Here is a 1,153,433-nt window from a genome sequence, read left to right on the forward strand (position 1 = left end):
CAACTCCTACCACTGGTCCCAGACTAGTATCATTGATCCCAGATCAAAGATGGTCATCCTAGAATAGGGAGTACGATAGATACAACGATGTGTCCATCGGTACTACTATGGTCCCTATCCCCATTTCCTTGCTCATTGATCAGATGAGAGGTACTTCCCATGAGTCTCAGACTGCATGGGTAGGATGCCTCGACAGGAGAACTAATCAATCCTGTCCACAGGAGAGCGAATCAACCTGTACCACAAGAGAGAAATCATCTTGTCCCACAAGAGAGTGAATCATCTTGTTCACAGGAGAGCAAATCATCCTGTCCATAGGAGAGTGAATCATCCTTTCCACAATCGCCATGGAGAACACATCATCCAGGGCTCACAGGAGAACTAATCATCCTACTACACAATCATCATGGGGTGATACAAGGAAAGTTTTGATTCTTTTATCCTATCATCATATGTTGCTCCAAGAAGTACCGCACGACCCCCCGGAGCTCCCAGAGCTCAATATATCATACAGGACCCTCATCATAGGGTTTCTGAACGACACCAAAGTCAAAAATTTGACCTTTCCTAGGGGCTTTGTCAGAATGTCGGTGGCCTGTTCATTTGTTCCTATATGTTGGATCCTTATAGCTCCCCACTGCACCATATCTCGAATATAGTGGTAACTAATATCAATATGCTTGGAGCGATCATGAAATACAGGATTCTCTGACAAACAAATCCCAATCTGGTTGTCACATAGGATCACGGTGGTATCTAGTGTAAATCCAAATAGCTCATTGAAGAGCTTCCACAACCAGACTGCCACACAAGAGGCCATGCTAGCAGTAATATACTCTACCTCGACGGTGCTCAAAGCCACCAACTTCTTCTTCTTGATCATCTAGGATATCGAAGCAGATCCCAAGGAGAAACAACACCTAGATGTTCTCTTTTGGTCCACCACACTGCCTGCCCAATCAGCATTCGAATAATCATGCAGTTTCATATTTCCGATAATGTATCTCAATCCATGAGAGATTGTGCCCTAAAGACATATCAAAATATTCTTGGCATCAATCCAGTGAGGCTCAACCAAATATGAGCTCACCGTGCTAACTACAAAACATATGTCCAGATAGAGGTTCACAAAGAACATCAACATGAATGAGTTTATGGAACTCAGAGGCACTTCCCAAATCTAGTCCGACATCACTACCATATAACTTCCTAAAGCTAAGATCCTTGAGGTACTCACAGGCTTGCAGTCCATCATACCTAATATTTCCAATATCTTCACCACATATTTTCTATGAGATAGGAAAATTTCTCTTGGCTTTTTCTAGACTTCAAGTCCTAGGAAATAATGCATCAATTCTAGTTCCTTCATTTCAAATTTAGAAGCCAACTCCCTCTTACATTTGTGAATGAGAGGATCTGCACCTATTAGGAAGAGGTCATCCACATAAAACACTAGTATGAGAGGTTTGTCATATTAAACCTTGAAGTAGAGGTTAGGGCCGGCTTCACTCCTAGTGAATCCCAACTTCATCAAGTAGCTATTGATCCTCTCATACCATGCTCAGGGTGCTTGCATCAACCCATAGAGATCTTTCTTCAACCTGCATACATGAGCTTTTTTATCATGAATCTCAAATCCTTCGGGCTGCTCCACATAGACCTCTTATTTGATCGAACCATGCAAGAACATGGTCTTAACATCCATCTGATGTAGTTTCCATCCTTGTGAAGTTGCAAGGGCTATGATCAAGTAGATGGTGGTATAGTTGGCAACAAGTGCAAATATCTTTTTATACTCTTTTTCTTTCGATTCCCTAGTGTCAGCTTCTTGAGAGATCCTCACTGTAGGAAGATTGTTCATCTTGTTGAGATCCATATCTTCATCAAAGGTGACATCATGACTAATCATGACTTCCCTTTGACCGGCAACATAGATTCTATAGACCTTAGTATTTTCACCATAGCCCACGAAGATTCCTTTCTTTCCAGATGCACCCAATTTATTCCTTTTCTCTTTCGACACATGAAAATATACAGGGCTTCCAAAAATTATGAAATGAGATACGTCAGGTTTCTTACCAGTGAACATTTCTTCAGGACTCTTGGAACCCAATGCTTGATGAGGGTATCGGTTTTGTACATATACAGTGGTGTTTGCAGCTTCGGCCCATGGAAACTTCGGAAGTCTTTGATCATGGAGCATGGCACGGACAACTTCCACAATTGTACGGTTCTTCCTTTCTGCCACACCATTCTGTTCAGGAGTATATGGTGTAGTAGTCTCCCTCTTAATGCCAGCCTCTTTACAAAATTCATGAAACTCATTAGATTCATATTCAGTTCCATTATCAGTCCTTAAGATCTTGATCTTCTTTTCGGTTTGATTCTCGATCAAGGCTTGAGATGTGTCATAAGACATGACACCTAACGGACTTCCTCCGACCTAATATAATGAATCAACTCAAAACCCAAGACCGAAGGCATCTTTAATATTGTTTTTCCATGCATGTACCTTGCCATTGATGAAAGCCACCTTGTAGCCTTTGTCTTCCATTGCCGAAATGGACATCAGGTTCTTTTTTAGGTCAGGTACATATAATACATCCTATAAGTGGATCATATTACCTTGATTCAATTTAAGAGAGACATTGCCTACACCTTTCATGCCATATTTCATATTATCTCCAAGGACAATTTCCAGGCTAGTTCCTTTCTCTATCAAATTATGGAGAACTTCTTTGTAACCAGTGAAGTGGCTTGAGGCACCACTATCAATGAGCCAAATTCCCATTGAATCCAAAGGAGCAGAGGTAGATAAAGCAATCGGTAGATAATATTCATCCTACTTATTGTCAACAGTGTTAGATTCATACCTGGAATTTCTAGCCTTCTTGAATGATTGTCCTCTTCCTTGACTTCCAACACTCCCTTTACCTCTACTATTAGATTCATCATTCCTTTGATAGCCATGAGAGGGATTTTGATCATCGTCCCGATGTGAGTCCTTTCTATCAGGGCACTCCCTCGCATAGTGACCTGCTTTATCAAAAATGTAACATCGTCCTCTTCTTCCACCCTTAGGTCCAACCTTTCTTTTTAATTTAGTCCACGAATTTTTCCTTTTCTTAGCATGAGAAGAAAAAGTAGCAAGAGGACCTTTAGGCATGGGCATTTCTTGCTCTTCAACCCTTGTTTCTTCTTGAATGCATTCAGCCATTAATTCCTGGAAACCAAGAATTACATTATTGTTCAGAAGAGTAGTCCTGAACACGTACCAATTGGATGGTAATCGTCCAAGAATTGTGAGTGCCATTTCCCTATCAGTAATAGTATCCCCAATAGATAGGAGATCGTTCCTAATCTCAGTGATTCTTAAGAAGTATGCTTGCATACTCTCATCTTTGCCCTTCTTAATTTCCTTCAGCTTATTTCTAAGAAACAAAAGTTGATTTGCATGATTAACTTTAAATAAACTCACCAGTCTATCATAGATTTCCTTGGAGGTGTTCAAGTCAGAGATGTAGGCCACCAAGCACTTGTCGATAGAGTCCCAAATGATCCTCTTTGTTTTGACTTCATTGGTTTTCCATTTGTTCCTAGTAGCAGTGGGTGCATTTGATGGAGGCTCAACAATATTGCCTCTCACATGGTCCAACACTGCTTGATCTTCTAAGGATAAATCGATAGACATCTTCCATCCGTGATAGTCAACTTTCTTACAAATCTTGTCTTCAGAAGGGAAGAGTGTTGAGGACCCCATAGTTCTTTTAGGACAGCCTTGTGAATCCTTTCTCTGGTGATTTCTCTTGCTCTTTCTCGGGCTTTGTCTTCACCTCAGCTCTGATACCATGTTAAGTTATGGTATGTTCTATGCTTATAGCAGTTTACTTATCTTTCTTATTTTTAATAATTTGATTAGAAATCACATGTACATAAAGTAAAGTGCATATAAAACATTAAACGATCGATAGAAAACAAGCCAAGACAAGAGACACAAGATGTGGCTGCTAACCAGGGACAAACCCCAATATGGGGAAACCCTTTGATCAATTCCTCTTTTATCTTCAATAATTTTGGCAGAGAGAAATAGTACAAAAATATGATTTATATCGGCAGTAGCAAACCCTAGATCATTGACATCAACATCAGTGGCTTCATCATCAAAACTAGGGTAGTTGATATTTCGCAAACCGACTGTTGGATCGGCTTGATTCCACCACCAAAAATGTGGCCTTCAAAGGAGGTCAAGATGGACCTACATCGCAGTTCTGAGGAGGGGATATTGTGGTCAACGCTGGTCAAACTTTGGTTCTACAATTGCAACACTAATTTCTGTGTCCTTCATTCAACCTGTGTGAGAGAGAGTCACCTACTGCGCAGGAGAGAAGAGCCTCTTTAATGTCCTAGAGAGAGAGAGATGTGATGAGTTGAGTGAGTCCAAATGAGGAAAATTCCTCCTATATTTATACACATCTGATGATATTTGAATAGATGCAACTGTTGGGCTTCTGAGCCTACATGAGTTGTTGGTAGGCTTGATAATAATTCCATAATCAAAATAAATTCATATCTCCATAAATACTTATCAGAATTGGATGATCTTTAGATCAATCCTACACCTCTCAACGAGAGGATTCTAATAGAAATATAATCAGCCATGAATAGGATGACCCACATGGAGTTTGGCCCTAGTTGCCAATTTTAAGAATTTTGGTTTCTTTGGTTTTGTGAAAGTGAATTGTGATTTTTCAAGATTTGCCTTGCTTATTTGGAGGAAAATTTGTATTTGAAACTTGCATTCCCCTCAAACATTTAAATTGGCTTATTAAAAAGTTTTAAACAATTGCTTTCATCTCTTTTTAGAGTAATCTAGAATTTTGCATTATCCTGTACACCTTGCATTAGGGTAGTTTTTCATTATTAAAGCATCAATAGATTTTTAGTTTTTATGAGTGTAAAGTCTGCTATAAGAAAAGAAAAGGAAAATTTCTTTGCTTTATAGAAGTTTCTTAGAACCCAAGTGGAAGTTTCTTTTCATCGAAGAACAAACAAGTGCATTGCATATAAGTTATTTTTTCATTAATTTCTTTTGCGTCATAAAAACACCATCGGCTTCATTTCCATATTGTCCCTTGACTTAAAAGAACAGCCACTTAAAATCAAGCGCTTAATAAAATAAACTAAAACTTTTTATATTGTCAATCAGATACACCAACAAGTTTTAGGTTTATTTAGGGCCTTGGATTATGTGAGAGGAGAGTAAACTCTTCAAGGACATTCTAAATTGTAAAACATAGAAGTATGATTAAAGAGTGAAATCCAATAGCGTTAGGGAGACTGGGAAAGCTCGGTGACTGGGAGTTAAGCATGAGGGTTTGTGAAGATAAGGACGAGAGATACCCCCTCTCTTACCTGTCAGATATTACCTCATCACTGTTTTGCCTAGTTTCTGATACGAGTTGGTACCTTTAGTTGCCTATCCTAGGAATCTACACAAGTGGCTTCAGAGGGGAATCCCATGGCACCTGAGGTTGATGTTGCATCACGTTCAACGGTACTTTTGGAGGGTACCCTTGCGAAGCTTGGGGGCTTGCATCAGCAAAGGCTGTTGTCTGGAGATCAGCATAACTACCTCTGATACCTTCGCTAGTAGACCCGGGGCATAATTCTGCCAGTGTATTTTCGGAAGGCTCTTATTATTAACTTTATTGTATTTTGGTGTCTAGTCCTAATCACCCGGAGTGGAAATACTTGGAAGTTTTTTGATTGCTGAATTTTTTAGGGACATTTTTGGTGTGTGTTTTGTGCTCCTAGTTAGCCTAACTTTCAATTTTCTTGAGTCTTTAAGTAGATCTTATAAAAATAATTCAAATTGGTTGACTGACCACCTCGGCAGTCCCGTAGACTTCGTGGGCTTTCATCTGCGAGTCTATAGCCTTCTCCTAGAAGGCGTAGGAGAGATTGTTCTAGTGGTTTCCAACCAGTGGTAGCAGGTGCATCGGAGATTGATCCTCCACTTGGGGGCATTAGTTTGCAAGATAGACCCAGTACTACTACAAAGTTAGAGAGGAACACACTAGTTCTTTCTCAATTACTCTTCTAGTTGGAAGATAGTATTCAAGTGGAAGAGCTTTCGGAGTCGGTTGTAGCTCCAAATTCTCCTCTGCCTCCCAATCATCCAGACGTATTGTTATACGTTTGAACTCTTACTCACAGGCCTTCAAGCCTAGGTCCACACACATCTATCCCTTCGATGACCACTGCTGGAAGCATGGCATCCACCATGAGTGCTACGAGTATGCAGACTCCTATGTCAGTGCAAGGGGGAGGAACTATTTCCATCCCCTCTACATCCTTATTTGGGTCTATTGCTACCACATCCTTATTTGGGTCTACTTCCATTCCGTCGATGAGTGGAAGTTTTCAATCCAATGCATCCAGTTTTGGATTCTTCCCTTTTGGAATGCCCTCTCAAGGTATTCCTTTAGTTTCATCAAGTGTACCACTAACCACCTCCACATCCATGATGAGTGGATCGGCATCTTTTCAGGGTTTCCCATTTGGAAGTGGTCATATACCTCATTCCAATCCGACAGTGGGGTCTATGCCTTTTCCTATCATAGGTCAAGGTAGTAATCCCTTCTAGATGTGGACAAACCCTGCGGTTAGTGGGATAGGAACTGGGAATCATTCTTTTGGCCAGCAAGGGAATGTGACGTATTCCTCAGTTAATTCATTTCAAAGTTTTCCACCCTTAGCTAATGCTTGAAACCCTTACCAGGGGCTGTCAGCTCCTTATAATAAGTCGTTAGGGGGAAATTTGGCGGTTATGGGGTTTTCCGGCTGGAGTTGGTCAAACTCTAAGTTTTGTTGGACCACAAGGGTCACCTTTTGGTTTAGTAGGTTCTACCAGTCACTTTGAGCAACCTGGTGTCTTTCAAAATCTCAGTCATTCTTTTCAGAATTTTGGGAACCCCACTAAATCTTGGTGGAATCCCCAAGGTCCTCTAGGACTTCCTTTTCTAGCCACCCTTAATCTGCCAGACTTGACTAAGTTAACAAACGATCCAATTAGATACAATCTGACTTGGCCTCCGGTCCCAACCAAACTTCCATCGGATATTCCAAAATTCGAAGGGAAGAGTGGTGAAGACCTGGGGGACCATGTAACCATGTTCCATTTATGGTGCTCATCTAACTCCCTGATCGATGATTCGATTAGGTTGAGATTATTTCAACACACCTTAACTAGGAATGTGGCTAAGTGGTATATAGAGTTGCCAGGGGGCACCTTTACGTTTTTCGCCGATTTTTCTAACATTTTCTTAAGCCATTTTCAGTTGCATGTCTGTTACAAAGCCGAAACTGAACTTTTGGCCAATTTTCATCAGGACACTACCACTCACATTTCAGATCATATCCAAGAATGGAGATGGAGAAAGGGGCTCATCAAAGCCAAAATTCCACTTGAATTCCATCTCAAATGGTTTTTAAAATCATTACAACCTGAGATCTCCAAGGATGTTTCTATGTACAATGTTTATTCGGAAGAGCAGGCTATCTTTCGTGCCCAGAAGTTAGAACTGATATATTCTCAGCCTAGGACTCTTTAGAAAATCTTGCTTGATTCTCCTAGATCCACGGTTGATATAGCCAAACTGAAGCCAAGCCCTCATGCTGATGGTATTGTTGGATCGATTGATGCAAATGTGGTCAACATTTTGAGCCAATTGCAGTAATTGTCTCTACAAACTGCTTCTTCCAATCAGGTTGCACCGTCTACTCCTTCACCTTCCCAATTTCTTCCATAAATGTCATTCAGGCTTTAACCCCAAAGGAAATCAAAATTTCGATGGGAAGAAGAAGGGACGAGGTAAAAAGAAGAATTAGGATGGGAAGGATAATGCAACCAAGCCAGGTGATGGTGTTGATGATGGTAGAAATGAGTCTAAGAAGAAAGTTAAATTTCCATGCAAGTTATGCAGTGGAGATCATTTGACTCATCTCTACTTGAAAATTCATGATGCTCAGCGCTTGTTAGTGTAGCAAGGGTCTTATAGATCTCAAGTTTTCCTAACTAACCCTTCCCCTTGTTAGTGCCTAGATTTACCTCAGGCTAAAAAGGTAGGATCCAGGACCAACATCAAACCACACTCAGCCTGGTAGCTAGCCCTACCAGGTCAGGAGAGGGCTCTCTCCGTGTCAATCTCAGCAAATTATGATCGATGAGGGCTTGATATGACTGAAATATCTATTGATATTAGGCTAGGTATGAGTGCAAAAGGTTTGATTTGATAAAATGATGATTTTGTTGGCTCAGATGGAAAGATGGATTTTGGGTGCAGGGATTGAGGATCAGTTCTGCAGAGATCTCAATGGGGCAAGGTAGGCAATCGTTTTGGCACTTAAATTTGAGTGAGATGGAAGGAATAGATAGGTGAGGTGTTGAAGAGGGCAATAGCAATCATGGATCCTCCCCAAACAACTGAAAACATCAAATAACTAAAGCAAACTTCAAGTAGAGCACTGCACTTTCAATGGATTCTACTTACACTCTTGTTTGTTTAGTTCAGAAGAAATCAGAAAGAGAATGACATACATAACACATAAGGAAATTCACAATTACAAAGAAAAGCATTGCACCAAGACAAATTTCGACATGAATCCCAAAGAATGCTACAAATCCTCGTCTCAATTCCTTAGCCAAAAAATGAAATATGAGTGTACAATGAAGTTCTTTTCTTCCTCAAGAGTCCAACCATGCTAATCACTGAAAAACAACATAATATAGACAAACAAAGCTCATCATTACCTATAGGGGTCAAGCTCACATGTTTAGGAGCTGATCCAACTGATTCTAAACTGAGAACTGGAAACTAGGCAACATAACAGCATGCCTCTAGAAACAAGGGAACTCATTCATTCAGTTTCAAACAACCTTTAAATTGATCAATCTACCTCTACAAGTGAAATATAACATATTTACATCATGATCCATAAATATACATCAAATTACATCACAAATTTGTCATTAGGAAAGTAAAAAAGTCAAACTAGGCAAAGCTAGGTGAAAAACGGAGCAAAACATGGTCAAACCGGCAATTTTTCCTCTATGCGCCACACCTGATTCTCTATGTGTCGCGTCTGTTTGGACCCAATTTTTGAGGCCTTCCTGATGTCCAAATGAGCTCCAGGTGTGCTTGCTCAAAATTACTTCCTGTCTACTTTCTAACCGAAGTGGAATTTTTCATTTGGCCTCCATTTTCCCCTCCAAAAGTCCATTCTCCCAATACTGCTTCCTGTGTGTCAAAATAGGGGTAGTGAGGTCATTTTTTGAGTTTTTTTGACCTTTTTGAGGGCTCAAAACTTGCCCAAATTTCTTGGCCATAGGTAGGCAAGCATAATTTTCCATGAAAAATCTAAAAATTCTAAGTTTTTATGATTTGGAGGCCCCTAGAAAAAGCGAGCACCACATGGCGCGGTGCATAGGGCAGAAAAACCTGTTTTTTGTGCCAAAAATTTCCAAAATGAAAAAAATGCTCCAAATTTCTTGAAATTTGGGTTGAGTCTTCTTTATCAAGCATGATGTTGGGCCAAGGAAGCCTTAGCCAATATCTTAAGTCCTTCATCCTCTTTTTGCCTCCTTGATGCTCTCTTCAACTTTGCTTTCAAACTCTTGATTCTCGCTTGACACACCAAGTTCCGTGACAAGTAATGATATGACAGGTTTCTAAGCATATTCTTTTCATTGATGGCCTTCTCCAGCTTCCTCTCCAAGTGGATATTGACTCTTTCAAGCCATGACTCCCTATCGACATTCATCTCTTGCTCCAATGAAGTGAACTCCACCGTCCTCCTTTGGGCAACTTGGCAATTCTCTCGAATGTTTTGCAACTCCATAATCACCTGCTGGTCCTCAAGCTAATTATTCCTCTGCTCCAAGTACTGTATAGTCCATTAACCTCTATCCAAGCTGGTAGACAAGGTATCAATGTCCACCTACTGCTCCTTAATGATTTCTCTAAGATTTGTGCTTTGCAGGCCCATATCGGTATCATCACCCTCAATGAGGATGAAATCAGTCTCTCGCTCACCTGATGGTCCTTCCTCCTGTAGTGGCCTCTTGCCTCGGTCCTGAACCTGCTGTGTTGATGATGGAAGTAAGGCCCCTTCCACCCCAGGTGGAGATAACACTCACTTTGCTGTTGCAAACAACTGTCTAGTGCCCTTCTGATAGGTGATGAACACTGGCACACTAGCGGTCTGTGTCTCATGGCCCTCATGCTGATAGGAAGGTCCACCTGTCTCATGCCCAGCCTCTGAAGGTCCCTATGAAGCTCTGAAAAACTCATGAGAGATGAAGTCATCCCAAGTGATGCCCTGTAAACCAAGCTGATGAACGACCACAATTTTGATGTGAGCAAAATGATAAATACTGTTGAACTGTTGCTGAGGAGTATTGTGCTACACAAGGGTGGTCATCTTCTCTATGTTTTGGCACATGAAGTAAGGGATGTTCATCATCTGTACCTAGGTAAAATGCATCGGCAACCTGATATGATAAGCATATAAGCGGGAGAACCAACCCTCACAGCTGAAATACTTCATGATCAGTTTCATTAAAGGAGCATATTCATCTTTGAGGTACTGAAAAGGAAACACTCTCTTGAGTTGTCTCAAAAAGTCGGGCTTGATGTATGGTTCATAATGCTACCAGTCAATTTTTTGCCTCTTGTTCCATGGCTCTCTAATGTTAGGTATGTTGGTTGCTAAAGAAATGGATTCAGGTGTTAATGTGAAAGTGAGACCAGCTAGAGTGGCTTGATCACCATGTAAATGCAGTACAAACAAGCGGGCCAACTCATGATGAAACTGAATATTAGCAACCTTCTCACAAAATTCATAACATGACTGATGCTGGAAACAAAAGATGGCAAGAGGGCAGGCCTGTAATTTAGCAAGAGTGGTTGGTTCTTCTCTGATATGTTTGCCACCTCTATGAGGCCTCCTGGGTGCATGTCCCTCTATGGGTGAGTCACTTTGGGTCTCCTCTTCATAATCATATGAAGGATTAGATGCCATGTTTGCTAGTAAATAAACTGCCTTGGAGAAGTAGGTGCTGATATGTTAAAATGTCTTGAACTATTTTTGGTGATGTGTTTTACCTCTGCTCCCAAGGGAAAACAATGAAATGAGGGACTGTGGAGGGGTAATTTAGGGAAATAGGGAATTAGGGACTGTTGGGGCAGGGTTAGTTAAGGGAACAGGGATTTAGAGTGTAGTTTGGGAGTTTTTGTATATGACTAGGGTTTGGGTATTTACATTTGGGATTTTGGGAAAGGGAAATTGGGATAGGGGATTAGTGAATATAGGGGGTAGGGGAACTTAGGGAATAATGAAATCAATGCAAATATGGGTAAGGGGGTGGTGGAGGAATTAAAGGATTGACTTGGTAGCAAAACAGTGAATTAAAACCCTAGGCAGCAAGTTTCTTTGAGGAATTTCAAATGGTAGGGTTTGATCTCTTTAAACAATCACCATTCATCAACCACCATGATGCAAGCATCAAACATGGATAAAAAGAAATGATGGAGGCTCTACCTACTTGTAACAAGGCAAATCCATGCGTTTTTGGGTGATTTGAGAGAGTTCTGGAAGTTTTCAGGCTCTCTGGTTGTGTGCGCCGCGCATCCAGCCCAATGCACCGCACCTAGTGTATGTGTCGCGCCCTTGCAAAATAACACAGGAGTCTGAGGCCCAGTGCGCAGCGCCTGGTGAGTGCGCTGCGTCTCCTGCCCAGTGCGCCATGCTGAGCAACTTGGAGTGATTTTCATCCAAACTTGTCACTTGCTCACCAAAATCGCTTTGCCTTACTTCTCTTTGCTCTTAGAGTGCAAATGAGCTTTAAAAATTTGAAGAAATGATTTATACATGGAGCTTTTAAATTTTAATTTTTCCAAACCCATTCTCATAATGTTTTGTAAATGACTTTATTTTCAAACTCTGTTTTTTGGACTTTTTCACTTCATTTGAGTTTTGCGATGAACTAAATGACCTGAGCTTTGCTTGTTTTGTAGGTATTGGAGCTTCTGGGGCTAAGGAAAGAAACCAGGGTTGCAGATGGAGTGTTATGCAATGAAGAGAACAAAATTTCATGATTTATGTACAATAAACGCTAAATACTTTGTTTTTTCCTCAAAATAGAGTTTTGAGGAAAAACACATTTTCGAACACTTGATGATAAAATTTATTGATGTTGAAACCTCCTCATGGCCTGCTGGTAATTATTGGACACTTTGAAACATTTTTTGAAAAAACGCTGATGAAACCCTAGACCTAATTAACAATGAAACCCTAAAGACAACCTTTGCAATCTTAAGATAAAAAGAAGACTGTACATGCTTTTCTTTAATGAACAAACATGACCCAGCAGGTAGATAACATGAGGGAAACTGTAGGAATGCCACTACCATCAAATGATCCATGCGCTTAATGGAATGCAAATGACTAGGCGGGACACCTAATATGAAATGCAACAAGAGGATTTGATCTCTGATGGAGGGATGAAAATACCGACTCTAACATTAGCTCCAATGGGGATGGTGGCTCCTTGGAGATGCCAAGAACTATAGATCTCTGGGAAAGCAGGCAGTGCCTTCGTCCATTGGGCTAGGGAGTCAATAACTTCGACAAAACAAAACTGAACTCTTGACTGAAAGGCTCAATTTTAGGACTGAACGTGACTCAAATGGACTCATTTTCAAGACTAAAATTGACCGAAAGACTTGACTCTAACAAACTAAACCAAAACTGAAATCAAACCTCAGCTTTATAGCCTTCATCTCGGGCCCCAAATTGAAGAATGAAAACAACACACTCTGGAAATGGAATTTAAAAAATCCAGTATATACAATGATGAATAGGATAGCAGAAAATAGTTCACACAATATACCATTTGAGGATCCAACCATTGACCGCCCCGCTAGGATCGTCTTCGCCATTCAGCTCTTGCAAAAGGAAAGCATTCTGGCCCCAATGTGCAGCAATATTGTATGGTCCTTTCCAAAGATTTTCAAATTTTTCGTTCTTACCTTTCTCTTCATTCCTTGCATCCCATTTCAACACTATGTCTTTGATTTCCAACCTGTCTGCCTTTGCTTTCTGGTCATATATCCTCTTATTCCTGCAGCTTGGAAGTGTTCTGAAATACCTCCTCTCTAGTTTGCTACAAATGTATCATTTGATTGATCCTCCGCTGCAAACTATCATCCTTTCTGCCAGCTTCTTGCAATATTTTTACCACCGAGACTTCCAAAGAGGTCAGGAAGATTGTGTCCACACCGTACACAAGCTCAAAAGGAGACATGCTGATAGATTTCTTTTGACTTACCCTGTCTACCCAAAGTGAATTGACCAGCTTTTTGATGATGTTGACAAGAGATTTGTTTAAGGATTTTGCCAATCCATTGACATGTGGGTAATAGGAAGTCGAATGCCCCAAAGTGATTCGATACTTATGACAAAATTTTGGGTTAGATTTGTACATAAATAAGCTGCTCGAGGCAGCATTTCAGTGTTCGGTATTTGTTTATGTACATGTTGTAGTATGTATATGTTTTTGGATTGGTATGAGTTGTTTTGGGTTTGAAGTTGTTTGAATCCATGCCCAATGGATGAGGCACTTGGTCTACGATGTTCTTGAAACCTCCAAGGAGCTTCCATCCCCAATGGAGCCGATGTTAGTTCCAATCTTCGCAGCCTATCACCAAGAATCGACATGAGTTCTTAATATGTCTGGTTTTGTTAGATGTTTTGCACATGATGTTTAGCACAAAACATGTCACTAGTGTGTCCATCAAAAGAAGCTCAGAAAATATTTCCAACGTTATATCACACTCCCTAACCAGCTCCCAGATTAGAAGATATGATCGAAATGAATGAGTGATTCTTGGTTATGCATGTTTTGAGGTCAGTTGCTGCACACAATGACAAGTTTAGTACATAATCAATTTTTGAAATAATGGTAAGGAATTTTTCAAAAGTGAAAGAAATTTTTGTTCATCACATACCAAATAACAAAAACCTCCTTCAGTTTATGCACAGGTGCTACTATGTGGGAGATATACAATGATATTTGGAGCCTACACTAAAACAAAGCAAATTTTTCATATTTTTTACTGTTTTAGTCATTTTAGTACGGCGCCATTTTACAACAGATGGAAAGTAATTTTGCGAAACCCAAAAATTTTTTTGCTAAGCATGAGCGATATAACAAAAAAATCTTTCATTTTATTCATAGGTTTCATGGATTGGGATATGTGACTAGATCTTTACAGCTGATTTTCACAGATTTAAATTTTTAATGATTTTCTGTTTTAGAGATGATTTTGTGGAACATATTTCGAGCTACTGGAAATGAATTTCGCAAATTTGAGAGAGGCTTTTCTCCAACATGACCTTATCTACAATAACCGCTTTCCATTTTGTAACAAGTTCTATGGTTTAGGAGATACGAGTTCATATTCAACACCTATTTTTAGAAATGCGGCCCAAGTTTAATGTAACTAATTCTATTTTGAAGAAAATGGTTGAGCTCAATCCCTTAGTACAAGGATGAGAAAATGTATATATTTTATGAATTTCATAGTGTAGGGGTTGGATTTTGGTAGAAGGTTGGACTTTTTAGGAGGCCTTGAGCTTCATTGTACATTCATATCAGCATTTTGGCTAAGGAATTGAGATCAGGATTTGCCGCACTCTTTGGGATCCATGTGGCAATTTGTCTTGGCACAGTTCTTTCCTTTGTAATTGTGAATTTTCTTATGTGTTACGTATGCCATTCTCTATCTTGTTTCTTCTTAAATAAACAAACAAGAGTGTAAGTAGAATCCATTGAAATTGCAGTGCTCTACTTGAGGTTTGGTTTAGTTTGTTGATATTTTCAGCTGTTTGGGGAGGATCCATGATTTCTCTTGCCCTGCTCAACACCTCACCTATCTATTCCTTCTATCTCATTCAATTTTAAGTGCCAAAAACAATTGCCTACCTTGCCCCATTGAGACCTCTGCATGACTAAGCCTCAATCCCCGCACCCAAAATTTGTCTTTCCATCTGAGCCAACAAAATCATCATTTTATTCAACCAAACTCTCTTGCACATATACCTATCCTAAGATCAGAATATATTTCACTCATCTCAAGCCCTCATTGATCATAATTTGCTGAGATTGACCCGGAGAGAGCCCTCTCCTGACCTGGTGGGGCTAGCTACCAGGTTGAGCATGGTTTGATGTTGGCCTTGGATCCTACCTTTTCAGCCTAAGGTAAATCTAGGCTCTAACACATCCAAGCAAAACAGTTACTTGCTCAAGTGAACTCAAATCCTCGTACCTCTGCTGGGGGAAACTAGGAAGGGGACAATTCCTCAAATGTTTTCATGATGAGTTCTAATGTCAATGTGGCTACACGGTCATGAGATTATGGTGAAGTAGAAACATATAAGGATAAATCTGTTCTCGAAACTATCGATCCACTTCATATTGAGCAACCCTCTGTCGAGTTTATACCTCGGATACTAAAATGTTCTGCCAAGCACGCGACTATCAACCCTAATGCTCAGGTAGTCTAGAACTACTCCATTGTGGAAGATCTAGCTCAAAGTCCTTGTGCTATGTCTACTTAAGAAGTACTCCAGTCATGTCCTTCTCAAAGAAGTGTTTTTCTTTTAGCAATAAGGGCAGTAGATCTAGAAAATTCTTCAGCACTCACTTTTGATATGCTCAATGTCAAAAAGAGACTCCCTCATCATATGGCTTTCCAAATAAATTCTACTTACTGGAAAACCAAAAGTTTTTGGACATTTATAGATGAGGGAGCTTACACATGCATAATTTCTATGTCATGTTGGAAGGCAATTGGATCACCTTCAGCCATTCCTTCACCGACTCTCTTAACAACATTTGATGGTCATTCTCATAGGCCACATGGAATTATCTCGGCTTTTCCTATATATGTTGGATGAAAGGTTGTTAATGTTGAAGTAGAAATCATTGATACCAACCTCGATTACAATCTCCTCTCAGGACGAAATTGGATTTATGAAATGGATGCTGTAGTTTTGACTCTATTTCACATCCTTTGTTTTCCTCATGAGGGGAGAATTGTTAAAGTTGATCAATTGGATTATTCTCCAGTTGACCCTCATACAACTTCGGATTCTACTATTTTGTTGGTGGATAACCCCTGTCAACCTATCGAGAATCTAGGAGTTGGGATGTACTCTTCCTTGATGGGTGTATTTGATTTTCCCCCTCCTTCAGCTAGAATCAATATGATTTCATCCTCCAAGGAGCCTTTACGGAAAGAGTTTGTTCAAACTCATTATTTTTCAGATCCTGGAACCTCACCTTTATTTGCAACCACATCAGATAAGGGAAAGGTGGGTGGAATAGCATCTCCTATATTTGTAGTAGAACTTAGATATGAATTTATCAATAACTCTATAGACGACCATCCGACTCCTTTTTCAGAGGAGGAGGTAGATGGTGATGTGGCTCCTGCTTGGACGCTTGACTCTACTTCTACTATGGATTGCTTAGATACAGTTTTTCCATCTGACAAAGCAATTTTCGAAGCAATGACAATTGTAGATCAACCATTGGAAGATTTACATCATCATTCATATCTTCATCCTCCTTTGCAAGAAGTCTAATTTAGGTCCTCCAGTCTGCTTACTAGCGATGTTTGTATAGTGTCAAACCCTTTGGCTCCAACACATTTATCTGCCGAAGGTCATATTTTGATTGGTTCAAGAACTGTACCTATAAACATCTCTAGGAACCAGCCAGGGGAGCCGCCTGATGGGCTTTACCTCAAGAAGTACTTTTCTTAGGTTATGATTGAGAAATGGCTTCCTTGTATATTTTGTATTTTTGTACATATTTTATCAGGAGCTTTTGTGATATCAACACTTTTTTGATCTGCTTTGGTAGGTGTTGATGTATGACTTGGTCTATTTCGGTTTCGCCGATGGTGCTAGTTGGCACACTCGAAACTTTGCTTCCACGGCTTGGGTGATTTATTATCCAACTGGTCAGTAGATGGTGTCAAGGGGAGTATGTATTGGTTCTGTGTCAAATAATATTGCCAAATATATTGCCGTCATTAATTTACTATCCGAAGCTATTTCTTATGGAATTGATTCATTGGTAGTGTACCTTGAATCACGGCTGGTAATGTCACAATTTAATAACATTTATCATGTTCAGGATCCTTATTTATATCGCCAATTTTTGAGAGTGAGGGTGTTGCAAAGATCATTTATTTTTATTATTTATTTTCACATTCCACAATCTAACAATTCATTACCAAATTCTATCGCTAATAAAGCATTAGATTGACATATCATTCATTCATCAAGATAAAATCAAACATAAAAAATTTGGATATCTATCTATCTATATATATATATATATATATATATATATATATATATATATATATATATATATATATATATCTATATATATATATATAGATATATATATATATATCTATATATATATATATAGATATATATATATATATATATATATATATATATATATATATATATATATATATATATATATATATATATATATATATATATATATATATATATATAGATATATATATATATATATATATATATATATATATATATATATATATACATATATATATAGATATATATATCATAAAGCCACCTGTGTGTACATAAAGTGTTTCAAAAATAATATACAAAATCGGGACTAAATGCTCATAATCATGTCTAATATATCTATGACCCAGCTCAGGGTGAGTGGCTAAGAAGGTGACCACTACATTGGCCACACGCTGAAGAATGCGAACCCAGTCTCGTGGTACTCCTACCACGTGGTGCTGCATCTCCTCAGGTAGATCTTCTATGGCCAACATCGGTACCTGGTGAGTCAACCTCACCAAGTTTCTTTGGACTGCATATAAGACCCTCTCTATCTCAGCAACTGCCTCTTCTGCACCTCTTCCACGATGCCTGTGCCCTAGAAATCTGTCTGGTCGTATTGGACCTACATCTGGAACATGATCTTTATGTCAGTATTTTAATCCCATCAAAAATATGTTTAATTTCATTTTCATATTTAAAAAACACAAAAAAAAAAATCTTAAAATTGATAAAACTTAAAAAATGGTTACCTATCTCTCTCCATGCTGCATTTGGTGGCAACACCAAATCCGGATCTCCTCTAAAATCCATGCTAGCATAGGGATAGTTGTCCACAGCAATGATTTGTTGTTTCCACTAGGAGAAGAACTCATCATCAAAATCAATCCTTAGCATGTCCCCGCCTCCAAGGGATATCATCAGTTCATCCCACCTACCCATCTGAGGATCTTAGGGGCTACTGATAGAGATTGAGACTCTGGGGTGTAGCCCAAGAACCTTCTTGAAGAAGAAGGAGCACAAAATGGTCCCATATCCAAAAAATTTTGTCTGTCGTTTCTAAATGGAGGACAATTGGCTCTTCATATTGGTAAGAAGAGGTGTACACCAATCAAAAACAGTGGTGAGACACTCAACGGCCAAGCTCATGGATACTCATGATGCTTGGTGCAGTAAGGCTGATCCATTTATCCTTGCTATGGTGAACAGTAAGATCCTCAGGGACAAGCTCTCCACCTGTTTTATTAGAATCTAGCTTCCAATTTTCTCCAGATGCCCAAGACAATAAATATGTAGGTGGTCTTCCAATAAAAGACTATCTCATGTCCAACCAGTCGAATATATAACTTCTCCTCTCCGGGAGAGACCAGTGATAAAGTAAATATCCTCTACCTCTATCCTCGAAGGCATTTGATCAATCATAAATGCATCATCTTCGATACTCCAATAGTGGATTAACATTTCAAGCAAACGGGTGTTGGCCTTCATATTGGGCATTTTGAAAAATTTCAACAAGCCAGATCCCCTCAATGCATCTAAGACCTGCTGATCATTCGTAACTTCATTATCAATGGTAGTATGCTCCCTCTTTCTCCATGTGATTGTCATCCTGAAAGAAAATTTGATTTCAACCGTTAGATTTTTGTTTTGAAATTTCAAAACACATATACGCGGGTCTCTTTCACACACAGCCGCATGTAGGGCCTTCGTATACGCTGGTTTATAATATCCAATCTGCGTATATGCAACGTTGAAATTTTTAACATAAATTCCTACGGTCAAACCTCACTTAAAATTTCTAAAAAAATCATAAAGTAATGCAAGCTTGAATTGGGGGTTACCTGATGATTTTGATCCAATTTGAATAGTCCAATTCTTTGGGGGGCAAGTTTGCTCTTTTTTCTCCACAACTTTTGCTCTCAACACAAATGGTACAAATGGTGAGTCAAAAATTCATTCTATAAGCTTTGAAAATGTCAAATTTTTTCAAAACTTGATTTTTTCATCTCATGAATCTTTTAACATGTGAGCTTGGACTGTTGGGAATAGGTTGTTTTCTTAGGACATTTTGGATGCTTCTTTAGAAATTTCACATCGGTTTCATGACTACTAAGCCATCTGGCAGGTATCATTTGCTCACTAGCATATAGGTTAGGGAAACCATTTTTTCCATTGCATTTTGCATACTAGCCTCCATTTGCCGATACACTTGCCATAGGGTCGATCCCATCATGTTATGGTTAGCAAAACCATGTTCACTCACCGATTTTTAAATCACGACATGATGGTAAAGCCATCCTTTACATGGGCATCATAGTTAGCACCTCACTGACATTGGTTGCCCATGTTGTTTTATTGAGTAGGCTCGCGAGTCCTCTCTAGTCCCACCATAACTTGTGCATTGAAGAGTCATTCCTCTTTGCTTCTTCTCTTCGTTCTAGCCTTATACCCTAGAGGCTCCTTTGTGTTGAGTTGAACTACTGCATTGCATTTTGACCATTTGCACCTTTTGGCCTTGAGTCGGCGTCACTTGGACTCGTGTTTAAGCCACTTTTTGACCATGTCTTCTACAAACTCAAACCTGCAATCCCTTAGCTTCTGCAACATGAAACACCCTCAGACCCATGGAAGGAACATCCCTTTGAGTGTCCTTGACCAGCTTCACCTCCCTACATTAAGCATAGGATTGTTCCCATCCCAGGAACTAGATCATCTATTTCACTGACACTCGTTCTTTCCACTTTACTATAACATTCTTTTATTCTTTTTCCAGCTTAAAGAAAAAGACAAAAAAAATTATATATTCCAAAAAGAGTGGGAACGGGACAACATTTCCATACATTGTTGGCAGCTAGAGTCAATTATGTTGCCTTTGAACAAAGCACTCAAAATAAAGTCTCTGCTCCATTTGGGTGGGATTTAGTTTGACTTAGGTACGCTTAACCTTGTTATTAAGTCAGTTCTCCTTCGATTGGTTATCTCTTCCAATCATATGGAGAGTTTGTTTGTGACTCCTGCGTGATGAACTTATACAGAGTTATCATATGCTGCCACATAGTCATCATTGAGTCGTGCTTTTGTTCAAGGGAAGTAAGCCTGAGTCAGCCTCTCTGTGATGTCTCTTGAACTATTTTTCAGTCATCCATCCTTGGTTGTCAGTGTCTTCTTTGTCATTACATTAGTTAAATTGGTCCTTTACTCGTGCCAGTTTGAGAAGGTCTCCATTGACTTCTTGCTGGCAGGTCTTGTCCTTATCGATGACGACATATTGCTCTGAGGGTAGGCTTAGAGCTGCACCCTGGCCTTATTTTCATTATTGATAGGTCACCTTGTGCTCAGCATCGATTAGTATCATGCGTCTTTGATTGAGTGGTTTCCCTTGTGTTTTACATCAACTTTCATTATCACACATTGGGATTCATGCAGTTCCTCAGTTTCCATTTGACCCTATTGGTGGATACCTCGCCTCTGTGTCAGCTTTGATTATTGGTCAAATGGTTTCTATTGTGCGCTAGCTACATCTTGTGTATGCTGTAAATGTGCTTCGTTCGGGTTACTACATCTTGTTTCATCCGATTCCTTCCACATTATTGGCCTATGGGTTACACTCGCACTAGATTGATGAAGGATGCCTTAATTCCTTCCTTCTAGCAGATATTTTCCTATTGACTATGACTCATTACTCTAGGGAAAAGTTCTAGAATCCATTTGGTAGTACCCTAGGGTTTGCAGTCATCAGTGGTAGATCCTTCACTATCAATAGTCGGTAACCATCATTGTCCCCTGATTGGTATATTCTTCCAAGTGTTCGACATCAACTCATTTATTCCCACTTGTTAGATTGTACTAGGTACCTTGACTTTCATTATCATTATCTATGAGTAATCTCGTGTCTGTTAATAGTATACATCAATGATCGGTAATCAAACAATTTCTCACATGGTCAACATCAGATCATTTATTCCCATTGTGTAGAAATGTACCACGGCAGTTGGTGAAGACCTCGGGTTGCATCAACATTCTTTGGTTCACTTGTCAATTGCTCCTGTTGCTGCTAGTTGATGCCATTCCAAATTATATGTTGCAGTCCTTCATAGTGACATCTTATATGTTGGCATCAGAGTTGCGAAGTAGTGTCATCTTATTCCATCATGCTCATTTGGTACTATTGGGATCAAATTTTGACATCACTGATCAGCTTCATCTTCCAGCTTCATTGATCATCTTTTTCTATGTGATATTCAAACATGTACTTTGTTCAATCATGATCAGATGATCTGTTATGTACTTTCAGTTCTTTATACTTGTATACATAGTGGATCCACTTGTACTTGATATGTAGACATGCTTTACTTTCTCTAAGCATGGGTATGCCTGCCTCAGATAGTTGTTTCTTTCTGATCTTCTTTTTGATGGCTTGGCAAGCTTAAATCTAGTGAAGTCCTTCTCAATTTTTGACAGGTTTCCTTTCCATATACTTAATACATTGCAGCCATCATGTACCCCTTCTAACCTCATATAATAGGGGGCATATCTTATAGCTCCAAATATCACCCTTGGTATTTGTGATGCTTGGTTTATGGCCTAAGACAACCCTTCCTTCCAGAATTGGTCCAAATATTTTAAAAACAATGTTTTACTCCCTGTATGCTACTTTTCCCTGTGATAAAAGCATGTACACGCAGGTCAATATATACCCAACATGCGTATATGTGTTAAAACACTTAAAAAATTAAATTTCCTTAATTATGGGTGGATATCACAGGTCTTACCTATTGATTACCTCCTAGTGCCTGTGGCCCAACTATTCCCAACTATTTCCCAACTAAAAAACTAATTTGGGAGAAGTATAAAAAGACTTCAATGGGAAGGCCTTAGGGAGGAGAGAAATTGTTATAGCTCTGATACCACTTGTTATAGATCTAACCTAGAAATATTATGGATCTGATGTGAAAATATAAGACAATGAAAATAAACCCAGAAATAATATGAAATGATTCTTTATTGATCAAAACCCTTAAGGTAGGGAAACACCATACATTCACTCCTTAAGGAAGGAGAACACTCCACAAGCCATATGCCTGTTCATACAATAATCCTTGACAACTCTCCATGTGGAGTCTCTAGCCTCTATATAGGCCTCATACATACAATACCATGGGTCATTACCATGGTTCCCTCATACCATCAAACTAATACCATGGGCCCATTACCTTATTACTAACTACTTGTGGTCCCTTACATGATATGGGTTAACCACCTTATTTATTACTATGGCCCATCCCATTATTACATTATTACCTTGGGTACCTCCCTTGGTACCCCATATTATCCCCCCTAGGTATATAACAGTCTAACCCAGGATAGTTGCTTAGCCCAGAAATTGTGCAATCTTGGGATACAGTCACCAGTTCCTCTCAGAAATTACGTAATCCCTCTGGGACAACCATCTCTTCTTAGCCCAGAAACTTCACATATTTTCATCGTAGGCTCATAGATCGATGCATGTTCCTTCGAGTTGACTGGTTACCTCTGGGACCGAGCAAACTAATTTTAATTCATGGACTACTTCTCCCAAGGAAGTATGCAAAGGAATCCCTTGATTTAGGGATCTATTTTTAGCAGCTAGGGGTTACATGAAAGGATCATTTCAGAAACCTCCCACTAAGAGTCACTTTTCCTAGATTTGTGGCATGCATGTCAAAACCTTGATTTTATCAAAACTCATCAACCGAGTGTTGCAGAGCTCTTTCCTCACATCAACCTTGAAGATCTGACATCCCAGATTGCATCTAGGAGTCTTCGGCATATTCAGCTCAGTTGTTTTGGGGTAAGCCTGCTTTTCATGTCTTGCACTATGTTTCTATTGCTTTTTGTGTTTCACTTTGTGTGATTGTTGTCTGCTTGATTTCAGTGAGTGTTTGCTATTTTTTTAATGTATGTTATCTTGTAGAAGCATCATTTCAGTTTTCGTTTGCATCTCATTGTTGTCACATGCATGACATTAATTTTACACAAACAGTCACCAATGCAACGACTCTCTTCACACACATGCATGATTTCTCATTTTCTAAATGATTCCCTTTTTGTTTTCATGTATGATCATTCACTCTTGTTTACACTTATCTCATCATGCATTCAGACTTCTCATGTTTTCAGTGTCCCGTCCGCTCGTCTAGGCTGCATTGGACTAGACCGTGCCTTGTCCAGCTACCACTGCACGTTTCCGAAAGCGAAGGCTCTGCCTTCCCTCCAAAAATTGAGCATGGCTGGCCCAACACTGACCTCCAGGCTTTCATTATGAAATTCTTGGAGGAAATGTCCTGTTGGCCCCAGAAATTGCGCAATGCAGTTTGTTGGTTACATGTCACTACTGACTGAAATTATGCATTGCATAGCTTCAGTCCTCAGAAGGCCAGGCTGGACTATGGATTATGTAGTTTCCGTAGTCAGTCATCCTCCCGATAGCTCGAATTGTGCCTTACGCAGTTTTGGTAGTGAGTCTCTTAGCCTCCTAGTGGATATTGCATAATCTTCACAGACAGTCACACCAGTATGTTGCATGTCAATCCTCTAGATCATTTTGGTTTCCGACTAACAAATTACTTGTCAGGAGTGTTTTTATGTCTCGGGGTATCACAGGTGTTCGTCTGCCTCTCAGTAGCACAACTACAATGGATTTCTAGGAGAGTAGAGTCAAAGACATCGTTTAGAGCACACTTGGGGATGCAGTCGATCAAATGTTTATGAGCATGCCTATCTATGAAGACATCGAATTGTTCATGGAGAAGGATACCAAGATGAAATGGTAACAACACCACAGCAAGAAACACCATCAACAACAGTAGAAGGCCACACACCTACACCCAACAAATGCAAGAGGAAGGTTGTTGATAACACAGAGGCGGACCAAAGTTGCAAGCTCAAGCAGATCCATTTGTGATGAAAGAAATTTTGGATAATTAGGCTATGAGGTGACAACGCAACATGAATATCACATGAAGGGAGAGAGAGAAACAAAGAAGGAGTTGCATGTACTGAACTCCAGGAAGAATAGGAGTTGCACATATGAGAGAATGAGTTGTAGCAGTAACAGGTTGACTAGGGGGCAGAATATCTACATACGGATGAAATTTCACCCACACAAGTTATAGATCCATCCCAACAGTTGGCACAGAGTAGACAAGGTGAGAAACATTGTGGATCAAATGTAATGGAATTCAGCAGAATGCATGTCATTGTGCACATGCATGTGATCCCACCAATTTGGCGCACTTACCAAGGTGAAGACAAGAAGCAAGTCCGACTGGATCTCAACTTGTATTTTGGCAAGTTGATGTGCATGGTCACCAGCCCACACTAATAGATAAGCATAGACACTATGCATCAGTATGTTGCTGGCCTAGCTACATGATGAGCCCCAAATTTGGTAACATTTTGGGCTCATTTGGCCTAACTACCTTTGCTCAATCCTTCATTTTTCATAACTTATGCATCATTTTTTAGTATGTTTATGTCATTTGTACGAATAAGGGCAGTCACTATTCCTAGGTGGCTAACACATGCTCATTTCAGGTTTTTTGACACATGATTGGAACAAAACTGAGCAGATAAGGACCAGGAGACAGCCAAGATGGGGTTGAGGATTCGTAGGAGGGTTGTCCACAGCATTAAATGGCCTTCCTCGGGATCTTCACCCCCAACTCCGAGCTCCAACAACCACCACAACTGGATTAGAAGGCAGCCAAACGGATTTTGAGGAAGCAACAGTTCACTCCTAGTTTGGTCAGCCAAGTCCCACTGATTTAGGAGGCCAGCTTGGGGCCTCGTGATGTATAAATGATAAGGCTTTAGCCTTCGAAAAGGACTTTTGGAAACATTGTTGCACATTCTGCACTACGAGCTGCTAGCTTGGTTTTGCTCTTTTGTAGCCATCATTGGCATGCTATTTGACTTATGATTATTATTTTTTAATGGAAACCAGTCCGATTTGATCTCAGTTTTGAGCTTTTAAAGGAGCCATAGCTCTCGGGGTTGGGCCCAACCTGAGAGCCTAAGGCCTCCTTCTTCTGTATTGTTATCTTTTCTTTCAGCATTATGGTTTTCTTTACATGCATTTGAAACGCAGTTTGCTGAGTTAGATTTCTTAGTGTGGTTAAGTAGGTCATTGTTATAAAACAGAGTTGCTTCAGCTGTTTAGAATAGAGTGAAGAGATTGGAGTTGATAAAAGTTCCAGAAAAGGGTTGCCTGCACACTCATTTTCACCTCTTTCTAGGGGCTGGAATTGCAGATAGTGCTACCCACCAAAAACATTGGTTTACGTATTCATGCAATCTTTGGTGCAATGTTTTCGGTTGTAGAAGTTGTCCATGTGTTCAGACCTCTTGGAATGTTTCTTTGCTTCAGTACCATACATGGTTTTCTTTAGAAATAATGTTGTTGTTCATTGGTTCCATTAAACAGCTAGGACATATTAGGAATGTTTTGATTATGTGCAGGACGTGGATGATTTGATTCAGTTTACACTGTGCAGCGCTACTCCCTAACTCTCTTGTCCTTCTAAGCCTTGCCCAGGCCAACTGCTCATCTCCTAATTCGACCCCTTGTCTCTCAACTACTCTACTGCCCACGTTATCCTACCTTTTCGGCCTTCCATTCCCTCTACCCTCCTTCAGACAAACTAGCTTAGCACACCCCCTCATCATCTCATCTCTCGGTCACTAAGGCATTACAAACCCCTCTCCTACCTCCCTATCCACCCATGCAGCCTCTTCCACTCACCCATCACCCAAAATCCGATTGTAGAACATCCTATAGGAATTACTGAACATCCTGTAGAAATTCTGAAACATCCTGTAGAACCCCTGCAGACTTCCTGTAGAAGCTCATAAACGCGGTCTCTTGGTAGCCAAACTTTGTGAAACTCTCTGGAAGGGTGTTAGGGACCCCTTAGACCCTCTCTGAACTTTCCCAACCTTTCTCAAGCCTTTCTCCTCCTTGATCCACCTCTGCACAGCAAAAAGCTAGTTAAAAGCACATGCATGATAATTCTAATAATTGAAACAAAAATACAAAAAGTGTTTTCTTCAGATAGAGGTAGTCTAGACACATGCATTTTACCTTCATAGAAGTAATGGCATCTCTTTCAGTAGTTTGCATTCCCATCTCTGCATTAGTAAGACTAGCTGGTAGAATTAGGGATTGCTAGGGTTTGCGTTTCTTGTTGGCTTTCAGTTCCTTTCTGCAAATAGATTAGCTTCCTTTGAGTTAGCTTTCGTCCATCAGTTAAAAAGCTTCTTCTAAGAGCTCATAGAAGTTGGCTTGAGCCCCTAGTGGACTTTTGCGAGCTGACCAAGTGACAACTGCGGCAAGAGCTAGTACTTGTGCATACAGCACTGTCGCTTCCAAGTTTGTTACGAACTACCGGGTTGATAAAATTAAAGAAGGAAGTTCCAGGAGTTGTAGCATTATTGCTACAATACTGGAGCCCACCATCGTTTTGGTGCCGTTGCCGGGGAAGCGTCAGAGTATTGGTGATTGTTGCTTTTCTTCTACTTTCCTACTCTCGCCTTTTGCTAAGTAGTATTTCATTTCCATTCTGCAATTTCCTTTCTGCAAAAGTAGCATAGACATTTCCTGCTTTCATAGATTAACATTTCAATTCCGCCATTTCATTTCTGCAAGTGTAGATTAGCATTTCAATTCCGCAAGCGTAGCCTAGCATTTCATTCCTGCAATTTCATTTGAGCAAAATAGATTAGTCCTTTCATGCTTTCATTTCAATTCCGCATTTCCATTTCAGCAAGATAGTAGTTGCAGTTCAATCTATTTTAGTTTTGCAGGTACCAGAAAAAAACAACAAAAGCAATCAGAAGTCTTTTCATTTCATGCCTCGTAGAAATCGAGATAAAACAGGCAAATTCTTACCCAACACCCCCACCACATCACTGAGTCACCCTTCTCTCTTCTTTGGTGACAACGATCCAGAAGAACCTATAGGTGAACCTCCTGAGATATACGAAGATCCTATAGCAGAAGAAGAGTTAGAGAACACTCCATCTGAAGCTATGGCTGACAATAGGGGAGAAGATGAGAGAATTGAAGGTGCCTTCCCCATCCGAGAGACCAATGGAGACATGAAAATGAAGAACATCAGCCCCTCCGCTTTACCTCACTTCCATGGACTAACTACTGAAGACCCTGATACCTTCCTGTTTGAGTTTTCCGTCCTTTGTCGAACCTATGACTATACCGAAGATGAGCAAAAACTAAAACTCTTCCCCTCTACCCTTAAGGATGCAGCACTACACTGGTTCATGGGCTTACCTGGGAACAGTATCACCACTTGGGCCCAGATGCAGCAAGCTTTCAATACCAAATACCAGGACTACTGTAGGTCCAAGGAAACCAAGGGAGAAATTTTTCGGATGACCATGGGGAATGATGAGTCTTTAGAAGATTATGAGGAAAGGTTCCAACTTAGCTATAAACGGGCCAGGTGCACACTTGAACCTAAATCTCTTAAGTTGGTCCTGCTCCGAGAAGTCCCTGAAGACCTCCTAGATACCCTTCACATGCTAGCTGGAGGAGATATTTACCAACTGCCTTATGAGGACATAAAGACTGTGTTTAGAAACCACTCTAGGGCAGCCCGGAAAAGAGGTAGAGGAAACCTCCTCTCAGCTGGTATTCCTTTCTCCAAACATGAGTTTGCAAATCAATTAGAGGACCTCAAGAGTGAGGTGAGACAGACCATCGCCATGCAACTTGATACATTCTGAATCCAGCAGAAGAAAGAGGAAGCTGAGAGAGCTTTGGCTATCTTCTACCCTAGGTTTACAAGGAAACACCCTAAGAACGAGTGCCCATTACATTCAGTTGAGGTATGTTTTGTCTGTGAGGAGGACCACCCCACAAACCAGTGTCCAACCTTACTTGGGCTTAAAGCCATGTATCAAGGGATAGAAGCACCCACTGAACCTCTCTATTTCCTCAACCAAAGGAGGCCACATGGACCTAGACCTTACCAACAGGGGATGCAAGGGACATCCCAAGCTTATTACAGCCCCAACCAATCCGCTCCTATGCCTTCCTGGGGACCCCCTGTTCATCCTTCCTGGTCTATACCTCCTCCATGGTCTTACCCGCCTCAGTATCATACTCAGCCCACTACTCCTTCGTTTCACTCACATGCCCAGCCACCGCCTCAGTGGAATGCACCTCAATCGGGGTGGAGGCCCCAGTACAATACTCCTCCCGCCATTTTGCCTCCACCCCCAGCTCAACCACAACCATTACCTCCTGCTCCACCAAGGCAACCCCAAATGCCTGCTCAACCGAACCCGAACCCCAACAACCGACAGGCCCAGCAGGTATATACTGGGGAAACATCATGCCCTACCTATGCTGTGGAGATCCAAGAGATCAATCTGCGATCTGGAAAGACTCTTCCAGATCGCCAACCCCCTCCCCCAGAGGACGAGGAAGATAAACAGGAAAGTGAACCAAAGGCCATTCCACCCTTTCCTGAGAGACTAACGGCCACCACACAACCCAACCCAGAGGAGGATGAGCTTCTGGGAGAACTCAAATAGTTGTGTGTGAGAATACCACTTCTCCAAGCCATCAAAGATGTACCGATATACAACAAAATGGTTAAGGAAAAGTGTTTCAGACACCCAGGCAGGCAAAAAAGAGATGCTTCAACCATCAATGTCATAGGACAGCTGTCTGATCTTATGTTGGGGTAGGTCGTCTGCCCAAAGTATCTGGATCCTGGGAGTCCTGTAGTGGATGTCCACATCAATGGCACCATCATACCTCACACATTGATTGATCTGGGGGCTGCCATTAATGTGATGACCAAAGATACCATGCTCAAACTCAACCTTCAGGGTTCCTTGAGAAAGACCTCGATAGTCCTGCAACTAGCAGATCGCTCCACCGTGACTCCCGAAGAGATTGTAGAGGATGTCTTGGTCTCTGTTGACTCTTGGGAGTACCCTGCAGACTTCTTGGTTTTGCAACCAAAGGCAAAGCTTACTGGATACCCCCTTATTTTGGGAAGGCCTTGGTTAGCCACTGCAGATGCTTACATAAGCTGCCGTGCAGGAAACATGACCATCAAAAATGGTCCTATGTCCAAGCAGCTAGTCCTGTACCCTCCTGCCCAACCCTTATTAGAGCATGACTTACCACTTTGGTTGGAGGAAGGAGAAGAGGATGAGGTGTACTCAGCACCTTTGTGCACCCTAGACACCACTAGGGGAGGCCTCCCAACCGAGGATGATTTGATTGAGACCTTGATCCAGAATCCACCTCCCAGTGCATTGTCCTTAGAAGAATTGGTGGAGGATGCCCGAGCCAGCACCTTAGTGGACCTTTGTGTGACCAACCCTGTCACTCCCAGAGTCAAAAATGTGGAGTTCGGCCCTGAGAGAACGCTAAAGATCAGCTCCTCCTTATCTCCTTCCCAGGAAAAGGAGTTTTGTAGTCTGTTGGCCAGTCATCTAGATGCTTTTGCTTGGAGCTATAAGGAGATGAAAGGAGTCCATCCTTCAGTCTGTACCCATCACATCTACATCAAAGAAGACTGTAAACCGGTTAGGCAACCCCAAAGGAGAATGAATCCAGCCCTTAAGGACATCGTCAAGGAGGAATTACAAAAACTGTTGGATGCCGGATTCATTTACCCCATCTCGGATAGTGAATGGGTGTCCCCTTTGGTGTTGGTTCCCAAGAAAAACGGGAAGTGGAGAATCTGTGTGGACTATCGTGAACTGAACAAGGCCACCAAGAAAGACCATTTTCTGCTACCCTTCATAGATCAAGTGTTGGATGGCCTTGCAGGAAAGAAGTTTTTCTCTTTCCTAGATGGGTTTAGCGGGTATAACCAGATCCAAATCAGCCCGGAAGACCAAGATAAGACCACCTTCACTTGTCCTTGGGGTACCTTTGCCTACCGAGTTCTTCCCTTTGGACTATGCAATGCTCCTGCCACCTTCCAGAGAGCCGTCTTGAGCATCTTTTCTGAGCTGGTCCATGATTCGGTGGAAATCTATATGGATGACTTCACCCCTTATGGGTCCAACTTCCAGGAAGCATTGTCCAATCTGGGAAAAGTCCTAACCAAGTGCATTGAGATGAACCTGTCCCTTAGTCCTGAAAAGTGTGAATTCTTGATGACTGAAGGGACCGTGCTAGGCCATACCATTTCTTGCCAAGGGTTACAGTTGGATCCTAACAAAATTGCTCTCATCAAGAAGGTTCCACCTCCTCAGAAGGTAAGAGATGTTCGAAGTTTCTTAGGTTTAGCAGGGTATTATAGGAGATTCATTAAAGACTTCAGCAAGCTAGCCTCGCCATTGTTCAGCCTCTTGGCAAAAGATGTTGAGTTTAAATGGACTGACGATTGTCAGAAGGCTCTGAGTGAATTAAAGGACAAGTTGGTGTCTGCCCCAATCTTGAGAGGTCCAAACTGGGCCCTACCTTTCCACATCCACACTGATGCCTCGAACAAAGCCATAGGGGCAGCCTTAGGACAAGTTGAACAAAAACTTCCATACGCCATCTACTTTGTCAGCAAAAACTTATCCAAGGCAGAATTGAATTACACTGTAACTGAGAAAGAATTCTTGGCCGTGGTCCATGCACTAAACAAATTTCAACATTATATCACTGTATATCAAACATTTGTACATACTAATCATGCTGCAATTAGATATTTAATGAATAAATCGGATGTGAATGCTCGTATTATTAGATGGTTACTTTTGTTGCAGCAGTTTGATTTGACTATTGTTGACAAGCCAGGTAAAGAAAATGTTGTTGCTGACTTTTTGTCTAGATTGGATTTACCTGCAGGAGAGGATGGAACAGTGGATGACCAGATGCCAGATGAACATCTGTTTGCTATTTCAATACTCTCTCCATGGTTTGCTGATATAGCAAACTACCTTGTCTCAGCACAGTTTCCTCCGCACCTATCCTCCAGAGAGAAGAGCAGGATCATACGGAAGAGTGCCTCATTCACTTGGATCGGGGGCAACCTGTTCAAGCTTGGCCCTGATCAGATCTTAAGGCATTGTGTAAGGGAGGAGGAAGTCTTTGATATCCTCCTAACCTGTCATGACAGGCCTTGTGGAGGACATTTTGCAGCCAAAAGGACTGCCTTCAAAATCCTGCAGGCAGGCTACTATTGGCCCACGCTTCATCAAGATGTCAGAAGGTATATCAGCCAATGTGACCAATGCCAAAGAATGGGGAAACCGACTCCAAGGGATGAAATGCCTCTCCAACCTCAAGTGACTCTTGAGCCATTTGAGAAGTGGGGTATGGATTTTGTGGGTCCAATCAATCCTCCTTCGAGGCAAAGGTCTTACATCATTGTGTGCACAGACTACCTGACAAAGTGGGCAGAAACCAAGGCAATCAAAGCAGCGACAGAAGAAAAGGTGGCCGAGTTCTTAAGAGAGAACATCTTCTACAAATTTGGCTACCCAAGAGAGCTAGTCACCGATCAAGGAAGCCAGTTCACCTCCAACTTAATTGAAGACCTACTTGCTCATCACAAAATCAAGCATAGGACTTCCACCCCCTATCATCCTCAAGCAAATGGGTAGGTGGAAGTCACCAATAGAGCATTGGAAGGGATCTTGACTAAGGTGGTGAGCAGCAGTAGGAAAGATTGGACAGATCGCCTAGTTGAGGCCACGTGGGCTTAGAACACCACTTGGAAGACCACAACCGGCTTCACACCTTATGAGCTGGTCTATGGGAAGAGAGCTTTGCTGTCAATTGAGTTCGAATACAACACCTTGAGGATGGCAGCTCAGCTGGACCCGGATCTCAGCCATGCCCAACAAGAAAGGTTATTGCAGCTGAATGGATTAGACGAGCACCGAATGCAGGCCCTTCTCCACTCAGAAGTGGTTCAACTTCAGAGGAAGGTGTGGCATGACCAACACCTCAATGACAAGCAATTTCAGCTGGGAGATTAGGCGCTGTTGTATGATTCCAGGCATAAGGATTTCAAGGGGAAGCTGAGAACCAGATGGCTGGGACCATATGCGGTGGAAAAATGTAATGACAATGGATCTGTTCTTATTCAGACCATTGATGAGGAGGCCATCCCTATGCTTGTCAATGGGCATCGACTAAAGATCTACAGAAAACCTCTCTCAAGACAAGAATTCATCAAAACTGTGGAAAAATCAGTGCTGGTCATAGAGCAGGGTTCTGCCTCTATTTTGGGCATACCTTGAAGATCTTAAAAAAATAAAAATAAATAAATAAATAAAAAATAATAATAATAAAGATCCTTGGGTGAAAACCTTTCTGAGGCTCCCAAGGCAGATGGTAGGGGTGAAAACCTCATTGAGGCATCCCTGCTGTCTTTCTGAAAATGTTTGAAAAAGACCCTTGAGTGAAAACCTCTCTGAGGTGCTCAAGGCAGATGGTAAGGGTGAAAACCTCATGGAGGTGCCCCTGCTGTCTTTCAAAAAAAAAAAAAAAAAGAAGAAGAAGAAAAATAAACAAAAAAAAAAAAAACAAAAGAAGAAAAAAAAACAAAAAAAAAAAACAGGGAAAACAAGTTCAAGATGTGGCAATGCATGCAGGTTGCAGGTATTCCATGCAGGAAAAGAGGCCCCTCAACTTGATCACAAGGGTCCCTACTATGCTACCAAGTGACCTCACCAGCACTCCCTCCAGAAACACTCATCTCTTCCAAGGTCTGGGCATGATTTGATCACAGTTAGCCTTCTCCAGGAAGCTACAGGACTTTCTACAGGAAGTTCTGTATTTCTACAGGAAACTTCCTGTAGAAGCTTTGGACGGCCCAGAACCGACTGTGTGGGGAGATCTAACACCCGAGGTCTGACATGGAGGCATGCAAGCTAACATTTTCTCCATCACGCACTGCTGTCGCCTCCTTCTACCACCCCAGTTGCCATGCAATGGAAATACCTGCACAGTCAAATCAGAACATTTAATTATCAGAGGAAGTGATTCTCAAATGGGAAAAAAGGATGCAGAGACACCATGCACTGCTTATCAAAGCCATCCGAGGGCCCTGTGATCATGACCATGATGCCACCATCTCCACCATTTCAGCATGCACCCGAGGAGGAAAAACTGCTACAGGACATCCTACAGGAATCCCGTAGCAGTTCATCCAGCTAGAGTGCACACCATCAAGGCACCTGCAACACATAGAGCGGGCACATGTACCATCCGCAGCTAGGTAATAAGCGTCGCAACCAACAGTAGTCTGCGAGGAGGAACCCCTGTGCCTGTGCATGAAGCAGCAACAAGCAAATCCAATCACCCTCGTCCTGAAACCTGAAAATAACGTCGCGGCCGCACAGGTAAGTGCCTCACCCTTTTTTTGTCAAATTACATGAACTATGCTCTGAAATGTTTGCAAGTGTGGAAATGAATGGGCTGAGCAGTCGGGTAGCCATTCAACTTGCCACGATGACCAGTCAGATGGTCTCGTCAGATTTGGAAAGTGTTGGTCGTGGCAAGCAAAACGGGTAATGGAGACATGAGAAGCGTCCAGTCGGGGAGAAGCGGCGATATAATGGAAATGGCGGCGGCAGATCTGCAGGGAATGATGCGGCAGTCAGGGAGAATTGCAGTGAAATGAGTAGGTGACATCGTCCAACGGTCTGGCAGGGACAGCTCACCCCCGCGCCACGAGTTCGGCCGAGATTCAAATCCACCGGCTAGATCGTCACTCCACTCATTTATCACCAGCCGTTTTGCAGTCGAGTAAGCATCCGAATTTCTCTGAAGCTCGTTACTCCAAGTCCTCTGCTCGTTCAGATGTCTGGTGGTGGCACAAAAGGTGCAGAACCACTGCCGTGCTCTCCGGAACCTGTGCGCGACTTCTACAGGAAGCTGCGCTACAGGAAGCTAGCCACTACGGAGGAAAATCGGTCTATTCACGTCAAAGGTGGCGAATTGGAAAAGGTAAGCCTGAACCTGTTCCTCCCATGCAATTGGTTTGAAGGGTGGCGAAGTCGACGTCCTCAAAAATGTAAAACTACAGTCTGAGCATAAAATTGCAAGCATCGTCTTCCCTTTGCATGAAAATTTTCGTCGTAGTATATGTGGGGTTTTCTACAAGATTTGGTTCGTAATTAAGGCCCTGTCGAGGCTCATCTGTAGATAGCCAAGAATTCACGAATTGTGTGCGTGACAGAGGCGTAGTTCTGCACTCTGTCTCAAGCAATCCGAAAGGCCATCTTTTGATACGCACCCGCCACCTCCGGCTAACATAGCAGGCTTTCACCATGCAGGGTGGATTCATCAAAAAGGAACCGACAGACTCAAAGAAACTACGGGAAAACTCGGAGGTGGTAGAACTGTTCACTCGTGCGCGATGGATGTCGTTCTGCGACAAGCTTCAAGGTTATGATGATGAGGTGGCAGAGGAGTTCCTGCGAGCTTTGAAGCCAAAATCAAAAACACTGGCCGTTGTCAATTTCAGGGGTTTGAATCTCAGACTCACCTCACAATTCATCAGCAGGGTCACTGACCTCCCAATGGGGGTACCGTGGGACAAGGAGGAGAGGAAATTAGGCCAGAAGGCTAAAAAGGAGTTCTTCCCACCGGAGGAGCAATTCTCATAGGATAAGAACAGGGTTCGCAGAGCTATCCTACAGCCGCCTTGGAGTGAGGTCAGCCTCCAAATCATGAATTATATCACGTGCGAAGGATGATTCAGCATCGTATATGGGTACCATTTCCGGCTGCTCACAGAATTGAGGCACCAAATGGACCTACCTTCAGAAAACAAGCTAAGTATTCCTTACTTCCTCCTGCAGTCCATGACTGAATGTGCCACCAAATTACGAGAGGGCACGCCGGACTAGGTAGCCCATCATGGGCTCATTAAGCTCCTCGTGGAGGATGCACTCCACACCTACACAGTCCCTCTCTCGTGGGAAGCCTTCCGAAATTTGACTAAGGATGGCGATATCAAAATGTTGACCGAGGAGCTCACCTCCTCCAGCAGCGAGGAGAAGGAGTCTGTACGCACAGAGAAGAAAGGGAAAGGCCAAGAACCCGCGGCCAAAGCATCGAAGAAAGAACAAAAAGGGAGGCAAGAGAAACCTCAGGTTGCTGAAAAGGAGGGTGACAAATCCACATTGAAACCCAGAGAGGAAAGGCTACAGAGTAGGGTGGAAAGGACGGGACAAGTCCACGTCAGTAAAGGCACCTCGAAGGCAGCCTCAACCAAGTTAAAAAGCAAAGCACCCTCAGCCAAACAGGCTAAAATGGTGCCACCTGTTTCTACAGGAAAACCAAAAACGGCTTCTACAGGAAGCCAGAAATCAGCTGATACAGGGCCTTCTACAGGAAGCCCTGAGAAAGGGGAACCAAAAGAGAAGACAGCCAAAATTCTTGCAAGGGAGGCAGCAGCCATGTTGGCCACCCTTAGTACACCTCCTAAGCCGAAGGAAAAACGAAAGAGGGAGACCCCCCTGTATTTCAAAGCTAGGAGAAGTGTGAGAATCAAAACGGGCAGGCCCCAACCTCCATCCAGCAGTCCAATTACTGTAGAAGATACCCCTACCTCGCCAAGGGAGAGGTCCCCCTCAAAAATATTAGTCACTTATGAGCGGGGGAGCCCGAAGACAACTACTTGGAAGGAGAGAATGGACAGGTTGGCTTCAAAAGCCTGGCTACAAGATGCTGAGGCCGCTCTACAGGAAACATTAGCCCGGCTTAAGGAGACAGAGAGGATGGAGGGAGAGGCACCCTCATCACCACTTAGGGAAGACGAAGTAGAGCCACCGAGGGAAGAAGAGAAAGAGCATATTCTGGAACCTAGTCCCCATCCAAGCTTGAGCTCGTATTATAATTTTTTAGAGGCTGGGAAAATTATTCCACAAAAATTCACAGTACCACTTTTCTTTGCGTTGGAGGAAGAAAGAGTAAGAACCCGCACGTGGATGAAAATAGCTAAATCAAAAGGAGTGGCAGATATAGGCCCCTTGGAGGAACAACTCAAGGAGGCAAGAAAGGAATTAGCTATGGCCAAACACATGGCAAACTCCCAGTGGGTATTCCTACAGGAAGAGAACGAGAAACTTAAACTGCAGCTACAGGAACTGAAGAAGGAAAAGGGCACATCCTCAGGGGACACTACAACAGAACATCAAGGCAGAGAAGGACTGCAAGTTGGTCTTGGGGAGCCAACCTCGCATCTACAGGAAAGGGAACTACAAGCACAAATCGAGATACAAGATCTCAAACAGCAGTTGCAGCAAAAAGAGGCACAACTGGCTTGCATGGCCAGTTGGGTCATGGATGCTCTACAATGCAGACAGCCAGCCAAATCCTGTGGCCTGTACCTACGAGACCAATGGCTGCAATTTCATATTAATGCATTGGCACAGAGGGGTATCTCCCAACTCCAAGACCCCCAGCAGTTCACAGCATTATGCAATAGCAGTTCATCAGAGGATAAGGCCAAACTCTCGGAGTTCTATCTCCATAATTTGGCCCTTCCTAATGTGACTACATGGGATCCCAACACAGTTGTAGGGGATATGCAGTTGATGGAATTTGCCTCATGGTTGAACCATGAAGAAAAGAGGGCAGCAGAGGTCAAAGAGGTCATGGACCGAGAATTACATGAGCCACTGCTGATTAGAGCAGAGCCAGGGGATCCCACTGCATTGATATTGGCCCACCAACACTTAGCCACCAACCCTCAAACTTTATTAAAATACATGGATCAGCAGGCACAAGCTATAGCACATTTCGAGGATATGGAGCGACTATTAGGGGACAACTGTGTTCATGCTTGCACCCGCCGATGGAACACATTGTCCCACAGCCTTAAAATCAGAGAATATCATACTCCAACTCGAATGAGGGAAGCTCTAGCACGGGTGCCCCTCTACAAGAAGTCCATACAGAACCTCCAAGCCAGCGGGATTGGCCTCAAGCTAAGCCCACCTCTGCTGTTAGGATTGATGGAAGGCAGCATAGAAAAGGAAGAGCATAAGCAGTGGGAAGAGGTGGAAAGGAAGGCTGGGTTCCATGCCAGTGAGGAGGAGACCACTTCAAAAGCCTGGGATGTGAGGGTAGCGGTGAAAGCAATGAAGGACGAGGAGTTGGATTAGTTGCTCAGGGATGAGCAATCATTTTAGCTGGGGGGTGATGATAAGCCCCAAATTTGGTAACATTTTGGGCTCATTTGGCCTAACGAACTTTGTTCAATCCTTCATTTTTCATAACTTATGCATCATTTTTTAGTATGTTTATGTCATTTGTACGAATAAGAGCAATCACTATTCCTAGGTGGCTAACACGTGCTCATTTCAGGTTTTTTAACACATGATTGGAACAAAACTGAGCAGATAAGGACCAGGAGATAGCCAAGATGGGGTTGAGGATTCGTAGGAGGGTTGTCCATAGCATTAAATGGCCTTCCTCGGGATCTTCACCCCCAACTCCGAGCTCCAACAGCCACCACAACCGGATTAGAAGGCAGCCAAACGGATTTTGAGGAAGCAGCAGTTCACTCCTAGTTTGGTCAGCCAAGTCCCACTGATTTAGGAGGCCAGCTTGGGGCCTCGTGATGTATAAATGATAAGGCTTTAGCCTTCGAAAAGGACTTTTGGAAACATTGCTGCACATTCTGCACTACGAGCTGCTAGCTTGGTTTTGCTCTTTTGCAGCCATCATTGGCATGCTATTTGACTTATGATTATTATTTTTTAATGGAAAGCAGTCCGATTTGATCTCAGTTCTGAGCTTTTAAAGGAGCCATAGCTCTTGGGGTTGGGCCCAACCTGAGAGCCTAAGGCCTCCTTCTTCTGTATTGTTATCTTTTCTTTCAGCATTATGGTTTTCTTTACATGCATTTGAAACGCAGTTTGCTGAGTTAGATTTCTTGGTGTGGTTAAGTAGGTCATTGTTATAAAACAGAGTTGCTTCAGCTATTTAGAATAGAGTGAAGAGATTGGAGTTGATAAAAGTTCCAGAAAAGGGTTGCCTGCACACTCATTTTCACCTCTTTCTAGGGGCTGGAATTGCAGACAGTGCTACCCACCAAAAACATTGGTTTACATATTCATGCAATCTTTGGTGCAATATTTTCGGTTGTAGAAGTTGTCCATGCGTTCAGACCTCTTGGAATGTTTCTTTGCTTCAGTACCATACACGGTTTTCTTTAGAAATAATGTTGTTGTTCATTGGTTCCATTAAACAGTTAGGACAGATTAGGAATGTTTTGATTATGTGCAGGACGTGGATGATTTGATTCAGTTTACACTATGCAGCGCTACTCCCTCACTCTCTTGTCCTTCTAAGCCTTGCCCAGGCCAACTGCTCATCTCCCAATTCGACCCCTTGTCTCTCAACTACTCTACTGCCCATGTTATCCTACCCTTTCGGCCTTCCATTCCCTCTACCCTCCTTCAGACAAACTAGCTTAGCACACCCCCTCATCATCTCATCTCTTGGTCACTAAGGCATTACAAACCCCTCTCCTACCTTCCTATCCACCCATGCAGCCTCTTCCACTCACCCATCACCCAAAATCTGATTGTAGAACATCTTGTAGGAATTACTGAACATCGTGTAGAAATTCTAAAACATCCTGTAGAACCCCTGCAAACTTCCTGTAGAAGCTCATAAACGCGGTCTCTTGGTAGCCAAACTTTGTGAAACTCTCTGGAAGGGTGTTAGGGACCCCTTAGACCCTCTCTGAACTTTCCCAACCTTTCTCAAGCCTTTCTCCTCCTTGATCCACATCTGCACAGCAAAAAGCTAGTTAAAAGCACATGCATGATAATTCTAATAATTGAAACAAAAATACAAAAAGTGTTTTCTTCAGATAGAGGTAGTCTAGACACATGCATTTTACCTTCATAGAAGTAATGGCATTCTTTCAGTAGTTTTCATTCCCATCTCTGCATCAGTAAGACTAGCTGGTAGAATTAGGGATTGCTAGGGTTTGCGTTTCTTGTTGGCTTTCAGTTCCTTTCTGCAAATAGATTAGCTTCCTTTGAGTTAGCTTTCGTCCATCAGTTAAAAAGCTTCTTCTAAGAGATCATAGAAGTTGTCTTGAGCCCCTAGCGGACTTGTGCTAGCTGACCAAGTGACAGCTGCGGCAAGAGCTAGTACTTGTGCATACAGCACCGTCGCTTCCAAGTTTGTTACGAACTACCGGGTTGATAAAATTAAAGAAGGAAGTTCCAGGAGTTGTACCATTATTGCTACAATACTGGAGCCCACCACTACACTCAAGACAATGATGCACATGTTATCAGATGAGTTGGACAGAGGAGCCATATCAGTGTACCTAGATGTAATAGAGGCAAGGGTTCACTTTCAATAGGATGTCATCACTGAGTGCACGAACACCATCACAAACAACAAAGCTTGGCATCAATTCACGACCATTGACCAACACAAGGTTATCAAAGAGTTGGTCTCACCACAATGGTCCAAGTGTCAGTGATGTCTTGCATGGCTTGCTCAAGCCATTTTTTCTCTCATGAGTACATGTGAAGATTTTATGTAACGTCTTGTCAAGTGGAAGTTCAAGTGTCGATAGTTGAATGTAAGAGCCATAGAGTAGTTGAAGAGCCATGAAGGTAGAAGAATGGTCACAAAGGGAAATGTCAAGGGTCAACCCACCCTTTGCTATAAATAGTCCCTCATAACTCGTTGTATAGGCTTTTGGTCAGCCAAGCTTCCGATAGGAGTATCTTAGAGAGAGCTTGGATAATATTGTAACAAGACTTTGCTTCTCCACTATGAAGAGCTAGTATATCTCTTTGGAGGAGTAAGTGGAAGTGACTGTAATGTTCCACTGTCGGAACTAGTGGTTGGTCATGGTTGTATTGTATGACTGTAACTTACACTTCTTAACATAATAGAGCCAGCATGTTTCATGCATATGTCGTATTGTATTTCAGCTATCTTTTTTACTCTACTTGATATATGTATCTATTTTCTTACCCATGCATGTGTAGCTATTTTCTGTATATGTCTGTATGCACCTTATGGAAATGCGATGTTGGTTTAACCATCACTTTGGTTTGCTAGCTTAATTTCCTTCCATGTTGTGATGCATATTTACTCATGTGTTCCCTTCTTAACTACGTGATTTCACTGGTTTCCAAGGGGTGCACTCACCTCACCCTCTATGTGTTAGAACTGCTCATGCACCTTCCTTGACTTGCTGCATATGTCACACCTTTGCTGCCAACAGGGACATCTTACTTTCCTCTGTGTGAAACCACGGTCAAGGTGATACCGTACGACCCACTACTGGGACTCGTACACCAAACGGTTTGAGGTATAGTTGGGACTTCTTACGAAGGAGATACCTTGACATGTTGGCAGATCCAACACCATCAACACGATCCTACACCAAATGATGTGGGATCTAATTGTGACTTCACATCAGGGAGACCCCTTGGTTGAAAAATTTCCAACATCGTCAATAGAATTCTTATCCATTTACCAATCTAGGCTTGAGATCCACTCTTTATGGGAGGATGAGATCAAGGGATAAGAGGTGAAATCTACAAGGTATGATGAGATAGAATTCAAAGTTCTTATTCAAGGTAAATGGTTGTAACAACTCCTGGAAACTTCTAGAAGAGGAAGCTTCAGGATTATTTTTATTTTTCCTTAAATTCTAGAATCATTGCACCACCAACAAGGGACAACCTGCTCTGATTAGAGTAGGTGAATAATTAAGAAACTTTGTGCTGAACACAGGTCCCTAAATGGCCATGGTGCACTAGGCTTTGAAAGGAATATAATGAAGTAGTCAATGTCAGAAACTCAAGGATTTGGGAGAGTCACGCTTAGAGCTTTATGTAGGGATGATGACAAGGTGTTCATGGATGTTCATTGATCCAATTTGTAGGCCTATTTATCAGATGCAACAAAATGGCCTATAACAGATTCCCCCCCAAAAGGAAAAGCCAGAAATCACAATTGATGACTAAAGTGATTTACCTTATGAAAAGTTCAGATCAAGAACATATAGTTGGACCATTATCTGTTATAATACATTTACATCACAATATCTTTGCTAAAGGAGGAATACCCATGCTCATCACAAAACCTAATATTACATGTATAATGATTAAGCAGAAATGTACACTTATGACAAGGGGTGGACTGATGTTTGGATGACTCATTGTATGACCATAGCCATCATGCTTTGTAATATCGCATTAATCCTAAAATCACATTCCAAATGGATGGAACTAGATTCGGGGTCTTCTATCTCATTCACTCAATCGTCCAATGTACGAGTCTAACCATGTGAATAAAGGAGTTGGATTCGAACATGGAAGACACCATCTTATTACCCTCCAATGATGTAAGTCGTTAACAGATGCAAGAGAAAACACTAATGATGTTAATGGCTCTCAAGGTATTGCAATACGATTTGTATTGTGTGAATGAATGAGCTGAAGTCGAACAACACACAAAATTTGTTAGTTGAAGGTCAATGATGTAAATCTGTCACTGAAAGAAAGGAAATTTTACATTGATGTATGAAAGTACTAAGGTACTAAAGGAAGAGTTCCTAAGTCAAGTTACTAGATAATGAGTTGATGTCAACAGGAAGCGACCCGTCATAGGAGGGCCTTGATGTATCCCCCATCAACGACATGAAACAAGTATCATGATTTAAGATAGAATGACATCAATGTAGAGCTAGTTTAGAAATGACATACATTGAATGAAGTCTTAAGAGTATCATAGGAGATATCAACTGAATTACCTCTCTTGAACACAATGGTGACACTGAATGGAGTTGGAAGGATTGACCCAAAACCGAAAATGAAGGCTTCGAAATGGTGTGATGAACCAAACGACAGGCATATTTCCCAACCCAATATTCATAGAGATGAAGTGGAATAGTGTCATGTTCAAGAGATACTCACTATGATAATAGGTAGAATATCTCATTTTATCAATTTCACCAACCATTTCTCATCAATACCTATTTATTTTTTAACAAGCTTGAGGAGGGTAACATATGCTTGATATGTAAGTTTATCCTTCAGATGAATCCCTTGGAGTATGTCTAATGAACCTTGAGAAGGAGTGGTTTGGTCCCATCATGTTCGATGAGTCCACCATTGTTTTATGTTTTTACGAGTCCAGCAAAGGTCTAACTCAACTCCTTTTTCATATTTAGAGAGTTTGAAAATGAGGCAAAAAATAAAACTCCAAAGGTTCATTTTCATAAATAGTCTCTTGAGTTTGAAAAGTTAGAAAAAACAACTCAAGAGAACCTCTTAGTCATGTTTGACTAAGGCATTCCTTTCTTGTAGACAGTCTAGCTCAGTCTGGAAATGGGTTAAACTTATACTAAATAGACATCTTTTCATTTACTTTAACAAGTTCGAAAAGACAAGTGATACAAAATCTTTTCATATTTTGGGAGTCTAAAAAGAGATGAAACAGGACTCCTGGAGGAATGAGTGGTAATAAGGGTAGCAACTGATTCTGGTCATGATGGAACTACTCAAAAGATGAAAACGTTAAGAACTTGGCTAATAAGACCACTCACCACACTGGTTCTTTGGGAAACAGTTAAAAACCAACTGAAAGTGTATGATCAACCAAGTAGTTGGTGATGATGGAATGGTAAAATAAAGGCTCATCTGGTAGAATTAGGCTGATAAAAGTGGAAATCACAAGAATAGGATGAGAATGTTTGAATATGGTTTCAGTTTTTCACAAGATTGAAAGATGAGAAAAACTAGGCTTGAGAGTTATTTCTTTTTTACAAAAGATTGGGAAAGATAAAAACTATGCCTGAAATACATTTGAAAAAATAAGTTTGCATGCCCTTATCATAAGGACTCAAATCTAGGTACATGCCCCCCAAGCTTCATTTCATTCACCTAAGTATAGCACTGGTTACTAACAGGTGGTTGGAATGAAGGTTCATTTACGAGATTAAGTGAAATACTTGACTTGGAATTTATGATATCTAGTCAATGACTTAAATTGGAAGGGATACGTTTCATTTTTTAACGAGCTTGACATAGGAAAAGGACTATTCTCAAGGGACCTTGTTTTAGTTTTTAATGTCCTTGACAAAAGAAAAGGAAATTTGCTTTGGGAACCTTGATCAGGACTAGCAGAAGTCCATGGCTTCCAAGAGGTTCTCATCATATGGAAGAACAATTCTTTGGAAAGTTTCAAAGGAACCAATGGAAATATCAGACTCTAATGCCCCCAGTAAATGGTGCACTACATCGCCGACTAGATAATTAGTCAACACGGGTGTGGAACACATGGCAACATAATTAATCTGTGGAAGGGAAGATACCACTTCCATATAATGACCATTTAGGGAAGCAAGTTGATTGGGAGTCAAATTAGGACTAATGAATGAAAGTTGGTCGATGGTCATGATTCTTCCTTCACACAAGAAACACATCACATGAAAGAGACAAGAGACAAGAGGCTCCCATGTCATAGACATAGTCATGAACAATGAGTAAATTAAACTCCAAAGGGCCTTGGACTACCATCCCATATTTATAGACATTCTTTCCTCCCAAAGTACTAGGCAACTAAGGAAGTGTCCCTAATGGTTTATTGGTTTCTCTGTTAAAAGCCAACATTTTTTAGGTAACAAGCAGCAGCTACAGAGAACTGAAATCTTACCAAGTAGTTGATGACCAAATACTAAAAAATGTGCCTTTGTCTAGGATTGTGGCAATGACACGCATAATATAAGCTTGCACTATGATCTATAAGGGAAAATAAGGAGGAATAAAATAAACTATCAGATGAATCCAGTCAAAGGAAGGACCGTACTACTTGGACGGGGTGTTGTGGGAGAAGGATAACCCCCCCCTTATGCTATAGTAAAGGGAAAAATGATCACTTTTGTTGTAGGAATGAGGAAATTTCTCACATGTTCATTGGAATATGAAGAAATGAGAATAACCTAAGAAGTATAAGATTCACTCTCTACTGGAAAGGTATAATCAAAAAATAGTGGAATCGAGTCAACCATGTTCTCTTCCAATAGTTGGTCCAGAACGGACTCATGGGATTTACATTTAGAGAGAGAGAGATTGATTCGAGAGGGTTTTGATCAATCACTTAATCAAGTAGTGGAGGATTGGGAGAAAAATTCTGATAACCAGCTAGAAGTCGAGGCTAAGAAGCTGTAAGGTTTTCCAACACTTTTGATTCTTCGTCCATATAATGACAAAGGTGAATTAGATGATTCACTTCACATAACCTACAGGGGAAATTAACTTTACCCTTTTTCCCATGGAGCTTACTATCACTAGGTGATGGTTTATCACCAACATGATCTCCAGAAGATGACGACAAAGGTTGATGTGAGCCTATGGACTGCACTTATAATACCTTAGGAATACCATGACAATATCTAATAAGGTGGTCACCCTTACACAACTTGCAAGGGAATTTAACTTTGTGGGATTGATTATAATATTTGTTAATACTAGTTGCATTGGTAGCAATGGTTTCTTGGTTTCCACCCTACTTATTTTTCTTCTTCTTCTTAGCTTCCTGGTTACTAGAATCAAGAATTTCACCAGGTGAGAAAGAATAAAGGGATGAAGAAACCACAGGTGAATAAGGCAAAGTGTTAACTTTAGGATCAGCTTGAGGTTGATGTTTTCCAGGTGGAGGAGACCTTGGTTGAGAAGAAGTTTGGACATGTGGAACCATAGGGGTAGAAAATAACCAAACTAGAAAACCAATGGTAAATCCGGGAAGGGACAACATTTCCATATAAGGAGCACTAATATTCCCAAAAGAAGGAAATGGACTAGGATTCCCATCAGAGGATTTCCTTGATTGGTAGACTCGGGAAATGTTGCCATTAGTCTCAACCTAATATTCACTAAGGAGTTGTTCCACTGGGAGGATGTTGTTCTATAGTAAATTAATTGATATTAGAAATTAGAGACACAAAATAAAGATAAAAAGGGGTAAAATAGGAAAAAGGGTTTACTAGGTGATCGTGAACGGCAATATACCACCTTGGTAAACCAACGATTTATGTACATGCAAGAAATCCCCCCCGAATGTTGTGTTTAATGTATCATGGTGTAAAAGGCAGTCAACTTGGTTACCTATGGCGAGGATAGAAACCTATGGTGTGCTTCCAAAATATACTCGACAGTATGTGGAAGTGTAGCTCGTAGTACTGTTGTCTAATGCATAACTTTTTGATGAGAGCATTCCCATACACTTATCATGCGTGGAGTGCCATCTGATATATCTGAAGGTATGTGGAGAATGGTCCAACACACTTACATACAAGGAATGGGACATCACCCCCGAAATGTAGCACTGACAAGAAATTCCAACTCCTACATCTAAAGATGTTGGAACATGTCTCTAGCCTAGAACTCTATTTGTTTCATTGATTTTCAAATGCTCCTTAGCTTAATTGAGTGAATTTTAGATTTGATCTTGAATTATGTTTCGATTTCAAGGCTCACCATGAATTTCACCTTAATATCCTAAAATGAAACTAATACTACAAAATAACTCTTTTCATTTTCCTTTTAACAATGAAAGGCCTAACTAAGTAGGGGAAGAAGAAATCAATCAACAATGCAACAAAAAGTGATGCAAAAATTGATTTCCTAAACTTCATTATTCCAATAAAAAACAAAAGCCTATATGAAATTCATGATACATAAGATTTTTATTTTCAATTCCAATTAGTTTTCAGATGAAAACTAAGATATTTTCCTAATCACTGATAAAAGGAACTATTCAGAATCATGACTCAAGCACCAATTCCTTCAAGCAAGCCAGTGATCAAGAAATCAATTTATTAATGACCTAATGATAAGAAAAAACCAAAATCTAAAAAAAATCTTATCAAAGGCACTCAAATCCAAAAGCAAACAAGATGAAGGCTTATGAGAGAGCTAAACACACTCAAGGACAGAAGGAGGACCAACTAGAATCAAGTCAATCAGAGAGCAAAGCATGGAAATGAACTTTTTTTTCATGAAATATGGGTCAGCGTAGGTGCAAAGAGGCTACCATTATTCTACAACACAGGTACATAAAAGGCCAAGGTGTTTTTCAATGCTTTGTCGGCAGACCAGGGGGTGAGTTGATCAAGGAAAATGAACTTTTTGACACAAAAAATCAAATGAAACTCAACAAAAGGTCTTCCTAGGGTCAATTCCAGCTGAGTGAGACACTAGAGGTCTATTTAAGAGGTGTAACAAGGGAAAAATTCAAGGAAACCACTAAGGGAATGAATCAATCCAGAATGGAGTCGCCAATTTGTTATATGGAATCTATGATTGTGGATAGAAGTATCTTCCATAGACCTAGTGTTATGGTCTAGAACAGTATAAATCAAAGACTAAAGTTTTGTTTAAAGGATTTTTATAATATGCTTACTTGTGATCCATCGCAAGCTCTTCTCTTTTCTTCGATTGTGAGCTCCAATCGTAGCGCTAATCGCTATAATTAGAATCTTCACAAACAAACAAGACAAGCTAAAGATCTATGACATCTATGTAGAATTATCCAATCATTTTATTCAATGGATTAGCATAACATTAAAACAACTGTATATAAACATAACATAACACATGTGGGAAAATGTTATACTCTTTGTATTAATATGAAAGGGAGATAATTTACAGCCAAAAGTGGAAGCTAGTCTTGTAGAGATCATTCCAGGTTGACTTGTCCTTCCTTGCTACAATGTACACCTCAAAGTCACAGTAATGCATGGAAATTATAACTCTCTTATGATCAAAGCAACAACATAATGGTATGATTAGTTTCCAAAAGCCAACCCTGATGTTGTACATGGTTGTAGATATATAGGAGAGGATGGTACTTTAGGAATTCTTATCCATTTACCAATATAGGCTTGAGATCCACTCTTGATGGGAGGATGAGCTCCAAGGATAAGATGTGAAATATTCAAGGTAGGATGAGATAGGATTTGAAGTTATTATCAAAGGCAAATGGTTGTAACAACTTGTGGAACTATTCTTCATGATTCCATTTATTTTTCCCAAATTTCTAGAATCGGTGCAACCCCAACAAGGGATAACCTTCTCTTATCAGAGTAGGTGTAGAAATGAGAAACCTGTTGCTGAACACAAGTCCCTAAATGACTAGGGTGTGATGATCCTTAAAAGCACTATAATGAAGCAGCCAAGGTTAGAAACTTAGGGATTTGGGAGAGTCATGCTTAGGGCTTTGGGTAGGGATAATGACAACGTGTTCATTGATGTTGATTAATCCAATTTGTAGGCCTATTTATCAAATGCGACAAAATGGCCTATAACAAATTCCCCCCTAAAGCACAAAGTTAGAAATGGCAACTCATGACTGAAGTGCTTTACCTTGTGACATGTTTGGATCAAGAACAAATGGTTGGATCATTATATGTTACAATACAATTACATCATGATATCTTTGTTGAGGGAGGCATACCCGTTCTTAGCACATAAGCTAACATTACATGTACAATGATCAAGAAGACATGTCCACTGATGAAAAGTGGTGGATTAATGATAGGATGACTATCTGTATGGTCATAGTTGTCATGATTTGTAATCGCGTGTTAATCCTAAAATCACAGCGTCGATGGATGGAACTATATTTGAGGTCTTCTATCTTCTTCACTCAATTGTCCAATGTACTAATCTACCCATGCTGATAGAGGAGTTGGAATCAAAGATGGAAGACACCATCTAATTACCAGCCAATGATGTAAGTCATTAACAGATGTGAGAGAAACCACTAATGATGTTAATGTCTATAAAGGTATCATAGTACAATCCATATGGTGTGAATGAATGAGATGAATTCGAGCACCACACAGAATATCCTAGTCAAAGGCCAATGATGTAAACCTATCACAAAGAGTGAGGAAATTTTCCATTGATTTATGCAAGTACCAAGGTATTGTAGGAAGAGTTCCTAAGTCAACTTCATGGACAATAAGTTGATGTTGACAGGAAGCGACCCGTCACAAGATGGCCCTGATGTAACCCCCATCAATGACACGAAATGAGTAACATATTTGAGACAGAATGGCATTGATGTAGAACTGGTCCAAGAATGAAAGGCATGGAATGAAGGCTTAAGAGTATTGTAGCAAATATCAACTGAATGACTTCTCTTGAACACAATGTCAACACTGAATGGGGTTCGAAGCATTGACCCAAAACCAAAAATAAAGGCTTTGAAATGGTGTGATGAACCAAAATACAAGAATATTTCCCAACCCAACATCCACAGAGATGAAGTGGAAGAGTTTCATGTTCAAGAGCAACTCACTACCATAATAGGTAGAATATCCCATTTTTATAATTTCCCCAACCATTATTGGTTAGTACCTCTTTATTTTTTAACAATCTTGAGGAGGATAACATATACTTGATTTGTAAGTTCATCCTTCACACAAATCCCTCCGAGTATGTTTAACGAACCCTGAGAAGGACTGGTTTGGTCCCAACATGTTCAATGAGTCCATCGTTGTTTGATGTTTTTACGAGTCTGACGAAGCTCCAACTCAGCTCCTTTTTCATGTTTAGAGAGTTTGAAAAAGGGGCAAAAAAGAAAAATCCAAAGGTTCCTTTTCATAAATAGTCTCTTGAATCAAAAAATGTATAAAACAAAACTCAGGAGAACCTCTTGACCATGTTCGACTAAGGTATTCCTTTTTCGTAGATAGTCTAACTCAGTCTGGAAAAGGGTTAAGATTATTCTAAGTAGACATCTTTTCACTTACTATAGTGAGTTCAAAAAGAAAACTTATCAACAAAATTATCATATTTTGAGAGTTTGAAAAGAGCTAAAAGAGGACTCCTCCTAGAGGAACAAGTGATAAAAATGGTAGAAACTGGTTCCGGTCATGATGGAACTACTCAAAACATGTAAACATAAAGAGGTTGGCTAATAAGACCAGTCACTGTAGCATTTCCTCAGGAAAGGGTAACAAACCATGTGAAAGAGTATGATTGAACAAGCATGTGGTGATGATGGAATGATAAAAGCAAGGCTCATCTGGTAGAATCAGGCTGATAAAAATTGTAATCACAAGAATATGATGAGAATGGTTTCACTTTTACACAATCTTGAAACATGTAGAAACTATGCTTGAGAATGCTTGAAGATGGTTTCATTTCTTCACAAGCTTAAAACATGAGAAAAATTATGCTTGAGAGTGCTTTCAATTTTACACAAGCTTGAAATAGAGAAAAACTATGCCTGAAATAAATTTAAAGAAATAAGTTTGCATGCCCCCATCATAATGACTCAAATCTAGGTACATGCCCCCCAAGCTTCATTTCATTCACCTAATTAGACTATTGGTTAATAAAAGGCGAATGGAATGAAGGTTCATTTATGACATCAAGTGAAAGATTTGATTGTGAATTTACGAGATCTAATCAAATACTCGAATTGGAAGGGATTTGTTTCATTTTTTAACGAGCTTGACACAATAAAAGGAAATGTTCTTTGGGAACCTTGATCATGACCTACAGAAGGCCATGGCTTCCAAAATGTTCTCATAAGATGGAATAACAATGCTATGGAAGGTTTCAAAGGATCCAATGTAAATATCAGATTGTAATTCCCTGAGTGAATGATGCACTATATCACCAACTAGATCATCAGTTGACGTGGGCATGGAATAGATGGCCACATAATTATGGGGAAGATAACACTTACATATAAGGATCATATAAGGAAGTTTTTTGATTGGGAGTCAAATTACGACTAACAAATGAAAGTTGTTCAACGGTCACAATTCTTCATTCATGCACGAAACACATCACACAAAATAGAGAAGAGACAAGAGGTTCCCATGTTGTAAACATAGACATGCGCAAGGGGTAAATTAAAATCAAAAGGGCCTTGGACTACCATCACATATTTATAGACAGTATTTCTTCCCAAAGTAATAGGCTAGTAAGGAAGGATCCCTGAAGTTTGATTGTTTCTTCTCTTAAAAGCCAACATATTATGGGTAATGGGCACAAACTACGAAGAACCGAAAGATTTCCAAGTATTTAATGAAAAAATACTAACATATACCCCTTCGTTTTTTTATTGTGCTAGGTACACGCATATTATAATCCTATACTATGATTTGGAAGGGCACATAGGGAGGAAGACTCTATCCTGTCAATTGATTCCAATAAAAGGAAGTGACCATACTACTTAGAGGGGGTGTCGTGGGAATGGGAGAACTTCCCCCTTTTGCTATAGGAATGGGAGAACTGCTCCCCTATGCTATAGGAATGGGAATATTGCCCCCTTGTTCATTGGAATATGAGGAAATGATAAGAACCTGAGTAGTATGAGACTCATTCTCTATGGGAAAGGTATAATCAACAAACAATGGAATCGGGTCAACCATGTTCTCTTCCAATGGTTGGTCGAGAACATATTCATGGGATTTACGTTCAGAGAGAGTGGGATTGACTAGAGACAAATTATGATCAATCACTTCATCAACTAGTAGCAGATTGGCAGAAATCTTCTGATAACTAGTTAGAAGACGAGGTTGATAAGTTGTATAGCTTTCCAACACTTTTGAGGCTTAATCCATATAAGGAAAAAGGTGAATAGGATGATTCCCTTAACATAACTTTACCTTTTTTCTCATGGACCTTACTATCAGTAGGTGATGGTTTGTCACCAACATGATCTCCAGAATCTGATGGCAAAGTCTGATGTGTGCCTATGGACCACACTTATAATACCTTGGGAATACTGGGAAAATATATAAGAAGGTGGTCACCCTTACACAAATTGCAAGGGAATTTAACTTTATGGGGTAATTGGAAGATTTTTCCGTACTAGTTGCATCCATAGCAATGGTTTCTTGGTTCCCCCTCCTTATTGTTATTTTTCTTTTTCATCCTTTTCTTATTCTTCTTAGCTTCATGGTTACTAGAATCAATACTTTAACCAGGAAAGGAGAAAGAAAGGGAAGAAGAAACAATATGTGAAGAAGGAAAAGGGTCAACTTTGGGATCAACCTTAACATTCATGTTGTTTAGGAGGAGGAGAACTTGGTTGAAAAGATGTTAGGACATGAGGAACCATAGGGGTTGGAAAAAACCAAACTAGAAAACCAATGGTAAATCTGGGAAGGGATAACGTTTCCATATAAGGAACGTGCTTAGCTTCATTTTGGACCCTCCCTACCAACCATCCTTAGCAGCATGTCTTGCACTGAGTAAGTACATAGGCTTCAACTAAGTTTCGATGGCCTGCCAGCCTTTGCATGTTAACTTGTATGTCTCCCACCACAGGTTGTCATTCTAGACTTAGGCATTTTTCTGGCTGAGATGCTCCCCCTAAAAATTGGAACCAGCCTTCCCTTCAAAAATTACACAATCCTATTGGGCTACCTACTGGGCTCCAGAAATGCATAATTCATCCAAGCAGCCTTCACTTTGAAAAATGCGCTATCTATCCCAACACTGGGCTTCAGCTCAAAAATTGCACAGTTATGACTGATAGCCAGGGCTTCAGTCTAGAAATTGCACAATGCATGAGGGACAACCAGCTCTGCTCAGCCTAGAAACTGTGCAAATTCATTTCCCAGGCTTGCAGACTGCTACATGTACCTTCAAGTTGACCTGTTCCCTATGGGATATAGAAATCCTGATTTGCATGCTTGGGTTGCTTTTCCCAAAATAGAAAAATGCAACATGCAAAAAAGCATCCCTAAATTTTAGGGATCTATTTTTAGCAGTTGGAGGTTACATGCAAAGATCGTTTCAGAAACTTCCCTCCAAGTGTCACTTTTTCCTAGATTTGTGGCATGCGGGTCATAAGCCTCAAACTTATTTATTCAACACTGCGAATCTCATTCGTCACAGCAATCTTAGAGCTCTGACATCCGACAACACATCTAGGAGCCTTCAGCACATTCAACTCAACTTTTTCCAGGTAAGTCTGCTTTTCATGTCATTTCCTACTTTTCTGTGGTTTTTTGTATTTTGCTTTGTATGAATGTTGCTTTCTTGGTTTTGTTGAACTCCTGTTGTCATTTTAATCTATATTAGCTTGTAGAAGCATTGTTTCAATTTTTATTTGCATCTCACTGTTGTCGCATGCATGACACTATTTTGTACTGATGGTCGTCATTGTGGCGAATCATTTCACACACATGCATCCATTCCCATTTTCTAAATCTTGTATTTATTGTTTTCATGCATAATCATTGACTCTTTCTTACACTCAGTCTCGCCATGCATCTAAACCTTTCCATGTTTTCAGTCACCCGTTGGCGGGTCTAGGCTACCTTGGCCCAGACCTTGCCTTGCCCAAATAGAAATGTGCATTTTTATAAGCGAAGGCTCTGCCTTCCCTCCAGAAATAGTGCAAACCTGGCCAACGCTGACCTCCAGGCTTGCATTGTGAAATTCTAGGAGATAGTGCCCTGCTGACCTAGAAAATTGTGTAATGCAGTCTCTGGGCTTGCATGCCCTTTCTAACAAAAGCCATGCATTGCACAATTTCATCCCTCAGTAGGTAGGCTAGACTATGTATTGTGCATTTCCAACTGTTAGTCAGCCTCCTGACAACCCGAACTATGCCTTGTGTAGTTTTGGTAGTCAGTCTCCCAGCCTCTCGATGAAAATTGTGTAATCTTTATTGCTAGTCACCCAGGTATGTTGCATGTCAGTCCTCAAATTTGTTTTGGTTTTCAGTTGATAGATTTTTTGCAATGAGTGTTTCTATGTCTACAGGTATAGCAGGTGTTCATCCATCTCTCAACAATATAGGTATAATGGCCTCCAAGAGAGCAAGGTCAAAGGACACCGTTGGAAGTGAAACTAGAGATGAAGTTGAACAAGTGTCTATGAGCTTGCCCATTTACGGAGACACCAAGCTGGTCATAGACATAGACATCAAGATGAAATGATAGGACATCAATGATACATTCTCAGGCACATTTGAGGAATATCTGGAAGACTGCGAGGTCTATGTCAACATCCACAAATATGAATTGTATCAGATTGCATGTAGGTATCCCATGTTTCCATGCATGGACATGATACATTGGATTGTCTTGCACAATGATCATGAGACAATCATGTTGAGCAGTGTCAGCAGGATAGAGCTTACTACCTTCAGGGCGAAGGATTGTCAGGAGATGTATCACTTGCCATAGTTGTTGATCACAATGGAGAAACCCTTTAACACACGCAACAACACAAACTCCAAAGGTATCTTGAAGAGTTGGGTGAAAGAGCCAACCAAGTTTAGGACAACACCCAGTCTAGTTTACAAGATGAAGATACTGTGGAAAGCATATCAGTAATTGGTAATATTTTCATGGCACTTATACGTCCAAGAGAGCATAGAGATCTTCCCACAGAGCTGGGTGATTACTTTGGACCAATTGGCCAGTGAAGGAAGGCCATGCAATTGGTCCGACATGTTGGCTCTCAAGTTGAAGGAATAGGTAACAGAAGCCAAAAATCTACCCAAAGGTTAGCAAGCAAAGATATACATGTCTTCTTATATTCAGGATGCAATCTGTTCTTGTCAACAGTTCCTAGGCTTGAAGTAGGCATGGACATCTTCAGAACCCTTTGTGCACACTTATTGTAGATTGTTCTCCAAATGCAGCTTCCGCGAAGTAATCACATAGTTTTCAGACCACTTTGTCACCACGGTGTAAAAAATGATATTTGAGCAGGATCTGCCTTGCATGTCACAAGTAACAATGGAGGCATTGATTGACCTAGAAAATTGGTATGCCTCACCTCTTGGCACCTTCATACAGATGTACAACGTGGAGAAGCCTCTGCATGTTTTACCGAAGTTTTCCATGGACAAGCTCGTCATACAAGAAGTGCCGTATCACATCTCGACATGGTTGTCATCTAGATTGTAGAGGAAGAAGAAGGCACCTTGGCCCACTCTTCCTTTGCAGATCAGGTTGTACGTGATACAGAATCTAAAGAATGCTAATGTTGAGATGGAAGAGTTCAAAATATTCACTTTTGGCACTAGAAGTTTCAATCCATGTGACCCACATTGCTTTATAAAGGACCACTGTGCAGGAATGTAATTTCCCGGGATCCATGGGGCTTGTCATTGGCCTGAGGAAGACCCATGGAGGTATTGTCACAACTTCTCTAGGCTAAATGAACGGGTCAGCATAGTTGTGGAATGGTTAGCGAAGCAACATTTCAAAGAGTACCATCATCAACAAAAGAAAAAGGTAATAGACCTGTGTATGAAAAAGGAAAGAGAAAGGTTGTCAACAATGTAGAGGCAGAAAAAAGCCGCAAGTTCAAAGAATATCCACTCGTGATGAAATCAGCTTCAGAGATTAAGGCTAAGAGGTGAAAGCGTGACAAGAGAAACACGCAAAGGCAAAGAGATAAATAGAGGATGGAGGAAACAAAAAAATAGCTGCAAGAGTTGAAGCAGCAACTCCAAGAAGAACAGGAGCTGCGTAGAAGAGAGATGGAAGTGAAATAAGGACAAACACAGCAAGAGGCCCAACATGCACATATTGTTGAAACTTCCCCATACAAGTTATAGACTCATCTGAGTAGGTGACATAGAGCAGATAGAGTGAGTAGTCATAGGAGCAACACTTAGCTCAAGAGAATGAATAGATGCTAGAGGAGATTGATATGGATGTGGTGCAGCTAGAGTCTAAACACGACATTGACCTCATGCCTCATAACCGAGAGGTCACCCCACCGACTTCACTAGATCCAGAAGAAGAGCAAGTCCCAAGCGATCAAGGAGACATAGAGATCCTTGAAGACAATCTAGAGGAACATATGCACAACATATCTTTCAATGCGTCGCAACACAGAATTGTGCAGTTGTGTAGAGTGCCTACTCCGTATGTCCACACATCTTCTATGTAGTTTGAAGAATGAGAGATTGTACCTGATGTGTGCAAGCATCCAGCAACATTGGACAATGCTACTAGAGAATATGTCGAGGCCACCAGCTTGAGTGTTTGATTATTAATAGCAGAGAACAAGCGCATGGACAAGGAGTTGCAAGAGGCCAAGCAAGGAGGAGAATATGTTACATCATCCGCCAAAGAAGAGTTGAAGAGAGTGATACTGGATGAAGTATCGTCCCTCGAAACAGTCATGCGGATGTTGTATTCCAGATTTGGCACCATGCATAAGGTAGTTTTCGATCTCAATGGTTGGTAGCAGTGTTGTGCTAGGAGAGCACAAATCTTGTCAAATCTGCACACTGTTGTGGATGACATGCAAACATGGACAATGAGGTACAAAAGAGCCCCATTTCACTTTCCAAATATGATGAAGACCAAGGTGGAAGAATTGAAGGCACACATCTAGAGTCAAATCTAAAACTATGAGGAACTCCTGCAGCTCATTACTAGTTTGCAGGCTTCACATGGACAAGTGTTGAAAAACATGGATGTCATTATGTGCATGCACTCAATCCCATCTATTTGCACACTCACAGAGGTGAAGTAAAAAAACCAAGTCCGAATGTAGCTGGACATGTACTTTGACAACTTGATGCGTGTAGCCACCAATGCAGACTTAGATATCAGTGTAAACACTATGCATTAGTATGTTGCTAGTCTGACTGCACTCAAGAATATGATGCACATGTTATCAGATGAGTCAGATAGAGGTGCTAGATGAATGTACCCAGATGCAACAGAGGTGAGATTTCACTTTCGGTAGGATGCCACCATTGAGCATGCAAACACCATCATGGACTACCAAGCTTGGCATTAGTTCACCACCGTCGACCATCAAGAGGATGTCGAAGAGTTGGTCTTCCCACAGTTGTCTGAGTTTTAGTACTATTTTGCATGGCTTGCTTAAGCCTATTTTGTCTTACATGGGTACATGTGTAGATTGTAATGTAACATCTTGTAAAAGTGAAAGACCAAGTGTCGATGATTGAATGTAACAATCATGTAGTAGTTGAAGAGTCATGAGGGTAGGTGAAGAGTCACAAAGGTGAATGTCATGGCTCACCCCACCCTTTGCTATTTATAGAACCTCATAACTCATTGTACAAGCTTTTTGGGAGTCAAGCTTCCAATAGGTGTATCTTATATAAAGCTGGGACTGTATTGTAATGAGCCTTGGCTTCACCATAGTGTAGAGCTAGTAGATCTCTTTGGAGGAGCAGGCAGTAGTGATTGTAACGTTCCACTGTTGGAACTAGTTGTTGGTCATGGTTGTACTGTATGATTGGATATTTTACTCTTAATATAACAGAGCAAGCATGTTTCATGTATACGTTATTATTCTATTTTAGTTTTCTTGGTTAGTCTAATGATATATGTAGTTGTTTTCTTACGCATGTATTTATGGACTCTTTCTATATATGTATACATGAACCTTATTGAGATGTGTTGTTGGTTTAACCATCACTTTGGATCATTGGTTCACTTGCCTTCCAGCTTGTGATGTATATTTTCTCATGTCCTCCCTTCCAAGACACGTATTTCCATAGGTTTCCAAGGGGCACACTTGTTCCACTTTTCATGTGTTAGAACCCTTCATGAACCTTCCTTGGCTTGGTGTATTGGTCATACCCTAGATACCAACAAGGAGACCCTACTTTCCTCTATGTGAAAACATGTTCAAGGCAATAACGTACAACCCATTGCTGGCACTCCTACTCCAAATGGTGTGAGGTCTAGTTGGGACTTCTTACCAGGGAGATCCCTTGAAATGTTAGTGGGCCTAGCACTATCAATAGAGCACCAATATTCCCAAAAAAGGAAACGGAACAAAATTCCTATTAGAGGGGTTTCATTGATCAGTAGAATAGAGAACTATTTCCATTAGTCTCAACCTAACATCCATTAAGGAATTGTTCCATGGGGAGAATTTTCTTCCATGGTAAATTAATTGATTTTAGAAATTAAAGACATAAACTAAAGATAAAAAGCAGTAAACTAGGGAAAATGGATTACCAAGTCACTGTGAACTGCAATACACCACCTTGGTGAACCAAGGATTTACGTACATGCAAGAAATCTCCCTGAATGATGTGTTTGGTGTATCACAATGTATAAGGCCTCTGACTCAACTACCTATCATGAAGATAGCATCCTATGTTGGACTTCCAAAATACACTCGACATACGTGGAAGATCATTCTATAGTTGTGTTTTATAATGTGTAACTATTCAATGAGAGTGTTCCCATATACTTATTGTGTGTGGAGTGCCATCCGATATAACCAAAGCTACATGGAGAATGTTCTTATATACTTATGTACATGGAATGAGTTATCACCCTCAAAATGTAACTGTAACACCCTCCTCCCACATCTCTCACCAACCTGGGTAAACATGTGATGAGGAGCTACTACGATGGGATTAAACCTCCTAGGTGACCTCAAGGAAGTGGAATCGATGAAATCACGCGTTAAAGACATTCCACATCAGCAATAGAACTCCCAAGAGCTATCCAAACCACTCAAGTAGTCAGCCCCTAAGACCAACTAAAGTTTTATACCATTTAACCACCAAATGCTCCCTTCATATGGGCATGCATGCATCTAGGAGGCTTTGGATTCTCCCACAACATAGGTATGGTAGCATCAAGGTACTTTTATGCCCAATGTTGTGCCTACATCCCCAAGATTTGAGCCACATTTTTAGGTCACTGGCCAGATCTAAATGACACCTTATGAACATAAAAATAATAATGGAATAATGATAAAAATGATATCACTTGAAGAAGAGATGATTGGATCCCTACTAGCCATGATAGGCATTTTGTCAAACATGTCACAAATATGTAATCTACAGGCTTAATCAACATATCTAAGCATATCTGTTATAGACATTTTTGTGCCTTACAGCTCTAAGCATGAAATGTCCATAAACCAGGGGCTCCTAAGTCCTTAAAAGTGTTGTTCTAACTCCTAAAGGAACAAGGTCAACAAATTATAGCTTCTCCCAGAAGTTCTCCACCAGAAACTACTCAGAATCAGTCAAATCAGGATCATTTCAGCTGCTCCACTAGCTAGCTGCGTTGCAAAGCACCCAAATACACTAGCTAGGTGCGTTGCAACACACTTAAATGCACTACCAGGGTGTGTTGAGCAGGAAATGACAAGTGGCAGAGTCATTCCATGAGGTGGAGAGACAATGGAAGCTTCCAGAATCTTCTCCAATGACACTTGCCTCACTGAATTCGACCAGTGATGAGTAAGAGGCTCTCAGTCTCCAAGTGGAAGAAAGAACTGACAGAGAGAAGCCACTAATCAATTCATGAGCTGACGCATCCTCTTTGCATACATCTATAAATGGATCCCTCATCCAAGAGATCCAGAGGCTGGAATTTTGTACATTGCAGAGAATTGCTGTTGGTTTTGAGATAGATATCAGAGTATTGGGTGATTTATGCTTTGTTGGAGGTGAAGAGGGGATTCTATGCTGGGAGGTTGATGCTGGATCAGGAATCATCGGTTGTAAATCCTCCTGGATCTTCTTGTTTTATCAATAAAACTATTTGAGTTTCTCCTACATGCTTGTGTATCATTGATGTTTGTTACATTTGTGTGTTTAGCTTAAATCTGATCCTAAGCTATTTATGAATATAAATCCATGTCTTTGTGTAGTTTATTTCTTCTGTGATCTTGCAGGAACTTGGTGACGCTGGGCAAGTAAGGGAGCAAGTAGTTGGAAGCCGTCAAAGAGGAGAGAGATTGGATCAAAGGACTAGCGCAAGACACAGGTTGGCTCATCCTATTCCTCTTCATTTATAGTTCATAAAGAAGGATACGAAAGTAGTTTTCCTTGTTTGTTTCTGAGGTCACTGTCACACCTCAGTGGGATAGGGTCGTTCTGAATAGACACTTTTCCTGTTAACAAAATGGTGACTCCACTGGGGAACGTGTCTAGTTAGTTTGTTTGTGTTTCTCTTGTTGTTTGTTTCATAAACTTAGAAGTAGCGAATCGAATAGCATTTGCCATTAACAAATGCAAAGTAGACATTTGCTACTTCAATCCATTCACTGGATCTGTTTATGATTTGAACAGCTGATTCACAAATGATCTGATTACCCTTTGTGATAGCTCTTAAACCTATTTTAAATCAACCCTCTGATTGTGCATTACTGATTGCTTTTACTCGGCCAAAAACCATAGATTAAACTGCAAACCGTGACCTAGAACCCAGAGAGAATTCTCGTTTCTGAAGAGTTCCTGCATTTCAACGCAGTTCCCGAGAGGGCTACCTGCGTTGCAATCCAGTTTCTCTGTGTAGCAGGTGCGTTGATTAGCCTAGCCTTGTGCAGCTGAGGTTCTTTGCTCAATTTTTTCAGTTTTGTCTCTGATTTTTGCAGCCTGTGATCAGTGTGTGTGTCTGTTTAAAAGCCCCTTTTCTTTGCCTTAATTCTGCCTCAATTGTATAAAAGAAACTGTATATGTTTTTGTGTGTTTGTTACGTCATTTACAGTTTCCCATTGCAAAAGTAGAATAGTCATACTGTCGTCCTTTGATTTAGATATGTCGTAAGTGTCGATTTTGATCATAGGAGAAGGTTAATTTGCTGTTGACAGTTGATTATGCTTTTACTTTTGCCTTTGGCTTGAATTTGTGACTTTCTAGTGTCGAAACGAGTGTTTATTTCAAAACCATAAAGTGTCGTAATCGTCTCTACCTTTTTGATTTCGAAAAGAAGCTTGTTTGTGTTTCTCACTTGAAAGCAAATTCAGATTTGTACAACCACTTTCTTTTTAGCAATCAATATTAAGAAAGTGAAAAATAAAACACATGCATGTGCATTTGCATATTGACGGTCTATTTGGCTTGATTTAGGAAAAGTGCATTTACAGTGTGCTCTTTGCTCTTTGCGAAAAGATTGTGTCTTTCTTTTCCCTTGTAGCTAGGATTTTCATTGCTGAAAAGAGATAAAAGCTTGCTTATCATCTTTAGATTGTATTTTAGGAATTACATATACATCTCGTGGTGATCCCAAAAGGAAAACTTCATAAGAAAGATCAACCTAAAATAAATTCAATGAACTTAACAACGCTTTGTAACTTAACGCACAACATTTAGAGGTCTAGGCTAGAGACGTATTCCAGCGTCGTAAAGCCTGGTAACTGTTGTTCTCACTGATGGTTGGGTGATTCCTCCACTTTGAGACGATAAGTGCCCGTACAAACTTGTGCTCCCATGTACCGTCGAGTATATATTGGGAGACCCCTATAGGCTTAAAACCTTTTATCCATAGGAAGCTGTGTCGGCCGCCCTACTGATCGCAATGCACCGAACACAGCATTCGGGAAGATCGACTGCCGTACCGTAAAAAGTATTCTGTAGTTTTGCGATTGGTTTGGTACTCCCTCTACCTAGACCTCCAAAGCAGTCCCTTTCGTTCCTTTTCAGACTCCTTTACGGAAAAGGTCCATCTGAGCACTTGTCACTTCAGGCTCATTAAAAATTGAAGGAGACTAGAGTCATCTTTTGTTTTTTCTCGACTCTTTAAAACTGAAAAAACAAGTTGTGTCAAAGCGTGTTAAAATTTATTTTAAACGAAATATTCATCCCCTTTTCCTACGTTGATCTTTGGGTTGAGAAAATGGAGCCTACCAACCAAGGAATTCCCCTTGGTGGAAATCCTAGTCCCTTCTCCTCTTGGGGAGATGTTGGTGCGCCCCATATGGCCACATTGTCGCTTCCAGGACTGACAATTGGTTTGCCAGTATGGCTCTTCTCAACCAATGTTGTTCAGAACACCACTATTCCTGAATAATCGAATCAGCAATTAGACAAGTCCAGAGTTACCCACCAGCCTTCTACTTCCTCTAATTCTTCCTCTCCTCCTTCTTCTTCGCTTGATGGAACTGGTAAAGCTAAAAGCCAAGTTCCTAAGGAGAAGAAGGGAAAGAGGAAGAAAGAGAAAAAGAAGAAGGAGCCAAAGGCGGATGGGGGAAAACGAGTGTCGTCTAACGAAAATCCACACACAGCACCGACCAGGCCTAAATCACCATGTGTCATTTGCAAAGGAGACCACTTTCACAGAGATTTTCCTTGCATCCCCCGGATACTAAGGGACTGGTCTCCTCGTTTGCACAATCCGGTGTCATCAACCTCTGGAGATCATGTTGAAAGAACACCGTCAACTAGTGAAAGTGAAGCCCCAGGACAAAAAGGGAAAGCTAGATTTCCTTGTAAACTGTGCGAAGGCGACCATGCCCTCCACCGTTGTCCCTTCTTAGACGAAGCTAAAAGAGTTTTGGATGATCGTCCGGTCTCACCGTTACGACTTCCTCCTGGATATAAAAAACTCTTGCCGAGTCCATCACTAGTTGAGAATCCAGCTGGCCCACTCAAGTGGTTGGCTGAAGCGTCTATCATTGAGGATAAACCAACTAAATCCATACCAGACGAAAGTCAAAAGGTCGAGGCGGCAGTAGACCCGGTCTTGCCTTCAGAGGTTTTATCTTCGGATGATACAGTCAATGTAGAGAACAAGGATCACACCGTCCAAATTCTCTTCATCAACACAGACTCCGACGAACATGGGGGCAATCTACCCATTCCTTTACCGCAGGAAGGAAGTCCGTCAGAGCCATACCCGGCCGTCTACTCGGTCCCACCTCCAAGCAACCTAGTTGTCTCCTTTGACTGGAATCAACTAGGCAGACCCCGTTTGCCAGCAAGCATACCATTCCGAATTATCGTTCAAATATATAGAATGGTCATGGCTGGTACCATCATAGATGAGGGGGCTTCTGTGACTATCCTTTCCTCTATTGCTTGGAAAGCACTTGGTTCACCATCGCTTTTGCCTGAAATGAGAAATCTGACAGGCTTTGATAAAGGAACCAGTCGACCTTTAGGGATCCTTCCCGATGTGCCCATAACATTGAGAGGGAAGACAATTCGCATGAACGTCATGGTCGTTCAAGGACCCTTGGATTATGACCTACTCCTTGGACGAGACTATATTTATTGCATGGGACCCATCATCTCCTCACTCTTTAGAGTAATGTGTTTTCCGCATGAAGGAAGAGTGGTCAAGCTCGTGGACCAGCTTTCATTTCCCGGATCACGCATAGCAAATAGTCATATACCATCCCTAAATGGTCTTTTCACGCAAGAAATGTCTCAATCCCCAGTCCATCCTCCCGATAAGTGCGAGTAATTCAGAGGGATATGACTGAAACCCAGGGGGCATGCGTCCTGGTCTGCTTCGGCAGGAAAACTTCGGGTATAGGGTAGGTTTCCGCGGGAGAATATGACTAGTCTGTACCCCGTCCGTCGATGGAAGAGGGGTTAGTCGAGAATAAGATTCTCTTGTCAAAGTTATGTGAGTTGGCAGAACTGAGTCACTCACCTTTTTTTATTTCGGTAGACATCGTCGAAGAAATGTCTTGTTTACGCCGTAAATAGAACAATCTTTGGGTAACCTGTAAGAGGTAGGCCTCTCCCGGGAAAACAAATGTTTTAACGGACTGAAGTAGAGGTAACTTTGAAACTCTGTTTTATACCTGGGGGCATGCAAACCTTTTGGAGTGCAAGCAAAGGGCGACTATTTATTTTTTTAAATTTTTAGGTCCTCTCTTTAAACCCGTAGGCTAACCCTTTAAACTCGTAGGATTAGTCGTCACCAAACTTGCATAAAGAAAGGATATGGGGCAAAAATCTAAGAGTTTCTGTTTTTATATGAGACATTCTTATCATATGACTGGATTAATCGAGCAGTTTTAGCGCATAGTTCAAGCTCGTTAAAAAATAAACATAAGACCGAGCAAATGTTTCCACCCGCATTTAAGCTCGTTAAAAAATGAACTATCCCCCGGTAAATAACCACCATGAATGAAGCATTTTCAACCATTAAAGCCTTGGTCGCGTTTGCACCGTCACCTCCACTTTTCCATTGGTCGATCATTCACCTCCATTTGATTGTTTACCCATTTTGAGGAACAACTGCGAAGAGTGATTTCACTAGCCATCCTTGTGACACTGCCGTGATTGGAAAATTCCAAACCTTACCTGGAATCAGCTGCTACCTTTTTTATCACTCGTTCCTCAAAAGACGAGTCTTCTTTAAGCTCTTTTCAACTGACTCGTAAAATATGAAAAGATTGCCGAGTTTTGGCCTTCCAGCTCATTAAAGCGACAGGAAGTGCTATCCCTCCTCTAGATTTTAATCTTTTTGGACCTGAGGGATTATTGCACAAAAAGATCGAGCGCTTGTTTTGTTCGGCTCGTTAAAACTATTGAAAACTCATCCCTTCTGTATTTTTTTATACTTTTTCGGACTTAAGGGATTAGATGACGAAAAAGGAACTTCGGAGTTACCTTTACGTACCTTTTCAGACTCTCTAAAAATGAAAAGGACCGAGTTATCTTTGTCGTTAGACTCATTAAAAAGATTAATAGCGACAAACTTGTCTTTAGGCGAGAACGAGTTTCACTATCGCTACGCTCGTTAAAACATAGCGATGGGTTTGCCCGAAGGGAAAATTATAGAACAAGCATATGTTATCCTCCTCAAGCTTGACAAAAATAAAGAGGTACTGGTCAGCAATGACTGGGGAAAAATTGGGAAGAAAACTCAAAGAAACTTTATTGGTAGCAAGTCACTCTTGAACATGACACTTCCACTCCATGCCTGAGTTGGGTTGGGTTGTTTCATTCACCGGTCACATCACCATGGTCATGCCACACCATCCATATTTGGGGTAAATGCTACCAATCCATCACATAAGTGTCGCCGACATGTTCAAGAGAAGTCATCCAGAGAAGTCACCTGTGTCCCATCCACTACCATACATTATACTTCATTCTTTCATGACCACCACCTTGAACCATATATCATCAGATCGTTTTCACCTCCATCAAAATCATTTGCTCCATTCCGTGTCATTGATGTGGGATTCATTAAGGCCCTCCTTTGACGGATCGCTTCTTGTCGACATCAGCTCATTATCCAAGAAGTTGATCTAGGAACACCCCATTCAGTACTTTGAAGCTTGCATGCCTCAATGGCAAGTTTCTCACTTCCGGCGACAGGTATACATCAATGACCTTTGACCGAAAGATTTTGCGTGGTGTTCGACGCCAAGTCCTCTATTCACACCACGTGAATTGTACTGCAGTACCTTGAGGGTCATTATCATTATCAGTGATTCCTCTCGCGCTTGTTAACAGTTTACATCATTGACTGGTAATCAAGCGATGTCTTTCCATGTTCGACTTCAAAACATTTCTCGCATGGATCGACTTGTACTTAGAGTGAAAATTGGATGAGATTGAAGACCCCGGATCTAGTTTCATCCATCTGGGCTGCGATATATATTCAGGAAAAATAAAGACATTGAAATGTACAGCATTGCAGCACAGATAATCATCCTACCAAAAGGATGATGACTCCATCAGAATCATCAGTCTACCATCAGACGATTATCTGTCCTATGTACATGAAAATGAATTTATAAAGCTGAGCATGGGAATGCCCGCCTCAGCATGATCATGAAAACAGTATGAAGATAATGTATTGTATTGTATCTTATTACAGGTCTCCTCCCAGCATTGAAAGAACTTCGGATCCTCCTAATAAAGCATTTCACCCGATAAATGGCCTCATACTTTAGGGGGCAACTTTTATAGACATTTTTGTGCCTTACAGCTCTAAGCATGAAATTTCCGTAAACCAAGGGCTCCTAAGTCCTTAAAAGTGTTGTTCTAACTCCTAAAGGAACAAGGTCAACAAATTACAGCTTCTCCCAGAAGTTCTCCACCAGAAACTGCTCAGAATCAGTCAAATCAGGATCATTTCAGCTGCTCCACTAGCTAGCTGCATTGCAATGCACTTAAATGCACTACCACGGTGCGTTGAGCGGGAAATGACAAGTGGCAGAGTCATTCCACGAGGTGGAGAGACAATGGAAGCTTCCAGAATCTTCTCCAATGACACTTGCCTCACTGAATTCGACCAGTGATGAGTAAGAGGCTCTCAGTCTCCAAGTGGAACCAAGAACTGACAGAGAGAAGCCACTAATCAATTCATGAGCTGACTCATCCTCTTTGCATACATCTATAAATGGATCCCTCATCCAAGAGATCCAGAGGCTGGAATTTTGTACATTGTAGAGAATTGCTGTTGGTTTTGAGATAGATATCAGAGTATTGGGTGATTTATGCTTTGTTGGAGGTGAAGAGGGGATTCTATGCTGGGAGGTTGATGCTGGATCAGGAATCATCGGTTGTAACTCCTCCTGGATCTTCTTATTTTATCAATAAAACTATTTGAGTTTCTCCTACATGCTTGTGTATCATTGATGTTTGTTACATTTGTGTGTTTAGCTTAAATCTGATCCTAAGCTATTTATGAATATAAATCCATGTCTTTGTGTAGTTTCTTTCTTCTGTGATCTTGCAGGAACTTGGTGACGCTGGGCAAGTAAGGGAGCAGGTAGTTGGAAGCTATCAAAGAGGAGAGAGATTGGATCAAAGGACTAGCGCAAGACACAGGTTGGTTCATCCTATTCCTCTTCGTTTATAGTTCATAAAGAAGGATATGAAAGTAGTTTTCCTTGTTTGTTTCTGAGGTCACTGTCACACCTCAGTGGGATAGGGTCGTTCTGAATAGACACTTTTCCCGTTAACAATATGGGACTCATACTTATCTGAGAATCACTAAGAAGTAATGTTCCCTTATATCATTTGTTACATTATCATCTATTAGTTCATAAATACATTATTCATTCATTTACAAATAAAAACATGAGGATAGCCATACATCATCGTTTTCATAAAACATGCTTATAACCAACATAATAACAACAAAATTATCAAGGATAGATTAGTCATAGAAGCCACAAATACATTTACACATAACATTTCAAGGAAATAACCTCTTATTAATGAATGAAAAATCTAATGCGGGATGGGATTACCACATCCTACCCAAACATAGAATGGTTGAGCTAATTCTCTCTACAACGATTCACACCTGTGCTATATTCCAAGCATGAATGTAGGACTCAAACCAAAAGAACGAACCAAATCTTCTCAGGCTAAACCACTTCACCCTAATCAATAGAAACCAAGATTTAATGTAATCCATCTCAAATCACTAGGCCAACATAATAAACATGTAATAACTTTCTTTACCATGATCTACACCAAATCACTAGGCCAACATAATAAACATGTAATAACATGCTTTACCATGATCTACACCAAATCACTAGGCCAAAACAAGCATTGATGCCACTGGATTTCTCCACCTACACCATGAGGAATTTTGTTGTCTCCTAGACTCGCAGGCTTTACCGCAACCCATAGTCCGATCCAGGGGTCACTAGTCCCTAAACTAACACTCCACCCTCTAGGCTTTATGTTATCACCAAAATCGTTGATCATCTAGCCTAATTTACTAGATGGATCGAAGTACACCATGTAAGGCCAATTTTACGATAGTAAAATTGCTTTCACTATGAGAAATTACTTAATAAACCACCTTTGTTAAGTAAATTATAATTAACCCATGAAGAATAATTAAATAAATCACTATTTATTTAATTTTATTCTATGAATAATTAATTAAACCATTGTTAAATTATTATTCCTTGTCATATTTGACCCAATTATGAAAAATGAATAGATAAATTATTAATTATCTTATTTTTCTCTAGGAATAATTAATTAATTATTATTCCTTGTCAAATTTGACTAAATCCCTTAGGAATAATTAAATAAATCATTATTTGTTTATTATTCCTTAACCAATTTCTTGAGATGATAAATAAATCTTTTTAATGGTTTGTAGATTTCTGTGGTGTGGTTTTTGAGAAACTAAATTAGGATATTCCACTGTCTTCATCTTTAATTCGTCGACGTTTCGATTCTAGACTAAGTTATTTATTTATTATTTCTAAATAAAAAGTTAAATAATTTTTCCCTCCTAAGCAAATATAATAAAATATTCAAGTGGTTATTCCAAGAATGGGGTTAATATTATTTTATTATTGCTCATTATTCGATGATAACTCAATATTTTGTTATAAATAGAAAGGTTTTCCATTCATTATTCACTTTTGATTATTTTCATTGTTGCACTCACTACTGTAACTCTGATTATTTTCATTGTCCACCATCAATTTTCTTCCATTTTAGTTCTCATTGAGCTCAAACATTTTATTTGCTAGGTTTACACATTATAGAGGAGAGAGACTCAACATAAGCTGAAGACGTTTGAGGATAGCCAAGAAACCATCCCATAAAGGGGGACTGGTAACATTTATTTGTTCCCTTCGCAGGTGTTATAATTAAATATATTCATTGTATATCTAGTTTCCATTGGATGATTGGAGTTATTACTGTTTCTCTTTGTTGTTTAACTATGATTGTAGCATAGATTAGGACTTTGACAAGTTTTGTTTCTATCAGTTGTTGTAGATCTACAATGTTTAGCAGCCATTTATATTCTCGAGGTTGTTTTTCATCCATGGTCTTAAGTGGGTTCCTTTCATACATCTTCGAGAAGAAAACATTACAACAAAATTGGCGACTCCATTGGGGATTTTTTGATTATTGCCAATACAAAATTGGCGACTTCGCTGGGTTTTATACTTCAAATCCAAAGACCTGGGTGACCTTCAATTTTTAGCTTTGGGTTTCTTCTTTTTTTAGTCTCTTAATGTTTCCTAGCTTTTTAACCCTAGATCTATTAAATTTCTAACTTTTGCAAGTTTTCTGGTCTTTTCTGTAGGTCACAGGAACCAGCCGCGATAAAGACAATAGTTTTTTTCGGGATTTGCATACAGAGAATCAAGGAGCAAAAATCACACTTTTTAGCCCAAAAGGTGTTATTTCGAGTTCGGAGTGCACCTTTCAACCCAAAATGTGTGATCCCCTGTAAAAACAGGTCAGTACCTGTGATTTTAGGGTTTTTGAGTTTTTATCAGATCTGTTTCTGGATTTTTGCCAAGATTTGTCTACTAGTCTGACCTCTGTTTCATCTCACTTAGTCCTTGATCTACTTTGATTTACTCACCAAAGTGGAATTTAACCCCTTAGGGCTTCTAGTATGCTTCCACCTTTATAGGAGGAGTTTAGCTGAGTAGTCTGAGTTTCTGCAACACTTTCAGCCATATTTTCTAGATTTGTTCCCTTACATTTTAGATCCATAAAGAAAGGTTGTCACCATCCATAGTTTCATATAAAAACATGTTTGGTAATTGACCTTAGGGTCTCATCCGTTGCGCTAGGTTATTCACCCATCTCCCTATAGTTTTGCATCAATCTACCGCTCTGGTTTTTTGTTGTTGTTGCACCACTTTCCAGTAACCTAGTGTCATTTGATCCTAGTCACACCGATAATTAGATCTCTTGACCTTTTTTGTGTGGTTTCTAGTCAATTTAGCCACCAACCAGCACAATGTTTTCAAACCTAGTTTGGGTGGGGTTTAGTTAATTGTTTTGTTATTCATTTCCTGTTGTTAATTTCAGTTAATTTCAGCAAGATTTTTTCTTTCTTTTTTTACAAACACGATCTTGGCTTAGTCAATAAATACACTTTCACACACAAGAAGACCTTAAGCGAAGGGTGCTTAGTTTACACTGCTAAGCCAAGACTTAACATAATAAATTTATCTCCCCTCATCGAGACAAAAGCATATTATTGATCTCCCTTCACCATTTCTGTGTCACGTGTGTCTAACCACCATTGTGCCACTACGACATTTGTCGTGGAGACTATTAGGCCTTCACCCCTAGTTTCTTCTTGGGAATATTACCCCTCCCCATTAGGTTTGAGTTCATAGCCCTCCAAGTCCCCATATTGACTCTTCTCCTAGTTCATCTAATTCCACATCTGATTTTGAGCCTCCTTCATTGCATATCGTCACCATGTTTAGAGACAAAGCTGGTGCAAGGACCCAACCTAGTGTTGGCTTCGGTTCTACCTCGGTGGTCACATCAAGTGGAACAGTCTCGGGAACCATTCTGGTAGCCCTTATGCACCCTTTTATGGCTGGATTAAGTTTACCAGATTTTAGCCAGTTGATAAATGACCCTTGTTATCGGGAAATCTAGTGTCCACTCGGAGCTACTAGTCCCACTAAGACTGGTAGCTATCTTAGAAACAAACAAATTAAAACTACTTTTGTTTTCCTTTATGAGAAGTAGATAAGAGGGGAACAAAGGACACTGTTACACTAAAAATTGTCACCATGACTATTTGCAGTTAGTATGACTCCATCAACTATCATACTATCCTCCTTGGCAAGTCTCATACCTCTGCTCTCCATGTCAAACTCCAAGAATGAGAGAAAGTCTTTTAAAATCTATATATCTCTGGGTACGCAGTTTCTCTTAGCCTTACCTGCGTGTACACAACCCAAGTTCACAATACCTGCGTACTTGTACGCTCTGTCTGTAAAGCAATGGGTGCGTACTCCTGTAAAGGTAAAAAGGCCCAAGTTTCACTCCAAAAAAGTTACTTGTGGTCATTTCTAGAGCATTCTAGAAGCTTGTTTGATGTGCATGGAGCGCCTCCAGATGGTTCATGTATCCCTATGAAAGAGGAACTTATCCCATCAAGAGGGGAGCTAACCCATCCAAAGAGGGGCTTATCCCATTGATGGTGGACCTGAATAACTTCCTCTAGAGCACTATAAATACAGGCATTGGGCCAGAGGGAGGGGAGGTTGAAAGCTGAACATTCCTAAGGGTAGATGCTGCTGGAATTAGGACTCCCTTGTAAAGCTTGAGAGGAGAGATTCCCATCCTTTCCTAGCCTTATTTGAGAGTGGGTGAGCTGATCAAAGTAAAGGAAAACTCTTGCTGGACCCTAGGAGGGACCTACACAACACCAAGGCTCAGGTTGTAATGGTTTCTTTTGTTTCCACTTAATACAAATGAACTCATTTTTCTCAACAGATTGTTATTCATGATTTGTTTCATATACTCCTTGGTCTGTATGATGGATATGTATTACTTTATGAGTTTATCAGGTGCTATTTAATCTTTTGGCTTGTTAGTGAATGCAGGTTTCGAGGAGAAGGAGGAGCTCATCCGGATCAGCGAGGTTGGACTACTACAAAGCGTTGGACTAAAGGTATGTTAAAATCACCTGATTACTTGTATTCTAAATACATGTTTAGAGAAAGGTAGTGTTTATTTGTCTTGTTTGTCACTAGAAAGCCTTTGCTTCTAGGGAGGTCGGTTTTGTCCGCATTATCGACTCTTTCCGGATGACAAAATGGCGACTCCACTGGGGACTCCATTGATGTGAATGATTTTTCCTTTGTATGAAAATTTGGTCTAAGAAAAGTTGTTTGTTTTCTGGTTTTTGGCTGTCTGACTGTGTGTTTGGGTGGGCTAGCTTAGGGTTAAATTAGATTTTAGTTTTTCTTAGTTTTGCTAGAAGTACGCAACCTCTGCGTTGAGCACAGTGCGTACCTGTACGCACTGCAGCTTTGTGCACAGAGCGTACACGCACCTGTGCAAACAGGTCGCCTGCGTACCCTGTCAAAATTGAGAAAATTTCAATTTTCTCCTTTTTTGCCTTTTAGATTTTAGTTTTAATTTGTTTTTTCTACCCAGATCCACTGGTTTTCTGCCATAAATCTTCACCTAAGCTTGTTTCGTCAGTGTCGAGAGTTTTAGTGAAATTCATAGAGATTTTGCCTTAGGGTTTGATTTTTGCACTGGTCCTGTAGTGACTTTGGCTTTAGAGGTCGTCAAACTTTGGATCTCCCTGGTTTTGTTCAGTCCTCTTAGGAGTCGGGCCTTTCATAGAATTCACCCTTGTGAGAAACCTACCTTTATGTCCTCTCTTTGCCGAATCTCGAAAAAGTTTGTTGATTGAACTTTGAATTTTATTCTTGTGAAAAAGAACAAAAGATTTTGATTTTTGTTTTTGACTGGTTTTTGGTTCTGCATTAACTAGTCCTTAGTTACATTTTGACTGAGTAAAACATCCCGGAATCATCTTTAGTAGGCTTTTGCCTCGTTCGTTTTAGTTTATAGGTGCATTTCTCTTGGATTTGTTTTTGAGTGAAATTGAGTTGATTTGATTGTCATAGCTTTTTTAACTTTGATTTTTGTTAAAGTAAGTTTTACATGCTTTGTTAATTAGGGAAAAATACAAAAAATATCTTTTGAAGGAAAGTTTGCTTTGGTAGCATTTGAGTCTTTGAAAGAAAAAGGAATTTTTGTGAAGTAATTAGTGGTCATGTGTTGTATGTTTTGAAAAGATAAAGAGTTTGTTTCTTTGATTTTCATTGCCAAGAAAGTTGTCTTTATATCAATTTTGCATTCTCCAACTCTCTTAGCTAGGGAATTCATTGAAAAAGGAAATTTAGTATAAATCATCCTAAGTGCATCTTTTTAGTGGTTTGAGTCGAGTCTACACACCATCAGTTTCATCTCCGCTACCTTTTGTCTTAAAGAAAAGCCATAAAAAATTAACGCTTAAAGTAAAATCAACTTGGTAACTTTTTATTTACTAGGGCTCTGAAACACCAATATAGATCAGGCTAGTGTCTTGGAGTAGGAGAGTAATTAACTCTCCAAGACAATAAAACCAAACAAGTAGCTCATCTTGTGGTAGGATAAATCCAATTGTTTCATTTGTACTCTAGGAAGGCTCCTCTTAAAGGAGAAGCACGAGACCGTGTCCGAACCAGTGAGGGGATCAATCCTCCTTCATTGGGAAAGACGCCAGATACGCACGTACTATAAATGGTAAACCTCGGATTATTGTCGAGGAGCCTGGGGTCACTTGTCGATAAACCTTGGATTATTGTCAAGGAGCCGGCAAGGGGATTGAGCTTGTTACTCTGCGCTTGCGTGCTATCGGGTCGTAGACTGTTCCCCCAGGTATATTTGTTGCTGTTGGTAACCTTAGTTACCATTATCTTTAGGATTCTACCGAGGTGACGGTGGAGGGAAGATCCCACTGTACCTGGAGCAGACGTCGGCTAGACTCACTTGGATTTTCCGGGGGGTTCACTTCACTCGAGATGGTTAAAGTGGAGGAACTTGTGCCGGTCTATTCATTAAGCAGGTTGCCGGGGTAACTGTTCCACCCACCACTTCTGTACTGAATTCGGCGATGTTGGGCTTCATCACCAACTAGTGTTTTCGGTCTGGAAGGCTACTGTTTGTGTATGGTTTGACGCCCTAGATTCTTTAGGCGTGTGATTCAAATTTGTTTGGTTCTTTAGAGACTTTAGGTGGCTTGCTTTGAGATTTTACTTTTTTTGTGTGTGCAGTGGTTAAAAGTTTTTAACTGTGGCGGAATTACCGAGACAGTCCCGTAGACTTCGGGGCTAGTCTCCTGAGATTGTTACCGTGGCCGATTTGTTGAGGAAGTCCCGTAGACTTCGGGGTGAACCTCCTGAAGACGTCCTGGGTCATTACGAAGGTTTGAAAGTCCTTGTAACTCCTCCTAGTGGTAGTAAAGTAGGTTCACCTGAAGAAGGAGAATCTTCGTTGGTAGTCCATCCAGATTACCAAAGTCTAGAAACAGGTTATAATCCTGAAGCTGTTGTAGTTTCCGAGCTTGCTGGTAGTTTTTCATCTACTAGTGATATAGGCGAAGAACCTGAAATATCTGAACCTGTTACTCCAACTTCTAGTGCTCCTGATTCACCTAGGGTAGAAAGAGTCATCACCGAAAATCTTCCTGCTGGTTTGATAACTATTGAAGAACTTGCTCCAGAAGAAGAAATAGGCGTCTCTATCCTTGAAGATCAACCTACTATTGATCTAAGGGAGCGTGAATCTATCTTTTACAGTCCTCCTAGAAGTACTACTTGGTACCTTTCGTTAACCAATTATTTAGACAACTCAGGGATAAGTTTTTCTCCACCTCGTACTCCTTTTCCACCTGGAGGTATTTATACTCCTGTAAATATGTTTGGTCAGTCGTCCGTGTTCACTCAATCTCCTAAATCTTTCTTGTACGGCGGCCCTTCTGTTCCCTTTGGGTATCAGTCACTTTCTGGTACTCTTGCGGGAGCATCTCCTCAACCCATTGAACATGGGTTATCAGCTGGAAACAATGGTAATAAACCGTTAGGTGTAGGAGACATTTATATGATGTCAGGTTCAGTTCCTGGTTCTCAACCTCAAGGTGGCCAATTACCGCCTGGGGGGCAGCCTCAATTAACGCCTGGGGGGCAACCTCAAGGACAGTATGTACCCATAGTACAATACATTCCTCAAGGTCAACCCCAACCTCAATATGTACCCCAAGGTCAACCTCAGTATCAATTTATGCCTCAAGGTCAACCCCAGTATTAGTACGTGCCTCAAGGATATCAACCCCAGGGTCAGTACTTGAGTCAAGGTTATCAACCACCTCAAGGTCAATCTTATGTTCAAGGTACGGGAACTGTGCCTTTCAATTATCAATCCTACCCTCAATCCGGTTATGGATCTCAATATCCTCAACCTGTCATGGGTCAATACCCCGGAATGAACATAGTGTGGGATCCATCGCAAGTTCAACAGGTATTGCAGCCAAGCGTACAGTTGTCATCTCAATCTGGACAACCCTTAGTTGCTGGTTCACCCCAACAACCAGTCCAATCTAATGTCCAAACTTCTGTACCTTCGGTAGTTACTTAGTCGCCCATTGCACCTAGTACTCCATCTCAAACGACTACTGCAACTACCGCAACATCTGTTCCTTCCACCACACTTACTTCCGGAGTATCGACAGCTCCAGTTTCTACTGTCTCTGCAACTACTCCTCAGACATCTTTACCATTGTCTGGATCTACGATTCAAACTACGGTTCAGATGCCTGTAGGACAACCTGGTTTAAGTACGGTTGCCACTAGTCAACCACAATTCGCTTATCAACCGTACCAGGGACAGTACCAATACAGGCCTGCTGTCCAACAACCAGTTTACCAGTATCAACCGTATCCTGGCTACACTTATCAACAACCACAACAACCCCAGTACGGTCCGGTTAATCCTGGTTTTCCAGGAGGATATAATATCCCAAATGCGATACCTATTCCAAGTTATCCTCGATATCCTCCTCCTAGGACTACTCTTGTGACCCAGAGTTTTAGGGATCCTAATCGGCAATTACCATTTATAGCAACTTTGGATTTACCAGACTTGTCGCGCCTAATGAACGATCCAATAAATTATCTTCCGTTCTGGCCGCCAATGCCAAATAAGTTGCCCAGTGATATTCCCAAGTTCGAAGGTAAGTCTGGAGAGGATCCGCCCAATCATGTGATGACTTACCACCTCTGGTGTGCTTCAAATTCCATCTCGGATGATTCGATCCGCTTACGGCTTTTCCAGCGTACGCTCATTGGTCTCGCGGCCAAGTGGTACATTGAGTTACCACGGGCCTCTTTTTACAATTTTAGTCAGTTAGCTACCTCGTTCCTAACTTATTTTCAGTTGCCGGTCAGATATGATAATGGCACGGAGCTACTAACTTCATTAAAACAGTCAACGTCCACTTATATTTCCGATCATATACATGAATGGAGACGTCGACGGCGATTAGTGAAAGTTTTTATCCCGGACCAAATCTTAGCTGAATGGTTTGTTAAATCATTATTACCGAAGATTACTGAAGACGTAGCTAAGGCTGGAGTAGTTACTGAGGAGCAAGTAATTGCTCAAGCGCAGTACCTTGACTTAGTTTACACTCAGTCAGGTACGTTACACGAAAAGATCCCAGATCTTCCAAAGTCAAATCAAATCGCTGCTACTCCTTCGGGATCTCATGTTGCTGATGGCATGATTGGTACGGTAAATACTAAAAGTAAGAAGAAGTCTTCAAAGAATTCTTCGCCCATTATAACCTTACCAGATTCCCTGACAGGAGAATCTTCTCCTGAAATTTCCGTTGATATTCACGCTGTAGAGTCATCTACGGCTAAATCCAAAAACGGTGGGAAGAAGAAAGGTAAGAAGAAGAGTAAGGCAGACAAGACTCCAAAGGAGAAAACAAAAAAGTCGGAAACCAGTGACAAAAAGCGCAAACCTCGATATCCTTGTCTTATTTGTGAAGAGGATCATTTTACAAGAGATTGCCCACATCGGGCCGAGGTTGTAAAAATCGTCAAAGGTTCCCCAACTCCTGTTGTTTTGAAAGATCCATTTCCAAAGCAGGAGAGTAAGATGATAGGTTCTTCCTCGAATGCCAGTGAAGAACCCATATTGATGATGTCTCATGTAAGGATTGCGACTCGATCGCAAGATTATGGTAGTAAAAGTCCTGTTGATGGATCGAAAGAAGCAGAATTTTCTCATTCAAATCCATCAACCTCAGCTCCCGGTTCCGATCCACTACAGCTCGAGAAACCTAACCCTGACTTAGTAATTAAATCGCCCGCCAAGGGTGTACTTCGAATGTCTGCTTTCAATCCACATGCGAGAGCGGCCAAGAATTACAACATTGTTGAGGATTTAGCTGTTTCACCCTCAGCAATGTCGGCTTTAGAAGTGCTGCAATCAATCCCAGCACAACGAAAATTACTTTTGTCGGCTATAGGAGCTGTTGACGTTCAGGACCCGAACCTAATAATCTTTGATCTAGAAAATAGTACACCACGTTTACCTCATCAGATGGCTTTCCAGATTCCAGTGATAGTAAAAAATAGGCCTATTCATCGGACTGTAATTGATGAGGGAGCTTCCACGTGTATTATGTCGATACAGTGTTGGAGGTCGCTTGGTTCTCCATCACTAAATCAATCCCCAACAATTCTTAAGGCCTTTGATGGCCGTGGGTTCCATCTGTTTGGCATTCTACAGGATTTGCCTATAGGGGTTGAAGGAAAAACCGTTAGTCTGGATGTGGAAGTGGTTGATGCCCCTCTAGACTACAACCTTCTCTTGGGTCGAAGTTGGTCTTACGCTATGACAGCGGTCGTTTCATCAGTCTTCAGAGTAATAAAATTTCCACATAATGGCAAGATCATGACCATAGACCAGCTGGCTTATTTTTCATCTGACCCAGCCTCTTCAGAGAGTATCCAGCATGTCGGTAAAACGACTATCCCTTATAAGGATGTTGGCGTAGGACTAGTTAAAGATTCCGGTTTACTGGGAACTTTTCCTTTTCCTCCAATCAACGCAGACCCTTCATTTGCATTTATTCATATGATTACATCAGACACCATTATTTACGATGATCCTTGGATTGTCCCATCTGAATCTGAGATAGACTCATTCGGTGATGCTATGCCTTTGAGTCCATATGAAATTGCCTATGAAGCTGTGCAGTCTTTTACCGACCTGAGTTCAACCCAAATCGACCAAATGAATGTGGTCCGTGAGGAGTCACTTTTCACTTCAACCTCGGAGTTAATAGCATTTCCCGAAGTTCTGTCATCTGACGAACAACTTTGTGAAGTCCTGTGTGTAGACGATTTACCATGGGAAGATCTCCATCATAGATCTTCGTTTTTGCCCGAGGATGATCGTTTTGAAAATGATTTCTCATCAGTTTTTACAGCTGAATATGTCAAGGAAGCTCAGAGTCCAATGAAACATCCTGATTCAGAGCTGAATTTGGGAAACATCTCTCGCACTGTTCCCATTGACATTTCAGTCAAGCCCGGAATCATTGAAAACATTCATATAGGTGCCTCGTGTTCAGATGATGAGATTCAGACATACAAGGCCCTATTTCAAGAATTCCGCGACGTGTTTGCCTGGTCCTATGAGGAAATGCCAGGAATTGATCCCGCAATTGTTGTCCATGAGATTAAGACTTACCCGGACGCTAAACCCGTCTGGCAACGTTTGCGTCAGATTCACCCACGAAAAGCGGCTGCGATTAAAGCAGAAGTTGAGAAGCTGTTGAAAGTAGGTTTCATTTATCCGATCCCGTTAACGGATTGGGTATCGAATATTGTTCCGATTAACAAAAAACAAGGAACAATAAGAATATGTATCGACTATAGGGATATCAATCGTGCTTGTCCCAAGGACAACTATCCAACACCATATATCGATCAAATAATTGATGATTGTGCCGACAGTGAAATATTTTCCTTTATGGATGGTTTTTCCGGTTACAACCAAATCAATATTCTAGCCGCCGATCAACCAAAAACGGCTTTCATTTGTCCATGGGGGACATTTTCTTATTGCAAATTACCTTTTGGGCTTAAGAATGCCGGAGCCACTTTTCAAAGGGCGATGTCTTATGCATTTCATGACATCAAGCAGATTGTGCAACCGTATCTCGATGATTTGCCCGCTCACTCCTTACATCGAGTTGATCACCTTGTCCATTTACGCGCAATCTTCATGAGGTGTAGGCATTATCGTATACATTTGAACCCACACAAATGTGTCTTCTGTATAGAAGTGGGACGATTGCTGGGGTTTGTAGTTTCAAAAGCCGGCATTCACGTCGATCCCTCGAAGGTAGAAGTTATCATCAAGTTGCCTCCTCCTTCGAGTATTCGCCAACTCCAAAGTTTGCAGGGGAAAGCAAACTTTCTACGCTGATTCATTCCTAACTATGCCAAGGTTACAAAAGGTTTTCCACGGTTGTTGAAACAAAATGCTCAATTCTCTTGGGATGAGATCGCTCAGAAATCTTTTGATGCGCTAAAACACGCGTTGACCCATGCACCGTTGCTGCATCCTCCCAACTACAACCAAGACTACTTTTTGTACCTCGCTGCCTCTCATTCCACTATTGGAATGGTGTTAGTTTAGGAAGACGAATTCGCAACGGAACATGTGATATATTATCTTAGTCAGACGTTAAATCCCACTGAGCTAAGATATTCGCATGTGGAGAAATTGGCCCTGGCAGCCGTTCAGGCTGTCCAACGTTTTCGTCATTACATTCTTCTCCGTAAAACTACAATCATTTTATATTGCAACCCTATGATCTACATTTTGACTAAACAATTGCTAGGGGGCAAGTACTCTAAATGGATCGTTATCCTACAAGAGTTCAACTTGGAATTTGAAAAGTCTAAGTCTAAGAAATCTTTAGTTTTTGCAGAGTTGATGTGTGATTTCCCGCGTGCTGACACGGAAACTGTGGCAGAGGAACCAATTGCGGACGAATCTCTGTTTCTCATCAGCACTTTAGATCCGTGGTATGGAGATATAATTGTCTATCTCCAAACCCAATCCTTTCGGCCCGAAGCTTCAAAGTCGGAACGTCAGAAAATTCGATTCCAGTCCCAACAGTACAAAATTATTGGAGATACTCTTTATCGTCGTGGGGCAGACTTGGTTTTCCAACGTTGCTTAACTCACGAAGAGGCAGAAAGGGTTTTGAATGACTGTCACTCTGGGGCGTGTGGCGGTCATATGTCTGGGTATGCCACAGCTCAGAAGGTGTTGCGTGCTGGCTACTTCTGGCCGTCCATGTTTAAAGATTGTATCATTGCGGTCCGGAAATGCCACAACTATCAAGTGTTTGATCGCAAGATGCGCACACCACCTGCTCCTCTCCACCCTATAATTGTCGTTGGTCCTTTTGCCAAATGGGGTATCGATTTTATTACATGTAACCCTCACTCGGCCGGGGGGCATGCGTATATCATCCTTGCGGTTGATTATTTTACTAAGTGGGCCGAGGCGATGCCTACATTCGAGGCAGACGGCAAGACAGCTACAATTTTCGTGTTCAATCACATTATTGCTAGGTTTGGTGTCCCACAAGCGATAATCACTGACCATGGGCGCCATTTTCGAAACATTATGATGACAGAACTGACAGGCCAACTTGGTTTGCGTCATGATAGCTCAACTCCTTATTATCCACAAGCCAATGGTTTGGTTGAGTCCATCAACAAAGTTTTGGTTATCATGATCCGACAAATCATTGGGATTCATCGGTCGAATTGGCACAACATGTTATTTTCCACGCTTTGGGCATACCGAACTTCAGTGAAAACATCAACAGGGTTCACTCCTTTCCAACTAGTTTATGGTTTGGAAGCCATGCTTCCCATTGAATGTGAAATCCCATCACTTCAAATGGATGTCGAATTACTTCCAGCTACTTCCGAAGAGGAGAAGCATTTATTATACTTAGCTCAATTAGATGAGACTCGACGCGATGCTGCACTGGCAATCGAGACTCATGCAAAACGAATGAAAGCTCAGTATGATCGAAATGTGACCCCTCGAAATTTTTCGGAAGGAGACCTAGTGCTATTATATGATCAAGCTAATGATAAATTAGGTGCTGGAAAATTCGTTCCTATGTGGCATGGGCCCTACATTGTCAAGTGAAAGCTAGCAAAAGGGGCCTATGAGCTAGTAGATTTTGATGGGGACTCTTTGGGTAAGCCCAGAAATGGACTTTACCTAAAGAGGTATTATGCTTAAATGATGGGTATGGAGATTTAGTTAGGTTAGTTTTTCTTTCTAGCTGGTGTGTTTGTTAGTATAGACAGTGTGCTTAGCTTAGAGAGTGTGTTTTCGTCGTTATTCTGGCTTATCTTGGTTTTACTCTTGATATTGCAGATGTCGATGCCTCTCCAAACGTACATTGGATTCGCTGATGGTGCTTGTCATAGTACATGGAATATCTCTTCCGCAGCTTGGGTTATCTATTCGCCCTCTGACGAGTTAGTTTCTATGCATGGGGTGAGCCTCGGTCAAACAACAAACAACATTGCAGAATACAGTGCAGTGATTGAGTTATTGTTTGAATCTATTTTGTTTGGGATTCGGAGTTTGATAGTGAGGTTAGATTCTGAACTCGTTGTATTACAGCTTAATAGAGTTTATGCCATTAGAAATCCAATGTTATTAAGGTTATTTTTGAGAGTGCGCCTCTTGGAACGTGAATTTGATTACATTGAATATCAGCATATTCCAAGGTCTTTAAATACATTAGCAAATGCAATTGCTTCTCGAATGTTAGACATACATTTGCGATAATCATACATGTAAATTTAAAAACATTTCATCACACATGTTTAGCAAGATAAGCTGGTAATAATGATATATATAGATAGGAGTGTGTCAAAATATACATCGTCTTCGATCATAGGTTGAAAAACACCTTATGATCGGCAAAAATGATAAGTACAAAAAACCAAAATGTCACATGTGTCTACAAAAGTGACTAGCTAATCACTGGTGGTGCTCTCTATACGACACCACTGCATGCGCTACCCTACACAAGAACCTCCTAAAAGGTCCTGGGACTGCGGCCACATAACACTGAAGTCTGATAGGAATATCATCTATAGTCGTCTCTGGTATGTCTGTCGTAAGACGCTCTAGGTCTTGTTCCAACTCAGCTAAGGTCTTTGCGGCCGCGTCCTGTGAGGCCGGTGCCGGTGCAACTGGTACTCTCCTCTCGAAAGGCCGGAGATTGGCCGGACGCTGTGGACCTACATCTGCATTTTGAAAATTGTCACTGTCAGTTTTGGGACGATATAAAAACAAAAAAAAAAGTAAATAATTTAAAAAAAAAACTTGTGGAAAATGAAGTACCTGTGTCATCCCACTGTTCTCCCGCTGGAAGAATCATGTCCGGATCTCAGCAAAAATCAGCTCTGGCATACAGAAAATCCTGAATCGAGAAGACCTGGTTCTCTAACCAGTGAAAATACTCCGGTCTAAATCGGACAACCTCCATGCCCTCGTCAGGATGACGGGCCATCACCGCAACCCATCGCATCAACTTAGGCTCTCGGGGAAGCCCAGCCTCAACAGTGAGCTGCTGCGGGATCAACATCGGAACCCTCTCTAGAGCAAAACTCACAACTGAAGGCCCATAACCAAAAGTCTTCAGTTGCCCGTTTTTGCCCTAGTCAGTTGGCCCTTTAAATTGGCCAACACAGCATCACACCAGTTGAAAATGGTGCCCCGATAGCAGTCAATTGCCATCCGCATTTGGGACCCGGTGGCAATGTGCAAAGCGGCAGCGCCGCAAAGTCTGGTAACTGTAAAGGCAATTACCATAAGTTTAGGTCGGGATATCTTTTTGATCTCTATCCCCTTCTCCTGGTTCTGGTTATTGCACCACTCTAGTCGGAGACTAGCAATGGACTGGCCACCTGGCCTAGTCCCAGACAGAGTCAATTGTTCACCCCTCTTGGGAAAACCAGTGAGAAAGTATATGTCTGAGGGCTCTATCTCGAGCTGGTGCCCTCCGATTTAAAAGCACTAATCCTGAACGTTCCACCTTTCGACCAGCCACTCTAGAAAGCGCACCTGGGCCCTCATGCCAGGTATGGCCCAGTATTTGTAAAGACCGCATGCCTTCAAAGCATCAATGGAAGGTTGATGATTAATCACGGCCAAATCAACATTTTCGTGCTCCCTCTCGCGCCAATCAAGCATGGTGGGCAATCTACACAACATAAAACATCTGTTAGAGTCCATAAAAATGAAAGTTTTTGGTTCATTTTGGAGAATTTGGAGGTTAAAAATCCACTCCGCGGTGTACGCAGCCCGCCTTTAGAAAAAGGGCGTATGTACGCACCTGCTCTTAAGGCAAGCTGCGTACTCCCGGCATTTTCCCAATGGAGAAAATGTTGGGGTACGCAGGTCTCCCATGGGGCACCTGTGTACCCCGAAAAGCGGACCTTGAAACCCCCAAGGCCTCCAAAAACTAAATCTAAAGCCTAAAAACAAATTCTAAACAGATGGAAATGCAAGGGAGGATGTTGTGGAATACCTGATGAGACGGCGTTCAATTCTGACGGTCGGATTCTCCGCAATGACCACGGGAAGTTTCTTGCCAAAAGCCCTTTTTCTCTCCTCAACAGTGAAATGGTAAAAATGAAATGGTAAAAGCCCTTTTATAGGTTTTTTGAGTAAATGAATGTTAAATTTGTTTATTTTCCACCATGAAAAGGTATTTTTCAAAGTATTTTTATCTATATTAAACAGGTATGAGTAATGTGTTGGTTTTTGTGCAGGATAAAAGGATTTTCAGGGAAAATTGTCATTTTTCACATACAAAAACATCAGAGTCATCTTTTAAGCCCTTTTCTGACTCCTAAAACATGAAAAGATTGCCGAGCGTTTCTTTTACACTCATAAAACGAAATTAAAAGACGGTCCCCTTATAGCCCTTTTCTGACCGTAAAAACAGGAAAAGATTGTCGGATTTTTGTCGTTTCAAATTTGATACTGGAAATAAAACGACGTGTCCTTGATCGCTTTTTACTTTTCAGGTCAAAGACACTAATCATTAAAGTACTCCTTGGTCGCAAGATCAAGCGGTTCTCTCAAGTATTATTTTATACTTTTTCGGGCTTGGGAGACACAACTTTACGAAAAAGTTCAACCCTGGAGTCTTCTTAAGTTTTTCAGACTCTCTAAAATTGAAAAACGCCGAGTTTCTCCTATACTGGACTCGTTAAAATTTCACAGTAAAGGACCTGTTCGATTACAAACAGGAACGGACCACTCCTTCTTAGGGTTCGAATCAAAAATAATTTGGACTCATCCGAAGGATGAGCTTATAATCAAGCATATGTTATCCTCCTCAAGCTTGTAAAAAATAAAGAGGTACTTGCCAGAAATGGTGGGGGAAAAGAGAGAAAAATGAGCCTATTTGTCTCAGAAGAAGCCTTATCACCACTCTTGAACACGACACTTTCCATTCACCTGGGTTGGGAAATCCTTTGCCTCACAGTTGATCAAACCACATTGAAAGTCTTCAGCCGGGTATTAACTTTGGGTCAAATGTCACCAAGCCATCTTTTGTGTCGTTATGTGTTCAAGAGGTCTCTGCATATTAACCATTCATCTACAAAATACCCGTCATCCATCTCGACCATCCCTGAGTCAGTCCTTACAGCTATATTTCTTCAACTTGATCTATGATTTCGTGTTGTGGGCTTGCCTGCAACAGGTTGCTTGCTATCGACATCAGCACATTATCTAGAAAGATGACCTAGAAATCGTCAGTACCTTGAAATCTGCATGCATCAATGGCAGGTCTCTCGCCTTTGACGACAATTTACATCATTGACTTGCGATCAAAGGATTCCGTGAAATGTTCGACATCAACTCATTCATTCACATCTCATGGATTGTACTGGGTACTTTGAGAACCATTGACATCACTGGTGGTCTCTCTCACACTTGTTAACAGTTTACATCATTGACTGGTAATCAAGTGGTTTCTACCATGTTCGACATCAACTCATTTATTCGCATGGATAGAATCGTACTATTTCGGGAAGTAGAAATGAAGACCCTGGATCTAGTTTCCACCATCCAGGCTGTGAGGAGTTTTGTATTCATTATACAGTAGACTAATCATAAACAGATGGCTGTTTCCATACTGTGTCTACACGAGTCTATGATTATGATGTATTGCAAAATCATTCCTGTATCAGAGCAGTAGTTAGTTTGCTAGTTAAAGTTTTTGATCTGAGTATGGGAATGCCTACCTCAGCGATGATATGATCTTATATATGTATTTTGTGTTGAATACTTGCAGGTTCCGACTGGGCTCTCCACAAGATAATCCTTGAAATGATAAAGTACTTCACCCTTCCTAGATGATATGAAACCCTAATCTACTACAGGCTTCGCACTTTAGGGGGCAATCTGTTACACTAAAAATTGTCACCATGACTATTTGCAGTTAGTATGACTCCATCAACTGTCATACTATCCTCCTTGGCAAGTCTCATACCTCTGCTCTCCATGTCAAACTCCAAGAATGAGAGAAAGTCTTTTAAAATCTATATATCTCTGGGTACGCAGTTTCTCTTAGCCTTACCTGCATGTACGCAACCCAAGTTCACAATACCTGCGTACTTGTACGCTCTGTCTGTAAAGCAATGGGTGCATACTCCTATAAAGGTCAAAAGGCGCAAGTTTCGCTCCAAAAAAGTTACTTGTGGTCATTTCTAGAGCATTCTAGAAGCTTGTTTAACGTGTATGGAGCGCCTCCAAATGGTTCATGTATCCCTATGAAAGAGGAACTTATCCCATCAAGAGGGGAGCTAACCCATCCAAAGAGGGGCTTATCCCATTGATGGTGGACCTAAATAACTTCCTCTAGAGCACTATAAATACAGGCATTGGGCCAGAGGGAGGGGAGGTTGAAAGCTGAACATTCCTAAGGGTAGATGTTGCTGGAATTAGGACTCCCTTGTAAAGCTTGAGAGGAGAGATTCCCATCCTTTCCTAGCCTTATTTGAGAGTGGGTGAGCTGATCAAAGTAAAGGAAAACTCTTGCTGGACCCTAGGAGGGACCTGTACAACACCAAGGCTCAGGTTGTAATGGTTTCTTTTGTTTCCACTTAATACAAATGAACTCATTTTTCTCAACAGATTGTTATTCATGATTTGTTTCATATACTCCTTGGTCTGTATGATGGATATGTATTACTTTATGAGTTTATTAGGTGCTATTTAATCTTTTGGCTTGTTAGTGAATGCAGGTTTCGAGGAGAAGGAGGAGCTCATCCGGATCGGCGACACTGGACTACTACAAAGCGTTGGACTAAAGGTATGTTAAAATCACCTGATTACTTGTATTCTAAATGCATATTTAGAGAAAGGTAGTGTTTATTTGTCTTGTTTGTCACTAGAAAGCCTTTGCTTCTAGGGAGGTCAGTTTTGTCCGCATTATCGACTCTTTCCGCATGACAGACACCAACCTTAGTCTTGCGCTTAGTTCCTTGCTTAGTTTCTCTCCCTTCTGACAGATCCTTGCTGCCTTTTCTTCATCTACCCAGCTTCAAAGAGCACTTGTGGGATCAAAGTAGCATAATACTATCAAAGAACAGAGATCTACAATCATAAACAATATAGGACCAGATATATATTGACCACACAAATGCATATATCATCAAACATACAAGAATGTGGAGGAAAAATTGAATAGCTTTATTAATTTAGATATCATTTTTGGGATTCAACTGCGTTAAGTAAGTCATTCAAACGTATGACCATTTCCATGAGAGGTAGTCGTAACTGACTAATTTCTCATGATTTTTGAATAGTTCACTTAGCACTCATTGCATCGGGTGATGCTCACAGGGGTGAAGAAGTGGGATTGAAACTAGTGAAATGTGGAGAACGAATCACATAGCATCAATCATCACTTCCGGGGCTTGCACCCGGTAACCAAGACTTCCCAGGAGGTCACCCATCCCAGAACTCCTCTGGCTCAAGCGCGCTTAACTGTGGAGCTTTTCCCCACAATCAAGCCCACTTAGCTTGCTACCCCATTTGCAAAACCTTAGCAAGTATTGTGCCTCATGAACCATTCAAGTAGAGATCCCTTGACTCTTTTTTTTGAATTTAAGTATGGGGGATTTACGCAGTGCATTATATTAGATATCATTTTTGGGATTCAACTGCGTTAAGTAAGTCATTCAAACGTATGACCATTTCCATGAGAGGTAGTCGTAACTGACTAATTTCTCATGATTTTTGAATAGTTCACTTAGCACTCATTGCATCGGGTGATGCTCACAGGGGTGAAGAAGTGGGATTGAAACTAGTGAAATGTGGAGAACGAATCACATAGCATCAATCATCACTTCCGGGGCTTGCACCCGGTAACTAGGACTTCCCAGGAGGTCACCCATCCCAGAACTCCTCTGGCTCAAGCACGCTTAACTGTGGAGTTTTTCCCCACAATCAAGCCCACTTAGCTTGCTACCCCATTTGCAAAACCTTAGCAAGTATTGTGCCTCATGAACCATTCAAGTAGAGATCCCTTGACTCTTTTTTTTGAATTTAAGTATGGGGGATTTACGCAGTGCATTATATTAGATATCATTTTTGGGATTCAACTGCGTTAAGTAAGTCATTCAAACGTATGACCATTTCCATGAGAGGTAGTCGTAACTGACTAATTTCTCATGATTTTTGAATAGTTCACTTAGCACTCATTGCATCGGGTGATGCTCACAGGGGTGAAGAAGTGGGATTGAAACTAGTGAAATGTGGAGAACGAATCACATAGCATCAATCATCACTTCCGGGGCTTGCACCCGGTAACCAGGACTTCCCAGGAGGTCACCCATCCCAGAACTCCTCTGGCTCAAGCGCGCTTAACTGTGGAGTTTTTCCCCACAATCAAGCCCACTTAGCTTGCTACCCCATTTGCAAAACCTTAGCAAGTATTGTGCCTCATGAACCATTCAAGTAGAGATCCCTTGACTCTTTTTTTTGAATTTAAGTATGGGGGATTTACGTAGTGCATTATATTAGATATCATTTTTGGGATTCAACTGCGTTAAGTAAGTCATTCAAACGTATGACCATTTCCATGAGAGGTAGTCGTAACTGACTAATTTCTCATGATTTTTGAATAGTTCACTTAGCACTCATTGCATCGGGTGATGCTCACAGGGGTGAAGAAGTGGGATTGAAACTAGTGAAATGTGGAGAACGAATCACATAGCATCAATCATCACTTCCGGGGCTTGCACCCGGTAACCAGGACTTCCCAGGAGGTCACCCATCCCAGAACTCCTCTGGCTCAAGCGTGCTTAACTGTGGAGTTTTTCCCCACAATCAAGCCCACTTAGCTTGCTACCCCATTTGCAAAACCTTAGCAAATATTGTGCCTCATGAACCATTCAAGTAGAGATCCCTTGACTCTTTTTTTTGAATTTAAGTATGGGGGATTTACGCAGTGCATATCAAGAATAGAAAAGAGGATTACAACCAACTGTTGTAACCCAGCGTCATCCTCCTAGCATGAAATCCCTTCTTCACCTCATGAAAAGCTTAGATCACCCAACACTATGATCTTACACTAAGAAACCAACAACACTTCCTTACAAGATACAAAATTCCAGCCTCTGGATCTCTAGGATGAGGGATCCATATATAGATGATTGCAGGGGGTGAGTTAGCTTCTGGGATTTTGATTAGTGTACTCTCTCTGATAGTTCTTGATTCCACTTGGAGATTGATGATCTCTTACTCATCACTGGTCAAATTCAGAGAAGCAAGTGTCACAGGAGAAGTTTCTGGAAGATTCCATGATGATCCACCTTGCAAACTATCTCTACCATTTGTCTACTCTCGCCCATCGCACCCTACAGAAGGGATTTCCAGTATGCATTGCACCCTTTTCACTGAGTAGGTGAGATTCATCACACCTTCTGCACTAGGCAGTTTGTATGGTCCAGCTTTGACCAGTTCTGAGCAGGTTTCTATGAAGAACTTATGGGAGATTGTTGGGTATACGACCAAGTCCCACATTGACTAGAGGTGGGGACGATCATGGGTATATAAGGATGGACAAATATCTCCATTGGTATGAGGCCTTTTGGGGTAAGTCCAAAAGCAAATCCATGAGGGCTTAGGCCCAAATTGGACAATATCATACCATTGTGGAGAAATGTGGTGTCCAGAGTCCTTACAAGTGGTATCGGAGCCATGCCCCGAAGTTAGCCAAGTGGATGAATCCTCGAAGTTAGCCAAGTGGACGAGTCCTTGGAATACCGAACAAAGGTGGTGGGCCCCGGTAATATCACGATGGGATCCATGGATGAGCTCGGTTAGATAGGCGGTGTGCTCCAGATTCTTCATGGACGTGTCCTAGTCCCAACACGGTGAAGAGGAGTTGACATGGGATAGAGCAAGCTCTCAAGGCAGGTGGTGCTCCATGTAAGGCATGTGCTTCCAACGCATTGGAGTGAAGAATCCTCGGTGGTAGAGAGTGGACGGATGGATAATCATTTGAGGGGAGGCTCGATGGTCCTTTGTTCGAGGGGAGGATTGTTGGGTATACGACGAAAGTCCCACATTGACTAGAGGTGGGGAGGATCATGGGTATATAAGGATGGACAAATATCTCCATTGGTATGAGGCCTTTTGGGGTAAGTCCAAAAGCAAATCCATGAGGGCTTAGGCCCAAAGTGGACAATATCATACCATTGTGGAGATATGTGGTGTCCAGAGTCCTTACAGAGATGATGTAATCAACTGAACTTGTTCCTTTAGGGTGTGAAGCAACACTTTTAGGGACTTAGGAGCCCTTGGTTTATGGACATGTATGATTGGGGTTGCAGTGCCCAAAAATGTCTATAACAGTTGCCCCTTAAAGCATGAGGTCGTTAATATTTTGATGTTGGGTGAAATGCTTTATCATGAGGATCCAAAGTTTTTTTGAGCTGGAAGGCGACCTGTAATAAGATACAATACAATACATTATCTTCATAATACTTTTCATGATCTAGCTAAGGCGGGCATTCCCATGCTCAGATTTATAAATTCATTTTCATGTACATATGATAGACAACCGTCTATGTGGTAGACTAATGATTCTGATAGAGTCATCATCCTTTGACTCAGATGATCATCTATGCAGCAATGATGTACATTTGATGTCTTTGTTTTCCTGAATATATCACAGCCCGGATGGATGAAACTAGATCCGGGGTCTTCAAACTCATCCAATCTTCACTCAGAGTACAAGTCAAACCATGTGAAAGATATTCTGGAGTTGAACATGGAAAGACATCACTTGATTACTAGCCAATGATGTAAGCTTTTAACAAGTGCGAGAGGAATCACCGATAATGATGATGATCCTCAAGGTACTATAGTACAGTTCGCATGGTGTGAAAAGGGACTTGGCGTTGAACAACAAACGAAATCTTTCGGTTGAAGGCCATTGATGTAAACATGTCACTAGAAGTGAGAAACTTGCCATTGAGGCATGCAAGCTTCAAAGTACTGAAAGGGTTGTTCCTAAGTCGACTTCTTGGATAATGAGCTGATGTTGACAAGAAGAAACCCATCATAGGAGGGCCTTAATGAATCCCATATCTATGACAAGGAACGGAGTAAATGATTTCGAAGATGAAAACAATCTGATGATATAGGGTTCAGGGTGGCCGTCATGAAAGAATGGAGTGTGAATGTATTACAGCAGATGAGACATAGGTGAATTCTCTAAGTGACTTCTCTTGAACATATCGGCAACATTGACATGGATTGGTAGCATTAACACAAAATATGGATGGTACGATGGACCAATGGTGATATGACCAGTGAACGGAATAACCCAACCCGACTCGGATGTGGAGTGAAAGTGTCATGTTCAAGAGCGACTTGCTACCAATAAAGTTTCTTCAAGTTTTCTTCCCAATTTTTCCCCTGTCATTGCTGACCAGTACCTCTTTATTTTTGTCAAGCTTGAGGAGGATAACATATGCTTGTTCTATAATTTTCCCTTTGGACAAACCTGTCACTAGGTTTTAACGAGCCTAGCGATAGTGAAACTCGTTCTTGTCTATATGGACAAGTTTGTCACTATTTGGTTTTGACAAGTTTAATGACAAAGATAACTTGGTCCTTTTCCATTTTAGAGAGTCTGAAAGGGACATAAAGGAAACTCCAATAATCCTTTTTCGTCATATAATCCCTTAAGTCCAAAAAAGTATAAACTAATACGAAAGGGATGAATTTTCGGTAATTTTAATGAGCTAAAAAAAACAAGCGCTCGATATTTTTGTGTAATAATCCTTCAGGTCCAAAAAGATTAAAATCTAGAGGAGGGATAGCACTCCCGATAGCTTTAATGAGCTGGAGAGGTGAATTTCTCGGAAATCGTTTCATATTTTATGAGTTAGATGAAAAGAACTTAAAGGAGACTCGTTTTTTTTAGGAATGAGTGATAATTTCAGGTAGCAGCTAATTCCAGGTAAGGTTTGGAATTTTCCAATCATGGCAGTGTCACAAGGATGGCTAACAGGATCACTCTTCATAGCTATTCCTCAAAAGGGGTAAACAATCAAATGAATGTGAATGATCAGCTAAAACATAGTGGAGTTGATGGTAAGAACACGACGAGGGCTCAAAAGCTGATGATAATGCATTCACAATGGTTATTTACCGAGGATTGGTTCATTTTTTAATGAGCCTAAACTCTAGGGGAACATTTGCTCATTGATAAGGTTTTATTTTTAATGAGCTTGAACTTCACATAAAAACTGCTCGTGCCAGTCATATAATAAGGATGTCTTATCGATAGGTTCAATTTAAAGGGAGCTTGTACCATTCGAAACTTTGCTCCGGATCCTTTCATTATGCAAGCTAGGAACGACCAATCCTAAGAGTTTAAAGGGTTGAGAAACTACAAAATGAGAAAATAAATGGTCACTCTTTACTTTCAGGAAAAAAGGTTTGCATGCCCCCAGGTATAGTGAAGTAAAGTTTCTAGGTTACCATCTAGAAGTTCTCGCGTTCGCAACATAGTTTCCATCTGTACAGTAGACAGAAACACTTCCTCGACTTAGTCCATCTGGAGAAAGGCTCCAATCACCTAACCTTGATGAAAGAATCTTATCCTAGTCTAACTCCCTCTTGCTATACGGACGGGCGTCGGGGTAGTATTAAATCCTTCACGGAAACTTACCCTATACCCAAGGTTTTCCTGCCGAAATAAACCAGGGTGCATGCCCTGTGGGTTTCAGTCATGTCCTCCCAAATAAATCGCGCTCTTTAGGTGGAGGGACTGGAGATTGATGAGACATTACTTGCATGAAAAGACCATTTAGGCATGGCATTTAACTATTAGCTATGTGTGAGCCAAGGAACGAAAGCTGGTCTACGAGCTGGACCACTCAGCCTTCATGCGGAAAACACATTACTCTAAAGAGTGAGGAGACAATGGCCCCCATGCTATAAATATAGTCTCGCCCAAGGAGTAGATTATAATCTAGAGGTCCTTGGACTACCATTACGTTCATATAATCGGTTTTCCTTCTCAACGTTATGGGCACATTGGGAAGGATCCCTAACGGTCGACTAGTTCCTTTGTCGAAGCCTGTCAGATTTCTCATCTCAGGCAGAAGCGATGGCGAACCAAGCACTTCCCAAGCAATTGAGGAAAGGATACTCACAGAAGCCCCTTCATCTATGATGGAACTGATCATGATCATTTTGTAGGTTTGTACAATGATTCAGAATGGTACATTAACCGGTAAACGGGGTCTGCCTAGTAGATTCCAATTGAAGGAAACGACTAGGTTGCTTGGAGGTGGGACCAAATAGACGGCCGGATATGACTCTGATGAACTTCCTTCCTGCGGTAAAGGAACGGGTAGATTGCCCCCATATTCAGTGGAGTCTATGTTTACGAAAACAATTTGAACAGTGTTGTTCTTATTCTCTTCGGTGATTGTATCATTTGAGGATGGACCTTCCGAAGACAAGACCGGGTCGACTTCCGCCTCAACCTTTTGACTTTCATCTGGTATGGATTCAGCGGGTTTATCTTCAATGACAGATGCTTTGACCGACCATAATGGCATGTCGGTCGGATTTTCAACTAGCGATTGACTCGGCAAGAGTTTCTTGTATCCAGGAGGAAGCCGTAGCGGTGAAGCAGGACAGTCATCCAAGACTCTTTTAGCTTCATCTAGGAAGGGACAACGGTGGACGATGTGATCGCCTTCACACAGTTTACAAGGGAATTTACATTTCTTTTTATATCCAAATGCTTCACTTTCACTAGTTGATGGTTTAGTTTCAACATGATCTTTAGAGGTTGATGACACTAGATTATGCAAACGAGGAGACCAGTCCCTTACGATTTAAGGGATGCAAGGACAATCTCGATGATAGTGGTCTCCTTTGAAAATGACACATGGAGATTTAGGATTGGACGGTGCAGTGTCTGGATTTTCACTAGACGATGCTCGGTTACCCCTTTTCACCTTTGGATCCTTCTTCTTCTTCTCTTTCTTCTCCTTCCCCATTTTCTCCTTCTTAGTTACTTGACCTTTGGCTTTACCAGCTTTATCAAGCGAAGAGGAAGGAGGAGAGGGAGAATCGGATGAAGTAGAAGGTTTGGGGGTAACTTTAGTATCAGCTAGTTGCTGACTTGATTGTTCAGGAATTACAGTGTTCTGAATGATGGAGGTCGAGAAGAGCCATATTGGCAAGCCAATCGTCAATCCTGGAAGTGACAATGTGGCCATATGTGGTGCACCAACATCTCCCCAAGAGGAGAAAGGACTAGGATTTCCTCCAAGGGGAAATCCTTGGTTGGTGAACTCCATTTTTCTAAACCTAAGACCAACGCGAGAATGGTGATAGTATTCTGATTGAAATAAATTTTAGACGCTTTGACACAACTTGTTTTTTCAATTTTTAAGAGTCAGAAAAAACAAAAGATGACTCTAGTCGCCTTCGATTTTTAATGAGCTTGAAGTGACAAGTGCTCAGATGTACTTTTTCCTTTAAGGAGTCCGAAAAGGAATGAAAGAGACTAATCTAGAAATCTAGATAGAGGGATTACCAAACTAATCACAAAACTATAGAATACTTTTTATGGTACGGCAGTCAATCTTCCCGAACGTTGTGTTTAGTGCATTGCGATCGATAGGGCGGCAGACACGGCTTCCTATGGATAAAGGATATAGCCTATTGTGGTCTCCCAATATATACTTGATGGTACATGGGAGCACAAGTCCGTACTGGCACTTGTCGTCTCAAAGAGGAGGAATCACCCAACCAACAGTGAAAGTGACAGTTACTAGGCTTTACGACACCAGAATACGTCTCTAGCCTAGACTTCTAGATGTTGTGCATTAGGTTCCAAAGCGTTTTTATGTTCATTAAATTTATTTTATAGTTGATCTTTCTTAAGAAATTTGTCTTTCAGGTTCACCGCATGATGTAGATATACAATTCCTAAAATGCAATCTAAGATGATAAAAAATCGTTTAATCTTCTTTTTGCAATGAAAATCCTAGCTACTAAAGAAAGAGAGATGATATTCTTTCAACATAGAGTAGAGAGCACACACTAGATGCATTGTCCTAAATCAAACCAACAAGCAGTCTAAATGCAAATGCACATGCATGTATTTGTTTTCAGCTTTCTTAATGTGTGAATGACAAGAAGAATGCTAAGTACAAATCTGAATTATCTTTTCAAAACGATAATACTAACAAATTTCTCTTCAAAAATGAAAGGAAGATAATGAAGTCACTTGGCTATTTTGAATTGAAAACTGCTTTTGACACTTGAAAAACTACTAATTCAAATCAAATACAAGAGTAACTGTATAATCGACCATTAGGAACAATAGAATCCTTTTCTTTGACTGAAAACGACACTTGCGACACTTTCAAATCAAAATATGACAGTTTGATTATGCTACTTTTTGTAAAAGAGAACTGTAAATGGCGTACAATACATAAAAAAATTCAAAATTATTTGTACTATGGAGGTGGAATCATGCAAAGGAAGGGAGTTTCCACGGTGGTATACTGATCACAGACAACAAAACTACTAAATAAAGCTGAAGAGAGTGAACACAAAAACCAAAAATTGAGAGCAGAAGAGGTCTTGTGTGATCAATGCACCTGCAACACAGGGAAAGTATGATGCAGCACACCTACTACACACGAGAGGTGCGATGCATCTAGGTTCACAAGAGGAGAAAGTGTGAATGTCCAGGGAGAAGACTTCAACTTGGTTCCAGGTCACAGTTTGCAGCTTAGTTCAGGGATTTAGGCCGAGCTAATGATAGTCAGTAAATAGAAATCACAGGGGATGATGTAATGAGGTTACTAAAGCCACCACTAGGGCAATTAGAAGGTTTTCAAATCGATTGTTTAGTTTATAAACAAAACCCGTAGATAGACTGAAGCAACATTGATGTACTTTGCACTTGCATAGCAAATGCAGTTCGAAGGCTAGCTAGCTTGACTTCAGGCTCCGTCTGTAAGTTTATAAAACAAACAAATATAGACAAGAAAAAAATCTATTCCCTCCCCAGTGGAGTCGCCATTTTGTTATCGGGAAATCTAGTGTCCACTCGGAGCTACTAGTCCAACTAAGACTAGTAGCTATCTTAGAAACAAACAAATTAAAACTACTTTCATTTTCCTTTATGAGAAGTAGATAAGAGGGGAACAAAGGACACCAACCTCAGTCTTGTGCTTAGTTCCTTGCTTAGTTCCTCTCCCTTTTGACAAATCCTTGCCGCCTTTCCTTCATCTACCCAGCTTCAAAGAGCACCTGTGGGATCAAAGCAGCATAATACTATCGAAGAACAGAGATCTACAATCATAAACAATATAGGACCAAATATATATTGACCACACAAATGCATATATCATCAAACATACAAGAATGTGGAGGAAAACTTGAATAGCTTTATTAATATCAAGAATAGCAAAGAGGATTACAACCAACTGTTCTGACCCAGCGTCATCCTCCTAGCATGAAATCCCTTCTTCACCTCATGAAAAGCTTATATCACCCAACACTATGATCTTGCACTGAGTAGCCAACAACACTTCCTTACAAGATACAAAATTCCAGCCTCTAGATCTCTACGATGAGGGATCCATATATAGATGATTGCAGGGGGGTGAGTTAGCTTCTGGGATTTTGATTAGTGTCCTCTCTCTGATAGTTCTTGATTCCACTTGGAGATTGATGATCTCTTACTCATCCCTGGGCAAATTCAGAGAGGCAAGTATCACAGGAGAAGTTTCTGGAAGATTCCATGACGATCCACCTTGCAAAATGTCTCTGCCATTTGTCTACTCTCACCCATCTCACCCTACAGAAGGGCTTTCCAAAATGCATTGCACCCTTTTCACTGAGCAGGTGAGATGCATCGCACCCTCTGCACTGGGCAGTCTGTATGGTCCAGCTTTCACTAGTTCTGAGCAGCTTTCTGTGGAGAACTTCTGGGAGATGATGTAATCTGCTGACCTTGTTCCTTTAGGGTGTGAAGCAACACTTTTACGGACTTAGGAGCCCTTGGTTTATGGACATGTATGATTGGGGTTGCAGTGCCCAAAAATGTCTATAATAGTTTCCCCCTAAAGCATAAGGTCGTTAATCTTTGGATGTCAGGTGAAATGCTTTATCATGAGGATCCGAAGTTTTTTCGAGCTGGAAGGCGACCTGTAATAAGATACAATACAACACATTATCTTCATAATATTTTTCATGATCTAGATGAGGTGGGCATTCCCATGCTCAAATTTATAAATTCATTTTCATGTACATATGATAGACAAATGTCTGTGTGGTAGAATGATGATTATGATAGAGTCATCATCTTTTGATTCGTATGATCATCTGTGCAGCAATGATGTACATTTGATTTGTTTATTTTCCTAAATATATCGCAGCCTGGATGGATGAAACTAGATCCGAGGTCTTCAAACTCATCCAATCTTCACTCGGAGTACAAGTCGATCCATGTGAAAGATGTTCTGTAGTCAAACATGGAAAGATATTTCCTGATTACCAGCCAATGATGTAAGCTGTTAACAAGCGCGAGAGGAATCACTAATGATGACAATGATCCTCAAGGTACTATAGTACAGTTCACGTGGTGTGAAAAGGGACTTGGCGTTGAACACCATGCGAAATCTTTTGGTCGAAGGCCATTGATGTAAACCTGTCGCCGGAAATGAGAAACTTGCCATTGAGGCACGCAAGTTTCAAAGTGCTGAAAGGGTTGCTCCTAAGTCGACTTGTTGGATAACTAGCTGACGTCAACAAGAAGCGACCCATCGTAGGAGGGCATTAATGAATCCCACATCTACGACACAAAATGAAGTAAATGATTTCAGAGATGAAAACTATCTGATGATACAGGGTTCAAGGTGGCAGTCATGAAAGAATGGAGCATGAATGTATTGCAGTGGATGAGGCACAGGTGAATTCTCTGAGCGAATTCTCTTGAACATACTGACGACACTGACATGGATTGGTAGCGTTAACCCCAAATATGGATGGTGTGATGGACCAATGGTGATATGACCAGTGAATGGAATAACCCAACCCGACTCAGATGTGGAGTGAAAGTGTCATGTTCAAGAGCGACTTGCTACCAATAAAGTTTCTTCAAGTTGCCTTCACATTTTTTCCCCAGTCATTGCTGACCAGTACCTCTTTATTTTTGTCAAGCTTGAGGAGGATAACATATGCTTGTTCTATAATTTGCCCTTCGAGAAAACCCGTCGCTCTGTTTTAACGAGGCTAGCGACAGTGAAACTCATTCTTGTCTATATGGACAAGTTTGTCGCTATTTGGTTTTAATGAGTTTAACGACAAAGATAACTCGGTTGTTTTCAATTTTAGAGAGTCTGAAAGGGACGTAAAGGAAACTCCAATAATCCTTTTTCATCATATAATCCCTTAAGTCCGAAAAAGTATAAAATAATATGAAAGGGATGAATTTTCGGTAATTTTAACGAGCCGAACAAAAAAAGCGCTCGATATTTTTGTGTAATAACCCCTCAAGTCCAAAAAAATTAAAATCTAGAGGAGGGATAGCACTCCCAGTAGCTCTAATGAGCTGGAGAGGCGAATTGCTCGGCAATATTTTCATATTTTACGAGTCAGATGAAAAGAGCTTAAAGGAGACTCGTTTTTTGAGGAACGAGTGATAATTTCAGGTAGCCGCTGATTCCAAGTAAGGTTTGGAATTTTCCAATCATGGTAGTGTCACAAGGATGGCTAATAGGATCACTCTTTGCATCTGTTCCTCAAAAGGGGCAGACAATCAAATGGAGGTGAATGATTGGCTAAAAAAGAGTGGAGGTGATGGTAAGAACACGACCAGGGCTCAAAAGCTAATGATAATGCATTCACAATGGTTATTTACCGGGGATTGGTACATTTTTTAATGAGCATAAACTCTGGGGAATGTTTTCTCATTGCTAAGGTTTAATTTTTAACAAGCTTGAACTTCGCATACAAACTGCTCATTCCAGTCGTATAATAAGGATGTCTTATCGATAGGTTCAATTTTTAGGGAGCTTGCACCATTCGAAACTTTGCTCCGGATCCTTTCATTATGCAAGCTAGGAATGACCAATCCTATGAGTGTAAAGGGTTGAGAAACTACAAATTAAGAAAATAAATGGTCGCTATTTACTTTCAGGAAAAAAGATTTGCATGCCCCCAGGTATAGTGAAGTAAAGTTTCTAGGTTACCATCTAGAAGTTCTTGCGTTCGCAAGATAGTTTCCATCTGCACAGCAGACAGAAACACTTCCTCGACTTAGTCCATCTAGACAAAGGCTCCAATCACCTAACCTTGATGAAAGAATATTATCTCGGTCTAACTCCCTCTTCCTATACAAATGGGCATCGGACTAGTCTTAAATCCTTCACGGAAACTTACCCTATACCCAAGGTTTTCCTGCCGAAACAGACTAGGGTGCATGCCCCCTCAGTTTTAGTCATGTCCTCCCGATTCATTCGCGCTCCTCAGGTGGATGGACTGGAGATTGATGAGACATTCCTTGTGTGAAAAGACCATTTAGGGATGCCATTTAAATATTAGCTATGTGTGAGTCAGGGAACGAAAGCTTGTCTACGAGCTGGACCACTCAGCCTTCATGCGGAAAACACATTACTCTAAAGAGTGAGGAGACAATGGCTCCCATGCTATAAATATAGTCTCGCCCAAGGAATAGATTATAATCTAGAGGTCCTTGGACTACCATTACGTTCATATAAGCAGTTTTCCTTCTCAACATTATGGTCACATTGGGAAGGATCCCTAACGGTTGACTAGTTCCTTTGTCGAAGCTTGTCAGATTTCTCATCTCAGGCAAAAGCGATGGCGAACCAAGCGCTTCCCAAGCAGTTTAGGAAAGCATACTCATAGAAGCCCCTTCATCTATGATGGTATTAACCACGATCATTTTGTAGGCTTGTACAATGATTCAGAATGGTACATTAGCTAGTAAACGGGGTCTACCTAGTAGATTCCAATCGAAGGAAACGACTAGGTTGGAGGTGGGACCAAATAGACAGCCGGATATGACTCTAACAAACTTCCTTCTTGTGGTAAAGGAACGGGTAGATTTCCCCCATATTCATTGGAGTCTATGTTTACGAAAAGAATTTGAATGGTGTTGTTATCATTCTCTTCAGTGATTGTATCATCTGAAGATGGACCTTCCGAGGACAAGACCGAGTCGACTGCCACCTCAACCTTTTGACTTTTGCCTGGTATGGATTTAGTGGGTTTATCTTCATTGTGTTACATGCCAAGAGGGTGGGAGAAGTGTCCATCCCAAGAATGCAACATGATGGTGGATGGGGACAACTCAGGTGACTTGAGTTGTTTCAAAATGGTAGTAGAAATCACATAGGTGGATGCGCCTTCGTTGATAATGCATCAGGAGATGATGGCATTATGGACTCAGATTGGTATCTAGAAAGAAATTGATGAAGGTAATGGGGGATGTTCTAATGTATCAATGGGGAAGACAATCAAACGATCTTCAGACTGATCTACTTCACCTAAAGCAATTAGTAGAGCTTTATTTTGATATGGGCATGACTGGAGTACTTCCAACATCAACATGGAGGCCTTTGATTGTGCTAAGTTGTCTACTATATTGTATGTATGGGAAATTCAGTTAGAAGCCTCATTATGGTGTAATGGTCCCTTTGGGATCTTGGGAATGGCCTCAACTTTGGGTTGACGGGTCTGTAACAGATAATTTGATGTCGTAAGAGGCTTAGTAGATGCTTTGGTTTTGGACTCAGTGGCAGACGAAGTCGATGGCTTTTCATATTAACATGACTGAGTTTGCAGGTTGATATCACAGGGATTAACCTCATTAGAATTCATCATAAGGATCTGGTAGTCACCATGACCAGAAGGTTGGGGGGGATGGGCTAATTGACTTGGTTGAGGTTGAGCAACAACAAATCCTTACTGAGGGAAAGGATTTGTAAGCACTGTTGGTTGAGATGGCGTAGGATTCTGAGGCGATTGTTGACCTCTGGAAGCTGCTTGAGATTCCCACATTTGGTGCATCTGGGATAAGAGAGGACTCTCATGTGTATAATGGCCATATACAGCACAACATGCGGAAGGCTTGTTCATACAAATATCCTTGTTTTGCTTGGGCTAACTGCCCTATTGCTGGATGTTAGTGTTAGGCTAGTTCCCCTGGGGTTCACTAGGTTGATTACCTTGATTACCCTTGTTACCCTTCCCCTTATTCTTTTTCTTCGAATTCTTGGTATTGGTCACACTCTCCTGTGCAAACACGACCTTGAGGAGGTGGTCGCTTTTGGGGCTGAGGATGCATGGGAGGCTGCGGTGCTAATGCTTGAGGGGATGGAGTGGTTGGCTGTGCATAAGGAAGAGCAACACTTTGGTAGACAGGTTGGGGCCCTGAAAACATGTTGCTAGTAGGAGGGGAATGAGTGTTATAGGAACTGGCCCCCCCTGTGGATAGCCATAACTTTGTCAAGCATATGGTGAACGCTGTGAAAGGGTTCCAATGATACTATCAGTAGCATGAGATTCCCCTAGTGCAGTGGGACTTTCGGGACGAGAAAGGTATGGAATGACGATATAGACATAACCTCATTGCACATAAATTAGGTCATATCTCAGAGCGGTTTAGAGAGATTCTTCCTTAGTCTGAGGAAAATGGGACGTGACATCTTTTCCAATGGGTACTAAAAGGCTCCTAAGAAACCAATCTAGATAGAGACGGTCTTCAGAAGGCAGGGCACGACATGTGCTCCTCCTACGATGCCACTCTTCAACATGGTCAGATAGGCGAGTGGTGGAGGATGGAATGATGTCAATAGATCTGTACAGTGTCGTACTAAAGAGGTAACTATAAATATGAGTGGAATGCCTTACCAAGCATCACGAAAATGGAATGAGATTCTAATGTTGGTCTACATACCATTTTGTAGTGTCTACAGTGAGCATTCATTGGAACAACTGAAGATAGGTAGAGTCATCGATAATGGAGTTCGATGAACACCACATGTGGAACAATCAGACATGATTAGTAGGGTCCTCTCGAGAATTACCCTCAAACTTTGTGATGTCTGAGGAAAGCTTAGTCGGCATAAGGGGCCAACCAACATTGTGGTGTATAGGGTTGTTATAGACATTTTTGGGCACTGCAACCCCAATCATACATGTCCATAAACCAAGGGCTCCTAAGTCCGTAAAAGTGTTGCTTCACACCCTAAAGGAACAAGGTCAACTGATTACATCATCTCCGAGGAGTTCTCCATAGAAAACTGCTCAGAACTAGTCAAAGATGGACCATACAGATTGCCCAGTGCAGAGGGTGCGATGCATCTCACCTGATCAGTGAAAAGGGTGCGATGCATACTGGAAAGCCCTTCTATAGGGTGTGATGGGTGAGAGTAGACAAATGGCAGAGACAGTTTGCAAGGTGGATCATCATGGAATCTTCCAGAAACTTCTCCTGTGACACTTGCCTCTCTGAATTCACCCAGGGATGAGTAAGAGATCATCAATCTCCAAGTGGAATCAGGAACTATTAGAGAGAGGACACTAATAAAAATCCCAGAAGCTGACTCAACCCCCCTGCAATCATCTATATATGGATCCCTCATCCTAGAGATCTAGAGGCTAGAATTTTGTATCTTGTAAGGAAGTGTTGTTGGTTTGTTGGTGCAACATCATAGTGTTGGGTGATCTAAGCTTTTCATGAGGTGAAGAAGGGCTTTCATGCTAGGAGGATGATGCTGGGTCAGAACAGTTGGTTGTAATCCTCTTTGCTATTCTTGATATTAATAAAGCTATTCAAGTTTTCCTCCACATTCTTGTATGTTTGATGATATATGCATTTGTGTGGTCAATATATATCTGGTCCTATATTGTCTATGATTGTAGATCTCTGTTCTTCTATAGTATTATGCTACTTTGATCCCACGGGTGGTCTTTGAAGCTGGGTAAATGAAGGAAAGGCGGCAAGGATCTGTCAGAAGGGAGAGGAACTAAGAAAGGAACTAAGCGCAAGACCAAGGTTGGTGTCCTTTGTTCCCCTCTTATCTACTTCTCATAAAGGAAAGCAAAAGTAGTTTTAATTTGTTTGTTTCTAAGATAGCTACCAATCTTAGTGGGACTAGCAGCTCCGAGTGGACACTAGTTTCCCGATAACAAAATGGCGACTCCACTGGGGAGAGAATCGATTGTTTGCTTATCTATATTTGTTTTTTTTATAAACTTACAGACAGAGCCTGAAGTTAAGCCAACTAGCCTTCGAACTGCATTTGCTATGCAAGTGCAAAGTATATCAATGCTGCTTCAGTCTATCTTTAGGTTTTTTTTATAAATTGAACAATCGATTTGCAAACCTTCTAATTGCCCTAGTGGTGGCTCTAGTAACCTCATTATATCATCCCCTATGATTTCTATTTAGTGAATATCATTAGCTCGACCTAAATCCTTGAACTAAGCTGCAAACTGTGACTCGGAACCAAGTTGAAGTCTCATCCCTGGACCATCGCACTTTCTCCTCTTGGGACACTGGATGCATTGCACCTTCCATGTGCAATAGGTGCGTTGCATCGCACTTTCCCTGTGTTGCAGGTGCGCTGATCAGACAAGACCTCTTCTCCTCTCAGATTTTGGTTTCTGTGTTCACTCTCTTTAGCTTTATTCAGGAATTTTGCTGTCTGTGATCAGTATACCACTGTTGAAACTCCCTTCCTTTGCATGATTTCACCTCCATAGTACAAATAATTATGAATGTTTTTATGTATTGTGCGCCATTTACAGTTCTCTTTTACAAAAAAGTAGCATAATCAAACTGTCATCTTTTGATTTGAAAGTGTCGCAAGTGTCGTTTTCAGTCAAAGAAAAGGATTCTATTGTTCTTGATGGTCGATTATACAATTACTCTTGTATTTGATTTGGATTAGTAGTTTTTCAAGTGTCTAAAGTAGTTTTCAATTCAAAATAGCAAAGTGTCATCACTATCTTCCTTTCGTTTTTGAAGAGAAATTTGTTAGTACTGTCACTTTGAAAAGATAATTCATATTTGTACTTAGCATTCTTCTTGTCATTCACACATTAAGAAACCTGAAAAAAATACATGCATGTGCATTTGCATTTAGACTGCTTGTTGGTTTGATTTAGGACATTGCATCTAGTGTGTGCTCTCTGCTCTATGTTGAAAGAATATCGTCTCTTTTTCTTTAGTGGCTAGGATTTTCATTGCAGAAAGAAGATTAAATGATTGTTTATCATCTTAGATTGCATTTTAGGAATTGTATATCTACATCACGCAATGAACCTGAAAGACAAATTTCTTAAAAAAGATGAACTGTAAAATAAATTTAATGAACATAAAAACGCTTTGGAACCTGACGCACAACATCTAGAAGTCTAGGCTAGAGACATATTCTGGCGTCGTAAAGCCTGGTAACTGTCGCTTTCACTGTTGGTTGGGTGATTCCTCCTCTTTGAGATGACAAGTGCCAGTACGGACTTGTGCTCCCACGTACTATCGAGTATATATTGGGAGACAAAAATAGGCTATATCCTTTATCCATAGGAAGCCATGTTTGTCGCCCTATCGATCGCAATGCGCTGAACACAACATTCGGGAAGATTGACTGTCGTACTATAAAAAGTGTTCTACAGTTTTGCGATTGGTTTGGTAATCCCTATGTCTAGATTTCCAGAGTAGTCTCTTTCATTCCTTTTCAGACTCCTTAAAAGAAAAGGTCCATCTGAGCACTTGTCACTTCAGGCTCATTAAAAATCGAAGGCGACTAGAGTCATCTTTTGTTTTTTCTCGACTCTTAAAAATTGATAAAACAAGTTGTGTCAAAGCGTCTAAAGTTTATTTTAATCGGAATACTATCACCATTCCTGCGTTGGTCTTAGGTTGAGAAAAATGGAGTCCACCAACCAAGGATTTCCCCTTGGAGGAAATCCTAGTCCTTTCTCCTCTTAGGGAGATGTTGGTGCACCTCATATGGCCACATTGTCACTTCTAGGATTGACGATTGGCTTGCCAATATGGCTCTTCTTGACCTTCGTCGTTTGGAACACCATGATTCCTGAACAATCAAGTCAGCAACTAAATGATACTAAAGTTACCCCCCAACCTTCTGCTTCGCCCGATTCTCCATTTCTTCCTTCCTCTTTGCTTGATAAAGCTGGTAAATCCAAAGGTCAAGTAGCTAAGAAGGAGAAGAAGGGGAAGGACAAGAAAGAGAAGAAGAAGAAGGAGCCAAAGGCAAAAAGGGGTAACCAAGCATCGTCTAGTGAAAATCCGCACACTGCACCATCCAAGCCTAAATCTCCATGTGTCATTTGCAAAGGAGAACACTATCATCGAGATTTTCCTTGCATCCCTCAGATCTTAAGGGACTGGTCTCCTCGTTTGCACAATCCGGTGTCATTAACCTTTGAAGATCAAGTTGAAGGTACACCATCAACTAGTGAAAGCGAAGCATTTGGACAGAAAAAGAAATGTAAATTTCCTTGTAAACTGTGTGAAGGCGATCACGTTGTCCACCATTGTCCCTTCCTAGATGAAGCTAAAAGAGTCTTGGATAACTATCCTACTTCACCACTACGGCTTCCTCCTGGATACAAGAAACTCTTGCCGAGTCCATCGCTAGTTGAAAATCTGACAGACATGCCATTATGGTCGCTCGAAGCATCTTTCATTAGTCCAGTGACCCTTACGAGAAACATTGTCCATGTCGACATTGAGGTTATTAATCCCCCTTTAGATTACAACATTCTCTTATGTTGCAATTACACACATGCTATGTCAGTCATTGTATATGCGGTGTTCCGTAATATGTTCTTCCCCCATGAAGGGACGATCATTACCATATATCAGTTGACTTACTATGAGCTGGCATCTGTGACCTCTCCCGAGTCCATTATCTCATCAATGTCATATAAGAAGTCTTCAACTCCTCTCACTGGTGTTTCACCTAGAGTCTACAAATATTCCTCATTGTTGGGTGCTTTCTGTGGTCCTCCCCCATAATCTCAGAGCCTAACTCTATGAGTGTTTTCATGTTACAAGTGTCACAAGCTACCCTCAAGTAGTTTGGTACGTCTAATCTACAACCAGCTCCTGAGCCCCCTGTGGTTACAATCCTAGTTGAGCCATATGAATCCACCCCCCAGGACCTCCTCCATTTGTGGGTGCTTCTCCTATGCTCCCACCGGGAATTGTTCCTCCAGGTCTCAACCATCCCAGAGCTATTCCGTTGCGATATTACCCTACAGGCCATATACCTTTCTTATTTACTTTGGGGATCCTAGTATGGTACAATGATCACCCTGCAGGCATTCCACCTAGTCAGCTGAGACCTTATCATGCTTTGACCCTAGTTCAACTAGTCCCTACAGCCCTTGCCACTACTTCAGTTCCATCAAAACCACAATAGGAACCCACACCTATTGCAAAATTATCTGGAAAGGGGGTAAAGTTAAGAGGAAAGAACTTAAGGACAAGGCTCGCAAAACTCCTCCATCTCCCAAGGCCCCAAAGCTGTCACCTATGTGTGCTTTGTGTAAAGTTGTTGGGAAAACCACCAATAATTGTCCTGAGCTTCCTCATCTCAAACCTTTGGTTCATGAAATATTTCCTGTGTCAAATATCCCTGAAGTCCATGTTAACTTACCGGGTCCACCCAAGAAACTCAGAACATTACACACAAATCACCCTTATGCCTCGTGTGATCATCACAATCACTATTCCCATTGTTTCCCTCGTCTCAATGAATTTTGTGATTTCCTTGAGGTGCTTCATGAATACGAGGCCACTCGTAGTGGATTACCTAGTCCTCTACCCGTGGATTCCGGTACTACTAGTAAAACATAAAAGGGGGACTCTAGTCCCACCATCATGATCCCCCCCCGATGTCGAGATGGTGGACACCACAAGCCATATCCTTTACCTATCATCATCCTTGAGTTCCTTACAGACAAACCTTTCTGAGGTTTCTACATGTGATTCTACTAAACTTCTTTCGATAGAATCCTAGGTCTCAACATCTATAGATCCTTCGTCTACCAGCTTTTTGTCTACCATTCCAGATGATGTGTATGTGAGCCTTCTCTCTCAGGTTCATGCACTAGGTATTACCGCCGCATCATGTAGTTAGTCTTCCTCCCATCTACCCATCTTCCGTTCTAATGAGGACATCATGGAGGTTATGTATACCCCTGATTACCCTTGCACTTAGGTAAGGGGGCATATTTTTTATAGGATTTTGAAGGCCATTTCCTTCCTAATTCTCCCAGTGCACTCTACCTAAAGAATTTTTTCTCATAGCATATCCATTTGATTTCCATATCTTTATTTCTATCATGAAGTTAGGTAGGCTGCATCATCTCATCTGTTGTCTTTTGCACCTTTCAGATGGATTGATCATCCACAACATATATTGATCATGCCGACGGTGCGAGTCACTTCTCTAGGAATCTAGCCTCGGTATCCTAGCCTATTTTTACCCCCTTGCATATGTTAGTCCTTTCAAACGATGTGTGGATTGGATTTGCCACCAATAACCAGGCTGAATATGATGTAGTGATAGGTTTTTTAGTCGATGCCCTCACTCATTTCATCCTTCATATTCATGGTCATTTATATTCCTTGGCGCTTGTCATGCAATTCAATCGTGTGTATCATGTGCATAACCAAGTGCTATTTTGAAAATATCTATGAGTTAAGTTGTTGGTATGTGAATTTGAAACAATCACTTTCAGTCATGTTCCTGGAGCCCAAAATAACTATGTAGATACCATTGCAAATAACATTCTATATTGGCATTTATCACATGTATACCATAGAAGACAACCATAAAAAAAGCACATGGTGAACCGTCATCATCATATAAAAATGCATAATCATATTATGTATCACATAAAACATATAACTGTCTGGAGCCCATAGATTTAAATACATCTTGTACACCCATATCATACTAGGGGAACATAGGCCCCTACATCTCATTATCATCTTGAGGAGGATCTGATGCCAAGTTGTGTTGAGATGCTTGAATCCCTTTTTCAAGCACTCAAAACACAATGGCGCTCCAAAAACCCCTCCTACTAAGGGGCATCATCCCCACCTTTGCATACCAGATCAGTCACCTCCATCACATATGTTTGCAGGTAGTATCCCATGCTTGGGGGTGTGATAGTTTTCCTCTGGGCATCTTCTTAATTGCTTAACATATGTCTCGGCCTAGATCCCACCGAATCTAGGTATATGGTCGATTAACCTCCCATTCCTTGATAGTTTTCCCTACCGGCCTCTCCGGCGAGCCATATGCACATCACATATATTAGACATTTGATACCATATCTTCAAATATTCTACTCTATGTCCACATAGTCCCCATGTTTGACTTAGTAGATGAGGATGATTCTAGATCTCCTCTAGTAGTTCATTCTCGTTTTCCTCTTCCCTTAGTTCTTCACTAGCAACCATCGTTCCAAGAAGAATTAAGGCCATCTTTAGAGAAGTAAGGCCACTTGCCTCAAAGTTGCAGATCCTGATTCCTATGTTCGATTTGTCCGCTATGATCTCCACAAGATATAGGGCCTTCTCCTCCTCTCAAATTGGAAGGAAAACACCCTTTTATAGAAAAACCCACAATTTTTCTATTGCACATTGCCACCAAACCATAGCTTAGTTTGAGGAACCATCAGCACCATTGGAAATATCTCATCGAGTACTATAATGGGTCTCTCTTAGTTTTTGATGATTTGAAACTTCACCGGGATGTTATTTTTCCAAGAAGGTTCACTTCGTCACCTCTCAAAATCGAATTTCTTCATATACAATGTGTGTACCTTAAGGACCACCTTCCCCTAATTATTTTCATCTCACATGTCGATTTTTGTTATGAGTACCCATTATTCGCTCATGTATTCATGGTCCCCACAGCAGTTATTCTGTGTGGCAGCGTCATCGAGTCACCCTTGTTAAGAGCATCCATTATGAGTCGCCTTTGCATCCCTGGAGTCTGTTTCATGTCCCATTATATCATGTCACAATATTCCATCCATCTTTGCATACCATTAATATCTAAAGAGTGCGCGAAAGGGGGGTGTGTTTCCCATTTTGGCCTTGAGTCATACTGTCCCCCATCCCCTTCAGAGTCGAGTTAGTCACTACCAAGTCAACCATGCACTTTATGCTCTAACGAGGGAAGTCATTTGTTTCTCCCTCAGTCCCATTTTTTCCATTGTCCTGGGTGGCATTCCATTAGTCACATTACTATTTTCCCTCATGCCTATCTTGAGGATCCTCATTGCCTCACCTATCGTGAGTCCTATTCTATTGACACCATCTCATTTATTCTAGAAGAATGACCTAGAGGGAGGTGTATCTTGGTTCCAGCTTCCATTTTTGTTCAGTGCCTCAGATCAAGCAAAGGGACTCATTATTTCCCTTTGACTTGGCTGTTTCATGTTCCTAATTCATACACTTGTTGGTCCAGTGATGCAACAGATTGTGCCATTGATTTCCCGGTGTGTGTGAGATGTTTCAAACCTCATGAGGGGGTGGGCCTTCAGGTAGCCCCCCACATGCTTACACCCTCAGATGTAGTTCCGCAGAGGTTATGGTTTTGGTTCCTACTGTTATCAGGAAATCTAGTGTCCACTCAGAGTTGCTAGTCCCACTAAGACTCGTAGCTATCTTAGAAACAAACAAATTAAACCTACTTTGGCTTTCCTTTATGAGAAGTAGATAAGAGGGGAACAAAGGACACCAACCTCAGTCTTGCGCTTAGTTCCTTGCTTAGTTCCTCTCCCTTCTAACAGATCCTTGCCGCCTTTCCTTGTCTACCCAGCTTCAAAGAGCACCTGTGGGATCAAAGTAGCATAATACTATCGAAGAATAGAGATCTACAATCATAAAAAATATAGGACCAGATATATATTGACCACACAAATGCATATATCATCAAACATACAAGAATGTGAAGGAAAAATTGAATAGCTTTATTAATATCAAGAATAGCAAAGAGGATTACAACCAACTGTTCTGACCTAGCATCATCCTCCTAGCATGAAAGCCCTTCTTCACCTCATGAAAAGCTTAGATCACCCAACACTATGATGTTGCACCAAGAAACCAACAACACTTCCTTACAAGATACAAAATTTCAGCCTCTGGATCTCTAGGATGAGGGATCCATATATAGATGATTGCACGGGGGTGAGTCAGCTTTTGGGATTTTGATTAGTGTCCTCTCTCTGATAGTTCTTGATTCCATTTGGATATTGATGATCTCTTACTCATCCCTGGGCGAATTCAGAGAGGCAAGTGTCACAGGAGAAGTTTCTAGAAGAGTCCATGACGCTCCACCTTGCAAACTGTCTCTGCCATTTGTCTACTCTCACCCATCGTACCCTATAGAAGGCCTTTCCAGTATGAATCACACCCTTTTCACTGAGCAGGTGAGATGCATCGCACCCTCTGCACTGGGCAGTCTGTATGGTCCAGCTTTGACCAGTTCTGAGCAGTTTTCTGTGGAGAACTTCTGGGAGATGATGTAATCAGCTGACCTTGTTTCTTTAGGGTGTGAAGCAACACTTTTAGGGGCTTAGGAGCCCTTGGTTTATGGACATGTATGATTGTGGTGGCAGTGCCCAAAAATGCCTATAACAGTTTCCCCCTAAAGCATGACGTCATTAATCTTTTGATGTCAGGTGAAATGCTTTATCATGAGAATCCAAAGTTTTTTTGAGCTGGAAGGTGACCTGTAATAAGATACAATACAATACATTGTCTTCATAATATTTTTCATGATCTAGCTGAGGCGGGCATTCCCATGCTCAGCTTTATAAATTCATTTTAATGTACATATGATAGACAACCATCTGTGTGGTAGACTAATGATTTTGATAGAGTCATCATCCTTTGATTTGGATGATCATCTGTGCAGCAATGATGTACATTTGATGTCTTTGTTTTCCTGAATATATCGCAGCCTCGATGGATGAAACTAGATCCGAGGTTTTCAAACTCGTCCAATCTTCACTCAGAGTACAAGTCGATCCATGTGAAAGATGTTTTGGAGTCGAACATGGAAAGACATCGCCTGATTACCAGGCAATGATGTAAGTTGTTAACAAGCGCGAGAGGAATCACTGATAATGATGATGATTCTCAAGGTACTACAGTACAGTTCACATGGTGTGAAAAAGGACTTGGCATTGAACAGCATGCAAAATCTTTCGGTCGAAGGCCATTGATGTAAACCTGTCGCCGGAAGTGAGAAACTTGCCATTGAGGCATGCAAGCTTCAAAGTACTGAAGGGGTTGTTCCTAAGTCGACTTCTTGGATAATGAGCTGATGTCGACAAGAAGCGACCCATCGTAGGAGGGCCTTAATGAATCCCACATCTACGACACGGAACGGAGTAAATGATTTCAGAGATGAAAACTATCTGATGATAGAGGGTTCACGATGGTGGTCATGAAAGAATGGAGCGTGAATGTATTGCAGCGGATGAGACACTGGTGAATTCTCTGAGCGACTTCCCTTGAACATACCGGCGACACTGACATGGATTGGTAGCGTTAACCCCAAATATGGATGGTGCGATGGATGAATGGTGATATGACCGGTGAACGGAATAACCCAACGTGACTCGGATGTGGAGTCAAAGTGTCATGTTCAAAAGGAACTTGCTACCAATAAAGTTTCTTGAAGTTTTCCTGCCAATTTTTCCCCAGTCATTACTGACCAGTACCTCTTTATTTTTGTCAAGCTTGAGGAGGATAACATATGCTTGTTCTATAATTTTCCCTTTGGGCAAACCCGTCGCTATGTTTTAACGAGCCTAGTGACAGTGAAACTCGTTCTTGTCTATATGGACAAGTTTTTCGCTATTTAGTTTTAACGAGTTTAACGACAAAGATAACTCGGTCCTTTTCAATTTTAGAGAGACTGAAAGGGATGTAAAGGAAACTCCAATAATCCTTTTTCGTCATATAATCCCTTAAGTCCAGAAAAGTATAAAATAATACCAAAGGGATTAATTTTTGGTAATTTTAACGAGCCGAACAAAACAAGCGCTCGATCTTTTTGTGTAATAATCCCTCAGGTCCGAAAAGATTAAAATCTGGAGGAAGGATAACACTCCCGATAGCTTTAATGAGCTGGAGAGACCAATTGCTCAGCAATATTTTCATATTTTATGAGTCAGATGAAAAGAGCTTAAAGGAGACTCGTTTTTTGAGGAATAAGTGATAATTTCAGGTAGCAGTTGATTCCAGGTAAGATTTGGAATTTTCCGATCACGGTAGTGTCACAAGGATGGCTAACGGGATCACTCTTCGCAGCTGTTCCTCAAAAGGGGTAAACAATCAAATGGAGGTGAATGATTGGCTTAAACAGAGTGGAGGTGATGGTAAGAACACAACCAGGGCTCAAAAGCTGATGATAATGCATTCACAATGGTTATTTACTGGGGATTGGTTCACTTTTTAATGAGATTAAACTCTGGGGGAAACATTTGCTCATTGCTAAGGTTTAATTTTTAACGAGCTTGGACATCGCATAAAAACTACTCGTGCCAGTCATATAACAAGGATGTCTTATCGATAGGTTCAATTTTTAGGGAGCTTGCGCCATTCAAAACTTTGCTCCGGATCCTTTCATTATGCAAGCTAAGAACGACCAATCTTACAAGTTTAAAGGGTTGAGAATCTAAAAACTAAGAAAATAAATGGTCGCTCTTTAATTTCAGGAAAAAAGGTTTGCATGCCCCCAGGTATAGTGAAGTAAGGTTTCCAGGTTACCATCTAGAAGTTCTCGCATTCGCAAGATAGTTTCCATCCGCACAGCAGACAGAAACACTTCCTCGGCTTAGTCCATCTGGACAAAGGCTCCAATCACCTAACCTTGATGAAAGAATCTTATCCCGGTCTAACTCTCACTTCTTATATGGATGGGCGTCAGATTAGTCTTAAATCCTTCACGGAAACTTACCCTATACCCAAGGTTTTCCTACCAAAATAGATCAGGGGTCATGCCCCCTGGGTTTCAGTCATGTCCTCCCGAATCACTCGTGCTCTTCAGGTGGATAGAATGGAGATTAATGAGACATTCCTTGTGTGCAAAGACCATTTAGGGATGGAATTTGACTATTAGCTATGTGTGAGCTGGGGAACAAAAGCTGGTCTATGAGCTGGACCACTCGACCTTCATGCGAAAAACACATTACTCTAAAGAGTGAGGCGACAATGGCTCCCATGCTATAAATATAGTCTCGCCCAAGGAGTAGATTATAATATAGAGGTCCTTGGACTACCATTACGTTCATATAAGTGGTTTTCCTTGTGAACGTTATGGGCACACTGGGCAGGATCCCTAACGGTCGACTGGTTCCTTTGTCGAAGCCTGTCAGATTTCTCATCTCAGGCAGAAGCGATGGTGAACCAAGCGCTTCCGAAGCAGTTGAGGAAAGGATACTCACAGAAGTCCCTTCATCTATGATGGTATTAACCATGATCATTTTGTAGGCTTGTACAATGATTCAGAATGGTACATTAGCTGGTAAACGGGGTCTGCCTAGTAGATTCCAATCGAAGGAAATGACTAGGTTGCTTGGAGGTGGGACTGAATAGACGGCTGGATATGACTCTAACGAACTTCCTTCCTGCGGTAAAGGAATGGGGAGATTGCCCCCATATTCATTGGAGTCTGTGTTTACAAAAAGAATTTGAACGATGTCATTCTCATTCTCTTCGGTGATTGTATCATCTAAAGATGGACCTTCTGAAGACAAGACCAGGTCGACTGCTGCCTCAACCTTTTGACTTTCGTCTGGTATGGATTGAGCGGGTTTATATTCAATGACAGATGCTTCGAAGGACCACAATGGTGTGTCGGTCAGCTTTTCAACTAGCGATGGACTCGGCAAGAGTTTCTTCTATCCAGGAGGAAGCCATAGCAGTGAAGCAGGATGGTCGTCCAAGACTCTTTTAGCTTCATCTAGGAAGGGACAACGGTGGACGACGTGATCGCCTTCACACAGTTTACAAGGAAATTTACATTTCTTTTGCTGTCCAAATGCTTCTCTTTCACTAGTTTATGGTGTACTTTCAACATGATCTTCAGAGGTTGACAACACCGGATTGTGCAAAGAAGGAGACAAGTCCCTTAAGATCCAAGGGATGCAAGGAAAATCTCGATGATAGTGGTCTCCTTTGCAAATGACACATGGAGATTTAGGCTTGGATGGTGCAGTGTGCAAATTTTCACTAGACGATGTCTGGTTACCCCTTTTCGCCTTTTGCTCCTTCTTCTTCTTCTCTTCCTTCTCTTTCCCCTTCTTCTCCTTCTTATTTACTTGACTTTTGGCTTTACCAGCTTTATCAAGTGAAGAGAAAGGAGGAGAGGGATAATCAGATGAGGTAGAAGGTTGGGGGGTAAATTTAGTATCATCTAGTTGCTGACTCGATTGTTTAGGAATCACGGTGTTCTGAAAGACAGAGGTCGAGAAGAGACATATTGGCAAGCCAATCTTCAAACCTGGAAGTGACAATGTGGCCATATGAGGTGCACCAACATCTCCCCAAGAGGAGAAAGGACTAGGATTTCCTCCAAGGGGAAATCCTTGGTTGGTGGACTCCATTTTTCTCAACCTAAGACCAACGCAGGAATGGTGATAGTATTCCGATTAAAATAAATTTTAGACACTTTGACACAACTTATTTTTTTAATTTTTAAGAGTCGAGAAAAAACAAAAGATGACTCTAGTTGCCTTTCATTTTTAATGAGCCTGAAGTGACAAGTGCTCAGATGGACCTTTTCCTTTAAGGAGTCTGAAAAGGAATGAAAGAGACTACTCTGGAAATCTAGAAAGAGGGATTACCAAACCAATCGCAAAACTGCAGAATACTTTTTACGGTACGACAGTCAATCTTCCCGAATGTTGTGTTTAGTGCATTGCGATCAATAGGGCGGCAGACACAGCTTCCTATGGATAAAGGATATAGCCTATTGTGGTCTCCCAATATATACTCGACGATACGCGGGAGCACAAGTTCATACTGGCACTTGTTGTCTCAAGGAGGAGGAATCACCCAACCAACAGTGAAAGCGACAGTTACCAGGCTTTACGATGCCAGAATACGTCTCTAGCCTAGACTTCTAGATGTTGTGCGTTAGGTTCCAAAGCATTTTTTGTTCATTAAATTTATTTTACAGTTGATCTTTCTTAAGAAATTTTCCTTTCAAGTTCACCATGTGATGTAGATATACAATTCATAAAATGAAATCTAAGATGATAAACAATCGTTTAATCTTCTTTTTGCAATGAATATCCTAGCTACTAAAGAAAGAGAGACGATATTCTTTCAACATAGAGCAGAGAGCACACACTAGATGCACTGTCCTAAATCAAACCAACAAGAAGTCTAAATGCAAATGCACATGCATGTATTTTTTTTTAGCTTTCTTAATGTGTGAATGACAAGAAGAATGCTAAGTACAAATGTGAATTATCTTTTCAAAGCGACAGTACTAACAAATTTCTCTTCAAAAATGAAAGGAAGATAATGACGACACTTTGCTATTTTGAATTGAAAACTGCTTTCGACACTTGAAAAAATACTAATTCAAATTGAATACAATAGTAACTATATAATTGACCATCAAGAACAATAGAATCCTTTTCTTTGACTGAAAACGACACTTGCGACACTTTCAAATCAAAAGACGACAGTTTGATTATCTTACTTTTTTGTAAAAGAGAACTGTAAATGGCACACAATACATAAAAACATTCACAATTCTTTGTACTATGGAGGCAGAATCATGCAAAGGAAGGGAGTTTCCACAATTGTATACTGATCACAGACAGCAAAACTCCTGAATAAAGCTGAAGAGAGTGAACACAGAAACCAAAATCTAAGAGCAGAAGAGGTCTTGTCTGATCAGTACACCTGCAAAACAGGGAAAGTGCGATGCAGTGCACCTACTGCACATGGGAGGTGTGATGCATCCAGGTTCCCAAGAGGAGAAAGTGCGATGGTCTAGGGACGAGACTTCAACTTGGTTCCGGGTCACAGTTTGCAACGTAGTTCAGGGATTTAGGCCGACCTAATGATATTCAGTAAATAGAAATCACGGGGGCTGATCAGGTTACTAGAGCCACCACTATGGCAATTAGAAGGTTTGTAAATCGATTGTTCAATTTATAAACAAAACCTGGAGATAGACTGAAGCAGCACTGATCTACTTTGCACTTGCATAGCAAATCCAGTTCGAAGGCTAGCTAGCTTGACTTCAGGCTCCGTCTGTAAGTTTATAAAACAAACTAATATAGACAAGCAAACAATCTAATCGCTCCCCAGTGGAGTCGCCAATTTTTTATCGGGAAATCTAGTGCCCACTCGGAGCTGCTAGTCCCACTAAGACTGGTAGCTATGTTAGAAACAAACAAATTAAAACTACTTTCTCTTTCCTTTATGAGACGTAGATAAGAGGGGAAGACAGGACACCAACCTCAGTCTTGTGCTTAGTTCCTTGCTTAGTTCTTCTCCCTTCTGACAGATCCTTGCCGCCTTTCCTTCATCTACCCAGCTTCAGAGAGAACCTGTGGGATCAAAGCAACATAATACTATCGAAGAACAGAGATCTACAATCATAAACAATATAGGAATAGACATATATTGACCACACAAATGCATATATCATCAAACATACAAGAATGTGGAGGAAAACTTGAATAGCTTTATTAATATCAAGAATAGCAAAGAGGATTACAACCAACTGTTCTGACCCAGCGTCATCCTCCTAGCATGAAAGCCCTTCTTCACCTCATGAAAAGCTTAGATCACCCAACACTATGATGTTGCACCAAGAAACCAGCAACACTTCCTTACAAGATACAAAATTCTAGCCTCTGGATCTCTAGGATGAGGGATCCATATATAGATGATTGCAGGGGGGTGAGTTAGCTTTTGGGATTTTGATTAGTGTCCTCTCTCTGATAGTTCTTGATTCCACTTGGAGATTGATGATCTCTTACCCATCCCTGGGTGAATTCAGAGAGGCAAGTGTTATATGAGAAGTTTCTGGAAGATTCCAAGATGATCCACCTTGCAAACTGTCTCTGCCATTTGTCTACTCTTTCCTGTCGCACCCTACAGAAGGGCTTTCCAGTATGCATCACACCCTTTTTGCTGAGCAAGTGAGATGCATCACACCCTCTGCACTGGGTAGTCTGTATGGTCTAGCTTTGACCAATTCTGAGCAATTTTTTGTGGAGAACTTCTGGGAGATGATGTAATCAACGGACCTTGTTCCTTTAGGGTGTGAAGCAACACTTTTAGGGACTTAGGAGCCCTTGGTTTATGGACATGTATGATTGGGGTTGTAGTGCCCAAAAATGACCATAACACCTACCAAGCGCGATAGCATGCACATCTCCTTCAGATGATCAATTCAGTTTTGCAGAGCCCTTCCCTATTTAGCAGGGCTTCTTTGGTTGTTCTACCCTCCCTCCCACCCATTTTTTGAGGGAAGGGCCATTATATCTCATGTACTCAGATATTATTGTATTCAGGCCTAGCTCATATTTTTCCAGTTGAATTACATATATGGGACACATTGTGTTATTTCCTAGCTCTGTTATGCCAGTGTGTCATATACCATTCGACATGTACTTCATTGTTTAATTTTATGTTGTTGGGCACATCATTATTTTTGTACTAAGTTATCTCGGTGGGTATAGGTATGCCTCCCCCACCTCATTGAGGTCTAGTACCACAACAAAAAAGGAAACTTGCATTGGCCTCGCCCCCTCTGTCCCTTTCCTCTTTCACTTCAGCTCCATTGGTCTCTCTCTCTTTCTCTCTCTATCTCTCTCCGACTCCACTTTGTTGTCTAGTGATTGTGTCTTTACAATGTACTTTGGTCATACGCTTTTCTCCTAACACTCGTATGTTGGGGGGGAATCTGTTATTACCAAAAGATTGATCACCTAGCCTAATTTACTAGATGGATCGAAGTACACCATGTAAGGCCAATTTTACCATAGTAAAATTGCTTTCACTCTGAGAAATTACTTAATAAACCACCTTTTTTAAGTAATTTATAATTAAACCCATGAAGAATAATTAAATAAATCACTATTTATTTAATTTTCTTCTAGGAATAATTAATTAAACCATTGTTCAATTATTATTCCTTGTCATATTTGACCCAATTATTAAAAATCAACAGATAAATCATTATTTATCTTATTTTTCTCTAGGAATAATGAATTAATCACTAATTGATTATTATTCCTTGTCAAATCTCACTAAATCCCTTAAGAATAATTAAATAAATCATTATTTGTTTATTATTCCTTAAGCAGTTTCTTGAGATAATAAATAAATTAGTTATTTATTTATTATTTCTAAGTAAAAGTTAAAATACTTTTTCCCTCCTAACCAAATATAATAAAATATTCCAAGTGGTTATTCCAAGAATGGGGTTAATAATATTATTTCTCATTATTCAAAGATAACTCAATATTTTGTTATAAATAGAATGGTTTTCCATTCATTATTCACTCTTGACTATTTTCAATATTGCACTCACTGTTGCAACTCTGATTATTTTCATTCTCCACCACCATTTTTCTTCCATTTGAGTTCTCATTGAGCCCAAACATTTTATTTGTTGGGTTTACACATTATAGAGGAGAGAGACTCTACACAAGTTGAAGACATTTGAGGATAGCCAAGAACCCATCCCATAGAGGGGGCCTGGTAATATTAATTTGTTCCCTTCACATGTGTTATAATAAAATCTATTCTTTGTATATCTAGTTTCCATTGGATGAGTGGAGTTATAACTGTTTCATTTTGTTTAACTATGATTGTAGCATAAATTAGGACTTTAGCAGGTTTTGTTTCCATCAGTTGCTATAGATATACAATTTTTAGTAGTGATTTATGTTGTTGAGACTATTTGTCATCCACAAGCTTAAGTGGGTTCGTTTTGTACATCTTTGAGAAGAAAACACTACAACACTTTACCATATATCCCACCATTCACCGGTAAGGATTCCTAGGCCCATTGAGGCACACAATACCTGACTTTATCGCAACCCATAGTCTTGTTTAGGGATCACTAGGCTAGTGGCTTTACCACAATCCACAGTCCAGTTCAGGGATCACTAGGCCATGTGTTCTTTCTTTTGGAGATCCACCTCACTCAGCTTCAAATCCATCTAGAAATCCATCTCAACCAAAACAATGAGAACCCCATCACACCATGGCTATTCGAAAAGGGAAAAGGTAGGTTGAAAAACATTGTTACACCTAGAAAGCCAAGGCCATAACAACAAAGAACTGTGTGTAATACCATGCATGCCAAATCTAGTAATAAAAGAACACATGCAAATTGATACTTGCAAAGAATCCTACTATAGTTTCTTGATCCCACTCTTCATTTCTTGCAACTTCCTTCACATTTCCTTCTTTTCCTTTCTTGATCCAATTCCAAAGTGCTCCAAGAAAACTCGAAGTGCGCAAGAGTGAGAGACAGAGAATAATCAGAGAGCTCCAAAACTAAACTGACAAAAGGTTACAAACTGATCTGCGGAAGCCTTTTTATCAATTAGGCCTCTATTTTCTTCAGTTTTCATTATTTTCCTTCATTTTCCTCCTCACATGCAATATGTGACCTTTCACCTTCCTTTTCTCCTAATTTCCATTATTTTCATAAATAAATGTGCCAAAAATGTCATTTACCTTTCCAAAGCCTTAGCCATTGCCTTTGCCAATTTCCTTAGCCATAATAAACCAAATGAACACCAACACTAGGACGTTTTGCCCAACATTCAACATGGAATAAGTTTCTCATCAACCGTCATTATTATTTTTCCTTTATTAACTTTTATTACATGGAATTTTTACCATGACTGCTACAGTAATTCTGGCAAGAAACAACAGCTCCTACGTTTAAAGAAGTTGGAACACATCTCTAGCCTAGACCTCTATGTGTGTCGTTAGGTTTGAAATTCTCCTTAGGTTAATTGAGTGAATTTAAGAGTTGATATTGAATTATGTTTTGATTTCAAGGCTCACCACAAATTTCACCTGAATATCCTAAAACACAACTAATATGACAAATAAATCTTTTCATTTTCCTTTTAACAATGAAAGGCCTAATTAGGGGAAGAAGAAATCAATAAAAAATGCAACAAACAAGTGACACAACAACTGATTTCCTCAACTTCGTTATTCCAATCAAAATCAAATCCCTATATGTAATGCATGATGCATAAGATTTTTTTTTTCAATTCCGCTTAATTTTTAGATGAAAACTAAGATATTCACCTAATCATTGATAAAAGAAACTATTCATAATGATGGGTAAAACACAAATCCCTTCAATAGACCCAATGATCAAGAAATTAGTTTTATAATGACCTAATCGCAAGAGCAAAGCAAAATCTAAACAAATTCTTATAAAAAGCCATTCAAAACCAAAAGCAAACAAGATGAAGGCTTCTGAGAGAGCTAAACAAACTCAAGGACAGAAGGAGGACCAACTGGAATCAAGTAAATCAGAGAGAAAAGTATGGAAAGGAATTTTTTTGCATGAAATAAGGGTCAGTATAGGTGAAAAGAGGCTACCAGTGCTATGGAACATAGGTACAAAGAAGGCTAGGGTGCTTTGCAACACTTTTCCAGCAAACAAGGGGGTGCGATGATAAAGGAAAAGGGATTTTCCGATGAAAAAGATCAAATGCAAATCAATGAAAGGTCTTCCTAGGGTCAATTCAAGCTAAGTGGGACACTGGAGATCTGTTCAAGAGGTGTAACAAGGGAGAAAGTCAAGGAAACCACTGAGGGAATGAAATGATCCTCACTAGAGTAGAAAATTTGTTATATGGAATCTATGATTGCAGATAAAAGCATATTCCATAGACCTAGTGGTATGGTCTAGAACAATAGAAATCAAAGACTATAAATTTCTCCTTAGAGGAATTGGAGAATGGAAAGATGCTTACTTGTGATCCATTGCAAGCTCTTCTCCTCTTTTGACTTTTCAGTGCCAACCGTAGCTTTGATCTCTATAATTAGAACCTGCACAAACAAACAACACAAGCCAAAGACGTGTCACATCTATGTAGCATTATCCAATCACTATATTCAATGGATAAACATGGAATTTAAACACATGTATATAAACATAACATATTAAATGTAGAAAAATGATATAATATTTGTATTAATATGAAAGGGACAGAATTTACAACCAAAAGTGGAAGATGGCCTTGTAGAGATCCCCCCAATTTGAATTTTCCTTCCTTGCCACAATGTACACCTCAAGGTCACCCTAATGGATGGGAATGCTAAATTTCTTATGATCAAAGAAGCAACATAAGGGATGATTAGTCTCCAAAATCTAACCTTCATGTCGGAGATGGTTGTAGATATATAGGAGAGGATGGTATTTTAGGAATTCCTATCCATTTACTAATATAGGCTTGAGATACACTCTTGATGGGAGGTTGAGCTCAAGGGATAAGAGGTGAAATCTCCAAGGTAGGATGAGATAGGATTCAAAGTTCTTATCTAGGGTAAATGGTTGTAACAACTCCTGGAAGCTTAGAGAAGAGGAAACTTCGTGATTTTTTTTCTCAAATTTCTAGAATCAGCGCACCCCAATCAAGGAAAACTTGCTCTAATCAGAGCAGGTGCCTCATTGAGCAACATATTGCCGAATGTAGGTCCTGAAAGGGAAAGGGTTCGCTAGGCCTTAAAAGTAGTAGAATGAAGAATTCAAGTTCATAAACTCATGGATTTTAGAGAGTCATGCTTAGGGATTTGTGTAGGAATGATGACAAAGTGTTCATGGATGTTGATTGATCTAGTTTGTAGGCCTATTTATCATATGTGATAAAATGGTATATAACAAGGATAGGTCGAGCAAAGTCACCCAAGAAAGTCTTTATACCATTTTTATTCAATAGAAAAAGGAGATATGAAAGAGAAATAGAACATAAAATAGAATTAGTTACAATGATTGAGACAAAATTCAAACTTTTAGGTAATAAAATATTAGGGTTTCAGATTGAGCTATACATAATGGAAGACAGGATACAAAAAATTGAAAAGGAACAATCAATAATTAAAGAAAATTATACTTTGAGAAATGAGATTAAAGAGTTAAAAGAAAAAATGAGTAAAAATACTGCCTTAATTAGTATCGATAATAAATTTGACATCAAACCCTTCAAAGAGAAAATGAACAAGATAATTGAGCTAGATCATGAGGGAAATAAAAAAAGCCTTGAATCTTATAATTGTTGGTTTAATAGACAAAAAATATCAGGACACCTTCGAAATAGTAAAATAAGAACTAAAAAAAATTCGTAAATTGAAAGAACATATCTCATAGAGGCTAGAAGGTTGGAAATGATACTCAATCATAAACATAAACATAAATCGATCCATGTTAGGATAAGCTATAGTGACATGTTGTAGCGTCTAAAAATCCCCCCCAAAATTTTCAAACTCTAAAATTTGGTGGCCCCTTTATCTTGAAATCCTCAGAAGGTGCATTACAATGGTTATCCTAAGCCTTCCTATCCATAACATTCTTACAAGAATTCTTTCACTTCAATTCTTCACAAAGTATCCTTGTCACAAAATTTTGTGATGAGATGCATCGCATAGTTGCACTGTAGAAATGCAATAACTTCAAAATTGAAAACCCTTTATCACAATGTGTCATAGAAGAGCATGAATATCCTTAGTCGCACATCGCATTTATAGTTCACAACAGAATTTATCACATTCTGCAATAGCAAGGTGTGACTAAGGGAGCCTCCCACCATTCAAACTTGCACAATCACATTCTATGTTGTGACCTTGCAACCAAGAAAATCCCATCATGTCCCCTCACTCCACCCCACATATTTATTTGTGATCACACATTTAAAGCACCAATTCCCTTACATATGTGATCAAATTATGTATAAAGCGGTCACCCCCAATTCATTTTCTGCATTATATTTTTGTCTGGACCCATGAGTACGTATCACACTGAAGCTCCTCAAATCGCGGTCTGCCTCTATAGTCTATGATAGCGACTAGTGATAGGACATAGGCTAGTATCACCATTTTCTCATGTCATATATGATTGTTATTGTTGTCTTTTCATTCTCAGTAGTTTGAGTTACCTCGTTGTTTCGACTTCCCAACACTTTTCCTCCCTTGGGCCCCTAACTATATTAATATAATTAGCCTCTAGACTTAGCCATAAGCCATCTCACTCTCCAACAATGGTGGAAATTTCATGAGCTCACTCGGCACACTCTTTTAATGGAATAAAAAAAGACCTTGAACCTTCCCTTTCCCGGCAGGTGCCTAAAGTCTCAAGAATTAGAATTTTTCCTATCCCTTCCTTATTGAATCAATAGAGACTAGGGAGATATCCTCACCCCTTGTTCACCTAATATTTCCTCCACTAATAACATCATTTTATGTACTGCATCACATTTTGTTTCTAGGATTTGCAATTGCACAACTATCGCTTATTGCAAGTCATTATCACAGTGCATAATTGAACCCCACTAGCTCTATATCCTTATGATCTACAACTAGAACCCATTCACAATCTATCCTTGGGATCTATGACTAGAACCTATATTCCTCCTATATTTGTGATATGTGACTAAGCCCCTTTCTATATGCTTTCCCGATCTGTGACTAAGCTAATCACAGTCTATATTTCAATCCCGCAACTACCCTTATTACAATTTTCTTTCTCAATCTATGACCAAATCCTATTGCACTCTAACATCACAACTTATGACTTAACTTTAAACAATAATTTATCTTGCGGCTTTCCTAACATTTTCAGTTTCCATGAACACATTTGAAACGTTAGGTGCCATTGATCTTGATTATTTTATTATTTTATCATCTACTGACGAAATGGCTCTAACAATTAGAAAGAAGTCCAAAAAAAGATACCGGTAAGCAGTTTGGAGGGAGTTATCGAAAGTCCCCTCAACAAAGTACCTATATGTACAGTAACTTCCTGGTATATAGACATAACAATGAAGATAACCTAGTTAGAATTATATCGATTGTTTTCCAGAAAGGAGGTACCACAGGGTGAAGAAGATCGTTAAGTGGACATCAATGTTAAGAAGTCATGGTTCCACAAGGTCACAACATATCCGACTATTTTTCCATGTGAAAAGACAGTTGATTGGATCATCCAACAGATAGATGAAATTGACACAATAGTCAAGAATGATCTTGGTGAACTAGTAGCAACTTACACAACATCCAATATAACCAAATATTATAGATAGACCAAACATAATGAAATCCTTAATACAAAATAGTTTCTAGCTCCACCAAACCAATACACGATATCTTCAAATCTTTGTGGCAGGAGCCAAGATTTACAAAGGGATAACTAGGTAGAAAGCTAACGACATTTACAAGACCAAGTCACTAAGAAAGGTATGCCAAACACTAGAAACGATGTGTTGTAGAATGTATGGAATACCAGACCCAGAGAATTTTAGGGAAAGTTGGGTTCCCAAGATCTACACTTGTGCTACAGATGGAACCATTTTTTATAGGGAATATATATTGGCTTCATATATTCAATCAAATATTAAAATGGAAAAAAACACCTCCGAAAGAGAGTAATTATAATTTTACATGGCATCATACTTGATGGATTCCCTATGTGCTAGATGTGAGTTCTAAGTGGTGGGATGGAGGTGGAGTTTTGATTAGGACATTCCACCTATACATATCTATTGTACAAATTTTGGTACATAGGATATAGAATTACTCAACATTTTATTTCAACAATATATCAAAATATTTTTAACACAAATCCTTCCTATATGTCAGATAGGCCAAGGACATCCTTGCATGATATTGCTGATTAGTTTACTCCCAGAGATTCTACATACATTAGGGTATTTGGTGCTTACAATCCCCCTCATCAATTACCTATGTTTTTCAGTGACAAAGTGGTACTATAAGAAGTGGCATATCAACTTACTATAGGGTTGACAAGGTCATTGGTGAAATACAGGAAAAATCCATGGCCTATGGTTCCTTTGTATATGGGGCCAATTGTATTAAGCATCTCAAGGATGCAGAAGTAGAAGTTCAACATTTACAACACTTCATTTTTGGTGAGATAAGTTATCCTAGGTGTGATTCGAAAGGCATTGCCACCAAGAATTGTGAAGTAATCAATTATAATTGGACATATGCTTCACTTTTTGATGAACATAAGGAGAAAGTAAAGAATTTTTTCAATTCTACCAAAGCCTTGGAAGCATCTCAAGGTATTGGTACTTACCAACCATTAGATAACCCTGAACGCTCAGATGGAGACTCACATTAGAGCATGAATTTAGAGGAGAGGAGAGATGGACTAAAGATAAAATAAGAACAAGTGACCAAGAAGGAAATATTGAAGAAGCAAAGGGCCAAACATGAAGCCAACAAAAAAGCTGAAGAGGAAGCTAAGAAACTGCAAGCCAAGGAGAAAATGATAAAGAAGAAAGCCAAAGAAGAAGTGAGGAAAAGGAAAGAGAAATAGGAGCTAAATAAAAAAGAAGAAGAAAAAAGACAAAAGCAAGAAGTGCTAAATAACAAAAGGCAAGAAGCAAAAAATAGGAAGAAAGAGGAAGCATTCAAAAAGAAAAGAGAAGAAGAAGAGAAGACAAAGAAGGAAGAGGAAATTAATAGAAAAGAAGAAGAAGAAGCAAAGAAGAGAGATGAAGAGTTGGCCAAGCAGATTGAATGGGAATTAATTGGAAAAGAACTAACGAAGGAAGAAGAAGAAGTGACCAGGTCATATAACTTGCAGATTGAGGAAATTATACCCTCTATGGTTGTCAAGTCTCACACACTTATTAATGGAGGAAACTTTCCAATTGATGAAATGGACATTACCTTTGAAGAAGAAGACTGATTACTGAATCTCTTTCACTCCATATCCAATCAATTAAAAAAGAAGATATATCAAGAGAGGCAAAAACACTTAGAAAGAGATCTGAAGAAGCCCACATCAATTACCACAAAGAAGGTTATAGTGATCAACAATACAGTCAATCTAGTTGCCATAGCTTCTGCAGGATCTGCATTTTCTTTTCCTATGTACAAAATGTAAAACTTTTGGTAGATGAAGTAAGGAAGTTAAAAGAGAAATGGCAAGGACCAAGGACACATAAATATTTTATTTATAGCTGAGAGACACATTGAAATATTTTGATCACATTTGTAATATCAACAATGAAAGGAACTAGCATAGTGAGAATGAGATTATTCACATTTTATAATACTTTTAATTAAAACTAACCAAATATGTATATTGGTTTTTGTTTCTTACAGTATTATTTTTCTTATTTATTTAAAGAATATTGTATCTTTATTTTAAAAGAGACATGTCTCAACTTGATGTTAAGCACAAAAGGAATTACACATCTTGGTTATATTTCGTTATCTTAGATTGTATAAATGTATATTAATTTTTTTTTAAATATTATATAAATATAACAATAATATTGAAAAGTATTAAGAGTTTTAATTTATGGTTTATTTTGATATTTTCTACTCAATATAATTTAAATATAAATATAAACAAATCAAAATTAATTAAAAAAACAACTTATAAAATTTACAAATTAAAATATTATTTAGAAATTTATAATAAAATTTATATTAAAATAATAAAGATAATAATAATATTAAAAATATTATTACATTAAAATTTAACCAAAAAGTATGATGAAAAAGTATACTACAAATTAGCTTTTTAAAATTGTATATAACTTATAAATCTTACATAAAATTAATATTGGCCAATATCGCCAAAGTTAATTATGTTTTAAAAAATTAAATTATATGCTCGATATTGTTGAATAAAATAGAAATAAAAATAGCAAAATTTTACTAAATTAGAAATAAAATTAAGAACAAAAAATAAAAAATAGTAGCTTCCCCTCTCGTTTGAGTAGATAAAGAAAGTATAAACAGACAGGTACCAAGTATCCTAGGCGCGTGCTATCGATCGCTTAAGAAGGTTCTGCAGTGGAAGTAACCCTCTTCCGCCTCCTTCAGCGAGGAGATCACCAAATATTTTCATTTGGCGGTCTCCTGCAGATCTCACTGCCCATGTCCATAGGTTATAAGGCGGTAGTTTATATTCTAAATAGATAGCAGAATTTTCTTATCGCTCGCTGATTGTTGATTGGTTGATGATTTTTTTTTAATAGCAGAAAATTTATCATAATTTAGTTGTCGAATTAATAGATAGGAGGACATCACCTAGAATGATTTTTTGTTGTCAGTAAAGGAGAGATTTTCACTCCTGTCACATATGTTTGGGTTTTGAGCCTTTGACATGTTTTCTTATGTTCGAGGAAGACTGGCTCTTAATCAAATAGATGCAGTTTTGAAGAACCCAACCTAATAACCTAGTAGCTAAATAAGTTGTAGTTAGGTGCTTTTTATATTATTAAGAAATTTGTTTTTCGTCACACATATTTATATTTATTTTTCAAAGGATTTTTTGGACATTTTCTGATTAAATATCTGAAATTTTGTAAAAATTTGTTAGAAATACAAGTTTGATATGTGAGCTCTATAGAATCAGAGTGTCTCAAGATTTTTTCTCACCTGGGGAATCCATCAATACATTTGAAAACCAATTTTAAAAACCAAAAGATATAATGTGACAAAAAAATGTTTAAGGGATAAAATCTTTTGATTTTTTTAATTCTTCATTTGAAATTTTATTATTTAAAAATATATATTATAACATAATTTTGTAGAATAAAATTGGGCTTATAGTATGTACTAAAACAGGTAGTGTTTAGCTAAGTTTGAGTAAGAGCTAGTTATTCTGCAACCAATATTTAATAGGTCATAGGCCCATTAATGTGGTCAGGCTGTATATGCTTGACAGTTAGATTTAAACAAGTATAAATCTAATGGTGGGCATATACAGCATGACCAAATTAATGACTGTATAGACTGGACGTTAGCCTAGCCTTTCTAGAAAATCAAGAAACCTAAAAACATAAAAAAAATAAAATAAAATGAAAAATTACTCCCTGAAATTATGCTGAATAATAATAATGACTCAACTAACATTTTGAGATAATAACAATTAATTACTATTCTCACTGAGAGTTTGAGATTTTGGAGATTCCGGTGACGGAATCCGGCGGGAAAAATTGAGGTTAAATCTTGATTTGTATTATTTAAAATGGTTTTTTAACTACATATTTGGATTCAGCACCCTGAAAAACCCCTGGGACTCTTTGATTGTGCAGAAACTAGCTATCAAATTTGTGATTCCAATAAATTACTGCCGAATTTTAACCAGAAAAACCCACTGAAAAGCTTTTAAAAAATCGCATTATAGACCACTGCGTTTGAGATTCCCCGGGGTAAAAAAAATTATAAAATAAAAATGGGTATTTATGAAGTTATATGAACTACGCTTAGAAGGTAAAAAGATCCATCATTGTAGAAGACATCATGAAAATTATACGTATACGAAAAGTGAGGATAAGTTGAGTATTTATTCCGAAAGAAGATAAGGTTGAGTGTTATTTTCTGAAAGGTGGCGTCATTTCCTGGCTGGATTTCGCCTTTCTGCAGAAAGGCATGCCAATGGCGATGATGACAGACGCGCTGCATTCGGCATTAAATGCCAAAAGTGTTTTTGGAGAAGTCTGTCCATCTGTGGTCGGCGTCGTGTTCGCTACGAATCTCTGGTGCAGTCCCCACTTATGAAAAAAATGTAACCAGGCGTTTTATATGGGATCTTTTCTAGGGTATGATTGACGCTAACGTAATAGTTTTTTTGTCGTTCTCTACTTTGACTGGTGACGCCATAGAGTTCTCTACTTTGAAATGAAGTGAAATGCAATAGTTCAATTAGATCGTTTATTGGTGCTTTGCTTCCTTTTAATTGCTGCTTCCCAGGAATACTGGAGATATTTTTTTTAAGCAATTTAATAATATAGATTTAGTATTATATAGTAGGTCAATGATCGGTGAATTATTATTTTTTATTTTATTTATTAAATGTTATATTATTTTGACTTAATGTTTAGGTAATAAATAAGGGAGTTGTTTTTTTGGAGTTTCTGTTATCCGAATTTTGTAGAAAAAATGGAAATGAAATTTTGATTTATGGATTCACCACTTTAAAAAAATTTGAGGGCATTTGGATTGGATTGTGTAGGGGTTACCAATCAAGCTTGTGATTTCAATATATTACTGCCAGATTTTAGAGTTTTCGGAATTTTGTAGAAAAAATGGAGATGAAATCTTGATTTATGGATTGAGCACTCGGAAAAATTCTTAGGGCACTTGGATTGTGCAGGGGTTACCAATCAAGCTTGTGATTTCAATAAATTACTGCCAGATTTTAGAGAAATTACTATGGAAAAACCCAGCAAAAAGCTTCCAAAAAGTCTCACTAAAAACAACTACATAATAAGAGTAGCATAGTACTTGTTAAGCAAATTTGCAAAAAGATACTTGAGAAATGATAGAATATCTTGACATTTGTTAGAGGCTTGGCTTCACTAGGTTTAATAAAACATAAATTTCCATAATTAAGAATCTTCTTCTATATATTCAAATTATATATTAATTATTTTTATAAATAAATATTATTTTTGTATTCAAGCTTATGTGATCCATAATGAATTAAGCAAATTCTTTAAGTAGAAATCACATAAGAGAAATTAGTCAATCTTATTTTATGTTTTTCTATATTGAAATTATATATTAATTGTTTTTATAATTAAATATTAATAATTTGAAATAAAATTATAATTTAATTAATTTTAATTTTTTAACCCCATTAAAAATATATATATATTTTCTAAAAGTTGAACATTAAAGAATATATTAGTAAATGGTCAATTAACGAATATATTAGTAAATGGTAAATTAATAAATAGGGAAAAGAAAAGGAACTAATAAAAATCAATCTCCATGATTAAAAATAAATAATTTTTATAATTATTTTAATCTTAACACTATGACATATATAATAAATAATTATTTTTTATATTTACTATGGATTGACATTTAATACTAATCATTTAATTTATGTTATTGTACTAATATTATTTTTATCTTAAGCTGAACAAAATTTCTATTTTAAATACGCAAAGCAAATAATAATACAAAGCACCACTTCCAATAATGTTAAATTTCTATTTTAAATACAGAGCCAATAGTGATACAGAAGTGTCATATAGCCTAGACACACTCCAATATGATTCCCGACATTGCTTCTAATAATCTTAAGAATTTTGAGTTGATGTGTGTGTGACTGTAATCATTGTATATATATTATGCTATTACTCCTTGTATATATATTATGCTATTAGTCCTGTCACAACAGGAAATATAAAAATGTATAGTTAATTGTAATTGATAAATGTATTGGATTTTTTTAATAATAGTTTTAAATTGATTTTATGGTGGAGATTTTTTAGAAATAGAAATGGTAAATTTCAAAATTTAGTTAACCAAATATTGAAATTTTTTTTTGAGTAATCAATCAATATATTTATATTATAATGATTTCATTAAAAAATATTGTATACATTTATATTGATTTTACTAAAAACAAAATGTATTAACGGTCAATAGTATAGAAATCATGTAAGAGTTAATTTGGGAGTTCATTTTTGTTTACACAATACCTTAAACTAGTCATTGCAGTCAAAGGTGCAAAGGAATCTAAATAGGAGGAGTGGGAATGTGGGAAGTAATAATGAAGAAAAATATATGAATAATGAATACAATCTAAAGTTGAGTTTCTATATATCTTCTAAAGCATGTAATAGGAGTTTAAATTTAAGAAGAAAGTTCACTAACATAATTGTCCTAGAACAATGGCAACAATGTACTAACAACTGATTTGCACTCCTTTATCTCGAAGACCACGATTCTATAGAAGATAGTGTGGTGGTTGGTTCCCATAACTAACCCATCAAGCTTCTACTGAACAATGAAGTTATTTTATTCAGCAACATTATATACTTCAAAAGCTTAAAAAAAGATGTAATTTTGCATAAAGTGCTTAACTATTTTACATCTATGAAAAACCACATAGCATCATTTGTAATGCCAATGCATGGTTAGCATATTCATGAATGTTAAAGCGCTAGGTAGAACCAACAACCCTTTTGTAGACTTAAGATGATAGTGGAATTCTTAAGCCCTGGATACACCAACACCTTCTAATCAATCATATAGTTTAAAGAAAATTTATGAAAATTAAAAAAGAGGTTAAGTTTCATCATATTAATCACTCTTCAAAATGAAATGCCCAAAATTTCATATATTCCTTAAGAAAAATAATCCTCAAGATTCTTTCAGAAATTTTGAAATCCCCAGGTATCACATCCATAAAATCAAATGCTTAGAATAGGGTATATCAGGATGCACAATCCTCAAAATTCTTTCAGGAATCATGAAATCCTAAAACATCAAAACCCTAAGGCCGAGAATAGGGAATCAACTACATTTTCAAGTATAAATATTTATGGTTTCTCATAAGTATAGACCAACTTGCATTTATCATTTACCATTTTCATATACAAAATTGATTGTCACAAATTAAACACTAGTAATCAGAAGATATCATGTTGTTGCAGTTATTTAAATCATCATATGATGTGTTGGATACTTCATAGTGCCATGAAATTTGCGCATAAACATAAAAAACAATAGAAAGGAAAAAGAAACATAGTTAGAATACAATGAATATGAATTTGGAATTTAAAAACACGTCTATCAATTAAGAATCACCACATTTGATTACCACCCCATTTCATTGGCCCGATTGTAACTGAGGGTATATAGTTACAACCTACACCCCTTATTTCCCCAAGTGAAACATTGGTTGTTCAATAGAGTCCAAGGGTTTTCCAACTATGCAAAAAATATCTTATACCCTATTCCAAAAATTCTAAGTATTTTCATTTGTATCCTAAATATTTACATGATGACCATCTAATTAGATTCTTTGCAATGCAAGAATAACTCTTACAACAACATGGATTTCCTTTGGACACCTATAGACGAACATACAAATGTATGTGATCCACTTAAGAAGCTAGGGGAAATATTCAACCTTCCATAAAAGAATGACTCCAAGTTATGAAGAAATTCCATGTCAAAACCTCTATCATAGACCAAGTGGAAAGTCCAAAGATCAATGAATGCCCTTGGTTTTAAAATAATAAGCATTAAATTGTTCTCATAAACAAATTCATCATCAAAGAATCTAGCCCTCTTTAGTATATATTAGCACGTGGAACTCCACCCAATGCAACAAGCACAACAAAAATTGAATGAAGCCCATGCCTACTCAATGCAGACATAGGTGAGTATGGGCATGGGCTTACAATATTCCATGCCTATTCAATGCAAAAAAAAGCGGCTTAGGCATACCAATGCAAGACGTGAGCTTAATATTAGATGTAAGGAGTTGGGATTGGGACAGAGGCAAGGACAAAGATCAAGAGGAGTTTGCATGGGATTTGGAATTGATTAGGTACATGTTAGGGTTCAATTGTTCCATGTGTCAATTTTTAATTCGAAGGAGGAAAATGAAAATGAGGCTCTGTGATTGTTTGGGGTGAACAATGCCTTCCCACCCCAACCCTCGAGAGAAATGTCTATCAACATAAATATATTATACTCATTTTTTCCCAAAATACCGTTTAAATTTACTTCATACTTCCCATCTTTTCCAGGAAAAATAGGTGATATTCCCTGTGTACCACCTCTTCCAATACATATGTCATCATGGTTTTATCTTTCCATACAAATTGCATGCCAAACAAAGACATAATGAGGGCATTGTATATGGGGGCATTCATATGGCCTCGCTTTCAAAGTGGCACCTTAAATTTGTTGAACTAGAAATAGTTGAATTTGTATTCTTCGTTGTTGAACTTGTCCTGACGATGAACCACACTTGTTGGTTCGAAACGCGTCAACAAATTATTTATCCTGTGATTTACGCCGAAGAATTTCTCATAAACCTGATATGGATCACAGAAGCCTCAATTCAACAATATAATATATTTCAAAATTATAGTTTTGGATATGGACTTTCATACAAAGAAGGTTGAATGACTATATTTTCTTCTATACTGAAAGTCATATTTAATAACTGGTTCATTTCTAATGTAAATTGAATTTGAGTAGTTGAAAAACTAATTTTATATATATATATATAATAAATGTATTTAATGATTTTATTATATAAATCTATATTATATTAAATTTTAAAAATATACATAATAAAAATATAATTTGTTAAAATAATTTAAAATTATTTCTTGTTAAAATTATGATTTTAATAATTTGAATGAATTTAGAACTTTCATTAGATTTTGAAATTACAATTTTGGATGTGTATTTTCTATTGGGTGCAGAGCTTGATTATCTTCTTTATTTAGAGGTATTTCTGCATTGGACTCCATTTCGTAATGTGGCGGCAATGCCGCTTGTTTATGCAAGCCATCAAGGGGGTCCACAGGGGGGGGGCATCAATGATTCTTTAGAGGCCCTCCCCTGGCGAGGGATCGGGGGTAGCGCCCTCGAAGCTAAAAGTGGATGTAAAATTTCCTTGTAAAAGGTTGTAATTTCATAGTCAATTTGGGTCGTTCATTAGGCAGAAATTTGACAGTAAAGTTATGTTTAATTTAGGGTTTTTTTTCCCTAGAACGCAACCCCTCGTTATATATGAGGGAATTGTATTGTGGCTATGTAGATGTGTATTCTGAGCGAGAAAAAGAGAGGAGATTGTGAGAGAAAAGAGGGAATTACAACGGATCTATTGTAGGTTGTATCTCTTCATTTTGTTGGATAATATAAAAGGAAGGACTGGCTATTTCTCTGTGGACATAGCCCAAATTGTGTGAACCACGAATATCTGTGTCTCTCTTGTTTTATGCATTTTCTATGATTATATTTCTGCAATATTTTATGTGTTTGATTTCTCTATAGTATATAATTTTCTAACATTTTCACACAAATAAGGCCAGCTATACCTTATCCCATATTCAAAGTGAATAAATTCATTATTTTATTTAATACTTAGTTTATTTCTCCTTTCATTTAGTTTGATTGGTTCAAAAATAGTTCACTATATTCTCTACTAAATTTCAATTCATCATAACAAAATTAATAATAAGAATAATTAATTCATTTCACAATTTCATTATAAAAACCTTAAGATGAAATTAAAGTTTATAATAAAGGGTTTAGAATTTTCTTCATATTTCACACTCCTCATCCCTAATATTATTCCAGTGAAAATAACCTAACATGGAATTAGAATCAGATCAAGTGGAAAGACTCTGGATTTTGATCACTGTATTAAAGTTGGAAAAACTATCGAGCAAAGCAGGCAGATCCCATGATGCACTTCTCATTTCTTCTTTTCCTTTGATATTGAGATTATATACATGTCATTCCTACAGATCACCAGGTCACATGGCATAGGGAAAAATGACTGTGTTCCTCTATTTCAGCACCTTCATCAACTTTAAATGGGGAAATAAAGAAACAGATCCCTTGTCCAATCCAAGTTGTTAACTAGATGCTAAGCAATGGCGTAGTTATTTACAAAGAGGGAAAAATCTTCCACTTCATTCATCGCTAAGGACCACAATGCCTTTTTCCTCTAGTCCTTTGTTTACACACCAATTACTCCCTTGATAGCAACCTCAACAAAGATGAAACCAGGGGCATATTGTAGTAGTAGGTGGAGACTACTAGAGGACCTAAAATAGGTTTGTTTGTCCACCTTTCCCCATGGCACTATCATGAATCCATCTATGACCAAACCTTATGCTACAATGAGTATTACCTCGATTTTCTGCAAGAGCTGCTCACCAAGTAAGTTCACTTTAGCTCTGTCAATAAAAGAAAGCCCTCATTGGGGAGTCCAACCCATGGCCTTTGGTTTTTGACATTTCAGTACAGTGAGCATTGCCTAAATAGTTATGGAACAATAGAAGAGGTGTGGTTGGACAATGGAATGGACACAAATTTGGTGAAGTCCTATTTTGATGAATGGCGCAATTTGATTCGTGAGCAACTCATGGCTTTTATTTCTTGGATTCTAAGCACAATTCCAAATGGGTTAGTGAAAAGTGTAGGGTGGAATATTCCATTTACTGATCAATGTTTAATAGCAATGATGTCAACACATGAAACATAGATGATCAATAATAGTTTTTGACCTTTCTTGTTTAATTTTGGAAGTATTCTATTGTGCCTAAATAGATCTAAGTTTAAAGAAATTCATGTTTGGACTTCCATTCACTCCCTATACTATTGGTGAATTGAGTCATATAATCATCATTTTTAGTTATTATATCATAATTAATAACTCCATGCCTATGATACTCTCTTCGTAGATGCTCATCCTATTATCCTAATGAAAGTGAATTGACAAAATTAAGCACAACCATAACAACAACTGCAAGAACTTCAACTTTCATATGTCATTCTTTAATTTATGGAACAAGTGATAATGAAACTAACCATGACAAAAATAAATTCACTCATTAACATACTTTGCAAAATAGATTTTCTAGAAAATTAAACTTTGATTTGTCTTTAACTCAATGAAACTCTACAACATATGAAGAATATGATGATTTATAGCAACACATAAAAAACCAACTATCAAGCAAGCAACTGACTACCACCAAAATGTTTACAATATTAAAATCATGTCTGAATATTATATGAAGGGAATAAGAGTCAAATAATTTCATGTATGTTTATATTCTGTAAATTACATAATTGTATAAAAATTTGGAGAAGAGAAAAATACAATGATAAGGAATCAATATGTTGTGATTGTTGGACTTTTAATTGTAAATTTTCACTGAGTGGTCAATTTGTGCCAACACACCTCTATGCCAAAAGTAATGCAACAAGGGACCAAAGAGGATACTAAAAATTATAAAACCTTGTAGAGCTATGGTTTCTACCCACGAGGGAAACATGAGTATGATGCATCACATTTCCTTTGTAGTCAAAAATTATTTTTATTCTAAGCTACTCCAAATTCTTACCTCATTCCTCAAGGCATTGATCAATACATGAGACCATTCAACGAAGAAAATTGAACGTGATTCAAAATAAAATAGTAAGAAAAACATACACATTATTGTGAGCAGAAGTGAGGAGATGTATGGTTTGCACCACCATCGTTTTTATTCTCCACAAACTACTCAAAAACCCTTAAATGGTGACAACTGCACAAAAATAATCTCCTCAAACTTCAAAAATGACAAATGCAATTTGGTAAAGATAAGCCTTGATAACCTTCTATGATTAATTCACCCAACTTCTTCATGTGCCTGATGCTCTCCTAGAAGAACATCCTCTACAACATCATCTTTATTTGTATCTGCATCATGCACGTATCTTAATTACAAAACTCTCATGTCTGACCATGGACCCAATCTACCTACTTCAATTTCTTCCTTTACCATTTCTCATAGCTCCATTAGATTTGACAAATTTTCAAGATCCTCTGCTCTAATTGCATACCTTGATTTTGATGGTAAGGAAAATGTTTTCGAAGAAGTGAGTTGAAAAATACCATGTGGAAATGTCTCTAAGCTTTCACACCCTTCTAGTTTGAGATGCTTAAGATTTTTCAATGGCTCCCCCAACCTCTTCCGTTGGTCTTGAAACTTGTTGCAAATATTGTTCAACTTTTACCGCACAGTGCTCAAGTTAGTTTAACGAATTTCATGGTTTTCCTCCAACCTATTGATATCTTCCATATTTTGGAAATCGTAGAAAAAATGTTCCCAGTTACCTTGTTTGCTTCTTCCGTAATAAATCATTCTGCTATACCTAATAGAGATACTACCACTGCTAATAGAAAATGGAAAGAAAAAATGGGAGTTACTGGAATGAAGGTAAGGGATCAAAAAATGTGAAGGGTGTTGTGCAAAATCATGTCATCAGAATCGAATAAGTTACATCATCGAAAACGAATAAGTCATTGTGTCGGGATTTGATTGAAAGAAGCACAACAAAAATGAAGCACTCTTATTGGCTGGGGTTAATAGTGTCTACTCACCCCAACTTGGTAGAGGAAACACTTATCGATGTAATTAAATGACTATTAAATGGGGTGGTTGTATATTCATTGTGGATGTGATTTATGTTTTATTGTATTTTTTGAACATATGGTAATGTTAGGGTCGAAAGAGATGATAGAACCTCATACGATGCTTTTATAACTATAACTGAATCCTACTTACCGTTGGGTTTAATGGGAACCCCGATTTTAGTGACCTAATCAGATTTTTCAAACATTTTATATATCTCCAAAATAAAGCACACAAGACACTTAACTGCCTAACATTAATTGAAAGTACACAAAACCAATATAATGGTTGTTATTGCAAACAAGGAATCCAGAAGTTTCATAAACACAAATATATATATATATATATATATATATATATATATATATATATTAGTTAGTTAGTTTAATTGTGTTTCCTTAAGCTATTATAATTCAAGAAACACGAAAATGAAGGGAGAATAATTCAAGAAATATAGGAAAAAGGAAGGAGAAGCCTACTAGAAGTCCCTTGAACAATGTTTTCAAAGCATTGTTTTCACATGCAGTCAGATGAGTATATTGTATGTTTATACATGCCAATAGAATAAGAAGACTAATCATGGTAAATGATTCCTGCAACTTCACCAAAGAGAAGAAAACCAAATGCAATGTTTGTGACTATAATGTTCCAATAATGGTTGTACTCACATAAAAACACCATTATGCATCATTCGGTTCACGAATCACAACAAAAGGAAGACCATAACCAAGGGAACCATCCATATATCCATACATCCTGTCCTTTTTAGAGGCCAGCACTTTCTCAACATTTGACATTGCTAATTCACATAAGATAATCAAAGGCAACATGGATATGCTTTACAAGACTCTGAAACAGATCATATCATGTCATTAGTTTTTAAACAAGGGTAATAACAGGATTCTTGCTTCTCTATATGCTCATAGGGAACCAATAGAACATAACTAAAAAACAATTACATTAATGAAGTTAATGATTATTTCGTTATGCTCCATTGCACGTGTCATGAAGGTGGAAATAAGATGTTCAAAATTTGAACCAATTGGACGATCACAAATTGATTTTTTTAATAATGTTAAAAAATAAATATATAATTTATAAAGCTAAACATTAGAGAATATCGTGATCAAATCTCAACTAATGAGTAGTCAAAAGAAAATCAATTGCTAGAGTCGTGCCTTAGCAAGGACTAATAATAAGATAAAATAACTATAAGACAATAATTCACATACCGCATAATGTTTAATATTTATAATAAATACAAAAACAACATATTTCCATTATGATATAATTAGTACATATGTATCTTAACTTCGGAGAATCTATTAAGAGTTGAGGAATCAAATTAATGATGCAAACTAATTTTTCAATGTAAATCTCGAAAAAAGATTTGTACCTCCATAAATTTGATTAGCACTAGGTAGATCCAAAATTAAAATAAATCTATACTAGTTGTTAATAATATTATTTATATTTATATATACAAATTTCAGTGTAAACATTGAGTTTTTATATATTATTAATTATATGATTTTAAGTATATGGTTATTTATTTTAATATGATATTATTAATATAATTTTTTTGGAAAAATATTTATAACTTTATTAATAATGTTTTTTTTTTATAATATATTGAATTGAATTGATTTATTATTAAGAGAGATTTTTCGACGTAAATCACAAGATAATTCATTTGTCGACGCGTTTCGAACCAACAAGTGTGGTTCATCGTTAGGACAAGTTGAATGAGCAGATCACGGCTTGCATGTTAAATAGATAGAGAAGAAACTCCAATGGCTATATTGACAACGGCTAGATTTGACTGGATAAGGGGAAAACCTTTATTTAATTAAAAATTAACATGGTTAGTTAAATTATTATTAAAACAAGAGTAAATGTACCCTTCTTAACCACTTATAAATATAATTAATTAATATTAACAAAGTTGTTATATCTAAAAAGTTAGAGTAATTAATAAAAATATATAAAAATACATAAATATATAAGTCAAAGGGATTGTTCCATATCCTAATAAATATTAAATTAATTATAAAATAAAACAATTCTAAATAATAGTTAAACAAATATATAAATAATAGAGCAATAGAGTAATTTAAATTATAATTATGATATTATATATATATATATATATATATATATATATATATATATAGTAAGTTATTCAAGTTATTAAAACTAAATATTTAGAGTAGTTAGTTATAAAAATATTAGGGTAATAGTAAGCTAAAATAATATTTATGTTTGTAATATTAAAATTAAATTAACAAATTAAATTTTAATTCAATGGTTATTTATAAAAGCTAGTTAAATATAAATATTAGAGTAAATTAAGGGCTACAAAGCAAATTTTAATATTTAAAAATTAAAGGTTAAAATAATCAAAGATTAATTTTAAGCTTATTTTCTTTACGTTAAAAAAGAAAAAGAAAAATGGGGCAACTACAAAACCTCAGACTAAAAAATCTCAAGGAACAAAGGCCCCAAGAAATAGGAAACCAGGGGCAAAAAATCCTAAAAGACAACCGGAAAACCAAAACAAAGGGAAGGGAAGGCAGGAAGACTATGACTAGGAGGAGAGGGCTGAGACCCAACAACTACTGATCTTCCAGCCATCCTCTCTATTGAGATTGTTTGGCCTTTTTTTGATCTCAAGCGCTTCCCCAAATTTCCGGTGATGGAACTGGGACACTCTAGCAATCACACTAGCCTCCTCGATACAGACATGATGATTGGTTTTCTCCACATGCTCTGCTAAAACAGAAGATTTGGCCCTTCTTTGTTTAAGATTAGCTGCGTGCTCACTAATCCTTTGATTAATGGAGTGTCCAGTATCACCAATGTAGGGAGTTCCACATGAACAAGGAATAATATAAACCCCTTTCATGTCCTTGGGGTTGATAGGATCTTTCACCGATTTGAGGGATCTGTGAATGGTATTGAGAGGTCTAAAAGTCGAGGGGACATTATGCTCCTTAAGAATCCTCGCAATCCTATCTGTAGTCCCCTGAACAAACGGAAGATGGACCCCGGGAATCCTCTCCCTCTTATCTCTTTTAGTGACCGATTTCTAGCAAAATTGTTATATTATTATTATTATTATTGTTATTTAATTTTATTATTATACCTTTTTAGCAAAATTGTTGCTTATTATTATTATTGTTATTGAATTTTATTATTATATTTTTTTCGCAAAATTGTTGCTAGTGAATTAGTTGTCTTGCGGGAGTGCCAACCATGATAGATCACTGTTGTAGTCTAAACATAGATAGAATAGACAATAGGAGGGTTGAATCGCATGTTTCGTCCAATAGGAGGCTTGCATCTCATGTTTCATCCTGCCTCTTTATATATCTATATATATATATATATAACCATAGTTCTCTTCTCACCCAGGCATACTTGAACCTGTGACCTGGGGGACCAACGTCTTCACTCATTGATAAATACCAATTAGGCTACCTCACTAGGCTACTTCATCGTGCCTCTTGCTTTCAATTAGAAATTGAAGGTAGGGTAGTAGATTGTTTCATGTTATTCTTCCTTTCAATGGTTGCTTCCAAGGAATAATGGGAGAAGGATTCTTTGTTGGCTATTTAAAATATTAATTTTTATGTAATATTTTAATGATTGGTTAACTATTTTTTTCATATTATTTATTAAATATTATAGTATTTTTTATCCAATATACAAATCAAAGGTTGACAATCATTTCCAAATTAGTTATGTCATTTTTTCCCTTTTAATTAAATTGACCAATTAACAAAAATGTAATATGAACAAATCTTAAAGTGACTTATCATTTTTTTGGGTATGTGTATTAATAACCCATGGTATTGTAACAAAGCCTCTCCATGGTAAAGTGAGGCTTAACTCTTTATGGTTTAAAATAGTGTTTTATGTTTTTTAAATGTATATATGTTTAAATTATATATTAATTATTTTCGTAATTAATAATAATATAACTTAAAATTAAATTAAATTATATTACTTTTATTGATTTTTATTTTTTATTTTTTATTTTAGCAATGTAAGATTGTAATATGCATTCACATGCATAAATTTATTTTTAAATATACCTAACACTACATGCAAACTTTGAGTCCAACAATAAACATGATAATATAATTAGTTAAACTCTATATTCAATCTACATAGTGGGAAGCTTTTGATGGTTAAAGTATATTACACCATAATGTTAAGGCTTAACTAAGTGGTAGACAACATTGATAAACTCATGGTAAATGTTTAGATAGTCGATTATATTTATTTTCTCGTCCCAAGGTTATGGTATTGATTCTTCCCATACCCTAGGTTATACATTTCGAAGTTTCTCGTTGGCCTATAACATTACTTCAATGTGACTCACCACATCCACTTTGGAGGACACCTGGGTTGCAGAAATTTGTAGATCTTTCATTGCCTCATCCAACGGTAGAGATCGATGGTTCAATTTACTATGTAACCACCTACCCCACACCCTCTTGACTTTCTCATTCATTTCAACACTCATTGGTTGGGGTTTCATTGGTGTGGAGTTTGATTCCAGCATCTAGGGTTTCTTTCTCTGGTAGTTGCATGTAACCTCCACAACCCACATTCATTCACTCTCAAATCTGTTACATGTTTATATTACTCGTTTCGTGCATGGTTATATCGATAGGTCTCTATCGTCGAAGGTATGCTAAGGTTGTTCACAATTTATTTGAGGCCCATGGAAATGAATTACTCGACTACCAGGTCAGTCACAAACCTCTCTTTACGACATCTTGGTTTGTAACTCCCTTGTGCTACTAGCTAACAAAATGACTGGTTAACCTAGGCTTGCGAGGAATGTAGGCCTGATTTTTCCTTCAACTCAGGGAAGGAGTCTCCGACCTTCCTAGGCATAGTTTCCATTGTCCGCTGAAGGTCAAAATTATTTTTACCATGAAGTAACTTCTCTATCCATTTTTGTTGGTTGTAGGTTTTCTTCTTGGTATATTTTCAAGACTTTTACTTTTAAATAATCATAGTGAAGGTTCATGGTTGTCATGGCTTTCTCTAACCTTGGTGTTTCTTACTATAAGTTGGTCCTTCACTTCCCCTTTCTTTGGGTTTTCTATCAAATGTTTCCTCTAGCCCTCGTAAAGGGTTCTTCCATGTGGTTAAGAGAGAGTTCGATGGTTCTTGAAAGGTTTACTAAATTATGGATTATTATATAAGTCTCAATGGTTGCCCAACAATTGCCATTAATGACCAAGCTTTTATTATAGTTGTATATCTATCACCACCTCATACAACGGTGGAGATCGATGGTTAAATTTCCTGTGTAACCACCTACCTTGCACCCTCTTATCTTGATCGGTAATTTTGACACTCATTGGTTGAGGTTTCATCAATGTGGAGTTTGATTACAGCATCTAGGGTTTCTTCCTCTAGCAGTTGCAGGTAACCTCCACAAGCCACATTCATTCATTCTCATATGTGTTCCAGGTTTAGCTTACTCGTTTCATTCATGGTTATATTGACAAGACTTTCTTGTCACATGTGTGTCAGGGTTGTTCACAGTTTATTTAAGGCCCATGGAGATGAATTACTTAACTACCAGGTCAGTCATAAGCCTCTCTTTACAACATCTCAATTTGTAACTCCCTCATGCTATGTTGTAGTGGCTACAGTCACCATCCAAATTTTTTCCTAAGCTTTGTTTTGGAGCCTCCCTACTAAAATCCCAACAACATATCTCGCACTGACCTAGGTAGTTGCATTTTGATTTAGTTTTATCTTTTTCTTTATAGCTTTCGTTTTCTTAATTTCATTGTTATCTAACCACAAGTTGACCTCTTCACTTGGTTGCAATCTGGCTCTGGCACTGCTTTGGTGATCTGCACAATCCTAGAGGGAAACAAATCTTGCTCTCAGGAAATGCATAGTTCAAGCCCAGAGTGAGCTCTGGCTCTAGAATTGCGTAGACTCACCTGATAGCCTTCCTTCAACTGGGAAGGTACGTAAAGCATGAGAGGTAGCTAGAGCCACTCATCTTAGGAATTGCACAGAAGCATTCGTTCAGTAGCTGCCCGATGCATGTTCTAGTGAGTTGCCTAGTTCTCTTGGAACTATGCTCTGTGCATGCATGGTAGCCTTTCATGAAAAATCATCCCTAAAATAAAGGGATCTATTTTTAATAGTCAAAGTAACACTTGAGTTAGTTTTGAAATTGCAACCATGTGTCACTTTTTCCTAGATTTTTTGCCTTTGCGTCATAAACCCTAAATCAATCAAATCTATCTAATGGAAATCATGAGAGCTCATTTTTAGATTTGATCTTGGAGCTCTGGCATTTCCGAGGAGATCTAGGAACCTTCGACACAGTCGGTGCAACTTTTCCGGGTAAGTCTTGCCCTTCTAGTCTTTGCTTCTTTCCCTATCGCTTTTGTTTCCTTGCCTTGTGAGAGTGTTGTTTTACCCATTTTATTCAACAACCATTGGCATTTTGATTTTTTTAGCTTGTAGAAGTGTTTTTTTAAGTTTTTCATTTCCTTTCCTCAATGTTGCATGCATAACCTAGTTTTTGCACTAACAATTTTTTTTGGGGTGAATCTCTCCATAAGCTTCATTTTTCTTCTGTTTGATAGATTCCCACACTTGCTTTGATTCAATGCATCACCATTAACTCATATTTTCATCAAAAATCACTTACACTTTAATATCTACTCATTTTAATGTTGTGCTTGGGAAAATGTGGGCTTCCTTGGCGCGAATCTAGCTCTTCTCGGCATGCACTGTGCATTTCTGTATGTCAAGGCTCTGCCTTAGCTCAAGGAATTGTGTAGAAGCTACCAATTACTAGATCCAAATGTGCATTGCATAGTTCCGGGAGCCAGTCCCAGAGCCTTAGTCACTGGGATTGTACAATGTGTAGTCCTAACCAACACAAGATACACTGAAATTCACATTTTGAAGTTCCATTCAGCATCACCTCCTCACTAACAGTTGGGACTACACAATCCGTAGATCCAACTGATAGTCCCTCACCTATGAAACCCATAATTGCATAATATTGCCCAATAGTTGCCTAGTTTGTTGCTTGGTATGTCTTGAAGTTCTTTTTGTTTCAAGATAACATTTTCATGCAATGATTGTCCTTTTTGTCTCTTGGTACAATAGTCGTTAAGAAGCTTTTCAATAGCACAAGTAATATGGCTTCCAAGAGAGCTACATCAAACAATATTTTCGAGAGAAGAACTAGGGATGTAATTGAACAGGTTTCAATGAACCTGCCAATCTATGTAGACACACAACGGTTCATAAAGAAGGACATGAAGATAACATGGCAAGAAGTTAAGGATATCTTCGTAGGAAGCTTCAAGAAAGATCTATAAGATCTTCAGGTCTATGTCAACATCCACATGTTAGGATTATATAAGGTTGCATGCAGGTACTCCGCCTTCCAATGTGCTAACATCATTCACTCGATTGTATCACATACCGATCCCAATTTGATGACATTGATCAGTGCCAGTGGAACACATCTTGCTACATTCAAGGCGGAAAACTATCATTAGATGTGTCACTTACCATAGCCGGTGAACCACATGGATGTAATTTTCTATACCCCTAACCACAATGTGAACACTAGAGACATTGTGAAGCATTGGGTGAAAGAGTCTCCAAAGTTCAGTTCAACATCCAATCATGTTTAAAAGACTAAGTCACTCAGAAATTCCTACCAACTCTTGATCATATTTTCATTCCACTTGTATGGTCAAGAAATCCGAAGACCATTCTAAAGAATTAGGTGGTTGTGTTGGAATAGTTGGCAAATGAAGGAGGGAAATTCAACTCATCGGATCTATTGGCTCTTCAGCTGAAAGTGCATGTGAGTAATGCCTGGAATCTGCCAAAGGATGAGAAAGAGAGATTCTATCTATCTGTGTACCTACTTGATGCAATCTTTTCCCAACATCAGTTTCCTAGCATGGCTTGTACATGGACACCATCAGAGAATGTTAGGAACATTAATTGCAAGTTACTTTTTTAGTGCAACTACCATGGAGTTATGGTGAGGCTATCTAATCATTTCATCATCCTGTTTTACAAGTTCATCTTTGAGTAGGATCCTCCTTGCATGTCCTAAGAAGCAATGCAGGCATTACTTAACATAAAAGATTGGTATGCCTTGTTGAAAATTGGCGACAAGAAATTGTAAAAATAGAAGTGGTAAAAATAGAACTACTAAAAATGGCAGTTTGGGAATCAGTGCTGGATTGGGCAACAGGGAATGAAAAATGGAAGTGCTAAAAATAGAAGTTCTACTTTTAGTAGTGCAGGTTGGATTCCTATTTTTAGGCAGTCCCTGGTCTAAAATAGGAAGTAAAATTCGAATTTTGTCTTACCAGTAGTTTGAATATTAATTAATTAATTTAGTTTGAGTTAATTAGTAAGGAAAATCAAACTTGAAGTCTTTGTGAGAACATGCAATAATTTCTCCACTGATTGGGGAATGTGTCCTTGATTTGCGCCACTGATTGAGGAATTAAGGATGAGTTCTATATTGAGAGGATCAGTTGACTTAGTTTAACTTAGTCAGGTCCGGTTAGATTAATTTAACAGTTTGTCAAATTAATGAGATTTAGTTTGTTGATGCTTGCATGCATGTGACAACTGGTATTTTCAGATAACTAAGTATTCACTCCTGGATAACTAATGCATGGCAGTTCAGATAGATACCTAGTGGAGATCAGATAAGGGACAGTGTACTATTAGTTTCTAGGATATTCTTAGTGAATATTACTTGCATGAGGAAGGAATATTATTCTTTCTAGTACTGCGTAGTTGGACCTGAGGTGACTGCAGGTATGATTTGGTCAATTCACACATGTTATGTAATTGGACCCCAATCAACACTACGCAAGGAAATAGGGGCTTGGAGGACTTGTGGAACCTATATATACAGACCCAGATATTCCATGATCTACATCATCAGAGTATAGAGAGAGTAGGATAGCTTTTGAGTTGATTCTTTTTGTATCTTGTTGAGGATTTCCACTAGATTGATTATACAGAGATGGGGTTTTAGGCTGGCACTGTTCCTAGATAAATTCTTCTGTGTTATGGGTGATTGATTCCTTCTTATCAGTTATATGTGTTCATGCTTCATGATGCTCATGGTTGATTAGCTTCCGCAAAGTTTATGATAGATGTAGATCTAGTATTATGCTTTAGTACATTGCATATATTAGTTTGATCTGCGGGTGAAATTTCTACATGATATCAGTAAGCTAACTGATTTGTAGAGAAAATTCTACATGGTATCAGAGCACAGGTGATCAAGGAAGAACAATATATGAGAAGGAAGAAGTTTTTGGTTTCTAGATATAGATATCGAGTTCTCATCACATTTCAGATTTCATCAATGGCATTCTATGGTTTGAGGCTTGAGTATGCCCTGAATGGCAGCTCAAACTATATAGCCTGGAAGGATTGCATGGAGGCAGTATTAGAGGATAATGAGGTGAAGGAATTCATTGATGAAGAAGTCCCCAAGCCCTCAAGATCTAATGCCAAAGAGTTGGCGGAATGGAGGAAGTGTGTGGCTAGAGTTAGGAGAATCATCCTACAGGGAGTTCGAGATCACATAGTCTCGAGCCTCCATGGGAAGGAGACTCCATTTTCGATGTGGAAAACATTGAAAGATATTTATCAAAATAGTAGTGATTAGAGGAAGCTGGCACTGAAGGAAAAACTTTGAAACATCAAGTGTGAAAAGGGCGACACGATCTCTATGTATCTGACCAATCTCACCACATGCAAGGATGAGCTTTCAAGTGTAGGGGTCATGAAGGTTGATGATGACATGGTGAGTCTTGCAATCCTCGGACTTCCTAAGAGCTGGCATAGCTTCCAGGACTCATTTAATGGAAGGGAGAAACTGCTAGATTGGGAACAACTATGGTCAAATTTGATGCAGGAGGAGATTAGACAGAGCACCAGAGATGGTTCTTCATCCATGGACGATGAAGAGAACTATGCCTTAGAAAGTAAGGCAAAGAAGGGGAAGGAGAAGGTTTCTCTTTCTGAATCCAGTTCTCCCCATGGTGGGAAAAAGGTTGAAAAATCGAAAGTGCCATGCTTTTGTTGTCATGAGGTGGGCCATTTTGTTACAAATTGTCCACAGAGGAAATCCAAGAAGGGATCCGAGGAAGGATCTCAAGGTGAGGCACTTGCTTCATAGTTCAAGTTGGATTTCACACTCTTCGCATGCATGGTTTCATCCATGGTGGGAAGTGGTTGGTTTCTTCATAGTGGAGCTTCTTTCCACTTGACCAATGATAAGAGTTTGTTTAGTACTTTGGAGGAGAAAGATCTCTAGATACTCATAGTGATGGGTAATGATGAAAAGTATAGTGTCTCAGGTGTAGGCATGGTTATTCTTCAGAGGGAGCATGGAGGTCGCCTTACCTTGACTAATGTCAAGTATTTACCAGGACTGAAGAGAAACTTGGTGTCGATCACGATGCTGGAAGATAGAGGCTATGATGTAGTCTTCAGTAAGGGAAAGGTTTTCCTTAGACTCATCATCACTAGAAAGGTGAAGCATATTGGTTCATGGGTCAAGAACCTATATGCTATTGAGGTTCAAGATGAATGCAAAGCCTTGAGTAGCAAGGCAACTGATGGAGACTTGGTGGTTGAGAGGGAGAGTATATTACCTCTCAACATGCAGTGCCAGAAGAAGTCTCAGACGATTGTGGAGCAGCCACAACAGGGGAAGCTGAGTGGAGATCGAGTAGAGACATCTACTCATGCAGAAACCTCTAGTAGGGGGAAACTTCAAGCCAGGTGGGTAGAGGGATCACATGCAGCCATACCTCCAGGTAGGAGGTCAGGTGATGTGGAGTGATCATCCCAAGGAGAAGGGGCAGGATCCTTGAGGTACCCAACCGCTTTGATTCAACTTTTCCACAGGAGCCCTGATGCGGAGTAGTAGGAACTAACTAATTGTGTAGAGTCAGATGCAGATGGAGTGGCAGAGAGAGCTACAGTGTATGGAATCCCAGGACAACGCAGAGCATGCAAGCTGCAACAATGCAAGAGGCACAAGTGTGTTGCACAGTGCAGGGTAGCACAGAGAAGGGTGCAACGGTGCAAGATGCATGGAGATATTGTAGTAGCGTAGAGGTTAGGGAGGCAACACTTGTCAGTAGTAGGTAGAGTTTCAGCATCAGAGTATGTTTCTAGCCCAACAGAGAGGTCAGTTGGGAGTTTTTTTTGTTTCGAGAGTTGCTAGAGCAACCACACTTGGTAGATGTGTTGCATGCAAAAGATTCTAGACGTAGAGGATCGGGTTCAAAAGGAAGCCTTTCTTGTTGAGAGGGTGTGTTAAAAATTGGCAACAAGAAATCGCTAAAAATAAAAGTGCTAAAAATAGCACTGCTAAAAATAGCAGTCTAGGCATCAGTGTTGGATTGGTCAACAGGGAATAAAAAAGTAAGTGCTAAAAATAGAAGTTCTATTTTTAGCAGTGCAGGTTGGATTCCTATTTTTAGGTAGTCCTTGGTCTAAAATAGGAAGTAAAATTAGAATTTGGTCTTACCAACAGTTTGAATATTAATTAATTAATTCAGTTTGAGTTAATTAGTTAAGGAAAATCAAACTTGAAGTATTTGTGAGAACATGCAATAATTTCTCCACTGATTGGGGAATGTGTCCTTGATTTGCTCCACTGATTAAGGAATTAAGGATGACTTCTATATTGAGAGGATCAGTTGACTTACTTTAACTTAGTCAAGTCCAGTTAGATTAATTTAACAGTTTGTTAAATTAATGAGATTCAGTATGTTGATGCTTGTATGCATGTGACAACTGGTATTTTCAGATAACTGAGTATTCACTCATGGATAACGGATGCATGGCAGTTTAAACAGAGACCCAGTTGAGGTTAGATGAGGGACAATGTACTATCAGTTGCTAGGATATTCCTAGTGAATATTCCTTGCATGAGGAAGGAATATTATTCCTTCTAGTACTGCGTAGTTGGACCTGAGGTGACAAGAAGTATGATTTGGCCAATTCACACATGTTATGTAATTGGACCCCAATCAAAACTGCGCAAGGAAATAGGGGCTTGGAGGACATGTGGAGCCCATATATACAAGCCTAGACAGTCCATGAGCTACATTATCATAGTACAGAGAGAGAAGGATAGATTTTGAGCTGATTCTTTTTGTATGTTGTTGAGGATTTCCACTTGATTGATAATACAGAGATGGGGTTTTAGGCTGGTACTTTTCTTGGATAAATTCTTTTGTGTTATGTGTGATTGATTCCTTCTTATCGGTTATATGTGTTCATGCTTGATGTTTCTCATGGTTGATTAGCTTCCAGAAAGTTTATGATAGATGTAGATCTAGTATTATGCTTTAGTACATTGCATATATCAGTTTGATCTGCAGGTGAAATTTATACATGATATCAGTAAACTAACTGATTTGTAGAGAAAATTCTACATGCCTTACCCAGTGGCACCATCATCAGGATGTTTGGAAAAGAGAAGCCTCTACAAGTGCTACCAAGGTTTTCCATGGATAATTTAGTCATGCAAGAGGTTGCATATCACATATCAATAGGGTTATCAACAAGACTGCACAGGAGGGAGAATTCACCATGGCCTGCTCTTCCTTTGCGGATTGGATTGTATGAGATCCCTAGCTTGAAGGATGTGGATGTCTAGGATAAGGACTTAGAAAAGTTTGATTTCGACACCAAGGAATACAATCTGTATGATCCCTACTACATATGAAAGAACCACTATGTGAAGGTGTATTACCCATGGATCCACAATACATTTCATTGGGAAGAGGAATATCCTTGGAGGTACTATTACAACTCCTCCAAGCTCAATCAACCAATCAACATGGCTATAGAATGGAAAGCTTCTTTGTAGGCAACAACACCACAGGAAGTAGCAACAATAGAAATAGTGAGTAGAAAACTGACGCAGGATAAAAGCAAGAGGAACATTGCCGAGAACCCAGAGGTTGAGAAAATCTACAAGTTTAGAGAAGATCCTCTCATTGAGAGTAGCTTTGGAAGTGGGGGAGAATAGGAACAACACATAAAGAGAGTAGAATGGAGGAAGAGAGAGAAGCAAAGGTTTTAGGATGCAAAAAGGAAGGTGTAGGAAACATGGAAGAAGGTGAAATAATAGCAGGAGATAAGAAGGAGAGATAGGGAAGAGAAGCAAAAACAGGTAAAGGAAGAAAGACAAGGTGCAACGATGGAGAAGAATACACTCATATAGGTTGAAGAATTAGAACAACCAACAAACGAAGAAGAGGGTAAGCAGGTGCAAGTTCAGGAACTTTCTCAACATATTAGGAAAATGGTTGAAGCAATGGACACGGAGTTGGAATAGGAGCCATAGGACCAAGATACCAACCTCATGTCGAGAAAATCCAAGGTTGCCCCTCATTCTCCACCACCTCTAGAATCAGAATCAGTATCGAGTGATCAAGGAGAGGTTATTCTTCTTGATGACGATCTAGTGATGGATGTGTTTAATCTATAATTTGTCAAGTCACAACACAGGATTGTATAGGTGTGAACAAAGCATATCCTAAATCATCACGCGTCACCTACCCATATGGCGGAAAGGGTGATTGTATAAGATGTTAGAAGACATCTAGCTACCATGGTCGATACCTCTAAGGCTTATGCAGAGGCCATGAGCTCAATTGTCAATTTCTTGTTAGAAGAGAATGATCAGATGGAAAAGGACCTACAAGAGACTAGGCAGAGGGCACAAATATGTGTAGGATCCGCTAGGGCAGAAATGAGGTAAGTGATAATTTCTAAAGTATCGATTCTAGAGACCATCATGTGGAAAATTTATGATGGATTTGTCACCATGCATAAGGCATTCATCCATTTGTATGGTTTTTAGCAGCAGTGCATGAAGATTTCCCAAACTCTCAAAGACATACATGGTGTTATTGCACCTGTACAAGAATGGACAATGAAGTACAAGGAAGGCCCACTTTACTTGCACAAGATAATTAAGTCATAGGCAGAGCTAGACAAAGAACAGATGCATATGTTTATCCGGAACTATGAGCATCTCCCTCTGCTCATCGCTAGATTTGAGGCTTCATATGCACTATTTTTCCAGAGTATAGATGTCATGGTGAGGACACACAAGATCCCTTCAATCAGTTCCCTCACCAAAGCCATTGAGAAGAACCATGTCCAGCTAGAGGTCAATAGGTACATGGAGTAGATGATGAGAGAGGCCACCAACAATGACTTGCATCTGAGTGTAGAAAACATGCAGAGGTACATCCATGGTCTAGCCACACTCACGACAATGACACGCATGCTTGAAGATGATTTGGGAAATGGTTTTAGGACCATATACCTAGAAACCATGGACAAAAGAGTTTATTTCCAGAGGTACATCACCAAACAATATGGGGACACCAAAATGTAGTACCAGGCTTGGTATCAGTTCGTCATTGAACACCATCAAGAGGATGTTACTAATTTGGTCTTTCCCCAAGATTTTGAGTGATGAAGTTTGTCTTGTTAGGCTAAATCAAGCCTATTTTTTACCACATGGGTATATGTGGAAATTTTATTATTATTTGTAAATATATTGTAAGTAAAATTCCCAGTGTCATTGTTCAATAATCCTTGGTTAATGCCCGATGCTCTATAACATGAGGAAAACTTGAAGTTGGCACCAGTTTTTGTTTTAGGGTTTCATGGTGGGTTGTGCACGAGGGAGCGCTACTCCCTCCTACAGTCAAGCCATCACGGAGGGAGGCAGGGAGGCAGGAGGAAAACAGTTCAAAATACCTATGGAAAAGATTGCAGAAACACGAGGAAAGGAAATAGTGGGATGCAATGAGATTCCAAATCAAGAAGAAGAACAATAAGACTCAAGTCTAGAAAGGGAGAAGGGAGGCAGTAGCAAGAAAAGGCCTCAAATGAAAACTACGGGAGAATGCAAGCCCAAATCGAGCATCATCCCCAGGGTCATATTAAATGATCCAATAATTCAAGCACATAGGGACCATATGAGAGAACATGCAATCAACTGCAAGTTTAGGGGAATATGGCCAATGGAGAGAGCTTTACACATCTGGATCAAGAACCACTAGAAGCCCAAAGGAGAGATAAATTCACATCTAGGTTCAAAGGGCTTCTTCATGATTGTGTTTGCGAGCCTAGAGGACAAGGATAGAGTGTTTGAAGGGGGACCATACTTCTATGATGCAGCAAGACTTTATAGGCGGCCATGGATAATGAACTTTGTCTCGGAACGAGAAACATTCACATCTGTACCAGTTTGGATCAGACTATACTCACTACCTCTGGACTACTGGAAACCAGAGTCACTGAAAACCATAGGCAACAAGCTGGGGCATTTTGTAAAAATATCAGAAGAAACTCTCAAAGGTAAATATACCTCACTAGAATATGTGTGGAAATGGATCTATCTGGAGCCCTCATGAATGCAATAATCTTAGAATTATATGATGAGTAATGGATGCAAATGGTAGACTATGAGCACATACCTTTCAGATGTCGGAAATGTCATGAACATGGCCATCTATTCAGAGATTTCCCCACAAACTATATGGAAAATAGTCGAAAGACCCCTATGGACAAAGATCATGAGGGTTTTCCCAAGGTTGGAGGCAAAGGGAAAGGGGGAAAAAGATCAAATAGGAAGACAAGTGAAGACAAATAGACAAGATAGAATAGCTTCAAAATCCTCGAGGAAGTGGAGAAGAACATGGAAACAGACCCAATCAAAGATAACATCCCTAAGGAACAGGATATGGAAGCTGAAATGGAGGATATCCTAGTAAACGATTGGAAAATAAAGGGACTGTTACACAGTAATTTGTCACTGCCTTCCTGTCAGTCACCCTGCTGTGCCAATCACTAAGTTCATGCCTTCTGAACTGGCCCAAAAACCCATTTTTCTAAAGTTTTATTCATCAGCGCGTCTGTTTGTCTAATACCCGCGATGACTGGCGCTCTATAGTGTATTCCGTGCGCTGCTAGCTCGGAAGGACATCACTTTTCCGCGCTGGTCACCAGCGCGCCTTTCCAGTGTTCTTCCACGCTAACGTGACTTTCCCAGTTATTGAGGCGCGACATCAGCGCGTCAGTTGCCTTATAATCCGCGCTGATCCTGTTTGGGCGAATTTGTTCCAACAGCCAGCCTTCCAGATCACTCCAGGTTTGGTTGTTGGCTTTGTGAGTATCGACTCCCTTCTATGGCATGTCTATTCGACTCTTTGCAACCACTTCCCTCAAGGATAAGCTCATCCTTCCACCCTTTTAGGGGGCTCCTTCTCCTATATAAACTTCCACCATTACCATGAGCAGCTAGTTTTGGATAGTTTAGACATAGCTTGGATTGTATAGAGCTTATAGTGCTCAGATTGCTGCTACTATAGGTATTTGGTGTGCTAGGTGTGGAAGTGATTAATAGCTTAGGGAAGGTTGTTTTGTTTCGCTTGTGTGTGAGAGAGAGTTGCTTGTCTTGGGAGAGTCATCCTCAAAGGTGAATGCTTGAGATACATGCTGACCGGCCCCTCCTGAGAAGGTTACCGACGTCAGAACATTTGGTTGTACTCTTCTCTATTTTGATTAATAATAGATGACTGCTATTATTGTTCCATTCTCATTTGTACTTGCAATGGTTAAATGTGAATTACATCTTTTCTGACCGATGTATGGTTGCTTTTACTAGATTTCACGCTTGCGTTTGTTTCCTCTTCGTGTGTGCAGGTATCTATTCGTGGAGATCGCGAGGGATCGTGACCATCTGAAGCGAAGGAGCGAAGGCAGCATCCCTTCGTCAAACGACAGCGCTGGAATCCAAGTAGGTGCTCTCTACCTCTTGTTTAATTGTAATTAGGAACATGGATAGCAGCATTGTTTGATTGTTGCTAGACCCTTGCTGGGCTAGTAGGGATCGCCTCTATCCGTAGAGGGGATTTACCTCTCCAACAATTTGGCGACTCCACTGGGGAGGCAGCCTTTTTGTCTTTTGAGTCCACTTTTGTGTTTGACTTTGATTGGTCTCTCTTTCCGAGATTCTGGGATTGTCTCTCTGCTTATAAACTTTCTGGGTACATCTGGGAAGTGTCTTGATTGTTAGAAGGCTCTTGCCTTTGGTTTGGGAAGTTTTTACTTTGGCTTTGCTTGTTTTTCATCCTCAGCGCGTTTTAATTCAGAACAGTCGCGCTGACATCGCGCCCCTGTTCCTTTGGTATCCTTTTCATCGCCCCTTTACGTCTAACAGTCGCGCTGACCTCGTTTTTAGAGACAACGCGCTTTATTCGTGTCCTTCCGCGCTGGCATCGCGACCCTGCTTCTTTGTGATCTGTGTCATCGCGTCTGTGTGGTTTCTTTCCGCGCTGACCTCGTTTTTCTGAGACAGCGCGCTTTATCCTTGTCCTTCCACGCTGACGTCGCAAAGTTGCTACAGGCCCCCTCCTGTCAGCGCCGAGTTGCTGAAGGCTACCCGCGCTGGTCCTGTAAAGTTCATTTTTGACCAAATTAGCCTCCTGAACCTCTTGCTTTGACTATCCCTTCTTCTCTCCACCTGTTTTGCGACTTGCTTTTCACTCTCTGAACCCTGAACTGCTTGATTGCGGAGTCTGGATCCATAGGGTTCCATTTTCGCTTAGTTTTTGGTTCTGCGAATACCTTCCCTTTTGCTTTCGCTGCTTGGTTTGTGTTTACGCCGTCACTTTTTCGATTGCTGAATGGTTTTGAGTCTCTAATTGACTGGTTGTAACTCTCATCCCTCGGGTGTTTGCCCTTTTCTGTTGATTCTGCACTCTAGCCCTAGGGTATCTAGTGGTCGTGTGTGTGTCAAGCCTTCCGTAGGGACCTTGTTTGCTTGTTTGACCAACCAACTTCAGATTTGTTTATGCACTTGTTCAGTGATTGTTGAAGTGCTTTTGGTTGTGTTTCCGAGTGTTTTTCGCTTTCTCCTTGCTTGCAATCCTTGCTTGACTTGTCGAGCTTAGATCACATAGCTCGTGCAGAACTTAGTTTTCCTTTTGATTTGGAAATCTTCGTTGAAGTGTTTTGGGAACTTTGTGTGCTTTCATTAGGCAATTGCATTTTGCTTGGTGTTCTAGTTCCTCCAAATTATTTTAGATGCTTTGTGTCACTGAAAGAAAATCAAACTAGTGGCTTTACTTTTAAAAATTGAAAAGGAAAAGAATGTTTCATTGATTTGCATTTTCAAAAGAAAAAGTTTCCTTTCCTCGCTTTTAGTTGCATTAGGCTGCTTGATTGATTGTGTTCGTTTTGTTTGATTGAAATCTCTTTACTCTTCCATAGCTAGAATTCATCGAACAAAATGATTCTCTTTGGCATATAGTTTGCATCTAGGTAATTGTGAGAGAACATACGATAGGACCTGAAATCGAAACTTAAACTCAAGATCAACTATAAAATGAACCGAATGAATCTAAAAACGCATTGGAACTAAACGCAAACATCTAAAGGTCTAGGTTAGAGACGTGTTCCAGCGTCTTTAAACATAGTCACTGTTGTTTCACATTACGGTTGGGTGATTCCTCCTTCTGTGACCCGATAGTGGTCTAACACGGACTGTGCTCCCACGTACCGTCGCGTATATAGGGAGACCCCACTAGGCTTTTATCCTTGATCCATAGGAAGCCGAGTCTGCCGCCTTACGATTCGCAATGCAGTGAACACATCATTCATGAAGATTGACCACCCGTACCCTAAAAAGTATTCTGTGGTTTTGCGAAAAGTCTGGCATACCTTTTTACCTAGAATCTCCAGAGCAGTCACTTTTGATCCTTTTTGGACTCCCTAAATGAAAAGGTGTAAGTGAGCGTCTTGTCACTTCGTGCTCATTAAACATTTGAAGGAGACTGGAGTCATCTTTTCGTCCTTTTCTCGACTCTTGAAACATGAAAAGGTCAAATCTAATTCCAATGTCTTAAAAAATTTATTCGGCCACGATAACATTTCCTGTTAGGTCTTGTGTGTGCTAGCTTGAGTAGGTTTCGTGTTCGTTTGCTATGGCAACTTTTCTGGGATTCACTAACCCAGGTTCCCCCTCTGGTGGGAATCCAGGACAATTCCCTCCTCTTGGGAATGTTGGTGCTCCGTATATGGCGACGTTGTCCCTCCCAGGGTTAACTGTCGGGTTGCCTGTGTGGTTGTTTCCAACCTCTTTGGTCCCTACCGTATCGGCTGTTAGTCCATCAGTCCCTCCACCTGAACAACATCATGTTGATCCTAAGGTGGATCTCTCCCCTTCGACGCCTATTTCTACGTCGTCCTCTTGTACTTCGCCTGGTGAAAGTCTCGATTCACATAACCAGGCGGCTAAGAAGAAGAAGAAGAAGACCAAGAAGAAGAAGTCCCCTAAGGGAGAGCCTACACACACAGTCCCCCCCTCAAGTCCAGCTATCCCCTCCGGTACACCTGAAGTCGGGTCACCTTCTGCTCCTCCGCGGAAGGTTAAGTTTCCTTGTCGATTATGCAGGGAGGACCATCTGCTTCGTGATTGTCCTGGCATCCCCAGGGTATTAGAAGTTTGGTCTCACAATCCGACCCGCCCTCCATCGTCCACTGATGATCATGGCGATGCTACCTCATCAATTGGGAATGGTAAGGAGAAAGGGAAGCTTCAAATCCCCTGTCGATTTTGTGAAGGCAAACATCCCCTTCACCTTTGTCCACTCATGGATAAAGCCTCTACTGTGTTGGAAAGTCTTGCTGCTCCTCCGAATCCTTTTCCCGCTGGTTATCAACGTATTTCTACAGCTGTAGATCGCGCCCCTGTTCACAAAGAAATCGCTTCAGATTCCCCTTTTGTCCAGGCCTCTCTTCCCGAACCTGGCTGTTCCCAGCCTGTTCCAGACCCGCCGTTGGTCGGAAAGGGTGTTGATTCGAGTTCACCTCCTCTCAACCACTCTGTTTCGGAAGAGAAAAATTCTCATGTTCTTCTCGTCTCCTCGGATACTCCTGAGCTTGATAAAGGTTCTCCTGAAACCTCTCCGGAGAATTTAGATTCGGTTCTTTCCGAGCAGGGGGGCAACCATATGGTTACCCCACCAAGTAGTTCGGTCATCTCCTTTGATTGGAGTCGTTTGACTGCCCCTCCCCTTCCGTCCCATGTGCCTTTCTGGGTCACCGCCTATGCTTGCAATAAGGCGCTGCCTGGCACTGTGTTAGATGAAGGAGCATCGGTTAGTCTTATGCCCGTTACTACTTGGCAAGCTTTGGGTTCCCCATCGCTTGTACCTGTCGCACCGCATCTCACCGCATTTGACGGAGGAACGAGTCAGCCATTAGGGATCCTTCCAAAGTTTCCTATTACTTTGGGGGGCAAGACTGTCTACATAGACATCTCAGTTACCCGAGGTTCTCTAGACTTCAGTCTTCTCCTTGGTCGTGATTATGTGTATGCCATGGGAGCCCTTGTTTCTTCACTTTTCCGTGTGGTCTGCTTCCCACACGACGGAAGAATCGTGACGTTCGATCAATTATCGTTCGTTCGTCCACAAGCCCCTCCGGCGCACTCGTCCTTCCCTCCTGGCTTTCATCCACAAGTTGCATCTGCCTCACCGCAAATCAACTACGTGGCCGCCCACCCCGTGCCCGTACCCAGTGATGACACCATCGTCCATAGTGTCTTGGGGGCATTAGGTCCTGATTTCCGAGATGTTGGCCTTCCTTCCGGAGCCACTTTCTTGGAGGTCTCCACTTCCCGTTCATTATGATGAAGTCTGCATGGAGCATAGTTCCTTGTCTTGTGCCAAGCTCGTTAAAAAATGAAACACGACACCCCGAGGATAGTTCTGCTAATGTGTCAACCTCGTTAAAACAATGCAACATGAGCTCGTGCAATTCGAGCACAGTAACCATTTTGTCAACCTTCAACCCATTTTCAATGGCTTGAAGCTTGGGGGGCATGTACCTCGAATTGAGACACGATGCTGGGGGGCATGCCCGTTCCTTTCCCATCAAGCATAGTTTGCATGTATATACGTGCCTTTAAGCTTGCATCAAAAATAAAATCCATTGTTCAAAGCATAGTTTGCATACGTGATTATCATGTGTGTTTTCAAGCTTTCATAAAAATAAAATATGTGCATATTTCACGATGGGTCGCTTGTCATGCAAGTAGATACATCAGATCACATGTGTGTCGAACAGTCGCATGGCATATAAAACACATCATCATATGTAAAAGATCCATCTAAGAATAAGCATACGTTAAGTTTCTCAAGCATAGTTTACATGCGTGCTGTGTGTGCTTTTAAGCGTGCATTAAAAACATTAAAATATATGGGTCATGTGTCGTGCAAATTCATACATAAGATCACAGTTGTACTGAACAATTGCATAACATAAACAAAACATAATCACATGTAACCATGATCCATCCAAAAAGCCGGTATGTATATATATATATATATATCGTGTGGCGCACTAAGGCACTCAAAAATAAGTGTATATGTCCAAAATCAGTGCATCTGAGTCATGTGTCTCAAAATAACAGTGGAAATAAAGCCTAGGCGACTATTGATCCGGGTGGTGCTCTCTGTAGTACATAGCCGCTCGTGCTACCCGCCTCAGAAGGCGGTGCACCCTGGGTTCCACCCCCACTGTATGGATCTGGTGCCCTAAAGGGACCTCCTCGACCCCCTGGTAGTCAGGCACTCCCTCCAGCAACCCCTCAAGGTTGCGAGCTACAGTCTCTGACGTGTCAACCCCTAGAGGGACTAAGGCCAGGGCTCCAGCTCCCTGTCCCTCTCTCCGTGCCTCGGCAGCCAGGCCAATCGGTCTAGTGGGCCCCACATCTGCACACCATGACATTTATTAGGACATGTACATGAAAAATTCAAAACATTACAAAACTCAAAAAGTCAAGGGTTATACCTGCATCATCCCACTGTTCCCCTGGGGGCAGCACCATATCAAGGTCATTGCGGAAATCCATACCCGCGTATGGCCAGTCCTCCACGAAGATAACCTGCTGATCCAGCCAGTCCCGGAAGAATGCTCCCCAGGAGTGCGGCCGGCCACCGCCTCCGCGTGGCATGATGCGAGCCCATCGTGTGGCCCTCGTCTCCCGAGGATCCGTAGGGGCATCCACGGCAATCGTCTGCAGCCACATGGCTGGCACTCGCTCTAGGATAAGCGGGACTAAGATAGACCCGTAGCCGAACTGCTTCGTCTCTCCGCGACGACAGTTGCTGAGCTACCTCTTCATGTTGTTGGTCACCGCTGTGGCCCAATCGAACACAGTAGGCTCAAGGCAATCAAGAGCTAGCATAAGGTGAGTCTTCGAGGCCTCGTGGTTGGCCATGCTTCCCGCTGCCCGGGTCACCATAAACAGGATGGTGCGAAGGACTATGTTTCTCACCGTCGGGATTGCCACTTTCCCACTCCGCGTCTTCTCGGCTTCTGGACATACTCGAGCCATGAGATCGTCTAGAGGACCGCCGCCAGGTCGTTGTCCCTCTATGATGGGCCTTGCACCCCAGCATGACAACCCAGTCAGAAAGAAAATGTCCATATGGTCGAATTCAATGTCTTGACCTCGGATGGTGAATTTCCCATCCACCGGGTTCCATGCCCTGATCAGTAGCTCGAGGAGATCATGCTGGGCCCTTAGGCGTGGTGTGAGGAAGAACTTCATGAACCCGCATGCCCGCATGGCATTGCAGCAATCCACACTTGCAAAAGCGGCTATATCCTCAACTTCGTGAACCCTTTCCTGCCACTGGAAAGCCATTGCGCCCTGCATAAGCAATGCAAAAAATTAGAAGTGCTGGCATTGGAATTTTTACGTTCAGAAATTGAAAAAACAAATCTTTCCGCGCCAGCGCGGCTGTTTTAAAAACAGCCGCGCTGGCCGTGGCAGCCCTTTGTTATTTTTCAAGGTCAGCGCGGAAGAACACGGGTTTTCCGCGCTGACCCGAAGTTGGGCGCGTTTTGTCCTAATTCGGCCAGCGCGGACCCGCGCGGGAAATCCGCGCTGACCGAGAGCGCATCCATGCTCATGAAATTCGCCCAATTGAGCGTATTCCACCGTTAAAAACTTGCTGAACATAATCAAAATGCAGGGCAAGGAGAGGAGAACCTACCTGGAAGAAACGGTTTGAAGAATGGTGTCCATACGAGCTGGAAATCACTCCGTCAACTTTCTGGCTTCTCCACGTCCTTCACGTCCCAAAATGGTAAAATGGTAAAAATGATTTTTCATCCCCCCCTATTTATAGTAAAAACTCATAAATGGCCATATTTTAGGGTTTCTACCATCTTTTTGCCATGGATTTAGCCCTAGCCTTATTGAATGCATGTTTAATATGTTTTTTTACACATATCGAATGGATTTATGTGGGTAGTGTTCTTGTGCAGGTTCGAATAGACGGTGAAAATCATCATGGTCCTGAAATCACTTGGTCCCAACAATGTCGTCTTTGAGCTCTTTTCCGACATAAAACAAGAAAAGATGGCCGAGCCTCCTTTCAGCTCGTTAAAGGGAACGAGAGGTGGTCATTTTAAGCTCTTTTTCCGACCGTATAACTTAAAAAGATTGTCGGGTGTTTGTCGTTTCGCACTCGTTATCGGCTCTAAAACGACGTGTTTTCGACCGCTTTTTCACTTTTTCGGGTCAAAAACACTATTTACGAAAAGTACTCCTCGATCGTAATGGTCGGGCGGTTCTTTCGAGCATTGTTTTATACTTTTTCGAGCTCGAGAGACACAACTGTACGAAAAAGGACCCCCCTGGAGTCTTCTTTTCTGCTATCTTTTCAGACTCTCTAAACAAGAAAAGACGCCGAGTTTTTCCTTTGTCAGGCTCGTTAAACACTTGATGACATCGGATATTGTCGAAATGACATTCTTCAAGCATATGTTATCCCCGTCAAGCTTGTCATCCAAAAATAACCGGGGTACCTGCCAGAAATGGTGGGGAAAATGGAACTGTAATCATAGTCGTGTCGGTAGTATGTCGCTCTTGAACATGGCACTCTTCTGCTTCGTGTCTGGGTGGGACCATCTCATCTTGTTTTTCGCTAGCCTCCATGGGTTTGGGTTATCCTATTCGACCTCTCATCTGCTCATTGCCATCATTACTATACCCTCTACTCATTTGATGTCAAATACTGCCAAACCCGCTACAGTGCCGCCGATATGTTCAAGAGAAGTTGACCTCTGCAATAATACAACCTCATCTGCTATCTCACACAAACCATCTTTCCTCTGTCTCGCGTCGATGATGTGGGAAAAATTATGGCCCACCATCGATCAAGGTCACTTCCTGTCGACTTCAGCTCATTATCCGGGAAGGTGACTTAGAGACTCCCTTCAGGTGCCTTAGAGCCTGCATGCCTCAATGGCAGGTTCTTCATGTTCGACGAGAGGTTTTCATCATTGGCCTCCGATCGAATGATTCTGTGGGTGTTCGACGCCAGCTCATTGATTCACATGCCGCGGATTGTACCTATAGTACCTTGAGGGCCATTGTCATTATTGGTGGTACCTCTCGCGTCTGTTAACAGTTTTCATCATTGACTGGTAATCAGACGATGTTCATGCGTGTTTGACTTCAACTCATATATTCACATGCTTGAACTTGTACTTTGTTCGGATCGGGACGGAGCGCAAGACCCTGGATCCCTGTCTGTTATGGTCCAGGTTGCGATTTGTGGATAATCATTACATGACTCATTGATGGATGGCTGCGCCCATACCTGAGTCTTCATGGATGGCTGCGACCATACCTTGTCAATATTATGGTCTTTTCAGCTGGGTGGCTGCGTCCATTCCACAGATCTTTTCGCATGTCTTTTTGGATGGCTGCGCCCATGCCTAGACTGCATGTACTTGATTGTCAGAGGTTTTCAGTCCTTCCTGGTGGTGTTCCAGTTCGGCGTGTGTTGTAAAGCATTTCACCCCTCCCACTCTCTCGGTCTTCATGCTTTAGGGGGCATCTGTTACACAGTAATTTGTCACTGCCTTCTTGTCAGTCACCCTGCTGTGCCAATCACTAAGTTCATGCCTTCTGAACTGGCCCAAAAACCCATTTTTCTAAAGTTTTATTCATCAGCGCGTCTGTTTGTCTAATACCCGCGATGACTGGCGCTCTATAGTGTATTCCGTGCGCTGCCAGCTCGGAAGGACATCACCTTTCCACGCTGGTCGCCAGCGCGCCTTTCCAGTGTTCTTCCGCGCTGACGTGACTTTCCCAGTTATCGAGGCGCGACGTCAGCGCGTCAGTTGCCTTATAATCCGCGTTGATCCTGTTTGGGCGAATTTGTTCCAACAGCCAGCCTTCCAGATCACTCCAGGTTTGGTTGTTGGCTTTGTGAGTATCGACTCCCTTCTATGGCATGTCTGTTCGACTCTTTGCAACCACTTCCCTCAAGGATAAGCTCATCCTTCCACCTTTTTAGGAGGCTCTTTCTCCTATATAAACTCCCACCATTACCATGAGCAGCTAGTTTTGGATAGTTAGACATAGCTTGGATTGTATAGAGCTTATAGTGCTCAGATTGCTGCTACTATAGGTATTTGGTGTGCTAGGTGTGGAAGTGATTGATTGCTTAGGGAAGGTTGTTTTGTTTCGCTTGTGTGTGAGAGAGAGTTGATTGTCTTGGGAGAGTCATCCTCAAATGTGAATGCTTGAGATACATGCTGACCGGCCCCTCCTGAGAAGGTTACTGACGTCAGAACATTTGGTTGTACTCTTCTCTATTCTGATTAATAATAGATGACTGCTATTATTGTTCCATTCTCATTTGTACTTGCAATGGTTAAATGTGAATTACATCTTTTCTAACCGATGTATGGTTGCTTTTACTAGATTTCACGATTGCGTTTGTTTCCTCTTCATGTGTGCAGGTATCTATTCGCAGAGATCGCGAGGGATCGTGACCAGCTGAAGCGAAGGAGCGAAGGCAGCATCCCTTCATCAAACGACAGCGCTGGAATCCAAGTAGGTGCTCTCTACCTCTTGTTTAATTGTAATTAGGAACATGCATAGCAGCATTGTTTGATTGTTGCTAGACCCTTGCTGGGCTAGTAGGGATCGCCTCTATCCGTAGAGGGGATTTACCTCTCCAACAGGGACTACAAAGCTCCATGGAGATCATCAAGGACCAGGAAATGACCCCAAGTGAGGCAGGCACGGAGGATCATGAACTGCAGGAGATACTAGATAGAGAAAATCTAGATCTAGAGCAATTTTTGGAAGAGGGGAAGAACAAAGGGGTGGACTCACTACCTAAAGAAGATTATGATCAAGTCAAATAACTATATCTATGGAGGGTGCAATCAAAGGGAACTAGAGTCAAAAGAAACTACGAAATCCAAGAACAGAGTGGGGTCAAAGTGATGGAGAACCCGCAAACATCATCTCCAAAAATTTCAGGAAGGAAAAGACAGAATGAGCTGCTAACAAAGTGTGGGAAACTGATGATTAGCTCAGATAAGATGAAAGATCTTACCAGCTACTCTTTTACTAACCTTTCTTATTGAAGCTCACAACTTGGAATATTAGAGGGTTAGAGAGTAGAAGAAAATAGAGAAATCTTAGCAATAGATTAAAAGAGGAAAAACCAGACATGGTATTTATTCAAGAAACAAAATTCTCAATGGAAAAAATAAGAGAAATCCATAATAAATGGTTAATTAATTATGATTATTTAGAGGTGAAAGCCATTAACTCTGCAGGAGGGATTCTCATGCTATGGGATCCATAGAAGCTGGGAATACTGGATGCTGAAGCGTCTATCTTTCTCTGGTGTGCTAGCCTATAGGGGATAAGGAGACCTACATGATAACTAGTCTGTATGGCCGTCAACAGCATGTAGAGAAACTTAAACTTCTTAACTCCTTGGAAGGTCTCAGAGCACGTTATCCCAACATACCCTGGCTACTAGCAGGTGATTTCAACATGATAAGATTTCTCTCAGAGAAAAAAGGAGGTACCAGACAACTTGGCAGAGACTTTGAATCCTTCCAATATTTCCTCATGAACATGGGACTAGCGGACACTGAAACTACAAATGGTACATTCACTCGGAATAGCAAAAGAGGTGGAGTATCCCAAGTGGCATCAAAACTAGATAGGTTTATCATATTTGAGGATCTCATCCTCACAAGAGTAGCCATATCAGTGTCCATTCTCCCCTTTGGTGGCTTGGATCATTAGTCTATATAGCTAGAAGCTTCCTTTATGGGCATGTTATCACCCCAAGAAACTCACCTAGGTTGTATGTCAGTGATGGTTGGGAACATTACAAACTCAACAAAAATGTTGGATGAATGGTGGATGAATGAGAGAAATGCTTCGTATTCAAGCCAGATAACCACTTCTACTATGATTGACCCTAGACATGGGTGAACACCCCCAGACTACAAGGATTTTAACCACCCATTACTCACAGTTTGAGGAATAAGGTGATAATGGAGAAGACTGACCACACCAGCAGATGCACAGGACCCTGCGATGGCTGGATGCAACCAGTTATAAGGTCTGTAAATCTGTTTTCTAATACACAGATAGGATGACAGCTCTCTAGCACTAGAACAACAAAAACTTGCATAAAGATTCAATAATACTAGCTAGAACCTAACACAAAGGTGGGATGACAGCCCCTCTAATGCTAAATGTCTACATTAAATGAAAATGCATGACAGACACAACTTGGAACATAGAAGAAGTGAAAATGAGCAATTGACAGCAAAAGAAGCTTGTATTAGCTGAAAATGAAGACTAGAAACTACAGGTCTCACAGTAGTTACAATATCCAGGAGTTGAAGTTTACAACAGACTAACACTCATCTAACACTCATCAACCTGATTACATTGTTTTTCTGGGTATATATGGAATCTGCTACCAAAATGGCTCTGCTAAGCTATGCATGGGGGTGTCTTAATGGACTACCAACCACATTTACAAACTATTATGGGCCTTCTGCTATAATCTGAATGTTTTAATGAACAAAATGGCTCTTTTTGTACTTTGATGTACTCCTGAATAGGTAAAATATGATTTGAATGCATTTCCATAATTTCTGTAGTCCTTTATCTGCTAGAGGTGGTACTTTCACGTCCTTGACCATGCTATTATTTAACTGTGGTTGGTGAAGCCTTAACGCACAGAGAGCAAGTAGATCATCCCCTTCATCCTTCGGATGAATAATCACAGATTACGGGAAATAACAGAATGGCGGAAACTTGAGCAGAAAGCGAAAACAAATACTGGCCATCAGATCATAAAACTCATCGGCCGAGATTGCATAGGAGTAACTATCGGGAGCAAGAAGGGACGACAGCCATTAGATCTGCTCACAGCAAATGCAATGGTTATCGTACGGTGGAGAAACACACATGTTAATGGGCGAGAGAATGGCGGTATAGCAGACGGGTGATTTTCCCGCACCCCCTTTGGGCTGTGGGTGGTTTCCATAATGGGTAGTGTGATACAGTAATATGGCACCATGTGTCTGACGGGATGGCGGGGAAACCACTTTTCCCGCTGCCTAACGGACGAGAAGTTAATGGGGCAAGGGCTTGCAAATAGCGTTGGATTAACGAGCGGAGGATCGAGCGGTCAGAATTTAACGCACATATCTCGGGGTGATGTGACATGTACGGGGCGGGCCTGGCTATGATTTTTATTTTTATTATATGCATGTGTTATAATGGTTAAGTGTTACAGGGAAAAGTGTCTACACAGAACTGCTTATCCCACTAAGGTGTGGTAGCTACCTTAGAAACAAACAAAGTAAAGCTACTTTTGTTTTTCCTTTATGAAATATAGATGAGAGAAGAACAAAGGAGACCAACCTCTGTCTTGCGCTTATCTCCTAGTTCAATTCCTCTCTCTCCTGATAGTCCTTCGCTACTTGCTTCCTTGTACGCCCAGCTTCACAGAGTACCTGTAGGATCAAAGTAGCATAACAATATACAAGAACATGGATCTATAATCATAAACAATCTAGGATCAGATGTAAATTTACCATACAAATGCATAAAACATAAATGACACAAGAGTATGGAGGAAAACTTGAATAGCTTTTATTGATAATCAAGACAGAGCCAAGGGAGTTACAACCAGTTGTTCTGACCCAGCATCATCCTCTCAGCAAGTAAGCCCTTCTTCACCTCATACAAAGCTTATATCACCCAACACTATGATGTTGTCTCAAGAAACCAACATCAATTCCTTACAAGATGCAAAATTCCAGCCTCTGGATCTCTGGGATGAGGAATCCATATATAGATATCTGTAAGGGAGATGAGTCAGATTGTGATTTGATTAGTGTCTTCCCTCTGATAGTTCTTGCTTCCACTTGGAGATTGATGATCTCTTACTCATCCTTGGTCGAATTCAGAGAGGCAAGTGTCACAGGAGAAGTTTCTGGAAGATTCCATGCCTCTCCACCTCGCGGATTGACACTGCCATTTGTCACTTATCACCCATCGCACCCCATAGAAGGGCTTTTTGAAATGAAATGCACCCACAGAGTGTACTTAGGTGAGATGCAACGCACTTTGCCTATGGAGCAGCTGAAATGATCTTGTTTTGACCAGTTGAGCAGTTTTTCATGGAGAACTTCTGGGAGAAGTTGTAATTAGTTGACCTTGTTCCTTTAGGGGTTAGAACAACACTTTTAGTGACTTAGGAGCCCTTGGTTTATGGAAATTTTATGCTTGGGGTTGCAGTGCCCAAAAATGTCTATAACATTAAGACTATATTGTCAATGTAGAACAAATGATAAGTTTATATATGGTGTTTAATGACATTAAAACAAAAGCACCCAGGAGTCATGAAACATAGGTTGATGCGAGGCCTTTTTGAAGTATTTAGAGCAAAATGCACAGGCACTAGGAAAAGGGTATAAAGGGGTTTTGTGTAGAGATTAAGTGGGAAACAAAGGAAAAGGGAGCCATAAGGGAGCAATCAAAGTTTTATTAAATATAGGTTTATACAGGGTTTAAGAAGAAAACAGGGATTAAGGGGCAATGAGGGAAAGTAACGAGAATGAAGGGGAAGAACAAGTCCACTGCTACGAACCTCTTGAAAGCATAAGCAACACTATCAAACCTACTTTTTGCCCATCAAAAGCTGCAGAATGTAGCAGAGCTAACACTGGCTCCTTTTGGGGATGACATCCTCCCTGTGAGGTCTCAAGAACCTGCAGACCACTACCTTTCCAATTGAAAAAAAACTAGCCAAAATTCCTAGTGTTCCATTGGGCATGGAGTCTACTTTGCCTGCACAAAACTGATAATCACAAAATATTTACAACCTTTAAGGCCAAAGGCCTTAAACAACATAAATTTTCAAAAACTGCTCATTAACTGGGCCATCAAAAACTGTCTCTCCTCCCATACTTTTCAGTATGAAGGTGTTGTTCCCTTGAATCTGCGAAATAATGAAAGGCCCTGTCCAAAAAGCATCAAATTTCCCATGATTGCCTTTCTTCTCCTTTAGTGCATCCCATTTCAACACCAAATCACCAATCTGAAAATTATTTGTTTTTTCCTTCTTATCAAAGGCTTCCTTGATCTCTTTGATGTGCTACAGCTCTTTCAACCAACTTTTCTCTAATCTGATGTAACTCTGTCAAATCAGTGATTCTTCCTGCCATGTTTTCTTCCTCATCCTACTCTTCTTGAAGGAATTTTTCCACAGGGAGAGTTAGCTGGATTAGAAATACAGCCTCAGTGCCATATACCAATTTGAATGAGGGATTTGTTGATGGATACTCTATCAGCCCACAGTGCATACTTGAGCTTAGCATCCCAATTCTTTTTATTATCCTCTAACAGTTTTTTAATTATCCTGATTAGACTTTTATTAGAGGATTCTTCTAGACCATTTCCCTGTGGATAATATGAGGTGGAATGAACAAGTTTAATGCCCATTGAATCACACATTTCCACCAACTCCCTGGCCCTGAAGGCTGCTGCATTATATGTGATTAATTTGTGTGGACACCCAAATCTACTGAAGATATTTTATGTCAAGAACTTCATGACCACATTATGATCAGCCTTCCTTGTAGGGACTACTTCACTCCACTTTGTGAAATAATCAGTGGCTACCAATATCCATCTATGCTAGCCACTAGAATGTGGATTGATTTCACCAATGAAATCCAAACTCCACTGCTGAAAAGGTCCTTTTGCCTAAATTGGTTTTAGGGGCAGGGATTTCAATTGCTGCTTTCCTTCAAATCTTTGGCACCTGTCACAAGATTTAACAAAAACAAATACATCAGAAACTAAAGTGGGCCAATAGTACCCAACTCTGAGAATTTTATGGGCTATGGTTTTCCAATAATGATGCCTTCCACACATGCTAGAATGAAACTACTGCATCACTTCTATTGACTGTTCTTTGTCCAGACACCTTAGAAATATTCCAGATGGATCCCTCCAGTAGAGCAGATTTTCCATAATGCAATACTTTGCTGCTGTAAGTTTTAAAGTTCTTGTTTGGCTTTAAGTAAATTCTGAAGGGATTTCTAGCTTCAACAAAAAATTAATTATTACAGCTACCAGTTACATGAAGCTAGGTTCTCGGCCACTAACTGTTCTTTCATTGTTTCAGTTGTTTTTTTCCTCTTCTTCTGCCTGACCATTTTCTGCATTTGCATATAGGAAATCAACGTCTAGAGACATGCAATTTTCTTCAGCCAATAGCTTGGAGATCCCCTGACCTCTGACCAACTTGGTGGGCTTTAGTTCTATATTAAATTTTATCATTTTAGAAATCCATTTTGCCCTCCTTCGATCAACATCAGGTTGTGTTAGGACATCTTTTATTGCAGCAGAAGGCACATATGCAATTATTTTTGAATGCAAGATATAAAATCTAAAAGCCTTTAAGGATTTAATAAGAGAATATGCATGTTTCTCTATAATATCATACCTCGGTTCAACATCCCTCAAATTCTTGCTGAAAAATGCTATTGGATGTGCTAAAACTTCTTCATCTTGCTACAATAAAACAGCTGCAATGGTATCTTCAGAGGCAAAAGAAAATATATGGAACTCCTTATTGTAGTCAAGACTGATTAATGTGGGAGCCTTCATAATAGCTTTCTTAATTGACTAAAATGATTTCCTTGCTGTATCAGTCCATCTTACCTATGCTCCCTTCTTTAACATGGAGGTCACATGCTTAACCAACTCAGCAAAATTTGGAATAAACCTCCTTACAAAATTTATCTTACCCAGAAAGGACTGGATATCCTTCTTTGATCTAGGGACAGACAAAGACTGTATTGCTTTTACTCTTTCTAGGTCAATCTGAACACCTGCAATAGACACAACATGTCCTAACAGCTTGCCTTCATTCAAAGCAAATTGTGATTTTTTGGGATTGATTGATATTCAAAACCTTCTGCACTTCAAAAACACTTTTTTCAAATGTTGTAAATGATTTTTATGGCTGCTGGAAAAAACTGTTATATCATCAAGGTAGATGAGGACAAATTTTTCCTTCTCTCCCACAAATGTTATATCCATATCTCTCTGAAAGGTGGCTCCAGCATTCATCAATCCAAATGGCATTTTAGCATACATGAAAGTTCCCCAAGGAGTGGTGAATATAGTCTTTTCTTGATCCTCTTGGTGCACAACAATCTGATTGAAGCCTAAAAATCCATTCAAAAATGACATCACTTTAGCTCCTGAGACCTTCTACAACAAATGCTCCATCTTTGGAAGAGGATAGTTATCTTTCTTTGAGCATTTGTTTAAATTTCTGAAATCTACAAAGTCTGATTTCTCCACTCTTCTTCCTCATGACCACCAAATTAGCTACGCATTTAGAATATCTGAGAGGCACTATTATCTTGACGGCCAACAAATTTTTTATTTCTTTTTCAATCAATGGAAGAAGCATCAGATTCATTGGTCTCAATTTCTGTTTGAAAGGAATGGTGTCTTTCTCCAGAGGGATTTTATGTTGAATTATGTTCTTGTCATATGTTTTCAGATCACTGTATTCCTAGGAAAACACATCTGCAAACTCCCTCATTAACTTGCAGCATCAACACTTTGATCAACATACAAATGAGTGGACAAATTCACATACCTAGGTTGACCTAGACTTCCTATATCATGCTTACAGACTGCGGATTGGTCTTCTTTTTTGGCAGCCTTGTAAGGCACATCATTTTGGTCAAACAGTCTTTCAAGAGGAATTAGGCCCTTAGGAATATGGTTACTAGGAAGCTAAAGAATGTTGTTTTTACCAATTTTATTTCTAAGCTGGGACTGGTGATTTTCAAACAAGGCTTTGTTTTCTTGGTCAATTTGCATCTTAGAAAATTCATCAATGAATTGAAGGAACCTATTTATCTCATCATCATCATTAAAAACTTTCCAATGCGGGACATTGTCAGGCAAGGAAGGTCTATATTTCACTTGCACTTCATACACTAGTCTGGGAGGCATTTGAGGTATAAATAGACTAGCAGACACAGCAAGGGAATCAGCAAGTTGATTTTGGGCTCTAGGAATGTATGAAATACAGAAAAAATCAAAATAGTCTCTGATTCTCCATACCTCATCTCTGTATGCTTTTAACCTTGGGTGCTTTACTTGAAATGTCTTATTTACTTGCTGGATAATCAGATCAGCATCTCCAAATACCTTCAAATTCTTGATTCTTTTGTCTTTTGCTGTATTAAGTCCCAACAGCAAAGCTTCATATTCTGCTATGTTGTTTGTGACTTGAAAAATCAGCTTAAAAGACAGCTGAATGCTTTCTTGTTGTGGAGATACTAGCACCACCCCTGCTCCTGCAGTCTCCCTGGAAAATGCTCCATCAAAGAACATCTCCCAAATCTGACTTCCTTACTCTTTCTCAACCTGAACTATTGGTTTCCTGATCTGCATTTCAGCCTTCTGAGATTCTTCTATTTGTAGAATGCACGCTCCAAAATCAGTGTCCACTGCATATATAGGATGATTTGTAGGATTCTTCTCATCACTAATGACGTATGCCAACTGTGCTTCTCTGTACAGTTGCCTGCTTTCTCCTCCAAAAACTGAGATAGTGGCATAAGATAAATCATTATGTAATGTCCCACCTAGTCTCTTAATCCACCTTCTGGACAACAGCATGCCAAACTTGGGAGGCACATCTGCTACCACAATATCCATCATCATACTCTTCATGGGCAGTTGAGTTAAGGTAATGGCCAGATATTTAATCAATCCAACACATTTCACCTTCCTTGAATCAAAAGAAAATAAATCATGGTAGGGTCTAGTGATATCAAGGCCTAACTCTTCCATGACGGCTTTAGGCATTAAATTGTGGCTGGCCCCTGTGTCTAGCAGGCAATTGTGGAGGATTTTGTCATGAATGGTCAATGAGACATAGAAAGATGGAGGGTTATTATCAGCAGGCTCAATCATAGGGATGAGCACAATGGCAAGCTTGTCATCTTGCAAATTTACAGAGTTAGTGGAGGTTTGTTTGGTTTCTAGCTCAAGGGCTTCAAAGATAGGCTTTCTAAATACTCCACTCTTCACCAAATCAACTAGAGGCACAGATATTTTCAATTTCTGAACTTCTGATTCAAAGCTGAAAGAAGAAGGTGACTTATCAGAACTCTTTACCTCTTGAACTTGAGCTTTGAAGATGACTGGATCAGCTGCTGGTCTTCTCTGCTTGCCATTTTGAGGTTCTGTTTGGACAATAGCTCTTTGTGTAGGATTTTCTTTGACATTCTTTGCATTGGATCTCAGATTATATCTCTGCTGGTCACCGGTTTGTAGAATAGCTCCTCTGTCACACTCTTGACTATTTTTTTCTTGCAGCAATGATTGTTCATACTCAACCAATGTCAAAAATGCAGCGCTGCCTTTATCTTCCATGCAGTGAATTTCATCCTCATCCTCTTTAAATTGTTCCTCCTCCATGACTACATTTTGAAAAGGAGCCTTAACTTTCTAATCTTCTTTTGAATCTTCACCCCTCTGCATTATTTGTAACTACTCATTTGCTCTTCTGAAAGGATTTGGGTTTCTTGAAGCAAATGTGTTTCGCTGCCTTGTTTTTCCTTAATTCTGTTCCAATTTCAGTTTAGAAATTTCAGCAGCCAATGACTCTATCATCTTGTTCATTTTATCTAATTTAGGCTCTGAAGATGACGCAGAAGAAGTAGAAGCCTGATTTCTCTACCTCCTCCTATCAGCTTGAATTTTAAGCTTCTCTGTAGCCATGATATTAGATTCTACCTCTAGAGCTACATCCTGCATGTCTGCCAGTGTAGCACATCTTCCTTCTCTCAGTAGCAGGCAAAAATCAGAGTCAAAAGCATTAGCATAAGTGAGTTTGGTAGAGGTAGGAGTAGGCTTCACTTCAACTGGAATCTTACTATACATTTGATTGAATCTTTTATTAAAATCAGGAATTGATTCCCCATTTTCCCTCTTCAGATTACCAAACTCAGTATGATAATACAGAAAGTCCTTTTTATCTCCCCATTGCTTCAAAAATGCATCATCTAATGCTTCAATATCTGTTATAGACCTCTGGGGTAATTCTCTGAACCACTTCCTAGCCTCTCCATCAAGGCTCTATACAAAAACTCTCATCCACACATCATTTTCACTTATATCTAGATTATCAGCATAACTGTAAAAAGCTTCAAGGTGTTCTTCTACTGTTACTCCCTCTGTACCAGTGAATTTAGGCATATATTTTTGATATTCTCCCATAGGCATAGGTTTTAAAGGCACAGGCAACACCAATGGTCCATATCTAGCAACAACAATTCTTTCTATCCTTGTAGGTGCTTGCTATCCTGCCATGATTGGAATATTTGGAAGAATACTAGCAGATTGTATGGTGGGGAGTAATGTGATGGATGGCAAAGATAAATGGATGTTTTGGACTGAATGGGAAGCTTTCTTTGGACTGAAATTCAAAGAGGAACTAACTGTACAAGGGGCTGAACTGATCTCTGAAGGTTTTTCCTTATTAACAATGTTGGACTCTAAGTCTTCAAACTGTAAATCTTCAGCTACAACTTTATATTTCAGAGATGAATGAGATTTCTTAGGCTTACCTGATCCTGATGCCCCTTTCTGTGAAGCTTTCTTTGATTTAACAGTCCTCTTAGGTCCAAGCACTGGTTCAGCAAGATATTTCTGAGGATTTCTTCGAGTGTGTCTCATAAACTGAGCCAGAACTTCAATGTGGAGTCACCAAAGGATGGTCTTCCACCAGTGGAGTCGCCAGACAAATGATTACAACCAAAATATTTATTCAAACATTGTCTGTCATCAAAGCTTGAAGCTGTGTCATTCTCCCAGGGAAGCTGAGCTTCAATTCTCCTCTCCCTGGCAACGACGCCAATTAATGTTATCACCCCAAGAAACTCACCTAGGTTGTATGTCAGTGATGGTCGGGAACATTACAAACTCAACAAAAATGTTGGATAAATGGTGGATGAATGAGAGAAATGCTGCATATTCAAGCCAGATAACCACTTCTACTATGATTAACCCCAGACATGGCTGAACACCCCCAGACTACAAGGCTTTTAACCACCAATTACTCACAGTTTGAGGAATAAGGTGATAATGGAGAAGACTGACCACACCAGCAGATGCACAGGACCCTGTGATGGCCAGATGCAACCAATTATAAGGTCTGTAAATATGTTTTCTAATACACAGATAGGATGATAGCTCTCTGGAACTAGAAAAACAGAAACCTGCATACAAATTCAATAATACTAGCTAGAACCTAACACAAAGGTGGGATGATAGCCCCTCTAATGCTAAATATCTATAGTAAATGAAAAATGCATGAAAAGCATAGCCTGGAACATAGAAGAAGTGAAAATGAGCAATTGACAACAAAAGAAGCTTGTATTAGCTGAAAATGAAGACCAGAAGCTACAGGTCTCACAGTAGTTACAGTCTCCAGAAGTTGAAGTTTACAACAGACTAACACTCATCTAACACTCTTCAACCTGATTAAATTGTTTTTCTAGGTATATATAGAATCTGTTACCAAAATGGCTTTGCTGAGATATGCGTGGGGGTGTCTTAATGGACTACCAACCACATTTACAAACTATTATGGGCCTTCTGCTACAATTTAAATGTTTTAATGAACAGAATGGCTCTTTCTGTACTTTGATGTACTCCTGAATAGGTAAAATATGATTTGAATGCATTCCCATAATTTCTGCAGTCCTTTATCTACTCAAGGTCTTAATTTCTTGTCCTTGACCGTGCTATTCTTTCACTGCGATTGGTGAAGCCTTAACGCACAGAAAGCAAGTAGATCATCCACTTCATCCTTCGAATGAATAATCAGAGATTACGGGCAATAACAGAATGGTAGAAACATGAGCAGAAAGCGAAAACAAATACTGGTCGCCGAATCATAAAACTCATCATCCAAGATGGCAGAGGAGTAACTATCGGGAGTAGGAAGGGATGACAGCCGTCAGATCTGCTCGCAGCAGATCCAACGGTTATCACATGGCGAAGAAACACACATGTTAATGGGTGAGAGAATGGCGGTATAGCGGACGGCCGGTTTTCCCGCATTGCCTTTGGGCTGTCGGTGGTCTCCGTAATGGGCAGTGTGATACAGTAATATGGTGCCACGTGTCCAACGGGATGGCATGGAAACCACTTTTTCCACTACCTAAAGGATGAGCGGTTAACGGATGAGGGCTTGCAAATAGCATTGGATTATTAGCGGAGGATCAGGCGGTCATAATTTAATGCACATATCTCGGGGTGATGTGACATGTATGGGGTGGGCCCGACTATGATTTTTATTTTTATTATATGCGTGTGTTATAAGGGTTAAGACTATAGTGTCTAGGTAGAATGAATGATAAGTTTATATATGGGGTTTAATGACATTAAAACAAAATCACCTAGGAGTCATGAAACATAGGTTGTTGTAAGGCCTTTTTGAAGTATTTAGAGCAAAATGCACGGGCACTGGGAATAGGGGATAAAGGGGTTTTGTGTAGAGATTAAGTGGGAAACAAAGGAAAAGGGAGCCATAAGGGAGCAATCGAAGTTTGATTAAATATAGGTTTATACAGGGTTTAAGAAGAAAACAAGGATTAAGGGGTAATGAGGGAAAATAACAAGAATGAAGGGGAAGAACAAATCCACTGCTACGAACCTCTTGAAAGCACAAGCAGCACTGACAAACCTGCTTTTTTCCCATCAAAAGCTACAAACTGTAGCAGAGCTAACAGGGCACACCAAGGAATAGGCCTTTTATATTTGAAAATGCTTGGCTCTCTAACCCCAACTTCACCAAAAACATTTCCAATTGGTGGAAGGAGGATTTGAACATCCAGGGTACTAAGATGTACATGCTCCAGCACAGATTAAAATACATTAAATCCAAACTCAAGGATTGGAACAAAAAAGAATTTGGTGATATCATCAAGAGCAGAATGAGTACGAAACAGAAGCTCCAGGAGGTCAATATGATCAATATCACAAAGGGCTTCAATGAGGAAAGACAGAAACTGACTGATTCTCTGTAGGAAGAATGGGAGAAATGTTGTCTACAAGAGGAAACTTTTTGGAGACAGAAATCCCAGATCCAGTGGATCAAAGAGGGAGAAAGGAACACTAAGTTCTTTCACAAATCTACTATGGCTCACAGGGCACATAACAGAATAAACAAGCTAAAGGACTCTCAAGGTTCTGAGCTTGTCACTCAAAAGGACATGGAGATGACTCTAGTACAACACTTCTCAGACATTGCAAAGGAGCTAATGGAAGATAGATCCAGGTTCATTACAAAGATCACTCAGTACATTCCTAGGTTGATCACCCATGAGGACAACCACAATATCAACAGGCCAATCTCAGAAGAAGAGGTTAGTGAGGCAATCAAGGAAATGAAAAATGGAAAAGCACTAGGACTAGATGGCTTCAATGTCGATTTCTTCAAAGCGTGTTGGGATACAGTCAAACAGAACATACTTGAGGTAGTTGAAGACTCAAGGCAACACAAAAAGGTTCTAAAAGCACTAAATGCAACCTTTATAGATTTAATCCCCAAAAAGGAAAATGCTCTCACCCCGGATGGGTTTAGATCCATAGCCTTATGTAATGTGGTTTACAAAATCATCTCCAAAGTGATAGCCAATAGACTCAAGCCACTGCTACCTTTGCTCATATCTGAGGAGAAAACATGCTATGTGGAGGGAAGGCAGATTCTTAACAACATTATCCAAGCCCATGAGGTGGTACACTCTCTCAACCACAGCAAGAAAGTAGGTATGATCATCCAATTAGACCTTACGATGGCCTATGACAAACTCAGCTGGTCTTATATCAGAGCCATTCTTAAAGCCTATGGTTTTAACCAAGACTGGATAAGATGGGTTATGGCTTTAGTCACCTTGACCAGCTTCTCCATTCTGCTTAATGGAGCTCCCTCCAATACTTTTACACCTTCTAGGGGTCTCAGACAAGGTGATCCACTCTCTCCCTTCCTCTTTGTACTCATGATGGAAGGGCTTGGTAGAGCAATCAAAATGGCAAATGCTAAAGGTAGAATTCAGGGAATCAAGCTCACCCCTAATGGAGAGGCCAACACTCATCAACAATTTTTGGATGACATGATGTTACAAGGTGTACCCACAGTTAGGGAGGTAAAAGCAATCAAAGATATCTTAGATGACTTCACTATGGTAGTAGGCACAAAGGTAAGCCAAAGAAAGTCCAAGGTTTTTTCTTTAACACTAATATTGCAATACAGAGAAATATCACCAGAATTCTGGGTTTTCAAAGGGAATAGTTACCTTCCAAATATCTAGGCGTTCCTCTTACTGACAAACCCCTGTGTAAGCATATATGGGAACCAATTTTAAACAAGCTTCAGGACAAAATCAGCAATTGGACATACAGAGCTTTAAACTTTGCAGGGCATCTGGTGCTCACCAAGGCGGTATTGCAGGCCATTCCCATTTTTATGTTTGTAGCTATCCCGGCTCCTCATGGCATAAAGTAACAAATAAGAAACATTCAAAGGAATTTTCTTTGGGGCAGAGGGGAAAAGAAAAATAAGTGGGCTCTAGTTTCCTGGGACAAGCTCTGCAAACCCAAAAGCCATGGTGGTTTGGGTCTGGAAGATCTGGAGACTCTGAGTCAGGCTTCGGGAGCCAAGCTATGGTGGCGATGGATCAAGGAGTCAAGAGCACCATGGGCCAAGCTTTGGACTCAAAAGTACGCCAAGCACTGGCAAGAACAGGATCACAATAGAATGACAGGACAAATCAGGGGCTCATACATTTGGAACCTTGCATGGGAGAACAAAATAATTGTCCAAAAGAACTGTTTTTGGGAAATTAGAGCTGGGGACCGGGATCGCTTTTGGGAGGACAGTTGGCAACAGGAACCCATCCTGAACAAGAATGAACTAGTAGACCTCAAAAGGGACATAGACAAGAAAGGTGTCTTATTAGTAAAAGACTTCTGAGATCAAGGGAGGAACAAGGATAAATGGAGGAAATGGAAGAATCTAAGTTACAATGAAGAAAGCCCTTTGAAGGGCATGGTAGAGGCTCTTGCTAAGGATGTAGAGCAAAGAAGGATTCTAGCCTCCTCTTCTCTTGACCAATTAAGATGGGGCAAGAAAAATGAAGGTAACTACAATCTCAGAGAGGCTAAACAGGAAATCACTAGATTTAACTTGGTTAAAGCTGAGAAAGTTTGGCAGGAGCTATGGCAGACCTCTCAATGGATGAAAATAAAATTATTTATTTGGCTTGTTCATCAAAGGAAAATCCTAACTTGGGAAAACCTTATGAAGAAAGGTTTCATTGGCCCCTCTAAATGTCAGCTTTGCAGCTTGTAGGAGGAAATGATTAAACACCTGCTTAAGCTGTGTTCCTTTTCTGCCAAAATTTGGGATTGGGTGGCGTCAAACATCAGATAGAACAACAAGGATAGGCTCAGCATATCCAATACATTATCAGAATGGAGGAAAAACTTCTCACAAAATGAAATCATCAACAAAGCCTAGATGCTAACTCAAGGCTTTGTCATCTGGAATATTTGGAAAGAAAGAAACAAAAGAATCTTCAAAAACAAAGCCATAGAAACCCAGCTTATCATCAATCAAATTTTGAAATAGCTCAATGAAACAGTCAGAAGCATTCTGAGAACGAAACCAATGAATCCTCCTCTGCCTCAGGAGATATAAATTCTTCTTAATCTAGATCTTCAAGCCATCAACCCTCAGGGTGTGAAGAAGGATCTAAGAACCATAACCACAGGGGAGAGGGGTTGGAAGCCCTCTCCTCAGGGCTTTTTCAAAGTCAAAATTGATGGAGTCTCCAAGGGAAACCCCGGGGAAGTTAGCTTTGGTGGAGCCATCAGGGATCCTGAGGGACATATAAAATACATCTTCCATGGACTCTTGGAAAAGGGCACCAACAACATGGTGGAACTTTTGGCATTAGATCAATGTATGGAGATCCTAGTGGAGGCAAGTTCACAGAATGTCATAATCAAAGCTGACTCAGAATTGGTCGTCAAATCTACCAAGAAGATTCAAAATGGAACCTCGCTAGACAAAGTGTCAAATCACTGGAGGCTATTGTAGGTGTTTCACCGTGTCCAATTACACTTAAAAATCCTTAAAATAATAAGATTTGTGCATGTTAGAAGAAAGGAAAACATGCTTGCAGACAGGCTGGCCAATGAAGGGGTGGTCAACAAGGACAGGGATTCTCAGCAACCATGGGAGTTTCTTCTTGCCAGGCAGCTACAAGAGGATTGTTCCACTCTAGCAAATGCAGACTGGGATTCATGGTTGAATAGTGCTAATACTGGAAACAGAGATGGGTAGGACAGTGCCCAATTTGTCATTGGTCTTTGTTCATAAACTCTCATCTCTTTTCCCTGGGCATTAGAATGACAGAGGAAGGTTTCAAGGTGAGCGATAACACAGATTGGATGGCTGAGACTCTCTTGGATTAGTGGGTTTTTGTCAGAAACTCCTGCGGGCTATCTCAAAAAGGAAGGAGGCAGATAGATAGGAAGGCTCGGATGGACGGTCTCCACCCAGTGATACCATGGATGCAAAACCACAAGTGGTATATCGCGCGGGCTTCGGTTGCTTTCAGACTTAATGGAAGACCACACGATTCCATTCAATAGATGACGCATGGCATAGAGATGAGAGAGAAAACCACTTTCATCACATGGTTAACCTCTGTGCATGTCGGCCGCACGATATCTCTGTGGGGCATTGGATAGGGGCGTTTCTTTCAATGGTTGAGATCAAATGTGCTATTCACTTAAAGGTTAAAGACCTGACTTATTCAAGTGGACCCCATCTTGATAAGATTATGGGCAGGTCCACCAAGAGCCACATGGCCCTTAGTGGGACCATCTGGGGGCTCGACACCCCACAAGACCAGGTTCACAGATCGTATAGGTTTAATTGGTTTTTGAGTGCACCAAGGTGGGTTCCACAAAACCCAAAAACCACAAGTGGTTTATCATGTGGGACACAGGTGGTATCAGGTTTTGGAGCAATTGCACGTGATTCCATATAGAAGGCAACACGTGGCAAGGAGAGGTGGTGGAAAACCGCTCTCATCGCATGGTTAACCCCCTTTCTTCTTGTCTACGTGATATCCAGGATGGTCATCGGATTGGGACTCTGATTTCAACGGCTTGGATTGATCGATCTTATTGCTTATTGGAAAATAGTTTGGGGCTTATACTAATCGACAATATGTGGTTCTTGCCAGTTATCTAAGGGCTTCATCCCTGTTTTGTTTAGGATATATTGTTGTTGTAGGAGGGTCAATTTATGGTCTTGAATTGTCTGGCAGCTGTTAGCCGTGTTTATTGGCTGTTTTGCCCCTACTATCTAGGGCTCTATGTAAATTATGTGATTTATTCTGATTAATAGAAGGTTTGTCTCTTACTTATAAAAAAAAAGAAATTCCAAGTGTCATTAGCGGAATGTGAACAGTCACTGCGTAATGTGAAGAGTTATTTAGAAAAGAGTTGAAGATTCCTGAGGGTAGTTAAAGAGTCAAAGGGGAATGTCAAAGGTCAACGCACCCTTTGTTATATATAAAACCTCATAACTCATAGTCTAGACTTTTGGGAGCCAAGATTTTGGCTTAGAGAAGGCTTGGAGAGTATTGTGATGAGCCTTGGCTTCTCCACAATGTAGAGAAAGTATACTTCTTTGGAGGAGTAGGTCGTGTTGACTGTAATGTTCCACTATTGGGGCTAGTGGCTATCAATGGTGTATGTATGGATGGAAATTTCACTTAAAAATATAACTGAGCCAACGTGTTCTCATGCATATATTGTTATTGTACTTGGAATATTATGGTTGCTTTAGCAATATATGTTGTTTAACTTACACATATGTGTATGAACTATTTTGTATGCAATTGTATGAATCTTGTTGAAAGCATGTTGTTGGATTAAGCCATCACTTTGGTTTGTGGACTATTCTGATTCCATCTTGTGATGTCATTTCATTCATGTGTTCCTTTCAGGCTATGTATTATTACAGGCTTCTAAGGGGCACACTTCCTTTCACCTCTATTTCTTAGAACCCTCGTGCATCTCACTTCACTCACTGCAAGGTCACTCGCTTCCAAATAAAGCTATCATACTTACCTCTATGTGATACCGCGATCAAGGCAGTACATTACCACCCATTGTTGGGGCTCCTACTCGAAATGGTTTGAGTTCTAGTTGGGACTTCTTACCAGGGAGGTCGCCTTGACATCTTGGTGGGTCCAACACCATTAACATTTATGGTGCTAGAAGTAGATCCAGATGACCAGATGAACCGCAAAAGTATTTTCTGAATCTTTGCACAACATTCATTACTTACATAAAAATCTCAACTCCAACATGTTTTTCTCATGCACATGATTTCGAAGTGTCAGAGGATGTCATCAATGACTTTTCATGACTCAAATACGGTGGTGAAGGTGGAATAGCCCTGTTAAGACACAGAGTTTCATTTTTTGGCTTCTATGAGAGGAATGGAGTCCCCTCGGACGACATTGCCTGTGAGTTGTTCACTTACACATTTGAAAGGCGCATTAAGAAATGGTGTCTCACATTGCCCGCAACCTCTATTCACTTTTTTAATCACATGATCGGAGAGTTAGGTAATGATTTTTTTCATTATGACCGTAAATCACTTAACAAAAAATTACGAAGTTATGAAAAGCACCTAATGAATCTACTGTGAAATTTTGGTAACAATTTTGTAATCTTGCTTTTCAAATCCTTGAAGATCAAGTTGATTAGAACTTTCTAAGAGAAATATTTTAGTATATTCTTCATGTATCTAAAAATCGACATGATTTATAATCATTTGAACCCCTCCCATCATACGTCAGTGTTAGAGCTTCGAAATCTAAGATAGACAAGGTCACTATCACGAGTGACTCTCCATCCTCTTCTCATAAAAAAACTCTAGCTCCACAGGATGAGGTGGGAGAAGTTGTGAACCAGTCTATTGAAATTTCACCTCATCCCACCCCACTTGCTTTGGATATATGCACATATTTGGACTACAAATCTGATGGTTGTCATGTGATCTCCTTCTCTCAACCTTTATCCTTTGGTTCCTATGATCCTCCAGATTTTACTATGTTGCGTTCATCTATTCCGGACTCCAGATTTTTTGTTCATGAGGATCAAGTTTTCGACAGATTTGGTGTTGAGCAGGCAACCTGCGCTATCATTTTTTATGAGTATGTGTGGGAATCTGAAGAATAACCTATGGTGAAGGATGACCTCCTTCTGCCCACACCTCATTTGCTTTATCCTCAGATCTTCTATGAATCTGTTACTTCTAAATTTTCTTGTGAAAAATCATACCTGGATATCTCTGTGTATATTTGTTCATGTGTTATGCTCTTGCAATTGTCTATTTTGTATTTTTAGAATTCAGATGTAGGTAATTTCTATATGGGGTTAAAACATACAATTTTGAAGGAAATTATCATGCAGATCAAGTTTGGTATTAGAGTAGGTTTGATAGGATTTGTAGGTTGAAGAACAAGATGCAAAAGGACAACCATGGGTAAAGCATTGAAGTGAGAACGAATTTAGGAGCTTAAGGAGATTAACCAATAGGTTCAAGAAGTGAATTTTGAATTGAGAAGGTTTTTATATGTCTCATAAGATGAGAAGAAAAAATTGGAGCTTTGATTACAAGCCAAGGACAAATCTTATCCAAATCTTTAGAAAGTTGAAAGAGAGGAGAAAGAAGAAGTATCTACCATGCCAATGGGACTGTATTATACCATATATTCACAATATGTTAAAAAGGTATGTAGTGAAACTGAGTGGTCATCTTCTTTTTCTTCCCAACAGAAGGAAGATGCTTCTTTGGGTACATTTGAGAAGCACACTCATGGAACTAATTTTAAGCTACTAACCAAAATGGGTTATGATGGAAAGGGTCATGGAAGAAATGGTAAAGGTATGATTAATCCCATAGAGGTTATTGAAATACCTTGTTGTGCAAGTTTGGGATATGCAAAAGGAGAAGTTGAAGAATGCTCCAAGGTCACTAAAGAAATAGATGCTTCAAGAGAAGATCCTAAGCCATTAAAAAAGCAACTCAAGCAATGTGATGGCACAACACTTCATGAGAGTTAAAAAGAATGCAAGGAATCTGAAAAAGGAGGTTACATCCAAAAGGAGTGAAGATAGTTTGCCCTCGGTAGACTTGGAACATGAACTATCATGAAAGGTATAATAAACCTAATTATTCCAATGTGTTATTTGACTATAAGAAAAATAATGATATAAATAGTTTATAGTATGCATATCCAGGTATGATTTATGGATTACACAACCATTGTGTTTCTAAGTGTTAGAAGAGAAATTCATTGTATAGGAATGTTATGTATACCATGAAGGAGAAGAAATAAAGATGACTCTCGAAGAGTGAATGTGGAGAATGACAAGAAGGACTTGCGGTCAAACATTCATTACACTCATTGCAATAGGAATCAAAATTTGATTGAGAGATGTTGGAAACTTCATCCGCAACTTCAAACAAGGTAGGAAAAGAATGATGTGTGCACATTTGTCAAGAAATAGGTAGAAAATGAAATATTTGGTTAAACATGAACAATCCAATAGGATAAATCTAAAAGGGAGAATTTATTAGGCGGGTTTGGTAAGAAATGGGTAAGACATCTCCCTAGTTGTTTTCTTCCATTGTTGTAAACCTCACTTGTTGTGTATGGGACCCATTGAAAGGAAAAATTATGCAAGCGATGACCTATTATAATAACACCAGTTATATGCAACATAGTGCTTTTATGCCCTTGAGAGTGTAAAAATCAAAGAGACAATTCAAGCCATGTATGTATACATTTGGTGAAAAGAAAAATGTGGTGAGATTCATCTAGGAGGATCTCTAAAACCAAATAAAATTGATGGTATCAAATTCTTATGTAAACATACTCATGTTGAAGAGCACATCAGGATATTTCAAACCATTGCCTTATGAAAAATTTTCCAAATAGGAAAAAACATGTGTAGGTGGGACACATGGCATCACTATAGGCTAAGACATGGTCATATGGATGTTGACAAGCATGTTGCTATGGTTATATTGAAGGATGATGTGGCATGACAATTGGACCAACTAGAACTTGACATGTGGAAGGAGAATGATTTGATGATATTATGCCATTGACATGGTGATGCCATCGTGTTGTTATGGTGGTTGAATATATGTATATATGACTGGCATGGGGACCAACCAGAGGCTTCCACGTGGTAACCTATGATTCACCAAGTTGGTCGAGGTTGAAATATAAGGTTGAATGAAAACTTATATTTAGTTTTTGAAAGGTAAAGTGAGTGTTTTGAACCCTTGACCTCATCAGAACCAACCTAATAAATTACCATTGGGACAACAATCATATTTTCCGTACAATGGTGGGGAGTTTTTATATAAACCATACATATTATCCAATGGCTAAAATTGGTTGGCCCACAAGTTCCACCCAAAACCTTCACCAATAGTTCAACAGATTAACTGATGTGCCAATGGCTTCATGTGGAAGTATGGGCCAATAATATATATTTAAACTTTCTAGAATATCTACTGCCCAAAATTGGACTGGCCATGGATTCTACCCCACAGCCTCCACATCAATAATCAAATGACTTAACTAGCATGCCACACTATTGCTTTGTATAAAAAAATTGGTAGTATTATAATTACATTAGAACTTGTCCCTAAGCCTAAAGAATCACCAATGGTATGTGGTTTTGACCCCACGATATTTCTATATAAAATAGTGTTTTAACCATTGTGCTAGAGGTATGGGTTGTGACAAATTGCTCAAGAAATATCATTTTTTTTCTAAACAAAAAATATGTAGAATGGAAGAATGAGGCTTTTGAAGGAAATTTTCATGTAGATCAAGTGCGAAAGGAGCCTCATTTTAGTGCAACAGTCTCCCTTTAGTGGGTAAATACATTTTTATTAAAGAAAAAACTATATGTTGACATAGTGTGCAAGCCATTTAGTTTTGTTTTGAGACATAAGATGTGTAGAATGGAAAACTAAGGAATTTGGAAAAACAATTCATGCAAATTGAGAACGTGAAGAGAAGTACAAAAACATTATAACCTTTCTAGATATGTGAAGACATATTATTGTAGGTTGGAGTTTCATAGTGATGTAATAAATCATTTGAAGTGATTTTCATTATAATAATGGAGTAGTTGTGTAGTTGAAGTGGACCTCGAGGCATACCCCAAATTGGGAGAACTTTGGTATCAATCTATGTATCTTTGTCTCTTATCATTCTTTTTTCATTTCTTAAATTATATCTTTCAATTTCTAATTAATTTGTTAGATTTACGATATGTCCATTCACACTTTAAGTTATTGCAAATTAGATAGCGTAATTTGAGCTCGTGCCTACACAAGGTTTGCTAGCGAATTTTTCCTTCACAAGGTTTGTTTCTCCCAACACTTGTTGTTGTTGGCGTCTTTGCAAGAGTGAAATTTTACAAAATATGACATACCAATTTTTTAATATATGATTATGATTTTTTTCCTAAGTAAATTTTATATTTCTCTTAAAATCTATAGAAATTTCATAGTCTGCAAATTCATAGAAAAGAAGTTACATCAAAATTCCAAGGTGGCCTTGTTTGAAACTGATTTTGAGATCATCCAAAAACCCTAAATTTCACAAGATATATATCGAAAATATAGTGAAGCAAGGTATAAAATTTTCACCATAAGTACCTAGAGGTATCCTCTTTTTCTTCTCTATATTTCATAGTTCAAAACATATTAGAAGTTAAGTTATAGTGAAAATTCCAAAGTGACATGTTTGAAGCTAATCTTAGGATTGGTCATAAACCATAAATTCCATAGGCAATTTCTATGAAACCATAATGAACTAAAGGTTAAATTTTTATCATAGGAACCTACACATCTCGCCTTTGTCTCATCAAGATTTCATAGTTTGAGACATTTCAAAGAATGACTTTTAATGTAAATTCTAAATTGACTTGTTTGAACAAGATTTTAGGAGCATCCAAAAACCCTAAATTCCTAAGAGAATATATTCAAAAGTATAGCATACCTATGCTTGAAATTTTTATCACATTTACAAAACTATCTCACCTATATCTTCTCAAAATTTTATGATTTGAAATGTCCTAGATGAAATTTAAAGTGAAAATGCTAAGATGACTTGTTCAATCCACACAAAAAAAAAAAATTCTCCACCTTTAAAACCCCACAAGTATTCCCCAAATTCTATAACACAGCTCATATATCTTGTTTCTTGGATGGTCTCCAAATTCACTCATTGATCATATACTTATAGTGTTTTTTTGTTCAGTCATGGGGTAGACTTATAAAACTAGTTGGGCTAACCTATACTTTTTGGCTAGGCCAACCAAACAAAATATTTCATTTCACCTCATTCCTATGGAGTTAGAGGTAGTGACATAAACTCTTTGAAAACTATCCTATTCTCCCATTTGAGCTAGGCATTGAGAATAAAAGGGCCTTCAAGTATAAGTTATTCAAAAGTGGTATTTAGAAAATTTTGCATTCGAACAATATTTCCAACGATCTTCATCTTACAATCTTTATCTTAGATATTTGTAGCCTTTCCCTATCTTTGAAATCAATGAGAATAATATTTCTAGTAATCTCCTCCTTTGTCATTGATGGTAACCTGTAGTCAATTTTGGAACAATATTGGAGTAATCCCTCTACTTGTAACTCTCCATGTATTTGTGATTCCTCCTCTGTTGACAAGTTCTTCCCCTTTGACATCAATGGAAAAGGGATTCTTCCTTGAGCTTGTGCTTTCCTTTCCTAAAGAGATGATAAGGATATCACTTTAAGATTTTTTATGAGATACTCAAATGTTTCTCTTGAAATGGGTTTGGTAAAAATATTTGCAACACATTCCTTGGTGGCAACGTATTCCATCTTGACACTTTGGTCAACTACCTAATCTCTCAGGAAGTGGTATTGGATGGGAATATACTTCATATTTGATTTAATAACATGACTCTTTGAAATATTGATTATATTTGTATTCTCATAGATGATTGAGATTGGAGGATCATATTATACCTTGACATCCTTTAGTGTCTTCTTCATCTAGATAACTTGTGTGTAACATGTTGTTGTTTTAATATATTCAACCTTTGTTATGGATAGAGAGATTTATGTTTTCTTCTTTCTCAACCATGATACTATGTAGTTTCCTAGAAAGAATGCTCTTACAATTGTACATTTCTTGTCATCAATACTTCATACTAAATTTTCATCTATATATGCTGTTAGAGCGAAGTACTTATAGATTTAATAAAAAAACCAAAGTCCAATGTGCCCTTTAGATATTTGGATATTCTTTTTACTACTTGCACATATGTCTCCTTTAGTGAAGATTGAAATCTTGTAACCAATCCTACTTCTTGCATGATGTATGGCCTTGATGTTGTCACATATAGTAGGCTACCAATAATTAAACTATATAATGTTTAATTTGCTTCTAGGGAATCATCATATTTGCTCAATTTACATAATGTGATCATGGGTGTACAAGTAGGTACAAAATCTTCCATTTCAAATTTCTTCAACATTTCCTTGATGTATTTGGTATGAAAAATGAATATGATTTTGTTGTATTAAGAAATATGCAAACAATGAAAAAATGAAATTATCCAAGCATGGACATCTAAATTACTTTTGAATTTATTTTGTAAACATTGTGTGTAAGTGTTTTCATTGATGTCAAAGATGAAAATCTAATGGAAAATATTAGAAATATGTTGTCATTGATATGTCATCAAGTTGTATAGATTAGTTGGTTGAAGGGAGGTCAAACAGGTGTTTATAGACAATTATCTTCAGATCAATTTTTAATATAGAAGATTACCTCAAATGCATCCAGAAACTTCTCGTATGGATAGAAAATGAAAAATATTTTCCAACAATGTGTGGAAGTTGGAAAATGACCTCCTAGATAAAAAGTTATGCAAAGTCAAAGTTTGAAGATGAAGAATTTAAAGAATAGGAGAAATTTGGTGTTATTTTGGAGCTCTCCAAATATGATTGTAGTTTGGAGTTTCCTCAAACTTAACAGAAGAGGAACATGGTTATGAGAATATTGGTTTTTCTACAAGTCAAATAATAGGCCCCCCATCGTTAAACATCAAACGCATAGGGGGGTTCGGGTTTAAATATCAGCTATTTATTTGGTTTATCAATAATATACTAATGATGATGATCTGTTGCCATATGAGGATGGTGCAAGGGGATTAAAATAAACTACATGAAAATTAGTAGATTCCCCTCTAAACATCGACCATTGGGGTGGCTGTGGGGGGGCATCCAAATTTTGATCATATCCATCTAATCAACCTTCATTTAAACAACTAATGGTGTAGGTCTATGTTCCTGGCTGAACATGCACATATCTAGGAGCATACACATGAAACAATATGATTGATAGGTCTAGAAAATGTCAGCATACCCTGTTCGCCTGATGTCAGCTGTTCTAATGAGTCCACTACCTGTATGGGCATTGTTTCATTTGTCTACACAAGATGCACCCCCTGCTCTACCTGTTCTTGTTGCACTTCCTTCTCCTATATGCATAGCTCCTGCTCCTTCCCGAGTTGCTCCTTCAACTCATGCAACTCCTCTATTTCATCCATTTTTCATTTCTCTCTCTGCCTTTGCTCGTTTCTCTTATCGCGATGTTGCCTCCTCGCCTTTGTAGACATAGATGCTTTCTCCACAAGTAGATCTACTCATATCTTACAACTTTTCTCTTCCTCCATGTGATCTACAATCTTCATCTTGCCCTTGTCGCGCACTAGTATGTTCACCTTCGTTGTTGTTGTTGCTTTAGGTGCTCTCCAGGATGTTGCTTTACGTTGCTTCGCTAAACATTCCATAGTGAATCCGACCAGTTCATTGAGTCTGGAGGAGTTGTAACAATATCTCCATGGGTCCTCCTCTACCCAATGACATGCCTCATGGATCCAGTTGAACTGTACTCTCATGCAGTGATATTTCATAAGACAATGTAGGTAATATAGATTGTAACTTCAGAGGTCAAATGGATACTTCTTCATCTGCTTTGCTTCGACATGCACATGCTTGAAACTCCAGATGTTGTATAACCAAATGCGCATCGGAAGACCTAGCCAAGGTGCCCTCTTCTTCGAGTGTAGCCTAGTTGCCAATCCTACCGAGATGTGACATGATACTTCTTGCATGACGATTATGTCCAAGGAAAAGTTTGGTAGAACATGCGAAGGCTTCTCTGCATTATACATCCATATGAAGGTGTCGGACGATGACGCATACCAATAAGAAATTTCTATCAGTGCCTCCATTGTTGCCTTCAACATGTAGGGTGGATCTTGTCCAAATATCATCTTCTAATCCAAGGTGACAAAATCATTGGATAGCCATGTGATAACTCTTCTGAAGATGCATTTAGGAAACATCTTACAATAAGTGTTCACAACAGTCTCCGTCGATGACCATGCCCACTTCAAGCCTAGGAACTCTTGTTAGGGATAGATTGCATCCATGATGTAGGTGAAGATGTAGATATTTTCTTGCATACCATTGGGTGGCTGTCGAGCACTTGTTACCTAGTATTCCTTCAACTGATGAGCCAACATGTTGGACCAGTTACATGCTTTTCCCTCTCTGGCGAGCTGGTCCAGTGAAATCACCCAACTCTATGGGAAGCTTTCCATGCTTTCTTGGCCATACAGTCGACATGAAAATATGACCAAGTATTGATATGCCTTCCACAGTATCTTTGTCTTGTAGACCTGGTTGGGGGTCATCCTCAATTTAGCCAGATCCTTCACCCAATTCTTCAAAATGTCTCTAGATTTGGCATTGGTGCTAGGAAAGCTGAAGGGTGTATCCATGATGGTCATGGGATCCATCATCTGATACATATTATCATAATCCTGTGCCCTAAAGGGAGCAATATTCGTCCCGCTGACACTACTCAATGTCATCATCTTAGGATCAGTGTGCTAGACGATCCAATGTATCGTGTCCTCGCATGGGAGCATGGGATACCCGCATGCAATATGGTAGAAGCTGACTTGTGGATGTTCTCACACACCTGGTGGTCTTTGAAGTCTTCCCCAAATGTGCCTACAAATGCATTGTTGACCTCTTTCCATTTGAGCTTGATTTCCTTATCTAGAAATAGCTTGGTATCTTCATAGATCGATAGACTTGTAGACACTTGCTCAGCTGCTTCTCCAGTTGCACATACATCAGTGTATTTTGATCCTACCCTCTTGGAGGCCATTTATCCTGAACTACAAAGAGGAAGATGAACACCTACTACATCTGGAGACAAAGTGACCTGCATGGAAAGAAATCTGTTAGCGAAAAACAAAGCAAACTTGAGGAATGACATGCAACATACCTGGGGATTGATAGGAAAGGATTGCACAATTTCTTCTGGAGGGCTAGATGACTGGCTGCCATAGCTGCACAAAAGGTAGTTTGGGCTATATGGGGAGGCTGAATCACTGGTGGAATTGCACAATGTGAAATTCAGGCTGGCCATATGGCTGTTGTTATTATGTAATACATAATTTCAACTGGCAATGGTTGTAGGCTCAGTGACTGCATTGCATAATTTTCTGGGCCAACAGTCACTATTCCTCATATTTATGCAATGCAAGCCTAGAGGACATCTCCTGGTCGGAAATGTGCATTTCCTGAGAGAAAGATAGAGCCTTCCTTCTCAAGATTGTGCAATGTTGTCTTGGTGAGGCAAAGTCTGGGCCAAGACTAGCAAGACTTGCCGACGAGAAACTGAAAGAAAATGTGAAAGTGAATGCATGGAGGTACTCAGTGTAAATAGAAGAAAATGATCGTGCACGGAAATAATGAATGAATGATTCAAAAAATAGAACAACATGCATATGGGTGAAGCGGTTCACCAAATCGGTGACTGTTCGTGCAAAACAGTTTCATGCATGTGACAATAATGAGATGCTAATGAAAACTGAAACTGTGCTAGTACAAGCTAGTATGGATGTAAATGAAAACAAGCATTCAAAGAAATCAAGCAATCAACACTCACTCAAGTGAAAACAGAAAAAGTGACAAAAATGCTGCAAAAGACAAGTTGAGACCACTTACCCTTGAATAGATGAGTTGGATGTGTTGAAGAGTCCTGGCTATGCTGTGGGATGTCAGAGATCCAAGATCAATGTGAAGAAATGAGCTCTAATGAATCGAATAAATAAGTTTGAAGCTCATGATGCACATGCCACAAATCTAGGAAAAAGCGACACTTGGAGGAAAGATTCTAAAACGATCTTTGCATGTAACCTACAACTACTAAAAATAGCTCCCTAAAATCTAGGGATGCATTTTCAATGTTTATTTCTCTATTCCAGGAAGAAGCAACCCATGCATGCAAGTCAAGTTTTCTTGGTCCCGGGTGGAACCAGTCAAACCAACTGCACATGCAAGAGCCTACTCAACTGTTGGGAAAAAAATGCACATTTCTAGGAGGGAGATGAGTTGGTTTCCTAGGAGATTTGTGCAATTTTTGGGCAAATCAGCTGACTTCTACCTAGGATTGCACAATTCCTGGACTGAGCAGCCCTACTAGGAGGAATTGTGCAATTTTATGGATGAAACTTGACTGGCAAATTTGATCAATTCTAGAGCCCAGTAGGCTGCCAGATAGAATTGCGTAATCTTTGGAGGGAAGGCTAGTTTCCTCCAGAATTACACAATTTCTTGAAGGAGTTTCTCAACCGATAGCTGGACCAAGTCTGAAGAAATAACCTGTGAGGAGAATGCAACAAGCTTTGATGGATAGGTGGATAGGTTGTCTTTCTGCAAGAAAATCACTGAATCTTATGTACTTAATGAAGCAAGACATGCTATTGTGAAAGGTTGGTAGGAACGCTCCAAAACGAAGCTAAGGGAAAAATTTGGTGGGTGGTTGTAAACACTACAATAGTACCCCACCATCTAGTAGGTGTAGCCCTTAGGGCTATATCCAGAGCTAACAATCTTTGACACTCTGATACCTTTTATTCATATTCTTCAAGAAAAGTATTTATATCACCCAAACCATCATAAAAAGGTAAGTCACATACCACATATTTCATACATCGAACTTCTTTAGTAACTCTTGCACATTGCCTCGTAGATACTTCATGTAACGTGTGTTTCCAATTTTCCAATTCTTCTTCTGAATATGAAGCACACAAACTGTCATGTTCCTAACTCAACTTGCCTTCAGTAGGGTTAACACAGTCTTGTTCTATTCTTGTCATCTGATAGATGTTATCTATATCAATTGCATTGTACTCCTCCTTAACTGGTGCAATATACCTTGCTCCTTCTGATGGATCTAAGGAAATGATCACTCGCATATTTTTTCTTTCAAATATAATTTGCCTCTTCTTTAATTTGATTATAACCATGTTGAGAAATTCCCAATCTAGTCTAAGTAATGCAGGATAGGGGTTATTTTCATCCACAATTTCATTTACTTCAAAATCCGTAGTAGTGCACACCCCTTCAATTTCCATTGTGTAATGCCTAATAATCTTCCTACAGGAACAATCTTTTGTTGATTCGCCATTCTTAGGTGAAAAGGTGACCATTGCAATTTCGATTTACCCATTAACTCTCATGTTTGTTTTGTCAGGACATTAACTTCATATACCAAATCTAAAATAACTTGGTCGATATCATATTATCGTATTTGTGCACTAAGCCTCATTTCCTTTCTAGTTCTCTTCTATCTATGAAAGTTGTTAACTTCGCACATTTCAATCCGTGATACTTCTTTAGATGCTTAGGAATTTATCAATTCTTCAAGTCCTTCTACAATTGTTTGATCTTACAATAATTTCATACAATTTTGAAGAAAATATTTTAAAGTATCTACCTTATATGTTGCATCATTTTCCTATATTATCAGAGCTTGGCCTTGTGTTGAAGATGATACACCGCAACTATTCTTTTGATTATGCTATGCGTTAGATGTCAAAGCTCTTGTATCCATAAAGCTTCAATTCACTTCCATAAAGTCTTATTTTCCTTCTAAACATCAAAGGAAGGTTATTTCTCCACAATATTTCCTATCGATGTGGCTTCGGCTTCCTTTATTCCATCTACTTTATCAACTTCAACTGCAACTCCACTCCTTGTTACAATATTAATGCAAGGTTCATCAGTCCCTGGCTCTGTAGTCATCATTTTGATGTTTTTTGTCGGCTGTTGATTTTTATTTTCTTGCATTTTTCCATAAGTACCAGACACTCCTCAATTACAATGATCAAATGATTTGCAATACTTACGTGTCATAGTAGGATTCTAGAAATCTCTTGCAAAGTGACCTACCTGGCTACAGTTGTAACAAATAATCTATCTATGACCTTGACCAACTCCACTACCTCGACCATCGCATTGTCCACTTCCTTCCTATCCATGTTCTTCAACTCGCATTATATAAGCATTAGTACTACACTCTATCATCAATTCATAAGCTCGATAATTTTTCTCATCATGCCCTACTAATTTGCAGAATTTGCAATATAAGTTTATTTGCATATGAACATACTTCTGCAATAGGTAGCAATATTTTGCACTATGTTCACCTCTATTTTTACATATCTCACACCATAAGCTATATCTGACATTCAAAGGGTTCATAGCTCCACTAACCATGTAATTTCTGAAGAGAGGGCATTGTTCCTTAAAGTGGCCTTTTGATTTTCACTTTGTACACCACACTTCTTCTCTGACTTCTTTACTTTTCTTCATATCATGTATTGCAGATTCAAATTTTCCATCTGACTCTAGATCTGCAACATAACTACGTTGTTATTCCTTATAGGTGAAGATTCTAATTTCATCACAAGTTCTAAAGCTTCGGCTTGAGTTTCTATCTTCTGTTGTGACAAAGGAAATCTTATATGTTGAAGCAGTGCACCTATAAACCATTATTTATGTTGTTGTAGAGCTATTTCAAACCTCACTTGATCCAATAATATCTTGAATCATCGATAAAATTCTCAAATAGATTTAGTAGACTTCTGTTTGATTTCTTTTAACTCTGTGATACGCTGGGACTCAGACTTTCACTTTTTGAATTCTTTTACCATCATTGTTTTAATGTCTGCAAATGATCTAGTATAATTGCTCGAATAATTCATGTACCATTTCAGCACTCTATCTCAGATTGTTGTGACAAGATGTCCTTTCTTTATAGTTTCATCATGGACCTGCTTCATTGTCCATACTTCTTTGCATAAAAACTAGAACTACTATAGATCCTCTGATCCAGTCCCTTTAAGGATAGGTCGCTTAATATCATCGACCATAGTTCTTCATAGAGGGGGAGGGGGATTGGGATTTTTAAAGGGAGGGGGATGGGGAAACCCCAAAGCACCCTGATTACTACTTAATTTAGGCTTTGATGAAATTTCAAGCTAGAAGGGTGAATACTACGAAGTTACTTTAGGGTTATTAGAGTGGTTTTATTCACTTTCAAATTCACTTAAAACGGGGCTATAGTCAGTTTCTATAAAAGTCTTTGGATCTTGGCCATGAGATCTCTTCCTAGTGTCTACTCTATATCTTTTTCCACTTCGCATAGTTCTAGTTTCTTCTTCGGATCTTCTTCCAAGCATAAGGAACTAATAATATGATTGCATTCTTACAATCTCTTTTCGTACAAAAGCATCTTAATCCAAATCTCTAGGTATATTAAAAACTTACATCACAGTCCTTTGAAATTTTTTTGTTCTTCTTCGCTATAAGACACAATGGAGTCTACCGTGAACTCAATAATGTATTCCCCCCAAGATGTTATCAATCCTTAAATCAATAGCTCTTGAGATCCTATTGTCAGTGTTCTTGAGTCGTTGTATCAGTTCAAAAGTCTACTCCTTAGGTTCATCTCCTTCAAAACAGTCTTTTATCTCAGTCAACCTTGAAATCCACTCTTATAGCTCAACATGAAATGGACCAAAGACTATTTGATATTGATAGTCGAAAATATGCTTCTCCAATCACCTTCTAGTTGATAGAGGAGGGTTTCTATTCTCTTTTTCTGCAAATTCTCATTCCTTCTGTTCTACACACTCTTGGATTTCTTTCTTTGATGGATGCCATGTAAACATGTCCCTCAAATAGATCATGGTCCTAACAACGAAATTATTTTTTGGCTTTGTTTGGCATGAGCTAGGTTCAGACTTTACATCGCACCAACAAAACCCTCATTCACTAGCCCTTTTGGAAATGACCTGCAAGAAAGCCATAGTCTCACCCGAAGTGACTATGGGAGGTTACATAACCAGGTTTCTGCGACCTTGAGGGATACTACAATGTGGAAATTTTGTATTTTCTTGTTCTTTAAAATGTTTAAATTACTTCACATTCATAAACTACATCGCACTTATATATTACTTCGCAGAATTACATTCATCACTTAAACATCTTATAAACATCCATAAACTTCACAGTACTGAAATAAAGTGGAGATAATAGGCCAAACACACGAAGACATAGATTTTACTACGGTTCATCCTAATGTGGGACTACATCCACAAGAACTATTGCTTATAATAGATGATTTGGTACAACGAACAATTCTTCACCTACGCACACAGTTGCAGGTTGTCTGCGCACTAAGCTATAGACCTAGGCCTCTGTGCACTTAGCTGTAGAGCCTCACTTCTTTCTCCAAAGTATAGATGACAAAGATACAACCATAAACACAGATCTGGATCCAATCACAGATAGATGCATTCCTTCCTTATTATTCATCCCTATAAATACTATTACATTGACGGATTGCATCACTACATTACCATGGATCCAATACCATGGTTTCCAAAATACAAGGGACTATGCTCCAAAACCATTCAACTTTTACAACAATATATGCTTTTACAAAAAGTGAGGGGCTTTGTCGTGAATCCCTTATACTTCGCAATGAGTTTGTTGGGCGGTATTCGTTGTGCCCTACTGCTCTTTTGCATGGTCCACTTCACACTATGTGACATCCTTTGTACTGTGCACTCCACAAAATTTAGAATCCTATCCAAAATCCGGCCAAGTTGGTCTGCGCCCAACATCATGTGCCATGTCATACACATTCTAACCCATCTGAGCTTGAGGAATGGCCTATCCAAATTGTTGTGATTTTAAGTTACCTTAGAGAGGTTGGGTATACATGGGTTGCAATGCACCATATATCGGTGCAATGGGTTGAGTTACAGATACAACCTGTAAAGGTTGGCTCACACTCATTTGTGTTTGGACAGGTTGAGTCATGGGTTGGTGAATAGAAATCTGAGGGGTAGATGGAATAGGTTGAGAGGCTAAAGATGAAGCTGCAACTGAACCAGGTTGAATAGGAAAATTAGGTTTCCAAACACTATCAGTCATTCTTGAATAAGGAGGACTCCTTTTAGGGCAAGCACTAATTTGAGGAGATGAAAATGAACCTACAATAGGTTTCCCCTGCCGAAAGAGGAGGGTAATATAGAGGCAACTGCCCCCCCAAGTGGAGGGTTCCCAATAGGATATGTATTGGGTTGTTGTTGTAAATAAAAATGTCCATTAACATAAGGGCCAAACTACTACTAAATTATAAGAGTAGATGGAGGAATATGAGCCGTCTGTGTAGTTCTCATTAACAAAGTTCCATACAGAATCCTATATGTAGATGTGATGGGGCAGGTCCATGGATTGGTTGCTGCATCAGAAAAGGTAGCAAACAAGGGTTGTTAACTAGGCAGGATGAACAGGCCACCATATAAATGTGCCTCTGGTTTGGTTACAAACATGAATGAGGTGGGTTTTCTCAGCCATGGTAGAAGATAGAAGCTAGGAAACCAAAGTAGACTCAGTCATGGTTAATCCCTAAGATGATTTCCAAGAGAAACTCAGAGGTGAGTTGAAAGAAAAAGAATCAAGCAATGGAGCTTGAAATGGAGTATGAGGAAGAAGAAAAGGATGGGCTTGATAAATATGAGTTCCTATTCGAATGGGAGAGGAGGGTTGAGGCTCTTCCTATGGAAACTCTTTGATACTCATAAGACCAATTGCAAGGGGTTCACTGTCAGGTAAAAAATATATAGTTTGGGGTTGTGGCTAGGACAGTGGAAGAGAATTAAAAGGTCCTGAAGTGATAGGTGAAGATGACTGAGGTACCTCAAGCTAAGTTATCTCTGACTTGGTAAAGTCAAGTTTAAAAACCTCAGGTAAGGAGATTTCAGGTGGTTCAATATCGACTGTGTCAAATTCACCAACCATTGGGAAGGTGATATCGTGCTCCATACTGACAATAAAATATTATTTTGGTGAATCTATCTCAGATGGAGGACTAGAAGTAATAGCCCCTAAAGTACTAGATTTGGTAATTTGCATTTTCTTATGCTTCTGATGATGGCCAGGAGTTTCATCTAGAGGAAGAGGAGGCTTATTCTGCATTTTGCATGAATGATGAGGTAAAGGGTCTTGTTCTTCCATGGTGGATTAATAAATTTTAACATTTAAAACAAAAAATAAATCAAAGAGGGTAAACTACACATAAAGGTTTACCAAGAAACTATGAATTGAAATTTACAACCTTGGAGAACTAAGGATTTACGTATGGGTGGGCATTCTCCCCAAGTGTTGTGTTCGGTGTATCATAATGTATAAGGCGGATGACTTGGTTACCTATGGCAATGATAGAAACCTATGGTGTACTTCCAAAATATACCTGATGGTACATGGAAGTGGAGTCTGTGATAGTGTTGTCTGATGCATAACCATATGATGAGAATGTGTTATCGGAAATCTAGTGTCTATGCAGAGCTTCTAGTCCCACTAAGACGGGTAGCTATATTAGAAACAAACATATTAAAGTTACTTTCGTTTTCCTTTATGAGAAGTAGATAAGAGAAGATCAAAGACTACCAACATCGATCTTGCGCTTGGTTCTTTGCTTGTTCCTTCTCCTCACCGACAGGTCTTTGCCGCCTCTCCCTTGACCACTCCGCTTCAAAGAGTACCTATAAATTCAAAGCAACATAATACCTTCAAAGTGCAGAGATCTACAATCATAAACAATATAGAACCAGATATATATTGACCACACAAATGCATATACTATCAGACATACAAGAATGTGGAGGAAAACTTGAATAGATTTATTGATATAAAGATTAGAAGAGAGGATTACAACCCATTGATCTGACCTAGTGTCATCCTCCTAGCATGAAAGCCCTTCTTCACCTCATGAAAAGCTTAGGTCACCCAACAATATGATATTCCACCAAGAAACCAATAGCACTTCCTTACAAGATACAAAATTCCAACCTCCGGATCTCTGGGATTAGGGATCCATATATAGATGATTGTAGGGAGGGGAGTCAGCTTATGGGATTTTGATTAGTGTTTTCTCTCTGATAGTTCTTGATTCCACTTGGATATTGATGATCTCTTACTCATCCCTGGGCGAATTCAGAGAGGCAAGTGTCACAGAAGAAGTTTCTAGAAGATTCCGTGATCATCCACCTTGCAAACTGTCTCTGCCATTTGTCCATTCTCACCCATCGCACCCTATAGAAGGGCTTTTCAGTATGCATCACACTGTTTGCACTGGGCAGGTGAGATGCATCACACCCTTAGCACTGAGTAGCCTGTATGGTCCATTTTTGGCCAGTTCTGAGCAGTTTCCTGTGGAGAACTTCTGGGAGATGATGTAATCAACTGAAATTGTTTCTTTAGCGCATGAAACAACACTTTTAGGGACTCAGAAGCCCTTGGTTTATGGACATATATGATTGGGGTTGTAGTTCCCAAAAATTTCTATAACAGTTGCCCCCTAAAGCATGAGGTCGTTAATCTTTTGATGTCGGGTGAAATGCTTTATCATGAGGATCTGAGGTTTTTCAAACTGGAAGGCGAGCTGTAATAGGATACAATACAATAAAATACATTATCTCCATAATATTTTCATGATCTAGTCGAGGCGGGCATTCCCATGCTCAGCTTTATAAATTCATTTTCATGTACATAGGACAGACAACCATCTGTGTGGCAGACTGATGATTCTGATAGAGCCATCATCCTTTGATTCGGATGATCATCTGTGCAGCAATGATGTACATTTGATGTCTTTATTTTCTTGAATATATCACAGCCCGGATGGATGAAACTAGATCCGGGGTCTTCAAACTCGTCCAATCTTCGCCCGAAGTACAAGTCGATCCATGTGAAAAATGTTCTGGAGTCGAACATGGAAAGACATCGCCTGATTACCAGCCAATGATGTAAGTTGTTAACAGGCGCGAGAGGAATCACCGATAATGATGATGACCCTCAAGGTACAGCAATACAATTTTCGTTGTGTGAGAATGGGTCTTGGCGTTGAACACCACGCAAAATCTCTCAGTCGAAGGCCATTGATGTAAACCTGTCGCCGAAAGTGAGAGACTTGCCATTGAGGCACGCAAGCTTCAAAGTATTGAAAGGGTTGTCCCTATGTCGACTTCTTAGATAATGAGCTGATGTCGACAAGAAGTGACCCATCGTAGGAGGGCCTTAATGAATCCCACATCTATGACACGGAATGGAGCAAATGACTTTTGGAGGTGAAAATGATCTGATGAAACAGGGTTTAGGGTGGTGGTCATGAAAGAATGAGGCGTAAAGGTATTGCAGTGGATGAGACACAAGATGGGTTGGTGAATTCTCTGATCGACTTCTCTTGAACATATCGACGACACTTGAAATGGATTGGTAGTGTTGGATGGTATGATGGACCAATGGTAATATGTCCGGTGAACGGAATAACCCAACCCGACTCAGACATGGAGTGAAAGTGTCATGTTCAAGAGCAACTTTGCTACCAATAAATTTTCTTCAAGTTTTATTCCCAATTTTTCCCCAGTCATTACTGACCAGTACCTCTTTATCTTTATCAAGCTTGAGGAGGATAACATATGCTTGTTCTATAATTTGCCCTTCGGGCAAACCCGTCGCTATGTTTTAACGAGCCTAGCGACAGTGAAACTTGTTCTTGTCTATATGGACAAGTTTGTCGCTATTGGTTTTAATGAGTGTAAAGACAAAGATAACTCAATCCTTTTCAATTTTAGAGAGTCTGAAAGGGACGTAAAGGAAACTCCAATAATCCTTTTTCATCATATAATCCCTTAAGTCCGAAAAAGTATAAAATAATACGAAAGGGATGAATTTTTGATAATTTTAACTAGCCGAATAGAACAAGAGCTCGATCTTTTTGTGTAATAATCCCTCAGGTCCAAAAAGATTAAAATCTAGAGGAGGGATAGCACTCCTGGTAGATTTAACGAGCTGGAGAGGCCAACTGCTCGACAATATTTTCATATTTTACGAGTCAAATGAAAAGAGCTTAAATGAGACTCATTTTTTTGAGGAAAGAGTGATAATTTCAGGTAGCAGCTGATTGCAGGTAAGGTTTGGAATTTTCCAATCATGGCAGTGTCACAATGATGGCTAACAGGATCACTCTTTTTAGGTGTTCCTCAAAAAGGGTTAAACAATCAAATGGGGGTGAATGATCGGCTAAAATAGAGTGGAGGTGATGATGAGAACACGACCAAGGCTCAGGAGCTGATGATAATGCATTCACAATGGTTATTTACCGGAGATTGATTCATTTTTTAATGAGCTTAAACTCTAGGGAAACATTTTTTCATTGCTTAGGCCTAATTTTTAACGAGCTTGAACTTCACATAAAAACTGCTCGTGCCAGTCGTATAATAAGGATGTCTCATCGATAGATTCCATTTTTATGGAGCTTGCACCTTTCGAAGCTTTGCTCCATATCCTTCCTTTATGTAAGCTAGGAATGACCAATCCTACGAGTTTGAAGGGTTTGAGAACCTACAAACTAAGAAAATAAATCGTCACTCTTCACTTGTACACAAAAGGTTTGCATGGCCCCAAGTATAGTGAAGTAGAGTTTCGAGGTTACCCTTCAATTTCCAAACAAAACATTTGCTTCGTCAGGAAAGGCCTACCTTTTATAGGTTACCCCTCAATTTGCAAACAAAACATTTGTTCTATCAGGAAAGGCATACCTTCTAACGGAGGTATCTTATCTGGTCTAATCCCATTTTCCTATATGGACGGGTGTTGGACCAGTCATATATCCTTCGTTGAAACCTACTCTGTACCCAGAGTGTTCCGGCCGGAGTAGACCAGGGCACATGCCCCCTGGGTTTCAATCACAACCCTCCGAACTACTCATGTTCTTCAGGTGGACGAACTGGAGTTTGATGAGACATTCCTTGCATGAAAAGACCATTTAGGGAAGGAATTTGACTGTTAGCTATGTGTGAGTCGGGGAAAGAAAGCTGGTCTACGAGCTGGACCACTCGGCCTTCATACAGAAAACACATTACTCGAAAGAGTGAGGAGACAATGGCTCCCATGTAATAAATATAGTCATGCCTAAGGAGTAGATTATAGTCTAGAGGTCCTTGGACTACCATTACATTCATATAAATGGTTTTCCTTCTCAACGTTATAGGCACATTGGGGAGGATCCCTAATGGTCAACTGGTTCCTTTGTCGAAGCCTGTTAGATTTCTCATCTCAGGCAGAAGTGATGGCGAACCAAGCACTTTCCAAGCAGTTGAGGAAAGGATACCCACAAAATCCCCTTCATCTATGATGGTATCGACCATGACAATTTTGTAAGCTTGTACAATGATTCAGAATGGTACATTAGCCAGTAAATGGGGTTTGCCTAGTAGATTCCAATCAAAGGAAACGACTAGGTTGCTTTGAGGTGGGATCGAATAGACAACCGGATATGACTCTAATGAACTTCCTTCCTACGGTAAAGGAATGGGTAGATTTTCCCCATGTTCATCGGAGTCTGTGTTTATGAAAAGAATTTGAACGGTGTCGTTCTCATTCCTTTCGGTGATTGTATCATCTGAAGATGGACCTTCTGAAGACAAGACCGGGTCGACTGCCGCCTCAACCTTTTGACTTTCGTCTGGTATGGATTCAGTGGGTTTATCTTCAATGATAGATACTTCAACTGACCACAATGGCGTGTCAGTTGGATTTTTAACTAGTGATGGACTCGGCAAGAGTTTCTTGTATCTAGGAGGAAGTCGTAGCGGTGAAGCAGGGCGGTTATCCAAGACTCTTTTAGCTTCGTCTAGGAAGGGACAATGGTGGATGACATGATCGCCTTCACACAGTTTACAAGGAAATTTACATTTCCTTTTCTATCCAAATACTTCAATTTCACTAGTTGATGGTGTACTTTCAACATGATCTTCAGAGGTTGATGACACCAGATTGTGCAAACGAGGAGACTAGTCCCTTAAGATCTGAGGGATGCAAGGACAATCTCGATGATAGTGGTCTCCTTTGTGAATGACACATGGAGATTTAGGCTTGGATGGTGCAGTGTGTGGATTTTCACTAGACGATGCCTGGTTACCCCTTTTTGCCTTTGGCTGCTTCTTCTTCTTCTCTTTCTTCTCTTTCCCCTTCTTCTCCTTCTTAGTTACTTGATTTTTGGCTTTACCAGCTTCATCAAGCGAAGAGGAAGGAGGAGAGGGAGAATCAGACGAAGTAGAAGGTTGGGGGTTAACTTTAGTATCATCTAGTTGCTGACTTGATTGTTCAGGAATCACGGTGTTCTGAACGATGGAGGTCGAGAAGAGCCATATTGGCAAGCCAATTTTCAATCCTGGAAGTTACAATGTGGGCATATGAGCTACACCAACATCTCCCCAAGAGGAGAAAGGACTAGGATTTCCTCCAAGGGGAAATCCTTGGTTGGTGGACTCCATTTTCCTCAACCTAAGACCAACGTGGGAATAGTGATATTATTCCGATTAAAATAAATTTTAGATGCTTTGACACAACTTATTTTTTCAATTTTTAAGAGTCGAGAAAAAACAAGAAATGACTTTAGTCACGTTCGATTTTTAATGAGCCTAAAGTGACAAGTGCTCAGATGGACCTTTTCCTTTAAGGGGTCTGAAAAGGAACGAAAGAGACTACTCTGGAAATCTAGACAGAGGGATTACCAAACCAATTGCAAAACTGCAGAATACTTTTAAACGTACAGCAGTCAATCTTCCCGAGTGTTGTGTTCAGTGCATTGCGATCGAGAGGGTGGTAGACACGGCTTCCTATGGACAAAGGATATAGCCTATTGTGGTCTCCCAATATATACTCGACGGTACGTGGGAGCACAAGTCTGTACTGGCACTTGTCATCTCAAAGAGCAGGAATCACCCAACCAACAATGAAAGCGATAGTTACCAGGCTTTATGACGCCGGAATACATCTCTAGCCTAGACTTCTAGATGTTGTGCGTTAGGTTCCAAAGTGATTTTATGTTCATTGAATTTATTTTACAGTTGATCTTTCGTAATAAATTTTCCTTTCAGGTTCACCGCGTGATGTAGATATACAATTCCTAAAATGCAATCTAAGATGATAAACAATCGTTTAATCTTCTTTTTGCAATGAAAATCCTAGCTACTAAAGAAAGAGAGACGATATTCTTTCAACATAGAGCAGAGAGCACACACTAGATGCACTGTCCTAAATCAAACCAACAAGAAGTCTAAATGAAAATGCACATGCATGTATTTGTTTTCAGCTTTCTTAATGTGTGAATGAGAAGAAGAATGCTAAGTACAAATCTAAATTATCTTTTCAAAGCGACAGTACGAACAAATTTCTCTTCAAAACGAAAGGAAGATAATGATGACACTTTGCGACTTTGAATTGAAAACTGCTTTTGACACTCGAAAAACTACTAATCCAAATCAAATACAAAAGTAACTGTATAATCGACCATCAAGAACAATAGAATTCTTTTCTTTGACTGAAAATGACACTTGCGACACTTCCAAATCAAAAGACGACAGTTTGAGTACGCTACTTTTTGTAAAAGAGAACTGTAAATGGCGCACGATACATAAAAACATTCACAATTCTTTTTACTATGGAGGTGGAATCATGCAAAGGAAGGGAGTTTCCACAGTGGTATGCTGATCACAAACAGCAAAACTCCTGAATAAAGCTGAAGAGAGTGAACACAGAAACCATAATCTGAGAGTAGAAGAGGTCTTATCTGATCAGCGCACCTGCAACACAGGGAAAGTGCGATGCAACGCACCTACTGCACACGGGAGGTGTGATGCATCCAGATTCCCAAGAGGAGAAGGTGTGATGGTCCAGGGATGAGGCTTCAACTTGGTTCTTGGTCACAGTTTGTAGCTTTGCTTAGGGATTTAGGTTGACCTAATGATATCCAGTAAATAGAAATCACAGGGGCTGATCTAATAAGGTTACTAGAGCCACCACTAGTGCAATTAGGATGTTTGCAAATTGATTGTTCAGTTTATAAACAAAACCCAGAGATAGACTGAAGCAACATTGATATACTTTGCACTTGCATAGCAAATGTAGTTTGAAGGCTAGCTGGCTTAACTTCAGGCTCCGTCTGTAAGTTTATAAAGCAAATAAATATAGATAAGAAAACAATCTATTTGCTCCCCAGTGGAGTCGCCATTTTGTTATCGGGAAATCTAGTGTCTACGCAGAGCAACTAGTCCCACTAAGACGGGTAGCTATCTTAGAAAAAAACAGATTAAAGTTACTTGCCTTTTCCTTTATGAGAAGTAGATAGGAGAGGATCAAAGAATACCAACCTCGATCTTTCACTCGATTCTTTGCTTGTCCCTTCTCCTCACCAATAGGTCTTTGCTGCTTCTCCCTTGACCACTCTGCTTCAAAGAGTACCTGTAAAGTCAAAGCAGCATAATACCTTCAAAGTGCAGAGATCTACAATCATAAACAATATAGGACCAGATATATATTGACCACACAAACGCATATACTATCAGACATACAATAATGTGGAGGAAAACTTGAATAGCTTTATTGATATAAAGATTAGAAGAGAGGATTACAACCCATTGATCTGACCCAGTGTCATCCTCCCAGCATGAAGGCCCTTCTTCACCTCATGAAAAGCTTAGATCACTCAACACTATGATATTCCACCAAGAAACCAACAACACTTCCTTACAAGATACAAAATTCCAGTCTCCGGATCTCTGGGATGAGGGATCCATATATAGATGACTGCAGGGAGGTGAGTCAGCTTTTGGGATTTTGATTAGTGTCTTCTCTCTCATAGTTCTTGATTCCACTTAGAGATTGACGATCTCTTACTCATCCTTGGGCGAATTCAGAGAGGCAAGTGTCACAGGAGAAGTTTCTGGAAGATTCCATGATCATCCACCTTGCAAACTGTCTCTGCCATTTGTCCATTCTCGCCCATCGCACCCTACAGAAGGGCTTTTCAATATGCATCTCACTTTTTGCACTGGGCAGATGAGATGCATCACACCCTTAGCACTGAGCAGCCTGTATGGTCCAGTTTTGGCCAGTTCTGAGTAGTTTCCTGTGGAAAACTTCTAGGAGATGATGTAATCAGCTGGCCTTGTTTCTTTAGGGCATGAAACAAGATCTTTAGGGACTCAGAAGCACTTGGTTTATGGACATATACGATTGGGGTTGTAGTGCCCAAAAATTTCTATAACAGAATGTTCGCATATACTCTTCATGCATGGAGCGCCATCTAATATACCCAGAGGTATGTGGAGAATGGTCTGATATACTTACATACGTGGAATAGGATATCACCCCCAGAATGCAATTCTCACAAAAATGAAAGCTCTTGTGTTTAAATACATTTGAACACGTCTCTAGCCTAGACCTCTAAATGTTTGTGTTAATGTTACAAATGCTCCTTAGGTTGATTCAATAAATTATAAGGTTTATATTGATTTAAGTTTCAATTTTCAAGGCTCACCACGAATTTCACATGAATATCCTAAAAATAAAAATAGCATGATAAAATGAAGATTTTCATTAAAATGGAAATCTATATATGGGAGGAAAGCGAATAAAGAATACGTAGCATACAAGATGAAACAAACAAGATTTGTCAAGCAATTCCCCTAATGAAACTGTTTCTAACTACAATTTTTACTCACAAAACCCTATATGCAATGGAAAATGCATAAGATTTTTCTTTTCAATTCCACTTAATTTTCAGATGAAAACTAACATATTTGCCTAATCATTGATAAAAAAAACTTGTCAGAATGATGCCTAAAACAGCAATTCTTTCAAGCAATCAAATGATTAAGCAATTAGCATGCTAATGACTTAATGATAAGAAGAAAGTAAAATCCAAACAAATTTGGATGAAATTCACACAAAAGCAAAATCAAACCAGATAAATGATTCTGAGAGGGCTAAACACACTCAAGGACACAAGGAGGACCAATTGGAATGAATTCAATTAGAGAGAAAATAATAAAAAGATAATTTTTGCGTGAAATAGGGATCAACGGAGATGCAAAGAGGCTACCAGTGCTCTGCAATGCAGGCACAGAGAAGGCCAGGGTGCTCTACAACACTTTGTCTATAGACTAGGGGGTGCGTTGATAAGGGAAAAATACTTTTGTGACACAACAACTCAAATGAAGTTTAATGAAAGATCTTAATAGGGTTAATTCAAGCTAGGTGAGACACTGAAGGTCTTATGAATAGGTGTAACAAGGGAAAAAGTGAAGGAGAATACTAAGGGAATGAGCTGATCCCCAGTATGGTAGCTAATTTGTTATACGAAATATACAGTTGTAGGCAGAGGTATCTTCCCTAGACCTAGTGGCTTGGTCTAGAACAACAGAGATCAAAGACTATAATTTTTTCCTTAGAAGAATTGGAGAATGGAAAGATGACTTACTTGCGATCTGTCACAATCCCTTCTCTCCTCTTCACTTCTGAGCTCCAACTATAGCTCTAATTGCTATAATTAGATCCCGCACAAAAAAACAATACAAGCCAAATATCTATGACATCTATGTAGCATTATCCAAGCATTCTATTTAATGGAGCAACATGGAAATGAAACACATGTACATAAACATAACATAACACATGTAGGAAAATGGTATACTCCTTGTATTAAAATGGAAGGGAAAGATTTTACAGCCAAAAATGGAAGTTGATCTTGTAGAGAACCTCCCAAGTTGACTTGTCCTTCCTTTCCACAATGTACACCTCAAAGACACCCTAATGTGTGGGAGTGATGGCTCGCTTCTGATCAAATAAACAACATAAGGGTATGATTAATCTCCAAAATCCAACCTCTAGCTAGTGGATGGCAATAAATTTATAAGAGAGGATGGTAGTTTAGGAATTCTTATCCATTTACTAATCTAGGCTTCAAATCCACTCTTAATGGGAGGATGAGCTCAAGGGATAAGAAAGTGAAAGATCTAAGGTAGGGGGGACAGGATTTGAAGTTCTTATCCAAGATAAATGACTGTAACAACTACAGGAAGCTTTTGGAAGATGAAGCTTCAGGATTCTTCTTATTTTTCCTGAATTTTATTGATTAGTGCATCCCCAACAAAGGAAAACCTACTCTAATCAGATCATGTGCAAAAATGAGCAACCTGCAACTCAAAGAGGGTCCCTAAGGGGCCAAGGTTCATTGTGCCTTAAAAGCATTGAAATGAAAGTATAAAGGTCAGAAAATAAATTATTTAAGAGAGTCATGCTTAGGGATTTATGTAGGGATCATGACAAGGTGTCCATGGATGTTGATGGATCCAATTTGTAGGCCTATTGACTACATGTGACAAAATATCCTATAACACTAGCTAGAAGACTCCTTAAAATTGTGAAATTCATTTAACATACCATTCAATGACAACAAGGATTATATATATACTCTTTCACTTATTTGCATCACATAATAAAGTCGTTCTCCATTTCTTTTAATTGACAGTAGGTTGCTTTCAAAAACAATGTCGTAGCCTTATTCTTGTCTCAATAAAAAATATGACAACATCTAATGTGTAAAATTCACTCACAATCTAGGTAGTAGTCCTCCCTTTATCCCTCATTTCTTCCAATCTGTTGCCAATTTTAGATATGCAAAACATGGATGTGTTCCACTTACCATTCATAGATCTTAAACTTCCAACCTTTCGTCAACTTATCTGTTCTGTTCATCAGTTATGGTGTTTAGATATGCAAGATGTCTTTATTCTCTTTACCATTTTTCCAGCATTTAAAACTTTAATCCAACTCTGAATCTTCAAATTCCAACTACAGTAAACATTATTTTATTGTTCCATACTACAATTTCATATATATATATATATATATATATATATATATATATATATATATATATATATATATATATATACCACTTTGAGAAGTGCTTAGCCTAGTATGGGAGATGCTCAGTCTATTATGAGAAAGATGATGTAGTGTCCTAAACATTTAAAAAATTTCGGTCTAATATGAGAGATGTTATAGTGTCGTTAAATGAGTGAGAAATGTTTTAGTGTTCAAGATAAACATTTGACTTTAGAACATATTTTAGTGTTAATCCTAATATAAATTTATCAAAAAATAATAAGAAAAGACATAATGCTTGTTTAATAAAAAAATAATAACACGTAAAAGGTAATAAAACAATGCAATTTTATTTTTATCTATCAAATTACAAATAATTTTAATCATAATATCCATCACATTAAAAAAAATTCTAAAACATATGAAAGAAAAATATGACATGTATATATATAATATTACATATATATATAACTATATATATTAAAACAATTTTAACAAAATAAAAAATAAAAATATTTTTATATATAAAAGTGTGAAAATTATATACATATAAAAATATTATACAAAAATAAATCTATTTTAATTTTAAATTTATTAAATATTAAAAAAATATACTGATTAATACAAAACATAACATAAATTATATCTACAGATTTCCCTAACACGCCCCTTAAAATCTCAATGGCCATCGGAGCTTATCAAACCTCATTACACAACTAACCTCTATAAAGCTCAATTTCAACTTCACTATGACACTATGCAAATGCAAATAAAGTACGTTGGATAAAACACAAAAGTGAAAGCGTTAAATGTTATGTTACACTGCATAAATATTTATATCTAAACTAAATTTATTTTATATTTTATCTTTATTTCTTCTAGTTTTTTGTTTTGTTTTTGTTTTTTTTTTTATTTAATAGATAAATTGATGGGATGTAGTGGTTTATTTTTAAGTAGATTAATTATTTGTATCTAAATTAAATTAATTTTAAATTTTATTTTTTTTCTTCTCCTATCACATTTTACTTTTATTTAATAGATAAATTGATGGGGATGTAGCGGTTTATTTTGAAGTAGATTAATTCTTATGGAATGTGTTTATGCTTTTTGGTTGTTTTTTTTTTCAAGTTTTATGGTTTTTTTTTGGTTTATTGTTGTGGTTTGGAGATATTTGTATTAATTTAGATTTCTTTTAATGCAGTTAAATTTCAGACTTTCATAAATTTATATTTTGATTTTTTTTACATAATAAATATATAATTTTTCCCTTTATAAATAAAATGGTATTTCTTTTATATTGATCTTATAAATATTTTTGTAAATTTATATTTTTGACCAATCAATATAATTTATTAACAATAATAGTGTATGTAATTGATCTTATAAACATTTTTGTAAATTTATATTTTTGACCAATAAATGTAATCTATTAACAATAATGATATATGTTAGAAATCTAAATCTAAACGTAAAAAAATATGAATGAAATAGAGACTGGAGCATCATGTCACCCTAACCCTCATAGTAAAAGTCTCAAATGATCTTAAACATTCTACAATGAAATGACCTTAAATATTATACTATTAAAGTAAATTTTGAAAGTGTTCATTCTATTATAGTACAATTAAAATATATCTAATCCTTTGACCATTAAGATCTATTTAATCTTTTCACCATTGAGAATTGATATAGTTGTGGTTTAATCCTTTCACCATTGAGAATTGATATGGATGTGCTCTCATTTCAGTAAATACAATAATGTTTTTTTTTTAATTTTATGATAATTAATTGACACTTAAGTTTTTGGTGGATTTTTATTTAAAATTTGATTATTAGAAAAATTTTAATTTGATGATTGTTCATAAAAGGGTGGGTATATCTGTTCAGAAAGGGAATTTAAAATTTTCAAATTGGAGATTGAAAATGATGCAGTTGATGGGCTAGTTTTTGTTACCATATTAGTATAATCATTAGGATTTATGATTGTGCTGGAAGTAAGGAGAAAGAATGTTAACCAGTAAACCATTAAACAATCATTAACATTAAAATTACCTCTTTATAGATTGACATCATTATCTATTGATGAATTGTCATTATGTTAATACTTAAACAAAAATTAACATAATGAAAAATGAAAATATAAATTAGCTGAAATTATATATTTATATTTTCATTTATGTTTAAAGAAACTATTTATCCAACATAGATATAACTAAAGTTACTTCTTTTATTTTATTTTTTTATTACACATAAAACCAAGATTGTGCTACACATTAGAGAGTGTAATAAGATAGCAAAAAAACAATTTAAGCCTTCCATCTATATCTTTATAAATCTCTATAACCACATAAATCATAACAAAAAAAAACAATTTCTACCATGCATCTATATCTTTAAAAATACCTATAACCACATAGATCACAACTACAAAGCCACTTTATGTTCTTTTACTACACATATAGTGGAGAAATGGATTTTCTTGCACTAAAGCTAATGTACTTTTTTAGCATAACCTACCTAATTGTCTTAGGCCAAAATACAAAGCTTTCATTTTATTATTTCTAAATTTTTTTGGACACAAGCCATGGTTTGAAGTATATTTCCTTTATCAAGTTAGGTGCAGGTGTTGCCCAATTAACAATTATCATAATAATGAAATGTTATGTTTTGAGATATTAGATGTTAGGTGATGCAATTAACAATTATCATGGTAATAAATGTTAGGTACCAAAAGACTAGATGTTTCAATTTTCAAGCTTAAAGAAAATACTGTAGACAACTGAAATGCTAATGTGTTTTTTCAATATAGCCTACCTTATTTGTTTGAGGCTAAAATACAAAACTTTCATTTTATTATTTTGAAAATATTTTGGACAACAACCATGGTTTTAACTATTTTTCCTTTATCAAGTTAGGTGTTGCTCAACAATTATCATGATATTGAAATGTTATTTTCTAAAATATTAGAGATTAGGTGATGCAGAATTAACAATTATCATGGTAATAAATGTTATGTACCAATATATTAGATGTTTCAATTTTCAAACTTAATGAAAATATTGTAGACACCTCAAATGGTAAAGTGTTTTTTTAATATAACTTACCTTAATTGTTCTAGTCCAAAATACAAAGATTTCATTTTATTATTTTGAATTTTTTTTTGGGTAACAGCTATGGTTTTAACTATTTTTCCTTTATCAAGTTAGGTGTTGCACAATTAACAATTATCATGATAATGAAATCTTATGTTCTAAGATAATAAATGTTAGGTGATGAAAAATTAACAATTATCATGGTAATAAATGTTATGTACCAAGATATTATATGTTTCAATTTTCAAACTTAAGGAAAAACAGTATGTTAATGGGTTTTTTTAATATAACCTATCTTAATTGTTTTGGGCCAAAATACAAAGCTTTCATTGAGTCAAGAGGCTCATTCTACAACTCAGTATGAGGAGACGTGTAAGTTTGCGAGATGTGTAAGTTTGTCTTTCTACACTTTAAAATAAAAATAAAAAATAAAAACTATGTTTTAAATAGAAAAATAATATCGGCTATAAAAAAAATGAAGATGTTGTGAATGAATTAGAAGTAAAAAATATGTGTGAATTAGATGTTTAAGAGGCTCATTCTACAACTCAGTATGAGGAGACGTGTAAGTTTGCGAGATGTGTAAGTTTGTCTTTCTACCCTTTAAAATAAAAATAAAAAATAAAAACTATGTTTTAAATAGAAAAATAATATCGGCTATGAAAAAATGAAGATGTGGTGAAGGAATTAGAAGTAAAAAATATGTGTGAATTAGATGTTTAAATCTTATACTTTAGCCAGAGATTCAAATAAACTATTTGATGATCTATGTTAACTAATTGATGTTTTTATGATTAAAATTTTTATTTGGTTTATATATAGTCTATTTAACATTCAAAAATACAATTTCAACAATGAAAAATAGCACATTGTATTTTACACTCTAAAAATGTTTGCACATGAAAAAAGTTGAACTCTCAAGGCTCATGTTAAATCAGTGTTTAAGATGATCTACCCTGATTTTATTATTTTGAAAAGTTTTTGGACATGGACCAAAATTTTAACTATTTTACCTTAATCAAATTAGATATTGCGCAAATAACAATTATGCTAATAATGAAAAATTATGTACCAAGATATTCTATATTTCAATTTTCAAACTCAAAAAAAATACTACCAGAAATTTGATCCCTCGTAACTCATGTTCAATCAGTATTTAAGATGATTTACGCTGATTTTATTATTTCGAAAAAAATTTAAACATAGAGCAAAATGTTAACTATTTTACCTCAATCAAATTAGGTATTGCTCCAATAACCATTATCATAATAATAATAGGAAGTTATGTCCCAAGATATTCTATATTTCAATTTTCAAACTCAAAAAAAATACTACCGGAAAGTCGAAACAGTTGCACATTCCTCCGGTGACAAAAAAATAAAACTATTTTGCGTTTATCACCAGCGTGCTGGGGCATATCATGATTGAATGCGACGATAAGAAGAAACATATTCTCCACATGGGACGAGTCTGGTACATTGATGAACATGCCGAGCACGAAAGGTCCAGTTTCTTGTATTCTTTATATTAAAGAAAAGATCATGTCATCCCTGTAGCAAGATTCGTCTGCGGGTTTAATGGACGACAGCAGTCCACGATAAGCAACAAAACCAGACCTTTTTCAAATACCAACTTTACAAGACGCTCTAAAGTGCCTCCTCTTTTACTGTCTGTATCTAACTTTTACAGAGAAGGAATCAATTAAAGAGGTAGAGATAATGACACAGCACCAGAAGCTCTGAGGCATTAAACGCTGCAGTAGGCTAAACTCTTACATGAATCCCTGTCCACAGAAACCATGTTCCCTAGAAATGTAGAACTGAAATAAACTTTCTGACATTAACATATAATGGAACTGCGCCCATGTTTCTGACCAGTCAGTCCATGTGGCGCCCATGTTTCTGACATTAGATATTGCTTCTGTACTCTTTTCATGAAGGCCAAGCAGTTCAGTTATTTTACCGTTTGTTTTAAGAATCCTGTTATACGGAGAGGGGAAGCTAGCACCAACGCTAAAGGCTTGGGAAGAGAAAGGATATTTAAAGTGGAACGGAGTCTTATTATAGGATATGTCAAATTTGTCCTAAGAGGTTGAGAAAGTATTAAAGTGGATAATGTCTTATGAGATTGTAAGATCATGTTGGATAATGTCATATGAGATCATGTTTGAGTTATGCTGGTTTTCACAAACCATTATATTTAATATAGGTTTTTAACTCCTGACACACTATTATTTTGAAAAAAGTCATCATTTTCATATAAAAATGTTAAATTAATTTTAATAAAAAATAAAAATGAAAATGTTTATGATAGGAGTAGTTTATGGAGGATGAGGAATTGTTAGAATGACTAAAAATAACTGGAATTCGGGGAATAATATTTTAAAATTTTTATAAAGGCATTGTTTGAATCATGTTTTTGATAGTGGAAATAGATTCAGCACCATCAAAAACTTATGGGGCGCCTAAGATTATGATGTTTGAGAATTTTTACTTGGATTCACAAAAATCCCTAACGGATTTTTTAAAATATGGCCAAAATTTCCATAACTTTTTGGACAAAAAGCATAATCGTTTTACTACGGCACAAATATTAAATATATTTAATTTAAAATTAAAATTAATTTCATAAAAAAAATAAAAGTAATGATTAAGTCACACTATACTTATGGGAGCCTATGACTTGTTCTCCTTTATATTTGGATCACCGATTCAAAATTATTTATTTTCTGTTCATTATATTTTTTCATTAATTTATACATAGTAGTATTGAATGACATCTTTAGCACCGATATTCTTACAATTAAATTTTCAGTGATATATTTAAACATTATAAATTGTGATCTTAGATTATGGTTTCGTTACTACACAATTTGTTAATATGTATTATGGTTTCATTAATACACAAATTGTTGATATATGTTACGATGTTAAAAATTGTGGAATAAAGTTTTATTTGATCACATGAAAGTAGAGATGAGTTCCTCCTTAGTATGAAGAAGTTACATGTGCTTAACCAAATGATGGATGAACTCATGCATAGAATGGAAGAGCTGCAACCTCCCATGGACCCTATGCACACTCTAGTTTCATTATGTTTATGTGGTATGATGCCACTTGTGGTCTATATAATATTTATTATATGTGTATACTATTCTTGGTTTACGTCATTTTCATGGTTTCTAAAGTCAATTTTTCTAATATTTGTAAATATAAACCTTAACTATAACCAATTCTCTATATCTATTTCTATTTTGAAAAACTAAATATTAAACTTTAATTATTGCATATAGTTAGATTTGGACTAAAATTAATCCAAGTATCACCCCACAATCTATATTCTACCTACTTTCTTATATATTATAAGGTTTTGAATATTAAAAAAATATATTAAACCACATTTTTATATGATATAACACATATATAACTTATGATATGTTTAGATATATTATTTATAATTTTAAATAATTTTTTTTATTTATATAAAAACAAAAATATTAAAATTAAATATATTATTATAAAATTTTAATTAAATAAATATTTTTATTATAAACCATAAGTAACATAGCTTTGTAAATTTTAAATAGCAATCAAACAATTATCATTGAGTGATTTCAATTAAGTTCCAAAGATAAATATATAAAGTTTATTATTTATAAATACAACTTTTTTTAATATAATAATTTTAAATCATTTAATTTCCTATGATGTATGAGTTCCTATATATTAAATAATAAAAATTTATATTTTAAAAATTTGATCTCTTAATATTAAATAATATTTATATAATAATGTGTAAGGTATACCTATATGATTATACTCAATACAATTACGATACTTTTCTTAATACTAAATTATGAAATTTCATAAAATTTTATTTCTTAACTATATTTATTTTGTATTTATTTTGTAATGATAATTATAATAATCATATAATATGACCCATCTCAGCGACGAGAAATGTTAAAATGCTTTTTAAACCTAACGAATTTTGATTATTAAGTTAAAAGATCATAAATTATAAACAAAATTTGATTATGAAGATAAAAGATCATAGATTATGAGTTGTAATGTGTAATTATATTAGTACATTTGTATTTTGTTTCATGATAGCTATTAAGAATTTCCAAAATGATCATGCAAAAAAGGAATGTGAAAATTTACTTAGTAAATATTTATTTAGTAAATTAAAATTTATTTAGTAAATTACTACTTTTTTTAACAGTGAGACATTATTAGTTATGAATGTATATTTTGTTTCCGGATAGTTATTAAGAATTTCCAAAATGATTATGCAAAAATTTAATGTGAAAATTTATCATAATATTTGTTTCGCTAGTTATTAAATAGCTGTGAAACAAAAATCTAATGTGAAAATTTATCATAATATTTGTTTCACTAGTTGTTAAATAACTGTGAAACAGTTATTATTCAATATTAGTGGTGAATACAGGTTGTCTCAACAATATTATTCAACTAAAACCAAACAACCTTATAAAATATTATTCAACTAAAACCAAATAACCTGAAATTCTTCTTATTCACTGCAATCCTTAAAAGAACAAAGTTTAACTCTGCTAAGGGATTAACCAATTTCCTTATATCTCAAAATATTATTCAACTAAAACCAAACAACCTGAAATTATATCTCAAAATATTATTCAACTAAAACCAAACAACCTGAAATTATTCACTGTAATCCTTAAAAGAACAAAGTTTAACTCTGCAAAAAGGGATTAACCAATTTCCTTATATCTCAAAATATTATTCAACTAAAACCAAACAACCTGAAATTATTCACTGTAATCCTTAAAAGAACAAAGTTGAACTCTGCTAAGGGATTAACCAATTTCCTTATATCTTTATTCAACTAAAACCAAACAACCTGAACAAAGTTTAACTCTGCTAAGGGATTAACCAATTTCCTTATATCTTTATTCAACTATAACTAAAACCAAACAACCTGAACAAAGTTTAACTCTGCTAAGGGATTAACCAAACCAACTAAAACCAAACAACCTGAAATTAACTAAAACCAAACAAACTATAACTAAAACCAAACAACCTGAACAAAGTTTAACTCTGCTAAGGGATTAACCAAACCAACTAAAACCAAACAACCTGAACAAAGTTTAACTCTGCTAACCAAACAACCTGAACAAAGTTTAACTCTGCTAAGGGATTAACCAAACCAACTAAAACCAAACAACCTGAACATAGTTTAACTCTGCTAAGGGATTAACCAAACCAACTAAAACCAAACAACCTGAAATTAACTAAACCAAACAACCTGAAATTATTCACTGTAATCCTTAAAAGAACAAAATTTCCTTATATCTCAAGACCGAACAAAGTTTAACTGTAATCCTTAAAAGGACTGTAATCCTTAAAAGAACAAAGTTTAACTCTGCTAAGGGATTAACCAATTTCCTTATATCTCAAGACCGAACAAAGTTTAACTCTGCTAAGGGATTAACCAATTTCCTTATATCTCAAGACCGAACAAAGTTTAACTCTGCTAAGGGATTAACCAATTTCCTTATATCTCAAGACCATCTCTGGGCCAGCATACTCCAATCCCAAAGTCATCACTAATTATGTCAAAGTAAAAACTTTTATAGAATGTTCTAGGATTTAAGGGCATCCGTGCAGCCATACAAATTTTATTTCCTATATTTAATAGTATTTCCGTTCCGTTAAAATTTGCTGCATGTATGTGGGACTAAATGACGTCTTACATTTTGATTGTGGCGACAAAGCAAAGTGATTTGCAGCACAGATGTCCCGCTCTAACCGTGTGCTTTCCTGTGAAGTAACATTGGTATACAGAGACAGGGACAGTCTCTGCATGGACCACGTAATTATTTTTGAGAGTCTGCAATTTTACCGGTCTCTTTCTCTTTGTTTTCATGTCAATTTATTGCCCTTCAACGATAGCCAGGCAACCCTGTTCAGATTGTTAGCAACGTCTTCAAATTCCTCACCTACCCACGTTCAAATCATCAACGCACTCTGAAAACTTTTTCGCGACCTGTCACTAGCCAAACTATAAATATTCCTACTTCATTAACTACTAAAAGGAATACACTCATTATTGCACCTTCTCTTCATGGTGATCAATGAATTCATAATTCCTTTTTCTCAATAAGAGAACCACTTTTCTTGGTTGGAGAGAGTTGAACATACAAGATGGGACTTCAGTTCCGTTCTGACTTTGCAACTTCAATTACTAACAAACAATTGCTGGAGTACATTCCAATACACTCATAATAGCTTGAAAGTCAGCAATGATTTTGCCAACATTCAAATCTTCAACCAATTTTGCAACTTTTTTTTGGGGTGTTGTCGCTGTTCAATGTATAAATTTTTTGAACTTCAATAACAAATAAAAGTTTCAGTTTATCCTTTCAGAGAATGTGCATTGAATTCCCTTCCCTGGACCATTGTGTGCCTGCAACAATCAAGGACTAACTATCATAAACTGACTCTAGGGAAGATGCATTGAGACCATATTTGTTTTGGCAACTTACATTGAATCTTATCTAAATATCATACAATCTTATCTAAATATCATAAATTTGGTATGGGGTGATGTTTTGGGACCATGTATGGAGACCAATATTTGTTATGGTAACATTACGCACATTGAATCTTATCGAAATATCATAAATTCAGCGAGCATATATGATATGTTATGGGGACCATATTTCTTAGTTATGGTAACATTATTTCCATAAAACCTTATCTAGGTATCATAAATACTACTCTTGAGTATTGAATAGATGTTCTCGGGACCATTCATATATATAAAACGTTATGAAGTTCAAAGAAAATTCCTTTGTTATTGTTATGTTAGAGATATGATTTTACCTTTTTTTTAAATGCTATATAGAATGATAAAATTGATAAAAACTAGTGTTTGATTCGAGATAAGTATGTGAGCCTCATTAATTTGTGAAAATAAGTGTGATAATATAAACCAATAATTTTTATATTTTTCTTATTTACAAGTTTTGAAAAGAAAGATATTTCAAATACATTCTCGAACCTTAATCTCTTCCAAGAGAGAATTTAGAAACACATTGTGTCATATTTGTTTACTTTTTACTATATTTATTATGATAATGCGACCTACATCATATTAGAATGTCACCCAAAATCACAACGAAAGGATTGGACTTTCACATAAATACACTGCGGAAGTTAGTAGTTATGATTGGTTCTTTACTTCAACCATCTTCTTATTTTCTTTATAAAATTTTTTTGAAACATTTCAAATTGTGAAATTTGGAGTAGACATAGGCGAGATCTTGGGATACACATGACCAAAATTTTAGAGATTGGTTCGTTGTACTTCTTGAGATATGCTATATGGAAGTCGATGATGTTGAATGCTCCCTAAACTGAGTTTAGATTGTCTAATTTGGAATTCCGGTATAACTTATTTTTTGTAATGTTTCAACCTATGAAATTTTAAGGAAACAAAGGTGAGATCTCTAGGTACATGTGATCAAAATTTAGAAATTGGTTCTTTATACTTTCCTAGATATGCCCTATGGACATTATGGTTCTTGAATGCTCATGAAATTAGCTTCAAATAAGTCAGTTATGCATTATCACGATAACTTATGTTATGTGACGTTTGAGACTATGAAATTTTAAGGAGACAGGGATGAGATACTTTGGAACCCGTCATCAAATTTAAATAATTTTTCATTATACTTTCAAAGATGCTGGGAAACTAGGATAAACCAAGGTTTTGAGATAAGCCAACAAAGCCTCCTTAGAAATTGGAATTTTTCAGCACTTGTGAAGAGTTGAGGTCTCACCTAAGGTATGCTTATGGATTTGCAAGAACCTTTGAAGGCTTTGTATGGGAAAAGGGAAGCTAAGATTGTTATAGACAATTTTGTGCCTTGCAGCATCAAGCATGAATTGTCAATAATCCAAGGGATCCAAAGTCCCTAAACATGATGTTCCTACCCCTAGAGGAACAAGGTCAGCAAACCAACAGCTCTCAGATCAGTTCTCCACCTGAAAACACTCAAAAACAAGCAATCCTGAAATCAAAGCAGGTGCTCCACTAGGCTTCTGCGCTGAAACTCAACTCCTCCATGGTGTACCTGCGTTGCAAAGCAGGTAGAACAAAGGCCACCTGCGCTGAGCGAGATGGGACAAGTGGCACACTGAGTCATTGCTCTGGAATCTTCCAAAAATGACACTTGGATCAGGGATTTCGCCTTGTGATGAGTCAGAGGCTCTGTTTCTCCAAGTGGAAGCAAGGTTCTCCAAGTGGACTCAAGAACTGAAGATCAACTGAAGAGAGAGGGGACACAAGGCAGCTACACATCAGTTGCAAGCTGACTCATCCTTTCTCAATTCATCTATATATTGAGCTCTCTCCTATGAGCTCAGGAGGCTGGAATTTTGTGCAAAGTAATGATATGCTGTTGGTTTCACTATAGAACTATTGGGTGATTGCTTGAAGGAGGTGAAGAGGAGAAATTCTTTCTGCTGGGAGGTGTTGCTGGATTGGGGCCTTCAATGGTTGTAACCTTCTCAGAACTTTACTTCTTCCATTAATAAAAGCTATTGAGGTTCTTCTATATGCACTTGTTTCAATGATGTATTGTGATGATTGTATATTTGATTTATGCTAATCCTTGAATCAGTTATGATTGCATGCTTCTTGTAGTTTCCTTCTTTGTTATTTTGCAGGATCTCATTGTAGCTGGGCCAGCAAAAGAGCAAAGAGCTAGGAGCAAGCAGCAAAGAGAAGAGATTGGAGCAAATATTAAGCGCAAGGCAACGGTTAGTGCATTTCTTCATTCTCTCTTTCTTTCATAAAGAAGTAAACCTTAAGTAGTTTTATTTACAGTTGTTGCTGAGGTACTATCACCCTTAGAGTGGGATAGGGTCATCCGAATCGGATACTTTTCCCTACAACAAACTGGCGACTCCGCTGGGGATCGTATCTGTTTGATTGTTTGTAGTATTTTGCTATTCATTTCCTGAACAAAAGAGTACCAAATCGAAAAGCTTTTGACTATATCAAAAGCGAAGTAGAGGGCAGCTACTCTAGCTCATTTCTGAGCATGTTCATGATTTGAAGAGCTGATCTACAAGGATCCTTGTAAGCTCTTAGTGATAGCTTTTCATCTTCCTTGTCATCCCTTAGTGTGTGCTTGACTGATAGCTTCTGATTTGAGCAAAAACTGTGAATTTTTGAGAAAATTGTGACCCGGAAACTGAGAAAACGCAACTTTCGTTTTCCAAAGCAGGTAGTACACAGGCTACCTGCTTTGCAACGCAGGTCCCGAAGGGGCTACCTGCACTGAGAGCCAGACTGGCTGTGCAGCACCTGCGTTGGCCCAATTTTGCCTTGTGCATTTGGGGTTTCCTCCCTTTTTCTTGCCTGTTTTCACTATAGATTTTGCAGCCAGTTACCAGTCTTGTACCTATTCTGAAACCAACCTTACTTGCCATCATTCCGCCTCTGTTATATAAAGAAATTGTACTTGTTCTTTTGTATTTCTTCCATCATTTACAATTTCCCATAACGAAAGTGAACTAGTCTTGCTTTGGCCTCTTAGATCTGAACCTGTGTTAGGCATTTTGCTGGTCTAAAGAGTTAGCTTGTTTTCTGTCCATAGCTGATTAGTCTTTTTACTTTCGTCATTATGGTTTGATTTCATGTATTTCCAGTGATTAAACAAGTAAATCTTAAGGTGTCTTTTGATTTTGGACTAGCTTGTTTACTTTCGCTTTAAATCGAAATCAAAGTTATATAACAACTTTCTTTTTGTAATACATCAACATTAAGAAAGGGAAAAGAAAATACATGCATTGTGCATTTTGCATTTGACTGCTTGCATGACGATTTAGGAAATTTTGCATTAGTGTGTGCTCTATGATCTGTGTGAAAAGATTTGCCTTTCTTCTCCTCAGTAGTTAAGATTTTCAAAGTTGAAAGATTGAAAAGTTTGCTTCTCATCTTAGACTGCATTCAGGAATTTGTTACATACATCTCGTGGTGATCCTTAAAGGCAAACTGCTAAGCAAGATCAACATTAAAATAAATCCAATTTACTTAACAACGCTTTGAAACATAACGCAAACACATAGAGGTCTAGGTAGAGACGTGTTCCGGCGTCGTTAAACGTAGTGACTGTCGATCTCTACAAAGGTGGGTGATTCCTCCTAAGAGTCGGTGGCACTAATACGGACTTGTGCTCCCATGTACCGTCGCGTATATATTGGGAGACCCCTATAGGAACAAAGCCTTTATCCATAGGAAGCCGTGTCGGCCGCCCTACTGATCGCGATGCAGTGAACACAGCATTCACGAAGATCGACCACCCGTACCGTAAAACGTATTCTGTGGTTTCGCGAAAAGTTTGGCACACCCTCTGCCTAGAACTCCAGAGTAGTTTCTTTTGGCCTTTTTCAAACTCTATAACTGAAAAAGTCCATCCGAGCATTTGTCACTTCGGGCTCGTTAAAACATCGAAGGAGACTAGAGTCATCTTTAGCTTTTTCTCGACTCTTAAAACATGAAAAAGCAAAGTTGTGTCTAAAGCGTCGTTAATAAAATTTATTTTAAACGGAACATAATCACCTATTATTACCGCGTTGATCTTTCAGTTGAAAAGTATGGAGCCCACCAACCAAGGAAGTCACCTTGGTGGAAGTCCCAGTCCCTTCTCCTCTTGGGGAGATGTTGGTGCGCCCCATATGGCCACATTGTCACTTCCAGGATTGACAATTGGCCTACCTGTATGGCTCTTTTCAACTAATGTAGTTCAGACCACCACAAATCCTGAGCAGTCGAATCAACAGTCAGACCAGTCTAGAGCTACCCACCAGCCTTCCACTTCTTACAATTCTTCCTCTGATCCTTCATCTTCGCAAGGTAGAGCCGGCAAAAGTCAGCCTCCCATGGAGAAGAAGGAAAAGAAGAAGAGAGAAAAGAAGCAGAAGGGGCCTATGGCGAAGGCGACTGGGGGCAAGCAAAAGACATCTGACAAAAATCCACACACTGCACCGACCGGGCCTAAATCGCCATGTGTCATTTGCAAAGGGACCCACTTCCACCGTGATTGTCCTTGTATTCCCCGGATACTAAGGGACTGGTCCCCCAGGTTGCACAATCCGGTAGCATCAACCTCTGATAGACATGTTAATTGCATTCCGTCAACTAGCGAGAGTGAAGAACAAAGAGGGAGACCAAGATCACCCTGCAGACTGTGTGAAGGCGATCACGCCATCCACCGATGTCCATTCTTAGATGAGGCGAAGAGAGTTTTGGAAGATCGTCCGGTATCACCGTTACGACTTCCTCCTGGATACCAAAAACTCGTGCCTAATCCCTCGATAGTTGAAAATCCAGCTGGCCCGCTCAAGTGGTCAGCTGAAGTGTCGGTCATTGAGAATGAACCTACTGAATCCAGACCAGACGAAAGTCTAAAGGTCGAAACAGCAGTTGACCCGGTTCTTCCTTCAGAGGTTTCATCCTCAAATGACACCGTCGTTGAAGATTCATCTTCAAATGACACCCTCACTGAAGAGAATAAGGATGGCACCATCCAGATTCTTTTCATCAACACAGACTCTGATGAGCATCAGGGCAATGCGCCCATTCCTTTATCGCAGGAAGGAACATCGTCAGGGTCGTATCCGGCCGTGTATTCGGTCCCACCACCAAGCAACCTAGTTGTATCCTTTGATTGGAATCATCTAGGCAGACCCCGGTTACCAGCCAGTATACCATTCAGAATCATTGTCCAAATCTATAGAATGGTAATGGCTGGAACCATCATTGATGAAGGGGCATCTGTGAGTATACTTTCCTCTATTGCTTGGAAAGCACTGAGTTCCCCGGCGCTTTTACCTGAGATGAGAAATCTATCAGGTTTTGATAAAGGAACCAGTCGCCCTTTAGGGATTCTCCCCAATGTTCCCATTACATTGAAGGGGAAGACAGTTCATATGAACGTCATGGTCGTCCAGGGACCCTTGGTTTATAAATTACTCCTTGGACGAGACTATATATATTGCATGGAGGCAATAGTGTCCTCACTCTTCAGAGTTATGTGTTTTCCGCATGAAGGAAGAATGGTCAAGCTCGTCGACCAACTTTCATTTACAGGATCACGCATCGCAAATAGTCAAATACCATCCCTTAACGGTTTATTCACTCAAGGAATGCCTCCACCCCCGGTTCTACTTCCCGATGAATGCGAGTGATTCGGAAAGATGTAACTGGGACCCAGGGGGCATGCACCCTGGCCTGCCTTGGGCAGAGGAAACCTTGGGTATAAAGTTAATTTCCGCAGAAGAATATGACTAGTCCGTACCCCGTCCGAAAGAAGGAAGAGAGGGTTGTTCTAGAATAAGATTCTTTTGTCAAAGTTATGAGAGTGGGATAATCTGTTTCTCGCTCCCCTTGTCTAGATAATTAGGATACCGAGGAAGGGGACCATTTGCGGCAGCAAGCAGTAACCATCTTTGAAGGCAAGCCTCACCCATTAAAACATATGTTTTGAAGGATAAGTAGGGGTAGCCTCCAAAGAAAGAGATTCTATTGCTGCAACAAGTGGCCACCGTCTTTAGTAACCTAGTGATAGACATCGCCGGGAAAAAGAGTTTAGTTTGCGGCAGCGAACAGAACCATTTTTTCGGATAGTAAGAAAGAGGCAGCGCCTTGAAATTATACTTTATACCTTGGGGCATGCGAACCTTTTGGAGTGCAAGCACGGGACGACTATTTATTTTTTAAATTTTTAGGTCCTCCCTTTAAACCTGTAGGTCTAACCCTTTAAACTCGTAGGATTAGCCATTTCCAGCTTGCACAAAGAAAGGATGTGGGGCAAAAGTTAAAACTTGCCAAATAGGAGCATAGCTTCGTGAGATAAAGCTCCTTAAAAAATAGCTATCTCACCTGAGGCGTTTCTTGTATTATGACTGGTATATCGAGCAGTTTTAGCACACAGTTCATGCTCGTTAAAAAATAAACGCAAGATCCGAGCAGTTTTAGCACATAGTTCATGCTCGTTAAAAAATAAACATAAGTTGTGAGCAATCTTCCCCTAGAGTTCAAGCTCACCCAGAAAAAATGAACCGGTAAATAACCTTGGTAAATGTAACCTTTGACAGCCATATTAAAAGCCATTGGTCGCGTTTATATGCCATCACCTCCATCCGTTCATTTGGCCAATCGTTCATCTCCATATGTTTGTTTACCCTTTTTGAGGAACAGCTGCAAAGAGTGATTTCACTTAGCCATCCTTGTGACACTGCCGTGATTGGAAAATTCCAACCTGTACCTGGAATCTGTTGCTATCCCTGTTTATCACTCATTCCTCAAAAGACGAGTCTTCTTTGAGCTCTTTTCTCCTGACTCGTAGAATATGAAAAGTTTGCCGAGTTTTGGCCTTCCAGCTCGTTAAACGACCGGAAGAGCTATCCCTCCTCTAGATTTTAATCTTTTTGGACCTGAGGGATTATTGCACAAAAAGATCGAGCGCTTGTTTTGTTCGGCTCGTTAAAAGTACCGAAACTCATCCCTTCTGTATTGTTTTATACTTTTTCGGACTTAAGGGATTAAATGACGAAAAAGGAATTCTGGAGTTGACTTTACGCACCTTTTCAGACTCTCTAAAAATGAAAAGGACCGAGTTATCCTTGTCATTAGACTCGTTAAATTCATTAAATAGCGACAAACTTGTCTTTAGACGAGAACGAGTTTCCCTATCGCTAGGCTCGTTAAAACATAGCGATGGGCTTGCCCGAAGGGCAGGTTATAGAACAAGCATATGTTATCCTCCTCAAGCTTGACAAAAATAAAGAGGTACTGGTCAGCAATGACTGGGGAAAAATTGGGAGAACCTCACAGCTTTAATGGTAGCAAGTCGCTCTTGAACATGACACTTTGTCCTCCGTATCACATCGGGTTGGGTTGTTTCATTCACCGGTCTCATCACCATGGTCCTCGCCACACCATCCATAGTTAGGGTAATGCTACCGATCCATCACATCAGTGTCGTTATATGTTCAAGAGATGTCGTTCTGCAAAGAGTCAACCGTGTCCCATCCACTGCCATACATTGTCCTTCATCCATTTCATGACCGCCACCCTGAATCATACATCACAGTTTGTTTTCACCTCATCACAATCACTAGCTCCGTTCCGTGTCACTGATGTGGGATTCATTAAGGCCCTCCTTTGACGGATCGCTCCTTGTCGACATCAGCTCATTATCCAAGGAGTTGATCTAGGAACAACCCCTTCAGTACTTTGAAGCTTGCATGCCTCAATGGCAAGTTTCTCACTTCCGGCGACAGGTATACATCAATGACCTTCGACCAGAGGATTTTGCATAGTGGTCGACGCCAAGTCCTTTATTCCCACCATGTGAATTGTACTGCTGTACCTTGAGGGTCATCATCCTTATCGGTGATTCCTCTCACGCTTGTTAACGGTTTACATCATTGACCGGTAATCAAGCGATGTCTTTCCATGTTCGACTTCAAGAAATTCTCACATGGATCGACTTGTACATCGAGTGAAGATCGGAAGAGATTGAAGACCCCGGATCTAGTTTCATCCATCCGGGCTGCGATATATATTCAGGATATAAAGACATTTGATATGTACATCATTGCAGCAGATGATCATCCTTCTCAAAGGATGATAATTTCAGCAGAGAATTATCAGTCTATCATCAGACGATCGTCTGTGCTATGTACCAAAATGAATTTATAAAGCTGAGCATGGGAATGCCCGCCTCAGCTAGATCATGAAAAAGAATGAAAAATAATGTATTGTATTGTATCTTATTATAGGACACTTCTCAGCAGATTGAATGAACTTCGGATCCTCCTAATAAAGCATTTCACCCGATAAATGACCTCATACTTTAGGGGGCATCTGTTATAGACAATTTTGTGCCTTGCAGCATCAAGCATGAATTGTCAATAATCCAAGGGATCCAAAGTCCCTAAACATGATGTTCCTACCCCTAGAGGAACAAGGTCAGCAAACCAACAGCTCTCAGATCAGTTCTCCACCTGAAAACACTCAAAAACAAGCAATCCTGAAATCAAAGCAGGTGCTCCACTAGGCTTCTGCGTTGAAACTCAACTCCTCCATGGTGTACCTGCGTTGCAAAGCAGGTAGAACAAAGGCCACCTGCGCTGAGCGAGATGGGACAAGTGGCACACTGAGTCATTACTCTGGAATCTTCCAAAAATGACACTTGGATCAGGGATTTCGCCTTGTGATGAGTCAGAGGCTCTGTTTCTCCAAGTGGAAGCAAGGTTCTCCAAGTGGACTCAAGAAATGAAGATCAACTAAAGAGAGAGGGGACACAAGGCAGCTACACATCAGTTGCGAGCTGACTCATCCTTTCTCAATTCATCTATATATTGAGCTCTCTCCTATGAGCTCAGGAGGCTGGAATTTTGTGCAAAGTAATGATATGCTGTTGGTTTCACTATAGAACTATTGGGTGATTGCTTGAAGGAGGTGAAGAGGATAAATTCTTTCTGCTGGGAGGTGTTGCTGGATTGGGGCCTTCAATGGTTGTAACCTTCTCAGAACTTTACTTCTTCCATTAATAAAAGCTATTGAGGTTCTTCTATATGCACTTGTTTCAATGATGTATTGTGATGATTGTATATTTGATTTATGCTAATCCTTGAATCAGTTATGATTGCATGCTTCTTGTAGTTTCCTTCTTTGTTATTTTGCAGGATCTCATTGTAGCTGGGCCAGCAAAAGAGCAAAGAGCTAGGAGCAAGCAGCAAAGAGAAGAGATTGGAGCAAATATTAAGCGCAAGGCAACGGTTAGTGCATTTCTTCATTCTCTCTTGCTTTCATAAAGAAGTAAACCTTAAGTAGTTTTATTTACAGTTGTTGCTGAGGTACTATCATCCTTAGAGTGGGATAGGGTCATCCGAATCGGATACTTTTCCCTACAACAAAGATGACTTCAGTTCCAAATGATCAATCTCAAACTATGATATTCACGATACATTGCAAATATAACCACTTAAAAGGGACTACACTCAAAAACATTCACAACACATGTTATAATATTACTAATGGGCTACAATGCACATTGATTAAGTCTAGAAACAAAGCATAATCACTAAAGTAAACATTTAACGGGACTTCAATATGATAGCACATAAATAACTCTCACACAAAACAATGGAACATAGTTTCATTCATAGACTAATACTATTATTGGAATTATGCCTCAACTATAAAATATCAACAGCACACATTTAGCACAAGCTCTGCAATGACTCAATATAATTTCATTTATTTATCCAAACCTTTATACAAAATGTATGTATAGTACAACCATGGAAAACTAACATAGAATCCCCATATATTTCATATTAGGAACAAAGATCAGTGATACATATTACAAAGGATATCCCCAAATGGGAAATGTTAGACTGTTATGGTAGACCATCACAATTCATTTCATAATATCCATCTAATCCTCAATATAATTAGTAGAATAAGAATTAAAATAGAACCAAGACAAATTCAGAAAAGCATCAGGCAAGAAAATCATCGAAAAGAATCTAATAGAAGCAACATCAACTCTTTATATAACTCGATCTCTAACATCACACTGCTCAGAAACTTTAGCGAGCTCATCCTGGTGAGATGTCCACTCTCATGACGAATCACATCTAACTACTTTACCATAACATGCCAAACTGTAGCCAACTAATTGACCATAACTAACTAAACCATACTATTGGGGATTTCAATGTTGAGAGCCACATCTTTTTGTTACATCATCGTCTTCATTGCTTCCAGTGCACATCTATGTCATGTGCCAAACATATACATAGCATATCTATCTACCTTTGTGCTGTGTGATATTTTTTGTTTCCTCCTTACTGTGTGGTTTTTCCGTAAATAGCGAAAATCTCAAAAAAATCACCTTTTTCACCTTGGCCACAACAGGCCCCCAACACTATTCATGCCTCATCACCAAGCCACTTTTATCTATTTATGCACCAAGCAAAGGGAGTTCCTTTGTGATTTTCATTAGAAATCGGTCAAATGTTTGTTTGGTAGTGAATACTATAGTAATTGATGCCTCTACCCAACTAATAATACATTGTCCTACCTCAACATGCATAGGAAAAACAAGGAACAAAGCTGGGTTGTATGAAACTACCTAATGTGTTGTGGTCTATATTGTAGTAATATCATCAATGATTAGCATTGTTTCGTCTTGCAAATACACAACTCTCTGGGCAAGCTTCTAATATTATTCTCTCCACTAATTAATTTCATTACCCAACATCTCACTTTCTACCATCATTACTTAACATTATGATGCTAGTAGGGTGATTAGTCTACCACATATAGATTCAGTTTTTTACTCTATAGTCTGAATTTTGGCATTTATCTCCTTAAGTTCGACACTATCCTACAACTTATTCCAAACATCTAAGTTGACTTCATGTAACTTAGTGCATTCATGCTCAAGACCACATGCAATATCAAAGGAGTAAAAGGTTATTTGTATCGTTCCTCATCTATATACTTCCTCCGATGAGGTAACATGCTTTATCTGTAGCTGCAGTTCCTTGAATTTTTTCTTCAGACCTTGTATTATTTCGTCAATCTTCAACAACTTCTCCTTTGCATGAATGCCAATTCTATGACAACACCCAAAAGTTTGTTTTTCACCTCCTCAACTACATGTATCAATGTCTATTCCCTTTATTTATCTTTTTGTCATGTTTCCACCAGTGATGTGTGTTCTTCCTGAAAATTCTCGTGTTCATTGGTGAGTTAAACCATTTCTAACAATGTTGCTTATGCACAAAACTCTACCTGCTATACTATACTTTGTTGCGACTAATGTAAAATATTCAAAGAAATCTATGACAAAATAAGGTCTAACTTTGGTAAATCCTCGAGTCACCCTTGAAATGTTAGAGTCTACAAAATACAATGCAATAGATGTAAAACATAGGGTACAATGTTGTTGTTGGCATTATGGTATTATGGACATGTGTTGAACTTGATGGCAACCCTCTCACAGACAGACATTTCTCTTGATGGGGACAAGAAGAGCCAAAAGGAGAGAAGAGGGGCCATTTACATATGCTTATTGGAACCTTTGAGCCATTGTGAGCTTATCGGAGCAATAGAGGCTCTTTCACATATATATAAAGAGCTTATCGGGAGTGATCAGGCCTCATATGCATGTATTAGTGCTATTGGGAGATGTTTGGGCGCTTAAAACCAATATATGTATGCATTATCACTATCGGGAGCTATCGGGCTTATTAAAACCCATATATGCATGCATTTATATTGTCGGGAGTTGGTTCGGTGTGTAAAACCCATATATGTGCATTATATCCCCTTTTCGGTGGTTACATGAATAATATCATTGCGGCATCGAAGTTTCGGCATATCGCATAACAATTATATATATAAATGTTTCGGCATATCGGCACATTGGGGTTTCGGCTGTGTAACCCGGAAGCATATCGCAATAGACCCGATGGTGGCATTAACTCTGGCTTATAATAATATCGCATCCGCAGTTCGGCATATATGCGCGTCGGACTTCGTCGAAACCTCCGATTGCGGTAGGACCAGATGGAGGCATCAAACACGGTTTATAATATATCACGTCCGTAGTATATCGGATACATAAAGGGTCACCCACCCCAATCCTCCGATTGCAAGCAGACCCGATAGTGGCATCAAACATGGCTTATAATAATATCGCATCCGGCTATGTGACTTTGGTGAAATCCTCCGATTGCGATAAGAGGGGTCGGACCCGATGAAGGAACTAAAAGCATTTCATATTAAATCACATCCGTGGTGTTCGCCCATAAGCCTCCCACTTCAAATCGCCGATAGTGATGAAAGGAGCAGACCCGATATATAAATAAAGGCTGGTTAATGGGGCATGTTGCATCCGATCCATCAGATCGGACGTCAGGAATAAACCATGAGATGGGCAGGCGCCGATAGCAATAAGGATTGGACCCGATATATTATTAGTTTGGATGCATTAAGTTAAAAAGCTCGCCTTTTGTGGTTTTGGACCGCTATCATAGTTTTCCCGCTTAAGCCTTCTCTTAAGAGAATTGGTCAAAACAGTTGCGCCTCAGGTTTTCGGATCCTATGGTTTCGATTCATGGTTTTATCAAATGCGTGATTATATAAAGAGAAAGGGGATCCGGTGGCAAAGTATCGATTATGAATTGAAGATCTTAAGGAAACTGTGCAGCCGCAGACACGCAAAAGACAGAAGTCTCTTCGGGTGTGGAGAATCGCTATTCAGGAGGTGATGTGGGAGCGGTCACCCACAGGTTCTTTTTAACAAAGCTGCAATCATTTCTTATATATGCTCTAGCCGCTTCTGCTGTTTACTAAAGGGTTCTAAGTGCGCAATATTAAGTTTTTTCTTGTTTAGCCTCCGGGTGTGCAGCAGTATGTAAATCCTCTATTTGGGTCTTAATATCAGCCTTTGTTGACTAAATCGGGTGATAACTGTCATGTATATGGATCTGATGCTTGGGTAACTAGATCTGATTGCGATCATACATACTATCCTTGTAAAGTGTATTGATCTGGTGATTGGGTGATTCAAAAGAATTATGTGCTTCAATGATATTAAAGGGACCAGTATGAAAATTGGATGAAACGTGGCCTTTCAAATTATGTATTGTGCTTCAAGTGTATCCAGTCTGAAAATGTATGAAACGTGGTACCTGGAGGAGAGAAGATTGTAGGTTGGCGCCTACGTACTAGTATCTAAGCTAGTACAAGAGCAAAGGGGGTTGTAGCTCCCGTACTGGTATAAGATTGCACCAGTACTAATATTGTAAAAGGATTATCTTATTAAGAAGAAGATTGAGATGACTTGCAGCAGATGGTTTTCTCCCACATTAGGTTTCCACCTTATATCATGGTGTTCATGTGTGTGACTTATGTGTGATGATCTGTTCTACTTTACTGCACGAGTTTACTGTTAATATGGTTGATAATGTTCTAATGCACTCATTAAGGATCAACTAACTAAATCATAAGAAGTTGTGGAAGTAGCATATATGAATCTGAATATGGAAATGAAAAAGTTTTATTAATGTGATAATACTGATTCACCCCCCCCTCTCAGTATTATTTCCAACAATTGGTATCAGAGCGGGTCCTTCAGAGAAGCTTGATCGCTTGAAGGAAGATCGTTCATTATGAGCAACTACGAGAGGGAAGCATCAATCAGGCCATCGATTTTTGATGGGACAAACTTCAATTATTGGAAGGTAAGAGTTACTGCCTATCTTCAATCTCTTGGTACGGAAGTTTGGGATATCATAGAGACAGGCTACACTTTTCCTTCAGCTACTCCTATAGATTCGGCCGAGAAAAAGAAATATGAAACAAATGCTAAAGCAGTCAATACTCAGTTGGGATGCTTATCTCAATCAGAATTCGTAAAGGTTATGCAATATAAATCCGCAAAAGAAATATGGGACAAGATTGTCTTGAGCTACGAAGGAGATGAACAGGTGAAGCGTGCTAAACTTCAAACCCTCAGGATTCAGTATGAGAATCTCAGAATGTATAATGATGAAAGTGTGGCTAGCTATTTCTTTAGGGTAGATGAGATTGTTAACTGCATGAAAAACTTGGGTGAAGAAATAAAAGAGGCTATTGTGGTTGAAAAAGTTCTAAGATCCTTGTCCACCAAGTTTGAATCTAAAGTGTCTGCCATAGAAGAAAAGGAGAATCTACGAACTCTCACCATGTCACAGCTGCATGGAATTCTAACTGCTTATGAAATGAGAAAAGGAGGTCCTTCAGATAGGAGAGAAGCTGCCCTCAAGGCTTCAGGCAAAGGAGAGTACCTTGAATCAAGTCATGTGTCAGAAGAAGAAGAAGAATCAAATTTTGTCAGAAATCTTCAACGAGGTACTGGCAGATTCATAGGTAAGTTACCCTTCAAATGTTTTTCTTGTGGAAGAGTAGGTCACTATGCTGCCAAATGTCCTCATAATGATAAGATTGACAAGGGAAAGGAACCTGTTAGATGGAACAAGAAACAGAATGCAAATAAGATGAGCTATTACACCCATGAAGACAGTGATGGTCTATCAAATAGCGATGAAGATGAACGAGGTAATCCCTATAAACTTTTAATGGCTTTTGAAGATGATGATTACATGGATGCTCTAGATATAGATAGCTATTATGAGGAGATGTTTAGACTCAAGACATGCTTAGAAGAAAAGAATGTGATCATTGAGACTGTGCAAATCCAACTTGATGAAAAGGAACAATCTCTTGAAAAGTTAGAATGTGAAATTGTTGGGCTTCGAAAAGAAATTGAGAAAACAAAGGCTCTCAATCTTAAATTTGTTAAAGGATCTGAAACTCTGGATGAGATCATCAATGTACAACGCTCTCCTCTAATTAAGACAAGTCTGGGGTATAATGGAGAAACATCTCAAGCATCCACCTCGAAGAGTTATCTCGATGCTGCAAGAAGATATGAGCAAAAGCCAAACAGAGATCACCAGGTAAAACAGGGACAAATTTCATCAAGAATAAACAAAGACTACCAAAAAAATCAGGGAAAATTCACCTTAAGAATGAACAAAAGCTACAATCAGCCAAGATCCTCTCAATTTACCTCAAGAATGGTTGAAAATAGAAATCACAATCATATGACTGGTAAATTTGATAATCGCAGAAGTTTCTTCAATGGCCAATGTTTCTCTTGCCATAACTTTGGTCACAAAGTAGCTCAATGTGTTGCCTACAAAACAATCATGGCTAGAGAAGCTCAAAAGCAAAGAAGTATGACTGGGATTACAAAAAGGACCTATAACAACTTCTCGGCTCTTGAAAATGAAATTGAATGCTCTATCTGTAATAACTTTGGTCATGAAGACTCTGAATGCAGGAGTAGGTTTCAACAAACAAAGGAACAAGATTCAAGCACCAGAACATGGAGAATAAAGGAACCTCGACCAGAAAGATGTGGGATAGCATTTTATGTAGAAGGACAAGAAAATCAATGGTACATCGACAGCGGATGTTCGAAGCATATGACAGGTGATAAAGAAAAACTTGAATCATACACTGCTTTAGAAAAAGGAAAGAAAGTTTCATTTTGGAATGATACTCCTGCTGCCATAAAAGGAAAAGGTATTGCTCAATTGAAAGAAAAGGTCAAAGTAGGAAATGTTTTGTACATTGATGGATTGAAACATAATTTTCTAAGTGTCAGTCAGATGTGCGATCAAGGAACCAAGGTAAGATTTAGATCAAATGGATGTCGTGTTCGTGATCTTGATACAGGTGAAACAGTGATCAAAGGCAAACGAACTCCAAACAATCTACACATATTTGAAGAAGGACAACAAAAATGCTATATGAGCAAGGATTATGAGCACTAGTTATGGCACCGGAGGTTGGGGCATCTAAGTTTTTCACAAATAAGGAAAGCATGCAAGTATCAGGCAGTTTGTGATCTTCCAGATATCAAAATTCCAGAGAATACAATATGCAAATCATGTCAGTTTGGTAAACAAACCAGGACTAACTTCCCTGAGAAGGAAGGATCAGCTAGCAAACCTCTCGAACTTATTCATACAGATGTATGTGGTCCATTTAGGACAAGGACACCTCGAGGAGAGGAATACCTTATATTATTCATTGACGACTTCTCCAGGTTTGTTTGGTTAGGACTTATGAAACACAAAGACGAAGCATTTGAAAAATTCAAATCCTTCAAAGCCTTGGTCGAAAATGAATCAGATCACAAAATTAAGTGTCTCAGGTCTGATAGAGGTGGGGAATTTACCTCAAATGAATTTTTCGATTTCTGTGAAGAGCATGGAATAAAAAGGGAATTCTCTACAGCAAGGACTCCTCAGCAAAATGGAATGGTGGAAAGGATGAATAGAACAGTCCAGCAAATGGCCCGTGCCATGCTTGATGAATCTGGAACTCCTGCAACCTTATGGGGTGAAGCTGCATATGCCGCGGTTGTTATTCTCAACAAAACAAATGTCTGAGTAAACAACACTCAAACTCCTCATGAGCTCTAGTATGGTAAGACTCCTTCGGTAAAGCATTTTAAAATTTTTGGAAGCAAATGCTATATTAAGAATACTGATGAACAGCTTGGCAAACTTGAGCCTAGAGCAGATGAAGGCATTCTCCTTGGTTATTCTCCTTATGGAAAAGCATATAAGTGTTACAATAAAAGACTTGGAAGAATTGTTGACAGCATTGATGTAGTGGTTGATGAAAAAGGATACATCCCTAGGCAAGTAAATCATGAAGATATCAAAGAGGATGAAGACTACCCTTCAAATCAGATTGATAATGAAGAAGAAGAACCTCAAGAGGCTCCAGAGGAACAGATAAGGATAGAAGAAAAGAATCCATCCAGGCATGTTCAAAAGAATCATCCAGAATCTCAGATTTTGGGGCAGAAAGAGGCAGGTGTACAAACAAGAAGAACAATAGCAGAAGCCTCAAGCTACTTGGCATTGCTCTCCTCCACTGAGCCACAAAGTGTAAAAGAAGCATGCAGAGATGAATGTTGGGTCAAGGCTATGGATGAAGAACTTGAGCAGATCGAAAAGAACAACACTTGGGAATTAGTTCCTAGACCAAAAGATAAGAATGTCATAGGGACAAAATGGATCTTCAAAAATAAGTTGAATGAAAATGGGGAAGTAGTTAGAAACAAGGCAAGACTGGTTTGTAAGGGATATGCTCAACAAGAAGGAATAGACTTTGAAGAAACCTTTGCTCCTGTTGCTAGACTTGAAGCTATCCGAATGTTCCTTGCTCTCTCAAGCTTTCAAAAATTCAAAGTATTTCAAATGGATGTGAAATCAGCTTTTCTGAATGGAGATTTAGAAGAAGAAGTATACATTGAGCAACCAGATGGGTTCATTCTTTGGAATGATCCAAACCTTGTATGTAGACTGAAAAAGGCTCTCTATGGTCTTAAACAAGTTCGAAGGGCTTGGTACTACCATTTGGACAAATATCTTCATCAACAAGGTTTTTCAAAAGGATCAGCAGATAGCAATCTTTATATAAAAATTGAAAATGACAAGTTGCTAATACTTGTTGTGTATGTATATGATATTATTTTTGGCAGCAATGAAGAAGTTATGAGTCAAAAGTTTGCCTCGGTAATGCAGAAAGAATTCGAAATTCCCCTGCTAGGTGAACTGACATACTTTCTTGGATTGCAAATCCAACAAAATAAAGACGGTATCTTCTTGTCTCAAACCGAGTACCTCAAGCAGATTTTTAAGAAGTATGGCATGGAAGATTCAAAACCAGTATGTACTCCCATGGTTACAGGATGCAGTCTTAGTGCGAATGATGAATCGGCTGCAGTTCATCAACCAACATATAGATCTATGATTGGAAGTCTACTTTATTTGACAGGTATCCGACCAGACATCATGCATGTAGTTGGAATAGTTGGAAGATTTCAGGCAAATCCAAAGGAAACTCATCTTCAGGCAGTAAAGAGAATCTTCAAATATCTTCAAGGAACTCAAAACTTTGGCTTATGGTATCCTAGAGATACAGATCTCACACTTCATGCTTACACATATGAAGATTGGGCTGGAAGTGTGGATGACAGGAAAAGCACAAGTGGTGGTGCTTTCTTTATGGGTTTCAGACTAGTATCGTGGTTCAGCAAGAAACAAAGTTCGATTGCTTTATCTACAGTTGAAGCAGAATATGTGGCTACTGCATCTTGTTGCACCCAACTTCTTTGGATGATGCAGACTTTACAGGATTTCCAAATCACTTGTACTCCACCTATCCCCATCTTATGTGATAATACAAGTGAAATCAACATTTCAAAGAACCCATTCATGCATTCAAAAACCAAGCACATATCGATCAAGTATCATTTTCTCAGAGAACAAGTGCTTGAACAAAAGGTCAAGTTGGAATACATTTCTTCTAAGGAACAAGTGGCTGATATATTTACCAAACCATTGCCTAGGGAGAATTTTGAATACCTCAGGCAGAAGCTGGGGGTTGTCAACCCATCATCCTGCTATTAATTCTAAGATTGATGCTTGTACGCAAGGTTCGTATGGGGTATACGCGTACAAGGCTCAAGGGGAGCATATCTAATCCATTGTTGGCATTATAGTACTGCACCATATTTGATCTCAGTAGGAGCAAACAGGGTGGATGGCGGTCCTCGGTAAGTTCTTGATTAAAGGTGCCGAGTTCGATCAGTGGCACGAGCATAAGGGAAAACAGGGCGGTCTCTATATTATAAGTAGCCAGTAGCTGTGGAGTGGAATGGTTACTCGAAAAATCTGAAGTTGATGTCACTTTCAGCATCCGGTTCATAATCAGGCAGAACAGGTCCTCATGGGGAGAAATAGTCAGGACACGCAGATATCCGCCCTTTGCCCTTGATGTCAAAGGGGGAGAGTGCTTTTTGGTCGGTGTTGTTGCCATCAAGTCCAAAGGGGGAGATTGTTGGCATTATGGCATTATGGACATGTGTTGAACTTGATGGCAACCCTCTCACAGACAAACATTTCTCTTGATGGGGACAAGAAGAGCCAAAAGGAGAGAAGAGGGGCCATTTACATATGCTTATTGGAAACTTTGAGCCATTGCGAGCTTATCGGAGCAATAGAGGCTCTTTCTCATATATATAAAGAGCTTATCGGGAGTGATCAGGCCTCATATGCATGTATTAGTGCTATCGGGAGATTTTTGGGCGCTTAAAACCCATATATGTATGCATTATCACTATCGGGAGCTATCGGGCTTATTAAAACCCATATATGCATGCATTTATATTGTCGGGAGTTGGTTGGGTGCGTAAAACCCATATATATGCATTATATCCCCTTTTCGGCGATTACATGAGTAATATCATTGCGGCATCGAAGTTTCGGCATATCGCATAACAATTATATATATAAATGTTTCGGCATATCGGCGCATTGGGGTTTCGGCTATGTAACCCCGGAAGCATATCGCAATAGACTCGATGGTGGCATTAACTCTGGCTTATAATAATATCGCATCCGCAGTTCGGCATATATGCGCGTTGGACTTCGTTGAAACCTCCGATTGCGGTCAGACCCGATGGAGGCATCAAACACGGTTTATAATATATCGCGTCCGCAGTATATCGGAATACATAAAGGGTCACCCACCCCAATCATCCGATTGCAAGCAGACCCGATAGTGGCATCAAACATGGCTTATAATAATATCGCATCGGCTATGTGACTTTGGTGAAATCCTCCGATTGCGATAAGAGGGGTCGGACCCGATGAAGGAACTAAAAGCATTTCATATTAAATCGCATCCGCGGTGTTCACCCATAAGCCTCCCACTTCAAATCGCCGATAGCGATGAAAGGAGCGGACCCGATATATAAATAAAGGCTGGTTAATGGGGCATGTCGCATCCGATCCATCAGATCGGACGTTAGGAATAAACCATGAGATGGGCAGGCGCCGATAGCAATAAGGATTGGACCCGATATATTATTAGTTTGGATGCATTAAGTTAACAAGCCCGCCTTTTGTTGTTTTGGACCGCTATCATAATTTTCCCGCTTAAGCCTTCTCTTAAGAGAATTGGTCAAAACAGTTGTGCCTCAGGTTTTCGGATCCTATGGTTTCGATTCATGGTTTTATCAAATGCGTGATTATATAAAGAGAAAGGGGATCCGGTGGCAAAGTATCGATTATGAATTGAAGATCTTAAGGAAACTGTGCAGCCGCAGACACGCAAAAGACAGAAGTCTCTTCGGGTGTGGAGAATCGCTATTCAGGAGGTGATGTGGGAGCGGTCACCCATAGGTTCTTTTTAACAAAGCTGCAATCATTTCTTATATATGCTCTAGTCGCTTCTGCTGTTTACTAAAGGGTTCTAAGTGCGCAATATTAAGTTTTTTCTTGTTTAGCCTCCGAGTGTGCAGCAGTATGTAAATCCTCTGTTTGGGTCTTAATATCAGCCTCTGTTGACTAAATCGGGTGATAACTGTCATGTATATGGATCTGATGCTTGGGTAACTAGATCTGATTGTGATCATACATACTATCCTTGTAAAGTGTATTGATCTGGTGATTGGGTGATTCAAAAGAATTATGTGCTTCAATGATATTAAAGGGACCAGTATGAAAATTGGATGAAACGTGGCCTTTCAGATTATGTATTGTGCTTCAGGTTTATCCAGTCTGAAAATGTATGAAACGTGGTACTTGGAGGAGAGAAGATTGTAGGCTGGCGCCTACGTACTAGTATCTAAGCTAGTACAAGAGCAAAGGGGGTTGTAGCTCTTGTACTGGTATAAGACTGCACCAGTACTAATATTGTAAAAGGATTTTCTTATTAAGAAGAAGATTGAGATGACTTGCGGGAGGTGGTTTTCTCCCACATTGGGTTTCCACCTTATATCATGGTGTTCATGTGTGTGACTTATGTGTGATGATCTGTTCTACTTTACTGCACCAGTTTACTGTTAATATATTTGATAATGTTCTAATGCACTCATTAAGGATCAACTAACTGAATCATAAGAAGTTGTGGAAGTAGCATATATGAATCTAAATATGGAAATAAAAAGTTTTATTAATGTGATAATACTGATTCACCCCCCCCCTCTCAGTATTATTTCCAACAGTTGTGTTGAGAATGTAGAAGGTTATAATTGTTATGGACAAAATTTCTAGCATAGGTGGTGCACTCGACGCCTTCATCATAGTAGTGTTCTTTGTTTCACTCAATAGAGAAGTTACCATCCTAGATTATTCAAATAGAAGATGAAGTTGTCCCATTTGTTGCTACATCCAATCCTACAAGTATTTATGTTCTTTTTCCACTTTTTGAATAGTAGTAACGAGAGGGGCAGTTCCCTACATAGTCACCTCTTTTATCTACTCAATAAATTTCTATAATTCCTCATTTGGTAAAGAAGATGTCTGTGGGATATTCGACTTCCTAGCCTTTCAGATATTCCTTGCCCATTTTTTTTGACTTTTTAATGGTCTCTTGTCACTTACTAGTGTTGTTTCTTCTTCTCCATAGTCGCACTAAGGTGTGTTAATATTCTCTTCTTCATCCTTCTATTGTTGTTGCTTGAGATGTTCTTTTGTGGGTTGATTTTATGGTTGTGGATGTTGGAACTCATCCTCATCGCCACTGTCAATGTTCTATGCATGTGGCTATTGTTCAATAGGAAGAATATGCCATTCTTCTGGCCATTTGTTAATAATATGTGACATACTTTTCTTGTTGATATTGTATGTGCAATTCAACCATTACTTTAGTGGGTCTACATGGCCTTTTATATACATATGGTGTGATGTGGCATGGAATGTTACCACTGTCTTGTAAGCCTCAACAATGTGTACCAAAATTACTAGTAGATTTAGTATAAAATAGTTAATGACCTATTTCCAATTGTAAACTTTAATATTGGTATTTGCTTGGTGCTTCTTTAAGGTATGCTAGAGTGACCCAAATCTTGTTGTGCCAAATTCTTACCTATCTAGTGCTAGAAAGTGAGTGTCCTCAGGGAGTTGTCTTGGTGTTAGAGCTATAAGGATCAACAACCATGCATAGTGGAACTCCATGTTTATTTCTTAGGCTTCCAAGCAATCTTGCATAAACTAGTTCAGGAAGAAGTCTCCCCATTTCATTTGTATGCCCTTCATTATTGTGACTACTGCTCCTATGGGACACTGATATTTTATGAATTTTCTATGTAGCTTTCATGCCATTAGCTACATGTTAAACTACACATGCTCATCGTTTATGGATGAGATTAAGACTCCCTGCTATTTGTGATTCATTTGATAGTTTTCTGCCATTTACTTTGTAAATACCTTTTAATTTTTCTTGTCAAAGAGAGGCTCTAGATCCTCTCCAGTCGTTGGCAACCCTATAATTCTAGATATAAGGTGGGAAGAGATTTTTATGGGCTCATCTAGCCACAAAAATCCACCATGTATGCAACTCAACAATAGTTTCGACCAAAGTGTGGGTTGTCTAGTAAATTTAGAATACCTGATTTCTTGAAGCCTGTGGCCCATTATTTAGGCTCATAAACTTGCAAATGTCTTTGTTGCACTATAATGTTCATGTAATTTTCTGTGCAAATTGATGGAACTTGGTATGGTTTGTGACATCATGGTCATTATACTTTAATTTTTTTACCATGTAGAGCATATTTCCTTCCTTGAGGACCTCTAGTGGAATTGGGGTTATTTACAATCTATATTTCATCTCCTTTAGAAGTTTGGCTACAAGTATTATAGGTTGTGATCGGGTGTCGCGACACCAACTTTCCTTGTTTTGGGTTTCTTTAGTTTTGAGGAAGAATCCATGGCATATGTATCTGGTAGCTTGATATGCTCCTACAATGCCTACTCTTCTAGTCTCTAGTCTACTCTCAAACTTCAACCCAACAATTACAATTAGAAAAAAAATAATGTTGAAATAGAAGAAGTAGTAATTACTTGTGTGCCTTATGTGCCTTTCTAAATTTAATAACTTTGGGGGATTTTGTCATATAATCCCATAATAAATTTTCCAACCTTGGATGGTAGGGTTTTCTTTATGGGAAGTACTTTTTATACACCTAGCTGTTGGGCCACTAATTTGTCACTATTAAAATCACTTTTTAACATCTATTTCATCCATTTCTACCATCCTTTATCACGTCATTTATCATAATTGATAATATAATTCCATTTTATAATTATTTATGCTCTTATGGATAAATACTATTTTTCTCCTTTATTTTTCATATATTGAAGATTATTATGCATGATTTTTGTCAATGATGGTTTATTAATGAATTTGTTATAACATCACTCACTATTTTAGCCTCCAAGATATTTTCTAGATTGTAAATATGATCTCCAACTCATAATTAAATATTCCAACTCAGAAATTCACTGGAATAAGAAGTGACAATTTTGAATTGGACGTTTCAGACAAATGAAGGAGAATATTGAAAATCTGGAACATGTGTTTTGTCCAGAACGGACCAAACTAGTTTTGAAATTTGTAGTTTTCCAAAATTCGGTCTGTATTAATTGAAATGTAAGGTTCTTCGAAGGTGATTTTCTCAGATTTGTTGTTGCAACTGTTTTCCAAATTCTCCCAATTGTAATACCAGATTCGACTTGTTCCAACTCAATCATGATGGGAAGACATTTCAGATCTGATATTTTTTATTAATATTATGCAATCAATCCAAAATTGTAATGGAAATAATTTTGTAATCAACTTTGTTGCAACTTCCCTTTGCTCTCTGTGTATTTAAATGAAAATAAAGATCAAAGAGAGGGGGATAATTGGGAGATAATTGGGAGATAGGAGATGGACAATTATTAGATAGGATGTAGGAGATGAGATAAGAGATGAGAGATGGGAGATGAACAATTTTTGAATTGGAGGAAAAGCTAAGAAATTCAATTTTATGTAATTATTTCTCTCATATTTTTTAATCAAGGAAGCTATCCATTGAGTTCTACATTTGTTATCTGTAATATGATCTAAGTTATTTCTTAAGGCGGAACTGAGTCTTGGGTAGTTGGGCCCACTACCTTGGATGAGGTGCTTCCTTGAGCATATAAAGTAGTTTAACTAAGTGTTCGTTCCTTTGAATTTCAATTCTTATTACTTAAAGTAAATTTCCTTTTTAATCAAGTAATTTGTTGGCTATTGCATTTTCCAGATTTATTGTTTCCTCCAATTTCTAGATTTCATTTAATTTACTACTCTAGATTAGCATTTGAATTATGCAATGTGTGGTTTAATTTAGAAATGATTCAAGTTGTTTGATCAACATAATTATTTTCCCTGTCATTTACTTTCTGCTTTTTAAATTAGTTTTATTATTCAAGTCTTACATTTTATTTCTTGTTGAATGAGATTGATAGTATAGAACACAATCATATAGAACCGGTGTTAGCTATTGGTGTATGTTATGCATATATTTCTCCAATTGTCTTGAAATAAAAATACGCTCCTCAGGTTGATAATTAATCTCTAGGTAATTCTTTGTTTTTATTAAAAAATTAATTTTCCCCAACATTAGCCACATTGGAGTTAATGCTAGCTTCCTTTTACTTAGAGACCCTAATATGGAATAGATTTTTCCTTTAATAGCTTTAATTTTTCTTTTAATAAAGGTTCATAGTGACTATTCCATGTGTGTGGCACTTTCTTTTTTTACTTCCTTTATCTGCATTATTGTGGTTCCTCTTGTTATCACTAATTACTAATTATATTCCACCTTCTTGGTTATTTATGGCATTGTATGCTCCATTCAGTTTTCTATTCATGTGGCCAAGTAGATATCTTAGTGCACGATGTGTCAATTATTCACCATGATGTGGAAGCTCTATTTTGTCATACCTAGCACGTTGTTCTCCACAGTCATAAATTCTTCGTGGTTTTCTTCTTATTAACTTCTACCTACAAACAAAAAGAAAGTATTTTTTCTTTCTTTCACCAAAAGAAATCATCTTTGAGAGGTCAGTTGACTATCTGTGCATAACTTTAGTTGACTCCCATTGACAAGTCCCTTGAGCGGCTCATTCAATTTCTCTAGCTAGACAACTATTATCAACCCATTTTCCCTCATTATAGTCAATTGTAGTAATTTTAATGCTATTGACCTCTTTGCATAACTTGAGCCCTTGATTTTGAGCTTTTTGGAGAATGGATGTTGGTTTTTCATATGCAATATGCCGCCTCCCCTGGTTTTCAATGCACAATATAGGTTGCAAGCATCAAATTTTCCTCTTCTAATTAACAACCATAACTTTTTCTAAAAAAATATATTCCCTAAGAGATCTGATTGATACCTTATCTTTATGACTTGGCTAGGGATGAACTGTTATAGAGTTTTCTTAACTTATATTCCCCCTAAGTGTCTAGATTCATTCTCTCATGGAGGCCAAAAGGCTTATTTATACATGTCATGCCAAGGGGTCGGGTTATTTTTGGAGTTAGAATCTTGAGAATCTGAGCTATATTGTCAATATTATATTCAGAGAATTCTGTAATTTTGAGAATCTAAGGAGGCGAGGTTGTTAGGTTGGAAGAGAGGTTACTTGAGGTATACCATATGTATCTCTTTTTTATTATCAATATAAGTGCTTGGTTCCCATTGCATTCATATGTTATTATGGTTTTTATGTTCAGGTTTTTATTTTACATAAGCTAATATGCCCTCTACAGAAGGTAAAGTTTCCTTTTTAGTGGTGATTGTGTGCATGGTTAAGGACAATGAATGCTTGGAGAGAGATCCTCGTGTAGGGGAAAGATCCCTATTTTTGCAACAGATCCAATACTCATCATCAATTTGTGAGGGTTCAGGTTTTACTTCTCCATCCATTTGTTTGAGAAGAAATGAATGACTACTTGAAACACATGTATGGTTATAATTTGCCTTTTTTTATTCCACTCCCACACACTTTTCTGTGCGGTGATCCCAGGGAAAGGATCATAAAGTAATAGCTCATTCTGGTTGTACGTTTATAACTATAGAAACAACTCTTGCATTTGTTATATACTTAATAATATATGGTCGCAACCAATGCATTTGAAATTCATTAGGGTGCTTTAGAAACTTACTTTGATAAAATAGAATGAGATCACCAACCTAGATTTTTTTCTACTTAATATGATGATGATGCCATGTCCTTTCCCTCATTTTTTACATGATATTGTGGAAAATTGCTATGAACCTATCTTCTTCTAGCTGTAATAATTTTGTGAGTCTCTATTCTAATGCATTGGAATTTATCAGCTTTGTCATGGCAATAATATGAAGATTGGGGATTATGAATCCATGGGCATTAATACCTCCTACCAATATACTAAACAAAATGGTGTGTAGCTTATAAGTTTCTTTGACGTAGTTTGGTATGCCCTAAGTACTACAGGAATTTTGAAGTCCTTATCATCCCTCTTCAGACTATAGACCTTTGTTAATGTGTTCTCCAAAATTTTATTCAAGGCTTTTATTATGCCATTTTCCTATGGATGGTATGAATTTATTTTTTCTTGATGGTGAACCTAGAAAACATGGAACTCCTCCATCAATACTTCGATGGTTCTATTTAGAAAGTGAGTTCCATGGTAACTCAGTAAAATATTTGAACAAACAAAACATGGGACAACATTTTTAAATAATAACTACTTGTAGTCTCTACACTATAGTCTTTCACAAGTGCTACATCATCCCATCAGGATAAATAATCCATCGTGGTTATATTATGATGCATCTCTCTCCTTTTTTCATCGGGTTAACTGACCTAATGAAATCCACTACCCACTTGTCAAATGGTTGTATAGTCACTTGCATATGTAGTGACAATTCATCTTAATGCGATGGTTTTCCCACTCTATAACAAACATCACAACTAGGACAAAATTATTTTTCACTGTGGTGAACTACCAACCACCAAAGACACGTGTGTAAGATCTTCATGTGGTAGATTTCTCCACATAGTGGAATCCTTCTACCCCATCATCTGCCTCAATTAATGTAATTGGTATTTCATGTTCTAATACACAACCATGTGACATGGAGTATACCATATGCACCCAAATTATACAAATAACTTGTAATGAACTAATAATCCACTACCTTACCTAATAGTCATTTCTTCTGTGTGACCATATCAGCTTGTAGTGTTTTTCCCATGGTAAGGAATTGAATAATCTTTGAAAAGTGATAATCTACCATCCTGAAGCTAAATAGTTATGCATTAGGTAAAATATATCCCATGTTCCTTGCATATTCCCTATAAAGTATCTAGATTATTACTCTGGCCTTGCATTCAACTTACCCAACTTCATTATAACCTCAAATTCACATTCCTAGAACAAAAAGAGACATAGATATATATATTCTCCCTAAAAATAATAACTTGTTGATGAGATATCATAATTCAATATGATCAGTGTATAACTTGAAATTTATCCTAGTAGGTAGTTCCTAAACCTTTTCAAAGCATAAACAATTGTTAGTCATTTTCCCTCTGCCATGGTGTAATCTATCTTTTTCAAGGATAACTGTTGGCTTAGGGGTTCCTGACCCAAGTTCAGAGTTAGTTGCACCAACCATGAAAACTCTATGTTGCTAGCCCTTTCAAAAACAACCCACATAGCGTAGGCTATAGTCTCACCTGAAACAGTAATGGGGGATGCAAGAACCAAGTTTCTGCATCTAGAGACTAGTGTGATGTCTTCCAGTGCCTTAGATCTACCTCCACACAGATCAATAGAATTCTAAGGTTCATTACTGTAACTCAGTTAAAGCGGCCTTTAGGCCTTCGCGAAGGTCTGGATCAGTCCTTGTGGATCTTAAACAATCATTTTACCTACTTATGTGCATCAAAAAGTAACCCTAGATTTGAGTTTGCAGAGATCTCCTTAATTCATTAGAAACATAAGAGAAATGGCCTGTAACTTTGCAGAAGTGGCTAAGCATTCATTTCATACATCATTAAGATAGATTCAGTAAATTCGTGTAGCATTCAATCATTATTCCATAAAACATATCACTAATTGGCAACATACAACATGAAAAGATACAAACGAAAATACTCAGAAATTATTCAAAAGACTATCTTTGTTGATCTTCAATTTATTGATTACAGACTCTTCTTACCCTACTGTTGTAGCAGCAATAACCACCCTCCAGAATTTTTCCTTAGTTTCATTTTGGAGCCTTCCTACCGACCATCCTCAACAACATGTCTTACACTATCAAGCACATCAACTTCAACTATTTCATAGAGTCTTGGCTGTGTGTGCATGCAAGTTTGTTCCACCTCCTTCACAAGTTGATTTCCAAACTTAGTGATAGTTGTTGGTTGAGCAGCTCCCTCTGGGAATTGTGCAATTATGGAGAGGAACCAACCTTCCCTCCAGAAAATTCACAAACCCAGCTAGACAACCAGCTAGGCTCCAGAATTATGCAATTCTTCTTGACAATCTTCCTCTCAAAAATTACGCAATTCATCCCAGGACAGTTGCTCAACATAGAAATTACGCAATTATGGGCAGCACTCACCTTTTTCTCCCAGAAATTACACAATCCCTTTGGGACAGCCAACCCTGTAGCTAGAAGAGATTGCACAAATTAGCTAAGCAACCTACTAGGCTCAGAAATTGCACAATGCAATCAAATAGGCTTCCTTGAGAAAATTGCACAATCTGACTTAGTACCACTGCTCAGCCCAGAAATTGCACAATCCTAGGAGACAACCACCTATTCCTCTGAGGAATTATGCAATCCCTTTGGGACATCTAGATCTATTCAGCCCACAAACAACACAGATTTTCATCCCAGGCTCGCAGATCAATGCATGTGCCTTCAGGTTCATCGGCTCCCTCTAGTACCGAGAAAAATTAATTTGCATGCATGGACTAGTTTTCCCAAGGCATCATGCAAAGGCATCCCTAGATTTAGGGATCTATTTTTAGCAACTGGAGGTTACATGCAAGGATCATTTTAGAAACCTCCCGCCAGGTGTCACTTTTCCTAGATTTATGGCATGCGCGTCTTAACCTCGATCTTATCAAAACTCATCAATTGGATGCTACAGAGCTCATTCCTCACATTGACCTTGTAGCTATGACATCCCATATTGAATCTAGGAGTCGCTGGCATGTTCAACTTAGTTGTTTTTGGGTAAGCCCGCTTCGCATGTCTTGCACTGCAATTCTGTCACTTTTTGTGTTTCAGTTTGTGTGAATGTTGTCTTCTTGATTTCTATGAATGCTTGTTGTCTTTTGCATGCATGTTAGTCTGTACAAGCACCATTTTAGTTTTCGTTCGCATCTCACCGTTGTTACATCCATGATATTGTTTTTGCACCGACGGTCATCGTCGTGGCGACCCACTTCACACACATGCATGCATCCCATTTTATGAATCCTGCACTTACTATTTACATGCATAATCATTCACTCTTGTTTGCACTCATCTCATCATGCATTCAGACTTCTCATGTTTTTAGTCATCCATCAGCTAGTCTAGGCTTCATTGGCCCGGACAGTGCCTTTTCTGGCTAGCACTACACATTTCTGAAAGTGATGGCTCTACCTTCACTCCAGAAATTGCACTAGTCTGGCCCAGCACTGACCTCTAGGCTTACATTGCACAATTCTTGGAGGCAGTGCCTTGCTAGCCCTAGAAACTGCATAATGCAGTTTGCTGGTTGCATGTCACTCCTGACTGAAATTGCGCATTGCATAGTTTCATTCCTCAGTAGACCAGGCTGGACTGTGCACTGCGTAGTTCCAACAATAATTCAGCCTCCCGATAACATAGAATGTGCCTGATGCTATTTTGGTAGTCAATCTCCCAACCTCCTAATGAAAATAGTGCAATCTTGACAGACAGTCACACACATATGTTGCATGTCAATCCTGTAGTTTGTTTTGGTTTTCTACAGACAAATTTCTTGTCATGAGTGTTGCTATGTCTGTAGGTATCACAGGTGTTCATCTGCCTCTCAGCAACACAGGTAGAATGGCTTCCAGGAGAGCAGAGTCGAAAACACCGTTCAGAGAAAACTTGGGTATGTAGTTGATCAAGTGTCTATGAACTTTCCTATTTATGAAGACATTAAGTTGTTGATGGACAAGGATATCAAGATGAAATGGAAACATCGTCATAGCGAGAAACACCATAGACAACAACAGAAGGTAGCACACCTGCACACGATGAATGCAAGAGGAAGGTTGTTGACAAAGGAGAGGTGGAGGAAAGATGTGAGTTCAAAGCAAATCCACTCATGACGAAAGCAGCTTTGGATATTGAAGCTATTAGGTGACGGTGTGACATGAAGATCGCGTAAAGAAACAGAGAGAAATAGAGAAGTAGTTGCATGTGCTGAAACGACAATTGAAGGAAGAACAAAAGCTGGATAGATGAGAGAATGAGATGCAGAAGGAGCAGGTACAACTAGGGGTGCAACATGCATGGACAGATGAAACTGCACGCACAAAAGTTATAGACCCATCCCAATAGTTGTCATGGAGTAGACAAGTTGAGCAGTGATGTTGATCACATGTAAGGGAATTCAGCAGCATGCATGTCACTATGTGCACACATGCAATCCCACCCATTTGGCACACTCACTAAGGCGAAGACAAGAAGCAAGTTTGACTGGAGTTGAACATGTACTTCGACAAGTTGATGTGCATGGTCACCAACACACACTTGGAGATAAGCACAGACACTATGCATCAGTACTTTTATGATCCAATCACACTCAAGATGATGATTTGCATGCTATTAAAAGAATTCGACAAAGGGGCCATATCAGTGTACCTGGATGCAACAAAGGCAAGAGTTCGCTTTCAGCAGGATGTCACCATTGAGCGTGTGGACACCATCAAGGATGAGTAAGCTTGGCATCAGATCACCACCATCGACCATCACAATGATGTCAAAGAGTTAGTCTTACCACAACGATCCAACTGTCGATGATGTCTTGCTCAAGCCATTTTGTCTCACATGGGTACATGTGTAGTGTTGGGTTGTGTTATATTCTTTCCACGACTAGTCAATGTTGTTTACCGGGGGGTTAGAGGGGGGGAAAAGCCCCCCTTTGTTGCACCGACTACGTAGTGGGGGGGTCACAGGGCAGTTTGAGGGGGGCCATTAGTCCCCATCTGTGGGATTTGAGGCAGTGCCCCGAGGAAATTTTTTTGGACCCTATATTAGGTTGGGAGAACCTAGCTATGGTTTTGTGCATGGTTTTTGCACATGGTTTTGGACGCTATGGTTTTCAGTCCATGGTATTGGATGCTTCGGCATGTATAAATATGTATTGTAACATTGAAAGGAATATAATGAAAAATCAAGCTAGTTGTCATGGTTTTGGGATTTAGGGGAAAATATCTGTGTATATGTTTTTTATGTGTTATGCTCTCACATTGTTTATTTTCTTTGTTTTAGAATTTGTATGCAGGTAATTTCTGTATAGAGTTAAAACCTACATTTGGTATCGGAGTTGTTTTAGTTTCAAGGGGATGCCTTTATTGCTGAGGGGTTTCACTCGGGCCTGTCGTAGACCCTGTTCAGTGGGAGATATATGGGATCAATTCTGGTGATGAAAGAAGATGTCGAGTAGTGGAAAGATAGAGATAAAGAAATTTAATGGTCAGAGTTTTGAGTTATGGAATCTCAAGATGGAGGATCTGTTGGTGGATAAATATTAGTGAATCATAGTAGATTCAGGTACTAAACCAATGGGAGTGCTCGATGAAGAATGGAAGAAGTTTGATCAGAAGGCTAGGAGAAAAATACATTTGTATGTCTCAGATTTAGTATTAATGAATGTATCAGGGGAAGCTACGATGAAGGCTTTGTGGAACAAGATAGGGACTTTGTACCAATCTAAGTCTCTAGTGAATAAAATGTTCCTACGAAAAAAATTGTATAACCTAAGGATGAAAGATGGAGACTCGGTGACAGAGCATCTGAATGCATTTAATATTGTGGTGTGTCAGTTATTGTTTGTTGATATTAAAATTTTAGACGAAGATAAGTGCATCAGTTTGTTTTGTTCTCTACCAGATTCATGGTATAGTCTAGTTATTGCAATAGGTAGCAATGCAACTACCTTGAAATTTGAGGAAATAGTCTCATCCTTGCTGATGAAGGAGATGAGACAGAAAAATATGGAGAGCCAGAATGGTGATGCGTTGTCTATATGAGGACAGTCCCAGAATAGAAACAAAACTAAGTCATTGAGTGGGAGATCTAAATCTAGAGGGAGATCTAAATCTCCAGGAAAACCTGTAAAGGTGGCATGCTAGAAATGTGAAAAGGAAGGGCACTACAAAAGGTATTGTAAATTTAAAGCTCCTGACAAAGGAAATGGATTTGATGATGCTCCTTCTGCAGAGGTGAAAACCACCTCAGATGAAGGTAGGGATGTGTACTTGGCTTCTTCAAGTACACATGTAGATCATGAGGCGTGGTTTATTGACTCAGGTGCATCTTTTCACTTCACTCACCATAGAGAGTGGTTCTGTGAGTATGAGAAATATGAGGTGGTGATGTCTTCTTGGGGGATGATAGGAAGGCTAAAATCGTTACTCATGGAAAAGTAAAATTTAATTTGCAAGGTGGAAGCGTTAGAACACTTCTGAGTGTTTTGTATATTTCTGCATTAGCCAGAAATATGATTTCTTTAAGCAAGCTATATGATGTAGGTGTAAAAACAGTCTTTGAGAAGGATACTTGCAAGATGGTTCAAGGAGCACTAGTATTGATGTAGGGAGTTCGGAATGGAACTTTGTACAAGCTGCAAGGTAGCACTGTTATTGATGCGTGCAACAGTTCTCTGGTTGCTGAAAGTGGAGTAGAAAATCTAGTGTTCTTAGAGAAAAGACCATGCTATGGAATCAAAGGCGTGGACATATTGAAGAGAAGGGCCTTTGAATACATCATGTTAAAGGATTGGTAGAAGGTATGACTAATATTTCTTTGCATTTTTATTTATGTGAAAATTGTGTATATGGGAAGAAGAAACAAGTGAGTTTCCCCTCTGGTGGTAAGAGGGCGAAACAGATACTAGAACTTGTGCACAATGATGTGTTTGGACCTGTGAAGGTTCCATCATTGGGTAAGTCTGTGTACTATGTATCATTTATAGGTGACTTCTCAAAAAATACATGGATATATTTCCTCAAGAGGAAATCTAAAGTCTTTGATAGGTTTAAGAAGTGTAGTATAGCACAGAAGAAGACTAAACCATACACACTTGAGCAAAATGGAGTTGTAGAAAGAATGAACAAGATGCTGATGGAAAGGGAAAGAAGCATGCTCAGTGGCGCTAGGTTAGGACATGAATTCTGGGTAGAGGCAGTGGAGATAGAATGTCACCTGGTCAATAGATCACCTTCATCATCATATGAGGATAAGACTCCACAAGAGGTATGGACTGGTAAGAAACACTCTCTTTCACATCTGAGGGTATTTGGATGTGATGCATATATACATGTTCCAAAGGAGAAAAGAACCAAGTTGGACAACAAATCTAAAAAGTGCATCTTTATTGGGTGTAAGGATGGTTTAAACGGTTATAAGCTTTGGAACCAATTAACAAGGAAGGTTGTGTATAGTCGAGATCTTGTGTTCAGAGTGGTGAAAGATGTTATCAAACATGAAGTCCCATCAAAGGAACTTGAGAAGATAGAGTTTGAGTTAAAGGAGGAAGAATTAGACTCTACAACAGAAGAGGAATCAGAAGATGAATAGCCACAAAATCCGGTTGTAACAAGATTAGTTCGAGAAAGAAGGCAACCAAAAAGGTATAGTCCATCTGCTTTCTGGCCAAATTTTGCTTTATCTATTACTAAGATGATTCCAGAAATGTGAAGGAAGTGGTAGATTCAGAGGATGGAAAACTCTGGAAAGAGGCCACGGTTGATGAAATGGCATCTTTGCACAAAAATGAGGCTTTGGATCTGGTGGAGTTGCCAGCTGGAAGGAAACCCATTGGCAAAAAATGGGTGTTCAAGAAGAAGACAAATGCAGAAGGAAAGGTGGAGAAATACAAAGCTCGGTTGGTAGCAAAAGGTTATTCCCAGGTGCCGAGAATTGATTTTGGTGATATTTTTTCTCCTGTTTCCAAGGTAGCTTCTATTAGATTACTTTTATCTGTTGTTGTTTCTTTTGATTTTGAGGTAGAATAGATGGATGTGAAGACAACATTTCTTCATGGGGATCTGGAAGAAGAGATCTACATGAAGCAACTTGAAGGCTTTGTGGTGAAAGGTAAGAAATAATTGGTACGCAAGTTAAAAAAGTCTTTGTATGGGTAAAACAGTCACCAAGGATGTGGTATCATAAATTTGATACATTTATATGGGGACTTGGCTTCACTAGAAGCAAAGAATATCACTGTGTGTATTTTAAATAATTGGTGACCGTGTTATTTATCTGGTCTTGTGTTTGGAAGATATGTTGCTGGTTGGAAATGACAAAGTAATTATCTAGGATTTGAAGACCCAATTGTCCTCCAAATTTGACATGAAAGATCTTGGTTCTGCAAACTATATTTTGGGAATGGAAATTTAAAGAGATTGGGAAAAGAGGAAGCTCTGGTTAATCTAGAGGAAGTATGTCAAGACAATACTGCAAAGGTTTAATATGCAAGATAGTAAACTGGTGAAGGTTCGTATTCTTGTAGGTGTGACGTTATCTATTGAACATTGTCCTAAGACACAAGAAGAGGCAGAGGACATGTCTCATGTTTCATATGCAAGTGTAGTTAGTAGCCTGATGTATGCGATGGTCTGTACTAGACCATACATTTCACATGCAGTGGGAGTATTGAGTAGGTTTATGTCAAAACCAAGGAAGGAGCACTGGACAACAGTGAAGCGGGTTTTCAAGTATTTGCATGGCACTAGTGATTATGGTTTGTGCTACCAAGGAAGACCAGGATTGGAGAGTGTTGGATATTCATGGCTTTGTTGATGCAGACTAGGCTGGAGATCTGGATCAGAGAAGATCTACAAGTGGGTATGTGTTTAGCCTATTTGGAGGTGCAGTCAATTGAATGAGTAAGAAACAATTTGTAGTGACACTATCAACTATAGAGGCAGAATACATGGCAGCCACTCATGCAAGAAAGGAAGCAGTTTGGTTGCAGATATTTTGTTCAAGTATGGGGTTAGTATAGGGAGTGTTGTTGGGAAAAGTATCCAATACGGAATGACCCTATCCCACTCTAAGGGTGATAGTTCCTTAGCAACAATCAAAGCAAAGCTATCTAAGATTACTTCTTTATGAGATGTAAAAGAGAGGAGAAAGAGATCCACTAACCGATGTCTTTCGCTAATGATTGATCCAATCTTCTCTCCTTGCTGCTTGCCCTCAGCTCCTTGCTCTTTCACTAGCCCAGCTACACCAAGATCCTGCAAAATGGCAAGAGAGGGAAACTACAAGAAGCATACATTCATAATTGATTCAAGGATTAGAATAAATCAAATACACAAGTATAACAATACACTATTGAGACACATGCATATAGAAGAACCTCAAATGCTTTATTAATGGAAGAAGTAAGGTTCAGGAAGTGATACAACCATAAGAGGCCCAATCCAGCATCACCTTCCCAGCAGAGAGAAATCTCCTCTTCACCTCCTTCAAAGCAAATCACCCAATAGTTCTAAACTCAAACCAACAACAATTCTTTACATTCACAAGATTCCAGCCTCCCTAGACCTCATGAGAGGGATCTATATATAGGAGTTTTGGAGAAAGGATGAGTCAGCTTGAGGCTGGCATGAAGCTGACTAGTGTCCTCTCTCACTTCAGTTATTCTTCAGTTCTTGAGTCCACTTGGAGGTTCTTGCTTCCACTTGGAGATCTAGAACCTCTTACTCATCACCAGTCGAATTCCTTGATCCAAGTATCATTTTGGAAGCTTCCTGGGCATTGACACCTTGAGGAATGACTGTGCCACATGTCCAAACTCGCCCAGCGCAGGTAGCCTTCTTTGCAGTTGACATTCAACGCAGGTAGACAGTGGAGCAGTTGACATTCAGCGCAGATGCTCAGTGGAGCAGTTGACATGATCCAGAATTGCCTTGTTTTTTAGTGTTTTTAGGTGGAGAACTGTTATTCAGTGCTATGGTTTGCTGGCCTTGTTCCTCTAGGGGTAGGAACAACATGTTTAGGGACTTTGGATCCCTTAGATTATGGACATTTCATGCTTCATGCTGTAAGGCACAAAAATGTCTATAACAGTTGCCCCCTAAAGTATGAGGTCGTTTATCGGGTGAAATGCTTTATCAGGAGGAACCGAAGTTCATTCAATCGCTGAGAGGTGACCTGTAATAAGATACAATACAATACATTATTTTTCATACTGCTTTCATGATCTAGCTGAGGTGGGCATTCCCATGCTCAGCTTTATAAATACATTTTTTTGCACATAGAACAGACGATCGTCTGATGGTAGACTGATAATTCTCTGCTGAAATTATCATCCTTTGAGTAGGATGATAATCTGCTGCACATGTCAATGTCTTTATTTCCTGAATATATATCGCAGCCCGGATGGATGAAACTAGATCCGGGGTCTTCAAACTCGTCCGATCTTCACTCTAAGTACAAGTCGATCCATGTGAGAATTGCGCTGAAGTCGAACATGGAAAGACATCGATTGATTACCGGTCAATGACGTAAACCGTTAACAAGCGTGAGAGGAGTCACCGATAATGATAATGACCCTCAAGGTACTGCAGTACAATTCACGTGGTGTGAATAAAGGACTTGGCATCGAACACCACGCAAAATCTTCTGGTCAAAGGTCATTGATGTATACCTGTCGCCAGAAGTGAGAAACTTGCCATTGAGGCATGCAAGCTTCAAAGTACTGAAGGGGTTGTTCCTAGATCAACTTCTTGGATAATGAGCTGAAGTCGACAAGAAGCGATCCGTCAAAGGAGGGCCTTAATGAATCCCACATCAGTGACACGGAATGGAGCTAATGATTGTGATGAAGGTGAAAACGATCTGTGAAATATGATTCAGGGTGGCGGTCATGAAAGGATGAAAGATGATGTATGGTAGTGGATGGGACACGGTTGACTCTTTCTGAACAACATCTCTTGAACATATAACGACACTGATGCGATGGATCGGTAGCATTACCCCAAATGTGGATGGTTTGGCGAGACCATGGTGATGAGACCGGTGAATGAAACAACCCAACCCGATGTGGTACGGAGGAAAAGTGTCATGTTCAAGAGCGACTTGCTACCATTAAAGCTTTGAGATTCTCCCAATTTTTCCCCAGTCATTTCTGACCAATACCTCTTTATTTTTGTCAAGCTTGAGGAGGATAACATATGCTTGTTCTATAACCTGCCCTTCGGGCAAGCCCATCGCTATGTTTTAACGAGCCTAGCGATAGGGAAACTCGTTCTCGTCTAAAGACAAGTTTGTCGCTATTTAATCATTTTAACGAGTCTAACGACAAGGAAAACTTGGTCCTTTTCATTTTTAGAGAGTCTGAAAACGTACATAAAGTTAACTCCATAATTCCTTTTTCGTCATCTAATCCCTTAATTCCGAAAAAGTATAAAACAATACAGAAGGGACGAGTCTTCGATATCTTTAACGAGCCGAACAAAACAAGCGCTCAATCTTTTTGTGCAATAATCCCTCAGGTCCAAAAAGATTAAAATCTAGAGGAGGGATAGCTCTTCCGGTCCTTTAACGAGCTGGAAGGCCAAAACTCGTCAATCTTTTCATATTTTACGAGTCAGTTGAAAAGAGCTTAAAGAAGACTCGTCTTTTGAGGAACGAGTGATAAACAGGGATAGCAACTGATTCTAGGTACAGGTTGGAATTTTCCAATCACAGCAGTGTCACAAGGATGGCTAGGTGAAATCACTCTTCACAGCTGTTCCTCAAAATGGGTAAACAATCATATGGAGGTGAACGATCGGCCAAATGAAAGTGGAGGTGGCAGGTGCAAACACGACCAAGGCTTTTTATGGCTGATAAATTTACGATCACAGTGGTTATTTACCGGGATAGGTTCATTTTTTATTTAAAAATGAGCTTAAACTCTGGAGGAAACATTGCTCACTGCTTATATTTATTTTTTAAAGAGCATGAAGACCGCGTTAAAACTGCTCGGATCTTGCGTTTATTTTTTAACGAGCATGAACTTTATGCTAAAACTGCTCGATGATAAGTTTGCATGCCCCCAGCATAATAACGCAAATCGAGGTGCAAGCCCCCCAAGCTTCATTGCATTCAACTCGGTGGTTGGAATGAAGGTTTACCTTTGAGAAAGGGGATTTGTTTCATTTTTTAATGAGGTTGACACAAGATAAGAACCGTCCTCGGCGTCCAAATCCATTAGATGTAGAAGGTTTCATATTCCACTGTGGCGACTTCTGCCAGATTACTCAGAGGCGGTAGGGAAAAAGTACCCATTAAGGCAGGGTCTTTTAGGAGACCTACTCCATTATTTTGAAGCGAATGATTGCTTTCATGGATCATTGGAATGCTTCCCGTAACTTGTGAACTGTCGGGGAGGAAAGTTTGTTGGTCGACGACTGTAATTCCTCCTTGAAAGGGAAATGAAATCTTCCTGAAGTAGGTCGACACAACTGCGGCCATGGCATATATCCAGGGCCTTCCCAGTAGGATGTTGTAATCGAGGTTTCCATCGATTACTTCAACATCAACTTCTACTGTTTTGCCCCCCAGTTCAACTTGCAAGTTACTTAAAATCCCGTATGGAGTGTATGATCGTCCATCAAATGCTTTTAACGTCGTTGACGATTTCAACAAGGGTGGTGAGCCTAAATTTTTCCAGCAACTCATCGACATAAGACATGTAGATGCCCCCTCATCAATAATTGTTCTATGAACAGTTTTGTTGAGGGCTTTCACTTGAATAAGGAAAGCTAGTTGAGCTGGTAACTGAGGGTCATATCCTTTATGATCAAAGGCCATAAGATTGGAATCCATTGGGCCAATCCCACCTATTGCTGATAATAAAGCTTGCTCTTGTGAGGGGTAATTTTGTGGTACCTCAAGTGTCGACATAGTGGACGGCGATTGGGCCAGGTCCTCTACTATATTATAATTCTATGCTCCTTTGGCACGAGGATTAAATGTCTATTTGTGTACTACTCCCTTTGGCGACTTTATCATTGGCTCAGGAACGATGGGTGGCACAACTTGGGTCAAAGTTGTTGTTGAACTATTAGGTCGTTCATTAACCTTGTTGTTCGACAGCTTTGGATTCCCGTAATCTTTATTCTTCGTCAAAGCATTATTTTGTTGCTTTGATACAGACAACATAAGCACTTGGGATCGGGAAGCATTTTCATTAGCAACCAGATTTTGACCTGGATTAGGAAACGGATCAGTCAATACTGCTGGGGTTTTTGAACTCTTAAAGAGTTTCTTAACTTCAGCTATATGTGGACAATCTTTCGTCCAATGATCCTCATCGCATATATGACACCCTGCTGGGGGTTTCCTTTTTCTCCCTTTCTTTTTCTTCTTGCCCCCTGGTTGCTTCAGTTGTTTGCCCTTGTCGGTCGACATGGCATTTACTTCTGAGGCAAGAAGTTCCTCATTTGCATTTTGACTAGAAATTTTGTGTTTGCCAAACACGCCATCGCCGTCGCGAGAGTCATTGTTTGATTTAGGAGGAGGAATTGAGAATTCCGGTCTAGGGGCGTCAGGTATTTTGTCGTAGAGCGTGCCGGACTGAGTATAGACCAAGTCCAGATATTGCGCACGAGAGATAACCTGCTCTTCCGTTACAACTCCCCCCTTTGCCACATCTTCCGTGATGGCAGGAAGTAATGACTTGATAAACCATTCAGCTAATAGCTGATCGGGAACGTACGTTTTTACCATCCTACGACGACGTCGCCACTCATGTATATGATTAGATATGTGGGTGGCAGTCGTCTGTTTGAAGTTGGTAAGGAGTTCTGTTCCCGTTTCATACCTTATTGGTAATTGAAAATGGGTTAAAAAGGTTGTGGCTAAGGTACTGAAGTTGTCGAACGAAGCTCTAGGCAATTCAATGTACCATTTTGCCACTGGACCCGTTAACGTGCTCTGAAAAAGGCGAAGTCTTATCGAATCATCATTCAGGGTGTTCGATGAACACCATAGATGGAATTTCATCACATGATTCGATGGGTCTTCACCCGGATTTCCATTAAATTTAGGAATATCTGACGGAAGTTTATGTGGAATCGCTGGCCACCAAGGGGCATAAGAAATTGGATCATTCGTCAGCCAGTTTAGTTCTGGTAATTCTAGAGTTGCTACAAAGGGAAACTGTTGATTCAGGTTAGGTGAAGCATACCCAGGATAAGATGGGATCGCCTGAGCAATGGGTCTTTGCAAACCAGCATAATGCTGGCAACTTTGACAAGGTTGATGGGCATAACCATTATAGTATGGTTGCCCATTACTTACAAAGACTTGTTGCTCAGGTCCTTGATATGATTGCTGGAATGGCAGTTGTTGAGATTGAACCAGCTTTGGTTGTTGGACCATTTGCTGTTGACCAATACTGGATGATTGACCAGGATGAGGAGTCACAGTACTTGTTTGAGCCTGAGTCGCTCCAGATAAGGAGGCACTACCCTGAGATTGTGATTGAGTCATTGAGACAAGAGGTTGTTGTATTGCAACCTGAGAAACTTGGGGTTGACATACAACAGGTGGAGTTTGTACTTGCGACACATTCACTATAGCAGGTATTGTGGGAATATTCGACACAGGGTGTACTGGTTGCATTGAATATACAACCCCTGGTTGTTGAGGCAGTATTGGTACCCAACCGCTGGATGTAATTCCAGTTTGACCTGAACTTTGTTGTAAACTCCCATATGGTTGTTCTCTGGGAGGGAACAATGAAAGAGCATACTGCCCTCCATATGGTGGAAATCCAGTACTTAAAGGGTAAATTGGCCTTTGAAGACACATTGGATCAATTTGTTGAGTTTCAACATAAGATATACCAGATGATAATCCGGATGAAGAAATAGGAACTAACCATGTCGTCGTCCCTGATTGGACTCCGGCTTGTTGTTGACAATTTGCCGGGACAGATGGTATACCAGCGAACATCGTTGGAGTAGCAGCAGGAGGCTCTGCTGCTACTGTGTCGGACGACACAGTCCTAGATGTCGACGGTTGTTCAGACATATCTAGTCTATCCAAAAGATTTCTTAGCGATTCTACAAGAACTTACGATGCCAAAAGACTAACTTCGAAGATCAATGAGGGAATGGTGATGATTATCCCGTTTAAAATAAATTTTAACGACGCTTTAGACACAACTTGCTTTTTCAGTTTTAAAGAGTCGAGAAAAAGCTAAAGATGACTCTAGTCTCCTTCGATGTTTTAACAAGCCCGAAGTGACAAATGCTCGGATGGACTTTTTCAGTTATAGAGTTTGAAAAAGGCCAAAAGAAACTGCTCTGGAGATCTAGGCAGAGGGTGTGCCAAACTTTTCGCAAAACCACAGAATACGTTTTACGGTACGGGTGGTCGATCTTCGTGAATGCTGTGTTTACTGCATTGCGATCAGTAGGGCGGCCGACACGGCTTCCTATGGATAAAGGCTTTTTTCCTATAGGGGTCTCCCAATATATACGCGACGGTACGTGGGAGCACAAGTCTGTATTGATACTTATCGCTTCACCGTGGAGGAATCACCCAACCACTCAACGCTAAGATATCACGTTTAACGACGCCGGAACACATCTCTAGCTTAGACCTCTATGTGTTTGCGTTATGTTTCAAAGCGTTTTTATGTAAATTCAATTTATTTTAGGTTGATCTTGTTTAGCAGTTTGCCTTTATGGATCACCACGAGATGTATTGTACAACTCCTAAATGCAGTCTAAAGATGAGAAGCAAGCTTTTTCAATCTTTTCAACTTATGAAAATCTTAACTACTGAGGGAAAAGAAGGACATCATCTTTTCACACAGATCATAGAGCACACACTAATGCACTTTTTCCTAAATCAACATGCAAGCTGTCAAAATGCACATGCACAATGCAGGTATTTCTTTTCTCTTTCTTAATGTTGGTGTACTACAAGAAAGAAAGCTGTTGTATAACTTTGAATTCAATTTCAAGTGAAAGCAAACAAGCTTTGTCCAAAATCAAAAGACACCTTAAGATTTACTTGTTTCAACACTAGAAATACATAAATTCAAACCATATGACGAAAGCAAAAGCTCAATTAGCTATGAACAGCAAACAAACTAACTCTTAAGATCAAAACGACACTTATCAACGGGTCTAGATCTAAGAGGCCACAGCGAGACTAGTTCACTTTCGTTATGGGAAACTGCAAATGATATAAGAAATACACAAAGAACAAATATAGTTTCTTTATACAACTGAGGCAGAATAGTGGCAAAGAAAGGTGGTTTCAGATAGGTACATTGACTGATAACAGACTGCAAAAACAGGGATGAAAACAGGGCAATAGAAAGCAGAGAACCCCAGTTGCACAAGGCCACACTGGTTCAGCGCAGGTAGAACACTGTCAGTTTGACATTCAGCGCAGGTAGCCCCTTCGGGACCTGCGATGAAATGCAGACTGCCTTCACAGTGCCTGCAATGAAGAGAGAAACTCTCGTTTCTCTTGGTTTCCGGGTTACAGATTGCTAAAAAATCAACAGTTTTTGGCCAAATCAAAGCTACCAATCAAGTACACATTAAAGGATGATTCAAAGCTCAAAGGAGGATGAAAAGCTATCACTAAGAGCTATTCAGAGTCCTTGTGGATCATCTTTTCAAATCATAAACATGCCCAGAAACTGAGTTAGAGTAGCTGCCCTCTACTTTGCATTTGAAAGATCCAAATGCAGTTCGATTCGGTACTCCCTGTGTTTAGGAAATGAATAGCAAAAAACACAAACAACCAACAAGATACGGTCCCCAGCGGAGTCGCCAATTTTTTGTTGGGAAAAGTATCCAATACGGAATGACCCTATCCCACTCTAAGGGTGATAGTTCCTTAGCAACAATCAAAGCAAAGCTATCTAAGATTACTTCTTTATGAGATGTAAAAGAGAGGATAAAGAGATCCACTAACCGATGTCTTTCGCTAATGATTGATCCAATCTTCTCTCCTTGCTGCTTGCCCTCAGCTCCTTGCTCTTTCACTGGCCCAGCTACACTAAGATCCTGCAAAATGGCAAGAGAAGGAAACTACAAGAAGCATACATTCATAATTGATTCAAGGATTAGAATAAATCAAATACACAAGTATAACAATACACTATTGAGACACATGCATATAGAAGAACCTCAAATGCTTTATTAATGGAAGAAGTAAGGTTCAGGAAGTGATACAACCATAAGAGGCCCAATCCAGCATCACCTTCCCAGCAGAGAGAAATCTCCTCTTCACCTCCTTCAAAGCAAATCACCCAATAGTTCTAAACTCAAACCAACAACAATTCTTTACATTCACAAGATTCCAGCCTCCCTAGACCTCATGAGAGGGATCTATATATAGGAGTTTTGGAGAAAGGATGAGTCAGCTTGAGGCTGGCATGAAGCTGACTAGTGTCCTCTCTCACTTCAGTTATTCTTCAGTTCTTGAGTCCACTTGGAGGTTCTTGCTTCCACTTGGAGATCTAGAACCTCTTACTCATCACCAGTCGAATTCCTTGATCCAAGTATCATTTTGGAAGCTTCCTGGGCATTGACACCTTGAGGAATGACTGTGCCACATGTCCAAACTCGCCCAGCGCAGGTAGCCTTCTTTGCAGTTGACATTCAACGCAGGTAGACAGTGGAGCAGTTGACATTCAGCGCAGATGCTCAGTGGAGCAGTTGACATGATCCAGAATTGCCTTGTTTTTGAGTGTTTTCAGGTGGAGAACTGTTATTCAGTGCTGTGGTTTGCTGGCCTTGTTCCTCTAGGGGTAGGAACAACATGTTTAGGGACTTTGGATCCCTTAGATTATGGACATTTCATGCTTCATGCTGTAAGGCACAAAAATGTCTATAACAGGGAGCTATAAGGATAGACTGTGACAGCCAAAGTGCAATTTTCTTTGCAAAGAACCCTTCTTATCATTCAAAGACAAAGCACATTGATGTTTAGTACCACTTTGTGAGAGATATGAATAAAGAAAAAAAGGTGTTGCTAGTAAAGGTGGACACTTTGAAGAATACTGTAGATGCATTGAAAAAATCTATGAGCTCTAAGAAGTTCTCTTGGTGTAGAGAAATAATGGGCGTTTCAGTGCTAGATAAATGACTAAGCTCTCCTGTGGCCCCCTGTGGAAAGAAGACAAGTGGGAGAATGTTGGTTGTGTTATATTCTTTCCATGACTAGCCCACATAGTTTACAGGGGGGGTTAGAGAGGGGGTGGAGCCCCCCCTTCGTTGCGTCAACTACGCAGCGGGGGGGTCACAGGGGGTTTGAGGGGCCCCGAGGAAATTTTTTTTGGACCCTATATTAGGTTGGGTGAACCTACCTATGGTTTTGTGCATGGTTTTCCCACATGGTTTTGGACATAATGGTTTTCGGTCCATGGTATTGGATCCTTCAGCATGTATAAATATGTATTGTAACATTGAAAGGGATATAACGAAAAATCAAGCTGGTAGTCCTAGTTTTGGGATCTAGGGGAAAACCTGTGCGTATATGTGTTTTATGTGTTATGCTCTTGCATTGTTTATTTTCTGTGTTTTAGAATTCGTATGTAGGTAATTTTTGTATGGAGTTAAACCCTACATGCAAATTGTATGTGATGTCTTATCAAGTGGAAGTTCAAGTGTTGATAGTTGAATGTAACAATCATAGAGTAGTTGAAGAGTCACGAGGGTAGATGAATGGTTAGAAAGGGGGATGTCTAGGGTCACCCCACCCTTTGCTATAAATAGTCCCTGATAACTAAGTGAAAAGGCATTTGGTTAGCCAAGCTTCCAATAGGAGTATCTCAGAGAAATCTTGGACAGTATTGTAATGAGCCATGGCTTCTCCACTGTGTAGACCTAGTATATCTCTTTGGAGGAGCAGGCAACAATGACTGTAACGTTTCATTGTCGGAACTAGTGGTTGGTCATGGCTGTATTGTATGACAGGAGCTTTCACTTCTTAATATAACAGAGCCAACCATATGCACCCAAATTATACAAATAACTTGTAATCAACTAATAATCCACTACCTTACCTAATAGTCATTTCTTCTGTGTGACCATATCAGCTTGTAGTGTTTTTCCCATGCTAAGGAATTGAATAATCTTTGAAAAGTGATAATCTACCATCCTGAAGCTAAATAGTTATGCATTAGGTAAAATATATCCCATGTTCCTTGCATCTTCCCTATAAAGTATCTAGATTATTACTCTGGCCTTGCATTCAACTTACCCGACTTCATTATTACCTCAAATTCATATTCCTAGAACAAAAAGAGCCATCTATATATTCTCCCTAAAAATAATAACTTGTTGATGAGATATCATAATTCAATATGATCAGTGTATAACTTGAAATTTATCCTAGTAGGTAGTTCCTAAACTTTTTCAAAGCATAAACAATTGTTAGTCATTTTCTCTCTGCCATGGTGTAATCTATCTTTGTCAAGGATAACTGTTGGCTTAGGGGTTCCTGACCCAAGTTCAGAGTTAGTTGCACCAACCATGAAAACTCTATGTTGCTAGCCCTTTCAAAAACAACCCACATAGCGTAGGCTATAGTATCACCTGAAACAGTATTGGGGGATGAAAGAACCAAGTTTCTGCATCTAGAGACTAGTGTGATGTCTTCCAGTGCCTTAGATCTACCTCCGTACAGATCGATAGAATTCTAAGGTTCATTACTGTAACTCAGTTAAAGCGGCCTTTAGGCCTTCGTGAAGGTCTGGATCAGTCCTTGTGGATCTTAAACAGTCAGTTTACCTACTTATGTGCATCAAAAGGTAACCCTAGATTTGAGTTTGCAGAGATCTCCTTAATTCATTAGAAACATAAGAGAAATGGCCTGTAACTTTGCAGAAGTGGCTAAGCATTCATTTCATACACCATTAAGATAGATTCAGTAAATTCGTGTAGCATTCAATCATTATTCCATAAAACATATCACTAATTGGCAACATACAACATGAAAAGATACAAACGAAAATACTCAGAAATTCTTCAAAAGACTGTCTTTGTTGATCTTCAATTTATTGATTACAGACTCTTCTTACCCTACTGTTGTAGCAGCAATAACCACCCTCCAGAATTTTTCCTTAGTTTCATTTTGGAGCCTTCCTACCGACCATCCTCAATAACATGTCTTACACTATCAAGCACATCAACTTCAATTATTTCATAGAGTCTTGGCTGTGTGTGCATGCAAGTTTGTTCCACCTCCTTCACAAGTTGATTTCCAAACTTAGTGATAGTTGTTGGTTGAGCAGCTCCCTCTGGGAATTGCTCAATTATGGAGAGGAACCAACCTTCCCTCCAGAAAATGCACAAACCCAGCGGGACAACCAGCTAGGCTCCAGAATTATGCAATTCTTCTTGACAATCTTCCTCTCAAAAATTACGCAATTCATCCCAGGACAGTTGCTCAACATAGAAATTACGCAATTATGGGCAGCACTCACCTTTTTCTCCTAGAAATTACACAATCCCTTTGGGACAGCCAACCCTGTAGCTATAAGAGATTGCACAAATTAGCTAAGCAACCTACTAGGCTCAGAAATTGCACAATGCAATAAAACAGGCTTCCTTGAGAAAATTTCACAATCTGACTTAGTACCACTGCTCAGCCCAGAAATTGCACAATCCTAGGAGACAACCACCTATTCCTCTGAGGAATTATGCAATCCCTTTGGGACAACCAGATCTATTCAGCCCACGAACAACACAGATTTTCATCCCAGGCTCGCATATCAATGCATGTGCCTTCAGGTTCATCGGCTCCCTCTAGGACCGAGAAAAATTAATTTGCATGCATGGACTACTTTTCCCAAGGCATTATGCAAAGGCATCCCTATATTTAGGGATCTATTTTTAGCAACTGGAGGTTACATGCAAGGATCATTTTAGAAACCTCCCGCCAGGTGTCACTTTTCCTAGATTTATGGCATGCGCGTCTTAACCTCGATCTTATCAAAACTCATCAATTGGATGTTTCAGAGCTCATTCCTCACATTGACCTTGTAGCTATGACATCCCATATTGAATCTAGGAGTCACTGGCATGTTCAACTTAGTTGTTTTTGGGTAAGCCCGCTTCACATGTCTTGCACTGCAATTCTGTCACTTTTTGTGTTTCAGTTTGTGTGAATGTTGTCTTCTTGATTTCTATGAATGCTTGTTGTCTTTTGCATGCATGTTAGTATGTACAAGCACCATTTTAGTTTTCGTTCGCATCTCACCATTGTTACATCCATGATATTGTTTTTGCACCGACGGTCATCGTCGTGGCGACCCACTTCACACACATGCATGCATCCCACTTTATGAATCCTGCACTTACTATTTACATGCATAATCATTCACTCTTGTTTGCACTCATCTCATCATGCATTCAGACTTCTCATGTTTTTAGTCATCCATCAGCTAGTCTAGGCTTCATTGGCCTGGATAGTGCCTTTTCTGGCTAGCACTACAGATTTCTGAAAGTGAAGGCTCTACCTTCACTCCAGAAATTGCACTAGTCTGGCCCAACACTGACCTCTAGGCTTACATTACACAATTCTTGGAGGCAGTGCCTTGCTAGCCCTAGAAACTGCATAATGCAGTTTGCTGGTTGCATGTCACTCCTGACTGAAATTGCGCATTGCATAGTTTCATTCCTCAGTAGACCAGGCTGGACTGTGCACTGCGTAGTTCCAACAATAATTCAGCCTCCCGATAACATAGAATGTGCCTTATGCTATTTTGGTAGTCAATCTCCCAACCTCCTAATGAAAGTAGTGCAATCTTCACAAACAGTCACACACATATGTTGCATGTCAATCCTGTAGTTTGTTTTGGTTTTCTACAGACAAATTTCTTGTCATGAGTGTTGCTATGTCTGTAGGTATCACAGGTGTTCATCTACCTCTCAGCAACATAGGTAGAATGGCTTCCAGGAGAGCAGAGTCGAAAACACCGTTCAGAGAAAACTTGGGTATGCAGTTGATCAAGTGTCTATGAACTTTCCTATTTATGAAGACATTAAGTTGTTGATGGACAAGGATATCAAGATGAAATGGAAACATCGTCATAGCGAGAAACACCATAGACAACAACAGAAGGTAGCACACCTGCACACGATGAATGCAAGAGGAAGGTTGTTGACAAAGGAGAGGTGGAGGAAAGATGTGAGTTCAAAGAAAATCCACTCATGACGAAAGCAGCTTTGGATATTGAAGCTATTAGGTGATGGCGTGACATGAAGATTGCATAAAGAAAGAGAGAGAAATAGATAAGTAGTTGCATGTGCTGAAACGACAATTGAAGGAAGAACAAAAGCTGGATAGATGAGAGAATGAGTTGCAGCAGGAGCAGGTACAACTAGGGGTGCAACATGCATGGACAGATGAAACTGCATGCACAAAAGTTATAGATCCATCCCAATAGCTGTCATGGAGTAGACAAGTTGAGCAGTGATGTTGATCACTTGTAAGGGAATTCAGCAGCATGCATGTCATTGTGTGCACACATGCAATCCCACCCATTTGGCACACTCACCAAGGCGAAGACAAGAAGCAAGTCCGACTGGAGTTGAACATGTACTTCGACAAGTTGATGTGCATGGTCACCAACACACACTTGGAGATAAGCACAGACACTATGCATCAGTACTTTTATGATCCAATCACACTCAAGATGATGATTTGCATGCTATTAAAAGAATTCGACAAAGGGGCCATATCAGTGTACCTGGATGCAACAAAGGTAAGAGTTCGCTTTCAGCAGGATGTCACCATTGAGCGTGTGGACACCATCAAGGATGAGTAAGCCTGGAATTAGTTCACCACCATCGACCATCACAATGATTTCAAAGAGTTAGTCTTACCACAACGATCCAACTGTCGATGATGTCTTGCTCAAGCCATTTTCTCTCACATGGGTACATGTGTAGTGTTGGGTTGTGTTATATTCTTTCCACAACTAGTCAATGTTGTTTACCGGGGGGTTAGAGGGGGGGAAAAGCCCCCCCTTGTTGCACCGACTACGTAGTGGGGGGGTCACAGGGCAGTTTGATGGGGGCCATTAGCCCCCATCTGCGGGATTTGAGGCAGTGCCCCGAGGAAATTTTTTTGGACCCTATATTAGGTTGGGAGAACCTAGCTATGGTTTTGTGCATGGTTTTTGCACATGGTTTTGGACGCGATGGTTTTCAGTCCATGGTATTGGATGCTTCGGCATGTATAAATATGTATTGTAACATTGAAAGGAATATAATGAAAAATCAAGCTAGTTGTCATGGTTTTGGGATTTAGGGGAAAATCTTTGTGTATATGTTTTTTATGTGTTATGCTCTCACATTGTTTATTTTCTTTGTTTTAGAATTTGTATGCAGGTAATTTCTGTACAGAGTTAAAACCTACATTTGGTATCGGATTTGTTTTAGCTTCAAGGGGATGCCTTTATTGCTGAGGGGTTTCACTCGGGCCTATCGTAGACCCTGTTCAGTGGGAGATATATGGGATCAATTCTGGTGATGAAAGAAGATGTCGAGTAGTGGAAAGATAGAGATCAAGAAATTTAATGGTCAGAGTTTTGAGTTATGGAATCTCAAGATGGAGGATCTGTTGGTGGATAAATATTAGTGAATCATAGTAGATTCAGGTACTAAACCAATGGGAGTGTTCGATGAAGAATGGAAGAAGTTTGATCAGAAGGCTAGGAGCAAAATACATTTGTATGTCTCAGATTTAGTATTACTGAATGTATCAGGGGAAGCTACGATGAAGGCTTTGTGGAAAAAGATAGGGACTTTGTACCAATCTAAGTCTCTAGTGAATAAAATGTTCCTATGAAAAAAATTGTATAACCTAAGGATGAAAGATGGAGACTCGGTGACAGAGCATCTGAATGCATTTAATATTGTGGTGTGTCAGTTATTGTTTGTTGATATTAAAATTTTAGACGAAGATAAGTGCATCAGTTTGTTGTGTTCTCTACCAGATTCATGGTATAGTCTAGTTATTGCAATAGGTAGTAATGCAACTACCTTGAAATTTGAGGAAATAGTCTCATCCTTGCTGACGAAGGAGATGAGACAGAAAAATATGGAGAGCCAGAATGGTGATGCCTTGTCTATATGAGGACAGTCCCAGAATAGAAACAAAACTAAGTCATCGAGTGGGAGATCTAAATCTAGAGGGAGATCTAAATCTCCAGGAAAACCTGTAAAGGTGGCATGCTAGAAATGCGAAAAGGAAGGGCACTACAAATGGTATTGTAAATTTAAATCTCCTGACAAAGGAAATGGATTTGATGATGCTCCTTCTGCAGAGGTGAAAACCACCTTAGATGAAGGTAGGGATGTGTACTTGGCTTCTTCAAGTACACATGTAGATCATGAGGCGTGGTTTATTGACTCAGGTGCATCTTTTCACTTCACTCACCATAGAGAGTGGTTCTGTGAGTATGAGAAATATGAGGTGGTGATGTCTTCTTGGGGGATGATAGGAAGGCTAAAATCGTTCGTCATGGAAAAGTAAAATTTAATTTGCAAGGTGGAAGTGTTAGAACACTTCTGAGTGTTCTGTATATTTCTGCATTAGCCAGAAATATGATTTATTTAAGCAAGCTATATGATGCAGGTGTAAAAACAGTCTTCGAGAAGGATACCTGCAAGATGGTTCGAGGAGCACTAGTATTGATGTAGGGAGTTCGGAATGGAACTTTGTACAAGCTGCAAGGTAGCACTGTTATTGATGGGTGCAACAGTTCTCTGGTTGCTGAAAGTGGAGTAGAAAATCTAGTGTTCTTAGAGAAAAGACCATGCTATGGAATCAAAGGCGTGGACATATTGAAGAGAAGGGCCTTTGAATACTTCATGGTAAAGGATTGGTAGAAGGTATGACTAATATTTCTTTGCATTTTTATTTATGTGAAAATTGTGTATATGGGAAGCAGAAACGAGTGAGTTTCCCCTCTGGTGGTAAGAGGGCGAAACAGATACTAGAACTTGTGCACAATGATGTGTTTGGACCTGTGAAGGTTCCATCATTGGGTAAGTCTGTGTACTATGTATCATTTATAGGTGACTTCTCAAAAAATACATGGATATATTTCCTCAAGAGGAATCTAAAGTCTTTGATAGGTTTAAGAAGTGTAGTATAGCACAGAAGAAGACTAAACCATACACACTTGAGAAAAATGGAGTTGCAGAAAGAATGAACAAGATGCTGATGGAAAGGGAAATAAGCATGCTTAGTGGCGCTAGGTTAGGACAGGAATTCTGGGTAGAGGCAGTGGAGATAGCATGTCACCTGGTCAATAGATCACCTTCATCATCATAGGAGGATAAGACTCCACAAGAGGTATGGACTGGTAAGAAACACTCTCTTTCACATATGAGGGTATTTGGATGTGATGCATATATACATGTTCCAAAGGAGAAAAGAACCAAGTTGGACAACAAATCTAAAAAGTGCATCTTTATTGGGTGTAAGGATGGTTTAAAGGGTTATAAGCTTTGGAACCAATGGTATAGTCGAGATGTTGTGTTCAGAGTGGTGAAAGATGTTATCAAACATGAAGTCCCATCAAAGGAACTTGAGAAGATAGAGTTTGAGTTAAAGGAGGAAGAATTAGACTCTACAACAGAAGAGGAATCAGAAGATGAATAGCCACAAAATCCGGTTGTAACAAGATCAGTTCGAGAAAGAAGGCAACCAAAAAGGTATAGTCCATCTGCTTTCTGGCCAAATTTTGCTTTATCTATTACTAAGATGATTCCAGAAATGTGAAGGAAGTGGTAGATTCAGAGGATGGCAAACTCTGGAAAGAGTCCACGGTTGATGAAATTGCATCTTTGCACAAAAATGAGGCTTTGGATCTGGTGGAGTTGCCAGCTGGAAGGAAACCCATTGGCAGAAAATGGGTGTTCAAGAAGAAGACAAATGCAGAAGGAAAGGTGGAGAAATACAAAGCTCGGTTGGTAGCAAAATTTTATTCCCAGGTGCCGAGAATTGATTTTGGTGATATTTTTTCTCTTGTTGCCAAGGTAGCTTCTATTAGATTACTTTTATCTGTTGTTGTTGCTTTTGATTTTGAGGTAGAATAGATGGATGTGAAGAAAACATTTCTTCATGGGGATCCGAAAGAAGAGATCTACATGAAGCAACTTGAAGGCTTTGTGGTGAAAGGTAAGAAATAATTGGTATGCAAGTTAAAAAAGTCTTTGTATGGGTAAAACAGTCACCAACGATGTGGTATCATAAATTTGATACATTTATATGGGGACTTGGCTTCACTAGAAGCAAAGAATATCACTGTGTGTATTTTAAATAATTGGTGACCGTGTTATTTATCTGGTCTTGTGTGTGGATGATATGTTGCTGGTTGGAAATGACAAAGTAATTATCTAGGATTTGAAGACCCAATTGTCCTCCAAATTTGACATGAAAGATCTTGGTTCTGCAAACTATATTTTGGGAATGGAAATTTAAAGAGATTGGGCAAAGAGGAAGCTCTGGTTAATCTAGAGGAAGTATGTCGAGACAATACTGCAAAGGTTTAATATGTAGGATAGTAAACTGGTGAAGGTTCATATTCTTGTAGGTGTGACGTTATCTATTGAACATTGTCCTAAGACACAAGAAGAGGCAGAGGACATGTCTCATGTTTCATATGCAAGTGTAGTTAGTAGCCTGATGTATGCGATGGTCTGTACTAGACCAGACATTTCACATGCAGTGGGAGTATTGAGTAGGTTTATGTCAAAACCAAGGAAGGAGAACTGGACAGCAGTGAAGCGGGTTTTCAGGTATTTGCATGGCACTAGTGATTATGGTTTGTGCTACCAAGGAAGACCAGGATTGGAGAGTGTTGGATATTCATGGCTTTGTTGATGCAGACTAGGCTGGAGATCTGGATCAGAGAAGATCTACAAGTGGGTATGTGTTTAGCCTATTTGGAGGTGCAGTCAATTGAATGAGTAAGAAACAATTTGTAGTGACACTATCAACTATAGAGGCAGAATACATGGCAGCCACTCATGCAAGAAAGGAAGCAGTCTGGTTGCAAATATTTTGTTCAAGTATGGGGTTAGTATAGGGAGCTATAAGGATAGACTGTGACAGCCAAAGTGCAATTTTCTTGGCAAAGAACCCTTCTTATCATTCAAAGACAAAGCACATTGATGTTTAGTATCACTTTGTGAGAGATATGAATAAAGAAAAAAAGGTGTTGCTAGTAAAGGTGGACACTTTGAAGAATACTGTAGATGCATTGAAAAAATCTATGAGCTCTAAGAAGTTCTCTTGGTGTAGAGAAATAATGGGCGTTTCAGTGCTAGATAAATGACTAAGCTCTCCTGTGGCCCCCTGTGGAATGAAGACAAGTGGGAGAATGTTGGTTGTGTTATATTCTTTCCATGACTAGCCCACGTAGTTTACAGGGGGGGTTAGAGAGGGGGTGGAGCCCCCCCTTCGTTGTGTCAACTACACAGCGGGGGGGTCACAGGGGGTTTTAGGGGCCCCGAGGAAATTTTTTTTGGACCCTATATTAGGTTGGGTGAGCCTACCTATGGTTTTGTGCATGGTTTTCCCACATGGTTTTGGACACAATGGTTTTCGATCCATGGTATTGGATCCTTCAGCATGTATAAATATGTATTGTAACATTGAAAGGGATATAACGAAAAATCAAGCTGGTAGCCCTAGTTTTGGGATCTAGGGGAAAACCTGTGCGTATATGTGTTTTATGTGTTATGCTCTTGCATTGTTTATTTTCTGTGTTTTAGAATTCGTATGCAGGTAATTTTTGTATGGAGTTAAACCCTACATGCAGATTGTATGTGATGTCTTATCAAGTGGAAGTTCAAGTGTTGATAGTTGAATGTAACAATCATAGAGTAGTTGAAGAGTCACGAGGGTAGATGAATGGTTACAAAGGGGGATGTCTAGGGTCACCCCACCCTTTGCTATAAATAGTCCCTCATAACTCATTGAAAAGGCATTTGGTTAGCCAAGCTTCCAATAGGAGTATCTCAGAGAAATATTGGACAGTATTGTAATGAGCCATGGCTTCTCCACTGTGTAGACCTAGTATATCTCTTTGGAGGAGCAGGCAACAATGACTGTAACGTTTCACTGTCGGAACTAGTGGTTGGTCATGGCTATATTGTATGACAGGAGCTTTCACTTCTTAATATAACAGAGCCAACACGTTTCATGCATATGTTGTTATTTTATTTTAGCTAACTTGTCTACTCTAATAATATATGCATTTGTTTTCTTACACATACATGTATGGATTTCCTATATAAGTATGTATGAATCTTACTGAAATGTGATGTTGGTTTAACCATCACTTTGGATTTCTATCTCACTTGCTTTCTAGTTTGTGATGCATATTTTCATGTGTGTTCCCTTCTTAACTCCATGCTTTCACATGTTTCCAAGGGTTGCACTCACCTCACCCCCCATGTGTTAGAATCGTTCATGCACCTTCCTTGACTTACTGCATATTTCACACCCTTGCTACCAACAGGGACATCTTACTTGCCTCTGCACACCATCACAGTCAAGGCAATACCATATGACCTAGTACTAGGACTCCTACACCAAACGGTCTGAGGTCTACTTGGGAATTCTTACTGGGAAGATCCCCTGACATGTTGGTGGGTCCAGCACCATCAACATTTTGGCACTAGAAGGAGTGCCAGATGACAAGCTGGGTCCTCACATCTATTTTGAATCTCTGCATATCCATCATGACTAACTATAGAGTTTCTTTTCTAGAGTGTATTTATTAAGGAAACAACTTTGAAATATTGAAAGAGCTCTCAGATAACTTGTCACATAAAACATATGATGGTGGAGGCTATGTAGCCTTGGTTAGGCACATGGTCAATGTTGCAGGCTCATGTGAAAGACATGGAATCTTTGAAGAATACATGAATTGTGCGTTGTTCATCTACATGTTTCAAGGGAACCCATTGCACTGGTGTGCCACGTTGCTTGAAAAATCTATTCATTCTCTTGCCCATCTCGTCGCAGAGACAGACTATGGTTTCAATCAATTTAACCATAAAGCACTCGATAAAGAAATTCTAAAACAATGAAAATCACCTGATGAATCTGTTGAATAGTTTCACACATGCTTTTGTAATCTTTCATACCGATTTCCCGAAGATGAAATTGATTGGGAATTTCTCGATGGAGGATTTGAGTATCTTATTTACATATCAAAAAATCCATAATTATTGAAATCATTTTGATCCCACTCAGCATACCTCGATGATGGAGCTGCGCAATCAGGCACAATTGTTGTCACAAGTGAGTGTCAGATTTCACCTCATCAAATAGCTCCACCACTGCAGAGTGATGTGGGAGAACATGCGCACACATCTGTTGAACACTCACATCCTTCCACCCACTTTCTCTTGATATCTGCACAGATTTGGCTTGCAAGCCTGTTGGTTTTCATGTGTATTCATTCCCTCAACCTTTGTCCCTACGTTCTGTTGATCCTCTGGATTGTACTTTCTTGTTCTCTTCCATTTCGGGCTCCTCACCTGCTGTGAACAAGGATCAAGTTGTCGACAAAGTTGGTACTATGCAGCCAACCTGCAGCATCATTCATGGTGAGTGTGTGTGGGAATCTAAAGAAAAACCCACGGTTAAGGATGACTCCCTTCCATCTGCGCCTCACCCACTCTATCCTAACATCCCTTGTGAGTCTGCCACTATGGATTTCCCCTGCGAAAACTCATTTCGGATGTTTCTACTTTCGATTGTTCATAGGGCACATCGGATGTCAGTCTATCATTACATTTTGGAGAGAACACATCTTCCTCCGAAAATCTATCTAATCTGTCATCTATCATTTCTAAAAACACACAGGGTGAACATCCTTGTTTCTCATCTACCCATATTTCCGATTCATGAAATCGTGAGGATGATGCCAAACATCTTGAATTTTTTTATTTTGGTTGTTGCGATCTCTCTACTTCTTCATCTGATCACAATGTTGATTCAATCATTGTTAATCTGTCTAAGACACTGATATGTGACGATGTATCTATCGATGAATTCGAAACCCCACAGACTGTCGAGGCACTTCAGCCTGAGCTGATGGTTATGTCAGGTTCTCGTTGTCTTGAGGTTGGTTTCACTTCTGATCAGGAAATTGTTGAAACATGCAAGGCACCACATCACTCTCTTCTTTGCATTGAAGATCAATCTAACACTTAGATTTCACTTCCTCCACTCTAGCTACTCAATCCCATCGATCATCCATTGGAGGAATCTTACATAGCAAGCACACTTGCACAATGTAAGTGGTATACCTTTCTCACATTTTCTTACATGTCATGGTCAAGAGAATGCATACACTCGACATCTATATGCAGTGTAGCATAACACCATGGCATGTCCACAGAGTGCATGTCATGCGCTTTCACTCGTTTTTGTTGTATGGATGATTGTAAGCACGAAGTGTGTATGTATTCATTGTTATATCTTTCATGCTTGTTGTTTTGTGCAACTATAATGTTCGTGAACCATTCCTTCACCAACATGGGTCAGCTAATGTACTAGTGGCTGCATTAGAAGTATCACTTCTCATGAGATGAACCATGCACTGTTAGCTTATGAGTAGGAGTAGTATCTGCTTTGAGTTGTTTTCTTGCATGCATGTTTTCTTATTTATTTGTGTGTTTTTTTTCTTGCTTGTTTTCTTGCTTACTCACTTTGCATACACATTTGCTTCTGCTTCTTGCTTTGCATTTTGTTTTGCTTGCTTGTTTTCATTCATTGGTTAGTTTCGCATGGACCATGTGTGATTCTTGAAACAAGCCTGCGTAAAGTATAAGAGGACTTGTACAACTATTAACATTTGCTTGTTTGTTGTCCACTCTCTCATGAAGAACTTATTTCTTTCAGTCCATGATACATCAATGGAAAGGTGAGGGGGGAAACCTTAACAGGCATCACCTACTCTAGTTTGTTGTTTTTGAGTTAATCCTTGTCAGCTCAGTCAAGTATAGTAAGGTGAGGGGGAAAACCTTAACAAGCATGTAAGAGGTATATATAAAATGCTTCCTAAAGGGACAACCTCTTCTTCTCTCAATTACTTTGGATTCCTCTTCCGCCTCTGAAATGAATAACTGCTATGCACAATATGAAAAAATGAAAATGTGAAAAGAGTTTGAAAAAGATGAAAAATGAATAAGGTGGAAGAAGGGAAAGGCTTCTTGTGTAGAGAGGTGATAGAAGTAACTTCATCAGGGTATTGATCAGGCTCACTGGTAGCGAAGTGATGCTTGTGTTCCTACGTGACTCCATTGGGGTACTATCCAGGCCTACTGTTAGTGGAGCAACACCAGAGATGAAAGTAAAACTATGAAAATCATATGACTTGTGCACCAATATACCCCTCATCCCCAATTGAAACAATTATGTTGACTTGGCTTGGAATGTGTGTCGAACAACTAAGGTCTTGAGAAATGCTACATCTTACAATCAAGAAAGTGTGGAAACCAAGATGAACAAAGAACTAAAAAATACTTCCAGAGGTGTTAGACTTGCTTTTCATGAACAAGGTCCATTCAGAGAGTTGGAGTTCTACCAGTGTGTCGCCAAGTATTGTAATGGCTACAACCACCCTCCAAAATGTTTCCTTAACTTAATTTTGGAGCCTCCCTACTGACCATCCTTAGCAAGAGGTCTTGCGCTGTCAAGCATATCATCTTCAGCATTTTCATAGAGTCTTGGTAGCCTATGCATGCAAGTTTGTTCCACCTCCTTCATGGGATGATTTCTGGACTTAGTGTAAGTTGCTAGTTGAGCAACTCCCTCTGGGAATTATGCAATTCTAGAGGGGAAGAAACCTTCACTCTAGAAATTACGTAAATCTAGCTAGACACCAAGTTGGGCTCCAAAATTGTGCAATTCTTCCTAACAGTCTTCCTCTAAAAAATTACGCAATTCATCTCACGAGAGCTACTCAACCTAGAAATTGTGTAATTCTGGGTAGCAGTCACCTGCTGCTCCAAGAAATTATGCAATTCCTCTGGGACAGCCAACCCAGCAGCTAGTAGAAATTGTGCAAATCATTTAGGTAGCCTACTGGGTTCAGAATTTATGCAATGCAGTTAGACATGCTTGGTTGAGAAAATTGCGCAATCTGACCCATGACAGCTACAAAGCCCAAAAATTATGCAATCCTGGGATACAGTCACCTATTTCTCCTAGAAATTGTTCAATCCCTTTAGGACATCCAACTCTACTTAGTCGAGGAACAACATTGATTTTCATCTCAGGCTCGCAGATCGATGCATGTACCTTCAGGTTGACCGGTTCCCTTCGGGATAGAGAAAAACTTATTTTCATGCATGAACTTATTTTCCCAAGGCAGCATGCAAAGGCACCCTAAATTTATGGATTTATTTTTAGCAGCTGGAGGTTACATGAAAAGATCATTTCAGAAACCTCCTGCTAGGTGTCGCTTTTCCTAGATTTATTGCATGCGCGTCATAACCTCAATCTTATCAAAACTCATCAAGCGGATGTTGCATATCTCATTCCTCACATCGAACTTACAACTTTGACATCCAACATTGCATCTAGGAGTCATCGACACATTCAACTCAACTATTTTTGGGCAAGCCCGCTTTGCATGTCTTGCATTGCATTTCTGTCGGCGTTTGTGTTTCGACTTGTGTGAATGTTGTTTGCTTGATTTCTGTGAACACTTGCTATCATTTGCATGCATGTTAGCTTGTACAAGTGTCGTCTCAATTTTCATTTGCATCTCACTATTGTTGCATGAATGACACTTTTTTTGCACTAATGGTCATCATCGCGGCAACCCACTTCACACAAATGCATGCATCCCATTTTCTGAATCCTACACTTACTATTTACATGCATAATCATTCACTCTTGTTTTCACTCATATCATCATGCATTCAGGCTTCTAATGTTTTTAGTTACCTGTTGACTAGTTTGGGCTGCCTTGGCCCAGATCGCGACTTGCCCGGCTAGCACTTGGCATTTCTAGAAGTGAAGGCTCTTCCTTCCCTCTAGAAATTGCAAAAGAATGGCCAAACACTAACTTCTAGGCTTGCATTGTGTAATTCTTGGAGGCAGTGTCCTCCTGGCCCCAGAAACTGTACAATGCAATTTGTTGGTTGCATGTCACTGCTGACTAAAATTGCACATTGTGCAGTTTTAGTCCTCAGTGGGCTAATCTAGAATTTTCATTGCGCAATTCTAGTAGTCAGTTAGCCTCCTAATAGCCGAGACTATGCGTTGTGAATTTTTGGTAGCCAGTCTCCCAACCTCCTAGTGAAAATTGCACAATCTTCACAAACAATTACACAGGTATGTTGCCTGTTAGTCCTCTAGTTTGTTTTGGTTTTCGACTAACATATTGTTTGTCATGAGTGTTTCTATGTCTCTAGGTATCACAGATGTTCTTCTGCCTCTCAGAAGCATAGGTACAATGGCTTCCAAGAGACCAAATTCAAAGACACCATTCATAGCACAATTGGGGATGCAATCGATCAAGTGTCTATGAAATTGCCTATCTATCAAGATAGGAAGTTGTTCATGGACAAGGATATCAAGATGAAATGGAAACAACATCACAATGAGTAGCACCATCAGCAGCAATAGAAGGTACCAGACCCACACATGACAAATGAAAGAGGAAGGTTGTTGACAACAAAGGTGGAGCAAAGCTGTAAGTTCAAAGAAAATCCACTCATGATGATAGCAACTTTGGATATTGATGCTATGAGGTGACGACGTGACACGAAGATCGCGTGAAGGCAGAGAGAGAAACATAGAAGGAGTTACATGCGCTGAAGTGGAAACTCAAGGAAGAACAGTACATTCATAGAAGAGAGAATGAGTTGAAGCAGAAATAGGTACAATAGAGGGCGCAAAATGGATGAAACCATGCCCACACAAGTTATCGATCCATCCCAATAGCTAGCATGGAGCAGATAAGGTGAGCAGTGCTATTGATCGCATGTAATAGAATTCAGTAGCATGCATGTCATTTTTCACATGCATGCGATCACACCCATTTGGCACACTCACCAAGGCAAAGACATGAAGCAAGTGCGACTGGAGCTGAACACGTACTTCGACAAGTTGATGCGCACGGTCACTAGTACACACTTGGAGATGAGCACAAACACTATGCATCAGTGTGTTACTGGTCCAAGCACACTCAAGATGATGATTCTCATGCTATCAAATGAGTTGGATAGAGGGGCTATATCAGTGTACCTAGATGCAACAGAGGCAATAGTTCACTTTCAGCAGGTTGTCACCATTGAGCGCATGGACACCATCACAGACGACCAAGCTTGGCATCAGTTCTCCACCATTGACCATCACAAGGACGTCAAAGATTTGGTCTCACCACAATGGTTCGAGTTTCAATGATGTCTTGCATGGCTTTCTCAAGCCATTTTGTCTCACATGGGTAGATGTGTAGATTGTATGTAATGTCTTGTCAAGTGGAAGTTCAAGTGTTGATAGTTGAATGTAACCATCATAGAGTAGTTGAATAGTCATGAGGGTAGATTAACAGTCACAAAGGGGGATGTCAAGGGTTATCCCACCCTTTGTTATAAATAGTCCCTCATAACTCATTGTAGAGGCTTTTGGTCAGCCAAGGTTCCAATAAGAGTATCCTAAAGAAAGCTTGGATAGTATTGTAATGAGCCTTGGCTTCTGCACTATGCAGAGCTAGTATATCTCTTTGGAGGAGCAGTGATTGTAATCTTCTACTATTAGAACTAGTGGTTGATAATGGTTGTATTGTATGACTAGAACTTTCACTTCTTAATATAACGGAGCCAACAAGTTTTATGCATATGTTGTTATTGTATTTCAGCTAACTTGTCTACACTAATATTATATGTATTTGTATTCTTACACATGCACATATGGATTTCCTATGTAAGTATGTATTAATCTTACTGAAATGTGTTCTTTGTTTAACCATCACTTTGGATTGCTAGCTCACTTTCTTTCAAGTTTGTGATGCATCTTTGCTCGTGTGTTCCCTTCTTAACTTCGTGCTTTGATAGGTCTCCAAGGGGCACACTCTCCTCACCCCCCGAGTGTTAGAACTGCTCATGAACCTTGCTTGACTTACTGCATATGTCACACCCTTTCTTCCAACAGAGACATCTTACTAGCCTCTGCACACCATCATGGTCAAGGAAATACTGTATGACCCATTGCCGGGACTCCTACACCCAACAGTTTGAGGTATAGCTAGGACTTCTTACCAGGGAGATCCCCTAACATCTTTGCGGGTCCAGAACCATCAACACCTACACACACAGCTGGAGGGGTCCACACACTCAGCTACGAAATCTACCCATGCCTCTTGCGCACTCAGCTATAGGAGTTGTCCCTTCTCCGTCTAAGTGCAGGAAGTAGAGCCTTCCAACCTTAGTTATTGCCAAAGAAAACAAAAAGTCTTCAATGTAATCAATTCTCTCAAAAGTTACCTTTAAGACTCGCTAAGACTCAATTATTTATAACTTTCCTAATATAATACCATGGCCCCTGACTCATGGGTGACTCTTCAAAACCGACCAAAAACCTATGCGCTCCGAGACTATATTTTGTGGAGACTTTACATCCTTTGCAAAATTCTTTACAAAAATGACTAAGTTTAATTCCATTCTACCCCCGGGGACACCATCCCAATAGGCCCCCAACACAAATATTGTGACTCCCCATCGAGTCGCTGAACTGGTTGTTCCACTTTACGGTGGAGTTCACTAAATGCCTTGGTCAGTGCCTGAAGCTTCATAGTACTCTGTTATGCTGCTTGGTGTTCCTCCTGGACCAGTTTCTCTATGGTTGGCCCCTCTACAGCTAGATGAATAGTCCTTTATGTTTACTTCATTGCCTTCAGCTTCTCATGAAAGTTCTGTGAAAGCTGGCATGCTTCCTCTGTCCAAGGCTCAAGCCGGGCTCTAATAAAGGACTACTTTTTCTGCAAATCCTGGATCTATATCAATTTTTTCTTTCCTTCCTGCAAGTGCATGAAGGACTAGACTAGAACCAATGTCCATGCAGTTGTACTGATTGTTGGAAATAATACTGAGAGGGGGGGTGAATCAGTATTATCAAGTTCTTTTAACAAATCTTCCTTATTTATACTTTGAATTATTTTTGCATATCAGTACCATAAAATAATGAGCATGAACAAGAAAAACAGATAGTCACACCAAAGAACACCAGATGTAAGGTGGAAACCCAATGTGGGTGAAAACCACCTGCTGCAATATGTCTCTATCTTCTTTCAAATTAGAAACTCCTTTTACAATGATTTTGTACTGGTGCAGTCCTTTACTAGTACACAGGTTGCAACCTGCAGAGAGCTACAACTCTCTCTCGTTTTCCAGTCTTTCCTGGAAGGGAGCTACAACCCCCTACTTCTTTTCTTACAAGTACCACTTTTCATAAATTTTCAAACTCTGCACCTGCGCCTTCTGTGGCGCCGAGACCACCACACCTGCGCCTTTTGTGGCGCCTCCGCACTGCGCCTTCTGTGGCGCCTCCACACTGTGCCTTCTGTGGCGCCTCTGCACTGCGCCTTCTGTGGCGCCTCCGCACTGCGCCTTCTGTGGCGTCTCCGCACTGCGTCTTCTATGGCACCTCTGCACTGCGCCTTCTATGGCGCCTCCGCACTGCGCCTTCTGTGGTGCCTCTGTGGCGTCTCCGCACTGTGCCTTCTGTGGCACCTCCGCACTGCGCCTTCTGTGGCGCCTCTACACTACGCCTTTTGTGGCACCTCTGTGGCATCTCCGCACTGCGCCTTCTGTGGCACCTCCGCACTGCGCCTTCTGTGGCGCCTCTGTGGCGTCTCCGCACTGCGCCTTCTGTGGCGCCTCTGTGGTGTCTCCGCACTGCGCCTTTTGTGGCGCCTTCGCACTGCGCCTTCTGTGGCGCCTCTGTGGCGTCTCCGCACTGCGCCTTCTGTGGCGCCTCTGTGGCATCTCCGCACTGCGCCTTCTGTGGCGCCTCCGCACTGCGCCTTCTGTGGTGCCTCCGCACTTCCGCAGCTGCAGCGCTCGAGAGATCACCCTTCACAGATTCGCTTTCAACTTCCCTTTCATAGATCAAACTTTTAAAACAATAACCCAATATTTCAGATCTTAGGATATTCGATTTGCAAGAATGAATTAGCCAAGTGATCTCCTTTGCTTTATATAGTCTTAGGCCTTTCACAATACCACGGGCCAAAACCATAGGATAAAAAACTATCGGACTAATACCATGAGACAACCATGAAATTGCGTGAGATCAACACTTTTGACGAGGTACCATGGTCCAAAACCATAGGTTCAAATACCAAGGACTAACTACCATGGACCAAAGGTAAGTTCTCCAACATATACGCGCTTTTCCTCATAGGTTCAAATACCAAGGACTAACTAGCATGGACCAAAGGTAAGTTCTCCAACATATACGCGCTTTTCCTCATAGGTTCAAATACCAAGGACTAACTACTATGGACCAAAGGTAAGTTCTCCAACATATACGCGCTTTTCCTTGCATGAAAGTGCGTGAACTTTTTCTCTACATGAAATTTATTATCTGAGATGAGTGGGTTGCCATCAAGTACAACATATGTATCATAATGCCAACAATCTCCCCCTTTGGACTTGATGGCAACAACAACCAAACACTCTCCCCCTTTGACATCAAGGGCAAAGGGTTATGCTCCCCCTAGCTATAAACCAAATCTGCAAAGAAGAACCATAATCCATGACCATGAAAGAGATAGAGACGTATTGCAGCAATATTCAGACCGGCATCCATGATCTCCTTCTGTACTTCCTCCATAATGCCAACAATGCATGATATGCTCCCCCTGAACCTGTGCCATTCGATCTTTGACCAATCCGCAACCCAGCACATGTACGCATATACTTCAGATGAACCTTGCGTACAACCAACAATCAGAAGAGATTCAACAACAAGATGATGCATCAACAACCCCCAGCTTTTGCCTGAGGTATTCAAAGGTCTCCCTAGGCAATGGTTTGGTGAGTATATCAGCAACCTGTTCCTTAGAAGGAACATACTCCAACTTGACCTTTTGTTCAAGCACTTGTTCCCGTAGAAAGTGATACTTGATTGGTATGTGCTTGGTTTTTGAATGCATGACTGGGTTCTTTGAAATGATGATTGCACTTGTATTATCACATAAGATGGAGATGGGTGGTGTACAAGTGATTTGAAAATCCTGCAAGGTCTGCATCATCCAAAGGAGTTGAGTGCAGCAAGATGCAACAGCAACATATTCTGCTTCAGCTGTAGACAAGGCAATCGAACTCTGTTTCTTGCTGAACCAAGATACTAATCTGGAACCCATAAAGAATGCACCACCACTTGTGCTTTTCCTGTCATCCACACTTCCGGCCCAATCTGCATCTGTATAAGCATGAAGTGTGAGATCTGTATCTCTAGGATACCATAAGCCATAGATTTGAGTCCCTTGAAGATATTTGAAGATTCTCTTTACTGGCTGAAGATGAGTTTCCTTTGGATTTTCCTGAAATCTTACAACTATTCCCACTGCATGCATGATGTCTAGTCGGGTACCTGTCAAATAAAGTAGACTTCCAATCATAGATCTATAAGTTGGTTGATGCACTGCTGCTGATTCATCATTTGCACTGAGGTTACATCCTGTGACCATGGGTGTACATACTGGTTTTGCTTCTTCCATACCATATTTCTTCAAAATCTGCTTGAGATACTTGGTTTGAGACAAGAAGATCCCTCCTTCATTTTGTTGGATTTGCAAACCAAGAAAATATGTCAGTTCTCCCAGCAAGGACATTTCAAATTCTTTCTGCATCACCAAGGCAAAGCTTTGACTCATAGCTTCTTCATTGCTGCCAAAGATAATGTCATCTACATACACAACAAGTATCAGCAATTTGTCATTTTCAACTTTTATATAAATATTGATGTCTGCTGATCCTTTTGAAAAACCTTGTTGATGAAGATATTTGTCCAAACGATAGTACCAAGCCCTTGGAGCTTGTTCGAGGCCATAGAGAGCCTTTTTCAATCTGCATACAAGATTTGGATCATTTCCAAGAATGAAACCATCTGGCTGCTCAATGTATACTTCTTCTTCCAAGTCTCCATTCAGAAAGGCTGATTTCACGTCCATTTGAAATACTTTGAAGTTTTGAAAGCTTGAGAGAGCAAGGAACATTCGGATGGCCTCAAGTCTTGCAACAGGAGCAAAGGTTTCTTCAAAATCTATTCCTTCTTGCTGTGCATACCCTTTACAATCAAGTCTGGCCTTGTTTCTAATTACTTCTCCATTTTCATTCAATTTATTTTTGAAGACCCATTTTGTTCCTATAACATTCTTATCTTTTGGTCTAGGAACCAACTCCCAAGTGTTGTTCTTTTCGATCTGCTCAAGTTCTTCATCCATTGCTTTGACCCAACATTCATCTTTGCATGCCTCTTTCACATTTTGTGGTTCAGTGCAAGAGAGTAATGCCAAATAGCTTGAAGCTTCTGCAATTGTTCTTCTTGTTTGTACACCTGCTTCTTTCTGCCCCACAATCTGAGATTCTGGATGATTCTTTTGAACATATCTGGATGGAGTCTTCTCTTCTATTCTTGTCTGCTCCTCTGGTTCTTCTTGAGGTTCTTCTTCTTCATCATTCTGTCTTTGAGGGTAGCCTTCATCTTCTTCGATGTCTTCAAGATGTACTTGCCTAGGAATGTATCCCTTCTCATCAACCACTACATCAATGCTGTCAACAATTCTGCCAAGTCTTTTATTGTAGCACTTGTATGCTTTGCTATGTGGAGAATAACCAAGAAGAATGCCTTCATCTGCTCTAGGTTCAAGTTTGCCAAGTTGCTCATCAGTATTCTTAATATAAAATTTGCTCCCAAAGATTTTGAAGTGCTTCACCGAAGGAGTCTCACCACACCAGAGCTCATGAGGGGTTTGAGTGTTGTTAACACAGACATTTGTTTTGTTGAGAATAACAATCGCAGCATGTGTAGCTTCACCCCAGAAAGTTGCGGGAGTACCCGACTCATCAAGCATAGCACGAGCCATTTGTTGGACTGTTCTGTTCATTCTTTCCACAACTCCATTTTGCTGAGGAGTTCTAGCTGTAGAGAATTCTCTTCTTATCCCATGTTCTTCACAGAAATCGAAAAATTCATTTGAGGTAAAATCCCCACCTCTTTCGGATCTGAGACACTTAATTTTGTGTCCTGATTCATTTTCAACCAAGGCTTTGAAGGATTTGAATTTTTCGAATGCTTCATATTTGTGCTTCATAAGTCCTAACCAAACAAACCTGGAGAAGTCGTCAATGAATAATATCAAGTATTCTTCTCCTCGAGGTGTCCTTTTCCTGAATGGACCACATGTATCTGTATCAACTAGCTCAAGAGGCATGCTAGCTGATCCTTCCTTCTCTGGAAAGTTAGTTCTGGTTTGCTTTCCAAACTGACATGATTTGCATATGGTGTTGTCTGGAATTTTGATATCTGGAAGATCGCGAACTGCCTGATATCTGTATGCTTTCCTTATTTGTGAAAAGCTTAGATGCCCCAACCTCCGATGCCATAACCAGTGTTCATCATCCTTGCTCAGATAGCATTGTTGTTGTCCTTCTTCAAATATGTATAGATTATTTTGAGTTCTTTTACCTTTGATAACTGTTTTACCTGTATCAAGATCACGAACAAGACATCCATTTGATCTGAATATCACCTCGGTTCTTTGATCACACATCTGGATGACACTTAGAAGATTATGTTTCAATCCATCAACATACAAAACATTTCTAGCTTTGACCTTTTCTTTTAACTGAGCAGTGCCTTTTCCTTTTATAGTTGCAGGAGTATCATTTCCAAAAGAAACTTTCTTTCCTTTTTCTAGAGCAGAATATGATTCAAGTTTTTCTTTATCACCTGTCATATGCTTCAAACATCCACTGTCAATGTACCATAGATTTTCCTGTCCCTCTGCATAAAATGCTATCCCACATCTTTCTGGTTGTGGTTCCTTTATTCTCCATGTTTTGGTGCTTGAGGCTTGTTCCTTTGTCTGCTGAAACCTGCTCCTGCATTCAGAATCTTCATGACCAAAGTTATTGCAAATAAAACATTCAACTTCATTTTCAAGAACCGAAAAGTTGTTATAGGTCCTTTTTGTAATCTCGGTCATACTTCTTTGTTTTTGAGCTTCTCTAGTCATGATCGTTTTATATGCAACACATTGAGCTGCTTTGTGACCAAAGTTATGGCAAGAAAAGCATTGTCCATTGAAGAAACTTCTGCGGTTATCAAATCTACCGGCCAAATGATTGTAATTTCTATTGTCATCCATTCTTGAACCAAATTGAGAAGATTTTACCTGTGGCTGGTTGTGGCTTTTGTTCACCCTTAAGACGGATTTCCCCTGATAGTCTTTGTTTACAATTCGTCCCTGCTTTACCTAATGGTCTCCATTGTGCTTTTGCTCATTTCTTCTTGCTGCATCAAGATAACTTTTTGAGGTGGATTCTTGAGAAGTTTCTCCATTATAGCCCAGACCTGTGTTGTTTAGTGGAGAATGTTGTACATTGATAATCTCATCCAAAGTTTCAGATCCTTTGACAAACTTAAGATTAATAGCTTTTGTTTTCTCAATCTCTTTTCTAAGACCAACAATTTCACCTTCTAATTTTTCAAGATGTTTTTCCTTTTCATCAATTTGAAATTGTAGAGTATCAATGATCATATTCTTTTCTTCTATACATCTCTTGAGTCTAGTAATTTCTTCATAAAGGCTATCCACATCTATAGCATCCATATAATCATCATCTTCAAATGCCATTAACAACTTATAGTCATTACCTCGTTCATCTTCATCACTATTTGATAGACCATCACTATCTTCATGAGTGTAGTAGCTTTTCTTATTTGCACTCTGTTTCTTGTTCCATCTAGCAGGTTCCTTTCCTTTATCCTTATAAGGACATTTTGCAGCATAATGACCTACTCTTCCACAAGCAAAGCATTTAAAAGGTAACTTACCTCTGAACCTTCCAGAACCCCTTTGAAGATTTCTGACAAAATTTGATTCTTCTTCTTCTTCTTCTGGCACGTGACTTGCTTCATAATAATCCCCTTTGCCTGAAGCCTTGAAAGCAGCTTCTCTTCTGTCTGAGGGACCTCCCTTTCTCATTTCATAAGCAGTTAGTATTCCGTGAAGCTGAGACATAGTAAGAATTCGTAGATTTTCCTTTTCTTCTATTGCAGACACTTTAGATTCAAACTTGGGGGACAATGATCTTAGAACTTTTTCAACCACAATAGCCTCTTTTATTTCTTCACCCAAATTTTTCATGCAATTGACAATCTCATCTACCCGAAGAAAATAGCTAGCCACACTTTCATCATTATACATCCTGAGATTCTCATACTGAATCCTGAGAGTTTGAAGTTTAGCACGCTTTACCTGTTCATCTCCTTCGTAGCTCAAGACAATCTTGTCCCATATTTCTTTTGCGGATTTATATTGCATAACCTTTACGAATTCTGTTTGAGATAAGCATCCCAGCAAAGTATTGACTGCTTTAGCATTTGTTTCATATTTCTTCTTTTCGGCCGCATCTGTAGGAGTAGCTGAAGGAAAAGTGTAGCCTGTATCTATGATATCCCAAACTTCTGTACCAAGAGATTGAAGATAGGCAGTAACTCTTACCTTCCAATAATTGAAGTTTGTCCCATCAAAAATTGGTGGCCTGATTGATGCTTCCCTCTCGTAGTTGCTCATGATGAATGATCTTCCTTCAAGCGATCAAGCTTCTTCGAAGGACCTGCTCTGATACCAATTGTTGGAAATAATACTGAGAGGGGGGGTGAATCAGTATTATCAAGTTCTTTTAACAAATGTTCCATATTTATACTTTGAATTATCTTTGCATATCAGTACCATAAAATAATGAGCATGAACAAGAAAAAGAGATAGTCACACCAAAGAACACCAGATGTAAGGTGGAAACCCAATGTGGGTGAAAACCACCTGCTGCAATATGTCTCTATCTTCTTTCAAATTAGAAACTCCTTTTACAATGATTTTGTACTGGTGCAGTCCTTTACCAGTACACAGGCTGCAACCTGCAGAGAGCTACAACTCTCTCTCGTTTCCCAGTCTTTCCTGGAAGGGAGCTACAACCCCCTACTTCTTTTCTTACAAGGACCAATTTTCATAAATTTTCAAACTCTGCACCTGCGCCTTCTGTGGCGCCGCGACCATCACACTTGCGCCTTCTGTGGCGCCTCCGCACTGCGCCTTCTGTGGCACCTTCGCACGGCGCCTTCTGTGGCATCTCTGCACTACGCCTTCTATGGCGCCTCCGCACTGCGCCTTCTGTGGCGTCTCTGTGGCGTCTCCGCACTGCGTCTTCTGTGGCACCTCCGCACTGTGCCTTCTGTGGCGCCTCCGCACTGTGCCTTCTGTGGCGTCTCCACACTGCGCCTTCTGTGGCGCCTCCGCACTGCGCCTTTTGTGGCGCCTCCGCACTGCGCCTTCTATGGCGCCTCTGTGGCGTCTCCGCACTGCGCCTTCTGTGGCACCTCCGCACTGCGCCTTCTGTGGCGTCTTCGCACTGCACCTTCTGTGGCGCCTCTGTGGTGTCTCCGCACTGCGCCTTCTGTGGCGCCTCCGCACTGCGCCTTCTGTGGTGCCTCTGTGGCGTCTCTGCACTGCGCCTTCTGTGGCGCCTCTGTGGCATCTCCACACTGCGCCTTCTGTGGCGCCTCCGCACTGCGCCTTCTGTGGCGCCTCCGGACTTCTGTAGCTGCAGCGCTCGAGAGATCACCCTTCACAGATTCGCTTTCAACTTCCCTTTCATAGATCAAACTTTTAAAACAATAACCCAATATTTCAGATCTTAAGATATTCGATTTGCAAGAATGAATTAGCCAAGTGATCTCCTTTGCTTTATATAGTCTTAGGCCTTTCACAATACCACGGGCCAAAACCATAGGATCAAAAACTGTCGGACTAATACCATGAGCCAACCATGAAATTGCGTGAGATCAACACTTTTGACGAGGTACCATGGTCCAAAACCATAGGTTCAAATACCAAGGACTAACTACCATGGACCAAAGATAAGTTCTCCAACATATACGCGCTTTTCCTCATAGGTTCAAATACCAAGGACTAACTAGCATGGACCAAAGGTAAGTTCTCCAACATATACGCGCTTTTCCTCATAGGTTCAAATACCAAGGACTAACTACCATGGACCAAAGGTAAGTTCTCCAACATATACGCGCTTTTCCTTGCATGAAAGTGCGTGAACTTTTTCTCTACATGAAATTTATTATCTGAGATGAGTGGGTTGCCATCAAGTACAACATATGTATCATAATGCCAACACTGATCTCATCGTACTGCTGTTGTGCTTCCTAGATTTCTGTGTTCAGCTACTGCACCGTAGGCTCCTCCTGTAGTGTATCCCAGAGGCCCATTGTCTAAATGAAGAGTCGGTCGCAACCTTGAACTATGACATCTAGCTAAACCATGGTTTATTTTATCGCCACACCTCTTTGTTCCCAAACCTCCGGGAGTGTGGTCAGCTAAAACTTCAACTATAGCTCAACTATTTGCATCCAAAGATCAAAATTCACCTTATCGACCTTTTCTTTTGATGTGCACACTCCAACAACCAATTTCCTCACTTTAGCAGAGGCCTTTGAATCTTCGGGTATATTCAGCACATGCATGGACTTGCAGGCTTGCTCAATTGTTGTGACCAAGTTCTAGCATTGTGTCCACAACTCCTCTTGGTCCTTTAATGCCTAGGTTTTTTCGGCAAATAACTACTCATTGTTGACTTTAAAGTCCCTGACGACCCTGAGTGCATGTTTTTCTCTGATGTTTAGCTCATTTGAGACCCCTGATGTAACACATGAAGAGACTTGAGTGCTAGCATGACAAGGTTCAGTCGCATATCTTTTATTGTGTGGAGCATCACATCATCCTCAACTAATTCCACGTTGACCGACCCCTCTGATAAAGGAAAGACTTTGAGATCCAGAGGCCATTTGATCTCAGTGATAGTGGTATGGCCCTAATTTAGGCTTGCTTTCATGTTGATCACCTTTCTGACATCCACTTGAATCCTATTCACCTGGATATATAACTCACATAGATCCTTCTATATGCTTCCTAGCGTCTGCATGTATTGCTACAGAAATTGTTGCAACACCACTATCATTGTGTCCTGTATCTTTTTACTGATCTCATCGAGATCACCTTCTATTAGCACCATGGGATCTAGATGTGTTTGCTTGTTAGAATTATTTTTCTTTCATTGGCCGGCCGTTTTTTCTTGCCCACATTTCTTCAAAATGAACAGAGTGAGCTGCTCTTCACTGCCTCCTTCCTACTGTCAAATTTCATGTTCCTCAGTGTGGTGGGTAGCATACTTCTCACTCTCATTAGCATCCTTACATTCCTTGTCTTCTTGCTCTTTAGCAGTGTACTCTTACTCTATTTGTGACTTCTCTGCAACTACCTTAGAAGCCTCCCTCTTCTTTTGCTCGACCAATGTGCGCACAACTTTCTTAGTACCTTCCTTCCGCTTCTGTGTAATAGAGATCCCTGCGCCTTTTCTAGTTCCCACCTCCAGCGTTGTAGGATCGCGCCACTCCAGTGGCTAATATCCTATGACTTCCTGCACATTCGTCTTGGACACTAGATAAGGTAGTACATGCCACGTTTCTTTGGGGTCCTTCCATGCACGGATTGAGACATTGTGAAAATCAGCCTTGAACTCTGCATAGGATGTTAATTACTAAAACAAGGTTGGGAACAACCTTGGCCACTAATTTATTACCATTTAAAGGTCCATATCCATTAGGACCTAGAAAATATTCATTTCTTTAATGTGCACCACATCCTTTGTGGCCCAAAGTGAGGCAAACCTCACGGCCTCAGGCAATTCATCCTTGTGAGGAGGAAATTAGCTATCATCCGATAACCTCCATGCAACTAAGACAATCGACAACAGAAGCCAAGCATAATGAAAGGGATTGTTATTGTCTTGGGATTCTTTGCAGTTTGTGAGGAACTCCTGGCAGACATACCTTGACCAATTATATTGCACGCCCTTCATGCACTATGCAACAAGTGATACAACTGGCACCGGAACTTCGTTCATGCAAAACTTTCTCATGATCTTTCCTACGAGAATTTGGGTATCAAACTGGACTGCTTGGTCTTGTATTGACAAAATGGAGTATCCTCATGACTTCTTCACGAGACCATACTCCTTTTTAATCTTATCAGCTAGCTCCTTTTCCCCTATTTTTCTTGCAAATTCCTTGGCAGGGTCCTCTCCTTTGTGGGGAACTTCGTTACCTTGTGGATTAGCATATTTGTTATCAGAATAGGCAACCATAGCCACATAATCCGATCATGCACCAGAACGAGGAGCTAGCACACACATACCATTTTGATAGGGGAGTAGTGATAGTATGGTACCAATAGCATTTTTAGTAGCCTCGACTGCTCAACACTGCACACCCACATCATATATTCTAATTGTGTAAGTCTTGTGTCTTCATACTATATCTTTGTCATATACTTATGGGTCACCATATGTGGAAATTTGTCCTGATTCGTGATGTCCCAGTCCTCCAATTTCAGTAGTGGGATATGCGCAAGCTTAGGGCCTTCAAATGTGACCTGCTCTGGTAGCAGAGGAGTGGATACACCAAATTTTCCTATATCAAGGTCCTTGGGAACCTTATTTTTTCCCTTTCACGGAGGGATGTATTCAGGCAGCATGGAGATATGCTCAAAGCCCTCGACATCGACTTCTTCGATGCCTTAGTACACCTCTTCCTCTAAATCCACTACTTTCTCTCGTTGTTTATCCTTTTTCTGCTTTTGTTGTGGCTCTATATGCTTCCATGATTAGATTCTTATTGGCACCGACTTCTTTTGTTTTTCCCTCATTGCTGGTTGCTTTTCTTTCATAGCGGGTTGCTTTTCTTTTGTGATCATTTGTTTTAGTCTAGGCGACCTCTGCACCATGGGCACAGTAGGTGTAGCCTCCATACTAGATTCTTTGAGACTTGGCGTGTCAATTACAACTTCTTCTGAACTGAGGGATTTGGCAGGGTTAGTGGCTATCATCCTCTCAATAAATAACTCTTGGGTTGTTGTAGAATAGTTTGCAAAGGAGGGGTGCATCACAAATTCTTTCCAGAATGCTCTACTCATATACAATAGAAAACAAAATTCTTCAGCAATTCTCAGAATGGAAAGTTTTCTCTATTGGGTTGGTATGCACAATTTATAAGGGGGTTTGAATTCAAATCTGACCGTTCCCCCCAAATTATCATAATAAATGCTACTTTGGCAGTAGATCTTCAAAGATTTTTTCCTTAATTTCTACCTTCCCACTCCTCTTAATCACTTTCTGGCTGTCCCATCATGAATATTAACTCCAATGGGCATGAATACCTTTCCCTCTTGCACAATGTCCTTAGCGCAACTTCATCTAGTGGATCCTCGTCAATCTTTGCACAGCTGAGTTGCTGCCTTGTCCTTCAATCTGGGCAATGTATCGTATAGTCCTGTGCTCCCTTGCAACTGCCTAGAGCACTAAGATTGTCATGTTACCATATAGTCATTGCGCAGGATCCCCCGTATATAGCTTCAACCTACTTCCATTCACTTTTCCTGCAAAGGGATCCCCATTTAGCTTCGTGAGCTCCACTACGCCACCATCCGTAATTTGTATGACAATAAATGGTCCTAACCAATGCATCTGGAATTTTCTGGAAAATTTAGTGAACTTACTATCATATAACAACACAATATTAGTTACCTTAAATGTGTGAAGCTTGATATGGCGATCATGCATGTTTTTTCACGTTCCTTCTGCACTTTTTGGTGGAAACCTGCCAAAAATCAATCCTCCTCTATCTCCATGAACTGTGTGAGCTGTTCTTCTAAGGCCTCGTAATCTGCCATATCTGTCAAAGTTGCTATGCATAGACTAGGCACAATGTATTCCATAGGCATTATTGCTTCGACCCCATGAACTAATCTGAATGGCACTAGCCCAGTCAACTTCTTACAGGTTTTCCTATATGCCCATAGCACTATAGGGATGTGCACATCCCAATCAGTCCCTGCACATTACAGATATTTGTCAACGCGTTCTCCAAAAAAAAATTAAAAGATTCAATATTTTTGTTTGCTTGTGGGTGGTATGGCGTACTCTTCTAATGGTAGACCTGGAATTCCTCTCTCAGAGCGTTAATTGTTTCATTCATAAAGTGTGTACCCTTGTCACTCATCAACACCTTTAGGCATCCAAACCTCAGATAATGCCTAATTTTTTGCAGTTCGTAGACCATGGCGAACCCTTCCCGCTCTGTTGTTGAATAATTTTGCTCAACCTTAGATAACTTTCTACTCATGAATGCTATGGGATGGTTTAGTTCTCCCTCAACTACCTCTGTGAGTACCACACCTAGAGCAATACAAGAAGCATCCACATTTACATGAAACTCCTTTTTCCAATAAGGAAATACCAAGATTGGCGCAGTTATCATCTTTTCCTTCGACACATATAAGCTACACTCACATTCTTCATCTGAACAAAATTTCACATCCTTCTTTAGCAAATTTTCCATGGGGCACAGTAATTTGAGCTTAATCTTTGATGATTTTCCTATAGTATCATGTGTGTCCCAACATCGTGCGCAACTGATTCACGTTCCTAGGGGCCTCTAAGTTTACAATTATCACCACAATATTTCCAAGGTCAACCATCAATCCTGGTTTGCACACAATGTGACCCATCAAGATCCCAAAAGGAGCACAAAAGATACATTTTTTCAAATTCATCTTTATCTGGTATCTTCAACATAAGGCGCAGACTTGCTACATGGTGCTTCACCAAGAGAAACACCATACAGTCATCGAAGTACACTTCTAGGAACTTATGAATGAATTATTTGAATTCTTCTATGATTATGTGGGAAAATATTGCAGGTGCATTCTTCAATCCAAATGGCATAATAGTGTACTAAAAGCAACCCCACTCTATCGCGAAGGTGGTTTTTCTTCTATCCTTTGGGAAAATCTTAAGTTGATGATACCCGGAAAACCATTACTAAATGAGTAGGCTTCCTACCCTCTGACATTGTTTAACACTTCATCTGTAAACAACATTGGAAATGGATCATGAACACAGGTATCATTAAGCTTCCAAAGATCTACACAAATCCTTATTTGGTGCTTTTTCTTCTTCTCTTGGACCACCATTGGGCTCACCCAATTAGACTCTTCAACATGTTCTATGATGCCTACCTCCAACATTTTATCCATCTCTTAGTGAAACTTTTCCTTATACTTAGGATTGCGGTGATAAGGCCTCTGTTTCGCAGGATTCACATCTGGGTTCAATGTGATCTTCATAATGCCCAAATCACCAATTATGACCTTTAAATCCAAAAACTTGGTGGGGAAGATATCTTGGTATTCGTGAAGTAATTCAACAACTTCTTATACTGTAGCATCGTCCCAATAGTATCCAATCTTCGTGAACTTTGATTCTTCTTCAGTGCCAATGTTTACTTGCTTTGCTTTCAAAGGTACGGAGTTGTTTGGGTTCTCTACTTGGGGGTCTTCAACTTCGTGATGCCCTTCTATCTCTGGAATATTGATATTTCTTAGATCTTCTTCCTCCTCTTCAACGTTCACATTATAGCAATCCAAGGCGTGGTGCAATTGGGTGCTCCAATCTGGTCGGGTCCATTCTAATCTAAAGATAACCACTTTGATCTCTTGAATCACCTTGTCAATGCTTTCAAATCCATCCTCGAAGCTGAAAGTCAATAAGAAACCTTCCTTCAATACATATGATTCTGTAGTGCAGTGGTGGAGCTCTAGGTCAGCAGAAAAGGGTGCAAATGGATAGAGTATGTCTCCCTCGTGGATCCCCTCCTATCGCCTTGAAACTTTTTTCTAAAAGAAGCACATGATATCATGATCAAACTCCAAGTCAACCACCAAATTAACGTAGAAGAGAACCCAAGATCAGTTGAAACCTTATCATTTTTATTTGAGAATAGAAAAATGATGGTTTAGCGATATAGGTTTAGATAGGTTAGAGATATTAGGCTTGAAATATTCATACAGTTATGCTAAGAGACCTGCTATAAAACTAATGGCCGCACTGTGATTTGGGTGCGTGTCAAATAATATAATTGTGAACAATTACAACCCAGTTGTCTGATCTAGCATCATCCTCCCAGCATCAAACCCTCTTCAACTCATGAAATAGCAAGATCACACCAACAATACAATGCTCTTTCCTCAAACTATCAGCACTTACTTGCAATTCACAATATTCCAGCCTTCAGATCTCTTAGATGAGGGATCCATTTATAGATGTGTGCAAGGGTGTGAGTCATCTCTGGTTTTTCTATTAGTGTCATTCCACTTGTTGCATTTGGTTCCACTTGGAGATTTCTTGGATCTCTTACTCATCCCTGGGCGAATTCAGAGAGGCAAGTGTCATAGGAGAAGTTTATAGAATATTCCATGAGCATCCACTTAGCAAACTGTCTCGGACATTTGTCCATCCTCACTCATCGCACCCTACAGAAGGCCTCATCAGTGTCCATCGCACCTGGCTAATGTAGAAGTCAATATGCATCGCACCCTAACAATGGAGCAGTAAGTATGGTCCAGTTTAGGCTAATTCTGGATGGTTTTTCAGGTGGAACTTTTGGGGAATGATGTAATTAGTTGACTATGATCTTTTAGGGTATAAAACAAAACTTTTAGGGGTTAAAAAGCCCTAATTTATTGACATATAAGATTGGGGTGTAAGTGCCGAAATATGTCGATAACAGGTATGATTCCACAAATTTCATTGAGATCAATTATTCACCATTCATAAAACAATGCTTTGAAGATGTCAACTGCCTAGGTTTTGTCAAAGAGTGGGAGAGGTAAGCTTTCATGAGCAGCTCACTGATTTGATTGCCACCAATATGAAAGGAGAAAAGGCCACCATTATAGGGATATTTTTCACATTCTCAGTTGATTCCATATCTCTTGCCACAGGGATAACCAAATGTTGAGGCACATGGCCCACCAATACCAAACAAGAAACAAGATTTGCAACATTAAGGTCAAACAAATGCAAAACAAACTGAAGGAAGCCCTAAAAGGGAAATATGAGAAGGAGAAATTGGATATGCTTTCTGATGCATCCATGATAGAACAGGACACCTCATTTGGCACTTCTAGACCAATTTTGGGATTTTTTTTAGCATCTTTCATTTTCAATGAAATTTGGTGCAAATTTAGGAAAATGCACTAGTTTTAGAAACACAGTGCCTTGGCGCTGCGCTTTTTCCTCAGAACTATAAATGAAAAATGGTTTGTATTTTCGGAAATCTAATGGTATCCTCTCAAAACCCATTTCCTCATATTTTTTAAACACGGCTCAAATTTTGAGAAAAAAGAGAAAAAGGGGTAAAAAAATCAACATTTTGCCCCTCTTTTTGGCAGGCCTTGCGCTTTTGGAGACACCTTGGGGGAATGAGTTTTTGGAGGGCTTCCCATGGGTCATTTTAAAAAATTCAAGATGTTATGGAAACTAGAAAGACATGGTGAGTTTACTGTTCTTTAATATTTCAATTTGGACTTCACAAAGGCACCTAAAAGTGGCCTCAAAGTTGGTGTTGCACTTTTGCAATTTTCTAAGATTTTAATTAAAAATTTCACTGTGTAATTTCTCATATTTTCTAGTTCGATTTGGGTAAAATTAAATTGATGATTTAATTTTAGTATTTAGAAGTATTGATGATGTAATCATTAATAAATTATTATGATAGGTTTTTTTATGTTTAATTAGGCCTCATAAATGAAGAAAAACACAAATCAAAGTCTAAGAGAAGAGTTTGTTTTTTACCTTCTCACTCTCACTTGTTGGTTGAGAGATTCTTGGAAACTATTCCACCACTTAGGGATTCAACCCCTAAAGGTGCATAGACTATTTATATTAGTCTATATGTATCATTTCTCATTTAGAGACAAGGGTTGGACTTCAGAGGAGAGAATTTGTATCTAATGCTTTCACTCAGCTAATCAAAAGAGCAGTTACAACTATTTTTTAGGAATTCATGTACAGTGAGTTTATGATGTTGTTTTCTTTCTATGTCAGTTTCTTATGATTGAATCCATATTTCTTAACATGTTTTTCTTTCCTAAATGATTTTCCCTACAGTTATATAGGCATAATTCTTTATATTTAAGGCTCTGTTTATGTGGAAAATCATTTCTATGTATTTCTTCTTCTAGATTAATGAATTCATGGCACACACGCTCATTATGACCTTCTAAGCTTTTCAAACCCTACACTACATTGACTAAACTCTCAAATCCATTACAAGACACTGCTAGCTTTCTCTTCTTTATGTCTACTACTGCAACCCTTTGAGGCCTTGACCTAATTGCTTTTTCTCATCTGTGGTCCAACAATCCAAAAACCCTAAATTTTCAAAAACTCATCTAAAACTATTATATCAGGCCAAAATCCATTTTTCTTCCAAACATTGATTGTGAGATCATTAGAGAGATCCCTCTCTGGTTTAAAAGGGTTAGCTATTGAACTACAAGTGGTTTGAAGTTACCTCTTTCGATCTCCTCCTCAGCCTAGGACATTGTATATGATAACAAAGTCTAGAAGCATTGTTGGTAGCATCTATTCCAACCAACAAGCCTCGAATGGTTTCCTATTCAATCCTGATCCCTCCCAACCTAGAGCAACTCCCTTCCTTTGCGGAACTCCTATCCCACTATTAGTAATCTCATTCCTTGGAGAATTGATCCAAAACTTCCCATTCTTGGCCTATAAAGCTACTACAGGTTTGAGGATTGGGGGAGGATGGTTGGAAGTAGGCTTATGCTATTGGAATAAGGTTGGAAGTCCATGTATTCAAGGAGAGGGTTGGAGATTGTGGGAAGGTACTTGCAACATCAAGACTACATGGTTGTAAGGCTTTTCTCCAGTCTATTAATATAAAGGTAATTGTTGTTTCTCAATTACATCCTTGTTGATATAATTTGTAGGATTCCTTGATCACCTACATAGATTGTGATTGCATATTGATCAGTTTATGATACATGATTGGTTAATTAGTTGATTTATCTCTTATGTTATATACTAGATTCTTTGATCTCATGTCTTTTCATGGTTATGCATATCTCCTTCAGGAGATTTTGTAGAAACTGTGGCGAGCAACAAGAGGATCTCTAAAGCATCAAGGAGCAAATTGTCAGAATCTTTGAAGGAAACTTCATCAATCATTTCGTTTAAATGGTAAGTGTCCTCTATCATAGTATCTGTTTTAGTAAATAATGGTCTAGAGAAAGGTAGAAATTCCTAGTTGTTTGTTACTTAGTTTCTTTGAAGTCTAGGGAGATCACTCTTATCCACGAGAGGGATAACTCCACATAACAAATTGATGACCTCACTGGGGAATTGTCTTGGTATCCATTAGTTTTCCTTGTTTAATCTATTCAACCTTATGTACAAGAATTCCTTGAGTGTTTGGAAACCTTTAAAATTTGGATTTTAGGTTTTATTTGATTTTTTTTCCAAATGTCCCCGTTGTGTGCACTTAGGCTTCAGGTATAATGCACACTTTTGCACACGTTTTTTTTTCAGCAACAGGGTGTATTCGCACTGGTTTACTCTAGGACCTATGCACATACCTGGCATTTTTTAAAATATCAATTATATATTCATCAAATCCAAGATTTTTGGTTTTTCCTATTAATTTACACTTGTTTGTTCTTTTTCTGAGTGTCTATCAGTTTGGCTAAGTGTTATGACAATATTTTCTTACAATTGTCTTGTTTTTTCAAGTTAGGGTAAAGTCTCATCTGATCAATCGTTGATCTATCAAAAGAGAGATATGTTGGTCTTGTGGTGATGATTGTCTATCTTTCTTCTTTCAATTAGATCAGGTTTTGAGTCCATTTTTCTCTTTTGTGAAAGTTTGTTTTGTGTGTCAAAATCAACAATCTATAAGATTAGGTATTGTTTGTGAAAAATATTTCTTATGCTTGTTTCGAAATGAAAAGTCATTTTTCTTTTTATTGTTGAAGTGTTCATGAACTATAGTTTTTACTGCAAGTGAATTCATATCATTCAATTAGGGAAAATTCATATTTAGTGATTATTGGTTTCTTGTTGCATTTTGCGAATATCTGAGTGATTGTATGAAAAAATAAATTTCTTGATTTTTTGTGTTATTGGGAAAAGTGAAGATCTTGAAGTTATTTTCAATATTTGGGTAATTCGAAATTGGATATCTGAATAGTGCGATTTAGACTTTTGTTTACATTTCTATTAAAAAGGTGAAAAACTCTTTGCTTACTTCAAATTACATTGAAACGAAAAGATTACATTTTCATTTTCGAATGCATTAGAATTTGCGTCAAGTTATAATTTCATTACTTTCACATCCATTACCTTTGAGTAAATAACAACCATTTAAATCAATGCTAATAAAATCAACCTAGAATTTTTTTATTCTGAGGGCTCCTTTCCACCTACAGTAGATTAGGTTGTAGGGATTTGGAATAGGGAAGTGAGTTAACTTTCCAAAGCTGGAAACAAACAATAGAATCTTGTGATACGGAGGAAAATCCATTTACTACCATTTTTCTTTGGGAATCTCCCTTTACAAAGGAGTCAAGCACGAGATCATATCGGACCCGATGAAGTGAATGACCGCACTTCATTGGCTACAGTAGAGAGATTTAAACATACTAAAAAAGGTGTCAAAAGGTACTTGGGAGTCACTTGCAAGTAAACCTCAATTTAACCACGTTGAGGAACTTTCAAGTGGATTGAGCTTTATTACTCTACCCTTGTGTGTACATCCGGTTTGCAACTATCTTCACAGGTTGAATTGTTTTACGTGGTAACCTTAACGACCATATTATTAGGGTTTTTACCTGAGGTGATAGTGGAGGGGAAGTATCTGTTATGCCTGGAATAAATGTTGGCTAGACTCACTGGGAAATTTCTAGAGGGTATTCTTCATTCAATATAGCATAGATGAAGTTTACTTACCCCAGATCATGTACATTAAGTAGGTTTTTAGCGTAAATAATTCCACCTTCTCTATCTGTAGCCACTTTTCACTTTTATCTCTGTGACATTGGATTTCATCACCAATTAGTGAGTTCACTGTGAAAATATGTTTGCATGGTTTAAATCCTTAGATTTTTTTTTAGTGTGTATTAATTATTTGCTTTTACTTGTTAGAGACCATAGGATTGGATTGTGAATATTGTTTGATTTTGTGATAAAATTTCATCCTGGCTAAATCACCAAGGCGGTCATGTAGAATGCAAGGTAAACCCCCTAAATACACACCTGGTCAATTGGAAAATATAAAAACTGAAAGGTCAAAGTAAACAACATCTAAAGCCTCAAAAGAACCTAAAACATTGTCAGTTTTACAATCTAAGATAGTAGAAACCGAAGTGAATCCAATGCAAGAAGTAGAATCATACTTACTTCATTCTAGCCCATATATTACCAAAGTAGTTCAAACTAAATCTAATATTGGTGAGGTTTTAGACAATTTTTTCCTTGGAAAAATCGTAATTTTATTCATTAAAAATGATCAAAATTACATGTTGTAGATGCTAATGAGAATATGCATTAATAGCAAGTTCTGATTTCTCAAAATCCATAAAAGACTAGTCTATTATTTCCTACCTTTCTTATTTTCCACTTTTTGCCAACCACTAGTGTTGGGAGTGGATGTTACAATTGACATTTGATTTGCATTGATATTAGCTTGACATTCTTTGCCAGATTCAGATCCCTCTAAACCATGAATTCATTTTCTGTCGCTTATTTCTTTCCCTACTGTGTGTTGCTCATACTGTTGTGAACGGATGTTGGGGCTCTGAGTCAATGTAGAGTTGTTCTCTATCTTGTCCTTTTGTGGGTTGATCTTTACAATCTGTACATTGTTGTCTGCATTGTTTTCTGTTGTCTCATATTCTTCTCTTATTTCTTCTTGAGGGTCAGTGCATTTCCAACCTTTTGGTTTTTGAGATTGTTTCTTATTTCTTTTAGAGCCTTTTTTAGCTTGTGGGCATTCATTGTGAAGGTGTCCTATTTGCTGACATCCACGACAACAAAATGTCGTGTTTTCATAATCTAAAGGTTGAGTCCACTGTATATTATTGTGGATCAGTATAATTTTGTCAGGTAACCCTTGACTAAGGTCTACTTCAATGCATATTCTGGAAAAGTTAAATATGCCTCTTGTAACTCTGTCTGCATCAATCTTGAGAAATTTTCCCAGCGAATTGCCTTTTCCTTCTAAAAGTTTGTGATGCCATAAATGTAGTGGAGGTTTGTGTATCTTGACCCATACAGGAATTTTAGAAACCACCATGGTAGTGGCATCAAACACTACAGTCCAGGGGATCATGAAAAGTCCTGCATTGCGCCAGAACCACAGTCCCTCATTGAGGGCATATTGCTTATCCTTGACTGTGTCAAATTTGACAATAAAAACCCCCTTGGAACATAGATGAATATCACAATTCATTGTCCATGTAGAAAAAATCCACTAGTTTAAAGCATCTAATTTAGGCCAAAAACCATTAAATCTACATATAATAGCTTCAGTGTGGAATTCTACATAAATCTCTTTTGCCTCAGGTAGAGAGATTGTTAAATCTGGTATCTGGGATTTTTTCTCCACAATGTAGGCTCCAAGTAGTTCTGGACATGGTGATAGTTTCTTTTGGGCTTCATCCTTCCATTTGACTGCCTGTTTGAAAGATCCTGTGCCCTTTGAGCTGGTTCCAAAGCATCCACCCTGCAGTCGCAGATTGAGGATGATGGTTGAATCTGAGGTAATTTCATAGTGTTGTAGTCTATGATTATCCTACATAATCTGTCGTACATATATCAAGCTTTTCATACTTGCTGATATGCCTAAACTCCTTTGGATTTGATAGTTTAATTTTTATATCCACCTTCCCTTCCAGATCCTCTTGCAAATAGACCTTCCTTGCAGAGTTTTGATAAAAATTTGTATCAGATCTGTAGCTGTGGTTAGTGGATCTGTCCTTGACAAAGGTAGACCTGCTATAAAGAGTGTTGATTCTTATAGATCTGGGTGATACAGATGACCATCCATTGCTTGGATCATTCGATCTAGCACGACATAGCCTTTCATTCTAGGATCGTAGAAATACTGCGTCGCCTTCTTATTCCCAGCCTAGAGAGTAGGTAGAATGGATTTCTCATCATCTGATCTAGAGAGCTCATCATCAACCCTAGCCACAAAATTTTATGTTGTTACTTTGTGCAGCCACTTGTTTTCAACCTCGTGGGGGCATGGAAGCCACTTCCTATCACCAAATCTAGAGTGGTTCTTGTTAATACAAATCACATAGGCTTGTGGTGTCTGGATCAAATTCATAAAACACGCAATTAACCTATTGGAAACTAAGACTCCATGGGCAAGTTTCTCCATAGTGGATCCATTTCCCTCTATGTCTGATCTATTGCAAATGATAAATCTGATGAAGACTTCATTTATCGGGTTCACTCTAGAGTAGGGGCCCAAAATAAGACGTATCACTAGATCTGACCAGAGGTGGGACAAATCTGCTTTTTGTGAGTGTGGATTCATTAAAACAATGTCTGATCTATATGGTAGCATGTGATTCGAAGGGGAAAGGCTTTTCCCATATGCAAGTGGATACTGATCAGGAGAAATGAACTCGTACATCGGTTTATGAGGAAAGATCTCTAGTAATAGTCCAATCGAGTGCATAATGCAGATAGCAAATTTGCTAGGTAATCCATTGGATCCCGAGCTTTGTGCATCTATGTTGTCTAGTAGGCCAGATTGTGCAATCCCATAGAAGACTCTTGAAAATACCTTCTTTTGCACCATTTTCAGAATTCAAAGTGAGGTTTTAAATGTTGAACCAATTGAATTGGAAATAGAATAACCTCAGTTTGAATTTTCTCAACCTAAATCACCTTCGATGGTTATAGTTCCTACTCCTTAGTCACCTTCACCTTGAAGGAAGCTCATAATTATGACTGAATTACCTCCTAGGTTAAATAGCATTGAAGATATTACTAGAAAAAAAGAGGTAAAAAAACCTCATTCTCCATTTACTAGTAATGAATCTTCTCACCCAAGAGTTCCTTTCTCTCCTTTCTAACCAAACACTTGGTATTCTACCACCTTGGCATTTTTAGATCATAATTTGTCACCATCGTGCATTCCTTTTTATGGACCAGAAATAACTATGTTATAAATTCCTATTGGGAGCTGTTACAGGGAAAAGTGTCTACACAGAACTACTTATCCCACTAACGTGTGATAGCTACCTTAGAAACAAACAAAGTAAAGTTACTTTTGTTTTTCCTTTATGAAGTATAGATGAGAGAAGAACAAAGAAGACCAACCTCTGTCTTGCGCTAATCTCCTAGTTCGATTCCTCTCTCTCTTGATAGTCTTTCGCTACTTGTTCCCTTGCATGCCCAGCTTCACAGAGTACCTGTAAGATCACAGTAGCATAGCACTATACAAGAACATGGATCTATAATCATAAACAATCTAGGATCAGATGTAAATTGACCATACAAATGCATAAAACATAAAAGACACAAGAGTATGGAGGAAAACTTGAATAGCTTTTATTGATAAACAAGAAAGAGCCAAGGGGAGTTACAACCAGTTGTTCTAACCCAGCATCATCCTCTCAGCAAGTAAGCCCCTCTTCACCTCATACAAAGCTTATATCACCCAACAATTTGATGTTGTCTCAAGAAACCAACAACGATTCCTTACAATATGCAAAATTCTAGCCTCTCGATCTCTGGGATGAGGGATCCATATATAGATATCTGTAAGGGAGATGAGTCAGCTTGTGATTTTATTAGTGTCTTCCCTCTGATAGTTCTTGCTTCCACTTGGAGATTGATGATCTCTTACTCATCCTTGGTCGAATTTAGAGAGGCAAGTGTCACAAGAGAAGTTTCTGGAAGTTTCCATGCCTCTCCACCTCGTGGAATGACACAGCCATTTGTCACTTCTCACCCATCGCACCCCATAGAAGAGATTTTTGAAATGCAACGCACCCACATAGTGTGTTTAGGTGAGATGCAACGCACTTTGCCTATGGAGCAGCTGAAATGATCCTGTTTTGACCAATTCTGAGCAATTTTTCATGGAGAACTTCTGGGAGAAGCTGTAATCCGTTGACCTTGTTCCTTTAGGGGTTAGAACAACACTATTAGGGACTTAGGAGCCCTTGGTTTATGGACATTTCATGTTTGGGGTTGTAGTGCCCAAAAATGTCTATAACAGTTGCCCCCTAAAGCATGAGGTAGTTAATATTTTGATGTCGGGTGAAATGCTTTATTATGAGGATCCGAAGTTCTTTCAAGCTGGGAGGAGACCTGTAATAAGATACAATACAATACATTATCTTCATAATATTTTCATGATCTAGCTGAGGCAGGAATTCCCATGCTTAGCTTTATAAATTCATTTTCATGTACATAGGACAGACAATCGTCTGAGTGTAGACTAATGATTCTGATAGAGCCATCATCCCTTTGATTGGATGATTATCTTTGTACATTTGATGTCTTTATTTCCCTGAATATATATCGCAACTCGGATGGATGAAACTAGATCCGGGGTCTTCAATCTCATTCGATCTTCACTCGAAGTACAAGTCTATCCATGTGAGAGATGTTCTGGATTCGAACATGGAAAGACATTGCCTGATTACCAGCCAATGATGTAAGCTGTTAACAGGCGTGAGAGGAGTCACCGATAATGATAATGACCCTCAAGGTACTGTAGTACAATTCACGTGGTGTGAATAAAGGACTTGGCGTCGAACACCACGCAAAATCTTTCGGTCGAAGGCCATTGATGTAAACCTGTCGCCGGATGTGAGAAACTTGCCATTGAGGCATGCAAGCTTCAAAGTACTGAACAGGGTGTTCCTAGATCGACTTCTTGGATAATGAGTTGATGTCGACAAGAAACGATCCATCACAGGAGGGCCTTAATGAATCCCACATCAATGACACGGAACGGAGCAAAAGATTTTAATGGAGGTGAAAACAGTCTGATGATATACCTTTCAGGGTGGCGGTCATGAAAGAATGGAGTATGAATGTATTGTAGCGGGTGAGACACAGGTGAATTCTCTGAATGACTTCTCTTGAACATATCGGCGACACCGACATGATGGATTGGTAGCATTACCCCAAATGTGGATGGTGTGATGGGACCATGGCGATGTGACCGGTGAATGAAACAACCCAACCCGACTTAGATGTGGAGTGAAAGTGTCATGTTCAAGAGCGACTTGCTACCAACAAAGTTTCTTCAAGTTTTCTTCCCAATTTTCCCCAGTCATTGCTAACCAGTACCTCTTTATTTTTTTCAAGCTTGAGGAGGATAACATATGCTTGTTCTATAATTTTCCCTTTGGGAAAACCCATCGCTATGTTTTAACGAGCCTAGCGATAGTGAAACTCGTTCTTGTCTGCTATGGACAGTTTTGTCGCTATTAAGTTTTAACGAGTTTAACGACAAAGATAACTCGGTCCTTTTCAATTTTATAGAGTCTGAAAAGGAATGTAAAGGAAACTCCAAAATTCCTTTTTCGTCATCTAATCCCTTAAGCCCGAAAAGGTATAAAACAATACAGAAGGGATGAATTTTCGATACTCTTAACGAGCCGAACAAAACAAGCGCTCGATCTTTTTGTGTAATAATCCCTCAAGTCCAAAAAGATTAAAATTTAGAGGAGGGATAGCACTCCCGGTCCCTTTAACGAGCTGGAGAGGCCAATGGCTCGACAATCTTTTCATATTTTACAAGTCAGTTGAAAAGAGCTTAAAGGAGACTCGTCTTTTGAGGAACGAGTGATAAAATTGGGTAGCAGCTAATTCTAGGTAAGGTTTGGAATGTTCCAATCATGGCAGTGTTACAAGGATGGCTAGTGAGATCACTCTTCGCAGCTGTTCCTCAAAAGGGGTAAACAATCAAATGGAGGTGAATGATCAGCCAATGTAGAGTGGAGGTGATGATGAGAACACAACCAAGGCTTTTAAAGACTGAAGTACTACATTCACGATGGTTATTTACCAGGAAATAGTTCATTTTTTTAATGAGCTTAAACATGGGGGGAAACATTTGCTCATGGCTTATGTTTATTTTTTAACGAGGTTGAACTATGTGCTAAAACTGCTCGATTAATCCAGTCGTATAATAAGAATGTCCCATTAAAAAATGGCAATTTTTAGAGTTTTGCCCCACATCCTTTCTTTATGCAAGTTAGGAAACGACCAATCCAACAAGTTTAAAGGGTTAGAGGACCTACAAATTTAAAAAATAAATAGTCGCTCTTCGCTTGCATGCCAAAAGGTTTGCATGCCCCCAGGTATAAAATAAAGTTTCAAGGCTACCTTTTGTTCTACTAACAAAACTTTTGTTTTATCAGGAAAGGTAATCCTCTTTCAAGTTACCAAAGATTGTTCTATTCACAGTGCAAATAAAACATTTCTTCGGCGATGTCTACCGAAATAGACAAAGGTGAGACAATCCACTCATATAACTTTGACGAGAGAATCTTGTTCCAGTCTAACCCCCTCTTCCAATCACGGACGAGAGTATAGTCTAGTCATATATCTCTCGCGGAAACCTACTCTATACCCGAAGTTTTCCTGCCGAAGCAGACCAGGGTGCATGCCCCCTGGGTTTCAGTCATGTCTCCCGAATCACTGGCACTCATCAGGTGGACGGACTGGAGATTGATGAGACATTCCTTGTGTGAAAAGACCATTCAGGGATGACATATGACTATTTGCTCTGTGTGATCTGGGAAATGAAAGCTGGTCTATGAGCTTGACCACTCTTCCTTCATGCCGAAAACACATCGCTCTAAAGAGTGATGAGACAATGGATCCCATGCAATAAATATAGTCTCTTCCAAGGAGTAGATTATAATCCAGGGGTACTTGAACTACCATTACATTCATGTGAACGATTTTCCCTCTCAATGTTATGGGCACATTGGGAAGGATCCCTAACGGTCGATTGGTTCCTTTATCAAAGCCTGTTAGATTTCTCATCTCAGGCAAAAGCGATGGCGAACCATGCGCTTTCCAAGCAGTCGAGGAAAGGATACTCACAGAAGCCCTTCATCTATGATGGTACCAGCCATAACCATTCTATATACTTGAGCAATAATTCGGAATGGTACACTAGCCGGTAAACGGGGTCTCCCTAGTTGATTCCAGTCGAAGGAGACAACTAGGTTGCTTGGAGGTGGGACCGAATAGATGGCCGGGTATGACTCTGACGAACTTCCCTCCTGCGGTAAAGGAATGGGTAAATTTCCCCCATGTTCATCGGAGTCTGTGCTTATGAAAAGAATTTGGACGGTGTCATCCTTATTCTCTTCTGTGATTGTATCATCTGAAGACGGAACCTCTGAAGGCAAGACTGGGTCAACTGCCGCCTCGACCTTTTGACTTTCGTCTGGTATGGGTTCAGATGGTTTGTCTTCAATGATAGGTGCTTCAGCTGACCATCTGGGCAGGTCAGCCGGTTTTTCAACTAGTGACAGACTCGACAAGAGTTTTTTATATCCAGGAGGAAGTTGTAACGGTGAAACCGGACAATCGTCCAAAACTCTTTTAGCCTTGTATAAGAAGGGAGAACGGTGGATGACATGATCACCTTCGCACAGTTTACAAGGAAATCTGTATTTTCCTTTTTGTCCTGGGGCTTCACTTTCACTAGTCGACGGTGTGTTTTCAACATGACCATCAGAGGTTGATGACGCCGGGTTGTGCAAACGAGGAGACCAGTCCCTTAAGATCTAAGGGATGCAAGGACAATCTCTATGATAGTGGTCTCCTTTGCAAATGACACATGGCGATTTAGGCATGGTCGGTGCAATGTGTGGATTTTCTCTAGACGACGCTTGGTTGCCCCCTTTCGCTTTTGGCTCCTTCTTCTTCTTCTCTTTCTTCTTCTTTTCCTTCTTCTTCTCAGGTACTTTATTTTTGGCTTTACCAACCCCATCAAGCGAAGAAGAAGGAGGAGAGGAAGAATTGGAGGAAGTAGAAGGTTGGTGGGTAACTCTAGATTCGTCTAGTTGTTGACTCGACTGTTCAGGAATTGCGGTGTTCTGAACGACAGAGGTTGAGAAGAGCCAGACGGGCAAGCCGATTTTCAATCCTGGAAGTGACAATGTGGCCATATGGGGTGCACCAACATCTCCCCAAGAGGAGAAGGGACTAGGATTTCCTCCAAGGGGAATTCCTTGGTTTGTGGGTTCCATTTCCTCGACCTGAGATCAACGTAGGGAAAGGTGATGATTATTCCGTTTAAAATAAATTTTAGACGCTTTGACACAACTTGTTTTTTCAATTTTTAAGAGTCGAGAAAAAACAAAAGATGACTCTAGTCGCCTTTGATTTTTAATGAGCCTGAAGTGACAAGTGCTCAGATGGACATTTTCCGTTAAGGAGTCTGAAAAGGAACGAAAGGGACTGCTCTAGAAATCTAGGTAGAGGGATTTCCAAACCAATCACAAAACTGCAGAATAATTTTTACGGTATGGCAGTCAATCTTCCCGAATGCTATGTTCAGTGCATTGCAATCGATAGGGTGGCAGACACGGCTTCCTATGGATAAAGGATTAAGCCTATTGTGGTCTCCCAAAATATAATCGACGGTACATGGAAGAACAAGTCCATACTGGCACTTATCGTCTCAAAGTGGAGGAATCACCCAACCATCAGTGAGAACAATAGTTACTAGGCTTTACGACGCCGGAATACGTCTCTAGCCTAGACTTCTAAATGTTGTGCGTTAGGTTCCAAAGCGTTGTTAGATTCATTGAATTTATTTTATAGTTGATCTTGTTTATGAAGTCTGCCTTTCAGGCTCACCGTGAGATGTAGATGTGTAATTCCTAAAATGCAATCTAAGATGATAAACAGTCGTTTATCTTCTTTATGCAATGAAAATCCTAGCTACTAAGGAAAGAGAGACAGTATTCTTTCACAAAGAGAAAAGAGCACACTCTAAATGAACTTTCCTAAATCAAACCAATCAAACAGTCTAAATGCAAATACACATGCATGTATTTGTTTTCGGCTTTCTTAGTATGTGAATGGAGAAAAGAAAGCTAATGCACAAATGTGAATTACTTTTCAAGCGACAGTTATCAACAAGTTTCTTTTCGAAATAAAAAATGGAGGCAATCACAACACTTTACGAATTGGAAATGAATACTTACTTTTGACACTAGAAAAATTACAAATTCAGACCAAATACAATAGTAACAGGATAATCGACTATCTACAGCAATCAAACTCTTTCCTATGCCTGAAAACGACACTTGTGACGCTTTCAAATCAATGGACGACAGTACGATTACGTTACTTTTGCAAAGGAGAACTGAAAATGACTCAACAAACACACAAAAACATTTACAGTTCTTTTGTACAAAGGAGGCAGAATAACAACAAAGAAAAGGGGTTTCAAACAGAGATATACTGATCACAGGCAGCAAAATTCATCAATAGAACTGGAAAGAATGAATCACAGAAACCAAAATTGAACAATGTCTAGTCTGATCAGCGCACCTGTAACACAGGGAATTTGAAATGCAGCGCACCTACTACACTCGGGAAGTGTGCTGAATTTCAGATTCACAGAGCAGTACCTATGCTGGGTCAGAGACGAGACTTTACTTGGGTTCCATGTCACAGTTTGCAGTTCAGTTCATGGGTTTTGGTCGAGCAAATGGTAATCAGTAATGCAACAATCAGGGATAGATCTAAGGAGGATCTAAGAGCTATCACAAGGGGCAATCAGAGAGTTTGTAAATCAGTTGTCTAATTTATAAACAAATCCCGAAGATTGACTGAAGCGTCATTTATCTACATAGTTCGAAAGCTACCTGGCTCAACTTTAGGCTCCGTCTATAAGTTTATAAAATAGACAACAAGGAAGATAAACAAACAAACTAATTCGTCCCTAGTGGAGTCACCATTTTGTTACAGGGAAAAGTGTCTACACAGAACTGCTTATCCCACTAAGGTGTGATAGCTACCTTAGAAACAAACAAAGTAAAGCTACTTTTGTTTTTCCTTTATGAAGTATAGATGAGAGAAGAACAAAGAAGGCCAACCTCTGTCTTGCGCTAATCTCCTAGTTCGATTCATCTCTCTTGATAGTCTTTCGCTACTTGTTCCCTTGCACGCCCAGCTTCACAGAGTACCTGTAAGATCACAGTAGCATAGCACTATACAAGAACATGGATCTATACTCATAAACAATATAGGATCAGATGTAAATTGACCATACAAATGCATAAAACATAAAAGACACAAGAGTATGGAGGAAAACTTGAATAGCTTTTATTGATAAACAAGAAAGAGCGAAGGTGAGTTACAACTAGTTGTTCTGACCCAGCATCATCCTCTCAGCAAGTAAGCCCCTCCTCACCTCATACAAAGCTTAGATCACCCAACAATCTGATGTTGTCTCAAGAAACCAACAACGATTCCTTACAATATGCAAAATTCCAGCCTCTGGATCTCTGGGATGAGGGATCCATATATAGATATCTGTAAGGGAGATGAGTCAGTTTGTGATTTGATTAGTGTCTTCCCTCTGATAGTTCTTGCTTCCCCTTGGATATTGATGATCTCTTACTCATCCTTGGTCGAATTCAGAGAGGCAAGTGTCACAAGAGAAGTTTCTGGAAGTTTCCATGCCTCTCCACCTCGCGGAATGACACTGCCATTTGTCACTTCTCACCCATCGCACCCCATAGAAGGGCTTTTTGAAATGCAACACACACACACAGTGTGTTTAGGTGAGATGCAACGCACTTTGCCTATGGAGCAGCTAAAATGATCCTGTTTTGGCCAATTCTGAGCAGTTTTTCATGGAGAACTTCTGGGAGAAGCTGTAATCAGTTGACCTTGTTCCTTTAGGGGTTAGAACAACACTTTTAGGGACTTAGGAGCCCTTGGTTTATGGACATTTCATGCTTGGGGTTGTAGTGCCCAAAAATGTCTATAACAGGAGCCAAGCCATTGATTCATCTGTGTTTCCTAGCTCCCCAAATTCACTATTGTATGGTGGTTCATTAGCTCGTCTTGGATACCAGTCACTTACTAGGAATTTTTTGGTAGTTTCTTCTTCTCCTGAACCTTCTACTTCATCATCTGGTTTATATACATCTACTATTCAGAGAATGATATCCATGCCTGAAGTGCTTACGACGTCATACCAACAAATTCACATGGTACATGGTAACTCAGGTAACCCTCAAGTAACCCCAAATGGTGTTTATTACTCGCCTGGGGGGCAACTGCCTTATCCTCCACCTAGAGGAAAACCTATTTTCGGATCTTATACTATGGTTGGGGGTGAATGTTTTACCAAAACTTATGGTCGAATACCTCAGCCATGTCTAGGTCAACCTATTGTAGCTCAAACTTTGGTTGGTACTCCTTACCCTTTGATGAATAGTATTTGGAATCTTGATTTTACTCAATAGTTTGGTCTAGTTTCTTCACAAGTGCCACTTTATCAACTTGTTCAGTATATTCGAAAACCTATTCCTCAAACACTTTTTTAGCAACCAATTCAACAAATTATTCATAGTGCACCTCAAAGACCTATTTCACTACCGGTTCCAAGTACCACTCAAACACCCTAGGAGTATCACAAACGACTGTTCTAGTTACCCCTCAAATCTTTGTTCCTCAAAATACTTATGAAATCCCTCAAGGTTTTTATTATCAAACCAGCCATATGATCTACTCTATACCGCAAATTCCTATCAGGTACTCATTATAGGAATGGTGCAAACACCTTTTCTAGGTTAAGCTTTTTGAGGCCCATCTTTTTAAGGTCAGGCTTATTAGGTTCCACATTGTCAAGGACAAGTTTTTCAAAGTCCACCTTTCCAAGGTAAAAATTTCTAAAACCCACCTTTTCAAGGTTAATTCATTCAATTTTAATTTGTTCAAAGTCAATTTGTTCAAGGTCAACCTTTGTAAGCTCAACCTATATAAGGGAAATATTACTTAGGTAAAATCGGTCAAGCTCAACCATTCCAAAGTCAACCATACCTTGGCCATACTTATCAAGTCCCTATTCAACCTCAACCTAGTATGGTTGACCTTGGTTACCCTGGTAGAATTCCAATTCCAACTACACAAGGTATTCTAGGATATCTTGGGTATCCTCCTCTAGGGATGGGTCTTAACCCGCAAGGTTATCAAAATTTACCACAAAACCCTAATCGATAGTTACTGTTTATTGAAACCCTAGATTTACCTAATTCATCCTGGTTAATGAATGATCCCATTTAGTATTATCCTTATTGGTAAACAATTCCTACCAAGTTACCGAGTGACATACCCAAATTGTAAAGCAAATCAGGAGAAGACCCATCCAATCGTGTGATGACATATCATCTTTGGTGAGCATCGAATTCTTTAATCATTGATTCTATCTATATTCACATTTTACAATGAACTTTAATAAGTTCGATAGCCAAATAGTACATTGATCTACCTCATGCCTCTTTCCATAACTTTAACTCTATAGAAACAATATCTTTAACCCACTTTCAACTACCAATTTTATACGATACCGGTATTGAACTATTGACTTCTTTAAAAAAATCAAAATTGACTTGCATTTTTATCATATCCATGAATGGAGACGTAGACATCGGTTAGGAAAAGCTTTTATTATAGATCATATTTTAGCTTAGTGGTTTACAAAGTCATTCCTTCCTATTATTACCGAGGATTTTGCTAAGGGAGGTCTTATCACGGAAGAGTTGGTAATTTCTCATGCCTAGTATTCAGACTTAGTATGCACCCAATCTGGTACCTTGTATGAGAAAATATTGAATTTACCATTCCCTACCAATGATCCAATAGTTACAGGATCTAATGTCGTTGATGGTATCATAGGTTCTACTAGCCAATATCTTAAGGGGAAAAAAATTAAAAAATTACTCATACTTTAGCCATACAATATTCACAGTCTGAAAGCCTTTCTCTAGAAGCTATTTATGAAATTAATGTTGTAGAATCATCTACCACCAAGAACCAATCAACAGGACGTAAAAAGAGGGGGAAATGTAAATCGAAACAAAATGCTTCTTCGAAAGGGAAACTAGCTAAAACTAAACCTACTAATGAGAAACAAAAACCTCGCTATCATTGCCTTATTTGCAATGAGGATCATTATACAAAGGAATGGCCACATCGAGCAAAGGTTTCCAAATTCATTAAAGTTTTTCCAACTAACACTGTTTTGAAGGATCCATTTCCTTCTAAAGATAGAAAAATGGTTTCTCATGACACATCTTCCTCTTCCACATTGCAATATATCATGATGATGTCTTCATGGAAAGTATATGAGATCAAAATATTACAAATCTAAGAGTCTTCTTAACAATGGAAACAAGGCTAGCTCATCTAGTCAAATTTCCAGTTCAATTCCTCCTCCTCCTTCTAAACCATTATGGATTGAGAAAGCAAATCCAAAGATGATGATTTGACCACCACCCAAAGGTGTGCTTCAAAAATTAACTTTCAACCCACATGCTAGAGGTACACAAAATTATAACATTGTTGAAGACTTGGTTATGTCTCCTTTCGCAATGTCAGCTTTGGAAGTGCTGCAAACATGCTTGGCACAACAAAATATTTTATTTTCATCCATGGGATATATTGATTCACAAGAGTCTAACATAATTATATTTTATCTTGATATTTATATCTTGAGACTCTCTCATTAACTAGCATTCCAGATTCCAATTTTTGTTAAAACTAGACAAGTGTTTCACACAGTTGTTGACGAAGGAGATTCTACGAGCATTATGTTGATTTCCTGTTGGAAATATTTACATTATCTAGCCATCAATCAATGACCTACCACTCTGAAAGCCTTTTATGTAAGATATTTTCATTCTTATGGAATCCTAAATGATCTACCCATAAAACTAGAAGGTAAAATAGTCACGATTGAAGTTGAAGTTGTTGATGCTCTCCTTGATTAAAACTTTTTTCTTGGTCAAACTTAGACCTACACTATGTCAGCAATGGTCTAATCACTTTTTTGAATGATAAAATTTCCTCACAAAAGGAAAATTGTTAAAGTAAACAACTTGTCTTACTATGCTTAAAACCCTAACTCTACGGGTAGCATACCATTTTTCGATAAAGATACTCTTTATGATGACGTTGGTGTTGGTTTTCTCAAATACTCATCGCTGATGGGAACCTTTGCGCTCCATCCACCTAAATTTTCTTCTAATCATGTCGAGGTTAACATGATTACATCAAGCACTATGGAATCTTCTGAGCCCGTTTGAAATGGCTTATCAGGCAATTCAATCATTTTCCGACCCATCATCTTCTTAAATTGATCGAGTGATTATGATCAATGATGATTATTCTCCTTTACCTTGGTTAGAACCAATTTCACTCCTGATATTTTCAACTATAGATTTGCAACTAACAAAAGTATTATGGATATCATGACTTCGGATGTGATGTCATGGAACAATTATCATCATCATTAATCTTTTCTACCAAATCCTAATAAAATCAAGAATGATTTTTCAACTATTTTTTCATCTGAGATTGTAGATAGTCTGGAATAGCACATTTTATTTCTTCAAGCTGAATCCAAAAGGAATTTGGTAATATATCTACAACAATTTCCATTTATATCTCAGTCGAAACAGGAACTATTGAGAATATTCACGTATGTGCTTCACGCTGAGTAGAAGAGATTCAAACATATAAAGCTCTGTTTCAAGAAATTCATGACTTTTTTGCGTGGTCCTATGAGGAAATGCCAAGAATTTATCCATGCATTGTTGTGCATGGGATCAAGACTTACTCGAATGCAAAACCTATCAGACAATGATTATGTCTTGTGCATCCACAAAAAGTTGTTGCGATTGAAGATGAGGCCAAGAAACTACTCAAAGTGGGTTTCATCTACTTGATTCCGTTAACTAATTACATGTCCAATATTTTACATGTTAACAAGAAGAAGGGAACCATTAGAGTATGTGTGGATTATAGGGATATCAATAAACCTTTTCTGAAAGACAACTATCATACTCCCTATATCGATGAAATCAATGATGAATGTTCCAGAAATGAAATGTTTTCATTTATGGATGGATTTTCTGGCTACAACCAAATCAACATACTCCCAGCTAACCAACACAAAACAGAATTCATCTTCCCATGGGGGACTTTTTCCTATCGAAAACTCCATTCAGTTTGAATAATGTCGGTGAAACGTTTCAATGGTCTATGTCTTATGAATTTCACAATATCAAGCATATTGTGCAACCTTATTTGGATGACTTTCTAGCTCATTCACTGAGATGGGAAGACTATCTAATGCATTTGAAAGCAATCTTTATCAAATGTCATCATTACAATATTCTCTTCAGTCCACACAAGTGTATTTTTTGTGTGTAATCTAGTCAATTTCTAGAATTTGTCATTTAAAACGAAGGCATTCAAGTCAACCCACTGAAGGTAGAGGTTATTTTGAATTTGCCTCCTCCTTCCAGTCTCTACCAACTCCAAAGTTTGCAAGGGAAGGAAAACTTTCTACATTGATTTATCTAGAGCTATGTTGAGTTAACCAAAGTTTTTACTCGATTTTTGAAAAAGGCTATCTCATTTACCTAGGATGAAATGGCTCAAAAGGAATTTGATGCACTTGCATATTTGTTGACCCATACAGCATTGTTGCATCGTCCTAATTATCATCGAGACTACCTTTTATACTTAGCTACATCTAATGCCACTATTGGCATGGTTTTAGTTCAGGAACATGAATTGAACTAAGAGAATGTGATATATCACTTAAGTAGGAATTTGACCAAAACTGAAGAAAAATATGCACATCGAGAAATTGGCCTTGGCGGGCATTCAAGCTTTCAATCATTTTTGTCACTACATTCTATTGCGCAAAACTACCGTGATTTCCGATTGCAACGCCATGGTTTACATTATTACTAGAAATTTCTAGGGGGCAAGTATTCCAAATGGATATTCATCCTATTGAAATTCAATTTGGAATTCATTAAATCCAAATCTAATAAATCATTAGTAATTGTTGAATTATTATGTGACTTTCCCCATATTGAGACAAAAAATGTGGTAGAGGATTCTATCCCAGATGAATATCTCTTTCTGATCAGTACTTTAGATCCCTAGTTTGGAGATATCATCATTTATCTTTAGACCTAAACATTTCTACCAGAACTGAGTCGAATTGATCATCATTGTATCTGGTATGAATCCCAGCAATACAATATTGTTGGTGATACACTTTATCATCATGGTGTTGATTCCATATGCAAATGATTTTTAACTCATGAGGAAGATGAAAAGGAAGTAAATAAATACCATTCTAGAGCTTGTGGCAATCATATGTCTGGGTTTTCCACTACTCAAAAGATCCTGTTTGCAGGTTATTTCTAGCCTTCTATGTTCAAAGATTATATCATTGCAGTTCGAAAATGCCATAATTGTCAAATCTATGATTGAAAAATACGTGCACACCCATATCCTCTTCACCCAATAACTGTTGTTGGTCCTTTCACTAAATGGGGCATCGATTTCCTTACATGTAACCCTCACTCGCCCAAGGGGCATGGGTATATTATCCTTGCGGTAGATTATTTTACAAAATGGGCCAAGGAGATGACTACATATAAGGATGATGGTAAAACAACATCCATTTTCATGTTCAATCATGTGATTTATTGATTAGGAGTTCCACAAGCTATCATCGCAGACCATGGTAGCCATTTTTGAAACTTTATGATGATTGATCCTATCATGAATCTAGGCTTGTGTCATGACAGTACTACTCCATATTACCTGTAGAAAAATGGTGAAGTAGAATCCATCAAAAAGGTTCTAACCACCATGATTAAAAAGATCATTGATACGCATAAACAAGATTGGCATCTAATGCTTTATCCAGCCTTGTGGGCATACTGTACCATAACAAAAACTTTGACAGGTTTTACTCATTTCCACCTTGTTTATGGCATGGAAGCAATTATACCATTTGAATGCGATATACCATCTTTGAAACTAGATATTGAATTTTTATCAGCTACTTCTGCTGAGAAAGAATGTTTCTTGTACTTAACATGTCTCGATGAGACTCGTTGTGATGTTTCATTAGCTAGTGAGGCCCAAAAGAAATGAGTTGAAGCATAGTATGATAAAAAATTCAAACCTCATTCATATGCAGAGGGTGATTTAGTCTTGGTCTATGATCAAGAACACCATAAGTTAGGTGTTGGTAAATTCAAGCCCATGTGGCATGGTCTTTATGTTGTAAAACATGCACTGGAAAAAAGGGCCTATGAACTAGTTAATTATGATGGAATTCCTTTGAGAAAGCCTAGAAATGGTCTTTACCTAAAGAGATATTACGCTTAGATTATTTGGTGAAAAAATTGTATATTACTATACTATAGTTTATGTGTAGAAATTCTTAACATCGATTTACGATTTTATGCTACTTCTTCTGCTTATCTTTTGTTACACTTGATTTGCAGATGTAGACACTCCCTTAATCTTATATTGTCTTCGGTGATGGCACTATTTGTAGTAATCAAAATTTATCTTCCATAGCTTGGGTCATTTATTCGCCCACATATGAGTTAGTTTCTATTCATGGGATATGCCTTGGTGAAACAACAAATAATATTGAAGAGTATAATGTAGTGATTGAGCTATTATTTGATGGCATTTCATTTGGAATTCATCAATTGATCGTAGGTTAGATTCACAACTCATAGTATTACATTTGAATGGTTTTTATTTAGTTATAAGTGCTTCCATGTTAAGAATTTTTTTGTGGGTTCGTCTCTTGGAAAGAGAGTTTCATTATATTGAGTATCAACATATTCCAAGAAATTTAAATATAGTAACTGATGATTGGATAATTATGTGTTCAATTGGCATTTGTAAAACATTTGTAAAGAAATTAATGCAATGTTCATTAATATATTATACAAGATAGACTGATAGAAGTAGTAGCTTTCATTAGATAAATATCTATAAAAAGTATGGCTTTTACAAAAAAGTTCATCCAAAGACATGATGACCCATTGCCTTTATTTCTGAACATGCCTATACATCATCCAAAAAAAAAAAAAATCTAACCCTCAAACTAGTGACTATGAATGATGATGATCATGGTAGCATACAATAGTGCATGTTACTTGTCATAGAAAATCGTTAATAGGTCTAGGAACCCCCATAGTGTGCCTCTGATAGAGTGTTATAGACATTTTTGTGCCTTACAGCATAGAGCATGAAATTTCAATAATCTAAGGGATCCAAAGTCCCTAAACAAGTTGTTCTTACCCTTAGAGGAACAAGGTCAGCAAACCACAGCACTGCAAGTCAGTTCTCCACTGAAAAACACTCAAAAACAGGTCAGTTTTGGATCATTGCAGCTGCTCCACTAGGCATCTGCGCTGCATAGCAGGTACAACAAAGGCTACCTGCGTTGCATAGCAAGTAGGACAAAGGCTACCTGCGTTGGGCGTACTTGGACATGTGGAGGAATCTTTTTCTCAAAGTGCCAGTGCCCAGGAAGCTTCTAAAAAGACACTTGATGATAAGATTCGCCTAATGATGAGTTAAGAGCTTCTAAAACTCCAAGTGGAAGACAGAAACTCCGAGTGAAGAACTGAAGAACAACTGGAGTTGAAGAGGACAACAAGTCACACATCAAGCTGACTTATCTTCACTCCAAAACTCTATATAAGGATCTCATCCCATGGGATCTGGAGGCCGGAATTTAGTGCAAAGAATTGTTGTTGGTTTACAGTTGTGAGCATTGGGTGATTGCTTGAGGGAGGTGAAGAAGAGATTTCTCTCCGTCGGGAAGGTGATGCTGGATTGGACCTCTCACGGTTGTATCACCGCCTGAACCTTACTTCCATATATTAATAAAGCATTTGAGGTTCTTCTATTCGCATGTGTTTCAATGGTGTATTGTCTTACTTGTGTCTTTGATTTATGCTAATCCTTGAATCAGTTATGAATGCATGCTTCTTGTAGTTTCCTTTCTTTGTCTTGTTTGTAGGATCTCGTGTAGCTGGGCCCGTGAAAAGACTTGGATCTGGGAGCAAGCGGCAAACAAAGGAGATTGGATCGACCATTTGCGCAAGACATCGGTAAGTGGATCTCTTCCTTCTATCTCTTGCATGTCATAAAGAAGAAACTTTAGATAGCTTTGCTTTCAGCTGTTGCTAAGGAACTATCACCCTTAGAGTGGGTTAGGGTCATTCCGAGTTGGATACTTTCCCCCACAACAGACTGGCGACTCCGCTAGGGATCGTGTCTTGTTGGTAGCTTTTGTTTATTGCTATTCATTTCTTAAACAAAGGGAGTACCGAATCGAACTGCATTCGAGTCCTTCGAATGCAAAGTAGAGGGCAGCTACTCTAGCCCAGTGCTGGGCATGTTTATGATTTGAAAAGCTGATCCACAAGGACTCTTTTTAGCTCTTTGTGATAGTGTTCATCTTCCTTTAATCATCCTCTAGTGTATACTTGACTGACAGCCTCTGATTTGGTCAAAAACCGCTCATTTTTTAGCAAACTGTGACCCGGAATCTGAGAGAGACGAGAGTTGTCTCATCAGTGCAGCTGCAACAAAGGCTACCTGCACTGCAGCGCAGGTCCTGAAGGGGCTACCTGCGCTGCATCTCAGATTGACAGTGCAGCACCTGCGCTGATCATGTTTTGCCTTGTGCAACTTGGATTCTCCACTGTCTGTTGCCCAGTTTTCAGTATTGTTTTTGCAGCCAGTTGTCAACCTGTATACCCAGCTGAAACCACTTCTCTTTGCCTTCATTCCGCCTCAGTTGTATGAAGAAACCGTGATTGTTCTTATTGTATTTCTTGCTGTCATTCACAGTTTCCCATAGCGAAAGTGAACTAGTCTTGCTATGACCTCTTGAATCTAGACCTGTGAGAAAGTGTCGTTGTGATTCTAAGAGTTAGTTTATTGCTGTTCATAGCTGCTTGAGCATTTGCTTTCGTTATATGGTTCGAATTTCAGTATTTCTTATGTTGAAACGAGTGAATCTTAAGGTGTTCTTTTGATTATTGGACAAAAACTTGTTTTCTTTCACTTGAAATTGAATTCGAAATTATACAACAGCTTTCTTTTTGTAATACATCAACATTAAGGAAGAAGAAAAGAAATACTTGCATTGTGCATGTGCATTTTGACAGTTTGCATGTCGATTTAGGAAAAGTGCATCAGTGTGTGCTCTATGATCTGTTTGAAAAGATGATGTCTTTCTTTTCCTTCAGTAGTTAAGGTTTTCATAAGTTGAAAGAATTAAAAAAAAGCTTGCTTATCATTCTTAGACTGCATTTAGGAGTTGTCTCATACATCACGTGGTGATCCATAAAGGCAAACTGCTAAGCAAGATCAACCTAAAAGGAACTGAATTTATCTAACAACGCTTTGAAACATAACGAAACACAGTAGAGGTCTAGGTAGAGACGTGAACCAGCGTCGTTAAACATAGTGACTGTTGATCTCTACGAAGGTGGGTGATTCCTCCTGAGGGACGATAGCACTAATACGGACTTGTGCCCCCGCGTACCATCGCGTATATTGGGGGACCCCTATAGGAACAAAGCCTTTATCCATAGGAAGCCGTTTCGGCCGCCCTACTGATCTCGATGCAGTGAACACAGCATTCACGAAGATCGACCACTCGTACCGTAAAACGTATTCTGTGGTTTCGCGAAAGGTTTGGCACACCCTTGCCTAGAACTCCAGAGTAGTTTCTTTTGGCCTTTTTCAAACTCTATAACTAAAAAAGTCCATCCGAGCATTTGTCACTTCGGGCTCGTTAATACATCGAAGGAGACTAGAGTCATCTTTAGCTTTTTCTCGACTCTTAAAAATTGAAAAAGCAAGTTGTGTCTTAAAAAGCGTCGTCATATAAAATTCATTCTAAACGGAACATAATCACCCCTAATTCCTACGTTGATCTTAAGGTTGAGAATATGGAACACACCAACCAAGGGATTCCACAGCATGGGACCCCTATCCCCTTCTCCTCTTGGGGAGAAGTTGGTGCGCCCCACATGGCCACATTGTCGCTTCCAGGACTGACAATTGGCCTGCCAATTTGGCTATTCTCAACCGCTGTAGTTCAGACCACCACGGTTCCTGAACAGTCGATTCAACAGTTAGACTAGTCTAGAGCTACCCTCCAGCCTTCCACTTCTTGTGAGCCTTCCTCCGATCCTTCTTCTTCGAAAGGTCAAGCCGCTAAAAGCGGAGCTCCCATAGAAAAGAAGAAGGAAAAGAAGAAGAAAGAAAAGAAGCAAAAGGAGCCAAAGGCGCCTGGGGGCAAGCAAAAGGCATCTAACGAAAACCCACACACAGCACGGACCGGGCCCAAATCGCCATGTGTCATATGTAGAGGAGACCACCTCCACCGTGATTGTCCCAGTATTCCCCGGATACTAAGGGACTGGTCCCCTCGTTTGCATGATTCGGAAGCGTCAACCTCTGACAACCAGGTTGAATGCTTACCATTGACCAACGAAAGTGAAGGTCGCAGACGACGAAGAGGGATGAGATTCCCCTGCGAACTGTGTGAAGGAAATCACACCCTTCACCGTTGTCCCTTTTTAGACGAGGCAAAGAAAGTTTTGGAAGATCAACCGGTGGCACCGGTGCTACTTCCTCCTGGATATCAAAAACTCGTGCCAGGTCCTTCGTTGGTCGAAAATATAGTTGTCTTGCTCAGAGGGCCAGCTAAAGTGTCAGTCACTGAAAGTGAACCTACTGAATCCGGACCGGATGAAAGTCCAAAGGTCGAAACGGCAGTTGACCCGGTTCTCCCTTCAGAAGTTTCATCTTCAAACACCACAGTCACTGAGGATTCATCTTCAGTTGACACCCCCGCCAAAGAGAATAAGGATGACACCATCCATATTCTTTTCGTCAACTCCGATTCTGATGAGCATCTGGGCAAAGCGCCCACTCCTTTATCGCAGGAAGGAGCATCATCAGGATCATATCCGGCCGTATATTCGGTCCCACCACCAAGCAACCTAGTTGTGTCCTTTGATTGGAACCAACTAGGCAGACCCCGGTTACCAGCCAGTATACCATTTAGAATTATAGTCCAAATATACAAAATGGTGATGGCTGGAACTATCATTGATGAAGGGGCATCTGTGAGTATCCTGTCCTCTATTGCTTGGAAAGCACTGGGTTGCCCGGCGCTTTTGCCCGAGACAAGGCGTCTCTCGGGTTTTGACAGGGGAACCAGTCGACCATTAGGGATTCTACCTAATGTGCCTATTACCTTGAAGGGGAAGGCCGTCAAGATGAATTTGATGGTCGTCCAAGGACCCTTGGATTATAACCTACTCCTTGGACGAGACTACATATATTGCATGGAAGCAATAGTCTCCTCACTCTTTCGAATAATGTGCTTTCCACACGAAGGAAGAATGGTCAAGCTCGTAGACCAACTTTCATTTCCGGGATCACGCATCACGAATAGTCACATACCTATCCTCAATGGTCTTTTCGATCAAGAAAGGTCTCTTCCCCCGGTTCTTCTTCCTGATGAATGCGAGTGATTCGGGAAAGGAACGCAGGAGCCCAGGGTGCATGCATCCTGGTCTGCTCTGGAGGCAGAAAAAACCTTGGGTGTAAAGTAGAATTTCTGCGGGAGAATATGACTAGTCCGTACCCCGTCCCCTCCTTCTTCTTCGTAAAATAGAAGAGCCGAGAAGAGCTCTCATGCGGAAGAAGGGGCTGTTAGGAATGGGGTTGTTCTGGAAAAAGATTCTTTTGTTAAAGTTATGTGGGAGGACGGGGGCCCGTTACTCACCTTTGTCTAAATAAGTAGGCTCTGCCAAAGAAGGGGATCCGTTTGCAGCAGCAAGTAGTAACCATCTTTGGATAAAAGGCAAGCCTCACCCATTAAAACAAATGTTTTAGAGGATAAGTAGGGGCAGCCTCCAAAGAAAGGGATTCAATTGCTGCAACAAATTGTAACCATCTTTGTGTAACCTAATGATAGACATCGCCGAAGAAAGTTTCTGTTTGAAAGAATTAGCAGAACAATCTTTGGGTAACCTGAAAGAGGTAAGCCTCACCTGTTGAAAACAAAGGTTTTTAACAGAAAAGAAGGGGCAACCTTGAAATTATACTTACACCTGGGGGCATGCAAACCTCTTGGAATGCGAGCTCGGGCGGCTTTTTAATTTTAGGTAGGACTAACCCCGCTAACCCGTAGATAAGCCGATACCCGGCTTGCACAAAGAGAGGATATGGAGCAAAGCGTAGGGAGATGAAGCTTCTTAAAAAATAGGAATCTTCCATGAGACCTTACTACTTTATGACTGGTAAAAACGAGCAGTTTTGGCAAAGTTCATGCTCGTTAAAAAATAAACGCAAGATCCGAGCAGTTTTAACGCGGAAATTCATGCTCGTTAAAAAATAAAATAAGCTTGTGAGCAGGCTTCCCCCCAGAGTTCAAGCTCATTCAGAAAAAATGAACCGGTAAATAACCATTTGAGACCGTAAATTCATCAGCCACAAGAGCCTTGGTCGTGTTTGTGCACCGTCACCTCCACTTTTCATTTGGCCGATCATTCACATCCACTTGATTGTTTACCTATTTTGAGGAATAGATGCGAAGAGTGATCTCACCTAGCCATCCTTGTAATACTGCCGTGATTGGAAAATTCCAACCTGTACCTGGAATCTGTTGCTATCCCTGTTTATCACTCGTTCCTCAAAAGACGAGTCTTCTTTGAGCTCTTTTCACTGACTCGTAAAATATGAAAAGTTTGCCGAGTTTTGGCTTTCTAGCTCGTTAAAAGGACCGGAAGAGCTATCCCTCCTCTAGATTTTAATCTTTTTGGACCTGAGGGATTATTGCACAAAAAGATCGAGCGCTTGTCTAGTTCGGCTCGATAAAGATATCGAACATTCATCCCTTCTGTATTGTTTTATACTTTTTCGGACTTAAGGGATTAGATGACGAAAAAGGACCCCTGGAGTCCACTTTATGTACCCTTTTCAGACTCTCTAAAAATGAAAAGGACCGAGTTGTCTTTGTCGCTGGGCTCGTTAAAAATATTAGATAACGACAAACTTGTCTTTAGACAAGAACGAGTTTCCCTATCGCTAGGCTCGTTAAAACATAGCGATGGGCTTGCCCGAAGGGCAGGTTATAGAACAAGCATATGTTATCCTCCTCAAGCTTGACAAAAATAAAGAGGTACTGGTCAGAAATGACTGGGGAAAAATTGGGAAGAACCTCAAAGCTTAATGGTAGCAAGTCGCTCTTGAACATGACACTTTTGCCTCCGTAAATATCGGGTTGGGTTATTATCATTCACCGGTCCCTTCACCATGGTCTCGCCATACCATCCAAATGGGGTAATGCTACTGATCCATCACATCAGTGTCGAGATATGTTCAAGAGATGTCATTCAGAAAGTGTCAACCAGGTCCCATCCACTACCATACATCATCTTTCATCCTTCCATGACCGCCACCCTGGATCATATTTCACAGATCGTTTTCACCATCATCACTAGTTCCGTTCCGTGTCACTGATGTGGGATTCATTAAGGCCCTCCTTTGACGGATCACTTCTTGTCGACATCAACTCACTATCCAAGAAGTTGATCTAGGAACACCCCCTCAGTACTTTGAAGCTTGCATGCCTCAATGGCAAGTTTCTCACTTCCGGCGATAGGTATACATTAATGACCTTCGACCGGGAGACTTTGTGTGGTGTTCGACGTCAGATCCTATATTCACGCCACGTGAATTGTGCTGCAGTACCTTGAGGGTCATCATCATTATCGGTGATTCCTCTCGTGCTTGTTAACAGTTTACATTATTGACTGGTAATCAAGCGATGTCTTTCCATGTTCGACTCCAAGAAATTCTCACATGGATCGACTTGTACTTAGTGTGAAGATCGGAAGTTTGAAGACCCCGGATCTAGTTTCATCCATCCGGGCTACGATATATATTCAGGAGATAAAAACATAGACATGTGCAGCATATGATCATCCTACTAAAAGGATGATAATTAAAAGCAGAGAATTATGAGTCTACTATCAGACGATCGTCTGTTTATGTACAACAAATGTATTTATAAAGCTGAGCATGGGAAATGCCGGCATCAGCTAGATCATGAAAAGAAAGTATGAAAAGATAATGTATTGTATTGTATTTTGTTACAGGTCACCTCCCGTCGATTGAATGAACTTCGGATCCTCCTAATAAAGCATTTCACCCGATAAACGACCTCATACTTTAGGGGGCAACTGTTATAGACATTTTTGTGCCTTACAGCATAGAGCATGAAATGTCAATAATATAAGGGATCCAAATTCCCTAAACAAGTTGTTCTTACCCTTAGAGGAACAAGGTCAGCAAACCACAGCACTGCAAGTCAGTTCTCCACTGAAAAACACTCAAAAACAGGTCAGTTTTGGATCATTGCAGCTGCTCCACTAGGCATCTGCGCTGCATAGCAGGTACAACAAAGGCTACCTGCGTTGCATAGCAAGTAGGACAAAGGCTACCTGTGTTGGGCGTACTTGGACATGTGGAGGAATCTTTTTCTCAAAGTGTCAGTGCCCAGGAAGCTTCTAAAAAGACACTTGATGATAAGATTCGCCTAATGATGAGTTAAGAGCTTCTAAAACTCCAAGTGGAAGACAGAAACTCCGAGTGAAGAACTGAAGAACAACTGGAGTTGAAGAGGACAACAAGTCACACATCAAGCTGACTTATCTTCACTCCAAAACTCTATATAAGGATCTCATCCCATGGGATCTGGAGGCCGGAATTTAGTGCAAAGAATTGCTGTTGGTTTACAGTTGTGAGCATTGGGTGATTGCTTGAGGGAGGTGAAGAAGAGATTTCTCTCCGTCGGGAAGGTGATGCTGGATTGGACCTCTCATGGTTGTATCACCGCCTAAACCTTACTTCCATATATTAATAAAGCATTTGAGGTTCTTCTATTCGCATGTGTTTCAATGGTGTATTGTCTTACTTGCGTCTTTGATTTATGCTAATCCTTGAATCAGTTATGAATGCATGCTTCTTGTAGTTTCCTTTCTTTGTCTTGTTTGCAGGATCTCGTGTAGCTGGGCCCGTGAAAAGACTTGGATCTGGGAGCAAGCGGCAAAACAAAGGAGATTGGATCGACCATTTGTGCAAGACATCGGTAAGTGGATCTCTTCCTTCTATCTCTTGCATGTCATAAAGAAGAAACTTTAGATAGCTTTGCTTTCAGCTGTTGCTAAGGAACTGTCACCCTTAGAGTGAGTTAGGGTCATTCCGAGTTGGATACTTTCCCCCACAACATAGAGGAGAGGCAAGTCATCCATCTTGACATTTGGGATGTCTAAGGTCAACCTCTCAAGGTTGTACTCTTTCTCTGTTAATGTCTCCACCATATCCAGATTCAACACTATGGGAGATAATGGTTGCTCACCACACCTATCATATCTGCATAATCCAACTGGTCTCACTGGGGCCACATCTACATGATCATTTCAAACAATTAGTTTTGGATGCCAAAAAATAACAAAAAATGGAAAATTTTCAAAAATCAACCAAAGTTTTAAGTTTTACCTGTATTGCCCCACTACATCCTAGGTGGTAGTGGCATGTCCAGATCACCTATGTAACCCATCCTTTCATATGGAAAATATTGAATCATGATGATTTGATTTTCCAACCACTCAAAGAAGTCAAAAGTATATCTGATCATTGGTCTTTCACCACCTCCGTGGCATGCCATAAGTGTAACCCATTTTAGCATGTGAGGGTAACAAGTTCCTCCTTTCTCTATAGCTACCCATGGAGCAAGAAAGGGAATTTGCTCTAGAGAAAATGAAATGACAAAGGCACCATACCCATTTTTTTGAGTTTTCGTATTTTAACCCTGGTTAGTTGACCCTTCAGATTAGCAACTACAACCTCGCTCTAGTTAAATATGGTAGATTGCAAACACTCTACAATGGTTTGCATCTGAGCCTTTGTAAACAAACGAAGAGTTGAACTATCGCATAGGCATGCAAGGAAGTTGTGCTATGGTTTTGATGTTGATTCCCCAATCTTTGAGAGAATCCACTCAAGTATAATCATTAGGGGAATTTTGAGGTCTAAAATAGGCCTCCTAAGGAAATTATAAAATAATAGTGGAAATAATAAATTAAAATTATATTACATCATCAAATTTTAGAGGGAAAAAAGGAAAAACTATTTTTCCAACTCGTATTTTCAACTTATCTCCCTATGGGTTTACTCAAATTGCGAGTGGAAACACTCGTTGGATGCAAAATTTGATTCCTCATCCAAGAAGTACCCATGTTTCATATCTTTTATGGACCCTACTACACGAAAAATAAGAAATACATGAAAAGCATGATTGCAATCACATTTTTTCATGTATTTCTCAGTTTTCATGTAGCAGGGTCAATTGAAAGTATGCAACATCGGTACTCCTTGAATGAGTAATTAAATTTTGCATCCAATGAGTACTCCTGCTTGAAATTTGAGTAAAACATTAGGGAGATAAGTTAAAAATATGAGTTGAAAAAGTAGTTTTATTATTTTATTATTTTCTAATATTTTTTTTTTTAATCCAAAGATGGTGAATCATCCCCCATGGTTGACATCATCATCTTGAATCCTATTGGTTCTTATAAATTTTATTTTCGTTGTACATTTTTCTTAAGAGACCCATTTTAGACCTCAAAAGTCCCCTAATGGTTGTATTAGATAGGTGGCATTTCTTTTACCGCCTCGACTATGCCCATACCTATTGCTTTCCACCCCACGGCGTGGAAGTCCCCTCAAGAAGTAAATTTCATAAGCATTAATGACAAGTCTATGGTCTCCAATTATGAAACATTCTTATTAAGTGTTCCACTTGCCCACCATCCATTCTAGCAAGTCTAATTGGGCTTTCATGTCTGAAATAGTGAAAAACTTGTACAAGCCATAGTTTGTCAATACATGTATGGTTATTGGATGGTTTAGAGCATCTATGTATTTATCTTTATGTTCACGCTCTCTCCGCTCCATATTTGCAATTCAAAACACTGTGAACAAGTATAAAAGATCGATAGAAATAGTCATGGAAAAAATTAGAAATAAATTTTTGGGTTTTTCATTTTACTTTTTGTGCCCTCAACACTATTCACAACTGACTACGGTGAAAAGTGTGCATGTGTGTGGTTATCTCCTTATAAAATCTGCACGTCATATTTTTTAATGTAAAAAAAGTAGTCCATGTGCACAGGCCCAATAAGGGTCACCTACACACATTGAGGGAAAACTTTATTCTGAAAACCATCCCCAAAAAATCTAAACTATGATGCAATGCTAAATAAAAACATGAAAATGAAGATCTCAGAGAGATAATTTACCTGGAAAAGATAGCTCGTGATTTCACCCAATGGTTTTCCCAGAATCAACCTCTGAATTTTATGGTGAAAATGACTTCTATCACTCTCAAAAGGTTAAAAAACAATGGTAAAAACTTTTTTACTTTTTGGGTTTTTTTTTATAAGTTTTTTAGGCCCATTTAAATGTTTTTTTCCTATTAACCTTTAAAATCCAAATTTATAAGTTTTTTCAATTTATTTTTGAGCAGTGAAAATTATTTCGAGTTTACATGTATATGTCATAGGTCATTTACAAAAAATGAATCATTTTGTTATTGACTATATTTTTATCACTTTTTTTAACTCTTTAAAACTTATGAAAAAACGAAACCTTGGATTTCTCTTTATGCCCTTTTCAGAATCAAACATGAAAATAATGTCGAATACTTGATTGTTTGAACTTGTAAGAGTAAATGAACAATCTTCTACTCAGTATAAGTTTACAACTTTTATGGACTGAATGAGACTATTTTCCAAAAAGGTATATGTTGACTAATCATAGTCAATAGAGTTCTCTTGTGCATCATTTTACCCTTTTTTGGGTTTGAGGGACTCAATTTTCGATAGAGGACACTTTGGAGTTTACTTATGTTTTGCTCCTGACTCCCTAAAACTGAAAAGCACTGAACTTTACTTTCTCTAGGCTCATTAAGATTTACATTGAAGGAGCTAAATGAGTTTTATTTTTGTGTCTTTTCAAAATATTTAAACATGAAAAAAACATCAAGTTATGCCTTCACTGGACTCTTAAAATCTAAACAGTGCAAGACTTGTTAATCATGGTGAGATCAAACCACTCCTTCCTATGGTTCATTAAAAATACTTTGAAGGACTCATTGTTGGAAATAATACTGAGAGGGGGGGGTGAATCAGTATTATCACATTAATAAAACTTTTTCATTTCCATAATCAGATTCATATATGCTACTTCCACAACTTCTTATGATTAAGTTAATTGATGTTCAATGAGTGCATTAGAACATTATCAACCATATTATCAGATAACAGATGCCATAATAGAGAATAGATCATCACACACATGAACACCATGATATAAGGTGGAAACCCAATGCGGGAGAAAAACCACCTGCTGCAAGTCATCTCAATCTTCTTCTTAATAAGAAAATCCTTTTACAATATTTGTACTGGTGCAGTCTTATACCAGTACGGGAGCTACAACCCCCTTTGCTCTTGTAATAGCCGATCCATTTACTAGTACGCAGGCTGCTACCTGCTACAATGCTCCAAAGATCTCCCTTAGCTTTTGTACTAGCTTAGATACTAGTACATAAGCGCTGGCCTACAATCTTCTCTCCTCCAGGTACCACGTTTCATCAATTTTCAGACTAGATACACTGAAGCACAACACATAATCTGAAAGGCCACTTTTCATCCAATTTTCATACTGGACCCAACAAGAACATTGAAGCTCATAATCAAACAACCTTCTAAATCACCCAATCACCATATCCATACATACACAATGATATTATGAGAGTTATCAACCAGATCTAGTACATAAAGATAAGTCATTAATCATGCTGTTATCTGAACTCAATACCAGTAACCAAACATTAGTTATGCACCCAAAACCCTGCAGAATAGTCAAAGACAGTTAAAACAAATTTTAAGCAGGGATCCCAACTTCACTGGTATAGATTTGTGGATATCTGTACTACCTCCGCACCTACGCCTTCTGTGGCGCCGCGTCCACCGCACCTGCACCTTCTGTGGCACCTCCGCACTGCGCCCTCTGTGGCGCCTCTGCACTGCGCCTTCTGTGGCGCCTCTACATTGCGCCTTCTGTGGCGCCTCCGCACTGCGCCTTCTGTGGCGCCTCCGCACTGCGCCTTCTGTGGCGCCTCCGCACTGCGTCTTCTGTGGCACCTCTGTGGCGTCTCCGCACTGCGCCTTCTCTGGCGCCTCCGCACTGCGCCTTCTGTGGCGCCTCTATGGCGTCCCCGCACTGCGCCTTCTGTGGCGTCTCCGCACTGCGCCTTCTGTGGCGCCTCCGCACTGCACCTTCTGTGGCGCCTCTGTGGCATCTCTGCACTGCGCCTTCTGTGGCGCCTCTGTGGCGTCTCTGCACTATGCCTTCTGTGGCGCCTTTGTGGCGTCTCCGCACTGCGCCTTCTGTGGCACCTCTGTGGCGTCTCCGAACTGCGCCTTCTGTGGCGCCTCCGCACTGCACCTTCTGTGGTGCCTCCGCACTGCGCCTTCTGTGGCGCCTCCGCACTTCCGTAGCTGCAGTGCTCGAGAGATCACCCTTCACAGATTCGCTTTCAACTTCCCTTTCATAGATCAAACTTTTAAAACAATAACCCAATATTTCAGATATTAAGATATTCTATTTGCAAGAATGAATTAGCCAAGTGATCTCCTTTGCTTTATATAGGCTTAGGCCTTTCACAATACCACGGGCCAAAACCATAGGATCAAAAAACTGTTGGACTAATACCATGAACTAACCATGAAAGTACGTGAGATCAACACTTTTGACGAAGTACCATGGTCCAAAACCATAGGTTCAAATACCAAGGACTAACTACCATGGACCAAAGGTAAGTTCTCCAACATATACGCACTTTTCCTCATAGGTTCAAATACCAAGGACTAACTACCATGGACCAAAGGTAAGTTCTCCAACATATACGCGCTTTTCCTCATAGGTTCAAATACCAAGGACTAACTACCATGGACCAAAGGTAAGTTCTCCAACATATATGCGCTTTTCCTCATAGGTTCAAATACCAAGGACTAACTACCATGGACCAAAGGTAAGTTCTCCAACGTATACGCGCTTTTCCTTGCATGAAAGTGCGTGAACTTTTTCTCTACATGAAATAAAATTTTCTCTGCATAAAAGTGCGTGAACGTTTCTCTACATGAAATAAACTTTTCTCTGCATATAAGTGCGTGAAATTTTCTCTACACTATAATTTATTATCTGAGATGAGTGGGTTGCCATCAAGTACAACATATGTATCATAATGCCAACAATCTCCCCCTTTGGACTTGATGGCAACAACAACCAATCACTCTCCCCCTTTGACATCAAGGGCAAAGGGTTATGCTCCCCCTAAGAACATGCTCCCCCTAAATATGAACCAGATCTGTAAAGAAGAAACATAATCCACCAAACACCATAAATGACCATGAAAGAGATAGACTGCAGCAATAATCAGACCAGCATCCAAGATCTCCTTCTGTACGTCCTCCATAATGCCAACAATGCATTATAAGCTCCCCCTGAGTACCTGTTGAAATCTCTGAATGAGCTCCCCCTTTATATATGTCATGGTGTACCAATCTGATCGTGCTCTTTCTGAGAACAAGCTGAAATGTCTGCTCTGCTATATAGTGTTGTTCATGCTCAAGCTCCCCCTGACTGTAAGAAAGGTCTGCAAAAGGATGTTCTACATCACAAATGACCTTCCTAAAAGATTCAATACATACATCCATCACCCAACCAAGTGGGAATATATCAGAAAAATGAAAACCAAATACATTACATCTTCATCCCAGGCATAGTGGGGAAACCAACATAGGTCGTTACATGACCTGAAGAGATGACACTATTACATCATGAGTCTTGATATGACATCACCTAAATAAGATGAAAATCAGCAGCAACACTTTATGATCTGCTCCATAGTATCTGTCAACAGCAACTAGACCAGCAACTTGTATTAGTGCATGAATCATCAAGGTATGTCCGCATCAACAGAATTTCACATTCTATGTGAGAAACATCATAGCCATCCAGATCTACATGAATCAAGTATCATCAATTGGGAATATATGCATTAATCAACATATGTATGAAACAATCCTATCATCATATAGATAAGAGCTCATTATCATCATGTCTCCAACAATGCAACTTTGAATAATCATCCCCGTATCCAGCGAACAATCCTCATCCATTTGTGCCAAGAATGAAAGGAATCATAACTGTAATATATGATCTTTATGCATATGACGACAGCAGCATATGAGTGACTCAACATCAAGAAGATGTGAATTCAAGCTAAGTGCTTCCCATGCAAGCATCATTAGAGAATCAACCATAAATCTGATCCAAGAACCATGTGAACAACTCATAACCATAGCAAGATGAATCATTTATCCATATAAGTATCATCACCAAGGACTATTAACCATAATGCCAATAATGCATTAAGTCCATATGCTCCCTCTAAACCTGTGACATCTGTCTGATCATGCATATCAATAAGAAGTATCAAGACATCATCAATATCAAGTTAGAACCAAAACACTTCTAACCATCATATCCACACATCATTATTATTAACTAGAGCAAAACTGATCCTTCTCTTGATTCTGTCCCTACTGCCTTTCTTCAAACAATCATATACGCGGCTGTGCAGTAACTAACTCGTGTATATATGCAACTTTCCTTTATGGAGTTTGCATATGAGATTCAGGACACTAAAGTTTTTTACTTTCAGCTCCCTCTGATTCTGGTATGTCTGTACGTTGTGCAGTGCCGCCTTTTTCTGACTGTACTTCCTTTTTCCTCCATATCTTCAAGTGTGATGATGACATTTTCTCCTTTTGATATGGTGCCCACACTTTGTTCCTGCATTCCTTAGCTATATGTCCGAGCTTGTTACATGCATAACATCTTACATGTTTCATATTCCTCCTGTAACAATCAGCAGCTTTGTGACCAAACATATTGCAAGCAAAGCAATATCCATAAAAGTACCTTGAATGTGATGATCTTTCTGCATAATGGTCTTGAACCCTTCTTCTTCTACATCTAGCTGCAACATGTCCAAGATTATGACATACATAACATTCAACATTATTCATAGGAGGAGTAAAGGATTTTCTTTGAGGAATCTCTTTTCTTGGTTGATGATGAGATTGATCTTTCATTTCTTCGTTGATCACTTTAGATTTCTCTTTAGAGTTCCTTGCCTCACCTTGTGAACTAGATTCACCTTCAACAGATTCATGGAAACCAAGACCAGTCTTTATAGCAGGATACCTTTGACTACTAAGAATATCATCCAAGACTTTAGTACTATCTTGAAATCGTAAAAGCTTATCCTTTTCTTCTAGTTTACCTTTCAAGATATTTACCTCAACCTGAAGTTGTTCTTCCTTTTCAAGAGATTGCTTTTTCAAATCTTCTTCAGCTTTCCTTCCTTCTTCCATTTGTTCCCTTAGTTTGAGAATCTCCTTTTCTTGTTCTTCATTCAGATCCTGCTGCATTTGACGAACTCGGAAGACACATTCTAGTTGAGATTTTAAGCTGGTGACTTCGTTTTCTTGTTTTGCAATAGCTTGGAGTAGATCTGTATTCTGCTTCTTTGATTCTTCAAGATCTCCTTTTAGTGAGAGGATTGTAGCTTCAAGATTTTCATAGTAGCTGGATCTATCTTTGAGTTTCTTGATGGTTGTGCTTCTTTCGTTGACTTATTTTCTTAATGATGTCACTTCATGCTGCAATTTTTGACATTGGTCTTCCTTGTCCTTGAGTAGCTTTCTTACCTTGTTTCCTTCTTCTAGTTGGGCCTTTAGTTTGGTAGCTTCTTATTTGAAATCACATTCCCTTTTGTTCAATAGATATTGTTGATCTCTAATTTTGTCTGTCAGCCTTTTAAATTCTGCCTCTATTTGATATCTTTCTTGTTCACCCATAAGAGCAAATTCAGTAGTTTCGCTATCACTTTCATCTCTTCCAAAAGGAAAGATAGCTGGAACATCAAAGGATAATATATTCATACCTGATAATGATTCTGAATCTGAAGAGCTTCTTATACCTAATCCCCAATCGATTCTCCCACTGTCATAGTTCTTCTGAGATGACTTCTTTTTCTTAGGTGCTTTCTTCTTAAGCTTCTTTCCCATTGTTCCACGGATCTCCTTCAAGCGATCAAGCTTCTATCAAAGGAACTGCTCTGATACCAATTGTTGGAAATAATACTGAGAGGGGGGGTGAATCAGTATTATCACATTAATAAAACTTTTTCATTTCCATAATCAGATTCATATATGCTACTTCCACAACTTCTTATGATTAAGTTAATTGATCTTCAATGAGTGCATTAGAACATTATCAACCATATTATCAGATAACAGATGCCGTAATAGAGAATAGATCATCACACACATGAACACCATGATATAAGGTGGAAACCCAATGCGGGAGAAAAACCACCTGCTGCAAGTCATCTCAATCTTCTTCTTAATAAGAAAATCCTTTTACAATATTTGTACTGGTGCAGTCTTATACCAGTACGGGAGCTACAACCCCCTTTGCTCTTGTACTAGCTGATCCATTTACTAGTACGTAGGCTGCTACCTGCTACAATGCTCCAAAGATCTCCCTTAGCTTTTGTACTAGCTTAGATACTAGTACATAGGCACTGGCCTACAATCTTCTCTCCTCCAGGTACCACGTTTCATCAATTTTCAGACTGGATACACTGAAGCACAACACATAATCTAAAAGGCCACTTTTCATCCAATTTTCGTACTGGACCCAACAACAACATTGAAGCTCATAATCAAACAACCTTCTGAATCACCCAATCACCAGATCCATACATACACAATGATATTATGAGAGTTATCAACCAGATCTAGTACATAAAGATAAGTCATTAATCATGCTGTTATCTGAACTCAATACCAGTAACCAAACATCAGTTATGCACCCAAAACCCTGTAGAATAGTCAAAGACAGTTAAAACAAATTTTAAGCAGGGATCGCAACTTCACTGGTATAGATCTGTGGATATCTGTACTACCTCCGCACCTGTGCCTTCTGTGGCACTGCGACCACCGCACCTGCGCCTTCTGTGGCACCTCCGCAGTGCGCCTTTTGTGGCGCCTCTGCACTGCGCCTTCTATGGCGCCTCCGCACTACGCCTTCTGTGGCACCTCTGTGGCGTCTCCGCACTGCGACTTTTGTGGCGCCTCTGCACTGCGCCTTCTGTGGCGCCTCCGCACTGCGCCTTCTGTGGCATCTCCGCACTGCGCCTTCTATGGCGCCTCCGCACTGCGCCTTCTGTGGCGCCTCTGTGGCATCTCCGCACTACGCCTTCTATGGCGCCTCTGTGGTGTCTCCGCACTGCGCCTTCTGTGGCGCCTCTGCACTGTGCCTTCTGTGGCGCCTCTGTGGCATCTCTGCACTACGCCTTCTGTGGCGCCTCTGTGGCATCTCCGCACTGTGCCTTTTGTGGCGCCTCTGTGGCGTCTCCACACTGCGCCTTCTGTGGCGCCTCTGTGGCGTCTCTGCACTGCGCCTTCTGTGGCGCCTCCACACTGCACCTTCTGTGGCGCCTCCGCACTGCGCCTTCTGTGGCGCCTCTGCACTTCCGCAGCAGCACTCGAGAGATCACCCTTCACAGATTCGCTTTCAACTTCCCTTTCATAGATCAAACTTTTAAAACAATAACCCAATATTTCAGATCTTAAGATATTCTATTTGCAAGAATGAATTAGCCAAGTGATCTCCTTTGCTTTATATAGGCTTAGGCCTTTCACAATACCACGGGCCAAAACCATAGGATCAAAAAACTGTTGGACTAATACCATGAACCAACCATGAAAGTACGTGAGATCAACACTTTTGACGAAGTACCATGGTCCAAAACCATAGGTTCAAATACCAAGGACTAACTACCATGGACCAAAGGTAAGTTCTCCAGCATATACGCGCTTTTCCTCATAGGTTCAAATACCAAGGACTAACTACCATGGACCAAAGGTAAGTTCTCCAACATATATGCGCTTTTCCTCATAGGTTCAAATACCAAGGACTAACTACCATGGACCAAAGGTAAGCTCTCCAACATATACGCGCTTTTCCTCATAGGTTCAAATACCAAGGACTAACTACCATGAACCAAAGGTAAGTTCTCCAACATATATGCGCTTTTCCTTGCATGAAAGTGCGTGAACTTTTTCTCTACATGAAATAAACTTTTCTCTGCATAAAAGTGCGTGAACTTTTCTCTACATGAAATAAACTTTTCTCTGCATATAAGTGCGTGAACTTTTCTCTACACTATAATTTATTATCTGAGATGAGTGGGTTGCCATCAAGTACAACATATGTATCATAATGCCAACACTCATCTGAAGGATGAGCTTACATGACAAGCACATGTTATCCTCCTCAAGATTGTAAAAAATAAAGAGGTTCTTGCCAGTAACGGTGGGGGAAAGGTGGGAAATAAACTTTGTTTTTGTTTTATAAAATGCAATATGTCACTCTTGAACATGACACTCCATCACTTTGTTTATGGGTTGGGAAGTCCATTTGCCTCTCAATTGACCATAGCTCATTGAAATTCTTCAGTTGGTTTGGGTTTTATTTTTGTTTCAAATTCTATCAAGTCATCATGTCGTGTCTTTAATATGTTCAAGAGAAGTTCAACCTCAATGAAATTACTTTGCCAATCATAGCCTTTAGTTGCATCGACCATCCCTGAGTTGATACTGGATTACTCTAAACTAATGTTCCTCAAAACTTGACATGAGTTTTGTGTCATAGGCCCTCCTATGATGGATCGCTTCCTATCGACTTCAACTCGCTATCTAAGAAGTTGATCTAGTAACCTTCAATACCTTGAAGCCTACATGCCTTAACGGTAGGTTTCTTCCCTTCGAAGATAGGTTCTCATCATTGAAATTTGATTGGGTGATTATACTAGTGTTCAACATCAGCACATCGATTCACACTTCATAGATTTTGCTAGATGTACCTTGAGAGCCATTTTCATTATTGGTGATTTCTCTAATGCTTGTTAATGATTCACATCATTAACCGGTAATAAAGTGGTTTCTACCATGTTAGACTTTGAGACATTCACTTTCATGGATAGATTCATACTACGGATCGAGAGATGGAGATCAAGACCCTAGATCTATTTTTATCCATCTAGGTTGCGTGGAGTTAATCGATATTCATGATTGTAAACATAGATCTAGTAATGGCTACATCCATACTATGTCTTTTGTTGACATGGATCTTCAAATGTATTTCCATACTACTCTTTGAGACATTTATACTTTGAGTATTGGAATTCCTACCTTAGTGGTGATATTATATATTTCATTGTAACATTTGATTGATTGTTTGAGGTCTCCAACTATAGTCTCTAACCCAAAACTTGGCATTATAAAGCACTTCAGTGATCAAACATCTCTTCTGACTTTGCACTTTAGCGGGAAATTGTTACACATCATTTTATCGCATTAGGTAAATGACAATCACTTCGGATATTTTTCTATCGACAAATGTGTCCCAAAAGAATTCCCTTGCAAATTTAGAATCCAAATCATCCCAAAGAAAGTGGATTTTTTGGATCCCATGGGACAAAAACTTGATTTTGGATTCCTACACAGTTCCCTAGTCAATTTCTATGCATACACAAAAGAATCCATTAGGAACTACACATAAGTACAGATTGTCTTACAATGTGACCTACAAACATGACTTAATGCATGTAAAAATAAAAAGTAAATTATAAAATCATTGTTGGTAGTATCTATCCCAACCAACAAGCTTTGAATGGTTTCCTATTCAGTCCTAATCCCTCCTGTCATGGAGTAATTCCATCCTTTGTGGAACCCCAATCCCACTATTAGTGATCCTACCCCTTGGAGAATGGATCCAAAACTTCCTATTCTTGGCCTATAAAGCTACTATAGGTCTGAGGATTGGGGGAGGATGGTTAGAAGTAGGCTTATGCTATTGGAATAAGATTGGAAGGTTATTCATTTAAGAAGAGGGTTAGAGATTGTGGGAAGGGACTATTACACAGTATTTTGTCATGCCCCCTGCACTTCCCTATGACATACCCTGAAGTGCCCGAAACATGACCATTATACAGTATACTCATTCATGTATACAACTTAGATCCCTCATAAGATTTTGTTTGGAAAATACCTTGAGCTTTCCTTGAAGAAATAACTCTTAAAACCCTAAAATGAGAGTCATCGCCCTTATGAGGCTTAAAACTACGAAGGTATCATGTTGCATTCTGTTTGAACTGCGATAGAAGCACTCTGTTCCCTTGCATACCCGTGATGATCCCAAAAAGGTAATTTTTCCAAAGGAGATGAGAAGCTTCGTGATCTAGAAGCTTCCAGAATGGTGAGCTGGACGTGGTTTCGCATAGATGAGGTTGAATCCTCCCACGATGAACTATTTGTCTTATCCCTGTGAGTTACCTCCTTGAGATGTGGGCCTAATACTATCTTTGGAGAAGTCCTAACTCCCTCTCCCGGCTTATAAAACCCTCTTCCCCCATTCCCAAATGGTTGGTCTAGGTCTATTCACACCCTTATGTTGAGATTGTGCCTAAGGCTATTCATTTGACTTGGAGGAGTGCTTCGAGAGTTTCATGGCTTGGACTTGTATTACCACTCAAGGAGATCCTTTCAACATCAAGGCTTTGGTTGTAAGCTTCCCTTTATTTCCTAATAATATACAACTGTTGGTTCATCTTCCCGAAATATATATGTTTATGTGTTTATTTAGTTTGACATTCCTTGATCAGTTAAGTAGGTTGTTATTGGATTTGCTATTAGTTTTGGCATGTTTTTTTGTTTCTTGATCACTTGTGAAGGTACATAAACGCTAAGAGAAGAAAGAAGAAGTCCTTGACACAAGCGGTTTGAGGCCCTCAACAAATGAAATCAGAATAGCATTAGAGCGAGGTAGGTCATCTCTTTCATTCTACTTTTCAATTATAACCTACGAAGACATCTCGTTGATTGTCACTTCAGTTTCTAGACCCACTCATTAGGCTAGAGGGATCATCTATGTCTACGTAGACAATTAACCTTGTGTTGTAGTAGCTACAACCACCCTACAAAATTTTTCCCTAGCTTCGTTTTGGAGTCTCCCTACCAACGATCCTCAGCAACATGCATTACACTGTCAAGCACATCAGCTTCAACTATTTCATAGAGTCTTGTCAGCCTGGTCATATAAGTTTGTTCTACCTCCTTCATAGACTACTTTCTAGACTTGGCGTTAGTTGTTGGTTGAGCATCTCCCTTTGGGAATTGCACAATTCTAGATGGGAACTAGTGTTCGCTCCAGAAATTGTGCAAACCTAGCTGGCTCCAAAATTGCGCAATTCTTCCTGACAATCTTCCTCTCAAAATTGTGCAATTCATCCCAAGATAGCTACTCAACCCAGAAATTGTGCAATTATGGGAAGTAGTCACCTGCTTATCCCAGAAATTATGCAATCCCTCTGGGACAGCTGCCCAGCAGCTAACAGAAATTGAACAAATCTAGCCAGGTAGCCTGTTTGGCTCAGAAATTGTGCAATATAGTCAAACATACTTCCTTAAGAAAATTGCAAGGTCTGACCCAGGATAGCTACTCAGCTCAAAAATTTTGCAATGCAGTCATACATGCTTCCTTGAGAAAATTTTGAGGTCTCACCCAGGCTAACCTGTTGGGCTTAAAAATTGCACAATGTAGTCAGACAAGCTTCCTTGAGAAAATTGCGAGGTCTAACCCAAGACAGCTGCTCAGCCCTAGAATTGTGCAATCTTGGGAGATAGTCACCTACTCCTTCCATAAATTGCATAATCTCTCTAGGACAACCATCTCTGCTCAGCCCAGAAACTGTGCAGATTTTCATCCTAGGCTCACAGACTGATGCATGTGCCTTCAAGTTGACGGGTTGCCTCCAGGACTGACAAAAACTAATTTACATGCATGGACTGCTTCTCCCAAGGCAACATTAAAAGCCATCCCTTGTTTCAGGGATCTATTCTTAGCAGCTGCAGGTTACATGCAAGGATCATTTCAGAAACCTCCACCAAGTGTCGTTTTTCTTAGATTTGTGGTGTTTGCGTCACAATCTCAATGTTATCAAAACTCATCAACCAGAAGCTATAGAGCTCATTCCTCACATCGACCTTGTAACTCCAACATCCCACATTGTATCTAGGAGTCATTGGCACATGCAATTGAGTTGTTTCAGGATAAGTTCATTTTTCATGTCTTGCGTAGCATTTCTGTTGCTTTTTGTGTTTCTCTTTGTGTGAGTGTTGTCATCTTGATTTCAGTGAGTGCTTGCTATTGTTTTTATGCATGTTAACTTGTAGAAACATCGTTTCACTTTTCGTTCGCATCTCACTGCTATCACATGCATGACACTGTTTTTGCACGGACGATCGTCGTTGCACCGACTTGCTTCACACACATGCATGCTTTCCTATTTTTTCCCTCCTGCACTTGACTTTTTCATGTATGATCATTCACTCTTTTTTGAACTCATCTCATCATGCATTCAAACTTCTCATGTTTTCAGTCGCCTGTCGGCTGACCTTGGGTGCCTTAGCCCAGAGCGTGTCTTCCCCAGCTAGCACTACGCTTTTCCAGAAGCGAAGGCTTTTCCTTCCCTCTAGAAATTATGCAAGTCTGGCCCAACACTAACCTCCAGGCTTTCATTGCACAATTCTTGGGCGCAGTGTCCTTTTGGCCCCAAAAACTACGCAATACAGTCTACTGGTTGCATGTCACTGTTGACTAAAATTGGGCATTACCCAGTTTCATTCCTAAGCCAGCTAGGCTAGACTACCCATTACGCAGTTCTAGTAGTCAGTTAGCCTCCTGGCAGCTTGAACTGTGTCATCTGCAATCTTGGTAGTCAGTCTCCCAAGCTCCCTGTGAAAATTGTGCAACCTTCATGATCAATCAAATAGGTATATTGCAAGTCAGTCCTCAAGTTTTCTTTGGTTTTCGACTGACAGATTACTTGCGATGAGTGTTGATATGTCTCCAAACATCACAAGTGTTCATATGTCTCTCAATAAAACAAGTACAATGGCCTTTAGGAGAGAAGATTCAAAGGACATCATTGAGAGCACAACGGGGGTTGCAGCCAAGCAAGCGTTCATGAGCTTGCTTACCTATGAAGAGATCAAGTTGTTCATAGACAAGGACATGAAGATAATATGGAAGCAACATCACAGCAAGAAGCACCATCAAAAACTGTAGAAGGAAACACACTTGCATGTAATGAATGGACGAGGAAGGTTGTTGACAACACAGAGGCAGAACAAAGTTGTAAGCTCAAGCAAATCCACTTGTGATGAAAGCAACTTTGGAGATTGAGGCTATGAGGTGACGGTGCGACATGAATATTGTGTGAAGGAATAGAGAGAAGCAAAGAAGGAATTTCATGTGCTGAAGCAGCAACTCAAGGAAGAACAACAGCTTCACAGACGAGAGAATGAGTTGCAATAGGAACAAGTATAGTAGGGGGCGCAACATGCACAGACGGAAGAAACTGCGCCCACACAAGTTATATATCCATCCCAACATTTGGCAAGGAGCATACAAGGTGAGTAGTGTTGTTGATCGCATGTAATTAAATTTAGTAGAATGCATGTCATTATGCACATGCATGCAATCCCAACCATTTGGCACACTCACCGAGGAGAAGACAAGAAGGAAGTCTGACTGGAGCTAAACATGTGCTTTGACAAGTTGATGTGCATGGTCACCAACACACACTTGGAGATAAGCATAGACATTATATATCAGTATGTTGTTGGTCCAGGCACACTCAAGATGATGATGCACATGCTATCAAATTAGTTGGATAGAGGGGCCATATTAGTGTACCCGAATGCAACAAAGGCAATAGTTCACTTTCAACTGGATGTTACCATTGAGCACATGGATTCCATCACGAAGGACCAAGCTTGGCATCCATTTGCCACCATCGATCATCAAAAGGATGTCAAAGAGTAGGTCTCACCACATTAGTATAAGTATTAGTGATGTCTTTCATGGCTTTCTCAAGCAATTTTGTCTCACATGGGTACATGTGCAGATTGTATGTAACGTCTTGTCAAGTGGAAGTTCAAGTGTCAATAGTTGAATGTAACAATCATAGAGTATTTGAAGAGTCATGAGGATAGATGAATGGTAACAAAGGGGAATGTCAAGGGTCACCCCACCCTTTGCTATAAATAGAACCTCATAACTCATTGTAAAGGCTTTTGGTTAGCCAAGCTTCCAATAGGAGTATCTTAGAGAAAACTTGGCGAGTATTGAAACGAGCTTGTTATAGACATATTTGGGCACATCAACCCAAAACTCATATGTCGATGATATTAGGGCTCATAAACCCCTAAAAGAGTTGTTTTATACCCTAAAGAAGCTTAGTCATCTGAATTCCTCATTCCCCAAAAGTTCCATCTCAGAAATCATCCAAAAAGTGGCTAAAACTAAACCACATCTGGAAACCCTATGTTAGGGTGAGATGCATCCCACCTGCTACACTGTCGAAGTGAGATGCATCATAGTTTGGCCCTTTAGTAAGTGTGACGGGCAAGGTTGGATAAAATTCCAAGATAGTTTGTTAGTTGGTTGCTCATGGAATCTTCTAGAAACTTCTCCTATGCCACTTGCCTCTTTGAATTCTCCCAATGATGACCAAACGAAGTGGGAAACCATCTCCAATTCCCCTCTCTTGTGGAAATAATTTCAACAAATGGAATGGCATTCATCATCCCCATTGATGACTCATCCTCTTGCAATCATCTATAAAAGGATCTCCCATCCAAGAGGTCAGGAGGCTGAATTATTCTAAGTTGTAAGAAAGTGTTGCTAGTTTTAGTATTGAAGTGAGCGCATTGTGTCAATGTTGGTTTGTTCTTGTTGATTCATGAGGTGAAAGAGGCTTGAAGCTGGGAGGATGGTGTTAGATCATACTTCTTATGAGTTGTAATTCTCCTTGATATCAATAAATTTCTTCAATATTTTTCCCAATTGATTGTGTTAACTATAAATGCATTCATTTGTTTATCATATTTCTGATTCTATGATGTTTATGCTATGATGGATCATTATGCTTTGATAGGTATTTGTTTCTGTAGCTGTACAGGTACTCTCCAAGCGTGTTAAGTACGGGGAGGAGTTATGGGATCGGTCAAAGAAGAGGGAGATCAAGTGAGGATTCAAGTGAAAGTTATAGGTTGGTCCCTCAAAATCTCTTTCTTATCTATCACTCATGGGAGAGATATTTAATTGCTTTAAACTGTTGTTTCTAGGTTAGCTAACAAACCTAGAGGGTTATTCATTCGAAAAGACACTAATTTTCCCAGAAACAAATTGGTGACAACACTGGGGAAGAATAGGATGATTGTTTGTTGCTATTTGATGTTCAATGTTGAATTATATAAATGATAGATAGAGTCTTAAGCTAGTCAAGAAGCTTTCGAATCGCTCTTGTTATGCAATTGCATAGTAGATAAATGTTGCTTCAGTCAATCTCTGGTTTAGTTTATGAATTAAACATTTGACTTGAAAACACATCTAGATTTCCTTTTGGTAGCTCAGTAACCTCTTAGAACATTTCATCATATTTGGCTTATCATTGTTCATCAAAACCAAGCTTGATGCATAGAAAACTGCTACAAGTTTGAGCCAAAACCATTTTCAGAAGTGCTCCCTGACCATTGCACTATCTTCCACTGTGACTTGATATGCATCTCACTTCCTAAATGAGAAAAGTGTGATGTATCTAACTGTCTACAAAGGCCAGGTGTGATGATTGACTGAACTCAATTTCCCATTTAGGAGTTGAGGGTTTTTTACTAGTTTTCAAATTTGTTTGGTTGCTTGCTAAATTTGAACAATACCTCATCACTGAAGCCAATTTACATCACTTAGATCAGCCTCAGTTTAGATTAGTATTGGTGAATTTTTTTTTTGTGTTTGTTCGTTATTTACAATCCATTATCAAAATTAGTGATAGTCGATTTGTTGTTTTCAATAGAAAAAATGTCGTAAAGTCTTCAATTTTCGTCGAAAAAGTGAATTGTCACAAAATCCTCCATCATAGCTTATCGATTAAAGTATTTTGATGCATTTGATTTGATTTGAGTTTTTCAAAGTGTCAAAAAGATATTTCTTCAATTTTTAAAGTGTCATTTTGAGTCTTCCTTTCCATTTTTCAAGAAAAATTGTCGAAAATTGTCATTTTGAGTGAAACATTTTGAGTCATTGTTGCATTTAGTTTTCCTTTCTAAATTATTCACATTAAGGAGAGCTGAAAACAAATACATGCATTTTCATTTTGGAATTTTTGGTTTATGTGCAAAAATATGATTTAGGGAAATTGCATTAGTGAGTGATCTTTTTTGTTTGCTTTAAAAGTGCTTCTATGCTCTATCCCTTGTAGTTAGGGATTTCATTGGTCAAATAAATGAAAAGATTGCTTATCATTGTAGATTGCATCTTTAGGAATTTTAGATCACATTTCGTGGTGAACCATCAAAGGCAAACTTTTAAGAAATATCAACTTTAAAATGAACTTCAATGAACTTAACAACGCTTTGGAATCTAACGCAACACATTTAGAGGTCTAGGCTACAGACGTGTTCTGGCATCATTAAACCTAGTGGCTATAATTTCCATAGAAGGTTGGGTGATTCCTCCTCTTTGATACGACAAGTGCTAGTACTGACTTGTGCTCCTAGTACCATTGCATATATAGTGAGAAACCAAGTTTGTCACCTTATCAATTGCAATGCACTAAACACAACATTCAGGAAGATTGTCTGTCGTACGTAAAGTCCTTGGTAATTTCTCTTTAATTTATCACCAAGGTGTATATTAAGGTTTTGCGATTGGTCTGGTAACCCTTTTTGTCTAGATTCTCCAGAGTAGTCACTTTCATTCCTTTTCGACTCTCTAAAAGAAAAGGTCCATCTAAGCACTTGTCCTTTCAGGCTCATTAAAAATCAAAGGCGACTAGAGTCATCTTTAGCTTTTCCTCGACTCCTTAAAATTGAAAAAGTGAGGTTGTGTCTAAAGTGTTGTTAAAATTAATTGACCACGAATAACATCCCTATTCCTTAGTTGATCTTAGGTTGAAATATATGGTGACAAATCCGGAGTCCACCGATCAAGGAATTCCTTTTGATGGAAATCCTAGTCCTTTTCCTTCTTTTTGAAATATTGGTGCTCCATATATGGCTACATTGTCCCTTTTGGGATTTACCATTGGCTTTCCAGTATGGTTGTTTTTTATCTCCTTGGTTCAAAATGTTGTGATTTCTCTGCAATTGAGTACACCTCCAACTGGACAAAATCAACCTCCAGTTGATCCTAAAGTTGACCCTTTGCCTTCTTCCTCATTTGTTTCTTCTTCCCCTTCTTCCTCTTCGCCTGGTGAAAGTATTGGTACTAGTAACCAGGTGGCTAAGAAGAAAAAGAAAGGGAAGAAGAAGAAGAAGAAGCAAATTCAGCAGAGGGACAACCAAGCAACCATTGCTTTGAATGCAACATCTGATGATAAACCACCTGTCAAGCCTCATAAAGATTGATATCCATGCAAACTTTGTGCGGGAAACCATCTTCTTCGAAGTTGTCCTGATATTCCTCAGATCTTAGAAGAATGGTCTTCCCATTCACATCATCCCATGTCATCAACTTCTGGATATCATGTTGGTGACACACCATCAACTAGTGATAGTAAAGTTCGTGGAAAGAAAGGAAAAGTCAAGTTTCCATGTAGGTTATGTGAAGGGAATCACCCCATTAACCTTTGTCCCTATCTGGATGAAGCCAAGAAAGTATTGGATAACCGTCCTGCTTCACCGCAGCAACTTCCATCTAGTTACAAGAAACTCTCCCTAAACCTTTCACTAGTTGATGAATTGACTGAACAAAATCAACTGTCAGTCGAAACCACTCTCTTTGAAAGTGAATCCTATGAGTCTATACCCGATCAAATCAATAGGTCGAGGTAACAGTTGACCCAATTTCACCTTTAGCTAATCGTACCTTCCCCGAAGAAAGTGAAAATTATACCACTCAAGTTATTTTTGTTTCCTTAGATTCAAATCAGCTTGGGGGTAGTCCACCTATTCCATCAAGACAGGAGGAAAATTGTCCAGTTCTTGTAACTCAAGGGGTTAATTCTCTCATTTCTATTGTACCCTCTCTATGTAGTCTAGTCACTTCCTTTGATTGGAATTGACTGGCAGGATTCCCCCTTCCTTCTTATGTGCCTTTCCAAATCATAGTACAGGTTTTTAAAATGATTGTATCTGGCACTATTATGGATGAAGGTGCATCAATGAGTATCCTTTCCTCAACTGTTTGGAAAGCGCTTGGTTCGCCACCGCTTGTGTCTATTACACAGAATATGTTGGGTTTTAATAGAGGAACCAGTCGACCGTTAGGGATCCTTCCTCAGTTATCTATTACTTTCGGAGGGAAAACTGTTTATTTGAATGTGATGGTAGTCCCAGGCCGTTTAGATTACAATTTACTTCTAGGGTGCGACTATGTTTATGACATGGGAGCTATTGTTTCAACACTCTTTCGAGTGATTTGTTTCCCACATGAAGGCAAAATTGTCACCGCTGACCAGCTTTCATTTCTCGGTCCAAATATAGGTCCTAGTCAACCATCTTCCCTAAATGGTCCTTTCATACCAATGGTATCTTCCCCGCCAAGGGTTAATTATGTGGCAACATGTTCCATACCTACATCAACTGACGATCAATTCAATGATGTTGTACATCATGTACTGGGGGCATTGGAACCAAATCTCTCCTTCATGACCTTTTATGAGTTGTGATAAGAGTCTTGGAGGATGGTTTGTTGTCTTGTGTCAACCTCATTAAAAAATGAAGCAAGGGTCTCCGAGGATAGTTCTTTGTCTTGTGTCAACCTCATTAAAAAATGAAACAAGAAGTTCGAGGGTAGTTCTTTTACTGTGTCAACTCGTTAAAAAATGAAACAGGTCCATGAGGAGAGTTCGTTGTCTTGTGTTAACCTCATTAAAAAATGAAACAAGGAATATGAGGATAGTTCTTTTACTATGTCAACCTCGTTAAAAAAAATGAAATAGCTTACACGAGCATAGTTCCTTGTCTTGTGTCAAGCTCATTAAAAAATGAAACAAGGAATTTGAGTAGGGTTCCTTATCTTGTTTCAATCTCATTAAAAAAAAATGAAACAAGGTCCCAAGTTGAGTCTTTGATTGGATTTCGTAAAATCCCAGTCGAGTCTTTCACCTGATCTCATAAAAGAACCTTCATTCCATCCACTTGATAGCCATGAGTAGTCTAATTAGGTGAATGTAATGAAGCTTGGGGGGCATGCACCTAGTTGTAAAGTTAAGTTTCCCTATAGGTTATGTGAATGGAATCACCCCATTCACCTTTGTCCCTATCTGGATGAAGCCAAAAATGTGTTGGATAACCATCCTGCTTCACCACAGGAACTTCCATCTGGTTACTGAAGACTCTCATTTTCATCATGCTGGGGGCATGTAAACCAATTCAAGCATATTTTTTCGTTTTAAGCTTGTGTAAAAATGAAACCGAAGCCAAGCATAGTTTGTTTGTTTCAAGCTAGTGTAAACATGAAACCGAATCCAAGCATAGCTCCCCATGGTTCAAGCTTATCTAAAAATGAACCCATTTTCAATTTTTAACCAGTGTGATTGCCATTCTATCAGCCTTTTGAGCCTTGGTTGTGTTCATCCCATCGCCACCATCCCTTTGGATGGTCATATGCTTTCACTTGGTTGTTTTACCATTTTTTGAGGAACAGTTGCAATGAGTCATCTTATTAGCTAGCCTCTTCACATAATCAACCTGTTTTGAGAAGTTACAACATCACTGAAACCAATTGTTACCATAGACACTACTCGTTCCTCAAAATGGAGTCCTCTTTAAACTCTTTTCAGACTCTTTAAATATGAAAAGATTGTCCAGCACTTGTCTTTTTCAGCTCGTTAAAGTATTGGAAATGACATCTCTCCAGTATTATTTTATCCTTTCTTGGACTCGAAGGATTACTTTACGAAAAAGAACTTATGGAGTTTTCTTTTTGTCTCTTTTCAAAATCTCTAAACATGAAAAGGACCAAGTTATCTTTGTCATTAAACTCATTAAAATAATAGCGACAAACTTTTCCATCTAGACGAGACCGAGTTTCACCATCGCTAGACTCGTTAAAACATCAAATAGCGATGGGTTTGCCTTAAGGGAAAATTATAGAAAAAGCATATGTTATCCTCCTCAAGCTTGATAAAAAGTAAAGAGGTACTGGTCAGCAATGACTAGGGAAAGGGGGGAAAATTTTGAAAACTTATGGTAGCGAGTTGCTCTTGAACATGACACTTTCACTTCATCTCTATGATTTAGTTGGGTTGGGTTATTCCATTTGTTGGTCATCATACCATTGGTTTATCACACCATCCATCTCTTTGGGTTAACGCTACCAATTCATTTCAGTGTCACCAATATGTTCAAGAGAAGTCATCTAGTTAAAAAGTCATCTGGTTAAAATCTCATCCGTTGCAATACCACAAACCTTCATTTTCATGACTTCCATTCCTGAATCTTGTGTCGTTAGTTCATGTTCATCTCCAAAGATCATTTACTTATGTTATGAAACTAGCTCACAAAAAGATAGAAAAGATAGATCAATGCCTTAGAATCCAACCTCTTCGAGGGGGCAACCTCCTTTACATTACATAAATGAACAATTCTTGGATGATTCAAATGACAAAACCTCCTTTCTATATATAGGAGTCTAGGGAGTCACAATATAACCTAGCCAACCTAACAATAATAATATAAAGCCCCAAAATAACAATAAAGGGATTCTATGGGGCACAATAATAACAATATGGGGACAATAGGGGCACAACAATATTAATAAGGGATACAACTACAATAGTAATGGGATAATCACTAGTATTATAGGGACCTAACATGACCCTCTCATTCAAAATGTGTTGTCCTCAACACTTGAGTAGTTCTGGATGCTTCTATATAAAATTCTGATCCTCCCATGTGGAGTCTTCAGCGGATAAGCTCTTCCAGTTGATGAGATACTCTGAAATTGATCGATTTCATAGCTGTCGAGTTCTTATTTCTGTGACTGCTTTCAGTTCCAATATAATTTTTCCTTCCTCATCAAGTTCTGGAAATATTGTTTGAAATGGGAGCTTGTCACCTATAACCTTCTTTAAACATGAAACATGGAAAATTGGGTGCACTCGAGAAGCTGCAGGAAGCTCCAATTTGTATGCCATAGTACCAATCTTTTGCAACACCTTGTATGGACCATAATACTTTGGTAATAATTTATTATCCTTCTTAGCTTGCTTGAGGGACATTTGTTTATATGGTTGTAGCCGTAAGAATACCCAATCACCTACATCAAAACTTCTTTAGCTGCGATGTTGATCTGCTTGTTGTTTCATTCTATTCTATGCCAACATGAGGTTATCCTTTAAGTGTTGGAGGACTTGTTGTTAATGTTCGATGTGATGTTTCACTACTTGAACCTTAGAATTTTCTCTTAAATATGATGTGATGGATGGTGGCTGATATCCATAAAGTGCCATAAATGGGGTCATTTTTGTTGCTGTATGGAGGGAAGTGTTATACCACCATTCATCTAGAGGCAATCATTTGACCCACTGTGTCTATTTATCAGATACAAATCAACGAAGATATCCTTCCAAACATTTGTTTACTATCTCAGTTTTCCCATCATATTGAGGATGATAAGATAAGCTATGATATAATTTAGTACCAAGACAAGAAAATAATTTTGTCCAAAAATTTCCAGTGAAAATGGGATCTCTGTCACTTAAAATAATCTTTGGGGTTACATGTAGCTTTGGAATTGTTTCCATAAATGTCATAGAAACTGTAATAGGTTTAAATTGATGTGATAATGCACAAAAGTGTGCAGACCTGGTAAGTTTGTCAACTACCACCATGATGACACTCTTTCCCTCAGACTTGGGTAAACCTGTGATAAAATCCATTGAAACCTCCTCCCAACGTTGGCTTGGAATGGATAAAGGTTGTAATAGACCCAGGGTCCTAATTGTTTCAACTTTATTTTGTTGGCAAACCAAACATTCTACCACAAACTTTTGAATATCCGATTTAAGGCTCTCCCAAAAAAATTCCTTCTTAACCCTATGGTAAGTTTTTAAAAATCCTGAGTGCCCTCCCAAGGGAGAAGCGTCCAATTCCATAAGAATCTTTTGTTTGAGTTGGGAATTATTATAAAGGTATAAGTGATATTTTTGCCATAACGAATCATTTCTCCAGCTAAATGTATTAGATGTACTGGAATCTTGTTGTAACTTTCGAATAAGTGCCCACACTTCTTCGTCATTCTTCCATTCCTCCCTTGCTTCATTTATCCAATCTAGTTGGATAATAGAAATGGAGCACAACAATGCTTCCACATCCTCATCCTTCCTTGAGAGTGCATCTGCCACCACATTTTGCTTCCCCTTTTTGTAGATGATTTCAAAGTCATAACCCAGCATCTTTGTGACCCACTTTTGTTTCTCTTCAGAGGATAATCTTTGTTCTAAAAGATATTTAAGTCTATCATGACCCGTTTTTACCTCGAAGTGTCTTCCCATTAGGTAGGGTTGCCATTTATTAAGTGCATGTAGTATTTCCAACATTTCCTTCTCATAAATAGCTTTCCGTAAAAACTTTCCCTTGATTGGACGACTTTCAAAAGCAATGGGTCTTTCATCTTGCATTAAAACAACATCAATTCCATTTCCTAAAGCATCACATTCCACAATAAAGGTTTTTGTGAAGTCCGGTGTAGCTAAGGCCGATGCTTGGCACATTGCCTCTTTAAGATGTTCGAAGGCATTTGTTGCTTCTGGAGTCCATGAAGATGCATCTCCCTTCAATAATGTTGTTAGAGGTGCAACTATTCTCCCATAATTCTTAACAAACTTGCGATAATACCCTGTCAACCCAACAAATCTTTGCAAATTCTTTATGGATGTGGGGATTTCCCATTCCTTAATGGCTTTAATTTTGCTAGGGTCTACCCTAACTCCTTCATGAGATACAATATGACCCAGACATTCCACCTCTTGTAATTCAAAGAAACATTTGGATCTCTTTGCATATAATTGTTTCTCCTCCAATAGTTGTAGCACCCTGTCAACATGTTCAACATGATCCTTGCAAGACTTGCTGTAGATTAGAATATCATCAAAAAATACTAACACAAATTTTCTAAGGAAGGGTTTGAAAATGGAATTCATCAAACCTTGAAATGAAGAAGGTGCATTGGTAAGGCCAAAAGGCATGACGAAAAATTCATAATGACCCTCATGAGTTCTAAATGTTGTTTTCGGAATGTCTTCTGTCTTCATTTTGATTTGATGATATCCTGAATGAAGATCCAACTTGGTGAAGTAAATTGATCCATGCAATTCATCCAGTAATTCATCAGTAACCGGAATGGGAAACTTATCTTTAATAGTGAGCTTGTTGATCTCCCTATAATCCAGACACATGCACCATGATCTATCCTTCTTGTGCACCAATACTACTGGAGCAGAGAAAGAACTTTGACTAGGTTGAATTATACTGGCCTCTAACATTTCTGCAACCATACATTCAATTTCACTCTCTTGGGCATAGGGATATCTGTACGGCCTGATGTTTGGAGGAACACTTCCCGGAATCAGATGAATAGCATGATCATGATCACGAATAGGTGGCAGAACTTTGGGAGTCTCAAATACCTTGGAATGATTGTCCAAGAATTTTTGGAGACCTGGAGAAATGGATGATTCCAATGAGGAAACATCTAGCGAACATAATTGTGCAATTACACCTCTTTGTTCCTTTTTTAGAAGCTTTGTCATACTGATAGAGCTGATTATCTTTCTTGGTTTCCCTGCAATACCCCTTAATTCAACTTCCTTTCCTTCTGTAGAAAATTTCATGAAAAGTTCTTGAAAATTAAAAGCTATTGTACCCAAGGATTGTAGCCATTGGACTCTTAGTACAACATCAACACCTCCAATTGGAATGGAAAGCGTTGGGATATTCAATACATATTCTCCCATGGATAGCTTGATATTATGGCACTTTCTAGAGCAATTTATCATTCCTCCATTTGCAACCATCACTTGAAACTCTGGTGCTGGATATAAAAAGCAATTCAATTCTTTTGCTATCTTACAATGAATAAAATTGTGGGTACTTCTTGAATCAATCAACACTATTACCTTTTTCTTCTTGATTTGTCCTTCTATATTGATGGTTTGAGGAGTGGTAATTCCATCCAATGCATTACAAGATATGGTTGGATTCATTTCTTCTTTAGATAGGCTTTGTTCCTAGAGTATATCCTCTTCTTTTGACCTTTCTTGCTCCTTTTCTTCTTCCTCTTCACAATCTATGTAGAATAATTTCTTCTCAACACACTTATGACCTTTAGTGTATTTGCTATCACAACTGTAACAAAGCCCTTTTTCTCTTTTTTCTTCCAATTGTTGTGGTGTCAACCTTATAGGTTGTGGAAGGCTAGGGGGAACAACACTTCCATCTTTATAGTTGTGAGTGGTATGCTTCCTGGTTGCCATAATTTTGCTTTCCATTTTTCTTGCTAACCTGAATGCCTTCTCTAATGAATCAGGTTCCCAAAGGCGAACATCATGTTGGATAATATCCTTTAAAGTCATATGAACGCATCAATCTTATGCTCCTCTGGAATATTTTTTACCTTTATGTTCAATTTTTGGAACTCCTCACTGTGCTCCATTATTGAACCCTTTTGTTTGAGACTTATCAATTGGCTAAAGAAATGTTGCTTTTTGTATCCTCATAATGTGCTGTCAATTCTTCCATAAAAATTGCCCAAGTGATAATTTGTTTATGAGATAAAACCCATTGGTACCATACAAACTGATTTGGTTCCAAATATAAAGTTTCAATACGTATCTTTTGTGTGTTTTGCACATTATTCAGATCGAAAAATTGCTCCATCTATAACATCCATGTTGCAGGATCCTTGCCATCAAACTTTCTCATATCGATTTTTGGAATATGGTGGATCTTTATTCAAACATTAGAGTCTATGAAATCATTATTAACATTTCTTTTGTTCTCATCATGAGTTTCCTTTACTACCCTTTCACCATTAGTAAGCATTTCTTATAGAAACTTTGTCAAATTTGTCTTCAAATCTTCCATGCCTGTCTTCAAATCTTCCATCTTAGTTTCCACATCATTCATCTTAGCTTCTACACCTTTATTTAAACAATCCATATTAGCTTCTATGCCTTTCTTTAAACCATCCATCTTAGCTTCTACATCTTTCTTTAGACCATCCATCTTAGATTCTATTACTTTTTGTGCAAGTGACACTTGTTGCACTTGGTCATGTAATTTTGATATATCATGTTGCATTTCTTCATCTTCTTCAGGAGTCATGCTAGAGCTTTCAGATTGATTACTAGGTGTTTGCATTTTATTTCTTCGGGGCATCAATTACCAATAATAATGCTTTACTATGCCCTTTTAATTCTTTCAAACTAATTTTTCAAACCAAGCTTATGCAGAAATTTAAAAAAACTACACACCTTTTTTCACTTTGTAGAAACTTGATATTGAATCTGATGTATCTCTATAATTTTGGATCATCCATTTTTGAAATTGCAACCTGCAGTAGCCCTCTATGTCCTCTTTCCAATGCCACCAGTCTGATCCAAATTGGATTCTCCAAGGAAGAGTTATGCCAAATATCCCACAGTGACCTGATTATAGACTAGTTCAGTAGAGCGAACTTGTACGATGTGCCACGAGTCACTGTTTCAACCTTTGGCTCTGAAAGTTATATACAAGAAACTACAATCCATCCCCTTTCCATAACTTCTTATGAAATTTCAATATGATGCTTAGAAAGAAAGTTATGACGATTTTCCCTAGGTCACTTGTTTGGAATGTGATTCAGGAGTATGAAAAAAGACCAACTTCCTCAGATCATATCTCCGCAAATATAGTGCGAAAAGCTCTGAAATTAAGACCTACGGTCCAGTGCTATTTCATATCATATGGTTTTTTTTTATCTTTTGAAACATCGCAGAAAAAAAGTTATAGTGAAAATTCCACAATGACCTATTTGGAGCAGCGAAACCCTAGAATCCAAAGCTCTAATACCAAATGTTATGAAACCAGCTCACAAAAAGATAGAAAAGATAGATCAACACCTTAGAATTCATCCCCTTTGAGGGGGAAACCTCCTTTACATTACATAAATGAACAATTCTTGGATGATTCAAATGACAAAACCTCCTTTCTATATATAGGAGTCTAAGGAGTCACAATATAACCCAGCCGACCTAACAATAATAATATAAAGCCACAAAAATAACAATAGAGGGATTCTATGGGGCACAGTAATAACAATATGGGGACAATACGGGCACAACAATATTAATAAGAGATACAAATACTATACTAATCGGGTAATCACTACTATTATAGGGACCTAACAACTTCACTTCATGTCGTAGATGTGGGATACATCAAGGCCCTCTTATGGCAAGTCGCTTCTTGTCGACATCAACTCATTATCCAATAAGTTAACTTAGAAACACCCTTCCAGTGCTTTGAAGCTTGCATACATCAATGGCAAGTTTCTCTCTTCTTGCGACAAGTTGACATCAATGGCCTTTGACTGAAAATTTTTGCATGGTGTTCGACATTGAATCATGTTAGGTCCCTATAATACTAGTGATTACCCCATTACTATTGTAGTTGTATCCCTTATTAATATTGTTGTGCCCCTATTGTCCCCATAGAATCTCTCTATTGTTATTTTTGTGCCTTTATATTATTATTGTTAGGTTGGTTGGGTTATATTGTGACTCCTTAGACTCCTATATATAGAAAGAAGGCTTTTTCATTTGAATCATCAAGGAATCATTCATTTGTGTAATGTAAAGGAGGTTGCCCCCTCGAAGAGGTTGAATTATAAGGCGTTGATCTATCTTTTCTATCTTTTTGTGAGCTGGTTTCATAACATTTGATATCAGAGCATTTGGATTCTAGGGTTTCGCTACTCCAAATAGGTCATCGTGGCATTTTCACTATAAATTTTTTCTACAACGTTTCAGAAGTGAAAAAAAAACCCATTTGAGACGAAATTGTACTGAATCTTGAGTCTGAATTTTAGAGCTTTTCGCACTATATTTGCGGAGATATGATCTGAGGAATTTGGTCTTTTTGCATACTCCTGAATTGCATTCATAACTTTCTCTTTGAGCATTGGATTGAAATTTCGTAAGAAGGTACAGAAAGAGGACAGACGGTAGTTTCTTTTGTATATTTTTTAGGGCCAAAGGTCAAAACAGGGACACGTGGCACGTTGTACAAGTTCGCTCTACTGAACTAGTCTATAATCAAGTCACTGTGGGAGATTTGGCCTAACTCTTCCTTGGAGAATCAAATTTGGATCAGACTGGTGGCATTGGAAAGAGGACATATAGGGCTACTGCAGGTCACAATTTCAATACTGGATGATCCGAAATTACCGAGATACATCAGAGGAAATATCGAGCTCCTATAAAGTGAAAAAAGGTGTGTAGATTTTTTTATATTCTTGCTTAAGCTTGGTTTGAAAAATTATTTTGAATGAATTGAAACGGCATAGTAGAGAATTATTATCGGTAACTGATGCCCCAAGGAAAGAAAATGTGAACACCTAGTAAGCAACCTGAAATATTTAGCATGACTCATGAAGAAGAGGAAGAAATGCTACATGATATATCAAAATTACAAGACCAAGTGCAACAAATATCACTATCACAAAATCTAATAGAAACTAAGTTAAATGGCATGGAAGCAATGATGGACAATTTTAAGATAGATTTGAACACAAATTTGAAGATAGGCATGGCAAATTTGAAGACAAATTTGACAAATTTTCTACAAAAAATACTTACTAATGGTGAAAGGGTAGTAAAGAAAACTCATGATCTGAACAAAAGAAATGTTAATCATGATTTCATAGACTCTAATGTTGGATTGAATACCCACCATATTCCAAAGATCGATATGAGGAAGTTTGATGGCAAGGATCCCGCAACATGGATATTACAGATGGAGCAATTTTTCGATCTCAATAATGTGCCAAACACACAAAAGGTATGTATTGCAAATTTATATTTGGAACCAAATTAGTTTGTATGGTATCAATGGATTTTCTCTCGTAAGCAAATTATCACTTGGGAAATTTTTACAAAAGAATTGACAGCAAATTATGAGGATACAAAAAGCAACACATTTTTTAGCCAATTGATAAGTCTCAAAAAAAAGGGTTCAATAATGGAGCACATTGAGGAATTCCAAAAATTGAACATAAGGGTAAAAAATATTCCAGAGGAGCATAGGATTGATGTGTTGATAGGGACTTTAAACGATAATATCCAACAATATTTTCACCTTTGAGAATCTGATTCATTAAAGAAGGAATTCAGGTTAGCAGGAAAAATGGAAAGCAAAATTATGGCAACCAGGAAGCATACCACTCACAACTATAAAGATGGAAGTGTTGTTGCCCCTAGTCTTCCACAACCTATAAGGTTGACACCACAACAATTGGAAGAAAAAAGAGCAAAAGGGATTTGTTACAGTTGTGATAGCAAATACACTAAAGGTCATAAGTGTGCTGAGAAGAAATTAGTCTACATAGATTGTGACGAGGAAGAAGAAAAGGAGCAAGAAAGGTCAAAAGAAAAGGATATACTCCAGGAACAAAGCCTAGATAAAGAATAAATGAATCCCACCATATCTTGTAATGCATTGGCTAGAATTACCACTCTTCAAAGCATCAAGATAGAAGGACAAATCAAGAAGAAAAAGGTAATTGTGTTGATTGATTCAGGAAGTACCCACAATTTTATTCATTGTAAGGTAGAAAAAGAATTGAATTGCTTCCTATATCTAGCACCAGAGTGTCAAGTGATGGTTGCAAATGGAGGAACAATAAATTTCTCTGGAATGTGCCATAATATCAAGCTATCTATGGGAGAATAGATATTGACTAGCCCAATGCTTTCCATTCTAATGGGAAGTGCTGATGTTGTACTAGGAGTCCAATGGCTACAATCCTTGGGTACAATAGCTTTTAATTTTCAAGAAGTTGTCATGAAATTTTCTGTGGAAGGAAAGGAAGTTGAATTAAGGGGTATTGCAGGGAAACTGAGAACAATAATCAACTCTAATGGTATGACAAAGCTTCTAGAAAAGGAACAAAGAGGTGTAGTTGCACAATTATGTTCACTAGATGTTTCCACATTGAAATCTTCTAGTTCTCCAAATCTCCAAAAAGTCTTGGACAACCATTCCAAGGTATTTTAGACTCCCAAAGATCTCCCACCTATTCATGATCATGAACATGCTATTCATATGATTCCAGGAAGTGTTCCTCCAAGAATCAGGCCAAATAGATATCCTTATGCCCAAAAGAGTGAAATTCAATGTATGGTTGCAGAAATGCTAGAGGCTGGTATAATTCAACCTAGTCAAAGTTCTTTCTTTGCTCCAATAGTATTGGTGCACAAGAGGGATGGATCATGGTGCATGTGTTCGAATTATAGGGAGCTTAACAAGCTCACTATTAGAGACAAGTTTCCCATTCCTGTCATTGATGAATTAGTGGATGAATTGCATGGATCAATTTACTTCACCAAGTTGGATCTTCGTTCAGGATATCATCAAATCAAAATGAAGACTGAAGACATTCTGAAAACGACATTTAGAACTCATGAGGGTCATTATGAATTTTTAGTCATGCCCTTTGATCTTACCAATGCACCTTCTACATTTCAAGGTTTGATGAATTCCATTTTCAAACCCTTCCTTAGAAAATTTGTGTTAGTATTTTTTGATGATATACTAATCTACAGCAAGTCTTGGAAGGATCATGTTGAACATGTTGATAGGGTGCTACAACTATTGGAGGAGAAACAATTATATGAAAAAGGATCCAAATTTTTCTTTGGAGTACAAGAGGTGGAATATCTGGGTCATATTGTATCTCATGAAGGAGTTAAGGTAGACTCTAGCAAAATTAAAGCCATTAAGGAATGGAAAATCCCCACATCCATAAAGAATCTGTGAGGATTTCTTGGGTTGACAAGGTATTATCACAAGTTTGTTAATAATTATGGGAGAATAGCAGCACCTCTAACAACATTATTGAAGAAAGATGCATTTTCAAGGACTCCAGAAGCAATAAAGGCCTTCGAACATCTTAAAGAGGCAATGTGCCAAGCACCGATCTTAGCTACACTGGACTTCACAAAAACCTTTATTGTGGAATGTGATGCTTTAGGAAATCGAATTGGTGCTATTTTAATGCAAGATGAAAGACCCATTGCTTTTGAAAGTCATCCAATCAAGGGAAAGTTTTTACACATAACTATTTATGAGAAAGAAATGTTGGCAATACTACATGCACTTAATAAATGGCGACCCTACCTAATGGGAAGACACTTCAAGGTAAAAAATCATGATAGCCTTAAATACTTTTTAGAACAAATATTATCCTATGAAGAGAAAAAAAATTGGGTCACAAAGATGTTGGGTTATGACTTTGAAATCATCTACAAAAAAGGGAAGCAAAATGTGGTTGTAGATGCACTCTCAAGAAAGGATGAGGATGTGGAAGCATTGTTGTGCACCATTTCTATTATCCAGCTAGATTGGATAAATGAAGCAAGGGAGGAATGGAAGAATGATGAAGAAGTGTGGGCACTTATTCGAAAGTTACAACAAGATTCCAGTACATCTGATACATTTAGCTGGCAAAATGATTCATTATGGTACAAAGATCACTTATACCTATGTAAGAATTCCCAACTCAAGCAAAATATTCTTATGGAATTGCACACTTCTCTCTTAGGAGGGCACTCAGGATTTTTAAAAACTTACCAGAGGGTTAAGATGAATTTTTTTTGGGATGGCCTTAAATCAGATATTCAAAATTTTGTGGCGGACTGTTTGGTTTGCCAACAAAATAAAGTTGAAACAATTAAGACCCCGGGTCTATTACAACCTTTATCCATTCCAAGCCAACATTGGGAGGAGGTTTCAATGGATTTTATTACAGGTTTACCCAAGTCTGAGGGAAAGAGTGTCATCATAGTGGTAGTTGACAGACTTACCAAGTATGCACACTTTTGTGCATTATCACATCCATTTAAAGCCAGTATAGTTTCTACTGCATTTATGGAAACAATTCAAAAGCTACATGGAAACCAAAGATTATTGTAAGTGGCAGAGATCCCATTTTCACTGGAAAATTTTGGACAAAATTATTTTCTTGTCTTGGTACTCAGTTAGCTCATAGCTCATCTTATCATCCTCAATCTGATGGGAAAACTAAGATAGTAAACAAATGTTTGGAAGGGTATCTTCGTTCCTTTCTATCTGATAAATAGACACAATGGGTCAAATGGTTACCTCTGGTTGAATGGAAGTATAACACTTCCTTCCATACAGAAACAAAAATGACTCGATTTATGGCACTTTATGGATATCATCCACTATGTTAGGTCCCTATAATACTAGTGATTACCCCATTACTATTGTAGTTGTATCCCTTATTAATATTGTTGTACCCATATTGTCCTCATATTGTTATTACTGTGCCCCATAGAAACCCTCTATTGTTATTTTTGTGCCTTTATATTATTATTTTTAGGTCAGCTGGGTTATATTGTGAATCCTTAGACTCCTATATATAGAAAAAAGGTTTTGTCATTTGAATCATCAAGAAATCATTCATTTGTGTAATGTAAAGGAGGTTGCCCCCTTAAAGAGGCAGAATTCTAAGGCGTTGATTTATCTTTTCTATATTTTTGTGAGCTGGTTTCATAACAAATATCTATTCACACCACGTGAAATGTATTTTTGTACCTTGAGGATCATCTTCATTATAGGTGATCCCTGTCGTTTCTATTAACAGATTACATCATTGGCTAGTAATCAAATGATGTCTCTCCATGTTCGACCTCAGAACATCTTTTTCACATGGTTTGACTTGTACATCGAGCAAAGATTGAACGAGTTTGAAGACCCCAGATCTAGTTTCATCCATCTGGGCTGTGATATATTCAGGAGTACCAAATAAAATGTACAAAGGCTTTACACAGATGGTCATCCTAATCATGGATCATGACTTTATATCTGTAGAATCAAAAGTCTGTATCTGTAGACGACTATCTGATCTATGTACATGAAATGAATATTTATAAAGCTGAGCATGGGAGTGCCTCCCTCAACTTTCATGAAAAATCATATTATCATGATGTATTGTATTGTAATTTATGCAAGTCACCTTCCAGTTCAAAACTTCTAGTCCTCATGATAAAGCATTTCACCCGACATGAACATTTATGACCTCATGCTTTAGGGGGCAACTGTTATAAACATATTTGGGCACATAAACCCCAAACTCATATGTCGATGATATTAGGGATCATCAACCCCTAAAAGAGTTTTTTTATACCCTAAATAAGCTAAGTCATCTGAACGCATCATTCCCCAAAGTTTCCATCTCAGAAGTCATCCAGAAAGTGCCTAAAACTGAACCATATCTGAAAGCCCTGTGTTAGGGTGAGATGCATCTCACCTACTACACTGTCTAAGTGAGATACATCATAGTTTGGTCCTTTAGTAAGTGCAATGGGCAAGGTAGGAAAAAATTTCAAGATGGTTTGTTAGTTAGTTGCACATGGAATCTTCTAGAAACTTCTCCTGTGCCACTTGCCTCTCTAAATTCGCCCAAGGATGACCAAGGGAACTAGGAAACCATCTCTAATTCCCCCCTCTTGTGGAACTAATTTCAACAAATGGAATGGAATTCATCATCCACATTGATGACTCATCCTCTTGCAATCATCTATAAAAGGATCTCCCATCCAAGAGATCAGGAAGCTGAATTATTCTGAGTTGTAAGAAAGTGTTGCTAGTTTTAGTATTGAGGTGAGATCATTGTGTCATTGTTGATGTGTCTTGTTGATTCATGAGGTGAAGGAGGCTTGAAGCTGGGAGGATGGATTTGGATCAGACTTCTTATGGGTTGTAATTATCCTTGATATCAATAAAGTTCTTCAAGATTTTTCCCAATTGATTGTGTTAACTATAAATGCATTCATTTGTTTATCATATTTCTAATTCTATGATGTTTATGATGTGATGGATCATTATTCTTTGACAGTTGTTTGTTTCTGTAGCTATGCAGGTACTCTCCGAGCGTGTTAATTACGGGGAGGAGTTACAGGATTGGCCAAAGAAGAGGGAGATCAAGCGAGGACTCAAGCAAAAGTTACAGGTTGGTCCCTCATAATCTCTTTCTTATCTATCACTCATAGGAGAGATATTGAATTGCTTTAAATTGTTGTTTCTAGGTTAGCTACCAAACCTAGAGGGTTAGTCATTAGACAAAACACTAATTTTCCCAGAAACAGAGCCTTGGCTTCTCCACTATGTAGATCTAGTTTATCTCTTTGGAGGAGGAGCCGATAGTGACTGTAACGTTCCACTGTCGAACTAGTGGTTAGTCATGGTTGTATTGTATGACTAGAACTTTCACTTCTTATTATAACAGAGCCATTACATTTCATGCATATATCATATTGTATTCAACTATCTTGTTTACTCTAAATGATATATGTATCTATTTTCTTATGCATGCATGTGTACCTATTTTCTATATATGTATGTATGAATCTTACTAAAATGTGTTGTTGGTTTATACATCACTTTGGATTTCTAGATTACTTGCCTTCGATGTTGTGAAGCATCTTGGCTCGTGTGTTCCCTTATTAACTTCGTGCTTTCATAGGTTTCCAAGGGGCGCACTCACCTCACCCTTCGTGTGTTATAACTGGTCATGCACCTTCCTTGACTTGCCACATATGTAACACCCTTGCTACCAATAGGGATATCTTACATGCCTTTGTGTGCAACCACTGTCAAGGCGATACTTCATGATCAACTATTGGGACTCCTACACCAAATGGTGTGACGTCTAGTTGGGACTTCTTACTGGGGAGATCCCCTGATATGTTGGTGGGTCCAACACAATCAAAATTTTGGCAATAGAAGGAGAGACAGATGACAAGCTAAGTCCTCACATCTGTTTTGAATCTTTGTATGTCCATCATGACTAACTACAAAGTTTCTCTTCCGGAGTGTATGTCTTCTGGAAACAACTTCAAAATGTCGGAAGAGGTCTAGGATATCTTGTCACATAAAACATATGATGGTGGAGGCTATGTGGCCTTGGTTAGGCACATGGTTAGTGTTGTAGGCTCATGCAAAAGACATGAAATCTTTGAATATTACATGACCTGCACATTGTTCATCTACACACTTCGAGGACAACCAATGCATTGGTTTGCCACACTGCCTGAAAAATATATTCATTCTCTTTCTCACCTTATCACAGAGATAGACCGTGCTTTCAATCACTTTAATCGCAAAGCACTCAACAAAAAAATTTTGGAGTTATGAAAAGCACCCGATGAATCTATTGAATAGTTTCACACACGCTTTTGTAATATTTCATACCAATTTCCCGAATATGAAATTGAAGAGGAATTTCTCGATGGAAGATTTGAGTATCTTCTTCACATATCCGAAAATCCAAAATTCTTAAAATCATTTGAGCCCCGCTCAGCACACTTCGGTGATGGGGCTATGAAATCATAGGCAGGCATAGTTGCTATCACAAGTGATATCTGCCTTCACCTCATCAAACAACTCCACCACCACAAAGTGATGTGGGAGATTATGCACACACATCTGTTGAACTATCACATCCTCTCACACCACCTACTCTTGATATTTGTACATATTTAGCTTGCAAGGCTATTGGTTCTCACGTGGATTCATTCCCTCAACCTCTATCTCCATGTTCTGTTGATCCTCTGGATTGTATTGTCTTGTGTTCTTCCATTATGAACTCCTCACCTATTGTGAATGGTGATCAAGATGTCGAAGAAGCTGGTGTTATGCAGCCAACCTGTGCCATTGCTCATGATGAGTGTGTGAGGGAATCTGAGGAAGAACCGGTGATGAAGGATGACTCCCTACCAGCCGCACATCATCTGCTTTATCCTGACATAACTTGTGAGTTTGCCACTACTGATTTCCCTTATGAAAACTCATTTCAGATGTTTCTCCTTTCGATCGTTCACAAGACACTTCGGATGTCAGTCTATCATTACATTGCGCAAAGGACACATATTCCTCTGAAAAGTCATCCAATCTATCATCTATCATTTCTGAAAACACAGAGGGTGAACATCCTTGCTTCTCAGCTACCCCTCTACATGATTCATCAAATCTTGAGGATGCCAACAAACATCCTAGATTTTCTGATCTTGGGTTTCGTGATCTCTCAACTTCTTCATCTGATAACAATGATGATTCACTTGTTGTTAATTTGTCTAAGCCACTGGTCTACAATGATCCATCTATCGATGAAGTCAAAACCCCATAGACTTTCAAGGCACTTCAGCCCGAGATGATGGTTATTTCAGGCCCTCGCTGTCCTGAGGTTGGTTTCGCTTCTGATCAGGAAGTTGATCAAACATGCAAGGCTCCTCATCACTCATATGTATGCATTGAAGATCAATCTAACACTCAAATTTCACTTCCTCCACTCGAACTACACGATCCCATCGCCCATGCATTGGAGGAATCTTACACAGCAAGCACACTTGCACAACGTAAGTGGTCTAACTTTCTCACGTTTTCTTGCATGTCATGGTCAAGGGAATGCATACACTCAATATCTACATGTAGTGTAGCTCAACACCATGGAAATTCCACAGAGTGCATGTCATGTGCTTTCACTCATTTTTGTTATGTGGACACTTGTAAGCTTGGAGTGTGTCCGTCTTCATCATTATATATTTCATGATTTTTGGTTTGCGCAACTGCGATGTTTGCAAACCATGCCTTCACCAACATGGGTCAACCACAGAACTAGTGGTTGCATTGGAAGTATCACTTCACATGAGACGACCCATGCACTATTAGCTTACAAGTAGGAGTAGCATTGGCTTTTGAGTTGTTTTCTTGCATGCATGTTTGCTTATTTCTTTGTGTGTTTGCTTGCTTGTTTGTCTGTTTTCTTACTTGCTTTGCATATGCATTTTCTTCTACTTCTTTCTTTTGCTTTTGGTTTTCTTTCTTGTTTTCATTTGTAGGTTAGTTTCTCATGGACTGTGTGTGACCCTTGAAACAATAAGGGTGAAGTAAAAGAGGAATTGTACAACTATCAATACTTGGTTATCTGTCGTCCTACCTCCTATGTAATAACTTGTTGTCCTTAGTCCATGATACATTAATGGAAAATATGTACTCTTCGAAGTGAAGCTTGGTGAAAACACGACACTTGCGCATGAACTAGTATCACCTACTCTAGTTGGTTGTTTTTGGGTTAATCCTTGTCAGCTCAGTCAAGTAGAGTAAGGTGAGGGGGAACACCTTAACAAGCACGTCAAAGGTATATAAAAACTACTTCTCTGAAGGAACAACCTCTTCTGCTCTCAATAAGTATGGATCCCTCTTCCACCTCTAAAATGAATAAGTGCTATGCATACTTATGAAAAATGAAAAAATATGAAAATATGAAAATGAAAAATGAAAATGAAAAAGGCAAAAGAAGAGAAAGGCTTCCTGTGCAAAGAGGTGATGAAAGTAACTTTGCCGGGGTACTGACCAGGCTCATTGGTAGTGGAGCGATGCTTGTATTCATGCGTGACTCCGCCGAGGCACTATCCAGGCATGCTGCTAGTGGAACAACATTAGGGATGAAACTAAAACTCTAACGATCATATGACTTGTGCACCAATATATGCCTCATCCCCAATTGAAACAACTGCGTTGGCTTGGCTTGGAATGTGTGTCGACCGACCAAGAGCTTGGTAGATGCTACATCTTACAATCAAGCAAGTGTGGAAACCAAGATGAACAGAGAAATGAACAATACTTCCGAAGGTGTTAGACTTTATTTTCATTAACAAGGTCCATTTAGAGAGCTGGAGTTCTACCAGTGTGTCACCAAGTGTTGTGGCGGCTACAACCACCCTCAAAAAAATTTCCCCAGCTTCATTTTCGAGCCTCCACATTAACCATCCTCAACAACATGTCTTACACTGTCAAGCACATTAGCTTTAGCGGTTTCATAGAGTCTTTTCAGCCTTTTCATGCATGTTTGGTCTACCTCCTTCATAGGCTGCTTTTCAGACTTGGTGTCAGTTGTTGGTTGAGCAGCTCCCTCTGGGAATTATACAATTATGTAGGGGAACTAGCCTTCCCTCCAAAAATTGGGCAAATCCAGCTAGACACCCAGCTGGGGTCCAGAATTGTGTAATTCTTCCTGATAGACTTCCTCTCAAAAATTGCGTAGTTCATCCTAGGACAGCTGGTCAGCCCATAAATTTCCCAATTTAGGGAAGCCATCACCTACTGCTCCAAGAAATTGCATAATCCCTCTGGGATAGCCAGCTTAACAGCTAGAAAAAATTGCACAAATCCAGCCAGGTAGCCTGCTGGGCCCCAAAATTACACAATACAATCAGATAGGATTCCTTGAGAAATTGTGAGGTCTGACCTAGGACATCTTCTCAGCTGAGAAATTGCACAATGTAGTTAGACAAGATTCCTTGAGAAAATTGTGAGGTCTAACCTAGGGCAACCTATTGAGCTCAGAAATTGTGCAATGCAGTCAGACGGGCTTCCTTGAGAAAATGGTGAGGTTTGACCCAAGACACCTGCTACCTTGGAATTGCGCAATCCTTGGAGACAGTCACCTGCTCCTCCAATAAATTGTGCAATCCCTCTGGGAAAGCCATCTCTACTCAGCTCAAAAACTACGCATATTTTCATGCTAGGATCGTAGACCGATGCATGTGCCTTTAGGTTGAATGATTCTCTTTAGGACTGAGAAAAACTAATTTGCATGCATGGACTACTTCTCCCAAGGTAGCATGCAAAGGAATCCCTTGATTCAGGGATCTATTTTTAGTAGCTGAAGGTTACATGCAAGGATCATTTTAGGAACCTCCTGCCAAGTGTCACTTTTCATTGAGTTTGTGGCGTGTGCGTCACAACCTCAATGTTATAAAAACTCATCAACCAGACTCTACAAAGCTCATTCATCACATCAACCTTACAACTCTAACATCCCACATTGCATCTAGAAGTCATCAACACATTTAGCTCAGTTGTTTCGGGGTAAGCCCGCTTTTCATGTCTTGCACAGTGTTTCTATCGCTTTTTGTGTTTTGCTTTGCGTGAGTGTTGTCTTCTTGATTTCAGTGAGCACTTGTTGTCATTTTGATGTATGTTAACTTGTAGAAGCACCATTTTAGTTTTCGTTCGCATCTCACTACTGTCGCATGCATGAAACTGTTTTTGCATGGATGGTCACCTTTAAAGCAAATTGCTTCACACATATGCATGTTTTCCCATTTTTTTGATCTTGCACTTATTTTTTTCATGTATGATCATTCACTCTTGTTTTCACTCATCTCATCATGCATTCAGACTTCTCATGTTTTCAGTCAGCTGTCAACTAGTCTCGCTTGCCTTAGCCCAGACCGTGCCTTGCCCAACTAGTACTGCACATTTCTAGAAGCGAAGGGTCTGCCTTCCCTCCAGAAATTGTGTAAGTTTGGCCAAGCCCTCACCTCCAAGCTTTCATTTCAAAATTCTTGGAGGCAGTGTCATGGAGGCCCCAGAAACTACACAACGTAGTTTGGTAGTTGCATGTCACTACTAACTGAAATTGCGAATTACACAGTTTCAGTGCTCAGTAGGCCAGGATGAACTATCCATTGCATAGTTCCAGTAGTCATTTAGCCTCCTAGTAGCCCAAATTGTGTCGTCTATAGTGTTGGAAATCAGTCTCCCAGCTTCCCAGTGAAAATTACGCAACCTTCATGATCAAAGACATAAGTATATTCCAAGTTAGTCCTTAAGCTTGTTTTGGTTTTCGACTGATAGGTTGCTTGCCATAAGTGTTGCTATGTCTCTAAGCATCACGTGTGCTTTTCTGTCTCTCAACAGCACAAGTATAATGGACTTCAGGATAGCAAAGTCAAAGGACACTGTTGAGAGCACAATGGGGGTGGCAACCAAGCAAGTGTCTATGAGCTTTCCTACCTATGAAGATATCAAGTTCTTCATATACAAGGACATCAAGACAATATGGAAGCATCATTACAGCAAGTAGCACCATCAACAACAACAGAAGGAAACACACCTACATTTAACGAATGCAAGAGGAGGGTTGTTGAAAACACAGAGGTGGAAAAACATTGCAAGCTCAAGTACATCCACTTGTGATGAAAGCAACTTTGGAGACTGAGGTTATGAGGTGACAGCACAACACGAAGATCGCGTGAAGGCAAAGGGAGAAAAAACGAACGAGTTGCATGTGTTGAAGTGGAAACTCAAGGAAGAACAAGAGCTTCACAGACGAGAGAATGAATTGTAATAGGAACAGGTACAATAGGGGGTGCAACATGTGCATATGGATGACACTATGCCCACACAAGTTATAGATCCGTCCCAGTAGCTAGCACAGAGTAGACAAGGTGAAGACAAGAAGCAAGTCTGAATGGAGCTAAACTTGTGCTTCGACAAGTTTATGCACATGTTCACTAGCACACAAATGGAGATCAGCACAGACACTATGCATTAGTATGTTCCTAGTCCAGCCACACTCAAGACGATGATGTGCATGCTATCAAATGAGCTGGACAGAGGGGCTATATCAGTGTACCCAGATGCAATAGAGGAAATAGTTCACTTTCAATAGGATGTCACCAAGGATAATTTTAGGGGCGAATGTTCGCCCTTTGGCGAAATTAAGGGGTTTTAAATTTTTAGTGGGCGAATATTTTGTATCATAGTACATTTTTACAAATCACCTCAAATAGCCCACCTTATTTTAAGGGAGAGGGTAAAAAAGGTAAATTTAGCCCTTGAAATTAGGACTTACAACCTTCCATTCGTCCATTTTCAAGAATAGGTTTTATTTAAGTGAATCCATTCGCCCATTTTCAAGAATAGGTTTTATTTAAGTGAATCCTATGGGCCAAATACCATATTTATAAAAGAGGTATGGTAAATTAATAAAAATATAAATAAGTGAGAGGTATGGTAAATAAATAAAACATTTTTTATATTTACTCCATAAGTCACCTTATATACATGTAAGGGTGTAAACAAATAAAAATATAAGTAGAGTGGAGCTATGGTAAATAAATAAAACGTCTTTTTATACTTACTCAAAAGGTATGGTAAATAAATAAAAATATAAATAAACTAGACGTATCATAAATAAATAAAACCTCTTTTTATATTTAGTCCATAACCCTCGTTCTATTTATGAAGGCTCAAGAAAGAGGTTTTATTTAAGTGAATCCTATGGGCCAAATACCATATTTGTAAAAGAGGTATGGTAAATTAATAAAAATATAAATAAATGAGAGGTATGGTAAACAAATAAAACATTTTTTTATATTTACTCCATAAGTCACCTTATATTTACGAACACTCAAAAAATGGGTTATATTTAGGTGAAACCTATGGCCAAAATACTATGGGACAAATACCATGGACTAGACTGTTATTAATACCATGCAAAAAACCATTATTAACCCTAATATTAGAATTAATAAAAATAAAAATGGCACATGGTATTGACCCATGGTATTCACCAAAATGGCACATGGTATTGACCCATGGTATTCACCTGGAATGTAGCCTATTTAAATGGGGGAATTAAACCAGCATGTAGCCTATGCTAAGATTCACCAGGACTTTACAAAGTTTTATTATTTAGTGAAAGACTCGCCAAGATCTTACAAGATTCTATAATTGAGTAAAATATTCGCCATGCCTAGTGAGAGATTCGCCGAAAAATTATATAAACATATTATATTATTGATAAAATCGCCTTTCATTTTTCCTATATACCATGGAGATTCGCCCATTTATTATATTTATAAATTTAGGGGGGGTTCTTAAAATTTTCCCTGGATGTCACCATTGAGCGCATAGACACCATCATGAACGAGCAAGCTTGGCATCAGTTCGCCACCATCGACGATCACAAGGATGTCAAAGAGTTGGTCTCACCACAACGGTCCGAGTGTTAGTGATAGAGTAGTTGAATGTAAGAGTGATAGAGTAGTTGAAGAGTCATGAGGATAGACAAACGGTCACAAAAGGGAATATGAATGGTCACCCCACCATTTGCTATAAATATAAACTCATAACTCATTGTAAAGGATTTTGGTTAGCCAAGGTCCCAATAAGAGTATCTTAAAGAAAGCTTGGATAGTATTGTAACAAGTATTGGCTTCTCCACTTTGCAGAGCTAGTATATCTCTTTAGAGGAGGAGACGACAATGACTGTAACATTCTGCTGTCAAAAATAGTGGTTGGTCATGGTTGTATTGTATGATTGGAACACTCACTTCTTAATATAACAGAGCCAACATGTTTCATGCATATGTCATATTGTATTTCAACTATCTTGTTTGCTCTAAATGATATATGTATATGTTTTCTTATGCATGCATGTGTATCTATTTTCTATATATGTATGTATGAATCCTACTGAAATGTGTTGTTGGTTTAACCATCGCTTTGGATTGATAGCTTACTTTTCTTCCATGTTGTGATGCATATTTTCTCATGTGTTCCCTTCTTAACTTCATGCTTCCACAGGTTTCCAAGGGGCACACTCAACTCACCCTCTCTGTGTTATAAGTTCTCATACACCTTCCTTGACTTGCTACATATGTCACACACTTGCTACCAACAGGGACATCTTACTTGCCTCTATGTGCAACCGTGGTCAAGGTGATACTATATGACCCACTATTGGGACTCCTACACCAAACTTTCTGAGTTCTATTTGGGCTTCTTACCAAGGAGATTCCTTGACATGTTGGCGGGTCCAGCACCATCAACACCTTGTCAACAAAATGGAGACTCCACTGGGGAGCCTATTACCCTTTCCTTCCATTTCTTCACCTTGTCTTTTGACAAGTTTGATCAACCATTCATTCTTAGACCTCATTGTTTATTTGTAGTAAATCTCACTTTCTAGTAGATGCTTGAAGGTCGTTGATTTGAGTTGTTCTTCAAGATTTTGTGTTTTTTCTTTTCTTTTCTTGACCATCTCATTTTTGACCCTAACAGTCATGATGATATCATGTGTTTGTTGATTACAGTATAGAAGATCGCTACTTTCCTCTTGATAGGTGCAATGATTGCAGAAGATTAAGAAATTTAGGGTTTCTCTTCTTATTTCCAGTTATGTTGGCCTTCTCCCAGTGATTTACTAGTGTATTTTGGTTGACTATCTTATTGTCTGATTGCAATTACCTGTTAACTTGGTTGAGTGTGCTTGAAGTTTTATCAGCCTTTTAGGGTTTCTAGGTCTTCTAGGTCAACCTTCATCCACTCATTGGTCTTCTAATCAAACATTAGATATCAATTACCTGTGTTATATAGTCTTTGTGTGTTCATAAGTCCTTTGCAGATCAATTTTGGTCCTCGATTCTTAAGTTATTTTCATTAGTAGATACTATGAAAGTCACTTAAGTTCTCTCTGACAAGCAATAGATTACAAATTGATTGTCTCATTTGAATCAAAAGGAAGCATTTGCTTTTAGTTTTGTGTTTCGAAAAGTGAAAGTGAAAGTGTTTATTTTTTTATAGTTTTTGAAGCATTTTGAGTTGCATTAAAGTCATTAATATGAAGGATATTTTCATATTTGTTGGCTTGCTTACATTCTCTTTTACTTTTGCACTAGATTACATTTATTGCATTTTTTTTTTTTTTTTTTTTTTCTATGTTAAGACTAACCTAAGTACCCACGGGGGATTTGAACCGGTGACCTATCGCAAGGAGTGTCTTAACAAGGCACCCATTCACCGTCAATCCAAAGCCCCGTGGGCAAAAGGTAGTGGGCTTGGCCCGGTTTAGACTAACTACTCGCACGACGAGCTACGACCTTGCTCGGGATCGAACACAAGACCGGTCCGTCATGACGAGGCCGACTTTACCACTACGCCGCCTCCACGACCTACATTTATTGCATTTTAGTGACAAGAGAAAATCATCATTATATCTCAAGGAATTTTTTCTTTAAGATTTGTTTTGGCATTGCATTTGCTTATCATATGAAAGATTAGATTTCATATTTTTCATTTAGAGTTTGAAGATTGTCATCGATGCACTGTTGCATTTGTTCTGATGCATGATTTGAGTGATCTTCTTCCATGCATAGATAGCTTTCATTGAATTGAAGGATTTAGTTTCATCATCTAGTTTGCATTTTAGGAACATGTAACATCGTTAAGGCCTTGAAATCAAAACATAATTCCAAGATCAACTTTAAAATCTATCAATTAATCTAAAGAGCATTTAAAAAATTAATGTTCATATTTAGTGGTATAGGCTAGAGACATCTTTCAACGTCTTTAAAACTTAGCAACTATCATTCTCTTCAGCACTAGATAGCACTAGCACAGACCTATGCTCCAATTATTGTCACGTATATAGAGGGAGACCCCATAGGCTGAAAACCTTTATCCGTAGGAAGCCGAGTTTCCCGTCCTATAAATGTGATACACTGAACACATCATTTGGGGAGACTACCTGCATGTACATCAAGTCCTTAGTAAATTGATTCGTTGAGCTGTATATTGTAGTTCATGGTTATTTGGTACTCCTTTTACCTAGATTCACCTAAGTAGTCATTTCGATCTTTTGTGACTCTTTAAATTTGAAAATATCATCAAGCAACTTGTCCTTTCAAGCTTGCTAAACCATCAAAGATTACTAGAGTCACCTTTTCATCCTTTTCTCGACTCTTAAAAAATGAAAAGGAAAAGTTTTGTTTCTAAAAACAACTTCCCACGATAAGCATGTCAAACCCAAGAAGTTTCTTCTTGGAACAATATTGAGTAATTCCTTGTTAATTTCAAGATTGTTAAAATCACATCTCCTTTCCATTTTTGATTTTGAGAGGAATTCATCATGGCTGAACCATTGAGTTCCTATCATCTTTCCCCTTCATTGTCTAATACTGAAGGGTTCTCCTAAGGAGTTCATCCGAAGCTTCCTCAGTTACTTGAGGATCAAGGTTTTGAACTTGGTATTATTCCAAGTCTCCAACCTTTGTCTTCTCATCCACCTGCATCAAATTCCTGGTCACCTCAAGAATCTGATTCAAATACCTATGATAATCCTATTCAGACCCATTTGAGTCTGTAGACTCCTGAGAGTCCGTAGAGGCTTGTTGTCTATTCGTCGAATCCATTATTTGATTCTATTGTGATATCTCCTCAACATCCTTGCAGTCCATATGATCACCCTGGTATTCCTTTGGATTTATCTCCTCATACATCTCAGGTTCCATGTCACCAGTTTTTTCCATCTATGGAGTCAGAAGGTGAAATCCCAACCTCTTCATCGGGTCATTTAGATGTTTCCACTACCCATACTCTTCATGTCGATGATGAGAAAGGATATGAATTTCCTCTAAAAGGCGTTCCTTATACAGGAAGAGTTTCGTCCCTCACCTTTCCTAAAAGTAGCAGACCTATGTTTCCACATGGTTATACTACCTTAGCTTAGTTAGTGTCGGGTAATCCTAGTGCCTCGTCACTGTATCAAAACCCCATTTGGTCTTCCAATGCTATGCCTACACCAGGTTTGTTCATTTCAAACACAACCTCTGGAATGTTTGTAAAAACTGTTGTCACCTCAGTTCCTATTCAATCTATCATTCTGTGACATCCTATCTCGTCGCTTCAACCGACCCTTCCGTACAATCGAATATTTTAGGTCAGGTTTCAGTAATTTCTTCTACCCCTCCGTCAAGTGGACAGAATGTGCCACTACCTGGGGAGAAAGATATGAATACTCCTCCTGTGTCGGGCGAAACCAATGTGAGTGGATTACAAACTCACATGGTTGGAGTTAATCAACCTTATTATGGTAGTATTCCTAACCCTACTTGATGCAGGAGCACCCGAATGAAGAGGCGATAGCTGGGAGATGTTTCTTGTTATTCTCTACTTTCTCATTTTATTTTGACAAGTAGAGAGGAAAACGTTTCAAATTTTTGTTTCTTTTAGTTTCATTTTGTGTTATTTTAAATGAAGGCTGAATCAACCATTATTAGTTTTTGAATTAGACAAAATAGTATTAGATAAGAATTAGTTTGAAGAAATTGTTTCATAACTAAAGAACAGTTCCTTGAACTGTAAAAGAAACTGCTAATGATGTATTAACAAGAAAACAAGAAAGAAGAGTAGGGGGTTAGCCGAGTTGAGTATGATTGTAAGCCTACGGGAAGAATGTAAGAGCGGCCACTAGAGTTAGGCGAGCAGACCATAGAGAGAGAGATAGAGCCTCAAAATATATCCTTTGTTTAATTGTTATGTGCAAAGACAAATTCAAATCCATGTAACTTTGTGTTTCTAATGGTTGAATGATGAATTCAATGTAAATCATAGCTTCTATACTATATATATACATGCAGGTGAATTTAGCAGACTGAAAGAGTGAAGGAACACATAGAGAAAACTTTCTCATGGCACAGCGGAAGCATACAATGCTTGAACAATAGAGGAGTGAAAGATTAAGGAAGTGATGCTCAGGGACCATTGGGTCCAATAGATCAACAACAGAGATTGAATCGACAGAATTGAAATTGGTGAGTGGAATAACCCCAACCTTGGGCAAATGCCGATTATGATCAAGTGAGAGAATATGGACCATTGGATCTATGGGAGGATCAACAGCGGAGATTGAATCGGCGAGACTGGATCGGCAAGTGGAAGAAACCCAACCTCTGGTGATTACTGATTGCAATCAATCGATTGAGTGAGGACTGTTAGATCTATAGGAAAGATCAATGATGGAGATTCAATCGGTGATTTTGATCGGTGAATGCTAATTTGATCATCGAAGTGATCGCATCGCAAAATTCAATTGCATCACAACCTTTGAAAGGTGGCTATCAGTGGAGGAGTATGGATGTAGGCGATAAGGTGGAATCGACAATAATTATAAGCCCCGATGCATAACATTTGAGATCTGGCCTAAGTGATCATAGCGGATTTTTCTTTGTATTCTCATGTTTCCCATAATTTCTAATATAATGAAGGGTGCAGGTTTTTAGTGTAAAAAGCTCCCCTATAGAGTCCCGATAGTGTAATCACATATCGAGGAAGTGGAAGGAGTGGGTAATGCGACCCGCGGAGGGGCCGATACCTGATTGCGATAAAGTCCTCGAAAACTATGCCAAGTCTATGGAATGAGCAAGGAAATGGTGTATTATGCATGTCTTATGTGTAATTCCATTATTAAGGTTTTACAACCATTATAGCGTCAATTTGAAGGATTCATGTAATAAATCCAATAAACCAAGGTTAAAGAGGATTAGTTACATGTATGTGGGCTTGAGGGCTTAAAGGGTTATAAAGGGCTTGTAGAGTTCTGATAGGAAGAATCGGTGGAGGGAAAAGGTTGTGTTACTGACTTAAAACATTCTGCAGAGACTGTTTAGAGGGGCCATAACCAATAATGTTTGGAGATTGGTGCATGTTGTAATTGATGACATCATTTTGGTATCAGAGCAAGTTTTTCCTTTCTCTCAGTAAATATGGAGGTAGGAAGAAGGGGTCGAGGAAGAGCTGTCAGAAGAGCAGTAGATGAGGGGTTAAGAGAAGAGATTAGAAACTTAATTGCATGTTTGGTAATGTTGGAAGTAGGGAGGCATAGAGAGCCAAAATATGGGGATGATCGTGAGGAGGAAAATGTAGCCATGACAGATGGGTCAGATGATGAAGGACCGAAAATTAAGCTATTGAAGTCAGTTTTTTTGGCTAGCAGTAGGCTAAAACCAGAGCTCTCTAATTATGATGGTAGTTTTTCCACAGAGGCATTGTTAGACTGGATAAGTGAATTAGATAAATATTTTGAGTATGAAGAAATCAACGAAGATAAGAGGGTCAGGTTTGTTGTCACCAAATTGAAGGGACATGCAGCATTAAGGTGGGATAGTGTACAGGAAAAAAGGAGGAGATTAAACAAACACTTGATTAAAAAATTGGACAGGATGGTTACAAAAATGAAGAGCAAGTTTCTGCCTAAATATTATCAAATTGCACTTTATAGATAGGTACAGAACCTGAAACAAAGAATGATGACTATGAAGGAATATACTAAAGAATTTTATAAAATTAACCTGAGAGCTGGTTATGCTAAAGATACCCCTGAGAACACAACGAGGTTTGTAAATGGTCTACGGATGGACATCCTAGATGAAATTAGCATTCTTTCCCCTAAAACCATGGAAGAAGCTTATCATAGTGCTTTGAAGGCAGAGGAAATGATTGCTAGGAAACAAAATGCTAGAAGAGGACATGGTTCTAGTAGAGGTCAAGGACAGACCTTTGGCAGAGGTAAGACTGCCAGTAGCAATGAAGAGGGTAATAGTTCAAAGACCTTGGGACAAAGCGAAAGGGAAGGTAACACTAGAGGAGGAAGGCCATACCAGTGAGGAAGAGGTAATGGCAGAGTAAGAGGAAATGCCTATCAGTGTTACAAGTGTCACAAGTGGGGACACAGGTCCTTTGAATGTCCTAAAAATGAAAAAACGCGGCAGAGGGGAGAATATGTCGCTCAACCCAATGAAGCAGAGGCACCACCACAGGAGGTGGAAAATATGCCATAGACAGGGGAAGCCTTGGTGTTGAACAAGGTGATGTTAAAACCAGCCAAGGAAGTAGCTGATCAGACACAGAGGAAAGCATTGTTCTGGACTGTATGTAAGTCACATGGAAAATGTTGTAAATTGATTATTGACAGTGGAATCACTGATAATTTGGTAGCTACGGAGATGGTGAAGAAACTAGGTTTGAAGAGAAGAAAACACCCAACTCCATACAGGGTGTCGTGGTTGCAGAAGGGACACCAATTATTAGTTGATGAACAATGTGAGGTAGATTTTCACATAGGCAAGTACAAGGATAAGGTGACTTGTGACATAATGCCGATGGACGTATGCCATATTCTACTGGGTAGACTATGGCAGTACGATAGAAAGGTAGTCCATGACGGAGTGGAAAATTGTTACATATTTGTCAAATATGGGATAAAGCATACCTTGTTACCCATGAAAGAAGCTAAGGAAGGAGAGGAGACAACAGAAACAAGTGGAACAAAAGCATTACTACTAGGAGGAAAGGATTTTCTATGATGGATTGAAGAGAGTGAGATGGGTTATGCAGTTGTGAGAAGACCAAGGGCGGTGTTAGTACACACCAAACTTACTAATTTACCAGAAGAGATACAAAACATGTTGCAAGAATTTAGTGATATTGTGGTAGATGATCTGCTGGACAAAATACCACCGAAGAGAAGCATCAGTCACCATATTGATTTTATTCCACGAGCCAGTTTGCAAAACAAGGATGCCTACCAGATGAGTCCAAGGGATAATGAAGAAATCCAAAAGTAAGTGCAAGAGTTGCTAGATAAAGGACTGATTCAGGAGAGTTTAAGCCCTTGTGGAGTTCCGACTATTTTAGCTCCCAAGAAAGGAGGTGAGTGGAGAATTTGCATGGATTCCCAGGCCATTAACAAGATTACAATCAGTTACAGATTCCCATTACCTCATATGGATGATATAATGGATTGTTTGAGTGGAGCAGCGTACTTTTCAAAGATAGACCTAAAAAGTGGCTACCACCAAATCAGAATTCAAGACGGTGACGAGTGAAAGACAACTTTCAAGACTAATGAAGGCATGTATGAATGGCTGGTTATGCCATTTGGATTGAACAATGTCCCTAGCACGTTCATGCAGTTGATGAACGAGATGCTCAAGAAAATCACTGGGAAATTTGTGATTGTGTATCTAGATGATATACTTATATTCAGTAAGACAAAGGAAGAACATTTTCAACACGTGAGGTATGTATTGGAAAAATTGCAGTAGAATAAATTACTGATAAATTTGAAAAAATGTTCTTTTTTCAAGAAAGAGTTAATTTATTAGGATTTTTTATTTTTGAGGATGAACTAAAAATGGATCCAGAAAAGGTTGCAGCTATAGTTAGCTAGCCATCCCCCAAAAGTTTGTTTGAGGTATGGAGTTTTCATGGATTGGCAAGTTTTTATCAGAAATTTATTAAAAATTTCAGTGGGATTTGTGCACCTATGCTTAACACAATTAAGAAAAAAAATCACCCTCTCCATTGGACAAAAATGGCAGAGAATAGCTTTCAGTTACTCAAAAAGAAAATTACCGAAAGACTGATTTTGAGATTACCAGACTTCAACAAACATTTCCAAGTTCGTTGTGATGCCAATGGGATAGCCATTGGTGCAGTACACAACCAAGAGGACAAGTCAGTAGCTTATTTCAGTGAGAAACTAAATGAAAGTAGGAAAAAATAGACGTCCTATGACAAGGAATTTTATGTGGTGGTTCAAGCGCTAAAGCATTGGAGACATTATCTGTTGGCCAATGAATTTGTCTTATTTTCAAACAAATTCTACATTGCAGTACATTATGCAGCAGCATATGCTGAACCATAAACATGCAAAGTGGGGGGAATACTTGCAGAGTTTTACGGTTGTGTTGAAACATATCAGCAGTCAAGCCAAGAAAGTGGCAAATGTGTTTAGCAGGAGGAATCTGATCCTACAAGAAAGTACCATACAAGTATTAGGATTTCAACATCTTAAGGACTTGTATGAGGCAGATGCAGATTTTAAAGAAGCTTATGAAGCTTGCCAAAATCCATTATTGAGAGATAACAGTTCATGGCTAGACTATAACATGCAGGAAGGATTGTTGTTCAAAGGAGGGCAATTGTGTATTCCAAAATGTTCTATGAGAGAGAACTTAATCTAGGAAAAGCATAGTGGAGGTTTAGCCGGGCATTTTGGCATAGAAAAGACCTTGGATCAGTTGAGCCACTTTTACTATTGGCTGAAGATGCGCAGAGATGTACAAAGGTTTGTAACTAGATGCAAAATGTGTCAGCTTGCAAAGGGACACAACCAAAACACAGGGTTGTATACGCCCTTACCCATTCTAAACAGACCGTGGGACTCAGTTAGTTTAGACTTTGTCTTAGGTCTATCGAAGACACAACGGGGATTCGATTCCGTCATGGTGGTGGTGGATCGTTTCACTAAAATGGCACATTTCATTCCATGTAGGAAAAACAGTGATGCCACACATGTAGCAAATTTGTTCTTTACCGAGATAGTCAGATTACATGGCATGCCAAAGTCCATTGTTTTGGATCGAGACGTTAAATTTACAGGACATTTTTGCCAAACCTTATGGAAAAAATTAGACACCAAACTAAACTTCAACTCGGCTTATCATCCATAGAACAATGGCCAAATCAAAGTGGTGAACTAGAGTTTGGGAAATATATAGAGTAGTTGGTTGGAGAAAATTATCGACAGTGGGATCATGTGCTTGCACAAGCGGATTTTTATTATAACGATTCGCCCAACCAGAGAATAGGAAGTAGTCCTTTCCAGATCCTATATGGAATGCACCCACGTGGAGTACATGAGTTACGGGATTTGGGACAGTTGGAGCATAGGAGTGCTGATGGTGAAGACTTTGCAAAGGCAATCAACGATCTTCATGAACAGGTGAAATTAAATTTACAGAATAGTAGCCAAAGATACAAGCAGAAGGCAGATTTGAAAAGGCGAGAGGTACAATTCAACATAGGAGACCTGGTACTAGCACACATATGCAAAGAGAGGTTTCCTAAAGGCGAGTACAAAAAGTTGAAATGGAAAAATATTGGGCCTTGCAGGATTCTTCAGAAATTCTCTACAAATGCTTACGAATTGTAGTTACCCCCAAGTATTGGAATTTCACCCATTTTCAATGTAGTAGGCCTGTACCGCTACATTACAGTAGAGGACGAGGACAGTTTGGAAAGATGAACATAGGACACCCAGGAAGAGAGTGATACGTGGATTAAACAAATTCCCCCAGCGAAGCCTCTAGAGATCGAACAGATCCTAGATACCCAGGCGGCTAGACAGGCTCAACAAAAGGAATATTTGTTGTACCTAGTCAAGTGGAAGGGTCATCCTATTGAAGATAGTTCTTGGCTAGATGCTAGCCATATTCAGAGATTCAAGTACTCTATTGAAGAGCTCATGGATAGGAGCCATGAATTTCATTTACCCTGGGAGCCTAATGCAGGAGCACCCAAATGAAGAGGCGACAACTAGGAGATGTTTCTTGTTATTTTCTACTTTCTTGTTTTATTTTCACAAGTAGAGAGGAAAGCATTTCAAATTTATATTTCATTTAGTTTCATTTTGTGCTATTTTAAATGATGATTGAATCAACCATTGCTAGTTTTTGAATTAGACAAAACAGGATTAGATGAGAATTAGTTTGAAGAAACTGTTTCATAACTGAAGAACAATTCCTCGAACTGTAAAAGAAACTGCTAATGATGTATTAAAAAGAAAACAAGAAAGAAGAGTAGGGGGTTAGCCGAGTTGATTATGATTGTAAGCCTATGGGTAGAATGTAAGAGGGGCCACAAGAGTTAGGCGAGCAGACCACAGAGAGAGACAGAGCCTCAAAATATATCCATTGTTTAATTGTTATGTGCAAAGACAAACTCAAATCCATGCAATTGTGTGTTTCGAATGGTTGAATGATGAATTCAATGTAAATCATAGCTTCTATACTATATATATATACACATGCAGGTGAATTTAGCAGACTCAAAGAGGCGAAGGAACACATAGATAAAACTTGCCCGTGGTACAGTGGAAGCGTAAAAGGCCCAAACAACTAAGGAGCGAAAGATTAAGGAAGTGATGCTCAATGACCATTGGATCCAACAGATCAATGATGAAGATTGAATCGACGGAATTGAAATCGGTGAGTGGAATAACCCCGACCTCGGGCAAACGCCGATTGTAATCAAGTGACAGAATATGGACCATTGGATCTGTGGGAGGATCGACGGCAAAGATTGAATTGGTGGGACTCGATCGGTGACTGGAACAACCCCAACCTTGGGTGATCGTTTATTGCGATCAAGTGATTGAGTGAGGACCGTTGGATCTGTAGGAAAGATCAACGATAAAGATTCAATTGACGAATTTTAATCAACAAATGCCGACACGATCATCGAAGTGATCGCATCGCAACATTCAATCGCATCGCAACCTTTGAAAGGTGGCTATCAATGGAGGTGTATGGACACAAGAGATAAGGTAGACCTGACGATAAGTATAAGCCCTAATGCATGAAATTTGAGATCCGGCCTAAGTGATCGGAGCAGATTTTTCTTTGTATTCTTGTGTTTCCCATAATTTCTGATATAACGAAGGGTGCAAGTTTTTAGTGTAAAAAGCACCCCTATAGAGTCTCGATAGTGTAATTACATATCAGGGAAGTGGAAGGAGTGGGTAATGTGACCCACAGAGGGGCCAATCCCTGATTGCGATAAAGGGAATTCCTCGGAAAGTATGCCAAGACTATGGAATGAGTGGGGAAATGGCGTATTATGCAAGTTTTATGTGTAATTCCTTTATTAAGGTTTTACAACCATTATAGCATCGATTTGAAGGATTCATGTAATAAATACAATAAACCAAGGTTAAAGAGGAATAGTTACATGTATGTAGGCTTGAGGGCTTAAAGGGTTATAAAGGGGTTGTAGAGTTCTGATAGGAGGAATTGCTGAAGGGAAAAGGCTGGGTTACTAACTTAAAATATTCCGTAGAGACTATTTAAAGGGGTCGTCGCCAATAAGGTTTGGAGATTGATGCATGTTGTAAATTGACGACATCACTACTAGTCCATCTAGGTTAGGTAACGTCAAATATCAACAACCTTATATGGCTCAGGTTACACTCCAATAGGCTTATGTCCAATATGTTTCACAAGCCTTGGTTAATCCATCCTACATTCCTCAAGAAAGAGATTATGTCCAGGCTGGTCAATCAGCTATTGCTGGTGGATATGGTTAGATTCAATTTGAGAATTATCAATACCCTCAAGGTATATCCCAAGGGACTATCCAGCTACCCTTGTAGTAGCGAGGACAATCTTTGCAGTAGAAAGGGCAACCTTCATAGTAGCAAGGGAAATCTTTGCAGTAGCAAGGGAAAGCATTGCAGCAGTAGGGGAAACTATTACAGTAGCAGGGGCAACTGGTTGAAGGGAAAGTACCCCTATGGTCCTTTGGGCTAAGACTCTACCAGACTGAAAATTGCTTATTCAAAGAAACACACACACACAGCCATCTTTTTTACTTTTAAGCAAATTCTAATGTTTAGGGTACATACCTAAGGTCCTACGTTCGAGAAGACCGTTAGGGTGCAAACCCTTCTTGGAGTTCCCTTCTTCTTTCTTTGACCTGCAAGACAAACAAATCAAAGAACACAACAGTACATGTATAGAAGTTTATGTATAAATCATCTTTATGCTATAAAGTTAGTTATAAAAAATATTTAAGTAACCGCTTTCATAAGAATTCAACACAAGAATCTCATAAGCATAAAGAAAGATTATTCGGGAACAAAGACGTGTTTCTTTATATATAAAGGCAAATAAAGTACATATATCGGAAAGATATCACCTGAACACCTTCAGCAGGCTCCAAGCAAGCTTCCTCCCAGATTCGTTCCAGCCTCCAGCCTCCAACAAGAGCTCCTTCCAAGTCTTACTCAATGATGATGTCAAGGATGAATGATCACCAATACACATGGAAACAAGGGTTTCCTATGCAAAATGGGGGAAGTGCAGAATGCACCAAGGACTTCAGACCTGGTCTAAGGGAAAAATCTCAGCATAATAATCTTGCTCTCCTTTCTCTCTCCCCTTGGCCTTCCCTTTGATGTCTTTTTATACCCTCTCCAAAGTAGTTTTTTAGTTAGGAGTTGGTTGGGAACAGTTGGGCCACGGGCACTAACAGGTGATCCAACAGGTAAACCCGCGATCACCGCCCGAAAAAGAGGAAATTATATTTTTTTAAGTGTTTTAATAGATACACGCGGGTTAGGTATGACAGAACCGCGTGTACACGCGTTTAACACAGGGCAAAGTCGCGTATAGGGAATAAAACACTGTTTTTTAAATTTTTGGACCAGGTTTGGAAGGAGGGGTTGCCCTAGGCCATAAGTGCAGCATCACAAACCATAAGAGTGAGATTTGGAGCTATAACAGATGCCCCCTAATGTATGAGGTCAGAAGGGGAACATGATGGCTGAAATACATTAAGTAAGTACAAGGAAAGGAACTCTGCCGAAAAACCGAGGAGGACTTCACCAGAATTCAGCCTGCCAAGCCACCGAAAGGAGATCAGAAAGAAACACTGTCTGAGGCGGGCATACCCATGCTCAGGAAAAGTAAAGCATGTCCGCATATCAAGTACAAGCGGATCCACTAAGTATACAAGTATAAATGACTGTAAAATACATAATGGGTCATCTGATCATAATGAGTAAGTACATGTCTGAATATCACATATAAAACTGTCAATGATGCTGAAAGATGCAACGGATCACTGAAATCAAAGACTGATCCCATAAGGTACCAACTGAACATGATGGAATAGGATGGTACTACACTGCAAACTCAGGTGCCAGCATATAGAATGTCGCCATGACTGACTGCAACATATAAGGTGGAGTGGTATCAACTAGCAGCAACAGGAGCAACTGTCAAGTGAACCAATGAATGCTGATACAACCTGAGGTCTTCACCGACCGCCGTGGTACATTTCTACACCATGGGAATAAATGATCTGAAGTCGACCATGTGAGAAATCGTTTGATTACCGGTCATTGATGTATACCGTTAACAAACGCGAGACTACTCACCGATAATGATAATGAGCGTCAAGGTACCCAGTACAATCTAACAAGTGTGAATAGATGAGCTGAAGTCGAACACCTGTAAGAATCTATCAATCAGGAGACAATGATGGTTTCCCACTGTCGATAGCGAGGAATCTGCCACTAATGACTGCAAACCCCAAGGTACTGCCAAATGGACTCTAGATCTTTGCCCCAGAGCAATGAGTCGGAGTCGATAGGGAAAGATCCGCTAGAAGGAAGGCATTAAGGCATCCTCCATCAATCTAGCGCGAGTGTAACCCGTAGGCCAATAATGTGGAAGGAATCGGACGAAAAAGATGTAGTAACCCAACCGAAGTACGTTTCCGGCGTACACAAGATGTGGCTAGCGCACGGCAGAAACCCTCTGAACCAACCAATAATGAAAGCTGACACAGAGGCGAGGTATCCACCAATAGGGTCAAATGGAAACCAAGGTACTGCATGAATCCCAATGTGTGATAATGTATGCTGATGTCGAACACAAGGGAAACCACTCAGTCAAAGACCCATGATACTGATCGATGCTGAGCACAAGGTGACCTATCAATAATGAAAATAGGGCCAGGGTGCGGTCTCTAGGTCTGCCCTCAGAGCAATGTGTCGTCGTCGATAAGGACAAGACCCGCCAGCAAGAAGTCAATGGGGACCTTCTCAAACCGGCACGAGTGAAGGACCAATATAACTGATGTGATGATAGACATGACACTGACAACCAGGGATGGCCGACTGAAAAATGAGTCAAGAGACACCGCAGAAAGGCCGACTCAGGCTAACTTCCCTTGAACAAAAGCACAACTCAATGTGACTATGTGGCAGAATATAATGAATCTGTATAAGTTCGTCATGCAGGAGGCACGAACGAACCCTCCATATGATTGGAAGAGATAACCAATCGGGGGAGAACTGACTCGATAACAAGGTTATGGCTTGCCTAAGTCAAACTAAATCCCACCCATGCGGAGGAGACTTTGTTTTGAGTGCTTTGTTCAAGGGCGACACGACTGACTCTAGCTGCCAACAATAAATGGAAATAATGTCCCCGTTCCCGCTCTTTTTGGAATATTTAATTTTTTTGTCTTTTTCTGATAAGCCGGAAAAAGAATAAAAGAATGCTATGGTACAGTGGAAAGAACGAGTGTCGGTGAAACAGATGATCTAGTTCTTGGGAAAGGAACGTTCCTATGCTCAATGCAGGGAGGTGAAAAACTGGTCAGTGACACTCAGAGGTATGTCCCTTCCACGGATCTGGGTATGTCAAGCTGCAGAGGTCAAGGGTATGCAAGGTTGATTTTTGCAGACGTCATGGTCAAAAGTGGGCTTAAACACGAGTCCAAGTGAAGCCGGCTATAGGCCAAAAGGTGCAAATGGTCAACATGCAATGCAGAAGTACAACTCAACACACATAGGAGCCTCTAGGGTATAAGGCCAGAACGAAGCGAAGAAGCAAAGAAGAATGAGTCTTCAACGCATAAGTCATGGCGGGACTACAGAGGACTCCCGAGCCTACTCAAAATGAAGCAGCATGGGCAACAAATGTCAGTGAGGTGCTAACTAGGATGCCCATGTAAAAGGATGGCTCTACCATCATGTCATGATTTAAAGAATCGGCGAGTGAAAATGGCTTGCGAACCATAACATGATGGGGTCGACCCTACGGCAGATGTATCGGTCAAATTGAGGCTAGTATGCATAATGCAACGGAAAAATGGTGTCCCTAACCTATATGCCAGTGAGAACACGATACCTGCCATGACGGGTCAGCAGTCATGGAACCGTCTCGAACCGTCGAAAAATGTCCAAAATGTCCTGAAAAACAACTCAATCTCGACATTCCAAGCTCCCAAGTTAAAAGTGACATGAAACCAAAAAAAATAAAATTTTGAAAAAATTTTGCATTTTCAAAACTTATAAAAAGAAATTTTGGACTTACCATTTTCACCGTTTGACTTGGAGAGCAAATTGTGGAGCAAAAGGAGCAAACTTTCCCCGTGACTTATTCAACCGTTCAAACTTGCCGAAAACTTCCAGGTAAGCACTAAACTTGTCTTGCAATCAATTGTGATAGTTTTTAGGAAGTTTAATTAATGTTTCACCGTTAGATTTTTGCAAAAAATTGCTCTGCGGCGTACACGCGGGTTGGATGTATATAAATCGCGTATACGACGGCCCTACACGCGACTGTGTATAGGGTAAACCGCGTGTGCGCAGCGAAAAATTTTTATACAAAAAACTAATGGATGAAAATGATTTTTTCTTCCAGGATGACTCTCACATGGCGTGAAAGAGAGCACTCAGCTGTAGATAATGAAGTTATGGACAATGATGAGGCATTAGATGCCTTACGGGGATGCGGATTGTTAAAATTCTTCAAGTTGCCGAATATGAAAGCAAATGTGCGTCTGCTCGAGAGACTTATTGATTATTGGGATGTCGAGGAAGAAGCTTTTATGATTGATCAGATGCCACTCAGGATAGAAGTGGAAGATATATATTTCATCACGGGCCTTTCCCGAAGGGGAGAGGTAGTACACTCCCGGGGCAGGACCCGGAATAGTCTCAGCGTGGACGACTATGTACAACTTTACTGCCCAGGTCATCGGAAGGTCGGGAGTCAGATCTCGATCCCACACGTGGCGAGTTTGTCACTGCGGATAATCTTGTTCACCATAGCTCGAGTGAACGGATCATCTTCGCTACATTAGGCATCACGGGTAAACATGAGCGTAGCAGTGGACTGTCTCACCACGGTGTTTGACTGGTGTACTCCTCTACTTGCCAACATGAAGGAGCAACTTGCTTCTATCAGGAAGGGACAGACCAAGAACTTTGGGTACGGAACCATTTTATGTACTTTTTTCTTCGAGAAGGTTCCCGCACTCCGCCCCAGGGTAGCAGTTCCCATCAGTAGTCCACGTGATCCACGCATGGGCCGGTGGGCTGACTTGATGAAACGTCTGGGGGGTGGGGAAGTGCCCAGGAATGCATTCGACGACGACTTTTTTGCTTGGTGGGAGCAACAGATCATCGCCATAGACGACTACCCCTATGCTGGACTGGATTTCCGAGGAGATCCTGACCTAGTGTTACCACCAGACGCAGCATGGGGCGAGATCGGTAAGATTTTTTTGATTTTTTTGATTTTATGATTTTTAGGATTTTTCAAGCATAATGATGAACTTTGAAAAATATATTTTTTTTTTGATGAGATTCAAATGACTAATATGATGATCATGTTCCAGACATTGGGCCCGTGCGACCAGATGGATTCCCACGGCATGGACGGCGTGGCCGAGGAGCCGAAGAGGAGGCTGCGAATGCGGAAAGGACACTCAACAACGTCCAGCGACACTTGGCGAGATTGAGCTACCAAGTACCGATGGCCGAGATAGAGGACCTTCCTCCAGATATGCAGCGTCATGTGGTTGGGATGCCACGTGACTGGGTTCGCATCTTTCGGCGCGTGGCCACTGCTATAGTTAGTTATTTAGATGCTCATCCAGAGCCGAGGCATTAGATATGCCTGACATGATTATGGGCATTTGAGTCCCAATTTTGTATATTTTGGACACGCATATGTACACTCGAGACGCTTTGCGATATATATATATATACAGTTTGACTTTTTGATGCATGATTTTATGATGATGAATGATTGATATGCCAGTCTAATGCTTGATTAGCGATAGAATCAGCTAACCAATTTTGAGATCTTGGAATGTGCAAATAATTAATGTAAATAAATGATCTTTGCAACAACCTCACCCTTAAATATTGGCGATATAATGATGGATCTCTAACCCGATAAATGTTATTTAACTGAGACACTATCAATTGAGAATCAAGATATACTACCAACGAGTCGATCCCATAAGAGATTGCCTCGGATAATAAATTGATAACAGCTGTATACTCGGCCATATTGTTTGAAGCAGGACCGATACACACGCCTCTTGATGTCATCAACTGACCAGTTGGGTAATAAAGTACCCAAGCTGCGGAAGCAAGATTCCGAGTGTGCCGACTAGCACCATCGGCGAATCCAAAATAAACCAGATCATCCATCAACACCTGCCAAAGCAGACCAAAAGTGCTGATATCAGAAAACGCTCGATAAGATATGTACAAATATACATAAAATACAAAGAAGCCATTGCCTGGTAAAACTAAGCAAAATACTTCTTTAAATAGAGCCCATTTCGGGGCTCCGCCAGCTTGTTTCCTTCGAAATCAATTAACTCATACGATCCTTTTTCTAAGACTCGTTTGATAATGAAAGGACCGTACCACATAGGCTTGAATTTGCCTGCCCCCAAGGCGTCCTTATCTTGGTCATAGACCAAGACAAGGTCACCTTCAGAAAAGACACGAGGTCGGACAGACTTATCATACTGAGTTTTGACCCTTTTCTTATGGGCCTCATTCGTCGTGGCGGCATCTCGACGCTGCTCATCGAGATGTTCCAGGTGAACTAGGCGCTCCTCGAGACTCGAAGTCTCAGGAAGAAGCTCGACAGCCAATTTCAGAGATGGAATTTCACATTCGACCGGAAAGATAGATTCCACCCCGTAAACTAACTGAAAAGGAGTAAAACCAATAGCCGTTTTAACGGAGGTTCGGTATGCCCAAAGAGCCGGATACAACATAATGTGCCAATTGGACCGATTTTTATCGATTGTCCGTTGGAGTATCGTCTTAAGAGTTTTATTGACCGCCTCGACCTGTCCATTGGCCTGAGGATAGTAAGGAGACGAATGCTCTTGACAGAAACCTAATTTAAAAGCCAATTCGGACATTAGCTGATTTTGGAAATGACTGCCATGGTCAGTGACAATCTCTCTTGGGATACCGAATCTTGAGATAACTTGATTGAAAAGAAACAAAGCTGCCGTGTCACTGTCGTTCTTATAAGTAGGCATGGCTTCAGCCCACTTCGTGAAGTAGTCTACAGCCACGATAATGTACTTGTGATTTGCCGCTGAAGGCAGATTACAAGTCGTAAAATCAATACCCCACTTAGTAAAGGGACCGACGGTGACAACGGGAAAAAGGGGAGCTGGATGCGCGCGCATCTTGCGAGTAAAAATTTGACACGGGTGACAGCGTTTTACCGCTTCCACACAGTCCTTAAAGAGTGAAGGACAAAAGTAGCCGGCACGTAAGATGCGCTGGGCTGTAGCAAGCCCGGATAGATGACCACCACAAGCTCCACTGTGGCAATCATTAAGAACAGACTCTGCTTCCTCTAAGGTTAAACAACGTCGAAGAATTGAATCAACCCCTCGACGGTATAAAGTGTCACCAATGATAACATAGTTTTTAGCCAGGTGACGTAACTTGCGACGTTCATCCTTGGAGGAAGTAGAGGGAAACTTCGAAGTCTGGAGATAAACAATGATATCTCCATACCAAGGGTCTTGTGAAGAGATGAGGAATATATGTTCGTCGGGTAAAATTTCCTCATAAACTACATCCTCTCCACAAGGAAGCTCAGAAATTAGCTCCGCGAAGACCATAGATTTCTTAGACTTGGCGGACAAGAACTCGAGGTCGAATTCTTGTAAAATGACTATCCATCTATTATATTTGCCCCCAATCACTCGCCTACTGAGGACAAATTGGAATGGATTGACCGCCGCTAAGACAAAAGTTTTGCGTAGCAAAATGTAATGACGGAGCCTCTGGATAGCATGGACTGCTGCCAAGGCCAACTTCTCAACTGGAGAATAGCGGAGTTCAGGGCCTATCAAGCCTCGGCTCAAATAATAAATCACGTGCTCGACAAGAGCATCGTCTTCCTGAACTAGAACCATACCAATGGTAGATTCTGCTGCAGCGAGATATAAAAGGAAGTCTCTACCATAATCCGGTGGACTCAAAAGCGGGGCAGAGACTAATGCCTTTTTCAAAGCATCAACTGACCGCTGCGCAAAGTCGTCCCACAGGAATGGAACTCCTTTCCGTAGCAAACGCATGAACCCTTTAGTGATCTCGGCATAGTTTGCTATAAACCTTCTTAAGAAATTGGCCTTCCCTTGAAGACTTTGAAGTTGACGAATTGAAGACGGGGGAGGCAACTGAACTATTGCCTCAACCTTGAAGGGATCAACCCGAATCCCTTCATTGGAAACTATAAACCCTAACAACCAACCTGATGTAACCGCGAAAACGCACTTATTAGGATTCAACCGGATTTTGTAAAAACGACATCGCTCAAAGACTAATTGAAGATGACTAGGATGATCAGTTCTCTTTCGAGAACGAGCAGCGAGATCATCTAAGTATGCCTCGATGATATGTTTGATGTCGTGGAAAGCGTAAGACATGGCCCGCTGAAAGGTGGCTCCAGCATTTTTAAGACCGAAGGGCATCTTTCGATATGCAAAGGTACCCCAGGGACATATGAAGGCAGTCTTATGCTGATCCTCAGGACGAATAGAGATTTGATTATAACCTGAGAAACCATCCATAAAGGAGAAAATCTCATTACCTGCACACTCGTCAATGATTTGATCAATAAATGGCGTGGGGTAATTGTCTTTTGGACAAGCCTTGTTTAAGTCCCTAAAATCGATGCATACGCGGATTGTTCCTTGCTTTTTGTCCACAGGGACTGGATTCGAAACCCAATCCGTAAGAGGAACAGGGTATATAAAACCCGCCCTTAGCAGCTTCTCAACCTCAGCTTTGATAGCCGCTGCTTTTCTAGGGTTAACCGGCCGAAGCCTTTGACGAATCGGTTTTGCATTTTCGTACGTCTTGATCTCATGTTGGACTATAGAAGGATCAATGCCGGGCATTTCCTCATAAGACCAAGCAAATACATCACGATATTCCTTGAATAGGTCGGTGTAAATTTGAATTTCTTCAGGGGAACACTCACTTCCGATGAAGATATTCTCGATGATGTTAGGATTCTTAGAGATGTTTATAGGTATCGTTTTTGAGATTACCGACATATTACCTTCGGCATGCACGTGTGTTGGAGCCAAAGGGTTCGACACCGTACAAACATCACTACCAACGAGCTCGGAGAATCTAGATTCTACTTCCTGCAATGGAGGAAGAAAATATGAGCGATGGTGTAAGTCTTCCCAAGGTCGATCTATACCCATCATAATTTCGAGGATTGCTTCTTCAGAAGGTAGAACCGAATCTAAGCAGTCCAAGGCAGAGTTAGAATCAAAGCTCCAAGCGGGGGCCACATGACCATCTAGCTCCTCTTCGGAAAAGGGAGTAGAATGGTTATCTGCAGAGTCTACGATAGCCTGATATCTAAGCTCAGCTGCAGATATAGGAAACGCCATTCCATTAACTTGCCCTTCAACTAATGTGGTCGTAGGTGAAGGCAAGGTCCAAGGGTCGGAAAAATGATGAGTTTGGAAGAACTCCTCTCGAGAAGATTCCTTGGATGATGAAATAGCATTGATTCTTGCAAAAGGAGAGGGAAGATCAAACGTACCCATCAATGAGGAATACATCCCTACTCCTAAATTCTCAGTCGGCGGGCGAGGGTTATCCACCAAAGGAACAGTAGAGTCGGAGGTTACTTGAGGATCGATTGGAGCATAGTCCAATTGATCAACCTTAACGATTTTCCCCTCATGAGGAAAGCAAATGACACGAAACAGAGTCGAAACAACGGCTTCCATCTCGTACACCCAGTTCCTTCCTAATAGGAGATTGTAGTCTAGGTTAGCATCTACGACTTCAACTTCGATATTAACGACCTTCCCTCCAACACATATAGGAAAGGCCGGGATAATCCCATGCGGCTTGTGAGAATGGCCATCAAATGCAGTTAAGACGGTTGGTGAAGGAACAGCCGAAGGTGAACCAATAGCCTTCCAACAAGACATGGACATGACACACGTGGAAGCTCCTTCATCTATAACGGTGCGAAAAATATTGATTTTCCGGTATGTTGACTTTACCTGAAAAGCCATATGATGAGGGAGTCTCTTTTTGACATTTGACATGTCAAAAGAGAGCACTAGAGAGTTAGCTGGATCGACTGCTCCAATGGCGGAGAGTAAAGCACTTCTCTGAGACGGACACGACTGGAGAACTTCCAAAGCGGACATAGCACATGGGCTTTGAGCCAAATCCTCCACAATGGAGTAATTTTGAGCATCTCTAGCATTGGGGTTAATTGTCGCGCGTTTGGCGGAACCTTTCGGTATCCTAGGTATAGTCTCAACAGGAGGTCGCTCGATATGAAGGTCATTACTTCCGGGAATCGTTTTATCCTTAGATGTTTCAGCTTCACCATAATCACGTGACCGAGTAGTCACGTTAACGTTTGAACCCATCATAAAAACATTTGATGCTTTTTCCCCTTCCTGGTTGCCCCCTGAGGAGGTCCCAGGATTCGAATTTGCGCCAGCAAGAAGTTGCTGCCCTTGGGGAAACGGGTTAGTCAACACAGCTTGCGAACTAGAAGTCCCTTGCTGTGCTAACAAGCGCTGAGCGTCTTCGATTCTAGGGCAAAGATGAGTTAGATGGTCCCCACTGCATAACTTGCAAGGAAACTTGACTTTCTTTCTCGACTCACCTTTACCACCACCAGCGTTGTTGCCGGATTTATTTGCATCGGGCTTCCCATCCGAGTTCTTCTTTTTACCACGTCCTTTCTTTTTCCCATTGGAATTTTGATTTCCTTTGGGGTTCTCGGATTGGACGGCGTTAATGGAAGAATTTTGGGAAGCGGGAGGATTAGACATTGTGACTTGGTTGTTAGGAGCAGTTTGTAATGACAACTGCTGCAATTGATTCAACAAGTTCACTGTAGTCGAGTCTACTGACCCCACGATACCATCCGCGTGAGGACCTGGCTTTGGCTTAGCTAAATCAACCTTAGATCCAGGAGCATCTGGCAAGTACTTTTGGAGGATCCCAGACTGAGAGTAGATCAGTTCTAATTGCTGGGCCCTGAAAATGGCTTGCTCCTCAGAATAGACCCCAGACATGGAGACATCCTTGGAGATCTCGGGTTGCAAAGACTTCAAAAACCACTCTAGACGGTACTCCGGAGGGATTTCGGCTTTAATGAGCCTTTTTCTCCGTCTCCATTCCTGTATGTGATCAGAAATGTGGGTTGCCTTATCTTGACGAAAGGTAGCCAGAAGTTCAGTTCCGGCATCATAGCGGACAGGCAACTGGAAGTGATTTAAGAAGATATTGGCTAAGTCAGCGAACGATGTAAAGCTGCCCCCTGGCAACTCTATGTACCATTTAGCCGCATTACCAGTCAAGGTGCATTGAAAGAGTCTCAACCTAACCGAATCTTCGATGAGGGAGTTAGATGAGCACCACAAATGGAATGTGGTTACATGATCGCCCGGATCTTCACCACTCTTCCCTTCGAATTTTGGGATGTCCGAAGGGAGTTTGGTTGGGACCGGAGGCCAGGCCGGATTGTATCTGATAGGGTCGTTCGTTAGCTTAGTGAGATCTGGCAAGTTTAACGTTGCCAGAAATGGAAGCCTAGGAGGACCTAGGGGATTCCACCCAGACTGGGCAGAACTCCCCAAGTTCTGAAAAGATTGTCCTGGGATTTGAGAGGCACCAGGCTGCCCCAAGTGACCAGTAGAACCAGTTGAACCAAAAGGCAAGCCTTGTGGTCCAGCAAAATTCGGAGTTTGACCAACTCCTGCCGTATAAGCTCCATAGCTTGCAAAGTTTCCTCCTAAAGAATTGTAAGGAGTCGATAACCCCTGATATGGGTTCCAAGCCGAAGCGAGGGGAGGAATACTTTGAAACATGCTAACCGTGGAATACGGCCTACTTCCTTGTTGGCCAATGAATGGATTCGCAGTTCCTGCGTTACTAACCCCAGGGTTATTCCAACCTTGGAAAGGATTGCTGCTTTGTCCTATTGAAGAAAAAGGCATGGATCCTACCGTTGGGTTGGAATGTGGGATATGACCACTTCCAAAAGGAAAACCCTGAAATGAAGCCGATCCGCCCATCATGGACGTAGCGGCACTGAACGGAACTGACGGAATACCCTGTGATTGGGTGCTAAAAAGGAAGGAACCAGTACTAAAAGCATTGGTTTGGGCATTTCCACTCGTGGACGGAATGGAGGTAGACCCAACCAAAGATGTGCTAGCAAACGATCCGAACAAGGAAGCGGAGGGGATGGAAATGGTTCCTCCCCCTTGCACCGATGTTGGGGTTTGCATAGTCGCAGCACTCGTGGAAGCCATGCTTCCAGTAGAGATCATAAATGGTAAGCGCGTAGCGTAACCTGGACTCGCTGGTCTAAATAATGGAGGCCCAACGTATTGCAATACGTCTGGGTAACTAGATGGTAGTGGAGAATTTGGAATCACTAATGATTCTGAAAGTTCTTCTACCTCTACGTTATCCTCCGCTTGAAAGCGAACTTGAGAAAAGACTGGAGCGTCTCTCTCTTGTTCAAAAGTACCAGGCCTTGCTTGGCCGCTAATATCCCCGAGAGGAGGATCAATCCCCGATGCGTCAACCGGCGTAGGACGGACCCCACTGGTAGTATTCCCTCTGCGCCTTCTAGGAGAAGGCTCTAAACTAGGTGGCGAGAGACCACGAAGTCTTCGAGACCGTCTTGGAGACCGGTCAGCCACTTTGAATTTTCTGTTAAGATCTAACTAAAGACTCAAAAAATTAAAAGCTAAGCCGACTAGGAGCACAGAGCACACAGTATAAAGTTCCTAAAGATACAGCCAGTCAAACAACTTTCAAGTATTTCCGCTCCGGGTGATTGAGACCGGACACCAAAATACGAGAAAGTGAATCAAAGGGCCTTCCGAGGATAGTCTGGGATGATGAGGGCCCAGTCCTATCAGCGAAGGTATCAGAGGAAGTTACGCTGACCTCCTAACAACAGTCTGCGCCGGTGCAAGCCCCCAAGCTTCGCAAGGGTGCCCTCCGGAAGTACTGTCGAGAGTGATACAACGTCGACCTCAGGTGCCACGGGATTCCCCTCCGCAGCCACCTATGCAGATCCCTAGGAGAGGCAACTATGGGTACCAACTCGTCGCAGAAGCCAGGCGGAACAGTCGTGAGGTAAGTTCGGACAAGTAGGAGAGGGGGTATCTCTCTTCCCTGTCTTCACAGACCCTCGTGCTTAACTCCCAGATCCGAAGCTTTCCTGGTCTTCCTAACGCTATTGGATTTACTCTCTTTAATCAGACTCTTATGTTTGATGTTTTGTGTGGCCTTGGAGAGTTAACTCTCCACTCGCCTAATCCAAGGCCCTAAAATCCTAAACTTGTTGGTGTAATAACTAAAACAAAAAGTTCTAGTGGATTTTAATTAAGCGCTTGATTTTATTAGGCTGTTCTTTAAGTCAAAGGTAATGGAGGTGAAACTTGTGGTGTTTTATGGACGCAAAAGAAATTAATAAAACCTAGCTACATGCATATGCACTTTTGTTTTCGATGAATAGCAATTTCTATGAGGTTCAGAAGGCACTTGTAATATAAACAAAATTTTTTCCTTTTTCTTTTCAGACTCCACACTCACAAAAACTAACAAAACTAAATATGCCTAAAAAGAGATGCAAATCTTACCCTAATGCAAGAACTAAATGTGGATGCACGATTCAAAGACTACTCTAAAAACAAAGAAGGAAAGTTGCTGCTTTATCAAATTTTGTCTTGCCACTGAAATGCTTAGATAGAAGATGATTTGTTACTAATCATTTCGTCCAAACAATAAAAACAAGTTTAAGATAAAAAACAAAGCACTTTCACTTCGCAAAAAAGGAAATCAAATGAGAAGCAAGTTTAAGAAAGCGAAACTCAAAAACTTTCAAAAGATTTTCTTTCAATCAAACCAAAAAGTCTTTTTCAAAGGAAAACTCTCAACAATACTGACACTAATGATTGATAAACAAGCCACCAAACACTTTCGTGAATTGACACCTTTCAAATGATGAAAACTCAACAAAAATAAAATGTGTTCGAAAACACTTTTGACAATCAAAAGCAGCAATGAAAGTCCAAAATATCAAAAGACAAGTTTCAAGAAACTGGTAACAAACAAATTTCCCGAAACAAAGGAGTAAATGGTCATAAAAATGATTTCGTCAAGCAAACAAAAATGTCATGAAAACAAAATGGACACAAAGATTTTAAGACAATCTTCCCACTCTGCTGAAACAGAGCGATCAAGATTCTTAAACAGAAATCTTGTGTGTCAAAAATCAATGACGCTTGCAATCAACGAAAAACAAGACTAGCACTCCTTATAACTAGAGAGAGTTCGAAACAAGATGCCCCCTGTTAAACAGAGAACTGTCACTGGAAATTGACTGTTTTAAACTGACCCAAACCACCAGACAGACATTCAGCAAAAGAAAAATTATAAATCTTGAAAATTATGTGATATACGCGCCTGCAATTATTTTCAGAATGCATGTATACGCGACTGTAACTAAGGAAACATGCGTATACGCGGGTTTACTTAGTGCAACTTGCGTATATACGCTTCTGTAATCCAGAAAAAGTGCGTATATGAAGTCTTTCAAGAAAAATAAAAAACACAAACTGAAAAACTGGAAAAGCTTGGAGTTCAAGAAAATATCAGACAGTCAGAACCAACAAACAGAGGGACTGAGCCTTGATTGGCTTGAGGACTACCCAAACTAGGAACAACAAGAGTGTTGTCCCCAGTGGAGTCGCCAATTCTGGTTGAAGGGAAAGTACCCCTAGGGTCCTTTGGGCTAAGACTCTACCAGACTGAAAATTGCTTATTCAAAGAAACACACACACACAGCCATCTTTTTTACTTTTAAGCAAATTCTAATGTTTAGGGTACATACCTAAGGTCCTACGTTCGAGAAGACCGTTAGGGTGCAAACCCTTCTTGGAGTTCCCTTCTTCTTTCTTTGACCTGCAAGACAAACAAATCAAAGAACACAACAGTACATGTATAGAAGTTTATGTATAAATCATCTTTATGCTATAAAGTTAGTTATAAAAAATCTTTAAGTAACCGCTTTCATAAGAATTCAACACAAGAATCTCATAAGCATAAAGAAAGATTATTCGGGAACAAAGACGTGTTTCTTTATATATAAAGGAAAATAAAGTACATATATCGGAAAGATATCACCTGAACACCTTCAGCAGGCTCCAAGCAAGCTTCCTCCCGGATTCGTTCCAGCCTCCAGCCTCCAACAAGAGCTCCTTCCAAGTCTTACTCAATGATGATGTCAAGGATGAATGATCACCAATACACATGGAAACAAGGGTTTCCTATGCAAAATGGGGGAAGTGCAGAATGCACCAAGGACTTCAGACCTGGTCTAAGGGAAAAATCTCAGCATAATAATCTTGCTCTCCTTTCTCTCTCCCCTTGGCCTTCCCTTTGATGTCTTTTTATACCCTCTCCAAAGTAGTTTTTTAGTTAGGAGTTGGTTGGGAACAGTTGGGCCACGGGCACTAACAGGTGATCCAGCAGGTAAACCCGCGATCACCGCCCGAAAAAGAGGAAATTATATTTTTTTAAGTGTTTTAATAGATACACGCGGGTTAGGTATGACAGAACCGCGTGTACACGCGTTTAACACAGGGCAAAGTCGCGTATAGGGAATAAAACACTGTTTTTTAAATTTTTGGACCAGGTCTGGAAGGAGGGGTTGCCCTAGGCCATAAGTGCAGCATCACAAACCATAAGAGTGAGATTTGGAGCTATAACAGCAACCTTTACCACAGTCGCAACAACCTTTGCAGCCACAAACTTAGTTTGTTCAAATGTCTTCTCAACCTTTGTCCTCGCATGGCCAACCTTTTCAGTAGTAAGGACAACCTTTATAGCAGCAAAGTCATCCTTTGTAGTAGCAAGGTCAACCTTGGCAGCAACAAGCTTTTATGTGTATCAACAAGGTTAGCCCTTGCAAGCCCAAGGTCATCCCCTGCAGTAGCACGATCAATGTCCTTATGTCTAGAGTCAAAAGGTTCAACAACCTTATAACCCATATGTTGCATACAATGCTTATCAACAGCCTATGGTAGGACAATATCAAACCTACGTTGTACCGAATCCACCTCATAGTCAAGGTAACCCTCAGTGGGGACAAAATGAGGTCCTGTATGGACAAAATCCTCCACTGTGGGGCTAAAATCCTTACCAACAAGGATGGAATCCGTAGTTTGGGTCTCCTTAAAGGCCCTATATGATGTTTAACACATAATTTCCTTTCTTGGCTACGTTGGAATTGCCCAATGTCTCAAGGCTTATGAACGATCCCATTCTTCATTCGCCTTACTGGCATCCAGTTCTAGTGAAAATTCCAAGCGATTGCCCCAAATTCGAGGGAAAAGCTAAGGATGACCCACAAACCCACGTGATGACATATCACCTATGGTGCTCCACCAATTCATATGTCAATGATTCTATCTGTCTTCAACTCTTTCAAAGAACTCTCACAGGTGTTGCTACCAAATGGTATATCGAGTTGCCTTGAGGTACCTACGGTGACTTCAAATCTTTGGTTATGGCTTTCCTCTCTCATTTCCAATTGTTGGCTCGATAGAAAATTGGCACTCACCTTATTAAGTCCCTTAAGCAAGACACTACGACCCACGTTTCTAATCACATCCATAAATGGAGATGTGGGTGTTGCCTCATCAAATTTGAGATTGTTGATGAGTTGTTGACATAATGATTGACAAATTAATTCGTTAACAATATTTCTAAGGACATAGTTATGGGTGTATGTGTTACTAAAGATCAAGGTATCACCCATTCCGAGTATCTAGACTTAGTCTATTCACAATCTGACACATTGTATGAGATGTTGCCTGATGCTCTGAGACCATCTTCAAATATGAAAACATCAAAGTCTCCTATGCACCACCTGTTGATGGTGTGATTGGTTCTGTGTCTCAGACTTCCACGAAAGCTTCTTCAAAGAAGAAATCTACCTCAAACTCTAGTTCCAATAATCCCTCAAAGAATTCATCCAGTCATAGTAAAAACCTCTGAGGTACATGATGTTTAGTCTACTGCAGCAGATAAGGCCTCTAAAAGTAAGAAGAAGGGAAAAGGTAAAGCCAATGTCAATTCCACAAAACAGGACTCTCCTAAATTGTCTGCTAATGATTCTTCTAAAATTAAGAAGAAATATCTTTGCCTCATCTGTGAGGAGTATCATTACACCAAGGATTGTCCTCGATGTTCTAAAGTTAATCATGTGTTGAAATAGACTTTGGCTGTCTTAAAAGATCCTTTTCCATCTCAACAGACACAATTGGTAGACCAACCGCAGTCCTCTACTTCCTCAGGTTCCCAAGTGTTCATGATGCAAGGTTCATCACCTACTTGATCGCTACTCGAACTAAAGACTATCAAACCTCCTTAAGCAAATAGTGTAGAAAGAAGCTACCGATATTCCTTCTACTTCTACTTCATCCAGTTCTAGTCCACTCCATATTTATCACCTTCATAGTGAGTCCATAATCCGACCACCTCCCAAAGGTGCTCTTTGGAAATCATCTCTTAATCCGAATGTTAGAGTTGTGAAACATTAAAATATTTTTGAGGATTTAGTTCAGGAACCTTTGGTGATGTCTGCCTTGGAGGTTCTCCAATCCTACCCAACCCAGCAGAAGTCACTTTTGTCTACTATAGGTGCTATTGATCCTTCTAATTCGAGTCTAAGTACCTTTGATCTTGAGAACCACATGCCTCATCTTCCTCATCATATTTGTTTTATGATATAGGTTATTATCAAAGGAAATATGATCCATCAAACTATTATTAATGAAGGTGCTTGTACATGCATCATGCTTATTTCGTGTTGGAAGGCGATTGGCTCTCTTACACTTAACTAGTCCCCTAACACCGTGGAAGCCTTTGATGGTAGAGGTTCACATCCTTATGGTATTCTCACAAAATTGTGGATTACATTGGAGGAAAATATTGTTGAATTAGAAGTAGAAGTTGTAGATTTCAATCTTAACTACAACCTTCTTCTCGAAAGAAGTTGGACCCACGGTCGGTTTTGTGTGGTCTATTATTTGTTCCAAATACTTCGTTTTCCTCATGAAGGAAAAATTGTCATTGTCGATCAATTGTCATTCTTTTCTTCTGGTTCATCAAATGGAAATGTCCCTTACATGGGAAATACTTAAATTCCTTACGAGAGTGTGGGGCTAGGTCTCTTCAAAGACTCTGCTTTAATGGGTACTTTTACTCTCCCACCTCTGAATGTTGATTCAATAAATATGATCTCGGTCTCGATGGATCCTTGGATTATCCCTACCCTAGATCAAATTGATTCATTTGGAAATATTATGCCTTTAAGTCCATTGGAGCAAAACTATCAAGAAAGCAGCTTGCCTTTGATGGCCATTTCAAAAAGTCATATTGTTTTTAGTATGAACCTAGAAACTTATGTGCCATCTCCTTGGTTTGGTTCTATGGATTCTCCTGATCCTTTGAATGACATATTCCCCACCAACGAGATTATCTTTGAGGTCATGTCTTTGGACAAAACTCCATGGAACGGTCTACATCATCATTATTCATTTCTTCTTAGCCTCGATGAGATGCCTCCCTGTATTGAAGCATATGTTTCTCATTGTCCCACCTTTCCAATTTCCACCTAAAATCCATGCCCACATAAGTGTAGTCATCTACCATGAGTAGTTGGCGTCCTAGCCAAGCAAAGAATTGTGGTGGGTAAGGCATGTGCTGCCCCATTCCTCCTTGAGGCATGAGCTGACTCCATCATAAGAGTCTCGAATCTTGGGGGGTTGTTATAGACATTTTTGTGCCTTACAGCTTTGAGCATGAAATTTCCATAATCCAAGGGATCCAAAGTCCCTAAAGATGTTGTTACAGCTCCTAAAGGAACAAGGTCAACCAATGACAGCTTCTCCCAGAAGTTCTCCACCAAAAACCACTCAGAAATAGTCAATCCAAGATCAATTCAAGTGCTCCACTAGTTGCCTGCGTTGCAAAGCACCCCAGTACACTGTTCAGGTGCGTTGAAACACACTTGAATGCACTACCTAGGTGCGTTGAGCGGGAAAGGACAAGTGGCAGAGTCATTCAACGAGGTGGAAAGACCATGGAAGCTTCCAGAATCTTCTCCAATGACACTTGCCTCACTGAATTCGACCAAGTGATGAGTAAGAGGCTCTCAGTCTCCAAGTGGAAGCAAGAACTGATAGAGAGAAGCCACAAGTCAAAACATAAGCTGACTCATCCTCTCTGCTTACATCTATATATGGATCCCTCATCCCAGAGATCCAGAGGCTGGAATTTTGTACTTTGCAGAGAATTGTTGTTGGTTTGAGATTGAGATTAGTACATTGGGTGATTTATGCTTTGTTGGAGGAGAGGAAGGGATTCCTTTGCTGGGAGGTAGATGCTGGATCGGAACTCACTTGGTTGTATCTCCTCTTGGACTTTCTTATTCTATCAATAAACTATTTGAGTTTCTCCTACATGCTGTGTATCAATGATGTTTTGTTATAATTGCATGTTTAGCTTAATCTGATCTTGAGCTTTTTATGAATGTATATCTATATCTTCGTGTAGTTTCTCTCTCTTGTGATCTTGCAGGAATTCGGTGAAGCTGGGCCGGTAAGGGAGCAGGGAGCTGGGAGCTATTGAAGAGAGGAGCGATTGGATCAACAAACTAGCGAAAGACACAAGTTAGTTACATCATTCCTCCTCATTTACATTTCATAAAGAAGAATACTCAATTAGTTTTCCTTGTTTGTTGCTAAGGCACTATCACACCTTAGAGTGGGATAGGGGCGTTCTGAATAGATACTTTTCCCAACAACAAATTGGCGACATTCGCACATTCGCATATCGAAAATTACCCTTTGGTTTAAAGAACGCAGGGGCGATGTTTCAGAGGGCAATGAATTATGCCTTCCATGACATCAAGAACATCGTTCAACCATACCTCGACGACCTTCCAGCTCATTCGCGAAAGCGGACTGATCATCTGCAACATTTAAGAGCGATATTTCTACGTTGTCGACACTACAAGATACGACTCAATCCACACAAATGTGTATTTTGTGTCAGTTCTGGTCGTTTACATGGATTTGTAGTCTCCAAGGATGGGATTCGTCTCGACCCGTGCAAGGTACAGGCAATCATAAATTTGCCTCCACCTTCAAATTTGCTTCAGATTCAGAAACTCCAAGGGAAAGCAAACTTTCTGAGGAGGTTCATTCCAAATTACGCCGAACTTGCTAAAGGTTATACACGTCTTTTGAAAAAGGAGGTACCCTTCGTCTGGGATTAGGTTGCGCAAGCTTCCTTTGATGCTTTAAAAGATTCCTTAATGAAAGCATCATTAATGTACACCCCCGATTATCAAAGAGATTTTAACTTGTATCTGGCTGCAGCAGATACGACCATCGCAATGGTTTTAGTTCAAGAAGTCGATGGAATTGAACACCCTATATATTATTTAAGTAAAACTTAAATGATACAGAAAGTAAATATTCTTATGTTGAAAAACTAGTGCTTGCAGCTGTTCAAGCGATACAAAGATTTCGACACTATGTCCTCTTTTGGAAAACTACCATTATGTCAGATTGCAACCCCATGACTTATATATTGTCGCGACAGTTGCTGGGGGGCAAATATTCAAAATGGATAGCAATCCTTCAAGAGTTTGATCTGGAATTTGTAAAATCCAAATCAAAGAAAGCTCTAGTTTTTGCAAAATTATTATGCAATCTCCCATCGTCGTCCAACGATGAAACATCCGAAGAATCAATCGTGGATGAGAATTTATTTCTAATATCCGCAAGCAATGAGTGGTATGGAGATATAATAATTTATCTCCAAACCCAAAAGTTTAGGCCTAACACCTCTCACTCCGAACAGAAACGTATACGATACCAAGCAAAAGACTACATGATCGTTGGTGATACACTTTACTGTCGTGGTGTCGATATAGTTCTGAGAAGGTGCCTCACCCATGAGGAGGTCGAAAAAGCTCTGAATGAGTGTCATTCAGGAGCTTGTGGGGGGCATCAATCTGGTTATGCTACAGCACAAAAAACCTTACGAGCAGGATACTTCTAGCCAACCATGTTCAAGGATTGCGTAATCGCAATCAGGAGTTTCCATGCTTGTGAAATTTTTGATAGCAAAACCAGAAGACCACCCGCACCTCTACAACCAATAGTTGCTATTGGGCCATTCGCCAAATGGGGCATCGATTCCATGACATGTAACCCCACCTCGACCGGGGGGCATGGATATATCATAGTCGCGGTTAACTATTTTACCAAATGGGCCGAGGCGATGCCTACATTAGATAATACTGGTGAAACAGCTGCCCTTTTCTTTTTCAATCATGTAGTCGCCAGATTCAGCGTACCACAGGCTATAGTCACAGATCATGGATTGCATTTTTGCAATCACATGATGCTTGAATTAGCTTCCAAGCTAGGATTGTCTCACGACAGCTCTACTCCGTATTATCTGCAAGCCAACGGACAAGTTGAAGCGATCAACAAGGTCCTGAAGCGTATGTTGCAAAGGATGATCGGAGTTCACAAAAGAAGGTGGCACCTAATCCTGTACTCAACCTTGTGGGCTTACCGAACATCGGTAAGGAATTCAACCGGGTTCACACCCTTCCAACTGGTATATGGCCTGGAAGCAGTCTTACCAGTCCAGTGTGAAATCTCGTCTCTTAAACTCGCAATCGATCTCCTCCCCGAAACTTCAGAAGAAGAGGCCCGTTTCTTGGAATTAATCCAATTGGATGAAACCCGTCATGATGCTGCTTTGGCTAACGAAGCCCATAAGAAACGAGTCAAGGCGCAGTTCGACAAAAATGTCAAACCCCGTGTCTTCTCAGAAGGTGACTTGGTCTTGCTTTACGACCAAGAATCCGATAAATTGGGAGCAGGTAAATTTAATTCTTTATGGATGGGCCCCTATATTGTTAAACGAGTGTTAGCAAAAGGAGCCTACGAGTTAATGGATTATGACGGAATTCCACTGGCGCAACCTCGTAATGGGTTGTACCTCAAGCGTTACTATGCTTAAATAGTAACCAATATGCTTTTGTTGTATTTTGTTTTCGCTAAAGTGTTCATTTTGGTCGAGTAATCCACCATTTTACATTTATCGCAGATGTCGAACCTTTTGGAGACATGTGTTGGATATGCCGACGGAGCGAGTCGTAGTTCGCGGAACCTATCCTCCGCAGCCTGGGCCATTTTTGATCCAAGCGGCGAGTTAGTAAGTTTCAGAGGTGTATGTATTGGTCAATCAACGAATAACATCGCTGAGTATAGCGCGTTGATAGAACTTCTCTCTGATGCCATCACCCATGGTATACGCCGACTAAGCGTCAGGCTAGACTCACAACTCATAATACTACAACTCAATGGTATATATTCCATCTGAAACCCAGCTATCTATCGCATGTTCGTAAGGGTTAAGCTTTTGGAAAGACAATTTGATTTTATTCAATACCAGCATATTTCCAGAAACTTAAACACATTAACTGACTCATTAGCAAACTATGTGTTAGATAGACATTTGCGACATTTGTAAAAAGAAACACATCATCAATGTTTTACATGTGGATCATATAACTCAACCAGAATAAAACCCGAAAATCAAAATATATATATAGCTGTTTATGGTTTACATATAATGTTCTGTAACCAAGACAAAATCGGTCACATGACCCAAAACCTCAAAATGCTAGGGGGCACCCTAGTCTAATGATGCTCATGATAGCAAGTCACAGCCTGTGCAATCATGCGTAAGAGACGAGTCCATCGTCTAGGCACACCAGTAGTATGTCGCTGTAACTGCAAAGGTAGCTCATCGATCCTCACATCGGGAATACCGAGAGTAAGGCTCTCAACCTGCTCCTACACATCTGTGAGAGTCTCGGCCACATCAAGGTCGCAAAGGATAACCCTCCCGGCAGTCTCTCCTATTGGGGCAGCGGCCGGCACTCTCAGACGGACTACTGGACGAATAGGACCAACATCTACATGAACACAAGAGTTTGATTAAAAGTCTTGATAGAATAAAGCACAAGGACATTATAAATAAAAACAATAAACAGTGATATGGTCAAAGATTTTACCAATAGCACCCCACTGCTCGCCATCCGGTAGTACTAAATCCGGATCACCCCGGAAAACCATGCCAGCATATGGATACTCGGCATAAGCCATCTCCTGCCGATCGAACCACCTGAAGAAGGTATTGGAAAATGAAATCTGAGACTGACCAGCATGCCTAGACATGTGGTCAACCCATCTCTACATGCGGGGTTCAGTAGGAGGAGGTATGTCGAGTGCAATGTACTGCGGCTGCATCAGTGGTATTTTCTCCAAGGCAAAGGCAGTCAAAATAGAACCAAACCCAAAGTTCTTCAACTTCCCATCCTTTACCTTGGTCAACTGGCTTTTCATCACCAGAAGTACTGCATCACACCAGTTGAATATTTTCGGTTGGAGACACTCCAAGGCATGCTGCATATAGGACCTGTTGGCTACATGAAGAGATGCACTCCCGACCATCCTACCAAAAGTGAACAGGATAGACCTGAGGGACCTGTCAGTGACGTCTCAGATGATGATCTTGCCGTCTTTACTCGGCTGAGATCCTTCCCTGCAATACTAGCGGACATAATCTCTCACAGAGTCACTCCATCGGGCCGAACCTGACAAAGAAATAGGGGCACCCCGCCGCGAAAAGCCAGTCAAGAAGTAAATGTCTACTGCAGTCAAGGGGATGGATTTGCCCCTAATCTGGAAAACTTGGTTGATAGGATCCCAAGCATCGAGAAAATACTGCAATAGGTTGATCTGCTGTCTCATGCTAGAGATGCGGAAGAACTTCAGCAAACCACAGTTCCGCAGCGCGTTCACTGTAACAGGATCATGTAGGGCAATCATGTCCTCTTCTTCATGTTCTCGTTCTTGCCATGTAAGGGTCATTTTTCTCCAATATCTCTGCAAAAACAAACAAGAGAGGAGATTAAATCCTAATTTTGATGAGAAATAGGGAAAAATTTCACTGAAAACTGTGCAACAACTTTCTTTTCTGCGCCCAACGCACCTACACAGGTGTTATGGGTGCGTTGAATGTCAAGTCACCTTCATAATGACCCACAATCAGCGCAGGTTTCGACATGCCTAGGTTGTGTTGATGGCAGAACGCTCCCATCAAACCCCAGGGGCTCAGAAAAGCAGGAACTGAAGCACAAAATGCAGAAAAGAAACCATGAAATGAAAGAGCTCAGGTTTAGCTCCTACCTAGTCCAGACGGCGCCGAGAATCGTCCACAGAATCTCCCGAAATTAGCTGATGAAAATCAAGGAGGAAGAGGCACCTCCAAAGCTCCAATAAACCAAGTTCAAATGAAATGGTAAAATGAGAGGTAAAAACACTTTTTAATTGCTTTTTACGTAGTTCAAAGTAAAATATTAGCGTTTTAATCTCATTTTCAAGCAAATGTTATTCATTTCTAACTAGTTTGATGAAGTAATTGAAAGAACAGTACTATCTTTGAAAAGCAAAGCTATTTATGGTAAAAAATCAAAACATGACCATCTTATCGAGCAGTTTTAGCACATAGTTCATGCTCGTTAAAAAATAAACATAAGATCGAGCAAGTGTTTCAACCCGCATTTAAGCTCGTTAAAAAATGAACTATCCTCCGGTAAATAACCACCGTGAATGTAACATTATCAACCATTAAAGCCTTGGTCGTGTTTGCACCGTCGCCTCCACTTTTCCATTGGCCGATCATTCACCTCCATTTTATTGTTTACCCATTTTGAGGAACAGATGCGAAGAGTGATTTCACTAGCCATACTTGTGACACTGCCGTGCTTGGAAAATTCCAACCCTTACCTGGAATCAGCTGCTACCCATTTTATCACTCGTTCCTCAAAAGATGAGTCTTCTTTAAGCTCTTTTCATCTGACTCGTAAAATATGAAAAGATTGCCGAGTCTTGGCCTTCCAGCTCGTTAAAGTGACATGAAGTGCTATCCCTCCTCTAGATTTTAATCTTTTCGGACCTGAGGGATTATTGCACAAAAAGATCGAGCGCTTGTTTTGTTCGGCTCGTTAAAACTATCGAAAATTCATCCCTTCTGTATTGTTTTATACTTTTTCAGACTTAAGGGATTAGATGACGAAAAAGGACTTCCGGAGTTAACTTTACGTGCCTTTTTAGACTCTCTAAAAATGAAAAGGACCGAGTTATCTTTGTCGTTAGACTCGTTAAAAACATTAATAGCGACAAACTTGTCTTTAGACGAGAACGAGTTTCACTATCGCTAGGCTTGTTAAAACATAGCGATGGGTTTGCCCGAAGGGAAAATTATAGAACAAGCATATGTTATCCTCCTCAAGCTTGACAAAAATAAAAGAGGTACTGGTCAGCAATGACTGGGGAAAAATTGGGAAGAAACTCAAAGAACCTTTATTGGTAGCAAGTCGCTCTTGAACATGACACTTCCACTCTGTGCCTGAGTCGGGTTGGGTTATTTCATTCACCGGTCACATCACCATGGTATCGCCATACCATCCACTTTTGGGGTAAATGCTACCAATCCATCACACAAGTGTCGCCGATATGTTCAAGAGAAGTCATCCAGAGAAGTCAACCGTGTCCCATCCACTACCATACATTATACTTCATTCTTTCATGACCTCCACCCTGAACCATATATCATCAGATCGTTTTCACCTCCATAAAAGTCATTTGATCCATTCCGTGTCACTAATGTGGGATACATCAAGGCCCTCCTTTGACGGATCGCTTCTTGTCGACATCAGCTCATTATCCAAGAAGTTGATCTAGGAACACCCCCTTCAGTACTTTGAAGCTTGCGTGCCTCAATGGCAAGTTTCTCAATTCCGGCGACAGGTATACATCAATGACCTTCGACCGAAAGATTTTGCGTGGTGTTCGATGCCAAGTCCTTTATTCACACCACGTCAATTGTACTGCAGTACCTTGAGGGTCATTATCATTATCAGTGATTCCTCTCACGCTTGTTAACAGTTTACATCATTGACTGGTAATCAAGCGATGTATTTCCATGTTCGACTTCAAAACATTTCTCACATGGATCAACTTGTACTTAGAGTGAAGATCGGACGAGATTGAAGACCCCAGATCTAGTTTCATCCATCCGGGCTGCGATATATATTCAGGAAAAATAAAGACATTGACATGTACAGCACTGCAGAACAGATAATCATCCTACCAAAAGGATGATGATTACATCAGAATCATCAGTCTACCATCAGACGATTGTCTGTCCTATGTACATAAAAATTAATTTATAAAGCTGAGCATGGGAATGCCTGCCTCAGCTAGATCATGAAAACAATATGAAAAATAATGTATTGTATTGTATCTTATTACAGGTCTCCTCCCAGCATTGAATGAACTTCGGATCCTCCTAATAAAGCATTTCACCCGATAAACGGCCTCATACTTTAGGGGGCAACTGTTATAGACATTTTTGTGCCTTACAGCTTTGAGCATGAAATGTCCATAATCCAAGGGATCCAAAGTCCCTAAAGATGTTGTTACAGCTCCTAAAGGAACAAGGTCAACCAATGACAGCTTCTCCCAGAAGTTCTCCACCAAAAACCACTCAGAAACAATCAATCCAGGATCAATTCAAGTGCTCCACTAGCTGCCTGCGTTGCAAAGCACCCCAGTACACTATCCAGGTGCGTTGCAACAAACTTGAATGCACTACCCAGGTGCGTTGAGCGGGAAAGGACAAGTGGCAGAGTCATTCAACGAGGTGGAAAGACCATGGAAGCTTCCAGAATCTTCTCCAATGACACTTGCCTCACTGAATTCGACCAAGTGATGAGTAAGAGGCTCTCAGTCTCCAAGTGGAAGCAAGAACTGACAAAGAGAAGCCACAAGTCAAAACATAAGCTGACTCATCCTCTCTGCTTACATCTATATATGGATCCCTCATCCCAGAGATCCAGAGGCTGGAATTTTGTACTTTGCAGAGAATTGCTGTTGGTTTGAGATTGAGATTAGTACATTGGGTGATTTATGCTTTGTTGGAGGAGAGGAAGGGATTCCTTTGCTGGGAGGTAGATGCTGGATTGGAACTCACTTGGTTGTATCTCCTCTTGGACTTTCTTATTCTATCAATAAACTATTTGAGTTTCTCCTACATGTTGTGTATCAGTGATGTTTTGTTATATTTGCATGTTTAGCTTAATCTGATCTTGAGCTTTTTATGAATGTATATCTATATCTTCGTGTAGTTTCTCTCTCTTGTGATCTTGCAGGAATTCGGTGAAGCTCGGCCGGTAAGGGAGCAGGGAGCTGGGAGCTATTGAAGAGAGGAGCGATTGGATCAACAAACTAGCGAAAGACACAGGTTAGTTACATCCTTCCTCCTCATTTACATTTCATAAAGAAGAATACTCAATTAGTTTTCCTTGTTTGTTGCTAAGGCACTATCACACCTTAGAGTGGGATAGGGGCGTTCTGAATAGATACTTTTCCCAACAACAGGGGTAGGATATCGTACCTCTGCCCACTGATACTAGAATATGGGCACTTTCTCTAAAAATAAGGTTACCAATATATAACCGAACCTAAATTAATTCAGGTGTCCATGCTTCCCTTTGGTCATTTGTCATTTCATATTTTCCAAAATTCCTCCACACCAGTTGAATACGATGGGGGTTTTTATCACTCCTTTGGATCTCCAAGGCTGAGGAAGAGTCCAGCTGAGGTAACCACAAACCAACCTTTTGACTTGGTCGCTATCCCTCCCAAGCCAGAGAGGGCTCTCTCTAAAGAATCACAGCCAAGATGGCTGGATGGATTAGGGTTTTAGGCTAGGTATAAAGTGTAGAGGTTGTTTTGATTTGATTTGACGGGGTTATTGCTAGATAAAGATAATAGGTGAAAGAGGCTAGGTTAGGGAAAATCAGATATGATTACAGACATTCAAAGGGGAAAGGTAGGCAGGAGGCTTAGCACTTAAAAGGTGATATGGTGATACCATTTAAGACTAATGAGGAGCTAGGAAGAGAATAGAAGATGTATTCTTCCTAAACTAAAGAAAAATGGAAAAATTATGATAAATTTTCCAAAACAGAGCATGAGGAAAGATGAATTCTGCCTATCAACTTGAAAATTATCATATAACAGACATGAAATGGTTTAAGAACTTACAAACCATTCATACAAATGATAATATAGAAGCAACAATGCTAAATATCCATACCACATGTATCCCAAAGAAATAGCTACAACTCATCTATTAAAACTGGCCAAACTCTGATACAATACTGTCTCTGATCACTAGTACAACATCCAGCTGAATCCAACCTCCGAAAATAGTGAAGAAAGGGAAGATATAGACATCAAAACAACCTTCTCTCATCCTTAGGGGTCAAATCCCTAAGTTTAGGAAGAGATCCACAAAACTCTGAACTGATACCTAGAGTGTAAGGAGCTATAAGTGACTCCTCCCTAATTACATTGAAACTGATTCATTTGATTGATGATAAATTTTACCTGATGAATCTACCCCTATGTAACTTATCCACATTATTATTACATTTACCATCTTTAATTACATAGGTTAAAACATCGATTTCTAAGAGGAAAGTCAAAATTACAGTAAAAATTCAAAAATATCAGCAAATGGTCAAGTGTGCCATTTTTCTGTCAAGTGCGCCCTCACAGTGTCAAGTGTGTCCTCCATATTGCAAGCTTATTTTTATTTCCTCCCCAGTGTCCAATTTGAGCTCAGGATAGCTCATTGGAAATATTATTGTGTCTAGTTTCCAAATATACCTTCATTCTCCAAAATCAATTTGATTTGACCTTCCAAAAGTGGATTTTCCCAAGACTGGTCTATGCGAAGCACCTAGGACAAAATTGAGGTAGAAACATTATTTTTTGCCTTTTCACTTGCTAGTTTTGTAAACTAAGGCTGGAAACATGGTTTTCTTAAATTTATTTATCATTTTGCATCCAATGGTGGTCTCAATTTGCTCAAAACGTTTCCCAAAAAAGTGTGTAGCACCTAGGGTGCTACGCATTTGACCATGCTGCTGATATAAAATAGTCCAAAAAACACACAGAAAAGACAAAAATTGCAAAAAAGAGCCAAAATTCTTCAAAATTGGTGAAGTGACTGATGTTAATGTGGCTAGGCTTGGAGTGAAGCCTCTTCAAGAATATCAAGTTTCTTTTTCTCTTCTTGGTGAGTTATGGCTTCAATCTTTGCCTTTGCTGCCTTGAGCTTTGCCCTCACTGTATGGTCTGTTTTCTTCTTTTGCCATGGTGTCTTAATGTCAAAACCCTAGGGAGGTATGATGTTGGTGGAATGTTGTTTTTAGGAATAAGGAATTAGAAAGGGAAATTGAGGGAGATAGTGTTAGGGATTTATGAAATGGGGGAAGGGACAAGGAGTAGTAATATAATGGAATTTATGATGGGGAAATTATTTACAAGTTCGGGGTTGGGATCCTAGGTAGTTGTAGCACCTACGGCTTAGGGTATTGGGATAAATGGTTTAGGGAAATGGAATTGTAATGAGGGTAGGGTATGAAAGTTTATGGGATTGAAATTCGGGAATTGAGAGTGCAATGGTGATTTGAGGGAGAAACTAGGATTTGAAATGAGTAAAACACCAAGCCTTTAATGAAACTTCGAAATACCATAAGGAATGACTGTAGGAGGAAGAAGAATGACGTATTTAATTGTAACTCACTTGCTAAAGGTTGAAGACAACGTTGCTACTTTGCAGTAAATTTGGTGAAGTATGGAAGCGTTTTTGGCTTTTCTGGGGAAGTGAGCAGCGCCAAAAGCAAGTGTGCCCTCTCTTTGGCAAGTGCGTAGTGCCAAAAGCAAGTGTGAATTGCCATATTCTAGATGAGTTTTAAAGGGGCTCTCGATCTACAAATTGATCCCATAATAGTTCATTGGAAAGTGTATCCTGTCTAGTTTCGAAATCTACCTTCAGTTTCCAAAATAGACTTTATTTGACCCTCCAAAAGTTGATTCTCCCAAGACTAGTCAAAAAGTGCAGAATGAGGGTGAAAAAATGAAGTGTTCTTTTGCAAGAAACTTTTGGAGGTCTTCCTAAGCTCCAAATTGAACTGATGATAGCTCATTGGAAACAATTTTCTATCTAGTTATCATTTTACTCATCTCACAAGTCATCTGGACACTCCAACTAAGAGCAAATTTTTTATTTTCCCAAGGTGAATCTAGAAATGCAAAAAACCTCTTGTAGCAACTGTATTTTTGAAATTTTTCCAAAACCATGATACCTATGTAGAAATTGAAGGAAGATTTTCATCCTCAAACTATGATGGAAAAAAAAGTCTCTCACTTTTGTTAAATGCTCTGATTGGTCAGAAACATAGTTTGAGGAAGCACTAGCCCTATGTGTGGCAAATGATTTGTCCCTTGGAATGACCTCTTGAAAAATGATGGAGACATGATTTTTATGAGTTGGAATGGCCTTATACTTGCTGCAATCACCTGCCTTATTCCTCCTCTAATCATATGTCTCTGATTCCATAGCCAACCCTAGCTCAGTGGAAGAAAAAATTAGGGTTTAGTGCTTGCGGAAAAAGATGATTTGGACACCCTTGGGAAAATACAACTCCCTTTGGCATTCACTTAACTTTTTGAAACTTTACCCTTTCACTTGACTATTTCCTTTGACAAATTGATCTTTTGATGGTCTGGCATCCTTGGAACACTGAGTTAATAGCTTGGGAACCTTGTACTTATTACATTTAAATGACATAAAATTACAAAATAAAAATTAAAAATATTACATTTGAACTCAAATTACATGATGAAATAAGCATTTCTCTTTAAAAATCATCTTCACATGGTGAAGGGATATTATTTTATCACCCTTTACTTGTTGGTCTTATGCAATGGAATGGAGTTTTATTGGAACCTTAGAAACCCTAATGACCTAATGAAACCTTGAAAAACCCTAAAAGACCTAATGAGACCTTGAAGGACTAAATTTCAAGATGACATCATGACTGATACAAATGGCATGATAAAATTAACTTTATGGATGATGTACAATCAACAAGATATGAAATTATGCCACCAACTAATCGCATTTAAGGAAGTGTGATGTTTTTTGGACTAGGACTACCATCAGTGACTAATTTTTTGCACGACCTAGTGGAATGATAAAAGAAATCTGAGTGGGACCCTTAAAATGAATATGAAAAGAGGAGTTTTGACCACTGATGGAAGTATAAAAATACTGACACTAACAGGGTTCAAGCATGTGATAACATATTTGAACTAGGATTTTGAAGCCTCATGCAAGGCTTGCATGCCGGATACATTAACCATAGTGAACAAAATCATTCTCAGGACGAGGTTGTTGGTGATTTTCACTATCTTCACCTCCCCCCCATTGGTCATTTTGGCATCGGGACAATGTCTCTGGACTAGAGTCCTTGTACTTTCACCTACATTGTGAGATCCAAAGAGTTGGATTAATTCCCCTTGTCAGGACAATCCTGTGATGAAGTAGATATCCATCTCCTCTAGTTCTAGTTCTAGGCCTTTTATGATGAAGATCTCTCAATCTATAGAGACTCATCAAATAGGGCAGCAATTCCATCTGAGCCCTTAAGCTTGTAGTCTTGAATAATTTTAGCATCCCACAATTCGTCAGAGAATTTATGCATTCAGGATCCTAAGCTAATTGGAATTCTTCAGCCTCATGGCCTCTTTCTTTCCATTCCAAAACCATTTTCTCCTGCAAAAAAACATTTAAACATCATTTAATTCTTTTTTCATGGATTAAAATCATTAATTTTTTCTTTAAAACAAGATTATATTTCCAAAAAATATATCTTGGTGTCATTGCGTTTGTTTTTACAAACAAAGCGATGGCATCGTGTGAGCCTTTGGGCTCATGTGCAACGATCGCGAATTCGATGACCATAACCATGACGGTCATTGGCGCTCTAAAAATTTAAAATCTCCCTTATGGAATAAAATTTACCATTTAAAATGCATAAAAAAGTGATAAAATACAAGAGCATGGATAAGCCTCTTACCTATTGCAGACGGTTCATGAAACAGTACCCTGGATCACTCATAACAGCCACTGGAAAATTAAGAGAATTAGGGCACAAAATGCACTTTTAGAGCTTACAATGGTAAAATGGTAAAAAATGAAATTTATTTTGACTATTTATAAGTTTTGCAAGTCATTTTTGTCAATAGTTTTGTAATATTTTAATATTTTCTCTTGATATTAGTGATGGGTGTGTTTCTTGTGCAGCTGCAGGTACATTCAAAGTGAACGGTGATCATTATGGACTGATTCTTGAGAGTTTTATTTTATCTCTTTTTTAGACTCACTAAATAAATGAAAAAGTAACCCCCCTAGAGTCATCTTTGAGCACTTTTCTGACTGTCGAAATCTGAAAATATTGTCGAGTACTATTCATTTTCAACTCATTAAAGTAAATGAATTGACGTCACTATTGGGCACCAAATTGGCCTATCTTTTTCCTGCATTTCCACTCCTCTTTTCATCCCTTTTGTATTCATTCACATATATTTACTATGTAAAGCTATTAGGTAATTCCCCCTTTTTCATCTCTTGGGATATTTAATTAATGAAGTAGAGTCATGAGGGTTTTCCCTATGCGAACCACTAAAACATGTTATGACCACAAATTCTGGAGCACAGGTGTTAACCTCATAGCATATCACAGTAGTTCCGCAATTCATAGTAGCTAATAGACCACAACGAAACATGATAACTAATTTGCAGCTATTTTCAACCCATTTTGGATCATTCCTGTTCTTGCTCTCTCGCTGTTGGTGCTGTGTTGAACTGATGTATATCTTTGGGCATATAGTTGCCAGGTTTTGGGGAGAGATGCTACTCACCTTTGTACTGTATAAAATATGGGTCATTCCTGTACGAGGGGTTAGCCAAACCCTGCATTATATTGTAATAGCATTGTTCAGATTAATAAAATACAACCCTTTTCATCGTTCTATCTTTCGCTGTGAGTAACACATCCCTGATCAGAGAGCTAGGCCCACTCTTCTGATCAGGTTCTGTGTTTTTCTTGTTATGTGTGTGTTGTTCATTGCTGTGTTTATTTCTTGATCGTTGTTATAGATTCTTTAGATTAGTGTGAATACCCTTTTAAGTTCTATAGTTGAGTTTCTATTTTTGTTACAACAATGCTTTGATTTCGTAATCACGAACCATTGGTCGATGACAGATTGTAACCTTACCCCTACATATACCTTGTGTGTTACATTGAAAAGAATACGCACACGGATTGATACATTAATGTAGGAAAAGGGGTGAATAAATTGTTCATACCTGGACACCAACATTTTGGTGCCATTGTCGGGGAGGATAACAAGGTGCAAAACACGATCTGTATCAACCAGAGGGTCAATCTCTCATTTTGGGGAGAGAACGAGCTTTCTTACTTTGCTCCAGGTCCTAAGTGTAGGTATTTTGTTTGTTTTGTGCTTTTATTTTTTTCATGTTTTATTAGGGCCGATCTCTTGCTTTGGAGAGGGAGGAGTCCTTTAACACCCTCCTCCAGGCCCTGAGCTTAGATTTCTCTATCATTTTTGTTGTTTTGGTTTTGAGAAACCCAATCTCACGCCCTGGGGAGGGAGGGTTCCTTTGACACCCTACTTTAGGTCTTGAAGTGTTAGGTTTTCTCATGTGTGTTATTTTTCTTGTTGGGTTTCTTTTCCTCGAGAGGGAGGATTCCTTTGACACCCTACCCCAGGCCCTGAACCCTAGGTTCCTATTTTTTTTTTTCATTAACTATTCTCTTTTCAACATGATCTCTTGTCCTGGGGAGGGAATGGTCTTTTGACACCCTACTCCAGGTCTTGGGCACTGTAATTTGGTATCAACATCTTTCGTCACAACAACTTGTATGAACAGAGAGCCAAATAAAAAGGGCAGAGGGAGAGCCCCAAAGAAGGGAGGACATGATTTGGGAAGGAATACTTATATCCAGCAAATCATTGCAAAAGATAAATTATATGCGTCTTTCTGTGCAGCCGTGAGGCCAGGTGCACGGGTGAGATCTGAGTGACAATCTATAGATCAACCAGTGTTGTCCATAGCACTTGCTACTTATTTGATACAACAGGCCCTTCTAGCAGCCGAAGAGACAAGCAACAATACACTTGATAAAGGAGTACCGTTGCTTGTAATAGATGAAGAAGCAGTTGCCAGTAAAACATCCAAGGAAACGGTCCATCCCAGTAGGGAAGAAGAAGTTGCAGAGAGGAGATCTAAAGGGTCAAACCACTGTGACAAGGAGGAAGAAATTGTAGAGACACTTCTATCACCAAAGGATAGAGGGAGCATTGTTAAGGCAACTCGAACCCCTGTGATAAAAGCCCTTGCTGTGGACCTTGTTGAAATCCATAGTGAGTATTGGAGGATATTCATGGCACATACAACCTCTACTATTGACTTCCCAATTGAGGATCTTGGGATTGGTGCACCAACAAAGCCCATTCCTTTAACAGCTTTACCCAGTTTCCATGGGCTTACTTCAGAAGACCCCAACAAGTTTTTGTTTGAATTTAACATTGTGTGTCAAGGATATGATTATATAACAGATGCTCAGAAATTGAAAATATTCCCTGCTACGCTAAAAGGGACAGCCCTACAGTGGTTTATGGGTCTTGGGGGAAGGTCTATCACCACATGGGAGGAGATGAGAACCGCTTTCTTGGAGAAGTACTAAGATTACTGTAAATCATGAGATATTAAGGAAGAACTTTTCAAATTTACATAGAAATAGGACAAAAATATGGAAGACTGTGTGGAATGATTTAAATACACATTGTAGAGATTAGGTCACTCTAACCTAGATAAGGACATTTCGAAAATTATCCTTCTCCGAGCCTTCCGAGAGGACTCTTTGGAATTGTTAAATATAGTCGGAAAGGGAGATATGTCAAAGGAGAACTTTGACACCATCTACAAGTTGTGCATCCAGTTCTCAAGGGGAGTTTAAAGAAATAAACAAGGGATTCGATCAACAAAAGTATTTGGTGTAGGTGTTACAAAAGCAGAAATGGGAAATCTGTTGGATGACCTAAGGACTGATATCCTGAGTACCTCGTCTAAACAAATAGATGCACTGCAGGTAAAACAGAAACAACTAGAATTGGAAAGAACTATGGCTATATTTTTCCCAACATGTAGGAAGAAACACCCATAGAGGGAATTAATGAGCCTCATAAATGGGTAATTATATGGGCTCATTTTACCTCCTAACCTAGTCAAATCAACCATTCTCTTAGCTTATTATATGATTTTCTGATTATATTTATGCTTATAGAGTGAGTTGAGTTAGTTATTGTGCCATGTGGTCTAACATGTATTTAATGCAGATTATTAATGGATTTCGAGGTCAAAGTCAAGGATCCAGTGGAAAAATGGCAGCAATAACTTGAAGTAGATAGAGGAGATGACCTATAGGAGGGAATCCCCCTCATTTTTTACTCCTCACTTCGAATTCCCCTTCATTCAGCTCAGAGTACAAGCAGCTGAATCATGCACTAGAAGGTAGCTGAGCAAGTGGAGGATGACTGATGATTGTCTCGAGTTTTGGGAGCCAAGCCTCCATGACTTTAAGGAAGCTATTGGTAGATTAATTTGTATAAGTAGAGAGGCCTAGGGCCTCACTAGGGTCAGATTTTTTCTTATGTAAACTTTGCACAAATTTTGAGCTTATTATTTTGTGACAGTTTCATGTAATCTTGCTATTGTTTTGAAAATAAAGATGGAATCCTTTTTGATCTAGCATTGAGTAACCTCAGAGGGCTAAAGCTCTTGGGTTACGGCCCAATCCAAGTAGCCAAGCTCCTCTTTACTTGTATTTGTATGCTTTTTTCAGTTTGTAGATTAGTTTGTTGTTAGATGTATTTCTCTTATGGTTAAGAATAGGTTTCTTTTGATGATTTAGTAGATTGCTTCCATTTGTGCTTTCCGCAGTAGGTTAAGAAGTGACCAAAAAAGATTCAAATGGCTAGAAATAGTGCCTTGGCCTCTCTTCCTCCCTCTAGGACCATGATTTGAGGCAAAGACTCTCTTGCTGCCCCAAAAACACAGATTTTCCTCCTTCATAGGACTTCTAGTGTTTGCAGCTTTTTAGTAGGTTAATAGTCCAACTTTGCTATGATTTAGATCTTCTTCATCATGCTCACTTCCTAATTTCCAATAGTATTCTTTCATTCTTTCCTTTCCTACAACATTTCTTAGGTTTTCCTTTCATAGATCATAGTTTAGACCATTTTTATGCAAAACTCTATTTTTCCTAAATGCATTCATTTCACTTGTTGCTTGATGTCCTTGGTTGACTGTCAGTTTCTATGTGGCAGATCTCTTCCAGTAGTAGTCCAACTTATCATAAATCACACCCTCCATCTGATCCATGCCCTATCCCAAATCTCACCTCAATTTTTCCCTAGTTTCCTACATTTTTCCATAGAACTTCTTCCTCTCTCCTTGAGAAAATCCAATCATCTTTCTCTATCCTGGTCATTCATGGTATTCCATAGGCACCCTAACACCTCCTTCCAACCTTCATCCACCTTTTACACCCACTCTCACACCCTCAAAACAGTGAAAACTGCTCTTGGCCTCCTCCTTTAGGCCTCCTGTAGTTTCCCTATTTTCCTCCTATAGATTTCCTATGTCCTCCTGTAGATTTTCCTGTAGGCTTTCTTTTGAAGGAAAAGTGTGGGAAAAGCCTCCAAAAGGCCACCTGAGACCTCCTAGGACCCATCCACACTATCCTATATCCTCTCAAGTCCCAAAACCACCCTTCAATGCCACCTATTCATTGCCACACTCACACACAATAAGTTACATGCATGTCAAATTCACATAAAAATACAAAAATATGTTTTTTCTTATTTACTTCTAGAAATAGTATAGTTATATGTTGTTTACTTCCTTGAGTAGGTAATGGCATTCCTTTCATGGTTTTCATAGTGCTTTCCGCAAAAGTAGAATTAGTTGGTTAATTACGGTTTACTAGGTTTGCTTTACATTTCAGTCTTTCTCCTTTCTGCAGTTAGAATAGCATTTGTAGAGTAATCTTTCTTTCCTTTCATCACTTATAGGGCTTCTTCTAGAATCCATAGAAGTTTTATTGAGCTCCTAGCGATCTTGTGCTGGCTGACCAAGTGACAACCTACAGTGAGAACTAGTACTTGTGCATACAACACCGACGCTTCCAAGTTTGTTCCGAACTACCGGGTTGATAAGAGTAAAGTAGGCAGCCCAGGAGTTGCAACATTATTTCTACAATATTGGTGCTCATCACCTTTTGGCACCGTTGTTGGGGAAGTGTCAGAGTATTCTGTGATTACTACTTTCTTCTATGTCCTATTGCAACATTCTGCTAATAGTTTATTTTCCCAAAAGTAGACTAGACATTTCTTCTCTTTCAAGTTCTACATTTCTTTGCTTTCCTTTTCAATTTTGCAAATTTCCATTTCAACAAGTTCATTTTAGTTAGTTGCAATTTGTTTTGTTTAATCAATTTTAGTTTCTTCAAGTACTATCAGTGCGGGGAAAAAGAAAAAAAAACCAACAAAAAAGATTTCCTTTCATGCCTCGTAGGAATAGAGATAACTCAGGAAACTTTTTGCCCAACCACCCCACTACTTCACACAGCCAACCTTCTCTCTTCTTCAGTGTCTACGATCAAGAAGAACCCTTAGGTGAGCAGCTAGACATATTTGAATAACCTATAGGGGAAAAAGAAGAAGAAAACATTCCTCTGAAACCAATGGTTGAAAATAGAAATTCTAGGGGAAATGGAGAAAGAATAGAGTGTACTTTTCCCATTCAAGAGACCAATGGGGACACCAAAATGAAGAATATAAGCCTTTTTGCCCTACCTCACTTCCATGGTGTGACTACAAAAGATCTTGACACCTTCTTGTTTGAGTTTGTCATCATCTGTCGAACTTGTGACTATGCATAAGATGAGCAAAAGTTGAAATTGTTCCCTTCTACTCTCAAGGATGTAGCACTACGGTGGTTCATGGGCTTACCTGGCAATAGCATCACAACTTGGGCTCAGATGCAACAAGCCTTTAACAACAAGTATCGAGACTATTGTAGGTCGAAAGATACTAAAGAAGAAATCTTCTGAATAAACATAGGAAGTGATGAGTCCCTAGAAGACTATAAAGAGAGGTTCCAGCTTAGTTACAAAAGGGTCATGTGTACACTTGACCCTGAGTCTCTAAAGTTGGTCCTGCTTAAGAGAATTTGGGAAGACCTTCTAGACACCCTCCATCTACTAGCCGAGGGAGACATCTACCAACTATCCTATAAGGACATAAAGATTATTTTTAGAAACCATTCTAGAGCAGCCAGAAGGAAAGGTAGTGGGGTTCAACCCATAGCCAGTACCCCTTCTTCCAATTCATCCATTAAAGGTGAAATTGGGAACATGTTGGAAGACTTCAAGAGTGAGATACTGTAGACTCTTTCCATGCAAATGGATACCCTACATATCAAAAGAAAACAAGAGGAAGCAGAGAGGGCTTTGGCCATTTTTTTCCCTAGATGCACCAGGAGGCATCCTACGAATGAATGCCCATTGAACTCTATAGAGATTTTTTTAGTCTGTGAAGAAAATCATTCTACAGATAAGTTCCATTCCTTGCCCAGACTTAAAGTTGTATATTGAGGGGCTAAGGGAATCACTGAACAGCTCTATTACATAAACCAAAGAAGGTCGCATGGACCTAGACCATACCAGTAGGGGATGCAAGGGACAACTCAGGCATACTACAACCCCAACCAAGTTCCCTTCATAAATTCTTGGGGTCCCCCTGCTCATCCTTCCTAGTCCACACCTCCTTCTTGGTCCTTCACATCTCAATATCATGTCCAACCATCTACCCATTCATTTCAATCCTATGCTCAGCCACAACCTCAGTGGAATGCATCTCATCAGGGGTGGATGCCCCAATACAAATCTCCTCCTGCTCTTATGCCTCCACCACCTACCCAACCACAACCATTACCTTCTGCTCCACCAAGGCAACCCCAAATTCCTGCCCAGTCAAATCCAAACCCGAACAACAGACAGGCTCAAAAAGTATATAGTGGGGAACCATCATGCCAAACTTATGCTGTAGATATTCAAGAAATCAACTTGTGATCTGGGAAAGTTCTCCTAGATAGCCAGCCTCCACCCAGGAAGGTTGAGAAAGATAAAGAGGAAAGAAAACCTAAAGAAAATCCACCCTTTCCTGAGAGACTATCCGTGACAGTCCAGCCTACGCCAGAAGAGATTGAACTCCTGGGACAATTGAAACATTAATGTGTGAAGATACCACTTCTCCAAGCCATAAAAGATGTGCCTATCTACAATAGGTTGATCAAAGAGAAGTTATTTAGGCATCCAGGAAGGCGCAAGAGAGATACCCCAACCGTCAATGTCATAGGACAACTGTTCGACCTGATGTTGGGGTAGGTAATTTTTCCAAAACATCTGGACCCTGGAAGCCCAATAGTTGATGTCCACATCAATGGCACAATGATCCCGCATACCTTGATTGATCTAGGAGCTGCCATTAATGTGATGACAAAGGAAACAATGCTCAAACTTAACCTCCAGGGCTCCTTGAGGAAGACCATGACAATGCTTCAGTTAGCAGACCGCTCCACTGTGACCCCTGAGGGGATTGTGGAAGATGTGATGGTCTCCATTGATTCTTGGGAGTACCCTGCGGATTTCTTAGTTCTCTAGCCAAAGGCAAAGCTCACTGGGTATCCTCTCATTTTGGGAAGACCCTGATCTGATTCCTACATCAGTTATCGAGCTAGGAACATGACCATAAAGAATGAGCACATGTCCAAGCAGTTAATCCTATATCCTCCTACCAAACCCTTGCTAGAACATGATCTACCTCTCTGGTTGGAGGAGGAAGATGAGGATGATATGATTGAAAATTTGATTCAGAATCCACCTCCCAATGTATCACCATTGGAAGATATGGTAAGAGAAACCCAAAACAACATGTCATGCGGAAAGAGTCAATTTTCCGGATAAAACTGACCTCCCTAGAAGCTAAGGCTTTCTAGTGACAAACAAGACAATCAAGCACTATCTTTCCCTAAATATGCATTTAAAATACAAGCAACCAGGTGTTTAAAGCATACCTTTAGTCCAACGCTGTATGTAGCAGTCCAGCCTCTCCGATCCAGATGAGCTCCTCCTTCGCTTTGAAACCTGCATTCACTAACAAGCAAACGATTACATAGCACCTGAATAACTCATAAAATAAAACATATTCATCATAAAGACCAAGGAGTATATGAAACAAATTATATATAACAACTTGTTGAGAAAAATGAACTTAATTGTATTAATTGGAAACAAAAGAAACCATTACAACCAGTGCCTTGGTGTTGTGCAGGTCCCTCGCAGGGTCCAGCAAGAGTTCTCCTTTACTTTGATCAGCTCACCCACTTCCAAATGAAGCTAAGAAAGGATGGGAATCTTTCCTCTCAAGCTCTATAAGGGAGTCCTAATTTCAGCAGCATTTACCCTTAGGAATGTTTAGCTTTCAACCTCCCCTCCCTCTGGCCCAATGCCTGTATTTATAATGCTTTGGAGGAAGTTAATCAGGTCCACCATCAATGGGATAAGCCCCTCTTTCAATGGGATAGCTCCCCTCTTGATGGGATAAGTTCCTCTTTCATAGGGATACATGAACCATTTGGAGGCGGTCAATACACGTCAAACCATCTTCTAGAATGCTCTAGAATCGACCACAAGTAACGTTTTTGAAGTAAAACTCACGCCTTTTGACCTTTACAGGAGTACGCACCCACCCCTTTACAGACAGAGCATACAAGTACGCAAGTATTGTGAACTTGAGGTGCGTACACGCAGGTAAGGTTAAGAGAAACTGCGTAACCAGAGTTAATTGACTTTTTAAGGACTTTCTCTCTTTCTTGGAGTTTGACATGAGGAGCAGAGGTATAAGACTTGCCAAGGAGGATAGTATGACAGTTGATGGAGCCATACTAACTGTAAATAGTCATGGTGACAAATTTTAGTGTAACAGATTGCCCCCTAAAGTGCGAAGCCTGTAGTAGATTAGGGTTTCATATCATCTAGGAAGGGTGAAGTACTTTATCATTTCAAGGATTATCTTGTGGAGAGCCCAGTCGGAACCTGCAAATATTCAACACAAAATACATATATAAGATCATATCATCGCTGAGGTAGGCATTCCCATACTTAGAGTGAAAACTTTAACTAACAAACTAACTACTGCTCTGATATAGGAATGATTTCGCAGTACATCATAATCATAGACTCTTGTAGACACAGTATGGACACAGTCATCTGTTTATGATTAGTCTACTATATAATGAATACAAAACTCCTCGCAGCCTAGATGGTGGAAACTAGATCCAGGGTCTTCATTTCTACTTCCCGACATAGTACGATTCTATCCATGCGAATAAATGAGTTGATGTCGAGCATGGTAGAAACCACTTGATTACCAGTCGATGATGTAAACTGTTAACAAGTGTGAGAGAAACCACCAGTGATGTCAATGGTTCTCAAAGTACCCAGTACAATCCATGAGATGTGAATGAATGTGTTGATGTCGAACATGTCACGGAATCCTTCGATCGAAAGTCAATGATGTAAACTGTCGTCAAAGGCGAGAAACCTGCCATTGATGCATGCAGATTTCAAGGTACTAACTATTTCTAGGTCATCTTTCTAGATAATGTGCTGATGTCGATAGAAAGCGGCCCGTTGCAGGCAAGCCCACAACGCGAAATCATAGATCAAGTTGAAGAAATGTAGCTGTAAGGACTGACTCAGGGATGGTCGAGATGGATGACAGGTATTTTGCAGATGAATGGTTTATTTGCAGTGACCTCTTGAACACATAACGAAACGACAGATGGCTTGGTGACAATTGACCCAAAGTTAATACCCGGAACCGGTTGAAGATTTTCAATGTGGTTTGATCAACTGTTAGGCAAAGGATTTCCCAACCTAGGTGAATGAAAAGTGTCGTGTTCAAGAGTGGTGATAAGGTTTCTTCTGAGACAAAGGATAACAAATAATCTCAATTTTCTCTCTTTTCCCCCACCATTTCTGGCAAGTACCTCTTTATTTTTTACAAGCTTGAGGAGGATAACATATGCTTGATTATAAGCTCATCCTTCGGATGAGTCCAACTTAGTTTAGATTCGAACCCTAAGAAGGAGTGGTCCGTTCCTGTTTGTAATCGAACAGGTCCTTTACTGTGAAATTTTAACGAGTCCAGTATAGGAGAAACTCGGTGTTTTTCAATTTTAGAGAGTCTGGAAAAACTTAAGAAGACTGCAGGGTTGAACTTTTTCGTAAATTTGTGTCTCCCAAGCCCGAAAGAGTATAAAATAATACTTGAGAGAATCGCTTGATCTTTTACGACCAAGGAGTACTTTCATGATTAGTGTCTTTGACCTGAAAAGTAAAAAGTGATCAAGGACACGTCGTTTTATTTCCAATATCGAATTTGAAATGACAAAAATCCGGCAATCTTTTCATGTTTTTACGGTCAGAAAAGGGCTATAAGAGGACCGTCTTTTAATTCCGTTTTAACGAGTGTAAAAGAAACGCTCGACAATCTTTTCATGTTTTAGGAGTTAGAAAAGGGCTTAAAGATGACTCTAATGTTTTTGTTTGTAAAAAATGATAATTTTCCCTGAAAATCATTTATCCTACACAAAAACCAACACATTACTCATACCTGTTTAAAGATAGATAAAAATACTTTGAAAAATACCTTTTCATGGTGAAAAATAAACAAATTTACCATTTATTTACCCAAAAAACCTATAAAAAGGGCTTTTACCAATTCATTTTTACCATTTTACTGTTGAGGAGAGAAAAAGGGCTTTTGGCAAGAAACTTCCGGTGGACATTGCGGAGAATCCGACCGTCGAAATCGAACGTCGTCTCTTTCAGGTATTCTACAACATCCTCATCTTCATTTTCATCCGTTTAGAATTTGTTTTTAGGCCCTAGTTTCATTTTTTGGAGGCTTTGGGGTTTCAAGATCTGCCTTTCGAGGTATGCAGGTGCCACACTAGGGACCTGCGTACCCCGACATTTTCTCAGCTGGGAAAATGGCGGGCGTACGCAACTTGCCTTAAAGGAACCCGCGTACCCACGCTCTGTTCCTAAAGGTGGGGTGCGTACTCTGCGCAAAGGGTTTACAAACCCCAAATTCTCCAAATTGGACCAACAATTTTTGATTTTATGGATTCTAATGGATGTTCTCTAGTGTGTAGATTGCCCACCATGCTTGATTGGCGCGAGAGAGAGCACGAAGATGTTGATTTGGCCACCATTAATCATCAACCGTCCATTGATGCTTTGAAGGCATGCAGCCTTTACAAATACTAGGCCATACCTGGCATGAGGGCCCAGGTGCGCTTTCTAGAGTGGCTGGTAGAGAGATGGAACGTCCAGGACCAGTGCTTTTACATTGGAGGGCACCAGCTCGAGATAGAGCCCTCAGATATTTATTTCCTCACTGGTTTGCCCAAGAGAGGTGAACACTTGACTCTGTTCGGGACTAGGCCAGGTGGCTAGTCCATCGCTAGTCTCCGACAAGAGTGGTGTAACACTCAGTCTCAGGAGAAGGGGATAGAGATCAAAACTATATCCCAGCCTGAACTTATGGTGATTGCTTTTACAGTTACCAGACTTTGCGGGGCTGCCGCTTTACACATTGCCACTGGATCCCAGATGCGGATGGCGATTGATTGCTATCGGGGCACCATTTTCAACTGGTGTGATGCTGTGTTGGCCAATTTAAAGGGCCAACTTACTAGAACCAAAAATGGACAGCTAAAGACTTTTGGTTATGGGCCTTTAGTTGTGAGTTTTGCCTTAGAGAGGGTTCCGATATTGATCCCACAACAGCTCACTGTTGAGGTTGGGCCTCCTCGAGAGCCTAAATTGATGCGATGGGTTGCGATTATGGCCCATCATCCTAATGAGGGCACGGAGGTTGTCCGATTTACTCTGGAGTATTTTCACTGGTTGGAGGACTAGATATTTTCTATACAGGATTTTCCTTATGCCGGAGTTGATTTTCATGGAGATCCGGACATGGTTCTTCCACCGAGAGAATAATGGGATGACAAAGGTACTTCATTTTCACACGTTTTCAAATTATCTATTTTTTTTTTGTTTTTTATATCGTCTCAAAACTGACAGTAATAATTTTCAAAATGTAGATGTAGGCCCACGTCGTCCAGCCAATCTCCGGCCTTTCGAGAGGATACTACTAGTTGCAGCGGCACCGGCCCCACGGGACGAGGCCACAGAGACCCTAGCTGAGTTGGAACAAGACCTAGAGCGTCTTACAGCAGACATACCAGAGACTACTATAGATGATATTCGTATCAGGCTTTAGCGCTATGTAGTCGCAGTCCCAAGACCTTTTAGGAGGTTCTTGTGTAGGGTGGCTCGTGCAGTGGTGTCGTATAGAGAGCATCACCAGTGATTGTATGGTCGTTTTTGTAGACACATGTGACATTTTGGTTTTTTGTACTTATCATTTTTGCTGATCATAAGGTGTTTTGCAACCTATGATCAAAGACGATGTATTTTTTGACACACTCCTATCTATATATATCATTATTACCGGCTTATATTGTTAAACATGTGTGATGAAATGTTTTTAAATTTACATGTATGATTATTGCAAATGTCTGTTTAACATTCGAGAAACAATTGCATTTGCTAATGTATTTAAAGACCTTGGAATATGCTAATATTCAATGTAATCAAATTCACGTTCCAAGAGACGCACTCTCAAAAATAACCTTAATAACACTGGATTTCTAATGGCATACACTATATTAAGCTGTAATACAACGAGTTCAGAATCTAACCTCACTATCAAACTCCGAATCCCAAATGAGATAGATTCAGACAATAACTCAATCACTGCACTGTATTCGGCAATGTTGTTTGTTGTTTGACCGAGGCTCACCCCATGCATAGAAACTAACTCGTCAGAGGGCGAATAGATAACCCAAGCTGCAGAAGAGATATTCCATGTACTACGACAAGCACCATCAGCAAATCCAATGTATGTTTGGAGAGGCATCGACATCTGCAAACATCAAGGGTAAAACCAAGATAAGCAGAATAACGACGAAAAACACACTTTTTAAGCTAAGCACACTGTCTAAACTAACAAACACACCAGCTAGAAAGAAAAACCTAACCTAACTAAAATCTCCATACCCATCATTTAAGCATAATACCTCTTTAGGTAAAGTCCATTTCTAGGTTTACCCAAAGAGTCCCCGTCAAAGTCTACCAGCTCATAGGCCCCTTTTGCTAGCTTTCACTTGACAATGTAGGGCCCATGCCACATAGGAACGAATTTTCCAACACCTAATTTATCGTTAGCTTGATCATATAATAGCACTAGGTCTCCTTCCGAAAAATTTCGAGGGGTCACATTTCGATCATACTGAGCTTTCATACGTTTTGCATGAGTCTCGATCGCCAATGCAACATCACATCGAGTCTCATCTAATTGAGCTAAGTATAATAAACACTTCTCCTCTTCGGAAGTAGCTAGAAGTAATTCGATGGCCATTTGAAGTGACGGGATTTCGCATTCATTGGGCAGCACAGCTTCCAAACCATAAACTAGTTGGAAAGGAGTGAACCCTGTTGATGTTTTCACTGAGGTTCGGTACACCCAAAGCGCGGAAAATAACATGTTGTGCCAATTCGACCGATGAATACCAATGATTCGTCGGATCATGATAACTAAAACTTTGTTGATGGATTCAACCAGACCATTCGCTTGTGGATAATAAGGAGTTGAGCTATCGTGACGTAAACCAAGCTGGCTTGTAAGTTTTGTCATCATAACGTTTCGAAAATGGCACCCATGGTTAGTGATTATCGCTTGTGGGACACCAAACCTAGCAATAATGTGATTGAATACGAAAATTGTAGCTGTCTTGCCGTCTGCCTCAAATGTAGGCATCGCCTTGGCCCACTTAGTAAAATAATCTACCGCAAGGATGAAATACGCATGCCCCCCAGCCGAGTGAGGGTTACATGTAATAAAATCGATACCCCATTTGGCAAAAGGACCAACGACAATTACAGGGTGGAGAGGAGCAGGTGGAGCGCGCATCTTGCGATCAAACACTTGACAGTTGTGGCATTTCCGGACCGCAGTAATACAATCTTTAAACAAGGATGGCTAGAAGTAGTCAGCGCCCAATATCTTTTGGGCTGTGGCATACCTAGACAGATGACCGACACATGCTCTAGAGTGACAGTCATTCAAAACCCTTTCAGCTTCCTCGTGAGTTAAGCAACGTCGAAAAACCAAGTCTGCCCCACGGCGATAAAGCGTATCTCCAATAATTTTGTACTGTTGGGACTGGAATCAAATTTTTCGACGTTCCGACTTTGAAACTTCGGGCCGAAAGGATTGGGTCTAGAGATAGACGATGATATCTCCATACCATGGATCTAAAGTGCTGATGAGAAACAAAGATTCGTCCGTAATGGGCTCCTCTGCCACAGTTTCTGTGTCAGCACGCGGGACGTCACACATTAACTCGACAAAAACTAAAGATTTCTTAGACTTAGATTTTTCAAATTCCAAGTCGAACTCCTGCAGGATAACGATCCATTTAGAGTACTTGCCCCCTAGCAATTGTTTAGTCAAAATGTAGATCATAGGGTTGCAATCCAAAATGACTGTAGTTTTACGGAGTAGAATGTAGTGACGAAAACGTTGGACAGCTTGAACGGCTGCCAATGCCAATTTCTCCACATGTGAATATTTGAGTTCAGTTGGATTTAATGTCCGACTAAGGTAATAGATCACATGTTCCGTTCTAAATTCATCTTCCTGTACTAAGACCATTCCAAAAGTGGAATGAGCAGCGGCGAGGTACAAAAAGTAATCCTGGTTGTAGTTGGGAGGATGCAGCAATGGTGCATGGGTCAACGCGTGCTTGAGTGCATCAAAAGATTTCTGAGCTATCTCATCCCAAGAGAATTGAGGGTTCTGTTTCAACAAACGGGTAAAACCCTTTGTAATGTCGGCGTAGTTAGGAATGAATCGTCGTAAAAAGTTTGCTTTCCCATGCAAACTTTGGAGTTGGCGAAGACTCGAAGGAGGAGGCAATTTGATGATAGCTTCGACCTTCGAGGGATCGACGTGAATGCCGGCTTTCGAAACTACAAATCCCAGAAATTGTCCCACTTCTATACAGAAGACACATTTGTGTGGGTTCAACCGAATACGATAATGCCTACACCTCATGAAGATTGCTCGTAAATGGACAAGGTGATCAACTCGATGTAATGAATGAGTAGGCAAATCATCGAGATACGGTTGCACAATGTGTTTGATGTCATGAAACGCATAAGACATCGCCCTTTGAAAAGTTGCTCTGGCATTCTTAAGCCCAAAAGGCAATTTGCAATAAGCAAATGCCCCCCATGGACAAATGAAAGTTGTTTTTGGTTGGTCGGCAGGTAGAATATTAATTTGATTGTAACCGGAAAAACCGTCCATAAAGGAAAATATTTCACTGCCGGCACAATCGTCAATTATTTGATCGATATAGGGTGTTGGGTAGTTGTCCTTGGGACAAGCTCGATTAATATCCCTATAGTTGATGCATATTCTTATTGTTCCCTATTTTTTGTTAACCGGAACAATATTTGATACCCAATCCGTTAATGGGATCGGATAAATGAAACCTGCTTTCAACAGCTTCTCAACTTCTGCTTTAATTGCAGCCGCTTTTCGTGGGTGAATCTGACGCAAACGTTGCCGGACGGGTTTAGCATCTGGGTAAGTCTTGATCTCATGGACAACAATCGCGGGATCAATTCCTGGCATTTCCTCATAGGACCACGCAAACACGTCGTGGAATTCTTGAAATAGGGCCTTGTATGTCTGAATTTCATCATCTGAACACGAGGCACCTATATGAATGTGCTCAACAATTCCGGGCTTGACTGAAATGTCAATGGGAATAGTGCGAGAAATGTTTCCCAAATTCAGCTCTGAATCAGGATGTTTCATTGGATTCTGAGCTTCTTTGACATATTCAGCTGTAAAGATTGATGAGAAATCATTTTCAAAACGGTCATCCTCAGGTAAAAACGAAGATCTGTGATGGAGATCTTCCCATGGTAAATCGTCTACACATAGGACTTCACGAAATTGCTCGTCAGATGACACAACTTCGAGAAACGCTATTAACTCCAAGGTTGACGTGAAAAGTGATTCCTCGCAGACCACATTCATTTGGTCGATTTTGGTTGAACGCGGGTCGGTAAAAGACTGCACGGCTTCATAGGCAATTTCATATGGACTCAAAGGCATAGCATCACCAAATGAGTCTATCTCAGATTCAGAAGGAACAATCCAAGGATCGTCATAAACAATGGTATCTGATGTAATCATATGAATGGATTCAAACGAAGACAAGGCGTTGATTGGAGGAAAAGGAAAAGTTCCCAGTAAACCGGCATCTTTAACTAATCCTACTCCAACATCCTTATAAGGGATATTCATTTTACCGACATGCTGGATACTCTCTGAAGAGGCTGGGTCGGATGAAAAGTAAGCCAGCTGGTCTATGGTTACGATATTGCCATTATGTGGAAACTTGATTATGCGGAAGACCGATGAAATGACCGCTGTCATAGCGTAAGACCAACTTCGACCCAAAAGAAGGTTGTAGTCTAGATGGGCATCAACCACCTCCACATCTAGACTAACGGTTTTTCCTTCAACCCCTATAGGCAAATCCTGTAGAATGCCAAAGGGATGGAACCCACGGCCATCAAAGACCTTAAGAATTGTTGGGGATTGATTTAGTGAAGGAGAACCAATCGATCTCCAGCACTGTATCGACATAATACACGTGGAAGCTCCCTCATCAATTACAGTCCGATGAATAGGCCTGTTTTTGACTATCACTGGGATCTGGAAAGCCATCTGATGAGGTAAACGCGGTGTATTATTTTCTAGATCAAAGATTATTAGGTTCGGGTCCTGAACATCAACAGCTCCTATAGCCGACAAAAGTAACTTGCGTTGTGTTGGGCAGGACTGCAGCACGTCCAAAGCCAACATTGCTGAGGGTGAAACAGCTAAATCCTCAACAATGTTGTAATTCTAGGCCGCTCTCGCATGTGGATTGAAAGCAGACCTTCGAAGTACATCCTTGGCGGGCGGTTTGATTACTAAGTCCGGGTTAGGTTTCTCGATCTATAGTGGATCGGAACCGGGAGCTGAGGTTGATGGATTAGAATGAGAAGATTCTGCTTCTTTGCCATCAACATGACTTTTACTACCATAATCTTGCGATCGAGTCGCAATCCTTACATGAGACATCATCAATATGGGTTCTTCACTGGCACTCGAGGAAGAACCTATCATCTTACTCTCCTGCTTTGGAAATGGGTCTTTCAAAACAGCAGGAGTTGGGGAACCCTTGACGATTTTCACAACCTCGGCCCGATGAGGGCAATCTCTTGTAAAATGACCCTCTTCACAAATAAGATAAGGATATCGAGGTTTGCGCTTTTTGTCATTGGTTTCCGACTTTTCAGTTTCCTCCTTTGGAGTTTTGTCTGCTTTATTCTTCTTCTTGCCTTTCTTTTTCCCACCGGATTTTGATTTAGCCGTAGATGACTCTACATCATGAATATCAGCGGAAACTTCAGCAGAAGAATCTCCTGTCGGGGAGTCTGGTAAGGTTATAATAGGCGAAGAATTCTTTGAGGACTTCTTCTTGCTTTTAGTATTCACCGTACCAATCATGCCATCAGCGGCATGAGACCCCGAAGGAGCAGCAGCGATTTGATTTGACTTAGGAAGATTTGGGATCTTTTCGTGTAACGTACCTGACTGAGTATAAACTAAGTCAAGGTATTGCACTTGAGCAATCACTTGCGCCTCAGTAACTACTCTGGCCTTAGCTACGTCTTCAGTAATCTTCGGTAATAATGATTTAACAAACCATTCAGCTAATATTTGGTCCGGGATAAAAACTTTCACTAACCGCCTTCGACGTCTCCATTCATGAATATGATCGGAAATATAAGTGGATGTCGATTGTTTTAATGAAGTTAGTAATTCCGTGCCATTATCATATCTGACCGGCAACTGAAAATGAGTTAAGAATGAGGTAGCTAGCTGGCTAAAATCATAAAAAGAGGCCCGTGGTAACTCAATGTACCACTTGGCCGCGAGACCAATGAGAGTACGCTGGAAAAGACGTAAGCGGATTGAATCATCCGAGATGGAATTAGAGGCACACCAGAGGTGGTAAGTCATCACATGATTCAACGGGTCCTCTCCAGACTTACCTTCAAACTTGGGTATGTCACTGGGCAACTTATTTGGCATTGGCAGCCAAAACGGAAGATAATTTATTGGATCGTTCGTTAGGCACGACAAGTCTTGTAAATCCAAAGTTGCGATAAACGGTAACTGCCGATTAGGATCCCTAAAGCTCTAGGTCACGAGACCAGTCCCAGGAGGAGGATATCCAGGATAACTTGGAATAGGAATCGCGTTCGGGATATTGTATCCTCCCGGAAAACCAGGATTAACCGGACCGTACTGGGGTTGTTGTGGTTGTTGATAAGTGTACCCAGGATACGGTTGATACTGGTAAACTGGCTGCTGGACAACAGGCCCGTATTGGTACTGTCCCTGGTACGGTTGATAAGTGAATTGTGGTTGACTAGTGACAACCGTACTTAAACCAGGTTGTCCTATAGGCATCTGAACCGTAGTTTGAATCATGGATCCAGACAATGGTAAAGATGTCTGAGGAGTAGTTACAGAGACAGTAGAAATCGGAGCTGTCAATACTCCAGAAGTAAGTGGGGTAGATTGAACAGGTGTTGCGGTAGTTGCAGCAGTCGTTTGAGATGGAGTACTAGGTGCAATAGGCCCAGACTGAGAAACTACCGAAGGTACAGAAGTTTGAACATTAGACTGGACTGGTTGCTGGGGTGAACCAGAAACTAAAGGTTGTCCAGTTTGGGATGACAACTGTACACTTGGCTGCAATACCTGTTGAACTTGCGATGGATCCCACACTATGTTCATTCCAGGGTATTGAACCATGACAGGTTGAAGATATTGAGATCCATAACCGGATTGAGGGTAGGATTGATAACTGAAAGGTACATTTCCCGTACCTTGAACATAAGATGACCTTGGGGTGGTTGGTAACCTTGACTCGAGTACTGACCTTGAGGTAGATACCCTTGAGGTAGGTACTGATACTGGGGTTGACCTTGAGGTATAAATTGATACTGAGGTTGACCTTGGGGTACATATTGAGGTTGGGGTTGACCTTGAGGAATGTACTGCACCATGGGTACATACTGTCCTTGAGGTTGCCCCCCAGACGCAATTTGTGTACCTTGAGGTTGCCCCCCAGGCGTTAATTGAGGCTGCCCCCCAGGCGGTAACTGGCCACCTTGAGGTTGAGAACTGGGAATTGAACCTGACATCATGTAAATGTCTCCTACGCCCGATGGTTTATTACCATTGTTTCCAGTTAATAACCCATGTTCAATGGGTTGAGGAGATGCTCCCGCAAAAGTACCAGAAAGTGACTGATACCCAGAGGGAACAGAAGGACCGCCGTACAAAAAAGATTCAGGAGATTGAGTAAACATGGACGACTGACCTGACATATTTACAGGAGTATAAATACCTCCAGGAGGATAAGGGGCACGAGGTGGAGAAAAACTTGACCCTGAGTTGTCCAAATAATTAGTTAACGAAAGATACCAAGTAGTACTTCTAGGTGGACTGTAAAAAATGGATTCACGCTCCCTTAGATCAATAGTAGGTTGATTTTCAGGGATAGGGACACCTGTTTCTTCTTCTGGAGCAAGTTCTTCAATAGCTATCAAACCAGAAGGAAGATTTTTGGTGATGACTCTTTCTACCCTAAGTGAATCAGGAGCACTAGAAGTTGGAGTAACAGGTTCAGTTATCTTAGGTTCTTCGCCTATATCACTAGTAGATGAAAAACTACCAGCAAGCTCGGAAACTGCAATAGCTTCGGGATTATAACCTGTTTCTAGACTTTGGTAATCAGGATGAACTACCAATGAAGACTCTCCTTCTTCAGGTGAACCTACTTTACTGCCACTAGGAGTTACAAGGACTTTCAAACCTTTGTAATGACCCAGGACGTCTTCAGGAGGTTGGCCCCGAAGTCTATGGGACTTCCTCAACAAATCGGCCACGGTTACAATCTCAGGAGACTGGCCCCGAAGTCTATGGGACTGTCTCGGTAATTCAGCCACAGTTAAAAACTTTTAATTACTGCACACGCAAACAAAGTAAAATCTCAAAGCAAACCGCCTAAAGTCTCTAAAGAACCAAACAAATTCGAATCACACGCCTAAAGAATCTAGGGCGTCAAACCATACACAAACAGTAGCCTTCCGGACCGAAAACACTAGTTGGTGATGAAACCCAACATCGCCGAATTCAGTACAGAAGTGGCGGGTGGAACAGTTACCCCGGCAACCTGCTTAATGAATAGACCGGCACAAGTTCCTCCACTTTAACCGTCTCGAGTGAAGTGAACCCCCCGGAAAATCCAAGTGAGTCTAGCCGACGTCTGCTCCAGGTACAGTGGGATCTTCCCTCCACCGTCACCTTGGGTAGAACCCTAAAGATAATGGTCACTAAGGTCACCAACAGCAACAAATATACCTGGGGGAACAGTCTACGATCCGATAGCATGCAAGGGCAGAGTATCAAGCTCAATCCCCTTGCCGGCTCCTTGACAATAATCCAAGGTTTACCGACAAGTGACCCCAAGCTCCTCGACAATAATCCGAGGTTTACCATTTGTAGTACGTGCATATCTGGCGTCGTTCCCAATGAAGGAGGATTTATCCCCTCACTGGTTCTGACACAATCTCGTGCTTCTCCTTTAAGAGGAGCTTTCCCAAAGCATAAATGTAACTATTGGATTTATCCTACCACAAGATGAGCTACTTGTTTGGTTTTGCTGTCTTGGAGAGTTAATTACTCTCCTACTCCAAGACACTAGCCTGATCTATATTGGTGTTTCAGAGCCCTAGTAAATAAAAGTTGCTAAGTAAATTTTACTTTAAGCGTTAATTTTATGGCTTTTCTTTAGGACAAAAGGTAGTGGAGATGAAACTAATGGTGTGTAGACTCGAATCAAATCCACTAAAAAGATGCACCTAAGATGATTTATACTATCTTTCCTTTTCAATGAATTTCCTAGCTAAGAGAGTTGGAGAATGCAAAATTGATATAAAGACAACTTTCTTCACAATGAAAATCAAAGAAACAATCTCTTTATCTTTTCCAAAGCATACAACACATGACCACTAATTATTTCATGAAAACTCCTTTCTCTTTTCAAAGACTTCAAATGCTACTAAAACAAACTTTTCTTCAAAAGAGATTTTTGTATTTTTTCCTATATTAACAAAGCATGTAAAGCTACTTAACAAAAATCAAATTTAAAAAATCTATGACAATCAAATCAATTTTACCTAAAAGCAAATCTAAGAGAAATTCACCTAAAAGCAATCTAATGAGGCAAAAGCCTACAATGTATAATTCTAGGATGTTTTACTCAGTTACAATTCAACCAAGGACTAGTTTATGCAGAATCATAAACTAGTCAAAAAAAAAAATCAAAATCTTTTGTTCTTTTTCTTAAGAATGAAATTCACAGCTTTAACAAACAAGCTCTCTCGAACTTCCGCAAAGAGACAACACAAAAGTAGGTTTCTCACAAAGGTGGATTTTACGAAAGGTCCGACTCCTAAGAATACTGCAAAGACCAGGGATTTCCAAGGTTTTAGAACTTCTAAAGCCAAAGTCACTACAGGACCAATGCAAAAATCAAACCTAGGGCTAGAACTTCTATGAATTTCACTAAAACCCTTGATACTAATGAAACAAGCTTAGATGAAAACTTTTGACAGGTAACCAGTGGATCTGGGCAGCAAAAACAAATTATAAACAAAATCTAAGAGGCAAAAAGGAAAAAATTGAAATTTTCTCAACTTTTGACAGGGTACGCAGGCAACCCGTTTGCACAGGTGCGACCACGCTCTGTGTACAAAGCTGCAGTGCGTACAAGTACGCACTGTGCTTAACGCAGAGGGTGTGTACTACTAGCAAAACCAAGAAAAATAAAATCTAACTTAACCCTAAGCTATTCCACCCAAATTCACAGTCAATCAGCCAAAAACTAGAAAGAAATCGACTTTTCTCAAATCAAAGTATCAATCAAAAGAGAAATCAATCAAATCCATGGAATCCCCAGTGGAGTCGCCATTTTGTCATGCGGAAAGAGTCAATTTTGCGAACAAAACCGACCTCCCTATAAGCTAATGCTTTCTAGTGACAAATAAGACAATCAAGCACTATCTTTCCCTAAATATGCATTTAAAATACAAGCAACCAAGTGTTTAAAGCATACCTTTAGTCCAACTCTGTTTGTAGCAGTCCAGCCTCTCTGATCCAGATGAGCTCCTCTTTCTCTTTGAAACCTGCATTCACTAACAAGAAAACGATTACATAGCACCTGAATAACTCATAAAATAAAACATATTCATCATAAAGACCAAGGAGTATATGAAACAAATTATATATAACAACTTGTTGAGAAAAATGAACAATTGTATTAATTGGAAACAAAAGAAACCATCACAACCAGTGCCTTGGTGTTGTGCAGGTCCCTCGCAGGGTCCAGCAAGAGTTCTCCTTTACTTTGATCAGCTCACCCACTTCCAAATGAAGCTAAGAAAGGATGGGAATCTCTCCTCTCAAGCTCTATAAGGGAGTCCTAATTTCAGCAACATCTACCCTTAGGAATGTTCAGCTTTCAACCTCCCCTCCCTCTGGCCCAATGTCTATATTTATAATGCTTTGGAGGAAGTTAATCAGGTCCACCATCAATGGGATAAGCCCCTCTTTCAATGGGATAGCTCCCCTCTTGATGGGATAAGTTCCTCTTTCATAGGGATACATGAACCATCTGGAGGCGCTCAATACACGTCAAACCATCTTCTAGAATGCTCTAGAATTGACCACAAGTAACTTTTTTGAAGTAAAACTCACGCCTTTTGACCTTTACAGGAGTACGCACCCACCCCTTTACGGACAGAGCGTACAAGTACGCAGGTATTGTGAACTTGAGGTGCGTACACGCAGGTAAGGTTAAGAGAAACTACGTAACCAGAGTTAATTGACTTTTTAAGGACTTTCTCTCTTTCTTGGAGTTTGACATGAGGAGCAGAGGTATAAGACTTGCCAAGAAGGACAGTATGACAATTGATGGAGCCATACTAACTGTAAATAGTCATGGTGACAAATTTTAGTGTAACACAACACCTCAACTGATCTCTATGTGGCCGATCCTACTTCTCCCCATGTCAAAAATATAGAGTTCGGCCCAAAAAGAACATTGAAAATCAATCTATCCCTATCTACTTCCCAGGAGAAGGAACTGTGCAGCATATTGAGAAAACATCTAGATGCCTTCACCTGGAGTTATAAGGAGATGAAGGGAGTGCACCCTTCAGCATGTACTCATCATATATACATCAGGGAAGATTGCAAACTAGTCAAGCAGCCTCAAAGGAGGATGAATCCAGCACTTAAAGATATTGTTAAGGAAGAACTAGAGAAATTGCTTGATGCAGGATTCATCTATCCCATCTCTGACAGTGAATGGCTCTCTCCTTTGGTGCTAGTGCCAAATAAAAATGGCAAGTGGAGAAAGTATGTCAACTTTCAGGAATTGAAGAAAGCCACTAAAAGGGACCATTTTCCTTTACCTTTCATAGATCAAGTGTTAGACGTCTGGCAAGGAAAAAGTTTTTCTCTTTCCTAGATGGGTTTAGCGGGTACAATCAGATTCAAATCAGCCTGGAAGACCAAGATAAGACCACTTTCACTTGTCCTTGGGGCACCTTTGCATACCGAGTCCTTCCTTTTGATTTGTGCAACGCTCCAGCCACTTTCTAAAGAGAGGTATTGAGTATATTTTTTGAACTAGTTCATGATGTAGTAGAAATATACATGGATGATTTCACTCCTTATGGCTCTGACTTTCAAGAAGCTTTATCTAACCTAGGGAAAGTTCTAGATACGTGTATTGAGATGATCCTGTCCCTTAGTCCAGAAAAATGTGAAATTTTGATGACTGAAGGGACCATGCTAGGTCATGCAATATCTCAACAAGGACTACAGGTGGACCCCAACAAAATTGCCATCATCCAAAGGGTCCCACCTCCTCAAAAGGTGAGAGATGTCAGAAGTTTCCTAAGCTTAGCCAAATATTACAGAAGATTCATTAAAGACTTCAGCAAGATAACCTCTCCTTTGTTTGGCATCCTAGGCAAAGATGTTGAGTTCGTATGGTCGGAAAACTATCAAGAAGCCTTAGATACCTTGAAGAGCAAGCTAGTGACTTCCCCAATTCTCAGAGGCCCAAACTGGGCCCTGCCATTTCACATTCATACAGATGCCTCGAACAAAGAAATAGGAGCAATCTTAGAACAATTTGATTAAAAATTACCTTATGCCATATACTTTATAAGCAAGAACTTATCGAAGGCAGAGTTAAACTATACAGTGACCAAGAAGGAACTCCCAGTTGTCGTGCATTCCTTAAACAAATTCAGACATTATATCGCAGGCTATCAAACCTTTGTCCACACTGATCATGCTACAATTAGATATTTAATGAACAAACCAGATGTAAATTCTGGCATTATTAGATGGTTGATTTTACTGTAGCAGTTTGATTTGAAAATTATTAATAAGCTTGGTAAAGAGAATGTTGTTACTGACTTTTTGTCTAGAGTGAATTTGCCTACAAGTGAAGAAGGAATGGTGGGTGACCAAATGCTAGATTAACACCTATTTGCTATATCAGTACTCTCTCCATCGTTTTTTGATATAGCAAACTACTTGGTTTCAACACAGCTCCCGCCACACCTGTCCTCAAAAGAGAAGAGCAGGATAGTAAGGAAAAACACCCCTTTCACCTAGATTGGAGGCAATCTATTCAAAATTGCCCCAGATCAGATCTTGAGAAGATGTGTTTGTGAGGAGGAAGTGTTTGACATCCTCTTGACCTATCGTGATGGGCCTTGTGGAGGTCATTTTGCAGCAAAAAGAATTGCCTTCAAGATAGTGCAAGTAGGCTACTACTGGCCCACTCTTCATTAGGATGTGAGGAGATACACGAGCCAGTGTGATCAGTGTCAGAGGATGGGAAAACCTACTCCAAAAGATGAGATGCACATGAAGCCTCAAATGATCTTTGAGCCATTTGAGAAGTGGGGCATGGACTTTGTGGGGCCTATCAGCTCTCCTTCAAAGAAGAAACAATACATCATTGTGTGCATTGACTACTTGACAAAGTGGGTAGAGACAAAAGAAATCAAAGTAGCAATAGAGGAAAAAGTACCTGAGTTTTTTAGAGAAAACGTGTTCTACAAGTTCGGGTATCCAAGAGAGTTGGTCACAGATCAAGGCAGTTAGTTCACTTCGAACCTGATTGAAGACTTGCGCACACATCATAGGATCAAGCACAGGACTTCCACCCCTCAGCATCCAAAAGCCAATGAGAAAGTGGAGGTCACTAACAGAGCATTGGAAGGGATCCTAACCAAGGTACTGAGCAGCAGCATAAAATACTGGGTAAATAGATTAGTTGAGGCTACTTGGGCCTACAACACAACATGGAAGACCACCACTGGGTTCACACCCTATGAACTGGTCTATGGGAAGAAGGTTTTGCTGTCAATAGAATTTGAGTTCAATACACTAAGAATGGTAGCTCAAATGGACCTAGACCTCATCCATGCACAGAATGAGAGATTACTTCAGCTCGATGGATTGGATGAATATAGATTGCAAGCCCTTCTCCATACAAAGGTAGCTCAGCTTCAGAGAAAGATATGGCACGAAAAAAATATCAAGGAGAAGCAATTCCAAGAGGGAGATTGGGCACTACCCTATGATTCAAGATACAAGGATTTCAAAGGCAATCTAAGGACAAGATGGCTGGGACCCTACACTGTGGAGAAATGCAATGACCATGGTTTAGTTCTGATCAGAACTATTGATATGAAGCCATCCCCATGCTTGTAAATGGACATCGGTTGAAAGTCTACAAGAAACCCCTCTCCAAGCGAGAATTTATTGAAGATCTGAATAACAAAGTGATGGTAGTGGAGCATGTCTTAGTTTCCACTTCACCCACTCACTAAAGAAAAGTAAAAAAAAAAATTAATAATAAAAAGATAATAAGGACTCAAGTGAAAACCTCCATGAGGTGCTTGAGTCCCATCATTGGGATGAAAACCTCTTCTGAGGCGGCCCAATGATGTTAAAAAAAAAGAGAGAGAAAAAAGGATAAGATCCCTGGGTGAAAACCTCCCTTAGAGGTGTCTAGTTAATTTAGTGTCCTAAATTGCTCTACATAAATAATCAATCTGGGTATCGTAAACTGATGAATTGTGGTGCACTATATGTGCTTAGTTAACATTTCTCTTACATCGTTGTTTTATAGTTTATGGTTTTTTTGGGGGTTTTGTTTCTCATGCTTAAGAAAATTAAGCTAAGAGACAAAAGTTATGCTTGTAGATGAAAATCTCTAAATGTTAATAGAGAACTAAATCTAATGACTTTCAATGTTAAAATCTAATTTCTAAAGAAAGGAGAAAAGGAAGAAAGTCAAAACTGTGAATAGTTAGATTAATCTAAGCTGGCAAAATGTCTATGAAATGAAAGCAAAAAATGATAACAGCTAAATGAAATGGAAATCAAATACAAAGCATGTAACTAAATGAAATGCAAGGAAAAACTCAGTCATTAGTAAAACATTTCACCACTTAGTCTTAGATTCAACCATCAACGAAGGGCTTTTGGAAATATCTGTTTAAATCATGAGTTACTAAATTGATAAGAAAATGGCATTAAGCTATTTAGCTCTAAAATAATGAACATCAAGAAATCTCATTTATAAACACAACATTTCGCCATTTAGTTTGAGGATAAACCTTCAACGAAAGGCTCTGGAAAAATTTGTTTATATCATGAGTGACTACACTAAGAACAAAAAGGCATTAAACAACGAGAAATCTCATTCATAAACACAACATTTTTCCATTTAGTTTGAGGATAAACCATCAACAAAAGGCACTGGAAATATTTATTTATGTAATGAGTGACTACTCTAATAAGCAATCACAAAAACATGTAAAGGAAAAATAATCTACTATGTGCTCTAATGCTCCAAGCACCAATTGGGAAATACTTCCTTGGACTATTTTGCTAAGCATAGATTACACAGTTAGATAAATCTACAATCAACCGTTTGAACACACTTGCATGAATGGAAAATCTAAACTATCAAACTTGAAAGCAATAAAATGACATACTTGAATGAAATAAAAAAAAAACTACAAAACAAAATCTACTCTATGTTACATTCTAATATGCTACATGACATCTACTTCACATCTCCTTCCATATTGATAACATCAAAGCTTTATTCAAATTCTTCAAAATTACAAAGTACAACAAAGCTCTCCAAAGCTACGAAAAAAAACTACCCAATGAAGGAGAGAGATCTCCTATTTATACAAAAAAATGAGAATCCATCTCATTAATGAGAGTCCATGAATCTCTCCCTATACCTCTAGAGTCCTAATCAAAATAGGAAATGACAAGACACATGTCTTCTTAGATTTTAAATACAATTAGGAAATGTGACACATATCCTCATGATCCCATGATCCTCTCTACTCAAATTCGAATTTGGCCTTAGGGTGCCACATAAAGGTCTTCTAGAAGCCTCCTTTTGACCTACAAATGTCAACAATCTCAACTCACTTGTTAGGTATAAGAATATGCACATTATTTTGTAATTTTTAACCACAAATTCACTTAAAAATGCTAAGAATTAATAAAGTTTGGAAAAAAATAAATGTGACCCGATGATGATGAAAGTGAGATGAATGTAGTGACATGGTAGTGAAATGAAGGTGATATAATGGACATAATAGTGAAAGTGTGATGGAAATGTATGACAATTTCAAGACCCAACATACCCCCAACTGAAGCTATTGCATGTCCTCATGCAATATATATTACATTAATTCCTTTGATCCTTGAGCTTTTGCTTAACATTGCATGATATCATTTGATAACTTCATACCTTTGCAAAGTGTTTTACTTAAATTGCAACATGGTTGGCTCTTGTGTTACAACCATATTTTGTTGTTGCATTCTATTTTGATCTTTGAACTTTGCATAATGATATTTTGATTATTGTTGCAAAGTATATCTTTATTGGGTTGTATGATGGTTGGTTCTTGTGTGATAACCATGATTGTGTTTTTATCCAATTATCCTTTAAGCACTTTTGAAAATCCATTGTATGCTCATAATAATAATGTAATAGTTAATATATTTTGGAAGTATGTGGTCTTCTGAATATGATATGAACATGGAAATATATGAATATGAATTTATTCCGCCCCCAAACTGATGGTATTGGCAATTTTATGAAATGAGGAAGAGAAATGTTTTCCCAACAATTATCATTTTAGATTTTTATGGAATTATATGGTCAAAAGTTAGAAAATGACGTACCTTAACTTACCCTTTGGAAATGGATGGGTTGTATGTGTGGTGGCTACAAAATTTTGATCATAATCTTCTTCAAGTGGCTAGACAAAAGGAGTCATGGATAAAAGAGTCAAGATGATTTTTTGTTGCTTCTACTAGAACTTGTTGAATCTACTACTGAATAGTACTGATCTGTTTTATATTTTCTCCAAAAGTGTTGAAAATAATAGCCTTCATGTCTTCAAAAGTCATTGGCACAATTCCTACTATATGAAGAGATGTTCTGATGTCGAACATAGGAGGAAATTGTTGCCTTAGTGGCCATTAATGAATGCCACTAGTCAAAACGAGAACTCTCACCATTGATGACAATGAGAGTCAAGATTCCCAAACACATCTTGCTAGGTACGGATAAATTTGCCGATGTCGAGTCACATAGAAGATCTGATGAACAAGGGACATTAATGTATTCCCATTGTTTGTCGGCATGAGGACTTGCCATTAAGGCATGCAAGCCTCAAGGTGTTTTTGCAAGGAACTTAGACTCAAAGGACTATGGACTCAATAATTTGCATTGAAGCAGGGCTTATTTGCGAAATGAAAATGATAGAAAGGGAAATATGAAAATGGAAGATGGCAATGGAAAGTAGAAATGGCAATGGGTAATAAGCATGTGACTGAGCCTCTTTCTTTTATTTGTGGGTTATGAGTGGCCAAAAAGTAATGGAAAGTGTATGTGAATGTAAATGGAAAATATGAAGGGAAATGAGGTGAATGGCTTATTATGAAGTATGGATGTAATGGAGACAATAGTATCTAAAAGTGTTTCAAGTGTTTGGATCTGATTTTGCATTAGCATGTTTCCTCTTTGTTGCTGATCATCTTCTTATGAAACAAATTGGTCTCTTAAGAGAGACACTATTCACTTGTAGGCATTTGTCCTTCCTCATGGAACCTGCAAAAAAACTAATACTTCTTCTGCAATGGAATGTAAGATTATTAAAGGAGAGAGGTGATCAATCTCTCTAGTTATGATATTTACACATAAAACTAAGAATTCATATTAATGAAACAAGTTCACAAAGGAAAATCAAAATAATTTATACATGCTTCGGAATTATTGCCTCAGGTTAACTATTGTTTATTTTTAGCAATTTATTTCATTATTTACTATTTTGAACTCTGATGATGGATTTCTCATTGTGTAGATCTTGTCGAGATGTTTCCAATGACACTTGAATCATCGAGATCTGATTTTGTATGAGAATGTTAGGCTGATTTGAACAACGAGGTTTTTCAGTTGCAAAATTGATGTTTAGCTACGGAACGACTTTAGCTGTGGAATGGCTTTAGCTGTGAAACGAATTTAGCTGCGGAATGTGCACAGTTTCTATAGCTAAAAATCTAAAACAAAAAGTTAACCATTCTTTTTTCATCATCAGTCCAAAATTAATCAATACCTTTCAGAAAAATGAGCAAATAACCTACTTATTTCATTGATTCAATTTTTTTTTTTTTTTATAACAAGTCAGAGACTCCTTGAGTTTTGTGTAATAATTCAAGAGAAGAGTCGTATGATCTTTGGAGGGTCATGTAATCAACCATTAATCAGTAAATTCTCCCTCCTTCTCATTAAGCTTGAAATTACCCTGAGTTTTACTCATATTTGGATACTTGTATTGTGCATAGCTTTTTATCTCTTCCACACTTTCCTATGGAGTTTCTGCAACCTTGAAGGTAAGTGATTCATCTCTAGAATGAAGATTTTCTATCGGAACAAAACCATCCAAAAAGATATTGATCCCTTTTCTAACTGAAAATGGAAGTGTTACTACACCATAAGCCCCAGGCTTCCCATACAAACAACAGATAAAGTCCGATAAATAACCAAGGACACTAAGGTCATGCTCGAAAATAACATAGCTGTTTGGCATGAGCAGGGACCAGACTACTTGTGCAACTTTATACTGCAACAATACGTTGTTCTGAATCCAAGTGCGTACTTGGTTCATAAGCAAAATGCAACTCTCTACAATTCTCCACCAGAAAGATTTACTACATCTTGATCCATTAATTGTTCAATATGAAGTGGTTTCATGACATCGGATGTTAATTGAGGGTGAGTATATGAATCATGGATTTTTTGTTGTGCAATAAATACCTAACAGTTGACTGGAACTTCGTGCTTATCTTCTGCGGTTTGTATGACACATTGAATTCAGGTATCTCCACATCTGTATTGTCTACAATATCTGGTTTCAATAAACTAGCCAGCATGCATATAAACATTATCTTCCCTATTCCATTTTCTCCCAACATTTAAGTTCCCAAATTGGATTTGCCCTCTTCAAGCACGTCGAGTTAAAACAACAGACTGTTCATCAATTTTCTTCACGCGACACGCAAAAAGAGGCTTCAGAGAACTGAGAAATTCTCCCAAACTGCCACGAATTTCTCAAAGTTGTTTCTTAGTTATCTAATTGACCCTATACCTGAAAAAAACATGTTTTATTGTTCCCTAATTCATTTTCATTTGGTTGGATCGTGTAGTTAAAGTTTGACATTTTTACTGTTCTACATTTTTGTGAATTACTGCTTTCGGCTTTCTGGGTTTGATTTGCAATTTCAACAAAGAGAATAGAAAATGAACGGTGCTGGAACTTTTCAAGGACACCCTGAACAGGCATTTTTCTCTTGGTCATATTTTCTCGCTTTCTGGCTCGCATCGCATTGGAAAGTCATCTGATCTATATGCTCTATATGCTACTCTTATTGTTATAATAACACAATAGTCTCGACATATGCAAGTAGTTCATCAGCATTGTAGTTTCGGCACTATCGTTGGCACTGTTATGTATGAGTCTTGACACAATTGTATAGATTGATCTTGAGACATATAAGGACTATTCTCAACAATGTCAATGAATGATTGCTATTGCCATTTTACCCATGACTTTTAATGAGCCAAATTACAGTTCCTAAAGCCTAATTGCAGTGACGATTCCGAGTCTAATTGCAGTACTCAAATTACGATTGCAACTCTCTCTCCTTTTCTATGATCCATAAGGCATTCATATTTGTTAAGATTAGGTATGTTCTATGCTAGAGCAATTTATTTAAATTTTCACAGTTAGCAATCACATCAACATTAAGATAAACTGCAGATAGAACATAAATATAAATCGCAGAAGACAAGCCAAGGCAAGAGGACACAAGATATGGCACGAGCCAGGGACAAACCCCACAATGTGTGGGGAAACCCTTTGATCAAATCTTCTTTTATCTTCAAACTTCAGCAGAGAGAGAGAGAGAGAGATAGTACAATTACAATAGAAGTCAACACTTTTGACTTTTGATATCTACAGAGATCAGTTCAAGACATATTTCTTCAACTGATTCTCTAAGGTGACTTCTTCACCTATCATAAGGTGACTTCTTCTTAGATCTGTGGCTAAGTGTCTCCATTTCCAGCGTGTACATGATAGGGCTATATAACTGCGTTTCAGTGTCCAGCGTATATTTTCATTGCCCCAATGTATGATATACTGTGCGTATATATTTCCATCTATGCATATATTATATGGCCATCATAATGCTATGCGTATGGCCAGCGTATAGAGATTCGTTGTGAGCAGCGTATTGAGGGATTTATTTGTGTGAGAGCTAGGGCATCATCTAGGCCAGTATATTCTCATGTTCTCTCCTTCTCCAAAAACCCAGGACGTGGAGAGGAGATCACCTCAACAATTATGATCCTAAAATGACTTCAAGTCCTCTATATTTATACTAAAACATATACGATGAATAGACACGTTGGTTGGGCTTCTAGAGCCTACATAAGAGTTGGTCGGCTTGATAATAATTACATAAACAAAATAAATTCATATCTCCATAAATACTTATTGGAATCGGATGATCTTTGGATCAATCCTACACCTCTCGACGAGAGGGATCCAATAAAAATATCAGCTGCCATAAATAAGCCAACCCACATGGAGTTTGGCCCTAGTTGCCAATTTAACACTCCCTCTCAACTAGGGGGAACTCCATTCGTTGATCCATAAGTCCGACTGTACTATCTCTGCCATTAGTGCCTTGCACTACTCTGCCTAGCTCTGCTGGCTCTACTCAGCTCTGCTGGCTTTGCTCTGCTCTGCTCAGCTCTGCTAGCTCGGCTCTGCTCTGCTCAGCGCTGCTGGCTCTCCTAGCTCTGCTCTGCTCAGCTCTACTGGCTCGGCTCTGCTCAGCTCTACTGGCTCTGCTAGCTTTGCTCTGCTGGCTCTATTCTGCTCTGCTCATCTCCGCTGAACTATGAAGAAGAAGAATTAATCGAGAATGAGTCATATCATTCTCCACTGACCTGAAGTCAGTCTCAGAGTGCATACCACTAGTCCCAGACCAGTCTCAACTGACCCGAAGTCAGCTTCATAGTAAGTACCACTCCTACCACTAGTCCCAGACTAGTATCGCAGTCTTAGAGAGTGTACCACTGGTCCCAGACCAGTCTCAACCGACCCGAAGTCAGTGTCATAGTATGTACCACTCTCACTGGTCCCAGACCAGTACTGCACTGACACGAAGTCAGTCTCGGAGTATGTACCACTGGTCCCATTTCAGTCTCAGCCGACCCGAAGTCAGCGTCATAGCATGTACAACTCCTACCACTGGTCCCAGACCAGTATCATTGATCCCAGATCAATGGAGGACATCCTAGCATAGGGAGTACGGTAGATAGAACAATTCATCCATCGGTACTACTATGGTCCCTAACTTCATTTCCCTGCTCATTGATTAGATGAGAGGTACTTCCCATGAGTCCCAGACTGCATGGGTAGGATGCCTCGACAGAAGAACTTAATCAATCCTATCCTCACAGGAGAACACATCAATCCAGGTTTCCATGGAGAACACATCAATCCAGGCCTCACAGGAGAACACATCAATCCTGCTACAATCGCCATGGAGAACACATCAATCCAGGCCTCACAGGAGGACACATCAATCCTGCTACAATCGCCATGGAGAACACATCAATCCAGGCCTCACAGGAGAACACATCAATCCTGCTACAATCACCATGGAGAACACATCAATCCAGGCCTCACAGGAGAACTAATCATCCTACTACACAAGAGAGCGAATCATCTTGTCCCACAAGAGAGCGAATCATCTTGTTCTAGCGCAGACCACCAGGGGAGGGTGAGTCACCCTGTGGTCGTATGTTGCTCCAGTAGAACTGCAAGCCCCCTAGAGCTCCCAGAGCTCAATGTATGCAACATGCAGGACCCTTTTACAAAGGTCTCTCGATGACTCCAAGTCGTTCGGGAAAATCACAAATTTGATCTTTCCTCGGGGCTCTATCCTATACATCATCTCAGTTCGATGGAGCCTCCTTGATCATTGACTTACCATATCCCAGATAAGGTAGTAATTGATGTCTATCTGCTGGAGCAATTGTCAAATACGGGATTCCTCAATAATCGAATCCCATCTTTGGTTGTCACAGAGATTCATAGTGGTATTCATCATGTGTACAAACAGCTCACTGAAGAGCTTCAGCAACCAGACTGCCTCACAGAAGGCCATACTATCAGCAATGTACTCTGCCTTGGTTGTGCTCAGAGTCACCGACTTCTACTTCTTGCTCATCTAGGATATCAAGGCAAATTGCAAAAAGAAACAGCACTGAGAAGTGCTCTAGTGATCCTCCATACTGCCTGCCCACTCATCATTTGAATAATCATGAGGTTTCATATTTCTGGCAGTGTATCTCAATCCATGAGAGATTGTGCCCGGAAGATATCCCAGAAGATTCTTGGCACCAATCCAGTGAGGCTCAAATATGAGCTCACCATGCTAACTGCATCCCATATCTCCAGACGGAGGTTCTCCAAGTACATGAATGTGAATGAGTTTATGAAACTCAAAGGCATTTCCCAAATCTGGTCCGACATCATTACCATATAACTTCTGAAAGTTAAGATCCTCGAGGAAGTCACAAGCTTGCATCTTATCTTCTCACATTCAAAATCCAACTCCCTCTGTCTCCTATAAATGAGAGGGTCTGCACCTGTCAGACATAGGTGCCGGTACGAGAGGTTTGTCATCCACAACCTTCGAGTAATGGTTTGGATCGGTTTCACTCCTAGTGAATCTCAGCTGCATTAAACAGCTATCAATCCTCTCATACTATGCCCAAGGTGTTTTTCTTCAAGCCATAGAGGGCTTTCTTCCATCAAACTCCTCGAGTTGTTCCAAACCTGTGAACCTTATGCATGAGGGGAAAGGTCCCCTTATAATATTTTCCTTCGGTACATTTCAGACATGTACCTTCATGCTTCTTTTTTAATTCAGACATCCTAGTCACCGTCTGACTCACAGACCTCCAGTGCTGAGTCAATGGACATGGTCCCTAGTGGACTTCCGGCAACTTGATACAACCCTGAACTCAAAACATCTTTAAAAGATCTATTTTCAAACACGTACCTTTCCATTGATAAGTGCCACCCTGTAACCTTTGACTTCCATTTCCGAGATGGACACCAGGTTCGATCAGGTACATAAAAGAGATTTTGGGGTTCCTTGCTTTCCTGGAAGAGTCGATCATTTCCTTGATGACTTGCATTACCATTCATTCTTTTGATCATTGAAGATGTCCCAAGAATGGTTGTTATCTTCATCAAGAGATGTGTCTCTGCCATTCGAACACTCCTTCGCAGAACGACCGAACTTATTTCAACAAGGCATCCGCCTTTCCTTCCACCCTTAGATCCAAACTTCCCAATGAATTGATCTTAAGGTGGACCATCATAATCTTCCACTGCGCCATTCTGATAACATTCTCTACTTTGACTTCACCCTAGGTGAATTATGAGGAACCCATTCATCCTTCTGTCTTGTCCCAACTGTCTTCGGTGATTGCTCTTTCACTCTTGCTTGGGCATTGTCTTCACCTCAGCTCTAATACCATGTTAAGATTAGGTATGTTCTATGCTAGAGCAATTTATTTAAATTTTCACAGTTAGCAATCACATCAGCATTAAGATAAACTGCAGGTAGAACATAAATATAAATCGCAGAAGACAAACCAAGGCAAGAGGACGCAAGATATGGCGCGAGCCAGGGACAAACCCCATAATGTGTGGGGAAACCCTTTGATCAAATCTTCTTTTATCTTCAAACTTCAGCAGAGAGACAGAGAGAGAGAGAGAGAGAGAGAGAGAGAGAGAGATAGTACAATTACAATAGAAGTCAACACTTTTGACTTTTGATATCTACAGAGATCAGTTGAAGACATATTTCTTCAACTGATTCTCTAAGGTGACTTCTTCACCTATCATAAAGCTGCATCTCATCCATTCGCTGCACCTTGCTATGTAGCACCATCATGCTATCATCATGCTACTCATGATCACTACGCTACCCATGCATCATGCTGCCCATGCATCATTCTGCCCTATTCATCAGTATGCTGCAGTCTCATTACTTATCATGTTGCCCTTTATATCATCATGTAGTATTATTGATCATGCTTTCCATTACATTATTATGTTGTCCTTTATTAACATGCCCATTATCCTAGTGTTGTACCAAAATATCACTAAGCTGCTCTTATTGATCCAAGGGAGATTCCAACACTATTAGTGCAACCCTCTTGCCACTTGAATAGCTTGTCCAAGAGGCTGCACCACTGTCAAATTCATGCTGTCTAAAGTTCTTCTATGACAACACTTATTCACCATGAATAGCGTATAACAGTCTTCATGACCTGCATATATATTTCTCCATGATCAGCGCATAACTGTCTCCATGATTAGCATATATGAGCAGCGTATAACTGTGGATAGATGTGATCCTCTTGACAACAGTTAAGGCTCCTTTTAGAGCTTCATTATATATCATATTAAGGCAGCGTATTAAGCCTCTAGAGATGTGTAATTTAGGACATGTATGACTGTATATAAAATCAGCGTATGGTTCACATTACCTCAAACTGTGTAATGTCTCCTATAGCTGAGATGAACCCTTTTATGACTGCGGCTGATGATAGTGGCACCCTTGTCTTGCTGACCAGCGTATATATAACCAAGACCATGATGTAGTGTATATATAAGACTGTCCAGCGATTACATTATTGCCCAGAATCCAACATTTATATAAGTATATGATTGTCCAGCGTTGACATGAATGTGTTCTAATGTATGACTATGTTTCATCCTTACCTTGCTGCCTTGATAGTGTGCTGCGTATATTTCTCCTTGTGCTGTGATGAGGGCTTGACCTGTGGCTAGGGCTGAGTGTCACCATAGACTATTACTGTCCCCATGAACCATGCCTACGTATTAATCTCTATGCCCAGCGTGTATCCATTTTCCAACGTCCTTCATTACAGCATTGAATCCACTGTATCACATCTTTTATGAACTGCATATATCAACCATATCACATCGCATGAATTGCATACCATCTAATGTGTGTGGTCCATGCCTTGAATACATTTAACCATCATACATCCTCATTTTTTGCCAGCATGTAAATGTCTTCTTAGATCTGTGGCTAAGTGTCTCCATTTCCAGCGTGTACATGATAGGGCTGTATAACTGTGTTTCAGTGTCCAGCGTATATTTTCATTGCCCCAACGTATAATATACTGTGCGTATATATTTCCATCTATGCATATATTATATGGCCATCATAATGCTATGCGTATGGCCAGTGTATAGAGATTCGTTGTGAGCAGCGTATTGAGGGATTTATTTGTGTGAGAGCTAGGGCATCATCTAGGCCAGTATATTCTCATGTTCTCTCCTTCTGCAAAAACCCAAGACGTGGAGAGGAGATCACCTCAAGAATTATGATCCTGAAATGACTTCAAGTCCTCTATATTTATACTAAAACATATATGATTAATAGACATGTCAGTTGGGCTTCTAGAGCCTACATAAGAGCTGGTCGGCTTGATAATAATTACATAAACAAAATAAATTCATATCTCCATAAATACTTATCTGAATCGGATGATCTTTGGATCAATCCTACACCTCTCGACGAGAGGGATCCAATAAAAATATCAGCTGCCATAAATAAGCTGACCCACATGGAGTTTGGCCCTAGTTGTCAATTTGACAATATTTATCTGTCAAAGAAAATTAAGCCAACCTGTGCTAGTTCAAGAATGAAGCATCTGTAGCTAAATGTTTCAAATTCACTCTTCAGATTAAATACATCCTTGGTTGTTGTCTGTATCCAATTTTTTTTATTTTATGTCAAATATTTTATTTTGATTACTATTGCAGGGTCGAGCAGTGGCTAAAAAAAATGCAGTGCGTGACTGGAAGGAATACGGGCCGGTGAATGACCTCCAAACAAGGAATGCAAAGATTTACTACGTGCACCATAACTTCAAGAAATGCAGAGATTGTTTTATTATGTGAAACATGGGATTTTTTTTTTTTTTGTTAATAAAATTACATATGTTATATTTTCAAAAATAAAAAATATACATATATATTTTACTAAGCAAAATAATGATTTTTTTTTAATGATTTGTTATTTAAAATTATATATATATATATATATATATATATATATTTAAAAATATTTAAAAATATACATATATATTTTATTAAACAAAACAATTTTATTTAAAGTTTTTCTTTGAATAAAATGAAATGATGAAAATATATTTTTTTTAAACATAAAAAAAATAACTAAATCTTTTTTTGATCCTCCAGATCACACAAAGTGCAGGAGGAGAGCATACTGGAGAAATTATTATTTTTTAGATGTAAGAAATAAGGTCTCCTAATTACACTTCCCTAGCAATGGCACCAAAATGTCTAGTCAATTTAGTGTCCTAAATTGCTCTACATAAATTATCAATCCGGGTATTGTAAACTGATGAAGTGTGGTGTACTATATGTGCTTAGTTAACCTTTCTCTTACTTCATTGTTTTATAGTTTATGTTGTTTTTGGGGGTTTTGTTTCTCATGCTTAAGAAAATTAATCTAAGAGACAAAAGTTATGCTTGTAGAAGAAAATCTCTAAATGTTAATGAACAACTAAATCTAATGACTTTCAATGTTAAAATTTAATTTCTAAAAGAAAAGGAAAAAAATCAAAACAATGAACAGTTAGATTAATCTAAGCCAGCAAAATGTCTATGAAATGAAAGAAAAAAATGATAATAGCTAAATGAAATGGAAAGCAAAAACAAAGCATATAACTAAATGAAATTCAAGGAAAAACTCAGTCATTAGTAAAACATTTCACCACTTAATCTTAGGTTCAACCATCAACAAAGGGCTTTTAGAAATATCTATTTAAATCATGAGTTACTAAATTGATAAGAAAATGGCATTAATCTATTTAACTCTAAACTAATGAACAGCAAGAAATATCATTCATAAACACAACATTTTTCCATTTAGTTTGAGGATAAACCTTCAACGAAAGGCTCTAGAAATATTTGTTTATATCATGAGTGACTACACTAAGAAGAAAAATGCATTAAATAGCAAGAAATCTCATTCATAAACACAACATTTCGCCATTTAGTTTGAGGATAAACCATCAATGAAAGGCTCTGCAAATATTTATTTATGTAATGAGTGACTACTCTAATAAGCAAATACAAAACCATGTAAAGGAAAACTAATCTACTGTGTGCTCTAATGCTCCAAGCACCAATTGGGAAATACTTCCTTGGACTATTTTGCTAAGCATAGATTACACAGTTAGATAAATCTACAATCAACCGATTGAACACACTTGCATGAATTAAACTTGCATGAATGGAAAATCTAAACTATCAAACTTGAAAGCAATAAAATGACATACTTGAATGAAATCAAAGCAAAACTATAAAACAAAATCTACTCTACCTTACATTCTAATATGCTCCATGACATCTATTTCACATCTCCTTCCATATTGAGAACATCAAATCTTTATTCAAATTCTTCAAAAATACAAAGTACAACAAAGCTCTCCAAAGCTACCAAAAAAAACTACCAAATGAAGGAGAGAGATCTCCTATTTATACAAAAAGATGAGAAGTCATCTCATTAATGAGAGTCCATGAATCTCTCCCTACACCTATAGAGTCTTAATCAAAATAGGAAATGATAAGACACATGTCTTTCTAGAGTTTCAATACAATTAGGAAATGTGACACATGATCCCATGATCCTCTCTACTCAAATTCGAATTTGGCCTTAGGGTTCCACATAAAGGTCTTTTAGAAGCCTCCGTTTGACCTACACATATCAACAATCTCAACCCATTTGTTAGGTATAAGCATATGCACATTATTTTCTAATTTTTAACCACAAATTCACTTTAAAAAGCTAAGAATTAATAAAGTTTGGAGAAACATAAATGCGACCCAATGATAATGAAAGTGAAATGAATGTAGTGACATGGTAGTGAAATGAAGGTGAAATGGAGGTGATATTTTGGACATAATATTGAAAGTGTAATGGAAATGTATGACAATTTCAATACCCAATAGGAGGTGCTCATGGCAAGAAATTAGGGTGAAAATCTCTCTGAGGTGCCCTAGTTGTTTTTCAAAAAAAAAGAAAAAATAAAATGAATTTTTGTTGCATTGTAGGTTTGCAGGAGGACTACAGGGAGAAAAAGAAGGTGCCAAGGGAACCCTGACATTCACACCAGCATCCATCTCACCTTCTCCACACCTTCCTCCATCATATTTGGCATCTCTTTCACCCCATTGTACCTCTTTTTCAAAAACTGTGTTTTCTATAGGAGGCTCCTGTAGGAATTATAGAGCCAGAAGTGGCTAAAGAAGGCAGTTTGAGGGAAAAAGAAGCTTCATGAAGAACCTATAATCCCTCCTACAATATTCAATCCTCCTTGCCATCATTTCCAAACCTGCATCACACCCCAAGCATCATTTTTTCTTCCTGTCCAAGAAAAACACAAAAAAATAGTTTTTTAGTTTAAAAAAAAAAACAAAAAAAATGAGAGGAAAAAGCACCATCAACCTCACCTGAAGCCTACCTAATATCTCTCCATCTTGATCTACACCTCTAGCATCATCCTCAAGCTCCAAGCACAGGAAGAATCTGAAGTTTCAAGGGCAGAAGTAGCTACAAGAGCTCCTGTAGGAATTCCTATAGTAGTTGATCCCGTATAAATCCAGCACCAACAACAAGAGAGTGCAAACATGAAGGTTGAAAAAGCACCTGAAGCTCAGATCCAACTAGAGAAGAACCTACACAAGCACACAACCACACATCAGCAAGTAGAGACAGCATGTAAAAAGGGAAATAAAAGCATGTAGCAAAGAGAACCACAACAGTTAAGTAACTAAGTCACTCCTCTGTTTGCATTTGTGTAATTAGGAGTCATGCAAAAGCAAAGAGATGGTTGAGGTTGAACAAGGGAAAGGTGGCCAATTAACTTGGACACCTTCATCTAGTTGACTCCACTCATCCGAGATGTCACGCACACGTGCGCACAGTCAACTCCAGCACAAGATGCCAAGGAAAGGTAGTGGAGGAAGTGTGAACTCCGATGCAATAATGAGGGATGATTATGAGGAGGGGCGATGATGACCAAGTAGGTGGGGACCAATGGTCTAAATATGGCCAACGTATACCTTTCCAGCTCAGCACTCATCACCAAAAGTATCCATAAAGGATAATAAGTACTCCACCCAGCACATTCTCACCACCTTTTCCTTCATTCTCTTCCTGTAACTCAGCTACAACAGTCTCCTTATGCCACCACAGTCTTGTAACCACCATCCTCCATCAATATCTCCCATATTCTTGCTCTCAAACTTATCTACAAGAGCACCTACAGGTTTTCTAGACACAGAGAAACACATGAGAAAATACATAAATATATATATATATATATATATATATATATATATATATATATATATATATATATCTTCTTATTTAAAAAAAAAAATAGTCTCGTTTGTTTCTCTGTTTTTCTCAAAATTCTTTGTCTCCACCTCCATATTTGGTTTTCCAAAAGAGTATAGACAATATGACAGGGGGGTTTGTGAGAGAGGGGCCCACTAACTCCACTAGGCTCCATGGACATCCTAAAGTGGTGGACATCTTCACAAGGGTAAACTGGATGAATTTCTTTGAGAAATTTCAAGGGTTTGATGAGGAAATTGCCCAAGAGTTTGCTCTCTTTATGGTCCCTCACACAAGAAATCATGCCACTATCACAATTAGAGGTCTTTCAATGGAGATAACCCCTGAATTTATCAATAGGGTCACTACCCTTCCTCTTGGGTTTCCTTGGAATAAAGATGAGAAACTAATTGGATATGCTGCCAAGAAGAACTTTTTCCAAAATAATGAAACCCCTGTTGAAGATAAAAATGGCATTAGGAGGGCTAGCATACCATATCCTTGGGATGAGAATAGCTATCAAATAATCAAATGCATTTCCTATGAGGGGAGGTACAACATTGTTTATGGTTATCACTTTAGAATCCTCCAAGAATTAAGGTATGGCATGCACACTCCAGCACCTCAGAAGCTCAGTATCCCTTACTTCCTCCTACAGTCCCTCATTGACTCCAGCACCATGGTACAAGAAGGAAATTTAGAGTAGCTAGCTCACCATGGCTTAATCAAAATCCTAGTAGAGGAAGCCCTACATACCTTTACACTCCCTATAACATGGGAAGTTTTTCAAAACATGACAGCTGAGGATGACATAAAGGCCTTAACCTATGATTTTAGCCCTACTGGAAGTGAGGAGGAAGAACAGAAAGGGGGAGAAGGTGGAGCTAGGGGTGACATAGCAGAAAAAGAAAGGGAGGAGGAAGGAACTGAAATAAAGGAGGAGAGAGTTGAGGAAACAGAGTAGGAAGAGACATAAAAAGAGACAGAAGAAGGAGAAAAAGAGGCAGAGAAGGTAGAACAAGGAGAAGAGTCCCATGAGACTTTGGAAAGGGAGACAACAGCTACCCTCACTGCCCTCAGTGCACCAATCAAGCCAAAGCAAAAGAGGAAAAGACAGACCTACATGTATTTCAGGGCTAGGAAGACCACAAGAATTAAAACAGGCAAACCTCAACCCTCTTCAAAAGTGCCAATTACCAATGAAGATTCACCCTCTTCCAAAGGGAAATAATCTCCTTCCACGCACCTATAACATATGAAAGTGAGATTCCTAGATCTTCCACATGGAATGAAAAGGTAGTACTACAGGACCCAAAAACAATCCTACAAGAGGCTTAGAAAGTTCTACAGGAGACACTGTCAAAACTACAAGAGACCCAAAAGCTTGAGAAAAGGATATAAGCACAACCACAGGTGAAGGAGGAAGCAACAAAGATACAAGAACATGATCCCCATCCTAGTCTTGCTTCCTATTACAATCTACTTGAGGGAGGAAGGATAATCCCACAAAAATTTGCAATTCCACTATTTTTTGAAATGGAGAAAAAAAGAGTGAGAAAACATAGGTGGATGCAGATAGCCAAATCCAACGGAGTTGAGGATGTTGGCCATATGGAAAACAAACTCAAGGAAATGGGTAGAGAGTTGAGTGCTCTCAGAGACAAGGAAGAAATTACAAGAATCCACCTTGAAACTGAATTGCTAAGGAGGCAACTGCAAGAGAAAGAGACCTTGCTGGCATGCATGGCTAGCTTATCCATGGAGGCATTGCAATGCAAAACACCAGCCAAATCCTATGGCCTCTATCTAAAGGACCAATGGTTAAAATTCCAAATAAAGACTTTGGCACAAAGAGGCACAATGCCTTTCCAAGACTACATGTAGTTCATGGACCTGTGTGACCAAAGCACCTCAAAGGATAAGGAAAAAATGGCAGAGTTCTACTTACACAACATGGCCCTTACAGACATGAATGTGTGAGACCCTAATGCCAAGCTAGGGGGCCTGCAATTAATGTCAATGGCCTCATGGATGAACCATGAAGAATTGAGGGCAACATAAATAAAAATATTGATGATAAAGGAGCAAAATGAGCCATGAATGATAAGAGATGAGCCATCATATCCTATGCCACTCATCAGCACACACAACCTGCTTGCCAATGACCCTCAAATTTCCCCTAGATATCTCACCAATCAGGCACAAGCCATTGCACACTTGAGGATATGCAAAGGCTACTTGGGGATGACTGTATGCATGCATGCATGAGGAGATGGAACACCTTACCACACAGTTTGCAGATCAGGGAATATCATTCCCCCATGAGGCTAAAGGAGGCATTGAAAAGTGTGCCAATGTACAAGTGCTCCATGCAGAGGTTGAAGGTCAACTGGATTGGCCTCAAACTAAGTCCCCCACTGCTGTTAGGCATGTTGGAAGGCAGAATAGAAGAAGAGGAGGAGAAGCAGTGGAAAGAAACAGAAAGGAAGGTAGGATTCTATGGCAAAGAAGAGCAGGCCACATCAGAAGCTTGGGATGATAGGGAAGCCACCAGGGCCATAAAAGATGAGGAGATTGACTAGGTTGCTTAGAGGATGAGCAACACCTTCAGTAGGGGGGTGATGATGAGACTCATAAATGGGTAATTATATGGCCTCATTTTACCTCCCAACCTAGTCAAATCAACCATTCTTTTAGCTTATTATATGATTTTCTGATTATGTTTATGCTTATAGAGTGAGTTGAGTTAGTTATTGTGCCATGTGGTCGAACATGTATTATGTAGATTATTGATGGATTTCTAAGTCAAAGTAAAGGATCTAGTGGAAAAATGGCAACAATAACTCAAAGTGGATAGAGAAGAGGACTTATAGGAGGGAATCCCCTTCATTTATTACTCCTCACTTCAAATTCCCCTTCATTCAGCTCAGAGTACAAGCAGCCGAATCATGCACTAGAAGGCAGCCGAGCAACTGGAGGGTGACTGATGATTATCTCGAGTTCTGGAATCCAAGCCTCCCTAATTTTAAGGAAGGTGTTGGTAGCTTAATTTGTATAAGTATAGAGGCCTAGGGCCTCACTAGGATCGGATTTTTGCTTATGTAAACTCTGCTCAAATTTCGAGCTTATTATTTTGTGACAGTTTCATGTAATCTTGCTATTGTTTTGAAAATAAAGAAGGAATCATTTTTGAGCTAGCACTGAGTTACCTCAGAGGGCTAAAGCTCTTGGGTTAGGACCCAATCCAAGCAGCCAAGCTCCTCTTTACTTGTATTTTTATTCATTTTTTCAGTTTGTAGATTAGTTTGCTGTTAAATGTATTTCTCTTATGGTTAAGAATAGGTTGCTTGTGATGATTTAGTATTTTTCTTCCATTTGTACTTTCCGTAGTAGGTTAAGTAGTGACCAGCAAACATTCAAAAGGCTAGCAATAGTTCCTTAGCCTCTCTTCCTCCCTCTGGGACCATGATTTGAGGCAAATACTCTTTTATTGCCCTAAAAACACAGATTTTCCTCCTTCATAGGACTTCTAGTGTTTGCAGCATTTTAGTAGGTTAATAGTATATCTTTGCTTTGCCTTAGATCTTCTTCACCATGCTCACTCCCTGATTTGCAGTAGTCTTCTTTCATTCTTTCCTTTCCTACAACATTTCTCAGCATTTCCTTTCATATATCATAGTTTAGACTATTTTTATACAGAACTCTGTTTGTCCTAAATGCATTCATTTCACTTGTTGCTTGATGTCCTTGGTTGAATGTCAATTTCTATGCAGTAGATATCTTCTAGTAGTAAGCCAACTTATCATAAATCACACCCTCCATCTTATCCATGCCCTATCCCAAATGTCACCTCAATTCTGCCCTAGTTTCCTGCATTTTTCCAAAGAACTTCTTCATCTCTCCTTGAGCAAATCCAATCATCTTTCTCTATCCTGGTCGTTCATGGTATACCATAGGTGCCCTAACACCTCCTTCCAACCTTAATCCACCTTTTACACCCACTCTCACACCCTCAAAATAGTGAAAACTGCTCTCGGCCTCCTCCTGTAGGCCTCTTGTAGTTTCCCTATTTCCCCCCTATAGATTTCCTGTGTCCTCCTATAGATTTTCCTGTAGGCTTTCTTTTGAAGGAAAAGTGTGGGAAAAGCCTCCAAAAGGCCACTTGAGACCTCCTAGGACCCACCCACACTATCCTACATCCTCTCAAGTCCCAAAACCGCCCTTCAACGCCACCTATTCGTTGCCACACTCACACACAATAAATTACGTGCAGGTCAAATTCACATAAAAATACATAAAATGCCAAAAATATGTTTTTTTTCTTATTTACATCTAGAAATAGAACAGTTAGATGTTGTTTACTTCCTTGAGTAGGTAAGGGCATTCCTTTCATGGTTTTCATAGTGCTTTTTGCAAAAGTAGAATTATTTGGTTAGTTAGGGTTTACTAAGTTTGCTTTACATTTCAGTATTTCTCCTTTCTGCAGTTAGAATAGCATCTGTAGAGCAATATTTCTTTCCTTTCATCACATATAGGGCTTCTTCTGGAATCCATAGAAGTTTTCTTGAGCTCCTAGTGATCTTGCGTCGACTGACCAAGTGACAACCTACAATGAGAACTAGTACTTGTGCATACAACACTGACGCTTCCAAGTTTGTTACGAACTACCGGGTTGATAAGAGTAAAGTAGAAAGCCTAGGAGTTGCAGCATTATTGTTGAAATACTAGTGCTCACCACGAATTTCCATTGAACTCTATAGAGGAGTGTGCAATTTGTGAGTTGAATCATGCGACAAGTTCATGCCCATCCTTGCTAGGAATGAAAGAGGTTTTTCAAGGGACAGGCGAAGAGATGGAGCAGCTGTATTTTGTGGGACCTAAAAAACCATGGAAACCTCGATCGTCAATGGGAAATCAAGGTATGTTTCTGGATCCATATCAACATTTTAGTAATTTTAATATGGGTCCCCATTCCATGCCTTATCTTCCCATTTGGCCCCAATACCAGCTTCCACCTTCGCAGCAGTGGACTCCTCAAGCTAGTTTGAGTTCCTCGTGGGCACTGAACTAGCGGGGACCTTCTCCTGTTGGCTAGTTTCCCTAGTAAATGCCACAACAACGACTTCAATTACCCTCTAATGTGCCTCCTGGGAATCATTCTATTCATCCCCAACTTCCCATCTAACCCAATCCAAATCTGAACAATAAAGGGGCTTAGCAAGCTGACACCCTCAACCTACTTTCATACAGCATCTCAATCATAGAATTCTATGAGATGAATTTATGGTCTAGGTGGATAGTAGATGGTCAAACCTCACCAGTTATCATTGAACAAATTGACAGTGAGGAAAATGAATCAAAAATGGTTGAAGAGGAATCAAACCGAGTAAAAAAAATCATACACCTCCTCAACCGCTAGTTACTCAAAAACACCAAGATGAACCACCCTATCCAAAAAGGTTGGCTTTGAGTAAACAAACCCCTCAAACTGAGTTTGACCTGTTAGGGGAGTTACAAAATTTATTTTTCAAGATTCCCCTATTGCAATCTAAGAGGGACGTACTTATATATGCAAAAACTCTTAGGGAATATTGTGCTAAGAAGCCTAAAAGGAAATTAAGAGACCCGCTCACCATTCATGTAATGGGGAAGTTATAAGATTTTATGATAGGAAGGTCCATGCCTGTAAAGTATAGGGATCTTGGGAACCTAATTTTAATCGTGCAAATTAATGGGGTAGAAATTCCAAACGTACTGGTAGATTTGTGTACTTCCATAAATGTCATCACTGCTGAAACTATGCATACATTAGGTCTTCATAACTTGAAACACACACCTAAGGTGTTAGAGCTAGCAGATCGATCTACATTGAAATTGGTAGGGAAGTTAGAAGATATCACAATTTTGGTTGATTCATCGCACTACCCTGTGGACTTCCTAGTACTCCAAACGCAATCTCCAGCTAGAGGCCATCCCCTGATTCTGGGAAGACCATGGCTGGCAACCGCAAATGCTTATATTGGGTGTCGGTCTAGACATATGATAATTTCAAATAGACAAAACACTAAGAATTTAGTATTATATCCTCCCGCAGAACCTAACCCATCAGCAAAACCAATAGGCTGCAAGAAATTTTTACCCAAGAAAGATTCTGAATCGAAAAATGAGGAATTAAGATCAGTTCTTGCTATTGGACAGGCCCTCCAACTAAAAACCGAAATGGAAGATGACACAATTACTACCTTTGTTAGTGATCCATGTTCTATTTCATATTTAAATCGACAAATCGTGGAGTCTATCTTGAGCTGTGAAACACAAGAAAGTGTTGGAAAAATAGATGGATTTGATGAGCTACCTACAACTGCACCCCATGGCAATATTTCCATGGAAATAGAATCAGGAAAAGCCCTAAATATCAATCCAGATCTGTCAGAGTCCCAAAAGAAATAACTCTTGGATGTTCTTCGGAAACACGAAGAAGCCTTCGCCTGGGACTACTCAGATATGAAGGGTATTCCTACTAATCTATGTACCCATTACATATACATTAAGGAGGACTATCATCCTGTGAGGCAACCCCAGAGGAGAATGAACCCTGCTCTTAAAAACATTGTTAAGGAAGAGCTTCAAAAGCTGTTGGACATGGGATTTATCTACCCCATTTAAGACAACCAATGGGTTTCCCCATTGGTAATGGTCCCTAAGAAAAATGGTAAATGGCATATATGTGTGGATTACAGAGAATTAAATGAGGCAACTCAGAAAGACCATTTTCCATTACCATTCATTGACCAAGTCTTGGATATGTTGGCGAGGAAGAATTTTTTCTCCTTCCTGGACAGATTTAGCGGGTACAACCAGATCCAGATATGTCCTGAAGATCAGGATAAGACCACTTTCACATGCCCTTGGGGAACATTCGCATACTAGGTCCTCCCATTTGTTCTCCGTAATGTGCCTACAACATTTCAGAGGGAAATTTTAGGGATTTTCTCTTATCTGATGGATGATAGTGTTGATATTTATATCAATGATTTCACGACATATGGAGATTCGTTCAAAGAAGCATTGGGGAAGCTAGAAAAATTTCTTGAAATATGCAAGCAGGTGCATGTCTCTTTAAGTACGGAAAAATGCCACATGATGATGAATGAAAGAATAGCCCTAGGACACCTGCTTTGAGCTGTAGGAATCCAAATGGATCCAGCTAAGCTAAAGGTAATACAACATTTTCCAATACCCGGAACACCCACACAGGTATGTAGCTTTATCAGTTACACTGGTTATTACAAGTGCTTTATAGAAAATTTTGCTAAGACAACACATCCACTTTTTCAATTACAGTGATGCAGCCTTTGTGAAAATCAAGGAAATGGTCTGTAGTGCTCCGATCCTTAGAGGGCCAGACTGGGCATTACCATTCCATATTCATGTTGGTGCTTCCCAAACAACAGTTGGGGCAGTTTTTGGGTAGCATATGCAGTTTACTATGTTAGTAAGAACTTTGCTCTTGCTGAGTTAAACTACACAGTGACTGAAAAGAATTCCTTGCTATCATCTACGCCATCAACAAGTTTCGACACTATATCACTGGTTACCCCACCTTTCTACATACTGATCATGTAGCCATTAGGTACTTGATGAATAAACCTGTTACTCCTAGTCTTATTACAAGATGGCCTTTTCTACTTCAAGAATTTGACATTACCATAATAGATAAACTAGGAAGGACAACATGGTTGCTAATTTTTTGTCTAGGTTAGAGAATAATGTCGAAGGTACACCTATCGAAGATAGATTTCGAGATGAATATATATTTGCAATTTCTGCTAACACTCCATGGCATGAAGATATTGCTAACTATCTTGCTATATGGAAGGTGCCTCGTCATTTGTCATATAAGGATCAAAGGAAAATTATTCATCATAGTACCTGATATTCATGGATGGCAGGATACCTCTTTCATATAGGGGTTGATTAACAGATTCAGTGTTGTGTATCAAAGGATGATATTTATGAGATATTGAAGGCCACCCATGGTGGACCTTGTGGAGGAAATTTTTTAGATAAAAGAATAGGCCACAAGGTGCTACGAATGGGATATTACTGGCGTTCTATCTTTCGCAATGTTAGAGATTATGTCTGAAGATATGACAACTGTCAATGGAAGGGACAACCTAGGAAATCGGATGAAATGCCATTACAACCCTAGATAGTCCTTGAACCTTTTGAGAAGTGGGCCATTGATTTTGTTGTGCCCTTCAACCCACCTTCTCACCAGAATGTTCACATCCCGGTCTACACTGATTATGTGACTAAGTGGGTGGAAGCCAAAGCGGTTGCGAAAGTAACAAAATAAGTGGTTGCAGATTTCCTTTTTGAAGAGATTTTTGCTCAATAAGGTACCCCAAGAAAAATTGTTTTGGATGGAGGAGCACAGTTCAAATCCCACATGATAGGGAGGCTTATGCAGAAATACGCGGCTAAACACAAAGTGACAACTCCTTACCATCCCCAAGCAAATGGGCAGATAGAAAGTACAAACAAGGTATTGGAAAACATCTTGAAAAAAATTGTAGCAAGTCATCGTAGGGATTGGTTGCAGAAACTTCCAAAAGATCTTTGGGCGTATAGGACGACATGGTGGAAAATAACTGGGTTTTCACCATTTGAGCTAGTCTATGGGAAATCCCCCTTGTTTCCAGTAGAGTTCGAGATCACTATGCTCAAAACAGCTTTGGAAGTTGGGTTAGACTTATCAGAGGCCCAGAAACACCGGTTGGAATAGCTCAATGAGTTAGATGAGATTCGTTCAGTAGTTGTCCAGAGAACCACTGCTATCCAATAGCAGAGAATAAAATGACATGATAAATTTATCAAGAATAAGGTGTTTCAGAAGGGGATTGGGCATTTCTCTATGACTCCTAGTTCAAGGATTTTAAAGGAAATCTTCGCACTCATTGGATGGGATCATATGAAGTGGACGTTATATTCGACAATGGAACAGTCAGATTGGTTACAGTAGATGAAAATCATACTTCCTTCCTAGTGAGCGGACACCGTCTGAAGTTATATCACCGTCCAATTTCTAAGGATGCCTTCATCAAACATCTTTATGATACATTTGGTTTGATGGTTGTTGGTGCAAAAAATACTCCCTCTACCTCCTATTAAATATATATATATATATATCTGTGTGTGTGTGTGTGTGTGTGTTTTTCTTACTTACTTGTTTGTCATTTGCAAGAATAGGAACCAAATTATGGCAAGGAGAAACTGAGAAATTTTCCAAGTAACAGTCATTGTTGTTACTCCGCCAATGTTATTGCTCCATCATTGTTGTTACTCCATTGGTGTTGTTACTTCATTGTTGCCGTTCCTTCACCGGTGATGTTACTCCACCGTTGTTGTTACTCCATCGGTGTTATTACTTTGCTGTTTTTGTTACTCCATCTGCGCTGTTACTCTGTCGTTGCTATTACTCTGCCTTTGCTTTTACTCCATCAGTGTTGTTACTCTGCCATTGCTATTACTCCGCCAGTGTTGTTACTCGTCGTTGTTGTTACTTTGCTGGTGCTATTCCTTCGCCGTTGCTGTTACTCCATCGGTGTTGTTACTCCACTGTTGTTGTTACTCCATCGGTGTTGTTACTATGCCATTGTTGTTACTCCGTCGTTGTTGTCACTCCATCGGTGTTGTTACTTCGCCGTTGTTGTCACTCCGCCACTTTTGTTACTCCATCATGCTCTTACTCCATTGGTGTTGTTACTTTGCCATTGCTGTTACTCTGTTGGTTATTTTTTTTGTTACTCTACCGCCAGGTAGGTCGCTAGCTACGCCTTCATTGACTCTTACGGATTTAATTAAAATATTCCAAAGAAGAGACCAGTACATTCCACGAACGACTGCATTTAAGTTGGGGGGCGTCCCATCACAAATAAATGACAGTGTACATAAAATTGTAATTATATCACATCATTACCAAATTTAATGTGAACGAAAACGAAAAATATTGTGATTTTGTAATCATGATTCCGACGCATATGAATTTGAAATCGTACACCAAAAACCTTATCGGTCATTTCCCCAATACATTTTATTCAATCACCATAATCATTCACCTGCACTTCCATACCCTGCCATTATTTGCTGTGTTTTTCGAGGTGTACCAGCCATTCTTACCATTCTTTTACCCCACAGTCACCATGCTAACATTATTTCCATTGCCAGTTTGGATTGTTGTTACTCTCCCCCTACCAGCCAACTGTATCCATCATGTTGATCCAGTTCCTATAGTGATGGGTGGGTTGGCTATGCATCATGAGCTGAAGGATACAACAATGGTCTGAAATAATCAGGAAGTATGGTAGGCTTTTGAAAATGCAGGGTGGAACATCTATCTCAACAGGTTGCAGTGGTTTAATGAGGCAATTGTGATTGAATTTGCACTTAATTTAGAGGAAGGGAGTTCTAGGATCCGGGGGATAGAAATCCCTGTTACAGAGGAAACCATTGCAGAGGTTAGTGGGCTACCTTGACAAGGGCAAAGATGGTTTTCATGAAGAACCTCCCTCTCGAAGTTCCCCGAAGCATTTTTGCAAGCTGGACAGAATGTTGTTTAAAAAGGCTGGGGGTATGATCGGAATTCATTACCACACCCATGGGGTGTGGTAGCAAGTTTTGTAGTGAGATACATTACCTACAAGGGGAGGTATACCATCGTGTTTAAATATCATTTCAGAATGTTGGCTTACCTCTGGTTCCCACAGTCGGAAGTCTTCTCACTAAATACGCCTTTCTTCCCGTTAAAAAGTCTCCAACTGATGGTGCAATCTGCTTGGCATTCGCGACAAGTTGTGGCAGCCATTACCAACCATGGGCTAGTCCATCGTTAGTCACGCATGCAATCGATCGACTTCAAATCCCATGGAAAACATTCCAGGATGCTACAGAGGAAAATATAGCAGCTACTAGAGTCGCTGAGAAGAAGATTCGGAAGTGATGGAGAAGGAACCTAGAGCAGAGGAAGAACACGTAGATCAAGAAGAACCAGAAGAAACGGATATGGAACCTGAGGGGTTGGAAAAAATCGAGAGCATGAACCAGAGAGGATAGTTGAGGCTGCTCCACAAGAACCAGCCTCGACTGCAGAACCGATGGAAGAAGAAGTGCTGCAACAAGGGGCCGATATAGAAAGGGTCACCAGCACCACAACTGAGGCTGTCTCACAAGAACCGACCTTGAGTATGGAGCCAGTGGAGAAAATCAGTAGCACTGTAACGAGAGAAGATGTACCACATCAGGTTGAGGTGGAAGAATTTGTTAATATTGTAGCTAGGGGTGTCCCACAAGAACCACCGTCAACCATGGAACCGATGGTCGAAGATGAACTAGGATGAGAGAGGCCCAAAGCTGAAAGAACCGTGGGACCAATAGAATTAGAGGCTATGGGTATATGGACGAAATTGACATAATGATGCAAGAATCCATTTTTATCAATGTTGTGCTGGAAGAAATAGTGCCAGCATCGTCTTCTTAAGAACTGTTGGATACGAAAGGTGGTGTTACAAAAGAAAAACCATCAACTCGTCCGGCCCTGGAGATTGTAGAGGAATTAGATGCTGAGACTGGCGCTGCTCCAAAAGAACCAATGTCAATCTCGGAATGGGGGACTACACAGACAGGGGTTTCAACCCAGAGTAGAGATGTTGTAGACAAAGGGAAAGAGCCCGAGGTCACATCCGGGGCCGAGATAGATCAAGGAAAATTCTTTCAATTTTCCTCTTACTTATCCATTCCAAAAGGGGCGAGGGTGTCTCACTCTTCCCGACACGCAGCGGAGGATGTTGTCGTTCCACTGAATTTGAAGTTTTATGGGTCGAATAAGGAACCAGCTACCATATTTTGTTGGTTGCAGACTTCTAGAGAGGCCTTTCCCATGAACCCGGAAGAGAGGAATAGACAAGTGTTTCTGAAACAAGGGAACCTGGAGGAGAAATTTTGGCTAAAACACGTATGGACACCCATCAAGTGAGTCTGCCACCTATAAAGATATCTTCACAGCGGGTCAAGGCAGGAGTCAGTAAGGAAGCGGTTGCTACCAAGGACGAGAGATCAAACAAAGCAGCATCATCAATTAACCCTGTGGATACTCCCTCGAGTAATCCACCACCTGTCAAACCAGCTGCAGTACCAGATGAGGTGGTGGTCAAATAAGAATGGGCAGAATTGTGTGAGCAACGGAGGCTGCCTATTAAGCACAAATATCAACTGCAATTCAAAGAAACAATGCGGCTCAAAACAGAGGTCAAGAGGCTGAGAAGGCAGGTGCAACAGTTGAAGAAACAGGTGAAGAAATATAAGCGATGGGCTAAAACAATGTAAACTTTGAAACGGGAACTATAAACTCAAAACGGGAACTCTGGCCCAAAAACCCCAAAAAAACCACAAAAACAGTGCTCAAAACGAAAAGTGTGTATATTGGAACGATGTTTTTTTTTTTTAGGTGTCAATTTTGCGGTTGTTTTAAAAATGGCAGTGACTACGAAATTTTCTACGAAATTTTCCTGCAAAATATAGCTTCAGAATGAAAGTGTTGATACTGGAATAATGATTTTTTTTTTTAGGGTCAATTTTCATACTTTTTAAACAATGCTAATAAAACCAATTTTTTATGTCTCAAACAAAGTTAACTTTTAAGGAAAAACACATTAATGTTTCTGGTAGAATATCATTTTTCTTTCCTAAGTATAAATTTAACATGTTTTCAACCACAAAACTAAAAAAACATGACATTATGAACAAATTATATCACTGAATGAATTCAAAAGTCTTTATTTGTACACTGAATAAAAGAGACATTATATCTCTAATTTGATATTGCATTGTAGATATTTAAACAATAAAATTTATCATACTTAAGACATAATCCAACAACATAAAAATGCTTCATAACTTCTCATTTAACAAAATATGGAAAACATTAATTTTATTTGAAGATACGATGCATACATCAGTTATATAAACTATCTTAAACAATTATTCAAAATCACTCATATTTTCTTGCACACCATCAGAATTCACATCTTCAGATGAGTGACTGGATGCTGACGAAGATGTTCCATATTCTTCTCTGTCATCAACTAGTGCCCCATCTGAGTCCACATGCATGCCCAAGATTCCAGGTTTCAAAAGTCTTCTAGATCTATGACTGGTTTCAGCAGAGTCCCATGTCAACATTGTTCCTTCTGGTAACAACCTTTTCAGAATCTCTGTCGTCTTGAAGCGAAGAGTTCCTCTCTTTGTTAAATTGAAGTCATAAACAAGTATGTCAACATCCTTCAATTGTAATATGTCTGTGCGGCGGCGATTTATATTTGTACCCTTTCTTTTTATTTTTCCACCATTTTTTTTGTCAACTACCATCTCTGGCTTATACACACCATTGAATGGGTGTGTATTTGTGGCATACCAATGTACTTCAACACCTGTAACATCCTCATTTTCTGTAAAGACCTTTAAAACTTTAGCAACCCAAAATGGATAGCCATTGGGATCTCCATCTGCTAGCACTGCAATCATGCAACCCTCCTTAATATCCTGTACTGAACCCCTATAAAGGTCTTCCATGGCTTCACGTTGTGCACGAGATCTTCTGGAACCTATATACATCTCTCTTTCCTCTGCCTGTGAAGAATTAATAATACCTTGAGATTGTTGTTGTTCAACAATGTTTACTTCCTCATGTTCATTCGACACATTTTGTGGCCAAATAAATGGATTTTTCAAAGGTATATCTTCATTTATTGTTGTCGAAATGAGATCACTTTGATTATTGAAAAACGACTCCCACCAAACTGAATCAGCAATGTCAAAGTACTCATATGTATATCTAATACATTTTTTAATTTCTTCCAGGCAATCAGAATAATTTATAGCCCTGTTCTGTCTACGTGCATTCTGAACTTCACCAACTGATTGTAATGACAATATTTTTGATGCAAATATTGGATGATCTGGAATGAACTTCAAAAATTGCAATCCTGATGACGGTGCCCACTCTGTAGTAGTTGAATACTTCTTGCCCCATATTAGTGTTTTCCCATCAATTTTTTTGATACGAAATTGATGTTGGAAGCTAATGTCATTAAGTTGTTCAATGCATTTCCCCTCACCATATGATCCCAGAATACACGTTCGCATGTCAACAGTTTCTTCCAACACTTCAAAAGTAGGCTCTGGCATGTATGATTTCTTAATACATTCAATTAGTGATGGCAAGCTCCCAACTTCCTTCCTCCTCAATGTGACTGAAAAACGACTGAACATTTGATCAATATGGTCATGAGTGTGCCCAACAAGAAGGAAACCAACCTTTACCTTTTGAAAAATTCTCAATTCAACAAGCATGTTCAGATACCCAAAAACAATCTGATTTTTGTTTTCACGGCAAGTGTTGTCCAATTGTAGATACAAAACTTCAGGAAGATTACCAGACCAATGAGAAATCACATCATGAATTATGGTTATGGTCAGATTTGCATCATTATGAATATTTGGAGCTGTGAAGTACACCCTTGGCAACATTTTCCCATTGAAGACCATACAACCGACCAAGTGAAACTGAATAAAATTTTCCTCTTGTAGATTTTTGGGTGTGCGAACAAAATGTGGTAAAAGTGTTTTCTTCTAGTCCATACCATCAATTATCAAACCCAAATATTTATTTGGATTATCATAACACTTCTTTCGATGCTTGTACAACTTCTTCCTTTCATTTGTTTGTTGTTCGCGATGCTCCTGAAATTCTTTGACAATTAAATCTACACAACATAAAAGAAATTCATTAAGAAATATGTTTTCATAGTTGATGACTATACAATTTTAAAAGTAAAATTTATGAACACTTACCTCTTTCTGAGCCTTCACATTTGTCCCTTTTTGATTTAAGAGAAGCACATGTACTGCAAATCCCCATCCTTGTCTTCTTAGGAATACGAACATTATTGAATTCTTTCTTCCATATCTTCACAAAATATTGATATGTAATAAAGTGGCCCTGTCCCTCAGCACTTTCTGCATATTCTTTGTATAAGTTGTAGATTTCTCGTCTTGAAAAATTATCTGGAATATGTATTGTCTCTCTATTTGGCATACACTCTCCATGCTTTGAAAAGAAATCTTTCATCCATGACATTGCAGTATTTGATAATGGCCCACACTGTCTATTATAACGTACTTCTGAATAAAATGGGGGATCCTTTTCCAAATTTTCTTGAATTCTCGAGAGACAAAAATTCCCAATTGAATGAAACATTTTGAAATCTTTTCTACACAATAAAAAATTCCTAATATGATAATCATAACCTGACAATGTAGATTGCATGCAGCCAACTAAATATGAGTTTTGCATGCTTTTATTCATTGACAAATATCTCTTCCTGCTTTCTAATGCAAATGTGAAATCCATACGTTTCAAGCAATTTTTTTGGCAACATTCACTTGAAATGAGAGCGCTGATAGAACTTCTTCTCGTCAGATATTCTGCTCTACCCCTTGTATAACTAGAATAGCTTGCATCGATACGAAAAGGTCTACTCCTACTCCTCGATACAATATTTCTTGGCAACATCTCCATCATTGGATCATCATTTTTATAAGGACTTTCATCATCATTAAGAGGAACGTTATCCACAGTATGATCTACTCTGATTTTCAAATTTTGACTGAGAGGATACCCTTCATCTTCCCCTTCTTCAGTGCTACTATCATAGTCCTTAGAATTCAGACTAAATGGAAAATCTGACTCGATGTTTAATGGATATTCTTCCTCATGTACATTGTCAGTGCTACTCTCATAGTCCATAGAATTAGGACTATGTTGAAAATGTGGTTGTTTACTTATTGAAGATGCTACATCCTGTCCTTTGTCACTGCTACCTTTATACTGATTAGAATTAGGACTAACTGCATCATCCTGTTCTTCATCACTGTTGCTCCCATAGTCCTTAGAATCAAGACTAAGAGCACATTGTGATACTCCAATGTTTTGAAAATCATCATCCCGCGCTTCATCACCGCTGCTCTCATAGTCCTTAGAATCAGGACTAAGAGGACATTGTGATACTCCAATCTTTTGAAAGTCAGAAAGCCACATCATCTGCATGTTCACAACTTGAAGACATTGATGAGGTACAATCCATATGCTCATGTGGTTAGTTATGTGCTTCTTGTTGATCCACTTCAAGTTCCCAACAAAGAAGCATTTGATAAGTCAAAATGTTTTGAATACAATTATTATGTGCTTGGGGGGAACCATTCTGTTGAAGCTCAAAGACAATTGATGGAGGAATATCCTAATAATCCACGTTTTGAAACGATGACATGTATCATTTATGCTGGTTTAAATGAAACAGAAGCAAAGTTAGTGGCATGGGATCATAATTCAGATAATGAATATAGGATGTCTATGACTTTGATCCAAAAGGTTAGATTTATTCATAGTGAATTCCTAGAAAAATGTGGTGGGGATAAGATCAATATTACTACAGATTTCCGAAAGGAATGTTGTATGGAAATAGGCTATCAAATTGAAGATAAAGGCAATTCAAAAAATGGAAAAGACAACAGATCTAGCGATTTATTCAGAGGTGTTGATAACATTTTCCAATTGGCATTTAGAACTGGAGATATTTGGAATTTGATTGATGACATTTTTAGCATGTGGGAAGACATTCGCATTAAAAACCAGAGGGTCAGAAAGTCTAAGCCATTGATATGTAGGAACAATAAATCAACGCCTGAACTGAAGCAACTTCCAGACGATATGACCATCACGCCTTGGAGGGCAATGCAAGGAGTGAAAGATGAAAAAATTGTCAAAACAATATTATCTCGTGTGAAGTCGGGGGAATTATCATTGGAAGAAATGTCTGAAGAATTTCAAAAGTAAGTTTGCTGAATTATTTTTACTTATTTCCAGGATTATAGTTATCTTTTAACTAAAACATGTTGTTATTGGTAGTATTTGTTATACATATCAGTATATTAACTTTTTCTTACTTTATCTATGCAGTCACAAAGTTTACATGAAAATTCAGGAACAAATGGTTAAATTGTTGAATGAAGATAGTTGGGATGATGTTGTACGCAACTATCCAGATTCAAGTTCTACATCAACATTGAAAGCTTTTTATCTTGCATTTAAAAAGGTAACTTGATTTATACATTTAGTTTTAATCATCTGTGTACTATTTTTAATTTAAAACTTACACATACATTTGTTTGTTTGGTAAAAGATGAAGAAAGAAGATAATGGAGCACCAGACAGTTTCAAGACTTTTATTGAAAAAATAAAGATTGAAAGACTGAGAAAGCAACGTATTAAGAATGTTGAACTTGATCCAACTCTTAATCATTTCATTTGGAATGGGCTAGACACTATTCAATATCAAGTAATACAAGGCGACTGTGAAGACATTGCGAAACTCGTACCAAAAAGGGATTATGCCTTGGTTATTGCAGATATTCCCCATGGTTTCAATATTCCAAACATTTGCTATGATATTGACCCTTATACTTATCAAGCTTTTACTAAAGTGGTGGCGGGATTTAAGGAAGTGACGTCATCACCATTATGGAGATTTGTGACATTTCATTCAGACACACAATTGGCAATGTTATTGTCAAGCTTCAAGGGGAAAACAAATTCAAGGATGCAGCTTACATGGTAAGATGTTTAAAGGTATATTTGATTAATGTTGAAAAATTAATTTATGTACAAGTTAATTGAACTTTTACTATTTTATGTTACAGGCAAAAGTCAAATCTTCTTGACAATGAAGATCAACAATTTATAAATGACTGTGAGTTCATTCATATTGATAGTTGGGCAAAAGATGATAGCCATATGTCTATGATTTTTAATCGGGTGGACAAAAAGAGTCATAGCCAAATACTGAATTATGATGTTGTTGTGAGAAAACTAACATATGAAGACAAAGAAATGAAAGGAGAGATAGTTAACATTTATCAGAAACCACAATTATTGATTAACTATCTTATAGACATATGTTCAAATGAAGGAGATTGGGTTCTGGATTTATTTTCTGGCTCAGGTACGTTTTGCCACATGGAATTGAATTTCAATATGTTCTTTTTTTTAATTAATATGTCATTGTACTAATTTACTTCATTATTTTTGTGTGCTTGATAATTAGGTACAACACTAGCATGCTGCCTTCAAAAAGGAAGAAATTGCATTGCAATTGAGAAAGATCCATTACAATGCAATTTCATTCAGCAAAGAATTAATGCTCTTCAATTTCTTCCAGATGCAATGCAAGAAATTGGGTTGAAGAAAGGGGACTTTAGTGAATCACGTGTGGAAAAAAAGGCAAAGGAACCCCAACCACCATTACATGGAATGTATGGAAAGACACATATTGGGGGGTTTGCAGACATGAAAGACCCATTAGAAGAGGAAAATGAGCAAAATGAGCAAAATGAAATAGAAAATATTGTGGAAGAGGACAATGATGAAACTCTAGAGGACGAAGAGTTTGGATTACGTGACATTCTTGATTAAATTTAAGTTATGCTTGTAACTCAAGCTTTGCAATGTTTTGACTTTGACATTTTATGAGAAGAATAAACACTCAATTAGGGTTGTTATACGTTCAATATTGGTAATATGTGATTTTTGCATTGATTTTTAAGTTAATCATTTTTTTTTGAAAAAAAAGTAGTTATTATTATCTTTTTGACATGAAATTCATAAAAAAAAACTATTATTTGACCATTTTTAGTTAATATTTTTGTATAAAAATTGTGATTTTGACATGTTAATTCTAGCAAAAAATTATCAAAACGTTTAGTTTTTTTGTTATATTTATGTTAAAAATGGTTATTTTTTATGTCCATTGTTAAAAAATGTTGTTTTTTAGAAACAATTATTTCATGTGGATTGAAAAATTAATTAAGGATGTCTAAATATGTAGATTATCTAAAATTCAAACTATCGACTTTCTAATTTAAAAACGCAAAACAATAAAAACCCCACTAAAAAAAAAAAAATTAAGATAGAGAACAAGAAAATATGAATACAATGACGACTTCAAAAACTATCAAATTTAGAAAATAATTTTTTACATTTCACACACTAGAAAATTTAAAGTCAAAAAAATAGGTCTTTTAAAAAAAGGGTGTGATGCAGAATACTCACTTTTTAAAATCAGGATGAAAATCACTACCATTCACTACCATTCTAAAACTTAATGCACATGAAAAAAATTAAAGTTCCAAAAACCATGTTCTTAAAAAAACATGTGTATTCTGCATCAACACTTTTGAAAATCGGGTCATTTTTTTGCCAACTCTACAAAATGGGTAACAGTATCAGTTCCCGTTTCAAAGTTTACATTGTTCTAAGAAGCCCAAAGCAATGACGGTCAAGGAAGAGACATAGGTAGATGGAGTGGAAACAACCTCTATTGCCACTCAGACAGACCCTATCGAGTATTTGTTTGAAGGCCATGAGTTTTCTTTGACGACTGAAGTACAAACTTGGAAATCAACCATAGCGTGATATCAAAACAAAGTGAAGAGAACCCAAGAAAGAGCATCCACAATGATCTTCTAATATGTGGAGTGCATAGATATAATGTGATTGAGGTATGCAAAGCAGCAACTCAAGGTGGATCGGCTAAAAAGGCAAGTGGCAGAATTGAAAGCTGACAAAGAACAAATGCTCAATTTAGCACAGGAGGTGATGGCATGTCACCCTCCTACTTCCAGTTATTATCTATTTTTTAATGAACATTTTCATTTCTTCTATTTGGAAAGCATCAAGAAAGAAATTAGTCATGAGATTAAGGATGGTGTACAGTTCCTCTGGATATTGAGAGACAATGATGTCCCAACTCAACATTTGATGTGTGAGCTTTACATGCATGGGTATCTCCTGCGTGTTAATAGAGAATTTAATCTGGTTCCATATGTGGGGGACATTCATTTAAGGGCCCTCAATACTTACACATTCAATCAGATAAGCTAGCAGAAGGCTTCTAATATGTTTGAGTCAAATCAGGTCACGAAGGCTTTTATGGTAAGAGGAGAACCCGAGAGATCAGTGAATATGTACAATAAGCACAATACGTTTTTAGAAATTGTGGGAAATAGGGAATGGATGTTGAAGACACAAAAGTGGTGCATTGATCTCTTTGTCAAGAAATTAGTCACATTTCAAGCTGAGGCATTGGATAGTTGTCCGAAAAGGTGGATGATGTCACCCACATCTGTCCGGAATAAAGAATCGTTTAGAGCACCAAATTTTGCATTAGCACTCAGTAGGGTGCCAAATACATGGCATGCATCCAAACATGCGGGGTCTGGTGGATGGGAATTCGATTTTAGTACCCTGACTTTTGGTTTCCAGCCGAACACTATAGCCCAGCACATAATGTACCAAATGATTGGTGGAAGGAAGTTCTTCTCTCAAAGGGGTTTAAGGTTCTTGGAACAGAAATGACAGAGGAATACGATCTTGCCCGACTTCATGAAGCCCATAGCCTATCCAAACCATACCCGCAGAGACGGTGATCTGCATGAGGGTGTGTAGAAGGCTAGTTGGGGGGAGATGTTGGGAACCAAATCAGCCTATCTTTTTCCTACATATCCACTCCTCTTTTCATCCCTTTTGTATTCATTCACATATAGATGTAAAAATATGAGGTAATTCCCCTTTTTTCATCTCTTGGGATATTTAATTAATCAAGTAGAGTCATAATGGTTTTGCCTATGTGAACCACTAAAAAATGTTATGACCGAAGATCTAGGGTGCATTTATTGACCTCACGCATATTCCAGCAATTCCACGAATCACAACAGCTGATCGAACACAAAAAAATAGAATAAATGATTTGTAGTTGTTCTCAACCCATTTTTTATCATTCCTGTTCTTACTCTCACAGCATTGGTGCTGTGTTGAACTGATGTATATATTTTGACATATATTTGCTAGGTTTTGGGAGAGATGTTACTCCCCTTTTTACTGTATAAAAGACAAGTCATTCCTATATGAGGGGTTAGCCAGACCATGCATTATATTGTAACAACATTGTTCAGATTAATAAAATACAACCTTTTTGCTGATTTATCTTTCACTATGAATAATGCAGCCCTTATCAAAGAACTAGGCCCGCTCTTCTGATCATGTGTTGTGTGTTTTCTTGTTATGTGTGTGTGTTGTTCATTGCTGTGTTTATTTATTGATTGTTGTTACAGATTCTTTAGATCACTGTGAATACCTTTTTAACTTCTGTAGTTGACTTTCTATTTCTGTTACAACAATGCTTTGATTTGGTAATCACGAACCATTGGTCAATGACAGATTGTAACCTTGCCCCTGCATATACCTTGTTTGTTTCCTTGAAAAGAATGTGCCCCTGAATTGATACATTAATGTAGGAAAAGGGGTGAATAAATTGTTCATACCTAGACACCAATAGTCACCTCGGTATACATTTACCCCTTTTTTGGGCTAAGATTAACTATTTACGAAAAAGGTACACCTTGGTCAACATGGTAAAGAGGTTACCTCAGATATTGTGTTCTACCTTTTCGGATTTGAGGGACAAATTATGAAAAGGGACATGATGGAGTTTTCTTTTTCATCTCTTTTTCAAACTCTCTAAATGTAAAAAAGATACCGATTTATTCTTACGTGAGACCCATTAAAACTTTATGACGAAAGACTTGTCACCATGATGAGGCCAACCTAGGGCTCATAAAACTTACTAGGAAGGATCCATTCGAAGAATGAACTTACATAACAAGTATATGCTATCCCCTTCAAGCTTGTGATAAAAATAATTGGGGTACTCGCTAGAAATAATAGGGGAAAAGGAAGACGACACAACCTTTGTATAGGCAGCATGTCACTCTTAAACATGACACTCTTCTGCTCTCGTGTCTAGTTTGGGATATCCTCACTCAATCACTTGTCCTCCAAGGTTTCGGTGATCCATTTTCCTCTCATTTGACTATTCCATTCTGTCATCATAACATTAGTCCTATGTCTAGTCAAATGCTTCCACACTCCATAGTCATGTTGCCAATGTTCAAAAAAGTCCAATTTGCAGTTATTTACCTATACACTGTTTGAGTCATTGTCATGTCAATGATGGGGGATTCATTGTTTCCCTCCTTTGAGGAGTTGCTTCGTGTCGACTTCAACTCATTATCCAGGAAGATGACTTAGAAACTCCCTACTAGTACCTTAGAGCTGGCATTCCCTAATGGCCAATTCTTCGCATCTGATGAGAGGCCTTCATTATTGGACTTTGATCAGGTGATTCCATGAATGTTCGACTTCAACCTCATTATCACATTCATGGATTGTATTGTTGTAACTTGAGAGACATTTTCATTATTGGTGGTTTCTCTCATGCTTGTTAACGATCCACATCATTAGCCAGTAATCAGGTGGTTTTCTAGCATGTTCAAATTCAACACATGTATTCACGTGTTAGGATTCGTATGTTGATCTGGTCAAGATGGAGCCCAAGACCCTGAGTCTTGTCTATTATGACTCAGGCTGCATGGAGTTATATGTCATTCATGATTGTACACATGTTTCTACTATACAAATGGCTATGACCATACTTTGAGACTTTATATTTATGATGATCCTCGTTATCTGGATGGTTGCGCCCATACCATGGATATTTTCATATAGTCTTCATCATCCAGATGGTTGCGTCCATGCTTTGGATTCATGTCTTGATCTCGGATATGTATATGTATATGCATCCTTAATTTGCAGGTCTCCTAACAATGCGTGTCCTCGTCCTTGAAAGAGCTCGTAAAGCATCTCAGCTGTCAGTCATCGTTATGCCTTCATGCTTTAGGGGGCATCTGTTACACAGTATTTTGTCACGCCTCTTATACTTCCCTGTGACATACCCCAAAGTGCCCAAAACATGACCATTATACAGTATACTCATCCATGTATGTAGCTCAGATCCCTCTTAATACATTATTTAGAAAATACCTTGATCTTTCCTTGAAGAAATAGCTCTTAAAACCCTAAAATGAGAGTCATCACCCTTATGACACTTAAAACGATGATGGTCCCGTGTTTCACTATGTTTGACCCGTGATGGCATCGCTATGTTCCCTTGCATACCTGCAATAATCCCAAAAAGGTAATTTTCCCAAAGGAGATGAGAAGCTTCGTGGTCTAGAAGCTTTCAGAGCAACAATCTAGAGGTGGTTTTGCATAGATGAGGTCAAATCCTCCCATCTTAACCTCTTTTTCTTATCCCTATGAGCTACCTCCTTAATATATGGGCCTAATTCTATCTTTGGAGAAGTCCTAACTCCCTCTCCCAGCCTATAAATTCCTCTTCTACCATTCCCAAATGGTTGGTCTATGTCTATTTTCACCCTTATGCTGAGATTGTGCCTAAGGCTATTCATTTGTCTTGGAGAAGGAGTGCTTGGATATTTTCTTAGCTTGGAGTTGGATTATTACTCAAGGAGAGCCTTTCAACTTCAAGGCTTTGGTTGTAAGCTTCCTTTTATCTCCTAATAATATACAACTGTTGTTCATCTTCACAAAATATATATGTTTATGTATTTATTTAGCTTTACATTCCATGATCAGCTAAGTAGGTTGCTATTAGTTTTGGCATGCTTTGTTGTTTCTTGATCACTTGTGCAGGTACATAAACACTGAGAGAAGCAGGAACAAGTGCGTGACACAAGTAGTTCGAGGCCCTCAACAAAGGAAATCAGAATAGCATCAGAACGATGTAGGTCATCTCCTTCATTTTACTTTTCAATTATAACCTAGGAATATGTCTAGTTGATTGTCACTTTAGTTGATAGACCCTCTCATTGGGCTAGAGGGATCATCTCTATCTATAGAGAGGATTAACGTTGTCAATAGGGACTTACAACATCAAGCCTACATTCTTACAGGAATAAGTGCCCTAGAGCTTTGGGTTAGAACCCTAATAGAGTAGAAGAAAACTACAACAGGAAACACTCATAAAACTCGGGTAAAATTCTCATATAAACAAACTATGTAAGAGCGATCGTACTTGGATTTCCATCACTCGAGTAGGTCCCAGAGGGTTCAGACCCTTTGTAACTCCCAATGCTCTTCAGACTTGAAAATCATTCAATTGGCACATACATAGCAATATATAAGTAAAGCATATTCACGAAATTTTTCTTTATATCGTATAAACAAATGATTGATCATACATCAAAACAACATTCATACATGAATTAAAACGTAATTTGATGCATAAACAAAGTTAAGTTTGGAAACAGGACAACATTTATTTTATTGTAGTAAGCTATAAATAACATGGAGAGAATTCACCCGAGTCTTCTTCTTCTGGCTCCAAGCGGAACTATCCTCCAGGTTCTTCCTATCCCAGTCTTCAACAATCTTCTTCCATAACCAACACCATGATACCTCAAGCAAGAGGGAGAATATCTATAATCAAGGAAGCAAAGGTTTCCTAAAACTTGGGGAAGTGCATGAGGCACATGGATTCATTAGACTCAATCAGGGATAATCTCAGTATAATAACTCTATCTCTTCTCCCCCTTTAGGCATTCCCATAGAATTCTTTTTATACTTCTCCCAACTAGTTTTTTAGTTGGGAAACAGTTGGACCATGGGAAATAGGAGGTAATCAACAGGTAAAACCCATGAAATCCACCCATAATTAAGGAAATTTATTTTTTTAAGTGTTTTAACACATATACTTGAGTTGGGTATTGACTAACCACGTGTACATGCTTTTATCTCAAGGAAAAGTAGCGTACAGGGAATAAACACTATTTTTAACATATTTGGACCAAGTCTGGAAGGAGGGGTTTCCTTAGGCCATAAACCAAACATCACAAATATCAAGGGTGATAAATGGTGCTATAACAGATGCCCCCTAATATATGAGGTCATAAGGGGTACATGATGGCCGAAATGTATTAAGTGTATGGAAAGAATCTTGTCAAAACTGAGAAGGACTTCACTATAATTTAGCTTGCCAAGCCATCAGAAAGAGATAATAAAGAAATGTTGTCTAAGGTGGGCATACCCATGCTCAGAGAAAGTAAAGCATGTTCGCATATCAAGTACAAGTGGATCCAATATGTATACATGTACAAAGAACTTAAAGTACATAATCGATCATCTGATCGTGATCGAAAAATTACATGTCTGAATATCACATATAAGAAGATGATCAATGATGTTGAATGATGAAGCTGATCACTGATGTCAAAAACTGATCCCAATAGTACCAAATGAACATGATGGAATAAAATGATACTACATCGCAACTCGGATGCCAGCATATAAGATTTCACTGTGAAGAACTACAACATATACAGTGGATGGTGTCAACTAGCAGCAACAAGAGCAACTAACAAGTGAACCAAAACATGCTGATGTAACCCAAGGTCTTCACCGATCATCGTGGTACATTTCTACACAATGGGAATAAATGATATGCAGTCGACCATGTGAGAAATCGTTTGATTACCAGTTGTTGATGTATACCATTCACAAACACGAGACTAGTCACTGATAATGAAAATGAGAGTCAAGGTACCTAGTACAATCTAACAAGTGCAAATAAATGAGCTAAAGTTGAACACTTGGAAGAATCTATCAATCAAGGGACAATGATGGTTTCCTGTTGTCGATAGTGAAGGAAACTTCCACTGATGACTACAACCCTCAAGGTACTGCCAAATGGACTCTAGATATTTGTCCCAGAGCAAATGAGTTATAGTCAATAGGGAAAGATCTGCTAGAAGGACAACATTAAGCCATCCTTCATCAATCTAGAGTGAGTGTAACCTGTAGGCCAATAATGTTGAAGGAATCGGACAAAAAAGATGTAGTAACCCAACCGAAGCATGTTTCATGCATACACAAGATGTAGCTAGCGCACGATAGAAACCCTCTAAACCAACCAATAATGAAAGCTGACATAGAGGCGAGGAATCCATCAATAGGGTCAAATGGAAACCAAGGCACTGCACGAATCCCAATGTGTGATAATGAAATTTGATGTCGAACACAAGGGAAACCACTCAATCAAAGACCCATGATACTGATCGATGCTGAACCCACGGTGACCTATCAATAATGAAAATAGGGCCAGGGTGCAGCTCTAGGCCTATCCTCAGAGCAATATGTCATCGTCGATAAGGATAAGACCTGCCAGAAAGAAGTCAATGGGGACCTTCTCAAACCAACACGAGCAAAGGACCAATATAACTGATGTGATGAAAAACACGACACTGACAACCAGGTATGGCCGACAGAAAAATAGGTCAGGAGACATTGCAGAGAGGCCGACTCAGGCTTACTTCCCTTGAACAAAAGCATGACTCAATGATGACTATATGGTAGCATATAATAACTTTGTATAAGTTCGTCATGCAGGAGGCATGAGCAAACTCTCCGTATCATTGGAAGAGGTAACCAATCGGAGGAGTACTGACTCAATAACAAGGTTAAGGCGTACCTATGTCAAACTAAATCCCACCCAAAATGGACTAGAGACTTTCTTTTTGGTGCTTTGTTCAAGGGTGACACAACTCACTCTAGTTGCCAACAAAATATGGAAATGTTGTCTCATTCCTGCTCTTTTTGGAATATATAATATTTTTGTCATTTTCTTTAAGTTGGAAAAAGGATAAAAGAATGCTATAGTACAATGGAAAGAATGATTGTTAGAGAAATAGATGATCTAGTTCCTCGGATGGGAACATTCTTATGCTCAATGCAGGGAGGCGAAACTGGTCAAGGACACTCAAAGGGATGTTCTTTCCACGGGTCAAAGGATGCGTCAAGTTGTGGAAGCTAAGTGATTGCATGGTTGATTTTGTAGAAGACATGGACAAATAAGTGGCTTAAACACAAGTCCAAGTGAAGCTGGCTCAAGGCCAAAAGGTACAAATAGTCAAAATGTAATACATCAATACAACTCAACACAAAGGAGCCTCTAGGATATAAGGCCAGAGATCAGTGCAAAAGGAAGGAGAACGTGTTTTCAACGGACAAGTCATGGAAGAACAAAAGAGGACTCCCGATCCTACTCAGTATAACAGCATGGGCAATCAATGTCAACGAGGTTCTAACTAAGATGCCCACGTAAAAGATGGCTCTACCATCACATCATGGTTTAAAAATTGGCGAGTGAAAATGGTTTGCTAACCAAGATACGATGGGGTTGACCCTATTTCTAATGTATCGTTGAATGGAGGCTAGTATGCAAGATGCAATGGAAAAATAGTTTCCCTAACCTATATGCTAGTGAGTGAATGATACCTGCCATGACAGGTTAGTGGTCATGGGACCGAAATGACATCTTGAAGAAGTCTCCAAAATATCTTGAAAAAAAAACCCACTCTCGACAATCCAAGCCCACAGGTCAAAAAATCCATGAGACAAAAATCAATTTTTGAAAAAATATTTTGCAATTTCAAAGTTATATAATGACTTTTGGACTCAGTTTTTTCAGTTCTATTTGGAGCAAAAAGTTGTGGATCAAAAAGGAGCAATCTTTCCTCCGAACAATTGGACTGTTCAAATCGCACCAAAGTTATCAGGTAACCCTCAAATCATGCTTGTAATGTTTTGTGATAGTTTTTATAAGTTTTCTTAAAGTTTTGACGTGGGAATTTATGCCCAAAAAATCCAACTTTGCATACAAGCGGGTTGGATGTGATCAACCCATGTATATGACGGCCCTACACGCGACTGTGTGTAAAGGGAACCAGCATGTATGTGAGTTAAAGTTTAAACAAAAAAACTAACGGTTGAAACTCAATTTTTTTGTAGGATGACCATCACATGGAGAGAAAGAGAGCATACCATAATTGACAATGAGGTAATGAATGACCAAAATGCTCTAGATGCATTGAGAGGTTTTGGCTTATTGAAATTCTTCAAAATGCCAAACATGAAAGCCAACAGACGCCTGCTCAAACTACTGATCCACTACTGGAGTGTAGAGGATGATGCCTTCATGATAGACCAAATGCCTCTACAGATTGAGGTTGAAGACATCTACTTTATTACAAGTCTCTCCCGAAGAGGGGAGGTTGTGCATTCAACTGGTAAGACAAGAAGTAGTCTTTCAATAGAAGACTATCTACATATATACTATCTTAGACACCCAGAGAAGATTGGAAGTTGGATTCCAATCAAACACATGGAACGTTTATCTTTGAGGATTCTACTATTTACCATTGCAAGGGTAAATGGATCAGATTCACTACATCAAGCATCACAAGTGTCCATGAGCCTAGCAGTGGAATGCCTTACCATGGTTTTTGACCAGTGTACACCTCTTCTGACCAACGTGAAGAGCCAATTTACCTCTATCTAGAAGGGTCAGACAAAGAACTTTGGATATGGGACTATCTTATGCTCATTCTTCTTTGAAAAGGTACTTGGGCTACGTCCCAAAGTATCTACCTCCATTAGCAGCCCTCGAGATCCACAGATGGGTAGATGGGTTGACTTGATGAAATGCCTTTGAGGCAGGGACGTGGCTAGGACGACATGAGTTTTTCGCCTAGTGGGACCAATAGATCATCACAGTCGACAACTACCTGTATGTTGGTATGGATTTATGAGGAGATCCAGACTTGGTGTTACCACCAAACAAAGCATGGGGAGACATAGGCAACAATTTTTTAAGTTTTTGTAAATTTTTAAGATTTTTTATATTTTTTAATATGAAATGAACTTAGAAATATTTTTGATGAGACAAAATACTAACAAAATGACCATGTTCTAGATGTGGGTCCAATTAGACCAGATGGATTTCCAAGGCATAGGCCTTGTGGAAGAGGTGCCGAAGAGGTAGCAGCTGAGACAAAGAGAGTCCTATATGCATTTCAGAGAAACTTGGTGTGACTGACTCACCAGGTACCTACGATAGCCATAGAGGATCTACCTGAGGAGATGTAGCACCACGTGGTAGGGGTACCACGAGACTCAGTCCGCATACTTCGACATGTAGCCAATGCAGTAGTTAAATTTTTAGCTGCTCATCTTGAGCCGAATCGATAGATAGACCGATGTATGACTGGACATGTTATGGGCATGAAACCAAATTTTGAGGGCATTTTGTCCCAATTTTGTATATTATTTTTTGAACACTTTATCTATATATAGGCGATTTTATGATATATATACAGATTCAATTTTTTTGATGTTGTTTAGTTTGATGAATGATTAATATGCCAATCTAATGCTTGATTAGCAATAGATTCTGCTAATGAATTCTTAGATCATGGAATGTGAACATATGTCATATAAATAAATGATTGTTGCAACATTCTCACTCTCAAAAATTGGCAACATAAATAAGGGTCACGAACCCGATAAATGTTATTTAATTGCGATACCACTAGCTGTGAGTCTAGATAAATTATCAACGAATCAATCTCATAAGAAATTGCTTCAGATAGTAAATTAATAAAAACAGTGTATTCGGCAATGTTATTCAAACCAAGGCCAATACATACTCTCCTCGAAACCATCAACTGGCCAGATGGATAATAAATCACCCAAGCTGCGAAAGCAAGATTCTGAGTGTGTTGGCTAGCACCATTGGTGAATCTAAAATATATTGAATCATCCATAAACACCTGCCAAAGCAGATCAAAAAATGTTGATATCACAAAATGCCAGACAAATATGTACAAAAATACAATATATACAAACAAGCAATTGCTCGGCCAGAACCTAAGAAAAATACTTCTTAAGGTAGAGCCCATTTCGGGGCTCCACCAGCTTGTTCCCTTCAAAATAAATTAATTCATAGGCCCCTTTCCCCAAAACTTGCTTGACTACAAAGGGACCATACCACATAGACTTGAATTTGCCTGCCCCTAGGCCATCTTTGTCTGGGTCACAGACTAAGACAAGGTCACCTTCATAAAAAACCCGAGGACAGAAAACTTTATCATACTGATTTTTAACCCTCTTCTTATGGGCTTCGTTTATTAAGGTGGCATCTCGATGCTGCTCATCAAGATGTTCCAAATGAGTGAGGCATTCTTCGAGACTAGATGTCTCTGTAAGAAGTTCTACAGCTAGCTTAAGGGATGAAATTTCACATTCGATAGGAAAAATAGATTCCAGCCCGTAAACTAATTGAAAAGGAGTAAAATCGATGGCAATCTTCACCGAGGTTCGGTATGCCCAAAGTGTCGGGTACAACATCATGTGCCAACTGGATCGATTTTTGTCAATTGTCCTTTGCAAGATAGTCTTAAGGGACTTATTCACAGCTTCGACTTGCCCATTGGCCTAAGGATAATATGGAGACGAATTATCCTGTTGGAAGCCCAAATTGAGAGCCAATTCAATCATCAGTTAATTCTGGAAGTGACTACCATGGTTAGTGATAATCTCTCTTGGGATACCAAATTGTGAAATAACCTGATTGAAGAGAAACAAGGTTGTTGTTTCATTACCATTTTTGTAAGTAGGCATGGCCTCAGCCCACTTCGTAAAGTAGTCTACGGCCACAATGATGTACTTGTGATTTGCTACCAAAGGTGGATTACAAGTAGTGCAGTCAATGCCCCACTTCATAAATGTACCAACAGTGATAACAGGAAAAAGTGGAGCTGGATACGTGTGCATTTTCCGAGTATAAATTTGAAAAGGGTGGCAATGTTTGAAAGCTTCAATACAATATTTGAAAATTGAAGGCCAATTGTAGCTTGCATGCCAAATTTTCTAGGCTGTTGCAAGCCCTGATAGATGACCGCCACAAGCTCCACTGTGGCAATCATTAAATATAGACTCCACTTCTTCCAAAGTTAAGCAATGCCTAAGGATTGAGTCAACCCCTCTGCAATATAATGTATCACCAATGATAACATAGTTTTTGGCAAGGTGATGTAACTTTTGATGCTCATATTTGAAGGAAGCAGGTGGGAACTTCGAAGTCTGGATCGAAATGAGGAATAAATGATCGTCGGAGAAATTTCCCTCATAAACAATTGCTTCCTCACAAGGTAACTATGAAATTAATTCCACAAAAACCAATGACTTTTTAGATTTGACTGAGAAGAACTCGAGATCAAATTCATGTAAAATAACAATCCATCGATTATATTTGCCCCCAATCACTCGCCTACTGAGGACAAACTAAAAAGGATTGACAACCACTAAGACAAACGTTTTACATAGCAGAATGTAACGATGGAACCGCTAGACAGCATGGACAGCTGCCAAGGCCAATTTCTCTATAGGAGAATATCGTAGCTCAGGTCCTACTAAGCTTCGACATAAGTAGTAGATTACATGCTCAGTGAGAGCATCATGCTCCTGAACGAGAACTATACCGATGGTTGATTCTGCCACACTGAGATACAAAAGGAAATCTCTGCCATAATCTGGTGGACTCAACAATGGAGCAGAGATCAATGCCTGTTTCAAAGCATCAAAATATTGTTGCATGAAGTTGTCCCATAAAAATGGAACTCCTTTCTTAAGAAAACACATAAATCCTTTGGTAATATCGGCGCAATTTGCTATAAATATTCCCAACAAATTTGCCTTTCGTTGGAGACTTTGAAGTTTACGAATGGAAGACCAGGGAGGCAACTTAATTATTGCCTCAACCTTGAAAGGATAAACTCGAATCCCTTCAGTCAATATGATGAATCCTAACAACCGACCAGATGTGACCGCAAAAACACACCTATTTGGATTCAACCAGATTTTATAAAAATGGCATCTCTCAAAAACTAACCGAAGGTGGCTGGGATGATCAATTCTCTTTCGAGAACGAGCAACTAATTCATCCAATTATGCTTCAATAACAAGTTTGATGTCGTGGAAACCATAAGACATGGCCTACTGAAAAGTAGCTCCAGCATTTTTAAGACCAAAATGCATCTTCTTATATGCAAACGTGCCCCAGGGACAAATAAAGGTTGTCTTGTGCTGGTCCTCTAGATGAATAGTAATTTGATTATAACCAGAGAATCCATCCATGAATGAAAAATTTTCATTACCGGCACATTCATCAACAATTTGATCAATAAAAGGTGTGGGGTAATTTTTTTTTGGACAAGATTTATTCAAATCCCTAAAGTCGATACACACTCAGATCATTCCTTGCTTTTTATCTACTAAGACTGGATTGGAAACCCACTCAGTTAGAGGAACGGGGTATATGAAACCGCCTTAAGCAGCTTTTCAACTTTAGCTTTAATAGTTGCTGCTTTCTGAGGATTGACCGGTTGAGGCTTCTGATGAATAGGTTTGGCGTTTTCGTACATCTTGATCTCATGTTGGACTATAGATGGATCTATTCTTGGAATTTCCTCATAAGACCAAGCAAACACATCTGGAAACTCTTTAAAGAGGTCGGTGTAAATTTGAATTTCTTTAGGGGAACAATCGGCTCTAATGAAGACATTTTCTATAACATTAGGATTCCTAGATATGTTTATAGGTATTGTTCTTGAGATAACCGACATATTACCTTCGGCAGATAATTGTGCTGGAGCCAAAGGGTTTGAAACTATACCAACATCGCTAGTAAGTATATTGGAGAACCTAGATTCAACTTCATGCAATGGAGGAAGAAAATATGAACAATGATGTAAATATTCCCATGGTCGATCCACACCCATCATTGCCTCCAAAATTACTTCTTCAAATGGTAAAATTGTATCTAAGCAATCTAGAGCTGAAGTAGAGTCAAGGGTCCAAGATGGAGCCACATCGCCATCTAACTCCTCTTGTGAAAAAGGAGTGGGATGGTTGTCTGTAGAGTTAACTATAGGTTGATAGCTAAGTTGTGTTGCAGACATGGGAAATGCCATTCCACCAACTTGCCCTCCATCTAATGTGGTGGTAGATGAAGGTAAGGTCTAAGGGCCTGAGAAATAATGATTCCAAATAACTCTTTCCGTGAAGGTCCCCTGGATGATGAAATTTCATTGATTCTAGTTGTAGGAGCAGGAAGGTAAAATATACCCATTAACAAAGAGTACATCCCAACTTCTAAATCCTCAATAGGTTGACGAGGATTATCCACCAATGGAATGGTAGAATTTGAATTTGTGTGGGAGTCACTTGGAGAATAATCTAACTGATCAATTTTAACAAATCTCCCCTCATGAGGAAAACAGAGGATGCGGAAAAAAGATGAAACTATGGCATCCATCTCATAAATCCAATTCCTTCCTAAGAGGAGGTTATAATCCATGTTGGCATCAACGATTTCCACCTCAATGTTTACGACCTTTCCCCCAACACATATAGGAAAGGTTGAGATAATTCTATGTGGCCTATGAGAATGTCTATCAAATGCTGTCAAGAGAGTCGGTGAAGGAGCAAATGAAGGTGATCCAATGGCCTTCCAACATGACATAGAAATTACGCATGTGGAAGCTCCCTTATCTATAACTGTCCAAAAAATATTGGTTTTTCAGTAAGTGGACTTTATTTGGAAAGCCATATGGTGAGGAAGTCTCTTTTTGACATTCACCATATCAAAAGTGATCACTAAATAATTCTTTGGATGCACTGCACCGATTGCCAGAAGCAAATAAATTCTCTAAGTAGGACATAACTGGAGTACCTCCAAAGTAGACATAACACAAGGACTTTGAGCTAGATCTTCTACAATAGAGTAGTTCTGGGCTGCCCTAGCATTAGGGTTAATAGTCAAGTGCTTTGTAGAACCTTTCAGTATCCAAGGTATAGACTCAGTAGAGGGTCGCTCAATATGAAGTGGGTTTGTGGTTTTGGGAATAGATTTAGCATTAGATGTTTCCGTTTGTCCATAATCGCATGCTCGCATAGCAACATCGACATGAGAGTTCATCATATAAACATTTGAGGGATTTTCCCCTTCCTTGTTGCCCCCTACAGAGGTACCAACGTTCAAATTCGTGCCAGCAAGTAAATGTTTCCCTTGGGGAAAAGGGTTAGTCAGAACAGCTTGGGAGCTAGAGGACCCTTGCTGCACTAACAAGTGTTGAGCATCTTGTATCTTAGGGCATATGAGTCAACTGATCTCCACTGCATAACTTGCATCAAAACTTAACCTTTTTCTTGGACTCTTTTGTACCCTCACCAACAACGTTGCTGGGTTTGTTTGCATTGCCTTTCCCTTCATGGTTCTTCTTCTTACCTTGTCCCTTCCTCTTCCCATTGGATTGTTGATTTCATTTGGGGTTAGAGGCCTAGACAACATTTATAGAGGTAGTTTGGGAAGGTGTAGGTGTAGACAGTGCTTCCTGGTTAGAAGAAGTAGTTTTTAGAGACAACTGCTACAATTGATTCAAAAGGTTCACCTTATTCACGTCAATTGATATAACTATACCATCAGTGTAAGGGCATGGCTTTGGTTTAGCTAAATCGACCTTAGATCTAGGAGTGTTAGGTAGAATTTTTTGAAGAGTCCGAGACTGGGAATATATCAGTTCTAATTGCTGGGCTTGAAAAATAGCCTTCTCTTCGTAATAAACACCAGAAAGAGAAACATCCTTTGAGATCTCAGGCTGTAATGATTTTAGAAACAATTTGAGAAGGAACTTTGGTGGAATTTCAGCTTTGATAAGCCTTTTTCTCCTTCTCCATTCTTGGATGTGATCCGAAATGTGAGTTGTGGTGTCTTGCTGAAAGTTAGCCAGAAGTTCAGTTCCATCTTCATAGCACACATGCAAGTGAAAATGGTTCAAGAAGATATTAGCCAAATAAGCGAAAGAAGTATAGGTGCCCCCTAGCAACTCTATATACCATTTGGTTGCATTTCTGGTTAGGGTGCACTAAAATAACCTCAACCTGACCAAATCATCTATTAGGGAGTTGGATGAGCACCATAAGTGAAACGTGGTCACATGGTCTCCCAGGTCTTCACCACTCTTCCTTTCGAACTTTGAAATATCTGAGGAAATTTTAGTTGGGACCAGAGGCCAAGCCAGATTGTACCTAATTAGATCATTCATCAATTTAGTTAAGTCTAGAAAATTATGTGTGGCCGGGAAAGGAAGTCATGGGGGACCTTGGAAATTCCATCCAGAGTGGGCGGGGTTCCCAAAGGTCTTAAAAGAATGACCTGGATTTTGAAAGGAACTAGGTTGCTTGAAGTAATTTGTAGAGCCTACTGAACCAAAAGGTGATCCTTATGGTCCAGCAAAATTCAGAGTTTGACCAACTCCTGCCGAAAAATCCTCCATAACTAGTGAAGTTACCCCCTAGCAAAGTATTGAAAGGAGCTGACAGCCCCTGAAGGGTTCCATGCATTAGTAAAGGGTAGAAAACTTTGAAATGAATTAACCAAAGAATACGTCACATTCCCTTGTTGGCCTAAAAATTGATTCCCAACTCCTATCCCACTAACCACGGGGTTTGTCCAACTCTATAAGGGGTTACTACCTTGACTTGTAAAAGGAAAAGGCATTGACCCTACTGTTAGATTGGAATGTAGTATATGACCACTTCCAAATGGGAAACCATGAAAAGAAGCCAATCCACTCATCATGGATGTAGAGGCGATCGATGGTATGTTCAAAGGAACTGAAGGAATACCTTGAGACAACATTCCAAAAGGGAAGAATCCAAAACTGGATGCAGTAGCTTAAGAACATCCACTCATTGATAGAATGGAAGCAGACCCAAATATAGTCGTGCTAGGAGTATTAGAAGGGATGGAAATAGTTTCTCCCCCTTATACAGATATGGGATTCTACATGCTCACAACACTCGTCGTAGATGCCATGCTTCCAGCAGTGGTCATCGAAAGAATAGATGTATGTAAACATGGGCTCAAATGCCTATGAGTCAGAGTTCCAATGTATAACAAAACATTTGGATGGTCAAGAGGGAGAGGAGAATTCGAAGCCGCAATCGACTTTGAAAGCTCTTCCACTTCGATTCTATCTTCCGACTGGAAGAGTACTCGAGAAAGAACTGGTGTGTTCCGATCTAACTCTGTAACGGTACTAGGTCTATCTTGTGAACTAATGCCCCTATGCAGAGGATCAATATTCGATGCAATTGTTGCCACTGGTTGAAAACCACTGGCAGAATCACTCCTACGCCTTCTAGGAGAAGGTTCCAGACTCATAGGTGATAGCCCACGAAGTCTCCTAGACCGTTGAGATGGTTGTTCAGCCACTTTGAATTATTTAAAAGATCTACTTAAAGACTCAAAAAAATTATAAAGCTAGGCTAAATAGGAGCACAAAACACTCACTAAAATGTCCCTAAATATATTAGCAATCAAACAACTTTCAAGTATTTCTGCTTCGGGTTATTAGGACTGGACACCAAAATACAAGAAAGTTAATAACAAGGGCCTTCTAAAAATAGACTGGGGTAACTACGCCGTAGGCCTACTAGCGAAGGTATCAGAGGTAGTTACGCTAACCTCCAGATGACAGCCTTTGCAGGTGCAAGCCCCTAAGCTTCGCAAGGGTGCCCTCTAGAAGTATTGTTGAACATGATGCAACGTCAACCTCATGTGCCACGAGATTCCCCTCCACAGCCACCTGTGTGGTTCCTAGGATAGGCAACTATGGTCACCAACTCATATCAGAAGCCAGGCGGAACAGTCGTGAGGTAGGATCCGACAAGTAAGAGAGGGGGTATCTCTCGTCCTTATCTTCACCAACCCTCAAGATTTACTCCCAGTCAAGGAGCTTTCCTGGTCTCCCTAATGCTATTAGATGTTTCTCATCAATCAAACTTCTATGTTTTGTAATTTAGAGCGGCCTTATAGAGTTAACTCTCCTTTCACCTAATCCAAGGCCCTAATAAACCTAAACTTGTTGGTGTATTTTGATGACAATACAAAAGTTCTAGTTTATTTTAATTAAGCTTTTGATTTTAATGGTTGTTCTTTTAAGTCAAGGGTATAGATGGAAGTGAAATCAATGGTGTTTGTATGACACAAGAGAAATCAATGAAAAACTAACTACATGAATGCAATAATTTGTTCTTTGATGAAAAGAGATCTCTACGCGGGTTCTATGAAACTTCTATAAAGTAAAATACTTTTTCTTTTCTTTTCTTGAAACACACTTCACACATGCAAAAACTAAAAATGACTACAAATGCTTTAACAATGCAAACTACCCTAATGCAAGGTATAATGAAGATGCAAGATCCTAAATCACTCTAAAAAAATGAAAGCAGTTGTTTATAACTATTAATTAGCCAACTTAAGTATTGAAGAGGATACACATTTTGAATACAAAATTCTCTCCAAACAGGAAGGACAAATCGCAAAAGATCACAATTCACTTTCACAAATCAAAAGAAACCATAATCAAACTTGGCAAAAGAAAACAAAAGCAATGTTTTTTGAGGTCTTTTCTTTTTCAAGAAACAACCAAAACAACTTTTTGAAATCACTCTAAATCCCACTAAAACTCAAAGATCGAAAGAAGAGAACCAGCAGTCCTTGCAAGTTACAAACTCGAAAATGAACGAAAACTTGAGCAAAAATGCTTCAACTTGTATTAAACGACCTAAATAGCAACAAAGAGATTCACAAGCTGACCAAGAAGCCAGGAAATAAATACTTTCGAATTCGTCAAAAAGACTTTCAAAAAGCAAGAAAAGCCATAAGGCCACAAGATGACGGAAAGCAAAGAAAGTAGATCAAAAGCCAAGCTTGACACTGAGATTGAAAACAATCACCTGTTCTGGAGGACCAGAACAATCAAGAACTTTTGAATGCAGCCTTGTGTTGCAAAACACTAATTACAAACATGCTCAAAAGGCAAACCTAGGCCAAATATTTTTAGTGGGGAAGAGAATTACAAACAGTAAGCTTGCAGGATAATGAAATTCTTCAGACAAAAATTGACCACTCAGAGACTATGCAAACTAGGAAACAAATATTTCTGGGCAGAGAGATTTGAAGAAACAATGCAAAAAAGGGTATACGTGACTGTGTTTAAGCACATAGGCGTGTACACGTGCTTGTGATAAAGGAAACTTGCATATATGCAGGTTCACATCACAGAAACAAGCGTGTGTATGCTATTGTAAACAGAGTAAAAGCCGTATACAAAGCTTTGCAAGAAAAGTAAAAAACAAAGCCAGATCAAAAAGATCAAACTTAAGGTCTAAGACTCTAGTAGACCAAAAATACTATAATAGAAAGAAAACTAAAGACTGAGCCCTGATTGACATTGAACAACCCAAACTAGGAATAGCAAGATTGTTATCCCTAGCGAAGTCGCCAATTCTGTTATGGGAATAAGTACCCTAGGGCTTTCGGTTAGAACCTCAACAGAGTAGAAGAAAACTACAGTAAAAAATGCTCATACAACTCAGGCAAAATGCTCATATAAACAAACTATGTAAGAGTGACCATACCCGTATTTCCTTCGTTTGAGTAGGTCCCGCGGGGTTCAGACCCTCTGCAACTCCCGACGCTCTTCAGACCTGAAAATCATTCAATTGGCACATACATAGCAGTATAGAAGTAAAACATATTCATGAAATTTGACTTTATATCATATAAAAAATTGATTGATCATACATCAAAACAACATTCATACATGAATTACAACATAATTTGATGCATAAACAAAGTTAATTTCGGAAACAAGACAACATTTCTCTTATTGCAGTAAGCTATAAATAACATGGAGAGAATTCACCTGAGTCTTCTTCTTCCGGCTCCAAGCGGAATTATCCTCCAGATTCTCCCTATCCCAGCCTTCAATAATCTTCTTCCATAACCAACACCATGATATCTCAGCCAAAAGGGAGAATATCTATAATCAAGGAAACAAGGGTTTCCTGAAACTTGGGGAAGTGCATGAGGCACAGGGATTCATCAGACTCAGTCAGGGATAATCTTAGTATAATAACTCTATCTCTTCTCCCCCTTTGGGCCTTCCCATAGAAGTCTATTTATACTTCTTCCAATTAGTTTTTTAGTTGGGAAATAGTTGGGCCATGGGCAATAGGAGGTAATCAACAAGTAAAACCCATGAACTCTGCCCATAATTAAGGAAATATAAATTTTTAATTGTTTTAACACATATACGCGGGTTGGGTATTGACTAACCCATGTGTACACGCTTTTATCTCAGGGAAAAGTAGCGTACATGGAATAAAACACTGTTTTTAATATATTTGGACCAAGTCTGGAAGGAGGGGTTGCCCTAGGCCATAAACCAAGCATCAAAAATACCAAGGGTGATAAATGGTGCTAGAACATACATGGTTGTAAGGCTTTTCTCCAATTTATTAGTATAAAGGCAATTGTTATTTTTCAATTACATCTTTGTTGATATAATTTGTAGAATCCCTTGATAGCCTACATATATTTTGATTTCATATTGATCAATTTATGATACATGATTGGTTAATTAGTCCATTTACTCTTATGTTATATACTGGATGCTTTGATCTCATGTTTATCTCTGTCTATGCAAATCTCCTTCAAGACATTATGGGGAAGCTATGACGATTGATGGGAGGATCTCTAAAGCATCAAGAAGAAAATGGTCAAAAGTTTGAAGGGAACTTCATCAATCACTTTGTTTAAATGGTAAGTGGCCTCTATCATAGTCTAGAGAAAGGTAGCAATTCCTAGTTGTTTGTTATTAGGTTTCTTGTAAGTCTAGGGAGATGGCTCCTGTCTACAAGAGGGATAAATCCACATAACACTTCCGAAAAATCAAAATGAACCTAGCTAGTAGGGTAGCCAGGGTGGTAGCAAACTATTAGAAGGTAGATCCTCCCCTAGGCCAATGGAGGTTATGGAAGGATGAAACCAACTGAAATTGGGAAGGATCACTATAAGAGTGGAATGGCTTCTCATTTTCCTTAAACAACGAGAAGATATAAGTAAAAAAAAAAACAATATTGAATCTATTGGGGGAATCAATCTTTGGGTATGTTCTCCATCAAAGAGGAATAAATTCTAATGGCTAACTTCAAGGAGATTCCTAAGGATATGATCTGGCAATGAGTTTAGGGAGGTAGGACCTGGCCCAAGGTGGAAACTTCTTATGGCTAATCATGCATAAGAAGATTCTCACATGGGATCTCCTATGGTAGAAAGGTTATGAAGGCACATCATAATGCAAAGCATTTGCTTAATACTTTCCAACACATGGAGAACTTATGAGAAAGATTAAAAATCCTATTTTTTCTATTGGATAGATCCCCAACCAACCTAAGAGAAACTCTTGAGGTGTGGAGGACTTCTGCATTTAAAATTACCATAGGCAACAAGGCATGGACTTGGGTCGTAGGCTTCCTGCTTTGGGACGCATGGAAGGCCCACAACATAGTGATATTCAAGAATGAAAAGGTGACAAAGGAGGAGGTGTGATAGTGCCACAGGGGCTTCACTAAATTAACCTCTAACATATGACGTGCATTCATGGCATACTAAACAATATCCTTAATTTGACTACATATTGGAAAATACCTCTAAAAATCACATTATTTAACCCCCTACCAATACAAACCCAATACACCTTCCCAATTTAAATAACCCATAATTTCACTAGATTATCCATTTTTTTATTAATATAAGTTTTATACCCCTTTATATTTTTCATTAACTTTGAGCTCCATTTTTATACCCGCCAATATAAAAACCCTTTACAACTTATTATATGTCCAATATATTATGTCATTTTTTCCTCAATGTATATCCCCTAATATGAATGCATGTGGTATGGTATTAATCCCAAAGTGAAGCCCCTATGGGCAGATCACTTGTAAAAATATCAAAGAATCTATTTTGGTCAAGAAATGGGAGGAGGATGATTGAATCACTCATGGGGATGAAGTCTAGATCTTGAAAGATATGGGACTCTCTCTAAAACTGGTGTGTTGGCCCCAAGGCCCTGCCCCAATATCTAGAGCTTCCTCACCTACATTTTTTACTCTTCCCCTTAAAGTGTTTGTGAAACTAAACTTTGATGGTGCCTCGAAAGGAACTCTAGGTTGAGTAGGTGTTGAAGGTATTTTTAGAGACGAGATGGGAAACCCTTTCGAGTTCTTTGTGGGCTACTATGGATTTAAGAATAATAATGTGGTGGAGTTCCATGCTCTGGAGAGAGGCCTCACCTAGGAGAAAGAGCAAGGAAACCCCAAGCTTTTTTATTAATGGGGATTCTCACTTGATAATTAGAGTGGCCTAGAAAATTATAGATGGCTCCCCCATCCATAAAGTTAATAAGATTTGCAAGCTAGAGTGTTTGATCCATAACATCCAATCTCTATTGTTTTCTTTTCTATATGTCATTACCTCCCATTCACTTAGAATAGGGAATCAAGTCGCAGATCTATTAGCCAACTAGGGGAGTCAGGATATAGATATTTCCTTAAGGCAGGCCTGGTCCCCGAATCCCTCCTTGGCTTAGTAAGATCAGTTGACCTAGGATGTTGAAATTGATCTAAATACCATGATGGGGTTGTTAGTCCCAATGAATTCAAGTAGTGACGACGGGGATGTTAATACTATGAGAATGTAAGTTTCATATGATCATGTGGTATGAAGGCATGTGGAGCATGAGAGGCGGGACATCTAGAATGTTCGATACTCACACTACCATTATAAGGTTGTATGAAGGTAGATAGAGGCATTGTTTCGTAGTGGTTATGGGAGCTTAGGAGGGTGGAAACAAGGTAGAGGAGTATGCACAATCTAGCTAACTATGAATTCCTCGTTATCCATGGTTGTTTCGTAGCACAGTTAGCTTTAGTGACAGGGCTGGAGGTGTGGTTGAGAAGAAAGGTGTGAATTGTCTAGTTTGGCACCTAGGGAATGGCGAGAGCAATAAGTTTATGAACAACTAGAAATTGTAGGGTATTGGTGAGAATTTGGAATGAAACTCTGCTACAGGAGGCGTCATCGCTTGGAGGAGCTCCCTGGTGAAATAGTAATCTCAGTCATCTCAATTCTCGTCCTTTGGCCTAGTGCGGTCTCTAATTATCTTGGTACTATGTTTATCTGATTTGGATGTTTGTTTTTGGTGAATTGTAGGGAGTCTTGGCCTGCATGGCCTTCTACACTTGGTGGTTTTGCAAGGTTTAGGAGTTCAGCTCAAAGGGGCACTCCCGTCTTGGCAACTACAAAGAGGGTTGATAGTGGGTAGAGTCTTATTCTTGTGCTGAGTGGACGACATAACTGGAAACCCTATGAGAGTTTGTGGAGTTCTTTATCCTCACTCTCCTAGGTAGGGAGTCTCTATGCACTAGTCTTTGCCTATTGTTCTTCCATCAAGTGAGCAATGATGTGGCAGAGGAAACGGAGTGGGACATGGTGGGACTTTACTTGGTTTAATCTAGATCAGAGAATGATTCACTAGAGGGGTTGTACCAGGCCGCGCGGGGCTCCTCGAGGTGATATGTAGGCTTGGGCTAGTAGAGTAGTGGGAGAGAATGATAGGGGTTGGCACGATGACACTTCTGATGGAGAAGTGACCTAGGATTTTAAACCAATGGTTGCGCCAGCAGCAACCCCACCCACTTTGGAATTAATAGTTGGTCAACTCTAGCTAATTATTGCAGACCTAGGAGAGATGAGGCAACAACAACATGAAGATAGAAACAAGTTCATTCCCTTTCTAAAGGACATTAAACACAACCAATGGGTGATGATGGATAGGATAGACTCCATCTAACGCAGAACAATGCATTGTGGAGTGGTTGGACCAAATTGATGTAAGGATTGATCACCTAGAACGCCATGCTCACAATGGAATTTGACTCCTAGACCGCCCAGATGCTAGGTAAGGCCAGGTGTCTCCTAGAAATTTCTAATGATGGTTGGTTTTGTTTGTATTCTCAATGCTTTCTGGTGTATCTATGTTAATGGCTTGGGTTCTACTTATAGTGTATGACAATTTGTTTTTTCTTTTCACATCGCTCTCTTGACTAACAAATCCGGTCGAAGTGAACTCGAGAGAGTAGAGTAGAAATGGCAAATTAGATGCAAATTTTTGAACAAATAATAGAAGTTTTTTTTAATCAACAAAAAAATATAATAATTTAAAATAAAGTTATAATTTAGTTAGGTTTTATGATTTTTTAAATTCTATCAATAATCCTTTCAATGTTTATTATTAATTGATTACTAGAGGATTTTACCAACAATTTACTTTATATGACCAAACTAGTATGTATTCCCCAATAATAAAAAAATTAAACATTTAAATTTGTTGGATAAATACCAGTATAGATCAATCTTAAGCACATATCTAACATGAACTCTGAGAGATCAAATTTGTTTGGGTGCAAACTTCTTTTAGATGCTATATATATAGTAATTTTTCATTGTTCAAATTATATTTTTCGATGCTCTATATAAAATTAACTTACCAGTTCAAAAAGTCTTCATTGCAATTCTAAAAAAAAAAAGTATTACCTAAAAAATGACCAAACATAAAATTCTAAGACTACTTCAAATGTATATATAGATATATGTGAACTTCATATCGACATAAATTGGTTATCATAGATTTTAAAATAGATTATTATTAGAGTGTTGAAATATTTTTGAAAAGTATAAGGTTTAGACATCTTACTCACAGTTTTTTTTACTTCTAATTACTTTACACAAAATTACATTACGTTATATGGACAACTAACTAAACATAGATAGGTTATTCATTTTTATTTTTTCTTATAAACTCCTTTTCTTTTAGAAAATATTTTATTTTTATTTTAAGAGGGACACATGTCAACTCCATTTACATATGGAATTACACATTTCTAGGCTCAATGATTAATTTAAAAATAAGTAGCAAAGACATGTAAATTGAAGGACTCCTAAGATAGGTATCAACCCATAAGCATAAAACCACTTACTCAACAATACATCTCATATTGGAGCTGTCCTCATTGTCACTGTGGAAGAGATGTTGTAATGACATGTTATTTAAACACTTTGACTTAGTCAATAAAAATAAAAGGAATAAAATTTAAATTATTTAAAATAAAGTTAAAATTTAGTGTTTGTAATTTTTGAGATTAAAGTTTTAATAGTTCATAGTTTTGAGATTAAAGTTTCAATAGTTCTTAGTTTTGCAACTTTATATATATATCCCTCTTAACTCTAGATAATTAAAAGAATCAAATCTTTTGAGATGCAAAATATTTAGTTAATTTTAAAATAAATTATATTAAGTTAAACAATATTCCTAAACATAAAAAATTCAAACCCATATAAATTATTTTTTGTTACAATACAATAAACTAATACAACCTAAGTAGTTCATATGACAATTTTTATAAAACTTAACCCTCTCTTAATACTACTTCATATTCTATATTCCATGGCTATTGAATAGCCATGAACACCATCCACCTAATTAAACTAAAAATCTAAAAAAATTCTAAAAAACCTAAGATATAACTATAAACAAACAAATATAGATATAAATGGTTACACCTCTAATATCCATATTCGACTAGAACAATTTACTCACATGAACATGAACATTCCCTATGTTTTTAAAATTTAAAATATAATCTCGTAAAAGCATCCAATGCCGTTCTAATTCATTTGGTGACATATATTGCAGCTTAAAAAATGCCAGGACGTTACTTCCAAAAGGATGAGAATATTAAACCTGGCTAGTCACAGGAAGGTTACACCAGAAACGTGATCCCTGAAGCAATTGAAAATTATACAGCTACTTCTCTTCCTATTTCCTTTTAGGGTTTTAACGATAATTTATGACATCCCATAATCTGATTTTTATCTTTAATATATGCGAAGACAAGGGAAGCCCATATATATACACACATGCTGGACAGCATAAGAATATAGGATGGCAGAGAGAAGGCCAAATCCAGTGCCTGTACTTGCCCTATATACATGCTTTTTCGTGTTAAACTTGTCCTCTTGCTGTCCTTTCAGCCACTGCAATGAAATGTTTTCTTTGTTTTGGGGACAGTGTTCAAATGTTCTGCTTGCCATTTTAAATATCGAGGGAATATATCGTATAGTTTTTATGCTTTTCAGATAGTGGAAAGGCCACCAACTCTGCCTTTGGGCAGAGAACTTTCTTCCTCCAAATCCCTCCACACAGAAACCTGCAAAAAACAACACAGAAAAGACCTTTCTGCATGCTCTGTCTATTGCACTGTACTCATCATGCACTGCCCTTTCATCATTACCATACTTTAAAAGGCCATTGTACAGAATACCGCCTTGGAAAGCCAGTCTACAGAATACCATTTTATTGACAAAGAAAACAACCCTCTAAATCTTTTCAGCATTCCTCTCTTGGGATTGCTGGCCCACTGTATATGTATATATAATGGTATACATATAAGAGGTAGTCTAAACAGTTATTAATTTCTCAAAATAATGGAAACTTTCCAAGGATTTTATAAAAATTTGGTGAATATTTTTGGAAATCTAGAATATAGAGTTTAAAATTTTTTATGTGTCTGATTTTGATAGGTGCTTAATCTATTTCCACCATTTCAGTTAAAAAAAAATTAGTATATCCGATTTTAATAAGTGCCGAATCTATCTCCACCACTACTACCACTACGACCGTCAAAAAAATAAAAAAATAAACACCTGCAAATTTTACCATTGTCTACCATTGCCTGGACAACACCAAAGTCATAGATTTGTCTCTATGCAAGTGATGTGGAAGCCATGTTTGATAACTTCAAAAAAAAAAAAAAAAACAGCATTTTCCAAACAACTAAAAAGTGAGAGTGAGGGTGAAGCAAAAAAAACATTCTCCTGTGGAATAACAGCAGATATATACTGTCGATAATGTGATGATACTATCGATATGGGCAGCAATAATAAAAGACAAATTCCATCTGTTGTTTATCTATGTATTTGAATATGGCCAAACCCCACTAATTTCAAACGATAACTTGAACACTGAAAATTCATTACTAGTGATATGGCATGGTTCTGGCATGAGAGGTCATATCTAAGTACAGATTATAGCAGCGAAAATTGTATGTCTGGTGTATCCAATGCGAAAAGCTGATCACAAAAGATCAGGTCTAAAGTCTAATTAATTTTTTTGTTCCATATTACTATGCATAAATACAAATATATATCATTTATATGTGGGCAAGATTCAAATAGTGCTATGAATAAAACAAATGTATGTACACATCAACCTAGTAAAAGTTCATAGATGCACTTGATTGCATCTTACATTATTGAGTAACACATTGTACTTTGGATGATGGTGATTGGTTATTTGACTTTAGTGAATAAGTTTTATATATGTTAGTGAATAAATTAATATATAAAGTATTGTAAAAGAAACAGTTTTGTTCATTTTGTTTCGGAAAAAGAATGAGAAATGTGAAATTTAAATTAATAAATTAAACAATCAAGCTTAAATAACTATATTTAATTATTCTCATTTTTGTATGGTTTATTCTCATGAAAATTCTATGAAAGTTGGATTTTTTCCACTATCATTTATTTTATATATCAGTATTTATTTTTGAGTGCATTTTATTTTATGGTATAATTTTTATTGGTTATTTATTGGATAAAGGTAGTTTTGTTGATTAAAAAATTGTGATTAAGAAGTTGTAACTTCACATTGTTTATGGTCTAGGTAACAATAACCTTTAGAATAGTTGAATTTGTGACCATTGATTTGCGACCTAGGACCTCGCTGCATACTATAACCATCGCTTTTACACCCCATGGGCTTATATAATGATATGCTAATTAAAATACTAAAACTGCAATCATATCCATTTAATCAAAATAAATAGAATTTTTTATTTAATCTATGAACCATAATGGTGTTACTAGTGACAAATAAAAATATATATATATATATATATATAAAAAGAATGAAATGGGATACCTACTTTTTATGATTAATATAAATCTTGATGTTTTACATAGATTTCATTTAGGATATGTAATATCTTCCATGATGTATATATAAAGGAAACCTTGTGTTTGACAAAAACAATGCAATCTTCAAACCTTTATAAGTTAAATGGTATAACATATCTATTTCCAAAATTATAAGTCTTCGGTGAATTTTGTAGAAATTTTATTCTTATCACTATCTTTCTCTATAGAAAGAAGTAACTATCTACATAAATAGCTTTTATAATATGGAATTCAAAATGAATATGTTTTTATAGTATGGAATTCAAAATGAATATGGGAACATAGAAAAATAGACTATTACAATGATAGAGAAAATGTTTTATAGTGTTTAGTGGGAATATTTGTGATGTTACATGTGTCATACGTTTAAAAATAGTATAGATTATTTTTGTGGAGGAAATAAGTAACATAATCTATGACTAAAACAAAAGAAAATGAGCATGAGGAATACATATTTATTTGAACCAAACTACCTCAAAGTTATGGTAAAGGTAAATCTATTTTAAATTAAATCATGGGAAGACAATATTGCTTTTTATTTTAACGATAATAAAATTGTTTTAGTGAAACAAACATAGTTGAAGAGTGTAAACGAAATGGATAAAGTAAAAATGTAAGTTAACAAACTATATTGAGATGTCTAGAGCTTAGATGAGAGTTAATGCAAACCAAAAAAAGTGAAGCGAGAATAAATGACAAAGAGAATCATGTATGAAGGAAGGAGATTAATTGTATTTAGATTCCAAAGGTCACTAAAGATCACAGTGAACCCAATTATGAAAGTGAACCAAACATAATTGGAGTGATTGATGTTTTATGCATATTAAATTTGCTATATTAATTCTTTGGTATTTTTCTTTATATATATATATATATATATATATATATATATATATATATTTCCTTTTTGTTATAGTGGGAATTATTTTTTTATTTAGTAAATATTCTTAATTTTTATTTTAAAAGAACTTTAATAGGTAAAAGATATAATCGCTTAATTTCGAAATAAGAAAATAGAATAGAGAAAAAGTAACAGTGACAATATGGATAAATTTCTTAAGATAAGGAATGTAATCAATCACTCATTATGAAGAGAATCACTCTACAAGTAATGATTGTTACAATACCATCCTAAACATATTTATTTATAATGATACCCTGTGAATATATCTCTCAATATTATTGGTATTGTATACCACATACTCTTCATTCTTACATTTATTGCTCGCCACTACCCAATGGCCCTAGTTATTACCCACCAGCTATCTAGTAAGTTTGTTGAATGATTATGGCCCCATTACATTAATTATCCCCTTGAGGTACCTACTTTACTACCTAGTACTAAATTATTTTTTCTCCGTAAGTACTTTATATTCCATCCCTCTTTGCATTTTTCATTCTCAAAGCATGATCAAAAGCCATTTAGTATGATTTATTAAGCAAAGTAGTCAACTAGTACAAAGAAAAAACATACATCTACTACTTTCAAATGTGGACATGGGTTATAACAATTTTTTGTCCTCCTTGATATGATTATAATTACTCATTTGGTTCCTTCTAGTCATTTTTCTAGTTTAGAAACTCCACTAATTATTCGTATTCCTCCATTTTTCTATAGAAAAATTGTATTTATGGTTCCATGTAGGTCCATGGTAGTGTTACCTATCCGGATGACATTGGTTTGACAATTGTTGTTTCTTAGGGTGGTGTAGTTTGCAATATGCAACAACCTTAACTATTGGTTATTCTCTCTTTAACTGTTCCACCTGTGATTCCCTTAAGGAATGCATATTTCTAGATTCTCCTTCATATGTTGTTATCAGATATTCTACCAATTCAACCATATATTATTTGTTTTAGTATGTCTATCGGTAGTGAAATTACTTTCTCTACAATGTCAGTGAGCTAAATATTTGCAATATGATTTTATTTTTATTAGATAAAGCTTTAGAAACTTCTTATACACATTGACATTAATAATATGCATTAATTCCATTCAAATATATTCAAGAATAATATCCCTATCATTCATATTTACACTATTAAGATGCAAAAGAAAAACATATTTGTTCATAGTAATCTTTAAATCTCTAAAAATTCTAACATTTTCATCCTTAACCTATGTGCTTTGAGTATGCTTTTCAATGAGTTGCAATCTTATAACTAAACTAATATTGATGAATTTATGCCTAAAGTAGACTTAATAAAAACAATGGTGTCTCCCCATTAAGTTAAACTTATAATAGAAAGTTGTTGGATGAAAATAGGCTTTTATAACTCCTTTGCTTGAAACAATCATTCTAAAAATATGTTCTCATATGGTTTATTTAGAATTGCATTCATCTTATCATATATAAGTAACTTCCACTATATAGTAGCATCAAATCCTCAATTAAAGCCTAGCTATATCATCTAATGTTCATGTCCCATACATGCACTCTCCAATACGAGGACTACGATATTTTCCTATCAAAAACATCTTTCTTTGAAGAAATACCACAAATAAAAGAAAGATTTTGAAGAAAGCTTATTTTTCAAGATAGCTCCTTTATGCTGCTAGGGTTTTGAGGTGGTTAGCTTTAGATGCTCATTACTTTTTTAATATAGATTAGAGTTGCTATGATATTTCAAATTTGGAAACCATGTTGCTTCCCATGACACTGTTTAAGCTACAAAATATATATATATATATATATATATATATATATGTTTAACTATTATATAGATGTTATGCAAACATATATTTACTTTGCAAAAAAAATGTTGTATCATAACCTATTTTAAATCAATAATATATTTACTTTCCACTCTAAATGATTAATTTTTTGAAATTGAGTACTTTTTCAAGATGAACTCATATTTGCAAAATTTTCCTTTAAGTTATCCATTAAATTCTTTTCAAAGTCATTGTAAAGTTACAACACTATTTTGTCCCTCAAAAATCTACAAAATAAAAGAAAAAGGTATTGAACTATTTTCCTAAGAAATAGCTCTAATACAATTTTAGTGAATACAAGATAAATACAATTAAATTCATGTGAATGTGTACATAAGAATAATATCAATATATAGATAAAATCCTTAAGGCAGGGTAGCAACATTAATTACTTCTTTTGTAAAGAATCACTTTATAAGCCATGCTTGTTATCATAATACTCAACATGCCTCGATACAATGGTACATTTTTCTATATATGATATCTTGTGTATTACCAGTATGTCAACTATCCCTCATTATTGCATTTACTATTCGTTGACTACCTAGTGAGCCTTATTCAAATATTTTAACCACACTACATTAATGATCCCCCTTACACATATCTTTAGGTGTCGAGTACTATATTAATTTTGCTCCATAGGTAGTTTCTTATATACATTACAATGAGTTAGAGATATATCAAGAACCTTCTTGACCACATCCATGAAGATTCCCTCTAGAGGCTTCGAATGGTTTCATGAAGCACCCTCCACTTTGTTTTTATCTTTCCTTCGAACCCTATCGCCAACTTTGATTTTAATTAAGATATTAATAAGTTAACCATAGTAATTTTGTAGGTATTTACCAAGTGGTCCAATCCTTGATGTGTTAGTGTGTTGATCATAAGTAGGGAAAATTTAATGATGAAAATTTATATTTACATGCAAAAACCTTGGTGAATCTTACTCATTCCTAATCTACAAACTTTAAAATGTTTGACAACACATTTGTAAAAGTATTCAAATTTATATAATATTTTATAGTACTTATAAAGTTTCGCTGATTTTTAAGGTAAAATGATTTTATTGGGTAAAATTTGGGCAAATCATTTTTAGAAAAAATTAAAATTTGTTATTTTTTTCATGAAAATGATGGAAACTTAATCTTTCTGAGAAATTGAAACCTAAAATTTTACCTACTCATGAAAGAGATGACATATTGTAGTTCCACAAATCTAAGGATCTATCCTAAGTCTAATATTTTTATAATTTCCCACTTTCCATGCCAAAGAAACCTTTTACTAAAGATAATGTAAGTATTATGACTTCCAACAAACTATTTCAGAGAGAGAGAGAAAGCCTCAAACAAGATCTAATGCAATTAAAAAGTTACGTAATATTGTAAGAGACACACTTAGTGATATGGATACCGAAACATGGTAAGGTGATGTTAATTATTTTCCATCTTCTTTATTAATGTACCTAATCCCAAGTTAAAATCGAGGAAGGTGTCCATAATACTGTTGACTGTGGAAGTTTTGTGTGATATGTAGAAATAAGTTATAGGGAATTTGATATATGTGAGATCATACAAGGGTGAATAAATTATTACTGAAAATACTTCAAATTGGTTTCTATTTGCTCTATTTTTACATAAGTAAACTAGCTATTTTCTTACAAATCCCATCTTAGGATTTTCCATAAAGTATGTGAATTCCCTAGATATAGTGAAACAAAAAACCATACAATTAATAAAGGAACACAATTAGATGATCATAACTTAGTATCCTTACAGTGTGGTGTAGATTGCATATCCCTCCTAGCAGATTGAAACCTTACTTCTACTTGGATATCCCACTCAAACTCCTTGATCCAAACCCCTACACCCATGCACAAATAAATAGAAAGAAAGTTACCATAAACTAATGCAATGAATAGACAATATTCTCACATATGCAAAAATAAAATGGAGAAGGAAATTACTTTGTCATTCATAGAATATGTAATCTAGATAAAGAAGTTTATACCTTGATTGACATAAGAACTCTTTTTTGATCCCTTAGTTCTCCTCTTCCCTCTACTTACAAACAAACTCGACTCATTTGAGAAGCAAGAGAATAGTGTTCACTAGATATTTTACTAGCATTAATCGACTATTTTTATTTGATCACTCTCATCATTGATAGGGTGTCATTAAATAGGCCTTTTCATTAGATCTCAAAGGATGTATCTTGACACCTAGGGCCAAGGGAACTTAGGAAACTTCTATAATTATTAACCCTCAACAAACTCATGATAAGATACTTGGAGGTGATCTCCTTGGGAAAGACCTCTTCTAGAGGTTTAAACTCCATAGCTAGTAGGAAGAAGACAACAAATTATATAATTGGTGATAAGATCCACACATTAAGGGAAAAATTGGTACACAAGGTGCATTGTTATGGGAGTGATGGGCTGCTAACTCTATGAGGAGAAGGGATATATTCAATACTCAAGGAAGTTGATATGAATTTCCTCTCATTGAAATGTTGTAACAAATAGTCTTACAATAAATTCATATAGATATAAAGTTTTGTTGAAATCTATTGTTTATAATCGATTTTAATTTTTCAAAAATATTAAATTGAATAAATTATTATTTTAAATACTAATATTTTTTGTAATTTTAAATTTAATAATTTATATATATATGCATAACATTACACTAACAAAATTTGTCCACATCTTTTATATTTTATATTGACTAATATATTGCTTTTCTTCTTTTTTTTTTTTGTTTTTTTTCAAGTCAATTATATAAAAAATATATGAGAGAGAAATAAATAATATTTTATTCAAAAATTAATGATTTTTTTTTTGTGTAAGTCAGGAGATTATATTATATAACAAAATATAGTACAAAAAATCCGCGATGGCGGATCGAAAGCAGGGAATCACAGTGAACCATATCTAAACATCTGCTCAGAGATTTCACCAAAACAGGACTGTAAACAGCATACCTCGCAGGGTAGCTTGACCTGAACTTGTTCCTATCATCCGACACAACTAAGACAGTGCATAGCATGACAAATACATAGACAAACTGAAACAGAGACATAGACAAACTGTGACAGAGACATATATAAAGCCGAGGAGAGCCACACCGGGAGCGAAGCTAGATGAATTTTCCCATCTGGCTGATGGTGTCCAGTCCCATCTGCCGCATATGAGTATTCATCCTGGCTTGCATTGCTTCAATAGTTTCATTATCCTCTGCCCCTGTTTTGGCAGGCTGCGAGGCTCCGGGAGCAGCATTGACCGTGTCTCTCAGAATCTGGATGAGGAGGGTGAGCTTCCTGTTGACAATTTGAACGGCTTCATGAACTGTGTTGATCCGCCCTTCCAGAGAGTTGTTATAGTTGATTATCTTCCCCATCTGCTCCTCCGTAAGGATCACTTCAGTTACTATGTTCTGCTTCTCATTCTCCACAGTTTCCAAGGCTTTGGCTATGAGCATTTTGGTGCGCCAACTTTCGGCCTTCGTCCTAACGAATTGAGTGGCCCTTTTCGAAGGTGTTCCAGGGTCCCTCAACCAATTGACCTCCGCAGCAATCTCCTCCTCCGTGCGCCCTTCCTCCGCTTGCTTCACCTTAGCTTCCAGCTCCGCTACCTTACGCTTGTTCCTAGCGGCAGCACGGGTTTCATAACCTTGCTTCGCCTCAAGCAGGTCCTGATTTGCTGCATCACAACGGCAACCACTGGCTTCCATCCTGACCCCTCTATGTTTCTTCCAACCAGAATTCCTCTCGCTCACTGAAGTTAAGTCTGCACTATGAAAAGACACAGTAGTGAGAACAAAGTGGAAGCCCGCAGCTTTATAGCCTTTGCGGGTGTTGATCCTCCTGAAATCGGTCTGGATCCTGCTGTAGGTAGGAGTACTGTTACCATCAAATCGATTGAGGTCCACACACGCGAGGCTGATGCCGGTCGACTTAGAATGAGTGTGGTTGCGTATGAGCCATTGATCAATTTGCCAAGTGTGTTGTACTTCTGAGCGGTTGTTATGGAAGCTAATGGAGTCGGACAGACCCTGTTTGCCCTCCTTCCGATTCACCATGCTCTGTACCTTGAGCCTTCCTGACTGATACACCGTGAACATAAATGTCACTGATGTCTTTTGATACGGTTTCCTTCCAGGTGTCCTGGTATTTATTCTCCTTATGCTTTGAATTTTGTGGCGCGATCTGTAATGATCGCTAGTTTGGCTGGTCTGCCGCCGCCGATTAAGCCATCTCCCTGTGAGTCCAGTCATGCCGTTAACTCGGTTGCTGGTGTACTCTTCACCGAAATTGTCATCCCTCCGGTGCCGGATGTCTGAGCCATTATCGACTAATTCAAAAATTAATGATTAACAATATATGTTTATTTTTAAAAAAAATTATAAATTCTATTAAAAAAAATATTGGTCAGCCAAACCATTGGTGTATAATATACAGTTTGACTGCTAAGTCTATACATACTCTAAACCTTGACCTTTATGAGGAAACACATGCTCTTAACCATTAGGCCCACTCAAGCTGTATCCTTAATATAGTTATTTATGATTCCTTACCTTTTTCCTTTTTCCATATTAAAGAATCTATATATATTTAGTAACATGCGTATTAAATAGTTCACATTCCTTATTTCACAAACAAAAGAATTTCTTAAAAAAAAAAACTCTTACAAACCAATTTGATATTTTACTTGGTTTGATTTGGAAATTATATTATATCCCTTTAAAAGGACTTTATTTAAAAGAAAAAACATAATAGCTTGACTTTAAAATTAAATTATATCCATTTAATTATTCCATTTTAAATAGCCATTATATTCGATGACATGGGCTAAATCAATGGTAGCTTGGTTTGATATTTTACTTGGTTTGATTTAAAAATTATATTATATCCATTTAAAAAGACTTTATTTAAAATAAAAAACATAACTTGACTTTAAAATTAAATTATATTCATTTAATTATGTCATTTTAAATAGCCATTATATTTGATGACATGGGCTAAATCAATGGTAGCTTGGTTTGATGACTCATTTTATAAATAAGAAATGGGAAACTTTTATATATAAAGTTGGATCTGTTTCTTCAACTTACCCTGACGATGAACCACACTGGTCGATTCGAAACGCGTCGACAAATGTCTTCTTTATATAATTTACGCCGAAATTCACTTATAACTATTATATGCTTGACCATTTTCTATATATGCAAGTTACACTAATAAATCCTTCTAGATTAGTACCTATTAGTACCTATTAATATCATGCTTAGCCATTATACAGACTACCACCTTACTAACTTACAAAACAACTTTCTGCGATAGTTTCTCGGGATTACCAAATCCCGCCTTACTAGGTTACAAAACAAGTTTAAGCGATGGTTTTTGGGGATCGCTGGTTTACAAAACCCCACCCACATACATACATATATATTAAAAGTATCAAACATTTGACTATGCACGTGATATGGGCATCTCAGACCACATGTGACCAGTTCAGTTTGGAATTTTTTAAGCCCATTTGCCAAACACTGAACTAAAGAGAAAGGAAAAAAACATTCCTCTCTGGTATCACATCAGAGTCAGACATGCTGTACTGAAATGATAATGTGGATAAGGGAAACAATAATGCAGAGACAAATTCTATTTGTTGTTTATGTAATTTGAAAATGGCCAGATCCCCATTAACTTGAAACAGCGATTTTGAACACAGTGAAAAATCATACTTATACTAATAACTGTCCTCACGCTCTTGTTTTATTAACGATAGTAGTCCTTTTTTATTAAAATTATAAAGTTACGAGATAGTTTTTTAATACTATATAGACACATTCTGTAATTTTTCATAAGAGAGTTTCAGTGTAGTCATAACAGGAGAGGATGATTACAGCATAACAGTAGATTCTAGGATGGGAACACTGTAACTTCGGTGCATCCCTTTAGGGGGGCACTGAAGGCTATTTATTTATTTTTACAAATGCTAAAAGAGGAATATAGAAAAATGACAAAAATGTCACTGCCCATTTACTTCTGAATGCATATATATAAAACAAATAATATCATTTCAGATATGGGCCATTCCACCCAGTACTATAAATAAAACAAATATATGTCCACCTTTAGTAGAAGTGGGCACTTACTCCACTGAAGTTATTGCCATATGAGGTATCGGACAACACCCACAAGTGTAATGTGTATGATTATTACTTGACTTATTTTAGTAAATAACTTATATGTCCAAAGAAAGCAATTTCAAACATAGAGGTTAATTGCCCCACTATGATGTGACTGAATTTTTAGGATTTATCATAGGGAATAAGTACCCATCATAAAAGGCTAGAGAGTGACCTAGTCTATATGTTCACGGATATGAGAAAAAATATATATATATATATATATATATATATATTCTAATAGGTTTCATGGTCTTATGTATTTGTGCTATGACATAGAGAGTGACCAAGTTCATATATATTATGAGAAGAATTATATATATAATAGGTTTTATGGTTTCGATGTATTTGTTCCAAAAGGGAGGCATTTAGAAGGATGTTAATTTAGGGGTGTGTGTTTTGTTAGAGAAGAATAAATTATACAAATGTATAGAAATCTGTTGATGTTAAGTAATGTAGTGGTTATGGTCTCGATGTATTTGTGCCATGTCATGGAAGGGAGGCATTTAGAAGGATGTTAATTTAGGGGTGTGTGTTTTGTGAGAGAAGAATATATTATGAAAATGTATGGAAATTTGTTGATGCCAAGTAATGTAGTGGTTATATTAAGAGAAGAGTTATAGTTTCATTTTCAATGAAATTATATTACTTGTATTTGGTTAATGAGGTTATGTTTATTGTGTATAGTTAAGTATTGTTTAGTTTTCAATTTATTAAATAATATTAATTTTAATGAGATATATTAATAATTGTAATGAAATATATATATATATATATATATATATATATATATATATATAGACATTGTTTGTTAAGTTGTGCGAGGTTTTAATTTTTGGCTTGACAAATAATGATTTATAGGTATTTAAGTTTGGATCTTATTCAACTTGAGTTAATAATTAACATGCTAGATTTTTTCTCACTAACTTTGAAACAATTAATTTTCCTATAACCAACTACCTTAATAATACACCCCATCACCATCTATTCTATACTTAATAAACAATTATTATATTTAATTTTAAATAAAATAAATAAATATTTTTTTTATTATTAATTTTATATATAATTATTGATGATGATGATGATGGTGGTGGTTAACGTCCACTGAGACCAAATTGGTCTATCGGACCTATAATTTCTTAATTTCTGATTGTTTGGCTCCTCGTCTTTCTTGGTGAGATTGGTGATGCAACTTCTTTTTCTTCTCTACGGTCTTCCAACTTTCTTTATCTTGCATCTCCTTCATATCTTCTAGTTCTTGGAACATTGGTGTTTTAGCTTCGCGATCTATTTTGTTCGTCCTTTTGGAGATAGTCGGAGAAGAAGTTTGGTCTAGGAGTTCTGCTTTGCTATTAAATGAACATTTATTTTGCGCGTTATTCGAAACCTCATAACTGTCGATGCTTGAGGGGTTGTTGAGTTCACTCTTTTGTTGTTTGATGGGGCTTTCCCCCTACTTGTCTTGAGAGTTGTTTCTATCTTGCCCGATTTCCTGTAATTCAGAATTTTCTCGAGAGTATTCTTCTTGGATGACAATGTAGTGTTCTTTTTGTGCTCCTACCCACCATGTAGATCTGTGGTGATTTTTCTAGCAGAATTTTTCTGGGAGGCTTTTGGGCAATTTTTGGCTAGGTGGCCTGTCTCAAAGCAGGATCGACATCTAAAGAGGACACTTTCGTAATCGAGTTTCTGGTTCCACACATAATCTTTTCCTGTTAGATGTATTTCAGCTGGGAATCCGATGTTGAAATCCATTTCCACACAAATGTGTGCATATAAACATTATTGTAAATATTTTATATAATAAAAAAATCATTATAATAATATTAATCTTTTGTATACCAAATTTATTTTTATAAAATTATCTTTGTAAGTTATAAAATATCTAAACCACATACAAATAGTATCTTCACTACCTTACACTAAAAAATCTCAATCAACACCAGAAAATGATAGAAAGGATCACGACATACTATGATAAATCATTGTGACCCTTTATGGTTGTCCCCATCCAAAGGATTAAAGCTGGGAATTCGTATAGGTAATAGTGTATATAACGAATAATTATTAGAAATTATTTAAGGATGTTGCCTTGATGACTTCAAAGTATAACAACTTGACTTCATGGAGAACGAAGATTTCAACGATGCGAAAATTCATTTTCCAAGTATTTTCAAATAAGTGAGTTAATGATTATTACTCTATTCTATTTTACTTCACGTTGTCATTATAGTTTTTATATTCTAATTTAGAATTTTGGGGTTTAGAATTAGAACACAAATACAATACCAAAAGTTAGTGAATAATATTTTAATTAATTATCTTATACTGTATTGATTTTATCTATGAATTTGAGGCTTTTTAAATCTATATTTTATTGACAACTCAACAATGAATCATGGCAAAACCGGATCAATAATAAAGTTTACAAATAATATAAATATGGTCTCAAAACATCTTGTTTGTTTGGGTACTCACAATTTAACATTCTATTGAATAATTAGACCATTAATGGTAACTCTTCAAAGTAAAATTCTTAAAATTAGTTTTGATGAAGATATGCCTCAAAACCCATTAATGTGGTGATGCTAAATAATCTAAAAGTGAATAAATATCATGCTTGAACATTCACACTCTTCTAATTAGTATCCGAATAGTTGTTTTGAGGATACACACCACTTTCTAGGATAGAATTCCCAAATGATGATTGAATTTTATGAGTGATAGGAATTTGAATCTTGAAGCATAACTATCATCATTGATATTTGCTACCTCCCTCTATCAATACAAGGTGAGACGTTTGTGGAAGACATCCCAGCATGAGCATTACAGTTGTTTGTTGTGTTAGCATGAAAAATGTATGGGTGCAACAATTTAGTATTGGCCCTATGAAGATCCCAATTAAGCCCATATTTATTTGGTTTGGATGTATACTCTAAAAGAAAGAGGAGTGGTTGCATATTCTACTCTAAAACTAAACTAAATAAATGTTAAAATTAAATCTAAGTTACGGAAAATATATGACATAAGTTAAAATTTATAATTAGCCATAAATAAATATATGAACTGATTGTGTGCATATGTGGAATTAATGTGAAGGGTAGGGAGTTGGGTAATCATTCAAACGTAATATTAATGAAAATACTATGAATGTTAGACCTTGACTGAAATATGGATGAGTGAGCCACATAGAATGATTTTTGGGTTCTTTTTCAAAAGCTTATGAATAATTGGGTTTATATTTTTTTTTATATTATATATTTTTACTTCATACAATTTAAATGAAATCAACAATAGAAATAAATCTATCTCATAAATGAGAGAAACCCATATAACTATATTTTTTAATATCATAAATTAATGTTGATGAATAGAAAACTGATATCAAATAATAAGTAATTCTGAAAATAATATATGTTAAGTTATTTCAATGGAATTAATCAACAACACATTCTAATATTCCATAGAATTTGATATGTAGATGAAAAAATAAGAGAAATACCAGAAGTATCTATTAAATAATTAAATAGATAACAAGATATCAAACCCATAACTCCAATAACTCATCAAAATCTCAAATGGTCTTCAAAAAATGAATATAAAAGTGTTGAGTGCAAAATTAGAGTCTTAAGTTTCAACAATTTTCTAACCACTATATGATCTTCAAAAAATGAATATAAAAGTGTTGATTGCAAAATTAGAGTCTTAAGTTTCAACACTTTTCTAACCACTACACCAACTTATAGGGTTGTGTAAATAAGAAAAATAAATAAGATAAGATCTGTTTTCAGCTAAAGATAAAAAATCTTTAAATATTTTCTCAAACAAGTATATACTAAAACTACAAATATTAGGAAATCATAGCATCTTCTTTCTAGAATTTTCAATATTCTCCTTGGATTTGAGAAATTGAAGTTGATTTGACTCACATCTTTTTAGGAGAATTTGTTTGGACAATTCCAAATATTTTTTAGGAATTTGATTAAGATGAAGTGGCATGAAATGATCAATATTGAATTGACTCCTCGATAATAGATTTCCAATATACCTATTTTTTCAATTATATGTTTTTGAAAACATTGATCTTACTTTCATATGTTCAAGAGGATGTTCCAAAAGGTTCTGAAAAACATATTCATTCCATGTCTCGATTTTCATAATTTCTTCTTCATCTAATGTTTTCTTATCTTCAACTTATTTCTCATTATGTCTTAATGGAATTGCTTCACTAAGAGGTTTTGGCTGAGGCATATCAAATTCTTCTGTAATATCCAAACTTGAATCCCAAACAAAGTCCCAAACCTTTACTACATCTTCAATCTATTCTTTATTCTCTTTATAGTTTGAATCTCTTTGATTTAATGAAGCAATCATGATCTTTCTATCCTTCTTAGAGAATTTCACAATATTCTCAAGACTAAATTGCTTTTCCCAATCAATAGTATCACCAAAATTATTACTTATCGTTTTGTCCTCTTACATTATTCATTCAACTTTGTTAGTAAGAGATAATAGTTCTATGAAAAATCTGTATATTTTATCCAAATATTTGTAAAATTTCAATTGAACCTTATTTAAACTTTGATTTACTTGCAGAGCCTATTCATTTACTAAATTAATACTTACAACAATTTCTTGGATTTTCTTTAACTATTACTATAAGGATTCATATTCCTTTTTAAAAACTGAAATTTGATTTTCTTGAGCTATTTTCAAGTCCTTAGTTTCTTGAATATGTTGATTAGTCATATTGTTAGACTTAGTTTGAAACATTTGTTCCAAATCTGAATTATAACTGTGGGGCGTGCCTCAACTTGGTCTAGTTTTGGTAAAAAACTCCGCATTTTGAGGAGCGAAGTGTGCAAAGTCCACGAAGTTCTATTTACCATGCAGTGTCTAGGGGCTTTGAGGTGGGTCAAAGCCCCTCATTTTGTAATGGGTATCTGGGTTTTAGTTCATTGTTTTGTTGAGTCCATGGTATGTGGACCATGGTTTTTATAGCAACGTAATGTATTTAAGGACATGTAATGCTTTGTCAAAGATCATCATTAGATCACATCATAGAGAGAGCACAGGTGATCGATTTTTTGGGTCTTAAGGAAAGGCTCCGCAGCTAAGTGCGTAGAGGCCTTGGATAGTTGAGTGCGTACACCACCTGCACCTGGTTGTGAAGATCGAGAAGTTGTATGTACTGAAAGATATATCTTAATAAAGAAGAAGAAGTTTTGGCAAAGTATTTTGTATCTGTATCTTTATTTGTCTTCTATCTGTTTATGTGAAGTAATTGCAAGTAATTGGTATGTTAGCACAATTGTTATTGTTTTGTCATGTGTTTATATTAAAATGAATGTGACAAAGTCTGTAGTTAGAATACATTGCATAGTAATGTTATGAATAATGTGTTTATATTAAAATGAATGTGACAAAGTCTGTAGTTAGAATACATTGCATAGAAATGTTATGAATGTTAGACGGATGATTAAAGTATAGAAAAGTGAAGTTAAGAGCCACGTCGTGCATTCCCTCAAGGTTGCAAAAACTGGATTCTGTAATCACCCATAGCCACCTTAGGTGAGACCTCGACCTGCTTGCGGGTCATTTCCGAAAGGGTCGGTGTTTGAGGGTTTTGTTGGTGTGAAGTACAAACAGAACTAGGGTCAAGCCCAACCGAGACAACAATGAATGTTATGGTTTTTATCTGTGTCTTGAATGGTTAAAGAAAATCCTACCCTAAGTATCATGGAATGTTTCTACCATTCTTCTTTATTAAAGAATCAATTTCTTTCTATTGGACACCTAATCCTCAATGGGCTAGTGTGGAAGCCGAATAGACAAAAGGAGTCCAAGAGACCTTGGGATGTGGATCCCAACGGTCACAATATGTACTATAAATGTAAATCATTTGTTAATAAAAATGCACTCTCATATTTTATCTTTTATATTCTATCGCTGTCCATGTGTGTTTAACACTTTCTAATTTGATTTCAAGTTCTTTAATTTTATCCAAGCCTTTGAAATGCATATCATAAATATTATCAACTGAATGATGAATATAATTCATGAAGGATCCAAGGACTTGAGTTCAGCCTTTAACTTTTTCATTGTGATCACCTTAAGCTTTCCAACTCATTTATGTAACAATTTCAATAGAATCATCTAGTTTCCCCTTTTTGGTTCTCTTAACCACTGATTTAGTTTGAGAATTGAAAATGTATTCACTTAAGGGAGGAAATATTTCAATGATTAGTTTAGCTGCAGATAATGGTCTGAAAACTAAAGAATCAACTAGAATGTTTGTTGAAATATTGGTGAATGATATTCCTAGAGACCAATCTTTTGAAATCTGCATTAATAATATAGAAGTCTGTGAAACATTTTGAACTGTCTCAGTGTCAATTACCTAAGTTTCTTGGGTAATTTCCATTGAACTTTGTTGAGCCTCTTTGTCGATATCTTGAACAATTGTTGAATGGTTTGTTGGGCTTCAAATTATTTTCAAATAATTTCTTATTTTGAAATATCATTGCCTATAGAAATATTGGTTGATAGAGCTGGTTAGGATACTCAACATCAATTACCATTTTTTTGGCCATAGAAATGTTTTATCCTTGAGTTAATTTGTTCTCATAGAAATGTTTTATCCTTGAGTTAATTTGTTCTCTATGCTCTAACACTTTTCTGCTTTCTTATGTACACTACTTTCCTTTTTTGTTTTAGATATACCAAATGAAACATAAGATGATAATAATGAGGAAAGATCAAATGAAACTGGAGATTTTGGTACTTGAACATTTTTATCTATCATAAATGGAGAAGAAATTTCTACAGGAATATCAGTAAATCAAGAAGTCAAATTTTCAGATAATATTAAATTTTCAAGTGGAACTGAAGGATTGCGACTCATATATTTAAGATACAAATCATAAGTATCTTCCTTGAACTTTTGAAATTTCTCCTTCTCCTCAACATCTATGAAATTTTCTCTTTAAGCTACTTGGTCAATTCTATTAGCATGAATACAAACATATTTATACAAAGGTTCCTGATGTTAAAAAGCTTTAGATAAGCTTATCAATTTGTAGTGATTTATGATAAAACATTTGGGGACATATCTTAAGTAGGGAAATGAATGCAACCAATTTTTTTGCAACTGCTCTGCTTCAACCACAACATGTCCTCTATCATTCAGCACTATTTGACCAACCTTAATAAGAAAGCTAGTCCATAGCTTCTTTTGCATTTTATGCAACATTCTAGCTTAACATTCAAGTGTTCTTTGATTGGTTATTTCTCTAACAACTAGCCTATAAGGAATATATCCTATAAGAACATGAGGTCCTACCTCACTTCCATTAATCCTAATAAAATAATTTTTTTCTTCAATAAACAAATCACCAATTTTAGACATGGCTTCGTGAAGATATTTACTAATTATAGGGGGGGGTTTCTCCAAATAGAACTTAATGTAAGGAAATCATGGTATTGTTGTAGATATCATAGAAGTGTTGATTGAAATGGATTTCCCATAAGATAGCAGTATAATGTTGTATGGAATGTTGATGATTGAAAGAATAGCTTAATTCCATTAAAGGAAATGGAACTCATTCCATGACAATGTCCATGAATAAGAAGACATATAAAAACCCTGTTTAATTCTAGGAGGAGAAGCTATGGATACTTTAATGGTTTCTAATATATTTCGAGGTTGAATAACTACCCAATCGAATCTCTTTTATTGTTTGTGAATGCCTTAAGTAAGAGGAACCCATTATAGCTGACAGTACTTCAGATTAACTTCTTCATATAGTCTAGAAAGCATCTTGACTATATATCTGAAAGGGGATTTGAGGATATCCACTGTATGATCCTTCGCTGTTTTCAATTTACATATTTTCCTTCTTGATAATGTTACCATTGAACTCATCTAAAATTATTTGTTAAGAAGAATTTTAGGAGGATTTAACTTATAGATATTACTAAGGAGCTCATGTTTCGAAAAAGTAATTACATTCTAATTGTGGTAAAAAATAGAATAAGTTGGAATATGACCATGTGTCAAAATCAATTTATCATTTCATAGTAGGGAAAAATGTTGAGCTTGGTTGCAATTTTATGAAATCTATTTTTTCTAATAGCCTCAAAGTATGAAGAAAAGCCATCATGTGAACATTCTGGTTCTATTAATAAATTGCTAAACTATTAATAAATTGAGGCCATACTTAAATAGTCGCGAGGTTGGAGTTTTATTTATATTTTAAAGCTTTATTGAACACCTGTTTATCGAACATTCGACCTTCGATCTTATTTATTTACAAAACAAAAATATGAATAATGAAGAATTGCGTAAAAAACAAACAAATAAGTAAAGAAATCGGGAAGTTAGGAGGTGAGGGCTATCAACATAGTCCAGAGTCAGAAGGTATCGGAAATTGATAATGACTTGCGAGATACGAATATCGAGATAGCTAGGAGCTTGGGAGTGAGGGGTTAGTGAAAAATTTTAAATGATAATCAAACTTACGACCTCCGAACTTTGACTTGAACTATTCTTTATTAAATATGTTTATTTTTTAAAAGGTTTTAAATAATGATAAATATGTCCTTTTGAGGTAATTTTTTTAAAAATAAAACAATAAATTAAAAAAAAATTAAAAGTACTTATTTTTAAAATTAAAAAAATAAAAGGGTTGTTGTAGGCCTAACAACAAATGGTGATATATTAGGAGAAATAGTTATCTCTGCCCATGATAATTTAAAAATCAAATAAAAATGAAGGTTTCAATTTTATTTTCTAAACTATGATCAATGTTTAAATTGTTGATATTTTGAAAGTATGGTAAATAATAAAACATAAGTATTTGGGACAGAAATGAAAACATTTTCAAAATAAAGCCAAAAGATGAAGTTCTTTTATTAACTTAAAACTTAAATTAAATCAATTCTGAAATTTGAATGCCAAGTTTTGGATTTTAATACACCAAAATAACTTGCTTCACATTGTCATCATCTCTCTTAAAATCGTCATTGCTTCACTACCAATAGGCTTGTTTAGTACCCCAATGAAGAATACCTTGGTATCATAGAAGAATTTACCTGCATCCAGTAGGCCTATTCAATATCCTGTGGGTTATCTTATATTTCCCACATTTTTATAAGAAGATTTCATCTCTTTGATTATTTTAATATCCTTTTGATATTCTATATATATATATATTTTTTACAAATTTCAGATATCAAAAGAGTGGATGATACGAGAGTTATTTTGATTTAGCAAAAAATTTGATGTATTAATAATCTTAACTTTATATATAATGTCCATTACTGATATAATTCAGTCTTATTTTTAAATGTGAAAGTGATGGAGATTTTGTCTCAAAAAGTTAACAATCAGAAACATTCCTACTACCATGTCCCCATTTTTATCTTCCTCTATACTATAGTGAGGATGGGTTTCTATGGTATGTGATGGCTAGGTTGTAGTTGTAGGATTATGTCATCAAGGGTCCCAGGGGAGTTTTGAGGTGTTGTTATGGTACTCAATGACATTGACTTAGCATATTCATCATCATGAGCAGTTCCACATAGCTTATTTCGAGTTCCATGGCTTTTTGATAATTCCTGTAAAATGGGGTTATTATTGGGCATAACTCAATTAGTTACACTCAAGGTGACATTCCGAGAGGAATATTTGATAGAACACCATAGTGCAATAGCTCGTTGGAACTGGAACGCGAATATCTATAGGATGGGATGCCGAGAAGTAGTTTTCAGTGGCCGAAGAGAGTATGGTGGGAAATTTACCATTTTCTCAGCATAAAACGTGACTTTAAATATTCATTTAATTAAAAAGGGGCAAACTAATTAATTGGAGGAGAAAAAGAAAAAGTGACTTAAGTGAAATAAAATAAAATTAAAAAGTCACTTGAGATAAAGTTAAGGGAGGAGCTTCTAAAGTAATAATAAAATAATAAAATAAAATGCTTCTAGAGGCTTGGAGATCTAAATATGGAGTCTTTAAAAGGAGGAGAAAGATACCATTTATGATACCTTGGAGTTGAGTATTTTTCTTGTGGAAGGATTTGGAGAACTGAGATTTCCCAACTTCAACAGTAGCCCCAGGAAAGAAACCCTTGGGCGATTCAGTGAGAATGGGAAAGTACCCATCTTTCCGCTTGGTGAATTCCTTCAGAGTTCATCTATGTGATTATTGATTCCATTTTTATTTTGGAGGTTGATCCAACATTGTAGAATATTTTCTAGTGACCATTAAGGCAACTATTTCTTATGGACAATTGAATGTAATATGTCCTAATAAATTAATAAAGCTACATTGTTTCTATTTCTCATGTTATTTATGAGTTTACTACAAATTTCACTTCTTGTGCTACTAACATTTATGGTATAAATGTGAAATTTTAATTGGGATTAATGAAGGAAGTTTATGTTGTAAAATTGAGTTAGAAAAGATACTGAGAAATCTCTAATCGGGACATTACACCTAGTTGTTGGAAACTAGATCGCTACTGAGAGAGGGGGGGTGTGAATCAGTAGTGAGAGCACCTATACAATTTTTCTCCAATTATTTAATATTTAACATGCATAAACTGAAACACCTAATTAGAGATTAGTGCTTCAAACATAAATCAAAAACCATGAAAGAAATCACATAATGGACACAATGGTTTCTAGTGGAAAACCCATCATGTGCAAAAAACCACCTTGTTATTGATGCGCTGCTCAATATTTCATTATCTTCTGAACAAATTATACATGGATAAGCTCACTCCTATGAGCTGGAAGACTCAACTTCTTTCACTATATTTTGACCCTTTTAGATAGGAAATTGTTTCTCTCTCAGATCTATATAATACCATCTACTAAAGGCCACCACGATCAACGATCCTCGCCTGATTACTCCTTAACTAACAAACAAACCTACAAACTCTAATTTGCAGGTACTATCATGACCAATAAGGCTTGTCTAGTTTCTACTAAACTATCTAACCACCATTAGATAGAGAAAACTCTTCCTTCTACTGAATCCATCAAGTCACTGTCTACTCAAAGCCTTCATGCCTTCACTTCCTCCATGCAAGCCTCGTTTCATATATTTCCACACTAGACTCCTAAAACTTGATCAACATGAGAACTACAATAACATAGCATCAAAGCTCAATCAAGCGATAAATTTAAAGGACAATCTATAATAAAAAACTCCAACACAAAATTCCACACCAGGTGGAAAACAATCTCCTCAACTCACTACATAAATCCACAACTCATCATAAAAAACTTTGCATAAACATGATGGTGAAATATACTACAACTCACTGCTACTACAACTGTAAATTGATTTAGAAAATCTGCAAAATATGACTCACACAGTTTGCAATCGCTTCTCCACACACTCACTCCATCAACACAACTAGAAAACCAACCAAATCACAATGAGCTTTATCTAATATATAAATGAAGTCAAGTGCTCAACTCAATAATTACTCAGAACTACTGAGCTCAACAATCCTTTTCGTATTCTAGATTAGATCTAGATTCATCTCATTCACCCAATCAACCACTAACTCCACTAGCCTTTTGATCTTTTCAACTTTGATCAACTTCTAGAGGTCCCACAAACTTTTCTGATCATAAAATGAAAAATTTCGATTAAGGAGGTCTCCACGAGCCAAAAATTAGCTCAAAAATGCAAGGAATATAGAGAAATTCTCGATAAAACTATCTTTTTCACCCTTGCCACTATCTGAACTCGACTGGGGCTATAACAGCTACCTTGATCCTTCCCTGCTAGCACCTGGAGCCTAAAACTACTCCTGTAGGCCTTTGTGCATGTGACTGGGGCTTAAGCTCAGTAAAAACACTATCCTCTCATATCTTAACCTCCAACACCTTTATCGTCATCATCTCTAGCACCTAAACACTCCTATAAGCCTCTGTAACAAGTCTACAACTGATGAAATAGGCCAAGAACAAGTAAGGAACATGCAATGCCTATTATGCCAATCTCAACACCAAGACCAACACCTCCATCTCCTCAAGAAAAAACCATAAATCTTTGACACTGGAAACATTAGTTATAGCATCTCTGACACCTACAACACCTGTAGCAGTAGCATCCTCAACACTTACAACAAAAAAATCACATCCAACTGCCTTGAACATTGGTAGAAGCACCTCCAACACAAGAAACCACATCTCACACATGTAACAACACCTACAATGTCTCAAAGACATGTAGATAAATATGCAACATCTAAAGCATCACTCTAACCCCCTGCAACAACATCATCTCCAAGATACAACACAATATCAACACCCATAGCAACGACATCTCTAACCAATGCACATGTGGATCCTTCTATAATTCAAAAACTGCAACATCATCTCCACTAGGTCTACTCATAAGGATGTTGACATCAATGCCAACTAATAGGATCATCGACCTTTCATCCATCACCAAACACTCATCACACATGCATATGACCAACAACATCTCCAACCTATTGACATTACTGCCAACACTACAATGCCAAGAAATGTAAAACTCCCCCTTTGGCATTGATGTCAACCTCAATCTAACAAGTGGGGCTTATCTCCATAGACTGAAGATGCAACTAACCATCCAAATCTCCCCGCCTTTGAAATCAATGGAAAAGGGCCATATCAACACTGAAGTACAATTCCAATAATGTGTTAGATCAGAGGACTCCCCGTGTCATTCTCAACACCATACTGATGCAATCCAAAAAGTATCCTTTGGAAGATAAGCAAGTAAAACAAGGAAATTGACTGCCAAACAAAACATGCTCCCCCTAAGCATGTAATGGAGTTATAATCAACAGTCCGCTTGCTGTAATAAGCCTCCTTTTCAAGTACAAGAGATTACTCCTCATAGACCATGACTCTAACTGAGTTTGGACATGATATACAATATATTACAATACAAGAATGCTACATGGAGCAAGTACGTAATTGTGACAAGCATATAGGACCAACATATAACTCCTCTACACCTATCACCAACCATGAATCTATGGACCAAGTTTACATCATGCACCCAAAGAAGTGGCGCTACATCAAATATATACATAATGAAACATGACTTGGTCTCCATTGACCCATACATAGTAAATGACAAGGCGTGCTAGACACCATAGGTTACTCCATGAGCAGTGTGTCCAAAACATGAAACAATGATAGTACATGGATTTTACATATACACACAAAGGTGCTATCATCAATACATTTCCAATATCATGCGTACATAGCAAAAATGATCATCAACATATGCTCCATATTGCAACAACAATTAAATACAATATATGGCATGATCATCAAGATACTTTCCCTCCATGAGAAACAATATAATCTCCATGTGTAGCAGTAGGAAATAGAAGAACTAGCAATATCATGTACTAGTGCATGGTCACTCAACTATTTGGAAATCACCTCACCATTGATGAACATCCTACAACAAGATCATAACATCCACTAACAACCATCATCATGCTCCACATGTGTATAAACAATAAAATCATGGTAGCAGCAACATGGGGTCATCAAATCCAAATCATGAATAACAACAATCTCTCCATAGATAAGCATCCATATAAATCAACATCATTCAACCACATGAATATGCACACATCAAAGCAATGCCATACTCTCTATCTCCATGCAATTGCAACATATAATTCAACCATCTAAAATATATCAACATCATACATGATTCATCTAGAAGTAGAAACATAAGCAATGAAGTACATAAATTCTAGATGATCCATCTAGAAAAATGTGACAATAGCTATAAAAATCATCCTGCATAAACAATGTCAACATTCTGCAAATCCATTAGGAAGCACATATGCTCCCCTTGAATGTGTGATCCTCCATCACACCTTAACCATATGCATGAGACAACTGTATGGCTATCATACCTCCAATACTATCACAAGAAACTCAACATGCAGCTGCTCCAAAAACCACCAGTAACAGTATATATGAAGTGTAAACAACGAATTTTGCAACAAGGTTGATATACATATCTTTCCACTCATATAAAATAAATAAATTAGCTACAAAACTGATGAGCGGAAAGAAACAAAACCTTAAGAATCAAGCTTTGAGAACTAGCTCCCCCTAAGCATAATATACCACATATGAAGTGATCTACCTGATTTGAAAGTGCATGTACAAACTGGATCAAGCTACCAACACTTCCCCTAAGACCATGCAAGTCTCATGTATATTGCTGCAGTTGAGTAGATCTAACATGCAAGAATGGTATGCAGTAGGGACTAATCTCATCTAATCAGAATTTGATGAAGAAGAGTATTGTCTTGGTATCTTTGTACTCTTCTCTCTTCCCTTCAACACATACACATTGTCTGGTGTCTTGACTCCTCTAGCAATCACTCTCTTTGATCCTTCCTTTCAGATGATACAACTTGTGGGGTTGAAGATCACTACTTTTCCTCCATCAACCATTTGGATCAAACTCAAGATATTATTCTTTAGACCTTCAATGAGCCAAACATCTTCTTCATTTGTCCTCTTCTTGCCAATATTGGATTTATTGTTCTTGTAACTTATTTTTACCCTTGTAATAGCTTGTAGTTTTCGTTCATTCTATTTTTTTTTTTTTTAAAGAAAGTAGAGAAAAAAGAAAAAAAATAGAAGATAAAAACAAAAATAAAACGGAGAAAAGAAAAAGAATAAAAAAGAGAAAATATTATATCCCTAACCTTAGTGAGCACGTTTAAATGCCACACCTTCATTTTTATTATTATTAGAATTTTAAAAAAATAATTTTATTTATATTAGATTGATTCGATTGGTTTCTGCTAAGAAATTAAATTTCACATAGCTTTGGATTGATTCAAGAAGGTGTGCTGAAATCGATAGCCTCCAACACATTATGGGACCCGCCATATTGTCAAAATTTAATCGGGGGGGGGGCGCGTCCGCAAAGTAGTTTTTCCTAACCCCTCTTTTCATATGTGAAACGCTTTTGAGGATTGCGATACCCCTCCGCTAAAAAACATAAACCACTACTACCCCCCTCCCCCTTCTAAACCTTTAATTCTCCTGCTCATTCCTCTAGCGAATTCTCCCGCTGTTTTTTCCTACCGCCAAGTTCCACTACGGATGGCCATCTCCATTTATTCCGATAAATTTAGTAGGTGGCCATTAACCCATTTGATTCTTCTACCAACGTTCAAGAGAATTAATACTTCTGTGCCAACAATGGCTGGTGTAACTAAAATTTGTGACATACACCTAAATAAAAAGTGAAATCCTCTCCAAGATACAATCTTTTTCCATTTCTGCCTAGAACTAGATCTTGTAGCAGGACACTGCAAGTGAATTTCAACAATTTCTAGCTCATGATCGTCACTATTTCTGGGTAATTATCTAGTTGTCTTCAATAGTTCTATTTTTCCCAATGGTTAGTCACAAAGGAAAATCTAAGCTATCTATAAACAATCCTCTGTTTCCACTTGTAATTAATTTAAATGAATTGGCCCTCATCGATACCCATTTCAAAATCATGGAGACCAATTATGAATTCTACTTGTAAGCACTTCAAAATTGGGATTTTCAAAAATATCAAGACGCTAGCAATGAATTTTCCTTCTGGGAATCCTTATTACCCCAGTTTTGTTTCCCTCGGACATGTAATTTTCTCGAATTTGTCACTTGGTGTGGAGGTCGATATCTTTCTAATAAAAAATATGTTAGTTCTCAAAATAACAAAACTCTGTTTTACATAACCTCTTAGTCAATATGTCATACCCTCTACTTAAATTCTCAAGACTCTCTTCACCCTTTTTCCACTGATGTTGTAATAGAGGTTTTCAAAAACTTTTTTTTAACAAAGAGCACATATTTTGAGTCATTTTTATGAGAAAACTCAGAATTACCCAAAACAAACCCACCTTATCCCTCTGCAATGTTCCATGAGATTTCTAGGAAAGTCATTTCGCTAGTTTTTTTTTTGTTAGGATATCCCAATGATCAATGGATAGATGAACTTATTTTGGGGTTTTTATGAGTGTTTTCTTCTGGTAAAAACCTATCAATCTTGTTCAATTATAGTCTATTTAGGTCTGATGAAATTCATGACCAGTTTTTAAAGTTTAGTGTTGAAGGTTCCTCATTAGTGAGGAAAACTTCTGAAGAATTTTCATTTAGTGATTTTGTCCATCGTTTTTTGTAAATGGAAATATGTTTGTTAAGTAGTCACGCAGTTCCTAGAGTTTCAAGAAAGATCAAAAGGATTTTGCATTTGAGTGAGCAGCCTAAAGTTGGAGACTAGTATTTATACCATAATTTCACAAAAATCAGGATTTATGGTTGCGAGCTTTCACCCTTAACACTACTGATGTTCCTTCCCATGAGGATTTTTGCACTTAAATATATCAGGCACATGATGAACATGGATGATTTTCATCTTGTTTCTAGAAAATAAAGGGCTCAATTTAAACTAAAACAATAGGTTGACCCATTTATAGTTAACACCAGAGCTGCAGAAAGATAATTCAATGATTTATTAAGTCAGATGAACTTTAGATTGAGTTCTAGTTGGTCATATGATTCATTAGGATTAATATCATCAATGAGAGTTGGTCAAATGTCTACACCATATGTGCACATTTCAAAACCTGAGATTAAAAAATATGCCAACATGGAAGAATGGGAAGAGAATACACTACATGAAGCTGAGGAGATAGTTTCCATCCAAACAACATTGGAAACTGCAATGATGACATAAAAAGAATTGAAAAGACCGAGAGAGAGTCTATCTCTAGTAGGATCAGAGTTACAGAATGCATGATTCAAATTTTTCAAGAGAATAAAAACCATAAATGTTGAAGAAGAATCCTTAGAAGTTCAAACTTCTGAGGAACCTACTACAGTCATACTTTGAGGAGAATCTACATTTTCCTTGCAACAAATTGAAGAAACCACAATAGATTCTACTTCTTCTCCTTCTTCTTTAGGCCAACAAAGTATTTGCAAGGTTCTTGGAGATGAAGAAGAAAAATAAATTATTAAAAACTTCTACATATGTAGAGTTTTGGAAATAGTATTCCACAACTCAAACTAGGTTAATTTTTTCCTTAGATAGTGGAAGAGGACAGTTCCAATTAGCATTTTTGGAACCAAAATTTAACGTGCCTAAGAGTTTTGAGGATTATAAAACTTTTATGTTTTCATTTCATACCAAATAGATAGATCATATTGATCAAATTGACCTTCACTAGCAAGCAGGAGAAATGAGATACACATCCTTGACAAGTTCTTCCATGGAAGCTTCTAAGCTACATGCATCTTTGAATAATAGTCATTCTTAATTGAAGCCTTAAAATATGTCTTCTCTAGCAAAGGATACAAAAATTAAGGGGTTGGAGGATCTAGTTTTAAAGTTAGGATTGAATCATAAAGATGTAAGGCAATTGAGGAAATAATTAAAAGAATAAATGTAGATATATAGGCACTAAGGAAGAAATTGAAATTACCAACTACTGAACATCCTCAAGCACAAGAAGTAGGTCAACTTGAGAAGGAAAAAGAGAACATGGTTCAAATTATTGTAGAATGAAATATAAAAATTCAAAAAAATGGAGGCATAAATGGAGAAATTGATTAAGGAAAGAGAGCTCAAAATCGACATTAGAGTAGGGACATCTATAACAGTAGTGTCCACAACAAAAACATATTCTAGTAGTCAAAATCTAGCAGAACAACTATATAAAGCTATGGGAAGCTCATCATTAAAATATATGGAAATTGAAAAGCTCAGAGTTCAGTTGCAGAAGACTCAAGATAATAAGATAAAATTTGTTAATGCATATATGGCTGAAGTACAAAAAAAATTCAGATTATTTAAGCAACTGAAGAAATAACCATCACTGAACTTTGGCAATTCATTGTGTTATAAGCTAGATTGAACCTCAGGCTGAAGGAAGGCAATGCTAGGGTAACCACAAACCACGCTTAGCCAAGTAGCTAGCCCTACTAGGCTAGGAGAGGGCTCTATCCATAAGGATCTTAGCCAAGATGACTAGATCAAGAAAGTGATATTAGGCTAGGTATAGTAGCGTGAGGTTTGATTTGATTTTGAAAGGGTTTTGCTAGATCAGGAGGAGCCAGATAGCTAGGGCAAGGAAATTAGGTCAAAATTGTAGGGTGTTCGATGGGGCCAAGTAGTTATAAAGCTTAGCACTCTAGGGTTTTATGGGTGGGGTGATTCAAGACTGGCGAGAAGATAGGAAGTGCATGTGATCACCATGGATCCTTCCTAAACTGTAGAAAACATAAACTGTGAATATTTTCCCAAAGAAGAGCATTAATGTTATGGGTTTTGTCTATCAACTTGAAAACAACCACTTAGAAGAAATGAAATGATTAATGAAGTACACAAAAAATTTTAACATAGGATCACAAGAGAGGAAACTGAACTGAACATCATACCACATGGATCCCAAAGAAATAGCTGCAATTTTTCATTAATCTCCCGCTAAAGTAATACAAAATGATGTCTCTTCAAAGCATAAGCATCCAGCTGAGTCCAACCCTTTACAATGAGAAAGAAGAAGATATATACATTGATTCAACCTCATCCCATCCTCAGGGCTCGAATCCCTAAGGTGAGGAGCTAATCTAACCAACACTGAACAAGAAACTGGAATCTAGGCATCATAACAACTTGCCTCTAAAAGTGAGGAAACTGATTCATTTGTGCTCAAAATGAATTTTAATCTAATGAATCTACCTTCTAATATGTATTACCCATAATATTTACAAGCCTATTCATCATTTGAGTTATTAAAACCTCCTTCATGAGAGAAAATCCATGATCACAATCAAAACACAATGAAATGGCAATCCTGTGCAAAATTTGTCCTATGCACAACTCCACTTTGAGGTCCCTTTTGGATGCCTTCCTGGTATCCAAATTGAGCTCACGATAGCTCATTGGAAATATCTTCACATCAAATTTCCAAAACATCTTGAATTTATTCATTTGAAGCTAATTTTACCCCTCAAACGTTGATTCTCCCAACACTGCTTCTGTGTGTCCAAAAAGTTGCAGAAAGGTCATTCTTAGGGTTTTTTTTTAACCTTTTGGTAGACCAATTCTACTCTAAAAGCTTAGAAAATTCATAGAGTGCATGTACACATTGCTCTGAATCCAAAAATGCAAGCCATTTGTCCATTGGGTGTCCCTATGAAAAGCGCAGGGCTAGTGGTGCTGTGCATAGAGCCAAGTCTCTTGTGTTAAAATTTCCAAAATTTGCCAAAGACAAAAATACCTCCAAATTTGATCAAAATTGGTGAGCAACTCCTTCATCAAGCATATTTGATGAGCCATGGAAGCTTCAGCAAGCAACCCAAGCCTATCCTCCTCCTTTTTTCCTTTGAGAGCTTGTCTCAACCTTTCTTTCATCTGCTTGACCATTATATTGCAAATTTTGTTCCGGGTCCTGTAGTGGTAGGCCATGTGCCTGATCATTTGGTTGCCCCTATTGGCCCTTTTTAGTAGCTTCTCTAAGTGAAAATTCACCCTTTCTAGCCAAGTTTATTTATCTCCCTCAATTTCCTTCTCAATTGAAGTCAAGGTGACTGGTGCTTCTTCCTTTTGCATTGTTGATTTGCACTTATCGCTTTGTCTTTTTGTCTTTAGAAGTTCTAGCTCCATGAGGACCTACTTATCACTCAGCTTCTTGTTCTCTTTTTCCATATATGTGATGAAATATTTGGCTCTTGCCAAGTTGTCCATCAATGCTTGGATTTGAGCGTCTTTCTCCTATATGATGATGTTTTCTTTTGTTGCTTCATCCTGAGCCTCCAAGTCAATTATCTCTATGCCATAATGAATATGATGTTGTTCTGGCTCATCATGCTCCATCAAATTAAAATCTCTCTCCTCCTCATAATCTTTGTCTTCTCTGTCCATGTTTGTCAAGCTTTGAGGCTGTGTACTCCTAGAAAAGGGATGGATGGGGTGAGTAAGGGTGATGAGGAATAAAGGAAGGGGAAATGATCTTTATGGGTATTTTGCTGGACTATATAAGCATGAAAATGAGTGGGAGGGTATGGACCATGAAAATGAGGTAGAGGGACTAGGGTTTTAGGATATTTCTTTGGGGATGAAGGAATAAGGGATATGAAGTGATATGGAGTGATATGTAGGAGGGGTTTTATGGTTTTAGGGATGAGTGACGGGAGGAATAGTAAGGGTTATGGTTTTAAGGCATAAATAGAATATATTCTAGGGTTTCACATTTAGCATAGAAAATTAACCTCAAATGCATTAATTGAAAGCCAAGGATGAAGTTCAGGGGCAACACTTACTTGTTTGAGGAGTAAAGAAGACAAATTTAATGTTTTTGGGTGGCAGGAGGTCATTTTGGCCCTTGCTGGCCCTACGCATAGTGCCACCTATAGGTGCACATTTAATTTCTCTACACACAACATCGTTGTTTTTTGCACAGGGAAAACTGGCCTATGTTCAGCACTCTGTCCGTACGTGCAACACTCCGGCCTCTACGGACAATGCCACTTCAAGCTGACTTTTGACTTCCTTCCTGATGTCAAAATTGAGTGCATGATAGCTCATTGGAATGGTATTATTGTCCAATTTCTATAACATATTGAGTTTTCAATTTGGAGCTCATTTTCCCTATCAAATGCTCAATCTACCAAGACTAGTCAAAATGTGCATAATGAGGCTGCCAAAATGCAGAGTGTTGTTGCAGTCAGCTTTTGGAGGTCTTCCTCAACTCCAAATTGAGCTCCTGATAGCTCATTGGAAATCTCTCTATGTCTAGTTATCATTTTACTCATCACTCAAGTTTTTTGGACATTCCATATAGGAGAAAAAATTCTTTTCCCAAGGTTACTCCAAAAGTGAATCAACTCTCCTGAGGCACATGATGTTTTGGACATTTCTCCCAAACCATGAGACTTGTGTAAAAATTGAAGGAGGCTTTTCTTCATTGGTCTATGATAGACAAAAACCTCTCTCATGTTTTTCAAATTCATATTTTCTTTGTCAGAAACATCATTTGAATAAAAACTATCTCGATATGTGGAACATGGGATGTGTACAAATGAAGGGAAATGAAGGGGATGAGGGACTTATAAATTCTTGAGGAAATTTTGGGAAGTAGGGAGGGATGTTAGGAAGTAGGGGAAATTGGAATTTCAATGATTGAGTGAGGGGAAGGGGGCCAAAAGGGAAAAACACAGGCCTAACCTAGAAAAGTGTCAAATTGTAGCAATAGGCTAGGGTTTGTAGGAAAATGATGAATTTGAGGGATATCAGTGATGTGAAGTGTTTAATAAGGTATATTAAGGATAGGGGAAGGTGTATGAGCATCAGGATACAAGTTTTGTTGATGATTTTACCATCCAAGAAAAATTACCTTCAAAACCCTAGGAAAGGGAAATGAGCCTTACCTAACCACAACTGAAGCACAAACAGGGTGTAAAATGACCCATTGGAACCTGAAATAATGATGAAAGCTCTTTGAATGATGGTACACTCAGGAATGGTGACATGGACCAATACTTGGAAAACACTGGAAGGAGTGAAAGTAATCCTAGACCTAATACCTAATGACCAAATTTTACTTGAAGACTCACTGAAATGACAAAAATGGGACTTTAACACCCTAAGACCACTTTATAAGAGCATATTTTATCACTGGTGGAAGGCTGCAAAGACTAACACTAACATTGGACTTATTGGGGATGGAAGCTCCTTGGAGGTGTCAAAAACATCGTAGGCCAAGTGCCTAACCATGTGGGCCAATACGGTCAAAAAATCAAACTGAAATGCATGACTGAAAACTGATGACTTGACGACACAAACTGACTCTGAAATTGACTGAACCATGCTCACTTCTGTGAGATTATTAATCACACCCTACTCTAAGTGATCCATTCCTCACCTAATCAAGTGAAATGAAACAACCAATGCAACCAAGTAAGCATTCTGGGTGTTGTTTGAATTCTTTGCAAGTGCTCGCTTATGAGCAAAAAGAGAAAACTACTGAAATGCAACTCCCATGAAAACTTGTAAATAGATCCAAATTTTCCCAGATTGAATAATATGGATTCTCTATTTGACTCCAAAAATACTGCATAAGGATCTTGAAATTCATGTGCACTAGGACTTAGCTCATCCAATGGATTACTTTTCTTCTCCTCATACCATGAATGCAAACTTTCATTTGAGCTTTGTGACGAGACTCGTGCTAAAAATGACATCGAAATTGACTGTCAGATCAAGTTTGTATCAATACTTTTTTCAAGCTCACAGTTAGCTAATGGAGAAGGACTTTGACTGGAGATATTATCCATCACATCAGCTATTGGATCGCGAAAAACTTGAAAAGACTATTGTAACCCATTTTCTATTGGTTCCAATGAGATTGCATGATTTTCTACACGCTTCTCATCCTTTATTGAAGATATATTATGCAAATTTCCCTGCAAAAACTAAAATGATTCAAAACATAATGGTACAGAATCATTTTGCATTATTTGATGATATGTTCCAGCTTCCAAGTCTTCATCTACAACCTGACATTCAATGGCATTCAGGGGCTGCAAATCTAGATATGAGAAGTCTTGAACAAGGATTTCATTGCCCTCTAGATGGTCAAGATCAAAACTTATCGACAATTGTTTTCTAATTGCATGAAAGTTGTCCCTGATGAACTAAAATGAAGTAAAACAAAATGGAAAAGATCCTTCACTTCAAAAAATTTTGCACTTTCCTCCTCACTTTTGTAGTTGATATGCATCGATTGATCACTGTATTCGAGCTGCTGAAAGTGAACTTCCTCCTTCCACAAACCAGCTACTGATTTGTCTGCAAGACTAGCTTCTATTTGGAGAACATAATCATCATCATACTGATCAAACTTAGGCAAATCATCAGTATAAAACACACCATCAAGCATACATGCCAGATCAACAAATCTCTCTTCTCCAAAATGATCTATAAAACAATCATTATGGCAATTGGGATAAGAAAGAAAATGTTTTGGATTAGCCACTTGTTTTTCTTCAATCAGCGAGCCATGGTCTTGAATGTCATACTCATTCCTTGTGGTGATCTTTTGCATCATCTCTTCCACTGCACTTACCAAAATTTCGAGCTTTACCGCTAAAGATGTCGATTCCTCTGGATCTATGTTGTTCATCTCTTCTTCCTTCAACCTTGCCCTTCTGATCAACAAATTAGCCTCTACATCTACTGCACTGTTATGCATCTCTTCAAGTGTTGTAAGGTTCCTTTCTCTCAGCTGAAACTCCATTTCCAGATCAAAGTCTTCCAGATAATGCAAGAGAGCTAAATCAGGAGGAGGTCTTATATTAACAGGCATTGAACAATAAACTTGGTTAAATCTGGCAGAAAATTGTGGTACTGTCTCCCCTAGCTGTCTTTTCAGCTAGTTATACTCTTGTAGAATCAAGAAAGGGTTTTGTTTGACCATCCACTTGTCGAGGAAAACTTTGACGAACTTCTAGAAATGTGAGATGCTCGAATCGAGCAGGGTTTTGAACCAACTCTTGACTTTGCCTTGCAAAGAAAGAGAAAAAATCCTAATACTAACATCCTCTTCATCAACTTCAAAAAGGTCAAGAAAAGACTCAAAATTGAGTACTTGTCTCTCAGTAGTGATGTTGTCACATTCACCATCAAATATTTGTAGATATAGGTAATGATTTTTAGGGAAAGCATGGGATATAGGAGGTAAAATCATAGGCTTGTATCTATCTGGAATTTTACAAGGTATAGGAATATATATAGAAGCTATAGAATTATTCTCGATCTCTTGAGGCTCATCAGTTTGAAGATGGTCATCATAAGATTCAGAAGAAGGGTCTTTATCAAGATCAAAGGCGTACGAAGAATTTGTTTTCACAATATTTAAAGGGAAAGAATCAAATGTAGGTCTAGGATATTTTCTCAAATACAATATACTTTGTAAATCCTTCTTGACATTCTCGAGAAAAGAGAAGAAATAATTTATAACAAAGAACATAATGTCTTGGATGAAATTCCAACTTGAATACCTGATCTTTCCATATTGTCCTTTCATGTTTCTGCTGGTTAGGTTCATCCTCCAGTGGAGTCCTTGGATTTGATCTCGAAACTGATTTAGAGTCGCCAGGTGAATGATTTTAGCCTTCTGGTGTCTGATCAATTTCCACCATAAAAAATCAGATCTAAGGTTCATACATTTTGGTGAGGAACATAAAACTACGTTCCCCAGTATGGTTGCCACTATGTTATCACCTGGATTGAACCTCAGGCTGAAGGAAGGCAATGCTAGGGTAACGACAAACCACACTTAGCCAAGTCGCTAGCCCTACTAGGCTAGGAGACGGCTCTCTCTGCTCAACCAAGATGACTGGATCAAGAAAATGTTAATAGGCTAGGTATAGTAGCACAAGGTTTGATTTGATTTTGAGAAGGTTTTGCTAGTTTAGGAGAAGCTGAATAGTTAGGGCAAGGAAATTAGGTCAAAATTATAGGGTGTTCGATGGGGCAAGGTAGGTATACAACTTATCACTCTAGGGTTTGATGGGTGGGGTGATTCAAGACCAACGAGAAGCTAGGAAGAGCATGTGATCACCATGGATCCTTCCTAAACTATAGAAAACATAAATTGTGAATATTTTCCCAAAGCAGAGCATTAATGTTATGGGTTTTTCCTATCAACTTGAAAACATCCATTTAGAAGCAATGAAATGATTAATGAAGTACAAATTTTATTTTAACATATGATCACAATAGAGGAAACTGAACTGAACATCATACCACATGGATCCCAAAGAAATAGCTGCAATTTTTCATTAATATCCTACTAAACTAATACAAAATGACGTCTCTTCAAGGCATAAGCATCCAGCTGAGTCCAACCCTTTACAATGAGAAAGAAGAAGAAGATATAGACATTGACTCAACCTCCTCCCATCCTCAGGGGTCGAATCCCTAAGATGAGGAGCTAATCTGTAAATCAAAGTTGTTTACCTTCAATAACAACTAAAATGGTTTTCTTAGGATTGAAAGATATACTATATTTTTGACATATTTCAAATACATTTCATAAATGATTAATATGTTGTTCAATATTCTTTGTGTTAGGGTCCTATAATTTATAGGATCTCAAGGTAATTGTGTGGTATATCCCAGTAATCCAATTTTGTGAATACTTGTCAATATTCCAACGATTTCCAAACAAACAAAAAATAGAATAAAAATGAAAAGAGGGTATAAAGAAGAAAAATAAAGAGAAAAAACAAAACATTGAAAAAGAAGAAAAACTGAACCCCACCAAAAGAAGAAAATAAAAAAAAATAATAATACTGAAAGTGTTGCAAGTCTGAATGCCACTACTCATAGATAACTTTTGCTTCATTTTTGTAAAATAAACTTGTGTGCAGCTTATTCAAAATTCCACAATCACTAGTTTTAGTTTAATCATGATTAGGCTTCTTTAAATTTATGTGAATTAGATAAAGAATAAGGGTTTATCCAATAGTTTAATTTGGGTAAATCATTAGTTAGCTAGAAAATGACATTGATCCAACTGTTGAATCTGGGTCAATAGGAGAAATAAGGGATAGATTAGATAGTTTTTCATTATGTATAAAAGAAAATAAAAATGGGTTCGCTAGTTTAAATGCACCCTAGAGACAAAAATAAAAATGTTAGTCTAGCTAAGGGTAGGTATATTAGGTGGTTTTCCAAAATATTAGCAACATGAATGTTATCCTAAGTTTGAGGATATGGAAAAAGAGGAAAATGTGCATGTTGTGGATAAAATATTTTGAAATGTTTTATGATGAATCGTTTATCCTAAGTTTAAAAGTCTAATGATAAAGAACATTAAGCATAGATATTTTTTGTCATTTACAATTAAAGCTCATTCGCATTCAACACCTCGAGATCTGATCCCCCACCCAATTGCACTGTTCTTGTTCTTTTTTGGCCCCCTCTTCACATTCTCCCTTTACCACTATGGGGGGGGGGTCTGGAAGGTGGTTTCCCCCATCGGGCCCTACCCCTTATGTGGTGCATCATACTGATTTCACACAACCCCCCGCCTGACTAATACCGCTTACTGCCCATCACCCGCTGCAAAAACTGCCTATCCCTTATCCGTTTCTACCACGCTGCACCATTTTTCCTCCACCACTCACCGTTCGCCACTTGTCAAGACCATTGGGCCAATTAAATGCTTTCCTAGCTTAATATCCATTTGTCATTTATTTTGTTTTCCCAGGTAACCGTTCAGTAACAGTTCCACACCATTTCCAACGGGTCTTTGTCACAAATGTTTAAATAAATCCAAAGCCCATCATTCTCAATCTTTCACTTGTCATTGTTTCAAATATTCGTAATTTCCTCCAGCGATCTCCATCAAAGCTTCTTTCCCACCATAACTACAACATTCACTGACATTCCTTTTCCCCTTTCACATGACAAACAATTTTATTTTCTGAAGCTTGGTAAGCCCTTCTCTGCATATTCATACTGTTCTAAAATCTTTTATAGTCATGGGTCTTAAGGCCATCACCCAAGACAAGGCCATTAACCCTTTAATTCCCCCTTCAATATATTTCGATCATATACCATTAGTAGATAGGGATTACAAAATAAGTGAAACTCTATGTGACTGTGATTTTTTAGAGTTGTATTGCTGGTTAGAGGATAAACACACAAATAATACTGATGAGATAGGACTCCGGGAGTCAAACCTCCTCCACTATATCTTTGTCTTGACATTCCAAGCCCAAAAATTTACCAGAATATGCCAAACTTGTTATGTCCCTACCCAGAGAGCCATAATTTCCCCTACAGGTGATATTTTTTTCACCATTATAGCCAAATCCATTGACCAAATGATCCTAGCCCCTAATGTGGAAAATGCTACCCCTTTCTCCCTATAAGCCCACACCTAGCTTTATCAGAAGTTGTACTTTGCCACCAGAGACATATGTTTTGAGATTTTCTTGCCACAAAATGCCCAATTTCCTAAGAAGAATCCTCCATATCCTTCTTCCATTTTCCCTGGTCAAGCCAAACATATTATTTCAATCATTTATTACATCTTAAAATATCATTTTGATCAGTGGGTAGATGAGCCCATTCTAAGATTCCTCTCCACATTTTCCACGGACAGCAAGCCCTCTACGATTTTCAATTTCAGTCAATTCTTGGCTGACAATATCCATGAGCAATTTATTAAATTTCTTATAGAGAAGTTGTTCAATTACACCTATGTTTTGATTTACATGTTCATCTATTATCAAGCAAAAAAGTTCAGTTTTTCATTTAGAAGTTGGATGATGTAGGGGACTAGCAACCAATGATCTTTTGGACCTCACTCGTCATGAGAGATCAACAGGAATTCACATACAAACAACTCATTAAAGAATTTGTTCATCAAGCTATGAACGTTCTCAATAGTGCAGTGCAGCCAAGAATCAATGAGGAGATCAAAATAATTCTGCATCTATTAGACCAAAAAAAGATTGGAGATTGGTACTTGTATCAAAACTACATAAAGATTAGAGTCTATGGATGTGAATTGGCCCCATATAAACTCCCCAAGTACCTCCAAATTAGGATATTTTCACTGTAATATATCAGGAAAATGTTAAACTCAGATGATATCCACTTTGTAGTGGCCAAGAAGAAGGCACAATTCAGGATAAAGACAAAGGTAGGTCCATTTGTGTGCAACACAAGGACAACAAGTGAGGAGGCAAATAAAATATTGAAGGAGATGAATTTCAACTTGAGATTCACATGGCCTTATGACCCCTAATACATCATATCAAAGCTCAGAGTGGAGAACAAGAACACCCCCTACATACACACTTCTAGGCCAGACATGGAGAAATCTGCCAATCAGTTAGAGTGGGTAGAAAATACCTGTAGTGTCGGCCGGATAAGTCGTTCTTACGGACAAGACCGACCTCCCTAGTATCTAATGATATCTAGTGACAAGAAAACCAAACAAATTCTATCTTTCTCTAAATATGCAATTTATAAATAAAGGAAAACAAGTGTTTTAGGCCTACCTTAGGTCCAGTGCAAGTTTGTGGAAGCCACGCTCCGTTGATCCAAATGAGCTCCCTTGTAAAGAATCTGCAAACACAAACAAGCACACAAATTAAATAGCACTTGAAAAGCCAATATAATAAAGCATACTTATCATGATGATCAAGGAATTCATGAAACAAATCACATAAGACAATTTGTTGAGAAAAATGAATCTGATTGTATTAACTTTAATCAAAGAAGAACTTTACAACCTTGGTGCCTTGATGTTGTACAAGCTCCTCCGAGGGTCCAGCAAGAAGTCTCCTCTACTTTGACAAGTTTCACTCTCTTCCCAATGAAGCCAAAAGGTATGTGATCTCTCCTCTCAATATTAACTAGGAAGTCTCAATTCCAACAGCATTTACCCTCAAAAATGTTCAGCTTCTAACCTCTCTCGCAACCAGCCCAATGCCTTAATTTATAGTGCAATGGAGGGAAGTTACTAGGTCCACCTTCAAAGGGATAAGTTCTTCTCATCAAGGGATTAGCTCCTTCAGTTTTGGGATGGATGAACCACCTAGGAGCGAACCATCCATGTCAAGATTCCTTCTAGAATCATCCAGAATTAACCACAAGTGAGTTTTTAATAATAAACTTGTGCCTTTTTTACTTTCACAGGGGTCCGCACCCACTCCTTTAGAGACAGAGCGGGCAGGTCCGCAGGTAACATGACCATGGGGTGCAGGACCGTAGGCAACAGTAAGAGAAAGTGCAGAACCAGAGCTTTATTGATTTTTAAAGTCTTTCTCTCATTTTCAAAGCTTGACATGAAGAGATGAGGTTTGAGACTTGCTAAGGAGGATAGTATGAATGATGATAGACCCATACTGACTGCAAATAGTCATGGTGACAATATTTTGTGTAACATGTAGGAAGACAAAGAGTAGCTTGTTTCTACTTCTATTTTACAGACACTTGTCCCTCAAGGGAAATCAAGCAAAAGGTAGAGGAAGGAAGGATCATCATCTACTACTAGAAGTGAAGCCAGAGAATTTAGGATCAATTATAGAAAGAGAACCAAGATAACTCACAAACCAGAAGTAGGCAAATAGACTGAAGAGCAGGCAAATATCATCATCACAGATTCACCACCTGCAACCACCAAGTTCACTACATCTCCTTCTGAACTTTCATACTCACAAGGTCATAAGGATACTGAGCTGGAATTACAAACTGTCCAAAAAGTTAAAAAGAGACAGTTTTGACAGGGATAGTGAAATAAAGCTCAGGAGTGAAATCTTGAAGAACATCACTTACAACCAATTCTAGAAGCGGACTCCCAGCTCCCAAAGTAGATTGTTGTCAGTATTTGATACTAAGCATGGTAAAATGCAGATGGCCTTTCTTGAGGCCCAGACTCCACAACCCAAATCAGTAGCAGACTACAAAATCACCACCTTTTAGTTTAGTACAAAGGACATACATCCCATTGATCAAATGGATATTCACAAGCAAATTGGTGAGATGATACCCTCCACTTTAACTAACACTGCTATGTCCTTATCCAAATTGCAGGTTTCTTTTGCAAATCTACAATCATAGTTGAAGATGGAGAAGGTCTCCTCCTCAGCCAAAGACAACAGTATCAAGTCTTTGGAAGACTTGGTGATAAAGATAGGGTATGACCATAAATATGTTAATGCTACTAAGGAGATTATTAGGAAGAAGAAATTGGACATTACAACATTGAGGAAATAGCTCAAGCTGTAGGCTATAGAAGATCCAATGACCAAGGACATTGAAGAGGGTAAAGCACATCAATAAGATATGATGAAATTAATTATAGATCAAAATATATAGATCAGAGAGATGGAACTAGAGTTTGAAAAACGCATAAAGGAGAATGAAGACAATTTGAAAATGGATATTGTTCTCTTGGATGTTCTTCCTCTTTCTCAACTGCCATCAACAGAAGCAACCACTACACCTACTACTTCAACTCAGACTCATAGTGCTGAATAGGTCACACAGACACTTCAAAATATGTCAATATAGTCAAAGGAAATTGAGACTTTGCAGGGCCAACTCAAAGCTTTGGAAGTCCAGAAGGGCAAAGTTGAAGCTGCTTGCACTGCTGAATTGGATAAATCTTAGAGACTTTTGGAAAAGTTGTGCCAGGTAGAGAGAGACACTTCAATTGTCCAGACCTTGGCCCAAGCCAAGGAAACAATTTGGATGAACATATTAGACTCAATGAATGAGGTTTGGCCTTCTATCCAAATCATATTTGAACAAAAATAATTAATAGAGAAGGCAACAGAAACCCTTGTATAGGGAAGGGAAAAGCTAGGAGAGATGCACACAAAAGTTGCCAATATAATTAGGTTCTTAAACTCTAAGTCCATATATGAGCTGGAGGAAGTAGGAGTCAGTGATAGAACTATCAACACTCTGGAAGTCAAGAAAGTCTTGACAAAGAGAAATCTGATTGACTAGTTGGAGGAAAGGCGTGAAACCTTAGAACTACAGGTGAACATATTTACAAACAGGATTGAAGCCTTAATGCAGAAGGGACTGCCCAGTATCTATGTCATAAATGATAAGTTGATCACTCAGGAGGAATATATCTTGAAGATGAAAGAGGTGGCCAAAAGAAGCATTAAGTTCAGTGGAATCAAAGGGAGCTTGAAAACAAAATAATTTCTGGAGACCATGTCAAATGACTTCGATGTGAAAAATGAGATAAAACAAATTCTTACTGTGAAACCCACTTTTTCCAAATATACAGAGGTAAATGAAATCTACCACAGGATAACAAAGTTAAAAGTTCCAGATGAAAAGATATGGGAAGAGTTAGTTGATTTACTAGATTAAGGAATACTCAGGAGCAATGAAACGATTTTTCTATCACAACGAATAAAACGAGAGTTGGTTCAACACCACATTCTATTTTGGGATGAATCAACAACTGAAACCATCCAAATAGGGCCACCGTTCTCCTCAACAGCCTATGTGGCCTATTATTTAGACAAGATTAGATGATATTAGTTTTTATTTATACTAATAATACATTGTCAGTTTGACAATGATTTTGTAAAGCATTATTGTAATTTTTATTGTAAATACTTCACTGTTTGAAGTATTAGTGTTGATTTCCAAATGTAATTTCCTTCTGCATATTGTAATTTTGAAGTACTGGAGCATCAATAATACAGGGACCTTTCATAGGATTCATGTGGTGTGTTAAATGGTGATGTGTTTCTTCTATCTATTTGTTTAAATGTTGTTATTTCTTTCCTCTATTTTTCTAAATTTCTGAATTAATCAATAGAAACTATGATAAATAGGATTCGTTATCTAGAGCACCCTATTTTGGCTGTTGTTAATTTTAATGTTTTCCACTGAATTCAAGTCAAAGAATTCTTAATTTCTCTTTGGTCTCTACTAAAACTTACACTTTTGCTTTTCCACCATCCATTTAAATTATGAAAAGATCCATTTACTGCAACCTAGCTTTCGCTTTGAGAACTCCTCTAAAAAGTTGATTCAAAACTCCAGTGTAGTTTATAGACACCATAGTCCAATGAATTATAACAATCAAATAAACCAAACCTTTCAAACAAAGCAAACAAGTACAATCATAACTATCCTAAAACTTACACTTAAAACAAAGCTAAATTAAACAGAGAGATCCCTCTCTGAAGTTGGCAGGGCTAGATCCCAACTTCGAAAGTGGTTTTGATGCTATCCTATGTGTTTACTCCCTCAACCTCAAATATACAGAATAAAAACATAGTGGCGACCATACTGGGGAAGAATATTTCTTACTCTGAAACATTATTATTCCCTGGTTTTCATTAGTTTTTCATTAAACAATTGTAATATCATTGTCATGAAATACATGAAATGAGGTTGTTATTTTGTAAATGTTATACTATGTTATTGAGTTGATTTTATTTGTTTGATGATTTTTAATAGACCTGGCTCCCAAAAGAATTTTCACTAGATCTCACCCTGATCCCAACCCTGCTGAATTTGTAGATAACCCTAAGAAGCTAGTGATAAAGAAGAGTTTTACAGAGAGTCAAGATAGTAATAGCCCATTGTCTAGATTTAACACTCTTCCTGAGAATATTCCTTTGTCAAGGTCTAATTCTCTCCCAGAGAAATTTGAAACTATACACGTTATAGAGTTTGATTTGCCTTTCTAGCATAGTTTGTTTAGATCAAAGTCTGAGGCTTTTGTAGATCAAACTGTCTTTGATAAAGCCCTACTGCAACCATACATATCCCAAACCCAACCCCTTGAAACAGATCCTGATCTTGAATCTTTACAACAATTTGAAAAATTACAAGGTCTAGTTTCAGTGTTGGATCAAGCTATTGAAGAAGCCTTTATTCAACAATCTATTGAATTTTCTGCTTTAACAGTTGCAGCAACCTCTTTGTCTAGTCAATCCTCCCAGTCAGTTCATCTACAACCTCCCAGTCCTACTCATTCCATAATATCAACCTCCTCACCTTTGATTTCTCAAACTGTTATTCCTACTACCTTGGTAGTTATCAAAGTTACACCTCCATTAGGTCCTTCTTCAAGTCAATCTTCCATAATAGTCATGGCAGGCATGTATGCACCTTTGGTTTTTCCAGGCCAGCTGAATGCTATGCTTGGAGATTATCAATCTAAAATTGTGACCTTTGATAACACTAGCAATTATACTTCTTAGCAGCATGTGGATAGGATGAATGATGTGTTTGACCTCCAAGAAGTAGATGGAGCTGATGTTAAAATGAGATTGTTTGCCCAAAGTTTAGGAGGTGATGTCAAAAAATGGTTTACGGGTTTACATGTAGGAAGTGTAGCCAACCTAGATGCTTTCCATCAAACTTTCTTAGCTAGATGGGAGATCAAGAGGAATACACTTCAACTCCTAAATGAGTATAAAAGACTGAAAAGAAAACCAAATGAAAGTGTGGAAGAATATTTTGAACGATTTAATACTATTTACAACGCCATTCCACAAGACATCAAGCCCTCCCCTGGCCTAGATCTGATTTATTTTCTAGATGGTTTCAATGTAGACATGGAATATCAGCTTAGAGAGAGAGACCCAACAACTTTGGAAGAAATGCAAGAAAATGCAATTAAAGTTGAAGCTAACATCCTGGCCAAAAAATCCAAACTAAAGTCTGAACGTAGAGTTACCATAAAAGAAGAACCTTCTACTTCTGTTGTTGATCATAAGATTGATAACTTAGTAAGGGTAGTGAACCGAATGATGCAAAGAGTGAACATTAATGACCAAACTCAAGTAAGAGAAAACCAAAATTCCCCTCAAACTAGAAACCAAAACTTTATAAGGAATGTTCCCCAAATTAAACAAAGAGAACAAAAGGGTCCAGACTCGCAGGTTCGACCTCATTTTTAGGAAAATTACACAAATGATGACGGGAATATTGTGAAAGATCTGGAAGATAATTAAATAAATTTTCTGGGGATAGATGATGATGAAATAGTTTTCCTCACTGAAGATGAGCAGGAACTTTTTCTCATAGCCCAAACTGAATTGGATTCTGAAGAGTTGCATGAATACAAGCAAGGGTTTGAAAATTACATAATGGAAGTCCATAGACAACATAACGTTAGAAGAAAAAAAAATCCAAACACTTTAAATGCCAAAATATTAGAAAAACCTGCTAAAAAGACATTTGAAAATGAACTTAGGAAAACCATAGATAGTCTTCCTATGAAAAATGTGGATAATTCTGGTAAGAAAAAGGAAGAAATCCCTGTTAAAAAGGTTGTTGACAGTGTTTCTAAAACTACTCAAATAGATGTCCCAGCCACCAGTCAACAAAAAGAGCCTATCAAAAAACAAATCACAGAACAACCTGAAATTCCCAATTCAATTAGTATTCAAACATCGTTCAACATTGAGAATGAACTACAAAATTTAAAATCCCCATTCCTCTCACAGAGTTAATGAGAAAAAATATGTATAGACCCTAAGTAATGAAACCCCTAAACATTAAGGAAAACCCTAACTCTATAAATCTGAATGATGACCAACCTAAACTCTCATTTGGACCGAAAGTTGAAGATTCACCATGGGAAGGAGGAGTTCCTCCATTATTTGTTAGCTTGAATATTCATGAAAAGATTCTCCACAATGCTATGTTAGATTCAGGTGTCTCCCAAAATTTAATGCCTAAAGATGTGATGGAGAAATTATGACATGACATTACTAGACCCTACAAATACTTGTATTCCTTTCATTCCAACAATTTTAGATGCCTAGGTCTTATCAAAGACCTATGCGTTACTTTAGCCCAAATCCTTGCTAAGAGTCTACTAATGGACATAGTGGTTGCATACATTCCCCCTAAGTATGGCATGTTTTTGTCACGCACATGGGGAGAAAAATTACAAGGAACCCTACAAATGGATATGACTTTGGCTACCATAGCATTTTTTGGGCAGCAAAGGAGACTGTATAGGGAGACCTTAATGAAATTTATGGTGAGTACTCAAGGAAGACCTCAAAATTATCCACTTTATTATGTTCATTCAGACTTAGATTCGTTTATTCTTTACAATGATGGGGATATCAACAATCAAGTAATCAATGCTGAAATGGAAATTTCTAAATTAGACCCAACCCAAACGCAAATAACACAATTGAAAGCTCCTCCTGAACCTCTTTGGAACATGAGTTTTGATGTCTCTTGCAGCAAAGATGGTGCTGAAGCGGGAATTTGGGTAGTTAATATAGGAAATAATCATGTTGAGGGTCATTCATACAAGCTTAATTTTCAATTCACTAATAACATAGCAGAGTATGAAGCCCTTATTCTAGGATTGTAGTTGTTAAAAAATTTAGGTACGAAAAGAATATCTATACAAGGGGATGTTGAATTAATTATTAAACAAATTAAATGGGAATATTCAGCCAAACATCCTAGGATGAGGGCATAGATAAATGTTGTGCTCAACTTTCTAGAAAGTTTCCTTGAATATGACCTTTCTGCAATTCCTAGAAAACAAAACATCATTCCAAAAAATCTAGCTATTTCAGCCGGCTCTTGCAAAATGCCTTATATTAATCAACAATATGTACTAGAGGTAAAACATCAGCCAATCGTACTTGATAACATGAAATATTGGTAGGTGTTTGGAAATGATAAACAGATTGAAAGTTTCCTACAATCCAAGGATGAATTTCAAGACAATAGTATTGATCTGGAATCTGAAGTAGATGGTCAAAGTGTTGAACGTTCTGATCCAGAAAGGCAACTAGATAATTTAGATGTAAATACTCCCTTAGATAAAGTTGTAAATAAGCTATAATTGCTTGAAATAGACCCAGAAAAAGAAGAGTTTGAAACACTCCAACTCAAAGATAATATTTTGCTTAGGGGTCTAGCTCCACTAGAGCAATTATTTGATTTCAATGGTGTGGCTAAAAATCCTAAGATTGAGCCCTCAGGAATAGTTGTTGAAGATTGTAATTTAGGTACTGAAAAAGACCCAAAAATCATAAAACTTTCTAAATCAATTCCAGCAGCTGAAAAAAAAAATATATTGCTTTATTAAAGGAATTTAGTGATGTTTTTTCCTGGATCTATGAAGATCTTAAAGCATATGACACTGAAATTATACAACACAAAATTCCAATTACGGAAGACAAAAAACTATTTAAACAAAAAGTTTGTAGAATAAATCCAGTTATGATGCCTTTAATTGAGAAAGAAATCAAGAGCATGTATGATTCCAAAATCATAGTTCATCTTACTTACTTGAAGTGGGTTTCCAAAATTTTTCCAAATAGGAAGAAAACAGGTGAAATCAGGTTGTGTATAGATTTCAAAAACCTAAAAAAAGTTTCCCTAAAAGAAAACTATCCCTTACTTAAAATGGATCATATTTTGCAAAAGGTAGTTGGATCTTCTAGGATTTCGTTATTAGATGGATTCTTAGGTTATAATCAAGTCTTAGTTCATCCAGATGATCAAGAAAAAACAACCTTTACCACTCCATGGGGTACCTTAACGTATGTGAAGATGCCTTTTGGATTAATGAATGCTGGAGCCACATTTCAAAGAGCAATGGATATTGCTTTTGATGATGAAATTGGCAAATTTATAGTGATCTATCTAGATGACATAACTACATATTCTAAATCTGATTAAGAGAATCTCCTGCACCTAAGAAGAGTTTTTGAAAAGTGCAAAAAGTTTGGGATCTCGTTAAATCCTAAGAAAACAGTTTTTGGCCTTGAGGAAGGAAAACTTCTTGGTCACATTATATATAAGGAAGGTATCATAATTGATCCTAAAAGGATTGAAGCCATTCTAAAATTAAATCATCCAAGAAATATTAAATAACTTCAATCATTCATTGGGAGAATAAACTTCCTAAGGATATTTATCCCTAACCTTGCAGAACTTCTCAGAAATATTAGAAACATGATAAAACGAGATTCTGATATCAGATGCAACCTTAAATTTAGGTAATCATTCTACAGGTTAAACATGCATTAACCAAGGCACTAGTCCTTATTACTCCAGATTTTACTAAAGATTTTATAATTTTTTCGTTTGCTTCTGGACATACTATCGCAGTTGTCCTTTTGCAGAAAAATGTTGATGGATATGAACAACCTATTTCTTTCTTTAGCAAGGCTTTAAGGGATGATGCACTCAAGTACAACATAATGGAAAAATAGGCTTTTGCACTGATAAAAGAAATTAAATATTTCATAGTATATATCCTTCATTCTCACATAATTCCTTATGTACATAATGTTATAGTTAAAGACATCTTGACACAGAATGGGCCATATGGCAAAAGAGGAAAATGGATTTCCTTCATTCTAGAATATGACATGGAAATCAAGCCAACCAAGCTCATTAAAGGATAGGGATTAGCCAAATTGATGGCTGAATCTAATTTTAATTCCTTCAGATATTAACATTTTATTTGAATTTTATGGTCAAGAGGAACAAGTGACTCCACAACTTGATGAGGCTTTCATGACCTCACCCTAATATGCAGACCTTATTTATGTTTTATTTAATTTAATTGCTCCTCCTAGTCTAACAAAAAAAATGCTAGATTTATGAATCTAAAAGCAATTAAATTTTGCACCTAAGAAAATGTTTTATATTGGAAATATGCTGGTGGTGTTTTACTAAAGTGTCTATTGAGTGATGATGCAGAAATAACAATGCATGAATTCCATGAAGGTGGTGGCCACCTACATTGGAAATCCATTGCAAATAAGATACTTAGAGTTGGTTTTTACTGGCCTACGCTTTTTCCAAATGTTCATAAGAAGGTAACCTCTTGCCATAAGTATCAAATCTTTGAGGGAAAAAGAAAACTTTTGCTTTTACCTTTGAAGCCCATATCTGTTGAAAGCCATTTCCAATAGTGGGGATTGGATTTCATTGGAGAATTCCATCCTCCATCCTCTTCCCAACATAAATGGATCCTCACTGCTACTGACTACTTTACCAAATGGATTGAGGCCACTCCTTCTAGACTAGCTACAGATGTTGTGATCATCAAATTCCTAGAAACCAATATCCTTTCCAGATTTGGCTGCCCGAACAAGCTTATTACAAACAATGTTGCAGCCTTTAGGTCTAAGAAAATGATATACTTCTGCAATAAATACCATATCACTTTGGGGCATTCAACTGATTATTACCCACAAGGTAATGGGATGGATGAATCTTCAAAAAAAATTTGGTAAACATTATCAAGAACTATTAATAGACAACAAAAATTCATAGCATAGTAAACTCATAAATGCGCTTTGTGCTGATAGGCTCACTACTAAGAAATCAATTGGCATGTCTCCATACCAATTGGTTTATGTAATGGATGTTGTTTTTCCATCATCTTTGGGAGTTCCAGTCATGAAATTAATTCAAGAATTGCAGACCGAGCCAAATGATATTCAAAGGAGGATTGACCAGACAATCTAGTTACAGTAATCTAGGGAAGAATTTTATAACAATGCTCAAGTCATTCATGAGAATATTAAGAAGGTTTTTGACAAAAGGACAAATGTAGATGATTTCACCATTGGTGATAAATTCTTAAAGTGGGATTCAAGAAGAGAGGATAAGGAAAAGCATGGAAATTTTGAGAAATTATGGATGGGTCCTTATGTCATTTATGCTTTCAGAGGGAATAATTCATTTTTTATCATAATTTTGGATGGGACAAAATTTCCTGGTGGACTTGTCAATGGCAGGATGCTCAAACACTATTTCTTCGAGAAATAAATATTTTCTCAACATTTCTCATTATAAATATCATTGTCCTTTATTTTTTAGATTGGGTGACCTATTAACAGAAGTTGAAGCCCACAGAGAAGGCCATGAGCTTCTATTGATGAATTACCATAAGTACTGCAACAAAGAAATCATAGGTGGGTGTTGCTAAAATAAAACTCAAGGCTACTGATCACATGTTCTTAAAACCTCACATGGAGAGTGCCATCCCCAACTGGAGCCACTGTTAGGGTCCTATAATTTATAGGATCTCAAGGTAATTGAGTGTTATATCTCAACAATCCAATTTTGTAAATACTTGTCAATCTGCTAATGATTTCCAAATAATAAAAAAATAGAATAAAAATGAAAAAGAGGGTATAAAGAAGAAAAATAAAGAGAAAAAAAAAAATATTGAAAAATAAGAAAAATTGAACCCCGCCAAAAGAGGAAAATGAAAAAAAGAATAAAACTGGAAGTTTTGCAAGTCTCAATGCCACTACTCATAGATAGCTTTTGCTTCATTTCTGTAAAATAAAGCTGTGTGCAACTTGTTCAAAATGCCACAATCACTAGTTTTAGTTTAATCATACTTTGTAATCATGATTAGACTTATTTAAATTTATTTGAATTAGATAGAGAATAAGGGTTTATCCAACAGTTTAATCTGGGTAAATCATTAGTTAGGTAAAAAATGACATTGATCCAACTGTTTAATCTGGGTCAATAGGAGAAATAAGGGATAGGTTAGATAGTTTTTCATTCTATATAAAAGAAAATAAAAATGGGTTTGCTAGTTTAAATGCACCCTAGAGACAAAAATAAAAATGTTAGTCTAGCTAAGGGTAGGTAGATTAGGTGGTTTGCCAAAATATTAGCATACATGAATTTTATCCTAAGTTTGAGGATATGGAAAAAGAGGAAAATGTGCATGTTGTGGATAAAATATTTCGAAATGTTTTATTATGAATCCTTTATCCTAAGTTTAAAAGGCTAATGATAAATCACATTAAGCACATATATTTTTTTCATTATTGATTAAAGCTCAGTTGCATTCAACACCTTGGGATCTAATCCCCCACCCCATCAATGACTCTTGTTCTTTTTCGGCACCGGCTTCACATTCTCCCTTTACCAGTGGGGGGGTCCGAAAGGTGGTTTCCCCTGCCGGGCCTTACTCCTTACGTGGTGTGTCGCTGTAATTTCACACCCTCACCCCAAACCGATACCACTTACTACTCATCACCCCCTCTGGAAACTGCTTATCCCTTATCCATTTAGGTTGCGCGCCACCATTTTTCCTCCAACACTCATCGTCTGCTACTTGTGAAGACCGTTGGGCCAATTAAATGATTTCCTAGCTTAATAACCATTTGTCATTTATTTATTTTTCCCAGGTAACCATTGATTAATGATCCCGTGCCATTTCCAACTAGACTCTGTCACAAATGTTTAAATAAATCTGAAGCCCATCATTCTCAAGCTTTCACTTCTCATTATTTCTGCTATTCATAGTTTCCTCCACTAATCTCCATCAGAGCTTCTTCACCACCAGAACTGTGACATTCACTGACATTTCTTTTCCCTTTTCACCTCACAGACTATTTTAGTTTCTGAAGATAGATAAGCCCTTCTCTGCATATTCATACTATTCTAAAATCTTTTACAGTCATGGCTCCTGAAACCAAGACCCAAGACAAGGCCATTAACCCTTTAATTCCCCCCTTCCATAGATTTGGATCTCTGTGATTTCCTAGAGTTGTATTGTTGGTTAGAGGATAAACACATAGATAAGACTAATGAGATAGGAGTCTGGGAGTCAAATCTCCCCCACTATATCTTTCCCTTAACATTAGAAGCCCCAAAATTTATCAGAAGATGTCAAGATTGTTATGTCCCCTCCCAGAGAGCCATAATTTCTCCTAAAGGTGACATTATTTTCACCATTATAGCCAAATCCATTGACCAAATGATGCTAGCTCCTACTGTGGAAAATGATGCCCCTTTCTCCCTAGAAGCCCTCACCTGGTTTTATCAAAAGCTCGACTTTGCTACCAGAGCCATAATTTTTGAGATTTTCTTACCAGAGAATGCTTAATTTCCCCAGAAGAATCCTCCATATCCTTCTTCCATTTTCCCTAATCAGGACAAACATATTATTTCAATAATTTATTACATCTTAGGCTATCATCTGATTAGTGGGTAGATGAGCCCATTCTAGGATTCCTCTCCACATTTTCCAGAGACAACAAGCCCTTTAAGATTTTCAATTTCAATCAATTATTGGTTGACAATATCCATGAGAAATTTATTAAATTTCCTATAGATTACGTGTTCAATTACACCTCTATTTTGATTTACAAGTTCATCTATTATCAAGCAAAAAAGTTTAGTTTTGCATTGTCAAGGTTGGATGATGCAGGGAACTAGCAACTAGTGATCTTTTGGACCTGACTCGTCATGAGAGATCAGTAGGAATTCACATACAAAGAATTCATTGAAGACTTTGTTCATCCATCTATGAACATTCTCAATAGTGCAGTGCCACCTAGAATCAGTGAGGAGATCAAAATAATTCTACATCTATTAGACCAAGAAAAGATTGGAGATTGGTACATGTATCAAAGCTACATAGAGATTAGAGTCTATGGATGTGAATTTCCCCCATATAAACTCCCTAAGTACCTCTCAAAGAGAATCTTTGCATTGGAGTATATCAGGTAGATGTTATACTTAAATGATATCCACTTTGTAGTGGCCAAGAAGAAGGTACAAATCAAGATAAAGGCACAGGTAGGTCCATTTGTGTGCAACACCAGGACAGTAGGTGAGGAGGCAGATAAAATATTGAAGGGGATGAAGTTAAGCTTGAGCTTCACATGGTCATATGACTCCCGTGGCATCATCTCAAAGTCTAGACTGGAGAACAAGAACACTCCCTACATACACACTTCTAGGCCAAACATAGAGCAATATGCCAATCAGTTAGAGTGGGCAGAAAATACCCTATAGGAAGTTGAAGAGAAGCTTGTTTCTACTTTGAGTTTGCAGACCCTGTCCCTAAGGAGAAATTAAGCAAAAGAAATAGGGAGGAAGGATCATCATCTACTACTGGAAGTGAAGCCAAATAATTTAGGATCAGTTATAGAAAGAGACTGAAGGTAACTCACGAACCAAAAGTAGACAAAGAGACTTAAGGGAAGGGAGCTATCATCATCACAAATTCACCACCTGCAACAATCAAGTTTACTACATCTCCTTCTGAACCTTCATCTTCACAAGGTCATAAGGAGACTAAGCTGGAATCACAAACTGTCAAAATAGATAAATAAAACATAGTTTTGACAGGTATAGAGAAATAAAGCTTAGGAATGAAATCTTGAAGAACAACACTTACAACCAATTCTCGAACTAGAATTCCATCTCCCAAAGTAGATTTCTTGTCACTATTTGATATTGAGCATGGTAAAATGTAGATGGCCTTCCTTGAGGCCCATAATTCAAAACCCAAATCAGCAGGAGACTACAAAATCACCACCTTTGACTTCAGTACAAAGGACATACATCCCATTGATCAAATGGAGATGCACAAGCAAACTGGTGAGATGATATCCTCCACTTTGACTAACATTTCCATGTCCTTAACCAAAGGACAATTTGAAAATCACTATTGTTCCCTTGGATGTGGTACCTCTTTCTCAACTACCATTAACAGGAGCAACCATTGCACCTACTACTTCATCTTAGACTCCCAGTGCTGAACAGGTCACACAGACACTTCAAAATATGTCATTACAATTGAAGGAAATTGAGACTAAGCAGGGCCAACTCAAATCTTTGGAAGTCCAGAAGACAAAAGCTGAAGTTGCTCGCACTACTGAATTGGAGAAATCTCAAAGACTTTTGGAAAAGTTGCGCTAGGTAGAGAGAGACACTTCAATTGGCCAGACCTTAGCCAAAGACAAGGAAACAATTTGGATGAACATATTAGACTTAATGAATGAGATTTGGCCTTCTATCCAAATCATATTTTAATAGAAAGAATTAATAGAGAAGACAACAAAAGCCATTGTGCAGGGAAGGGAAAATCTAGGAGAGATGCCAATAGAAGCTTCCAATATAATTAGGTTCTTAAAATCTAAGTCTAGATATGAGCTGGAGGAAGTAGGAGTCAGTGATAGAACTGGCACCATTCTAGAAGTCAAGAAAGTCTTGACAAAGAGAAATCTCATTGACCAGTTGGAGGAAAGGTGTGAAACCTTAGAAATGCAGGTGAACAGATTTACAAATAGGATTGAATCCTTAATATAGGGACCTTTCACAAGATTCATGTGGTGTGTTTCTTCTGTCTATTTGCTTAAACATTGTTATTTCTTTCCTTTGTTTCTCTAAATTTCTGAATTAATCAACAGAAACTATGATAAATAGGATTCATTATCTAGAGCACCCTATTTTGTTTGTTGTTAATTTTAATGTTTTGCACTGAAGCCAGTTCAAAGAATTCTTAATTTCTCTTTGGTCTCTACTGAACCTTACACTTCTACTCTTCCACCATCCATTTAAATTCTGAAAAGATCCGTTTACTACAACCTAGCTTTCCCTGTGAGAACTCCTCTAAAAAATTGATGCAAAACTCTAGTTTAGTTTATAGAATCCATAGTCCAATGGAATTGTAACACTCAAATCAACCAAACCTTTCAAACAAAACAAACAAGTACAATCATAACTAGCCTAAAACTTACACTAAAACAAAACTAAATTAAATAGAGAGATCCATCGCTGAAGCTGGCAGGGCTAGATCCCAGCTTCCAAAGTGGTTTTTATGTTGTCCTATGTTTTGACTCCCTCAACCTCAAAAATATAGAATGACAACACTTTGAATAAAAATGATATCATCCAAATAAACTACCATAAAATTGTTAATGAGTCCACTAAAAAAATATCCATTACTTATTGAAAAATTGTTGCTGTGTTTATTCGACCAAAAGACATATTTTGATAAGCTTAAGTGCCACATTTGGCATGAAAAATTGATTTGATTTAATCTTGTGGTGCTACTAAGATTTGGTTATAACTAAAAAATCCATCTAGAAAGGAAGACATTTCTAAACCTACAATAGATTGTAAGATTTTTTCCATAGGAGGAAGATCATAGTTATCTTTTTCTAATGAGTTTTTAAGATTTTGAAAATCAATACAAATCCTTATGTCCCCATTATTTTTCTGAAATGGAACTAAATTTGAAACCCATTGAGTGTCTTACTAGATGAAATATTCTAGCTTTCATAAGTTTATTCAATTTATCTTTGATTTTAACTTCCAATCTAGGATGAATCTTTCTATGTTTTTGTTGAAATAGTTTAGTGTCTAGTTTTATTGGAATAAAATATTGAATAATCTTAGTATTACATAACTTCAAGTCATCATATCTCAATGCAAAACCATATTTGTATTCTTTAAACAACTTGATATTTTCTGTTCTTTCAATAGGAGTACAATCTGTTGCTAAATTAACATTATATTGTTTCTTATTAGTTCCTAAATTTACAAATTCATATTTCATCAACGAAATCTTGGTCTTACAATTAGAACATCCTTTTAACTTACTCTAAAGATCATATAGATTTTCAAGACAAACTATTGGTTTTGGGTTAAAATTTTGGGATTAAAGGTCGTCTAAAAATTATGAATTTAATTGAAAAATATATTGGTCTTCATCAATTGATCCTTTTAAAAGTATATTCCATAGTTAAGAAATATTATGTTTGGTCATCTTCATAAAAAATTCTCTAATTAGAGATGTTGTCAGGGACATATGGTCTAAAAAGGATTTCCACATAAATTTTCCAGTGAAAAGTTCTCAATTGGAGGAAGCCTAGAGGAAACATTAGCGAAAAGGTTAGCACCATTGTTTCATGAAGGAGGAATTGAACTCAAATCGAAACTAAAAACGTTTTTGGCTAAATTCCACACCCCTTACCTGTAATTTTTTAAATGGTTAGAGTCACAACAAATGGTTTTATTTCATTTCCTAACAATTATCTTTGAATCACGTAAAGATTTAATTTTCTTAACTTCCATTTCAACGTATTTTTGAAGATATTGAAGTAAGGCTTCGTACTCTAAAACAATTTTATTATAATGAAAGCTAAGCTACATGAAAGAAAAAAATTTATTACCTTATGGATCTAGTAAAACAAAACCGATACTAATGCGTTCTGCCTATTTAAGTTCTACGCCTAGTCTGCATAACATTAAATTCTTCCTCATGTTCAACTGAATAATTATAAACGCCTAGTCTGCATAACATTAAATTCTTCCTCATGTTCAACTAAATAATTATAAATTAATGCTCCTTGTGAGACATCCCATAATGCATTAATAAAATTGCTAGATTCAACTTATTTCTTATCTTCTTGTGGTTGTTCTACTTCTTCACTATCTACAAAATATTTAAACATATTTACAAAAGTTTCACATGTTTTCTCAGAACGATTATCATTATGGGATTTAAAAAAATCATCTTGCACATTATCATTAATATTTAATTCCTCAACATTGGTTTGATTAGGATTGGGAGGTTGAGTTCTCCTAAATAATCACCATGTTTTATTTGTTGAAGGATTTTATGAAAGAATGGCTTTGAAATCAGTTGTTTCATTAAAAAGATTCTTTGTTACCTTCTAAATAGAATTGAAGTCAACAGCTTATTTATCTTTCTCTTCAACAACTATACTAGTTGTTGCTCTTTTTAAGGTAGAAATTGTTTTAGTTCTTTCGTGATGTGTTGTATGTTTTGAATCTATTTTGAAAATTTGTTTCTCAACCTTCAAACAATCCTCCATATTCTAGGCTAGTGTTTTCTCATTTTCTCTTATTACAATTAATGCAATTGATGGGGGAAGAGTTGTAGTGTAGACTTCAATGAAAACATCATCGCCTAGTTATGACTTAGTTGGAATTTTATTCATAATAGAAATAAATCTTTGACTAAAACACTTAATTGATTCATTTGGAAGGATTTTAATATTTGAGATTTCTAAGACTAGGGATGCCTTATATTTAACTTCACGCATTTGTTTTAAGAAATTGGGTCTAGAAACATCCCAACTAGTAATAGAACTGCCTGCTAATGAAAAATACTAGGAAGATGGTTTTCCTTCAAATGTATAAAGAAAGAGTTTACCGATCTTCATATTGTGTTGCTCCTAATGTCAAAGACAAATTAAATTGTTTAATATGTTATTCAGGACAAATATTTCATTATAGACTAAAATTGGGGAGAAATATTTTTGGATATTTGGGAAAATCATGTTTATTTCCATAAATATTGATTTCTCCTACTGATAACCAAGGTTGACTATCCATAGTTGGAATCAAAGGAGTAGAACCCAAAGATGGTGAACTTGGAGGTTGAGAACTGTAACAACCCACTCCCACATTTAGCCAAGCCAACCAGTCCATCAGGTTAAACATGTGATGAATATTTATTAGGACATTATTAAACTCCCTAAGTACAGTTAAGGAAGTTGAATCGACTAAATGAAACCAAAATGACCTTCCTCGAGAGCTACAAAACCTTCAAGATCCAACCAACTCCTCTAGGGTTCCAACCCCTGAGAGAACTTTCTTCTTGATTAAAATATACCCCCAGTATCCCCCATGAAAATCCCTCCATGTGACTGAGACCTTCGAGTCACTCTCAGAACAAGGCCTTCATGCAACTATGGCTTTTTTCAGGGAGTTTTGTGTCGGTGGCCCTAGATTTTGAGCCACCTTTTTAGCGCTAGGGCTCAGGCCTCTACCAATAACTTTATGAAACTTACAAAAATGATGAATAAGATAATGGCAAGGCCTCTAAAAAAAAACTTGAAAAAGGACCTAACCTGACAAGGCAGAGACATGACAGACATTCTTTCAAACACATCATAAACATGTAATATATAGGTGATATAAACACATATGAGCATAGGGACTTCATACTTATCTGAGATTTTTCAAGAAGGTTGGATACCCTCTCATAATAGTTGCATTATTATTTATTAGCTCATACATTACTTGTTCATTCATTTTCTAATCAAAACAAGATGAGAGCCATAACTCAAGTCTATCATAAACCATTATTATAACCAACATATAACCAACATAATAACAATGATAGAAAAGCCATTATAATGACATAAAAGAAAGCACAGTTAAACATAATACACAAGAGAAAGAGAGTTCTTATCAACATATGCAAAATGCAACTAGGCAAGCAACTTCCACATACCATCGAACCATTGATTGGTTGAATTAAATCTTTCTTTCAGCTAATCACCCCCACACCATATTCCAAGCATGAATGTGGGACTAATAATAAAACCAATCAAGACTTCCTTAGGATTTATCATGTATCCCTCCAAGCGATTCCTAGGCCTAAACGATAAACATACACTACAGGATTTCCCACAATCGTGCCATATATTGGTCAAGGGATTACAAGGCCCTAAACAAGCATGGATGCCTCCGGATATCTTCACCTAAAATATGGGGATTTTTTTGTCTCCGCCCTCTAGGATTTACCGTGTAGGTCGCTATTACTAGTCAAGGAATTCCTAAGACCAAAGAGGGTATACAACTCTAGGCTTTACCATATATCTCGCCATTATCCATCAAGCGATTCCTAAGCCCAACAAGGGTAGTCACAACGAGGCTTTACTATGTATCCTACCATAATTGGTCAAGGGATTCCTAGGCCTTGTGATTTTTTTCCTAAGACAACCCCACTTAGTTTCAAAACCATTCAGAAATTGAGCTCAACCAAGTAAAAGAACCCCTTCACACCATGGCTATATGGAAATCGCAAGGCAAGGTCTAAATCCACGGGCACACCTGGAAAGACCCATGCCAATGACATCAAGAGAACCAAATACACACAAGCATGTACCATGCATGTACCATGTATATCAAAACTAGTAACAAAATCATACATGCAACTCAATACCTGCAAGTAATCCTGTTGCAATCTATTGATCCCTCTCTTCCTTGCTTGTTTTTTTCTTCCCTTTTCTTTCTTGTCCATCCTTTTCCTTCCTTCCTCCAATGTTAGAGTGATCCAATAATACCCTAAGTGTGAAAAAGTATGAGCGAGTAGAGAGAATAGAGAGAGAGCTCCACAATTGAACTGAGAAAAGGTTGTGAACTAGTCCTTAGAAGCCATTTTATCAATGAGGCCTCTATTTAATTCATTTTCCATTATTTTCCTTCATTTTTATCCTCACATGCAACTTGTGACCTTTCACCTTCCTTTTCTCCTAATTTTCATTATTTTCATAAATAAAATATCAATAAATTCCTCTTTTCCTTTTAATTCCTTTGCTGATTTCCTTAGCTATAATAAACCAAATGAACACCCAAACTAAGATGTTTTTCCCAACATTCATCTTGGAATAAGTATCCCATGACCTTGGTCTTATTTTTCCTTTATTAACTTTATTACATGGATTTTTAACCTGGGGCTATTACAGACCCCTCCCCCTTAGGGGAACACCATCCTTTCTATTTAATGACACCTACAACTAGGAAGACTGATGAAAAGAAAAACATACTACCCATGGAGCTTTATAACCTAGCTCGATGCAATATTTACAATGATCAATGTGTTAAAAAGAAAAACAACATGACAACCATACCACTTATTGGAGCTTTATAACATAGCTTATGGTAGTATTTACATCCATATACATATATACATATACCAAAACACCATGTCAAAACATATGCCAAAACATATACCAAAAGACATCTCATCAACCAGTGAATAGAGAAGGATACATAGCCCACATCTGATTAACCATATCCCATGTAGCTTCATTGGGTCCAAAGTGCTTCCACTACACTTTAGCCTGCTCGATTTCTCGATTCCAGAGCATGAGCATATTTCTATGCAAAATAGACTAAGGTTTCGACTGTAATTATCCTTTTGTCTCCACTTGTAATACATACCAGTCAATAAAATGATCAGCACCCTTTACATATCTTTTAAGAAATGAATCATGGAAAACATCATGAACTTTCACTGTCGAAGGTAGTGCAAGTCTGTAGGCCACTGATCTAATCCTCTCAAGGATCTCAAAAGGCCTTGTTTTTGCAACTACAACACCCTCCAAAATTTTTACCTATGCTCAATTTCAGAGCCTTCCTTAGTCCTATACATTATCATCGCAAACTTTGAAACTCATTTTGTGTGTTTTCTTGAGGAGTTTTTGTCACCTTTGCAAGATAGGCAAAATGTCGTATTTTCACATGTTAGATATCACATTATGTGTTTAATCCTGTTTGGGTGGTTTCAAGAGGTCATATTTGCATAAATGATTTTTTCTAATCATGTAAACATCCATCACACTCATTTCCAAAGTTTCAAGCATTATCGCACAAGTGTCATCATAGTCACCGCAAAGTGTATCTGAAGTGTCATACTTGTCGTAAGTTTCCGTAAATCTATCGCACATAGGGAAATGCATTTTTCATGTGACATGGATGATCTATGTTGTTGCGTCATCAAGTATTATAAGTGTGTGATCACAATCAAAGCCTTATCATTGTTGACAATACTCTCATTGGTCCCGCATTTAGTCATTTTCTGAAAAAATTCTTTACCAATCATCTTAACTTCACCTGACCTCCCTGAACTACACACTGTGTAGTCTAAGTCCTCTAGCTATGACCTTACCTCTTGGCACTGCGCAATTCATGTTTCCTACCTCCCAAGACTGTTGCATTACGTGACTTCTGTGCTCAAGCTCCAACATTGACTCGCAAAATTATACAATTCCTCCTCCCAACCTGGCCTTAACTACGCATTTCATAGTCTTTAGCGTCATGCTCATCCTTGACCTCTTGAACTACACAACTCTGTAATGGTCTAGTCTCCATTACCTTCCAGAACTGCACAATGTGCTTGCCCAGTGATCATCCCCTCATCCTATCACACTGATATCCATGATTACACAGTTTTCTCCCCCAACCTAGCCTAAACTACACAATGTGAACTCTCAAGTCTCAAGGCTCCCCTTGAATTCTTGAGATGTGTAGTCACTAAGATCCTTTCCTAACCTTCCATCCAGTTCCGTCTCAATCAATTGATTAGTATGAACAATCTCAGACTAAGGGGTTCTCAGACTGATGTCATCTTGTCATGAGTGAATTGCTTAAACATGTACCCTATCATGCCATGGCAAGATGATGAAAAGGAGATAAAGGGCTGCAACATGGTGAAAGAAATTCTTGTAGCTAAGTACACAAGTTGATCAATCGAGATAAATAAAAGGGACACCATTTTATGATCACCATTGAATACTTCAGATCATTAAAGATCCCTTATCACCAAACAGGGAAAATTTTAGGGATGAAAATTTGTATTAAAGTTTACAAACCTTGGCGAATCTTACTAGTCCCCTAATTGCAAATTATAAAATGTTTGTTGATATATTTGTAAAAACATGCAAATTTATAATAGTTTATTATATATTATTTATACAATTTTGGCAATATTTAAGTTAAATCATTTTATACTATAAAATTTGGGTGAATCATCTTTAGAAAAAATGGAAATTGGAGAATCCTTTTTTTGGAAAAACCATGGAAAATTTTCCCACTTGCGAATATTAGCCCCTAAAATTTTCCATGTCACCAAGACATGCTGACATGAAAAGAAAATAATTCTCAAGCAAACTTGCAACACACAATAGCAGTAGTGGCTTGACACTAACACATCATCAAGCAGTCTATGTTAGTAGTGTCATGTCATGTCATGTCATGTGATGAATTGTCACATGGCACACCATTGTGGTTAATTATGTAACTTATGTTTGAAAAATGTATTGTAAAGTGGAAGTCTAGAGGACCTATATGGAATACGAAGAGTCATCTAAAGTTGAAAAGTCATAAGAAGTCAAACATTCATGAGGGTGGATGAAGAGTCATGAGGAAGGTGAAGCATCACTTCCTAATTTTTATATATACACCCTCATTGTAATATCAAATGACTCTTCACCTTGGATCCTCCCACAAGGCATTAGAGAGATAAGCTAGTTCTTTTAAGGAGCAAGGAGTGGCTCCAAGGATCCACTATTGGAGCTAGTGGTGTTCATTGTATACATGTGTCTTGGAACTTTTACTTAATATAAGAAGTCCTATGGGCCAGCATGTTCTTCATGCATGGATTATAGATGTTTGTAAGACTATTATATGAATGTATGCAATTCATATTCTCTTTCATCTATGCTAAAGTAGTTGGATTATTTCGATTATTTGGGTGTTGACAACGTTCTTTGATTGTTATTGTCAATGTCTCGTCCTCGTGGAATACTCTACTAGATATTAGACAAATATTCTTGATTACATTTGTTGCAATGACCTTCGCATCTTTGTGGACTATATTTCTTGGTGTTGTACGAATCCTACTTGTTTGTGTGTGTGTCTACTAGGGTGGTACTACTACCTCTATCCTAGAGGCTCACTTCTCCTCCCCTCCGCAGTGAAAGAAATATGACACACATACCATTGAACAGTCACCAGGCACACCCCCTTGCTTTCCAAAAGCACATTTTTACTCCTCTCTCTTTTTGATAGTTAGAGCCAAGGTATATATTTAAGATGACCAACAATCATGCCATATTCTGGATGGGGATCCTATCCCAAATAGTGTGAGCTATAATTGAGACCACAAATCATGGAGACCACTTGAATGTTGTCCAACAACGTTAACATGACCATAGTACTGACATGCTAGCTTCTCACATGACCCAATCCTCAAGGATCTCTTCTTGGTATTGATGCGCAAGTACACATGTTCCCCAACCTGAAACTCCTTAATCGACCTGTGCTAATCTGCATAAATTTTCTTGTCATCCTGTGATGCCTTTAAATTCTTCTTGATGATTTGCATTTCCTATTCCCTCTTTGCCAACATGTTTGGCGTATCAATACCCTATTCACTAGATCACTCCAAATGATGGAAGTATTACAACTCTACCCATAAAGTGCCTCAAACGTGCTCATCCTCAGTGACTCTTAATAAACATTTTTGTAAGAAAACTCAACCAATGGAATTTACTCTTCCCATCTCCTTTTCTTATGCATCACACAGATCCTCAACATGTCCTCCTAGTTCACGTTGATCCTCTCTATTTGTCCATATGCCTATGGATGATAAGTTGTGCTAAAGGACAACTCTATACCCAAACTTGCAAACAACTCTTTACAGAATATGGTAGTGAACTTAGCTTCTCTGTCTCACAAAATATTCTTTGAAACACCATGCAACCTCATTATCTCCTTGTTGAAGACCCATGCTACATCACTAGCTGAATGTGTAGACTTTACTAGAATGAAGTGTGCTACCTTTGCCAACCTGTCTGCCACAACCATGATGGAGTCATGCTCTCTAGATGTCCTCAAAAATCCTATAATGAAGTCCATGGAAATGACCTCCCATTTCCACTCTGGAATCAGAATCAATTGTAGTAAACCACTTGGATGCTTACACTCTTATTTTACCTATTGACAATCTAAGCATCTAGCCACAAAATATGCCACCTCCTCTTCAAATTTGACCAAGAGTAGAAATTATTCATTGCAATCATTCCCTTTTGGTATCTTGGGTGACTTGAATATGGTTTAGCATGAAATTCTTTTAGGATAAAATTATTGAGCTCATTGTTGTCTCACATATAAATCATGTCCCTAAATCTAACCAAACCATCCGATGTGAGACGATAGTCCATATCCTAATCACCTGTATCATGTTGTAACCTGTGCTTAAGCTCCCTATAGCTATCATCTTGTTGTCCTTCCTATAAAATCTGATCTTGTAGATCTATCCCATACGATCTCATAGCTGCTATACGATTCACATGCACTCTTCTGCTAAGAGCATATACAACCCTGTTTTCCTTTCCCTTAATGTACTTGATCTTGAAGTCAAACTCACTGATTGTGGCCAAACATCTACCTTTCCTAGAATTCAGATTCAGCTTTTCAAAAAATTATCTCAATCCACTGTTATCACTCATCAGTACAAACCTCCTGCCAAGAATATAGTTCCTCCACATCTTCAAAGCATAGATGATCGCTGCCAACTCAAGATCACATGTAACATAATTCTACTCTTGCTCATTCAATTTCATAGATTCATAACGTACCTCCTGTCTCTCCTACATAAAGACTCCATCAAGTCCTCTTTTGCAAGAATTTTTTCTCACCACAAATTCTTTATCTGTATATGAAATTTTAAGAACTTGAGCATTTGTCAACAACTACTTCAACTATGCAAAATTGGTTGCACATTCCTCTGTCCATTCAAACTTATTACATTTTATTTGTAGTAATGTAATAGGATATTAAATGCATGAGAAGTTCTTTATGGACCTCATACAGTAATGTTCTAACCCCATAAACGACCTTACCTCATCCACATTCCTAGGAGATGTCCATTCCATGATAGCACTTATCTTTTTTGGATCCACAACTATGCCTTCCTTTGAAACAACATGTCCCAAGTAATGTACCTCTATCTGAAAGAAAATTAATTTACTAAGATTTGAATTCAAATGATGCTCTCTTAGAAACCTCAGTACTTTTGCTAAATGTTCAACATGCTCTTCCTCATTCCTAGAATATATGAATATATCATCAATGAAAACAATAAAAAACTTGTCTAGATAAGGACACAACACACTATTCATCAAGAACATAAAGGTAGTTGGAGCATTAATCAGACCAAATGGAAATAAAACAAACTCATAATTCCTGTACCTGGTCCTAAAAATAGTCTTGTATATTTCCTCTTCTTTGATGTGTACCTGATGGTATCTTGAGCTTAGATCAATCTTCGAGAACACTACTACTCCATTAAACTAGTCAAACAAGTCATTAATCCTTGACAAAATATACCTTTTCTTGATGGTTACCTTGTTCAACTACCTATAATCAATGCACAACCTGAGGGTACCATCATTCTTCTTTACAAATAACACTGGGGCACCCCAAGGTGATACACTTGGCCTAATTTATCACTTGTCAAACATTTCCTTCAACTGCAACTTCAACTCTACTAATTGTGGTGTGCTCATTTTGTACAATGCCTTTGATGTTGGCGTTGCCCCTCGTACCAACTCAACGGAAAATTCCACTTCTCTATGAGGCAGTAACTTTGAAATCTCTGCCGGAAATACATCCTAAAACTGCTATAAAACGAGGTACCTGTTCAATACAAGGAAAATTTTCTTGAAGTTTAAAAACATTGGTGAATCTCACTAATCCCTAATAGGAAAACTATAAAATGTTTATTGATATATTTGTAAAATCATTCAAATTTATCATGATTTTATATATATTCTCTATATAATGTTGGCGATTTTTAAGGTAAAATAATTTTATATTTAAAAATTTGGGCGAATCATCTTTTATAAAGGTTGGAAATTTGCAAATTATTTTTGTGGAAAAATCATGGAAAATTAGCCTACTTGGCGAACATTAGCCCGTAAAATTTTCCATGGTTCAATACCTCTGCATCCTCAATATACTTACCTTCGTCACTACAAATATGCATTGAAAATAACACCCACCCTTTCCTACAACTGTGATTTTCTTGCATAGGCATAACCATTATGATTGATGTAGCTTTCTTCTTACCTTGCAAGATTCTTTGTTCTCCATTGTCATCCAAGTATTAAATAACCTTGTCATAACAATCCACCTTGGTCCTATGAAGATACTGTTAGTGCCTAGATTTACCTTAGGCTGAAAAGGTAGGATCCAGGGCCAACATCAAACCACGCTCAACCTGGTAGCTAGCCCTACTAGGTCAGAAGAGGGCTCTCTCCGAGTCAATCTCAACAAATAATAATCTATGGAGCTTGAGACGACTGAAATATATTTTGATTTTAAGCTAGGTATATGTGCAAGAGATTTGATTTGATAAAATAGTGTTTTGTTGGCTCAAAGGGAAAGGCACATTTTGGGGTTGCGGGGATTAAGGCTCAGTTCTGCAGAGATATCAACGGGGCAAGGTAGGCAATCGTTTTGGCACTGAAATTTTAGTGAGATGGAAGGAATAGATAGGTGAGGTGTTGAAGAGGGCAAGAGAAATCATGGATCCTCCCCAAAGAGCTAAAAACATCAAATAACTAAAGCAAACTTCAAGTAGAGCACTGCACTTTCAATGAATTCTACTTACACTCTTGTTTGTTTAGTTAAGAAGAAATAAGATAGATAATGGCATGCAATCACATTAAAAAATTCACAATTACAAAGAGAAGCACTGTACCAAGACAAATTTCCACATGAATCCTAAAGAGTGCTGCAAATCTTGGTCTCAATTCCTTAGCCAAAATGAAAATATGAGTGTACAATGAAGCTCAATGCTTTCTCAAGAGTCCAACCATGCTAATGACTGAAAAACAACATAATATAGAAAAACATAGCTCATCCTTTCCTCTAGGGGTCGAGCTCACATGTTTAGGAGCTGATCCAACTGATTCTAAACTGAAAACTAGAAACTAGGCAACATAGCAGCATGCCTCTGGAAACAAGGGAACCGATTGATTCAGTTTCAAACAACCTCTAAACTTATGAATCTACCTCTAAAAGTGAAAATCTAACATATTTACATCATAATCCATCAATTTTCATCAAATTACATCATAATTTTTCCATTAGGAAAGTGAAAAAGTCAAACTAGGCAAAGCTAGGCGAAAAACAGAGCAAAACTTGGTCAAACTGGCAATTTTTCCTCTATGCACCGCACCTGTTTGTACCCGCTTTTGTAGGCTTTCCCGATGTCCAAATGAGCTCTAGGTGTGCTTTCGGGAAAGGTCTACCTATCTACTTTCCGATCCAAGTGAAATTTTCCAATTTGGCCTTCATTCCATTCGCCCAACATTGCTTCATGTGTGTCAAAATAGGGGCAGTGAGGTCATTTTATGAGTGTTTTTGACCTTTCCGAGGGCTCAAAACCTGCCCAAATTTCTTGGCCATAGGTAGGAAAGTGTAATTTTGCATGCCAAATCCAAAAATGCTGATTTTTTGTGATTTGGAGGCATCTAGCAAAAGCGAGCGCCACGTGGCACGATGCATAGGGCAGAAAAACCTGTTTTTTGTGCCAAAAATTTCCAAAATGCAAAAATTGCACCAAATTTCTTTAAATTGGGCTCTATCAAGAATGATGTTGGGCCAAGGAAGCCTTAGCCAAGATCTGAAGTCCTTCATCCTCTTTTTCTCTCCTTGATGCTCTTTTCAACTTTGCTTTCAAACTCCTAATTCTCGCTTGGCACACCAAGTTTCGAGACAAGTAATGATATGACAGGTTTTTAAGCATATTATTTTCATTGATGGCCTCCTCTAGTTTCCTCTCCAAGTGGACATTGACTCTTTCAAGCCATGACTCCCTATCGGCATTGATCTCTTGCTCCAATGAAGTGAATTCTACCCTCCTCCTTTGGGCAGCTTGGCGATTCTCCCGAATGTTTTGCAACTCCATAATCACCTGCTAGTCCTCAAGTTCCAAGTACTGTATAGTCCATTAGGCTCTATCCAAGTTGGTAGACAAGGCATCAATGTCTGGCTGCTGCTCCTTAATGATTTCTCTAAGATTTGTGCTTTGCGGGCCCATATTGGTATCATCACCCTCAATGAGGATTAAATCAATCTCCCGCTCACCTGATGGTCCTTCCTCCTATAGTGGCCTCTTGCCTTGGTCCTAAACCTACTGTGCTGATGATGGAAGTGAGGCCCCTTCCACCCCGGGTGGAGATAACACTCGCTTTGCTGCTGCAAACAACCGTCTAGTGCCCCTCAGATAGGTGATGAACATCGGCACATTAGCGGTCTCATGGCCCTCATGCTGATAAGAAGGTCCACCTGTCTCATATAAAGCCTCGGAAGGTCCTTGTTGAGCTCTAAAAAACTCACGAGAGATGAAGTCATCCCAAGTGATGCCCTGTAAACCAAGCTGATGAACGACCACAATTTTGATGAGAGCAAAATGATAAATATTGTTGAACTGCTGCTGAGGAGTCTTGTGCTGCACAAGGGTGGTCATCTTCTCTATGTTTTGACACATGAAGTAAGGGATGTTCATCATTCATACTTGGGTAAAATGCATCAGCAGCCTGATATGATAAGCATATAAGTAGGAGAACTGGCCCTCACAGCTGAAATACTTCATGATGAGTTTCATTAAAGGAGCATATTCATCTTTGAGGTACCGAAAAGGAAACACTCTCTTGAGTTGTCTCAAAAAGCCGGGCTTGATATATAGTTCATAATGCTGCTAGTCAATTTTCTGCCTCTTGTTCCATGGCTCTCCAATGTTAGGTATGCCAGTTGCTAATGAAATTGATTCTGGTGTTAATGTGAAAGTGACACCAGCGAGAGTGGCTTGATCACCATGTAAATGCAACACAAATAAGTGGACCAACTCATGATGAAACTGAATGTTAGCAACCTTCTCACAAAATTCATAACATGACTGATGCTGGAAACAAAAGATGGCAAGAGGGCAGGCCTGTAACTCAGCAAGAGTGGTTGGTTCTTCTCTGATATGTTTGCCACCTTTATGAGGCCTCCTGGGTGCATGTCCCTTTGTGGGTGAGTCACTTTGGGTTTCTTCTTCATAATCATATGAAGGATCAGATGCCATGTCTACTGGTAGGTAAACTGTCTTGGAGAAGTAGGTGCTGATATGTCAAACTGTCTTGAACTGCCTTTGATGATGTGTTTGACCTTTGCCACCAAGGGAAAACAGTGAAATGAGGGACTATAAGGGGAGGGAAAAATAGTGGAATTAGGGATTGATGAGGTAGGGTTATTTTAAGGGAACAGGGAATGAGACTGTAGTTTGGGGAGTTTTTGTATAGGACTAGGGTTTGGGAATTTACAATTGGGATTTTAAGAAAGGGAACTTGGGATATGGGATTAGTAAATTTATGGGGTAGGGGAACTTAGGGAATAATGAAATCAATGGACCAATGGGATAAGGGAGTGGTGGACCTGGTAGTAAAATAGTTAATCAAACCCTAGGCAGCAAGTTTCTTTGAGAAATTTCAAATGGTAGGGTTTGATCTCTTTAAACAATCACCATGTAACACACACCATCAAACAATCATCAAACTTGGACGAAGAGCAATGACAAAGGGTCAACCTACTTGGAATAGTGCGAATCCATGCATTTTTGGGTGATTGGAGGAAGTTCTGGAAGTTTTCGGGCTATCTGGCTGTGTGTGCTGCGCATCCAGCCCAATGCACCACGCCTAGTGTATGCGCCGCACCCATGCTTTTTTACACTGTAAAATGAGGCCCAATGCACCGCGCCTCCTAACCAGTGCACCACGCTAGTAACTTGCAACAATTTTCACCCAAAGTTCCCTCTCACTCACCACAATCACTTTGCCTTCCTACTCTTTGCTCTTGGAGTGGCAAATGAACTTCAAACATTTGGAGAAATGATTTATACATGGATCTTTTCAAATTTAATTTTGCCAAACCCACTTTCATAATGTTTTACAAACGAATTTATTTCAAACTCTGTTATTTTTGGACTTTTTCACTTCATTTGAGTTTTGTGATGACTAAATGACCTGAGCTTTTCTTGTTTTGCACGTGTTGAAGCTTTTGGGGCTAAGGAAAGAAACCAGGATTACAGATGGGGTGATATACAATGAAGAGAACAAAATTTCATGATTTTTTGTACAATAAAAGCAAAATGCTCCGTTTTTTGAGTTTTGAGGAAAAACACATTTTCGAACACTTTGACAATCAAATTTATTGATATTGAAACCTCCTCATGGCCTTCTGGTAATTATTGGACACTTTGAAACATTTTTTGATGAGACCCTAATGAAATCCTAGATCTAATTGACAATGAAACCCTAAAGACAACCTTTGCAATATTTAAGATAAAAGGAAGACTGTATATGCTTTTTAATAAACAGACATGAGCCAACAGGTAGATAACATGAGGGAAACTGTAGGAATGCCACTACCGTCAGATGATCCATGCACCTAATGGAATGCAAATGACTGGGCAGGACACCTAATGGGGATGGTAGGTCCTTGGAGGTGCCAAGAACTATAGATCTATGGGAAAGTAGACAGTGCCTTCGTCCATTGGGATATGGAGTCAATAACTTAAACAAAACAAAACTGAACTCTTGACTTAAAGACTCAATTTTAGGACTGAACGTGACTCAAATTGATGTTGGTAATAATACTGAGAGGGGGGGTGAATCAGTTTTATCAAATCAATATAACTTTTTCATTTCCATATTAAGATTCATATACGCTACTTCAGGTAATGCAAACTGCATGTATAGGCAACTGTGTGTAGTGCAACAAGCGTATATCCAGTAGATTATGATTCAGTTAGTTGATCCTTAATGAGTGCATCAGAACATTATTAACCATATGAACAGTAAACAAGAGAAGTAAAATAGAACAGATCATCACACACAAGAAACACACATGAACACCATGATGTAAGGTGGAAAGCCAATGTGGGTGAAAACCACCTGCTGCAAGTCGTCTCTATCTTCTTTTAATAGGAAACTTCTTTTTACAATATTTCTGTACTGGTGCAGTTTTATACCAGTACACAGGCTTCTACCTGCAGAAGGCTACAACCTTCTCTCATTCTCCAACTTCTCCTGGAAGGGAGCTACAACCCCCTTTAGCTCTTGTACTAGCCAATCCTTTTACTAGTACGTAGGTGCCTGCCTATTGAATGCTCCAACCTTCACTCGTTTTGCAGCTACTACTGGAAGGGAGCTACCACCCCCTTATCTCTTGTACTAGCTGATGTACTAGTACGTAGGTGCCAACCTATAGAAGGCTCCAGCCTTCTCTTTCATCCTCCAGGTAACACGTTTCATAAATTTTCAGACTGTGTTAAGGGAAAAGTTCCCCTAGGGTCTTGGGCTGATACCCTAGCAGACTGAAAGTTATCTATACAGATAAACACACATTCCATATAGCCATAATGCTAATATAAGAAAACTCTACGATAAGGGGCATACCTAAGGTCCTACATTTGAGAAGGTCCTTCCAGGGACCAAACCCTTCTTGGAGTTCCTTTTGCTACTTTGACCTGCAAAACAACCAATTCAAGAAAGTACAATAGTATATGGACTAAACATTATAAAGAAACCATCTTCATATTATAAAGAAAGGTAGTTATTTATGCAATCAAACAACCATTCACATATGAATTCTAACATGAATATCATAAACATGAAGAAGATTTATATCAGGAACAAAGACATGTGTTTATTTTATTATAGACAAATAAAGTACAGAAAGGAACAATTTCACCTAAGTCGTCCTTTCGTAGGCTCCAAGCAGAACCGTCCTGTGGATTCGTCCAGTCTCAAGCCTTTAACAAACTCCTTCCATGACTTACTCCATGATATCACAAGTAGCAAATGGATATCATCACACAAGGAAACAAGGGTTTCCCGTAAAAATGGGGGAAGTGCAGGAAGCACAAGGATCTTCAGACTTGGTCAGGGAAATCTTAGCATAATAACCTTTCTCTCTCTTCTCTCCTCTCTTAGGCCTTCCCATGGAAGCCTTTTTATACTTCTCCCAAAAGTAGTTGTTTAGTTGGGAATTTGTTGGAAACAGTTGGGCCACGGGCACTAACAGGTGATCAGCAGGTAAAACCCGCGATCTCCACCTGAAATTAAGGAGATTTATATTTTTTTAAGTGTTTTAAGACATATACGTGGGTTGGGTATACACCTACCCGCGTATACACGCGTTTAACTCAGGGCAATGTCACGTATAAGGGATAAAACACTGTTTTTTAAATTTTTGGACCGGGTCTAGACGGAGGGGTTGCCCTAGGCCATGAGCGCAGCATCACAAACCATAAGAGTGAGATTTGGACCTATAATAGATTGGATACTCCTGAAGCACAACACCATAATCTGAAGGCCACGTTTCATCCAATTTTCATACTAGACCCATCAACACTAGAATCATCAATCTCTGAATCACCCAATACTAAATCACTGAAACCCAGTCAAAAAACTGCAATCATTAGAACAGAGAGTAGAACAAATAACTCTGCAACAATATATAGAACCAACTGTATCATCAGAAATCATGCATACGCTACTTGGAAGAGCCAAACCAGCGTGTATACTCAACTTCACCAAAGTGAACTAGCGTATATGTCAACAATTACTTATTGATAACTTCGCTGCACTTCCTGACTTCAGATATACCTAGATCATTACATATACAAGGATAATACATATGTTAGCATCTAGATCTAGTCCATCAAATCACATAAAGATAAGTCATTATGATCCTGATCCATTATAGATCTCACAATCAACCAAACTAAATATGCAGAATACTGACACCAGTAAACAGTCACCAGAACTCAGATTTTGCATCAACAACCAAAACCACCTGTAACTTCAAACATCATAGTTCATATTGTATACGCTACTTAGATGTATCTAACCTATGTATGTACGCGCTTTTATCAAAGTCAACCAGCTTATACATCTGTAAATATTCATTCATGTTTTGCAGCTAGTTCAATCTTAAGTTATACCCAGATAAGAACATTACATGTGTCAGTATACAGATCTAGAACAAGCATGATCAAACCATATAGAGATGATTCATTCCAAACCATTTGATCCCGATCTATCCTTAGATCTTGTTCTCCATCAACTGCTGAGATTCCTCCTTAGCTCAGATCAAGCAAAGCATCATGAACCCATAACCTGCATACTAGATCTCATACATCATCATATATTCAAGACTTTCTTGATGCTTTTGCCTAATGATCTTCTTCTCCTTTTATAGTCTTAGGCCTTACTCAATACCATGGTCCAAAACCATTGAGAACCAATACTAAGGACCCAATACCTAGGTTCAACACTTCAGACGCAATACCAAGGACCAAAACCATAAGTCTAAATACCATGGACCCAAAAATAAGCTTTCCAGCATGTACGTGCTTTTCCATGCATGAAAGTGTGTGCATACGCATACGCATCTTTTGATCAGCAATCCTGCGTGTATACGCGCCTTTGTATATAGTGAACCTGCGTGTATAACCTGCATGTATACCCTACTTGGTATATAGTGAACCTGCATATATACGTGACTTGGTACATAGTTAACCTGCATATGTACGCGACTTGGTATATAGTGAACCTGCGTATATACTCTTCTTTCTTCATTCTTTGTAGTCTGATCATCAACTCTTTGCTACTGACCTGTTGCACTATGATCTGTCATCTGTGTGAGTTGCCATCAAGGACAACACTTGTATCATAATGCCAACAATCTCCCCCTTTGGACTTGATGGAAAAGCTAACTTGTCATACTGAGAACTGTCATCTGATTCCTTTGAGCTATCCTGCATCCCATGTATTCTGTCACATCTGATATCTCTTATGTAGATTCATCTAGTTATATATAAGTGAGTTGTTCTTCTACGAGTGGGTTGCCATCAAGTACAACACATGCATCATAATGCCAACAATCTCCCCCTTTGGACTTGATGGCAACAACACCAAATCACTCTCCCCATTTGACATCAAGGGTAAAGGGCAGACCAAGATATTCTCTTTCCTTGATAAACATTCCGCTATCCATACTCCCCCTGAGTACCTGCTGAAGTCTCTGAATGAGCTACCCCTTTATATATGCCAAGGTGTACCAATCTGTCCATGCTCCCTTTGAGTACATGCTGAAATATCTGCTCTGCTAAAGTGTGTTGTTCATGCTCCCCCTGACTGTAAACAAGGTCTCCAAAAAGATGTTCTACAAGAAGAGCATGACTCTATCATAAATGACCTTCTTATCACCAAGGACTCATACATACATCCATCTTCCAACCCAGTGGGGATATACCAATATTGACTCATCCACCCAACCAAGTGGGGGTACAAATTACATCATATGACCAAAAGGGATTCACCAAATGACTGCAATAGATAGAGACAAACTATTACATCATGAGTCTTGATATGACATTTATAACAGAGACCAACAACAACAATCCTCACCAACAGCAACAATCCTCATCCACATGAGCACCAAGAACTATGGGAATCCTACATCATAACTGTATTATATGATCTTTATGCATATGACGACAGCAGCATATGAGTGACTCATCATCAAGTAATGAAGATGTGTATTCAAGCTTTGTACTTCTCCTTATCCTTATGGAGATCACCATGTAAACACCATATATGCATCATCAGAGAATCAACCACAAATCTGATATGAACATCAACTATGTAACCCCAAGAATCATATGATATTTTGTCATGGACACTCATATCATAGCAAGATATATAATTTAGCCATATAAGCATCATCACCAGGACTACTAACCATAATGCCAACAATGCATTATTAAAAGCATATGCTCCCCTTGAACCTGTGCCATCTTGCTTACTGTCAGATATGATCATGCATATATCAGCAAGAAGTATCAAGGCATCATCATCATTAATTTAGTATCAAAACACTTTTAAAACATCTTACAAGTATCAAGACATTTTCACACATCCTCAGCAGATTGTAACCCTTATCAAACAGAGCAAATAATGGACTAAATCATATTAGACCCTTTTTCCTGAGTCTGTCCCAGTGCTTTTCCTCAAACTAACATATACGCGACTATGCATTGTCTAACTCGTGTATATACGCGACTTCCCTTTATGAAACTTGGGTATGAGATTTCGGATATTGAAGTTTTACACTTTCAGCTCCCTTTGAGTCTGTTGTGTCTGTACATTGTGCTATGCCACATTTTCCTCACTGTACTTCCTTCTTCTTCCATATCTTCAAGTGTGATGATGTTTTCTCCATTCGGTATGATGCCTGTACTTTTTTCCTACATTCCTTAGCTATATGTCCAAGCTTGTTACATGCATAACATCTCATATATTTCATATTCCTTCTGTAGCAATCAACAGCTCTGTGACCAAACATATTGCAAGAAAAACAATATCCCTTAAAGTACCTGGAACGTGATGATCTTTCTTTGTGATGGTCTTGAACCATTCTTCTTTTGCATCTAGCTGCAACATGTATAAGATTATGACATACACAACATTCAACATTATTCATCGGAGGAGTAAAAGATTTTCTTTGAAGAATTTCTTTCCTTGGCTGTTGTTTAGTCAATTTAGATAACACTAAATTGACTAAACTATTCTTTTCAAGCATTTCCTTTCAAGCAAATAGTTAGAGATCACTCAACACACATTTTCACTCATTTAGGATTCACTCTACACACACACCATCACTCACTTGTTTATAAATTCTCACTCCATCTTAGGAACATAATTAACCACAACAACACCCCCAACGATAAGAAAAACTCTAAGAGGTTACTTAAGTACATATAGTACACCCTCACTTCATCAACTTACGAGCCCCGGGTTGATAATAAATACTAGCAATATAGAGGCTCTACTAGGGTTACTGTGTAAGGTCACCATCAAATTCGTGTTTTAAACAGAGCTGAGGAGTCGATGGGAAAGCTTTTAAGGGCTGAACCAGAAGGTTCGAAATTCTTGGAGGCATACCCTCAGGTTGAGGAAGCATTACAAAAAGCTAATTGGCTACAGTGCATCAGGAAGTTTAAGGGCTACCACAAAGAAGTAACAAAAGCCTTTGCAAGATCATTTAAGGACAAAGACAGTCAAGCAGAAGTGGGTGATTTAACATTTACAGTCAGCGAAGGAAGCATAGCAAGGGTTACCTCTCTTCCACAAACCGGTGAACGTTGGTTCAAAAACCGGGCAGTCCAGGATCAACAATGGAAGCGGATTTTTAAAAACCCAGGTATGGACACAAGTGTTTTCACCAAAGGAATTCCAATCTCCCATGTTAAAGAAGAATGGAAAATTCTATTGTTGTTAGTGCAAAAATTTTTCACGTGTGAAGGGAGATTTGGAGTGTTGTACGTTTATCATGGTAAAATCATGCTGCAATTTCAAGGAGAACATGATATAAATCTTCCTTACTTTCTATTCCAAAGCCTTAGGAAAATGTGTTCCATGGCTCAACGAAATCCACGAAATGTAGAAGCTTACCTCTGTCACCATGGTCTTGTAAAGTTATTGATAGAAGAACAGTTAAAAGAAAAACAAGACACATGGGAGAAATTCCTTGTAAGGAATCATTTTGCAGAACCTGGAGAATCTTCTATACCTAGAAAAAGCAGAAGGAAGAGAAAAGAAAGTATCTCTGAGACTGATATCTTAGAGGAAACTGTTCAAGGACAAACTGTAGAGGAAATAGAAGTCCATCATCCTGAACCTGAGATTGAACCCACTGAAGACAGTGCTCAAGAGGTCATCTCAGAAACCCTCGCTGAACTTGCCAAGGAAGCTACCAAAAAGAAAAGAGAAGACAAAAAGAAACAAAAACAAGACAAGGGAAAATCTATAATCCAAGAAACTGATCAGACCCCAGAGCATTCTAGTGATGAAGAAAGGGATAACCAGCCCTTAGCACAAAGGGTAGCTAAACTCCATGAGAAAACTGCCCTCTCTGAGAAAGTAAAAGTTCAAAAACCAAGGGAAAAGGCACAAAAAGAAACACAGAGTGCTGCCACTGTAAGAAGGAGTAGTAGATTGCAGAATAAAAGGAAAGCCACAAGGACACTCTTCGTTGATCTTAGCACACCTGAGAAGGGTGCTACAAACGCAGACCTTGAGGATAGTCCATCACATGAGGCAGCTACTCCTCCAAGAGAAGACAGTCCATTTCAGCCGGAGTTTGAAACTGAAATTGAGCATGAATATAGTCCAAGGAAGTCACCAATTGTTGACCCAATTCAACAAGAGGTGTACAACTATTTTGAAACATTGGAGCAAAACACTGCTGGCCCAAGTAATGTCATACCTCATGAGCAGCAAATAGATTTACTTAAACAAGAAATCTATGAACTTGAAGTGCTAAACCGTCACATTAAACAGAGAAATGAAGAAATGAAGCAGCAAGCTGAAATTGCCAAAGCAATCCAAGATAACACCTTTCTTCACATGAGCATGTGGCAGAAGAAACACAGCAGACTCAAGAAGAGATGTAGAAGGCTGAACAGAGCCTTAATCAATTTGAAATTCAGATGCATGTTCAAGAGGCCAAAGGTTAATGTTTCTACACAAAGGAAGAGAAGGAGATTGGATGTCCTAGCTGAGGCATCCCAGCAGATGGACTGAATTGTGTTTTCATTGCATGAGGACATGCAATACCCTCGGAGTGGGGGTATGTAGAGCCTCTATTCTACACCTACTTGTCTACCATTTTCCTCAGTTCTTCCTTATCTTTCCTTCACTTTTGCCTCATTTTCACCATGAAACCTCTCAGATCATTACATTAGGTGTCAATAAGCGTGATCAAGCAAGTTTTGCTAATGGATGACTATTTGTTTAGATTTTGACTTACTTGCAGGAATCCCGCAGCTATCTGATGATCCCGCAGCTATCTGAAGATCCTGCAGCCTTTTTGTTAAACACAATGATCCACGTGTCGGTTTGCTAGATGAGCCACATGGGCACTCAGGTATCAACGTGCTCGAGGTTCCTGTCCCATTGTTCCAGCCATCCACGTTATCTTCACCCATGGTCAAAGCTGGTTAAGTTACGGTCAACTCAAGGCTGTTTAAACGGTGATTGAGAGCTGCTTGGTCACGTCATCTTAAATGGTGATTTGTCCATGTTCTACAGGTGGCAGGGGACGCAATCCAACATGGGATTTATTATCCATGATGACAGAACCACTAAACTCGTCCACGCAGCCGTGATGTGTCAAGGGACCATAAATACGCATGACTGTTTATTGTTTTTCTGTTAATTAGCTGTACGAGTAGGCTATCTTAGAAACTCCTATAAATTGCTGCGTCTGCGTACGCTCAAGGAACTTTTATTAGTTGTAATTTTCTGAACTTGTGTTGAATTTAAGAGCTTTGTGAACTCTGTTTTCTAGTGCTATTCCAGCACTCTGTTTTGTATACTTTTTGCAAATGGAGGAATAGACATAGCACCATTTTGAAGTTTCCAGATCTCTGAGTTTTCTTGTGGCTGAATGAACAGAGGGCCCCTGCTCATCTCAGCCTTTGTAAAGTATTTTATGTGCAGTATTTCGTTATTTTCTCATTTATTTCCTTAAGCATGTATAGTTTCATTTACTTGTTTTCCTTTCTTTCAAGCTGATCAGTGTTATTTCTTTGCAGGTTTCTTTTAGCCCGGGATTTATTTTTATATGTGTGTGTTTGCTTTACAGCTAATGGTATTTGAAGTTGACAATTCAAGTGCTGCTTTTGTCTTTATAGTTGATTTTTAATCTTATTTCTCAAAGAGCTGTTAACATACATGAATGATCTTCATCATAGACTATTATCTTTTAAGATCAGAATATCACTAATTTGCAGCTAGTTTGAGTGCTTTTTGGACTGTTCTTTCACTACTTTCTATCCGTGCTTTACACAGTACATGTGCTTTGAAACATCGAGTTAGAAAGAGTAAATCATTACCACTAGTCTTTAAAGTAGAAGTTTTGATTTTAAAGTGCTTCCTAGACTATTTCCTCACTACTTTCTAATCATGCTTTCCATAGTACATATGGCTGAAGTAGAGAATTAGAAATAGCAAATCATTATCATTAGTCTTTCAAGCATATTTTTCTCACTTTTCTAATTCCACTTAAGCTACTTTCTTTCCGTGCTTTACACAGTACATGTGCTTTGAAGCATCGAGTTAGAGAGAGATAATCTTTATTCTTGGGTTCTAAAAGTGACTCTCTTTTCTTTTATTAGCAGCAACTTGAACGGTGTCTAGTGCCATTGGTAGTGGTCATATGCTTTCAAGTTTATTTCAAGTCATTTCAGTTCACTTATTCTTTTCAAGCATTTCCTTTCAAGCAAATAGTTAGAGATCACTCAACACACACTTTCACTCATTTAGGATTCACTCTACACACACACCATCACTCACTTGTTTATAAATCCTCACTCCATCTTAGGAACATAATTAACCACAACAACACCCCCAACGATAAGAAAAACTCTAAGAGGTTACTTAAGTACATATAGTACACCCTCACTTCATCAGCTTACGAGCCCCGGGTTGACAATAAATACTAGCAATTTAGATAACGTTAAATTGACTAAGCAGGAACTGTAATGAAGTCTTCCAGCTGCATAAAATACTTTAGTTGCCTAAAAAAACTTTATTAATGAAGTGAAATGAAATGAAGGAATGAATGAATGAGTGAGTGGAAAGCAGTGAGGTGAAGTGAAGTACTGGTAAGATGTAAGGAAACAAATCTTTCTTTAAGTCATGAAAAGTGTTTTATGATGTTTACTGAAGGGATTGTTTTAGGACATCATATTTCAGGAGATGGAATCAAAGTTGATAGATCTAAAGTAGAAGTCATCTCTAAGTTACCTGTTCCAAATTGCTAAAGAGATGTTAGAAGTTTTCTTGGGTTTACTGGTTATTACAGGAGATTTATTGAAAACTTCACTAAGATAGCATCCCCTCTTTTCAAACTACTTACTAAAGATTGTGAATTTAAGTGGGATCTTGAATGTCAATCTGCCTTTGAAGCTTTAAAGACTAGAATATCTGAAGCACCCATTTTAAGGGGTCCAAATTGGAAACTCCCTTTCCACATTTCTACTGATGCTTCAGATACAGCTTTAGGAGCTGTTTTGGGACAAAAGGATTTGATCCCTTATGCCATTTATTACACGAGTAAGAATTTGACTCCTACTGAGTTAAATTATACTGTTACTGAAAAGGAGTTTCTAGCCGTTGTTCATGCTATAAACAAGTTTAGACACTATATAACCGGCTATGAAACCTTTGTCCACACTGATCACTCTGCCATTAGATACCTCATGAACAAACCAGTCACTAATGGTAGAGTTACAAGATGGCTTTTGCTTTTACAAGAATTCAACATAACTGTGTTAGATCGACCAGGTAAACAGAATACAGTAGCTGACTTCTTGTCTAGAATCCAAAACACTAATGAGGACTCTCCTGTAGAGGATAAATTTCCAGATGAGTATTTGTTTGCAGTAACTACCAAAACCCCTTGGTATGCTGATATTGCTAATTATTTAGTTACTGGAAAATTACCTTTACATTTATTTCCTAATGAGAAAAGGAAAATCATTCAGGATAGTTCACTTTATTCTTGGATTTCTAATGAATTGTTCAGAACAGGGCCAGATTTGATGATCAGAAGATGTGTACGGGAGGATGAGATGCCTGACATCCTTAAGGCATGTCATGACGAACCTTGTGGCGGACATTTTTCTGATAAGAGGAATGCCTATAAAATCCTTTCATCAGGATATTATTGGCCTTCTCTCTTTAAGGATGCAAAGCAATATGTTAAAAGGTGTGACAGTTGTCAAAGAACTGGGAGACCAACTCTTTCAAATGAAATGCCACTACAGCCACAGGTATGCATCGAACCTTTCGAGAAATGGGCTCTAGATTTTGTTGGACCAATTAATCCGCCATCCAAGCAAAATAGATATATACTGGTTTGTACTGATTATGTTACCAAGTGGGTAGAAGCTATAGCATTAACTTCTGCTACTGAAAATTCAGTTGTTCAATTTCTTTTCAAGGATATTTTCACTCGTTTTGGTGTCCCAAGAGAAATTGTAACAGATCAGGGAAGCCAATTTACATCAAGGATGGTGGAAAAGCTGATGGAGGAATATAAGATTAAGCATAGAACATCTACTCCATACCATCCGCAAGCGAATGGTCAAGTAGAATCTACAAATAAAGTTCTTGAAAGCATCATCACAAAGACTGTTCATCTTCATAGAAGAGATTGGGCAGAAAGGCTTCCTGAAGCCTTATGGGCCTATAGAACCACATGGAGGAACACCACAGGACATTCTCCCTATGAACTTGTTTATGGGAAGGAAGTCCTGTTCCCCATTGAGTTCCAAATCAAGACCTTCAAGACAGCAGTTCAATTGGGGATGAGCTTATCAGAAGCCCAGAAGCACAGAATGGACCAGTTAAATGAACTAGATGAAATGAGACAAGATGCAATTCTAAGGACCGATCTAGTTCAGCACCAAAGAAGCAAATGGCATGATCGACATATCAAAGAAAAGAAGTTTCAAAAGGGTGATTGGACACTCTTGTTTGATTCAAAATTTAAGGACTTCAAAGGAAAATTTCAAACTCATTGGCTTGGGCCATATGAGATTGATGAAGTCTTTAATAATGGAGCAGTTAGAGTGAAGACTATTGATGAACTTCAAACTCCCTTTATTGTGAATGGCCACCGGTTAAAAGTCTACCACAAGCCACTCTCAAAAGAGGAGTTTGTTAAGTTATTCCAAGGCGATTCTGAAATGAGGCTGGTGGAGAAGAATTCTTCTCCTCCATCAGCCTAATCTCTGTTTCTTTCAATTTCAATAAAAAAAAAAAAAAAAAAAAAGGAAAAAAAAAAAGAAAAAAAATGAATAAATGTATGAGCCTGAAAACCAATATCTGATTGGCAGTCTCATACAGAAAACATGAGGTGAAAATCAGGATCACCTGACACCTCATGTTTTCCAAAAAAAAAATCTCTCTTTCATTTTCATTTCATTTATTTCATCTCACCATTTCCTTCCATCTTACCATCCTCACTTCACCTCACTGCTTTCCACTCACTCATTCATTCATTCCTTCATTTCATTTCACTTCATTAATAAAGTTTTTTTAGGCAACTAAAGTATTTTATGCAGCTGGAAGACTTCATTACAGTTCCTGCAGCTATTTAACAATTCTGCAGCTGTTTAGCCTTCCTGCAGCCTTCTGCACCTGCACAAGAAACACAGTTTGTCTGAAGAAAATATTTACAGTTCAAAATCATCAAAGACAAGGAGGAAAGATCATGTGCTAGCAATAAAGTTAACAAAAGGTTAGTAGCAAATCATCAGAAGCCAAATCAAATGCGGATCCGAGGTATGTTTAAAACTCTAAACCTATGGTTATTTCATTATGCGGAATTTTCTGGGTTATGTTTTGTTGGCCACTAATCGTAATGATTACCCATTTTCTTTTCCCATGCGACCACAAATCTACGAATCCTCCACATCTACCAGCTCATAATAACCACGATTTTTGAAATCACATATGGCTGTTTCTGTCATTAAGGTCTTGTACCCTAATGACGTAACCTACCGTATTACGTCTCTCAGTTCTCGTCCCGCAGCCATGTGTCAATTCACAGCCGAAATCGGAGAATATAGCCGTTCCATTTATCATTTCGAAACCCTCTGTGCTCATAATACTCCATTCCTCGCTATCATCTCCCTTATTCCGTTTCACTCACTACGATTACCTCCATAAACCATCCTCTGTTTTCCCTCTGCCGTATAGCCAGTAAACCTGTGATACAGTCGTATTACGACTGTTAGTCACCGTTTCACTGTGTCCACGCTGTTATCCTCCGCTTAACTCTAATTCAAGCCGTGAATTCTCGGTGTCTGAGGCTGTTGATGCACCGTATACCCTCTGTTCCACAAAGTCTGAACAGGAACCAAGGAGTTACTGTGTAAAGTGACGGGGTTACTGTGTAAGGTCACCATCAAATTCGTGTTTTAAACAGAGCTGAGGAGTCGATGGGAAAGCTTTTAAGGGCTGAACCAGAAGGTTCGAAATTCTTGGACGCATACCCTCAGGTTGAGGAAGCATTACAAAAAGCTAATTGGCTACAGTGCATCAGGAAGTTTAAGGGCTACCACAAAGAAGTAACAAAAGCCTTTGCAAGATCATTTAAGGACAAAGACAGTCAAGCAGAAGTGGGTGATTTAACATTTACAGTCAGCGAAGGAAGCATAGCAAGGGCTACCTCTCTTCCACAAACCGGTGAACGTTGGTTCAAAAACCGGGCAGTCCAGGATCAACAATGGAAGCGGATTTTTAAAAACCCAGGTATGGACACAAGTGTTTTCACCAAAGGAATTCCAATCTCCCATGTTAAAGAAGAATGGAAAATTCTATTGTTGTTAGTGCAAAAATTTTTCACGTGTGAAGGGAGATTTGGAGTGTTGTACGTTTATCATGGTAAAATCATGCTGCAATTTCAAGGAGAACATGATATAAATCTTCCTTACTTTCTATTCCAAAGCCTTAGGAAAATGTGTTCCATGGCTCAACGAAATCCACGAAATGTAGAAGCTTACCTCTGTCACCATGGTCTTGTAAAGTTATTGATAGAAGAACAGTTAAAAGAAAAACAAGACACATGGGAGAAATTCCTTGTAAGGAATCATTTTGCAGAACCTGGAGAATCTTCTATACCTAGAAAAAGCAGAAGGAAGAGAAAAGAAAGTATCTCTGAGACTGATATCTTAGAGGAAACTGTTCAAGGACAAACTGTAGAGGAAATAGAAGTCCATCATCCTGAACCTGAGATTGAACCCACTGAAGACAGTGCTCAAGAGGTCATCTCAGAAACCCTCGCTGAACTTGCCAAGGAAGCTACCAAAAAGAAAAGAGAAGACAAAAAGAAACAAAAACAAGACAAGGGAAAATCTATAATCCAAGAAACTGATCAGACCCCAGAGCATTCTAGTGATGAAGAAAGGGATAACCAGCCCTTAGCACAAAGGGTAGCTAAACTCCATGAGAAAACTGCCCTCTCTGAGAATGTAAAAGTTCAAAAACCAAGGGAAAAGGCACAAAAAGAAACACAGAGTGCTGCCACTGTAAGAAGGAGTAGTAGATTGCAGAATAAAAGGAAAGCCACAAGGACACTCTTCGTTGATCTTAGCACACCTGAGAAGGGTGCTACAAAAGCAGACCTTGAGGATAGTCCATCACATGAGGCAGCTACTCCTCCAAGAGAAGACAGTCCATTTCAGCCGGAGTTTGAAACTGAAATTGAGCATGAATATAGTCCAAGGAAGTCACCAATTGTTGACCCAATTCAACAAGAGGTGTACAACTATTTTGAAACATTGGAGCAAAACACTGCTGGCCCAAGTAATGTCATACCTCATGAGCAGCAAATAGATTTACTTAAACAAGAAATCTATGAACTTGAAGTGCTAAACCGTCACATTAAACAGAGAAATGAAGAAATGAAGCAGCAAGCTGAAATTGCCAAAGCAATCCAAGATAACACCTTTCTTCACATGAGCATGTGGCAGAAGAAACACAGCAGACTCAAGAAGAGATGTAGAAGGCTGAACAGAGCCTTAATCAATTTGAAATTCAGATGCATGTTCAAGAGGCCAAAGGTTAATTTTTCTACACAAAGGAAGAGAAGGAGATTGGATGTCCTAGCTGAGGCATCCCAACAGATGGACTGAATTGTGTTTTCATTGCATGAGGACATGCAATACCCTCGGAGTGGGGGTATGTAGAGCCTCTATTCTACACCTACTTGTCTACCATTTTCCTCAGTTCTTCCTTATCTTTCCTTCACTTTTGCCTCATTTTCACCATGAAACCTCTCAGATCATTACATTAGGTGTCAATAAGCATGATCAAGCAAGTTTTGCTAATGGATGACTATTTGTTTAGATTTTGACTTACTTGCAGGAATCCCGCAGCTATCTGATGATCCCGCAGCTATCTAAAGATCCTGCAGCCTTTTTGTTAAACACAATGATCCACGTGTCGGTTTGCTAGATGAGCCACATGGGCACTCAGGTATCAACGTGCTCGAGGTTCCTGTCCCATTGTTCCAGCCATCCACGTCATCTCCACCCATGGTCAAAGCTGGTTAAGTTACGGTCAACTCAAGGCTGTTTAAACGGTGATTGAGAGCTGCTTGGTCACATCATCTTAAATGGTGATTTGTCCATGTTCTACAGGTGGCAGGGGACGCAATCCAACATGGGATTTATTATCCATGACGACAGAACCACTAAACTCGTCCACGCAGCCGTGATGTGTCAAGGGACCATAAATACGCATGACTGTTTATTGTTTTTCTGTTAATTAGCTGTACGAGTAGGCTATCTTAGAAACTCCTATAAATTGCTGTGTCTGCGTACGCTCAAAGAACTTTTATTAGTTGTAATTTTCTGAACTTGTGTTGAATTTAAGAGCTTTGTGAACTCTGTTTTCTAGTGCTATTCCAGCACTCTGTTTTGTATACTTTTTGCAAATGGAGGAATAGACATAGCACCGTTTTGAAGTTTCCAGATCTCTGAGTTTTCTTGTGGCTGAATGAACAGAGGGCCCCTGCTCATCTCAGCCTTTGTAAAGTATTTTATGTGCAGTATTTCATTATTTTCTCATTTATTTCCTTAAGCATGTATAGTTTCATTTACTTGTTTTCCTTTCTTTCAAGCTGATCAGTGTTATTTCTTTGCAGGTTTCTTTTAGCCCGGGATTTATTTTTATATGTGTGTGTTTGCTTTACAGCTAATGGTATTTGAAGTTGACAATTCAAGTGCTGCCTTTGTCTTTATAGTTGATTTTTAATCTTATTTCTCAAAGAGCTGTTAACATACATGAATGATCTTCATCATAAACTATTATCTTTTAAGATCAAAATATCACTAATTTGCAGCTAGTTTGGGTGCTTTTTGGACTGTTCTTTCACTACTTTCTATCCGTGCTTTACACAGTACATGTGCTTTGAAGCATCGAGTTAGAAAGAGTAAATCATTACCACTAGTCTTTAAAGTAGAAGTTTTGATTTTAAAGTGCTTCCTAGACTATTTCCTCACTACTTTCTAATCATGCTTTCCATAGTACATATGGCTGAAGTAGAGAATTAGAAATAGCAAATCATTATCATTAGTCTTTCAAGCATATTTTTCTCACTTTTCTAATTCCACTTAAGCTACTTTCTTTCCGTGCTTTACACAGTACATGTGCTTTGAAGCATTGAGTTAGAGAGAGATAATCTTTATTCTTGGGTTCTAAAAGTGACTCTCTTTTCTTTTATTAGCAGCAACTTGAACGATGTCTAGTGCCATTGGTAGTGGTCATTTGCTTTCAAGTTTATTTCAAGTCATTTCAGTTCACTTATTCTTTTCAAGCATTTCCTTTCAAGCAAATAGTTAGAGATCACTCAACACACACTTTCACTCATTTAGGATTCACTCTACACACACACCATCACTCACTTGTTTATAAATCCTCACTCCATCTTAGGAACATAATTAACCACAACAACACCCCCAACGATAAGAAAAAATCTAAGAGGTTACTTAAGTACATATAGTACACCCTCACTTCATCAGCTTACGAGCCCCGGGTTGACAATAAATACTAGCAATTTAGATAACACCTTTCTTCACATGAGCATGTGGCAGAAGAAACACAGCAGACTCGAGAAGAGATGTAGAAGGCTGAACAGAGCCTTAATCAATTTGAAATTCAGATGCATGTTCAAGAGGCCAAAGGTTAATGTTTCTACACAAAGGAAGAGAAGGAGATTGGATGTCCTAGCTGAGGCATCCCAGCAGATGGACTGAATTGTGTTTTCATTGCATGAGGACATGCAATACCCTCGGAGTGGGGGTATGTAGAGCCTCTATTCTACACCTACTTGTCTACCATTTTCCTCAGTTCTTCCTTATCTTTCCTTCACTTTTGCCTCATTTTCACCATGAAACCTCTCAGATCATTACATTAGGTGTCAATAAGCATGATCAAGAAAGTTTTGCTAATGGATGACTATTTGTTTAGATTTTGACTTACTTGCAGGAATCCCACAGCTATCTGATGATCCCGCAGCTATCTGAAGATCCTGCAGCCTTTTTGTTAAACACAATGATCCACGTGTCGGTTTGCTAGATGAGCCACATGGGCACTCAGGTATCAACGTGCTCGAGGTTCCTGTCCCATTGTTCCAGCCATCCACGTCATCTCCACCCATGGTCAAAGCTGGTTAAGTTACGGTCAACTCAAGGCTGTTTAAACGGTGATTGAGAGCTGCTTGGTCACGTCATCTTAAATGGTGATTTGTCCATGTTCTACAGGTGGCAGGGGACGCAATCCAACATGGGATTTATTATCCATGACGACAGAACCACTAAACTCGTCCACGCAGCCGTGATGTGTCAAGGGACCATAAATACGCATGACTGTTTATTGTTTTTCTGTTAATTAGCTGTACGAGTAGGCTATCTTAGAAACTCCTATAAATTGCTGCGTCTGCGTACGCTCAAGGAACTTTTTTATTAGTTGTAATTTTCTGAACTTGTGTTGAATTTAAGAGCTTTGTGAACTCTGTTTTCTAGTGCTATTCCAGCACTCTGTTTTGTATACTTTTTTCAAATGGAGGAATAGACATAGCACCGTTTTGAAGTTTCCAGATCTCTGAGTTTTCTTGTGGCTGAATGAACAGAGGGCCCCTGCTCATCTCAGCCTTTGTAAAGTATTTTATGTGCAGTATTTCGTTATTTTCTCATTTATTTCCTTAAGCATGTATAGTTTCATTTACTTGTTTTCCTTTCTTTCAAGCTGATCAGTGTTATTTCTTTGCAGGTTTCTTTTAGCCCGGATTTATTTTTATATGTGTGTGTTTGCTTTACAGCTAATGGTATTTGAAGTTGACAATTCAAGTGCTGCTTTTGTCTTTATAGTTGATTTTTAATCTTATTTCTCAAAGAGCTGTTAACATACATGAATGATCTTCATCATAGACTATTATCTTTTAAGATCAGAATATCACTAATTTGCAGCTAGTTTGGGTGCTTTTTGGACTGTTCTTTCACTACTTTCTATCCGTGCTTTACACAGTACATGTGCTTTGAAGCATCGAGTTAGAAAGAGTAAATCATTACCACTAGTCTTTAAAGTAGAAGTTTTGATTTTAAAGTTCTTCCTAGACTATTTCCTCACTACTTTCTAATCATGCTTTCCATAGTACATATGGCTGAAGTAGAGAATTAGAAATAGCAAATCATTATCATTAGTCTTTCAAGCATATTTTTCTCACTTTTCTAATTCCACTTAAGCTACTTTCTTTCCGTGCTTTACACAGTACATGTGCTTTGAAGCATCGAGTTAGAGAGAGATAATCTTTATTCTTGGGTTCTAAAAGTGACTCTCTTTTCTTTTATTAGCAGCAACTTGAACGGTGTCTAGTGCCATTGGTAGTGGTCATTTGCTTTCAAGTTTATTTCAAGTCATTTCAGTTCACTTATTCTTTTCAAGCATTTCCTTTCAAGCAAATAGTTAGAGATCACTCAACACACACTTTCACTCATTTAGGATTCACTCTACACACACACCATCACTCACTTGTTTATAAATTCTCACTCCATCTTAGGAACATAATTAACCACAACAACACCCCCAACGATAAGAAAAACTCTAAGAGGTTACTTAAGTACATATAGTACACCCTCACTTCATCAGCTTACGAGCCCCGGGTTGACAATAAATTTTGAATCAAACAAGAGTGTCCAATCACCCTTTTGAAACTTCTTTTCTTTGATATGTCGATCATGCCATTTGCTTCTTTGGTGCTGAACTAGATCGGTCCTTAGAATTGCATCTTGTCTCATTTCATCTAGTTCATTTAACTGGTCCATTCTGTGCTTCTGGGCTTCTGATAAGCTCATCCCCAATTGAACTGCTGTCTTGAAGGTCTTGATTTGGAACTCAATGGGGAACAGGACTTCCTTCCCATAAACAAGTTCATAGGGAGAATGTCCTGTGGTGTTCCTCCATGTGGTTCTATAGGCCCATAAGGCTTCAGGAAGCCTTTCTGCCCAATCTCTTCTATGAAGATGAACAGTCTTTGTGATGATGCTTTCAAGAACTTTATTTGTAGATTCTACTTGACCATTCGCTTGCGGATGGTATGGAGTAGATGTTCTATGCTTAATCTTATATTCCTCCATCAGCTTTTCCACCATCCTTGATGTAAATTGGCTTCCCTGATCTGTTACAATTTCTCTTGGGACACCAAAACGAGTGAAAATATCCTTGAAAAGAAATTGAACAACTGAATTTTCAGTAGCAGAAGTTAATGCTATAGCTTCTACCCACTTGGTAACATAATCAGTACAAACCAGTATATATCTATTTTGCTTGGATGGCGGATTAATTGGTCCAACAAAATCAAGAGCCCATTTCTCGAAAGGTTCGATGCATACCTGTGGCTGTAGTGGCATTTCATTTGAAAGAGTTGGTCTCCCAGTTCTTTGACAACTGTCACACCTTTTAACATATTGCTTTGCATCCTTAAAGAGAGAAGGCCAATAATATCCTGATGAAAGGATTTTATAGGCATTCCTCTTATCAGAAAAATGTCCGCCACAAGGTTCGTCATGACATGCCTTAAGGATGTCAGGCATCTCATCCTCCCGTACACATCTTCTGATCATCAAATCTGGCCCTGTTCTGAACAATTCATTAGAAATCCAAGAATAAAGTGAACTATCCTGAATGATTTTCCTTTTCTCATTAGGAAATAAATGTAAAGGTAATTTTCCAGTAACTAAATAATTAGCAATATCAGCATACCAAGGGGTTTTGGTAGTTACTGCAAACAAATACTCATCTGGAAATTTATCCTCTACAGGAGAGTCCTCATTAGTGTTTTGGATTCTAGACAAGAAGTCAGCTACTGTATTCTGTTTACCTGGTCGATCTAACACAGTTATGTTGAATTCTTGTAAAAGCAAAAGCCATCTTGTAACTCTACCATTAGTGACTGGTTTGTTCATGAGGTATCTAATGGCAGAGTGATCAGTGTGGACAAAGGTTTCATAGCCGGTTATATAGTGTCTAAACTTGTTTATAGCATGAACAACGGCTAGAAACTCCTTTTCAGTAACAGTATAATTTAACTCAGTAGGAGTCAAATTCTTACTCGTGTAATAAATGGCATAAGGGATCAAATCCTTTTGTCCCAAAACAGCTCCTAAAGCTGTATCTGAAGCATCAGTAGAAATGTGGAAAGGGAGTTTCCAATTTGGACCCCTTAAAATGGGTGCTTCAGATATTCTAGTCTTTAAAGCTTCAAAGGCAGATTGACATTCAAGATCCCACTTAAATTCACAATCTTTAGTAAGTAGTTTGAAAAGAGGGGATGCTATCTTAGTGAAGTTTTCAATAAATCTCCTGTAATAACCAGTAAACCCAAGAAAACTTCTAACATCTCTTTAGCAATTTGGAACAGGTAACTTAGAGATGACTTCTACTTTAGATCTATCAACTTTGATTCCATCTCCTGAAATATGATGTCCTAAAACAATCCCTTCAGTAAACATCATAAAACACTTTTCATGACTTAAAGAAAGATTTGTTTCCTTACATCTTACCAGTACTTCACTTCACCTCACTGCTTTCCACTCACTCATTCATTCATTCCTTCATTTCATTTCACTTCATTAATAAAGTTTTTTTAGGCAACTAAAGTATTTTATGCAGCTGGAAGACTTCATTACAGTTCCTGCTTAGTCAATTTAGTGTTATCTAAATTGCTAGTATTTATTGTCAACCCGGGGCTCGTAAGCTGATGAAGTGAGGGTGTACTATATGTACTTAAGTAACCTCTTAGAGTTTTTCTTATCGTTGGGGGTGTTGTTGTGGTTAATTATGTTCCTAAGATGGAGTGAGGATTTATAAACAAGTGAGTGATGGTGTGTGTGTAGAGTGAATCCTAAATGAGTGAAAGTGTGTGTTGAGTGATCTCTAACTATTTGCTTGAAAGGAAATGCTTGAAAAGAATAAGTGAACTGAAATGACTTGAAATAAGCTTGAAAGCAAATGACCACTACCAATGGCACTAGACACCGTTCAAGGTGCTGCTAATAAAAGAAAAGAGAGTCACTTTTAGAACCCAAGAATAAAGATTATCTCTCTCTAACTCGATGCTTCAAAGCACATGTACTGTGTAAAGCACGGAAAGAAAGTAGCTTAAGTGGAATTAGAAAAGTGAGAAAAATATGCTTGAAAGACTAATGATAATGATTTGCTATTTCTAATTCTCTACTTCAGCCATATGTACTATGGAAAGCATGATTAGAAAGTAGTGAGGAAATAGTCTAGGAAGCACTTTAAAATCAAAACTTCTACTTTAAAGACTAGTGGTAATGATTTACTCTTTCTAACTCGATGCTTCAAAGCACATGTACTGTGTAAAGCATGGATAGAAAGTAGTGAAAGAACAGTCCAAAAAGCACCCAAACTAGCTGCAAATTAGTGATATTTTGATCTTAAAAGATAATAGTTTATGATGAAGATCATTCATGTATGTTAACAGCTCTTTGAGAAATAAGATTAAAAATCAACTATAAAGACAAAGGCAGCACTTGAATTGTCAACTTCAAATACCATTAGCTGTAAAGCAAACACACACATATAAAAATAAATCCCGGGCTAAAAGAAACCTGCAAAGAAATAACACTGATCAGCTTGAAAGAAAGGAAAACAAGTAAATGAAACTATACATGCTTAAAGAAATAAATGAGAAAATAACGAAATACTGCACATAAAATACTTTACAAAGGCTGAGATGAGCAGGGGCCCTCTGTTCATTCAGCCACAAGAAAACTCACAGATCTGGAAACTTCAAAACGGTGCTATGTCTATTCCTCCATTTGCAAAAAGTATACAAAACAGAGTGCTGGAATAGCACTAGAAAACAGAGTTCACAAAGCTCTTAAATTCAACACAAGTTCAGAAAATTACAACTAATAAAAGTTCTTTGAGCGTACGCAGACGCAGCAATTTATAGGAGTTTCTAAGATAGCCTACTCGTACAGCTAATTAACAGAAAAACAATAAACAGTCATGCGTATTTATGGTCCCTTGACACATCACGGCTGCGTGGACGAGTTTAGTGGTTCTGTCGTCATGGATAATAAATCCCATGTTGGATTGCGTCCCCTGCCACCTGTAGAACATGGACAAATCACCATTTAAGATGATGTGACCAAGCAGCTCTCAATCACCGTTTAAACAGCCTTGAGTTGACCGTAACTTAACCAGCTTTGACCATGGGTGGAGATGACGTGGATGGCTGGAACAATGGGACAGGAACCTCGAGCACGTTGATACCTGAGTGCCCATGTGGCTCATCTAGCAAACCGACACGTGGATCATTGTGTTTAACAAAAAGGCTGCAGGATCTTCAGATAGCTGCGGGATCATCAGATAGCTGTGGGATTCCTGCAAGTAAGTCAAAATCTAAACAAATAGTCATCCATTAGCAAAACTTGCTTGATCATGCTTATTGACACCTAATGTAATGATCTGAGAGGTTTCATGGTGAAAATGAGGCAAAAGTGAAGGAAAGATAAGGAAGAACTGAGGAAAATGGTAGACAAGTAGGTGTAGAATAGAGGCTCTACATACCCCCACTCCGAGGGTATTGCATGTCCTCATGCAATGAAAACACAATTCAGTCCATCTGCTGGGATGCCTCAGCTAGGACATCCAATCTCCTTCTCTTCCTTTGTGTAGAAAAATTAACCTTTGGCCTCTTGAACATGCATCTGAATTTCAAATTGATTAAGGCTCTGTTCAGCCTTCTACATCTCTTCTTGAGTCTGATGTGTTTCTTCTGCCACATGCTCATGTGAAGAAAGGTGTTATCTTGGATTGCTTTGGCAATTTCAGCTTGCTGCTTCATTTCTTCATTTCTCTGTTTAATGTGACGGTTTAGCACTTCAAGTTCATAGATTTCTTGTTTAAGTAAATCTATTTGCTGCTCATGAGGTATGACATTACTTGGGCCAGCAGTGTTTTGCTCCAATGTTTCAAAATAGTTGTACACCTCTTGTTGAATTGGGTCAACAATTGGTGACTTCCTTGGACTATATTCATGCTCAATTTCAGTTTCAAACTCCGGCTGAAATGGACTGTCTTCTCTTGGAGGAGTAGCTGCCTCATGTGATGGACTATCCTCAAGGTCTGCTTTTGTAGCACCCTTCTCAGGTGTGCTAAGATCAACGAAGAGTGTCCTTGTGGCTTTCCTTTTATTCTGCAATCTACTACTCCTTCTTACAGTGGCAGCACTTTGTGTTTCTTTTTGTGCCTTTTCCCTTGGTTTTTGAACTTTTACTTTCTCAGAGAGGGCAGTTTTCTCATGGAGTTTAGCTACCCTTTGTGCTAAGGGCTGGTTATCCCTTTCTTCATCACTAGAATGCTCTGGGGTCTGATCAGTTTCTTGGATTATAGATTTTCCCTTGTCTTGTTTTTGTTTCTTTTTGTCTTCTCTTTTCTTTTTGGTAGCTTCCTTGGCAAGTTCAGCGAGGGTTTCTGAGATGACCTCTTGAGCACTGTCTTCAGTGGGTTCAATCTCAGGTTCAGGATGATGGACTTCTATTTCCTCTACAGTTTGTCCTTGAACAGTTTCCTCTAAGATATCAGTCTCAGAGATACTTTCTTTTCTCTTCCTTCTGCTTTTTCTAGGTATAGAAGATTCTCCAGGTTCTGCAAAATGATTCCTTACAAGGAATTTCTCCCATGTGTCTTGTTTTTCTTTTAACTGTTCTTCTATCAATAAATTTACAAGACCATGGTGACAGAGGTAAGCTTCTACATTTCGTGGATTTCGTTGAGCCATGGAACACATTTTCCTAAGGCTTTGGAATAGAAAGTAAGGAAGATTTATATCATGTTCTCCTTGAAATTGCAGCATGATTTTACCATGATAAACGTACAACACTCCAAATCTCCCTTCACACGTGAAAATTTTTTGCACTAACAACAATAGAATTTTCCATTCTTCTTTAACATGGGAGATTGGAATTCCTTTGGTGAAAACACTTGTGTCCATACCTGGGTTTTTAAAAATCCGCTTCCATTGTTGATCCTGGACTGCCCGATTTTTGAACCAACGTTCACCGGTTTGTGGAAGAGAGGTAGCCCTTGCTATGCTTCCTTCGCTGACTGTAAATGTTAAATCACCCACTTCTGCTTGACTGTCTTTGTCCTTAAATGATCTTGCAAAGGCTTTTGTTACTTCTTTGTGGTAGCCCTTAAACTTCCTGATGCACTGTAGCCAATTAGCTTTTTGTAATGCTTCCTCAACCTGAGGGTATGCCTCCAAGAATTTCGAACCTTCTGGTTCAGCCCTTAAAAGCTTTCCCATCGACTCCTCAGCTCTGTTTAAAACACGAATTTGATGGTGACCTTACACAGTAACCCCGTCACTTTACACAGTAACTCCTTGGTTCCTGTTTAGACTTTGTGGAACAGAGGGTATACGGTGCATCAACAGCCTCAGACACCGAGAATTCACGGCTTGAATTAGAGTTAAGCGGAGGATAACAGCGTGGACACAGTGAAACGGTGACTAACAGTTGTAATACGACTGTATCACAGGTTTACTGGCTATACGGCAGAGGGAAAACAGAGGATGGTTTATGGAGGTAATCGTAGTGAGTGAAACGGAATAAGGGAGATGATAGCGAGGAATGGAGTATTATGAGCACAGAGGGTTTCGAAATGATAAATGGAATGGCTATATTCTCCGATTTCGGCTGTGAATTGACACATGGCTGCGGGACGAGAACTGAGAGACGTAATACGGTAGGTTACGTCATTAGGGTACAAGACCTTAATGACAGAAACAGCCATATGTGATTTCAAAAATCGTGGTTATTATGAGCTGGTAGACGTGGAGGATTCGTAGATTTGTGGTCGCATGGGAAAAGAAAATGGGTAATCATTACGATTAGTGGCCAACAAAACATAACCCAGAAAATTCCGCATAATGAAATAACCATAGGTTTAGAGTTTTAAACATACCTCGGATCCGCATTTGATTTGGCTTCTGATGATTTGCTACTAACCTTTTGTTAACTTTATTGCTAGCACATGATCTTTCCTCCTTGTCTTTGATGATTTTGAACTGTAAATATTTTCTTCAGACAAACTGTGTTTCTTGTGCAGGTGCAGAAGGCTACAGGAAGGCTAAACAGCTGCAGAATCGTTAAATAGCAGCAGGAACTGTAATGAAGTCTTCCAGCTGCATAAAATACTTTAGTTGCCTAAAAAAAACTTTATTAATGAAGTGAAATGGAATGAAGGAATGAATGAATGAGTGAGTGGGAAACAGTGAGGTGAAGTGAGGATGGTAAGATGGAAGGAAATGGTGAGATGGAATAAATGAGATGAAAATGAAAGAGAGAGATTTTTTTTGGAAAACTTGAGGTGTCAGGTGACCCTGATTTTCACCTCATGTTTTCTGCATGAGACTGCCAATCAGAGATTGGTTTTCAGGCTCATACATTTATTCATTTTTTCCTTTTTTTTTTCTTTTTTTTTTTCTCTTTTTTTTCTTTTTTTTTTTTATTGAAATTGAAATAAACAGAGATTAGGCTGATGGAGGAGAAGAATTCTTCTCCACCAGCCTCATTTCAGAATCGCCTTGGAATAACTTAACAAACTCCTCTTTTGAGAGTGGCTTGTGGTAGACTTTTAACCGGTGGCCATTCACAATAAAGGGAGTTTGAAGTTCATCAATAGTCTTCACTCTAACTGCTCCATTATTAAAGACTTCATCAATCTCATATGGCCCAAGCCAATGAGTTTGAAATTTTCCTTTGAAGTCCTTAAATTTTGAATCAAACAAGAGTGTCCAATCACCCTTTTGAAACTTCTTTTCTTTGATATGTCGATCATGCCATTTGCTTCTTTGGTGCTGAACTAGATCGGTTCTTAGAATTGCATCTTGTCTCATTTCATCTAGTTCATTTAACTGGTCCAATCTGTGCTTCTGGGCTTCTGATAAGCACATCCCCAATTGAACTGCTGTCTTGAAGGTCTTGATTTGGAACTCAATGGGGAACAGGACTTCCTTCCCATAAACAAGTTCATAGGGAGAATGTCCTGTGGTGTTCCTCCATGTGGTTCTATAGGCCCATAAGGCTTCAGGAAGCCTTTCTGCCCAATCTCTTCTATGAAGATGAACAGTCTTTGTGATGATGCTTTCAAGAACTTTATTTGTAGATTCTACTTGACCATTCGTTTGCGGATGGTATGGAGTAGATGTTCTATGCTTAATCTTATATTCCTCCATCAGCTTTTCCACCATCCTTGATGTAAATTGGCTTCCCTGATCTGTTACAATTTCTCTTGGGACACCAAAACGAGTGAAAATATCCTTGAAAAGAAATTGAACAACTGAATTTTCAGTAGCAGAAGTTAATGCTATAGCTTCTACCCACTTGGTAACATAATCAGTACAAACCAGTATATATCTATTTTGCTTGGATGGCGGATTAATTGGTCCAACAAAATCTAGAGCCCATTTCTCGAAAGGTTCGATGCATACCTGTGGCTGTAGTGGCATTTCATTTGAAAGAGTTGGTCTCCCAGTTCTTTGACAACTGTCACACCTTTTAACATATTGCTTTGCATCCTTAAAGAGAGAAGGCCAATAATATCCTGATGAAAGGATTTTATAGGCAGTCCTCTTATCAGAAAAATGTCCGCCACAAGGTTCGTCATGACATGCCTTAAGGATGTCAGGCATCTCATCCTCCCGTACACATCTTCTGATCATCAAATCTGGCCCTGTTCTGAACAATTCATTAGAAATCCAAGAATAAAGTGAACTATCCTGAATGATTTTCCTTTTCTCATTAGGAAATAAATGTAAAGGTAATTTTCCAGTAACTAAATAATTAGCAATATCAGCATACCAAGGGGTTTTGGTAGTCACTGCAAACAAATACTCATCTGGAAATTTATCCTCTACAGGAGAGTCCTCATTAGTATTTTGGATTCTAGACAAGAAGTCAGCTACTGTGTTCTGTTTACCTGGTCGATCTAACACAGTTATGTTGAATTCTTGTAAAAGCAAAAGCCATCTTGTAACTCTACCATTAGTGACTGGTTTGTTCATGAGGTATCTAATGGCAGAGTGATCAGTGTGGACAAAGGTTTCATAGCCGGTTATATAGTGTCTAAACTTGTTTATAGCATGAACAACGGCTAGAAACTCCTTTTCAGTAACAGTATAATTTAACTCAGTAGGAGTCAAATTCTTACTCGTGTAATAAATGGCATAAGGGATCAAATCCTTTTGTCCCAAAACAGCTCCTAAAGCTGTATCTGAAGCATCAGTAGAAATGTGGAAAGGGAGTTTCCAATTTGGACCCCTTAAAATGGGTGCTTCAGATATTCTAGTCTTTAAAGCTTCAAAGGCAGATTGACATTCAGGATCCCACTTAAATTCACAATCTTTAGTAAGTAGTTTGAAAAGAGGGGATGCTATCTTAGTGAAGTTTTCAATAAATCTCCTGTAATAACCAGTAAACCCAAGAAAACTTCTAACATCTCTTTGGCAATTTGGAACAGGTAACTTAGAGATGACTTCTACTTTAGATCTATCAACTTTGATTCCATCTCCTGAAATATGATGTCCTAAAACAATCCCTTCAGTAAACATCATAAAACACTTTTCATGACTTAAAGAAAGATTTGTTTCCTTACATCTTACCAGTACTTTTTCCAAATTTGCCAAAGCTTCTTCAAATGTATTACCATAGACTGTGAAATCGTCCATGTATACCTCTACAAAATCATGAATCAGATCTGAGAAGATTCCTAGTACAGCCCTTTGAAATGTGGCTGGTGCATTGCACAAACCAAAAGGGAGTACTCGATAGGCAAAAGTCCCCCAAGGACAAGTAAAGGTGGTTTTGTCTTGATCTTCAGGTGCTACCTGAATCTGATTGTAACCACTAAAACCATCCAAGAATGAGAAATACTTTTTACCTGCTAAAGTGTCTAATACCTGATCAATAAAAGGTAGAGGAAAATGATCCTTTAAGGTTGCCTTGTTCAATTCTCGATAATCAATGCAAACTCTCCATTTACCATTCTTTTTGGGCACTATAACCAAGGGAGAAACCCATTGGCTATCTGAAATGGGGTAAATGAAGTTTACCTTGAGCAATTTATGAAGTTCTTCTTTCACAATTTCCCTAAGATTTGGATTCATCCGTCTTTGTGGCTGCCTAATAGGTCTGCTGTTTTCTTCAATATAAATATGATGAATACAAGTCTTAGGGTCGATTCCTTTCATGTCAGTATATTCCCATGCAAAGGCAGTGGAATGTTTTTGCAACAGTTTAGTTAATTCTTCTTGTTGTAGTCTTTCCAAGTTTTTGTTAATGTTTAATGTTTTTCCTGGAAAGATTTCAACTGTAGAACTACCAAACTCTTCCATTGAGAAGAGAGACATCTGTCTAGAGGAGAGATATTCAATATCTGCATCTAACTGGAACTGTGAAGAGTCATATTCTGAGGATACCTCAAAATTTTCTAATGTATTTAGAATTTGACTGTCCTCACTGATTTCAGAGATGGTTAGAACAGGTTGAAGAGTATCCTCATCATTAATCCACTCATCTTCTCCTATTTCTGTTATTGCCTTTGCGGGAGGATACAAGTTGAATTTCTTGGTAGAATTACCATCTGATATATACATGTCTCCCGACCTACAACTTATGAAAGCATCAGCTGTGGCCAGCCAAGGTCTTCCTAAAATAAGAGGATGTCCTCCTAGATTGTTCTTGAGAGTTAAAATCATAAAATCAACTGGATATTCCCAAGATTCTAGTGAGACTGGAATGTCTTCCAATACACCATCAGGTTTAATGATTGATCTGTCTGCAAGTTGCAACAAAGTAGGTGTAAAGAGAAGGTTAGGAAGTTTTAACTGATCCATGGTCTGTCTACTCATAATGTTGATAGCGGCTCCTAAGTCAATCAAGGTATTTGGGATTTCAACCCCATTAATATGAGTTTTAACAATAGGGCTACCGGGATCTACATATTTTTGCATGGTAATTTTACCCATCATAATGTCTGCAATTTTTCCAACTAGATGTATCCTTTTGGTGTCTCTGGTTCTTTTTATTGTTTTTTTCGAACTCGTCTCCTTTATTGTCTTTGCTAGAATGGGAATCTCTTTAATGGCTGTTAACAAGGGAATCTTGATACAGACATTTTTCAATTCATCTAGAAAGCTATAGTCAGGCAACCAAATCTGCTTCTCCACTCCTTTATCAATTTGCAATCTTTCAGGAAAAGGAGGAATAACTGAAGATGTGGGTTGCTCTACTAAGGGAGTTGATTCTTTTTCTTTTTCTTTAATGCTTGGGTTTTGAAGGGATACTTCAGAACCCTTATTGGCCTTGAGAGATTCTTCCTCAGAAATGCTTGGTTGTTGAGCACTTGTAGAAGGTTGGTCTAAGATTCTACCTGATCTGAGTTGGACCTCATTGAGAGGGACAACCATATAGGTAGGGAATGGTTGACCTTCCATAAGTGGTTGACCTTCCATCACATAAGCACTTTGAGGGTTCCTATTATTGGGGTTTGGTTGAGGTTGAGAGGGAAGTTGATTTGGCCTCTGCTGAGATTGTAACAAGAGTTGAGAATTTTGATTTTGTGGAAGAGGTTGTTGTTGTTGAGGGAATGGTAATGACAATTGTTGACCTTGATTTGGAAGTTGGGGAGCTTGCTGATTCTGAAAGGATTGAGGATATTGATAGAATTGGGCAAATCTCCCATAAGGATTTTGCATTTGCATGCTTTGCAACCATGCTTGGAAAGGATTTTGTGGTTGTGACCAAGGTTGTTGCCAAGGATTCCAATTTGGTGGGGGCTGAAAATTCATAGAGTTATTAAACCCTTGATTTTGCTGCCCCTGCCAAGGTCTTCTTGCAACGAAACAAAGGGATTCAAGCGTACTTGGATCTTCTTGAAAGACTGCTTTGAGGCCAGGGATTGAAGGACATTCCTTGGTCTCATGGGTTTTTGAGCAAATTACACAGGTTTCCACAACTTGTGCTTCCAAGGGACATTCCCTTAAAGCATGCTTCTTTCTACACTTCGGGCAAAAGATGGTCATAGCCTCGGCTTTTGCTTTTTGTTTATTCTGAATCTTAAGGGTATCAATTTGTTCACTAAGACTCCCTAAGATGTCAGTTTTAAATTCATCTAGCATATTACCGATTTCAGCCCTACTCACTGATCCTGTTGCAGATTTATTCGCCCTAAGGAGAGAAGGATCTCTAGGCCCTTTTTGAGTTTTTGATTTGCCCCTTGAGAGATGGATACAAAGTTCTGCTATATCATTGAGAGAAAGTTGAGAAATATCCCCTTTCCCCATCATGTTTAAGATATCTATCCATTCATCCCTAATGGCTTTTAATAAGAGGGCTTTTAAGGTCTCTTCATCCAGGCTGCTCATCTTTGCTCTTTTTAAGTTATATTGAAACCTTTCAAGCAAATCTTCTAAGCTCTCATCTTCTTTTTGCATCATTTTAAAAACCTCATCCTTATGATTAGTAGGCATACAATAGTCCAAATACCTATCCAAAAAGGTCTGTTTCATTTCATCCCAGGTCCTAATGGATTGAGTAAGTAACCCCATGAACCATTTCAAAGCTTGATCTTTTAATGTTGATGGGAACAGTTTGAGTTTCTGAGTATCATCCAGATAGTCATAGGTTCGACACACAACTTCAAATTCAAACAAGAATGTTTCAGGGTCCTCAGTTCTTAATCCATGAAAATTTGGGAGGACGGATGGTGATATGTTTTTCATGGTGGCTCGGGAATCCTCATTAACAATGGGAAACCCAAATGAATTATCCCCGTCTCTATTTCCTCCTATGGGACCTCTACCTCCTCCATTATTATTTTTATTTCCTCCTCCTCCTCTACCTCTACCTCTACCACCTCCTTCTTCCTCTGCCATGATGATTCTCCTAGGGATTTCAAAATCTTCTGGTTCTTCTACAAAGGGTGAATGAGAAGAGATTTCTCCTTCCTCTTCAAGTGAGTCTATTTCCTCAATTACAATTGGTTTTCTGGTAGGAGAAAGAGAAGAGTCTCTTCCTAGTTCAAACTCAATAGAAGGTATAGGAGAGTCAACTCTTGGCTCTTGAATTTCAGGACTAGGAGTTTCGGTTGGAGATAAGGGAGGTGTCTCTTGTCTATCTCTTGAAGCAGATGGACTTGTAAAAATTGAACTTCGAGCTCTAGCTAAAAACCTTCCCCTAGAATCTCTAGCTCTATGCATGTCATTTTTTTATTTTATCTTCAAGTCAAGTTAATAGTTCTTTTTCTGATCTTCCAGTTCACTCTAGGTGCAAGAAGAGAGCATACTCCAGAGACTACTAAATTAATAACTTTCTCCTTTCTGATCCTCCAGATCACTCTAAAGTGCAAGAGGAGAGCATACTTAGATAGGCTATTAACTTCTTTCCTTGAATTTTTTTTTATATTTTTTTTTCTTCTAAGTATATGGCTACTTAATTTCACTTCCCCGGCAACGGCGCCAAAATGTTTAGTCAATTTAGTGTTATCTAAATTGCTAGTATTTATTGTCAACCCGGGGCTCGTAAGCTGATGAAGTGAGGGTGTACTATATGTACTTAAGTAACCTCTTAGAGTTTTTCTTATCGTTGGGGGTGTTGTTGTGGTTAATTATGTTCCTAAGATGGAGTGAGGATTTATAAACAAGTGAGTGATGGTGTGTGTGTAGAGTGAATCCTAAATGAGTGAAAGTGTGTGTTGAGTGATCTCTAACTATTTGCTTGAAAGGAAATGCTTGAAAAGAATAAGTGAACTGAAATGACTTGAAATAAACTTGAAAGCAAATGACCACTACCAATGGCACTAGACACCGTTCAAGTTGCTGCTAATAAAAGAAAAGAGAGTCACTTTTAGAACCCAAGAATAAAGATTATCTCTCTCTAACTCGATGCTTCAAAGCACATGTACTGTGTAAAGCACGGAAAGAAAGTAGCTTAAGTGGAATTAGAAAAGTGAGAAAAATATGCTTGAAAGACTAATGATAATGATTTGCTATTTCTAATTCTCTACTTCAGCCATATGTACTATGGAAAGCATGATTAGAAAGTAGTGAGGAAATAGTCTAGGAAGCACTTTAAAATCAAAACTTCTACTTTAAAGACTAGTGGTAATGATTTACTCTTTCTAACTCGATGCTTCAAAGCACATGTACTGTGTAAAGCACGGATAGAAAGTAGTGAAAGAACAGTCCAAAAAGCACCCAAACTAGCTGCAAATTAGTGATATTTTGATCTTAAAAGATAATAGTTTATGATGAAGATCATTCATGTATGTTAACAGCTCTTTGAGAAATAAGATTAAAAATCAACTATAAAGACAAAGGCAGCACTTGAATTGTCAACTTCAAATACCATTAGCTGTAAAGCAAACACACACATATAAAAATAAATCCCGGGCTAAAAGAAACCTGCAAAGAAATAACACTGATCAGCTTGAAAGAAAGGAAAACAAGTAAATGAAACTATACATGCTTAAGGAAATAAATGAGAAAATAACGAAATACTGCACATAAAATACTTTACAAAGGCTGAGATGAGCAGGGGCCCTCTGTTCATTCAGCCACAAGAAAACTCAGAGATCTGGAAACTTCAAAACGGTGCTATGTCTATTCCTCCATTTGCAAAAAGTATACAAAACAGAGTGCTGGAATAGCGCTAGAAAACAGAGTTCACAAAGCTCTTAAATTCAACACAAGTTCAGAAAATTACAACTAATAAAAGTTCTTTGAGCGTACGCAGACGCAACAATTTATAGGAGTTTCTAAGATAGCCTACTCGTACAGCTAATTAACAGAAAAACAATAAACAGTCATGCGTATTTATGGTCCCTTGACACATCACGGCTGCGTGGACGAGTTTAGTGGTTCTGTCGTCATGGATAATAAATCCCATGTTGGATTGCGTCCCTTGCCACCTGTAGAACATGGACAAATCACCATTTAAGATGACGTGACCAAGCAGCTCTCAATCACCGTTTAAACAGCCTTGAGTTGACCGTAACTTAACCAGCTTTGACCATGGGTGGAGATGACGTGGATGGCTGGAACAATGGGACAAGAACCTCGAGCACGTTGATACCTGAGTGCCCATGTGGCTCATCTAGCAAACCGACACGTGGATCATTGTGTTTAACAAAAAGGCTGCAGGATCTTCAGATAGCTGCGGGATCATCAGATAGCTGCGGGATTCCTGCAAGTAAGTCAAAATCTAAACAAATAGTCATCCATTAGCAAAACTTGCTTGATCATGCTTATTGACACCTAATGTAATGATCTGAGAGGTTTCATGGTGAAAATGAGGCAAAAGTGAAGGAAAGATAAGGAAGAACTGAGGAAAATGGTAGACAAGTAGGTGTAGAATAGAGGCTCTACAGCTGTTGATGGGGTTGTCCTCATCTCCTTTTTGATTATTTTATATTTTACATTAGAGTTCCTTGCCTCTCCTTGTGAGCTAGATTCATCTTCAACAGATTCATAAAAACCAAGGCCAGTTTTGATAGCAGGAGACCTTTGACTACTAAGAATATCATCCAAGATCTTAATACTATCTTGAAATCGTAAGAGCTTATCCTTTTCTTCTAAGTTATCTTTAAGAATATTTACCTCAGCCTAATGTTGCTACTCCTTTTCATGATACTGCGTTTTCATGTTTTCTTCAACTTTTCTTCCTTCTTCCAACTGATGTCTTAGTTCAAGAACTTTGTTTTCTTGTTTTTCAAGAGCTTGGAGTAGTTCTTTATTCTACTTATTTGATTCTTCAAGATCTTCTTTTAGCGAGAGGATCGTAGCTTCAAGACTTTCATAGTAACTAGATCTATCTCTGAGTTTCTTGATTGTTGTGCTCCTTTCATTGACTTCATTTCTTAATGATGTTACTTCATCCTGCAACATTTGAAATTGATCTTCCTTGTCCTTGAATAACTTACTTACCTTGTTTCCTTCCTGTAGTTGATATTTTAGTTTGGTATCTTCTTCTTTGAAGGCACATTCCCTTTTGTTCAATAGATATTGTTGATCTCTAATTTTGTCTGTGAGCCTTTTAAATTCTACCTCTATTTGACATCTTTCTTGCTCACCCATAAGAGAAAATTCAGTTGTTTCGCTATCACTTTCATCATCTTCAAATGGATGGATAAATGTATCACCAGAGTATAACAAATTCATACCTGCTAGTTCTTTTACTTGTTCATCTTCATTCTGAAGTGATTCTGAATCTGAGGTGCTTCTTTCACATATTCCCCAATCGATTCTCCCACTGTCACAGCTCTTCTGAGATGTCTTCTTCTTCTTAGGCACTTTCTTCTTAAGCTTCTTTCCCATTGATCTATGGATCTCCTTCAAGCGATCAAGATTCTACCAAAGGACCTACTCTGATACCAATTGTTGTAAATAATATTGAGAAGGGGGGGGGGTGAATCAGTATTATCAAATCAATATAAATTTTTCATTTCCATATTAAGATTCATATACGCTACTTCAGTTAAGGCAAACCGCGTGTATACGCAACTATGTGTAATGCAACAAGCGTATATCCAGTAGACTTATGATTCAGTTAGTTGATCCTTAATGAGTGCATCAGAACATTATTAACCATATGAACACTAAACAGGAGCAGTAAAATAGAACAAATCATCACACACAAGAAGCACACATGAACATTGTGATGTAAGGTGGAAACCCAATGTGGGTGAAAACCACCTGCTGCAAGTCGTCTCTATCTTCTTTTAATAGGAAACTTCTTTTTACAATATTTTTGTACTGGTGCAGTCTTATACCAGTACACAGGCTTCTACCTACAGAAGGATACAACCTTCTCTCGTTCTCTAGCTTCTCTTGGAAGGGAGCTACAACCCCCTTTAGCTCTTGTACTCACCGATCCTTTTACTAGTACATAGGTGTCAGCCTACTGAATGCTCCAACCTTCACTCATTTTCCAGCTGCTACTGGAAGGGAGCTACCACCCCCTTAGCTCTTGTACTAGCTGATGTACTAGTACGTAGGTGTCAACCTACAGAAGACTACAACCTTCTCTTTCATCCTCCAGGTACCACGTTTCATAAATTTTCAGACTGGATACTCCTGAAGCACAACACCATAATCTGAAGGCCATGTTTCATCCAATTTTCATACTGGACCCATCAAGACTAGCATTATCAATCTCTGAATCACCCAATACTAAATCACTGAAAACCATTCAACAAATTGCAATCACCAGAATAGAGAGCAGAACAAAGAACTCTGCAACAATATATAGAACCAACAGTATCATTAGAAATCATGCATACGGTACTTGGAAGAGCCGAACCAGCGTGTATATGCAACTTCACCAAAGTGAACCAACGTATATGTCAACAATAACTTACTGATAACTTCGTTGCACTTCCTGACTTCAGACATACCCAGATCATTACATATACGAGGATAATACATATGTTAGCATCCAGATCTATTCCATCAGATCACATAAAGATAAGTCATTATGATCCTGATCCATTATAGATCTCAAAATCAACCAAACTGAATATGTAGAATACTGACACCAGTAGATAGTCACCAGAACTCAAACTTTGCATCAACAACCAGAACCACCTGTAGCTTCAAACATCATATTTCATATTGTATACGCTACTTAGATGTATCTAACCTGCGTATGTACATGCTTTTATCAAAGTCAACCAGCGCATACATCTGAAAATATTTATTCATGTTTTGCAGCTAGTTCAATCTTCAGTTATACCCAGATCAGGACATTACATGCGTGAGTATACATATCTAGAACAAGCATGATCAAACCATATAGAGATTATTCATTCCAAACCATTTGATCTCGATCTATCCTTAGATCTTGTTCTCCATCAACTACTGAGATTCCTCATTAGCTCAGATGAAGCAAAGCATCATGAACCCATAAACTGCATACTAGATCTCATACATCATCAGATATTCAAGACTTCCTCGATGCCTTTGCCTAATGATCTTCTTCTCCTTTTATAGTCTTAGGCCTTACTCAATACCATGGTCCAAAACCATTGAGAACCAATACTAGGGACCCAATACCTGGGTTCAACACTTTGGACGCAATACCAAGGACCAAAACCATAGGTCTAAATACCAAGGACCCAAAAATAAGCTTTCCCACGTGTACGCGCTTTTCCATGCATGAAAGTGCGTGCATACGCATATGCCACCTTTAATCAGCAATCCCGTGTGTATACACGCCTTTGTATATAGTGAACCTGCGTGTATACCCTACTTGGTATATAGTGAACCTACGTATATACACGACTTGGTACATAGTGAACCTGCATATAACTTGCATATGTACGCGACTTGGTATATAGTGAACCTACGTATATACTCTTCTTTCTTCATTCTTTGTAGTCTGATCATCAACTCTTTGCTACACTATGATCTTTCATCTGTGTGAGTTGCCATCAAGGACAACACTTGTATCATAATGCAAACAATTGACTCATTTTCAAGACTGAAATTGATTGAAAGACTTGAATCTAACAAACCAAACCAAAACTGAAATCAAACCTCAGCTTTATAGCCTTCACCTCAGGCCCCAAACTGAAGAATGAAAACAACACACTCTTGCAATGGAATTTAAACAAAATGGTATATACAATGATGAATAGGGCAACAGAAAATAGTTCACACAATATACTGTTTGAGGAGCCGACCATTGACCGACCTACCAGGATAGTCTTCGCCATTCAGCTCTTGCAAAAGGAAAGCATTCTGGCCCCGATGTGCAGCAATCTTGTACGGTCCTTTCCAAAGATTTTCAAATTTTCCGTGCTTACCTTTTTCTTCATTCCTTGCATCCCATTTCAGCACTATGTCTCTGATTTCAAACCTGTCCGCCTTTGCTTTCTGGTCGTATATCCTCTTAATTCTTTCCTCTAGCTTGGATGTGTTCTGAAATACCTCCTCTCTAGTTTGCTGCAAATGTATCATTTAATTGATCCTCCGTTGCAAACTATCGTCCTCACTGCCAACTTCTTGCAATAATTTAACCACCGGGACTACCAAATAGGTCGGGAAGATTATGTCCACACCGTACACAAGCTCAAAAGGAGACATGCCAATAGATTTCTTTTGACATACCCTGTCTACCCAAAGTGCATTGACCAGCTTTTTGTGCGAACTCTTCTTGTTAGTTTCCAGTAGCTTTTTGATGACGCTGACAAGAGATTTGTTTGAGGATTTTGCCAAACCATTTCCTTGTGGGTAATAGGCATTTGAATGCCCCAAAGTGATTTGATATTTATGACAAAAGTAAATCATTCTTTTCAATTTAAAAGCTGCTGCATTGTCAGTGATCAACTTATTTGGACATCCAAAATGAGACAAAATGTTGTTTTCAAGAAATGAGATAATTACCAAATTGGTGGCTTGCCTTGTAGGAATTGCCTCTATCCATTTGGTGAAATAATCTGTCGCTGTGAAGATCCACTTATCCTGTGCTGAAGAAGAAGGATGAATCTCACTAATAAAATCCAAGCCCCACTGCTGAAATGGAGCACTTACTTCAATGGGCTTGAGTGGTAAAGGCTGCAACTTCCGCTTACCTTGAAAAATTTGACATTCGTGACAACTTGCCACTATTTTGTACGCATCAGAAAATATACTTGGCCAATAATACCCCACTCTCAAGATTTTATTGGCTGTTGTCTTCCAGAAAATATGGCGTCCGCAATCTCGTTTGTGAAAATCTTCCATAACTTGTTTTGCCTCTTCTTCTACTAAACAATTCAGCAGGACACCACCGGGATCTTTCCAATAAAGTGCACCATTCATGATACAAAATTTTGCAGCCTTCAATTTTAGTGTCCTACTTTTATTCTTAGCCATTTCAGGAGTTGCTGACAGATTTTGGAGTACATAAACAATGTCTGAATACCAAGGAGAAAGGAGGAAAATTTCTGATACTTGAGTGGGCAGATTTTCTTCATCTTCCTCAAACATAGCAACAATTAGATTAATGTCCAAGGCATGCAAATTTGACTCAGTCATGAGTTTAGCCAACCCCTGTCCTTTAATGAGCTTCATCGGTCTGATTTCCACATCATATTCCAGCATGGCAACAATCCATTTGCCTCTCCTTCCCTCCGGATCTATTTGCATTAAGACATCCTTAACAACAGCATTAAGGACATAAGCAAGGATGTAAGAATGCAAAATATAAACCCAAAAATCTTCCAATGCTTTTACCAATGCAAGGGTTTGTTTTTCAATAATATTATACTTCAATGCCACATCCCTTATGGTTCTGCTGAAAAATGCAATTGGTTTCTCGAGCTGGTCTCTTTTCTGCATCAAGACCGCTGCCATAGTATGATCTGAGGCAAAGGAAAAAAAAATAAAATCCTGAGTATAGTCCAGGCTGATCAAAACTGGAGCTAAAGAAAGAGCTAATTTCACCAAATTAAAAGACTTAACTGCTTCCTCAGTCCGCCTTACTGCACTATCCTTTTTCAGCATATTTGTGATTTCTCTTAAGTGTTCTGCAAGATTAGGCACAAAGCGATGTAAGAAATTTATCTTACCATTGAAGGATTGAATTTCTTTCTTACTTCATGGGAAATCAATCATTTGAATGGCATCCACTAGAGTTAGATCGATGCAGATACCCTCCTTTGAGATAATATGCCCGAGAAGCTTGCCTTCATCCATGGCAAACAAGCTTTTCTTTGGATTGAGCGAGATGCCATACTTCCTACACCGCTAAAAAATGATCGTCAAATGATAGAGGTGCCCTTCATCTGTATTAGAGAAAATTGTTAAGTCATCAAGATAAACAACTAGAAAAACATCTTTTTCATTGGCAAATGCTATATCCATCGCCCGTTGAAAGGTTGCACCAACATTTTTCAATCCAAAAGGCATCTTTGCGTAATGAAAAGTTCCCCATGGGGTGGTGAACGCTATTTTGTCGCGATCATCCTCATGGACCAGAATTTGGTTATAACCTGAATAACCATCGAATAGTGACATCCATGATGCTCCAACTACTCGCTAAAGGATGTGAGGGCAATGGATAATTGTCTTTCAAGGAAACTTTGTCCATATTTCTAAAATCAATGCATAACCGGATCTCACCTGTTTTCTTGCTGATGGGAACCAAGTTTGAAATCCAATCTCAAAATCTTATGGGGACTATGGTACCAGCTTTATACAACCTATTCACTTCCTTCTCGATTGAGGGCAGCAGCTTTGGATTTATTCTTCTTAGCTTTTGCCGAAAAGGCTTTTGATTTGGCTTGATCGGGATCACATGCTGGATTATACTTGTGTCATATGCCTTCAAATCTGAATAATCCCAAGCAAATACATCAGTAAAATATGATAATAAATTGATATAATTTTCTTTTACCTGTGGGGGCAATGCTTTTGATAATTTCACCATCTTGGGATTTTCAACTGATCCAATGTTCACGTCCTCAACTCCTTTTTTAGTTGGCAACAAGGTTGGTTTTCTAGCCACATCGTCCTGATCGAAGAGATCCTCTAAAGGTATTAGACCCTTAGGTATGAATTTGTCTTTAAGCTGCAAAACTTCCATCCGATTGACTCTCATATCCTCATCACCATTATCATATTCCATATCAATAGAAATGTTCTTGAATTTACCTTTATTTTGCAGAAATTCATCAATCTCATCATCATCTTGGAACACTTGCCAATACCTTTGATTGTTGGGGACAGCTGGGTGATGCTTCACATGAATCTCAAACTTGTTGTTTGATTTCATAGGAATCTTCAAATTTCTTGCTGCTATTGCAAGTGAATCTGCAATAACATTCTGAGCACGGGGCACACAAGTTATAGTATAATCAGAAAATACCTTCAAGATATCCAACACCGCATTGCTGTAGGCCCACATTCGAGGATGCTTAGCATGGTATTCACCTTTCACCTACTTGGTAACTAACTCAGAGTCTCCATACACTGAAATCCTTTTAGCATTCAATTTTCTAAGAACTTTCAAACCAACAATCAAAGCGTCATATTCAATCTCATTGTTTGAACAATCAAAAGCTAGTTTATAAGAGCAGACCCTTACATTGCTTGGCACTTTGTTTGGGGCGAAAACAGGGCTACGTATCCAAATACCAATTCTAGTGCCTTCCCTTCCTACCACACCATCAAAGTCCATGCTCCATAGGCCTGTTTCATCCTCTTCCAAATGCTGAAATTCTTTTCCTTTTCCTTGTTGTCCATCAATATGTTGCTGCTGTCAGACTGCTGATTGCTCAGCTGTACCATCAAGTCTTTGTTGTTCTTGTTTCAAGACTTCTCTGAAATTTTTAGTGATCTCAGGAATGTCTTCTACTTCCACTATTTGACTATTTACATCATTAAAACTATCTGAATAAAAAACAAATGACTCTAGATCAGTATGTACATAGTTGATCAGATGATTTATCGGTTTCTCCTTGCTAGTGATCATGTACTTCATTTTCTGTTCTTGGTATAGTTTCCTCATCTGACTGAAAACGGGAATTGTAGCATAGGAGAAATCAAGTTGCATTTCCCCTTTGATCTTTTCTCCCCAATATCTGGAAAGAAGAATGCCAAATCTAGGAGGTATATCCGCCACCACCATGTCCATAAAAAGATTTTTAGCCGGAATCTGATCCAAACTGACTACCAAATCTTTGATAAGCCCAATGCACCTTACTCTACCGGAATCGAAAGAGTAAAGGTAATGATATTTCCTAGTGATATCCAATCCCAATTTCTCCATGATGGCTTTCGGCATGAGATTATGAGAGGCTCTGGAATCAAACATAGCATTATGTAAAACAAAGTCATGCACCTTGAGACTGATATAGAAAGGAGCAACATCACTATCTTGGGACTAACCTTCCAAAGCTGGCCCAAAGATCATCTCGGCACTGTCATCCTCCACATCTACCATGTCTGATGATGGATCTAAACTCAAAATTTTAGACACTTGACTTTTATAATTGTTGTTCTTCATAAACTCAGTCAAAGGAATGGATATTTTCAACTTTGCAATTTCATTTTCTAAGTCAAAAAATGAAACTTTTTCTACCTCTTTTGCTGGAACATCCTTCATTTCCATTTTCTCCTTTGACACATTTGGCTAGTTTGGTCTTTCACTTGCTGATGTCGTTTTGCTGGTGCTAGGATCAGCTGTCTCTTTTCCCTTTTTCTACACATTAGGAGGATCATTCTTTGACGTTGTTGCCTCCTTCCTTTTTTGAATTGGATTCACAGGCACATCTCTATTTTGAAGTGAATATTTCCACTGATGAGCTGACAAAGCATTCATGTATCCTCTTTGGTGTTCATCAGACTCTTCCACGAGCACTGTCTCATTTGCCAAGATAAAATTTTCATCCCTTTGTTCAACTGGATTCTCGGAGTACTCCTCATCTTCAGTGATGTAAATTGGCATGTCATCAGGTGTAAATAAATGATTTTCTTCTCCAATCACGTTCTCTTCCTCTTCTGATTCCAGACCAAGTACAACATTATGTTGTAGAGGTGTCTGCACTTGCTTTTGCGCTGCTTGATCTTGGGCTCACTGCTCTCTTTGTTTGATCCTATATTGGGGCTGCTGCTGGCCACGAAAATTAGGATTTCTGATTTGTGGTTCAGACTTGTCAAGATTCATCCTATCAAGCATCTACTCCACCTTTCGAAGCACTTGATATGATGAGGAAGACTCTTCTTTTATTGTGACTTTCTTTTCAGCTCTTGCTCTAGCTCTCTTGGCAAGCAGATTTACTTCAACACTGATGGAAATCTTCTGCATGTCTTCCAAAGTAGCTGGATCTCTCTCTCTTAATTGATAAGCCATATCAGTATCAAAACCGTCTGGGAACTTAATCAAGGCTAGCCCCATGGGTGGCTTTATATGATCAGGGATTGCATTGTAAACAGAATTGAATCTAATACGGTAATCTTGAACAGACTCACTAGCATTTCGCTTGATGTTCTCATACTCGGAAAGAATCTGAAGGGGATTTTTCTTCACTTCCCAGCAGTCTAAGAATTGTCTCTGTAGATTGGCCAATGTAGTGATGCTTGCAGCTGGCAAGGACTTGAACCATTTCCTTACTTCACCACCAAATGTTTGTACAAAGAGTCTCATGGTTACATTTTCTGCATCAATCTCATGGAGATCGAAGAAATCCATCATTCTATCCACATGTTGTTGAGTTGTAACACTATGAGGAGTGCCATCAAACAAGGGAATTTTGCTTTGATAATTGGCGGGCATATCATCCAAATTTTGAGGCAGCATAAGAGGTGCAAAACGAGCAGCCATTGCTCTTGGTGGATTTGCAATCAGTCTTAGGGATGTTAGGGGAGTGGTGGAGCTGATGTATGGGGGGTATGAGGAGGTGTATGTAGAGGGGAAGCAATCTTGGATATTTTAGGAGTAGAATGAGTAGATGGAGGTGATACTACTGCAGATTTTTGATCAGAAATAGTAGGCTACATAGGAATGGTAGGAATGAAAGGAGGTTCGGTAGGAATTCTTGAGCTAGACGCAATTGCAGATGACCCAAGGGTTGCAGAAGCAGTCTCTAAGAAATCAACAATATTAGAAGCCACAATTGTAGTCTGGAGCTGGTTCAAAATATAATCATCAATAGATTTATTGGCCCTTTTAGTTTCAAGATTTCTAACGAACTCAGGATTTAAGGCAGTTGAAGAGACATCACTTTCATATTTGGTTTTAAACAAAGACAACTCAAACTGCTCATCAAACTCAAGATCCTCAAGATAATCAAAACCAATAGGACACGATTGAGCTTTGAACACAGGAATGATAGAACTTCCTTGGTGAACTATTCTTGGAATAAGATTGGGATTTTCGTAAACAGGAGGGGGATTAGGATCCATATTTTCTCTGGTATGTCTTCTGGAAGCCAATGTGCTATTATTTCTAAGAAATCAAATGGACATTAACAACTTGTTCGGCTTAACAAATCCTAAACTTATCATCCAAAAGCTTAGAATTCTCAGATGTACTGGGGTGATCTGCAAGTTAGATACTCCCTTTAGAAGACTAGACCAGAGATTAACTGAAGTAGCATTTATCTACTTGTGCTAATGCAATGCAAAAGCGTTTCGAAGGCTACCTGGCTAATCTTCAAGCTCCGTCTGTAGTTTATAAAATGAAGAATACCAACAAACAAACAATTTAATCCCTAGTATGGTCGCCACTATGTTAGTGCCTAGATTTACCTCAGGCTGAAAAGGTAGGATCCAGGGCCAACATCAAACCACGCTCAGCCTAGTAGCTAGCCCTACGAGGTCAAGAGAGGGATCTCTCTGGGTCAATCTCAGCAAATAATGATATATGGAGCTTGAGATGACTGAAATATCTTCTGATTTTAGGCTAGGTATATGTGCAAGAGAGTTGATTTGACAAAATAGTGTTTTGTTGGCTCAAAGGGAAAGGCACATTTTGGGGTTGCAGGAATTGAGGCTCAGTTCTACAGAGATCTCAATGGGGCAAGGTAGGCAATCATTTTGGCACTGAAATTTTAGTGAGATGGAAGGAATAGACAGGTGAGGTGTTGAAGAGGGCAAGAGCAATCATGGATCCTCCCCAAACAACTGAAAACATCAAATAACTAAAGCAAACTTCAAGTAGAGCACTGCACTTTCAATGAATTATACTTACACTCTTGTTTGTTTAGTTCAGAATAAATAAGATAGATAATGACATGCAATCACATAAAAAAATTAACAATTACAAATAGAATCACTGTACCAAGACAAATTGCCACATGAATCCCAAAGAGTGCTGCAAATCCTGGTCTCAATTCCTTAGCCAAAATGAAAATATGAGTGTACAATGAAGCTCAATGCTTTCTCAAGAGTCCAACCATGCTAATGACTGAAAAACAACATAATATAGACAAACATAGCTCATCCTTGCCTCTAGGGGTCGAGCTCACATGTTTAGGAGCTGATCCAACTGATTCTAAACTGAGAACTAGAAACTAGGCAACATAACAACATGCCTCTAGAAACAAGGGAACTGATTCATTCAGTTTCAAACAACCTCTAAACTGATGAATCTACCTCTACAAGTGAAAATCTAACATATTTACATCATAATCCATCAATTTTCATCAAATTACATCATAAATTTTCCATTAGGAAAGTGAAAAAGTCAAACTAGGCAAAGTTGGGCGAAAAACAGAGCAAAACTTGGTCAAACTGGCAATTTTTCCTCTATGCGCCACGCCTAATTCTCTATGCGTCGTGCCTATTTGGACACACGTTTGGAGGCCTTCTCGATGTCCAAATGAGCTCCAGATGTGCTTGCTGGAAAGGTCTTCCTATCTACTTTCCAACCCAAGTGAAATTTTTCAATTTGGCCTCGATTTGCGCCTCCAAAAGTTCATTCGTCCAACATTGCTTCCTGTGTGTCAAAATAGGGGCAGTGAGGTCATTTTTTGAGTGTTTTTGACCTTTTTGAGGGCTCAAAACTTGCCCAAATTTCTTGGACATAGTTAGTTATGTGTAATTTTGCATGCCAAATCCAAAAACGCTGAGTTTTTGTGATTTGGAGGCATCTAGCAAAAGCGAGCGCCACATGGCGCGGCGCATAGGGCAGAAAAACCTGTTTTTTGTGCCAAAAATTTCCAAAATGCAAAAATTGCTCCAAATTTCATGAAATTTAGGCTGATTCTTCTCTATCAAGAATTATGTTGGGCCAAGGAAGCCTCAGCTAAGATCTGAAGTCCTTCATCCTCTTTTTGTCTCCTTGATGCTCTTTTCAACTTTGCTTTCAAACTCCTGATTCTCGCTTAGCGCATCAAGTTCTGGGACAAGTAATGATATGATAGGTTTCTAAGCATATTATTTTCATTGATGGCATTCTCCAGCTTCCTTTCCAAGTGGACATTGACTCTTTCAAGCCATGACTCCCTATCGACATTGATCTCTTGCTCCAATGAAGTGAATTCCACCCTCCTCCTTTGGGCAGCTTGGCAATTCTCCTGAATGTTTTGCAACTCCATAATCACCTACTAGTCCTCAAGCTGCTTATTCCTCTGTTCCAGGTACTGTATAGTCCATTGGGCTCTATCCAAGTTGGTAGATAAGGCATCAATGTCTGCCTGCTGCTCCTTAATGATTTCTCTAAGATTTGTGCTTTGCGGGCCCATATTGGTATCATCACCATCAATGAGGATGAAATCAGTCTCCTGCTCACCTGATGGTCCTTCCTCCTATAGTGGCCTCTTGCCTCATTCCTAAACCTGCTATGCTGATGATGGAAGCGAGGCCCCTTCCACCCTGGGTGGAGATAACACTTGCTTTGATGCTACAAACAACCATCTAGTGCCCCTCTGATAGGTGATGAACACCAGCACATTAGCGGTCTCAAGGCCCTCATGCTGATAAGAAGGTCCACCTGTCTCATATAAAGCCTCTGAAGGTCCCTGTTGAGCTCTAAAAAACTCACGAGAGATGAAGTCATCCCAAGTGATGCCCTGTAAACCAAGCTAATGAACGACCACAATTTTGATGAGAGCAAAATGATAAATACTGTTGAACTGATGCTGAGGAGTCTTGTGCTGAACAAGCGTGGTCATCTTCTCCATGTTTCAACACATGAAGTAAGGGATGTTCATCATTCGTACCCGGGTAAAATGCATCAACAGCCTGATATGATAAGCATATAAGCAGGAGAACCAACCCTCACAGCTGAAATACTTCATGTTGAGTTTCATTAAAGGACCATATTCATATTTGAGGTACTGAAAAGGAAACACTCTCTTGAGCTGTCTCAAAAAGCCAGGCTTGATATACGGTTCATAAAACTGCCGGTCAATTTTCTACCTCTTGTTCCATGGCTATCCAATGTTAGGTATGCCGGTTGCTAATGAAATGGATTCTGGTGTTAATGTGAAAGTGACACCAGCTAGAGTGGATTGATCACCATGTAAATGCAACACAAATAAGCGGGCCAACTCATGATGAAACTGAATATTAGAAACATTCTCACAAAATTCATAACATGACTAATGCTGGAAACAAAATATGGCAAGAGGGCAGGCCTGTAACTCAGCAAGAGTGGTTGGTTCTTCTCTGATATGTTTGCCACCTTTATGAGGCCTCACGGGTGCATGTCCCTCTGTGGGTGAGTCACTTTTGGTTTCCTCTTCATAATCATATGAAGGATCAGATGCCATGTTTGTTGGTAGGTAAACTGTCTTGGAGAAATAGGTGTTGATATGTCAAATTGTCTTGAACTGCCTTTGATGATGTGTTTGACCTTTGCCACCAAGGGAAAACAGTGAAATGAGGGACTATAAGGGGAGGGAAAAATAGTGGAATTAGGGATTGATGAGGTAGGGTTATTTTAAGGCAACAGGGAATGAGACTATAGTTTGGGGAGTTTTTGTATAGGACTAGGGTTTGGGAATTTACAATTGGGATTTTATGAAAGGGAACTTGGGATAGGGGATTACTAAATTTAGGGGGTAGGGGAACTTAGGGAATAATGAAATCAATGGACAAATGGGATAAGGGAGTGATGGACTTTGTAGAAAAATAGTTAATCAAACCCTAGGTAGCAAGTTTCTTTGAGGAATTTCAAATGGTAGGGTTTGATCTCTTTAAACAATCACCATGTAACACACACCATCAAGCAATCATCAAACTTGGATGAATATCAATGAAAAAGGGTCAACCTACTTGGAATAGTGCGAATCCATGCGTTTTTGGGTGATTGGAGGAAGTTCTGGAAGTTTTCGGGCTATCTGGCTGTGTGCACCATGCATCTAGCCCAATGCGCCGCGCCCAGTGTATGTGTTGCGCCCGTGCTTTTTTACACTGTAAAATGAGGCCCAATGCGCCGCGCCAGTAACTTGCAACGATTTTCACCCAAACTTCCCTCTCACTCACCATAATTTCTTTACCTTGCCTCTCTTTGCTCTTGGAGTGCAAATGAAATTCAAACATTTGGAGAAATGATTTATACATGGAGCTTTTCAAATTTAATTTTGCCAAACCCACTTTCATAATGTTTTACAAATGACTTTATTTCAAACTCTATTTTTTTTGGACTTTTTTACTTCATTTGAGTTTTGTGATGACTAAATGACCCGAGCTTTGCTTGTTTTGCAGGTGTTGGAGCTTCTGGGGCTAAGGAAAGAAACCAGGATTATAGATGGAGTGATATACAATAGAGAAAACAAAATTTCATGATTTTTTGTACAATAAAAGCAAAATACTCTGTTTTTTCCTCAAAACAGAGTTTTGAGGAAAAACACATTTTCGAACACTTTGACGATGAAATTTATTGATATTGAAACCTCTTCATGGCCTGCTGGTAATTATTGGACACTTTCAAACATTTTTTGATGAGACCCTAATGAAATCCTAGACCTAATTGACAGTGAAACCCTAAAGACAACCTTTGCAATCTTTAAGATAAAAAGAAGACTATATATGCTTTTTAATAAATAGACATGAGCCAGCAGGTAGATAATATGAGGGAAATTATAGGAATGCCACTACCGTCAGATGATCCATGCTCCTAATGGAATGCAAATTACTGGGCGGGACATCCAATACGAAATGCAATAAGAGGATTTGATCTCTGATGGAGGGATGAAAATACCGACTCTAATAGATACAGCCAGTCTATACCCAAAAGCCTATTATACAATCCCAATGGAAGAAAATTCAAATGCACTGATGTAGGCATACCATTCAACTCAAAGGCACAAGCTCTTACCCAATGATGAGCTCTTTTCTTTGTACTTGCAACCAACTACGCTAACAAATATTCTAGATGCACTACTTTATTCAAACTATATTTATCTGCTAGGTCAGGATTAACATAAGTATAATTATATCTAGGGTCAATCAAAATATAAAAAAAATTGATAAAAAATCCTATGTTCCATCTTGATAATAGATGCACGTGATCTGCCTGCATGCTATCTAATGCTACATAGATCTATGGAATGCTTTTCCCAACATCCCCAACTATTTGGAATTCCTTTGCACTATAAATTTGAGGCCTACCACCTTGATACTACGGGAAATCTCTCTTGATATGCTCCTTACCACATATATAACACTGAAACTATCCCATACCATCACCTTTATTTTGCTTCTCTCTAGGTTGTGACCCATGTCCCCATCCAACTGCATTAAAATTCTTGGAAGGAACAACATTCTCTTTCTCAATTGCATCCTAGAGTCTTATCCTTTTTGGATTCCATTTACCTTTATCCTTGTCTTTCCATTTGCAACCTTGTTGATACCGTGTCTTGCACTTTGATTGCTCATAACATGCTTCAAATTACCAATGAATTCTTCAAGTGACCAAGGTTCATCATATTCAATCCATCTCTAAATGTTATTGGTAATCCATTGACAAATCTCTGAAATTTGGCCTTCTAATCCTTAATATACAATACATAGCTCAACAACTCCAGGAACTTGGTCATATACTCCTTATCTGTCACCGATCCCATATTTATCTCATAGTACTCCTTGACTTTACTGTCGTACTACCTCTCTGACAAATATTTCTTCCTAAAAGATCTCTTGAATTCATGCCAACTCAACTCTTTTTTCTTTATGTCTCTAACCCCATTCACATCTTCCCACTGAATGTTTGCTTTTCCTTTTCCTTTGAATATATCTATTCTGGCCTTCATATTATCTATGTAATGATTCAGCTCAAAGAGCGTCTTCATCCCAAGAAACCATACTTTTTCCTCTTCCGGTTTATTCAATTCTCCATCAAAGGTAGGTGGCTTAGATTTCTTGAAATCATTTCCAAAATATCCCCTATCACTTCATCTGTAAGGATGATAATGATGATGACCACGATACCTGTCAGAACAAAAACTACATAGAACTTGTGTTATAGGCCATTTTGTCACATCTCGTTCATAGGCCTACAAACCAGATCAATCAACATCCATGAAAACCTTGTCATCATCCCTACACAAATCCCTAAGCATGGCTCTCCCAAATATCTTAGTTTTTGTCTATGATTGCTTCATTTAAGTCCTTTTAAGGTCCAATGCATCTTGTCCTTTTAGGGGCATTACTTTAGCAGTAGGTTTCCCAATTCTACACTAGTGTTGATCAACAACATGTTGTCCCTTGTTAGTGGTATGCTGATTCTAGAAATTTAGGAAAAATAAAAAGCATCCTAAAGCTTTCTCTTCCAGAAGCTTCCAGGAGTTGTTACAAGCATTTACCTTAGATAAGAACTTTGAATCCTATCAGATCCTACCTTGCATATTTCACCTCTTATCACTTGAGCTCATCCTCCCATTAGGAGCGAATCTTAGGCCTAGATTGGTAAATGGATAAGAATTCCTAAACTACCACACTCTCCCATAAATCTACAACCATCTATAACATCAGGGTTGGATTTTGGAGACTAATCATACCCTTATGCTTTTTCTTTGAACGTTAGAAAGTTATCATCTTCATGCATTAGGGTGAGATTGAGGTGTGCTTTGTGACAAGGAAGGACAAGTAAAATTGGGGAGATTTCTACAAGATCAACTTCCATTTTTGGTTGTAAACTTTCTCCTTTTCATATTAATACAAAGAGTATATCATTTTCCTATATGTGTTATGTTATTTTTACATTCATATATTTCAATTTTATATTGATCCATTAAATAGAATGACTGGATAATGCTACATAGATGTCATAGATCTTTGTCTTGTATTGATTGTATGTGCATGTTCCAATTATAGTAAGGAGCTACAATTGAGCTTACAAGCCAAGAAGAGAGAAGAGTTTGTGATGAATTCCAGGTAAGCCTCTTTCCATTCTCAAATTTCTCTAAGGGTAACTTTATATTATTTTATTTCTATTGTTTTAGACCAAGCCACTAGGTCTAGGGAAGATACTTATGTCCGCAGTGGTAAATTCCACATAACAAATTGGTGAATCCACTTGGAATTGATTCATTCCCTTAGTGGTTTCCTTGACCTTATCCCTTGTTACACCTCTTTAACACACCTCCATTCCCTTGCTCAATCTAAATTCATGCTAAGGAGACATTTCATTGATCCATATTTTATTTTTTGTGTTAGAAATTTCCTTTGCCTTGATCAATGCTCCCCCTTGTCTACTAATAGATTATTGTAGTGCACCCTAGCCTTCTTTGCACCTTCATTGCAGAGCACTAGTAGCCTATCTGCGCCTATGTTGGCCCCAGTTTCATGCAAAAAAAATTCATTTTTATGCTTTTATCTATGAGTAACTTGTTTCTAGTTGGTCCTCCTCATGTTCTTGAGTTTGTTGTGGTCCCTTAGAATCCTTCATCTTGTTTTCTTTTGGTTTTGAGTGCCTTTGATAAGAATTTGTTTACATTTTTCTTTGTTCTTGTCATTAGGTCATTAACAAATCGATTACTTGATCATTGGGTTGCTTGAAGGAATTGGTGTTTCAATCATCATTATGAATATTTTCTTTTACTAGTGATTAGGAAAGTATCTAATTTTTCATCTGAAAATTAAGTGGAATCGAAAAGAAAAATCTTATGCATCATGCATTGCATCTAGGATTTTGTGTGAAATTTTATAATGAGGGACAATTGCATTAGTGGAATTGATTACCGATCTTGTTTGTTGCATCTTGTATGCTACATATTATTTGTTCTCTTCTCTCCCATATACATATTTTCATTGAAAATAAATTTTTTATTTTATCATGCTAGTTTGCATTTTGGGATATTTAGGTGAAATTCACGATGATCCTTGAAATATGATACTTAACTCAAGGTAAAATTTAAAATTTACTAAATCAATATTAAGGATCATTTGAAACATTAACAAAAACATCTATAGGTATAGGTTATAGATGTGTTCTAATGTATGTAAACATAGGAGCTATCATTTTTTTCCAGCTTTGTATTCCAGGGATGATATCCAGTCCAACATATGTAAGTGTATCAGACTGTTCTTCATGTACCTCTGGGTATATTGGATGGCGCTCCACTCATGAAAAGTATATGGAATGCTCTCATCGTACAACTATGCATTAGACAACACCAACATGGACTACACTTGCACGTACCCTCAAGTATATTTTGGATGTCCATCATAGGTTTCTTTACTCACCATAGGTAACCAAGTTGGTTGCCTTGTATATTGTGATACACTGAACACAACATTCAAGGAAATTTCCTTCCTGTACATAAATAATTGGTTCTCCAAGGCTATATATTGCAATTCATAGTTGCTTTGCAAACCTTTATGCCTATTTTACCCTCTTTGATTTAGTATTTGTGTTAATAGTTAAAATTTATTAATCCAATGTGGGAGAAACACCCTCTCCCTCGTCGTTTGCGTAGAATGAAAAATAAGCCTCCTCTTCCATTAGAGGAACCTCTCGGCTATCGTCAGAAGCATAATAAGACACAAAATATCGAATCTATTACTTCAGGAGCTATTAATTCTTGTCCTCCATATGCGATAGATCCACCAAAATCATCTTTTCCTATGAGTAAGGAACCCGAGATTACTTCTCCATTGGCTGGTGAATATGACAAAGTCGTAACCGAAGCACCTAAAATATAATTACCTGGTCTTATTAAACCTAAATATATTGATACAACCTAAGTTACCTCAGTTATCTACACCTATTACTTTAGGACCTTCCTCTTCCCTTCCTTTGTCTCAGACTCCACCCCAAACCATATATCTTGGATGCAATGGTGAACCGCTTCCACCTCATCTTGTGAGTATCGAAGAGATTCCACAAAAGGAGCCTCAAACCTCTTGTCCTATATGAGTAGGGGCTCATTTTGATCATGCTCATCCTTTCTCTTCTCCTCATACTCATTCTCAACCTCCTTTTTTGGCTCTTTTCCTTTTAACTTAGCTTTGAGTTCGTGTTGATCATCTTCTTTGGGACACTTAACCATGACTAAATCTGCTATGGTTTCTCATCCTATATCTACTTCCATGACTGAGACAACCTAATTTGCAACCTCATCCATGTTTGTAACATCACGAGAGACACATTTGTATGGTGGCATGTCCATCCTAGCTGATTACTATTCTTTGTTTGGTACCTTCTCTGGTGCAACATCCAGTCCACGGACCTTTGCCATGTCATCTACATCTAAAATTCCCTCTGGAACTTCTTTAATGAGTGCTAAAAAAATCTTCTCCTCTTCCTCCATCTACACCTATAGTCCAAAAATAGACAGGTTCTTTTGTTAGTGGGTATGGACACCTACAACAACCCAATCCTCCTCCTATTGCAAACCCTCCTCTTGGGGTCAAGCTACCTCTATATTATCCTCCTCTCTCAACAAGAGGGCAACCTATTGCAGGGAAATTTCCATCTCCTTAAGTTATTTCTACATCTCAAATGTGTCCTCTGCATTCTAGGATGGCTTCTAATGTTTGGAAACATACCGTGCCTATACAACCTGGTTCAATTGTGGCTTCACCTTTACTTTCTCAACCTATTCCACCTACATATAAAATTCATGTTCAACAATCTATATCTCAACATGTTCAAGCTCAAATGAATGTGAGCCAACCTTTACAGGCCGCACCTCTAACTTAACCAATTATGTCGATATTTGACACATATCAAGCCATGTATGCCAAACCTTTTCAAGGTAACTTACAATCACAACAGTTTAGACAGGCCATCCTGCAAACTAAAACGAGTCATAATGTATATGGTATGGCACATGCACAACCTATCCAACCTTATGGTAGGATGATTCAAAATACCATAGGGTAACAATATCAATTGTATCAAGTTAACCCTCAAATGCATTATGGTCAGCAAATCCAAACTCAACCATTTGAGCCTTTACAAGGTTATATTGGAGTTCGGCAGCAAGGTTATATATATAATAGTTATCAAAATCCTCCCTATCATGGGACACAAATACGTGTTGCTCAGGCTATCCCATCTTATCCAGGTTATCCTCCACCAGACCTCAACAGGAAATGTCCATTTGTAGAAACTCTCGAATTGCTGGATTTAACCAAGATCACCAATGATCCTATTGCCTACTCTCCCTAGTGGTTAGTTATTCCTATGAAATTTCCTAGTGATATTCCTAAATTTAATTGAAATCCTAGAGAAGACTCATCCATGCATATGATGACTTATCATTTGTGGTGTTCTTCAAACTCCATTAATGATGAATCTATTCATTTGTGTCTTTCACATCGTGCACTCATTAGTACGAAAACACTATGGTAACTTCAGCACTTTGGCTACCACATTCTTAACATATTTCCAGTTATCCATCAAATATGAGACTTGAACTAAACTTTTAACCAATTTCAAATATTATAATGTCATTCACATTTATGATCACATTCATGAGTGGCAATGTCCTCGTCATTTGGTTAAAATTATTTTTCATGATCAATTGTTAGCTAAATGGTTTATTAATTCTTCGTTTCCATCTATCATAGAAGACGTTGCCAAAGGTTGAGTCGTAACCAAAGAGCAAGTAATTGTCCATGCCTATTATTTGGATCTCATCTATACCCAGTTTGGCATGATTTATGATAATATACCAAATGCTCCATGACCTTCTGATATTGTTCCTTAAGCTCCTAGTAAAGAATCGCATGCCTGCAAATGGTGTGATTGGTTCTACTAGCCAACAGTTGATGAGAAAACCATCTGGTTCAACTCTTGTTGTGACCCTTCAAAGCATTCCTTTCACTCTTGTGGCTTCTACTTCCAAGATCAATACTATTCAATCATCCAAAGGTAAATCTCAATGACAAGGAAGTAAGGAAAAATGAAAAGGTGATAAGTACAAAGATAACACTCTGTATGATAAACAAAAAAATCAACCTTCTTAAGAAAAATGGAAACCTCATTACCCATGTTTCATTTGCAATGAGGAGAATTTCACTCACGATTATCCATGTCTAGTGGAAGTGAATCAATTACATAAATCATCCACTACACCAGTTGTGCTGGCAGGTCGGTTTCCGAATCAGGAGACCAATATGGTTGCATAGGATCTCGATTCCTCAAACTCAGTTTTGATGCTTTCCTCTGTTAAGCCCAATATTGATTTTATGGTGGCCACCTAAGATAAATACTACGGTAATGTTAATACTTTGAATGATCAGGCTATTGATCAACCTACCGATTTCACTACATCTCCATCAAATCCTACTCCAACTGTCGTACCGATTGAATTGGTGATTAAGCCTTCCAAGGGCATTATCCATAAATCAACATTCAACCCTCATGCAAGAGTTCTAAGATTTATAACATAGTTGAGGACCTAGCTCAAGCTCCATTAGCTATGTTGACTCTTGATGTGTTACAAAATTTCCCCAACCAAAAGAAGGATTTTCTTTTAGTAATTAGATGTATTGATCCCTCAAATTCCAACCTAGTAGTTTTTAACCATGAGAACAATACACCTCAACTTCCCGTTCAATTATCCATCATGATCTGTGTTGTTTTTCATCTTAAAAATATTCATCATTGCACTATGGACGAGGAAGCCTCAACCTATATTTTGTCCATGTCTTGTTGGAAGGCCAATAGTTTTCCCCAATTAAGTCAGTCACCAACCACTCTGAAGGCTTTTGATGGAAGAAGCTATAAATCGTGTGGGATTCTGAATTCGCTACATGTAGAATTAGGTACAAATCTTTTATTAGTATAAATTGAATTTATTGATGGGCTGCTAGATTATAATATTCAAATTGGTCACAAGTGGGTTTATGCCATGGCTACCATTATTTTGACATATCTTAGAATTATCAATTTTCCTCATAAATGCGGTATAATAGCCATTTATCAAATCACTTTATTTTCCACTGATTCTTTAGTTAATGAGGGTGTCCCTCTCGTGGGGGAAGCCTCTCACCCATATCAACATGTTAGAGTTTTACTACTTAAGGATTCCTCTCTCATGGGAACCTTTTCAATTCCTCCTCCATTTCCCAACAAATATACATCAGTTGCTTATATTAATATGATATATTATTGTACCACTCTAGTTGATCCATGGGTAGTGCCAAATCAATTTAGTATCAACAATTTTGGTGACCATAAGCTACTCATCCCCATTGATCTTGACTATGAAGCCATTTATTTCACCTACATGGCTTATTTTGATCCTTCCTCTTCAATTAATTGGGTTGATTGTTCTTTAGATTATAGTACATCATCTGATCCTTTCTCTCGTAAATTTTCTACCGATGAGAGGATCATGGAGATCATGATGCCAGATGATGCACCATGGGACAACTATCATCATCATTCCTACTTGCTATATTTTAAGATCCTCTTCAAATTAGAAACAAAATGCTTTCATTATGCTTAAGGATTCATGATTTTTGCAAGTGAAAAATGAGTTTTATGTTAATTTTATGAGCAATTCTAACATAAATAAGAAACTAGACAGTAGCATAAACATGTATAGAACATCACCAAAAACACATCACAATAGGAACATGATGAAGGAGTTCACCCCTCCTGGGCTATGGCTCCTTGCTCCAGCTTCCAATGGCTTGGGCCTCTCTATTATGCTCAAAAGTGTAAAAAGATGTGTTTCCAATGCTCAAATGCTTCTAAAACCTGCTACAATCAGTCTAGGATGTCAAAAAATGGCTACCTAGCCTCTTTTTCCATCCAATTTTGTCGAAAACTAAAGAAGTTATGACCTCTCCTAGTTTCCCCACAATTTGCACCAAATCCAGCATCATCCTCCAAATTCGCCCCATTTTCTACTAATGGAGCAAAAAATTCCCCGAATTTTGGGTTGATTTTTAGGATCATTAATTTGGCTGCCGAGGCCTTAGAACCAAACATCTGAGTCATATGGGGGCCATGCGCCCAGGGGGTAGCCTTGGTGCTAGCCCACTGCCTTTGGAGATTAATTTAATTGTTTGCATGTGATGAGGAGGAGGGGTCACATACGCCAGTTCGTTTGGCAGTTAGGCTGGCGGTAGTGGTTATGTTAACTTTCGTTTGGTGGTTGTCGGGGGGGGGGGGGGGGCAGTTAGGTCTGCCTGCCCCCCAACCTTATGGTTAGTAAACTTTAAATTTCACCCAAAATGATAGTTTATTAAGTAACCTATAGGCATAGTGGTAAAGCATTTCCATATGCTATGGGAGGTCATGGTGTCGAGCCTGGCCTCTGACTTGTCTTGCCAACAATATTTTAATTGGTCATTAGGAGGACACATGGTGGCCTCCAGCTTAGCGACATGTCACCCCATTATTGGCCTGAACCCAAACACATGGACAAATAGGACTTTGCCAATTCAATGGAATTTCTAAAAATATTCCTTATGCCAACTAGGCAGTACAAAGGCCAGTCATCATCCCAGTTAGCCACCTGCAAAATTTTTACCTGTTTGACAAAGTAAATAGATCGTATTTTTGGGAGCATACGGTGTCTGTTTCACATGAAACAAGTTGCATCGAATTCAGGATGACGAGCACTATGTGATTGTTCAAGTTCCACACCATTCTGACAACTTTTATTTTTCAGCATAATTTTGAGCACCTGATCACTCCTCCCCACTAGGAGCCTTTTGGACCAAAAGATCACTTTCAATTGTCCAGTAGGTGAGGGTAAAGTTCCCTCACCTTTCCAATCTATATCCATTTAGACTTTGAATGATTTATACCCTTGAGCCCCACTCGAAGATAATCGACATTTCCCCTTTTTGATGTCCTTATTCTTCTGTCAAGTATAGTGTCTTGTTGATGCTCATCAAGGAATTTTGGAGAGAAGTCTTCAATAGATGGAATTTGAATATTCTCTTCTTGATCTTCAACCAAAGGAGGCTCATACAAACTTAAATTCTCAACACTAACAACAACATAAATTTGCATATATGAAGGCAAATACAACCTTAAGGCATTGTTACCAATCTTTTCCAAATATTGAATGGACAATATCTAAATTGTTTTAGCTTTTTACCTTCTCCTTGGAGCCTCTCTTTGCTAATGTGAAGACAAACTTCATCATTGACATGGAACTTGTCATCTTCACAATGCTTGTCATACCTTGCTTTGTACTTTCCTTGACTCTTTTAAAACTGTTCTTGAACCTTTTGGTGTACCAATTGGATTTGTTCAATGAACTTTCTTGCTTTGTCTATGTCGCTATGACCATCAATAGCAACATCTTTGCCAAAAATAAAATCCAAATGAGATTTAGGCAAGTATCCCAAACATGCCTCAAATGGCCATGTTTGAGTTGAAGAGTGCTTGGCCCAGTTGTAATCATGCTGAATATAGTGAAAATGTTCATCCCACAACAAAGGATGCTTGCTGAAGTACCGACAAAGAAGATGTATCACTGTTCTATTCACCACCTCTATTTTACCACATGTTTGTGGATGAAACGTTGTACTCATTTTCAGTTTGGTATCCATGAGCCCCCACAAACTTGACCAAAATTTCCCAACAAAGCGAGAATCTCGATCATTAAAAATGGATGTGGGCAATCAAAAATTCACCCATACATTATGAAAGAATAACTGAGCAGTTTGTTCAGCTATAACTTTCTTTTCACATGGCATCAAAATACACATTTTGTTGAACCTATCCACAACTACATACAAATAATCATGACCTATTTTTGACAAAGGATGACCTCCTAGAAAATCCATAGAAACACTCTCCCATGAGCGTGAAGGAACCAGAAGTGGTGTGTACAATCCTAACTTCCTATTTCTAGGCTTACTGATTACTAATACTGAAATTCCCTTACTAAAGAGACACACTTTCAAGCATATGAGGCCAATAACGATACCTCTGTAGATGTGCCACCATCTTACTTATGCCAAAATGTCCAGAAATAAGAGAAGTATGTGCCTCTCTTATGATGTTAATTCTTCTCCCTATGGAATACAAAGCTTGACAAGGTGGTACAACAAGTTGTCATGCAAATGATAATCTAATTCCTCTACTTGATCACCTTGATTGAAGCTTGCATAAACATCTTGAAAGTCATTATCTAATGCATACTTATTGATGAGCCCCAAAAATGGATAATTATTTGGGCTCATTCAACCTCCTAATTCGACTTAATCCACCATTCTCATTAGTTTATTGCATGTTTTTTATTATATTTATGCTAATAGAGTGAATTGGGTTAGTCATTATGCCAACAAGTCTAATGTGTGCTTTGTGTAGCCTTTTTGGTCAATTTGCAGACAAAATTGAAGGTTTTAATGAGCACTTGGCAGCCAAATTCGTGGGAGAACAAGGGAGAGGATTTGTAGGAAGGTGTCCCTTTCATTTATGGGCCCTTACCTCGAATTCTCCACCACCAACTCGGAGTTCAAGGGCCACCAAATCAATTAGCACAAGGGCAGCCAAGCAAGTCAAGTAGGACTGCTGTTAACTACAAGTTTTGGGCAGCCCAGTCCCTAAAGTTTAGGAGGACTGTTGGGGTTCTCAATTTGTATAAATAAGAAGGCTTAGGGCCTCATTTGGGTTAGCTAGTAGTTGGCCAATGGTTAGTCATTTTGTAGGCAGAAGTTAGCTAGTTTGTATTTCGATTTTTAGGCAATAGATTAGCTTTGCTTTCAGCTCATTTTCAAGTTCTCCTTGTGGACAGTTTTGATGTAACTCTTCTTTTCTTCCTCAATAAAGATGAATCCAGCTTTGCAACAGCTCTAAATCTCTCTTAGGAGGCTATAGCTCTTGGGGTTGGGCCCATCTCAAGCGCCCAATACCTCCTTTGTTTACTTTCATGTGTCTTTGCTGCATTCTTAGAATAAAATCTGCTATTTAGATTTAAATGTTGTGTTGTTATTTAAGTTGCTCTTGATGATTAAAAAGCTTCTTCATGTTCAGATTTAATTGATAGGTTAATCACATGGAATATATTCAGAAAAAGGCTACCAAGTACTTTGGATCTCACCTCCCCTTCAGTGGAATCATGAGCTGGGACCAATGTAACCTTGCTGCCCACAAAAACACATTCTTTGCTTCACCATGCAATTACTAGTGTTCGAATCTCATTTGCAGAACTTGATATCAGTTTTGGATGCATGTTTAGGTTTATGATTGCTTAGTTGCATAGTTGTTTCACATGGTTTCCTTGCAAATAAACTTCTGTTCATTTCCTTTTGCTGTTAGGTCAGATTAGAGTGAAGTAACTAGGTCATAGGTTTTATAAGTGTTTGTTTGTTTAGTTTGAAAAACCACTTGCAGAGTACCTATTATCCTTCCTTACCTGCCCATACTCCATCCAACCTACCTGCTTCACCCTTCACTTAGAACCCTTACCTTACATTTGCCTCATCCGCTTACTTTGCCATGATTCTCATATTCTTGTGCAACATCGTTTCATCCCTCCTTGAACATATCTCACCATCTACGCCACTCCTCAACTCCATCCTCCAAGTCTTGAACTCCCCTACACCCCTATTTCACCTCCATACTCATTCCTCCACCTTTTTTCCTCCATCCATGCTTCAAAACCCCATTTCTAAAAATCTTGTAGAAAAATTACAGAACATCCTGTAGAAATCCTAAACATCCTGTAGAACCCCTGCAGACTTCCTGTAGAAGCTCACGAATGAGGTTTCTTGATAGCCAAACTCTGTGAAACTCTCTGGAAGGGTGTTGGGGAATCCTTAGACCCTCTCTGAACCTTCCCGACCTCTTCCAAGCATTTCTCCTCCTTGATCCACCTCTGCATAGTCAAAAATAGTTAAAAGCACATGCATGATAATTCCAACAACTTAATCAAAAATACAAAAAGATGTTTTCTTCAGATAGAGGTAGTCTAGACACATGTATTTTACCTTCATAGAAGTAATGGCATCTCTTTCAGTAGTTTGCATGCTCTCCTTTGCGTCAGTAGGACTAGCTGGTAGAATTAGGGTTTGCTAGGGTTTGCGTTTCTTTTTGGCTTTCAGTTTCTTTTCGCAATTAGATTAGCTTTCTTCGAGTTAGCTTTCATCCATCAATTAAAAAGATTCTTCTAAGAGCTCATAGAAGTTGGCTTAAGCTCCTAGTGGACTTGTGCCAGCTGACCAAGTGACAGCTGCGGCAAGAGCTAGTACTTGTGCATACAGCATCGTCGCTTCCAAGTTTGTTACGAACTACCGGGTTGATAAAATTAAAGAAGGGAGTTCCAGGAGTTGTAGCATTATTGCTACAATACTGGAGCCCACCATCTTTTTGGCGCCGTTGCCGGGGAAGCGTCAGAGTATTGGTGATTGCTGCTTTTCTTCTATTTTCGACTACAATCTTCTGCTAAGTAGTTTATTTCATTTCCATTATGCAATTTCGTTTATGCAAAAGTAGATTAGCATTTCCCGCTTTCATAGATTAGCATTTCAATTCCGCAATTTCATTTCTGCAAGCGTAGATTAGCATTTCAATTCCGCAAGCATAGACTAGCATTTCATTCCTGCAATTTCATTTGAGCAAGATAGATTAGTCCTTTCCTGCTTTCACTTCAATTCCACATTTTCATTTTCGCAAGATAGTTAGTTGCAGTTCAATCTATTTCAGTTTTGCAGGTAGAAGTAGAAAAAAGCAAAAATCAACCAAAAAGATTTCATTTCATGCCTTGTAGGAGTAGAGATAAGTTAGAAAAATGATTGCACAACACCCCCACTACTTCACACAGCCAACCTTCTCTCTTCTTCGATGGCTGTGATTAAGAAGAAGCCCTAGGTGGACATCAAGGCATCTTTAAAGAACCTCTAGGGGAGAAGAAGAAGAAAACATTCCTCTGGAGTGAATGGCTACAAGCACAAATGTTGGGAGCAGTACCTTATCCAAAAATGAATTTGCAAATCAGATCGAAGATTTCAAGAGTGATATGAGGCAGTTTCTTGCCATGCAACTGGATAGCTTGCGGGTCCAAAAGACGCGAGAAGAAGCCAAGAGGGCTTTGGCCATTTTTTGTCCTAGGTGCACTAGAAAGCATCCTAGGAACGAATGTCCATTGTACTCCATAGAAGTGTGTTTCGTATGTGAAGAATACCATCCTACAGATCAGTGCCCTTCCTTACCCAGAATCAAAGTTGCATATCAAAGAGCCAAAGGAGCCACTGAATCACTCTATTATATGAACCAAATGAGGTCGCATGGACCTAGATCTTACCAGCAGGAGCTGCAAGGGACACCCGAGACCTATTATGACCCCTATCAAGCCACTTTCATGCCTTCTTGGGGTCCCCTTTCTCATCCTTCCTGGTTCACACCTCCTCCGTGTTCCTTCATAGATCCATATTATGCCCAACCAGCTGCTCATTCGTTTCACTCTTATGCTCAGCCACAGCCTCAGTGGAATGCACCTCATCAGGGGTGGAGGCCCCAGTACAACACTCCTCCCACTTCTTTTCCTCCACCACCTGCTCAACTGCAACCATCACCTCCTCCTCCACCAAGGCAACCCCAAATGCCTACCCAACCACAAACCCATCCGCATCCATCTCAAATACACACCTCCACTCAACTACTCGTAACACCATTTCCAAAACCATACCATGGAGCAGCTCAACCCAATTGCAAAGCTGAGGCACAACATGTCCAAACAACTGCTATTGAGCTAAATGATCTTCACCATAGCTCAGGAAGGGTATTGCAAAAGAGAGACTATATTGAAAGCATTGAAGGACCACATCAGGCAAAAGAAGATTCAGAAGAGGAAATCAAAGAACCATGGGCTTTACTTGATGAAGAGAAGACATCAGAAGCAGAGATAAAGAAAGATCCCTCATGGTTACCATCAAATCTTCCATGTATTCAAGAGAAAGATCATCAAACAGAGGGAGATGAGAAAGTCATGATAGAAGGTGACATGAAACATGATCCAGAGCAGCAAAAGGACCAAGGATATCAAAGCTATATTGAGATATGGTTTCATAAGGTCACTAAGTTGCAGCAGTACTCTCTTCCTCAGGTATGTTTGATCCCTTCAAAGTTAGATCATTTGGTCTCTAAAATCCGGATAGCTGTCCAAGCATGCATTTCGAGCCTTCACATCATCTTGTCTCTAATCTCGATGTGCACATGGCTCCATTGGAAGTATTCTTATACTTGAAAATGATTTTGTTTTTCCAGTAGGGTAGGGTAGAAAAAAAAAAAAAAAAAGAGAAAAAATGAAAATAAGAAGAAAATATAAATCTAAGGTGAAAACCTCCTCAGAGGCGCCTTAGATTGGCTCATTGATTGAAAACCTCCATGAGGCGGTCAATGGGTTGGGAAAAAAGAGAAAAGAGAATAAGATCTCTGGGTGAAAACCTCCCTTGGAGGCGCCCAGGGCAGACAATTAGGGTGAAAACCTCCATGAGGCGCCCTAGTTGTTTTTCAAAAAAAAGAGAAAAAGAAAAAGAAAAATAAATCTAATTTCCATTGAATAATTTCAGGTTGCAGCAATGACATTGCAAGTCAGGAGGATCACTCAAAACAAAGACAAAGGAGTTTTTGTGCCTTCTAGAGGAAGTTCTATATTTCTACAGGAAACATCCTGTAGAACCTTCAAGCGAGCCAGATTCGATTTTGGAAGGGGATCTAAAGCTTGGAATCCATTGGTTATGCCTGCAAGCATCCATGTTCCCATTCCTCACCCTTTTCCATCATCTTTTCCACCTTGTTGTGCTTCTTCATTGTGCTTCTACAGGAAGTTCCTGTAGAAATTGTAGGAAGCTAGAAATGGATTTCAAAAAGGTGGTTTGGCGAACATGGTAGCTTCCTCAAGGGTTCAGAAGTCCTCCTGCAATCTTCAAACTCCTCGTCCATCATCTCCATACCTGCATCACAGCCCAAGTTCATTTTTCATACCATGCAACAAAATTGCAAAATGCCTTGAAGCAAAAATACTTAGAACAGAATTTGTTTTTTCCTTAACTTGAAAACCATGCATCCATTTGAAAAACCATTTTACAGAGAATCATACAGGGGTGATGGCAACATGCTTGAGCAGTTTCAGCCAATTCTGGTGCACGGTTTCCAAGAAATCAGCCTCCATCTCCTTCAGCCATTTTTGCATTTTCTCCATATCCATGCATCCGTTTCAAAACCTGTTTCATGGGGAGATGCACATGGGTGATAGTAGCCTACCCAAGTAGTTTCAGCCGATTCTGATGCACGGTTTCCGAGAAATTGATCTCTGAAATCTTCATCCATTTTCCATTTTTCTCGAAATTTGTGCATCCATTGATCACAATTTTTCTATGGGAGGTGCATCATGATGATAGGAACATGCTCAACAAGTTTCAGATCAATCCGGTTCACCGTTTGGAAGCAATGGCGAAAACAAGTTTTGGTCCGGTGAAAATTCAGCAGCAGCAACTCGAAGGTGCAGATTTGAACGTGGAAACAAATGCCTGCAGCTTAGATCTGGTCAGAGGACACCTGCACAAGGAAAAACAACAAAAAATCATCAGCCAAGCCCTCATGCAACCAAAGGATCCAGGCATGCAGCAGTAGAATATGAGCATGCAGCAACAAAAAGCACTTCACAGCAGCCATTTGACTTCAGGTACGTGACTAACACCTGTTCCTCTATTGCATGAATCTAATTAAATAAATGCATGAACGAATGGAATGGTGAAATTGAGCCACGAATATAGCAAGGTTAAGCTGATTTCCTTCTCTAGCACTCAGCTGGAAGTCACGCAATACACGTGGACAGCTGACTTACGTGAATTAAAGCTACCACGAGTGTTGGCCGGTTAAACTTCAGTTCAATTCACGGCAGTGATTACAGGGGGAAAACACATAGTTCATAAACAACACTTCCAGTTGCATGTGGCCACGTACACTTGGCCACTTCACTCTCTCACGCAAATCACGCAGCAATTAAAGACGGCTTGGCTGAAGACTCACGTTAACTGCTGATTCATTTACACTTGCAAACCTCTTCAGCTGAATCCTCTGCCTCTGAATTTTGTTAAACTGACGTCCTTCGCCAAGTTTTTCAGCTTGTTAAAAATTCTCCCGCATACCAAGATCATTCAAAGGCGCAGAGACACCCTACAGGTGTTTCTATAGGAAGTCTTCTACAAGAAACGCATAAAACAACCATGCAAAAAGAAAACCTGGGATTTTCGGCGAATTTCAAGCTCCAAACAAGGTAGGAGTGGGGAAGCTTCGTTGTGCATGATTTGTTGGTGTAAAATGGTGAATTGAACATGGAATTAAATTTTAAAAATGAGAGGAAAAGTTTGCCTGCACATTAAAAAAATGTGAAAAGTCTGCTTGCATATTTTCTGAGTTCTACACAGTAATTTTTTCCTCTGCATTCGAAGCCTGGCTTCTTCCTTCTCACCTTCTTCTGACAAGAGAGATGCAACCATAGGAACTAGGCTTGTGTGAAAGAATGAATTTTCAAGACTGACCACTTTCTATAAGGAAAAAAAACTATGTTATTTGGTCTCTGTTTTGTCAAAAAAAAAAAAATTGATTTCTTTTCAAAAACTAAGTAGCAAATTCAGGTTGGAAAAGTTTGAAGAGAGAAAAAAATTGGAAGTTGGTGTTGTGAAAAGCACGAAAATTCCAGGAGCAATAACAAGTTTACAAGAGGGGCAATGAGCTATCTTTTTAGAAGAAAACACAGGTTTTTGCAAAATTCTTGGTTTCAAGAGAAGAAGAAAACAAATAGTTTTATTTGTTGCATGTTTATGCAAAAGCAGCGATGCAATTCTAGGGAAGAATCAGGCCTGGAGAATGTGAAAAAGTCAATGATGAGGGAGCACAAATCATTCAAGCAGAGGGCAAAACAAAGGCAGAACAGAAAAAAAAAGGCTACAGTAGAGAAGGCAGACGCTAAACAAGATGAGAAGAAAGCCAAAACAGAGCATGAGGAAGCAAGCTAACAGAGGCAGAAAAGACCAAAGAAGAGGAAAAAAGGAGGAAGAGACACACCATGAGATATCAGTGAAAGTAGACCGAAACAGTTTCTACAGGAAGCCAGAAAACGGCCACTACAGGACTTTCTACAGGAAGTTTGGGGAAAGGGCAGCAGAAGGAGAAATTGGCCGAGATTTTAGCTAGGGAGGCAGCACCTGTGCTGGCCACCCTAAGCACATCCATCCGCTCCATGAACACTCATTTTTTTCAGGGTTTGGACACAATTTAGTCATGGTTCAACCTTCTACAGGAAGCTACAGGACTTTCTATAGGAAGTTCTGTATTTTTACCAGAAACATCCTGTAGAAGCCTTTGGGGAGGCCAGAATCAATTATGGAGAGGGATGTGAAGCTTGAAGTTTGTTGAGGAGGCATGCAACCACTCTTTTCTTGCATCCTCCACTGGTTTCATCTCCTTTCACCACCATTGCCACCATCAGATTGAATATACTTGCACAATCATACCAAAGCTGAGAATTCTCTAGGAAAAGAAGCACAGGCAGTGAAAAGAAGCAAAGAGAAAAGCATGGTTTCATGACAGAGAAGAGGACATCACTTCAGAAGCTTGGCATGACAAGGAGGCCACCAGGGCCATCAAAGATGAGGAGATAGGTTGGTTGCTCAGAGGATGAGCAACACTTTCAGTAGGGGGGTGATGACGAGCCCCAAAAATGGATAATTATTTGGGCTCATTCAACCTCCTAATTCAACTTAATCCACCATTATCATTAGTTTATTGCATGTTTTTGATTATATTTATGCTAATAGAGTGAATTGGGTTAGTCATTATGCCAACAAGTCTAATGTGTGCTTTGTGTAGCCTTTTTGGTCAATTTGGAGACAAAATTGAAGGTTTTAATGAGCACTTGGCAGCCAAATTCGTGGGAGAACAAGGGAGAGGATTTGTAGGAAGGTGTCCCTTTCATTTATGGGCCCTTACCTAGAATTCTCCACCATCAGCTCGGAGTTCAAGGGCCACCAAATCAATTAGCACAAGGGCAGCCAAGCAAGTCAAGTAGGACTGCTGTTAACTACAAGTTTTGGGCAGCCGAGTCCCTAAAGTTTAGGAGGACTGTTGGGGTTATCAATTTGTATAAATAAGAAGGCTTAGCGCCTCATTTGGGTTAGCTAGTAGTTGGCCAATGGTTAGTCATTTTGTAGGCAGAAGTTAGCTAGTTTGTATTTCGATTTTTAGGCAATAGATTAGCTTTGCTTTCAGCTCATTTTCAAGTTCTCCTTGTGGACAGTTTTGATGTAACTCTTCTTTTCTTCCTCAATAAAGATGAATCCAGCTTTGCACCAGCTCTAAATCTCTCTTAGGAAGCTATAGCTCTTGGGGTTGGGCCCATCTCAAGCGCCCAATACCTCCTTTGTTTACTTTCATGTGTCTTTGCTGCATTCTTAGAATAAAATCTGCTATTTAGATTTAAATGTTGTGTTGTTATTTAAGTTTCTCTTGATGATTAAAAAGGTTCTTCATGTTCAGATTTACTTGATAGGTTAATCACATGGAATATATTCAGAAAAAGGCTACCAAGTACTTTGGATCTCACCTCCCCTTCAGTGGAATCATGAGCTGGGACCAATGTAACCTTGCTGCCCACAAAAACACATTCTTTGCTTCACCATGCAATTATTAGTGTTCGAATCTCATTTGCAGAACTTGATATCAGTTTTGGATGCATGTTTAGGTTTATGCTTAGTTGCATAGTTGTTTCACATGGTTTCCTTGCAAATAAACTTCTGTTCATTTCCTTTTGCTGTTAGGTCAGATTAGAGTGAAGTAACTAGGTCATAGGTTTTATAAGTGTTTGTTTGTTTAGTTTGAAAAACCACTTGCAGAGTACCTATTATCCTTCCTTACCTGCCCATACTCCATCCAACCTACTTGATTCACCCTTCACTTAGAACCCTTACCTTACATTTGCCTCATCCGCTTACTTTGCCATGATTCTCATATTCTTGTGCAACATCGTTTCATCCCTCCTTGAACAGATCTCACCATCTACGCCACTCCTCAACTCCATCCTCCAAGTGTTGAACTCCCCTACACCCCTATTTCACCTCCATACTCATTCCTCCACCTTTTTTCCTCCATCCATGCTTCAAAACCCCATTTCTGAACATCCTGTAGAAATCCTAAACATCCTGTAGAACCCCTGCAGACTTCCTGTAGAAGCTCACGAATGAGGTTTCTTGATAGCCAAACTCTGTGAAACTCTCTGGAAGGGTTTTTGGGACTCCTTAGACCCTCTCTGAACCTTCCCGACCTCTTCCAAGCATTTCTCCTCCTTGATCCACCTCTGCACAGTCAAAAATAGTTAAAAGAACATGCATGATAATTCCAACAACTTAATCAAAAATACAAAAAGATGTTTTGTTCAGATAGAGGTAGTCTAGACACATGTATTTTACCTTCATAGAAGTAATGGCATCTCTTTCAGTAGTTTGCATGCTCTCCTTTACGTCAGTAGGACTAGCTGGTAGAATTAGGGTTTGCTAGGGTTTGCGTTTCTTTTTGGCTTTCAGTGTCTTTTTGCAATTAGATTAGCTTCCTTCGAGTTAGCTTTCATCCATCAATTAAAAAGATTCTTCTAAGAGCTCATAGAAGTTGGCTTAAGCTCCTAGTGGACTTGTGCCAGCTGACCAAGTGACAGCTGCGGCAAGAGCTAGTACTTGTGCATATAGCACCGTCGCTTCCAAGTTTGTTATGAACTACCGGGTTGATAAAATTAAAGAAGGGAGTTCCAGGAGTTGTAGCATTATTGCTACAATACTGGAGCCCACCACTTATTAATATAAAATTTCATGTAAAACATAATTATGATTGAGTAAAGTAGTTGAACTAACAATAGGCCTAGAAAGCATATCAACAACTTTATTGTAGAAACCTTTCTTATACTTGATTACCAGCTTGAATTGTTGAAGAAAACCAATCCATCAGAAGTGCCTTGATTGCTACAAATTTGATTGTGATTGCAAGTATTGCAATGGTTGATGATCAATGTGAATGATTGTTTCCTTACCCATCAAGTAGTGTTTCCATTTTTTCATACTTTGCACCAATTCATGTGATTCCTTGTCATATTTAGGATAGTTAATCACTGTACCATTAAAAGTTTCCGAATGAAAATAGATAGGCTTACCATGTTGCATGAGGACTACACCCATCACATAGTCACTAGCATCAGTCTCAATCTCAAATGACTATCTCAAGTCTGGAAGTGCAAGTACTGGAGCTAAAATAATATTTTCCTTCAATGCATCAAAGGCCTTTTGTTGTTTACCTTCCCATTGAAAAACCTTTTTCACACTTGTCAATGCATGCAAAGGAACTGCTATAAGATAAAAATTATCAATGAATTTCCTCCAATATTTGGCTTCTCCCAAAAAACTTCTTACCTTAGTAATTGTCTTTGACGTTGGCCAATTCAAAATGACATCAATCTTGGAGGGATATATTTCCAACTCACCTCCTCCAACAATATGACCCAAGTAAACTAAAGAAGTTTTTCAAACTCACACTTTGACATCTTAGGATACAATTGTTCCATTTTCTAGACATTAAGTACTTTTTTGACATGCATGACATGTTCATCACAAGATTTACTGAAAATGAAGGTTTCATCTAAGTAGACTTGTTGTAGGGGCTACAACCACCCTCCAAAATTTTTCCTTAGCTCGTTTTGGAGCCTCCCTACCAACCTTGCACAACATCTTGTATTTCTTTGTCAAGTACACAAGATTTAGTGTTTTCCTTGCACAAAGGCAGCTTATCGATCATAGCTCGATGCATTCCCCTCATAGGTTGATCACCTGGACTTGGTCTAGTTGCAGGTTGAGTAGCTCCCCCAAGAAATTTCACAATTCTGGAGTGCAACCAACCTTCCCTCCAAAAATTGTGCAATCCTAACTGGCAGCATGCTGGGCTCCAGAATTGCGCAATTCTTCTAGTCAACACTCCCAGCAGGAATTGTGTAATTTTCCCCAGCAAGGCTTCCCAGCCTAGAATTTGTACAAATATGGGCAGTAGTTAGCTACTCTGAGAAGAGATTGCACAAATCTTTTGGGAAGTCAGCCCAGCTCCCAGCCAGAAATGTGCATTTCCTTCAAGCAGTCAAACAACCTCTTGAATGTGTAGCTAAGTTGACCGATTCCCTCCAAGATCAAGAAAAACAGACTTGCATGCATGGGCTGCTTCTTCCAAGGCAGCATGGAAAGGCATCCCTTGTTTCAGGGATATATGTTTAGCAAGTGGAGGTTACATGCAAGGATCATTTCAGAAACCTCCCACCAAGTGTCGCTTTCCCTAGATTTGTGGCATGCGCACCACAACCTTGATGTTATTGAAACTCATCAACCGGTTGCTACAGAGCTCATTCCTCACATCAACCTTGCATCCCTAACATCCCACATCACATCTAGGAGCAGTTGGCACACTCAACTCATATTTTTTGGGGTAAGCCCGCTTCCCATGCCTTGTGTTTCATTTCTGTTGCTTTTTGTGTTTTCGTTTGTATGAGTACTGCTTGCTTAATTTCATTGAATGCTTGCTATCATTTAAATGTATATTAGCTTGTCCTAGCACTATTTCAGTTTTAGTTGCTATGTCACTGTTGTCGCATGCATGAAACTGGTTTTCACCAATGGTCACCGATTCGGCGACTCGCTTCACCCACATGCATGTTGATATGTTTACTAAATCTTTCATTCATGTTTGCATGTAATGTCAATCACTTCTACTTTCACTAAGTGTCACCATGCATCCATTGTCATATTTACTTTCAGTTGCTCGTCAGCGAGTTGGACCAACCTTGGCCCAGACTCTGCCTCACTACACAAGATTGCGCAATCCTAAGGGACAGTGACTACTGGCCCAGAAAATTGCGCAATGTAGTCACTGAGCCTGCAACCATTTCTAGCTGAGATTGTGCATTGCATAATTCTAGTAGTCAACAGCCAGACTGGACTGTGCATTGTGCAGTTCTAGCAGTGATTTAGTCCTCTAGTAGCCCAGACTATGCCTCATGTAGTCTTGGCAGTTAGTCTCCTGACCTCCCGACTGAAATTGCGCAACCTTCATGAACAGTCACACAGGTATGTTGCAAGTCAGTTCTCAAGTTTAGTTTGGTTTTCGACTGACAAATTTCTTTCCGTGATTGTTACCATGTCTTTAGGTATTGTATGTGCTCATCTACCTCTCAGCAGTGCAGGTACAATGGTTTCCAAGGGGGCAGAGTCAAAGACATTGTTCAGAGCACACCCGAAGATGTAGTCGATCAAATGTGTATGAAATTTCCTACTCATGAAGATATCAATTTGTTTGTAGTCAAGAACATCAAGATATCACAGCAAGAAGCATCATGAATAGTAGCTAAAGGAAGCATAACAAACGCAGTGAATACAATGAATGAAACAAATCCATCGAATGTAATGAATGCAACGAATATAACGAATGCAGGGAACACAATGAATGCAGCGAATGCATCAAATAAAGTGAATGAAACGAATGCAGTGAATGCAAGAGGAAGGTGGCTGACAACACATAGGCGGAACAAAATTTCAAGATCAGGTAGATTCATTGATAATGAAAGAAACTTTGGAGACTCAAGCTATGAGGTGATGACATGACATGAAGATCGCGTGAAGATAGAGAATAGAACAAAGAAGGAGTTTCATGTGCTGAAGCAACAACTTAGGAAGAGCATGAAGCTACATAGATAGACGAATGAGTTGCAGTAGAAACAGGAAAAACAATGGGCGCAACATGCACTCACAGATGAAATTGCACCTGTACAATTTAAAGATCCATCCCAGCAGCTGACACGGAGCAGACATGGTGAGTAGTATTGTTGAACACATGCAAGGGATTCAACAACATGCATGCCATTGTGCACATGCATGCAATCAAACCCATTTAGCACACTTACCAAGGTGGATATAAGAAGCAAGTCCAACTGGAGCTAAACATGTACTTCGGAAAGTTGATGCGCATGACCACCAGTACACTCTTGAAGATCATCATGCACACTATGAAACACTGTGTTTCTATTTCATCCACACCTAAGAAGACCATGCACATGTTAGCAGGCGATTTGTATGAAGGAGCCGAACAAATGCAACGGTTGCAACGGAGGCAAGTGTTTGCTTCAGCAAGGTGTCACCATGAGGCGCATGCACACCATCACAGACGACCAAGCTTGGCATCAACTCACTATATTCACCATCACAAGCATGCCAAAGAGTTGGTCTCATCACAATGGACCAAGTGTCAATGATTTCTTGCATGGCTTGCTCAAGCCATCATGTCTCACATGAGTACATGTGCATTGTAATGTAACGTCATGTCAAGTGTCAATAGTTGGATGTAACAGTCATAGAGTGGATGAAGAGTCAGGAGGGTAGATGAACTGACACAAAGGGGAATCTCAAGGGTCACCCCATCCTTTGCTATAAATAGTCCCTCATAACTCATTGTATAGACTTTTGGTTAGCTAAGCTTATGATAAGACTATCTTGGAAAGAGCTTAGACAATATTGTAATGTGCCTTGGCTTCTCCACTACACGAAACTAGTTCATCTCTTTGGAGGAGCAGGCAGATGTGGTTGTAATGTTCAATTGTTGGGGCTAGTAGGTTTACATTGATATATTGTATGATTGGAACTTACACTTCTTTATATAATAAGAGCCAACACGTTTTCATGCATATGTTGTTATTGTAGTTGGAGTGTCTCAGTTGCTATAGAAATGTATGTTGTTTAACTTATGTAGTTGTGTATGAAATTTTTTCTATGAAATTATATGAATCTTGTTGCAGATGTGCTTTTGTTTTAACCATCACTTTAGACTGCCAGACTGACCTGCTTTCCATCTTGTGATGCATCTTTGATCATGTGTTCCCTCCCCAGCTGAGTACACCTACAAGTTGCTAAGGGATGCACTCATCTCAACCCACCTGTGTTAGGAATATCTCATGCACCTTCCTTGAATCACTGTAGTGGTCACACCCTTGCTACCAACATAGTTATCTTACTTGCCTATGTGCGACATCACAGTCAAGGCATTGCTTTACAACCCACTGCTAGGACTCCTATACCAAATGGTCTGAGGTCTAATTGGGACCCCTTCACATGTTGGTGGGTCTAGCACCGTCAACATTTTTGGTGCTAGAAGGAGGGCCAGATGACAAGCTATGTCCTCTCATCCAGTTTCGAACCTCTGCATATCTTTCATGGATTCTTGTACTCTTCTCCATCCGCGATATTTTTCGAATCGTGAAGATGTCTCCATCACGGGGGATTTTTTATATCTCTTGTCCACTTACATGTATGATGGTGAAGGCCGAGTGTTGGCTTGAGGGGGCCTGACCTAGGTTCAACGTTAATTAGCCAAACAAATCCCTACACTACTGGCCCTTTCAGCACCAGCCTACAGAGCTTGGATCGAGGTCTCACAGCATTATGGGGGGATGCTGGAACCAAGTTTCGCACCCTGAGATGGTTGTGATGTCATTTGATTCCCTCTATCCCTGCCTTCACGCAAGTCGCTTCACTCTAGGGCTTGTAAGATGAGCCCTTTATTCTGTCCCTCAATACCTCCGCGAAATGGTATGATCGACCTTCACGTAGCCCTAGCCTGCTGCTCAGGTACTTTCGCGCTGCTATGGCAGTGTTCCGTGCTGATTCCCAATTAATCTAAGTGGCTTGTTTATCTGATCAAATAATGATAGTTAACACTGCGTAAATAGATAATCATAATTACGTTCAATTATTCAACATAATTGCATTCATTCACGCATCACATAAGCATAATAAAGGAAGTTCATACATAACATATCAAGATGCATTAACATAACAAAGGCACAGGAATTGCCAAATATTTCTCTTTATTGATATCTTCCCAGTGCTTACAACTTTGTTCGCCCTGCGGACACAGCCGCAGGGGTTCGCGCACTCAACTGCATACTTCTACCCTAGGCCTTTGTGCACTCACCTGTAGATCCTCTACATATTCTACAACTAAAGACTTAGACTTCTTACTTTCAAGCTACGACTCTCTTACATTGTCTCTCCCTAAAACTACTTAGAGCTTAGCTCTTTCTATACAATCCCATGGTCTGTAGACCATGGGTGGATCTCTTACAGCCGACTTTTTTTTACAAAATTAAGGGAGGAATACCATTTATGACACATGACACCTTCACGCTCTGTGACCACAAAATGCGGAGACTTTATAATTTTATTACAAAATTTGACTCAAACATGGGCTTTTAGCCACAAAACTACCCTTGGGGGATCCCACTCCGAATAGCCCCCCAACACAAACATCATGACTCACCCTTGAATCACTCAGTAGGCATGGAGATCTTTGAATGAAGCCCATCCAGCTCAATCTGTATGACCGCAACCTCGGTCGTGCATTGAGCTACTGTCTACTTCGCATCTTCTAATGTTTGCTCGGTCACTACTCTTGCACTGTCAACCTGGAGCTTTTGTTTTGTCAGTTGCAGAGCTGCAATCTTGCCTTCAATATTTCCTATGATTGCGTAAGCTTCCTCTAGTTAGGGCTTTAGTCTCAACTTCAATACTGCTTCCTTGTGCAGTTCCATGTCCACTTGTTCCTTCAGCTGCTTGGCCTCCTGTAGCTTGGTTAGCATCTATGTCAGTACGATGGTTCGCATGGTGCCCTTGACCTCATTGTAGCACTGTTGTAGCTCACACGCTTCTGTCTCTAGCCTCTGTATATTTGGGTCCTCCTACAAGCTAGTCAGGACCTCAAATGATTGCTCGAACAACTACGTGTAGTCTGCTACTAAACTCTCCACCGTTGCTACTGCATCTGTGACAAAAGTCACCCTCTGTTCCTTTACTTCTGGTGGTGTTGAAGGCTGGGCCCTCAACTGTAGCTCTCTAATTTGTAGCTTCAACTCCAATTGAACCCACGCCATCTCAGTGCGAGTGTCACACACCCCTATGGCCAACTTTCAGATGCGGGCCTTGACTGGATCCTCCTCTGGAATGGCCAACTCTGGGACCATTGGGTACACCTCCTAAACGACCTACATAATCCTATTGCTCTGATTGGTCACCTCAGTCTTTGTGGCAATGGAAGCATTTCCCTGTAGGTCCATTTGTTTGTTGTTGATCCATTGTTCACTGATCACCTGGAGGGCGTGGTGCTCGCAAGCCCTCAGATCTACAATTACTCCATCCTGTAAGAGGTGGAGTTCTTCATGCAGAAGAACTACCAGTTTAGTCGAACTCCCTTCATGCTGCTAACAGTGGTCCTTTCAACCTCATTTTCCATGGTCAGTGCTCCATATGGCAGCACTATTGCATTGGAAGCCTTTGTGCGCAGCATATCAACAGCCTCTAAAGTGCAGATGGCTAAGCTGGTAGACACTGTACCAGTCTGTGATGCACAGGTTTGCAACTCTTGCAACCCGGTCTAGATAGTTCCTAGTATGATTTGCTGCTACTGTTCAAATTGTTGCGGGGCCTCTGCAGTGACATCCCTAACTATGTCACCGATATCCTATAAGTCGCCCTCGGTCAGTGTGATAGGGTCCAATGATGTCTTCGTCGCCTTTGATTTCTTCCTAGACCCTCCCTTCTCCAGCTCTCTTGGGCGCTTAATGCGAGCATATGTTTCCTAAGGGTCCGTGCCATGCTTTTCTGTTTCTTCCTCTTCTATCTCAGGCAAAGGTGACCTCGCGCATTTGTCAGAGCCATGCTCTGTTCCACCTATCTAATTTCATTCCTACTCCATCTAGGCCTTATCAATGGCCTCCTTTTTCCTCTTCTCGACCAGTTGCACCATCTTCAGCTTGGCCTACTCCTTCTTCTTCTGTGCGACGAACTTGCTTCCACCCACCGCCAAGTCCATGGTAATGCGCCACTCCGTCGTACCACTTCTGCGTAGGGTCCTTCCGTGCCTTGATTGACACTCGATGGAAATCAGCTTTGAACTTGGTGTAGCCCTACAGGTTGGCGTACACTGTAGGTGAAAATCATGGCTTGCAATTGATGGCCATTCTGATATTCATTTCCATCAAGATCTAGAAGATCTTGTTGTCCCAAACTCGCTGCGCATCCTTGGTCCCCCATAGTGAAGCGTACTTCGTTGCTTCATGGAGGTCTGATGTGACCGAAGGGAATTGGCTATCCTCTGATATCTCCCATGCTACTAGCACAATCAACAGCAAGAGCCACGCATAGTGGAACGTCTTGCTGAGCTCTTATGCTTTGCGGTAGTTTGCCAAGAACTCTCTGTGAAGGTAGTCCAACCAGTTAAACTAGAATCCTTCACTGCATTATTGTGCGAGTGCGATGACAAGCGTTGAAATCTCATCAGCGCGACACTTCATCATTACCTTCCCTGTGAGGATTTGTGTGTCTACCTTCACAGTGGGGTTGTAGATGCTAGAGATAGTGTACTCACGCAACTTCTTCACCAGCTTAAATTTCTCCTTCATTGAATTTGCGAGAGCCTGTTATCCACCCTTGCCGCAAAAGATTATTGCTGGATTCTCACCTGTATATGATAGGTGCATTATTTAGTGAATCAGCCTATCTGTGATGCATATCGACTCCTCCAGCCAAAAACACCCATCATGCACCAACCACAACAGTTGCTTGATGACCAAAACTATCACCGGGGTGTGGTTATAGTGAACCGCCCAGAGCAGGTTGAGCAACCCTGCCTTTTCTACCCCCTTGATCCACTTTCGTAGCTCCAATGCAGTCATTCCTATATTTGTGTCAATGGTGTACCACATCAGCTGCTCGGTTGCCAGGTGTGGGAACTTCTCGTGGTACACCAAGTCCCAGTCTTCAAGCTTTAGTATGGGCACTCATACCAATCACGAACCGTTGAAAATAATTTCTTCTGACAGGAGAGGGGTTTGCAAGGGAGTCTTACTCTCATCAATGTCCTTTGGGACATTGGACTTAGGCTTGCGTGGAGGGAAATACTCCGACAACCGCATAATAGGGTCCTCACCCTGGGCTTCAACCTCCTCCACTTCCATTCCCACATCCTCACCATCCATCAGGATATCTTCAATATCTTCCTCCTCTAGTTCTAGGTTTATAGCCTTGCCTTTCTCTTGTGTAGTGGGCTTTGGTGGGTTTATCCTTCATGATGCATGCACTGCTTGGTAGCCTGCTTTCCCTTCTTGTCCTTCACAGTCTCCTTAGTTGGGGTTGGCTTTAGTCTCGGTGTTCTTGGTGATTTAGGGACCCCTGCCAATACTTCGGCCACTTCTGGAGCAACTACTTATGCTTCTCTTTCCATTTCCTGTGTCGGCTCCTCTACTACTTTCTCAGTATTTATAATTTCTGGGGGTTCTGAAATAACACTTTCTAACAGTGCCTTCGATGCCTCTGGAAAGTTCACAAATGTGGCAGTCTCTTTGAAAGCCTTGAAGAATTCTCGGTCCATAGTTGTCTAAGAACTCAACAACTCAATACTCAAAATGCCAAGTGTTTCTTGCTAGAAAACCACTTGTAATTTATAGGGAATTTTGAATTCAAATCCAACCATTCCCCCCAAATTCGGTTCATTAATTCTAGATTGGTGGTAGATTTTCAAGGATCGGAGCCATAGATTTTGTCTTAAATACCATTTTCCCACTCCATTTGGCCTCACTTCTATCGTCAAATCATGAACAATGACTTTAACGGTCACTTTCTAGATGACTTGCGTGATTTCTCCCTGGGTAGCATAGTTCCCTTTGTGCTACCGCAGACATTGTGACACTTCCTTGCTTCACACCATCCTCCAATCGCGTAGCTCCCCAACCCGGGCAGTGTAGTTTATAGTCCCGCACCTCCTTTCAGTTGCCTGGAGTGCTAAGACTGTGGTACCTTCATTTATTCACATGGTCGAACCGCCAGTGTATGGATTCAAGTGACTACCATTCACCTTTCCTAGGAAGGGTTCTCCATTCAATTTGACCAGTTGTAATGGTCCTCCATCGGTAATTTCTTTAATGACATAGAGCCCTAACTAGTGCATTCATAATTTCCCTGCAAATTTATCAAAATTACTATCATATAACAGAACCAGGTTATTTACCTTAAATGAGTGTAGCTTAATGTGTTGATCATGCCATGCCTCTTCATGTTGCTTTTGGACCTGCTAGTGGAATCTAGCCAAAAATCTCTCTTCCTCAAACTCATCCAACTATGTGAGCCTCTCCTCCAAGGCTCCACAATCCATTATACATGTCAGCGCTACTATGTGCAGACTAGGCACAATATATTCCATAGGAATTATTGCTTCAACACCATAGACAAGCCTAAAGGGGGTTTGTCCAGTCAACTTCTTGCATGTCGTTCGATAAGCCCATAACACTGCAGGTATGCGTAGGTCCCAATCACTTCATTGAGCATTGTAAACCTTGTTCAGTGCATTTTTGAGCACTTTGTTGAATGCTTCCACTACCTCGATAGCTTTTGGGTGATAAGGTGTGCTATTCTGGTGGTATACCTAAAATTCCTCTGTCAACGCGCTAATTGTCTCATTCAGGAAGTGCGTACCACGATCACTCATCAAGCTCTTTGGACAGAAAAATCATGTTAGGACATGCTCAAATAGGAACTTTGCGGCAGTCATACCCATGCAGTCCTTCATAAGCTATTCCTCTACCCAACGAGTCAAATACTCCGTCACTATGATAATGTACCTCGCTCCCATCTTTCCTTGGGCCTGAATGGGGCCCACAAAGTCTATCTCCCATTTCTCAAAGGGTTGCAACATCATCTGAGGATTCAAAGGGATCTCATCCTTCTGTGATGGCCTGTCAGCCCTTTGACAAACATAGCACAACTTGCAATCTGCTTTTGAGTCCTAATGGAGGGTTGGCCACCACAACCCTATGCATAGAATCTTTTGTGTGGTCGCTCTCCTTGCATAATGTCCTCCCGCGGTGCCCCCATGAGTGTTTGTGAGGATGCTTCTTCTTTTGAACTCACGTACATACCTTCGCAATATCTCATTAGTCCCCATCTTGTACAAATTCCCAGCAATGACAGAGAAATTTTCCACACGCACAACTAATTCCTTCTTCTGTTGGACAGTGTATCCTTCCATTATAGTACCTGTCATTAGGAAATGTATTATATCCTAAAAATAACCATCTATAACGCGCACTGCAAATAGTTGCATGCCAAGCAATCCTCCTCCAAATTTGTGGGCTCTTTCCCTGTTTCAATGGGCGACAGATGGTCTAGTCCCGTGTTCAGTCATCCAGGCTTCACAAAAACTTCAAAATCATACTCCTGGAACAATAAGAGCCACTTGTAGATTCTCCCCTCCAACAAAGGATTATTGACCAGGTACTTCAATGCAGAGTGATTTGTATACATCTTAAAATGGCCTCCCAACAAGTAGTGCCTAAACTTCTGGAGCACATACACCATAGCTAACCCTTCACATTCGGTGGTGGAATAGTTCTTCTCCACTTTAGATAACCTTCAGCTTGCAAATGCGATAGGATGGTCCAAGCCTTCTCCGCCAACCTGTGTCAGTACTGCTCCTAGCACTATACATGACGCATCGACATGTACATGAAACTCCTTCTTCCAGTCCGAGAAGACTATAATCGGCATGGTGACCATATTTTCTTTCAATATATGCAAGCTCTTCTTATAGTCATCATTCCAGTAGAATGTGACATCCTTCTTCAACAATTTCTCCATAGGTGCAGCGATCTGGGCATATCTGTTGATAAACTTTTTGTAATATCCTATATTTCTCATGGTAGCACACATCTATTTCACACTCCTTGGCGCTTCCAAGTTCAGTATCACTACGATCTTTGCGAGGTCTACCATCATTCCCTATCTGCAAACCACATGCCCCAACAGGTTCCCAAAAGGAACACAGAATAGAAACTTCTTGAGATTGAGCGTGATCTGGTATCCTCGACAGGTATCCAACATCAGGTGAAAGCTTGCTACATGGCATTTAACCAGCCCAAACACAGTCCAATCATCAAAATACACCTCCAGGAACTTATGAATAAATTCCTTGAACATAGCAACAACTACGTGCGAGAAGATCGTAGGTGCATTCTTCAATCCAAACAACCCCACTCAGTCGCGAAGGTTGTCTTGCTTCTGTCTTCTAGCGCGACTTTGATCTGGTGGTACCTAGAGAACCCATCAGTGAAGGAATATGCTTCCTGGCCACCTACATTGTCCAACACTTCATTAGTAAACGAAGTCAGGAAAGGATCATGTACTCAAGCATCATTCAGCTTTCTGAGATCCACGCATATCCTTATTTCATCCTTCTACTTCTTTTCCTATACCACCATTGGACTTACCCAATCAGATTCTTCCACAGACTCAATGATGCCTAATGCAAGCATCTTGTCTAGCTCTAAGTGGACCTTCTCCTTATATTTGAGATTGAGATGGTAAGGTCTTTATTTAACTAGCTTCACTCGGGCTTTAATGTGACCTTCATCATACCTAGGTCACTGATTATCCCCTTTAGATTCGTGAACTTGGTAGGGAATAAATCCTGTTATTCATGGAGCAATTCAGTGACTTTATCCACCGTCGCGTTGTCCTAGTAGTCTCGAATCTTCACAAGTTTAGGTTCTGCCTCCGTACCAATGTTTACTTGTTTGGTTTTCAACATCACAGTTATATCAGGGTTCTCAATTTATGGTCCTTTAACCTCACTGTGACCTTATGTCTCCAGAATGTTAATCTTCCATAGATCCTCATCCTCTTCTTCAGCAGCTACATTATAACATTCTAGCGTGTGACTCTGTTGAGTAGCACATTTAGTCTGAATCCTGCGGTATCCTAAAGATTGCTGCTTTCACCTCTTGTAGTGGTTCATGAATACTGTCAAACCCATCCTCAAAAATGAATGTAATCATCAATCCTTCACGTAGGACATCCCATTCACTTGTCCCATGGCAGAGCTCGGTTTCTACATACTAGTTCATCAGGACAATATCCAGGGTGTGACAGAACAAGTGCACCCATTCAAGTTGGGGCTTTTCTCCATAATCCTCGGTTGATTTGGAAAAATGCGCACATGGATCATCCTACTGTTATCGGGAAAACTAGTGCCCATTCAAATCTACTAGTCCCACTAAGACGGGTAGCTATCTTAGAAACAAACAGATTAAAGTTACTTGTGTTTACCTTTATCAGAGATAGATGAGAGAGAAGCAGAGAGTACCAACCTCAGTCTTTCACTAGTCTCCTCGCTTGTTTCCTCTCTCCTTTGATAGAGCTTTTGCCACTGCTTTCTCACTTATCCTACTTCAAAGAACACCTGTAGAGTCAAGGCAGCAAAATACCATCAAAGCATAGAGATCTATAACCATAAATAATGTAGGATCAGATGTACATTAACCATATAAATGTATACACAAACAAGATTTAGAAATATACAAGCATATGGAGGAAAACTAAAATAACTTTATTGATAGAAGTAGTAGAAGAGAGGATCAACTAGGTTGTCTGATCTAGCATCATCCTCCCAGCATGAAAGCCCTCTTCACCTCATACAAAGCAAGATCACCCAACAATGTCTTAAAAGAGAAACCAACAGCACTTCCTTGCAAGTTACAAAATCCCAGCCTCTAGATCTCTTGGATGAGGGATCCATATATAGATGTTTACAGGAGAGTGAGTCAACTTCTGGGATTTTGATTAATGTCATTTCACTGATAGTTCTTGGTTCCACTTGGAGATTTCAGATCTCTTACTCATCCCTGGGCGAATTCAGAGAGGTAAGTGTCATATGAGCAGTTTCTAGAAGATTCTCTGGGTTTCCACCTAGCACACTGCTTCTGCCATTTGTCTTCTCTCGCTCATTGCACCCTACAGAAGGGATTTCCAATATGCATCACACCCCCCATGTGTAATAGGTGAGATGCATCGCACCCTATGCATGGAGCAGTCTGCATGGTCTAGTTTTGACCAGTTCTGAGTAGTATTTCATGGAAAACTTCTGGGAGATGATGTAATCAACCAACCTTGTTCCTTTAGGGTATGAAACAACACTTTTAGGGGTTTAGAATCCCTTGGTTTATGGACATATGTGATTGGGGTTGCAGTGCCCAAATATATCTATAACAGTTTCCCCCTAAAGCATGAGGTCGTAAATCTTTTGATGTCAGGTGAAATGCTTTATAATGAGTATCCGAGGTTTTTCGAACTGGAAGGTGACCTGTAATAAGATACAATACAATACAGTATCTTCACAATATTTTCGTGATCCAGCTGATGCGGGCATTCCCATGCTCATATTTATAAATTCATATTCATGTACATAAGACAAACAATCGTCTATGTGGCAGACTGATGATTCTGGTAGAGCCTTCATCCTTTAGCTTGGATGATTATCTATGCAGAAATGATGTACATTTGATGTCTTTATTTTCCTGAATATATCGTAGCCCAGATGGATGAAACTAGATCTGGGGTCTTCAAACTCGTTCGATCTTCACCCGAAGTACAAGTCGATCCATGTGAAAAGATGTTCTGATGTCGAACATGGAAAGACATCGCCTGATTACCAGCCAATGATGTAAGATGTTAATAGGTGCAAGAGGAATCACCAATAATGATGATGACCCTCAAGGTACTGCAGTATAATTGACATGGTGTGAATACATTAGTTGATTTTGAACACCACGTAAAATCTTTCGGTCGAAGGCCATTGATGTAAACTTGTCGTCAGAAGTGAGAAACTTGCCATTGAGGCATGCAAGCTTCAAAGTACTGAAAGGGTTGTCCCTAAGTCAAATTCTTGGATAATGAGCTGATGTCGACAAGAAGTGACCCATCGTAGGAGGGCCTTAATGAATCCCACATCTACGACACAGAACGGAGCAAATGCTTTTGTGGAGGTGAAAACAATTTGATGATATAAGGTTCAGGGTGGCAGTCATGAAAAATGGAGAGTGAAGGTATTGTAGCGGATGAGACGTTGGCTAGGTTGGTGAATTCTCTGAGTGACTTCTCTTGAACATACCTGCGACACTGAAATGGATTGGTAGAATTAACCCCAAGGTGGATGGTATGGTGGACCAATGGCGATATGACCGGTGAATGGAATAACCCAACCCAACTCAATCATGGTGACAGAGTGAAAGTGTCATGTTCAAGAGCGACCTACTACCAATGAAGCTATTCAAGTTTTCTTCCCTTTTTCCCCAATCATTACTGACCAGTACCTCTTTATTTTTGTCAAGCTTGAGGAGGATAACATATGCTTGTTCTATAATTTTCCCTTCGGGCAAACCTATCGCTATGTTTTAACGAGCTTAGTGACAGTGAAACTCGCTCTTGTCTGCATGGACAAGTTTGTCGCTATTGTTTTAACGAGTTTAACAACAAAGATAACTCGATCCTTCTCAATTTCAGAGAGTCTAAAAAGGCACGTAAAGGCAACTCTAGTGGTCCTTTTTCGTAATGTAATCCCTTAAGTCTAAAAAAGTGTAAAATAATACGAAAGGGATGACTTTTCGATAGTTTTAACGAGTTGAACAAGACAAGCACTCAATATTTTTGTGTAATAATCCCTCAGGTCCAAAAAGATTAAAATCTAGAGGAGGGATGGCACTTCTGATCACTTTAACGAGCTGGAGAGGCCAATTTCTCGGCAATATTTTCATATTTTACGAGTCAGATGAAAAGAGCTTAAAGGATACTTGTTTTTTGAGGAACAAGTGATGTTTTTTGGATAGCAACTAGTTCCAGGTAAGGTTTGGAACTCTTCGATCATGGCAATGTAAAGAAGGTGGCTAATAGAATCACTCATCGTAGCTATTCCTCAAAAGGGTAAACAATCAAATGGAGGCATATGATCAGCTAAAAAAGAGTGGAGGTGATGGTAAGAACACGAACAAGGTTCAAAAGCTGATAATTATGCGATCGCAAAGATTATTTACTGAAGATGAGGTTCATTTTTTAATGAGCTTGAACTCTATGGAAGCACTTGCTCATTGCTAGGTTTTTTTTTTACGATCTTGAACTTCGCATAAAACTGCTCATGGTGAGGTTTATTTTTTAACGAGCTTGAACTTTGCATAAAACTGCTCATGCCAGTCATATAATAAGGATGTCTCATCAGTAGGTTCATTTTTTAGGGAGCTTGCCCCATGTGCAACTTTGCTCTAGAGCCTTTTGTATGCAAGCTAGGAATGACCAACTACTTCCCTAGGGGTTAAAGAACTACTAAGGTTAGGTAGGATAGCTTCTCGGTGGGAAACATCTCCCTTACTTTGTCATTTCTGTTTGTCCCGACAAAGGTGAATGGTTGATCAGACCAATCACCTAACTTAAGCAGTTGAAGTTAGCAAAAACTACGGGGTTAGAGTTATGCTGGTCACTTTTCACTTGAATACAAAAAGGTTTGCATGCCCCTGGGTATAAAGTAGAGTTTCCAGGTCACCATATGGAAGTTCTTGCATTAGCAAGATTGTTCCACCCACGTCGCAAAAAAAACACTTCCTTGGCAATGTCCATCAAAATAGACAAAGGTGACTGTTGTCAGTCCCAATCACATAACCTTTGATGAGGGAATCTTTTTCCAGTCCAAATCCATTTTCCTAAACAGACAGGGGTATCAGACTAGTCATATTCCTACGTGGAAACCTACCTTATATCTGGGGTTTTCTTGTCGAGGCAGACCAGGGTGCATGCCTCCTAGGTTTTAGTCATAACCACCGAATCACTCGCGATCATCAGGTGGACGGACTGGAGATTGATTAGGAATTCCTTGTTCAAAAAGACCAGTTAGGGATGGCATTTGACTAATAGCTGTGTTTGAACCAGGGAATGAAAGATGGTTAACTAGGTGGATCACTCTGCCTTCATGTGGAAAACACATCACTCGGAAGAGTGAGGAAATGATAGCTCCCATACTATAAATGTAGTCACACCCAAGGAGTAGATTGTAATCTAGAGGTCCTTGGACTACCATCACATTCAAATAAACTGTTTTCCTTCTCAAAATTATAGGAAAATTTAGAAGGATCCCTAACAGTCGACTGGTTCCTATGTTGAAGCCTGTCAGATTTCGAATCTCAGGCAGAAGCGATGGCGAACCAAGCACTTTCCAAGCAGTTGAGGAAAGGATACTCACAGAAGCCCCTTCATCTATAATAGTACCAACCATGATCATTCTATAAGATTGTACTATGATTCGGAATGGTACATTAGATGGTAGGTGGGGTCTGCCTAGTAGATTCCAATCAAAGGAGATGACTAGGTTGCTTGGAGGTGTGACCGAATAAACGGCCGGATAAGTCTATGATGAACTTCCTTCCTGTGGCAAAGGAATGGGTCGATTACCCCCATGTTCATCGGAGTCTGTGTTTATGAAGAGAATTTGAACAGTGTCATTCTCATTCTCTTTGGTGATAGTATCATCTGAAGGTGGACCCTCTAAAGGCAAGATTGGGTCAACTGCCATCTCGACCTGTTTACTTTGGTTTGGTGTGGACTCAGAGGTTTTATATTCAATGATAGGCGCTTAGATTGAAAACAATGGTGTGTTAGTTGGATTTTCAACTAGCGATGGACTCGTCAAGAGTTTCTTGTATCCAGGAGGAAGTCACTGCGGTGATGTAGAATGGTTAGCCAAGACTCTTTTAGCTTCGTCTAGGAAGGGACAATGGTGGGGAGCATGATCGCCTTCACACAGTCTACAAGGAAATTTGGATATTCCTTTTTTTTCCATTGACTTTGTTTTCACTAGTTAACGGTGTGCTCTCAACATGATCGTCAGCGGTTGAAGACACCGGATTGTGCAAGCAGGGAGACCAGTCCCTCAAGATCCGTGGGTTGTAGGGACAGTCTCGATGATAGTGGTCTCCCTTGCAAATGACAGTCTCGATGATAGTAGAGATTTAGGTTTGGAAGGTGCAGTGTCTGGATTTTTGCCAGATGATGCACGGTTTCCCCCTTTCGTTGTTGGATTCTTCTTCTTCTTCTCCTTCCCTTTCTTATTATTCTTAGTTACTTGGTTTTTAGCGTTACTAGCTTCACCGAGCGAAGAGGAAGAAGGAGAGGGAGAAACAAATGAAGTAGAAGGTGGGGGAGCAACTTCATCTGGTTGTTGATTTGATTGCTGAGGAATTGCAGTGTTTTGAATGACAGAGGTCGAGAAAAGCCATACGGGCAGGCCAATTGTGAGTCCTAGAAGGGAAAATGTGGCCATGTGTGGAGCACCAACATCCCCCCATGAGGAGAAGGGACTAGGATTTCCCCCAAAGGGAAATCCTTGATTTATAGACTCCATTTCTCAACCTAAATACCAACGAGGGAACAATGATGTTATTCTGATTAAAATAAATCTTATGATGCTTTGACACAACTTGCGTTTTCGATTTTTAAGAGGCAAGAAAAAGCTAAAGATGACTCTAGTCGCCTTTGATTTTTAATGAGCCTAAAGTGACAAGTGCTCAGATGGACCTTTTCTTTTAAGGAGTCTGAAAAGGAATGAAAGTGACGACTCTGGAAATCTGGACAGCGGGATTACCAAACCAATCGCAAAACTATAGAATACTTTTTACGGTATGACAGTAAATCTTCTCGAATGTTGTGCTCAGTTCATTGCAATCGGTAGGGCGGCAGACACGGCTTCCTAAGGATAAAGGATGTAGCCTATTGTGGTCTCCCAATATATACTCAACGGTATGTGGGAGCACAAGTCTGTACTACCACTTGTCGTCTCAAAGAGGAGGAATCACCCAACTTGCGATGAAAGCGATGGTTACCAGGCTTTACGACGCCAGAATACGTCTCTAGCCTAGACTTCTAAATGTTGTGCATTCGGTTCCAAAGCATTTTTGTCTTCATTGAAGTTTATTTTATAGTTGATCTTTCTTAAGAATTTTGCCTTTAAGGTTCACCTCATGATGCAGATATACAATTCCTAAATATGCAATCTAATATGATAAACAGTCGTTTACTTTCTTTTTGCAATGAAAATCCTAGATACTAAGGAAAGAGAAATGAAATTCTTTCAACATAGAGCAGAGAGCACACACTAGATGCAATTTTCCTAAATCAACTTCAGCATGCAGTCTTAATGCAAATGCACATGCATGTATTGTTTTTTAGTTTCCTTAATGTGAGAATGAAAAAAAGAAAACTAGGTATAGATCTGAACTATCTTCTTTCAAAGCGGCAGTACTAACAATTTTCTCTTCAAAAAAACGAAAGGGAGGCTAAGACGACACTTTGCGATTTTGAACTTAAAACTGCTTTTGACACTTGAAATACTAATGATCCAAATCCAGTACAATGGAAAAAGTGTAATCGACTATCTAAAAGAGGAATGCTTTGTGACACTCTTTTTCTTGACTGAAAACGACACTTGTGACACTTTCAAATCAAAGGACGACAGTTCAATTAAGCTACTTTTTGTAAAGGAGAACTATAAATGATGAAAAATACATAAAAAACATTCACAATTCCTTCTGATGGAGGCTGAATAATGCAATGGAAGATGGTTTCAACAGAGATATACTGATCACAGACAGAAAAACTATTGAATAAAGCTGAAGACAATGAAGAAAAAAACCAAAATATGCAGGCAGAAACAGTCTTAGTCAATGATCGCACCTATAACATAGGGAAACAGGGATGCATCTCACCTGCAACACATGGGAGGTGTGATGCATCCAGGTTGCCACAAAGAGACAGTGTGATGGACCAGGGATGAGAATGTGCTTGGTTTTCACTCACAGTTTGCAGCTAAGTTCAGGGGTTTAAGCTTAGCTAATGATAGTCAGTAAACACAAAGTATAGAGGCTAATATAATGAGGTTATTTGAGCTACCACCAGGGCACTTAGGAAGTTTACAAGGTAGATGTTTAGCTCATAAACCAACCCAGAGATTGACTGAAGCAGCGTTGATCTACTTTGCAGTTGCATAGCAAAAGCAGTTTGAAGGCTAGCTGGCTTAACTTTAGGCTTCATCTGTGATTTATAAAGCAAACAACAGTAACAAAACAAACAAACTATTCGCTCCCCAGTGGAGTCGCCATTTTTTATTGGGAAAACTAGTTTCCATTCAGAGCTGCTAATCCCACTAAGATGGATATCTATCTTAGAAACAAACAGATTAAAGTTACTTGTGTTTTCCTTTATTAGAGATAGATGAGAGAGAAGTAGAGAGGACCAACCTCGGTCTTTCGCTACTCTCCTTGCTTGTTTACTCTCTCCTTTGATAGACCTTTTTCCACTCCTTTCTCACTTGTCCTGCTTCAAAGAACACCTATAAAGTCAAGGTAGCAAAATACCATCAAAGCATAGAGATCTATAACCATAAATAATGTAGGATCAGATGTACGTTAACCATATAAATGTATACACAAACAAGATTCAGAAATATACAAGCATATGGAGGAAAAAACAAATAGCTTTATTGATAGAAGTAGTAGAAGAGAGGATTACAACTAGGTTATCTGATCCAGCATCATCCTCCCAGCATGAAAGTCCTCTTCACCTCATACAAAGAAAGATCATCCAACAATGTCTTCAAAGAGAAACCAAGAGCACTTACTTCCAAATTACAAAATCCCAGCCTCTGGATCTCTTGGATGAGGGATCCATATATAGATGTTTACAGGAGAGTGAGTAAACTTCTGGGATTTTGATTAGTGTCATTTCACTGATAGTTCTTCGTTCCACTTGGATATTTCAGATCTATTACTCATCCCTGGGCGAATTCAGAGAGGCAAGTGTCATATGAGCAATTTCTAGAAGATTCTATGGGTTTCCACCTAGCACACTACTTCTACAATTTGTCTACTCTCACTCATCGCACCCTATAGAAGGGCTTTCTAGTATGCATTGCACCCCCCGTGTGTAATAGGTGAGATGCATTGCACCCTATGCATGGAGTAGTCTGTATGGTCTAGTTTTGACCAGTTCTGAGTAGTTTTACATGGAGAACTTCTGGGAGATTATGTAATCAGCTGACCTTGTTCCTTTAGGGTATGAAGCAACACTTTTAGGGGTTTAGAAGCCCTTGGTTTATGGACATATGTGATTGGGTTTCCAGTGCCCAAATATGTCTATAACACCTGCCCATCATACTTTTCTATCATTCGCAGCTTAGGCTTCCCGAATCGTGTTCTCATCATCCTCCTACATTCGTTCCAATCATCAAAGCTTCCCTTATGCATACCTCACCATCTTGCAGGCATAGCGTGCAGTGCCCAGTCCAACGCCTGGAAGTGCTTCTTTTTTGGTACCTCCCTTTCGAATGCATCCAAAAAGATATCTACCTCATTTAGACCATCATAAGTAGGCATATTTCTTACCTCCGAGGACACACAACGCAATGATCGGGTCATCATGTTGTAGTTTAGCATAGTCACTTCATGTAATCAGTTCTACCAGCACTCTAACTCTTCATCAGAGTCCAAAGTGAAGGAACTATCGCGATCCCATGTAATTCGTCCATCTGCAGTGAGATTCACCCAATATTGGTCTTGCACTGTTATATTATAGATATAGTACAAATTGTCATCACTCTCACAATCACGGACTGGTTCAGTATAGTGTGATCCCTCAGCAAGATCTATAGGTACTATTACCTGTAACGATTTCTTCTCAAAGATCATCCTCTGCTTCTTTAGTTTGATTACCCATATCAGTGGCCCAGTCAATGCCTAGGAGTGCAGGATAGGGATTGTTGTCATCCACTATCTCTATCACTTCAAAATCAACTAGCGCACTAGATCCCTCAACATCCATAGTCACCCCCTACAGTTGCCCCATGGGGATGATCTTCTATTGAATGGCCACCCTTAGCTGAATCAGAGACCATTGTAGCTCGAGTCTCCCCATCTGTTCCCAAGTCTACTATGGAGTACTTGAAGAAGGTATGTTTTATTGATTATTTTGTCATATTTTCTTTAAAGACTTATAATCCCTTTGCATCATGAAATAGGTAATTAATAAGAAGATATGGAAAAATATATGAGAATTGTATGTAACACAAGATAACTAATAATCACAATTTTCTTATGTAGAAAAAGGGAAAAATGAACGATTGTCATCCCAAGGAAAAAGACAGTGCAGAGTTAACTGTTGTCCCCGTGGCAGGAAACCATATACAGACAAGGCAATCCAAACTGAAGCATATCAGCCAAGGAAAGGAAAAGGAGATATCAAATCAGCGCAAGAGAATAGATCACAATCTTAACTATTTTTGCATCATTGATATCTCCGCCTGGCTGTTATAAAAAGGGGAAACACTGCTAGCCCAGGGGATGGGTTGTTGTTACTTTTATGTAATTTCTCGTTGTATCCGACACTTTGATCATTGACTCTCATTAAGAAGTGATCCACTGTAACTCTGTTTTAATGCTTTAATATAAATCTGGTTGTTGTTCCATCTTTGATCCTGGAATAATCTTAAGCGGTGTATCCCTGGAGGCTAAGGGCCTGGCCCTGGTGGAACACTTGCTCCTGTACCATTATCTTTAGTTCGTGTGTGGTTTTCATTATCAACTTTGATTGATAATCTGGTGTGTTTGTTATTTTATATCACAGCCTTGTTATATTTACAATATCGTTCTCTATAACAGGAAGGTCGTATTGTTCATTCTGACTTTATAACATATTGTTGTTCCTTTAAGTCATTAATGTAACATTACTATTATTTACAGAATGCTATCACTATTCAATTACAGAGTAACCGGGCTGTAATATTCTTAAGTTGGTATTACTGTATTCGTCTATGGTTTATATCTCATTACGATTGGCGTTCAATTGACATTGTTGTTCCATTATGAATTGCGATCGTTATCCTTTATAACTGAGATCCATATTCATGGTATCGAAGTCAGATTACTGTTTTCACTCGATATATATGTGTGTTGTGTGTGTTATTTATTTCGGTAATGCACATTCACAATTGGCTCTAAGCGTTGTTCTATATTTCATTGCTAATTGGTTGCTATTCCATTTCTATTTGTTGTCCGATTTATTCTTAGAGTAAGGATTGCTCTTTGATTTCTGTAGGATATGATTGCTGCCTTCATTCTCTTAATGGTTTCGTTGTTTATCAAGACTAGTTGTGGTTTCATTTCCTAGTTTTCGTTTCAATCATAGTTGTTGTTCTGTTTCCTATTATTTTCATTGCCATTGCATTGAACAATCTGAAACTGTAGTGAGCATTCACATTTGTTGTCTAGTTCCCAGATTGATGATCTGTTCCTTGATTGTCTTCAGTTACATCAGTTTACAGAGGGATGAGTTATTGTTACTATACCCTTGACTGATAATTTACTTAGCCTTTTGAATGCATGATTTAAGTCTCAAAGTGCTTTGCTATAAGTAGATTTTCTTTTAAGCATCCGTTTACTCTTGTATTTTCTTGAGAACTATACTACTAGCATTACTCTCACAAATGACTACCTCAAACTGAGTACACTCTTTGAGATAAAAAATCGTTCCTAGATTGACAAGTTAATGCGAGGTAATTAGAGGTGAAAAAGACCCTTTTTATGGTTCGACATTTTGGCGCCGTTCACAGGGAAGAGTGTAGCCATTTGTTTCTTTTCCAAAATAGTGTAAGAACCTGTTAGGAAAGAACTGGGTTTTAAAAACGGAAGGTAAGAACCTGCGTGTGGAGTATGTAATAGCCCTGCTTCCCTGCCCGATTTCCTGCAGATTTGTTGCTATTTTGTTTGGGTAGAACATTCCAGTTGATTTGTGTGCATGAATAAGCAGAGAAAGACATAAAAGAATCCCAAACCTCTACCCAAGTCTGATAAAGCTAAGGGGCTGGTGACCCTTGGTCGATCGACCTTTATAGACGAAATCCTTAAGAAAGCAGAATCTCAGCCTTCAGTAGGACCTATAAAAGTTACTTCTAGACAGCCTACTAGTTCCCTTCAGGCCACAGGATCACCATCCGTAGCCTTTGCTGAGGTGCATAGTCAAACGGAAGAGCAAGATTTTCAAGAAATTGAAAATTCTAGCCCAAAATCATTGTAGGAAGGGAACCTTAGCAATCTCTGTGAAGGAAGAGGAGAAACAGGAGAAGTTGAAGAACCAAAACCTCCTCTTAGGGTAATTTAGCCATTAAGCAGCCCAGATAAGGGAAGTGTTGCAAAAATCGTTTATAACGAAGTTGAAGAAATTCAAGAACTTGAATCCCCCTAGATATTAGGCACTCTCATCATCCTAGATAAAGGAAGTGCTGTCAAGGCCATTCCCATTAGAGCCATTCCCCCTCGACAACCTAGGAATACCCTCCTAGATATCCCAGAAGGCTATTGGCATATATTTGACGAGATGGCCCAGAACCAGCCAAACACCAAAACCTCTACACTGCAATACCCCATTGTGGATACTGCAGCTAATGCACATATGACAACAATTCCTCTTCAGCATATCCCTACATTCCATGGCCTTACATTAGAAGATCCAGATGCATTCCTGTTTGAATTTGATGTACTGTGTAGAGGATACGACTATACCACCGATCCCCAGAAACTGAAATTATTTCTCTCTACATTAAAAGGGGTTGCTTTAAGATGGTTTATGGGATTAGGTGGTGGTGTTATAAATAATTGGGATCAAATGAAAGAGTCTTTTCTGAAAAAATATCAGGACTATTGCAGGTCTCGAGTTAAAAGATGAAATATTTCAGATGGTAGTTAGAACAAATGAAACATTAGAAGAGTATGTTGAACGATTCCAGTATAATCCTCAAAGATCTCCTTATGCATCATTACCCTTACCTGATAATGTATTAAAAACAACATTAATTAGGGGAATGAAGGAACAATGGATTGAGACATTAAACATTATGGGGAAAGGAGATATTTATCAAGAAAATTTTGCTGACATTATTGATTTATGTATCACGAGCTCGAGAGGTAGCACAAGGCTAAAACTAGCAGAACATGATCGGTTTGTAAGAGATAATAGAATTTCGGCAAAAGGAGTAACTCGTGCAGAAATTGGAAATTTATTAGAAAATTTTAAAACTGACATATTGGGGACACTGACAACACAACTTGATGTTATGTAGGCCAAACAAAAGCAAGCAGAAGCAGAACAAAATTTGGCAATATTCTGTCCCAGATGTAGGAAGAAACACAACCATAAGGAGTGTCCATTAGATGCAGTCCAAGTTTGCGCCATTTGTACAAAAGACCACTCCACAGAGAGCTGCCCCTCACTTCCTAGATTGAAAGTAGTATACAAGGAAGCAGAAGAAGAGCCAAAATCAGTGTATCTACTTAATCAGCGCCGTCAATGGCAACGACGACAAATAGGTATGTTTTTAGACCCAATTTCTTCTTTCCAGCGTCCACAATATCATGCTCAACAATATAATACAATGTGGCAAAATCAACCTCCCTTCCCAAATTGGTCACAGCAATCATTCCCTTCATCATCTCCATGGCCGAATCAAGCAAGCCAACCCAATTGACCAAATTTTCCCTATACCCTACCATATCGGCAAAACAATGTTTATCCACCACAATGGACCCCCCCTACTTCACAAAGTCAAACCTGGCAGACAAACTGGCAAAGATCGATGAATCAACCAGTAGGAACCATCCCACTCCCTCAACCTACACTGCCAACCCTACAACAAAACCCCCAGTCTAACTTAAGGTTGCAACTCCCAGCCCAACCCAACCCCAATCCAAATAATAGACTGGTCCAGTCCATTCAAATAATCGAAACACAAGAGATAGGAACCGATCTAAGGGAGTGTAATGACCTTCAATTAAGATCTGGGCGTATCATTGAAACAGAGGGAGATAAAACAGTTCAAGTTGAAAATCAGTTACCTGTAGAACAACCGTTACAAGAAGAGGACATGACCAGACAACAAATTCATGATCCAGCAACCACATCCTCTCCTCCATTCCCAGAACGCCTAATTATACCTTGCCCTATACAATATCCTGATTTTGACATTCTGGGAGAACTACGAAACCTGTACATAGAAATTCCACTCCTCCAAGCCATTCAAGACATCCCGATATATGCAAAGACTATCAAAGAATTATGTATAAAGAAACCAAGGAGGAAAATAACAAATAACCCAAAAGTCCAAGTAATTGGCACTTTATCTGACTTATTATCAGGAAAATAAACACCCATTAAATATGAAGACTCAGGAAATCCAATAGTAACTATACAAATCTATGGTCAAACCTTCTCAAATGCCTTAGTTGATCTAGGAGCTGTAATTAATATCTTAACAACCACTACTTGCCAAAAACTAGATATTACATCAGTAGAACTTGTTAGGATATTCCGACACATAGGATATAGTTAAGTTCAACTTGGTCTAGTGTAGAGTTAGGTATAGAGTTAGGTAAAGTGTGTTTCTTTACCGTTGTACATTTTGTAACTTACAATCCGACGGTCACGATATGTAGTGATCCGACGGTTCATTCTCTCCTCGGTATTACCGACACTTGATCCGTGGCTTGACACCCGATTGGTCCATGAGTTCTATTTAAAGCACATGGAGGGTCATTGTTCGGGTAATCCGTGCATGAGAGAAGCTTATGTAAATTTTCATTCTTTGATTAATAAATTGCCTGTAGTACCCACGTTGGGACAGGCCGTGGACTGTTTCCCTCTTTGAGGGTTTTAACCACGTCAAAAATACTGGTGTATTGATCTGTGATCTGGTTGTGAGTGGTGTCCTTTTGGTATTCTTTCTGAGGAACTTACCCTGTAAATTCCTACATGGTATCAGAGCTATTTGAGGGCCGCGTCCGTTGGTGATCCAAATCTGAAGCCAGTAGAACTGCATGCGGCTGTCGTTTCCTAGATCTGCTGTTTCTGACTGCTTTCGGGCCGAGAGGACTGCTCTGTTGCGTTCGGAGCATCTGTTCCAGTGAGGAACCCCTTTCATTTCACGCGAAAAGGTTTCCGGTAGCCCTAGCTGCGTCATTTTTCAGATCGGGAGGTATACAATGTTTTTTGCAGTTTACTGTTATTTTCTCTCTGCTTATTTCGGTTTCGGTTTATTTAGCCTTTTTTTTAAACCGGATCTATACCTTTCATTTCTGCGTATGCTCTTTGCCCTGCGACTCTATGTGATCTGGGCAAATCAGAAACAGAAAGGAAGGATTTTTCTCATGCGTATGCTCTTTTCCCTGCACCTTAGTGTGATCTCGGAAAATCAGAAACATTGAGAAAAATATTTAGTTTTTCGGCTAAAGCTAACTTTGAGATTTTTTTTTTAAAATTTCTAGTTTTTTGGCTAAAGCTAACTTCGAGCCGTAAGGTTCGTTTTTCTTTGCATATTCGTGTTGGGTTTTGTGCTTTGTGTTTTGTAGGGAAAAAGAGCTTTCTCAAGGCAAGCACGCAAACCAAGGCCCCCCCCCCCCCCCCCCTCTCTCTCTCTCTCTCAAATTTTTTGTATAGATCAATTGGTTCAAAGTTATTTTAAGAGAGTAGAGGTCTTGGGTTCAAGTCTCCATTTTGTGGGGGCGGATTTTTTTTTTCATTCCCGCACATTCGCGCACTTTGCCGGCAACGTCAACAATTTTTTTTCAAAAAGCCATAACTTCTTCATCCGGAAGCCTTTTTCAGAGCCGTTTTTTTTAAAACCGCCTATTTTTTCGAGATCTATCCATTGGAACACTTACTTTCAGCATCTTCAGCTTCATTTTTAAAAAAAATGGAAATTCCATGCCAAGTCATTCTTGACAGCACTAACTATTTCCAATGGGTAGCCTACATGGAAGATTTACTTAGAAGTAAAGGTCTCTTCAGAATAGCCACAGACCAAGAGAAGAAACCAAAAGATGAAGACAAGGCTGCAAAATGGGAAAATAGACAAGATCAAGCACGTGGTTTGATAGGGATGTCTATTTCTCCTGATCTTAGATTCCACATTGCAGAACTTGTGACTCCTCATGAAGCATTAGAAAAACTCGCTAAAGTTTTTGGGATTAAAAATGAAATTAGAGCCCATCAACTTGAAAATGAGTTGCTTACTTTGGATCCTAATAATTTTTCTTGCATTGAAGATTTCTTGTCCAAATTCAAGACCCTTAGATATCTCTTGGAAGGTGTTAAAGTTAAGAAAGAAGATGGTAACCTTATTTATTCCATCCTTACTAAGCTGGGACCAGCCTACTCTGTATTTGTTTCCACTTTCCATTCTACAAGGGAAGCTTTCATTTGTCAAGGAAAAGACTACAAGGCCCCTTCCTTTGACTCCTTTTGTGATTCCTTAATAAGAGAACAAGAAAAACTCTTACACCTTGGTCTTCTTAATCTTGGAAACTCTTCCACGAAAGCGTTAGCCGCCCAGCAGCAACCAAATTCAAAGAATCCTAAGAAGTCATATCCTCAAAAGAATGGTCCTAAACCAACTCAGCCTCAAAATGAAAGATCATTTCAGCAAAATGATAAGACCAATAAAAACAAATGGAAGAAGACTGATAGACATTGTAACTTTTGTAATCGAGATGGCCACTTAGAATCTAAATGCTTTAAGAAGATGGAAGCCTTGGAAGCCGCAATGAAGAAACATAACATCCATGTGGAGCCTACTTCAACTTCAACTTCTGGAATGGCACTTTCTGCATGTCGTTGTCAATCATCTCAATCTGGTTATGCATTAAATGTATCTTCTTCTTCTTCTCATTCTCATGAGTGGCTCATTGATTCTGGAGCCTCTTATCACATGGCCAAAAACCAAGCCATGTTTTCTTCTTTAAATGATTGTAACACCAAAAATATATATGTTGGTGATGATAGATCTCTTAATGTTGTAGGGACTGGAACTATTCATCTAGACAATGGTCAATTTAATGATGTATTATGTGTTCCAACCTTATCCTGCAACCTTCTATCTGTCTATCAGATAACTCATTCAGGTGAAGGTAAAATTGTTGAATTTTCACCTCATGATGTTGTAATCAAGGATCTAAAAGATCCTAAACAGATTCTAGCTACTGGTCTTGCTGATGATTCCACAAGGTTGTATAAGTTTCACAACTTTGGGTCATCAAATCTTCCCTCAGTATTTGTTGCTCATAATGATGAAGTGAGCAAACTTTGGCATGATCGATTTGGTCACTTAAACTATCGCTCCCTTCAGCATCTATGTAAAGAAAATATGGTGACAGGTCTTCCTATGGTATCTTGCAGAGATGGTGTTTGTTCCGGATGTGTACTCGAAAAACATCATCGGGACAGTTTTGACAAACGTGCCTCTTGGCATGCCTCAGCCCCTTTACAGCTTGTGCACAGTGATTTATGTGGTCCTCTTCCTGTTGCTTCATTCTCTGGCTGCAAGTACTTCTTAACTTTCATTGATGATTTCTCCAGACGCACTTGGGTATACTTCTTAAAACTCAAGAGTGAAGTATTTAACACATTTTTGGCCTTCAAAGCCTTTGTTGAAAAACAATCTGGACATCAAATTCTTAAGCTAAGAACTGATAATGGTGGAGAATATGTTAAAAACACATTCATCAACTTTTGCACCGAAAATGGAATTCAAATGCAACATACTATTCCATACACTCCACAACAAAATGGTGTAGCTGAAAGGAAAAATCGCACCTTAAAGGAAATGGCTAATTGTATGCTGCAATCTAAAGGACTCAGTCTTAGTTTTTGGGCCGAAGCAATTAATTGTGCAAATTATATAATCAATCGCACTCCTACTAAGGTTCTAGAGAATATCACTCCAAAAGAAGCTTGGAGTTCCATTAAACCAGATGTAAGTCACTTTCGTGTGTTTGGAAGTGAAGCATGGGCCCATATTCCAGATGAAAAGCATAAAGCTTTAGAACCTAAGAGTGAGAAATGTACTTTTGTTGGATATTCTGAAGATGTAAAAGGTTATAGACTTATTCCATTTAAGTCCAAAAATGTTATCATTAGAAGAGATGTAAAATTTGATGAAAATAAATCGGCCTGCGAGCCTAGTCCGGCGGATGTGCCACCTCTTCCTATCTCTTCTACTTTTGAAAACATTTCTTCTTCAGATGATGAAAGCGAGGATGATAATCCTCCCCCACCTTCTCAGGATCCTCAACTTCCAATATGGGTCCGTGCTACTCGGGATGCAGCAGGTGATCTTGCCGGTGATCCTACAGATCAGCGACGTACACGTTCTCAGTTTGAAAGAGCCTCTTCTTTACTGGCTCAAGCTCCAGTAAATCATGATCCTGACACTTTTGCAGAAGCTTCAGGCCATCCACATTGGGAAGCAGCTATGAATGAAGAATATCATTCATTGATGACAAATGATACATGGGATCTTGTTCCTCTACCAAAGGGACGCAAACTTGTTAGATGTAAATGGGTTTACAGAACCAAGTATGGACCCGATGGGAAAGTTGATAAACATAAAGCTCGTCTCGTTGCTAAGGGCTTTTCACAGGTTGAAGGCATTGACTACACTGAAACCTTCTCCCCTGTTGCCAAAATGAACTCTATCCGCCTTGTTCTTTCCCTTGCTGCCTCTTTAAAATGGGAAGTCCATCAGATGGATGTTAAATCTGCCTTCTTGCATGGGGACTTGCAGGAAGAAATCTATATGGAACAACCCATTGGCTTCATACAAACAGACTCCAGCCTTGTTTGTCGACTTAAGAAATCCCTTTATGGCCTCAAGCAAGCTCCTCGGGCTTGGTATGCCAAAATGGATAGCTTTCTTTTAGAATCTGGCTTTTCTAGGTGTCATTCTGACAATACTGTCTACACCAAGAAAGTGGGCAACTCTCTTATCATCCTTGTTCTTTATGTTGATGATCTTATTCTTATTGGTAGTGATCCCAACCTTATAAACCATGTGAAGTCCAGCCTTAAAAAGAAATTTGAAATGACAGACTTAGGACACTTACACTATTTTCTCGGTCTTCAAGTCTTGCAATCCAAGAAGGGTATTTTCCTTTCCCAGTCCCAGTATGCTTGTGATATTCTTCGTCATTTTCACATGGAAGACTATAAGCCAGCCCCTTCTCCCTTTCAGTCTGGAGTCAAACTTTCAGTCTCTTGTACTTCTCCTAAAGTTGATGCTACCTTATACCGTCAACTTGTAGGAAAACTCTTGTATTTAACCCATACTCGTCCTGATCTTTCCTTTGCTGTTGGCCTTGTTGCTCGGTTTATGCAAAACCCCCGTGAAAGTCATTGGAAAGCAGCTAAAAGAATACTTCGTTATGTTCGAGGTACAGTACAGTTTGGGATTCATTACAGTGCCAAAGCAGCTCCTCTGTTAGTTGGTTTCACTGATTCTAATTGGGCTGGTGACCCTGATGATCGGAAGTCTACTGCCGGTTATGTCTTCACTCTTGGTTCAGGACCTATTACATGGGCTTGTAAGAAACAGGCTGCCATTTCTCTTTCGTCAGCAGAAGCAGAGTATCGTGGTGCTGTGGAAGCTAGTAAGGAAGCCTTGTGGCTTTGTCAGATCCTATCAGAGTTTGGCTTTGAGCAGCAGCATCCAACCACACTTTGGTGTGATAATCAAAGTGCCATTCAGCTATGCAAAGATCCAGTCCAGCATTAGCGCAGCAAACACATTGAACTACACATGCACTTCATCAGAAAGCTCATTCATGACCATGTTCTTGAAGTGCAATATTGTTCAACAGATAATCAGGTTGCAGACATCTTCACAAAGGCTCTCACAGAGGCGAAGTTCACTAAACTTCGATATATGCTTGGAGTTCAGGAAGTTGTCACTAAGGGGGGATAGGCTCTAGTGCCTCCTTCCTTCTCCTATTGTGTCATATTTGTAAATCCTTCAATCCTATCCCAAGTTGTTCTTAAGGGGGGATGTTAGGATATTCCGACACATAGGATATAGTTAAGTTCAACTTGGTCTAGTGTAGAGTTAGGTATAGAGTTAGGTAAAGTGTGTTTCTTTACCGTTGTACATTTTGTAACTTACAATCCGACGGTCACGATATGTAGTGATCCGACGGTTCATTCTCTCCTCGGTATTACCGACACTTGATCCGTGGCTTGACACCTGATTGGTCCATGAGTTCTATTTAAAGCGCATGGAGGGTCATTGTTCGGGTAATCCGTGCATGAGAGAAGCTTATGTAAATTTTCATTCTTTGATTAATAAATTGCCTGTAGTACCCACGTTGGGACAGGCCGTGGACTATTTCCCTCTTTGAGGGTTTTAACCACGTCAAAAATACTGGTGTATTGATCTGTGATCTGGTTGTGAGCGGTGTCCTTTTGGTATTCTTTCTGAGGAACTTACCCTGTAAATTCCTACAGAACTAACCTCCACTTTCTTAGAATTGGCTGACCAATCTGTGGTTAGGCCAGAGGGCACACTACATGATGTTATGGTATTCGTTGACTCCTGGGAGTATCTGGCTGACTTTCTGGTAATAAACCCCAAAAAATGACTTGATGGACATCCATTGATCTTAGGCAGACCTTGGCTTGCAACTGTCGATTCTTATATTGGCTGCCAACAAGGCAATATGACCATAACTAGGGGGAAAAATATTAAGAATCTAGCTTTATACCCCCCAGCATAGCCAAGTGTCACAATAATAAAAACTAACAAGCATCCTGTATCATACCTCACCAAAAATATTAGATCTCCATTAACCATACAAGAGGCCCTTGATTTCAACGACCAAACAAAAGATGATGCCATTAATAATTTATTAGCCAAGCTGAATCCAGATCCCACATACAATTTCACATGATAGAAACAGCATTTGATAATGAATTAGAAGAGGATCCTCTTAAAGATACACACGATCAAACAATACCTACTACTTCTATTTCACATAGCAAAATTGTAGAAATTGAACCAAGAAAGACTTTAAACATTAATGCCAACTTGACTTCCAAACAAGAAAAGAAGCTTATCCAACTATTGAGGAAATATAAAGAAGAATTTGCATCGGACTACCATGATATGAAAGGAATTGATCCCCAGTTATGTACACACCACATTTACATAGAAAAGGACGCGAGAACTGTTCGCCAATCACAAAGGAGACTTAATCCTCATCTAACAGACATTGTAAAAGCTGAACTTCAAAAACTTTTAGATGTTAACTTCATCTACCCTATCTCCGATAGTAAATGGGTCTCTCCAATTTTTGTGGTACCAAAGAAGAATGGAAAGTGGAGGATTTGTGTAGATTATAGAGAGCTAAACAAAGCAACACAAAAAGACCACTTTCCCCTTCCATTCATCGATCAAGTATTAGACACTCTAACAAGAAAGAAATTATTTTCTTTCTTAGATGGCTTCAATGGATACAATCAGATTCAGATTGCCCCTCAAGACCAAGACAAAACTACTTTTACTTGTCCTTGGGGAACATTTGCCTACAGAATTCTACCTTTTGGCTTATGCAATGCTCCTGCCACATTTCAAAGAGCTATCCTCAACATCTTTTCAGATTTAATAAATCAGGGGCTCAAAGTCTACATGGATGATTTTACACCATACGGAGATGATTTTGACCCAGCATTGGACACACTGGAAAAAGTTCTGCAGTGCTGCATTACCACCAGCCTTTGCTTAAGCCATGAAAAATGCTATATGATGATGACTGAAGGACTTATTCTAGGCCATTATATCTCAGTAGCTAGCATACAAGTAGACCCAACCAAAATTCAAATAATTTTGCTAATTCCCACTCCTACCACTCAAACAGAGGTATGTAGTTTTCTTGGATTCTTTGGTAATTATAGAAGGTTTATAGAACATTTTTCGCATATTGTTGCACCTCTATATGCACTAACAGGTAATGTTGACTTTCTTTGGATAGAAAAATGTGATCTTGCTTTTCAGGATCTAAAGAAGCTTGTGTCCACAGCCCCAGTCCTTCGAGGACCAAATTGGGACCTGCCATTCCAAATTTCATCAGATGCCTCAGATACAGCTATTGGAGCAGTCCTTGGGTAGGAAGAAGATAAAAAACCATATGCAATTGATTATATTAGCAGGAACTTATCCCTTGTTGAATTGAATTATATTGTTACTGAAAAGGAATTTCTAGCTGTAATACATACTGTCAATAAGTTCAGGCATTACATTACTGGATATCCTATTATCTTGTATACAGATCACTTTGCCATAAAATATTTAGCGAATAAACCAATCACAAATGGTAGAATAACTAGATGGCTGATTTTATTGCACGAATTTGATATTACAATCAAGGACAGACCTGGAAAAGAAAATCCTATAGCTGACTTTCTCTCGCGCATACCAAAACCAGTGGACGCAGCAGCAGTTGAAATTCAATTTCCAGATGAGCATTTGTTTGTTGTCACTGTTAAAACAACCTGGTATGCTAATGTTGCGAATTACTTAGCAGTAGTTAAATTACCAAAACATCTGACCCCCAATGAATGAAAACAGATTGTCCAATGAAGTGCTTGATTTTCTTGGATTGGGGGCTACTTGTTCCACACAGGAGCAGATATGCACATCAGAAGATGTGTCCGGGAAGATGAAATTTTTGACATTTTGAAAGCTTGTCACGACGGACCATGTGGCGGACACTTTGCTGATCGAGGAACTAGACATAAGGTGCTACAAACAAGGTATTATTTGCCTACGATCTTCAAAGATGCAAATAAGTTCGTTTAATCTTGTGACAGTTGTCAAAGAGCAGGACACCCTGGTCAGTCCGTCGAAATGCCCCTGAACCCACAACTGGTTATTGAACCATTCGAGCGATGGGCACTTGATTTTTTTGGTCCAATTAACCCATCCTTGAACCAAAATACATATATTCTGGTGGAAACAGAATATGTCACCAAATGGGTTGAAGCAGAGGCATTGTCGAGAGCTACAGAGGATTCTATCATACAGTTCCTGTTTCATATAATTGTGCGATATTGGCTTCCAAGACACATAATTACAGATGGTGGACCACAGTTTGCTGGTAACAAGATTTCCGCAACACTAAAAAACTATCATATCGAGAATAAAATTACTACTCCATACCACCCACAGGCAAATGGTCAAGTAGAAAGCAACAACAAAATAATAGAGGCAATCTTGACAAAAAGAATTGTGTCACATAGACGGGATTGGGCTGCAAGATTACCAGAAGCCTTGTGGGCCTATAGAACAACATGGAGAAGCACTACCGGCTATTCACCATACCAATTGGTGTTTGGAAGACAACCCATTTTTCCCATAGAATTCGAAATCCAAACACTGCGAACAACACAAGAAGTCGGCCTAGATCTAAATGAGGCACAGATTAATAGATTATAGCAGATCAATGAGCTAGATGAAATCAGGCTCTCTACCCTTCAACACACTGCATTAACCCAACAACGGCGAGATAAATGGCATGACGCTCTCATTAAAAAGAAAGTCTTCCACGAAGGAGATTGGGCACTCTTATACGATTCCAAGTTTCAAGATTTTCCCGGGAAACTTCAAAGTCGCTGGCTGGGGCCATATGAAATCCAGAAGGTACATGATAATGGCACCCTTACTCTAGTCACTATTGAAGGATCTGGACATACCTTTAAATTAAATGGCCACCAAGTTCGATTATACCGAAAACCACTTACTCGGGAATCCTTCTACCAGCAACTACGTGAAGACTCCGATATGCAAATTTTACAGGAGGAAGAGAAATCTTCCTCACCTGTGATTCATTAAGTGATTCACCTATTTTTACACTTTGTACATAATTTCTTTGATTTTTTAAATCAATTTCTGTATATATTTTCGTATTTGCATTTTTTCTGTTGTTCCTTTTTCAGAGGAAACAACACTGTCATGTTTGCTATTCCTTTTCTGAAGGGACAACATTTGTGTGCACTTTTGTTGTTTCTGTGGTTCCTTTTCCAAAGGGACAGCATTTTTGTTTGCACCTTTTGTTTCAACCGTTCCTTTTTCACTTTCATTTTGCTGTTCCTTCTCCAAAGGAATGGCACTTTTGATTTCTGCTGTTCCTTTTCCAAAGGAACGACATTTGAGTTTTTTGCTATTCCTTTTCTAAAGGAACAACGCTTTTCATTTTTTTGTTGTTCCTTTTCCAAAGGAACGACATTTGTGTTTTTGCTGTTACTTTTCCAAAAGAACGACACTTTTAGCACTTGCATTTCTATTGTTCCTTCTCCAAAGGAACGACACTTTTTTATTTTTGCTGTTCCTTTTCCAAAGGAATGACATTTGAGTTTTCTGTTGTTCCTTTTCTAAAGGAACAACACTTTTCATTTTTTTGTTGTTCCTTTTCCAAAGGAACGACATTTGTATTTTTGTTGTTCCTTTTCCAAAGGAACGACACTTTTAGCATTTGCATTTTCTACTGTTCCTTTTCCAAAGGAATGGCACTTTTGTTTTTTGTTGTTCCTTTTCTAAAGGAACGACATTTTCGGTTTTTGCTGTTCCTTTTTCCAAAGGAATGACACTTTCGGTTTCTTCCGTTCCTTTTTCAAAGGAACAACACTTGTATTTTTTTTTTTTCCCTTCCTTTTTCAAACGACAACATTCTCGTATTCCTTTTACTTATGCTTAAATATGCCTGATGTTCCTCTTGTTTCAGGTCTTTTGGAACACAACCATACACTCATGCAATGGATACAAAGCTAGAGCATACTGAAATTAGAAAATTATATAAAATCGCTACTTTTATAAGAAATTGCTGTGAATGGATAAAAAGGAAAGAAGAAAGGACACAATTATTCATTACTTTTACTGTCATTATCCTACTAATATTGACATGATTGGTCATCTTTATCATGTTGGTTCTTTTTTAATTCCCCATAATCTTCTTTGATCATTATTAAGGAATAATAACAAAGGGTTTATATTTTTCTATTGAGATTTTAAGACTTCTTCCACCATTCCTACTCTTAAGGAGGGCTGAACCACCCTTTGTGTATAGATAGGAAAGCATTTAAAAAAAAAAAAGGAAGCATGTTTTGTTTAGATGAATTTTCAAATGCAGGATAGGGCGTCTCATCAAGAGCCAGCCTACCATGATCATAAGGAAGAAAGTGAAGTGGCATTCCCACTATGGCCACCACACCAGGGATATGATCGAAGAGGCATATCAAAAAAAATAAAAGAGTCCTTGGAATAGGAGGTCTCATCACGAGCCGACCTACCCACCTTTCACTCCTTCCTAGTGAATGGCATTATGATTTAACTGGTTACCAAGATAGCATAATGACTTCCATTTTGACATTGTACATCACTTCCTAAGCATACACAAAGGATCATGGTTCCATGGGTGAAATAAAAAACTCTGCCAAGGTTATGGACACCTGTCGGCAGTAGAGCTCTGTTAGTGGTATTGAATTTACATTCGTTATACACTAATAGTAATCATTAACACCCTTCTCTGTCGTATACCTTTGTAATCTATCAAATAAGATTATGTATATCACTTCCCCAAACCATTAAACACATGAAAAATCTATCATAACCAATCATGATGGAAATGTCGATAATGACCACATTAGATTGGTTGTGCACGTCAACTGTCCTATCCTCTTAGCCTCGCATCATATCACATCATTCTCTTATTTGTTAAGCGATCCTATCATACGTCTCGATTGTGGCAACCTACTCCTTTTGTAAACATGGCATTTCCACATATGTTATTCCTTTATGACTCTGTACCATGGCAGTTCGACACACTGCTCCCTCATTTGATGGCCGAGGATGGCCTATCACATTGCAGGTGGGAGGCCGACCTCATAATTTTCTAGCATACATGTCAGACTATTATTCGGTAAAATTTTACTCGGGAATAGCAAGGCTTAATGGTATCTCGTTTTTCAATTTGCATGCCTAAGCTATTTCCTCATTATACTCTGTAGCAATTAGTAAGATTTGAACGAGCCTTGATGTTTCGTTATTTTCTCTGTGTTTATAATAGTTTGAACAACCTGTTGTTCCATTGCCATCTCTACATTTTTATAGTGAGCTAAAGCATGGGAGGAAGGTCAATTCGAAGAGAACCATAGGTACTGATAGTTTCTGATGTTGCACGGTAAATCCTGGCAAGGGCAGGATGGTTAGTCTATCTCAATCGTTTATAGGAATCCAACGAGACCGTAGCAATAGAATTATTGCAAGAATATCACTCCATAGTAAGGGGAAAACACATAGCAGTCACCAATGACGTAATTGCAGAAGCCTCCGGACTGCTAGCCACTAGACCTGTGTTGGCTCTAAAGAAGGAGGGACTGCAAAAGATCATGAAGATCTTCCAGGATGAAGGCCAGAACCTGACAGTCAGAGGAAAGGGAGTCCTACCAGCAACATTAGGAGAGCCAGGGGCAGAATTGGCAAAGATCATCCAGAGCTACATCACCTGTGAAGGCAGGAAAGATTTTGTAAGACCACGACACCTTAAACTCTTAGCTGTATTAAAAGAGAAATGCTCTATGAACCTACCTACATTTTTAAATTCATTACTTCGTGATGTTGCCCAAAGCATGAAAAAGTCACAACATGTAGAATCGGTAGTAAGTCACCATCGACTGATATGGCTGATAGTTAGCCACAGTCTTGCTTAGCAACAGAGCAACTGGGAAGAGCTAATTGCTACGATAGATGGGGCACTGACTCTGCCAGCCCCAAAATGCAAACATACTGCCGGTACACCAAATAGACAATCGAAATAGAGAAAATCAGATAGATTGACATGGATTAGGGGGAGGTTGGAAAATCCCCAAGGGAATACCAGCCAACTTGTGGAGATAGATGACTCAGGGGATGACCAACCCCCACAATTGGAAGGAGAAGAGAATGAGAAAGAATTGGGAGGAAATGAGGAAGGAGAAACAGAGGAAGAGACCGAGCAGCCTGAGCAGGTGGAGGCAGAGACAGAGCAATGCGAAGAGAGTCCATTGCAAAATCCATTGCAAGAGGATGAATTGGCCCAAATTCTAGCCAATATGGGCGAATATGCCCAACCTCTCAGCCCGCTAGGCCTCCAGTTTGAGGAAGAACCAAAGGAGCATTCTGCTCAGGACAAAAATGCACTTGAAGAATTGCATGATGAGGAAGAACGCGAAGAGAATCATTCTGTTCATGATGTAAGTATGACAAGAGAAGAAAATGATGAAGATATACAAGGGGAACAATCCGCTCCCAGCCATACTACACCGAAAGAATTGCATGAAGAATAAGGGGTGGACAAAGAGGTTACTCAGGAAATAACAAAGCCAGCTAGGGTTTCTACTCCTAGCAACCTGAACAAAATAGCGAAGGATCACCCCAAGAAGAAACCCAAGGAATTGGCCAAGATAATAGTCTAGGCCTGAGTAAACAAATAGATGTTCCTTCTAAGGAAACAAAAGAAATTAAACGATTACGAAAAGAACAACAAAGATTACTAAATGTGATAGCTCGACTTCAAAAACAAATAAGGGTTTTGAAAATGAGAAAGGGAGCAAAAAGGACTTCAGGGGTAAGATATGCAACTACTTCGGTGAGATCCCCCAAGAAAAAGTTTTGGAGAACCCATGTTCAGCCTACTGTTCAAAACCATGTCGAAGAATAGTCTGTTGTTCAAAACGCTATTGAAGAACAATCTACCGTTCAAAACCCTGTTTAAGTGTAGACTGCTGTTCAAAAGAAAAAGGAACAACATTCCACTGTTGCCCATGTTGAAGTGCAAACAGATGATATATCAGCCTGTGACAAAGAAGTGCAGACAGAGGCACAGTCCTCTGAAGGAATGCAGACCATAAACATGAGGCGACATAATAAGAAGATTCAAGTAAATCTTCCACTGGCCACTACTACGTGGGACAACGATCCGAGGACAGTAACCCTACGAGAGAGTTTGATGCAAGCTCAGCAAGTAGTAGAAAGACTCATAGAACAAACGGTTTCTTGAGAAAAGTATGAAGAATTACGACAATGGCTAAGGAATGTCAATTTGTCCGAAAGCCAGGCCTTTGAAGGATGGCGAAAGGAAGAAGAAAAAGTCGCAAAGGTAACTCATAGATTAGATGTAGTTATTAGATAGATGGATACCTTATGCTATTTGTACACTGACATCCTAGCATGTAGAGCCCCTAGCAAGAATTATGCCTTGTTTTTGATGGAATGATATTTGAAATTGAAAATTAAGGCTATCAAAGCAGGAGCCCCTATAAAAATTAATACCATTGATGATTGTATAAATTGTTGTAAGCACTATGGAGTAAAGGTTCAAAGACTACTATGTGAATTCTATCTGCATAACCTTGTGTTAGATCAAGAGACAAAGCAGAAACCCAGCCCTTTTGTTGGGGATATCCAACTGCAGGCATTTTTTTCATTTGGAGTTAATAAAATCAAATGGCTTAAAGCCTATAATGCCTTCCAAAGACAAGAAAATGGATTAGACTTATGGGTAAGAGCTGAGCCTAGAGATCCATTACAATTATGGAACAAACACAGGAGCCTCATGAGGACTCTGGTCATGATTGATGCATTAGGATCCATTCATACAATAATCAATTGGCAAGGGATATAATACTTCTTTACCATTAAGGACCTTGCCATTGCAGCTGCTAAATTTCGATTTCAGACCTCTAATCCGAACATCCAACTCAGGGAACCATTTAATTATGAGAACTTTAAGTTAGCTACTGATCGTTTGGGCCTCTATGGTGAACTTATCTTGAGGGAAGGGCCATCTTGGTTAGAATATAGGTTTCGGAGTCCGATTATTTGGCATCCTGCACCTAGATACCAAGCCCTGTATGAGTTGCCTGAGGGCCAGAGAGGCCATCATTTTGAACACCTAGTTAGGCATCATGGCTGTAGACCACCACATGAGATTTCGTCTCTAGCTTAATCTCTCACTACCTTACGTGTCAACTACAATGTTTTCATGAGGGCAAGAAAAAGAGTAAGCAGGGGGGTGTGTGGAGTACTGAAGAAGGTATGTTTTATTGATTATTTTTTCATCTTTTCTTTAAAGACTTATAATCCCTTTGCATCATGAACTAGCTAATTAATAAGAAAATATGGAAAAATCTATGAGAATTGTATGTAACGCAAGATAACTAATAATTGCCATTTTCTTATGCAGAAAAAGGGAAAAACGAAAGATTGTTGTCCCAAGGAAAAAGACAAAGCAGAGTTAACTGTTGTCCCTGTGGCAGGAAACCATATGCAGAAAAGGCAATCCAAAATGAAGCATATCAGCCAAGGAAAGAAAAAGGAGATATTGAATTAGTGCAAGAGAATAAAGGGATAACTAGAATTAATAGTTTAACCAATCCCTCAGGATCCTCTGATCTTGAGGGATCAAAATCATAACTATTTTTGCATCATTGATATCTCTGCCTGGCTGTTATAACAAGGGGCAGCACTGCTAGCCCAGGGGATGGGTTGTTGTTACTTTTATGTAATTTCTCATTGTATCCTACACTTTTATCATTGACTCTTGTTGAGAAGTGATCCACTGTAACTCTGTTTTAATGCCTTAATATAAATCTGGTTGTTGTTCTATCTTTGAACCTGGAATAATCTTAAGCAGTGTATCCCTGGAGGTTAAGGGCCCGGCCCTGGTGGAACACTTGCTCCTGTACCATTATCTTCAGTTCGTATGTGGTTTTAATTATCAGCTTTGATCCGTAATCTGGTGTGTTTTGTTATTTTATATCACAGCTCTCTTATATTTACAATATCGTTCTCTGTAACAGGAAGGTCGTATTGTTCATTATGACTTTATAATGTATTGTTGTTCCTTTAAGTCATTAATGTAACATTACTATTCTTTACAGAATGCTATCAGTGTTCAATTACAGAGTAACCGGACTGTAATATTCTTAAGTTGGTATTATTGTATTCATTTATGGTTTATATCTCATTACGATTCCCATTCTATTGACATTGCTATTCCATTATGAATTGCGATCATTATCCTTTATAACTGAGATCAATATTCACGGTATCGAAGTCATATTACTGTTTTCTCTGAATATCTACGTGTGTTGTGTGTGTTATTTATTTCCGTACTACACATTCACAATTGGCTCTAAGTGTTGTTCTATATTTCATTGCTAATTGGTTGTTGTTCCATTTCTATTTGCTGTCCGATTTATTCTTAGAGTAAGGATTACTCTTTGATTTCTGTAGGATATGATTTCTACCTTCATTCTCTTAAAGGTTTCGCTGTTTATCAAGACTATTTGCGGTTTCATTTCCTAGTTGTTGTTTCAATCATAGTTGTTGTTCCATTTCCTATTATTTGCATTGCCATTACATTGAACGATCTGAAACTGTAGTGAGCATTGACATTTGTTGTCTAGTTCCCAGATTGACGATCTATTCCTTGATTGTCTTCAGTTACATTAGTTTACAAAGGGATGAGTTATTGTTACTATACCCTTGACGGATAATTTACTTAGTCTTGTGAATGCATGATTTAAGTCTCAAAGTGATTTGGTGTAAGTAGATTTTCTTTTAAGCATCCGTTTACTCTTGTATTTTCTTGAGCACTATACTACTAGCATTACTCTCACAAATGACCTCCTCAAACTGAGTACTCTTTAAGATAACAAATCGTTCCTGGATTGACAAGTTAATGCAAGGTAATTAGAGGTGAAAAAGACCCTTTTTACGGTTCGACATCTGGTTCAGTAGGATGTTCGCATCTGACCCCAAGTCGAAAACAACCTGATCCATTTCATACTCACCTATCTACGCAGTCAATCTCATCTCCTGTCCCATTCTTGTTTTATGCTTTCCAATCTTTCATACTATGTGCAGCTCACCCAGTGTGGTTCCAGTGCATCTATTGATGAGCTCTTGTAACCCTTTCACAACCTTACTATCCCGTAGTAACTTCATACAGGTCTCCAGGAATTTTGTGAACATAGATGGGTCCATCTCATGCTCAGGCTTATCCTTTCTTCCAGAGGTGGATGCCTTAGCGAATCTCTTCTTAGTTTCCATGAAGGTTTCACGTGGGCGCTCCAAATCGAACTCAGCCTCCTTCACCAGAGCTTTGCGAACCCATGTATTGTCTTCTAGTTGTTTCCTCTTGTCATATCCTATTTCTATTCCACTTCTGAGCACTATATTTACATTTGGATCCTCTTCAAGCAGCTTAGACCTCATCGTCTACAATCTCTGAGTCAGTGGAGATGGTAGCGGCCCTTTGTCACATATCCTAGCTATCAACATAGGACAGTCTTCCATTTCATGATCAAATAGCATGCAATACAAGCATGATGGATGGGTTGGGTTAGTGCAATCACGGGCATAGTGTCCTGGTCCTCTACAGTTGTAGAAAATCAACTGTCCTCAACCTTTGCCAGGTCCTCCTCCACCTCGGCCTTGTCCGCGCCCTAGAAATCCTATTCCCGCCATCCCTGTGCTTTGGTCTAGGGGCTGCATTTCTGCCTGAACCCTATAGGCAGGAATTCTATCAATCATTAATTCATAACTCCTACAATTTTTCTCATCATGCCTTATAAACCTACAAAAGTTGTAGAATAGCTGTTGCAGTGCCTGTACAAACTTCTATAGCAAATGACAGTTATTTGTGGCATGTTTTCCCTCTACCTGACAGATAACGCATCATAATGCAGGCCCCATACTAGTTCTTGTTGTTGGCATTATGATGTATGTACTGTACTTTATGGAAACCCACTTGTAGTAGAACAACTCACTTGTATATGGTAACTAGATGAATCTATAGAAGAGATATCAGATGTGACAAAATGCATGACAGTAGTGGTTACAAATGTGATGAAATGCAGGGCAGCTTCAAGGAATCAGTTCAGAAGGCAACACACTCAGATGAAAGATCATAGTATAGTAGGTAAACAACAAAGAATTACAGATCAGTCTTCACAGAATGAAGAAAGATAAGTATACGCAGGTTCACCATTGACTAAGCTACGTATACACGTAGGTTCACTGTATACAAGTCGTGTATACGTACAAACACACTTTCACAAAAGGAAAAATGCGTATACCTTGGAAAACTAAATTTTTGGTCTGAAGTATTTGGTCCATGGTATTTTGATCCATGGTATTGGTCCAAGGTATCTGGTCCGAGGTATTGACCCTAGGAATTTGGTCCAAGGTATTGGTCCTAAGTGGTTTTGGTCCATGGTATTGAGAAAGGCCTAAAACTATAAAAGGAGGAGAAGATCATTAGGCCAGTGTGTGCAAGTATCGAATATCTGATGAAGTGTGAGATCTACTATGCAGGTTATTTGGTTATGGTGCATTTCTTGATCTAAACCAAGGATGAACCTTAGCCGATGATGAGAGATCAGATCTAATGATGGATCGGGAACTTAAGGCATAAAATGAACTATTATTATGTGTTTTTTGTTATGTATATTCTAGATCTAAATACTGACACATATATTATTCTGTAAATGATATGATTTCGGTATAACTAAAGTTTGGAATAGCTGCAAAACTCTAAATTTATATTTGTAGATTTATATTCTGGTTGGATTTGAGCAAAGCGCATGTACATGCAAGTTCGACACATGGAAGTAGAGTATACCTCATAAAATATATTTCAGTTGTTTCTCTTTACTTTTGCAGAGTTCTGGGTTTTGGTTTGGGTTATGATTACTGTATTCTAGTGACAACATTCTGAATGCTCTGATTGATGGGTTGGCAAAATGATTGATTGATTCTGTTGTGGTTGGTTCAAAAGGAGATTGGTTGATGCATATATATTTGATGATTGAATGATGTTGTTGATGGATCCAGTTTGAAAATTTATGAAATGTGGTCCCTGGAAGAAAAGAGAAGGTCATAGCCTTATGTAGGTCGGCATCTACGTACTAAGCAAATGTATAAACTAGTACAAGAGCTAGGGGGTTGTAGCTCCATTCTAGTAGAAGCTGGAGAATGAGAGAAGGTTGTAGCCTTCTGCAGGTAGAAGCATGCGTACTAGTATAAGACTGCACCAGTACAAAAATTGTAAACAAAATTTTCTTATTATTAAAAGAAGACAGAGATGACAACAGAAGGTGGTTTTCACCCACATTGGGTTTCCACCTTATATCTTGGTGTTCATGTGTGTTGCTTTATTCTGCTTTTACTGCACTGTCTAATGAATTCGTAATATATTGATTAAAGTTCAATACATGATCATTTGGGTAAATTAAAAGATCTCTGCATATACGTTGGTTTCATTAAGCACAGTTGCGTATACACGCTAGTTCACTAAGCTGAAGTAGTGTATGCAAATCAATTTTGAAAATTAAATTATTGATCTGATAATACTGATTCACCCCCTCCTCAGTACTATTTCCTATAATTGGTATCATAGTAGGTCCTTCAGAAGAAGCTTGATCGCTTGAAGGAAGATCCATCATCATGAGTAATCAAGAAAGCGAGGGATCTATCAGACCGCTAATATTTGATGGGAGCAACTTTGTTTATTGGAAGGTAAGAACCACAGCCTATATTCAATCTCTTGGAATAGATGTCTGGGAAATCGTGGAAGGAGGATATACATTTCCATCAGCAATTCCTATAGATACGGCAGGTAAAAAGCAATATGAAACCAATGCCAAGGCTATCAATACATTATAGGGAAGTTTGTCACAATCAGCATTTGTTAACGTTATGCAGTTCAAATCAGCCAAAGAAATATGGGACAAAATCATTCTCAGCTACAAAGGAGACTCTCAGGTAAAGTGTGCTAAACTGCAAACTCTTAGAATTCAATATGAAACTCTCAAGATGCACAATGATGAAAGTATAGCTAGTTACTTCTTACATATAGATGAGGTTGTTAATTGCATGAAGAATCTGGGTGAAGAGATAAAGGAAGTTACCTTAGTTGAAAAAGTTTTAAGATCCTTATCTACTAAATTTGAATCAAAAGTATCTTCCATAGAAGAAAAGCAGGATCTATAGACTATTACTATCACACAGCTTCATGGAATCTTAACTGCCTTTGAGATGAGAAAAGGAGGTCCATCAGATATGAGAGAAGCCGCATTTAAAGCTTCACCGAAAGGAAAATAAGAACTCAATGAATCAGGACATATTTCAGAGGAAGAAGAGGATGTAAACTTTGTCAAGAAGCTTCAATGGCGTTCCAGAAGATTCAGAGGTAAACTACCTTTCAAATATTTTGCCTGTAGTAGAGTTGGTCATTATGCTGCCAAATGTCCTCACAAAGATAAATATGATAAAGAGAAGGAATATGAAAAATGGAATAGAAAACAAAGTGCAAGTAAAAATAGCTACTATACTCATGAAGATAGAGATGGTTTATGAAATAGTGATGAAGATTGTTGGGTTGTGTTATATTCTTTCCACGTAGTTAACAGGGGGTTTGAGGGGCACCTGTAACCCCACTTTATGGGGTCCGGGGCAGCACCCCGAAATTTTTTGGTTTTGGACCCTATGTTAGGTTGGGCAGACCCACCTATGGTATTGTGCATGATTTTTGCACATGTTTTTTGGATGCGATGGTTTTTCGGTCCATGGTATTGGACACGATGGTTTTCTATCCATGGTATTGGACACGATGGTTTTCAGGGCATGGTATTAGCTGCTTCGGCATGTATAAATATGTATTATAACATTGAAAGGAACATAATGAAAAATCAAGCTAGTAGTCCTAGTTTTGGGATCCAGGGGAAAATCTCTGTGTATATGTGTTCTGCTCTCGCATTATTTATTTTCTGTGTTTTAGAATTGATATGTAGAATTCGCATGCAGGTAGTTTCTGTACGGGGTTAAAACCTACAGTTGGTATCAAAGTAGATTTGGCTTCAAGGGGACGCCTTTTTTGCTAAGGGGTTTCACTTGGGCCTGTCGTAGACCCTGTTCAGTGGGAGATCTGCGAGATTGATTCTAGTGGTGAAAGAAGATGGTGAGCAGTGGAAAGATAGAGATCGAGAAATTTAATGGTCAGAGTTTTAAGTTGTGGAAGCTCAAGATGGAGGATCTGTTGGTGGATAAATATCAGTGGATCACGGTAGATCTGGGTACTAAACCAATGGGAGTGTCCGATGAAGAATGGAAGAAGTTGGAGCAGAAGGCAAAGAGCACAATACGATTTTGTGTCTCAAATTCAATATTGTTGAATGTATCAGGGGAAGCTACAACAAAGGCTTTGTGGGACAAGTTAGGGACTTTGTACCAATATAAGTCTCTGGTGAATAAACTGTTCTTGCAGAAAAAGTTGTATAACCTGAGGATGAAAGATGGAGACTCAGTGACAGAACATCTGAACGCATTTAATAATGTGGTAAGTCAGTTAGCATCTGTTGATATTAAAATTTCAAATGAAGATAAGTGCATCAGTTTGTTGTGCTCTCTACCAGATTCATGGGATAGTCTGGTTATTGCAATAGGTAGCCATGCAATTGCCTTGCAGTTTGATGAAATAGTCTCAGCCTTGCTAACGGAGGAGATGAGACGGCAAAATATGGAGAGCCAAAATGGGGATGCCTTCTCTGTATGAGGACGATCCCAGAACAGAAACAAAATTAAGTCATCGAGTGGGAGATCTAAATCTAGAGGGAGATCTAAATCTCCAGGAAAACCTGTAAAGGTGGTGTGCTGGAAATATGAAAAGGAAGGCCACTTCAAAAGGGACTGTAAATCTAAAGCTCCTGACAAAGGAAAGGGATCTGATGAGGCTCCTTCTGCAGAGGAGAAAACCACCTCAGATGAAGGTGGAAATGTGTACTTGGCTTCTTCAAGTACACATGTAGATCATGAGGCATGGTTGATTGACTCAGGTACATCCTTTCACTTCACTCCCCATAGAGAGTGGTTCTATGAGTATGAGAAATATGATGGTGGTGATGTCTTCTTGGGGGATGATAGGAAGGCTAGAATCATTGGTCGTGGAAAAGTAAACTTGAGGCTGCATGGTGGAAGGGTTAGAACACTTCCGAGTGTTCTACATATTCCCGCATTAGCCAAAAATCTGATTTCTATTAGTAAGGTGGATGATGCAGGTGTAAAAAAAGTGTTCGAGAAGGATACCTGCAAGATGGTTCAGGGAGCACTGGTATTGATTCAGGGAGTTCAGATTGGAACTCTGTAAAAGCTACAAGGTAGCACTGTTGTTGATGGGTGCAACATTTCCATGGTTCCTGAAAGTGGAGTAGAAAATCTAGTGGTCTCTAGAGAAAAGACCATGCTATGGCATCAATGATCCAGATTTAAACAGGAATGCAATAAAATACAGAGATAACCATAAACATAAAGATGTAGCGGAAATAATACTTCATTTCATTACTGTAAAATACTGAAATATGCTTACAACCAGAAATGGAAATAAACCAGCTAGGGCGATGGTAGCTTATCTCTGAGAAGAGATGTGCAGCTACATGCCTCTGAAATGTTCTAAACTGTGTTACAATGAGGCTCGAAGGCCTATTTATTCTTGAGAAACAATGGAAAACCCTTAACATTCCAAAACCTAACCCTAGAAGATGAAACGCCAAATTGTGGGCCCCGTTTGGGTAAATTTGTACATCAATTTCCCGGGGTCGTAACTTTGGCATACGATCTACGTTTGACACGTACAATAGCTCGTTAGAAATATTTATCCGGATGTTGCCCCAGATTTCCCAAAAAATGTCGTTTAGGGCCTCAAAACGGCTCCAGAAGTTCAGGACATGAAAAACTGCTAAAAATAGTAAACTATGCTACAATTTAGGAAACTGAAAAAGCTAAAAGAGATAGTTGTGGGGGTCCAAATGGGATAGGTGGGTGGCCACCAACATCCACCTGGATCATTCCTCCCCCCTTAGGAAGCAATGGTCCCCATTGCGTTGAGTTCCTCTCTGAGATGAGGAAGCTTCTGCTGAGCTGGGTCTCTGGTGAGCTGTTCTGCAATCTCTGATGTATCCAGAAATGGTGGGAAGCATGGTCAACAATGGTCCACATTGAACACTCGGTGCAAGCGAAGGAATGGAGGAATGTTGTGCTTCCAAGCATTGTTTCCTGTAGCCTTGGTACTAGTGTAAGAACCATGTCGAAGTGGTCTGAGTTTCTATAGGTTCTGGTAAGGTGTTCTTTCTGCAGATGTAACCAAACTTTGTTGCCCACCTGAAACTTGTGTGGTACCCTTGTGGGTGAGGAGAAGTTGTTCCTGTGTTCTGTCATGATCGTATCCCTTTGATGCTGCTGCTGTGTGGAGGAATCCTTTGCAGGGGTCATGGATGTAGCAACGATATTCCCCTTACATTGGGAGCGAACCAGACAGATGAATTTCCTGGTCTGGGAGATGAGCTTGCTGCCTTTCTTAGCAGTGATCAAAGATGTGGTGGTAGGTGGGGCTACCTCTGGTATCCTGTATAATGAATTATTCAAAGAAATAATGACAACACGAGGCCTTGACTCATACACAGCATGTCGCCTCCACAAGTATGGTTGGACTAGTAATACATCACAAACATCCAGAGGTGTAACATCACACAATACCTCGTCTGTGAAGGGTTTGATGCTGTCGGGAAGGTGGCACTGCTGGCAAGCTTTTAGATCTCGTCCTTCATGAAGCCACCTGATACTGTACAGCTGCGGGTGCGGTGTAGTCGGTAGGCCCAACCGCTTCACGACCTCTGCTGAAATGAGGTTCTTTTGGCTGCCACTGTCGACAATGAATTGCAATAGCAAACCCTTCACCCACATCTGTGAGTGGAAAAGACGCTCCCCCTCTTCTAGATCTGCAGGTTCATTCTTTTGGATCTTGGCAGTGGCAACAGTGACGCTGGGATCCGCATCAATGATCTGCTTCCCTTTGCCATTCCCCTTGTCAGGTTCTGGCTCAGGGTCAGAACATGCATCTGATTCGGAAGCCTTCAACTCAGCCACCAATGACTGCTTGGTCCGACACTCACTTGTGTTATGAGTGGGACTCTTGTCGAACTCACACCACTTTCCTGTGTCCTTCTTCGGCTTCATGGTGTTGTTCTTTTCTTGTGGCTTCGATGGGTTGTCTTGGGTCATCCCGCCTTGGCTTTGTCCTTTGGGCTTCGGATTTGCAGATCCAAAGTCTCACTTCTTTTGTTTGAACTTTTGCTTGATTTTGACAGCGTATCGGTATGTTGTGCTGAGTGAGGAGATGTTCAAGAACCCCATCTCTTCCTGGATGTATCTGTGTAGGCAGCCGCGGTATTTGAGTACTAGATGTAGCTCAGAATCTTTGATACCCAACTGTGTGCGAAGGGTATGAAAAATGTTCGTGAACTCCAGCACATCTTTGTCTCATCCCTGCCGCAGTGTCGTCCATTTGATGTATTTGTCCTCATAGCTTCTGACAGGGTAGTACTGCTCCTTGATGGCATCCCGGAAGTCATTCCAAGTGGGTGCAGCTGAAAATAGTGAGCCTGTACTTTCATCCTTCTGTTCGCAGTAGGTTTCCCACCATTCCTTGACGTGGGGGGCTGCTTTGAGAAGAGCGAAAACGATCTTTTCCCGACTTGAAAATTCATGAACAAAAAAATACCCATCTAGTAGATTTAACCATTTATCTACGGCATATGCATCTATTTGACCCTCGAAGATGGGGATTTCAAAATTAACTTGTACCTTAAACGGTGTGGCATTTCCAGAGTAGCTGTTGGAAGCCGATGCGTCACCTCTGGGTAGCCGCTGAAGGATCTGCGCAAAGCTATCCATCATCGCGTTCCTTTGCTGCTCGAGGGCTTCTTCGAGCAAGATTTTGATAGGATCTCCTGCCCCCTCGTCTTTCTTCTCATCCGCCATGGGAGGCCGTCGAGATTTGCGAGGCTGGTCTTGCAAAGGTTCGACTAGTTCAAGCCCTAACTCCTTATATCCCGACCTCGTTGGGGACATGCAAAGAAAAACAAAGAAAAAGAAGACCGCTCTGATACCACTGATCCAGATTTAAACAGGAACGCAATAAAATACAGAGATAACCATAAACACAAAGATGTAGTGGAAATAATACTTCATTTGATTACTGTAAAATACTGAAATATGCTTAGAACCAGAAATGGAAATAAACTAGCTAGGGCGATGGTAGCTTATCTTTGAGAAGAGATGTGCGGCTACATGCCTCTAAACTGTTCTGATCTGTGTTACAATGAGGCTCGAAGGCCTATTTATTGTTGAGAAACAATGGAAAACCCCTAACATTCCAAAATCTAACCCTAGACGATGAAATGCCAAATTGTGGGCCCCGTTTGGGTAAATTGGTACATCAATTTCCTGGGGTCGTAACTTTGGCATATGATCTCCGTTTGACGCGTACAATAGCTCATTAGAAAGATCTATCCGAGCACTACCACTTTGGGAGACAACATGGGTCCATGGACCCATGTTGCCCCAGAATTTCCAGAAAACATCATTTAGGGCCTCAAAACGGCTCCGGAAGTTCAGGACCCGAAAAACTGCTAAAAATAGTAAACTGTGCTACAATTTAGGAAACTGAAAAAGTTGAAAGAGACAGTTGTGGTGGTCCAAATGGGATAGGTGGGTGGCCACCAACATCCACCTGGATCAATCAAAGGCTTGGACATACTGGAGAGAAGGGCCTTCGAATACTTCATGGTAAAGGTATGGTAGAAGGTATGAGTAATAGCTCTCTGGATTTTGAGTTCTGTGAAAATTGTGTATACTGGAAGCAAAATCGGGTGAGTTTCCCCTCTGGTGGTAAGAGGGTGAAAGATATATTAGAGCTTGTGCAGAGTGATGTGTTTGGACTTGTGAAGGTTCCATCACTAGGTAAGTCTATGTACTATGTATCATTTATAGATGACTTCTCAAGCAATACATGGATATATTTCCTTAAGAAGAAATCTGAAGTCTTTGATAGGTTTAAAGAATTTAAGGCTCTAGTGGAAAACCAGATAGAGAAGAAGATAAATGTGCTGAGGACAGATAATGGTGGAGAGTTTTGCAGTAAGGAATTTGAAGAATTCTACAAGAAGTGTGGTATAGCACGACGAAATACTACTCCATATACACCTCAGCAAAATGGAGTTGCAAAAAGAATGAACAAGACTTTGATGGAAAGGGCAAGAAGCATGCTCATTGGTGCCAGGTTAGGATAGGAATTCTGGGCAGAGGTGGTGGATACTATATGTTACCTGGTCAACAGGTCACCTTTATCAGCGTTGGAGGATGGATGATATGTTGTTGGTTGGAAATGACAAAGAAGTTATCCAGGATTTGAAGACCCATTTGTCCTCCAAATTCGACATGAAAGATCTTGGTGCTGCAAACTACATTTTAGGCATGGAAATTAAAAGAGATCGGCCAAAGAGGAACCTTTAGTTAAACTAGAGTAAGTATGTCGAGACAATATTGCAGAGGTTTAATATGTAGGATGGTAAACCAGTGAAGATTCCTATTCCTGTAGGTGTGAGGTTATCTGCTGAACAGTGTCCCAAGACACAAGAAGAGGAAGAGGACATGTCCCGTGTTCCATATGCAAGTGCAGTTGGTAACCTGATGTATGCAATGGTCTATACTAGACCAGACATGCACATGTAGTGGGAGTATTAAGCAGGTTTATGTCAAAACCAGGGAAGGAGCACTGGACAACAGTGAAGCAGGCTTTCAGGTATTTGCGTGGCACTAGTGATTATGGTTTGTGCTACCAAGGAAGACCATGATTGGATAGAGTGTTGGATATTCATGGCTTTGTTGATGCAGGCTGGGCTGGAGATCTGGATCAGAGAAGATATACAAGTGGGTATGTTTTTAACCTATTTGGAGATGCAGTCAGTTGGACGAGTAAGAAACAATCTGTAGTGGCACTATCAACTACAGAGGCAGAATACATGGCAGCCACTCATGCAAGCAAGGAAGCTGTTTGGTTGCAGAGATTGTGTTCAAGTATGGGGTTAGTACAGGAAGCTATAAGGATAGATTGTGATAGCCAAAGTGCAATTTTCTTGGCAAAGAACCCCACATATCATTCAAAGACAAAGCACATTGATGTTCAGTATCACTTTGCGAGGGATATGATAGAAGACAAAAAGGTGTTGCTGGTAAAGGTGGACATTTTGAAGAATACCGCAGATGCATTGACAAAATCTGTGAGCTTTGAGAAGCTCTCTTGGTGTAGAGAGACAATGGGAATTTCAGGGCTGGAAAAATGCCTAAGCTCTCTTGTGGCTCCCTGTGGAATGAAAACAAGTGGGAGAATGTTGGGTTGTGTTATATTCTTTCCACATAGTTAACAGGGGGTTTGAGGGGCACCTGTAACCCCACTTTATGGGGTCCGGGGCAGCGCCCCAGAAAATTTTGGTTTTGGACCCTATGTTAGGTTGGGCAGACCCACCTATGGCATTGTGCATGATTTTCGCACATTTTTTTTAGATGCAATGGTTTTTCGGTCCATGGTATTGGACGCGATGGTTTTCTATCCATGGTATTGGACACGATGGTTTTCAGTGCATGGTATTAGATGCTTCGGCATGTATAAATATGTATTATAACATTGAAAGGAACATAATGAAAAATCAAGTTAGTAGTCCCAGTTTTGGGATCCAGGGGAAAATCTCTGTGTATATGTGTTTTATGTGTTCTGCTCTCGCATTATTTATTTTCTGTGTTTTAGAATTCGTATGCAGGTAATTTCTATACGGGGTTAAAACCTACAAAGATGAAATTAGTATGACTATTGAATTCTAATGGCTTATGAAGATGATGATTTTTTGGATGCTTTAGATGAAGATGACCTTTATGAAGAAATATGTAAACTCAAAATCTATTTAGAAGAAAAGAATATTATTATAGATACCTTGACATACCAACTTTGTTAGCTTATTGGGCCCTGACCCATGTTCGAAAGAGTTTTTAGCCAAAAAAATCCTGTACTACTGGCCCTTTCGGCAACAATCCGTGGAGTGCGGACTGAATTCTCATCCGAGGCAGTATGGGAGGGTGCTGGAACCAGGTTTCCACACCCTAGATATGTCTTGACGAGGTCTGGATGGCTTGCAACCTGATCTATGCACTTTTGCTATTTCAAATAGCTGTCTAGCCTTTGTGAAGATCCGCAAAGGGGTGTTTCTTAGATCCTTAGTCTTACTGCAATTATTATAGATATGATTTATTATTTAAGGTCTTTAAGCGAACATTTAACAGTTAAACCCATTGTGTGCAATCATAAATCTTAAATAGAGTCATAAAACCATAACATAAGCATAAACATTCAGATCTACAATCAAATACATAGTAATTCAGAAACACTTATATTTATTAATCTTCCGCTCAATACAATACAATTCCACCTTGTGCACACAGCTGCAGGGGTCCGCACACATAGCTGCGAACTCTACCAGGCCTTTGCACACATAGCTGTAGAGCCTACTCTAACCACTACCACACACGACTCAGACTTATAGACCTAGAGCACTCTTGCTTTCACAAACCCATATACTTTAGATCTTCCACCAAGCTACCATCAAGAACTGCCCCCTAAACCTTGATCCTTGCTTTATTTATGTTAGCTACCTATACCAATAGGTTTCATTTTTCATGATTGGCAGGGGAAGTGCCAAATATGCTCTACTTTGGTGATGCAAAGATATCATATTTTTTGGGAAACACTTACCTACAGTTGTCTAATGTTGTCCTACTTCTGAATGGGTGATCCAACAGTCTAAGCTGGGTCATGCCATATTTCAATTTTTTGTTGTAGACTAGAGAAAGAAATCTGTCCAAACTGTTCAATCTTGGAAAATAAGTAGTTAGGTAGAGAATGAAGGTTCCCAACTGCTTAATCTGGGGCCTTGGAAGTAATAAGGCTAGCCTTAGATAGAAAATCAAAAGAAAATGGAAAAAGAAAAGAAAAAGAGCAATTGAGGGTTTGCCAATCTAAGTGCACCCTCCTTGAAGTAACAAAAAATGCTAGGCAATAGAATGGGTAGGTAGATGGGGTTGCAGAAGCATGATTTCTTTCATATCTCTGGCCTAAGCAAAGGAAACACATGGTGGCCAGTGAAGATCTTCCTATTCAGCAGTTTTGTAGCAACAAAGTGAAGCATGTCTAACTTCCCAATCATTCCCCATCAAACTCCTTGCTAACATCCCACTATCACCTTGGTTCATGAGAGAAATCAAACTCATTTATTGATCCTTGTTGTATAGAAGAGCCACCTTTCTTGTGTAAAAATCTTTTCATTTTGATCTACTCTCCTAACTAAGTTTGTTCCCTAAAAAACTTAGTGTTTGCCTCCTCCCTTCCATATCTCCCATCCAATACTAATTACTAACTCTATCTATACTTAACTCCCTATGTTCCCCTTTCCCTATTACTATATCACTATTGTGTATAAAAAACCCAAAATATGTATATATCCCTTCCCTTAGGCAATATAGCCTTATAGTTCTAAAAATTCAGAGTGCAAAGAAATTAAGGCGCTAAAGGATAAACAACGCTAATATAATGTCTTGGGATTAAACCAAGATCCACTTGGTTTAACAGCCCTAATCCCTTGTTGTGAATAAATAGCAATAAACCCATTTCCTCCGCTTATCCTAAGTTTTTACCTCTCGGCGTGCTCACCATAAAAAACAAAGGAAAAATATTATTTAAATGCCGCCGGGTCCCGCCGTATCATGTTGGCAGTTTGCTCTCCCGTCGTCCGTCGGATCTGGGCCCTCCCATCAGATGGCTCACATCAATATCGGACCTCCCCCAATGCCTGTACGTTAGCGCCTGAAATTTGTCAGAGGGTGACGTCAGGGCTTGGACGCGTGTCGTTCCCAGGTTGTATCGGGAGGCCGCTTGCCAAAACCACTCCCGTACAATAAGCGGTCCGAAATTACCACTTACCGCCTTTGCTTCTCCACCATATGTCATGTCCATGTCACGCGTACGTCCCTGCCACCTCAGCGTCGCATCACCGCTCCATCCGCCATCGCCCTGAGCTGTCCGCCACGGCCCCCGTCCACGTGGACCACTCACAGACTGCCACGTCGTCACTTCGTACTGACCCCACCCATGACATCATGCTGACGTCATCCGAGAAAAGTGCGCCAAAGGCCAAATTTCCAATATTTTCGTCAAAAATCGCGTTTTTTCGCATTTTTCACCAAAAGACTGTTATGCCTCCTGCATGAAATTTAACGACGTTCTCGCCGCCAACCTGCAGAAATTGATTTAAAAACCGTGGACGCCCTCAATTCACCTGTTATTCCACCATTGGCCGATTGCACCAGGTATTTATCAAGTTATCCCCTCCGCACCTGGTTTTTCACATAATTCACTAAATAAGCTAAGAGAAGAAAAACACAGTAAGTTTAGGAAATTCTCATGAACCAGTGATCCTCTTCCACTCTGTAAGCCCAATTTCCCTCACAAGAAGCCCCCATTGTGCCTAAATTCCACAAATTCGCAGTCTGTTTGCACATTCGCAAATCCAAACCTCTGCTAGGTAAATTCACCAGGAAAGCAAGTCCCAAATCCCGGCATTTGCTCTCTGAATCTATCTTAAGAGCAATTTGACTTATTTTCACCCCACTTTGCCTCTTCCCCTCTGCAAATTGCCCTACTCCTACAAAATTCATTACTCAGTGTTGCTGTGCCCAGAAAAACAAGTTCAAATATAATTCAAACTATCAATTGACCATGGAAACTCCAGTAGCATTAAATATTCCACCTTTAAATGCCCCACACAAAGAGCTGGAATGGCAGGCCCTGGCTGACAGAGACTACGAGATGGCAGAAGTAATCCCACAGTACAGCAGGTATCACATTCATGTACTCAATGAGCTAGAAGCCAAACATCTCAGTGGAGCTGATATTCTAGGGATTTGGGACTCCAATTTGCCCATTTTCAATCTCCCTCAAGTCAATGTCCTCCCAGATTTAATTCATCGATGTAGTGCCAACTATGATCCATGTCAAAGAGCTGTCCTCAGTCCCTCAGGTTTAGTTTTGTTCCATGTCACCCTTGAGGCTATAAATCAAATGCTGCACTTTCACACTACAAAGCCATTGACTCCTCTATCCATGATGCACTTGATAGACCAAGGAGGCAAGCTTTCCAGTGCCCAAATCATAAAGATTAATCAGCTATTCATTGAATCAGGCTCTAAAACTGTGAGGACTCCTCCTATAGGAAATGTATATTTCAATGAGTTGGGCAGGATGCTTGTGGATATGATCAGTTATGTCCTGGGTTACAGGTCAACTGAGGATGCTGATGAAACCATTCTGGCAATGATGTCTATCTACTCCCCTGGAAAGCCTCCTTCTGTTCACTATGATTATGCTGCATACATTGCCAATAAAATTCATGAGCAATTGATGAATTTAGAGAGGGAAAGGATATTTAGATACACTTCTTACATCTATCACTTGTTCCTATTCTATCAGCCTGATAGCTTCCCTATTACTCTCAAGAAGTTTGATGCTCAGGGAAACCAAAGGTCTGTGGTATTTTGGTCTTCAAACTTTCATCACTCAGCTTTTTCACCATACAGCTACTGTGAATTCATAGACCTTTTTATCCATCCAGCCATGTCCTTGTTGTTAAGCTCTCCTCCTCCAAGATTGACAGATGAGATGCAAAGGATCCTCCAGCTCTCAAAGGCCTACAGCATTGGGGATTGGTACTTTTACCAACACCACACAGTAATCAGAATATATGGTTGTGAGTTAGCCCCATACAGGCTACCAAGATATGTCCCTATGAGACTCTTTGCCTTAGAGTATTTCAGACAATTTGGAAATGCAGACATGGTCCATTTCCATAGCAAAAATAAGAAGGTACAACTCAAAGTCAGAAACCAGCTAGGCCCATTTATTTATAATAAAAGAGAAGAGGCATGGCAAGAAGCAAATAAGATCCTAAAGTGTCTTGAGTTGCAAACCAGTTTCCTCTGGATACCCTATGATCCCAATCACTTCATTAGTCTTAGAAGGGTCAAATATAAGTTGGCTAGCTATGATCATGTCAGGTTGCCTCATATTGAAAAATATGCAAATCTGTTAAGATGGAAAGAGGGCACCCTATAAGAGGCAAGTACTAAAGAGGAAATAGCACAAAAAGAAGCAAAGAAACTTGAGAAGGAAGCTGACTTGGAATATTGTGGGCAGGTTTCTTCTTCTTATCATACTCAACTTGGAGTAGCTGCCTCATCTTCTACAGCTCCCCAGCAAGCAGCTCAAACTACTCCTCAAGCAGCTAGTACAGACAAAGGGAAAGAGATGGAGCAGGAGCAGACACTCCCAACAGCAGAACAACAGAAAGAGCAGACCAAACAGCAAGAAGAAATGGCTAAGGCTCCTGTGTCTACAGAGCAACAGGCTCAAGAAAGTGTGCCCCCTAGGCAGGAAACAGCAGTGGATACCTTAGTGCTCCAAACCCCATTGAATGAAGAGAGAACCAGGAAGAGGGATAGACAACAAGAAACTCCCCTCACTACATCAGTAAGTCAACAAGGGGAGAAAAGACAAATATTAAATCCTTTTTCTGAAGAAGAGATGCCTATTGGACCATCCATGGGTATGGGCCCCCCTAGCATGGAAGCATCAGCCAGTTCCTTCCAACAGGAACAAGAAAGACCGCTTGGAGGAGAGGTTAGCTCCTCAAGCCAGCAAAGAAGGGCAGAATCCAGCATTAAGCAACAATTTATTGATATTAAGAAAAGAAATGAGCCAGTCAGACTCCAGCTTTACAATCATTTGCTCAAGATGGCTCCCACCAACCAACAGAGGCTCATGTCAGCATATGACATTACAGAGGGGAAGATGACTATGAGCCATTTCATGCCTACCATGCTGCAGCCACAGTCAGCTGCAGATTACATCAGAACCAACCTGGAAGTATTTGCAAAAGACATCCACCCAATGGACCAAATAGAGCTACATAAGCAAACGGGTGAGATGGTCTACTCCACTCTTGCAGATAAAACATTTTTAGCACACAAACTGCAAAATAGTCTCCATAATACTACTACCCAATTAGAATTGGAGAAAGCTTCTTCTCAAGCCAAAGGCAACAGGATTAGGTCTTTGGAAGATATCATTATAGAGCTTGGGCATGACCCAAGTGATCCTAAAGCTGTGCAGGCGGTCATGAAGAAAAAAGATGAAGATATAGCAGCTTCGAGGAAGATGGTCAAAATTCCAGCAACCCTTCACCCCCAAACAGAAGATGTTGCTCAGCAGAGAAAGGGCCAAGATGTAGCAGCTATGCTGCTGACATTACACAAGCAATTGGTAGAAACAGAAGGCCGATTGATAACAACAGAGGGTGCATTACAGGTAGCCCTGAAACAGAAAGAAGGAGGGCAGACATCTCAGCCCCCTCAGCCAGTAATCAACCTTGAGGAGCCTCCTCAGATTATAAGTCCTCCCACAGGACAAACAGCAGAAGCAGACCCTTCAGCAGCAGCACCAGCAACAACATCAGAACAGACACCAAGTCTTGATATGCAAAACATGATGAAAGAACTTCAAGCTCTAGATGCCGAGATGGCAGAACTAAATGAGGCCAAGGAAAAATTGGCTACACTTAATGAAAAATATGATAAATCAAAGAAAAGTGTAGCTGAAAAAACAAGAGAGGTAAAGGCTCTTGAGAAGAAAATAAAAGAACTGGAGAAAGAGCTCTCTCTGGATAAAGTTGTAGCTGAAATTAGGAAAGTCCTGTGGGCCAATATTGGACAGTCTATAATAGATCAATGGCAATATATTGAAACCATCCATGAACATATAGATCTCATAGGCAGGGCCCAAAAAGAAAGCCAAAGAGCAAGGGCATCTCTAGGCAATATGTCTGAGATAGCCAATAGGATGATCAATGTCCTTAATAATCGCACATGCCCCCAGCTGGCAGCAATGGGTATCTCTAACAGAACTGATACCATCCTACTAGTAAAAAGGGTGCTCACTTTGAGAAATCATGTGCAAACATTGGATAGAAGGTGCCAGGAAATGCAGACAGAGGTGAACAAATTTATGGAGAAATTTACAGCATTACATAACAGAGGCCTTCCCAGCCTACTAACCAGTGCAGGTAGGCTACTATCTCATGAGAATTATGCCAAGAGGGTAAATACATATGCCACCAATCAGATCACTGCAGCATCAAGTGCCCCAGAGGAAACAGGGCCTGCATCTGGGCAGAGTCTCTATGACAGAATAGAGAATTTGTTTTTTATCATGAATGAGATTAGACATCTATTTGAGGTGCCTCCAAATTACTACAAATATACTGAGGCAGATGAAACCTTAGGCATAATTTTGAGACATCAGTTGCCTACTCAGGAATCGTGGACAAGCATGATACAGACATTGCTATGAAGAAACAGATTTTTCACCAAATTTTTGTACATCAATTATAAGTCACCATATTCAGCAAATTGATATATTCACTATGACTGGAGAGGAGTGGACAGAGCCAACTCAGCAAACAAATTTGGCCACTAAAGCAACACTGACAGATGCAGATGACAGGGCTGAGATAGCTACAGCACGAAAAAGCAATAAAGGCGTATTACTCAGAATCAATGCAAAGCACCCTGCAGAGCCAGTTGCCCTCAAAAGTCAAGAACTTCTGACAAACAGCAAGCAGCTGTTGTATATTCATTAAAGTAGCTTTTAATTTGTAAGAAATATCTCTGAAAGTTGGTAATAGCAGTTATTGTGCAATAACTCACTATTGAGATATTTCTATGATATTTTGTATATATGCACCCCCGCACAGCTTATTGGGGGTTGTTGTTACTCATTTGTTCAAGAGAACTCGGCTGTATTTACTCTGAAAGATATAATGCAAAGGAGCTGTTCGTTTCCGAAGGAATGATTTTGGCCTGGAAATGATGTGATGAAACTATTGACTGCTGCAGGATTCTTGTGTTATGGCATGATACAATAAGTGTTTTCTAACCGTATTTGTATTTCACTTCTCACTTAATCTGTCTGTGATGCATGGTGATTAATCTTGGTAGAAAGGTAAAAGACTAGTTCAGGATTTGTCCATTAAAGACACCCTAAACTCAATCCTTACTACTAAATATGTTTTCTTCAGGGTTAGCTGCAACTATGGAATTCTTAAATGCTCCTATTTGCTCTAGTCACATGATAAGTCTTTATTCAATAATTCTCTTTTGCTACTGAGTAGGATTTGTTTCCTCATTTCGTGTTTCACTGTGAAAGAACTCTTAACTGCCTTTTACTGGTGTAATCTGTACTGTTTATTGTCTAACAATCGAAGTTTGTATCATGAATACCCTTCTGGCCCTGCAGTGAACCTCTCTTTATCACATCTATCAAACACTTTCATTTCTGGACTCCACATGCCCAATGGATTGAACTATCTTTGATATTTGCATGCCCTTCCTTGAACAATAGCCTGCAACCAAAATTCAAACAAAAATCCCATCTCATAACTAGCCTAAAATTTTCAAAAAACAAAGTTAAAACTAAAAGAGAGAGCCCTCTCTGATTACAGGTAGGCTAGAACCTGTAATCCAAAGCTTGGTTAGTGGTTACCCCGGCCGTATTCCCTCAGGAGTCAAAGGGAACAACCTGGATGTTAACATAAATGGCGACTCCACTGGGGACTGAATGAAATTCATAAACCCCTGTCTGATTCTTAATACTGTAGATAAAGCCTGAGTGACAGCCAAACAGCCTTAGAAACTGCCTCTGCTTTGCATTTGCAGGAGTATATGAAAGCTGCCTCAGTCAATCTTTATTCAGTCTTAAGTTCCATACAGTTGTGCTATACTTGATCAGTCCTTGTCAAATATCAATATCTCTTAGAAATTTTCCCAAAGAAAATCATAGAAACTGGCTCCTAAGAAGAAAACTCGTCATACAAGATCTAACCCAGATCCAGATCCATCACCTGAGTTCCAAAACCCAAACTTGATTCCAAGAATCCTTAAGAAACACAAATCAGAAGGGACTTTATCAGATTCAAGTTCTGAAGCAGGATTTCAAACTAATATTCCAACCCCTGCTAAGGTTTCTCTACATCCTCATACCACTGTTCCACAATCTCCTAGTTCTTCATCCACTTCACAAGGTGTCCTTTCAACCCCTCCATCAACTACACATACCCCTCTCATCCCCTTTCCTCCACTTGTTCCATTCGTTCCTGTTATCCCTATTGTCCCACCAAACATGGCTAATAGATATGCTCCACTGCAGTTACCTGCTAATCCAGGGCCTATGCCCCAAGATTATCAAACCAAAATATCATATTTTGATGGTACTGGCTCTCATTCAGCCCTTCAACATACTAAGAAAATGCAGGATTATTTTGAAAATTATGAGATAGATGATGATGTGGTTAGAATGAAAATTTTTGTGCAAAGTCTAACTGGAGATGTGAGATCATGGTTCAGGTCACTCCCAGCAAACTCTATAGCTGACCCTGATGCCCTGTATCAAACCTTTATCAACAGATGGGAGAAGAAAAAGGATCCACTCCATATTTTGTCTGAATACAATGCTATCAAAAGAGGTCCCCAAGAAACTGTATTGGACTATTGTGCTCGATTCAGCAATGTCTACAATGCTATCCCCCAAAATCTGAGATCCCCACCTGATCTGGCTCTATACACCTTTCCTGATGGGTTTGATCCAGATATGGCATACCAATTGAGAGAAAGAGCTCCCCGAATTTTAGCTGAGATGCAAGATATAGCAGTCAGTGTAGAAGCCAACCTGATAGCTAAGAGAAATAGGACCAGAACTGAAAGAAAGACTACCTTCAAAGAAGAACCTTCAAGCTAGGATCAGAAATTAGATGCAATAATCACTGGTATGCATAGATTAGGTGACAGAGTAGAATCTGTTGAGAGGAAATCGTCATGGGAAGTACCATAGAATAATCCTATCAGGAATCCCAATTTTAGAAGAAATCAAAATCCTAATGTTGGCAAGGCCAGCTCTGAACCAGAGATTAGACCTCCGTTCCAAGAAAACTATGCTGAAGCATCCACTTCGAATGAGTAGATAGATGATACTCACATTAACTTGATGGGCCTGAATGATGATCAGCAAGTTTTTCTGAGTCAAGAAGATCATAAGGATGATAACATTAGTCAGTTCCAAACTAAATCAGGTGAATCATTTGATTTCAAACAAGGCTATGACACAACTGTTTTTGAAGTTCATAAGCAATACAAATTGAGAAGCAGAACTATAAATGTGACACAGCCTGAGAAAACAAAGGATAGCCAGCAGCCTAAGAAGGCTATTGTCACAGAGCCAATTGACAAAACTGATGCAATTACAAATGAAGTAACAGTTGAAGAGGTAACCGAAGCATTTCCCTCAAATCAACAACCATTGGCTACACCTCCTTTACAGCACAGTCCAAGCAACACTTTTCAAAAGATGAGCAAAAAGGACCAACCTCAAGATCAGATTGAAAGCCAAGAAGAAACCTCTAAAAAGTCAATTGACAAAGAAAAAGTTGTTAACCAGAACACTAAGATCCAGTCTGAAAAACCTTTTGACTTAGAAGCTGAAATTGGTAAATTAAAGATAGCCATCCCTCTTTCAGAGCTAGCCAAGCATAACATTTACAAACAACAAATCAAGAAGTCCCTTCAACTGACCCATAATAAGGATGATGTCAATGTGTTGGATGATACCCCAGAATTACTTTTCGGCCCAGAAGTTGATGGAAAGACAGGAGGTACTGGGATCTTACCTTTTTACGTCAGCTTGCATATTCATGATAAGATATTACACAATGCAATGTTTGATTCAGGCGCTTCTCATAACCTTATGCCTAAGTCAGTAATGGAGAGATTGAATCTAGACATCACAAGACCATACAAGGATCTATTTTCATTTGACTCCAGCCAAGTTAAGTGTTTAGGCTTGATAAAAGATCTATGTGTTTCCCTTGTCCAGTACCCAAATAAAACAATTTTAATGGATGTTGTGGTTGCTGATATCCCACCTAAATATGGAATGCTGCTATCAAGATCATGGGGAGCCAAACTCCAAGGTTCCCTACAATTGGACATGTCATATGCCACCATCTCTGTCTTTGGGCAACCAAAGAGGCTATACAGAGAATCACTCATGAAATACATGGTGAGCAGTGAAGAAAAACCTCAAAATTTCCCTATTTATGCAGTCCATTCTGACATGGATTCCTTCATTCTGTTCAATGATGATATAAGTCCAATATGTGATGACAAATCTGTCTTACTTGAACAAGACTTGCATATGATTGAGCAATCAAGTTCCCAAGAAATCTAGGTTAGGCAACCAATTGATGAGACCGTTCTAGAAGACAAACCAGATGAAAAACAAGAACTCCAACTTATAATTCCAAGTCATAGAGAGGCTGTTAAACCTCCCCTAAATCAAGAAACCCTTTGGTTTCTTGAGTTTGATGGATCAGTCAACAAATTAGGGGCAGGAGCTGGAGTATGGATTCATAACAAACAAAGCAATCATGCAGAAGGTCGAGCCTATAGGCTTAATTTCAGATGTACTAATAATATGGCAGAGTATGAGGCTCTTCTGCTAGGCCTCAAACTGGTAAGATCCTTACAGGCCACAAAAGTTTCAATCCTGGGAGACTCAGACCTCATTATTCAACAAGTGAAAGGCAATTTTGTCACCAATGACAAAAGACTAAGGTCATACAGGTCTGCTGCTATTGAAATACTCAAGGCTTTCACTGAATTTCAAATGACCAAGATACCTAGGACCCACAACCTTCATGCACATAGTTTAGCTACATTTGCCAGTACATGCAAATTTCCTTTTGAACCCAACCATTTTTTTACAGCTGAGATAAAACACAGACCTTCGATCCCAAACAATGTTAAATATTGGCAAGTATTTGAGGATGACACACAGATAAATAGTTTCTTGACCTTGCAGCATGAATTTTCAGGTTTGAACATTGATGTTGATTCTGTAAAAGACACACAACCACTAAGTGAACAGGATCAAACAGCTATATCACCCAAAACAGCAAATCAAATACTTTGCCCAACAACCTTTGACAAGGTAAATATACATGAACTCAAACAATTACACTTTGATGAAATAGCTGGTGCAGAGGCTGAAGTCATACAACTAGAAGACAATTTTATACCAACAGGCTTGACTCCTTTGGAGGAAATTTTTGACTCAAATGATGTTCCTAGAAAACCAAAAATGCAACCCCTTAATGCTGCCATTGAAGAATGCAACATTGGAACTATTGAAAAACCCAAGATAATAAAATTGTCTGCATCTTTCCCTCCTAACCAGAAGCCCAAATACATTGACCTCTTTAAAGAGTTCCAAGATGTGTTTGCATGGAGTTATGAGGATTTGAAATCCTATGACACCTCTGTTATTCAACACACCATCCCTCTCAAGCCTAATCAAAAGCCATTCAAGCAAAAATTGAGAAGAATCAATCCTATGCTTCTCCCTTCAATTGAGAAAGAGGTACAAAAAATGTTTAAAGTTGGTATCATAGCACCAATCAGGTTTTCAGACTGGATTTCAAATTTGGTCCCCACAAGAAAGAAAACTGGTGAGATTAGGCTTTGTGTTGATTTAAGGAATCTGAATCAAGTATCCCTCAAAGACAATTATCGCTTACCTAAAATGGATCACATTCTCCAAAGAGTGGTGGGGGCTTCAAGAATCTCATTACTTGATGGATTTTTAGGTTTTAATCAGATCCTAGTCCACCCTAATGATCAGGATAAAACAGCATTCACAACCCCATGGGGAACTTTCAAGTATGTTAAAATGCCTTTTGGGTTGAAAAATGCAGGAGCTACATTTCAGAGAGCAATGGATATTGCTTTTGCTAAAGAGATCCGTGACTTCCTTGTTATTTACCTAGATGACCTCACACCTTTCTCAAAATCTGACCAAGAACATCTGAAACACTTGAGACAAATATTCATAACATGTAGGAAATATGGAATTTCCTTAAATCCTAAGAAGTCTCTATTTGGTTTGGAAGAAGGTAAGCTACTGGGTCATATCATTTCAAAGGATGGCATTAGAATTGACCCAGACAGAATATAGGCCATCTTGCAAATGCCCCATCCAAGAAATATTAAAGAATTACAAGCCTTCTTGGGAAAGATCAACTTTTTAAGGAGATTTATCCCAAACTTAGCAGAATTAATCAGATTACTAAACAACATGCTAAAAAAGGATTCAAAAGTGAAATGGATAGTAGAAGCTAATCAAGCTTTTGAAGGTATTAAATTGGCTCTTACCCAAACCCCAGTCTTAACAAATCCTCAATTTGACAGAGAATTTATCATTTTCTCTTTTACCTCCCAGCATACCATTACTGCTATCTTATTGCAGAAAGATGATCAAGGGAATGAAAAACCTATTGCTTTCTTTAGTAGAGCCCTTAGAGATGCACCTCTGAAATATCAGATCATGGAAAAGCAAGCTTATGCTTTGGTCAAGGCCATCAAAGACTTTAGGATTTACATCCTATACTCCCATGTTATTGCTTATGTACCAAATGCCATTGTGAAAGACATATTGACTTAGGAAAGCTTAGAGGGCAGAAGAGGAAAATGGATTGCTAACATTTTAGAATTTGACATTGAAATAAGACCTACAAAACTGATAAAAGGGCAAGGTTTGGCTAAATTGATGTCTGAAGCAAACTTCCAAGCCTTGGATATTAACCAACTGGACAATGAACCGGAGCTGGCGACTCCAAAGATCAATGCAGCCTTTGAACAATCCCTGTGGTATTCTGATATCTGTTATGTATTGCAAAACCTGTGTGCTCCCCCAGGATTGTCTAGAACCAAGTCTAGATTTCTAAAAATGAAAGCTTCAAGATTTTGTGTTATAGATGGTAAGTTACTATGGAAAAATCATGAAGGTATATTGCTGAATTGTTTGACTATGGATGAAACAAACAATGTTATGAAAGAATTTCATGCAGGTGATTGTGGTGGACATTTGTACTGGAAGTCCACTGTGGATAAGATATTAAGGGCAGGTTATTATTGGCCGACCCTATTCTCTGATCTTAAAAGTTTCACCACTTCATGTCACAAGTGTCAAGTGTTTGAGGGAAAAAGAAAGTTACTACCACTTCCCTTAAAGCCTATTGCAACAGAAAGGCCCTTTCAGCAATGGGGCTTGGATTTCATTGGGAAAATTCATCCTTCATCTTCAGGCCAACATAAATGGATCCTAACAGCCACAGATTATTTTACTAAATGGATTGAGGCTGTTCCATGCAGACAAGCAAATGATTCTACTATCATTCAGTTCCTTGAAACTAATATTCTTTCCAGATTTGGCTGTCCTGACAAGATTATGACAGACAATGCTGCTGCTTTCAAATCCAAGAAGATGGTGAACTTTTGCCATAAATTCCATATTACTTTGGGCCATTATACTGCATACTACCCTCAAGGCAATGGTTTAGCTGAATCATCTAATAAAGGTCTTATCAACATCATTAAGAAGATATTGGAAGAGAATAAGAAAAATTGGCATAAGAAGCTTGTAAATGCCTTATGGGCAGACAGGTTAACAACCAAAACATCTATTGGAATCAGCCCATATCAGTTGGTTTATGGAATGGAAGCCAAATTCCCTTCTTCATTAGGGGTCCCTGTCATGAAGCTACTTCAAGAGAGTCAGGCTGAACCAAATGACATGCAAAGAAGAATCAATCAGATAATTTGTTTACAGCAAACCAGAGATCAAGTGTACAACAGAGTTCAAGTCCTACAAGAGAAGTTGAAGAAAGCCTTTGACAGAAGAACCAAGGCTGAAGATTTCTTCATTGGTAATAAAGTGCTTAAATGGGACTCAAGAAGAGAAGACAAGGGAAAGCATGGCAAATTTGACTCCCTTTGGAGGGGACCCTTTGTAATTCAAGCAGTACAAGGAAATAACACTTATTTCTTGAAGAATTTGGATGGCACTGAAGCTGAAGAGGGCCTTGTGAATGGCCGGATGTTAAAACATTATTTTGACTACTTCCCATGTATATAGCATGGCTCTGCCCTGTACATTATCAGTTGTATATAGTATTTTCTTTCAGCATATAGATAGTTCAGCTTCAGAAGTTTTGTAAATAAGCAGGAAAAGGCTTTTATTTCAGAAATTCCACAATGATGATAGATTCTAGTTTTGAAATTCAAAGAGAAAGATTTCAAGCTATGATAAGAAGTCAAAATCCAAGGCAGTCTGACCTGCTGTTCTTGGTCTTTCAAGTAGAAAAACCATCCCCAAGTGGAGCCACTGTTAGCTACCTATACCAATAGGTTTCATTTTTCATGATTGGCAGGGGAAGTGCCAAATATGCTCTACTTTGGTGATGCAAAGATATCATATTTTTTGGGAAACACTTACCTACAGTTGTCTAATGCTGTCCTACTTCTGAATAGGTGATCCAACAGTCTAAGCTGGGTCATGCCATATTTCAATTTTTCGTTGTAGACTAGAGAAATAAATCTGTCCAAACTGTTCAATCTTGGCAGATAAGTAGTTAGGTAGAGAATGAAGGTTCCCAACTGCTTAATCTGGGGCCTTGGAAGTAATAAGGCTAGCCTTAGATAGAAAATCAAAAGAAAATGGAAAAAGAAAAGAAAAAGAGCAATTGAGGGTTTGCCAGTCTAAGTGCACCCTCCTTGAAGTAACAAAAAATGCTAGGGAATAGAATGGGTAGGTAGATGGGGTTGCAGAAGCATGATTTCTTTCATATCTCTGGCCTAAGCAAAGGAAACACATGGTGGCCAGTGCATATCTTCCTATTCAGCAGTTTTGTAGCAACAAAGTGAAGCATGTCTAACTTCCCAATCATTCCCCATCAAACTCCTTGCTAACATCCCACTATCACCTTGGTTCATGAGAGAAATCAAACTCATTTATTGATCCTTGTTGTATAGAAGAGCCACCTTTCTTGTGTAAAAATATTTTCATTTTGATCTACTCTCCTAACTAAGTTTGTTCCCTAAAAAACTTAGTGTTTGCCTCCTCCCTTCCATATCTCCCATCCAATACTAACTACTAACTCTATCTATACTTAACTCCCTATGTTCCCCTTTCCCTATTACTATATCACTATTGTGTATAAAAAACCCAAAATATGTATAAATCCCTTCCCTTAGGCAATATAGCCTTATAGTTCTAAAAAGTCAGAGTGCAAAGAAATTAAGGCGCTATAGGCTAAACAACGCTAATATAATGTCTTGGGATTAAACCAAGATCCGCTTGGTTTAACAGCCCTAACCCCTTGTTGTGAATAAACAACAATAAACCCATTTCCTCCGCTTATCCTAAGTATTTACCTCTCGGCACGCTCACCATAAAAAACAAAGGAAAAATATTATTTAAATGCCGCCGGGTCCCGCCGTATCATGTTGGCAGTTTACTCTCCCGTCGTCCGTCGGATCTAGGCCCTCCCATCCGACGGCTCACATCAATATCGGACCGCCCCTGATGCCTATACGTTAGCACCCGAAATTTGTCAGAGGGTGACGTCAGGGCTCGGACGCGTGTCGTTCCCAGGTTGTATCGGGAGGCCACTTGCCAAAACTGCTCCCGTACAATAAGCGGTCCGAAATTACCACTTACCGCCTTTGCTTCTCCGCCATACATCACGTCCATGTCACGCGTACGTCCCTTCCACCTTAGCGTCACATCACCGCTCCATCCGCCATCGCCCTGAGCTGTCCGCCACGGCCCCCGTCCACGTGGACCACTCACAGACCGCCACGTCATCACTCCGTACTGACCCCACCCATGACGTCATGCTGACGTCATCCGAGAAAAGCGCGCCAAAGGCCAAATTTCCAATATTTTCGCCAAAAATCGCGTTTTTTCGCATTTTTCACCAAAAGACTATTATGCCTCCTGCATGAAATTTAACGACGTTCTCGCCGCCAACCTGCAGAAATTGATTTAAAGACCGTGGGCGCCCTCAATTCACCTGTTATTCCACCATTGGCCGATTGCACCAGGTATTTATCAAGTTATCCCCTCCGCACCTGGTTTTTCACATAATTCACTGAACAAGCTAAGAGAAGAAAAACACAGTAAGTTTAGGAAATTCTCATGAACCAGTGATCCTCTTCCACTCTGTAAGCCCAATTTCCCTCACAAGAAGTCCCCATTGTGCCTAAATTCCACAAATTCGCAGTCTGTTTGCGCATTCGCAAATCCAAACCTCTGCTAGGTAAATTCACCAGGAAAGCAAGTCCCAAATCCCGGCATTTGCTCTCTGAATCTATCTTAGGAGCAATTTGACTTATTTTCACCCCATTTTGCCTCTTCCCCTCTGCAAATTGCCCTGCTCCTGCAAAATTCATTGCTCAGTGTTGTTGTGCCCAGAAAAACAAGTTCAAATATAATTCAAACTATCAATTGACCATGGAAACTCCAGTAGCATTAAATATTCCACCTTTAAATGCCCCACACAAAGAGCTGGAATGGCAGGCCCTGGCTGACAGAGACTACCAGATGGCAGAAGTAATCCCACAGTATAGCAGGTATCACATTCATGTACTCAATGAGCTAAAAGCCAAACATCTCAATGGAGCTGATATTCTAGGGATTTGGGACTCCAATTTTCCCATTTTCAATCTCCCTCAAGTCAATGTCCTCCCAGATTTAATTCATCGATGCAGTGCCAACTATGATCCATGTCAAAGAGATGTCCTCAGTCCCTCAGGTTCAGTTTTGTTCCATGTCACCCCTGAGGCTATAAATCAAATGCTGCACTTTCACACTACAAAGCCATTGACTCCTCTATCCATGATGCACTTGATAGACCAAGGAGGCAAGCTGTCCAGTGCCCAAATCATAAAGATTAATCAGCTATTCATTGAATCAGGCTCTAAAACTGTGAGGACTCCTCCTATAGGAAATGTATATTTCAATGAGTTGGGCAGGATGCTTGTGGATATGATCAGTTATGTCCTGGGTTACAGGTCAACTGAGGATGCTGATGAAACCATTCTGGCAATGATGTCTATCTACTCCCCTGGAAAGCCTCCTTCTGTTCACTATGATTATGCTGCATACATTGCCAATAAAATTCATGAGCAATTGATGAATTTAGAGAGGGAAAGGATATTTAGATACACTTCTTACATCTATCACTTGTTCCTATTCTATCAGCCTGATAGCTTCCCTATTACTCTCAAGAAGTTTGATGCTCAGGGAAACCAAAGGTCTGTGGTATTTTGGTCTTCAATCTTTCATCACTCATCTTTTTCACCATACAGCTACTGTGAATTCATAGACCTTTTTATCCATCCAGCCACGTCCTTGCTGTTAAGCTCTCCTCCTCCAAGATTGACAGATGAGATGCAAAGGATCCTCCAGCTCTCAAAGGCCTACAACATTGGGGATTGGTACTTTTACCAACACCACACAGTAATCAGAATATATGGTTGTGAGTTAGACCCATACAGGCTACCAAGATATGTCCCTATGAGACTCTTTGCCTTAGAGTATTTCATAAAATTTGGAAATGCAGACATGGTCCATTTCCACAGCAAAAATAAGAAGGTACAGCTCAAAGTCAGAAACCAGCTAGGCCCATTTATTTATAATAAAAGAGAAGAGGCATGGCAAGAAGCAGATAAGATCCTAAAGTGCCTCAAGTTGCAAACCAGTTTCCTCTGGATACCCTATGATCCCAATCACTTCATTAGTCTTAGAAGGGTCAAATATAAGTTGGCTAGCTATGATCATGTCAGGTTGCCTCATATTGAAAAATATGCAAATCTGTTAAGATGGAAAGAGGGCACCCTAGAAGAGGCAAGTACTAAAGAGGAAATAACACAAAAAGAAGCAAAGAAACTTGAGAAGGAAGCTGACTTGGAATATTGTGGGCAGGTTTATTCTTCTTATCATACTCAACTTGGAGCAGCTGCCTCATCTTCTACAGCTCCCCAGCAAGAAGCTCAAACTACTCCTCAAGCAGCTAGTACAGACAAAGGGAAAGAGATGGAGCAGGAGCAGACACTCCCAACAGCAGAACAGCAGAAAGAGTAGACCAAATAGCAAGAAGAAATGGGTGAGGCTCCTGTGTCTATAGAGCAACAGGCTCAAGAAAGTGTGCCCCCTAGGCAGGAAACAATAGTGGATACCTCAGTGCTCCAAACCCCGTTGAATGAAGAGAGAACCAGGAAGAGGGATAGACAGCAAGAAACTCCCCTCACTACATCAGCAAGTCAACAAGGTGAGAAAAGGCAAAGATTAAATCCTTTTTCTAAAGAAGAGATGCCTATTGGACCATCCATGGGTATGGGCCCCCCTAGCATGGAAGAATCAGCCAGTTCCTTCCAACAGGAACAAGAAAGACCGCTTGGAGGAGAGGTCAGCTCCTCAAGCCAGCAAAGAAGGGCAGAATCCAGCATTAAGCAACAATTTATTGATATTAAGAAAAGAAATGAGCCAGTCAGACTCCAGCTTTACAACCATTTGCTCAAGATGGCTCCCACCAACCAACAGAGGCTCATGTCAGCATATGACATTACAGAGGGGAAGATGACTATGAGCCATTTCATGCCTACCATGCTGCAGCCACAGTCAGTGGCAGATTACATCAGAACCAACCTGGAAGTATTTGCAAAATACATCCACCTAATGGACCAAATAGAGCTACATAAACAAACGGGTGAGATGGTCTACTCCACTCTTGCAGATAAAACATTTTTAGCACACAAACTGCAAAATAGTCTCCATAATACTACTGCCCAATTAGAATTGGAGAAAGCTTCTTCTCAGGCCAAAGACAACAGGATTAGGTCTTTGGAAGATATCATTATAGAGCTTGGGCATGACCCAAGTGATCCTAAAGCTGTGCAGGCGCTCATGAAGAAAAAAGATGAAGATATAGCAGCTTTGAGGAAGATGGTCAAAATTCCAGCAACCCTTCACTCCCAAACAGAAGATGTTGCTCAGCAGAGAAAGGACCAAGATGTAGTAGCCATGCTGCTGACATTACACAAGCAATTGGTAGAAACAGAAGGCCGATTGATAACAACAGAGGGTGCATTACAGGCAGCCCTGAAACAGAAAGAAGGAGGGCAGACATCTCAGCCCCCTCAGCCAGTAATCAACCTTGAGGAGCCTCCTCATATTATAAGTCCTCCCACAGGACAAACAGCAGAAGCAGGCCCTTCAGCAGCAACACCAACAACAACATCAGAACAGACACCAAGTCTTGATATGCAAAACATGATGAAAGAACTTCAAGCTCTGGAGGCCCAGATGGCAGAACTAAATGAGGCCAAGGAAAAATTGGCTACACTTAATGAAAAATATGATAAATCAAAGCAAAGTGTAGCTGAAAAAACAAGAGAGGTAAAGGCTCTTGAGAAGAAAATAAAAGAACTGGAGAAAGAGCTCTCTCTGGATAAAGTTGTAGCTGAAATCAGGAAAGTCCTGTGGGCCAATATTGGACAGTCTATAGCAGATCAATGGCAATATATTGAAACCATCCATGAACATATAGATCTCATAGGCAGGGCCCAAAAAGAAAGCCAAAGAGCAAGGGCATCTCTAGGCAATATGCCTGAGATAGCCAATAGGATGATCAATGTCCTTAATAATCGCACAGGCCCCCAGCTGGCAGCAATGGGTATCTCTAACAGAACTGATACCATCCTACTAGTAAAAAGGGTGCTCACTTTGAGAAATCATGTGCAAACATTGGATAGAAGGTGCCAGGAAATGCAGACAGAGGTGAACAAATTTATGGAGAAATTTACAGCATTACATAACAGAGGCCTTCCCATCCTACTAACCAGTGTAGGTAGGCTACTATCTCATGAGAATTATGCCAAGAGGGTAAATACATATGCCACCAATCAGATCACTGCAGCATCAAGTGCCCCAGAGGAAACAGGGCCTGCATCTGGGCAGAGTTTCTATGACAGAATAGAGAATTTGTTTTTTATCATGAATGCGATTAGACATCTATTTGAGGTGCCTCCAAATTACTACAAATATACTGAGGCAGATGAAACCTTAGGCATAATTTTGAGACATCAGTTGCCTACTCAGGAATCGTGGACAAGCATGATACAGACATTGCTGTGAAGAAACAGATTTTTCACCAAATTTTTGTACATCAATTATAAGTCACCATATTCAGCAAATTGATATATTCACTATGACTGGAGAGGAGTGGACAGAGCCAACTCAGCAAACAAATTTGGCCACTAAAGCAACACTGACAGATGCAGATGACAGGGCTGAGATAGCTACAGCACGACAAAGCAATAAAGGCGTATTACTCAGAATCAATGCAAAGCACCCTACAGAGCCAGTTTCCCTCAAAAGTCAAGAACTTCTGACAAACAGCAAGCAGCTGTTGTATATTCATTAAAGTAGCTTTTAATTTGTAAGAAATATCTCTGAAAGTTGGTAAGAGCAGTTATTGTGCAATAACTCACTATTGAGATATTTCTATGATATTTTCTATATATGCACCCCCGCACAGTTTATTGGGGGTTGTTGTTACTCATTTGTTCAAGAGAACTCGGCTGTATTTACTCTGAAAGATATAATGCAAAGGAGCTGTTCGTTTCCGAAGGAATGATTTTGGCCTGGAAATGATGTGATGAAACTATTGACTGCTGCAGGATTCTTGTGTTATGGCGTGATACAATAAGTGTTTTCTAACCGTATTTGTATTTCACTTCTTACTTAATCTGTCTGTGATGCATGGTGATTAATCTTGGTAGAAAGGTAAAAGACTAGTTCAGGATTTGTCCATTAAAGACACCCTAAACTCAATCCTTACTACTAAATATGTTTTCTTCAGGGTTAGCTGCAACTATGGAATTCTTAAATGCTCCTATTTGCTCTAGTCACATGATAAGTCTTTATTCAGTAATTCTCTTTTGCTACTGAGTAGGATTTGTTTCCTCATTTCGTGTTGCACTGTGAAAGAACTCTTAACTGCCTTTTACTAGTGTAATCGGTACTGTTTATTGTCTAACAATCAAAGTTTGTATCATGAATACCCTTCTGGCCCTGCAGTGAACCTCTCTTTATCACATCTATCAAACACTTTCATTTCTGGACTCCACATGCCCAATGGATTGAACTATCTTTGATATTTGCATGCCCTTCCTTGAACAATAGCCTACAACCAAAATTCAAACAAAAATCCCATCTCATAACTAGCCTAAAATCTTCAAAAAACAAAGTTAAAACTAAAAGAGAGAGCCCTCTCTGATTACAGGTAGGCTAGAACCTGTAATCCAAAGCTTGGTTAGTGGTTACCCCGGCCGTATTCCCTCAGGAGTCAAAGGGAACAACCTGGGTGTTAACATAAATGGCGACTCCACTGGGGACTGAATGAAATTCATAAACCCCTGTCTGATTCTTAATACTGTAGATAAAGCCTGAGTGACAGCCAGACAGCCTTAGAAACTGCCTCTGCTTTGCATTTGTAGGAGTATATGAAAGCTGCCTCAGTCAATCTTTATTCAGTCTTAAGTTCCATACAGTTGTGCTATACTTGATCAGTCCTTGTCAAATATCAATATCTCTTAGAAATTTTCCCAAAGAAAATCATAGAAACTGGCTCCTAAATTTTGCTGGTGTAGGGGGGTTGTGCTTTTATTCTTAGCTCTGTGATCTGCAAGTTTAATTCTCATTGAATTTTGGCAGCCTCCTCCTGAGCCTTACGGAATCCTGCGGCTATATGATGAATCTTTTCGGCTGCTGGGAGTTTCACTGGCACATCCAGCTCTGGTACACTACTGCAAACCTCTGCCATGGACTGTTCCAATTCTTGGTTGCTTATGACCAAGTCATCGCGTTGGAGACTGATCTAGTCCAAAATTCCCTTTTGCTCTGTCAAAATTTTGAGGGTGCAGCTTTCCATAGTGTGGATCTCAGTGGTTACCCCATCCTGCAGCTAGTATAGGGATTCTCTGGGAAGGGTGGACAAATTCAACCCCCAACCTCTCATGTTACCTTCGACTTCTGCTATGATGGTGCCTGCTGGTAATCCTAAGGTGTTCATTGTGTGGGCGTGCACGATCTGTTTTGTTGCAGATGTATTGTCTGCTAGGTTTGGTATCATCCCTCCTGGGGGTTGCAGTTGTAACACCTGTAGCTGTGCTCTGAGCACCACCAACATAGTCGTTTTCTTTATCATCAATTCCTCCAGAGCACTCCTAATGATATCCCACACTAGTTCTCTGTGGGCAAGAAGATCTCCCTCCAAAGTCGTTGTTGTCTTCGTCTTTTTGTGTGTTGGTGGTTGCTCCCGAACGTGTGGTCTCTTAAGTTGAGTCGACGCTATGCTTAGGTCCATGCATCCTTGTGTCTCCACTTCCCCCTATATGTCCTGCTCTAGGGATATTTCCTCCACGATCTCTTTAGCGGCCATCGTGATAGTTTCTGCTGCTGCCTCAGTCGCCTCCCGCTGTGTGGGTGCTTCCTTTTCATGGCACGTTCTTTCTGCCAACTGTGTAATGCATAGCTTGAGTTCTTTCTTTTGTTGCTGAGCCACAATTTTTTCTAATTTGGACAAGTTTGGAGCATGCCATTCTAGAGGCCATACCGCCATTGCCTCAAAAATTGCATCATCTGTTGCAATGAATGGAAGCTTTACCCATGCTCGAGTAGGATCCTTTCACACTCGAATATACAGATTATGCATATCTGCCTTGAACTCGGCCATACTTTGCAACCGGTTGTATACTGTCGGGGATAACCACAGCCTGCGACTGATCCATGTCTGTATACTTGCCTCCATGAATATCCAAAACACCTTGATCTCATGAATCCTCGTGGCATCTTTCGTAGCCCGGAGCGAATTATATTGCACGGCTTCAGGTAGGCATTTCTCAATGTCAGGAAACTATCTACCTTCTGGCAACTCTCCTGCAACTAGTAAGATTGTTAAGAGCAACCATGTGTAATGGAAAGTCTTACCCTTCTCCTGGGCTTTGCAACAAATCGTCAGAAATTCATCACAAAGAAATTGTGCCCAGTTGAACTGAACTCCCTCTGTGCATTGTTCAATGAGCGCAATGATAGAGGCTGGCACCTCCTCTGTGTGGCATTTCCTTGTGAGCTTACCAGCCAGCAACTCAATGGCATCAGTCTTTGATACTTGCTATTACATATCCTCACTTCTACTTTTCCATCTTGTATTTAACCTTCATGGATTTGGCGAGGCCAGCATCGCTACTTGTTCTGGTGATGTCTGCAGTGTTGTTTCCTTTAGTAGGCAACTGGGAGATTTAGTCAGTGAGAAGTTCCCCCAGTTGGCCCTTTCGACAACAATCCATGGAGCACGGACTGAAGTCTCACCCGAGGTAGTATGGGAGGGTGCTAAAACTAGATTTCCACACCCTAGGGATGTCTTGATGAGGTCTAGATGGTTGGTAACCTGATCTACACACTTTTACTATTTCACATAGCTATTTGGCCTTCACAAAGACCTGCAAAGGGGTGTTTCTTAGATCCTTAGTCTTACTGTAGTTATTATAGATCTGATTTATTCTTTAAGGTCTTTAAGTGAACATTTAACAGTTAAACCCAGTACGCATGATCATAAATCTTAAATAGAGTCATAAAACCATAACATAAGCATAAACATTCAAATCTGCAATCAGATACATAGTAATTCAGAAACACTTATCTTTATTAATCTTCTGCTCAGTACAATACAATTCCACTCTACGCACACAGCTACAGGGGTCCGTGCACATATTTACAAACTCTACCAGGCCTCTGCACACACGGCTGCAGAGCCTACTCTAACCACTACCACCCACGACTTGGACTTCCAGACCCAGAGCACTCTCGCTTTCACAAACCCATATACTTTAGATCTTCCACCAAGCTACCATCAAGAACTTCCCCCTAAACATAATTCCTTGCTTTATTTATACATTTCCATGGTCCACAAGCCATGGGCAAGCTGACACATTCTAGATTAATCTCTAATATTTTAGGGCAGACTACCATTGGACTTAACCCATTACAATTCACATTGCACGCACTTCACGGAACCTTTACCATACTTTTACCCAAAATTGTGGGCTTTGAGCCCCAAAACCATTACGTGGGGGGTCCACTTCCCAACAAACTTGCTGAAAGAGAAAAACACAATAAAAAACTAGAATGTGAAATTGTAGGTCTAAGAAAGGATCTTGAGAAAACAAAATCTCTCAATCTTAGATTTGCTAAAGGATCAGAAACCTTAAATGAAATTATCAAAGTGCATCGTTCTCCTCTGATAAAGACAGGTCTTGGATATACTGATGAGGCATCTCAATCACAGAAGTCGTCAACCTCCACTAAAAGTTATCTTGATGCAGTAAAGAGCAGTGAACAGCTTGACAATCGTCAGCAAAGGGATAAAGCAGATCACCAGGTAAATCAGGCTCAATTTACTTCAAAGATGAAAAAAAGCCACAATCAACCTCAGGTAAATCATACTCAATTTGCTTCAAAGATAAATATCAATAGAAACTACAATCACAAGGTCAATAGAATCGATAATCACAGGAACTTCTTTAACGGTCAATCTTTCTCATGTCATAATTTTGGACGCAAAGCTACTCAATGTGTTGCTTACAAAACTATCATGACTAGAGAAGCACGAAATCAAAGGAATGTGACAAGGATCAAGAAAAGTTCCTATAATAACTTTTCTCTTCTTGAAAATGAAATAGAATGCTCAATTTGTAACAACTTTGGCCATGAAGAATTTGAATGTAGGAGTAAATTTCGGCAAATATCTCAAAAGGAGCAAACTCTATTAAATCCCAAAATATTGAGAAAGAAAGAACTACAAACAAAAAGATATGGTATAACCTTGTATGCAGAAGGAAAAGAAAACCAGTGGTACATCGACAGTGGATGCTCAAAACACATGACAGGTGACAAAGAAAAACTACACTCGTATAATGCCTTAGAAAAGGAAAAGAGTGTCTCCCTTGGAAACAACACTCCTGCTATCATAAAAGGTAAAGGCTCTGTTTTCTTGAAAGAAAAAGTTAAAGATGGGAATGTTATGTATGTTGATGGCTTAAAGCATAACCTGTTGAGTGTGAGTCAAATGTGTGATCAAGGAAATGAAGTAGTGTTTCGATCAAATGGATGTGTTTTTCATGAGCTTGATACAGGAGAAACTGTGATCAAAGGGACAATAACTCCGAACAACCTATGCATACTCAAGGGAGGACAACAGTAGTGCTATCTAAGCAAAAATGATGAAAACTGGCTATGGCACAGAAGATTGGGACATCTAAGCTTTTCTCAAATAAGAAAAGCATGCAGATTCCAGGTTGTTCCTGATCTTCCAGATATCAACATTCCTAAAAATACTATATGAAAATCATCTCAATTCAGTAAGCAAACTAGATCTCACTTCATCGAAAAGGAAGGGTCAGCCAGTAAGCCTCTTGAACCTTTTCATACTGATTTATGTGGACCATAAAGGAAAAAGTCACCTCGTGGAGAAGAAGACTTTATATTGTTCATTGATGATTTTTCCAGAATGTGTTGGACAGGTCTTCTAAAGCATAAAGATAAAGCATTTGAAAAGTTCAAAGCCTTCAAATCTTTGGTTGAAAATGAATCAGATCATAAAATCAAATGCCTCAGATCTGATCGAGGAGGGGAATTTATGTTGGATGAATTCTTTGACTTTTGTGAACAACATGGAATAAAAAGGTAGTTCTCCACCGCAAGGACTCCTCATCAAAATGGAGTGGTAGAAAGGATGAATATAACTATTCAAAAAATGGGTTGTGCTATGCTATATGAATCTAGAACTCCTGCAACCATCTAGGGTGAAGCTGCATTCGCCGTCGTCACTATTCTCAACCAAGAAAATGTTTGGGTAAACAACACTCAAACTCCACATGAACTTTTCTATGGTAAGACTCCTTCTATAAAATACTTCAATGTTTTTGGAAGAAAATGTTACATCAAAAGGAATGATGAAAAACTTGGTAAGTTTGAACCCAGAGTAGATGAACATATTCTTCTTGGCTACTCTTCTCGAAGTAAAGGATATAAATGTTATAATAAAATACTTGGGAAAATTATTGAAAGTATTGATGTTGTGGTTGATGAAGCATGCAAAAAACCAAAACAGATAAAAACCAAATATTATGACAATGAAGAAGATGAGGATCATTTTCCCACATCAAATCACACTAATTCTGAAGAAGAAACCAATGAAGCACTAGAAGAAGAGATAACAATAGAAGAAAAGACTCCGTCTAGGTATGTTCAGAAAAATCATCCAGAAACTCAAATTTTACGGGAAAAAGGGGTAGGTGTACAGACTAGAAGAACTAGTATCGAAGCCTCAAGCTATCTAGCATTACTATCTTCCATTGAACCTCAAAATGTAAATGAAGCATGCAGAGATGAATGTTGAGTCAAGGCCATGAATGAAGAACTTGAGAAAATTGAAAAGAATAATACTTGGGAACTAGTTCCTAGACCTTATGATAAGAATATCATAGGAACTTAATGGATATTCAAAAAAAAGCTGAACGAAAATGGAGAAGTTATTAGAAACAAGGCCAGACTTGTTTGTAAAGGATATGCTCAACAAGAAGGTATATATTTTGAAGAAATGTTTGCACCTGTTGCTAGACTTGAAGCCATAAGAATGTTTCTTGCTCTTTCTAGTTTTCAGATATTCAAAGTATACCAAATGGATGTAAAATTTGCCTTTCTTAATGGAGACTTAGAAGAATAAGTCTATATTGAAAAACCAGAAGGATTCATTCTTGGAAATAATGAAAAACTTGTATGTAAACTCAAAAAATCTCTCTATGGTCTAAATAGGATCCAAGGGCATGGTATTACCATCTTGACAAATATCTCCACCAACAGGCTTTTTGAAAAGGGTTGCTAGATAGCAATCTATATACAAAGATGGACACTGGTAAATTGCTAATAATTGTTGTGTATGTTGATGATATTATTTTTGGTAGCAATGAAGAATCCATGAGTCAAAATTTTGTTTCAGTAATGCAGCAAGAATTTGAAATGTCCTTGCTTGGTGAGCTTACCTATTTTCTTGGTCTAAGAGTTCAACAAAATAAAGATGATATTTTTCTCTCACAAACCGAATATCTCAAACAGATCCTGAGAAAGTATGGCATGGAAGATTCTAAATCATTATGTACCCCAATGGTAACAGGCTGCAGTCTTAGCTCAAATGATGAATCAGCAGCAGTACATCAACCAACTTACAGATCCATGATTGGCAATCTGCTTTATCTAGCAGGTACTCGACCAGACATCATGCATGCAGTGGGAATAGTTGGCAGATTCCAAGAAAATCTAAAGGAATCACACCTTCAGGTAGTCAAAAGGATTTTCAAATATCTCCAATGAACACAGAACTTTGGTTTATGGTATCCTAGAGATACAGATCTTACACTTCATGCATATACAGATGTATATTGGGCAGGAAGCGTTGATGACAGAAAAGGCACTAGTGGTGGTGCATTCTATATGGGTTCCAAGTTAGTGTCTTGGTTCAGCAAGAAACAAAGTTCAATTGCATTATCTACAGCTAAAGCAGAATACGTGGCTACTGCATCTTGCTGCACACAACTACTTTGGATGATGCAAACCTTGCAATACATTCAGATCACATGTACTCCACCCATCTCCATTCTATGTGATAATAAAAATGCCATCAGTATTTCAAAGGATCCAGTCATGCACTCCAAGACCAAGCACATACCCATCAAATATCATTTTCTACGTGAACAAGTGCTTGAACAAAAGGTCAAATTGGAGTATGTTCCCTCCAAAGAACAGGTTGTTGATATATTCACTAAACCACTACCCAAAGAAACATTTGAATATCTCAGGCAAAAGCTAGGAGTAGTTGTTGCATCATCCTGCTATTAAAACCTATTTTCTTCAGAGAAAGGTGGTTATACGCGAGTTTCATAAAGTGTAGTAACATACATACATCGGTTTCTGTGCGAACAGTTGCATATATGTTGGTTTAAAGAAATGTAGTGGGCCAGACTCAGGAAAAAGGGGTTTTCTATGGTTTTGTCAATTATCTGCTCTGTTTGATGATGGTTTCAATCTGCTGATAACATGTGGAAATATATTGGTTCTCATAAATTTGTTGATAGATTGATGTATATCTGATTGATGATGATGATTTGATATCTCTTACTGACATATGCAATGATCAGATCTGACAGCGAACAAGTGGAACAATTTCAGGGGGAGAACATGGTTGATGATATGATGGACATATACAAGTTGCTGTTGACAGATGTTGCTGATGGTCCAGATCATATGATAGTTGTTGATGACTATCATAGCCTTGTTTAAGATATTTGATCTCTGTTATATATGTCATGTATATCTTTTAATGTAATGGTCATGAAAATACTTAATTTGTAACCATGAGATGGATGATGTAATGTTTCTTGTTTTTGACATGTATAAACAATTGATATATCCCCACTTGGTTGGGTGGATGAGTCAAATTTGGTATATCCCCACTTGGTTGGGAGATGGATGCATGTATGAGTCATTGGTGATAGGAAGGTCATTTGTGATGTATGTATAGAGTCATGTTCTTCTTTTAGAACATCTTTTTGTAGACTTTGCTTATGCTCAGGGGGAGCATGGACTCGATCATGGGAGCTCAATCAACACACTTCCACATATCAGGGAATTCAGCATGCACTTAGGGGGAGCATGACCCTTTGCCCTTGATGTCAAAGGGGGAGAGTGACTTAGTGTGGTTGTTTCCATCAAGTCCAAAGGGGGAGGTTGTTGGCATTATGATGTATGTATTGTACTTTATGGAAAACCACTTGTAGCAGAACAAATCACTTGTATATGGTAACTAGATGAATCTACAGAAGAGATATCAGATGTGAAAAAATGCATGACAGTAGTGTTTACAGATGTGACGAAATGTAGGGCAGCTTCAAGGAATCAGTTCAGAAGGCAATTCACTCAGATGAAAGATCACAGTATAGAAGGTAAAGAGCAAAGAATTATAGATCAATCTTCACATAATGAAGAAAGATAGGTATACGCAGGTTCACCATTGACCAAGCTACGTATACACATAGGTTCATTGTATACAAGTCGCGTATATGTACACACACACTTTCATAGAAGGAAAAATGTGTATACCTTGGAAAACTAAATTTTTGGTCCAAAGTATTTGGTCCATGGTATTTTGATCCATGGTATTGGTCCAAGGTATTGGCCCTAGGTATTTGGTCCAAGGTATTGGTCCTAAGTGGTTTTGGTCCATGGTATTGAGAAAGGCCTAAAACTATAAAAGGAGGAGAAGATCATTAAGCCAGTGCGTGCAAGTATCGAATATCTGATGAAGTGTGAGATCTAGTATGCAGGTTATTGGGTTATGGTGCATTGCTGGATCTGAACCAAGGATGAAACTTAGTTGATGATGAGATATCAGATCTAATGATGGATCGGGAACTTAAGGCCTAAAATGAACTATCATTATGTGTTTTTTCTCATGTATATTCTAGATCTGAATACTGACGCATATATTATTCTGTAAATGATATGATCTGGGTATAACTAAAGTTTGGAATAGCTGCAAAACTCTGAATTTATATTTCTAGATGTATACGCTAGTTGGCTTTGAGTAGACTGCATGTACACGCAGGTTCAACACATGGAAGTAGCGTATACCTTATATAATATATTTCAGTTGTTTCTCTTTACTGTTGCAGAGTTTTGGGTTCTAGTTTGGGTTCTAATTAATGTATTCTGGTGACAACATTCTGAATGATTTGATTGATGGGTTGTCAAAATGAGTGATTGATTCGGTTGTTGTTGGTTCAAAACGAGATTTGTTGATGCAGATATATTTGATGATTGAATGATGTTGTTGATGGATCCATTCTGAAAATTTATGAAGCGTGGTCCCTGGAAGAAAAGAGAAGGTCATAGCCTTCTGTATGTCGGTGCCTATGTACTAAGCAAACATATTAACTAGTACAAGAGCTAGGGGGTTGTAGCTCCCTTCTAGTAGAAGCTAGAGAACGAGAGAAGGTTGTAGCCTTTTGCAGGTAGAAGCCTGCGTACCAGTATAAGACTGCACCAGTAAAAAAATTGTAAACATAATTTTCTTATTATTAAAAGAAGACAGAGATGACAGCAGCAGGTGGTTTTCACCCACATTGGGTTTCCACCTTATATCTTGGCATTCATGTGTGTTTCTTTATGCTTCTTTTAGTGCACTGTCTAATGAATTCCTGATATACTAATTAAAGTTCAATACATGATAATTTGGGTAAATCAAAAGAGCTCTGCATATACGTTAGTTTCATTAAGCACAATTGCGTATACATGCTAGTTCACTAAGCTGAAGTAGCATATACAAATCAGTTTTGAAAATTAAATTATTGATCTGATAATACTGATTCACCCCCCTCTCAGTATTATTTCCAACACCTGCTTGAGCTTCTAGCCTTAAAGGCATCGGTCCTCCTCCTGTAATATAGTTCACAAAGACCGGGCAATGGTCCTTGTCATGCCCTTGACTCTTGCATTTCAAGCACCATACCTCCTCGTGCACCTCTAGTCGAACCATCCTGTCCTGCTTTAGATGTATCTCAAGGCATAGGTTCTTCAGCTGCGCACGGATCTGCTGAACCCCCAGGTTTGGATCTTGCATCCAAGTTTCATGTAGTCTCATGGAAATCTACAAAGCCTCTGCCTAAGTGGTTATCTTCTCCTGTGATAGCGTGACCTTTAATTGTGGTAGTAGTGAAGCCACAAACCACTTGCGATGCTATCCATCTATAAAATTCACGTTGGCTTCGCAGATTGTACACTTCAACCTCTAATCTAGTTCCCAAGGCATCTCACCTGGTTGTATTGCGATTTCTTTGAATCCCACAATCGACTATGCCTCATATTTAGGGCTACTGAATTCTCTATTTAGTGTTGTCTGGATTTCTACCACTCCAACATTCAGGTTATCATTAGAGTACTTAAATACCAGGTTAGCGGGCAATCTTGCACAACACTAACTAGTGTCACCTTCTTCATATGATCATTTGTAATACCTTGAGCTTCCGATACAACCCTCACAACAAACTAGAATTGGTCCAGGTCCGCATTTCCCAAGCCTTTGAACAAAGGCAGCTTCACTGTATTTTCCATACTGAACTATGGTGGAGGTGGAGGTGGTACGAGTGAAGTTGGAGGCGATGGTGGTGAGGTCGGAGGTGGTGTGGGTGGAGGTGGTATTCATAGGAATCCTTGTCTTATTAATTGAATAACACTTTCTGGAGAAACCTTCGCTATCTCTTCCTCGTCACCTCATAGAGGTGAAATCAATGAACTATACTCTGGACCCTTTTTTCCTTCATTCCTATAAGTTTTTCCACTTCACATAGTTCCGAACATCAAGGCAGGTGCATAACCCGTTTTTCTCACAATAGCATTTTAATCCAGGTATTCAAAGATTTCATGTACTTACCTTGCGGTTCTCTGAAAAAGCATCACTCCTCCTCATTGTAGCTGACTGAGGTGTCGACTGAAAATTCAGTCATAAATCCTCCTATGACGCGATCGAGCCAATGATCGATAGCGTGAGTGATCTTGTCATCAGATGCTTCCAATTTTTGTATTTGCTCGTGGTCCAAATAATAGGATCATCAAGTTTCCACCTTCCTTTGCTGTCTGCTAGCTTTGTGATCAACTTGTATAGTTCAATGGGGAAGGAGGAGAAAAATATCTCATGGATCTCTGTATATAGGTATCTAAATAGTTGCACATTTCTGTTCTCCTGTGTCGCGAATTCGTGGATCTTCCTATCCAACTAGTCCCTGATATCCTTCTTAGTTGGATTCCAGTGATATGGCATCACACATCTCTCATGCAGATTATGGTCCCGACAACAGAACCATTTGTTGGCTTGAGGGGGCCTGACCCAGGTTCAGTGTTAATTAGCCAGACAAATCCCTACACTACTAGCCCTTTTGGCATCCACCCGCGGAGCACGAACTGAAGTCTCACCCGATGCAGTATGGGGGGATGTTGGAACCAAAATTTCTACACCCTGAGATGGTTGTGATGTTGTTTGATTCCCTCTATCCCTGGCTTCGCGTAGGTTACTTCGCTCTATGGCTTGTAAGATGAGCCCTTTATTCTGTCCTTCAATACCTCTGTGAAAGGGTATGATCGACCTTCACGTATCCCTAGCCTATTGCTTAGGTACTTTCGTGTTGCTATGGCAGCGTGCCATGCCAATTCCCCAATTAATCTAAGTGACTTGTTTATCTTATAAAGTAATTATAGCTAACACCTCGTAAATAGATAATCGTAATTGCATTCAATTATTCAACATAATTGCATTTATTCGTGCATCACATAAGCATAATAAAGGAAGTTCATACATAACATATCAAGATGCATTAACAGAACAAAGACACAGGAATTACTGAATATTTCTCTTTATTGATATCTTCCAAGTGCTTACAACTCTATTTGCCCTGTGCACATAGCTGCAAACTTCTACCCTAGGCCTCTGTGCATTCAGCTGCAAAACCTCTACCCACACTACAACCCAAGACTTAGACTTCTTACTTTCAAGCTACGACTCTCTTACATTGTCTCTCCCTAAAACTACTTAGATCTTAGCTCTTTTTATACAATCCCATGGTCCGCGGACCATAGGTAGATCTCTTACAACCGACTTTTCTTTAAAAAACTAAGGGTAGACTACCCTTTATGACAAATGAAACCTTCACGCTTTGTGACCAAAAAATGCGGAGACTTTACAATTTTATTACAAAATTTGACTCAAACATGGGCTTTTAGACCCAAAACTGCCCTTGGGGGATCCCACTCCCAACACCGAGTGGCCTGGGCTGACTACTTACATGAATTTCTTTCCAAGCTTCATGAGGAAGATGGGTGTTCTAACGAATAGGCTAGCTTGCTACTTGCACACACACTTCGCGAGTCTCCATGTCGATGGCTGCTCAACCTACCGGCTGATAGTGTGCACTTACTTGAGCACTTTTATGATGTTATTGAAGACACTTTCTATCATTTTGATCCAGACTATCTTGACCAAAAACTGTTGTAGCAATGGAAGGCTCTGCATGAATTGGTTATTTATTTTTAGCAAATCTTCTGTGACTTACAGTTTCAAGCTCTGAGGAGCCAGATGAAATTTTCCTGTCTTTGGGACCGGTTCGAGTATTGCCTTAAGAAATCTTCCCATCCTAAGAAGAAGCTTGAGATCAAGCCTCACTCATCATTCTTCATTGATGGAGTTGCATAGTTTGATGTGGATGATGGCACTGTCTCTACTAATTGTACACCTTCCTCTAATTCAATAGCTCCACCACTACCTAGTGATGTTGAAGATCATGCTCAGACACATGTTCATCTTTCACATCTTCCCAACATCACTTCACTCAATTTTTGTAGTATACCTAGGGGGATAATATGGGGCACAGAGGGAGGTACCCAAGGGAATAATGTAATAATGGGATGGGCCATACTAATAAATAAGGTGGTTCACCCGTATCATGTAAGGGACCACAAGTAGTTAGCAATAACGTAATAAGCCCATGGTATTAGATAGATGGTATTGAGGGAACCATGGTAATGACCCATGGTATTGTATGTATGACGCCTTTATAGATGCTAGACACTCCCCATTGAGAGATGAAGGAATATTGTATGAACATGCATATGGCTTGTGGAGTGTTCTCCTTCCTTAAGGAGTGAATGTATGGTGTTTCCCTACCTTAAGGGTTTGATTAATAAAGTGAAGCATTTCTATATTCAGATCTTGTTATTTCTTGGGCTTATTTCTATTTATGATATATTTTCAGGTCAGATCTATAACAATGTTCATGCAGATTTGGTTGTGAGTTCTTCAAGTTCTCATATGAATTCTATTCTACAACCTTTGTATTCACACTCAGGTGTTCCTCCGAATGATATTGTCTTGTGTTCATCCATTCCGGACTGTTCACTTGTTGTGAACAAGGAAAAACCCATTGACGGAATTGGTGTTGCACAACCAACATGCGTTGTCATTCATGAAGAGAATGAGTGGGAGCTTGAGCATCAACACTCGGTGAAGGATGACTCCCTTTCATCCGAGCCCCCTCTGTTCTTTACTAACATCTTTGGTGAACCTGCCACCCATGATTTTTCATGTGTGTATTCATCCATAGATGCACCCATTATTGATCACTCGCAGGACTTGCTGAATGTTGGTCCATCATTTGACAATGGAGAAGATAAGTTATTCATTGAAAATCCACTAGACCTTTCATCTATCTTTTCTTGAAACACGGAGGATGAGTTTGTTAGCTTTTCATCTACCCCTCTATTTGATTCATCTTATCATGAGGATGTTGAGGAAATCATTGATTTTTTGGATCATGGTGGTCACGATCCATTTGTTTCCGTATTTGATCACAATCATGACTCTATCGCAGTTGATCTTTCCAAGCCACCATTTTATCATGATCTATCTGATGATGAAGTTGAAACACCCAAGACCGTCGAGGCACTTCAGTCCAAGTTGATGGTTATGTTAGATCCTCACTCTCTTGGGGTTAGTCTCACTTTCGATCATGAAGCTCTTCAATCACCCAAGGCTCCCCATCACTCATCTATATGCATTGAAGATCCATCTCACACATAGATCATACTTCCTCCACTCGAACTACACGATCCCATCACTGATTCATTGGAGGAATCTTACATTGCAAGCACTTGTTTGTGACGAAAGTTATCTTTGTTTCTTTCGTATGCTTGCATGTCACAGTCAAGAGTGTGCTTATGCTTTAAAGTTGCATGAAGTGACCCACAACACTATGATAAGCCCACAGACTTCTCGTCATACACTGGTACTCACTTATGTACCGTGGACACTTTGAAACATGAAGTGTGGTTGCCTTCATTGTTGTATCTTTCCTGCTTTCTAGTTCGCACAACTCGATTTCTCGTGGACCAAACCTTCACCAACATGGGTCAACCAATGCACCGGTGGCTGCATTGGAAATATCACTTCACGTGATCAAGCCCATGCACCGTTAGTGCAGGAGTAGGAGTAGTGTTTGCTTTCAGTTGTTTGATTGCATGCTTGTTTTCTTACATGCTTTGTTTTCTGGTTTGTTTTCTTACTTGTTTACTTACTTCCTTGCTTTCATTTTCACTTCTGTGCTTTCCTTTCTTTGTTGTTTGTTAGTTTGCTTGTTTCATTCTTAGGCTAGTTTCGCACGAAACCATGTATGACTCTTGAAGTGAGCTGGATAAAGTACATGAAGAAGGCTTGTACAGCTATCACTACTTGGTTATCAGTCATCTTGCCTCTATATGAAGATCTTGTTACTTTTAGTCCATGATATGTTGAAGGAAAATACGTACCATTTGAGCTGAACCTTTGTGAAAAAGCAACTCTTGCGCGCTAACTAGTGTCACCTTCTCTAGTTGGTTGCTTTTGCGTTAACCCTTGTCAACTCAGTCAAATAGAGTAAGGTGATGGGGAGAACCTTAATAGGCACGTTAGAGATACAGTAAACTACTTCTCTGCTGGAACAACATATTTTGCTCTCAATAAGTCAGGATCCATCTTCCACCTCTAAAATGAATAAGTGTTATGCATAGTGAAAAATGAAAAGTCAAAAAATTCAAAATGAAAAATGAATAAGGCGAAAGAATAAAAAGGCTTCCTATACAGGGAGGTGATGCAAGTAACACCGTCAGGGTACTGACCAGGCTCACTGGCAATGGAGCCATGCTTTTGTTACTATGTGACTCCATCAAGGTACTGTCCAAGCCTATTGGCAGTGGAGAAACACCAGAGATCAAACTAAGACTCTGATGGCTATACTGCTTGTGCACCTATATACCTCTCAACCCCAATCAAAACAAATGTGTTGCCTTGGATTTGAATGTGTGTCAATCGACCAAGGGCTTGGAGGATGCTACATCTTACAATCAAGCTAGTGTGAAGCCAAGATGAGCTCAAAACTAAACAACACTTCCAGAGGTGTTACACTTTCTTTTCATAAACAAGGTCCATTTAGAGAGCTGGAATTCTACCAGTGTGTCATAAAAGTGTTGTAGTGGCTACAACTACCCTCCAAAATTTTTCCTTAGCCCATTATGGAGCCTCCCTACCAACCTTGCACAACATCTTGTCTTGCTTCATCAAGTACACAAAATTCAGTGTTTTTCTTTCACAAAGGTGGCTTGTCGATCACAACTCAATGCATTCCCCTCACAGGCTGATCACCGAAACTTGGTCCAACTGCAGGCTGAGCAGGTCCCCCAATAAATTGCACAATTTTGGAGGGAAACCATCCTTCCCTCTAGAAATTGTACAATCCTGACTGGTAGCTTGCTGGGCTCCAGAATTGCATAATTCTTCTAGTCAAAACTCCCAGCAGGAATTGTGAAATCTTCCCCAGCAGGGTTACTCAACGCAGAATTTGCGCAAATATGGGCAATAGTTAGCTAATCTACTTAGAAATTACACAAATCTCCTAGGTAGCCAACCCAACACCCAGCCAAAAATACACATTTCCTTCAAGCTATCGAACAACCTCTTGGACACTTTGAAACATGAAGTGTGGTTGCCTTCATTGTTGTATCTTTCCTGCTTGCTAGTTCGCACAACTAGATTTCTCGTGGACCAAACCTTCACCAACATGGGTCAACCAATGCACCAGTGGTTGCATTGGAAATATCACTTCACATGATCAAGCCCATGCACCGTTAGTGCAGGAGTAGGAGTAGTGTTTGATTTCAGTTGTTTGATTGCATGCTTGTTTTCTTACATGCTTTGTTTTTTGGTTTGTTTGCTTGCTTGTTTACTTACTTCATTTCTTTCATTTTCACTTTTGTGCTTTCCTTTCTTTGATGTTTGTTAGTTTGCTTGTTTCATTCTTAGGCTAGTTTCACATGAAACCATGTATGACTCTTGAAGTGAGCTGGATAAAGTACATGAAGAAGGATTGTACAACTATCACTACTTGGTTATCAGTCATCTTGCCTCTGTATGAAGATCTTGTTGCTTTTAGTCCATGATATGTCGAAGCAAAATACGTATCGTTTGAACTGAACCTTTGTGAAAAAATAACACTTGTGCGCTAACTAGTGTCACCTTCTCTAGTTGGTTGTTTTGGGTTAACCCTTGTCAACTCAGTTCAATAGAGTAAGGTGAGGGGGAAAACCTTAATAGGCATGTTAGAGATACAATGAACTACTTCTCTGCTGGAAAAACATCTTTTGCTCTCAATAAGTCGGGATCCCTCTTCTGCATCTAAAATGAATAAGTGTTATGCATAGTGAAAAATGAAAAGTCAAAAAATTCAAAATGAAAAATGAATAAGGCGAAAGAATAAAAAGGCTTCCTACACAGGGAGGTGATGCAAGTAACACCATCAGGGTACTGACCAGGCTCACTGGCAATGGAGCCATGCTTTTGTTACTATGTGACTCCACCGAGGTACTGTCCAGGCCTATTGGCAGTGGAGAAACACCAGAGATCAAACTAAGACTCTAATGACTATACTGCTTGTGCACCTATATACCTCTCAACCCAAATCGAAACAAATATGTTGCCTTGGATTTGAATGTGTGTCAATCGACCAAGGGCTTGGAGGATGCTACATCTTACAATCAAGCTAGTGTGAAGCCAAGACGAGCTCAAAACTAAACAATACTTCCAGAGGTGTTAGACTTTCTTTTCATGGACAAGGTACATTTAGAGAGCTGGAGTTCTACCAGTGTGTCGCAAAAGTGTTGTAGTGGCTACAACTACCCTCCAAAATGTTTCCTTAGCCCATTCTGGAGCCTCCCTACCAACCTTGCACAACATCTTGTCTTAATTCATCAAGTACACAAAATTCAGTGTTTTTCTTGCACAAAGGTGGCTTGTCGATCACAACTCAATGCATTCCTCTCACAGGCTGATCACCCAAACTTGGTCCAACTGCAGGCTAAGTAGGTCCCCCAATAAATTTCACAATTTTGGAGGGAAACCATCCTTCCCTCTAGAAATTGTGCAATCCTGACTGGTAGCCTGCTGGGCTCCAGAATTGCATAATTCTTCTAGTCAAAACTCCCAGCAGGAATTGTGAAATTTTCCCCAGCATGGTTACTCAACGCAGAATTTGCACAAATATGGGCAACAGTTAGCTACTCTACGCAGAAATCACACAAATCTCCTAGGTAGCCAACCCAACACCCAGCCAGAAATACACATTTCCTTCAAGCCATCGAACAGCCTCTTGCATGTGTAGCTGAGTTGACCAGTTCCCTCCAGGATCGAGAAAAACAGACTTGCATGCATGGGCTACTTCTCCCAAGGAATCATGCAAAGGAACCCCTTGTTTCAGGGATCTATGTTTAGAAAGTGGAGGTTACATGTAGGGATCATTTTAGAAACCTCCCACCAAGTGTCGCTTTCCCTAGATTTGTGGCATGTGTGTCACAACCTCAATGTTATAGAAACTCATCAACCAGAAGCTTCAGAGCTCATTCCTCACATCAACCTTGAAGCCCTAACATCCCACATCACATCTAGCAGTAGTTGGCACATTTAGCTCAGTTTTTTGGGGGTAGGCCCGCTTCGCATGCCTTGTGTTGCATTTCTGTTGCTTTTTGTGTTTTCTCTTGTATGAGTACTATTTTCTTGACTTCTTTGGATTCTTGTTTTCCTTTACTTGTATATTAGTTTGTCCTAGCATTGTTTTAGTTTTCGTTGCTATCTTAGTGTTGTCACGTGCATGAAACTATTTTTCACGAACAGTCACTAATTCGGTGACTCGCTTCACCCACATTCATGTTGATATGTTTACTGAATATTTCATTCATGTTTGCATGCATTATCAATCACTTCTACTTTCACTAAATGTCGCCATGCATCCATTGTCATATTTTCTTTCAGTTGCCTATCAGCAAGTCAGACCAACCTTGGCCCAGACTCTGCCTCACTAGACAACATTGAACAATCCTGAGAGGGAAGGCTCTTCCTTCCTCTCGAGAAATGGTGATTTCTACCTAGTAGTTTCTCCCCAGGCCTACTTCACCAAATCCTGAGGGACAGTGACTGTTGGCCCAGAAAATTGCGCAATGCAGTGACTGAGCCTGTAGAAATTCCCAGCTGAGATTGCACATTGTGAAATTCTAGAAGTCAAAATCCAGACTGGACTGTGCATTTCACAGTTCCAGCAGTTAGTCAGTGCCACAACAGCCCACACTATGCCTCGTACAGTCTTAGCAGTCAGTCTCCCGACCCGCTAGATGAAATTGTGCAACCTTCATGATCAATCGCACAGGTATGTTGCATGTCAGTTCTCAAGTTCATTTTAGTTTTTGACTAAAAATTTTCTTGCCATAAGTGTTTCCATGTCTCTAGGTATTACCGGTGTTCATCTACCTCTTAACAATGCAGGTACAATGGTTTCTAAGAGGGAAGAGTCGAATACACTATTCATAGCACACCCGGAGATGCGGTTAATCAAATGTCTATGAGCTTGCCTACTCACGAAGATATCAAGTTGTTCTTAGAGAAGAACATAAAGATATCACAACAAGCACCATCATGAACAGCAGCTGAAGGTAACATAACAAACGTAGTGGATAGAACAAATGCAGCAAATACAACGAATGCAGCAAACATGGTGAATGCAACAAATGAAGCAAATAAAATGAACAAAGTTGACAACACATAGGCAGAACAAAGTTGCAAGATCAAGAAGATCCATTGATAATGAAAGCAACTTTGGAGACTCAGGCTATGAGGTGATGACACGACATGAAGATCACGTGAAGAGAAATAATGGAACAAATAAGGAGTTGCATGTGCTAAAGAAGCAACTCAGGAAGAACATGAAGTTGCATAGACAGAGGAATGAGTTGTAGCAGAAACAGGGATAGCAGTCGGCACAACATGTGCTCACAGATGAAACTACACCTGTAGAAGTTAAAGATCCATCCAAACAATTGACATGGAGCAGAAATGGTGAGTAGTGTTGTTGAACGCATGCAAGGGATTCAGAAGCATGCATGTCATTGTGCACATGCATGAAATCCAACCCATTCAGCACACTCACTAAGGTGGAGATAAGAAGCAAGTCCAACTGGAGCTGAACATGTACTTCGCAAGTTGATGCGCATGACCACCAGCACACACTTGAAGATCAACACGGAAACTATGCATCAGTGTGTTGCTAGTTCAGCCGCACCCAAGAAGACCATGCATATGTTAGCATGTGAGTTGGACAAAGGAGCTGAACCAATGCACCGATTGTGACGAAGGCAAGAGTTGCTTCAACAAGATGTTACCATGAAGTGTATGCACACTATTGTAGCATCCATTGTCCATTATTATTTAATTTTTATTTTCAATCTTATTATAAAATGGAAGAAAAAATCAAAATATGAAAGGAATGATTGATTTTATATTTTCAATGGTTTTGAAAGTGTCAAACCTGCGAGAAGATCTAAGCCATCTGATTAATAGGCCACAGATTCAACGACAATCACATCATTAACTAGAATGGATTCATTTTGGAGATTAGAAACGATGGTGTATCAAACACAATTTAAATTTGTTGAATTCTGGGTTAATCTCAGCCGTCCATCAGAAGAGTCAGGATCCATCAAATATTGGGTCGGAAAGTGATCAGTTTTCATCTTTTGATCGGACCCGATAAATCATCAAATCTAGTTTTATTTCATATCGGGTCTGGAGATCGGGTTGGCAAATTCATCGGGTTTAGTCCTTAATATCGGACCTGATGAATCATTAAATTCAGTTTTATGTCCTATTAGGCCTGTAACAGAGTCAAAGGCGCATTGAAAAGGCGGATGCGACATGTTTTATGAACCAGGGTTAATTCTTTTTAAGCTTCATTGGCCCGCCATCATTTAAATGTCATACAAGTTTGATAAGCATGATCAAGTGATAGTTTGATAAGTCTTTTAAGGAGTGATGCGGGGGAGCAATGAGCACAAAGGTTAAACGGAGCTCTACCTCTGCAGTTGATCGTGACATTAGCTCGCCTGATATGAATGTGTGGCCAGAAATCAGTGCGGAGGTTCAACCTCATTGATGCTCTCACACACTCTTTAACCCCCGCAGTGCTCCTAAAGCCTTATGCCCTTCATCCATTTCTTCGTTAAGGCTCAATAAGTTTCGCACAGAGAACGTCCATAATCTTTTAAGTTTCGTTATTTCCTATTATTTTATGTTCTTTGAGGTGTCTTTTACCCTCTGTGTAATATTCTGTAATAGTTTTTACTTAGATAGTTAGGGAAACAGTTAAGTAGTTTGACAATTTTGGAGACCACCATATATTTCATAATGTATAATAAGAGGAAAATTTACAAATAAAGGGTTCAAATTTTGGAGAACCTGAATACTAGGCCTGTGAATTCCTGATATAACTGTTGGTTAATGAAAGAATCAGAAGTTTTCCATATATTGTTGGGTATGATTTTGTGACTTCTTTGTTATGTGTCATCTTATGTTTTCTTCCTTTAAGTATGGTAATGAAGTTGCAGGTATTTATTTGCTTATGTAAGTGAAGTTAAAGTTCCTTAAAAGATCGCTCCTATACTTCAAGTTCACACCTTTGTAATTCCTCTAAGTTACAGATAGTAGTTTTTGTGTAAGACAACATGTTATCTTTAACTTCTCCAAGTGTCACAAATAGTAGATCCTGTGTAAAACAACATATTTTCTTTGACTTATTTAAGATTTTCTTCATTCATCATTTATATTCAACAATCAAATGGCATTTTGATATTTCCTTGTGACGTAAGTATTGAGGGTTAAAAACCAAGTCTCCCAGGTCCTTCATTTTAGAACACAACATATAATTAAGTGACAAACAAGTGAGAATAACTATAAACATTAATGTCTTAAGCACAATTTCTACACAACCAAGAAATTGGTTTCTTAAGGTACAACATTAATTGGCATCATTGCTAGGGAGAGAAGACAAGAACACTTTTCCTTTGGTTGTTTAGTGAGGAGGAATTTTGGCTGTTTTGAATAAAAGCAATAAATATGGCTCTAAGAAGACCCCATACAAGATCAGAAACCTCACAATAGAATGTTGAAGCCCTTTTGGATCCTGAAAGGATAGTTTCTATGAAGGTTGGAAGGTCTAAAACCCCACTTACAGAGATTCCTACATTGTCTGCATCAGGCAACAACTCACCCAAACATTCATCTGATCAAGAGTCACCTGTAACATCATCTTCATTTCAAGAACCTAACTGTCAAGAGAAATCTTTAGATTCTGTTTCTTTTCCATTATCTGCTATAATTCTCAAACCTGAAACCATAACTACATTTTAAGTATGGGGGATTTACGCAGTGCATTATATTAGATATCATTTTAGGGATTCAACTGCGTTAAGTAAGTCATTCAAACGTATGACCATTTCCATGAGAGGTAGTCGTAACTGACTAATTTCTCATGATTTTTGAATAGTTCACTTAGCACTCATTGCATCGGGTGATGCTCACAGGGGTGAAGAAGTGGGATTGAAACTAGTGAAATGTGGAGAACGAATCACATAGCATCAATCATCACTTCCGGGGCTTGCACCCGGTAACCAGGACTTCCCAGGAGGTCACCCATCCCAGAACTCCTCTGGCTCAAGCGCGCTTAACTGTGGAGTTTTTCCCCATAATCAAGCCCACTTAGCTTGCTACCCCATTTGCAAAACCTTAGCAAGTATTGTGCCTCATGAACCATTCAAGTAGAGATCCCTTGACTCTTTTTGAATTTAAGTATGGGGGATTTACGCAGTGCATTATATTAGATATCATTTTTGGGATTCAACTGCGTTAAGTAAGTCATTCAAACGTATGACCATTTCCATGAGAGGTAGTCGTAACTGACTAATTTCTCATGATTTTTGAATAGCTCACTTAGCACTCATTGCATCGGGTGATGCTCACAGGGGTGAAGAAGTGGGATTGAAACTAGTGAAATGTGGAGAACGAATCACATAGCATCAATCATCACTTTCGGGGCTTGCACCCGGTAACCAGGACTTCCCAGGAGGTCACCCATCCCAGAACTCCTCTGGCTCAAGCGCGCTTAACTGTGGAGTTTTTCCCCACAATCAAGCCCACTTAGCTTGCTACCCCATTTGCAAAACCTTAGCAAGTATTGTGCCTCATGAACCATTCAAGTAGAGATCCCTTGACTCTTTTTGAATTTAAGTATGGGGGATTTACGCAGTGCATTATATTAGATATCATTTTTGGGATTCAACTGCGTTAAGTAAGTCATTCAAACGTATGACCATTTCCATGAGAGGTAGTCGTAACTGACTAATTTCTCATGATTTTTGAATAGTTCACCTAACACTCATTGCATCGGGTGATGCTCACAGGGGTGAAGAAGTGGGATTGAAACTAGTGAAATGTGGAGAACGAATCACATAGCATCAATCATCACTTCCGGGGCTTGCACCCGGTAACCAGGACTTCCCAGGAGGTCACCCATCCCAGAACTCCTCTGGCTCAAGCGCGCTTAACTGTGGAGTTTTTCCCCATAATCAAGCCCACTTAGCTTGCTACCCCATTTGCAAAACCTTAGCAAGTATTGTGCCTCATGAACCATTCAAGTAGAGATCCCTTGACTCTTTTTGAATTTAAGTATGGGGGATTTACGCAGTGCATTATATTAGATATCATTTTTGGGATTCAACTGCGTTAAGTAAGTCATTCAAACGTATGACCATTTCCATGAGAGGTAGTCGTAACTGACTAATTTCTCGTGATTTTTGAATAGTTCACTTAGCACTCATTGCATCGGGTGATGCTCACAGGGGTGAAGAAGTGGGATTGAAACTAGTGAAATGTGGAGAACGAATCACATAGCATCAATCATCACTTCCGGGGCTTGCACCCGGTAACCAGGACTTCCCAGGAGGTCCCCCATCCCAGAACTCCTCTGGCTCAAGCGCGCTTAACTGTGGAGTTTTTCCCCACAATCAAGCCCACTTAGCTTGCTACCCCATTTGCAAAACCTTAGCAAGTATTGTGCCTCATGAACCATTCAAGTAGAGATCCCTTGACTCTTTTTGAATTTAAGTATGGGGGATTTACGCAGTGCATTATATTAGATATCATTTTTGGGATTCAACTGCGTTAAGTAAGTCATTCAAACGTATGACCATTTCCATGAGAGGTAGTCGTAACTGACTAATTTCTCATGATTTTTGAATAGTTCACTTAGCACTCATTGTATCGGGTGATGCGCATCACCCGATGCAATGAGTGCTAAGTGAACTATTCAAAAATCATGAGAAATTAGTCAGTTACGACTACCTCTCATGGAAATGGTCATACGTTTGAATGACTTACTTAACGCAGTTGAATCCCAAAAATGATATCTAATATAATGCACTGCGTAAATCCCCCATACTTAAATTCAAAAAGAGTCAAGGGATCTCTACTTGAATGGTTCATGAGGCACAATACTTGCTAAGGTTTTGCAAATGGGGTAGCAAGCTAAGTGGGCTTGATTGTGGGGAAAAACTCCACAGTTAAGCGCGCTTGAGCCAGAGGAGTTCTGGGATGGGTGACCTCCTGGGAAGTCCTGGTTACCGGGTGCAAGCCCCGGAAGTGATGATTGATGCTATGTGATTCGTTCTCCACATTTCACTAGTTTCAATCTCACTTCTTCACCCCTGTGAGCATCACCCGATGCAATGAGTGCTAAGTGAACTATTCAAAAATCATGAGAAATTAGTCAGTTACGACTACCTCTCATGGAAATGGTCATACGTTTGAATGACTTACTTAACGCAGTTGAATCCCAAAAATGATATCTAATATAATGCACTGCGTAAATCCCCCATACTTAAATTCAAAAAGAGTCAAGGGATCTCTACTTGAATGGTTCATGAGGCACAATACTTGCTAAGGTTTTGCAAATGGGGTAGCAAGCTAAGTGGGCTTGATTGTGGGGAAAAACTCCACAGTTAAGCGCGCTTGAGCCAGAGGAGTTCTGGGATGGGTGACCTCCTGGGAAGTCTTGGTTACCGGGTGCAAGCCCCGGAAGTGATGATTGATGCTATGTGATTCGTTCTCCACATTTCACTAGTTTCAATCCCACTTCTTCACCCCTGTGAGCATCACCCGATGCAATGAGTGCTAGGTGAACTATTAAAAAATCATGAGAAATTAGTCAGTTACGACTACCTCTCATGGAAATGGTCATACGTTTGAATGACTTACTTAACGCAGTTGAATCCCAAAAATGATATCTAATATAATGCACTGCGTAAATCCCCCATACTTAAATTCAAAAAGAGTCAAGGGATCTCTACTTGAATGGTTCATGAGGCACAATACTTGCTAAGGTTTTGCAAATGGGGTAGCAAGCTAAGTGGGCTTGATTGTGGGGAAAAACTCCACAGTTAAGCGCGCTTGAGCCAGAGGAGTTCTGGGATGGGTGACCTCCTGGGAAGTCCTGGTTACCGGGTGCAAGCCCCGAAAGTGATGATTGATGCTATGTGATTCGTTCTCCACATTTCACTAGTTTCAATCCCACTTCTTCACCCCTGTGAGCATCACCCGATGCAATGAGTGCTAGGTGAACTATTCAAAAATCATGAGAAATTAGTCAGTTACGACTACCTCTCATGGAAATGGTCATACGTTTGAATGACTTACTTAACGCAGTTGAATCCCAAAAATGATATCTAATATAATGCACTGCGTAAATCCCCCATACTTAAATTCAAAAAGAGTCAAGGGATCTCTACTTGAATGGTTCATGAGGCACAATACTTGCTAAGGTTTTGCAAATGGGGTAGCAAGCTAAGTGGGCTTGATTGTGGGGAAAAACTCCACAGTTAAGCGCGCTTGAGCCAGAGGAGTTCTGGGATGGGTGACCTCCTGGGAAGTCCTGGTTACCGGGTGCAAGCCCCGGAAGTGATGATTGATGCTATGTGATTCGTTCTCCACATTTCACTAGTTTCAATCCCACTTCTTCACCCCTGTGAGCATCACCCGATGCAATGAGTGCTAAGTGAACTATTCAAAAATCATGAGAAATTAGTCAGTTACGACTACCTCTCATGGAAATGGTCATACGTTTGAATGACTTACTTAATGCAGTTGAATCCCAAAAATGATGTCCATAACTACATTACCACCTCTGCACACTCCATTTACCCCTCAGTCAGGTTCCACATCTGTTGGTAATCAAGGTTCAGTAAATTTGGGAGAAAACATGGCGGTTCTTGCATTCTTGACTAATAGGTATGCACCTCTTCAATTTCCACAATCATTGAATCAAATGCCATACGAATACCTCAAGATTCTTCCTCGTTTTACATGGGAAGGTGAACAAACAACAGAGAATCATGTATCAGTATTTTGTAATTTTGCAGAAAACCTAAATGTTGAACATTTAGATGTTGCTCTAAGACTTTTTGTTCAATCCTTGGATGGAGAAGCAAGGAAATGGTTTGAAGGGCTTCCCAATAACTCTTTTCCTTCTTGGGAAGAAATGGAACGTCTATTCACCTAGAGATGGTGTTACAGATCCATTTGGGCACATCAAATCCCAACATTCAAATCAGTGATTTAGGACTCATCAAACCCTAAAATCAGTTGTTTCATGCCCTAAATAGGTCAACCCTTTGAATGCCTCCTTCCTAGATAGTTTCATGAATTGAAGGCATCCAGAAATTGCCTCTAGAGGGACCACCGCGGGTAAGCCCTTATGAAGGTGCGCTGCAGAGCAGCTAAGTCCACTGCCAGGGTACTCTGCTGAGCACTTAGGCTTCATTTCACCTGTGCTGGGTGAGAATGAGTGAAATCACATAGGGTTTGAGAATATTATTATCTTGTGGAGTCATCTAGAAGTTTCCCTATCTTATAAACTCCTATGAGCTCGAAAGTGGATAAGGAATGAGTTAGTGATCATCTGATCCTCTCATACCTTCCTCCATGGAACTAATTCTATGTATGGAGAGCCATTCAATGCCACCATTAATGACAAAACCTCCTTCATCTTCCTATAAATTGACCACTCATCTAAGTGATTAGGGGTTGGATTATGTTGAATTGTAAGGAGATAATGCTGCTATGAGATTTGACTTCGGAGCAAATGATGTGATGCCACAAGCTTGTCTTGCTTTTGATGTGATGTAGATGGGATCCAAGCTGGAGGAATGACTTTTAATCAGACACTAATGGTTGCAATTCCTTCTTCTATCTAATAAAGTGTTTAAACCTTTTTCCATATGATGCGTTCTTTCAAAATGCGTATAGATATGAATTTCTTCTGATTCCTTTCATTTGTATTCAATGGATCGTATGCTTCAATTGGTTTCCATCTTCTGTTGTGTTGACATGGTACTTTTCAAGTGGTTTAAGTACTGGAAGGAGTGATGGAATCTATACAAGGGAGATGAGAGGAAAGTGGAACTACAGGTAGGCCTTCTATCCTCTCTTCTTATCTATTGCTTATAGGGAAAGTCCAAAACACTTTAAACTGTTGTTCTAGGCATAACTACTTGTCTAGTGAATTAGTATATATCCGTGGATGCTAAATTCTCCAAAAAAAAATTGGTGACTCTAATGGGGAAGAATCCTCTTTCCTAGTAGCTTATCCACCTCCTAAGACATCCTTGTAGACTCTATTTTTGTTCATAGATTGTAATTCAACTGTTTACATTGTAAAATTGGTCAAAGACTGTGTCAAATTGCCTCTTGAAATGGCTTATTGTCACCAGCACAGGCTTGTAAGGGACACTATAAGCTGCAGAGCATCCCTGGCTTAGTGACAGTGCTCTGAAGTGCACTGTCTCCCACTCTGGGCTATGTTGATCCTCCTAGGATCAGTTTCCCACCTTTGGAAAGAGTTTTTACCAAGTTTTCTTTGTTTCAATGTTTCCTAATTGATCAATGAATGTTATGTCTCTGAAAATGAGATTTCATCTCCTAGTCTAGCCCAACTTTGATTGGATTGGTTAATGTTTCTCCATGTTTTCTTTGTCATTATCAATCAATAGTGAAATTTGGGATATAATTGATTAGTCTTTGTTCGAAAGAAAGTGTCGTAAAGTCTTCTCTTCCTTTGAATTTGAATTGTCGTAAAAGTCTCCGTTCAAATGAAAGATTAATTGATTGTATGTGCATATTTCCTTTTTGTTCATATTCACATTAAGGGAATCGAAAAGAAATACATACATGTTGCATTGAAAAAGTTTGTGTGTGCTGATAGGAATAGTGTAGGGAAATTGCATTTAGATTGTGCTCTTTGCTCTTTGATCAAATGAAATCGGATTGCTCTATCCCTAAGTAGCTAGGATTTTCATCATTAAATTGAATGGAAAGAATTCTTATCATGATAGTTTCATTCCTAGGAATTTCAGAATACATCATGTGGTGAACTTGAAAGGCAAATTCCTAAGTAAGATCAACTTAAAATAAACATCAATTTACCTAATGGAGCATTGTCAATAACAAGAACATTTAGTGCTTCTAAGCTAGAGACGTGTTTCAGAATTGTAAAACAAAGCAGTTGTCACTAACTTGTCTGCAATACATCCCGAGTGTGATACCTCATTCCATTTACATGAGTATATCGTAGCTCGTCCACATACCTTTGGGTATATAGGGTAGTGTTACAATACGTAAAGTATATGGGAATTCTCTCACTATGCAGTTTTTCATTAGACAATGCTTATATGGACTGGGCTTCCACGTATCTTTGAGTATATATGGGAGGACAACTCTCGGTTGCTATCCATCCTTAAGTAACTGAGTTGGCCACCTTGTAAACTTTGATACACTGAACACAACATTCAGGGAGATTGCCTGCCCGTACTTCTTTTTTCGCAAGGAGGTATTCTGTATTTCACAGTTGCTTGGTAAACCTTTTCCCTAGTATACTGGTTTTTGTTTATTTCTTTCTTGATAATAAAATTAATCAACAATCGTGGAGGAACATCAACCCATACTCCGTTGTTCGCGAAGAACAACGAGCAAACCGCCTTTGCATCTTGAAGCGAAACCAATTCGGGCAAAGCGGTCTCGCTTAACTAAGTCTAGTACATCAAGAACTCCTAGTTCTTCATCTGAGTTACCTAAACCATATATTTCGGTAATTACAAAGACTCCAGTTACTCCAACTATTTCTGGCCCATCTGTTTCTTAAAGAAGAAGTTTCACAATTACCTGAGGACATTAGCACTGATCCTAGTGAAACAGTAATCAAGGTTGTTCAACAACAAGTTGATCTTCAACTTGAAGTTGCTTAACAAGCAAGTACTTTTGAACTTGAATAAGTTCAACCAGAGGTTAATCCAGAATCTATACCAGTTCAAACAAAAGTTACATCTAAACTTGAATTTGTTCAGGAACCTCTTTCTGAAAGTGTTGTTCATTTACTCCAACATCTGGACTTCAAATTTGAACATTCAGAAGTTGTTACTTTATTGGAAGACGATCAATTGGTTACCACTCAGACATCAGTAAATATTGAAACATCAACACCAGAAATCCTTTACAGACCTGATGGTGAAGTTCTTCCACCAGGTTTAATTGTTATAGAGGAGGAATTGGAAGAAGATTCCACACCTAGAACTCTGTTTCACTTTGGAACTGGGCTTTATCTTTACCCTAATGCTCCTGATTTTTTCACTTCATTTGATCCTACTTCTTTTCAAGTACCCGTCTATTCTTTAGGACAACTTTTGGGTGAGTTAACTATGGATGAACAACCGTCAACATCTCAGACTGTATCATCTGATGCAGCTATAGCAGAATCTTCTGTTGTAACCTCTTCGATGTTTTCTACCACACCTGAGTCACACCTATATGGTGAATCATCATTCCTGGTTGGCTACCAATCATTGTCTAGAACCCACTCAGGGGTTGCTTCTACACCATGGTCATCACCCATATCCTCAACTAGAATTTTACATGGTTCTTCTCTAACGGTAACTCAACAGTTTGATTGTGCATATCAGTATCAAGGTGGGCAATCTAGTCAACAAAGACCTATGTATCCATTAAATACTGGATGGCCACCATATGGAGAGCAATATGATTATTCACCATATCCTCCTTATTCCGGAGGACTACCATATGGTAATATCCCACATTATTCAAGTCAATCTAGAATTAGAGTTTTTCAATGGCAACCAACAATGTCAGTTCAACCGAGGCTTGTGTATCCAACACAACCAATGCAAATTGTGTCAGATTTTCCTGATACACCTGTTGTTACTACTGTATCATAGTCACAAGTTCAAACTGTTGTATCTCAACCGGTACAAATTTATCCTTCTACCTTGCAACCACAAGTTTCAAGTCAAGATATTCAAATTCCTCAAGCTGTGGTACAACAACCACTTGTTTCTGGAGTTCAGAAACAACCTCAAGTTAGTATACCCTTATCTGGAATGACCCAGGCTTTCACTGGTATAGATTATTCACAACTTGGCCAATCTTTCATTGTTGGACAACAACAACTGTTAAATCAACAATAGTTGTACCAAAAACAACAACAATTGATTCAACAACTGTGGTAGCCTCAATTTCAACAACCCTAATTCTAGCAATTCCAACCCTAGTTTGGACTTGTTTCATAGGCTCATCCTAGTTTTGGTCAATCTCAAGCTTACAAAGGTCTTGGTCAAAAAGGCTTTGCAGGTTATGGACAACCACACATTCAACCTCCTTATCAACAACCACCTTATACTAGTTTTGTTCAACAACCATACCAAGGTTACCAAATGCATATGCCCTATGTCATTATGCAAAGACCTATTTCTCAGGGAATTCCATTATATCCCGGGTATGCTCAACCTAACTTGAATCGACAGTTTCTATTTGTAGCAACTTTAGAATTACCAGATTTAAATCAGCTCACTAATGATCTAATCTTATATGCACCTTGGTGGCTGATAATTCCACATAAGTTACCATCTGACATTCTAAAATTTAACAGAAATCCTGGAGAAGACCCATCAAATCATGTCATGAACTTTCATTTGTGGTGTTCATCAAACTCCTTAAAGCATGATTCGGTCAGACTTCATCTTTTCCAAAGAACAACTACTGGTCCAGCTACTAAATGGTACATTGAATTACCAAGAGCTTCTTTCGATGATTTCACCACTTTAGCCACTACATTTTTGACACGCTTCCAGTTACCTCATTTTAGCTAAAAATTCAAAGGGAAAAGTGAAATTCAGTGTTGCATTAAATAAGTGAAAAGTGTCAAAATGAAGCATTATCAAAGTGGGTTTTGAAGAAGCAAAAATTAAACCCATGACTCCAAGGTCTTTATATAAAAGTTTCCACGAGCAACCAAATCATTGTGCACACCAAGGTCATAGAGAAACATAGCAAAGTGATTGAGAGTACAAAGCACACGTTTGGAGTGAGTTTGGAGTCGTTTTCAAGAGCGCGGTGCACACAAAGAGGGGCTCGGCACATATAAAGAGTGTGGCACACAGAGCGCGACTCTGCAGTGTAAAGTTAACACAGGCATGATGCATATACCGAGTGCGGTGCACTGGGTTTGCTGTGCGGCGCACACCCACAAAGGCCCGGATTTGTGCCAAACTTGCAACAAATCTCTTTGAAACTCTTCAAATCGACAGGTAGGATCTATATCTTGGCTTGCTCATCAAATTTCGTGAACATATGGTGGTTCATGGCTATGTATAATTGCAATAAAAAATGCGTAAACCCTACCTCTTGAAAGCATTAAAGCCATTGCTCTAGGGTTGAAAACTTGTTGTGTTGATGCCAAGGTTCCTCTTTCACCTCTCATTTTTTCACTCTTTTCCATTGTTCCCTTCCCCCCTATCCCATTTTTCCCTATTTTCCCTACCCTAAAACATTACTAAACCCCTATTCCCTATCCCTCCACACATTTTTCAACTATAAAATCCCCAAACCCTCCTACATATCGTTGAACAAAATTTCCCCCCCTAACCCCTATTCCCATCATATTATTCCCCTTCCTAACACTCCCCTTTTTACATTGTTCCCCTTGGTGGCAGATATCATAGCAACACCTAGTTTCACTACCATCATCAAAGGATGCCAAATTTTTGGGCACAACATAGGTTTTTTCTCTCTGTGCTTAGGATTGGGAGCTCCAAATCACAAATGGTTTGCATTTTTGGATTCAGCATGAAAAATCATGACTGCTGGTGCTTGGACAGGAAATTTGGGCAAGTTTTGAGTCCTCAGGAGGTCAAAAACACCCTAAAAATGACGTTTCTGCCCCTAATTTCACATACAGGAAGCAGTCTTGGGAGATTGAGGTTTTGGAGGGGCAAAAGGGCACCAAATTCAGAAATTTTACTTGGGTTGGAAAGTAGACAGGCAGGGATTTCCAACAAGCACACTTGGGCTCAATTTGGACTTCATAAAGTGCTTCAAAATCAGCAGCAAAGTAGCGCGATGCATACATAAATTGGCGCGGCGCATAGAGGTTTTTGACCCAATTTTTCACCTTCCAGCTCAGAAATTCAGCCAGTTTGACTAGTTTTTCTTTGTGATGTAATTTTTGACTTATATTGATGTAATTGAGTGAACATGACATAATTTTGGCACTTAGTTACTTTTTCTAGAAGATTCATTCACTAAAGAGTGAAAATTCAATGAATGAATCCGTGTCCTACCTTATAGGGGCAAGTTGTTTTGATTGCCTAGATTTTAGTGCTTTGTTTAGAATTGCTTGAAATAGCTCCTAGAAGGATGAGCTCGACCCCTAGAGGCAAGGGAAGAGGTTTTCTTGTCTATATTATGTAATTTCTAAGTCATTTTCAGGGTTGGAATCTTGGGAAAAGCTTGGCACTCTATTGTACATTCTATCTTTGCATTTTTGGCAAAGGAAAGACCAGAGTTTTGCAGCACTATTTGGGATCCATGTGGCTTTATGTTTTGATGGTGTGCTTCTCTGAGTAATTGTAAGTTTATCTAGTGTTATGTGTATCATTTTCAAGCTTCTTCTTCTGAATTTGAACAAATGAGTGATTAAGGTAGAATCCATAACTGTTATGCTCTGCCTTTGAATTTGTTTAAAGTTTCATGTTTTCATCTGTTTAAGGAGAATTCTTGAGATTCTCTTACTCTCCTTAGCTCCTCACCATTCTGATATATCCATCTCACTCACTTTAAAGCATCGAAACAATTGCCTTCCTTGCCCCAATCGGAACTCTGCAGAAACTGTGCCTCATCCCCAAGCCCAAATTTGCCTTTCCCATTTTTTCAACAAAACCCTAAAAAACTCAAATCAAATCCTTTGCACTTAATACCTAGCCTAAAATCAGTTGCTAAATCAGTCATCTCCAGCCCCATTTAGTATATTTTGCTGAGATTGACTCGGAGAGAGCCCTCTCCTGTCCCCGTAGGGCTAGCTACGAGGCTAAGTGTGGTTTGATGTGGACCTAGAACCTTGTCTTCTCAGCCTGAGGCAAATCTAGGCTCTAACATAGTGGCGACCATACTAGGGAAAAAAATGGTTTGCTTGTTGATGTCATTGGTTTTCTAAGCTACAGACAGAGCCTGAAGTTATGCCAGGTAGCCTTCGAAACACTTTTTCTTTGCATTAGCGCAAGTAGATAAACGCTGCTTCAGTCAATCTCTGGTCTAGCTTGTAATTGTGAGACTTGATTTGCGAATCACCCCAGTACTTTTGAGAATTCTAAGCTTTGGATGATAGGTTTAGAATTTGACACGCTGATCAAGTTGTTTTTGTTCCTTTGATTTCTTGAGAATAACACGCTGGCTTCAAAGAGATATACAAGAGCTAATCCAGATCCAAATCTTCCTCCTTTCTACAAGAATCCTAATCTGATTTCAAGAATTGTTTGCCAAGAGAGTTCTGTCACTCCCATGTTTAGATCTCATTCATGCCCGGCAATGTTTGAGTATCTTGAAGAGCTTGATTTTGATGAAAAATTTGAATTGTCATTATTTAAAACCAAGTTTGAAAATGCTCTTGAGTCTATCGTCCCAAATCTGGATTTTCTTGCTGCTCTAAACATTGAAAAATCTAATAAGTCTATTGAAAATTTCATTTTAAGACAACTCCAAACTGACATTGAGGCTACAAATATAATTGATTTTCTAGAAGTTGCATCTACAACTCTTCGAACTATATCAACCCCATCTATCTCAAGGGTTCCAACGGAGCCACCTTTCATTCCCACCCTTCCTCCGCAGCCTAACATTGCTGATCAAAAGTCTGCTATAAATTCACCTCCATCTACTCCTTGTACGTCTAAAATTGTTTCACCTCTGCATACACCTCCTCATACACCTCACACATTAGCTTCTCCCACTCCTTCATCATCCCCCGGACGAAATCCACCAAGAGCAATGGCTGCTTGGTTTGCACCTCTCGCACTGCCTCAAGTTTTGAATGACATGCCCGCAGATTATCAGAGCAAAATTCCTTTGTTTGATGGCACACCTCAGGGTACCACAGCTCAACAACACGTGGACAAGATGAAAGATTTCTTCGATCTTCATGAGATCGATGAAGAAAATGTGACCATGAGGTTATTCCTGCAGACTTTTGGTGGTGAGGTAAGAAAATGGTTCAGAGCTTTGCTAGCCAGAAGTGTTCCTACATTAAAAGACCTTAAAAGACAGTTTTTGGAATGCTGGGAAGTAAAGAAAGATCTGTTGCAAATCACTTCCGAATATACCAAGATCAAGTGAAATGCTGGTGAGTCCGTTCAAGACTATTGTATTAGATTCAATGCGGTTTATAATGCAATTCCGGATGACTTAAAGCCAACTACAAGATCAACTTTGCTTAAGTTCCCAGATGGCTTTGATCCGGACATGGCTTATCAGTGTAGAAATTTTGAATAATATGACACTTATTCAACAGAGATTATCCCGATTATACACTATTGCAGAAAACATGCATAATACATAACCTCCTCTACATTGATCATCAATTTACAGAAGCAGAAACATTCACAGGCGCACATAGAAGCATCAATCAAACTCATTAACACAGTATGTATCCCGAGGAAAGCATCTCGCTAAAAACCCCAACTATCTGTATATTATATTGATTGAATCATGTAACATTACAAAGTACAATGCTTATCACAAGCAATCCAGTACTAGCTCCACCTGTTACACACAATATAGCTAAGATCTGATCTCCAAATCTCCCCGCTGCTTGCCTGCCTCCACAACTCAATACCTACTCAGGAATTGATGAGAATGGTTTACCAAACTCGTATTTGACCTGCAAATAATCACTCACACTGTGTTGGACGTGAGCACAGGCTACAATTCTTGGTATTGGCCAATTCATTGGCATACTCAATCCCTCTGATTGTGCAAATCATCATGCACAACTATAGTCACAACTGATAGCAATCTAATCCTCTAACACCTGTCCCTGCTGAACTGAACATGCACTGACATGAAACTAAGTTAAATGATGTATTCTATAGTTGCATTATGAGTTAATAACTTGTGAATTAATTAATAACTAATTCACCCAACTCATCTCTAGTCTATTGATCAATTAGACTAAATACAACTAGTTTAACAAAGCTAAACTGAACACAACTCCATCAACTGCACCTCCAGTCCACTAAACTCAACTCGAGTTCTAACTGAAGTCCTGCATGCAAATATTAGTCATCCCATAGGTAACCACGTATTTCCTTCTGGGATCTGCATGTACCACATCCGTAGCTCATCCTAAAGTGCTCCAAGAGAATAAGACAAAGTTTATAGTCTAAATATTATTATTAGACAGTAATATTTGACTTTTCTATTTTTGACAGCCAGTCTAAAAATAGACTTTGATCACTCATACTGTGATCACTCATACTGTGGTCACCCATACTGTGATCACCGATATTGTGATCACTGATACTGTGATCACCCATACTGTGATCACCCATACTGTGATCATCCCTGCTGGGATCAAAAATAGAACTTGCGCCATAATTTCCCTGCGGGCCCACTTATTGAAGGCGACTCTTTTCACTAAGCTCCATCATCTTGTTGCATTCTCAACAAGCATTTCTTGTTGCACACTTTTCAACACTCCCTCTCAACAAGAAAGGCTTCCTCTCAAACCCGATCCTGTAACTCTGGAATGTTCTCCATGCAACACATCTGGCTGGTCCACTTGCTCTGTCATCAAAGTCTTTGACTGCTATTGCCTCTGTCGACTAAAGACTTTGCATCTTTGTGCTCTTCAGTATCTGACTACTCTAGCCTCTGTCACTTTGATCTCTGACTGCATCTGTGTTGCTGCTAGTTCTATCTCCCAGCATTGCATCCGCACTACACCTCCCAACTGACCTCCCTGTTGGGCTAGAAACACCCTCTGATGCTAAAGCTCTACCTGCTGTTGACAAGTTCTCCCTCTCTGACATCTGTGCTACTGCAACATCTCCATGCATCTCGCACCATTGCACACCTCTCTGTGCCACCTAGCACTGTGCAAAACACTTGTGCCTCTCGCATTGCTACAACATGCTAGCTATGCGTTGTCCTGGGATTCCCTCCACTGTCGCTCTCTCTGCCGCTCCATCCACATCTGTCTCTACCCAATCAGTCAGTTCCTGCTACTACACATCTAGTGCTCCCGTAGCAAGGTCTCATCCAAGAGGTTGGGTACCTCAAGGATCCTACCCCTCCTCCTTAGGACAATCAATCCACATCATCCCACCTCCTACCTGGAGGTATGGCTGCATGTGATCCCTCTGCCCACCTAGCACAAAGTTTTCCCCTCCTGGAGGTCTCTGCATGAGTAGATGTCTCTACTCGATCTCCTCTCAGCTTCCCTTGTTGTGGCTCGTCCACAACCTCCTGAAGCTGCTGCACCAATCGTGCCTCCTCCATAATTGTCTAAGACTTCTTCTGGCTCTGCATGTTGAGAGGTAATATACGCTCCCTCTCAACCACCAAGTCTCCATCAATTGCCTCACTGCTCAAGGCTTTGCATGCATCTTGAACCTCAAGAGCATACAAGTTCTTGACCCGTGAACCCTCCTCATGACAACGAAAGCATCGCACTTTCGATTCGTCAACCTTCTTCCCACCACTGGAAGAACTGGATTCGGAAAGAGAAACCTTCTCCTTCCCCTTCTTCACCTTACTCGCTAAGGCACAGTTCTCCTCATCATGCATAGATGAAGAACTGTCTCTCGTGCACTGTCTAATCTCCTCTTGCACAAGATTCGACCAAAGTCTCTCCCATCCTCACAATTTCTCCCTTCCATTCACTAAGTCCTGGTAGCTATGCCAACTCTTAGGAAGGTTAAGGACTGCTAGACTCACCATCCTCATCCTCAACAGTTACCCCCACACTTCCCAGCTCATCCCAGCATTGGGTGAACTTCGTGAGATACCTGGGCATACTGTCTCCATTCTCACACTGAATGTTTCTGAGTTTTATCTCTTGCTTTGAAATTAAATTCGAATTCCACCAGCTCAAAACTCAACCGCTTTTGATCTAGAATTTGTGAGAACAAAGTATTTCTTGTACAGAGATCGACTGTATGGGCATTCACCGGATATCTCACCTTTGAAAATAAGGATGAATCCAGAGGCTACCTGGCCTAATTACAGACTCTGCCTGAAGAAATAAAATGTAAACACTTCCTGAATAATAGATCTAATGGTCAATACAACACTAATATCATGTAGAACTTCTTCTACAAATCAGCTTGCTCTGATACTATGTATAAATTTTGAATAATATGACACTTATTCAACAGAGATTATCCCGATTATACACTATTGCAGAAAACATGCATAATACATAACCTCTTCTACGTTGATCATCGATTTACAGAAGCAGAAACATTCACAGGCGCACATAGAAGCATCAATCAAACTCATTAACACAGTATGTATCCCAGGGAAAGCATCTCGCTAAAAACCCCAACTATCTGTATATTATATTGATTGAATCATGTAACATTACAAAGTACAATGCTTATCACAAGCAATCCAGTACCAGCTCCACCTATTAACACAATACAGCTAAGATCTGATCTCCAAATCTCGCCGCTGCTTGCCTGCGTCCACATCTCAATACCTGCTCAAGAATTGATGAGAATGGTTTACCAAACTCGTATTTGACCTGCAAATAATCACTCACACTATGTTGGACGTGAGCACAGACTAAAATTCTTGGTATTGGCCAATTCATTGGCATACTCAATCCCTCTGATTGTGCAAATCATCATGCACAACTATAGTCACAACTGATAGCAATCTGATCCTCTAACACCTATCCCTGCTGAACTGAACATGCACTGACATGAAACTAAGTTAACTGATGTATTCTATAGTTTCATTATGAGTTAATAACTTGTGAATTAATTAATAACTAATTCACCCAACTCATCTCTAGTCTATTGATCAGTTAGACTAAATACAGCTAGTTTAACAAAGATAAACTGAACACAACTCCATCAACTGCACCTCCAGTCCACTAAACTCAACTCACTTGAGTTCTAACTGAAGTCCTGCATGCAAATATTAGTCATCCCATAGGTAACCATGTATTTCCTTCTGGGATCTGCATGTACCACATCTGTAGCTCATCCTGAAGTGCTCCAAGAGAATAAGACAAAGTTTATAGTCTAAATATTATTATGAGACAATAATATTTGACTTTTCTATTTTTGACAGCCAGTCTAAAAATAGACTTTGATCACTCATACTATGGTCACCCATACTGTGATCACCCATACTATGATCACCCATACTGTGATCACTCATACTGTGATCACCCATACTGTCATCACCCATACTGTGATCATCCCTGTTGGGATCAAAAATAGAACTTGCGCCATAATTTCCCTGCAGGCCCACTTAGTGAAGGCGACTCTTTTCACTAAGCTCCATCATCTTGTTTCATTCTCAACAAGCATTTCTTGTTGCACAACTTTCAACAATCAATTGAGGGAAAGAGATCCAGCTACCTTAGAAGAAATGCAGAAAATTGCCGTTATTGTTGAGGCAAATTTGAATGACAGGCGAGCAAGAATGAAAGCCGAAAATAAAGTCTCAATAAAGGAGGAAGCTTCTACCTCAGATCAAGTGCTACACAAGGTAGAAAAGATGATTGAAAGGTTGACACTTGATAAACCCGAACCGCAGATTCGGAATCCCAATTTCCGTGGCCAGTAGCAGCCATAATTCAGGATCAAACATCGTGAGCAGCGAGCACAAGAAACGACATCACAACAGCAGCAGGTAAAGACACCTCTTCAGCAGAATTTTGTTGGCCCCAAATCAGATGATGAAGACCATGTAATAGGAGAAGAAAATCACTTCTTTACTCCTAATGATATGCCCACATTTATCACTGAATATGATGAATATGCACAAAGTTCAACGGTACAACATGATGTAGATTTTATCTTGTCGAATCACACAGCTCTTGAAGAGGAGTCGTATGAGTATCAAAGAGGGTATATGCATGCCTTGTCCACCCAACAGCGTTAGTATTCATTAATAAACAGAAATGTCCCCATCAATCCAATCCAAAAGAGAAAGGAAGGTCCAGCATCTAAGAATGAGTCATCGGTTACACCAAATAAAGGCAAAGAAGTTGCTGATCCAATGCCTAATAAATCTCTATCAGCAAATGAACGAGTCAATCAGCCCATTTCACCAAAAGATAAAGCAGAGAAGAAAGAGGTTCCAGCCAAAGTGGTAGAGAAGACTTCCACTTTTAGTTTAGAAAACGAGATTTCTAAATTGAAGGTATCTATTCCTTTGACAGAGCTGATGAGGAACAGCGATTATAGAGGGCAGGTTTCCAAAATTATGAATTTTGATCCAATGTCTGATATGGTGAGTGTGGAAGATGATAAATCTGTACTGATTTTTGGACCAGCATTGAATGGTGAGTCTCCTGACAGTGATGTGCCTCCTTTTTATATCAGTTTGAGAGTGCATGAGTTTGTTTTGCATAACGCTATGTTCGATTCCGGCGCTTCCCACAATCTTATGCCAAAATCTATCATGGAGAAGTTGGGTTTGGACATTACCAGGAAGTACCATGACCTCTATTCATTTGATTCCAGTAGGGTGAGATGTATTGGGCTTATTAAAGACTTGGTGGTCAGTTTGGATCAGATTCCGGCTAAGAATATTTTGATGGATGTTGTTGTAGCAGACATTCCTCCCTGATTCGGTATGCTTCTTTCAAGGTCTTGGGGAGCAAAGATCAAAGGAACTATGCAGCTCAATTTCTCCTATGCAACGATTCCAGTGTTTGGCCAAATGAGAAAATTATATCGTGAGAAGAAAATGAAATACATGATTACAAGCTAGGAGAAACCAATTAATCATCCGATTAATTATGTACCTATAGATCTCGAGTCTTGTGTTTTGTATTCAGATAGTTTCAATGAGAAGGACAAGAGCATGGAAAGACCATTCAACAAATAGAAAAAGATGATGGACAGCAAGAAGAAAAAACAGAGGAAAAATAGTTTCAGCAATTAGAAGAAGAGGAAGATGGGTTATGGACCATGGATTTCGATGGTGCAGTAGGAAATGATGGTGCTGGAATTGGAATTTGGGTTCGCAGTCCTTTTTCCGCTCCAAACAAAGTGCCGAGTAATGTGCGGGTATGTTCTTACAAACTTGCTTTTGATTGCTCGAGCAATGAAGCTGAATATGAGGCTTTGATTGCTGGCCTAAAGATCTTAAGAAAACTAAATGCAAAGAGGATTGTTGTATATGGCGACTCCGAATTGGTGATTAAGCAAGTTAAAGTTGAATATCAAGCAAAGCATCCTCATATGCGGGCATACCGGAATGCTGTTCTAGACATCTTGAAGCTTTTTTCAGATTACACTTTGACGTGTGTGCCTCGTATTCAACATAATATTGCTTATGCACTTGCTAAAGCAGCAAGTAATTTGAAGATTCATATGAACTCAAGCAATAAATTTGAAATCCTTGTGAAGCACTGTCCGACTATCCCGGACAATCAAAGATATTGGCAAGTTTTCCAAGATGATGAGGAAATCAATGATTTTTTTCAAAACAAAGGTAAATTCAAAGATACCTCAATTGATGTAGAGCATGATGATGGTAAAGACGATGTGCAGATAAATCAAATGGAAGTGTTGCAGCTCAAGGATAATGTGATTCCTAAAGGTTTGATACCTTTAGAAGAACTCTTTGATCATGATGATGTAGCCCGCAAACCAACATTGCAGCCAACGGAAAAGGGAGTTGAAGATGTGAACATTGGAACAACCGAGCATCCGAAGATGATAAAGCTGTCCAAAGAATTGTCACCGAAGGTAAAGGCCAAATATATCATTTTGTTGTCATCTTTTGCCTATGTGTTTGCTTGGGACTATTCTGATTTGAAGACATATGATACAAAGATAATTTAGCACACTATCCCTATTAAGCCTAATAAAAAACCTTTCAGACAGAAGTTAAGAAGGCTTAATCCAAAATTACTGCCATCAATTGAGAAGGAAGTTAACAGGTTGTACAAATCAGGAATCATTGTTTCCATTCATTTTTCTGATTGGATATCTAATTTGGTGCCCGCGCGAAAGAATACTGGTGAGATTCGTTTGTGCATTGATTTTCGAAATCTCAATAAAGTTTCATTAAAAGATAATTATCCGCTGCCCAAAATGGATCACATACTTCAGTGAGTAGTTGGAGCATCTCGAATGTCACTACTCGATGGTTATTCCAGATATAACCAAATTTTAGTCCATGAAGATGATCGAGACAAAACAACGCTCACCACTCTGTGGGGAACATTTCTTTATGCAAAAATGCCTTTCGGTTTGAAGAACGCGGGTGCTACTTTTTAGCGGGCAATGGACTTGGCTTTCGCAAATGAGAAGGATGTCTTCTTGGTTGTGTACCTTGATGATTTGACCGTGTTTTCCAAATCAGATGAAGAACACTTGTATTATTTGAAAATTGTCTTCGAAAAGTGCAGAAAATATGGTGTGTCACTAAATCCTAAGAAGATTTTGTTTGCCATGGATGAAGGCAAACTACTTGGGCACATTATCTCAAAATATGGCATCCGTATTGATCCAGCACGTGTGGAAGCGATTCAGCAAATTGACCTGCCCCAGAATAAGGAGATCCAATCGTTTAATGGTAAGATGAATTTTCTGCGCCATTTTGTTCCTAATCTTGCTGAACATCTAAGGGAGATTACAAACATGCTTAAGAAGGACAGCCAAGTGTCATGGAAGGAAGAGGCTGTAAAATATTTCAATTTAGTAAAATTGGCTCTTTCCTTGGCTCCATTTCTAATCAGCCCGGATTATACTCAGGATTTTATATTGTTTTCATTTGCTTTGGAGCATACTATGGCAGCTATGTTAATGCAGAAAAAAGATGAGCATGAAAGACCCATTGATTTTTTCAGCTAGACTATAAGAGACGCTACTTTGAAATACAATATTATTGAGAAGCAAGCCCTTGCACTTGTAAAAGCACTAAAAGATTTCTGTGTGTACGTTCTGCATTTTCATATTTTAGCTTATGTTCCTAATGCTGATGTCAAAGATGTTTTGGTTCAGACCGATCCTAAAGGAAGATGTGGCAAGTGGATAGCAGCTTTGCTGGAGTATGATGTGGAAATAAGGCTCACAAAGCTTGTTAAAGTCAGTGTTTGGCGAAGTTGATGGCTGAATCAAATCTGCACGTCTTAGAAATAAATCTGATCGCTGCTATGTCCGATGAAAATGACGAAATTTCGTCACTTCAGGTATCAGAAATGTTTATTCTTTCTCCATGGTATTCAGATATTATATATGTCCTTCAGAATTTATCTGCACCACCTGGTATGGCTAGAAACAAAGCAAGAACTCTTAAGTTGAAGGCTGCTAAGTTTTGTATTTTGAATTCTGCACTTTATTGGAAAGATCCCGGTGGCATTTTGTTAAATTGTTTGGTGGAAGAAGAAGCGAAGTAGGTCATGGAGGATTTCCATAAAGGATATTGTGGTGGTCACCTTTTTTGGAAAACAAGCGACAAATAAAATTTTGAGGGCTCGATACTATTGGCCGACATTGTTTGCTGATGTGTTCAAGACTGTTAAGAGCTGTCATAACTGCCAGATTTTTGAAGGGAAATAGAAATTACAGCCTTTGCCGCTTAAGCCCATTGAGGTGAATGCCCCTTTTCAGCAGTGGGGGTTGGATTTCATTGGTGAAATTCATCCTTCTTCTTCAGGTCAGCATAGATGGATCCTCATAGCGACATATTACTTCACAAAATGGATCGAAGCAATTCCCACTAGGCAAGCTACGGATGCGGTAATAATTTCATTCCTATAAAATAATATTTTGTCTCGTTTTGGTTGCCCAAATAAGTTAATCATTGATAACGTAGCAGCTTTCAATTCAAAAAGGATGGTTGAGTTTTGTAGTAAATATCATATTACTTTGGGGCACTCAACCGCCTATCATCAGCAAGGCACTGGATTGGCAGAGTCTTCCAACAAATCTTTGGTTAATATCATTAAAAAGATGTTGGAAATCAACAAGAAGAGTTGGCATAAGAAGCTTGTCCATGCACTTTGGGCAGATCGTGTGAGTCAAAAGAAATCCATTGGTATGTCCCCCTTTGAGTTAGTTTATGGAGTTGACACAGTGTTCCCTACCTCTCTTGCAGCTCCGGTAGTCAAACTTCTCCAAGAGGCAGGTAGTGAAGAGGATCCAATGCAGAGAAGACTAAATCAAATGATCCACTTGCAGCAGACCCGGGAAGATGTTTTTTAGAACACATTCAAGTTGCAAGAGTGGCTTAAAAGGATTTATGATAGAAAAGCAAAGGTGGACACATTTCAGTTGGATAATGTGGTGTTAAAGTGGGATGCAAGGAATGAGGAAAAGGGCAAGCACGACAAGTTTGATAATCTCTAGAAAGGTCCTTTTAAGATCGCAGCGTATCGGGGTCAGAATGCCTTTCTTTTGAAGGAGATGAACGGAGAAGATTGTCCAGGAGGGTCGGTCAATGGTCGGCTGCTCAAGCGGTACCTTTTCTAAGTTATTTCTGATGTCATCATTGTCATTGTAAATACCATTTTATTTTAGTTTCGCTGCAAGTGTGTGCTGTAATCTTTTCTTCAGTCTGGGGCCCGAAGTGAAGGCTATAATTCTGAATAAAGATTTCAGTTTTGAATTTCAGTTTATCAAGTCAGTTTTTCAGTCATTTTAGTGTTATTATCAAGTCGTTTTCAAGTCAAGTTAAAGTTAAATTAATTGATTTAGAAGTCTTGTATTGTTTTTCGAAATAATGATTCCATAACCCAATGGATGAAGGCATTGTCTAGCTCTTCCAGAGATCTGCCGTTCTTGGCACATCCAAGGAGCTACCATCCCCATTGGAGCCAATGTTAGAGTCGGTCTGGTCATCCCTCCATCAGAGATTTAGGTGTCCCATCGCTTTCAATCAGTTGCATTTTTAGTCATCTCGAGCCGAATTGATTACCTTTTGCCGAGATTGACCTGGAGAGAGCCCTCTCTTGTCCTCGTAGGGCTAGCTACGAGGCTAAGCGTAGTTTGATGTGGACTTAGAACCTTTTATTTTCAGCCTGAGACAAATCTAGGCTCTTTCAACACCATGGAGGCAGGCACCGATACATTATATGACCAAGACAATGACTTTACAACTGAAACTGCATGCACCAAGAGGGCACTAAAACGCCATAAAAGGGAGGATAGAATCTGAATCTTGGCTAAAGCCTCACTAGCTAAGCATGATGCTTGATGAGGCACCTTTAGTCCAAATTTCAAGAAATTTGGAGCAATTTAAGCATTTTGGAAATGTTTTGCACAAAAAACAGGGTTTTTCTCCCTATGCGCCACGCCACGTGGCGCGCGCTTTTGCTAGGGAGCTCCAAATTGCAAAAAGTTTATATCATTGGATTTGACATGAAAAATAATGACTGCTGGTGCATGGCCAAGAAATTTGGGCAATTTTTGTGTCCCCAGGAGGTCAAAAACACTCAAAACATGACCTCACTGCCCTTACTTTGACACATAGGAAGCAGTCTTGGGAGATTGAATTTTTGTAGGGGCAAATGGGCACCAAATTCATAAATTCCACTTGGGTTTGAAAGTAGAGAGGTAGGGATTTCCAACAAGAACACTTGGGCTCAATTTGGACTTTAGGAAGTGCCTCAAAATCAGCTCCAAAGTGGCCCAATGCATACAGATTTTGGCACGGTGCATAGAGAATTTTGGCTTGTTTTTCACTGTTCAGCTCAGCAATTCGCCCAGTTTTGACCAGTTTTGCTTCTTGAAGTTATTCTTGATTTTTTATGATGTAATTTGACAACAATGATGTAATATTGGTACATTTTTACTTGTTCTAGAAGATTCATTCACCAAAAGGTGAAATGTGAGTGAATGAATCAGTGTCCTAGCATATATGGGTAAGTTGTATGACTACCTAGTTTTCAGTTCCTTGTTTAGAATTGGTTCAAACAAATCCTAGAATGATGAGCTCGACCCCTAGAGGCAATGGGATAGGTTTGGCTTGTCTATATTATGTAATTTCTAAGTCATTCTCAAGGTTGGACACTTGGGATTACTTTGGCATATCATTGTACATTCTATCTCTGCATTTTTGGCTAAGGAACGACCAGGGTTTTGCAGCACTGTTTGGGATCCATGTGGCTTTATGTTTTGATGGTGTTCTTCTCTAAGTAATTGTAAGTTCATTAGTGTTATGTGTATCATTTCCTATCTCTTCTTCTGAATTTGAACAAATGAGTGATTAAGGTAGAATCCATTAACTGCTATGCTCTGCCTTTGAATTTCTTTAAATTTCCATGTTTTCATCTGTTTAAGGAGAATTCTTGAGACTCTATTGCTCTTCTTAGCTCCTCACCAGTCTGATCTATCCATGCACTTACTTTAAAGCATCAAAGTGATCGCCTTCCTTGCCCCAATCAGAACTCTGCAGAAACTGTGCCTCATCCCCGAGCGCAATTTGCCTTTCCCTGTTTCCAACACAAAACCCCCAATTAGATCTGATGGTTGATGGTGGACAATGATTAGACATTGGCAAGGCTGAAGTCATTCACCTGGCGACTCTAAATTAGTTTTGAGATCAGATCCAAAGACTCCACTAGAGGATGATCCTGACCAGCAAAAACATGAAAGGACAATATGGACAGATCAGGTATTCAAGTTGGAATGTCATCCAAGAAATTTTGTTCTTTGTTATAAATGATTTCTTCTATTTTCCTAAGAATGTCAAGAAGGCTTTGCAAAGTATCTTGTATTTGAGAAGAGATCCTCAGCCTGCAGTTGATTCTTTCCCTTTGAAGATTATGAATATCAAAGATTTGCATGCCTTTGAGCTTGATCAAGACCCTTCTTCTGAATCTTATGATGACCCTCTTTAGAGTGATGAACCTCAAGAAAACAAAATTGATCCTATAGCTCTTGTATATACTCCTACACCTTTTATAGTCCCAGATAGGTATAAACCTCTTGTTTTACCTTCTGTTCTTCATGCTTTCCCCAAAAACTATGATCTATACTTGCTGAGGTTTGATGGTGAATGTAAGAATGTCAATGCTGAACAACATGTGCAGAATTTTGAGTCCTTTCTTGACCTTTTTGAAGTTGATGAAGAAGATGTTAGTATAAGGCTTTTTGCTCTTTCTTTGTAAGGCAAAGTCAAGAGTTGGTTCAAAACCTTCCCTGTTGCGAGCATCTCAGATTTCCAGCAGTTCGTCAAAGCTTTTCTCGACAGGTGGATGATCGGACATAACCTTTTCTTGATTATAGAAGAGTATAACTAGCTGAAAAGATTGCCAGGGGAGACAGTACAACAATTTTATGCCAAATTTAACCAAGTTTATTATTCGATGCCGGTTTATATAAGACCTCCTCCTAGATCTTCTCTCTTGCACTATCTGGGTGCCTTTGATCTGGAAATGGAGTTTCAGCTGAGAGAAAGGAATGTTGCAATACTTGAAGAGATGCAGAATAGTGCAGTAAATGTAGAGGCTCATCATTTGATATGAAGGGCAAGGTTGAAATAAGAAGAGATGAAAAACATAGATCCGGAGGAATCAACATCTCTAAAGGTAAAGCTTGACGTTTTGGTAAGTGCAGTGGAAGAGATGATGCAAAAGATCACTGCAAGGAATGATTATGATGTTCAAGCCCATGGCTCGCTAATTGAAGAAGAACAAGTTGCTGATCCAAATCATTTTCTTTCTTATCCCAGTTGTCATAGATCTGATAATGATTGTTTTATAGATCATCTTGGAGAAGAGAGATCTGTTGATATGACATGTATGCTTGATGATGTGTTTTATACTGATGATTTGCCTCAGTTTGATCAGTATGATTATGATTATGTTCTCCAAATAGAAGCTAATATTGCAGACAAATCAGCAACTAGTTTGTGGGAGGAGGAAGAAGTTCACTTACAGCTGCTTGAATACAGTGATCAACCAATGCATATCAGCTATGACAATGACGAGGAAAGTACAGAAAATTTTGAAGTAAGTGAAGGATCTTTACCTTTTTGTTTTGATTCATGTCAGTTCATCAGAGACAATTTCCATGCAATTAGAAATTAGTTGTCAACAAGTCTTGATTTGGAACATCTTGAGGGCAATGTAAACCTTGTTCAAGACTTTTCATATCCAGACTTGCAGCCCCCGAATGCCTTTGATTTTCAAGTTGCAAATAAAGACTTGGAAGCTGGAACATATGCTCAGACGATGCAAGATGATTCCATAACATTTTGTTTCGAATCATTTCAGTTTTTGAAGGGAAAATTGCATAGTACATCTTCAGTAAAGAATGAGCAGCATGTAGGCAATCAAGTAATCACATTGGAACCAATAGAAAATGGGTTTCAGCAGTCTTTTCAAGTTTTTCATGATCCAATACTTGATGTTTTGGATGAGGTTTGCAGTCAAAGTCTTTCTCCATTGACTACATGTGAGCCTGAAACGTGTACTGATATAAACTTGACCCGGCAGATGGTTTCTTTGTCATTTTCAGTAGGAGTTTCGTCACAAAGCTCAGATCAAAGTTTGCATTCATGGTATGAAGAGAAGAGATGTAATCCATTGGATGAGCTAAGTCCCAGTGTCCATGAATTTCAAGATCCTTATGCAGTGTTTTTGGAGGTGGATAGAGAATCCATAGCATTCAACGGATCTATTTCCAAGTTGTCATGGGAGTTGCCTTTCAGTAGTTTTCCCTTGTTGTTCCTAAGCGAGCACTTGCGGAGAATTCAAACATCAGACGGAATAATTACTTGGTTGCATTAGTTGTTTCATTTCACTTGATCAGGTGATGAATGAAACTGTTAGAGTAGGTTTGATGAATAAGCTCCACTTTGAGCATCATTTCCAGTTTGTCGGTTGTGTTTAAGTATCGAGTCAGGTTTTAGTTGAGTGAGAGTTAGTTTGTGTCATCAAGTCATCAGTTTTCAGTCATGCATTTCAGCTTGAGTTTTGACTCCATTGCCCAATGGATAAAGCACTGGTCTGCTCTCCCAAAGATCTGTCGTTCTTGGCACCTCCAAGGAGCTACCATCCCCATTGGAGCCAATGTTAGTGTTAGTCTTTCCAGCCTTCCTCCAGTGATCAAACATGCTCTTACAAAGTCATTTTAAGGTGTTAAGGTCAAATTTTGTCATTTCAGTGAGTCTTTAAGCAAAATTTGGTCACTAGGTATTAGGTCTAGGGTTTGCTTTCACTCCTATCAAAGTTGTTCAAATGTCAGTCCATGTCACCATTCAGCTGAGTATACCATCATTCAGAGGATTGTCATCATCATGTCAGGTTCCAAAGGGCCATTTTACACCTTGTTCATGCTTCAGTTGTGCCTGGGTAAGGTCCATTTCCCTCTCCTAGGGTTTTGGAGGTAATTTCTCTTGGATGGTCAAATCATCAGAAAAACTTGTATCCTGATGTTCATACACCTTCCCCTATCCTTAATGTACCTTATTAAACACTTCCCATCACTGAGATCCCCCGAATTCCTCATTTTTGCACAAACCCTAGTTTCTTGCTACAACTTGGCAATTTTCTAAGTTAGGCCTGTGTTTTTCCCTTTTTCACCCCTTCCCCTCACTAAATCTCTACAATTCCACCTTTCCCTGCTTCCTAACATCCCTCCCCACCTCCCAAAATTTTCTCAAGAATTTAGAAGCCCCTTATCCCCTTCATTTCCCTTTATTTCGACAAATCCCTTGTTCCACACATCGGGGTAGGTTTTACTCAAATGATATTTCTGAGCAATCAAAGATGAATTTGGAAAAACTGAGATAGGTTTCTATCCAAAACAAGCCAAGGAAGAAAAAATTCCTTCACTTTTGACACAGGTGTCATTGGTTTAGAGAAATGTCAAAAATACAATTGCCTCGGGAGAATTGATGCACCTCGGACGTGACCTTGGGAAAATCAAATGTTCTCCTAGTGTGGTTAGCCAAATGACTTGTTTGATATGTCAAATGATAACTAGACAGCAAGATATTTCCAATGAGCTATTCTAAGCTCAATTTGGAGTTGAGGAAGACATTCAAAAGTTGACTGCAACAGCACTCTACATTTAGGTAGCCTCATTTGGCACATTTTGACCAGTCTTGGGATATTTGACTTTTGATAGGGAAAATGAACTCAAAAATTAAAAATTCTAGTTGGGTTGGAAAGTAGACTTGAATACCTTTCCAAAGAGCTATCCTGAGCCATATTTGGACACCAGGAAGGCCTCCAAACGTCTCCTGGAAAAGGGTGCAGCGCACTGGGAAGGCGCGGAGCATTGGGCAACAATTTCTAGTGTAAATTTATACTGGCGTGGCGCACTGGGCTAAAAAGCATGATTTCTCGAAAAAAATTCCTCAAAATTGCAAAAATCACTCAACTCTTCTATTGTGCAAGTAATTTAAGCCCTCTTCCTTGCTAGTGAAGGAGTTTTTCATGCAATTTATGGTGGTTGTGTAAAAGAAAATTCAAACCCTAATACCTTGCAATTTGTGCTCACAAACAAGTGCTTAAGGTTTGTAGTTGGTGTTTTGTTGTCAAATTCCATTCCCTCACTTCCACACTCTTTGTTTCCCACATTCATTTTCTAGTTTCATCCCCATATCCCTAATTCCCATATCCCTAAATTCACTAACCCTATATTCCTAACTCCCACTATCCCAAACCCTAGCTGTTATCCCTAAAGCTCCCTCATTCACTCCTAAGCTCCTTTTTCCTATCCCTAAGTCACATCATTCCCTATAATTCCTATTTCCCCATCTCATTTGTAAAATCCCAAGTTACTCCAACATTCAGTGGTTGTTCCCTCCACCAAAGTTTGTCAAATCGTCAAAGGGCAAACTACCACTTGGCAAGACTTCATTGTTCCTACTGTCCCATTTTTGCCACAGTCCCTCATTTCCCTTTGGCACACATTTGGCATTGAAACAAGACATCAACCTCTCATTTCACATTCTCAACAAACCAAACATACACTTGGCATAGACTTTCAACACCAGGGAGGCGGGCACCAATACATTATATGACCAAGACAATGACTTTACAACTGAAACTGCATGCACCAGGAGGGCACTAAAACGCCATAAAAGGGAGGATAGACTCTGAATCTTGGCTGAAGCCTCTCTAGCTGAGCATGATGCTTGATGAGGCACCTTCAGTCCAAATTTCAAGAAATTTGGAGCAATTTAAGCATTTTGGAAATGTTTTGCACAAAAAACATGGTTTTTCTCCCTATGCGCCGCGCCACGTGGCGTGCGCTTTTGCTAGGGAGCTCCAAATTGCAAAAAGTTTACATCAATGCATTTTACATGAAAAATAATGACTGCTGGTACATGTCCAAGAAATTTGGGCAAGTTTTGTGTCCCCAGGAGGTCAAAAACACTCAAAAAATGACCTCACTGCCCTTATTTTGACACACAGGAAGCAGTCTTGGGAGATTGAAGTTTTGTAGGGGTAAATGGAAACCAAATTTAGAAATTCCACTTGGGTTGGAAAGTAGACAGGTAGGGCTTTCCAACATGTAGACTTGGGCTCAATTTGGACTTTAGGAAGTGCCTCAAAATTAGCTCCAAAGTAGCAAGATGCATACAGATTTTGGCACGGCGCATAGAGAATTTTGGCTTGTTTTCACTGTTTAGCTCAGCAATTCGCCCATTTTTTACTAGATTTTCTTCTTGAAGTTATTCTTGAATTTTCATGATGTAATTTGACAATCATGATGTAATATTGGCACATTTTTACTTGTTCTAGAAGATTCATTCACCAAAAGGTGAAATGTGTGTGAATGAATCAGTTTCCTAGCATATAGGGGTAAGTTGTTTGACTACCTAGCTTTCAGTTCCTTGTTTAGAATTGGTTCAAACAACTCCTAGAATGATGATCTCGACCCCTAGAGGCAAGGGAATAGGTTTGGCTTGTCTATATTATGTAATTTCTAAGTCATTCTCAGGGTTGGACACTTGGGATTGCTTTGGCATATCATTTTACATTCTATCTCTGCATTTTTGGCTAAGGAAAGACCAGGATTTTGCAGCACTATTTGGGATCCATGTGGCTTTATGTTTTGATGGTGTTATTCTCTAAGTAATTGTAAGTTCATTAGTGTTATGTGTATCATTTTCCTATCTCTTCTTCTGAATTTGAACAAATGAGTGATTAAGGTAGAATCCATTAACGGCTATGCTCTACCTTTGAATTTGTTTAAATTTCCATGTTTTCATCTGTTTAAGGAGAATTCTTGAGACTCTCTTACTCTCCTTAGCTCCTCACCAGTCTGATCTATCCATTCATTACTTTAAAGCATCAAAACGATCACCTTCCTTTCCCCAATCAGAACTCTGCAGAAACTATGCCTCATCCCCGAGCCCAATTTGCCTTTCCCTGTTTCCAGCAAAAAACCCTCAAAAACTCAAAACAAACCCTTGTACTTCATACCTAGCCTAAAATTAGCTTTTATTTCAATCATCTCGAGCCGCATCGCTTGTCTTTTGCTGAGATTGACCCGGAGAGAGCCCTCTCCTGTCCTCGTAGGGCTAGCTACAAGGCTGAGCGTGGTTTGATGTGGACCTAGAACCTTGTCTTTCCAGCCTGAGGAAAATCTAGGCTCTAACATAGTCACTTGGGCTCGGGGATGAGGCACAGTTTCTACAGAGTTCTGATTGGGGCAAGGAAGGCGATCGTTTTGATGCTTTAAAGTAATTGAATGGATAGATCAGACTAGTGATGAGCTAATGAGAGAAAGAGAGTCTCAAAAATTCTCCTTAAACAGATGAAAACATGGAAATTTAAACAAATTCAAAGGTAGAGCATAGCAGTTAATGGATTCTACCTTAATCACTCATTTGTTCAAATTCAGAAGAAGAGATAGGAAAATGATACACATAATCCTAATGAACTTACAATTACTTAGAGAAGAACACCATTAAAACATAAATCCACATGGATCCCAAACAGTGCTGCAAAACCTTGGTCCTTCCTTAGCCAAAAATGCAGAGATAGAATGTACAATGATATGCCAAAGCAATCCCAAGTGTCCAACCCTGAGAATGACTTAGAAATTACATAATATAGACAAGCCAAACCTATTCCCTTGCCTCTAGGGGCCGAGCTCATCATTATAGGAGTTGTTTGAACCAATTCTAAACAAGGAACTGAAAACTAGGTAGTCATACAACTTACCCCTGTATGCTAGGAAACTGATTCATTCACTCACATTTCACCTTTTGGTGAATGAATCTTCTAGAAAAAGTAAAAATGTGCCAATATTACACCATGGTTGTCAAATTACATCATGAAAAGTCAAGAATAACTTCAAGAAGCAAAACTGGTCAAAACTAGGCGAATTGCTGAGCTGAACAGTGAAAAACAAGCCAAAATTCTCTATGCGCCGCGCCAAAATCTGTATGCGTTGTGCCACTTTGGAGCTGGTTTTTAGGCACTTCCGGAAGTCCAAATTGTGCCCAAGTGTTCTTGTTTGAAATCCTTTCCTGTCTACTTTCCAACCCAAGTGGATTTTCTGAATTTGGTGCCCATTTGCCCCTCCAAAACGTCAATCTCCCAAGACTGCTTCCTGTGTGTCAAAATAAGGGCAGTGAGGTCATTTTTTGAGTGTTTTTGACCTCCTGGGGACTCAAAACTTGCCAAAATTTCTTGGCCATGCACCAGCAGTCATGATTTTTCATGAAAAATCCAATGATGTAAACTTTTTTGCAATTTGGAGCTCCCTAGAAAAAGCGCGCGCCACGTGGCGCGGTGCATAGGGAGAAAAACCTTGTTTTTTGTGCAAAAAATTTCCAAAATTCAAAAATTGCTCCAAATTTCTTGAAATTTGGACTGAAGGTGCCTCATCAAGCATCATGCTCATCCAAAGAGGCTTTGGCCAAGATTCAGAGTCTATCCTCCCTTTTATGGCGTTTTAGTGCCCTCCTGGTGCATGCAGTTTCAGTTGTAAAGTCACTGTCTTAGTCATATAATGTATCGGTGCCCGCCTCCATGGTGTTGAAAGTCTATGCCAAGTGTATGTTTGGTTTGTTGAGAATGAGAAATGAGATCTTGTGTCTTGTTTCAATGCCAGATGTGAACCAAAGGGAAATGAGGGACTGTGGCAAAAATGGGACAGTAGGAACAATGAAGTCTTGCCAAGTGGTAGTTTGCCCTTTGACGATTTGACAAACATTGGAGGAGGGAACAATCACTGAATGTTGGAGTAACTTGGGATTTTACAAATGAGATGGAGAAATAGGAATGATAGGGAATGATGTGACTTAGGGATAGGAAAAATGAGCTTAGGAGTGAATGAGGGAGCTTTAGGGATAACAGCTAGGGTTTGGGATAGTGGGAGTTAGGAATATAGGGTTAGTGAATTTAGGGATATGGGAATTAGGAATATGGGGATGAAACTAGAAAATTAATGTGGGAAAAAAAGAGTGTGGAAGTGAGGGAATGGAATTTGGCAAAAAAACACCAACTACAAACCCTAAGAACTTGTTTGTGAGCACAAATTGCAAGGTATTAGGGTTTGAATTTTATTTTACACAACCACCATAAATTGCATGAAAAACTCCTTCACTAGCAAGGAAGAGGGCTTAAATTACTTGCACACTAGAAGAGTTGAATGATTTTGGCAATTTTGAGGGATTTTTTGAGAGAAATCAGGCTTTTTAGCCTAGTGCACCGCACCTCCCCAGCGCATCGTACCAGTGTAAATTTACACTATAAATTTTTGCCCAATGCGTCGCGCCTTCCTAGTGCGTCACGCCCTTTTCGAAGAGACTTTTGGAGGCCTTCCTGGTGTCCAAATTGGGCGTAGAAATGCTCGTTGGAAAGGAATTCGAGTCTAATTTCCAACCCAACTCGAATTTTTAAATTTGGAGTTCATTTTCCCTATCAAAAATCAAATCTCCCAAGACTGGTCAAAATGTGCCAAATGAGGCTGCCTAAAGGCAGAGTGCTGTTGCAGTCAACTTTTGAATGCCTTCCTCAACTCCAAATTGAGCTCATGATAGCTCATTGGAAATATCTTTGTGTCAAGTTATCATTTGACTTATCAAGAAAGTCATTTGGCCAACCAAGCTAGGAGAAAAGGTGATTTTCCCAAGGTCACTTTAGAGGTGCATCAATTCTCCTGAGGCAATTGTATTTTTGACATTTTTCTAAAACCATGACACCTGTGTCAAAATTGAAGGAGGTGTTTCTTCCTTGGCAGGTTTTGGACAGAAACCTATCTCATTTTTTCTAAATTCATCTTTGATTTCTCAAAAACATCATTTGAGTAAAACCTATGCCGATGTGTGGAACAAGGGATTTGTCGAAATAAAGGGAAATGAAGGGGATAAGGGGCTTCTAAATTCTTGAGAAAATTTTGGGAGGTGGGGAGGGATGTTAGGAAGTAGGGAGAAGTGTAATTTCAGAGATTGAGTGAGGGGAAGGGGTGCAAAAAGGCAAAACACAGGCCTAACCTAGAAAATTTCCAAGTTGTAGCAAGAAACTAGGGTTTGTGCAAAAATGAGGAATTCGGGGGATCTCAGTGATGGGAAGTGTTTAATAAGGTACATTAAGGATATCGGAAGGTGTATGAACATCAGGATACAAGTTTTGCCGATGATTTGACCATCCAAGAGAAATTACCTCCAAAACCCTAGGAGAGGGAAATGGACCTTACCCAGGCACAACTGAAGCATGAACAAGGTGCAAAATGGCCCTTTGGAACTTGAGATGATGATGAAAATCCTCTGAATGATGGTATAATCAACTGAATGGTGACATGGACTGACATTTGAACAACTTTGATAGGAGTAAAAGCAAACCCTAGACCTAATACCTAGTGACCAAATTTTGCTTGAAGACTCACTGAAATGACAAAATTTGACCTTAACACCTTAAAATGACTTTGTAAGAGCATGTTTGATCACTGGAGGAAGGCTGGAAAGACTGACACTAACATTGGCTCCAATGGGGATGGTAGCTCCTTGGAGGTGCCTAGAACGACAGATCTTTGGGAGAGCAAACCAATGCCTTATCCATTGGGCAATGGAGTCAAAACTCAAGCTGAAATGCATGACTGAAAACTGACGATTTGACGACACAAACTGACTCTCACTCAACTAAAACCTGACTCGATACTTAAACACAACCGACAAACTGGAAATGATGCTCAAAGTGGAGCTTATTCATCAAGCCTACTCTAACAGTTTCATTCATCACCTGATCAAGTGAAATGAAATAACCAATGCAACCAAGTAAGTATTCTGTCTGCTATTTGAATTCTCTGCAAGTGCTCGCTTAGGAACAACAAGGGAAAACTACTGAAAGGAAACTCCCATGACAACTTGGAAATAGATCCGTTAAATGCTATGGATTCTCTATCCGCCTCCAAAAACACTGCATAAGGATCTTCAAATTCATGGACACTGGGACTTAGCTCATCCAATGGATTACATCTCTTCTCTTCATACCATGAATGCAAACTTTGATCTGAGCTTTGTGACGAAACTCCTGCTGAAAATGACAAAGAAACCAGCTGCCGGGTCAAGTTTATATCAGTACACGTTTCAGGCTCACATGTAGTCAATGGAGAAAGACTTTGACTGCAAACCTCATCCAAAACATCAGCTATTGGATCATGAAAAACTTGAAAAGACTACTGCAACCCATTTTCTATTGGTTCCAATGTGATTACATGATTGCCTACATGCTGCTCATTCTTTACTGAAGATGTACTATGCAATTTTCCCTTCAAAAACTGAAATGATTCGAAACAAAATGGTATGGAATCATCTTGCATCATCTGAGCATATGTTCCAGCTTCCAAGTCTTTATTTGCAACTTGACAATCAAAGGCATTTGGGGGCTGCAAATCTGGATATGAAAAGTCTTGAACAAGGTTTACATTGCCCTCGAGATGGTCCAAATCAAGACTTGTTGACAGCTAATTTCTAATTGCATGGAAGTTGTGTATGATGAACTGACATGAATAAAAACAAAAAGGCAAATATCCTTCACTTACTTCAAAATTTGCTGCACTTTCCTTGTCATTGTCATAGCTGATATGCATCGGTTGATCACTGTATTCGAGCTGCTGTAAGTGAACTTCTTCCTCCTCCCACAAACTAGCTGCTGATTTGTCTGCAAGATTAGCTTCTGTTTGGAGAACATAATCATCATCATACTGATCAAACTGAGGCAAATCATCAGTATAAAACACATCATCAAGCATACATGTCATATCAACAAATCTCTCTTCTCCAAGATGATCTATAAAACAATCATTATCAGATCTATGACAACTGGGATAAGAAAGAAATTGTTTTTAATCAGCAACTTGTTCTTCTTCAATCAGCGAGCCATGGGCTTGAACATCATAATCATTCCTTGCAGTGATCTTTTGCATCATCTCTTCCACTGCACTTACCAAAACGTCAAGCTTTACCTCTAGAGATGTTGATTCCTCCGGATCTATGTTTTTCATCTCTTCTTCTTTCAACCTTGCCCTTCGGATCAGCAAATGAGCCTCTACATTTACTGCATTGTTCTGCATCTCTTCAAGTGTTGCAACATTCCTTTCTCTCAGTTGAAACTCCATTTCCGGATCAAAGGCACCCAGATAGTGCAAGAGAGTAGATCTAGGAGGAGGTCTTATATCAACCGGCATCGAATAAGAAACTTGGTTAAATCTGGCAGAAACTATTGTACTATCTCCCCTGGCAATCTTTTTAGCTGGTTATACTCTTCTATAATCAAGAAAAGGTTTTGTCCGATCATCCACCTGTCGAGAAAAACTTTGACGAACTGCTGGAAATCTGAGATGCTCGCATCAGGCAAGGTTTTGAACCAACTCTTGACTTTGCCTTGCAAAGAAAGAGCAAAAAGCCTTATACTAACATCTTCTTCATCAACTTCAAAAAGGTCAAGAAAGGACTCAAAATTCTGCACATGTTGCTCAGCATTGACATTCTTACATTCACCATCAAACCTCGGCAAGTATAGATCATAGTTTTTGGGGAAAGCATGAAGAACAGAAGGTAAAACAAGAGGTTTATACCTATCTGGGATTATAAAAGGTGTAGGAGTATATACAAGAGCTACGGGATCAATTTTGTTTTCTTGAGGTTCATCACTCTGAAGAGGGTCATCACAAGATTCAGAAGAAGGGTCTTGATCAAGCTCAAAGGCATGCAAATCTTTGGTATTCACAATCTTCAAAGGGAAAGAATCAACTGCAGGTTGAGGATCTCTTCTCAAATACAAGATACTTTGCAAAGCCTTCTTGAAATTCTCAGGAAAAGAGAAGAAATAATTTATAACAAAGAACAAAATGTCTTGGATGACATTCCAACTTGAATACCTGATCTGTCCATATTGTCCTTTCATGTTTTTGCTGGTAAGGATCATCCTCCAGTGGAGTCTTTGGATCTAATCTCAAAACTAATTTAGAGTCGCCAGGTGAATGATTTTAGCCTTGCCAGTGTCTGATCATTGTCCACCATCAACCATCAGATCTAACTTGATACGTGTAGTAGGCCAATTTACAAGTCAAGTGTCACGATTACAAGCTAGACCAGAGATTGACTGAAGCAGCGTTTATCTACTTCCGCTAATGCAAAGCAAAAGCGTTTCAAAGGCTACCTGGCATAACCTCAGGCTCCATCTGTAGCTATAAAACAAATGACATCAACAAGAAAACCATTTTCTTCCCCAGTATGGTCGCCACTATGTTAGAGCCTAGATTTGCCTCAGGCTGGAAAGACAAGGTTCTAGGTCCACATCAAACCATGCTCAGCCTCGTAGCTAGCCCTACGAGGACAGGAGAGGGCTCTCTCTCCAGGTCGATCTCGGCAAAAGACAAGAGATGGGGCTCGAGATGACTGAAATAAAAGCTAATTTTAGGTTAGATATGAAGTACAAGGGTTGGTTTTGATTTTTTGGGGGTTTGTGTTGGAAACAGGGAAAGGCAAATTAGGCTTGGGGATGAGGCACAGGTTTTGCAGCACTGTTTGGGATCCATGTGGCTTTATGTTTTGATGGTGTTCTTCTCTAAGTAATTGTAAGTTCATTAGTGTTATGTGTATCATTTTCCTATCTCTTCTTCTGAATTTGAACAAATGAGTGATTAAGGTAGAATCCATTAACTGCTATGCTCTGCCTTTGAATTTGTTTAAATTTCCATGTTTTCATCCGTTTAAGGAGAATTCTTGAGACTCTCTTGCTCTCCTTAGCTCCTCACCAGTCTGATCTATCCATTCACTTACTTTAAAGCATCAAAACAATCGCCTTCCTTGCCCCAATCAGAACTCTGCAATGTTAGAGTCGGTCTAGTCATCCCTCCGTCAGAGATCAAAACTCTTTTTGCATTTCATGTTTAGGTGTCCCATCGCTTTCGATCAGTTGCATTTCGTTAGGAGCATGCCAATCAATCTGATGGAAGGGCTTTTTTCTTTCATCCCTCTCAAGCTTTGGACTTCTGGCTCAGGTCTGTCCATCAAAATCAAGTCTTAATAGTCATTTGCAGTCCTGTTTCAGTTTCTAGGTCATAACAATTATTTTAGTCATTAGGTCTAGGGTTAGCCAATTTGGTCTTCGACAAAGTCTAATAAAGCCAGCAGGCCAGAGGGGGGGTCCTTGATAAGTTGTTATTTCAAAGATTTTTATCATCATATGGATGGATTATGACTTTTCTTCAAAACTCTATTTTGAAGACAAGTCCACATTTCGTTTTTTGTAATAATTTTCCGAAATTTTCATTTCATGAATTCTTCAAGCGCAGCCCTGGTTTCCTTGGACAAATGCCACATCAACAACCACTGCTAAAAGTGCCAAAAATTTCATCATTTTAGCTAAAAATTCAAAGGGAAAAGTGAAATTTAGTGTTGCATTAAATCAATGAAAAGTGTCAAAATGAAGTATTATCAAAGTGGGTTTTGAAGAAGAAAAAAGTAAACCCATGACTCCAAGCTCTTTATATACAAGTTTCCACAAGCAACCAAATCATTGTGCACACGAAGGTCATAGAGAAACATAGCAAAGTGATTGAGAGTGCAAAGCACGCGTTTGGAGTGAGTTTGGAGTCGTTTTCAGGAGCGCGGCGCACACACAGAGGGGCGCGGCGCATATAAAGAGCACGGCGCACAGAGCGCGACCCCACAGTGTAAAGTTAACACGGGTGCAGCGCATATCTAGAGCACGGCGCATTGGGTTTGCTGCATGGCGCACACCCACAAAGGCTCGGATTTGTGCCAAACTTGCAACAAATCTCTTTGAAACTCTTCAAATCGATAGGTAGGGTCTATATCTTGGCTTGCTCATCAAATTTTGTGAACATATGGTGGTTCATGGCTATGTATAATTGCAATAAAAAACACCTAAACCCTACCTCTTGAAAGCATCAAAGCCATTTCTCTAGGGTTGAAAACTTGTTGTGTTGATGCCAAGGTTCTTCTTTCACCTCTCATTTTTTCTCTCCTTTCCATTGTTCCCTTCCCCCCTATCCCATTTTTCCCTATTTTCCCTACCCTAGAACATTACTAAACCCCTATTCCCTATCCCTCCACACATTTGTCAACTATAAAATCCCCAAACCCTCCTACATATCCTTGAACAAAATTTCCACCCATAACCCCTATTCCCATCATATTATTCCCCTTCCTAACACTCCCCTTTTTACATTTTTCCCCTTGGTGGCAAATATCACAACAACACCTAGTTTCACTACCATCATCAAAGGATGACAAATTTTTGGGCACAACACCGGTTTTTTCTCCCTGTGCGCCATGCCACTGGCACGACGCTTAGGATTGGGAGCTCCAAATCACAAATGGTTTGCATTTTTGGATTCAGCATTAAAAATCATGACTGCTGGTGCTTGGACAAGAAATTTGGGCAAGTTTTGAGTCCTTAGGAGGTCAAAAACACCCTAAAAATGACCTTTCTGCCCCTAATTTCACACACAGGAAGCATTCTGGGGAGATTGAGGTTTTAGAGGGGCAAAAGGGCACCAAATTTAGAAATTCTACTTGGGTTGGAAGGTAGACAGGCAGGGCTCTCCAGCAAGCACACTTGGGCTCAATTTGGACTTCAGAAAGTGCTTGAAAATCAGTAGCAAAGTAGCACAATGCATATAGAAATTGGCGCGGCGCACAGAGGTTTTTGACCCAATTTTTCACCTTCCAGCTCAGAAATTCGGCCAGTTTGACTAGTTTTTCTTTGTGATGTAACTTTTGAAATATATTGATGTAATTGAGTGAACATGATGTAATTTTGGCACTTAGTTACTTGTTCTAGAAGATTCATTCACCAAAGACTGAAAATTTAATGAATGAATCAGTTTCCTACCTTATAGAGGCAAGATGTTTTGATTGCCTAGATTTTAGCGCTTTGTTTATAATTGGTTGAAATGGCTCCTAGAAGGATGAGCGTGACCCATAGAGGAAAGGGAAGAGGTTGGCTTGTCTATATTATGTAATTTCTAAGTCATTTTCAGGGTTGGACTCTTGGGAAAAGCTTGTGTAGAAATTTTGAATAATTTAACACATATTCAATGGAGATTATCCTGATCATGTACTATTGTAGAATACATACACAATACATAAGCTCCTCTATGTTGATCATCAATTTAGCAGCATCAATAACAATAAAACATCAAGAGCATTCACACATTAACACAGTATGTAATCCGGGGAAAGCTTACAGCTGAAAACCCCACACTATCTGTATATTAATTATTGAGAACATGTAACATTACAAAGTACAATGCTTATCACAAGCAATCCAGTACCATCTCCACCTATTACACACAATACAGCTCAGATCTGATCTCCAAATCTATTCCACTTCTTGCCTGCCTCCACTGCTCAATACCTGCTAAAGAATGAATGAGAATGGATTAACCAAACTCGTATTTACCTCCAGAGAATCACTCACACTGTGAAAGATGTGAGTAGAGGCTATAATACTGGGAAAATAATTGGGTAAACTCATTGGCATACTCAATCCCTTGATTGTGCAAATCCTCATGCACAACTACAGTCACAACTAATAGCAATCTGATCCTCTAACACCTGTCCCTGCTGAACTGAACATGCACTGACATGCAACTGAGTTAACTGATGTATTCTATAGTTGCATTATGAGTTAATAATTAGTTTAACAACTCATCATTAGTCTATTTGCAGTTAGACTAATTACAACTAGTTTAACCAAGTCAAACTGAACACAACTCCATCAACTCCACAATCAACTCCACCAAACTCAACTGATTGAGTTCTAACTGAAGTCATGCATGCAACAACTCAACTAACCCACAAAGAAAGCATACTTCCTTCTGACAGATGCATGTGCCACATCTGTAGCTCAAACTGAAGTGCTCCAAGAGAATAAGATCAAGTTTATAGTCCAAATATTATTATGAGACAATAATATTTGAATTTTCTATTTTTGATAGCCAGTCTAAAGATATACTTTGATCACTCCTGCTGTGATCACTCCTGCTATGATCATCCCTGCTGTGGTCAGTCCTGTTGTGATCATCCCTGTTGTGATGCAAAAATAGAACTTGCACCATAATTTTCCTGTGGGCCCACTTAGTGAAGGCGACTCTTTTCACTAAGCTCCATCATCTTGTTGCAATCTCAACACTCCCTCTCAACAAGATATGGATTATCAGCAACCCCTATCCTGCCTTGGTGGTATTCGAATTTGCTCTTGGTGAGAGCCTTCGTCAGAATATCAGCATCCTGATCCTCCGTTGGAATGTATGAAAGCAACATGATCCTCCACTGTACAAAATCTCTAATATGATGGTACCTGATGTCCTTGCTACCATATACTCAGCCTCTTGAGCTCCCTGCCCAATCTGCATCCTCCTATCTGTACCAATCTCCATATCCCAATGTGCCTCTATTGAGCCTGCACACATTCGACTCCACCAACTGTCGATATACAGTGGCATCCACTACCTCCGCTGAAGTAGTATCCTCCTTCCTCCAACCTCCAGGAAGGAACACAGTCTTCACATCCATCTGATGAATCTACCACCCCATCTGCATCACTTTGTAGATCCATCTCGAACCCACCACTAATTTCCCTTCCAGTCTAGGAACAATCTCCCATGCACTATTTCTTACAATAGAGTCATACTCTTCCACCATGGCATCTACCCATGCGGGTTCCTCCATGGCTTCCTCGAAAGAGGATGGCTCAGTCACAAGACACTTGCTCATAAGAGCCATGTATCCAGTGTACCGATCAGGTGACTGTCTCTGTCTGTGTTGGGCTGTAGGTGGTCCTACAACTTTCTCTGCATCTTGAGCCAGTCGCTCAGATTCTGTCAAGCGCTTTCGCCCTCTGATGGTTGGCACTGCATGAGTGGTCTCTTCCACTCCATGAACCTCGTCCTGTGGCTGATCCACATCCTGAAGCTCATCCTTAGGAACTAATAGCTCCTCATCTGCATGCAAGTGTAGCTCCCTCTCAAGCGAACACTTCATGGCTTTCTCCTCCTGAAATTTTATATCCCATCGCACAACAGTTTTACCATTGTCTGGCAAATACACATGATAGTTGTGAGGTGTATCATTGTACCCCATAAATATCCCAACCTCTGCGGTCGGCTCCAACTTCTTGCTGGCATCCTTCGTCACATGCATGTAAACATTAGCACCAAAAATCTTCAAATGAGAAAGATCAGGCTTCTTACCAGAATAAGCCTCCTCGGGTGTACTCATGCCAAGTATCCTATGAGGACAACGGTTCTGCACATAAACTGTTGTATTGCATGCTTCCACCCACAAGTGAAGGGGTAGGCCCTGATCATGCAGCATTGCCCATGCAGTACCCACAATTGTTCTGTTCTTTCGCTCAGCTACCCCGTTCTGCTGTGGGTTATGCGGAGCTATGAGCTCTCTTCGAATCCCTTCTGCCTTGCAGAAATCCTTGAACTCGTCTGAGATGTATTCACCACCATTATCGCTCCTAAGAGCCTTCACCTTCTTCCCTAACTCTTTCTCGACCAGTGCTTTGAATTCACATAACTTTGAATATGTCTCACTCTTCTTTTGCATGAAGAAGATCCAGCACTTACAAGAGAAATCATCAACAAAAATCACATAATACCTGTGTTTTGCTGTCGAAGCAACTGAGAAAGGTCCACACACGCTTGTGTGAATTCTCTCAAGGATCGTCGTGGCTCGACTATCCTTCTCATGAAAGGTGGCTTTCAAAAACTTCCCCAAAGTACACCCCTTGCACTGATCTGACAGCGCAAGAGTGCCTTTAGGAAGCCCTGTAGTGATCTGCTGCAGTACCTTCAAGGCTCCATGGTGAAGGTGACCCAATCTCCTGTGCCACAACTCGCCATCATCCCGGCTCACCAATGCTTCTACCTTGCAAGCCATTGCTGTGCATCCATCTACATGCAACTGATAAAGGTTCCTCACTCGAACCCCTATCTTCTGGGTCTCACCAGTTGTCTTGCTGCGCAGGAAAGCTTTTCCCTCACTGAAAACAACATCATACCCCTTGTCTTCTAACATCACCACTAAGATAATATTCTTCTTCAATCCTGGAACATGCATGACTTCCTTCAATACGAAGGGTTTACCATACTCCCTCCTAAAGGAAATGGTATCGATACCGGTCGCACTGTATCTACCATCATCGCCCATCTCGATGTGCACTCCAAGATCTTTGTCCTCCATATCAGAAAACAAATCTGGATCTCCCGTCATGTAGAAAGACGCACCACTGTCCAAGAACCACACCGATCCCATCACAATTGAAACCAAGCATGCGATCAATGAAAAATCAAGCTCAAACTGCGAGGCTAGAGCCTCTCCTACTGCAGATCCAGCAGCCTGCTTGTTCTTCTTCTTCTGCGGACAATTAGTGGCATAGTTTCCGTGCTGGTGACAGTGAAAACACTTCACCTTGGACATATCCTGCTTCTTGCCTTTCGCACCAGACTGAGAAGATTTCTTGCTCTTCCCTTTCTTTGCTTTGGCAGCCAAAGCGCAATTTTCTTCATCAGCTCCCTTTGACGAAGATCCGTCCCTGGTACTCCACCTGATCTCCTCCTGCACAAGATCTGACCACAGTCTTTCCCATCCTAGCAATTTCTCCCGACCATTGACAGAGTCCTGATAGGAATGCCAACTCTTCAGAAGACCAAGGAGAGCCAAGCTCACCAAGTCCTCATCATCGAAAGTAACCCCCACACTTCCCAGCTCATCTCGAAATTGAGTGAACTTCGTGAGATACTTGGGCATACTGTCACCCTTCTCACATTTGATGTTTCTAAGTTTATCTTTGAGCGCCAGCTTCCTTTGATCACTCTTGCTTTGGAATAGATCTATTAAACCCTTCCACATTAGATATGGAGAAGTCTATCCATGCAGGCTGGACACAATGTGATCCTTCACGCCTTCCAACAGAATCCTTCAACATTTTGCAGTCTTCTTTTGCCAAACTTCCGCTTCAGCAGCATCAGTGGGCTTTGGAACATCCGTCTCTATGAACTCCTTCAGCCCGTTATCATCCAATACTGCCTCCATCGTGTCCTTCCATGCAATATAGTTTGAGCTGCCCTCAAGAGCATACTCCAATCGCAATCCATTGAAATACATTGCCTCGTTGACACCAAGAAAACACTGCTGCAAATTCGAATTCCACTAGCTCCAACTCAACTGCCTCGGATCTAAGATTCGTGAGAACACAATATTTCTCGTACAGAGATTGACTGTATGGGCATTCGCCGGATATCTCACCTTCCAAAGGAAGGATGAATCCAGAGGCTACCTGGCTCGATTACAGACTCTTCCTGAATAAATAGAATGTAAACACTTCCTGAATAGTAGATCTGATGATCAACAGCTCCGATACCATGTAGAAATTTTGAATAATTTAACACATATTCAATGGAGATTATCTTGATCATGTACTATTGTGGAATACATACACAATACATAAGCTCCTCTACGTTGATCATCAATTTAGCAGCATCAATAACAATAAAACATCAAGAGCATTCACACATTAACACAATATGTAACCTGGGGAAAGCTTACAGCTGAAAACCCCACACTATCTGTATATTAATGATTGAGAACATGTAACATTACAAAGTACAATGCTTATCACAAACAATCCAGTACCAGCTCCACCTGTTACACACAATACAACTCAGATTTGATCTCCAAATCTATTCCACTACTTGCCTGCCTCCACTGCTCAATACCTACTCAAGAATGAATGAGAATGGATTAACCAAACTCGTATTTACCTCTAGAGAATCACTCACACTGTGAAAGATGTGTACAGAGGCTATAATATTGGGAAAATACTTGGGAAAACGCATTGGCATACTCAATCCCTTGATTGTGCAAATCCTCATGCACAACTATAGTCACAACTGATAGCAATCTGATCCTCTAACACCTGTCCCTGCTGAACTGAACATGCACTGACATGCAACTGAGTTAACTGATGTATTCTATAGTTGCATTATGAGTTAATAATTAGTTTAACAACTCATCATTAGTCTATTTTCAGTTAGACTAATTACAACTAGTTTAACCAAGTCAAACTGAACACAACTCCATCAACTCCACAATCAACTCCACCAAACTCAACTGATTGAGTTCTAACTGAAGTCATGCATGCAACAACTCAACTGACCCACAAAGAAAGCGTACTTCCTTCTGAAAGCTGCATGTGCCACATCTGTAGCTCAAACTGAAGTGCTCCAAGAGAATAAGATCAAGTTCATAGTCCAAATACTATTATGAGACAATAATATTTGACTTCTCTATTTTTGACAGCCAGTCTAAAAATAGACTTTGATCACTCCTTCTATGATCACTACTGCTGTGATCACTCCTGCTGTGATCATCCCTGCTGTGGTCACTCCTGCTGTGATCACCCCTGCTGCGATCCAAAAATAGAACTTGCGCCATAATTTTCTAGCGGGCCCACTTAGTGAAGGTGACTCTTTTCACTAAGCTCCATCATCTTGTTGCAATCTCAATAGCTTGGCACTCTATTGTACATTCTATCTTTGCATTTTTGGCAAAGGAAAGACTAGGGTTTTGCAGCACTGTTTGGGATCCATGTGGCTTTATGTTTTGATGGTGTGCTTCTCTGAGTAATTGTAAGTTTATCTAGTGTTATGTGTATCATTTTCAAGCTTCTTCTTCTGAATTTGAACAAATAAGTGATTAAGGTAGAATCCATAACTGTTATGCTCTGCCTTTGAATTTGTTTAAATTTTCATGTTTTCATATGTTTAAGGAGAATTCTTGAGATTCTCTTGCTCTCCTTAGCTCCTCACCAGTCTAATCTATCCATCTCACTCACTTTAAAGCATCGAAATGATTGCCTTCCTTGCCCCAATCGGAACTCTGCAGAAACTGTGCCTCATCCCCAAGCCCAAATTTGCCTTTCCCATTTTTTCAACAAAACCCTAAAAAACTCAAATCAAATCCTTTGCACTTAATAACTAGCCTAAAATCAGTTGCTAAATCAGTCATCTCCAGCCCCATTGAGTATCTTTCGCTGAGATTGATTCGGAGGGAGCCCTCTCCTGTGCTCGTAGGGCTAGCTACGAGGCTGAGCGTGGTTTGATGTGGACCTAGAACCTTGTCTTTTCAGCCTGAGGCAAATCTAGGCTCTAACATAGTGGCGACCATACTGGGGAAAAAAATGGTTTGCTTGTTGATTTCCTTGGTTTTCTAAGCTACAGACGAAGCCTGAAGTTATGCCAGGTAGCCTTCGAAACGCTTTTGCTTTGCATTAGCGCAAGTAGATAAACGCTGCTTCAGTCAATCTCCGGTCTAGCTTGTAATCGTGACACTTGATTTGCGAATCACCCCAGTACTTTTGAGAATTCTAAGCTTTGGATGATAGGTTTAGAATTTGACAGGCTGATCAAGTTGTTTTTGTTCCTTTGATTTCTTGAAAATAACACGCTGGCTTCAAAGAGATATACAAGAGCTAATCCAGATCCAAATCCTCCTCCTTTCTACGAGAATCCTAATCTAATTTCAAGAATTATTCGCCAAGAGATTTTTGTCACTCCCATGTTTAGATCTCGTTCATGCCCGACAATTTTTGAGTATCTTGAAGAGCTTGATTTTGATGAAAAATTTGAATTGTCATTATTTAAAACCAAGTCTGAAAATGCTCCTGAGTCTCTCGTCCCAAATCTGGATTTTCTTGCTGCTCTAAACATTGAAAAATCTAATAAGTCTATTGAAAATTTCATTTTAAGACAACTCCAAACTGACATTGAGGCTGCAAATATAATTGATTTTCTAGAAGCTACATCTGCAACTCTTGGAACTATCTCAACCCCATCTAGCTCAAGGGTTCCAACGGAGCCGCCTTTCATTCCCACCCTTCCTCCGCAGCCTAACATTGCTGATCAAAAGTCTGCTGTAAATTCACCTCCATCTACTCCTTCTACATCTAAAATTGTTTCACCTCCACATACACCTCCTCATACACCTCACACATCAGCTGCTCCCACTCCTCCATCATCCCCTAGACCAAATCCACCAAGAGCAATGGCTGCTCTGTTTGCACCTCTCGCACTACCTCAAGTTTTGAATGACATGCCCGCAGATTATCAGAGCAAAATTCCTTTGTTTGATGGCACACCTCAGGGTACCACAGCTCAGCAACACATGGACAAGATGACAGATTTCTTCGATCTTCATGAGATCGATGAAGAAAATTTGACCATGAGGTTATTCATGCAGACTTTCAGTGGCGACATAAGAAAATGGTTCAAAGCTTTGCCAGCCAGAAGTGTTCCTACATTAGAAGACATTAAATGACAGTTTTTGGAACACCGGGAAGTAAAGAAAGATCCACTGCAAATCACTTCTGAATATACCAAGATCAAGTGAAACGTTGGTGAGTCTGTTCAAGACTATTGTGTTAGATTCAATGTGGTTTATAATGCAATTCTGGATGACTTAAAGCCAACTAGAAGATCAACTTTGCTTAAGTTCCTGAATGGCTTTGATCTAGACATGGCTTATCAGTTGAGGGAAAGAGATCCAGCTACCTTAGAAGAAATGCAGAAAATTGCCATTGGTGTTGAGGCAAATTTGAATGACAAGCGAGCAAGAATGGAAGCTGAAAAGAAAGTCTCAATAAAGGAGGAAGCTTCTACCTCAGATCAGGTGCTACACAAGGTAGAAAAGATGATTGAAAGGTTGACACTTGATAAGCCCGAACCGCAGATTCGGAATCCCAATTTCCGTGGCCAACAGTAGCCACAATTCAGGATCAAACAGCATGAGCAGCGAGCACAAGAAACGACATCACAACAGAAGCAAGTAAAGACACCTCTTCATCAGAATTTTGTTGGCCCCGAATCAGATGATGAAGAGCATGTAATAGGAGAATAAAATCACTTCTTTACTCCTGATGATATGCCCACATTTATCACTGAAGATGATGAATATGCAGAAAGTTCAGCGGTACAGCATGATGCCGATTTTATCTTGTCGAATGAAACAACTCTTGAAGAGGAGTCGAATGAGTATCAAAGAGGGTATATGCATGCCTTGTCCACCCAGCAGCATCAGTATTCATTAAGAAACAGAAATGTCCCCATCAATCCAATCCAAAAGAGAAAGGAAGGTCCAACATCTACGAATGAGTCATCGGTTACACCAAATAAAGGCAAAGAAGTTGCTGATCCAATGTCTAATAAATCTCCATCAGCAAATGAACGAGTCAATCAGCCCATTGCACCAAAAGATAAAGAGGAGAAGAAAGAAGTTCCAGCCAAAGAGGTAGAGAAGATTTCCACTTTTAGTTTAGAAAATGAGATTTCTAAATTGAAGGTATCTATTCCTTTGATAGATCTGATGAGGAACAACGATTATAGAGGGCAGGTTTCCAAAATTCTGAATTTTGATCCAATGTTTGATATGGTGAGTGTGGAAGATGATAAACCTGAACTGATTTTTGGACCAGCATTGAATGGTGAGTCTCCCGATAGTGATGTGCCTCCTTTTTATATCAGTTTGAGAGTGCATGAATTTGTTTTGCATAACGCTATGTTCGATTCCGGTGCTTCCCACAATCTTATGCCAAAATCTATCATGGAGAAGTTGGGTTTGGACATTACCAGGAAGTACCATGATCTCTATTCATTTGATTCCAGCAGGGTGAGATGTATTGGGCTTATTAAAGACTTGGTGGTCAGTTTGGATCAGATTCCGGCTAAGAATATTTTGATGGATGTTGTTGTAGCAGACATTCCTCCCCGATTCGATATGCTTCCTTCAAGGTCTTGGGGAGCAAAGATCAAAGGAACTATGCAGCTCGATTTCTCCTATGAAACGATTCCAGTGTTTGGCCAAATGAGAAAATTATATCGTGAGAAGGAAATGAAATACATGATTACAAGCAAGGAGAAACCAATTAATCATCCGATTAATTATGTACATACAGATCTCGAGTCTTTTGTTTTTGTATCAGATAGTTTCAATGATATTGATTGTCAGTTAGTTGTAGCAGATGATATTCCAGAAATAGCAGAAAAATTCAGATAAGTTTTGAAGAGAGAAGGACAAGAACATGGAAAGACCGTTCAGCAAATAGAAAAAGATGATGGACAACAAGTAGAAAAAACAGAGGAAATAGAGTTTCAGCACTTAGAAGAAGAGGAAGATGGCCTATGGACCATGGATTTCGATGGTGCAGTAGGAAATGATGGTGCTGGAATTGGAATTTGGGTTCGCAATCATTTTTCCACTCCAAACAAAGTGCAAAGTGATGTGCGGGTATGTTCTTACAAACTTGCTTTTGATTGCTCGAACAATGAAGCTAAATATGAGGCTTTGATTGCTGGCCTATAGATCTTAAGAAAGCTAAATGCAAAGAGGATTTCTGTATATGGCGAATCCGAATCGGTGATTAAGCAAGTTAAAGGCGAATATGAAGTAAAGCATCCTCGGATGCGGGCATACCAGAATTTTGTTCTAGATATTTTGAAGCTTTTTTCAGATTACATTTTGACATGTGTGCCTCGTATTCAAAATGGTATTACTGATGCACTTGCTAAGGCAGCAAGTAATTTGAAGATTCCTATGAACTCAAGCAATAAATTTGAAATCCATGTGAAGCATCATCTAACTGTCCTTGACAATCAGAGATATTGGCAAGTTTTCCAAGATGATGAGGAAAGCAGTGATTTTCTGCAAAACAGAGGTAAATTCAAAGATACCTCAATTGATGTAGAGCATGATGATGGTAAAGACGATGTGTAGATAAATCAAATGGAAGTGTTGCAGCTCAAGGATAATTTGATTCCTAAAGGTTTGATACCTTTAGAAGAACTCTTTGATCATGATGACGTAGCCCGCAAACCAACATTGCAGCCAACGGAAAAGGGAGTTGAAGACGTGAACATTGGAACAGTCGAGCATCCGAAGATGGTAAAGCTGTCCAAAGCATTGTCACCGAAGGTAAAGACCAAATATATCAATTTGTTGTCATCTTTTGCCGATGTGTTTGCTTGGGACTATTATGATTTGAAGACATATGATACAAAGATAATTCAGCACACTATCCCTATTAAGCCTAATAAAAAACCTTTCAGACAGAAGTTAAGAAGGCTTAATCCAAAATTGCTACCATCAATTGAGAAGGAAGTTAATAGGTTGTACAAATTATGAGTCATTGTTCCCATTTGTTTTTCTGATTGGATATCTAATTTGGTGCCCGTGCGAAAGAAGACCGGTGAGATTCGTTTGTGCATTGATTTTCGAAATCTCAACAAAGTTTCATTGAAAGATAATTATCCACTGCCCAAAATGGATCACATACTTCAGCGAGTAGTTGGAGCATCTCACATGTCAATACTCGATGGTTATTCCGGATATAACCAAATTTTAGTCCATGAAGATGACCGAGACAAAACAGCGTTCACCAATCTGTGGGGAACATTTCATTATGCAAAAATGCCTTTCGGTTTGAAAAACGCGGGTGCTACTTTTCAGCGGGCAATGGACTTGGCTTTCGAAAATGAGAAGGATGTCTTCTTGGTTGTGTACCTTGATGATTTGACCGTGTTTTCCAAATCAGATGAAGAACACTTGTATCATTTGAAAATTGTCTTCGAAAAGTGCAGAAAATATGGTGTGTCGTTGAATCCTAAGAAGAGTTTGTTTGCCATGGATGAAGGCAAACTACTTGGACACATTATCTCAAAAGATGGCATCCGTATTGATCCAGCACATGTGGAAGCAATTCACCAAATTGACCTGCCCCGGAATAAGAAGGAGATCCAATCGTTTAATGGTAAGATGAACTTTCTGCGCCGTTTTGTTCCTAATCTTGTTGAACATCTAAGGGAGATTACAAACATGCTTAAGAAGGACAGCCAAGTGTCATGGACGAAAGAGGCTGTAAAATCTTTCAATTTAGTAAAATTGGCTCTTTCCTTGGCTCCGGTTCTAATCAGCCCAGATTATACTCAGGATTTTATATTGTTTTCATTTGCTTCGGAGCATACTATGGCAGCTGTGTTAATGCAGAAAAAAGATGAGCATGAAAGACCCATTGCTTTTTTCAGCCGGACTATAAGAGATGCTGCTTTGAAATACAATATTATTAAGAAGCAAGCCCTTGCACTTGTAAAAGCACTGAAAGATTTCTGTGTGTACATTCTGCATTCTCATATTTTAGCTTATGTTCCTAACGCTGCTGTCAAAGATGTTTTGGTTCAGACTGATCCTAAAGGAAGACGTGGCAAGTGGATAGCAGCTTTGCTGGAGTATGATGTGGAAATAAGGCCCACAAATCTTGTTAAAGGTCAGGGTTTGGCGAAGTTGATGGCTGAATCAAATATGCACGTCTTAGACATAAATCTAATCGCTGCTATGTCCGATGAAAATGAGGAAAGTTCATCACTTCAAGTATCAGAAATGTTTATTCTTTCTCCATGGTATTCAGATATTATATATGTCCTTCAGAATTTGTCCGCACCACCTGGTATGGCTAGAAGCAAAGCGAGAACTCTTAAGTTGAAGGCCGCTAAGTTTTGTATTTTGAATTCTGCACTTTATTGGAAAGATCCCGGTGGAATTTTGTTAAATTGTTTGGTGGAAGAAGAAGCGAAGCGGGTCATTCCATAAAGGAGACTGTGGCGGTCACCTTTTTCGAAAACAAAGGCTTGAGGGCTGGATACTATTGGCCGACATTGTTTTCTGATGTGTTCAAGACTATTAAGAGCTGTCATAACTGCTAGATTTTTGAAGGGAAACAGAAATTACAGCCTTTGCTGCTTAAGCCCATTGAGGTGAATGCCCCTTTTCAGCAGTGGGGGTTGGATTTCATTGGTGAAATTCATCCTTCTTCTTCAGGTCAGCATAGATGGATCCTCACAATGACAGATTACTTCACGAAATGGATTCAAGCAATTCCCACTAGGAAAGCTACGGATGCGGTAATAATTTCATTCCTAGAAAATAATATTTTGTCTCGTTTTGGTTGCCCAAATAAGTTAATCACTGATAATGCAGTAGCTTTCCAATCAAAAAGGATGGTTGAGTTTTGTAGTAAATATCATATTACTTTGGGGCACTCAACCACCTATCATCCGCAAGGCAATGGATTAGCGGAGTCTTCCAACAAATCTTTAGTTAATATCATTAAAAAGATGCTGGAAATCAACAAGAAGAGTTGGCATAAGAAGCTAGTCCATGCACCTTGGGTAGATCGTGTGAGTCAAAAGAAATCCATTGGTATGTCCCCCTTTGAGTTAGTTTATGGAGTTGACACAGTGTTCCCTACCTCTCTTGCAGCTCCAGTAGTCAAACTTCTCCAAGAGGTAGGTAGTGAAGAGGATCCAATGCAGAGAAGACTAAATCAAATGATCCACTTGCAGCAGACCTGGGAAGATGTTTTTCAGAACACATTCAAGTTGCAAGAGCGAATTAAAAAGATTTATGATAGAAAAGCAAAGGGGGACACATTTCAGTTGGATGATGTGGTGTTAAAGTGGGATGCAACGAATGAGGAAAAGGGAAAGCATGATAAGTTTGATAATCTATGGAAAGGTCCTTTTAAGATCGCAACGTATGGAGGTCAGAATGCCTTTCTTTTGAAGGAGATGAACGGAGAAGATTGTCCACGAGGGCCGGTCAATGGTCGGCTGCTCAAGCGGTACCTTTTCTAAGTTATTTATGTTGTCATCATTGTCATTGTAAATACCATTTTATTTCAGTTTCGCTGCAAGTGTGTGCTGTAATCTTTTCTTTAGTCTAGGGCCCAAAGTGAAGGCTATAATTTTGAAGAAAGATTTCAGTTTTGAAGTTCAGTTTATCAAGTCAGTTTTTCAGTCATTTTAGTGTTATTATCGAGTTGTTTTCAAGTCAAAGTTCAGTTAAATAAATTGAGTCAGAAGTCTTGTATTGTTTGTCGAAAAAATGATTCCATAGCCCAATGGGCAAAGACACTGTCTATCTCTTCTAGAGATCTACTGTTCTTGGCACCTCTAAGGAGCTACCATCCCCAATTGAGCCAATGTTAGAGTCGGTCTGGTCATCCCTCCATCAGAGATCAAAACTATTTTTGCATTTCATGTTTAGGTGTCCCATCGCTTTCGATCAATTGCATTTCGTTAGGAGCATGCCAATCAATCTGACGGAAGGGCTTTTGTCTTTCATCCCTCTCATGCTTTGCACTGCTGGCTCAGGTCTGTCCATCAAAATCAAGTCTTAGTAGTCATTTGCAGTCCTGTTTCAGTTTCTAGGTCATAACAATTATTTTAGTCATTAGGTCTAGGGTTAGTCAATTTGGTCTTCGACAAAGTCTAATAAAGCCAGCAGGCTAGAGGGGGGGTCCTTGATAAGTTGTTATTTCAAAGATTTTTATCGTCATATGGATGGATTATGACTTTTCTTCAAAACTCCATTTTGAAGGCAAGTCGACATTTCATTTTTTGTAATAATTTTCCGAAATTTTCAGTTCTTGAATTCTTCAGGCGCAGCCCTGGTTTCCTTGGCCAAATGCCATGTCAACAACCACTACAAAAAGTGCCAAAAATTTCATCATTTTAGCTAAAAATTCAAAGGGAAAAGTGAAATTCAGTGTTGCATTAAATCAATGAAAAGTGTCAAAATGAAGCATTACCAAAGTGGGTTTTGAAGAAGCAAAAATTAAACCCATGACTCCAAGGTCTTTATATACAAGTTTCCACAAGCAACCAAATCATTGTGCACACCAAGGTCATAGAGAAACATAGCAAAGTGATTGAGAGTGCAAAGCACATGTTTGGAGTGAGTTTGGAGTCGTTTTCAGGAGCACAACGCACACACAGAGGGGCGTGGCGCATATGAAGAGTGTGGCGCATAGAGCGCGACCCCACAGTGTAAAGTTAACACGAGCGCGATGCATATACCAAGCGCGGCGCACACCCACAAAGGCCCGGATTTGTGCCAAACTTGCAACAAATCTCTTTGAAACTCTTCAAATCGATAGGTAGGGTCTATATCTTAGCTTGCTCATCAAATTTTGTGAACATATGGTGGTTCATGGCTATGTATAATTGCAATAAAAAATGCCTAAACCCTACCTCTTGAAAGCATCAAAGCCATTGCTCTAGGGTTGAAAATTTGTTGTGTTGATGCCAAGGTTCCTCTTTCACCTCTCATTTTTTCACTCCTTTCCATTGTTTCCTTCCCCCCTATCCCATCTTTCCCTATTTTCCCTACCCTAAAACATTACTAAACCCCTATTCCCTATCCCTCCACACATTTGTCAACTATAAAATCCCCAAAACCTCCTACATATCCTTGAACAAAATTCCCCCCCATAACCCCTATTCCCATCATATTATTCCCCTTCCTAACACTCCCCTTTTTACATTGTTCCCCTTGGTGGCAGATATCACAACAACACCTAGTTTCACTACCATCATCAAAGGATGAAAAATTTTTGGTCACAACACACATTTTTTCTCCCTATGCGCCGTGCCACTGGTGTGACTCTTAGGATTGGGAGCTCCAAATCACAAATGATTTGTATTTTTGGATTCATCATGAAAAATCATGACTGCTGGTGCTTGGACAAGAAATTTGGGCAAGTTTTGAGTCCTCAGGAGGTCAAAAACACCCTAAAAATGACCTTTCTGCCCCTAATTTCACACACAGGAAGCAGTCTTGGGAGATTGAGGTTTTGGAGGGGTAAAAGGGCACCAAATTAAGAAATTCTACTTGGGTTGGAAAGTAGACAGGTGGGGCTTTCCAACAAGCACACTTGGGCTCAATGTGGACTTCAGAAAGTGCTTCAAAATCAGCAGCAAAGTAGCACGACACATACAGAAATTGGCGCGATGCACAGAGGTTTTTGACCCAATTTTTCACCTTCCAACTCAGAAATTCGGCCAGTTTGACTAGTTTTGATTTGTGATGTAATTTTTTACTTATCTTGATGTAATTGAGTGAACATGATGTAATTTTGGCACTTAGTTACTTGTTCTAGAAGATTCTTTCACCAAAGAGTGAAAATTTAATGAATGAATCAGTTTCCTACCTTATAGAGGCAAGTTGTTTTGATTGCCTAGATTTTAGTGCTTTGTTTAGAATTGGTTGAAACAGCTTATAGAAGGATGAGCTCGACCCCTAGAGTAAAGGGAAGAGGTTGGCTTGTCTATATTATGTAATTTCTAAGTCTTTTTCAGGGTTGGACTCTTGGGAAAAGCTTGGCACTCTATTGTACATTCTATCTCTGCATTTTTGGCAAAGGAAAGACCAGGGTTTTGCAGCACTGTTTGGGATCCACCTGGATTTATGTTTTGATGGTGTGCTTCTCTGAGTAATTGTAAGTTTATCTAGTGTTATGTGTATCATTTTCAAGCTTATTCTTCTGAATTTGAACAAATGAGTGATTAAGGTAGAATCCATAACTGTTATGCTCTGCCTTTGAATTTGTTTAAATTTTCATGTTTTCATCTGTTGAAGGAGAATTCTTGAGATTCTCTTGCTCTCCTTAGCTCCTCACCAGTCTGATCTATCCATCTCACTCACTTTAAAGCATCGAAATGATTTCCTTCCTTGCCCCAATCAGAACTCTGCAGAAACTGTGCCTCATCCCCAAGCCCAAATTTGCCTTTCCCACTTTTTCAACAAAACCCTAAAAAACTCAAATCAAATCCTTTGCACTTAATACCTAGCCTAAAATCAGATACTAAATCAGTCATCTCTAGCCCCATTGAGTATCTCTTGCTGAGATTGACTCGGAGAGAGCCCTCTCCTGTCCTCGTAGGGCTAGCTACGAGGCTGAGCGTGGTTTGATGTGGACCTAGAACCTTGTCTTTTCAGCCTGAGGCAAATCTAGCTCTAACACTGTCATCAACTCTACTTCCATACCAACAAATTGAATGGTTTGGGGTTCCAATTTCTTCCTCCCAAGTTTCTTGAGACAGAGTTCCTTAATAATTTTAGTGCAAATAGGGATCTCTTTGATGGCTTGAAGAAAAGGTATCTTAATGAAAATATTCTGAAGCTTTGATGCCAAGCTAGAATCAGAAATGGGCTCACTTCTTTCCATCGCTAGCCTCTCTGGAAAGGGAGGCTGGTTGGAAGAAGGTGGCAAGGATCTAGAGGGTAAGGGATGTTTGGTGACTGCTTTCGGAGAATGGTTAGTAGTTTCCTCTTCTCCTTTCTCTTCAAAAATCATTGTGGATCGGTTCTAATTTTCTGATGTTACAGTCCTCCCTGATCTTAACTAGATATCATGAACCCCAACTGGAATAGACTGATACTCAAATGGTAAAGGTGGGTTTGTTACATAAATAATTTGCACTTATTTGTTATTGTTAGGATTAGGCATGGGTTGAGCAGGCAACTGAGGGGGTCGAAAGGGTGGAGGTAAATGTAATGGTGGATTAGACTGACTTAGAAGTTGCGGCATTAAATTTTGTGTATGAGGATATGTCTGCATAGGTGGCTAGTAGGAATATGGGGAATGAGTTGGCCCTCTCTAACCTGGCTGCCATGGTTGAGAAGGTTGTCCATGATGGTATTGATTTCCATACTGCCACTATTGATTAGTGTTAGGATAAGAATATGCATATGAATATAACCAAAATAGTGTCGAGAAAATTCAAGAGCCATACCTGAATGCTCCCATAGAATTCAAGTATTCAGCTTCAGGTTGTCCCCCTATAAATACAACATTAAGTCCTGGTATAGAGGGGAATTTTTCCATGGCATGGTCTTCTACACAAATATCACACTTATTAGTTTCTTTTAGATTAAGGGGACATTCTTTAGGAGGATGTTTATGTCTACACTTAGGAAAGAAAATACATAATGACTCTTGTTCTTTTATAAGTTTCTGCTGGAATTTTAAAGAGTCTAATTGTTTAGAAACAACATTAATTATATCGATTTTCATGTTTTCCATTTTATTTTCTAGTCCAATAATCATAGCATCGGTAGATTCAGTTTTTCTATTTCTGTTTCGAGCTCCTCTACTAGATCTATACTGATTTCTTGAAAATTTCCTGCATAAATCACAAATTTGATCAAAAGTATGCTGAGAGATATCACCTTGTCCTAGTAGATTTAGATTATTTCTAGCATTATCAGTAAGTCCTCTTAAGAACAAGGTTCTAATAGTGCTAGAATCAAGCTTAAGTTTCAACCTTTGCAAAATATACAAAAATCTTTCTAAGTAATCTTCAAGAGTTTCATCATCATCCTATATGATTGTAAAAGTTTCATCCTGCAAGTCCCGAGTTTTGCAATATTCCCGATATTTAAACAAAAACACTATCCTCATCTATTCCCAAGAGGTTATAGAGTTTTCTCTTAGCCCCATGAACTAGTGCAAGGCTAAGTCCTTGAGGGTAGCAGGAAATAATCTTAACTTCTGAGCATCAGTTGAATAATCATAACCTCTACACAAAATATCAAACTTGAATAGAAAAGAGTCAGGGTCTTCATGAACTTTACCATGAAAATGAGGGAGAGAAGATGGTGGAATATTCTTCATCTATGCCATAGTATCAGGATCCATAATTGGAAACACAAAAGTGGATTGTTCATCGCTTACATGATCCTAGCTTTGACCAGACCCTTCCACATAAATTTTATGATCTGCCATTGTCTCTTTCTTACTCTCGACAGGCTGAACGACACCTGAGTTGCTGTCACCAGAATCCAGGTGGATTGTTCCTGCATGATGGGTTTGATTGGGCTTCCTACTCAAAGAAGGAGACCCAATATGAGAATTATTTTCAAAATTCTTTTGGCCCTTAGTGGGCTTTGAACTCCTACCTTTCCTAGGCATGCATTTCAAAGAAAGAAAAACAAGAAGTAATTTCTAATAAAAAGATGCTACCAAAAATCAATTAACACCAGTAAAATTCTTTCAAAAGAGAAATCTTTCCCAAACAATGCTGAAAGAAAAAATTACCTCTATTGTACAATCAGAAAATTCTTACCAAATCAAATTGCCTCCCCGGCAAACGGCGTCAAAATGTTGGGTGCAGGAATTAGACTTAAGTAAACTCCTCAACACTTAAATTGTCAATCCGGGGGATCCGTAAACTTAGAGATGAAGCACAGGCAATGCCAGAGATGGTATGAATGTTTCCAATATCAATCCATACTTTATTTAAAGGAAAATTTATAGAATCAAACTATAGAGGAAAAGTCAATTTGAATCGCCAGAAGTAATCTAAGATTTGAATAAAAGAAAAGGCATTCGCAAAAGAGAAAGAGGGAAATCACTCCAGCTGATTATTGACTAACTACTGAGAGTGTGTTTCTTTTAGAAAAGACACTTTAGTAGTCTTCAATAGATGGGCCCTTCAAACCTGCTTATATAAAGATTTCCTTCTTGCAAGAATCTATCTTGCACTAGTGCAAGAACATAGATTTATGCCGAGGGTGTAAAATGATGTCTGTACTAAAAGTGTTTTTTCTTTCATGTAAGGTATAGACTTTCTCAAGTCTAGAGAACTCAGTCCAAGCAAAGAGGAACTAGTTCTTGTGCCAAACGAGAGCTTCTTACACTTTAACTTTTAATCCTTGAAATCAATGCTTAACTACTGCAAGTGTTAGAAATCCAAATTGCATAAAAGGTGATTGTTTCTAAGTTTATAAAATTGTAGAAAGAAAGAAACAATCCTTGTAATCTATCATGTTATGAAATATCAGCAAAAGAAAGAAAGCTGTTAGAAATAACTTGAAAATAATTACTGCATCGCACAATCTTACATTGGTGCACGATTAGTCCTTCTACTTTAAACTAGCCAGAAAACTAAATCAAACAGATTTGCAGAAAGTGAATAGCACACCAATGTGCATTGGTGCAAGTAATTTCTCCTGCTTAGACCATGTGGGGAAAACCAATCCAAACGTGCAGAAAGTGAATAGCACACCAATGTGCACTAGTGCAGGTAATTTCTCCTACTCGGACCAGGTGGGGAAAACCAGTTGAAATCAGATTCAAGAAATGGAAATTTAATTACTTCATGTAGCGGATCTACTCTCACTCAAACAGGAATTTAAAGGCTATAAATTAAATCACACTTGCCAGTTCTAAACATAAATTAGAAGGATAGAAAAGAGGGAGAACGTGCTGGGTTGGCTAGGCCCTAGCCAACCAACGTGTTTCCCTTTTAATTAAAAATGCTGCTCATCAACATTCAAAACATGAAAGATACGATGTAGAATACTAAGGCGGAGCTCTCTCTCTTTTTATTAAGTCATAAAGCAAATAAGTACATGATTACAATCCAGCCCAGATTGGGCGATAACAAAAGACAAGCTTGTTACCTTCTTCCTGGTTCTATCTCTATTCTATACAGTTACTTAATCATTCCCTTCCTAACTTGTCCTATCTACATTGCTTCTTATATAGATCCTTGGCCAAAGGCCCAGAGGATCATTCATCTCATTACATGATGTTTGCAGAATTTTGTTTCAATAGATTGCATAACTATTTACAAAATAAGCTTGCGGCCTTCAAAATTAGGCGTTTTAACGAAACAAGACGTGGCTATCTTCAGCTATTCATTTCTCCCAAATCCGCCCTCAGCTTCTCTATATTGCCTTGATATCATAGTTGGGACTCGGCTGCCTTCAGATGTGTTCGACGGTCATGGCTAAGGCGGTGCAAAAATAGGCAGCAATCAAGGGGGGTCCAAATTTGCTACCAAGATTCGCGTCGCTGGCACTGGTGCAAGATCTAATAATCGCAGTGCTGGCACTGGTGTGAGATCTGTTCTGCACTAAAATCAACGATCAAGGTAAGCATTAACTATTAAGTAACATAGGAGATATCGATGAGTTACAAAAGTAATTATAAGTGAGAAATTGTGTAATAATAATTAATAAATTCTACGTTTGAACTAAAAATGTAAAATATAAAGTAAATGTGAAATGTGTCAGTGTTCTTGCACTAGTGCAAGATGAGGGCATAAATGATAGGTAAAACAGGGGTAAATGGTTATGGTTTTAGGACGGAAAGATGTTTAAAAAGGGTACAATTTAGGGGACTAACATCTAGGATTATGGTATAAGTCTTTTACAAGTCTTTGACTCAACTCATGTTATTCTACACATAGATAGTGGGTTCAAATACCATTTTATCCCTTCAGCTCTTGAATCTCTGGCTTTTGGCTATTGGCTCTTTGGCTCTTGGTTTTGGCTCTTGGCTCTGACTCTGGCTCTTTAGCTCTGGTTCTGGCTGTTGGTTCTGACTCTTGGCTCTTTGAGACAGGCTCTTAGCTCTTTGGCTCTCCTGCTCTGGCTTCTTTCTGCCTTCTGCAACCTTCAACTTTCTCTGGCTTTTCACTTGAACTTCAAGTGATCCCAAAGGCTCCCTTAGCTGCTTTTTGCTTCTATGTTGCTATTACTTCCAGCATTCAGCAACAAACAAAAACTTGCAATAGCTTGAACACCGTTCAACAATCCATCAACCCTCTGTCTTTTACATTCATGGCTTTTAAGCCAAAACTGCACTGTCTGTTGTTTTTTTCCTATCGGGATCTCTGTCTTTTTGCCACAATCCATTCAAATCCCGTCTCTGGTCATTAGCAATCATTGCTAAATGCCCTCAGGGATGAATGCCACCTATTTGGTAATGGAAGGAGCTATCGGTGCTTTGAATCCACCTAAAACGGTCACTCTATGTTTACACAGAAAAATGCTGCTATACACAGGAAAGTCCGCAAAGCACTATTCATTTTGGTTTTGAAACTTTCATAAATCCGCTTTATAATGCTATCGAGTCCACCTGTGGGTTTCTGTCACATGTCACAATGCCTTGTTCTGAGGTTTTCCCATTTGTATTAAAAATACACTAAAACATGACAAATTCCCACTTATCAGACTTGAAATTATGTGCAACAGTGTTAATAAACCCTTTCAGGTCCGTAATATCGCATCGGGGCTTTATTCCTTTGTATTTCATTTAATAAACGAAATACGGAATTACAAAGGAAATTTATGTTTTTTGGATTTAAAAATATATGGAGTACAGTCTATATTTCCATCGGGTCCAGCCATATCGAATCACTAGTCACAACGGCCCTGTGGCTTCCCCTTTGGTATCACCGACGCCGATCTGTCGATATCAGCGATCGCAGTTGCACCATCACATATATATATGTGTATATGTATGTATATATATATATATATATATATATATATATATATATATATATATATATATATATATATATATATATATATATATATATATATATATATATATATATATATATATATATATATATATATATATATATATATATATATAACATATGTGGCCACTCCATTATGTTTGCTGATTGCGATCTACCAATTTTGGCGATTGCACCATCACATTGCTCCAGTCCGTCGCGCTATGCCTCCTATTCGACCCGCTGATCACCACTGATTGCGATTGCCGATCGGATCTGGACCGTTAATTGGCCAGATCCAACTGTCCCTGTTCAACCGCTGTTCAAGCCTCCAATTAGGCTCATTTCATGTTTTTCTTATGTTTTTTAAGGCTCGATAGTGTAATGCGATATGTCCAAGAGTTCTCCTCTCTCAGTGGTCTCGCAGTTTAGCGAGATTTAGAAGACTTAGAGGGTTTTTAGACCCATATTTCAAGGGATTTATGCCTCTTTTTCCTTTAAAAAAGGCAGCTTCATTTTATGATAGCTTTCCCATCTGAAGTCTGTTTTTGCCCATTTAAGTTGCATTGGATTTAGAATGGAGGGATCCCTGCAATTTTTGAGAGCAGCCTATGATTTTCATTTTCCTCTGATTTACAAAGTATTTGTGCCATTTGGCACCCTTCACCTCTTGTATGAAGTCTTTTAGACCTAGAGGTTTATCCAGGATCCATCTTTGGATCATGCCTTCCCACTAAAAGAACTTTTGGTCTCCAAAAGACTGATATATTGATCTGAATAGTAAATGATAGTGACTTACCCTCTTCTTTCAGCCTCCCTACACTTGCCTTTGCATAGTGCCTCTGAACCAAAGTTTCTGACTATTTCCCTTCTCTGGATGGGCTGGTCTTCCTGAGAAGAACTGTCTTCCTCCTTATCTTTCTACAGAACTTCTATTGAAATGGTCATAGAGGGTAGTTTGAGCTTTTTTACCTTGATCATTGATCCAAGGTGGCTCAACAAATGTGAAGTACATTTGCTCCACAAAACTTTCATTTGTACCTGTTTGACAAGATGCCAAGAACAACTATTAACAACAATAGGCATACAGACAACAACAAGATGAACTAAACTCCTGCTTCAACAAAAGGAATAGATTTTCACAACTTGTGAACAACTTCATGTCTTATATCTGCATACAAATGATGGACTAGATAACAAGCCCATAAAACATGCCTTTAAACAAATGACCCTTCAAGTCAAGCATGTAGAAAAAGACCATTAGGACTCTTTTTCACAAAAGATGAAACTTTCATCATTATATCCGTTTGGAGACCAAGTTAACTTCTTTCAAGTCAACATGGCATCACATGCAATGCATGCATTTCATCCCTCAACGTTCACTTAAGCACACTGTACTTTCGAAGCTGAAACGGAATATAATATAGATGCATCAATAGACATGCAATCTTAATCGGATAAGAACTCTAACCATTCCCTACCAATCCCTTTCAAAGGTACTACCGTTGCCTACACATCAACATCAACATGTGAATCATTTTGAGACACATCATTCATGGAATCTTCACTTCCATTTTTGCCATATTCTCTTTCCACTTTCTTCAGCTTTGGTGGAAGCATTGTTGGATTCAATGTCCAACACTTTGTAGCAAGATGTCCTTGCTTATGGCAGTAAGTTCATTGCATGTGCATCCTCTTGATAGCATGATTTGCCTTGTCCAATGGACCTTTGGCTTCTTGCTTATTTTCCTTCTTCTGCTTCCTGTATGCAGCCATTTTCTTCCAACATCTAGAAAATTATCCAAACCACAAAAGGAACATGCGACTCTTTTCCCATACATATATGGAAATTAATCATGGTTTGCAAAATCAAAAGGAATGTTTTTAGAACCATATTTATACCTGCCTCTTTCACCTTTATTGCCTTCATGAGGAGGTGAAGCAAATGAAGAAGTGGCTCCCATTGGAACACCATCAAACTCTTCAAGGTTGTTGGAGTCTCCCAAACTCTCTGGTTCAAGTGTGTGCTTCTGAACACCCGCATCTTGCAATTGATGTTTCAAGCTATTGCATTCCTCTTGAATACAACCTTCACACTTTTGAGGTAGAGGACATGAAATGAAACTCCTTCTTGGGACTTTTTAAATGGCTTTCATGGTAGCTTTGGAATTCTCTCCATAATACTGTTCATAGCCAAGACCCAAATATTTAGGCTTTTCCTCAACCATTATTGGTTCAACAATACCTTGTGCATGCTTTCCCAAGCCCTTTCCTTCATAGCCTATCTTGGACATTAGCTTGGAACCTATGCCTTTAGTATGTTTCTCAAAAGAACCAATACAACCATTCTCAGAAGAATTTGAAGAAAAACTGGAATGGCTTACCTCTTCTTCAAGCTGATACTTGACTAAGGCTTCTTGGGCAACAAAGAGTTGTGTTTCCAACTCTTGCATCCTCTTCAGGTTCATATTTGCAATATGAAGTTGCCTCTCCATTTCCTGAAATTTGTCAGCACGAAATTTCTTCTCTTCCTTCATGGAACTCAGTTGCTTTCTAAGCATGCTGCTCTTCCTTCCATCCTCATACATTTCTCTCACCATATCCATCATGGTGGACAATTCTTGATTCATGTCTTCATCATAGAATCTTGTGAAGATAGCAGAATTTGAGGACCCACTTGTAGAAGTTGTCATTATGCCAATGAACAAAAAAAATTCAAAAAGATAAATAAAGAGCTTATTTAAGCAACCTTTTGTAACAAATCTCTTGTGCTCCAAGGACTGATTTGAGGTCCTTTGGGATAGAAGAATGCCTTCAGCCCTTCTCCTTCTTGTCCTTCCTGGACTGAGCTATCAATAGCTTTCCCTTCACCTCTGCAAACTCAGCAAATAGTCAGTTTGCAAACAAGCATATAATTAGCCTCTTATTGTTCAAACAACTTTTAGACAAGCAGTCTTTGCTCTGTCAATCAAGCATTCTGACATAATCCTTCTTTGAAGGTGGGGTTAATCAAACTTAAGCTCTGATACCACCTGATCTGAAAATGGGGCTCTTAGGCTTCTTGTCTAGCTTACAAGAACCTCTCCCACTTCCAAAGCTTGAATTTTCCCAAGTCTTTTATGATTAACCAATGCGGAATTAAGAAATGCTTGAAAATATAGGTGTATGCTTGTATTTGTTTTTTATTGTTAAGTGGTGTAAATTAATGTTCTTGAACATATACATAAATGCATATAACAGCGAATAATGCAGCAGTAAAAACAAACACATAAAACAATAATATTAATTTGGAGTTCACCCACAACTCTTGGGCTACGTCTCTGTGAGCTCTAGTTAATTCAACTAGGCTCTCTGGGATTATGGTATAAGTATTTTACAAGTATTTGACTCAAATCTTTTTTTTTTACACATAGATAGTGGCTTAAAATACCATTTTATCCCTTCGACTCGTGAAGCTCTGGCTTTTGGCTCTTAGCTCTTTGGCTCTTGGTTCTGGCTCTTGGCTCTGACTCTAGCTCTTTGGATTTGGTTCTGGCTCTTGGATCTAACTCTTGGCTCTTTGAGACGGGCTCTTAGTTCTTTGGCTCTCCTGCTCTAGCTTCTTTCTACCTTTTGCAACCTTCAACTTTCTCTGGATTTTCACTTGAACTTTAACTGATCCCAAAGGCTCCCTCAGTTTCTTTTCACTTCTTTGCTACTATTACTTTCAACATTTAGCAACAAACAACAACTTACAACATCTTGGCCACCATTCAACAATCCAGTAGTCCTCTGTCTTTTACATTCATGGATTTTAAGCCAAAACTACACTGTCTGTTGGCTTTTTTCCTTTTGGGCTTTCTGTCTTCCTACCACAATCCATTCAAATCCCATGTTTGGGCATTAGCAATCATTGATAAATGCCCTCAAGGATGAATGCCACCTATTTGGTAATGGAAGAAGCTACTGGTGCTTTGAATCCACCTGAAATGGTTGCTCTATGTTTACATAGAAGAACGCTGCTATACATGGGAAAGTCCACAAAGCACTATTCATTTCGGATTTGAAACTTTCATAAATCCACTTTATAATGCTATCGGGTCTGCTTGTGGGTTTCTATTGCATTCCGCAATGCCTTGTTCCAAGGTTTTCCCCTTTGTATTAAAAATACACTAAAACATGGAAAATTCCTAGTTATTGGACTTGAAATTATGTGCAACAATGTTAATAAACCCTTTCAGGTCCGTAATGTCGCAATGGGGCTTTATCCCTTTGTATTTTGTTTATATTAAAATACACAATTACAAAGGAAATTGATGTTTTTCGGATTTAAAAATATATGGAGTACAGCCTATATTTCCATCGAGTCTGGCCATATCCCAACGCTAGTTGCAATGGACCTGTGGCTTTCCCTTTAGTATCACTGACACTGATCTGCCAATATCAGCGATTGCAGTTGCACTATCGAATGTATATATAACATATGTGGCCACTCCATTGTGTTCGCCAATTGCGATCTGCCAATTTCAGTGGTCGCACTATCGCATCACCCCAGTCCATCATGCTATGCCTCCTATACAACCCGCTGATCACTGCCGATTACAATTGCCAATCAGATCTAGACCATTGATTGGCCAGATCCGACGGTCCCTATTCAACCACTGTTCAAGCCTTCGATTAGGCTCATTTCATGGTTTTCTTATGTTTTTTAAGGCCCGATAGTGTAATACGATAAGTCCAAGACTTCTCCTCTCTTGGTGGTCTCACCCTTTAGGGAGATTTGGAAAAATTACAGGGTTTTTAGACCCATATTCCAAGGGATCTTTGCCTCTTTTTCCTTTGAAAAAGGGTAGCTTCATTTTATTATAGCCTTCCCATCTGAAGTCCGTTTTCACCCGTTTAAGTTACGTTGGATTCAGAATGGAGAGATCCCTACAATGAGACTATGTTTGAGAGCAATCTGTGATTTTCATTTTCCTCTGATTTATAAAGGATTTGTGCCATTTGGCACCTTTCACCTCTTGCATGAAGTCTTTTAGGCCTAGAGGTTTATCCAGGATCCATTTTTGGATCATGCCTTCCCACTAAAAGACTTTTGGTCTCCAAAAGGCTGATATACTGATCTGAATAGTAAATGAGAGTGACTCACCCTCTTCTTTCAGCCTCCCTACACTTGCCTTTGCATAGTGCCTTTGAACCAAAGTTTCTAACCACTTCCCTTCTTTGGATGGGTTGGTCTTCCTAAGAAGAACTATCTTCCTCCTTTCCTTTCTAGAGAACTTCTACTAAAATGGTCATAGAAGGTAATTTGAGCTTCTTTGCCTTGATCATTGATCCAAGGTGGCTCAACAAATGTGAAGTACATCTGCTCCACAAAACTTTCATTTGTACCTGTTTGACAAGCTGTCAACAACAACTGTTAACAACAACAGGCATACAAAAAATAATTGGATGAACTAAATTCCTGCTTCAACAAAAGAAACAGATTTTCACAACTAGTGAACACCTTCATGTCTTATATCTGCATACAAATGATGGACTAGATAACAAGCCCCCAAAACATGCCTTTAAACAAATGACCCTTCAAGTCAAGCATGTAGAAAAAGACCATTAGGACTCTTTTTCCTAAAAGATGAAAATTTCACCATTATCTCCATTTGGAGACCAAGTTAACTTCTTTCAATTCAACATGGCATCACATGCAATGCACGCATTTCATCCCTCAACTTTCACTTAAGCACATTGTACTTTCGAATATGAAATGAAATATAATATAGATGCATCAATAGACATGCAATCTTAATCGAATAAGAACTCTAATTGTTCCTTATCAATCCCTTTCAAAGGTATTATCCTTGCCTGCACATCAGCATCAACATGTGAATCATTTTGAGACACGTCATTCATGGAATCTTCACTTCCATTTCTGCCATCTTCTCTTTCCACTTTTTTCAGCTTTGGTGTAAGCATTGTTGGATTCAGTGTCCAAAACTTTGCAGCAAGATGTCCTTGCTTATGGCAGTAAGTGCATTCCATGTGCAGCCTCTTGATAGCATGATTTGCCTTGTCCAATGGACCTTTGGCTTCTTACTTCTTTTCCTTCTTCTGCTTCCTGTATGCGGCCATTTTCTTCCAACATCTAGAAACATAATGGTTATCCAAACCACAAAAGGAACATGCAACTCTTTTCCCATACATATATGGAAATTCATCATGTTTTACAAAATCAAAAGGAATATTTTTAGAACCAGATTTATACCTACCTCTTTCACCTTTATCGCCTTCATGAGGAGGTGAAGCAAATGAAGATGTGGCTCCCTTTGGAACACCATCAAACTCTTCAAGGATGTTAGAGTCTCCCCAACTCTTTGGTTCAAGTGTGTGCTTCTGAACACCTTCATCCTGCAATTGATGTTTCAAGCTATTGCGATCCTCTTGAATACGACCTTCACACTTTTGAGGTAGAGGACATGAAACGAAACTCCTTCTTGGGACTGTTTCATTGGATTTCATGGCAGCTTTGGAATTCTCTCCATAAGATTTTCCATAGCCAAGAACCAAATATTTAGGCCTTTCCTCAACCATTATTGGTTCAACAATATCTTTTGCATGCTTTCCCAAGCCCTTTCCTTCATAGCCCATCTTGGACATTAGCTTGGAACCTATGCCTTTAGTATGTTTCTCAAAAGAACTAATACAACCATTCTCAAAAGAATTTGAAGGCAAACTGGAATGTCTTACCTCTTCTTCAAGCTGATACTTGACTAAGGTTTCTTGGGCAAAAAAGAGTTGTGTTTCCAACTCATGCATCCTCTTCAGGTTCATATTTGCAATATGAAGTTGCCTCTCCATTTCCTGCAATTTGTCAGCAAGCAATTACTTCTCTTCCTTCATGGAATTCAACTACTTTCCAAGCGTTCTCCTCTTCCTTCCATCCTCATACATTTCTCTCACCATATCCATCATGGTGGACAATTCTTGCTTCATGTCTTCATCACGAAATCTTGTGAAGTCTTTTAGACCTAGAGGTTTATCCAGGATCCATTTTTGGATCACCAAGGAATCTGATGACTCAAATCCACTTACTTTACCTTTCCTGATTATTTTTTTCATGTTTGTACTTCCACTATCCATTTACCACAATGGACCCAACTATTCCAACCAGGTACCATATTATTGCCTTCATCTGAGACTTAAATCTCCTACTAGATTTAATTAATCTTCGACTGAGCTCCACTAACTTTCCTCCTTTCCGAACCAATTCCCAAGACTCTCAAAACCTAAAAGGGAAGAAAAAATGCAAACAAGAGGAACCCTGAAAACCAATAACAATACGACACCGCGAACAAAGTGCTATGGCCATACACTAGACATAAATAAAGCTACAAATCAAGCACAAACAAAGCACAAAGAATCAAAATCACAAGACTCTCAATGGACACCATGACTCTCCCCATGTTCCCAAGTGCTTTCAAGGGAAAGATCAACCTGAGCCTTCTTCGAGATTTCATGGCAACCTCCTTCCCATCCAATCCCTTGCATCATACCACCATCAACACATAACTGTCAGTGCATAAATAAACATAAAAATACATTGGTTACCTTACCTTGTTGTGCCAAGCATGATTTCTTGCAATTGAGCACATCCATGCCATCTCTCAAGGGACTCCAATTCCTTTGACAGATCTAGCTATAACTAGACACCAGATGTTATACCTATCAAATACATGTCCATGAATATATCACATACCCACATAATTTCAGACGAAATCAAGGTTAAGAAGACTTCTAGTATGAAAAGTGCTCATTCGTTTGCAATTAGGAATCCAAACATAGCTAGAGAAATTCTTTCCCAATTCCTTTCTTTTACCTTTTTATCTCGTTGTAATTGAGGCTTACTATGTATTGTCACATGACCCAACTGTTAGTTATATAAACACATCAATTGTTACCTTGTCACGCTAATACCAAGCATGTTTCCTGTAATTGTTTACACATGTCAACCACATGTTCCCAATATCAAGATAATCATATCTATCAATATGAAATCAACATTTACAAAGACTAGCAATCATGTCATAATCCATATTCAACTCATAGTCATTAGACATAATTATAAAAATGTCACCTACTACACTCAAGTACATATCAACTGTCTCAACACATATGTGTTAGTATGAACATCTTAAAACAAGATCATTTGAACACATACTCATATTATGCAATTCATCAAACATCCAACCAAATTCCAAAAATACCATGTTAAATTAATCAACTAGATGACATAATCAAACAATCAAGCAACAAATATACGGCATAAGAAAACTCATGCCTTAATGTATCTGAAGGGAGACTATCTTGTTTGTGCAATCAATCTAGTTGGCATGATATAACTTTACAACACATCAGCTCGAGAAAAAGTAATATCATGATATAGATAACAGTAAATGTCTAACATGTTCACATCATAAGCTCATAAACATTTGTCGTTCATGCATAAAATCCACGTATGTACAATTAGTCTAGATTAGCATGACATAATATCACAAAATATTAACTCATATCTGAGTGACATAACCTTAATCATTTGCATAAACTAATCCAAATTAGTATGATACATAAACATCAATATCTTAATGTAATAACCCTAATCATAAAGTTATCTAACATAAAACAACATTAGAAATGCATACAACCACAGGTTATTATCATTCATGACTATCCGACACGTGCATATGACTACACTAATCAACCAACATCTTTCATGTATGTAACCATAACATCAATAGAATGAAAGGAATACACATAACCATAATGAATATAACAATCCTTAACCTACATACCTGCATGCCCAACATACAACCTGTAGGATGACATGCTCTTGCCTTGAGGTCCAATGTTGCAGCTTCACTTTGATGAACTACATCTCCTACTCTATCTCAGCCAACATATTAGCATCATAACATACTAATATTATCATGATGACCTAATTTCTTGCAATGACCTCACAATGCATGTCCAATCTATCATAAATTCATAACCATGACCATGACAATGCATGCATAACAACATATAGACACCAACATGCATAACAAATGCATATACAACCATACACTCATAATGACACATACCATAACAACACCATCAACCTTCACATGGCGACATCATTACAGCGATGATCAACACCATGAAAATGCAACAAGCACATGGACTACAAGCATAAGCAACACATATGCAACTGACATGAATGGATGACCAACACATCGCCCATCCAATCCGAGGGGTGAACCACGCTTTGATACCACTCTATAGTATTAGATATGACTCGAAGAGAGTGCAACCCACTCTAATGTCACTCTGTAACACCCTCTTCCCACATCTACCAAAGTAACTGGCCAACCAGGCTAAACATATGATGAGAAGTTACTATGATATGATTCGACCTCCTAAGTCACCTTAAGGAAGTGGAACCGATGGAAACACACCATACAGAACTTCCACATCAGCAATAGGACTCCCAGGAACCATCCCAACCTATCAGGTAACCAACTCCTAGGTCCCACTAAGTTGTTTTTACCAGTAAAGACGCTCCCTTAATATGGGCATGCCTGCATCTAGGAGACTCTGGACGCTCCCACATCATCGGTATGCATGCATCGAGGGACTTTTTTTCCCAGTGTTGTTCCTGCATCTCTAGGATTTGGGCCACTTTGTTAGGCCCAGAGCCCAGGTCACTGCCCAAAAATAAATGACACCTTCATAACATAAATATAACAATGGAATAATGATACAAATGCAATTACTTGAACGAGGGCTTGACTGGACCCCTACTAACCATGACAGACATTTCATCAAGCATGTCACAAATATGTAATCTATAGGTTTAAACAACATATCTAAGCGTAGGGGTCTCATACTTATCTATGAATCGCTAGGAGGAATTTTTCCCTTATATCATTAGCTGCAATTGCATATATTAGGCCATAGATACATTATTCATTCATTTACAAATCAAAACATGACGAGAGACATACTTCATCATGGTCATAGAACATTTTCATAAACAACACATAACTAGTAGCATAACAATGATAATAAAACCATCAAGATCACATAATAATTAGTACACTTACCCATCATTTATAAGAGGAAAGAGCTCTTATTAACATATGCAAAAAGAACCTAGGTCTGGGACTTTCACATACCACCTAACCATAGACATCGCTGAGCCAAATCTGTCTTCAGCCAGTCACCCCCATGCCATATTCCAATCATGAATGTGGGATCTCTTAGAAACATCAATTAAAACTATTCATGGCTTCCGAAGGCCAAGCCACCTCAACCCATAAAACAGTGATTCAACCTCACAGTCGGACATCACAAAACCATCACCAGATTGGCCTCTACTTAAGCCTTCTAGGGTTCCAAAGTGTTTGTTCTAACCAAGGCTTCCAAGACTAGTAAATCAGCCCACAATTATCATTGGGCTTCCAGAGCATTTGTCCAACTAGGACTTCTAGGACTAGTAACTAAACCCACCAAGGGCTTCTAGAGCATTCATCTGATGGGGACTCCACTAGGGAGGTCTAGGCTAGAGACGTGTTTCTGTGTCTTTAAGCATAGCAGCTATCATTAACTCCCTTCATTGTATCCCAAGGGTGAAATATCATTCTAGTACAAAAGTATATCGAAGGTTCTCTAGTACTTTCGAGTATATAGGAGGCACATCAATATGGCAAGTATATCAGAATTCTCTCACTGAAGGGTTATGCATTAGGCATTGCTAACATGGATGTGTGCTCCCCATACCATTGAGTATATATTGGGAGACCGCACTAGGTTGCTATCCTTTAGCCGCAAGTAACCGAGTCACTTGTCTTGTAAATGTGATACACCGAACACAACATTCAGGGAGATCGGTCGCCATATGTCAAGTCCTTAGTTTTAGCTAAGGTGTATATAATTGTTCATGGATACTTGGTAAACCCTCTTGCCCAGTATAACCCCTTTTGATTTATTTGTTGTTTCAAGTTATAAAATCAACTATTAATGATAACATGTTGAACCCATGCAGTTGCTTCTTGACCTCACATTGAGTAATTCCTTGTAAATTTTAACTTTTAAAATCCCTCAACGAAATTAACTCTTCTCTTTCTGCTCTTGAGAGAATGTCATCATGACTGAACCATTACATTCACCTCACAATTCACCTTCATCTGATACTGAAGGGTCATCACAAGGAGTTCATCTTAAGCTTTCACAGTCACTTGAAGCTCAAGGATTTGAACTTGGAATTTTCCAAAGTATCCAACCCCTTTCTTCTCATCCTCCACCTTGAGACTTATCATTGTCTCAAGAGTCTAATCCAAAAACCCTTGAGAGTCCCCATAGATTTGTTTTATAGCCTTTGAATTCACCTTTTGATCAATTTGTGATATCTCCTCAACAACCTTATAGTCCATACGAAAATCCTGGTGTTTCTTTGGAGTTATCTCCTCATCCATATCAAATTCCTCCTCACCAATTATTTCCATGCATGGCTTCAGAAGGTGAGGTTCCATCCTCTCCTCGAGGTCCTCCAAAAGTCTCAGCTACTCACACTCCTAGTGTTGACAATTACTCCAAATATGACTTTCCACTGGAAGGCTTTCCTTATGTAGGGAGAATTCCATCTCAACCATCTCCTAAAAACAGTCGGCCTATGCTTCCACATGGTTATACATCCTTGGCTCAACTAGTTTTATGAACTCCTAGTGCTTCTTCATTATACCAAAATCCAATTTCGTCATTGAATGCTATGCATACTTCTAGTCCATTTATTCCTTACATGACCTCTCATATCCTTGTGAAAATTACCGTTACTCCAGTTCTGATTCAGCCCACTATTCTGACACTACCATTACCCTTTTTCCAACCTTCAATCCTGATGCAACTAAAAGTTTCATTTTATATGTCTGTAAGTTCCTCGAATCCCCCATCAAGTGGAAAAATGTGTCACCACCTCATTCGCAGCATGGGGGGGAAGGTCCAAATATCCCTCTTGTCTCAAGTGGAACCCATTTGAGCGGATCAAAACCTCACATGGTTGGAATGCATCAACCTATTAGTGGTATTCCTAATCCTGCTGAATCATCTATTCTAGATGGAGCAAGTAAATTCCAGTATCAACAACCTTATTTGGCCCAGATACCCCTCCAACAGTCTTATGTTCCATATGGTTCACAAGGACTCCAAAATCCACCTTATATTCCACAAGTAGGTCCTCATGTGTAACCTAGTCAAAATCCTATTCCTAGTGCATATGGTCAAATCCCAATTGAAACTTATTAGTACCAAAAAGAAATTCCTCAAGGAATTGTTCAACAACAACCTTTACAGCAGCAAGGGAAACCTTTGCAATAGTAGGGGCATCCTTTGGAGCAGTTTCAACAATATTTTCAATAGAAAACGTAGTTTTTCCAAAAACCAAATCAACCCTTGTATCTGCAAGGTCATCCATTGTAGCAGGAATGTCAACTCGTGTAGTAGCAAACCCAACCTTTACATCAACAATGCCAAACCTTACAACCACAAAGCCAACCCCTGTAGCAGCAAGGCCAGCAGCTTTATTATCGGGGTCAGTAGTTGCAACAACCTTATAATCCATATGCCGTGCATAATGTTTATCCACCTTATGGTTCTCAACGACCTATGACCAGTCAATATCAGCCTTACCCTAGAAAAAACCCACCTTTGTGGGGCCATATTCCAGCTTATGGCCAGGGTATCACTCAGTGGGGGCAAAATCAAGCACCTTATGGTCAAAATCCTCCACTTTGGGGGCAAACCCCTTACCAACAAGGATGGAATCTACAAACTGGGCCTTATCAAAGGCCTTACATGCCTTTCAACCCACAATTGTTGTTTCTAGTGACGTTGGAATTTCCTGATGTCTCAAGGCTCACTAATGATCTAATAATTCATTCGGCTTATTGGCCTTCAGTTCCCACTAAGATTCATAGTGATTGCCCAAAGTTTGAAGGAAAAGCTAAAGAATACCCTCATGCCCATGTGATGGCATATCACTTATGGTTCTCTTCCAATTCTTACGTTAATGACTTTGTTCATCTACACCAATTTCAACGAACCTTGACAGTTGTTGCCACAAAATGGTACATCAAGTTGCCTCGAGGTACCTATTCAGACCTCAATTCTTTGGCCATGTCCTTCCTCACTCACTTCCAATTACCAGTTCGTTATGAAACTGGTACCCATTTGCTTACATCTCTGAAACAGGATACTACGACCCACATTGTCGATCATATCCATGAATGGAGACGTCAGCGTTGCCTCATAAAGTTTGAAATACCTGCTAAGTTGTTAACTGAATGGTTTACCAAGTCATCTGTAAACAAAATTTTTGCATACATAGCAATGAGAGATTTTGTTACTGAAGATCAATCCATTCTCCATGCCCAGTATTTAAAATTTGGTGTATTCCCAATCTGGAATGCTATATGAGATCTTGCCTGATGCTCCAAGGCCATCTTCGGATTCAGCATCTTTGAAGTCTCTCGATGTACCACCTATCGATGGTATTATTGGATTAGTATCTTAAACTTCTAATAAATCTTCTTCGAAGCAAAAATCCATTTCAAATACCGCATCCAATATTCCTTCGAAATCCTCATCAAATCCTAGTAAAACCTCTAAGGTTAATGTCATTCAGTCTACCACGGCAGACAAAGCCTCAAAAGGTAAGAAGAAAGGTAAAGGTAAAGTAAAATCTGATGCCCCAAAATAGCATCCTCCTAAGCTATCTTTTGATGATCCCTCCAAAAGTAATCCTAAGTATCCTTGCCTCGGTTTTGAGGAAGATCACTACACCAAGGATTTTTCCCATCGTGCAGAGCTTAGTCGTTTATTGAAAGGGACCCCAATCGTACTAAAGATCCATTTCCATCACAAAATACTCAATTTGTAGACCAACCACAATCCTCTGCCTCTTTAGGTTCTTACATTTACATGAGTGGCGGAGTGCCTATTTCTATTGCCATCTGGTTGAAAGATTATCAAACCCCTCAAAAGCATATGGTGGAAAAGGAAGCCATTGATACACCTTCTACTTCTACTCCACCCAATTCTTGTCCTCTTCATATCAAGAGACCTAATAATGAATCTGTCATCCGACCACCTCCTAAAACTATGCTTCAGAAGTAATCTTATAATCCGAAAGCTAGAGTTTCTCATCATTACAGTATTGTCGAAAATTTAGCTCAAGCGCCTTCAGTGATGTTTGCCTGGGAAGTTCTCCAAACATTCCCAATGTAGCGAACGTCATTGTTATCTGCTATAGGAGGAATATATTACATATTTGAATTTGATTACTTTCGATCTAGAAAACCATGTTCCTCGTGTTCCCCATCAAATTGCATTTTTGGTTCAAGTCATTACAAACGGAAAGAGGATTCATCAGACTATCATTGATGTGGTTGCTTCCACCTGTATCATGTTTGTTTCATGTTGGAAATCCCTCAGCTCTCCTCCTCTCAATCAGTCTCTGAATACCTTAGAAGCCTTTGATGGTAGAGGCTCCTGTCCCTATGTTATTCTCACAAGTTTTTCAATCACCATGGAAGGGAAAACTATCGAATTAGAAGTAGAAGTTGTAGATGTGAATCTCAATTACAACCTTCTACATGGGAAAATTTGAACCCATGCCATGTTTTTTATGGTTTCCTCTTTCTTCCATGTACTCCATTTTCCTCATGAATGGAAAAATTGTCACTATCGATCAATTTTCCTTTTTCTCTTCTGGTGCTTCAAATGGAAACATCCCATATGTGGGAAATACTAATATTCCATATGAGAGCATGGGGGTAGGTCTTTTCAAAGATTCTACTTTAATGGGAAACTTTTCTCTCCCACCTGTACATGTCGCATCGGCCAACATGATCTCTACCTTAAATGATCCATCGATCATCCCTACTCTGGATCAAGTTGATACTTTCGGTGATGATATGTTGCTAAGTCTTTTAGAACAAGCTTATCAAGAAGTTATTTTGGCTTCAGCAACTACTTTTGAAATTCATACTATTCTTAGTATGCACCTAGACATGTATTCGCAATCTCTTTAGCTTGGTTCTTATGATTCTCTGGATCCCTTGAACAAGATATTTCCCACTGACGAGAGTATTTTTGAGGTTATGTCTCTTGAAGAAACTCCCTAGAATGATTCTCATCATCATTCCTCGTTTCTTCCAACTCTTAGTGAAATTTTCTTGTGTCTTAAGACTTTTGTTTCTGATAACCCGATGCATCCAATTAAAACACCTGTTTTGGTGCACAAATTTTGTCCAAAATTAATATTTGAAATAGTACTGCAACCATGCCAATCAACATTTCCATTAAACCCGAAATTATCAAGAACATTCACATCAGTGTTTCCTATTCTTCGGAAGATGTCAGGGTTTACACTAACCTTTTTAAATAATTTTGTGATTTCTTCACTTGGTCATATGAGGAAATCACTATTATTGATTTAACTATAGTGGTGCATGAAATACCCACTTATCCTAATGCGAAGCCTGTTCATCAATGGCTCAGCTCAGTGCATCCAAAAAAGGCCGCTCCTATCAAGGGAGAAGTTGAAAAACTTCTGAAGGATGGTTTTATTTACCCTATCCCATTGAGAGACTAGGTTTCCAATATCGTACTTGTCACGAAAAGGTAGGGAAAAATTCAAGTTTTTGTTGATTACCATGATATCAATCGTGCATGCTCTAAAGGCAATTATCCCACTCCATTTATTGATCGTATCATTAATGAGTGTGTTGGGAGTGAGATCTTTTCTTTTATGGATGGTTTTTTCTGGTTATAACCAGATTAACATATCACCCATTAATCAACACAAGACTACTTTTATATGTCCATGGGGGCCTTTTTCTTCTAAAAATACCCCTTTCGGTCTAAAAAACATTGGTACTACCTTCCAAAGAGCGATTTCATATGGCTTTCATGATATTAAACACATCGTTCAACCTTATTTAGACAACTACCAGCTCATTCTATTGAGCGTCGTGACCATAAAGACAACCTTTGAGAAATATTTCTATGTTGTCGACATTATAATATTCATCTCAATCTGCATAAACATGTCTTCTGCATCAAATATGGTCGGCTCTTGGGTTTTTTTGTGTCCCGAGAAGGTACCTAAATCGATCCTCTAAAAGTTGAGGCTATTTTAAATCTACCCCCTCCATCCTTGCAGCAATTGTAGAGTTTGCAAGGGAAGGAAAATTTTCTTCATCACTTTGTCCCTAACTATGTTGAGATTACCAAAGGATTTACTTGCTTACTCAAGAAGGGGATACCATTCATTTGGGATGAAATTTCTCAACAATATTTTGATGCTCTAAAGCAAACACTCATTAGTGCTCCTTTATTGCATCCACCTGACTAGCACCCCGATTATTTCCTATACTTGGTCGCTGCTGACATTACCACTGTTGTAGTACTAGTCCAAGATGATCATGGTGACAATGAAAATGTGGTTTATTATTTGAGTCAAAATATCTTATTGACATATAAACTCAATATGCTCATGTCTGGAAGCTCGTTTTGGCAATAGTCCTTGATGTCCAACAATTTCGCCATTATATTCTTCTACAAAAGACCACAATGATTTCTAACTGTGACCCCATGACTTATATTATGACCTGTTAGCTGCTTGGGGGAAATACTCTAAATGGATCTTTATCTTACAGGAGTTTGATTTGGAGTTTACTACCACCAAATCAAAGAAGTCACTCATTTTTTCTGAATTGATCTGCACCCTTCCCTCTGCAAACACCTCCACTGATTTTACCGAGCATATTCTTGATGAAACCTTATTTGTCATCAATATTCTTGACCCATGGTACAAAAATATTATTTTTTATCTTCAAACCCAAACTTTCTTATCTGAGTTGTCTCGATCTAACCAATGTCACATCTGGCATCAGTCTCAACCTTATCCAATTATTCGTGATATGTTGTACCGATTCGGTGTTGATCTTGTTCTTCACGGATGTCTCACACTTGAAGAGGTGAACAAATCTTAAATGACTGCCACTCCAGGGCATGTGGTGGTCACATGTCAAGCTATGCCACTTCCAAAAAATCCTTCACGTGGGTTATCTTTGGCCTTATATCTTCAAAGATTGCATTTTGGCAGTTCAAAAGTGCCATGAATGTCAGATATATAGCCACAAATAGCACGCCCTTCTAGCGCCCTTGCACCTCGTTGTTACTGTTGACCCATTTCATAAATGGAGAATTTATTTCATGAGATGTAACCCTCACTTGGCATGGGGGCATGGATATATCATCGTCATCATTGACTATTTTACTAAATGGGGTGAGGCGATGCCTACATATAATGTTGATGGTACAACTGCAGCTCAATTCCTTTTGAACCATGTCATAGCCCATTTTGGCATACCTCTAGCCATTGTCACTAATCACATATCACATTTTCGTTAGTACATGATGGCAAAGCTTATTACTCAGTTATGTTTTCACCATGCCAACTCAACTGCTTACTACCCACATGCCAATGGCCAAGTTGAAGTGATTAATAAAATCTTAATTAATATGTTTCAACGTACCATTGGGAAGCATAAAATGGATTGGCATATCATGTTGTTTTGGGCTCTTTGGGATTACCAAACCTCAGCTAATACAACCACTGGTTTCACTCCATTCCAGTTGGTATATGTTTTAGAGTTAACACTCCCTATTGAGTGTGATATTCCTTCGTTAAAACTAGCTATCAAGCTACTCCCCAATACCTCACCGAAAGAGGAATGTTTACATTATCTCAAGAGGCTTGATGAAACCCATCGTATTGTTGCGATGGTTATCAAATCAGAGAAAAAATGAGTTAAATCTCATTATGATCTAATTGTTTATCCATGAGTTTTCGCTGAAGGTGACTTGGTCTTGTTGGATGACCAAGCCAATGATAAGTTGGGAGATGGGGATGTTCGAACCTATGTGGCATGGGCCATACATTATTAAACGTGTTTTGAAAAAAGGCGCCTATGATTTGGTTGACTACAAAGGTAATTTGTTAGCACAGCTCCGAAATGGGCTTTATCTAAAAAGGTATTATGCATGAGTTTCGTGTAATTAATTTTGTACATTAGTGTGTGAATCCATTAGTGTGCATTTTGATTTTTTGGTGTGATTTGTTTCTTTGCAAACATGTTTTCTTTGCTTACCTTGTTTCCCACTCGGTTCGCAGATGTCATCGAACCATTATGTTGGTTTTGCTGAGGGTGCTTGTCGTAACACACAGAACTTATCTTCCGCAGCTTGGGCACTCTTCTCCCCTAATGGAAAGTTGATCAATTTACAAGGTATTTGCCTAGGATGAACAACTAATAATATTTCCTGGTACAATGCAGTTATTGAACTTTTATTAGAAGCAGTTGCTCTCAGAATCATAAATTTGGTTATTAAGTTAGATTCACAACTCGTTGTGCTACAATTAAATGGTCATTATTCAGTAAGAAATCCATGAATTTTGTGCATATATCTACATGTTCGATTACTAGAAAGAAACTTTGATTACATTACATATCAACACATTCCACGAAATCTAAATGCATTAGCAAATTATGTTTTAGATAGACATTTGCGTTACCTGTAAAAAACCAAACACATCATGTTGGCTTAGTGGGTCCTAGCCCAGGTTCGTAGTTAATCGTGCCAAACAAAACCCTACATTACTGGCCCTTTCGGTATCAATCCGCATAGTGCAAACTGAAGTCTCACCTGGAGCAGTATGGGGGGATGTTTGAACCAAGTTTCTGCATCTAGAGATCAATGTGATGTCTTTTATTTCCCTAGATCTGCCTTCGCCCACACCTCTAAGCCCCTAAGGCTTGGTACTGCAACTTCACTTACACGACCCAGAGACCTTCGTGAAGGTCTATGATAGGGTTGTGCGGACCCTTAAAAGATAAAACATCCACTTAAACGCACAATAAAAAAACCCTCGATCTGAGTTTGCACATATCTACTTAAGTATTTAATAAACACAACATAATGTATTACGTCTTGGCGTAAATACTCAACATGTGTTGTGTACAGTTAGAAAGATGTATCCAACAAAATCACGCATCGATACGTCAATATTTCATATAGACATTTATTCCATCACAGCATATATCGTAAGCATAAATAACATAAGTAAACAAATAAACACATGAATTTCTCCAACAATATTTTTTATTGATTTTCAATAGGATGTTACATATTCAAAACTGTCCTCTGCACTTAGTTGTAAGGTTCCGCACACTCATCTGCGGACTTTACTCTAGGCCTCCATGCATTCAGCTACGGAGCCTTTGTCCTTCTATATACCTGCTGCTACTTGTTGCTTTCCTCAGACATACACATAAGCATCCATCTCTATCTCTCTATATATGCCTTAGACTCTCTAAGACACACCTATTTATAGCTTTTTACATACAATCCCATGGTTCATGGACCATGGGTGGATCTCAAAACCAACTCAAATTTACATAACCAAGGGGCTAAAACCCCTTCTGACTTCTAATTATCTACGCACTCCTCATCCACAAATTATGGAGACTTTACATCTTTTTACCAAAATGTTCATCAAAACTTGGGTTTTTAACCCCAAAGCTGACCCAGGGGACCCCATCTCAACAGGACCCCACTAAAAATGTCATGACTCACCCTAGAGTCACTCGGCTGGTGTGGTGATCTTGATGCAAAGAGCCCCCAGCTCCACCTGTAGAATTGCTACCTCAGCAGCACTCTACATAGCTACCTGCTTCACTTCTTCGACGAGCTACTCGGTAGCTGGCCCTTCTGTGACTAGCTTGATATTTTGTTGTGCTTTCTGGAAGCCCATCATCTTCTTCTGAATTTTGGTTGATACTTGGTAAGCTTCATATAACCAAGGTTCCAACCTAGCCTTAAGTACTGCCTCCTTCTTCTGAGTTGCTTCCACTTGTGCGAAGAGCTGCTTCCCCTCCTGTAACTTAGTGAGGGGCTGCATTGTAGCAATGGAGTGTGTCGTCACCCTGATCTCATCATATTTCTTTTGAAGCTCATAAATATTTGTATTTAGGATCTGTAGGTTTGGGTCTTCCTACAGATTTGTTACCAATTCCATCGCCTATTCAAATAATCTCGTACAGTCAGCAACTGTGCTCTCTAGAGTGCCCATCCCCTCCTTGATGGTGGCTTCGTGCTGCTCTCTAACTTCGGGAGGATTTGTAGGATGTAATTTAAGTTGGAGCTCCATAATCTTCATATCTTCGTATAGTGAAGATACCACTTCTCTTTGATCAACTTATTATAGATAGGCACATCTTTTATGGCTTGGAGAAGTGGTATCTTCACGCATAAATGTTTCAATTCTCCCAGGAGTTTAGTCTCTTATGGGGTAGGGTGGATTGTCATGGATAGTCTCTTAGGAAAGGGTGGATTTTCTTTAGGTTTTCTTTCCTCTTTATCTACCTCAACCTCCCTGGGTGGAGGTTTGCTATCTGGGAGAACTTTCCCAGATCGCAAGTTAATTTCTTGAATCTCCATAGCATAAGTTGGGCATGATGGTTCCCCACTATACACTTGCTAAGCCTATCTATTGTTTGGGTTTGGATTTGGCTAGGTAGGCATTTGGGGTTGCCTTGGTGGAGCAGAATGTAACAGTTGTGGTTGGGCAGATGGTGGAGGCAAAAGAGCAGGAAGAGAGTTGTATTGGGGCCTCCACCCCTGATCAGATGCATTCCATTGAGGTTGCGGCTGAGCATAGGATTGAAATGAATGGGTGGCTGGTTGGGCATGATATTGAGATGTGAAGCACCAAGGAGGAGGTGTGGACTAGGACGGATGAGCAAGGGGACCCCAAGAAGGTATGGAGGTGACTTGGTTGGGGTTGTAGTATGCTTGAGATGTCTCTTGCATCCCCTGCTGGTATGGTCTAGGTCCATGTGGCCTCTTTTGGTTTATGTAATAGATCTGTTCAGTGACTCCTTCGGCCCCTTGGTATACAGCTTTAAGTCTAGGAAAGGAAGGGCACTTATCAGTAGAATGATCTTCTTCACAGACTGGAAAAACCTCTATAGAGTTCAATGGACATTCATTCCTAGGATGCCTCCTGGTGCATCTAGGGCAAAAAATGGCTAGAGCCCTTTCTACTTCCTCTTATTTTGTTTTGATATGTAAGGTATCCATTTGCATGGCAAGAGTCCATAGCATCTCACTCTTAAAGTCTTCCAACATGTTTCCAATTTCATCTTAAATGAATGAATTGGAAGAAGAGGTATTGGCTATAGGTTGACTCCCCCTACCTTTCTTTCTTGATGCTCTAGAATGGTTTCTAAAAACAATCTTTATGTCCTCATAGGATAGTTGGTAGATGTCTCCACCAGCCAGTAGATGGAGGGTGTCTAAAAGGTCTTCCCGAATTCCCCTGAGTAGGACCAACTTCAAAGACTCAGGGTCAAGTGTACACTTGACCCTTTTGTAACTGAGCTGGAACCTCTCTTCATAGTGTTCGAGGGAATCATCACTTCCTATGGTCATTCGGAAGATTTCTTCTTTAGTATCTTTTGACCTACAATAGTCTTGATACTTTTCATTAAAGGCCTGCTGCATCTGAGCCCAAGTTGTGATGCTATTTCCAGGTAATCCCATGAACCAGCACAATGTTGCATCCTTGAGAGTAGAAGGGAACAGTCTCAACTTTTTCTCGTCTTCTACATAGTCATAAGTTCGACAGATGACAATAAACTCGAACAAGAAGGTGTCAGGATCTTCTGTAGGTAGACCATGGAAGTGAGGTAGGACTGAAGGACTTATATTCTTCATTTTGGTGTCCCCATTGGTTTCCCGAATGGGGAAGGTACCCTCTATTCTCTCTCCATTTCCCCTAGCATTTCTGTTTTTAGCCATTGGCTCTGGAGGAATGTTTTCTTCTTCTTCTTCTTCCCCTATAGGTTCTTCAAATATGTCTAGTTGTTCACCTAAGGGTTCTTCTTGATTGCAGCCACCGAAGAAGAGAGAAGGCTAGCTGTGTGAAGCAGTGGGGGTGTTGGGCAAAAATTTTCCTAAGTTATCTCTATTCCTACGAGGCATGAAAGGAAATATTTTTGGTCGGTCTTTTCCTTTTTCCCCACATTGAAAATACCTGCAGAAACTGAAATTGTGAACTGAACAAAACAAATTGCAACTAGCTGAAATGAACTTGTTGAATGGAAAATTGTAGAATTGAAAAGGAAAGCATGGAAATGCAGAATTGAAAGAAAAGAAATCACTAGTCTACTTTTGCCGAAATAAACTATTAGCAGAATGTTGCAATAGGAAATAGAAGAAAGAGGTAATCACATAATACTCTAACACTTCCCCAGCAATGGTGCCAAAAATTGGTGAGAGCCAGTATTTTAGCAAGAATTCTGCAACTCCTAGGCTTCCAACTTTACTTTTATCAACCTAGTAGTTCGTAACAAACTTGGAAGCATCAGTGCTATATGTATAAGTGCTAATTCTCACTGCAGGTTGTCACTTGGTCAACCAACGTGAGATCACTAGGAGCTCAAGCCAACTTCTATATATTTTAGAAGAATCTTTATGTGTGATGAAAGGAAAGAAAGATTACTCTATCGATGCTATTCTAACTGCAAAAAGGAGAAAAACTAGAATGTAAAGCAAAACCTAGTAAACCGTAGTTAACAAGCTAATTCTACTTTTGCGAAAAACATTATTAAAACCATGAAAGAAATGGCATTACCTACTCAAGGAAATAGACAACATATAACCATGCTATTTCTGGAAGTAAATAAGCAAAAAACATATTTTTGGATTTTTATGTGTTTTTATGTGAACTTAACATGCATCTAATTTATTGTATGTGATTGTGGCAGGGAACAAGTGGCGTTAGAGGGTGGTTTCGGAGCTTGGGAGGATGTAGGATGGTGTGGATTGGTCCTAGGAGGTCCTAGGTGGCCTTCTGGAGGCTTTTCCCACACTCGGCCTTCAAAAGAAAGCCTACAGGAAAAACTACAGGAGGACACAGGAAAACTACAGGAGGAAAACAGGGAAACTATAGGAGGCCTACAAGAGGCAGCCGAGAGCATTTGTTGTTGTTTTCAGGGTGTGAGAGTGTGTGGAAATGGTGGATGAAGGTTGGAATGAGGTGTTAGGGTGCCTAAGGTCTACCATGAATCACCAGGAGAGAGAAAGATGATTAGATTTTCTCAAGGAGAGAGGAAGAAGTTCTATGGAAAAATGGAGGACACTAGGGTAGAATTGAGGTGAGGTTTGGGAGACCTATAGGGCATGGATCAGTTGGAGGGTGTGATTGTTGGTAAGCTGGCCTACTACTGGAAGAGATATGCTCCATAGAAACTAACATTCAACCAAGAAAATCAAGCAACCAATGGAATGAGTGCATACTAGGAAAAACAAAGTTTTGCATTAAAATGGCCTAAACTATGATGTATAGAAGGAAATGCTAAGAAATTTTGTGAGAAAGGAAAGAATGCAAAAGGACTATTTCAAATCAGGAAGTGAACATGATAAATAAGATCTAAAGCAAAGAAAAATTGGACTATCAACCTACTAGAGAGCTATAAACACTAGAACTCCTATGAATGAGGAAAATCTATGTTTTTGGGGCAACAAGAGAGTCTTTGCCTCAAATCATGGTCCCAGAGGGAGGAAGAGAGGCCAAGTCACTGTTGCTAGCCCTTTGAATCTTCTCTGATCATTGCTTAACCTACTATATAAATCACAAATGGAAGAAAACTACTAAATCATCAAAAGTAACATATTCTTAACCATAAGAGAACCACATCTAAAAGCAAACTAACCCTAGTGAGACCCTTGACCTCTCTAATTATACATCTGAAGCTATCAACAACTTCCTTAAAATTAGGGAGGCTTGGCTCCCAAAACTCGAGATAACTAACAATCATCTTCCACTTGCTCAGCTGCCTTCTAGTGTATGATTCGGCTGCTTGTACTTCGAGCTGAATGAAGGGGAATTCGAAGTGAGGAGCAATAAATGAGGGGGTTTCCCTCCTATAAGTCCTCTCCTCTGTCTACTTCGAGTTATTACTATAGTTTGACCACAAGATCCTTGACTTTGACCTCGAAATCCATCAATAATCTGCATTAAATACATGTTAGGCCACATGGCATAATAACTAACTCAACTCACCCTATAAGCATAAATATAATCAGAAAATCATAAAATAAGCTAAGATAATGGTTGATTTGACTAGGTTAGGAGGTAAAATGAGCCCATATAATTACCCATTTATGAGGCTCATCATGTAGTTACATTATAACATTCCAGTGCATAGCGCAGCTGGGTGCTCCAATCAGGTTGCACCAACTCTAAAGGATCCTGCGGAATTCTGAAGATCGTTGCCTTAACTTCCTGCAGAGCTTCATCAATGCATTCGAACCCATATTCACAACTAAAGGTAATTAAGAACCCCTCCCTTAATATATCCCACTCCGCGGTGCTATGGTGGAGCTCCATTTCTAGGTACCAATTCATATGGATTGTATCCAAGGTATGACAAAATAAGTGCACCCACTCTAGCTGTGGCTCCATTCCACAAACTTTAGTCCACTTCGCTAGATGATTGCACAGATCATTTCTCCCATCATACTTTTTGGTCAATATAATTTTAGGATGACCAAATCGTAACCTCATCATCCTCCTGTAATATCACCATTCATCGAAGTTGTCCTTGTGCGTACCCCACAATCGTGCAGGCGTAGGGCGCAGTGCAAAATCGAGTGCTTGGAAGCGATGATCCTTAGGGAGTTCTCTTTCAAAGGCATCCAAAAAAATATCTACGTCAGTTAAACCATGATAATATAGTAATTCTCTTACCTCTGATGACAGACAGTGCAATGATTTAGTCATCATGTTACAGCGCAATGTAGATATTTCATGAAAACTATTCTACCAATGCTCCAGTTCTTCATTTGAATCTGGGGTACTAGAACTTTCTCGATCCCATGCAATCTATCCATTAGCTGTTGGGTTAATCCAATCATGATATCATGTAGTTATTTTGTAAATTTGATCGACGTCATCATCACTTTCTTCATAGTCACAGATTGGTTCCATATAGTGCAGTCCTCCTATAGGGTCCAACGATACTACAACCCAAAGTGATTTCCTTTCAAATGATATTGTTCTTTTCTTCAAGTTGATGAATCCATTCATATCAATGGCCTAGTCAATTCCAAGGAGCGCGGGCTATGGATTTCTGTCATCCAAAATTTCTATTACTTCAAAATTAGACAGTGTGCTCGCGCCTTCTATATCTACAGTGACTCCATGTAGTCGTCCCATAGGGATGATCTTCTGTTGATTTTCCATCCTCCGCTAGATCGGATACCACTATAGCATAGGTTTCCCCATTCTCCCCCATGTTTGTTTAGGAAAAATGTTTGCGTCAAACCCTAGATCTAGAATAACCTCATCCATCTCATAATCTCCTATCTGCGTGGTGAGCCTCATCTCGCACCCTATTTTTGCCTTATGTTTTCCAATTTTTCATACTATGCAGTGTCCATCAGGAGAATTTTCTTTACCAGCACACTTTTTTATCAACTCCTGTAGCCCTTTCACAGCCTTACTATCATGCAAACGTTTCATGAAAGTTTCCAAGAATGTGGTGAGTACAAGGGGATCAACCTCTGTAGGCACGTTGGTCTATGGTACTTTGTTCATACTTCCTGAGGTAGATTCCTCAAGAAATATTTTCTTACCCTCCATAAATGTTTCCTTTGCACACACCATATGAAAACTAACTTCCTTCTTTGGGGCCTTGCGAATCCATCTATATTCTTCAAGCTGTTTTCCCTAATCATCCCCACTTTTTACTCTACTTCTCAACACGATATTCACATTTGGACCTTCTTCGCAGGGCTCGAATCTCATCATTTCAAATTGCTACATAGATTGTTGAGGTTGCACCTTCCTCTCCTACATCTTAGTGATCAGCACAGGGCATTCTTCTATAGCATGGTCAAATTGGCTACAGTATTGGTAGGAGAGACGTGTATGATTCTGGTACTCCTGCACGTAGTGCCCTAGTGTCCCATACTTATAGCAAATAACCTGACCACAACCTCTACGAGGTCCTCCTCCTCTTTGGCCCGTCCTCGCCCCTGATATCCTCCACGCACTCCCCCAGCTCACTGATCCGAAGGCTGAGTTTCTGCTTGCATCCGATAGGTATGTGCTCTTTACATCATCAAATCGTAGCTATGATAGTTGCCCTCATCGTGGCCAACTGATTTGCAGAAATCATAGAACAATTTTTGTGGTGTCTAAATGAACTTTTACTGTAAATGAAAGTTATTTGTTACATGTTTTCCAGCCACTTGACAAATAGCGTACCATTGTGCGGGCATCACACTTACTCCTGCTTAGGGTTCCTCTCCCAGGGGGATTGTTCCCCCTCCTGTAATATAATTTTCGAAGATAGGGAAATGGTATTTATCATTCCGCTGGCTCTTACACTTGAGGCACCAGACTTCCTCGTGTACCTCTACACTAACCTCATTCTCCTTTTTCAAGCTTTGTAATTCCAAGCAGAGGTTTTGCAACTGCGAGTAAATTAGCTACACTTCCAAAGTCACATCCTGAATAGCTGTCTCATGCAATGTCATAGCAATTTCCATGGCTTCTTCCTGAGTTCCTATCTTCTGTTATGACAAAAAAATCCTCAAGTGGGGTAGAAGCGAGGCTATAAACCATTCACGGTGCTGACCATCTGTGAGCTGCATATTAGCTTCGTGGATCACACATTTTTGCCTTTGATCTAACTCCCAAGGTGTCTCACTAGCCCTCATCGTGATTTCCTTAAATCCAAAAACTGACTTCAAGTTAGACTTAGGCTTACTAAATTCCTTGCTTAAATCATCCTTAGTATCTGCTAGCATCGCTAAAGGATAATCTGCACAATACTCAATATACCATGTCAGCATGTGATCCTATAGAGCAATAACTAAGTGCACCTTCTTTATGTTGTCATCAGTGATCTACTGTGTGGTCCACATAGCATTCACAAAAAACCATAACTAATTTGTATTTTCGCTCCCTATACCCTTGAAAATCGGAATCTTTATTGAGCTTGTCATGTTGAACAGCGGTAGTGGTGGCGGTGGTGTGGGCGAAGGTGTATGTTGTGGAGGTGAAGGTGGAGGTGGAGTGGATGGATGATGTTTCCGTAAAAAACCATGTCTTATCAGCTAGATCATACTTTGCAGTGAGGCTTATGCCATTACTTCATCATCGCTCAAAGGAGCTCCAATCAACGGGCTATATTCAAGGTATGCTTTCTCTCGATTTCTGAAGATCTATCCACTTCGTGTAGATGTGAACATCAAGGCAACAAGATAACCCATTTCTAACACAAGAGCATCTTAATCCAGGTATTCAATGACCACAGATACTTAACTCACGGTCCCTTGAAGAAGCGTCGCTCTACTTCATTATATCTAGCCGAGGTGTCAACCATGAACACTATAACAAATCCTCCTATAATTCAATCGAGCCAGTGATCAACAACATGCATGATCTTGTCTTAAGAAGCTTCCAACCTTTGTACTAGCTCCAGAGTCCACACTATTATATCGTAAATCCTCCACCTTCCTTGTTGATTTGCCAACTTAGCTATCCACTCATATAGCTTTATCGGGAAAGCACAAAAGGAAATTTCATGTATTTATGTGTACAAGTATCTGTCCAACCACTGCTCCTTTGATAGGCACAGATTCCTATTCTCTTACGTCGCAAATCCACGAATCTTCCTATCCAACCACTTTTCAATGTTTTTCTTTGTTAGATTCCAGTGATGAGACATCACACATCTCTTTTTGTAGATCTAGGTCCTCGCAATGGAACCATTTGTTGGCTTAGTGGGTACTGACCCAGGTTCAGAGTTAATTGCGCTAAACAAAACCCTACACTACTGGACCTTTCAGCATCAACCAGCATAGCGCAGGCTGAACTCTCACCTGAATCAGTATGGGGGAATGCTGGAACCAAGTTTCCACATCCAGAGATCAGTGTGATGTCTTTTATTACCCTAGATCTACCTTCATGCAAATCTATAAGCCCCTAAGTCTTGGTACTACAACTTCACTTGAATGGCCCTTAGACCTTCATGAAGGTCTATAATAGGGTTTTGCGAACCCTTAATCGATAAAAAATCCACTTACGCGCACCATAAAACAATCCTAGATCTGAGTTCGCATAGATCTACTTAAGTATTTAATAAACACAACAGAATGTATTATAATCTTCGCGCAAATACTAAACATGCGTTGTGTACATTAGCAAGATATATCCAACAAAGCTGTGCATCAATACATCAATATTTCATAAAGGCATTTATTCCATCACAACATATATCGTAAACATAAATAACAAAAGTAAATAGAAAAACACATCAATTTCTCCAACAATCTTCTTTATTGATATTCAATATGATGTTATAGACTCAAAACTGTCATACGCACTCAACTACAAGGGTCTATGCACTCAGCGGCGGACTCTACTCTAGGCCTCCACACACTAAGCTATGGAGCCTTTTCCCTTCTATCTACCCATTTCTACTTGCCCCTTTCCTCAGACATAGACATAAGCATCCATCCCTATCTCTCTATATATGCCTTAGACTCTCTAAGACACACCTATTTATAGATTTTTACATACAATCCCATGGTCCGCAGATGATGGGTGGATCTCAAAGTCAACTCGACTTTACATAAACAAGGGGCTAAAACCCCTTTTGACTTCTAATTATCTACGTGCTCCACAGCCACAAATTGTGGAGACTTTACATCTTTTTACCAACATTTTCATCGAAACTTGGGTTTTTAACCCGAAAACTGACCCAGGGGACCACATCCCAACACATCATCATGTTATATGAACACATAAGTATACAATAGAAACATGCATATATAGATATATATATATATATATATATATATATATATATATAGATATATATATATATATATATATATATATATATATATATATATATAGATATATATATATATATATATATATATATATATATATATATATATATATATATATATATATATATATATATATATATATATATATATATATATATATATATATATATATATATATATATATATATAGATATTGATAGATAGATAGATATCAAGCCTGTCAAAGTTTGTTATATCAAAATCTTAAAAAATAGTGTTCTGAGACACATGGCTTTAAAATCCTACAATAGTGTAGATAAGCATGACTAGGAATAGGATATTCACTCACATGATGCTCATGATATCATGAGACCCCTCTAATCACTTGGCCTAACAACCAACATAGTTTTGCGAATACTCCTATTGTATGTCTCTGGTACCACAATGGCACATCATCTATAGTAGCGTATTCTGGACTTCATCGAGGAATCACTTCCAGGTTTTACTCCATCTCTATTATAGGATCCACTCCTTCCTCATATGGAGCATCTTCATCTATATGGCGTGCTACTCACTAAGCTATTGGGGACATGCCAGGAGGTCTTTTTGGTCACACATCTGCAAAATTATCATAAGTAAACTCTCAAATATACTTCAAAAAAATCACAAAACTTGAAAATTTCCAAAAAACAAGTTTTAGGTGCATTGGTCCATTGTGCACTAGGTGGTAGAGGAAGATATGCATCTCCTCTAAATTCTGTGCTCACATAGACATAGCCATTCACTACAATTAGCTATTGGCGTAGCCAACCAAAGAATGGCAGAGGGAAATTCATCCGTTAACCTCCTCCCCCTCGAGGCATGATATCACTCCATCTGAGCAACCTTAGATATCGTGGAGTTGGATCGTCCACCTCTACCCATTGGTATCGAAATGGGGGCACATGCTCCAAAAATAATGTGACCAAAATCAATCCAAACTCGAACTGCTTCAAGCATCTTGTTTTTCCCTTAGTCATTTGTCCTTTATTGTTAACTAGTAGTCCTCTGGACCATTTAAATATTGTTCAAGAAAGACAATCCAATGCGTATTGTAATTATGATTTCATTGGCTCATGCAATGCCTATGTCGGAGCTATACAGGCCATGGTGTGTAGAATAGTCTGCAAGGGAAGCTTTTTGATGGTTGGTATTTTCACCTTCACGTTCGCGGTTGTTTCTGCACCTACGAATGCCTTATGATCAGGGTATTGGTGCTCTCTCCTCCAATACGAGCTCCAAATATTTGAACCCTCTCCCCTCTTCTAGACAGTCCATTGATGAAGTGATGTCATCTACTTCTAGCCCCAGTTCTTGATCTCCAATGATGAAGATCTCACGACCAATATCCCATAATCTAATGAGATATTATAGCAACTCATTTTGAGCTCTGATTCATGGGGTTTGGAAGAACTTAAGTAATTTGCAGTCCCTCAAAGTATTGGCACATTCATCGCTTCGGGAAACTTGGTGGTCTTTCACCTCATGGTGTCTCTCTTTCCATGCGATGAGCATAATTGTCAAAATATCTTGCAAATAAACCATAAAACATGTTTAGAAGCCTTTCCATGGATCAAAATTTCGAAAAAACCAATTCATACAGAGGATTTCTCATTCTTTTTTTCACTCTGTGCCCTGCGTGAGTTTTTGAATTATTTTCATGTTGGTAGTGCGAGGGTATTTTGGGCTCTATGGTGATCAGCGTGGATTCGATGATCAGACTCTCATTGATTGCCCATGATTATAAAAATGAAAATCCTCCCCTTAACCAGCATAGAATCCTATGAAATGGCACGAAAATGGAATGAAAATCCAAAGGAAGGAAAGATATCATACCTGTAGTTGATGGTTTGTGAAATGGTGCCCCAGATCTCCCACACCATTTGCATGAAGAATCAAGGAAAATAAGGTAAAATTCACTCTCAAAATTACTCAAGGTGAAATGGTAAAATGTTTTTTACTTTTTGTCTATCTATAAGTTTCAAATACATTTTCACCCATATTTTATTATTTTTCTCGATGTCGATGATGTGTGGTTGTCTTTGTGTAGTTACAGGATCTTTTGGTGGTAACAGTGATCATTTTTGAACAATTCAATGACTTTTTGTTTTATCTCTTTTTATGAGTTGTTAAAAATAAACAAAAAAGGAACCCCCCTGGATTCATCTTTAAGCTCTTTTATGACTATCAAAAGATGAAAATATCGTGGAGTACTTGTGTTTTCGAACTCGCTAAATTAAATGAATTGACGTGGTCTCCCTATACATTTACCCCTTTTTCACATTGGGATTGACTGTTTTCGAAAAAGGAACACCTTGGTTGACATGGTCAAGAGGTTCTCTCAAATATTTTTTCTACCTTTTCGGGGTCGAGAGACAAATAATGAAAAGGGACCTTATGGAGTTTTCTTTTTCGTCTCTTTTTCAAACTCTCTAAATATGAAAAATACATTGAGTTACTCTTCTGGCAGACTTGAAAAAATTAAATGACAAAAGACTTGTCACCATGACGAGGCTAAGTTTCTCCTTCCTTGGACTTGTAAGACTCTCTAGGATGGATTCATTTAAAGAATGAACTTATATGACAAGCATATGTTATCCACTTCAAGATTGTGATTAAAAATAATTGGGATACTGACTAGAAATAGTGGGGAAAATTGAAATTGAAACATCTCTTGTATAAGTAGCATTTCTCTCTTGAACATGACACTCATCTATTTCTCATGTCGGGTTTAGGATATCCTCACTCAGTCACTTTTCCTTCCGAGTTTGGGTGATCCATTCTTCCTCTCATATAACTATTCCACTTCGTCAACATGAGCCTTGGTCCTATGCTAAGTCAAATGTTGCCACACTACGGAGTCATGTCGCCGATATGTTCAAGAGAAGTCCTATCTACATTTTACAACCTATACATTGTCTTACCTTTTTCCAAAGTCCTAGATCGTACTCATTTATTCCACTTTATTCGTTGTTTCATGTCAATGATGAGGGAATGATTATGGTCCTCCTTCGATGGGTCACTTCCTGTCGACTTCAGCTCATTATCAAGGAAAATGACTTAGGAACTCCCTTTTAGTACCTTAGAGCTTGCATGCCTTAATGGAAAGTTCTTCACATCTGACGATAGGTTTTCATCATTGGCCTTCAATCGAATGATTCCATGGATGTTCGACTTCAGCTCCATTTTCACATTCACGAATTGTCCTGTCATACCTTGAGAGCCATTGTCATTATTGGTGGTTTCTCCTATGCCTATTAACAGTTGACATCATTGGACAGTAATTAGGTGGTTTTCTAGCATGTTTTCCTTTGAAACATTCATTCGTATGTTAGAATTCGTACTTTTATCGGGTTAGGATGGAGAGAAAGACCCTAATATTTTTCTGATATAACTCAGGGTGCATGGAGTTATGTATTATTCATGATTGTATACATGTTTCCTCTATACGTATGGCTTCAACCATACCATGGGACCTTATATCTATGATGACGATGATCCTTCTATATCAGGTGACTGCATCCATACCATGGATCTTAGAATTCTAGATGATCCTTTTTCATTCAGATGGTTGCTCCCATGCCTTGGATCTTTTGACATGGTCCTTTCTATCTGGATGGTTTTGTCCATACCATGGATTCACGTTTTGATATCATATATGTATATGTATATGCATCCTTGATTTCCAATTCTCCCGCAGTGTTTGTTCTAGTCCTTGCAAAAGCTCGTAAAGCATCTCAGCCATCACTCCCTGTTCTACCTTCATGCCTTAGGGGGCATCTATTACAGAATATTTTATCACACCTCCTACACTTCCTTGCGTCATACCCTGAAGTGCCCAAAACTTCAAAATTATACATTGTATCCATCTTGATAAGTACTCTAGATCCTCCCCGAAGAATTGATGAGAGTATTCCTTGAGCCTTCCCTGAGGAAATGAGCTCAAAACCCTAATTTCTGGGTGAGCGCAACTGTGACATTGCCTACTCATGCTGATGGTAGGTTTCACCATACAAGCCTCATGCTGCTAGCACTATTTTTACTTGGATACTCATGTTGATCGCTAAAAGGAAACTTTTCTCAAAGAGGACAAGAAGATTTGTGATCTAAAGGCTTCCAGAACGATGAGTTGGATGTTGTCCGTTGTGGATGTGGTTGAATTATTCCAATATTACCCTTTGATCTTATCCCTATGAACTTCCTCCTTGAGATGAGGACCTTAGGTAGGTCCTACATTTGAGAAGGTCCTTGCAGGGTCCAAACCCTTCTTGGAGTTCCTTTGCTCCTTTGACCTGCAAAACAATCAATTCAAGAATGTACAACAATATATGTACTAAAGATTATGAAGAAAACATCTTCATATTATAAATAAAGGTAGTTAGTTATGCAATTACACAACCATTCACATATGAATTCTAACATGAATATCATAAACATGAAGAAGATTTATATCAGGAACAAAGACATGTGTTTCTTTTATTATAGACAAATAAAGTACAGAAAGGAATAATTTCACCTGAGTCGTCCTTTGGCAGGCTCCAAGTGGAACAATCCTTTGGATTCATCCAGTCTCAAGCCTTTAATAAACTCCTTCCATGACTTACTCCATGATATCACAAGTAGGAAATGGACATCATCACACAAGGAACCAAGGGTTTCCTGTAAAAATGGGGGAAGTGTAGGAGGCAGAAGGATATTCAGACCTGGTCAGGGAAATCTCATCATAATAACCTTTCTCTCTCTTCTCCCCTCCTCTAGGCCTTCCAATTGAAGCCTTTTTATACTTCTCCCAAAGTAGTTTTTTAGTTGGGAATTCGTTGGGAAACGTTGGGCACGGGCACTAACAAGTGATCAACAGGTAAAACCCATGATCTTCACCCGAAATTAACGAGTTTTATATATTTTTAAGTGTTTTAATACATATACGCAGGTTGGGTATACACCTACCCGTGTATACACACATTTAGCTCAGGGAAATGTCGTGTATAAGGGATAAAACACTGTTTTTAAAATTTTTGGACTAGGTCTGGAAGAAGGGCTTGCCCTAGGCCACGAGTGCAACATCACAAACCATAAGAGTAAGATTTGGAGCTATAACATACCTTCGCCTATATTTGGTGATATCTTAACTCCCTCTCCCTACCTATATGTTTATACTCTTCCATTCCCAAATGGTTGGTCTCTGATTATTTTCACCCTTATGCTGAGATAGTGCCTATATGCTATTCACTTTGGCTTGGAGAAGGAGTGCTTCAAAACAAAACTTGAGCTTGGACTTGGACGTTCACTCAAGGAGGGATTACTAACATAAAGGCCTAGGTTGTATGCTTCCTCTTTTGTTAATTAATATATACAACTGTTGGTTCACTTTCCATAAATTCTTGTGTCAATGATTCATTTATCTTAATGCTCCTTGATTTGTTAAGTGGATTACATTCAATTATGTTTGTTTCAATTGTATGATTTGTTGTGTACTTGATCTCTTGTGCATGTATTCAAACGTTGTGAGCAATAAGGACTGAGCTTGAGGAGAAAATGATCAAGATCTTCAACAAAGGAGTGCATCATAGCATCAGAACGAGGTAGGTCTCCTTCCTCTTCTCTCATTTTGATTATAATTTAGGTAAGTGTCCTGTAGATTGTCTCATTTGTTTCTAGTCCCACTCATTGGGCTAGAGGGATCGTCTCTATCTGTAGAGAGGATACACCTAGACAACAGGCTTCCAGGCCTAGTAACTCAACCCAAGTTGTTACATGGCTTCTAAAGTGTTTGTTCAACTAGGGCTTCGAGGAACTAGGAACTCAACCCAAGCTAAAGGAAACATGAGAACCAACTAGAAAAAAAAACCCAAAACACCATGGCTATCCTGGAAATGGAAAGGCTAGGAAAATACATTGTCAATCTAGGCAATCCTCCATGCCAATGATAGATCATTACCAATAAACCACATGCATGCCAAAATTAGTGAGGAACCCATACATGAAACTCGATACCTGCAAATAAAACCTATTTTATTTGTTGATCCCAATGTCCCCTTATGCTTTCCTTCTCTTCCTTTACCTTCTTTCTCCAATACTCCAAGTATTCCAGACTCCTCCAAGCATTCTCCAAGAAAAATCTAAGTGTCCAACAGTATGAGAGAGAGAAAGAATAGAAGAGAGCTCCACTAAAACCTGTCAAATCTTACCAACTAATCCTCAAAAACCTTTTTATTAATGAGGCCTCTATTTTCTTCATTTTCCATTATTTTCCTTCATTTTCCTCCTTACATGTAATGTGTGACCTTTTACCTTCCTTTTCTCATAATTTCCTTTATTTTCAAAAATAAATGTTCCAAAATTCCATTTTTCCTTTCCAAAGCCTTTTCCATTGCCTTTGCCACTTTCCTTAGCCATAATAACCGAAATGAACACCCACTAGGATCTTTTTCCCACCATTCATCTTGGAATAAGTGTCCTATGACCATGGTCTTATATATTTTTACATGAATTTTTAACCAGGGTTGTTACACAAATTGAGTTTCATTTACTGTGTGTAGGCCACCAGACTTGGACATTTATTCCTTGGATGATCTGTATTGTTTATATGTATGTTTGAATATACCTTTATGAAAGTTAATTGAACCATATTTAAAATAATTTTACATTTATATCTTGAGAAGGAATGAATCATATTCAAGAGAGTCTAAGATGTCTTATGAACTGACCTCTCCTCAACGCAAGGGATTGTCTCCAGGAGCTACAATAATAGCAACATCTATAAGCCCTTGAAGAGAAGTTTGCAGAGAAGAATACGCATCAACAGCCAAAGCCTCATTCATTGACAATCATTTCTTGCATGAGGTAGGAATAAGCAGCTTCTAGCCCCATGCTATTGATGTCAAATGGGGAGAGAATTATGGGAGAGAAATTTGTGATGGCAAATGCAAAGGAGAGAAATCCATTATGGGCTCATGTTAGGAGAAGAGTAGAAGCAACATAACGATTGGCCATCAATTTTGAGAATTCATGAGGTTTGTCCATCAATACCAAAGGGGGAGATTGTTGGACAATTTTCATTTCCTAGATGACTAGTGGTAGTGAGTGTTTTGGCATTGATGTCAACATCCATGGGAGAAATATGTTGGATAATTGACAAGTGTGTTGGCAATGATGTCAACCAGATTAGCATTGAGTTTGGTGGCAATAGGTGTTCACATAAGCTCAGGGGAGAATTCGTGGTTGTCACAGTGTCTTGTAGAGAATCATTATAGTAGAGGGCATATTGTAGAAGCCATAAAATGATGACTATGATGGTTGTGAGTCTCGAGACTTGAATGCATTTCTGTGTTAGGAGTTTAGCTCAAATTCTCCTGGAAGTGGCATAGTTGGAGAGTGCTTAGAAAGAGATTTCCAATGGTATGTGGACGTATGAAAATTGTCTCTTAGATAAAAAATATAGAGCCAGTCAAATTCTGGTGACCCCAAGGTCTCCATAGTAGAGCTAAATGTGGTTGGTGAGCCTTTGGCATAGAGCCAAATTTGGCATAAATACCAAACTCGGTGGAAATTTTGGTGGAGCCTCTAAGCGATAGGACCAGGGAAACCTAATCATAGTGGATTGGGTCGGAGAAGCCCAAATTATAGGCTGGACTGGTGGGCTTACCTTGGAGGGTTCAACATAGCGGAATTATTCTAGTGCCCATGTCTAAGTGAGTGGGATGACGGTAGCTATAAGGCTAGTAGTGATAACCAATCATAAAGACATCAGGATGTCCCCATAATGATAGAAAATCCTGCAAAGACTTGCTCAGAGGAGTGTAAAGGAAGCACAAAGCGTTAGCACTGGGTGGTGGATGCCATGACACAGTATGAGAGTGCACACCAATGAGGCGTTAAGAAAGAGATCCCCACTTTGACATCTCAACCTGTTGAGGGAAGCCCATAAGCTACAAAGGGGAACACAATTAAAGCTTCTCAAGATATGTGTAAGGCCACATGGTGGAATTCTGATATCCCGATAGAGGGAAGTCTTGTTAGGCCTCGAGGCCCCCAAAGTGGTTTCTTGCACAGTTGATTGTGTAGATGAGTGGGCCTGACCCAGGTTCAAAGGTGATTTAGCCAAGCTAATCTTGGTACTACTATCCCTTTCAACAATAGTCCGCGAATCATGGACTAACATCTCACCCAAAGTAGTATGGGAGGGTGCTAGAACTAGGTTTCCGCACCTTGCGGATGTTTGATGATCTTCTGGAGGTCTGCGATTTGACCCTGCGCACACGTCACTATGCACAATTACTATTCCTTCGCACCCTGTGGTGCTGCTTCCGCGTAGCCCTACTTGGGGCACAACCCCTATAATACCCAAGTTCCTTGCTATTTAATCTATTATTACTTGATTACTTAACTTGTGTGTGTAAGATTAATGATTATTACAGCATATTCAACAATCACATCAGTGCACATGATAAATAAACCAATATAACTGTAAAGAAGGCCATGTACAACAAATACATAGAAATAAGAATCAACTTCTCTTTATTAACCTTCAATCCCGATTTCAGACTCGACACTGCCTTGCACACTCAGCTGCAGACTCTACTAGGCCTCTGCGCACTCAGCTGCAGAGCCTCTTCCTACTACTATGACCCAATACACTTAGAATCTTACACTAAGCTCGAACCATTCATATTCCTCTCTCTAATTCCTTAGCTATCTTTACAATGTAGAGCCTTGCTCTATTTATACAATCCCATGGTCCGTGAACCATGGGTAGGCCGACATGACTTTACATTACATTACAATATTTTTGGGTGAACAACCCTATGACTTAACCTATACATCGTGCTCCGCACCTGAAATTCACTGATCTTACAAAACCTTTGACCAAAACTTGGGCTTTGAGCCCAAAAACATGCTCTGGGGGAATTCCATACCCAACAAGCCCCTAACGCAATCATTGTAACACGTCTCGAGTCACTCTGCTGGTGCGGTGATCTTGGCACGGATCCCCTCCAACTGGTCCCGTACTACCTGGAGGTCCGTAGTGCACTGTTCTGCAATTTCCTGGACCTGTTGCATGCGCTCTTTCGATGCTTATTTGTGAGAATCTGTTATCTTCCTTAACACATATAGTCCCTGGATCTGTCGAAGATTTCCCTCAATCTCAGCCATAATGGTGAAGGCCTCATCAATCTAAGGCTGGACGCACGCTTTGAGAAGAGCTTCTTTCTACCTTGCAACATCCACCTACTCCTTCAGTTTCCTTTCTTGCTACATCTTTGTCTGTCGTTAGGTGAGGACAACTATCTGTGCAGTTCCCCATACACTATCATACTGCTCCTGTAGTTCACATGCCTTTGTTTCCAGGCACTGTATGTTGGGGTCCTCCTACAAGGATGTGAGGACATCAAAAGCTTGGTCAAACATACTGATACAGTCCTACATTTCCCATCCAATTTCTTTCAGTCCTATTTGAATCACACTAGCACGTTGTTCCTTAACTTCCAGAGGAGTGGAAGGCTGGGCCGTCATTCGTAGCTCAGTAATCTAGAGGTTCAACTCCAGCGACAATCATGATGTTTCCTCATGCGCACTTCATAATCCACTTTCCAGGCAGTGGATCCGCATCTCTGTGAGTAGGTCTGCGATGATGGACAATTCTGGAACACGCCGGCAGGCTTCATCAATTGTTTGTGTGATCTGCTAATTCCGTGACATTAGCTCATCATGCTGTAGGCTGATCTATTCAATGTTGATCTTCTGATCACTCAATACCTGAATCACGTGGCCTTCCCTGGCATGGAGCTCTACTTTTATGCCATCCTGCAGCTAGTACAGTGTGTCTCACAGAAGGGTAGCCAAATTTAGGCCAAGTCTCTTGATCTTGCCCACCATGGCTCTGTCATCCTCATTCTCCGCTGTTAGCACTCCTTCCAGTAGCACTATGGTGTTGGCCATCTTTGCGCGTAGTAGCTGCTCTGCTGCTGATGTACCTGCGATGCCATAGGCCGCTACTGTTCCTTCCTATGGGGGCCGCACCTGAAATTCCTGCAGCTGCGCCCTTAGGGCCCCCAACATAATCTCTTGCTCCGACATGGCTTCATGGAGCGCTTCCCTGGTGACCTCACGAACTGTGTCACCGATGTCGTAGAGGTCGCCTTATATTAGTGTAATCGGTTCAATGTCCAATTTGGATTCCTTGACCTTTTTTCATGGACCCGATCTCTCCATGACGTGCGGCCGTTTCAGCTGGGTGAATGTTGTGCTCGGGTTTGCGCCTCCTTCTGTGTCCTCTGCTCCCTGTTTTGTAGACAAGTTCTAGCCCTCCACGTTCTGCATTGTGGTGGCCCTTGTTGCCTACATTGCTGCTGCTTCTTCGATGGCCTTTGCCTATTCTACAGCTGCCATTACTACTTCACGGATAGCCCTTACCTCTACAGTCGCTTGTTCATTGCACATTTTCTGAGCCAACTTTGTGACTTGCTACTTGGTTGCATCCTTCTGCTTCTGTGCTGTTATCTTATCCATCTCTGCCAGATTCAGGGCGCGCCACTCGGGGGGCCATGATTCTAGCACTAAAAAGATCACATCATCGATAGTGATGAAGGGGAGCTCTATCCATTGCTGCACTGGGTCCTTACGTGCCTTCATGTATACATCCAGATGCTCATCTCCATAAGAACACAGAAGATCTTGGTCTCGTGAATCTGCTTGGTGTCCTTAGTGGCCCAGAGCGACATGTACTTTGGGGCCTCTGGTAGGTCCTTTTCAATACTAGGGAACTGACTGTCCTCGAGCAGTTCCCCTGTTACCAATAGAATAGACAAGAGCAACCACGCGTAGTGGAAGGCCTGACCCTGCTCCTGGGGTTCCTTGCAATTAGTCAGGAACTCCTCGTAGAGGAACTTGGCCCAGTTGAATTGGACCCCCTCCATGCATTGTTCTGCCAGCGCAACTAATGATGTTGGTACCTCATCTCCGTGGCATTTTCTCACTACCTTCCCAGCTAGGAGTTGGGTGGCTACATATACCCCTTTATCTTTAATGCTATTGATTATGTAACCTCTCCTTTTCTTCTCCAGATTGTATTTTTTCTTCATGGCCTCTGCAAGCACCAAATCTCCACTTTTGCCTGATATTGCCACGGGGTCCTTTCCGTTACAAGGGAGCCAGGAAATCCTATGGATGAGATTGTCGTGATGGGAATAGGCTCTTCCAGCCTTAAGCACCCATCGTGCACTAGGAAAAGTAGTTGCCCGATGATGAAAATAGTGATAAGCGCATAGTGAAAGTGTGGAATCCATAGCAGATGAAGTAATCTAGCCTTCTCCACACCGCACAACCATTTCTACGTCTCTAGTGTTGTGACTAACCCCTCCATACTTTGTTTCATGAGGTTCTCTATCTCCAAGTGTGGGAACTTCTTGCTATCCACGAGGTCCCAATCCTCAAACTTCATTCTCGGTACGTGACCCAGGTGCAAGCCCTCAAACACAATTCTAGTGGGGAGGAGTAGGGTCTGGAGTGTGCTCTTAGTGGCATCCAAGTCCTCGGGTATCTTCGCTTTCCCTTTCCATGTCTTCTGCTACCTCTGTCTCATCAATGAGAGCCTCTAGTCCTCCTCCTCCTTGTCTGTCTCAATAGTGACAACCTTGCTCTTTTCTTCCATTGAGAGTTTACTAAACCGCGGATTCCTCGGGGAAATGCGAACTAGTCCAGCTGCCTGCTTTTCTTTCTTGGGTGTCGGCCTTTGAGGCGATTTTGGGATTTCCAGTGTGACCACGGTGTCTCTAGGAACATCATGCACCATGGGGCTCTGTGCAGCCTCGTTGATGGTTCCTACTACATAGCCCAAAGCTCTCTTAGTAGCCGTCGTACTGTTTTAGCTGCCTGTAGTTGTTCACGAACTCTAGGGCTCAAATCTTGCTCAATGCTCAACACTCTGTGCACTAATCAACTACTCAAATTTCAAATGAACAAGTGTTGTCTTGTGATTAGCCCCTGGAGTTTTATAGCGCATTTTGAATTCAAATTCAACCGTTCCCCCAAATTCACAGTCATCAATGCTTTCTTGGCAAGAGATTTCCCTAAATCTAGCTCTTAATTTGTGTCCTAAATGCCCGCCAACCACTCCCTTTTGCCTTAAATTGGACATCTCATCATGAACAGTGACACCAATGGTTACTTCCCAGCCTACCCATGCAGTAGTGTAGCCCCTTGTGTGTGGGCATGAACCTTGTGCCATGCTGATTCTGCGCACACCTCCCTCATTGCATAGCTCCCAAATAGATTCTTTTAGAGTCCAGCACTTGTGCACTAAGACTGTGCTCCCTACGGCTAGTCAGGTGGTCGCACCACCTATGCGAGACTTCAACTCGCCTTCCAGCATAGTCCACAGAATCTCCTAAATTTTCTATGCGATTTCCAGCATCGTGCATTCTACTGTCAACATTGTTCTTCCCTGGTTATTGCATTTGGTGAGGTGTGGTCGTAGCCATGGCAGCAGAGTAATAAACTCTCAGTGACAATATTCTAATGCAATGGTATGGTAATCTATATCTTACTTTTTCATCCTTAGTTTATCAATGAGACTTGCTTGCATGATCTCACTTTCTAGCCTTTTGATCTCAGCATCCATCAAAATTCTTTTCTTCCTCAATCATACCCAGTCCTTTTCGAGTTCCCAAAGTCTAAGGTTCCTTTCCTGGATGGCTTCTTGCAACCTTATATGTTTGACCTCGTGTAGATATGTGATTTCTTCCTCTTGGTCATCGTGCACTGTCACCACTAGGGGTTCTAGTACGTGTAGATTCCTTTCTGTATTTTCTTCAGTAATTACAGTCTCCACTCTATGTCACACCTTTGGAATCATCTCCACATTCAGGGTTTTGCACATGGTCCGGTAGGCCCATCGAACCATTGGCACACGCAGGTCCTAATCATTTCATCTCACCTGGTGAACCGTTTTTAGTACTCTGCACACCCTGTCGAAGGCTTCGTCATGGAGAATTGGTAGTGTGTGTCGCCTTTCTTGCTGTTGTGGCTTGTTCTGATTCTCTATTCTAGGGGTGGTGTGCGCTTGTGCGGACTGTACAATATATGTGTGTACCCATCGGGAAAGGTGGGCATGCAAGTTGTTCCATCCCTATTAACTGAATTGCATTCGAAGCTCGGGTTTTCCAAAACATAAGTGCATCATCCTTCTACATCCACGCCAGTCCTCAAAATTTCCTTTATGTGTACCCCACCATCATGCAGGTATTGCATGTAGTTCCCACCTCAACGCATCGAACCCCTACTATTCTGGTACTGCGCTTTCAAATTTGCTCAGAAATTTATCCACCACTGACAATCCAACATATGTCGATAGCTCCCTTACCTCTTTTGTCACACAACACAATGATCTAACCATCATGTTTCAATTAAGTGTTGTTACCTCATGTAGCTAATTCTACCATCACTCTATCTTTTCATCTAAATCTGAAGTGCAAGAGCTTTTACGCTCCCATGAAATCCTTCCAACTACAGTCGGATTCACCCAATCTTCTTCTCACACAGTTATCTTGTAAATACAATTGAGATCGTCATCACTATCGTCATCACACATCGGTTTAGTGTATCGCTCTCCTTCAGCTAGATCTAGCGGTACTACCACACGTAGTTACTTTTTCTCAAATATCATTTTGCGCTTCTTCATATTTATGACTCCATTCATATCGGTGGCCCAATCTATTCCTAGTAGCCGTTATAGACATATTTGGGCACTGCAACCCCAATCACATGTGTTAATAAACCAAGGGCTCTAACATCCCTAAAAGTGTTGTTTCATACCATAAAGGATCAAGGTCAATTGATTACATCATTTCCCAGAAGTTCTCCCAGAAAAACTGCTCAGAACTGGTCAAAATTGGACCATCTCACCTGTTCCATGCTGAGGGTGCAATGCATCTCACTTATTACACATGGGGGGTGCAATGCATACTAAAATTTCCTTCTATAAGGTGCAATGAGCGAGAGTAGACAAATGGCAGAAGCAGTTTGCTAGGTGGAAACTCAAAGAATCTTCTAGAAACTGCTTATATGACACTTGCCTCTCTGAATTCACCTAGGGATGAGTAAGAGATCATGAAATCTCCAAGTGGAACCAAGAAATATCAGTGAAATGACACTAATCAAAATCCCAGAAGCTGACTCACTCTCCTGCAAACACCAATATATGGATCCCTCATCCTAGAAATCCAAAGGCTGGAATTTTGTAATCTGTAAGGAAGTGTTGTTGGTTTCTTTTTGAGACATTGTATTTTTGGGTGATCTTGCTTTTTATGAGGTGAAGAGGGCTTTCATGATGGGAGGATGATGTTGGATCAGATAGCTTGGTTGTAATCGTCTCCTCTACTACTTCTATCAATAAAGCTATTTGAGTTTTCCTCCATATACTTGTATATCTTTGAATCTTGTATTTGTATATGCATTTGTATGGTTAATGTACATCTGATCCTATTCTCTATGCTTTGATGGTATTTTGCTACTTTGATTCTACAGGTGTTCTTTGAAGCAGCACAAGTGAGAAAGGAGTGGCGAAATCTCTATCCAGGGAGAGAGGAAACAAGCAAGGAGACTAGTGAAAGACTGAGGTTGGTACTCTCTGCTTCTCTCTCATCTATCTCTCATAAAGGAAAACACAAGTGACTTTGGTTTGTTTGTTTATAAGATAGCTACCTGTCTTAGTGGGACTAGCAGCTTTGAATGGACATTAGTTTTCATCATAAGAAAAGGGTGACTCCGCTAGGGAGCGAACAGTTCGTTTGTTTTGTTACTGTTGTTTGCTTTATAACCTACATATGGAGCCTGAAGTTAAGCCAGCTAGCCTTCGAACTACTTTTGCTATGGGACTGCAAAGTAGATCAATGCTGCTTCAGTCAATCTCTGAGTTAGTTTATGAACTGAACATCTGACTTGCAAACATCCTAAGTTCCCTAGTGGTAGCTCAAATAACCTCATTAGATCAGCCCCTATACTTTGTGTTTACTGTCTATCATTAGCTCAGCCTAAATCCCTGAACTTAGCTACAAACTGTGAGTGAAAACCAAGCTCAGTCTCATCCCTAGACCATCACACTGTCTCTCATTGGCAAACTGGATGCATCGCACCTTCGATGTGTTGCAGGTGATATGCATCCCTATTTCCCTGTGTTACAAGTGCGATGATTGAGTGAGACTGTTTCTGCCTCCAGATTTTAGCTTTTTCTTCATTGTCTTCAACTTTATTCAGTAGTTTTGCTGTCTATGATCAGTATATCACTGTTGAAACCTTATTCCTTTACATTATTCAGCCTCCATTGATAAAGAATTGTGAATGTTTTTTATGTATTTTTCATCATTTACAGTTCTCCTTTGCAAATAGTAGCGTAATCAAACTGTCGTCTTTTGATTTGAAAGTGTCGCAAGTGTCAATTTTAGTCAAGAAAAAGAGTGTCGTAAAGTCTTCCTCTTTTAGATAGTCGATTACACTTTTGCCATTGTATTTGATTTGAATCATTAGTATCTCAAGTGTTGAAAGCAATTTTAAATTCAAAATCACAAAGTGTCGTCTTAGTCTTCCTTTTGTTTTTTAAAGAGAAAATTGTTAGTATTGTTGCTTTGAAAGAAGATAGTTAAGATCTATACGTAGTTTTCTTTTTGTCATTCTCACATTAAGGAAACTGAAAAACAAATACATGCATGTGCATTGGCATTTAGACTACATGCGGTAAATGATTTAGGAAAGGTGCATCTAGTGTGTGATCTCTACTCTATGTTGAAAGAATTGTACTTCTCTTTCCTTAGTAGCTAGGATTTTCATTGCTAAAAGAAAGTAAATGATTGTTTATCATCATAGATTGCACATTTAGGAATTGTATATCTACATCACATGGTGAACCTTAAAGGAAAACTTCTTAAGAAAGATCAACTGTAAAATAAATCTCAATGAACATAAAAACGTTTTAGAACCTAACGCACAACATTTAGAAGTCTAGGCTAGAGATGTATTCTGGCGTCGTAAAGCCTGGTAACTATCGTTTTCATCGTAGTTTGGGTGATTCCTCCTCTTTGATACGACAAGTTTCGGGATGGACTTGTTCTCCCATGTACCGTTGAGTATATATTGGGAGACCACAATAGGCTATATCCTTTATCCTTAGGAAGTTGTGTCTGCCCCCCTATAAACCGCAATGCACTGAACACAGCATTCGGGAAGATTTATTGCTGTACCGTAAAATGTATTCTACAGTTTTGCGATTGATTTGGTAATCCCTCTCTCTAGATTTCCAAAGAAGTCACTTTCATTCTTTTTTAGACTCCTTGAAAGAAAAGGTCCATCTGAGCACTTGTCACTTCAGGCTCATTAAAAATCGAAGGTGACTAGAGTCATCTTTAGATTTTTCGCGACTCTTAAAAATTGACAAAGCAAGTTGTGTCAAAGTGTCATAAAATTTATTTTAACTGGAATAACATCATTGTTCCCTCATTGGTCTGAGTTTGAGAAAATGGAATCTACCAATCAAGGATTTCCCCTTGGGGGAAATCCTAGTCCTTTCTCCTCTTGGGGAGATGTTGATGCTCCACACATGGCTACATTGTCCCTTCCAGGACTCACAATTGGCCTACCAGTATGGCTTTTCTCGACCTCTGTCATTCAAAACACCGTAATTCCTCAACAATCAAATCAGCAACTAGATGATACCGAAGTTGCTCCCTCACCTTCTACTTCGTTTGTTTCTCCTTCTTCTTCTTCCTCTTTGCTTGGTGAAACTAGTAATGCAAAAAACCAAGTAACTGAGAAGAAGAAGAAAGAGAAGGACAAGAAGAAGAAGAATCCAATGGAAAAAGGGGGCAACCATGCATCGTTTGGCGAAAATCCACACACTTCACTGTCCAAACCTAAATCTCCATGTGTCATTTACAAGGGAGACCATTATCATCGAGATTGTCCCTGCATCCCACAGATCTTGAGGGACTAGTCTCCCCGCTTGCACAATCCGGTGTCTTCAACCTTTGACGATCATGTTGAGAGCACGCCGTCAACTAGTGAAAACAAAGCCAATGGAAAGAAAGGAAGATCTAAATTTCCTTGTAGACGGTGTGAAGGCGATCATACCCTCCACCGTTGTCCTTTCCCAGACGAAGCTAAAAGAGTCTTGGATAACCGTCCTGCTTCACCGCAGTGACTTCCTCCTGAATACAAGAAACTCTTGCCAAGTCCATCGCTTGTTGAAAATCTGATTGATAGACCTCTATTGTTGGTCGAAGCATCTATCATTGAAGATAAACCCTCTGAGTCCACAACGGAACAAAGTCAACAGGTCGAGATGGAAGTTGACCCAGTCTTATCTTCAGAAGGTCCACCTCCAGATGATATAGTCACCAAAGAGAATGAGAACGACACTGTTCAAATTATTTTTGTTAACACAGAATATAATGAACATGGGGGCAATCTACTCATTCCTTTACCGCAGGAAGGAAATTCATCAGAGATTCATCTGGCCATTTATTCAGTCCCTCCTCCAAGCAATCTAGTCATTTCCTTCGATTGGAATCTACTAGGGAGACCCCGCCTACCATCTAATGTACCATTCTGAATCATAGTACAAGCTTACAGAATGATCATGGTTGGTACTATCATAGATGAAGGGGATTATGTGAGTATCATTTCCTCAACTGCTTGGAAAGTGCTTGGTTTGCCATAGCTTCTGCCCGAGATTCGAAATCTGTTAGGCTTCAACAAAGGAACCAGTCGACCTTTAGGGATCCTTCCAAATTTGCCTATAACTTTGAGAAGGAAAACCATTCATCTAAATGTAATGGTAGTCCAAAGGCCTCTAGATTACAATCTAATCCTTGGGTGTGGCTACATTTATAGCATGGGAGCTATTGTTTCCTCACTCTTTCGAGTGATGTGTTTTCTGCATGAAGGTAGAATGGTCCAACTAGTTGACCAGCTTTCATTCCCTAGTTCGAACATAGCTGCTAGTCAAATGCCATCTCTAACTAGTATTTTTACACAAGGAATGTCTCTTCAACCTCCAGTCCGTCCACTTGATGAGCGCGAGTAATTCAGTGATTATGACTAAACCCAGGGGGCATGCACCCTGGTCTGCTTCGGCAGGAAAACCTCAGAGAGAAGGTAGGTTTCTGTGTAGGATATATGACTAGTCTGATACCCCTGTCTGTTTAGGAAAATGGGACAAGACTGGAAAAAGGTCAGGTTAGCACCTAAATCTTCCTTAGGCTAAAGGAAGGCAAAAATCAGGGTAACCACAAACCATGCTCAGTCTAGTAGCTAGCCCTATCAGAGCAGGACGGGGCTCTCTCCGAGTCACGCTCAGTGAATAGATAATCGAAAATGGTCTGAGATGACTTACAATAAAATATTTACCTTAGGCTAGTAAGTGAATAGGGATTCGGGAAACAATTTTCATGAATGACCGAGCTTCTGGGATGGTATGGGACCAACGGTCAGCAAAGAACAGAGAATTTAATACAAAGGCACAGATTATCCCATGAGGCAAGGTAGGCAGAAAATGTAACAATTTAGTTTGAGGTACCACGGAATGAATAGATTGCTGAAGAAAGTGAAAAGGGAATAGTGACATGAATCCTTTTCAACAGAAGAATAACACTGAACATGAAATTTTCCCACAGGCAGAGCAATAAAATTGAATTCTACCTAATCTCACTCAGAAAATTTCACTGGAAATGAACAAGAATTGAATTATGAAACATAACAAAATACATATGAAAACATAAGAGAAACATTTGCTACACTCACAACCACAAGAATCTCATGAAATAGAGCCGCTACCTTTCATTAATTCTCTGTCAAAAATACATAGTGAAGAAACAAAGTTTCCTTCCCACAGTCTCCCAGAAGTTACAAGCCAACCAACCTACTCAGCCCTTCCAATCCTAAGCTCATCATCTGAAATCTTAGAATTATTATCAAACAAGGGGATTTGATTTCAATTTGTTCCCAGTGGAGTCACCACTATGTTAGCACCTAAATCTGCCTTAGGTTGAAGGAAGGAAAAAATTAGGGTAACCATAAACCACGCTTAGTCTGGTAGCTAGCCCTACCAGAATAGGAAAGCGCTCTCTCCGAGTCACGCTCAGTGAATAGGTAAGAAAAAAATAGTCTGAGATGACTTACAATGAAATATTGATCTTAGGCTAGTAAGTGAATATGGATACAAGAAACCATTTTCATGAATGACCGAGCTTCTGGGATGGTATGGGACCAATAGTCAATAAAGAACAAAGAATTTAATACAATGGCACAGATTATTCCGTGAGGCAAGGCAGATGGAAAATGTAGCAATTTAGTTTGAGGTAACACGGAATGAATAGATTGCTAAAGAAATTGAAAAGGGCATAGTTACATGAATCCTTTTCAACAGAAGAAAAACACTGAACATGAAAATTTCCCACAGGCAGAGCAATAAAATTGAATTCTGCCTAATCTCACTCAGAAAATTTCACTGGAAATGAACATGAATTGAATTATGAAACATAACAAAATACATATGAAAAAATAAGGGACACATTTTCTTCACTCACAACCACAAGAATCTCATGAAACAGAGCTGCTGCCTTTCATTAATTCTCTATCAAAAATACACAGTGAAGAAACAAAGTTTCTTTCCCACAGTCTCCCAGAAGTTACAAGCCAACCAACCCTTTGCAAATAACTTGCATACAACATATAGAATGTGTAAGGAAGAGATAGAATTCCCAAGGGTTGGGGAGTTACTTGAATCATTGCAAAATGGAGATGGAGAGCCAACCATCAGCTACAGGTGCAGCGCTACAAACATGACATTTGGCTTGGGTGACCATTTCCCTTCCTTCGCCACTTGGATAGAAGCCAATCTGGAGAAAAAACACTTTAAATGCCACCTTTTGTGCCAAAAAACTGAAGTGTAGATGAGCGGGCCCACTTGGAGAAGTCGCGAATCAAAATTTCGCAAAACGGAAGCAAATTGGGAAATTTTTCCTCTGTGCACCGTGCCATTTTCTCTATGTGCCGCGCTACTTTGGGGCCTATTTTGGGGCACTTTCAGGTGTCCAAAATGTGCACAAGTCGGCTTGTTGGAAAGCATGTCCTGTCTACTTTCTAACCCCACTAGAATTTTTGAATTTGGTGCTCATTTTCCCCTCCAAATCTTCATTCTCCCAAGACTGCTTCCTATGTGTCAAAAAAGTGGTAGAGAGGCCATTTTTGGGTGTTTTTTGACCTTTTCGAGAGTCATACCTTGCCAAAACTTATTGTCCAGACACCAGCAGTTGTGCTTTTCCATGATAAATCCAAAAATGCAAGCCATTCCTCATTTGGAGCTCTAGAATTTTAGCGCCGCGCCAGCACAGGGAGAAAATCCCTGTTTTTTGCCCAAAAAATTACCATGTGACCAAAAATTCCCAAAATTTCTTGAAATTTGGGCTGGAGGTTCCCTATGGGGTGTTATGATGGGCCAAGGAAGCCTTAGCCAAGATTTGAAGCCAATATTTCTCTTTTGCCTCTTTTTCCTTTCTTGTTGCTTTCCTCAATTTCACTTTCAAACTCCTTATTCGGGCCTGTGCACTCATGTTTCGCACCCTGTAACGGAAAGCCATGTGTCTCAGTAGAGCAAGGTCCTGGTCGGCCTTTTCCAGTAGCCTCTCCAAATGCATGTTGACCCTCTCAAGGTTGGCCTCCCAATCTTCATTGATTTCTTGCTCCAAAGATGTGAGCTCAACCCTTCTTCTTTGAGTAGCTTGGCAATGCTCACGAATGTTTCGCAGCTCCATAATCGTCTGCTGATCCTTAGGCTGCTTGTTTCTCTACTCCAGGTACTTCATGTTCCACTTGGCCCTCTTCAAGTCAAGGGATAAGGACTCAATCACTGATTACTGCTCCTGGATGATCTCTGTAAGCTTTGCATTTGTTGGTTCTGCATTTGTCTCATCATCATGGAGGAGAACGAATTCGGTCTCTCACTCACCTGATGGCCCTTCCTCCTGCACTGGATCCTTACCGTTTCCCTACTCCTGTGATGCTAATGTCAGAAGCAAGGCCCCTTCCACCCTGGGTGGAGATAACACTCGCTTTGCTGCTACAAATAAGGGTCTACTCCATCTCTGGTAGGTGATGTATACTAGCATAGTAGCAGTCTCATGTCGCTCATACTGATGAGATGGGCCTCCTATCTCATGCTCTGCCTCTGATACTACCTGTGGAGCACTAAAGAAGTCATGGGAGATGAAGTCCTACCAAGCAATACCCTGCAATCCCAACTAATGGTCCACCAAAATCCAGATAAGAGTAAAGTGATAAACACTGTTGAGCTGCTGTCGAGGGGTCTTGTGCTGCATGAAATTTTTCATCCTCTCTATGTTCCCGCAAATGAAAAATGGGAGGTTCATCATCCGCACCCTGGTAAAGTGCATGAGAAACCTGATGTGATAGGCATAAAGGCGAGAAAACCTCCCCTCACAACTGAAGTATTTCATGATCAATTTCATGAGCGGAGCATACTCATCTCTCAAAAATCTGAATGGAAAAACTCTCGTGAGCTGGCTCAAACAGCTGGCCTTAATGTAAGGCTCATAATGATGCCTCTCCACCTTCTTCTTCTTATGCCACTGTTCTCCAATGTTTGGTATGCCTGTTGCCACTGATATGGTTTCGGGTGTCAATGTGAAAGTGACCCCAGCCAAGATAGACTGTCCTCCATGTAGGTGAAGTGCAAAAACACGGGCCAGCTCATGATGAACTCTGACATTTGCCACCCTCTGACAAAATTCGAAACATGCTAAGTGCTGGAAACATGACATAGCAAGAGGGCATGCCTGCAACTCGGTGAGGGTGTTTGGCTCATCTCTAACATGATTGCCACTCTGGTGATGTCTCCTGGGGGCCTGTTCTCCTGAAGCTGTATCACTGTGGGTCTCCTCCTCATATTCTGATGAAACCTCAGATGCCATAACTGTTGTTTTGTAAACTGAATTTAGGCTGCCCTTTGATTTAAATGAAGCTGGTAGTTGCTTTGACAATCTACCACCAAGGGGAAAATTAAAAAGGGAGCATTAGGATGGGGGATAATATAATGGGAATAGGGGTTTATAGGAAAATTTTATTTAGGGATACACAAGGGGTTTTGGGGTATTTGATAGGGTAGTGTTTGTCTTGCTGGCAAGGTAGGGTTTGGGTTTTTTGAGCAATAGGAGGAGGGGGAAAGGGAGTATGATTTTAGTAGTGTTAGGGTAGTGATTATGGGGAAAATGGCATAGGGGAATGAGTAATAGGGGAAGGGTAGGAAAAACACCTTGGCAGCAATATCACTGTAGCACAAACCCTAGCATCATGGTTTTCTTGATGTCTTCTTTTGTTTGCTTTATAAAAAAAAATTGCATTTGATTTATAATCATAAAACCATGTTATTCCTTTCAAATTTGATGCAAAAGTGGAGGTAGGTTGCCTACCTTTCAATTGGATGAGCTCCACAAAAAATTTAGGGTGAATTGGGTGGTTTCTGGGCGTTTTACCCCTGTGCGCTGGGCGCAATGCCTAGTGCACCACGCCAGTGATGATTTTCAGTGGTGGGCAGGCTCTGTGTGCACCGCGCCCGGTGAGTGCATCGTGCTCCTGCCTGTGTGCACCGTGCGCTCTGAGATCACCCAAAGTTTCTCCAAATCGCTCCAATTCTTCAACTCACGACCTTGCACCCTTATTCCAACACCTTGCTTGCACAATGAGCTTGTTTTATGGTGATATTTGTGTATATAGGCTTGGAGGTCATTTTTAAATTAACTTTTTCAAAAACCCACTTTTCTAATGTCTTGTTTCAACACTTTTTTCACTGACTTTAATACACCTTGATCTTCACCTTTTCTCTGAATTTTGGGCTCAAATGATGAAATTTTCGACACTTTTCACAGGGATTGCATGATAGAGCACTTTGGCCACGAAAACCATGACTGCACCTGAAGAAAGCAATTGTCGACTCTTTTTGAAAATTTTGTCACAAATGACACTATTTGACTTTTCTTCAAAACAGAGTTTTGAAGAATAGTCGAAGTCTGTCAATATGATGGTGAAACTCTGTGGATCATTACGTTGCAAGAGCATCCCTTTGGCTTGCATAGCTTTACTGGAAATATTTAAAGACCAAATTGATCAATCCATGGACCTAATGACCAGAAATGACTTTTGTCCATCAAAGGATCAGACCTTGACTATTGTGGACTTTTTGATTGTTTGACACAAAGACATAAACCAGCAGGGGCCAGACATGAGGGGAAATGACTAGTATGACCTTCTCCGTCAGATTATGGAATGCCCCTAGCAGAATGTAGCTGAGTGAATGGAGCGGGACACCTAAAAATGAAATGCATAAAGAGTTTTGATCTCTGACGGAGGACTGACCAGACCGACTCTAACAGGTCCCACCGTGATCACCTCTACTTCTCTTTATACCTAGGGGCATGCAAACATTTTTGTACACAAGTGAAAAGCAACATTTTATTTTTATAGTTTGTAGGCTCTCAACCCTTTAACCTCGTAGCTTCGTTTTTCCTAGCTTGCATACAAAAGGCTCTGGAGCAAAGTTCCGCATGGGGAAAGCTCCCTAAAAAATGAACCTACCAATGAGAGACATCCTTATTATACGATTGGTATGAGCAGGTTTATGCGAACTTCAAGCTCGTTAAAAAATAAACCTAGCAATGAGCACATGTTCCCCCAAATTTCAAGCTCATTAAAAAATGAACCCACCTTTGGTGAATAACCATTGTGATCGCATAATTATCAACTTTTGAACCTTGGTCGTGTTCTTACCATCACCTCCACTCTTTTTTAGCCGATCATATGCCTCCATTTTGATTGTTTACCCCTTTTTAGGAAAAGCTACAACAAGTGATTCTATTAGCCACCTTCTTTGCATTGTCGTTATTGAAAAGTTCCAAACCTTACCTATAACCAGTTGCTATCTGACTCATAAAATATGAAAATATTGCCGACGAATTAGCCTCTCCAGCTCGTTAAAGTCATTGGAAGTGCCATCCCTCCTCTATATTGTAATATTTTTGGACCTGAGGGATCATTACACAAAAAGATCGAGTGCTTGTCTTGTTCAGCTCGTTAAAACTATCGAAAAGTCATCCCTTTCGTATTATTTTATACTTTTTTGGACTTGAGTGTTTATATTACGAGAAAGGACTACTGGAGTTTCCTTTCTGTCACTTTTTAGACTTTCTAAAATTGAAAAGGACCGATTTATCATTTTCATTAAAATTGTTAAAACAATAGTGACAAAATTGTCCATGCAGACAAGAACGAGTTTCATTGTCGCTAGGCTCGTTAAAACATAGCGACAGGTTTGCCCGAAGGGAAAATTATAGAACAAGCATATGCTATTCTGCTCAAGCTTGACAAAAATAAAGAGGTACTGGTTAGCAATGACTGGGGAAAAAGGGAAGAAAACTTGAATAACTTCATTGGTAGCAGGTCACTCTTGAACATGACACTTTCACTCCATCACAATGATTGAGTTGGGTTGGGTTATTCTATTCACCGGTCATTTCACCATTGGTCCTCCGTACCATCCACTTTGGGGTTAATGTTACCAATCCATTTCAGTGTCGCTGATATGTTCAAGAGAAGTCACTCAGAGAATTCACTAACCCAGCTAACGCCTCATCCGCTACAATACCTTCACTCTCCATTTTTCATGACCGCCACCTTGAACCTTGTATCATTAGATTGTTCTCACCTCTACAAAATCATTTGCTCCATTCTGTGTCATAGATGTGGCATTCATTAAGGCCCTCCTATGACGGGCCACTTCTTGTCAACATCAGCTCATTATCCAAGAATTTGACTTAGGAACAACCCTTTCAGTACTTTGAAGCTTGCTTGCCTCAATGGCAAGTTTCCCACTTCTGGCAATAGGTTTACATCAATGGCCTTCGAGCAACAGATTTTGTGTGGTGTTAAACATCAACTAATGTATTCACACCACGTGAATTGTACTTTAGTACCTTGAGGGTCATCATCATTATCGGTGATTCCTCTCGTGCCTATTAATAGATTACATCATTGGCTGGTAATCAGGCGATGTCTTTCCATGTTCGACATCAGAACATCTTTTCACATGGATTGACCTGTACTTCGAGTGAAGATTGAACAAGTTTGAAGACCCTGAATCTATTTTCATCCATCCGGGCTACGATATATTCAGGAAGATAAATACATCAAATGTACATCACAGCTGCACAGATAATCATCCAAACTAAGGGATGATGGCTCTACCAGAATCATCAGTCTGCCACACAGATGATTGTCTGTCTTATGTACATGAAAATTAATTTATAAAGCTGAGCATGGGAATGCCCGCCTCAGCTAGATCATGAAAATATTTTGAAGATAATGTATTGTATTGTATCTTATTACAAGTCACCTTCCAATTCGAAAAACCTCAGATCCTCATGATAAAGCATTTCACCCGACATCAGAAGATTTATGACCTCATGCTTTAGGGGGCAACTGTTATAGATATATTTGGACACTGCAACCCCAATCACATTTTTCAATAAACCAAGGGCTATAAAATCCCTAAAAGTGTTTTTTCATACCCTAAAGGATCAAGGTCAATTAATCACATCATTTCCCAAAAGTTCTCCCTGAAAAACTACTCAGAACTGGTCAAAACTGGACCATCTCACTTGCTCCATGCTGAGGGTGCGATGCATCTCACCTATTACACATGGTGGGTGCGATGCATACTGAAAATTCCTTCTATAGGGTGCAATGGGCGAGAGTAGACAAATGGCAGAAGAAGTTTGCTAGGTGGAAACTCAAAGAATCTTCTAGAAACTGCTCATATGACACTTACCTCTCTGAATTCACCCAGGGATGAGTAAGAGATCATGAAATCTCCAACTGGAACCAAGAACTATCATTGAAATGACACTAATAAAAATCCTAGAAGTTGACTCACTCTCTTGCAAACATCTATATATGGATCCCTCATCCTAGAGATCCAAAGGATGAATTTTGTAATCTGTAAGGAAGCGCTATTGGTTTCTTTTTGAGACATTGTATTGTTGGGTGATCTTGCTTTTGATGAGGTGAAGAGGGCTTTCATGGTAGGAGGATGATTCTAGATCAAACAACTTGGTTGTAATCCTCTTTTCTACTACTATCAATAAAAAAATTTGGGTTTTCCTCCATATACTTGTATATCTCTAAATCTTATATTTGTATATGCATTTGTATGGTTAATGTATATCTGATCCTATATTGTTTATGGTTATAGATCTCTATGCTTTGATGGTATCTTGCTGCTTTGATTCTACAGGTGTTCTTTGAAGTGGGACAAGTGAGAAAGGAGTGGCAAAAGCTCTATCAAGGGAGAGAGGAAACAAGCAAGGAGACTAGCGAAAGACTGAGGTTGGTACTCTCTACTTCTCTTTCATCTATCTCTCATAAAGGAAAACACAAGTAACTTTGGTTTGTTTGTTTCTAAGATAGCTACCCATCTTAGTGGAACTAACAGCTTTGAATGGACACTAGTTTTCCTGAAAACAGTAGCGCGGGGTAGGGATTGCTATCATCAACAATCTCTATCACTTCAAAATCCACCTGCGTGCTTGCCCCTTCAATATCAACTATTACCCCTTGCAATCTTCCCATGGGAAAAATCTTCGGTTGGTTCACCATTCATAACTGAATAGGGGACCATTATAACATGGGTCTACCCATGCATTCCCATGTTTTCTTTGGTAGCACATTCACATCCGAACCCAGATCCAGGATTACTTAATCCATTTCATACTCACCTATTTGCGTAATCAACCTCATTTCCCTTCTTGTGCGCAATGCATGCTTCGCAAGTTTCTGGACCACACACGGTACTCCTGACCTTGTGCACCTAGTGATAAGTTCCTATAGTCCTTTGACTACCTTGCTACCGTGCAAAAATTTCATGCATGTCTTCAAAAAGGTAGTGAGCATTGAAGGAACCATCCCTAGTTCTAGTTGATCCTTACTACCTGAAGTGGAGGCCTCTGTGAAGCTCTTCTTAGCTTCCATGAATGTCTCCTTCACACATTCTAAATCAAACTTGGGTTCCTTTGTAGGAGCCTTGCGAACCCATGAACTTTCTTCTAGCTGCTTCCCTTATCATCTAACGTGGTCATATTTCTCCTAAGCATCATGTTTACATTCGAGTCTTCTTCGCGTGGCTCAAACCTCATCATCTATAAATTATGGGTTGGAGGGGGATGCAGTACCCCCTTTTCGCGCATCCTCGCTATTAGCAAAGGGTATTCTTCTGCCTCATGATCAAACTGAGTACAGTACCAACATGATAATCTTGTCGGGTTCATACAATCACAGGCATAATGCCCTGGCCCTCCGTAATTGTAACAAATTAGTTGCTTGCGACCCCTTCCTGCCCCATTCCACCTTGACCCTTACTGTGCCTGTTATCACTTAGAACTAAATTTGATACATGTAACTTTCCATCCTAGCCCGATGACGAAGGTCAGTGTTACTTTAATTTGGTTTTAATTTTTTCCCTTAGAATCTGGAGTTTTGATGAGTTTTTGAGTCAAGTTATTCTCAGCTCCCATTGGTTCCCCTCCATCTACCATTGTTCTATAGCCACCGGTTATCCTATGTCAGTCACCATGTCTTTTTGTAATTTCGCAGTGCAATGCCAATTAGGCAGTTTCGCAGCGTATCATGATTAGGCAGTTTTGCAGCGCATCATTAAAATTTTAAACTGACAGCGCTGCGAAATCATGGATTCGTACATTCCGCAGCGAATCTTTCCCAAAATGTCAAGTCTGTTAGGTGAGTCATAGGCCATGTCTTCTCATGTCAGCTCATGTACCCCTCTTATCACATTTCACCACTCATTGCCACTATCACCACCACTAGATCTGTTGATACGCATGAATCACCATTTCCAAGAAAGACCACCGTGCATAAAACTTAATGATGGTCGTAAGTCTTGCATGAAATGAAAAATCTGCAAGATTACAACTTGAAAGATTTTAAACGGAAAAATTTAAAATTCAACTGCAAAGATAATCAAGCGAGGCCGATAATCAAGCGAGGCTGAATTCAAATAGAAGCTGAATTACAATTCCAACCGGAGCTGGTAGTTATTGTTTGCGAAGATTTGGAAGAATCAATGGAGAAAAAGGAGCACAGATCCGGCAAATATCTAAGGACTGAGCCTAAAGGCTTAGATATAACGCTGAGAAATAAAGAGGTGGAGAAAGCATTTAAAAAGGCCGGGTGCTGGAATTTTTGCAAAAAGTTACAAGGAGGGCACGCACAAGTAACTAAAGAATTTGCACTTAATTTCACAGGCTTGAATTCAAAAGTAGCCATGATAGAATTGCAGGTTTCGCCAGAAGTGATATCTATTGTGACAGAGATCCCACGAGGACAAGAGCAATGGTTTAAAAATTTCAAGTTTGACATGAATCCTTGCAAGGAGTTTTTGAAGGATGAATTTGTAAATGAAGATTTAAGTAAGGCAGTGCCCAGGAGTTATGTCAAAGAATATTATGATCACTTACTCACCTGCATACAAAAATATCTGACTTGTGAAGGAAGGTATAACAAGGTTTATTCTTACCATTTTAAACTCCTTTTGCATTTCACCGGGAAGGTCTCCATAGACTTACCTTTTTATCTGTTCCGTAGTTTGAGTAAGATGTGTGATAAGGTACAGCTGAGGAAAGAGGATTGTGAAACCTCTTTGTTTCATCATGGTTTGATTAAACTACTAGTTTTAGATGGGATCCAAAAGGTAAACAGAGATTGGAATTCATTTATTTTTATGGCTGGCTTCAAAAGCCAGACTGGCCTCACTCCTCAACCTGCTAGAGATTTTACAATAGCTAAGCTCCAAACAGAAGCAAGAGCTAAAAGAGTTCCAAAGTCACAAATAAGAAAACAAGTGAAGCCACTTATCATCCAAGATCAACCTCAGCAATCAACTAAGGAAAAAGCTCATGGTAAAAAGACTGTACCTGAAACAAGCACATCTGAAGTAGTCTCAAGGGTAAGAACAAGAAGCCAGATAAATAAAGAAAAAGGTAAAGCTATAGCAGTTGAAGAAAGTCCAGTGTCCAAGGCAAGTTTAAATGATTTATTACAGGCTATTGAATTCGAGCAGTCTCTACCAGTTCAAATCGAATTGATACAGTCAGAACAAGAAAGAACCAAGAAAGCTAAGGCCTCAAAAAGGCTTAAATTTGATGAGCCAGCTGAAGAGTTCGTTTTTAAACCTAGAAGACCTATGACAAGGAGATTCCAACAAGTACAGGAAGCACTGCCAAGAACAGAGGAAACGGGGGAAGAGACACAAAAAGACACATACAAAACAGTCATTGCAGCTAAAGAAAATAATATAGCAGCCCTGAAGAGCCAATTGGAATCAGCTAAATATGAGATTGCCAAATTGAAGAAAGCCGCTAGAAAACATGCAGCCATACATGCAAAGTATTATAAAACTCTATGGGAAGGGAATGCTGCTGTAGAAGCTCAGTTGAATTCAGTTGTTGATGGCCATTCACAATTTCACACATGGACAGTACCATCAATCAAAGAAGCCAAGTACATCAGAAGGATCAATATGAAACTGAGAGCTGGGAATAAGGCTATGAAGAAACAAATTGAAGATCTGAAGGCACAGCTAAGTCAGCTACCTGCTAAATGAGTTTTCATTTCAAGTAAGATTTTGTTTTAAAATTTTGACAAATTTGCTTGATTTCATCTTTCTGAGGAAATATAAATCCCTATTCGACATGTGGAAAGTCTAAAGGAGTTTTTGGCAATCAAGTACTCGGCTAATAAAGGTCTCGGGTTAAAAGTAAGTTGTTTTAAATAACTCAGCAGTTTCGTAGCGCGCTACGAAACTGCTGAAGGTGATGATTTTAACGCAAATCAAGCAGTTTTGAATTATAAGCGGGAATTTTGAAAGGGAAACGTCTAAAAGGTATACAAGGCATCATCTGAAGCTATCAACAGTCAACCAGGTCAAGACAGGTGGAGAAAAGATATATTCAAAATCCAACTTTAAATTTTTGTCGTAAAGTGAGCAATTTACCACAGTTCAGGATATGTTAAACAGTTTACAAGAAACTTTTGCTTGCACACATGTACATGGGAAAAATATTACAACGCATCAAGGACGTGGTAGACTTCTACATTTTGGGTGATTAAAAGATAAAGGACATGCTTCTTTGCATTCGAATATTTTGGGAAAAACTGAAGCCGAGAAGCAAGGATAGTCTCCTAATATTTCTGGGCAGTTAAGAAGATTCAGCATCCAAGGTCAACATGGAGCATTAAACACCCATCTCAGCCAAACTGAAAGAAAACCAGATGTCAAAGAATGAGGAGAAGCCATCATGCATGTAATATGGAGTTAGAGTCATAGTTGATTTAGATCTCTAAAAAAACTCCAGTCAACACCTTGTTGTATTTATTAGTTAGTTAAAGGGTTAATAGGTGTCATTAGAAGTAGTTTTCGAATTCCCCTCATGCTGGAGGAGGAATCTCGATCAGTTAGAATAAGAACTCTATATATAGCTGAAACAGCGATGTAATCAAGGTTGGAAAATTTTATGATACAGCTTGTATTTGGCTTATGTAAAGACTCATTTTCAGTAATATAATTTTGACTTTACTTCTCAGGATTCATGAAGGATTTCTTATGTTCAGAATATGTGATCTTGTCCTTTCCGTAATTTTTACAGTGGTATAGATGTATAATCACTCAGAATTCACTGAATGTGCTCTGATTTCCTGTATGCATTTATAAACTGTGGTCCTATATGAGTTATGTTCTGAATGTCTAAATGCTGAGTGCCCTGACTTCTATGTAAGGTTGAGTTCACTGTTATATTGAGGTGTTGTTGACTCCATAAGCCCAATGGATAGTTGTTTAATGTATTTCCAGCATTCGTATTTTTCACAGTTGTTCTATAAGAGTTAGCCATCTTATCTTTAATCAAAATCATTAATCCTTTAAGAGAGAGCCCTCTCAGGTTGAGGAGGCTAAGCCTCAGCCTAAAGTAGGTCTGAAATAGTTACTTAGAGTCAACCTGACCAGCAGCCTATCAGGATCTGATTTTGAGATAACAGTGCCCATGAAACCCAATGTTCACCATCCCTCCATTTGGGCTGAGGGCTCGCGTTTTGGTCTGCACCTTGTAGGCAAGAGTCCAATCCATCATTATTTCATAGGTTCAGCAGGTGCATTCATCATGGCCTACTGACCTGCAGAAATTACAAAACAATTGTTGGGACATCTGCGTATACTACAACAGATGACAATTATTTGTGGTGTGTTTTCCTCCTATCTAATAGATTGTGCACCATACGGCAGAAATCGCGCTCAGCCTTTCCTGTGCCTCTAGTCTCAACGGCATTGGCCCTCCTCCTTCCAAGTAGTTCACGGAGACTAGACAGTGGTCCTTGTCATGCCCTTGCCCTTTGTATTTTATGCACCATACTTTCTCGCACAACTCCGATCGAGGTGTCTTGTCTTGTTTTAGACTTTGCATTTCTAGACACAGATTTTTCAGTTGCATGTGGATTTGTTGGACTCCTAATCCATGGTCTTGTATAGGGGTCTCATGTAATCTCATTGCTATTTCCAATGCTTCAGCCTGGGTGGAAGGTTTTTGTTGTGACAGCACCGTCCTTAAGTGTGGTGTAAGTGAGGACACAAACCATGCCTGATGTTGTGCATCTGTTAACGTCATATTGTCTTTATGGATCGTACTCTTCAGTCTTTGGTCCAAATCCTAGGGGGTCTCACCTGGGAGCATCGCAATCTCCTAAAACCCGATGATTGATTGTGTTTCTGATTTTGGCCTGCTAAATTCCCTATTCATCATGGCTTGGATCTCTGCGATTCCTGCATTCGGGTGGTCAGAATGCTTGATATACCATGTTAATGCGTAATCTTGCAACGCACTTACCAGCATATCCTTTTTAATATTAGCATCCACGACACCTTGTGCCTCCCATAATTCTCTTACCATGAAACAAAAATTGTCCTTATCTTCATTCCCTACTCCTCTGAGCACCGGTAGTTTTATCACACTCGCCATACTGAACTGTGGTGGTGGCAAAGGTGGGGTAGGTGGAGATGGAGGTGAGGAGGTTGAGAGGGGTGGCAATGTGGGTGGAGGTGGAAAACGCAGAATACGCTGCCTTATCAAACTGACCGCTCTTCTTGGAGGAACTTTTGCGAGCTCTTCCTCACTTTCCCGTGAGGGTGAAATTAAGGAACTTCTTTCCAAATCTTCATTACTTCCACTTCTGTAGGTCTTCCCACTTCACGTAGTCCCAAAAATTAATTTATTTGGAGAACCTACTTTTCACACAATAGCATCTTAATCCAAGTGTTTAAAGATTAAATATACTTACCTCGTGGTCCCTTGAGAAAATGTCGCTCCACCTCACTGTAGCTGACGGTCGTGTCTACCACGAACTGAGTGATAAATCCTCCTATTATTTGGTCAAGCCAATAGTTCACAGCTCGCGCGATCTTTTCTTGTGATGCTTCTAGTCTGCGCACTAATTCCAAGGTCCACACTATTGGTTTGTCGAGCCTACACCTTCCCTGACTGTCTACTAACTTTGTGATCCACTCATACAGCTCGGAAGGAAAGGATGCAAAGAAAATTTCGTGGATTTACGTACACAAGTAGTGCTCCAACCACTATTCCTTAGATACTCATGGATTTATGTTCTCCTGCACTGTGAGCTCATGAATCTTGTTGTCCAACCACTCTTCAATTTCTTTATTTGTTGGATTCTAGTGGCACGACATCAGACATCCTTTATGTAGGTCCTGGTCCTAGCAATGGGACCATTTGTTAGCTTGTATGGGCCTAACCCAGGTTCAGAGGTGATTTAGCCAAGAAAATCCCGGTACTGCTGGCCCTTTCGGTAATAGCCCGCAGAGTGCAGACTGAGGTCTCACCCAAAGTAGTATGGGAGGGTGCTAGAACTAGGTTTCCGCACCCTGGGGATGTCTGATGAGCTTCTGGAGGTCCGCGATTTGACCCTGTGTGCACGTCGCTACACACACTTACTATTCCTTCGCACCCTGTGGTGCTTCTTCTGCGCAACCCTACTTGGGACGCAACCTGTATAATACCCAAGTTCCTTGCAATTTAATATGTTATTACCTGATTACTTAACTTGTGTGTGTAAGATTAATGATTATTACAACATATTCAAAAATCATATCAATGCACATGATAAATAAACCAATATAACCGTAAAGAATGCCATGTATAGAAAATACATAGAAATAAGAATCAACTTCTCTTTATTAATCTTCAATCCTGATTACAGACTTGACACTGCCCTACACACTCAGCTGCACGGGTCCACGCACTCAGCTACGGACTCTACTAGGCCTCCACGCACTCAACTACAGAGCCTCTTCCTACTACTACGACCCAATACACTTAGAATCCTACTCTAAGCTCGAACCATTCGTATTCCTCTCTCTAATTCCTTAGATATCTTTACAACTTAGAGCCTCGCTCTCTTTATACAATGCCATGGTCCGCGAACCATGGGTAGGCCGACATGAATTTACATTACATTACAATATTTTAGGGCAGATAACCCTATGACTTAACCTATACTTTGTGCTCTGCACCTGAATTTCACGGAGTCTTACAAAAACTTTGACCAAAACTTGGGATTTGACCCCCAAAGCATGTTGTGGGGGGATTCCATGCCCAACATCAGTGATGGACAACTACTCCAGAGGAACTCCTCCCAAAACCACAGTCCACTTAGGAGTGGTTCCAGAGCTAGTTCTTAAATCTGGTGGTTTTATGTTTAAAAAAGTAAATTGGTGCAAAACAAAAGGCATCAAGGAATCTTCTCTCTCATCTCTGATAGTGAGACACATGGTATCATTTAATTGGCTCTAAGGAGATGACGGTGGCAGATGACATCAACATGACATGGTTGTAGAGGGGAAATGTGGCAGTTAAATTCAACATTTTTGGGTGGCCTAATGGGCCAAATCCAGGTGACAGGTATCACCATTCAGGGGGAACCATGTGGGGTTGATGATAAAATCATGACATCATCCCGGAAGGGCTACCCCAGAAGGATTGAGAGTTTTGCACAAGAGGAACCAAATAGTTGACTGGGAATTGGTCAGATGTGGTTTTTTCAGATCATAGGCCAATGGACAATGCATCGAGCAAACTCCACCAGGATCACTCATCCTACTAGGAAAAGCCCCAAAGTTTGTTAATGGTGCGCAAATTGAATGCACCGGGCAGTAAGCGTCGAGACATGTCGTCAGAGATAGCTCACCCCGGGAGGCTTTTAATTAGCAATTGAAAGCATATGTGGACCCTACCAGACATCTGATCCCGTAGGAATGAACCCAACAGTTTATAAATGGAGTGGCTAAACAATGAACTAGAAGATAAAGTGTCTGGACATGGAGGATTGATAGGAAACCTTGTGGTAGAGTGGCAGTGAAGGAGAATTGGGTTAGATGGTCCCTATAGAAAACATGGACCTAGTGGCATGACCTAGGTAGGTTCACAAATATTCACAAACTCAGTACGTTGGTAGGAAGGGAGCTACAAGATAAGCGGCCGAACATGTCTCTATGCCACAGGTAGAAACCAACGACACGAAGGAAATAAAGAGTCGTGGAGGCTCTTGGAGTAGGTAAGTGGCATCTCTTTTTTATTGTTTCACATAGAATCAAAGTAGCTCTGGTCCTTGGGTTGATGGGTGGTTTCCTTGCGTAGAGGCGTGACCAATAGTGTGGAGCCATTAACAAAGAAGTTTGGCCCATGAAGGGTTTCAACATGCTAAGTGCCTGAAGGTTTGGGCCAGTGGTCACAGTACCTAGTCCCATGGTGGGAAAGTAAGTAAAGGTGCTAGAAAAAGGAGCTAAAGGTAGAAATTGGCAAATTTGGCAGTGCTTTGGAACCTTGGGCCAAGCTTTGCACTTGCTCCATATTCGAAGGACCTATATAGGTTGGTGAATGTGCGTGAATAGCTTTGTAGCTATTCAACGGAATGCACTATAATGGGTTTTGTTGTCACTCCCAGAGACAGCCTTCGATTAGTTACAAGACCAATGACTGGGTACATCTACATCAGTGTGCCTCAAATGATTCTCAAGCAGGAGGAGACACCACCCGTATTCTATACATATAAATCAGAGAGTTGGTTCTTTAATCAAAAGATACAAGCCATATGTTTCAGCATTTCTACACACACATAGTTCCTAGAAATATAACAAAAATAGTGGAGGCCAAGCACTTCAAAGGTTTACATTTTTAATCAACTTTATAAGATAAATGATAGAAGTCAAAGAAAAAGGACAACTGAGGATATAGAACTCAAAGCACCAAGAATTGTATATATAGAACATAGAGCCTGAAACCATGAGATTTACTATAACTACTGAGTTAGAGGAAGATGTAATGGATAGAAAAGAAGTTGAGTGATATGATTCACACAATACAACTTGAAAATATGATTTTAGTTACACCTCAGATAGGCATATGCATTAACACTTTAATGCAGATGAATTTGTAGACAAGTCTGAAATATCATAGTATAATATATATTATTGCATGAATTCAAAAGAGGAAAACATATAAGATGAATGAAACAAGGAAATAACACATTATAATATTTCAGAGGAGGAATCACCACTAATCCTATAATATTCTGCAAGATCTATGTGACTAAGTGATATAGTTTTCACAAAAATATCAAACTTTCTTCTCAGATTTCAGACCCCTTTTTTAGTGCTGCAACCCCCCATTTATAAGAAGAAGGGTTTCTTTCAATCATGGTTTCATACATAAAATCCTATGCCGAGTTTTCATCTTTCAATTCAGCTTGCTCTCTCAGGTAGAGGAGCTTCTGTATCCAAAAAAATTAAGAATAATAATAATGGCCTCATAGAGGAAGGCACATCACAGAATCGTGGAACGGGTGAGACATTAATGAAAAATACCAATGCCCCATCCCTATAATCACTTATGTTTCATGGCTTCTTAGTTCATGGTATATTCTCCTATGTTGCTTAGCTAACTCTCGTCATTCCATATTTAAGACCTTCTACGCCGACCTTGAGAACGAGTTACGAAGAGCCATTTTTGGGGGTTGCCCATACTTGGTTTTAAATGCTCCCTCTCCTGATTCACTACTGCAGCCACCTCCGGGACCGAATCTATCACTTTGGCCTTAAAAGTTCTACTAAATCCATCGATGTTCTACTCTTCCTGGTCTCAAAGCTTTGATATCCTATATCTTCCTCTGCAGCTGCATTCGGCACTGACATCATCGATTTCTGCCATAAAAACCTTCTGACCATAGTCAACGCCCTGATCTAGCCTTGGGGTGCATTCTTGGTTTAATGATATAAGTCTCAAGGGGCATGAGCATTCACCTTTTCATACAGGAAAAAGGGCAGAAGCTTATGCCTTTGGGATGGGCAAAAGGGCACCATTGGATTTCCCCCTTAGCCTCTCTTTATTATAGCCCCTTTATTGAAATTCCTTATATGACCGAGGCTGGAACTAAAGGCCCATGTGTTTGGCACCAAAATTTCTCAATAACTTCGTGGGGGGCATGTTTCTTTATATTTCAGAAGTCCCTCATCGGTCAATTTCCCAGACCCGAACTCTTTCTAAATCATAGCTCATAACTTATCACATCTAGGGGAGGAGTCTCGCATATCACAATTGCACTGTGCCAATGTCTTAGGCTTTTTCTTTCTCCATAGCATGGGCTGATAATCTGAATGCAAGATGCTTATAGACCACGATGTAATACTTTTTCACTTTTGGGGTTTCCCACATATCATACTCGCTGGCTCCATCGGATTTAGCTTTTCCCCTTAATTTCTACGATTTTCAATCTACAAGGTGATGTCATCATTGCCACATATCACCCTATGAGTGGTGACATGTGTCACCTAAAAATGGGCCCATAGGATCCATGTAAACACCAAAAATGAGTGACACGTGTCCACTCACCACATCGACATCCATACTTCCATGTTATTGCTGACATTAGCTACCATGTCAGCTTCGAGAACCAATCACATGTCACAATGTGGCCCCTTGGAGGAGAGAGAGAAAGTTCTTCCCGACTGTGTTTTTTCATGCATTTCCTTTGTATTTTTTTTCTTGTACCCCCGAAGATGCACCACTTTATCACACTATCGATGATTTTGCAGGTCTTTTTAAGTTGAAACCCTGTCGACCCGCTGATCATTGATCATTGATGCCATGTGAAGGAGAGAGAAGGAGGGCGGTCTGCCTTGGTTTTGTAGGCATTTCCTTCATTAAAGTTGTCTAGCCCTCCCCCGGTGATACAACATTCTATCATAGATCAACCCCTACAAAAATCTTGTGAACCATAGATAATCCTTAAGCATGTGCCCTGGGACGCTGCCGATAGCCGATCGCCGATAAAAATTGTGCCTGGACCCAGAACTTTAACACTGTATTGCAATATTGGCCCTCGCAAAGTTTTAGAGTGCCCTAATTGATGGACTGTTGGATCTATGGGATGTGATATGCGATATCAATGTTCGAGAGTATGATATGCCGATATCCTTAGTTGTGTGCCCCAAGGATCCTTCTAATGGCCGATTGTGGTAAATTCTCTGCCCGGAATCACCGACTGTCGATATGTGATATTGGTGATCGACTCATCATTATTTCTCATTCTGTTAGTTCTCCATACCCATCTGAATGCCGATATGTGATATGCGATGAGCCTCCCAGGTCCTAATTGCGATTTTTTCTCCATACTTCGCCATTTTCCTCAAACAGTTGGGATTTTGTTATAGAGTAAAATGACCTCCTCATCAACTCAGAGGATAAGGGAAAGATGACTTAAATATTGACCAAGTTCACAGGCCTATTTGCCAAGCTAACACACTCCAAGAACTAGCAAGCTGCTTTATAAAGATTCCTAGCCATGCATCAGGTGTGTTAGTCCCTAGGGTAACTCTCTGTGTTGCTTTAGGGGGTGTGTTAGTCAGACTTAGTGAGTTTCTGGAGGTCAAAGGAATAGGTTGACCAAAAAATGTCCCTATATTCATTCATATGTTAGCCCATAAAATAGGGAAACATCCAGATTCGACCTATTTGAGGAATTTCTATTACTAACGAAGTCTACAAAGAAGGAAAGAGCTATAAAGAATGGAAACATCTAAGCTTTTTCCCAAAAGAACTCATGAAATAATTGGCTAGGCTTATCCTCTCATGCTATATATTTGAGGCTAGGCCCATTGTGAAAAGGGGGTCGAAAGTATTGAAATGATTTCCTATTGACTGTCGAAGCTTGTATTAGACATTGGCTCTTCAAGAGGTTAGTAAGAGAGCAAAAGAGAGGAGCTGGAGGAGTAAGGGAAGCTTGATGCAACTGATGGTAGTACTCACTCTTTCCAATCATTAATATAGAACTGCAGTTGTGTTTTCCACTCCATGTCATTGGTATTTTGATTTATTTACATGTTTATGCAATGGTAATGATTATGAGCAGCTTAGGTATATGTAGTTAGATATCCCTATGTATTCTTGTATTGATTATTAAATCTATATGTTGTGATATTATGCCTCACCTTGTTTATGTCCAGGTATTGATCTGGGAGCTAGCTGAGGGGTCTTCCACTCTACTACTTTGCATTCTCCAGCAACACCAGACTGACATTTGAGGTAACAATATTCCTTCTTACTTTGATTATCACTTTACTAATATGGATATGTGCATGTGTCTCTAGACCAAATGCAACTAATCTGACTATCTGCCAAGGATCCTGGGAATATTCTTGAGGGTATCACCACCACAATCACCCGTGCATTAATCCCTATAGCGGAATTTGCCACTCCATTGGGGACTACACTTAGTTCCCGGTTTTCTCCCAGAAAGTTCCCAGATCTCTCTCTCTTCTAGGCCCTCTTGTACTACTTGATCCCCTTTCTGACCACTCATGAATACACAACACCCTTCTCACTATTCCCATCCTTTGATTTTATCCCAACATCCTTGTTTTAGAGCCTATTCCACACTAACGCACTCAGCCAGTGAAACTAGTGCTTTATAAAGCATTGTTGCCTTGTAAACAGAGCATTAGTGTAGCCGCTAACACAATGTGTCCTATGTTGAAATGCGTTAGCCAGCCAAGTCCTGATAAACAACCAATTCTATGAAATGATGGGTTAGGAAAGTTGCTTGTAGGCTGATCAGGGATCTGCAGTTGTGCATGTTTGGTTGGCCATCTATTTCCTGAACAATATTTTTCTTTTTAGGAAAATAACTTTATTGCTTAAGTTTTTCGTAAAAAAGAAAATACAATTTTTTTATCATTTTATTTTATTTTATTTTTACTGTTAGATAAACTTGACTCAGGATAGAGTCAAAGTTGACCAGGTTAAACAGTGATGGTTTTTGGGCACATGGTATTGTGCACCCATAGTATTCTGCCCATGGCATTATATGTAATGGAGCTTATAAAAGGCTAGAATGACTTCATTGTAATGCAAGGCCTGGAGGTGAGCGGTGAAGGCTCACTTGGCCGGATTGGCCAGAGTTTTGGCTAAGGATAATGAAATTTCATTATGGTTGGGTTTTTCCCCAGATTTGGGGTTTTCTTGGATAAACATGTGTGTTTATGTATTTATGGTTTGTTGTGGAGGTAAATCCCCTCTACGGATAGAGACGATCCCTACTAGCCCAAATGGGGTCTAGCAACCATCAAACAATGCTAATACACAGGTTCCTAATTGCAAATCAAAGACCGATGATGAGGGCCTACCTGGATTCCAACGCTAGTACTTGTAGAAGAGTCGTCGCTCCCGTTCCTTTGCTCCGACTAGTCACAATCCCCATGATCCTCGTGAATGGACACCTGCACATGTAAAGAATGACACAAACACAAGCATAAAATCCAATAGATGCAACTATATATCAGTCAGAAAGGATATAACTCAATCATCATTACAAAAGACAATAAGAGTGGAACCATAATGATAGTCGTCTATTATTGATAAACAAAGAAGAATACAACCATAGTTCTGATGTCAAATCCTCCTTTGGTTGGGTGATCAGCAACACATGCCTTGCAAAGCTTGTTGGGAATGGGGAACAAGCCTCTCTCTCCTTAGTTACTTGGACAAGAATCTCCTCACTTAAGATTTAGCTTCATGGGAATGAAGAAGGCTTCTTGTAGCATGAGCTTAGCAATTCTCAGACTTTGGGACTTAGAATTTGGAACTTGGAGACTAACTTGTCAAAGGCAAAAGGACAAGCTTTTATAGATAGAGGAGAAGGAGTTAGGGTCATCCACAAGATTCATGGGATTGGCTTTATCACTAAGAAGCTTCCATGAGAGGTGGAGAACTACTTCCCTTCTATGGAGATTCGAAGCCCAACTGAACTAACTCAAGATGGAATCAGTTCATGAATAGGTTAGGAAGAACCTTCGTAAGTTTGTTTGTTAAAAACTTTACCCAACTGGGCTGGCGCGAGTGCGACTCCGAGACAGAGCGCCAGTTGGCGCACCCTCTTTGGAGGATTTCCCCAATTGGCGCGAGTGATACACAGTGGAACCGCTCCAATGGAAAAATGGCTATTTTTATGGGTATTTTGCAGAAGGTGTCTTCAGGGCATGTGAAGTACATACTCAAGGGGATACAATGCAAGTGTTTTCAGGTTATGTCACTTCTCATAGGTCCCGGAATAAGTCCTCCAATGTGCGGGAGAAGGGGTAACAGGGACGGTGACAAATTACTGTGTAACAGATGCCCCCTAAAGCATGAAGCCCGAGAGAGAGAGAGGGGTGAAATGCTTTACAAGAACATGGCCAACTGAAAACACTGCTGCCGAAGAACCTGCATGAAGAAGTACAACTGATATCTCAAGTACATGACGTATGTGGTATGGGCGCAGCCATCCATAGCAGAGTACATAAAAATCCAGATCCAAGGTATGGGCACAGCCATCCAGTAAGGATCGATAAGTAGACTTAGGCATGGTCACAGCCATCCAGTGAATGAGCCATGTAATGATCATAATAATCCACAAAATTGCAACCTAGATCTCAACAGACAAAATCCACGGTCTTGTGCTCCATCTCGACCTGAAAAAAGTACAAGTTCAAGCATGCGAATATGGGAGTCGAAGTCAAACATGCAAGAACATCATCTGATTACCAGTCAATAATGAAAACTGTTAACAGACGCGAGAGGTACCACCAATAATGACAATGGTCCTCAAGACACTGTAGGTACAATCTATGGCATGCGAATCAGTGAGCCGGCATCGAACACCTGTAGATACATTCGATCGAAGGCCAATGATGAAAACCTCGCGTTGAACGTGAAGATCCTGCCATTGAGGCATGCAGGCTCCAAGGCACCTGAAGGGAGTCTCTAGGTCAACTTCCTGGATAGTGAGCTACAGTCGACAGGAAGTGACCTTGATTGATAGTGGGCCATAATGTTTTCCACATCATCGACACGAGACAGAGAAGGATAAGATGTTTTGTGTGCGGTATCAGAGGGAGGTTGAGTATTCTGCAGAGGTCAACTTCCCTTGAACATATTGGCGACACGACAATGGACTTGGCAGTATTTGACATCAAATGATCAAGGGTCATGGTGACGAGGTAATGAGCAGATGAGAGGTCAAACAGGATAACCCAAACCCACGGAGGCAAGTGTAAAAACAAGATGAGATGTCCCCACCCAGACATGAATGTAGACAAGTGCCATGTTCAATAGCGACATACTGCCGACACGAAAATAATTGTGGTTCCATTTTCCCCACCATTGCTGGCGAGTACCCCGATTATTTTTTGATGACAAGCTTGACGGGGATAGCATATGCTTAAAAGGTGTCATTTCGACGAAATCTGATGTCATTAAATTTTAATGAGTCTGACAAAGGAAAACTCAGCGTCTTTTCATGTTTAGAGAGTTTGAAAAGACAACAGAAAAGGAAACTCCAGGGGTGTCCTTCTTCATAAAGTTGTGTCTCTCGAGCCCAAAAAAGTATAAAACAATGCTCGAAAGAACCGCCTGACCATTACGATCGAGGAGTACTTTTCATGAGTAGTACTTTCGACCTGAAAAAGTAAAAAAGCGATGGAAACCACGTTGCTTCGTAACTATTAACGAACCTGAAACGACAAGGGTCTGAGGATCTTTTCGTTTTTACACGGTCGGAAAAGGGTTTAAAGACGACCGCCTCTTATTTACATTTAACGAGTCAAGAGGAAAAACTCGGCAATCTTTTCATCTTTAAACGGTTGGAAAAGAGCTGAAGGCAGACCTCCATTGTTATTCCCTTTAATGAGTTAAGAAGGGAAAATACTCGGCAATATTTTCATATTTTACGAGTTGGAAAAGAGCTTAAAGGTGACTCATTCTAGAGGAACGAGTGGTATAAAGGGTAGCAACTAGTTCCGGCAATGGTGGAACTGCTAAAAACATGTAATGGTCAGGAGGCTGGCTAATAAAACCACTCATCGATGCGGGTCCTCAGGAAAGGAAAAACAACCAAGTGAGAGCATATGATCGGCCAAAGAGATGGTAGCAATGGAATGAAATAACCAAGGCTCATCTAGCAGAATTTAACAAATAAACGACAATCACGAGATGTAAATCGGGTATGGGTTCATTTTTACACAAGCTTGAATCATGGAGAGCTCTGCTTGGATTCGGTTTCATGTTTACACAAGCTTGAAACGAAAAACTATGCTTGTTATGAGTTCGCATGCCCCCAACATAATGACGCAAAACGAGGTACATGCCCCCCAAGCTTCATTACATTCAACAAATTGGATGGAATGAAGGTTCACTTTCGAGATCCTGGAAAGACTCGACTAGTATTTTATGAGATCTTAATCAAAAGACTCGATTGGGAAAGGGAGTTGTTTCATTTTTTAATGAGGTTGACACAGTAAAAGAACTATCCTCATAACCCTTGTTTCATTTTTTAACGAGCTTGACACAAGATCAAGAACTATGCTCGACCAGATCCAGTTTCATTTTTTAAGGAGCTTGACATAGGAAAGCAAACTATGCTCTAACCAAACCTAGTTTCATTTTTTAAGGAGCTTGACATAGGAAAGTGAACTATGCTTCGACCAGACCTAGTTTCATTTTTTAAGGATCTTGACACAGGAAAGGAACTATGCTCCGAACAAACTTCATCATAATGAGCAGGAAGTTGTTGTTTCCAAGAGTGCCACACTCGGTGGAAGGGTAACATCTTGGAAGTCACGACCCAATGCCCCCAGGACACTATGCATGATGGCATCATCACTAGATATAGGCACGAGATAAGTAGCCATGTAGTTGACCTGCAGTGGGGCAGATACAACTGGTGGATAAAAACCAGGAGGGGATGACGACTGCGCAGGAGGCACCGGGGGACTAAAAAACGATAATTGATCAATAGTCACGATTCTTTCGTCGTGTGGAAAGAAAACCACACGGAAAAGCGAAGAGACAAGGGCCCCCATGGCATAAACATAGTCACGACCAAGGAGAAGACGGAAATCTAAAGCACCTTGGGTAACCAGTACGTCTATATAGACGGTTTTGCCTCCCAAAGTAATAGGGAACTTCGGAAGGATCCCTAATAGTTGAGCGGCTCCTCCATCAAATGCCGTCAGATTCTGCGTGACCGGCACAAGCTGTGGGGAGCCCAAAGCTTGCCAAGTAGTGGAAGGCATAAGACTGACAGATGCACCCTCATCCGAAACAGTGCCAGGTAGGACCTTATCATAGGCATGTACTGTAATCTGGAAAGGCACATCGGATGGAAGGCGGAAGGTGGTCAAACAGCTCCAGTCGGAGGAAACGACTGAACTACTTGGTGGGGGAATCATATGATTACCCCCCTGCTCTATAGGAGCCGAAGGAGGACCCCCTTGATCAGCGAGGATAGGAGGGTCGTTCTCGAACTCAGGAGAATCTGACGAGACGAGAAGAACATGAGCAGCAGAATCATGATGCTCCTCCAGAACAGAGTAATCAACAGGTGGTGAACCCGAGTCGACACTCTTTCTGACCAATGGTTGGTTGGGAACAGGTTTGGCACAGCTAGGCTCGGAAGGAGGAGGGTGGACAAGAGAAGAATATAAGTCGATCTCTTTGTCCACAAGGAGGGGTTCAGAAGAGAGCCTCTAATAACCAACAGGAAATTGGGGTGAAGAAGCTGTAAGACTTTCCAAAAAGATGGAAGCTTTATCCATGAGCAGACAAAGGTGAAGGGGATGATTGCCTTCACATAGTCTACAAGGGATTCGAATCTTCCTTTCTTCTGAATGTTGTCAGTTGATAGGGTGGCATCGCCATGAGCTTTAGAGGATGATGAGGGATGAGCCAGATCACGAGACCATACTTCTAAGATCCTGGGAATGCCAGGACAATCACAAAGAAGGTGGTCATCCTTGCACAATCTACAAGGAAATTTGACCTTCCGTGGAGGAGCAGAAGGTGGCTCGACTTGAGTTGTACTTTTAACCTCTTGCTTATGAGACTTCTTCTTCTTCGTCTTCTTCTTCTTCTTCTTAGCCACCTGGTTACTTGAATCCAGACTTTCACCAGGAGAAGTAGAAGATGAGGACGCAGAAACAGGCGAAGAAGGGGAGAGGTCCACCTTAGAATCAACATGATGTTGTTCGGGTGGAGGAACTGATTGACCAATAGTTGAGACGGTAGGGACCAGAGAGGTTGAGAACAACCAAACAGGCAACCTAACAGTTAACCCAGGAAGGGACAACGTTGCCATGTAAGGAGCACCAACATTTCCAAAAGGAGGGAAATGACCAGGATTCCCATTAGAGGGGATGCCTGGGTTGGTAAACTCCGGAAAATTTTCCATCACAAATGAGAAAGAACCCTACTCAAACTAACGCAAACAAGATCTAACCGGGTAAACATGAATCGTGGCCGAATAAATTTTAAGACGCAAGGACATAACTTGACCTTTTCATTTTTTAAGAGTCGAGAAAATGAAAAAAAGATGACTCTAGAATGTTTAATGAGCCCGAAGTGACAAATGCTCAGATGAGCCTTTTCTTTTAGGGAGTCTGAAAAGGATCAAAAGTGACTACTCTGAAGAAACTAGGCAAAAGTTTTACCAGACAACTTGTAAAACTGCATATACACCTTGGCAATCATATGAAAACCAAGGACTTTCATACGATAGTCAATATTCCCAAATGCTGTGTTCGGTGCGTTACGACTTGTAAAGTGGCCGACATGGCTTCCTATTGATAAAGGATGATAACCTAGTGGGGTCTCCCCATATACTTGACGGTATGTGGGAGTTCAAATCCGTGCTAGACCAGAATTGAGTCACAAAAGGAGGAATCACCCAACCTTGAGTGGAAACAAAAGTGACTAGGTTTAACGACGCCGGAGCATGTCTCTAGCCTAGACCTCTAAATGTGTGCGTTATGTTCCAATGAATTGTTAGATTCATTCAGTTCATTTTAAAGCTGATCTTGTGTTAGGTTTCAGTTTTCAAGCCTTACCGTATGTAATCTCTCAAAATTCCCTAAATGAAAACTATATGCCAAAATATGTCATTTCATTCGATGAATGCTGGTTACGAGAGGGTTTAAGAGCTTTCACACAAATGAAATGATCACAAAACAACAAATAACTTCCCTAATGCAGATAATGGAAATTAACAAACTTTTCTTTAAGATCACTAATCACTAATCAAAACGAAAAGTTCTAATTCTCATTAACTAATATAAAGCAAAAGAGATTTTTTCTTTTGTTGATGGCAAAATGTACTAAACAACTTTGGGAAATGATAACAAAAGAGTAAAAACACAAATTTCACTCAATGCAAACACATTCAGTTCCCTAAATCACAAATCAAACCTCCAAAGAACAAGAAAAGTCCCAAATTGTTGTGGAGGTAAATCCCCTCTGCGGACAGAGGCGATCCCTACTAGCCCAAATGGGGTCTAGCAACAATCAAATAATGCTAACACGTAGGTTCCTAATTCCAAATCAAAACTCCAAAGAACAAGAAAGATCCCAAAGACACCAATGAGCCATGTAATCTAGGCTCAAAGTGAGACAAAGCGGAATTCAAGTGAAGACAAAGCAAGTCACCCAAATAACGCAACAAACGATTTACAACCACCAAACAAGTGCAAGGGAGTAATCAAAGAATTGACTGGACCATTAGAAGATCAAAACACCTGAGGAAGGCTCGACACACAAAGCCACTAGATGTCCTAGGGCTAGAAATGTGAAATCGACAGAAAAAATCAAACACCCAAAGGGTAACGATCAAAGCCAGTCAAATCAAACTCCAACACACTCAAGTGGTCGAAAAAAGGTACCTAGAACAAAAACAAAGCTCAGAGGGCTCACAACCAAGCAAACTTCAAAAGTTCCCAGGCCTGGCGTGACTATTAGGCTGAAACAAGCGCCTTTCAAGGATTGGCGCAAGTTGTCAATGTGCAACAAGCACCAACTGGCGCGACTGTAATGCTATAAAACAGCGCCAACTGAGTTTGCTATGGAAAAATAAAAACAAATGAGCCAAAGCTAAGTCAACAGTACTCAGGTACACCAAGGGGCAAGAAGCAACACAAGGACTCAACCCAGAAGGCTAACTAAGCAAGAGAAACCAAGAAACAACCAAGAAACAAGGCAAGTTCCAAGACGTTCAGTTCGTAAACCAAACCAAAGATGGACTAAAGTGGCGTTGATCTACTTTGATAATGTGGAGCAATAGCATTTCGAAGGCTATCTGGCTGTACTTCAGGCTATGTCTAAAGTTTACAAATCAAACAACAAGACAAAATAAACAACAAGGCAAAAAGCCAACTCCCCAGCGGAGTCGTCAAATTGTTGTGGAGGTAAATCCCCTCTGCGGACAGAGGCGATCCATACTAGCCCAAATGGGGTCTAGCAACAACCAAACAATGCTAACACACAGGTTCCTAATTGCAAATCAAAGACCGATGATGAGGGCCTACCTGGATTCCAACGCTAGTACTTGTAGAAGAGTCGCCACTCCCATTCCTTTGCTCTGGCTGGTCACAATCCCCACAATCCTCATGAACAGACACCTGCACATGAAAAGAACGACACAAACACAACCATAAAATCCAATAGATGCAACTATATATCAGTCAGAAAGGATATAACTCAATCATCATTACAAAAGACAATAAGAGTGGAACCATAATGATAGTCATCTATTATTGATAAACAAAGAAGAATACAACCATAGTTCTGATGTCAAATCCTCCTTTGGCTGGGTGATCAGCAGCACATGCCTTGCAAAGCTTGTTGGGAATGGGGAACAAGCCTCTCTCTCCTTGGTTACTGGGACAAGAATCTCCTCACTTAAGATTTAGCTTCATGGGAATGAAGAAGGCTTCTTGTAGCATGAGCTTAGCAATTCTCAGACTTTGGGACTTAGAATTTGGAACTTGGAGACTAACTTGTCAAAGGCAAAAGGACAAGCTTTTATAGATAGAGGAGAAGGAGTTAGGGTCATCCACAAGATTCATGGGATTGGCTTTATCACTAAGAAGCTTCCATGAGAGGTGGAGAACTACTTCCCTTCTATGGAGATTCGAAGCCCAACTGAACTAACTCAAGATGGAATCAGTTCATGAATAGGTTAGGAATAACCTTCGTAAGTTTGTTTGTTGAAAACTTCACCCAACTGGGCTGGCACAAGTGCGACTCTGAGACAGAGCGCCAGCTGGCATGCCCTCTTTGGAGGATTTCCCCAATTAGCGTGAGTGATACATAGTGGAACCGCGCCAATGGAAAAAGGGCTATTTTTATGGGTATTTTGCAGAAGGTGTCTTCAGGGCATGTGAAGTACATACTCAAGGGGATACAATGCAAGTGTTTTCAGCTTATGTCACTTCTCACAGGTCCCAGAATAAGTCCTCCAATGTGCAGGAGAAGGGGTAACAGGGATGGTGACAAATTACTGTGTAACATGATTGTTGCTGGTTATTTTTGTATTTATTCCTCTTAGTAATTCTCCGTAATTATTTATGTTATGCAGTAAATTTACTAACAACTGGTAACAGAGGTAGATATTGGCTTCAAATGAATTCTTTGATGCCACGGGTTTATAGTGCCTGATGAGATCAATGCAACCTTTTTACAGATCTAGGTCTGAAAATAATGGTGGAACAATCGTAGGTGGAAGAACCTCGAGGAGAATGTGCGGAAGATAGTGCTGTAACTGCTAGGTATCACAGTGCATTTGCGATATTTACTGGTTTGGAACATGCTAACGAATTGTTCGGGATTCATGCAGCTATTTAAAGAAGGTCAACAGAAGAAAATTGTTCATGCAGATTCGAAAATTGTTTGTTTTCTGCTACATGAGGCCACCGGTGTTGGAATCTACAAGGTTCTCGATGGGCTCGCAGTTGGAGCGGTTTGATAGAAGTTTTTGAGCACATCAAATTGAGAGAGAATGGATCAGAATCGCAGCAAGAATAAACAAAAAAAATTAATGAAGTCAAAATTATTGCATGTAAATGGGCATACTACTGTAAGACTTGGTAAGGCATGTGTAGCTCTTGGTGATCACCGGTAAAGTCTAGGTTAGACCTAGGTGATAGGGGGGATGTCGGGTTAACAATACGCCAGGTAAAAACTTTGAGGGGGGTAAGAGCTAGAGTGAGCGGGATTGTCTCACTTAGCATGTTTGGCTAGAGTTAGTCAAGGAAACCCAAGTCAAGTTTAAGGGGGGAATTGTTAGATAAAATTGACTCAGGATAGAGTCAAATTTGACCAAGTTAAACAGTGATGGATTTCAGGCACATGGTACTGTGCACCCATAGTATTCTGCCCATGGTATTATATGTAGTGGAGCTTATAAAAGGCTAGAATGACTTCATTGTAATGCAAGGCCTGGAGGTGAGCAGTGAAGGCTCACTTGGCTGGATTGGCCAGAGTTTTGGCCAAGGATAATGAAATTTCATTATGGTTGGGTTTTCCCTCATATTTGGGGTTTTCTTGGATAAACATGTGTGTTTATGTGTTTATGGTTGTTGCTGATTATTTTTATATTTATTCCTCTAAGTAATTCTCCTTAATTATTTATGTTATGCAGTAAATTTACTAACAGGTATGAACACTCTGTTCACCCTTTTTCCTACATTAATCTATCAATCTGGGTGCATATCCTTTTCAAGGATACATGCAAAGTATATGAAGGGGCAAGGTTACCATCCATTACCGACAAAGGGTTCATGATTAATAATCAAAGCATTAACATAAAACTGAAATTAACTGCAGTACTCAAGAAAAGCAATTATAAGAAATAACAATCTACAATAACAACCATAAAATGATAAATTACACACAATAGGAACTACACAGCACCTGATCAGAAGAGCAGGCCCAGCTCTCTCATCAGGATTTCGTTAATCATAGTGAAGAGTGGAGCAACAAAAGGAGTGGTATATTATTAACTGGAAGAAAACTATTACAATATCGATGGGGAGCCTCTCCTCCCTTTTTACAGGAATAACCTGTCTTTTATACAAAGCGAAGGAGAACAACATCCTTCCCCAAAACCTGGTAACCGTATACCCAGAAATATACATCAGTTCAGAACGGCACCGGCACCGGATGAACAAGATCATAGAATGGTCCCAGAATGGTTCAGGGACATTTACGACTTCAGCTACATGGATTCCTTATGGCTGGTCGTTGCTATGAATCACATATCTGCTGCAAGACAATGAAAGATTGGTACTTGTTCTCTGGAAGCTACGGTAAATCATGTGTTTTAGTGTTGTGAATAGGCAAAACACCGTGACTTTACTTCAATAATAAAATATTCTAATAGACAAAGAATGGGTAATTACCTTACGGATCTAGCATAGTAAATACAAATGAATAAGTGCAAAAAGGAAAAAAGTAGGGATGGAAATGCAAGAGAAATATAGGCTAATTTGGTGCCCAACATCTTCCCCCAACTAGCCTTCTACATGTCCTCATGTAGCTCGCCGCCTCCGCAGGTCTGGGTTATGTAGACTGTTGGCTTCTTGGAGCTAAGCGAGATCATACTCTTTAGCCATATTTGTCCCTGGAACCTTAAAAACTTCTGAGAGGAGGATTTCCTTCCACCAATCACCTGGAACATTATATGCTGGTGTATAATTTTCCACTGGAAACTAGATGGTGGGGAACTGGAGTGTTCAAGAACTCCTTCTCCAAGTTAGATGGGCATCATTTAGGCATAATCTCAGCATAAGAATGCAGGAAATCAATGACCAACCATTTGGGGATGGAAGGGATTTGAGTTAAGGAAGGGAGAGAGATTTAGGGATCCACAAAAGAGGGAGGAAGGTACACATCTCAACTGGAAGGGCCTTAAAGGTAGGATCAAGAGCTCTAAATGGGAGAGCTCAACCATATCTCTACCCAACAACATACATCTTGTTTTTTCTAGTAGTTTCTAGCATACGAAGCTTCTCCTCCATTTTGAGAAAACCTACCAAAAGGGTTTCAACATGGGTTTTGATGTCAAAACCCACACTGGTCAAAGAACTGCAGCCTGCCATTAGCACATGAGGGCATTGGAGCAAGGAGTGTTGGTCTTGAAATCTAGGGTTTTAGTCAACCTTCTCTAGAATTGACTCAGGGTAGTTTTTATTCCATTCTTCATGGATGTTTCAGTATGTATTTCATGATGAATATACTTCACATTTGTCAACATTTTGGCACTTTGATATGCGGAACAAGAAGTGAAGAGGAGGTGTGACACAATACTATGTAACAATGACCATGGTATTTTCCTGCTTAATCTCATAATGTGTTTAACAATAGGCATGCCTATTTTTTTTTATGGTTTTTGCTATAAGTGAAATATCATTGGCCAGAAAGCCATTGATTGTAGAAGTATCAAAGTTGAAAGAGATGAAAATATCAGATATAATACGCGCCAAATTTCTAAATCTCAATATTCTGCTATTAGAAATTGGAATATCTTCTCTCCCCTACTAAGTGAAGTAGAATGCTTCAAATGTAATAATTTTGGGCACAAAGAAACTGAGTGAAGATGCAGGTTTGAACACATGTCTAAGTCCCAATATGATAGACAATCATCTATCCAGAAGGATAATGGGAGCTAGAAACATAAGACTAAAGAAGGCATGCAGTGTGGACTTTCCTGATCATCTCATAACAAAGGAAACAAATGGCATGTGGATAGTGGTTGTTCCAAACATATGAATGGGAAGTAAATTTTTTTCACTTAAGGAAAAGGACAACGGAAGCAATGCTACCTTTGGAAACAATGCTCCAACAAGAATCGAGGGTAAAGGTGTAGTGAGTCTTGATCAAAAGACAGAAGCACATAATGTGTTGTATGTGTTATCACTCAGGTTGTCCCTTTTGACTCCCAAAGGGATACGGCCGAGGTAACCACAAACCAACTTTGGACTGCAGGCCCTAGCCTGCCTGCAGTCAGAGAGGGCTCTCTCTTTATGATTTAGCTTTGTTGAAAGGGGTAATTTTAGGCTAGATATGATGCGCAGGGGTTCGATTGAGTTTTGCCGGGAAAACCGATACTTTCAGGTAAAGAGGCTGAGTATAGTCTGAACATTCAAACCATTGGGCGTGGAGTCGAGGAGAGGAACTGCTGTTGTTTTTCCTTAATAACAGGGAGGGGAAATGGAGTAAGGTGACTGGGGCATAAGCAACTTTCAAATTTAGAGGATGGCAAGAATGCTAAAGAAAGAGAGGCAGTTAAGAATCTCTCCAACAGATTAGCAAAGGGGGGTTACAAGGCGCTACCTAGGAGCAGTTAAGAATTCCTAGATAATTGGCCAACACAGGCGAACTGGGGTAAACATGAGCCAGACGGAATTCAATGTTCATAACCAATTCAGAAGAAAACATCAAGAAACAGCAGGAATTGAGCATAGAGAGTAGTTAACTAATTCTAGGCTATTCTTTTTTCCTGCTATTTAGATAATGGAAAACACATAAACAGAGATGAGAGGCACTTATTGCTTCGAGCCGCAGCGCAGGAATTCCATCTCCAACTCTTCAACACATTCATCAACAACAGACAGTCGTTCTCCAAGCTTTAAGCAATCTTTGATTACAGAAAGATTCAGGTATACACAGCGAGTCTCTCGTGAAAAATACCAATTAACCCACACTTAAAACTATACAGAGTGTGGTATATATAGGGCAGAACTCTCTGCAGAGTTTCCTTTATTACATTTTGACCTAATTAGGTCATAAGAATGACTACTTGACCTAATCCTATCTGAAAATAAATGCAAAGAATGTCTCGGGCCGTGCTCAGGGCCGATGTGTCAAAACTGTATTAATGACGCTGTCCTCGGTGGCTTGCTGCAGTATTTTCAGCAATGAATGGGTATGGGTCTCTGCTTCCTTGCTGTCCTGGTGCTTTAAATATTTTGACGGTGATTTGAAGGCAAGGATGGGCTGATGCTTATCGATTTGATTTTCTGGGGGCTACATCAATACTCAGGCGCCTCGAGCCCCTACAAAATCATGACTGATTCTTTCTGGCGTCCTTTCTTCCACTGATACTCTCTGACAAATCTGGGCTGCTGATCTGCTGTGCTGCGTGTCTAATCACCAGTAAATGGCCGCTGATCGGCCTCCGTATCATCTGGAATTGTCTTCTGATCATTTTGGTATACTCTGTGAAGAAAACGGCTCATTTCTGCGCCTTTTCGGGCTTCTTGGGGCTGCATGGGATGAAGATTCCTTAAAGATTCCCTGAAGATTCTCCATTCTGGCCCAAAAAATCCTGCGTCAAAAACTGCCTCAGAATTCGATTCCGGGGCTCCGAAGTGCGATTTTCGCGCCTCTGCATCAAAAAGGGCTGATGACGTCAGCATGACGTCAGCATTGTACGGCGGGTGATGTCAGCAGGGCGACGTGGCGGGATGACGTCAGCATGACGTCATCTCGTACGGTCGCTGACGTGGCAGGTATGGTGGCGGGACACGTGGCAGTGACGTGGCAAGAGGCCACGCAGGCTGGTGACTGTACAGGGGGGTGACGTGGGGTGTGACATCGGCAGGTGACGTGGGATGTGACATCACAGGGCAGGGCGGTAAGCGGTAAATGGTGCATCGCTTATGGGGGATGGTGGTTTCGGGGGATGGGGCTCTGCCACAGCCCGGCGCGTGACGTGTGGCGAGAGTACGGCGGCAAAACCGTTGAACTCCCGGACGTTAAAGGCCGGGCGCGTCGGGGAAAAGGATGCCCGCCAGCCGTAGATCTGCGGGGCTGTGGATCGGACGGCTGGCGGCGAATGCGACGGGACAGGGTGTTAACGGGCGGGAATATTCGCGGGAATATTCTGAAATTAATGTGGGCGGTGGATGGGTTATAAACTTTAGAAAAATGGGTTTATGGGGTTAAATAAAGGCGCGGGCTAATGTTTATGTACAGGGACTTTGGGTTAGGGGCAGAGTGTGGTTTTTTGGGGGTTTGTGGGGCTAGGGAAGAGGTTACTAGTTGACCAGATGTCAGACTAGCTCCTTAATGACTCGGATGGGCTAAAAACAGTCCCAGATGGACTGAGATTTCCCAGACTTAGTAGAAAATATGGCTATATTGCCAGGGAGGGGTACTTACATAGGGGATTTATATACATGATTTTAATAGGGGAAGGGAAAAACAAATAGGGAGCTATATAATAAGAGAGATGTTAGTGAACTCCAGCCTAAGTACATCCAACTGAAAAAATTGCCTCAAAGCAAAAAATGGATTGCTTTATCAAAACGGGAACACAGCAGTGGCCCTTCAGACCAGCCTGCTCTCATGGACACTATCTGGCCATCTGTAGCAAATATGGAGCATTGCAGCATGCATAGTACGACATATTTGGCATGTAAAACTGTCGATCATGAAAGATGATTAACCTGCTGCAGCAGGAGGCTAACAGTGGCTCCACTTGGGGATGGCTTTTCCTTGTGAAAAGTCAAGAACAGCAGGTCAGACTGCCTTGTATTCATTTGGTACTGTGTTCTGCAAATTTCTCTTGGCTGGCTGCCTTATTAATCATACCTACCTACCTACCCTAACCAGCACTTATTTTGCTGTTAGGTGAAGTAAAATAATCAATGCAGCCACTTAGGCAAAAAATAACATGAGTGGGCTTTGCTGCTTATGCTTGCTAATGACACCAACTGAGAATTTACAATTTGTTATGGTTTTATCAATCTTTGAGAAGATCAGGAAGCTACTGATCTCCTTTGCGGTGTTTAAATACTGTACAAAACTATCCTGCAACCTATATATACAACTTTTTGGCGGAATCAAAGAACTGTACAAAGATTCAGGATCACTACCATGCCTTGGAGTCGGGAGATCATTGTCAACTCGATACTAAGCCTTGCAGCCTGCTGACGGTGACGTGCACTGATCTCTTTCATTATTCTGCCTGCCCGTGGATAGGTCATTCGGTTCTTGCAGGGGTGCTTTTATTATAATCTGGCTCAAATAGGGCCGGACTGATCCGTGCGGGCTGCTGGTCTACATCTTCTTTGAATGGTTCAGATGGCTGAAAACAAAGAGGCAGGAGATCCATTTGGATGCTCTGGTCATATGCTCCTGTTTCTGGGTCTTCCTCAATCTGATATTCAATGGCTCTATTTTTGTTTCCTCCTTGACTGCATGATGATCTTCAACAGCATTTGAAAGCTGCTGCTCTGATGTGCAAGGGATCTTTTCAACAATCTCTTCCAAAGGCAAAACACAAAAATTTGACATAAAATCGCTTTTAAAATACAATATACACAGCAAAATTTGGTGCAAGAGAAAGAACATGGTCTCTTGGACGATAGTCCAAGTCGAGAGCCTGATCTGCTTATTCAATTCCTTCGGGTTCATTTCTCCAGCGGAGTCTTTATTATGAGGATGAAGTGGAGTCGCCAGGTGGACGATGTAACCTTAAAGTGTCTGATCTTTGTCCACCGTCATAGATCAGAGCTGAACATGAAAAACGCTGAAGAAAAGGAACATTTTCTCCAGAAAACGAGGCGAACTGGTCAAAATTGAGGATTTGCACTAATAAACACATGATTCATCTCCCCAGTGGAGTCGCCATTATGTTATCACTCAGGTTGTCCCTTTTGACTCCCAAAGGGATACGGCCGAGGTAACCACAAACCAACTTTGGACTGCAGGCCCTAGCCTGACTGTAGTCAGAGAGGGCTCTCTCTTTATGATTTAGCTTTGTTGAAAGGGGTAATTTTAGGCTAGATATGATGTGCAGGGGTTCAATTGAGTTTTGGCGGGAAAACAGATACTTTCAGGTAAAGAGGCTGAGTATAGTCTGAACATTCAAACCATTGGGCGTGGAGTCGAGGAGAGGAACTACTGTTGTTTTTCCTTAATAACAGGGAGGGGAAATGGAGTAAGGTGACTGGGGCAGAAGCAACTTTTAGATTCAGAGGATGGCAAGAATGCTAAAGAAAGAGAGGCCGTTAAGAATCTCTCCAACAGATTAGCAAAGGGGGGTTACAAGGCGCTACCTAGGAGCAGTTAAGAATTCCTAGATAATTGGCCAACACAGGCGAACTGGGGTAAACATGAGATAGATGGAATTCAATGTTCATAACCAATTCAGAAGAAAACATCAAGAAATAGCAGGAATTGAGCATAGAGAGTGGTTAACTAATTCTAGGCTATTCTTTTTTCCTGCTATTTAGATAATGGCAAACACATAAACAGAGATGAGAGGCACTTATTGCTTCGAGCCACAGCGCAGGAATTCCATCTCCAACTCTTCAACACATTCATCAACAACAGACAGTCGTTCTCCAAGCTTTAAGCAATCTTTGATTACAGAAAGATTCAGGTATACACAGCGAGTCTCTCGTGAAAAATACCAATTAACCCACACTTAAAACTATACAGAGTGTGGTATATATAGGGCAGAACTCTCTGCAGAGTTTCCTTTATTACATTTTGACCTAATTAGGTCATAAGAATGACTACTTGACCTAATCCTATCTGAAAATAAATGCAAAGAATGTCTCTGGCCGTGCTCAGGGCCAATGTGTCAAAACTGTATTCATGATGCTGTCCTCGGTGGCTTGCTGCAGTATTTTCAGCAATGAATGGGTATGGGCCTCTGCTTCCTTGCTGTCCTGGTGCTTTAAATATTTTGACGGTGATTTGAAGGCAAGGATGGGTTGATGCTTATCGATTTGATTTTCTGGGGGCTACATCAATACTCAGGCGCCTCGAGCCCCTACAAAATCATGACTGATTCTTTCTGGCGTCCTTTCTTCCACTGATACTCTCTGACAAATCTGGGCTGCTGATCTGCTGTGCTGCGTGTCTAATCACCAGTAAATGGCCGTTGATCGGCCTCCGTATCATCTGGAATTGTCTTCTGATCATTTTGGTATACTCTGTGAAGAAAACGGCTCATTTCTGCACCTTTTCGGGCTTCTTGGGGCTGCATGGGATGAAGATTCCTTAAAGATTCCCTGAAGATTCTCCATTCTAGCCCAAAAAATCCTGCGAAATCGCTCATCAAAAACTGCCTCAGAATTCGATTCCGGGGCTCCGAAGTGCGATTTTCGCGCCTCTGCATCAAAAAGGGCTGATGACGTCAGCATGACGTCAGCATTGTACGGCGGGTGATGTCAGCAGGGCGATGTGGCGGGATGACATCAGCATGACGTCATCTCGTACGGTCGATGACGTGGTAGGTACGGTGGCGGGACACGTGGCAGTGACGTGGCAGGAGGCCACGCAGGCTGGTGACTGTACAAGGGGGTGACGTGGGGTGTGCCATCGGCAGGTGACGTGGGATGTGACATCACAGGGCAGGGCGGTAAGCGGTAAATGGCGCACCGCTTATGGGGGATGGTGGTTTCGGGGGATGGGGCTCCGCCACAGCCCGGCACGTGACGCGTGGCGGGAGTATGGCGGCAAAACCGCCGAACTCCCGGACGTTAAAGGCCGAGCGCGTCGGGGAAAAGGATGCCCGCCAGCCGTAGATCTGCGGGGCTGTGGATCGGACGGCTGGCGGCGAATGCGATGGGACAGGGTGTTAACGGGTGGGAATATTTGCGGGAATATTCTGAAATTAATGTGGGCGGCGGATGGGTTATAAACTTTAGAAAAATTGGTTTATGGGGTTAAATAAAGGCGCGGGCTAATGTTTATGTATAGGGACTTTGGGTTAGGGGCGGAGTGTGGTTTTTTGGGGGTTTGTGGGGCTAGGGAAGAGGTTACTAGCTGACCAGATGTCAGACTAGCTCCTTAATGACTCGGATGGGCTAAAAACAGTCCCAGATGGACTGAGATTTCCCGAACTTAGTAGAAAATATGGCTATATTGCCAGGGAGGGGTACTTACATAGGGGATTTATATACATGATTTTAATAGGGGAAGGGAAAAACAAACAGGGAGCTATATAATAAGAGAGATGTTAGTGAACTCCAGCCCGAGTACCTCCAACTGAAAAAACTGCCTGAAAGCAAAAAATGGATTGCTTTATCAAAACGGGAACACAGCAGTGGCCCTTCAGACCAGCCTGCTCTCATGGACACTATCTGGCCATCTGTAACAAATATGGAGCATTTCAGCATGCATAGTACGACATATTTGGCATGTAAAACTGTCGATCATGAAAGATGATTAACCTGCTGCAGCAGGAGGCTAACAGTATGTATAAGGTCTCAAGAACAATATGCTCAGTGTTAGCCAAATGTGTGATAATGGCTATGATGTCACCTTTTGATCTAAAGACAACAAGATCTATAACATAAAGAATGGAAAATTGGTGGGAAAAACAATCAGAACCCACAATAATGTATATGTTTTTTATGATTCCAAGGTTAAATGTTATTTAAGAAAAACAAGTGAAGCATGGTTGTGGCACAAGAGGCTTGGGCATATGTGTTGGATTGTATGGGCCTGACCCAGGTTCAGAGGTGATTTAGCCAAGAAAATCCTGGTACTACTGGCCCTTTCGGCAACAGTCCATGTAGCGCGGAATGAGGTCTCACCCGAAGTAGTATGCGAGGGTGATAGAACCAGGTTTCTACACCATGGGGATGTCTGATGGGCTTCCGGAGGTTCGCGGTGTGACCCGTCGCTACGCGCACTTGCTATCGCTTCTCAACTTGTGGTGCTACTTTGGCGCAACTCTAGTCAGGGCACAACCCGTATAATACCCAAGTTCCTTGCTATTTAATTTGTTATAATCTGATTACTTAACTTGTGTGTGTAATATTAATGGTTATTACAACATATTCAGCAATCATATCAGTGCGTGTGATAAATAAACAACATAACTGTAAAGAAGGCAATGTACAACAAATACACAGAAATAAGAATCAACTTATGTTTATTAATCTTCAATCCCAATTACAGACTCAACACCGCCCGACACACTCAGCTGCAGGGGTCCGCTTACTCAGCTACGGACTCTACTAGCCCTCTGTGCACTTAGTTGTAGAGCCTCTTCCTACAACTATGACCCAATACACTTAGAATCCTACTCTAAGCTCGAATCATTCTCACTCTTCTCTCCTATTTCCTTCGCTATCTTTACAACTTAGAGCCTCACTCTATTTATACAATCCCATGGTCCATGGACCATGGGTAGGCTAACATGAATGTTGGAAATAATATTGAGAGGGGGAGGTGGGTGAATCAGTATTATCAGATCAATAAAACTTTTTCATTTCCATACTTAGATACATATACGCTACTTCATTCAAGGGAAACCGCGTGTATACGCAACTGTGTCTAGAGCAACCAGCGTATATCCAAAATACTTATGATTCAGTTAATCCATTAAATGTTGATATTTAGTTAGTGTATCAGAACTTCATTAACCATATGAAAAGTAAGCAGGTGCAGTAAAACAGAACAGATCATCCACACAAGAAGCACACATGAACACCATGATATAAGGTGGAAACCCAATGTGGTTGAAAACCACCTGCTGCAATTCGTTTCTATCTTCCTTTATTAAGAAACTTCTTTTACAATGTACTGGTGCAGTCCTTTACTAGCACGCAGGCTACAACCTACAGAAGGCTACAACCTTCTCTCGTTCACCAGACTCTCCTGGAAGGGAGCTCCAACCCCCTTTGCTCTTGTACTAGCTAAGATACTAGTACGTAGGTGTCGAACTACAATCTTCTCTCCTCCAGGTACCACGTTTCATCAATTTTCAGACTGGATACATTGAAGCACAACATCATAATCTGAAAGGCCACGTTTCATCCAATTTTCATACTGGACCCATAAATATCATTGAAGCACAAAACAATCAATACTAGCATCATTAATCTCTGAATCACTGAAACACTGAAACCCTGTCAACAGCACAGTCACAGAGCAGAACTCTGCAATAACAATCAGAACCAACTGTACCATCAAAATCGTGCATCAGAGTGCATACGCTACTTGGAAGTGCCCAACCTGTGTGTATATGCAACTTCATCAAGGTGAACCAGCGTATATATCATTAATTACTTCTTCATAACTTCACTGCACTTCCTGACTTCAGACATAACCAGATCATTACATCTACAAGGATAATATATGTGTTAGCGCCCAGATCTAGTCCATCAGATCTCATAAATATGAGTCATTATGATCCTGATCCAATATTAGTTTTCATCCATCAATACTGAAGCTAAACACAATCAACCAAACAAGATATGCAGAATACTGACACCTTTAAACTGTCATCAGAACCCTTCAACAAACAAAACTATCTGTAACATAGCTCAAAAGGTATACGCTACTACAATGAACTCAACCTACGTACATACGCGCTTACACCAAAGCCAACCCGCGTACAGATCTATAAATATTCAATCATGACTTGCAGCGATTTCCAACTTAAGTTATACCCAGGTCAGATCATTACATGCGTCAGTATATAGATCTAGAATAAACATAATCAATCATATAGAGATAGTTCATTTCAAACCATTTGATCCCGATCTCTCCTTAGATCTTGTTCTCCATCAACCAATGAGATCCTTCCTTAGCTCAGATCAAGCAATGCATCATCAACCCATAACCTGCATACTGGATCTCATCCTTCATTAGATATTCAAGACTTTTTCGATACTCTTGCCTAATGATCTTCTTCTCCTTTTATAGTCTTAGGCCTTGCTCAATACCATGGTCCGAAACCATAATAAATCAATACCAAGGGCCCAATACTTGGGATCAACACACTTGTTGAGATACCATGGTCCAAAACCATAGGTTCAAATACCGAGGACTAACTACCATGGACCAAAAGTAAGCTTTCTGACATGTACGCGCTTTTCCGTGCATGAAACTGCGTGTATACCCTACTTGGTATATAGCGAACCTGCGTATACGCGACTTGGTATATAGTGAACCTGCTTGTATACCCTACTTGGTATATAGTGAACCTGCGTATACACGACTTGGTATATAGTGAACCTGTGTGTATACCCTACTTGGTATATAGTGAACCTGCGTATATACTCTTCTTTCTTCATTCTTTGTAGTCTGATCATCAATTCTTTGCTACTGACCTGTTGCACTATGATCTACCATCTGTGTGAGTTGCCATCAAGGACAACACTTGTCTCATAATGCCAACAATCTCCCCCTTTGGACTTGATGGCAAAGCTAACTTGTCACACTTAGAACTATCATCTGATTCCTTTGAGCTGTCCTCCATCAGTCACATCTGATATCTCTTCTGAAGATTCGTCCAGTTATAAATAAGTGAGATGTTCTTCTATGAGTGGGTTGCCATCGAGTACAACACATGCATCATAATGCCAACAATCTGCCCCTTTGGACTTGATGGCAACAACACCAAATCACTCTCCCCCTTTGACATCAAGGGCAAAGGGCGGACCAAGATATTCTCTTCCTTTGCTGATCATTCCGCTGTCCATACTCCCCCTGAGTATCTGTTGAAATCTCTGAATGAGCTCCCCCTTTGTATATGCCAAGGTGTACTAGTCTGTCCATGCTCCCCTTGAGTACATGCTGAGTCTCTGTACTGCTGAAGTGTGTTGTTCATGCTCTTCCTGACTGTAGGCAAGATCTACAAAAAGGTGTTCTTCAAGAAGAACCATATACATCATAAAAGACCTTCCTATCACCAAAAGACTCAATACATACAACCATCTTCCAACCAAGTGGGGATATACTAGAATTGACTCATCCACCCAACCAAGTGGGAATACATCAAAAGTTTACACATGATAAAACAAGAACATTACATCTTCATCCCAGGCATAGTGGGGAAACCAATATAGGCCGTTACATGACCTTGACACCATGAAAGAGATACCACAAAAGAGATATATGACATAGAAACGAAATATCAAGACTATGCACATCACCAATAACTACTATCAGCAACATCTGACAATTACTGTATATATCAGCAACCATGTTGTTCTTCTGTTCTCCTTTCTGTAGCTGATCCACCTAAAACAAAAACAGCTTGAGTACTGGAACCAAGAGATTCTAAGGTAATGCCAACAATGCATTATTAGAATATTATCTGCTCCCCCTGAACTTGTGCCAGATGGTCTCTGTCAGACCCATATCAGAATCTTCTCATTCTGAGTTTGACCCACTAATTTCCTTCAAATTATCATATACGCGACTGTGCGTACACAAATTTCCATATCAACAACCTGTAAATGTCTTGTAACAAGGTATGTCTGAACATAGATGTCAACTTCTCCTTTTAAAACATCATCATGAAATCATTCTCATTATATGTGAAACCACCATAGCCATTACATCAACATCAAGATCTACATGATCCAAGTATCATTACTTGGGAACATCTGCATCAATCAACATATGTAAGTATCAACCTATCATCATATAGATAAGAACTCATCATCATGTCTCCAACAAGGCAACTTTGAGTAGTCATCCATGTATCAACACTATGTATCTTGAGCTCAAGCTCTTTTGACAAAACTTCTTGATATCATCAACAGCAACAATCCTTATCCACATGAGTGCCTACATCATAACTATATGATCTTTATGCATATGACAACAACAGTATATGAGTGACTCATCATCAAGTGAGGAAGATGTGTATTCAAGCTTTGTACTTCTCCTTATCCTTATGAAGATCACCATGTAAACACCATATATGCATCATCAAAGAATCAACCATAAATCTGATCTGAATATCTACTATGTAACCCCAAGCATCATATGAGATTTTATCATAGACAACTCACAACCACATCATAGCAAGATATATCATTTAGCCATATAAAAATCATCACCAAGGCTATTAACCATAATGCCAACAATGCATTATTAAAGGCATATGCTCCCCCTCAACCTGTGCCATCTATTAGATGCATATATCAGCAATAAGCATCAAGACATCATCATCATCAAAAAACACTTCTAGACATCTTACAAGTATCAAAACATTTCCACACATCCTCAGTAGACTGTAACTATTAACCAATAGAGCAAATAATGGACGGAATCATATCAGATCCTTTTTCTAAGCCTGTCCCCACTACTTTTCCTCAGACTGACACATACGCGATTTTTCAGTGTCTAACTCGCGTATATACGCGACTTCCCTTTATGAAACTTGCGTATGAGATTCAGGATACTGAAGTTTTATACTTTCAGCTCCCTCTGAGTCTGTTATGTCTGTGTTGTGTTGTGTCTGTGTATATTGTGCTGTGCCACATCTTTCTGACTGTACTTCCTTCTTCTTCCATATCTTCAAGCGTGATGATGTTTTCTCCTTTTGGTGTGATGTCCATACTTTGTTCCTGCATTCCTTTGCTATATGTCCAAGCTTGTTACATGCATAACACCTTACATGTTTCATGTTCCTCGTGTAACAATCAGCAGCTTTGCGACCAAACATATTGCAAGCAAAACAATATCCATTAAAGTACCTTGAATGTGATGATCTTTCTACATGATGGTCTTGATCCCTTGTTCTTCCACATCTAGCTGCAACATGTCCAAGATTATGACATACATAACATTCAACATTTTTCATAGGAGGAGTAAAAGATTTTCTTTGAGGAGTCTCTTTACTTGATTATTGATGGGGTTGACCTTTCATATCCTTGTTGATCATTTTAGGTTTCTCTTTAGAGTTCCTTGCCTCACCTTGTGAACTAGATTCACCTTCAATAGATTCATGAAAACCAAGACCAGTCTTGATAGCAGGAGACCTTTGACTACTAAGAATATCATCCAAGGCTTTAGTACTATCTTGAAATCGTAATAGTTTATCCTTTTCTTCTAATTTACCTTTCAAGATATTTACCTCAACTTGAAGTTGTTCTTCCTTTTCTAGACATTGCTTCTTCCGCTTTCCTTCCTTCTTCCAACTGATGCCTCAGTTTGAGAATCTCCTTTTCTTGTTCTTCATTCACATTCTGCTGCATTTGACGAATTCTGAAGGCACATTCCAGTTGAGATTTTAAGCTGATAACTTCATTTTCCTGTTTTTCAATAGCTTGGAGTAGATCTTTATTCTGCTTCTTTGTTTCTTCAAGTTCTTCCTTTAGCGAGAGGGTCGTAGCTTCAAGACTTTCATAATAACTGGATCGACCTCTAAGCTCCTTGATTGTTGTGTTCTTTTCAATGACTTCATTTCTTAGAGATGTTACTTCATCCTGTAACTTTTGATATTTGTCCTTGAATAACTCTCATTGGCCCTTTAGTCTAGTAACAGCTTCTTCGAGGGCACCATCCTTTATGTTCAGAAGTGTCTCTTGTTCACTAATTTTGTTTGTCAGCCTGTTAAATTCTGCCTCTATTTGATATCCTTCTTCCTCACCCATAAGAGCACATTCAGTTGTTTCGTTATCACTTCCATCTTTTCCAAACGGATAGATAGCTGGAGCATCAAAGGATAGAAAATTCATACCTGATAGTTCATCTTCATTCTGAAATGATTCCGAATCTGAATCTGAATCTAAAGAGCTTCTTATACCTAATCCCCAATCGATTCTCCCACTGTCATAGTTCTTCTGAGATGTCTTCTTCTTCTTAGGTGCTTTCTTCTTAAGTTTCTTTCCCATCGTTCCACAGATCTCCTTCAAGCGATCAAGCTTCTACCAAAGGACCTGCTCTGATACCAATTGTTGGAAATAATACTTGGGGGGGGGGGGGGGGGTGAATCAGTATTATCAGATCAATAAAACTTTTTCATTTCCATACTTAGATACATATACGCTACTTCATTCAAGGGAAACCGCGTGTATACGCAACTGTGTCTAGAGCAACCAGCGTATATCCAAAATACTTATGATTCAGTTAATCCATTAAATGTTGATCTTTAATTAGTGTATCAGAACTTCATTAACCATATGAACAGTAAGCAGGTGCAGTAAAACCGAACAGATCATCACACACAAGAAGCACACATGAACACCATGATATAAGGTGGAAACCCAATGTGGGTGAAAACCACCTGCTACAATTCGTTTCTATCTTCCTTTATTAAGAAACTTCTTTTACAATGTACTGGTGCAGTCCTTTACCAGCACACAGGCTACAACCTACAGAAGGCTACAACCTTCTCTCGTTCACCAGACTCTCCTAGAAGGGAGCTCCAACCCCCTTTGCTCTTGTACTAGCTAAGATACTAGTACGTAGGCGTCGACCTACAATCTTCTCTCCTCCAGGTACCACATTTCATCAATTTTCAGACTGGATACACTGAAGCACAACATCATAATCTGAGAGGCCACGTTTCATCCAATTTTCATACTGGACCCATAAATATCATTGAAGCACAAAACAATCAATACTAGCATCATTAATCTCTGAATCACTGAAACACTGAAACCCTGTCAACAACACAGTCACAGAGCAGAACTCTGCAATAACAATCAGAACCAACTGTACCATCAAAATCACGCATCAGAGTGCACACGCTACTTGGAAGTGCCCAACCTGTGTGTATACGCAACTTCATCAAGGTGAACCAGTGTATATGTCATTAATTACTTCTTCATAACTTCACTGCACTTCCTGACTTCAGACATAACCAGATCATTACATCTACAAGGATAATATATGTGTTAGCACCCAGATCTAGTCCATTAGATCTCATAAATATGAGTCATTATGATCCTGATCCAATATTAGTTTTCATCCATCAATACTGAAGCTAAACACAATCAACCAAACAAGATATGCATAATACTGACACCTTTAAACTGTCATCAGAACCCTTCAACAAACAGAACTATCTATAACATAGCTCAAAAGGTATACGCTACTACAATGAACTCAACCTGCGTACATACGCGCTTACACCAAAGCCAACCCACGTACAGATCTATAAATATTCAATCATGACTTGCAGCGATTTCAAACTTAAGTTATACCCAGGTCAGATCATTACATGTGTCAGTATATAGATCTAGAATAAACATAATCAATCATATAGAGATAGTTCATTTCAAACCATTTGATCCCGATCTCTCCTTAGATCTTGTTCTCCATCAACCAGTGAGATCCTTCCTTAGCTCAGATCAAGCAATGCATCATCAACCCATAACCTGCATACTGGATCTCATCCTTCATCAGATATTCAAGACTTTTTCGATACTCTTGCCTAATGATCTTCTTCTCCTTTTATAGTCTTAGGCCTTGCTCAATACCACAGTCCAAAACCATAATAAATCAATACCAAGGGCCCAATACTTGGGATCGACACACTTGTCGAGATACCATGGTCCAAAACCATAGGTTCAAATACCGAGGACTAACTACCACGGACCAAAAGTAAGCTTTCCGACATGTACGCACTTTTTCGTGCATGAAACTGCGTGTATACCCTACTTGGTATATAGCGAACCTGCGTATACGCGACTTGGTATATAGTGAACCTGCTTGTATACCCTACTTGGTATATAGTGAACCTGTGTATACACGACTTGGTATATAGTGAATCTGCGTGTATACCCTACTTGGTATATAGTGAACCTGCGTATATACTCTTCTTTCTTCATTCTTTGTAGTCTGATCATCAATTCTTTGCGACTGACCTATTGCACTATGATCTACTATCTGTGTGAGTTGCCATCAAGGACAACACTTGTCTCATAATGCCAACAATGAATTTACATTACATTACATTACTTTAGGGCAGACAACCCTATGACTTAACCTATACTTCGCGCTTTGTGCCCGCAATTCGCGGAGTCTTACAAAATCTTTGACCAAAACTTGGCCTTTGAGCCCCAAAAACATGTTGTGGGGGGATTCCATGCCCAACAAGCCCCCAACACAATCATCGTGACTCGTCTTGAGTCACTTTTCTAGTGTGGAAATCTTGGCACGAAGCTCCTCCAACTGGTCCTGTACTGCCCGGAGGTCCACGACACACTATTCTACGGTTTGCTGGACCTGCTGCATTCTTGCTTCTCAATCAGCCGCATCTAAATCATGTCCTTACCTTGGTAACGACATCTGATGCATGTGTTTATAGTCCCACGCCCTTGTTCAGCTCCTCGAGTTGCAAAGACTGTGCTTCGCCGAGTTAGTCAAAGAGTTGGCCCACCCATGTAGGGTTTTATGTGACTATCGTTTACTTTTCCTGGGAAGGGTTCTAAATTTAGTTTAACCAACTAGACCGTGCCTCCATCTGTGACCTCTTTTACCACATAGGGTCCCAGCCAGTACATTCTAAATTTTCTTGAAAATTTTTCAAACTTACTGTCATACAATAGTACTAAATCGTTTACCTTGAAGGTGCGCAACTTGATATGGTAGTTGTGATAGGCCTTTTCATGTTGTTTTTGTACCTGATGATAAAATCCAGCCAAAAACCATTCTTCCTCGAGTTCTTCTAATTACATGATCCTTTCTTCTAGAGCTTCGCGGTCTGTCGAGCACTGCTATTCGCAAACTAGGTACGATGTATTCCATCGGCATGATAACTTTCATACCATAGAGCAACTAGAAGGGTGTCTATCCTGTCAATTTCTTGCATGTTGTCCTGTACGCCCATAACATAGGAGGTACACGTAGGTCCCAGTCATTCCACTTCACGTTACATACTTTGGTCAGTGTGTCTCCAGTATTTTATTGAATGCCTCTACTGTGCCATTGGCCTGTGGGTGGTACGGTGTACTTTTCTGCTGATACACCTAGAACTCTTATGTGAGCGCACTAATGGTTTCATTTAGGAAATGTGTTTCGTGATCACTCATTAAGATTTTCGGACAGCCAAATCGTGTCAACATGTTTTCGAACAAAAACTTTGCAGTCATAGTGGCCGTGCAGTCCTTGACCAGCTGTGCTTCCACCCATCGTGTCAGGTACTCTGTTGCAGTGATGATGTAGCACGCACCCGTCTTTCCCTGAGGTTTGATTGGGCCCACAAATTTGATTGCCCGTTTCTTAAATGGCTATAGGGTCATTTGGGGATTTAGTGGAATCTCGTCCCTTCGTGATGGTTTTCCTGTCTTTTGACATATATTGCAGGCCTTACAGTGCGCTTTCGAATCCTGGTGCAGGGTCAGCCACCATAACCCTGTGTGAAGAATCTTTTGTGCGATCGCGTGTCCTGCATAATGTCCTCCTACAGCACTCCCATGTGCTTCCACGAGGATCAGACCTCGTTCAAATTTAGGTACGTAGCAATATCTCATCATTTCCCATCTTGTAGAGGTGCCCCGTGATGACAGAAAAGTCTGTTGCGCACAACACCAATTGCTCCTTCTGTTGGATTATGTACTCCTTCAGTGCAGTCCCTATTGTTAGAAAATGGATTATATCTTTGAAGTGTCCATCCGCGATGTGCATTGCAAAAAGTTGTGCGTCAGGTAGTCCCTCCAAATTTGTTGGTTCCTCACCCATCTCAATTTGTGACAAGTGGTCTGGTCCTACGTTTAAGTGTCCTAACTTGATTATGACCTCAAAATCATATTCTTGAAATAGTAAAAGCCATCTGCATATTCGCGCCCCCAACATATGCTTGTTCACTAGGTATTTCAACGCGGAATGGTTGGTATACATCTTGAAATGTCCTCCAAGTAAATAGTGTCGGTATTTTTGGAGTGTGTACAGCATTGCCAACCCCTCATGATCGGTGGTAGAGTAGTTATTTTCTACTTTAGACAATCTTCAACTTGCAAACACGATCGGGTGATCTACACCCTCCACGCCTTCTTGTGTGAGTACGGCTCCCAACATGACACACGACACATCAACATGTACATGAAATTCCATTTTCCATTTCGAGAAGACCAGGATTGGAGTGGAGGCTAGTTTCCCCTTCAGGACATCCAAACTCTTCATGTAATCATTATTCCAGGAATATGTAACATTTTTTTCCAATAGCTTTTCCATTGGCACAGTTATTTGGGCATAACTTTTGATGAACTTCCTATAGTATCCAGTGTGTCCCAAGGTATCACGCAATTGTTTAACACTTCGTGATGCTTCCAAATTTAGGATAACAGAAATATTCGAAGGGTCCACCATCAATCCTTGTTTGTAGACCACATGTCACAGTAGGTTTCCAAAGGGAACGAGGAATGTGCACTTCTTCAGGTTCAGCGCAATCTGGTGTCAACGGCAAGTACCTAGCATCAAACTTAAGCTCACTACATTGTGCTTAACTAATCCAAAAATAGTCCAATCATCCAGATATACCTTCAAAAACTTGTGGATGTATTCTTTGAACGTAGCTACCACAATGTGCGAAAATATAGCTGGCGCATTCTTCAGTCCAAATGGCATCATGGTGTATTGAAAGCAGCCCCATTCTATTGCGAAGATCGTCTTGGGAATAAATTGTGTACACAATCATCATTCAGCTTCCTGAGGTCTACACATATTCTTATTTTACCCTTCTATTTTTCTCCTGTACTACCATAGGACTCACCTAGTCAGATTATTCCACTGGTTCAATAATTCCAGCTGTGATCATTTTGTCTAATTCTTTGCAGACCTCTTCCTTATACATTGGATTCAAATGGTAAGGTTGCTTCTTAACTGGCTTCACGTCAGGTTTCAGGGTGATCTTCATCATCTCTAAGTCACCAATAATCCCTTTTAAGTCTGTAATTTTGGTCGGGAAAAAGTCTTGGTATTCATAGAGTAACTCAATGACCTGATCGACTGTGGCATTGTCCCAATAGTCCCCAAGCATTATGTACTTTGGCTCTGCCTCCATTCCAATGTTGACCTACTTTGTCTTTAGTGGCGTGGTGATGTCGAGGTCTTCAAGTGATGGTCCGTGGATCTCGTGACAGCCTTCCATTTCTGAAATGTTAATGTTCCGTGGGTCCTCATCATCCTCCTCAACATTCATGCTATAACACTCCAGGGCGCTGCTTAACTGTGTCCCCCATTTTGGCTAGAGTACTCCCATTAGCTCCTGCAGTATTTTGAAGATAGCAGTTGTTACTGCTTGTAGCGCATCGTCAACAGTATCCAACCAACGATCTTCAAATGTGAATGTTAACAAGAATCCCTCACACAAGACATCCCATTCGCCGTACCATGGTGAAGCTCCGTCTCTGTATACCAATTCATGGGTATGACATCCTGGGTATGGTAGAATAAATGTACCCATTCAGGATGTGGCTCTTCCCCATAGACCTTGGTCCATTTCGCAAGGTGTGTGCATGGATCATCTCGTCTATCATATTTGTCTACTAGTCGTATTTGAGGTTTTCCAAAATGCAGGTGCATCATCCTTCTGCATCCGCGCCAGTCCTCAAAGTTTCCTTGATGCGTACCCCACCATCATGCGGGTGTGGCGCACAGTGCCCACTTTAGTGCATCGAATCGCTGCTGTTTTGGAACTTTTCTTTCAAATTTTCTTAGGAATTCATCCACCGCTGACAATCCATCATATGTCAGTAGCTCCCTTGCCTCTATTGTCACACAACACAATGATATAATCATCATGTTGCAATTTAATGTTGTTACTTCATGCAGCCAATTCTGCCATCGCTCAATCTCTTCATCTGAATATGAAGTGCAGGAGCTTTCGCGCTCCCATGAAATCCTTCCATCTGCAGTCAGATTAACCCAATCTTCTTCTCGCGCAATTATTTTGTAAATACAATTGAGATCGTCATCCCTATTATCGCTGCGTACCGTTCAGTGTATTGTGCTCCTTCGGCTGGATCTAGTGGTACTACTACACATAGTAACTTTTTCTCAAAGATCATTTTGCGCCTCTTCAGATTTATGACTCTGTTCATATCGGTGGCCCAGTCTATTCCTAGTAGCATAAGATAGGGATTTTTTTCATTGACAATCTCTATCACTTCAAAATCCACCTACGCGCTCGCACCTTCAATATCGACTATTACCCCTTGTAATCTTCCCCTAGGAAAAATCTTCTATTGGTTCGTCATTCGTAATTGAATAGGGGACCATTGTAGTGCAGGTCTGACCATTCGTTGCCATTTCTGCTTTGGTAGTACATTCATGTCCGAACCTAGATCCAAGATTACCTGATCCATTTCATACTCACCTATTTGTGCAGTCAACCTCATTTCCCTTCCGGTGTTCAATACATGCTTCCCTAGTTTCTAGACCACACATAGTTCTTCTGACCCCATGCACCTAGTGATAAGTTCTTGTAGTCTTTTGACTGCCTTGCTATCACGTAGCAGTTTCATGCATGCCTCTAGAAAGGTAGTGAGAATTGAAGGATCCATCCCTAGTTCTAGTTGATCCTTGCTACCTGAAGTGGAGGCCTCCGTGAAGCTCTTCTTAGCTTCCATGAATGTCTCCTTCGTGTGTTATCAATCAAACTCAGGTTCCTTTGTTGGAGCCTTGTGAACCCGTGCACTTTCTTCTGGCTACTTCCCTTTGTCATCTCCCATGGTCATACCACTACTGAGCATCATGTTTACATTTGGGTCTTGTTCACGCAGCTCAGACCTCATCATTTGTAAATTCTAGGTTGGAGGGGGTTGGAGTACACCCTTTTCGCACATCCTCGCTATCAACGAAGGGCAGTGTTCGGGCAGTGTTCTGCTTCATGACCAAGATGAGTACAATACCAACATGATATTCTTGTCGGGTTTGTACAATCATGGGCATAATGCCCTGGCCCTCCACAATTGTAACAAATTATTTGTCCACGACCCCTTCCTGGCCCCATTCTGCCTCAACCTTGACCACGCCCATAAAACCCATCTCACACCATCCCTGCATTTGGGTTGAGGGCTTGCATTTTTGTCTGCACCCTGTAAGCAGGAGTTCGATCCATCATAGGTTCATAGCTTCGGTAGGTGCATTCTTCATGACCTACCGACCTGCAGAAATTACAAAACAATTGTTGGGACGTTTGCGTATACTTCTGCAATAGATGACAAGTATCCATGGTGTGCTTTCCTCCTATCTGGTAGATCGAGCACCATAATGCAGATGTCGCACTTGGCCCCACCTGTGCCTCAGGTCTTACTAGCATCAACCCTCCTCCTTCCAAGTAGTTCATGAACACTAGACAATGGTCCTTGACATGCCCTCAGCCTTTTCATTTTATGCATGATACTTCCTCGTGCACCTCCAGCCGAGGTGTCCTGTCTTGTTTCAAACTTTCCATTTCCCGACATAGATTCTATAGTTGCATGTGGATTTGTTGAACTCCCAACCCAGGGTCTTGTATAGGGGTCTCATGCAATCTCATTGCCATCTCCAACACTTCGGCCTGGGTGGAAAGTTTTTGTTGTGATAGTGTCATCCTTAAGTGCGGTGTCAGAGATGCTACAAACCATGTGCGATGCTATCCATCCGTCAACATCATATTGGCTTCGCAAATCATACTTTTTAGCCTTTGATACAGATCCCAGGGGGCCTCGCCTGGGAGCATCGTGATCTCTTTAAACCCAATGATTGATAGTGTTTCTGACTTTGGCCTACTAAATTCCATGTTCAGCGCGGTGTGGATCTATGTGATCCCTGCGTTCAGGTGGTCATTAGAATACTTGATATACCACATTAACGTGCGATCTCGTAGTGTGCTCACCAGCGTATCCTTTTTAATATTATCATCCATGACACCCTGTGCTTCCCATACTGCTCTTACCACAAACCAGAATTGGTTCGGATCTTCATTCCCTACTCCTATGAACACCAGTAGTTTGATCACACTGACCATACTGAATTGTGGTGGTGGCGGAGGTGGTGTGGGTGGAGATGGAGGTGAGGAGGGTGAAGCATGTAGTAGTGTGGGTGGAGGTGGTAAATGCAGAATGTGCTACCTTATCAGACTAACCGTGCTTCTTGGGGAAACTTTCGCGATTTCTTCCTCACTTTCTCATGAGGGTGAAATTAAGGGACTAGTTTCTAACTCTTATATACTTCCTCTTCTGTAGATCTTACCACTCCATGTAGTCCCAAACATTAATTTATTCGCATAACCCTCTTTTCACATAATAGCATCTTAATCCAAGTGTTCAAAGATTCAATATACTTACCTCGCAGTCCCTTGAGAAAACATCATTCCACCTCGCTGTAGCTGATGGTCATGTCGACTACAAACTCAGTGATAAATCCTCCTATTATTCGGTCGAGCCAATGGTCCATAGCTCATGCTATCTTATATCCTGATGCTTCTAGTCTGTACACTAATTTCGGTGTCCACACTAATGGTTTGTTGACCCTACACCTTCCCTGGTTTTCTGCTAACTTCATGATCCACTCATACAGCTCAAAAGGAAAGCATACAAAGAAAATTTTGTGGATTTCCGTATACAAGTAGCGCTCCAACCACTATTCCTTAGATACTCGCGGATTTCTGTTCTCCTGCACCGCGAACTCGTGAATCTTCTTGTCCAACCACTCTTCAATTTCTTTCTTCATTGGATTCTAGTGGCATGACATCAGACATCCTTTATGCAGATCCCGATCCCAGCAACAGAACCATTTGTTGGCTTGTATGGGCCTGACCCAGGTTCAGAGGTGATTTAGCCAAGAAAATCCCGGTACTACTGGCCCTTTCGGCAACAGCCCACGGAGCGTGAACTGAGGTCTCACCCGAAGTAGTATGGGATGGTGATAGAACTGGGTTTCTGCACCCTCGGAATGTCTAATGGGCTTTTGGAGGTCCGCGGTTTGACTCGTTGCTACGCGCACTTGCTATCCCTTCGCAACTTGCAGTGCTACTTCCGCATAGCCCTAGTCAGGGCACAACCCGCATAATACCCAAATTCCTTGCTATTTAATCTGTTATTATTTGATTACCTAACTTGTGTGTGTAAGATTAATGGTTATTACAACATATTCAGCAATCATATCAGTGCGCGCGATAAATAAACCAACATAACGGTAAAGAAGAAAATGTACAACAAATACACAAAAATAAGAATCAACTTCTCTTTATTAATCTTCAATCCCAATTACAGACTCGACACCCCCCTGCGCACTCAGCTGCAGGGGTCCACGCACTCAGCTGCGAACTCTACTAGGCCTCTATGCACTCAGCTGCAGAGCCTCTTCCTACTACTATGACCCAATACACTTAGAATCCTACTCTAAGCTTGAACCATTCGTACTCTTCTCTCCTATTTCCTTCGATATCTTTACAACTTAGAGCCTCGCTCTATTTATACAATCCCATGGTTCGCGGACCATGGGTAGGCTGACATGACTTTACATTACATTACATTAATTTAGGGTGGACAACCCTCTGACTTAACCTATACTTCGCGCTTTGTGCTCGCAATTCGTGGAGTCTTACGAAACCTTTGACCAAATCTTGGGCTTTGAGCCCCAAAACATATTTTCATATTTTCATAAAAGTAAGCAAGATGGGAGTAATGAAAGGATTACCAAGACTATCGAACCCAGATAACACAATCTACAAGTCCTATCTGTTTGGAAATTAGACTATAACTCATTTCAAATTGAAAGAGTCTGCCTCATCCAGACCTCTGGAGCTCATTCACGCAGATATTTGTGGCCCAACTAGAGAAAATACCTCAAAAGGAGAAAGGTATTTCATGTTTCTCATTGATTATGTCACCAGGGCTACTTCGATTGTTCTCTTAAAACAAAAATTAGGAATATTAAAGCATTTTGACAAGTTTAAAGCTCAGGTAGAAAATGAGAAAGATTTGGAGATAAAATGCTTAAGATGGAACAGAAGGGGAGAGTACACCTCAAGAGAGCTTGAGGAATTATGTGAAGAGCACAACACTAGGAGGTGGTACTCGGTGTCTAGAACTCCTAAGAAAAATGGAGTAGTAGAGAGGAAGAACTGAACAATCGAGGAAATGGCCAGAGAAATGTTAGATGAAGCAGTAGTGTCTCACAAATTCTGGGGTAAGTAGCCCAGGTAAGAATATATATGTCAAATAGAACTCAACTTGGGCCTAATCATGATAAAATTTCCCATGAGTTATGGAAGGGAATACCTACATTAGTTAAACATCTCAAGGTGTTTGGGAGAAAATGCTTCATTAAAAGGAATGAAAAGAACCTTTGGAAGTTTGACTCATGTGCTAACAAAGGAATATTGCTCGGATAATGTATTTAATGAAAATGATATAAGTGTTACAATAAGTAGATAAGGAATATTGAGGAGTGCATTGAAATAAAAGTAGATGAAGTAGGTTCAAAAAATGAATCCTCTAAAAGCAAAATGAACTAAGATGATAAAGAAATCTCAAATTTGAGGTCTGTCTATTTGAATGAAACAAATTTAGATATTGAAGGTGAGGAATCAGGCACATCTTCAAGGCCAAAGACACCCTCCAAGTATGTACAGAAGGAACATCTTGAGAGTCAGATTCTTGGAGATCAAAGATAGGAAGTCTAGACCAGAAGGAAACTTGTGGGCGATACAATTCATACAAATTTGTCTCAACTATCATAGATAGAACCTAAGAACCTTTTCCAAGCAAGTTAAGATAAGTTCTGGGTGAAATCGATGAATGAAGAACTAGACCAACTTGAAAATAATGACACATGGGAGCTTGTTCCAAGGTTGAGAGAGAAAAATGTTATTGGAACCAAGTGGGTTTTCAAGAACAACCTGAATGAATAGGGTCAGGTAATCAAGGACAAAGCTCGAATCGTCTACAAAGGGTATGCCCAAATAGAAGGGGTAGATTTCGAGGAAACCTTTGCACTAGTAGCTCGAGATGAAGCTATAAGAATCTTTTTTTCTATTGCCATCCATAAGAATATCAAGGTATATCATATGGATGTGAAGTTTTCATTTCTCAATGGAGATTTGGAAGAGGAGGTTTACATTGAGCAGTCAAAAGGATTTTTTCTCTCCTCCGATGAAGGGATCATATGCAAACTAAAGAAGGCCCTGTATGGTTTGAAACAGGCCCCCAGAGCTTGGTATGCAAGGATGCATAGGTATCTTTAGAAACAAGGGTAAAATATGAAGGTGACCATCTACTGATAGTGGTTGTGTATGTGGATGATATAATATTTGGCAGTGATGTGAAACAGTTGCGGCATCAATTTGAAAATTGTATGCAAATAGAGTTTGAAATGTCCATGATTGGAGAAATGCCCTTCTTTTTGGGTCTACAAATTACTTAGTCTCTTTAAGGAGTGTTTATATCCCAATCCAAATATCTCAAGGAAACTCTGAACAAATTTGGAAAGGAAGATTGCAAACCTATCAGCACACCCATGACTACAGGCTGCAAATTATGTAAAGAAGATGGAACACCACCAGTAAATTAGACTGAATACAGGGCAATGATAGGAAGCTTACTGTCTGATATCTTTGAGGCTAGACATCATGCAAGTGGTATGAATTGTGGCCAGATTTCAAGCTTTTCCACGAGAAAACCATGTTGTTGTTGTTAAGAGGATCTTAAAATATCTTCAAGGTACAACAGAGTGTTGTTGTCTTGTATTTAGCCAAACAAATCCCGGTACTACTGGCCCTTTCAGAAATAGTCCATAGAGCACGCACTGAGGTCTCACCTGAAGTAGTATGGTAGGGTACTAGAGCCAAGTTTCCACACCCTAGGGATGTCTGATGAGTTTCAAGTGGTCCACAGTTTGACCCTACGCACACGTTGCTACACACACTTACCCGTACCTCACAACTTGAGATGTTGCCTTTGTGCAGCCCTACTCGGGGGCTGAACATTGTTATTACCCAAGCCTTTACTAGTATTCCACTGGTAATTAGCTAACTTAGCTTACTTGCATGTGTAAAGTATACTTAGCAATATAAATCATTCATATAGGTGCGCGAAGTAAATAAACAGTACATTTTCAATTTATATCAAACATGTAATAACCCAAGAACAGATACATAGAATTAAGATAAAACTTCTCTTTATTACTTTCTTCCTTGGTTACAGACTTGACTCCACCCTGCGCACTCAGCTGCGGACAACTAGGCCTCTGCACACTTAACTGCGGAGCCTTTTCATACCCTACCACCCAAGACACACTTAGAAACTTAGACTCTTGCTCTTCACTTCTACTTTGCTATATATTACTTCACTATCTTTTACACTTAGAGACTCACTCTATTTATACAATCCCATGGTCTGCGGACCATGGGTAGGCCAACATTACATTACAAACTAGAGTGGACAACCCTATGACTCTAACATACTTCCACACCCATAATTCGTGGGGCTTTACAACATCATTTGGTCAAAACATGGGCTTTGAGCCCCAAAACATGCCTTGGGGGGATTGCATGCCCACATGCCCCCAACACAAGCATCACGAGTCTCCCTCAAGTCACTCTATTGGCATGGCAATCTTGGCATGGAGTTCCCCCAACTTTCCTTGAACTGTGATGATGTTGGTAGTCGCTGCTTGCTCAATCTGTTGCATCTCTATTCTGAGACCTTCGTGTCTGGGGTGCTTTCTAAATCAATGTGTGCATCCCCTGTATGTGCGCGAGCCTTCCTTCAATGTGTGTTGTGATAGTGAAATCCTCGACGATCCATGGCTGGACGTGTGCTTTGAGAACTAACTCATTATGTCGCACCGCATCCACTTGCTCCTTCAGTACCTTAGCTTGCTACATCCTTATAAGCCGTTGAGTGAGGACTACTATCTGTGCAATTCCTCAGACACTGTCGTATTGCTTCTCGAGTTCTCGCACCTCTTTCTCCTGGCACTGGATGTTGGGGTCCTCCTCTAGAGTTGTGAGGACCTCAAGTGCTTGCTCCAACAAAGTGGTACAGTCTTGCACCGCACCTCCAATTTCTTCCAATCCCACTGCGATAGCGCTAGTGTGCTATTCTTGGACCTCTAGGAGAGTGGAAGGCTACGCCTTTAACCATAGCTCGGTGATCTAAAGATTCAGCTCCAGCTGAACCTTGCTCATTTCTTATCTAGCCTCGCAGACTCTGATTGCCAGCCTGTGGATCCGCATCTCTACTGGTATATCTACTGGGATGGCCGGCTCCGGGATGCATCGGCAAGCATTGTCTACCACCTGCACCAACTATTGATTCTGTAACACCAATTTGTCATGCTGCAAGCTAAGCTATTCCATGTTTATCTTTTGCTCAATGAAAACTTGGATCGCACGGCTCTCCCTTGCACTTAGCTCTGTCGTTATCCCATCCTGTAGTAGATACAATGTCTCACATGGAAGGGCAGCCAAATTAAGGCCAAGGCCTTTGACCATGTTAACCGCAAATCTATCAGTCTCGTTCGCTGCTACTAGGGCCACTTTTGGTAACACTATTGTGTTTTCCATTCGTGCACGTAGCATTTATTCTGCTACCGAGGATCCTGCTACGAGGTGGGTGGAAAGGGTACCCACCTAAGGGGGATGCACCTGTAACTCCTGTATCTATGCTCTGAGGGCCGCCAACACAATCTGGTGCTCCTGCATAAAATCCTAAAGGGCCTCATTTATGACATCACAAACCTTCTTTCCGATGTCATGCAGATCACCTTCGGTTAAGGTGATTGGGTCGATGGCCAACTTCTAGGCCTTGACCTTCTTCCTTGGTCCTACTCTTTCCGCTATGTGTGGGCGCTTTATCTGTGTGGATGCGGTCCTTGGGTTCATGCTCCCTTCTATTTTTTATCCTTCCTCTGCCTCCTGCCCTTGCGAGGATGTTACTTGGTCCTCCTCCTCCTTTATGGTTGTTGCCTCTACCACTTATGCTGCTTCTGCTACTTCTACGACCTTCTTCTCCTCGATGGCTTTCTCTGCCACTTCACATGCTGCCCTTACCTCTGCTACTGTTGTTTCCTTCTGCCTTTTCTTGGCCAATTGTGTGACACGCAACTTGGCATCGTCCTTCTTCTTCTGCGTTGTTGCCTTCTCAATTTCTGTAAGATTTGGGGTGTGCCATTCCAGAGGCCATGTCTCCAAGACAGTAAAAATTGTGTCGTCAGTGGCTACAAAAGGTAGCTTCATCCACTGCTTCGCTAGATCCTTATGCACCCAGATAAAAATGTTAGGCATATCAGCTTAAAGTTTGAAAAACTATACAAAATGTTGTACACCGTGGGTGATAGGCACGGCCTCTGATTAATCCACAACTGGATGCTCATCTCCATGATCACCCAGAATATTTTGGTGTCGCATATCTATTTCATGTCCTTTGTGGCCCAGAGCGAAGCGTACTTCGCAGCCTCCAGTAACTCTCTATCAATGCTGGGGAATTGACTATCCTCTAACCCCCCCACTACAAGCATTATGGATAACAACAACCATGGATAGTGGAAGGTTATTCCCTGCTCCTGGTGCTCGACCAGTGCGACCACCGGCGCTGGTACCTCATCAGCGCAACACTTCCTCATAACTTTGCCAGCCAAGATTTGGGTTGTTACGCGTACCCCTTTGTCCTTGATGTTGGAGATGATGTAGCCCCTCTTCTTCTTCTCCAGCTTGTATTTCGTCTTGATGGCTTCTGCGAGGGCCAAATCACTGCCCTTTCCTTCGGTTATGGTCGTGAGGTCCTTTCCTTTATAGGGGAGTCGAGAAATGTTGGTGAATGAGGTATATCGTGATGGGGATAGTGTTGTTGGGAAAAGTATCCAATTCGAAATGCCCCTATCCCACTCTAAGAGGTGATAGTGCCTTAGCAACAAACAAGGAAAGCTATCTGAGTATTCTTCTTTATGAGATGCAAATAGAGAAAGAAGGATGTAACTAACCGGTGTCTTCCGCTAGTTTGTCGATCCAATCACTCTCTCTTTTGTTCGCTTCTTGCTGCCTGCTCTTTCACTGGTCCAGCTTCACCCAGTTCCTGCAAAATCACAAGAGAGGAAAACTACACAAAAGATATAGATTCACATTCATAACTAGTTTAGGATCAGATATAAACTAAATATGCAAATATAACAAAACATCATTGAAATACAAGCATATAGGAGAAACTCAAGTAGCTTTATTAATATGATAACAAGGTTCAAGAGGAGATACAACCAAATGAGTCTCGATCCAGCATCTACCTCCCAGCAAAAGAATCCCTTCCTCTCCTCCAACAAAGCATAAATCACCTAATGTACTAATCTCAATCTCAAACCAACAGCAATTCTCTGCAAAATACCAAATTCCAGCCTCCTGAACCTCTAGGTGAGAGATCCATATATAGATGTGAGCAGAGAGGATGAGTCAACTCATGTTTTGACTTGTGGCTTCTCTCTGTCAGTTCTTGCTTCCACTTGGAGGTTGAGAACCTCTTACTCATCACTTGGTCGAATTCATTGAGGCAAGTGTCATTGAGGAAGATTCTGGAAGCTTCCAGGGTCTTTCCACCTCGTTGACTGAACTTGCCATTTGTCATTTCCTGCTCAGCGCACCCTGGTAGTGCTTCTACCTGCGTTGCAGTGCAAGTAGCCAGTGCAGACTTTGCATTTCAGCGCAGACAGCTAGTGGAGCTACTGAATTGATCCTGATTTGACCATTTCTGAGTGATTTTTGGTGGAGAACTTCTGGGAGAACCTGTCTTTGGTTGACCTTGTTCCTTTAGGGGTAGGAACAACTCATTTAGGGACTTTGGATCCCTTGGATTATGGACATTTCATGCTTAATGCTGTAAGGCACAAAAATTCTATAACAGTTGTCCCCTAAAGTATGAGGTCGTTTATCGGGTGAAATGCTTTATTAGGAGGATCCGAAGTTCTTCTGATGCTGGGAGGAGACCTGTAATAAGATACAATACAATACATTATTTTTCATACTGCTTTCATGATCTAGCTGAGGCAGGCATTCCCATGCTCAGCTTTATAAATTCATTTTTCTGTACATAGAACAGACAATCGTCTGATGGTAGACTGATGATTTTGATGAAATCATCATCCTTTTGGTAGGATGATTATCTGATGCAATGCTGTACATGTCAATGTATTTATTTTTCCTGGATATATATCGCAGCCCGAATGGATGAAACTAGATCCGGGGTCTTCAATCTCGTTCGATCTTCACTCTAAGTACAAGTCGATCCATGTGAGAAATGTTCTGAAGTCGAACATGGAAAGACATCGCTTGATTACCAGTCAATGATGTAAACTGTTAACAAGCGCGAGAGGAATCACCGATAATGATAATGACCCTCAAGGTACTGCAGTACAATACACGTGGTGTGAATAAAGGATTTGGCGTCGAACACCACGCAAAATCTTTCGGTCGAAGGTCATTGATGTATACCTATCGCCGGAAGTGAGAAACTTGCCATTGAGGCATGCAAGCTTCAAAGTACTGAAGGGGGTGTTCCTAGATCAACTTCTTGGATAATGAGCTGATGTCGACAAGAAGCGATCCGTCAAAGGAGGGCCTTAATGTATCCCACATCAGTGACACGGAACGGAGCAAATGATTTTAATGGAGGTGGAAACGATCTGATGATATATGGTTCAGGGTGGCGGTCATGAAAGGATGAAGGATAATGTATGGTAGTGGATGGGACACGGTTGACTTCTCTGGATGACTTCTCTTGAACATATCGGCGACACTTGTGTGATGGATTGGTAGCATTTACCCCAAAGGTGGATGGTATGGCGAGACCATGGCGATGTGACCGGTGAATGAAACAACCCAACCCGACTCAGGCACGGAGTGGAAGTGTCATGTTCAAGAGCGACTTGCTACCAATAAAATTTCTTTGAGTTTCTCCCAATTTTTCCCCAGTCATTTCTGATCAGTACCTCTTTATTTTTGTCAAGCTTGAGGAGGATAACATATGCTTGTTCTATAATTTTCCCTTCGGGCAAACCCATCGCTATGTTTTAACGAGCCTAGCGATAGTGAAACTCATTCTCGTCTAAAGACAAGTTTGTCGCTATTAATGTTTTTTAACGAGTTTAACGACAAAGATAACTCGGTCCCTTTTCATTTTTAGAGAGTCTAAAAAGGTACGTAAAGATAACTCCAAAGTTCCTTTTTCGTCATCTAATCCCTTAAGTCCGAAAAAGTATAAAACAATACAGAAGGGATGGATTTTCGATAGTTTTAACGAGCCGAACAAAACAAGCGCTCGATCTTTTTGTGCAATAATCCCTCAGGTCCAAAAATATTAAAATCTAGAGGAGGGATAGCGCTTCCGGTCGCTTTAACGAGCTGGAAGGCCAAAACTCGGCAATCTTTTCATATTTTACGAGTCAGAGGAAAAGAGCTTAAAGAAGACTCGTCTTTTGAGGAACGAGTGATAAAACGGGTAGCAGTTGATTCCAGGTAACGGTTGGAATTTTCCAATCACGACAGTGTCACAAGGATGGCTAGTGAAATCACTCTTCGCAGCTGTTCCTCAAAATGGGTAAACAATCAAATGGAGGTGAATGATCGGCCAATGGAAAAGTGGAGGTGACGGTGCAAACACGACCAAGGCTTTAATGGCTGATAATGTTACATTCACGGTGGTTATTTACCGGAGGGTAGTTCATTTTTTAACGAGCTTAAACGCGGAAAAACACTGCTCGGTCTTATGTTTATTTTTTAACGAGCATGAACTATACGCTAAAACTGCTCGATTTTATGTTTATTTTTTAACGAGCATGAACTATACGCTAAAACTGCTCGATTTTACAGTCATATGATAAGAATGTCTCATGTAAGATTCCATTTTTTATGGAGCTTGCGCCTTACCAAAGCTATGCCCCGCATCCTTTCTTTATGCAAGTTAGGAAACGACTAACCCAAAAAACAGATAAATAATCGCTCTTTGCTTGCACTCCAAAAGGTTTGCATGCCCCCAGGTATAAAACAGAGTTTCAAGGTTACCTCTACTTCACCTCTGCCAAAACAATTGTTTTACCGAGAGAGGCCTACCTCTTTCAGGCTACCCAAAGATTGTCCTGTTAATCTTTCAAACAAAACACTTCTTCAGCGATGTCTACCGAGATAGACAAAGGTGAGTGACAACGAGCGCCAAACACATAACTTTGACAAAAGAATCTTATTCTAGAACAACCCCTCTTCCAACCACGGACGGGGTACGGACTAGTCATATTCTCTCGCGGAAACCTACCCTATACCCAAAGTTTTCCTGCCGAAGCAGACCAGGACGCATGCCCCCTGGGTTCCAGTCATATCCCTCTGAATTACTCGCGCTCATCGGGAGGACGGACCGTGGGTTGAGACATTTCTTGCGTGAAGAGACCATTTAGGGATGGTATATGACTATTTGCGATGCGTGATCCGGGAAATGAAAGCTGGTCCATGAGCTTGACCATTCTTCCTTCATGCGGAAAACACATTACTCTAAAGAGTGAGGAGACGATGGCTCCCATGCAATATATATAGTCTCGTCCAAGGAGTAGGTTATAATCCAAGGGTCCTTGAACGACCATCACGTTCATTTGAATGGTCTTCCCCCTCAATGTTATGGGCACATTGGGGAGGATCCCTAAAGGTCGACTGGTTCCTTTATCAAAGCCTGTCAGATTTCTCATTTCAGGCAAAAGCGCTGGCGAACCAAGCGCTTTCCAAGCAGTAGAGGAAAGGATACTCACAGACGCCCCCTCATCAATGATGGTGCCAGCCATGACCATTCTGTATATTTGAATGATAATTCTGAATGGTATGCTGGCTGGCAAACGGGGTCTGCCTAGTTGGTTCCAGTCGAAGGATACAACTAGGTTGCTTGGTGGTGGGACCGAATAGACGGCCGGATATCGCTCTGACGAACTTCCTTCCTGCAATAAAGGAATGGGTGCATTGCCCGCATGTTCGTCGGAGTCTGTGTTGATGAAGAGAATTTGGATGGTGTCATCTTTATCATCTTCAGTGACTGTATCATTCGAAGATAAATCCTCTGAAGGCAAGACCGGGTCAACTGCCGCCTCAACCTTTTGACTTTCGTCGGGTATGGATTCAGCTGGTTCATCTTCAATAAATGGCGCTTCAGTTGACCACTTGAGCAGGCCAGCTTGATTTTCAACTAACGAAGGACTTAGCAAGAGTTTTTTATATCCAGGAGGGAGTCGTAACGGTGAAACCGGACGATCATCCAAAACTCTTTTCGCTTCGTCTAAGAAGGGACAACGGTGGATGGCGTGGTTGCCTTCGCACAGTATACAGGGGGATCTAGCTCTCCCTTTTTGTCCAAGGACTTCACTTTCGCTAGTTGACGGTATGCATTCAACATGGCTATCAGAGGTTGATGCCACTGGATTGTGCAAACGGGGGGACCAGTCCCTTAGTATCTGAGGGATGCAGGGACAATCTCTGTGGAAGTGGTCTCCCTTGCATATGACACATGGCGATTTAGGCCTAGTCAGTGCTGTGTGTGGATTTTTGTTAGACGACACTTGTTTGCCCCTAGTCGCTTTTGGCTCCTTCTTCTTCTTCTCTTTCTTCTTCTTTTCCTTCTTCTCCTTAGGAACTTGGTTTTTTGTTTTACCAGTTCCGTCAAGCGAAGAGGAAGGAGGAGAGGAATAATTAGAGGAAGTAGAAGGCTGGTGGGCAATTCTGGACTGGTCTAACTATTGATTCGACTGTTCAGGAATAGTGGTGTTCTGAACGACATTGGTTGAGAAGAGCTAGATCGGCAAGCCAATTGTCAGTCCTGGAAGCGACAATGTGGCCATATGCGGCGCACCAACATCTCCCCAAGAGGAGAAGGGACTAGGATTTCCACCAAGGGGAATTCCTTGGTTGGTGGTCTCCATTTTCTCAACCTAAAGATCAACGCAGGAAAAAGGGGTGATTTTTCCGTTTAAAATAAATTTTAATGACGCTTAGACACAACTTGCTTTTTCAATTTTAAAGAGTCGAGAAAAAGCAAAAGATGACTCTAGTCGCCTTCGATGTTTTAACGAGCTCGAAGTGACAAATGCTCGGATGGAATTTTTCCGTTATAGAGTCTGAAAAAGGCCAAAAGGAACTGCTCTGGAGTTCTAGGTAGAGGGTGTGCCAAACTTTTCGCAAAACCGCAGAATACTTTTTAGGGTACGGGCGATCAATCTTCCTGAATGCTGTGTTCAGTGCATTGCGATCAGTAGGGCGGCCGACACGGCTTCCTAAGGATAAAGGTTTTATGCCTATAGGGGTCTCCCAATATATACTCGACGGTACGTGGGAGCACAATCCGTACTGGCGCTATCGTCCCTCAGGAGGAATCACCCAACCATCAGCGAGATCGACAGTCACCAGGTTTTACGACGCCGGAACACGTCTCTAGCCTAGACCTCTATGTTGTGCGTTAAGTTACAAAGCGTTGTTAATTTCATTCAATTTATTTTAGGTTGATCTTTCTTAGAAGTTTGCCTTTTTGGATCACCACGAGATGTATGATACAATTCCTAAATGCAGTCTAAAGATGATAAGCAAGCTTTTATATCTTTTCAACAATGAAAATCCTAGCTACAAGGGGAAAAGGAAGACACAAACTTTTCTCAAAGAGCATAGAGCACACTGTAATGCACTTTTCCCTAAATCAAACCATGCAAACTATCAAAATGCAAATGCACAAATGCATGTATTTCTTTTTGCTTTCTTAATATTGATGCCTAAAAAGAAAGCTGTTGTACAAATTTGAATTCGATTTCAAGTGAAAACATAAACAAGTTCCTTTTTCAAAATCAAAAAGATGATTACGACACTTTATGATTTACTTGTTTGGACACTAGAAATGCATAAATTCAAACCAAAAGACAAAAGTAAAAGCTCAGTCAACTGTGAACAGCAAACAAACTCACCCCTAAGATCAAAACGACACTTACCACAGGTCTAGATCTAAGGGCGACAGTATGACTAGTTAACTTTTGTAATGGGAAACTGCAAATGACGTAACAAATACACAAAGAACAAACACAGTTTATTTATACAACCGAGGCAGAATTGAGGCAAAGAAAAGGGGTTTCAGATAGGTACACTGATTGATAACAGGCTGCAAAAAACAGAGATAAAACTGAGCAAAAGGAAGCAGGGAACCACAGCTGCACAAGGCAAAGACTGATCAGCGCACTCCCAACACAGAGGTTTTGACATTCAGCACAGGTAGCCTTCATGGGACCTGCGTTGAAATGCAGAACCTCTTCACAGAGTCTGCGCTGAAGCAGAAACGAGAGTTGTTTCTGGGTTCTGGGTTACGGTTTGCAGTTAAATCTACATTTTTTGGCCGGATAAAAGCTATCAATTAGGTACAATTAGGAGGATGATTTAAAGGAGGACTAAGATCTATCACAAAGGGCTGTTAGAGCACTTGTGGATCAGTTTGTTCAGATCATAAAAACAGGCCCAGTGAGTGGACTAGAGTGGCAGATCTCTACTTTGCATTTGAAAATGGCAAATGCAGTTCGATTCGGCACTCTTGAGTTTATGAAATGAATAGCAATAGAAACACAAATAAACTAACAAGATACTCTCCCCAGCGGAGTCGCCAATTTGTTGTTGGGAAAAGTATCCAATTCAGAATGCCCCTATCCCACTCTAAGAGGTGATAGTGCCTTAGCAACAAACAAGGAAAGCTATCTGAGTATTCTTCTTTATGAGATGCAAATAGAGAAAGAAGGATGTAACTAACCGGTGTCTTCCGCTAGTTTGTCGATCCAATCACTCTCTCTTTTGTTCGCTTCCTGCTGCCTGCTCTTTCACTGGTCCAGCTTCACCCAGTTCCTGCAAAATCACAAGAGAGGAAAACTACACAAAAGATATAGATTCACATTCATAACTAGTTTAGGATCAGATATAAACTAAATATGCAAATATAACAAAACATCATTGAAATACAAGCATATAGGAGAAACTCAAGTAGCTTTATTGATATGATAACAAGGTTCAAGAGGAGATACAACCAAATGAGTCCCGATCCAGCATCTACCTCCCAGCAAAAGAATCCCTTCCTCTCCTCCAAAAAAGCATAAATCACCCAATGTACTAATCTCAATCTCAAACCAACAGCAATTCTCTGCAAAATACCAAATTCCAGCCTCCTGAACCTCTAGGTGAGAGATCCATATATAGATGTGAGCAGAGAGGATGAGTCAGCTCATGTTTTGACTTGTGGCTTCTCTCTGTCAGTTCTTGCTTCCACTTGGAGGTTGAGAACCTCTTACTCATCACTTGGTCGAATTCATTGAGGCAAGTGTCATTGAGGAAGATTGTGGAAGCTTCCAAGGTCTTTCCACCTCGTTGACTGAACTTGCCATTTGTCATTTCCCACTCAGCGCACCCTGGTAGTGCTTCTACCTGCGTTGCAGTGCAAGTAGCCAGTGCAGACTTTGCATTTCAGTGCAGACAGCTAGTGGAGCTACTGAATTGATCCTGATTTGACCATTTCTGAGTGATTTTTGGTGGAGAACTTCTGGGAGAAGCTGTCTTTGGTTGACCTTGTTCCTTTAGGGGTAGGAACAACTCATTTGGGGACTTTGGATCCCTTGGATTATGGACATTTCATGCTTGATGCTGTAAGGCACAAAAATGTCTATATCAGATAGGCTCCTCCAGCCATAGATACCCATCATGCACCAACAAAAGCAGCTGCCTGATGACAAAAATGGTTATGGGCACATGGTGGAAATGCGGCACCCATAATAAGTTCAGCAGCCCGGCCTTTTCCACACTGCGCAACCACTTCTTTGGATCTGACGTTGTCACCACCCCCGCAGTGTTCTGCTTCATGAGGTTCCCAATCTCTAGGTGAGGGAACTTCTCGCGGTCAGCGAGGTCAAAATCTTCAAACTTCATGGTTGGCATGCGGCCCAGGTGCACGCCTTCAAAGACAATGTCATCTAGGAGGAGCAGGGTCTGGAGTGAACTCTTAGTTTTGTCTAGGCCCTTCAGCACTTTGGTCTTTCCTTTCTATGGTGGGACATATGTGGGTAGTTTTGTTGCAGAGCGTTTAGGTTGAATATCCTCCTCCATGTCTTCGTCTTCTTCCTCTGTGATGATCAGGGCCTGTAAATCTTCTTCTTCCTCATCTGTGTTTATTGTGACAACCTTCCCTTTTTCTACCATTGATAGTTTGCTGTGCAGCGGGTTCCTCCGAGACACGTGTACTGGAGCCATTTTCAGTTTATCCTTCTTGGGTCTTGGTGTACGCGGTGATTTGGGGATCTCTGGCACAACCCTGACACCTTCTGGAACAGCCTCCACCATTGCAGTTTGCAGGGCCTCATTAGTGGTTACCTCTTCAATTCCCAAACCATCCTTAGTTGCAATCATCATATGTAGGCTATATTCTGTCACTCGCAAACTCAGGGGCTCAGTTCTCACTTGGCTCTCAATGCCTAGTGCTCTTCTCAATCACTCAATTCTCAAATGACCAAGTGTTGTTTGCTAGCTAGCCCTTTGTGTTTTATAGCGCCTTTTTAATTTGAATTTGACCGTTCCCCCCAATTCTGGTCCATTAATGCTTTCTTACCGGTGGATTTTCCCAAATCTTACCCATAAATCATGTCTTAAATGCTTGCCTCCCACTCATTTGTCCTCAAGTCACACATCCCACCATGAGTAGTGACCTCAACAGTCACTTTCTGGCCAATCTCCGCGGTAGCGCAACCCTCCATGCGTGAAAGTTGACCTTGTGACGCTCTGCTTCTGTGCACATTCCTAATATCGTGCAGCTCCAGGGTAGAATAGTTTATAGTCCCACACTTCCTTTCAACTACCTGGAGTGCTAAGACTGTCCTTCCCATGGCTAGTCAGGTGGTCGCACCACCCATGTGGGACTCCATCCCATCCTCCACCATGGTTCAAGGAGAATCCCCACATTCCATTGTTGTGGTCAGCATCGCAAAATTTACTATTCGCAACATGCTACCCTAGTCATTACATTTAGCGATATGTGGTCCAAGCCAAGGTAGTAGACTAACCAATTCATAACGATAGTGCTCAAACTTGTCAGTATGATCGTACACACCTTGCCTTACCATCTTAGGTTCTTTGACAAAGAACACATCCTTTATCTTGTCCTCCAGCTTCTTCACCTCCACATCCATCATAGCACTTTTTTTCCTTAATCGTACCCTTTCTTTTTCAAGTTCGCAGAGTCTAAAGTTTCCCCATCAGATTTCTTCCTCAAGTCTTATGTGTTCTATTTCTCGCGGCTATGTGATTCCTTCGTCTCGGGCTTCGCGGACCATCTATCTATGGGTGCTGCTATGTGTGGACTAGGCTTCGCATGCTCCATAGGGAGTACAACCCTTGCTTCATACTTCAGCTTCGGAAGTTCTTGTGCGGTCATGGTTTTGCACATCATCCTATAAGCCCATAGAACCACTGGTACGCGCAAGTCCCAGTCAGTGCGTCTCACATGGTGGACCGTGTTCAACACATTGCACACCTTGTCAAAGGCTTCACCACAGATAATCTTTGGCATGCTTGGTCTTATCATAGTTCATCGTTCACACACTCGTCTTGCCCACTCCTACTTGTTGTTCATGTTTACTCTCATGAGGACGGTGTGCGTTCGTGCAGGTTGCATACCATATGCCTGCACCCGTCTGGAGAGGTGGGCACACAAGCTGTTTCATCCATCATACCTAGCTTCCATCCATAGCTAAGGCTTTCTAAACTGTATAAGCATCACCCTTCTGCATTTGTGCCAGTCCTCAAAATGTTGCTGGAACATACCCCACCACCTTGCTGGCGTAGCATGCAGTGCCCATTTCATAGCATCGAACCGCTGTTGTTCTAGCACCTCGCTTTCAAATTTGTTCAGGAATTCATCCACTACTGTCAACCCGTCATACATAGGAAGATCCCTTACCTTTGTTGTCACGCATCACAGTGATCTTACCATCATGTTGCAATTGAGTGTGGTTACCTCATGTAACCGGTTCTGCCATTGTTCTATTTCTTCATCCGAATCTGATGTGCAGGAGCTTTTGGGCTCCCACGAAATCTTGTCATCTATTGTTGGATTCACCCAGTCCTGCTCCCAAGCGGTTATCTTATAGATACAATCTAGATCATCATTGCTCTCGTCATCGTGCATTGGCTCTGTGTAGCATGATCCTTCTGTAGGGTCTAAAGGTACCACTACGCGTACTGAGTTTTTCTAAAAAATCATCTTGCACTTTTTTAGATTTATCACTCCATTCATGTCAGTGGCCCAATCTATTCCTAGTAGCATGGGATAGGGATTGCTATCATCAACAATCTCTATTACTTTGAAATCCACAAGCACGCTCACACCTTCGATATCTACTATTATTCACTGCAATCTTCCCATCGGTAGGATCTTTTGTTGGTTCGCCATTCACAATTGAGTAGGAGACCATTGCAATGTAGGCCTACCCATGCACTCCCATGTCTACTTTGGCAGTACATTTGCATTTGATCCTAAATCTAGAATCACTTGATCCATTTCATATTCCTCGATTTGCATAGTCAATCTCATCTCCCTTCCTATTCGTGTTGTGTGCTTCTTGAGCTTCCAGACTACACGCGGTTCTCTTAACCCAGCACACCTAGTGATGAATTCCTGCAGTTCCTTTTACAACCTTGTTGTCACACAACAACTCTATGCATGTATCCAAAAAGGTATTAAGCATTGATGGGTCCATCTCTGATTCTATTTTGTCTTTACTACCTGAAGTGGAGGCCTCCGTGAAGCTCTACTTAGCTTCCATGAATGTCTCCCTCACGTGCTCCAAATCGAACTCTGGTTCCTTTGTAGGAGCCTTGCGAACCCAAGAACTTTCTTCTGGCTGCTTGCCTTGTCATCTCTTGTTGTGATACCACTTCAGAGCATGATGTTTACATTCGGGTCCTCTTCACGCGGCTCGGACCTCATCATTTGCAGATTCTGAGTTGGTGGAGGTTGGAGTGTTCCTTTATCGCGCAACCTCGCTATCAGTGTGGGGAAGTCCTCCATCTCATGATCAAAATGGGTACAATATAAACATGATGCTCTCGTCAGATTTTCACAATCGCGAGCATAAGGCCCTGGACCTCTGTAATTGTAACAAATCAGCTGTCCATGACCCCTTCCTAGTCCCATTCCACCTCGTCCTTGCTCGCACCCCTGAAATCTAGTGCACACCATCCCTGCATATTGATCAAGGGCTCACGTTCTTGTCTGAACTCTATAGGTAGGAGTCTGATCCATCATCAATTCATAACTTCTATAGGTACCCTCATCATGGGCCAGTGATCTACAGAAATTACAAAACAACTGCTTGCACATCTGCGTATACTTCTGTAATAGGTGGCAGTTATCTGTAGCATACTTCTCTCCTATTTGACAAATCACGCATTATAGTGTAGGAACCACACTCGGTCCTGCTTGTGCCTTTGGTCTCAATGGCATTGGCCCTCCTCCCACTAGGTAGTTCATGAAAATTGGACAATGGTCCTTGTCATGTCCCTGGCCTTTGCATTTTATGCACCATACCTCCTCGCACGCCTATGGGCAAGTTGTCCTGTCCTACTTCAAAATTTGCATCTCTAGACACAAGTTTTCCAACTACATGTGGATCTATTGGATTCCCACTCTAGGATGTTGTATTGGGGTCTCATGCAGTCTCATTGTGATCTCCAAAGCTTCGGCATGAGTGGATAGCTTTTGCTGTGACAGCGCGGTCCTTAGATGCGGCGTAAGTGACACTACAAACCATGTGCGGTGCTACCCATCCGTCAAGCTAATGTTTTCTTCATGAACCATACCCTTCATTCTCTTATCCAGCTCCTAGGTGGTCTGACCTGGAAGCATCGCGATTTCCTTAAACCCGATAATTGACTATGTCTCCGATTTTGGCCTGCTAAATTCCTTCTTTAGCGCAGCTTGTATATCTGCGATCCCTGCATTTGGAATGTCATTACAATGTGTGATGTACCACATTAGTGCGTAATCCTACAACATGCTTACCAGCGTTGCCTTCTTTATGTTGTCATCTGTGACTCCTTATGCTTCCCATACAACGTTTACCGCAAACTAGAATTGGTCTAGGTCTTCGTTCCCTACTCCTTTGAACACCGGCAATTTTATTGCACTCGCCATATTAAACTGTGTCAGTGGCGAAGGTGGTGTGGGCGGAGATGGGGGTGAAGATGGTGAAAGTAGTGGTGGTGTAGGTGGGGGTGGTATGTGCGGAACTCATTGCCTTATCATACTTATCACACTTCTTGGTGAAACTTTCGTGAGCTCTTCCTTGCTTTCTCACCAAGGAAAAATCAAGGGGATAGTTTCTATCTCTACGCTACCTTCGTTCCTGTAAATCCTCCCACTTCATGTAGCCCCAAACATCAATTTATTTGCATAACCCACTTTTAACATAGTAGCATTTTAATCCAAGTTTTCAAAGATTTAACATGCTTACCTCATGGTCCTTTGAGGAAGTGTCATTCTGCCTCATTGTAGCTGACTGACGTGTATGGATTAAAACAGGCTCCAAGGCAGTGGTATCTAAAGTTTGACAAGTTTATGTCTGAACAAGGTTATACTAGATGTCACTCTGATCATTGTGTCTATCTGAAAAAGCAAAATGATGGCAGCTATATTATATTGTTATTGTATGTAGATGACATGCTTGTTGCAGGGTCTAACATGTAGGAAATAAATATGCTCAAAATAAAATTGGCAAATTCATTTGCAATGAAAGATTTGGGGGCTGCAAAACAAATCCTTGGTATGAGAATCACTAGAGACAGGAAAAATCGCAAATTAACATTGTCTCAGAATGAGTACATGAAAAAGGTGTTGAAAAGATTTAATATGCACAATGAAAAACCAGTTAGTACACCTTTTTCTAACCATTTCAAACATAGTAAGGAAATGTGCCCAAAGACCCAAGAAGACATGGATTATATGTCTAAAGTTCCATATACATCAGCAGTTGGAAGCTTAATGTATGCAATGGTCTGCACAACATCTGATATTGCACATGCAGTGGGAGTTGTAAGCAGGTACATGAGCAATCCAGGAAAAGAAAATTGGATGGTAGTGAAATGGATTCTCAGATATTTGAAAGGTACCACAAATCAAGCATTACGCTTTGGTGGTTCAATAATTTCTCTACAGAGATATGTTGATGCAGATATGGTAAGGTGACAGAGATAACAAGAGAAGCACTACAGGATATGTATTTAATGTATGTGGAACAACTGTCAGTTGGGTTTCAAAAATCCAAAGTGTTGTTGCACTTTCAACAACAAAAGCAGAGTATGTTGCTGCTACAGAGGCTAGTAAAGAAATGATTTGGTTACAAAGGTTTATGGGTGAATTGGGTAAGGAGCAGGATATGGGCACATTATACAGTGATAGCCAAAGTGCCATTCATCTTGCAAAGAACTCAGCATCTCATTCTAGGACTAAACACATACAGCTCAAGTACCATTTCATGCGATCAGTGTTGGAAGATGGAGAGTTGAAGCTGGAAAAGATACACACTAGCCAGAATCCTACAGATATGCTAACAAAAGTTGTAACCAGGGAGAAACTGAGAATATGCTCTGTTTCAATTGGTCTTCAAGTATGATGAAGAAGATGAGAAACAACCAGGTCCAAAGAGGAGTCATTGTCCAGCAAATGAAGCAGCGGTGGAGTTGTTATAATCAGTCTCCAAGTGGGAGATTGTTGGGTGTGGAGCCTGATTATCTTCTATATTCAAAGGTTTCGCCACATTGGACCCCAGTTCAAAATGGGGGCGGCAACATCGCCCGTAAAATATTCGCTGCAGGGGGGGTCCAAGGGGGGGCAGCTGCAACCTTTGGGGAGTCCCCCCCTGGCGGGGGGTTTCGGGGATAGCGCCCCCGAAGCTAAGAATAGATGTAAAATTGCCTTGTAAAAGTATAGTAATTTCTAGTCAATCTGGGCCAATAATTAGGTGAAGATCTGATGGTAGAAGTTATGTTTAATGTAGCGTTTTTTGCCCTAGAAGGAAACCCCTCACTATATATGAGGGAATTGTATTGCATCTATGTAGATCTATATTATGAGTGAGAAAGAGAGAGGAGATTGAGAGCGAAGAGGGTGTTACAGCAGATCTGTTGTAGGTTGTATCTCTTCATTTTGTTGGATAATATAAAAGGAAGGACTGGTTGTTTCTCCGTGGACATAGCCCAAACTGGGTGAACCACGTATATCTGTGTCTCTCTTGTTTTATGAATTTTCTATGTTTATATTTATGCAATATTTTATGTGTTCCATTACTTCGTAATATATAATTTTCTAACATAGACCCTTTTTCCAGAGTGGTTAGTTGTATTTCCAGATCTTCAATTTTCCTCTTCAATCCCTTATTTGTAGCTTTGAGTTGAGTATTAATCTTTCTCACAAATTTGGCTTCTTTGATTGTAGGAACAGTCCAGGTAAAGTATTGTTGTTCACTGCTAACTATTTCTGATTTGGGAACTATTTCAACCTCCCAAAGAGCCTTCATCCTTTTGAAGTTTGTCTTTTCAGTAGCATGTTCTCTTCCTCTCACCCTTAGTTTAGAAATCTCATTGTTGGCAGCTTCTAACCTTCTTTCCTTGACTTCATAACTAGCCTTTTGCGTTTGAGTAGCAAGAACCGTACCTTTTTCTCCTTTAGGTCTTGAAGATGGTAATTCTAAATCTTCTTCAACAACAAAGGCTTCCTCTGTTTTGTCCAACTCAATATTGGACTCCTGCATTTTCTTGGATTGTGGGGTTAAGGGTTTCCTGGGTTTGAAAACAAAAGATGCAACCTCATCCTTAAATTCTAGTTTTTTGGAGGATTTCACCTTCTTTGACTTCCTTTGATCAACTTCTGTTACATCTTATTGCACCAAAGGGGATTTTGTAATGTCAATGGCCCTTAAGATATCACTTAAGTCACCCTTCAAGCTTCAACCTTCTCCTGAAATCACTGTTTTCCCCTTTTCCTTTGTAATCTGGCTCCTAGTAAGTCTCCTTTGAACTGGTTTACTGGATGACTGTTCTTGTGTTTCTCCTTTAAGCTTAGATATCTTTCCCTTGGTAGACTTAGGAGTTTTAAGAATGACTGCTGGACTTTTAACTGTTGAGGTTTTTCTTGATTTTTCCTTCACCTGCTTCCTTGGCTTTAATTTAGCAAACCTTTTTTCCCTGGTCATTGCAGACCTGCTAGCTTTTGCTGATGAAGTTTCTTTGACCCTAGAGCTAGTACCTTCACCTTGTTTTTCTGTTCCAAAGTCACATACAAACAAAAATGAAGACCAATATTTTTTGACCCTTTTGAGTTCATGTAACACTATCAATTTAATTAGGCCATGATGAAACAAGGAAGTCTCACACCCTTGGGACTTTAGCTGAACTTTATTTGCCATCTTAGCTATACTTTGAAATAATAAGTAAGGAAAATCTAGAGAAATCATACCAGTAAAATGTAAAAGAAGTTTAAAATGATATGAATAGACCTTTTGATATCTTCCTTCACAGGTGAAATAACGCTGAATTTTGAAGAGCAGGTTGGTGTAGTTGTCCTTGATGTAGTCTTTTGGTACTGCTTTGGTTAAGTTGGTTTCTGAAAACTGTGTCTTCAAGAACACCTTGCATGGTTTCATGTTGAATCTAAAGTTCTTGAACCAGGCCTCTTGTCCCCTAGGAATTTCGGTCACCAACGCTATAACCTCTGGAAGGACTTGTATATCAAGCATTCCGACCTTTGTCTTTAAACCATCAAAATGAAGTGAAAAATCCTTGGTTACTTGGGTATTCCCTCCTTGCAATTTCATACGAAACTTCCAGCACCCTACTTTCTTGAAGGCCTCTAAAACTGCTTTGTCTCTGCTTAGGACCTCAATGTTTTCTGGCTCGGTTCTCAAACAGTGGCCAGAACTATGGTGTTTCTTTTCCTCCGTCATCTTTTCTTTTGAGTTCTTGTAACAAAACCAGCTTGTTTTGAAACTCAATTGATCAGTCTCACTTGCTAATGATGATCAGCCTCGCCTGAATGATGGATGAAGAAATCTTTAGTGAATGATTCCAAAATCTTTTTGTCGAACACAACTTTGTTTCAAGGGTTTGCATGAAAAATAATACAATGAGACTGGCCAACTTCTTTGAATTTTGAAATGATCATTCATAATGACCCATAAATTCAAAATGATGAGTTTGGAGAGGTGGCATGCTTGTGGACTGACTTGTAACTGACACCTAATCATGAAAATTCTAACAGGTTTTTATCGGATTGATGTTTGGCAAGACCATTTTCACAAATCCGTGCTTTCGTAGCGTGCTATGAAAAGCATTGTGAAAAGAGCACTGTTTTCATAGCACAACACTATCTATGCTACAAAATCGTAGTTTCAAAAATAATTTCAAAATTTTCAAATTTTCCTTAAGCTATGAGTTTCTAAACAGGGTTGTGGGACTCATGAAACATAAGAAAGGGATGTTAGACTTTATTTGGACACAAAAGAAAAACTAAACCTTTGAGACTCCTAACCTAACACCTATCCACTAAGCATAAGATGATTTGACACACTCATCTAAGACCATGTAAAAGAGAAAGTAAACTCCTGTTTTGGTGATAATAGTGGCTCGACTTGGGATAGTGTACCCCTGTAAACTAAGAACTTGTAGATCCAGTGCTATTCATTTTTGGTAAAATAGGCAGAGTTTTATTTGACTTCACAAGCATCTTCTTCAAATTGTTAGTCCTTCAACTAGGCTTAATCTCTCTATTTCAGCTTGTCATTATTAGCAATAAAAACTGGAAAAAAAAACAGAATATATATAATGTCATGAGTAACTGATGAAACTTCAGCAGACATAATGCTTTAAGAACCTGCCATTGACAGGCCCTCCAGCATATGATCCTCCATCAATTTCCTGCAATATATAAGTGTTGTTTCCATGAAAACCAGCAATCTTAAAAGGACCTTTCCATAAATTCTCAAACTTACCATGCTTGCCCTTTTCCTCAATTTTGGCCTCCCACTTCAGCACTTTGTCTTGTATTTGGAAACTGTCTTCTTTAATCTTCCTGTCAAATGTTCTTTTAATTCTGTTTTGAGCATGTTGATGATTGTCATAGACTTCATTCCTTTTCTCCTCCAAGGCTATCAACTGGTTTATCCTCCTCTGAATGGCATTTGGCTCTTCTTCAAGTCCTTGAATTAACTTCATGACTGGTACCCCCAGTGATGTCGGAAAAACAGCTTCGGCACCATAAACTAATTCATACAGTGAAGTCCCAATTGACCTCTTTGTACATATCCTGTCAGACCATAAGGTGTACTTCATCTTTAAGTGCCAAGCTTTCTTTCTCTCCTGCAATACCTTTTTGATGATTCTAACAATTCTCTTGTTTGATGATTTAGCAAGACCATTTCCTTGCGGATAGTAGGCTATAGAGTGTCCAAGAGTAATGTGATATTAATGACAGAAATTAATCATTTTCTTAGACTTGAAATCTTGAGCATTATCTGTTATAATCTTCATGGGGCAGCCAAATCGAGACAATATATTATTATCTAGGAGAGAAATAATTATAGAATCATTAGCTTGCCTTGTTGGAATCGCCTCTATCCATTTGGTGAAGTAGTCTGTTGCTGTGAGAATCCAGTGATGTTGTCTTGATGATGATGGATGTATTTCTCCAATTAAATCTAACCCCCACTGCTGAAAAGGTGCTTCCACATAGATAGGAACCAAAGGTAGAGGCACAAGTTTTCTTCTTCCTTCAAAAATTTGGCATTCATGACATGCAGCAACTCTTTTGTAAATGTCTCTAAACATTGTTGGCCAAAAATATCCCGCTCTTAGGATATTATTTGCTATAGCCTTCCAATAATGATGTCCTCTGCAATCACTTTTATGCAATTCTTCAATGACCCTTTCAACCTCTTCCTCAAGTAAAGAATTCAGCAAAATTCCTCCTGTATCTTTCCAAAACAGATTTCTGTCAAATATAAAATATCTCAAGGATTTCAGCTTAACAAACCTTGCTTTGGATTTTGTTAGATCAGCGGGAGCTTTGTGATGTTGTAAAACAAATACCACATCTTTGTACCAATATGAAACAAGATATTTCTCGTCAATTGGAACCATATCTTCCTCATCATCAGAAATTTTTTATATTTTTTCATTCAGATTTATGTCAAGACAATCCAATTTTGACTGATTCATTAACTTTTCCAATCCTTGTCCCTTCACCAAATTGGTTGGTTTGATATCTATATCATATCCCAGCAATTTTGCAATCCATTTTCCCCTTTTGCCATCAAGATCTGCCTGAGTTAGAATATCTTTCACCATAGTACTTGGAACACATGCCACAATGTTAGAATGCAAAATGTAAATTCTGAAGTCTTTAATAGCCTTTACCAAAGCATAAGCTTGTTTCTCTAGAATATTATATTTTAGCTCAGCATTAGCTAATGTTATACTAAAGAAAGAGATAGGTTGTTCAGTACCTCGTTTTCCCTTTTGAAACAAAACTCCAGTAATAGTGTTTTCAGACGCAAATGTAAAAACCAGAAATTCCTTTGAGAAATCTGGACTAATGAGTACCAGTGCTTGTGTGAGTGCCTTCTTAATTTGCTCAAAAGAATTCCTTGCCTCAGCTATCCATTTAATATCAACTCTTTTCTTTAACATCCTTTTTATATCATTGACAATCTCAGCAAAATTAGGAATGAAACGCTTAACAATATTCACTTTTCCAAGAAATGGTTGAATTTCCTTCCTACTTCTTGGAAAATCTACCCTTTGAATGGCATCAACTCTATTAGGATCAATCCTAATTCCATATTCAGAAATTATATGACCAAGTAATTTTCCTGAAGTTAAACCAAAGATGCTTTTAGTAGGATTAACAGAGATACCAAACCTTCTACATTTCGGCAGGATTTTTTCTAGGTGCTTCAGGTGATCCTCTTCTTTCTTTGAAAAGATTGTGATGTCATCAAGATAGACAACTACCATCTTGTCCTTTTCTTCAGAAAAAGCAATGTCCATTGCTCTTTGGAAAGTAGCTCCTGCATTCATGAGACCAAAAGGCATCTTGGCGTACATGAATGTGCCCCAAGGTGTTGTGAAGGCTATTTTCTCCTGATCATCTAGATGCACAAGAATCTGATTGTACCCTGAGAGGCCATCAAGCATAGACATTCTTTGTGAACCAACAATATTTTTCAGAATTGAATCCATCTTGGGAAGAGGATAGTTGTCCTTTAATGAAGCCTTATTCAAATTTATGAAATCAATACAAATTCTAATTTCTCCACTCTTCTTTCTAATTGGAACCAAATTTGCAAGCCAATTTGAGAATTTGATTGGGACAATGATTTTAGCATCAAAGAGTTTCTTCATCTCCTTTTCAATCAATGGCATGAGAAGGGGACAATTCTTCTCAACTTTTGTTTGAATGATTTCTCGTTTTCTTTAATAGGAATAGTATGCTGAATAATGGAAGGATCATACTATTTTAAGTCAGCATAACACCAAGCAAAAACATCAACAAACCTCTTCATCATCTCAATATACTTGAATTTCATATCAACTGAAGGAAACTTTGAAATTTTGATCATCTTAGGCAAAGTTGATGTACCCAGATTACAACTTTCTATTTCCTCTTCATCAGCTTGTATCTTAGGCGATTTGAACACATCATTCTGATCAAAAAGCTTTTCAAGAGGAATAAGACCCTTTGGTATTGAATTATTCTTTAATTGCAAGACTTCAGAATTTTCTTTAGACTCAACAAGCATGTTTTGTTGATCTACTTGAGTACTTTCAAATTCTTCTTTCATCTCAATAAAATTCTTTACCTATTGATCATTTTCGAAAACTTTCTAATTAGTGATATTATCTGGTATAGCTGGTCTACGACAAACTTCAATCTCATATTTCTCAGAAGAATGAATACGAATGACAAAAAGACTTGCCGCAAAAGTAAGAGAATCAGCAATAGAATTTTGGTCTCTAGTTTTGATAGTGAAAGAATATGCTTGAAAATTTTCCAAAATGTCTAAAACTAGATTTTTGTATGCTCTCATTCTTACATCCTTTGTTTGATAGACACCCTCAACTTGTCTAATAACCAATTTGGAATCTCTAGAAATGGAAATTTTCTGAGCTTTCATTCTTACTAAAACATCTAGACACAAAATCAAAGATTCATATTCAGCCATGTTATTTGTGCAATCAAAATTCATTTTGTAAGAGTAAAACTTACTCTCATCACTTGGACTTGTGATCCAAATTCCTGCTCCTACCCCTTCTTTTCCTGCTGATCCATCAAAGTACAAATACCACCATCCCTTCATGTATTTATCATTTTCTTGCTGATTTTATGAGTGTTGATTTTCTGCTTTCATTTCTTCTGTTCCACTATCCACTGACTCATTAAAAAGAATGGAAGATCCAAGTTTAGTATCAAATGAATAAATAGGAAAGTTCTGAGGTTTGTCTTTGTTGCTTACCATATAAGCCATTCTAGTCTCCCAATACAATCTCCTTTGTTCACCAAAAACAGGAATGGTGGCATAAGTGAGGTCCATCTGCATTGTGCCTTTGATTTTTGTTGCCCATGATCTTGATAGCAACATCCCAAACTTTGGCGGAATATCAGCCACAACAATGTCCATAACAATTGACTTTTCTAGGATTTGTGTTAGACCAACAACAACATCTTTGATTAAACCAATACATTGGACTCTTTTTGAATCAAAAGAGAATAAATCCTAATATGGTCTTATTACCTGTAATCCTAACCTATCCATAATTACTTTGGGCATGAGATTATGAGAAGCCCCCGAATCCAACATAGCATTATGTAAAGTCATATCATGAATACTAATGCTTACATAAAAAGGGGGAAACTCCTCATTTTGATCATCTTCGAACATTGAACCCAAATATATAGTAGGATTATCTTCTTAGACATTTAAAATATTAGCAGCTCTTTCTTGTGAATTCAACATCTCCACAATATTGCTTCTATATTTATTTAACTTGAGAATCTCACTAAAAGGGACTAATATTTTAATCTTTGAAATTTCATTCTCAAGGTTGAAAACAAAAACAGATTTTTCAGCTTCTTTGGTAGGAGGAGGGAGTTGAGTGTCCTTTTTACCATATGGAGAGTCTTCCTTACCTTCAATAACCTTTGGGGTATCTTTTTTGGCTTTAGAAACCTTTGAAACATCTTTCTTGGCCTGTGCTTTGTTTGCAATAATTGGCACATTTCTATTTCTAAGATTGTATTGTTTTTGCATCTCAAAGATAACATGTTGATACCCTTTAAAATAATCTAAAGGCTCCTCCCCTTGATTGGTCAAACCTAACTCATCATGTTCTTCTTTAGTCAAGAAAATTCCTGACACCTCTTTGTCCAGACAATGGATAGATTCTTCAGGAATTTCAGGATCATCTTCTTCATCAACCAAATTTTGCTGAAAAGGAGGTCTCACTGGAGGATCAGGTTGCTGATTTCTATTTTCTCTTGGTCTTTGTTGGTTTTGAGGTCTCCTAAATTGAGGGTTTCTAAATTGAGGTTCATGTTGCACAGGAGGAGCAGAGGTGTTTCCAAGAGCCAACCTATCCATCAACTTCTCCATGGTTTTCACCATTGTGTCTAATTTATCTTCAGGAGTTGAAGAGGATGGTTTCTCTTCTTCTTTCAATTTAGTTTTTCCCATTTTTGACTTTTTAGCAGCTATCATGTTTACCTCAACTTTAACAGCATTACTCTGCATTTCAGCAAGTGTAGGTGATTCTCTTTCTCTCAACAAAAGAGAAAAGTCAGAATCAAAAGCTTCAGCATATCTCATCTGTGCAAGAGCCTCTGGGGGTTTCAACTGAGTTGGAATTGAGTTAAACACTTTATTGAATATTTTTGAGAAATTTTGAACAGTTTCATCAGGTGCTCTTCTAAGGTTGTTATACTCAGTAAGTGCTTGAACCGGGTTAGTTCTGTTTCCCCATTTTCTTAGAAAATTGTCTTCAAATTCAACCCAATTTCGAATGCTTCTCGGGGTAAGAGCTTTAAACCATTTTCTAACCTCACCAATAAAGGTCTGTGCAAATAGTCTTAGCTTCACATCCTCATCATCAACTTCCTCTCTATCAGCAAAATCATTAAATCTGTCTACATGTTCTTCTGTTGTAATTTCTTCATCACCACCCCATGTAGGGATTCTTGCAGCATATTTACTAGGAAGATCATGCAAAACAGTAAGGAGCACAAGTGGGGCATACCTAGCAGGTACAACCATGATTACAGGATGAACAGGGGTGATAGGGACAATAGGAATAGAAGATGAAGAGCCAATATGAGGAGGACTACCTAGTTTTTGTAGGCCACTAGGAATAGCAGAAACAAAGGATGAAAAGCTAATACAAGGAGGACTACTTGGGCTCTACAAACCAGTGAAAAATGTACTCCAATTTGGAAGAGGTAAACCAGCTTTAGATTTCAGCAAGACTTCGAATGGGTCAAGATCTTTCAATTTATCTAGAGCCTCTTTTTCTAACAATAGCTCAGAGGTAACAACTTCCCAAAACTCTTCTTTATCTTCTTGTGTTACTAGGGCTGAGGTGTCAATTCCTCTCTTTTGCAAATTTAAGATAATACCAATGAGTTCTTCTTCATTTTATGATCTAAAAAACACTTCATGAATCTTATCATCAACTATTTTGTCTTCAAGACTTCTTGAGAATTCAGAGAGCAAAGATTTTGAATAAGATGGAGTACCTGATATTTTTGAAAATCTTTGACTGCCTCTTGAAACAGTGTCTGGATTATCCATAGGAGTAGGTGGATTGGGGTCAGGATTACTCCATGTATATCTCCTTCTCTAAGCCACCTTTAAATCTTTGAGAATATATGGAGTCACCAAGGTAGAATGCAGCCTCGAAAAGTTTTCTGAGCTCTTGCTACCTTCAAAAGTTCAACTTCTTGATTTCAAGAATGAGTAATATTCAGGCTCCTTGCAGACACACCAAAATTTTATCACAAAATGTGACCTTGATAGGATGCTGATCAAGTAGACTCTGAGTAACTCTTTCAAACTAATCTTTTGGTTGAGGCTTAGCCTCCTCAACCTGAGAGGGCTCTCTCACTAGCTTTAGGGTTTTTGATTAATGATTAGATGGATAACTCTAGGAACAACATGAACAAAGTATAACTGGTTGACTGGTTGAAATTATGATTAGCAAATATCTGTTGGGCTATGGAGTCAAAATGGTCTTCAACAAAACAACATGATTAGCAAAACATAGAACTCAAGGCACTTAAAGTCTAGGTTTATGAATAGAACAGTAACACAAATAATCAACACAGTTTACAAGCATGTGAAGGAAGTTAGAGAATTTTCCAATGAATTCTAAGTAACACTAGCTTATACCACTGCAAATAAGTAATTGAATAGAGCCATTAGAACATCAAATACATAAACTCTTTGTGAATCTTGAGTAGTCAAACTGATCTCTGTATTAAGTATGAAAACCACAGTTTTTTACAATAACACAATCTTTCCTCTACTAATGAAATTTCCAACCCTTAGGAATTCGATTTTCAAGCTTAATATAGAACTTTACATCATTGGATACTATCATCCACCTTTGGAGGAATTCGAATTCCTAGCTTATACACCTATCTACTCAAAAAGAAACTAATTTAATTACAACTTGACAACAAGCCGTCCTTTAAGAGTCCTAATGCAAATAGGAGTAAAACTCCTAAAACAATCCTTCAACACCCTTATCTAAGTCTTTAATACATTCTTTAATCACCTTCCATCCCTGTCCTCAAGTTTGATGATGACCATTGTTGGAGAGGTAAATCCCCTCTACGGATAGAGGCGATCCCTACTAGCCCAGAATGGGTCTAGCAACAATCAATCAATGCTACTGTGCAAGTTCCTAATTGCAATTAAAAGAGAGGCAATGAACACCTACTTGGATTCCAACGCTATTGTTTGATGAAGAGATGCCGCTCTCGCTCCTTCGCCTTGGCTGGTCACAATCTTCCACGATCTCCGTGAATAGATACCTGCACATACGAAGAGAAAGACAAACACAAGCGTGAAATCTAATAAAAGCAATTATACATCGGTCAGAAAGGATGTAATTCACATTAACCATTGCAAGACAAATGAGAATGGAACCATAACAGTAGTCATCTATTATTAAATCAATAACAGAGAAAGATACAACCAATGTTCTGACGCTGAATCCTTCTCTTGAGGGTCCAGCCAGCAAGTCTCATAAGCATTCACCCAAGAAGTAGATCTCCCAAGTCAAGCAACTCTCTCTCACACAAAACTCTAAGACTTCACAACCTTTCTCTAGCTCTCTAGCAATCCACACTTTATCACACCAACTACCTACTAGCAGCAGCACACAAAAACACTATGAATTCCTTGTTGTCAAAAACTAGCTGCTAATGGTAATGGTGGAGGAATATATAGGAGAAGGAGTCTCCATGGAGGGTGGAAGGATAAGCTTATCTCCAAGAAAGGTGGCCCATATGACGAACAGACATGCCATAGAAGGGAGGACGACACTCACAAGGCCAACAACCAGGTCTGGAGTCATCTGGAAGGTTGGCTGTTAGAACAAATTCGCCCAAACAAGATCAGCGCGGATTATGATGAGACTGGCGCGCTGACGTCGCACCTCAATAACCGGGAAGGCCATGTCAGCGCGACCCAATACAAAGTAGAGGTGCGCTGTCTCGTAAATGCGACCAGCGTGGAAAAGTGATGTTCTTCCGTGCTGGCAGTGCACTGAATACACTATGATCCGCCAGTCAGCACGGATATTTTAATAACAGACGCGCTGATGCAGTTAACCTTAGAAAAGAGGGTCATTTGACCAATTCAGAGAGCATGAGTTTGATTTTATGACACAGTAGGGATACTGACTGGATGACAGTGACAATTTGCTGTGTAACAGATGCCCCCTAAAGCATGAAGCCCGAGAGAGTGGGAGGGGTGAAATGCTTTACAAAACTGCTGAACTGGAACACCACCAGGAAGGACCTGCACGTATGTACAACTGATAACTTGATTACATGTAGTCTAGGCATGGGCGCAGCCATCGAAAAGACATATGAAGAAAGGTCTGTGGTATGGACGCAGCCACCCAGCTGAAGAGACCATGATGATAACAAGGAATGGTCGCAGCCACCCTAAAAGACTCAGGTATGGTCGCAGCCATCCGTCAATGAGTCATGTAATATCAATCCACAAAAATCGCAGCCTGGCTCACAACAGACTAGAACCAGGGTCTTGCGCTCCATCCCAATCCGAACAGAGTACAGGTTCAAGCATGTGAATACATGAGTCAAAGTCGAACATGCATGAACATCGTCTGATTACCAGTCAATGAGGAAAACTGTTAACAGACGCGAGAGGGGCCACCAATAATGACAATGGTCCTCAAGGTACTATAGGTACAATCCACGGCATGCGAATCAATGAGCTGGCGTCAAACACCCGCGAAATCATTCGATCGGAGGCCAATGATGAAAACCTCGCGTCGAACACGAAGAACCTGCCATTGAGGCATGCAGGCTCCAAGGTACTTGGAAGGGGTCTCTAAGTCACCATCCTGGATAATGAGCTGAAGTCGACAGGAGGCAACCTTGATCGAAGGTGGGCCATAATGTTTCCCACATCATCGACACAAGACAAAGGAAGATTAGTGTGATGAATCAAAAGTATGTGAGGCGTCAGGGGTAGATTGTAACTCTGCAGAGGTCAACTTCTCTTGAACACATCGATGGCACAACAATGGACTTGGCAGTATTTGACATCAAAGGAGCAAAGGTCATGATGACAAAGCAGATGAGCAGATGAGAGGTCAAATAGGATAACCCAAACCCACGGAGGCCAGTGAAAAGCAAGATGAGATGGTCCCACCCAGACACGAAGCAGAGGAGTGCCATGTTCAAGAGCGACATACTCCCGACACGACTATGATTACAGTTCCATTTTCCCCACCATTTCTGGCAGGTACCCCGATTATTTTTGGATGACAAGCTTGACGGGGATAGCATGTGCTTGAGAAGTGTCATTTCGACGATATCCGATGTCATTGCGTTTTAACGAGCCTGACAAAGGAAGAGCTCGGCGTCTTTTCCTGTTTAGAGAGTCTGAAAAGACAGCGGAAAAGAAAACTCCAGAGGGGTCCTTTTTCGAAAAGTTGTGTCTCTCGAGCCCGAAAAATTATAAAACAATACTCGAAAGAACCACTCGACCAAAATGATCGAGGAGTACTTTTCGTAAATAGTGACTTCGACCCGAAAAAGTAAAAAAGCGGTCGGAAGTACGTCGTTTTAGAGCCAATAACGAGTGTGAAACGACAAACACCCGGCAATCTTTTTAAGTTAAACGGTCGGAAAAAGAGCGTTAAAATGACCGCCTCTCGGTCCCTTTAACGAGCTGAAAGGAAGCTCGGCAATCTTTTCTTATTTCATGTCGGAAAAGAGCTCAAAGACGACATTTTTTGGGACCAAGTGTATTTAGGACCATTATAACTTCACCGTTTCCGAGACCCTGCACAGTGAAAATACCCGCATAAATCCGTTCGACATGTTGAAAAACATAGTAAAACATGCATAAAGGCATAGTATATCGACAGAAGCGCTAAATCCATGGTAAATACATGACAAAAACCCACATTGGTAAAATCTATAGTTAATTAAGCCATTTTTACTATAAATAGAAGGGTAAATAGTCATTTTTACCATTGTTACCATATTGAGCCTTTGAGAACGTTGTGAAGCTGCGAAGTTGACGGAGCGAATTCTTCCCCGTGCGGACACCATTCATCGAACGGCTTGCTCTAGGTAGGTTCCCCCTGCCATGCGCTCTTTTTTGAGTCCTTTTTTGAGCATTTTAACGGTGGGAATTGGCTATTTGGGCAAATTCTTTGAGCATTGGTGCGCTCTCGGTCAGTGCGGATTTCCCGCGCGGGTCCGCGCTGATCGAATTAAGATTACACGTACCACCTTCCCGGTCAGCGCGGAAAACCAGTGTTCTTCCGCGCTGACCTGAGGAAAAAACAAAGAGCTGCCATGGTCAGCGCGATTGTTTTAAAAACAGTCGCGCTGGCGCTGTAAAAATTCATTTTTCAAGATTTTGAACGTAAAAACTTGTTAGCCAGCACTCTAATATTTTTTAATGCTCATGCAGGACGCAATGGCCTTTCAGTGGCAAGAGAGGGTCCATGATGTTGAGGATATAGCCGCTTTTGCAAGTGTGGATTGCCGAAATGCTATGCGGGCGTGCGGATTTATGAAATTCTTTCTCACTCCACGTCTGACAGCTCAGCCTGACCTGCTTGAGTTCCTAATCAGGGCATGGAACCCGATAGATGGCAAGTTTACCATCCGAGGCAAAGACATTGAGTTTGATCATATGGACATTTATTTTTTGACTGGATTTTCACGCCGGGGCGAGAGGCCTATCATAGAGGGGCAACGGCCCAGCGGCGAGACTCTTGACCAGCTCATGGCTCGAGTATGTCCAGAGGCTGCGAAATCGCGAAGTGGGAAGGTGTCAATTCCCACGGTGACAAATATAGTCCTTCGCACCATCCTTTTTATGGTGACCCGGGCAGCGGGAAGCTTGGCCAACCATGAGGCCTCGAAGACCCACCTATTGCTAGCTCTTGAGTGCTTACAGCCTACTGTGTTCGACTGGGCCACAGCGGTGACCAATAGCATGAAGAGACAACTCAGCAACTGTCGTCGCGGGGAGACGAAACAGTTTGGCTATGGATCGCTCTTACTCCCACTCATTCTGGAGCGGGTGCCAGCCATACGGCTGCAGACTATGGCCGTGGATCCACCTAGAGGTCCCCGGGAGACGAGGGCCACTCGATGGGCCCACATCATGCCGCGCGGAGGTGGTGGTCGTCCAGCTGCTTGGGGAGTGTTCTTTCGAGAGTGGTTGGACCAGCAGATCATTTTCGTAGAGGATTGGCCATATGCTGGTATGGACTTCCGCAACGATCCTGACATGCCACTGCCCGCGGGAGAGCATTGGGACGATGGAGGTATGACACTTGATCTTTTTGAGTTTTTTAATGTTTTTGATTTTTCATGTACATGTCTTGATAAAAGTCACAGTGTGCAGATGTGGGACTTGTTAGACCCATCAGCCTAGCCCCAGAGGCACGGAGAGAGGGGCAAGGAGCTGGAGCCCTAGCCTTAGTCCCTCCAGGAGTTGACACGTCGGAGACTGTAGCTCGCAACCTCGAGGGTTTGCTGGAGGGGGTGCCAGATTACCAGGGGGTCGAGGAGGTCCCTATAGAGCATCAGATCCACACAGTGGGGGTGTCACCCAGAGTGCACCGCCTTTTGAGGCGGGTGGCACGGGCAGCAGTATGCTATAGAGAGCATAACCCAAATCAGTAGTTATCTAGATTTTTCACTGATGCTTTTTTGAGAGACACCTGTCTCAGATGTACTGAGGATATCGGCTTTATTTTTTGGACATATACACTTATTTTCGAGCGCCTAAGTGCACCACACGATATATATATACCGATTTTTTGATGGATCTTTTTACATATGATGATGTTTTTTATATGCTATGCAAATGTCTAATACGAATGTGATCTTAATGTATCAGTTGCACAACACGTGATCCATGCATTTTTATATATATATTTTTGCAAGCTTAAAGCACACACACACGCATGCAAACTATGCTTGGAAAGACATTTTATATGCATATGCCTATTCCTAGATGGATCTTTTCTTCATGTGATGATGTGTTTTATATGCTATGCGACTGTTCGACACACATGTGATCTAATGTATCTATTGCATAACAAACGATCCATGATGGAATGTATTTACACACACGCATATATTTTACTTTTATGGATTTTATTTTTAATGCAAGCTTAAAGGCATGTATATACATGCAAACTATGCTTGATGGTAAAAGACGGGCATGCCCCCCAGCATCGTGTCTCAATTCGAGGTGCATGCCCCCCAAGCTTCAAGCCATTGAAAATGGGTTGAAGGTTGACATAATGGTTATTTTGCTCGAATTGCACGAGCTCATGTTTCATTGTTTTAACGAGGTTGACACATTAGCAAAACTATCCTCGGATCCAAGTCGTTTCATTCTTTTAGCGAGGTTGATACATTAGCAAAACTATCCTCGAGACGTCTTGTTTCATTTTTTAGCGAGCTTGACACAAGACAAAGAACCGTGCTCCGCACAGGCTTCATCATAATGAATGGGAAGCGGAGGTTCCCAAGAGTGCCATCCCGGAGGGAAAGGCAACATCTTGGAAATCAGGACCTAGTGCCCCCAGGACACTATGCACGATGGTGTCATCACTGGGTACGGGCACGGGAGAGGTGGCCACATAGTTGATCTGGGGAGAAACAGATGCAACTGGTGGATGAAAACCAGGAGGGAAGGACAATGGTGCCGGAGGGGCTTGTGGACGAACGAACGATAATTGATCTATCGTCACTATTCTTCCATCGTGTGGAAAGCAAACCACATGGAAAAGTGAAGAAACAAGGGCTCCCATGGCATACACATAGTCATGCCCAAGGAGAAGACTGAAGTCTAAAGAACCTTGGGTAACCGAGACGTCTATATAGACAGTCTTACCTCCCAAAGTAATAGGAAACTGTGGAAGGATCCCTAATGGTTGACTCGTTCCTCCGTCAAAAGCAGTGAGATTCGGTGCGACAGGTACAAGCGATGGGGAACCCAAAGCCTGCCAAGTAGTAATGGGCATAAGACTAACCGATGCGCCTTCATCCAACACAGTTCCAGGTAGCGCCATATGGGAGGCATAGGCGGTGACCCAGAAAGGCACATGGGATGGAAGGGGAGAGGTAGTCAAACGACTCCAATCGAAGGAAACGACCGAACTACTTGGTGGGGGAACCATATGGTTGCCCCCCTGCTCGGAAGGAACCGAATCAGAATTCTCCGGAGAGGTTGGGATGGGAAAACCATTATCAAGCTCAGGAGAATTTGATGAGACGAGAAGAACATGGGAGTTTTGCTCTTCCGAAACAGAGTGGTCGACAGGAGGTAGACTCCAGTCGGCACTCTTTCCGACCAATGGTTGGTCTGGAACAGGCTGGACACAGCCAGGTTCGGGAAGAGGGGCCTGGACAAGAGAAGAATGTGAACCAATCTCATTGTCGGGAGGCGAATGATCTGCAGCTGCAGAGAGACGTTGATATCCAACGGGGAATTGGGGTGAGGGAGCTGTAAGACTTTCCAAGACAACAGAGGCTTTATCCATTAAGGGAAAAAGGTGAAGGGGATGATTTCCTTCACAAAGTTTACAGGGGATTTGAATCTTCCCTTTTCCCTTACCATTTTCAACCGATGAGGTAGCATCGCCGTGAGCTTCAGCGGACGATGGAGGGCGGGCCAGATCATGAGACCAGACTTCTAAAACCTTGGGAATGCCAGGGCAATCGCGAAGAAGATGGTGTTCCTTACATAACCGACAAGGAAACTTGACCTTCCGCGGAGGAGCAGAAGGTGGCCCGACTTCAGTTGTGCTAGCGGGGGTTTCGGGACTCGTGACTTCTCCCTTATGAGCCTTCTTCTTCTTCGTCTTCTTCTTCTTCTTCTTAGCCACCTGGCTAGTCGAATCGAGACTTTCTTCAGGCGAAGTAGAGGAGGAAGACGTAGAAGTAGGTGTCGAAGGGGAGAGATCCACCTTAGGATCAACATGATGTTGTTCAGGTGGAGGGACTGATGGACTAACAGCCGATACGGTAGGGACCAAAGAGGTTGAAAACAACCAAACAGGCAACCCAACAGTTAACCCTGGTAGGGAAAATGTTGCCATATACGGAGCACCGACATTCCCGAGACGAGGGAAATGACCTGGATTCCCGTCAGGAGGGGAACCTGGGTTAGTGAACCCTGGAAAAGTTGCCATTGCAAACGAAAAGAAACCTACTCAAGCTAACGCACACAAAATCTAACCAGGTAAATGTAACGTGGCCGAATAAATTTTTAAGACACTGGAACTAAACTTGACCTTTTCATGTTTCAAGAGTCGAGAAAAGGACGAAATGATGACTCCAGTCTCCTTCGAATGTTTAATGAGCACGAAGTGACAAGACGCTCACAGGCACCTTTTCGTTTAGGGAGTCCGAAAAGGATCAAAAGTGACTACTCTGGAATTCTAGGTAGAGGGTGTGCCAAACTTTTCGCAAAACCACAGAATACTTTTTAGGGTACGGGTGGTCGATCTTCGTGAATGCTGTGTTCACTGCATTGTGAATCGTAGGGCGGCCGACACGGCTTCCTATGGATAAAAGCTTTATTCCTATAGGGGTCTCCCAATATATACGCGACGGTACGTGGGAGCACAGTCCGTATTGGCACTTATCGTTTCACCGTGGAGGAATCACCCAACCACTCGACGGTAAGGTACCAGGTTTAACGACGCCGGAACACGTCTCTAGCCTAGACCTCTAGATATTTGCGTTTAGTTCCAATGCATTTTTAGATTTATTCAGTTTATTTTATGGTTGATCTTGAATTAAGTTTCGATTTCAGGTCCTACCGTGTGTTCTCTCACAATTACCTAGATGCAAACTACATGCTAAAGAATACCATTTCGTTCGATGAATTTTAGCTATGAGAAGGTTAAGAGTTTTCAATCAAACAAAACGAACGCAAGCAATCAAACAACCTAATGCAGCTAAAAGCAAGGAAAGGAAACTTTTCTTTTGAAAATGCGAATCAATGAAATGTTCTTTTCCTTTTCAATTATCGAAAGCAAAGCTACTAGTTTGTTGTTTTTGTTTTTTCAATGGCACAAAGCATCTAAAATTAATTTGGAGGAACCGGAACACCAAGCAAAATACTTAATGAAAGCACACAAAGTTCCCAAAACACCCAAAAAAGATTTCCAAATCAAAAGGGAAAACCAAGTTCGCACGAGCTATGTGATCTAAGCCCGGCAAGACAACCAGGAATTCAAGCAAGGAGGAAGCAAATCACTTGGAAACACAACCAAAAGCACTTCAACAATCACTGAACAAGTGTAAAAAACAAATCTGAAGTTGGCTGGTCAAACAAGAAAACAAAGTTCCTACGGAAGGCTTGACACACACACGGCCACTAGATGCCCTAGGGCTAGAGTGCGAAATCAATGGAGAAAAGCAAACACCCGGAGGATGAGAGTTACAACCAGTAAATTGGAGATTCAAAACAATTCAGCAACTGTAAAAGTCATGGCTAAAATACAAACCAAGCAGCGAAAGCAAAGAAGAAGGTATTTGCAAGACCGAAAAATGAGCAAAAACGAAACCCTGTGGAACAAGACTTCGCAAACAAGTATCTCAGAGTTCAGGTAATGAAAAACAAGTCACAGACCAAGTGGAAAGAAGAGGGGAAAGTCAAAGCAACAGGTTCAGGAGGCTAATTTGGACAAAAATGAGTTCTACAGGATCAACGCGGGTGGCCTTCAGCAACTCGGCGCTGACAAGAGAAGGCCTGTAGCAACTTTGCGACGTCAGCGCGGAAGCACACGGATTAAGTGCGCTGGCTCAAAAACGAGGTCAGCGCGACTGTTTGACGTACAAGCGCGATGACAGGAAAGAAAAAGAAGCAGGTATGCGACGTCAGCGCGTCTGTTTTGAATTAAACCGCGCTGAGGGTAAAAAACAAGTAGAATCAAAGCAAAAGCTCCCAAAAAAAAGATAGAAAATCTTTAGATAATTAAGGCACTTCCCAGATGGGCCCAAGAAGTTTAAAAGCAGAGAAAACAATCCCCAATCTTGACAAGAGAGTAGCAATCAAACTCAAAAACAAGGATGAACAACAAGAGACATAGACAAGACTCCCCAGCGGAGTCGCCAAATTGTTGGAGAGGTAAATCCCCTCTACGGATAGAGGCGATCCCTACTAGCCCAGAATGGGTCTAGCAACAATCAATAAATGCTACTGTGCAAGTTCCTAATTGCAATTAAAAGAGAGGCAATGAACACCTACTTGGATTCCAACGCTATTGTTTGATGAAGAGATGCCGCTCTCGCTCCTTCGCCCTGGCTGGTCACAATCTTCCACGATCTCCGTGAATAGATACATGCACATACGAAGAGAAAGACAAACACAAGCGTGAAATCTAATAAAAGCAATTATACATCAGTCAGAAAGGATGTAATTCATATTAACCATTGCAAGACAAATGAGAATGGAACCATAACAGTAGTCATCTATTATTAAATCAATAACAGAGAAAGATACAACCAATGTTCTGACGCTGAATCCTTCTCTTGAGGGTCCAGCCAGCAAGTCTCATAAGCATTCACCCAAGAAGTAGATCTCCCAAGTCAAGAAACTCTCTCTCACACAAAACTCTAAGACTTCACAACCTTTCTCTAGCTCTCTAGCAATCCACACTTTATCACACCAACTACCTACTAGCAGCAACACACAAAAACACTATGAATTCCTTGTTGTCAAAAACTAGCTGCTGATGGTAATGGTGGAGGAATATATAGGAGAAGGAGTCTCCATGGAGGGTGGAAGGATAAGCTTATCTCCAAGAAAGGTGGCCCATATGACGAACAGACATGCCATAGAAGGGAGGGCGACACTCACAAGGCCAGCAACCAGGTCTGGAGTCATCTGGAAGGTTGGCTGTTAGAACAAATTCGCCCAAACAAGATCAGCGCGGATTATGACGAGACTGGCGCGCTGACGTCGCACCTCAATAACCGGGAAGGCCATGTCAGCGCGACCCAATACAAAGTAGAGGTGCGTTGTCTCGTAAATGTGACCAGCGCGGAAAAGTGATGTTCTTCCGCGCTGGCAGCACACTGAATACACTATGATCCGCCAGTCAGCGCGGATATTTTAATAACAGACGCGTTGATGCAGTTAACCTTAGAAAAGAGGGTCATTTGGCCAATTCAGAGAGCATGAGTTTGATTTTATGACACATTAGGGATACTGACTGGATGACAATGACAATTTGTTGTGTAACAACCATGATGCTGTTGCGACACCTGTTATATTATGCCTTAACTGCCCTAAAAATCAGGAAATAGAGTTCCTCTTTTTTAGGCCCTTAACCCTTTGTTATTATCTTCAAGCAATTTTCTGTTGGTGTATAGGTGTCAAGCATTAATGATTTGTTGAAGCATTGTTTTCCACTTGTGAAAAAGGGAAACTTGAGCATGTTGATGAAAACATTACTGTGCTTACGAAAATATACTGTTTTCGTAGCACAACCTTCATTTTACCTATGGAGTACTCCTTGAAGATTTGCTACCTACACCCTTGCCATATGAGAGTTCAAACATGAACCTATATCCATTAGAAACTTCAAATTTGGAATTGATCTAGCATTTCCTCCACAATGCAACTATAAGAGCCAAATGATCATTTTCAACAATCTCATAGCACGCTACGAAACTGCTATGTGTGTTCTTTTTCAACACAACCTGCAATAATCAGCGGTTTGGGAGATTTTTTCCAAAATTTTGAGAAGAATAATGTATTAACCAAAAATCAAAATCACATCGCTTCATAGATATTCTTCTTTGCAGTTATTCTTCCTTTATATGCCAAAATTCTTTTATGTACCAAAAACTATTTCAATACATCTACTTCACTGCCTTTCTTCAACACTTTGTTTCATCATTGTTGTAGACCCTTTTTCCAGAGTGGTTAGTTGTATTTCTAGATCTTCAATTTTCCTCTTCAATCCCTTGTTTGTATCTCTGAGCTGAGTATTAATCTTTCTCACAAATTTGGCTTCTTTGATTCCAGGAATAGTCCTGGTAAAGTATTGTTGTTCACTGCTAACTATTTATGATTTGGGTACTCTTTCAACCTCCCAGAGAGCCTTCATCATTTTGAAGTTTTTCTTTTCAGTAACATGTTCTCTTGCTCTCGCCCTTAGTTTAGCAATCTCATTGTTGGTAGCTTCTAACCTTCTTCCCATGACTTCATAACTGGCCTTTTACATTTGAGTAGCAGGAATCGTACTTTTGTCTCCTTCAGGTCTTGAAGATGGTAATTCTAACTCTTCTTGAACAACAAAGGCTTACTCTATTTTCTCCAATTCAATATTGGACTCCTGCATCTTCTTGGATTGCCGGGTTAAGGGTTTTCCGGGTTTGAAAACAAAAGCTGCAACCTCATCCTTAAATTCTAGTTTTATGGAGGATTTCACCTTCTTTGACTTCCTTTGATCAACTTTTGTTACATCTGCCTGCACCAAAGGGGATTTCGTAATGTTAATGGCCCTTAAGATATCACTTAAGTCACCCTTCAAGCTTGAACCTTCTCCTGAAATCATTGTTTTCCCCTTTTCCTTTGCAATCTGGCTCCTAGTAAGTCTCCTTTGAACTGGTTTGTTGGATGACTATTCTGGTGTTTCTCCTTTAAGCTCAGGTATCTTTCCTTTGGAAGACTTAGTAGTTTCAAGAATGACTGCTGGACTTTTAACTATTGAGGTTATTCTTGCTTTTTCCTTCACCTACTTCCTTGGCTTTAATTTAGCAAACCTTTATGCCATGGTCATTGCAGACCTGCTAGCTTCTACTGATGAAGTTTCTTTGACCCCAGAGCTAGTACCTTCACCTTATTTTTCTGTTCCAAAGTCACATACAAACAAAAACGAAGAGCAATATTTTTTGACCCTTTTGAGTTCATGTAACACTATCAATTTAATTAGGCCATGATGAAACAGGGAAGTCTCAAACCCTTGGGACTTTAGCTAAACTTTATATGCCATCTTAGCTATACTTCAAAATAAGAAGTAAGGCAAATCTAGAGAAATCATACCAGTAAAATGTAAGATAAGTTTAAAATGATATGAATAGACATTCTGGTATCTTCCTTCACAGGTGAAATAACGCTGAATGTTGAAGAGCAGGTTGGTGTAGCTGTCCTTGATCTAGTCTTTGGGAACTGCTTTGGTTAAGTTGGTTTCTGAAAATTGTGTGTTCAAGAACACCTTGCATGGTTTCATGTTGAATCTAAAGTTCTTGAACCAGGCCTCTTGTCCCCTAGGAATTTCGGTCACCAACGCTATAAACTCTGGAGAGACTTGTATATCAACGATTCCGACCTTTGTCTTCAAACCATCAAAATGAAGTGAAAACTCCTTGGTTAATTGGGTATGCCATCCTTGCAATTTTTTACAAAACTTCCAACACCATACTTTCTTGAAGGCCTCTACAACTGCTTTGTCTCTACTTAGGACCTCAGTGTTTTTTGGCTTGGTTCTCAAACAGTGGCCAGACCTGTGGTGTTTCTTTTCCTCCGTCATCTTTTCTTCTGAGTTCCTGTAACAAAACTAGCTTGTTTACAAACTCAATTGATCAGCCTCGCTTGTCGATGATGATCAGCCTCACCTAAATGATGGATGAATAAATCCTTGGTGAATGATTCCCAAATCTTTTTATGGAACACAACTTTGTTTCAAGGGTTTGCATGCAAACTAATATGATGAGACTGGCCAACTTCTTTGGATTTTGAAATTATCATTCATAATGACCCCTAAATTCAAAATGATGAGTTTGGAGTGGTGGCATGCTCGTGGACTGACTTGTAACTGACACCTAATCATGAAAATTCTAATGAGTTTTTATCAGGTTGATGTTTGACAAGACCATTTTTACGAATCCGCACCTTCATAGCATGCTACGAAAAGCGCTACAAAAAGAGTAGTGTTTTCGTAGCGCAACACTATCTATGCTATGGAATCATAGTTTTAGAACTAATTTCAAAATTTTCAAATTTTCCTTGAGCTATGAATTTCTAAAAAGGGTTGTGGGACTCATGAAACATAAGAAAGGGATGTTAGACTTTATTTGGACACAAAAGAAAAACTAAACCTTTGAGACTCCTAACCTAACACCTACCCACTAAGCATAAGATGACTTGACACACTCATCTAAGACCATGCAAAAGAAAAAGTAAACTCCTATTTTGGTGTTAACAAGAGAGTGGACTGCAATGGTTCAGGGGATTTCTTGTGAATTATTCTTTGACACTGATGTCAAAGGGGGAGAAGATTGGCATCAGAGTAGATCATACCAAGCCTGAGGGAAAGCTTATGGTGTTTCCATCAATGCCAAAACGGGAGATTGTTGGACATTTGATGGTGTATAGGTGGTTGTGTATGTTGTCTCTCCCTAAGACAGCCTTGGATTGCTTACAAGACCAGTACATAGGTACATCTGAATCGGTGTGCCTCAAATGATTCTTGAGTAGAAGGAGACACCACTCGTATTCTATACATAGATATCAGAGAGTTGGTTCTTTCATTCAAAGATACAAGCCATATGTTTTAGAATTTCTATACACACATAGTTCGCAGAAATATAACATAAATAGTGAAGGTCAAGCACTTCAAATACTTAAAGTTTAATCAACTTTATAAGATGAATGAGAGGAGACAAAGAAAAGGGACAACTCATGATATAGAGCTCAGAGTACCAAGAATTCTATATATAAAATATAGAGCCTGAAACCATAAGATTTATTATAACTATCTAAGTGACAGGAAGATGTAATGGACAGATAAGAAATGAATGATATTCTTCACGCAATGTTGTTTTGGAAATATAATTTCAACCCCTCATACAGGAATATGAATTAACACTTTAACGCAGATGAATCTGTAGACAAGTCTGAAATATCAGAGTATCTATTATCGCATGAATTCAAAGAGGAAAACATACAAGATGAATGAAACAGTGTAACAGACCGCAATACATCAAAGGAAGAATCACCACTTTTCTTGTAATATTATTTAAGATCTATGTGAATAAGTGATATAGTTTTCACAAAAATATCCAACGTTATTTTAGATTTCAAAACCCCCTTTTAGTGTTGTGACCCCGTACTTATAAGACGAGGGGGTGCATTTAATCATGGTTCACTAATTTAAATAATGGGCCGAGTTTTCTGATGTCAAGTCAGCTTGCTCTCTTGGCTAGGGGAAGTTTTGTATCCAAAAAACATTAAAAACAATAGTAATGGAATCCCAGAAGAAATCACATCACATAATCATGGAACAGGTGAGATATAAATGCAAAATACCAGTGCCCCATCCCTGTAATCACTTTAGTTTCATGGCCACATTTATTTCACGGTAGATGATCCTGCACGTCTTAGCTAACTCTCATTATTTTGTCTTTAAGACCTTTAGCGTCGACCTTGAGAATGAGTTACGAAGGGCCATTCCTAGAGGGTGCCCATACTTGGTTTTGAATGCTCCCTCTCTTGATTCACTACTATAGCCACCTCCGGGACTGACTCTGACATTTCCACCATAAAAACCTTCTGAGCATGATTGGCACCCTGATCTGGCCTGGGGGTGAGTCCTCAGTTTAATTATGGAAGTCTCAAAGGGCATAGGTGTTTTACCTCTGGAAGAGGTGAAAGGGAACCTTTGGGTTTCCCCCTTAGCTCCACTTTATTACGGCCCCTTTTGTAGTGCTCTGCATATGACCACGGGTTGGGACCAAGGGAATTGTGATTTGGTGCCTGGGCTCTCAACAACTATGTAGGGGGTCTCTTCCTTTATAACTTGAAAATACCTTCAATCTCTCCTTACACTGCATCTGCTGATTTCTCAGACGTGAAATACATAAAAATTGCAAGACATAACATATCACATCTGGGTCATCTTTCCTTATCTCAATCACAGTTGGGGAGGTGTATTAGCGGTAGGAAGAACTTTCACTTTGTGTAATCATCGATCATAGACTGGCGATACCCTATAGTGATGTCATCACTGCCACATGTCACCATGTGAGTGGTGACAATTGGCACCTGGAAACGGCCCCATAGGACCCCTGAAAATGCCAAAAATGAGTGACACGTGTCCACCCACCACACCAGTATCCATATTACCACATCATTTCTAACGTAAGCTGCCATGTCAACTTTGAGAACCACTCACATGCCACTACGTGGCCCCCCTAGAGTAGAGAGAAAAATGTCTTCCTGCCCCTATTTTTCATGTTTTTCCTTTGTATTTGGTTTTCTCGGCTCCCTGGCAATGCACCACTTTATCATATGATCATAGTCTTACAGATATTTTAGGTTAAAATCCCACTGATATGCCGATCACTAATATCATGGGACTGCATGATTGTGATATCTCCCTTCGGCACCAAGAATCATCGATATCGTTAAGTGTGAACCCTGGGACTCCACTGACAGTCGATTGTTGATGCCACGTGGAGGAGAGATGAATTGGCAGCCCAACCCTTATTTTTTCATGATTTTCCTTTGTAAATGGTTTTCTCAGCCCCCCGGAGATGTCTTACAAAAATCACAAATCAACCCCTGCAAGGTCTTTGAAGTTTTAGATTACGGAATTGTTGTGATGTAGGATGCAGGATTGTACCACGTGGAGGAGAGAGAAGGGGGCTCACGCACCCCCAGTGGTGTGACAATATATCACAAATCAGCCCCACAATTTTGTGAGTATGGATTAACTGGTGGACTGTTAGATCTGCGGGATGTAGGATGCAATATCAGTGATCGGGATTGCGATATGTCAATATGCGATAAAAGGTGTGCCCGAACCGCTGACTGCCAATACGAGATATCGGAAATTGGAGGATCAATTCTTCTCATTTCGACATTGTTCCTCACCTACGAGAAACCCCGATTTGCAATTGTGATAAGCCTCTTGGGTCCGGATTGCAATTTACCTCGACACTTAGCCATTTTCCTTGTTTTGCTGGGCTTTTCCAAGGTAATCTTCAAAATTCTTTATCGTTTGCTCCAGGAGTCTATTTTTGGACTTGTATATACCACTAGAAACATTTTTCCGAGAACTAAGCAGTGGAGAGGGTCCCACCTATCTCTGATAACTTTTGTGGCTTAGGAAATGGCTTCAACTTCACTATTCTCATGCATCCTATAGCACTGATCATTTGCAAATCAGTGAGTGAGTAGTAAATTACAACATTGGCTTCATCTGGGGACAGTGCCTTTCCAACAAGATGCCTGAACACTTTGAACTACTCCTTTGGGCATGGAATCACTTCTCAATCAAATGAAAACTTTCACAAAAGAATATTTTTTTACAATAAAAGAGAATTCAAATGACAATTCCAGTAAACACATCGGATATTTACAATGAGTGTAAGACAACTAATTCTTAGTTTTGAAAATATAATTTGAAGAACTGACCATTCAATGGTAGTTCCAACAATTCACCATCCATGTTTTCAAGTAGAAATATGTTGTTCTTCTCTCTCTTATGCAATCATAAAGGGGCCAAACCACAGTGGATCATATTTTCCATGTTTTCCTTTGTCCTCCCGTCAGACATCATACCTGAGAACTAAATCTCCTGGATGAAGAGGCTTGTCCTTGGCCTTCTTGGCAAACAAACATTTCATTTTTTCTTGATAATTGGACATTTTTCCCTCCACCTGTTCTTTGTTCTCCTAAAGCTCAACCAACTGATTAATCCTCCTTGTCAAGGGACTTGGCTCCTCTTCAGCTTCTTATAACAACCTTTCTACTGGCATTAATAGTTGAATTGGGAAGACAATAGATTTTCCATAGAGTAAATCAAAAGGTGATTTCCCAATGGATATTTTAGGCATTACTCGGTTGGCCCATGGAGGAAACTTCAATTGGGAATCATAGTTCCTTTGGTTTTCAGTGATAGTCTTCTTCAGCACCCTCACCACATCTTTATTTGAGGACTCAGCCAAACCATTTCCTTGAGGGTACTATGTAGTGGAGTTTCCAAGAATGATATTGTATTTATGGTAGAAGTTGGTGAACTTGGAATATTTGAATACCTGAGTGTTATCAGTAATGATTTTGAAAGGGAAACCAAAGCAGGATAGTATGTTCTCCTCCATGAACTTTATCACCACTAAATATGTAGCATTTCTAGTTGGGATAGCCTCTACCCACTTGGTGAAGTAGTCAATGGCTATTAATATCCATTTGTGTTGGACAGTAGATGGTGGGTTGATCTCTCCTATGAAGTCTAGTCCCCACTATCTAAAAATCTCCTCCACATGCACAGGAATTAGAGGGAGAGGAGCATTATTATATCTTTTAGCAAACACCTGGCATTTCTAGCACCTCCTGACTTTGTTATATACATCGTGGAACAACATAGGTAGTAAAATCCAACCTTGAAGATTTTTTGTACCATGGTATTCCAGCTGTAATGCCCTCCACAGACTCCTTCATGAAACTCCCCAAACACCTTATGGGTCTCTCCTTCCACCAAACATAGAAACAATACCCCCACAGGGTCCTTCCAGTAGAGTAGGATATTGGATATGATATATTTATGGGCTTGCAAGCTCAGGCTTCGATATTTGGAGGCATCCAGCCCCAACGGGTATCTCAAGAATAAGAGGTAATGAATGATATTCATGTACCACAATGATCCCTCGTACTTACCATAGATTTTCTGCTCAGATGTTTAATACTACTTTCGTGCTCCTCTGGTCTGTCTTCCTCTATGGTCAGATTTATCCCTAGTGCTTGGCAGTTGGATTTAGACAAAACCTTGGCTAGCCCTTTGCCTTTAATGAGCTTGGTATGCTTTATTCCCAGCTCGTATTCATGTATTTTCACTATCAACCATCCCCTCTTTCCCTTGTTATCTCGTTGCACCGGGATGTCCTTGACTGTTGTTTTTGGGACGAATGTTGTGATCTTCGATTGCAGCACATATGCATGAAACACCTTCAGAGCCTTGAACAGTGGGTAAGATTGTTTCTCCAATATATTATATCTTAGTTCAGCGTCCCTTAGTACTTGGTTGAAGAAGGCAATGGGTTACTCATAACCCACTTTATTTTTCTGTAGCATCATTGCAGAAATGGTATGTGGAGGGGTGAAAGAAAAGATGTAGAAAGGCACTGTATAGCTGGGAATGGCTAACATTGGGGCTTCATCCAAAGCTTCATTGATTCTTCTAAAAGAATCATGGGGGATGTGGCTCCACTTGACTTTGTTTCCCTTCTTGAGCATGTCTGCAATACCTTTGACAATCTCTGCATAGTTGGGTATAAATCGCCTCAAGAAATTTATTCTCCCCAAGAAGGCTTGGACTTCTTTATTATTCCTGGGAAAATGAATGTGGCTGATGGCTCTAACCCATTTAGGATCAATCTTCACACCCTCCTACGATACTACATGTCCTAGCAGCTTCCCCTCAATTAGGGTGAATTGGGATTTCTTAGAATTTAAGGAGAGACCATATCTCCTGCACTTCTCAAAGGTGAGTTCTAAGTGGAGGACATGTTCCTCTTCAGTCTTGGAAAATATTGTGATGTCATCCAAGTAGACCACCAATAATTTGTCTCGCTCCCCCATGAAAGTTATGTCCATGGCTCTCTGAAATATGGCCCCTGCATTTATCGACCCAAAATGCATGTGAGCATACATAAATGTTCCCCACGGGATGGTGAAAGCAGTATTTTCCTAATCCTCGGGATGAACTGCCACTTGATTATATCAAGAGAACCCATCCACCATGGACATTCTGGATTAACCAACCACCTTCTGCAACATATTATCCATCTTGGGAAATGGGTAGTTGTCTTTCAAAGATGTCCTATTTAGATTCCATAAGTCTACACATAGCCTTATCTCTTCATTCTTCTTCCGAATCGGGACCAAATTCACCACCCACTTAGAATATCTTAGAGGTACTATAATCTTTTCCTGTAGCAGCTTCCTTATCTTCCTTTAAATGGAGGGGGGTAAGAGTAGATTTATTTTTCTGAGTTTCTTCTTGTAGGGTTTCACGTCGATTTTCAAACGAATCGTATGTTGTATGATGTTAGTATCAAACATTTTCAAATAGTCATAAGACAAATAAAAAACAACTTTTTTGGCTTTGAAAAGATCTAAATACCTTTGTTTGTAATACAAGGGGATTCCTTTTGACAACTTGATCATCTGGGGCTCCTCTTCTAATCCAATGTTGCAATCTTGTACTTGATCATCCATCTCAAGAGATATTTTTTTGGCATCTATATCGTATTTATTAAAACGCCTTTCTAATGGGACTAGACCGCAAGGGATATTGTTCCCTTTCAGTTGCAAAATTTTGTGCCTAGCAACTGCAACTTTCCATGAAGTGGCTTCTTGATCTACTTCTTCTTCTTCTTCTTCATCGATGGTGGAGTTAGAAAACTCCCCAATGACCTCTATGAATCATTTCATTTGTTCATCATCTTCGAATAATTGCTAGTGCTTAATGTTATCAGGTACAGAGGGTCTATACCTGACTTCCACCTCATATCTGAGGAGATGATTTTGATGGGGCCTGAAAGTACTTGCAGCTGTAGAAAGAGAGTCTTTCATCCTATTTTCTTCCCTAGTCATAAACTGGATGTTAAAGGCTAGGAAGAAATTCTCAATTAAGTCCCACACTTCAATTCGGTACATCCTCAGTCTAGGGTGTTTGGCCTGGCATTGGTTCTTGATTTTCCTTACGACCAGCTCAAAGTATCCATAAACTGTTAGTCACTCAATATTTAGATTTTTTGCAGTCTATAACCTAAGGAGCATCGCTTCATAATCCGCCATGTTGTTGGTTGCTTCAAACTCCAGCTTGAATGAGAGGGGCATCAGGCATCCTTAAGGAGATACCAACAATACTCCTACCCCATTTCCCTCTTTTGAATTAGCTCCATCAAAATACAATTTCCATACTTTGCTTTCACTTGCATGCTAATGTTGTGATGGCCATGTTAGCTGGATTGATTTTTCTTCTGTGATAGCCTCATCTTCTTCTAGAAATAGGCAAGAGAGGTCACTTTCTTTTCCATAGACTACAGAGTTGTTTGAGCCTTTAGCTAAGGTTACAGTTTTTACAAACCTGGATTCTCTATATAGCCTCCTTTGCTCTCCTCAAAAGGTGGGAATGGTGGCATAATTTAAATCCAACTTGATGGAGCCCCCTACCTTGGAACCCCAAGATCTAGATAGCAACATGCCAAAATGAAGGGGTATATCTACCACCACTATGTCCAGTACCATGCTCTTCTTAGGGACCTGAGCCAGGTTCACCACTAGATCCTTTATCATACCCAAACATTTGACCCTCTTGGAGTCGAAAGAGTAAAGGTCATTGTAGGGCCTGGTGATCTGCAAGCCAAGCTGTTCCATTACTTCCAATGGCATGAGGTTCTGGGAGGCTCCAGAGTTGAACATGCATTTATGCAAAAGAAGATCATGAATTCCTAGATTTACATAGAAAGGTGTAGTAGAAGGATCAAGTTCTTCCACATGCGGCCTAAAGACCACCATTGGCCTCTCTTCTTGAATATTTAGAGAATCCTAGGTGGGTGATGAAACTGATGGGAGCATGAATTGAGATACCTGAGCTTTATAGGTAGGCTGCTTCAGAAGCTCAGTCAGTGGAACAAAAATATTTACCTTTTCAAGCTCCCTTTGAAGGTTGAATGTAGATTGGGTCTTCTCTACACCTCCTCGCTTAGCTTCCCCTTCACCACCATCAGTGTGTTTCTACAAAATAGGTGCTTTCTTTGCTTTGTGCTCCTCTGAGTGATTTCTTTCCTTATTCAAGGGGACTTTTACCCTGGCAATGTCAGAATTCAGCTTGCCTTTCCCTTCGTCTAGTACTAGAGGAGTAACTTGGGGAGAAGTTTCCTCCTCTTGCTCTCATTCTCTTGACCTCCTTTTTGAATATCTTAGGTTATATTTACGTTGTATATGTGCCAACATGAACTTTGCAAACTTTTTGCAATAATAATCCATATCTTGCTTATCTGTTGCTTCTCCATCATGACTGACCTCCTCGTGAACCATATTCTCTTGTTCAACTTCAGAGAAAGTAAAATATAAGTCTCCCTGCATCTCATGCGTATTTGACCAGTGCTCATCAAGATCATCTTCTAAATATAGAGGATGATGGATTTGATCCAGTTGTTCCTTTCTTTCCCTTGATAGTATCTGTAATGGAGTCCTTCTACATTATGGGTTATATCCTCGATTGTTGCCTTGAGCATTCTGTTTGGAGGAACTCTTGTTATGAATTTTGATTTTTCCAACCTTATGTGACAAAATCATGATGAGTTTATCCATCTCCTCTAAATTCTACTCTGGTTATTCTCTGGTTTGACCAGAGGAGGAAACTTCCTCTTTACCTATTCTATTCCTAGTGGTTTCCTTCTTTCCACTTGACTTCCCTGTGGAGGAAAAATTTGCTTCTACTTCCAGAGCATCGACCTAGAGTTGATCTAAGGGAGGAGATTTCCTTTCTTTTAAGGTAAAACCAAAGTCATATTCAAAGGCTCCTAAGTAAACTACCCGAGAAGTAGTTGGAGGAGGTTTTATCTGAACAGGCAAGTTGTTATACTACTTATTGAATCTCTTATTAAAATATGAGATATTCTCCTTTGGCTTTTTCCTCATGGCATTGAACTCTGTGAGGAGGTACTCATGATCTCTCTTCTCACCCCTTTTTTGTGTGAAGGACATTTCCAATTCCACCCAGGTGGTGATGGAGGCATCAGGGAGGGTTTTAAACCATTTTCTAGCTTCTCCATCAAGGGATTGTACAAAAAGTCTGAGGACCACATCCAGCTGTTCTACATTTAGGTTCTAAGAAAAATCACAAAAGGCTAAATGTGTCTCTATGTAGAATTATCATCTTCCATATTAAACCTAGGCAAAAGCTTCAAGTATTCCTGGGGCAGAGCACTTAAGGGCTGAGGTAAGTCAAGAGGGGCATACTTGTTTAGTAAAAAACCTAGAAGAGCCATCTAGATTCGCGAAGGAGGATTAAAATTTTCTTGAGGAACTTAGGTCAAGACCGCAGTGGTTGAAGGGGTAGTAGGGTACATTAGGGTCTTAGGAGAAAGTCCTAAATTGTGAGAAACAATGGTTGAGAACTACATGAGGAAACTTCAAACGCTGGTGAGATGGTAGAACAGTCAGCGAGAGTTTTATCCTTCCATATTTTCTTGAAAATTAACTTTTAAGGGTCAGAAACAAATGGGGCTTTCTTCTATGAGGTGTCTGAGAACGTATGAGGCATTCTAAAATCCACGGTGATGAATGATAATGAGGGGTGTGTGGAGGCACCAAGGTGATGTGAATGCAATCAAAATATACTTCGCTCACCTACACAAAGGGTGCTCAATTTGTCGTATCTCGGGGGGAAAATCCTTCAATACGTTCCTTGACAATGGCACCAAAATATGTTGAGCTCCCAGAGACATCCTTGTATTTCTTACAATACTAATGCCTGGGTACATGTTGGCGTAGTGGATCTTGATCCAGGTTCAGAGATAATTTTTCCAAACAAATCCCTACACTACTGGCCCTTTCGGCATCAATCTACAAAGCGTAGACTGAAGTCTCACCTGAAGCAGTACTGGGGGATGCTGGAACCAAGTTTCTGCACCCAGAGATGGTTGTGATGTTGTTTTGATACCCCTTTATCTTCCTTCACACAGGTCGATAAGCCCTTAAGGCTATGAATATAACTCCCTCTTACCAGCCTCTAGACCTTCGCGAAGGTCTACGACTATATTTCGCAGACCCTAAATAGGTAAATCCACCACTTGCGTGCCTCTATAATTATTCCTAAGTCTGTTATTACCTAGATCGGCATAAGTGTCTGATATCTTTAATGTGTATTAAGATATTCTTTGCATAAACAGATATCATTACTTGTGTTCATATAACAATGTAAACCATGCAGAATCGTGCATCAATATAGTATTAAATGATAAAACCAATATTCATCATACATAAATGCATTCATTAATAATAGAAGTAAGTGGAAAAAAGATAGATATTTCTAGAATAAGCTCTTTATTGATACTTCGGATTTTCTTACATACTCAAGACTATCCCGCGCACTCAACTGCAGGGGTCTACGCACACATCTGTGGACTCTACTCTAGGCCTTTGCGCACACAGCTACATATCCTTTCTTCTACTCTAAGACTCTTCACTCTTCACTTCTAATGACCCATTACATTTATCAACATCAACTATCTACTACTTAGACTCTCTAAGACTCTCCTTTTTATACAATCCCATGATTCGCAGACCATGTGTAGGTCTATACAAGCCAACACAACTTACATAAAAGTAGTGAAAAACCATTTATGACGCTTACTATCTATGCACTTTGTGACCACAACTTGTGGAGACTTTACACTTTACATAACAAAACATGGGCTTTCTGCCCCAAAACTTGGGCTTTTTCCCAAAAATTGACTACAGGGGACCCTGTTCCAATAGGACCCCAACACAAATATAGTGACTTGCCCCTGAGTCACTCTTCTAGCATGGAGATCTTACTATTGAGACCTCCCAGCTCAACTTCCAATACTGCTACCTCAGTTGTGCTCGATCACTAGTCCTGCACTATCTTATTTTACCTTTTGTTGTGTCTTATGTAGGCCTACCGGTGTCTTTTCAATGGTGGCAGAGATAACATATGCCTCGTCTAGCCAAGGCCCCAATCTGGCCTTGAGGATCCTCTCTTTACGTTGCACTTCCTCCACATGTTCAAGCAAGCACTTTGCCTTGTGCAACTTAGCCAATCGTTATGATATGGTGATGGTACGTGCCATCGATCTTGCTTCGTCATATTCCTGCTGAAATTCCCCCACCTCTGTGTTCAACATCTGCATGTTAGGAACCTCTTGCAGAGTCGCAACGACCTTCATAGACTGCTCAAAGATCACGGTGCAATCTGCCAACACAACATCTGTTGTCGCGACTACATCCTTTACAACTGCCTCGCACTGTTCTCTGACCTCTGGTGGAGTTGAAGGTTGTGACTTCAACTCAAGCTCTATGATTTTAAGGTTTAGTTCAAATAACCTTGGCCATCTCTATCCTTGCATCATGCACACTTGCAGCCAGTTTTCAGATCTTGGCCTCAACCAACGCTTCTTCTGGGATATGCAATTCTGGAATAGTTTTGCATGCTTTGGCTACGACTGCTGCAATTCGCTCATTCTTCTCCTGAACCTTCTTCCAAGCTTCTAGTGCGATTGTATTCTCAACGAATATTTGTTCATTGTTGACTTTCTGCTCGGTGATCATGCTTAGCGTGCGCTGCTCTTGGGCCTTAAGCTCTTCAATCACAACTCCTTGTAGCGTGTGAAGGAATTCACTGGGGAGCGCAGCGAAGTTCAAACCAATATTCTTTAAAGCACTAACATTAGCCTTGTCAGCTTCTGCCTTCGCACTTAGACCTCCATGCAGTAATGCGACTATCTCGAGATCCAAGGATCAAACCAACACTATTTCTTGAGTGGTCTCCGACACCAAACTAGTTGATGTTGCACTACTTTGCCCTACACCTACCTGCAGTCTAGTTTTTTGGATTTGCATCTCACATAGATCTGTCTATATAGCACTTAGTTCCTTCTTCTGTTGCTGCTCAAACTGCTGCAGTAGTTCCACTGTCATATCCTTGACCCAATCTCCAATATCGTCCAAGTCACCCTCCATCAAGGTGACTGGATCGAGCAACGATTTGGAGGCTTTGGTCTTCTTTCGTTGTCCCTCCTTTTCTTGTTCCTTATGTCACTTTACTTGAAAAGGAGTGCTCTCCATATCTCCACCTCCTTATTTCAACTATTCTTCATCCTCTGTTTGGGGGAGAGGAGATTTTTGACTCCTGCCAGAGCCATGCTCTTCCTCTGGTTTTTCATTTGCGGCTCGCTCCACTTTTGCACGTGCCTTGTCCTCAGTCTCCTTCTTCCTCTTTTCTTCCAATTGTTGCACCTTCAGTCAGGTTGCTTCCTCTTTCTGCTTCTCCATGGACTTGCGAGTCTTGGCGGCTAAATCCGATGGTGTGTGCCAATCAATTAGACATCACTTGAGGACCTCTGCAATGGAATCATCCGTAACAAAGTAGGGGAGATCATACCACTTCTGGTCTAGATCCTTCAGCACCTAGATGTAAATGTGATGGAAGTCCTCTTTGAACTCCGCATACCCAGATACTGCTCAAAAATGGTCGGTGACAACTATGACTTTCGGTTGATGGCCATATGAATGCTCATCTCCATTAATACCCAAAAAAATTTAGCTTCTTGAATGTGCGCAATGTCCTTTGTGGCCCATAGCGAAGCAAATTTCGCTGCTTCTGGTAAATCTATCTAAATTGGAGGAAACTTCCTGTCCTCCGGCAAGTCCCACATGACTAGAACAATTGATATTAATAGCCATGAGTAATGGAAAGTTTTACTTTGTTCCTATGCCTCTTTGCAATTCACAAGGAACTTGCTACACATGTAGCGCGCCCAGTTAAATTGTACGCCCTCTGCGTACTGAGTTGTTAACGAAACTACTTGTGCCAACACATCATCTGCGTGACACTATCCTCCTCACTTTGTGATCCAAAATTTGGGTGGAAACCTTCACTGCCGGGTTAGAAATTCTGTAAATAGAATACCCGTCTTCTTTCTTGAAAAGTTTGAACGTGTCCTTCATCTTCTTAGAGAGGTCATGCTCACCCGCCTTTCTGCCAAATTCCTTTGTAGGATTCAGCCTAGAGTGAGGTAACAATGTGATCCTATGGATCATCATATCAATGATTGGTATGGGCTCAGTCAACCACAAGAACCCGTCATGTACAAGGCACAAAAACTACTTAATAACTATCAAGTTTATGGGGGTGCGGTGGTAGTGAGGTACCCATAGGAGGTTCAACAACCCTGCCTTGTTTACCCTATGAATCCACTCCACTGGCTCCAACACGGTGACACCAGACACTTTATAGAATAATCGCTTCATGAATGTATCGGTAGCCAGGTGGGGAAACTGCTCAACATCTCGCAAATGCCAATCTTCAAGTTTCAGATGTGGGACGCATGCCAAGCACAGTCCTTCAAAAGTGATTTTTTCTAGCAGCAGGGATTTGTTTAGGAGGAACTGTCCCTCATCGGGTTCTTTTGGGACCTTCACCTTGCCTTGGCATGGAGGGATGTATTCCGGTAGCTTTGAAATGGGGTCTACCCGCTCAACATCTATGTCTTTCATGCACTCATCAGCCACTAGGTCTACCACTTTGTCTTTCTCTTGCACGGTCGACTTTTCTTTCTGTTGAGCCTATGTGGCTCTATGCTTCCTTGGGGATTCACGTTTCAGCATCATTTTCTTCTATTTATCCTCCTTCAGCTTGGGAGCCTCTCTCGGCGGTGTAGGCTTCACCTAGGTGACCTCAGCACCTTAGGCACTGCTGCAAGAACCTCCATTCTCATGACCTCGGGGGTAACCCCCTGAGAGGTGACAACAATCACAGTACTAGAGTTTTTATCTAGTGTAGACATGACACTGTTAATGAAGTTCTAATCGGACTCGAACATAGGGATTATAAGAAAATTCTCAATGAGCTCACGCAACAAACAACAACACTAAAAAATTATCAGAATGCAAAGTGTTTTTCACTGGTTGGCCATCTATAATTAATAGGTAATTTCAAATTCAAATTCGATCATTCCCCCTAAAATCTGTTCATAAATGTGAGATTGGCGATAGATTTCCAAAGATTTCACACTTGATTTCGGCCTTAAATGTCGACCGTCCGCTCCTCTTAACCATCTTCTGGCAGTAAAATCATGAACAGTGACAGTAATGGTCACTTTTTAACTACGCTGTATGGCCTCTCATCTTGTAGCACAGCTCCCTTCATGCGTCTGCTGATACCGTGACACCCTTCTATTCTACAGAGACCCCTAATTGTGCAACTCTAAAACCTGAGAAATGTAGTTTATAGTCTCGCACCTCCTTGTATATGCCTGGAGCACTAAGACTATGCTACCATCATATAGTCATCTGGCTGGATCCGTGGTGTATGGCTTCAATCAGCTGCTATTTACCTTTCCTGGAAATGGATCTCCATTCAATTTCACAAGCTGAACTACTCCACCATTGGTAATATCCATGATCACATATGGCACTAGCCAATGCATCTGAAATTTTCCTAGAAATTTATCAAACCTACTATCATATAACAAAACTAAATCGTTTACCTTGAAGGTGAGCAATTTTATGTGTCAATCCTGCCATGTCTTTCCAAGCTCCTTCTAAACTTGTTGATGGAATCCAGCCAAGAATCTATCTTCATCCAGCTCTATCAACTGCGCGAACTGCTCTTCTAAGGCTCCACGGTCCGCCATTCATATGAACACTGCTATGCGTAGACTAGGAACAATGTATTCCATTGGAATCACCGCTTCTACGCCATAGACCATTCTGAAAGGTGTCTATCCAATCAACTTCTTACAAGTAGTCCTATAAGACCATAGCACCGTTGGTACGCGCACGTCCCAGTCATTCCTCTCTGCATTGCAAACCTTTGTCATCACATTCTCCAATATCTTATTAAACACTTCCATCGTCCCATTAGCCTGAAGATGACATGGCATGCTCTTTTGATGATACACTTGGAATTATTCCGTCAGCGTGTTAATAATTTCATTTAGGAAGTGTGTACCGCGATCACTCATCAAAATCTTTAGGCATCTGAACCTAGTTAGCACATATTCAAATAGGAACTTCGCTGCAGTTTCCCCTATACAATCCTTCATAGGTTTTTTCTTCTGCCCATTTGGTCAAATACTCAGTCACAGTGGTGATGTAATGCACACCTGTCTTCTTTCCTAGAGGCTGAATCGGCCCTACAAAATGAATCACCTATTTCTCAAATCGCTGCAATGATAGTTGTAGATTCAGAGGGATCTCATTCCTCCGCGATGGCCTGCTCATCCTTTTACATGCATCGCACGCCCTACAATATGCTTTCGAGTCCTTATGCAATGTTTGCCACCGCAACCCAACGCGTAAAATCTTCTGCGTTGTTTCTTTTCCTACATAGTGGCCTCCTGCAACTCCTCCATGAGCTTCAGTGAGGATACTGCTACATTCAAAATCAAGCACATATCGGTGTAATATCTCGTCTGATCCCATTTTATACAAGTAACCTACAATAAGAGTAAAATCTGCAATGCACACCACCAATTCCTTGTTTTGTTGACTTGTGTATTCTTTTGGAGCCATTCCCGTGGTTAGGAAGTGGATTATTTCTGCAAAATTATTTTCTGCCATGCACACCATAAAGATTTGCACGTCAAGCAGTCCTTCCTCCAAATTAGTAGGCTCCTCTCAAGTTTCAATGCGCGACCGATGATCTGATCCTGCATTTAATGACCCTAGCTTCACAATGACTTCGAAATCATATTCTTGAAATAATAGTAGCCATCTGCATATCTTTCCCCCCAACACATGCTTGTTGACCAGGTACTTTAATGCAGAATGGTCTATATACATTTTAAAGTGTCCACCTAGAAGGTAATGCTTGAACTTCTGGAGGGTGTACACCATAGCCAACCCTTCACGCTTCATTGTCAAATAGTTATTTTCAGCCTTCAATACCTTCTTGCTTGGAAATTCTATCAGGTGATTGAGTTCTCCATCACTGGCTTATCTCAGTACTACTCCCAATGTGATACATGATGCATCCACATGCACAAGAAATTCCTTCTTCCAATCTGGGAAGACTAGGATCAGCGTGGTGACCATATTTTCTTTTAACAAATCCAGGATTCACTGACATTCTTCATTCCAACAAAATGTAGCATCCTTCTTCAACATTTTTTCCATCAGGGTGGTAATCTAGGCATAACTCTTGATGAACTTTTGGTAATAACCAGTATGACCTAGTGTTGTGTGCAACTGTTTAACACATCTTGGCGCCTCCAAATTAATTATAACCATGATCTTAGCTAGGTCCACCATTAATCCCTGTCTGCACACTACATGACCGAACAAGATTACGAAAGGGATGCAAACTAGACGCTTCTTCAAGTTTAGCATGATTTGATACCTCCAGCATGTATCCAACATCAAGTGCAAACTAGCTACATGGCACTTCACCTGCCAAACATCGTCTAATCGTCAAAGTATACCTCCAAAAACTTGTGAATGAACTTTTTGAATGCTGCAATGACTACGCGCGAAAATATTGTCGACGCATTCTTCAGTCCAAAAGGCATTACAGTATACTGAAAACATCCCCACTCAGTTGCGAAGGTAATCTTATGAAGAAGAATCACAAAGCCACATAACCATATGCACAACAAATTAACACATAAAAAATAAATTGACGGAAAAGGTAGAGAGCCATCATGTGGTCTCTCATGCTCATGTATTTCACATTATTCAAAAAATGTGATAATACATTTAAATACATGAGTAAGTGGTCTTAAGATAGTGCATCTATCTTAGACTCACTTGGTTGAGACAATTTCTCAACTTACACACAAATTTAGGAGAGGTAGTTGGAGAGAATCTCTCATCCAAACTAGAATCCTTGGTTTGAGGAATTCTCTTGATTTTATTTATTTAATTTAATAATTGGATTTATTATTGATTTTTAAGAGAGCGAGGGTAACATTCCCCCCCTCAATGATAAATCCAAAACGAACAAGGAACCATCTTCCAAGTTCTTAAGTTGATACTCAAAAAAACATTTGCCTGAAAAATTGCCAAAGCTGGATGCTGAAAAAACTCAAATCTGAAGAGAACATGAATCAGTTACATGTCTGATTCATCTCTGAATGTCGCTTAACAACTCCATCATGTGCCAAGCCATAAAATCATCCAACTGTCCTTTTCTTGAAAAAAACATCCGGTGTCCACAGACACAATTTGATGAATTCCCACTGGCTGATGATGATCGCCCACTGGCTGATGAAGATGCCCATTGGCTGCTTCACTGATGTTGTCGAGACTTTCAATTTGACAACCACTTGTCAATTTCATTGACATTTCCCCCCTTTGTCAGCTGAAAAGAGAGGCAATCTTCTCCAAAATATATCTGAACTCCCCCTGTAGGTCTAGGAGTATTTCACTAGTGTACTCCCCTATTCAACTGCACGAGAGTACCATCTTCATTTGACTGTTGGTTGCAATATGTGTGAGTGAATCCGATTGTAAAACTTGTACAATCTTCTAGCTGTGGATGACCATTCCCAGGGATCAATCCATGAATAATTTATCTTCTATCTAGCTGACTGTCGTTGGTTGCAGCATTTCTTTGATATTTTATTCGACTTGCCACAATGGTGAAAAGGATGGAGATCAAAACATTGATCTTCCAAATGACCAGGTCTTTGACAATGAGAACATTTCGGTTTGTCTGCAACTTGAGTTTGTGTGCATTTTTGTTTGTCTGCAACTTCAGTTTGTGTGCATTGACATCAGTCTGCAAGTGGCTGAGAACTTGCTGAGGTGATTTATTCAAGTAATCCAGCACCAACAAACTGAATGGGATTTGAATAATCAGGGATATGTAAGTTGTCATTATCTTTGACATATCCTAAGCCGCGTCGATTTCAATTACTTTGAATTTCTTCCCATGGCTTGATGATGGGTTTGGAAGAAAGTTGAACTGGTACAACTTCAACACTTGAAGCTGGTTGGATGAAGGAAGTCAAATGATCAGCTGTCTCTAGATTGGTCAAAGACTTGGAAGCAACACGCTTCTCTTGCAACTCATTTCTCTGCAGTTGTGACTCCAGTTGAAGGAACTCAATCATTTCATGTGCATGTTAAATATGCACTTGAACGTTAGCAAGAGTTGTTTTTCTGATTTGTACCATGTCTTCAGCAATTGAGAGGATCAAATTGTTAAGAATATTTAATAAATGAATTCTTTTTGCCATGTGAACTTGTTGGAACTCACGCTTTCTTGCTTTTAATACTTGCTGGATTTGTAGAACTCGATTGCTTGATGTTTGAATGATTGTTGCATGCTCGTTTGAACTTGTTTTAACAATTGATTGTTTGAACTAACACTTGCTTTCTTGCACGCTCGCTTGATGATGATCGCTTTGCTTGAATGCTTCAATGACACTTTGTGAATGATTCAATCAACTTCATACTAGCTCATTTGTTGTAGATTTGATTTTGACATGCTTTTTTACTTGGTTGTTGTTATGAACATGCTCACTTGCTTGATTGTACTTGCTTGAAATACTAGTTGTCTTGAACTCTTGTGTGATTACTGCACTTAGTGATGCACTCAATGTGCTAAAAAAATGATGGGTGTTGAACACTATTAAAATGCACCCAAATGATAAATGTTCAAGTGACAATTGACTTGATTTAATATATGCACTATAACAAATCAAATGAGAGTGTCGGTTACAACCGAAAATGCACCCCTACAATTCAAAAAAAGTTTATTTGCAAGTGATACAGAAAGTGTTGATGATGTTGATGTCATTAGGCTTGAAGTGCTCTATTTGTAGCGTCCTTAACTTGATGGTGTGAAATGTTGTTGCAGAATATTACTTTTATCAAGTTGATGGTGTGACACTTTGTGCTTATGAACTTAATTAATTATGGGAGCTTTGATTTCAGGAGCTTAATCGATGACTTGTATAGGTAAACTTTCTTATGTGGATGTAGTTGTTTTGTTTAAGCATAATAAAGAGAGTGTTTTATAACCTTGACTCAAATCATGCAAGCAAATTCATGACACAGAGTGTACCTATGATCCCTTTATTAAATTTTGGGTGGATCTAGGACACGATCACCACAAAAAGATATGTTTTTATTTAAATATGAGAGTATATCAAAAATCAACTTCACCCTTATAACTCCATTGTTGACACGGTTTAAGTAATGATAATACAAATCTCTATCTTCAATGTTAACTTAATTTTCCGCTCCACTTAACTTTCACATCAACCCTCAATTTTCTCACTTGACATTGTAACTTCTAAATTACAATTTTAACTTTGACTTGACTTTGAAGTGAATCTTAAATTTTGTCAAAGTAAAACATTAATTTTGGATTTCAACAATATGTAGACTTTGATATTGAATTATGCTACCTTTGTTTTTGATTGAGGTGATTTCTACTTTGCAGATATCTTCCAGGCAAGAAGCAAGCGACTTTTAGGTTGGTGATTTCCAAGGAGTTCCTTCCACATAGGTCTTGCAAGTTGCTTTACTACTGGCTAATTCATTTGTTGATGGATGGAGCGATATGGGATGGAGTGATTTGCGGAAGGTCGAAGTTCCTCCTGGTTCATTCTATGGTAGGCTGTTTTCAGTCCTCAACACTAATGTTGATGGGCGATAGAAGATCATGTTTGCCCTAACTTCTATCATGGTAATTGGTCAATGTTTGGCCAATCTTGTATGCAAGAAGGCCGATGTTGATATGAAAAAGAGAGCTGGTGACTTTCTACACTTGAGCTTGAGAATCTAATGATAATTGTCGCGAATCCTAAACAATTCAAGTTCCCAGATTGGTTTTTAAACGGACAGAAAGAAAATGCAAGAGGTTTTCATTTTATTCATTCATCATTCAATCTTCACTGGCTTTCTCAAGTTCCCACTGAGATTTTAGAGAAAAATTCAGAGGCATGGAACAAGGACATAATCGTCTGCGTGGGATCTAGGGCTGTTGGAGAAGCTTACTGTCATTAATACCAGAGGGATTTGAACGCGTTTTTGAGAGCCCACATGTTTTGATGTTAACAGATCAGACATCTTAGGATCCAAGCGATCAGGGTTTCACCTTCCCTCGCTTGCTCTGTTTTGCATTGAGATACACCACCACCGAGATTGCGACGATAGTCACACAGCCCCCGATTCTTATACAAACTGTCCCTGAAAATGGTTAATAGAATGGCAAAATGCTAACTAGCACCACGACTCCACCATAAAATACACAACAATTTCGATTCCTAAGAAACGTATTCTTCAGAAAGGAAAGGATGAATAAGATTAGAGAAATCAAGGTCAAGGCAGATCAAAGTGAAATTATGGTCCAAGAAATATGTCGCAATATAAAAAAGCTATATTTTTCAAAGAAACACATCACAACAACAGTCACTACTCTTCATCGCTTCGCAATGCTCGTTTCAACGGTTTGAACAACTCCAACAAATGACAGCTAAATGTCAATATAAAGGGGTAGCTGGATCTTACTGTAAAGTGGAATGTGGGTATTGGGAATTCGAAATTCCTCGTGCTTTGATATCGCACAATTTTTGTGTAGGCAGCAGAAGCACAAGTTTTAAGATGTCACGACGGTAGCAAAAACCCCTTGCACCTTCATGCAATAACTAAGTTTGACCAAGATTAAAATATTCAAACACTTTTTCCACTGAACATGTAACTCTGAATATTTCAACGTCGGCTGATGGAATCCTATATTTGCAGTTACACGCATCACAGTTCTCCACTCAAATGACCGAAGCACACCACACTAATTTCCCATTCAATTGAAAATATGGATTTGGAAAACCCAATGAGCGTAGAGTACAGGAAGGATCTTGAATCTTTTGAAGCTATGAATCCATACGACATTAAATGGTTAGATAAAATTTACTAGAGGATATAGAATGGAAAGCACGTAGGAGTACTTTTCATGGTGTTATCCTCAGCAGCTTACAACATCATGGCACTCTTAGTCAAAGTCCTTGTAGGGCATGCAATTCTCTCCTCTCAAATAGTAATGGAATTGGTTGTTTAGGCAAAATATAACACTTCTCTCAGGAGATTCAATTTGCTTCCAATGGAAGATGGCAGTCTGCACCTCTCCCTGGATGGGCTAAGATCTAAAATCTATGAGCTTTTCCAATTCAATCCATCTGAGCCTTTATGCAAGGAAATTCTAAAATGTACCAAGGAAACTGTAAATCTTGCCTCCACTACAGCAGTGGTAGAATTAATAAGAGGTTTCGTCAAGCTTGTCTCTACCTATCTTGGACCTCTCATGGATAGGTAGCAAACTAGTGGAGCAGGTAGTGGCACTCAACCAAATAGCATCGTTCCTTTCATCAATGTCTTAGCAGAGTAGGGTAATGGAAATGCTCAACCAACTTCAGGGGATCGCTTTATTCCTTCACCACTGCTTCCATTTGGATAGGTTCATGGCTCTGCTACCACATGAAGAATAATCAGAAAGCCACATAACCATATGCACAACAAATTAACATACAAAAAATAAACTGGCGGAAAAGGCAGAGAGCCATCATGTGGTCTCTCATGCTCAAGTATTTCAAATTATTCAAAAAACTGAATAATACATTTAAATACATGAGGAAGTGGTCTTAAGATAGTGTGTCTATCTTAGAATCACTTGGTTGAGACAATTTCTCAACATACACACTAATTTAGGAGAGCTAGTTGGAGAGAATCTCTCATCCAAACTAGAATCTTTGGTTTGAGGAATTCTCATGATTTTATTTATTTAATTTAATAGTTGGATTTATTATTGATTTTTAAGAGAGTGAGGCTAACATCTTACTCCTATCTTGTGGCATGATCTTTATCTGATGATATCAAGAGAACCCATCAGTAAATGAATATGCTTCCTATCCACCAACATTATCCAATACCTCATCTGTGAAGAGAGTTGGAAAGGGATCATGAACACAAGCATCATTCAGTTTCCTGAGATCTACATAGATCCTTATCCCATCCTTCTACTTCTTTTCTTGAACGACCATAGGACTTACCCAATCGGACTCCTCCACTAGTAAAATAATACATATTGCCAACATATTGTCCAATTCCAAGCGAACCTTTTCCTTGTACTTAGGATTAAGGTGATATGGCCTCTGCTTCACAGGCTTCGCATCTTGCTTCAATGTTATCTTCATCACTCCTAAATCGCTTGCTATTCCCTTCAGGTCAGAAAAATTTGTAGTGAAAAAATCTTGGTATTTGTGGAGCAACTCAACGACCTTATCCACCGTAGCATCATCCCAGCAATCCCTTATATTCGAAAACTTCGTCTCCGCCTCTATTCCAATGTTCACTTGTCTAGTTTTTAGTGGTGCAGTGATACCTGGATTCTCTATCTACAACCCCTCCATTTCACGGTGACCTTCTGTCTCTGGGATATCAACGTTCTTTGGATCTTCCTCTTCTTCTTCTGTAGTCACATTGTAGCACTCCAGCACATGGCACAACTAGGTGGTCTAATTTGGTTGAATCAAATCCAAGGGATCTTGGGGGATTCTTATTTCTGGGAAATCTAGTATTCCTAAAGAATTCTAGCCCTCTAGGTTTGGCAGCTATGCTAGAAACAATAGTTTAAAGCAATTCAGTGATTTCTTCTATGTGTAATAGATAAGAGAAAGATAATGGAACCAACCTGGAACTTCTGCTTGATCCCCTACTTGATCTTACTCAACATTGACAGATCTTGCAACTCCTCCCCGTACTTAACATGCTTGGAGATTACTTGCACAAGTACAACAACAAAGAACCGTTAAAGCATTGTGATATATTACAACATAAACATTACAGAATCAGATATATAATGAATAAATGATAGCATTCATAAATGATAACATTCCAATTGCACAATCATATGGGAGAAAACTTGAAGATCTTTAGTAATAGAAAGGAGAATTACAACCCAGTTGTCTGATCCAGCATCATCCTCCCAGATTCAATCCTTCTTCACCTCATGAAATAGAAAGATCATTCCAACAAGAATACAATGCTTTCTCCTCAATTACAAACTATCAGCACTTACATGCAATTCACAACATTCCAGCCTTTAGATCTCTTGGATGAGGGATCCATTTATAGATGTTTGCAAGGGTGTGAGTCATCCATGGGGTTTGATTAGTGTCATTCCACTTGTTACAATTGGTTCCACAAGAGAAGGGATTGGAAATTTTCTTAGATCCTTTATTCATCCTTGGGTGAATTCAGAGAGGCAAGTGGCATAGGAGAAGTTTCTAGAAGATTCCATGAGCAACCACCTAGAAAACTATCCCGGACATTTGTCCATCCTCACCCATCGAACCCTATAGAAGGCCTAAATATTATGCATCGAACCCTGGTAGTGTACCACTCAGTATGCATCACACTTTTCCAGTGGAGCAGTCAGTATGGTTCAATTTAGGCAATTTCTGGATGGTTTCTCAGATGAACTTTTGGGGAATGATGTATTCAGATGACTACATTCCTTTAGGGTATGAAACAACTCTTTTAGGGGTTGATGAGATCTAATACACTGACATATAAGTTTGGGGTTGATGTGCCCAAATATGTCTATAAAAGTTGCCCCTTAAAGCATGAGGTTGTAAATATTCATGTCGGGTGAAATGCAACGAAAATTTTAAGGATGGAAAATTTTCTTGAAGTTTAAAACATTGGCGAATCTCACTAATCCCTAATATGAAAATTATAAATGTTTATTGATATATTTGTAAAATTAATCAAATGTTGGCGATTTTTAAGGTGGGCGAAACGAATCTGTGGAAAAATCATGCCCACTGGGCGAACATTATAAAATTTTCCATGGTGAAATGCTTTATCGTGGGGATCTGAAGTTTCGAACTGCAAGGTGAACTGCATCAATTACAATACAATACATTATCATAATATGATTTTCATGATCTAGCTAAGGGAGGCATTCCCATGCTCAGCTTTATAAATTTCATTTTATGTACATAGATCAGATAGTCGTCTGCAGATACAGACTCGTGATTCTTCAGATATAAAGTCATCATCCATGATTAGGATGACCATTTGTGCAGAGCCTTTGTACATTTGATGTTTTTGTATTCCTGAATATATCGCAGACCGGATGGATGAAACTAGATCTGGGGTCTTCAAACTCGTTTAGTCTTTGCTCGATGTACAAGTTAATCCATGTGAAGAGATGTTTTGAAGTCGAACATGGAAAGACATCGCGTGATTACCAACCAATGATGTGAGCTGTTAATAGACGCGAGAGGAATCATCGATAATGATAATGATCCTCAAGGTACTACAGTACAACTCCCGTGGTGTGAATACATGATCCGATGTCGAACACCACGCAAAATCTTTTGGTCGAAGGCCATTGATGTCAACCTATCACCGGAAGTGAGAAACTTGCCATTGATGTATGCAAGCTTCAAAGCACTGAAAGGGTTGTTTCTAAGTCAACTTCTCGGATAATGAGCTGATGTCAACAAGAAGCGACTCATCGTAGGAGGGCCTTGATGTATCCCACATCTACGACACGAAACGAAGCAAATGATTTCTGGAGGTGAAAATGAACTGATGACACAAGGTTCAAGAATAGCGTTCATGAAAAAATGAAGGTTGGAGGTATTGCAGTGTATGAGACATTAACTGGATGGTGATTTCTCAACAGAATGACTTCTTTTGAACATGTCGGTGACACTAAGATGAATTGGTAGCATTAACCCCAAAATATGGATGGTATGAAAGACCAATGGTATGATGACCGATGAACGGAATAACCCAACCCAACTCAATAATGGAGATGAAGTGAAAGTGTCATGTTCAAGAGCGACTTGTTACCATAAATTCTTCAAGCTTTTTCCCCTTTTTCCCCAGTCATTGCTGACCAATACCTCTTTCTTTTTGTCAAGCTTGAGGAGGATAATATATGCTTGTTTTATAATTCACCCTTCAGGCAAACCTGTCACTACTTAATGTTTTAATAAGTCTAGCGACAGTGAAACTCAATCTCTTCTAGATGGACAAGTTTGTCACTATTGTTTTAATGAGTTTAACGGCAAGGATAACTTGGTCCTTTCCATGTTTATAGAGTTTGAAAATGGAGGAAAAGAAAACTCCGTAAGTTCTTTTTCGTAAAGTAATCCCTTAGGTCCAAAAAAGGATAAAATAATACAGGAGGGATGACATTTCCAATACTTTAACGAGCTGGAAAGGACAAGTGCTTGACGATATTTTCATATTTAACGAGTCTGAAAAGGGTTTAAAGAGGACTCTATAGTTTTCTTTTCATTTTTGAATCAAATCTCAAAAAGAAGACAAAAATTTGCTTGGTGGTCAAAGATGTTCAATTCACTATTTAGCACATCAGATTCTTTCATCAGTCGTTCAACCTGCTCAAAACTCCATCAAATTGATTAGAAATACATATATATGGATGAAAAATGAGACAAACTAACATTTCATTTTGAAGTACATGAATAGTAAACATAAGAAGTAGTTCTAACATTTCATTTTCATCATTTCATTTCAAATTTGGGATTTTGGAGCTCTAAAGCGGTTTTACCCCTCAAATTTCACTAGTTGATTTTGGGAGATTTTGTGGACCATTCTTCGTGTCGTTAGGACCAAGTAGGAGCTACCCTCAAGCTCTTCATTTTCATTTCCTCTTTTCTCAATTCTGGGCAAGTTTTTTCACTTTTTCTGGGCCCCTGGTGTTTAAATATTTCGTTCCCCAATCATCACACCTAGCTTATATCGAAAGGTACGATTCATACTGAGCTACCAATAGGTTAGTTAGTATGCATCTCACCTTGCTCAAAGGTAGGGTGTGATGGGCACAGAAAGGCAACTTTATACAGTGTTTTTTCATGAAATTTTTACCTGTTTTTGCTCAAAATTGGATCCTAACTCACCTAATGTTTGCATTTCAGATATTTGCTGGATCAAGATGGTCGTCACATGGTGCAAATGAGAACATGAAGAGGAGGATATGATTGCTTTACATGACCAAGGCACAGTGGATGCATTAAGAAACTGTGGTTTACTGAAGTTTTTCCACATATCTAGCATGAGACAACAGATCAGTTTGTTGCAGTATCTTCTCAATGCTTGGGATCCTATTGACCAGGTATTCCAGATTAGAGGTAAATCTATTTCTTTCATGGTCGAGGATATTTATTTTCTGATGGTTTTTTCGAGGCGTGGCGCCCCTCTTTCACTATCAAGATTTGCTCGTGGGGACGAATCTGTGAAAGATTACATTCATCAGTTCTACAGGGATGGATCTCAACCTAGTAGAGATGGTAAGATTAATATCCAGGATGTTACTGATCGAACTTTGAGGACCATTCTATTTACCTTTTCTAGATTGGCTGGCAATGCAACCTTACATTTAGAGAACAGATCCTACATGCAGTATGCCTTGGAATGCCTGGAACCGAAGGTGTTCAATTGGTGTGAGGTGATACTTCTTGTCATAAAAGAACAACTGTCCAAACTAAAGAATGGAAGAACCAATAACTTTGGTTATGGATCCATATTGACTGCTTTTTCTTTGGAAATAATTCCACTGATGCAACCTCAAAACATTTCACTGGGATTCCCTGCACTGAGGGAACAACGAATGCAGAGATGGGTGGACCTTATGGCTAGACATGCTGGCCAGTTACAGGTCTCCTTCTCAGATGCCTTTTTCGAGTGGTTCAACTGCCAGGAGATGCTATTTGTATAGTATCCATATACTAGGATGGATTTCCGAGGCGATCTGGATTTGGCTTTACCAGTTGGTGAGTAGTGGAGTGATATAGGTAAAATGTTTTGACCACATCTTTGTTTTTTCAGTTTTATAATGTTTTTGTGTTTTTGATGTTACCAAGACTAAACAAACTCATATGTGTGTGTAGATATTGGACCAGTGTGACCAGTGGCACATCCACGAGGAGCAGATGATGCTCCATCAGGAGAGGCTATAGGGAGGACCATCCTTCAAGATCTAGATATATCAGAGACCCTGGTAGCGCTACAGGATCAGATCGAGGACCTCACTCTCAGCATTCATGATGTCAGGACCGATGAGTTACCTTTGAGGTTACAACGCCATACTACTGTTGTACCAAGTCATTGGATTAGGCTCTTGTGCATGATAGCAGAGGCTATGACATGTTATCACCAGCATCACTAGTCTAGGATGTTTTTCTGCATTTACTTTAAGTTTCTTGGTTAGATGACCGATTTTGTCTTGGACACAAAACATTTGTGAAAACTATAAACAACTATCTATTTTTTATTTTTGGAGTTTTATTTTGGTTAATTGATGAAATCCTAATGCAAATGTTGATGTGAAATGCTTTCTTTACAAATGCTGCAAATGTCTATTTAACACATAGTTTGCTAATGAATCAGTGAATGTGTTTAAGTTTCTGGAAATGTGTTGATATTTAATGGAATCAAAATGTCTTTCCAAAATCTTAACTCTTAGGAACATGCAATGAATAGCTGGGTTTTGAATGGAATAAACGCTAGTAAGTTGTAGAATGACGAGTTTTGAATCTAGCCTGACAATGAGTTGGTGTATGCCATGTGAAATGGCATCAGAGAGGAGTTCAATCAACACACTATACTCAACGATGTTGTTCATCGATCAACCAATACATATCCCCTTGAAACTTACTAACTTGCCGCTTGGAGCAAAAATGGCCCAGGCCACAAAAGATAGATTCTGCATACTATAACTAGCTCCATCGGCATACCCAAAAAATGGTTCCAAAAAGTCTGACAACTGCAACAAATGTGAAGCAGATTACCTAACCAAAATTACAACTCTAAAAGAAAAAAACTCAAGAAAATGCAATGAAAGCATATGTATAATGAGTTTACTACAAAAATCAAGCATAGTAACGTTTAAGGTACAACCCGTTTTGGGGCTGTGACAGTGGAATCCCATCATAATAGATTAGCTCATAGGCTCCTTTTGTCAATACACATTTAACAATGTAAGGGCCCATCCATAATGGTTCAAATTTACCTGCTCCTAATTTGTCAGAGTCCTAATCGTAAAGAAAGACCAGGTCACCTTTTGAGAAGACACGAGGCTTAACATTTTTGTCATATTGTGCCTTGATGCATTTCTTATGTGCTTCGTTAGCCAATGCGGCATCACGACGGGTTTCATCTAGATGGATTAATCCAAGAAACGCTTCTTCCTCAGAAGTTTTAGGAAGCAGGTCAATTGCAAGCTTGAGGGATGAGATTTCACACTGAATTGGTGAGACTACTTGTAGACCATACACCAACTGAAAGGGCGTAAATCCGGTCGCATTTCTCACCGAAGTCCTATATGCCCACAGAGTTGAGTACAGGATTAAATTCTAATTCCGTTTATGGACTCCAATGATTCTCTATAGCATGCACTTAAGGACTTTGTTGATTGCCTCAACTTGTCCATTAGCATGTGAATAATATGGAGTAGAACTATCATGGGACAATCCTAATTTGGTAGTTAATTCAATCATCATGTGATTGCGAAAATGCGACCCATGGTCTGTGACTATAGCGTGTGGAACACCGAATCTAGAAACTACATGATTGAAAAAAAAAGAGTGCAGTTGTTTTGCCGCTGTTGTTCAATGTAGGCATCACCTCGGACCATTTTGTAAAATAGTCAGCAGCAACTATAATATACCCATGCCCCCCGGCCGAGGTGGGGTTACATGTCATGAAATCAGTGCCCCATTTAGCGAATGGGCCAACAACAATGACTGGATGTAGTGGCGTAGGTGGTAATTTGGTTTTGCGATCAAAAATCTGACAAGCATGACAACTTCTGACTGCAATTATGCAATCTTTGAATATGGTGGGCCAGAAGTAACCAGCTCATAAGATCTTTTGTACAATAGCATAACCAAATAGATGCCCCCCACAAGCACCTAAATGACAATCATTCAAAACTTTTTTCGTCTCCTCATGCATGAGGCACCTTTGTAAAACCGTATCGACACCATGACAGTAAAGTGTATCACCAACGATCAGATAATCTTTGGCTTGGTATCAAGTATGTTGTTGTTCTGAGTGAGAGGTGTTAGGACTAAAAATTTGGGTCTGGAGATAGATTAATATATCCCCATACCACGGATCACTTGACAATATCAGAAACAAAGTCTCATTCGCGATTGATTCTTTTGATGTTAAATCGTTGGAGGACGAGGGAAGGTCGCAAAGTAAATCTGCAAAGATGAGAGACTTCTTTGATTTGGATTTGATGAATTCGAGATCAAACTCCTGCAAGATGACTATCCATTTGGAATATTTCCCCCCAGCAATTGACGTGACAAATGTATGTCATAGGGTTGCAATCTGACACAATGGTAGTTCTGTGAAGGAGTATATAGTGTCGAAATCTCTGTATTGCTTGAATGGCTACTAAAGCCAAATTTTCAACATAAGAGTACTTCCTTTCTATATCATTAAGATTACGACTTAAATAATATATAGGATGTTCAATTCCATCATTCTCTTGCACTAAAACCATAGCGATGGTTGTATTTGCAGCAGTGAGATACAGGTTGAAGTCTTTTTGATAGTTAGGAACATGCATAAATGATGCTTTTATCAGGGAATATTTTAGAGCATCAAAGGAAGCTTGTGCAACCTGATCCCATTGGAAGGGTACTCCTTTCTTTATAAGACATGTATAACCTTTAGCAAGCTCAACATAATTTGGAATGAACCTCCTCAGAAAGTTAGCTTTCCCTTGGAGTCTCTGAATTTGAAGCAAATTCGAAGGTGGAGGCATGTCAAGAATTGCCTGAACCTTAAATGGGTTGAGTCAAATTCCATCCTTAGAAACTAAAAAACCAAGCAGTCGACCAGAACCAACACAAAACACACATTTGTGTGGATTGAGTCGTATCTTGTAGTGTCAGCAACATAAAAATATGGCTCTCAAATGTTGCGGATGATCAGTCCGTTTTTGCGAACGAGCAGGCAGATCGTCAAGATATGGTTGAACGATGTGTTTGATGTCATGGAAGGCATAATTCATCGCCCTCTAAAATGTTTCCCCCGTGTTCTTCAAACTGAAAGGTAATTTATGATATGCGAATGTGCCCCATGGACATATAAATGCAGTTTTTTACTGGTCCTGTGGGCGGATATTGATTTGATTGTAGCCCGAAAATCCATCCATGAATGAAAAGATTTCACATCCGACACATTCATCAATAATCTGGTTGGTAAAGGGTGTAGGATAGTTTTCCTTTGGACATGCTTGATTTACATCCCTAAATCGACGCACACTCTTAGCATTCCTTGCTTTTTCATTACAGGAATAATATTCGATACCCAATCAGTGAGAGGTACAGGGTAAATGAAGCCAGCACGCAAAAGTCTTTCAACCTCTGCTTTAATGGCAGCGACTTTCTTCAGATGAAAAGGTCGAAGCCGTTATCATACTGGTTTGACATCTAGATACATCTTGATTTCATGTTCAACAATTCTCGAGTCAATGCTTGGCATTTCTTCATATGACCATGCAAAGACATCCCTGAATTCGCGAAAAAGAGCACAGTAGTTGTCCAGTTCTCATGGAGAACAAGATTTACCAATGTGAATATTCTCTACAATATTAGTTTTGGTCGAAATATTAATAGTTATAGTTTCTTCAATTTTGGACAGATTTCGCTCAGAATCTACTGTTATTACAGAATTTAATAAAAAATCAACAACTGAAGGGTGACTGAGGTCGTTTGAATAATCTTCATTGTCATCTCGAAGGTGGGAATGATAATGATAATCTCCCCATGGCGTCTCTCCTATCATCATTGATTGGATGATTCCTTTTTCTGTAGAATGTATACGAGACCAAGGATCAGAAGAGGTACCATATTCTAAAGACCTGTCTACCCAAACACTTATTGAGTGCGGGCTCAAATTTGCTACAAAAGCCCAAAAAAATTATTTCTACAAAGATTCAATGGGGCTTGGCAGAAACTTCTCGCGATGATCCTCACTATCAAAATAGTCAGAACTCTTCTTAAACTTAGATGATGAAGAAGAGATCATGTGACAGGTTTCCACTATGGCCACTTCTGCGAAACTAGATGGAGACGGGAGGGAAAAGGTACCCATTAAGGGTCTTTTAGGAGACCTACTCCAACATTTTGAAGTGATTGTGAACTTTCATGGATCAATGGAATGGTTCCAGTAGCTTGTGAACTATTAGCAAAAAAGGCTATTTGGTCAACGACTGTGATTCCACCTTTGAAGGGAAATGAAATCTTTCGAAAATATGTAGACACAACGACAACCATAGCATAAACCCAGAGCCTTCCTAGCAAAAGATTGTAGTTAAGGAGTCCATCAATGACCTCAACTTCAATATCTATTGTCTTGACCCCCAGTTCAATTTGCAAGCTACTTAAAATCCCATATGGAGTGTACGTTCTTCCATCGAACACTTTTAGTGTTGTTGGTGATCGTGTCAAGGGTGGTGAACCAAGATTTTTCCAGCAACTCATTGACGTAATACAGGTAGATGCCCCCTCATCAATGATTGTTTGATTAAAATTTTTATTGGGGGCTTTAACCTGTATAAGGAAAGCAAGTTGGGCCAATAATTGTGGTGTATATTCAGTATGATTAAAGACCACAAGATTGGAATCCGTTGGATCGATTCCACCTATTGCTGATAACAAAGCCTGCTTTTGGGAGGGACAATTTTGCAATACCTCAACTGTCAACATAGTAGATGGTGATTGAGCCAAATCCTCTACTATATTATAATTCTGAGCATCTCGAGCACAAGGATTAAATGTCGATTTATGTACGACTCCCTTTGGCGGCTTAATGGTCAATTCAGGAATAATGGGTGGAACAACTTCTGGCGAAGTCATTGTCGAAGCACTAGGTTGATCAGTAGCCCAGTTGTTCAACGACGATGGATTCCCATAATATTTTTTCCTTGTCGATATGAAAACCTCATTTTGTTTGCTTACGATGGATAACATAAGCACTTGGGATGTGGAAGCACTATTGGTAGCAACCATATTAGCTTCTAGGTTTGGAAACGGGTCAGTCAACACTGTTGATGTATTCGAAGCCTTCAAAAGTTTTGAAACCTCAGATCAATGTGGACAATCTCTTGTAAAATGCTCCTCGTTACAAATCAAACATGGATAATGAGGAGGTTTCCTTGCTGCAGTAGGGTTTTCAGATGATTTTTCAGTAGTGGATTTCTCCTCTTTCTTCTTATTATTTTTCCCTTTCTTCTTGCCCCCTAGTTGCTTTGGATTTTTGCCCTTGTAAGATGACATGGTGTTAATCTCCGAGGCAAGAGAATTGTCATTTTCATTTTGACTAGAAACAGCAAGAGCTTTCCCAAATGGATCTCTTGCGGTTTGCGTGCTTGAGGTACCGATCCGACCGTCACTGGCATGAGAGTCCCTACTCAATTTAGGAGGAGGTGGAATGGAAAAAGCTGGTCTAGGAGCGTCAGGAAATTTGTCGTAGAGTGTGCTAGGTTGAGTATAAATCAAATATAAATATTGGGCATGGGCAATGACTTGCTCTTTAGTGACAACTCCTCCTTTCACCACATCCTCAGTGATAGATGGCAATAAGGAATTAATAAACCACTCAACTAACAGTTGATCAGGAACATACATCTTTACCATTCGACAACGACACCGCCACTGATGAATATGATCAGATATGTGAGTGGACATGGTCTGTTTAAAATTGGTAAGGAGTTCTGTTCTAGTTTCATACCTGATGGGTAACTGAAAGTGGGTTAGAAAAGTAGTGGCAAGGATGGTGAAGTTATCAAACTAAGCTTTAGGAAATTCAATATACCATTTCACTGCTGGACCAGTAAGCATTCTCTGAAAAAGGTGAATTCTAATTGAATCATCATTTAGAGTGTTAGATGAGCACCACGAATGAAAAGTCATTACATGATTCGATGGATCTTCACCTAGATTTCCATTGAATTTAGGAAAATCATAGGGAAGTTTATGAGGAATCGCTGGCCACTAAAGGGTGTATGCAATTGGATCATTCGTTAGCCGATTCAAATCTGGTAATTCTAGAGTTGCTACAAAAGGCAACTGTTGATTCAGGTTGGGTGGAGCATACCGAGGATAAGATGGTATCAACTAGGCAGTAGGTCTTTACATACCAGCATAAGGCATCTGTTGCGGGTAACCTTGATAAGGTTGTTCGACATAACCAATATAGTGTGGTTGTTGACAACCGGTTTGAAAATGCGGTTGTCCATAACCTACAAAGCCTTGTTGCCCAGGTCCTCGGTAGGCTTGATATTGACCAAATCTAGTCTAGGGTTGTAAACCATGTCCAAACTGAGGTTGGGTTTGCTGGGATTGCGATTTTTGGTATTGTGGCAGCCATGGTTGTTGTACCATTTTCTGTTGCCCAATACCGCAAGATTGACCAAGTTGCAGATTGACAATACCCATTGGTGCCTGAGTCATTCCAGATAAAGAAGCACTAACCTGAGGTTGCGGTTGAGCCGTTGAGACAAGTGGCTATTGTATCACAACCTGAGAGACTTGAGTCTTCTGACTCGAAATTTGAGGTTGCGAGGAAGAAGGAACATGTTGAGGTTGAGGCACGACAGGCTATGCTTGTGCTTGTGACACAATCGTAATAGCAGGTGTAGTGGGAATATTCGACACAGGTCAGATCGGTTACGTTGGATATACAACCCTTGGTTGTTCTAACAATATTGGTATCCAACCACTAGATGTAATTCCAGCTTGACTTGAATATTGTTGGAAACTCTCATATGGTTGTTCCCTAGGAGGAAACAGTGAAAAGGCATAGTGCTCTCCACATGGTGGCAGTCCAATGTTTAAAGGATATATCGGTCTTTGAAAACTGGTTTGCCCAAATTGATACTAGCATGCAGGATCAAATTGTTGAGTTTCAACATAAGAAGGACCAGATGGGACTCCGGATGAATAAATAAGAGCAAACCATGGTGCCGAAGCAGCCCCTGAGTAGACTCCAGCTAGTGATTGATAACTAGTTGGAACAGATGGTGTACCAGAAAACATCATAGGAATAGCAGCAGGAGGTTCCGCCACAGCTGTATCAGATGACACATTCCTAGATGTTGATGGTTGCTCAGACATGTTTAGTCTATCCAAAAGCTCTTCAAGCGATTCAACAAGAAGTTGTGATGAAAGAGGATTAAAAGAACCAAACTCAGGAGTAGAAGGATACAAATGAATCCCAGTTCCAAAATGAAACGTGGTACTAGATGGTGGATCCTTTACTATCTCCTCTATAGCAATCAGACTAGGTGGAAGAGGTAGACCGTCAGGTCCATAAAAGATTTTTGGAGCCGAAGAAGGTATAGCTTCTGCAGTGACAGATACTAGAGGGGTGACACCTTCTGAATAGATGTTCAGGTAAATGAACTTCAATCTCAAAGGGAGGTTCTTGAACAACTATTGGTTCAAATGTAGAATTGGTTTGAACTGAGATGGGTTTTGGGTCAACTCTAGATGGAGTTGTTTCAGGTATAGAAGTGTCTACTATTACACTAGGATCAATTCTAATGTCCTCTTGTAACTGCGGAACTTCTTTCTCTGAAGGCAGAGGTACCAGAAATAATAGGAGTAACTGGAGTCTCTGATGATGTTGAAACAAAAGTTTCAAATAAAATAGATGAATTGGACTCAGTTAAACAAGACCGCTTTGTCTGGATTGGCTTCGCTTCTAGAGGCAAAGATGATTGACTCGCTAGTCTCCGCGAACGACGGGGTTTTGATTGACTTTCTTCCACGATTTCAGATTATTTGATCAACTCAAAATTCAGGGGAAAATGATGTTATTCTGAATTCAATTATTTTTAATGATGCTTGGACACAACTTTGCTTTCTCAGTTTTTAAGAGTTAAGAAAAAGCTAAAGATGACTCTAGTCTCCTTCGATTTTTAATGAGCCTGAAAGGACAAGTGCTTAGATGGACCTTTTCTTTTCAAGAGACGAAAAGGAACGAAAGTGACTACTCTGGAGAATCTAGACAATGTGTTTACCAAACAAATCGCAAAACTGCAATATACACCATGGTGATAAATTAATGAGAAAATACCAAGGACTTATGTACAACAGTCAATCTTCCCGAATGATGTGTTCAGTGCATTGCAATCAATAAGGCGGCAGACTCGGTTTCCTATGGATAAAGGATTTAAGCCTATTGTGGTCTCCCAATATATACACGACAGTACGGGGAGCACAAGTCCATGCTAGCACTTATCGTATCAAGGAGGAGGAATCATCCAACCTTCAATGAAAACGATAGCCACTAGTTTTAACGATGCCGGAACACCTCACTAGCCTAGACCTCTAGATATGTTGTGTTAAGTTCCAAAGCATTGTTAGGTTCATTGAAATTCATTTGAAAGTTGATATTGTTTAGATTTTTCCTTTCAATGGTTCACCACGTGATGATGATATGAAATTCCTAAGATGTAATCTACAATGATAAAGAATCTTTGCTTATTTGAGCAATGAAAATCCTAGCTACTAGGGAAAGAAGATAACAGTGTTTTCAAGCAAAGAGCAAAGAGCACATACTAGTGCATTTCCCTAAATCATCTTTTCTCACACAAATAAAAAAAATTGCTAAATGAAAATGCATGTATTTGTTTTCGTTCTCCTTAATGTGAAAGATGCCAAAAGGAAAACTAAATGCAACAAATATCTGAAATATTTCACTCAAAATGATATTTTCGACGATTTCTTCTTCAAAAGGGAAAGGAAGACTCAAAAAATGACACTTTCAATTTTGAACAAAAATGCTTTCGACACTTTGAATGCAAACAAATCAAATCAAATGCATCAAGAAAATTTCAATCGATTATCAAGGGAAGGAAGAATTTACGATACTTCTCTTTTCGACAAAAAACGACAATTACGACACTTTTTGTACCAAAGCAACAAATTGACTAAAACAACTTTTCGGAAAAGGATTGTAAATGTGGAACAAATACACAAAAAAATTCACTAATCCTAATGTAATTGAGGCTGATCTAAGTGATTCAAGTAAGCTTTAGTAAAGAGGCACCATTCATATGCAACAAAACAACCAAACAAAACTGAAAACAAGTTCAAAAACCCTAAAATTCTAGATGGAAAAAGGGTTCAGTCAATCATCGCACCTAGGCTTCACAGAAATTGAGATGCATCACACTTACTACACTTAGGAGGTGCTATTCATACTGAATCATAGTGGAAGACAGTGCGATGGTCCAGGGAGCGCAACTAGATCCCTTATTCATCCTTGGGAAAATTCAGAGAGGCAAGTGGCATAGGAGAAGTTTCTAGAAGATTCCATGAGCAACCACCTAGCAAACTATCCTAGACATTTGTCCATCCTCACCCATCGCACCCTATAGAAGGCCTAAATAGTATGCATCACACCCTGGCAGTGTACCACTCAGTATGCATTGCACTTTTCCAGTGGAGCAGTCAGTATGGTTCAATTTAGGCAATTTATGGATGGTTTCTCAGATGAAACTTTTGGGGAATGATGTATTCAGATGACTATGCTCCTTTAGGGTATGAAACAAATCTTTTATGGGTTAATGAGCCCTAATACATCGACATATAAGTTTGGGGTTGATGTTCCCAAATATGACTATAACAATTCTAAAGATCGTTGCCTTGACCTCCTGCAACGCTTCATCAATACACTCAAATCCATCTTCAAATTTGAATGTCGTTCAGAATCCTTGTCTCAAAATATCCCATTCATCCGTGCCATGGCAGAGCTCTATTTCCAAGTACCAATTAATCAATATCACATCAAAAGTGTGACAGAACAAATGTACCCACTCCAGTTGTGGTTCTACTCCATAAGAATCTATCCATTTTTCTAAGTGATCACGCCGATCACTCCTCCCATCATATTTCTCTATCAATTGCACTTTTGGGTGACAAAACCATAACCTCATCATTTTCTATATTCTTGCCATCCATCAAAATTTTCCTTCTACATACCCCACCATCTTGTGGGTGTAGCGCGCAACACCAAATCCTAGGCCTGGAAGCAATGCTTCTCTGGCACCTCCCTTTAAAATGCATCCAAAAATTTGTCAACATCAGTTAAAGCATCATTATAAGGCAAAATCCTTACCTCTAAGGATACATAGTGCAAGGATTTAATCATCGTGTTACAGCGCAATGTAGATACTTTGTGCAATTGATTCTGCCAGTGTTCCAATTCCTCATCTGAATCTGATGTGCAAGAGCTTTCGCAGTCCCACGAAATACGTCCATCTATTTTCAGATTCACCCAATATTTATCTCATGTCGTTATCTTATAAATCTAGTCCAAATCATCGTCACTTTCATAATTGCTGACTAGTTCAGTATAGCGCGGTCCTTCTCCAGGGTCTAGAGCTGCTACTAAGTGGAGCGATTTTCTTTTAAATGGCATCGTCAACTTCGTCAAATTGATCACCCCATTCATGCCAATAGCCCAATTGATCCCAATGAGTGTGGGGTAGGGATTGTTGTCATCGACAATCTCTATCACTTTGAAATCAATCTCTGTCTCTATCTCTATCTTTTGTTGATTCACTATCCTCAACTAAATAGGAGACCACTACAGCGTAACTCTCCTCATTTTCTCCCGTGTTTGTTTCAGAAAAACATTTGCATCTAACACAAGATCCAGAATAATTTGGTCCATTTCATATTCACCTATTTGCATCGTGAACCTCATCTCATGCCCTATTCTTGCCTTATGCTTACCAATTTTCTTGACCATGTGCGGTCCCTCGGGAGCATTTTCTTTACTAGCGCACTTATTGATCAACTCCTGTTATCCTTTCACGACATTTCTATTGCGTAACAACTTCATACAGGTCTCCAAAAAGGTAGTAAGCATGGATGGGTCCATTTCTTTAGACTTCTTATCCTAACTTCCTGAGGTAGAAGCCTCAGCGAAGCTTGTTTTCGCTTCCATGAAGGTTTCTTTCATGTTCTCTAGATCAAAGCCAACCTCCTTCTCTGGAGCTTTGCGGAACAATTCACTTTCTTCAGGTTGCTTCCCCTTATATTCACTAGTCGTCATTCCACTTCGCAGCTTAGTATTCACATTAGGATCCTCTTCGTGGGGTTCAACCCTCATCATCTGCAGGTTCTGGCTGCGTCCCCTTTTTTGTGCATCTTAGCAATTAATACAGGGCAATCTTTTGTCGCGTGTTGAAACTGAGTATGGTATCAGCACAATAGGTGAATTGGGTTCATACGCTCTCGTGCGTAGTGTCCTGGCCTTCCACAATTGTAGAAAATAACTTGTCCCTAACCTCTCGTAGGTCCTCCTGCACCTCGGCCTCATCCAAGCCCCTAATATCCCCTTCCCACTCCCCCAACGCCTTGATCCAGAGGTCGAGTTTTTGTCTACATCTGTATGCCGGGGTTCTCTCCATCTTTAACTCATTACTATAGAAATTATGCTCCTCGTGACCTACCGATTTACAAAAGTTGCAGAAGAGTTGTTGTGGTGTACGTACAAATTTATGCAGAAAGTGACAATTATCTGTCACATGTTTTCTATTTACCTGATAGATAGCACACCACAGCATAGGCCTTGTACTTGGCCCTGCTTGAGCTTCTGGTCTAAGAGGCATCAACCCTCCTCCTACAACATAATTTGTGAAGACAGGGCAATGATCTTTATCATGCCCTTGACTCTTACATTTCAAACACCAAACTTCTTCACACACCTCAGGCCAAGCCACTCTATCTTTCTTCAAACCTTGGAATTCTAGGAAAAGATTCTACAACTCCGCATCAATCTGCTGAACTCCCAGAGTAGCATCTTGAATTGGTATCTCATGCAATCTCATCGCAATTTCCAGGGCTTCTGCCTGGGTCCCAATATTTTTTTGTGATAAGGCAACCCTTAGATGAAGCAAGAGTGAAGCCACAAACATTCGTGGTGCTGCCCATTCATAAGATTCATGTTAGCTTCGCGGATCTTTCATTTCAATATCTAATCCAACTCCTAGGGTGTCTCGCCAGGCTTCATCATGATTTCCTTGAATCCCATGATCGATTGCACTTCAGACTTTGGCCTACTAAATTCCTTATTCAACATAGCCTAAATGTATGCCAACGCAGCTATCAGGTTATCAGTGCAGTACTTAATGTAGCACGTTAGCGTGCAATATTGTAAAGTAGTAATCAATGTTGCTTTCTTCATCTGGTCATATATAATGCTCTAGGGTTGCCACACAATCTTCGTAACAAACCAAAATTGGTACAAGCCCTCATTTCCTAAGCCCTTCAAAATGGGAAACTTCATTGTATTCGCCATATTGAATGGTGGCAGAGGTGATGGCGGTGTGGGTGAAGGTGTATGCGGTGGAGGTGAAGATGGAGGTGGTGTGGGTGGATTGGGTATTCGTGGGAACCCTTGCCTTATTAACTGGACAATGCTCTACGGTGAAGCCTATGTTGCTTATTTGTCATAACTCAAAAGAGGCTCAATCAGCAGGCTATATTCAAGACCCGTTCTCCTTCTATCTGTAAATAGCTTTCCACTTCGCATAGCTCCAAACATCAAGGTAATTGCATAACCCGCTTTTCACACAAGAGAATTTTAATCCAAGTATTAAACGACCTTAAATACTTACCTCACAGTCCCTTCAAGAAGGTACGATCTACTTCATTGTAGCTGACCAATGTATCAACCGCGAATTCTATCACAAACCCTACGATGACACAATCAAGCCAGTGATTAACGGCACGTGCGATATTATCTTCACAGGATTCCAATCATCGCACTAACTTCAAGGTCCACACTATTGGACTGTCAAGCCTCCACCTTCCCTATTCGTCTTCTAGTTTAGAAATCCACTCGTATAGCTCAATCAGGAAGGAACAAAATAAAATTTCGTGGATCTTTATATACAGGTACCTGTCCAACCATTGTTCTTTCATCAATCGTGGATTTCTGTTTTCTTGTGCCGTGAATTTGTGGATCTTCCTATCCAATCAATCTTCAATTTATTTCTTTGTTGGATTCCCATGATGCGACATCACACATATCTTTATGCAAATCCCAGTCCTGGAAATAGAACCATTTGTTGGCTTAGTGGGTCTTGACCCAGGTTCAGAGTTAAGTTTGGCAAACAAATCCCTACACTACTAATCCTTTCTGCATCAATCTATGTAGCGCAGATTAAAGTCTCACCCAAAGCGGTATGGGGGGATGCTCAAACTAAGTTTCTGCACCTAGAGATGGTTGTGATGTTATTATTATACCCCTTTATATGCCTTTGTGTAGGTCAATAAGCCCTTAAGGCTTATTGATATAACTCCCTCCTACTAGCCTCTATACCTTGGCGAAGGTCTACAACTATCTTTCGCGGACCCTAAATAGGTAAATCCACCACTTACGCACCTCTGTAATTATTCTGAAGTCTATTATTACCTAAATCGACTTAAGTGTTTGATATCTTTAACATGTATTATGATATTCTTCGCGTAAATAGATATTATTACTTTTGTTCATATAAAAATGTAAACCATGCAGAATCGCGCATCAATACAATATTAAATCATAAACCCAATATTAATCCTAACATAAATGCATTCATTCATAACAGAAGTAAATGGACAAAACATAGATATTTCCAGAAAAACCTCTTTATTGATACTTCAGATTTTCTTACAGAGTCAAGACTACCCTGCACACTTAGTTGTAGGGATCCATGCACATAGCTGCGGACTCTACTCTAGGCCTTTGCACACATAGCTGTAGAGCCTTTCTTCTACTCTAAGACTCTTTGCTCTTCACTTCTAATGACCCATTAAATTCATCAACATCAACTATCTACTACTTAGACTCTCTTTTTTATACAATCCCATGGTCTGTGGACCATGGGTAGGTATATACAAGCCGACACAACTTACATAAAAGAAGGGAAAATCCCTTTATGACAATTACTATCTATGCGCTCCATGAACACAACTTTGGGAGGCTTTACACTTTACACCCCAAAACTTGGGCTTTTGCCCCAAAATTGACTGCAGGGGACCATGTCCCAACAATACATCCAAATCGGTGTGCCTCAAATGATTATCAAGTAGGAGGAGACACCACTATTGGGATGGGGTTCCCTAGGTCATTTTTGGGGTTAAAAACCCAAGTTTTGATGTAACTTTTGTAAGTAATGTAAATTCTCCATGATTTGTGGATGTTGAGCACGTAGATGGTTAAGAGTCAAAGGGGTTTTAGCCCCTTGTCTATGTAAAGTTGAGTCAGTTTTTAGATCCACCCATGGTCTGTGAACCATGGGATTGTATAAATAGGTGTGTCTTAGAAAGTCTAAGAAAATAATTTGATGATGATGGATGTAATGGGTCGATAAAAGGTAGAACAAAGAAGTGATTCATCAAGGAGGGAAAGGCTCTACAGCTAGGTGCACTACGCACAGGAGTGTCAAAATCAGACACACCCGTTTTGTCAATACTACAACCAGTTTGACCAAACTATAGAAGAAGGCCCTGTGTTGATATCTAAGATGAAGGAGAAGAAGGCACAACCTCAACAACCTACATAGAACTTACAAATGATGAGACTTGAGCCTCACGAGGAAGATCTGAACGTGAATATCGTGCTAAGAGGTGGGATTACAACTGGGGATGATAAGGGAAAATAGCTTGAAGAAGATGGATGGGTCCACAAGGCGCATGCGAAGGAAATGTTTATGGAGGCCAAGAAGATATTCATAGAGGCATCTACCTCAGGATGTCAGAACAAAGTGCCAGAAACTAACGCGCCTACAGTGGTTGATCCCTCTATATTGACCATGTTCTTAGAGACCTGCATGAAACTTCTGCACGATAGAAAAGTTGTGAAAGGACTAAAAGAATTGATAAACAACTATGTTGAAAAAGAAAATGCCCCTAATGGACAGCGTGTGGTTAGAAAAATTGGCAAACATAAGGCAAGAACAAGGCATGAGATGAGGCTCACCAGGTAGACAGGAGTTTATGAGATGGATGAGGTCATTCTGGATCTGGGGTTTGCATGAACATTTTGCCTAAAAATACATGTGAGAGAATGTGGAGACCTATGCTGCAGTGGTCTCCGATCCAGCTTAGAATGGAAAACCAGTAGAATATCATCCCTATGGGACAACTACATGGAGTAACAGTGGATATAGAAGGTGCGAGCACACTGGCTGATTTTGAAGTAATAGAGATCATTGACTACAGCAACCTGTACCCCGCACTCCTTGGAATTGACCGTGCCATTGATATCAATGGAGTCATCAACTTGAAGAAGAGGACAATGTCATTTGAAAGGAAATTGCTTTGGGTGGTAGTTCCATTAGACCCTAGAGAAGGACCGCGCTATACTGAACCGACCCATGACTATGAAGAAAGTCATGATGACTTGGATCAGATCTATAAAATAACTACATGAGATCAAGACTGGATTAATCCAATAGTTGAGGGATGGATTACATGGGGCCGGGAAAGTTCTTGTACCTCGGATTCAGATGAAGAGTTTGAGCACTGGCAGAATAGGCTACATGAAGTATCTGTGTTGCGCTGCAACATGATGACTAAATCACTACGTTGTGTGTCATCGAAGGTAAGGAATTTACCTTATTATGACGGTTTAACTGATGTAGATAAGTTTTGGATGATTTTGAAAAAACAGTACCTGAGGATCATCACTTCCAAGCATTGGATTTGGCACTGTGTTCCATGCCTGTAAGATGGTGGGGTACGCACAAGGATAGCTTTGATGAATGGCGAGATTATAGAAGGATGATGAGGTTGCGATTTGGTCATCCTAAGATTCGATTGACTGAGAAATATGATGGGAGAAATGATCTATGCACTTCCAAGCAATGGATTTGGTGTTGTGTGCTATGCCTGTAAGATGGTGGGGTACGCACAAGGATAGCTTTGATGAATGGCGAGATTATAGAAGGATGATGAGGTTGAGATTTGGTCATCCTAAAATTCAATTGACTGAGAAATACGATGGGAGAAATGATTTACGCACTCATTTAGCAAAGTGGACTAAAGCTTACGGAACGGAGCCACAGCCAGAGTGGGTGAACTTATTCTGTCATACTTTGGATACAATTCCTATGAATTGGTATCTCGAAAGAGAGCTCCACCATGGTACCATGGAGTGGGATATATTAAGGGAAGGACTCCTAATGACCGTTAGTTTTCAAGATGGATTCGAGAGGATTGATGAAGCTCTACAGGAGATTAAGGCAGTGATCTTTAGAATCCCACAGGAACCTTTGGAGTGGGCTCAACCAGATTGGAGAACCCAACTGTGCCATGCATTGCAAATGCTATAATGTGATGTTGAGGAGGAGGATGAAGATCAAAGAAATATCAATATTCCAGAGGTAGAAGGCCATCGCGAGGTCGAAGGTCTGCAAATAGAAAACTTAGACATCACCACATTGTTAAAAACCAAGAAAGTGAACATTGGTACTGAAGCAGAGCCAAAATTTGTGATGATTGGGGATTACTCAGATGATGCCACAGTGGATAAAGTTGTTGAGTTATTCTGCAAGTACCAGGATCATTTTCCTACCATGTTTTTGGACCTGAAGGGCATCATATGCGACTTGGGTGTGATGAAAATCACTTTGAGACCGGACGTGAAGCCTATTAAGCAGAGGCCATATCACCTTAATCCCAAATACAAGGAAAATGTCTGCTTGGAGTTAGATAAGATGCTAGAGGTAGGCGTCATCGAACCTATGAAAGAATCTATTTGGGTAAGCCCAATGGTGGTTCAAGAGAAGAAACAGAAGGGAGAAATAAGGATTTGTGTAGATCTAAGGAAGCTTAATGATGTTTGTGTCCATGATCCTTTTGCGACATCATTTACTGATAAGGTATTGGACAACATTGGAGGGAAGGAGGCCTACTCATTCACTGATGGATTTTTTGGGTACCATCAAATCAAGATCGCGCCAGAGGATAGGAGCAAAAAAACCTTCGTGAAGGAATGGGGTTGTTTCTAGTACACCATAATGCTGTTTGGGCTCCAAAATGCCCCTACGATATTTTCTCGCATGGTCATTGCAACGTTTAAGGAGTTCATTCATAAGTTATTGGAAGTGTACTTTGATGACTAGACAATATTTGTTTTAGTAAAGCGCTATGTAGCAAGTCTATGCCTAATGTTGGATACATGTCTTATATGCCAAATCATACTGAATCTAAAAAAAGTGTCTATTCTATGTCCCCTTTGGGATCTTGCTGGGTCATGTGTTCTGCAAGCAAGGGCTAATGGTGGACCCTACCAAGATCATGTTAATAGTGAATTTGGAGGCCCCAAGAAGTGTTAAACATCCACGTACAATTCTTTGGCATACAGGATATTACAGGAAGTTCATTAAGGCTTATGCTCAGATTACCATGCCCATGGAGAAACTTGTTGGGCATGGAATCCCCCCACAACATGCTTTGGGGCTCAAAGCCCAAGTTTTGGTCAAATATGTGGTAAGACTCCACAAATTGTAGGCGCGGAGCATGAAACGTATTTTGAGTCATAGGGTTGTCCGCCCTAAGTATTGTAATGTAATGTAATGTCGGCCTACCCATGGTCCACAGACCATGGGATTGTATAAATAAGAGCGAGGCTCTAAGTTGTAAGGATTGCTGATTAGATATAACAAGAGATGAATACGAATGCTTCAAGCATAGAGTAAGAGTGCAAGTGCATTGGGTTGTATTAGTAGGAAGAGGCTCTGCAGCTGAGTGCGCAGAGGCCTAGTAGAGTCCATAGGTGAGTGTGCGGACCCCTACAGCTAAGTGCACAAGGTGGTGTCAGGTCTGCAACCTTGAATGAAGAATAATAAAGAGAAGTTGATTCCAATTTCTGTGTATCTACTTTTATATTACGTTCTATGCATTTATATTGTTTTTCTTATCGCAAGCACTTATATGAATGTTGAATATACTGTTAAATATCACTAGACTTACACAGATAAGTTAAGTAATTAGAGAACAACATGTTAATAGTAATAAACATGAATAATAATATGGATCGCACCCCGAGTAGGGCTGCGAGAAGGCAGCATCAGAGGTTGCGAGGGACTAATAGATGAACATAATGACGTGCACACAGGGTCAAACCGTGGACCACCGGAGCTCATCAGACATCCCTAGGGTTCGGAAACATGGTTCTATCACCCTCCCATACTAGTTCAGGTGAGACCTCAGTCTGTGCTCCGCGGACTGTTGCCGAAAGGGCCAGTAGTACCGGGATTTGTTTGGCTAAATCACTTTTGAACCTGGGTCAGGCCCATATAAGCCAACAAATGGTTCCGTTGCTGGGACATGGGATCTGCATAAGGGATGTCTGATGTCGTGCCGCTGGAATCCAACAAAGAAAGAAATTGAAGGCTGGTTGGACAAGATGATTCATGAGTTCACAGCGCAGGAAAATAGAAATCCATGAGTAGCTAAGGAATAGTGGTTGGAGCGCTACTTGTATACAGAAATCCACGAAATTTTCTTTGCATCCCTTCCTTCTGAGTTGTATGAGTGGATCGTGAAGCTACCAAACAGTCAAGGAAGGTGTAGGCTCGACAAACCAATCATGTGGACTATGGAATTAGTGCGCAGAGTAGAAGCGTCAAGCGATAATATCGCGCGAGCTGTGGAACATTGGCTCGACCGAATTATAGGAGGATTTATCACTGAGTTCATGGTAGGTACAACTGTCAGCTACAATGAGGCAGAGCAACGTTTCCTCAAGGGACCGTGAGGTAAGTATATTAAATATTTGAACACTTGGATTAAGATGCTATTGTGTAAAAAGTGGCTTATGCGAATAAATTAATGTTTGGGACTACGCAAAATGGGAAGATCTATAGAAGCGGAAGTAGTGAAGAATTAGAAACCAGTCCCTTAATTTCCCCCTTGTGGGAAAGCAAGGAAGAGCTCCTGAAAGTTTCTCTGAGAAGTGCGGTCAGTCTAATAAGGCAGAAAATTCCGTGCTTACCACCTCCACCTACACCGCCACCCATCTCACCCTCCTCACCTCCATCTCCACCCACCCCACCTCCACCACCACCATAGTTCAGTATGGCGAGTGTGATCAAACTACCAGTATTCAGAGGAGTAGGGAATGAAGATCCTGACCAATTATGGTTCGTGGTAAGAGCAGTATGGGAAGCACAAGGAGTTGTGGATGACAATATCAAAAAGGCTACACTGGTAAATGCGTTTCAGGATCGTGCATTAACATGGTACATGAAGAATTCTAATGACCATCCAAATGCAGGAATCGCAGAAATCTAGACCACGCTAAACAGAGAATTTAGTAGGCCAAAGTTGGAAACATAATCAATCATTGGGTTTAAGGAGATCACGATGCTCCCAAGCGAGACCCCCTGGGATTTGGACCAAAGACTGAAGGGTGTGATTCACGAAGCCAACATGACGTTGACGAATGGACAACACCATACATGGTTTGTAGCATCACTAACACTGCACTTAAGGATGGCACTATCACAGCAAAAACTTTCCACCGAGGCCGAAGCTTTGGAGATGGCAATGAGATTGCATGAGACCCCTATGCAAGACCCTGTTCTGGGATTCCAACAAATCCACACGCAACTGCAAAAATATATGTCTGGAGATGCAGACTTTGAAACAGGATAGGACACCTCGGCCAGAGGCACGCGAGGAGGTATGGTGCATAAAATTCAAAGGCTAGGGGCATGAAAAAGACCATTGTCCAGTGTTTGCGAATTACTTGGAAAGAGGAGGGTTAATGCCATTAAGACCTGAGGCACAGGCAGGACCAAGTGCGACACCTACATTATGGTGTGCGATCTATCAGATAGGAGGAAAACACACTACATATAATTGTCATCTATTACAGAAGTATACGTAGACGTCGCAACAATTGTTTTGTGATTTCTATAGGTTTGTAGGCCATGATGAACGCATCTGCAGAAGCTATGAACTAATGATGGATCAGACTCCTACCTATAGGGTGCAGACAGAAACACGAGCCCTCGACCCAAATGTAGGAATGGCATGCACTAGATTTTAGAGGTGCGGTCAAGGTCGAGGTGGAATGGGACTAGGAAGGGGTCGTGGACAGCTAATTTGTTACAATTACAGAGGGCTAGGGCACTATGCTTGCAATTGTACAAACCTGACAAGGACATCATGTTTGTACTGTACTCATTCTGATCCTAAGGCAAAAGACTACCCTACATTGATAGCGAGACTACGCGAAAAGGGGTACTTCAGCCCCCTCTGACTCAGAATTTGCAGATGATAAGGTCTAAGCTGTGCGAAGAAGACCCGAATGTAAACATGATGCTCAGGAGTGGTATGACCACTTGTGATGATAAAGGTAAGTAGTCAGAAGAAAGTGCGTGGGTTCACAAGGCTCCTACAAAGGAACCCAAAATTGATTTATAATGAGCGAAGGAGACATTCATGGAAGCTAAGAAGAGCTTCACAGAGGCCTCCACTTCAGGTAGTAAGGATCACCTAGAACTAGGGATGGATCCTTCAATTCCTAATACCTTTCTGGAGACATGCATGAAACTGCTACATGACAATAAGGCAGTAAAAGGACTAAAGGAACTTATCACTAGGTCCGTGGGGTCAGGAGAACCGCACGTGGTCCAGAAACTTGGAAAGCATGCATTGCACATAGGAAGGGAAATGAGGTTGACTGCGCAAATCAGTAAGTATGAAATGGATTAGGTAATCCTGGATCTCAGATCTGACGTGAATGTACTGCCAAAACAAACATGTGAATGCATGGGTAGACTCGCGCTACAGTGGTCTCCTATTCAGTTACAAATGGCGAACCAATAGAAGATCTTGCCCATGGGAAGACCGCAAGGGGTGACATTAGATATTGAAGCTGCAAGCGCGCGGAGGATTTTGAAGTGATAGAGATTGTTGATGACAGTAATCCCTATCCCACACTACTAGGAATAGACTAGGCCACCGATATGAACGAAGTCATAAATCTGAAGAAGCATAAAATGATCTTTGAAAAAAAGTCATTACGCGTAGTAGTACCACTAGATCCAGCCGAAGGAGTGCAATACACTGAACTGGTGCGCGATGATGATAGTGATGACGATCTTGATTGTATTTACAAGATAACCACGTGAGAAGAGGATTTGGTGAATCTGACTGCAGATGGAAGGATTTCGTGGGAGCGTGAAAGCTCATGCACTTCGGATTCAAATGAAGAGATAGAGCGATGGCAGAATCAGTTGCACAAAGTAAAAACACTTAATTGCAACATGATGGTTATATCACTGCGCTACGTGACCACAGAGGCAAGGGATCTACCTACATATGATGGGTTGACAGTGGTGGATCAATTCTTGAACAAATTTGAAAGTGCAGTACCAGAAAAACAGCGGTTCAATGCTCTGAAGTGGGCACTGCGCGCAATTCCTGCACAATGGTGTGGTACGCATCAAGGAAGTTTTGAAAATTGGCGCGGATGCAGAAGGATGATGCGCTTACATTTTGGAAAACCCCATCTCAAGATGAGAGCCAATCACCAGGGGTGGAACAACTTGCGCACCCACCTTTCCCGATGGGTACAGACATATGCTATATAGCGCACACCAATGCACACCACTCCCAGAATAGAGAATTGGAACAAAATACAGTAGCAGGAATGGTGACATGCACTACCAATTATCCACGAAAATGCATTCGATAGGGTGTGAAAAGTACTGAACAGGGTTCAGCAGGCAAGACGCACTGATTGGGACCTGCATATACCAGTGGTTCAATGGGCCTATAGGACCATGTGCAAAACCCTGACTGCAGAAACGATTCTAAAGGTGCGAACAGAGTAGGGACCGTAATTTTTGAAGAGAATGGAAAGAGGAATCCACACGTAATAGCACCATAGATGTGATAGTATGCGTAGCCCAGGATGAAGAAATCACACAGCTATGCAAGGTCAAACACATAAGGCTTCAGAAAGCAACTCGACTGGGAAACTATAGACTTCGCGAGCTCGAATCGGACCAGGTATGGTTAAGGAAGAAAGGAATTTTAATGGACGAAGAGGTCAAGAGGCTAGAAAACAAAATAATGGGAGCATTTGTCATCAATAGAACAAGGATACCAAGGCAAGGTGTGTACAACCATTCGAACAATTTAGAAGACTATTGCCAAGAATTAGTTAGTCTGCTACAATGGCTAAGTTCGCATATCACCAAACACAGTAGCGAAGGGGACGCACTATGTAAAGAAGAGCGTAGGACATCGACTGTCACAGCAGCAAATGAATATTTTCCGCGGACTACACTAGAGGGTGAAATGAAGGCCCGCACAGGTGGTGCAACCACTTGACTAGCCATAGGAAACATAGTCTTAGCACTCCAGGCAATTGAAAGGAAGAACGGGACTATGAAATATTCTGCCACGGGGCTGTGCGCACTGGGAAATGCGCGCAATAACAGGATGTCAAAGGATTCGTGACCATGCATGAGGGACAGTGCTACTATGCGGATAATATGGGAAGTGACCGTTGGTGTCACTGTTCATGATGAGATGTGTGATTTAAGGTCAAATGCAATGGGCGGCAGGCATTTAAGACGCGAATTATGGGTAAGATTTGGGATAGTCTACCACCAAGAAAGCATTAATGTCCCGGAATTGGGGGCAACGATCAAATTTGAATTTAAAAGGCACTATAAAAATCTAGGGGCTAGCCACGAGACAACACTTGTTCACTTGAGATTTGAGCAATTGATTAGAGCATAGAGTGTTAAGCACTGAGCGATATTCGAGCCCCTAAGTTCGCGAAAGACCACATACAGTTCAACCATGATGGTAGCTACCAGGAGAAGTTTGGTATTTGCAAAAGGAACTGCTGACGAGGCTGTGAAGAACCCCACAATACATGATGTTCCTAAAGGTATTGGGGTTGCACTGGAAATCCTGAAATCACCTCGGACACCGAGACCGAAAAAGGATAAGAAGGCAGCCGAACCAGTCTGCCAGAATCTGTGGTTCAGTAAGCTCTGAATGGAAGAAAAGGGTGAGGCTGTCACCATTGAGATAGATGAAGAGGAGTGGGACCTACAGGCTCTGATTGCCAAGGTAGAGGAAGTAGAGGACGTGGAGGAAGATATCCAGTCAGTGTGCTCTAGAACGAAATTGCCTGAGTACGTCCCTCCGTGAAAATGGAAAACCAAGATACCAAAGGATCTAGATGCCAGAAAGAGCGCACTCCAGACCTCGCTCCTCCCTGATGGAATTGTGTTTGAGGGCTCGCACCTAGGCCGAGTGCCCGCAATGAAGTTAGAAGATTGGGACCTCACAGATAGCGAGAAGTTCCCACACTTAGAGATGGTGAGCCTCATGAAACAGAACATGGAGGGGCTAGTAATCACGTTAGAGCCACAAAAATGGCTGTGTGGTGTGGATAAGTTCAGGTTGCTGCATCTGATGTGGATATGACACTTTCACCATGCACCAATCACTATTTTCGTCATCATGTAGTTGCTTTGTCTGGTGCATGATGGGTACTTATGGTTGGAGGAGCCTATTCCCATCATGGCAGCTATCATCCACAAAATTTCTTGGCTTCCTTATAAGGGAAAGGACCTCATGACAATAGCAGGAAAAAGTGGCGATTTGGCCCTTGTGAAAGCTATGAAGGCCAAATATAAACTTGAAAATAAAAAGAGGGGTTATGGCATCACCAGTATCAAGGATAAGGGGGGGCGCATAGCCACCCAACTCCTGGCTGGCAAGTTGTTGGCTTATTGGGCCCTGACCTAGGTTTAGAAGAGTTTTTAGCCAAAAAAATCCTGTACTACCAACCATTTCGGCATCAATCCGTGGACCGCGGAATGAAGTCTCACCTGAGGCAGTATGGGAGGGTGCTGGAACCAGGTTTTCGCACCCTAGGGATGTCTTGATGAGGTCTGGAGAATTCGCAACCTAATCTATGCACTTCTGCTATTCCTCGCAGCAGTCTGGCCTTTGTGAAGATCCGCGAAGGGAAGTTTCTTAGGTCCTTAGTCTTATTACTGTTTTATAGATTTGATTTATTCTTTAAGGTCTTTAAGAAAACATTTAACAATTAAACCCAGTGCGCGCAGTCATAAATCTTAAATATACTTCATAAAATCATAACATAAGCATAAACTTTCAGATCTGCGATCAGATACACAATAATTCAAAAAAACTTATCTTTATTAATCTTCCATACAGTACAATCCACTTTCCACCCTATGCACACAGCTGCAGGGGTCTGTGCACATAGTTGCGGACTCTACCAGGCCTCTACGCACACAGCTGGAGAGCCTACTCTAACCACTACCACCCACGACTCAGACTTACAGACTCAGAGAACTTCTCCTTTCACAAACCCATACACTTTAGATATTTGATACACAATAATTCAGAAACACTTATCTTTATTAATCTTCCATACAGTACAAGCCACTTTCCACTCTGCGCACATAGTTGCAGGGGTCTGCACACACAGCTACGGACTCTACCAGGCCTTTGCGCACACAGCTGCAAATCCTACTCTAACCACTACCACCCACGACTCGAACTTATAGACTCAGATCACTTCTCATTTCACAAACCCATACACTTTAGATATTTGACCAAACTACTATCAAGGACTACCTTCTAAACCTAGATCCTTACTCTATTTATACATTTCTATGGTCCGCGGACCATGGGCAAGCGACACATTCTAGCTTAATATATAATATTTTAGGGCAGACTACCCTTGGACTTAACCCATTACACTTCGCGCTCTGCATACTTCGTGGAACCTTTACCATAATTTTACCCAAAACCGTTATGCGAGGGGTCTACTGCCCAATAGGCCCCCAACATAATCATCGTGACTTGTCCCGAGTCACTAGGCTAGTGCAGTGATCTTTGCACGGAAGTTATTCAGCAACTTCTATGCTTCGCTTACTTCTGCAACACATTCTTCTGCCCTCTGCTGTAGTTGTTGTGCGCGAGCCTCTGACACATCATTATCAACTTCACTGGCTTCTCTGAGTTCGTATCTTGCCTATATATGGGATAACTTTCCTTCAATGCTGGCAGTGACCACGAATGCCTCATCAAGCCATGGTTGTATGTGTTCTTTAAGGATTGCTTCTTTCTGGCGCGCAACGTCGACCTGTGCCTTAAGTGCCTGAGCCTCCCTCATCTTGGCCAAGCGCTGAGTAATGGCAACCATTTGTGCCATCCCCCAGACATTATCATAGGCCTGCTGCAACTCCTGTGCTTCTGTTTCTACCTGCTAGAGTGTTGGGTCTTCCTGCAGTGATGTGACTGTAAGAAGGGACTGGTCCAATAATCCCGTGCAATCCCGTATAGCATGCTCCATTATTTCCAGTTCTTCCTGAATGGTGCAACAATGCTACTCTTTGACTTCCGGTGGTGTAGGGGCCTACACTTTTAGTCTTAGTTCTATAATCTACAAGTTAAATTCCCATTGAATTTTAGCAGCCTCCTCCTGAGCCTTACGGAATACTACAGCCATATGATGAATCTTTTCGGCTGCTGGGAGTTCCACTGGCACAACTAGCTCTAGTACAACCGCAAACCTTTGCCATGGCCTGTTCCAATTCTTGGTTGCGTGCGACCAAGTCATCGTGCTAGAGACTGATCTGGTCCAGATTTCTATTTTTCTTTGTCAAAATCTAGAGGCTGCAGCTTTCCCTGGCGCGGATCTCAGCGGTTACCCCATCCTACAACTAGTATAGGGATAGTCTGGGAAGGGTGAACAAATTCAACCCCCAACCTCTCACGTTATCTTTAGCTTCTGCTATGACGGTGCCTGCTGGTAATCCTAAGGTGTTCATTGTGTGGGCACACACCATCTGTTCTGACGCGGATGTATTGTCTGTTAGGTTCGGTATCATCCCTCCTGGGGATTACACTTGTAATGCCTATAGCTGCACTCTGAGCACCCCCAACACAGTCGTTTGCTTTGTCATCAATTCCTCCAGAGCATTTTTAGTGATATTCCATACTGGTTCTCTGCGGGTAAGAAGATCTCCCTCCAAATTCCTTGATGTCTTCGTCTTTTTGCATGCTAGTGGCTTTTCGTGAATGCGCGGTCTCTTAAGTTGAGTTGATGCTGTGGTCAGGTCCGTGCATTCCTATGTCTCCACTTCCCCCTATATGTCCTGCTCCAGGGATATTTCCTCCAAAATCTCTTCAGCGGTCATCATGATAGTTTCTAATGCTTCCTCAGTTGCCTCCTGCTGCATGGGTGCTTCCTTTTCGTGGCGCGTTCTTTCCACCAACTGTGTAATTCACAACTTGAGGTCTTTCTTCCACTACTGAGCTGCACTTTTTTGTAATTTGGCTAAGTCTAGAGTGCACCATTCTAGAGGCCATGCCACCATTGCCTCAAAAATTGCATCGTCCATTGCAATGAACAGAAGCTTTACCCATTCTCGAGTAGGATCCTTTCGTGCCCGAATATATAGATTATGCATATCTGCCTTGAACTCGGCTGTACTTTTCAACTGATTGTATACTGTTTGGAATAACCACGACCTGCGATTGATCCATGTTCATATGATTGCCTCCATGAATATCCAAAACACCTTGATCTCATGAATCCTCGTGGCATCTTTCGTAGCCCAGAGTGAATTATACCGCACGGCTTCAGGTAAGTCTTTCTCAATGCTGGAAAATTGGCTGCCTTTCGACAGCTCTCCTGCAACTAGTAAGATTTTTAGGAGCAACCATGCATAATGGAAAGTCTTACCTTTCTCCAAGGCTTCATGACAATTCGTAAAAAATTCATCACTAAGAAACTGCACCTAGTTGAACTGAACTCCCTTTGCGCATTTGTTATCAAGAAAACTAGTGTCTATGTGGAGCTGCTAGTCCCACTAAGGCTGGTAGCTACCTTAGAAACAAACAAACTAAAACTACTTTCATTTTCCTTTATGAGAAATAGATAAGAGGGGAATAAGGAGACCAACCTCTGTCTTGTGCTTGGTTCCTTGCTCGATTCCTCTCCCTTCTGATAGATCTTTGCTACTCGCTTCCTTATCTACCCAGCTTCACAGAGCACCTGTAGAATCAAAGCAGCATAACACTATCCAAGAACATAGATCTATTATCATAAACAATATAGGGCCAGATATATATTGACCACACAAATGCATAAATCATCAATCATACAAGAATGTGGAGGAAAACTTAAATAGCTTTATTGATAATCAAGAAAGAGAAAAGAGGATTGCAACCAATTGTTCTGACCCAAAATCATCCTCTCAGTAAGAAAGCCCTTCTTCAACTCATGAAAAGCTTAGATCACCCAACACTATGATATTGCACCAAGAAACCAACAACACTTCCTTACAAGATACAAAATTCCAGCCTTTGGATCTCTGGGATGAGGGATCCGTATATAGATGTTTGCAAGGGAGGTGAGTCAGCTTCTGAGATTTGATTAGTGTCCTCTCTCTGATAGTTCTTGATTCCACTTGGATATTGATGATCTCTTACTCATCCCTGGGTGAATGCAGAGAGGCAAGTGTCACAGGAGAAGTTTCTAGAAGATTCCATGGTCCTCCACCTTGCGGATTGACCCTGCCATTTGTCCACTCTCGCCCATCGCACCCCATAGAAGGGCTTTTCAACATGCATCGCACCTACTATGTGTATTCAGGTGGGATGCAATGCACTTTGACCATGGGGCAGGTGAAATGGTCTAGTTTTGACCAGTTCTGAGTAGTTTTTCATGGAGAACTTCTAGGAGATGATGTAATTAGTTGACCTTGTTCTTTTAGGGGTTGGAACAACACCTTTAGGGACTTAGGAGCCCTTGATTTATGGACATTTATGATTGGGGTTGTAGTGCCCAAAAATGTCTATAACAGTTGCCCCCTAAAGCATGAGGTCATTAATCTTTTGATGTCGGGTGAAATGCTTTATCATGAGGATCCGATGTTTTTTTCGAGCTAGAAAGCGACCTGTAATAAGATACAATACAATACATTATCTTTATAATATTTTCATGATATATTTGAGGCGGGCATTCCCATGCTCAACTTTATAAATTCATTTTCATGTACATGAGACAGACAATCATCTGAGTGTAGATTGATGATTCTGGAAGAGCCATCATCCCTTAGATTGGATGATTATCTGTGCAGCAGTGATGTACATTTGATGTTTTTATTTTCCTGAATATATATCGCAGCCCGGATGGATGAAACTAGATCTGGGGTCTTCAATCTCGTTCGATCTTCACTCAAAGTACAAGTTGATCCATGTGAGATATGTTCGGGAGTCGAACATGGAAAGACATCGCCTGTTTACCAGCCAATGATGTAAGCTATTAATAGGCGCGAGAGGAATCATCGATAATGATGATGACCCTCAAGGTACTACAGTACAATTTACATGGTGTGAATAAGGGACTTGGTGTCGAACACCATGCAAAATCTTTCGGTCGAAGGCCATTGATGTAAACTTGTCGCCGGAAGTGAGAAACTTGCCATTGAGGCATGCAAGCTTCAAAGTACTGAAGGGGTTGTTCCTAGATCGACTTCTTGGATAATGAGTTGATGTCGACAAGAAGCGATCCTTCATAGGAGGGCCTTAGTGAATCCCACATCAATGACACAGAATGGAGCAAATGATTTCAATGGAGGTGAAAACAATCTGGTGATATAAGGTTCATGGTGGCGGTCATGAAAGAATGGAGCGTGAATGTATTGCAACAAATGAGACACAGGTGAATTCTCTGAGCGACTTCTCTTGAACATATCAGCGACACTGACATGATGGATTGGTAGCATTAACCCCAAATATGGATGGTGTGATGGAGCCATGGCGACGTGACCAGTGAATGGAACAACCCAACCCGACTCAGATGCAGAGTGAAAGTGTCATGTTCAAGAGCGACTTGCTACCAACAAAGTTTCTTCAAGTTTTCTTCCCAATTTTTTGTTGGAAATAATACTGAGAGGGGGGGTGAATCAGTATTATCAGATCAATCAAACTTTTTCAATGCTCAGAAACATATACGCTACTTCAGTTAGGTGAACCAGCGTGTACACGCTACTATGACTAAATAAAACAGCGTATAAGAAGAAAACTCATAATTTAGTTAGCTTATTCTTCAGTTAAGTTCATCAGGACATTATTCACCACATTAATAGTAAACAGGTGCAGTATAACAGAACAGATCAAAAGCCACACACATGAACACCAAGATGTAAGGTGGAAACCCAATGTGGGTGAAAACCACCTGCTGCAAGTTGTCTCTATCTTTCTTTAATATGAAACTTCAGTTTACAATCTTTTGTACTGGTGCAGCCTTATACCAGTACGCAGGCTACAACCTTCTCTCGTTCTCCAAACTTCCTTGGAAGGGAGCTCCAACCCCCTTTGCTCTTGTACTAGCCAAGATACTAGTACGTAGGTGCTGACCTACAATCTTCTTTCCTTCAGGTACCACCTTTCATACATTTTCAGACTGGATATTCCTGAAGCACAACATTACAATCTGTGGACCCCAATTCATTCAATTTTCACAACAGATCATTGAAGCATAAAACAACCAAACTTTGAATCACTGAACCACTGAACCCTGTCAATCACCAGTTACCAGAACACAGAGCAGACTACAGAACTCTGCAATAACAGTCAGACCCCCACTGTAAACCCAAAATCAAGCTTCAAAAGATATACGCTACTTCAATGAGCAAAACCCGCGTATACACGCGCTTTTACCGAAGCCAACCTGCGTACAGATCTAAAAATAAACTTTCTCAATTTGCAGCTGTACCAGACATCAGTTAGACTCAGAACATAACATTGCGACAATATGCAGATCTAGAAATACGCATAATCAACCATATCATGATAGTGCATTTCAAACCATTAGATCCCGATCTATCCTTAGATCTAGTCTTCCATCAACCGATGTGATCTCTCCTTGGCTTAGATCAAGCAACCCAGAACCTGCATATCAGATCTCTTTCTCTCTTAGATATTCAAGCCTTGTCGAAAGATGATTTTGCCTAATGATCTTCTTCTCCTTATATAGCCTTAGGCCTTGCTCAATACCAAGAGCCAAAACCATAGTAACACAATACCATCAACTTCAAAACTAGGGATCGACACGCCCGTCGAGACACAATGGTCCGAAATCATAGGCACAACTTCCAAGGACTAACCACCATGGACCAAAGGTACTTTTCCACATACACGCGCTTTTTCTGAATCCAACTAGCGTGTACACGCGACTTGGGCTTAACGAACCTGCGTATATGAACTTCCTTGGCATGCTGTACTAAGATCTGTCTTCTGATTAAGTTGCCATCACCTGTACCAACCTCTGAGCACCTGTACCAACCTCTGAGTGAGTTGCCATCAAGGACAACACTTGAATCATAATGCCAACAATCTCCCCCTTTGGACTTGATGGCAACCACCACACCAAGTCACTCTCCCCCTTTGACATCAAGGGCAAAGGGCTGTGCTCCCCCTGAGGACATGCTGATACCTCTGCTTGGCTGTGCTGACTCATGCTCCCCCTGACAGTAGGCCAGATCTGCAAAAGATGTTCTTCAACAAGAACCAAGACTTATACACCATAAGGGACTTTCCTATCACCAAAAGACTCAATACTTACATCCATACTCCCTACCAAGAGGGGACATATCAGAAACAACCAATTACATTACAGCAGTCATCCCAGGCATAGTGGGGAAACCAACATAGGTCGTTACATGACCTTGACTCCATAAAAGAGATATCACAAGAGAGATATATGACATAGAGACAACAGATCTAGACCAAGACTTATGAAAATCATCAGCAGCATATTATAAACATCTTTTTAGATCAGCAACTAGGATTTCTTTCTGAGCTCCTTTTCTTGAAATCAACAACCAAAACATCTGAATGCCAACAATGCTTTATGAGACTTTTAAGCTGCTTCCCCTGAACCTGTGCCTGCTGCACCTCCTGAAACCGTGCCTGAAGAATTCTGACATACCCACTGCTGTTCAGAACTCCAGAGTTTTCCCTTGCTGTTCAGAACTTCATATACGCGATTTCTCCTGCAAGAAAAGGCGTATGGACGCGGATATAATCTCTGCAACATGCGTACACCATACACGCGACTTTCTCAGCATAAATCCGCGTGTATACGCGTATATACCTTTCGTAACTTGCGTATACCAACTTTTCTGTAGAACAGACAAGCTTCAACAGCAGGATGAAGCATCAACTACTCCCAGCTTTTGTCTGAGATATTCAAAAGTTTCCCTGGGCAGTGGTTTTGTGAGAATATCAGCAACTTGTTCCTTAGAAGGAACATACTCCAACTTGACCTTCTGCTCAAGCACTTGTTCCCGAAGAAAATGGTACTTGATTGGTATGTGCTTGGTCTTTGAGTGCATGACTGGATTCTTTGAAATGCTGATTGCACTTGTATTATCACATAAGATAGAGACGGGTGGAGTGCAAGTGATTTGAAAGTCCTGCAAGGTCTGCATCATCCAAAGAAGTTGTGTGCAACAAGATGCTGCAGCCACATATTCTGCTTCAGCTGTAGATAAGGCAATCGAACTCTGTTTTTTGCTGAACCAAGATACTAATCTGGAACCCATGAAGAAAGCACCACCACTTGTGCTTTTCCTATCATCCACACTTCCAGCCCAATCTGCATCTGTGTAAGCATGAAGAGTGAGATCTGTATTTCTAGGATACCATAAGCCATAGTTTTGGGTCCCTTGAAGATATTTGAAGATTCTTTTGACTGCCTGAAGATGAGTTTCCTTTGGGTTGGCTTGAAATCTTCCAACCATTCCTACTGCATGTGTAATATCTGGTCGAGTCCCTGTCAAATAAAGCAAACTCCCAATCATGGATCTATAAGTGGGTTGGTGAACTGCTGCTGATTCATCATTAGCACTGAGGCTGCATCCTGTAACCATGGGTGTACAAACTGGCTTTGACTCTTCCATGCCATACTTCTTCAAGATCTGCTTGAGGTATTTGGTTTGAGACAAGAAGATACCTCCTTCATTTTGTTGGATTTGCAATCCAAGAAAATATGTCAATTCTCCAAGAAGTGACATTTCGAATTCTTTCTGCATAACCAAGGCAAAGTTTTGACTCATAGTCTCTTCATTGCTGCCAAAAATAATATCATCTACATAAACAACAAGAATTAGCAATTTGTTATTTTCAACTTTTATATAGAGATTGCTATCTGCTGATCCTTTTGAAAAGCCTTGTTGGTGAAGATATTTGTCCAACCGATAGTACCAAGCCCTTGGAGCTTGTTTGAGTCCATAGAGTGCCTTTTTCAATCTGCATACAAGGTTTGGATCATTCCCAAGAATGAAGCCATCTGGCTGCTCAATATATACTTCTTCTTCTAAGTCTCCATTTAGGAAGGCTGATTTCACGTCCATTTGAAATACCTTGAAGTGTTGAAAGCTTGAGAGAGCAAGGAACATTCGGATGGCCTCTAGTCTTGCCACAGGAGCAAAGGTCTCTTCAAAATCTATTCCTTCTTGCTGTGCATACCCTTTACAAACAAGTCTGGCCTTGTTTCTAATTACTTCTCCATTTTCATTTAATTTATTCTTGAAGACCCATTTTGTTCCTATTACATTCTTATCTTTTGGTCTAGGAACTAATTCCCAAGTGTTGTTCTTTTCGATTTGCTCAAGTTCTTCATCCATTGCTTTGACCCAACATTCATCTTTGCATGCCTCTTTCACATTTTGTGGTTCAGTGGAGGAGAGTAGTGCCAAGTAGCTTGAAGCTTCAGCAAGTGTCCTTCTTGTTTGTACTCCTGCTTCTTTCTGCCCCACAATCTGAGTTTCTGGATGATTCTTTTGGACATATCTGGATGGAGTCTTCTCTTCTATTCTTGTCTGCTCCTCTGGTTCTTCTTGAGATTCTTCTTCTTCTTGAGGTTCTTCTTCTTCATCATTTCGCCTTTGAGAGTAACCTTCATCTTCTTCAATGTCTTCATGATGAACTTGCCTAGGAATATATCCCTTCTCATCAACCACTATATCAATACTGTCAACAATTCTGCCAAGTCTTTTATTGTAGCACTTGTATGCTTTGCTATGTGGAGAATAACCAAGAAGAATGCCCTCATCTGCTCTAGGTTCAAGTTTGCCAAGTTGCTCATCAGTATTCTTAATATAACATTTGCTCCCAAAGATTTTGAAATGCTTCACGGAAGGAGTTTTACCACTCCAAAGCTCATGAGGTGTTTGAGTGCTGTTTACTCGGACATTTGTTTTGTTAAGAATAATAACAGCAGCATGTGCAGCTTCACCCCAGAAGGTTGCAGGAGTACCTGATTCATCGAGCATAGCACGAGCCATTTGTTGGATAGTTCTGTTCATTCTTTCCACAACCCCATTTTGCTGAGGAGTTCTAGCTGTAGAGAATTCTCTTCTTATCCCATGTTCATCGCAGAAATCGAAAAATTCATTTGATGTGAACTCCCCACCTCTGTCAGATCTGAGGCACTTAATTTTGTGTCCTGATTCATTTTCAGCCAATGCTTTGAAGGATTTGAATTTTTCGAATGCTTCATCTTTGTGCTTCATAAGCCCTAACCAAACAAACCTTGAGAAATCATCAATGAATAATATCAGATATTCTTCTCCTCGAGGTGTCCTTTTCCTAAATGGACCACATACATCTGTATGGACTAGCTCAAGAGGCAAGCTAGCTGATCCTTCCTTCTCTGGAAAGTTAGTTCTGGTTTGCTTTCCAAACTGACAAGATTTGCATATGGTGTTGTCTGGAATTTTGATATCTGGAAGATCGCGAACTGCCTGATATTTGCATGCTTTCCTTATTTGTGAGAAGCTTAGATGTCCCAACCTTCGATGCCATAACCAGTGCTCTTCATCCTTGCTAAGATAGCATTGTTGTTGTCCTTCTTCAAATATGTACAGATTATTTGGAGTTCTTTTGCCTTTGAGAACTGTTTTACCTGTATCAAGATCACGAACAAGACATCCATTCGATCTGAAAATAACCTCGGTTTTTTGATCACACATCTGGCTGACACTTAGTAGATTATGCTTCAATCCATCAACATACAAAACATTTCCAGCCTTGACCTTTTCTTTCAAAGGAGCAATACCTTTTCCTTTTATAGTTGCAGGAGTATCATTTCCAAAAGAAACTTTCTTTCCCTTTTCTAAAGTAGAATAAGATTCAAGTTTTTCTCTATCACCTGTCATATGTTTCGAACATCCACTGTCAATGTACCATAGATTTTCCTGTCCTTCTGCATAAAATGCTATTCCACATCTTTCTGTCTGAGGTTCCTTTATTCTCCATTTTTTGGTGCTCGTGGCTTGTTCCTTTTTCTCCTGAAACCTGCTCCTGCATTCAGAGTCTTTATGACCAAAATTATTGCAAATAGAACATTCAACTTCATTTTCAAGAACCGAAAAGTTGTTATAGGTCCTCTTTGTAATCCCTGTCATACTTCTTTGTTTTTGAGCTTCCCTAGTCATGATTGTTTTATATGCAACACACTGAGCTGCTTTGTGACCAAAGTTATGGCAAGAAAAGCATTGTCCATTGAAGAAGCTTCTGCGGTTATTGAATCTACCAGCCAACTGATTGTAATTTCTATTTTCATCTATTCTTGAGCCAAACTGAGAGGATTTTACCTGTGGTTGGTTGTAGCTTTTGTTCACCCTTAAGAAGGATTGTCCCTGATAGTTTCTGTTTGTAATTCGTCCCTGCTTTACCTGATTATCTTCATTGTTCTTCTGCTCATTTCTTCTTGCTGCATCAAGATAACTTTTTGAGGTGGATGCTTGAGAGGTTTCTCCATTATAGCCCAAACCTGTCTTGTTTAGAGGAGACCGCTGCACATTGATAATCTCATCCAAAGTTTCAGATCCTTTGACAAACTTAAGATTAATAGCTTTTGTTTTCTCAATTTCTTTTCTGAGACCAACAATTTCACCTTCTAGTTTTTCAAGATGTTTTTCCTTTTCATCAATTTGAAATTGCAAAGTATCAATGATCACACTCTTTTCTTCTATGCATCTCTTGAGTCTAGTAATTTCATTATAGAGATTATCCACATCTACAGCATCCTCATAATCATCATCTTCAAATGCCATTAACAGCTTATATTTATTACCTTGTTCATCTTCATCACTGTTTGATAAGCCATCACTATCTTCATGGGTGTAGTAGCTTTTCTTATTTGCACTTTGTTTCTTGTTCCATCTAGCAGGTTCTTTTCCTTTATCCTTATAAGGACATTTTGCAGCATAATGACCTACTCTTCCACAAGCAAAGCATTTGAAAGGTAGCTTACCTCTGAACCTTCCAGAACCCCTTTGAAGATTTCTGACAAAATTTGATTCTTCTTCCTCTTCTTCTGGAACATGGCTTGCTTCATAGTAATCTTCTTTTCCTGATGCCTTAAAAGCAGCTTCCCTTCTGTCAGATGGACCTCCCTTTCTCATTTCATAAGCAGTTAGAATTCCATGTAGCTGAGACATAGTGAGAACACGGAGATTTTCTTTTTCTTCTATTGCAGATACTTTAGATTCAAACTTGGGGGATAATGATCTTAGAATCTTTTGAACTACTATAGTCTCTTTTATTTCTTCACCCAAATTTTTCATGCAATTAACAATCTCATCTACCCGAAGAAAATAATTAGCCACACTTTCATCATTATACATCTTGAGAGTCTCATATTGAATCCTGAGAGTTTGAAGTTTAGCTTGCTTTACCTGTTCATCTCCTTCATAGCTAGTGATCATTTTGTCCCATATCTCTTTTGCTGATTTGAAGTGCATGACCTTCATGAATTCTGTTTGGGATATACTTCCTAATAGAGTACTGACTGCTTTTGCATTTGTTTCATACTGCTTTTTCTCAGCTGGATCTGTAGGAGTAGCTGAAGGAAAAGCATAGCCTGTTTCTACAATGTTCCAAACTTCTGTACCAAGAGATTGAAGATATGCAGTAACTCTTACCTTCCAATAATTGAAATTTGTCCCATCAAAAATCGGTGGCCTGATTGATGCTTCTTTCTCGTAGTTGCTCATGATGAATGATCTACCTTCAAGCGATCAAGCTTCTCTGAAGGACCTGCTCTGATACCAATTGTTGGAAATAATACTGAGAGGGGGGGTGAATCAGTATTATCAGATCAATCAAACTTTTTCAATGCTCAGAAACATATACGCTACTTCAGTTAGGTGAACCAGCGTGTACACGCTACTATGACTAAATAAAACAGCGTATAAGAAGAAAACTCATAATTTAGTTAGCTTATTCTTCAGTTAAGTTCATCAGGACATTATTCACCACATTAATAGTAAACAGGTGCAGTATAACAGAACAGATCAAAAGCCACACACATGAACACCAAGATGTAAGGTGGAAACCCAATGTGGGTGAAAACCACCTGCTGCAAGTTGTCTCTATCTTTCTTTAATATGAAACTTCAGTTTACAATCTTTTGTACTGGTGCAGCCTTATACCAGTACGCAGGCTACAACCTTCTCTCGTTCTCCAAACTTCCTTGGAAGGGAGCTCCAACCCCCTTTGCTCTTGTACTAGCCAAGATACTAGTACGTAGGTGCTGACCTACAATCTTCTTTCCTTCAGGTACCACCTTTCATACATTTTCAGACTGGATATTCCTGAAGCACAACATTACAATCTGTGGACCCCAATTCATTCAATTTTCACAACAGATCATTGAAGCATAAAACAACCAAACTTTGAATCACTGAACCACTGAACCCTGTCAATCACCAGTTACCAGAACACAGAGCAGACTACAGAACTCTGCAATAACAGTCAGACCCCCACTGTAAACCCAAAATCAAGCTTCAAAAGATATACGCTACTTCAATGAGAAAAACCCGCGTATACACGCGCTTTTACCGAAGCCAACCTGCGTACAGATCTAAAAATAAACTTTCTCAATTTGCAGCTATACCAGACATTAGTTAGACTCAGAACATAACATTGCGACAATATGCAGATCTAGAAATACGCATAATCAACCATATCATGATAGTGCATTTCAAACCATTAGATCCCGATCTATCCTTAGATCTAGTCTTCCATCAACCGATGTGATCTCTCCTTGGCTTAGATCAAGCAACCCAGAACCTGCATATCAGATCTCTTTCTCTCTTAGATATTCAAGCCTTGTCGAAAGATGATTTTGCCTAATGATCTTCTTCTCCTTATATAGCCTTAGGCCTTGCTCAATACCAAGAGCCAAAACCATAGTAACACAATACCATCAACTTCAAAACTAGGGATCGACACGCCCGTCGAGACACAATGGTCCGAAATCATAGGCACAACTTCCAAGGACTAACCACCATGGACCAAAGGTACTTTTCCACATACACGCGCTTTTTCTGAATCCAACTAGCGTGTACACGCGACTTGGGCTTAACGAACCTGCGTATATGAACTTCCTTGGCATGCTGTACTAAGATCTGTCTTCTGATTAAGTTGCCATCACCTGTACCAACCTCTGAGCACCTGTACCAACCTTTGAGTGAGTTGCCATCAAGGACAACACTTGAATCATAATGCCAACATTTTTCCCCAGTCATTGCTGACCAGTACCTCTTTATCTTTGTCAAGCCTGAGGAGGATAACATATGCTTGTTCTATAATTTGCCCTTCGGGAAAACCCATCACTATGTTTTAACGAGCCTAGCAATAGTGAAACTCGTTCTTGTCTGTTATGGACAAGTTTGTCGCTATTCAGTTTTAACGAGTTTAATGACAAAGATAACTCGGTCCTTTTCAATTTTAGAGAGTCTAAAAAGGGACGTAAAGGAAACTCCAAAAATCCTTTTTCGTCATCTAATCCCTTAAGTCCGTAAAAGTATGAAATAATACAAAAGGGATGAATTTTCGGTAATTTTAACGAGCCGAACAAAACAAGCACTCGATCTTTTTGTGTAATAATCCCTCAGGTCCAAAAAGATTAAAATCTAAAGGAGGGATAGCACTACCGGTCACTTTAACGAGCTGGAGAGGCCAATGGCTCGGCAATCTTTTCATATTTTACGAGTCAGTTGAAAAGAGCTTAAAGGAGACTCATTTTTTTAGGAATGAGTGATAGATTCAGGTAGCAGCTGATTCCAGGTAAGGTTTGGAATTTTCCAATCAAGGCAGTGTCACAAGGATGGCTAACAGGATCACTCTTCCCAGCTATTCCTCAAAAGGGGTAAACAATCAAGTGGAGGTGAATGATCGGCCAATACAGCGTGGAGGTGATGATGAGAACATGACCAAGGCTTCAAAGGCTGATGATAATACATTCACAATGGTTATTTACCGGGGGTTGGTTCATTTTTAAATGAGCTTAAACTCTGGAGGAACATTTGCTCATTGCTTATGTTTATTTTTTAACGAGCTTGAATTCTGCGTTAAAATTGCTCGATATAATGGTCATTGATTTTCTTGATTTTACCATTAATAACTTTGTTCCTTCAAAGGTTGTACTACCTGCTCAATTGCTTCATCAAACTAGTTAGAAATGAACAATATATGTTTGAAAAATGAGTCAAAACACTAATATTTTACTTGAATTACGTGAAAAGTAATTTAAAAGTGGTTTTTTACCTCTCATTTTACCATTTCATTTGAACTTTGGTTTGTTGGAGCTTTGGAGGTGCTTTCCCCCTTGATTTTCACTAGCTGATTCCAGGAGATTCTATGGACGATTCTTGGCACCGTCTGGACCAGGTAGGAGCTAAACCTGTGCTCTTCAGTTTCATTCTTTCCTTTTTGAATTCTGAGCATGTTTTCTGGTTTTTCTGAGCCTCTGGGGTTTGAAAAACTCGCCCTGGCTCCATCGCACCCTTTCTATATCGGAAGGTGCGTTACATGTTGGCCTGACCATTGGCCAGTTAGCATGCAACACACCTAGAACACTGCTGGGGGTACGATGGGCGGAAGGAGGGAAATTTGTGCACAGTTTTCCATGGAAATTTTTGCCTGTTTTTCACCAAATGAGGATCTAACTCTTCTCTTATTTGTTTTCAGAGATTCATTGGAGCAAAATGCCTGTTACATGGCGAGAACGTGAGCATGAATAAGAGGACATGCTTGCTTTACATGATCCGGTTACAGTAAATGCACTGTGGAACTATGGCCTGTTCAAGTTTTTCCGCATCTCTAGCATGAGGCAACAAATAAACTTGTTGCAGTATTTGTTCAATGCCTAGGATCCTACCAGCCAGGTGTTCCAGATTAGGGGCAAATCTATCCCCTTGACTGTCGTGGACATCTATTTTTTGACCGGCTTATCGAAGCGGGGTGCCCCTATCTCATTATCAGGTTCGGCCCATGGGGGTGAATCTGTGAGAGATTACATTCGTAGGTATTGCAGAGAGGGATCTCAGCCGAGTAAGGACGGAAAGATCAACATCCGAGATTTCACTGACAGGCCCTTGAGGACCATTCTGTTCACTTTTGCTAGAATGTCTGGTAGTGCGGCTCTATTGGCATTATGATACATATGTTGTACTTGATGGCAACCCACTCATCTCAGATAATAAATTATAGTGTAGAGAAAATTTCACGCACTTATATGCAGAGAAAAGTTTATTTCATGTAGAGAAAAGTTCACGCACTTTTATGCAGAGAAAAGTTTATTTCATGTAGAGAAAAGTTCACGCACTTTTATGCAGAGAAAAGTTTATTTCATGTAGAGAAAAAGTTCACGCACTTTCATGCAAGGAAAAGCGCGTATATGTTGGAGAACTTACCTTTGGTCCATGGTAGTTAGTCCTTGGTATTTGAACCTATGAGGAAAAGCGCGTATATGTTGGAGAACTTACCTTTGGTCCATGGTAGTTAGTCCTTGGTATTTGAACCTATGAAGAAAAGCACGTATATGTTGGAGAACTTACCTTTGGTCCATGGTAGTTAGTCCTTGGTATTTGAACCTATGCTTTTGGACCATGGTACCTCATCAAAAGTGTTGATCTCACGCAATTTCATGGTTGGTTCATGGTATTAGTCCGACAGTTTTTGATCCTATGGTTTTGGCCCGTGGTATTGCATCCAAAAGTGTTGATCTCACGTACTTTCATGGTTGGTTCATGGTATTAGTCCAACAGTTTTTTGATCCTATGGTTTTGGCCCGTGGTATTGTGAAAGGCCTAAGACTATAAAAGAGGAAGGAGATCATTTGGCAAAGCATCTTCTGAATTATCGAATATCTGATAAAGTGCTAGATCTGGAATATTGTGATTGGGTTTTGGTGCAGATCTGGATCTGAATGAAGAAGGAACCTGAGCGTAAGGAGAAGGATAAGTTCTATTGATGGGTCAAAATCTTAAGGCTGGAATAGTGGTATCTCTATATGATTTTGATCTGTGATATGTGGCATACGCTTGATATATAAATCTAATAATCTGGGTCTGAATTATTGATGCATGTTTTATTTTACACATGTTATGATCTGGGTATGTCTGATGTAACAACTGCAAAGTTATAAGGAAATATTTGCAGATCTGTATGCGGGTTGGCTTTGGTGAAATCAGAGATTGATGATGCAAGTGTAGTTGATGGGTTTTTGATGTTCTTGGATCCAGTCTGAAAATTAATGAAAAGTGGTCCTTGAAAGAAAAGAAGTAGGGGGTTGTAGCTCCCTTCCAGGAGAGACTGGAAAACGAGAGAGAGTTGTAGCTCTCTGCAGGTTGCAGCCTGCGTACTGGTAAAGGACTGCACCAGTACAAAACCATTGTAAAAGGAGTTTCTAATTTGAAAGAAGATAGAGACATATTGCAGCAGGTGGTTTTCACCCACATTGGGTTTCCACCTTACATCTTCTGTTCTTTGGTGTGACTATCTGTTTTCTTTGTTCATGCTCATTATTTTATGGTACTGTCATGCAAAAATAATTCAAAGAATAAATAAGGAAGATTTATTAAAAGAACTTGATAATACTGATTCACCCCCCCTCTCAGTATTATTTCCATCAATTGGTATCAGAGTAGGTCCTTCAGAGAAGCTTGATCGCTTGAAGGAAGATCATTCATCATGAGCAACTACGAGAGGGAAGCATCAATCAGGCCACCAATTTTTGATGGGACAAACTTCAATCATTGGAAGGTAAGAGTTACTGCCTATCTTCAATCTCTTGGTACAGAAGTTTGGGATATCATAGATACAGGCTACACTTTTCCTTCAGCTACTCCTACAGATACGGCCGGAAAGAAGAAATATGAAACAAATGCTAAAGCAGTCAATACTCTGCTGAGATGCTTATCTCAAATAGAATTCGTGAAGGTTATGCAATATAAATCCGCAAAAGAAATATGGGACAAGATTGTCTTGAGCTACGAAGGAGATGAACAGGTAAAGCGTGCTAAACTTCAAACCCTCAGGATTCAGTATGAGAATCTCAGAATGTATAATGATGAAAGTGTGGCTAACTATTTCCTTCGGGTAGATGAGATTGTTAATTGCATGAAAAACTTGGGTGAAGAAATAAAAGAGGTTATTGTGGTTGAAAAAGTTCTAAGATCATTGTCCCCCAAGTTTGAATCTAAAGTGTCTGCAATAGAAGAAAAGGAAAATCTACGAATTCTTACTATGTCTCAACTACACGGAATTCTAACTGCTTATGAAATGAGAAAGGGAGGTCCATCAGACAGAAGAGAAGCTGCTTTCAAGGCTTCAGGCAAAGGAGACTATTATGAAGCAAGTCACGTGCCAGAAGAAGAAGAAGAAGAATCAAATTTTGTCAGAAATCTTCAAAGGGGAACTAGAAGGTTCAGAGGTAAGTTACCTTTTAAATGCTTTGCTTGTGGAAGAGTAGGTCATTATGCTGCAAAATGTCCTCATAAGGATAAAGGAAAGGAACCTGCTAGATGGAACAAGAAACAGATTGCAAATAAGAAAAGCTACTACACTCATGAAGATAGTGATGGTCTATCAAATAGTGACGAAGATGAACGAGGTAATGACTATAAACTCTTAATGGCATTTGAAGATGATGATTACATGGATGCTATAGATGTGGATAGCTTTTGTGAAGAAATTTCTAGACTCAAGACATGTATAGAAGAAAAGAATAGGATCATTGATACTCTACAACTTCAAATTGATGAAAAAGAAAAATATCTTGAAAAGTTAGAAGGTGAAATTGTTGGTCTTAGAAAAGAGATTGAGAAAACAAAGGCTATTAATCTTAAGTTTGTCAAAGGATCTGAAACTCTGGATGAGATCATCAATGTACAGCGTTCTCCTCTAAACAAGACATGTCTGGGCTATAATGGAGAAACTTCTCAAGCATCCACCTCAAAGAGTTATCTTGATGCAGCAAGAAGGAATGAGCAAAAGCACAATGGAGATCACCAAGTAAAGCAGGGACCAATTACAAACAAAGACTATCAGGCAAATCAGGGGCAATCCGTCTTAAGGATGAACAAAAGTTACGACCAGCCACAGGTAAAATCCTCTCAATTTGCTTCAAGAATGAATGACAATAGAAATTACAGTCGTTTGGCCGGAAGATTTGATAACCGTAGAAATTTCTTCAATGGACAATGCTTTTCTTGCCATAACTTTGGTCACAAAGCAGCTCAATGTGTTGCATATAAAACGATCATGACTAGAGAAGCTCAAAAACAAAGAAGTATGACCGGGATTACAAAAAGGACCTATAACAACTTTTCGGTTCTTGAAAATGAAGTTGAATGTTCTATTTGCAATAACTTTGGTCATGAAGATTCTGAATGCAGGAGCAGGTTTCAGCAGACAAAGGAACAAGCCTCAAGCACCAAAACATGGAGAATAAAGGAACCACAAACAGAAAGATGTGGGATAGCATTTTATGCAGAGGGACATGAAAATCTATGGTACATTGACAGTGGATGTTCGAAGCATATGACAGGTGATAAAGAAAAACTTGAATCATATTCTGCTCTAGAAAAAGGAAAGAAAGTTTCTTTTGGAAATGATACTCCTGCAACTATAAAAGGAAAAGGCACTGCTCAGTTAAAAGAAAAGGTCAAAGATGGAAATGTTTTGTATGTTGATGGATTGAAAAATAATCTTCTAAGTGTCAGCCAGATGTGTGATCAAAGAACCGAGGTGATATTCAGATCAAATGGATGTCTTGTTCATGATTTTGATATAGGTAAAACAGTGATCAAAGGTAAAAGAACTCCAAATAATCTATACATATTTGAAGAAGGACAACAACAATGCTATCTGAGCAAGGATGATGAGCACTGGTTATGGCACCGGAGATTGGGGCATCTAAGCTTTTCACAAATAAGGAAAGCATGCAAATATCATGCAGTTCGTGGTCTTCCAGATATCAAAGTTCCAGACAACACCATATGCAAATCATGTCAGTTTGGAAAGCAAACCAGAACTACCTTTCCGGAGAAGGAAGGATCAGCTAGCATGCCTCTTGAGCTAGTACATACAGATACATGTGGTCCATTCAGGAAAAGGACACCTCGAGGAGAAGAATACTTGATATTATTCATTGACGATTTCTCCAGGTTTGTCTGGTTAGGACTTATGAAGCACAAAGATGAAGCATTCGAAAAATTCAAATCCTTTAAAGCCTTGGTTGAAAATGAATCAGGATACAAAATTAAGTGCCTTAGATCCGACAGAGGTGGGGAGTTTACCTCAAATGAATTTTTCGATTTCTGTGAAGAACATGGGATAAGAAGAGAATTCTCTACAGCTAGAACTCCTCAGCAAAATGGAGTGGTGGAAAGAATGAACAGAACTGTCCAACAAATGGCTCGTGCTATGCTTGATGAGTCTGGAACTCCTGCAACTTTCTGGGGTGAAGCAACACATGCTGCGGTTATTATTCTCAACAAAACAAATGTCCGAGTGAACAGCACTCAAACCCCTCATGAGCTCTGGTATGGTGAGGCTCCTTGGGTAAAGCACTTCAAAATCTTTGGGACCAAATGCTATATTAAAAATACTGATGAGCAACTTGGAAAACTTGAACCTAGAGCAGATGAAGGCATTCTTCTTGGTTATTCTCCACACAGCAAAGCATACAAGTGCTACAATAAAAAACTTGAAAGAATTGTTGACATCATTGATGTAGTTGTTGATGAGAAGGGATACATTCCTAGGCAAGTAAATCATGAAGATATCGAAGAAGATGAAGGCCATCCTCAAAGACAGAATGATGAAGAAGAAGAACCTCAAGAAGAACCAGAGGAGAAGATAAGGATAGAAGAGAAGACTCCATCCAGATATGTTCATAAGAATCATCCAGAATCTCAAATTTTGGGACAGAAAGAAGCAGGTGTACAAACAAGAAGAACAATTGCAGAAGCTTCAAGCTATTTGGCATTACTCTCCTCCACTGAACCACAAAATGTGAAAGAGGCAAGCAAAGATGAATGTTGGGTCAAAGCAATGGATGAAGAACTTGAGCAGATCGAAAAGAACAACACTTGGGAGCTAGTTCCTAGACCAAAGGATAAGAACGTTATAGGGACAAAATGGGTCTTCAAAAATAAATTGAATGAAAATGGAGAAGTAATTAGAAACAAGGCCAGACTTGTTTGTAAAGGATATGCACAGCAAGAAGGAATAGATTTTGAAGAAACCTTTGCTCCTGTTGCAAGACTTGAGGCCATCCGAATGTTCCTTGCTCTCTCAAGCTTTCAAAACTTCAAAGTATTTCAAATGGACATGAAATCAGCCTTTCTGAATGGAGACTTGGAAGAAGAAGTATACATTGAGCAGCCAGATGGTTTCATTCTTGGAAATGGTCCAAATCTTGTATTCAGATTGAAAAAGGCTCTCTATGGTCTCAAACAAGCTCCAAGGGCTTGGTACTATCGTTTGGACAGATATCTTCATCAACAAGGTTTTTCAAAAGGATCAGCAGACAACAATCTTTATATAAAAGTCGAAAATGACAAATTGCTGATACTTGTTGTGTATGTAGATGACATTATCTTTGGCAGCAATGAAGAAGCTATGAGTCAAAGCTTTGCCTTGGTGATGCAGAAAGAATTCGAAATGTCCTTGCTGGGAGAACTGACATATTTTCTTGGTTTGCAAATCCAACAAAAAGAAGGAGGGATCTTTTTGTCTCAAACCAAGTATCTCAAGCAGATTTTGAAGAAATATGGCATGGAAGATGCAAAACCAGTACATACACCCATGGTCACAGGATGTAGCCTCAGTGCAAATGATGAATCAGCAGCAGTGCATCAACCAACTTACAGATCTATGATTGGAAGTCTACTTTATTTGACAGGTACCTGACCAGACATCATGCATGCAGTGGGAATAGTTGGAAGATTTCAGGAAATCCAAAGGAAACTCATCTTCAGGCAGTAAAGAGAATCTTCAAATATCTTCAAGGGACTCAAAATTATGGCTTATGGTATCCTAGAGATACAGATCTCACACTTCATGCTTATACAGATGCAGATTGGGCAAGAAGCGTGGATGACAGGAAGAGCACAAGTGGTGGTGCGTTCTTTATGGGCTCCAGATTGGTATCTTGGTTCAGCAAGAAACAGAGTTCGATTGCCTTGTCTACAGCTGAAGCAGAATATGTTGCTGCTGCATCTTGCTGCACTCAACTCCTTTGGATGATGCAGACCTTGCAGGACTTTCAAATCACTTGTACACCACCTATCCCCATCTTATGTGATAACACAAGTGCAATCAGTATTTCAAAGAACCCAGTCATGCATTCAAAGAACAAGCACATACCAATCAAGTATCATTTTCTCCGGGAACAAGTACTTGAACAAAAGGTCAAGTTGGAGTATGTTCCTTCTAAGGAACAAGTTGCTGATATACTCACCAAACCTTTGCCCAAGGAGACCTTTGAATACCTCAGGCAAAAGCTGGGGGTTGTTGATGCATCCTCTTGTTGTTGAATCTCTTCTGATTGTTGGTTGTACGCAAGGTTCATCTGAAGTATATGCGTACATGTGCTGGGTTGCGGATTGGTCAAAGATCGAATGGCACAGGTTCAGGGGGAGCATATCATGCATTGTTGGCATTATGGAGGAAGTACAGAAGGAGATCATGGATGCTGGTCTGAATATTGCTGAAATACGTCTCTATCTCTTTCATGGTCATGGATTATGGTTCTTCTTTGCAGATCTGGTTTATAGTCAGGGGGAGCATGTTCTTAGGGGGAGCATAACCCTTTGCCCTTGATGTCAAAGGGGGAGAGTCATTGGTTGTTGTTGCCATCAAGTCCAAAGGGGGAGATTGTTGGCATTACGATACATATGTTGTACTTGATGGCAACCAACTCATCTCAGATAATAAATTATAGTGTAGAGAAAAGTTCACGCACTTATATGCAGAGAAAAGTTTATTTCATGTAGAGAAAAGTTCACGCACTTTTATGCAGAGAAAAGTTTATTTCATGTAGAGAAAAGTTCACGCACTTTTATGCAGAGAAAAGTTTATTTCATGTAGAGAAAACGTTCACGCACTTTCATGCAAGGAAAAGCGCGTATATGTTGGAGAACTTACCTTTGGTCCATGGTAGTTAGTCCTTGGTATTTGAACCTATGAGGAAAAGCGCATATATGTTGGAGAACTTACCTTTGGTCCATGGTAGTTAGTCCTTGGTATTTGAACCTATGAGGAAAAGCGCGTATATGTTGGAGAACTTACCTTTGGTCCATGGTAGTTAGTCCTTGGTATTTGAACCTATGGTTTTGGACCATGGTACCTTGTCAAAAGTGTTGATCTCACGCAATTTCATGGTTGGTTCATGGTATTAGTCCGACAGTTTTTGATCCTATGGTTTTGGCCCGTGGTATTGCATCCAAAAGTGTTGATCTCACGTACTTTCATGGTTGGTTCATGGTATTAGTCCAACAGTTTTTTGATCCTATGGTTTTGGCCCATGGTATTGTGAAAGGCCTAAGACTATAAAAGAGGAAGGAGATCATTTGGCAAAGCATCTTCTGAATTATCGAATATCTTATAAAGTGCTAGATCTGGAATATTGTGATTGGGTTTTGGTGCAGATCTGGATCTGAATGAAGAAGGAACCTGAGCATAAGGAGAAGGATAAGTTCTATTGATGGGTCAAAATCTTAAGGCTGGAATAGTGGTATCTCTATATGATTTTGATCTGTGATATGTGGCATACGCTTGATCTATAAATCTAATAATCTGGGTCTGAATTATTGATGCATGTTTTATTTTACACATGTTATGATCTGGGTATGTCTGATGTAACAACTGCAAAGTTATAAGGAAATATTTGCAGATCTGTATGCGGGTTGGCTTTGGTGAAATCAGAGATTGATGATGCAAGTGTAGTTGATGGGTTTTTGATGTTCTTGGATCTAGTCTGAAAATTAATGAAAAGTGGTCCTTGAAAGAAAAGAAGTAGGGGGTTGTAGCTCCCTTCCAGGAGAGACTGGAAAACGAGAGAGAGTTGTAGCTCTCTGCAGGTTGCAGCCTGCGTACTGGTAAAGGACTGCACCAGTACAAAACCATTGTAAAAGGAGTTTCTAATTTGAAAGAAGATAGAGACATATTGCAGCAGGTGGTTTTCACCCACATTGGGTTTCCACCTTACATCTTGTGTTCTTTGGTGTGACTATCTGTTTTCTTTGTTCATGCTCATTATTTTATGGTACTGACATGCAAAAATAATTCAAAGAATAAATAAGGAAGATTTATTAAAAGAACTTGATAATACCGATTCACCCCCCCTCTTAGTATTATTTCCATCAGGCTCTTCATGTGGCCAACCGATCTTATATGCAGTATGCCGTAGAATGCCTTGAACCAAAGATGTTCAACTGGTGTGATGCAGTACTCTTTGTGATGAAAGAACAATTGACCAAGGTGAAAAATGGAAGATTGAAGAACTTTGGGTATGGTTCTATTTTGACCGCTTTTGCCTTGGAAAAGATCTCGCTGATGCAGCCGCAGTATATTTCACTTGGTTTACCTTCACCGACTGAGCCACGGATGCAGAGATGGGTTGACCATATGTCAAAAAATGCTGGTTAGTCTCAGGTTTCCTTTTCTAATACCTTCTTTCGGTGGTTCGATCGTAAGGAGATGGTTCTTTCCGAGTATCCATATGCTGGTATGGATTTCCGGGGTGACCCGGATTTGGTGATGCCGCCTGGCGAGCAGTGGGGTGCCATTGGTAAATTCTTTGACCATATCTTTGTTTATCATTTCTCTTTATAATGTCCTTGTGCTTTATTCTATCAAGACTAATTAGAACTCATGTGCTCATGCAGATGTTGGACCAGTTCGGCCAGTAGTACGCCTGAGAGTGCCAGCTGCCGCTACAGCAGGAGAGGCTGTGGGAAGGGCTAACCTTCGTGACCTTGATGTGGCTGAGACTCTTTCAGCATTACAGGATCAGGTCGAGGGCCTCACTCTTGGAATTCCAGATGTGAGGACTGACGAGCTACCTCTGAGGTTGCAACGACATACTACTGGCGTGGCGAGTCGATGGACTAGGCTCTTACGCATGATTGCACAGGCGGTGACTTGTTATCACCAGCATCATTAGACTAGGGTGCCCCCTAGCATTTTGAGTTTTGGGTCATTTGACCAATATTGTCTTGGTTATAGAACATTATGTGTAAACCATAAATAGTTATATATATTTTTTTGATTTTTGGAGTTTTATTTTGGTTAAGTTACATGATCCTGATGCAAATATTGATGAAATGCTTATTTTTATAAGTGTTGCAAATGTCTATCTAACACATAATTTGCCAATGAGTCTGTTAATGTGTTTAAGTTTTTGGAAATATGTTGATATTGAATAAAATCAAATTGCCTTTCCAAAATCTTGACCCTTAGGAACATGCGATAGATAGCTGGATTTCGAACGGAATAGATACTAGTGAGTTGTAGTATGACGAGCTGTGAGTCTAGCCTGACGACAAGTCGGCGTATGCCATGGGTGATGGAATCAGAGAGAAGTTCTATCAACACGCTATATTCAGCGATGTTATTTGTTGACCGACCAATACATACCCCTCTGAAATTTACTAACTCACTGCTTGGATCAAAAATGGCCCAGGTCGCAGAAGATAGGTTCCGCGAACTACGACTCACTCCATCGGCATATCCAACAAAAGATTCCAATAGGTTCGACATCTGCAACAAATGTAAAAAGTGGATTACTTGACCAAAACTATTACCCTTAGCAAAAACAAAAATGCAACAAAAGCATATGGGTTACTACATTGCATCATGCGTAGTAATGCTTAAGGTACAACCCATCACGGGGTTGCGCCAGTGGAATCCTGTCATAATCCATTAACTCATAGGTTCCTTTTGCTAATACACGTTTAACAATATAGGGGCCCATCCATAAAGACTTGAATTTTCCTGTCCCCAATTTATCAGATTCTTGGTCGTAAAGTAAGACCAAGTCACCTTCTGAGAAGACACGGGGTTTGACATTCTTGTCAAACTGCACCTTGACTCATTTCTTATGGGCTTCGTCAGCCAAAGCGGCATCACGACGGGTTTCATCTAATTGGATTAGTTCCAAGAAACGAGCCTCCTCTTCTGAAGTTCCGGGGACAAGGTCAACTGCAAGTTTGAGGGACGAGATTTCACACTGAACTGGAAGATTGCTTCTAGGCCATACACCAGTTGGAAGGGTGTAAACCCGGTTGCATTCCTTACCGATGTTTAGTATGCTCACAAGGCCGAGTATAGGATTACGTGCCAACTCCTTTTGTGGACCCCAATCATCCTTTGCATCATCCGCTTCAGGACCTTGTTGATTGCTTCAACTTGTCCGTTGGCCTGTGGATAATATGGAGTAGAGCTGTCTACTGCGACTATGATATACCCATGACCCCCGGTCGAGGTGGGGTTACATGTCATGAAAACAATGCCCCATTTGGCAAATGGCCCAACAACAACTATCGGTTGCAGAGGTGCGGGTGGTTTTCTAGTTTTTCTATCGAAAAATTGACATGCATGGCAACTTCTGACTGCAGTTATGCAATCTTTGAACATTGCTGGCTAGAAGTATCCTGCTCGTAAAAAATTTTGCGTTGTAGCATAACCAGATTGATGACCCCCACACTCGCCTGAATGGCAATCATTCAGGACGTTTTCGGCCTCCTCATGGGTGAGGCACCTCATCAAAACTGTATCGACACCACGACGGTAAAGTGTATCACTAACGATCATGTAGTCTTTTTATTGGTATCAAATACGTTTTTGTTCTCAGCGGGAGGTATTAGGCCTATATTTTTGGGTTTGGAGATAGATGATTATATCTCCATACCACGGATTGCTTGAAGATATCAGAAACAAAGATTCATCCACGATTGTTTCTTCTGATGTTTCATCGTTGGAGGACGATGGGAGATCGCATAGTAATTCCGCGAAAACCAGGGATTTCTTTGACTTGGATTTTACAAATTCCAAGTCAAACTCTTGAAGAATTGATATCCATTTTGAATATTTTCCCCCCAGCAACTGTCACGATAATATATAAGTAATGGGGTTGCAATCTGACAGAATGGTAGTTTTTCGAAAGAGGATAGTGTCGAAATCTTTGTATCGCTTGAACAGCTGTGAGTGCCAATTTTTCAACATAGGAATACTTGCTTTCTGTATCATTTAAGTTCCTACTTAAATAATATATAGGATTTTCAATTCCGTTGTCTTCTTGAACTAAAACCATTGCGATGGTTGTATCCGTTGCAGCCAGATACAGATTAAAGTCTTTTTGATAATCAGGAGCGTACATTAATGATGCTTTCATTAGGGATTCTTTTAAAGCATCAAAGGAAGCTTGCGCGACCTGATCCCATATGAAGGGCACTTCCTTTTTCAATAGATGTGTATAACCTTTAGCAAGTTTGGCGTAATTTGGAATGAACCTCCTCAGAAAGTTTGCTTTCCCTTGGAGTTTCTAAATCTGAAGAAAATTTGAAGGTGGAGGAAAATTTATGATTGCCTGAACCTTACATTGGTCGAGACGAATCCCATCCATTGAGACTACAAAGCCAAGCAAACGACCAGAACTGACACAGAACACACATTTGTGTGGATTGAGTCGTATCTTGTAGTGTCGACAACGTAGAAATATCGCTCTCAAATGCTGCGGATGATCGGTCTGCTTTCACGAATGAGCCGGAAGTTCATCGAGATATGGTTGAATGATGTTTTTGATGTCATGGAAGGTATAATTCATTGCCCTCTGAAATGTTGCCCCCGCATTCTTTAAACCAAAGGGTAATTTGCAACATGCGAATGTGCCCCATGGACAAATAAATGCAGTCTTTGACTGGTCCTGTGAGCGGATATTTATTTGATTATAACCGGAGAATCCATCCATGAATGAAAAGATTTCACATCTGGCACATTCATCAATTATCTGATCAATAAAGGGTGTAGGATAGTTGTCTTTTGGACAAGCTTGATTTACATCGCTGTAATCGATGAACACTTTAATCGTTCCTTGTTTTTTCATCACAGGAACAATGTTTGATACCCAATTAGTTAGAGGAACCAGGTAAATGAAACCAGCATGGAGAAGCTTTTCAACTTCTGCCTTGATGGCATCGGCTTTCTTGGGGTGCACCTACCGTAGCCGTTGTCGTTCTGGTTTGACATCTGGATACATCTTGATTTCATGTTCAACTATACTTGAGTCAATGCCTGGCATTTCATCATATGACCAAGCAAAGACATCTCTGAATTCGTGAAAAAGAGCATTATATAGTTCCAGTTCTGAAGGAGAAAAACATTTGCCAACATAAATATTCTCTACAACATCCATTTTGGTCGAGATATTTATGGCGATAGTCTCTTCAATATTGGAAAAAGTTCGCTTGGAATCCACCGTGTTTACAGTATTTGATAGGAAATCAAAAACTGATGGATGATGAAGGTCATCAGGAGTATCTTCTTGACAATCTGGAAGATGGGAACGATGGTGGTAATCTTCCCATGGTGCCCCTTCAATTACCATTGACTGAACAATTCCTTCATCGTTGTAATGCACTTGCGACCAAGGATCTGAAGGGGTGCTATATTCCTTAGACCTATCTATCCAAACGCTTGATGAGCGTTGATTCGGGTTTGCCTCCCATGCCGAAAACATTAATTGCTACAATATTTCTATTGGGCTTGGAGGCAATACCTGAGGATGATCCATGTTAATATTGTTTTCTGAGATCTTTTGAATTGAAGATATCATATTCCAAGTTCCTACCATCGCCACTTCCGTTAGATTGATTGGAGGCGGGAGGGCAAAATTCCCCATTAATATAAGGTCTTTTAGTAGGCCTACTCCGATATTTTGAAGCGTATGGGCGCTTCCATGGATCATCGGAATGCTTTCCGTAGCTTGGGAACTATTGGAGAGAAATGTTTGTTGGTCGACGATTGTAATTCCTCCTTGAAAAGGAAATGCAATCTTCCTAAAGTAGGTTGACACAACTGCAGCCATAGCATATATCCATGGTCTTCCCAGTAGGATGTTGTAATCGAGGTTTCCATTGATTACTTCGACATCTATTTCTACTGTTTTCCCTCCTAGTTCAACTTGCAAGTTACCTAGAATAACATATGGGGTATACGTTCATCCATCAAATGTTTTTAATGTTGTCGAAGATCGCGACAAGGTTTGAGATCCTAAAGTTTTCCAGCAACTCATCGACATAATACGTGTAGATGCCCCCTCATCAATAATTGTTCGATGAACAATTTTGTTGAGGGCTTTCACTTGAATGAGGAAAGCTAGTTGAGCTGGTAACTGAAGATCGTATCCTTTATGATTAAAGGACACAAGATTAGAATCCTTTGGGTCTATCCCACCTATAGCTGATAATAAAGCCTGCTTTTGGGATGGACAATTTTGTAGTACCTCAAGTGTTGACATAGCGGATGGCGATTGGGCCAGATCTTCCACTATATTATAATGTTGTGCTGCTCTGGCACGAGGATTAAATGTCGACTTGTGTACTATTCACTTTGGCGGTTTTATTGTTAGCTCTGGAATGATGGGCGGCGCAACTTATGTTGAAGTTGTTGTCGAACTACTAGGTTGATCTTTATCCTTGTTGTTCGACAGCTGTGGATTCCCGTAATCTTTATTCCTTGTCAATATCAAAGCATCATTTTGTTGTTTCGAAACCGACAACATCAGTACTTGGGATGGGGAAGCATTTTCACTAGCAACCAAATTTGTTCCTGGATTTGGAAACGGATCAGTCATTACTACCGAGGTGTTTGAATTCTTGAAGAATCTTTTAAGCTCAGCTTTATGTGGACAATTTTTTGTCCAATGATCCTCATCACATATTAAGCATGGATTTTTTGGTTTCCTATCTCCAGGATGGTTTGCAGAAGAACTTTCAGGTGATGATTCCTCCTATTTCTTCTTCTTCCCTTTGTTTTTCTTCTTGCCTCCTGGTTGCTTGGTTTCTTTGCCTTTATCAGTCGAGACAGCATTTACTTCCAAGGCAAGAAGCTCTTCTTTTGAATTTTGACTGGAAATCTTACGGGCCTTTTTAGATGTAGCCTTTGTCGATTTTGTGTCTGTCGTACCAATCATGCCATCACAGGCATGAGAGTCATTGTTTGATTTAGGAGGAGAAGGGATGGAATATTCCGGTCTGGGAGCGTGAAGGATTTTATCGTAGAGTGTGCCAGACTGAGTATAAATCAAGTCCAAATATTGTGCACAGGAAATTACTTGCTCTTCAGTGACAAATCCTCCCGTTTCCACATCTTTTGTACTGGAAGGTAATAATGACTTAATAAACCATTCAGCTAAAAGCTGATCAGGAACATACGTTTTTACCATTCTACGACGTCGCCACTCATGAATATGATCGGATATGTGAGTGGCCGTTGTTTGCTTGAAATTGGTAAGAAGTTCTGTTCCCATTTCATACCTTATTGGTAACTTAAAATGGGTTAAAAAGGTTGTGGCTAGGGCACTGAAGTTGTCAAACGAAGCTCTGGGTAACTCGATATACCACTTTGCTGCCGGACCAGTTAACGTCCTTTGAAAAAGGCAAAGCCTAATCGAATCATCGTTTAGGGTGTTTGATGAACACCACAGATGAAATGTCATCACATGATTCAATGGGTCTTCACCCATATTTCCATTAAACTTAGGAATATCTGACGAAAGTTTATGCAGAATCGCTGGCCACCAAGGGGCGTAAGCAATTGGATCGTTCGTTAACCGATTTAGATATGGTAACTCTAAAGTTTCCACGAAGGGTAACTGTTGATTCAGGTTTGGCGAAGCATACCCGGGATAAGATGGAATCGCCTGAGCGGTTTGTCTTTGCATACCAGCATAATGCATTTGATGCTAGTAACTTTGGTAAGGTTGATGGGCATAACCATTGTAGAATGGTTGATTTTGACTGTTTTGAATATATGGCTGCCCACTATTTGCAATCATTTGTTTCTCAGATCCTTGGTATACTTGTTGGAATTGCGGTTGTTGGTATTGCACCAGCCATGGTTGTGAGGTCATGTGCTGTTGTCCAACACTGACCGTTTGACCAAGATGAGGGGTAATTGTACCCGTTTGGGCCTGTGTCATTCCACTAGTTGGCGATTGTGGTTGAGTCACAGGGACAAGAGGCTGTTGCATTACAACCTAAGAAACCTGAGGTTGGCATACAACGGGCAGCGCTTGTACTTGTGGCACTGTCACAATAGCCGGCGTAGTTGGTATATTTGACATAGGTAAACATTGTTGCATTGAATATACAACTCTTGGTTGTTGAGGCAGTATCGGCACCCAACTGCTAGATGTAATTCCAGCATAACCTGAATTTTGTTGTGAACTCTCGTATGGTTGTCCTCCCAGAGGAGACAATGAAAGGGTATACTGCCCTCCATATGGCGGTAATATGGTACTTAAAGGAATTGTTTTCCCTTGAGGACCGGACTGCCCAAATTGACACCCTGAAGGATCAATTTGCTGAGACTCAACATAAGAGTTCCCGGATACTATTTTGGATGAAAAAACAGGAACAACCATACTGTCAAAATAGCCCCTGAGTGGGCCCCATCTAGTGATTGAGAGCTAGTTGGGATAGATGGTATGCCGACGAACGTTGTTGGAGTGACAGCAGGAAGTTCTGCCGTCGTTGTGTCGGATGACACAGTCCTAGATGTCGACGGTTGTTCAGACATTTATAGTCTATCCAAAAGATTGCCTAGCGATACTACAAGAGCTTCCGATGATAATATACTAATTTCTGATGAAGAAGGATATAGAGTGATCCCGACTCCAAATCGCGATGGAGTACTAGATGGAGGATCTTCCGCAATCTCTTCTATAGCAATCAGACCAGGTGGAAGAGGTAGACCGTTTGGTCCGTAAAATATTTCTGGTGCCGAAGAAGGTATAGAATCTGTAGCGACAGATGCTTGGGGAATAACACCTTTCGAATCAGCTGTAGATGGAGCTGGTTCAGTAATATAAGTGTTTACCTTCACACTAGGATCAGTTCTATTGTCCATTGGTGGCTGCTGAACTTCTTCTGTAAAGGCGGGGATATCAGAAATGTTTGGAGTAACCGGAGTCTCTGATGGTGTTGGAACACTTTTTCTAACTTTACTAGGGGATTTGGAACCAGTTAAACGAGTTCGCTTTTTCTGTAACAGTTTCAACTCTAGAGACAAAGATGGTTGACTCGTAAGCCTCTGCGAATGACGGGGTTTCAATTGACTTTCTTCCACGATTGCGGATTACTCGATCAACTAAAAATCAAGGGGAAGTATGTTTCCAAATTAGATGAATTGTAGACACTTTGACACAACTTGTTTTTTCAATTTTTAAGAGTCGAGAAAAAACAAAAGATGACTCTAGTCGCCTTCGATTTTTAATGAGCTTGAAGTGACAAGTGCTCAGATGGACCTTTTCCTTTAAGGAGTTTGAAAAGGAATGAAAGAGACTTCTCTGGAAATCTAGATAGAGGGATTACCAAACCAATCGCAAAACTGTAGAATACTTTTTACGGTACGACAGTCAATCTTCCCGAATGCTGTGTTCAGTGCATTGCGATCGATAGGCTGGCAGACACGGCTTCCTATGGATAAAGAATATAGCCTATTATGGTATCCCAAAATATAATCGATGGTACGTGGGAGCACAAGTCCGTACTGGCACTTGTCATCTCAAAGTGGAGGAATCACCCAACCAACAGTGAAAAAAACAGTTACCAGGCTTTACGACGCCGGAATACGTCTCTAGCCTAGACTTCTAAATGTTGTGCATTAGGTTCCAAAACGTTTTTAGATTCATTAAATTTATTTTATAGTTGATCTTGCTTAAGAAATTTTCCTTTCAGGTTCACCACATGATGTAGAAGTACAATTCCTAAAATGCAATCTAAGATGATAAACAGTCGTTTAATCTTCTTTTTGCAATGAAAATCCTAGCTACTAAGGAAAGAGAGATGGCTTTCTTTCAACAAAGAGTAGAGAGCGCACACTATATGCACTTGTCCTAAATCAAACCAACAAACAGTCTAAATGCAAATTCACATGCATGTATTTGTTTTCAGTCTTCTTAATGTGTGAATGATAAAAAGAGAGCTAAGCGCAAATCTGAATTATTTTTCAAAGCAACAATTACTAACAAGCTTATTTTCAAAACAAAATGAGGAAAATGACAACACTTTGCTATTTGGAATTGAAAACTTGCTTTCGACACTTGAAAAACTACTAATTCAAATAAAATACAAGAGTAACAGTGTAATCGACTATCAAGAACAATCAAATTCTCTTCTATGACTGAAAACAACACTTGCAACACTTTCAAATCAAGAAAAGACAGTATATTTACGCTACTTATTTGTAAAGGAAAACTGAAAATGACTCAAAATACATAAAAACATTTACAGTTCTTTGCACAATGGAGGTGGAATAATGGCAAGGAAGGGGGTATCAACAAAGGTGTACTGACTACAGGCAACAAAACTCTTGAATAGAGCTGAAAAGTATGAACACAGAAGCCAAAATATAAGAGCAGAAGAGGTCTGATCAGCGCACCTCTAGCACAGGGAAACTGAAATGAAACGCACTTACTACACTCGGGAAGTGCGATGCATTCAGGTTTCAAAGAAGACACAGTGCGATGGACCAGGGACGAGACTTTAGCTGGGTTCCAGGTCATAGTTTGCAACTCAGTTCAGGGATTTAGGCCGAGCAATTGGTAATCAGTAAATCAATCACAGGGGTAGATCTAAGGAGGTTACTAGAGCCACCGCAAGGGAAATTAGAGAGCTTGTAAATCAATCGTTTAATTCATAAACAAAAGCTCAGAGATAGACTGAAGCAACATTGATCTACTTTGCACTTGCATAGGAAATTCAGTTCAAAGGCTAGCTGGCTTGACTTCAGGCTCCGTCTGTAAGTTTATAAAGTAAACAAATGTAGATAAACAAACAATCTATTCGCTCCCCAGTGGAGTTGCCATTTTTTTATCGGGAAAACTAGTGTCTATGCAGAGCTGCTAGTCCCACGAAGGCTAGTAGCTACCTTAGAAACAAACAAACTAAAACTACTTTCATTTTCCTTTATGAGAAATAGATAAGAGGGGAATAAGGAGACCAGCCTCTATCTTGCGCTTGGTTTCTTGCTCGATTCCTCTCCCTTCTTATAGATATTTTCTACTCTCTTCCTTGTCTACCCAGCTTCACAGAGCACCTGTAGAATCAAAGCAGCATAACACTATCCAAGAACATAGATCTATTATCATAAACAATATCGGGCGAGATATATATTGACCACACAAATGCATAAATCATCAATCATACAAGAATGTGGAGGAAAACTTAAATAACTTTATTGATAATCAAGAAAGAGCAAAGAGGATTACAACCAATTGTTCTGACCCAGCATCATCCTCTCAGCAAGAAAGCCCTTCTTCACCTCATGAAAAGCTTAGATCACCCAACACTATGATGTTGCACCAAGAAACCAACAACGCTTCCTTACAAGATACAAAATTCCACCCTCTGGATCTCTAGGATGAGGGATCCATATATAGATGTTTGCAAGGGAGGTGAGTCAGCTTCTGAGTTTTTATTAGTGTCCTCTCTCTGATAGTTCTTGATTCCACTTGGAGATCGATGATCTCTTACTCATCCCTGGGCGAATGCAGAGAGGCAAGTGTCACAGGAGAAGTTTCTGGAAGATTCCATGGTCCTCCACCTTGTGGATTGACCGTGCCATTTGTGCACTCTCACCCATCGCACCCCATAGAAGGGCTTTTCAACATGCATCACACCTACTGTGTGTATTCAGGTGGGATGCAATGAACTTTGACCATGGGGCAGGTGAAATGGTCCCGTTTTGACCAGTTCTGAGTAGTTTTTCATGGAGAACTTCTAGGAGATGCTGTAATCAGTTGACCTTGTTCTTTTAGGGGTTGGAGCAACACCTTTAGGGACTTATGAGCCCTTGGTTTATGGACATTTATGATTGGGGTTGCAGTGCCCAAAAATGTCTATAACAGCATTGTTCTATTAGTGCAATGACAGAGGTTGGCACCTCGTCTGTGTGGCATTTCCTCATGAGCTTACCAGCCAGCAACTGGGTGCCAAAGCACACCCCTCGGTCTTTGATGCTTGCTATTACATACCCTCACTTTCACTTTTCCAGCTTGTATTTAACCTTCATGGCTTCAGCGAGACCCGCGTCGCTACTCATTCCGGTTATATCTGCAGGGTTGTTTGCCTTAGTCGGTAGCGGGGAGATTCTGTGTATAAGATCAACCGTGATGGAAATTAGTTCCTCCAGCCAAAGATACCCATCATGTATGAGACATAGTAACTATCGGATAACAAAAATTGTGATGGTCGCATGGTGATAGTGGGGTATCCAACTTAGATTGAGTAATATCACCTTCGCCGCACCTATAACCACTTCTGCTGCTATAATTTCTCCTTGGCCAGCTGGGGAAACTTCTCGCTATCTACGAGATCCCAATATTCAAACTTGATATTCAGTATCCCACCCATCAGCAGACCATCAAACGTTATTTCATCCGAAAGAAGCGAGGTCTAGAGTGTACTCTTTTTGGCCTCTATGTCCTTCGGAATCTTGGCCATTCCTTTCCACAGAGGGATATATGGTGGTAGTATTATTACTAAAGGGTACTTGGGGAATATTATCCTCTTCCTCCTCCTATTCTTCAATCTGAGCGATCAGAGCTTGTAGATCTTGCTCATCCTCCTCAAGTTCTGTAGTGATGGCCTTACTCTTTTCTGCCATTGCCAACTTACTAAATTGCGGTGATGCTCGAACTGGCCCCATAGCTTGTTTATCTTTCCAAGGTCACGGTGTATGTGGGGACTTTGCAATCTCTGGGGCAACAAATGCCTCTCTTGGCTCTTCCTACGTCAGATAGGGTTCCTCTGTGAACCTTGGTTTAGTTCTAGAAATCATATTTACCCTAGATTCTTTCGGGTGCATGGGGTGGCTAGTTAGCGTTTTTATAGGACCGTGTGAATTCGAAATCGATGCTTCCCTCCACTTCTGAGTCATTAACATCTTCTTGGCAGCAAAACTTTTCGTATCTAATTCTGAATGCTTGTCTTAATTGCCCGCTGCCTGCTCCTCTCGGCCGTAAATCAAACTTCTTGTCATGAATAGTGTTGTCAACAGTCTCCTCCCTGCCTCTCCACACGACAGCGCCACCCCTTATTCGCGACTGTGATCTGGATGACCTACTAGTTCTACACATAATGTCTCTTCTGCGCATCTCTTGTGCAGATTTGTTTATAGTCCAGTGCCTTCTTTCAACTGCTTGAAGCACTGAGACTGGGCCTCCTATGGATAGTCAGGTGGTTGCACCCCCTGTGCGAGGCTTTCACTTCCCTGCTAGCCTGGGCTATGGGCACCCTTCGCGTACCTTTTCATCTAGTATCGCATCACATTCTGTGCTGCTCTGTTCAGTAGGGTGCAGTCGCAACCATGATAGCAGGGTTGTAGCTCATTCTAGTATCATAGGAGATCCATCCAGGTCTGATCCCCTTATTCTCAGATTCGTGCAATCCATTTGTGCAACTCCACTTTTTATTTTGCTAATTTCTTCATCCAACCTCGCACTTTTCGTCCTCAACCTTGCCCATTCTTCATCAAGTTCATGAAGTCTCAAGCTGCGATGCCAAACAAATTCATGCAATTGTCAAATTCCCCAGGTTAGTCTAGACTACAGGGGCAGTGCGCAGGGAAATTCTTTCCGCCTTCCTAGTTTCATCTGATCTAAGCATGGATAGGGTCATCTTCACATGCCTCGTTTTGTTTATGGTCCTATATCCCCACCTAACCCTTGGTACAAAGATTTAGTTGCGCAACATATGACTGCATTCCTCAAAGTAGGTAGGTTCCCAAACCACTCCGACCTAGCTGTCTAGGCTGCATTCGAGGTTTAGAGCCTCTGATCCGTATGCAGCTACTCTCTATGTTCATGTCTATTCCACCTAATCTTCCTAGGTGCACTCCATCCTTTTGTAGTTGTTGTGCACAACACCTCTTTTTGCACACTGAGCCACTTCTGCTCCATAACTGTAATTCCCTAGAGGTTTACGATTTCCCCATTGGTTGCACCGTCACTTGCTGGGAGTGTCCTTACTTCGGTTGTCACGTGCCATAGTGATCTGATCATCATATTACAATATAGCGGTATTACCTCATGCAATCGGTTCTGCCAGCGCTCTACTTCTTCATTGGAATATGACATGCAGGAACTGTCGCATTCCCATGAGAGCCTTCCATCTGTCGTTGGATTCACCCGGTACTGGTCTTGTGCCATTATCTGGTAAATGCAGTCTAGTTCATCATCACTGTCCTCATCACACACAGGTTTAGTGTAGCGCACTTATTCGCTGGATCCAGCAGAACAATTACACGTAGCAACTTTTTCTAGAAAATCATTTTTCGCTTCTTCAGATTAATGACTCCGTTCATGTGCGTAGCCCAATCTATCCCTAATAATGTAGGGTACGGGTTACTGTCATCCACAATCTCTATTACCTTGAAATCTGTCTGTGTACTTGCGCCATCAATATCCACAGTTACCCCTTGTAGTCTTCCCATGGGCACGATCTTTTGCTAATTTTCCATCCTTAATTGAATAGGAGACCACTGTAACACGGGTCGACCCATCTGTTCCCAAGCCTATTTTGGTAGCACATTCACATCTGAACCTAGGTCAAGAACTACCTAATGCATCTCATATTCACCAATTTGCACTATCAGCCACATTTCCCTTCCTATACGTAAGGTATGCTTTCCCATCTTTCAGATTATGCATGGTTCTCCTCGTCTTCGCACCTAGTGATCAACTCTTTGAGTCCTTGAATTGCCTCATTGTCCCGTAGCAGCTTCATGCAAGTCTATAAAAAGGTAGTAATCATAGATGGATCCACTCTCGGTTTTGATTGCTTCTTACTACCTGAGGTAGAGACCTCCGCGAAGCTCTTCATAGCTTCCCTATCTATTTCCTTCACACGTCCCGAGTCAAATTTAGGCGCCTTTATAGGGGTCTTGTGGATCCATACATTGTCACCAGGTTTCTTTTCCTTATCCTCCTCTGTATTCGTGCCACTTCTAAGCACCATATTCACATTAGGGTCTCCTTCACGTGGTTCTGACCTCATCGTCTTGACATTTTGAGTTGGAGCAGGTTGTAGTATCCCCTTCTCATGCATTTGTGCGATCAACGTCGGGCAATCTATAGCTTCATGATCAAACTAATAGCAATATGAGAAATTCATTCTGGTTGGATTCGTACAATCGCATGCATAGTGCTCAGGTCCTCCAGAGTTATAGAAGATTAACTATCCGTGTCCTCATCCTGGTCCCATCCCTTCTTGTCCTTGGCTTCACCCTTGGAAGCCACCCCATGCTATTGCTACAGCTGGGTCGGGGCCTCGCATTTCCATTTTCATTTGATAGGCTAGAGTCCTATCCATCATTAGTTCATAGCTTCGACATGTCCGCTCATCGTGACCCACTGATCTACAAAAATGACAGTATAGATGCTACGGAGTCTAGGTATATTTCTGCAACAGGTGACAATTGTATGTCACATTCTTTCCTCCTACCTGAAAAATCACGCACCAAAGAGCAGCGGACGCATTTGGACCTGCCTGTGCTTCTGGTCTCAACGGCATTGGTCCCCCTCCTTCCAAATAGTTTGCAAATATAGGGAAGTGATCCTTATTGTGCCCCTGGCCCTTACACTTTATGCACCACACTTCTTTGCGTGCCTCTAATTGGGGCACCTTATCCTTTTTCAAATTCTGCATCTCTAAGCATAGGTTTTATAATTACGCATGGATTTGTTGGACTACCAACCTAGGATCTCGAATTGGCATTTCATGCAACCTCATCGCTATCTCTAAGGCATCAGCCTGGGTTGAGATCTTATGTTGTGATAGTGTTGCCCTAAGGTGCAGTGTCAGGGATGCCACAAACCAGGCGTGGTGTTGTGCATCTGACAGTGTCATATTAGCTTCACGGATCATACTTTTCAGGCATTGATCCAGATCCCATGGTGTCTCACTTGGAAGCATCATAATTTACTTAAATCTAATGATTGACCAAGTTTATGATTTAGGTAAACTAAACTCTTTGTTCAAGGCATCCTGGATCTCCGCTATTTTAGCATTCGGATGATCGCTAGAGTGCTTAATATACCACATCAATGCACGATCCTGTAGCATGCTTACCAAGGTATGCTTTTTAATGTTATCATCCATAACGCCTTGGGCTTCCCATACTGCCTTCACCACAAACTAGAACTAGTCTAGTTCCTCATTTCCTATGCCTCTAAACATGGGAAACTTGATCATGCTCACCATTCCAAACCTTGGAGGTGGTGGAGGTGGGGTAGGTGGAGATGGGGTGGATGGAGGTGAAGAAGGTGACAGTGTGGATGGGGGTGGTAGCTGTGGAATGCGCTACTTAATCAACCAGACTACACTTCTCAAAGAAAACCCATCAAGCTCCTCCTCACTTTCCTGTGAAAGTGAAATCAGGGATTGTTCTCTAATCCTTCGATCCCTTGGTAGCCTCTTCTGCTCCGTGTTACCCTAGACATCAATGGATTCGCATAACCCGTTTTTCACATAACAACATTTTAATCCAGGTATTCAACGATTTGATGTACTTACCTCGCAGTCCTTTAAGAAAACCCCTTTCGGCTTCACTATGGCTAGCAATTGTGTCTATTGTGAATTCAGTGATAAACCCTCCTATTATTCAATCCAACCAATGATCTATGGCATGCATGATTTTATCTTCAGATGCCTCTAGCCTGCACATGAACTCCAGAGTCCACACTATTTTCTAATCAAGCTTACACATCACTGTGCTATCAGCTAACCTCACGATTCACTCATACAGTTCTAATGAGAAGGATGCAAAGAAGATCTCCTGGATTTCTGTGTATATGTAGCGATCCAGCCACCTCTTTTTAGATATCTGTGGGGTTTTGTTTTCCTGCACCATGAACTCGTGAAGCTTCTGATCCAACCACTCATCAATCTCTTTTTTCGTAGGGTTCCAGTGTTCTAACATCAGACATCCCTTTAGGTAGATCCTAGTCCTGGCAACGGAACCATTTGTTGGCTTATTGGGCCCTAACCCAGGTTCAGAAGAGTTTTTAGCCAAAAAAATACCACACTACGGCCCTTTCGGCATCAATCCATGGAGCGCAGACTGAATTCTCACCCGAGCCAGTATGGGAGGGTGTTGGAACCAGGTTTCCGCACCCTAGGGATGTCTTGATGAGGTCTGGAGAATTCGCAACCCAATCTATGTACTTCTGCTATTCTGCGTAGCAGTCTAGCCTTCGCGAAGATCCGCGAAGGGAATTTTCTTAGATCCTTAGTCTTATTACTGTTATTATAGATCTGATTTATTCTTTAAGGTCTTTAAGCAAACATTTAACATTTAAGCCTAGTGTGCATAGTCATAATTATTAAATATACTTCATAAAATCATAATGTAAGCATAAACATTCAGATCTACGATCAGATACAAAATAATTCAGAAACAATTATCTTTATTAATCTTTCGTTCAATACAATCCACTTTCCACCTTGCGCACATAGCTGCAGGGGTCGATGCACATAGTTGCGGACTCTATCAAGCCTCTGCACACACAGTTGCAAAGCCTACTCTAACCACTACCACCCACGACTCTGACTTACAGACTCAGAGCACTTCTCCTTTCACAAACCCATACACTTTAGATATTCGACCAAACTACTATCGAGAAATTCCTTCTAAACCTAGATCCTTGCTCTATTTATACATTTCCATGGTCCGCGAACCATGGGCAAGCTGACACATTCTAGATTAATCTATAATATTTTAGGGCAGAGTACCCTTGGACTTATCCCATTACACTTCGCGCTCTATGCACTTCGTGAAACCTTTACCATACTCTTACACAAAACCATTACGCGGGGGGTCCGCTGCCCAACACAAGGTAATGAGAAAATGCCACACTAATGAAGTACCAGCGTTGGTGATAGCGTTGGCCGAACAGTGCGCGGAGGGGGTCCAGTTCAACTAGGCCAAGTTCCTCTGTGAAGAATTTTTTATCAACTACAAGGAAGCCCAGGAGCAGGGTAAGACCTTCCACTACGCATGGTTTCTCTTGTCCATCTTGCTGGTCGCAGGTGAACTACCGGAGGACAGTCAATTACTAGACATTGAGTGTGACTTACCCGAGGCTAAAAAGTACACATCACTTTGGGCTACCAAGGACGTGAAGCGGATTCATGATACAAAGGTTTTCTGGGTGCTCATCAAGGTGAGAATCCACATGTGGATCAATAGGAGGCCACGCCTGTCCCCCACAGTGCACAATATCTACATCAGGGCATGGAAAGATCTAGTGTAGCAGTGGACGAAGCTCCCATTCATCGCCACTAATGATGCAATTTTTATAGTGTTAGAGACATGGCCTCCTGAGTGGTGCACCCTGGATTTAGCAGAATTGGAAAAGGTGGAAGCACAGAAAAGAAAGGAGGAGGCCAAGCTGCGTGTCACATAGCTGGCCAAGAAGAGGTGAAACAAAAAAGCAACAACAGAGGTAACGACAGTCCACGAGGTAGCACAGGTAGCTGCGAAGCAGAAAAAGGTCATTGAAGTAGTAGCAACAGCGCAGACAATAGGAGCCACAACAACACAGGTAGAGGAGGGCTAGGAATTTTCTATAGGATAGGAGGTAGAGTACACACACCTTGCAGAAGAGGGTGCAAACTCAAGCACAACTCCCACCCACCTCAAAAGGTCGTGTGTCACAGAGACATCAGGTCCATGGAAAAATGTCAGGGCCTCCAAATTGGCCATCGACCTGATTACGTTAACGGAAGGTGACCTCTACGACATCAGCGAGACAGTTTGTGATGTCACCAAGGAAGCGCTCCAAGAAGTCATGTTGGAGCAGCAGACTGTGTTGGGGACCCTAAGGGTGAAGCTGTAGGAACTATAGTTGTGGCCCCCACAAGAAGGAACCGTAGCCACCTACGTCGTAGCAGGCACATCAACAGCAGAACAGATGCTACGCACAAGGATGGCCAATACCATAGTGCTACCGAAATGGCCACTAGCAGCAGAGAATGAGATCGACAAAGCCGCGGTTGGTAGGATCAAGGGATTTAGCCTTAACTTGGCTGCCCTTCTGTGAGACAAACTGTACCAACTGCGGGATGGAGCAACTGTAGAACTCTACGCCAGGGAGGGCCGCACGATACAAGTGCTAAGTGAGAAAAAGATCAACATCGAATAGCTCAGCCTGCAGCATGATGAATTGGTGTCACAAAACCAGCAGTTAGTGCAGACAGTTGATGAAGTGTTTCGGTGCATCCCAGAGTTGTCCATCGCCGTGGATCTGCCAAATGAAGTACGGATCCACTATTTGGTAAGTGGATTCTGAAACACATGTGAGGAAATAATGCGAGTGTAGCTAGAGATGAATCTCCATATTATCAAGCTATGGCTGAAGGCACAACCTTCCACTCCCCCAAAAGTTAGAAAGCAATGCATTAGCGCTATCCAAATGGGTTTGGAAGAAATTGGATGGGCAGTGTAGGACTGTACTGATATGTTGGACCACGCCTTTGGCATCCTCACATCCTTTTAGGAGGACCCCAACATACAATGCCTGGAAATAGAGGTGCGCAAACTTTAGGAGTAGTACAATAGTGTCTGAGGAACTTTACAGAAAGTCATCCTCACTCAATGGCTTGCAAAGATGGAGTAAGCAAGGGCACAGAAAGAGCAGGTGGATGCCGCAAGACAAAAAGAGGCACTTCTCAAAGTGCGTGTCCAACCATGGATTGACGAGGCATTCACTATTATGGTAGATATCGAGGGCAAGCTCGCATAGATGCAGGCGCTCTACACACTAAGGCAGGGATTTGATCCTCATAAAGAAGCATTAGAAGAAAGCATGCAGCAGGTCCAGCAAACCGCAAAACAGTTCATTGCAGACCTCCGAGCAGCGCGGGACAGTTGGAGGGACTCCACACCAAGATCGTCACGACAACTGAGTGACTTGAGGGCAAGTCACGATGTTTGTGTTGGGGGCCTATTGGGCATGGAATCCCCCCACAACATGTTTTGAGGCTCAAAGCCCATGTTTTGGTCAAATATGTGGTAAGACTCCATGAATTGCAGGCATGAATTGCGGGCCCGAAGCACGAAATGTATATTGAGTCATAGGGTTGTCCGCCCTAAGTATTGTAATGTAATGTAATGTCATGTTGGCCTACCCATCGTCTATAGACCATGGGATTGTATAAATAAGAGTGAGGCTCTAAGTTGTAAGGATAACTAATTAGAAATAACAAGAGATGAATATGAATGGTTCAAGCATAGAGTAAGAGTCTAAGTGCTTTAGGTTGTAGTGCTAGGAAGAGGCTCTACAGTTGAGTGCAGAGAGGTAAAGTCCACCGCTGAGTGCGCGGACCCCTGCAGCAAAGTGCACAAGGCAGTGTCAGGTTTGTAACCTTGAACAAAGAATAATAAACTGAAGTTGATTCCAATTTTTGTGTATCTGCTTTTGTATTACATTCTATGCATTTATATTGTTTTGCTTATCATGCGCAATTATATGAATGTTGAATATACTGTTAAATATCACTAGAATTACACATATATCATAAGTAATCAAAGAACAATAGGTTAATAGTAATAAACGTGGATAATAATATGGATCGCGCCTCGAGTAGGGCTGCGCGAAGGTAGCATCAGAGGTTGCGAGGGATTAATAGATGCACGTAGTGACATACGCGCAAGGTCAAACCACGGACAACCGGAGCTCATTAGACATCCGAGGGTGCAGAAACCTAGTTCTAGTTGGTGAGTGCCAGTATTGCAGCAAGAATGCTTCAATTCCTGGGCTGCCAACTTTACTTTTATCAACCTGGTAGTTTGTAACAAACTTGAAAGCATCGGTGTTGTATGCACAAATACTAGTTCTCACTATAGGTTGTCACTTGTTCAGGCGACGCGAGATCACTAGGAGCTCAAACCAACTTCTATAAATTTTAGAAGAAGCTCTATGTTTGATGAAAGGAAATAAAGATTACTCTATAGAGGCTATTCTAATTGCAGAAAGGAAAAAGACTAGAATGTAAAGCAAGACCTAGTAAACCCTAATTAACAAGCTAATTCTACTTTCACCAAAAACAATATGAAAAACATGAGCGCAATGCCATTACCTACTCAAGAAAGAAAACAACATCTAACCATGCTATTTCTGGAAGTAAATAAGCAAACAAATATATTTTTGGATTTTTATGTGTTTTTATGTGAATTTCACATGCATCTAATTTATTGTGTATGAGTGTGGCAGCAAACAGGTGGCATTGGAGGGTGGTTTTGGAGCTTGGGAGGATGTAGGATGGTGTGGATGGATCCTAGGAGGTCTTAGGTGGCCTTCTAGAGGCTTTTCCCACCCTCATCCTTCAAAAGAAATCCTACAGGAAAAACTACAGGAGGGCACAGGAAATCTACAAGAGCAAAACAGGGAAACTACAGGAGGCCTACAGGAGGAGGCCGAGAGAAATTTCAGTTCTTTTGAGGGTGTGAGAGTGGGTGTAAATGGTTGATGAACGTTGGAAGGAGTTTAGGGCACCTATGGTCTACCATGAACCACCAGGAGAGAGAAAGATGATTGGTTTTGCTCAAGGAGAGAGGAAGAAGTTCTATGAAAAATGCAGGAATCTAGGGAAGAATTGAGGTGAGGTTTGGGAGACCTATAGGGAATGGAGCAGATGGAGGGTGTGATTGCTAACAAGCTGGCCTATTACTGGAAGAGATTTGCTGCATAGAAACTAACAGTCAATCAAGAAGATCAAGCAAACAATGAAATGAGTGCATTTAGGAAAAACAGAGTTTTGCATTAAAATGATCTAAACTATGACCTATGAAAGGAAATGCTGAGAAATGCTGCAAGAAAGGAAAGCGTGAAAGAGGAATATTCAAATCAAGAAATGAACATGATGAAGGAGATCTGAAGCAAATCAAAACTGGACTACTAATCTACCAAAGAGCTGTAAACACTAGAAGTCCTATGAATGAGGAAAATCTATGGTTTTGGGGCAGCAAGAGAGTCTTTACCTCAAATAATCATCCCAGAAGGAGGAAGAGAGGCCAAGGCATTATTGCTAGCCTTTTGAATCTTTTCTAATTGCTGCTTAACCTACTACAGAAAGCACAAATGGAAGCAAACTACTAAATCATCAAAAGCAACCTATTCTTAACCATAAAAGAAATATGTCTAACAACAAACTAATCTACAACTGAAGTAAAGCATACAAATACAATTGAAGAGAAGATTGGTTTCTTGGATTGGGCCCTAACCCAGGATCTTAAGCCCTTTGAGGTAACTCAGTGCTAGCTCAAAAAGGATTCCATCTTCATTCTCAAAAAATAGCAAGTTACACGAAACTGTCACAAAATAGTAAGCTCGAAATTTGAGTAGAGTTTACATAAGAAAAAATCCGACCCTAGTGAGGCCCTAGGCCTCTCTACTTATACATCTAAAGCTACCAACAACTTCCTTAAAATTAGGGAGGCTTGGCTTCCAAAACTTGAGATAACTATCAGCCATCCTCCACTTGCTCGACTGCCTTCTAGTGCATGATTCGGCCGATTGTACTCTGATATGAATGAAGGGGAATTTGAAGTGATGAGTAATAAATGAGGGGGATTCCCTCATATAAGTCCTCTCCTCTATCTACTTCGAGTTATTTCTACCATTTTACCACTGGATTCTTGACTTTGACCTCGAAATCCATCAATAATCTGCATTAAATACATGTTAGATCACATGGCATCATAACTAACTCAACTCACTCTATAAGCATAAATATAATCAGAAAATCATACAATAAGCTAAGAGAATGGTTGATTTTACTAGGTTAGGAGGCAAAATGAGCCCATATAATTACCCATTTTTAAGGCTCATCATCACCCCCCTACTAAAGGTGTTGCTCATCCTCTGAGCAACTTAGTCAATCAACTCATCTTTTATGGCCCTAGTGGCTTCCCTAGCATCCCAAGCTTCTAATGTGGTATGCTCTTGTTGGTCATAAAACCCCGATGTTCTGTCTATGTCCTTCCATTGCTCCTTCTCTTCTTCTTCTCCTCTACCTTCTAGCATGCCTAATAGGAGTGGAGGACTCAGTTTGAGGCCAATCCAGTTGACCTTCAGCCTTTGCATGGAGTGCTTGTATATAGGCACTCTTTTCAATGCCTCCCTCAGCCTCATTGGGGAATGGTATTCTTTGATATGCAAGCTGTGGGGTAGGGTGTTCCATATTCTCATGCAGGCATGCAAATAGTCATCTCCAAGTAGCCTTTACATATCTTAAAAGTGTGCAATTTCTTGTGCCTGATTGGCTAGATATCTAGGGGCAATCTAAGCGTCATTGGAAACCAGGTTTTGTGTGCTGATGAGTGCCATAGGATCTGATGGTTCATCACTTATCATTAATGGCTCATTCTGTTATTTTATCATCAATCTTTTCATTTCTGTTGCCCTTAATTCCTCATGGTTCATCCATGAGGCCATGGCCATTAATTGCAAGTCCCCTATTTTGGCATTGGGGTCCCACACATTCATGTTTGTGAGGGCCATGTTGTGTAAGTAGAACTTTTCCATGTTTGCCTTATCCTCTGAGGTGCTTTGGTCACACAGGTCCATGAACTACCTGTAGTCTTGGAAAGGCATTGTGCCTCTTTGTGCCAAAGTCTTTATTTGGAATTGAAGCCATTGGTCCTTCAGATAGAGGCCATAAGATTTGGCTAGTGTTCTGCATTGTAATGCTTCCATGGATAAGCTGGCCATGTATGCCAGCTGAGTCTCTTTCTCTTGCAACTGCCTCCTTAGTAGTTCATTCTCATTTTCAAGGTGGCTTCTTGTAATGGCCTCTCTATCTCTAAGAGAACTCAATTCTCTGCCCATTTCCCTGAGTTTGTTTTCCATATGGCCAACATCCTCAACTCCTTTGGATTTGGCTATCTGCATCCACCTATGTCTTCTCACTCTTTCTTTCTCCAATTCGAAAAACAGTGGAATTGCAAATTTCTGTGGGATTATCCTACCTCCCTCAAGTAGACTGTAATGTGAGGCAAGACTAGGCTAGGGCTCTGGTTCTTGTAGCTCTTTTTCTTCTTCCTTCACCTTTGGCTATCCTTCTATCCTTCCCTCAAGCTTTTGGGTCTCCTGTAGTTTGGACAGTGTCTCCTGTAGGACTGTTTCAGCCTCCTGTAGGTTTGGTTTTGGGTCTTGTAGTACTGTCTTTCCCTTCCATGTAGAAGACCTTGGAGTCCCCCTTTCATATGTGATAAGTGTCTTGGAAGGAGATTCTTTCACCTTGGTAGATGGTGAATCTTCAATGGTAATGGGAACTTTTGAAGAGGGTTTTGGTTTGCCTGTTTTAATCCTTGTGCTTTTCCTTGCCCTGAAATACATGGAGGTCTGTCTTTTCCTCTTCTACCTTCGCTTGACTGGAGTACTGAGGTCAGTGAGGGCAGTTGATGCCTCTCTTTCCAATGTCTCAAGGGACTCTTCTCCTTGCTCTGCCTTTTTTTCCTCTTTTTCTCCTTCTTCTGTCTCTTTAACTTTTCCCTCCTCTGCTTCTTTTCCTTCCTCCTTCCTTTCTTACTCTGCTATGTCACCACTGGCTCCATATTTTCCTCCTTGTTGTTCTTCCTCCTCACTACCAGTAGGACTGACATCATAGGTTAATGCTTTTATGTCATCCTCGGCTGTCCTATTTCAGAAAACATCCCATGCTATAGGGAGTGTAAAGGTATGGAGGGCTTCCTCTACCAGGATTTTGATTAAGCCATGGTGAACTAACTCCCCTAAATTTCCTACTTGTACCTTGGTGCTAGAGTCAATGAGGGACTAAAGGAGAAAATAAGGGATACTGAGCTTCTGAGGTGCTGGGGAATCCATGCCATACCTCAAGTCATGGAGGATTCTGAAATGATAACCATAGACAATGTTGTACCTCCCCTCACAAGAAATGTATTTTATTATTTGGTAGCTAACCTCATCCTAGGGATATGGGATAATAGCCCTTCTAATCCCATTTTTATCTTCAACAGGGGTTTCATTATTTTGGAAAAATTTCTTCTTGGCAGCCTGGCCAATGGGTTTTTCATCTTTACTCCAAGGTAGCCCAAGAGGAAGGATAGTGACCCTACTGATGAATTCTGTGTTTATTTCGATGGAGAGGCCTCTAATGGTTACAGTGGCGTGTGTTCTTGTGTGAGGGACCAGAGAGAGAGCAAATTCTTGGGCAATCTCCTCATCAAACCCTCGGAATTTCTCAAAGAAGTTCATCCAGTTTGCCCTTGTGAATATGTCCACTACTTGGAGATGTGCATGGAGCCTAGTGGAGTTAGTGGGCTCCCTTATCCTAAACCCTCCTGTCATACTACCTATTTTTTTTTTTTTTAAACCAAATATGGAGGTGGAGATAAAGAGTTTTGAGAAAAATAAAAAAACAGAGGAGACTGTTTTTTTTTTTTAAATAACAATTTTTTTTATATGTATTTTCTACCCTCCTAAAGACTTATTTCCTCCTCAAATTGAGACCACTTCTTTCATATATTGACATTCAACAAGGGGTATACATGAACCCTACCTCTTCAGACTAAATTTCATGCCAAAAACTGTGTTTTCTCCCTTCAAAATGGCTCACTGCCCCTCCTGTAGATTTCCTGTAGGTGCTCCTGTAGAAAATGCCGAGAGCAGAGATAGGGAGTAAATTGATGGAGGGTGGTGGTTACGAGGCTGTGGGGTCACAAGAGGACTGTTGTGGCTGAGTTATGAGGGGGAAATGAAGAAAAGGTGGTGAGAATATGCGGGGAGGAGTGCTCATTACCCTTTATGGATATTTTCGGTTATGAGTGCTGAGCTGGCAAGGTGTACATTGGCCATATTCAGACTGTTGGTCCCCACCTGCTTGGTCATCATGGCCCCTCCTTGTAATCATCCCTCATTATTCCATCGGAGTTCACTCTTCCCCCACTACCTGTCCTTGTCATCTTTTTCTTGAGTTCACTGTGCGCACATGTGGGTGACATCTCGAATGAGTGGAGTCAACTAGATAAGGTGGCCAAGTTAACTAGCCACCTTTTCCTCGTTCACTCTCAACCATCTCGTTTCCTTCGTATGAATCCTAATTATACAAATGAAAATAGAGGAGTGATTTAGTTAATTACTTGTGATCCGAGTGTATTCGCTGTGAGGTGTTGTGGCTCTCCCTGCTGCATGCCTTCATTCTTATTCATGCATGCTATCTCTGCTAGCTAATGTGTGATTGTGGACTTTTGCAGGTTCTTATTTTGCTGGAGCTAAGCTGCATGTGCCTTTCCAACCTTCAGATGTGCACTCTCTTGCTGTTGGTGCTGGACTTCTATGGAATCAGCTACTACCGGAATTCCTAGAGGAGCTCCTGTAGCTACTTCTCCCCTTGAAACTTCAGCTTTTCCCTATGCTTGGAGCTCGAGAATAATGCCAGAGGTGTCATGCATGATGGAGGCAAAATAGGTAAGCTTCAGGTAAGGTTATTGGCGCCTCTTTCCTTTTTTTTTTATTTTTGTTTTTTTTCATATTGGAAAACTGTTTTTTTGTGTTTTTCTTGGACAGGAAGAGAAATGATGCTTGGGGATGTGATGCAGGCTTCAAAATGATACCAAGGAAGCTTGAAGGTGGTAAGAGGGATGATAAGTTCCTCATGAAGCTCTCCTTGTCCCTCAAATTACCTTCTGTAGACATTTTTGGCTCTCTGTAATTCCTACGGGAGCCTCCTGTAGAAAACACAGAGCCTCCCGTAGAAAACATAGTTTTGAAAAAAAAAGTATAGTGGGGTGAATGAGATGCCAAATATGATCGAGGAAGGTGTGGAGAAGGTGAGATGGATGCTGGTGTGAATGTCAGGGTTCCCTTGGCACCTTCTTCAGCTTCCTGTAGTCCTCCTCCAATCCTGCAGTGCAACAAAAGATCATTTTTCTTTTCTCTTTTTTTTTTCGAAAACAACTAGGGTGCCTCAGAGAGGTTTTCACCTTAATTTCCTACCCTAGGTGCCTCCATGGGAGGTTTTCACCCAAGGATATTATTCTTTTTTCCATTTTTTTTTAGATCACTGGGCCGCCTCGGAAGAGGTTCTCAACCCAATGATGGGACTCAAGCACCTCATGGAGTTTTTCACTTGAGTCCTTAATTTTTATTTTTTCTTTTCTTCAATGAGTGGGTGAAGTGGAAGCTAAGACAAGCTCCACTACCATCACTGTTTTATTCAAATCTTCAATAAACTCTCACTTGGAGAGGAGTTTCTTGTATACATTCAACCGATGTCCATTGACAAGCATGGGGATGGCTTCATCATCAATGGTTCTGATCAGAACTAAACCATTATCATTGCATTTCTCCATAGTGTAGGGTCCTAGCCATCATGTCCTCAGCTTGCCTTTGAAATCTTTGTATCTTGAATCATAGAGTAGTGCCCATATCTTTCTCTGAAGCTGAACTACCACTGTATGGAGAAGGGATTGCAATCTGTATTCATCCAATCCATTGAGCTAAAGTAATCTCTCCTTTTGTGCATGGCTGAGGTCTAGGTCGAGTTGAGTTGCCATCTTTAGGGTATTGAATTCAGACTCTATTGATAGCAACACCTTCTTCCCATTGACCAGTTCATAGGGTGTGAACCCAGTGGTGGTCTTTCATGTTGTGTTGTAGGCCCAAGTGGCCTCAACTAATATGTCCACCCAATATTTTCTACTGCTACTCACTACCTTTGTTAGGATCCCTTCCAATGCTCTGTTAGTGACCTCCACTTACCCATTGGCTTGTGGATGGTAAGGGGTGGAAGTCATGTGCTTGATGTTATGATGTGTGAGAAGGTCTTAAGTCAGGCTGGAAGTGAACTGACTGCCTTGGTCTGTGACCAACTCTCTCAGATACCTGAATTTGTAGAATATGTTTTCTCTCAAAAACCCAGCTACTTTTTCCTCTGTCACTACTTTGATTGCTTTTGTCTCTACCCACTTTCAGGTAGTCAATGCACACAATGATGTACTGCTTCTGCTTTGAAGGGGGGTTGATAGGCCCCACAAAGTCCACGCCCCACTTCTCGAATGGCTCAAAGGTCACTTGAGGTTGCATGGGCATTTCATCCTTTGGAGTGGGTTTCCCCATCCTCTAACACCAATCACACTACCTCGTATATCTCCTCACATCCTGATGAAGAGTGGAACAGTAGTAGCCTGCTTGCAATATCTTGAAGGCGGTTCTTTTTGCTGCAAAATGACCTCCACAAGGCCCATCATGACAGGTCAGGAGGATGTCAAAGACTTCCTCCTCCCTGACACATCTTCTCAAGATCTGAAATGGGCCAAGTTTGAAGAGATTTCCTCTAATCCAGGTGAAAGGGGTGCTTTTCCTTACTATCATGCTCTTCTCTTTTGAGGATAGGTGTGGTGGGAACTGTGCTGAAACCAAGTAGTTTGATATATCATCAAACCATGGAGAGAGTACTAATATAGCAAATATGTGTTCATATGGCATTTGGTCATCCACCATTCCTTCTTCACCTGCAAGCAAATTCACTCTAGACAAAAAGTCAGCAACAACATTCTCTTTAACAGGCTTATCAATAATTTTCAAATCAAACTGCTACAGTAAAAGCAACCATCTAATAATGCGAGCATTTACATCTAGTTTGTTCATTAAATATCTAATTGCAGCATGATCAGTGTGCACAAAGGTTTGGTAGCCTATGATATAATGTCTATATTTGTTTAAGAAATGCATTACAACTAGGAGTTCCTTGTCGGTCACTATATAGTTTAACTCTGCCTTTGACAAGTTTTTGCTTATAAAGTATATGGCATAAGGTAACGTTTCATCAACTATTCCTAAGGCTGCTCTTATCACCTTGTTCAAAGCATCTGTGTTAATTTGAAATGGTAGAGCCCAGTTTGGGCCTCTGAGAATTGGGGCAGTCACGAGCTTGCTCTTCAAGGTATCTAAGGCTCTTTGATAGTTTTTCGACCATATGACCTCAACATCTTTGCCTAAGAGGCTAAACAAAGGAGAGGCTATCTTGCTTGAGTCTTTAATGAATCTCCTATAATATCCAGCTAAGCATAGGAAACTTCTAACATCTCTCACCTTTTGAGGAGGTGGGAGCCTTTGGATGATGGTAGTTTTGTTGGGGTCCACCTGTAGTCCTTGTTGAGATATTGCATGACCTAGCAAGGTCCCGTCAGTCATCAGGAATTCGCATTTTTCCCGACTGAGGGATAGGTTCATCTCAATACACTTACCTAGAACTTTTTCTAGGTTAGATAAAGCTTCCTGAAAGTCAGATCCATAAGGAGTAAAATCATCCATGTATATTTCTACTGCATCATGAACCAGTTCAGAAAATATACTCAATATTGCTCTTTGGAAAGTGGCTGGAGCATTCCACAGACCAAAAGGAAGGACCCGATATGCAAAGGTACCCCAAGGACAAGTGAAAGTGGTGTTATCTTTGTCTTCCAAGCTGATTTGAATCTAATTGTACCCGCTAAACCCATCTAGGAAGGAGAAAAACTTTTTCCCTGCCAGACCATCTAACACTTGATCTATGAAAGGTAAAGGAAATTGGTCCTTTTTATCGGCTTTGTTCAATTCCCGATGGTTGACACAGATTATGCACTTACCTTTCTTCTTTGGCAGCAGCACCAAAGGAGAGACCCATTCACTGTCAGAAATGGGATAGATGAATCCTGCCTCAAGCAATTTATGCAGTTCTTCCTTAACAATATCTTTAAGTGTTGGGTTCATCCTCCTTTGAGGCTACCTGACTGGCTTGCAATCTTCCTTGATGTATATATGATGAGTACATACTGAAGGGTGCACTCCCTTCATCTCCTTATAACTCCAGGCGAAGGCATCTAGATGTTTTCTCAGTAGGCTGCATAGATCCTTCTCCTGGGAAGTAGATAGGGATGGATTGATTTTCAATGTTCTTTCTGGGCCGAACTCTATATTTTTGACACGAAGAGAAGTAGGGTCGACCACATAGAGATCAATTGAGGGATTTTTTGGGTTTCTCTTACTATGTCTTCTAATGGTGATACACTGGGAGGTGGATTCCAAATCAAATTTTCAATCACATCATCCTCATCTTGCGGTTTTCCTCCCATGGTGATTTCCAATGCACAAAGCAGTGTAGAATAAACTTTTTCCTCATCCTCCTCCTCCAACCAGAGAGGTAGATCGTGTTCTAGCAAGGGTTGGGTAGGAGGATATACGGTCAACTGCTTGGACATATGCTTGTTCTTGATGGTCATGTTCCTAGCTCAGTAGCTAATGTAGGCATCAGCTGTAGCCAACTAGGGTCTTCCCAGAATGAGAGGATACCCAGTGAACTTTGCCTTTGGCTGGAGAACTAAGAAATTAGCAGGGTATTCCCAAGAATCAATGGAGACCATCACATCTTCCACAATCCCCTCAAGGGTCACGGTGGAATAGTCTGCTAGCTGCAACACTGTCGTATTATTCCTCAAGGAGTCCTGGAGGTTAAGTTTGAGCATTGTGTCCTTCATCATGACATTAATGGCAACCCCCATCTCAATCAAGGTATGTGGGACCATTGTGCCATTGATGTCGACATCAATTACTGGGCTTCTAGGATCCCGATATTTTGGATAGATTATCTGCCCCAACATCAGGTCGGACAGTTGTCCTATGATATTGATGGTTGGGGCATCTCTCTTGCGCCTTCCTGGATGCCTAAAGTACTTCTCTTTAATCAACCTATTGTAGATAGGCACATCTTTTATGGCTTGGAGAAGTGGTATCTTCACACATAAATGTTTCAATTCTCCCAGGAGTTCAGTCTCTTCTGGGGTAGGCTGGATTTTCATGGATAATCTCTCAAGAAAGGGTGAATTTGCTTTAGGTTCACTTTCCTCTCTATCTTCCTCAAGCTCCCTGGGTGGAGGCTAGCTATCTAGGAGAACTTTCCAAAATTGCAATTTGATTTCTTGAATCTCCACAGCATAAGTTGGACATGATGGTTCCCCACTATACACTTGTTGAGCCTGTCTATTGTTCGAGTTCAAATTTGGCTGGGAAGGCATTTTGGGTTGCCTTGGTGGAGCAGAAGGTAACGGTTGTGGTTGGGCAAGTGATGGAAGTGGGAGGAGAGTTGTATTGGGGCCTCCACCCATGATGCGATGCATTCCACTGAGGTTGTGGCTGAGCATAGTGTTGAAATGAATGAGCAGTTGGTTGGGCATGATATTGAGATGTGAAGGTCCAAGGAGGTGGTGTGGATCAGGAAGGATAAGCAGGGGGGGCCAAGAAGGCATGGAGGTGACTTGGTTGGGGTGGTAGTATGCCTAAGATTTCCCTTGCATCCCCTCCTGGTATGGTCTAGGTCCATGTGACCTTTATTTTATGTAATAGATTTGTTCAGTGGCCCCTTCAGCCCCTTGGTATATGCTTTAAGACCAGGAAAGGAAGGGCACTTATCTATAGGATAATTTTCTTCATAGACTGAACAAACCTCTATAGAGTTCAATGGGGATTCATTCCTAGGATGCCTCCTGGTGCATCTAGGACAAAAAATGGCCAAAGCACTCTCTGCTTCCGCTTGCTTTCTTTTGATATGTAAGGTATCCATTTGCATGGAAAGAGTCTACAACATCTCACTCTTGAAGTCTTGCAGCATGCTTCCAATTTCCCCTTTTATGGATGCATTGGAAGAAGAGGTATTGGCTATGGGTTGAACCCCTACCTTTCTTTCTGGCTACTCTAGAATGGTTTCTAAAAATAGTCTTTATGTCCTCATAGTATAGTTCGTAGATGTCTCCCCCGGCCAGTAGATGGAGGGTGTCTAAAAGGTCTTCCCGAATTCCCCTAAGCAAGACCAACCTCAAAGACTCAGGGTCAAGTGTACACCCAACCCTTTTGTAATTGAGCTGGAACCTTTCTTCATAGCCTTCTAGGGACTCATCACTTCCCATGGTCATTCGGAAGATTTCTTCTTTAGTATCTTTTGAACTACAATAGTTTCAATACTTGTTATTAAAGTCATGTTGCGTCTGAGCCCAAGTTGTGATGCTATTGCTAGGTAATCCTATGAACCAGCGTAGTGTTGCATCCTTAAGAGTAGAAGTGAACAGTTTCAACTTTTTCTCATCTTCTACATAGTCATAAGTTCGACAGATGACAGTAAACTCAAACAAGAAGGTGTCAGGATCTTCTGTAGTCAAACCATGGAAGTGAGGTAGGGCTGAAGGGCTTATATTCTTCATTTTGGCGTACCCATTGGTCTCCCAAATGGGAAAGGTACCCTCTATTCTCTCTCCATTCCCCGTAGCATTTTTGTTTTCAGCCATTGGCTCCAGAGGAATGGTTTCTTCTTCTTCTTCCCCCATAGGTTCTTCAAATATGTTCGGTTTTTCACATAAGGTTTCCTCTTGATTGCAACCACCGAAGAAGAGAGAAGGTTGATTGTGTAAAGCAGTGAGGGTGTTGGGCAAAACATTTCTTGAGTTATCTCTATTCCTATGAGGCATGAAAGGAAATCTTTTTGGTTGGTGTATTTTTTGTTTCTTTTTCCCACACTGATAGTACCTGTAGAAAATGAAATTGATAAAACAAATTGCAACTAGCTGAAATGAACTTGCTGAATGGAAATTTGCAGAATTGAAAAGGAAAGCAAGGAAATACAACACTGAAAGAAAAGAAATGACTAGTCTACTTTTGTGGAAATGAAGTTTGCAGAATTGGAAGGGAAAGCAAGGAAATGCAGAACTGAGAGAAAAGAAATGACTAGTCTACTTTTGCGGAAATAAACTATTAGCATAATGTTGTAATAGAAAATAGAAGAAAGCAGTAACCACAAAATACTCTAATGCTTCCCTAGAAACGGTGCCAAAAATTGGTTAGCACCATTATTGCAGCATTCTCCTGGACTGCCAACTTTACTTTTATCAACCCGGTAATTGGTAACAAACTTGGAAGCGTCAGTGTTGTATGCACAAGTACTAGTTCTCACTGCAGGTTGTCACTTGGTCAGCCGGCGCGAGATCACTAGGAGATCAAGACAACTTCTATAGATTTCAGAAGAAGCTCTATGTGTGATGAAAGAAAAGAAAGATTACTCTACAGAGGCTATTCTAATTGTAGAAAGGAAAAAGACTGGAATGTAAAGCAAGACCTAGTAAACCCTAATTAACAAGCTAATTCTACTTTTGGAAAAAACACTATGAAAACCATGAGAGAAATGCCATTACCTACTCATGAAAGAAAACAACATCTAACCATGCTATTTCTAGAAGTAAATAAGAAAAAAAATATTTTTGGATTTTTATGTGTTTTTATGTGAAATTCACATGCATCTAATTTATTGTGTATGAGTGTTGCAGTGAACAGGTGGCGTTGGATGGTGGTTTCGGAGTTTGGGAGGATGTAGGATGATGTGGATAGGTCCTAGGAGGTATCAGGTGGCCTTATGGAGGCTTTTCCCACCCTCGACGTTCATAAGAAATCCTACAGGAAAAACTACAAGAGGACACAGGAAATCTACAAGAGGAAAACAGGGAAACTATAGGAGGCCTACAAGAGGAGGCCGAGAGAAATTTCAGCTATTTTGAGGGTGTGAGAGTGGGTGAAAAAGGTGGATGAAGGTTGGAAGGAGGTGCTAGGGTGCCTATGGTCTACCATGAACCACCAGGAGAGAGAAAGATGATTGGGTTTGCTCAAGGAGAGAGGAAGAAGTTCTATGAAAAATGTAGGAATCTAGGGCAGAATTGAGGTGAGTTTTGGGAGATTTATAGGGCATGGATCAGATGGAGGGTGTGATTGATGACAAGCTAGCCTACTACTGGAAGAGGTATGCTACATGGAAACTGACAGTCAACCAGGAAGATCAAGCAAACAATGAAATGAGTGCATTTAGGAAAAACATTAAAATGAACTAAACTATGATCTATGAAAGGAAATGATGAGAAATGCTGCAAGAAAGGAAAGCATGAAAGAGGACTATTTCAAATTAGGAAATGAATATGATGAAGGAGATTTGAAGCAAAGAAAAACTGGACTATTAACCTACTAAAGAACTACAAACACTAGAAGTCCTATCAATGAGGAAAATCTGTGTTTTTTGGGGTAGCAAGAGAGTCTTTTCCTCAAATCATGGTCCTATAAGGAGGAAGAGAGGCCAAGGCACTATTGCTAGCCTTTTGAATCTTTTCTAATCGATGCTTAACCTGCTAAAGAAAGCACAAATGGAAGCAAACTATTAAATCATCAAAAGCAACCTTTTCTTAACCATAAAAGAAATATGTCTAACAACAAACTAGTCTACAACTGAAGTAAAGCATACAAATACAATTGAAGAGAAGCTTGGCTTCTTGAATTGGGCCCTAACCCAAGAGATTTAGCCCTCTGAGGTAATTTAGTGCTAGCTCAAAAAGGATTCCATCTTCATTCTCAAAAAATAGCAAGTTTACACAAAACTGTCACAAAATAGTAAGCTCGAAATTTGAGCAGAGTTTACATAAGAAAAAATCCAACCCTATTGAGGCCCTAGGCCTCTCTAGTTATATATCTGAAGCTACCAACAACTTCCTTAAAATCAGGGAGGCTTGGCTCCCAAAACTCGAGATAACTATCAATCATCCTCCACTTGCTTGGCTACCTTGTAGTGTATGATTCAACTACTTGTACTCCAAGCTGAATGAAGGGGAATTCTAAGTGAGGAGTAATAAATGAGGGGGATTCCCTCCTAAAAGTCCTCTCCTCTATCTACTTTGAGTTATTCCTACCATTTGACCACTGGATCATTGAATTTGACCTCGAAATCTATCAATAATTTGCATTAAATACATGTTAGATCACATGGCATCATAACTAACTCAACTCACTCTATAAGCATAAATATAATCAGAAAGTCATACAATAAGCTAAGAGAATGGTTGATTTTACTAGGTTAGGAGGTAAAATGAGCCCATATAATTACCCATTTATGAGGCTCATCCCTAGCACCCTCCCATACTACTTCAATTGAGACTTTAATCCACCCTCCATGGACTATTACCGAAAGGGCCAGTAGTACGAGGATTTGTTTGGCTAAATCACCTCTCAACCTGGTTCACACCCATATAAGCCAACAAAAATGTTGAAGAAGGACACTACATTCTTTTGGGATGAAGAATGTTAGCACAATTTAGATGTTTTGAAGGAAAATATGGTCACCGCGTTGGTCTTGGTCTTCCCTGATTGGAGGAAGGAATTCCATGTACATTTTGATGCTTCTTGTATTACGTTGGGAGTAGTGTTAACATAGGCTAGTGAAGGAGAGATGGACCACCCTGTAGACTTCGCAAGTAAGAAATTATTAAAGGTTGAAAAGAATTACTCAATGACAGAGTGCGAAGGATTGGCTATGGTATACGTGATTCAAAATTTCAAGCACTATCTGTTGGGTGAACATTTCAAAATGTACACAGATCATTCTACCTTGAAATACCTGGTCAGCAAGCTTGTGTTAGGGGGGAAGATCTGTCGATGTTTGTTGCTATTCTAGGAGTATGACTTTGAGGTGACTGTGAAACCAGGAAGTTTGAATGCAGGACCTGACCATCTGTCGTGGATCAAAATAGGAGAGGAGCCTACCAATTTGGAGGAAGGATTACCTGATGTACAACTCTTCATGGTGTGCTTAGCAGACAACCACTTTCCATATATTATTCACTTTCTGACTATAGGGACGGCACCAGAAGGGTATACAAGTTAGCAAAAGAAGAAACAAGTAGTGCGCGCGGCTGATTTCTCAGTAATTGCAGGACATTTGTATAAGATGGTTGCAGACGAAATATTGCGATGATATGTGCCAGATTTTGAGTGGAATATCATCTTTGTCAAAGCTCATGGAGGGCCTATGAGAGGACATTATAAAGGGAAGGCGACCGCACAGAAGATTTTGCACGCAGGTTTACGGTGGCTTACATTGCATAAACATTCTAAAGCGTATTGTTGGGCATGCGATGCATGTCATTGAATGGGAAGACCATCACAGAGGGACAAGTTGCCACTGAATCCTCAAGTATCATTTCAACCATTTGAAAAATGGGCAATTGATTTTGTTGGGCCAATTCAGCCCCCAGGGAAGAAGACTAGTGTGCACTACATCATCACCGCGACAGAGTACCTAACTAGATGGCTAGAGGCATATCCGGTTAAGGATTTCAAAGGGGCCATAGCAGTGAAGATTTTATTTGAATAAATGTTAACCAAATTTGGATGTCAAAAAGTGTTGATGAGTGATTGAGGTACGCACTTCCTAAATGAGATAATCAGTGCTTTAACTGTGTTTCAGGTCAATCATTAGAAGAGCACACCATATCATCCTCAGGCTTATGGAACAGTAGAGGCCTTTAACAATATTTTGGAGAATGAACTGACAAATATTTGTGATGTGCAGCAAAATGACTGGGATGTGCACATACCTACAGTGCTATGGGCATATAGGACTACTTGTAAAAAGCTGACGGGACAAACACCTTTCCGATTGGTCTATGGTGTAGAAGTTGTGATGCCTTTGGAATATATCATGCCTAGTCTACGCATAGTGTCTCTCACAAGTATGGCAGATCACAAAGCCCTGGAAGAACGGCTCACGCAGCTGATGGAGATTGAAGAAGACAGATTCTTGCCAGGATACCATCAGCAAGTACAAAAGGAATGTGAAAAATCATGACACGATCCACACATCAAGCTTCGCACCTTCAAGTTAAATGATTTGGTTTTATTATATGATAGCAAGTTCACTAAGTTTCTCGGGAAATTTCATATGCACTAGCTTGGGCCATATGTTATCAAAGAGATTATAGATGGAGGCACAATTCAACTCACGAAGCTTAATGGAGAAACTTTTCCGAGAAGTGTGAATGGAAGTTGATTGAATCTATATACAGGGGATCCTACATAATGACTATATGGCAGAAGGATAGTCTTAGTGCTTTAGGTAGTTGCAAGGGAGTTCGGGACTATAAAATACACTGCCATAATTGGAGGACTATGGGGCAGGTAAGCCATGCGGAAAATGGTGAAATTGCAGTATAAGAAGCTGCACATAGGAAATTGCGTTATGGAGGGAGGTGTCACGTAGCACAACAGGAAAGTGACCATTGAAGACAATGTTCATGATTTGACAGCTAGAAGACGGTTAAGAGGAGCATGGCTGGTAGCATTTAAGGCCAAAATCTTTGAATATTTGCTGCCAAAATAGCATTAATGATCAAATTTTAGGGGGAATGGTTGGATTTGAATTCAAAAATGCCTATAAATTATGTGTGCCAATCTAATAGAGAACACTTTGCACCCTTATATTTTTTGAGTTGTGTTGTCTATTGCTTATGAACGAATCATTTTTTGAGGATTTTGTCACGAGCCCTGCATTTGCCAATTTACCGGAGCTAAATCAGAAATTCATCCTTGAAACCATGTTAGGACCAAGCCCTGCTGGGACTGTGAGCACTTAGGGAGATGTCACATCTAAAGGAGTTGCTCCAAAGGTAATGAGTATGGAAGCTTTCGCTCCTGTGCCTACAGTGCCAAGATCACCTAGGCCGAAGCCTACCCCTGTTAGAGAAACCCAGAAACCAAAGAAGGATAAATAAAAGAAGTTGGTGTTGGTGCATGAATCGCCCCGAAAACACTTTGCAACTCAAAAATAGAAGAAAGACAAGCATCATGAGAGGGTTGTTGATTTGGAGGCCGAGGAAGGACAGGGCATTGAGGAGATAGACGCTAGGGGAATGGAGCCCCTTACCAAGTTTCCTGACTATATCCCTCCGCACAAGGGGAAGGAAAAGGTCACCAAGGACCTAGACTTGGACAAATTTATAATTTCTACAGCCCTGCTGCTAGAGCAGGTTCCCTTCGAAGGTTTGTACCTTGCATGGATCCCCATACTGAAGATGGAAGATTGGGACTTGGAAGACCATCAGTGGTTCCCTCACCTAGTGGCAACCAACTATATGAATCATCTCTACTACCCAGAATCAAGTGTCACCGAGCTAGATATAGTGGAATGGATCCATGGAGTAGAGAACTTGGGATTGTTGAACCTGTTGTGGGCGACCCACTATCACTGCACCACTCTCAACACCACCTATGTGTGGTAATTACTTACTCTAGTACACGATGGGTGCTTATGGCTAGGAGGATGTATAACGATCATTGACATGTTGTCACACGGAATCTGTCAAGGGTGCGGACACGACTGACCTTCCTAGAAGTCTAAGACATTCTAATGACAAACAAGACAAAATGGAGTGATCTTTCTCTAAATACACCTTTTACAACATGAAAACTACAAGTGTTTAGGCTTACCTTATTCCAAAACGCTGTTGTTGAAGTCCGTTCTTGACGATCCGGATGAGCTCCTCCTTCAAGTCAATTCCTGCAACCACAAACAATCAAACAATTACCAAGCACTTGCATTTCATATAATAAAACATATATTCAACATGCAGACCAAGGAACACATGAAATAACTCATTAACACAAGCTATTGAGAAAAATAAACCAGTTTGTATTAATAACGAAACAAAGAAACTCTTACAACCTGGCCTTGGTGTTGTGCAAGTTCCTCCCAGGGTCCATCAAGGGTTTTCCTCTACTTTGACAAAGCTCACCCTCTCCCAAGTAGAATCAAGTGAAGACAATCTCTCCTCACAAAGGCTCTAATGGAAGACCTAAATCCTGCAGCATTTACCCAAAGAAAATGTATAGCTCCAACCTCCTCTCCTTCTGGCTCAATGCCTTTATTTATAGTGCTGTAAAGAGGTTATTCAGGTCCACTATCAATGGGATCATCCCCCTCTATGGGTGGGATAGCTCCCTTATTGATGGGATAAGTTCCCCCTTAATAGAGATACATGAACCAACTGGAGGCGCATCCATTTCATCAAACCGACCTCTAGAATGTTCTAGAAGTAACCACAAGTAACTTTTTCAAGATAAAACTCGCGCATTTTGCCTTTTACAGAGGGACGCACCTGTCCCTTAACATACAGAGCGTCCATGGACGCAGATTTTGTGAACATGGTCAGCGTCCCCGCAGGTAAGGCTAGAGAGAACCTGCGACCCCAGAGATAAACATAGTTTTTACAAGACTTTCTCTCTTCTTTGAGTTTGAGATGGATAACAGAGGCATGAGACTTGCCTAAGAGGGTAGCATGACTGTTGATTTGAGCCATACTAACTGTAAGTAGTCAAGGTGACATTTTTTAGTGTAACAGATTGCCCCCTAAAGTGCGAAGCCTGGAATAGAATAGGGTTTTGTAATTCTAGGAAGGGTGAAGCGCTTTATCATTTCAAGGATTGCCTTGTGGATGGCCTGGTTGGAACCTGCAATTTTCAACACAAAATACATGGATAAGATTATATCATCACTGAGGTAGGCATTCCCATACTCAGATTCAAAACTTTAACTAATGGACTAACTATTCTGATACAGGAATGATCTTGCAGTACATCATTTTTATAGACTTTTGTAGACACAGTATGGACGCAGCCATCTGTTTATGATTAGTCTACATAGATAATGAATACAAAACTCCTCGCAGCCTGGATGGTAGAAACTAGATCCAGGGTCTTCACTTCTACTTCCCGAATTGGTACGATTCTAGCCATGTGATTAAATGATTCGATGTCGAACATGGTAGAAACCACTTGATTACCAGTCAATGATGTAAACTGTTAACAAGCGTGAGAGAAACCACCAGTAATGTCAATGGTTCTCAAAGTACCAAGCACAACCCGTGAAATGTGAATAGATGTTTTGATGTCGAACACTTCACGGAATCCTCTGATCGAAAGTCAATGATGTAAACTGACGTCAAAGGCGAGAAACCTGCCATTGATGCATGCAGACTTCAAGGTACTGTCGATTCCTAAGTCATCTTTCTAGATAATGTGTCGATGTCGATAGAAAGCGACCCGTTGCAGGCAAGCCCGCAACACGAAATCATTGTTCAAGTTGAAGAAATGTTGCTGTAAGGACTGACTCAGGGATGGTCAAATGGATGACAAGTATTTTGCAGATGAAAGTTTTTTCTTGCAGACCTCTTGAACACATAACGACACAACAGATGGCTTGGTGACGAATAACTCAAAGTTAACCCCTGGAACCCGGTTAAAGACTTTCAAAGTGATTTGGTCAACTGTGAGGTAAAAGATTTCCCAACCCAGGTGAATGAAAAGTGTCGTGTTCAAGAGCGGTAATAAAGTTTCTTCTGAGACAAAAGGTGACAAATAGGTTCATTCTTCTCTTTTTTCCCCCACCATTTCTGGCAAGTACCTCTTTATTTTTAACAAGCTTGAGGAGGATAACATATGCTTGATTATAAGCTCATCCTTCGGACGAGTCCAACCTAGTTTAAATTCGAACCCTAGGAAGGAGTGGTTCGTTCCTGTTTGTAATTGAACAGGTCCTCTACTGTAAAAGTTTAACGAGCCCAGTATAGGAGAAACTCGGCGTTTTTCAATTTTAGAGAGTCTGAAAAAACTAAAGGAGACTCCACGTTGAACTTTTTCGTATATTTGTGTCCCTCAAGCCCGAAAAAGTATAAAATAATACCTGGGGGAACCGCTTGATCTTGCGACCAAGGAGTACTTTCATAATAGTGTCGTTAACCTGAAAAGTAAAAAGCGATCAAGGACACGTCGTTTTATTTCCTTATCGAGTTTGAAACGACAAAAACCCGGCAATCTTTTCCTGATTTTGCGGTCAGAAAAGAGCTAAAAGGGGACCGTCTTTTAATTCCGTTTTAACGAGTGAAAAAGAAACACTCGGCGATCTTTTCATGTTTTAGGAGTCAGAAAAGGGCTTAAAAGATGACTCTGAAATTTTGTTTGTGAAAAATTACAATTTCCCTCGAAATCCCTTTGTCCTGCACAAAAGCGACACATTACTCATACCTGTTTAAAATAGGCAAAAATACATTCAAAAACATCTTTTCATGGTAAAAAATGAACTAATTCATCCAAAAAACCTATAAAAAGACCTTTTACCATGTCATTTTTACCGTTTCACTGTTGAGGTTGAAAAAGGAGCTTTTGACAAGAAACTTCCCGTGGTCGCTGCGGAAAATCTGACCGTTGGAATCGAACGCCGTCTCATCCAGGTATTTTACACATCCTACTCTGCATTTCTATCCGTTTAGAATCAATTTTTAGGTTTTAGTTTCATTTTTTGGGGGGTTTTGGTTTTGGAATGCGCCTCTCGGCGGACGCAGGTGCCCTTCGGGTGACCTGCGTCCCCCGACTTTTTCTCATACGGGAAAACGGTCGGAAGACGCAGCCCGCCTTCAGGCCAGCTGCGTCCGGGCGCCCTGTGCTACAAAGCCGGGGTGCGTCCTCCGAGAAACGCGCATTTCAAAACCCCAACTCTCTCAAAAAACCACCAAAAATTCCCAAATTAATTTCTAATTGCTATTTTTGATATGCAGGGCATTAATCATGTTAGACTGGAGAGAAAGAGAGCATGTAGAGGAAGATGAAGCTGCAATAAATCATCAACCTTCCCTGGATGCCCTAAGAGCATGCGGATTATACAAATATTGGACCATACCGGGCATGAGGGGCCAGGTAAGATTCTTGGAATGGCTGGTTGAGCGATGGAACGTACAAGAACAATGCTTTTACATAGGAGGGCACCAGCTCGAGATAGAGCCCTCGGATGTATACTTTCTCACTGGCTTGCCAAACAGAGGTGAGCAACTCAGTCTTGCGGGGACTAGGCCGGGTGGCCAATCCCTTGATAGTCTCCGCGAGAATTGGTGCACACCTGGGGCTCACCATTCAAAAGGCATAGAGATAAAACACATCACTCTACCGGAACTCAAAGTCATAGCGTTCACGGTTACCAGAATTTGCGGCGCGGCCGCTTTACACATTGCTTCCGGATCCCAAATGCGGATGGCAATTGACTGTTACCAAGGCACCATTTTCAACTGGTGTGAAGCTGTGTCGGCTCATATGAAGAGCCAACTGACCAAGGCAAAGAACGGACGACTAAAGACTTTTGGATATGGGCCTATAGTCGTGAGCTTTGCCTTGGAGAGAATTCCAATGCTGATCCCTCAGCAACTCACTGTTGATATCTTGGGTCCCCAGCAGCCAAAGCTGATACGATGGGTTGCGGTGATGGCCCGGCATCCTGACGAGGGCGCGACAGTAGTTCGATTCTCAGATAGTTATTTTGACTGGTTAGAGGGCCAGCTTTTTGTGATACAGGACTTTCCGTATGCCGGAATGGATTTCAGAGGTGATCCGGACATGGTTCTTCCACAGGGAGAACAATGGGACGACAGAGGTACTTTTTATTTTCACAAGTTTTCTAGTTATGTATTTTTTGTATTTTTTATATATATCGTCTCAAAACTAATAGTAAATCTTTCAAAATGCAGATGTTGGTCCACAGCGTCCAGCCAACCTCCGGCCTTATGATAGACTACATCCAGCTGCACCGGTACCGGCCCCACAGGATGCGACAGCAGAAGTACTAGCTGAGTTGGAGCATGATCTAGAGCGTCTCACGGCAGATATACCTGAGACTACTATGGACGACATTCCTATCAGGCTTCAGCGCTTCGTAGTCGCGGTCCCTGGACCGTTTAGGAGATTTTTGCGTAAGGTAGCCCGCGCAGTGGTGTCGTACAGAGAGCACCACCAGTGATTGACTAGTCACTTTTGTAGTCACATGTGACATTTTTGACTTTTTGTACTATCATTTTGCCGATCATAAGGTGTTTTAAACCTATGATCGAAGACGATGTATATATTTTTTGACACACTTCTATCTATATATATCACTATTACCGGCTTATCTTGTTTAACATATGTGATGAAATGTTTTTAAATTTACTTGCATGATTATTGTAAATGTCTGTCCAACATTCGAGAAGCAATTGCATCTGCTAATGTATTCAAAGACCTTGGAATATGTTGATATTCAATGTAATCAAATTCACGTTCCAAGAGACGCACTCTCAAAAACAACCTTAATAACACAGGATTTCTAATGGCATAAACTCTATTAAGCTGTAATACAACAAGTTCAGAATCTAACCTCACTATCAAACGTCGAATTCCAAATGAAATAGATTCGGATAATAATTCAACCACTGCACTGTATTCTGCAATGTTATTCGTTGTTTGACCGAGGCTTACCCCATGCATAGAAACTAACTCGTCAGAGGGCGAATAGATAACCCAAGCTGCGGAAGAGATATTCCGTGTATTACGACAAGCACCATCAGCAAATCCAATGTATGTTTGGAGAGGCGTCGACATCTACAATATCAAGAGTAAAACCAAGATAAGCCAGAATAATGACGAAAAACCACACTTGCTAAGCTAAGCACACTGACTAAACTAACACACTTGCTAGCTAGAAAGAAAATCTAACCTATCTAAAAATTTCTCCATACCCATCATTTTAAGCATAATACCTCTTTAGGTAAAGTCCATTTCTGGGTTTACCCAAAGAGTCCCCATCAAAATCAACTAACTCATAAGCCCCTTTTGCTAGCTTTCGCTTTACAATGTAGGGCCCATGCCACATGGGAACGAATTTTCCGGCACCTAGCTTATCGTTAGCTTGATCATATAATAGTACTAGGTCTCCTTCCGAAAAACTTCGAGGGGTTACATTTTTATCGTACTGAGCTTTCATTCGTTTCGCGTGAGTCTCGATAGCTAAAGTAGCGTCACGTCGAGTCTCATCTAATTTAGCCAAGTATAATAACCGTTTCTCCTCTTCGGAAGTAGCTGGAAGTAATTCGACAGCCATTTGAAGTGATGGGATTTCGCATTCAATAGGTAACACAGCTTCTAAGCCATAAACTAGCTGGAAAGGGGTGAAACCTGTTGAATTTTTCACTGAAGTTCGATATGCCCATAGCGCCGAAAATAACATGTTATGCCAATTCGTTCGATGGATACCAATGATCCGTCGAATCATGATGACTAGAACTTTGTTGATTGACTCAACCAAACCGTTGGCTTGCGGATAATAAGGAGTAGAGCTATCGTGGCGCAAACCAAGCTGGCTTGTAAGCTCAGTCATCATGACGTTTCGAAAATGGCTCCCATGGTCAGTAATGATTGCTTGTGGGACACCAAACCTAGTTATGATATGATTGAATACGAAAACTGCAGCTGTCTTGCCGCTTGCGTCGAATGTAGGCATCGCCTCGGCCCATTTTGTAAAATAATCAACCGCGAGGATGATATACGCATGCCCCCCGGCCGAGTGAGGGTTACAAGTAATAAAGTCAATGCCCCATTTGGCGAATGGACCAGCGGCAATTATAGGGTGGAGAGGAGCAGGTGGAGCGCGCATCTTTCGATCAAACACTTGACAGTTGTGGCATGTTCTGACAGCAAGGATACAATCTTTAAACATAGACGGCCAGAAATAGCCAGCGCGCAACACCTTCTGAGCTGTGGCATACCCAGACATATGACCGCCACATGCTCCAGAGTGACAATCATTCAAAACTCTCTCAGCCTCTTCGTGAGTTAAACAACGTCGAAAAACTAAGTCTGCCCCCCGGCGATAAAGTGTATCTCCAATAATTCTGTATTGCTGGGATCGAAACCGAATTTTTCGACGGTCTTCCTTGGAAGCTTCAGGCCGAAAGGTTTGGGTTTGGAGATAGATGATTATATCCCCATACCACGGATCTAAAGTGCTAATAAGAAACAAAGATTCGTCCACAATGGACTCCTCTGCCACAGTCTCTGTGTCAGCACTCGGGAAATCACACATCAATTCCGCAAAAACTAAAGATTTCTTAGACTTGGACTTCTCGAACTCCAAGTCGAACTCTTGCAGGATAACAATCCATTTAGAGTACTTGCCCCCTAGCAGTTGTTTTGTCAAAATATAAATCATAGGGTTGCAATCCGAAATAACTGTAGTCTTGCGGAGAAGAATGTAGTGACGAAAACGCTGGACAGCTTGAACGGCTGCCAGGGCCAATTTCTCCACATGCGAATATTTTAACTCAGTGGGATTTAAGGTTCTACTAAGATAATATATCACATGCTCTGCTTTGAATTCATCTTCTTGAACTAACACCATTCCAATGGTGGAATGCGAAGCTGCGAGGTATAAGAAGTAGTCCTGGTTGTAGTTGGGAGGATGCAATAACGGTGCATGGGTCAACGCGTGTTTTAGTGCATCAAAAGATTGTTGGGCAATCTCGTCCCAAAAGAATTGTGCGTTCTGTTTCAACAACCGTGTAAAACCTTTAGTGACCTCGGCGTAGTTTGGGATGAATCGGCGTAAAAAGTTCGCTTTCCCTTGCAAACTTTGGAGTTGGCGCAAACTCGAAGGAGGAGGCAATTTGATGATAGCCTCGACTTTCGAGGGATCGACGCGAATGCCGGCTTTTGAAACAACAAATCCCAGCAATCGACCTGTTTCTATACAGAAAACACACTTGTGGGGATTCAACCGAATTCGATAATGCCTACACCTCATAAAGATTGCTCGTAGGTGGACAAGGTGATCAGCTCGTTGTAAAGAATGAGCAGGCAAATCATCGAGATAGGGTTGCACAATGTGCTTGATGTCATGAAATGCATAAGACATCGCCCGTTGAAAAGTGGCCCCGGCATTCTTAAGTCCAAAAGGTAATTTGCAATAAGCAAATGTCCCCCATGGACAAATGAATGCCGTTTTTGGTTGATCGGCAGGTAGAATATTGATTTGATTATAGCCTGAGAAACCATCCATGAAGGAAAACATCTCACTTCCGGCACAATCATCAATAATTTGATCGATATAAGGCGTAGGATAGTTGTCTTTTGGACAAGCTCGATTGATATCCCTATAGTCGATACAGATTCTTATTGTTCCTTGTTTTTTATTGACGGGAACAATATTCGATACCCAATCCGTTAACGGGATCGGATAAATGAAACCTGCTTTCAACAGCTTTTCGACTTCTGCTTTAATCGCAGCCGCTTTTCGAGGGTGAATCTGACGCAACCGTTGCCGAATGGGTTTAGCATCCGGGTAGGTTTTGATTTCATGAACAACAATGGCAGGATCAATTCCCGGCATTTCCTCGTAAGACCAGGCAAACACGTCGCGGAATTCTTGGAATAGGGCCTTGTAAGTTTGGATTTCTTCTTCAGTACATGCGGCACCTATATGAATGTTCTCCTCGATTCCGGGCTTCACTGAAATATCAATGGGAATAGTACGAGAAATATTCCCTAAATTCAGCTCTGAATCAGAATGTTTCGTTGGATCCTGAGCGTCTTTGACATATTCAGCGGTAAAGATAGATGAAAAATCATTTTCAAATGCATCATCCTTAGGTAAAAACGAAGATCTGTGATGGAGATCTTCCCATGGTAGATCATCTACACTTAGGATTTCGCGAAGTTGTTCGTCAGATGACACTTCTTCGGGAAACGTTATCCGTTCTAAGGGTGAGGTGAAAAGTGACTCTTCACTGACCACATTCATTTGGTCGGTTGAATGAAAGTCGGTAAAAGACATAAGAGCTTCATAAGCAATCTCATACGGACTCAACGGCATAACATCACCGAGTGAGTCTAGCTCAGAGTCAGAGGGAACATACCAAGGATCATCATAAATAATGTTTTCTGACGTGATCATATGAATTGTTGCGAACGAAGGGTCTGCATTGAGTGGAGGGAGAGGAAAAGTTCCCAGTAAACCGGAATCCTTAACTAAACCTACACCAATGTCCCTATAAGGGATTGTCGTTTTACCAACATGCTGGATAGTTTCTGAAGAGGTTGGGTCGGATGAAAAGTATGTCAGCTGATCAATAGTCACGATCTTACCGTTATGTGGAAACTTAATGACTCTGAAGACCGATGAAACGACCGCTGTCATAGCATATGACCAACTTCGACCCAAAAGAAGGTTGTAGTCTAGAGGGGCATCAACCACTTCCACATCCAGACTAACGGTTTTACCTTCGACCCCTATAGGCAATTCTTGTAGAATACCAAACGGACGGAACCCACGGCCATCAAAGGCCTTAAGGATGGTGGGGGATTGGTTCAACGAAGGAGAACCAAGCGATCTCCAACATTGAATCGACATAATACACGTAGAAGCTCCCTCATCAATCACAGTCCGATGAATAGGCCTGTTTTTGACTATCACTGGAATTTGGAAAGCCATTTGATGGGGGAGACGCGGTGTACTACTTTCTAGATCAAAGATCATTAGGTTCGGGTCCTGAACATCGACAGCTCCAATAGCCGACAAAAGCAATTTTCGTTGCGCTGGACATGATTGCAGCACTTCGAGTGCCGACATTGCTGAAGGTGAAACAGCTAAGTCTTCAACAATGTTGTAATTCTGGGCTGCTCTCGCATGTGGATTGAAAGCAGACCTTCGAAGTACACCCTTGGCGGGCGGCTTAATCACTAAGTCTGGGTTAGGTTTTTCGATCTGTAGTGGATCGGAACCAGGAGCTGAGGTTGATGGGTTAGAGTGAGAAGATTCTGCTTCCTTACCATCAACAGGAGCCTTACTACCATAATCTTGCGATCGAGTCGCAATCCTGACATGAGACATCATCAAAATGGGTTCTTCACTGGCATTCGAAGAAGAACCTATCATCTTATTCTCCTGCTCTGGAAATGGATTTTTTAACACAGCAGGAGTGGGAGAACCTTTGACTATTTTCACTACCTCGGCCCGATGAGGGCAGTCTCTCGTAAAATGATCTTCTTCACAAATAAGACAAGGATATCGAGGTTTGCGCTTTTCGTCATTGGTTTCCGACTTTTCCGTTTTCTCCTTTGGAGCCTTGTCTGCTTTAGCCTTCTTCTTTCCTTTCTTCTTTCCACCGTTTTTGGATTTGGCCGTAGATGACTCTACAGCGTGAATGTCGGCGGTAAGTTCAGGAGGAGAAGACTCTCCTGTCGGAGAATCAGGCAAAGTGATAATTGGAGTATTGGAGGTCTTGGAAGACTTCTTCTTACTCTTCGTAGTCACGATACCGATCATACCATCAGCGGCATGAGATCCCGAAGGAGCAGCAGCGATTTGGTTTGACTTTGGAAGATCCGGAATTTTCTCGTGTAACGTACCCGACTGAGTGTAAACTAAGTCAAGGTATTGTGCCTGAGCAATGACTTGCTCCTCAGTAACTACTCCGGCCTTAGCTACATCTTCAGTAATTCTTGGTAATAATGATTTGACAAACCATTCAGCTAAGATTTGGTCCGGGATAAAAACTTTCACTAATCTTCTTCGACGTCTCCACTCATGGATGTGATCAGAAATGTACGTGGATGTCGATTGTTTTAGCGAAGTTAATAATTCTGTACCATTATCGTATCTGACTGGTAACTGAAAATGAGTTAAGAACGAGGTAGCTAACTGGCTAAAGTTGTAAAAAGAGGCCCGTGGTAACTCAATGTACCACTTGGCTGCGAGACCAATGAGTGTACGCTGGAAAAGACGTAAGCGGATGGAATCATCTGAGATGGAATTTGATGCACACCAGAGGTGGTAAGTCATCACGTGATTAGACGGATCCTCTCCAGACTTACCTTCGAACTTGGGTATATCGCTGGGCAACTTATTTGGCATTGGCGGCCAGAACGGAAGATATTGAATTGGATCGTTCGTTAGGCGCGTCAAGTCGGGTAAATCTAAAGTCGCAATAAACGGTAACTGCCGGTTAGGATCTCTAAAACTCTGAGTCACAATACCAGCCCCAGGAGGAGGATATCCAGGATAACTAGGAACAGGAGTCGCATTTGGGATATTATATCCTCCTGGAAAACCAGGATTAACCGGACCGTACTGGGGTTGCTGAGGTGGTTGATAAGTGTACCCAGGATACGGTTGATACTGGTAAACCGGTTGTTGGGCAGCTTGCCCAGGTTGATACTGTCCCTGGTACGGAGGTTGAACAAATTGAGGTTGAGTAGTAACAACCGTACTTGTACCAGGTTGGCCTGCAGGCATCTGGACTGTGGTTTGAACCGTGGGTCCAGACAACGGTACAGATGTCTGAGGAGTGGTTACAGGGACAGTAGAAACCGGAGCTGCCGATACTCCAGAAGTAAGCATGGTAGATGAAGCGGTAGTTGCTGCAGCCGTGTGAGGTGGAGTACCAGGTGCAATTGGCGGCTGAGTAACTACGAAGTTACAGGGGTCTGAACACTTGACTGGACAGGTTGCGGTTGCTGGGGTGGACCAGGAACTGCAGGTTGTCCTGCTTGAGGTACCGACTGTATACTTGGTTGCGACATCTGTTGACCCTGTGACGGATCCCATGTTAACATTCCAGGGTATTGACTCGTAACAGGTTGAGGATACTGAGATCCATAGCCGTATTGAGGATAGGGTTGATAACTGTAAGGTGCAGTCCCATATGATTGCCCTTGAGGTGGTTGATAACCTTGACCAGGGTATTGACCCGTAGGTTGATAACCTTGAGGTAAATACGAATACTGGGGTTGACCTTGACCTTGAGGTTGGTATCCTTGAGGTTGATACCCTTGGGGTTGATACCCTTGGGGTTGCCATCCTTGAGGTTGCCATCCTTGAGGTTGATATTGATACTGAGGTTGACTTTGGGGTACATATTGAGGCTGGGGTTGATACCCTTGGGGTTGATACCCTTGAGGTTGCCCCCCAGTCACGAATGAAGTACCTTGAGGTTGCCCCCCAGGCATTAACGAAGGTTGCCCCCCAGGCGGTAATTGGCCACCTTGAGGTTGGTTAATGGGAGTTGAACCTGACATCATATAAACTTCACCTATACTCAATGGTACATTACCACTGTTTCCAACTAATAACCCATGATCAATGGGTTGAGGAGATGCTCCCGCAAAGGTACCAGAAAGTGATTGATACCCAGTAGGAACAGAAGGACCGCCATGTAAAAATGATTCAGGACTTTGTGAAAACACAGATGACTGACCAGACATATTTACAGGAGAATGAATTCCTCTAGGTGGAACCGGAGTACGAGGTGTAGAAAAACCTACTGAGTTGTCTAAAAAATTGGTTAATGCAAGGTACCAAGATTCACTTCTAGGAGGACTGTAAAAGATGGATTCACGCTCCCTTAGATCAAGGGTAATTAGATCTTCAGAATCAGAAACGCCTATTTCTTCCTCTGGAACAAGTTCTTCTATAGCAATTAATCCAACAGGAAGATTTTCGGTGATAATTCTTTCTATTCTTGGTGAATCAGGAACACTAGGAGTTGGAGTAACAGGTTCTGAAATTTCAGGTTCTTCGCCTGTTTCACTGGCAGATGAAAAACTACCAGCAAGCTCGGAAACTGTAACAGCTTCGGGATTGTAACCTGTTTCTAAACTTTGGTAATCTGGATGGACTACCAAGGAAGATTCTCCTTCTTCAGGTGATCCTACTCTACTGCCACTAGGAGGAGTTACAAGGACCTTTAACCCTTCTAAATTACCTGGGTCGTCTCGAGGAGGGGATCCCCTAAGTCTACGGGATCTTCTCAACAATTCGGCCACAGAAACAACTTCAGGAGACTGGCCCGCAATTCGACGGGACCTTCTCGGTAATTCCGCCACAATTAAAGATTTTTAACTACAACACACGAAAACAAAGTAAAAAATTTCAAATCAAACCACCTAAAGTCTTCTAAAGAAGCAAACAAATTTGAAGCACACGCCTAAATAATCTAGAGCGTCAAACCACACACAAACAGTAGTCTTCCGGACCAAAAGCGCTAGTTGGTGATTAGGCCCAACCTCGCAGGATTCAGTACAGAAATGGTGGGTGGAACAGTTACCCCGGCAACCTGCTTAATGAATAGACTGGACCAAGTTCCTCCACTTTAACCGTCTCGAAGTGAAGCGAACCCCCCAGAAAATCCAAGTGAGTATAACCGACGTCTGCTCCAGGTACAGTGGGACCTTCCCTCCACCGTCACCTTGGGTAGAATCCTAGATATTATGGCCACTAAGGTTACCAATCACAACAATTACACCTGGGGGAACAGTCTAAACTCCGACAGCACGCAAGGGCAGAGTAGCAAGCTCCAATCCCCTTACCGGCTCCTTGACAACAATCCAAGGTTTACCGATAAGTGACCCCTGGCTCCTCGACAATGGTTAATCCGAGGTTTACCGTTTGTAATACGTACTGCCTGGCGTCGTTCCCAACGAGGGAGGAATGATCCCCTCACTGGTTCGGACACGAGCTCGTGCTTCTCCTTTAAGAGGAGCTTTCCCAGAATGTAACTGAAACAATTGGATTTGTTCTACTCAAGATAGACTATCTGTTTGGTTTTGTAGTCTTGGAGAGTTAAGTACTCACCTACTCCAAGACCCTAGCCTAAGCTATGTTGGTGCTTCAGAGCCCTAGAAAAATAAAGATTACTAGATTGATTTTAATTTAAGCGTTACTTTTAAGGTTGTTTCTTAAGTCAAAAGGTGATGGAAGTGAAACTAGTGGTGTGTTGACTCGACTCGAAACCACTACAAAATGCACCTAGAATGATTTATCCACTACTTTACTTTTTCGATGAATTGCTTAACTAAAAAGTTGAGAGAATGCAATCTTTATAAAAGCAACTTCTTAATTGAAGACAATCAAAGAAACAATTCGTTTTTCTTTTCCAATCATAAAAACATAACCTCTCTTTACATGCACGAAAAAAACTCTTTTCTTCTTTTGAAAACAAAAAGCTACTTGAAACAAGACTTTTTAAGAAGATGTTTTTGTATTTTTCTTTTAATAAAGCAAGTAAATCTAATGTAACCAAAAATCAATCTTAACAACTCTTAAAACCTATGAAAATGCACTCATAAGCAAACTAAAGGCAAATTTACTCTAAGCAATCTTAACGAGGCCAAAACTAACAATGATTGTTTCTAAGGTGTTTTACTTGATCACAATCAAATCAAGGACTAGCTTATTGCAGAATCAAAAACTAGCCAAAACAAAACTCTAATCTTTTTGTTCTTTTTGTAAAATGGAAATCAATACTTTATAAACAAGTAATTCGAAATTTGACCCAAAACAACTCAAATGGCAAGTTGCTCACAAAAGGAGACTTTACGACAGGCCCGACTTCTAAGAAGGTTGACTAACCAGAGAGATCTAAGGCTGGACAACTTTCTACTATCAAAGTCACTACAAAGCCTTTCCAAAAATCAAACCCTAGGTCGAAACTTCGTTGAAAACCACTAAAACACTCAAAGCTCACAAAACAAGTTTAGGTGAAAATTCTTGACAGGGTACTAAAGGATCTGGGCAGAAAACACTAAGGAAAAACAAAATCTAAAAGCAATTTGAAGCAAAAATGGAATTTTCTTAAGTTTTACAGGAAGACGCAGGCAACCCGTTGTCACAGGTGCGGCCCCGCTCTGTGCAGACGGCAACAGCGCGTCCAAAGACGCACTGTGCAGTACTCAGAGACTGCGTCCTTCTGGGAAAATGAAGAAAAACCAATCTAACTAAATCTAAAGCTAAGCCACCCAAATACTAATTCTCACAGTCAAAAACCAGAAAATAAAAATGATTTTCTCAAAGCAAAGTTCATATAAAGGAAAAGACTCTCTCATTAATGGATTCCCCAGCGGAGTCGCCAATTTGTCACACGGAATCTGTCAAGGGTGCGGACACGACTGACCTTCCTAGAAGTCTAAGACATTCTAATGACAAACAAGACAAAATGGAGTGATCTTTCTCTAAATACACCTTTTACAACATGAAAACTACAAGTGTTTAGGCTTACCTTATTCCAAAACGCTGTTGTTGAAGTCCGTTCTTGACGATCCGGATGAGCTCCTCCTTCAAGTCAATTCCTGCAACCACAAACAATCAAACAATTACCAAGCACTTGCATTTCATATAATAAAACATATATTCAACATGCAGACCAAGGAACACATGAAATAACTCATTAACACAAGCTATTGAGAAAAATAAACCAGTTTGTATTAATAACGAAACAAAGAAACTCTTACAACCTGGCCTTGGTGTTGTGCAAGTTCCTCCCAGGGTCCATCAAGGGTTTTCCTCTACTTTGACAAAGCTCACCCTCTCCCAAGTAGAATCAAGTGAAGACAATCTCTCCTCACAAAGGCTCTAATGGAAGACCTAAATCCTGCAGCATTTACCCAAAGAAAATGTATAGCTCCAACCTCCTCTCCTTCTGGCTCAATGCCTTTATTTATAGTGCTGTAAAGAGGTTATTCAGGTCCACTATCAATGGGATCATCCCCCTCTATGGGTGGGATAGCTCCCTTATTGATGGGATAAGTTCCCCCTTAATAGAGATACATGAACCAACTGGAGGCGCATCCATTTCATCAAACCGACCTCTAGAATGTTCTAGAAGTAACCACAAGTAACTTTTTCAAGATAAAACTCGCGCATTTTGCCTTTTACAGAGGGACGCACCTGTCCCTTAACATACAGAGCGTCCATGGACGCAGATTTTGTGAACATGGTCAGCGTCCCCGCAGGTAAGGCTAGAGAGAACCTGCGACCCCAGAGATAAACATAGTTTTTACAAGACTTTCTCTCTTCTTTGAGTTTGAGATGGATAACAGAGGCATGAGACTTGCCTAAGAGGGTAGCATGACTGTTGATTTGAGCCATACTAACTGTAAGTAGTCAAGGTGACATTTTTTAGTGTAACACATGCTCATCCACAGGATCATGCACCTGCCACATGAGGGTCTGAATCCGGCCAAGGATTTTGGTGGAAAGACAGGAGAAAAGGATTTGTCGGACAATATGAAGAAGGAATTTCCCCTTGTGAAAAATTCACATGGATACTCAACACTTCCATAAAGAAACCCGTGGTCCAAATTTCCACAAAAATCTTAGCTAAGAAGGTAATGAGGAAGTGTCGCAAGGACAAAGTTCTGGCACCCATGGTGTCTCTAGAGGCACAATGTGCGAAGGTTGTGTAGTTCAATTAGTCAAGGTACCTGTGGAGTGAATTCCTCGCGAATTACCACAAGGTCTAGGATGAGACCAAGACATTCCATTATGCTTGGTTGTTGCTCTCCATTGTCTTGATCACATGGGAGCTGCCAGAGGATAGCCAATTTCCTCCATTGAAACAAGGATTGTCGGAGACCACATAGTTTGCCTCCCTATGGGCCACAAAGGATGCCGCACAGGTCACAGAAACCAAAATAGTATAGGTTTTGATCGAAGCAAGCATCTGCATGGCCATCAACCAGTGCCCAACATTGTCCCTTCCCTTCTAGGAGCAGTTGTCAACTTATGCCACGTTCAAGGTTGAATTTCACCGAGTTCACATTCAAGCACAAAAGGACCCACAACAGAAATGGTATGATTTACCATATTTGGAAACAGATACAAACATACATGAGGTATTCAAGCAATGGCCAGCATAGTGGTGCATCCCATACAACTTAGATGTTAGAACCAGTAAGGGCACGGAAAGCTCAGTAGAAAAGAAAAGAAAGGATTTCGCCAAGTAGGCTGCACAAAATCTAGCCGCGCAACGGAAAAAGGAAGCCGCAGAAAAGGCTAAGATGGAGAAGGAGTTCTCTACTAAGGAGCAAGTTGAGTAAGAGCAGTGTGAACCATAGAGAAGCGGAAAGTCCCCTTCACCCTTGACTGAGAAGGAAGAACAGTCTGAACAAGGTGTTGGAGGAGATGAAGGGCAAAGCACCCCATTTCAGCTAAGGAAGCGAAGACATGAGAAGCGAGAAAGTCCCTACAAAAAGAAAAAATTAGACAAGTCATTGGGTGATCCCATGGTATTAACAGAGGGCGATCCTGATGAGATCACCAACAAAATATGGGACACTACCACTGAAGTGTTGCAGCAGTTCGAGCAGTGGTATATGCAGATGCTGGGGAGAATCCAAAAGGATCTATGTGCACTACAAATCCAGGCTAATAGGATATAGGTGGGTGCAAGTCAAGCGAGTGTAGCACAAGTGATCATGGCACCGGGGACGAGTCAGGTTGCAGAATTGGTAAGGACCCTGGACCTTCAAACTGTTGCTTTACCAAAAGGGTCCTTAGGCATAGAGTCAGCCGATGACTACATAATCTTAAGTACCTTTAAGAACATCGAGCTGAACATTGCAGCACTCCCCAATGAGCTTCTTCATGCACTACAGGTAGGGGTGAGGGAGGAATTAAGAGCTTTAGAGCAGTGCACTCTAAATTTGATCAGTGAATATAGGGTGAAAAACGAACAAATGTTTGACAAGAAAATGTGGGCCTTGAAGGAAAAGGAAACAATGAAGGCACATAGTTCCAGGTTGGAGTCCGCGGTTGCAAATGCATGTAGAACAATGTTGGAACTCCACATTCTAGAGGATGCAAAGTCGGGAGCTAAGATCCGGAAGTTAGCTACAGGTGTCCGCGAGGCAAAGGCAGAAGTTGGATGAGTTCAATTTGAGCTTAATATGAAAATTTTTTAGTCAATTTAGTATGTCCTAAATTGCTACATTAATTATCAATCCGGGAGTCGTAAACTGATGAAGTGTGACGCACTGTATGTGCAAGACAACCTCTTTCTTACTTTTTCAATTTTATTTTGTTTTGGGGTTTTGTCTTTGTTTGTCTCCTATTGTCAATGGAAATCCTATTCCTAAGTTTTAAGAATACTTTAGAAGGCAAGTATGGATATAGATTCAAGACAAGGTTTTATGTCCCTTATGATAACTTCCAGAGCTTAACACTTCAAAGGATCTCAAAACATACTAGTGATAAAATGAGTACTTGAACAGGAATGTAAATGTGCAGCTATTCAAATCAAACAAATGATGAAATACTGATCATGAAATCACTGTCTCTGCTGCTCATCTAAATACAGAAATGAAAATTAAACTATTGCACTCAAACAAACCAAAAATTGCAGACTAATGAAAGTAAGATCAATTGACTTCACTTATAATCCAATAGCTCGCCAAGTAGCTTTTTGGGGTTAAACCATGCTCCGGATATAATGTCAATAACATGAAGAATTGATATCTAAATTACCTACTTGCAAATGAAAGTAAAATCAAGTCACTTCACTTATAATCCGATAGCTCGACAAGTAGCTTTTCGGGGTTAAGCCGTGGCTTTGGAGATAACATCAATAACATGAAGAACCTGATATGTAAATTACCTACTTGCAAATGAAAGTAAAATCAAGTCACTTCACTTATAATCCGATAGCTCACTAAGTGGCTTTTTGAGGTTAAGCCATGGCTGTGGAGATAACGTCAATAACATGAAGAACCTAATATCTAATCGAAGAGATGAAAGTAAAATCAAATCACTTCACTCATAATCCGATAGCTCACCAAGTGGATTTTCGGGGTTAAGCCATGGCTCTGGAGATAACGTCAAATGACATGAAGAATTTGATATCTAAACTAACTAACAACAACAAATAAATAAGACTGAAATAAAAGCATAAATGAAATTGAAAAGCTAAGAAAACAAAGTTAGCAGAGAGGCCAATCACATGTCACTATTTGATGCAAAAATTATATGAAAATGCTCGAGCATAACCTATCCTGAAACACACTGATCAGTGTTAGCAAAAATATACAGTGCTGGAAAATCATGTACAGGAATGAAACGTTAACATCATAAATGAATTAGGAAATATATACACAGATGAACAAGCTATGAAATATTTACAATGGAAATAAGAAAACGATACATGAAGACTTTACAGAAATAAAGAAACAAAACCTCAGCCAGCAGGGGCCCTCTACACAGCCTTGGTTAATACGTTGTCAATCCGAAATTACGCTCACACAGTCATAAGAAATAGAGTCTTTATATTGCAAAATAGAGGAAGTATCCTTTCGTTACAACAGCAGGTCTATGCTACGGCAATAGTATATGAACTAATAGCAAGAATATATCTAGACTAGCTACATGCGTTTGCAAACGCGTTATTTATAGAGGAAATTACATAACTGTTTTTTTCTATGAAAAACTTCAGCAGAGGATAGATAAAAAGATAGAACCCATGAGCTTAGTGTCTTGGTTGCCATGATCATTCAATCTACAAAAGGTGGATGTTGGATTTGCATTGTGGAGATGGTCTACAGCTATCAAAAGGGATCCACGGATCTAGGAATGGTCTCGGACCTTTCACGTGCTAAAAACAGAAACCTGTTTGCTATAGGACTCCTTATTTGACTGTCATTTGACCAAGGCTTTCCTTTACGAATTTGGCTAAATAGATAGGACCTGGTCCATGTCCAGCTCATTCTTGAACTACCCACGTGCCTCGTTTTAGTTGTCGACACCTGTAACCTAGAGATCAACAAAAACAACTGTGGAATCATGAGTCAGCTGCGGAAAGTGGTTACATTCCGCAGCTGATGAACAAAATCTAAGTCAAATAGCAAACAAAAAAATATAGTTAGAAAACCACTTAAATGCACTCTTATAATCAATATGTAATGATCTTTGATAGCTTATGAGGCACTGGTGAGGGGGAAAAGGTCTAGGAAAGTATGTAGAAGAGAAGTATTTTTAGGGCTCAACATACCCCCACTGTGAAGGTGTTGCATGTCCTCATGCAACCAAAACTATGACCATCCTTCCTTTAGTTCATTTGTTCTGAGACCTCTGCTAATACATCCAACCTTATTTTCTTCTTCCTTGGTACCACTGTCATCCTAGGCTTCCTCATTAGGCACCTGTATTTGAGGTTAATAAGAGCTCTGCTCAACTTCCTCCTCTTTTTCTTTAATTTCTTATTTTTCTTCTGCCACAGCCCAAGATGCAACATGGTGTTGTCCTGGATAATTTTATCCAACCTGCTCTGTTCTTTCAATGTTTCATTTTCTCTTTTGATGTGTCTATTCAGGACTTCCAGTTCAAAAACTTCTTGTTTTATGTTGGGTGTGGAGCCTGATTATATTCTATATTCAAAGGTATCGCCACATTGGACCCCAGTTCGAAATGGGGGTGCCAATGCCGCCCATAAAATATTCGCTACAGGGGGGGTCCAGGGGGGGCTAAAAACAGCTGTAAAATTGCCTTGTAAAAGTATAGTAATTTCTAGTCAATCTGGGCCATTCATTAGGCGGATGATCTGATGGTAGAACTTATGTTTAGTTTAGGGTTTTTTTCCCTAGAAGGAAACACCTCTCTTTGTATGAGGGCATTGTATTTGAGGCTGTGTGATAGATGTGTATTCCGTGAGCGGGAAATAGAGAGGTGAGACTGTGAGAGAAAACAGAGGATATTACAGCAGATCTGCTGTAGGTTGTGTCTCTTCATTTTGCTGGATAATAGAAAGGAAGGATTGGTTGTTCGGGGTGGACGTAGCCCAAACTGGGTGAACCACGTATATCTGTGTCTCTCTTGTTTTATGCGCTTTCTGTGTTTATATTTCTGCAATATTTTATGTGTTCCATTGCTCCATAATATATAATTTTCTAACATTTTAGTGATTGGATTAAAACTGCTTGGGCTATATTAAGCTGAGTAGATGAAGTGCCTTGATCTGTTGCAGTCTTCTCTAATGATTCAATAAAATCATACATTTCTTCCTGGGTTGGATATATTTCAAGTGTAGCCTTTCTTCGACTGGCCCCAAAATCTAGTATAGAAGGACTGATCTCAAAATCTGGTTGAGAAAAAGGAGAATGTTGTGGACTGTGGCCAGGAGGGATTGCTGGAGATTGTTCTGGTGTTTCACCTCCTAAGTCCACGAAGTGGGCCCCTTTAGTTTTTACTTTCTTCAGTTTACCTTTAAGTCTGGAGCTCCTCGTTAGATTCTGTGAGCTAGTGTCTCCTTTCTCTGCACTCTATTTTTCTTTCCCTTTTTCCTTCGTTATAGCTGATTGTTCCTTAAGGTAGATTGGTCTTTCAGAAAGTATTTGATCCTCTTCTGAGGAAGCTTCTGGGGTTTGATAGACAGCTTCAATATTTCTTTTCCCCTTTAGTTTTCCTTTCTTCCTAACCTCAGTTCTTTCTTTCCTACTTTCAGACAGCTTCTCTTCCTTACTAGTTTCTTTAGCTATGTTAGTAGGAGTATCTTGAATGTTCACACTTGTTTTCCTTCTCCTACTTTTCCTTGCTGAGCTACTTTCAGGTGTTTCAGGTGGGTCCTGAAAGAAGCTTCTAATCAAGAACTGTTCCCAAGTGTCCTTTCTTTCCTTCAATTGTTTTTCAATCAGAATTTTAACAAGGTCGTGATGGTAAAGGTGAAGCTCTATGTCATTCAAATTATTTTGTACAGTTGTGGACATCTTTTTCAGGCTACTCAATAGGAAATAAGGCAAATTGATGGTTTCATTTTTCAGAAAATTCATTAGTAACCTGATGTGGTACATGTACGTGGACCCAAACCATCCTTCACATGTAATAAACTTCTGAATTATCAATAATAAACTAGTCCACTTTTCCTCTAGAGCAGAGACAGGGATTCCACATTTGAAAATGGTTATATCCATACCTAGATTACGCAAGATAATCCTCCAAGCCCTATCATCAAAGTATTTGTTTTTGAACCACCATTCCCCCTCCCGTGGGATCTCTGTTGCTGCCACAATGGATGCCTCTATGACTGAAAATTTGAGATCTCCAACCTCAACTTCCACGCCGTTAAAAGACCTTGCAAATGTCTTCGTGACTTCTTTATTGTGACCTCTAAATTTCTGGATGAATTGCAGCCACTGTGCCTTCCTTAATATGCTTTTTAACTATGGATAACCCTACATGAATTTAGGCCCATCTAGCTCTGTTCTTACCAGAAGGCCCATTCGTTCTTCCTGCCTTAAAAATACCTTTGTGGGTGATGGACTGTAGGTGTTGGATTGACGGAGGTGGAACGGTTGTGTGAGCAGAAGATGGAGAAGGATTGTGGAGCAAACTAGTAGTTGTAAAACAAAAGGACATAGAACATGCGGTGAGAATGAGTTCACGAAGTGGAGTATTGTATAAACAGGCCAGTACTAACAAACGCAATCTTCAATGGGAGAGTATGGAAACAGAGTGGATCTGGTAGAGCTTTGAATTAAAAGGCTGCGGAGTGGACGTTATCACGTTCATAAAATGACTGCGGATTTTTGCAGCAGAGAAGAGCCATGGTCAAATAGATTACATCTTCATAATTACTCGGTTAAATAGGTGGAATTCAGATGTACAGTTAAATACGAGTTAGATTCGGAGGCGGGTCATGAGGCCGTTAGAAATCGATGCGGAGTTCGTGGTGGCATTATGCAAAGGTTATGGAGGAGTTATGAAAGCTATCAATGCAAATCATTACACATAATGGAGCCAGTGGTTTCACAACTATATAGATTATGTGCTTTAAAATTCTATTTGAAATAATTTTTTCTCATACCTTAGAATCTTACCACTTCTGTCCACTGACCTTTGATTGGCTACTTCTTGTTGGTGCTTTAGGTGCTAACATCTTCAAAATATCTTCCTCTTCCATTCTGGCATTTGGTTTTTATCATTATTTGGCTAACATCTGACTGTCAGTGCTGAATAATAGAGTATGAGCTGTGGAATCAACAATCAACTACATAATCAGAATTCAGCTGTGGAAACTAACATAGTGAACATATGACTGAATGGAGATAGATGGAAATGAATGATTATTGAATGAATGATATATGAAAACTAGACATGAAAGGACTTTTATTGGTGAAATTTGATGATGAAATGGAATGAAGTGAAGTGAAATGACATGAAATGGAACAACTATGAATCAAATGAGAGGGATTTCCTTTTTGGAAAATATAGGGCGGCAGAAGTTTCTGATTTTTGCCCTGTATTTTCTGTATAAGACCGCCAATCAATGATTGGTTTTCAGGCTTATACAATTTTTTTTTTTTTAAGAAACAATGAAAAGAACAAAGACTAGGCTGGTGGAGAAGAAGGATTCTTCTTTACCAGCCTTATTGCATAATTGTCTTGAAAGATTTTGACAAATTCCTCCTTTGAGAGTGGATTATGATAGATCTTCAATCTGTGACCATTCACAATGAGAGGAGTTTTATACTCATCAATGGTTTTGATTTTTACTGCTCCATTACTAAAGACTTCGTCAATCTCGTATGGCCCAAGCCAATGAGTCTGAAATTTACCTTTGAAATCTTTGAACTTGGAATCAAATAGCAATGCTCAATCTCCTTCTTGAAGCATTTTCTCCTTGATGTATTTGTCATGCCACTTAGCTCTTTGATATTGAACTAGATCAGTTCTTAGGATTGCTTCTTATCTGATCTCATCTAGTTCATTCAACTGCTCCATTCTATGCTTTTGAGCTTCTGATAGATCCATTCCCAATTGGACTGCCATCTTGAAGGTTCTAACTTGGAACTCAATGGGGAGTAGAACTTCTTTCCCATAAACAAGTTCATAGGGAGAATGTCCTGTTGTGCTCCTCTATGTAGTTTTGTAGGCCCATAAGGCTTTAGGAAGCCTTTCTGACCAATGTCTTCTATGTATATGAACAGTCTTGGTAATGATGCCTTCAATAACTTTGTTTATGGACTCCACTTGACCATTTGCTTGCGGATGGTAAGGAGTAGACTTTCTGTGCTTGACCTTGTACTCTTCCATCAGCTTCTCCACTAGTTTGGATGTGAATTGACCTCCCTGATCTGTCACATTTTCTCTTGGAACACCAAAGCGATTAAAAATATCCTCATAAAGAAAACTAACAACTGAGTGCTCAGTAGCAGAAAATAATGCTTTGGCTTCTACCCATTTAGTGACATAATCAGTACATACCAATATATACTTTCTCTGTTTAGATGGTGGATTAATAGGTCCAATAAAGTATAAAGCTCATTTTTCAAAGGGTTCGATGAGTACTTGTGGTTGTAATGGCATCTCATTTGAGAGGGTAGGCTTCCCTACTCTTTAGCAGCTGTCACATCTTTTGACATATTTTTTTGTATCTTTGAAGAGGGACGGCCAATAATATCCTAAAGAAAGGATTTTATAGGCTGTCCTCTTGTCAGCAAAGTTTTCACCGCATGGTTCTTCATGACATGCTTTGAGAATATCAGCATTTCATCTTCCCTAACACATCTTCTGATCACAAGTTCTGACCCTGTCTTAAACAATTCATTAGAAATCCATAAATATTTTGAACTCTCCTGAATAATCTTTCTTCTTTCACTAGGAAATAAATGTGGAGGTAGTTTCCCTGTAACCAAATAGTTAGTTATATCTGCATACCAAGGAGTCTTAATAGTTACTGCAAATAAATATTCATTAGGAAACTTGTCCTCTACAGGAGAATTTTCTTTAATATTCTGAATCCTAGACAGGAAATCAGCTACTGTGTCTTGTTTCCTTGGTCTATCTAACACAGTAATATTGAATTCCTGTAAAATCAGGAGCCACCTTGTAACTATGCCATTCGTAATGGGTTTTTTCATTAGATATCTAATTGCAAAATGATCAGTATGAATAAAAGTTTCATAGCCTGTTATATAATGTCTGAACTTATTGATTGCATGAACAACGGCTAAGAACTCTTTTTCAGTCACAGTATAATTCAACTCAGTGGGAGTTAAATTTTTACTGGTATAGTAAATGGCATAAGGAACTAAATAATTTTGACCCAACACAGCCCCTAGGGCTATATCTGAAGCATCTGTAGAAATATGGAAAGGAAGTTTCCAATTTGGTCCTCTCAAGATAGGCGCTTCAGATATTCTTATTTTCAAAGTTTCAAATTCTGATTGGCAATCAGGACCCCATTTGAATTCACAGTCTTTTGTAAGTAGTTTAAAGAGTGGAGATGCTATTTTGGTGAAGTTTTCTATAAATATTCTATAATATCCAGTAAATCCCAGAAAACTTCTAACATCCTTTTGACAATTTAGAATAGGTAATTTGGAGATGACTTCAACTTTTGATCTATCAACTTTAATACCATCCCCTGAAATATGATGTCCTAAAACAATACCTTTAGTAAACATCATAAAGAATTTTTCAAGGCCTAATGAAAGGTTTGTTTCTTTACATCTTATAAGGACTTTTTCCAAATTTTCTAATGCCTCTTCAAACGAATTACCATAAACTGTAAAATCATCCATATATACCTCTACACAATCATGGATTAGATCAGAAAAAATTCCTAGTACTGCTCTTTGGAATGTTGCGGGTGCATTACATAATCCAAAAGGAAGCACTCGATAAGCAAAAGTTCCCCATGGACAAGTAAATGTGGTCTTATCCTGATCCTCAGGTGCTACCTGAATTTGATTATAACCACTAAAACCATCCAAAAATGAAAAGTACTTTTTGCCTACTAATGTATCTAATACTTGATCGATAAAGGGCAAAGGAAAGTGATCCTTCAAAGTTTCTTTATTCAATTCCCTGTAGTCAATGCACACTCTCCATTTACCATTCTTTTTGGGTATTATAACCAAAGGAGAAACCCATCGACTATCTGAAATTGCGTAAATGAAGTTTACATTGAGTAGTTTTTGGAGCTCTTCTTTCACAATTTCCCGAAGATTTGGATTCATCATTCTCTGAGGTTGTCTGATTGGTCTACTATTTTCCTCGATATAGATATGATGGATGCAAGTCTTAGGGTCAATACATTTCATATCAGTATACTCCCATGCAAATGCAGTAGAGTGTTTTTGCAAGATTTTGGTTAGCTCTTCTTGTTGTGGTTTTTCCAAATTTTTGTTGATATTCAATGTTTTACCTGGAAAAATTTCGACTGTAGAACTACCAAACTTTTCCATAGAGTAAAGAGACATTTTCCTTGATGACAAATATTCAATATCAGAATCTAACTAAAATTGTGTGTGGTCATATTCTGAAGATGTTTCAAAATTTTCTAATGTGTTCAAAATTTGACTATCTTCACTAATTTCAAAGATAGTAAAGATAGGTTGTATAATATCTTCATCATCGACCCATTAATTGTCTCCTGCTTCTATAATTGCTTTTGTTGGAGGATACAAATTGAATTTCTTTGTCGAACTACCATCAGAAATGTACATATCCCCAGATCTACAACTAACGAAAGCATCAGTTGTAGCTAGCCAAGGTCTTCCTAAGATGAGTGGGTGTCCTCCTAGATTACTCTTGGGAGTCAAAATCATGAAGTCTACTAGATATTCCCAAGAATATAAGGAGACTGAAATATCTTCTAATACACCATCTGGTTTGATTATTGATCTATCTACAAGTTGCAGTAAGGTGGGTGTAAAAAGAAGATTAGGAAGTTTAAGTTGTTCCATAGTCTGTCTACTCATAACGTTTATAGCAGCCCCTAAGTCAATCACAGTATTTGGAATTTCTATCCCATTTATGTGTGTCTTGACAATTGGACTACCTGGATCCACATATTTTTGCATGGTAGTTTTTCCCATCATGATATCTGCAATTTTTCCTACCAGCTCGATTCTTTTTGTATCTCTTGGTTTCCTACCAGTCTTTTGAAACTCAACTCATTTATTGTTTTTGCTAGAATAGGAATCTCTCTAATGGCTTGTAGCAAGGGAATCTTGATACAGACATTCTTTAATTCATCTAGGAAATCATAGTCATGCAATAAGATTTGTTTTTCCACCCCTTTGTCAATTTGTAATCTTTCAGGTAAAAGAGGCGTGGATGCAGATGCAGGTTGCTCAAATATAGGAGTTGTGGGGGTTGACTCTTTTTCTTTTTCTTTTTGAATGATTGGGTTTTGAGGAGATGCTTCCTGAGAAGCTTTATTGACTCTAAGAGGATCCTCCTCAAAGTCATCTTTCTCTTGAACACCTATAGAAGGTTTTTCTAAAACTCTACCAGATTTGAGTTGAACATCATTAAGAGGAACAATCATATAGGTAGGAAATTGTTGTCCATCTACCATGTAAGCATTTTGAGGATTTTTGTTGTTGGGATTTTGTAATGGCTGGGCTAGTAGTTGATTTGTCTTTTGTTGAAATGGAAGCAAGAGTTAAGAATTTGGATTTTGTTGAGAAGGTTGTTGTTGTGGAAATGGCAATGAAAGTTGTGGGTTCTGATTTGGAAGTTGTGGATTTTGTTGCTGATTTTGAAAAGATGGAGGGTATTGATAAAATTGAGCAAATCTCCCATAATGGTTTTGCATCCCTTGTGCCCATGATTGGTATGGATTTTGAGGTTGGGGCCAAGGTTGTTGCCAAGAATTCCAATTTGGCGGGAGTTGAAAATTCATAGGATTGTTAAATCCTTTATTTTGTTGCCCTTGCCAAGGTCTTCTTGAAAAAAAACAAAGGGATTCTACTGAATTTGGATCTTCCTGAAACACAGCTTTGATACCAGGAATTGAAGGACAATCCTTGGTATCATGACTTTCTGAGAAAATCATACATGTTTTTACAACTTTTGCATCCAAGTGGCATTCCCTTAGAGCATGTTTCTTTGTACATTTTGGGCAAAATAGGGCCAATGCATCAGCTTCTACTTTCTACTTGTTTTGAATTTTAAGGGTGTCTAGTTGTTCACTAAGGCTCCCTAGAATATCAGTTTTGAATTCATGAAGCATATTGCCAATCTCTGCCCTACTTACTGATATAGTTGCACATTTGCTCTAATAAGAGAAGGATCTCTAGGCCCTTTTCCAGTTTTAGATTTTCCCCTTGAGAGACGAACACATAGTTCTGCTATGTCACGAAGTGGGAGTTGAGAAATGTCTCCATTCCCCATTGTTATCGGGAAAACTAGTGTCTATGCAAAGCTGCTAGTCCCACTAAGGCTGGTAGCTACCTTAGAAATAAACAAACTAAAACTACTTTCATTTTCCTTTATGAGAAATAGATAAGAGGGGAATAAGGAGACCAACCTCTGTCTTGCACTTGCTTCCTCGCTCGATTCCTCTCCCTTCTGATAGGTATTCACCACTCGCTTCCTCGTCTACCCAGCTTCAAAGAGCACCTGTAGAATCAAAGGAGCATAACACTATCCAAGAACATAGATCTATTAACATAAACAATATAGGACCAGATATATATTGACCACACAAATGTATATAACATCGATCATACAAGAATGTGGAGGAAAGCTTGAATAGCTTTATTGATAATCAAGAAAGAGAAAAGAGGATTACAACCAAGTGTTCTGACCCAGCATCATCCTCTCAGGAAGAAAGCCCTTCTTCACCTCATGAAAAGCTTAGATAACCCAACACTATGATATTGCACCAAGAAACCAACAGCACTTCCTTACAAGATACAAAATTCCAGCCTCTGGATCTCTGGGATGAGGGATCCATATATAGATGTTTGCAAGGGGGGGTGAGTCAGCTTTTGAGATTTGATTAGTGTCCTCTCTCTGATAGTTCTTGATTCCACTTGGAGATTGATGATCTCTTACTCATCCCTGGGTGAATGCAGAGAGGCAAGTGTCACAGGAGAAGTTTCTGGAAGATTCCATGATCCTCCACCTTGTGGATTGACCCTGCCATTTGTCCACTCTCGCCCATCGCACCCCATAGAAGGGCGTTTCAACATGCATCGCACCTATTGTGTGTAGGCAGGTGGGATGCAACGCACTTTGACCATGGAGCAGTTGAAATGGTCCAGTTTTGACCAGCTCTGAGTAGTTTTTCATGGAGAACTTCTGGGAGATGCTGTAATCAGTTGACCTTGTTCTTTTAGGGGTTGGAAAAACACCTTTAGGGACTTAGGATCCCTTGGTTTATGGAAATTTATGATTGGGGTTGCAGTGCCCAAAAATATCTATAACAGTTGCCCCCTAAAGCATGAGGTCGTTAATCTTTTGATGTCGGGTGAAATGCTTTATCATGAGGATCCGAAGTTTTTTCGAGCTGGAAGGCGACCTATAATAAGATACAATACAATACATTATCTTCATAATATTTTCATGATCTAGCTGAGGCAGGAATTCCCATGTTCAGCTTTATAAATTCCTTTTCATGTACATGAGACAGACAATCATCTGAGTGTAGACTGATGATTCTGGTAGAGCCATCATCCCTTAGATTGGATGATTAACTGTGCAGCAATGATGTACATTTGATGTCTTTATTTTCCTGAATATATATCGCAGCCCGGATGGATGAAACTAGATCCGGGGTCTTCAATCTCGTTTGATCTTCACTCAAAGTACAAGTCGATCCATGTGAGAGATGTTTTGGAGTCGAACATGGAAAGACATCGCCTGATTACCAGCCAGTGATGTAAGCTGTTAACAGGCGCGAGAGGAATCACCAATAATGATGATGACCCTCATGGTACTACAGTACAATTCACGTGGTGTGAATAAGGGACTTGGTGTCGAACACCACGCAAAATCTTTCGATCGAAGGTCATTGATGTAAACATGTCGCCGATAGTGAGAAACTTGCCATTGAGGCATGCAAGCTTCAAAGTACTGAAAGGGTTGTTCCTAGATCGACTTCTTGGACAATGAGCTGATGTCAAAAGGAAGCGATCTGTCATAGGAGGGCCTTATTGAATCTCACATCAATGACACAGAACAGAGAAAATGATTTTAATGGAGGTGAAAGCGATTTGGTGATATAAGGTTCAGGGTGGCGGTCATGAAAGAATGGAGCATTATTGCAGCGGATGAGACATAGGTGAATTCTCTGAGCGACTTCTCTTGAACATATCGGCGACACTGACATGATGGATTGGTAGCATTAACCCCAAATATGGATGGTGTGATGGAACCATGGTTATGTGACCAGTGAATGGAACAACCCAACCCGACTCAGATGCGGAGTGAAAGTGTCATGTTCAAGAGCGACTTGCTACCAACAAAGTTTCTTCAAGTTTTCTTCCCAATTTTTCCCTAGTCATTGCTGACCAGTACCTCTTTATTTTTGTCAAGCTTGAGGAGGATAACATATACTTGTTCTATAATTTTCCCTTCGGGAAAACCCATCGCTATGTTTTAACGAGCCTAGCGATAGTGAAACTCGTTCTTGTCTGTTATGGACAAGTTTGTCGCTATTCGGTTCAACGAGTTTAACGACAAAGATAACTCAGTCCTTTTCAATTTTAGAGAGTCTAAAAAGGGATGTAAAGAAAACTCCAAAAATCCTTTTTTGTCACATGATCCCTTGAGTCCGAAAAGGTATAAAACAATACAAAAGGGATGAATTTTCTATACTTTTAATGAGTCGAACAAAACAAGTGCTCGATCTTTTTGTGTAATAATCCCTCAAGTCCAAAAAAGACTAAAATCTAAAGGAGGGATAGCACTTCCGGTCACTTTAACGAGCTGGAGAGGCCAATGGCTCGACAATCTTTTCATATTTTACGAGTCAGTTGAAAAGAGCTTAAAGGAGACTCGTTTTTTGAGGAACGAGTGATAGATTCGGGTAGCAACTGATTCCAGGTAAGGTTTGGAATTTTCCAATCATGGCAATGTCACAAGGATGGCTAACAAGATCACTCTTCACAGCTGTTCCTCAAAAAGGGTAAACAATCAAATGGGGGTGAATGATCGGCCAATACAAAGTGGAGGTGATGATGAGAACACGATCAAGGCTTCAAAGGCTGATGATAATACATTCACGATGGTTATTTACCAGAAGTTGGTTCATTTTTTAATGAGCTTAAACTCTGGAGGAACATTTGCTCATTGCTTATGTTTATTTTTTAACGAGCTTGAATTCCGCGTTAAAACTACTCGATATAGTGGTCATTGATTTTCTTGATTTTACCATTAATAACTTTGTTCCTTCAAAGGTTGTATTTCCTTCTCAATTGCTTCATCAAAGTAGTTAGAAATGAACAATATATGCTTGAAAAATGAGTCAAAACACTAATATTTTACTTGAATTGCGTGAAAAGTAATTTAAAAGTGGTTTTTTACCTCTCATTTTACCATTTCATTTGAACTTTGGTTTGTTGGAGCTTTGGAGGTGCTTTCACCCTTGTTTTTCACTAGCTGATTCTGGGAGATTCTGTGGACGATTCTTGGCACCATCTGGACCAGGTAGGAGCTAAACCTGAGCTCTTCAGTTTCATTCTTTCCTTTTTGAATTCTGAGCATGTTTTCTGGTTTTTCTGAGCCTCTAGGGTTTGAAAAACTCACCTTGGCTCCATCGCACCCTTTCTATATCGAAAGGTGCATTGCATGTTGGCCTCACCATTGGCCAGTTAGCATGCAATGCACCCAAAACACTGCTGGGGGTGCGATGGGCGCAAGGAGGGAAATTTGTGCACAGTTTTCCATGGAAATTTTTGCTTGTTTTTCACCAAATCAGGATCTTACTCTTCTCTTGTTTGTTTTCAGACATTCATCGGAACAAAATGCTTGTTACATGGCAAGAATGTGAGCATGAAGAAGAGGACATGCTTGCTTTACATGATTTGGTTACGGTAAATGCACTGTGGAACTGTGGCCTGTTCAAGTTTTTCAGCATCTCTAGCATGAGGCAAAAAATCAACTTGTTGCAATATTTGCTCGATGCCTGGGATCCTACCAGCCAGGTGTTCCAGATTAGGGGCAAATCTATCCCCTTGACCGTCGTGGACATCTATTTCTTGACCGGCTTATTGAGGCAGGGTGCCCCTATCTCATTATCAGGTTCGGCCCGTGGAGGTGAATCTGTGAGAGATTACATTCGCAGGTATTGCAGAGAGGGATCTTAGCCGAGTAAGGATGGCAAGATCAATATCCGAGATGTCACTGACAGGCCCTTGAGGACCATTCTATTCACTTTTGCTAGAGTGGCTGGTAATGCAGCTCTTCATGTGGCCAACCGGTCTTACATGCGGTATGCCTTAGAATGCCTTGAACCAAAGGTGTTCAACTGGTGTGATGCAGTAATCTTTGTGATGAAAGAACAATTGACCAAGGTGAAAGATGGAAGATTGAAGAACTTCAGATATGGTTCTATTTTGACCGCTTTTGCCTTTAAAAGATCCCACTGATGCAGCCGCAGTATATTTCACTTGGTTTACCTCCACCGACTGAGCCACGGATGCAGAGATGGGTTGACCATATGTCCAGACATGCTAGTCAGCCTCAGGTTTCCTTTTCTGATACCTTGTTTGGGTGGTTTGATGGTCGGGAGATGGTTTTTTCCGAGTATCCATATGCTGGTATGGATTTCCAGGGTGACCCGGATTTGGTACTGTCGGCTGGCGAGCAGTGGGGCATCATTGGTAAATTTTTGACCATATTTCTGTTTATCATTTCTCTTTATAATTTCCTTGTGCTTTCTTCTATCAGGACTAATCAAAACTCATGTGCTCATGCAGATGTCGGACCAGTTCGACCAGTAGTACGCCTGAGAGTGCCAGCTGCCACTCCAGCAGGAGAGGCTGTGGGAAGGGCTATCCTTTGCGACCTCGATGTGGCCGAGACTTTTTCAGCATTATAGGGTCAGGTCGAGGGCCTCAGTCTTGGTATTCCAGATGTGAGGATTGACGAGCTGCCTTTGAGCTTGCAGCGACATACTACTGGCGTGCCGAGTCGATGGACTAGGCTCCTACGCATGATTGCACAGGTGGTGACTTGTTATCACCAGCATCATTAGACTAGGGTGCCCCCTAACATTTTGAGTTTTGGGTCATTTGACCAATTTTGTCTTGGTTACAGAACATTATGTGTAAACCATAAACAGTTATATATATATATTTTTGATTTTCGGAGTTTTATTTTGGTTAAGTTACATGATCCTAATGCAAATGTTGATGAAATGCTTCTTTTTATAAATGTTGCAAATGTCTATCTAAGACATAATTTGCCAATGAGTCAGTTAATGTGTTTAAGTTTCTGGAAATATGCTGACATTGAATAAAATAAAATTGCCTTTCCAAAATCTTGACCCTTAGGAACATGCGATAGATAACTGGATTTCGGACGGAGTAGATACCAGTGAGTTGTAGTATGACGAGCTGTGAGTCTAGCCTGACGACAAGTCAGCGTATGCCATGGGTGATGGCATCAGAGACAAGTTCTATCAACGCGCTATATTCAGCGATGTTATTTGTTGACCGACCAAGACATACCCCTCTGAAAATTACCAACTCGCCGCTTGGATCAAAAATGGTCTAGGCCGTAGAAGATAGGTTCTGCGAACTACGACTCGCTCCGTTGGCATATCCAACAAAAGATTCCAATAGGTTCGACATCTGAAACAAATGTAAAAAGTGGATTTCTTGACCAAAACGATTACCCTTAGCGAAAAAAAAAATGTAACAAAAGCATATGGGTTACTACACTGCATCATGCATAGTAACGCTTAAGGTACAACCCGTTACGGGGTTGCGCCAGCGGAATCCCATCATAATCCATCAACTCATAGGCTCCTTTTGCTAATACATGTTTAACAATATAGGGGCCCATCCATAAAGACTTGAATTTACCTACTCCCAATTTATCAGATTCTTGGTCGTAAAGTAAGACCAAGTCACCTTCTGAGAAGACACAGGGTTTGACTTTTTTGTCGAACTTTGCCTTGACTCATTTCTTATGGGCTTCATTAGCCAAAGTGGCATCACGACGGGTTTCATCCAATTGGATTAGTTCCAAGAAACGAGCCTCCTCTTCTGAAGTTCCGGGGAGAAGGTCGATTGCGAGTTTGAGGGACGAGATTTCACACTGAACTGGTAAGATTACTTCTAGGCCATACACCAGTTGGAAGGGTGTAAACCCAGTTGCATTCCTCACCAATGTTCGATATGCCCACAAGGCCGAGTACAGGATCAGGTTCCAACTCCTTTTGTGGACTCCAATCATCCTTTGCAGCATCCGCTTCAGGACCTTGTTGATTGCTTTGACTTGTCCGTTGGCCTGCGGGTAATATGGAGTAGAACTGTCATGGGACAACCCTAATTTGGTAGCCAATTCAACTATCATGTGATTGTGAAAATGCAATCCATGATCTGTGACTATAGCCTGTGGAACGCCGAATCTAGTGACTACATGATTGAAAAAGAAAAGGTCAGCTGTTTCACCAGTGTTATCTAATGTAGGCATCGCCTTGGCCCATTTGGTAAAATAGTCTACTGCGACTATGATATACCCATGCCCCCCGGTCGAGGTGGGGTTACATGTCATGAAATCAATGCCCCATTTGGCGAATGGCCCAACAGCAACTATTGGTTGTAGAGGTGTGGGTGGTCTTCTGGTTTTGCTATCGAAAATTTGACATGCATGGCAACTTCTGACTGCGGTTATGCAATCTTTGAACATTGTTGGCCAGAAGTATCCTGCTCGTAAAAAAAATTGCGCCGTTGCGTAAACAGATTGATGCCCCCCACACGTGCCTAAATGGCAATCATTCAGGACTTTTTCGGCCTCCTCATGGGTTAGGCACTTCCTTAGAACTGTATCGACACCACGATGGTAAAGCGTATCACCGACGATCATGTAGTCTTTTGATTGGTATTGAATACATTTTTGTTCTGAGTGGGAGGTATTAGGCCTATATTTTTGGGTTTGGAGATAGATGATTATATCTCCATACCACGGATTGCTTGAAGATATCAGAAACAAAGATTCATCCACGATTGCTTCTTCTGATGTTTCATCGTTGGACAACGATGGGAGATCGCATAGTAATTCTACGAAAACCAGGGATTTCTTTGACTTGGATTTTACAAATTCCAGATCAAACTCTTGAAGAATTGCTATCCATTTTGAATATTTGCCCCCCAACAACTGTCGCTACAATATATAAGTCATGGGGTTGCAATCTGACAGAACGGTAGTTTTTCGAAAGAGGATATAGTGTCGAAATCTCTGTATCACTTGAACAGCTGCAAGTGCCAGCTTTTCAACATAGGAATACTTGCTTTCTGTATCATTTAAGTTCCTACTTAAATAATATATAGGATGTTCAATTCCGTTGTCTTCTTGAACTAAAACCATTGCGATGGTTGTATCCGCTGTAGCCAGATACAGGTTAAAGTCTTTTTGATAATCAAGAACGTACATTAATGATGCTTTCATTATGGATTCTTTTAAAGCATCAAAGGAAGCCTATGCGACCTGATCCCAGACGAAGGGCACTTCCCTTTTCAATAGACGTGTATAACCTTTAGCAAGTTCGGCATAATTTGGAATGAACCTCCTCAAAAAGTTTTCTTTCCCTTGGAGTTTCTGAATCTGAAGCAAATTTGAAGGTGGAGGCAAATTTATGATTGCCTAAACCTTACATGGGTCGAGACGAATCCCGTCCTTTGAGACTACAAAGCCAAGTAAACGACCAGAACTCACACAGAACACACATTTGTGTGGATTGAGTCGTATCTTGTAGTGTCGGCAACGTAGAAATATCACTCTCAAATTCTGCGGATGATCGGTCCACTTTCACGAATGAGTCGGAAGGTCGTCAAGATATGGTTGAACGATGTTTTTGATGTCATGGAAGGGATAATTCATTGCCCTCTGAAATGTTGCCCTTGCATTCTTTAAATCAAAGGGTAATTTGCGATAAGAAAATGTGCCCCACGGACAAATAAATGCAGTCTTTGACTGGTCCTATGGGCAGATATTTATTTGATTATACCCAGAGAATCCATCCATAAATGAAAATATTTCACATCCGGCGCATTCATCAATTATCTGGTCAATAAAGGGTGTAGGCTAGTTGTCTTTTGGACAAGCTTGATTTACATCCCTATAATCGACACACACTCTAATCGTTCCTTGTTTTTTCATCACAGGAACAATGTTTGATACCCAATTGGTTAGAGGAACTGGGTAAATGAAACCAGCATGGAGAAGCTTTTCAACTTCTGCCTTGATGGCAGCGGCTTTCTTGGGGTGCACTTGCTGTAGCCATTGTCGTACTGGTTTGACATCTGGATACATCTTGATTTCGTGTTCAACTATACTCGAGTCAATGCCTGGCATTTCATCATATGACCAAGCAAAGACATCTCTGAATTCGCGAAAAAGAGCGTTATATATTTCTAGTTCTGAAGGAGAACAAAATTTTCCAACATAAATATTCTCTACAACATCCATTTTGGTTGAGATATTTATGGCGATAGTCTCTTCAATATTGGACAAGTTTCACTCGGAATCCACCGTGTTTATAGTATTTGATAGGAAATCAAAAATTGAAGGATGATGAAGGTCATCAGGAGTATCTTCTTGACAATCCGGAAGATGGGAACGATGGTGGTAATCTTCCCATGGCGCCACTTCAATTACCATTGACTGAATAATTCCTTCGTCGGTGTAATGCACTTGCAACCAAGGATCTGAAGGGGTGCCATATTCCTTATACCTATCTATCCAAATGCCTGATAAGCGTTGATTCGGGTCTACCTCCCATGCCGAAAACATTGATTGCTACAATATTTCTATTGGGTTTGGAGGCAATACCTGCGGATGATCCATGTTAATATCGTTTTCTGAGATCTTTTGAATCGAAGACATCATATTGCAGGTTCCTACGGTCGCCACTTCCACCAGATTGATTAGAGGTGGGAGGGAAAAAGTCCCCATTAATATAGGGTCTTTTAGTAGGCCTACTCCGATATTTTGAAGCATATGGGGGCTTCCATGGATCATCGGAATGCTTCCCATAACTTGGGAACTATTGGGGAGAAATGTTTGTTGGTTGACGATTGTAATTCCTCCTTGAAAAGGAAATGCAATCTTCCTAAGGTAGGTCGACACAACCGCAGACATAGCATATATCCATGGTCTTCCTAGTAGGATGTTGTAATCGAGGTTTTCGTCGATTACTTCGACATCTATTTCTACTATTTTCCCCCCTAGTTCAACTTGCAAGTTACTTAGAATACCATATGGGGTATACGTTCATCCATCAAATGCTTTTAATGTTGTCGAGGATCGCGACAAGGTTGGAGATCCTAAAGTTTTCTAGCAACTCATCAACATAATACATGTAGATGCCCCCTCATCAATAATTGTTCGATGAACAGTTTTGTTGAGGGATTTCACTTAAATGAGGAAAGCTAGTTGAGCTGGTAACTGAGGATCGTATCCTTTGTGATTAAAGGACACAAGATTAGAATCCTTTGGGTCTATCCCACCTATAGCTGATAATAAAGCCTGCTTTTGGGATGGGTACTTTTGTAGTACCTCAAGTGTCGACATAGTGGATGGCGATTGGGCTAGATCTTCCACTATATTATAATGTTGTGCTGCTCTAGCATGAGGATTAAATGTCGACTTGTGTACTACTCCATTTGGCGGTTTTATTGTTAGCTCTGGAATGATGGGTGGTGCAACTTCTATTGAAGTTGTTGTCGAACTACTAGGTTGATCTATATCCTTCTTGTTTGATAGCTGTGGATTCCCATAATCTTTATTCCTTGTCGATGTCAAAGGATCATTTTGTTGTTTCGAAACCGACAACATCAGTACTTGGGATGGGGAAGCATTTTCACTAGCAACCAGATTTGTTCCTGGATTTGGAAATGGATCAGTCAATACCGCCGAGGTTTTTGAATTCTTGAAGAATCTTTTAAGCTCAGCTTTATGTGGACAATCTCTTGTCCAATGATCCTCATCACATATTGAGCATGGATTTTTTGGTTTCCTATCTCCAGAAGGGTTTGCAGAAGAATTTTTAGGTGATGATTCCTCCTGTTTCTTCTTCTTCCCTTTATTTTTATTCTTGCCTCCTGGTTGCTTGGTTTCTTTTCCTTTATCAGTCGAGACGACATTTACTTCCGAGGCGAGAAGTTCTTCTTTTGAATTTTGACTGGAAATCTTACGGGCCTTTTTAGATGTAGCCTTTGTTGATTTCATGTTTGTCGTACCAATCACACCATCGCTGGCATGAGCGTCACTGTTTGATTTAGGAGGAGGAGGGACAGAAAATTCCGGTCTGGGAGAGTGAGGGATTTTATCGCAGAGCGTGCCAGACTGGGTATAAATCAAGTCTAAATATTGCTCACGAGCAATAACTTGCTCTTTAGTGACGACTCCTCCTTTTGCCACATCTTCTGTAATGGAAGGTAATAATGACTTAATAAACCATTCAGCTAAAAGCTGATTAGGAACATACGTTTTTACCATTCTACGAAGACGTCGCCACTCATGAATATGATCAGATATGTGAGTGGCCGTTGTTTGTTTGAAATTGGTAAGAAGTTTTGTTCCCATTTCGTACCTTATTGGTAACTGAAAATGGGTTAAAATGGTTGTGGCCAGGGTACTGAAGTTGTCAAACGAAGCTCTAGGTAATTCGATATACCATTTTGCTGTCGGACCAGCTAACGTCCTCTGAAAAAGGCGGAGCCTAATCGAATCATCGTTTAGGGTGTTTGATGAACACCACAGATGAAATCTCATCACATGATTCGATGGGTCTTCACCCAGATTTCCATTAAATTTAGGAATATCTGACGGAAGTTTATGCGGAATCGCTGGCCACCAAGGGGCGTAAGCAATTGGATCATTCGTTAACCTATTTAGATTTGGTAACTCCAAAGTTGCCACAAAGGGTAACTGTTGATTCAGGTTTGGCAAAGCATACCCAGGATAAGATGGGATTGCCTGAGCAGTTGGTATTTGCATACCAGCATAATGCGTTTGATGCTGGTAACTTTGGTAAGGTTGATGGGCATAACCATTGTAGAATGGTTGATTTTGACCGTTTTGAATATACGATTGCCCACTATTTGCAAAGATTTGTCGCTCAGATCCTTGGTATACTTGTTGGAATTGCGGTTGTTGGTATTGCACCAGCCATGGCTGCGAAGCCATGTGCTGTTGTCCAATACTGACCGTTTGAACAAGATGAGGGGTAATTGTACCCATTTGAGCCTGTGTCATTCCACTAGTTGGCGATTGTGGTTGAGTCGCAGGGACAAGAGGTTGTTGCATTACAACCTGAGAAACCTGAGGTTGGCATACAACAGGCAACGCTTGTACTTCCGACACCGTCACAATAGCCGGCGTAGTTGGTATAGTTGACATAGGTAAATATTGTTGCATCGAATATACAACTCTTGGTTGTTGAGGTAGTATTGGCACCCAACTGCTAGATGTAATTCTAGCATAACCTGAATTTTTTTGTGAACTCACGTATGGTTGTCCTCCTGGAGGTGACAATGAAAGGGTATACTGCCCCCCATACGGCGGTAATCCGGTACTCAAAGGAATTGTTTGTCCTTGAGAACCGGACTGCCCAAATTGACACCCTGGAGGATCAATTTGCTGAGACTCAACATAAGAGCTCCCGGATACTATTCCGGATGAACAAATAGGAATGGACCATACTGTCGAAATGGCGCCTAAGTGGGCCCCTTCTAGCGATTGAGAGCTAGTTGGGACAGATGGTATGCTGACGAACATTGTTGGAGCGACAGCAGGAAGTTCTGATGTCGCTGTATCGGATGACACAGTCCTAGATGTCGACGGTTGTTCAAACATTTATAGTCTATCCAAAAGATTGCCTAGCGATTCTACAGGAGCTTCCAATAACGGTAGAATAATTTCTGATGAAGAAGGATATAGGGTGATCCCGACTCCAAACTGTGATAGAGTACTAGATGGAGGATCCTCCATAATCTCTTCTATAGCAATCAGACCAGGTGGAAGAGGGAGACCGTCAAGTCCGTAGAATATTTCTAGTGCCGAAGAAGGTATAGAATCTGCAGCGACAGATGTTTGGGGATTAACACCTTCTGAATCAGTTGTAGATGGAGTTGGTTCAGTAATACAAGTGTTTACCTTCACACTAGGATCAGTTCTACTGTCCTTTGGTGGCTGCTGAACTCATTCTATAAAGGCAGGGATACCAGAAATGTTTGGAGTAACCAGAGTCTCTGATGGTGTTGGAACACTTGTTCTAACTTTACCAGGGGATTTGGAACCGGTTAAACGAGTTTGCTTTGTCTGTAATAGTTTCGATTCTAGGGACAAAGACGGTTGACTCATAAGCCTCCGCGAATGACGGGTTTCAATTGACTTTCTTCCATGATTGCAGATTACTCGATCAACTAAAAATCAAGGGGAAGTATGTTTCTGAATTAGATGAATTTTAGACGCTTTGACACAACTTGTTTTTTCAATTTTTAAGAGTCGAGAAAAAACAAAAGATGACTTTAGTCGCCTTCGATTTTTAATGATCCTGAAGTGACAAGTGCTCAGATGGACCTTTTCCTTTAAGGAGTCTGAAAAGGAATGAAAGAGCCTGCTCTGGAAATCTAGACAGAGGGATTACCAAACCAATCGCAAAACTGCAGAATACCTTTTACGGTATGGCAGTCAATCTTCCTGAATGCTGTGTTCAGTGCATTGCGATCGATAGGGCGACAGACATGGCTTCCTATGGATAAAGGATATAGCCTATTGTGGTCTCCCAAAATATACTCAACGGTACGTGGGAGCACCAATCCGTACTGGCACTTGTTGTCTCAAAGTGGAGGAATCACCCAACCAACAGTGAAAACAACAGTTACCAGGCTTTACGACGCTGGAATACGTCTCTAGCCTAGACTTCTAGATGTTGTGCGTTAGGTTCCAAAGCGTTTTTAGATTCATTAAATTTATTTTATAGTTGATCTTGCTTAAGAAATTTTCCTTTCAGGTTCACCACGTGATGTAGATGTACAATTGCTAAAATGCAATCTAAGATGATAAACAGTCGTTTAATCTTATTTTTGCAATGAAAATCCTAGCTACTAAGGAAAGAGAGATGGTGTTCTTTCAACAAAGAGCAGAGAGCACACACTATATGCACTGTCCTAAATCAAACCAACAAATAGTCTAAATGCAAATGCACATGCATGTATTTGTTTTCAGCCTTCTTAATGTGTGAATGATAAAAAGAAAGCTAAGTGCAAATCTGAATTATTTTTCAAAGTGACGTTACTAACAAGTTTCTTTTCAAGACAAAATGAGGACAATGATGACACTTTGTTATTTGGAATTGAAAACTTGCTTTCGACACTTGAAAAACTACTAATTCAAATAAAATACAAGAGTAACAATGTAATCGACTATCAAGAACAATCAGATTCTCTTCTACGACTGAAAACGACACTTGCGACACTTTCAAATCAAGAAACGACAGTACAATTACGCTACTTATTTGTAAAAGAGAACTGAAAATGGCTCAAAATACATAAAAAAACATTTACAGTTCTTTACACAATGGAGGCGAAATAATGGCAAGGAAGGTGGTTTCCAATAGAGGTGTACTAACTACAGACAGCAAAACTCCTGAATAGAACTGAAAAGAGTGAACACAGAAACCAAAATCTAAGAGCAGAAGAGGTCTGATTAGCACACCTGTAGCACAGGGAAACTGAAATGCAACGCACGTACCACACTCGGGAAGAGCGATGCATTCAGGTTTCAAAGAAGAGACACTGCTATGGACCAGGGACGAGACTTTTGCTGGGTTCCGGGTCATAGTTTGCAGCTCAGTTCAGGGATTTAGGCTGAGCAAGTGGTAATCAGTAAATCAATCACATGGGTAGATCTAAGGAGGTTACTAGAGCCACCACAAGGGCAATTAGAGAGCTTGTAAATCAATTGTTTAATTCATAAACAAAACCTGGAGATAGACTGAAGCAACATTGATCTACTTTGCACTTGCATAGCAAATGCAGTTCGAAGACTAGTTGGCTTGACTTCAGGCTCTGTCTGTAAGTTTATAAAGTAAACAAATGTAGATAAACAAACAACCTATTCACTCCCTAGTATGGTTGCCATTTTGTTATCAGGAAAACTAGTGTCTATGCAGAGCTGCTAGTCGCACTAAGGCTGGTAGCTACCTTAGAAACAAACAAACTAAAACTACTTTCAAGATACAAAATTCCAGCCTCTGGATCTCTGGGATGAGGGATCCATATATAGATGTTTGCAAGGGGGGGTGAGTCGGCTTTTGAGATTTGATTAGTGTCCTCTCTCTGATAGTTCTTGATTCCACTTGGAGATTGATGATCTCTTACTCATCCCTGGGCGAATGCAGAGAGGCAAGTGTCACAGGAGAAGTTTCTGGAAGATTCCATGATCCTCCACCTTGCGGATTGACCCTGCCATTTGTCCACTCTCGCCCATCACACCCCATAGAAGGGATTTTCAACATGCATCGCACCTACTATGTGTAGGCAGGTGGGATGCAACGCACTTTGACCATGGAGCAGTTGAAATGGTCCAGTTTTGACCAGTTCTGAGTAGTTTTTCATGCAGAACTTCTGGGAGATGCTGTAATCAATTGACCTTGTTCTTTTAGGGGTTGGAACAACACCTTTAGGGACTTAGGAGCCCTTGGTATATGGACATTTATGATTGGGGTTACAGTGCCCGAAAATGTCTATAACACCCATCATGTTTAAAATTTCTATCCATTCATCTCTAATGGCTTCCAATAGAAGGGCTTTCAAGGTTTCCTCATCTAAATTACTCATTTTCGCCCTCTTTAGGTTGTATTGAAATATTTCAAGTAAATCCTCCAACTTTTTATCTTCTTTTTGCATCATTTTGAATACCTCATCCTTATGTTTAGTGGGCATACAATAATCTAGGTATCTATCCAAAAATGTTTGTTTCATATCATTCCAAGTCCTAATAAATTGAGTGACTAACCCCATGAACCATTTAAAAGAAGCTGCTTTCAATGTTGAAGGAAACAATTTGAGTTTTTGAGAGTCTTCCATATAGTCATAGGTTCAGCACAAGACTTCAAACTCAAATAGAAATGTTTCAGGATCCTCACTTCGCAACCCATAAAAGTTTGGGAGGATAGATGGTGAAATATTTTTCATGGTTGTGTGGGTTTCCTCATCGGCTATAGGGAATCCAAATGAGTCATCTCCTTCCCTATTTCCCCCAATAATACCTCTACCTCCCCCATTGTTACCTCCATTATTTCCTCTTCCTCTACCTCTACCCCCTCCTCCAAATCCATCTACTGCTTCTTCTGTCATGATAGTTTCGTCGGTGTCTTCTGGTTCTTCTATTAATGGCTGACGAGAGAGAGTTTCTCCCTTTCCTTCTTCTTCAGGTGATTCTACTTCTTTGATTACAATATGTTCCCCTATAGAAGTGAAGAAAGGTTCTTCTCCTAGATCAGATTTAGTAGATAGTGTGGGAGAATCTTCTAATTCAGCTACTGCCCCTTAAATTCCAGGAATCCTAAGGCTGGGAGTATGAGTTTGGGATGGAGGTGTATCTTGTCTATGCCTTGAAGTAGCTGGAGTTGTGAAAATCAAACTTTTGGCCCTAGCTATGAACCTTCCCCTAGAATCTCTTGCTCTATGCTTGTCATTTTTTATATTTTTTTTTTTAGTCGAGCTAATAATTCTCTTTCTGATCTTCCAGATCACACTAGGTGCAAGAAGAGAGCATACTCAAGAAATTATTGAACTAATAACTCTCTTCTCTGATCCTCCAGATCACACTAGGTGCAAGAGGAGAGCATACTTCAAGAAGTTATCAATTTTTCCTTCCTTTCTTTTTTATGTAAGAGATCAGTTACCTAGTTACACTTCCCTGGAAATGGCGCCAAAATGTTTAGTCAATTTAGTATGTCCTAAATTGCTACATTAATTATCAATCCGGGAGTCATAAACTGATGAAGTGTGACACACTGTATGTGCAAGACAACCTCTTTCTTACTTTTTTCAATTTTATTTTGTTTTGGGGTTTTGTCTTTGTTTTTCTCCTATTGCCAATGGAAATCCTATTCTCAGTTTCAAGAATACTTTAAAAGGAAAGTATGGATATATATTCAAGACAAGGTTTTATGTCCCTTATGATAACTTCCAGAGCTTAACACTTCAAAGGATCTCAAAACATACTAGTGATAAAATGAGTACTTGAATAGGAATGTAAATGTGCAGCTATTCATATCAAACAAATGAGGAAATATTGATCATGAAATCACTGTCTCTACTGCTCATCTAAATACAGAAATGAAAATTAAACTATTGCACTCAAACAAACCAAAAATTGCAGACTAATGAAAGTAAGATCAATTGAGTTCACTTATAATCCCATAGCTTGCCAAGTAGCTTTTCGGGGTTAAGCAATGGCTCCAGAGATAACGTCAATAACATGAAGAATTGATATCTAAATTACCTACTTGCAAATGAAAGTAAAATCCAGTCACTTCACTTATAATCCGATAGCTCGCCAAGTAGCTTTTTGGGGTTAAGCCATGGCTCTGGAGATAACGTCAATAACATGAAGAACCTGATACCTAAATTACCTACTTGCAAATGAAAGTAAAATCAAGTCACTTCACTTATAATCCGATAGCTCGCCAAGTAGCTTTTCGGGGTTAAGCCATGGGTGTGGATATAACTTCAATAACATGAAGAACCTGATATCTAATTGTAGAGATGAAAGTAAAATCAAATAACTTCACTCATAATCCGAGAGCTCGCCAAGTAGCTTTTCGGGGTTAAGCCATGGCTCTAGAGATAATGTCAAATGACATGAAGAATTTCATATCTAAACTAACTAACAACAGAAAATAAATAAGACTGAAATCAAAGCAGAACTGAAATTGAAAAGCTAAGAAAACAAAGTCAGCAGAGAGGCCAATCACATGTCACTATTTGATGCAAATATTATATGAAAATGCTCGAGCATAACCTATCCTGAAACACACTAATCAGTGTTAGCAAAAATATACAGTGATGGAAAATCATGTATACGAATGAAACATTAACATCATAAATGAATTAGGAAATATATACATAGATGAACAAGCTATGAAATATTTACAATGGAAATAAGAAAATGATACATGAAGACTTTACAGAAATAAAGAAACAAAACCTCAACCAGTAGGGGCCCTCTGCACGGCCTTGGTTTATACACTGTCAACCCGAAATTATGCTCACACAGTCATAAGAAACAGAGTCTTTATATTGCAAAATAGAGGAAGTATCCTCTCATTACAACAGCAGGTCTAATGCTACGGCAAAAGTATATAAACTAACAGTAATACTATATCTTGACTAGCTACATGCGTTTGCAAACACATTATTTATAGAGGAAATTAAATAACTATTTTTTCTATGAAAAACCTTCAGCAGAGGACACGTAAAAAGATAGAACCCATGAGCTTAGCATCTTGGTAGCCATGATCATTCAATCTACAAAAGGTGCATGTTGGATTTGCATCATGGAGATGGTCTATAGCTGTCAAAAGGTATCCACGGATCTAGGAATGGTCTCGAACCTTTCACGTGTTGAAAACAGAAACCTATTTGTTGTAGGACTCCTATTTGACCATCGTTTGACCAAGGCTTTCCTTTACGAATTTGGCTGAACAGATAGGACCTGGTCCATGTCTAGCTCATTCCTAAACTACCCACATGCCTCGTTTTACTTGCCGACACCTGTAACCTAGAGATCAATAAAAATAGCTACGAAATCACGAGTCAACTGCGGAAAGTGGCTGCATTCCGCAGCTCATGAACAAAATCTAAGTCAAATAGCAAACACAAAAATATGGTTAGAAAACCACTTAAATGAACTCTTATAATCAATATGTAATGATCTTTGATAGATTATGAGGCACTGGTGAGGGGAAAAAGGTCCAGGAAAGTATGTAGAAGAAAGTAGTTTTAGGGCTCAACAAAAATCACGGAGCTGCCACTCAAATTACGGCCTATGACTCCACTCGAGGTCAGGGAGCAGTGTGGAGCCACCATCGAAGAAGGTGTTGAAAAGTGTGCAACAAGAAATGCTTGTTGAGAATGCAACAAGATGGAGCTTAGTGAAAAGAGTCGCCTTCACTAAGTGGGCCCGCAGGCAAATTATGGCGCAAGTTCTATTTTTGGACCACAGCAGGGATGATCACAGCAGGAGTGACCACAGCAGGAGTGATCATAGTAGGAGTGATCACAGCAGGAGTGATCAAAGTCTATTTTTAGACTGGCCGTCAAAAATAGAAAAGCCAAATATTATTGTCTCATAATAATATTTGGACTATAAACTTGATCTTATTCTCTTGGAGCACTTCAGTTTGAGCTACAGATGTGGCACATGCAGCTGTCAGAAGGAAGTACACTTTCTTTGTGGGTCAGTTGAGTTGTTACATGCATGACTTCAGTTAGAACTCAATCAGTTGAGTTTGGTGGAGTTGATTGTAGAGTTGATGGAGTTGTGTTCAGTTTGACTTGGTTAAACTAGTTGTAATTAGTCTAACTGCAAATAGAATAATGATGAGTTGTTAAACTAATTATTAACTCATAATGCAACTATAGAATACATCAGTTAACTTAGTTTCATGTCAGTGCATGTTCAGTTTAGGAGGGACAGGTGTTAGAGGATCAGATTGCTATCAGTTGTGACTATAGTTGTGCATGATGATTTGCACAATCAAAGGGATTGAGTATGCCAATGAATTGGCCAATACCAAGTATTATAGCCTCTGCTCACATCTTTCCTAGTGTGAGTGATTCTTTGGAGGTTAAATACGAGTTTGGTAAACCATTCTCATTCATTCTTGAGCAGGTATTGAGCTGTGGAGGCAGGCAAGCAGCGTAGGAGATTTGGAGATCAGATCTGAGCTGTATCGTGTGTAGCATGTGGAGATAGTACTGAGTACTTGTGAGGAGTATTGTACTATGTATTGTTACATGATTCAATCACTATAATATACAGATAGTTGGGGTTTTTAGCGAGATGCTTTCCCCGGGAAAATACTGTGTTGATATGTGTGATTGATGCTTCTATGTACGCCTGTGAATGTTTCTGCTTCTATAAATTGATGATCAACGTAGAGGAGGTTATGTATTATGCATGTTCCACTTATAAGTGTATAATCAGGATAATCTCTATGAATATGTGTCATATTATTCAAAATTTCTACATGGTATCGGAGTTGTTGATCATCTGATCTACTATTCAGGAAGTGTTTACATTCTATTTCTTCAGGCAGAGTCTGTAATCGGGCCAGGTAGCCTCTGGATTCATCCTTCTTTTGGAAGGTGAGATATCCGGTGAAAGCCCATAGAGTCGATCTTTGTACAAGAAATATTGTGTTCTCGTGAATTCTAGATCATAAGCGGTTGAGTTTTGAGCTGGTGGAATGGCGCTCAAGGATAAACTCAGAAACATCAAAGTTGAGAATGGAGACAATATGCCCCAGTATCTCACGAAGTTCACCCAATGCCGAGATGAGCTGGGAAGTGTGGGGGTAATTTTTGAGGATGAGGATATGGTGAGTCTAGCACTCCTTGGTCTTCCTAAGAGTTGGCATAGCTACCAGGACTCGGTGAATGGAAGGAAGAAATTGCCAGGATGGGAGAGAATTTGGTAGGATCTTGTGCAAGAGGAGATTAGACAGCGCACCAGAGACAGTTCTTCATCTATGCATGATGAGGAGAACTGTGCCTTAGCAAGTAAGGCGAAGAAGGGGAAGAGGAAGGCTTCTCTTTCCGAATCCAGTTCTTTCAATGATGGGAAGAAGGTTGACAAGTCGAAGGTGAGATGCTTTCGTTGTCATGAGTTGGGTCATTATGCTACTAATTGCCCAAAGAAGAAGTCCAAGAAGGGATCTGGGGAAGGATTTGAAGGTGAGGCAGCCTCACTTGCTTCACAATTTGAGTTGGACTTCACACTCTTCGCATGCATGGTTTCATCCATGGTGGGAAGTGGTTGGTTTCTTGACAGTGGAGCTTCTTTCCACATGACTAGTGACAAGAGTTTGTTCAGTACTTTGGAGGAGAAAGATCCCCAGATACACATAGCGATGGGTAATGATGAGAAGTATAGTGTCTCAGGTGTAGGCATGGTTATTTTTCAGAGGGAGCATGGAGCTCGCCTTACCTTGACCGATGTTAAGTATGTATCAGGACTGAAGAGAAACTTGGTGTTGATCATGATGCTGGAAGACAGAGGCTATGATGTAGTCTTCAGTAAGGGAAAGGTTTCCCTTAGACACATCATCACTAGACAGGCGAAGCAGATTGGTTCACAGGTCAAGAACCTATATGCTCTTGAGGTTCAAGATGCATGCAAAGCCTTGAGCAGCGAGGCAACTAATGGAGACTTGGTGGTTGAGAGGGAGCGTATATTACCTCTGAACATGTAGAGCCAGAAGAAGTCTCAGACGACTGTGGAGGAGCCACGATTGGTGTAGCAGCTTCAGGAGGTTGTGGAGCAGCCACAACAAGGGAAGCTGAGAGGAGATCGAGTAGAGACATCTACTCATCCAAAAACCTCTAGTAGGGGGAAACTTCGAGCCAGGTGGGTTGAGGGATCACATGCAACCATACCTCCAGGTAGGAGGTGGGGTGATGTGGATTGATCGTCCCAAGGAGGGGCAAGATCCTTGAGGTACCCAACCTCTCGGATGAGACCTTGCTACGGGAGCCCCGATGTGTAGTAGCAGGAACTGACTGATTGAGTAGAGACAGATGCGGATGGAGTGGCAGAGAGAGCGACAGTGCAGGGAATCCCAGGACAACGCATAGCTAGCAGGCTGCAGCAATGTGAGAGGCACAAGTGTTTTGTACAGTGCTATGTGGCACTGAGAGGTATGCAATGGTGCGAGATGCATGGAGATGTTGTAGTAGCGCAGATGTCAGAGAGGGAGCACTTGTCAGTAGCAGGTACAACTTCAGCATCAGCGGGTGTTTCTAGCCCAACAGGGAGGTCAGTTGGGAGGTGCAGTGTGGATGCAATGCTGGGAGATAGAACTAGCAGCAGCACAGATGCAGTCAAAGATCAAAGTGACAGAGGCTAGAGCAGTCAGATACTGAAGAGCACAGAGATGCAGAGTTTTTAGTCGACAGAGGCAATAGCAATCAGAGACTTTGATGATAGATCAAGTGGACCAACCAAATGTGTTGCGTGGAGAACATTCCAGAGTTACAGGATCGGGTTTGAGAGGAAGCCTTTCTTGTTGAGAGGGAGTGTTGAAAAGTGTGCAACAAGAAATGCTTGTTGAGAATGCAACAAGATGATGGAGCTTAGTGAAAAGAGTCACCTTCACTAAGTGGGCCCGCAGGCAAATTATGGTGCAAGTTCTATTTTTGGACCATAGCAGGGATGATCACAGCAGGAGTGACCACAGCAAGAGTGATCACAACAGGAGTGATCACAATAGGAGTGATCACAGCAGGAGTGATCAAAGTCTATTTTTAGACTGGCTGTCAAAAATAGAAAAGTCAAATATTATTGTCTCATAATAATATTTGGACTATAAACTTGATCTTATTCTCTTGGAGCACTTCAGTTTGAGCTACAGATGTGGCACATGCAGCTGTCAGAAGGAAGTACACTTTCTTTGTGGGTCAGTTGAGTTGTTACATGCATGACTTCAGTTAGAACTCAATCAGTTGAGTTTGGTGGAGTTGATTGTAGAGTTGATGGAGTTGTGTTCAGTTGTAATTAGTCTAACTGCAAATAGACTAATGATGAGTTGTTAAACTAATTATTAACTCATAATGCAACTATAGAATACATCAGTTAACTGAGTTGCATGTTAGTGCATGTTCAGTTTAGGAGGGACAGGTGTTAGAGGATGAGATTGCTATCAGTTGTGACTATAGTTGTGCATGATGATTTGCACAATCAAAGGGATTGAGTATGCCAATGAATTGGCCAATACCAAGTATTATAGCCTCTACTCATGTCTTTCCTAGTGTGTGTGATTATTTGGAGGTTAAATATGAGTTTGGTAAACCATTCTCATTCATTCTTGAGCAGGTATTGAGCTGTGGAGGCAGGCAAGCAGTGGAGGAGATTTGGAGATCAGATCTGAGCTGTATTGTGTGTAGCATGTGGAGATAGTACTAAGTACTTGTGAGGAGTATTGTACTATGTATTTTTACATGATTCAATCACTATAATATACAGATAGTTGGGGTTTTTAGCGAGATGCTTTCCCCGGGAAAACACTGTGTTGATATGTGTGATTGATGCTTCTATGTACACCTGTGAATGTTTCTGCTTCTATAAATTGATGATCAACGTAGAGGATGTTATGTATTATGCATGTTCCACTTATAACTATATAATCAAGATAATCTCTGTGAATATGTGTCATATTATTCAAAATTTCTACAGAAGGAATGGCCACTTTGGATGTTGCAGTCACTGACTGGTCTACCTTATTTGAGCAGGAAATGGAACTGGTCATGACTCTGTAGGAAGACCCAAACCTGTAGATATTAAATACAAAGGTTTGCCAGCTGTAGAAGTAGTACGATGAGGTCATAGCAACGGTGTGCTCAATTGCTCCAGGACAGTGCCTCACGAAGTTGTAGGAGGGAAAGCAGCTCCTCGCATAGGTAAAAGCAACCCAGAAGAAGGAGGTCATGCTTAAGGCCAAGTTGAGACCATGGTTAGGAGAATATTACCAAGTTAGAACCAACATTTAGGAGAAGCTGACGGGCTTGCAGCGGACCCAGCAAACAATGAAGATGGTTGCACAAGGACCAGCTACCGAGCAACTATTGCAAGAACTCAAGCAGGAAGCTATGCAAAGCACTGTCAAGGTTGCAGTAGTGCAGGTGGAGATGGCGGATCTTTGCAGAAAGATTGTAGGGTCAGCTGAGTGACTTGAGGGCAAGTCATGACCTTTGTGCTATGGACCTACTGGGATGGGATCCCCTGGGTCAGTTTTGGGGTTAAAAACCCAAGTTTTGATGTAATTTGTAAGTAATGTGAAGTCTCCACGATTTGTGGATGCGGAGCACATAGTTGGTTAGGAGTCAAAGGGGTTTTATCCCCTTGTCTATGTAAGGTTGACTCAGTTTTGAGATCCACCCATGGTCCACAGACCATGGCATTGTATAAATAGGTGTGTCTTAGAATGTCTAAGAAAATAATATGATGATGATGGATGTAATGGGTCGATAAATGATCGCATAGAGAAGTGAGTCATAGAGGAGGGAAAGGCTTTGCATCTAAGTGCACAAAGCCTAGAGTAGTGTCCGCAGCTGAGTGCGTGGACCGCTGCAGCTGAGTGCGTGGACCCCTGCAGCTAAGTGCACAAGGAAGTTTTGAGTATGTAACCCCATATTGAAGATCAATAAAGAAGATTATTGAAGAATTCATGTGTTTATCTATTTACTTCTTTTTAATTATGTTTGCGATATATGTTGTGATTGAATAATGTCTTTATGAAATAATGATCTATTGATGCGCAACTCTATGGGATAATTCTTAATAACTGTGTGCAATGCATGTTAAGTATTTTCATGAAGATTATAATACATTCTGTTCTATTTATTAAATACCTAAGTAGATCTATGTGCGCTCAGATCTAGGGTTATTTTATGGCGTGCGTAAGTGGATGATTCATCTGTTAAGGGTTCACAAAGACCTATTGTAGACTTTCGCAAAGGTCTAGAGGTCATTTAAAGGAAGTCTAATACCAAGCCGTAGGGGTTTATAGATCTACATGAAGGCAGATCTAAGTAAACAAAAGGCATCACACTAATCTCTAGATGCAAAAACTTGGTTCCAACATCCCCCCATACTGCTATGGGTGACACTTCAGCCTGCACTACGTAGGTTGATGCCAAAATGTCTAGTAGTGTAGGGTTTTGTTTGGTGCAATTAACTCTAAACCTAGGTCAGGACCAGCTAAGCCAACAACCACCTATATTCTATACATAAATGTCACAGAGTTGGTTCTTTCATTCAAAGATACAAGCCATATGTTTTAGCATTTCTATACACACGTAGTTCCCAGAAATATAACATAAATAGTGAAGGACAAGCACTTAAAAGACTTACAGTTTAATCATATTTATTAGATAAATGAGAGGAGACAAAGAAAAGGGACAACTTAGGATATAGAGCTCAGAGTACCAAGAACTCTATATATAAAATATAGAGCCGTAAACCATAATATTTATTATAACTATCTAAGTGACAGGAAGATGTAATGGACAGAGAAGAAATGAATGATATGCTTCACACAATACAATTTTGGAAATATAATTTCAACCCCTCACACAGGCATATGCATTAACACTTTAATGCAGATGAATCTGTAGACAAGTCTGAAAAAACAAAGTACTATTATCACATGATTTCAAAGAGGAAAAAATACAACATGAATGAAACAGAGTGATAGACTGTAATACATCAAAGGAGGAATCACCACTTTTCCTGTAATATTCTGTGATATCTATGTGACTAAGTGATATAGTTTTCACGAAAACATCCAAGTTTATTTTAGATTTGAGAACCCCTTTTTAGTGTTGTGACCCCCTATTTATAAGAAGAGGGGGTGTGTTTAGTCATGGTTCACCACATAAAATCCTAGGCCACGTTTTTAGCTATCAAGTCAGCTTTCTCTCTCAGCCAGTGGAAGTTTTGTATCAAAGAAACATTAAAAACAATAGTAATGGCCTCCCAGAAGAAAGAACATCACAAAATCACGGAATAGGTGAGACATAAATGCAAAATCCCAGTGCCCCATCCCTGTAATCACTTCAGTTTCATGGTCGCATTTAGTTCACGGAAGATGCACCGACCTTGAGAATGGGTTATGAAGGGCCATTTCTAGGAGGTGCCCATACTTGGTTTTGAATGCTCCTTCTCCTAATTCACCACTACAGCTGCCTCCAGGACCGACTTAGTTATTTATGCCATAAAAATCTTCTAAGCATGATCAGCACCCTGATTTTGCCTAGGGGTGAGTTCTCAGTTTAATGATGGAACTCTTAAAGGGCACAGACATTTTACCTATGGAACAGGTGAAAGGAAACCTTTGCATTTCCCCTTAGATCCGCTTTATTACAACACCTTTTGTATTGCTTGGCATATGACTGGGGGCTGGGACCAAGGGCTTTGTGCTTCGATGCCAAGGCTCTCAACAACAGTGCAAGGGGTCTCTTCCTTTATAACTCTAAAATACCTTTGATCTCCCCTTACACCGCATCGGTCGACTTCCCAGACACGAGATACGTAAAAATTGCAATACATAACATATCGCATCTAGGGACTCTTTCTTTATCGCAATCACAGCCAGGGAGGTGTATCGGTAGTAGGAAGAACTTTCACTTCACACAATATCTGATCATCGATCATTGATACCCTGGGGTGGTGTCATCACTACCACGTGTCACACTATGAGTGGTGACATGTGGCACCCAGAAATGGCCCCATAGGACCCCTGAAAATGCCGAAAATGAGTGACACTTGTCCACCTGCCACATTAGCATCCATACTTCCACGTCATTACTGATGTTAGATTCCATGTTAGCTTCGAGAACCAATCACATGCTGCTATGTGACCCCCCTGTAGGAGAGAGAAAAAGGTCTACCTGGCCCTGTTTTTTCATGATTTTCCTTTGTATTTGGTTTTCTCGACTCCCCAACGATGCACCACTTTATCGAACGATTAGCGAATTATAGATCTTTTAGTTTAAAATCCCACCACTACACCGATCTTTGATATCATGGGACTGCAGGACTGCGATATCGGCCTTCGGTGCCAAGAACCACCAATATCATTAAGTGTGAACCCTGGGACTCCGCCAATAGTCGATCACCGATGCCACGTGGAGGAGAGAGAAAGTTGTATTCTAGCCATTGTATTTCCAAGTTTTTCCTTTGTAAATGGTTTTCCTGCCCCCCGGTGATGTTATACAAAAATCTCAAATCGGCCCTTGCAAGGTCTTTGAAGTTTTAGATTGCAAGACTGTTGTGACGTGGGATTGTGCCATGTGGAGGAGAGAGAAGGGGGGTCACCCACCCCCAGCAGTGCGACAATATATTGCAAATCACCCCCCGCAAGTTTTGGAGTATGCCTTAACTGATGGATTGTTGGATCTGTGGGATGCAGGATGCAATATCGGTGATCGAGACTGTGATATGTCGATATGTGATAAAAGGTGTGCTCGGACCCGCCGACTGCCTATATGCAATATCGACAATTGGTGGATCACTTCTTTTCATTCTGCTACTACTCCTCACCCAATAGTAAGCCTGATTTGTGATTACGATAAGCCTCCCATGTCCTAGTTGTGATTTACCTCGACACTTAGCCATTTTCCTTGTTTTGTTGGGCTTTTCCAAAGTAATCTTCAAAATGCTTTATCTTCTGCTCCAAGAGTCCATTTTTGGACTTCTATATACCACCGAAAATATTTTTCTAATCACTACACAATTGATAGGGTCCCACCTAGCTCTAATAGATTATGTACCTCAAGAAATGGCTTCAACTTCACTATTCGCATGCATCATGGACCACTGATCATTTGCAAAGCAGCGAGTGAGCAGTGAATGAAAACAATGTAAGTGTTGGCATTGATGTCAAACAAGGTTTGTATGATGATTAGGTGTTTTAATGGAGCTCCATGGTGGCTACATGCTTACTGAAGAAGCTGTAAAATGATCCTCATGGTAGTTGGTGTTCAACTGGCCAAAGAGTCAATGGGCAGAGAAGTTTGCAGTCACCTTCCAAGCAGACGAAGGACGCAAATCCTATATCGGATCCTCCCCATTGGAAATTTCTCTGAATAAGTTTTCCAATGATATGCAGAAGTCCAAAAATGGACTCCTTGTTCAAACTTTATGGCCTGCTAAAGTTCAGGGATTTATAGCCTTAGGCATGAAGGAATATAGCCATATTGGCGATCAGAAGATCGGAGGCCAACCATATCGGAAATCACATATTGGAGTTTGGGTATACCAGCACATCACAACTTGATACATTGGTGTATCGGCAATCGAAGGTCCAGAGACATTAGAGATCGGCGGTCACAACATCAAAGCAGGCTATATCACATATCAGCAAATCAGAAGATAGGAGATTGGAACTTTCCATGTGTGAACCATTTAAATAGTTGTCATATGGGTAAAATTTTGATTGCATTAAAAATCATCAGGTACATTCATAAAGAATTAAAAAAGGATTTCATCGTAAAATGAAAGGTGGATGAGCCCGTTTCTCTCTCCTCTAACAAGACACAGGGAGGCATATGATTGGATCTGATAAGGACACATGGCAATGTCTTGTTCGATAAGGGACAAGTGGAGGTTGATGTTAGCATGACGTAGTGGTATGGAAGGACACGTGGCAAGAAGTCTTGGAATTTTGTGGGGGCCAAATGGGACATATTTGGGTGACACGTATCACCACTCAGGAGTTTCCGTGTGGTAGTGATGACGTCACATTGGAAGGTCAGTGATCGGAGGATTGAAGATATTGAAACTTTATAATAGTTTGTTATTGAAATTTTTTGATGGAAGGGGTTTTGATGTTGTTATCGAATGGTCAAGATGAAACTAATGGAAATAAGGGCACAGTGCAATAACGAAGGAAGAAAGGCCCCCGACAGAATGCTAAAGAACTTAGCACCTTAAGGCTAAGCCTTTGGTCCTATGGTGGAGATGCGAAAAAGGGGCTAAACAAAAATATGCCAAGGACATTAGAACTCTCTGTTTTAGTAATGTCTCTTAAGAATAAACTTTCGATAAGGACAATATCTGATATAGTGTAATACAGAGAGTTAAAGGCATATGGGTCTGCAGTTACAGGATTGAATGCGGAACAAAGGAGTTGGTCAAAGGAGTAATGGATACTATCAAAGAACTATTGGCCTTGTCTCGATGTTTAAAGAAATCCATGTCTGATATCCCGTGCATGTATTATAGAAATAAATGAAAAACAAAAAATCCATGTGGAAGTATATTCAATCTCTGTGAGCCATGAGTAGCCATGGGGATTTGAGCAGATGTGTGAGAGTATTGAATTGTGAGTGGAGCACATAGTGACAGAGTGGTTGAAGCACTTGAGAGAACTTTTTTTGATAGTGCAGTGATAGCAACGAGTGTTTTGTGTGAAGAATGGTGAGGGTAGTGCTGGAGAGCAGATAGTGAAGATCCATTGAAAGTAAAGGAAGAGCACATAGGAAGTGTTGTTGTGAGTAATAAGAGGAAGTGTGTTGCAAGTGAGCACAAAAAGAAGAGTGTAGAAGTTGAATCTACAAACATCCTTCAGTTTGAAAATTATATGAAATAGTAGAACACTGGAAAGGGTAGGTTGGTGTCTGCATACTGAAGAGTTTGGTGCCTCTTGGAAAGTCGGTGCTTGCTAACCAAAGGCAAGTTGGTGCCTCTTGGTAAGTTGGTGCTTACTAAACAAAGGGGGTCGGTGCTGTTAGGGCCTAAATCTACCTCAGGCTGAGAAAGGTAGGATCTAGGGTAACATCAAACCACGCTTAACTAGGTAGCTAGCCCTAATAGGTCGGGAGAGGGCTCTCTCCTTGTCAATATCAAGAATATATGATCTATGAAAATTGAGATGACTGATATAAAGACTAATTTTAGGCTAGGTATATGCTCAGAGGAGTTTGATTGAATTGATTGTTGTTTTGATGGCTCAAATGTGAAAGGCAGATTTGGGTACGAGGAATGGACACAGTCTTGCAGAGGTTTCTATGGGGCGAGGTAGGAAAATGGTTTAGTACTTTGAAATAAGTGAGATGGAGAGTCTTAATACTGGTGAGGAGTTGGAGAGGGCATGAAAGTTTCAGGGATCCTCTTCAAACAGTTGAAAACATAAATAACTAAACAAACCCTAGGTAGAGCACTGCAACATCAAGGAATTCTACCTTTATCCTTGTTTCATTTAGTTAAGCTGAACAGAGAGAGATGATGGCATACATAAACATATGTAAACTTGCATTACAGAAGGAAAAACAATACCAAATCAAGTTGCCACAAGAATCCCACAAATTGTTGCAAACCCTGGTCTATTCCTTTGCCAAACTGTAGAGATGAATGTACAATAATGCTCAAAGCATTCACAAGAGTCCAACCTTTACAAATGACTGAAAAACTACTAGATATAGACAACAAAAAACTCATGATAGGCTTTAGGGGTTGAATTCATGAGTTTAGGAGCTGTTTCAAGAAGATCTAAACTAAGAACTGAAAAGTAGGCAGTGGAACAACTTGCCTCTAAAACCTAGGAAACTGATTAATTCAGTTCAAAACTACCTTTTCATAATGTATCTACCTCCATGAGTGAATTTTCAACATTTTTACATAAAAATCCATCCATGTACATCAAATTACAATAAGATTTTGACCATAAGAGAGAGAAAAGTCAAACTGAGAAAAAACTAGGCGAAAAACAAAGTTTCTTGGCAAAAATGACAATTTTCCATCCTGTGCGTCGCGCCACTGTCCCTGTGCATAGTGCCTTTTTCCATCTGATTTTGGAGGCCTTTCCATGCACGAATGTGCTCCAAGTGGGCTTGCTGGAAAGGTCTATATGTATACTTTCTAGAACAAGTGGAATTTCTGAATTTGGTGTCAATTTGCCCCTCCAAAAGTGAGTTCTTCCAACATTGCTTCTTGTGTGGCCAAAAAGGGGCAAAAAGGGCATTTTGAGGTGTTTTTGACCCTTTTGGAAGCTCAAAAGTTGGCAAAATCTTCCAACCATTTCTAGAAATTCATAATTTTGCATGAGGAATCCAAAAATGTTGAGCTTTCCTCCAAAGGAGGTCCCTAGCAAAAGCGAGCGCAAGGTGGCACTATGCACCAAGCAGAAAAATCTGTGTTTTGCTTCAAAATTTCAAAATTGACAAAAAGTGTGCCAAACTTCTTGAAATTTAGACTGCGTAACTAGCATCAAATGCTATTTTGGGCTAAGGAAGCCTCAGCCAAAATCTTGAGCATTTCTTGCTCTTTCCTGTTCCTCAAAGCTTTCCTCAACTTGCCCTTCAAAGTCCATATTCTTGCTTTACAAACTTTGTTTCTTGCCAAATAGTGATAGGCCATGTGCCTCAACATCATTTTCTCTTTTTTGGCCTTCTCCAATAGCTTCTCCAAAAGAAATTTTGTCCTTTCAAGCCAAGATTCGTGATTAGCTTCAATCTCTTGCTCTAATGATGTCAACTTGATTTTCCTCCTCTTGGTTGCTTGCCGGTTTTCTCTTATATTTTGTAGCTCCATGATAGTCTGCTAGTCCTCTAACTGTTTGTTCCTTTGGTTGAGATAGTTTATTACCCACTTGGTTGTTTCTAGGTTGAGAGTCAAGTCATGAATTTCAGCTTGTTGTTCTTGGATGATCTCCTTGAGCTTTGAGCTTTGGGAGGCCAAATCAATGTCATCATCCTAAATGAGAGTGAACTCCCTCTCTTGACCTTCAGAAGGCCCCTCATCATGCAATGGTTGTTTACCTTTTTCCTGTACCTACTTTGTTGTTCAAGGAAATGAGACCCCTTCCACCCCGGGTGGAGATAGTACTCGTTTTGTTGCTGCAAACAACCTCCTTGTGCCCTTTTGGTAAGTGACAAACACTGGCACACTGGTGGTTTGAGTCTCATGCACCTCTTGCTGATGTGAAGGCCCTCCTGCCTCCTAAAAAACTGATGGGGTCACTTGAGGGCTTATGAAGACCTCATGTGAAATTAAATCATCCCATGAAACATTCAGTAAACTTAGCTGATGCAACACCACAATCTTGATCAATGCAAAGTGATAGATACTGTTATACTACTGATGAGGAGGTTTCCTTTGCACCAATGTGTTAATTTTCTCAATATTTTAGCATATGAAATAGGGGATGTTCATCATCCTCACTCTACTAAAATACATCAATAATCTGACATGATAGGTGTATAGCTGAGAAAATCTGCCTTCACAGCTGAAATATTTGATTATGAGTTTCATAAGGGGAGCATATGTGTCCTGTAGGTATCTGAAATGGAATACCCTACTGATATGCCTCTGAAAGCCAGCCTTGATATAAGGCTCATAACGATCTCTATCCACCAGCTGTCCCTTATTCCACTGTTCACCCACATTCGGGATACCTATTGCTTCAGCTATAGTCTCAGGTGTCAAAGTGAATGTCACACCTGCCAAATTGACCTGGCCATTGTGAAGATGGAGCACAAAAAGCCTGGCAAGCTCATGGTGGTATTTGACTCTTTCCACCATCTCATAAAATTGGTAGCAAGACTAATGTTTGAAACATGCTACAGTAAGAGGACAAGCCAATAGCTCATTAAGTGTAGTGGGCTCCTCCCAAATGTGTTTTACTACCTTGTGAGGCTTCCTTGGTGCATGAATTTCTTGGAAGGAATCACTTACTATTTCCTCATTTCGGTCATAAGATGAATCTACATCCATGTTTGCCATTGTTTGATGTTCTTTGATGAGTGTGAAGAGATTTTCTATGAACAATAGGTGTTTGTTGTTCAATGAAAGGGATTGATGATGGGGAATAGTGAATGAGGGATTGTGATGCTGGTTGTAGGGTTTTTGGGAGTGGCAAGGTTGGGGGAATAAGGATTAGGGTTTAGAGATGCCAATTAGGGTTTGGGAGTAGTGGGATCAGGTGTTAGGTTTTTTAGTTTTATGGGTATAGGGATAGGTGAATGTAAATAAGAGAGGGAAGGAGAAATGAGGTGAGTGAAATGTAGTGAGGGGATGTGAAAATGGTAGAGGGGGGATAAGACAACAAAAATTACAACTTGCAAACCCTAGGCAGCTTTCTCAATTTGACTATGCAAGGAACTAGAGTTTTATTCTTCACCTATTGAAACACCAAGAAAACTGACTAAAACCCTTGCAATGGTAATATGAGATTCTTGACTTACTTGGAAGGATGAAGTTTGCAAGTTTTTGAGGCAGATGAGGTGATTTGGATGAGTTTCGAGCTTTGCAAGCAGGTGCGTCGCTCTTCTCTAGTGCATCGCCCATTACAATTTCAGTGTTAAACTTGCACTGCATGCATCACATTGACCAGGTGCACTATGCCTCAACCCAGGTGCACCAAACCAACCAGGTACACCGCGCCTCAACCCAGGTGCGCCGCACCTCAAGAACTTTCACAGTTTGCTGCAAATTCACTCCTTCGGCTCAAAAACAACTTGGCTCTTGTTCTCTTTCACTCTTTGGACACAAATGAACTTCTTCAACATGAAAAAGCTTTATATACAAAGGATTTTAATTTTTCACTTATAAAAACCCACTTTCTAATGTTTTCCCTTCACTTGTCTTTAAAACTCTATTTTGGCAGTTTGACTTGTTTTTTGCCTTTGATGGACTAAATGCTTTGAATTTTTGACTCTTTTGCAGGAGTTGGAGTGCAGGAGATTGGCAAGGTGACTAGGGCTACATCTCGGAATTATTATATATAGGAAAAATGAAATTACATGAAATCTTGTACATAAAACATAAAAACTTTGTTTCTCCTCAAAACAGGGTTTTGAGGAAAAATCGATCACTGAGCATGTGATTATTGAAATTTGTGTTGATGAGACTTTATTTGACCTCCTCATGTGCCTGCTGACCATTATTAAGCTTTTGCAAGACTTTATTGACAAAACCCTAGACCTAATGAGACCTAAAACCCTAAAAATGACTTTTCCAGATGTAAAGACAAAAAATGACTGCAAATGACTTGAATGTATGAAAATTAGCTAGTAGGTAAAGACCATGAGGGAAAATTTATAATATGCCACTACCATCAGATGATCCATGATCCGAATAGAATGCAACTGATCAGATGAGACACCTAAAATGCAATGCAACAAGTGAATTTTGATCACTGATGGAGGGATGAGGATACCGACACTAACAAGTGCCTCCTGTGAGTGGGTGCTCACAGATAAACATATGTAATTAAGTGTGTGCTTAATTTACATCACAAAACAAACAAAAAATTGGTGGTTTTTTCACTCTGGGTTTCCACGTGAAAAACATTGTGTCAAGTTTGTGTTTCTCATGTGATTGTTATTTGAATATGTGTGTCTAAAATATTATTGGTTCACTATTTTATGAATGAATTCTCTCACAAGTTAAAGAACATAAGAAGGCACTGTAAGCATAGTAAGAAAAATAAATAAGAGTTTCTTAATCACTGATTCACCCCCCCTCTCAGCAATTCCTTATTCCAACAAATAACTCTCTTGTAGTTTTTAATGTTAGGTTTCCTTCGTGGGGATGGCTTGACATTGTTATTAAAACGACATGACTAACATGCCCACCATTTAAATATTCACATGCTCGAATCTTCATTGAATCCTATCCAGCCCCACCAAGCCTATGCCTTTAATCAATTATGTAAACTTCAGCTTAGGAATAACCAATCTTTATTCTTCAAAAATAAAATATTATTCTAAACCAACATTTGATTTTGATTTTTCCATTTATATATATTTTAGATATATGATTTTTCTTTTTCACATTTTTGACATGGTGAAAATGAACTACAACATTTCCCAAGAGGCTATAGGGCCAGGGACATTTGAGACATTATGGAAGGGTCCATACATTATCAAACATTTCCTCCTCAAGGGGGCATACATCTTATCAAAGCCCGATGGGACTTTCCTAGAAAATCCCACCAATGGACTCTACCTCAAAAAAATTCACCCATAAGAATGTTGGAGTAGCCCTAGAATGTACATGTATCCCCCATGACTTGTCTTTTATGATTATTTCCTCATCATGGACCCACTCTAAAATAAATGTCTCATCATGTGTCATAGATGGATCATCAGCTAGTCTATCATTATGGATTTGTTGATGGTGCTTCTCTATGGTCGGAAAACCTCACTATCGCAACCTAGGCCATATACTCTCCTGACCGAACACCCTATCTCTTAAATGGACTTTGTATCATGTCAGCCACCAACAATCAAGTTGAATACAATGTTGTTATAATTCTCTTGGTCGATTCCTCTAACTTAGGTATCTGTCACATACATGTATTCCTTGATTCCCATACTTTTGTATCATAGTTGAACAAAACCTTTCAAATTCATGATCCACACATTTTTCAGAAGTATCTGCATGCACAAATGTTAGCTCAAAATTTTTATCATATCACATTTACACATATACCAATGGATCAAAATCATACAACTGATTGCATAGCTAATCAAGTCCTAGATTGGCATGCATCACATATATATAACCATCAATATACATAAACCATAAGCATAATATCCATCTCAAAAAATTTAAAGATACATCAAATGTATAGAAGTATAAGACACATCATAAGATTCGCCAAAAAATCTCATCTCATTTATACATATCAAAAAATATATATGAGGACAAAACATAGTTCTACATCCATTGGCTCAGGGCCAGGTAAAATAAGTCCTCAAAAATAGGGGAGCATCCTCATAATGGGTGCTTACCCTGGTAAATACATCATATAATATACATCTAAGGATGGGGCTCTCTCCCCCTCTCTAGAGGTCCAATCTTTGCATCAGGTGCACAAATAGGACCGACGGTGGCCACCACCATCACGATGCATTGAAGAACTATTCAACGTGCCTGATAGTGTGCTATCATTGTCTCCACCACCACTTCTCCTAGTCCTATCCATAAATCCTCAGGAATCCCCCTGGTTAAGGCCTCAGCTCGGCCCCAGCCATCCTCATAGTCTCAGAGATATGCTGCCAAAGTTGTTGATTGAGCATTTTCTACCTCGACATGCTCTCGTAGTCTCTCCATCTCCCTAGAAAAAATGAGTTGGACCCCTCCCTCTAGGGACCACCGATCTTGATTCATTAGCATTGCGTTGGCCTCTCAAGTCCCTCCTCCTACTAAACATACAGGTGTCACTAAGGTACAAAAAGATCACCAGCCACTTTCATCCATGTGGATCATTGCCTACTAAGTAGGAAAATGATCATCCATGTGGCCCCACATTTGGAAGAATAAATACATGATATCAGCATCATATAACAAATGAATCATAAATCATACATGTCAAAAAACTGAAATGAAAAAATAACAAGTCACATACATGTTGGCCCCCAAGCATTACTGGGAGGGAGCCCCATATCTGGATCATCTGTAAAGTTTACTTCATGATACAGGTATTCAAGAATCATCTGAGGGCTGGAACGAAACCAACCCTCAACCTCAATGTTCCAGTAATGCCCCATTTCACCTGCACCAACCCGTGGCATCCCAGGCGCCCACTGACTCATCCTAGGGTCCCTAGCAAGACTTGGGGGCATTGTTATAAAAGGTCATAGTATCACAACCCTCTCGTATAGAATGCTAGATAAAATACTAACATAGCAGAAGCTTCGAGCCTTCCATTGTCAAACCTTCTTCAACTGGGAAACCATCCCCCTGTACACCAAATTGGCCCAGTCGAAAAAATTCCCTACCTACAGCCTTTGCAATACTACAATCGTGGGCCCCAATACCAAGTGTGGGGCCACCAAACCTGCCAAGTGCATGATCATCATCAGAGTTACTCGCTCGGCATGATCCAGGATAGATAGTTCTCTGATGAACCCCTCCTCAATAGGGTTGGGCTTGCAGTGGGCCTCTACCCATCTCCGAATATTGACCTCCCTAGTTTGTAGGGGATGTCTAAAAACCTCTCCTTGAGGTACCAACCTTGTCAAAAAGTATACATCTACCACTACACTGATCATTAGATCGGTCCCTTTGATGAAGGAGATATGTCAATCTACATCCCACTACTAAATAAAAAATTGCAAGAACCCATCACGCAACCTCAAGAGGGGGTTCAGAAGGAACTTCGGTAACCCCCATCCAACTAGTGTCCTGCTAGCTAAATGGTCCTCTGCGATCGCTACCCATAAGGGATCCTAATCATTCTCTCACCACAGAATGCCCATCATATGATCAAGGATATCAAATTTTAAAAATCAACCTCCTAGGCTGTAAAAACCATTTTTCATGCACCATGTGTTTATGGACATAACAGGCATGTGCAACGCACATATTTTTCTTAAATAAATGCGTAGTACGTGCATATGCCATGCCATAAACCATGGCGATGACTTTTCTGGGCCTGCACGTCTGCTCGCTGAGAAAACATATCGTTCACATGTCTATTATTGATACAGACATGTGGACAATGTGGTCAAGCAGCGGCGTCACTAAAACAACGACGTTGCATCTTCTGGATGATCAGTCGCACTAACTGTGTGGTTGTCAGCTTTTTTCCCACAACATCTTCACGTGAGTCCCTAGGAAACACGTAGAGACCAGACAACTAAAACCTAGTCACCTGTGCAGTCTAAGTTTTTCACCCTAAAAAGGTCATATAGGGCACCCCTGTACAACCTACCTAGCATAGTCTATAAAATTGATGAAACAATGGTTTATTTTTCTAACATGTCTATCCCCGCACACTACCTAGGTGAACCGGCTGACCCCAATGACAAGAAATAGCTCCTAGATCATCTCTAGCCTCCGAAAATAGTAAGTGCAAATAAGGTGTCATTGGGCCCACTTTTCCCTATATATCATCCTTTTCAACATCTTCTTAAGCCCAGTACAAGAGGTCAAGATCTTCATTTTCAAAACCATCAGAGACATAAGGATCAGAACCATATCATCTTCATCATGGTAACCTATGTTCCATTTCAACCCAAAATTCATTTTTGGACCCACCACATGCTTAGAGTACCACTTCAAGTGCACTTTCTCTTATTATTTCAATTCATCTTATTCAGTCACTTCCATATTATTTATATGATCAAGAAAAATGTTTTCTCTTGGGGCATTGTCTTTTAAATTGCAGGAACATCAACAAGCTTCCTACCATATTCAACACCCCAGTGTCCAAAAATAGAGCAGGTGTCATTCATCACTCATTATGATAGTATTCACATAAAGCTTTACATATCTTGACATCATTTTACTAAAATGCACCATAAGGTCCATCATCTCAACCATGTTTACCGTCACCTCCCCTTGCATATAGTAAACATCCATGTTGGTCGATAGATCCTTCCCACTCATGGATCACCTCATGTTATAGACCCCCACATAGTATTGGGATCCATGACCATCTACCCAGGCTAGGGAACCACTTCAGATTGAACTCCTTGAATATCATCATCATTCTTCTTCACTCATTTCCTACCAACCCCATTCTTGGGCCACCCTTGTATGTGGTGATAGATCAAGACAGACGCACCACTGCATTCTACATTTGGACTACCATTAACCCATATTAAAGTAGACCATATGTGTCACTTCATTTGCCCCATCAACCCAACTTGGAGACCTATCAATGCAGCCCCCACCCTTAGTAAAAACACCATACGTCCATCATTATGCAGGTCACCATTTTCATGGGGCACCCATCTCCATGTATGTACATCCAAACCACCTTCATATTATCATGGCAAGTGTAGAAAGAGTTTTTAGGAAAAAGGTTCCAACCCATATTTTCATGTCTTGTTACTCGAAAAAAATTTCTATTCACCCTTGGTCAAAGCTCTCACATCATCCATATTCATTTTCCATCTTCATGTTAGCTAAAACATACTTACACCTGCCTGTTGAAGCCCTGAAAATCGGGTCTACAACAAGGGGTATACCCACCCGGTCCGGACCTTGGTTAGCAGCTCCTTTTCCGTTTGGTATAGTCGGTCTGACTGGGGATATGGGACCAGTTTCCCAATTTATGTGTATGTGTGTGAAGAATTGATATTTCCCTTCTAAATGTTCCTAAGTGAGATGCTCTAATTCTAACTCTAATCTAATAACATGCAAATTTTATTCTAATAAACAGAAATATTTAATTCTACACTAACCTAGGGTGTAATCCTTCTGTTATGCGATCTAAAATGATTTCAAATAACAATTGGTAATAAACATCATTCAACTGCTATGAGAAAAGAATTCAATAAAGATGAACCACTTTGTATAAAAAGTTAGATGAAATAGTTGTGAAAAGCATATCACATAATAAGCTATTCATACATTAAGCATAAATAAATAGTTATCACCATACAAAAGTGCCAAATGATAACTTAAGCATTCACACATTAATATATAAACAACTGAACTTGAATATCACTTTTAACACAAAAGGCAGAAATAGTTAAGAGATAAAAGTACCATTTATAACTAGTCCTACTCATGAGCTTCAAGTGATAATGATTTATCCTTTCTTGATCTAACATCCACTAAGAGTACAGAAGTGCAACATTAGTAGCAGATATTAAATGCAAATATTGATAAATCATGTTCCATTCATTCATGAAAACCTCCACAGAGGGTACAAAAGTGCATGTTCTGGCGATAAATTTTTGACAAATTTCAGGACCCTTCTCTAAATGCATGAGAAGGGTTTAAATATTACTTAACTAATCCTAAAAATAACTTATTACAAAAATGTAGGATGCAGTTTAAATGATCGTCCTCACTTTGGGCAAAAAATAAAACTAAATTAAAACTAAAATTACTAAAATTACTAACTAATTGTGTATCTAATCTTTGAAATCACATGCGTTCAGCATCTGTTTGAGAAGAGTCGGCTGGCCAACTTCTGATTTTAGCTGTGCTGAGAAAATAGAATCGGTGAGAGCTGGCACCATCTTCTCGGCAGAATTAATGATACACTTGAGAGTCATCCACTGGCTGTGTGGTTTTACCAAGTATATCCAGTAAGAATCCCAATTCAACTTGGTTAACCTTTGGATTGATTCTGCCTTTTCTTGAGCCTTCTATTTCTAGTCTGCCTATAGTTGTTGTGTCTTTGGTAGATACCATTTTGAAGATATTTTTGACAAATATCGCTGGTTTAGGATTCAAGTTTTGCTTCTTACCTCTATCGTTGCTTTCTTATAAATTGTTTGGGCTTACAGGTGACTGAGCAATTATGAGCTTTCCTTTTCAAGAAATTTTTCTCAGCGATAGTGCTAATCATGCATCGGAAACTGCCTCTGTTTCTTGATCCGGGCTTCCTTGGTGCGTTTTTTGCCTTTTGCACTTTTTCTTTCAGTGGATATAAAGCTCAAAATTTGTAAAAATAATGGTTCTGTAAGCTCTTGACCCTAAGTCTTAAACTGTCTGTTTCTGATATCCATGCTATCCAATATCCATTTAACCATGTCTGTGTATGGAAGGATTTTGAGCCTCGCCACTATTTGTTTTAAGAACAAACAAGCTAGCTCTGTAAGGGATGCTTCGAAGGAACTAAGTGAGCCTGCAGTAGCCTCGACCTCCATTACTCTAGGATTCTCTTCCTCAAGTAGATTGTACATGCCTTCCCAGGTAGCAATACCAACATCTCAGTTGCAGGCGGTGTCTGTATACAAGGGCGCCATTTCCTTCTCTTCAGAGCTCGAGTCTTTGCCTTTCTTTCCCATAGTATCCTACGTACTACTTTGTATCGTTCCCTGTTCTTCGTTCCTGTAATTTACAAGTGAAGTGAGAATAATGATAAGGAAAGGTGACAGGAAAGCTTTAAATGCCGAAGACATATAAAATACACCACCTTACGTGAAATGATATTTTTTTTTGATAAGCACGAAACCCTATTCCATTAATTACTGGAAACTAACTCACTAATTGGCATTAAAGCGCATAACCAGGTCTTGGTTTATGGAAAATACTTTTTCGAACCACGAGCCCACAGGATCTGTGATGAAGCAATTTTGCGATTTGCTTCATAAAATCGCAGAATCACGACATCGCTTGCTTGCTATATCGCAGATTGTAACATTGCCTTATCGCATAATTGTGCCATCGCATTGCCGCTTTTATCGCAATATCGCAGAATTTCTCTATCGCAATATCGCGATATCGTGGGAGAGTGGCATATGACAATTTTCATTAATCTGTTTCCTGTGATTTCCAATATGCGTCGTCGCATATCGGCAGTTTAAAGTTTTTCAATGGAAGTGGTGTTTGACGTATGCGATGCAATATATGTCCGTAGTCCCATATCACGATTTCACATTTTTAGAATTCGGCTTGCAAGGGGGTACTCATGCTCCTTTTGTGATGCGATATTTCCTAAGGAATACTCCTATTTTATCATAAAGCTTAGGCTTTTTTTATTTTTAAGGGTTTTCTCCTAAGTTTAAGATGGTAAGTTTTATTGAAAAAGGAAATATAGGCACTAGTTGATTTTTTAAATTTTTTACTAAGGGTCCCCACTTATTTAGTATTAGTAATAACACCAAATAATAAGGGGGGTTGTTGCTGGCCACAACACTACCCTAAAAGTCCTATCGACTCCAAGGCCATCTATGTCAACAAAAGTGTTTTGACTGCTACCATTCGCACTATAGCTCCAACCTCAGCTCAGTTGTCCATATTCATTCATATGATCAGCTTTCATTATCATGCCTTATCTGACCCACACTATTACAATCTATTTTCAACTTATATTGATTCCCTGAATCAACATTTCGGGCAGTTGATGCTTCTTTCCTGTTGACTTCAACACCCATATTCCAGGATCAAGGAAGTACCTTGGATACTCCCCCCTTTAAGGGTATCCTCGGGTGGCACAATGGGAATCACTATTTCCCACTGATGTGTTTGGTCTGCCTGACATTCGACACCACCACAAATTTTCATGTCAAGGTGGTACCATACTTAATGACCATGGTAGTTGTTTCATTTAGTCAAAGGCCCCTGTATCACTATGCATCTCATTCAACAGTGCCTACATCATGATATAGGGGAGGTACCCAAATTCGAAAACCCGTGCATACATTAGGACCTTGCCCAAGCAGTGCTTCACCTTCCTCATGCATGGGGGCACCAGATTCAGTTTATTTTTTAAGAATCACCCTTGAGGGCATCAACAGTTATCATCATCAGCCATCATCATGTTAACCACCACAACATTGACTGGATAGAACCATTTCGTATTTGATTGTAATAATTCATCACTAGTCATCTAATGAGCATGGGACATGCCCACCTCGTATAGACACTTTTTACTTTTTAGCATGGTTATCCTTTATGCTCAGTCAAGGGGTTTCCCTACTCGTCTCCGTAACAAGTTATTCTCTCTCTCAAGAAGTTGATTAGATTCTCCATCAGAACAGAAAATATGATGTATTTCAGCTATACATTTTCTCATAACCTCATACATCAGGGGGGAAGTTTAACACTAGAAAATCATACACATGTTTTTACAATCCAGAAGATGCTTAAAGTCTTCTAGCAGAATGCACAAGTGAAGATTTTCTTGCTAAAGACATTATGAAGTTCAAAAAATGTAATTTCTCCTAAGGTCGAAAGTACATGGAGTTAAAAAAAATGAATTATGCATGGTCGTTTCTTCAATAGTCATGTGTTGTGCAGTATTTCATTTGAAAGCCACATGGTCGAGAAAAAGGTTGACTCAGCAAATTCGAGAACACTTCCCACACTTGGAGACAATTTCCTGATAGGATCTTAGTCAAGGGAAATTGAATTCGAGTTACCCTCAAGATATGCAGCCCTCAATGGAATCATCTTGTCTACTCATAAGTCATTATCATTCATGAACCAAGAGAGGGAAGATGGTGTTCACGCCCATTTTTGTCACCAATTTTCTGCCTCTCACCCTTATTTTCAGCATCTTTTTTCTATTAAAGTACTCCCACTACCTAAAATATCACCTACATCACTCCCTAAACCCTACTCATACATGACTAAGAGTTAAATGCACTTAACTCACATCATTTTTCTATTTTTGATTGAATTTAAGTGAATTTTTGAGTCATGTCCCTATATGCTAACTATTTATTCATGGGTTTAGCTACAAGCTTGGTGGAAGGATTGATAAGTCTCCATGAATGGAAGGATGCTTCGTCATCAACATCGATCTCAGTTGTCATCTTCAAACAAGCTGATCCTTGACAGAGATCGACACAGTCTAGCTAGGTAGACTCCTTCCTCTTGTTTTGACCATCGAAGTTTACACAGTGATCTGTAAGGACAAGTACGATGCATCTAGGATTGATTTGTTATATTAAGTGTGATAATTCCAAGGCCGGAGATCTTCTAGATCAAAATCAAAGTGGACTACTCTCATAATAGCAGCCAGTTACTCTAGAAGGAAGTCGTTTGTTCTAAGTAGATTCAATATGATTTGGAGTAGATCGAGCAGTTCTTAGATTAGTTTATAGTTGCTAAGGTTTCCATAGTTAGTTAAATTGTTATTTTTACATTTATACAGTCGCCCTTAAAGGTTGTTGTAATGCAAAGACAAGGCTAGTGAAGCTAGCTGGTTAAGAATTGTTGTTGTTGATACACTGTGACTTATGTCAATTGGTTCCCAAAATTTGTTTTGAAAATATACATGATATCTTTCACGTTGTTAGCCAGAAGCATTGTTATCATGGTTGATAGCATATTATGTCTCTGATAGTTTAAAACTTATTCTATGGCAGTAGACCAGCGTACTCAGGGTGTGGGAGGGCACACCACCTCTAGAAATAAGCCTCATTAAGAGTTTAGATAGTTGGCTATGAGCATGTGATTTTATAGTTTGAATCCTGTGTGTTACAGTTACGAATATTGGTATATGATTTCATAATATGTGTGGTTCGTTGCTTTACCAATTAAACAATTTAAAGATTGCTTTCTCGTGTTAAAGATCTCTAATTCATTGTATAACCTGAGTTCATATTTTCAAACAGATCCATGCTTTGTTCTTTCATTCAAAGTTGCATTCATTCATGTTTATAATTGGAGTGTCCATGATAGGATAATCAATCGATTCTTGAAGTTTAAGAAGCACGATTCCTATGTGTTTATCCATGTAGATTATGATGTATGGTATGAGTCAGAATGAAGAATTCCTTCTGTACAATTGAGTGACTGATTTATTGTGTGAAAGGTTTTGATTATGATTTCAAATGAATTTGAGCTTGGTAGTAATAGGTGTTGTGTTCTTCATTTCCATGATTTGAATTGTTTGATTTGTTTCAAGCATTAGGATTTAGCTCAAACAATGTAGTTCACTTTAAAGCATTTCATTCAGAGCATCGATTTGAGTTGTTAAATTATCATAGGATAATTTAGATCTATTTTCACATAATAGAATAAGTTTGATTTCCATTTCCAGTGTTGTAGTATAGAAATTGATTTCCTATTAGTGTGACATCAATTCGATTTCATTTATAAACTCAAAGAATTTCATTAAGATTTCCTTTTCCTTAAATTACCAATAGATCAGTTCAAGTTGATTTCAAAATTAGTCTTTGTAGCAGTATGATTTGAGTACATTTTCTTTTTGAGAAAGAAGAATCTAGTTTGACAGATCAGGATTTGATTATGGTTTTCTTTTCCAAGTTGAAGAATTACATTTTGATTTCTTAGAGATTAGGTTTTGATGATTGCTTGCCTCTTCATTTTGAATAATTAGAGTTGAACTTCCTATTTTCAAAAGTGTTTATTTCACTAATTGTGCTTAGAGTGAATTTCATTAAGCCTTTGGTTTCAGTAAGTTTGTCTTTTGATTGAGATTTAGAATAAGGAATAGAAATGGATTGAGTTAAGTTGATTTCCTTTAGATTGCTTATGTTTTCTGAGAATGAGATGAGTGCTAGTTTTCTTAATTGATAAGTGTTTTTCATCATTATGTACTTAACGATCATTATCAAGGAAAATTATATACTCTGACTTTAATCTTGAGCAATAAACACAGTACAACTCATGCTTACGAGTCCTGGTCAATAATTAAATATTAGGATGTTTAATCACTAATTAAAACTCTTAACATTTTGGCGTCATTGTCAGGGATTTGTATTTTGGTTGAGGTAAGATTATTATTACAAAGTTTCAAGGGTATGGCAGGTAGTTAGAGAGCAGAGAGAGTATGGTAAGACGTGAGTGAAGAGCCACGCATCCACTATTATGGGTTGCTCTAAAGTCTGATTGTTTTTCTTATCTTTGAAATTTTATTTCCTTTTCTTTATGTGTAGAAGTAGAACTAGGCCTAGGGATTGTCAAGGAAAATTTCTTTCTACTTCAAAATTTCCTACAACTTTTGGCCCAACAACCACACCAATCACTAATCCTATTAATCTGTATGTATGGATAAAGCAAGAAGAAGGAGGTGTTGACATCAAAGTGGCTTCAGAGAGGGAGATCCTGAATCAAGACGATGAAACAATTGAACACATTATTTTTGGGAGTACAAAAGGAATTGTATTAGAAGAACCAGTCAAGCTCCAAGATCACATTGATCTAGAATCAGCTAATATCAAGGACAATCCTTTAGTACCTCTTGTTGACTGGGTAATCATCAACAAACCTCTTCAAGAACCTGTAGTAGACATGGCCAACCAAGGAGGAGAGAACAGAAACAATGAGGAACGTCAGGGGGAAGGAGAAGGTCAACATCGTAACATATTTGGATGAAACAATGAGGAAGGTCAAGGGGAAGGAAAAGGCCCACATCACAACCTTTTTGGAGGGAGCCACGAAGGACCGAGGGGAGGACCGGATGAAGAAGAAGAAGAAGAAGAAGAAACCACTTTTGGGTTTCCTATTCTCTATGTAACTAGGAACATCACTATCAAAAACATATCAATGGCATCTCTTCCGCTCTTCTATGATAAGTCCTCTGAAGACCCAGATGCCTTCTTATTTGAATTTGACATTTTATGTAGCAGTTATAATTATTATGAGGATGCATATAAGCTCAAGCTATTCCCAGACACCCTAAAAGATGTAGACCTTAGATGGTTTATGAGCTTAGGTGAACACACCATCTACTCTTGGGATGATATGAACTTCATCCTTCTCAAGAAATACCAAGACTTTTGCAAAAGTAGGGATGATATTCTTAGGATGCAACAATTAGAAGACGAGAACTTAGAAGAATATCTTAAACATTTCTTTAATAATTTCCATAAATCTCGAGGGGCACATCTAAATGAGAAGACTCTCAGAACTATATGTTTGAAGGGGTTGAGGGATGAATGTATCAAAACCCTAAATATTCTAAGTGGTGGGTGTTATCCTCCACAATGTCCCAGGCTGATGAGGAGATCAATGGAGGTAATCACAGATGAAGCTTTCATTTTGGTAGATAGCCCTGCCAAACTAGAGAGGGTTCTATCTATGAAATCACATCCAAAGAATTGACTGGAATTCAAAAGTATTTTCGACTAGATAGCTAGGCTCAAATAGGTTTGGGAATTTAGGGTTTGGGTGTTTGATAAGGGAGAAAAACCAGGTAGCGGATAAAATATAAAGGAGAAAGGTAGCAATACTTTTGTGATGGATCTTAGGGTTTTTTGATGCAGTGTCATGTTATGAAGAATCTAAAGGTCTTAATGAGCATGAAACATGAATTCATTAAGTAAGAAAGAAAGTAACATGTAATGATTTTTCCATCAAAATAGAGCTTTGTGCAAAGAATTATATTTACAAATTGTAAGGAAAACCATTGAAGAATTGATAAATGGAAAGAGAAGATGAATATTTTTCATATAAATTTATAACAGATAAAAATCAACATCACAAACTTATTGCACATGAATTCTTAGATAATAGCTGCAAATTGTATCCTTTGATTTCCATAAAATATCCATGTACAAGCTAAAATAGTTTTCTCCGCTGAAGTCAGACCTTTAAAACTATGAAATTCATGAAATATATACAATTATCTCATCCTTGGACTAAGGGAGTCCAGCCCAACCATCTCCCTAAAGATAGAAACAGTTGCATTAAATTTGGCACTCCCTACTAGGAATAGGGACCGAATTTTTGAAAATAGGGGTTAAATATTAACTCATATCTCTTGAATAATGACATATATTACAAAACAGAAGGTATTGTTTATATATTAGCTTGTTTTTGAGAAAACCCTCTCTCAGTTTTCGCATATTCATCTCCATCATCTCAGAATATGTGCCGCAAAATCATGACTAAAACAGGAAATCATTAAATGTTTAAATCTATAAAACTAGGCTATAAAGATCCAGTCAAATATTCCAGTCCATGACACCTATGAAGAAATTGAAAGACATTTTTTATATTTGGCTTTTTCTTGACAAAAAAATCCTCGGGTTTCTCAAAATTATTTTCCAGCTATTAGAAAAGCGTGCCAAAAAATAGTTACTTAAAATAGTGAAACAAATTCAAAATTTGATTTTTTGAACATAAGCCTCAAAGCTCACTGCATATCTCCTAAATCATAACACCAATGCATAAACTGAAGGATTTTTTTGTGCTTTGGTCTGTGATTGATAAAAACCTCTTTCACTTTTGTACAATTCATGTCCATTACTTCAAAAACTGATTTTGAAGTAAAGTTATCCCTGTGTGCAGCAAATGACCTCAAAATACCCATGAGATTTTCTGATGATACTTTTGATGATGAACATGAGTTTAGGCTTGTGATGAGAGTAGCATATACATTATACATTTAGAAATTGACTGAAGACCCTTTTCCAACCAAGAGAGATGTCAAATTTTATTTGAAAATATAATAATTTGACCCTAAGACCCTATCCACAATATGAAAAGAGTACTTTTGATCACTATGATTATTGGACACTAACAGTGGGGATGTTTATAAAAATCCTTTTTCTGAAGTGGTTGAACTATGTCACACTTACTCACGAAGTCAGGCTAAAGTAGGGAAAAATCTCTATGACAATTCCCGAGATTATGTGCCAAGAAGTCATAACTCTGTACCCAACGCTATCATTAGAGTGGAATTAGGAAACTTATTGGAAAAATTAAAAAAGGATATCCTAAACACTATTGATAACCAGCGTGACACAATAAAACTCAAAAATAAACAAGAAGATGAGAGGGTTTTCATGGCAATCTTTTGTCCTAGATGCAGAAATAAGCATGATGAGAGGGAGTGTCCCATTAATTTTTTTGAGGTTTGTGGAATTTGTGCTTTATAACATGCAACCGAGAAGTGTCCATATCTTCCCGGTTTACAGGATATCTGTAAGGGTAATGCTAAAACAAATTCTTTTTCACAAACAAGCAAGAAACCCTCTTGAAGAAGACCAAATCAAAACATGTTTCAAGATCATAGTTTTCAAACCTATGGTCAGAATCAACCTTGGAGTTTCCAGCCATATTACCCTCCTTGGTTTAATCCTCAATCATAAAACACTCCTTGGAATCAGTATTGGAGGGGAAATCCTTATGGAAACACTTTTCAGCCCCAAAACCAATCCTATCCTTCATAGTCAAACATGCCTAGTGCATCCTACAATCCGAACATTCAACCTTATTAGCAGAGGTACAACCCAAATCATTATCAACAACCCTCGTTGTCTTTTCCGCCTTTCCACCAGCTTTTACCTACACCGACCAACCCATCAACCTCGCAGGCACCACCATCATTGAACCTACCTCATCCTACTTTGTTTCCTACACAACCCATAGCTAATCCCAACCATAATAAACATCCTCAGCCTGTACAAAATATGGAAGTACAACCTTTTCCTACCTATATGATCATTGTTGTCCCAATAAATGAGATTCAACTACGATCTGGGAAAACAGTCAATAAGGAAAAATCAGCTGTCATTATTCAGGAAGAGGCCCCTCAAGAACAAACTAAAAATCACCTTCAACAAGAAAAACAAAAACAAAAAGAAGAACCAAATGAACCTCCTTACCTGGAAAGACTACTTGTTAAGAAGGAAGAGATCCCAATCGAATATGATTTAGAATCATAATTAAGGAATGTTTGTATTAAAATTCCACTATTACAAGCCATCAGGGACATTCCTATCTACACTAAAATCATTAAAAACCTATGTATTAAGAAACCGGGAAGGAAAGGACACAAGAACCAAAATGTTAAAGTTATGAGAAAAATGTCCAAGATGATCTCAAATTTTCAATTCAAATATAGTAACCCGAGAAATCCCAGAGTGACCATAGAATAAATAGAGTACTTCTACCAAACACCCTTATAGACTTAGGAGAAGCAATTAACACTATGACTTTCAAAACTATGACATCCTTAGAATTGCAAGGGATCAAACCTACACCTATTATTTTAGAATTGGCAGACAAATCTGTTATTAAACCCATGGGAACTCTTGAAAACATAGTAGTCACCATTGCTTCCTAGCAATATCCCATTGATTTCATTGTCATTTCTCCTATAAAACCAGGACACCCTGTAGTCCTAAGACACCCTTGATTAGCTACTACCGATGCTATGATAAGGTGCCGAAATGGAGAAATGGTAATTTCCAATGGTTCATATAATCAAACCTTGTCAATTTCCCCCCATACTAAAACTTCTACTGAAGTACCCTTATGGCTAGAGATTCCTTATGGAGATGAGGATTGTATGTTTCCTTTATTATCATTAGAACAATCTAGAGGACTCTAGGAACAATCAGAAGATCATATTTTGTAGCAACTTTTATTTGATCATTTTTATATTGATTAACCTATTTCTTTTACTGGTTATCAACATGTTTTCAGTAATGAGTTTTAGGAAGCTTGTCATCCAACTATATTTTCCTCATTCATAGGAATAGAGGACAACAATTAGCTCACTACCGAACTAGTTGAAATTAGTAAAGGAAAAATTTTGTACATTGGCAATGAACTAAATGAAGAAAATAAGCAAAAATTATTGAGCATGGTTCAAGAAAAATCCAGATCTTTCGCCTAGGACTATTTGGACATGAATGGCATACACCCAAATACATGAAATCATCACATCTACACCAATGAAGAGATGAGACCAATCCAGCAGCCACAGAGATGCATGAGCTCAGACTTGAAATAAATTCTAAAAGATGAGTTACAGAAGTTATTGGTTGCAGATTTTATCTATCCTATTTCAGATAGAAGATGGGTGTCACCTTTGGTGGTAGTTCCAAAGAAGAACGTTAAGTGGCACATATGTCTTGATTACAGGGAGTTAAACAAATCCACCGTACAAGATTATTTTCTGTTGCCATTTATTGATTAAGTAATTTCCACACTTTCTGGTAAAAAGTATTTCTCTTTTCTAGACAGGTACAAAGGGTATAACCAGATTCAAATAGTTGAGGAAGACCAAGGGAAGACCACTTTCACTTGTCCTTGGGGTACCTATGCCTATCGAGTTCTTCCTTTTGGCCTTTGCAATGCCCCAGCTACCTTTCAGCGAGTTGTCCTAGCCATCTTTTCTGACTTGATCCATGACTGTGTAGAAGTCTATATGGACGACTTCACAATATATGGAGATGATTTTTCCCAAGCTCTGGAAAATCTAGAAAAAGTGTTGATTTGATGTCAAGAAGCCCACCTAGCCCTTAGTAGTAGTAAATGTAAAATGATGCAAACTAAGGGGATAGTCTTGGGCCATTACATTTCATTTGAAGGAATCAAAGTCGATCTAGCCAAGATTGAGGTAATCTCGCATATTTCAATTCCTAGTACACAAAAAGAGGTAAGAATATTTTTGGGACATGCAGGTTACTATCATCGATTTATTGAAAATTTTACAAGGATTGCAACACCTTTATTTAAATTATTAACTAAGGACATTGATTTTGTTTGGAATGATGATTGTCAACATGCTTTTCAGGTATTAAAGGACAGGTTATCCACTGCTCTAGTATTGAGGGGACCAAATTGGTCCTTACCATTCCACATTTGCACAGATGCTTTAGATACCACACTTGGAGTAGTCTTAGGACAAAGGGAAGATCATTCTCCTTATGCTATTTATTTTGTTAGCAAGAATCTTTCCCCTGCTAAACTGAACTATACAGTTACTGAAAAGGAATTGTTAGTAGTTGTTCATGCCATTAGCAAATTTAGACATTACATAACCGGTTATGAGACTTTTGTCCATACTGATCATTCTGCCATTAGATTTTTTATGAAAAAACCTATCACTAATGGTAGGATTACTAGATGGTTTCTTCTTTTGCAAGAATTTAATATAACTGTGATTGATAGGCCTAGGAGAGATAATTTGGCAGCTGACTTCTTGTCTTGAATGAATTCCATGTAGGGAAATGTACCAACACCAGTACCAGATGATTTCCTGGATGAAGAATTGTTTTCTATATCTACCATTACTCCCTGGTTTGCAGATGTTTCCAACTACCTGGTGTCAGGGAAGTTGCCTTAGAATCTATCTACTAGGGAAAAACATAACATTATATAGTGTAGTGCCAACTACTCCTGGATCGATGGAGACTTGTTCTACACTAGACCCGACTTGATCATGAGGAGATGTGTGCGAGAAAATGAGATATTTGATGTGTTGAAGGCCTACCACAGTGAGCCTTGTGGGGGGTGTTATCTCAAAATCAGGCCCTGGAAGGCTGCAACCCAGGAAGACTTCAAGTAACTATTTCAAACCAATATTTTAGCTAAGGCTTAGCCTCCTCAGCCTGAGAGGGCTCTCTCAAAGGGTTAATGATTTAGATTAAAGATATGAATAGATGGCTAACTCTATGGTTTGTAATTGTATATGTTTATAGGTTGAAAGATGAAGGCTGGCTACCATTGGGCTATGGAGTCAAAGTATGTTTCAGTACCACAACAAGATCAGCTTAACGTGAATTCAGGGCATTCAGCATTTGAATATTCAGAACACAACACATATATGGAACCACAGCTCATAAGTGCACACAGGAAGTCAGAGCACAATCAGTGAATTCTGAGTGATTGTACACCTATGCAACTGTAAACAAAACTAAGGAAAGGACAACACACATTCTGAATATAAGAAATCCTTCATGAATCCTGAGTAGTGAAGCCAAAGCATTCTACCTAGCATGGAAGTCAAGGCATTATAGAGTTCAAGTGTAGAAATGACAATACAAAACAGTGAAACATAGTAAGTTTATCTATGAAAGAAGTCAGAGCATCAGTGATGAATTCTGAGTATCATAAGTAAACACCACTGCAATGTAAGTATTGGAAGATGCCATCATAACAAGAACATACAAGAACTCTTCATGAATCTTGAGTTGTCTAAGTAGAAATCTGCATTAGGTTAAAAATATACACAGTCTGCACATAGAGCAGCAGCTGAGCCAAAAAGTCTCCAACCCTTTGCTAATTCGACCTCTTGCTCTATATAAAGCATTTACAATTAGGATTCCATCATCCCTCCTCAAGAGAATTCGAATTTGCCATCAGTGACACCTATTCTAACCATAAAACAAACCATTAAATGTATTTGACACCTAACTAGTAGTCCTAGAGACCTAATACAACTAGGAGTGTAACTCCTTATTATGACTAAAACAACCTTATCTAGACATTTGAAGAACTCTTTGACACCTAACACTCCATGAAGTCGAATTTGATGAAGCCTCCCACGTGGTCACCCAACTGTTGATGACAAACCCTAGAAATTAGGGAACATGTTTCCTTGTTTTTAGGTTTAGAATCCCTGAAAATGGCACGTGGGACAGAGCCTTTATCTCCTCATCCATGACACATTTTACGAAAATGAAGGAGGTTTTTGTAGCCCATGTTGTCTAGAACAAAAACCTCTCCTGTTTTTTTAAAACATTCCTCCAGCTGTTCAGAATCTGTCCTTGAACAACACGTGTCAAACATGAAACTGTCCCTTGCTCTGTTCTGGCTGAAAAATAGGTCTTGGGACAGAGGTCATAACTTCTCGTACAAAATGTATTTGGAAAAACTGAAGGAGTTTTTTGTGAAACAATCCATGCTGAACAAAAACCTCTTTTTTTTTTTGAAACACTACTCCAGCTGCCCATAATAAGTCTTTGCAAAACAGTTGTCAAACAGGAGATGAAAAACTTCACCTACAGCAGTTTTGTAGCGCAACTTTGGTCACCCTTTTCTCCCAGCTCATAATCAATTTGAAGAAAATGGAAGAGGTTTTTGCACTTTAGTATCTTAGGAATGAAAACCTCTTTCATGTTTCAGAGATAAGTTTTCAACTGCTCAGAAACTCTTCTAAAAGTTGACTGGTAAAAACAAGAAGACAGTTTGACTGATAAGTTGACTGATAAAGTTTGGAGTTCAAAAATGTCTCTCCTTTTTTGCTTTTGGTCTCCACAAGGATCTTCTTTGATTACACAAAAATGTATTGAAGTGCCATGTTCTTCATGTGCTGTAGACCTTGTTCATGCACCCCTGTGAAAATAAAACCTCTTCAACGCTGCCTGAAGTATGATGAACAATAGTAGCTGTGATCACTTTTATAACAAATGGCTTATGGTTCATATATGCTTTTCCTTTGCCCGTTTTTCCCTTGCTGGATGCTTGCATTGTGCAAATGATCATTATTCAAAAACTCCCTTTCAAAAAAGGTTTCCCTTTTGTCCCTCAAAATTGGTTAACTACATCAAAATAGGCAGCTACAGCAAAATAGGTAGCTACAACAGTTTCGTAGCGCAAGTTTAACCACACATTTCTCCCACCTCAGAATGGAATTGAAGAAACTGAAAGAGGTTTTTGTAACTCAAAATGTTAGGAAGAAAAGCCTCTTTCAGTTTGAAAAATTGAGTTCTCAGCTGCTCTGGAAAGCTTCTGGAAGTTACCTAGTAAAACAGTTTTTTCTGCTGAAACAGGCTGCTACAGGGGTTTCGCAGCGCGCTGCGAAAACACTGATTTCGTAGCGCAAAACAAGATTTTTACACTGTCTGCGCTACGAAAACGTGGATTCGTAGCTAGTTTCAAAATTTCTCCAAAATTATGTGAGATATGTCTTCTAAACACATGGTGAGGCTTCTAGGACATGGAATGAGGCTATCAAACTTTATTTGAAGATGGACATGAGACTCTAACCCTATGACTTAGACTTTAAAACATAAAAATGACTTGACCATGACTTGACCATGACTGATACAAGAATTGAGAAACCATGTAAGTTGTCCAAACTTTTTAAGGAAGTTTTACAGTGATAACAGTGGCTCCACTAGGGATAGTGTGCCCTTGTGGTACATTAAGAACCTGTAGCTCCAGTGCCGCTATCCATCCTTTAGAAGAAAACTTTGAACTTCTGCCCAATTTGCTCCTCAAGCCTTTAATTATTTCTGAATGAAGAATTCCAACTGCACCTACTGAAACAGATGCTCAGTCAACCTACCCTGAGCTTATTTGCACATTCCTACCTACCCTATCAGCTGCAAGCTCCACTTGTAGCTCAAGGAACATGAAACTTCCAATGAAGCCAGTCATCGATCTGATCTAACACTTGAATCCTTTGACTATGCTTGAAACAAAAATATACCAGATACTGAAATAACCAAGGCAACACGAGGTGTAACTGTTCTTCAACATGAAAATATAATTGGAAAGCTAAACAGTAAATCTTTTCCATGTAGTCAGCTATAGGGTCAAAAAACACACGGTTAGCTTGCTGATTTTCATAACATTCTATATCTTCAAACAACTTATCCTCAGCCACACCAAATTTATTTGATATGCTATCCAACTGCCTTTCTGAATGATGCTCACAAACAATGTAATTTTCCTCACTATTATGATTATTATTTGAAGTAAGATGCTGCAAGGAATTACAAAATTGAACAAGCTTTTCCTCTGCCTGAGGGTCGTAAAAGCTATCTTCCAGTACTTCTTCTTGCTGTTTGCAATCGATTTCATACTCATGATGATCTGAAGCCTGACAAATCTGCTGTATCTCTACATCAATATCAAAGGATGAAACATGGTTTTCACAAGTAAACCCCTGCTGCTCTTCATGCTGCGTTTCATGGGATGTTATACCTTCTCCTTGGTGCTGGAATGCATTGTTATGAAGAGCCTCTAAAATTTCTTCATCCATAAATTCATTATCATCATAACAATCCTCCAAGTACTGAATAATACTTAAAGAATTCCTACAACAGTCTTTGACCAGCAATAAGGAGGGATGACACTCTTTATACATGTCATAGAACACATCATGGAAATCAGCAAGAGAATATAATGAACCATTTTCCAAACTTTTATACCAAGACCATGCTTTTCCTTCTAAAGTGGTCATAAACATCCTCATGAGACAATCCTCAGGAAAGTGAACCTTAAGATTGCGTACATGCATATGAAACCTAACCAAATGAAGAGCAGCATTGTCTTTCTTTTCATCTTTGAATATCGGAAGATCCTCTAACCAATCAACCTTTGGCATAGGATTTGGAAAACTAGGGATATGAGACCGATTCATAGGAGCATACCTGGCATTCATCCTTGCAGAGGAACTCATCTTGAAACTTCATCAAGCTACTGATCTTCTAGCAGTGGAGTCACCTTCCAATTTCTTATTCGATGTGTGGAGTCGCCAAGGTAGTTTTGCAGCCTCAAATATATGTCTGAGCTCCTGCTACCTTCAGAAGTTCAACCTCTTAATTTTGGGAATGAATAGACTTCAGGCTCCCGGCAGACGCACCAAAATGTTATCTCAAAATCAGGCCTTGGAAGGCTGCAACCCAGGAAGACTTCAAGTAACTATTTCAAACCAATCTTTTAGCTAAGGCTTAGCCTCCTCAGCTTGAGAGGGCTCTCTCAAAGGGTTAATGATTTAGATTAAAGATATGAATAGATGGCTAACTCTGTGGTTTGTAATTGTATATGTTTATAGGTTGAAAGATGAAGGCTGGCTACCATTGGGCTATGGAGTCAAAGTATGTTTCAGTACCACAACAAGATCAGCTTAACATGAAGTCAGGGCATTCAGCATTTGAATATTCAGAACACAACACATATATGGAACCACAACTCATAAGTGCACACAGGAATCAGAGCACAATCAGTGAATTCTGAGTGATTGTACACCTATGCAACTGTAAACAAAACTAAGGAAAGGACAACACACATTCTGAATATAAGAAATCCTTCATGAATCCTGAGTAGTGAAGCCAAAGCATTCTACCTAGCATGGAAGTCAAGGCATTATAGAGTTCAAGTGTAGAAATGACAATACAAAACAGTGAAACATAGTAAGTTTATCTATGAAAGAAGTCAGAGCATCAGTGATGAATTCTGAGTATCATAAGTAAACACCACTACAATGTAAGTATTGGAAGATGCCATCATAACAAGAACATACAAGAACTCTTCATGAATCTTGAGTTGTCTAAGTAGAAATCTGCATTAGGTTAAAAATATACACAGTCTGCACATAGAGCAGCAGCTGAGCCAAAAAGTCTCCAACCCTTTGCTAATTCGACCTCTTGCTCTATATAAAGCATTTACAATTAGGATTCCATCATCCCTCCTCAAGAGAATTCGAATTTTCCATCAGTGACACCTATTCTAACCATAAAACAAACCATTAAATGTATTTGACACCTAACTAGTAGTCCTAGAGACCTAATACAACTAGGAGTGTAACTCCTTATTATGACTAAAACAACCTTGTCTAGACATTTGAAACATTCTTTGACACCTAACACTCCATGAATTCGAATTTGATGAAGCCTCCCACGTGGTCACCCAACTGTTGATGACAAACCCTAGAAATTAGGGAACATGTTTCCTTGTTTTTAGGTTTAGAATCCCTGAAAATGGCACATGGGACAGAGCCTTTATCTCCTCATCCATGACACATTTTACGAAAATGAAGGAGGTTTTTGTAGCCCATGTTTTCTAGAACAAAAAACTATCCTGGTTTTTTAAAACATTCCTCCAGCTGTTCAGAATCTGTCCTTGAAAAACACGTGTCAAACAGGAAACTGTCCCTTGCTCTGTTCTAGCTGAAAAATAGGTCTTGGGACAGAGGTCATAACTTCTCGTAAAAAATGTATTTGGAAAAACTGAAGGAGGTTTTTGTGAAACAATCCATGCTGAAAAAAAACCTCTTTTGTTTTTTTTGAAACACTACTCCAGCTGCCCATAATAAGTCTTTGAAAAACAGTTGTCAAACAGGAGATGAAAAACTGCACCTACAACAGTTTTGTAGCGCAACTTTGGTCACCCTTTTCTCCCAGATCATAATCAATTTGAAGAAAGTGGAAGAGGTTTTTTCACTTTAGTATCTTATGAATTAAAACCTCTTTCACTTTTCAGAGATAAGTTTCCAACTGCTCAGAAACGATTCTAAACGTTGACTGGTAAAAACAAGAAGACAGTTTGACTGATAAGTTGACTGATAAAGTTTGGAGTTCAAAAATGTCTCTCCTTTTTTGCTTTTGGTCTCCACAAGGATCTTCTTTGATTACACAAAAATGTATTGAAGTGACATGTTCTTCATGTGCTGTAGACCTTGTTCATGCACCCCTGTGAAAATAAAACCTCTTCAATGCTGCCTGAAGTATGATGAACAATAGTAGCTGTGATCACTTTTATAACAAATGGCTTATGGTTCATATATGCTTTTCCTTTGCCTGTTTTTCCCTTGCTGGATGCTTGCATTGTGCAAATGATCATTCTTCAGAAACTCCCTTTCAAAAAAGGTTTCCCTTTTGTCCCTCAAAATTGGTTAACTACATCAAAATAGGCAGCTACAGCAAAATAGGCAGCTACAGCAGTTTCGTAGCGCAAGTTTAACCACACATTTCTCCCACCTCAGAATGGAATTGAAGAAACTGAAAGAGGTTTTTGTAATTCAAAATGTTAGGAAGAAAAGCCTCTTTCAGTTTGCAAAATTGAGTTCTCAGCTGCTCTGGAAAGCTTCTGGAAGTTACCTAGTAAAACAGTTTTTTCTGCTGAAACAGGCTGCTACAGGGGTTTCGCAGCGCGCTGCGAAAACACTGATTTCGTAGCGTAAAACAGGATTTTTACACTGTCTGCGCTACGAAAACGTGGATTCGTAGCTAGTTTCAAAATTCTCCGAAATTATGTGAGATATGTCTTCTAAACACATGGTGAGGCTTCTAGGACATGGAATGAGGCTATCAAACTTTATTTGAAGATGGACATGAGACTCTAACCCTATGACTTAGACTTTAAAACATAAAAATGACTTGACCATGACTTGACCATGACTGATACAAGAATTGAGAAACCATGTAAGTTGTCCAAACTTTTTAAGGAAGTTTTACAGTGATAACAGGGGGCACTTTGCAGACAAAAGGACCGCATACAAAGTCCTTCACACCGAGTATTATTGGCCCTCACTCTTCAAAGATGCCAAAAATTTTGTGTCTAGTTGTGACACTTGTCAGAGGATGGGGAAGCAAGTTCCTTAGGATGAGATGCCCCATCAGACATAGATATCAATATAACCTTTCTAGAAATGGGCATTAGATTTCATGGGACCTATCTCCCCCATGTCAAAGAAGAAAAAGCATATTTTAGTTTGCACTGACTATGTTATGAAGTGGGTGGAAGCTAAGGCTTTGTATGCTGCAACTGAAAAGGAAGTAGTGGAATTCCTTTTTGAAGACATTTTTACTATATTTGGAGTACCTCGAGAGATTGTTACTAACCAGGGCACACAGTTCACATCAAAATTGGTCAAGGATGTCACTGAACAATACCAAATCAAACATCAAAAATCTACTCCTTACCACCCCCAAGCTAATGGGTAGGTGGAATCCACAAACAAAGTGTTAAAATACATATTAACCAAGACCATTTAGTTACATCATAGTGTTGGAAATAATACTGAGAAGGGGTGTGAATCAGTATTATCAGATCAATAATTTAATTTTCAAAACTGATTTTTATACGCTACTTCAGCTTAGTGAACTAGCATGTATACGCAACAGTACTTAATGTAACCAACGTATATGCAGAGATCTTTTGATTTACCCAAATTATCATGCATTCAAATTTAACAAGTAGATAGTGCAGTACAAACAGAATAAAGCATCACACATAAGCAACACATATGAACACCAAGATATAAGGTGGAAACCCAATGTGGGTGAAAACCACCTGCTGCAATCATCTCTGTCTTATTTTCATAATAAGAAAATTATGTTTATAATTTTTGTATTGGTGCAATCTTATATCAGTACATGGGATTCTACCTATAGAAGGCTACAACCTTCTCTCGTTCTCCAGCTTCTTCTGGAAGCGAGCTACAACCCCATAGCTCTTGTACTAGCTGAAATGTTTACTAGTACATAGGTGTCAGCCTGCGAAAGGCTACAACCTTCTCTTTTATTCCAAGGACCACGTCTCATAAATTTTTAGACTGGCTCCATCAACAACATCATTCAATCATCAAATATATTTGCATCAACCAATCTCCTTTTGAACCAACCACAACCGAATCAATCAATCACTCCATCAATTTGATCATTCAGAATGTTGTCACCAGAATATAATAACCAGAATCCAAGCCAAAACCCAGAACATGGCAACAGCAAACAGAAGAAACTAAAACATATTTTATAAGGTATACGCTACTTCCATATGTCGAACCTGCATGCATATGCACTTTCCTCATAGCGAACCAGCATACAGATCTGCAAATCAAATTCATGATGTATAAGCTACTTTGATATGCAGAACCAGTGTGTATATGCTCCTTTTCTAAAGTGAACCTGTGTATAGATCTGTAAATTATGATTTAAATATTACAACTATTCTAGACTTCAGTCATACCGAGATCATCATACTTACAGACTACAACATGCACCAGTAATTCAGATACATGATCAAACCACATAAAGATAATTCACTTCAAGCCTTAAGATCTCGATAAATCATTAGATCTTATCCTTCACCAAACGTTAAGGTTCATCCTTGGTTCAGATCAAGCACAAAACCATAAGCCAATAAACTACATATTAGATCTCACACTTCATCAGATATTCGATACTTGCACACCTGGCCTAATGATCTTCTCCTCCTTTTATAGTTTTAGGCCTTTCTCAATACCATGGACCAAAACCACTTAGGACCAATACCTTGGATCAAATACCTGGGGTCAATACCTTGGACCAAATACTTTGGACCAATACCATGGATCAAAATACCATGGACCAAATACTTCGGACCAAAACTTAGTTTTCCAATGTATACGCGTTTTTCCTTCTATGAAAGTGCGTGTGTACGTTATACGCTCCTTTTGGTCTGTTAACCCATGTGTATACGCTCCTTTGTCAAGGTGAATCTGTGTATACATTTCTTTATTAATTCTTTGTAGTCTGATCATTAATTCTTTTCTATTGACCTGCTGCACTATGATCTGTGATCTGAGTGAGTTGCCATCAAGGATAACACCTATATCGTAATGCCAACAATCTCCCCTTTTGGACTTGATGGAAACAACAACACCTCTATGATCTATCATCTGAGTGAGTTGCCATCAAGTAGAACACCCATATCATAATGCCAACAATCTCCCCCTTCGGACTTGATGGCAACAACAACACCAATTCACTTACTCTCCCCCTTTGACATCAAGGGCAAAGGGTGGACCAAGATATTCTCTCCCTTTGACATACATTATGATGTTCATGCTCCCCCTGAGTACATGCTAAAATTTCTGATTGAACTTCCTATTACCAATGACTCATACATACATCAATCTCCCAACCAAGTGAGGATACATCATTTTTTACTCATCCACCCAGCCAAGTGGGGATATACCAAATGTTTATACATGACTAAAATAGAAATTATTACATCATCCTTCCCATGTAAAATGGGGTTACAAATTAGGTCTTTGCATGACCTTTACATCTAATGATATACATGACTTTTATAACAAAGACCAGCAACCTAAACAAGACCATTATAGTCATCAGAAACTATCATACACCATATATGATTTGCACCATAAGCATCTGTCAACAGCATCTACACCTGTAACCTACAAAACCATTCTCTTGGCCAACCAACAATAATATGACACTTAAGTGATCATCCATGAATTAACAATGTGACCCCAAGTATCATATGAGATAGCAACATGTATCATTTAGCCACATAAGCATCATCACCAAAGACTTCTAACCATAATGCCAACAATGCATTATTTGAAGCATATGCTCCCCCTAAACCTGTTTCATCTGTTCACTGTCAGATCTGATCATGCATATATCAGCAAGAAGTATCAAAGCATCATCATCAATCAGATATACATCAAGTTAACTTGTGAGGATCAAAAGCACTTCTAAATAACATCTTATGAGTACCACCACATTTCCACACATCATTAGCAGATTGTAACCATCATCAAATAGAGAAAATAATTGACTAAACCATATCATACCATTTTTCCTGAATCTGTCACACTGTTTTTCTTCAAACCAACATATACGTGACTGTGCCTAAAGAAAATCGTGTATGTACGCGAATACGCTTCACGAAACTCACGTATAACCACCTTTCTTTGAAAAATAGGATTTAATAGTAGGATGATGCAGAGACTACTCCCAGCTTTTGTATGGGATATTCAAATGTCTCTCTAGGCAGTGGTTTAGTGAATATATCAACAACCTATTCTTTGGAGGGAACATACTCCAATTTGACCTTTTTTTCAAGCACCTGTTCACGTAGGAAATGATATTTGATGGGTATGTGCTTGGTCTTAGAGTGCATGACTGGATTCTTTGAAATACTGATGGCACTTGTATTATCACATAGAATGGAGATGGGTGGAGTACATGTGATCTGAATACCTTGCAAGGTTTTCATCATCCAAAGTAGTTGTGTGAAGCAAGATGCAGCAACCATGTATTCTGCTTCAGCCATAGATAATGCAATTGAACTTTGTTTCTTGTTGAACCAAGACACTGACCTGGAACCCATATAGAATGCACCACCACTAGTGCTTTTTCTGTCATCAACACTTCCTACCCAATCTGCATCTTTATATGCATGAAGTGTAAAATCTGTATCTCTAGGATACCATATACCAAAGTTTTGTGTTCCTTGAAAATATTTGAAAATCCTTTTGACTGCATGAAGGTGTGATTCCTTTGGATTTGCTTGGAATCTTCCAACTATTCCTACTGCATGCATGATGTCCGGTCGGGTACCCGTTAGATAAAGCAGACTACCAATCATGGATCTGTAAGTTGGTTGATGTATTGCTATTGATTCATCATTTGAGCTAATACTGCATCCTATTACCATTGGGGTACATACTGGTTTAGAATCTTCCTTGCCATACTTTTTCAGGATCTATTTGAGATCTTTAGTTTGTGAGAGAAAAATACCATCTTTATTTTGTTGAACTTGTAGACCAAGAAAATAGGTAAGCTCACCAAGCAAGGACATTTCAAATTCTTGTTGCATTACTGAAGCAAAATGATGACTCATGGATTCTTCATTGCTACCAAAAATGATATCATCAACATACACAACAATTATTAGCAATTTACCAGTGTCCATCTTTGTATATAGATTGCTATCTGCTGACCCCTTTGAAAAACCTTGTTGGTGGAGATATTTGTCAAGACGATAATACCATGCCCTTGGAGCTTGTTTTAGACCATAGAGAGCTTTTCTGAGTTTTCATACAAGTTTTGCATCATTTCCAAGAATGAATCCTTCTGGTTGTTCAATATAGACTTCTTCTTCTATGTCTCCATTAAGAAACTTAGATTTTACATCCATTTGGTATACTTTGAATTTCTAAAAACTAGAAAGAGCAAGAAACATTCTTATGGCTTCAAGTGTAGCAACAGGTGCAAAAGTTTCCTCAAAATCTATACCTTCTTGTTGAGCATATCCTTTGCAAACAAGTCTAGCCTTGTTTCTAATAACTTCTCCATTTTCGTTCAGCTTGTTTTTGAATATCCATTTAGTTCCTATGATATTCTTATCAAGAGGTCTAGGAACTAATTCCCAGGTATTATTCTTTTCAATTTGCTCAAGTTCTTCATTCATGGCCTTGACCCAACATTCATCTCTGCATGCTTCATTTACATTTTGAGGTTCAGCGGAAGATAGTTATTCTAGATAGCTTGAACCTTTGGCAATGGTTATTCTAGTCTATACATTTGCCCCTTTTTCTCCTAAAATTTGAGTTTCTGGATGATTTTTCTGAACATATCTAGACAGAGTCTTTTCTTCTATCGTTATCTCTTCTTTTGGTGCTTCATTGGTTTCTTCTTAAAAATCAGTGTGATTTGATGTGGGAAAATGATCCTCATCTTCTTCATTGTCATAATCTTCGGTTTTTATCTATTTTGGATTTTTGCATGCTTCATCAACCACAACATCAATACTTTCAATAATTTTCCCAAGTCTTTTATTGTAACATTTATATCCTTTACTTCAAGAAGAGTAGCCAAGAAGAATACCTTCATCTGCTCTAGGTTCAAACTTGCCAAGTTTTTCATGAGTCCTGTTGATGTAACATTTGCTTCCAAAATTTTGAAGTATTTTACAGTAGGAGTCTTACCATACCAAATTTCATGTGGAGTTTGAGTGTTGTCTACCCGAACATTTGCTTGGTTGAGAATAGTTATGGCGGATAATGTAGCTTCACCCCAGAAGGTTGCAGGAGTTCTAGATTCATCTAGCATAGCATGAGCCATTTTTTGAATAGTTCTGTTCATCCTTTCTACCACTCCATTTTGTTGAGGAGTCCTTGCAGTGGAGAACTGCCTTTTTATTCCATGTTGTTCACAAAAGTCAAATAATTCATCCGAGGTAAATTCCCCTCCTTGATCAAATCTAAGACATTTGATTTTGTGATCTAATTCATTTTCAACCAAAGCTTTGAAGGCTTTGAACTTTTCAAATGCTTCATCTTTATGCTTTAGAAGACCTATCCAACACATTCTGGAAAAATCATCAATGAACAATATAAAGTATTCTTCTCCACAAGGTGACTTTTTCCTTGATGGTCCACATAAATTAGTATGAACAAGTTCAAGAGGCTTACTAGCTAACCCTTCCTTTTCGATGAAGTGAAATCTAGTTTTCTTACCAAATTGACATGATTTGCATATAGTATTTTCAGGAATGTTGATATCTGGAAGATCATGAACAGCCTGGAATCTGCATGCTTTTCTTATTTGAGAAAAGCTTAGATGTCCCAATCTTCTGTGCCATAGCTAGTTTTCATCATTTTTGCTTAGATAGCACTGTTGTTGTCCTCCCTTGAGTATGTATAGGTTGTTTGGAGTTCTTGTCCCTTTGATCATGGTATCTCCTGTATCAAGCTCACGAACAACACATCCATTTGATCAAAACACTACATTTCCTTGATCGCACATTTGAATCTCACTCAATAGGTTATGCTTTAAGCCATCAACATACATAACATTCCTAGCTTTAACTTTTTCTTTCAATAAAACAAAACCTTCACCTTTTATGATAGCAGGAGTGTCATTTCCAAATGAGACACTCTTTTCCTTTTCTAAGGCATTATATGAGTGTAGTTTTTCTTTATTGCCTATCATGTGTTTTGAGAATCCACTGTCGATGTACCACTAGTTTTCTTGTCTTTCTTCATACAAGGCTATACCACATCTTTCTGTTTGTGGTTCTTTCTTTCTCCATATTTTGGGATTTAATGGAGTTTTCTCCTTTTGAGACATTTGCCGAAATTTATTCCTGCATTCACATTCTTCATGGCCAAAGTTGTTACAAATTGAGCATTCTATTTCATTTTCAAGAAGAGAAAAGTTATTATAGAAATTTTCTTGATCCTTGTCACATTCCTTTGATTTCATGCTTCTCTAGTCCTGATAGTTTTGTAAGAAACACATTGAGCAGTTTTGTGTCCAAAATTATGACATGAGAAACATTGACCATTAAAGAAGTTCCTGCGATTATCGGATCTACTGACCTGTTGATTGTAGTTTCTATTAATATTTATCTTTCAAGAAAATTGAGTATGATTTACCTAAGGTTGATTGTGGGTTTTTTTCATCCTTGAAGTAAATTGAGTCTGATTCACCTGGTGATCTGCTTTATGCCTTTGGTGATGATTCTCAAACTGTTCACTGCTCTTTGCTGCATCAAGATAACTTTTAGTGGAGGTTGACAACTTCTGTGATTGAGATGTTTCTTCAGTATATCCAAGCCCTGTCTTTATTAGAGGAGAGCGTTGCACTTTGATAATTTCCTTTAAGGTTCTGATCCTTTAGCAAATATGAGATTGAGAGCTTTTGTTTTCTCAAGATCCTTTCTTAGACCCACAATTTCACATTCTAGCTTTTCATTGTGTTTTTCTCTTTCAGCAAGTTGGTATGTCAAGGTATCTATAATCATATTCTTTTCTTCTAAACAGATTTTGAGTTTATAGATTTCTTCGTAAAGGTCATCTTCATCTAAAGCATCCAAGAAATCATCATCTTCATAAGCCATCAGAAGTCTACAGTCATTACTATTTCCATCTTCATAAGCCATCAGAAGTCTACAGTCATTACTATTTTCATCTTCATCACTATTTGATAAACCATCGCTATCTTCATGAGTATAGTAGCTATTTTTACTTACACTTTGTTTTCTATTCGATTTTGCAGATCCCTTCTCTTTATCATATTTATCTTTTATGAGGACATTTGGCAGCATAATGATCAACTCTACCACAGGAAAAACATTGAAAGGTAGTTCACCTCTAAGTCTTCCAGAACCAACAATGTAAACTTTGAAACGGGAACTATAAACTCAAAACGGGAACTCTCGCCAAAAAACCTCGAAAAAACATCAAAAACAATGCTAAAAACGAAAAGTGTGTATACTGGAATGATGATTTTATTTTTTAGGGGTCAATTTTGAACATGTTTTAAAAATGGCAGTGACTACGAAATTTACTACGAAATTTTCATGCAAAATATATCTTCAAAACGAAAAGTGATGACACTGGAACGATGATTTTTTTTTTTAGGGTCAATTTTCAAACTTTTAAAAAAATGCTAGTAAAACTGAATTTTTATGTGCCAAACAAAGTTGTTTATGAGGAAAAAACACATTAATGTTTTTTTTAGAATATCATTTTTCTTTCCTAAGTATAAATTCAACATGTTCTCAACCATAACATCAACATCAATGGTGCTATGTTTTTTTTTTTTGTTTCAATCCCACCATCTACTTCATGAGTAACATATTTCAATCTCTTCATGTCAAACACCATCCATTGAATTAATGGTTGAATCAATAATCCAAATCTATTGCACGTGACAAGCTCCTACAATCTCTTATACAGAATCTACTTTATATATCAATGTTGTGTCATGAGCTTTCAATTTGGCTATTCATTTCACGTTTACTAGTCTCTAAGTGAATTTACCAATTATTAACAAGTGATATAGAGGTAATTACATACTATAATTGGCTCAATTAAACTAGTCAACAGTTAATACTAATATGTACAATAGTTTAAAATCAATTTAACAATTGAAAATTCTTACAATGATAAAACTATTTTTTTATGTCTGCAAAAATTCAATTCAAAAATATACTATTTGTAGAAAATAAATATATTACTAGGGCTACAATGTTGCTATATAAATTTACTAAAACTACTTTTTATGAAATAATTGCAAGGGCTATTGAAAGAAACAACGTATAACCACTGGGAAGAAAATAAGTTACATCTAATAAAATACAGTATGAATCATGTTTTATAAAATACAATATAGTGGATAAAATAGAGTATAGCTATTTTACAAAAAAATAAAAAAATGAAATATTTCGTAAGTTAGAAAATAACAATTTGAATTCATTGAAATATATTGGATAGAAAGAAAAGAGAACAGTTGTTAAACGGAATAAGTCACAACTATGCTTCCTTTCTAAGGTTCGGCTGTAGTTGTAGTTGTGGCGATGTAGGTGTCCTCATAACAATGATAATTCCCTTTGAAGAATCCACCATGAATGAGTAAGATGTACCAGAGCTTTGTTCCACACAGAATAATAAGGAATGATTCCAACGTTATCTGCACACACATGCAAGTTACCCAATGTTAACAACAACCGCAAAAGCTAAAACATAATTAAAGGAATGAGGAGATTAGTGACCGTATGAATGTAATAGAATATGAGTATTACATACCATCTTTGTGTTTCGGCTGCCTATCTTGATCTCTTTGCATGCCAACCTGCAGTTTTGTCAAAGAAAATTAATTAGCTCGTCCCCATTTCATGGATGAATTGGCTACCATAATTCTTATTGACTCATATCTATATATAAATTTTACCTCACGAAGAGGAACTCTTGTTAGGAAATCTGCTTAATATTGTATTGGATGCCCAGTAAGCATTGTTTGGGGTGATTATGAGAATCGCCCCCTTATTCAAATGCAGCATGTGCACTCTGAAAAGTCTCGAGAATTAGTCTAGCAACTACCGAAGTCTGGCAAACTATCCTGTAAATGTTTGTTACAAGCCACGCAACTTTCTGGTAGGAAATCAGATCTTTGTAGCGAGAACTCGTGCCAAAGAATTTTGGACACTAAGCTTAGATATTTTGAATGTTGGTGATTTTTCTTTTGGCCTTTCAAAATGATGAGTTCAATATATTATTCAACAGATATTACTGTCAACCCAGTGGATCTACAACAATAATTTCAACTATTAATCATTTCACAAACCCCTTGCCAACTATATGTCCAATGATTGACAATCTACCATGATAAAACATTACTCCCAATTAACATAAATATCCTTTCCTAGTTACGCAGAATTGTTGTAGTACTATACTCTCACTAAGTACATTCCTCTTTTAGAAATAAATACATCGGTTTGTTTAAAATTATCTACACAACGATTCCATGAAAAATCACATGCAATCGAGGGCTTACCCTTGAATATCTTCCCCAAAACATATTCAAACTTCGCACGATGTAGGCAGCTCTCAGCCGAAATGACTTTAACCATATAAATTGTGAAAGGTACTAATAAAATCAAGAAGGGAGATAAATCCCTCACAAGCAATAACATTGCAAGATGTGAAATATTAGCATTGCTATAATCAAGATTTGGATTCTAGTCTGGGAAAAAGGGGAGTTGTAAGGAAAATTATCGTGTCACAACTCTGACTGCCAAGGACCACAGTATAGGCAATCAACAAGCACTGGACAAATAGAATAGGGGCGATTCTCAGAATCGCTGGGTGGTGGGGCGATTCTCAGAATCGCCCCAACACCCAGCGATTCTGAGAATCGCCCCAAACAATGCTTGATACCTCGCATATCCTTCACAGATCGCATTTAAAATATAAAAATGGTTCCTTTAAATTTTTATTAAAAGTTTATTTAAAATACTTATAAGATGTATACTTTTGAATTTAATTTTATCCGTATTAAATTTTATGCAGTCAAATTATTTTCGTCTCGTATCGAATCGAATTCGAGTAACTATGGTTCTTACCTTCACCTTCTTGGCAGGTCCCAGTAAACCCAAAAGGTCTCAATTTTATGGCAGCCATACGAGTGCCTTTCCCCTGAACTAGACCTAGGTTTTTTGTTTTTTAATGCACAAAAGCTCAAAATTAATTGATATTTTAACTCTAATTATAGTATAATCAAGGTGGCACTCACCTTTTAAGACCTTCATTGTTGTGCAGTTTACTTTGTTTTCAACTTTTCCGTTGATGCCTCCCTTGCCTGATGTGATTACCATGATGTAAACCTTTTAGCAACGTTTCCTGGTGTGTGTGTGTGTTTATTAAATATGCCCCACACAGATCAGTAAAAAATAGAGGAACTTAATTAAGAACCATAAATTTTCAAATTATCGAAATTCCATATATATACATATTAAAATGCATAACTATTTTAACTCACAAAATTTCCAATATATTAAATATATATATAGTATTTATTGGAAATATTAGAAATTCATATAGAATTTCAAGAAGTAGTTACATTTACTAAGATATTGGTTTATTCCATAACTTCATGCTAAAAATAGTGATTCAATATTTTATGTTTATTAAAAATATATTTTCAAATTATAAACTCCAAATTATTTTAAATTTTAGCCCTGTATGTTTAAATTCAATAATAATAAAATATTTTGTGTTTATTAAAAATATATTTTCAAAATTATAAACTCCAAATTATTTTAAAATTTAGTCTTGTATGTTTGAATTCAATAATAAAAAAATTGATGATAAAAGCAAAACTGAATTAAAAGACAAAATTTTACGGAAAGATGAATTAAAAATATATGTGAAAAGAAAAAATTTAAAACAATTTGATAAACTTATTTATATTATCTAACCTTTTTAACTTTTATTGTTTTCAGGGCCACTTTTTAGTTTTCCAATTAAAACTTAAATACATTTAAATATTCTAATCTATATCGTTATAGAATTAACTACGTTAAAACCCCCCAAAAAAGTTGGCGAATCTAACTGCAATTAACTAATAACATGAAATATAGCGAATCCCCACAAGTTCTAGGTTGTCAACCAAACGGACCGCTATTTCAGACCCACCCCAAACTCTCTATATATATTTCAGGCCTCTTCCCGGAATGTATGTTAAGACTGCTTATGTCTATATTGAAGTGCCTGGAGCATCCTTGTGTGTGGCAGCTCAAATCGTTGGCGATCAGTGGGAGGAGATCGATTATTAATGGAGACAAAAAAGGTTGATACTGCAGTTCTGTTCATCATCACGCTAATGCTCCTTCTAAATCTTGATATTGTTGAGCGATCTGCCAACCTTCATGTGGAGTAGCAACAGCAGGTGAATAGGCGAGATTCCATGTGGAATGAAATCAAACTGAGAGGACCAGTGCCGCCTTCAGCCTCTTCATAGTGTCGAAATTACGGGCATGACCATTCAGGCTGTCCACCACCACATCCATATTCCATGTGGAATGAAATGAAACCGAAAGGACCAGTGCCGCCTTTGGCCCCTTCACAGTGCACTAGCGATGGCCTTAACTGCCCCTTAAGGGACCATTTTTATATTTTAAATGTGATCTGTGAAGGATATGCGAGGTATCAAGCATTGCTTGGGGTGATTCTCAGAATTGTTGGGTGGTGGGGTGATTCTCAGAATCGCCCCGCCACCGCCCCGCCACCACCCGGGTGGTGGCGGGGCGGTGACGGGGCGATTCTCAGAATCACCCCACCACCCGACGATTCTGAGAATCGCCCCAAACAATGCTTGATACCTCGCATATCCTTCACAGATCGCATTTAAAATATAAAAATGGTTCCTTTAAATGGAAAGGAAGTGAGATTGAGATTCACCAGTGCACGTGAACTCAAGAAGTTCCTTAAAGAGGAGGTAACAAATCTATGAACTCGGAAAATTTTAAAAACGGTCATATACATGTTTGATTATACATAGTCTGTCTTTATTTTGATTTAATTATACTTAATAATGGCATGCAGGATGCTCGAGGGATTAAAGGCATCTGGTTGGCTAGAGATTATGGTGCTGCATTGCATATATGTGCAACAAGACTTGACTCAATGTATAATTCATTGAGAGTTCTTCATTTGGGAACTCCGATAAAAGTGAAAGGCAATTGCAATAAGATATTTAAAGAGCTGATTTATTTTAAAGCGAAAATTATCCAGCTTCTGTTTCTTGTGTCACAGTTAAAGAAATTGAGATACTTGAGTTGTGAATTCCCTCAGGCAAGTGATTCTATTTCTCATTTCGTTTTTCTAAAAAATTTAAGTATCTATTTAAGAAAACATTTTACTGTTCGTATTTCATACGGTTGAGACTTATGATCAATTACATAAATTTCAGAATCTGTCTCCAATCTTTCAACGCATGAATTTTGATGGAAGCTGGCAATCCTGTGTAGTTCAAGTCCTTTGCACAGATTTTATACAACTTTAAAATTTGAGAGTATTAATGTTCAAGCACTTTACAAAGTTGAAAGAACTACCCAAAGAGTTGGGTAAATTAGTAAGTTTAAGAGTGTTGAAACTCATAGCATGTTAGAGTATACAGAAAATTCCTGAAGGTTATGGTCAACTCAAAAATTTGGAGGAGTTGGATCTTGGAGAATGCGGCGAGCTTAGAGAGTTATGCAATGACTTCCGTCAATTAGCAAGTTTAATAGTGTTTAACCTTGAAGTATGTGAGAGTATACGGAAGCTTCCAGAGGGTTTATATCAACTCAAAAATTTGAAGGAGTTGGTTCTAAGAAGATGCCGCAACCTTACAGAGTTATGCAACGACTTCAGTTCCGCCTCCTTGCAAATTCTAGATTTGAGTGAATGTGACAGATTAGAGCAATTCCCTGGCGATGGATCATGCCCTTCTATAGATATTTCAGTGCAGGTGATCATACCACTCATCCATATTTTTTATACAAAAAATGTTATTGCCTACATTATGTTAACTTTTATAATGAATAATATACGATAGACATTTTTTCTTACACAGACATTTTTATTTTATGCTTTGTCAATTTCAGAGAGTCGGGAGAATATAGAAAACAATGTTTTATCAGAATTTGATCGCATGCTCACTGATGGACGAGGAGAGCCATTCCATCTATCTCATCTTCCACCAAACAATCCCGTCTGTGTCATATGTTATAAGCGTCAACCTTTGTACCCTTTGTGGCTCCATTGCCCGTGGCCCTTAATTGAGGAGACGATAGATGAAACACAAATAAAACTTGAAATACTTTATATTGGTCAACAATTTGATGGGTTGCCCATGCCAATCAAGGATAGAATATTTGTGATCCATCTACCATATAGTTGTGTTCAAAATATGCTCAAGCAAGTGTGCTTGACATTAGATGCAGCAGTACCACCAGATGAAAGACAAGCATTAGATGCAGCAGTACCACCAGATGAAAGATTTTGGTGTCTTCAGATGCATATGAAGACGGTGGGGGAAAAGAGTGATAACTATCGCCCTTGTTGGAGATTTTTGAGAGCAGGTGAATTGGAGGAATTTGTGGTGTGTAACTCTGGGAGATACCTACGGTTGAAGCAGCTTCAAGCAGAAAGGGATGAAGAGAGTAGTAATATAGAGATGTTGAGAGAGTTGTTTGCACCTAATGGGGACGAAACCACTCCCGTCTTTGGAAAGAAAGATTCATCAGGGCAGGTATGCACACGTTTTGAGTTTTTGTTACTCATTCTATTTCTCTATTTATATAAAACAATTTTTTACTTCATTTTACTCACTGCGCTCTTTTATTTTGTTGAGGTTCACCATTGTAAGATTGACCTGAATACCCCGAATTGAAAATTTTGTCAGTAATTCTATTTGTCCCTCTGTGTAAAGCAATTTCTTGCCTCGTTTCACAAATTTCATCTTAATTTTGCTTAATGTGCTCATTTTTATATTTTAAATGCGATCTGTAAAGGATTTTTGGAGGTATCAAGCATTGGTTGGGGCGATTCTGAGAATCGCCCCTATTCTATTCGTCCAGTGCTTGTTGATTGCCTATACTGTGGTCCTTGGCAGTCAGAGTTGTGACGATAATTTTCCTTACAACTCCCCTTTTTCCCAGACTAGAATCCAGATCTTGATTATAGCTGTTGGATACCTATAGTAATAGGTTTCATATTTCATGATTGGCAAGAGAAAAGCCAAATATGCTCTGCTCTGGTATCCAAAGATCCCATATTTCCTAGAAAGCAAGAGCTGGGTAAAGTGTTTCAAGTATTGAGGACCTTATTTCAAATTTTGTGGATGATTCAACAGTCTAATCTGGATCATGCCATGTTTCAATTTTGAGTTGTAGAATAGAGAAAGAGGTCTGTCCAAACAGCTTAATCTTGGCAGACAAGTAGTTCAGGTAGAGAAGCAAAGGTTCCCAAAAGTTTAATCTGGGACCTTGGAAGACATAAGGGTAGAAGTAGATAGAGAGAAAAGGAAAAAGCCAAAGAAAAGAAAAGGCAATTGAGGGTTGCAAGTCCAAGTGCCCCTCCAAGAAGAAACAAAAAATGCTAGGCAAATAGTTGGGTAGGCAGTTGTGGTTGCAGAAAGAATATGATCACCATTACTCAGGCATCAATAGGTCTCTTGCCAAGGCAACAAATCTATCAGCAAACAAAGTGGTGAATTCCATGAAATTACAGCAAAGAGCATCACTAACTTCTTTTCTTTCCCTCTCTAGTCTATCACTAACACCCCCTTTCTAATTCCCCTCCTTCATTCATATTAACTCCTAATTCTACTATATAACCTCCCTTATCTTACCCCACCCCTAATAGTATTAACACTAAGGTGTATAAAACCCCAAACCTTATGTATATTCCCTCCCCTAGGCATAATAGCCGTGTATTTCTCAAAAGGGACCAAATGGCATCTGGCCACTTTGGTGAACCTATTCCACCCTTTTTCCCCTTTGCTGCAAGTTAATTTGCCCTCAAATCTCCTTTGCATTGCTAAAACCCCTTTTCCAAACCCATTTTGCCCATAAAACCTTTGCAAAGGTTAATGCCCACCTCTGGCACGTTTCCCAATCCTACCGCATTGTGGTTGAGCCAAAACATTTGCAAAAACCCACATAAAACCCATAAAGTTCGATTTTTCCGCCCGCAGTATTAAAGGCGCATGTTTCCCCTCCGCCAGCCGTCGGATCAAGCCCATCAGATCCGACGGCCCACAGCAATATCGGAGCGCTTCCCGTGGCTGCACGTTAACTTCCGGGAAAGTGACGTTGCGCCTTGTCACGCCTCCTCCACGTGTCGAGCAATGAACCATCTCGGAGCCCGCTCTGACAGCCCCTGCGCCGTACCTAAACCGCCCCGAGAAACCGCGGCGGTTAAGGCTTTAACCGTGACCGCTGCACTTTAACCGCCACCTACCCGCCGCTGACTCGCCGCCACGTCCTTGCCTGCTCGTACCTGCCTCTCCTATTGGCCCACCTCACTGCTGACTGGGCTGCCACCTCGCCGCCCCCTTGACCAATCACCCACTACCACGTCGCCCGATGACGTCAGCTGACGTCACCTCACCATGACCCACCAATGACGTCATGCTGACGTCAGCAGGAAAAAGCGCCAAATTGGTAAAATAACCCATATTTACCAATTTTACCCGTGTTTTTACCATTTTACTGTGATTTCTGCTGAACGCTCTGCATGACCGTTTGAACTCAAATTTTCGCCAACCAGTCGATTAGCCCGGGCGACCTCCTCAAAAAGCAACTGTGCACCTGTGTTTCAACCTCTGCTCGTCGAATTACAGGTATTTAGACCATTTCGCCCTCCATACGACCTTCATTAAGCTCAGATTTGCTCAGAGGGATAATAGAACCATAAAAACGATATTTACACCGTTCATTTCCCTCCATTCATCCACCATTGTCATTGTGAGGGCCAAGGAACACCGGCAGAGCTTTAGAAACCTGCAATTCGCATATAACCTCTGTAATTCTGCGTTTTCCCAGCAGAATTCCTAATAGACATAATTCACCCGGTTGGAGAGTTCAGTTAGACCACAGAGAGGTTCTGTCACTAGACTCCAGTAGTATTTCAATTGCTATTGAGAGAATTCCCCTTGAACACTCAAAACCTCATCTGTTTCTACAGAGGACTGCCTCCAGACTGTGTTTTTACCATTCCACCTGTCTACCTACAATTCTTGCAACTTGAAGAGCTATGGAGACTCCTATTGCACTAAATATTAAGCCCATCAATGCCCCTCACCAGGAACTAGCATGGAAAGCCCTGGGGGACATGGACTACCAAATGCTGGATTGGTTCCCCATGGGAACCAAGTATAATGTGCTAATGTTGAATGAACTAAGAGCCCAGCACCTCAGTGGGGCAGATATCTTGGGGATTTGGGAGTCAAATTTGCCCATATACAACCTTCCCCAAGTCAATCCAATGCCAGAGCTTATTTATAGCTGCCAGGAATGCTATGACCCCAGCCAAAGAGCAGTCATGAGCCCCACAGGCCTAGTCCTGTTCCAGATCACCCCAGAGAGCATAAACCAGATGCTGTGCTTCAATACAGCCAAGAAATTGACCCCTCTGTCCATGCAGAATCTGATTAACACAAGGATCAAGCTGTCCAGTGACCAGATTGTCAAAATCAACCAACTGTTTGTCACACCAGGCTCTGAAACAGTCAGAACCCCTCCTATTGGGTACCATTGTCTGAATGAGTTGGGCAGAATGTTGGTGGATCTAATTGGCTATGTCCTAGGATTCAGGGGGCTGGAAGATGTAGATGAAAGCATAATGGCAATGCTGTCCATATTTGCCCCTGGTAAGCCTCCAGCTGTGCAGTATGATTATGCAACTTACATAGCAGAGAAAATCCATGATCAGTTCATGAATTTGAAAAGGGAGAGACTGTTCAGGTACAGCTCCTATATATATCATTTATTCCTTTTCTATCAGCCAGCTACCTTCTCTGTTCCTTTGAGGCCACTCAATGCCCAAGGAAGCCCAAGATCAGTTGTTTTCTGGACCTCTGTTTTTCATTTTACCTCAGTATCACCCTATACATACTGTGAATTTATTGATTTATTTGTTCATCCGGCCCTAACAGCTCTGCAAGGTACTCCTCCTCCTAGATTAACCGATGAAATGAAGAGGATTCTACATTTGAACAAATCTTACAATATTGGCAACTGGTACTTCTACCAGAACCACACAGTCATTAGGATATATGGCTGTGAATTGAACCCATTTAGATTGCCAAGGTATGTCCCCATGAGGCTTTTTGCCTTAGAGTATTTCAGGCAGTTTGGGAACTCAGATTACCTTCACTTTCAGAGTAGAAACAAGAAGTCACAATTGAAGGTAAGAAGCCAGCTAGGTTCCTTCCTGTATAACAAGAAAGAGGAAGGGTGGAAAGAGGCACACAGCATCCTAGAAGGCCTCAGATTGCAGACCAGTTTTGAGTGGATTCCTTATGACCCCAATCATTCTATCTCCCTCAGGAGAATTAGATACAAATTGGGCAACTATGCACATAAAAGACAACCTGAAATTGAACAGTATGCCAATGCACTAGATTGGGAAGAGGGTACACTAGTAGAACAACTCACTGAGGTAGAACTACTTGAGAAAGAAGCTAGGAATGTGCAAAAAGAAACTGACTTGGAAACTTGTGGACAGGTGCCCCTCTCCTACAGAAAGCAAATTGGAACAGCTGCTAGATCTTCAGCAGCACAGCAGCAAACCACTGAGAAGACATCCCAGGCAGCAGGCAAAGACAAAGGTAAACAGGTGGAACAGCCACCTGAATTGACAGAGGAACAAGTTGACACCTTGCTACAGCAGCAAGAAGAAATGGAACAGCAAGAACTGGGGCAGCAACAAGAAGAAGCACAGTCCAGTGAACAGCAGCCCTTGCAGCAGGAAAAGGGGACAGATCTACCTAGTTACACTGAGCAGCAGCCCCAAACAGAGGTGCCTCCCAAGACAGATATCAATCTAGACACCTCAGTCCTCCAAACACCGCAGAAGGAGGATGTGACAAGGAAAAGGGAGAGAGAGACCCCCCACACCTCATCCTTCATCAGAGGAGAGAAGAGACAAAGATTGAATGACTCCCAAGAGGAGGACATAGCAGTAAGACAAGCCATGGGCATGGGCCCACCCAGTGGAGAACTTTCGGCCAGCTCATCTCAGCGTGGACATGACATGACTATGGGAGGAGAGGTCAGCTCCTCCGGTCAACATAGAAAAGGGCAGTCAAGTATAAAGCAGCAATTCATTGACATCAAAAGGAGGAGTGATCCCATAAAAGTGCAGCTGTATGATCACTTGCTAAACCTAGCTCCTAGCAACCAGCAGAGACTCATGTCTGCTTTCGATGTGAGTGAAGGCAAAATGATAATGAGCCACTTCATGCCCACAACTTTGCAGCCTCAGTCCACCTCAGACTATCTAAGAACCAACATGGAGGTTCTTGCCAAAGACATACACCCCATGGACAAGATTGAATTACATAAGCAGACTGGTGAAATGGTGTATGCCTCCCTGGCAGATGAGACATTGGAGAATTATAAACTAAAGAGCAGCCTGGACAACACAGCTTCTCAGCTGGAGTTAGAAAGAGCATCATCACAAGCCAAGGACAATAGGATCAAGTCCTTGGAAGAGGTAATTATAGAGATAGGGCATGATCCTAAAGATGTCAAAGGCATCCAAGAGCTCCTGAAGATAAGGGATGCAGACATGGCAGCCCTAAGAAAGAAAATCAAACTCCCGGCCACCATCCATCCACAAACAGATGAAGTTGCCCAGCAAAGGCAAGAGAAGGATGCTACAGATCTGCTAGTATCCCTATACAAAGAGCTGGTTAGGACTCAGGACCAGCTAGGACAAACTGAAGCTGCAAAGGCAGCACTGCAAGAAACCCTGAAGCAAAGAGAAGAGGGCCAACCCTCCCAGCCTCCTCCTGTCATAATAAATCTTGAGGAAACCCCTCCAAAGATTACTCCTCCTCCTCAGCAAACAGAAGCTACAGCACCATCCACAGCAGCAACAACTACAACATCAGAACAGGCTGCTAGTTTAGACATGCAAAAGCTGCAAGCTGAGATCCAAGCCATGGAATCTCAAATGAAAGAGCTGGATGAGCTTAAGAAAACCTTGACTAAGGTAAATGAAAGGTTTGACAAGAGCAAACAGAATGAGGCAGCCAAGGACAGAGAGGTAAAAGCTCTTAAGAGGAGAATTGCTGAACTAGAGAAAGAGCTTGCACTAGAAAAAGTGACAGCTGAAATGAAAGCAGTGCTATGGAGCAACATTGGGCGGTCCATTGCCAACCAGTGGCAATATATTGAGACCATGGATGAGCAAATGGTGCTCATCACTAAAGCAAACAGAGAAATACAGAGGGCCAGGGCAAGCCTTGGACACATGCCAGAAGCTGCTACTAGGATAATCAATACTCTGAACTATAAGACTAGCTCTCAATTAGCTGTCATGGGAATCACCAACAGGACAGAAACAATTGTTGTAGCCAAGAGAGTCATAACATTGAGGAACCTGGTTGGAACACTGGAGAGGAGGACACAGGATATGCAAACTGAAATCAACAGATCCCTGGAAAAGTTCGTGGCACTACAAAACAGAGGCCTCCCCAGCATTTTAAGCAGTGTAGGAAGACTGCTCACCCTAGAGAATTACAATAAGAGAATTGATGCCCAGGCAGTAGCAGAGATTGCACAACCACCCAGCACTTCAGCAGAGCCAGGGCCAGCCACCGGGCAGAGTATGTTTGACAGGGTGGAGAACCTGTTTTTCCTCATGAATGAAGTTGACCATCTGTTTGATACACCACCTAACTTCTTCAAATTCACAGAAGCAGATGAAACTCTAGGGGCAATCTTAGCACACCAACTGCCCACACAGGATGCCTGGAGAAATTTGACACAGACAGTTTTGTCAGGCCAGAATCAGTAACGCCATTTCTACAGGCAAATAAGCATACATGCGCAGGCACAATTTTGAAGAAAGAGATCTACAGGGAAGAGGCAGAAGTTGAGCCAACTCAGCAGGACCATTAACTCGCCACAAGCAGCAGTCACAATCACAGGTGACAAGTCCAGGATACAGCGTACAAAGCCTTAAAGACAGATCTTCCAGCATTTATTCAGAATACCTCGACCGACTTAGCTGTTCCCAAAGGCTAAAATATCTTCTGACAGAGCATTGAAATGCTTGTACTCTGTAATCAATGCTGTATTAAATTTTGGTCATAATATCTTAAGTAGTTGGTAAGAATGTAAAATCTGAGATAACTCAGAACTCAGATATTTTGTAAATCACCGCAAGTATATATTGACCCTTCACAGCAGTTGAAGGGGTTGTTGCAATTTTCTTTGAAGAGCTCTCGCTCATTGTAATATTTTCAGAGAAGTAATACAAAGGAATAATGGAATTTCCAAGGCTTGGTGTTCTTTGATGTATTGTGGTGAAAGATGAATGTTACAGGATTCCAGGGTGTTGCATAAAACAATAAGTATTCTCAAATCTCTTTGTTATATGTTTTCGTGTCTTTTGTTCTCTTTTGTTGTTCAAATGTTTTACTCTTGATAGCAAGGTGAAAGGATAGTTCTAGGATTTAACCATGTTTACCCTGGACTCAAACTGAGCTATTATACATGTTTTCCTCAGATACAGAGACAGAATTGTAATTCTTAATTGCTGCATTTCAAAACTGTGTCTTTTACTGTGACAGGCATTCTCAGGGATTCAATTTTTGCCCCTGAGACCTCTGTCTTTCTCCTCTTAAAGTTGTCTGTTGGAAATATATAGACAATAGGTGAAAATTCTTAAATGCTTTCACTGTTTGTGTTACCTGTTTCCAGTCATTTAATCAAAAATCTGTTCTATTAAACACTCAAATGGCCCTGTAAGTTCCATCTTTCATCTCAAAGTTTCAAACACATATAGCCACAGACTCCATTGCCCAATGGTACTCAACCTCTCTGAAAACTACATCACTAGAATCTAAAAGGAGTTTCATCAACCAAAACATAAACAAAACCAGTGTATAATAGCTAGCCTAAAACCCTATCATAAACAGTTACAAATCATAAAGAGAGAGCCCTCTCTGATCACAGTTTGGCTAGAAACAGTGATCCAAAGATTGGTTAGTGGTTACCCCGGCCGTATTCCCTTGGGAGTCATAGGGAACAACCTGGGTGTTAACATAATTGGCGACTCCACTGGGGAACTTAAGATTTTTTCAATTACTATCTATTTCCAAGAGCTACCATCAAGCCTGAAACTAGCCAAGAGGCCTTAGGACTGTTTCTGTAAACACAGGGACAGCTTTAGGGAAGAGCTAACTAGGGAATCTTCATCTTAGCTTTGAGAAATATATAGTCATTCCAGAATTCTTACCTAGTCCTTGTACATACAAAACTTTCTGTATAAAGTTCTAAAGAATACTTAGAAGCTGGCTCCCAAAAGAAACCCAAGGCACACTAGGGCAAACCCTGACCCTGATCAACCCATCATTGTTGATAATCCAAATATCATACCAAAGAACATAAGGAGACAGCTAAAGCAGGAAAAGCTTGCTGATTCAGATATAAGTTTAGACCAACCTATCCTCATTCCAACTCCTTGCAAAGTTCTTTTCCGTTCCACACCCAATTCCCCCAGTTCACCATCAACCTCTCAAAGTCCTCTCCTTCCATCTTCACCATCTGTACACACTCCCTCAACCAGTTTCCCACTTATTACCCATCCTCTTAACCCGGTTACACCTGTAATCCCTGTTGTCCCATTTGTTCCTATTAACCCTATAAACCCCATAAATATGGCTAACAGATATGCACCTCTGCAGATACCAGCCAATGCTCCAGCTCTACCCCAAGACTACCAAACTAGACTCTCATTTTTTGACTCCCATGGCCCTTTGACAGCCATCCAGCATGCTAAAAAGATGCAAGACCACTTTGAGACCTATGAAATAGATGATGACAGTGTCAGGATGAGAATTTTTGTCCAAAGCTTAACCGGGGATGTCAGAACTTGGTTTAGATCCTTAAATGCAAATTCCATTGCAACCCCTGAAGTTCTATACCAGGAATTTACCAATAGATGGGAGAAAAAGAGAGATCCGCACCATATACTTGGTGAATATAACACTATTAAAAGAGGTCCCCAAGAAACGGTTTTGGAGTATTGTGCTAGGTTTAACAACATATACAATGCTATCCCCCAGAACTTAAGGCCCCCTCCTGATTTGGCCCTTTATAACTTCCCTGATGGTTTTGATTCTGATATGGCCTATCAGTTGAGAGAGAGAGACCCTCCAACCCTTGCAGAAGCCCAAAGGGTTGCAGTCACTGTAGAGGCCAACCTAATTGCCAAAAGAAACAGGGCAAAGCTGGAAAAGAAGGTTGGTTTCAAAGAAGAGCCCTCAGGTTTTGATCAAAAGTTGGATGCAATACTAAACAGCATGAAAAGACTAGGTGAAAGAGTGGAATCAGTTGAAAGAAAGTCATCATGGGAGGCACCACAAAACAATCCTCCTAGAAACCCAAATTTTAGGAGAACACAGAACCCAAATATAGGAAAAACAGGTGCTGACCAAGATATCAGACCCCCTTTTCAAGAAAATTATGCAGAAACTTCCTCAGCTAATCAGCTCAATGAAGATCCTGACATCAACTTAATAGGTCTGGATGGTAAAAGCCATGTTTTCTTAACACAAGAAGACCATGAGGAGGATGAAAACAAAACATTCCAAACACAATCAGGAGAGTCTTTGACTTTAAACAAGGGTATGATACTGCTGTCTATGAAGTCCATAAACAATACAAACTAAGAAGTCGGACTGTAAATGCAAATCAGCCTGAGAAGGTAAAGGAGAAACAGCAATCTAAAGAAACCTTAGTCACTGAACCTGATGACAAAACAACCTTGCCTGCAAAGGAAGTAGTGGTTGAGGAGGTCACTGAACTACTGTCCACACCACAACAGCCCACGGCAACCTCATCCTCCCACCCAAATCCGAACATTACCCCTCAAGTCATGGGCATGAGGGGCAGGTTCCAAAATCAAGATG

This window comes from Pinus tabuliformis, chromosome 8 (genome assembly GCF_031772625.1).
Source record: "Pinus tabuliformis cultivar Carrire ecotype Pingquan chromosome 8, CPIR1, whole genome shotgun sequence".
In the NCBI taxonomy this organism is placed as follows: Eukaryota; Viridiplantae; Streptophyta; class Pinopsida; order Pinales; family Pinaceae; genus Pinus; species Pinus tabuliformis.